At 44.8% G+C, this 975,175-nt stretch overlaps 4 protein-coding genes across 6 annotated transcripts; 3 read left to right on the forward strand and 1 right to left on the reverse strand.

The window, feature by feature from the left end:
* The first annotated feature begins 21,472 nt into the window (after positions 1–21,472).
* ALDH18A1 (aldehyde dehydrogenase 18 family member A1) lies at positions 21,473–305,982 on the forward strand. 2 transcript variants are annotated; one of them, XM_069239691.1, is made up of 18 exons: positions 21,473–21,592; positions 41,030–41,156; positions 41,558–41,772; positions 58,535–58,684; positions 68,260–68,364; positions 112,756–112,914; positions 117,629–117,719; positions 121,056–121,180; positions 148,835–148,979; positions 162,974–163,047; positions 179,397–179,496; positions 228,645–228,865; positions 233,309–233,446; positions 233,585–233,780; positions 255,155–255,276; positions 267,836–268,022; positions 304,128–304,223; positions 304,870–305,982. In XM_069239691.1, the coding sequence occupies exons 2-18, from the start codon at positions 41,060–41,062 to the stop codon at positions 305,049–305,051; spliced, it is 2,403 nt and encodes an 800-aa protein (XP_069095792.1). In that variant the 5' UTR covers positions 21,473–21,592; positions 41,030–41,059; the 3' UTR covers positions 305,052–305,982. The 2 variants fall into 2 exon arrangements, with proteins under 2 accessions (XP_069095792.1, XP_069095793.1); XM_069239692.1 differs by having other exon boundaries at positions 112,756–112,908.
* Positions 305,983–367,702: 61,720 nt separating this feature from the next.
* Positions 367,703–402,098, forward strand: TEX36 (testis expressed 36). Its single transcript, XM_069242455.1, has 4 exons — positions 367,703–367,951; positions 378,860–378,994; positions 398,848–398,928; positions 401,676–402,098. The coding sequence occupies exons 1-4, from the start codon at positions 367,901–367,903 to the stop codon at positions 402,024–402,026; spliced, it is 618 nt and encodes a 205-aa protein (XP_069098556.1). The 5' UTR covers positions 367,703–367,900; the 3' UTR covers positions 402,027–402,098.
* An 82,534-nt stretch (positions 402,099–484,632) lies between these two features.
* EDRF1 (erythroid differentiation regulatory factor 1) lies at positions 484,633–887,662 on the forward strand. 2 transcript variants are annotated; one of them, XM_069239693.1, is made up of 25 exons: positions 484,633–484,863; positions 511,885–512,081; positions 519,622–519,688; positions 554,146–554,271; positions 590,903–591,027; positions 591,216–591,375; positions 593,832–593,933; positions 594,187–594,308; positions 614,989–615,100; positions 649,752–649,899; positions 650,072–650,180; positions 664,242–664,353; positions 672,797–673,057; positions 699,194–699,265; positions 699,342–699,492; positions 702,045–702,233; positions 707,255–707,455; positions 722,335–722,553; positions 747,467–747,693; positions 761,185–761,343; positions 807,176–807,325; positions 810,178–810,331; positions 819,783–819,898; positions 847,262–847,413; positions 884,676–887,662. In XM_069239693.1, the coding sequence occupies exons 1-25, from the start codon at positions 484,780–484,782 to the stop codon at positions 884,836–884,838; spliced, it is 3,678 nt and encodes a 1,225-aa protein (XP_069095794.1). In that variant the 5' UTR covers positions 484,633–484,779; the 3' UTR covers positions 884,839–887,662. The 2 variants fall into 2 exon arrangements, with proteins under 2 accessions (XP_069095794.1, XP_069095795.1); XM_069239694.1 differs by lacking the exon at positions 593,832–593,933 and having other exon boundaries at positions 484,634–484,863.
* Positions 887,663–911,242: 23,580 nt separating this feature from the next.
* Positions 911,243–974,717, reverse strand: MMP21 (matrix metallopeptidase 21). Its single transcript, XM_069239696.1, has 7 exons — positions 974,525–974,717; positions 968,168–968,849; positions 949,346–949,485; positions 947,989–948,130; positions 921,938–922,195; positions 919,301–919,473; positions 911,243–912,865 (listed from the first exon to the last, which is right to left on the reverse strand). The coding sequence occupies exons 1-7, from the start codon at positions 974,678–974,680 to the stop codon at positions 912,563–912,565; spliced, it is 1,854 nt and encodes a 617-aa protein (XP_069095797.1). The 5' UTR covers positions 974,681–974,717; the 3' UTR covers positions 911,243–912,562.
* Positions 974,718–975,175: the final 458 nt, after the last annotated feature.

The raw sequence follows: 975,175 nt of genomic DNA on the forward strand, positions 1-975,175 counted from the left end.
TGGCTACCAACCAGTATGGGCATGGTTATGCCCCCACCCCAACTGAAGGGGGTAACAGTCTTTCAGCTCTCCCCCGCACACTAGAACATCTTATCCCCCGGCAAGCAAGAGGATATTTGAATATTTCTGGTGTTTTGGTTTTATATTTGGGCCATGAGAGCTTGTCTAACTCTCAAAATGGTCCTACTTGGAATGGTGAGGGCTGCACTTTTTGGACTTTGGGACGCAGCCATGTAAAAAAAAAATCCACAATACCTAGACACATCTGAAAACTAAACATCTGGTTGAGTTCAGGTTGGTGTGCTTCACATGCACCCCACATCATTTTCTTACCCACAATGGCCTGCAATCCTCCACGTTTGCTGGAAATCACACATTTTTCTCCCATTTTTGTGATGGAACCTTCCGGAATCTGCAGGAATCCACAAAATTCCTACCACCCAGCATTGTCACATCTACACCGATAAAAATTCTGCCTCACTTGTCAGCCTAACATTATTTTTTTTTTCCAAACTGCTCTTTTGGACCCGTTTTGGATGTCCCTCAATTTTGACATGTTTTTGGCTCTTCACTATCACAGGCACTTGACCCACCTACACAAGTGAGGTATCATTTTTACCAGGAGACTAAGGGGAACGTCGGGTGGTAGGAAATTTGTCCGGGTGCGGTGATCCCTCACAGAAATGTGGGGAAAAACATTTATTTTTTAGCAAAATTTGTGGTTTGCTGAGGATTCTGGGTAAGAAAACAATGGGGTCACACTAGCAAGTCACACCTCCCTGGACTCCCGCGCGTTTCTAGTTTTCAGGAATGTTTGGGTTTGGTAGGTTTCCCTATATGGCTGCTGAGCCCAGGACCAAAAAAGCAGGTGCCCCTGCCCGCCCAATCCCCTTCCCCCACACCCCCACCCCCCGCAATGACAGGTAGTTTTGTATTTGATAATTTTGATGTGTCCACATAGTGTTTTGGGGCATTTACTTTCGCGGGCACTAGGCCTACCCACACAAGTGAGGTATAATTTTTATCAGGAGACTTGGGGGAATGCTGGGTGGAAGCAAATGTGTGGCTCCTCTCAGATTCAAGAACTTTCTGTCACTAAACTGTCAGGAAAAAGTGTTTTTTTGGCCAAATTTTGAGGTTTACTAAGGATTCTGGGTAACAGAACCTGGTCAGAGCCCACAAGTCACCCCATCTTGGATTCCCCTGGGTGTCTAGTTTTCACAAATGCACAGTTTTGGTAGGTTTCCCTGGGGGCCGGCTGAGCTAGAGGCTAAAATCCACAGCTGGGCATTTTGCAAAAAACAGCTCTGTTTTCTTTGGGAAAATGTGATGTGTCCATGTTGTGTTTTGGGGCATTTCCTGACGCGGGCACTAGGCCTACTCACACAAGTGAGGTACCATTTTCATGGGGAGACTGGGGGGAACGCTGAGTGGAAGGAAATATGTGGCTCCTCTCAGATTCCAGAACTTTCTGTCACCGAAATGTGACGAAAAAGTGTTTTTTTGGCCACATTGTGAGGTTTGCAAAGGATTCTGGGTAACATAAACTGGTTAGAGCCCCACAAGTCACCCCATCTTGGATTCACCTGGGTGTCTAGTTTTCAAAAATGCACAGTTTGTTAGGTTTCCCTGGGTGCCGGCTGAGCTAGAGGCCAAACTCCACAGCTAGGCACTGTGCAAAAAACACGTCAGATTTCAATGTAAAAATGTGATGTGTCCATGTTGTGTTTCCTGTCACAGGCTCTAGGCTTACCCACACAAGTGAGGTACCATTTTTATCGGGAGACTTGGGGGAACACAGAATAGAAGAACAGGTGTTATTGCCCCTTGTCTTTCTCAACTTTTTTTGCTCCAAATGTATGACAGTGTGTAAAAAAGACATCTATTTGAGAAATGCACTGTAATTCACATGCTAATATGGGGACCCCGGAATTCAGAGATGTGCAAATTACCACTGCTTCTCAACACCTTATCTTGTGCCCATTTTGGAAATACAAATGTTTCCTTGATACCTATTTTTCACTCTTTATATTTCAGCAAATTAATTGCTGTATACCCAGTATACAGTGAAATTCCATTGCAAGGTGCAGCTCATTTATTGGCTCTGGGTACCTAGGGTTCTTGATGAACCTACAAGCCCTATATATCCCCGCAACCAGAAGAGTCCAGCAGACGTAACGGTATATTGCTTTAAATAATCTGACATCGCAGGAAGAAGTTACAGTGTAAAACGTGGAGAAAAATGGCTCTTTTTTTACCTCAATTTCAATATATGTTTTTATTTCAGCTGTTATTTTCTGAAGGAAAACCTTGTAGGATCTACACAAATGACCCATTGCTAAATTCATAATTTTGTCTACTTTGTGGACATGTTTAGCTTTCCGGGATCCAGCATTGGTTTCACACCCATTTCTGTCACTAACTGGAAGGAGGCTAAAAGCACAAACTATTGTAAAAATGGCTAATGTCCCAGTAAAATGCAAAATTGTGTTGAAAAATGTGGTTTTCTGATTCAAGTCTGCCTGTTCCTGAAAGCTGGTGATTTTAGAAACGCAAACCCTTTGTTGATGCCATTTTCAGGGGAAAAACACAAGCCTTCTTTGGCCGCCCTTTTCCCATTTTCTTTTAAAAAACAAAATGTTCGCTGTATTTTGGCTAATTGCTTGGTCTTCTCCAGGGGAACCCATAAACTGTGGGTACCTCTAGAATCCCTAGGATGTTGGAAAAAAAGGACACAAATTTGGGGTGGGTAGCTTATGTGGACAAAAAGTTATGAGGGCCTAATCGCAAACTGCCCCAAATAGCTAAAAAAGGCCTAGCACCTGAGGGTGAAAAGGCCTGGCAGCGAAGGGGTTAATAACCTAAAGCAAACAAAAACAGAATTCTAAACTCTATGTTTGCGCTATGTAAAACTCAGAAAAATAATATGTTTAGGCCTGTCACATGCTATTATCTTCTCCTCCAAGAATTAAGGATTAAACTTTAACCTTTAATGTCATAGGTAATTCTTAGAGGGGGAAACTGGAGAATGCTTGACAGACATCAACACTTTATTTCCAGCAGTCTTACAAACTCTGAATCTGGTTTCTGCATGCACAAATCGGGAGACAGGAGACTGGCCTTGAAACCGGTCGTCACCCGTCTGAATAGGGAGAATTGGCATGTATGATACCACACACTCTCTTATTCATTGTTCATTTGACTTCCATGTTTGTATGCAGGTTTTGATCTGTGCCCCACTCTTCAGTGTTCTGGGCAGCCAATGGAGCCCCGCCAACAGAGCCCACCAGGCACTCTCCCTCACAACTCAGAGGTGGGAAGCCAGCTGATGTCTTCAGAAAAAGCCGCGCACACAGCATGGCCTCCCCAAGAGCCAGGACATGCAGGTCAAAAACTGTCGCCTCCAGGGAGGGCTAATTTTGACTGTAAGTAACTTGGCTTTGAGACTACTGCCCAGGCACCAAGGTCGCAGGGCCCCTCCTTCGTGGGCCCAGTTAACGGATCTCTTGGCCGGCTTTGCTGCTGTTGTGTCTCCCTGCACCTTTTTAGGTCAAGTGCACAAGCGCTCTGACCTGTTGTAATATCTGTGGGCTTTTAACCACGCCCACCGCACACTTATTGCTATCACTTGTTCATGAGCTTGCCTTTCAAAATTCCTGTGTTATCATTGGTAAATGCTTTACGTTTATCCCTCCGTGGGGCAGTTTTATTACCGCCTTGGCCATCGACCCCGTTACATGGATAATTGCACTTTTGCCGTTACGTTTGACTGCAAGCAAACTTTTTTTTCCTTTTGTGACTCTTCTTTGCGCTCATACTCATGGCGGCCGTGTCGCTCTGAATCGGCTCGCTTATGTCAACTATTTTTATTTAATTTTCAATTTATGTGGCAGGAAAAGTCTAGTTAAGAATTACCAACCTTAATAGCTCTAACTTGAGCAAACGTGAAACCCATTGCATTGAAATGTTTGTTATAACCATGGCCCTGCAACTTCAGCCCCAGTCAGAGCCGGCCTTTGTTAAGATAGCCCCCTGGGAGTGGGCAGAGAGAAATTTGGCACCCTTGCTGATGGTAGTTAGTACCTGGATGAGAAGCATCTGGCCCCTGAACACAACCATCCCCGCACCTCCACCAGCTCACCTAAATCACTGATAGCTTAGCTGCCTCCTGCAGATGGTGATTTTGTTGATGTGTGTCAGCAGGGGTCAGGCAAGGAAGGGGTGCTAAAGGGGTGTTCAAAATTGCTAAATCAGACAGAAACTAACAGGTAGGGACAAGGACAAGACTACAGCACGATGAGAATGGAGCTGCTGTTGTTATAATCTTAATGCTCACAGCTCCATGCACCTCTCAGAATATTGGCGCCCTGGGCCTGGTCCCAAATCGCCCCTGCTAAAGGCCAGCCCTGGCCCCAGCACATGGACTCCCGAACATAGCCACAAGTTCTGACCTCCCACAACAACCAGAGCGTAGTGAATTTTTGGGAAAATGTGTTTTATGTTATCACTGTGCCTAGGGAGCCTTGTTATTTCAGTGGCACTAGAGCGCAATGCTTAAGCCGTCATCTTGCTGTGGGGTGTTATGCATTTACCACTCATTTTAACGTTAAAAATATGTTGGTGTAATTATCTGAACCTGCTATATCCCTGCGGATTCTTCTAACTGAAATATTCCTCTCTCGACAACAATCAGGGCTCTTTGTGACCAAACAGATTGTCCCTGTTGCCTCCGCGGAGAAACTCCCGGAATCTGAGATACTTTGGGAGACAGACGCTTTCATTATCTGGGAATAAAGGTGACACATACAAAACAGAGATGGCTAAAACTCAATGCTGATAAATTACATCTAAAATAAGAAAGAATGTGGATTTTTGGTTTCCATTACCCCTTTCAATGACAGTCTGAAGAGCGGTGACCAAAATGTTGGTGCTTTCCAGATGTCTGTAAATTTTTCAGTGTAGTATGTACTCAGTCCTGAAACACACACAAAGGCATTGGAATTACTCATGACAACTATAGTTTGAGGTAAGAAACGATGTAGAGTCCAGTTGGGCATACTGCAATGGCCATATGAGCAGGAAGGCCTGAGGGCACACAAACACACAACTATTGCGTGGACTGATACCGCAGGGTGAGTTGTCTTACATATACGACGTCAAGAGGACATACTTGGGACTCCTGCGTGTAATTCAGTTGGGCATTCATGCTTTGAACATATGCAATAAAAGACAGGGTATGCACCTCCCTTACTCTTGTGGCGTACAGCTATGGGAGATTCGGGCAATTCAGGAAATAGACCAACACTAACTTTGGTTAGGTGGAAAGAGGGAGGATGCTTAGGAGCAGAAAGTTTGTATGGCGACAAACTACCTTTACAGAGGGAGGAAGCCAGGGGTACATTTCACTTAGATACAGGACAGGCAGTTTTTACATCACAAAGTTGTCAGTCCTTGGTTATTATGGGCTGCTCCGTCCACACCAGAGTAAAGTCTGTCATTATCTTCCGGTCATGCCCATGGGTGGTCCGATAAGGGGCTCTATGGCCAGCTGGGCCCGCCCCAATGCTCGTTTTTCAATTACAAAAGACAACTTTTCTGCTACCACCCTCCAAATTATCCCTTTCACTGGAAAGTTCATGTAGGACCAGCACATTACAGGCGACGACCCTCCATGAAACGTTTTAATGGACGTGCAAGAATGGACTATTGGGGTAATTATTTGATGGCTGGTACTCTGTGTGGGGATACATCTGTCTGTAAAGGAGAAAATATTGCTCCTTTTTAAATGTGTTGTTGCTAATTAGCTAAGGAGCTTGTGTTAGTTATTTTGTATAAATAAGTTTATGCAATAGCCATCCACCTATCGTTCAGAAAAGCAATCCACAACCTGAATTTAATGTACCCGCCGTTTTCTCTTATAAGCAGCAGACCCATAGACATGCATATATTTACTTTTTCGCACCCCTTCTCCTCCTCTATATACTTTTACCCTTATGTTTAAGTAGTAAGCTCTGTACCATGTCATTGTTTATGTTCCTCGGCCTTACCTTACTGCAATTTTAGAACTTCTACTGCAAAACATTCTAATGGCCTGGGGCTAACTTTACATTCTTATATTTACAGCTCCTGCTCCCTGGAAAAAATGCTGTTCCTTTTTATACTCCCATTCCTTTATTTAGTACTCCCTCTCCTTTAAACATGTATTCTGTTATTATTTTGTTTTGTTCTATATGCTTTTTAGGTTTCGCCTGCAAAGTGCTTGCGCTGTGCTTGAAAAGCCTTATGTTACTAAAAAAACTTCTTTAAAGGGTCTAAGACGAAAGACCCTACTTTGTAACTTACTTACCTGAACTTCCTGTTTGCTCAAACATTGCCCCACGTCGCTTGAATTTAGTTGCTTTTTATTGGCTAGCAGGTCACGTCCTGCTCTTCTGTTCAGCGTTTGCTGTCGCATGAAGTATGGCCGAAGTACACTTTCCGGTTTTTGGTGACTGGTTACTTGTTTTATACGCTAAAAGATGAACTGATCGCAAGTCAATGTGCCTTGAAATGGGTGTAAACGTGTTCACGATCTTGCAATGGAGAATCAAGTGCATATGTAAAGCAAGCAGCGAGAGGGCTCATCATGTGTATTTTAATACTTAATAATTACATTTCTGATGAATAACAGTTGTAAATATTAAAATTATTTGTGTTCGTTCCTTAAATTAACACGCAGTCATTTTTTATAGAAAAGTCATTTGTATAATTGGGCAATGTTTTATTTCGAATTGCTATTCTATCAGTGACTTAATAACAGTCACAAGTGAAGGTCATGATCTAAGTGGTGCAGCAGGTGCAGTGGCACAAGGGCCAAAAGTTGTTAGAACTCCTATAATCACCAGATATTGCTATATTTTATTACTAAACAGGCAGTCACAAGTCCAGTTACTTTGCTGTCATTATGGTCATGATTTAAATGGTGCAGCAGGTGCAGTGGAACCGGGGCCACAAGGAGTCAGAAACCCTCTAAATACAGATTATTGCTAAATGTTACTACTAAACAGGCTGTCCTGAGTGTGGTTTTCTAGCAGGCACTACGGTCATGATTTGAATGGTGCAGCAGGTGCAGCGGCATCAGGAACAAAAGCTCTAGGCACCCCGCTAAACACTTGTTATTGCTATGTTTTACAACTAAACTGGCAGCCACAAGTGCCATTATCTTGCAGGCACTACAGTCATAATTTGAATGGTTCAGCATTGCAGCAGCACTGGAGCCAAAAGTTGTCATAACTCCTCTGAACACCAAATATTGCAATATTCTACTACTAAACAGACAGTCACAAATGGAGTTACCTTGCAGACACTAGGGTCATGATTTTTGTGGTGCAGAGACACTGGGACCAAAAGCTCTAGGAACCCCTCTAAATACCAAATATTGCTATATTTTACTACTAAACAGGCAGTCACAAGTGCAGTTACCTTGGAGACAATAGGGCCATGATTTCATGGTGCAGCAGGTGTACTGGCACCGGAGCCAAAAGTCGTCATACTCCTCTAGGCACCAAATACTGCAATATTTTACTACTAAACAGGCAGTTATCTTGCATGAACTATGGTTAATGATTTTGAATCTTGCAGCAGGTGCAGTGGCACCAGACCCAAAAGCTGTCAGAACTCCTATAAGCGCCAGATATTGCAATATTTTACTACTAAACAGGCAGTTATCTTGCATGCACTAGGGTCATGATTTCAATGGTGCAGCAGGTGCAGTGGCACCAAGCCCAAAATTTGTCAGAACTCCTATAAGCACCAAATATTGCAATATGGTACTACTAAATAGGCAGTCACAAGTGCAGTTATCTTGCAGGCGCTAGGGTCATGATTTTAATGGTGCAGCAGGTGCAGTGGCACCAGTGCCACAAGGTGTCAGAACTGGTCTCAACAAAGATTATTGCTAAATTTTACTACTAAACAGGCAGGCATACGTGCAGTTACCTTTCAGGCACAAGGGTCATTGTTTTAGTGGTGCAGCAGGTGCAGTGGCACCGGAGACAAACATTTTCATAGTTCCTCTAAACACTACATGTTGCTATATTTTACTACTAAACAGGCAGTTATCTTGCATGCACTAGGGTCATGATTTGAATGGTGCAGCAGGTGCAGTGGCACCAGGCCCAAAATTTGTCAGAACTCCTATAAGCACCAAATATTGCAATATTGTACTACTAAATAGGCAGTCACAAGTGCAGTTATCTTGCAGGCGCTAGGGTCATGATTTTAATGGTGCAGCAGGCGCAGTGGCACCAGTGCCACAAGGTGTCAGAACCGGTCTAAACAAAGATTATTGCTAAATTTTACTACTAAACAGGCAGGCATATGTGCAGTTACCTTTCAGGCACAAGGGTCATTGTTTTAGTGGTGCAGCAGGTGCAGTGGCACCGGAGCAAATTGTCATAGTTCCTCTAAACACCACATATTGCTATATTTTACTACTAAACAGGCAGTCACAATTGCGGTTATCTTGCATTTGAAAGGGGCATGATTCTAATGGTAAGGCGGGTGCAGTGGCACTTTACTAACTACACATTACAATACTCTATTACAATGCCAAATTAAATAAGTTACAAAGTACAAGTTTGTAATTCTGTGATATTAATTCAACATACATCACAACAAACAACTATTAATGGTTTATCTAATTTAAAACAAATATTATTATAACCTTTTTCAAATATTTATAATCCAGTTAGTACGATAAAATGCAAAAGAAAAACAAACCAAAGGTGAAACCTTTTGGCTTTGCAAATGCTTATTATTCTGTATTGTCACCTTCCATAATGGCAACTCTGTCTTTCTTTCTCAGGCCATGCTTGCGCATACAAAACCACACAAATAAAAAACTGAACAAACATGTTTTGCAACCTTGAGTAGAGTTGTATATGCTCACTGGCAATCCGATAAACCCTTCTTTGGTCACAATGTGCTGTATCCTTTTAAGAAATCCCTTCTTAGTCCCAAAATTGTCCAAGAAATGTAGCATGAAATTCAGTATTCACATGTAGGCCACTCGTTTTGGCCAGGCCCTAGTTGTGGTCTCAATCATACACTGCTTCTAGGATGACTATGTATGTGTCCGTAATTAATTTACACAGTCAATCCAGTGGTGTCACACAAAATGATGGGGCCCCCTGCGGAATGTGCAGAGGGGGCTCTGAGTCGCCAACACCCCACAGATATTCATTGACTTTGGGCCTAAATGTTAATGTATATTTTAACTGTGACGTGTTAATGCTTGTCACACTGCCTCAGTCAATGCATGTTTTTTATTATAAGTGTTTACTGTATTTTACACTGACAGCGTTTATTTGATAGCTGTTAACTTTTGTTGGTGTTAGGCAGAGCCCTGCAAATAGATGGGCTGAATACATTACAGGCAGGGATGCATTTGGGATTTGATAATCGTACGTTGATAATGAGAGTACATCACTATTCATGCAGATACGTTAGAAGCCACACCGTAAACCAGCAGTGTTTATTAGAGGGACCTGCTTTAAAGATTTGTGATGTCAGTGGTAATGAGCAAATGCTTGCGAGCAGATACCCTTATGTAGCGTATGAAAATAGCCATGTAATCCTATCAGAACTTGTTTGGTTTGAGAAATGATAACTTGTAGAAGCCCTAATGAATAAAAGTAAAGCATTGAAAATCAAAGCACTGATGGACATTAGTAAAACAATAAACCTAGAAAAATACCTGTGGCCTTAAATGTCTGTCTATTTGAATATGTCAGTGAATTGTTCACTGGGAAGAAATGCATAAACTCTCACTTTCAAAATATAATCTGATATTTCTATTCAGTTTTGAAGACACTCACTGCAGTTCACCAAAAGAACAGAAACTAGTCGCCTTTAGTTATTTGATTCATTATAACATTGCTGTCTAGATGATGCGAGATAAGTAATGCTAAATATTATAATTGCCACCATAGCATTATTTTATTTGTATATGTACATCCGTCGGATATTTTTAAGGTCTTGTTTTAAAAGCACCAAGCAAGTAACACGTTTATTTTTATTTGTGAGTACTTCTATTTGCCGATATGTATGTAATAAGGTTTTTACAACTGTTTCTGAAATATCCATTAGACAGGTGAGCAGTACTCTGCAGATGAAGCAGTCAATGACGGGACCCCCGCCCACTCTTCACAGGTGTCAGTCAATGTATTTCTGGCGGAGATCTTGCGGTCGATGAAGTATTCCTGCACCTATTTCCCCTGTTAGCGGCTGAAACTAAGATCACGCTAAGATTACCACACCGCAACTCATTTTTTCGCAAACAGCAAATCTAAGGTTTCTTTCAATATAGATATAGCGGAATTATTATAATTATGTATCACATTGCTGTACATACAAGCTGCAGACTCCAGCTACCTATGTCGAATTCCAGTTTGGAGCACTGCATATGTTTATGTTGTGTACAGAAATCTTAACTGTACAGAGTTTGAAATTGCAGAACTTTTTCTTTGATTTTAAGGGGATATTTATCACAGAAATTTGAAAAAGAAGCATTGCCTTTTCATTGGCACATCAAAATGTGTATGTTGTATGTATATGTGCTCATTGTGTTGGATTCCATAAGTCTAGCTGCTAAGTATGAAATTATGGCAAAGACGTTTGGCTTAGCTTATTCATTGTGAAAATCATTTATTAAAGCCAGTAGGCCTTTAAACGTGTGTTATCATCACATTGTGTTACAGGCTGTAGATAGGTATTTTGTCACATGTAATCTCACAGATTACCATAGTAGCCAAGGTTTCTGGAGTTAGTCACCTACTATAGCAAACCCTAGAGTTTTTCATTGGGATTTGTTTGGCCCTATTGACAGCAGTTGTATTTTGTTTTGCATGCTGTATTTTTCTATATATTTGAGATTTTGCAACTGTAAGCATAATGATTGCCAGTTTACGTGCACTTGAATAGCCCTGTGTTGGTTATGGTGTCAAGTCAATGGTAAAGGGCATAGCCTTATTGTATCACTGGTAAACGTCATGCCAGACTCTGTAGGTTTGATCGTTTTATTAGGAAAGGCTACAGCAAAGGTAGCAGGCCTGAAAATGTGAAAAGCAAGTGTTAAACACAATACTTTTAAAATGAGGATTGTCATAACATTGTCCTAAAGCCTGTAAGTGGGTATTTTGTAACACGAAATCTCAAGATTACAGGAGCAGGCAAGAATTCTGGTGTTGGTGGCTAAACCAAACAAAACATGGGGATAGAGGATGTGTAACGTGATAATCCTTATTAGGATCTCCTAGCAGGGTTTTATATTGTTTTGAGAACTGTAATATTGCACACATTTGTAAATTTATCACAGTGTACCTAACTGTTGTCATTTGAGAAAGCTTTTTTTTTTTTTTTTTATTTGTATTGGTCAGAATCACTCATAAAATATACATAGAATGCCAAGTGTCTAATTATTAAAAAGAGGTACAAAAAACAGTGCATGCATAAGCTCCATCCTTGAGTCTTGAATCTAAACATAATAGTACTACATCCAAACCACCCAAAAAAAGAGAAAGGCAGTATAAGATTCAGTTTGCAGACAAAAACCCTCTATCGTCTGCTTTAGATTAACCATAGACAATTCTGAATTAAGTTTACAGGTTATCCAATGCATCCCAATTAAACCCAAACCATTTTCTATCAAACTTTTTGACCACGCCCCCCTAACTTTCACAAGCGCAAGTTTCAACTCATACATCTGCTGCATGTCTGACCACCATTCTATAGCCCGTGGTGTGGCTGAGGCATCTGACATTACATAGTCTTGCCGTAACTATAGAATAGACAGCAGCCATCTTAAACCAACATCATATACCATTATGTACCCCGTCATTATTTCCTTATGGGTAAGTTGCACATTAAATCCACATCATAGCTCTATTAGTTGGCTGACCCAGCACAAAAAACCTGCAGAGCTGGGCAGGTCACAAACATGTGCAAAATGTTGGCAGCCACACACCCACACTTGAGGCAGCTAGTTTTATCTGTGCTGATATTCCGCCCCAATGCATACGTTTCTCGTGCGTATAATATATAACAGGCAAATATCCTTAAATTGCTGTAGTTTAAGCTTAACAGAGTGCACAGACTCCTCCACCATCACTAAAGAGCTATATATTCCCGTGGGTGTAATCTCACTATCGAGCACCTTGCTCCACTTAGAGGCTAATAGTAATCCATCACCCACCCTAGACTCACAGAGTCCCAGATAGATCATGCTAATTAATGATTTACTGCTGGTGCCATGCATAGAGTTCATGATAGTGGAGTCTTCTCAATTGATGGGGGTCTTACAGCCAAATAAAAAGTGGTTTCTTAACTGTAAATACTGAAAAAAATGATGTTGGAGAATATTATAGGCAGCTTGAAGCCCAGCAAACGACTGAAACCTGTAAACATCATGTAGCTGCCCTACCGTTTCAACCCCAAGCCTAGGCCAGTACCTGCCAATACTATCTTGGAACAGCTCCGTGAATTCTGGATTATTTCAAAGCAGTGTATAGCGGCTGTATAATCTTAAGGAGTATTTTAACACAAATCTCTTGCCTTATGTAGATAATATCCTTAATGAACTTAAATCTAACCAGTTTGTGGTAATTAGGATCAGTTAATCTATAAAGGAAAGGCCTATATTCTGGTTCCAACGCCAATTGATATACCTGCACTGAAAGGTCTGGCTCACTAGACATGAGCAAATTATGAAGCCGCCCAGCAAATCTTGCCCAATGGTAGAGTTTAAAATACGTAGTCGTACCACCGCCTGCACGTATGGTAGCTTAAGGTATCGGATAGCACGCCGAGCAAGCTTATACCCCCATATAAAACTACCTATGGCACCTTCGAGCCATTTAAAACATGAATTTGGGACCCTAAGTGGGACTGCCCAAAACAGATATAGAAATTTCAGTAAGCTATTCATTTGAATAATGTTACACCAGCTGATAATGCTTATCGGAAGCCTATTCCAGAGACGCAGTTTAGAAAGAAAGGATTGCAGCAAAGACTCATAATTTAACTTGGAGATGTCATTTACCCGTGCGCTTAACTGAATTCTGAGATAAGAGGCAGAGGAAACTAACCCCGGATTTGATCAGTTGATGCAAAATTCAACAGCAATTGGGTTTTATTTACATTTAGCTTATAACCCGAAAGTGAGCCGAACCGTTCTGCTTCTTCTATCATGCATTTCATAATGTCAGAACATTTGAGAAAGATGAGTCCCAGCAATTAGGTTGGATTTGGTTATGGTAACAAGCCAATCATAAAGGTTATAAGCCTGATTGTTAAGAAAAGTTATGATAAAGGCTGTAGGCATGGCTTATTTATTGTGAGCACAAGCCATTAGGCAGTTAAGGGTTGATTGCTATTACTCTGTATTAAAGCCTACAGATAGGTAATTTTGTTATATTGAATCTCACAGAATGTTTACCCCGCTCAGAGAATAGAAGAGTTGCGCTGTGAGAATCCTTGTTAGGCCTTCTTAGAACAGATAGCATTTTGCTGTGCCAATTAAAATCTTACATACTTTTTAATGTTTTGACTGTATGCCTGATGGTTGACTTTTGGAACAGCATCAACTCAATACAATAGGTCTTAAAGGATTATGATGGCAATTAAATGATAACAGATACAGACCTGATTTGTTCATTAGGAAAAGGTATATCAGATACCACAGATCTGATCTATTTATTATGAAAAGTTAAAACATGAGGCAGTAGGCATGAATTCTTTTCTGGAATAGCAACCAATGAATGGCTGCCAGAGCAGGGGCCACTGAAGTACTTTTGAAGATTTTACACAGCGTGCAGGCCACTGCATTCTGTATTATATAAAGATGTTTAATAACATATTTAGGACTACCTAAATAAAGAGAATTACCATACTTCAGGAGCAAATTAATTAGGCCCTATATTACAATTCTACGCAAAGTGGTTGGAAGCCAACTAAGAAATTTCTTTAGCACACAAAGAAGTCTAAAACATGTTGCTGCCAGTTTGTTTGTGTCTCTATAGTGAGCTTATTGTCAATCCAGAGACCTAGACTCTTTACTGATGAAGTGGGTACTGGGAGATTCCCTAAATCATTCGGCCAATTCAGTACATTCCAAAGGGAGAGATTATTACTATCACCACCACCTCAGTTTTGCCTCCATTCTATTTAAGCTGGTTATTCGACATCCATTTGGTTACATGTGTGAGACAAGAGTTTAACTGCTGGGAAGTTCTTTTAATGTCCGTGACCAGCGAGACAACAATCTGGGTGTTGTCTGCACAAGAGACAAGTACAAACCCATGTTTTTGCACAATTTCTGCCAAGGGACGCACATCAAGATTTAAAAGGGTAGGACTCAATAAAAATCTCTGAGGTACTCCACAATTTAGGGCAAATCTTGCAAAAGCAAAAGAATCCACTTGTATTTGAAAACGACATGCCTGTAAAAAGTCTGCTAGCCATCTTAAGGCACTTCCAGATAACCCTGCCTCCCTTAACCTTTGAATCAGATTTGGATGGGATACTTTATCAAAGGCAGCACTCGGGTCTCATAGGATCAGAGCAGCTGAGCCGCCTGAATTCAATACTGCTTTTACTTCTTCCGTAGCAACTAAAAGTGGTGTCTCTGTACTGTTGCCTGGTCTAAACCTTGTTTTAGTAGGATACAGGATTGAAAGAGCCTCCAAATAGCTGGAGAGAAGCTTATTCACATATTTTTCAAGGATCTTACTGACCCCCGGGAGCAAGGAGATAGCACAGTAACTTTCTACCAACAAAGGACTAAACGTCAACTTTTTTTTTTTTAAAGAGGTTTTACTATTGCATATGTCTTTGCCTGCAGGACCAGACAAGTTTCCAAAGAGTAGTTAAGGATATCTGTCATTTCAGCTAATAACAGATCACCTCCTTTTTTAATATGCCGGGAGCCGCAATGTGTAAATGAGAGCCTAATTTAACTAAATTGAGAATCTCTTTAGCTGTTTCAATAGGCAATGGAGGAAAAGTAGAAAGTGTAGAGTTAGCATAAGACCTTATCGCAATATTGTTAAATTCATCAATATTAGTGATAGAAGAGATGGTCCATATACTGTTGTTCACTTTCTCTAAGAAGAATTCGTCTAAGGTGTTGCACCACTCCACTGAGGGAGCTGGACCTTTCTGAGTTTTTACTGGTTTCATAAAATTGTTCACTACTTTGAACAATTCTTTGGGTGTACTAGATGCATTTTCTATCTTCTCAGTAACTTAGGATATCCTTGCCTCTCTAATGGTGTATTGATACCTCTTTATTGCTTTTTTTAAAGACTGCTTTTCCTTGACCACTATAGTCTCTTCTCCACTGTCTTTCAGCTATTTTAGCTTCCTTCTTTAAATCCCTGAGCTTGTTGGAGTACCAAGAGGCTGAAGCTTTGGGTTGAGCTGTTCCTCCCATTTTCATAGGGATCACAACAAGTGAGGAGTATTTAAACCAGCTCTCAAAGAGTTTATATCTCTCTTCCATACTGACTTTTTTAGATATCATTTGCTTTCGTAATGCTCTATCCCAATCGTTGCTGTTTAATCTAGGCCAAGAGTGCTTGAGCTTCGCCAAGTGCATGTTTCACTGCTTCCTTAAGGGTGTTAAGTGAGAAGCAGAGTAAATAGTGATTAGTCCAGCAAATTGGGGTTGGCATATTTACCCTAAGATCATCAATATTGGAAAAAATTGGATCCAAAATGTGCCCTGGTTTATGGGTGGGATACTTTACTCTTTGGATCAATTGAATTGCTTCCATATCTTTCAGGAGGTTTTTTATACTTTGCACATTTTCTTCATCAAAGTGGTTATTTAAATCTCCTAGAACCGTGAAATATGATTTAATTAAACTATATTCTGCTACTAGTTTAAGGAGAGCTGAAAGCTGTGGCTGGACCTGGAAAGCAATAAATCAAATATCCTGAGAAGGAAAATGTAGCAAGTTCCAAGGAGAACAATAGGCCTTCGCTAGCTTAGATTTTTAAATAGGAGAACTGGCCTTTAATAATGGCTTTAAAAATTATGGGAACCCCTCCTCCACTTCTACCATCCTGGTCACAATTATAGATAGTATACCCATGAGGTAGTGCTGTGACTATATCTGGCGTTGACTCTTCCTGCAGCCATGTTTCTGTAATGAACAGAGCATCTGGGTTTTCCATTTCTAGCAGAGTAAACAACTCCAAGCTATGTTTTGGAATGGACCTACAGTTGAGCAGAATCATACGAGTCTCAGGAATTGCAGCGGTCGGATTAGGTCCACTAATGGCTGTTTTATATCTATATTTTCCACTAGTCCACTTACAGTGCCCACATGCCCCCAGGTACTAATCCAAACACATACAGTGTCTGCTGGCCTCACCTGGCAAAGTGGCGAGAAGTTTTATTTGCTCTGATGAGCAAGTGAGGCGAGCCGATCCCTGGCCCTAGTCGGCCGCAGACGTGCTTGCCTCTGGCGCCCAGCTCTGCGGCCTCCATTGACTACAGGACTGGCCAGGTGAGCAAAGAGCGCAAACTAAAATGGAGCTCCTAGTAAAACTGAGGCACTGAACACGGCCTTTAATACCAAATGAGATGGAATACAAAGACTAGAGCGCCAACCTAACAGGCGACTCTAGTTGTTCTCGCTGGCACTGAACGCGGCCAACAATAAAGTATTTGCGTGTCAGTTAAAAATACAGATAAAAGTTCACTAACACTTAAAATAAATATATAATAGGGTTATCTAAACCAATCTAATATGAAACCTGTCCCTGCAACAAATTACACCTCTCTTGTGGGACTCAGCAGCTTAACGAAACATGCACAAGAATGGCAGCAGACCAGCAGCATTTACAATAAACAAGAAAATGGTGCTTAGGGTATCTGGCAGGGACAGCGTAGGTCTTACCTACGTTGTGGCCTCCATTAAATAAGGGGCTGACTGACTTTTTTCAAGCACTTGCTTCTCCCCTTTATATTTTACTTTTTCTTATGATGATAACAGTATAGTACAGCTCCCCAAGTAATGCTAACAGCCCCCTTGCTTGCCACTCCTCTAAACTAGGCGAACATTATCAATCAATCAAACATTTATAGAGTGAGGCAAATCACCTGTGAGGGTCCCTGTGGAGCTGTATGCTGCTGTGTTGGAGGAATGATCATTCGAACATCAAGGTCTTTAGAACTCTTCTGAATCGCTGGAGTGACAGTGCGGTCCTGAGTTGCAGGGGGAGGTTGTTCCAAGCCTTGGCTTCCAGGTGCGAGGAGCGTCCTCTGCTGTTGGCTCAACGGATCCGTTGGGTGTCTGTGAGGGAAAGGTATGCTGATTAGAGGTGTCTGGTCGGTTGGTGGAAGGTCAGGCTTTTGTTGATGTATGCTGGTCTTTTGCTGTGCAGTCTGGTAGGAGTGGATCAGTATCTTGAACTGACATCTCTTCTGAATCAGGGGCCAGTGCAGTTTTTTTAAATGGGGTGTCATGTGAGTTCTTCTGTAGAGGTCAAGTATGAGTCTTGCTGCTGAGTTCCATACTGTCTGGAGTTTCTTCCTGTGATTCCTATGTAAAGCGTGTTTTCGAAGTCCAGTCTGCTGGTGATGGGGGCCTGTGTTACGGTCTTTCTAGTGTCTGCTGGGAACCACCTGAAGATCTTGCGGAGCATGCAAAGGGTGTGAAGGCAGGCAGATGAGACTGCGTTGATTCATATCTTCCTGGATAGCTTGCTATTCAGGATGATGCCCAGGCTGCAGACGTGATCTGTTGGGGAAGGGAGTGTGCCGAGCTCTGCAGGCCACCATGTGTCAGTCCACGGCGAGTCGAACTTGATCCAGTCAGCTATGTTCATCATCCATCTGTGGACGTTAGCTTTAGTGGTGGGGGGATCGTCGGACAGTGAGAGGATGAGCTGTGTCATCGGCACATAAGATGTTGAGTCTGTGTGATCTGACGGTGACTGCCAGGGGGTTCATGTAGGTGTTGAAGAGGGTCGAGCTGAGGGATGCTCCTTGTTGGACTCAACAGATGAACTTCTTGTGCTCTGAGGTGAATGGTGGGAAACAGATTCTTTGGGTTCTGCCGGTGAGGTACAAGTCAATCCATTTGAGGGTGTTTCCTTGAATCCTGATGTGGTGGAGTCTGTTGATCAGGATGTGGTTGGAGACAGTGTCAAATGTGGCGGACAGGTCCAGGAGGATGGGGCTGCTGTTTCGCCCTAGTGAAGGAGGGCTCTGATCTCATCTGTGGCTGCAATCAGGGCGGTCTCGTGGTTAGCTCAAAATCCAGATTGCAAGGGGTCCAGCAGTTTGTGGTCTTGTAAGTGTTGGGTGAGCTACTTCTCAAGGACTTTAGTTGGATAGGGGAGCAGAGATTGGCCAGTAGTTCTTCAATTTGGTTGGGTCGGCGGATGTTTTTTATGAGAGGCCGGAAAAAACTGTTGTTGTCCATTGTTGCCATTGGTTTACCATTCCAAGATGACCAAAATGTTGTATCTAAATATGGAGACCACACTTTAACTTTAAAACAACAATAGACTATACAAAATACTACTGCAAAGTGGACTCTCACTGCTACATTTGAGTTCAGTTACTGCAAGCATGTGCCCCATGTGATTAAACAACAGCTTGTTTTCTTTTTTCTACTTGCAATCTTTTTTCTTGCATACGTTTTTGAGTTTGTGTGTTTCATTGTGGTTGTGTCAGAGGGTGACTGCAAGAATGTGTCAGTGGATGCTGAACTGATGTATGACTCCAAAATAAGTGACAGAGTGCACATATAATGACTAACTGAATTATTTGGTGGATGAAAACAACATGCATGCCTCTTTCTCAATGCGTCATTCTCCATATCGCTATCCTTCTGTCTTCTTTTACCTCACCTTCATATGTTAACAAACTCATGACTTCAAGGAGGTATAATTTTTTTTTAAAACTTTCTAGCACTTTGCTTGAAAATGTTTGCCTTAGTTAGCTTGGTGACCCTTGGCGTTTCCATAAAGTTGATTGCTATTACAATAGAATCTTTTGATTAAATCAAGATCCCCCTACCATGTGAAAAGTCTCTTAGAGCAGAGACACTATTTTCAACAGGGGAGGATCTATAATACGTCCCTAGTAAGCAAAGGTGCACTGGCACAAACAATAACATTGGTGGCAGCACTGTATCTTGGAGGGAAGTTGGCTGGCACACAAAGGGCAAGTAGCAAGTGGGCAACAGAGGAACTGGGACCTATACATAATGTGGAGAAAGTTTGCCATTCAAAGGGATATGGAGCCCATGTGGTCAGAGGCAGCGGGGTGGCATTATTTATGGGCCTCTTTTACCTGCAACATGGCAGATAAAAGAATAAAATGTACTCTAAAATTGGGAGAGAAAGATAGACTGATGAAAAAGGGAAAGGAGAATGGTCAAGTGGATGCATGGATGTGGGAAAGGATGGCTGGATGAGTGGGTGAAAGGACAGGTGGATGAAAGGATGGACAGATGAGTGGGTGAAAGGAAGGATGGATTACTGGGTGAAAGGATGGGTTGGTAAAAGCATGGATGAGTAAGTGAAAGGATAGATGGGTGAATGAGTGAAATGATAGATAGATGGGTGAAAGGATGGATTGTTGAAAAGAGGGAAGGATGAGTGGATGACAGGGCGGGTAGATGAGTGAGGAACAGGCTGCTGGGTGGACGAGTATGTAAGAGGAAGGGTGGGTGAAAAGATGACAGAGAGAAGATGGGTAAGTAGGTGGATGAAAGGATCGCACATTAAATGAAAATCTGAGAGAATGGTTGGATGACTAATGGATCAATGTATCAATTGATCAATAAATGGCTTTATTGATGGATGGGTAAGTCAAATGATAGGTGTATGGCTGAATGCAAGCATAGATGGTGGATTTTTGAACAGATTGATGGAATGATGAAAGGCAAATATGGTTGAAATAATGACAGAACTTAAAGGTGAAATGGTGGATATCAGCACACTTATTGAAGGGTGGAAGGATGAATGATAAGATGTTTGGATGGAAGATACAGGGGAGCTCTTCTAGGGAGGCTCACGTGCTTTCTTGCTTTGTGCCAGAGCTTTGGTTCAACGTTGGTGTTATTTTAATTTCCTGGCTACTTCCTCACCCAGAGGGGATAGAGAGAGAGCCTGTGCCACACATAGCATAGTGCATGCGGGTATGGAGAGAGAGAATGTCATCTAGCGCAGCATGGTAAATGTAGGAACTGCACAACCAGGCTGATATGAAACATTCACCCGTTATTTCTAAGGAAGAACTTCCTTTGTCAGTAAGTTCAGAAAGTACACTTTCAAAAACAAATACTAAAACTAATAATGCTACTCACGATGACCACACGTTCAGCAACACAACATTGCTTCTGCTACTGATATTCGTGATAAGGAGGCAGAATACTGTGACAACTGTCCCTTACGTCGTGTGTCAAGTTTTTCTTAGTGGCATTGTCTGATATATTTTTTTTCATTTTTAAATAAACTCGGATTCCTTTTTTGCCTATGCACTGCTGCTATGTGGTATACAAATCAGATAACATAAACCTATTTTGATCTGTCCTTGTGTCAGTAAAATGTAACTTTTGTTCTGAATTTGTTGTCCTGAAAATGTAGTCAGTGCCCAGAATTTGCCTCCATGCCAAGTGGTCCCCCTACTACCTCTTGGCTCTTTACACAGCTCGTCGATTTGCAGTTTCTAAGTCAGCACCTGCGATCTTATTCTAGTTTGACAGATCACACGCTGTGTAAGGGGTGAGGGTGTACCTAAGCCTGAAAGTCTTCCCTGGCATTGACTAGGTCACTTCACAAGTTGGTGCCGGCAGCCTAACCATGAAATCTCCACATCTACCTGTATCTCCTGGAAGTGTCTACATTTATAGGCGTCTAATAATACCTTAAGGCCAACAGACCAGATTCAGGGGGGAGGACTCTCGATTTTTCACAAGCATAAAATTGTCTTAATTTAGCTGTACACATATGAAATTCCCTGTGCTTCAATCGAGTTCAATGGGGATAAGAAATCATCATGATCGCCCTCTTTCCAAGGTCTAAAATGTTGGCATGTTTCCTATTACTAGGGGAAGAGGCACAGTAGTACTTGCACAGATTCATTAGTTCTTGCTACGCCTCAGTCTTCGCATCGTGGCCCTTCCGATCGATACAACTATTCCAATTTTTCCAAAAGACAGCACACTTTGTTAAGACTTGTAGCCATTAACCCGCTTGCACCCCCTCTCTCCTCCATCTGCGTGGACCACACAATTCACACGTAATCCACACCCCGGCCCTTGGGCGACTACAACTTGATTTCCGGAGCATCCTGACGGTTACTTCCGGTGCAGATGCCGAAGCGGTTTCTTAGGTGATTGGCGGTTCGTGTTTTCGGGGCGGGTCTATCTCTTCAACCAATCACTGGGAGGTTCAATCTCACAGCTCCTCCCACGACCGGCCTTTGACTGTCAATCCGCGTTAAACCAGCTTTCTGAGCATACCACTTCACCATTTGAGTTGGTTTGGTTAGAGTGAAGAGGGAGGAGGAAGGTCTGTCTGGAGAAGGGAGGTAAGACCGGATAGCTGACATGTAGATGAAAGGGTAATATTATTATCAGAGAGAGGTTTTGGTTAAACATAGTGGTGGAGTTTAAAGTGGTTCTGTGCGGAAAAGGGAAGAATATACTGACGTTTTGTGCAACCGCATGCAAGGGAACCTTAGGCATGTCGTTAGCTGTGGGACGTGGCAGGTTGCGACTCCCCGTTCATTTATGCATTAAAGTGAAGGTTGTGTAACATTTAGGTCTACGCTCTTTTAGAATGTGCAAGCGAATTTCTACTACTCATAAAATATTTAAAACATCTTATTTTGAAGGGTTCCCGTCCATGCAATCACCCACCCAGTAAACGCTAACTTGCTTGCTGGGGAGTGCTTTCTACTGGCTCGGCTCAGCTTCACACGTTTGTACTGTGTAGTTTCTCATCCTCCACGTGAGCACACATGTTAACATTTAAGAAAAACAGCTTGATATTTAAGTAATTAAATCATGGTAAATTAATATTCCCACTAATTTCCATGGAATAGAGAAAGTTCTAAGCGGGAGAAAGTTAAAATAACAGATTTTTTTATTTGCTTTTGAGACTGTCGGTTTTAAACTAAATCTAGGCTGTTGCTAAGTATGCATTATTAAATCGGATTGTAAAGAGTGAAGTGAGGAAGGGTGGCGATAAAAAGAGTAACGCTGTATATTTTATAACAGGTGTATTTTCTGTAACGAATACTTACTTGACTGATATTGTATGGAATACAATATTATGTTGCATTTTTTTTTAGTGGATTTCTTTTTAATTGGGAAGTAATACCCGACCTGTGGTGCTGCGCCAGAATAGCATCGTAGTTCTAGATCTAAAATCGGGGCCTCAGCCTCTAAGCGTTCTGTAAATTGCTTTATCGTTTGACCTCACACTTTAGAAAAATGCAGTTACTCAGTACAGTCCTTCAATCTGCACATGCTTCACAAATACCAACTGCTGTCTTGGGAACTAAGTAACTTCTTATCTCTCTTGTACCTCGAATCAGAGTAGGCATAACAAATACTTGTTTAGAACGAGTGGTTCCCCTCATGAGGTTAGAATGAGTAATTTAATACTTGAGGTTTGTTAGTGCTCACAATAATGGGACAGCAATGCTAAAACCTTATCTAATTTGCCTTCTAATTCATGTGAAAGGGCTAGCAAACTCCTACTAGGTATGTTATTTTTACAAAATGGTTGTTATGTGAACTATGTTGTTAAAGCTTTCGGTGTTTGCACAGACTACATTATTTCCGCAGGCCAGCCTAAGAGAACACTTCACATACATCCATTACAGCTCTGATAAGCCATATTGTCAGAGATCACCAGGCACTCCACCACATACACAACCTAACAATACCACACAATGATCGAATAGAGCTATTCAAACAGATAATTTTACTTTCATCCAACAGTCAAGATAATCCACCCAGTCAGCTTTCATGTGAATCTTGACATCACTCAGCTAACAATGCAACACATTCCAGATATATTTGTAAGTCAGTTTCACTAAACTGAACACATTAAAAAGATTTCCTTGGCATCTCAAGCACACACAAATTACCAAAGCACAGTTTGCCACATCAAGCACAGATTCCCATCCTCACACCATCATACAACTCAGAACCACTTATAGCACACTAACCAGGCCTTGAAAATCATAAAATGTTACTAGACCTGCAGGTCGAGTAACTTGAATAATCTACTTGACCTAACTGTAATGTAGTTGACCCATAAACGAGTCTCAAATTGTGTGATCATAGGCAAATATTTTATTTTACAGAGTCACTTTTTTCTTCATTCTCACGTGAGTACGTACACCTTCACATAGTGAGTTCTACATTTCTGCTGTACAAAAAAAAACTATTTTGTTTGATTAAATAGACTAACTGTTTGCTCCATGTATAATAAGAATCTAGCACATATATAGGGTACAGATGATCCTTTACTTGTCTCTTAGTTTATTATTAAAATTGCCATTAGGGCTGTAGTGTTTCTCAGTTTATGTTTAAACACTCACTTTTAATAAATATATTACTAAAGGATGACGTGGTACTGTCAGGGAGCTGATGCCTCAACAGGGAGTCTGGAAGGATGAGTGACGGATGAAGAGGCAATGAATGTGTCAGTCAGCGATAGGCTTTCCTTTTAAGGGCTTGTAATACATCACATTGTATGTGTGTATGTTGTAAAATTAGGCCCATATTTGGGAGGTTTTTTCCAGGAGTCTTTGAACCAAATATACATGGGGAAAATAAGAGTATTGTGATTGTCTTCAAAGAGTAGCAGGGACAGAGCAATAACTTAACAGGATTTCATAATCTGCTATAGCAGAGTAGTTTGCTGTGAGGAACACTATAGGAAAAACCTGAGGAGTAAGGACTTAGTATTCAAACAATGCAAGTGGAAAGCATATTGATGCAACATCCTTCACTTGCACGTTTTTTTAATATGTATGATAAATTTTCTTGCTGAGGTCTTGAACAGCTCTGCAGTGCTTGGACAGGAGCACATACCTCACACACTTAGCCTCCTTTTGCTTAACGGTGTCTTGGCTACAACATTGCCAACTCACTCCTTCAGTCAAGGCATAACATTAAAATTCAAAAGTGAGTTAACCTATACCTTTTTAATGTGCTTGCAGTGAACTGAGAAGAAAGAGCTTTCCACATTCACAAAGCCCTTTAACACTCAGCTCCTTTGTCAGAATGGTCAACCTGTTAAATGTAGTGTCCTGCTATAGTGTTATCGTAGTTTTTTCCTAAGTGATATTTGCTTTAAAGAGTAGAAGTGAACATTTTCAATTCGAATTCCATCCCCATATCCATGAAGTATATTTGTATTACTAGTCCATTGGTCGTGGCCATTTTTGTTTTAAACACAAGAGCTTCTGAGGTCCGATCCACAATGTCTCATTGAATATCCCTGTGCACAACTTGAGGAATATGGAAAGGAATGCATTAAGGACGGTACTTGTTATCAAGCAAATCACCCCTTCTTGTTTTTGATGTATTAAATGTAAATGTCATACACTGTTTGATTTGTCTCCTTAGGTACAAGATCTAGTGCTACAGGGGAGACAAAGTTAATTGCTTATGTTTTGTTTTATGGATTTGCAGAACCACCATTTTTTTCTTATTTGTTGGATCTACAGTCATTGTGCAAGTAAATACTTTCTTCTTGTATTTAGATGGGATGGGCAATACTCCCTCTCATCACTTGTGTGTCTCACCTGCCATGTCAGAAGAGGGATCACGCTTTGATAACATAGCTAAATCGGATATTTGATTCCTGGATACAACGTTTCCCCATGTCTTTAGTACAAAAATAAAAGTCTGGCATATTAGGTAGATTAGTGCATATTTACATCAGACAGGATTGGGTTGATGGCGGCACGTTTTATTTTGGCTGGTTAAATTCAGCATTCTTCATTTGGATATACATTGAATGTTTAGATATTCCTGCTTAGTGTGCAGAGCTTTTGGTGTCATAAAGAGTTAAGAACATCATATATCATCCAAGACCTTGGGAATAGAGGTATGAAGAAGGCTGCAGTTTGTACCACCAGCTCTGAATTATTACCAAAGTTTGCTTGTTCCACTGCCATCATTTATCACTGACTCTCTTACGTACTGACATATGTCACCATGCGAAAGTGTAGCCTATATTACTTTTTTACAGAAAATCCATTCACACTTCGTAAATTTGTTTTCGACTACTGACTAAATATATCAATCTAAAGATTTATATCAAGATGCAGCAGAGTCTTGTAGTATTATGTACCTTCTACCCTTGCTGAGCTGTGTGCAGAGAAGGGCCTTCTGTAGACAGATAGAAAAAATCTAGCAGTATGTACACAGTTGTTATGGAGGGACTTTAAAGTGGCCTTTGCCCTCCATAAAATGTTCGCTTGCCAAGGCCCTTGCAGTAACGTATCTCTGCGCTACGCGTTTTCTGTGATACTTAACTAATTGTGTGATATCTTGTCTGTTAAGTTAATTTTCGAAGATCTGCAAATATTTCTGCTGTATTTGTTTCTAAACTTGTTTTTTTATTGATAGGAATCGGTTTGCTGTTCTCTTGGTGCTGAAATATTTTTTATTTTGTGTGAAGTATTACCAGTACCTGCATTAGTAAGCTTCATGAGTAAGCAAAAAGTACTGTAATAAAAGCTATGCGTAAAAGAAAAGGTTGATAGGCAACATAAGGTTTTAAACTTATGGAAACAAAGTATATAAGTAGAGGTAATAGTTTATACTAACGGTTCTTAGTGTGTCCTCTTACTGTCATAGCCTGTGCTGGCTCATTCAGAGATGATGATTAATTTTGTATTACTCTTGATAAATATCCGTTGAATAAAATAAATTAAATGCAACTAAGTAACTGCAAGTAAAAGACCATTACCACCATCGCCTTTGCTGCTACTACCACCAGAACATTTGTTCATGCCGCTGTTCGCATGTTTTAGTGTATGCAAGCAGACCTAATAACTTTGCCGATGCTTGTTTCTGTAGCAAGGTTAAAACGTTGTCACATCAGCGTATTTGCCACGGGTACTGCTCTGACGTTCACTTTGGTTTTACCACTGTATGGATTTATGAAGTTATGGATTGTGTTTGAGTCAGACTCGGGACTGCTCCTCGCCGTAGAGCCCATCCATGCTGCAGGTGACGTGAGCAGAGTTCTGTAACTCGAGGTAGAGGTTGCATCATCTTATGAGAGATGCTGTCCATGTGCAGTTTCGCGGCTCGGGCTGTCTGTCTGCCTGCAGCTTATTGGCTGAAGCTGTTAGTTGCCAGGTTGCTTTTATAAAAGGCTGCAGCTGAATTTGCAGCGAAAACATTCTTTTGCTGACTCGCTTCACTTTTGTCAAAGGCGATTAAGCTGCTGGAAGAGACTTTAGTTCAAATTTAAATAATGCACCTATGAACTGTTTGATTAGATAAAGTAGGTCATAAAGTGCAATTTTTCTTGGTACCCGGGGCGCAGTGCGCGTATAAAAACAAAAGCAGATTGATTAGCATATTTTTACTAACTTATAGTCTTGGTGCTAAGAGGAGAGAAGCCCGGCGCACTGCTAGTGTTGATTTTGACAGGGCTGATGGCACAGCAGAATGGATGTATTTAGGCATGTGTTTATTTTTACATATAAACCCTGTATTCTGTATTGCCTTTTCTTGGTAAGACGATTTCTTGAAAGCCCATTTATTTTTTTCCTCTGAGTCATGCTCTGGGTATTGGCAATTTAACATAGGTAGTCAACTCTTTTCCACAGCCTCAGCAGTATAGAACATGAAATGTTGTCGTTTCTTTTGAAATTCTGTATAGTATAGGGGATTTTCTGAGTTACTTGCTCTTCATTAGATAATGTTGAAGCTGACCGGCTTTTTATGTATTTATTTGAGGCCTAATTAGGCTTTTGACAGATTTGTCTAGGTGCCTGTATTCATTATGCCACACGAAGCACGATGTGTGGTACAGGATGGCGATGTTAAGTCTTTGCCCAACCAAATCAGTGTTTTTTTTTGTTTGTTTTTTTCTGTTTTTTTTTTTGGTTGGGAAAATTTGCTGGCGAACAGATTGCCAACCAATTTGAAAGCTAGGCGAGCAGGAAAGGTAATGGGCCTTTGGTCTCTTAAGGGTGTAGTATAAAATCTGCAAAAACGTAGTTCAAAATGATCACAAAGCACTTGAAACCAAAAACAATCATACAGTGACATAGACTACTGTGGGAACAGCAAGGTTTTAGGTTTTTCATGAAATGCATGGCATTTTCAATTTTCTTTGGCTCAATGTGAGGGTGTATACGAAAAAGCTCTATAGTCCTCACAAGATTTCTCTAAAAGCATTGTTAGATTTCGATCAGAGGTCTTCTGAGAATGGGATGGCGAATACTGCTTGCACATTAAAATCAGAATTTAAGGTCTTGCAAGCCTAAAGCTTTAAACAAGGTTGCAGGCCTTAAAACTAACTGTGCTATTATAGACTAGTATATCTAACTCTAGCTAGGCAAACTGCTAATTGTTTGAAAAACACAGCATTTGGTAGCCTCAGCAAATCCCCCATTAAGCTATTATCTTAGTCCAAGATGATCTCACAGATGAACTTATATTGGGTCCGTCAAAAAGTCGCTTCTGATATAAAGGAGCTTGCATTATCCAGACCTATCATTAACCTTTCCCTTCTAAACAAAGTCTTTGGAAATTACGTAGCTATCACAAAAAACTTGCAAGGCAAAAACCTGCTTGGACAGATTTGCAAGTAGATGACTACTCTTTTTGCATGATTCATTCTGTTCAGTCTCCTCTGCATTCCTGACTCCTATTTTACTCCATCCACAAGGGACGCACTGGTAAAATAACTTTGTATCTTTCACGTTACCATTGAGATTGCGGACAATGGCCATCAGCACCAAAATCCCCTCTGTGCTTCACATCCAGCATTTCAACTCATGTCTAACCACAATCTAGTGGTCTGTGACCTCAGACTCTGAATTCCCACCCACCACTCTTTAAAAACGTCAACTTGTTGTGCAGATGAAATACCAAGTATTCTTATTCTAGCTACCTTTGGTGCCTTTTCAATTTGTCCACATCCATTTCAAGGTGGGCTGTCGGCAGAAGAGACTACTCCTTAATTGTTCCATGCCTTTGAAATTCTTTGTCTTTCTTCTATAGGTTCCCAATTATCCACCTACTGATCAAGTACTTAAACCTCTGTTTGCTCAACTTCAGAAGGCATGGCGTAGGTGTTCCTCCATTGATGTAAGATGACACTTCCTGAAGAGACCTCTCTCTCAGTGTACCAGAGAGCTTTGAGGCTACAACCCCTGAAATCTGGCATGTGGGCAGGTGATCCTGTGATCCAGTTGTAGTTCATAAAGTCTGCACACACCTGATTGGAGCAACTGGGTTGGAATCCTAATGTGTTGGCACTATACTTGTCGATCTGAGGGACTCTTGCTTTTAGAGGCTTTAGTTCGCACAGCAGTCAAAAGTTGAAACTAGCCATTCCAGTACTCTTGGATCCTGATAGATATATATATATATATTTTTTGCCCTGGGCTATGTCAAATGTAACAGGAGAAAGGAACTCCTGGTAAATAAATGGAGCTACTCACCACGAAGATAGATTGGTTTAGTTTCCACTAAATTTTAGTTAGATGTGACTGTAGAACCATTGTCTTTGCACAGTTGCAAAAAGCCCATAACTTCTGAATTCCAAACAAAAGAGGTAGGGCGAACCGTGTACTGAAACCTTTCTTGTTGGTGACCTTTGTCTAATTTGATCTTGAAACCAGGTATAACAGAGAAAGACAGATTAATTTTTTAATTTATACACTATCCTGTTTGGTTTTACCTGCTCATCCATTGCTATATTTCCTTGTTTTATTTCCTATGTTACCACTTAAGGCTGTGGAGTTATAGTATATTATTCACAGTGTGTGCTTGTTCTGTAGGAAAAGAGTATCGTAAAAGAGGAGCCTGTGCTTCTTTTCTTTAACTATTGGTTTATATACCTTGGTGTAATATTGCTCAATAATAGAAAAACAAAAACTGCAATCTGACCATCCTGTCGTCCCTTTTTGACATCTCCATATCATGCCTGACCCCTTCCATGCAAGCCTCTCAAGCAAAATCAATCTTACACCATTATTTCACACATTTTATAATCCATATCAAAAGGTTTGCAAAGTGCCCTTATTATAAACGCAGAACAATTGTTATTCATTTCAACTTCAGTGTTTGAAAACCTTGTTAAGTCCTCTGTGCTGTCGAGTCAGCATACAAAAAATACCCTAATACCCAATCTAGAGAGAGCTGCAACACTCCTGTTCAAAGAGTTATGCATATTTAGCATGGTCATGATGGTTAAAAAATCTTACTCTTATTGTAGCCATAGCAGAATTGATGTCCCTTGATGTCTCCGTTCTCTACATAAGGATCCTCCTGCTCTACTGTATGTTACCCTAGTAAGCCAGACACTAGGCAGGTGATTCTTAACAGAGCACAGTCCCCAAACTAAGATTTTGGCACAGTTGTTCTTTGGGAATGCCATGTGATGCACTGCCGAAGAGAACTTATGGGCCTCATTACGAGTATGGTGTTCATAAGACCGCCATACTCGTGCGGCAGTCCGAGCGCCACAATCTTGGCGGTCCGACTGCCAGAATAAAATCCTTGCGGTCAGACCGCCAGGAGGCCACTGTCTCCTCCAGTATCATGGATCCTGACTGGTTGGTGGCAGTGCAAGTCACGGTCCAGCATGGCGATGCTGATGTCTACACCACTGGGCTGATCACAACTTGACTTTCTGCCAGCCTTTTCATGGCAGGCTCACCACCATGGAAAGGCAGGAACAGGGCCATAGAGGAGCCCCTGCACTGCCCATGACCATGTTGAATGGCAAGTGAAGCACACCACCCTGGACTCCCACAGATGTTTAGTTTTCAGAAGTGTCTCTGTCTGGTAGGTTTTTCCAGGTGACAGCGCACCCGCTCACCATTGCAAGTGGGATGATATTGGGAGTTAGCCAAGCTCTTTTAGCCTATATATAAAATCGGGAAGGGAGAGAGATTCAGAAAGACTGTTGTTTTTGGAGTGGGGGCATAACCATGCCTATAGTGGTGGGTAATTATCGTATCTGCCCCCCGGTGGGAGCAGAAAGACTTTGTCCCCATTTATTTGGGATGGGGCCTTGACCCCACTTTTGTGATGTGTTGATCCTTTCTGTAATGCTCAATCCTATTATTATTATTATTATTATTATTATTATGTATTTATTTTGTCTTTTTCTTTTTCTTCTTCTTCTTCTTCTGTTTTTTTTTCTCCTGGCTTTCAGAATACTGATACCAATCCGGCTTAATGATTTTAACACAGTCCCTCAAATTATATCCACCCTTTCTGGACTCTCGCCATTTGTTGCAGTTTGCAGCTCTAGAACCTAAAGTATCACAGCCCACTGAGGTGTAAACTTATTAAATAATTTAAGAAACCTCCTATTTGTGATCTTCAATATGAACTTCGAATGTTACTCAGAACTATTGAGGAAATAGTTTCAAAATTACCTATTAGTCATTCCTAAATCACCGGAAGATCCAGGACATATACGAAGGATTCAAGAGCCAAATCCTGCCGCCCACCAGCACCACTACAGACCCCAACCCGCAGCTGACTCTGAACCCCTAACTCCACAGAAGAAACCCAGAACCTCATGAGCTCCATTGCCTCAAGGGCACACTGGGACCTGTGCCCACATCACATCTTTAACCAAGCCAGCACCACCATCGTCCTGAGCTATGCCGGACTATCAACCACTCAATGGAAACCATTGGAAGCACGCAGAGATCAACCCGCTCCTAAAGAAACTCTCCTCCGACCAAAAAGACATGAAGAACTACAGACCCATATCTCTGCTCCCCTTCCCTGCCAAGGTGATAGAAACGATTATCAACATGCAGCTTACAGAGTTCCTCAAGTCAAATAACATTCTAGACCCTTCCAAGCCTAGATTCAGGAGCAACCACACCACAGAAACAGCCCTCCTCGCAGCCATGGATGACGTTCACACCATACTAGACCAAGGAGACACAGCTGCCCTCATCCTCCTTGACCTCTCTGCCGCATTCAGCACAGTCTTCCACACCACCCTATGCACCAGACTCCATGACACCAGCATCTATGGCAAGGCCCTGGAATGGATCCGCTCCTTCCTCACCGGTAGAACCCAGAGAGTCAGACTCCCACTGTTCACCTCCGAACCCAAAGAAACCTGCTGTGGAGTACCACATGGCTCCTCTCTGAGCCCGACCCTTTTCAATATCTACATGACTCTGTGTGCCAGAATCGTCCGACAGCACAGACTCATCCTCTCCTATGCCTCCAACACTCAACTGATACTCTTCCTCACTGACGACCCATCAACAGCCAAGAGCAACTTCGACAACGGAAGGACAGGAGTCGTCGCCTGGATGAAAGCCAGCTGCCTCAAGCTCAACTCAGACTGCAGTCCTCGTGCGGGGGCTCCACCCCTCCACCTGGGATGACACCTGGTGGCCAGCAGCCTTAGGAGATGCCCGCCCACTGACCACGCATGCAACTTGGGCATCATCCTCAACTCCACACTATCCATGACCGCCAAGTCAACACCGTCTTGTCGTCATGCTTTCACACTCTCCGTGTCCTGCAGAAGATTTTCAAGTGGATCCCTCTCGAGACAAGGACGGTCACCCACGCACTTGTCAGCAGGAAATTGGACTACAGCAATGCCCTCTATGCCAGAATCACAAAGAAGTTGCAAGCAAGACTCCAGAGAATCCAGAATGCAGCAGCCAGACTCATCCTGGACATTCCCCGCCACATCTCCACCCCACCTTAGAGACCTGCAGTGGTTCCCTATAAACAAACGCATCACCTTCAAGCTACTGACACATCTACAAGGCACTGCACAACATTAGACCGGCCTATCTTAACCACCGCCTGGCATTCTACACCCCCGCAAGACAATTGCGATCCTCTCAACTCTCCCTCGCGCCCATCCCAAGAACTAGGAATAGCACAGCTGGAGACAGATCCTTCTCATACCTCGCAGCACAGACATGAAACATGCTTCCACTCCACCTCAGACAGGCCCCCTTGCTGAAGCAGTTCAGGAAGGACCTCCAAGACCTGGCTATTCAGCTGAGTAGCACACCCACTACAGTGCCTCGAGACCCCACGAATGATGAGCTACACATTACAAATACTTGAATGATTTATGTGTACCAGAATGAGACGGAGAACCATGTTGACTGCAACCTCCCAGAACGCACTGAGCATTAAATAAGTAAGATGCATATTGGGTAAGGATCAGTCCTGTGAGGAATACATACAAATAACTAGTGGGACCCAAACCCCCTTTTATCATGAATAGACACAGTCAATAATTCACATTAGGATTATATTTTTTGGAGTTGGGTAAAATCAAAAGCCTAGACTAGTGCACACAATAAGATACATACATACACACACACACACACACACACCAAACACACACAAAACAAGCACACACACACACACACACACAAAACAAGCACACACACAAAACAAGCGCACACACACACACACACACACAAAACAAGCACACAGAATAAGCAAGATAGTTGAAACAATATTTGTCAACCGGCAGAATGTTATGGTAATTTAGGATTTCTCTACTTGATGATCGCTGATCTCTTCCCTTGGGAAACTAAGATGAAAGCACCATAAGGGACCTACTGTGAGATTTTGAATGCCCAGGTTCACCCCTGCATACCTCCTTGTTAAAACCGGAAGCAGTATACAGTAAGTAAGATGTTGTTTCTTGCTGTGCAGTTCTAATCTAATCTATCTGTGCCACAACAGTTGTATAGTCCTCACTCTCGGGCAAGCAGAAACCAGTCGGAAAACTTGCCTTCTCTGTAACCTTCAGCAAGGAAAGGTGTTAAGCTCTCGTCTGTGTGCGGCCCTCTGCCTATTATGCTTAGATTGAAGTTCCATCTCTCTGATAATGCTTATACTATGAACACTTTTTAAAATAAACAGTCAATATAGAAGCCCCTCTAGCTTTACACCTACCGATATTCTGTGAAACATTTATTACTTAGAAACAATAACTGAGATATGAAGCTATCCAATTCTATGAAACCTTGTTGGCTACGTAGAAACAATAACTAGAAAATCAAAATATAAGTCTGTGCTTAAACAAGCATTTAGACAATATATTCAGATAAGCTGAACTATCACATTGCACCAAATCAAATATTATAACAAGATTGGCCCTTTTATTTAAAATGTGCACCTAAATAAATTAACATGTATATTATTAAACGGGGGTAAATAAATAGAAAATAATTTATTATTAAACCACATTGTTGTCTGTAAAACTTGATTAAATTTTAAGTGGAAGGTCACGTCACTATGCCAGTGTTCTCAGCGACTGACATGAAGATCCACCCTGCAGGTGGGTGGGAATTACTTCAGTGTTGGAGCCAGGATCTCTGATTGGTGGCTTCTTTACTAAGGGGGACAACCTTGGCAAGATTCTTGCAAGGAGATTTGTGTTCTCCCAGGAGAAGGAGCCTCCTGCTTGAAAAGGATATTGCTGTAATGCAACCACAGAGACGAGGCTTGCCCTGTTAAGACATCAGCCCAGGTGCCTGGTAGCTTAGGGAATTGTGCAAAGGACTCTGGTCTTAACTGTGCTGCAGAAGCGGCATCAGACCTGAGGGAAGAGTCTAAACTTGCTGTAGAAAAGGGTGCAGAAAATGGGCTTTGCAAATGGATGCTGTTTAGGAAATGGAAGCACAGCTGTGCAGACAGGACGGAGACATGAGAGCAACTGAGTCCAGTGGGTCAGGAGGCACATGAAAGTTTGCTCTTGTGGCTAGAACCCACCACCAAGAGTAAAATCTCACATGCCTTGTCAAAATAGTAACAATTGGCAGGATATTTGTTTCATGCAGAGGCTGTGCGCTCCACCCCCCACCTGTCCCAAAGGCCTATGGAGCACTGCAGTTGCCAATAAATTGTGACTGAGAACATCTGTTTTTCTTTAAAGTTCCTCTAAAGTTGTTGGTGCTAAAATGGCTGAATCGTGACGGATGGTTCACTTAACTGTATGGGGCTTGACTGAGTAACCCGTGCCATTGGTTTCCCAGTGGCACAAGTATGCTGATAGCATCCAATGTGCTGTTGTCTCTGCTTCCTGCACCCCTGAAACATCACACTAGTCGGACAGGAAGAATAGGAGTGACAGTCTCTGCCACCAATCACCATTTGTTATAGTGTTGGGTGGCGGGAGAGTCAGGCTGACAGCATACATGTACTCTTCTTTGACAGTTGGGGCAGCAACGTGACCTGCAGCGTGTTTTAGATGCACTTGCTGGAAGAAATATATTTTTTGAAAGAGTGGGTCAGCCCAGCAAATAGTTTAAATACTTTAGAGCATGTTGCGACTTCTTGAAAGAGACCATATTCAAGGGAATAGTGCATATTACTTTTGGCTTGTTTGTTGCATGCTTCATGAATTCTGGTTTGAGAACTTATAGGTGATTGTACAATACACTCGGGAATTAGAGCACATCTCTGTCTGTCTCTCCCTTGGATCAGCCAGTCATGGTTGTTGTAATGTTGCAGCCAGACTAGTTTTACTTGGGCTATAGCTAATAATGTCTGAATTCACTGTCCTATACGTTTTTTGGTTATTATGGCCAGTAAGAATACTTGAATGTGCTAGACTACTTCTTATCAGGGTTCTTTTCGTGGCCTTTGTAGACATGGTGGAGCAATCGGTGGAGTAATGATCCTGTTGGCGTGGTGAGGATTTAGTCTGAGGTGTGAGACTAAAAGTGTTAGATTGCATCAGAGCAGCTGAGATCGGTTGAATGCAGCTGAGCACGATGTGTTGTGTGTGTTGAGAGGGCTAAGCAGTCGTTTCTGCTTCTGCTCCCTGCCATTTGTTTTTTGCCACCCGCTTTAACGCTACTACTTGGACCGATGGCTGGAGCATTCGCGTTCTTGCCAGACTGGCTGTACTGTTCCAGCTTTTGTTCATCAACTGAAGCCCTCCTAGGCTGTGGTGGTGAAGACCACTCTTCAATAGAAAGAAGAGAGAAGGTGAGGCGATAGTTCTGCATTGTGTGAACCTCCCCGTTAGAATGGAGCCCTGCCAGGGAGGTGAGCGTGTGGGCAGCAGAGGTAGCTGAGCTAGAGCTCGGTGCTGTTTGTGGCCCTGCACCTCCTAGTTATCGCCTCATCTTTTTCCCTGCATGGAAATTCACAGAGACTTACAATAGTAAGCAACCTTGCAGCAGTATTGCGATTTTCGCTCTGCTGGGAAAAGCAAAGGAAACTCTAAGGGGAGCTGCCCACATGTGGAATTGTGAAAGCACAATAAAGGATCACTGAACTTCTGGGCTGGGTTGTCTCCTTTCCTTTTACTTGACACCCCTCTGAGCCCCCGAGCCTTGTTGTTCTGGCCAGTGTGTGCTACTGCAGCCATTGCTCCTGCTCCCAAGCCTCAAAGCCCCTGAGCTTTGCTGATTTGGCTGATTCATGGCCCCACTGCAGGGGAGGTGAGTGGGTGGCAAATTTGAAGTCTGTGCCTGAGCGTGAAGTTCAGGTTTAGGTCCTGGTCGGGCCACTGCTTGCTGCTCAGAGAGCCCCTTGTGGAGGCTAAATTTAGCGGAGTGCACTAACTGCACTGAACAGTTCTCCAGTGGGATGAGCTTGTGGCTGCGGAAGCCGCTGCGCTAGATTTCGATGTGGTTTACGGCCCTCCTACTCCCTCCTCCAGTTGCCTCCCCCCTCCTCAGAAGTTTTGGTCAATCTTAAAACTACTGATTAATAAGCTGCCGGGCAAGATTACTACAGCTATCTCCCTCTCATCCTTTAGGAGTCTTCTCAAATAATTGGGCTAAGCTTGTAGTATGCATAATTTTCTACTCTAAATTTGTTGTGAACATGGTACTACAAAACAGCGAATGCCTCCAGCATAGAGGTATTGACGTGTTTCCCGCTTATGAGGAAGTTAACTGTGAAGTTATTGGGTCTGATTTATTGTATAATCATGATGGGGATGGGCAGTTACTTTCTCCTAAGGAGGGATCCGTGGTGGATCCGAGAGGGTTGTAAGCCCATAAAGGATTTTATGCGAGACGTGACCTATGGGAATTCCATTAATGCTCACGCTTATTGTGTAAATTATGAAATTCAAAAATGGAACGGGTTGGCAAGGGCTTTAAATAGTGTTTGTGTACCACCTCATGCTATACAACGTTACAATCAGCAATTAATTAAAAGCGATCTCCTGGAATGTGACCGGAATAATGAAAAATAAAGAGAAGCTACACTTTTTGACGGCTCTAGATGCTGACATAACCTGCTTACAGGAGACCTGTTCTAGTGAGCTCCAGTGTGACAATATTTTTTTTCTATAGATTGTAAAGCTGCTCCGTCTAGGAAAGGCTGTGCAAAAGGAGGGTTAGCGATCGTTCTTACCTACAAAATTAATTTGATATATGTGAGCTTTAAGGACCCTTCCAACCTCATTTTTAGCTGTCACATTGCTCACCAATAGAGGGGGGAATGTTTCCGCCACTATTTTATTGATGAATGCTTATTACCCACCCAATGCTTCCTTCAACTTCCTTGTGTATAAGGTCTTTACCTTTTAATAAAAATGCTTTAGATAAGGAAAATGGCCTTTAATATAGTTTTGGTTGGAGTCTTAAAGTGCTAAATCTCCAACCATGTTCCGAGAGATAGAAAAAGAGGAAGCCTTGCTTATCCCCAACCCCCCATTCGTTCCAAATAAAACTAGAACCGATAAGAGAGGGAAGATCATCCTTGACCATCTGAGAAGTAATGATTGTTTAATAGCCAACAGGAGACTGGCTTATGACTCCCCTGTACAATATACCCATCAACCCCCGTTGAGTGAGGCTATTTTGGACTTATTATGGGTATACTTCTTTCGATCTGATGTAATTATAACTGATTCCATTCATAGGGATCATCAGCTGTTGGTCTTTACTGTAGAGGTGACTACAACCCCTGTCAGCTCATGGAAATTTGATGGGGCTATTCCAAAATGTAATAAAAATCGGGTAAACCCTAGTGGGACCTGAGAATTATAACTATTGTAAAGAATATGCTAGAAAAGTTGGTCTATGACCTAGATTCTTGGGAGGTCGGTGTTCTACACTTTTTCAATCATATTGAAAGAAGCTCTACCCGAAATCTGCCCAAAGCGCTCACTAAAGTCAGTTCCTCTCCCAGCTCTTAAATTGAATAAGGAAATAAATAGACCTGTTAGGAAGCAGTTTATTTTGTTCTGTAATGAGACATTTGTTTCTCTCTTCTGAATAGTAGGAGAAGCTGTATAAAGGCAGGCCTAAAAAAAGCTAGCGGTTGATTGTATTTGGGTGGGTGCCTCTAAGAACCACATGAGAAATGTTTAGGAAATAGTTGCAGAAGGTTGTGGGACAAGGGTTAGGTCCACTCCCCGCCCTAACTTGAGAAGACACTTGGAACAATTTCATCTCCGCATTATATCCGGCAGATGGTCAGTTAGAGAGGCCCCCTTCTCCAGAACCCTCACATCCACCTATAATTCACCTACTATAAAGGATATTAACTCTGCTGTTACAGGAATGTGATCCTCTGTGGCTATGTGTCCGGAAGAAGTACTAATCTCTGTAGTAAAACAGGAAGCTACCCTTTGGGCCACGATATTGTTCTCGAGTTTTACATTTTGCTATGTGAACAGGACCGTTTGAACTTCCTGGACTGGAAGCATTATCGCCCCACTCCCTTATTAAAAGTGGGACCGTAATACCCCTGTGAAGTATTGTCAGATTACCTTATTACAACTGGGTAAAGCTTTTGCCAAATGTTTGTTGGCACAGCTGAGCACCTAGGCAGAGGACAATAAAGTTATACCCCAGGAGCAGACAGGTTTTAGGGAAAACCACGGGAACCTAGATATTTAAGACAATTAGACAATGAGAAGTATGTAGTTGCTAGAGGTTGTCCTATAAAGGCCAGGTTTATAGACTTCTCTACGTCTTTTGCTGAAGTGGACTTTTCTGAGCTGTGGAAAGAGCTGTCGGTCCTTGGTTAGCCAGGATCCCTACTGCACTTAATTATTGTTTTCCACTTTTTGTAATGTGATCTGTATTTAACCACTGACTCCATTTTGTGCTTAGCTTAGCTTCAAATGGTGTCACATCGGTGGCACAGGTATTTTTCCACGCACAGCTTAACATATTTTTGCTTTTCTCACCAGGGAAAGGAACATAACATTGGGGATGCAACATTGATATGGGTGTACAAGGATGAGAACGTTCATAGCAGAGAAGCGTACGGCTGTGTCTTGGAAATACACCTTGGGATCTGGCCAATCCTTTGCGTGTGTTTTCAGGTCTGACCAAGTACAGCTATCACTTGAGTTTCACAACTTACTCGAAGGGAGGGAGGTTACTAGAACCTTCTTCTTAAGATTAAGTATATAAGGTGGGGAAACTTGGCGCTAAGGCAGAAGGAGCTAATTTCTTAAGGTGGACGCATGGCCTACAAAAAGCAGAGTCCCATTCAGGAAAGTTTCTCATGTCTCAGCTGTCCTGGGTTCATCAGCTTGATGTTGGCAAAGACAAGGATGATGTTGGGTTTGATCCCAATGGTGATGCATCTTTAATTCTTGATTATCTAGCTTTACTGTGTGCATGCATGCATGCATAAATAAATAAATATATTTTCACTGCATGCATATTCATTGTTGAGATTGCATTTTTTATGATTATTATTGAACTGCTCTGATTATTTCTGCATTTTTAGCCTTGTTTCCTCTTAGTTTAAAGCAAAGCAGAACATTCTTCCACATGGTTCAGGGTCCTGTTAGGGGGCGATCAAGGTCTCTCTAGGGTAATCCCAATGCAGAATGGTCTAAAACAAGGTTACCTCCTCGCCCAGCTTCTCTTTGCTTTCACAAAGTATGGGTTTACCACTGAGTATTGGTGGGCCGCTCTAAAAAAAAATTGGACGTGGTAAGGACTTTTTCTTTTTTGGGGACGATATTGTGCAGTAATTTGAGCGATAGTAATCCCATTTTAAATAACATATGTAAAGCTCAATCCTAGGCAAAAGGCCTGGGTGTATACTAAATGGCTACAGGTAGAAGACACTTCTCTCATCTTTTAGCTGTTTACCAGGTCAAGATTCCAGCTACCCTACTATATGGAGTGGAGTTCATATGCATTGCTAGATGGGGCTTTCTGAATAAAACTAAGGGGCAGATTTTGAGAAGATTTACTTATTGTAATACTTCAATATCGATGACAACACTAAGGCTGGAATTGGGGATTAAAAGTGCCTATGCTCAAGGCTTGGCAGAGATTCTCCAGTGGGCTGTTAACCTTGATAAGAGTGAAGGGGATACCCTAAGGCCGGGGTCTTCAGACTGGGGAGCGGGTCCCCCTAGGAGGGCCTCAAGTGATTCCAGGGGGGTACGCCAGGCTCCGGCCAAAAGAAGAATTACACAGATAACAATGTTTTGTTTTAAGCAGAAACCTGTTATTGCATTTTTAAAAAGGTAGCAGTACTTAAAATGTTTAAGTCTATACATATTTAAACATTGCCACCTTTATCAAATATTTGTGAAAAATTCAGAGGGGGGCCCAGTGACTTTTATTTTTCAACTGGGGGAGTGGGGGGCATTTAAAAGTTTGAAGTCCACTGCCCTAAGGTATTGCATGAGAAAGGAAATCTCTACAGATAAGAAAGACATGACTTTATTCTAAAGGAATTTCCACTATCCTATAGACCAACTTGACCTTGGCCAAAGTTTGGTACTTTCTCTCCCTGTCCCCCCAATTAAAGGCCTGCTTAAAACAAGCCTTGCATGCCCTAAGTTTTCATCTGAAAAGTGAGGCTTGTGGTACGAAAAGGGGCTATCAAACGGTAAGATACAATTACATTGAAAAAAGCACAGCCATACATAACGTGGAACATGCCCAATGGGGTTAGACGTTTTTGGACATTGTTGCGTTTGTATATGTTGCCTTTAAACTATGTAACATCTAAATGGAATGAAACTTATGAAGTCTGTAACTTCTGCCAGAATGGTGTTCAAGATTTAAATCATGTTATATTTGTCTCCCATCCTCTTTTATTGCACAGTCGTAAGTGGCTGAGATCTTGCTTCCTGAAATTGTTGGCTTCAGTGTCTTCGGAAGTCCTAAAGTTATTAATTGATTCTCCCCCGCACCACAAGGAATAGTTTTGCTGATGTATTTTTTTTTTTTATAGCTTTTTTTAAATGCTTATTAAATTGATACGATTTTATTGTGAATATTGGACTAGTGATGTCAGTACTTTCATGCTGCCAATTAATTTATTGAATTTTCTTTTAATGTTTTTGAAGGAAAGTGCATATTGTATGAATTTGTTATGTGGAGTTCTGAGTCGTCAATAAACTAAATTAAGACTGCAAACTACTGCTAGTTGTTAAAAGGCTGGAGTCGTTCTAGAATTTGGGAACCAGTATTTTATGGCAAAATCTAACCCAATATCATTCTAAAGGAGAGTTTGTTGTGTAATTACAGAGTACCATATCAGTATTGAAAATCTCTAATGGTCTTTAAAAGCTGTGCGTTGTTAATAGCCATTTACCACATATAAAATATTCACCAAATGCCAAACTTAGGTTTTTAATTTGTTTTGGTCACTCAGACCATCTGTTACTGCTGTTTTTCGGGTAGAGTACAAATACTTTTGTACTTGTGTAGTTAATACTATAGGCTCTACTCAGCAGTAATCTGCTTCATAGGTTCAGGCCCGACACCTGGGTGGCAAAAAACAAACTATGGCAAGTCATTAAGTTTCAGCAATTAAAGATTCTTTTTGTCTTTTTTCAGGTATCATCTGCCTTTTGATAGCCTTTCATCATGTTACGTGGAGCTGCCAGGAGTTCTTGTTTCCGTTACTCTACTGAATGCCTTCGTTCAAGGATACAGACTAGTGTTTGCGTATCTCATGTCCAAAGTAAGTTCTTGACTTGGCACACTTGCGTGACTTGATAACAGTGGCATGCTTTGGAATTGAATGTTTTCTTCTCGGCATAATTGGATAAATTACCCTCATCTTTAATGGTAAGAAGGGCTATAATTCAAAATCAGTTGTATGTATGGGGAGTTTATTAGCACAAACCTAGATACAAGTAGTAAAATGTTGTACAAAGAGGTGAGATGCACATCTTTGGTGAGGGAGGTTGGTGGGGAGGACTGAAAGAAGGTAGCATAAGATTCTCTAGAAGTTATTTTGTCTTCTGTGTTGTCTTGACTTTTTCTAGAGTTGTTAGACCTGGTTTTAGTTCTCTCTGCTTGTTTTTTCAGTGAAAAACTTGAGATTTAGTTTTGTTTTCTTCCCTTGTACGTTGTCTCTAGGTTGTGGCAAACAGTACAGATATTCTCAAGTGCGTCACTGGAGCAATATTCCGTTCATCACAATGCCCCTAAGTCGTTCACATGGAAAGTCATTTGCTCATCGCAGTGAGCTGAAGCATGCTAAGCGAATAGTGGTGAAACTGGGCAGTGCCGTTGTAACTCGAGGGGATGAATGTGGACTCGCTCTCGGACGTCTGGCATCAATTGTAGAACAGGTACCGTTTTGTTTTGATCTCTCAGTACAACAGTGTTGTGCATTAAACTGTGCTGCAAATTTACATGTCCTCCTAGAGAGCATTTACCATTACAAAGCAATGCAGAATAATGCAATATGCATGCTGAGACTTGTATACTTCCTTGGTGCTTGCTGTTTATTAAAGTTTGTGACCTGACTGTCCTTGATCTGAGTTGGCACTGGTATTTCTAGCTTGATGTGCAAGGAACTGTACGGAGACAAATGCCTCTTTCTCTGTGCAGAGAGCTGTGCTTGAACTTCCTAATACTTCCCTTCTATGACCTCACTACCTCACTAATCCACTGATGTTGCTTGGTGTTTTGTTGGTATTTCAGTAGAGCACAAGGCTCTACTAGGTAGGGTTAGTTCGAAAAATATATGTACAACCTATAGTAGGTAGGCTACAAAATCTGGCATAGAAATCTTTGAATAACTAATTCACATGAAACAGCAAATCTTGAAGGCTGTGTTCTTTAGGAGCTCCCATTTCCCTCACTACAAACCACAAAAGAACACATTTTTGGTGGAGAAACTCGGTGTGAAAACCACTGAACAATGTGTGGGTACTTCTGACAAAGCAGAAGGGTATGTGAAATATTGTACAACCCCCAAAGTCATTGAAAAGAGCAGGTGACCTCATGTCTGCTTTCCCAAATTCTGATGCAGAACTCGCATGGAACCCCAGAAAACGACATGGAAAAGCTGCTTGGGGAAATGAAAGCCATGGTGTCTACCAAAGTGGAAAATGTTGGGGTTTAGCAGGTTCAACTGGGGGTCCCCTGGGACAAAGCAGGCCAGTACCACCTGCCTCTGCGTGCATATGCCCCTTTGATTAAACAGGGCTTTTGACATGTGCCTCCTTTCTTCCCTCAATGCTTCGCAGACCAAATGAAGCAAGCCACCTTCCCTCAGACCACAAAGTTGGCACTTGTTTGATAAACCCTCCACAGCCAAGAGGGGAGATGCAGTTTTAGGGGAAGCAGCCCCAGCCCGTACAGTAGGAACTGCTCCTGAACAGAAACTAAGTACCTGGACTTGAACTATTTCAGTGACACGAGTGCCGTGTAATTATTTAGCGCAATCCATCAATGAGCTCTGCGATCCAGTAAGGACTGGTCATCAGCAAGCAAGGAGATCTTTGAGGATTTCCAGACAAACCTTTTGATTACCTGATGGTTTGTAGGGGCCTCACACAGCTGTGTGAGTCCACCGGTTGCTAGAGATTCCAAGTGCTACACCCTTGCTGGTGACACATCTCTATCCCGCAGCTCCTTCAATTTAAGTTGGTTCAGTGTGTTGGGCTCTGCTTCCTTGATTTTGTTCCAGACTGTTATGTAAGGTCCCACCTGGCTAAACTCCAGATGGATCTGTGCTGGCGAGGTGAAGCTTGGGAGTGAGAAAATCATTCTATAACAGCACACCATTATGTTGTTCAAAGCTCTGGCATCACTACCCCTGAATAACTCGCTCCCATATATGACCATCGGTGTGAGTTTTGCTTGCGTTATGCAGAGTAAGGGATGTCGGAGTTGGTGCTGCCATTTTCCGTTTGAGTTTTTTTTAAATATGACAGTCCGGCCCCAGGTCTTTACTTTTGATGGCTTCTTTCTGGGCAATATAGGAACCATTTTAATCAATAATGACCCCCAGGTATTTGTACTCTTCTGTGTTTTTCAATCTGGATATTTCCCTAGATCCATGTCGGAGCTCTTATTTACCTCTTATTGTACATCATGGTTTTGGTTTTCCCGAGATTGATGCTCAGGCCATTGATCAAAGAATAAAATCTTGTGATGAGAAGCCTCTGCAGCCCCATCTGGGTATGACTGACTAATATGACTGATTAAGACCATGTTGTTAGCATAGAGAAAGCTTGCGATTGTGGTGCCGCCTATTTTTTGAAGCATGGGCGTTGCAGGATTGCAGCTGTTGTGTTAGGTCCACCAAGAAAAGATTGAAAAGGGTTGATGCTTGATTTGTTGGGATTTTCCTGAATAGGTACGTTCAATCCCCAACTTGACCTGCTCCCATGAGTCCTTGTGGAGGAAGAACAGCATGTCAAGCTGGGCCTGTGGAATGTTCTAGCTTGCTGTCTTGCTCCAAAGCTTCCTCGGGTTGAAGTGGTCAAAGGCTGCCTTATAGTCAATGAAGCAGCAGTGCAACAGCATTTTAGAATTTTTTGCTGCCTCCTTTAGGAGAGACACTGACAACATGTATGTTACTGTGGCTGAGTTTTTCGAAAAGCCAGTCTGATTCAGGGGGATGATGGAATTGCTGCATGTCATTGAAATTAGCACTTCGAGCAAGGTCCTGGTGAAGTACTTTGCTTCATTGTCAATAAGCACTACTAGATGATAGTTGGTATGCAAGGCTTTATCGCCACTTTTAAAAATATAGGCACAGTTATGGAGCCCCCTCCCTGTGCCCTTTTGCTATCTGCTGCTTTCTTGATACCACATTAGCAATGTTTGACCCTGTAGGGTAGTTAGGGTGTGCAGCTTCCTGGATGGACTGCAAAGTGTTACAGGTGTCACAATGGTTGAAATGATCTGTTAAAAAACTATGCCCAGGTGGATTCCAAGACGTGGGAGGTAATGCCTCCGTGTTCAGGCCGGAGACGTTTATTGATGGTAGCCCAGAACAGGATGCTGTCATTATCTTTTGGGTCTTCTGGTGTCTTAGAAACATGTGCAGGCTTTTGTCACTTGGTCTGTGCCACAAGGACCGAAGTGTTCTGTTTATCGATATTTAGGCTACCTGAGTGCTGCCACTTGTGCCCTGTATTCGTTTCTGGGGTGGCCTATGTGGGCAGATCTTGTCCTGACTGGTGTTGCAAACGCCTACCGGAGAGTTGTGGTGAAACTTTCCCACATGGAAACAGCGTTGCTGGACAGTGCCCAGGATTTTTGTAGCATAGCAGTTGCGACCAGGGGCAAATCCCTGACAATGGCCGAGGAGGATTTGATTAGCTTGTAGTTGATGGTGTAGGTGAACATAGTGTCCAGTGCCTCTCTTATTTGACTCTGAGCACATAGCCCAGATGGGAAGATCACCTCTTGGGGGGAGGTGGTTGCTGTCAGATCTGTCGTTAGTCTCCGAACCTTGAAGGCGGCTACACTTGGCTCTATTATGGGTCCAGTCCCTCTTGTTGGTAAGTGGGGCTCATTACCTATCTGCTGCAGCTGCTCCAGCAGTTTGGCACCCTTCAGGGTGTTAATTGTTGGGGCTGCCTCCATTGTATTCCCACATACACCCCTTTGTTGAGGGAGTGGGCAGTCCCTTTGGCAGTTGGAGACATTGAAGGTTCCCTAAACGATTCAGAGTTCAGTGGAGGTCGGGAGCAATTGTCGGGGTAGTTCAGATGGGGAGTTGGGTTCAGAGGGGCCCAGTGCAGACACCTCCAGTGGATGGGTCTTCTGTTAAAAGGAGACTTTATTCATTCTCTTGGGTGCCCCAAGAGGCGGACCTGTTTGTCTTTACACTGCACTGAATAAGGGGTATATTCCTCCTTGGACAGCTTGTTTTTTTAAAGTCCAATTAGAATTAATTGGGAAACTGCAAGAGAGGCCCGTAAACCAATGAAGCTTCAATATCAAGAGATCGATGTCGGGTGATGTACTATTGTGAAGATAGGAATTTTGCATAATAGATTGAATGTTCCCTATACGCTCGTGGAGATGACACCCTTGGTGTAGTTTCTCCTTAAACACAGAAGCCTATCTCGTATGCTTATTGAAATTGCTTCCTGCTGGGAAACGATGTATGTCCAAAAACTGGTTGGCTGCTGCAGCAGTTTTCTTACATCTGCTCAGCATATGCTACCGTAGCTAATTAGGTTTGCATCTAGAGTAGCTACCACGGAGGTATTTGGTGTCTCTATAGTCCTGTATTGGGGCCTGTCTTGATATGACTAGATGTCGATCATCTACTGTGGCACCTGCCTAGTGCTTGAAACATTTCAGGACTGCACTTTTTTGTTAGTATTTGTTGTCCTTAACCCTCTTACTGAACCCTCTTGGCTTTGTTAATAGCCACAGAGGGGTACAATAGTGTTTCTTGCTTTGCTGTGCTTAATAACATTGAATAGTGAATATTTGAGACCTTTGTCAAGCACTAGGCACTCAGTGTGATCCTGTCTTGGCATTAGTATCTGAATCGAGATAAGTAACATCTGCCACTTACTGCAGTCGCATACTTGGGTTGATTGGGAATTTTAGCACTATAAATGGTGGATTAGGCGACAGCAATGAAAACACACAGTAAAATAATCGGTTCACATACAAAAAATTCCCACTTAATAAAAATAGTTTTTAAAAAACAAGTCTTTAAAGATTCAGCTAACACATATATAAAACAGCCAGAGATCAATATACAACTCACATAACATTCCCCATATCTATTTCTGATCCCGACTGCGCAATGAACAAAGTTTGCCACAGCAACACACATATCCATATTACTCAGTTTTTTTAATGAAGACAAAAGCCTCCCTGTGGGATCTAATCATAGATGGATGTAAAATTGGGGTCAAGACACAGCCTTTCCATTTATATTCCCCAGATTAAAAAGTATCTCTGGGAGACCTAAATCTACGAAGCCCACGTTAATGTAGGTAACCCAAGGAATCGCCATAGCATTTTCCTGGGAAAGACAGTCACCCAGCACATCCCTTGATTGGTGTGCTCCTGTGTGTCCCCCAGCCTCTAAGCCAGAGTAGCAAGGGTTCCAACTTGATCTTATCTGCCATAGGGGCCAAACCCACCTCAGATTGGCAGAGTTTCAGCAAAAATCTGGGCCCTTGTATTCCTCCCCCCCCCCCACCTGCTCCATAGGTTGCTACTGTAGGAGGCTACCTCACTATATGGCGTACACCTACAGGTAAAAAAAAAATGAAATGTGAAAATCACTCCCAATCCACACTACCACCCAAGGACCCTTGGACTGGGGAAGTACTAAAACCCCAAAGGTAGGTATGTAGGATTCCCCAGATGCCCGTGTGCAGCGTAGTAATCTCAGGTCGGTGTCCATGGGCTAGCATGGGGAAGTTGCGGCTGGAGTTTTCGCATTTTAGGACCCTTTCTAGAGGACCCAGTGGAAACCCGTTTTGACAAGGGAGGTTGGATAGTGTCCCCACCTGTCCAGAACAGTGGAGTACCCGCACCAGGGAGCCCAGGTGTGAAGTTGCGTCAGAACCTCCCATTTAAGTCACTGGGGACCTTGGTTGTCCAGCTGCTGCCCTGACCTGTGGACTCGGGTAGGTGTAACCCAGGCATGTATTCCGGCAGAAGAGGACCTAAGAAAAGAGGGGACAGAGTCCACACCACCCGGAGGTGCCCAGGCTGTGCAGGAGGGCAGTGCCCGCCCTTCTTGGAGATGCTTTCCTGTAGGATGGTGGACGAAGAAATGCAGCTGTGGAGTCCAGGCGATACAGGAAGATCCTTGGAGTAGTGCGCAAGTGGTCCCACGCCGGTCATAGAGTTGCAGAGGGGTCAGTGGGACCACCAACAAGCCTTGGCAAATGCAAGGGAAGTATTGCATGGAATTTGTAGGATTTGTGGGGACCAGCAAGGTCCAGGTGACCCAAACTTGGCAGGTAGGTCAGTACTGGCCCTCAGCACGCAGGAGTGGTTTCAGTGTCCATGTTGCAGACGTGTCTTGCAGAGGAGACTTGCAGATGGTTCCTGAAGTCTTGCAGACAAATCTAGGGTCCCACCTTCAGAGGAGCCCTTAAGTAACCCAGGAAGAGGGTTGGACACTTATTGCACTGACCCACCTGTTGGGGAGGGAAGAGGTCAGGGTCAGGGTGGACTAACCTGTCAGATGCTCCCAGTAACCTCTGCTCATGGTATTCCCAAGATGGCAGAATCAAGTGGCCACCTGGCAGAGCTCAGTGCACCTCCCTCGGGGAGGAACTGGACAGGGGAGTGGTCACTCCCTTGTCCTTTTTGTGGTTTCACACCAGAGTGCGAACCAAGGGTTCCTGCACTGGTGCAAACCGGTTTGTTCAAGGAGGGCACCATATGTGTCCTTCAAAGCAGTCTGGTGGCCCTCCGAGGCACCCCCACCCCAGCGCCACCTATTTCTAAAGAAGGGGTGGCCACACCTCTATCCTACAAGAAATCCTTTGTTCTGTCTTCCCCCTGCCCGAGTTAGGCACAGCAGCAGGAGGGCAGAACAGTGTCTGGGGTCGGCAGCTGCACAGACTGGCATGCAGACCCTGCAAGGCTGTACACGCAGACTTTGTGGGATCCCTAGGGAACCCCCAGAGTACATAGTATCATACAACTAGCACTGGAATCAGTGTAGTTGCATGATTTCAACAGGTTTGATACCAAACACGCCTATGTTGGGTGAAGCCATCATGTAGTTGGACAAATTGCATTGACCAATGTCCACTACACATACCTTAAAATGGCTTCCCTGCACTTGCAAAGTCCAGGAAATGAAGCTCGGGGTTTGTAGGGGCACCTCTGCTCATGCAGGGGTGTCCAAACGCTTAGAACCATTCACCCTGTCCTTGGGATGACTTACTGGGTCAGAGTGCAGTGACCTTAAGGCAAACCTTATATCTGGATTGAAAGGTGCAGGCACCGTTTCACACTGGCCGCAATGGCTGGCCTGTAGTCACAGTTTGCATGGGCTTCCATGGGTGGCAAATTACATGCTGCAGCCCGTGGCGGACCCCTAGTGTACCAATGCCCTGGTTCCTAAGTACCATATACTAGGGATTCCATGGTAGCACCAGTATGCCAATTGTAGGGTGAAAAAGTTACCATACAACTAAATTTAGTGGGGAGAACACAGGCACTGGGGTCCTCGTTAGCAGGACTACAGTCTAAACATACTGACACCAGGAAAAACGTGTGGGTAACTATGCCAGGAAGTTGCTAGTTTTCTACAGCTACAGAGATACTTTTGTAAACATTAATCATTTCTCCTACCAACTAGTCTCCAGGCTGGCGAGCAATGGTGAAAAACAACTTCACGGCTCTCTGGCTTTGAATCGCCTTATTATTATACAGACTGTGCTAGTTTAGGTTGTTATCTAGAGGAAAACCAAGATAAGAAAAAGTCTTTACTCAAACAAAATACTGTTGTTTTAACATTTTTGGGGCTGATAGTCATTGCAAAAGACTTACTAAGATTAGTTTGAATGTCTAACCCTTCCATAAAACTATAAAAGTTGCAAATCATTTCCAGTTCTTGAAATTAGAAATGTGTCATCCGCATACAGTAAAACCAGACTTCATTTTGAGCAGATCTTTCCATACTTTACTCAAATGGGATTCTAGACCATTGATATAGATAAGCAACAATAAAGGGGCCATCACACAACATTTTCTGACCCCCAGCAAAGATTTAATTTTAGTGCAAACACCCTCTCTTCTATATCTGACCCTGACTATACCATCCCAATGCATCCTTTGCAATAATCCCTTTATAGTCTGGTCAATTTCCATCCTGTCCATAGTGTCCCAGAGCTTTACTCTATGAACCATATCAAAGGTACAGGAGAGGTCCATAAATGCTAGGTGACTGGGAACCCTCCTGGCCTTGACATATTTACCAATAATGGTCTAGAGATTCAGGCGCTGCTCAACTGTGCCACCCCCAGGGCAAAACCCATACTGCACTCTAGACAAGGCCTGATTTTCGTCCAACCAAACTTCAAGTTTGGCTGCAAATGATCCTACCAGGTATTTAGAGTGAAATATCAAGAAGGGAGATTTGGGGGGGGAGGGGGGGGGTTGAACAAGATGGGTGTCTTTTTTTGTTGTTTTGTTGTTGTTGTAAATTGAGGAGACTTCTGCTCCCCCCCCCACCAGGGTGGAATAAGTTCCCCTTTATAGAAACTTTAAAAACATCAGTTAAAATAGGAGCCCAAAGTGCAGTATTGTCTTTAAAGAGATCTAATGGGACTCCTTTGGGTCCAGGGGCTTTTCCTGCAGGGCTCTGTTTAATGGTGGCAATTACAGATTTAATTTCAGTAGTTTCACTAAGGTTGAATTACAACTCTGGTTTAAAAGCAACTGCTTCTGTACTTTGTGTTTAAAAGCCCCGTTTCCTGGATTAAAAATACTGTTAAAATGGTCTACTCGAGCTTCAACAGGAATAACCGTATCCAGAGAGGGTTTCTCATACCCAGAGAAGAAGGACTGGTTAACAACTCTCCAGAATATTGCAGAGTCCCTCAGTCTAGCAGCCTTTTTCAATTCCTCTTACGCTAAATTCCTTAGCTCAGTTCTCCTAGCCTACAGGGTAACTTTATAGTTTCTTCTTGCACTTCGAATATCTTCCCTGGAGTGCAGTGTGCTAGAAAGTGCCACATTCAGATATTTATGAGCCGATGTACAGATATGGTTAAACCAACCTACAGGTAGTGAATTTTTGGATGCTTTATTGAGCCTCCGGCCCTTATTCACAGCAATGCATACAGCACAGAAGGCATCAGAAATAATCGCTGCAGGCTCCTCCTCCTCCTTGGTTAATACATAGCTTAGGTATTCAGCCTAACAAGTCTGTGCAAAAAAGCCTCCTTGTCTTATCTTCCCATTTAATCCTAAATGTCCTTGTTGTGTGAATAGGATAGTACCTGATTCTTCTTATGGCCCGTAGCACCCTTCACATGTAGATCAAGAACTAGGGCAATAGGATTATGATCACGTATACAGAACGCAGTTTAGTCTAGTATTAGTTCCGCTAGATCCTGGGGCAAATTAGAGAAATCAATCTCACTTCCAGATGTGTCAGTCTTGTGGGAACAACTGTACATTACCAGATGTTATCAATACAATCCCTCTTTGACTCGATTTGCAGAATTATTTTAGGTATGGTGTTGAAACTTAACATGAATGCCACATTCATAGGTTGGAGAAGTGCCCACTCCAGGAATGACCATCCAAGGCAGATGGATTCCCTCAAGAAAAGAGGAGCACATCAGTTGGCTGGCAATTAACTGGCATTGGTAAACTTCCAGTAGACACCATACAAATGTGGTTTGCTGATTCACATGCCCAGCATAACTGTATACTACATCCAGAAGCAATGGTGACTCATTTCACCAGTTCACACAGATGGCACAAATAATTTCAACAGCGACCGTCAGCCACCACAGTCACCTTCTGGCATAGCATCTTCCAGGGATAGACAACAAGTTCACCGATTCTGCAGAAACCTTATAGGAGGTTCACGTAGAGGAAATCAGCACCAGGAGAGTACACAAATAGACCTTTCTCTGGTATCCCCCACTTGCAGAAATGTTCCAACTAAGATACAAGGAATGTCATAATTCCACAGGTTTCCACAACGCCAGTTCCTAGAGAATGTATGTTGATAAACTTGCCAGAGATTTTTGCAAATGTATTTCCCACTCTTGTCTTCATAAATGTGGCTCGAAATTCAAGAAGTTTCTATGACTGTGATATTCACTGACCCCACATGAGCCAGACCTCCTGCTAGAGAGGACAGCCAGATTTCAAGATGTGCCCAGAAAGATCTCATCTCACAAACAGTGGGAAATTCTACCCCAGCACTGAAGTCCCTCAGTCTATCGACCTGGCTTCTGAACTCCTAGAATTTTTAGAGTTTCCAGAAGAATACATGCCCGTTCTCAAATAATTAAGGTGCCCCACAATAATAGCTTGTTGCTCAGCCCAGTAGGAGTGCTTTGTACCCTACTGTTCTAGAGCACAAACCTCCTTTTCAAGTTTTAGAGCAGATTATAGTCCAATACCATCCACACTTGCAACATGCCGCTCTAGCTCAGACTTCAATTCATGTTCATTTGGCGTTCATTGGGTGGCATTAGCAGTTTATTTACAAAACTGAATTACAGCCTATTATCCGAAATGCCATTGATAAAGGCTTTTTTATATAGCCTAATCTTTCAGAGAATAGACCATTCCCTAGCTTGGGACTTAAGTCGGACATTTGCATGACTTATGTGGCCATACTTTGGACCAATGTATCCAGTCTTTTTGCAGTTCCTGTCGCTGAGGGTGGTTTTCTTGGTTGCATTCATGTCTCTAATAGGAGCTTTGCCAGTTGAGAAAACAAACCCTCCTGCCTACTAGGGTGTCTCTGCACTCATTAGATATAAGGAGAGGTCTCATGTCCTATGGATGGCTTACATTTGCTATTAGAAACACCTCTCAGCTTTTTGTTGCTTACTCAAAGCCTATGATACTACTTTTTCCAAAGTGGGGTCAGAGGCATGGATTTTTTTTTAGATGTAGTCATATTTGTTATGCACATATTTACAACCACTCCTAGCCCATTTTCCACCAGGAAAAATTAGCTATGACATTACTGGGCAACATTCCACTTCCTGTCTTTGGTAAAGCAGGTACATGGTTGACAATTCACTCCTTAACCCCTTCGGTGCCAAGGACGTAATGGTTTTGTCCGGTGGCGCAGTGCTGGGTTGCCACGGACATAACCATTACGTCCTGGTTTGGGCCCACAGGGGGAGTTCTAGTGCTCCCTCTATGGGCCTCCCACCAGCCTTCTCTGGGCCCTGCTCCACGTGACGTCTGATGACATCAGCGCACAATCATGCGCTGACCTGACCAGAGTTCGCCCCTATTGTGCTGGAAGCTCAGCTTCTAGCACAATCGGAAGAGAAATGCTTGCATATCTGTACCAATTGGTGGGTGGGGGACGGCAGAGAGGCTTTCTGAGCATTTCTGCAGCCCGATTGTAAAGCGATCGGTCTGCAGAAATGCCCACTAGACACCAGGGATGTTTATTTACAGAAAGTAAACCATGAAGGGGAGCAGCCTCTCGGGCAAGGGTCGTTCTCCTGGGGTGGAAAATTTATTTTAGGCCATTTCTGACCCATTGGGGTCAGATCAGCCGATTTTTAATTAGGCTGATCTGCCCACAGGGGGGCAGAATCCACTAGAAACCAGGGATAATTTTTTTAATAACTTTTTTTTTACATGTGGGGAGCGACCCCTTAGGCAAATGTCGCTCCTGTGGGTGGCAAATTGTTTTTAGGCTATTTCTGCCCCCTTTGGGGACAGATTGGCCTATTTTTTTATTAGGCCAGGGGGGCAGAAACCACTAGATACCAGGGATTTTTGTTTTTTGTTTTACGTCAGTTTCATGCAAGTGGAGCGACCCCTTAGGCAAGGGTCACTCCCCTGCGGGGCAATTCTATTTTAGGCCATTTCTGCCCACCTTGGGGTCCACTTGCCCTATTTTTCTTAGGCCAATCTGCCCCCGGGGGGACAGAAACCACTAGACATCAGGGATTCTTCTTTTTTTTTTTTTTTTTTTTTTGCACCAATTTGATGCATGAGGACGCGTTACTGTTGGCCATTTCTACCCTACTTGGGGGCAGATCAGCCTATTTTTGTAAGGCCCATCTGCCCCCAAGAAAGGCAGAAAGCCCACCAGACGCAAGGGAAGACATTTTTCAAAAACAGGTGGGGGGTGTGGCCATACCCCCACCGCAAATAAATGGGGACAAAGTTGTTCTGCCCACCGGTTAGCAGATGGGGCAATTACCCCAGATCCTCTCTCACTTGGGCAGAAAGCCTATTAGATGCCCCACTTGTCAGTCTAAAAACGTTTTTTTTCAAACTGCCCTTTTGGACCTGCTTTGGTTTCCCCTCCATTTCGACATGTTTTAGGCTCTTCCCTGTCACAGGCACTCTGCCCACCTCCACAAGTGAGGTGTCATTTTCATCGGGAGACTGAGGGGGAACGTTGGGTGACAGAAAATGTATGCCATTACAGTGATCCCACACAGAAATGTGGGGAAAATGATTCTTTTTTTAATTTTTTTATTTTTATACAAAGACGTCTGTTTGAGAAATGCCCTGCAATTCACATGCCAGCATTGGGACCCCGGAATTCAGAGATGTGCAAATAACCACTGCTTCTTAACACCTTATTTTGTGCCCATTTTTTAACTATAAAGGTTTCCTTGATACCTATTTTTCACTCTTTATATTTCACAAAATGAATTGCTGCATACCTGTTATACAATGAAAACTCATTGCAAGGTGCAGCTCCTTTATTGGCTCTGGGTACCTAGGGTTCTTGATGAACCTACAAGCCCTATATATCCCCGCAACAAGAATAGTCCAGCAGACATAACGCTATATTGCTTTATAAAAATCTGCCATAGCTGGAAAAAGTGATAGAAGAAAAAGTGGACAGAAATGGCTTTTTTTTAAATTTATTTATTTATTTATTTTTATTTTTTGCACCTCAATTTCAATATTTTTTTATTTCAGCTGTTGCTTTCTGTAGGAAAACCTTGAAAGATATACACAAATGACCCCTTGCTGAATGGGGTATGTCCCAGTAAAATGACAAAATTGTGCTGAAAAATGTGGTTTTCTGATTCAAGTCTGCCTGTTCCTGAAAGCTGGGAAATGGTGATTTTAGCACCGCAAACCCTTTGTTGATGCCATTTTCAGGGGAAAAAACCACAAGCTTTCTTTTGCAGCCCTTTTTTTTAAGTTTTGTTTTTTAAAAAAAAACATTTTAGCTGCATTTTGGCTAATTTCTTGGTCTCCTCAAGGGAAACCCACAAACTCTGGGTACCTCTAGAAACCCTAGGATGTTGGAAAAATAGGACGGAAATTTGGCGTGGGTAGCTTATGTGGACAAAAAGTAATGAGGGCCTAAGCGCGAACTACCCCAAATAGCCCAAAAAAGGCTTGGCACAGGAGGGGGAAAGGGCCTGGCAGCCATGGGGTTAACTAAACTTTACTGTATTGGCATCCAAGCATGTAAAGATGAGTGCAAGTGGGGGGGACCCATTCATATAATACTTAACCTTTTCCTCTTGAAAAGCTTCATTGGTTTGAGGTTCCAACCATCTGATCATAAGGTGCCATATTAATCAGTGCGTTTTCTAATTTCTTTCACCACCACTTGCTTCTTAAGGCAGAGGATACACTACCTAAATCAAATTCCATGAGAGCTCTCTGTCACTATTACTTGTATTTAAGACTTGCTATATGTATTATTTAGCAGTGAAAGCCCAGCTGTATCCAATGAGTTATCAGTGCAGCCTTGTTTATCTGATCAACAGCCGTTTTTGTGCTTGGTGCATCTGGAAGCTGGCTAGCTACCATTTGTCTGTGCATTAAATTTAATAAAAATGTAATGAACTGTAAAATACAATGTGGGGGATTCTTCTGCAGTTGTACCAATTCTGATTGCATCAGTGGGTTATCATGCAGCAGTGGATTATCACTCTTAACAGATTTGAGTGAATCAACAAGGCTTCAATCTGTGGGCATATTCTACATGCTACCATGCAAAGGTCGTCTGCTTAGACTTTTTACAACTGCTGTCTTCACCGGGAATTTTTATGGCTGCCGCTTGATCTTCACTTTGTAGGTTTGAAAATCATTACCACCAAGAAACTGATGCAAGTTTAGAAATATTGCTTGGAAGTTAAGTACATAAGTTCATCTTCAAGTAGTTTTCCATTTGTTATTCTAGTCCCCCACCTGTTTCACAATTGTCGCTTATTGCAGGGGAACTTTACAAAGGCAGAATTTACACAAGGAATATTACACATTAGAATAAGTTGAATATCTTTTGGTAACATTGGTTCTAATATTTACTGTTCAGTCAGTGAATTCTTCATTGGTTGCCTAGTTCACCTCTCAGACTATGACTTGAAATATCAGAGAACTCAAGAAATAAAGTATGATTGTGCCATTTATGCACTAGTAGGATGCACTATCTGTCATCTCGCATCGTTCTGATAGATAGGTGGTGTTAGACCTGGCATCCTTGGGGTGGTCCTACCCCAGACTTTTTGCCTTTACCTCATGTTCTGTTGATGTATCTTTTTGTGGGCCTTAAGACTCTGAGCACTTTACCACTGCTAATCAGTGCTAAAGCGCATGTGCTTCTCCCCTAAAACATGGTAACATTGGTGTATCCATAATTGGCAAACATGGTAACATTGGTGCAGCCACAATTCAAATATTTAATTTACCTGTAAGCCCCTTGTAGAGTGGCAACCCCTATGAACAGGGCCTGTAAATTAAATGCTACTAGTGGGCCTGCAGCACTAATTGTGCCACCCACTTAAGTATCCCGTAAATATGTCTCAGGCCTGCCACTGAAGAGCCTATTTGTGCAGTCTCACTGCCACCCTGACTTGGCATCTAAAACCTCTTGCCAAGCTCAGAACTCCCCTTTTCTTACATGCGTCACCCCTAAGGTAGCCCAAAGGGCAGTGTGCCATGTAAGCAAAAAGCAGGACAAGTACTTTTTAAGTTTTTCATGTACTAGTAATGAAACGCTTCTAAAGTCATTTTACATTACTGTGAGGCCCACAACACAGGGTACTCAGCCTCATCTGCTTTTACTTGCATACTGATGGGTCTTCCTGGGGCGGAAGTTGAGAAGGGCTCACACTTACACCTCAAAGGGTAGGGACTAGGGTTTACACAAAGAGATTGATTACCTCCCACAGGCTGTCGGGAGCTGAGATTGACCTGAAAGGGGGACCTGTGCTCTTCACAAGAATTCTTTTGTAGTCCTCCCCACCTCAAAGGCACTTTCTTGTATGAGTGCGGGGTCTCTTGACCCACAAGAGTAGTACACTACCAAGAAGCAAAGGCTGCTGTGCCAGAAGGATTGCAACTTTGCTGAGTCTTACTGTCCTGAGGGACTGCTGCCTGCCTTGCTGAGTTGCTCTGCTGACCTCTGCCCTGCCAAGAAGAAACTGGATGACATCTCCGGAGTGAATACATGGGCTTGCTGACCTACCCCTATTTTCCTCTGAAGTCTAGGGGCACAATAGACCTTGTAAATCGCTGGGACCGGCTGATTTTGGCACCCCGTGTATCCATCTGCGCACCGCTCTGAGAAGCACTTGAACCAGCAATAGAATAAGTGCATGTCATCTGATTTTTCAGCGGGGGTGCTAGATCGCTGCATTAAGCACTTTTGTACCTCAATGCAAGTGCAGTGCTGCTGCAAGGACTACATATGGGGAGACACCACCTAACAGAACTGCCAGAGTGGGTGGCTCCCTTGCCAGCCTGACCAAACTACTCAAGTGTGCGACTCCGGTCCAGTCATCACAGCAGGTGCTTGTTGTGTCTGCCTTGGGCATGGGCGGTCACGCCAACCTCGTACAAGATGCCATACACGGACTGCCTGCAGCACTTTGGCCCATGGCCGCAGCAGTGAATGCCTTTCCCTTGTCTACCCTGACTGCTAGCAGCATTTCGGCCCGTGACCATGGCGGTGAGTGCCTTTCCCTTGTCTGCCAGGACAGCGGATCCAGGCCCCGGCCATGTAGGGTTCCCCAATCATTGGTTCGGACTCGAGCAGACCCTTCTAGCTTACACGGTGCTCCTCACCACCGCAAGTGTTTGCTTGATTGCTGAAAAGCCACCACAATGACATTAGAGATGACTCACCGACGGAGACACGGCTCCTCAGAAGTAACGTTTCAAAGCTCATTCCTTTACCATAAGGCGTCTAAGAGGTACACATTACAATTCCCACTCTTTCTCATGACAATTGACATACGCTATATTGTACATGATACTTTCTGTATTCTTATGTTTTCTACATAAAGAGTCCCTTGTTTTCATAATCTTGTGTGGAGTCTTTTTGTGGTGTGTGTCACTGTGTTGCTGCGAGCATATTGCACAAATACTTTACACATTGCCTCTGAGGGTAAACGTGCCTACACTCCGCCAAGTTACCAGAGGGTGAGCACAGTGGTCCAGGAGGGGTCCACTACCAGTTCTCAATGACCCTTTTTCAAAACTTGAAACTCTTTTTGCCTTATACAGCTCACTGCTTTTAAAATATCAGTTTCTAAATGTAAAGGCAGTCATGATGGTCTGCTCTCTGCCATCACCGTCTTTGCAGCCAATCAAAGGGAGTTGCAATTTGCGATCTGGACAACAAATATTCATTAGGCAAGTTCTTCTGTACCTCCCTCCAAAATAGTATTGTACAAACCAACCTATTAGTACATAGGTCAGTTCATAAAAGAAGTTGGTGGACACGGAAAGTTGATATGCAAATTGTGACCACTTTTTGTGACCACAGTTTTAGTACAAATGACCCAAGTAATACCAAACATATGGTCTAATTATCTTCTAATGTGTCAGACTGGCGGTGTTGCCTGTACTGAATCACCATGAATGTAATTGTATTGAAGTAATCTATTGGATGGCTTTAACCAGAAGCAATACATCATGTATTGGTGCACTGATTTTTCAGCCATGCTGACTTGTTTGTTTTGTGGTTTGGAAATGTTTAGTAACCGGGTACTGAAATACAAAGTTATCCATGCATAGAACCGGGTGGGAATGAAATAAACCCTTATCTGTGTTTTCTGAATGTGTCTGGTCTAAATTGGATTATAACGGGGTGGCATATAGCTGTGATCATTTTACTACAATAAAACAGTTGTGATTTGAATTGATGTGCAGTGTCGACTGGGGCTTTGTTCTTGGAGCCAAAGGCAGCTATTTTTGTACCACTCACATGATGTATTTTATCCAGAAATGTGCAGAGAACAAAAGAATGTTGTTTGTTTTGCACTTCTATCACTAAATCCTAAAATGTCCTTTGTGCAATATGAAATGTGCACAAATTGAAACTTGCATTTTTTTCTATGCAAGTGCCATTCTTATTTTAAGGTCTACAACAATGGAAACGGGACGAGGTTTAAAGTAAGGGTACTAAACATCTACTTTGGTGACATGTGTATGTGTTTCAATCTAATTTTACAGGTGTCCATGCTACAAAACCAGGGGCGAGAAATGATGATTGTAACCAGTGGTGCTGTGGCATTTGGTAAACAGCGTTTGCGTCACGAAATCCTCCTGTCTCAGAGTGTGAGACAGGCTCTGCATTCTGGCCAAAATCAGCTCAAAGATATGGTAAGAGACCGTTTAAGTGAGCATACTCTGTGTTTTTCTTTTTAGTGACCATATATTGCTTCAGCCTTGCTTCTCTAGGGATATAACAACAGCTTCTGAAGTATTGAGGAGGGAATGTTAACGTGTTTGTGAGATATAGATATATATTTTGAGTTTTGCATTAAATGATAGGTTCCAGTTGGTGCTCGGTCCTTTTAGAGGAAGTTTCATGGAATTAGATCGCCTAGCTGAAGATGTTTTAATCAAAGAGCTGTCCACATGAATTGAATGGAAATGACAGGAAACAATGATTCTCTGTTTCGTGTACTTTTAGCTAATTTCTAATAAACAAGTGTGCTGATACATGTGTGATTTTTGGGGTACTCTACTAAGACAAATAGTCTTTTATCGTATACTAGTAGGTGTTTTTGGTGCCCATAAGGGCTGTGTATTGGGCAAATTATCTCTGCTATTGCAGGGCCAAATTACATTTTGAAACTCCATATTTAAGGCCTTGCTGTGGAGTTTTATTATTCCAACGCAAGCCAGCCATGTTGACATTCTAGTATATTATTGGACCTCTGATAATGGGGTGCACTTTAATTGTAATTAAGACACCTTTTAATTTCAAGATTGACTACAGTTGAGCACCATTTTAGTCACACTGATTCAGAATGGGTACTGTGGACCATTTGGGCAAATCAGTGGATCCTCCGGATGAAGATCATTGTATGTCAAGGACAGAGGCAGCAGTCACTTTCCAAACAGTAGGTTTTTTTTTAAGCAGATTAGAATGATTTGATGTTTAAATATTGGATGTAAGAATTGACAAGCAATGTTTTCCTTTGTCCATTTATTCAAGAACATAATTTCTAATTCTTTTCTGAAGTGCTGCTGATCGAGAGCTATAAGAGATGGGATCCAATGTCATGGTAGTTTATAGTTTAATTCTTTGATTATTCTTTTTTGAGCTCTGCTAAATGTGTCCAGCTGCATAATTATATTTTAAAGGTCGGTTTACCACTTTTAAGTGCGTCCTTAATGCTTCCCAGTTGCAAATGCAACTTTTCTTTAGCCTTCATTCTGTTTTATTTAGTGTTATACTATAGAAACTGACAACCAAAGTGATGTGCCGGCCGAGGCTCTGCAGTACTGAGTTTAATAGACTGTTCAATATCTGCCTCCTTCTTTTCCTTTACAAATTATTTTTAGTCGCACCCAGTAGATTCGTCTTAGCTCCCAGACAGTGCAGGTAGTCATGCTTACCGTTTGGAGCAGAGAAAGTTAACAGGTGTCTTGTTAACCACTCCCATACATCCCTAGAAGCAGTCCATGCTTTTGAACCTGGGACAGTCATTTAGATTATTGTATTCCTTTTGCGAGAGAGAAAATGAATATATATACACACGCACCCTCCTAGTACACTTATTGTGACAATGGAGGAAACCAAACCTCTAATTATTTAGCAAAATTGCCAATATTTCTGTTCTTGTCCTATGAAGTGTCTGCTACTAATGCTAATTGTTAGAAGCTCAAATGTTTGCCCTCATGAGAGGTGAAATATAGATATTCGATGCCTGATGCAAAAGGGTACAGCTCATAGTCTGTGGCATGCCATTAGGCTGGGTATTCTTGGAGCAGCAATCCTCCCTTGAGTGTATTGATGCCCATTCTGCTTGAGATAGAGCATGGTGTCCTATTTGGATAAGTTACTTACCTGTAAATCCTAGTTCTCTTCCAGGGGTATCCTCATCAAAGTCATAATCATTGAATATTCCCGCCCTTGTGCGGGGACCTCGGAGCATATATCAAATATACACATATTATACATGTGTAATAAATAATCATGCAGGCTATCATGTTAAAAACAGGCTAAAAATGCTTTATTTCTATGAAGTTTTTTTTATTTTATTTTTTATATTAAATACTACAATAGAGCATAAATATGTGCCCAAGCTCCTAAAACTAGGATTAGTGAAGTGAGCAGTAGCAAACTCTAGAGAAGAAATAGAAAAAACTGCATTGAAAAACACTGAAGCATTCTTAGCCAATAGGCTGCATGCAGGTTAACACAGGAGAACCATAAAAACTTTGGCACCGTGCCTTTAAGACCCTGAGCACCTCCAGTATCCCACCATGCCTCAGGGGTGAAGGAAAGGTGACAGTTGGTTCACAGTTAGGTCAGTTCTTTTTACGGTGACAATTTTCATAACTGATTCAAAACACAGTCTGTCCTGCACTTCTAGGAGACGTGCGTCCGGGGAGGAGGGTGGGTTGTTTATGACTTTGATGAGGATACCCCTGGAAGAGAACCAGGATTTACAGGTAAGTAACTTATCCTTCTCTTCCAGGGGATCCTCATCAATAGTCACAAACATTGAATAGATTAGCAAGCCCATCCCTAAACCCAGCGGACTGTCCGAAAGAAGTGCAGGAATAGATAGGTATTACGCAAATAGATTTCTTAGAGAGGCCTGCCCCACTTGGGCATCCGCTCTTGCATCTGAGTCTAAACAATAATGTCTTGTAAACGTATGGACAGACTTCCATGTAGCAGCCTTATAAATCTCAGATATTGGAACATTGTTAAGGAGAGCAGCAGTAGCCGCTTTACCCCTTGTGGAATGCGCTTTAGGCCGCGCTAGCAATTGTCTATTGGCTAGCTGATAAGTATTAACAATGCAAGAAACTATCCATCTTGATATTGTACGTTTAGATGCTGCCTCTCCTGTCCTTAAATGACCATAGTTTACAAACAAACGGTTAGAGTGTCTAATCGACTTCGTCTTGTCCAGATAAAATTTTAGCACTCTTTTCAAGTCTAATGAGTGCAATGCTTTAACTGCCGGAGTCTCCGGATTGGGAAAGAACGTCGGTAAAGTTATGGTCTGATTAATATGGAATTCTGACACCACCTTCGGAAGGAAAGATGGGTGAGTTCGTAGAACCACTCTATTGTCATGAAAAACCGTGTACGGTTCTTTTGCAGACAAGGCCTGGATTTCACTGACCCTCCTCGCTGAAGTAATGGCCACTAGAAAAGCCGCCTTCCACGTAAGGTGTTGTAAAGAGGCCTTATGGATAGGCTCGAAAGGAGGGCCCATAAGTTTTGCCAGGACTATGTTCAGTTCCCACGGAGGAGAAGGCCTCCGAATTGGCGGAAAAACTTTCTTCAAACCTTCTAAGAAATCCTTGACTACAGGTTTTGTAAAGCAGGATTCCTGAGAAGGCGATTTGCGATAGGCAGTAATAGCAGACAAATGTACCTTAATAGATGATACCTGCAGACCGGACTTCGCTAGATGAAGCAAATAGGATAGTATGACATCCTCCTGCGCCCGTATGGGACTATGACCTTGCTGACAGCACCATATGTAGAATATCTTCCACTTAAAAGCATAGGAACGCCGCGTGGAAGGTCGTTTGGACTCTTTCAAGATGCTCATGCACTCCTGTGAGAGCCCTAGGTGCCCATACTGCAGGAATTCAGGAGCCATGCTGTTAAGCTCAGACAGGGTAGGTTGGGATGTAGAATCCTGCCCTCCATTCTGCTCAGAAGATCCGGTCTGCACGGCAGCCTCCCGTGAGGTTCTTCCGACAGGTTGAGGAGATCCGTGTACCAGAATTGTCGGGGCCATTGCAGCGCTATAAGAATCATTCTGGTCCTGGATCTGTAAAGTTTGCTGATCACTGCCGGAATGAGGGGAATCGGCGGAAAGGCGGAAAGAAATATCCCTGACCAGTCGATCAACAGGGCATTCCCTCGAGATCCCGGACGGTAGAACCTGGATGCGAAGTCTGGGCATTTCTTGTTTACTTCGTCTGCGAAGAGGTCCAGTTGAGGCCGACCCCATTGCGCGAAGATGTATTCTGCGACTTCGCCGTGCAGGACCCAATCGTGATCGTCCTCCAGGTGTCTGCTTAGAAAGTCTGCTTCCACGTTCTGCTGACCTGGCAGGTGAACTGCTGTAATTGACATTCCTCTGGCCAGGAGCCAATGCCATATCGCTTGGGACTCTCGTGATAGGGACCTCGTTCCCCCCCTGTTTGTTCAAGTAATACATCGTGGTTGTATTGTCCGTCTGTATCAAGAGAGTTTTCCCCTGAATTAGCGGTATGAAAGACTTGAGAGCGAGATGGACCGCTCTGAGTTCTAGCAGATTGATGTGGTACTGCTTTTCCTTGTCTGACCACAGACCCTGCGCTTGAAAAGGACCCAGATGAGCCCCCCCATCCCTGAAGAGATGCATCCGTTACTAGGGTGTCGGATGGAAGCACCTGGTGAAACGGAGCACCCACTGACAGGTGAGGTCTGTGCATCCACCATCTCAATGACTGAAGTGCTACCTCCGGTAGCCGCACCGTGTCCTCCCAGCGACCTGTTCTTTGGCTCCAGTTGGTCTCCAATGCCTCTTGGAGGGGTCTCATGTGGAGTCTGGCATTTGGGACAGTAAAAATGCACGATGCCATGGAGCCTAGTAGTGATGTCACCTGACGTGCCGTAGGTGCGCTGGTTCTCAACAAGTCCTGGCACTTCTTGTTTATTGAGGATAGTCGTTCCTCCGAAGGATACACTTTTTGTATTTCTGTGTTTATGATAGCTCCTAGGTAGTGAAGATTCTGCGTTGGAGTCAATGTTGACTTCTGGTAATTGACCTGAAGACCTAGGGCTTCGCAAACTCTTAGTACAATGTCCCGATGGCTTCTCACCTGCTCCGGAGAAGAAGCCTTTAGTAGCCAGTCGTCTAGGTATGAATATATGTATATCCTTTGTCTTCGGAGATGCACGCCACCACTGCCATACATTTCGAGAAAACTCTTGGGGCAGATTTCAGGCCAAAGGGTAGAACTCTGAACTGGTAATGCTGTAACGCTACTCGGAAGCGCAGGAATTTCCGATGCTTTGGAGCTATTGGGATGTGAAAGTACGCACCCTGCAGGTCGATGGAGCACATCCAGTCTCCCTGATGCAGTTGAGGGAAAATCTGGTGAAGCGCTAGCATTCTGAACCTCTGCTTCCTTATGTATTTGTTCAGCAGCTGTAGATCCAGAATTGTCCTGAAAACGCCCTCTCGACCCTTCTTTGCCACTAGAAAGTAACAGGAGTAGACCCCCTGTCCTCTTTGTGCAGGTGGAACCTTTTCTATGGCGTTCTTTCTCAGGAGGGCGAGAGCCTCCTTGCGTAGCAAGCTGAGATGAGATGGATTGTCTTTGGTTGGTGGCAAGCGTGGTGGAGGCTGTTTGAAAAGAAGAGAATAGCCATGTTCGACAATATTGAGCACCCATTTGTCTCTTGTGATAGAGTGCCACTCGTGAAGATAAGCCGTAATACTTCCCCCCCCACCAGAGTGGTGTACAGTGTCGAGGGAAGCGAGATTTCATTGCTTGGTGGGTGCTTTCGGAGTGGACTGTTGAGGTCTGCTTGACCCTCGCTCCCTTGTGTTTCTTCGTTGAAAAAGAGGGCGTCCCTGTCGCTGCTGTGACCTTTGCGACCAATGAGGGGTTTGAACCCTCTGCTGGAAAGGGCGCCTATCATACGGCCTGTACCTCCGCCTGAAATCCTTCTTTCTTTCGAGGCCCACCGCCTTCAAGGTATCCACCTCGGTCTTCATGCGGGCCATCTCTTCGTCTGCATGGGCACCGAATAGAGAGTTCCTGGCAAATGGGAGATTCAGGATGCGTTGTTGTGCTTCCTGTTTCAAGCCTGTGAGCCTCAGCCAGGAAGATCTCCTCGCACAGATACCATGTGCGTACCCATGAGCAGCCAAATCCGCCCCATCCGCTGCCGCGCTGATAACCTGGTTGGATACCAGGCATCCTTCTTGTAGTATCTCCTGGAAATCTTGCCTGTCTTCTCTGGGCAATTTTTCTGTAAATCTACTGAGGGAATCCCACAGAGAACGATCGTACCTGCCCAGGAGCGCAGACGCACTGGAGACCTTCATTGCTGAAGCCGCCGTCCCGCATATCTTTCTCCCTAGAGATTCTAAATGCCTGCTCTCTTTATCCGGGGGTACCGTGGATGAAGAAGCCACCGAGTGGGTCTTTCGGGCGGCAGCTATGATCACCGAGTCCGGTGGCGGATCTTTTCTAAGGAATAAAGGGTCTTGTTCTGGAGCCTTGTATTTCTTGAGAATCCTAGCCGGTGCAGACTTAAGCGAGGCTGGGGCCAGAAAAGTGTCCATAGTTGGCTGCAGCAAGCCAGGCACCAGAGGCAGCAACTTTTTCGACGCTGATCTCTGTTGTAGAGTCTCAAAGATGATCGATGAGGAGGTAGATGGTTCTGGAACCTCTATGTTGAGTTTCTGCGCTCCTCTTAGCAACACCTCGTTGAATGTGGTAATATCATCCACCGGTGAGACTCTAGCAGGTGGTGAATCTGTAAGTGTGGGTGAGTAACACCCGACAGAAGAACCTGATGAAGACCAAGAGGGTGATCTTCTTCTTGACCGCGACCTGGATCTCCGTTGAGAGCGAGATCTGCTGCGAGACGCTGTAGCAGAGCGTCTAGGCCTCACGGTCGGTTGGCGAGGAGCTGAACGAGCCCGTTCTTCCCTGGCTGTCGGTGATGGCGTTCTTGGCAGGGAGGCAGTAGGTGAATACATTCGCGAATACTGCGAATCTGGGGATGCCTCTGGTCTGTTGAGGCTCTCCAGCCATCTCGGAGATAGATTGATGGGCGAGACATGCCCAGATGATGCCGCTCTAGACCGACAAGAGCCGCTCGGTATGGAGACCACTGGAGATGGTGCCTTGTCTGGCGTGGGGCGATGTTCTGCTCCCTGTGGGACAGGTAAAACCTGCATCGACGTCGATGGCTGTTTCGACGTCGAGGGGCGCCCAGCCGTTTGTTCCTGTCTCGCCGTTGAGTGCCTTGACGTCGAACGATGTTCCTTGGTCCTCGACCTGCTCGCCGTCGTGTGCCTCGACGTGGAGCGATGGGAGGTTGACGGCGGATGTTTCTCGTGCCGTCGTGGTGATGACGACGCCGTGTGTCCTGACGTCGGGGGGCGCACAGCCTATGGCGGCGACCGGGCATGCCGGCGATGGCTCGACGTCGATCGGCGGGCTGCCGTCGACGGAGACCTGCCCCTGCTCTGATGTTCCCTCGACGCCGTTCCCTTCGACGTCGGGTGTGTCGCCGTCGACGGCGATCTATGCCGGTGAGACGGTGGTAGCGACGACGTCGACGGTGAACAAACGGGTACTTTCCTACCTGTCGACGTCGACCGGGCCATTCTCTCCTGAGAATGGCCTTCTGGATGTCTGGGAAGTGAGGAGGACGATGTTCTTTTCCTCTCCTGAAGCCGGATCTTCTCTCTGTCTTTCAGAGTCCTCCTAGACATGTTCTTGCAGTACTTACAAGTGTCAGGGCAGTGACTCTGAGGCAGGCACACTATGCACAGAGAGTGGGGATCTGACTGGGCCTTCTTCTTCCCACAAGCAGGGCATTTGACAAAAAGAGAAGGCATTTTTCTGTCAGAAAAAACCTTCCTAGCTCAGACAAAGATGTTATTTGTCGAGTGAAAAATGAAAAAACGCTTTTTTAAATAATTTTTCTGAGAAAAACTCAGAAAAACTGAGAGCTCAATGCTCCAGGATCCTCTCAGAAGAAGCTGGAAAAAAGAACTGACCTAACTGTGAACCAACTGTCACCTTTCCTTCACCCCTGAGGCATGGTGGGATACTGGAGGTGCTCAGGGTCTTAAAGGCACGGTGCCAAAGTTTTTATGGTTCTCCTGTGTTAACCTGCATGCAGCCTATTGGCTAAGAATGCTTCAGTGTTTTTCAATGCAGTTTTTTCTATTTCTTCTCTAGAGTTTGCTACTGCTCACTTCACTAATCCTAGTTTTAGGAGCTTGGGCACATATTTATGCTCTATTGTAGTATTTAATATAAAAAAAAATTAAAAAAAATTCATAGAAATAAAGCATTTTTAGCCTGTTTTTAACATGATAGCCTGCATGATTATTTATTACACATGTATAATATGTGTATATTTGATATATGCTCCGGGGTCCCCGCACAAGGGCGGGAATATTCAATGTTTATGACTTTGATGAGGATCCCCTGGAAGAGAAGTAGTCTTTAAACATCAAGTCCTTGAGGAAGTGTCCTCGTACTGACCTATCATGAGAAGCATACATCCTTACACATCTCAATATATGTAGAACAGAAGTGTACTTCAATAGAAACTTGTATTGCATGAATTATAGGTATATATGAACAAAAGACACACTGTCATGCTTTGCAAACCTAATGGATAGATATATGTGCACAAAGGTAGTTATGGGCCAAAGTTCATAGGTCACAGTGTGTTATATTGTGCACAGACACAATGCATCCACTGGGGATGCTTCACAACACATGCAACTGAGACCTGTTTTTGAAGAGTTGTTTAGGGTAATCTTCTACAGTCTGAGATGAAGTCTGGACATGGTGGACCATTGGTTTCTGTTGAAGAGACTTATTGACTGGCACATGGCAGAAATGCTGCCCTTGACTCGTTACCACTTGGCACCAAGGTTCAGTGTCTTGGCTTATTTGTTCCTTTTTTGCAGTTATAGATTATATGGCACACCCATTCTTGGGCTGTGACATGTCTCAAAACACTTTTATAGCTTTTTTTTATGCTTGGTACTTTATCTTTGTTGATAGCAGGGGCCCCTATGGCCTACTGCGAAGATTGAATGTTCTCTGCTGCCTTCAGAGAGCTTCAACCTTTCTATAGTTTGTTTATGCCTAGCCAGTCAGTGGGCAGGGTTGGCAACAAAGGAATACATTGAATCTGCTGATGCCCCAGTTTATTAGTAGTCCAGGGTGCAAGAAGGTCTGTTTTTTTTCTTTTGGGTTTGAGCCTGTGTTGAGTTATCCACGTTGCATAAATGGCTTACCACTTGAAAGGGGTCCCAATAAGGCCCAGTGGTATTTGAGGGTTCAAAATGCAAGTTCACATTTGGTTTGGTCGCCAACATAATGGGTCTTTGCAGGCCAAGTGAGTGTAGTCTGATGTAAGCATGCTAGGGCTTTTGTGATCATCTGTGGAAGGGGGAAGCCTTAGGCTTGCAGAGGCATAAATGGGCATATACATATAAATGTGTTGTGCTATCATATAGCACATACTTTGGAATTAACATCCTGGTGACGCAGTTCTTAATTTTCCAGTCCAGTGTTAGGCAGCATTTGCAACAGTGAGATTACAGTAATCAGCAAACAGTGCAACAAGTCCTGGTTAACTGTTTAACAGTTACAGGAGAAGTTACAAGGAGCAAGGCAAAGGAGGGGAAAGACCATAAAAATCTTACGGTTTGTATTCTCACCTCTGGCGACTCCTCTTTCGGATACTCTTGTACTGTTTGACAAAGGTGTCACAGTGAGTTAGGAGATTAAATGTACATGATCTATTGGGCTATGAGTTGCTATGGGAATATGTTCACAAACAAACTACAGGTTTTTGTTGCTGTGCAAACCAGGTGAAAAGCAGTGTTTTTTTTATTTTTATAAGGCGGTGGTGGTAAAATAATTGAATACAAAAAGAAAGACCTGAAAAGAATGGCTGATGACATGGTAATGTGTTTTTGTTCTTTTTGGTTCAGGCTATACCAGTTTTGGAAGCACGAGCCTGTGCAGCAGCAGGGCAGAGTGGGCTGATGGCTTTATATGAGGCTATGTTTACTCAGTACAGCATTTGTGCTGCACAGGTAGGAAAATATATTTGTTCTTTTGTTTTTAAATTACTGTTCTGATTGCTCATTTTGTGTTGTCTACTGCACTTATCTTTCCACAATAGTCATTGCAATATCAAGACTGGTATTTATCTATTCCTTTACTGCTGTGTGGGGTCACTGAATTAACCTTACTATCACCCCTTCAGACAGACCTTCAGATCTTGAAATGCAGAAAGGTCATGATGGTGAAATTAAAACTGTCTGATGCGTTGTAGTACAGATGAATCCGCTCCTTTCGCAAACAAACCCTCCACAACCATCAACCTTTTCTACATATGAGCCTCATGATGGCAATATGCAGCGAGAACAAGGGCCAAGGGAAAGGAACCAAGAGGTTGTTGCACACTGAGAAGGGATAGCGAGGGACACAGGCTGGAACTGGTTCCCTCTGCCTATTCCAAATGGCACAAAATGCAGCTTCAGTGTGGGCCCTTGGAGGACCATGATGAGATCAGTCCATGAGGAGACACATGAGACGAAAGCCAAGGAAGACATCAACATGCAAGGGAGAATCTGTCCACGGTGATGATTAGTTTGACCACTGGTTCGACTTTTATTCTTCATGGCGGCAAATTTAGTACCATTTTCATATTAAGGAGTAAGTCACCAAAGGTTTCAGCTTTTTGTGAGAAGTGTTGATTTGTCCACATTCTATGAGAAATGGACTACCATCTACTGTACATTAAAATGATATTGCAAGTTACATCTGAGTTCTGTGACCTAGTAAAGGAACTCCCTCCCTTTGGTCTTGTTCCATCCTAAGGTAATTGAACACTTCCAGTATCTAATGTATGACGGGCTATTTTATCCCTTATGTAATTGTTACTATCAATTCAATTTCAAAAGCCTGCTTTCTGCTATACAACGTAAGACTGCTGGTCTTGAACAGGGAAGTGAAGTACAAAGGTGTCTCCTTATTTTTGTTTTGTTTTTGTCATGATAGTTTCCAGTTAAAACTGTGAAGTTGTCTGGTTTACCATTGTCCATGTATGGGTTATTGGGTTATCTTCGTTTAGTATACAAAAAAGTGATGGATGGAATGCTTGAATAAATCTCAGCCACTGCTAATTACTTGCGTCCCCATCCTAGTCCACTGTTATTTTGCACACCATCTCACTTCAATTTAGAGCCAGCCAAATGCGAATCAGTCTGGACCCTGCTCAAATAGTCTAGCTGTGGTCTATTCTGAGGTTGCATAGTGGTCAAAAACAAATGATGGACTGAGATGTGGCCCACAGTAATTACCAGTGGCTGATGTTAATTCAAGCATCTCACCAATCACTTTGTTTACTTCAACCTGGAAAATGTAAGCAGTGTGACTTTATCTTTGCAGGGCTGAACTGTCCATAATTGCTTTGCAAAAGAGAACAGTGTGTTCGATGGCATCTGTCGCTGTAGATACGCATGTTTTGCAATAGCTCGCCATCTGGTGTTGGGCCGGAGTGTTACAAGTTGTTTTTCTTCGAAGAAGTCTTTAGAGTCACGGGACCGAGTGACTCCTCCTTTTGTCTCCATTGCGCATGGGCGTCGACTCCGTCTTCGATTGTTTTTTTTCCGCCATCGGGTTCGGATGTGTTCCTGTCGCTCCGAGTTTCGGAACGGAAAGATAGCTAATTTCGGAAGATTTTCGTCTGTATTGTTGCGTTCGGGATCGGCGTAGTTAGATTCAACACCGCGTCGAAAGATCGAAGAGCTCCGGTGCCCTTCGGGGGTAGTTTTTTCGATCCCCCGTCGGGGCCTGGTCGGCCCGACCGCGTGCTGAAGAACACCGATGGAACGGACCCCGTTCCGTTTCTGCCCCAAATGCCACAATAAATACCCCTATACAGACCAACACTTGGTCTGTAACCTGTGCCTGTCACCTGAGCACAGTGAAGACACCTGCGAGGCCTGTCGTGCGTTCCGGTCCCGAAAAACACTCCGAGACCGTCGAGCCAGAAGACTTCAGATGGCGTCCGTGCCGACAGCCCACTGAGAGTTCGAGGAACAAGAAGAGGAAGGTACCTTCTCGATCCAAGACTCAGACTCCGAAGGATTCGACGATACACAAACCGTGAGTAAGACGTCGAAAACCACTCAGAGGAAGATTTACAAGGCCCAGGGGACGCCACTGCCACCAGGCCATGGCTCCACCCATAAATTCGGTGACCGACCGTCGGCACCGAAAAAGGCCCAAACAGTGCCGAGATCGTCTGACTCCGGTCGAGACACCGGCACGCAGCCTTCTCGGGTCCGAGAAAGTGCTTGAGACAAGCATCGACACCGAGATGCCGGTGTAGACACGGCTCGACGCCGAGACAGCGGCCCCGAAGAAGATCGGCGCCGACAGGTTTCGGCCCTGAAAATGAAAAAAGTCACCTCGGAGCCGAAAAAGGACGCAGACAGGGTTTCGGCCCCGAAACAAACTGTAACCGACCCAGCTTCAGGCTCTTATACAGAAGAGCACTCGCTAACCTCCCAAATGCAAAAGCATAGGTTTGAGGAAGAGCTACAATCAACTGATGTGGACCATACGCAAAAGCGTATTTTCATACAGCAGGGGACAGGAAAAATAAGCACCCTTCCCCCTATTAGAAGAAAGAGAAGGTTGGAGTTCCAAACTGAACAGACACCACAACCAAAAGTGGTGAAAAGAGTTACCCCACCACCCTCTCCTCCGCCCGTGATTAACGTCTCACCAGCACAAACTCCATCACACTCCCCAGCTCACACCACCATGAGCCAGGGTGACCAAGATCAAGACGCATGGGACCTATACGACGCCCCAGTGTCAGATAACAGTCCGGAGGCATACCCTACGAAGCCATCTCCACCAGAGGACAGCACCGCGTATTCCCAAGTGGTGGCTAGAGCAGCACAATTTCCCAACGTAAGCCTCCACTCAGAACAGGTCGAGGATGATTTTTTATTCAACACACTCTCCTCCACCCACAGCTCATACCAAAGCCTGCCTATGCTCCCTGGTATGCTCCGGCACGCAAAAGAAATCTTTAAGGAGCCGGTCAAAAGTAGGGCAATCACACCAAGGGTGGAAAAAAAGTATAAGGCGCCTCCTACAGACCCGGTTTTCATCACTACACAGCTGCCACCAGACTCTGTCGTTGTAGGAGCAGCTAGGAAAAGGGCCAACTCCCACACATCTGGAGATGCACCACCCCCAGATAAAGAAAGCCGCAAGTTCGATGCAGCTGGTAAGAGAGTCGCAGCACAAGCTGCAAACCAGTGGCGCATCGCGAACTCCCAGGCACTACTTGCGCGCTATGACAGAGCCCATTGGGACGAGATGCAACATCTCATTGAACATCTGCCCAAGGACTTACAAAATAGGGCAAAACAAGTGGTTGAGGAGGGACAGACCATTTCCAACAACCAGATCCGCTCCTCCATGGACGCTGCAGATACAGCTGCACGGACAATTAATACATCTGTAACTATCAGAAGGCATGCATGGCTCCGAACGTCTGGATTTAAACCAGAGATTCAACAAGCAGTTCTCAATATGCCTTTTAACGAAAAAGAACTGTTCGGTCCAGAAGTGGACACAGCGATTGAGAAACTAAAAAAAGACACGGACACTGCCAAAGCCATGGGCGCACTCTACTCCCCGCAGAGCAGAGGGAATTACAGCACATTCCGTAAAACACCCTTTAGAGGGGGGTTTCGGGGTCAGAGCACACAGGCCAGCACCTCACAAGCAACACCGTCCAGTTACCAGGGACAGTATAGAGGAGGTTTTCGGGGACAATATAGAGGAGGGCAATTCCCTAGGAATAGAGGAAGATTTCAGAGCCCCAAAACCCCCTACTACTAAACAGTGACTCACATGTCACTCACCCCCTCCACACAACACCAGTGGGGGGCAGAATAAGTCATTATTACAGAGCATGGGAGGAAATCACTACAGACACTTGGGTTCTAGCAATTATCCAACATGGTTATTGCATAGAATTTCTACAATTCCCTCCAAACATACCACCAAAAGCACAAAATTTGACTAAACATCATTCCAATCTCCTGGAGATAGAAGTACAGGCACTATTGCAAAAGAATGCAATCGAATTAGTGCCAAACACACAAATAAACACAGGAGTCTACTCACTGTACTTTCTGATACCAAAGAAGGACAAAACGCTGAGACCTATCCTAGACCTCAGAGTAGTGAACACTTTCATCAAATCAGACCACTTTCACATGGTCACACTACAAGAAGTATTGCCATTGCTAAAACTACACGACTACATGGCAACTTTAGACCTCAAGGATGCTTATTTCCATATACCAATACACCCATCGCACAGGAAATACCTAAGGTTTGTATTCAAGGGAATACATTACCAATTCAAGGTACTGCCTTTCGGATTAACAACCGCACCAAGAGTCTTTACCAAATGTCTAGCGGTAGTCGCTGCACACATAAGAAGGCAGCAAATACATGTGTTCCCATATCTAGACGACTGGCTAATCAAGGCCCATTCGTTAATAGAGTGCTCAAATCACACAAATCATATCATACAAACCCTCTTCAAACTAGGGTTCACCGTCCACTTCACAAAATCCCAAATTCTGCCGCGCAAGGTACAACAATACCTAGGAGCCATAATAGACACATCAAAAGGAGTAGCCACTCCAAGTCCACAAAGAATTCAAAATTTCAACACCATCATACAACGCATGTATCCAACACAAAGGATACAAGCAAAGATGGTACTACAACTCCTAGGCATGATGTCTTCATGCATAGCCATTGTCCCAAACGCAAGACTGCACATGAGGCCCTTACAACAGTGCCTAGCATCACAGTGGTCTCAAGCACAGGGTCATCTTCTAGATCTGGTGTTAATAGACCGCCAAACTTACCTCTCGCTTCTGTGGTGGAACAACATAAATTTAAACAAAGGGCGGCCTTTCCAAGACCCAGTGCCACAATACGTAATAACTACAGATGCTTCCATGACCGGGTGGGGAGCACACCTCGATCAACACAGCATACAAGGACAATGGAACGTACATCAAACAAAACTGCATATAAATCACCTAGAACTTCTAGCAGTTTTTCAAGCACTAAAAGCTTTCCAACCAATAATAGTTCACAAATACATTCTCGTCAAAACAGACAACATGACAACAATGTATTATCTAAACAAGCAAGGGGGGGACGCACTCCACGCAGTTAAGCCTGCTAGCACAAAAGATTTGGCGTTGGGCAATTCACAACCAAATTCGCCTAATAGCACAATTTATACCAGGGATCCAAAATCAACTCGCAGACAATCTCTCTCGAGATCACCAACAGGTCCACGAATGGGAAATTCACCCCCAAATTCTGAACACTTATTTCAAACTCTGGGGAACACCTCAGATAGACTTGTTTGCGACAAAGGAGAACGCAAAATGCCAAAACTTCGCATCCAGATACCCACACAAACAGTCCCAAGGCAATGCCCTATGGATGAACTGGTCAGGGATATTTGCTTACGCTTTTCCTCCTCTCCCTCTCCTTCCTTACCTGGTAAACAAACTCAGTCAAAACAAACTCAAACTCATATTAATAGCACCAACTTGGGCAAGACAACCTTGGTACACAACGCTGCTAGACCTATCAGTAGTACCCTGCATCAAATTGCCCAACAGGCCAGATCTGTTGACACAACACAACCAAAAGATCAGTCACCCAGATCCAGCATCGCTGAATCTAGCAATCTGGCTCCTGAAATCCTAGAATTCGGGCACTTACAACTTATGGAAGTCATAAAACAAGCCAGAAGGCCATCCACCAGGCACTGCTATGCAAGTAAATGGAAGAGGTTTGTTTGCTACTGCCATATTAATCAAATACATCCATTACACACAACTCCAGAACATGTAGTGGGTTACTTGCTTCACTTACAAAAACCTAACCTGGCTTTCTCTTCCATTAAAATACACCTTGCAGCAATATCGGCATACCTGCAGACTACCTATTCAACTTCCCTATATAAGATACCAGTCATTAAAGCATTCATGGAGGGCCTTAGGAGAATTATACCTCCAAGAACACCACCAGTTCCTTCATGGAACCTAAATGTTGTCCTAACTAGACTTATGGGTCCACCTTTTGAACCCATGCACTCCTGCGAAATACAGTTCCTAACCTGGAAGGTGGCATTTCTCATCGCCATTACTTCCCTAAGAAGAGTAAGCGAGATTCAGGCGTTTACAATACATGAACCTTTTATACAACTACACAAGAATAAGGTCGTCCTAAGGACCAATCCTAAATTTTTGCCAAAGGTTATTTCACCGTTCCATCTAAATCAAACAGTGGAACTTCCAGTGTTCTTTCCACAGCCAGATACCGTAGCTGAAAGGGCACTACATACATTAGATGTCAAAAGAGCATTGATGTATTACATTGACAGAACAAAGAACATCAGAAAGACTAAACAACTATTTATTGCATTTCAAAAACCTCATGCAGGAAACCCAATATCAAAACAAGGTATAGCCAGATGGATAGTTAAATGCATCCAAATCTGCTACCTTAAAGCTAAACGACAGCTGCCCATTACACCAAGGGCACACTCAACCAGAAAGAAAGGTGCTTCCATGGCCTTTCTAGGAAACATCCCAATGCAAGAAATATGTAAGGCAGCCACATGGTCTACGCCTCACACATTCACCAAGCACTACTGTGTAGACGTGTTATCCGCACAACAAGCCACAGTAGGTCAAGCCGTATTAAGAACATTATTTCAGACTACTTCCACTCCTACAGGCTGATCCACCGCTTTTGGGGAGATAACTGCTTACTAGTCTATGCAAAACATGCGTATCTACAGCGACAGATGCCATCGAACTGAAAATGTCACTTACCCAGTGTACATCTGTTCGTGGCATCAGTCGCAGTAGATTGCCCACCCGCCTCCCCGGGAGCCTGTAGCAGTTTGGAAGTTACCTTCAACTATTTGTATATGTATCATCTCAACCTTAAATAGGTGCATACTTAGTCACTCCATTGCATGGGCACTATTACTACAATTCAACTCCTACCTCACCCTCTGCAGGGAAAAACAATCGAAGATGGAGTCGACGCCCATGCGCAATGGAGACAAAAGGAGGAGTCACTCGGTCCCGTGACTCGAAAGACTTCTTTGAAGAAAAACAACTTGTAACACTCCGGCCCAACACCAGATGGCGAGCTATTGCAAAACATGCGAATCTACTGCGACTGATGCCACGAACAGATGTACACTGGGTAAGTGACATTTTCATTACTGAGGTGCGTACCTACTGCAGAACTCTTTTGTTGGTGTTAAAAAAAAAACCATAATATGCCACCTAAATTATGACACCGATCACGATTTTAATATGGATATCGAAATGCAAAAAACGCCTGGTTGCAAGCAAGAAATCTTGCAAATTTGCACACCCGTACAAAGGGCGCAGTTTATTGTAACTGATGAGTTTGTGTCTTCTCTTCTTTTTAGGAGGTGGGCAGGAGATTCTACTTGTTGGTGCGCCTGCACTGTTTTTTGCCAGTTTTCTTTGAGACCACTCTAGTTCACTAGGGACTTTAAATAAACCCTTATTATGAGTGTCACAAGGTTGGTTTGTGGCAATTTGCTTTATTCCTCATTTTATTGATATTGTGCACTGTTTAGCCATGAAAAGCAGTACAGCATAAGTGACCATGCAAGGCTCCTTTCTTTTTTCTAACCAAGGGTAATAAAGCGGTGTACACATTTTGGACCACTTCCAGGACCGCTTATGCGACTAGCCAAATAAAGCAGTTGCTTTGTTAACTGTTCTTCTGCTCCAGTTCATTTAGACAGTGGGATGTTCATTATTGGATGAATGTGCAGGGATTTTGTTTGTTGAAAGGCGAGGCATAGGAAGGGTGCACAACCAGCAACACAGGGCCAGCCTGGTACAGAGTTCAAAGTTGGTGTCAGGCACCCAGTGGGATTCTAGAGGGCATTTAGAAAGAACCAGCTTGCAGGTAAGTAAGCAGGGATTCTAGAGGGCTCTTAGAAGGAAACTTCAGGGCACAGACCTTTGTGGGGGGGTTAGATCTCTACAGGAGGGGGGGGGCAGGGGGAGGTAGGCACAGGTCAGCACCAAACACACACCCTCAGCGGCATTGGGAGGGCAGGCAAATACAGGGTGCAAACACAGTGTTGGGCCCCCAATGCTTTTCAATAAGGGAACCTCGGTGTGTCACAAAGATTCCACAGGCTTGATCCAGGGAGTCGACTGAAGAAAACCAACTGCTGGGCAGGTAAGTGGAGAGCTCACCGGATGTTGCCGGACTGTCAGTTGGGTTCCCCAAGGCCAGGGGGTTGCAGGTGCAGGGGGGTACCTTTAGGCGCCAGGAAGTCTTCACAGGAGCTGGTCGTGGTCGGGGATCCTGTGTCTTTAGGCTGCAGGTGTTGTCCTGTTGTTCAGGAGGGGTCAACCCAGGGTGGACTTGAGGTCTGAATCGCCTGGGCTCAGTGCCTGGACTGGTGGGCCACCTGGACACAGGTCATGGGCGTCTGTTGCAGAGTGTCAGGACTCGCGGATCCGGGAAGGTTCTGGAGTCCTTCTGGGAGGTTTTTCTGGACAGGGCTGCTGTCCTGGAGAGATCTGGGTCCTTGGGTAGGCAGGCAGTCCTCTCGGGGTTTGTAGAGGTCGCTGGTCCTGCAGGATGAGTTGTCGTCTTGTAGCAGGAGTCTTGAAGCTGCAGACAAGCTGGTAGGTCTGGGGCCAAGTAATTTGTTATCTGGAGTCTTCTCTGCTGGTGCAGCTCTTCAGTCCTTCTTTTCAGGTCGCCAGGAATCTTAAGCAAGATTTAGGGGCATTACAGGGATCAGAGGGCAGTAGCCAATGGCTGCTGTCCCCGAGGGTGGCTACACCCTTCCTGTGCCCACTCCCTTTGGGGAGGGGGGCACATTCCTAACCCTATTTTTTTTTTTTATCCTCTTTCAAAACGAGATGGAAGATTCTGCAAGGAGGTCACCGCAGCTCTTTCTGGGCACCCTACAGGTGGTCCTGGCTAAGGTGGTCACTCCTCCTTGTGCTTACTAAGTTTCTTGCCAGATCTGATGCCAAAAAGTGCGGCTTGGGTAGGGGTGTGGGGAGGTGGGGGCACCTCCGCTAGCTGGAGTGTAACAAAAGGCAGGAATCTTTGAGGCTCACCGTCAAGAGGTGCAGTTCCTGCAAGGGGGAGGTGTGAAGCACCTCCACCCAGAGCAGGCTTTGTCCCTGTCCCCAAAGAGCACAAAGACTCTCACCCCATGGCGTCAGAAACATGTCTGTTAGTGGCAGGCTGGCACAGACCGGTAAGCCTTACACTAGAGGGTTGGGTGAAACACGGGGCATCTCCAGGATTTCCTCTGGGTACATTTTTCAATAAATCCAACACTGGCATCAGTGTGGGTTTGTTGAGCTGAAAGTTTGATGCCAAACCTCCCAGTCTTTAGTGAAGTCCTCGTATAGCTTTGTAGTTCATAATGACAAACTCCCAGCCTATGTACTCAATATGGTCACACTGCACTTACAATGTCTAAGAATGGACTTAGACACTGTAGAGGCATATTGCTTGTGCAGCTATGCCCTCACCTGTGTTATAGTGCACCGTGCCTTAGAGCTATAAGGCCTGCTAGAGGGCTGACCTACCTATGCCACCGGCAGGGTTTGTGGGCATGGCACCCAGAGAGGGATACCATGTTGACTTTACCTTTTTCTCCCCACTAACACACACAGTCTGCAATTGCAGTGTTCATGCTTTTGGTGAGCGGTCCCTTAGGGTGGCATAGTACTTGCTGCAGCCCTTGGACATCCTCCCTGGCCATAGGGCCCTTGGTACCACGGGTACCAGACTTACCTGTGTGCCAAGGGTGTGCCAATTGTGGAATCAGTGGTACAGTTTACTGAAAGAACACAGGTGCTGGGTCCTGGTTAGTAGGCAGGGGCGGCTCCTTCGCTGTGGCAAAGGAGCATCTGCCCACCGGCTGAGCAAGAAGCAGAAAAATAAACCAGTAGTTTTCTTTCTTTTTTATTTTTCTGCCTCTGGCACAGCAGTGCAGGAAGGGGTGGGACTGGCCATGTGAGGTGGAAGGAGTGCGCCTAAGTGCACATGTGTGTTTGGCCGGCCTCAGCCATTCACAAATGCGCACTTGGGTTTCTCCAGCCTTGCTGTATACACACAGCCGGGTGGAGAAATGGCACAGACGCCAAGCTTGTGTCTGAGTGGCAGTGACTGCTACTCAGGCCAATCCTGATGCTGCTTACATGCTATGTTTAGCATGTAAACAGCGCCAGGATTGCTGGTGAGCCTGGGACACCGTATCAATGAAAAAGGAGTGACGAACGAGGCTGCGGCATCCATGAAGATAAGTTTAATTTCTTTTATTTCTTTTTTAATCTTCCCATCGTGTCTGATGCTGCCCCTCTCTCCTGGGATGTGCTGCGGCCACAGTTTTTAGCAGGATACCAGCACACACTCAGTCAAGTTAGTATCAGATATCAGTCGTAAAGTGAGGGAGCAGCACATTCCTACAAAAGGATCCTGATTTCATTTCAGCAGAATGTGATGGAAACATTGCAGGCTATTTACAAAACGTTTCACAGAGTCAAGCCATCTTTGGTATTCTTTGTCCTGAGGTTGATGATGCATTCCAAAATTCTTTACATGATCAATGTTCTTGTATGATATCAGCTATTGTGGGCCTTCCTGGCATCATCTTCTTTCTTCTTGCAAAAAGTAGCTCATGGTGTTTAAAAAGATGCCTTGTAATGCATAAGATTTTCCCATGGCCAAGCTGTGGAATCTGTATGTAGCTGCCTTCCTGTTTTCCTTCTTCTAGGCTTTAAGACAATTGCATATTAAACCACCACCTGGAAGATTGAGAGATTCAGGGTGAGGAGCACAAAATTGTTAGGTTATCTTTTGATTTTTTCCCACCAAGCTTGATTGTATTACATTCTTAAAAGAATTATAGTACAGCATAAGTCCACAAGAACAATTGCACTCTTCCTCAAGAGACTGCTTCCTTTACCTGAGTCTGGTGAATGATTAACCACATTACATTTTAGGTTCATGCACCTTTGACACCACTCATCAGTTAAAAAAAATATATATATATATATATATATATAAACACAACCTTATTTTTTAATAAGGCAACCGGCACTCCGTGAATGTGCAGATCTAAGGTTTAATACAAACAAACAGGAACGCGTTTCGGCGTCTCCGCCTTTCTCACCCTGTGTGGGCCGCCATTTTTGCCCCTTTTAAATACAAGTGCATTTCTTAAAGCAACAAAGTAACAAAAATACTGATAGTTACACATATAATATTTACAACATCCATCATTACGCCTAATTGCAAAAACATGTATAAATGCATATATAAATAAATGCCTATGAATTTTACCTCCTATTTTACATGTTATATCTATGAAAACCTTGTTCTTATCCAAAAACGAATCTAATCTAAGTAGTAAATAGAAGCAAATATGTAGGCAAAGATAACAAAAAGAAATTGAATTGAAACTCTCATACTAGTTATTAACTAAGCATAATTCAAAGATTAATTGCATACCTTAATCAACGATTTACCAACAACAAAAACAGTTATACTATACTATGTAACCATGGAAAAATCTTAGAAGAATCGTTAAACATGTTGGAAACACATATAAATACTGCAACGACCATGATATAACACAATAGCAATAACTATGTACTTAAACCTGTGGAATATTATGGTACCATTGTTTTTACGACAGTAAAGAAAATATTATTAATTTTTAATTTTTATGAATGGTACCATATGTCTCATGCAGAAAAAAATTTGTGTGTATCAACAGACAGAACATGTGACTAAAAAGGCCTAAATGAAAGAATATACTGAATAAGGAACCCACTTAGTTCAAATGAATATATAATTCTTCACTAGAGTTTAATCCTACTGGCTCTCTAGAATCAAGTGTCAAAATATATCTGGATTCCAACTTTCTCAGGTTTTTCTCCCTGTCCCCTCCACGTACATCTTTTTTTATTCCGTCAATTACACTATATTTGATACTTTCCATTCGTCCTGCATGGAACTCATGTACATGTCTAGCAACAGGGTATGAATCGTCTTTGTTGGTTATCGCCCTCAAATGTTGGAGTATTCTTTTGTGCACTTGGAGTTTAGTACTACCAACATATATCTTGGGACAACTGCATTTTAAAATGTAAATGACATATTCACTCCTGCAGTCGTATCTGCCTTTTATGGTGTGAATAGTTCTGTCTCCTTGCTGGATACTCTTAATGTTTTCACCATTTTTACATGCTTTACATTTGGCACATTTAAAAAATCCATTTTGCGATTGAAGCCAGCTACTTTGCATAGTCTTCCCCTGTCTCACATCGCTTTTCACAAGGACATTTCTCATTGACGTCCCTTTTCTATATGTTATTGTAGGCCTATTTTTCAAATTAGTGCCTATCACAGGATCACTTTTTAGCATGTGCCAATGTTTCTGTAAAATCTTTCTGATGGATTCATGAGCCCTATTAAACGTGGTTATGTATCTAACATTAGCAGTATCTTCATGTGTATTGCTATTTTTCTTTCCACCTTTACTGCTTTGTTCTGAAGCAAATAGCAACTGATCTCTGGACCTGGATTTGACTCTAACTGCACTGTGTTGTAATAACTCACTGGAGTATCCTCTCTGTTATAATCTGTCAATCATGTTGTCTTGTACTTTTAAATAATCACTTTCTTTACTGCAAATTCTCTTGGCTCTCAAAAATTCTCCAAAAGGAATGTTATTCTTCAGAGGTTGAGGATGGTGACTTTTAGCATGCAGGATGCTGTTCCCTGCTGTGGCTTTCCTAAACAATGTTGTCTCAATTTTGTTATTTTCAATGAATACTCTGATGTCTAAGAATTCAATCTCATGGTTGTCAATTTTCCCCGTGAATTTCAAATTACAATGATTAATATTTATTTCTTTGATAAAATTGCTAGCAGTACCTCGATCACCCTTCCAAATTATGAAAATATCATCGATATATCTGAGCCACAGAACGATGTTATCATTCCATTTATCTAGCGGGAAGTTGTTAAGTATCTGTTCTTCCCACCACCCCATGAATAAGTTGGCATAACTTGGAGCAAAGTATGTTCCCATTGCTGTACCGCATACCTGCTCAAATATCTCATTATTGAAGAAAAACATGTTATGTTGTAGACACCATCTTATCATTTGGCTCAGCATTTTGCTATGGTGGTAAAAACTGATTGATCTCATTTTCAAAAAATATTCTACTGCCTGGATTCCCAATTCATGTGGGATACTTGTATATAATGCTGTAACATCAAGTGTCATCAACAAGTATTCATTGTCCCAGCCAACATCAAAAATCCTCCTCAGAAAATCACCACTATCTCGCAGATAGGAAGATAGATTTCTAACTAGTGGCTGTAAAAACTTGTCTATGTATTGTGATACGGTTTCAAACAAACTTCCTTTAATGGACACTATAGGTCGCCCAGGGGGTTTGTGTACATCTTTGTGGATCTTCGGTATCAGGTAAAATACAGGTAACTTGGGAAAGTCTACTTTCAGAAAACTGTATTCTTGTTGACTAATGAGACCTTTGTCACGCCATTGTATCAATTCTGAATCAAATTGTATTTTAACACTCTCAACGTGATCAAGGTCAATCCTTCTATAACATTTGTTGTCATTCAATTGTTTGTATGCTTCATCCATGTATTGTTTTGTTGACCAGATCACTATATTCCCTCCTTTATCGGAGCCTCTTACTACAATGTCTGGGTTATTGGAAAGTTTATCTAATGTTTTATAATATCCACCCTTTTTGTTGTTGAATGCACTCCAAGTTCTGGCTCTCAAAATTTTCAATTCTTTAGTCACAGTCTCTGAAAATTGCGGTCAAACTTGCCAACTTGCCAGTCAGTGGCAATCTGTCACAGACCAGTCTGGCTTACACTAGAGGGTTGGGTGAAATACAGGGGGCATCTCTAGGATTTCCTCTGTGTGCATTTTTCAGTAAATCCAACACTGACATTAAGTTAACTTTTGGTTATCTTCTCTTCTCCTAAGATAAATAACAGCCATTTCTGTTTCTGCCATCTACTACTTAAATAATTTTGCCCCTTCAAGGAACTTTGGATGCCCCAGAGGACCACGCTTCATCACAATAGTTGCATAACCCATAGTAGAGCTAACTCTACTAATTAGTGTTACTTATAGGTCATATGCCCATTATAATTCTGACATGTTCCAGTTATGGTTACTCTTGAGTGAGCTCTGCCACATCTGGAACAGGAGTCGGACACCTAGGTACATCCTGTACATGCCTCTGGACACAAGAGAAGTGCAAAACATGTAGTTAAGCAACACTAATTTTAACCTTACTTTCCCATAATATCTAGCTATATGTTTTATCACAGCAACCCATTCCTACTGAGACAGATTCCTGCCCTGGGCAGATTCCCACTGTATTCTTAGATCCGCTGGTTGAACCAGAGTCGTCACTCTAATCACCTAATGTAATTGAATCACTCATTTTTTTGCACTGACGATTGACCAGCATTCACAAAGTACCAAATGCAATGGTGGCTCCATCACATATTTTGGATGATGTACTTCTGCAGAGAATAAACACATTTTGATGTAAATGACCAATGTTTAGGTGCGATCTTAACTCATCTCATAACCAAGGTGTTTATCCATAGTAAGGCCATCAGAGTTTAACGTTAACAGTGGTTGATATAATTTTACATATAGTGGATTGTCAGGGTTTGGAAAATACCCCGACGGGGAAATAAAATTATTCAATGACATACACTTGTACCTCCTAACAGTATCATCTTCACTATGCTACGTTTCAGTGCTCACAATTGATCCCACCCGTATTACTGCTCTTTGTCACAAGTCCACTCCTGTACTGCTGACTCCTTACCACCCAAACTATCTCCAAAACTAAATTAACTCAATGGTAAAAGTTTGAAAAGAGAGAATGACCGCAAGTTTAGATCTAAAAGTTATAAACATAAAGTGCACCACTTAATGCTGTCTTCCCTAACATTAGCATGATTGAAATGTTTTTTTAAAAATTTTGAATCTTTTTGTGTATGGTTTGTTTTTTTAGATTTTTGAATTTATGGTCTTTCGTTTTTGAACTTTCAGGACTTGTTTCAACTTGAACTTTAGACACAATACCAAAGCTAACAAAACAGTAGACTCAATCCCAGGTCACCTCAAATAAATATAAATAACTTTGCTCTTCTCTTTTAATAGCAGTGCTTTGACACCTTCAGTACTCTGCTTCTGTAATCTCTAAATTCTCTCTACACAAATCATACCTTCACCCCACTCTAGAGCATTGTCTCCATCTTTGTCTTCAAGACAGCTATATACTCCTCTCCATAAGTAGGGGAATCCCATAGCCTTGAACACCTACAAACCTTAAAAAGGAGCCCTCTTTGTCCCAACAGAGGCACCTGATTTAGGTACGTTTTCATACTGTATCAATCACCTTACTCCAACCTCACAATCTGCTGCAGATGTATGCTATTAGCTATCTCCTTCCGAGCTTATCCCCATGCCCATCCATGAACATGTCCACCCTGACAACTTTGCAGCTTGTTTCTCCTTGAACTTGAGTTTTCAGACATGCTTAGCACCCTTGTCCTACTTCCCTCTGAACTCCTACTACCCACCCAACACAGCCTGTTCAATTTCACTCCTTTCTCACTTCATTGCCCACCATCCTCCTTTCAATCTGACTCCTTCTGCATTTAAATAACTAAAATTGAAAGACCTCCCCTCCTGAATCCTAAGCTGCTTCTCTTTATTTCAGCCAGTTTCTTCTGGCTGACACTTACCAGGCGTGCTTCAAATATATAACTTTATACCCCTGCTAAAAAGGAAGTAGCCAGTCCCTCCTTTCTGTCTGCTTACCATCTTTTTATCTGTACCAGTCTTCATTTTAGCAACTGTGGTGGAATAGTAGCTTAACTGACTAGTTATTGATCTATTATATACAGATAGCGCATGCACATGTCTGTGCTCGTCCCTGCCGTTGGGCACTTGGCGTCTGCTCGTGTTCTGAAGTCTCAGTGCTCCAACCAGTACTTCGCACACCACCTTCTTTGTTTTGTCTTGCATGGAGCCGCTTGGCTCTGAACTAGTTGAGCCTCACACCTGCTGTTTGCTGAACACTGGCACCAGGAAATCAGTGTTATGTGGTGGCTGCAGCACGGTCACGGTTATTGTGTGGAGGAGGAAAGTGAACCATTTTTTGACAGTGCCTCAAATTTTCTTTGTTTTCTCAATTGCATTGACCTTTTTTGTGCTATCTTCGGACTAGGCTGACCTGGAATGCCCCCACCAATGAAAAAATGTTACAACTCTCAATTACCATAAAAATCTAAAGTGTGATGGTGCGGTTGTTAATATACCCAAGGCCAGACACACTTCTGCCCCTGAAATGATCTCACCCCTGTGTCAGAATGGGGCAAGTCACCCAGCTCTTGATCGTTCACCTGCTTTTGGAAATTTGAAATCCTCTGCAAAATCCCTGGCAGTTTCAATTATGGACTTTGTGGAGAAACATTTTAGGATCTTGGCAGTATTGGCCTCTGAAAGGGTGGAGCAGGCAACTGCTCTAACAGGTGGATCTTGGGTGTTATTAGTTCCCCTAGAAAAATAAACCTTGGACCGACTTGAGATGCTTCATCCTCGCCTCTCCTCTTTCCCTTGTCTGTTTCGTCCTGCAGAACTTAGTTTTGCAAATACTTAAGAAGAGCCAATGGCAATGGAGGGTAGTGAGGAGAATATAAGTGGCAGGAAAACTCCGGCATTAACTGAAATCTGAGTATTTAGGGGATCAGCAGCAGTTAAGGCAATGACGGCCGGTGTGTCTCTCCATGGTGGGAGGCCCAGGCTCTTTGGCAACCCCTCTTGTAAATCTCGAGTCTTTTCTTTCTGGCACTTTATAATATTGGATGTCCTTCTGTTATGAACATTATTTCAAACAACTTCAACTCCTACAGGCTAAACCACCGCTTTTGGGGAGATAACTGCTTAATAGTCTATGCACAGCATGTGTATCTGCAGCTACACATGCCTTCGAACGGAAAATGTCACTCACCCAGTGTACATCTGTTCGTGGCATGAGACGCTGCAGATTCACATGCACCCTCCCGCCTCCCCGGGAACCTGTAGCCGTTTAAGTTGATGATAGATATATATATATATATATATATATATATATATATATAGATATATATATATATAGATATATATATATATATATATATATATAATATATTATATGTTCATTAAACTTGTACATTTGTAACTTTGTAAATATACACACATTATGTACATACATACATACTTACTCCATTGCATGGGCACCTTTACTATATACACAACTCCTACCTCACCCTCTGCGGGAAAAACAATCTAAGATGGAGTCGACGCCCATGCGCAATGGAGCCGAAAGGGGAGGAGTCCCTCGGTCTCGTGACTTGAAAGGACTTCTTCGAAGAGAAACAACTTGTAACACTCCGAGCCCAACACTAGATAGCAGGATAATGCACAGCATGTGAATCTGCAGCGTCTCATGCCACGAACAGATGTACACTGGGTAAGTGACATTATATATATATATATATATATATATATATATATATATATGTGTGTGTGGGTGTATATGTATCAAGAAGACCCATTTTGGTGAGAAGGTGGTATCATGGGCGAGCCGGCAACTGGCACCTGGGGCACCGTACCAGTAGGAAAAGTGGCAAGATGGTGAGATCTCAACTAACACCCCTAAGAAAGTTAGACCATCTGGTGAAAAATTATGTCCGCCTGAAAAGAACCAAAGGGAAATAAGTAGGGTAATACAAGGGGAGAAATGGATGAGGTAAGGGGCTAAGAGCTTGGTAAAGGAGGGGCCTGCTTCCACTAACATCCCCAGTAGAGGCATCTATATCCCACCCAATAAGTCTGGAAGGAAGGATAGCATAAAACCAGGGAAAGTGGTCCATGGGGAGGGGAGAAATGCCACCCTTCAGCAAGGTAAGAGCATTAAGATTAGGAAATGCCTACATTCTACTTTAATCAGACAACTCTAATGAGATTTTAAGCAAACAGAGGAGCTCTGTAGGTCCCCTAAAGTAAAATATGTGTATCTTGAAGTGACAAGAAAACGGAAGAGGGTAAGCAAGTGGAAGCCATTGAATAGGTTAAGCCTGTTAAAGGCATTTGCAGCCTACAAGGATTTAAAGCTGATCAAATCGAGAGACATGGAGCAGGTAGCCGTCAGAGAATCTCTGGTAGGAAGAGCAGTCACAATTGGTTACCTTTAGCTTCCCAGTTTTTGTTGGTTTGGTAGTGAAGACAAGGGACGAGTTTATTAAATTAGGCTAAAGAGTTGTGTGCACGGTCTGGCTGCAAACCAGTCCCTGTAATCAACCTCACACCGTGCGTGACGAAAGGTCTGCACAGGGTGGCTGCCTCCAGGTGGGTTGGCCACAGGGCCAGTCACAGGTGAAGTAGTCACCCTGAGTTGAGTTGAATTGCCCCTTTTGGTCAATCACGCTGGACTTAACTTGGACCAACCAAAGATGGTAACTGGGGGTGGATGGTAAGAGACCTCCTCCCCACATTGTGGGCTATAATTGTGCTACGTTGGATGAAGCCCCGGGACCTAGACGGGTATGGCTAATAGCCAGATTGAATGATCTTGAATATTGTATTACTAACCTGTGCATTCTATTGGTTCAAATCTACTGCATTGAAGACTACGTCAAGTTTTGTCTATCGGAATCCTATGTATAGCAATGCCAGTGCAGGTGAAATATGACTGCGATGCCTTCCATGGTTTCTGGATACATTAAAGAAAATGTAAAAAAAAAAAAAGAAAGCTATACATAATTATTAAGTAAGAATTTGAACTGTTGCTTGTGGAATTCATGAAAAAAAATGGTTTGTTCAACCACCAGCAGAGAGTCGGCTAAGCAGTTTTGACGTTGTTACAGTGAGACATACTCACCCCCCATAACCTACCTTCCCACTAGACCAGATTATACATTTTATTCACAGAGACCATAGCTGATGCTGTATTTGTGCTGTTCTGAAAGAGACGTATGCGTGTGGAACGTTTGTACACCTAAACTTAATGTGCACTTTTTTCCAGCATTTCATGAATGTTTGTCAGTACAGCCTGATGCGGCCTAGTTATGCTAAGGGAAGCATACCTAATTCATCATTATTTTCTAGCACATCAAAAATCACAAAATAAACAACATTCGTGCATGCTGATATCAGTTACCTTTCTTCTGTGCTCTTCGACTCTGATCAGTAGCAAGCCTTGCAGAACGTTTTCAGTAGCTTACCAGTCCCAACCCTCCCCCCCAATCTTTTTCTTTAACAGTGTACTGGTCTCCCCTGAAGACCGCAGATTTCAAACTGTGCCACACTTGCAGGAAGCAAATGTCTGTTATGAACCCTCACAATGTTTTCTTCTAATGCCTCGGACCCAGATACGATTGTAAGTCATAACTTCTCCTTGATGCAACAGAAGGCATTTGCAGCGTGTAAGGCTAAGCTATGTGTTGCTGAGCAGAAAAACAAGGCTGGTCACACTCCGGGTCTCATTTGTACTCCTGATAAAGGTTAGGTTGCCAACTAAGGGCACAACCACAATCCTATCCTCCTAACCTCCCCCCCCCCCCCCCCCCCCCCCCCCATTCCAAATGACAGGCAATGTTTCTACACCCTTATTGACAGCCATGCCAGCTGAACTGGCACCAGCCTCTGAGCTGGTTCCCGATCAGACCCTGATGCCAATTTCGGATCCGAAGCATAGTTAAGCTTGCTCTTATAGCCCTTGTGGTTGAGGATTCTGCACCTTTGCCTTGACAGGCAGACAGCTTGTCTTTTTGGATTCGATTTCAGTTGCAGTTGAATGCCCTCCGAATTCTCCAAGGGGGCTTCCTTCTCTGCCTTTTCTTATGCTACAGTGGGATCATAATTTGTTTTACTTTCTTAATGTGCACGCCTTTTGAGGCTGATGACCCTTAAATTGATATTCTTCATTGTTATTACTTGCACGCTGTGTCGGTAGACTGCAGGAACTGTCAGTGCAAACACCATATACTGTCTTATTTCCGGACAAGCGGAGGTCTTCCAACTCTGGCATTCTTTCTGCAGAAAGTGGTGTTTACTTTTCATGTGGGGCAGTCCATCACACTATCTGCTTTGTTCTTTGCCACATCCCTCTATGGAGACGTAGAAACTTTATAGGTTAGACACAAAAAGAGGCCTTAGCTGTTTATATTGATCTCACTATGGAACACAAAGTGGGTGGTCAACGTTTCATGAGTTTTGCTTGTATTAAGAATGGAAGGGCAGTTCAGAAATGGAAGTTGCCTAGATGGATTGTTTTCTGAATAAAAATGTACTGTGCCTTGGCCAAGAAGGAGCTTCTTAACGGCTCATTCGCCCACTGCTAAAGCCAACACTATGGTCTTGGCCAGTGGTGTTCCAGTACTGAACATGTGCCAGACTGCTACATTGGCATCCATCCATAACTTCACCAAGCATTACTGCCTTGACTCTTTGGCCCGCAGGGGAAGCCATTTTGCCCACTCGATTCTGCAGGATTTCCTGTTGTGATATCCACACCCTAAACCCTCCACCTTTCGGTAGGAACTATCTTGTTATCTATTACAAAGGTAATACATTTGCGGATAGACTATCCATCAGAAGGACAAGTAACTTGCTTTTAACATTACTATTTTTTCTAGCTGTACATTTTTTACCACCCTTCCTCTTTGTTCTGTGGGTGGTCTTCTAGGTGTTAATAACGCTCCATATTAGAGTGTGCACACAGTCACAGTTTTTAATTGGTTTCTGACGCAAAGGGTCTAAAGGTGTTTAAATTTAAGCTGACATCCGTTCACAGGGGTGGTAGGTGAGTACAGTTCTGGGCTGTTACTTTGAGAGGCTGGGCGAGGCCGATGTGGAGTACGATGGCACCACCTAATGGTGCTTGGAAACAATTGCTAGACCACTTCTGGCTCTTGGTAATGAATGTGGCTTGATAGAGCATCCACCAGAAAAAGCGTTACCAGATGTAAGTAGCTTATTCATTAGAATCCTGTACGAGAGCAGAAGGTGCTGCTCTGTCATGTTGAATCCCTGATATTTTTATCCCAGGTTGTGCAAAAAGAGTAGACAGAAGTGTGTTTTAGGAACTGATTAAAAAGTAGCTAGTTTCTCTGTGGTTGTGGCTGAACAAACAGAATTTTTCTAACAAGTTATATTGCCAAATAGTCGATTGGTTTGATACCAGCAGGCCAGTGTTGGATTTAGTTAATGTTTGCCTACATTCCAATAATAAGGTGTTTCTCATATAAAATGTTAATAGTTTGTCTTGAAGTGCACTTTAATGATTTAATCATCCTATCCAGAGATTCAGTAATTGCCTTTTTATGTTCAATGCAGTATGGCATGTCCTGGGTATACTAGGCATAGTGCGACAAAGTCTCTTTAATTGGAGTAGAATATCTGAGCAGATTAACTATTTCTCTTACCTCGCATTCAAAACTTGTTTTTATCTGCTTTTGATAGTCAACCCTCTTATTTAGTTGATCATGATCACAATTATGAAAGTGAAAATGTTTTGCTAACTGTTTTCAAGGTTCATTAGTCTATTTTGAACCGCAAAGTAAATCAAAATATTTGAACAGGCAAATTGTTATTTCTGCAACAGTAGTTAGTTCAAGAAGGTGTGGTTCCTGAACAGCAACTACAGAATATTGTGGGACACTAGTAACCTAGGCAGATTATCAAGGGACAAAATATCAACAGGTCTAGATTTTCCATACCTAACTCCATATCTATGAACTTTGGTGTCAAACCTAGTGGTGGTCGCCACTAGGTAGTTATAGTTAGGACCTAGGGCCACATGTAGCAACCCGTTTGCGAGTTGCAAACACCGAAATTCGCCGTTTGCGAGTCGCAAACGTGGGTTTGGCATGCAGAAATGCATATTGCGAGTCGTTACCGACTCGCAATATGCATTTGCGACTCGCAAATAGGAAGGGGTGTTCCCTTCCTATTTGCGAGTCGCTGTGGGATGCAATACCATTTGCGACCGCGCAAGCGGTCGCAAATGGCATCGCAGTTACCATCCACTTCAAGTGGATGGTAACCCACTCGCAAATTGGAAGGGGTCCCCATGGACCCCAAAATATTTTTTCAGGGCAGGGAGTGGTCCAACAAAACAAAAGGTTTCGGTTTTTTTGCAGTGCAGCTCGTTTTCCTGTCAGGAAAACGGGCTACACTTAAAAAAAAAAAAACTGCTTTATTTAAAAGCAGGTCGCCAACATGGAGGTCTGCTGACGTCAGCAGGCCTCCATGTTAGCGAGTGCCTATACTCGCAATGGGGCCGCAATTTGCGACCCACCTCATGAATATTCATGAGGTGGGTCATTGCGACCCCATTGCGAGTCGCAGTCGGTGTCTGAGACACCGTACTGCATAGCAAATTGCGACTTGCAATTTGCGAGTCAGATGGACTCGCAAATTGCAAGTCGCAATTTTGCTTTTTGCTACATCTGGCCCCTAGTTTCCAAAGGAACTGCGTTTTTTGTTTTGCCTCTAACTTTGGCGTCGCTTGACGAATCGCTACGTAATTTTCAAGACCTATACTTTGCTAAATTGAGCTTCTGTCTTGAACGTTTCGGGTGATCTGTCAAGAGGGGGTCCCAAAACGTGTTTTCCCAATTCATTTTTCCATAGCACCTTTAGACACGCCTACAGCCCGAACCACTGAAAGGAATTATACATAATTTGGAACGTAGCTAGATTCTATTCCACAGATCACGCTTTTTTGTGGTGCAAATCCGTTTAGTAGTTTTGGAGTCATTTAAGGACAACAAATCTGTTTGCGGATTCAACTTTCCCCGTGCTGATATCTGATTGGCTGCCAACACTTCAACAAAGGAAATGTTGGCAGCCATGTTGGAACTCTGCTTCAGCCGAGTCCCAGAGAAAAAATGTAAAAAATTGAAAAGGGGCCAGAATAGTCACCATACCCCCTTAGTCCTGGTACTGGGGACCCTGAGGGACCCAGCCAGGGCTAAAAAAAACATTTATAAAAAAATATTTTAAAAAATCAGAAACCTCCGCAGATTTTACAGAGATTATTATTTTGTTTTTTAACCTTAAAAAAACGGTCTCCCGCACTTTTTTTTTTTTTCATTTGCCCCCAGGTGGGCCTGGCCCTGGGGGTAATATGGGAGGGGGACCACAGGCCCTGCTCCTTGGGCTTTAATCAGCCCCGGGACTACCACCTCCCCTGGGCAATTGTGCAAATGTGAGCGGGGGCGGCGGCCTCACTGGGCAAAAATGGTCTACCACACACCCCCTGTGGCTACACTGATTTATGAGCTGAGGGGTTTCAGAGCCCCTGCCCCACCATACAGACCCCCCCCCCCCCCCGCTGCACCGTGGACAACCACCCCCGAGACAGTTATTTAGTAGTGCATGTCAGGGGTGAGTTATAGTTACCTTAGAGCACGAGTTAGTTAGTTTAACTAACTCTAACTATGACTGGCAAATTTTCTAGGGTTTTGTACGTTTAAAATGTGAGCCTAACTATAACGTCCCCCCTGTAACCTTGTTTTTTTTCAGTGAATAAATATATATATATGTTCGATGGCATGTGTAGCTGCAGATACACATGCTTTGCTCATCCCGCCATCTAGTGTTGGGTTCGGAGTGTTACAAGTTGTTTTTCTTCGAAGAAGTCTTTTCGAGTCACGAGATCGAGGGACTCCTCCCCTTTCGGCTCCATTGCGCATGGGCGTCGACGCCATCTTAGATTGTTTTCTTTCCGCCATCGGGTTTGGACGTGTTCCTTTTCGCTCTGCGCTTCAGTTCGGAAAGTTAGTGAAAAACTCGGAAAATTCAACGGTATTGTTTGTGTTCGGTATCGGGTTAGTTACAACAGATCGACACCGAATTTGGAAGAGCTCCAGTGGCCCTTTGGGGTTTTCGATTCCCCGGCGGGGCCTGGTCGGCCCGACCACGTGCGTCTTCAAGGCTAATGGAACGGACCCCATTCCGCTTCTGCCCCGAATGCCACAACAAGTATCCTTATACAGATCCTTATACAGATCAGCATCTGGTCTGTAATTTGTGTCTGTCTCCAGAATACAAGGAGGAAACTTGTGAGGCCTGTCGAGCATTTCGGTCCAGAAAGACTTTAAGGGACCGAAGAGCAAGAAGACTACAGATGGCGTCGGTGCCGACAGGACAAAAACAGATGGAAGAAGAAGAGGAAGCCTTCTCCATCGAGGATTCGGACTCGGAAGAGGTCGAACCTGAACAGACGTTGATACACAAAACTCACGCAAAGACCATAAAAGCCCAGGGGACGCCACCGCCGGCAGGCCATGGCTTAACCCGAAAAATAGGTGACCGAGCATCGGCACCGAAAAAGGGCATGTATGTGTCGAATTCATCCGACTCCGGTCGAGATACCGGCACAGAGCAGACTCGACCCCGAGACACCGGGTCAGAGCAATCTCGGCACCGAGAGATCACGACGCCGAAGAGCAAAAAAGTGGCGTCGGAGCCGAAAAAGGCAGCCAAAAAGGTTTCGGTACCGAAACATCCGGCCTCGGAACCGAAAACAAGTTCCTACACAGAGGAACAAGGCCTGTCCTCACAAATGCAAACACATAGATTTGGACAGGAACTAGAGTCAATGGAGCCAGATTACACACAAAGAAGGCTCCACATCCAAAAAGAAACAGGGAAGATCAGTACTCTCCCTCCTATTCGGATGAAACGAAAACGTGCCTTCCAAGAGAAAGACAAGCAGCCACAGGCAAAGGTGGCTAAACAAGTAACCCCGCCACCATCTCCACAACGCTCGCCACAGCCATCACCGGTAGCCACTCCACCAATGATGCAATCTCCAACTCATACAAGGATGAGTCAGGATGATCCAGACGCGTGGGATCTTTATGATGCGCCAGTGTCAGATAACAGTCCCGACTGTTATCCAGCCAGACCGACACCACCTGAGGACTCTACAGCCTACACGCAGGTGGTGTCGAGGGCAGCGGCGTTTCATAATGTTAGCCTGCATACAGAGCCAATTGAAGACGACTTTCTATTTAACACACTGTCGTCCACACATAGCCAGTACCAGAGCCTCCCCATGCTACCTGGAATGCTAAAACACTCCAAACAAGTGTTTGAAGAGCTTGTAAAAGGAATGGCAATAACTCCAAGGGTGGAGAAAAAATATAAACCGCCACCAACAGACCCTGTGTACATCACACAACAGTTAACACCAGACTCTGTGGTAGTAGGTGCAGCACGCAAGAGGGCGAACTCACACACCTCAGGAGACGCACCATCTCCAGACAAGGAGAGTCGTAAGTTCGATGCGGCTGGGAAAAGAGTGGCGGCGCAAGCAGCCAACTAATGGTGCACTGCCAATTCACAAGCCTTGTTGGCGAGATATGACAGGGCTCATTGGGACGAAATGCAACATTTTATAGAACATTTGCCCAAGGAGTTTCAAAAAAGAGCGCAACAAGTGGTAGAGGAAGGACAGTGTATCTCGAACAATCAGATACGGTCAGCAATGGATGCAGCAGACACAGCTGCTAGGACTGTCAATACAGCAGTAACAATAAGGAGACCTGCATGGCTTCGTACATCTGGATTCAAGCCGGAAATACAACAAGCCGTGCTGAATATGCCATTTAACGGACAGCAGTTGTTTGGGCCGGAGGTGGACACTGCTATCGAGAAACTTAAAAAAGACACTGATACGGCCAAAGCCATGGGCGCACTCTACTCCCCACAGAGCAGAAGCACATTTTGAAGATCACAATTTCGAGGGGGGTTTCGAGGACAAAGCACTGAACCCACAACCTCACAAACAAGGCCCACTTATCAGAGCCAATACCAGCGGGGAACTTTTCGGGGACAATATAGAGGGGGACAATTCCCAAAGAATAGAGGGAAGTTCCAAAGTCCCAAAACTCCACAAAACAAACAGTGACTTACATGTCACAAATCCCCAACACACAACACCAGTGGGGGGGAGACTAACCAAGTTCTACAAATACTGGGAAGAAATAACAGACATGTGGGTCCTAGCCATTATCCAGCATGGTTATTGCATAGAATTTCTAAAATTCCCTCCAAATGTCCCACCGAAAACACACAACATGTCAAAACAACACATAGATCTTCTACAACTAGAAGTTCAGGCGTTGTTGCAAAAAGATGCAATAGAGTTAGTACCAATTCATCAGAGAGGAAGAGGAGTCTACTCACTGTACTTTCTCATACCCAAAAAAGACAAAACTCTAAGACCTATATTAGATCTCAGAACATTAAATATCTACATCAAATCAGATCACTTTCACATGGTGACACTGCAGGACGTAATCCCATTGCTCAAACAACAAGATTACATGACAACACTAGACCTAAAGGATGCGTACTTCCATATACCGATACATCCTTCACACAGAAAGTACTTAAGGTTTGTATTCCAAGGGGTACATTACCAATTCAAAGTGTTGCCATTCGGGATAACAACTGCGCCAAGAGTTTTTACAAAATGCCTGGCAGTAGTGGCTGCTCATATCAGAAGACAGTAAATACATGTGTTCCCGTACCTAGACGATTGGTTAATAAAAACCAACACGCAGGAACGGTGCTCACAACACACAAAGTATGTCATAGAAACCCTTCACAAACTAGGTTTCTCACCCAACTACAACAAGTCACACCTTCAGCCGTGTCAAGCACAACAATACTTAGGAGCAACGATCAACACAACAAAAGGGATTGCCACTCCAAGTCCACAAAGGGTACAAGCATTTCACAATGCAATACAGGCCATGCACCCAAAACAAAAGGTACAGGTCAAAACAGTGATGAAACTACTAGGCATGATGTCCTCATGCATAGCCATTGTCCCAAACGCAAGATTGCACATACGGCCCTTACAACAGTGCCTAGCATCACAATGGTCACAGGCACAGGGTCAACTTCAAGATCTAGTGTTGATAGACCGCCAAACATACACCTCGCTTCAATGGTGGAACACTATAAATTTAAACAAAGGGCGGCCTTTCCAAGACCCAGTGCCTCAATATGTAATAACAACGGATGCCTCCATGATAGGGTGGGGAGCACACCTCAACCAACACAGCATCCAAGGACAATGGGACCCCCAACAGAGACAGTTTCACATAAATCACTTAGAATTACTGGCAGTATTTCTAGCGTTGAAAGCTTTTCAACCGATAATAACACACAAACACATTCTTGTCAAAACAGACAACATGACAACGATGTATTATCTGAACAAACGGGGAAGAACACACTCAACACAGTTGTGTCTCCTAGCACAGAAAATTTGGCATTGGGCGATTCACAACCACATTCGCCTAATAGCGCAGTTCATTCCAGGAATTCAGAACCAGTTAGCAGACAATCTCTCTCGGGATCACCAACAGATCCACGAATGGGAGATTCAAACCCAAATACTAAACATTTACTTCCAAAGATGGGGAACACCACAAATAGATCTATTTGCAACAAAAGAAAACGCAAAATGCCAAAACTTCGCATCCAGATACCCACAGGATCAGTCTCAGAGCAATGCGTTATGGATGAGTTGGTCAGGGATATTTGCATACGCTTTCCCCCTCTCCCACTCCTTCCATATCTAGTAAACAAATTGAGTCAAAACAAACTCATACTAATAGCACCAACTTGGGCAAGACAACCCTGGTACACAACACTACTAGACCTTTCAGTAGTGCCTCATGTCAAACTGCCAAACAGACCAGATCTGTTAACTCAACACAAACAACAGATCAGACACCCAAATCCAGCATCACTGAATCTAGCAATTTGGCTCCTGAAATCTTAGAATTCGGACATCTAGACCTTTCACATGAATGTATGGAGGTCATAAAACAAGCTAGAAAACCTACAACAAGACATTGCTATGCAAATAAATGGAAACGATTTGTTTATTACTGCCATAATAATCAAATTCAACCCTTACACGCATCTGCAAAAGACATCGTAAGCTACTTACTGCACTTACAAAAGTCAAAGCTAGCTTTTTCATCCATTAAAATACATCTCACCGCAATTTCAGCTTATCTCCAAATTACGCATTCGACTTCACTCTTTAGGATCCCAGACATAAAGGCTTTTATGGAGGGCCTAAAAAGAATTATACCACCAAGAACACCACCAGTTCCTTCGTGGAACCTCAACATTGTCTTAACAAGGCTCATGGGTCCACCGTTTGAACCCATGCACTCATGTGAGATACAATATTTAACATGGAAAGTTGCGTTTCTCATTGCCATCACATATCTAAGAAGAGTAAGTGAAATACAGGCATTTACCATACAAGAACCCTTTACTCAAATACACAAGCATAAAGTAGTTTTACGAACTAATCCAAAGTTCTTACCAAAAGTCATATCACCGTTTCACTTAAATCAAACTGTAGAACTACCAGTGTTCTTTCCAGAACCAGATTCTGTAGCTGAAAGAGCACTACATACATTAGACATCAAAAGAGCTTTAATGTACTACATTGATAGAACAAAACAAATACGGAAAACAAAACAATTATGTGTTGCTTTGCAAAAACCTCATACAGGGAATCCAATATCCAAACAAGGCATTGCCAGATGGATAGTTAAATGTATTCAAACCTGTTATCTCAAAGCAAAAAGAGAACTGCCTATAACACCAAAGGCACATTCAACTAGAAAGAAAGGTGCTACTATGGCCTTTCTAGGAAACATTCCAATGGCTGAAATATGTAAGGCAGCCACATGGTCTACGCCTCATACGTTTACCAAACATTACTGCGTGGATGTGTTAACAACACAACAAGCCACAGTAGGACAAGCAGTACTACGAACTTTATTTCAAACAACTTCAACTCCTACAGGCTGAGCCACCGCTTTTGGGGAGATAACTGCTTACTAGTCTATGCAAAGCATGTGTATCTGCAGCTACACATGCCATCGAACGGAAAATGTCACTTACCCAATGTACATCTGTTCGTGGCATGAGACGCTGCAGATTCACATGCGCCCACCCGCCTCCCCGGGAGCCTGTAGCCGTTTCGAAGTTGATCTTCAACATTAGTAAATTTGTAAATATATCACTTTAAACCACATCATGGTTTAATCACATATATCACATTTATATATCATATTTATCATATTTAATCACAATATTTACTCCATTGCATGGGCACTATTACTATAATACACAACTCCTACCTCACCCTCTGCGGGGAAAACAATCTAAGATGGAGTCGACGCCCATGCGCAATGGAGCCGAAAGGGGAGGAGTCCCTCGATCTCGTGACTCGAAAAGACTTCTTCGAAGAAAAACAACTTGTAACACTCCGAACTCAACACTAGATGGCGGGATGTGCAAAGCATGTGAATCTGCAGCGTCTCATGCCACGAACAGATGTACACTGGGTAAGTGACATTTTCCATATATCTGTATTATGCTGAAAGCTAAGAGAGAGAAAAGGCTAGTACGTCTGGTGTTTTAATAAGTCTAATCCCCTAGGTGGATTCGCAGTCCTGCTATCACATTGAGCCCTCCAAGCTTTTTGGGTTCCTAAATCCACTGTGTATTTGGATTCCCCACTTTTTAGTGTGAGTGCTCTGTTGTCCCCTCTTGATTCATCTTTCACTTGTTAGATCTCAAAGTAACTTAGCATATTTCTATTGCTGAAATGGTGTGTGGCAAAGTGACAGGTTACAGGATGGTGTAACCATTGGCTTTTGCCCTCATGTGTTTGAGGATACGTTTTTTTTTTGCGGGATGGATGGTGCTTCCTTTGTGTTGCTTTTCACATGGGCATATCAGGAGATTGAGCGCAAAGTTGGAGTTACATGTAAGAAAAGAAATTGTTTGATTTCTTTTTTTTTTTTTTTTTTTTTTCCTTTACTACTACCGTACGAGGCAGAGTATTCCTTTACACATTTGCTATTTCTGCAGGGTTTACAGTTTCTACATGTACAAAAGCCTTTCAGATTGTGGGTGATCTATACTGGGGTTTTCTTGATTTCACTTTGCATCAGTTGATCTCTAGTGGATTTCCCTGTTCTGTATGTCATGCTAGATGTCTCATCTATTGCATTGTGTTTAATGGGAGTCCCATTTTAGCATCTGCCAATTCTTGAATACAATGGTCTTAATCTTTTTGTAGGCTTCTTTGAATGTGGTTAAAAATATCATCCCTTCTACTTCTTCTCTAGGTGTAACAGTGGCTTGAGAAAGGAGTCCCTGGTTTTCTCTTTGACCCTATGTACTGCCTTCTACAACACCCCTTTCGGGTATCCTCGTTCCTTTAAGCTACCAAACCTAGTCTCCTGTTCCTTGTTGTAGGATTCTTCTGTGCTACAATTACTGCGTGACCTTAGGAGTTCTCTGTACAGAATACTGCACTTGAGTGGTTCTGGATGGTCAGTTAGGACATGTAGGAATATGGTTCCTGCCGTAGATTTCAAGTGTCCATGAGGGTTTGCTCTTTTTGTCTGTGCATCACATCATCAAACATGAACACATTGCCCTCTAAGTAATACATCACAATTTCTAATAACATCTTGGTATGTGATAGTAAGCTCACTGGCTTGCCTGTGAGAAAATGTTTCATACCACAAGACTGTCTTCATGTCTGCTGCTTATATATAGTACCTAGGCAATAGCAGCACTAGGACGCATCAATAAGGGTGCATAAGAATGGGCATGGATCACAATATTGCTATTGCCAAGGTACATTAGGAAGAGAGAATAATAGCACATATAGGCTGCACTGTTGTAAATTTGTAAAAACATTGGATATTATTTATACTTTATTTTCTTTGACATTCTTTCTGAGAGAAATTACCACATGATTATATATTGGTGATATGAACCCCAAAAAGTTAAAAGATGGTGCCCATGTTAATGCAAGGAGTTTGGCCCTTTATGTTTGTTTTTTCACTTAATCACTGTATATACATAGAGTACTTGTAATGCTTTGCCAATATAGTGAACAAGACCCTGCGTGGTCGAAACATGTTGCGTTTGAGGCATTAAAAACATCTCGATACAGAATGCACGTTTTCTCAACAGTTGAATGAGGCGAATGATGTATATATAAAATTATTCAGCTGGGTTAGGCCCGACCATATCTCAAGTCTAGGCTGCACCTTCCAAAATCCCCAGGGCGTCTGCCAGAGGACCATCCATCTCTCTAACAGCAGGGAAGTATAGGCTCTTTTGGCCAAGGGACTCATAAATAGAGGACTGGCGCCAGAAGTTTGTTGTGGTTGTTATTCCTGCTACTTTCTGGTGCCGAAAAAGGATGGGGGCCTCAGTCCTATTTTATGCCTTCACCCTCTCAATGCCTTCCAGGGGAAGGGCATGTTCAAGATGCTCACCTTGGCCCAGGTCTTGTCTGCCTTAGACCCTGAAGACTGAATAGTAGCCCTGGAACTGCAGGATGCTTATTTCACAATCTTGTCCTGCTGGCCCTCGGGCACTATCTGTCGGTCACAGTGGGTCCGGAGCATTTCTAGTTTGCTGTTCTCCCCCTTAGCCTCTCTAGCACCACTCTGGTGTTAACAAATGGGAGTGTGGTACTGTCTGCCCATCATCAAAGGTCGGCCATTCCAGTTTTCCTCTACCTCGACTAGGGGCTTCTCAAGGCCAGCACGCCCCAGGTAGTAGTTACCCACTTCGACACTACGAGGAATCTCTTTACATCATTGGCGTTCACTTCTAAACATGCTGAAGTGACACCAGATTCCTTCTGATGCTCCCTTTTATCTGAGCCATTCTGGAAGTGGTTATGTTGTGCCTATTCCCCGGAGCATAAAGTCCATGACACTCTGGTTATGATCCCGATATTTCAGCCTCTGTCTTGCCTTTCAATGTTGATTACTCTGAGGCTGCTAGGATGGATACCTTTCTGAATCCTGCTGGTCAAGCACACCAAATCACATATGTTGAATCTGCAGTGGGATCTGAAGTTTCAGTGGGCACAGCATCAGGGGAATCTCTCAGGTCAGTTCCAGATTTAAGAGGAGACTGCAAAGATCTGCAGTGATGGCTGTTGCACCGTGTTTGGATCACTGGCAGACCCTTTCCTCCTAACCAGCCCAAAGCTGACAGTGGTGATGGATGCATTGCTTCTGGGTTGGGGCACTTACCTGGGAAAGGTGATATCATAGGCCAGTGGTGTCCTGCAGAGGCTTCGACGCACATTAGTGCTACAAGCAGTTCCTACAATCCATTGAGGGGAAGTTGGTGCAGGTGTTGACGGACAACCTCTGCCATGTAGTACTGCAACAAGCAGGTCTGGATGGGGTGGAGTGTTGGACCCTGTATCAGGAAACTCTGCGCCTCTGGATGTTTTCTTGGTGGTGTAGCACCAGGTAGGATCTTTGAACCCCAGTGCAGACTAACTCAGCCATTGACTCCTTGCGGATCACGAATGGCTGTTACACCAGGAGATGGTGCTAGGTCTCTTCCGCAAATGGGTAGAACCTTGTCTCCATCTGCCTAGAATGTGCAATGTCAGCACTTCTGTCCGTTTGAGTTTACAAAGTGTGTCACTTACGCAGTCCCACGATATATCTTCTTCCAAGAGTTGTGAAAAAGATCAGGACCAACTGGGCCTAAGTAATCCTATTGGCTCTAGACTGGCCACAGAGAGTATGGCATCCTGAATTCCTAGGCATGAGCATCTGTCTTCCACTCAGACTGCCCCTTCCGGAGGACTTCCTGGTACAGCAGCAGAGCAGGGTCCTACACCCGAACCTGCTCACCCTCCACTGCTTAGAGATTGAGCAGCGACAGTTGAGCGCTTTCAACCTCCCTCCATTATTTTGGGGGCCAGGTGTCTCTTGACAAAATCGGTATACGCCTCCTGTTGAGACAAATTTGTAACCTGGTGCGTTACCAAGCAGGTTGACCCACTACATTATAAACTGTCTGAGATCTTGTTTGTGTTGTCCCTAGCCCAGGAAGGCTTTGCTTTGGGCACTGTTAAAGGTACCTGTCGGCTCTTTCTGCCTTTTTACTTTTGTCAGACCATCCCTTTAAGTCACCAGTCATGATGAGCTTTATTAAGGGTTTACAGCTTATGTTGCCCCCTTCTCCTTTTATCATGTGCTAGTGGGAATTTAGTTCTGATTTTACTCATGTGTGTTGTACCTTCAGACTGATGCACAGCTGTCCACTTAGTTTGCTAACACACAATACAGCCTTTCTAGTTTCCGTAGCATCGGCATGGAGGGTGACGGAGCTACAGGCCCTCGCTTTGCAACATCCTTATCCCGATTTCTACCCCAGCAACCTGGTTCTCAGGATGCGTGGCTCCTTTTTACCAAAGGTGAGTCTTTTTCACTTTAGGCAAACGATTACTTTCCCTTCTCCCGGGGTTTTTTGCTCGCCCTCACCTTTCTATGGAGGAGGAGAGATTACACCTCTCCTCCCCCCTCATACCAGGGAACACAGAGTAGGCGATCAGCTCTTTATTGATTTCACTTGAGCAAAGAAAGCCAAGGCTGTGCAGAAAAGGACCATCTCGCGCTGGGTAATACTGTGTATTAAGGTCTGCTATCCAGTGGATAAAAAAATCAGTGTCTGGAAGGCTTGCAGGCTCATTCCTGCTACTACTGCACTGGGGCGAGAAGTCCCTGTCTTGGACATCTGACAGGTGGCTACTTGGGCAACACTCCAGACATTTATGAAGCACCACAGTTTGGGCAGCCAGGTCTGTCAAGAAGGGCACTTAGCCTGCTTGGTCCTCTAGGACTTTTGATTTGAAACAGTTCACAGACCCGCCTCCCGGGAGGTACTGCTGTGTTATCTATTGAAGAGGTGAAGAGTCTGCAGTTAGAAGTATCCATGAGAGGCACAAGTTACTTATTTCGGTAACCTTTCTGGTGGATACTCTAAACACAGATTCCTAACTATCCCTCCCATCCTCCCCATTCTATAAACTTCTCATTTAAAAAGGTCTCAATTAGAGATCTGCACACTGGTCTCTACCAATCTTGAGATTGGATTCCACGTCTGAGGGCGCAGAGTTCAGAAAGCAACTGATGTTAGAGCGCATACTTGGTGCCTACATAAGGCAACAGGGGTCACTTCCAGAGCGAAGGAACTTCAGTGTGGAGCCGTGTGGCACCACCTGTCAGCATGCAGTGGTAATGCTTAAGATTTTCTGTATCCAATCTGACACCTGGGGAAAATTCAAAAGCTGAGGAATCAGTGGTTAGTTAGTCTTTACCAGAAAAAGTGTTATCGAAAGCAACTTGTTCATCCAGATTATTCCCATTGTCCTGTTGTGCCGACGTGGGAGCATTAAACTCCTCTGATAGAAAACCTGTTTACTATTTGACATTGTCATTAGACTTAAACCACAGGCAATGTTTTTTCCAAGATATACCTAGTAGACTGAAAGATTTGCCTGACACATACTGCTAGCAAGAAAATTATGCTGTACTGACACTTATTTGATTAGAATAGATGAAAATGTGCAATCCCTGTATAAAAGAGCCTCTTTCCTTATTACACTCAAGTTATGATGTCTATAGTCACTTGTAAAAAAGACAGCAGTTAAACTATAATGCCTTTCTACAGTTGAGTTGTGACATTAATATACCTGCTACCAGAGCCAGCAGCCAAGCTGAAAGCCATCTCAAAGAGCATGATTACAGAATCCGTTTAAAAAACAAAAAGTTGAATTGGCTTTCTCTTTTTTTCTGATATGTTTTTCTTGCCATAAATAGTTATTTGCCATAAATAACTATTTATGGCAAGGTGTTTATTTATGCATGCTATACATCATTGTTGGAAAGAGAATCTCTGCATGTTTCTTCACATTCCGAGGTACAGATTTTAGTAAGCTGACTAACAAACTGATAATATAGTTTTGTATCAAATTACTGTCTTGGTGTTCATTTTGCAGGTTCTACTTTTATTCTTCCTTTCTGCAAACATACCATCTTTTTCATACGAAAGAGCAACAATCCAATGGCTTAAGCACTTTGTAGCAAGTGTGATGATGTGACCATAATGAGAAATAAATTACCTTCTGCCATACATTATAAGGATATTGGACGTCATCTTAGAGTTCCATTACCTATACATGAAATAAGCCTGCATCCTCGTTCCTCCATCAGGTCACAGAGCGGGTTGGCTACTTGCAGTATCCTTATAATGTACAGCAATGGGTACTTTATCCCATATATAACAGTTTTTGGTTCACTGGATAGATTATATGTTAGGCTCGGGTCTTCGGGCTACACTGGAGTACCAAAACACCACTAGGAACACAATAAAGAGCCCCAGTGACATATCTCTGGCTCCCTTGTGTGATAATTAGCCATGTTTTTACAGAAGGATGTACTCTAACATCTGTGTGCTATAATTTGTCTTTGTCTGACTTATCCATATTTAAGCATTTAGAACATTTCTATGCACCCTGATCTTGACAAATGAAGTTTTCCAAGTGGGTTTCAATTGATGCAAGGATGTGACGTCATATAACAGAACCTACAAAAGAGCCAACTGACCACAAAAGGACACTATTCGAAATGCATAGCTAAAGTTGACTGCCTTTCTAAGGAACGCCACAAGATTCAAGCAGAATTCCACAATCACATTGCCAAAAGATAGAACCCTTATAAACACAAGCCTTCTGTGAGAAAATCTCAATCAAATTGATCTCAAAAATTTAAAAGCAGGTAGTTTTTGAACATTCACATTATCTGTTGAAGCATAGTTCAGGTCAAAATCCTGACACAGCATCCCAAGAGGAAACTGTATCCATTTCAGTTTATTCTCTCATGACCCATGTTCGATTTTAGTTATGTGCTTGGAACATAGGGCAAGTATGTTGTTTTTGTATTAAAGAACAAGGAACTTTAAGGGGTTAATCCTATGCTTATATGGCAGACCTTGACAGTTTGAAGAGTTGGGCCCCAAAAGCCTGTCTGTCTTGTTGAAAGAACTTTCTGATGCAACACATCCTTTCATCTAGGCCATTAGACTAAGGGGAGTACTGCTCATTGTTTCAGTGGCTGACCGAGTAAAGTCTGAATGTAGATAATGCTGTGTAGGAAGTGAGGGAGATCTAGCTGGATACTGGACTGTGCAGCTGTTACTGAACCGGTTCCGGGCCTGCCCCAGTGAAATATGCTGAATTTGTCCTTGGAAACATTCTGGAGGGCCGCACGTTGTCTGCTTTCCATTGAGATCAGCAACTTGCAGATGATTTTGGGGAGGGTGTTCTTATTTTCCACACCAGTTGAGCCTAATAAAAAGGTCTCACTTAAAGGGTTTTTGGCCATCCTTTTTTTTTTGGGGTGTTTCATTCTTGCTGGGAGGTATCTAAAGTATAAAACCTAGATGCCAATGAAATGGAGAGAAAGAAAGGTACTCAGCTTGTTAGCACTTCACAAATGCTTATGTGAAACTGTTATTGTGAGGGAGGTTTTTAACTTTGCACAACCCATATATGCAAGGGAAATGCATACCCTGTAAGCAGGCTAAACATACCTGTGTATTAATTAGTCTTATGTCAATTTAAATGGCAATTACTAATTTTATTTTTTATTTAACTACATTTATAGCACACTTCAATTCAATCTTTATTCGGATTATAAAAAGAATCCATGAAAGAATTACAGTGAACAACAAATCCATTAATAGCAAATATCTCATGTTGGGTCAACATAAAATGATTTAAAAAAGATGTTTGGTACAAGTTTGCATATAGAAGTTACATCCCATTGATGGTTTAAAACACTTAGTTTCCTGGGGTAATCTATCTAAAGTGCAGATATAACAAGAATACAAAAAGCATGATTAAACATTTCGTGCAGCTCTATAATATGGGACAGTCGTTAATTTGATAAACATTCAATGCACACTTTTCACGCAAGGATTATGTCGAAGAGCACATCGGAGACGTAGTTTATAACACTTGTGATCAAATGGAAAAAATATAAGAATATAGTAAAATAAGAACACTCAGCAGCAATGTTATTTGCAAAAATACACAAAGGTAATAATCCAAGTCTTGATTTAGTTTTCCTCATAGTGTAGTACTTCTAGGTGACTAAAAGTGACTTCTGCCTCCTAATTCCAGTCTTGATAGTAAAATCTTTCCTGGCCATTTGTTACATTTGTTAAGTAACCTTGTATTCCCTGTTACAAGGGTCCTAGGCAATATCTATCTACAGTCGGCTTCACTCTTTCGCACAATTTTCTGTTAGCCTTCCTTTTTCCCCATATAGACTGTTTTTAGTTATTTTTAGTTCTTTTGTTATATATTGCAGGACACTGATTATGCCCGTAATACTGATATCATAGTCCAGTTCCTGCAATAAGTTGTTCACATACCGCAACTATGGGATTTTATTATAATGTTCAAGTTCTAGGCAGTACCTAATTATATCTCTAGTAAACATAGTACCAGTCTTATTCAAAATGCTAAGCCATTTGGTCACTGTGCTAAAGTGGATAAAATCTTCAATGTGAGGTATGTCCAGTTCTTTATGGGTAATATAAGTGGGAGTTGAATGCAGGACTACCAAAAGCCTACATAGAAAGGAATTCTCCTGTGTCTGTGGTGTTTTACTATTAGGCATACCCCAAACTGATGTCCTATAAGTTGCAGTTGGTAGACGTTTGCTTTTGTATAGTTTCATGATTTCTCTGATGTGTTTTGTACCTAGTTTTTGGGCAAATCCGAAGACTGCATCAGAGGCTCTTATCAGTTTGAGGTTCACAATTTTAAGGTGCGGTCCCCATTGTCCTTCCTGTGTAAATAATATACCCAGATAGCTAAATGTTTAATTGTTCTATTTTCTACCCTGCTGGGTACTATGCAGAGTTTCTAAGGGATATCCCCCTTCAGACATTTACTGGAGAAGTGAGAGAGCCTCTGGATCAAGATCTGTTGGTGTCCGAGATTGCATTGGCCATACCAGTCCTCTAATCAGGGAAGGTGGTGGGGCTTAACGGCCTACCTATTGAATTGTATAAGACATTGACAGACAAGTTATCTGCACACATACTAGACTTGGTCTAGGCAGCAAAGGAGAGAGGCTACCTGCCAGAAAACCAAAGACTAGCTACGATAGTAGTAATACCTAAGGAAGGTAAACTGCCAACCGACTGCAGCTCCTACAGACTAATTTCCCTACTAAACATAGAAGCCAAAGTCCTGACAAAGACTATTAAGCGTAAAGTAAGTACAGTTATTACATCAGTGATACACCCTGATCAGCTGAGCTTTATGCCACAATCTGCTACTTCTCTTCGGCGTGCTACATGTGACTGGGTTCTCCCATTGCAATGCAGCAACCCTGATGGCTTTGGATGCCAAAATGATATTTAATAGCATAGAGTGGAAATCTATGTTTACATGGTGGGGCTTCGGCCCTAAATTTTGCAGCTGGCTGAGACTCCTGTACCAATGTCCACTATCACGGGTAAAAGTAAATAGTGTGGTTTCCAGCATCTTTGCTTTGCACAGGGGATGAGGTAGGGCTGTCTTCCATGATATTCACACTAGCACTGGAGCCCCCGGCAGCCTTGGTCCATAAAGATCCCAAGATACAAGGAGTGAGTATTGGAAGAGATTGGGAAGAGCATATTGCCCTATACACGGATAATATTGTTATAGCTCACACAACCAACCCTGTCTGATAGAATTTTACAAATATTTCAAGTATTTGGGGACCACTCAGACTGTTGTATAAACTGGTCTAAATCTTTTGATTGTTGGGTGTCTCCCTGAGAGTTCCTCTGCACTGCGTAGTGCCGCAAGAAACTGACTGCTTTTAAGTATTTGGTGATACAGGTTACCCGCAATTCGTGAGACTTACTAAATGAGAACCGGCTCCCACAGATTGAGAGACTACATAGGAACATAGATAATTGGAGAGCGTTGCCCTTGTCTCTGATGGGTAAAGCGTCATTCTATAAAATGATGTCCCTCCCACGCCTACTGTAACTATTTCAGAACACACACTACAGAATCTCGCCAGAGTTTTTCCGGTGAATAGACAGGCAGTTCACCTTTTGTTATGGAATGGAAACACTCCACATATTGTCCTATGCAAACTCCAGCATGAGATGGGGGGTGGGGGGGAGGCGGAGGGGGAATGCGGGCCTAGCAGTCCTGAACACCCTTAAATATTACTGGACCTCACAGTTGGTGTTGGTAAATGCTTGGTTCTTCAGTGACCGCAAAGAGCCGGCATACATAGTAGGCAGATCTGTGATGGGTAAGAGGGTGCTATTTGACGGCATTGTACCGCTGGCACTTGGAGTGGGTCCTGCTGACTCACACTCGGACAGTGGTTTGGGTGTGGAGGGAGGCCACGGGCATCTTGGGTTGGCAGAATAAGCTCACTGATATGACACTTCTCTGGGATAATGATCTGCTGAAAGAGGAAGGCAGTCTGGAGGGTTTCTTGAAATGGGAGCTCAACGGAATTGAACGATTGGGGGATGTCTGGTGGGGGCAGTCCTCCCTACAGTTTGACGTTCTCCAGCAGGAATTCACACTGGCAGATGCCAAAAGATACGTGTACCTCTAGCTTGCCTGTGCACTGAGATGCCACATGTTGGAAGGTGAGCAGCTGCAGGAGGTTACTCCTCTAGAAGAGAGGCTCCTTTCAGAACCCATATCCAACAAGTTTATCTCATTGATGTACAAGAAACTACTGAACAATTCTCCAGACCTATTAGTGTCCTTTAGGGAGGCCTGGTCCAGGGACCTAGGATACCTTGACAATGACGACTGGACTGAGGCCCTACAGAGTCTGAGGGAAATGGCAATCTGCATAAGGTTTAGACCAATCCAGCTGCAAATCCTCCATAGACCCTACTATCCCAGGACCCTACTACATAAGATAAGTAGGTCTACTTCATCACTGTGTCTCTACGGGTGTGGATAAGAGGGCTCCTTTATTAATATCCTCTGGGAATGCCTGGTTATTCCGACATATTGAGGAGCAGTAACTGACCGACAAGCTTTCACAGATTCTGGGAAGACCTGTTCCCCCTGGATGCCAAGTGCTGATCCTGCTAATTTCAGGGGAGGAACACTGGCTGACATATCAGAAGATATGGGCGACCATGGCAGCTGCGGTAACCAAGAGGAATGTTGCACGTTCCTGGGGTAGACCTGTTCCGCCCACCCCCCTCCCAATCCCCCCCACTCCCCACTCCTTATGTTGCAGGTTGGGATTCTGATCTTGCCAAAGGGTGGAGCGGGTGGTGTATGAAAGTAGGGGGTGTCCCCAAAAATGGGGGGAAAGTGTGGGGTGCTTGGATGGCCTTTTGGTGTGTTGGGAAGTCGGGAGATTCTGAAAGAACAGAAGTAAAGATGCTCATACTGTGATCTCCGTGAAGTGAGCTGTAAGTCATGCTGCAGCCCATAAAAGAGCTAGTTTGTATTCTACAATGTCATAATGGCTGTAATGTATCACACATGCTGCTGGATTCTCAACATGATTATCTTTCAATGCTTCTTGAATCAATTGTATAACAGGCATTCTATTAACAAAAAGAGTATTCGGCTCTGCTACATAAAACGATTTTTCCCCTTTTTCTCCCCTTCCAAGGACCATGGTAAGAATTTTTGTGAGGTTAAGTTTTAGATCTTTACCCTCCATATAGGCCACAGAGCTGTCAATCAAGTGTTGAAGGCCAATTTCCATCCAAGACAGCAACCCTGCCTCATCTGCGTAAAGTAAGATTGGGGAGGGCATGTGCCAACTCTGGGTGCATCCGCTTTTACCCTCTGCAGAAGATCGTCCACCCCATTGGTATACAGTGAAAATAAAAACAGAGCAAAGACGTGGCCCTGCCTGATTCGTCTTGTTACTCAATCTTGGTATACATTCCCCCATTTTTCACCCAGCGTACACTAGATGTAAGGGATGCATATAGCTGTGAGAGGTGACAGACTATATAGGCTGGGGCTCCAACCTCTACTATTGTCTGTTATAGTTTTGCATGGTTCACTAGCTCAAACGCACTGCTTAAGTTTGCAAAGCAGAGACGAAAATGCCATTGGCATGCCATAGTGTATTTGCTGATTATCAGATTTAGATTAATACACTGCTCCACCATGTTGATATCTTTTGTAAATCCATATTGTGAGTCAGTCATCACTTGATTTTCTAAAACCCAGGTTTCTAACCTGTCTAGTATTACTCTGCCCATTACTTTTGCTTATGTATTTGAGCTATTGGGCGGTGGCACTTTGCATCGCCCCTTCCCCTTTTTTAATATGGGTACTATAAAGCTGTCACTCCATGTTACTGGGAAATGTCCTTTTGCTGCTGCATTGCAGACTTGGGTTAGTATTCGCACCCTTAGGGATGTTCGAGATTTAGAAGTATCAATTGGGACTCCATATGAGCCCTGGGCTTTTCCATTTGAACTTTTTTCTATAGCTAGGGTGACTTCTTCAATACTTATTGGGTTTAGAGATGTAAAACTGATGGGTGCAAATTATCCAGGGGTGAGAATATATCTATATTATTTGGATTAAAGATTCCTCCAAAATGTGTAATCAAAATTTCCGCCTCCACATTTGGTAGGAGATTGTCCTTAAGGAATGGGGAGTTAACTGTTTCCCAAAATGTAGTGGAATTGCCGATTTCTGCTACCTGTTCCAAGCTAGCCCACGCCCGTTCTTGGAGTTCTTTTTTTTTCCTTGTAGCGGTTTCTGACTTCTAAATTTGTCTCAACTTTCTGACCTTTTCACCATTTCTCAGGGTTGTCTGTAAGGCTTTTCTTAAATTTTGGTTTGCTCTCGTACAATGGTTATCAAACCACCTATAGGTCTTTTTAATTTTGCTTGAATCTTTAAATGGGGCTCTTAATTTATCGGCAATGGCTGATGTAATATTGTGGAAAGCCTCTAATAGCCTGTCATGGTTCACATCCCATTCAGTGTAGGCAATAAAGGCTTCAGGGTTTTCCGCGACTACTGTTTCTAACACCATGATTTTGTTTATGCCTACCCATTTCAGGCTAACACCATTACTACCCATAATTTGTGGATGGTGCTAATCTACAACCCTTCCTTTGATTGCTAATAATGTTAAGGGTGAGCTTTAGCACCGAATGGTCACTAAGGGTAGTAGGTTCTATCTTAATAGATTTAAACAGATCCAATTCATTCACTCAATTTATTATATGATCAGTTGTTGAGCAGTGGCCATTACCATGAAACATTGGCAACAAGGCTCTGTTGTCCTCCGTATCCTGCTCAATCAATTCTAAAGTTAACCAGTACATAACTTAATTTGTGGTCTTACCATACATATCATGGGGAAAGCGCAGCTGTCCTCTCCCACAGCGATCTATATAGCCACAAACTGCGCTAGTTGTGTGTTGGCATTTACTAATACTAAAATTCCCTACCCATATGTACACGTAATTGGTGTTGATTTTCTTAACAAGATGTTGCATTTCTTTTCTCTGCACACCCCCAGGAGGTGGTTAGAGTGAGTATGGAGACCTAACCATCAGCATAAAAACCTTCTGTAAGCAAAGTTTCCTGTAAACAGATTAGTTGTGTGGAGTTTATAATGTTTACCCATTCCAGATTCCCTAATTTATCTTTCACTCCTGCAACATTCCAAGATTGAATTACCATATGATCTGCAATGTTGTTGGCATTTACCAACTTGCTCCCTTCATGTTGTTGGCACCACATCCTTGGACAGTGTATTTTGTCCTTTTGGGCACCTTCTGTCAATCCTGTTCATTTAGGTTAAGAGATAGGAGCAAATCATATCAGATGCATTACGTGATGGCAGCTAGGTGTCTTACGAGCTATTGGACGGTCCGAATGGGTTCGATCTTCGGAGGCACATAATGCTGGGGTCATCAACCTAGGGGGTTTATTGAGCCTCTAGAAATACCCTAACGGGAGTGCCCTGATTTTACTTTTTGCCAATGTCATCCTAGTGAGTCGCTGCAATAGTTACTCAGTTTGGGGGCTTGTTAAAATATATTATTGCACAGTCCCAAAACATGACGTTTGGATGAATGACCAGCCACGCAACCCTCCTCACACGCACTACTTTCTGAGCTAAGTCCCCTGTCCAACCAGAACTAGTTTTTAATTATAATACCAACTTATTTTTCAGGGCCATCCTGTGTTGGTAACACAGGAACATCTTTGAGTATGATTAGGTAGAGTGTGCATTCCGGAGGTAATTGTGGGTAGTAAGTAGGAAAACAGCCAACAATGTTAGATGGTTTTCTAGTGGCACGTACCTCCAAATGAGCAGGCAAAGGTCGTAAGAGACAAAAAAAGGAACAGTTAGAGGGGTGACCCAGCCCTGCCCCGGACTGGCGCAGACAGGCCTGCCCCTGGCCCGCCCTGCGGGAACGAATAGATATGCTTTATACATGTTTTTTTAGGGGGGTGGTCCACCACCTCCTCCTCCAGAATCAGTGCAGCAGCCCCAGGGCGCTGTGGATTGTAGAGTTTGTTGCCCCTTTTCCAAGGGACTGACAGTCCTCACAGGTGTCTGGTCGCCCTTAACGAGTATCACCAAGAGTCCTGCCTCGTCCCAATGTAGGGATCACACACATTATCCAGAGAGAATGCATTACACGACTGTGCAAATCAGTTTACAGAAAATGTTGCAAAATGCAGTGAGGATTACTAAGTTTAAAAAGTCAGACATGATCCATACAAGAAGGTATTATGCATTACAAGTGGTGCATGGTCTGGTGAAACAAAGTTGGGTTTTAAAGCATAATACAGCGACTGGGGTTCTAGGGACTACGAAGTTTCATTGTGACCCAAAGAAACCATTTTTAGCTACCCTAGAGCAATAAAAGGTTGAGGGGAAAAAAAGCAATAAAAGGTTCTAAATCTTAGCATGCACTTCCTGGATGCCGTTTCATAGCTCACAGTGCTGTTTAAGAAACATTGTAAATTGTGAACTGCAAGTAACATGCGGATTTCATTGGCAATCTACTGAGCTGTCTGCATAAGATACAAACCTGTAGTTGGCATGTTACATGTTTCACTTTGCAGCAGGCTCTGTAACCCTCTGTGATACTTTGATGATTCAAAACTGTGATTACACAAAACAAAGCTATCCCTAGCAAGTGCACTTCCTGTTAAGTTGATTGCCGTAGTCCCCCTTTCATGACTCCACCCTACGTCGGCTGCCAGAATTTAACCGCAAATGTTATTTCTTTTCAGATTTTGGTCACCAACCTGGATTTTCATGACGAGCAGAAGCGTCGGAATTTAAACGGAACATTGCATGAGTTACTGCGGATGAACATCGTTCCTATCATCAACACCAATGATGCCGTTGTCCCACCTCCTGAGCCAAACAGTGATCTGCAGGGGGTAAATGTGGGTAAAGTATTCCTGTGGGTGGCGGCTGCTGTGGAGCTGCCTTTGCTTCAGTGCATGGCTTGAGCTCTGCATGATGGGCAGTTCATCCCGAAAGTGACCTGCGAGGGATGATGGGCTGTTCATCCCGGAAGTGACCTGCGAGCGACGGCAGGTGTCGTATGTAGAAAGCAGATGCTTTTGGGAGAGAATGTGCTTATGTTGCTTTCACAGTGCATGTGGGAAGGGGAGTAATACTCCAAAACGCTTAAACAATGCCGCCATTGTCGCTCAACTACTTACACGCACAGCTGGAGTGAATTTTTTTTTTTTTTTTAATTCGTAAATCGAACTAAAATTGCATACTTGAACTAACACATTTGAATCAAATGCGCCTCCGTGGATTAGTGCTTAACACGCGCTGCATGTTTTTCTCAATGTAAACTGTTTTGAAAAAAAACATATTTAAGAAATCTGAATTGACTGTCGCGTGCTTGTTGTTTTTAATCATTTCCCTCGTATAGTTTAGGTTTAGAACTCCAGAGGCACTTAACTGCGCACCAGTACTTGCTTTGTAAGGCAACTTTTTCATATTTTAACCGTGTGGCTCCTAAGCCAGACACTGCAAAGAAACGAGCTCTGCCTTGGGATGGAAGGAATGAAAGCAGATCTCAAACCATTAAAGAAACTAGCCTTTCAATACCTTTCATTTATACTTGCAAACTAACTTTAGGAAGCTATTCAGCTACTATGATAAATATAGTGTTTTACTAGTAATTATTTAAATAATTCGTTATTTTGCTTTTTAGTCTAGCATAGACAGTGCTTAAAATAGTCTGTCTACTCGCCCACCAATAGTAGAATTATATAACCGATGGTGGCAAAGCTAGTAGGGCTAGGTTACTGTGCTAACACATAAAAACACAGTTATCATTTAAAGCAAGACGCATTTAAGAAATAAACTGTTCTGTGTTTAAGGATCCATTGCCTTCATTGCAGTTGTACATTTATTTAGATCTATCTTCACAGCACTGCCCTCTACAATACCCATTGTTACAAAATCTGTAAAATATACCTAGTGGCATTTGGCTCCGCCACGAGAATTAGTTTGTTATCTGATGCAATTTACTGTTTGGCGCCAACATAGCATTGACAGAGTCTTATGCTGACAGCTGAGAGGATGTCAAAAAAGCTAATAATTGAAATGACTGGACCCAGTGCCGACGCTTAATACAAAATTCTAAGCTGATAGTTCTGTTTTACAGCTGCGATGCCAAAACCAGGGCCTAAAAAGGACTCCTGTCATGTTTAGTATGTACTTATTAATGTATTTTGTGCATTTTAAATTCAATTAATGCATTTTTGAACGAAGACGAATATTTTGTTGTTTAACTAGTTTATGACTTAATGTCTGCTGTCGAAATTTTAACATCTTTAAAATAATAGTCATTGCCTGAGCTGTTTATTTTTTTCATTCCTGCGAGGTCTGTTAAATCGATATTATTGAATTGGATAATGGTAGCAACAGATTTGCTGCACTATTAAACTCTGATGGAACTTGCTGCATTCATTAATTGACTGATTTGTTTAGAAATAATTTGAAAAAATCCAATGTTTGCATCTCATTTATTTACATAATGCGCAAAAACTATGACATTCGTATCTTGTATATGCGTTTCTTGGAATGTAAAACTTCCTAGCACTGTGAAGGAAAGTTTCATTTCTACTAAGGACACCAAAGCGAGGAAAGGCATTTCTTTGTCAGTTTATTAATTTGGCAGCCCATAAAAAAATAAACAGTATAACATTGAACAAAAACTACATATCCCATGAGTCTTCAGTGTTGAACATCTATGCAGCAGCAACCATAGTGAGTATTATATAATCATCCACCAAGGAAAACCACTTCCTTCTTCGTCCTGCAACTTCTGACCAAACCAGTCAGATTAAAAGTCATGTTTCTGCTCTCGTCCTAGGAAAACGAACAAAGACATAAGTCTTGTATACGTCTCTTATTGAAGATACTTGTCATCCGTTTAGTATTGCCATCAATTCCCAATATGAACACCCACAACACTATCAGTATGATCCTACATAGCTTCAATCTACTCATCCTCAATGAGCTTCATGTCAAACAAGGGAGAGCATTCTGAACTGGAATAATTGGGAGGGATATTCCTCTCCTCCTACTCCCTAATAGAACTGAAACTTTCCTTCGTTGTAGCTAGGACATTTTATATTTTGTGTCAGGAACGGAGGCTCAGAATATGCTAGCTTTAAAATTGGCTGACCACAAGTGAAGTCATTCTTGCTACTGATTTAAAGTAGGTCTTAAATGTAGAATCTGAGTACCAGTCCGCTGCCCTGAATATATCCTTCAATCACGCCACCTCCACCCCAGAGAAAAGCTTTTGATGCTATGGTGCCTCTGGAAGAATGTGCCCCAAAAAGAGATGTGGCAATGTCAGCTTCCTGTAAAACCAATTGAACGATAGACTACCCACTCTTTGTCTTTCAAATTGATTACAGGATGGTATCCTTTGTTCTTTTTCTCCATAAAGAAAATGTTGCTGAGGAAACCTCTAGGGTGGAGAGAAGAAAGCACAAGCCCCTCCTTTCACCATTAGAGCATGTACCTCCTGGTCCACCACCTCCATTCCCTCCTGTGAGGGAAAAAAAAGGGCCCTGGGGCAGGAAAGTTGTCGGGCGGTTTGGGGGAGTCTTGCAGAATTCTATATGAACACCCCACCCCAAATGGTTCCAAGTACCCACACATCCACTGTGATTTTGGCACAGTTGTGAAAAAAACAATAATAACCTGCCCCGCCCTCCTCATGTAGGGTAAAACGGAATTTCTGAACATTGATAATACCAGGAGCATTGCTGGCTCCCCAGAAGGCGTCTGTTGCCACAGCCTCTACCATTACTATGGGAGGGAAGAAACTTCGAAACTTTTTTTGGTCCTGCCACAGCTTGGAGTACCTTGTTTTTGGAGGGTTGAGTTGTAGGTATAGCCAGTGAAGCACCCTTTACCTCTTTCAGCCCCTCCACCAAACATCTTTTGGCTGCATACTCTGTACATTGATTTTTCCGTGTTGTCCAGGGAGGGAAAAGTGGATACAAATTTTGTGAGCTCTTTAATAAAATACTCTTCAAAGAGACCTCCTTCTGCCACAGGTTCCACCTCTGTGGTTGTTAGTTCACCCAATTTGGGATTAATCTGTGAGTAACAACCATCTCAGTAGACAATGCATGATTTACATTGCCAGGACAACAGAGTGCTCGTTGAGCCCAGCCAGAGAGAATCGTTGGATCAATCAAATTGTCAGACTCGTGGGCCTTTTCTGCTGTACCTTTTAATTTTTGTGAGGGGACCCAAGATATTGAGCAGTTCGTCCTGACAGGTCTTCCAGGAGCAACCGAGGCCCTTTTTGGGTCCTTGATAACTTTTGTAATTAAGGTTGCCGTTTTACTATAAATGTCATGGATACAGGCCTTTTTCCCAGTCTTGGGTCTCGGGCATTCTGTTTGTGGTCTTCCACGGACCTCTTATTCGTAGGTTAACAAATGCTGTTGGCCATATTTTGCGGGTTGGTATATTTCCTCCGGGGCCAACATGACTGGAGATTTTGCTGATTCCTATGGGGGTAGCATCACCTTTTTGACCACCGTGGGGCATTTAGAGCTGCCTTTCAGCTGCCACGGTCTACTGGGGCCTGGTTTGTTACTAGAACACCCATCCAGATTATCCAAATTGTCCCCGGCATCTTCTTCCATTCCATGTGGGGGAAGTAGGTATTATCATCGAGGGTGTAAACCCAGGGTAGGGGTCACCTTCTAACAATCAAGGGCATCTAAATGCCTTTTCACGGCACCATTGCTACACTGCGGTCCTCGTCTGGTTTTTAAAAGTGGGTCTCGCAGCGGGATCCTCCTTCGCAACCCAGTTACGTGCCGGCTAAGAAGTGTTAAGTCACACGCTAATAATACTTGTGAGCCAAGTAGCTCAAAAGGAGAGTGCAAAACTAACAAAGGATAATGCAAGGATGAACCATTTAATTAAGCAGTGTAATCATAACATTACAGTAATTACTACAATAAAATCATTTACTAAGGGAAAACACTTATCTGGCTGCTGGGCAGCGGAGGAAGAGCTTTTCCTTGGTGGTTGATTATATTGGACTCCCTCTAGGGTTGTTGCTGGATTATGTTCAACACTAAAGGCTCATGGGGTAGGTAGTCTTGTTAAATGTTATATAGGTTGTTGTTTATGGACTGGTGAGTTGATAAACTTAAAGAAAAATTCATAGCCTCCGATCCTCACATAGAAGCTAGTGTTTTGTATCGCTGTTGATCTTCCAGCATTTAAGTGGCATGTTGTGGTGGACATGGGCAGTGTAAAAATTTGAATGTGCATCAGGCATAACACTGAAAGAATTGATGTATGTTTTATAAATACAAGTGTAATTAAGTGTACCTGTAAGAACGATAGGGCCGATGTTGTAGTCATGCCTGGGATGTGCATGAATTATTTCATTTTGTTTGGGTCATAACATTGCATGCACGCTTTTGTTATTGGCTGATTCTGTTAATCATGTGGCTTATTTCCTCTGCTTGAAGCGGGTTGCATTCAACCAGTGGTACGCTACCGGTATTTGACACAGATGCATAGCAAACACTTAGCATCACGCTCAACATAGATTGCTGATATAGTGTTTTATTTTATTTTTTGCAGGTTATCAGCATTAAAGATAATGACAGTTTGGCTGCTAGACTGGCTGTTGAAATGAAGGCAGACCTAATAATCGTACTGTCAGATGTAGAAGGTATGTGCATTTAAATTGCTCTGAGTTACAGAATCATGGTTTTGCAGCAATGTGAGTTTTCCTGTATTTCTGGTAAATCATCATATTCTACTTGATTTTATTTACAGTTTGTAGACACTGATTAAGAGCGCAATGCATACAAAATATAACAGATGTACATACAATAATACCACTGCAGTATCTCTAGTTATCTCTTGTTGATTAGCAAATCAACAACTTGAAAACCATTCCTATAGCCCGACTACTACATTACCCTTCCATTTTCTTGGACAGATGGGTGTGTCTACCCTAAGGTGCATTTCTGTAGTTTCTCTGTGGTAGGTTTCCATATTTGTGTTGAGGCACTGGTGTATATTGTGAACGTTTAAAATCTTTTTATGATTATTTTGCATTGCACGTGAATTAAAAAGCACACATACTTTCACTGCTTTATTAGACTGGATTTTTCCCCCCTATTTCATATTTTACTTCATTTCCCTGTAAAACGAGACTCAACATGTGAGTTAAGGAATGCAGCGGGTTCCAAAAGGACCGAATTAATAAAACAACACTAATTGCACGTTTGCCACTTTTACCAGAATCTAAGTTTAGAGAGACTTGCATATTTCTCACTTTCATCTAAAAAATAGCTAAATTGTGTCTTCTATAGAAAACCCCTTTATTTAGTAGACTGTTTTTCCTCTGCCTTTTGCTCTTCACCATTCCAGACTAGCTTTTGTACTCAATCAGGTCCTAAACATCTCCTTACATAGAAGTCAGGACTGGATAGGTGGTATGGACACAGAGGTGTGCGGGTGTATTGGCCAACTTTCTGCGAGGTCCCCTCCATATTATGTATTCAATTTATGTTGTATGTGAAAAAAGCGGTATGCTTGTCTTTTCTGTGGACTTTTCTGTAACATGCAGTTTAGCCATGAGGCTTTGGTACTGTAGGAGTTATTGCATATATCTAACACCTCCTAAGCTTTCAGAGCTGATGCTTGTTAAAAAAAGATAATCATAGAGCAAATGTATGGTAGTGTGTATTACACATTAATTTCTGACAGTATAACAACAAATCCAGGTCATGCTAAAAGTATGCTCTCTTCAGCTAAATTCTATATTTTGAATACTTGTGGTTTATCGGAATTTGGCATCCACAGTGAATATTGTTATCCCCAAGTGTGTAAAATCGTTCAACTGCAGAAGAAGGTTTTATGTTCTGTGCAGCTTGATGGAGTTTTCAATATTTCTTTTGGTACTTTCTTGACTTGTGTACTGACTATAGAGCCTCTTCACCAACTCACTTGAAATTTGGCAGCCTCAAGTACTTTGTCGAAAATACTACATGTGCAAATTGTATGCAGCTTGGTTACTTGTGAGTCAGAAATTGATAACACAAGTGCAACTGTAACTTACGTCAAGCATGTGGCTATCTAGCATTTGCTTCCAACAAAATAAATGAGTATACACGGCAGTTGATGACATATGAATAGAAAAAGTAGTTTAGCTGTTTTGTGAAGAATTGTTTTCCCGGGTTTTTAAGTTGCTCATTTGACAAGGTTTATGCCTGCAGTAGAGTGCCCCTGCGCTTTTTTTCCATCTCAGTGCCATTGCCAAAGTACCTGTGTAGGGTAGGCCTAGATTTTTGTTAGAGAAGACCCGTCAAATTTCTCCACATCAGGAAAATATGGTGCATGTTCATATGCCAAAATTTAAGTCCTACAATGTTTCTATTATAGAGAAAGTGATGTTGAAATGTAAACATTAGTCTAGTCCCATGATCCCCTCCACACCCCAATGCAGCGCACTGTGTGCAGTGTGTTGACTACTTAAAATAATGATGCTTGAGGAATGTTGTCAAAGGGGGATTACATAGGATTCCCTAACCAGGTTTATGGACGCGATTTTAACACATTTTCACATATTTAGAAGCAGATTAACGTGTAGTTTTCATTTCCTTTTTATTAGAAGCAAGATGGGGAAATAAATATGTATGTACCTTGCTGTTCCTGCACGGGGCTTGTTGAGCCTGTTTTATGTAGGGATATCTTGCATTACTGCTGTTGGTTCTTTTTGTCCTGTTAGGGAAACTTGTCCTTCTACTGTCCACGCCGTGTTAGCTATGCATGTTTGTGTGTACGCCTTTTAATGTACAAGTATGTATACATGCTGTAGGTAATTAAAAAATAAATAAATAATTATTTGCGTCCATTGCTGGAGCTCAGGCTTGCTGAATACTCAGCTGCCTAGTCTTCCACTTCATGACTTTTCTTCCACAACCATATCATTAATATCGCTGTCTTACAGTTTTTTCATCCCTGTTTTCACATTTGTTACAGTTTCGTGTCCTCCTCTTCCTCCATCTTTTTCCCTTCACAACCATTCTTTCTTACACTTCCGGTCCGTGCCCAATTATGCCTGACCCACCACCTACTGCTGGTGCTCGTTGGACGTTTACACTGAAGTGCACTGTTTCATGCTTGAAGTTACTTAAGGCTAGTATTGTTGTCCATGTAGTTGACTTATTCTGTGAATGCACGAGTGAAGCTTGCGCTGGCTGTATTGTAACCAATCTATGTTAAGAAGGTTACTGAAATTGCTGTTTGTATGCATTAACTTTATTCTTCAATTGTATATGCTATACATGTTGTGAGTGTGAAGCTTGGAATGCTGTTGCCTGTACTGTCCTATTCTGTGAGTGAAATTGCTGTGCTGCTTTCCCTGTAGTACTAGTTTTATTAGTGACTCTAGAAGGGAAAAAACACAAAACTAAAAATTATCAGCTTGATCAGTTTTAGGGTAAAGCTGTACCAAAAATATGCTGGAAAGGCTAGATCATCAAATTGGATTTTGCAGTGGTCTTTTAATACCCAGAGGCTCTACTCATTAAGACTGTGGAAGAACTGAATCTTGAGGATCTCAGTCACGTCTGGAACAACCTTCTTTCAATGTTAAACGAAGTGTTCTGGGCCTATTAGAGCATCCTTCTTTGAAGACCTCCATCTAAATTAGTGGCTCATTTAGATAACCACAGGGGCTTGCAAAGAAGCTACACAGCACTGCAGGTGGGGAGTATTTTTATGTATGAACAGGAGACTGATTAAAGTCTGAACATGTGTGTCAACCTCTCCCAAAACAGCTTGGAGTTCAATTTTAATCACACGTAGCAGGGGCAGCTCACAGTTAATGCTAGCTTCTTTCCTTATAGTTTTCCAGCAGTTTTAAGTCAGTTGCATGTTCCATTGTTTTTTGTGTAAAACCGGGTTATACTCTGTCCTTGGTCAGCGTGTCATTTATTTTCATTTTATATCCTTGATTTACCACTGAAATTCAGCATCAATATGTTTATTTTAGGACTCTTTGACAGCCCACCAGGATCCGACGATGCCAAACTCATTGACATTTTTTACCCTGGCGATCAGCAGTCTGTGACTTTTGGAAACAAATCAAGGGTTGGTCTTGGAGGCATGGAAGCAAAGGTAAGAGTGCATTGCTTTTATTTACTATATGAAAGGCAGATACATATAAGTAGGTGTTCCAATAGGGAGCTTTGTTAAATATTGGTTGTTCTTTAGCAGCAGAATTTCTAAGAAAGTATTACTAGATACTTGTGCCCATTATTGTGTTTGTGTGAAGAGCTTTGAAGTTGTTTGTGCATAACAAATTGTTCTCAATATTTAACTCTTCCAGCAACAACCAGTTCTGTATTGTAGATTCTTCATTGATAGGTAAACATTACAATAATTTCCTGCTGCATGTGGAGATACCACAACACTATCAAATCAATGTACTTATCACAATATCAACAAACGGTGACCATTGAACACGTCCAGATGTTGTAACCCAAAAGTTTTAATTTTAGACTGTTGGTTGCATGAAAAAACATGTTCTCAAACTTATATTACAGCACTCATAACATTAACAGTACCTTACCTGTTTAAGTAATGAGGAAAATGCAGCCTGGCAGGCTTGCATTACAAGTGTTTAAAAAAAAAAAAAAAAAAAAAAAATCACCCTGCCCTGTTAATACTCCCGGGGCTTCCACTACCCATAATGCCTTGTACAGGCAGTTGCCTCATAGCCTTTCCATTATTCCCGCTCTTGCGAAAGGTATCATGAAACACACTAGATGTTTTCATTCTTGTTTTCGGAGAAGTCTCTCTTAAAAGTCTCGCGCTTGCTTTCACTCAATATCTTTTCTATCTGACAAGCTGAACAGAGCATTTTCTTTTGTTGAATCCTTTTCCTGTCAGTATGCTTTTTCTATTTGTTGAGTGCCCATCCTGTGGAATGAATGTGGATGAAAAAAAGGTGCCAGAGACTTTCACCAAGTAGGTGTATGAGACATTGTGGCATGTTGGAGGATTTAAGGGCAGATGAGTAGAAAAAATTGAGACACTTTCTCCAGGGCACCCTCTGTTTCCATAGTGACTCGGCCTGTGACACTTTAAAGACCCCCACCCAATAATCCTGAGAAGGATCCCCTGGGTGAAAAGGGCAGAAAGAGGTGGAAAAGACGAAGGAAGCCATTCAAAGCCTTGGTGCGACATGATCCATCATTAAGAACCAGTTCACTGTTGAATCATCACCACACCTCCAGCAAGGCTGCATAACAAGATAGCATCACTTTCCCATGCTATTCATTTAATCAATTCCATGTCGTCACAACATTCGTCAATGGTGTTACTTCCATTGTGATACCTCTCAATGTCGCCCATATTGATGTTGAGATTTTCAGTGTTTACCCTTTCTCCTGAGGTTCATACTTCTGAGAAAAGGCAAACCGCTGCCAACTGCCATGATGTCTCCCCAACTGTGGGGAACTCCTTGTTTGGTTATCAATGCTGAAGACCCTGTGCACACTTCAATGCAGTTTTTATCTTAATCTTCATCCTCTAAAAATGGTGCATGGCAGATCTCCATGCCACCGATATGTAAACTGCCTTTTTCTCCACAAAGATGTCCGGGTGAGCGTGTTTCCGCTCACACTCCTCAGCTTTCTTTGAGGGATTCAGGGTCTCCCCACACACACACTGAGAAGACGTAGGGGAGTCAGATCTCACTGATTGTCACCACCTTTGCCACATCAGATGATGGGGATTTAAGTTCCTTGAATATACCCACATCTGCAGGGTCAAATTTGAGGGTCTTTCTGGTGGGTAACATAATCACCTTCCACAGTGTACTAGTAAAGGGAACATCAAAATTGAATATTCACATGGAGGCACCTCAAATATCAATGTCTGTGATAATGGAATCTCTCAGCAGAGAGCATGTCCAACTGTGCGGCTTTTACTGGTGCATGCCTTACTGTAAGAGGCGGAGGAGCACTTCCTTCTAACTTCCAGTGTCAATGCAGCAACTCCATGTCTGTTAAAGTAATACAAACCATCCCAACAAAACTCTGACTTCTTAAAGGCAGATTCTGTTATAGTGTTGATCATTAGGAAAATATATGCATTTGCTCCAGAAACATCTGCACCACCTGACAAGGAATACAAAAAATGGATATGGCTGGTAAGATATGCAGAACAAAGCTACATAACTAAAAGTGCCTGTGACTTGAAAAGAAGAAAAAAAATGTTGGTGTCAATACAGGCACAGCAACCATTGTTAGTACCCTCAGGTTTAATTCCTTTTCCTGGTCCTGTCAGCAACATCCACAATAGAGAAAGAGATACCCCTATCAACAAAGAGGGCCTAATAAAACAACACTAGTCAATCACAACCAGCTAACACCTCAAAGCAAATGCTCTCAAATAGCTGTCAGTGACTCCTCACTAACCCCTCTGTTTGCCACTCCACTGGCATAGTTGTATCTTTGCAACTGGCAGAGTGGAAGTAGCCCAAAAGGTATGGGTGAATGCTGACCATTGTAGAAGATGACTACTCTTTGCTCTTCAAGGCACTTCCACTGCCTATATAAATTAATCAGCCTGACCTGCAGGTTGCCATAGAAGATTTCATTTGAACCAGTCTGCCCAGCACAGGGGAGAGGCGTTTACTCATATTTTTCTAGTTTAGGAAAAAAGGCCTGAAGAGGACATTCAGACCAGTATTGATTCTATTTATGGTCAATAAGTCAGTCAATATGCTGCCCCTTCACTAAATTTCACACCAACCCAGGCTTGGGGATGTATGCTGTGGCTCTGCATTCCAAAAGAAAAGCAAGATTTTTAGTTGGCACATCCAAAATGCAATGCTTTAGCTTTGTTTGAAATAAGCCTCACAGATTTTCAAACCACATGGGAGAAGTAGTAGTACCCTACCTACATCAAGAAATGTTCATCTACCATTACCTAGATTGGTTAAAAAGGCTAATAAAGGCTCACATTGTTGTTTGAAAATTCTGCTCCATTCTTCAGACAAAGTCTCTGTCAATTAGTCTAGGGATACAGATGAGGCAACCTGAAATCTGTAGAATCCCCATTTCCAAGTTCAGTGTTATCTGGGGCAGTTATAGCTTCAGTGCAAGGAAAAGTGTTTTCTCCATATGAAAGAGGGTCGCCAGAATGGGAGAGTTGTCATTGTATCTGGAAAAAGTCTAGTCATTTAGCCAAACATATTTCTTCTCTCAAGGTCCATGGAGTCCTGCATTTGTGGAGTCCTGAATGCAGGTCTACCCATGAGTCCTTCCAGCAATAACTGGAAGATGTGTGGTCTCTGAAGGACAACTGGGCTGACAAATGTTTGTGAAAGATGTCTCTTTCAAAGTGGGGAGATCACCAAGGAGCTCTGTCTCTGCAAGGTAGTTGGTCAGAGAAGGAGAGTTCTCCCCACATCATTTAACTTTTATTCAGGGCAGTCGAACTGACTCTTAAGGCTTTCCCACAGTATATGACAAAGAGCCAGATTACTATTCAAACAGCTAACTCAATGACCATGAACTACCTGAACAAATAAGGAGTTGCAACATCGGGATAACTATAATGGAATATCTGGTTATGGGCCTTGTCCATGGGCTTATTAATGAAGGTAGTTCACTTACTACTGATAATAAACCAACAGATGGATTTCCTAAGACAGTTTTCTTCATCAAATTTTATCAGGGTATGGGTCATCCTACTTCTTCACAACATATAAAAAGCAAAAAAAATGCAAAGAACTCTTATCTAGGCAGCCAGACCTGGTTCACTGTGAAATGCCCTTTTCATGAACTGGGCAGTGACATTATGCTTCTGAGATTCCTTTGAAACTAACAGTTGTACAGAAACTTCAAAATTGCCAAGTAACAGTGTGCCTCATTGCCCCAGACTGGCCAGGAAAGTGATGGTACCCTGCCTGTTACAAATGTCAGTCAAGACATTAAGAGGTGGTCATGCATACCAACATAATCACCAGAGTACAAGGTCAAGTATTCCACCTGAACCTATCATCTTACGATTTTTGCAGCAAAGATCCTGAGATCAGACAATATGGACTCTGAATCAATGCTGAATATTCATGGACATTATATGTCAGCCAGGCACGCCATCCTTCCGCTAGGTTTGCTATTCTTTCAAATAGAAGAGTTTTTGCCTGCTGTCAACAGAGTGAGTATAACCCTATCACCTGCCAAGAGGAGTTGATTCTGACATACATATTACATTTAGTCCAATCAGAACTACAGTTTTCTTCCATCAAAGTCTACCTTGCTGCTGTATTAACTTTCAGGAAGGATCCTTATCAAACATCCTTTTTAAAACCTTTTCATATGCCTGAAGAAAGTCTTTCCTCCTGTAAGGACACTACCTCCTCCTCCTTTGATGTTGTCAGAACATTGGTTAATACTTTGAACCTGTTGACAAGGCTTCTCTGCCGCATCTTTCTTGGAAGTCTGCTTCTCTAGCATCTGTCATGTCAGTTACTAGGCTTTAGTGAAATATAGGCCTTTTCGACAGTCGAATCTTATGCAGAGTGGTTGATTCAGATTTCGAAGTAATAGAGGAACCATCCGTCTTTTCTTCCTAGGTAGTACGAGAATTTCATATTAACCAAAACATTATGCTTCCACTTTATTTAGCAATCTATCTTCACTAGCAGAGAGTTCATTACACTTTCTTGAAGTCAGGAAAGGTCTTTGTTTCTATGTAGATAGAATACAGACCTTACAGAAATCTAACCAATTCTTTTTCAACTATGATTGGATTCACCAGAGTCTGGCTGCTTCAAAATAGTCCATCTCTTATTAGATTGTTTCCTTCATGTCACTTTGTTATTAATTAGCTCGTAAACCATGCTAGTGAGACCTAGAGGCAATTGAACTACAGGGAAAGCTGCCACCTAAAGCTTGCTTGGAAACATTCCTCTTCTCAAGATATACATGGTGGGCAAATGGAAATCACTCCTCACTTTTACAAGACACTATTGGCCTGATTACAAAAAGCCTACTCTAGTGTTGGTCAAGCTGCTCCGAGGAAGCCTTTGGTTAACCATGTATTCAAAGTGCCTCCCCGTTCCCCAAATTAGGCACAATTTCAATCTCTGCTAAGTCTTCTCAACAGACCAGGCTGTATCCTACGTTGTGTAGGACATATTTCAACAAAGGAGGTGTCCATTTGCTCCTGATGACGAGCTATAGCCACCAGGAGCATCTTTTTCTGGCCTCTTGTCCTCTAAACGTGTGTCTGCTGCAGGGGGCTGGATTTTCTGGCTACTTTTGCCAGACCAGTTCTCTGCCTGGTTTCTGGTGCTCTTCCGCTGGAGGAAGACATCCTGAACAGCTCCTCTGCAATCAATCCGCACAGCACCCTCCCTGCCGCACTCCCCTCAGCGCCCCTGCCTCACTCCACTTAGCCTCATGGCTTCTTGAAAGGCACTAGAGTCTGAGTCCAGGACAAGTCCTCAGACCTCTTGGGTGAACCATGCAGGGTCCTCCATTCCTCCAACTGTTCCTCAGGGAGCAGAAGGGGATCAGTGCTACTGGCCCTGGAGAGACCCATCCTAGATCTAGAGGTCAGTTGAAGTCAACGTCCTTCCCTCCATTCTTGCAGGGTATCAGGTGGCATTTCCTTCCAGCTAGGCATCCTGTCACCAGTACACCCCTTCCCCCCCCCCCCGACTTTATGGATACAACTTTGACTGGAGTGCACTAGGTACCTGGTAACCAGACTGCAAGTGTTTATCCCTAAAACAGATACAAATATTGGCGCAATTGGAAACACCCTTAATTGTCCCTATAAGTCCGTAGTAAATGGTACTAAGGTGCCTGGGGTACTAAGGGTAGACCCCTACGGGCAGCAGCAGAGATTGTGCCACCCTCTGGGACCATGCATCCAAGTGCACTCAGCATTGCCATTGTAGGCTGTGTCCTGGTGCAGTCCCAAAATCCAAAACTGACATGGCACACAGCCTGTGTGCCCTGTCCTCTACAAACTGCATTCAATATAGGTAAGTCACCCCTTTGGCAGGCCTCCCAGCCCTAAGGCAGGGTGCACTACACTGCATGTGTGGGCATGGCTGCATGAGCAATATGCCCCTACTGTGTCCCTGCCAAATGTGGGACATGGTAAGTGAACAGAGCAGCCATTTTACATACATGTGCTGGACACTGGCCAGTACGAGTTTCACAGCTACATGATGGCCACTCATGGTATCAAACAAATCAGAATGGTACAAGTATTGGATTTATTGCAACATGTACTCAGAGGCCACCCTAGATGTGCCCCCTGCAAAAGCCATTCACAACCAGACTGCCACCACCAGACAAGATTCGGGAAGCCTGGGTTGAGAGCCTGTGCTCTCTAGGTCCAGAGACCAAAGCCCTTCCTGGGCAGAGGTGTTACACCTCCTCCCCGAGTAATTTGCACTGCCCTGCCAGCGAGCTTCAAAGGGCTTGCCGCCCTTAAAACTCAACCCCCAGCCCTGCTGCTAGCAGCAGATGGCCACCCCTGTTGCAAACCTGCACTTTTGGTGGGAGCAATGGCGAGAAAACTTTCAAAGGACAGGAGGAGTGGCCACCACCAGCTTGCACCACATCTAAGGTGTTGCGTGCGAGGTGACCCCTCCATTTCATTTTCCTCCACCTTGAATGGTAGGAAAATAGCCTATTGGGAATATGGAAGTGACCTCTGCCCACAGGATGTGGTCACATAGTGGGTGTAGCTATCCAAAGGTAGATGACCCATTGGTCACTACTAGGTACTCCTCTAAATACCCACTAAATGCAGTATTAAGTGGGCACCACTAGACCAGCAGAGCAGATCCCAAAAGACTCAAGAAGACCAGCTGCAAAGAATACCCAAGGCTCAAGAACCGCATTACTGCTGCACAAAGAAGAAGGCACCAAACCTTGCATGCTGCACTCAGAACTCGACAATCACTGCTGAAGGGCTGCTCGGACATGGGACAGACTCTTAAAAAAAAAAAAATAATAATCCCCAGAGGACCTCCACTCTTAAAAATCACCAAAGACCTCCCTCCAGAGTGAAGGCATCACTCTCCTGTAATAAAGACCAAAATACTAGTGAAGTCCTGTTCACTGACCAGCTGCTGACCAAGGGACCGGACACTGCATCCAGAACACATTTCACCTGACTGACCATGAGGACAAAACCTGCAACCTTCAACCTCCAGTGGCTGAACCTGTGCAGTAGCCCCAGATATTGGTCACTCAACATCGGACACCAGGAAGGAAAGTCCTCCAGACTCCAAAAGGACCAGGAGGAGGCCCCAGTCGAGGGACTTCAAAAAGCACCGCCAGAGTGGCCCTGCTGTCATGCAAGCAACTCCAAGTGACCTAGCTCCTGCTTCCAAGGACACCCTTGCGCACAGCTCTGGGCTCATCTGTCTGCTCTGCACCCATCCTCCCTGGGCCATGCACCAGAGAAACCAGCTCTGCTGGAAGGGTCCCCCAGCCCTTGTGACCTCTACACTCCAAGGGGACCCACCAGACTTAACTTGAAGTCCCTCTGTGCATGTGGTCCCCCGCAGTGGTCCTTCACCAGCTTCAAGGACTTTTCAGCAGCTCTTCCTGCCAAAACCGCCAAAACTCTTGGCTGGCCCACAAGACTTCTTGACGGCCTTGACTGAAGAACAAAAGGAGACATTGGTAAATGCCTTCCCTGATTTTATATGCATTTTTAAAGTTCTCTCCCATTGACTCCTACGGTGCGTCCTTATGCACAAAGATTATTTCAGTTAAATTTTGCAAAATCATAACTTAAATGTACTTACCCGATCCTGGTGATCTTGGTCTCAAAAATGTTATAGAATTCTGAAGTATTTTTGTAAATTGGTCTTGAGTTAATCGTTTGAGTGTATGTCTTGCTTACTGATACTGTGAGTACATCAAGTGCTTTGCACTTCTCCAAGACTGGCCTAACTATTCGACCAAGCTACCATAAAAATTAAAGCATTAGGTGGTCTAGTTTTTACCTCTGTAAACAAACATGTGGATGCCCAGACTCTCTCCACGGTGTGCCCAACTTTGCACACTACATAGAGTAAACCTCCTACGTGATATCATCACTCCACGCCTGTCCATCATACCTGTACAGCGTCCTGAGACAAACCAATTTGGTGACTTCAGTATACTTGTAGAAAGTACTGCCCTAAGTTCCTCAGCTTTGATGGCACAGCTGCCTGATCCCTTCCCACAAGACTTCAAAGGCAAGCCCCCTCCTGTATTGGCCTCAGAGGTCTGGCCCTCCCTCTTTGTTCCAGGGGTCCTGGGCTACCCCAGTCCAGGTACAGTGTGAAAAGGTAATTATCAGATGCAGCTTTCCTCCCCACCCCTTACTATCCCAGGAACTGGGTCGAACACGGTTAATTACCCTATTGTGTGGGGAGGCCTTTGATCACTCTGCTTGGAAGCAGAGTTATTAACTTTGTCTAGTAGGGGGACAAAGGCCTGTAATCTTATTCTCATCTGAGCGAGGGAAATATGACAAATCCTAAAGTAGCATAAGGTGTATAAGTGGGAAATTGAAAACTGTAGATTCATATTTGGTATATGTTTTACCACAGATTTGTATCTTGCCGGACTCTGTAAGCCTAAGGTGTGTGGAAGGGTACCTTAGTGCAGATTTGCTTTATAATGTATAAACAGTGTAAGCACCACAGACCTTCAGTAAGCACTACAGGCCTACAGTATGGATGCCCATTCACATTATAAGGCCTACAATATGTCAGCACCAGGCCCGAAGAGCCCCTTCTGTGACAGGCTACCGGTGTGCCGATACTGGGTTTTCCCATACACAAAGCCTGCACACAGTTGTTCACACGTAACCAGCCCAAAGCCCCTTACCCAGCTGCACTGCAATGACCCTTATCATAAAAGGCGCAAACTGGCAGTTACCACGCTCAGTCCAGTTACCATGATTTTACAGTAAGTGAATCTCAGGTAGTGAGACCCACTCACAACAAAACTCCAAAAACCAGGTAGTCAAAAACTAAAAACTCTGGAAGACTAAAAGGGTGTAACCCATTTGCAACACTAATATTGTTCTAAAGTAGGCTTCTCCATCCTGTAGTTTGTGAGCTACTGGTAACTCACCAGCTACATACAAGTAGGTTTTCTTTGTACACTTCAGCGTACTAAATTATCAGCCTTTGCATTGGTTGAATTATTAAATGTATCCCAAAATAGAAATGCATATATTCAAGATGAAAGTGTGTATTTTCAGAACATATATGCTGTAGTTTGGAGAAAAATGTCTGAATTTCAAAAATATACTTAAAGATGCTTTATGGTTGACCCATCAAATGACGTTAAGGAGACTTGTTACTAATAGTATTATCACGATGCCCTGGCATTAAAACTATTACTGTCATGTGTTTTGCATATCGAGGCATGCAAAATTATTAAAACCTGTGCCACATTACTACTGCAATGGCAATTTTCACTTAGGTAATCTGTGCTGGCAGTTTTGCATGGGGTGGCCACTGATGTAGTCTTGTTTGACATAGTCATTGATACAACAGTAGCGATATTAGTAGCACATGATAATTACTGAGAAATAAGTTGCTCTTTTTAAAGAAAAGGTTAGAGACCACTGTTCTAAAGTGTGGCTATCAATTAAAAGCCTACAATGTAGAAGAACTGTAGGGTAGGAATATTCATTGAAATCACAAAGTAATCTCATTCCTTCCTTCTTATTTTGGTCATCTGGTGTAAAAACGACCAAACTTTAATCCTAGTTTTCGCTGTTCATTTCAGAAAGAACTAACACTCAGAGGCAGCTGCCAGTACAAGGTATCATGGGTAGCAGAATCCCCTGGAGTCTGAAAGGGACTGAGTACTCTAGCTCTCACAATGTAAACCTATCAGGCTGCACTTTTCCTCATTCCTTAGACTTGTAAGCAACAGTTGGTGTTCTGGCTGATGCAATGTAGTTCTGCGAAGATTTGTTTTGGCAGGCTAAAACTGACACAATCATGCCTGTTGTAGGCTTGTGCATGCAGCAGGGGAATATTCTAAGGTTTATGGTTCGAATAAAGTGTCCTATGCTGCAGAACCAGGACTACAAGTAACCATTTCATCCTTCACCTTTAAAGGATCACTATCCATACCATTCATCATTTCCCCATCCCTAGGTAAATCACTGGAACTGGTTTTCACTGACCCTGTGCTTTTTCCATCAAGTGACTATTTGCATGTCTGTTAGAAGTTGGTTATGTGCATTAATAACGTATATCAAAATATGTCAGTATAATTGAGCAGTACGTGCGCAGGTGAATAGACTATATGTCCAGCTAAGAGTCCTATGAGTATTAAACACTAGCTCACAAACTCTTAACTTTTCCCCACTTCCTCCCTCAAAATAAAAAAAGGAACACTGCCCTAACCCCCCAACCAAAAGGACTACATCCACATCGCTGAATAACTGGACAAGTACAGTTTCTGCCGATAGAGACTCAGGTGGTGATGTACAGATCAACATTGAGGCTGTTTCGCTCCAGAAAGTACATGTGGGACCTTTTATAGGTGCGGTCCCTGTGCGCTGATGTCTGTTCCTTTCTGGGCCACCAGAAGCTGATCTGGAGCTCCCTTCTTGTCCTTCTGAGAAAATTAACTCAGAATTGTTAGTCAGTGTCTGAGGAATATCACCTCCTGTCACCTCCAAAGATGACCGGTTTTAACCCCTGTAGGGACTGCTATAAACAGTGGTCTATGACAGTTTCCCACCAAGTGTGCCTGTGGTTTCTGAGGTGGAGCCATGACTGTGACACCTGCAGCGACTGCATGCTGATGAACCTGAAGGCCATTGTGTACCACAAGGCAAAATTGTGTATCGGCAAGCATAAGAAGACTCTTTGCCGGGCCTGTTCCAAGTCACGGTCCACACGCAAACTTAGTTTCCATCCCTGTAGTTGACAGAACCACTCAGGAAATCTTTCTTCATCATAGTCCAACAGTTGAGTTAAGGCTAAAAAGAAATAGAAGAAATCAAGGCGAGTTTTCGCTCCCTGGCACCATTGACATTAATCTGAGTAGGCGCAGAGGCTGTGCCACACCTCTCAATCTTGCTCCTAAAGTCGTACGGCTTTGGAGCTGATCCCACAGCTGTTTCCGGCACAAACTAGTGTTTCTAAGGCCAACAGCCAGGCCACATCAGATCAAAGAGTTCTGGGCAGACATGCTCTGGCTCTTCAGATCCCTGCCAACTCCCTCTGGAGAGACTTTTGGCCCTTAAGGAGTGAAGACTCCTTCCATCTGGAGTACTGGCGGCAGGTTCAGCCTATGCTCCAGTTGCGCTTTCTGAGTCTGTCTTGCCTCCGGCTTCTGTTTCGACCCTCCTTCCAAAACCCCAACCTATGCTGGTCACATACACTTTGATGTCTACTGCATCGATGTTGGAGGAAGACGTCTAGTTTTCGCTGACGCCTATTCGACCTTGACCGAAGTTGCTCCTAAGTCTGCCCAGGTGCCACTTTCCCCCACTTGATTTACCCCCTCACAAGATGGACAACACACTTTGCATTCTCTTTTTGGGACAAACTCTAATAATGATTGTGACCTAGGTGAGGAACGTGCTCAGCCCTACCAGGATAATTTGTTTGAGAACTTGCAAAAGGCTAGTGGTCGTGATACCTCCCACGAAACAGGTCTCCTCTCCCCCACCCCTGGACCAGCCATGGAAGAATCCACTTCTTATGCCACGGTGATGTGTAGTGGGACCAAAGCACTTTACCTGCATCTCTCTACCTTGGAGGTCAAAAACAATGTTTAGACAGACGTCCTCCAACCATGACAGACCTCTTCAGAGCCCCTTCTTCCATTTAACAAAGCACTGAAGAATACCTAAATGGGGGATTGGGCCAAGCCTTGTTCTACCACCCCCCAACTTCAGGTGACCCTGCTTTTCTTTTGCAACACCCTTCACCTAAGATCCTAGAGGTGAAAGCCTTCATGAGCAAAGCTGTCTCCAACACATTTCTTACCACTCCCACTGACCGAGAATCTAGGCTGGTAGAAATGTTTGGCAAATGTTTTTTCTTCCACTTGTCTGGCCCTTCGATCAGTTAACACCAGCTGCTTTTTGGGATGCTGCTCCTACTCTGTTTGCGTTTCAGCGGCCCAAGTGCTCCCTGGTATGCCCAAAGATCTTTGTCCTGTCCTCGTTCAGGTATCCAAGATGATTGTGATGTGGCCAAGTTCACGATTAATTGTGGCTTGGGCCCCACCGATTTCATAGTGCAGGCCATAGGCACTAGTGTTGCCGTTTTGCCGTCATTCGTGGCCGCACTTGACTGGTTTCTCGGGCAACGTCTCATCCTTCCACGACATGTTCTTCGATAGGGCTCACCTGTTTTGGGCCTAGGCTGATTCTCCTTCAGAGCATTTTAAGGAGAGCAGGGCTACCACTGGCTCTGTGGACCTTTCCACCTCACCTTGCCACCTACAACAGTTCCACTGCTTCTTTTGCTGAGATGCTCCATATCGCCAGCTTTTCCAACCTCTGCAGGAAACTTAGCAGTTTAATGGCCACTGCCCCCCCCCCCCCCCCACCCCCACCCCCGAGGTCAACAGGCCACCAAGTCTACTGCTCCCCTTGCAGTCCCACCTTCCAAGCCTCTTTAGCATTCCCTTATAGAAACACTGCCACCCTGTGAGAGTCAAAATTCACGTATTCTACCCAAGTTGGCAGACAATAACTTTGGACAGGTGGTTCTATAGATGATTTACAGGGGCTGCGGCCTACTCTTCCTTCCTCCCCTGCTAAACCTTCCTCTCCCCCCTGACACACACACACACTCCACGCACACTCCACACACACACACTCCACACCCCCACACACACACCCCCACCCACCTCTCCATTTTGCAGCAGGCCCTTTTGGCTAAAGGGGCTATGGAGTAAGTGCCAATGCTCAAAGTAGGCCATGGTTATTATTCCCGCTACCTTCTGTGGTGCCCAAGAAAGGTGTAGGCCTGCGCCATCTCAACGTTCACCCGAGCCCAGGTCTTGTCTGTCTTCGACCATGGAGACCATATGGTGGCACTGGGACCTGTAAGATGCATATTTCTATATACCTGTCCTGCTAGCCTACCTGTTGGGTGTGGTGGAACAGGAGCATTTCCAGTTTGCTATGCTCCCTTGGTCTCACCATTGCCTCTTGTGTCTTCGCACAAGTGATGGCGGTGGTGCCAGCACACCTTGGGAGGTCCGAGATACCAGTCTTCCCCCTACCTTGAAGAGTGACTGCTGAAGCTGGGCTCACCCCATGCAGTCTTCAAACGCCTCCAGACTAGGGCGAACCACCTGCCATCTTTTGAGTTTTTTTTCAACATGCTGAAGTCACTCTTGATTCCTTTTCCGATGCTCCCGCTCATCGGAGCTATTCTGGATACAGTTCAGTTTCATACCTTCCCCCAGAAAGTCCAGGACGTTCAGGCTATGATCTTGATTTTTGAGTCTTGGTCCTCGATTTCAGTGAGGTTGACTCTGACTAGGAGGCTGCTGGGGCTGATAGCCTCCTGCAATCTGCTGGGCGAGCACTCCAGGTGGTATATGTGGGCTAAGCAGAGGGTTCTGAAATCTCCCTGGGCCCAACATCTAGGGGACCTCTTTGACCATGTTCAGATATAAGAGGTGACTGCAAAAGACTAGCAGTGGTGGTAACTGGACAGTAATTCTTTTAGAGGCAGACCCCTTTTCTTTCTGCTAAGCTGACAGTGGGGAATGATGCACCGCTGCTGGGATGTGATGAACATTTGGGAGAAGTGCAGATCAGAGGTCTCAGGTGGAGTCCCAGATCCATAGTAACCTTCTGGAGCTGCAGGCCATCTGTTTAGCATTGAAAGCTTTCCTTCGTCCATCAAAGGGAGGCTGGTACAGGTGTTAAAGGACAACACCACCACCATGTAGTACTGCATCAAACGAGGTCGGTTCACTCACCCTGTGCAAGGAGGCCCTTTAACTCTGGACATGGCTGAACCGACATGGGATCTTGCTGGTGGTGAACAACCTGGCAGGCTGCTTGAATGCCAGGGCAGTCAGACTCAGCCATCAACACCCAGTGAATCATGATTGACAGTTGCATCTTGACGTGGCACAAGGTCTCTTCCACGTATGGGGAGAATGTTGGCTTGATGTGTTCCACTGTTGAGAACGTGCAATGTCCACACTTCTGTGCGTTCAAGTTTCGTAGATGTCGGTCACTCAAGCTTGTTCCACCTTGATCGGAACTCTGAACTTCTTTATGCCCTTCTGCCGATACCACTCCTGCCCAAAGTTCTCAGGATGATCAGGACCGACCGGTCCTAAGCCACCCTAGTATCTCCAGATTAGGCACTGAGAGTATGGTATCCAGAACTCATGAGCATCTGTCCTCTAAACAGGCTGCACCTCAGGCAGGGCCTATTGTCACAGCACCAAGGCAGGGTTCTTCACCCAGGACTTCTCAATCGCCACCTAAATGTTTGGAGATTGAGCAGCAAAAGCTGAACACCAACAAAGTCCCTCCGGAGGTGGTTGATGTCATCTTGGCAGCCAATCATCCCTTGACAAGACTGTATAGGTCTGTCATTGGGATAATTTTGTGGTTTGTTGCTGCACATACCAAATTGAACATCTTCAGGCCAAGTTATTGAACGTTCATGGCAAGGATTTTTTTGGGGCACAGTTAGGGGTTATTTTTCACCCCTTTTGACCTTCCTACTATTACCAGATCAGCCCTCTTTGTTTAAGTCACTGGTTGCAATGTGATCTAAGGGTTTGCATCATATGTTTCCCCCTTCTTCCTCTGTAATGCCCCAGTTGGATCTTAATGTAGCCCTTATGTATCTGCTGTGCCCTCAGTTTGTACTGCTTCGCCACTGTCCTTCATGTCTTCTTGCCATTAAGACTGTATTCCTCGTTGCCATTACCTCTGTCAGGTTAGTGAGCTTTAAGCTCTTTGTGTCAATCCACCTGACACTGGTTTTGTGGACACTAGCATGTTTTCTACCTAAAGTTGTAACGCTGTTCTGCGTTGATCAAATGCTGGGTTTCTATGCTGTACCCCACCCCTCTAAGGAGGAGGAGGAGAAACTCTATCATTTGGATCCCAAAAGAGCGCTCAACTTTAGCATTGACTGCTTCAAGAAAGATACAATGGATAATGAGTTCTTTGTAGAGATTTCTGGAGTGAAAAATGGCATAGCAGTACTAAAGAGAACCATCCTCTACTGGATCATGCTCTGCACTAAGATATGCTACGGGTTGGCCAAGAAACAGTCTTCAGAAGGACTGCATGATCATTCTACAGGGCCAAGGCTACTTTCACTGCATTAGCACTTGAAGTCCTTGTCCTAGGCATAGGACAGGCAGCTACTTTAGCATCCCTTCATATGTTAACGAAGCAATATTATCTGTACAGCCAGGTCTTCCGAGAGGTGCATTTTGTCTTCTCAGTTCTGCAGGACTTTCTGGTTTTAGTCCCTTCACATAGGTACTGATTTGGTATCTGTGGAGAAATACATCTTTTTGCATGTTCATCCCCACATTTGTGGACTGATGCTGCCAGTTTTCCGACTCTGAGTGCACTGAGGCCTGCTAACCATACCTCTGTGCTAGGGTTCTAACCCTATACCAAAGTTATGTTGAATTGGTTATACCAAATTGGCAAGTGCTGACATAATTGCAAGTCCCTAGTACATGGTACCCAAGGTGCCAAGGGCACGCAAGGCAGAGTGTCCTCCCAGGGCTGCAGCACTGTTTGTGCCCCCTTGAGTGTGACAAAGTCCAAAATGTCTCCCAGCCTGCCACTACAGCTTGGAAGAGCAGCGTTTACCCTGCTAGTTCGACTTTACCATTAAAATCAAAGGCAAAGCTGCACTTTGTGGCATTTTCGGCACCCTTGTACTTTGATGCAGTGGTCCTTCTCTCTACGGCAAAGCTTGACTGTGCAATATTTTCCCAACACAATCACTTGGACAGATGAGAGACGGTCTCGTGAGTGACCGAATTCCTGTTTATTATGAAATAATTAAATCGGCTACAAACAAATTCAATGCATTTCGGTTGTCAAGATCATGATCAGGAGTCCGATGTCTTAATCCTACACTGCCTTTAAGTGTTCAAAGTATGTTTGTTTTCTCTTTTATCCCATTTACGTAATGCTCCGTGATTCCATCCCCGTTGGTGATTGAAACAAACATTTATTTTTAAATTAAGGGGAACGACAAAGTTATTGAATTAGATACTTCTGTAAAATATCGTAATTCCTCAATGAACAAGTAAATCAATAAGGAAGATAGCTTTAACTCATTGAAGCCATAAATATGAGGTGTAATCAAGCAAATCATATCAAAATTGAGTAGAAAGCAAAAGTGATTAAATGTAAGTTATTGTTTGGAGCAAATTACTAAATAGCAAACCAAATCAGGGCCTGCTAATATGGTTCACAAACTACGAGTACCAGAATGGATTTGGGCTATGTTACTAATTGAGATCCTCATACGCATCTACGTAAGAAAGTGGAATGAAGTAAACACTTCAAGAGACTGCTGAAAGGCTGAAAACACTGTATCCTGGAAGCAATTAAGCTAAAACAATGGGCGGCTTTTTCTCGAAGGCAGGACATCTACACATGCATTTAGTGAAAAGCGACAATGGTTAAATTCAGGAATTGCAATGTTTTACAATCGTATCTGATTAAGTAAGTGTTGTTCCCCTTAAATTAAAAACATATAAGTTTGTTTCATTCACCAGTTGTGGTGGAATCACGAAGGGTTATGTAAATGGGATAAAAGAGAAAAAAGACTTTGAGCACTGAAAAGCCTTGTAGGACTAAGGCATCCCAATCCATGGTCCTGACGACCGAAACGTGTTGAATTTGTTCGTAGCTGATTTTGTTTTTTCGGAATAAACATTACGTTTGTCATTCACAAGAGTGTCTCATCTGTCAAAGTCGATGTGTTGGGGGAATATATATATATATATGTTCGGTGGCATGTGTAGCTGCAGATACACATGCTGTGCATTATCCTGCCATCTAGTGTTGGGCTCGGAGTGTTCCAAGTTGTTTTTCTTCAAAGAAGTCTTTTTGAGTCACAAGACCGAGAGACTCCTCCCTTTCGGCTCCATTGAGCATGGGCGTCGACTCCATCTTAGATTGTTTTCTTTCCGCCATTGGGTTCGGACGTGTTCCTCTTCGCTCCGTATTTCGAATCGGGAAAGTTAGCTAAATATCGAAAATTCGATGGTATTGTTCTCGCTCGGTACCGGGTTAGTGTTATTGTATCTGCACCGATCGCAAAAGCACTCCGGCGGCCCTTCGGGGCTTCCGCTCTTCAGCGGGGCCTGGTCGACCCGAACGCATCCATCGACAAAGACTAATGGATCGGACCCCTTTCCGCTTCTGTCCGAAGTGCCACTTGAAGTATCCTTATACAGACCAACACCTGGTCTGTAATCTGTGCTTATCACCAGAACACAGGGAGGATACTTGTGAGGCCTGTCGAGCGTTTCGATCAAAAAAGACCCTTCATGATCGACGAGCGAGAAGACTACAAATGGCGTCGACACCGAGAGAACAACTCGAGGAGGAGGAAAGAATTTCCATCCAGGGAACGGACTCTGACAATTCCGAAAGTGAGCGAACCACGACGATGCAGAAAACAGTGAGTAAAACAGCCCCGTCCAAAACTCACACAAAGATCGTTAAGGCCAAGGGGACGCCACCGCCAGTAGGCCATGGCTTAACCCATCGGATAGAAGGTGACCAAACATCGCCACGAAAAGGCCAGAGATTTGACGAAGACTTCCGACTCTGGTGGAGATTCCGGCACCGAACGATCTCGACACCGAGAGTTTAACTCACCCAAGGTGAGAAAAATAACGTTGGAACCGAGAGACTTTATCAGAAACATCGGTACCGAAAAAAACGGCTTCGGAGCCGAAAAGAAGCTCTTACACAGAAGAGCAAGGACTTTCCAGCCAAATGCATGAAAAACACAGATTTGAGCAGGAAATAAGTAGGGTTGAGCCAGACCATACGCAAAGGAGGTTGCATATCCAGAAGAAAACTGGAAAAATACACTCTTCCTCCAATTAAAACAAAAAGAAAACTGGCATTTCAAGAGTCCGAAATGCAGCCCAAGGCGAAGGTGACCAGAGAAAAAACACCACCACCAAGTTTTTCTCCACAAACTTCCCCACTACACTCGCCACAGTTGTCTCCGGTGGGAACATCTCCTATGCAGTCACCTACGCATACAGGGATGACTCAGGATGATCCTGATGCATGGGACTTATATGATGCTCCAGTATCAGACAACCGTCTGGACTGTTACCCAACAAAACCGTCACCTCCAGAGGACAGTACTGCATATACGCAGGTACTATCCAGGGCAGCTACATTCCACAATGTAGCAATGCACTCTGAGCCAATAGAGGATGATTTCCTATTCAACACCCTGGCATCCACCCACACTTCCTACCAGAGTCTGCCAATGCTCCCGGGCATGCTCAAACATGCAAAACAGGTATTCCAGGAGCAAGTTAAAGGAAGGGCTATCACGCCTAGGGTGGAGAAAAATACAAGCCTCCCCCAACGGATCCTGTGTTTATAACACAGCAACGTACACCAGACTCAGTGGTTGTAGGAGCAGCAAGAAAGAGGGCAAACTCTCAATTGTCAGGAGACGCTCCACCGCCTGACAAAGAGAGTAGGAAGTTTGACGCAGCGGGCAAACGGGTGGCAGCACAGGCAGCCAATCAATGGCGAATCGCAAACTCACAAGCCCTACTTGCTCGCTACAACAGGGCACACTGGGACGAGATGCAACACATTATACAACACTTGCCCAAAGAACACCAGAAACATGCCCAACAGGTTGTGGAAGAAGGACAAGCAATATCCAACAACCAAATAAGGTCCGCATTAGACTCTGCAGACACGGCAGCACGAACAGTCAACACTGCGGTAACCATTCGCAGGCATGCATGGTTACGAAGCTCTGGATTCAAGCCAGAAATCCACCAAGCAGTGTTGAACATGGCTTTTAACCAGGAACAATTGTTTGGGCAGGAAGTGGACACAGCAATTGAAAAATTAAAGGACACGGCCAAAGCCATGGGCGCGCTCTACTTCCCACAGGGCAGAGGCACATTTAGAAAGCCACAATTTAGAGGGGGGGTTCAAATGCAAACACCAGAGCCTTCCACCTCGCAAACCAGACCCACCTATCAGGCACAATACCAGAGGGGAGGGTTTTGTGGCTCATATAGAGGTGGACAATTCCCAAGAGGAAGGGGAAAGTTCCAGACACCTAAAACAAGCCAAACCAAACAGTGACTTCAATGTCACAGAACCCCAACACTTAACACCAGTGGGGAGGAGACTTACCGCATAGTATCAAAACTGGACACACATTACTACGGACGCATGGGTCCTAGCCATTATCCAACATGGTTATCGCATAGAATTCACAAATTTCCCGCCAGATGTGCCTCCAAGGGCACACAATATGTCCAAACAACACTTAGACCTATTACAAATAGAGGTCCAAGCACTATTACAAAAACAAGCAATAGAGTTAGTACCCAGCCATCAGAAAGGAACAGGCGTCTGCTCACTATATTTCCTAATTCCAAAGAAGGACAAAACGTTAAGACCTATATTAGACCTCAGAACACTGAATCTCTTCATCATGTCGGATCACTTCCACATGGTAACACTTCAAGACGTGGTTCCCTTACTAAAAAAGGAGGACTACATGTCAACATTAGATCTCAAGGATGCCTACTTTCACATACCCATCCATCCTTGTCACAGAAAATACTTAAGGTTTGTAATTCACGGCGTACACTATCAATTCAAAGTGTTACCGTTCGGGATAACAACAGCCCCAAGGGTATTCACAAAATGCCTTGCAGTAGTAGCCGCTCACATAAGGAGACAGCACATGCACGTATTCCCATACTTAGACGACTGGCTAATAAAAACCAACACTCAACAACAGTGTCGTCTTCACACGCAATACGTTACAGAAACTCTACACAAACTAGGGTTTTCTATAAATTACCAGAAATCACATCGGCAGCAATCCCAAATACAACAATACTTGGGAGCAACACTCAACACACAAAAAGCGATTGCCACTCCAAGTCCACAAAGGGTCCAAGCGTTCCAAAATATAACATCAAGCATACAGCCTAACCAACACTACCCCGTAAGGTTTGTAATGAAACTTCTAGGCATGATGTCTTCATGCATAGCCATTGTCCCAAACGCAAGATTACACATGCGGCCCTTACAACAGTGCCTAGCAAAACAATGCACACAAGCACAGGGTCAATTCAAAGATCTAGTGTTGATAGACCGCCAGACACACTTCTCGCTTCAATGGTGGAACCCTATAAATTTAAACCAAGGGCGGCCATTCCAGGACCCAGTGCCTCAAGATGTGATCACAACAGATGCTTCCATGATGGGGTGGGGAGCATACATCAACAAGCACAGAATACATGGACAATGGGACAATCAACAAAAACAACTCCACATAAATCATTTAGAACTGTTGGCAGTGTTTCTAGCATTAAAAGCATTTCAACCACTAGTAGCCCACAAACACATTCTTGTCAAAACCGACAACATGACAACAATGTATTATCTCAACAAACAAGGAGGGACACACTCGTCACAACTGTGTCTCTTAGCACAAAAAATTTGGCATTGGGCAATTCACAATCACATTCGCCTAATAGCACAATACATCCCAGGCATTAAGAACCAGTTAGCCGACAATCTCAGTCGAGATCACCAGCAAACTCTCGAATGGGAAATTCATCCCCAGATCCTACAGGATCACTTCCTCCGCTGGGGAACACCAAACATAGACCTATTTGCAACAAAAGAAAACGCAAAATGCCAAACCTTTGCGTCCAGGTACCCACACCCTCAATCCAAGGGCAATGCATTATGGATCAGTTGGTCCGGGATATTTGCTTACGCTTTTCCCCCTCTCCCACTCATTCCTTATCTGGTCAACAAACTAAGTAAAAAAAAACTCAAACTAATACTCATAGCACCAACCTGGGCTCGCCAACCGTGGTACACAACACTGTTAGACTTATCAGTAGTACCTCACATCAAGTTACCAAACATACCAGATCTGTTAACACAACACAAACAGATCAGAGCATCGCTCAATCTAGCAATCTGTCTCCTGAATTCTGACATTTAAACCTTACACAAGAGTGTATGGAGGTCATTAAACAAGCTAGAAAACCTACAACGAGACATTGTTACGCAAACAAATGGAAAATATTTGTTTACTACTGCCACACTAATCAGATTCAACCACTACATGCCTCCATAAAGGATATTGTAAGCTACTTACTACACTCACAAAAGTCTAATCTAGCATTCTCTTCCAGTAAAATACATCTCACTGCAATATCTGCCTATCTGCAGATTACACATACAACATCGCTTTTTAGAATCCCAGTCATCAAAGCATTTATGGAGGGACTAAAAAGAATCATACCCCCAAGGACACCACCAGTACCTTCGTGGGAACCTTAATATTGTATTAACACGACTCATGGGACCACCATTCGAACCCATGCACTCTTGTGAGATGCATACTTGGAAAGTAGCCTTCCTAATAGCTATCACATCACTTAGAAGAGTAAGTGAGATACAAGCATTTACTATTCAAGAACCCTTTATACAAATACATAAACATAAAGTGGTTCTCCGTACAAATCCCAAATTCCTACCAAAGGTCATATCACCATTCCACCTAAACCAAACAGTGGAACTCCCAGTATTCTTTCCGCAACCAGACTCAGTAGTCGAAAGAGCCTAACATACATTAGACATAAAGAGATCACTAATGTATTACACTGACAGAACAAAACAATTTCGCAAAACAAAACAATTGTTTGTAGCCTTTCAAAAACCTCATGCAGGTAATCCTATATCCAGACAAGGCATCGCCAGATGGATAGTTAAATGTATTCAAACTTGCTGTATTAAAGCAAAAAGAGATCTACATATTACACCAAGAGCTCATTCCACTAGGAAGAAAGGTGCCACAATGGCTTTTCTTGGGAATATGCCTATGACGGAAATTTGTAAGGCAGCCACCTGGTCTACACCTCATACATTCACTAAACATTCCTGTGTAGATGTGTTAGCAACGCAACAAGCCACTGTAGGACAGGCTGTATTAAGGACATTGTTTTAGACAACTTCAACTCCTACAGGCTAAGCCACTGCATTTTTGGGGAGATTACTGCTTATTAGTCTATGCACAGCATGTGTATCTTCAGCTACACATGCCACCAAACGTAAAATGTCACTTACCCAGTGTACATCTGTTCGTGGCATGAGACGCTGCAGATTCACATGCAACCTCCCCCGGAGCCTGTAGCCGTTATTAGTTGAATGAAAATTGTAAATTTGTAAATAACTATTATTTTAATACACATTATGTACATACATGCCTACTCCATTGCATGGGCACATCTAGTATACTCACGACTCCTACCTCACCCTCTGCGGTGAAAACAATCTAAGATGGAGTCGACGTCCATGCGCAATGGAGCCGACAGGGAGGAGTCCCTCAGTCTCGTGACTCGAAAAGACTTCTTCGAAGAAAAACAACTTGTAACACTCCGAGCCCAATTTTTGCTGTGGATAAGTTAGTAGCCCCATTGGTTAACGGTTGCTGGCTGACACACCTGCCCAGATAACGTAGGAATGGCACTATCTAACTAGGTCAAGTAAGGGATCAAATTAATCGTGGCATTAAATGCGACTTGATGGCCAAGTCGAAATGAATGTAACTTTTAAAGTTAACCAACTTTGAGAAAGTTGCCACTATGTGCCTCGGCTAGTCTGTGGTTCTCACAAATGTAGACACACAGCTTTCTCCCCTCCTGGGGAGATGTGTGAAGGACTCCCAGGCTCAGGAACAAAGGCAGTTGCTGCAGAGCGAGGTGTCACCTCCTCTTCTAGGATGGCCACTCGGGCAGTTATCCCAAAATGCGAGCTCCAAAGAGGAAGCTGCTTTTGAAGGGCCAGTAACCACAACACCCTGAAAAGGATTCTTTTTGTTCTTGTAGACAGCATGGAGCCAGAGAGAAAAAACCTGTCCCCAAACAGGTTTGCTCATAGATGGTGGCTACCAAACTTTTGACAACCGAAGAAGGGTTGTCCAATCTTGAAAGGGTCAGGAAATGTTTCACTCTGGGATAGCCAGATGCCATTCATTGCAGGACACAAGGGACCCTCATCTCTGTGGCCATCATCGCCCCACATGACCCCATCGACCCCCAACAGAAAAGTCATTTGAACATCCTTTGCCTGCAACCTAATCATGAGGACCACTCCATTGATGTCTATGGCGGTCGTCCTGTAAAGTTTGGAACTCAGTTTAAAAATGATCGGGCGGCCAGGTAACTTTCCAAACTATCCTTTCTGGCCCCCTAGACCTCTGCCCTGCTGGATTTGGTTGCCCATCTTGGGCCTGAGTACACAAAATAACTCTTTCAAACTTCTCAACAGTTTCCAAACTTTTTATTTGCGGTTGTATTTAAGAGTGAATAACATTTCTAAAATCCATATCTCTAGAAACCTTCCTTGGATTTTGATGATTAAGGTCTCTAAAAATTAAAAATTCATAAAGATATATATAATTTTTTTTTGTGTTCTGTGACTTTATTATTTCGTTGTGGAGCTGGTAAATGCTTTACACTAGGTTCCTTTGTCAAGCCTTACTGCTCGCAACCACAGTTACCCAGGCTTGAGCTTAAGGTTAAATAAACAAGACTGTGTGGACCCAAGATGGTATTTGTGAGTGTACTCCAGGACAAGGCACCACAGCCATATCTTATAGTATACTCAAATCCTCCCAGTATCTATTTAGAAGTTGTGCAATCCGTGGCTCGAAGTCTCTATCAGAAGAACAAGTTACTGGCCTTGAGAAACCATTTCTGGTATAAATGTTTTCTAGCAGCAGATACTTGCCAACCTTCCCATCCTTTCCATTCTCCCCATCCCAGGTCTAGAAATCTGCACACTGTTCACAACCAATTTGCTTTTGGGGCTCTGTGTCTGGAGGTGTGGACAGCCTTGAAAGCAATAGATGTCAGCGGTAGGGGGACACCAGTATAGTCTTTGCAAGTCATTTCCGGAGTGAAACTGTGTTAGTTCGTTCGGAGCCATAACCGCCAAGTGCCACCTGATGGCACGCCAAGGTCCAGTTCCAGTCCGACACCTAGGCAACATTCAAAATGTGAGGAATCTGCGGCTAGCTGGCACCCAACAGAAAGAGCATTACAAAGGTAAATAACTTGTTCTTCAGGATTCATTAGAGTTTTGACTGGTGCCTGCCCATTTGCTTCCTACTGTGTGATAAAAATCAACTTTTTAACCAAGAGCATTGCAGTTGCCTGTTCTGGCTTGAGCCTTTTTACTGTCTGAAAAGCCTCATAATATGAAACCAGACAAATAAACAGTCCTGGGGCCCGATTAGACATAAGTTGCATTGTCCCAGTGTAAAATAGGCTGCACCTTTAACTGAGCTGTTTAGCGCAAACCAGGACAGTGCATCCTACTGCAAACATTTGTGGTCCCCAATGCAAGCTGAAACCTTCGCCTGCACTGTGAACCTAGCATTAGTGAAAGGTGGACTGGCTGTTTGAAGTCAATGGTCCACCTTTCACTGCAGGTGGCAGAACCAGACTTTTTTTCAAGGGAATGAAAGGGATATCTCCACAGGCAGGGTCAGTATGACAACACCTTCCAGCTGGGAGTCCAAGGCAGATTTGTAACTGCACTATGAACAGCCTATTGATTAGAAAAGTGGGGACTGTCCCTGTCTGCACCAGGTGCAGAGTAGGATAGTGCACAGTCTGTCTGACATGACCCCACGCTTGCCTTATGCGTCAAACTGCTGTCATCTCTCCAAGTGAACCAGTTCAGTCAACCAGTTTTTCTAATTTACAGTCTAGCTGTCAGCAAGGTATTGGGATTCTCATTAATCTCCTCTCATTACTGACTTTATTCAAGATCTGACTTTGAAGGCTTTTCTCTCTTTCTTTGCTTCTTATTAAACGTCTTATGTCTAATTCCAAAACATGGCCCACAGCTCCCCTATCATGGTGCAGGCAGTGTTGCTCTTACATCTCTCGTTTATCAAGGCATCATTTCACCAGCTGTTTCAAATGTGAGTTTACATTAGCTGCTTAACTGGCTCCTCTCGCATGGTTCAAAGGGATGTAAACTTCCTTCCTGGGCAGAAGGTTGATGGAAATATTTGATAAGCCCTGTCACTTTCAGCCATTAGAAAATATTTTTAAAAAGCTGCAGAAATACGTACTCAATCTGCTCCGTGCTGATCAACGAGAAACCTACATAACACTGTTCCTACCACATATTCACGTATGATGCCTCTGTCAATTCTCTGACTTCTAGTCTTTTGATATATCTTAACAGTTTTAAATGCTCCACTAGCCATCCTTCAAAACACCAGAAAAGGATATTTTTTTTTACAATTATCTTGTCCTTGGGTCTTTGTCTAACTCTGCCTTTAACTTGAACCCCTGTGGGGCAAATCACTCATCAATCAAGGGTTCTTCCAGAGACATAGTCCCACCTTCATCCAAAGGCTTTACCTGACCCTATTCTACAGTGATACCAGTGGCCCCAACAGCTTTGCTGATAGGCAAGCTACAGATCATGCATAAAGCCCAGGCTATTTGAATGGCCCACTTCAAGGAAGTGCTGCGATTGTGACACAAAGGAATAGGGCCTTCTACCCATTAGTGCTTTCCACTCTTTGGCTTGCACTCTGATCTATAGTCTGTCCTTCACAGTAGTTCCAGAAAAGATATGCATGTTAACCAAGCAATCTTTTCCTGGCAGGCAAGACGACTCCCATTGCCATCTAAAAGAGCATACGAGAGGCAGGGAAAAATAGAATATTTGAACACTCTAAAACACTTACACACATTCTCTCAACTATCACACGCTCCTACCTTTTACTCAATAACAAATCTAAGGTTTGTGTTTTAAAATCTCTTATAAAAAAAAATCCCAGATTTGTAGATTGAGAGGCCAAGGTTGAACTATTACTATGTGCACTGTTTTAGCTCTTTTTCATTTCACTGTTTTTCTACAGGTTATACATTTCAGAATTATTGTACTTGTACACATTTTGAAACCCTCAAAGTAGGAAGGTTGACTACTAGCATGAAATCTTCAGGATGCCACTTTCATGTTTCCATTTGAATTCCCTACTGGGCGTTCCTTCGTTTTGTAGTGTTATTATTATTTAGCTCTGCTCTTTGAGCTTTAGGTTCTTCATCCTCCTCACATCTGAGCTTGAGTGCCATTTGTTGGAGTATTGTAGTGATGATCACATCCTTCTGAAGAGCATGTAGCAATTATCCAGGCAGGGAGAGGTCAGTGTCCTAGAGATTAGTAAGCAAAGTGCTACTTTCCTCATTGGAACTTCAAGAAAAAGATACATTTGCTTACTGACAAGTTGGCAATACAGGCATTGGAGCGAAACAATGCAAGTCCTCTCAGAGCCATAGTGACTTGAAAACGTTCCAGAGAGTTTTTATATCTACTCCTTGAAAAATTGAGAACTAAATTGGCCTTTTGATGGCTTCTTTTGCTTAATTTCTTGTGTAGCAATTCCAGATCCAACCTGACATTTGAATATTCTTCTGTATGCCCTGGTTTATTAATTGTGTGTCCATTTTATCTAGTGATATTAAGCCATTAACATTTAAGAATGGCTTTGTTGTAGCAGGAATTCACTTCAAAGAGCTGTATGAACCTTTTACAGTAATTCACATGTCTTGATTAGGAACAGGCATTTCAGCTTCCCTTTGAAGGTGACTGTGTGGCTACACCTTTTGAAGATGATATTTCACAACAAGAATCAGACAATGGCTCAGGTCTGAAGTTGCCAGGCAGAATAAGCTATTTCTGTCAGTTCCAAAAGTGGCTTTAAGCATATTACTCATCTACTTCGAGCAAAGCAGCTGCAAGTTACTCGCTTAATAGTGCTATGCATTCTGGTGTTATACCCTGCACAGAACTACCTTTCTGTCTGTGGTTGTAAGACCCATGCTAGTGGTGCTAAGGCTTTTTTGTTAACTTTTCAAACACTCCAATTGATGATTTGTGCAGAACCTGGTCTACTCATTCAGCCCTCTGCAGGTTGGGTTATCTGATGATTCCGTGTTATCAGAAAGGGATTGCTAGAGACCACTAACTGGAAGTTATAATCATGTTTCACTTTAGTTGAACCCAGTGTCAAGAACAAGAATACAATGATTTATTAAAGCAAAGCTTGGATTAGAAATGTAGTATCCTACCTGCTTAGACTCATCTAGTGTCCCTCTTTGCAAGCATCGTCTTGCATAGGAACTCTAGGTCTGAGACAATATTTTAATCAAATTATGCTAAAGAGTATTTTCACATTTGTTGATTTCTGGGCGCCATTCTTAAAACCCCCTCCCATAAATCATTCCTGTGAACCCTCCATGTGTATGAATAAGAGGGCAAACAGATGTATTAAGAATGATACTCATGCATGGTTAACTTATTCTTCTAAGTTGATTTAGTGCTTTATTTTGAAAAATGTGAAGCTGGAAATACTCTAAACTCGAACTGTTGTTACAGGTTAAGCAATGTGTTCCTACAGAGTAAGAACATTTTCATGAAAGGCAGATTTGTCATTGCATACCATTTTTGCAGGTGAAAGCTGCTTTGTGGGCCCTCCAAGGTGGCACTTCTGTTGTAATTGCAAATGGTACCCATCCTAAGATCTCTGGGCATGTCATCACAGACATTGTTGAAGGGAAAAAAGTTGGCACTTTCTTCTCTGAGGTAAAACCTGCAGGTAAGTTGAAGTTTATGGTCTTTCCCTATAGGCATTCTGTTCGAAGGTCCAAATGAACCAGTTTCAGAGAACACATGTTCTGTGTTAGTAATAAGTAGAATATTTCGGCCTGTAGAATTTTCATAGCTATATTTTTAATGATGCCACTGCTTAATTCTGTAGTTTGTTCATTTAAATAATGTAAAAACTGTATGTATTGGAAATGCCTCTAAAAAGGATATAGTGGCAAATATTAAGAATCATGAAAGAAATATGACTGCTATGAACATGTGATTGAAGAACATCAACTGTAAAAGACTACAGTATTTTGATTGGTATCTCTAAAGGTATGAGATATAAATAGTACCCCTGCTCTAAAGGTATAAGATGTAAATGGCGCCCCTGGTCTCAATTGCTATGCTATCAGTAAATTCTCTAATGTTTGAATTTCACACGTGTGCAGGTAGATGTCTTGTTAAAAGCGCCCCCCTCTGCAGACTTTATGGGATGTCCCTCGTCAGCCAGAAGTCAGGCATGAGAATGTCTGTTTCACAGTGAACAAATAACCTATTTGCAGCCTAGCCTTACAGGGCCCTTACTTGTCTGCCTTCTTCTGGCAAGTCACTCCCTTTGTTCCATTTCAGGACAAAAATGTTTGTTGCTGAACATGGCTTCCATGATTGCTGCTTGTTGAGTTTCTAGCACCAGAACCTTTACTGTTCCCTCTGTAAGTAATTTCTTTGTGGTACATGAACAGACAGTGTTTTTGGTGACCTGAATTAAAAACAAAAAAACACCTTTTAAGATTTTCAAGTGTTGATAGCACAGAAGTGCAGATACATTAGTTGAGTATACCCCTTTTTCCTAGAATCACCAGTTAGGTCATTTATTCTTCCAGCACAATTTAATCTGACATTCAGGAAGGGACTTCTGCAATTCTGGAGGTCCTGGACTCTGGCTCCACATGTACAGAGTGAAAGCAGTGGTGCACCACATATAGAACCGTAGAACCCATTTTGAGACCCACTTTGGGGCAGATGTCTAAAAGCAGCAGCCTGGGAATATAAGGCTCTTATTTAAGGTTGTTGCCAGGCCGGAGAATACCCAAATCATCTCTCAGATATCTTCTCTGAAACGTTTTCAGGAATCCCACTGAAATGTGGGGTTACTGGTCTCAAACTGTAACAATTGAAGTTTCTTTCCTCTTTCCTCTGGTGTTGTGGGATTTATCTTACTGATAAAACCCAAACTAGACTCCATGTACACCCCTATAGCTTTGACTTCTTGGTGGTGAGGTTGAGTAGTGTAAGGCTTCCCCAGAGAGGTGGTGTTGGGTTAGAGAACTCAGTGATGCATAAAGGGGGGGCAGAGCCAGCTGCCATGACCTAAGAACGCAGACAGTGTGAGCTCCTCGCCGCCCATGATTCCCCTCCCCTGCCACGCCTCCGTATTTGCCTGGCAAGGAATTTTTGGGGGCTTGTGCACTTGCTGGAGACTCCTGATTCTACCTGGAATGCCCTTTGATGTGCGATAGACTCCAAGTGGATGCGGCCCTGTGGAGGCCCCTGAAGGCTTGTTGGATCTCTTGGGCAGAGCTGGAGTTTCTGGGACGTCAGTCGTGGCCAGACTCAAGCCAGATGCAAGATGGCAGCCCCACTTTGATGGTGCTGGTCAGTTTATTCCCTGCCTCAGCCAGATCCCCAGCAACCCCCGCCCCAACAAGACCACAGCTGCCGACGGCCTTGGGTGGGGCACAGTACACCCATAAGTTAAATTGGCAGCCCTGCGTGTGGAGTGGGGACCACACGGCTGCAGTGACTGGCCTGTGGGCAGCTCATCTTGTTGGGGGCATACACAGCAATTTTAGGGGGGGCCCTGCTTACTTGGAATCTATGTGGGGGCACTCAGGACTGACCTCCTGCTCTTCCTCTACCTCTCAGGGCATTGAGATGTGCCGCTGTGTTGCGCCTGAGCTGGGCGATTTCTTGTGGCTCACTATTTGTTGGTTGCCTGTTTTTGCTGTGCCATTTATGGCCGGGATGCCTGTCTGCTTCTCCCCTTTTGCCTGTTCCTTGGGCTTGCACAATTTGGTGAGCTACTTGTTGGCACAGATTATATTGCAGCTAATTGCCCCCAGCCTACTGAGACTCTTGCTTACTGCCTTCTGATGCATGGTGTGACTGGTGGAGCTGACAGAGCCTTCACTGCTGGTCTGTCCCTAGGTTTCCTTGTGGGTGGATTATGCTGCTCCTGTTGGGGGCTCTGTTAACCTGTTGGTGGACTGACATGGTTTAAACTGCGAAAAGGCTATATCTGGGTTGCGGCCTTTGGCTGATCTTTCCTATTATGCTCCCCCCTTCTTTGCTGGGGTTGTCATGGGGCGGACGCAGTGGACCAAAGAGGTTGTATTCTCAGGCGCCTCATAGGAGGGGATCAAACAGGGTGCTTGTGGCAGTGATCTGTTACCTATCAACGGTAATTTGTGAAACTCCTAGCTGCAATAGATGCCCCCGGGGAGCTCTTCGGGGAAAGATGGATTTCATTTCAGTGGAACCTGGCCTTATCTGAAAGGACTCCTGGAAGGATTCTCAAAGGCTCACTGCCCTGGAGGGCACTGTATAATCTCTTACCTCAGGTGTCCAATCTGCCGATCTTTGCATTTTGGCCATGGTGGCTAAGACGTGACACCTGCTTCCTCGCTTCCATGACCAGGATGGTAGGGCCCACCGGAACTATGTCTGCATTGTGGGACTGTCTGAGGTTGTTGATGGTGCCTGCTTGCTGCCCTGTGTGGAGGACTGACTACAAGAGGTGGTGGCCCCTCCGTGCCTCTCCAAATTCTATTACCTGGAACAAGCACATAGTTCCAGCACAGCCATCTCACCTTTAGGCCCCACCCCACCTAGTAGTAGCACGTCTTCTGCACTTTAGAGACCGAGACCATCTCCTGCAACAAGCTTGTGCACGTGACCTTTTTGTAGTGGATAACACCAAGGTGCCCTTAAACCCTGACCCTTATATCCTGACTTTACCCTCCGGGTCCAGACCCAGAGGGCGTCATTCATGGCAGTGAAGAAGAAATTACATGAATGGAGTATCTGGTGAAAACATATTCCGACCACACCCCTGTGCTGTGCTTCCTCTTGTGGACCTCGTCCCTATCCAGTGTCCCTACGTTGTGTTTGGACCCAGTTATGCTTGAGTATCAGGCATTTCGGGTGCTGTTTAGCGAACATAGGGCGAATTATTGGTTCAACAACATAGGGTCAGCCACATTGGTGGGGGTGGAGTTGGAGGCCATGGAGGTGGTGGTTCAGGGTTATTGTATAGCTAACAGGGCGGGCGGGCTTGCGGACCCAGTTGCATTTTGACATTCAACTGCCGGAGGCAGTGCTTGATGGTCTTCCCTGCATACTACGGAAAACCCCAGAAGGTGTGAGGTGTCTGTTAGAGGAGCTGGTGAAACTGTTTGCCCTGGTTTAACGATTGCGGCATTTCTCATATAGGGCTTATACTGCCAAAGGGGCATGCTACGTGCGATTAATCAGGCAAAATGCTGATGTGGCTCTTCTGGAGCGAGAGCTGCAGACACACCATACTTCAGGTGCGGGATACTTCAAGACAGGATACCTTTACACAGGAGGGGATAAACACTGTGTTCTTCAATATTATCAAGATCTGTACACAGTTGGGAGTGTGGGCAGCAAAGAGGATATGTTTTATTATATAATGGCCTCCTCCCCAGTGACGCATGATACCGCAGTGGCAGAGCGGTTAGGTGCAGAATTTACTGAGCAAGAAATATGGGTCACGCTATTTGGGGATATATATTTGTGGGTGGTGAATTTTGTCCCTTCTTGGAACTCCAAAAGGCATATGACCTCCCAGCTGGGCATTTTTTACTACATGGTGCCTTGGTGCACAGGGCACGTGAGTGGTGGGGTTGTGGAACTGCAGAGCCACCGGAACATGAATGTTTGCACCATCTTCTCCTCATTGCACGGCTTACAAAAGCAGTCACACTGTGCTGCACTGGGATGCCTCAGTGTAGCTATGCGCTTTACAAACCCATAAACTCAAACTCTATAGGTCTGTCCTGAAAGAGATGCAACCAGGCCTGATGAAATTGCGGTTGTGCTAGGAGACTGAGGACGTAGGGTCAGATTCAGCTTGGAGGATAGTGCTGAAGTGTACCCCTTGGGTGTCTAGAAATGCTTGCTTCAAGCTCACCCATTTCTTTTTATTTACATCAGGCTTATCTTATCCCCCTGCATCAACTTGCTATGTTCCCAGCTGTGATATAGGCTTGCCCTAGAATCAATGCAGATGATGCAAGTTTCTTTCATATGGTGTGAGACTGCCCGTTGTTCCTACGATTTTGGACTACTGTCCTTCGGGTGGTTTGTGTGGCTACTGATCGGGAGTACATGCTCAGGCCCCAGTTGTGCTTATTGGGCCTCCACGAACGCACTGTGGCTAGGAAAGCAACAAACAGATTTATAGATCTGTCATTGGTTCTTTCTTGTAGGAAAATAACTGTGAGCTTGAAATCCTCTTGTGTTCTGGATTTGTACAGATGAGGGATGGAACTGGTTAAGTGGGCGGATAGCGAGAGAGATGTGATTCGTAGAAATTAGTCCCAGGGGGTTAGAATGGTACCTATTCACCGTATTCCACAGGCAGTTGTTGGCCTGTCCTCGACTAGGTTGTGAGGGACTTATTGTGACAGATGATTTGCCTTCAAGTGCCCCCTCACCATGGCCATGCAGAGGGGGGGGATAGTTCCCTGCAATAGAGAATATTTCCTATGTGCTTCTTGGGGTGGAGGGTGCTTGGCCCGTGCTGTTACATGAGTATAGATCTGATGTTGAATGAGTGAGCCCCCGCTTTACTTGCAATATGTGCTAAGCATTGCTTTTGTGAATGTTGACTTAGCTTACTTACGGAGACCTCACCCTCTCTTTATTCCTCCCCTTTTATTATTGGTATATTGTACAGGATGCTGCTGGTTCATATTCTGACCTTAGCTTGACAGAATGTGATGCACCTGGAAGGCTGCGAGTGGGTGCTGCCCTCACTTGTGAGCTCCCAGGAGCTCTGGGGGAACAGCAGATCTGAATCACCCTGGCACCTCTTGGCTTCCATGACAGATTATGTGCTAGGGTTGTGCGTGGGCACACATCTGGATCTGAAGAGGCTGAGGTATGTGGGCACAGCTCTGCAAAGGGTATGCTCATTAGCGCCTAATGTAGGGATGGGAATCTACTTGGATGGCTGTTCCGTGAGCTCAAACAAAAGCCCACCACCCTAACCAGTCAATAGCTTTCATGGGGTCACAGTAGTTATCCTTGTAAAGGCTCTTTCATGAACAGCTACCAACTACGGATGACAGTTTGAGTGCCTTGCTGTCACAGGCACTTCTAATGAATCTGCTGAATGTGGTTTCAAGCCATCAAAGGGGCTTCTTTGGAGACTCAGGCTTCCGTAGTTACTTCGTATCTTCTCCTAACTGCCTTTCGATCCGTGTGGAGGATGATCAGGGTGCCCATAACCCAGCATAGACTTGGGAAGTGAGTTGGGTTGTTCTGCAGCACCCTGCAGAGGGAGGGTCAAAACTCGTGGTGTTACCCGGTCTTCCTTGGACTACAGGAGGCCATTATCCTGCTTCTCCTGTCAAGCTCATTGAAGCCCCCTTCTTCTAGACCATGGGTCTCCAGCCTTGTCTGTAATAGGAGCCACATGTGTTCAATGAAAATCCTCCAGAACTTCTTAAAGATAGAAGTAACCATATCAGACAAAATTGCATTAATGGCCAACATACGCAAGACTACTAGCAGTGATCACCTCTGCGCTTCAGGCACAGTTGCCAGCAGTAATGTAAAAAATGCTTTGACAATGTGGAACGCCTCTACATGGGTAATGCATAACAACCAAAGCTGCAATGCCCCTGTCACCAAGTTAATATTAGTTATAGTCTCCCAAACACCGTTTGATTTTTATCACTCAAATATCAACTTTATATATATTTCGGAAATGCAACCGTTTTTCTCCAAACATCAGTTCATAAATTCTTAAAATACACATTTTCGTTTCAAATGCACACTTTCTAAGTGTGATGTACACACATTAACGCAAAAAAGCAAAACTTGTAATTTAGTTCACTGTGCTGCGCACATGAGTTACTTACAGATAGCTAGAGAGCTACCAGAATCTCATGAGCTGCTTGTTGGAGAAGCCTGTTCTAGACAGACATTCTTTTTTGTGGGCATACCTCCTTCACCCCTCTTCAGTGGTCAGTGGGCTTCTACCATAGGGGATATCAGAAGGCAGCCATTCCTAGCTGGATGGGGAATTTCCATGAATCTGTTTCCAAACCTGACAAGGAGTTGACAATCAGTGACCCAAACCTTGGACTTGAAGGTTTTCTCTCCCCCTCTCCCTCTCCCCCTTCCCCCAAGGTCTAGGAACCCTTGTCTCTCTCCCGCTTCCCCCACCGGTCTAGGAACCCTGGTTCTTGTCAATGACAAATCCTGGTTCTCCGACTGGACTTTCCTGCTACACAACTGTACCAGTGTTGCAGACACAGATTGCATTCCCCAGGTTCTTTTCTGGGACTGGGTTCAAAAACTTCCTGACTTTTTTTGCTTATTCCTCCCAGACTGGTCAGTGTGTCTTCTACTGTAAGCAGGAAGGAGGGTTGTTAGCTCCCTATCAAGGGCATACAAAACAAAAAGCACTAAAGAGGGAGAGGGTTCTTCATCCGGCTACCTGAACATGCTGGGTGTAATACCTCTGGGTAATAACAAAGGGAAATAAGGGCTGTGCCTACACTTTGAAAGGACCCTCTTTATTCTTGCCTCCACACTGTAGCATCTGACCCACTTTGAAGAAGCCCTACAATTCACATTTCTGTCTGACAGACTCTCTCCAACCTCCATCTTAATCACATGAAATCCAAATTGGATTTCTAGTGCCTCAGTCAAGCACAGCACATATTTTCCGCAAACATCCTAGTAGACATGCATAGGGTAAACATCATGCACCATCCATGCCTCCCATATCTGGAGCGAAGGACCTGGCTGTAGGAGACTGACAGACCACTTTAATCAGAAGAGGGAAGAAGGCAAGTCTCCATGTACACATAAAAGGAAACAAGGCCTTCCATTCAAGTATAATCAGTTGCTGCAAACACTTTTAGTCCTTAGCCTCAGTCATAGACACATGGTGTACCCTTCACTCATATACACATGGTGTGCCCTTCTAAGGTTGCGTTCTTTGTCACAGTAGGCCCTCTGTGTACATGCATGATTGTTGTCTGCACTATGGCCACAAATAAATCTGTATTGGTATGGGGAACTCTCGACAGGGGTGCAAGCTGTGCAGAGCCACCCATACAGGTAGTATTTTCCTTCCTAACACTTTCTAACCCTGAGACCACAGAGCTTTATCCATAGGTTCGGAGGCAGACCAGTCCTTCTGCAGCTTATTTTATTTGCCTTTCCAGTTAGGCTGGTGCCTTTGATACCACCCTGGGCTAAAGTCTTTGACAGCGCACTCACAGAGGTATAATAAACTTGCAGATGATCTAGCATAATAAACTTGCAGATGCAGGCCTGGGCAACAATGCTCACTGAGCTACTGGATCCCCATGATGACTTTCTCCCATGAGCACGCCTGGGAGACGGAGTTGGAGGTATGATGATGGTTGACCATGGAGGGGAAAAGTACCTTCGTCCTACATATAGTTGGGAAACATGGCTGCCTGCAGGTCACACTTCTTTTGCCCGGTTCACCTAATAGTGTTCAACTTGAAATGGAGGGGTGGACTGAACCTGTGAGGAAGGGTGGGGGAATTGGGTGCTTGTTGTTGTTACCATGTGTAACTATATATTTTTTTTTACTGTTTCTACAGTATGCACACACTTATATTATTTGCAAAATGCCAAAAACACTCAGTGGTTTTAGGACACCCCACTTGGGAAAGCTGCCTTCGTATCATGGAAGGGTTTTTCCCTTAGTTCCCTCATTTGCTCTTTCTGCCAAGTGTTTGTCTACTGGTCTGTGACAGGGTTCTTCTTCTGAGCAGGGGACAGCTGACAAAGTTTCTAGGTCTAGTGAGGAGCACTGGTGTCAAGAAATAACCTAACTCAGTTGGAACTCTGGATGTTATTTTGCCACTCATATCCAGAATGTGTGTCCAGGCAGTGTACAGCAAGATTTCTGGTAGAGGCCACCTTAAATGCAGAGAAATCTCATAAGTCAACTGCTGCATGTGCAGCATCTGTAGTTTCAGATGATCGCCAAGATGGTGCCTCTGTGCACACAACACTGGTTTGGCTCTTTGGGTCACTTGAACTTAACAAGACCCCTCATTGGACCTGATTGCCTTTTCAGACGTAAGGGAAGACTTTCTAATGCACCTTTTTTGTTACTATTTCATCCTAATGTCTACTGTACTTTGGAGCCCTCACTATGCTCTCCAAACTGGACCTTTATCTTAGTATTGCTGCGTGGATTGTCCATACTTGCAGTGGTTTTGTTAGTTTTGATGCCCATTCCTACCTTCTCTTTCAAATCAGAGGTCATCCGGGGCATTGGTTATTCTGCTAGAACCACAGAAAGATATTTTGGTCATATAATTTGTGGGGACCCTGGCTAATGTTTTTTTTTCGGCCACTCCGTAATAAAAGGTGGTAATCATTCTGTTTACTGGGTAGAATGCTTTCATTTGATTCATTTCTTTCAGTTTACTAACCAGTAGGAGACTTATGTATGCTTTCCAATAATGGCATCCTCAGCTGGTTCATGCCAGTCTTTCTTTTATGAGGAAGAGTTTCTGTGTGTTGTGATTGGACTCATGATTGGCATTTTAGGTATTCTTGTCCTCCATATCCCTTTGAAGGTATGTTTTTTCACTGCTTATGTACGGTCATACCAGGTAGTTTGCTATTCTATGTCACGGAGTAGTGAAGACTTATTGCTGTTGACTACACTTGTTTTAAAAACTAGCCCTTACCTGAATCCTCAATCTGTTCCCAACACAACTTCAGCCTCCTGTAAGGCGGCTGTGTTTCTCCTGCTTTTAAGTAGATTTAATGAGTCAGGAATATAAATCTGATTTTCTCCATATGAAGGTGAAACAGTAGAGTTCAGCCCCAAGGGAGGTGGCAAGGGTGTTGAGAATTCGGCACTTGGGCATGCAGCCTGGTGTGACAGTGTACATGAGCAGACAGCCCGATCAGTGTGACGGTCCTGATGAACCCGAATCTCGCACTCAGCTCCTGGAATCCACTTGGCAGGATCCCCCCTGGAACTTGCTCCTTCAGGGTGATCTACTTCTGCTCACAGTGACCTCTGATCTGGGTCAGGCAGAATCTGGTGCTCTAGGTGAGTGTTTTTGGCTCACCCAACTAGCAGCCCCTCAGTCCCCAGTCCTGATTGTAACAGGCAGAATTAATGGTAAGCTTATCCTCGCTGATGTGCAGCTTCAGTTTGGCAATTTGAAAGGCTCAAGCTGCCCTTTTTGTAATCCGTTTCCAGGCAACAATGTGATTGTGTCTTGCTGTTTTTGAAGTTCCTGTACTGGTGATTGCTCTTTTTGACGTACCCATTCCTATGTCTTGCTGTTCGTCCAGAGAGCAGTCCATCACAGCAGGAGTGTGTCCAAATCTGTTAGGCTACTGTTTATGATTCCCTTATTAGCCCCATCTCCTTCCTGACATATTTCCTGTCCCTTTGACCAGTGACCTATTTCAGCATCAAAGAGCCCTTTGTACTGAAGAGCCTGGCTCTTTCCTCTTCTAGTATGTGTCTTGCCCAGCTCCCAGGAATGCAGCAATCAATAAACCTCTCTGACTGGGCTCCTGTACCTCCACATGTTCCTCCGGCACACCCTGGGCTCCCCAGTATGAGGCCCTCAAGCAGTGTACCACTCACGGGCACTTATGCATCCTTAGTGCTTCACGCAAACACATGTGTAGCCATTTACGTACTATATCAATCCAAGGAACACATACTTACCAGCACAATGCTTATAAGCACTTCCTCCACATACTGTAGCATTCACTAGCTCGCGTACACACTAGTGCAGTGCACTCAAACAAAACAAGCATGTACTATTCCCATGTATTGAAAGACACACTGGCTCACATACATACAATGAAGGTGCATTCTAATATGTATGTTCTGTCTCCCCACAACTAGCCTGATGTAGGCCAAAGTTACTCCAAGCACACAGCAGCATAACTTTGAGTGGGCCAGTAGGCCCTACTCCCATGACACAGGTCAGAAGGCCTGGCCACATTAATTGATTACTTAAAAACAATATGCTATCACCACCATTCTCATGCTGCTCAACTCCTAGTATGAGTGCTAATCCTCAGCCTCTGAGAGTAGCTTGTGGTATGTCCCTCCTAGTCTAACCTGTCTGTGAAAAGGGCCTAGGTCGTGACTCTCACACACACACACTCTCTCTCTTTCCCCTCTCTCCCCTCTCTCCCCTCTCTCCCTTCTCTCCACAGATAGTCACATCTACTACCATCCAACAGACTTTTCTGACCCTCATTACAATTACAACTAATTACATGAATGATAATTACACAGAGGTGGAATCTCATTTAGAAATGCAATATATTAGGATCACCACATTAAAATATCCCAAGGACAATCATACAGTCTGATAGAAGTATTTGACATACAGTAAAGAATAAAAGTCATGAGCCTACCACCAAACCTTTGGCTCGTCCTCAGCCAAAATTTCATGAAATACCAATAGGTACCGCATTGAAGGAATAATTGCAATTTAAATTCGGGTCTCAATATGATAAACTTATGTTTATCATTAATAGAGCACATGGCTGTTCAACCAGGGCTTCTCCGCCCAAATGAAGAGCAACAAGAATAGACCTGCAGCTGAAGATTAAAGCCATGTCTTTTAATGGTTCCTACAATGTGCTTCGGTCAAACAGTGCCAAAGCTGGAGTAGAACACTTTCAATGGTTCGAAGCAATAAATTGAAAAGACTGAATACCCACACCACCTTACCTTCTGGTTCCTCTGACCCTAGGCAGAAGAGCAGGTCTTACAATGGAAGTCCTCATATCCCTGGCAGAAATATAGGCTGAATCAGATGTCTGAGAAATGCAAGACCCAAGTTGGCACAAACACTAAGTGCAAAACAGAGGACCTTGAATTGTATTTTTTTTTTTTTACTGGAAGCCTGTGACGATCTGCAAAATAGGCAGACATTGACTTAAATGTCGGGATATGAAGCAACAAATAAGCTTCTACATTCTGAGTAATTTGTGGACATTTGATAGAGGTCTGCATAACACACAGATAAAGAACATTCCCGAGGTCCAGACAGGATGTAATTATTGCCTGCATTAAGATTTTTTGGTGCGATTTGGAAGGGTCCGTAATAACCTTCTAAGGCTCCTAAAGTGCTTTGGTGACTGTCATTTACAACTCATTTCTGTCATTTGATGGTGAAAGGTCAGAATTTAGATTAACGTAATAACTTTACTTACGAATTTCATGTCTTTGTAGGTTTTGTTTAATAGCTACTATTGACTGCTGCCAAACTTAACTCACTCTTACCTTTAGTTTTTTATTTTATATGCTTATGACAGCTTAAAATGTACCTAGTTCGTGATTAGTCAATTCTGATATGTTGACAGTCATTAGTTTTATACTATATGTGTAGGGACATAGACAACTTTTTGGGAAGTAATGACATCAATCACCCACACAGGAGCAACTAACACCAACACAAAACTAACATTACTGAGATATAGCACATTAATACAACACAATAGATCTGAACAACGCTACATAAGTTCACTAAAAAATGCAACATAGACTCAGTAACAACACAAAAATTAACAGGACAAACAACATCACAATATACTGCACCATCCAAGTCAGGACGCAGGACTCGCGTCAACAGAAATCAACAATACAACAAACACAGCACCTTGACTATCTAACATGCTGATATAGTAACTGTCCCATTTAAAAAGAAATTCAGCGTTTGTCTTAACTATGCCATGATGTCCCTTAAAATATTTTTGTCCAGTTTTTATTCATCTATAATTATGATGAATCTGTAGTCCATCACATCGTGAATCCTCCCCCCCCAGACTGAATCCAGAAACTCTGCAACAGCTCTTATGCCGGTAGAAGGTGCTCTATCTCTATCTCAATTCCAAGTCCACCACGGAGGTGAGGTTAAAGTCCCACAAGGTGCCATCATGGCACGCCAATGCTGTTTTCTTTTTTGTATGCCCTAGGACGCAATTCTGGAGTCACTTTACTCAAAACTCTACTAAAAAAATGAAGTGTATTTTGTTTGGGATGTCTCCACCAAAGTTTTCAGGCTTTAGACGTTGCAATTCTTGTGGCAAGCAGATGTCACTCTTGGACCAACACAACCTAGGTTTGTGAAAGCCATCATGTAAGGAGACAAAATATTTTATAGCCTAGGCCTGTGATTATTGTTGAGATAAGTGGCTCTATTCCTCATCCAGGTCCTGCACCAGAGAGAAAGAATCCGGAATGTGACACAGGCGGAATGTAAGGGACCCTTCAGTCTCAATGAGTCGCTTCTGTTTTAGTAGTAGTGTGTCCTGTCCGCGGATAGCCTGACATGCTGAATTGCTGACCGTACTGAATTTGGGCTGAGAAGATGCTGCCAGCCTTTACAGCCCCTGGCAATCATTCCACACATATAACAGCCTTCACCCAGGCAAAGTTGGCATTCTTGTACAAGATCTTTCTTTGTACTCTGTGGTGCACCTGTGAGCCACAAGAAGCCTTCATTACTCCCAACTGAGCCTCCACTGGCAATTTAGCCCCTCCTTTCCCTCCTGTCTTTGACACCTATCATCCCTGCTGCTGCACTAGTTATACCAATTTGGAGTATCATATGCCACTTTCTTAGCCAGAAACCTTTCCAGCTATTGTTCCACTGGCACCAGCTTCTGATCAGTTTAACAATAAGAAAAATTGTCAGAGAATTGAGGCCATTCGAATGAGATTCATATGCAAGGAAGTGTACAAAAAGTGATGGGAGGGATGCCGTGAATTCATCTCAGCCACTGGTAATGACCCTAGGACTTATGAGTCAGGTTCAGCGTTTTTCCAGTGAAAAAGTGAGAATCTAGTCCATCTTTGCTACCTCAGATTAGACCCAGCAATATACAAATCAGCCTTGATCCTGCCTTGATTCTGCTCCAATAGGAACAGTCCAGCCTGAGCTGCCAGGTCCTCTCTGACCCTAGAGCACTGGCAACCCAAGAATGGTTTCCCCTATTTGGGGTTCGTCAGTAGTGGGCAGCTTGGTTCTTTTGGTTTATGTATGTTTATCTGGCTCACTGAGATAGATGGTATTTTCATAGTCAAGCTGTGACTGCACTACAATCAAGACTAGGGAAATATAATGTTAAATTGCAATATAGGGTATAGGCATGACCTCTAGCCAGCTAAAAAAAACTCCACTTTCCTGTGCTATTGATAAGGAGCGTGATTTTTGATGGATTCAATTGTATCATGAAATCAAAAGTCTTGAATAGGTACACAAGAAACAGATTGCTCCAGTCCTTGGAAGAGTACCTTTTTATGTCGCAATTATTCTTTATAAATTCATTGTATGTTTCTCCCAGAATTTTCGAAGCTCGAAAGAAGGCTATTGAAATAAAAATTCCAGATACAATTGAGCTGCCATTTGGAAAAATACAAAATTGACTAGTCCTAATCAAGTGATGAACACATGCATGCACACAAGGCTAAGATCCCAGAAGCACACTTTTGATATTGACTCCATCTAGTATTTCTAAAAATAGAACTGACTGTAGCTGGTCAACCTAATCCCTACCACCTTATTATGACCTTTGTAATCTAACATAGCTGGAACCTCCAGTGTGTGAGCTCCCTTTAATGTGTTAACCTCAGTGTCCAGATCTATTGGTTGCATTCAGTCGCATTTGTTGTTTTTATTATTTTACCTTTGATTGCAGGACCTACTGTAGAACAGCAAGCTGAAATGGCCCGAGCTGGAGGCAGAACATTGGCAGCACTGGAACCTGAACAGGTAATAAAAGATGATGATCACCTCAATGGTCTGACCTTTTGATCTCAAGCATATAATTTCTGCAGTCACTACTGTATCAGCTTGTTTGCGGCTTCTTTGTGAGCAGAATTACTTACAAACTCATTGCAACATTAGCGGTCCTAGGACTGCTAATGCCACGGTGGCGGTCGGACTGCCGCACTCCAAGCAGTCCAACAGTCACATTAGGACCCTGGTGGTCGGACCGCCATCCCCATCAGGAACATGGTCCCGGTCGGGCTGGCAGCGGTCGGAGTCTTTGTCAGCCATGACGGTGCTGAAGTTAGCACCCCCACACTGATCAAGAGTCCAGTTTCCGCCAGCCTTTTCATGGCTGGCGGAAATGAAGTGCATGGGCCTCCCTGCCCCAACACCCTCGGAATGCATACTGTCTGCTCTGCAGACAGTGCGCTTTCTAAGGGTGCAGTTGTGCTATGGTATTGGCTCTTTTAAGGGAGCTGAGACCAATCCGCAGCATTGTTTCTGCCGGTCAGACCAGCGGAAATGTAATACGGTATTTCCTTTGGTCAGCCTGGTGGGAACATTGTAATATGATGTGGGGGGGAGGGAGGCGTCCGGTATAACGGCTGCCTCCTACACGCAGATCTGGCAGTCGGCTCATTGCAATTAGGCCCTGAGTTTGATTCTATTGTGTTTTACAGAAATGTCAAGTTTAGTTGAAATGTACTCTAATTTAATCTGAGAACTGTTTTTTATGGTTTGTAAGATCTTTTTATTGCTTTGAAAGACATGTTAAAACTCTTGAATTTGAGCACCCTAATGTGGAAAATCTAGAATTTATGCCTACATTGTATAATCTTCCAAAAGATGAAGCCATCTTTTCATTAGGCAGGTGCTTAGAATTGTACATACTGACAGCAATACATGTTTTTATTTTTTTGTTCTTTTTTTTTTTTTTTTTTCTTCAACAAGGGTTTCCTTGTGAGCTCATGGGCAATGAGCTGCTCTTTTGAAGCCTCCAGATTAACTCCTCTCCTGTTGATACCTACTAATGTACAGTTTTAAGTCCTATAAATATGCCCATTCATCTTCCCTTCACATGCCCCGCATACACCCCACCACTGCCCACATGCCCCATTGATAATCAAATTAATGTTCGAGGAAAGGTGATGGGGTTGGATCTAACTGAGATCCAGCATGTCTCCTTTCCTGTGAGCCTTTGACTTCTAATGAGCAAACAGCATGCTAAAAACTGAGGGAGTGACTTTTACATCGAGAAAATACTTTGTTAAAGGATTAAATGGGTCACAGCACAAAGAAACCAAAATGTCAGAGCTGAGCGTATCTTCAGAGCATATAAAAGTCAGCATTTCAAACTCTGAGCATGACTTTAAGGATCTAGGTAGGTGGCTGCTGAGTGTGCAGAAAACAATGCAGACCTTTGAGGAAGCAACAGAGCAAAGCCAGTTTTATGAAAAATTTACTAACTCCTCAATGTCAAATCTGGAAGTAGACATTGAGAAAATAAAAATTGAAGCTAAAGTCAACAGGATTAGTATCCATGCGGTGTTCCTTTCTATTGCACATTGTCTGTGTTGTAAGTTGTAATCAACTCTTAATATATTGGTCGCATAAAAGAATTTAACGCTAAATGAACACGTGGCTGGCACCATTCGCCACTTCCCACAGTTCTTTGTACAGGTAAGAGAGGTAGAAGGCAGTGCTGTCACCATGGTACACTACATTTGGTTGTACAGTGGTGTGAGGGCACAACATTTTACAACACCTGCAACAATCTTGTTTAGTATTGGGTGCTTAAGTCTGTCCAGCGTTTTATGTTATAATTCTGTAGCAACGTGGATAATGACCATGGAAATACAAAACTGTGGAGTAGTGGGTGAAGTGTCCTGCTATTGATGGGAGTACACATACTTTATTATAGTACCTATTCCTAGGAAGCCAAGATATATTATTGCACAAAGATTCTTACTTTCTGACCCACAAGCATTATTTGGATGGTCCAAATTTATGTTAATGCTGAATTGGTTTTTCCTATGCTATTAACGTTGATATTGTTACATTCTGCCCTTTGCCTTTCTCAACCACTAATCATTGGACTTTTGCATATCCTAGCACGTAATGATTGGACAGGAAGCTACTTCTATAGCTGGTATTTACTCCCAGTGTGTATGCAGACACACCAGTTCTATATATGTGTGCATATATGTATATCAAAAATTTTAAAAACAAACCACAACAAAAACCGAAGTTAAAGGAATGTTCTAGTTAGGATCTGAATTATCTGATAGAGACTTCTAGTTGCTGGTTCCTTACCTTACTATTTTCCCCCAGGCGTCAGACTGGCTCTGGAGATTTTTTTTCTTCGAGGAATACCCTTGCATGTCGTTAGGTGGCGTTGGTCGACTCTGCGGACGTCATAGTTGCCGTGATGATGTCGGGAGTAGTACAAAGACGGCTCTTCCATGTAGTGACGTCTGTTCTTTTCTTTCTGCGCCATGCTCAGCTCCTGAGCGAGCCACACTCGGTAAATTTTTGACTGGCTTCGACTCATGTCGAGTTTTTGGAGAAGCTTTTGGTGCATTGAGGATGTCCCTGAAGACCGGCTTCATACCTTGCGAGGACTGTCACTGCATGATGTAGGTGACGGATCCGCATCGGGTCGGTTTGTGGTGCCTGGAGCGCAACCATAACCAGAAGTCATGCTCCGAGTGCCATGGCATGCACCCAAAGGCCTTAAAGGAGTAGCCCCTCAAGCTTATGGTGGCCTGGCGCTTGACTCTGCATAGGTCCTGGTCTTGCTCAAGAGGAAGGTCTTGAGACCGGTCGCAGAGCCAGCACCACTCTTCTTCCTTGAAGCCTTCGGGTCAAGGTAAGAAGAAGAAGTAGTAGAAGAAATCTCGTCCTCCTTCGACTTCACCCCGATGCTTGGCTGATGCAACACGGGGACCCCTGCTCAGTTGGGCGAATTCTTAGAGGCCGTGCACCTCATTTTTGGGCAGTCTGACCCCCCACAATGGCGCCTTTGGGCTAAGGGGGTTCAGTTGGAGGGCCTTCAGGTTCCGCGCTGACAGCTCAGAGTCCCGCCATCCAAGTTCCCTCCTGATCAATTCTCTGATCCTTTCCGACACTAGTCGTACCATTGAGACCTTCCCCGGTGCTGATTCGAATGTCGGCGCTTCGGACGTCGGTGGTGCCCACTATCGACATCGACCCAATCCTGATATCCGATGACTGTGAGTCAGAACGGCGTCTGCCGCCCTATTCACCCCAGGTTGGATTCTGACCCTTATTCTTATATGTACAAATTTGGGGAAGGATAGGAGGGGTCCTCGGACCCTTGTGAATATCAGGATGATCCTAACCTGGGCATAGGAGTTGAGTCTGGATACCTCTCCAGACGGTGGCATGCTGTCTCCTCCTACCTTGGCTAGGGCGGAGGGAGCTACTTATTCCATGGTGGTCGGTAGGGCGGCTGAGGTCCTCGGCCTCGAGCTGCCTACTGTTCAGGTCAGGTGTAATCTCCTGACAAAGGTACTTCAACCAGGGGCTTCCACCTCTGAGCCTCTTATCCCATTCAATGAAGTCCTCACTGATGTCCTTTTTGGTACTTGGTTTCGACCCAACACAGGGGCTCCTGTGAACAGGACAATCGCACGCAGCCATCGGCCCACCCCAAACTACCGTAAATTCCTATCCCAACACCCCACACCCGAGAGTCCTGTTATCCAGGCATCCTCACCCTTTGACGCATTCCCTTCAGCACCTCTGGATAGGGAATAAAAAAGGCTGGAACAATATGGGAAGAGGATGTTTTCTTCCTCCATTCTAGCGCTGCGGTTAGTGAACACCGCATGTCTTTTGGGCTGTTATACTCACTCTGTAGGATAGGGTTGTGCAAGTTCTGCCGCAGATACCAGAGGATGGCCCGTGCTATCGTCTCCCAAGCTGTGACCGATGGGGAGATGCAGCAAAGTTCACTATCCAATGTGGGCTGGACATGACCGACTCTCTGGGTAGATCGGTTGTGACAAGGGTGGCCTTGAGGTGCCACGCCTGGTTACGAACATCTGCTTTCTCAGTGGATGTCCAACAGTCCCTTATGGACATGCTCTTTGATGGCTCCCGTCTCTTTGGAGACCAGGTGGACTCTGCCCTGGAGAGGGTCAAGGACTCCCTGGCTACGGCTCGGTCCCTTGACCTTTCCACTGCCCTCATCCCCAACAGTCAGCCTTTTGCCCCTTTCATGGCTACAGAAAGAGCTCACTGTCAAGTCCCTTTCCCAGCCACTGTGCCACCCATGCTGTTCAGCCGGGGATGCGGACTCCCATTTGGTTGTGGTCATGGGACAGGGAACCAGAGGTCTGCCCAGGCCACCCCTGCCCCTGCTGCCGCCTTTAAACCATCCTAGTCTGTCCCCTTACTCTGGTCTAGTTGGCGGCAGGATTCGCCATCCCCTGCCACACTGGGAATCAGTCACTACGGACAGGTGTGTTTTGCAGATCGATCGAAGGGGCTACACCCTCCCCTTCGCGTCTGCCACACCAGCCATGCCTCCATCATTCAGCCATATAGCAGAGGATCATTTGGCACTTCTCTGCCAGAAAGTCGCGGCGCTCTCGCCAAGGGAGCCATAGAGAGGGTCCCCGCGCCAGAAGTAGGTTGTGGTGTTTATTCCCACTATTTTCTGGTGTCCAAAAAGGACTAGGGCTTACGTCCTATCCTAGACCTTCAGGCCCTCAATCTCTTCCTCAAGAAGGAGAAATTAAAAATTCTTACCCTGGCTCAGGTCCTGTCTGCCTTGGACCCAGGAGATTGGATGGTAACGTTGGACTTGCAGGAAGTTTATTTCCATAGTCCCATCCTGCCTGCCCGCAGACGTTACCTATGATTCGTAGTAGGTCACGATCACTTTCAATTTTCTGTGCTCCCCTTCGGCCTTACCAGCGCCCCTCGGGTGTTCACAAAAGTGATGGCGGTGGTTTCCGCTCATCTGCGCAGGTTGAGGGTTTCAGTCTTCCACTACCTCAACGACTGGCTGTTGAAGGTGGACTGTCCCTATAAAGTCATCTCCCACCATCAGACTACAGCGAACCTCCTGGGGTTCACTATAAACGTGCCAGAGTCACACCTGCCTCCCTCTCGGACGCTCCCTTTCATAAGAGCTTTTTTGGCCACAGTGCAGTTTTGGGCCTATCCTCCCGAAAAGTGAGTCCAGGATATTCAGGCTATGATTCTGATCTTTCAGCCTATATTTTGGGTGTCGGTGAGACTGATTGAGGCTGCTGGGCCTTATCGCCTCCTGCATCCTGCTAATGACACATGCCAGATGGCATATGCGGGCTCTGCAGTGGGACTTGAATTTCCAGTGGGCGCAGCATCTGGGAAATCTCTCCGACATGGTGCAGATCTCAGAGGGGACTGCAAAAGACCTGCAGTGGTGGCTTTCGAATCGCCATTGGGTCAATGGCAGATCCCTCACCCTTCCCCTTCCAGATGTCTCCATAGTGACAGATGCGTCACTTCTGGGATGGGGCAGCCACATGGGAGAAGCAGAGATAAGAGGCCTCTGGTCTCCGGCGGAGTCTGAGCTCCATATCAATCTTCTGGAGCTCCGGGTGATCAGGCTTGCGCTAAAAGCATCTCTTCCCTCTCTCAAAGAGAAAGTAGTGCAAGTGTTCACGGACAACACTACCACCAGTTGGTACTGCAACCAACAGGGCAGAATGGGGTCCTGGACCCCTTGTCAGGAGGCGCTGCGCCTCTGGACATGGCTGGAACATCAGGACATCACCCTGGTGGTTCAACATCTGGCGAGCTCTCTGAACGCCAGAGCAGACTAACTCAGCCATCGATGCATAGCCAATCACGAAAGGGGTCTCCATCAGGAGGTGGCGTAAGGTCTCTTTGAGCAGTGGCAGAGCATTGGTTAGATCTGTTTGCCTCTGCAATGTCAGCTGTTTTGTGCATTGGAGTTTCCAAGGCGGCACTTGCTCGGCGATGCTTTTCATCTCAAGTGGAACTCCGGCCTCCTTTCCACCTATACCACTTCTGTCCAGCGTTCTCAAGGAGATCAAGAACGACCGGGCCCAAGTAATCTTGGTGGCGTCGGACTGGGCATGGAGAGTACGGTATTCAGAGCTACTGAACACGGCCACCGACCCTCCACTCAGACTGCCCCTTCGGGAAGATCTTCTGTTGCAGCAACAGAGGACGGTTCTCCATCCGAACCTGTCCAATCTCTGCCTTCATGCGTGGAGATTGAACGGCGACAGTTGATGGCTTTTGACCTTCCACCTGAAGTCTGTGATGTAATCTTGGCAGGCAGGCGTCCCTCCACCAAAACGGTATACGCATGTAGGCATACATTTATGGCATGGTGTACCAGCAGATCTGTTGATCCCTTCTCTGCTCCTCTTTCTGAGGTTCTTTTGTTCATTCTTTCTTTGGCCCAGCAGGGCACCCTTAAGAGCTATTTATCGGCTATCTCTGCCTTTCTTAGGTTGCCTGATCAGCCTTCACTCTTTAAGTCTCCTATTGTTAGTAGACTCCTTAAGGGCCCTCACCCATTTGTTTCCTCCCACTCCTTTTATCATGTCTCAGTGGGACCTCAATCATGTTCTTACTTAATGTGTGTTCCTTTTGAGCCAATGCACAATTGTCCCTTACGCTCCTTACTTTCAAAACTGTTTTTCTTGTTGCCATCACGTCTGCTCGCAGAGTGAGTGAGCTTCAGGCTCTGTCTTCTAAGCCCCCACTTTTGTCAGTGCGTACCACCACTTTATCAGGGTGCACAAAGGCTTCCTTCCTTTTCAGTCGTTACACTTTTTCATGTAGGCCAGTCCATCACTTTGGCTACTTTGTACGCATGTGGAGCATCCTTCTCATGAGGAGGAGAGACTCCACTGCCTGGATCCAGAAAGAACATTGGAATTCTATCTCAATCGTACTAAAGATTTCCAGGTGGATGATCAACTCTTTGTTGGATATGTGGGTGCGAAGAAAGGGAAGGCGTTGCAAAAATGTACCATCTCATGATGTCTTTGCATCAAAATGTGCTACGTGTTGGCAAGAAGCAACCCCTTGAGGGCTTGAGCGCTCATTCCACCAGAGCAACTGCTGCTTCCACTGCATTAGCACACGGAGTTCCTGTCCTGTATATCTGCCAGGCAGCAACGTGGGCATCTTTGCACATGTTTACTAAACATTAATGCGTGGACAGGCAGGTCCGTCGGGGTGGCTACTTTGGTTGTTCTGTCCCGTAAGACTTTCTAGTATGATCTTGGTTCACAGCCCACCTCTAAGGATGGCATTGCTTGGGTATGTATTCTAAGGTAAGGAATCTACAACTAGCAGTCTCTATCAGATGTACAAGTTACTTACCTTTGGTAATGGTAGAGACATATTCTAGTTGCAGATTCCTTACTGACCCACCCATCCTCCCCGCTTGCAAATTGATTTCTAGGGATAGGGCTTCCCAATTCAGGGCCTTAGCTCTGGTGCACCAATTTCAGTGTTCTTCGCAGCTCTGCGCTTTGGCATGGAAAGTTGTGAAAAGAAACTGACATCACTGTGCTGAGGCAGCATCTATGTACTGCTCGTGACGCCAACACGGTGACTACGATGCCAGCGACACCCGCGGAGTCAACTGACACCACCTAACGACACGCAAGGGTATTGCTCGAAGAAAAAATATCCAGATCCTGTCTGACGCCTGGGGGAAAATTCCAAGGTAAGGTATCTGCAACTAGAATATGTCTCTACCTGATATATCGTTACCAAAGGTAAGTAACTTGTACTACACACACAAAACTATAGAAATTCAGCTGTTATAGTTAGTTATTTTAAGTAACTATAACTCGTGCTCTCAGGTCACTCTAACTAGCCTGCCAGTAGGTAATATATATTTTCCCTTAAAAAAACAAAGGTTACAGGGACGTTATAGTTAGGCTCACATTTCAAGCATACAAAACAATAGAAATTCAGCAGTAAAACAATAGAAGGGGGCTGTGCCCCCACCCCCTCATGGAGCCGGAGATGACCATGGGGACTGCCACCCTCCAGGGCCTGCTCCTGCTACCTCTCAAGGTGCCCACCCACTGGAGGTAGCTGTATGCTTTTGTTTGGCGGGAGCTGACAGCTCCCACCAAGTAAAAGCAAAATTAACTCCCCTTTCAGCAAGCGGGAGCTGTCAAACAGCTCTCACTTGCTGAAAGCTGGGTTTTTATCTCTTTCCCTGCACGCCAACATGCGTGCAGGGAAAGAGATGAAAACATTGCTCCCACTAGCACGGTCCTGCCTCTCTCTTCCATCCCATTAGGGGCAACCTCACCCTTCTTGGGCCTACTTCGACGCGTGGTGTCGAACAATGTTAGGCTGATGGAACGGACTCCATTTGGTTTTGCCTTCGGTGCCCGCCAAGTTTCCATACTTCGATCAGCACTCATTGTGGAATCTGTCTCTCTCCGGATCACAGAGAAGAGAACTGTGGCGCTTGTCGGTCCTTTCGTTCTAGGAATACTCTTAGGGATCAAAGAGCACGTTGATTGGAGATGGCATCCAAGTCGTTGGAACAAACGCCCAACATCTTTGGGGAAGAACACGCAGAGGAATTGGCACACCATGCGACAGTTTCCTTCACAGACAATCCATCCTACTGGCGCAGTACATGAGTACCTCTGCCACCACCCAAAGACAATCAAAAAAAGACTTTGGCACTGGTCTTGGGTCCCTCACTGCATGCCAGCCATGGTCGGACCTGAAAAATACAATCGGATGACCAGGTGCTGAAAGAAAGTGCATTTGGCACCGAGCAAACAGCTTGCCACACCTGTTTTGATATCGGGCCGAAAATCGGAGACTTCCACCTCGGAGCCGGAAAAAGTAACACCGCTTTTGCAGCTGACTTCAGACTGACTCAAACATTCGGTATTTAGTCTTTCGAAGCTGAAACCTGTGGGTGGTAAATATGCTCCAGTTACTCAGGAGTTTTCAGAAATAAGGCCCATATTGGAGGTAATGGACGCTAAACTGTGAAAAAATCCATATACATAAGGACCCAGGAAGATTCGTTGCCTCTCCTCCGCCAACAATCATCTGAATTCTAAAGGAAGCACACAAACCTACAACTAGACAGAGTTATGCAGCTAAATGGAAACGTTTTGTCTATTATTGTCAGCCCAAAAACATTAACCCACTTAATATGTCAGTACAGGACATTGTCTATTATTTGCTACACTTACAAAAAGCAGATCTTGCACACTCCTCTATTAAAATTCATTTAATAGCAACAACTACTTACCTCCAAAACAGACAGCATACTTCTCTGTTTAGGATTCCTGTTTATAAAGGCTTTTATAGAAGGCCTTAAAAGGATTATTCCACCTAGAGCTCCACCAGCTCCTGCTTGCAATCTTAACATTGTACTCACAAGACGTATGGGCCCACTTTTTGAACCCATGCATTCTTCCCCTCTTCAGTTTTTATCATGGAAGGTTGCCTTCTTAGTAGCAATCACTTCTTTAAGAAGAGGTAGTGAAATTCAAGCATTCACTTTAGAAGAACTTTTCTTTCAAATTCACAAAAATAAAATAGTCCTTAGGACAAACCCAAATCAGTCAGTGGAATTGCCAGTCTTCTTTCCACAGCCTGATTCAGTTGCTGAAAGAGCTCTTCATACCCTTGATGTTAAAAGAACTCTCATGTATTATATAGATAGCACAAAAAATTTCAGAAAGTCTAAACAACTCTGTGGCTTTTCAACAACCTCACAAGGATATTTAAAAACATGGATTAGCCAGATGGATAGTAAAGTGTATTCAAACTTGCTGTCTTAAACCTAAAAGACAGTTACTAGTAACTCCTAAAGCACATTCCACTGGAAAGAAAGGAGCTTCAATGGAATTCTTAGGAAATATGCCAGTGGCGGGCATATGTAAAGCAGCCCCATGGTCTACACCACACACATATACTAAACACTACTGTGTGGGTGTGTTATCTCTCCAGCAAGCAAACGATAGACAAGCAGTGCTTAAAACACTATTTCAAACTACTCCAGCTCCTACAGGCTAGCCACTGCTTATTTTGGGAGGGAACTGCTTTACAGTCTATGCAAAGCAGCTACACATGCCACAGAACGGAAAATGTTACTTACCCAGTAGACATCTGTTCATGGCATGTAGCGCTGCAGAGTCACATGCACCCTCCCTCCCCTTTGGAGCCCGTGGCCGTTGTAGTACTTTATTTTAATATGTGTGTGTGTATATATATATATAAATTTCTACACTCTACTTTTCCCTCCTGCCGGAAAACAATCTAACAAAGGACTCTATGCCCATGCCCACTATCACCGAGAGGAGGAGTCACTCGATCTTGTGACTCGAAAACCTTCTTTAAAAAAATAAAAAAACTTGTAACACTCAGAGCTCAACACAAGATCGCGGACTTATGCAAAGCATGTGAATATGCAGCACTACATGCCACCAACAGATGTCTACTGGGTAAGTAACATTTTATATATATATATAAATATATATATATATATAAATACACATACATACTGTTGGACGCCAGTAGGTAGTTATAGTTAGGACCATGTTTCTATAGAAAAAGCATTTTTTGACTTGCCTATATCTTTGGCACCGCTTAGCAAATCATCACAAAATTTCCCCCAAAAAGTTTGCTAGTGATTCTTGTTGCACATGAAACCTTTCGGGGTGATCCGTCAATCGGTGGCTAAGAAAAAGCAGGGGTCAAAAAAGGTGCATTGTCTATGCTAATTCCCATAGGAGTTTTGACAAGACTACAGCCAGAGCTGCTGGACGGAAGTACACCAAATTTGGCTAGATTTTGGTATGTAGATGTACACTTGTTTTATTTGATGTAAATCTGTTCAGTAGTTTAGGAGAAATTAAAGGAAATCCACATTTGTGTATCTGGGTGGAGCATAAGCAGAGATCTCATGGTGAGATCTGCTTGGTTGTCAGCACGCACGTTAGCCAGGAAATGCTGGCAGCCATCTTTGGCCAATATACATGAAAGCACCCCATTGAAATGCATTGTAGTGTATGGCTGGTTTTGAGGGTCACAAAAAGGAGATCGTATAAAGGGTAATAACAAATGTTAGTTATAGTATAAATCATTTGTTGACGGTACCATACTAATTTTAGGAATTGTGGTGTGTTTGAAAGTGATTTTATCATGCTGGGATTTCATGAGTCATGGTTGAGAGAAAACGATGTCATGATTTTACCGCAGAGGAGATGGAAGGTGCTTCAGAAGCTAAAATGAGAGCATATTTTCTATAAACTCACACTATCGTTCTCAGCCATTTGAGATTGAAGTCTGACATTCTCAGTAAAAACACGTACTTCCTACAGGAGCAGCCTGACAGTTGATTCCCTTGTGTTCTGCTGCAGCCTCCCAGAGTGTTCTAAAGAAGAACTAGAGCGCTAACAGTCTACTTAGGACAAAAGTGTGGCACATCTGAAGCCATCTTGTTAAAGTCAAACTAGTAAAACGCAAAACATTTATTTGAGAAAGGAACAAAATGAGGGGGTTCATTTTATCGTCGAAATTATGGTTAGTGCTGTAGGGGAAACAGCCTTTTCAGCAAAGGCTGCATCCTGCATGCCATTACCACACATTCTTTTTCCAATGAATATGCCCTTACCACACGTCATTACAGCAAATTTAGAGAGAGAGAGAGAGAGAGAGAGAGAGAGAGAGAGAGAGAGAGAGAGAGAGAGAGAGAGAGAGAGAGAGAGAGAGAGAGAGAGAGAAAAAAAAAAATATATATATATATATATATATATATATATATATGGTCATTTTTTTAGTTTAGGATGGGTTTTTGGGTGGCAAGGGTAATTTTAGGGTTCAGGATGGGAATAGGTCACTCACAGATAGTCCCTAACACACCGACACAAGCAGTCGCACATCTACTCACTCACCCATGTAGACACTCACACAACCAGTGACTAACTGATACAGCTACTGACACATCCACTCACTATCCCATAAAGTCCACACACTTATGCATAAATCCACTGATACATCCACTCACTCACCCTAACACTCGCTGATACAGTTACAAACATACTCCGTCACTCACCCATACAAGAACACACAACCACTCACCTGTACAGTCACTCCCACTCGCACATCCATAGAGCCACTTACACTCGCTGGATGGTGTAATCAGTGATGTCATTTGAGATATCAGTGATGTCACTGACATGTCATGAGTGATGTAATATGTGAGGTCCTACTCATTGCATTGCAGGGCACAAGTTATAGTCAGCTTGAGGTAATTATAACTGATGAATTTCACTGGTTTTATATGTGTGAAATGTGGAGCTTCTAGTTAGGTTCTGAATTTGCTCGTACAAAACCATGGAAATTCAGCAGAATTCAAAAAATTTCGCAAAATAATCTTGAAGTCGCTGCTGCCAGAGATATACACATTTGGATTTCCCTAAATTTCTTAAAAACTACTGAGTGGATTTACACCAAATAAGCAAAAGATCAGTCCGCATACTGAAAGCTAGCTTTTTCCCAAATTTGGTGTAATTCCGTCCAGTGGTTCGGGCTGTAGACTTGTCTAAAGGTCCTATGGGAATTAATATGGGAAATACAAATTTTTTTACACTCCCCATTTTCGTGGCTCCCGCTTCACGGATCACTCAAACTTTCTGCGCGCAACAAGAATTATCACAACACTTTAAAAAAAAACTTTTTGTGAAGATTCATCAAACGGTGCCAAAGGTTATAGTAAGGTCAAAAAATGCCTTTTCTATGTTAACATGGTCCCAACTATGACTACCTAGTGGCGAGTGCCACTAGGTAATATATATATTTATTTAATTTATTTTTAACTCTGAGACTGCCCATTTAAGGTACCAGTGCTTCATTGAAGTCCTCCTGGTGCGGCGATCAGTAGGACATCAAATAATGTCAAATGCCATCTGAGTATTCCTACTTCTGATTTGTTGTACTGTGTAAATCCTGATGCTCCTGATCTTTTTCGTCAGTTTGAGATGTCTAGTTTCTTCTTGTTAGCTGGGCCCTGTGCAGGGCTTCGTGGATCAAGCTTCCTCCTGGCAGGCAAAGTACAGCTCATTCTGTAAGCGGGTGGCCTCCCCCTTAAATTCACAGGTCAAAGCAGAAAGGCTTCTCACAATCTAACAAATATTGGACACATCACTTGGGCTTCCGTTGAATTAGACAGGTATAGCAAGGGAGGCATGAGGTGGGCATCTGCTCAGGCTAAACAAAATCCTAGTGACTTCTCCTTTTACCAGATGTCCTCCTCAGCACAATCCTTGGAGGCACACTCCACATCAGTGGATGGGAAAGGTTTCTCTCATCTAGATTCTGAGAACCAAAGACGTGATAAAAAATGATTATGCTCTGCATTCTCCACAACCTCCACGTACCAGGTTGACCCTGCCCCAGCGGGAAGCCCAAACACCTTTGATTAATCATAATTTTCCTGCCACCAGAAATGGAGGCACAGTTCCTACCCCCATTACATTTTTCCAAGAGAAGAGGGAGGAGTGCACTGCCCTGTCCATGTTATTGTGATCTATCACAGCTTCTCTTTCTTATGAATCTGCCGCTGTACAGGGCAACAACTGGATGTGATGAGTGGATATTTATGATGCCTGCTTTTATGTGCCCACCCCAAAGAAACATTGGAAATACATTAATTGTTGGAAATTAGTACTACCAGAACAGGAAACTGCCATTTGGTATCATTGCCACTCCTAAGGTCTTGAGGAACATTCGGACCACAGTGTCTAGCATACTTTGAGAGCCGTCTCATTTGAACAGTTCCAGGGAGGATTTGGAGTCTACATTAACCCTAAAACCAGAGACTCTACACTAGCTTGGGCTCTTAAAGAACTACCCAAAATCCTTTCAAGTCCTTAACAGAAGGAATCCTTTTACAGTGACAATTCTGTACGCCTGTCTTGCACAACAGAGAGAGTAGTGGCCATCAACTAGGCAGGGTCTCATTTGTTGACCATCAAGATTGTGATAGCTTTGTGATCCCAGACGCTTTAGGAACTTCAAGTTTCCTGCATAAGGGTTTTTCCCCTCTGGCAAAGACTACATGCATTCTCTGCTGCCGCTCCTCATGGAGCGCTGAAACAAGTTGCAGGAAGACTATACTGAGCTTATGGTGGTCTTCTCATTTCTGGCTACCCATTTTCGGTACTGACCTTCAAAAGGTAGGGTTGTCACTCCAGTGTGTACTGTTATTGTGTTGTAAATATTGTTACAAAAATATCTCCCCATTGAAGTCAATAATAGAAAATCTACACACAGTGCTACAATATTTTTGTAAACTATATTCATGACAAAATATTTGTCATATGATTTTTCTGTATCTGATACTCTGACACGTCCCCACCAACATCTGCATGTGGTGCCTCCTTCTGGCTAACCTGTCTAGTGATTGCTACAAGTTCCTCCAAGCACAGTTGAGGGTGGCTTAGAATCAGGCAAGTTATCCATCAGTACTTGTGGACAATCCAGATATGTCAGCTTGTAAATGCATTGGTGTTCAAGGGCAAAAATAATTGACTTTGAATATTTTATTATCAGTACTATGATCAAGGGTAGTGATGGTCCACACAGACCCTGCTAGATCCCTTATCTACCACAGGCAACAAGCTAGCACCCACTCGAAGCAGCTGTTTGACTGACTGTACCTCAGTAAAAGTGAGCACTTCAACAAGGTGTATTCTGTATTTTCCTTCTCCGGGGCTAACTAGGCAAGAGATACCTGGCAGGACTCTGATGCAGTTTTCCCCGCTAGGAGGCTCATCAGGTTTTTGTTTGGCTGATGAACAGACCTTTTGAGCCAAAGGCATCCTGTGTCTTCTGGTGCCATTTATGCAAGATGGCCTTCTTAGTAACACTGGGCATGAATATATGTGAAACACAGGCCCTTCATGATGTTCAGAAGGAGCAACCAGACTCACCCATCTTACATTCCAAAGTGTCTTTTCAGTGCCACCTATTTGAGATCATTAATTTAAACTTTTTCTTCATTTCTCCTCAGTTGAGAAGATCCTGCACTGGCTGTATGTGAAGTTTTGAACTTGTTTCGTGATCTGTGCTTGTCAGGCCTACTAATCTTGCCACCTGGGAAGTTGTTCAGTCTAGCATTGCCAGACCTGAAAAGTCATGCTTCACCTTTGCTACACTCTCCATGGATTCTCATATGTAGCCTGTGTCTGAGCACATTCTACTATAGCTAAGTCATCCTTTTGGCAGGTGCCTATCAAAGCGATATGCCTTGAAGTTATATGGGTTCCCCCACATTCATACTGCTGACACCACACGACTGACACTTACTCCCTGAGCAAGGCATTAATTTGTCCAGAAATGTCTTGGGACCTCAGTTGTCTAGGCCTTAGTTGCCTGAAGGTACCTTACTCCTTCTCCCTTGCTCATTCTAATTTCATGTGGGATTTACTCATAGGCTGAGAATGTGAAAGACTGAAGACATAAAGGTAGCATAAAGTTCTATTCATAGTGACTTACTCCTAAACAAAACACTCTTCACCATTATTAACACCGTCTCCCCGATGATCCCTCTGCTGAAGGTCAGAAAGCACATTTAGATTTGCTTCTTTATCTAACAGAAATGAACTAGCAAAGGCGCACAGGGGGTGTAGTGCATGTAAAAGCTTACAATCAACTCTGCAACAGAAGCAGGTTCCATTTGTGCTGCTGCGTGCCAGGCCCCACTGGTTGATACAGAGAAAAAAAAAACAAAGGATTAAAATTCGATTCATCATTAAGAGAACACTTTCTTACATCAAGGATTGTCTTTTTTTCTCTAATTTGTAGGGAATGCACTTTATTAGTCACCAACCACATTTTTAGGCGTTATAGGTAATTCTGAATTTATTTTGTTTATTTTTTTTGCTTTTCTGTTAGCTTTGCTAACTTTTTATTGTGTTTTAATATATCTGCCAAATATCACCTGCCTCTTGATTATTTTATATTTATCTGCATATTTATTGTCGGGTAACTTGACGGTTGTGTATGCTGGCATTGCCTGCAATGTACAAAAATAACTAACATTTGGCTATTCATATATTTACGGTCGGTTGACTGTAATGTTTCCACCTGAGTAAACTTCACGCTGTGACAGGTAGAATTAGAACCAGGCTAATACTAATGTAGAACTTAACAACTTTTAAAGACAGCACATCTATCACATTAAATCGGTGAAAATGTAATGCAATAAAGGCGGAGTATGAAATCGGAAAGCTTTCCCTTTTGCAGTGTGTACAGATATGAAAAAATATAATTTTCCAATTCTATTATTACAGAGAGCAGAAATTATTTTTCATCTTGCTGACCTGTTAACCGACCACAGAGAGGAGATCCTTTCGGCTAATAAAAAAGACATGGAAGAAGCAGAGACAAAAGGTAAGAAATTTCAGGCAATGCCTGACCTCCGAATGTTGGAATTAATTATTGTGAATGGCTTTCGTGCAAGGTGCTAATTATATAAATAATAATTCTAATTTATTTTCAAATTAGCGATGGGGTTAAACTTTTGTGGGAGAACATATTTGCTTTCCCCTCCCTGAATCCCTCCTTAACCCTCCCCAATCCCTTCTCATTTAGGAGTAGTTATTCTCTACACAGGCTTCCTTTGAATAGAACAATTGCCCGCCACCATCGCACCTTTCCAGGGAACCCAAACTTCCTTGCCCATCACCCCACCCCGGAAAGCTTGGTGGTCCAGGCGTCCACTTCCCATGGTGCGCTCCCTGCTGCACCCCCTGACAGGGAATCCAAGAGGCGTTATAGCCTCAATAAGAAGATGTTTTCTTCTACCAGCCTTGCATTATGGTCAGTGAACACTGCATGCTGCTTGGGCTATTATTCCCACACACTGTGGGATACGGTTGCGCAGGTGCTGCTACAGATCCCAGAGGAGGCCTGGGCCATTCTCTCCCAAGCAATCAAGGACTGGTCAGAAGCAGCCCAGTTCACTATTCGCTGTGGTTTAGACTCAACCAACTTGCTGGGCAAAGTGGTTTCTATGACAGTGGTGCTCAGTCACCACATCTGACTGAGAACATCTGGCTTTTCAGGGGATGACCAGGCTTCCGTCATGGACTTGCCCTTTAATGGCAACCATTTCTTCGGAGACTCTGCAGAATCTGCATGGGAGCGCTTTAAGGACTCGCGGGCTACAGCCAAGTCTTTGGGCCTCTCAGCTGCTTGTATCAACCCCAATCTGCCTGTCGCTCCTTTAGTGACTATGGAAGGAGGGTTCAACCCTATCCCAGCCACTGTCTCATGCACACTTCCCAGCTTATGTGAGGACACTGTTCTTATCGACCCCATGGGTCGGCTAGCCAGCGGTCTGCTACAACCACCACCCCCTTGGCAGCTGCAGCCTCTAAGCCCTCCTAATCTTTCCCTTCAAGATCATGGGCATCCTGTTGGTGGCAGAATCCACCATAATTTCCACCACTGACAGCCCATAACATCGGACAAGTGGGCCCGATTCAGATGGGCTACTGCCTCCTCTGCAATTGTACTCCAACCTCCATACCCGCCATCTTACAATCACTGGAGGAAAGCCTGTTGGCTGTGATATTGCTCATTTAGGGCCATATTCGAGAAGGTAAATTTACATGAGTATATTTACTCATGTGTAAATGTATGACTGCATCTAGTAGTAAATGTACATTTTTTTTGCTATTCATCTTTCAGAGTTTATATCTACTATTAGGTGCAGACTTACATGTCTCCACCCCCTCAAATCAGTGGGTAGAGTATTTTAAAACATGATTCACAAGTGTAAAGTAACATCTAATAGATTTTTACACCTAGGTGGAGGTCTTCACCCTTGTGGAGGTGATCTCCCTATACTAAAGAATAGGGCAAAATAATAAAGTTTAACTACGAAAAAACGTAAGAATATATTAATGTAAAACACAAATGTAAATTAACTTTAATTATTTTTAACCTAGAACTAATAAACAAATGTTACAGCACAATAACTCAACAAAGTACATGTTTAATAAATAATAAAGAAAATATATTACTTATAATTATGATTTTTTTTAAAACTCACTCCTTTCATTTTTATATTTAATTATCATGTACTACATTTTATTAACACGCTTAATGTCAACTACATTTTTTCTTAAGTTTCATTTGATTAATTTTAAACAAAATGTAAATGTTAATGTATTTAAAATAGTTTAAATTGTATATAATTATAATTTAACATAAGTTTGCAACATGTTCCGAAGATGTCTCGAGTTGCAAGGCCTGTTGTGACTCCCCCATTAGTCCACAATGCCCATGTACACTTGTTCCACCTGAGATTTTTTTCTATTCAACGGGCAAATGGTGTAAGTGGAGAGCAATGTAGAAAACAGTTTGTGCTGTGTATAGTCAAGACATTAAACTAGATATCTAAAGCTCTATGGCTTCTGTGGAGAAGTGTGGGTGCATGTGAATGTAACATTTTCCATTCCTAGAATGTGTGACTATAGATACAGATGCTCTGCATGGACTATAAAGCAGTTCCTCTCCAAAGAGGTCGCTAGTGAGCAGATGATGCAGATTTTTACAAAAATTTTCCAAGGACAGGTTGGCCAAGTAAATTCTGTTGACGTGGTAGAATTACAAAATGTTTGGGGCAGGTACTTGGCAGTGATCAAGTAGCAGATTTATACATATCAGTTAAAGGTATATTGCCCAAAAAAGTCTAGGGTCTCCCCTTTCTTGTGTGTACAGTAGGCTCTCAGGGGCACAAGAGAGCGCACTTGGCTTTAGCATATCAAGGGTTGAAGAACTTAATGATCCATCTTGCAATGCTTGCTTTAAAGATGTATGACGTCTGGAGATTTTGGAGGAGTTTACAAAAAAGTGGATTTGATTTCCTAAGAGGTTTAGTTCTTTAAATATAATACTTTACCAGCCTCTTTAACAGCGTTGAAGGGCCCTTTCTGTTACTCTGGTTGTGGGAAAAAAGGTGGGCGGCTCAATGGTCTGGTTCATGTGAAAAGGTGATGCAACTTTAGGAAGAAATTTGGGGTTTGTTTGGATAACTGTCCTATTTTTGTGAACCTACATAATGGGTCCCGTATTTTAAGAACCTGGAGCTCACTAATGTGTCTCAGGAAGGTGACTGCAACTAGGAAGGGTACCTTCTAATGCAAGAACTGTAGATCACACAAGTGTAGTGACTCAAAGGGAGGGATCACGAGTCATTTGAGGATGACATTCAGGTTCCGCACAGGTGCTTGAGATGTGTGTTTGGCTTATTACCCTCTTATGATCCTCCACAAAGATGTAAAGAATGGGACTTTGAGCAATGAGTTGCGTGTGTTCTGTAAGTACACAGCAACTGCAGTTTAGTGTAAGGTTATGGAAGTGTAGGCAAGGCCTGCTCTGAATAGCTGTAGAAGGTGACCATCTCCTGCTCAGAAACCTCAAAAGGGCCTAACTGTTTAGAGGTTTAGTACCACATTAACCTCTCCCATGTTCTCTGCATAACAGGCAAGTGTAGTGGACTTTCAAGTCTCGTACAGGATAAGCATTAATTCTTTCCGAAGTTTGAGATAGCCAAACTCTAGGAACTCAGGGGCCAGATCGCAATGTTCAGCTGTCTGGGATCTGGGTGTCTGAGCTGGCCCTGATTTGAGTGAGAAGGCCTGGCGTCAGCAAAAGCTTCTAATGGGGATTGACTGACATCTCTAGGAGCATCAAATACCAGGGCTGCCTGCCTGCCGGTACCACTAGGGTGAGAGTCATGGATCACATACCTCATCTTCACTATGTACTGGATGAGGAGAGAGGTGGAAAAGCATAAGCAAATATCTTTGACCAGTTCATCTATAGTGCCTTGAACGTAGGCTGCAGTTATCTTGAGGCAAAGTTTCGGCATTTTGTGTTTTCTGGTGGGGCAAACGGGTATTTGGTAAGGGTACCCCCAATGCTGAAAGTACTTGTGAGGGAATTGGAGAAGGGAAGGGGTTGCAGGGGAGTTTCCACTTGTGGACTTACTAATGTGTCTTGCTGAGCAGGTCCATAAAGTGGTGCCCTGCACAGGCTTTACCAACAGCTGACTGCTTGTTGCGGGTTGTCCAGTTTCAAATCTCTTCAGCCAGTCTAGAGAGATGTGGGCGTGAACAACACCCCACTTCATTTTACGATGTGATACATGTCTGCCATTTTGTCAGCCTTCATTAGGACCGTCTTGCCCCAGATGAGTTTGAAGAATGCTTTGAGGGCTAGAATGATGGCTATCAGCTCCACATAGGTTTTGTGATCCCCCTGGTACTGACTGGCCCAGGCGCTTTGTGATCCCCCGATACTGACTGGCCCAGGCGCCTTCTCATCTCGTGCAGGTGAGAACACCGCACCATAAGAGACTTTGGTGGTGGTGATCACATCTGGAAGTTGATCTAGAAAGGGCTGCTGTTCTATCAAAGGAGGGGGCACTGCACTCTGGTCATTAGACACTAGATTCTCCCAATGCTCTTCTGCTCATCTCCGCTGCCTCAAGAGGCAATTCTGGAGCAGGTGCATGGGTACCAAGTGCATCTAGGTTGTGAAGACTCCTCTCACATTATGAATTTCAAGGGTGTTTGCCAGCTGATAGGATATGGGGTTGGATGTTGATGTTGATATTGTTAGCCTTAAAAGGGACCTGAAGCAAGTGTGGTAAACTTCAGTTGTTTTCTGGAACGAAGGTGGTATGAATAGAATTGATTTTTGTCATTGTGTGTAGAGATCTGTTTGGTGTATTTCTTGGAGTGGGAACATTTTGAAAAAGTTGTTGATAGAATGATCATCTGTGTTAGTAAGTGATGTTTTCTTTACTTTGGTATGAGAGATAACTTAGAGACCCTGCGAAGTAGCATTGATTTCTTTCTGGGGGACAGGTTAATTTCTCTCCACGTTTTACTCTCACTTCTTCCTGCCATATCAGGTTTTCTAAAGCAATATACTGTTACGTCTGCTGGACTCTTCTGGTTGCGGGGATACATAGGGCTTATAGGTTCATCAAGAACCCTAGGTACCGCAAGCCAATAAATGAGCTGCACCTTGCAATGGGTTTTCATTGTATACTGGCTTTATTTATTTGGTAAAATATAGAGTCAAAAATAGGTATCAAGGAAACCTTTGTATTTTCAAAATTAGCACAAGATGAGGTGTTGAGAAGCAGTGGTTATTTGTACATCTCTGAATTCCGGAGTCCCCATACTAGCATGTGATTTACAGGGCATTTGTCAAACAGACATCATTTTTTTTTTTTTCTTTCTTTTTTTTTTTTTTTACTCACTGTCTTACATTTGGAAGTAAAAAATGTAGAGCAATACAGGGGCAATAACACTTGTTCTACTTTTCTGTGTTCTCCCAAGTATCCCGATAATAATGGTATCTCACTTGTGTGGGTAGGCCTAATGCCAGCGACAGGAAATGTAATATGGACACATGACATTTTTACATTGAAATCTGACCTGTTTTTTGCAAAGTGCCTAGCTTTTGCCTTCTAGCTCCGCAGCACCTAGGGAAATCTACCAAACCTGTGCATTCTTTAAAACTAGACACCTAGAGGAATCCAGGATGGGGTGACTTGGATTCTAAGAGGAGCCACAAATTTCCTTCCACCCAGCATTCCCCCCAGTCTCCCAATAAAAAAGGTACCGCATTTGTGTGGTTAGGCTTAGTACCAGCAACCGGAAAATGCCCCAAAACACAACGTGGACACATCACATTTTCCTAGCTGTGGATTTTGGCTTCTAGCTCAGCCAGCACATAGGGAAACCTAGCATACCTGGACATTTCTGAAAAATAGACACCTATGGGAATTCAGAATGAGGTGACTTGTGGGGCTTTCAACCGATTCTGTTACCCAGAATCCTTTGCAAACCTCAAAATTCGGCAAAAAAATACATTTTCCTCACATTTCGGTGATGGAAAGTTCTGGAATCCGAAGGGAGCCACAAACTTCCTTCTACCCAGCATTCCCCCAAGTCTCCCGATAAAAATGGTACCTCATTTTTTAGGGTAGCCTAGTGCCCGCGACAGGAAATTCCCCAAAACACAACGTGGACACATCAAAATGATCTATTACAAAACAACCTGTTTTTCCAGGGGTTGGGGGGCACCTGTGTTTTTGGTCCTGGGGTCGGCAGTCATCTAGGTAAACCCACCAAACCCACACATTTTTTTTAAACTGGATACCCAGAGGAGTCCAGGGAGATGTGGCTTGCGTGGATCCCCTAACATTTTCTTACCCAGACTCCTCAGCAAATCTCAAATATAGCTAAAAACAAAAATAAAAAAAATTAAAAATCACATTTTCCACACTTTTCTTTGTAGGGTCACTGTGCCGGTACAAATTTCTTACCACCCAATGTTCCCCTCGGTTTGCCGATTAAAAATGATACCTCACTTGTGTGGATGGCCCAGGTGCCTACAACAGAAAAAGGCCAAAAATGTGTAGAGTATGAGGGGATAGCACAGCGAGTTGATAAGCACAATTTTTTTTAATACATTTTTAGGCTGACTCTGCTTTGGGGACCCACACAAGTGAGGTATCATTTTACTTGGCAGACTAAGGGGAATGCTGGGTGGTAGGAAATGTGAGCCGGCGCAGTGATCCTACAAAGAAAAGTGAGGAAAATATGCTTTTTTTAAGCAAATTTTAAGGTTTGCAGGGGGAGTATGGGTAAGAAAATGTGTGGGGATCCACGCAAGCCACACTTCCTTGGACTCCTCTGGGTGTCTAGTTTTCAAAAATGTCTGGGTTTGGTAGGATTCCCTAGATGACTGTTGCAACTGGGACCAAAAATCGCCCCCCTTCCCCCCCCCCCCCCCCCCCCCCCCCCCCCGAAAAACAGGTTGTTTTGTAATAGATCATTTTGATGTGTACACGTCCTTCTGTGATGTTCCAAAGACTAAAATTGTGAAAAGAAATTCACTTAGGTTATGTTAAAAAGACCCTCCCCCACCAACCAAGTTGGTGCCATGCTTCATCATCGGGGTCCCACCCGGGACACCTAACATGTGACGGGTGTGCTTTGACACCTGATTACAGCAGAGCAGGGTTTTTTTCATTTGTACCACACATACTGGTTGGATTTGGCACGAGGGTGAGTGATGGTTCAGTAGATAAAATTTTATTAAAAAGATATTTCACAAAAATAAAAAAACAGACTGTTAATAACTGAATGGCCAAAAAACGGAACCAGTGATTTACAGCTCGTGAGCTGTAAATCTGCGTCAAGGCACCAGCTGATCTAAAGTCCATTCACACACCTTTCATGCATGACATGCACAAGACCATTCACGTCGCCAGCCGCAGGCCCAGCACTTTACAACACTCGCTACAACAGACCGCGCCATTCAAGAGCCCATCATTTTCATACGCTCACATGCCTGACAGCAATCGCACCAGCTGATGGGAGTGTGTGGACTGATGTGGCTAGCGGTGTGGCTAGCAGTGTGTTGCACTGGCCAACAGCAAGTCACTATTTACACCGCCAGCTAAGCACTACTCCATGCACACCCCCAGCCAAGCGCCACTCCACGTACACAATATCATTTTTTTTCCTTTTTTTTGTTTTTTTTGTTTTAACAACAAAGAAAGCACTATCTAATTATAAATAAGTACAAAACTGTAACTAAATACATGACAGTACTGCCAACTGTGAAACTGAAAATATGAAAATATAAAACAGACTGTATACGATTGTGGTATTTCCCAAAGGTTCTATTTGGTGTGGTAGCTCCTGAAAAAGCCAGCCACACACAGCCCAGGCTTTGAAGGACAATCAGGGCAGTACATCAGAGTCTCCCTCTGGATAACTCTTCGGGCACAGACTCTACATTTCTTAGCGGGAAAGTCTTTTTTGGGAGTGGGAGGGATCTGATCAGGAAAGTGGCGATCTTTCAATGTAGACACATCCTCCACCACTGCTACACTAGGAACTCTTGCATGTTTATCCACAACAAGGTTCTCTATCACGGACTCCTGAAATTTAACACATTTCATTCTTGACTCAAGGGGAACAATCCTTGAACAAAATAAAAGCATTAAAAGTTGCTAAATTTAAACAAATGGATTGCCAACTTTTTTTTACCAAACGTAGGACTTACGAACAGCAGTGTAAGGTTTCAACATCTGATCTACTCTATTAACGCCACCCATGTGCTTATTGTAGTCTAAAATGCACACAGGTTTGCACACTTCAGCAACTTTACCCCAAACAGCCACAGGTGAAGTACTCTCATCATGGATGGCAGTTAGCATGTGGAACTCCCTGGTGTCTGCAATTTTCAGAGCTAGCAGCTCTTCATTCCGCAAGGCAATGCAGTGTCCCTTCTCATGTTTTTTACAGACAAGCTCACTTGCATTGCCTTTCCGGTTAGAGCAGATTGTGCCACAAGCAACAGTGTCCACTCTGAACAATTCCTTTAACAACTGCACTCCAGTGTAGACGATTATCTACATATAAATGGTGACCTTTGTTAAACAGTCGTCTACCAAGTTCCCACACAATTTTCTCACTAACTCCAAAAGTGGGCGGACATCCAGCGGGGTTAATACTGGAATCTCTATCAGTGTAGACCCGGAAATTTTAAACATATCCTGTACTACTTTCAGAGAGCATACACAATTTAATTCCATACCGTGCCCTCTTGTTAAGAATATACAGCCTAAAAACCAAATGACCCTTGAACAGGACCAAAGACTCGTCCACACTTATTTCTTTGCCTGGCACTTAGTCTCTGAAAACCGATCTACAAAGTGAACAAGGATAGGCCTAATCTTGAAAAGACTGTCATAATCAGGGTGCTCTAGTGGCAAGGCTAAAGCATTGTCAACAAAATGCAGCATCCGAAGAAGAAGCAAATACCGATTATGAGTCATGGTTGCAGGAAATATAGCCATTGCCATCAAGGGACTAGAAGACCAATAAGAAGCCAGTGACTGCTTCCTTATCAAACCCATCAAAAAAGTCAAACCCAATAACGTTTTCATCTCTTCCAGATTTGTTGGAATCCACTGGGTAGCTCTAGACTGTGACTTAAGTCTGGCAGCGTTGTCCCTCAAATACTGTTCCGCATACTAATTAGTCTGCTCAACCAAAAATACACTGTCCATAAATAACTTAAATAAATTGACAGGCAAAAGGATTTCCATATTCACTCGACACCCTGGGAGACCACTAAAGGCAGGCAACTGTGGCTGCTCCATGTTTGATGCAATCCAGAGTTCAGGTCTTCCAATGGGAAACCTTTCAGCCCCAGGCTACTGCACTATTGGCACATCAGTGTCCTCCTCTAAAACAGGACCTTCATCTGCACTGAGTGTGGCTTCCTCCTCAGTAGGTCCCTCTTGGGCAGAAAATGTACTGCCAGATCTCTCTCTTCCTCCTCTGCCTCAGATGCAGAGTCAGTCTCATAATCATGATCAGAAAACAACTCAAAAAGCATGCTGAGCGGTCACCCTGTGGCTAGCCATGATCCTTTCTAACAACAAATGGATTCCCAACAACAGCCAGCACTGTCTAAAATAAGTAATAAACAAAGTGTGGCTTTATACAAAGAGTTATGTACTCAAAAACTATACCACTCGCTTGCTTGAAAAAGCTAGACTCACCAGCAACTACTCTGCACAGACACAGCAGTCACCAATGATATCCTACTAAAAAGAAAAAAAGAAAAGAAAATTAGACATGACAAAACAAATATCATTGTGCACAAATCTAAGGACAATTTCACACACAATCCTGCATTTAGTAGACCACTTACGAAAATGTCATTCATGCATACTCCTTTGAGGTCAATTGTTTTTTCTTACCTAAAACATGCAACTACTCCAACTGCAGGTCAACCACTGCCAAAACCGCAAGGAGTCACAGCAAAGGAAGCAAAAGCTTTGAACTAGAACAAAAAGGAGAAATAAACTATTATAATCACATGCAAATACTTTGCCAGTTGACAAACACCCGCTACCAAACATTTAGAAATTTTCCCTGCTGTCTAGTGGCTGGTGGCCGAACGGTTTAAAGACATAAAATACATTGCACCCCCTTGGGGGAGCGACCCTTGCCCAAGGGCTGCCCCCCACACAAAACACACACACATACACTAGATACCTGGTGCTAAGTTGATTCTGCCTCATTGGGGGCAGATGGGCCTAAAAAAAAGAAAATGGCCGATCTGCACCCGGGGAGGTTGGGGGGGGACTCCTGAACAGTGCTTTGCCCCCTTTGAGAGAAGCGACCCTTGCCCAAGGCCCCCCCCCCCCCTCCCCCAACAAACACACACACAAAAACATTCCCTGGCTTCCAGTAGCTTCTGCCCCTCTTGGGGGCAGTTGGGCCTTAATAAAGTAAACCGATCTGCCTCCAAGGAGGGCCGGAATGGCATACAATATATTGCCCCCTTTGGGGTGCCACCCTTGCCCAATGGGCCACCCCCACACACTGTTTCTGCCCTTTTGGGGGCAGATGGGCCTTACAAAAATAGGCCGATCTGCCCCCAAGGGGGGGCAGAACTGCCCAACAGTGTTTTGCCCCCTTTGGGCGATGACCCTTGCCCAAGTTCCGACCCCCCCCCCCCCCCCCTTCCAACAAAACAAACACACACAAAAACAATTCCTGGCGTCCCAGTGGCTTCTGCCCCCCTTGGGTGCAGAACAGCCTAAAAATAAGAGGCTGATCTGCCCCCAAGGAGGGCAGAAACGGCAATAAACATTATGCATCCTTAGGGGAGCGGCCCATCCTAAGGGGCCACTCCCCTGTCGAGAAATTGACCCAAATAAACAAAATCCTTGGTTTCTAGTGTGCATTCCTGCTGCCTGCTCGTGATCGGGCAGCAGAGACTCTGAAAGATACATCGAGGGAAAGGAAAGGCCTTTCCTTTCCCCCGATGCCCCTTTCACTAAAAATTCCTCCCGGCCGCAGCAGAAGAAACTTACCTTGTTTCGCCTTCCTCGCGCTGGAAGCAAATGGCATCCAGCACAATGGCGGGCTCTAATGAAGTCAACACGCGATCGCGCTCTGTCAGATGGCGGGACGGGGAGGGGTGGAAGAGGAAGCGATTCCCCTTCTATCCCTGCCCATGCGAGGGTGGTGGGAGGCCCTCGGGGAGGGAGGGGGGTGCTCGGTGCTGCCCAGGACATAACCGTTACGCCCCTGGCACCCAAGGGGTTAAGATAGTGGTGATGTGTAGTTTATGTTGTAGTTTATGTATGGTGTAAAATGATTTGGATAAACTAACAATATTCAAGTTAATTCAGTTTATGGGATTGAATATACTGCTGCACTAGGTACATATAGTAGTCTTTCAAGGTTCTGTTGCTACCATGGCATACAGTGGGGCAATGGTTGTGTTGGTCAAATTGTAGTTATGAGTACTGAAATGTGCTTCAATGTCCTACTGCTTCACCGTCGCTGGTAATGGGTTCTTAGCAAGCACTAGGCATGCTTTTTGCAGTGAGGAAAGCATCTGCCACATCTTTCAAAAGCCATGTTCCTTTGCAGAAGAATTTAAGTGTTTATTTCACGGTTTTATATTCACAGATTGCATGCTGTCACAACAACCTCCACCTGCTATATTCCTTACTCGTGAATGAAAATGACGTTAAATTACTATTTCCCTCCTCAATCTATTTTGAATTCACCTTTGTTTCCCTCTTATGCCTCTTCTAGATATAAACTACTTTAAATCTCATGCCTGCCTGTGTGAAAGTCTTTATTTAAAATTGTTTGCTTCTTTTATAGCTCCCTCTAATGAGCATGCCTAAGTCCATAATGTACCGCAAATAAACTGGGGTAAATGTGTTAATTTGTTTCCTTCAGCATGCAATACGGACCACAATAACTAATGGACTGACCACTAATTTTAGGCTCTCAGGTAGCTTGCTACTCACCTTAAGGGATTTTAGCGCCTCATCAGGGGTACTAAGTGCTATATAACTGCAAGTTCAATTGAATTTCAATTCAGTATTGCTGTCCATACCAAACAGATTTATGATTAGAATGTCACCTGAATATAGGTTTCTTCCCATAATGGCCAGTTTCCTACACCTTATCCTAGTTTTTGACCTACTTTAGTGTAGGTTAAACAGGGTCTCACTTAACTAGAGTATGTCCACAGCAGGAGTATGAAACAGCAAATTGGTTATATGATGCCTAGATTGAAGGAGTGATCCAAAACAATCATTTCTGGGTTGTTGAGCAACACTAGTTTGTTTTAGTCTTTGATATCTTGTCAGAAGATAATTTTGTGTGAATTGATGCTAGTTTAGCAGATGCCATTGGATGTGTAATCCTGCTGTATCATTGCATACTGTGGAAATTATGCTACCACCCGTCTTTATTGCTAGTGGGTAAATTAACTTTCTCAAGGTTGTAAGAAATTAGGGGCCTGATGTAGAAAGCTGTTTGCACGTCGCAATGCGCAAAACGGGTTTGCGAGTCGCAATTAGGAAGGGGTGTCCCCTTCCTAATTGCGAATCGCAGTTCAAGGCAGGGTTGCTTTGTGACCGCGGTCGCAAACCAATCGCAGTTTGCACCCTTTTCAAATGGGTGCTAACTCATTCGCAAAAGGGAGGGGGTCCCCATGGGACCCCTTCCCAGTTGTGAATGGCACTGCAAACATTATGGACCACTGCCTGCTCTGAAAAAATGAAACAAAAACGTTTCATTTTCGTTTTTGTAATGCATCTCGTTTTCTTTTAAGGAAAACGGGCTGCATTTAAAAAACTGCTTATTTAAAAGCAGTCACAGACATGGTGATCTGCTGTCCGCAGCAGGCCACCATCTCTGTGAATGCCGCCACTCGCAAGGGGGACGCAACTTGCAACCGACCTCATGAATATTCATGAGGTGGGCCTTTGCGACTCCCTTGTGAGTCGCAGATGGTGTCAGGAACACCATCCAACATTCCGAAGTGCGACTCGCAAATTGCGAGTCGCTTTGACTCTCAATTTGCAGGTCGCAATTCGGAATATTGCTACATCTGGCCCTAGGTTATTAGTTGCAAAAGATATGACCCCTTCACTAATCAAAAGCCCACAATTGTCTTTTTATTGGGAACTATGTACTCTATTGTAGCACGTCACTTTGTCAAAGTAGCAAAGCAGAGCAGTTTAAAGAAGTAGAGTGGGCTACAAATCCCAGTTCACTGGCATATAACACCACACCTAATAAGGCATGAGGTTGCTTCTGAACATCTTTCCTCTTCCTTCCTAGTGCTTGGCCATGTTTAATACACATTAGCTAACTCCTGTCACACCAAAAAAAAAAAAAAACTCTTTCTCTTTCTTTCTTTCTCTTTCTTTCTCTTTCTTTCTTTCTTTCTTTCTCTTTCTTTCTTTCTTCTGTCTTTCTCTTCCTTTTTCGGTCTAGCTTTCTTTCTTTTTTCTTTTTTCTTTCTTTCGCTCTTCTTTCTTTCGCTTTCTTTCTTTTTGTTTCTTTCACTTCTTTCTTTCTATTTTCTTTCTCTATTTCTTTCACTCTTTTTCTTTCCTTTTCTTTCTTTCTCATTCTTTTTCCCTCTTTCTCTTTCTTTCGCTTTCTCTTACTTTCTTTTTCTTTTCCCCTCTTCCACTTCCTTTTTGCTCTCTTCCACTCTTTCTTTCCTTCTTTTTCTTTCTTTCTCTTTTTTCTTTCTTCCTTTCTCTTTCTTTCTCTATTCCGCTTTCTTTTTCTTTCTATCTTTTTCTCTTTCTATCTTTTCTTTTCTTTTTCTTTTTCTTTCTCTTTTCTCTTTTTCTTTGTCTTTCTTTCTCTTTTCTCTTTTTCTTCTTTCTTTCGTTTTTGTTTTTCTTTCTTTCGTTTTTGTTTTTCTTTCGTTTCTTTCTTGTTTCTCTTTGTTTTTTCTATTTTTTCTCTTTTCTTTTTCCCCTCTTTTTTTGTTTCTCTCGTTCTCTCTTTCTTTCTCTCTACTAAACACCATTTATTTCAGTGTGGATAGTAGTCCTAGTGAAGGGCAATCACTAAATGTTTTACGGACAACATTTTAAATAAAACATTTTGAAGTCAAGACCTACAAAGTATAGTCTTTCTTTTATTAACACTTGACTGCCACTGCAGACCTAGGAACCCCCACCACAAGGGGACCCTCCCTATAGAGCCCCATTGTAAAAGCTCAAGCCCTCCTAGTGCCTAAAACAATGGTAAACATTTCCTGTGGTCAGGGATTCTGTCCCCTGGGCGAGGTATGGTGACTTTCTGACAGAGACATCTAGCCGCAGATACCGCGCCTTTTCAGTATTCCCCAGGTGCCAGACTTGATAGGGAAAGTTTTCCATCATAACTTGTGTGCCAGAAGGTGGCACTGATGCCTTTCCACTCTGGAAATGATATGTGGGACCTGTATAGGTGTCACTTTTGTGTGCTGATGTTGGTTCCCTTGTTTCAGTGCCACCAATTGCAGGTTTGGAACTTCTCTCATCTCTGAGACCCATACCTAGATTTTCTTCTTGCAAATTGTTTTTTTAGTGTCCCTTTAAGATAACAGGTTTTAAACCCTGTAAGGACTGTCTCAAGCAGATGCCTGTGGCAGATCTCCACCAAGTTTGCCTGTGGTGTCTTGGTCCATGCCACGACTCCAAGACCTGCAGCGTCTGCACGTCCGTGAACTCGAGGCCATCAGGGAATGCAAAGCAAAACTTTGTCACCAAGCACAAGAAGATGCCACTCCAAGGCTTGATCCTGGTCACTTTCCTTTTACTGGAGTTGGCAGAGCTGCTCTAGAGGCCATTACCACTCCCCTTCAAAGCAGATTCCACAGCTGGTTGGAGCACAACCAGAGTTTCCAGGGCCTTCAGCCATGCCACATCAGAATGAAGAGTTGCACATAGCTATGATCCGGCTATTCGGGTCAATGCCAACTCCCCCTGGTGCGCTTTTGGGTCCCACAGAGCCAAGAAGCATTCAGCCTGGATTACTGCTGGTGGATTTGTCCTCTGTGCCAGCTGGACACTTTGAGCAACTTCTGTCTTAGCCTTCAGTTTATATGCTGCGGAAACCTTCATCAGGCCCAGTATGTCGACCTGGCATCCAAAGGCCTCCAAAAGAGGCAGTCCCGCTGGTCTTCTCTGATGCCTTATCAACAGTGATCCGAACTCGACCAACACTGCGCTGAATCTGACTGAGGCGCCAGTTCCTCCACTCAAACTTTCACAGGTCAGGCAACATTCATTATATTCACTCTATGGCACAGGCTATACCAATGGCTATGACCGAGGTGATGAGTTCGCTCAGCTCTATACCGTAGATAATCGGTATGAAGATCTTCAGGAGGCTAGTGGGCTAAATACTTCCCCAGGGACAGACCTTCTCTTCTCCTTGCCCAGTTGTTGAAGAATCTTCCTCCTGTTATGCATAGGGAAACTGAAGTCCTTGACCTCCAGCTCTCCACCATGGAGGTGAAACCAAACATTCTGATACAAGTCCTACAACCGGGTTAGACTGCTTCTGAGCCCTTCCTCCCTTTCAGTAAGGCCCTGACAGATGCCCTTCTAGGTGCTTGTGCCAAGCCTTTCACTGGCCCTACAATTAACAGACAAATGGCCAGGTGCCATCACCCTTTTCCAGATGACCTAGCTTTTTTGTCACAGCACCCTCTTCCAGAGAGCTTTGTAGTGCAGGCTCTGCCAGCTGAACCAACCCCCAACAATTTTCCTGCTGCTGTCCCAGACGGAGAATTAAAGATTGTGGAGACATTCTGGAAATACCTCTTCTCATCAGCCCGTTTGGTTCTGCAATCATTCAACACCTGCAGTTTGCTGGGATGCTAAACTCATGCCCTTTGGGATTCGGTGGCACACGTCGTTGCTGGTGTACCAGAAGATCTTTGCCCTGTTCCTTAATAGGTGACACAAGATGGTTATAAAGAGGCCAAGGTCACAATTCATTGTGGCTTGAACACCACTAACTTTAAGTGAGCTATAAGCATCAGCGTTGCCATTCATCGGCATGCGTGTCTGCAATCGATTGAGTTCTCTGGTGTTGTCCAGTCCTTCCTGATGTACATGTTATTCGATGGGACTCGCTTGCTTGGAGACAAGGCTGACTCTGCCCTTGAATGCTTAAAGGAGAGTAGGGCCCCCACTCTGGCTTTTTCTACCCAGGCCCTCCAGCCACAACAATTCCACCATTCCTTTTGTGGCTTTGACCCTGACTACCCTTACCACCAACCGATTCTACCCCAGCAGGGAACCTAGCAGTTTTGTGGAAAAGGCAGGGGTGCCCCCTGCAGCCAATGTTGGCGTCCACTCAGTTCCTCTCCCCCCAAACCCACTCCAAAAGCCCCACCTGCCAAACCTCTTCAGTGTACCCTTGCAGGTCCACTGCCACCCAGTAGGAGGCTGAATCCACTGATTCTGTCCCAATTGATAAGTGATCATATCGGACAGGTGGGTACTGCAGATTGTCTGCAAAGGTTATTCCTTACCCTTCCTCTTTTCTTTTCTGCACCTTCCACAGTCCACCCAACGACTGACCTGCTGTAAAATGGAGTACCATTCTCTCCATTTTGCAGCTGGAAGTACAAGTCCTTTTGGCCAAAGGCCCTGTTTTGAGGGGGTTAGTGCCAGAAGCAGGACATGGTTGTTACTCCCACTACTTTCTGGTGTCCAAGAAGGACGGAGGTCTTATTGATCTGCGCCTTCCTCCAAAAGGAGAAATTGAAGATGCTCATACTGGCCCAGGTCTAGTATACCCTCGACCCTGGAGAGTGGATGGCAGCGTTGAACCTGCAGGACACCTATTTCCATACATCCGGCCCCCTGGCCCATCCGCCCAACCTGCTGTTTCTGGAGGGAGAGGCGCATTCCCATATGCTGTGCCCCTCTTTTGTCTCACCAGTGCCTCCCTGGTGTTCACCCTTGTTACTGAGGCTGGTAAAGGTGCTCAAAGACAACACCACTGCCATGTGGTACTGCAACTAACATGGTAGGAGGTGTCACTGATCCTGTGCCAGAAGACCTTGCACCTATGGGCATGGCTGGACTGCCAAGAAATCTTGATGGTGGTGAACCACCTGGCAGGATCATTTAATGCCAAGGTTGAGGAGCTCAGCTGCCAGCATCTAAAAGATCACGAATAGCAGCTTCACCCAAAGGCAAAATATTCTCACATAAGGAGAACCTGGGTTTGATCTGTTCCCTACTACCAATAATGGGCAATATGAGCATTTCTGTGTCTTGGAATTTCAAGGAAGTCTCTCGCCCAGAGATGTGTTCCGCCTCGGGAAGAACCTAGGACTCCTGTACACCTTTCTGCTGATACCATTCCTGCTCTAATGCTCTCCCTGACAAAAGCCTTTCATAAAGATCAGGTCAGACCGGGCCTAAGTCATATTAGTGACTTCAAACTGGGAACAGAGAGTATTGTACCTGGAACTCCTGGGCTTGAGCATCAGTCCTATCAGGATGTCCCTCCGGGGGTTGATCGTCTGTTGCAGCAGGAAGGTCTGGTTCCCCACTCTGACATTCGCGGTTTTCATCTTGGTGCATGGAGATTGAACCGTGCCAGCTGAATGCCTTCAGTCTCCCTCCTGTGGTAGTTGATATCTTTGCAGCCAGGTGTTTCCCCTTTCTCATTTTGTAATGCCCCAGTGGGACCTCAACGTCATCTATACTTATTTATTGTGTACTCCTTTAGAGCCACTCTGCAGCAGTCCCCTAGGGCTCCTCACTGTCAAAACTGTGTTCCTAATTGCTATTGTTTCAGCATGTGTGAGTGAGCTTCAAGCCCTGTGTCTTCATCCACCATACACCATGACCACCTTCCTCAATAAGCTGGTCCTTCTTACTAGGGCATCCTTTCTACCAAAAGTTCTGTCGCTGTTCCACGCCGGTCAGATCATCACCCTGTCCGCATTCTATGCTTCACCTCACCCCTTTAAGGAGGAAGAGACTTGACCACTTGGACCCCAAAAGTGCGCTCATCTTCTATACCATTAGTACAAAAGACCACCAGGTGGATGGGCAGCTTATTTGGGTTTGATTAAGTGAAAAAAGAAAAGACTGGGAAGAAAGCATACCTACTTACTGGTTTGTTCTCTGCTTTAAGATTTGCTTTGCATTGGCAAAGAAGCAGCTTCCAGAAGACCTGCAAGCCCATTCCACCAGGCCAAAGCTGCTACCACTGTGTTAACACGCAGAGTTCCTGTCCCAGACATCTGCCAGGTGGGTACATGGGCATTCCTTCATACATTAATAAAGCACTGTTGTTTGGACAGCCAAGTCTGCTGGGAGAGGCACTTTGCTTTCCAGTCTTGAAAGCAACTGACATCAGTGTGCATGCTTTCCAGTCTTGAAAGCAACTGACATCAGTGTACAAGAGTAACACCTGTATAGGCCCTACACGTCATTTCCAGAGCAGAACACAGTCAGTGTGGAGCCACACTGCACCACCTTCCAGCATGCAGACGTAGTATAGAAATGTTTCCAGATCCAGTCTGATGCCTGGGGAACACTCAAAAGGTCAGACCTCTGCAGGTATATAGTCTCTACGAGAAAGAGCTCTACCAAAGGCAAGAAATGTATTCTGTACTAGCAATGGTAGCTGCTGCCATTCTGTAGCCCCTCACCCCCAATACTCCCTAATAAATGTATGTGGTGCCCCAGGCCATTGAGGCACCACCACAAGCAAACAGGAAGTACAGCAAATGTAGTCAGCGCAGGGCTTGGGTACCTTTACGTCATTGGCCAGAAAGGCACTAGGAGTGTCATAGGTTGTCCTACATGCACAGTATGGCGAAGTCTACTAAATTGGACCCTCACCCACCCTTCCTAAGAAAAATGCTGGACTTGAGAAAAAATACCAGGCAGATGTAACCTGCTACACTTGGCATTTGTGACCTCTGAGGAGGTTGGACCCACTTCCATATGAAATACAAGGATTGTAGTGAATCCTAGTTTGTTTTAACGGGTTAACAGGAGTTAGCTTAGCCATAGGCTTGTAAACTTGTGCCCCCATCACCCAGTGACTTTTAACCTACTTAGCTTGCTCTGGCTTAGTCCATTTAATTATTTATTTCCTTTAAAATGGCGGCCCTGTTTATAGTTAGGCCACTTGTTATGGGTTCTATTATCAGTGTCACTGCGCCAAGGCGTCAAGATCAAGCACGAAAGACAAACATACAGTAGGTATTCACACTTAGGGATTTTCCCTCTCTATACTTTCGAGGGATTGTTGATATTAATTGCCGTCCCAAGCATGCCTGTTATCTATTGTTATGAATAACACTTATATCAGGGACCTTGTAGATCTGTATAAATACAACACACTTTTAGACAGATAATCAGAGGGATTCCGACCAGAGGGCATCGCCACCATCGCTGATACCGATGCTGCAGTCATCTTGACACTGATCCAGTCTTCGTGTCCCTGCGGAGTCTGAGATAGAGACCTCATTCCAAGGTAACGAGGGTTGGGGGCTCCTCTCATGGACATGGTTTTGGCAGATTAGGTTTAACGAACCCAGCTCTTCCTTTTTAGGTAGGAAGTTAGACCTACTCTCCTTAGGGTATTAGGGCTTATTCCATCTTCATACATATACATATATTTCTTTCATGTATTGCATAATGGTGGGGGTCTTTATAACAATGACTCTCCTCTTTACGATACTGTTGCTTGGTATATTCATTATCCTAATCATTGCAGTTCATGCAACTTATCACAAATTGCAGTTATGTTGAATAAAAACTATTATAACTTTACTGCATCTGTGTTATTGCCTTTGTATGAGACATAATAAATCTGTGAGAAAAGGGTAATTTCCGTTTAACCACGACAACCCTGAGATAATGTATTTTGAGTCCATGCGTAAGCGACTGCTACAAATCACCTTTGACTATTGTGTTTTTGGTGAGGTACTGCTAGTAAGCCGGTAAAGTTTGGACAACAGTTACAAATAGTTGTAGGAAGAGACTTAGGGGGTCATTCTGACCCCGGCGGGCGGCGGGAGCCGCCCGCCTGGAGGGAGCCGCCATATGGCCGCTCGACCGCGGAGGCCATTCTGGCTTTCCCGCTGGGCTGGCGGGCGACCGCCAGAAGGCCGCCCGCCAGCCCAGCGGGAAACCCCTCCCCACGAGGAAGCCGGCTCCGAATGGAGCCGGCGGAGTGAAGGATGTGCGACGGGTGCAGTGGCACCCGTCGCGAATTCCAGTGTCTGCAAAGCAGACACTGGAATTCAAAGTGGGGCCCTCTTACGGGGGCCCCTGCAGTGCCCATGCCATTGGCATGGGCACTGCAGGGGCCCCACGACACCCCTCACCGCCATCCTGTTCCTGGCGGTCGGAACCGCCAGGAACAGGATGGCGGTGAGGGGGTCGGAATCCCCCATGGCGGCGGAAAACCGGCGGGAGACCGCTGGTTTTCCTGGTCTGACCGCGGCCAAACCGCTGCGGTCAGAATGCCCTGCGGGGCACCGCCAGCCTGTTGGCGGTGCTCCCGCATCCCCGGCCCCGGCGGTCCTTGACCGCCGGGGTCAGAATGACCCCCTTAGTCACCTACAAACGAAAGTACTGTCATCCTGAGACCAGCAGTCTTGCTCAGAGCAGGAGTCCAAACTACGACATGGTGCCACCAACGATGGTGTTTAGGCACTAATTTACGGTTACCCTGATTATCGCTGTCTCACAGACAACAGGTACTCTCAGTACCATTATACGGAGACGTCCGTGGTCTTTGGGAGAATCCTCCTCATCCAAACAGGTAACTCCTAAATAGGCTGTAGGTTGTTCGAGCTCGAACTCACAAAAGGAAAAAACTTACCCTATTTTGGTGTTCCGTTTCTCTAAACGACTATGGCTAATACCATAGACATTCCTTCGAATGCTAGACATGCACTTACACAACATTTATTAGCACAAGGCCTTACAGAAGAGGGCGGGTAAGTTACTTTGATTATAGAAGCAACTGAAGCATACCAAACGGAAACATTTTACTGTTGGGTTGCCTTTCTTGAGGCTGACCAACGAACGCACACATTTCACACTTACGACATTGCGGACGTACCCGTAAGGTACGAAGCATACCAGTATCATGAAATATCGCTCACATATCAGGAGCATCAAAACTGGTTTGAAGGCGCCCTACCACATATACTGCGACGAGTGAGGCTAGGTCCTTTAAGTAATGAAGGGCCTACGTGGCCAATGTTTGCCACATATACACCTCACCCAGGCATACAGACTATGCCGCTTGTAGATTTAAGGATATTATATAATGAATTAGTGGCATTATATAGGCGATTGGTCCAGTTCCTAATGCGAACATTAAACACTACACCAGCGCGTCCAGCACCGCCAGTAGCTGGTGGATATCAATTGGCTACTGGGATTAATCCACAAACGGTGCATACCATTATGGGTAAAGTGCCCTCGGATCGAGAAAAAATACCGTTCTGGATTGCTCAGAAAACAAATCAGCTGGAAGCTGTGTTCCCCCATACGGGGCCACAGGAGAAACATAGTGAGCAATCTATGTGCTTGCCATTCGGGATGGTTCCCTCGGTTGATGAATGTGCCACTTGGGGTACAGTCTTTGCTGCCGTTTATACTACCACGCATGGTACCCCTACACTGGCCAATTTGCCGGAAGTGTTGAAACAAATACAAAATGAGCATGGGGCTGCACCAGCCCTAGATCTGGGGATGAAATTGATGCGTAACTTTGACGCTGTCTCCTCGATAATATTAAGTAATATTAAAGGGGAAGCAGTTGCACTGGCGATACGCCAGCGTCTCCGGGAAACTCCACACCAGGAACAAGAGAGACAGCTACCGAAAATAATGTCTGATACCTATACTAGTATAGGACGGGATGGGCTGGGAGCCAAACCTAAAAAATTGGACATACCAAGTACCACCCATAAGGAAGGTACAAGCCAAGCACTAGAGGGGTCTAAAAAGCGCTGGGACAAACAAAAGGATTTCAAGGATAGGAGAAATAAAAGAGCTGATTCTCCGCATCCGGAGTACTCCGACAGGAGATATAATTTCAGGAATAGGGATAACATTAGAACTCCAGACAGATATACTGATTCACGTCCTTCTCGTTCCTTTCAGGACGCACTGGACAAACGTAGCGACAGAGGGGGCCGTCAAGAGCGACGTCCGGAATACGTGAAAGAAAAGAAAGACTTGCTGCAGTCTACCATTAAAAAAGAAGAAAAGACTACTCAGCAAAAGCCACAATTTAAAAAGAAGAAAGTGGCAGCACTGACAGTTAAAAATGCCAGTAGTATTGAGAACACTGTTGAGAAACAAGAGGTGGGCAGTGACTCTGTTGGACAGCGCGGCAGAGGTCACGATATGTCGCCAGAGTCTGAAAGATCATCTGGATGCGACAGCAACTAGCGATTACATCGCGGTTGAAACGGCGGATGGCCGCGTACTTCCACCCGATCGGGTTTTTGATTTAACAATTCAGATAGTGGGAGACGTGGAACGCATTATTAGTGTAATATTTTGGGATGAACTTACTAGTGATATCCTGTTGGCCGAGAGCGACTGGCCACCTAAACATGTCCGCATGCTCCCACATGGGGAAGATGTCATTTTGCCTTCTTTCTCTGCTCTTGTTCCGGAGACAGACAAAGAAGCCTATGCTGCTGAATGGGCTTTAGCACAGGCACCTGCATTATACCGTAATCATGTAGGATGGGACAAGGACTCTCCTTGTCATGTTATTCCCGTTCGGTCTACACCACACCCGCAGCCACAATACCCTGTTAAACATGAAGCAAAAGCTCCAGTGACGGAGATACTGTCACAACTTGAATACCAGGGAGTAATTGAGCCCTGTACATCGGCAATGAATAATCCGCTATTTCCCGTTGCGAAACCTGATCATTCATATAGAATAGTGGTTGATTATAGGCACTTGAATAGTCATACACGCACTTATGCTATACAAAATTCACACAGCACAGCGCTAATTAATAATATAGTGCGTAAAAAATACAAAACTACATTGGATATATCTAATGGGTTTTTCTGCCAGAATTTAGCACATGAAAGTTGAGACCTAAGTGCATTTTCCTATGGTTCTCAAAAAGGCTTTTGTCGTTTACCACAAGGCTATAAAAACAGCCCAGGACTGTTTTCGGCCCGTGTCACATCAATCTTACAGGAGCTTGATTCCGAGGCATTATCATATGTGGATGATATCTATCTCACTGATGACACCCTTGATATTCATCTTGCCAGGGTCGATCGGATAATTTTGGGATTTGCCTCCTTCGGATATAAATTTAATTTTAAGAAAAGCAAGATAGCCTTTCTTAGTGTATTGTTCCTAGGATATGAACTATCAAACGAGGGGAAGAGCCTGGCCCGCACTTCCTAGAGAAGTGTGCTCAGTTACAGCCTCCGAACACGCTTAAGAAATTGCAGTCATTACTGGGTTTCTTTAATTTTGGCAGAACATATAGTTCGATGGCATCTGTCGCTGTAGATACGCATGTTCTGCAATAGCTCGCCATCTGGTGTTGGGCCGGAGTGTTACAAGTTGTTTTTCTTCGAAGAAGTCTTTTGAGTCACGGGACCGAGTGACTCCTCCTTTTGTCTCCATTGCGCATGGGCGTCGACTCCATCTTCGATTGTTTTTTTTCCGCCATCGGGTTCGGACGTGTTCCTGTCGCTCCGAGTTTCGGAACGGAAAATTAGCTAATTTCGGAAGATTTTCGTCGGTATTGTTGCGTTCGGGATCGGCGTACTTAGATTCCACACCGCATCGAAGATCGAAGAGCTCCGGTGCCCTTCGGGGTAGTTTTTCGATCCTCCGTCGGGGCCTGGTCGGCCCGACCGCGTGCTGAAGAACGCCGATGGAACGGACCCCGTTCCGTTTCTGCCCCAAATGCCACAATAAATACCCCTACACAGACCAACACTTGGTCTGCAACCTGTGCCTGTCACCTGAGCACAGCGAAGACACCTGCGAGGCCTGTCGTGCGTTCCGGTCCCGAAAAACACTCCGAGACCGTCGAGCCAGAAGACTTCAGATGGCGTCCGCACCGACAGCCCAACGGGAGTTCGAGGAACAGGAAGAGGAAGGTACCTTCTCGATCCAAGACTCAGACTCCGAAGGATTCGACGATACACAAACCGTGAGTAAGACGTCGAAATCCACTCAGAGGAACATTTACAAGGCCCAGGGGACGCCACTGCCACCAGGCCATGGCTCGACCCATAAATTCGGTGACCGACCGTCGGCACCGAAAAAGGCCCAAACAGTGCCGAGATCGTCCGACTCCGGTCGAGACAACGGCACGCAGCCTTCTCGGGACCGAGAAAGTGCTGGAGACAAGCCTCGACACCGAGATGCCGGTGTGGACACGGCTCGACGCCGAGACAGCGGCACCGAAACAGATCGACGCCGAGAGGTTTCGGCCCGGAAAAGGAAAAAAGTCACCTCGGAGCCGAAAAAACACGCAGACAAAGTTTCGATGCCGAAACAAACTGCAAGCGACCCAGCTTCAGGCTCTTATACAGAAGAGCACTCGCTAACCTCCCAAATGCAGAAGCATAGGTTTGAGGAAGAGCTACAAGCAACTGATGTGGACCATACGCAAAAGCGTATCTTCATTCAGCAGGGGACAGGAAAAATAAGCACCCTTCCCCCCATTAGGAGAAAGAGAAGGTTGGAGTTCCAGACGGAACAAACACCACAACCAAAAGTGGTGAAAAGAGTTACACCACCACCCTCTCCTCCGCCCGTGATTAACGTTTCACCAGCACAAACTCCATCACACTCCCCAGCTCACACCACCATGAGCCAGGGTGACCAAGATCAGGACGCATGGGACCTATACGACGCCCCAGTGTCAGATAACAGTCCGGAGGCATACCCTACAAAGCCATCTCCACCAGAAGACAGCACCGCGTACTCTCAAGTGGTGGCTAGAGCAGCACAATTTCACCACGTAAGCCTCCACTCAGAACAGGTCGAGGATGATTTCTTATTCAACACACTCTCCTCCACCCACAGCTCATACCAAAGCCTGCCTATGCTCCCTGGTATGCTCCGGCATGCAAAAGACATCTTTAAGGAGCCGGTCAAAAGTAGGGCAATCACACCAAGGGTGGAAAAAAAGTATAAGCCGCCTCCTACGGACCCGGTTTTCATCACTACACAGCTGCCACCAGACTCTGTCGTTGTAGGAGCAGCTAGGAAAAGGGCCAACTCTCACACATCTGGAGATGCACCACCCCCAGATAAAGAAAGCCGCAAGTTCGATGCAGCTGGTAAAAGAGTCGCAGCACAAGCTGCAAACCAGTGGCGCATCGCGAACTCCCAGGCACTACTTGCGCGCTATGACAGAGCCCACTGGGACGAGATGCAACATCTCATTGAACATCTGCCCAAGGACTTACAAAATAGGGCAAAACAAGTGGTTGAGGAGGGACAGACCATCTCCAACAACCAGATACGCTCCTCCATGGACGCTGCAGATACAGCTGCACGGACAATTAATACATCTGTAACTATCAGAAGGCATGCATGGCTCCGAACGTCTGGATTTAAACCAGAGATTCAACAAGCAGTTCTCAATATGCCTTTTAATGAAAAAGAACTGTTCGGTCCAGAAGTGGACACAGCGATTGAGAAACTCAAAAAAGATACGGACACTGCCAAAGCCATGGGCGCACTCTACTCCCCGCAGAGCAGAGGGAATTACAGCACATTCTGTAAAACGCCCTTTCGAGGGGGGTTTCGGGGTCAAAGCACACAAGCCAGCACCTCACAAGCCACACCGTCCAGTTACCAGGGACAGTATAGAGGAGGTTTTCGGGGACAATATAGAGGAGGGCAATTCCCTAGAAATAGAGGAAGATTTCAAAGCCCCAAAACCCCTACTACTAAACAGTGACTCACATGTCACTCACCCCCTCCACACAACACCAGTGGGGGGAAGAATAGGTCATTATTACAAAGCATGGGAGAAAATCACTACAGACACTTGGGTTCTAGCAATTATCCAACATGGTTATTGCATAGAATTTCTACAATTCCCTCCAAACATACCACCAAAAGCACAAAATTTAACAACACACCATTCCAATCTCCTGGAGATAGAAGTGCAGGCACTATTGCAAAAGAATGCAATCGAATTAGTGCCAAACACACAAATAAACACAGGAGTTTACTCACTGTACTTTCTGATACCAAAGAAGGACAAAACACTGAGACCAATCCTAGACCTCAGAGTAGTGAACACTTTCATCAAATCAGACCACTTCCACATGGTCACACTACAAGAAGTATTGCCATTGCTAAAACTACACGACTACATGGCAACTTTAGACCTCAAGGATGCTTATTTCCATATACCAATACACCCATCGCACAGGAAATACCTAAGGTTTGTATTCAAAGGAATACATTACCAATTCAAGGTACTGCCTTTCGGATTAACAACCGCACCAAGAGTCTTTACCAAATGTCTAGCGGTAGTCGCTGCACACATAAGAAGGCAGCAAATACATGTGTTCCCATATTTGGACGACTGGCTAATCAAGGCCCATTCGTTCATACAGTGCTCAAATCACACAAATCAGATCATACAAACCCTCTTCAAACTCGGGTTCACCGTCAACTTTACAAAATCCAACATTCTGCCGCGCAAGGTACAACAATACCTAGGAGCCATAATAGACACATCAAAGGGAGTAGCCACTCCAAGTCCACAAAGAATTCTAAATTTCAACACCATCATACAACGCATGTATCCAACACAAAAGATACAGGCAAAGATGGTATTACAACTCCTAGGCATGATGTCTTCATGCATAGCCATTGTCCCAAACGCAAGACTGCACATGAGGCCCTTACAACAATGCCTAGCATCACAGTGGTCTCAAGCACAGGGTCACCTTCTAGATCTGGTGTTAATAGACCGCCAAACTTACCTCTCGCTTCTGTGGTGGAACAACATAAATTTAAACAAGGGGCGGCCTTTCCAAGACCCAGTGCCACAATACGTAATAACAGATGCTTCCATGACAGGGTGGGGAGCACACCTCGATCAACACAGCATACAAGGACAATGGAACGTACATCAAACAAAACTGCATATCAATCACCTAGAACTTCTAGCAGTTTTTCAAGCACTAAAAGCCTTCCAACCAATAATAGTTCACAAATACATTCTCGTCAAAACAGACAACATGACAACAATGTATTATCTAAACAAGCAGGGGGGGACGCACTCCACGCAGTTAAGCCTGCTAGCACAAAAAATTTGGCATTGGGCAATTCACAACCAAATTCGCCTAATAGCACAGTTTATACCAGGGATCCAAAATCAACTCGCAGACAATCTCTCTCGAGATCATCAACAAGTCCACGAATGGGAAATTCACCCCCAAATTCTGAACACTTATTTCAAACTCTGGGGAACACCTCAGATAGACTTGTTTGCGACAAGGGAGAACGCAAAATGCCAAAACTTCGCATCCAGATACCCACACAAACAATCCCAAGGCAATGCCCTATGGATGAACTGGTCAGGGATATTTGCTTACGCTTTTCCTCCTCTCCCTCTCCTTCCTTACCTGGTAAACAAACTCAGTCAAAGCAAACTCAAACTCATATTGATAGCACCAACTTAGGCAAGGCAACCCTGGTACACAACGCTGCTAGACCTATCAGTGGTACCCTGCATCAAATTGCCCAACAGGCCAGATCTGTTGACACAGCACAACCAAAAGATCAGACACCCAGATCCAGCATCGCTGAATCTAGCAATCTGGCTCCTGAAATCCTAGAATTCGGGCACTTACAACTTACCCAAGAATGTATGGAAGTCATAAAACAAGCCAGAAGGCCATCCACCAGGCACTGTTATGCAAGTAAATGGAAGAGGTTTGTTTGCTACTGCCATATTAATCAAATACAACCATTACACACAACTCCAGAACATGTAGTGGGTTACTTGCTTCACTTACAAAAATCTAACCTAGCTTTCTTTTCCATTAAAATACACCTTGCAGCAATATCTGCATACCTGCAGACTACCTATTCAACTTCCCTATATAAGATACCAGTCATTAAAGCATTCATGGAGGGCCTTAGGAGAATTATACCACCAAGAACACTACCTGTTCCTTCATGGAACCTAAATGTTGTCCTAACTAGACTTATGGGTCCACCTTTTGAACCCATGCACTCCTGCGACATACAGTTCCTAACCTGGAAGGTGGCATTTCTCATCGCCATTACTTCCCTAAGAAGAGTAAGCGAGATTCAGGCGTTTACAATACAGGAACCTTTTATACAACTACACAAAAATAAAGTCGTCCTAAGGACCAATCCTAAATTTTTGCCAAAGGTTATTTCACCGTTCCATCTAAATCAAACAGTGGAACTTCCAGTGTTCTTTCCACAGCCAGATACCGTAGCTGAAAGGGCACTACATACATTAGATGTCAAAAGAGCATTGATGTATTACATTGACAGAACAAAAAACATCAGAAAGACTAAACAACTCTTTATTGCATTTCAAAAACCTCATGCAGGAAACCCAATTTCAAAACAAGGTATAGCCAGATGGATAGTTAAATGCATCCAAATCTGCTACCTTAAAGCTAAACGACAGCTGCCCATTACACCAAGGGCACACTCAACCAGAAAGAAAGGTGCTACCATGGCCTTTCTAGGAAACATCCCAATGCAAGAAATATGTAAGGCAGCCACATGGTCTACGCCTCACACATTCACCAAGCACTACTGTGTAGACGTGTTATCCGCACAACAAGCCACAGTAGGTCAAGCTGTATTAAGAACATTATTTCAGACTACTTCCACTCCTACAGGCTGATCCACCGCTTTTGGGGAGATAACTGCTTACTAGTCTATGCAGAACATGCGTATCTACAGCGACAGATGCCATCGAACTGAAAATGTCACTTACCCAGTGTACATCTGTTCGTGGCATCAGTCGCAGTAGATTCGCATGTGCCCACCCGCCTCCCCGGGAGCCTTTAGCAGTTTGGAAGTTACCTTCAATTATTTATATATGTGTCATCTCAACCTTAAATAGGTGCATACTTAGTCACTCCATTGCATGGGCACTATTACTACAATTCAACTCCTACCTCACCCTCTGCGGGGAAAAACAATCGAAGATGGAGTCGACGCCCATGCGCAATGGAGACAAAAGGAGGAGTCACTCGGTCCCGTGACTCAAAAGACTTCTTCGAAGAAAAACAACTTGTAACACTCCGGCCCAACACCAGATGGCGAGCTATTGCAGAACATGCGAATCTACTGCGACTGATGCCACGAACAGATGTACACTGGGTAAGTGACATTTTCATTCCAGATTATGCTGAACACGTACAGCCACTATATGACTTAATTCAGCCCAATTATTCTAGCAGGCGATGGACAATTGAACACACACACATCTTAAGGGACATACAACGAGACATGCTAGAAGCTAGACACTTGTACACACGGGACAATAAAACGAATTTGGTCATCAGAATAATAGCTGGTGCCCTAGGATTTACTTATGTCTCCTTTAATGAGGGTGACACAGTGCCAATAGCATACAAATCACATTTGTACTCCAATGCAGAAAAACGTTTTGCTCCTACTGAAAAGATTCTGACGGCAGTTCAGATTGCCGTCATAAAGGAGAGACCGCTTGCCCAGGGGAAACGCATTGTTGTTGTCTCCCCGGTTCCAGCCTTAGAGGCTGTCACTAAAGCGAGCGTTCCTAACGCTAAGGCATTGCATCCACGCTGGATTCAATGGGCAACATCTCTGACCGCCACTGATGTTGATTGTGTTTGACCCAAGACTTCAGACACAAGAATTTCTCCAGTATGAACAGGAGTACCCCGCTCCCTTACACATATTGCCAATAGACAGTTATGATACCATCATTTACACTGACGGATCGGCACAACCGGCTGTGGGTACTAAACATCAATACTCGCCAGCTTGCGCAGCTGTGTGCGGGGTAATGGAAGACGGAGTTTTTCATCCTCATAACACGTACACTCAGACCTTAGGGGACTGCACAGCCCAGTTGGCCGAGCTTAAGGCTCTTCTTCTAGCGCTCGAACATTCAGAGCCAGGAACACAGACTTTGATAGTCTGTGATTCGTATTACTGCGTCCAGTCATACAATGAATACCTCAATCATTGGATACTGAACGGGTTTAGAGATTCTAAAGGGAACACCATTAAACACAAAATATTGTGGGGAAGGGTGGCTGATCTTAAGGATAAGCTGCCATGTGTCCATATAGTTCATACATTGGGGCACCAACGTGTAGGAATACATGTTGCCGGTAATACATTGGCTGACGAAGCAGCCAAAGCTTCAGTAGCTACGGCTTCTGTGGCTGCAGTGACTCGTTCTCGGACGAAGTTGGATAATGAAATGCTGATTGCCGTTAAAGCCTCGGCTGCAGGCAAGCCCCTTCCGAAAGGATACCCTACAAACTATACATATCATATCAGTGCACAGAATGTTGCTTTTGCAACAATTCCTGATGTTGGTGATCGAGTGATCCCAAATGAAGACCAAAGATTGGAACTGATTACAGCTGCACATGAGGGTGTCGCTTCTGCACATGCTGGTATACAGGCCACTATCACCATTCTACAACAACGGTACTGATGGCCTGGTCTATGCAGACGGACTAAACAGTATGTCCTTTGCTGTGACATTTGTCAGCAGATTAAGGGCTCGAATATCAGACGCCCTCCGCAGACATCTCTTAGTTTCAAACAAACCACTCCATTGTGTGTACCTGGACCATTGTGGTCCTTTGCAACCTGATGGTGCATACAAATACATTTTAGTGGCTGTAGATTCCTGTTCTAGATTCCTGTGGGTATGGCCACAGTGGTCGGCTGACGCCCGGACTGTTATAAAAGATTTGCTGATCTTTATCGGTACATATGCGGTTGCAGCATTCCATTCGGACCAGGGCCCTGCATTTGCCTCTAAGGCTTTCAGGGACACCATGAGGACGATGGGTGTTGAACTCCATTACTCCTCACCATACCATCCCGAGGGAAATTCAGTCATGGAGAGGCAGAATCGTGATCTAAAGCAGTCCTTAACAGCTCGAGTATTAGGTTCAGGCCGCAGTTGGTTACATCACATATATGGGGTCCAGAGAGCACTGAATAATCTGCCAAGACGGTCCTTGAGGGGAAAGTCTCCATATGAGGTTCTCTTTGGGACAACTATGTATGTTCCCGATCTTGATGCCCCTGGTATGGTGGCAGCAGAAACACCATTTGACATAAAAGAACGTCTCTCTGTTTTACAGGAGCTTCAACAATTCCGTGATGATAAATCATCTGCAAGCGCTGCCACCTTGGGAATAAGGGATTTGGCGAGAACTTCGACTGGCTGGATTCCTAGCGTTGGGGATCTGGTTCGTGAGAAGATCGCTGTGAAAAAAGAGTTTGGTCCAGCATACAGAGCACCTGTACCGGTCTTGGGGATAAAAGGCACCAGGACTGTCATCCTTCCGCCATTGTCTGGTTCCAAATCAAACAGGTTCATCTCCATTGATGACATCAAATTACACCATGTGGCCGATTCTTCACAGTAGTCCAGGAGGTCCCTTGGGTGGTTCCCGATCCCCTCTCACTACCCAACAGGACATCCCTCTACATAGTAGGATGACCATCGCTACTACTGACTATGCAACTATGTCAGCTGCTGTTCCAGACACTTCCTTGACCATGGGGAGGACGGAAAATGAACTTTTGTTGGTTCCTGTAACAACTTCGGAAAACGCACCGCTACAGGATTTGGCTGTATTTTACACGAACACTTCCACGACTAGTAACGTCATCTATCATGAACCTCCACGAACAGTGGATGGGAATTCGATGAGTCCTGTGTTTGCGGAGACTTCCTCTGGCTATTTTGTGGACATTGATGATTTTTCTTCAGATTCATCCTCAACTGAGACTGACAAACTTTCCAGAGGTAGCAAGTTCTATCAATGGCTTAAAAAGAACTATTTGATATATCCATGGAACTATCTCTGGTTCTGTTTGACATTTATTGCATTGTTTTTATGGATTGGTTTTGTGACTGTTTTCTTTTTACTAATTAATGGTCACTATATTGCTGATCGCTCATCTGTGGAGCCTGTTGATGTAATTTTAACACCGCATCATTCATCACATAAGGTCCGACGTGATTTGTCCCCTGTCAATATTACAGCTATTCCAATTTCTGATGGGATTGTTTGGGACAAAGTTCCGTTCGATATATACGGGCCTACAGAGATAATTCAAATACCATACGTGTTCAAAATTTCTATGTCTAATGTTATTACACCTAATGTTGTCTCTGATGATTGGGATGTCCGAACAGTGGATTCCATGCTAACTGAAATGAAGGACTACTCCGCTTTTGGAAGTGATGATGTATATGATTTTACAATGAATTATGGTGAAATGTTCTGCTATAATAATTGGGGACATCACTACCTGCACCGTGCAACTAGATATAGGACTCTTTTTAACTACACACAATGGGAACATTGTTCAACACCACGGGTGGGGAGTCCAAAGTATTACAGTGACAAATTCACATACTTTTCTGGGCATGATACAACGAAAGCTGAATCTTATTATTTTAAATTACCTAAGACACACATTAGAAAACTGTTGCTAACAGATACAAAACTGATTTATTCAGATCCCTTTGTTTCCCGACTTTCGATTGAGGGTTATGAATATTGGAAGAACACTATCGATTTGAAGAGTGTATGGGGGACGCAAGATTGGCAGATACAGGGTAGGGAGGCTTTGTTTCGAGCTTGCTTAATTCCTGTGCAAATGATTTTTTTAAATGACACTGTTGAGCAGACATCATGTCTGGGATTAACTAAAATGACACCAATAAAATTTAAAGATTGGCACACTTTCTAAATGTTTCTGAGGAAAGGCTGGATGTATTGGTTAAGGCTGGTGACTATAATTCTTCACTTTCCAGTCCCGGGGGATGGTTGGTATGGCCCACCGATACTGATGAGTGTCAAAGGCGTTTTTTGAATTCTTCAGGGGGTTTTTCCATTCATAGACCAGACCCTCGCTTTTTGTCAGGTCAGCATGCTGGTATAATTACAACTTACAGTGTGGGCAAGCTGTGCCAACAATGGGTACAAACGAACACCTTAACAGCGGTGAAACAACACCTGAATACTCTTTCTGACAGTATAGACCTACAAGATTTCCTATTAGGTCCTAGAAAGCAACGCTCGAAGCGTTTTTTATATGCCATGTATAATTAAATTTGGAAACTCTCTCAAATTGAGGCTGCTGCACGTTTACGGCAACTTGATAAAGAGAATTTGGAAAAAACATTGGCTGTTGTCGACAATGGCATGAACACGCTATCCAACAGGATTTATTCCCTGTCGAATATAGTGTCATCTGCTATTGATATCACTCAGACTGATTTGTCTCGGTTATATCATGGGCATACACAGCTGCGTTCCATCATGCAGCTGAGTTGGGCATTACAGACGCAGAAAAATGGCCACATTCCATGGAAATACCTTAATGGGAGTGAACTATTCGCTGCTTTTAATTTTTCCAGGGAACAAGTAACAATGGCTAAAAGAGAGGCTCGTTTCACCTTGCTTCAAGTAGAAAAATTAGATAAGTTGCCCTTCACAGTAGCAGAGAGTCCTTCAACTATCTGGCTCTTACACGGCATTATTAATTTACCGTTTTCAACGTTTCGTTTCTTAAGCTGCCTGAAACATCTTGCAGTGGGACGATATGAACGGCTAGGAGATAGCTTTATTAAGGAAGAGTGGGAGTTGCCCTTTGAGTATCGATGTCTGAACGGCAAACAAGAGGTCTTTCTTAGCGGAAGTGAATGTGAGACTACGGTTCGTCACTCCATGATATGCAAACAGGTGTCTCTTCACGGTCTTTGCAATGCGGGGGTCGCGAATTTGGCCTGTTTTCTGAAGGGTACTCCCGTCCCCTTGATTCGTTCAGTGTTTCATGTTCTTTCTAATGGGAGTTATGTTCTTCTGAGCGATGACAGCTGTTGCGGCTTGCGACCTGGAATTGCCTACGCAATCTCAGTCACGAAGGTCGTTACGTGTTGTGGCCATGTTTTGTTTCCCCCCACACAAGAGATACAAGTATCTGAAATGTGGCCCCACATTGATACTATTAATGTGAACTATGACAAGTTGAGTAGACTGAAGGCGCTATTGTTTCAAAAACAGGTCGCCTTGACATCCGCAAAAGAGACGTATGCTCTCCAGGTTGCGAGATCATTAGCCGAGATACAATCCCTTTTAAATACCGATTTCCCCAAACACTTTGGAGAGTTAGTGTCCAGAATATTCAATGCTTCAAGAACAACTGGGATTGTTCATTTCTTTAAGGCTGTCGGGTCTGGTTTAGTGTCCATCTTCCAGACTGTCTTCGGAGTCATCCCATCAGCCATCCATTCACTCTTTTCCAGTGTGTTTGGTGGCTTTCCAATTATTTTGGCTTTAATTGGCGGACTACTACTGCTATTTTTTCTGATTCGCGGTGGTTGTTTTTTTCCAGCGACACAGAGCAATGGAGCCGCTCCCGTCAACGCCGCTGTGCCGTGAACGCATGGTTCGGATCTTCGGTACACCTTTGCTGGTGGAACTGGAATTTGACTGGTCATTGTCATTCCGGCCTCTACTGTGGTGCGTACAACCGGTGTTCCGCTGCATATGGTGTCTCTTTGAACATCTGCCTATGGTCTGTCTTGCTGTTGCACCGACATCTCCTGTGGACCACGAACTGATGATGTCCCCGATGAGGGTTCATACACGGTCATGCCCCTTGAGACTGAGGTTGCTCCGCGAGGCCACCTATGAGCCTTCTGTTATTCGATCTAACATGGATGAGGACACTACAGCGAGTGTCGATACACCGATGACTATGGCTCACTTCTGCTCTGTGGATCCGTTTGTCCGTCCAGCTCTTGATTTCACTTCAGACGATGTTGACTCATTTTTGAGATCCTTGAATGGTGACTTCGATGACATTCTTCAAGATCCTGCATATAGCACATAATTTGATGAATTTGCTTGCCGGTTCCCGATTCTACTGAAAAAAGCAATTATACTTGTCATGGTTGATATTAACGTCACTGAAATGTTTTTTTAAACACAGCATTTATTTTTTCGTAAAGTTTTTTGGCTTTTTAGTTCAGTAACAGCTTTTTAGCGATTGGGTTTTCTTTACCTTCATCATACCTGTTACGGCAATGGGGAGGGTGTAGTGAATCCTAGTTTGTTTTAACGGGTTAACAGGAGTTAGCTTAGCCGTAGGCTTGTAAACTCGTGCCCCCGTCACCCAGTGACTTTTAACCTACTTAGCTTGCTCTGGCTTAGTCCATTTAATTATTTATTTCCTTTAAAATGGCGGCCTTGTTTATAGTTAGGCCACTTGTTATGGGTTCTATTATCAGTGTCACTGCGCTAAGGCGTCAAGATCAAGCACGAAAGACAAACATACGGTAGGCATTAACACTTAGGGATTTTCCCTCTCTATACTTTCGAGGGATTGTTGATATTAATTGCCGTCCCAAGCATGCCTGTTATTTATTGTTATGAATAACACTTATGTCAGGGGACCTTGTAGATCTGTATAAATACAACACACTTTTAGACGGATAATCAGAGGGATTCCGACCAGATTGCAGCATCGGTATCAGCGATGGTGGCGATGCCGTCATCTTGACACTGATCCAGTCTTCGTGTCCCTGCGGAGTCTGAGATAGAGACCTCATTCCAAGGTAACGAGGGTTGGGGGCTCCTCTCATGGACACGGTTTGGGCAGATTAGGTTTAACGAACCCAGCTCTTCCTTTTTAGGTAGGAAGTTAGACCTACTCTCCTTAGGGTATTAGGGCTTATTCCATCTTCATACATATACATATATTTCTTTCATATATTGCATAATGGTGGGGGTCTTTATAACAATGACTCTCCTCTTTACGATACTGTTGCTTGGTATATTCATTATCCTAATCATTGCAGTTCATGCAACTTATCACAAATTGCAGTTATGTTGAATAAAAACTATTATAACTTTACTGCATCTTTGTTATTGCCTTTGTTTGTATGAGACATAATAAATCTGTGAGAAAAGGGTAATTTCCGTTTAACCACGACAACCCTGAGATATTGTATTTTGAGTCCATGCGTAAGCGACTGCTACAAATCACCTTTGACTATTGTGTTTTTGGTGAGGTACTGCTAGTAAGCCGGTAAGGTTTGGACAACAGTTACAAATAGTTGTAGGAAGAGACTTCGGGCCTGATTCTGACCCTGGCGGTAAAAACCGCCAGGGCCGTGGTCCGCGGGAGCACCGCCAACAGGCTGGCGGTGCTCCTTTGGGCATTCTGACCGCAGCGGTACAGCCGAGGCCAGAAACGGAAAGTCGGCGGTGTACCGCCGGCTTTCCGCTGCCCAGGGGAATCCTCCATGGCGGCGCCAGGAACAGGATGGCGGTATGGGGTGTCGTGGGGCCCCAATGGCATGGGCACTGCAGGGGCCCCCGTAAGAGGGCCCCACTTAGAATTTCAGTGTCTGCTTAGCAGACACTGAAATTTGCAACGGGTGCTACTGCACCCGTCGCACCCCTTCCACTCCGCCGGCTCCATTCGGAGCCGGCATCCTCGTGGAAGGGTGTTTCCCGCTGGGCTGGCGGGCGGCCTTTTGGCGGTCGCCCGCCAGCCCAGTGGGAAACCCAGAATGACTCTGGCGGTTCCCGCTTGGAATGACCCCCTTAGTCACCTACAAACGAAAGTACTGTCATCCTGAGACCAGCAGTCTTGCTCAGAGAAAGAGTCCAAACTACGACAGGATAATACAGCAGATGCTTTGGGTGGCTCCAGGAACATAGAAAAGCTGAAGTGGACATTCCTGTGAAGTATACCAGCAATGGGACCTGGACTGGGCTTCGTTGTGTCCTCTGCCTGACACCCTGAAATTCTCTAACTGTTCCCCTAGAGGCCTTAGTGGCCGTAAAAGTGTACTCATGTGGTTGCTTGAATACCAAAAGAAGTTTGGGAGCTTTTTCAAAACCTCTGCACCAGCTTCAGGGGACCGAATTTCAGGTTTGTCCCATGCAGAGATGTTTTCTTCGGAAATTGGATTTTTGTTTTAAACTTTGTGAAAAACATATTGAGTAGCCAAATTCATCACTGTCACAACTTGAATCGGGTTGAACACATCTTGTAGCTCGACACATTACGTCATAATTTCTTATATCAATCAATCAATCAAAAAAATGTATTAAGCGCGCTACTCACCCGGTAGGGTCTCAAGGCGCTGTTGAGGGGGGGGGCGATTTCCTGCTCAAAAAGCCATGTCTTGAGGTGTTTTCTGAATGTCAGGAGGTCCTGGGTCTTGCGTAGGATGGTGGGGAGGGAGTTCCAGGTGTTGGAGGTGAGGTAGGAGAAGGATCTGCCTCCGGAGGTGGTGCGTTTGATGCGGGGGACTGTGGCGAGGGCGAGGTCAGCAGAGAGGAGGAGACGAGTGGGTGCGTGGAAGTTCACTCGTTCGTTGAGGTAGGCTGGTCCAGTGTTGTGGAGGGATTTGTGGGTGTGGATGAGGACTCTGAAAATTATCCTTTTGCTGATGGGCAGCCAGTGGAGGTATCTGAGGTGGACGGAGATGTGTTCATGGCGTGGGAGGTTCAGGATGAGACGTGCGGCTGCGTTCTGGATTCGCTGGAGTTTCTGCTGAAGCTTGGCTGTGGTACCAGCGTAGAGGGCGTTTCCGTAGTCTAGTCTAATGCTGATGAGTACATGGGTGACGGTTTTCCTGTTTTCTATGGAGAACCATTTGAAGGTCTTCCGTAGCATGCAAAGGATGTTGAAACAGGAGGAAGTTATGATGTTGATTTGCTGGGCCATGGAGAGAGATGATGCTGAGATTGCGTACGTGGGTGAGAGGGTGTTTGGGGTGGTCCTAGGGTGGTGGTCCACCAGGAGTCGTCCCATACTGTTTTGTTGGGGCCGAAGGTGATGATTTCTGTTTTGTTGGAGTTGAGTTTGGAGTGGCTTGCTGTCAACCATTTGGCGGTGTCAAGGAGTCCGGTGTGGAGGTTTGTCTTGGCGGTGGTGGGGTTCCTGGTGAGGGAGATGACGAGCTGGGTGTTGTCTGTTTAGGAGATGATGGTGATTCCGTGGGGGTGGAGGATGTTGGCGAGCGGGGCCATGTAAATGTTGAAGAGGGTAGGGCTGAGGGAGGACCCTTGGGGGACCCCGCAGATGATCTTGGTTGCTGGGGACTGGAAGGGAGGGAGGCGAACTTTCTGGGTTCTATCGGCGAGGAAGGAGGTGAGCCAGTCCAGGGCCTTGTGTCAGATTCACTCTGGTTCTGATGTCATCAGTGCAGGCGATGAGGGCGGTCTCAGTGCTGTGGGTCTTGCGAAATCCAGACTGGGAGGCGTCGAGTGCGTTGTTTTCCTCTAGGAAGTGAGACAGATGGGCGTTCACTATCTTCTCAGCGACCTTGGTGGGGATGGGGAGAAGAGAAATGGGGTGGTAGTTTGTGAGGTCTTCCGGGTTTGCTTTGGGTTTTTTGAGGAGTGCGGTTACTTCAGCGTGCTTCCAGGGGTCTGGGAAGGCAGCGGCGTCGAAGGAGCTGTTGACTACGGCACGGAGCTGGGGAACGATGATTGAGCTGGCCTTGTTGAAGATGTGGTGGGGGCAGAGGTCTGTGGAAGAGCCTATGTGGATGGAGTTCATGTTTTCTTCAGTTTCTTCGTCGTCTATAGTGGTCCAGATGTGCAGTTGGTTGGAGTGAGGGGGGGTGTGGTGGTGTTGGTCGTGTCGGTGGTGGTGATGGTGGGTGCAGATGGTGTGAAGCTGTTGTGTATGTCTACAATTTAGAGGTGAAAGTAGTTGGAGAGGGAGTTGCAAAGGTTTTGTGTGTGAGGGGAGTCGATGGTGCAGGATTCGGGTTTGGTGAGCTCTTTGATGGTAAAGAGTTCCTTGCTGTTATGTGAGTTACTATCTATGTGTTCTTTGTAGTAAGCCCTTTTGGTGGTCCAGATGACTTGGTGGTGTTTGCGTATGGTGATTTTGAGGGTGGGGAAGTTGATTGTGGAGGGTTCTTGGCACCAAGCTTTCTCGGTTTTGCGGCATTCACGCTTGGAGGCTTGGAGTTTAGTGGTGAGCCAGGGGGCGGTCTTTATGTTGCGCGTGATGTTGTTACTTTTCAGAGGGGCGAGTGAGTCTGCGCAGGTTGTAAGCCATTGTGTGGGGTTGTTGGTGAGGGGGGGTGGAGCTTGTGTGAGCTTGGCGTTCAGGTGTCCTATGGGGATCTTGTCCCACATTCGGTAGGGTCTGTTGTCTTGTCAGTAGTGGGTGGTGGGTTTCGTGAAGGAGAAATGGACGCAGTGGTGGTCGGTCCAGTGGAGTTTGGTGTGTGAATGTTATGTGGTTGCTGGAGGTGAAAAGTGCGTCCAGAGTGTGTCCTGCTGAGTGAGTGGATGAGGTGACCAGTTGTTTGACCAGTTGTGAGGCTGTCTAGCAGGGTTGTGGAGTTGTGGTCATGGGTGTTTTCCAGGTGAACGTTGATGTCACCAAGGAGGATGTAGTCTGTGGAGGTGAGGGCATGGCGGCTGATGGTATCAGTGATGGTGTCACAGAAAGGGGGCGTGGTCCTGGTGGTCTGTAAATGATGGTTCCTCTGAGGGTGGTTTTGGCATTTGTGAATTAAGAAGTGTAGGTATTCTGCGCTGTGTAGGGTGTTGTGGGTGTTGGTGGTGATCTTGATGGTGCTTTTAATTATGATGGCGATGCCTTATATTGTAAATGCATCACAGCAGTGGCTAACCCTCCAGTAACACCGTGCTAATCCAGATGAATTTTTGTTTCTCTCTTCCAGAGAGCTATGTATTTAACAGAGTGAAACATGTAGCCTATACACTAATTATGAAAGTGTATCATATAATGTGATCTAATTTTATCTCTAGCTACTGATAGAGCCTGCTGGTGAGGCCGAGGCTAAGGAACGATCTTCCAACTTTGTATTTATTAAGCAATATCTTGATTGGTTACAGATATCTTTGGATCTAGAAGTGGGTGGATGTAGGTTAGTGTACGTTTCTAATTGCTAACTGCAGTTCACTAAACCTGAGATCCACATTTTTCTTTGTTGAAGCTCTGCCTCTGCCCCAATAGTTCGAAAAATGTGTGGCCAAGTGGAGCACCAAAGCAGTCAGTGTCAATCTCAGGGCACAGTCATATAGGTATACCAGTCATTTCTGAAAGCGCATTGCTGTTTGAATAGTCATGGATTCAAGCGCAGCTCCATTCTAAATGTGTAAAATCAGCATCAGCTATCCCTCATCTCGTGCAGAAAGAGTGAGGGGCGATGCCCATTTTGTACATGTCTATTGGAGTGCGATATAAAACATGTATGTATCTAAAATATATCATGTGAAGCTTGCTACTCAGTACCAACAATAATATTTGAGTGCAGCAAAACTACCAATTTTTATCCTATATTGTAACGTGCACCAAGTTTTCCAATTTAACTTTAGAACTTGCCACACAAATGGGAACATCCTTCTGCGTGATTGCATATATAATTGCTACTACCCTTTTGAGAGCCTTGTTCACTGTTTCTAGGTGGGTGGAGAGTCAATGGTTCTTGCGGGAAGCAAAGTGTCATTGTTTTGGATTACGCTCTTAATACGTCCAGCGGTGTACTGTCCAAAGATGTTATGAATGTGTGCAAGTCAATAAACATATTTTCTTGGTATAGATCTCCCCACTTAGTGATACACAGCTTATTTAGCTGCACTGTCATTTTCAGTTCACTAGTTAAGGGCAGTTTAGGGTAAGTTTGTAATTGCATGGTGTTGTAAAGTGGCCCTTTGTGGATGGTCACCCCCTTCTTTTGCTGCTTGATGCTGTTGTTTCTGACCTGTTAGTGTACTGAAGACCAATAACCAGACCTCAGTACTTCTACTCTTTCCCTTAAACTGTATATCGAATTGCATAGTCCAATTGGCAAGGACTTTACCTCCCCTGTAAGTCCTTAGTAATTGGTACCAGTGGTACCCAGGGCAGCAAGGTGGTATAGGGTACACCAGGGCTTCAGCACTGATTGTGCCACCCTGTGTGACCCAAGTAAAAGTGAGACTGCAGAGCTGCCATGTCACACTCTGCCTGCAGCTGGTGTGGATAGACTCAGCCTGCACGAGCAGCCTGCTGCTAGAGTCCCTTTACTGCTCATAGTACAGGTCAGTCACCCATAAGGCAGGCCTCCTATAGCCCAGGACGCAGAGTGCACTGTACTATGAGTGAGGGCATATATGACCTTGTGACAGCATTTAAAACGTAATGCTACCACGAGTAACAGGGGATCCATAAGATGACATAGACTGGCATCTGGGAAGTTCCCAGATGTCCAGCTCCATAATGGCCCAACCGATTTCCCCCTAGGCCCCCCCACCCCGTCTTTGATATCCAACATCTTGCTTTTTAATCCTGAGCATGATGCCATGCTCAGGATTAACTAGCATGTGCCCTGGTGGCACCCTTAGAGGGTGTCCACCAAGTTACCAAGCTCTCTGCTGTTTCGGCGGGCTGTCTCGAGCCTCTGCCACCACAGACAAGGGTCTGCCTTCCTGCTTGTGATAGCATTTCTACAGTATGGAGACAAAGGGCCTGGGCAGGCTAGAGGTCACACTTCCTCTCTCCCAGGCTGGCTAGTGTGAAAGGTAATCAAGGCGGTGAGCCTCAAAGGCTTCACCTGCCCTTGAAGTGTAATTACTTGTCCCCCCACTCGAGGAAAAAGCCCCTCTCGCCCTGCCCAGTCCAGCCCGACAGGCAGGAAATTAGCTATGCAGGAAGTGTACACCTCCAATATGCTATCCTCATCTTTAGGGTAGGCCAGGAGTCTATACAGCCAAGAGAGTTATACTATCTTGGCAACCCTTAGGTTTAGTGGATTCTGGTTAGGAAAGTGACCCACTCCCAAAGGAAGTGGTCACAACAGGGGTGAGTTAACCGCCGGGACCATTGGCCCTGTCCCCCCCTCACCCTTAATGCCCCCAAAAACCAGGATTTAAGGGGCTCGCCTGGCACCACAACCTGAGTTCTAACTTGCAAAGAAGAAGAGTCATAACAAAGACGTTGTCAGCAACTACAGAACCTGGACTCCAACTGCAGCACGAAGAGAGGACACAGAAGTGACCTAAGGAGGCCACCACTGGAATTGAGTGACCGACGTGTGCCTCAGGTGAAAGCTCATTGGTCCCGGCAAGAATGACCCCAGTGGACACTGAGAAGCCAAGAAAGACTTCCCTGACTGGTGGTACCTGTCCGCCCGTAAACTGCAGGAGTAAAGGGTATGCTGAAGCCAAAGAACTGAGACCCGACAGGCTCTGTATGAGTCTAAAGAAACTTGGTGTCCAGCATCCAAGGAGTGGGAGTGAGGTCTCTTTCAGACTTCTTTCTATAGCTTGGAAAAAACTGATCATCTTCGGGACAACCTTTGTAAGCAGGTAATGCACTGTCTGATTTTCTTATTAAATCTACTTGGCTGCACCCCTCATTTGGCTCTGCTTTGTCAGACAACTTTTCAGTCTTTTTAATTGGGTGTGTCTGAAAATGTAGATTTTCCTAGTAATTTATGACGGAAAGTCTTAATTTTATTAAAGACACGGAGGCAAATATTATGCGTTCTTTTCTTACTTTATTTTAAACAGCAGCAGTCAAGAAACTACAGCTCCCAGGGGGATTAGCGCCAGACTAACCAATGGGAGCAAAACAGTAACTAAAACTGAGCCAATCAGCATAAGCCATCAACCATAGAGAGTACCCTTGACTGCAAACAGCCCTCTTTTCTTGAGCGAGTAAGTTAGATAGAATCATAAAACAACGGGTAAATAAGTCCGACAATTGCCAATGCCAAGGAAACGGAACAAAACTCTTGGACCACAGCGATGAAACGAGAGGCGGATGAAGGAGGCAGGAGGTCCTGCGAAGGTTGCGATGATGCATCCAGAGATTTCTTCTTGAAGGGAGAGAGTGAGGAGCCAGCGGCGTTATCCGGAAGCTGGGGGAAGTGCTGGAGTCGCTGGGAGGGAGAAAAAGAGTACATATTAGTAGAAGTACTGTGGTGGGATAATATTCGCCTCCGTGTCTTTAATAAAATTAAGGCTTTCCGTCATAAATTACTAGGAAAATCTACATTTTATGACAAGACCGGAGGCTCTATTATGCGAGTTTAAAGCTTGTCAATAACAATTGAAGAAGCAGATCTAACAGGTTTACAATAGAAAGTTTTAAACACATTGTCATTGGACCAATCTGCAGACCTGAGAATGTCCTCTAGACTGGAACCCAGGGCAAACGCCTTGGAGGCCATATCTCCCCTGGACGAATGTGCTCCAAAAACGGAGATATCGATCCCCGCTAAGGATATGACCCATTTAACCCAACGGGCTAGAGTTGCCGAAGACACCGGCTTGTGGGGTTTACGAAAGGAGATCAACAATTGATTGGAAGAGGACGTTCTCAGGTTAACAGTTCTCTTTTCGTATTCTTTTAAACAAAGGCCCACACATAGTTTTGGTTTGTCGGGGAAGAAAGGGTAGAAGACAGAATGTAGGTTAGTTTTCGTACGTTTGGAAATGTGAAACAAAACCCCGGAGGGTAAGAATTGGCGGGCAGAGACGTCTAGGGACTTAACGTCCGAAGTCCTTTTGATAGAAATTAAGCATAGTAACATGGTAAGCTTGGCCGAAAGCATTTTAAGCGAAAGGCTTGAATTATCCGGCCAAGAAAGAAGTAGGTTCAACACTAGGGAAACGTCCCAGAGATGAGAATATTTGGCAGAAGTGGGTCTGGAGAGTTTCACGCCTTTTAAGAGGCGACAAATCAAAGGATGGATCCCGATAGGGTTGCCATCTATAAGTGAGTGGTTCATGGATATAGCGGATCTGTAAAGATTTATTGTCCGATAGGACTTGCCTAGACCCGCCTGGGCGGCAAGAAAGTTGATAATTAAATTTAGATCTGTTGAAAAGGGATTGGCACATTTTCCCACACGCCAGTTTGACCAAAGAGTCCAAGCTGATGTGTATGCTCGCCTTGTACCGGGTGCCCATGCGTTATTGATGAACTCTGAAGCCTCTGACGAAATAGCGAAGGATTGTTGGGTAGACCGGAAATGTGCCAGACTTACAGGGTTAATGATTTGTTGAGAATCATGTTGTGGGGACATCCGAAAGGGTCGAGGAGGAGTGACGGAAAAATCGGGAGAAGGATTGGGAAGTCCACTGCGAGTTCGAGTTGGGGTGGAAACCAAACCTGTGATTGCCAAAAGGGGACCAACAGGACGAGGGACGCTTTTTGACGTCTGACCTGATTTAAGACACTGTTGATTAGGATAAATGGGGAGAAGGCATAGTTGAGAGATCGAGACCAGTCTTGGAGGAAGGCGTCTGTAGCTAAGGCGAGTGGATCCGGACGCCAGCTGAAAAAGTGAGGAAGTTGGGCGTTGAGTCTGGACGCAAAGAGGTCTATCTGGAAAGGGCCCCATTTTCTCTCTATTTGGCGAAAGACTGAATGGTGTAATTTCCAATCGCTGGAGTCTGATAAGTGGCGTGAATGCCAGTCCGCATTGGAATTCAACGAGCCTGGGAGATATTCGGCTATGAGGGAAAATTTGTGGGACAGGCAAAATTCCCAAAGGCTCTTGGCCAGAAGCGCAAGAGGCTTGGATCTGGTACCTCCTAAATGGTTGATGTAACGTACCGCTGAAATATTGTCCATGCGGAGCAGGATAGAACATTGTGCTCTGTTTTTCGTAAAGCTTCTGATCGCAAAGGAGCCTGCAAGAAGCTCTAAACAATTTATGTGCAATCTGGACTCCTCTGCGCTAATGTACCGCCAGTCGATATCGAACCACAGCGGGCGCCCCAGCCTGTGAGACTTGCATCTGATTCTAACACAAGATCGGGCACAGAGGGGAAGATGGATCTGCCGTTCCAGGCCTCTAAATGGGATATCCACCATTGGATTTCCATTTGGGATTCTTGATCTAGAGACACGAGGTCGGAGAAGGCCAATCCTCGTCGGAGATGAAGAATTTTGAGGCGCTGGAGAGCGCGGTAATGAAGGGGTCCTGGGAAGAAGGCCTGGATCGAAGGAGAGAAGACCGATGACCCTTGCGAGCGCTCTGAGTGAGATAGTCTTTTTGAAGAGTTAGAATCAACTCTTTTTTGATCGCAGAAATTTTAGAATGAGGAAGAAGCAGAGAGGCCGACACCGAATCTATCTGGAAGCCTAGAAACTCGATCTGTTGTGAAGGAAGGACCACAGATTTTTCGTGATTTATAAGGAAACCGAGTTCTGTGAGAAGGGTGGATGTTAAGTGAAGATGGTTCAGCAGGGAAGACTTGCTCTGGTGCATAATCAGAATATCGTCGAGATAGATAATAAGTCTGATGCCCAAAGATCGGAGATAGGTTACGACCGGTTTCAATAGTTTTGTAAAGCACCAGGGAGCGGAAGACAGGCCAAAAGGGAGAGAGGAAAAATGAAATGTTTTTGAATTCCAGTGAAATTGTAAAAACTTCCTGTGAGAAGGATGGATAGGAATGGTTAGATATGCGTCTTGCAAGTCTAGTCTGACTAGCCAATCGAATTGGAGCAAAATATCCCTGAGATGGATAATGGTTTCCATCTTGAAATGGCGATAGATGACGAATTGATTGAAAGATTTTAGATTGATTACTGGTCTGAGCTTTTTGTTCTTTTTGTGAACGAGGAAGATAGAGCTGACGAAACCTGAAGGGTCCGGAGCGCAATAGTGGATAGCCTCTTTTTCTAAAAGGGATTGGATCTCTGAAGAGATTAGAGAGGACATTTCGAGAGAAAACTTTGGGAGGGGAGGAAGATAGGATTGGACGGGGGAGAAAGAAGTTCGATCTGGTATCCCCGAATAGTGGAAAGGACCCATGGGTCTGTTGAAATTGACTTCCATTTTTGGAGAAAGAAGCAAAGACGACCTCCTACGGGAGGGCCAGAAAGATGGCTTACCTTGGTTATTAGACGATCTGGAGAAGCGTTGACCACGATTGCGGAAGCCCCTAGATCTTTGTGGATAAAATTGGGGTTTGAATTCCTGTGGATAGGTGTTGTATGAGTTTGAGTATCCTCTTGAGCCTTGATTTCTGTATGGGCGGCCGGTAAAGCGGCTCCTACCTCTATCGGCCCGGGCAAAAACACGTTGGTTGAAGACCTTTTTTTATTGATTGTTGGGCTTTGTCTAGAGATGATAAGGTCGAAACGAAACGGCTAAGGTCTTTGATGAATGAAGCGCTGAAGAGGTTGCCGTCGGCCTGGATGCCGGGGTCCCGAGTGGCTAAATTAGCCAACTTAGGGTCCATCCTCAGAAGAAGGCCTTTGCGTCTTTCATGGATAATGGCAGAATTTGCGTTGCCTAAAAGACAGAAGGCTCTTTGGGTCCAGAGAGAAAGATCTAAGGGGTCAATAGGAGTGTCCTGTAGTCTGGCTGATTCGGCCAGATCGAAAATTCTAGCTAGTGGACCAACCACGTCCAAAAGTTTATCCTGGCACGTGGTCCAGGCCTTGTCCACCCCTTTACGGGGGTCCTTGCCAAATTTGGTAAAGAAGGTGATGAGACTCTCATCAATAGTCGATGTCGCAGTAATGTTGGAATCTAGCAATGGTCTAGGGCATTCTGATTTCAGTTTGGACCGTGTTCGTTTGTCCAGAGGTAAACGTAGGCGGGAAGAGATATATTTGCCTACATGATCCAATGGGAGCCACTCTGTTGAGTTAGGGTGATGAATGAGGGACGGATCGAACATAGGAACGCCCTCGGCGTCTACCACACTGGTGGAGGGGCCGCTTGGAGAAAGTTTAGTACGTTTATGGGGGGGAGAGGAATGGGAGAATGAATCATCAGGATTGTCAGACTGGAATGAGTTGTCCATGTCCTCATCATCTGTGTCCAATATTTTCGAAATCACAATCTTTTTTGGCGCAGGAATATGCTTTGATTTTGTCTTACATTTTGAGGGAGGTGTCGCATTTTTAACGGAAATCCCCTCCTTGGAAGGAGGCCTGGGAGGAATCAAGTCCTCAGTCTGTTGTGAGGCAAGCTCACTCTCTATGTGTGCGCCTTTATGTGATTTAGTTGAAAATAGTTTTCGTTTTCTGCTTTCCCCCGCAGAATAGGCCATAGAATTGGACACCATGGACATGACTGAGTTTTCAATGTTCTTGGACATTTTATCCATTGATGCTCTTAAAGCACTTTTCACTGAGGATTGAATAAAATCATTTAAATCTTGTTTGAAGGATTCCTCATCCTCCCCAGAGTCTGACCTTAAAGGTGAATTATTATCCATAATGGAAAGAATTTTTATAAATGAAATACCAATTCACAAAATGTTTGGGAAGTTAAGGGTTAATGAGGGAGCAGGATGCTCCCTGGGGCACGATATGGCACTCCCCAGAGGCGGGGACAAGAAAAGAGCCGGAGAGGGATTCAATAATAGGCGGCACGTCGAGAAGTGAAGCCGTGTGTATACGCGGGAGGCCGGAGACTCGCAAGCTGCCGAAACCCTGCGAGGTAAACTCCTGACAGGCGTGTGTTTGAAATGCAGCGCGCGCTGTCTCAACGGAGCCGAGAGGAGCAAATAGAACGCGGTGGCTGCACGAAGGAGGGGTGGGGGGGTGGAGTGGGGGGTGGTAAATAAATATATGCCGTACCGGCAGAATTAGCAGAATACAAAGCAAATACTCGGATATAAACGATATCAAGTTAAAATATAGAAACATTTGAAACAAACATTAGAAAATACGAACGACCAAAAGAGAGTACTTATCTTGACTGCGAGCAGCAAGAAAAGAGGGCTGTTTGCAGTCAAGGGTACTCTCTATGGTTGATGGCTTATGCTGATTGGCTCAGTTTTAGTTACTGTTTTGCTCCCATTGGTTAGTCTGGCGCTAATACCCCTGGGAGCTGTAGTTTCTTGACTGCTGCTGTTTAAAATAAAGTAAGAAAAGAACGCATAATAGAGCCTCCGGTCTTGTCATAAAATTAAAAAAAAAAAAAAAAAATGATTTTTCTTTGTTCTCACGGTTAAAGGCTATATGTTCGACCTCATAGCCTTTATACCTTTGCCTGACCAACCTTCTGTGTTGAGTTTCTTGAAAGGTTTAAAGGACATTTCGCCCAAAGCCTCAATGGCCGCTTAAATTAAATATTATGATTCTGATGTGAACGCCATTCAAGCCCATGTGCAGTTCTTCACAGCTCCTCATCATCAAGATGTTTTTCCTTACTGCCAATACCTCTGTGTATCATGTCAGTGAGCTGTAAGTGATGTCAGTGGAACCTTCATTCACCACTATAATTCCTGATAAATTGATACTGAGAAACCTTCCTGTCGGAGGTTATCACCCTTTGCATGGGTCAGACCTTCATTCCCCCTGGCATTTTCTCTCCCCCCTCCATTAAAGGGGAGGAGAGGCTCCACTGGTTTAATCTGATGAGAGCCCTCTGTTTTTTTTTTTTATATAGAGTACATGAAAGAATACTGTGCCTTTATGGGATTTCCCAGTGCTAAGAAATGGAAGTCTGTGCAGAAGCAGACATTGTCTAGGTGGATGGTCCTTTGCATAAGGTCATGCTACGCACTAAGGGCTTATCGGATCATTCCACTGAAACCAAAGCTGCTTTAAAGGCATTTCAGTCCTGGACATCTGCCAGGCTGCGACATGGGCATTGGTGCATACACTCATCAAACACTACTGACTAACTGACTAAAAAGTAAAGTCTGCAAAAAGGGCCACTCTGCTTTGCAGGACTGTTTGGTTCGAGTCCACTTCTCAAATTCATCTTGTTTTGGGAGATCATGCTCGAGTATCTATTCTAATAATGAGTAGTCTGCCATTAGAAATATCCATCAGAAGAACAAGGTGTAATTACCTTTGGTAACATTATTTCTGGTGGGTAGTCTAACTGCAGATTCTACTCTTTCCTCCTCCTCATTCTCTGAAATGGGCTCCTGTATCTTTATAAATGGTCCCAGTTTAGTATCTCAAATTGTCAATTCCGATTCGTCCTAATTGACCCACATTTGAAGATACGACTTATGAAAGATAAAACTGACGTCAAAGCACAGTAGTGGTGCCTATATTGGATGCTGCACCTTTCACTTCCCGAACAGCGCAAGGCTGTTACTGAGTCTTAAGGCATGGCCTGCAGCACATTTAAAAGTCCCTAGCCAGGCTGGTGCCTGAGATTATTCTAAAGGTAAGAACTCTGCAGTTAGAGTATCCACCAGAAAGAGAGTTACCAAAGTCCTTTCTTTGTGTGCCTTTGTCATTATTTAAAGACAAATAGCAAAAAATGTGACAAAACATGTGCCTGGCTAGATTGAGGTAAAATGTGAGATAACATGTTCGCGGACAGTGAACAGTGACTAGACATAACTGTTAATTCACTTAAGTGACTTAGTTATTAAATACATTTGTTTTCCATTCTCCTAGGAAGACTGGCCCCGCCTTTGCTTAAACGACTGAGTCTATCAACTGCAAAACTGAACAGTCTGGCAATTGGACTTCGTCAGATAGCATCTTCCTCAAAGGATAGTGTGGGACGCGTCATTCGAAGAACACGAATTGCTCAAGAGTTGGAACTGGAGCAAGTCACTGTTCCGATTGGGGTATTACTGGTTATCTTTGAGTCCCGCCCTGACTGTCTTCCACAGGTACAGTGCTACATAATTTTGACTGTTAATTCTGAATACAAGCCTTTGGTTTAACATGTCTTACACCCGTCTCTAGAGTTTTCCAAACCATAACGAGCTTTTATAATTTTGTGACTTTGGAGCACTTTTTGGTATTTTGCACTTCTGAGCTTAATTCCTTTCCTATTCAGTGGCTTGCAAGTTCTTATACATTCATGGCGCAAATAGAGCACAGGTACGCCACATGTACATATGGGGATGCATTTCACATGACTGCATGTTTAATGTAATAATTTCCTAGCTCTCCATTGATTGCTTTGGTATCAAAGTCTAGTCCTAGGTCACCTTCCAGATCAATATTATAGATTAAATTCTCCCTCCCTAGACTCTGTCAAACGAGGTATAAGCAATACCGTACCCTCGACGCACCTGAGGCAACATCCTACAGGAAGCCTTGAGTGTCAAAATAATTATGCCTCTGTGAGCATGCTGCAGTAAAACCAACAGTTGAAGTACCTTGCCTGCTTCCCTGCCACTTCTTTTCAGATGCTGAGTCTATAATAAATAATAGACGGTTGTTGCCCTATACCACATCTCAACATAAAATACGACGCAGCCGGATCATGTACCTTGCATAATCACTCTCCTTAATTTGGCTAAAAAGTCACATATACATGCTCTCTACTTTCATGTGTACTGTTGTTTGCACATTTCTATACTGTATTTGATTCACTGTACCTCTTGTGCTCGTCCTCCACACCACTCTTTTTGATGTTTGTTAAACACTGTGGTTATGTTGAATACTGCCAAATAGAAAATATGAAGTTCTCAATAGTGATGACACATGCCAAAGTTTAGATGAATTCATTTTGTTGGTTGGGATGGAAAGTGATCAAAATGTAAATATTGTCAGAAAATGCAATGATCCTCCTATTCAAGTTTTTATTGATGATAAAGGGATTCTGACGCCATCAGCAATTGTATCAGCTATTATTTGAGTTGATGATTTTCAACAAGACTAGTGACACAACGTTTTGTTATACCTCAATATTATTACAGTAGCCTTCAAAGGGAGCATAATTGATAATTGATATTATTTTTTGGTATGCTTTACTTTTAAAGATAGTTCTGTTGAGAGTAAAAGTGTATGTACCAAAAAGGTGTGAAGGTACCTGGATGGTGGCATCAAGCTGGCTTCAAAATGTTGTTGTATCCTGGAGGTAAGGAGGATACACTCAAACATGGCTTTACCAGAACAAATAGACAACAGATTAGGCAAAATCCAGGGTTGTGGATAATCTATTAAGGTCAAGGAGAACTCTGTTCCTGTGAAGCGCAAACTTCACAATGTACTTTGTAGTGATTACGGTGAGCTAGAAAAGCAAATACAGTGTATGGTACAATAAGATGTTAGCAAACCTATTTATGTGGTTGTCCTTAATTACAATGCCTTGCAAAAAATCAGGGGAGCTTTGCTTATACATTAACCTGAGCAATCTGACCAAGCCATCTGGGTGAAATGTTGTTTTTTACTAACAATTGAAGACCTCTTGGCTGTTGTAGACCAATCCCAATGGTTCACAAAATTTGAATTCAAATCCAGCTTTTGGTGCCCCAGCAGCACTTACCTATTTTGTTGTTTGTAGTTTGGTTTGTGTAGGCAGCATCTGCTGTTCAATGTGTTGTTGCAGAAATGTTGAAGGAACTAAACATTATTGTTGTGTTTCAAGACCCGTTTTGGTGATGATTTGCTTGAACATGACACTGCTGTGCAAAACATTCTTCAGATTTTGTGTGCCCTTGGAATAACATTGAGGAAAGACAAGTGCATTTTCAGAGTGGATGAAATTGAATAATTGGGCCTTGTTCTATTTGGGAGTTGTGTACGTCTTAAACCAGGTTTGGTACAGAGCAAAGCCAATGCCTCACATCCCATAGATATATAGGTAGCGTTAATTCCTTTGGGGGGTGTTTCATTCATAATTCTTAAAAGGATTTGCAACTGTAACGGGAGGATTTAGATTGCTTCCAAAAAAGTATTCTATGTGTTATTGGGATCGCAAGTTTAGTGAAGTGATGAGATTAAATAGATGATTTTGGAAACCTGTGCTTGACATGCTTTTGTGAGAGAGTATCCAAGTCAGATTACAATAGGTGTCCGTGTGCATGGCCTAGGGCCTTTTCTGAGTCAAACTGATAGTCAAAAGAAATTCACTGTTGGATTTGCTTCCATAACACTGGTGCCCAGTGTGGGCAGATAGTCTGTATTAAGAAGAGAGATGTTAGCCTGTGTTTGGAGCATGGGTCAATTTAGGATGTATATTAGAGGCAGGCCAGTTGTCATTAAATTGTATTGTCGACCATTAGTTGACATTTTATATAGAAACAAAATAAAGATCCCGGCAAGCTTGCTTAGATTGGCCACAAAGATGTTTTGAGGCATACAGATCAATGGTGGCCAGGAAAAGCATATCCAGACAGGAGGTCCAGCCTTTTCAGAAAATTGCACACACCTTCTCACAGTAAAACTTTTTCTTGCTCCATGGATACTGATTAGTTCCTCTGGGTGAGGTTTGTGAGAATTTTGGAGGCTGCACACAAGGGCCGCGTGGGAGTTAGGTTTATGAAAAGGTGTCTAAAGTAAGAGCTCTGGTGACCTTATGATAGAGGTTGATGTTGAGAGAAAGGGTGAGGAATGTAACTAGTGTTGGCGAAGTGAAAAACAATTAGTCACTACCTCACTTCCAGAAATGCCCCTGTTTTGTGCCAGAGGGAGGTTAGCAGAGAATTGGTTTAGATTTTGTAGGTCCTTTTCATACTTCATAATTGTGTTGATAGACTATATGACAGGGTGAGTGGAAGTCAGATTTGTGCAAGAACCCACAATGGCCGAGGTGGTAATATTTGTATCAGGATTCTTTGTGAAAGAGGGTATCCTGGGCACTATAATTACTGACAATGAAGTACAATTTACATTGTATGTCATGAGTGAGTTTTTAAGTAGATGCAGGATCACACACTTAACAATGCTTTTGTATTGCCCACAAAGCAACATAATGGTAGAGAGGTTTAATTGTGTACTAGTAGAGTGTCTGCAAATTACATAAAGATGCAAGAATTATGTGGGAAAAGCTGTCTGTGAGATGCTGTATGTATACAAGACAGCTCCTACCACAGCTAAGGGGCTAACCCAATTGTATCCATTTTGGTTGATGCTATAGAGCAAAAACAGCTAGTCAGTGCCCACATTTTGGAGTGAGGCCAAAGCAAGGACTGATTATTATCAGAAAAATGCAGAACGATCAAGGGTGAGAAGTTTGGTTTTGTGCGGGCGATTGAGTCAGAGAATTGCTTTTAGTAAATAAATATGTGTCAAATATTCCTGATCCTGTGTGTATTCAGGAGGCATGTGATAAATGAAGGTAGAGTGCACATTGGTGGCATGTTAGCAGGTTGGCAAACATTACTATAGCTGTTAAGACAGGGAAAAACAGTGTTGGGTAACAGAAGTCAAGGTTGCCACAGCAATTCAGGTCTTTCATGTGAAGTACAATTTTGTGTGACTTCACAGTGAAAGAACATAGATTACTATAAATGTGATCTTACATGGTTGACTAGTACATGTTGTGTACTGCTGAATAGACTTTTAACAGTTTTTCCAATGTGTTATTGTCGGTGAGATGAAAGTCTTGCTAATATTGATACATAGCCTCTTTTTAATTCATTGTTGTATATATTTCTTAGCTTATTGTTCTCGTCTTGTTAATGAGAAGGGGGAGGTGTAGTTACTTTGTCACCATACAGTGTTATGTCATGTTGAAACCTGGGTGATGGGAGCTGTCAGTTTGATGATGACCAGTGGGCTCACCAGTTGTGCTGTGCCCCCAATAATCTTTCTTTGTATCCTTCAAGCTTGGTGCCCCTTTTCTGCTGTGCCTTCACTGCACCTCTTTTAAAGGGTGCAGAGCTGGCTGTAGGTCTGCTTCATTCCCTACTAGTAAACAGACTAAGTAGGGCCAAAGGAGGTAGTTAACTTCTTCCACATCTATTGATGTTATAGGGAAGTCGCTATGAGGCAGGGGCTAGATGAAAAAAAAAAAAAAAAAAGCTCATGTAAAGCCTTGCACTTCTGCAGTTTGGGGTAAAAGCTATTGAGGCTGAAATTGGGAGTTAATGAAGCCTGTTTCCTCTTCTTACAAGCAAATGGATACTATCAATCAGAGTTCGTTCATTGTATCACAACATTTATGTACAGATGTCTTAAAGTATTAAAAAATGGTCAACGAGTAAAAAGAGATTTGCATACCATAGAACTGTTCCTATGAAAAGTCTAACAGAGACCACTAAGAAATGAGGCCTGAAATATTTGCATGAAGTAATGGCACAATAATAAATAATATTGACATTTATCCTATCTTCTTTTGCCTTTTCCCCCGATAGTGAAATTCTTTATTTTTTTGGCAGGTATCTGCATTGGCAATTGCTAGCGGAAATGGTTTGTTGTTAAAAGGAGGCAAAGAGGCAACATACAGCAACCAAATACTTCACCGCCTGACACAGGAGGCTTTGTCTGTCCATGGAGTGAAGGATGCAGTGCAGTTGGTAAATATCTACTTTTTTTAATTTCGATGGATTAACTGGGGAGGGTGTTGTCTCATTTATTATGTCCAACGGTTGATATGCTTGTCTACTTAATAAAGCAGTTAGACAGTAATCAATCTTTATGACAAACAATTTCAGGTGAACACCAGAGAGGATGTGGAGGACCTGTGCCGCTTGGATAAACTGATAGATCTTATCATCCCACGCGGGTCCTCTGAGTTGGTCAGAAACATCCAAAAAGCAGCCAAAGGAATTCCTGTGATGGGACATAGTGAAGGAATCTGCCACATCTATGTTGACTCTGAGTCTGCTGTTGAAAAGATCACCAGGATAGGTACATTGAAAGATACTTTTCCATTCATTGTGACTGAGCGGAAAGATTTAAGATTTAAATGAAGTTGTGATGGAACTGCAGTAAAAAACCTCTGTCTCTATCATGATAAACTTGGTGGTTGCATGCAATATCATGCACTAGCGCATGCGTATTTCTAGTGAGATGTTGTTGTATTTAGAAAAGGGCTTGGAGCCCGCTCGTTACTTATAATTTGTTGGATTGCTTAGCACTCTTTATTTACAGCTTCGGAGTTGATCACTGCTGGCATATCATCATTTCCGTTTCTGTCCATGGAACAGGAACTAAGCACTGGTTGATTCAACTTAATCAGTGGCATCCGCTGCTCCCAACGTGATTGAGGTACTATTTTCTTCTTTTAACTTCTAGTGTCCGCAAACTGAAGGTGCATGTCTGGCAAAAACGTACCCAGCGGGACAAACCAACAATTCTAATTTGTGTTTTCTATAGTTAACTTTTTTTATTTTGCCGGTCTTCTTTTCTCACTTGGCATTCATGTTTTGTTTTTTTAACTTCTAAGGCCCTGCAAACTGAAGGTGCGTGACTGGCAAAAATGTGCCCAGCAGGACAAACAAAATTGCACATGTGTATTTTCTATAGTTAACTTTTTTTATTTTGCTGACTCTTCTTTTCTCACTTTGCACTGTTTTGTTTTTGCTCGTGGCCACTGTTCTAAAAAGATGACTATTATCTTGTTCTAAATCAAGTGTCTCCAGCAGTCCATCAGAGCTACCAGTAGCTCCCAGACACATTCAGAGTAGCTCACAGCCTGGAGTTCATTTCTAAATAAGGACAGGGTTACATTTTCTCTTTTAAAGCGAAGGGAAGGCTGTGTTTATTTTACATTATTATGATCAGGCTGCAGATAGCTGGGACTGATAAGGACCAGTGCTGGAGTTAAATTTATGACCGAGGGCACAGAGGTGAAGAATTGAAGCACTAAAGGTATTTAACTCTTAAATAAAAGTCCTTGTCAATTCAGTATTGGAGGTGAGGATAAAATGATGTTTCTCAGTGCCTTTAAATCTGAGAAAATCAAATTGAAAAGTTATTGTATAATTAAGGTAACTTTTCATTTTCATTTTCTCAAATTTATCTTTTCAAAGTCTTGCATTTACAAACAGCAGGCTTCTTGCTCCCGTTGGCCATTAGAATACTGTGCCTTATTTATAACTGAAAAATGTAGTCAGTTGTTTTAATGGATGGGATAAATTTAAGTGTAGAAAAATGTTCCACATTATGAAGATTTTTGCACTTAAAATTTCTCCTATGTAAACAAGCATTTGCAATGCATTAGTTAGTTATTGGCGTTGTAAGTGCATAACTGGACTTTTTTGCCACATAAATTGGTCAACCCTGCCTCCTAATTTGGTCTTTTCCTGCCACATAATTTCAGTGGGCCTGCATATAACTAAAGCACTTCCATTTACCTTCTTCCTCTATCTGCAGCCAAAAAGGAAAATGTTGCCATTTAGCATCCTAATGTAAATCTGCTGTGCTAATTCCAATAGAATACCTTTATCAGAAATATACTTTTGGCTTTAGTCTGTAATACTTGGAACAGCCCCTAGAGGACACCACAATGAAAATAGCATTTGTAAGAAACATGGTCATGTAACCGTATAGTTAGCCTCTGGAGGGCCTAACCACATGAAAAGAAAATTTCAGAAAGTAATGCACTGTAACCATATATGTAACCCCTAGAGCGCATATTGCGTTACAATTAGCAAGCCTACTGCAATTAAATTACAAACAAGGTCTTTAAAACACAGACTACTCCCAGCTAAAAAACAAAAGTTACATCTATGAAAGAGCTTAAAAAGACACTGTATGGTGGGAGGGGTTATTATTTTTGGATTTCCACTAACCCAGTGTGGGAACCCAGAAATGATGTAGATAGAGCACTTTGTGGTGAATGTTTTGAAGGTGATCCTATTGTCCTAGGACCACCACAGGCTGAGCTATGAGCAACATTGTTTGGTAAAAGTAATGCCCTGCAAGGCATTATGGGGTGAGTTTGCGTGCCTGTGGTATTGTACTGTGTTGACTGTAATGCTCAGAACAGCCCTTAGAGGACAGCACAATACAAATAGCACTTGTAAGAAACATGGTCATGTAACCATATTTAGTTAGCCCTGTAGGGCATAATCATATGAAAAGAGAATGGCAGAAAGTAATGCACTGTAACCATATATTTAGGCCCTAGAGGACCTAGTGCATCATACAATTTGAAGGCTAGTAGGCCTACTGCAGTGTTATCACAAACAAGGCCCTTAAAACAAAATTACTGCCAGCTGCAAAACAAAAGTTCAGCCATGAAAGAACTTAAAAAGACACTGAATGGTGGGAAGGGTTCTTACTTTGGGGGCCGCACTAACCCAATGTGGGGACAGAGAGATGATGTAGACAGAAGGAGCATGTTCTGGTGAATGTTTTGAAGGTGGCCCCATTGTCCTAGGACGACCACAAGCTGAGTTGTGAGCAAAACATTTTTGTAAAAGTAATGGCCTGCAAAGCATTATGGGTCGAGTTTCTGTGCAGCAAATATTGTACTATGTTGATACGTTGACTGTAATGTTAAGAACAGCTCCTAGAGGACACCACAATGAAAATAGAATTTTTAATAAACATGGTCATGTAATCATATAGTTAGCCCATGGAGGGCATAACAACATGAAAAGATATCAGAAAGTAGTGCACTTTAACCATATATTTAGCCCCTATAGCGGGTAGTGCCTTACACATTTTCTGAGTTAACAGGCCTACTGCAGTGACATTACAAACAAGGCCTTAAAACAAAAACTACTCCCAGCTGTAAAACAAATGTTCCAGCCATGAGAGGGCTTAGAAAGACACAATGGTGGGAGGGATTATTATTTCGGGGTCCCCACTAACCTAGTGTGGGGACCCAGAGATGACCGTTTGGTGGTGGAACCGTTGTCCAAGGGCCACCACAGGCTGAGTTCTGAGCAATAATGTTTTGTAAAAGTAATGGCATGCAAAGCATTATGGGGCAAGTTTCCTGAGTGCAGTAAATATTGTAGTATCTGCTCTCCCACTGTCGGGAAAGCCACGTTGAGGATTTCTGTGTTTTTTATTTTTTATTTTATTTTTGTTTTTTTACATAAAGCATTTATCAATTACAAGTGTTTTTGTGAAAGCTATGGAGCGTGAAGTGGAAAGCCAAAAGAAATTACTTTGATTAGGTAAGATTGTGAAAAATGTAACCGGCACTTCAGTACTGCAAATGGAGTTAGCAGTGTTCTGTGCTGTCAGCGCCATGGAGCACGAAGGGGAGAGACAAAAAATCCTATTATTAGGAATCCAAGATGGCGGCCGGATTTCCCGGCTGATTGCCACTACCGCTCTAGCCCATCCCCAGACCACACGCGGCTCTCGCTCATCTGCGGCCGCTGTGCGCCGGCAGCACGGACTGCTGCGGGCGCTCTTCGGCTTTCTGGTGGTCCCTGCCAGGATCGGGTCCGCAACGGCAGGCACCGGTGGGCCCCGCAAGAATATGCGAGCGTGACGCTCGCTCCAGACCCGCGCTCTTACCCCTCTCGGCTAAGCGCGATTCCCGCCGCTTCCTGGCAATATTAGTTGGTGTTTGGGGCGTGTGGGACGCTCGGATGGCGCCGAAGATGAACAGGACCCCTCGCTCCTTACGGGCACGGCAGAACCAAGACCCAGGAGTAACCAGAAAGGATAAAAAGCTACCGGTCCCCGGATCAAAGGAGCACAGCAATCTTCAAGTGAAAGGGGGCCTGCACAAAACAACCGACATGGAAAAAGACGCAAGGTACTCTGTTCCAACAATGTTTTCTAGCGTGATGCCGCCTAAGCAAAGGTCCACGGAAAAGGCAGCTTGTGATGCGCAACCAAACGTGTTAGGAGTCAATGATGAGCATGTACCTGTTGCATTTACATCTCCTGAAGTATTCACTCCTATGTTCGATGCAGGGGGGAGGGAGCCACCCTGTCAGGAGACCGCCAGTACAAGCCCAGGAAATAGCGGGGAGGGGGTGGCCCTCCCCCCAATGGGGTGTGCGAAGCTATCCGAGCAGGAACTTAAGGAGTCAAATCAGAGGTCTCAGGAATCCATTCCAGAGAAATGTGTAGTACAATCTAGTCCATCAAGCTGCAAGTTAAATTTGCAACAAATTGACGATATGGCCAAGTCCTCAACGATATACGAGACTACCTCCCCAGCTCCTGCCCAGAGGGGAAAAGAGGCGAAACCAACAAACATCGATCAGGGGCCATTTGATACAGCAGAGAGTTTTTTTTTCTCTCTCTGATCAGTCTAAAGACTCAGATTTGGACGAAGAAATTCCTTTAACAGATTCAGATATCGAGAGTAGCTCTGCTGCAAGTATCTGGGTATCGAACTACTTAACATGCAGAAGAAAATCAGCTGAGCAAACTGAAGCCAGGAGCAGCTCAGGGGCCAAGGTTAGGAGAGACCCGATCAAGCCTCAAGAGGAGGATGGTGAAATGCAGTGGGATTATACGGCCACCCAACAGGCCTTTTCGAAAAGGGATCCGGCCTGTAGTACTCTGGTGCCCCCCCCCCCCCCCCCCCCCCCCCCCCCAAGGGCGACTTTGCAGAACCTCCTTCTTTTGATCTTATCTACAGGACAATGGTTCAGAATCATGAACAGACTCCGAGGGAGAGCAGGAAAATGAAAGCAGCTAGCAGACAGCTACAACTATCTATTAAAAAAGTGGTCAAATTCTGTCAGGATATTGGTGTACGCATCGCCACCATGGAGACTCGAACGGAGGAGCTGGAAATCGAAGTTAAAGCAGCAACAGCACAGACGACGACACAAGGGCAGCAGATCTCGGATATTCAATGGAAACTGGAAGATGCTGAAAACAGTCAGCGGCGGAATAACTTGAGGATCTTGGGTATAGCAGAGGACCTCGAGGGGCAGGATACTAGGGCTTATATAGTTTCACTTTTTAAGCAAGCATTCCCAGACTTGAATGGTTGGGATTGGGAAAAGGAGATTCAGAGAGCACACCGTTTTCCGCTAATGAAGAAAAAACAAGCTTTGACTGCTACTAATAGAGACCAGAGTTATCCACGGGCCATTATAGTGTATTTTGGTAATTTTTTACTGAGACAGGCTGTGTTTGAAAAAGCCCGCCCCAACTCAAAGGTGACGGTGGAAGGTGTATCATTCTTTAGTAGGCCAGACTTCGCACATGCCACTGTAGAAAGACGGTGGCGACTTAGGCAGATGATTGCTCAATTTCAAGAGTTGGGGGCGGAAGCCTACTTGCTAAGCCCTGCGCGTCTAAAAGTTGTCTACAAAACAACTACAAGATTTTTTCTTTCAGAAATTAAGGCGGGGGAATATGTACAGCAGTTGAAAACCGGTCAAGTGCAGGGGGTACGGGAGAAGGGGGGGTGGGGGGGGGAACTGCTGTGAATAGTTGTTTATATGTAAATGTATGTGATACTGATTGGGGTGTTTTTTTTTTTTGAACATCTATCGGTTAAGGGTTTTGATCGGGAGGGTGAAGATGAGGGGCCGCGTGTATTGATTGGCAAGCCATAAGTGTGTGAAGGTGTTTTACGTATGGGTGGGCTAACGGGACTGGCAATTACCATCTTACAGGCTCAGAAGCCTGGCGATTCCATTTGTAGGGGTAAGGGTTGGGTGGTGGGTTAGAGGAGGGCGGGGGGGCCACAGGGACAAAAAGGATAATGGGACACGCAGTAGGGGGTGCGGGGATGGCTCTTATCAGTGGAAAAGGTGTCAGGGTGTGAAAGCAGCAAAGTTGAATAATGCATACAGGGGAACTAGAAGGATCAGCATCCATAAAAAATGGGACAGCAAAGTGAAATACGTATCGCTACAGTGAACGTTTGTGGGCTCAATAATAACAAGAAGCGGCACTTTGTAGGAGAGGTTTTCAAGTCATGGAATGTCGATATTATTTGTATGCAGGAAACACATATTCCAGGTACACAAAAGCAGCTAATGGAGTTTTATGGGTGGAAGCTAGCGGTTTTTTCACGACAACACACAACCACTAGAGGGGTAGCAATATTAACTCGGATCAGTACTCTGGTTATACATAAACAATTTGCTGATAATCTTGGCAGGCTTGCTCTGTTGGAATGCTCGGCTAAGGGACTAAGGTTCACTCTATGTTCTATTTATGGATCTAACACAGATGATCCTGAGATACTGGATTGGCTTAATTTAGAACTTACGAATTGGGCAACACCTATCATAATGTGTGGAGATTTCAATATACATTTAGATAGTAAAGAACCCATTCAGGAACAAACACTCTACCTGGGTAGAAAAAACAAAGTTTTTAGGGCACTTCAGTCATTGGCCATTAATCATGGCTTGATCGACGTCTGGCAGTCGTGTTGCCCGCAGGATTCAGGGTCCACCTTTTTCTCTGCTCCGCATAAGAAATTAGTCAGGTTAGACTACTTTTTTGTGACAGCCTCTCTACAAAACCAAATAGGGGTCAATAGACTTCCTAGAATTATATCAGACCACAACCCATTGGTTTTGGCTTTGGAGACAGGGAGAAAGGGCCCGCAGCCGAGATCTTGGACATTTGATAGGACACTATTAGCTGATCCAGTGTATATCCATAAAATGAAGGATTGGATCCCTGAATTTTTTAAGATAAATCAGGGTTCTGCTTCTTGTCAGATAGTTTGGGATACTTTTAAAGCTGCTGTCAGATGAGAAACCCTGAGTTCTGGGTTAAGAAAGGAGAAAATACGCATGGATCAGCTAAAATCAGTTCAGACAAAGCTGGTTAAAGCTGAGCAGCGACTAGGGGAAGTGATCCGTAGTGGAGTAGATATCTCAGACATTCTGTGCGATGTGAATATCATCAAGGCAGAAGCCGGCAAGTTTTTCATGGATAAGGCTGCTGCAAAATTTTTAGTATACCGTCAGAAATGCTATGAGTATAGCGGGAAAGTGGGCCAACAGCTGGCCTTAAGAATAAGACAAAAGCAGGTATTTGGGAGTATTAAAAGCTTAGTGAATGAAGAAGGGCGGATGGTACATAACGGTCCTGAGATTATGGAAGTCTTTAGACAATTCTATCAAAAATTATATACCCAGGAAGAACAACCCCAAGAAGAGGAAGGGATCGATGCCGCGGGCAATGAGATATCAGGTCAGTTAAGAGAGGAAGATAAGGCAGCTTTAGAAGCACCTATGACACTGGAGGAATTGGATGTAGCAACTCGTGCCTTGGCAAGTGGGAAGGCGGCAGGGGGGGATCTAATTCCACTAGAATTCTATAAAGTTTTTTTTGTGGAGATATGTAAACAGCTACTTAACTTATTTATTGAAGTACAAGCAGGGGCTCCTCAACCGGCCTCCTGGGAGGAGGCTAAGATAGTAGTTTTTTTTAAAAAGGACAAGGAACCCACTCAGCCTGGTTCATATCGCCCAATCTCTTTAATTAACAGCGATGCCAAAATCTACGCTAAAATACTTGCTAGCCGCTTGAGTTTGGTAATTTCAGGCTTAGTATCTCCATGGCAGCATGGCTTCATCCCGGGGAAAAGCACGGCAGATCATATAAGACGAGTTATTACGTTACTTGATGTTAGTGCAATAGCCAGGCTTCCCATGGCAGTAATCTTGTTAGAAGCGGAAAAATCCTTCGATCGGGTCCATTGGCCCTTTTTATGGTCTGTCCTGCGTAAAAATAGCATCGGTCCCGGGTTTGTCAAGGCAATTCAACAGCTTTACCAAAACCCAACGGCTACGATACAAGTTGCCGGGCTAAAGTCGTCCTCAATCAATATTCAGAGAGGCACGCGACAAGGGTGTCCGTGTTCACCACTGCTTTTTGCGCTATATATTGATCCCTTGATCAGGAATATGATCCGGAATGGTCGGAGCATGCCAGTCTCATTGAAAGGGGGGTGTACTAAGATTTTAGCATATGCAGACGATATCGCGGTGGTGACCACGGACCCCAGGACTGCTATATTGGAAATAGAGCAGGAAGCCCTGCAGTTTGGGAAAAGATCTGGGTATTTGCTGAACAAAAGTAAATGCCAAATATTGGTGAACGAATCAGTAGATTTTAAGGACGAGCGGGTGCTGACACAGGTACAATATTTAGGTGTTAAACTTACAGCAAACCTTGACGAAGTGGTGAAAATAAACATGGGCCCAATTTTAACAAAGACTAGGAAAGATCTCGCTCGCATTAACAATCTACACTTGTCACTCATGGGACGCTGTAATCTGATAAAAATGGTGTTTTTACCCAAAATACTCTCTCTTTAGAACAATCCCCCTAGAGATTGGGCAAGATTGGTTTAAATTAATAGAGGGATTGGTTAATAGCTTCATTTGGTCTTATACAAAGCCGCGCCGGGCTTTCCATTATATGACTCTCCCAAGAGAGCAAGGGGGGTGGGCACTTCCCAATTTTAAACTTTATTATTTGGCAGCAGTGCTTCAGTATGCACAGATACTTTGTTACGGATAGACCCGGGCAAGATGCTCTCCCTTCGATATATACCCTGATTCTGGGCAAAGAAGCAGACGCAGTCTTCCTGCGGATTCTGGAACCCAGCTGCTATAAAAAGGTTAAATTTAAGGTAATTTATGCTGCATTTAAGGCATGGACCCAGGTTAAGCGCAAGATAGGTATAGGACGAATCTGCCACTACACTCCCTTGTGGATTACCCCCACGCTTCCAGCAATATTTAAAGATCACTATTGCTTGAGGTGGAGTAATCGGGGTATTTACAAAGTCGGGGACTTGTTTCACTCTGGCAGCCACCTCAAATCTTTTGAGGAATTGAGTGCGGAATTTGCGCTGGAAAAAATAGACTTTTAAATTTTTTTACAGATTAGAGCCTTTTTACTAACTAGTATGACCCAAGGTTGGCACACGGATAAGATTAAGCTAATGGAAGTCTCACGACACCCCACTAGCTGCGGTATTAAAAATCTGTATCCACTGCTTTTAAATTCTATACAAGATGACCTGGCGACATTGGTTAAAAAATGGGAAGCACGGGTTGGAACTAAAGAGACAGAGGTTTGTGAGTCTATGGAAATGGCACGGACTGTTTTAGTGTCTGCTGGCCCGCATGCTCAACACTTTATGGTATTGTATAATTTATATTATACACCTGCTAAGATTGCGAGCTGGGGCAAAACGGTGGGAATTATGTGTCCACGATGCGGTTGCCCGAAAGCAGATCTCTGTCATATGTTCTTTCAGTGTGTAAAACTGGGAAGTTTGATTACTGGGATATCCGATATATTGAAGAAAATCTTGAAACAGTCTATCTATCTGACACCTCAAATGGTTTTACTGGGAGTTGATCATTCAGTCTGCAATAGTCGAGATAGATATTTTCTGTTCATAGCAATGTCAGTATTTCGTAACTGCATAGCATCTCTGTGGCGTGATGTCGATCCCCCACGGTTCAATCAATGGTTTTCACAACTCTTATCTATGTATCACCTGGAGAATAGCCTGTATGAACTAAAAGGAGCAGCGGCCTGTAAAAGATTCACTAGAGCTTGGGCACCTCTCTCCGTATGGCTCTTGGGCCCCGAGAACGTGCCGGCTATATAAGTAAATTTATGAGATTCCTAAGAGTAGAAACTATTATCATTGACTCTTGTTCAGAATGTTTGCTTCACCTGTACGACAATATTGATGTATTTATGCTTCCTTTTTTTTTTGCGTTTTTTTCCTCTTTATTATTGCAAACATGTAACCCGCTGCGTGTCCTTAAAATAAAATAAAATAAAAAAAAAGGGGGAGAGACAAAAGAAAAAAATAGTTTGCCCTCTCTGAAATACATAGTCAATTGTGCAATAATCCATGTAACGGGGTCAGTCTGCCAGACGGTAACAATCGCCCCAAGGCGGGACAAACGTAAAACATTTACCAATGACATCAAGGAATTCTTGAAAGGCAAGGCCACAAACAAGTGAAAGTGTTGGGCATGAGATGGGCGTGGTTCAAAGCCGAAAGATTACTTAAAACGGGTCAAAAAGAGCGCACGCGCGACCTAAAAACAGTTGTATGTTTGTGTTAAATATGTAACGGTGCCACATATGGTGAAAGGTATGTCCTATGCCACAAGTATATACAACACATGCTCTCTGTTTCCCATAGACATATATTCAATTTATATGCAAACATGTTTATACATCCCTAAAGACCACGGTCTTGCGGACACATGGTAGCCATGTCCTAGTGACTCTAGTCAAAGTATTTAGTTCAAACAATAGTGTTTGGCTCTGTGGAAATTAGGCTCAAAATCAAGGAAGCTGGGTGTGGGGCCATCTGGTAATAATGCCAGAGTTGTTTAGCTTTTGGTAGCTCACGATGATTTTCACTTATCAGAAGTAACTCTTGCTACAGAAAAGGTTGGAGACCCCTCTTCTAAATATTGCAAAGCAATATTGTTTCTTATGTGTAATTTTCAAAATTATGCTTTAACACATAACTGGACAGTAAGCCCCAATTCACCCCACGTCAATCCACTCCTCGTCACTCCAATCCAAACCACTCACTCCAGTCAACCACACTCCAATCCTCCCAACCCACCCCTCTCCAATCTGCTCCAGTCCAAAACATTCAGCCGCGCTCCAATACAGCAATCCAAAACAATCTGCCTTACTCCAATCCACAACAATCTTCCTCATCCCAATCCACAACAGTCTTCCCCATCACTATCCAAGACAATCTGCCCCATCCCAATCCAAAACAATCTGCCCCTCTCCAGTTTAAAATAATCTGCTCCACTCCCACCTGCCACACTCCAATCCAAAACAGTATGCCCCACTCCAATCTGCCCAAGTCCAATCCAAACCAATGTACCCAATCCCAAACAATCGCCACACTCCAGTCCACCCCACTTCAATCTAGCCCACTCTACTCCAGTCCACCTGACTCCACCCTACCCCACTCCAATCTGCCCCACTGCAATCTAAAACAATCTGCCCAATTGCAATCTGTCCCAGTACAAACCAAAACAATCTACCCCAATCCATTCTGCTCCACTCCAATCCAACACAATCTGCCCCCTCCAATCCAAAATAATCTGCCCCACCAAACAATCTGGCCCACTCCAAACCAATCTGCACCACTCCAATCCAGAAGCAATCTATCCCACTCCAATCCAAAGCAATCTGCCCCACTTTCCAATCCAAAACCATCTACCCCACTTTCCAATCTGAAAAAGTCTGCCCAACTCCAATCCCAAACAAACTCTCCCACTCCAATTTCACCACTCCAATCCGTCCACTCCAATCCACCCCACTGCAATCCAATCCACCTCACAACTGTCCACCCCACTCTGCCCCAGCCCACCTCATTCCAATCTGACCCACTCCAGTGCAAAATGATCTGCCTCACTCCAACCTGTCCCACTCCATTACAAAACAGCCCGCCCAAAGCCCCATTCCAATTGGCCCCACTCCACACCTCCTCTGGACCTTTAAATTATATGCGGCGTCTGTGAGCAAGGAAAATCTTACGCCAGACACCTCCTGGCCAGATTTCTCAACATGGGTGGTTGTGGAAGGTCGCTACCACTTGGGTTGAGAAACCTTCCATTCGAGTTGAGGAAGCTGCTGCTTGAGTAGAAAAAGAAGCAGCACTCTCTTGCGCTGCGTGTGGTGCTGTTCACTCTGATGTTACAGCACAGGACAAACACCCAGCTCTATAAATCAGCACGAACAGCACAACCTAACACAATCTGCTGCATCACAGAACTTCACATAAAGAGGCAGAGGTTTTTTTTGGTCACTTCACGGAGTTCCCTGTAGCGGAACTTCGCCCAGGCCTTACCCCTCCCTATAAGACCGATCCTCTATGTAGTGACGTCGGTTTGTTTCTTTCAGCACCTTCTCAGGCTGATCCAGAGATAGCAGTACTGTCTTTTTTGGCAAACCTTTTCCTCAGGAAAAAGCTTTTTCTGCACTAAATTCTCTTCCACTAAGCGTCTATAGGCCCTAAAACTACAAGTTTCAAGCCATGTCATGACTGTCTCTGGCAAGTGATGGTGACTGACACACATTACATTTGCCTATGGTCATCATCATTTACTTTATTCTGTATTTTTCTCAACCAAAGAAGTACAAAAATAAACACCTTTTCTGTAGAAATCATTAAACACTTTCCTTTTTCTTTATTAAGAGATAAAGACATTTAAGAAACTTGACAACCAAGTCCATCACATTTCGCTAGTTCATCATCACACAAGGAAAACCTAAATAAAATTATGAACTAAGGATACTGTGTCATAGGACTGAATCAAGAAAAAGAAGGATAATACCATGTTACGTAAGAAGCATAGGATATCACCAAACAGATTGGCCCTATATGATGAGGGTAATGCACCTGTAATTAAAATACAAAAAAGAAAAATTGGAAAGCGTAAGCTAGCTAAAATAACTATACAGTATCATGACTCAAGGCCATACAGGATTTCAAGCCAGAGCTTTAGATCTGATGCACCAGCTCCAATACAAATATCTGGACCCTGTGCATACAATTGCCTCATTAGAGTCTGTATACAGCAGCCGTAAGGCATCCTGATTCCTGCAGCCCATCCGTTTACATATAGAAATAATCCATGATTTTCTAGGGCATGCATAAGAGGGACAGAAGAATAAAAAATGGGCTAAGGATTCCTCTGCTTACTTGCATGTTGGACGTATAGAATTTACACAACAACGGGCATCCCATTTTGCTTGGAGCGACTAGTGGATGGGTACCATAACGAAATTTAAGGTGTGTACCCTTTGCAACTGACTGATTTATATAGTCTAAAAAGGGCTTAATTGCTGTAGCACTCTTGACATCTAGGATGTTATTAGCAAGGGACCCCTCTAGAACGTTCCTAATTTCTTCCACATTAATATATTCCCACAAAGCCATCTTGAGGGATGCTTTAGAAAGATGTTTTGGGAGGAGTACCAAAATTCGCAGAGGGCAATCTTATCTAACAAAGGTTTGATATAAGAGAGCCATTTAATTTTTGCCCGCCCTATCATAATCGACTAAATCCTGGAAGGCATTTGAGCCATCGCCTAAACATAAGTGGACTAAATTGGGCTTTGTAAACAATTGCCTCAAGGCTCAAATCTCTCTTAAGATGGATCAGCGGGGTGTTTATTTGGAGTTTGGTAAAGGCTCTTAAAAATGTGTTCTCGACCTTCCAGAGCTTTCCACATGGGACAAGACTTAGTCTACAAAGACCAGGTATAGGTGTGCTTTTTGAAGGACAACCTTTTTCCATTATATCAATAAAAACCTAAAAACCTGGTCAGTTGTACTAACCCCTTTTCAAAAGCCCCCCTGTAAGGAAGAAAGGGCATGATGTTTCTCACTCCACCATTCCAAAATCCCGAGCATTTGCCTCCCTAATACTTTTTGGGAAACATCAATCCGGTTAATCGACCTGTAATTGAGGGGAATCTTGTGCTCCCTTTTTATAAATAGGGACAATTTTGGCTGCCTTCCAGCTACTAGAGATCAAGGCCCCTTAGCGAATGCAATTAGCTAATTTATTAAGATTCAAGGCCTATTCATCAATATCTGCGAAGAAGTGATCACCTGGGATGCTGTTACGGCCTGGCATCTTACCTCTTACTATGACTGTTAAACTTTTCATCATTGGCGTGGTCTCCCTTAACTTTTTGCCTCTGTTCCCCAGGTTGTTGATGTGTGCTGGACTCTGATTTTACTGTTCTTGTAACTCTGGCCACTTAACCACTGCTACCAGTGCTAAAGTGCAAGTGCTCCTTTACAAAATGTGTATGCAATTGGCTTATCCATGATTGCAATATTTGATTCACTAGTAAGTGCACTAGAGGTGCCAGGGCCCATAAATCAAATGCTAGTGGGCGTGCAGCACTGGTTCTGCCACCCACATAAGTAGCTCTGTAATCATGTCTCAGACCTGCCATTGCAATGTCTGTGTGTGCAGTTTTAACTGTAAATTCGACTTGCCAAGTGTACCCACTTGCCAGGCCTAAACCTTCCCTTTTCTTACATGTAAGACACCCCAATGGTAGGCCATAGGTAGCCCCAAGGGCAGGGCAGGGTGGGGTGTATGGTTAAGGTAGGACATATAGTAATGTGTTTTATATGTCCTGACAGTGAAATATGGCTAAATTCGTTTTTCACTGTTGCAAGGCCTGTCCCTCTCATAGGTTAACATGGGGGCTACCTTTAAATCTGATTAACGTGTAGATTCCCTTTGGGAGCGGATGGACATGTGGAGTTTAGGGTCTCTGAGCTAACAATTTGAAAAAACATATTTTAGTAAAGTTAATTTTGAGATTGTGTTTGAAAATGGCGCTTTTAGAAAGTGAGCATTTTCTTGCTTATACCATTTCTGTGACACTGCCTGTTGTGGATTCCCTGTCTAGGACAGTTTGACAGTTGGGCTGGTTGCACCTCACGCTAAACAGTGACACAAAGGGAGCTGGGGTGTAGTCTGCATTTCCTGATGAGCCATCTGTGCTAGGAGGGAGAGAAGGAGTGGTCACTCACACCTGAAAAGGCTGTCCCTGTCCTCACACAGTGCAGTCTCCAACCCCCTGGTGAGTGTCTGGGGCCTGGCCTGAGCAAGGCAGGATTTCACATTCAAAGAGACTTTACTTTGAAGTAGGCCTACTTCAAAGGAGAAATTGGGTATAAGGTCACCCAAAACCACAGACTTTAGAACACTTCTGGAAACCAAGAGGAACCTCTGCCTGGAGAAGAGCTGAGGAAGAAGAGCTGTCCTGCCTGTGACTGTGCTTTGTGGAGCTATCCTGCAGTTGCTGCTTCTGCCAGAGTATGAGGGCAAAGACTGGACTTTGTGTGCCTTCCCTCTTGAGAAGAAATCTCCCAGGGCTCGATTTAGAGCTTATCTCATGTTGTTTGAAGTTTCAGGTACAGCAAAGACTTCTCTCTGACAGCACCTGGAGTCTCTGGAGAGACTCCTACTCTGCCCTGTGGTGCCCATCCATTTCCTAGGACCCTGAAAGGAGAAGCTGGCAGCCTAAGAGGAAGAAATCCACGCACAGAATGCTGTGCGGGGAAAAGATCGACGTGACTCAGATCTGCGGCTGAAGAAACACGCCGTTGGCTCCGCGGATGAAAATCGACGCTCGCCGGAAACTTGACTGAAGTATCTACGCACAGAGCATGAGAAACAACGCGCAGCATCGCTAATGGAGGCTGGGAGATTGCAACCCGTGATGCGTGGTTTTCGGATCATCGTGCGGCTGGATTTCCGGCACAAACACCGCTGGGTGTGTAAAAACAACGCAAGGCCTGCCCGGACCCGAGAGTGCTGACCGTATCGACGCATCGCTCTCCTGTGGAGAGAAGAAACGACACGTCCGACCTGACGAAAGGAGAAACAATGCGAGGTCTCACTCGTGAGTGAAATCGACGCATCACAAGCCCTTTTTGACGCACACTCGCCCGTGCAGGGTCATTTTTGATGCACCCAAGGTACATTTTCACACTAACAGTGTTAGTGTGTTTGTTAAACTACAGAAAGACTCTTTTTGCTTTTTAATTGATAACTTGTGTATTGGAGTTTTGTCGTTTTGGTCTTGTTTTGTTTAGATAAATATTCTCTATTTGTCTAAACCTGTGTTGTCATTTTGTAGTGTTTTCATTGTATATGGTGGTACAAATACTTTACACCTAGCACTCTGAAGTTAAGCCTACTGCTCTGCCAAGCTACCAAGGAGGTAAGCAGGGGTTAGCTGAGGGTGATTCTCTTTTACCCTGACTAGAGTGAGGGTCCTTGCTTGAACAGGGGGTAACCTGACTGTCAACCAAAGACCCCATTTCTAACAATGACGTTGATTGCAAAAAAACAGTCTCACTGATCACAATCTTAACTGCCCAGGGGTGACTAAATCAGCCACCATAGTTTCTGTTGTACAGTCGCTAACCGGCCCATGTTTGTAGAGGTTTGAAAAGTGAGAGAACCATGTTTCAGGGGAATGTAATAAGCTATAAGTTTAGATTGATAATGCTTACCATTGTCTACTACCTTCCAAAATGACCTGCAGTTATTCTTAGTGGCCGCTTTGTATAAATTCTCCCATATCTGTATGTTCCAGTCCTTACGTGCTTGTGTTTGGGTCAACTTATATTCATGTTGTTTTAAACAAATCAGGCTGGGGTGCCACAGACCAAAGCAAGGCGTAGCTCATCTTTCTTATCTCTACAAGCTTTGTTAAACCTTGTGCGCTCAACCTTTATTGGGGCCCAGCCAGGCCCAGAGCGACATATAAAACACTCCCCTAACTTATTAATAAGCTTCCCATTGATCTTTGCGATGTTAGTCTGCCACAGTTCATCCGTGGATGAAGCAAAGGGAAAATCTTTAAACTCAAATACCACTTCCCTTAAGGATTTAGTCATTAAGGTTCTGGTGTCTGTGTCAGCCCCATTTTATTCTAGGTTTGTTATTAGTGGGGATCATACTTGTGCTTAGTGAAACCAGGTGTTTGCCATATGGGTAAATAGATCTTTTAACGAACAGTGGGGAGCATTGTGGTCACTCTTCCTCCCCAAAGCTTGAAAATTGACTAAATTGCCCCACAAGTGCAAAGACATCAAGCAGTAATTGATTCTACTTGTATAACCCGGGTGATTGTAAGTTTGGGCAGCATGCAAATCTAAGGGTGTATGACCATTGCAAGCTCTTATACTGTATGCTAAAGTACATATCATGAGCTGGTAAGTAGCACTAGTCCAGAGCTTTACAGGGGAGGTGTTAAGTATGGGACAGGGGAGGTGTTAGGTATGCCTATGGGGTCTCTGACCCAATCACAACACCAAGTCCGTTTGTGTTGTTTGAAGATGAACCGGAACAAGTCCTAGACGTAAGGCCCTTTGTCGCTGAGCTCCAAAATAATTCGGGAAAGTGGTCACATTCGAAGGTGCAGAAACACTCTGGCTCCAGGGAGTGATCTTGAGGTTGCTCTACTTCAAGGTCTAGGAGTTAAGGTAAGTCCAAACATTTCCAAAAAAAAAAAAAAGACAAGAAGTCCAAGCACGTTTACAGACATCCTGCTTCTTTGAGTCGCACAATCCCCTGGGTGCAACTAGGACTCAGAGCAGCTCTGCAGAGAATGCTACTCAAGCGCTGCCACTTGATATCCTCCTCACCGCCCTCAGTGACAGACACTGTGGAAGAACCTTGATGCCTAATAGGAAAGAGGCTCTTGCCTCCAGTTTTGGTACCCCACCAAATGCCACTGAATCGCCTTTAGGCTCCACTAAGTAAAGGTGGCAGCCTGTCGGAAACACATTGGTGGATCCATTCCATTCCCTACACTGACCAGGCCACTCGATCTCCAACACAGGTTGGCCCCATCTCCGAGCACAGCGCTGCTTGCTTCCGTATCAGCGTAACGTGTGACACCATGGATGCGAGGCCCGGCACAGATTCCGATGTCTCAGATTTAAATCACATATTTCTGTTGGATTTCGAAGCTAAAGTAACAAGTCATCCCATTCCTGAGTTCCACAAATACAGTGGTGATGGCAATATATTTTATGAAGAGGGGAACATTTTTGATTTGCAGGATGCCAGTCAGCTTGACACTTCCCCTGACTCTGGTCTCTAATCTAATCCTGTTGCTGATGAAGAATCAGCCTTCTTGACAGCTGTTATTAAGAGGGCAACAGAAGAACTATTCTTATATCTATCCTAGTGGTCACAACCAACATTTTGACAGAGGGTTGTGCGATTAACCAAGAACTCCTCTCACCTTTTAATGAGGCCCCTGGACTAAACCAGAATCTTGCCCCCCAGTCAACAGACAAGCAGCAATATGGCACAGTCCTGCTCCAGGGGATCCTGCCTTCTTGTTACAGTATCGTAGCCTGGAGAGCTTGGTGGTGCAGGTGTCATCGAGACACTTGAACCCCTAATTGTTTTCCCACCACTCTTCCTGATATGGAATCCAAGCCTGTGGACTCTTTTGTAAAAAAAAAAAAATAATAAAAAAAAAATAAGTCTTCACTGGCCCCAGTCTTTCCCTGCAGTCCGTCAATACCTCCTAGGACGGTATTCACACATGTTGTGGGACAATGCGTTTCAAGCTCTTCCTGAGGATGACAAACCATACCGTAAATTGTCTTAGTCCTTGATGGCCAAGATGCTGCTCAATATACAATCCATTCTGGCTGGATGAAACTAACTGCCTGGAAAAGGGTAGTCTGCACCTTTGAGGAGCTTAGTTGCCATGCACGGATCCGCTCCACGGGGTTTTCTTCAGATGTCCAGCAGTCCCTCATTGACATGCCGTCTGGTGTCTCCCAAGCTTTTCGGAGTGAAGGCGGACTGTGCTCTAGAGTAATTTAAGGAGAGCAAAGCCACCTCTCGCCCTCTGGGTCTAGCATAGCCACCCCAGCAGTTCCCATAAGACTGCCCTTTCAATGTTTTGGCAGAGATAATATGCAGAGGCAACACCAGCATGGGCCTCAGCAGTCCTTTCGGGTGTGAGGCCAGGGAGCTGGTTGACCACGTTCAGACCCACAGGTGCTGCACTCTACACAAACCCCACCACCTCCCCTCCTGAAAAATAGTGTTCTTTCGAGCCATTCCCACGGTTCAGTGAATCCAGAACATTTGGGCTATGATCCTGATGTTACAAACCTTGAACCAGGTCTCAATGAAAGCTGCTCTGAGGCTTCTGCATCCTACTTGTGGGCCATGGCAGGCACATCTGAGCTCTGCAGTGGGATCTGAAGTCTCAGTGGGCTCAGCGCCAAGGCAACCATTCACACTCGATCCAGGTGTCGAATGAGACTGCAAAAGTCCAGTAGAGTTGGTTGCTCGACCGTAATTGGACTGGTGACCTGCCCCTTTCTTTACCCCACCCAGAACCAGCGGTTGAGACGGATGTATTGTTATTGGGTATGGGAGATCAACTGGGAGAGGTGGATATCTGAAGAATCTGGTCTCTGGCAGAAGTTTGCCTCCATATCAGTTTGCTTGAGTTGGGAGAGATTAATTTGGCACTGAAGGTGTTCCCTCGACTTTGAAGAGAGGACAGGTGCAGGTGCTTACAGACAACCCATCCCCCAAATGGTACTACCACAAACAAGGCGGTGTGGGATTGTAGGTCGTGTGCCAGGAGGATCTGAGTATCTGGAAGTGGCTGAACATTCAGGGCATATCCCTGATTGCCAAGCATCTGGCGGGATCATTAAACAACAGGGCGTACCAGCTCAGCTGCTAGTGCCTAGCAGACACAAAGGGTGGTTACACTCATAGTTGGCACAGGATATCTTCCAAAAATAGGGAGAACGCGGGCTCTATCTGTTCGCCACTGCAGAGAATGTGCAGTGTGTCAAAACATGAGCTTGTTTGATTTCCCGAGGCAATCCTCATTTGGAGACAATTTCTGCCACCATTGGGGATCGGGACTCCTGTATGCCTTTCTGCCCCTTGCTCTCCTGCCCAGAATGCTCAAGGAGATCCCAGGCCGAAGTTATCCTAGTGGCCCTGGACAGGGTGAGGAGTGTATGGTACCTGGAACATCTGTCCAATCTGGATGTCCCTCCGGAGAGCCTACTGTTGCAGTAGCAGGGCCAAGTCTTGCACCCAAAACTGCGCATTCTACACCCTCATGCAGGGAGATTGAGCGGCAACACTCAATGATTTTCAATCTTTCAGGAAAAAGTTAGTGCGCTGGAACAAAGCGCCATTCCTACCCAAAGTAGTCACAGCCTTCCACATAGGGCAATTCATCACCTTGTCGCTTTTCTATGCACTGCTCATTACTCTAAGGAGGAAGAAAAGCATCAACGCCTTGACCCTCAATGGGCACATTGGCTCTATGTGACGTAAACCAGGGAATACCAACAGAACAACCAGCTTTTCATCAGTTTCTCTGGGGTTGAGAGAGGCATATTGTTTCAAAAGAATACCATCTTGTGATAGGTTGTGCTGTGTTGTGTATAAAGATCTGCTGTGGGCTATCTAAGTACTAGGACCCAGAAGGGTTGCGCGCTTTTTTAACCAGACCAAAGGCTACTACAGCTGTGCTAGCGTGCAGTATGAAGGTCATGGACATTTGCCAGGCCACTGGGTAGGTGTCCTGTCACATGTTCATGAAATAATAATGCCTGGATAACTAGGTTTGGCAGGATGGGCTTTTCGCTCTATCTGTCCTAAAAAACTTCCTGATCTGAGCCACTCTACAGACCCACCACCTGGGGAGATACTGCTTTGGCATCTGTAGTAATAAAGTGAGGAATCAGCAGTTAGAAGCCTATCAGGAGAACAGGTTACTTGTCTTTGGCAACATCTTTTCTGGTAGACACTCTTTAACTGCAGATTCTTTACCAACTCACCCTCCTCCCCTTTCTGTGGAATCGACCCATACAGTCCATTAATAAGATCCCAAATCTGAAATCCACTGCACTTCTGATTTCACTTGCTCCATGTCTGATGGAGCAGACGGGGATCAGAAAGAGATAGACATCAGCACACAGAGGTGATGATTTTATAAGGCCCTGACAGCACATCGGAATCGACGTACCAGACGTAGAACCTCACAACGGCACCTATTGAAGGGCAAGGGAACTGCTTTTGACGGTACCGGGCCCAGTCCGTTGCCTGGGAGAAATTCACAAAGTGAGGAATCTCAAGTTAGTCTATACTAGAAAAGGTGTTCCGAAGGCAAGTAAATCTGTTCATTTGGCGAATGATGATCCTCTGTGTTTTCAAAGTGAATTCATTAAGAGAAGATCTCTGTTGCTGAGAAATGCAAAGCTTGATCTAGCTATTCCTCAAACAGTACTGCTTGGACATACCGTGGGTCAAGCTGAGCAACATCTCCTATATTTACACATCTCGCACCTCTAAATTGAAATTGAGAGATTGTTAGTAATTCCCATGCTGAGGACAAGGAAAAGATGAATAAATATGGGCATGTATGGGACATTTGCAGAATGAATATCCTCCAGACGCCGGTCTGTGCTCTCACTCAGGCACTGGTCTGTTTGTAAAAGGACTGTTACTAATTTATTGAAATATTCTCACTTTGGAAGCTGAATGAGTAGTGCAAGCCCATTCCAATAACCCTAAGCATTGCTATCAGTTATGTTTTCAGTGTAGCACCTAAAAAAAGGTTTATTGAATAAAGTTATTTATTTACCGTTTAATATCCCAACAACATGACGCATTTTGGAGTATCATACATACAGGAGAGTGACTTCTGAGTCCGGTTTAGGAGCAAGAGTTAAACAAAGGCATTGTTTTAACTTTTTGTGTGCATGTGTGTGTTTTCTAATGTTAATTTTCAACGTTTTCTGCTTTTCTTTCAACTGCTAGTAAGAGACTCAAAATGTGACTATCCTGCAGCATGTAATGCGGTAGAAACTCTATTAATCCACCGGGATTTGCTGAGGACCGCTGTATTTGATCAAATTATTGACATGCTAAGAGTGGAACAGGTTAGTGTGGAAGAGGATAATTTCACTTTGCTTGTGAGATCGTTTATACTGCATTATTCCTTACACTTTTTTGTGTGCATTATATTGTGATTCATTTTTGTTTAAAATATGTGCCCATCCACAATTTCCACCAAAATACATCTGTACTTTATAGTATATACTGCTCATTTTTACTACCTGTTTAAGGCATACATCTGATATTTATTGCACCACTACCACTGGTTGTGCACCCTGAATATCGACCCCAAAACACTGATGGAACACAATTTTGAGGACAAAATATCAAGAAATAAATATTGACCGATAGCAGCTAGAATTCTCTTTCACAAAATCTAGACCGGATTCCTTACTTTATAAATATTTCCAGGCGTAAGACTGGATCTGGAAACTTTTCAGCAGTACTTCTGCATGCCAGAAGATTTCACAGTGTGGCTCGACGCTGACATCGTTCTTCTCTGGAAGTCAAATGCGGAGATAATACAGGAACCACTCCCACGTGTAGAATTCAATTCCTTTCTTTCCACACCATAAGACGTGGATCCGGAGCTACCTCTCATCTCTTTGAGAGATTTAACTGTATCAAAAAATTGTTTTACGATGTGCTAGACACGTCACCTCCCAAAACCACCGGGTTTAAGCTCTGTAAGGACTGTCGACAGACAAATGTCTGTGACAGATCCTCATCAAATTTGTCTGGGGTTGATCAACTACTCGTTAAGACCTGTAGTGACTGAACATCGATGAACCCAAAGACCATGGGCGATCATGTGCCAAGTACTGGAATACTCCTTGATGAGACTGGTCCAGGTTGGAAGTTCAATTCCATTCAAGATCCAAAAGTCTTTGGAGTCATTTCAGAGGCCTGTCTTCCTTTTGATCCAAATCTTCGGGCAAGTCAAAGAGAAATACAAGAAATTTAAATAGGACTCAGACCCTTCTCATCGCTCGCACCCCCCTGACAAGGTGTGGCTCCATACATCTAAATTTTGCTCCCAAAGTCTTTCAGCTTTAGAGCTGATTGTACAGCTTGTTCCAGCACAACCATGTTCTGGGTCCATCTGCCAATCCTAAGCAGATTGAAGAGTTCCACGAGGCCTCACTCTGACTGTTTGTATCCTTGCCAACTCCCCCTGGCACATGTACAGGCTTGACTGAGCAGAGAGAATCTCCATTTGGGTTACCACTGGCTGTTTCTCCTTCCATGCAAGGTGAACCCACCATCCCATAATAGGGCCACTTCTGGCTCCACTCTCGACTCTACCTCCGGCACCATGGTTCACACCGGTCCCCAGCACATTGATGCAGATTCTGTCTCCATCGACAGCGGAAGACGAGGCTCTAAATTGTCCTCTCTGACATTCAATTGAAGTCATGTCCAGATGCTGTTGAGGCTTCATTTCCGCCACAACGACATCTACCGAGCCCATCTTACCATTTAACAAGGCCCTTACAGATACTTTGTTGGGGGGCATCGGCCGTACCTTGCTCTGGCCTCCTGGTCAACTGTCAAACCTCATCCATCATTTTGGCTCAGATCAGTGAATGGCAGCTGCCTGCTGGGGCACTATTCTCACACACTTTGGGACTCAGTGGCCCAAGTCCTCCCAGGTGTCCCTGACAATCTGACGTGTCCTCATCCAAGTCATACAGAACTGTCACGATGCAGCCAAGTTCACAGTTCATTGTGGCTTGAACACCACCAGTTCAATTGGGTGGGCCATTGGCACCAGTGTCGCCATTCACTGCCATGCTTGGCTAGGGTCCACCGGTTTTTCAGGCAATGTCCAGTTGTCCATCATGGACATGCCACACGATGGGACTTGTCTGTTTTGGAACACCATAGATTGGTTCAAAGAGGCCAGGGCCACAGCACGCGCTCTTGGCTTATTTTATCTTCGGAAAAACATCTTTTTTTTTTTTTTGGGGTGGCTTATAACTTTAGAAACATGACTAATTTGAACAAAACTGACATTTTTTTACCTCAGTTTGGTCCTAAAACTCTTTTAATGCAGACGGATCGAGGTGAGAAATGTTATAGGGAGTGTCCAAAAAGTTACATTTCCTACTCAAGCGCTGGTATCGGAAACCTTGTCAAGGATAGCTCCAAAACCACTCTACATCTCAATACCATGCTTGAAGAAAACAGTTGAACATAGGATGTGCCCTCTGTGGCCTGCTGGATATAGTCATTCTGTAGTGTTTGAGAAATCCCAACATAAAGACTGCAAAAATCCATAGCAGTGCTGCCAGACAGCAAAGGTCTTCTTGTTATCGCTCTGGGTGTGAGAAGCTGGAAATTTCTTCCTTAACACTTTATGCAACCTGAAAACCTAAGCTTCAGTCTCTCCACCCCGTTCTGAAAATATGTGGAGCGATGCTGGAGACACTCCATGCCTCACTGCAAGGCTCCACTAGGATGTATTCAGGAGGTTTTTAAAATTACCATCTTTGCCCAAAATCTGTAAATTTAGCTATGGATGCTGGTAACGAAGTATCAAATTAGCAGACCCTGTTAGACTTGGGGTAACATGGAAACTGCTTCAACAGCAGTACCATTACTTACTAGTACAAGTACACACTGCAAGCAGGGTAGAGCCGAAGGACTTGTCATGCTATTGGTATAACAATATAGAGTTGGCAGTGGGCCTGCCATGTGGGGCTTTTAGCCAAGGTTGCTAGGTGCAGGACATGACCAAAAGCTGTGCTGTGTGTGCAGTAATCAGGATTACAGGGAATGTGCTCCGTTATCACAGGGCATAAAACGGACAAAGTATGTTATTACCAAAGTAAAGCCATCTGACTTGTCAGTCAGTAGTATTATATAACCTCATAAAGTAAATATTTTCATTTGTATTTGTATCTGGTACTTTTTAAGCACAACAGTCTCTTCAAGTAGGGGATATTAGTGCTAAGATTCCAAGACTAGATGCTTAAAACACAATACAAAATAAGGAAATGTGATTTAGAGTAGGAAAATAACCAAGGTTTAAGCAGCTTCTTAAATCTCAACAAGGTGGCTACAGAACATAGATGCAGTAGTTAGGAACACCCATCATAAAGCAGCCACTTCCGAAAAAACGCTGCCACCCATGGTTTTCAACTGAGCAGAAGAATACCATTGAAATCTGTGCCGAAGAGGCAATTGATCAGGTGTATTGATTGCCTTATGCACTGGACATAAGAGACTTAAAATTAATCCATTTCCTCAGAGGTAACCAGTGCAAAGAAACCAAAACAAGTAGAATGTGATTCTGTTAAGACCTTGGGCCAGTCGGGCAGCATAATTCTCAATGGGTTGAGCATTTGAATGATAAGGGCTGGTAAATCGAATTCATTTGCTTGCAATAATACACTGTTGTGGTCACAAACTCAATTGGAATTGGCATTTTCTTTGATGGAGAAAAGAGGTAGAATAATTGTCTCAGTGTGTGTGCAGTTAGTAAAGACACAATTCTAAAACTCTTGAAACCTGGTCAACTAAAGTTAAGGAAGAGCATATAGTCACACCTATATTTTTTCACCACTCTTCTAGAAGCGGGCAGAGGATCTAGAGTGCTCTACCAGAAATAGTTTCCAGAATACAGAGGAGTTGGTAGAACAGAGAATTTCCATCTTATCCTATGAAGTTGTAAGTGATTGCCACCGATACAGAGGTGGATTTTGCATAGCCCTTCATGAAGTAGACTTGCTGCGGTCTGCATATCTCCTTCACAGCAATTTGGGTGTCATCCACATAAAGGAAGAAGTTCAAGCCAGATGATGGGATGAGATGGATTAGGGGGATCCTATAGAGATTTAACAGCTACAGTAAGAGGACAGTCCCCTGAAAGACACCTTACGTGCAGGTTCTTGCTTAAGATTGAAAAGGTGATGAAGAGGTCAGTGAATATATATTTGAATGCAAATCGGCAGTTCATAATATAGCCAGATCTTGAATTCTTAAGTCAGACAGACAAGATAAGAAGATATGACTTGCAGTATCAAATGCCGCTGTAAGATCTAAAAGAATCCGGGTGGTATGAATGTTTGCACTGGCAGTGTATTGTAAGTCATCAAGGACTGATAGTTGTGGCCTCAGCCCTATGACCTGAACGAAATCCCATCTGTACAGGGTGTAAAAGGCCATTGTCTTCCACAAAATTAGACAATTGCTTGAAAACACTTTATTAGTTTGGCCAAAAAAGTCAGTTGTGTGATGTGTTTATAGTTGGTCAGATCACCGGGATTCAGAGTAGATTTTTTTTGTAAGTTGTTAGGTCACACAGGCTATTTCCAGAGTTCTGGAACCTTACTGTATCTGAAGGAAGCCTTCATAAGAGCTCTGATCCAGCTAGTATCTAACATAATATAATGTTCGATGGCATCTGTCGCTGTAGATACGCATGTTTTGCAATAGCTCGCCATCTGGTGTTGGGCCGGAGTGTTACAAGTTGTTTTTCTTCGAAGAAGTCTTTCGAGTCACGGGACCGAGTGACTCCTCCTTTTGTCTCCATTGCGCATGGGCGTTGACTCCATCTTCGATTGTTTTTTTTCCGCCATCGGGTTCGGACGTGTTCCTGTCGCTCCGAGTTTCGGAACGGAAAATTAGCTAATTTCGGAAGATTTTCGTCGGTATTGTTGCGTTCGGGATCGGCGTAATTAGATTCCACACCGCATCGAAGATCGAAGAGCTCCGGTGCCCTTCGGGGTAGTTTTTCGATCCCCCGTCGGGGCCTGGTCGGCCCGACCGCGTGCTGAAGAACGCCGATGGAACGGACCCCGTTCCGTTTCTGCCCCAAATGCCACAATAAATACCCCTATACAGACCAACACTTGGTCTGTAACCTGTGCCTGTCACCTGAGCACAGTGAAGACACCTGTGAGGCCTGTCGTGCGTTCCGGTCCCGAAAGACACTCCGAGACCGTCGAGCCAGAAGACTTCAGATGGCGTCCGCGCCGACAGCCCACCGAGAGTTCGAGGAGCAGGAAGAGTAAGGTACCTTCTCGATCCAAGAATCGGACTCCGAAGGATTCGACGATACACAAACCGTGAGTAAGACATCGAAAACCACACAGAGAAAGATTTACAAGGCCCAGGGGACGCCACTGCCATCCGGCCATGGCTCCACCCATAAATTCGGTGACCGACCGTCGGCACCGAAAAAGGCCCAAACAGTGCCGAGGTCGTCCGACTCCGGTCGAGACACCGGCACGCAGCCTTCTCGGGACCGAGAAAGTGCTGGAGACAAGCCTCGACACCGAGATGCCGGTGTGGACACAGCTCGACGCCGAGACAGCGGCACCGAAGAAGATCGACGCCGAGAGGTTTCGGCCCCGAAAAAGAAAAAAGTCACCTCGGAGCCGAAAAAACACGCAGACAGGGTTTCGATGCCGAAACAAACTGCAAGCGACCCAGCTTCAGGCTCTTATACAGAAGAGCACTCGCTAACCTCCCAAATGCAAAAGCATAGGTTTGAGGAAGAGCTACAAGCAACTGATGTGGACCATACGCAAAAGCGTATCTTCATACAGCAGGGGACAGGAAAAATAAGCACCCTTCCCCCCCATTAGGAGAAAGAGAAGGTTGGAGTTCCAGACTGAACAGACACCACAACCAAAAGTGGTGAAAAGAGTTACCCCACCACCCTCTCCTCCGCCCGTGATTAACGTCTCACCAGCACGAACTCCATCACACTCCCCAGCTCACACCACCATAAGCCAGGGTGACCAAGATCAAGACGCATGGGACCTATACGACGCCCCAGTGTCAGATAACAGTCCGGAGGCATACCCTACGAAGCCATCTCCACCAGAAGACAGCACCGCGTATTCTCAAGTGGTGGCTAGAGCAGCACAATTTCACAACGTAAGCCTCCACTCAGAACAGGTCGAGGATGATTTTTTATTCAACACACTCTCCTCCACCCACAGCTCATACCAAAGCCTGCCTATGCTCCCTGGCATGCTCCGGCACGCGAAAGAAATCTTTAAGGAGCCGGTCAAAAGTAGGGCAATCACACCAAGGGTGGAAAAAAAGTATAAGGCGCCTCCTACAGACCCGGTTTTCATCACTACACAGCTGCCACCAGACTCTGTCGTTGTAGGAGCAGCTAGGAAAAGGGCCAACTCTCACACATCTGGAGATGCACCACCCCCAGATAAAGAAAGCCGCAAGTTCGATGCAGCTGGTAAAAGAGTCGCAGCACAAGCTGCAAACCAGTGGCGCATCGCGAACTCCCAGGCACTACTTGCGCGCTATGACAGAGCCCACTGGGACGAGATGCAACATCTCATTGAGCATCTGCCCAAGGACTTACAAAATAGGGCAAAACAAGTGGTTGAGGAGGGACAGACCATTTCCAACAACCAGATCCGCTCCTCCATGGACGCTGCAGATACAGCTGCACGGACAATTAATACATCTGTAACTATCAGAAGGCATGCATGGCTCCGAACGTCTGGATTTAAACCAGAGATTCAACAAGCAGTTCTCAATATGCCTTTTAATGAAAAAGAACTGTTCGGTCCAGAAGTGGACACAGCGATTGAGAAACTCAAAAAAGATACGGACACTGCCAAAGCCATGGGCGCACTCTACTCCCCGCAGAGCAGAGGGAATTACAGCACATTCCGTAAAACGCCCTTTCGAGGGGGGTTTCGGGGTCAGAGCACACAAGCCAGCACCTCACAAGCAACACCGTCCAGTTACCAGGGACAGTATAGAGGAGGTTTTCCGGGACAATATAAAGGAGGGCAATTCCCTAGAAATAGAGGAAGATTTCAGAGCCCCAAAACCCCTACTACTAAACAGTGACTCACATGTCACTCACCCCCTCCACACAACACCAGTGGGGGGAAGAATAAGTCATTATTACAAAGCATGGGAGGAAATCACTACAGACACTTGGGTTCAAGCAATTATCCAACCTGGTTATTGCATAGAATTTCTACAATTCCCTCCAAACATACCATCAAAAGCACAAAATTTGACAACACACCATTCCAATCTCCTGGAGATAGAAGTGCAGGCACAATTGCAAAAGAATGCAATCGAATTAGTGCCAAACACACAAATAAACACAGGAGTTTACTCACTGTACTTTCTGATACCAAAGAAGGACAAAACGCTGAGACCAATCCTAGACCTCAGAGTAGTGAACACTTTCATCAAATCAGACCACTTTCACATGGTCACACTACAAGAAGTATTGCCATTGCTAAAACTACACGACTACATGGCAACTTTAGACCTCAAGGATGCTTATTTCCATATACCAATACACCCATCGCACAGGAAATACCTAAGTTTTGTATTCAAAGGAATACATTACCAATTCAAGGTACTGCCTTTCGGATTAACAACCGCACCAAGAGTCTTTACCAAATGCCTAGCGGTAGTCACTGCACACATAAGAAGGCAGCAAATACATGTGTTCCCATATCTAGACGACTGGCTAATCAAGGCCCATTCGTTAATACAGTGCTCAAATCACACTAATCATATCATACAAACCCTCTTCAAACTAGGGTTCACCGTCAATTTCACAAAATCCAAAATTCTGCAGCGCAAGGTACAACAATACCTGGGAGCCATAATAGACACATCAAAAGGAGTAGCCACTCCAAGTCCACAAAGAATTCGAAATTTCAACACCATCATACAACGCATGTATCCAACACAAAGGATACACGCAAAGATGGTACTACAACTCCTAGGCATGATGTCTTCATGCATAGCCATTGTCCCAAACGCAAGACTGCACATGAGGCCCTTACAACAGTGCCTAGCATCACAATGGTCACAAGCACAGGGTCACCTTCTAGATCTGGTGTTAATAGACCGCCAAACTTACCTCTCGCTTCTATGGTGGAACAACATAAATTTAAACAAAGGGCGGCCTTTCCAAGACCCAGTGCCACAATACGTAATAACAACAGATGCTTCCATGACAGGGTGGGGAGCACACCTCGATCAACACAGCATACAAGGACAATGGAACGTACATCAAACAAAACTGCATATAAATCACCTAGAACTTCTAGCAGTTTTTCAAGCACTAAAAGCTTTCCAACCAATAATAGTTCACAAATACATTCTCGTCAAAACAGACAACATGACAACAATGTATTATCTAAACAAGCAGGGGGGGACGCACTCCACGCAGTTAAGCCTGCTAGCACAAAAGATTTGGCGTTGGGCAATTCACAACCAAATTCGCCTAATAGCACAATTTATACCAGGGAATCCAAAATCAACTCGCAGACAATCTCTCTCGAGATCACCAACAGGTCCACGAATGGGAAATTCACCCCCAAATTCTGAACACTTATTTCAAACTCTGGGGAACACCTCAGATAGACTTGTTTGCGACAAGGGAGAACGCAAAATGCCAAAACTTCGCATCCAGATACCCACACGAACAATCCCAAGGCAATGCCCTATGGATGAACTGGTCAGGGATATTTGCTTACGCTTTTCCTCCTCTCCCTCTCCTTCCTTACCTGGTAAACAAACTCAGTCAAAGCAAACTCAAACTCATATTGATAGCACCAACTTGGGCAAGGCAACCCTGGTACACAACGCTGCTAGACCTATCAGTAGTACCCTGCATCAAATTGCCCAACAGGCCAGATCTGTTGACACAGCACAACCAAAAGATCAGACACCCAGATCCAGCATCGCTGAATCTAGCAATCTGGCTCCTGAAATCCTAGAATTCGGGCACTTACAACTTCCCCAAGAATGTATGGAAGTCATAAAACAAGCCAGAAGGCCATCCACCAGGCACTGCTATGCAAGTAAATGGAAGAGGTTTGTTTGCTACTGCCATATTAATCAAATACAACCATTACACACAACTCCAGAACATGTAGTGGGTTACTTGCTTCACTTACAAAAATCTAACCTGGCTTTCTCTTCCATTAAAATACACCTTGCAGCAATATCTGCATACCTGCAGACTACCTATTCAACTTCCCTATATAAGATACCAGTCATTAAAGCATTCATGGAGGGCCTTAGGAGAATTATACCACCAAGAACACCACCTGTTCCTTCATGGAACCTAAATGTTGTCCTAACTAGACTTATGGGTCCACCTTTTGAACCCATGCACTCCTGCGACATACAGTTCCTAACCTGGAAGGTGGCATTTCTCATCGCCATTACTTCCCTAAGAAGAGTAAGCGAGATTCAGGCGTTTACAATACAGGAACCTTTTATACAACTACACAAGAATAAGGTCGTCCTAAGGACCAATCCTAAATTTTTGCCAAAGGTTATTTCACCGTTCCATCTAAATCAAACAGTGGAACTTCCAGTGTTCTTTCCACAGCCAGATACCGTAGCTGAAAGGGCACTACATACATTAGATGTCAAAAGAGCATTGATGTATTACATTGACAGAACAAAAAACATCAGAAAGACTAAACAACTATTTATTGCATTTCAAAAACCTCATGCAGGAAACCCAATATCAAAACAAGGTATAGCCAGATGGATAGTTAAATGCATCCAAATCTGCTACCTTAAAGCTAAACGACAGCTGCCCATTACACCAAGGGCACACTCAACCAGAAAGAAAGGTGCTACCATGGCCTTTCTAGGAAACATCCCAATGCAAGAAATATGTAAGGCAGCCACATGGTCTACGCCTCACACATTCACCAAGCACTACTGTGTAGACGTGTTATCCGCACAACAAGCCACAGTAGGTCAAGCCGTATTAAGAACATTATTTCAGACTACTTCCACTCCTACAGGCTGATCCACCGCTTTTGGGGAGATAACTGCTTACTAGTCTATGCAAAACATGCGTATCTACAGCGACAGATGCCATCGAACTGAAAATGTCACTTACCCAGTGTACATCTGTTCGTGGCATCAGTCGCAGTAGATTCGCATGTGCCCACCCGCCTCCCCGGGAGCCTGTAGCAGTTTGGAAGTTACCTTCAATTATTTATATATGTATCATCTCAACCTTAAATAAGTGCATACTTAGTCACTCCATTGCATGGGCACTATTACTACAATTCAACTCCTACCTCACCCTCTGCGGGGAAAAACAATCGAAGATGGAGTCGACGCCCATGCGCAATGAAGACAAAAGGAGGAGTCACTCGGTCCCGTGACTCGAAAGACTTCTTCGAAGAAAAACAACTTGTAACACTCCGGCCCAACACCAGATGGCGAGCTATTGCAAAACATGCGAATCTACTGCGACTGATGCCACGAACAGATGTACACTGGGTAAGTGACATTTTCATTCTTTTGACTTGAAGAAATTCAGGGTCCCATATGAAGGATTTGCTACAAGTCAGCAGAGACACGAAGTAATTTTTATTTAAAGGAAGGAAGCTGACCAGTCTAGCCAAGACGTCGGAAACGGTCATGAGAAGCACCCAGCTCACACATGATTTACAGTAAAATTGAAGTAACTTGGATGCAAATTGGAGCTTTCAATCCATACGTATTGTATATTTCTGACTCGAAACACATTCTGAGTATTCTCGAGATTATAAATCAGTATGTCTTACTCATGGAAAAGCCCTATACAGGTCCCCTCCTTTTCACCTCTTTATATGGGTGTAACTGTTTATCAAGGGCAGCCGTCCAAGGAAGGGTATGAAATGGTAAAACTCACTATCTGTTGCTTCCTTTCCCAATTTGACAAAACTCCTCTTGAGGGCTGTTAGCATATTCCATACTATGTCCCGGGCCCAGAAACTCTCTTCCTACCTTCCACTTGTGTGAGTTTTCTAGCAAGATGTTGCTCACTTGGCTAAAACTGATACATCCTGGACCACCGGAAAAGTCAGCTGTATGATTCGAAGGGATGGGGAGTGTGGGTGATTTATGAAAGTATGTGTGTATGCTTATTTGAGTATGCATGGTGTATTGTCTATGCCAGTGCATGCCTCCTACAGTGTGCGTGTGTCAGGAAATTAGTTTTTATAGCCCTACCTCTGCTTCATGGTACTAATTGTGGGAGTGCCTTTTATAGTGGCCCGCATTTAGCTTGGGAGATTGGCGAGTGTCTCTGACATATTGGTAGCATCTTTAACATTTTGTTGGCCACCACCGGGATATTGTGTATCCTTCTGGAATATTGTGGGTTCTCACTGGCATAATAGAAGCAATTCCACAACATGGTCTTCTTTGCCATCTTGTAGACCCCCAAGGCATCAGACTAGGCTATATATTGTTTATTAGTGAACATACTTTCTTTTATTTAAGTATGCATGGTATTATTATTGTTGACATCCATCGCAGTATGGTGGCCATGCAATAAAATGTCCTAGTCTTGGTATTTTGTGGGCATAGTGTTCATGATTGTGGGCAATCCTTGGAATAGACTTGGCGTCCCTGAAATCCAGTGGCCACCTCTTGCATTCAATAGTTATTGCTGGGGAAGATTGTGTCTCTTTTTAGCAGTAGTACACATTTTTGGAAGTATATTTTTCACCCAAAAAAGCTGGTATTTCATAGAAATTGTGGGGTACCAAAAATCTCAAGATGATGTTTAGGGGCTAACTGTCATTGCATTTTCATTGCTTAAAATTGATATTTGGGGGGCATTTCCTGTTGAGTTGAGGACACCTATTGCTAATGTTATTTTATTGCTTCAGGGAGGCACTTTGCTTTTCTTTTCATGAGTCACAGTGGGAGCTTTTCAGTTTCTACATTTATTTTCCATCATCATCACTACTGTCATCTGAGGCAAGTACCTTCCCAACTTTAATGTCTGCTGTCTGAACATGTAAGCTTACTGTAATCTGAACGTACCTCTCTCCATCTCCCCAATATACATCCTAAAATGTTGAGCTGAGGCTTTTCCTACCATGTCCCTTCCAGGTAAATTCCCAGCCACAACCTAGGACTGAGTATCTGTTTGGAAGCAATAGGACGGAACAATGGAAGGATGTGGCCAGTAGAAGTGAAGAAAGAGGGCATGGTGGATAGTGAACCTGTGGAGTGTTGGATGGTTGGGAAGTGTACAAAACGAACTTGCACCATGTGTTTGAGAGCATATTTCCCAGAAACTGTGGTTTAACGAAGAGCACTTTCAGTTACCTTGAAAAGAAGAGCTACCAGTACTGGATGTAGCTCCCATTCAAGCCAGCTACCTACATGACAAGACTGATTTTTGCGATTTAGACACATTGTAGATGTTGAACCTAGAACAGCATAACATGCTTTACTGCTCATTTTCACAGAGGTGAGTTTCCCTCAAGAAAACAAATAAAAGTTCTCATTCTGTAGAATTTCCGCATGTACTGCATTCTGCTGGTGTTTTTTATCTGAATGACAGTTGAGTTTTTCTTGAACTGTTTAGAAAACCCATAGAGATAAGCAAGACATACTTGGTTCCAGGAAACGTATGTGGTAAAAGGCAATATCCTGATACGCCAGCACCAATAAGCCTGGTTTGCTACACAGCTAATGTTTTTAGTGAGTTCATTTCAGAAGCTGTGCTGCACACGTTTATTAATTTGGTCTTTGTGTATAAAGTGTCAGCATGTTTTTATGTCAGTCTTGTTATAAACCAATGAAAACTTTACCTTTTATTTCTTTACACAGGTAAAAATACATGCTGGCCCAAAGTTTGCATCATACTTAACGTTCAGTCCCTCAGAGGTGAAATCTCTTCGTACAGAGTACGGAGATCTGGAGTGTTGCATTGAAGTGGTGGATAGTGTGCAGGATGCCATTGAGCACATTCACAAATATGGCAGCTCACACACAGATGTAATTGTCACAGAAAACGGTAGGTACAATACTTATTCCCTACGTAAAATGTTGTAACTTTATGATGTGCTTAACTGTGTGTGCTTAATATGTGTCACCACAGTATGAATATTGGCTGATCTTTAAAGCATGGTTTTCCCAGACCAAGGATTCTTTACATTGTCTTGCTTCCATTATCTACAGTCCTACTATACCCAGCTGCTCAGGTTTGAAATCTGCATAGTTCTGGATAACTGGACTATATTTGAGTAGTCCATAAATATTTTCTGCTTCATGGTTGATTGTGTGAATCACAGCTTTAGATTTACTAGTGTTTCTAGACCTCTGATAAGTATTTGTGGTCTGTGTTTCATTTTGTTTCACAGTACACCTCAAGAATCTTGAAGTAAAGACAAATTTTGGCTCATTATGACTGGAGTAGAAAAGTGAGGGGGCCTTAGAGTTCATCTAGATAATATTCATAGGTAGTCGTCAACCAAGGGTTCCATTAATTCTTACTTTCACAGTACTTTGCACTGATTGTTTGTGAACACCATCATATTGAAAATAGTGCAGACAGGATAGAATATGTGGTCTTGGATGACTTATCCACTACATGCTTCTAGATGCAGATGCCTTACCTTTGAGTTTCCCGTGGGGTCATACTGGATCCAGAAGATTTTTCATGAGCAGTACCCCTGGGCGTCAGTTGTCGAGGTCATGCATGCCAAAAATGACATTGCGGTTTCCAAAAGGGTATCACCCAGGCACGCCAATGTCTGTTCTTTTCATTTCGTTCCAGATCTGGAGAAGAGCTACTCCTCAGTCATTTTTTGACTGGCCTTTTTTGAATATTTTTTTTTTTTTTTTTTTTTCGATCACTCCTGGTGTGTCTGGAATGTTGTCACATAAGACGGGTCATAAGCCCTGCGCAGTCGGTCATCTGCCAGTGTCGGTGACGGATCCGCACCTCGTCTCTTAGTGGTGTTTGGAGCGTGCACCCCTACATCCTTCTAAGGAAAAGGTAGGGACTCCACCTCCTGGACCCAAAAAAAGCGTTGGCAATGTACTTTGATTCCACCTGTGTGTTCCTGGTGGACAGCCAACTCTATGTGGTGTATGTTGGTGTGAAGAAAGCTTGGGCGGTGTAGGAGCGAACATCTCTTGTTTAGTTGTGCTCTGCCTCAAAGTCTGCTATGCACTGGCCAAGAAGCAACCTCCTGAAGGTTTTCATGCTCATTTCATCAGAGCTAAAGCTGCAACTCCTGCGTTAGTAAGCAGAGTTCCGGTCCTGGACATCTGCCAGGCAGGGCATCTCTGCACACGTTTACCAAACATTACTGTCCGGAAAGTCAGGTCCGTAGGGATAGGCCATTTGCCCGTTCCGTCCTGCATGACTATTGTTTAAAAGTTGTTTGCAAACGCTCCTTCGTGGATGGCATTGCTTGGATATCTATTCAAAGTTAAGGAATCTGCAGCTAGAAGTCTCTAGCAGATGAACAAGTTACTTACCTTGGGTAACACCCTATTTGGTACAGACTATATTTAGTTTCAGACTCCTTACCAGCCCTTTCATCCTCTCTGCTGTGTGAACTGATTTCTAGGGTCTAGGAATACCCCTTTCAGGGTCCTAGTTTTGACACAACAGTGGTCAGTGTTCTTCATGGCTCTGCACTTCTGGCATGACGACGGACACGAAGCCAATCAACGCTATCCACCGGCGCGCAGGGGTACTGCTCATGAAAAATCTTCTGGATCCAATCTGACGCCTGGAGAGAATTCAGAGGTAAGGAATCTGCAGCTAGATATAGTCTCTGCCAGAGAAGGTGTTACCGGAGGGAAGTAACTTGTTCCTTGTTCTTTAAGTCGGATGGTGCATTAACAAAAATACTACAGAAATATTAGGAGAGGGATTTCTGATTGGGAAATAAATTTGATATTTACTGAGGTCTGGGGGAATATCACACACACACACACACACTCTCACACTGAGCATCTGTACTAATGAACGCACTCATTTATTACTACAGTGCAGACGTCTAAATTGCGTTTACCATAGTACAGCACAATTGACACTGGAAAAATAATTCTTACTGCCCCACAAATTGCATGTAACAATTACTTTACACAAGAACTCTAGGTCTCTGGTTTTTAATCCCATTGCACAAATGTAACCCCTTTAACCTGGTTTTAATTAAATACATTTTGTTAAAACAAGTATAAATGAGAAAAACAAATTTAATCGAATACACAAATCAATTAATACATAAAACCAGATAAAAGTTTTATACATGAATTAAAAAAGGAATTTAGACGAGTCACCCGGTAAGCCCATGGCTACATCAGCCCTGTTTCATGTTCTGGCAGACAGGTTAAGATGGTTGCTTATGGATCTAGTAAAGCCCAATATAAACCTGTGCAGTTTGATTTAGATATGGTGGCTACGAGAAAAGCACTAGAAAATTGTAGTTTTCAGCAAGTAATGTTCAATGGTACCCGATTGTGCTGGCAGGCCATCACCACCCTCAATTCAAACAGTACTGTCTTAAATATTCAACTTGTCAAGTTTTTTGACCCGACTGTTCACAAATTAAGCAGGCAGGATGCGAATCGCATTGAGACATCAGCAGTACGTTTGAATATATTCCACGACCGCACGTCAGCCTTGCCAGCGCTCAGTGGCAGCCTTGACCAGTAAAATGATCTAAGCTTGACAAAGGCTTGTCTGGAGTTTTTTTTTGACGGCACGTACTCTTTAATGAGCTAGATTATGGAGGTTCTGGCTTGAAGGAATGTTAAGGAACGGTCAGCCGGTAGTACCAAGGAGGTGTTTGGCTGTCGCACTTGCCTTGGATTTCCCCATATCGGAATTGTTCCCTTTAGCATGGTCATAATCGTTTTAGCGGAGAGCGGGTGTGTCACACGAATAGCTACTTGTAGCCTGCATTGAGATCTCCAGGTTTCTATGGTTACAAGGGATATTGAATTTAACTATGTATTTAGTTTTCAAAGAAAAAAATAAATAAAACACTGTTGCTAATTTTATATTGAAATAAGCTTGATGCTGTCTTGTTTTGTGCATTTTGCACAACTCTGCTTTATTGAGGTACGTTTCTTAATATATTTACAACCTATTTTTTATAACCTAATTTATCTGCACTCGATTATTGAGTTGCTTGCTAGGCCGTTCAGTAATTCTCGTCTGACAGTAATAGCAGAACTGTTTGATTCACTACAGAGTATTTACTGATAATTTGTTTTTTTTTAAACAAAGTCCTTGTATAATTCATTAACTTTTTAATTTATTGTTTACGTTGTCCTATTTGTAATGGTTTTAAGTAACCAAACAAAAAAAAAATACAATTATAATCATTAAAAAAAAATTGTACTGTTCAAGACCAGTCTCAAGAAAATGTAAATGTGATAATGGATAGATTCCTAGGCATTTTATAAAACGTTATCTTAAGATTACTTCAGTGACATGGACTGCTGGTCTGTGTAAAATCAGTAGATATCCTGTAGTAAGTACCTGGGGTCGACTTTTGTCCCAAAGATCTATCTTGATGAGCACAAGCATTCCTGTATCCCTCTGCTTGCGTAAGTATATTAAGCAGTGGCAACACAAACTTGCAACAGGGCTTCTGGGTGTTTTTGTTTCAACTTGACAGGTTACTTAACCTTTTTTAACCGTAGACTGGTCAGACCCATAAATACAGCTTTCATGGCAGGCAAGATGCCTTTCTCTTGGAATTTGGCAAAAATAGTTCGAGTATTTTGGGGACCTATCAAAGCCAATCTGACGTTTTATTTTTCACGGGTGGATATTTCAAGCACGATATTGAGGAATCTCTTGTGGCTACGACTAAGAGGATAGTCTGAAGGAAAAAGCTTTTCAGATGTTCAGTTAGGATGTCTGGTTGTGCTTTGGAATGACCAAACAATGATCGTAACTGTCAAAAGAGAGCACAAGATTATCCATGTAGTATTCATGGATAGAAGGCATCCAGTCAGTGTTGTTTAAGCAAACAAGTCAAGTGCTTTCCCCTCAGATGTGGGCATTCTGGTTGCACTACATGATGTTGCAATGCCCGGATTTCTAACATACACACAAAAGTAAGATGAGGGTCATTACGTCAACAAAGTTATAGATCTAAGGCAGACTATGTAAGGCGTGTAAGGAGTTGTGGCTGATGTACTGCAATAACATGCAGCTCATTTGTCCATTTCTACGCTCTACGATGTAGAGATGTACAAACAACTGCAAAAAAAAAAAAAAGTTATATTTTTAAAACATTTAAGTTGGAAAAGATGCTTGTATGTATCGTGCATTGATTAGGTGTTCAGGCTCATACTAGTCTAATTCGGGTTCATAAGAACGTCAATACATAATAAAAATCATCAAAAACAACCTATCACAAAACCCCTATCAACTGTTAAGATGACAACAGTGTAAAAACCAGCCACTCTTTCTGCAAATTCCGCAGCTACATAGAGGATCATAAAATAAATTAATGTTAAGTCACAAATTAATTGCTCAACATCTGTGAAAATACAAGTGCAGGACAAACTTGGGAAAAAAACCTATCCTTCAAAAGTATAATTAAAAAAAATATATCCTTCAAAAGTAGAAGAAAAAAAATATCTTCTTGGGGGCGATAAAATATTTACACAACAGTGAAGGGTGACCTGTAGAGAGAGACTGTCCCAACCCCTGGCACACATATACCCCGGGTCATAACCTCTGGGGGAAGCTAACAAAATATACAGCTGGTTGAATCTACACCTGTTGAGTAGATAGCAGCCTGTTATTTTTAACATAAACAAGATAGTGCTGCATCATCTGTGACATTGTCAACTACACATACCTTTGAACCAAGGTTTCCAGATGTCTAAAACCTCTATCTCCACAGTTCTTCTTTCTAAAAAGTTGGATTTCGCCCAAGACCTATTTGATTTACAGATTACCTCTGGTTTAGATAAAAGCTCCCACCTACCCAATTGAATAAAGGATTCCTTGGTGCATTTAAGCCCAATCAAGCAGCAGGCAGTCCGTCGTTAACCTCCGATTCAGGGAAAGAGCATCAATAGACCCTGCCCTGATCCAGCCAAACAAAGGCGCCGAGCTAAAATAACTGAGAAAACCAAGCCCCAATTCTTTATGAACACACATGGAGGGGGTACTCTGTGGAACACAGAGTAGCCACCACAATAATTTGTTTTTAGTCACCTGAAACCGGTCAAGAGCCGTATACCCCCAGATCTCGCTGCCGTACGCAGCCTTTGAAGTACATTTGGCCTGCTATATCTACATCAGCATCTTAAGAGGTTTACTGCCCAGCCTCAATGCAAACTGGAGGACTGCACCAATAGATCAAGAGAGCTCCTCAGTGTTAGCACCCAATAGAGGATTCCACAACATGTTAATGAGTCAAACAATACTCCTAAATAAGAGAAAGCCTTCACCTTAGCAACTGCGTGATTACAAATTATAAGATTGTCATTTGGCCGAAATAGGGCACACAACCATCACATAGGATTTCAAAAAGTTCATAAAATTAACAAGAGAGTTTAGAAGAATTTACAGTCCCCTGTCGTCTGCATATGGCATAACAGGAAGGGGTTGATTGCCTACCTGGGAGCATTGAGCCTTAGACTCCAACAGAGCCAGCTCGAGGCTGTTGGGGGGGAAAAAAAGGGTAAATAAAAAAGGGCCAAAGATGCACCCTTGCCTAAGCCCTCTTTCTGTTTTAAAGCAGATGGTATGAGCTGCCAGACTACAGTACCTGACGGACGCAGTTGTATGCGTGTGAAAGACCCACAGATAATATACAATATTAGGATCAGCCCCTATCCCCAGAAGGATACCTCAGGAGTTTCACAGTTGATCCTGTTGAAGGCTGACGTGAGATCCATGAAAGGCAGGTGAAGGGATTGAGGGCAGGTCACGGTGTGTTTAACCACTAGGTATAGATACAGGCACTGGTCAATGGTAGACTTCCTTTGCCTGAAACTGTATTGTACATCACAAATTGTTATTCTCTGCCACCCATTTAGTGAGTCTAGACAGCAGAACACTCCCCATAACCTTTATAACATACTCCATGAGGGATATTGGACAGTACTGTTGTGGGTTACATTTATCCCCCTTTATAAAAACTGGAACATTTTTGGAGGAGGACCAAGAGATAGGAGAATGCTCTCTAACTGAGGCATTTAAAATCTGGATTAACTTGGACCCCCAAACCGCCACCCCATTAAGAAACCGATCTGGAGGTATACCACCTAGGCCCGATGCCTTCTATCTTGATAAACCTTCAATACCTCGGGTAACTTCCTCGAAGTTAAAGGCCAGCATTGACCTACCACTAGGAGGCAGTGCAGGAGCGACCGCCTTCACCAAGGACGCTAAGTAATTATAGATACCTTTTAAAATTAGTTACGCATTGGTCAGCAGCAATGTGATAGCACTTTGCAACATCATTTCTAAAAGGATTGATGAATCCGTGGCAGTGGAGTCTAGACAGGTGTTGAACTCCTGAGCACTGCTATGAAACAAAGCGCATAAATCTTTCAGGCTCAAGCATTGCCCACCTGATGGGTCTTCCTTGATCAGAAAGGGAAAAAGCCAAGAGACTTATGAATGCAGGATAAGATAGGTTGCCACCAACTCATGGTCACAGAGACTGGATTATGCTCACTAAAGACCACATATACAAAGATATACTAATATACAAAAAAAAATGGAATGCTAAAATCACTCCCAACCCACACTACCCTCCAAAGACCCTTAGGACTGGGGACGTACTAAAACACAAAAGGTAAGTAGGGAGGATTCCCCAGGCACCTGTGTGCAGAGTAGTAATCTTGGGTCACTGTACATAGGATACCATGGGGAAGGCGCGGTTGGAGTTTTTGTGTTTTAGGACCCTTCCGAGAGGACCCTGAAGAAACCAGTTACAACAAGGGAGGTTGGATAGTGCTCCAACCCAGAAGAGTTGAGTACCTACATCAGAGAGCCCAGGTACTTAGGGGTGAAGTCGTGTTGGAACCTCCTGTTGAAGTCAGTGGGTTGTCCAGCTGTTCTTGTGACCCCTGGACCAGGTCGGTGGAACCAGGCGTGGATTCCTGAAGAAGAGGACCTTAGAAAAGAGGGGACACAGTCCAGACCACCCAGAGGTGCGCAGGGAGTGCTGTATGGCAATGCCTACCCTTCTCGAAGATGCTTTCCTGTTGGATGGTGGATGAAAAAGTGCAGCAGTGGGATCCAGGCAACACAGTAGTATCCCGGGAGTCACCAACGAGCTTCCCCACGCCGATTGTCGAATTGCAGAGTCGTCGCCGGTTATCGCGACTACCAACAAGCCTTGGCAACTGCAGCAAAGTGTTGCACTGAGTTTGCAGGGTCTGTGGGGACCAGCAATGTCTAGGTGACCACCCTTGGCAGGTAGGTCAGTGCCAGCCCTTAGCACACAGAAGAGCCGGGAGGACTCTATGGAGCCCAAAGCAGGACCCAGTGGCAACAGGCATAGGTAAACCTATGCAGCCCTGCAAAGAAGGATGCCACATCGCAGGAGTTTACAGAAAGGATGTTGTTCTTGAAGTAGGAGAGTGCTAGAGGCTGGGTCTTCCTGAAGCTAGGAGGTCACCGGACTGGAGAGCCAATAAGCCTTGGCAACGACAAGCAGATGCAGTGCACAGGGATTCGAGCAAAGCAGCTCCATCGAGGGACCACAGACTTCCCAGATGCAAGGTAGATAGGGCAGACCTCTGAAGAGCTACAGAACCACCACCTGTGTTGTAGAGCCTCAGAGTCTGTGTGACAGGAGGATCTACTAGGCGGTCGTCGTTGAGGTGTCTGCGGATGCATGGGAGTGACTCCTTCACTCCAAGAGAAATTCCTTCCTTTTTTCCCTGTATGCAGGCAGAGTCCCTGTTACTCTGGAGGATGCATGGCCACAGGGTTGCAGAAGTCTCAGCGGAACTTTGAAACAAAGTTGCAGTAGGAGCCCTCCTACTGGTTACAGTCTTGTTCGTTCCAATGAAGAAAGGCAGCGGTTTTGGTGTCCAGGTTGCAGAAGTTTCTTGCAGAGGAGACTTGCAGATGGTTCCTGAAGTCTTGCATCCTCAGGGGAGCCCTTAAGTAACCCAGGAAGGGAATTGGACACTTACCTCAGTGACCCGCCTATGAAAGGGGGTCAGAAATGTCACCTTGCTGGACTAACCAGTCAGATGCTTCTTATTTCCAAGATGGCAGAATCAAGTGGCCACCAGGCAGAGCTCTGTGCATCTCCCTAGGTGGAGAGCTGGGCAAGGGGATGGTCCACTCCCCTGTCCTTTGTGTGGTTCCACACCAGAGCAGGAACTGGGGGTTCCTGCATTGGTGCAAACCGGGTTATGCAAGAAGGGCATCAAATGTGCCCTTCAGAGCAGTCTGGTGGCACTCGGAGGCACCCCAACCCCAGCCCGTAGACCACTATTTCTAAAGAAGAGGTGGTCACACCTCTCTCTTACAGGAAATCTGTTGTTCTGCCTTCCCCTGCCAGAACTAGGCTCAGCAGCAGGAGGGGCAGAACAGTGTCTGGGGTCGGCAGCAGCATGGGTTGGCTGCAGACCCTGCAAGGCTGTATATGCAGACTTTGGGGTATCCCCCATAGTACATGGTATCATGCAACCAGCACTGGAATCAGTGTGGTTGTATGATTCCAATATGTTTGATACCAAACATGCCTATGTTCAGTGAACTATTATGTAGTTGGACAACTTGTGTTGACCAGTGTCGACTGCCATACCTTAAGATGTCTTCCTCACACTTAAAAAGCCTAGGGAATGGAGTCTGGGGTTCGTAGGGTCACCTCTGCTCATGCAGGAGTGTCCTCACTTATAACCATGCACCCTGCCCTTGGGTTGAAGGGCTTACCTTACAGGGTCAGAGTGCAGTGACCACGATATAAGGCAACCCTGTTATCAAGAGTGAAAGTTGCTTGCACCATTTCACACAGGCTGCCATGGCAGGCCTGTAGTCATTTTGCATTGGCCCCCATGGGCGGCATAATGCATGCTGCAGCCCATGGGGGACCCCTAGTGTACCAATGCCCTGGGTACCATTTACTAGGGACTTACATGGGTGCACCAGTATGCAAATTGTAGGGGTAAAAGTTACCATACAAGTAAATCTAGGGGAGAGATCACGGACACTGGGGTCCTGGTTGGCAGGATCTCAGTGTGCTGCGGCCTAAACATACTGATACCAGGCAAAAAATTGAGGTAACTATGACAGAAAGGTCCTTCTTACCTACAGCTGCAACCACACATCTGAGGCCACATAACCCACTGGGATGCCCTGCTCTGGCCCCCACTGGCAGACAAGGATACTGCCCACTGGAACCTCGGGTGATTTGGAGGTGACGATCAATGGGCATTACCCAGGGCCCTCATAGTACCACTTCTGCCACAGTGTTGATGGAGCCCTGAATTACTACGCCAGCATGACTGAGACTGTTAGCCCCTGGTGTGTGCACCATAGGAGGTGGTGCTTTGGGCCTGAATCCTACCTCTCGACCCCCTCCCCCTGCACTCCCCCCACCCCCCCCCTCCCCTCTCCCCCACCCGACCTCCCCCCCCCCATTGAAGAGGTTGGCTGTTGAGTCTGTGAGGTGGGGGGAGGGGGGTCAGTGTGGTGCTCACCGGCCCCTGAAATGTCATCTGGATTGCGACTGGGACACCTCTACCTTCAGGACCACACTATGAGTTTCCCTCCTCTTCCGAGGACCACTGGGACTGGGAGATATTGCTGTCCCTTGGTGACTGTCTACAAGACCCTCTATACGTAAGGACTTCTGGAGTGGTGGGCCTGGGCTTCTGAGACCGAAGGTGCGAACAGGGCGCAGAGGGATGGGAGGGTGCTCCAACCCCTCTAGTTATTTCTCCCCTGGCAGTCGGCATGCACTGCCATCGCCAGCCCTCTCCACTTTCCCTCTCTCCCCCTTTGACTACACCCTCTGCCTACTGCAATTATGATGGGAGGCAAGAGTAGTAGAGGAGGGCACCAAACTAAACTGCACAGAATAACTCAGCCTAAGGACTCTACCGGGGCCACCGTGATGGATGAAGCACACTGACTGATCCGGCACACTCTGAGGGGTACAATCTTATTCTGAAATACATAATGGCAGCTATACAGATTGTCCGTGTAGGAAGCTGGCCTGGTGTGTGGTGGGTACCTAAGGTACTTACACCTTATACCAGGTCCAGGTATTCCCTCTTAGTGAAGTGTAGGCAGTGTCTAGAAGCCAGACTCTCTAGAGGTAGCTGTGGTTGAGCAGCCAAGGCTTATCTAGGAAACATGCAAAGCTCATGCAATACCACTGTAGTCACACAGCACTTAAACACATGAAAGAAAACAGTTGTACAAAAGTAAAGGTACTTTATTTTTGGAACACAATGCCACAAAATACTAAAAGAGAAACCCCCCAATAGGAGGTAAGTAATACACTAAATATATACACTAGCAATCAGAAATAGACATAGAAAATGTTAGAAAACTGTGCAAATAACCGCAATAACCAGCAACAACCAATAGTGACCCTAGGGGGAGCCTCACCTAGGTAAGTGGAATGTGTAGAGGGGAGCAGGGGAAGAGTTCCTGATGGATGTAGAAGATGTCCCATGCTGGAGTGAAGATTGCAGACAGGTGTCCATGCAGGAATTCCACCAACAAGCCTTGGCAAAGGCAAACTTACGTTTAGTGGAAAAGTGGTGCTGCCGGGGACCAGCAAGGCCCAGGAAGACTCAACCCAGGAGGGGGGGAGCCAAAACATCGCAGAGCACCCACAGGAGTCCCTCAGGACGGGGCATACATGCGTTGCAGAAGAAGCCCACGCAGCACTACAGAAAAGGATCCCACACCGCAGGAGAACCAGGCAGAGGGCTGAGCGTCGCAGGAAGGAGTGCTGGGGACTGGAGCTACATGTCGCCTGAAGATCCCTTGGAGGAGATGCAAATAAGCCTTGGCAGCTGCAAGAGACACAGTGCACTGGGGGACTGTCCTGCATGGGAAGCCAAGGGCTTACCTCCACCAAAGCTGGACAGCTGGCAGTGAGGACCAAGAGGACTACTCAGGACCACCACTACTGATGCAGGACCTATGCAGCTTAAGCTGAGGGGAGATCCACGCAGCTGGTCGTTGTTTGATGCAGGTGCCTGCAGATGCAGGGGAGTGACTCCTTCACTCCTAAGGAGGATTCCTTCTTGTGCAGGCTGAAGAGTTACTGTCTTCTGAGGATGCATAGCCGTGGAAATGTTGCAAAACTGGCAGGAGCCGTGGAAACAAAGTTGCAGAAGAGTCTTCTTCATTGATTGCACTGTTGGTGGTTCCTGGAGGGTCAAGTCGCAGTTCCAGTGGCCAAAAGTGGAGGTTGCAGAGAAATCTGCTGGAGTCTTGCAAGCCGAATCTGAGGACCAATACAAGAGAGAGACCCTACATAGCGCTGAAAGGGGGATTGGTCACCTAGCCAGTTAAAACACCTATCAGGAGGGGGCCCTGGCGTCACCTGCCTGGCCTGGCCACTCATATGCTCCCAGAGTTCCCTGCCAACCTTGGAATAAAGATGGCAGAACCCAGGGACCCTCTAGAGGATGGGGTGGTGATGGACAAGGGAGTGGTCGCTCCCCTTTCCATTGTCCAGTTTCGCGCCAGAGCAGGGACTGGGGGTCCCTGAACCGGTGTGGACTGGTTTATGCACAGAGGGCACCAAATGTGCCCTTCAAAGCATACCAGTGGCTTGAGGAGGCTACCCCTCCCAAGCCAGTCACACCTATTTCTAAAGGGAGCGGGTGTAACCTCCCTCTCCCAAAGGAAATCATTGGTTCTGCCTTCCTGGGCTTGATCAGATCAAGCAGCAGGAGGGCAAAACCCTGTCTGAGGGGTGGCAGCAGCTTGGGCTGCCTAGAAAACCATGTAAGACTGGTGGTAGCAGTGCTGGGGGACCTCTAAGAAACCCCCGTAGTGCCTGGAATCATACTTCTATACTTGCAACAGTATTGAGGTATGATTCCGACCTGTTTGATGCCAAACATGCCCAGGTTAGGTGTTACTATTATGTAGCTGGACATAGGTAGTGACCTATGTCCAGTACACGCGTAAAATGGCATCCCCGCACTCACAAAGTCCAGGAAAATGGATCTGGAGTTTGTGGGAGCACCTCTGCTAATACAGGGGTGCCCTCACACACAGGTACCTGCACCCTGCCCTCTGGGCTGAGAGTGCATACCATAGGGGTGACTTATAGTGACCTTGTGCAGTGACCTGTAGTGAAAATGGGTGCATGCACTTGTTTCACGCAAACTGGAGTCTCTGGCCTACCGAACACTTTGCATGGGCTCCCTATGGGTGGCAGAATAACTGCTGCAGCCCATAGGGTTTCTCTGGAACCACAATACCTGGGTACCTAGGTCCCATATACTAGGTACTTACATGGGTGGACCAGTATGCCTATTATGGGAAGAAAAAGGTACAGTTACCAATTTAGAAGGAAGAGAGCATAACCACTGGGGTCCTGGTTAGCAGGATCCCAGTGGACACAGTCAAACACACTGACAACAGGCAGAAAATGGGGGTAACCATGCCAAGAAAGAGGGCACTTTCCTACGTACCCCTCCCGCACTCCCCCAAACGAAGGACAAGAAGGCTAACCTTGCCCAGATGAGTCTTCATTGTCTAAGTGGAAATGTCTGGAGAGTCCATCTGCATTGGAGTGGTTACTCCAAGGTCTAGGTTCTACTGTATAGTCCATTCCCTGTAGGGATATGGCCCACCTCAACAATTTGGGGGTTTCTCCTTTCATCTGTTTGAGCCATAGAAGGGGCTTGTGGTCTGTTTGAACAATAAAGTGAGTGCCAAACAAGAATGGCCTCAGCTTCTTCATGGCCAGACCACAGCAAAGGCCTCCATTTCTGTAGCTGACCAACACCTCTCTCTGGCGGGCAACTTTCTGCTTATGAAAGCAACTGGTTGAACTCGGGCCTCGGTGTTGAGCTGTGAACGTACTGCCCCAACCCCTACCTCTGAAGCATCAGTTTGAACTATGAATTTCTTGGAGTAGTCAGGGCTTTTTAACACAGATGCTGAGCACATGGCTTGTTTGAGGTCCACAAAAGCTATTTGACAGCTAGCTGTCCATTGTAACTTTCTTTTGGCATTATTTTTGATGTGAGGTCATTAGGGGGAGCTACAATGGAGCCATAATCCTTAATGAACCTCCTGTAATACCCAGTAAGGCCCAATAAGGCTCTTACCTGGTTCTGTGTAGAAGGGGAGTCCATCTAAAATAGTTTGGATCTTCCCCTGTAGTGGTTGAATCTGGCCTCCACCTACCAGTTAGCCCAGATACACAACCTTCCCCTGCCCTATCTGGCACTTAGAGGCCTTGACAGTAAGGCCTGCTTTCTGCAGAGCCTCCAAAACATTTCAGAGGCGGACCAGATGTTCATTCCAGGTTGGGCCAAAGACAGCTATATAGTCCAGATAAGCTGCACTATAGGCTTCCAACCCTTGGAGGACTGTATTCGCCAGCCTCTGAAAAGTGGCATGTGCATTTTTCAAACCAAAGGGCATAACAGTGAATTGATAATCCCCTCGAATGGTTGAAAATGCAGTCTTTGGTTTTGCATCATCTGACCATTTGATCTGCCAAAATCCTGCAGTCAAATAAAATGTGCTTAGATACTTGGCAGATGCCAGTGTATCTATTAGCTCATCTGCCCTAGGAATAGGGTGAGCATCCATTTTTGTGACTGTTGAGCCCTCTGTAATCAACACAGAATCTCATCTCCCTTTTCCCATTTTGGGAGTGGGGTTTTGGGACCAGCACCACTAGGCTAGCCCTGGGGCTGTCAGAGTGCTCTGACTCCTCGGTCTAGTATCTTTTGCACCTCTGCCTTGATGCAGTCTGACATGGTCAGGTTGCCAGTAAATTTTACTTTTAATAGGCAAACTGCCCCTGTGTCAATGGTTTGTTCACACCATGTTGTCTTACCAGGTGACAGAGAAAACAGCTCTGAAAACCACCCCAGGAGATTCCTGCAGTCCTCTTTCTGAAACTCAGAAAGACCATCTGCTAGAACAACTCCATCCACTGAGCCATCAGCTGCAGTGGTGGAGACGAGGTCAGGGAGAGGGTCACTTTCTTCTTCCTGTCCCTGTCATAGTAGGGTTTAAGGCGGTTCACATAAAGGACCCTGAGGGGGCTTCTGGGAGTACCTAGGTCAACCAAATATGTGGCCTCACCCTTCTTCGCCACTATAGTATGGGGACCACTCCACTTGTCTTGGAGTGCCCTGGGAGCCACAGGCTCCAGGACCCACACCTACTGTCCTGGCTGGTAAGCCATTAGGACAGCCTTCTGGTCATGCCACTGCTTCTGCAGTTCTTGGCTGGCCCGCAGGGTTTTAGTGCCCTTTTTCATGTACTCTGCCTTCCTGGATCTGAGGCCAAGTACATAAAACACAATATCTTGTTTAGGCTTGAGAGGTTGTTCCCAGCCCTCCCTTACAAGAGTAAGTGGACCCCTAACAGGGTGTAGAAACAGAAGCTCAGAGGGGCTGTATCCCACTCCCTTCTAAGGAACCTCCACGTAGGCAAAAAGGAAGCATGGCAGTAGGTAGGACATCCCATCTCCTCCTGAGTTTCTCCAGAGAGTCCCACGATCATGCCCTTGAGAGTTTTATTGAACTTCTCTACCAACCCATTGGTTTGGGGGTGGTAATGGGTGGTGAACTTATAAGTTATACCACATTCCTTCCACATGGCCATAAGGTATGCAGACATGAAGTTTGTACCTCTGGTCAGATACCACCTCTTTTGGGAAGCCCACCCTTGAGAAGATTCCCTGGAGGGCTTTTGCCACGGCAGGAGCTGTAGTGGTCCTCAGAGGTATAGCCTCTGGATACCTGGTGGCATGGTCCACCACCACCATTATGAATCTGTTTTCAGAGGCAGTGGGCGGGCCTTGGGGGCCAACAATATCCACCGACCCTCTCAAAGGGAATCTCAACCCCACTGGTAATGGGATTAAGGGGGCCTTTGAAGTGCCACCTGTTTTTCCACTGGCTTGGCAGGTGACACATGAGCTTCAAACTCCTTTGTCTGTCCCAAGTCTTGCTTTGCCCAGGTGACCTGCCAGGGGTATGTCATAGGCAAGGGTCAATAGAAAATCTCTATACTGCAGAGGTACTACAAACCTCCTGGTGACACCGGGTTTGGGTTCTCTTGGCTCCGAGTATAAGAGGTTGTCTTCCCATTACACCTTGTGGGTGCCACTGACATCCCCTGCTTCCTGAAGGACAGCTTGCTGTCTTAACCCTTCCAGTGTGGGACAGGTTTTCTGTGCCCATTCTGAATTCCTCCCTGGCAGCACCCCCCCCCCCCCCCGCACATAAGAGTTCAGCTGTGTCGGCATTCAACTCTTCAGGTGTAGGTTCTGCCAGGGGTGTGGATTCCTCCTCCTCAAAGGGGGAATCCTTACTGGAGAGTGGGGTAGGGGGCCCTTTCTACCTTTTGGCTTTAGGAGCCTCTTGGGCCATTATTCCAGGCTCCAAGATTCCTTTCTCTTTTTGCTTTTTGACCTGTACCCTGGTCAAAGTAAAAACATGCCCTGGTATGCCCAGCACTGATGCGTGGGCCTCCAACTCCACTTCAGCCCAAGCTGAAGTCTCCAAGTCATTCCCTAAGGAACTCTCTACAGGTAGGTCTGTGAACACTACAACTCTCTTTGAGCCAGTAACCTTCCAATCCCCCACCTCCTGAAAACAACAACTGCCATGGGGTGGCACACAATGTTGTTGTGGGAGTCAGTCACTTGGTACTGATGACCAAGTAGGTGTTGCTCGGGTGACACCAGTTTTTCAGTCACCATAGTGATACTGGCACCTGTGTCCCTGTAGGCCTCTGGCTGAACACCATTTATTAAGGGTAGCTGCCTGTACTTACCCATGTTACGGGGACGGGCAGCAAGAGTGGAAAAATCAGTACCCCCATCTGAGACTAAAACTGCCTCAGTAGCCTCCCTCACTAAACCAGCCCCCACCATACTTCCTAAAGTGAGTCTACCTACACCCTTGGAATGGCTATTGTTACCTGACCCACTACTACTGCTGTTGATAGGGGCATTAGTGGTAAATGTGGGGGTTGTAGTGGTGGGTGGCTTGGTGCTTTTCTTAGGGCAGGAGCTGTCTCCTGGCCTATGAACTTTGTTCCTACAAAGCACCAGGGCTTCTTGCTATGGAAGAGGAAGAGGTTTTGTACCCACCCCCAGAGGAACGTTGTGGGCCTGATAAAGACTCTAGGTTTGGGTTTTGTCCCCACCTTTGTCCTGAGACTTAACTGCTTCCTTTTTCATCTTTGTCACCCCCCATGTGAGCTTTTCTGCTCACCCTTGTTCTGACCCATTTGTCTGCCGCCTTTCCCATTTCTTGGGGAGAGGTCATATCTGGTTCTACCAAGTACTGGTGCAACAAATAAGACACACAATTGTTAAGTATGTTTTTTCAGAATCAGATTGTATAAGCCCTCATTGTCAGTGACATTGCTACCATGTAACCAGCCCCCAAAGCCTTCATTGAGCAAGCCACAAAATCACCCAATTTTGGGAGGACTATTTCCTGGTCGTTGTGAACTTTATCCTGTACTGTTCTGTGGTGAGACCAAAACATCCAAAAGAGCAACCCTGTGATACTCTGAGGGACCCTCCTGACCTTCAGTGTCCAGATCTTCTCTTTCTAACAATGCAGGGCTAGAGTCTACATCCTCCTCCCTCCCCTCCTGGCCACCAGCATGGTCCTTGACATCCTGGAGGAGAAGGAATAGGAGAAGACTCTTGTTAGGGTTCCTCCCTGTCTTCAGGTTCCTTTCTTTGCACTTCTCCCTCAGCTCCTGAAAGGTGAGGCTCTCATAAGGAGTCCATAGCCTGGGATGTGCCCTATCCTGAACACATGTTTGTGTTAGAGTGGTGTAGGGTGTGCCTAACCTCCCTAACTTCTAGTGTCTCTTAGAGAAGTTTGGAGCAAGGGCTATGCCTATCCCTCTCTTACTCAAACCCCAGAGACTATGGCCCTCATTATGACCGCCGATGGCATGCTGGTGCACAACCGCCATATAATGATGCAAGTAGAGAACTGGCTGCAAAGCAGCCAGTTCACTACCACCCACCACCAGGGCTGAGTCAATGGCTGGGCTGAAGGTAGTCACCGTCAACCATGGACCGCGGGTGGGATATTGATCCCATTCCCACCAGCGATTTCCTGGCAGGGTACCCTGCCAGGTAACCCCTGGCTGAAAGCATTTTTGTGGCAGGAATTGTCATTACTGTCACCAGTATGTAACACGCCAGCCCCCCCACCCCCCACACACTGCCACAACATCCACCCACCCCCCAAGCCCCTAGACCCACCCCCACCAACTAACCCCAAAAGTCAAACCCCCACTCCTCCTCCCCTGATCTCCCTGTAGGCCCTCCCCAATTCCCCCTCACCATTCCCCCCGTTCAGGACCTGCCCCACCTCCCTCCCCCCAGAAAAACATGCATGCATCCACACTTGCACACACTCACACAAACCGACACTCCCACACGCCCTCCACCCTCCCAAGCATACATGCGCGCACACATGCCTACACATGCACACACGCGTACCAAAACCCTCAGTCACACACGCACCCATTCACAGACAGACAGACATACATACACACATACATACATGCAGACACACATTCCTCCTTCACACACACGCACACCCCCGTGCACGCACTCAATCACTCCACACACTCCCATCCCCCTTCCCTCTCGGACTGCATTTACCTTTTCTGTGGCGCTGCTGCAGGAGGGAATGGGCTAGCTGGATGCTGCTCTGCTGGCAGCGCTTCATCTCCATACACCGCAACGCCTATTATTGCCTCATAATAGGCGTGGCAGTGTTTGGCTGACGGATCAGTGAGGGTGGAGCAGCATCCACCTCCGCCACCGACTGCCAGTGTGGCATCTGGCGGTTCACACCCCCATCAATGATGGTGTGCCACCAGGCGTCATATGACGGTCATATATGGCATCATGGTATGGCGGTTATGACCTCAGCGGTCCACTGTTTGGACCGCCGAGATCATAATGAGGGCCTGTGTCCTAAAACTAGGTATAAGTGTAGATCCCTAGCTAGTAAGTGGTCTTTCTTGGGGAAAGTACCAAGTGACAGAGTGGGAAGGCAATTGCAAGTGCTTATCCCACCGCTGCACCACCAATGTGGGAAGATGGCCTGGCGTGTGGTGGGTACCTAGGGTACTTACACCTTATACCAGGTCGCCCCTCTTAGTGAAGTGTCTAGAAGTCAGGCTCTCTAAGGGTATCTGTGGATGACCAGCCAAGGCTTATCTAGGAGACCTGCAAAGCTCATGCAGTACAACTGTAGTCACACAGCACTTAAGCACATGAAATAAAATACTCAGTGTTTCAAAAATAAAGGTACTTTATTTTAGTGACACAATTACCAAAAAGTACTAGATAGGCAAACCTCCAATAGGAGGTAAGTAACACACTAGATATGTACACTAGTAATCAGAACTAGGCATAAATAGCAGTAGAAAACAGTCCAATAGACAATAGTGACCCTAGGGGAGCCCAACCATATACTAAAAAATGGAATGCGAATGCAGGACCCTCACCCAGGTAAGTGGAATCTGTAGAGGGGAGCTGGAGGAGCTAGGAACCTCAAAAGGTAAGTACCACAGTGCCTCCCAGCGACCAGGAAGAAAAGAGTAAGTTACTGGATTTTCCCCAAGCCACTAAAAGGACTAAAAAGAAGAATAATGCAACACCCAGACAAGACTGCAAGAAACCAGCGGTGGATTCCTGAAGAGGAAGACCTGTAAAAGAGGGGGATCAAGTCAAGAAGTCTCAGGAGTGTCCGGTGGTGGCAGGAGCCACTACCCACCCGTCTGTGGTTGCAGGAGTTGGTCAACGCTCCGCAGTGCAGCCCTGGGGTCGGTGAAGAGTTCTTGGAGGATGCAGTCAACGTCCCACGCCGGATGGAAGATTGCAGTCTCTGTGGTTTGGAAAAACCAACAAACCTTGACAAAGGCAATAGTCGCGGTAGAGGAAAAGTGGAGCTGCCGGGGACCAGCAAGGTCCAGGAGGACTCGACCCACAGGGAAGAGTCCCAGGGGACCCTCAGCAAGGCAGGGAGTCCACAGAAGAAAAAACAGCCCCACAGCACACCCACTGGAAGAGGACCCAGGAGTCGCAGAGGAGCCCACGCAACACAACTGAAGAAGAGTCCCACGCCGCAGGACAAGCACACAGAGGGAGAGGGCTGTGTGTTGCAGGGAAGAGGGCTGGGGCAACACTGAGCCCGAAGATCCCTTGGAGGAGATGCCAACAAGCCTTGGTAGCTGCAAGAGACACAATGCATGGGGGTGCTGTCCTGCATGGGAAGACAAGGGCTTACCTCCACTAAAGTTGAACAGCTGGCGGAGAGGACCAAGGGGTCCACTCCAGTCCACCACCTGTGATGCAGGATCCATGCAGCTCAGGATGAGAGGAGATCCACACAGTCGGTTGTCGCTGCAGTTGGTGCTTGAGGGAGATTAATTTTTCCTTCTCATGCAGACTGAAGACTTGCCGCCGTCAGAAGATGCACAACCAGGGAAATGTTGCAGAAGCTGGAAGGAGCCGTGGAAACAATGGTGCAAGCAGAGTCTTCATTGTGGGTGCAGCTTGTCAGTTCCTGGAGGGTCCAGCTGCAGTTCCAGTGGTCAGAAGTTGAAGTAAACGATGCAGAGGAATCCTGCAGGAGTCTTGCTCGTCGAATCTGAGGACCCACCCAAGAGGTCTGTAATAGGCCTGGAAGGAGGTGGTCACCTAGCCAGGTGACCACCTATCAGCAGGGGGCTCTGACCTGGCCACTCAGATGCTCCCAGAGGCCTCTGTCCACCGTGGATTCAGGATGGCAGAATCAAGGGACCCTCTGGAGGAGCTCTGGGCACCACCCCTGGGGTGGTGATGGACAGGGGAGTGGTCACTCCCCTTTCCGTTGTCCAGTTTCGCGCCAGAGCAGGGACTGGAGTTCTCTGAACTGGTGCAGACTGGTTTATGCAAGGAGGGCACCAAATGTGCCCTTCAAAGCATACCAGTGGTTTGGGGAGGCTACCTCTCCCAAGCCATGTAACACCTATTTCCAAAGGGAGAGAGGGTTGCCTCCCACCTCCAAAGGAAATCCTTTGTTCTGCCTCCCTGCGTTTGAGCTGATCAAGCAGCAGGAGGGCAGAAACCTTTCTGAGGGGTGGCAGCAGCTTGGCCTGCCTAGAAAACCCCAGAAGGCTGGTAGGAGCAATGCTGGTGGTCCTCTAGGGAGCCCCCAGAGTGCATGGAATCATATTTCCAATACTGGCAACAGTATTGAGGTATGATTCAGACATGTTTGATACCAAATATGCCTAGGTTCGGAGTTACCATTATGTAGCTGAACATAGGTAGTGACCTATGTCCAGTACACCCGTAAAATGGCGTCCCCACACTCACGAAGTCCATGAAAATGGAGCTTGAGTTTGTGGTGTGCACCTCTGCTCATGCAGGGGTGCCCTCACACACCAGTACCTGCACTCTGCCCTCAGGAGGGCTTACCATAGGGGTGACGTATAGTGACCTGGTGCAGTGACCTGTAGTGAAAAGGGTACATGCACACTTTCACACAGGCTGCAATGGCAGGCCTGCAGATACACTTTGCATGGGCTGCCCATGGGTGACATAATACATGCTGCAGCCCTTGTGGACCCAAGGTACCCCAATGCCCCTGGGTACCATATACTAGGGTCTTACAAGGGGGTACCAGTATGCCAAATGTGGGTTGTTTGTGGTCCAATCTTCCAAGTTTAAAGGGTGAGAGCACGCACAGTCACTGGGGTCCTGGTTAACAGGATCCCAGTGAACACAGTCAAAAGCATACTGACAGGCAAAAAGTGGGGGTAACCATGCTAAAAATAGGCTGTTTTCCTCTAGCCCTTCCCAGCAGGAGTGAACCCAGGAAGCACAAAGAAACTGGTTCGAACCCACAGATTGAGACGGTTGGTCATTAGAGACCCAGTTGCTTCCTGTGACTGAGGGGGGCTCCTTTTTTTGTTCTACCCTCTCGGACTTTGTTGAATAAACAGACCCTGTGATATTTGTGAATGGTTTAGAAGTATAAAATCTAAGCCTCTTGGGACAATACAGAGATATTTCATATTGATTTCAGATAATATACCTTGAGCAGATAGGCTTGATAAAATCTTAATGACAAAACACTTGTCTGGTGCCTCTGGAAGAGATTTGGTTTTGTTCTAAGAAGACTGAAAGAAGAATAAATGTCAAGGACATTCATAAGACTGTTGTTTACCTTCACTTTCAACCTCATATGGTTGTTTGATAACTGTGGGGCTTATTTCAGTGCTTCAGTACTTTTTCACAGTATTCATCGTACCTGGACTGCATACCAGGTCGGGATATTTGCTCTTGTTGGTAGAGCACTTGGTACCCAGCAAGCACTATTTTCAGAAAACTCTTCAATGGAGTCTATTTACCTCATCTATCACGTATGCAATGGATTTGCAAATGTTTTGGCATAACCAACAAATTTCGTTATCATGGTGGCATGATCCAAGGACAAACTATGCTCCGCCAGGTTAGTTTCCCCTGAGATGACTCCCACAGCTCTCGTTAAAAAGGCGTCTATTGTTGTAGGACCCGACGTAGGTTTGGGGTTTACCTCAATCAATCAGGTATTTATAAAGAGTACAGCTTATCACCCGGAGGGTCTCAAGGCGCTATGGGGAAGGGTGCGGATCAGTCGTTGGGCTAGGTCTTGAGGTCCTTTCTGAACTGGATCAGCAAGGGGGGGATTGCCTTAGGTGGAGAGGCAGCGTGTTCCAGGTCTGTCCCACAAGGTAGGTGAAGGATCTTCCTCCAGCTGAGTTCTTACGGATCCTTGGAGTGGAGGCGAAGGCCAGTTGGGTGGAGCGGAGCTGTCTGGTGGGAGTGTAGAAGGAGAGGCAGTGGTTGAGGTAGGCGGGTCCAATGTTGTGTAGGGTCTTGTATGCATGTGTGAGAAGCTTGAAGGTGATTCTTTTGTTGATCGGAAGCCAGTGGAGGTCTGTCAGGTGTTCGGTGCTGGGGTTGTGGTGGCGTATGTCTGGGATGAGCCTAGCCATGGCATTCTGGGTTCTCTGGAGTCTTGTTTGGAGTTTCTTGGTGATGCCGTCATAGTGCTTTGCTGTATTCAAGCTTGCTGCTGACAAGTGCCTGGGTGACTGTTCGTTCATTGATAGGGATCCAATTGGAGATCTTCTGGAGCAGGCAAAGTGTGTGAAAGCAGAATGATTTGGCGGCCCATTGAGAGTGAGAAGACGAGGATGATGCAGAGATTGTGTGTGTGGTCGTTGGGTTGGGGGGGTCGAGAGCTGTGGGCCACAAGGAGTCGGCGGAGGCAGTGGAGCCCAGGGTGAGGACCTCAGTCAGAGTTGAGCTTGAGGCAATTGTCTTTCATCCAGGTGGCGACTATGCTTTCATTCTGTTGCAAAGTTGTTCTTAGCTGTTGATGGTTCGTCGGTGAGGGAGAAAATCAGATGGGTGTCGTCATAGGATGGCATGTTGAGACCATGGTGTCTGACGATGTTAGTGAGTAGGGTCATGTAGATTTTGAAGAGGGTGGAGCTCAGGGAGGAACCCTAGGAGACACCGCAGCTGGTCTCCGTCTGTTTCATGGTGAATGGTGGGAGCCTGACTCATTGGGGTCGGCTGGTGAGGAAGGAACAAATCCACACAAGGGCTTTGCCGCGGATGCTGGCGTCACGTAGTTTGGTGCAGAGGGTGGTGTGGGAGAAGGTATTGAAGGTGGCAGAGAGGTCCAGGAAGATGAGGGCTGCTGTTTCGCCGCGGTCGGAGGGTGCAGATGTCATCCATGGCTGCGAGGAGTGCAGTCTCAGTACTGTGGTTGCTCTTGAATACGGATTAGAAGGGGTCCAGGATGTGGTTGGTCTCCAAAAATTCGGTGAGATGGGTGTTGAGGGCCTTAATGACTTTGGCTGGGTAGGGGAGCAGTGAGATGATCTGTAGTTTTTCAGGTCCGTCGGGTTGGTGGAGGGCTTCTTGAGTAGAGGGTTGATCTCAATGTGTTTCCAGTCTTCCGAGAAGGTGGCAGCCTTGATGGAGCAGTTAATGGTGTGGCACAGTTTGGAGGTGATGGTGGCACAGGCTCAGTTGAAGATGTGGTGAGAGCAAGGGTCCGAGGGCACCACGTAGTGGCTAGATTTCACGATCTTGAGGGTGTCTTCTGAGGTGAGGGGGGGTCCAGTGGTGGTGGGTTGGCAGGGGGGTGGAGTCTTTGGGTGTGGTGGCAGTGGGCAGGTTGGGTGGTGAATAGATGTCCTAGATGTCCTGGATCTTGATTTTGCATTGGAAGAAAGTGGCGAGGTTGTCGCGTATGTCCTCGGAGGGTGGGATGTCTGTGGTGTCCCTGCTGCATTTGGTGAATTTTTTTTACCACAGTGAAGAGTTCTTGCTGTTGTGAGCATTGGCGTTGATGCGTTTCTGAATGGCTGATTTTCTTGCTGTTCTGATGAGGTGTTGCGTGGAGACGGCAGTTTTGAAGGCTTTGTAGTATGCCATGTTCTTGCTGCTTCTCCACTTTCTCTCGAGTCGTCTGCAGGTGGAATTGGATTCTTGGAGGTCGGAGGAGAACCAGCTCATTTTCTTGTGGTGGTGATATTTGGAGGGTTTCTTGAGCGGGTCCAGAGTGTTGGTGCAGTCGGAAATCCATTGGTGGAGGTTGCCAGTTGAACGTTGGCGTCTGGTGGCGTGGCAGAGGACTTTGATGAGTTGGGCTTTGAAGACCTTGCTCCAGTTTCTGTGGGGGTGGTGGTCGGTGTGGCAGTGTTCTTGGTGAAGGAGAAGTGGACGCAGTGGTGGTCGGTCCAGTGTAGTTCGGAGGTGTGTGAGATGTTGCTGGCGGAGAAGACTGGGTCAAGGGTGTGTCCTGCTGAGTGGGTTGGGGAGTTGACCAGTTGTTTGAGTCCGAGGGTGGCGAGGTTCTTTAGTAGAAATGAGGTTTTCTGGTCGCTGAGGTTGTCTAGGTGGAAATTGAGGTAGCTGAGGAGTATGTACTCCCTTGAGGTGAGGGCGTGGGGTGCGATGAAGTCAGCTATGGATTTACTGAATGATTTGTAGAGTCCAGGAGGGGGTGTAGATGAGGGTGCCACAGATGGTGGTGTTTGGGTTGGTCTGAATCTGGAATTGGAGGTGTTCCATGCCGGGAGAATGGTTGTTGGAGCTGGTCATGAGGCGGAGGGTATTTTTGTGGACGATGGTGATTGATGCGGTCTTTGTGGATGATCTTGTAGCTGTCTGGGATTGCGGTGGCAATGTCCGGGGCTGAGTTGATGGTTATACAGGTTTCTGTGAAGAAGGTGATGTCTGGGGAGATGGTGTCGAGCAGGTCCCATATCTCTATGGCATGTCTGACAAGGGAGTGGATGTTGAGTAGCATGCAGCTGAGATGTACTGGTGGGCGCTTGCTGGGTGGGTTTGGTGTGTGAAGGAAGGTGAAGGGGCCCTGTGTGTTCATGGGCGAGGCGGCATTCGGTGGAACCTCCTGTGTTGAGGGCATGGTGGGCGCTGGAGTCGTAACGTTGGATGGTGAGGGAACCAGGGTCCATGGTGCTGGGCGCGGTCCAGGTGAGGATGGGTGCAGACGGGCTTGCCTTTGGTGCACCCGCTGCGTGCTGCCGCCATTAAGAAGGGCGGGAGGCGGGAAGGGCTGGTCACCTGGGAGGCGGGAAACATGACACAGAGAGGGGTGCGGGCCCAGGGGAGGGAGGGGAGAGGAAGGGGAATGAGAGGAGCGAAAGCAAAAGCAGAGTAAAGAGCAAAAAAACAGAAATAAGAGGCAAAATCAGAATGAGCAGAAAGGAGGCTGAGACAGACAGAGGCTCACGACTGGGCCACCAGTGATGAGACGCAGGTGGGAGCCTGAAGGTGGAGGAGGGCCTCAAACTCATAGCTGCAACTTAATGTGCAGACACTAATACCCCAGCTTGCTCTTCAAATTAAATGTTTTTCCCCAACTGAGTTTTGGTGTGAATCTCACCAGGCGTGACCTTGATGAATCATCAAAGTAATGCTGTCTGAGAATCTATTGGTATCAGTTTGGGGTTATGAACAAATTAGGGGTGGGTGGTGAACTCCGCTCCCCTCTAGTTTTTCCCACTCTGCGCTCCACCTAGAACAGAGCAGGGTTTTTTCCTCATTCAAGCTCGCCAACGTTGTGTGAGGAAAATTTTACACCTCCCAGCGAGATTTCTCAACGTGGGCGGTCGCGGATGGTCGCTCCTGCTTGCGTTTAGAAACCTTCCGTTCGTGTTGAGAAAGTGGCAAAAAAAAAAGCAGCGCCCTTTCGCGCTGCGTGTGGTACAGTTTGTGCTGATTTTGCAGTGCAGGAATAACACCTAGCGCTAAAAACCAGCACAAACGGCGTTACCCAACACACTCCTCCACTTGTGAAACTTGGCGTAGCACGATGGAGTGTTTTTGGTCACTCCACCCAAACCTAGAAAAAAAATGTCCTATTCCTCCCAAACAATTCACACAGGAAGAGTACCTGGAAAGTTGACCCACAAAGTGGGTGCTCGGACTTACGGAGGAGAACTTTAACATACATAATTACAAAACCAAAAATGTAATGAATCAGGTGTTGAGGAATGTTATGATTGAGACTTTAAAACTAAGAAAACGTTATATTAGGGAGATAGTGGCAATAACCAGTTTTTAGGGTTGAGCCTGCATCCCATGCGCTTTGCGCATGCGTTTCGCTTGCGAGACGCTTTAGGAGTTAAAAAAGGGCTCAGAGCTCCGTCCATGTCTCGTCAGTGTCTTTCATTGGTTCGTGGGCTTGCCTGTTAAAATCTGCTTGCTTTCATTAGTGGAAGGCATGCATACGTCATGCCTTTTCCAGTGGTTCCTCAGGTGCCTCTTGCAAGCATGCTGCTGGCAGCTCTGTCGACACCGAATGAGGATGCACAATCCATAGTGCTATCCAACTGTGAACTGAATCCACTACGATCTCGACCAAAGTCACAGCTGATGCCAACTGGTGCACTGCTGCACTGCAATCCTTGTGACTATAATACTTCCCTGTTACTAAATGCTAGTGCACACAGTCTTTTTTTGCCACAGATTGAAACAGCAATAATTATGATGAAGGAAGTACTATGTTCCCCCAAGATAACTAGGAATACTGGTATGAAGTGTCAGGATGCCAGTGGGTTGGATGCTTCACCTGATATTGGCCAAAATCACTTATGTATGTCATGGTCTAAACACAGCCACCTTGTTGGAGGCAGGATCTGATATTTCCTCCAAGGGTGGCATGCCATCAGGATGCTCACACTAGCCCATGTCCTGTCTGCCCTATAGTATGGAGACCGAATGGTGGCGTTGGACCTGCAGGACACTTATTTTCACATCCCCATCCTGTAGACACATAACTTGCAAACATCTGTGCTCAATATTAAATGGTAGTAGTATGCAGAAACGCATGCTTACAGGTTAAGTAACATTTTCCTTCGGCAACCCTTAAACCAGTACCTCAGATTTGTGTTACATGGAATACTTTATCATTTCTAAGTTCTACCCCTTTGGGCCACAACCTCCCCTCCATCCAAGTGTTTTCAGAAATGTCTGGCAGGGGTCCCAGCACATTATCAGCACAATGTCGACACAATGCAGACTGACTGTTAAAAAGTAACAGCAGACAAAAAATTATCTTTCTCTTTCTCTTTCTTTCTCTCTCTTTCTCTCTTTCTCTCTTTCTCTCTTTCTTTCTTTCTTTCTTTCTCTCCTTCTTTCTTTCCCCCTTCCCCCCCCACAGGGCTTTAGGGTTCACACTCTGAGGCAAAAAAATTACCTCTGCCCTCAAACTCAACCGTTCTTGGGGCTTATGCTGCATACAGTAACAGGCAAATCCTATTCCAACAACAAGAGTAATGGCATTTTAAAAGCTGCTTCCTTTTTTTCCAGTTATCGTGTCCTCATAGTGAGAATGATAAAGGAACCCTTGGGAATAATACTGTCTTGTATTGCACTAGCACCAAATGCACAATTACATATGCACCCTCTGCAGAAGTGCCTTGCCAGTCAGTGGGCATAAGCAACTGGTCAGTGGGAGGCTCTAGTCTTGGTGAACCCCTGTGTTACACCTTATGGTGAAAAACAAGAACTTTTTACTGGGCAGGTTCTGCCTCTCAAGTCACCATCAACACAGATGTTCCCTAACAGGGTGAAGAGCACTATTAGGCCACCTGACAAACCAGGGCTACTGGTCTACTCAGAAATATAGCTTGCACATCAATGTAGTAGAATTAATGGTAACTCAGGGAATTCTCGGATAATTCTACAAGTTGATTTGCATCTAAGCAGTTGCCCAGCTCATTTGCACAGACAGTATGAGCTCCTTGTACTACCTACAGAGGACACACACACATCAGTTGTCCAGCTTTACTCAGACAATCTGACATTAGGCCATTCACCATTAAGTCCTTCTCCTGGCATAGCACCTCCCAGGGAAGACAACAGCTTTGCAGAACTGCTCAGCAGGATGCATCAAGCAGCAGAAGAATTGGGAGATCAACACCCATGTGCTACATCAGTATGTCCATCACTGGGGTCCAATGCAGTTCATCTTGTTTTACCATATGCAGAAATCCAAAGCTTTGGCTTCCGGTAGCCACACCCACAATCCATAGGCAATGTGCTATAGGTATATAGCAGGTCAGGGATATTTACATAAGTTTTGCCTCCACTATCACTGCAACTTTATTTAAGGACTATGAGTCAAGGTCCATGGGGCTCATCCTCATTGCACAGACCAGGGTGAGGCAGCCATAGCACTCACTACTCCTAGAAATGTCCAGACGTCCCCATAGAACGCTACCTCCATTGGCAGACCACCTCACACAGCATCCTCGTGAGCTGCAACATGCCAGCCTCTGCACTGAATCTTGTGATTTGTCACCTGAATTTTTAGAGTTTGGGTATTTGAAACTTCCAGAAGTGCATGCAAATTCTTAAGGGGGCCTGCAAGCCAATGACAAGAGCTTGTTATGCATCCAAGTGAAAAAGATGTCAATTACTGTATCAGTTATAACAGGCAGACTTTACATGTGATGGTGGGAACCATCAGCTTTCATTTGCTGCAGCTACAAAAGGCAGGCTTAGCCCACTCTTCTATAAAAGTACTCTTAGCTGAGATGGCAGCTTACCTGCAAAATAGTCTACATCAGTCGGTGTTTAAGTTACCTTTTAATAGAGCCTGTATGTAAGTCCTTAGGAGAAATTCCTCCAAGAATGCCACAAGTTGCTTCATGTAACCTCACATCATTCTTACCTGGCTCATGGGTCTGTTATTTAGGACATTACAATCTTGTCCACCGAAGTTCCTTTCACGGTATCTGGTCTTCCTTATTGTAATCACTTTTCTAATTTGAGTTAGTAAACTGCAAACTGTAACAGTGGAAGAATCATTTATTCAGGTTCACAAAGATCTAGTTGTCCTTCAAGCAAACCCTCACTTTCTGCCTAAAGTAGTCTCACCATTCCATGCTGATTTGCCAGTTTTTTCACCTTAATCTAAGTTGATTGCAGTAAGAGCCTCACACAATTTAGGGGTCAAAAGAGCCCTCTTGTACTGCACTGACTATACCAAATCTCTTAGAAAGACTAACTAAGAAGCTCTTTGTGGTCTTTGGCCAGCCCCACTTAACAATTCCAGTTTCCTAAATGGGCTTGGGTAGACACATTTCCAGTTGCATTCAAATTTGTTATGCCATAGCCTACAGAACAGTGCACTCTATGTATAGAGCATATTCCTACTTGCAGATTTATGTAAAGTTGCAGCGTTTCAAAATCCATACTATCTGATAGAGACTTCTAGCTGCAGAATCCTTACCTTTGAATTCCCTAGCGTCAGCTTTGAATCTGGAATTTTTTGCTAAGCAGTACCCTGCGCGTGCCGTTGGGTGGCAGCGTTCAGATCCATGTGCGTCATTCGGCTCTGCGTGGCATCGTCAGCGTCGTTGGAGCAGTCTGTGAGGTCATGTTGCCTATCCAGGCACCACCCCGACGCACGTACGTCAGTTCTTTTCCTTCTGCGCCGGTTAACCACAGGTCTGGGATCGAGCCACCATCTGCCTTTTTTGGCAGGCCTTTCTTTACCTTTTTGTTGAAGTTTTTTCATAGTCTGTGTGAGATGTCATCGAGGAAGACTGGGTTCAAGCCGTGTGGTGCATGACATTGCGCCATGTCAGTGACGGACCCCCACCAGGTATGTCTCTGGTGCCTCGACAGAGACCACGACTCAAAGTTGTTTTCTGACTGCCGGGCCATGGCCCCGAAAGCTTTGAGAGAGTGGTCTCTGAAGCTCATGGTAGCCTGGCAGTCAGTGCAACTCCTAGGAGGTCACGGTCCTGCTTGAGGCGGAGGTTTTCTCCAGATACTGGCTTGCTCTCACCTCCTTCTGTGGCTACGGAAGAGGGAGATTCATATGCCATGGTGGTGCGCAGAGCAGCTGAGGTATTGGACCTAGAGTTGCCTATGGTGCCAGTCAGGACTAACATCCTGACAGAGGTGCTTGAGCCGGGGGTTTCCACATCAGAACCAATGTAACCCTTCAACAAAGCCCTCACTGATGTCCTGCTGGGGATGTGGTCCAAACCCAGCACAGGGGCTCCTGTAAATAGGACAATCGGCCGCCGCCATCGACCAGCTCCTACTTACCCTAGTTTCCTCACCCAACACCCCAACCTGGAGAACTTGGTGGTTCAGGTCTCCACTTCCCATGGTACCTTCCCTTCCGATTCCCCCGCATGTGGAATCCAAGAGGCTGGTTGGGATTGGTAAGAAAATATTTTCTTCCTCCAACCTGGCATTGAGGTCAGTAAACACCTCATGCTATTGGGCCATTTTACCCCATACTTTGAGATAAGGTGGCACAGGTGCTGCCCCAGGTCCCTGAGGGCGTACGGGACACTCTCACTCAAGCTGTCAAAGATGGGAGAGACAAAGCCAAGTTTACGATTCGGTGTAGTTTGGACACGACTGACTCACTGGGCAGGGCGATTTAATCTACAGTGGCCCTTCGACACCACACCTGGCTTCGTACTTCTGGCTTTTCGGGGGATGTCCAGACAAACCTTATGGACATGCCCTTCGATGGCTCGCGCCTTTTTGGAGAAAAGGCAGACTCGGCGCTTGAGCGGTTCAAGGACTTTCAAGCCATGGCCAGATCCTTGGGCCTCTCGACGCCAGCTTGTCAGCAGTCTGCCTTGCCCCTCTTTCGAGGCTTCGGAAGGGGTGGAGTACCACACCACCTTCAAATCAGCCACCATCCTCCTTCCATCTCAGCATCCAGTGTGAGGACGAGGTTGTGGTACCTTTAAACCCCGAGGGTCTAGCCAGAGGTCGCCCACCTTCCAGCCCCTCTCCTCCACAGTGCCCAAGTCCTCCTAATGTGGGTCTGCAAGACCACACGTATCCATTTGGAGGGAGGATTCAATTTCATCTCCCTCACTGGCGGTCCATAACATCGGACAAATGGGTCTTGCAGATCATGCAAATGGGCTATTTCCTTTCCTCCCGTTCTTTCCCTTCCTCCAAGCATCCATTAAAAGAATGGCTGATGGAGGATCACTTAATTTTGCTCTACAAACAAGTTGTGGTTCTCTTGGCCAAGGGAGCTATAGAAAGGGTCCCAATGTCAGAAGTAGGCAGTGATTGTTATTCCTGCTACTTTCTGATTTCCAAAAAGAAGGGACTTCGCCCCCTTCTGGATTTGGGGGATGTCAATCTCTTCCTCAAAAAGGAGAAATTCAGTATGCTCACTGTTGCTCAGGTCTTGTCTGCCCTAGACCAAGGAGACTGGATGGTAGCATGGGACTTGCAGGATGCGTATTTTCACACCCCTATCCTGGCCGCCCACAGGTGCTACTTGTGGTTCAGGGTGGGCCACAAGCACTTTCAGTTTACTGTGCTCCCCTTTGGACTCACCAGTGCTCCTTGGGTGTTCACCAAGGTGATGGGGATAGTAGCGGCTCATCAGCACATGTTGGGGGTTTCAGTCTTCCCCTACCTCGACGACTGGCTGTTGAAGGCTCCTACGCCACAGGCTCTCGTCACCCACCTTCAGACTATGGCGGACCTCCTGCATTCACTGGGGTTCACTATAAACATGTCAAAGTCACACCTGACACCCTCTCAGTAGCTCCCTTTAATCGGTGCCGCTCTGGACACAGTGCTGTTTTGAGTTTATGCTCCGAGCAGCAAGTCCAGGATATTCAGATTATGATACTGATATTTCGGCCTCTATCCTGGCTTTCGGTGAGACAGACTCTGAGGCTGTTCGGACTCATGGCCTCCTGCATCCTTTAGTCAAGCATGCTGGATGGAATATGAGGGCTCTGCAGTAGGACTTGAAGTTCCAGTGGGCACAGCATCAGGGTAATCTTAACGTCACGGTTTAGATCTCGGAAGGAACTGCGAAAGACCTGCAGTGGTGGTTAGTGAACTGCGATTAGGTCAGAGGCAGACTCCTCTCCCATCCCCAGCCAGATCTCACAGTAGTGACAGATGAGTCACTTCTGGGATGGGGGAAGCCATCTGGGAAAGGTGGAGATCAGAGGTCTCTAGTCCCTGGAATCCGGACTCCATGTCAATTTTACTGGAGCTCCGGGTGATCCTCCTGGCATTAAAAGGTTTTCTTCCTGTTGTAAAAGGGAAGATAGTGCAGGTGTTCACGGACAACACCACCACAGTGTGGTACTGCAACAAGCAGGGTGGTGTGGGGTCGTGGACCCTTTATCAAGAGGTGCTGCGTCTCTGGACATGGCTGGAACAACTTGGCATAACCCTGATGGTTCAACACCTGACAGGTTCTCTGAATGCCAGAGCGTACAAACTCAGCTGTCGGTGCCTAACGGATCACGAATGGTATCTCCACCTGGAGGTGGCACAAGGACTCTTTCAGCAGTGGGGAGGGACTTGATTAGATCTGTTCACCTCCACAGAGAACGCGCAAAGTCAGCATTATTGCACGTTGGAGTTTCCAAGACAGCAATCGCTCCAGCCTCCTGTACTCGTTTCCGCCCATACCACTACTGCCCAGAGTTCTCAAGAAGATCATGAATGACCAGGCCCAAGTAATCCCAGTGGCTCCAGATTGGGCATGGAGAGTCTGGTATCCTGAGCTTCTGAAAATGAGCATCGATCCTCCGATCAAGCTGCCACTTCAGGGGGATCTTTGATCGCAGCAGCAGGGGAGTGTTTTCCACCTGAACCTGTCAAATCTGACCCTTCATGTGTGGAGATTGAGAGGTGGCAGTTGATGGCTTTTGACCTAAAGTTATTTTGGCAGCCAGGCATCCCTCCACTAAAACGTAATACGCCTTCCGTTGGAAACACTTTGTATATTATTGTACACAAAGGTCTATTGATTGTCTTTCTGCTTCTCTTTCTGACATCCTTCTCTGTATACTGTCCCTTGCCTAGCAGGGTTCTGCCTTGGGTACTCTCAAGGGCTATCTTTCTGCCTTCTTGGCATTCCTTTGGCTGCCTGATCAGCCTTAACTTTTCAAATCTTCCACTGTACATAGATTCTTCAAAGGGCTTTTACATATGTTTCCCCCTACGCTCTTTGTTATGCCCCAATGGGGCTGAAATCCTCACATTTCTTATGTGTGTTCCCTACGAGCCCTTACACAAACACCTGCGCCGGCTGCTCACCATCAGGACATCCTTCTTAGTGGCATTAACATCTGCCTGGAGGGTGAGTGAGATGCAGGCTCTTTCATCTAAGCCACCGTATCTCACCATGGTTTCAGGCAAGGTGGTTCTCAGAACTCGTGCCTCTTTCCTCCCCAAGGTGGTGACCCCATTTTATCTGGGTCAGAATATCACCCTGCCCACCTTCTTTGCTCCACCGCATCCCTCTAAGGAAGAGGAGTGACTTCACCAGCTGGACCCAAAAAGAGTGTTTTTGTTCTACCTTGACCGCACAAGAGTTAAGGGTGGATGACTAACTCTTTGTGGGGTATGTGGGAGCAAAAAAGGGTCGGGCAGTGCAGAAACTAACCATTTCACGCTGGGTCATTCTCTGCATCAAGATTTGCTACGCATTGCCCAGGAAGCAGCCTCCTGAGAACCTGATGCCTCATTCTACCAGGGGTAAAGCTGCTACCACTGCACTAGCTCGGGCGTTCTAGTCCTGGATATCTGTCAGGCAGCAACATGGGCATTCTTGCACACGTTTGCAAAACATTACTGCCTGGACAGTCGGGTACGGAGACACTTACACTTTGCCCTTTCGGTCCTACAGGACTTTTTAGTGTAAGTAGAGGTATACGCAGCCCACTGCCAGGAGGTTATGGCTTGGGTATCTATTCATAGGTAAGGAATCTGCAGCCAGAAGTCTCAATCAGATGAACAAGTTACTTATCTTCAGTAACGCAGTATCAATTCACATTATGAATTTGCAACAAACTTTGGTAAAACACTATAATAATGGATCAGGGGGTGGCAGAGTTATTACTAATGAAAATTCTAACTTTCATCCTGCCACATTTGTCACAGATTGGCCATGGGAAATGAAGCAGAAGTTACAAGGGGAGTACCAAAACATGTTTGTTTCCGTGTAACATGATGCTCATCATACACCGCTTCAGAAAATAGTCGGACGGCACGTTATGCTTATCTTCTTGTAGTGCTTTTTTTGGATTTGTATTTTAGCTTATTTTTGGTTTGTTTTCAACAAATGAAAAAGTGTCCATTGCACATGTGACCCTAAATGTATATTTCTGTTCATAGACTGGGGAAACTTTGAAAGATAATGTCCTGATTGACTGAATTTTTCATGTGTAACACGGAGTGTGATTAGCTGGTATTCCTGTGTGCAGCCATCTTCGTCCCCATACATTTGATCAAGAACAGTAACATTATCAAAAATCAAAGAAGGGGAAAAACAGCTTTTTTCAAATATAATTAAATATCATGGAACACCACTTACAAATAAAAGTTTCCTTCATTGTAAAATGTTCTTTCTTGAGAGAAAACTCTCTTTGATAAGAGGGGAAAAATGATGTTCATGAGCATCTGAGTAGCACGGAGGGACGAATAACTTTGTAACGGTTGTCCAATGAGCAACCACATATGCACATCACTCTCCAGCTGGTCATATGGGCTGAGAAGAGAGAAGGAAAAAGAAAAGGCTGTTTTGCTGTTCATCCTCACCTACCCCCACTCTGGCATGGCCAAGACAGGGGCACGAGCAGTAGGGTTTACTAAAATACTTAGCCTTGCCACAGGGAGCACACTTTGACGAATGCCAGGAAGGATTGTGCTGACCTCACTGCTCTTCCATTAAACTTTGCTTTGCTAATCTTGTGTGGGTTGAGGAGGTTCCATCCTCTCCCGGCCATTGCATCGAGGACGAGCAGTTTTAAATGCACCTAATCCTTGCCCAGGGGTGAAAGGATTTCCCCCTTACTATTTTTAATTAAACTTTCAGCATTGTCAAAGAGTTGCATTATTTATCCCACTCAGTGAAATGGTGGGTGTCACTGCACCTCTCCACCCAGCACCTCATCCAGGTTACCCAAGGGAAGAGGATCCACGCTTTTTCTTCTTGACCTTTTATCAATCTCTTCCACCTGCCTTGCTTAATAGCGGTAGTGGCAAAACGCCACCTTTTGGGACCCCTAACTCCATTTGTTTTCTTTTTAAGTGCCCAAGAGCCAAGCAGATTCCATGTGCAGTCTCCTGCCTTAAGTCCTTCTCATGGGGGTGGTGGTGCATTTTGTACTCTTTGCCCTAAAAGGGGAGCTGTGTCTTATTCACGTTTGTCACTGAGGCAGCTCTTTGCTATCCAGGACCTCCTTCAGACAGTGAGGGTGATAGAGGAGTCTTGTGAACTGCAGCATTGCAAGTGTGTGGAAAGACTAGAATAGCTGACTGCTGTCACTTAAATGTCTGAGGCCATCCAAGCTTACTAATACATGTAGGCATTAATGCTAATTACTCATGGGGATATTGATTCACATTAAGGCAAGAGTCTTGACGCACTGGATACGGTTTGCTTTAAAAAAAAATGAAAAATTCACTGATAAAAACATTTGAGGTTGACAGAGAACTAAATGCGATCAACTGACGATCCACTTACCTCACAATCACCTACCATCCTGCGTAAATGGTTGCAAGAATGACATTATCAGACTGAGGACATCCATTAATGGTTGTCCGCACAGCCAAGTCAGCAAAAGTCTGGACTTCGCAGAGGAGCACCTCTCTGTCTGCATGAATCACAATGCCTTCAGTGGATTTACCAGAGAGGCGGATTCACTAAAGATACAGATTGCTGACTGGGTGCCATTTTTTTAAAATTTTTTTTTTAGGACTAGCGTTGGTCAAGACTTTCTGATTTTACTCAAATTATATATACAATATACTCATTGGGGCTTTCAGTCAGCACTCTCCATCCATTGTTCTGTTGTCATTCACATATTCCTTTGTCCTCTACAGCACACAGCATGGTGCAGTGGTCAACCCATCGCTAACTTCCCTGTGAGTGACTGTAATTTGCCCTTTCACAAAGACAACATCCACGCACAAAGAAGTTCCCAAAAGTACCAGGAGCTGCTATGGCAGTCATTGCTTTTTGAGACCAAAAGTCTTTTTGCTTTTAGCCAATGCTTTTTGTTTTTCTCCCCTTTTATTATTCTGATGAGTTCTCAGCAGCTTCCACAATAACGTTTTGCAAACACCATGACAAACAGTACAAGCATGAACAAAGCTAAAAGGCTGACTGGCAACAACAGACCTATTGTCTTTTCTTAGGCAATATTTTTTTACTGCAACCTGAACATGCAGTCTTGCAGTACACTGCACTGAATCCCCCTTCAAACATGATTCCAAATGTATCTTTCCCATAATATGAACACATAGCTTAAGAAAATTCTCCTTTATAAAATTTGGTGCAAGTGGTTAATAATTTAAATGTTATTGCTGCTACAAAATGTTTTGTATTTTTGTCTCACTAGAGAAAACAGCAGAATACTTCCTACAACATGTTGATAGTGCTTGTGTGTTCTGGAATGCTAGCACGCGATTTTCTGATGGATACCGGTTTGGTCTTGGTAAGTGATCCGATGGCAATATTCCTTGGTGGCAGTGGATGAATATTAAATCATAAATTATTTGTATTTTTACTTATTTATCCAGACACTCCCTTTTAATGTTTTACTCCTAATTTGACTCGCCATACAATTACATTTTGCTTTCATGTTAAATGTACGATGGATGTTTGTTTTTCAGTGTTTCCAAACTAAAGCTCATACCCAAAAACTTTCTAAGACTCATCAAAGGCTACCTGGGTCATTAGAAAAATAATAATAATAATTATACTGATGATTATATTATTAATGATTGATTATAATAATAATATTTGAGCCCATAAGTCACGTAACACCTTTTAAAGGCAACACCTGTTGGTTTTGCCAACACTTGTTAAAAGTAGTTATGCAATCGCACTATAGCAGTTTCTTATGATTAGCTGGATTTGTTTTATTGAGTGCCTCAGATAACTTGGATAATCTAATGGGTTCAACATGTTATATTGCAAAGATTTCTAAGTTTTTAGCATGAAGAAGAGTGGAGGCCTCCTTTGGACAGATTATGTATTGCTCCACCCTAGATCTGTTATTCTTACAGTATTACTGTTCTTTTCATATTTTTGTAATGACATCTACAAAGTAACTGCATATTTGTTTTCATCACTTGTAGGTGCTGAGGTTGGAATAAGTACTTCTCGTATTCATGCTCGAGGACCTGTGGGAATAGAGGGACTTCTGACAACAAAGTGGCTACTCAGGGGAAACAATCATGTGGTTTCTGACTTTGCAGAACAAGGAAACATGAAGTATCTTCATGAAAGCTTGCCTGTTCCTCAGAGAAACACAAGCTAAGGAAATTCTTGTTGGGCAAGACAATATTTCAGTAAATTTTAGTACTGTAAAATAATCCCAAACCTGGAGAGGCCGACTCCTTCAATCCATTAAAACTTTAATGTAACGAGAGGTTATTTCTTAAACGAACCTTGTGTTTGGCTCACAGAACCTCTTTCAATTTCCACCCTGTATGCTCCTGAGGTAGTCTTATCAGCACTAAGGCATGTACTTGTACCAATTCAAAGAATGCCTAGGACAATCTGTTCATGGTCCAGCAAACACTTATTCCTAAACAAAACCCATACTTATAAAGTTATTGAATGCCGAGACCATGAACTTAGTTGTATCGGTCTTTTAAACCATTGTAATTTGTTTGGTTCATTGTGGAGGTAGGAAATGTATGAATCACATTTTCCAATCCATTTGGTGCCAATGAGATTTTTAAATGTGGGTGTTAAAAATGAATAATGCACTTTCTGTAATGTTAGCGGAATACCAGTTTATTAGCGCCTTCCAGAACTCAGCTTATTCCTGTCTGTCAATATTTCAAGCATCCTGGAATGTCATCTGATGCAATATTGTGTGGATTAGAAGGATCTTTTCTGTTGGACTGTGAATGAGCTTTTATAAATTACACAATTCATACATAATGTGTATGAAACATTATAATTTCTGTATGTATACAGGCCTTTCCCTACAATCCTTATGAGAAATGTTCAGTACTTTTTTGTATTTATTGACCAAGCAAGATCTAGTAAGGAACAATTTTGTTTTTAAGCCTATTGTAGATAATCCACTTTCACAGTGAAATGTACATTACCTGTATTTGCCTAGATTGGTTAAAATATTTTGCTGATTTCTTTTTATATGATGTTTTGTTCTCTGAACTGCCCCTGACAAGAGGCTATATTTTGCTGAAATGTTTCAAAATAAAATGCAAAAATGTTTATTTGTGTTTCCTTTATCAGTATTTTTGGTAGGTTGCTAGATTTGGATTTACTACTTCAGTCTCTCCTTCCTCTCATTCCTTATATTGAAACTCTTCTTCTTATCCTCTTTCCACTATGATGAAATCCAGACTTGATTGGTCTGAGCTTAGCATTTTCCATGCAACAACAACCTACCTTTTTAAGAACCATCACTTAGTGGGCTGTGCTTAGTTACTTTTGGGAGCGTTAGCAACCCTTCATTCTTGCAAGACCATTCCAGTCTAAGTTCAGCTGTTTGCAATCCCAAGCAACTACTTATAAGTCATGAATGATGCACTAGATATGATGTATGTAGAAGTAAAAAACAAAGTAGGTGCATGAGGCATTTCTACAGGTAAGTTCATGGAATCGTTTTGAGCTCTTTCTGTGAGTACTCAATTTGTGATGGTGGTTGCCACATAATCTGCCCTACTTTCTTCATGCCACGTCATTCAGCCTAGTTACTCATGACATACGATGTTTTCAGAGCCTTTTTGCAACATTGGTTCGCGAGGCCTGACCTGTTCGCTTAGTGGCTGCCTGTCACATAGATGAATTGATGTCATGTTCTGCTGAAAGAAATATAGTGAATCAAAGTTTTATTTTATTTCCCCCCTTCAAAAATCCAAATGCACATATAGAAAAGTTACTTGCCTGTAGATTGAGGTCTCCAACATGTATATCTTCAACAATTTGATAACCACTGCACACCTTTTCTAATGTCCAAATCCCAGTGATAGTTTTTATAGAGGACAGCATCCCAGCTGTAAAGAAAAAGTAATCTGTGTTTTTGTAATATAAATAATTGAATATAAAAAAGCAAGTATAATTAAAGGTGACTGGAAACATGACTATATTACAAGCTCCTTTTTATTCTTTTTAAACTGCAGGGAAGAGGTACATAGAGACAAATGTATATTAAAGGGAAGTAAGCACTGTTACTTAAGGTAGCAGGCAGCTGCAACGTCCCAAAAATGTAGTGACTTAATTTTGACAGAATATTTTTTTACCCTTTTCTTGGTCATCTGTGTGCAAGAGAGCATTCCCCTCCAAAGACCACCAGGTTTAAACTTGCAGAGGCTGTTACCAGTAAAAGGCTTGCGGCGACTGTGGTAGGATGAATTCCAAGACACCCCGGACTGCAAAGCCAAGCTCTACATCACCGAGCACCATTGAAAGGAGTGTAATGACCAGTCCTGTGGGAAGTCAAGGACGCAGACCCGTTCCCAAGGCAGTTACTGCAAAAGGTCCTATTCCCATTCCAAGCCATTAGGTAAGTCCAAATTGAAAAAGAAACATAAGAAGTCAGTGTGACTTTCTGTCTTCCCGCCCACACTCCACAGACATCATGTGGCCTTCAAGGTGCCTCAGTATTTAGGTCCCAGTCTCTTACTGCAGAACTGATCCCTCAGCTTACACCAGTCAAACCCAATTTCCTTGGTCCATCAGTGATGATGCAGCAAGTTTAATCCTTCTAGGAGGCCGTGTTGTGCATCTTTGGTACCCTTGTTGCATTCCTCGGGTACACCTTCTGTGATCAACGATCTGACTAGGCCTTTCATGGATTACCATTGGCGGATCCATCCTCAATGCAGTGTTTGCCTCTTGACCTCGCTACAGAGTCTGGCCCGACTCTGGAACCAACGCCTAACCGTGCTTCAAACCCGGCGCCACAATCTCCACTCATACCCCAGGCATCAACACTGCTGATCCTGGAGGAAGAACTAATTGTTTAATCGGACTTTGAAGCAAATCTCTGACGACTTTTACTGAAGTCACGCCCTCCACAATATTGGGTGCTACTGGTTCAACCTCACTCTGGCTCAGATGGAACTCTGCCTTTGTCCAGAATAGTCTACATTTTTTTTTTGCTTCAGGTTCTGAACACAGTCACCGTGATGATGGAGATAACTTGAATGAAGCATCCCACTATTATGACAAGGACATTCTGTTTAAGGATCTTCAAGCTTTTGTCCTCTTATCAGACTCAAGCTTCATAAGAACCTTTATTCTCAGCTGTAGGGCAGGGTAACAACCCTGGGCCAGCGCAACCTAAATTCCATGGGTGGAGATAGAGTAGCAACATTTGAATGCCTTTGATCTCCCTCCGGCAGTTGTGGATCTTATTCTTGTGGTATGACACCTTTCTACAAAATCATTGTATACTGTATGTTGGGATACATTTTGGCCTGGTGCAATGCCCATCACACAGACCTGCCACAACTAACATCGTTAGGTATTATGCTTTTGTGCTGTCTTTGGCCTAGCAAAGTCTTGGTGCGGGCACAGTCACAGGTTACTTATCTGCCCTTTTGTTCTTTTGCATTTACTGGACTAGGTATCCTTGTTTAACTCACCAGTTGTAATCTGTTTTCTTAAAGGTCTGATCAATATGTTTTGACCCAAACCTTTAGTAATGTCCTCAGTTTTGTCCTCACCTTCCTGATGCGTGTACTCCATTCAAGCCAATACATAGCTGTTCTTTGAGGCATATAACTCTCAAAAAAGTCTTCTTCATAGCCATAACCTCGACTTATCGCATGCGTGATCTAAAAACTCTCTGTTCACTTACCATATGCCACCTTCTTTCTGGGCAAGAGCTGCTTTTCCTTTTTTTTTTTAAACAATTTTAGATTTGTAAACAATGAAATTTGGAATGAACATTTCGTATTGTATCAATATGCACAAAAATAAAGGCACATTCCTTTCCAAATCCATCTTTGTAAACAGTGTCCAGTATCGGGGCTTGGGGAGGACCAACAAACCTTGACTTTGCTTAATACATTGAGACAATGTACATCTGTTATCACATTAACACAGTTGCGATTAGAGCAGTCCAGAAATATCCTCTATCTCTCCCGTAGGGGATATTTCACATGACCTTAAAAAAAAATCATAGATCATCTGAAAAGACCTGAGACCTCTTTACGTGAGTAACAAACGGCTGCCATATCCTCTTGACCTAGAACACCTTACCATGTACAATGGCAGAGCTTTTTCATTGCAAAGATAAACACCACTTTACCTCACCGTATGTTAAGCTGCGGTGCAGTTTGCAATTTCTAGTCAGTATAAATGGATAATCTGTCAGCGAGTATCCAATGTGAAATTAGTCTCCCTAGGGATGTGGTAAAGTGATATAGGTTGTTTCTCCCCTGGGTGTCCCAATAAAATCATTGAAGGTAGTAACAGGATTGTGATTCCTATTATGACTTTAAGATGTTTTGGTGAGAAATTTTACAGCATATTAAAGACCAGGCAGGACCACCATGCACTTATCAGTGTACCCATATATCCACATCCCTTCCAAAATGTATCCTGAACGCCCCCCCCCAAACATTTTTCAGTCGTGGAGGGGAGAGTTACCACCTTACCATGATTTTATGTATTGCTTGTGATTTGTGATGCGTACAAAGTGATGACTTGGCTACCCTCTTCCAGATGGCTAACCAAGTCTGAAGTAGAATTTCTTTCTCAAGTTCCCTTTCCCAATTCACTATGTATTTCTGTTCAGGAGAGGGGCCCACTTCTTGAATGTAAGAGTAGATCCAAGTGATACCCCTATGTCTCAATTTATTGACAGCCAGGGATTCCAATGTGTTACTTCTCTACCTGATTAGTCTTTTAATTCACAGCTGTTAACCCAGTATAATATCTGAGTTATCCAGTGTGCATCATTTTGTAAGTAGGGCAAATTTGTCCCAAATTGTTTTCCTGTTTAAAAGGCTCCCATTGTCGAAAAACTACCCTAGTGATGGTGGGTTGTCTTGGTAGAGCAATGTTTTTGGCAAACATTGTGATGCTGTGTCCCATCAGACAATCTATCACTGTTCTGGCATTCTTTGCTCAATCTCGCCTTTCGAAAGAGGAAGAAAGACTCCACTGTTTGGACCTCAAAAGAGCTGGAGCTCAAAGATCATTGAATAAACGATCAGCTCTTTACAGGATTCGCCAGAGTGAAAAAAGGCAAGACAGTGCAGAAAAAGGCCATATCAAGGTGGATACCACAGTATATGCACTGACTAAGAAGCAGCCTCAGAAGGACATGGGGCTTATTCATCCAGACCCAGGGCACCTAGCATTGCTTTGGCTGATGAAGGGACCATTCTGAACATCTGCCAGGATTCGATGTGGCCCTCAATCCATACTTTCACCAAGCACTAATGCCTTGATAGCCTGGTCCTGTGGGAGGGGCACTTTGCCCATTTAGTCCTGCAATATTTTCTGGTCTGAGCCAATCCACAGACCCTCACCTGGGGAGGCACTGCTTTGGTATCTATTCTATCAGTGAGGAATCTCTGCTTCAGAAAAACAAGTTACTTACCTTCAATAACACACTTTCTGGTGGTTACTGTCTAACTGCAGGTTCTTCCACACTGTCCCTTCTCCCTGTTCTGTGGAATGGACTCCTTTTCCTACCCGTAGAAACATTCCACATTAGAGATCTGCACACTGTCTTGCTTCCGGGGAGGGATGAAACTGACAAGGAACCACACAACACCACCTACTGTTGCATGGGAGCAATGCTAGGGAAAAAGCTCTGGATGCAGTCTGGCACCTGAGGGTATTAACCCTATCGCTGCGGGCCACAACCATAGGCTGACAATGGGGAGAGGTTTTAAAAATCATCCAGTGCTTTGCACTGTAGGATTATTATATTTTTTTTTTAATTCAATACCCCAGGGCCCCCGCACTTTAGTTTTTTTTTTTTTTTTTTTTTTTTTTTTTTTTTTGTTTAATGGCCCGGGGGCAATTTAAAAAAAAAGTCTTTGGGGGGGGGGGTCCTCCTGGCCCCCCATAGCTCCGGGGACCACCACCTCCCCCGAGCCTTTCTTTTTAAAAAAAAAACACGCGGGCCCCCTCTCTACCTTGGGGACCGCCACCTCCACAGGGCTTTCAATTTAATATACATTGGGGGGCCACCACCTCCCCGGGGCATCCATTTTTCCATTTTTATCTATGCAGAGGGCCTGTGCCCCACAAACCCCAGCCCCCCTCACCCCCCCCCCCCCCCCCCCCCCCCCTCTCCCCGGCTGCCCTGGGCACTGGCGCCTCCCCAGGGCTTACCTTTTAATAAATACAGGTGGGCCTGGCCCCCCCACGCACCACCACCCCCAGAGCATCCATTTAAAAATATGGGTCGGTGTGCTCCCACATCACACACCCTTGGGTCCACCACCACCACCCTGAACAAAGTGTTAAAAAAAAAAAAAGGGGGGGGGGGTCTGTTTCGGGCTACCACTCCCGGAGCTATGTCCTGTTGGGGGGGGGGGGGGGGTGAGGTGCGCAGCTCCCCTCATGGAGCCTCTGATGGCCTGGGAACTGCCACCCCCAGAGCCGGCTCCTGCTATGTCCCAGGGGTTCCCACCCGGGACTAGCTGTTTGTTGTGGCTTGGCTGCCTTAAGGCTTCTCCCACTGAGCCCAGTAGCCCGTAAGGACTTTATATAAAAAAAAAAATTTTTTAAAAATGAGATGTCATCAGTGATGTCCCTGACTGTGTCATGAGTGATGTAATATGTGAGGTCATAAGCAGTGCATTACGGGAGCCCAAGTTATATTTAACTGAAGTAACTATAACTGCTGAATTTCTATGCCTTTGTACGAGTAAATTCAGAGCCTAACTATAAGGTTCATGTAATCTTTGTTTTTTTTTCATTGAAAATATATATATCTATGTATATAGATATATATATATATCTTAAATAAACGTGTGTGTGTGTGTGTGTGTGTGTATGTATATATATATATATATATATATATATATATACTGCTGTAGATGACGGGAATCATACACCTTCTAGTCCCCTGTAAAGTGCTCTGGTACACTGGTATGAGCGGTCCTATATAACAGATCAATTACAAGTGACTGAGAGGCTAGGGACAGATGAGGCCCTTATGGTTTTACTTCCTTTTCCCACAACATATTTATGTGAAAAAGCTTTATCAGATCTTATGTACCTAAAAAATAAAAAGTGAAATTGCTTTGGAAATGTAGAATATGACCTGAGAATTTAGCTTTCCTAAATAAAACCAAACATTTAAAAGTTAGTCGTCGAGATGCAGTGCCAACGTTACCATTAACATTTTTCAATTTTTGCATATTTTTTCATTATAAAATAATTCTATATTTTCTAATTCGAGTACTTGTGTGGTTTGTATTAGTTTGTGAATTGTTTGCGAATTACTGTTTTTATGTTTGAATTTTAAGTTGTACAAATTGCTTTGGGGTCCCCCGGCTTCCAGTAGTGATTCAGTGGGGGTCCTAAGGAGTCAAAAAGTTGGGAACCACTGTGCTAGGGAAAGAGATCTGACTTCTCTCTAGTGGCAGTTTTGACACCATAAAGTAGTGCAGAAGGTTTATATACCTGCTGCAAAAAACAGATCTGTATTTTATGTGAATTAACTCTCTAGATCTTGCCACAATGTGATGTCCTCCTGCCAAGACTGGAACACCTTTAAATGCAGATTTCTGAAATAAAAAACTACGGAGTGGATTTACACCAAACCAAGCAAATGCACTTTTTCGAGTAACATACTACCTAATTACAAGTTATATATAATTATGTTCATTTTCTTTCCAGTAAACATTGAACCCTATGGGAAATCAGATGGAAAATACTGGTTTTATTTATTTATTTATTTATTTATTTTACCCCATTGACAGACCTCTATAAAATGTGCCAACGAAATGTATGTACTTAGAGGAAGTTGTGTGCAGTATTTTCGATTGCTATCAAAATTAAGAAAACAAAAAAAACGAAACTTTCAGTTGAAACACTGACCATAACTACCATCACACTATTTTCCTACACATTTTTGTGTATGTTTCTGTTTTAATTATTCAACATCAGTGGCACACTTGGATCCACCGACTCCACATGAACCAGGTCAAGGACAGTTGCAAACTAAGGTCATTGCAAGATAATTGCCAGTGGCTTGAATACCTCAGCAGAGTGAGATATACGTTTTACCTCTGGTCTTTCCTCAGAAGAAGTGGCTTTGTTTACCACTGTTTTACAAAAAGCAGCAAACACTTTAGAGCTACCTTTGTCCTCTGAAGAGGCAAAATCTATTATTCTGACTGCAATCTTACAATCTCCAGTTACTTAGCATTTGCTCCCATTCAACAATGCATTGCAAGAGCCCGTCAGGGATGAAGATGTTCTTATCATTCATATCACCAGAGAGGCTGGTGGTCAAAGCTTCCTTCTTCCTCAAAGTTGAAGCCAAATGCAAACCAAATGTCTTTCCCACACCCCTGCAGAAAGGAAGCCAATATGACTTTGCACCATGGTAATACAATTCTTTGCTTCAGCTATCTCATAATCCTAACAAAAAGTGCTAGCTGTCTTCTGGGCCACTAGGTATACACTTTTTGAGACATGGTGAAATTGGCCATTGTCCGCATCAAAAAACAAAATGAAAAAGCCCCTTTGCGACTTGCTCAGTTAGAGCTTGGATGCTTCAAATCATTTCCTGAAGTGTGGTCTGGATATGGTGGATGTTGAGGCCTGATATATAGGCATGTCTTTCACGTTGTGTCAACAATCCTGGATGCGTTCCACTGGCTTTTCTAGACATGTCCATTCACTAGCAAATGGCTCTTGGGAAAGAAGGCTGACTCCTCCCTAGAATGTTTCAAGAAAAGCAGAGCTGCCGCTTTTTTAACCAAACCTCTCCAGTGAGTCAGTTCTACCTGCAATACAGAACACCAAAAAATGCTCTCCAGCACACACCTTAGTTTTGGAGGTGGAGGTCCTTGCCCTGCTAAACAAAGAGACCATAAAGGTGGGTGCCTAGGGAAGAAAAGGACATGCGATTCTACTCCTTTTACGTCTTGGTATGGAAGCCTGAGACCCATTCTGGATCTCTGCCTTCTGAACATATTAATTTGGCATCGCCAGTTCAAGATGCTTTGTCTGAGCCAAATCTTGCTGGACCTGAATGTGAATGATTGGTTTGCAATGCTGGATCTCCAGTATGCCCGCTTCTCCCTGCCCACAAAAATTAACTGAAATTCCCAGTGGATCCAAGCCCTTTCAGTTCCTGGGCTTGCTGTTTTGGGCAGACTGTGGTGTGGGGTTGTCGACCCTAAACTTAGAGACTATTTGCCTGTGGAAGTGTGCACATTTGTGGGAATTTTTGAGGTACAGGCTCATCTGGCAGGCTTTCTTAACATGAATGGTTCCCTAGGGGTGGCTTTAGGATCAGCTGGTCTCAGGTCCTGCTGTACACATTTTCACTGATTCTCTTTCCTCCGAACGTTCTGTGGAATATGCAGAGGAACTGGGCACAGTTGATCTTGATCGCTTCCAGAGTGGGAAGGGAGTATCCATTATGCCAGTAAGGTGCCACTCAATATTCAGCTAACCATTACTGCACAGGGTGCATCAACTCTTGCTTAGTTAGGTCATTTAAAGCCTGCATTAGAGTTTGCCGGATGGGTTACTCCTGTCTGCTGATATACAAGTTCCATAGGGTATAATGGAATTGTAATACAGTTGATGGGAGACCTGTCATATTTGTGACAGAGTAACCCTATCCGCCAAACTCTAAATCAGGCCTAAATCACTTGCAGAGCAGAGATTGTTAATGCCTATAGTTAAGGGTTATTTGACTTGCTTGTCTGCCTTCATTTGTCTTTCGGACCAGCCTTCTTGTTTAGATCACCACTGGTGGCACATTTTCTGAATTGTCTATTTGTTTCCTCAAACTCTCTTCATTGTTCCTCAGTGGAATTTTAATATTGTTTTGTTTTTCTTCTTGACATTTCCTTTCGGACCAAAACAGTTATTTGGTCCAACTTCTCATTTTGAATACTGTATTGTTGGTGTTACTCACTTAAGCTCATAGGTTTGGAGAACTTCAGTTTGTTCTGAGTTTCCTGCCTGGATAAGTTGGCCGTTCACACCTGCCCAGCTCTCTTGCCCAAGGTAGTATCGGTCTTTGGTATGGGCTAGTCTATTTTTTGGTCGAGCATAGCAGCACGCAAGCGCTGCTCTTTAAGACGTAATCTATTCTGTGGGCTTTAACCACGCCTGTCATTTTAATTCGTTCCTCACCCTGCCTTTCAAAAATCCCTTGATTTTCCTGGTAAATGCTTTACGTTTGTCCTGCCTTGAGGCTGTTTTTGTTATGCCTTGCAGGCTGGCCCTGTAACATTGATTAGTGCACGATTGGCCATATACTTTTAGTGTGGGTGCATTACTTTTTTCTTTTGTCTGGTCCTTTCGCGCTCCGCGGTGGCCATAGCGTTTTGAAGTTCATATAGCAGGAACTCAATCAGAGGTATTCTTAATTAACTTGGGCTTCTCTCAGCCTTTTGACAGACTTGGAAGCTTGCGTGTTATGCCGTCCCCCTCAGCCCTTCCACATCACTGCTTGTTATAAGAGCACTGAAAACACTGGACCACTGCAGTCTAACAACAAAGTGGTTGCTTCCCTCGTTCCCACACCTGGGTGAGACCCTGTAAGTGCACCAGTTATGCCAGTGTACTTTATGAAACCAAAAGTGGGGGGTATCTCTGCCTCTTGATACTAGTGTAAGCCAGGCACAATGTCCTATATAGTTCTAATCAAGTGATTCTGAACATGGGCTTCAGAGCGCTGGCTTTCAGGAAGGCTTAAGGAGAATACAAAATGTAAATAAGAACACACATTTGGATAAATTAACTTTATTCAATCATACAGAAAAAATTGCATTCCCTATTCAAGCGCACAGTCGTGTTGGCAGCATAATGTATATTTTGCATATTTTCATGGTCAGCAGTCCCGATTTGAGCCCTCAAACTTTGGGACTTTTGAACTCAATTTTCTTAACCTTTCGAGGTAGAGTCAGGCCTTTCTGTGAGATTCCGTTTTTTTTTTTTTGTTTTGTTTTTTACAAATACACATGTTAAAAATTATATCTATTTGTAATTCATATATTACAATAACTAATCCCCATATCGGGGCAGCCTTGGGTTCAAAACATTTATATCAATGGGGTCTCCTAGCAGACACTGACGCGTCTCATTTCACTAAAAGTTCATCCTCAGGAGATTATCGAAAAGCAACTAGAAAAGAGAATTTCATTTTTAAGCACTATCAGTAGAGCGTTGGGATTCAGCCCTGAAGCCACTACTGAGTCTAACAGATCGAATATCGATTACAGAGTGAAATATAAACGTCACTATAGCGACCACACCCTGCCTTTACGAATATTGTTTTTATCTACATATATTGTTATTTTGTTTCTATGAAAAAGCGTTCAGGTTTAAATTATACAACCCATGATAAAGGTCACAACTTTGGAGCGGAGATCCGTTGTCTCGGGGGGGCCTCAAAAGGCGACGACAAAGCATTCTGCAGTATTCAGAAACCAAGAACTGAACTAATAGGGAATGTATGTAAAATGATGTGATTAAACGCACAATCTATTTTTCTCTTTTATTAGGAAAAATGTAGGCACCCAGGACAAAAATCGTGTAAAACAAAGTGTGTGAGGAGGTGGAAATTATCATGGGGAAAGCAGTATATATATTACGATTTATATAACGCTTTTTACCCCCCGCCGAGATGCAAAGAAACTTGTTCTAAAAAGTGCATCTTCTACTCGTTTTTGTTGTGTTTCTAAGAAATGTTCAAGATCTTCAAGGCAAGACTGCAGTAAATGGAAGTGCTTTAGTTCTCTGTATGGCCACTGGAATTATGTGTTAGAGTACCAAATTATGCAGCAGGGTTGACCAATGTATGTGGAAAGAAAAGTCCAGTCTAGCTCTAACTCAAGCAAATGAAAGACCTATTGCATTGCAAATGGTTGTTATTCATTTTTCTTCTATTCTCCTTTTCCAACCAAGGAGGAGTGTGGTTGCACAGACTGAGCCCAGAGTGTGCAGTATCATACTACATCAAGCAGGACAGAGTAGATAATCGTCTCTTTGTGGGCTTCACTGTAGTTAAGAGCAAAGCAGTCACCAAACAAGCCATTTCTTCTTGGGACATCCTAAGTATGAAGAAATGCTATTTCTTAGGCAACTAATACCCTCTGGATAGCATATGTGCCCACTTCACTAGGGCCATGGCTTCTTTCACGGTTCTCACCGGCAGCTTCCGGTGGCTGACATCTCCTGGGCGGCCATTCCTGCATACTTGTCCTAAACATTACTGCTCAAAGCTTGGACACACTGGGTACTTTTTTGCACAACTTAAATGCTCCTCCCAAGAATGTATTGCTTTGGGAGTCACTCATAAAGCGGGGAATCTGTGGGAAAATCTGTCCGTAAGAAAACATAACTTACCTCCCTCTTCCCCCGATGAACTAGTGCTTTGAATAAGGTACTTACATAGGCAAACATGTTAATTGCTATATTTGTCACTTTCATTAATGTGGTCTCTGCTTCTCTCTGCACGGCTCAATGGAAGTACCAGGAATTGACTCATGCATTCAGGTGGTGCCTGATGTACTCTGATGTTGTCATATCTGGCAGGCGGCATTGCGGCTTAGGCCACATGGTGCCACCTGGTGGCTCTGGAGACCTAAAAAAAAATGTCACAGACCTGTCTGATGCCTAGAACGCTATTCAGGAAGTGGGAAGTCTGTATGACGATTATGTATCAGCCAGTAATATTGTTACTGAAGGCAAGTAACTTTATTTTTGGAAAGTTACATGCAGCTTCGTCAAATGGTACCTAAGTTGCAAGCAAAAGAAAAACTGGCTTATTAGTGCTAAGACAGACCTAACCATGGCTCTAGAGCCATCATCACTGACAAAGTTAAAGTGAACATGGGTTATTAAGAGAAGACATTAAAAACATAGACCTGCATCTTATAGTATTCCTTCTATGATAACATACTTTAGGCGTAAAAATAAAATTAGTTTATACATATAGAAAGCATGTTTTATGTTGGCAGCAATTCATAGACTAAATTATTTTAGATGTAGCATCACCTAATTTAGAGGAAAAACAAATACATCAATACAGCCTTTGTTCATGTGATATCTAATTCTGCACAAATGCACATTTGTTCAATATCAAGAAATAGTTTCCCGTCTGTCACTTACTATATTATGGACTTTTATTAACCTTATAGGCTATTGGGCCTTTCTTCAGCTATCGAAAATATATATCTGTTAAGTGTGTACTTCATCTTCTATATCAATTGAACCATAATGAGCATTCATTCCATAGTCACATGTACACCCATGCATACCATCTTTGATTTCATTCAGGAATGATCCCTAACCTGAAAACCGTAAGTCATTTCCAGAAAAAGTAATACAAAACATGAGACAGTCAGTCATTTGTTGAAAATTTGAAGGTAAAGCTGAAACCTTCCCAAAACACATATATACAAATTGTAGACAATACTTGTTTTGGAATTGTAAGGAAGTAGTGGAGAAATAACAATCCACAACTCAACCCTTTGTGTCCAAATGTACATCTAGATCTTCACTCATATTGAGACCCCCTGGTTCCTCTAAGTTAATGATGTTTTCTTACTCTTGTCTGCATAACCTTAGGCACCGATCCCCCTCTCTTTGTTGTTTTTTTCACTCTTTCAAGACCAAAAAAGGTCATCACTGTCCAGTTGCTCCCATGGTTGTATAGTGTATTAGTTTTATTGGGAATCAGCAGTTTGCTTAGCCTTCTGGCTTGCAGACCTGTACCCCATCACCTAGTGACTTTTAACCTACTTAGCCTCCTCTGTTTTAGCACATTTATCAAATTATTTCTTCCAAGATGGCTGCTATGTTTCTAGTTAGGAAGATGTTTTGATTTCACGTTGTCACTGACACTCTGTGAAGGCGTCACCATCATCGTCAAAAACAAGTGATATACGTAGGTATTCAGATCAGGTCCCTTTCCCACTTACGTGTGATAGGAACATAATGTACTTTTGGAGGGAATAGTTTATATAATTGCCTCCCCAAGCATGCCTTCTTATCTATTGTTTGGGAACATACCTGCATCAGGGGTCCTACAAGATCTGTATAAATGCATCTCATGCAGACAATGTTATCAGAGGAATTCCTTCCAGATGCTATCTTTGCTATACGTTGCCTTGATGCAGACCCAGCCTTCGTGTCACCATGGAGTCTGATCTAGACACCTCATTCCGAGGTAACAAGGCTTCGGGGGCGCTTCTCATAGACATGGTACTGGGAAGATTAGGTTTATCACACCTCGTTATGTTAGAGATTAGGTTCTCTACACTGTTAAACACGAGACTAAAGCTCCCGTGAGGGAGATCCTCACTTAGCTCAAGTACCAAGGTGTAATTGAGCCCGTGTCTCTGTAAGGAACAACCTGATATGCCTCACTGCAAAACCCGACCATTCATATAGAATAGTCTTAGATTACAGACACTTAAACCGTCACACGCACCTATACAATACAAAATTCACACAGCATTAATTAACAACATAGTGCACAAAAAAATACATAACCTTGGATATCTCCAGCATTTTTTTCTGCCAAAACTTAACACATGAAAGTCGGGACTGGAGAGCATTCTCATTCGGCTCACAAAAACGCTTCTGTTGTTTACCCCAAGGCTATAAAAACAGCCCAGGGCTGTTCTCAGCCAGTGTAACATTGATATTGTATGATATCGATCCCGAGGCGTTGTTCTATGTGGAGGGCATGTATCTCACAGATGGCGACCTCAACAGTCATCTTGCCGAGGTCGATCAGATTGTTCTAGGATTCGCAGCCCTTGGCTACAAATTCAATTTTAGGAAAACTAGAATAGCCTTTCTTAGTGTATTGTTCCTAATGAGCTACCAACCGAGGGCAAGAGCCTGGCCTCGCACTTTTTTTTTTTTTAGAAAAATGTGCTCTACTTCAACTACCAAACACTATCCAGAAACTGCAGTCTTTACTTGGTTTCTTCAATTTTGGCAGAACTTACATACCTGACTATGCACAATGCATCAAGCCACTCTGATTTAACACGCCCAGATTTGTCAAGCAGACACAGGACATTTGAACACACATGCATCCTTAGAGGATTGCAACAGGACATGCTAGAAGCAAAACACACGCCTGTGACAACAAAACAAATTTGGTCATCAGAATAATTGCTGGTGCCACTGGGTTCACTTATGTCACCTTTAATGAAGGCGACACGGTGCCCATAGCATAGAATTCACATTTATATTCTAATGCAGAACAACACTTTGCACCCACAGAAAAAATTCTGACTGCATTACAGATGGCTGTCATCAAGGAGAGGCCACTTGCCCAAGGGAATAATTACTGTTGTTATCCCGGTGCAAGCCTTAGAGGCTGTCACCAAAGCAAGCGTTTGTTACATGTCTTAACAGGATAAGGCATGATTGAGGGTTCTCAAGTAATATAGTAAATGATTAGCTGCTAGCAAGTGAGCCCCGTCAGAGTGTTGCAGTTGTATTGCAAATCAGGCTTGCATGCTACGTTATCAACCCACCTATAGTGTAGAGCGGAGTGTGTGTAGGCTATATGTCCCCTGCCATCTGCGTGCGCCCCAATCCCGGTCATAGGGGCTTATTACAGTGCCTGTAGCCAGCTGAGAACCAAGTAGTTAACCCATACCTTCTTCCCTCCCCCCCAAAGTAATTTGACCTGCTCTTTGCACCTCATAGGATTGCTTCATTATATGTGATGCTGAATGGGAAGCGAAGGGGGCCCCTGCAATCCAGCCCCCCCCTCCGGTATTGTGAGTAGGTACAACAATGGCATGTTGGGATGGGGTTCGCCTGTTGTGTAAGCCAGGAAATTATAATTAAACTAGACCCATTAGCAACTGCAGCAAACCACAATTTCCTGTGTGACCTTTGAACCAAATTGTCTAAGATGCTCCAGTAACACTCCTCATTCTGTTGATATGGGACGTTCTCCCTACGCAGGGCCACCTATTCTGCACCCCTCCATCAGAGCAAGTCCATTTTTCATGTTAGTACAGAAAGTGGAGTCGGTGACTTCCTGTGGAGTGTTATTAGTTGCTTGGCTAGGATGAGTGCCAGGTCTTTGAATCTGGCACTACTGCCTTTGTGTGCTTGCGGTAAAGATCTTGTATGCTGTGACCAGCTGAATCACATTGGGAGGAACAGGTGATCTTGGGAAGTGTTTAACGGATTCCTGTCCAATATTGTCGCAAGGATGGGCAGGCCCACAGCCTGTGGAGGAGGTCTGCTTCCGGAAAATGTGGTATAATGGAGAAATAGGTTTCCTTGTCTTCACTCTGGCCGTGGGGTGGGAGTATGATACTTTAACCCATTTAATATATTATTCTGGTATATTGAATTTCTTTAGTACCATGTAAAGATATTCCCATTCTAGGGAGTCAAACGCCTGCTGCAAATCCAAGGAGTAGCTTCCCGCCCTAGGAAAATCAAGGACTGTCAGCTCCATCACTTGATACAGGCGACGGATATTTAAGGAAATGCTCCTTTGTGGTATAAAACCACATTGGTCAACTGCGATCTGTTCAACACCTTACATCAGAGGTCTTCAAACTGGGGGGGGGGGACCCCCCCAAAGGGGGCCTCAAGTGTTCCCACGGGGGGCCCCAGTGTTGTGCTATTAATTGTGTTTGACCAATGACTTTGTGTTTCACCACTGCGCATATTAGTTGGTCAATGTTCACCAGTAGCACATTACATGTTGTATTCAGTTTAGCTGCCTATTGGCTTTAACGTGGCATTAGACATTACATTCTGTATTCAGTTTAGCTGCCTATTGGCTTTAACATGGCATTAGACATTACATTGGGTATTTAGGTTAGCTGCCTATTGGCTTTAACGTGGAGTTAGACATTGCAGATGAGCTGTGTTTTTCCAAGCTGTGTTTTTCCACGTGGTTGACCAAGCTGTGTTTTTCGTATTGAATTCACACCAAACCCTAGCTGATAAGAGAGCGTATATTTGATGTTTTCCTTTCTGCTCAGCCTTGGGAAGAGGAGAGGCCTAGGAGATCTGGCCAGTCTCTATTGGCTTGTTTTTATTTCCTGAGTCTGTGAGGAAAGGGAACGGTGGCCCTGGGCTGCAGCAGGGAGAGATCTTCCAGGACTTCAGTCAGGAGTGGACGTCAGCTGCCTGGCTCCCGTTTGGGTGGAAAGTCTCTTTCTCGCAGTTGAACCGGAGTCATCAACTTAAAGATAGGAGAAAGATGACAAGCAGTGATAGGCCCTACGGTGAAGCAATTTTGACTTTTATTCTTTGCTTTGAAGTTATGCTATAATATAATCACATGTATTTGCTGTGTACATTGCAATTGAGAAGTACTTTGATATATTTTGCTTTCATTGCTGCGACTACTTATAAACATGTGCTTCCAACCTACTAATCTGGTCTTTCAGGAACCTCGTGGTGAAGTAATAATAATAATAAATGTCTTCTTTAAACTAAGAAGTGCATTCCAGGGAAGTTTTGTCAGCTCGGTCATGAGATAAGAGAAGGAAATCAAAACAGCCAGACTCTGGCCAAAAGCAGCATTATACAGATAACAGGCCTTTTCTTTAAGCAGTCATGTTATTGCAATTTTTTAAAAGGTAACATTATTTAACTGCAATGTTTTTAAATAGGTCTAGACATATTTAAACATTGCCATCTTCATAAAGTAATTGTGAAAAATTCTGAGGGGGCCCAATGATTTTTATTTTTCAACAGGGGGCGCGCGGCATTAAAAAGTTTGGAGACCACTGCCTTACATTGATAGTGTGTGATTCGTACTACCGCTTCCAGTCCTACAATGATTATCTTAATAATTCTGGGTTGAACCGGTTTAAAGACTCAAAGGGGAATACCATAAAACACAGAACTTTGTGGGGAATGGTCACTGATCTTAAGGATAAGCTACCTGATGCTCATGTAGTCCATACATTGGGCTCCCAACGTTAGGAGTACACATTATTGGAAACACCTTGGCAGATGAAGCAGACAAATCTGCTATATCTACGGCTTCTTCTGCTGCAGTGACTCGTTCCCAGACGAGACTGGATAATGACATTCTGGCTGCTGTGAAAGCTTTGGTTTAAGGCAAGCCTCTCCCAAAAGCATACCGTACAAAATATTCATACCATATCAGTGCACAGAATGTTGCCTTTACAACAATTCCTGGGGTTGGAAATCGAGTGATCCTCAACCAAGACAAGAGATTAGATTTCATCAAAGCAGTGCATGAGGGTGTCTCATCTGCTCATGCTGATGTTTCGGCCACAATATCAATTTTACAGAAACACTTCTGGTGGCCAGATCTGTACAAACAGACCAAGCAATATGTACTTTGCAGTAACATTTGACAGCAGATTAAGAGCTCAAACATCAAACGTCCTCTGCAGACATCCCTCTTAGTGTCCAAAAGGCCACTACAGTGTGTGTACCTGGACCATTGTGGCCCCCTTCAATCTGATGGTGCATACAAATACATCTTCGTCGCTGTAGATTCTTGTTTTTGATTCCTGTGGGTATGGCCACAGAACTCTGCTGAATTGTAGGGGAAACGCTGCACTTATAAGCACAGTTCTGCATCTACAACTATTTTTGACATTTTAATGCTTACTCACCGTTTTTTTTTTTTAATATCTCTGTGTGCTCAGTGCCTTGCCCGTGCTTAGAGGCATACAGCAGTCAGCCATTTTTACTCCGTCATATTGGCACCTGAACGGCTGCCATTTTGGTAGGTGGTCTAGCTGTTGGGAGCTCCTCTAATGCCCAATATAAGCAGCCCTGCGCGCCGTGCACTCAAAGGTATGTCTTATCTTGATTAGTGACCAGAACTCTGCTGAACTGTAGGGGAAACGCTGCGCTTATAAGCACAGTTCTGCATCTACAACTATTTTTAACATTTTAATGCTTACTCACCGCTTTTTTAAATTTTATATCTGTGTGGGCTCATTGCCTTGCCCTTGTTTAGAGGCATATGGCAGTCAGCCATTTTTACTCCGTCATATTGGCACCTGGATGGTCGCCATTTTGGTAGGTGGTCTAGCTGTTAGGAGCTCCTCTAATGCTCAATATAAGCAGCCGTGCTTGCCGCTGGCGCGGCAAAGGCATGCCAAATGCAAGCTCGTCTGCACCTGGCAGAGACTAGAGACTAGCCCCACAATTCGTACTGGGGTTAAAAGGCTAGTCTACTCACGTCAGCAACTGATGGCATGCAATTCACCTCTTGTAACATCAGGACACTCTACTTTTTCCCCTGAGCTGGAGAATTGGACATGTAAGAGTTGTCCGTGGATCCCTTCCCCAGACTCAACTCCCCCTTTAGTCAACTCTAAGGAGTATTCTGGCAAAATATTTTTGGTCAACTGTCGATCTTTAGTAGCACACAGCTTGCACATTTACTCATTGTTAGAAGAATGGTCACCTGGCATTCTCTTTCTTACAGAAAATTGGCTAAATAAAGATTCCTCCCCTGATGTGGTAAAGGCCCTCCCTTGTGATTTTGCAATCTCTTGTTTAGACAGACCCCAAGGGAGAGGTGGAGGGATTGCCATCATTTATAAGAAATGTATTAAATGTTCTGTCACTCCATTACAGATCCCTGACTGCGAAAGTCTGGCCTTTGCTTTGACACCCAATGCCTTATTCACCCTCTCTGGGATACTTATCTATCGACCTCCAGGTCCATACAGAACCTTTCTGCAGGGCCTGTCAGACCTGGCAGCGGACATCTCCTGCATAACCCCCAATTTTAATATTCTAGGATATTTTAATTTCCATGTAGAGGATGAACAATGTTTCCCTACTAAATTTTTAGTTTCTAATCTAGCTGCTTTAGACCTGGTTCAGGTCATCAAAGGATCAACCCACATCAAAGGCCATACGCTTGATCTAGTTTTAAGTAACCCTCCCAATCTTTGTTCCCTTACCCCTCGTCCATTGATTTGGACAGATCATTATTTATTATCACTAACTTTACCTTGGGCCCGTCCCATCAACATCTTATAAAATCAGTTTCCCCGCAATGGTCGAAATTAGATCCTATAGATTGGCAAAATGCTCTTCGGGCCTCATCAACTAGTCATGATGAGTCCAATTCGGGCTCAATAGAAAACTTTAATAACTGGATTTCCACCTCTTTGGATACTCTCCTTCCCGTTAAGTTGAGTCAAAAAGACGGGCCAAAAAAATCAATACCTGGTTTACCCCCCAACTATTATAGCAGAAAAAGAAATGCATGCAACTAGAAAGAAGGTGGAGGAAAGACTATAGTATTTCCTCTAAGATACAATATAGAGAAGCAATCGGAACCTTTCATGTTTCAATCAAATCAGCTCAAGCTACATTCTATAGCCAAAGAATTGAACAGTCTGCCAACTCTCACAAAGAAATATTCATGATTTTCAAGGAACTCACCTCTAGCCTCCCAGTGGATAGCCCCATAGAGGCTTCCTTGGATCACAGCAATAATTTGGCAAACCTTTTTCAAAAAAAGATTGTTGACATCGATGCCTCTTTCCCTTCTATACTGGATTCTATAATAGATAGAAACCCCCATAAGGAGCTCCGGGGCCTCTTTTTAATCTTTTCAGCCAGTTACTAACGCCCTTATCACCAGCTATCTTCAGATGATGAAATCAGGCTCCCCCTTAGATCCTGCTCTACCTCATATACTTGCTCTAGCCTCTAACATAATCTGCCCTGTGCTGAAGAACATTTTGAACCACTCTCTAAACTCGGGCATGATACCTCAATCTCTCAAGCATGCCATCATCAAACCCCTGTTGAAAAAATCCAATCTTAATCCTCTGGAATTGAAGAATTACATACCTATCGCCCTTCTCCCTATTCTATCCAAGATCATGGAGAAACATATCAACAATCAGTTAACATGCTTTCTTGAGGAACATGAACTTCTAGATCCATCTCAGATGGGGTTCAGGCCACAACATAGCACTGAATCAGCCTTGTTAACGGTCATGGAAAAGACATGTCAAACTTTAGATCGTGGCGGTCGGGCAGCTATCATCTTATTAGATTTGAGTGCTGCTTTTGATACCATCGACCACAACATTCTCCTTCAAAGACTCTCTGGAATGGGAATCATTCCAGAGGAGGTAGCCAAATGGATGACGGAGTCCAAGCTTAAGCTGAATGACGACAAGTCAGAGGTAATGATTATTGGTCATTATTGGTCATCATCCTCTCTCTAATTACTTGACAGCCTTGCCAGACTGGTTTGGAACACTTCCTTCACCCAAGGGCCACATAAGGAGCTTGGGCGTCTGGCTAAATCCTCACCTTACCATGGACTACCAATCTAAAAAGGCTTGCCGCATCATGCTTCGGCTTACTAAGAACATTAAAGAAAATTATCAACCTTTTACCATTTTTGGTCATTCAAGCATTAATACTGTCCCGCTTGGATTACGGAAATTCTCTTTTTTTCAGTTCCCCTAAATATGTCATCAGAAGGTTACTGATTGTGCAGAATTCTGCTGCACGACTGCTAAAAAATGCCCCAGACATACCTCTGTTGAATCTGCTTTGGCTTCTCTTCACTGGCTCCCCATAAAACAACAAGTCAAATTCAAGGCGATGTTTATTACTTATAAAGCCTTGCATAACATGGGGCCTAAATTTTTCTGACAAAATTTATTTTTATACGCCGACTAGGTCCCTCAGGTCCTCTGCTGCCTCACGAGTCCATACGCCTCATTTTAAGAAGGCTAGATGGGGAGGCAACTCCTTTTCAGTAAAAGCTGCACAACTTTGGAACACTCTGCCTCTGGGACTTCGTCATGACCACATTGAATTATCCTTTCGCAAGAAACTGAAGACTTTTTTATTCTCTTCTTAGGCACTTCTATGGCACTGATAAGATACAGATATCCCCTTTAGCGCTGGGAAGCTCTTGGGTATCCATGCGCTATATAAATCATTAACATAACATAACAGTGGTTGGCTGACAAACTTATCTTTAACTGTCCATTTGCGGTTGCAGCATTCCGTTTGGAACAGGATACCTATGTATGTCCCAGATCTTGATGGCCCTGGTTTGGTGGCAGCAGATACACCTTTTGACATAAATGAACGTCTCACTGTCTTACAGGAGCTTCAGCAATTTTGTGATAATTCATCTGCCAGTACTGCCACCTGACGAATAAGGGATTTGCCAACAACCTCAAAAGCAGAGGTCTTCACACTGGGGGGTGGGCCGCCCTAGGGGGGCCTCAAGTGAACCGGTGGGGGGCCCAGACTCTGGCCAAAGTAAACATTATACAGATAACAAGCCTTTGTTTTAAGCAGAAGCATGTTATTGCAGTTTTAAAAAGGTAACAGAACTTAACTGCAATGTTTAAATCGGTTTAGACATATTTAAACATTGTCATGTTTCTAAATTAATTGTGAACAATTCTGAGGGGGGGGGGGCAATGATTTTTATTTTTCAACTGGGGGGCCGCAGCATTAAAAAGTTTGGAGACCCCTGCTCTAAAGGCTGGATTCCCAAAGTTGGCGATCTGGTTCGTGAGACAATTGCTGTGAAGAAGGAATTCGGCCCATCCTGCAGAGCACTGGTCCCAGTCCTGGGAATACAGTGCCCCAGAACAATCAGCCTACCACCGCTGCCAGGCTCTAAAGCAAACAGATCTGTCTCTATCGACAACATCAAACTACACCATGTGGCTGATACTACACAGACCCAGAGGTCCCTTGGGTAGTTCCCAATCCCCTCTCACTACCCAACAGGACATACCTCTTAAAAGAATTAAAAACAACTCTTCTACCTACACCAGCATGTACAACGATGCTACAAATGCCTCCTCGAGCATGGGGAGGGTGGAAAATGATCTTCTGCCAATTCCTGTTACCACTTCACTGACAACTGTCCAAGATGTGGCTGTCTTCTACTCCAACTCAACACAAACTGACAACACCATCTACTATGAACCTCCACGCGAAGTGGATCCATCCACCAGTAATGCACCAGCTCCTGTGTTTGCGTAGACTGCTTCTGGTTACTTCATCGACATAGATTCCTTTCCTTCAACTTTATCCTCACCTGCAACTGAAACTGTTTCAAAGACACTTAAGCTGTACATATGGCTTAAAACTAACTATTTAGTTTATCCATGGAATTATCTGTGGATATTTCTGACATTGCTTACCTTTCTATAATGGATTGGTTTTGTGACTGTTTTCTTTCTCTTGATAATCATTATCTTCCTGAACGCTCTTCTGTCGAGCCAGTGGATGAACTTCTAACTCCATATCTTTCCTCACATAAGGTCTGAAGAGGCATGTCCCTTGTAAACATTTTAGCAGTACCAATTCCAGGTGGGATTGTTTGGTATAAAGTTCCTCTTAATATGTATGGGCCTACTGAGGTTATACAAATTCCTTACGTTTTCAAAATATCAGTGACTGATTTAATTACAACTGGTGTTGTTTCTGATGACTAGGATGTTCAAACAGTTGATTCAATGTTTGCTGAGCTACAAGACTATACGGTATTTGAAAGTGATGATGTGTATACCAATGCAAAGAATTATGGGGAAATGTTCTGTTATAATCAATGGGGATATTACTACCTGCAACAAGATCAGTATTTAATTACACACAGTAGGAACACTGTTCAGCGCCACCTGTGGGGTGCCCAAAGCATTATTCAGATAAATTTGCATATTTTTCTGGACATTACATTAAAAATGCAGAGTCATACTACTTCAAGTTACCACCTTCTAAAATTAGGAAGATTTTGCTAACAAACACTAAATTGATCTATTCTGATTCCTTTGTTTCCAGACTTTCAGTTGAAGGATACGACTACTGGAAGAACACTATAAATGTAAAAAAATGTATGGGGAACTTAGGATGGGAAAATTCAGGGTAGGGAAGCTTTATTTAGAGCATGCCTTATTCCTGTTCAAATTATACAAATCAACAGACCTCTGACAAGACCATGTCCACTCACCTGAATACCAGGTTCCACGGGAGCAAAGAGAATAAAACACTCACCCCCTAAACACTATTCTGTCTTATCTGAAATGAACAGAGAACGAGCGAATAGCCTCCTTGGGAAAGGGATAGGGAACAGGAATTTGGGAAGCGAAGAGAAACAAAACTCTGGTTCACTACGGAGCGTCACTGTTGTAAGAAAGTTGCCTCAGGGCTTGGTGCAGGAATTCTAAGACCAAAAACAAAAAACTTCAAATATCTTAGAGTCTTTCAGCAAAATAACAATAATTATTATCATTCGATTGGGCAATCACAGAGTCTTTCAGCAAAGTCACAATAATTATTAGCGCTCGATCGTTCAACTGTTAAGCACGCTTTTGTAACTCACAACAAAATCGTTATAAAATCAAACTTATGAATTTGTCTTTTGTTATTAGTTTTCACACAATAGACTCACTCCAAAACAATCAGAATAAATGTTTAAGTTCGCATAGATAGCGAGAGATGCTTTCAGGAGTTCACAACACTTAACTTCAGTGCTGCTTTTAAAAATACTTCTCAAGCTGTCTTTGGAAAATAGTCCTGTATCACTGGTTTCTCAGCATTGCCGAATGTCTTTCATAATGCACCAATGGGTCACTAACCTCAAGAAGGCTGAAAAGAGGGAGACAAGTGGGGTATTACTCACAAACTGACTTCTCCTGGAATTTTCGGGAAGCTCCACTGAAGCCTCGCACTGAAAAGACGACTCCTGAAAGAATCGGAGAACTCCAGCTGAACCGGGAACACCTGCAAGTGAAGGAAGACTCGAAGCTAAGCACAGGAAACACCTTGGCAGTTCTATTTATAGACTGGTGTGCTGGTGATGAGTCATCAATCATGAGGGGTGTGGATGCTGTGCTAGTGATGAGTCATCAAACACTTCTGATGATTCATATGAAGGAATTTGATGTCTCCATAAACCACTTGGCACATAGTTCACAAACAATTGCTTTTATCAATATAGACAAACATGCAATGCATTTTTCGGTCTTCAGACAGAAGATCATTTTCCTCACAAGTACAGGGAAGTGCTATGATGTAAACACATTCATGACATGTTTCATCTTTTTTCATACATGCTGCTTTATTTTGTAAGGGAGCAGCAAGAAGCGTGTGTGTGTGTGAGTACTAGTCCTAACAACATCCTGCTTAGGGTTAGCAAAAATGAAGGAAATTAATGTAGCAAATTTCACCAGTTGGCAGTCCTTCCTAAAAGTCACCGAAGAAGAATTAGAAGCAAAGGTTCAGGCTGATACCTATCATTCTTCACTTTCCAGTCCCGGCAGATGGTTACTGTGGCCAATAGACACAAATGGGTGTCAGGTGCATTTTGTTAATTCCTCAGGGGATTTCAAGATTAGCCGGCCGGACCCTCGCTTTGTCTCGTGTCAACATTGGGTTATAGTCACGACATACAGTGTGGGTAAACTCTGCCAACAATGGTTACAGACTAACACCTTAGCAGCAGTTAATGAACAACTTAATACACTATCTGAAGAAATAGACTAACAAGATTCCTTGTTGGGTCCCAGAAACTGTTGTCGGTAATGGCATGAATACTCTGTCCAACAGAATACACATCTTAATAATATAGGGCTATATGTACCAACGCATTTTCCCATAGACACAGAATGGGTAAAATCCTTTGTTACATCTGGCCCATAGTGTCATCTGCGATTGACATCATTCAGAATGACAAGTTCCTTTTACATCATGGACAAAATCAGCTGTGTTCCATCATGCAGTTAGGTTGGACGTTACAGATTCCGAAAAATGGCTGCGTTCCATGGAAATACATTAACATTAGTGACCTGTTTGCTGCTTTTAACTTATCCAGGGAACAACAGATAATGGCTAAAAGGGAAGCAAGTTTCACTATGCTTTATATAGAAAAGCTGTCTTTCACGGATGCAGAAAGTCCATCAACAGTATGGCTCGTAGATGGCATTATAAATCTACCCATTCCCACCTTTCGTTTTACGAAATGCTTGAAACATCTTGCGATGGGCAGATACAAGCGGCTACGAGATAGCTATATTAAAGAAGAGTGGACGTTGCACTTTGAATATAAATGTCTGAACAGTGAAACGGAGGTCGTTCTCAGCTGAAGCGAATGTGAGACTACTGTTAGTCATTCTATGATTTGCAAACAGGTGTCCCTTCATGGCCTTTGCAATGCGGGGGTCGCAAACTTGGCCTGTTTTCTGAAGTCTACTCCTGTCCCTTTGATTCACCCAGCATTTCATATGTTTTCGAGTGGAAGTTATATGGTCCTGAATGAACAGAGCTGTTGTGGTATGAGACCAGGAACCGCCTATGCAATTTTAGTCTCTAAGATTGTAACTTGTTGTGGACATGTTCTACCCCTCCCACCCCCCACACACGAGAGAGAAAATGAGGTCCACAGAACAAAAAGTGATTCGTTTGTGTAAGCACTGATTGGGCTCACTATTTTTGTGACACCGGTGACTGTATACATTGGTCCTGATTCCTTACTGTTCTAGGACACATTCAGCAGTTTACTAGCTTCAGTTATCATCCTGATTCGAGTGTTGGTACAGTATAAGACCCTGCACGACGAATCTTTCCCACATATGATGCATGGTGTGGCAGCACATTTATATTATATTTTTGACATACAGCAATATCTAATCTATTCCTTTTTTTCTTTTTTCTCTCTCTTAACCTTTCATCTTTTTTTCTTGTCTCCTTTTTTTCTTCCCTTTCTTTTAACAGGTCTTGGTTATATAGTCATTGACTACTTATGTACATCTCAGGCATACTTTTTATGTCCTAATGATGATCCCAACAATCAAATAAGGGATCGAAATGTTGTTGGCATTTAGTACTTGGACTCTGTACAATAATATATGTTTTGACATGTGCAAGAGTACTGTAAAATTGTGACTTTAACTGTGCTTTCTGTCACATGGGGTATGCCTGAGCAATTATGAATTATGGTTTCCAAGACATTTTTGATTTACCGCTACACTGTTTTCTTACTTTCGTTTGGAATAAATATACTGATTTATTGCATGTTTTCTAAAGACTTCATTGTGATTCTATGTGGTATTTAAATCTATAGTCCTTTTATCTAAGGGACCCTTGTACCGTTAGAAAGTGCTTGTCATGGTCAACCTTTTGTCTCTTTTTATGTTTTAGCTATTTTAACTAGTGTTAAATTAGATTTTATTAATATTGTAGTTTGTTTGTAGTTCAGAGCATTTTTAGCTTTGGCTCACGCACCTTCTCAGGTGTCATCACTGTTGCGGCAATGGGGAGAGTGTAGTGGATCCTGTTTAGTTTCATTGGAAATCAGGAGTTTGCTTATCCTTCTGGCTTGCTGACCTGTGCCTCCATCACCTACTGACTTTGAACCTCAAATATAATATTCCACGTGGAACTGGTCTGCAGTACTTAGAGGAAACGGTAGCAGCATCCCCTCTCCTTTTATGGATTAGATGCTGGAGCAGTCCAGACGCGACTCTGGTACAAGACTGTATATCTGAGTGCCTACAACTAGTTAACACAAACAAGATCCTGTGGCTCTCATAATTCAAAGGGTCATTCAGAAGTATGGGGCTCGACCTTATGTTTACAAACCCTAAATCCCTACAGAGCAACGCAAATGAGATCGTCAAACAGCGCTTCAAAGAGTTTGCCATATCTCGTAGACTACAGGGCGCTTTGCAACTAAAAACACTAGAGCCCTATAACTAGATCTCAACTATAGATGTCATGGAACCCTACTTATATTGGTTTGAGAGTTCAACATCCAGCTCCCTTCTAACACTGTTCAGATTCAATTTGATTGATCACAGGGTGGCTTTTTCCACGCAGGGTATTTGGCATAGAGATCTCCCACCCTGCCTGTGCAATGCCAACTCAAAGCAGAGTACCTGCCACTTTTTCTTATTTTGCACATTGTACTCTGACCCTAGATCCTCTTTTATGCTCCCCCTGCTCCATTTGGCAAAAATCAGAAATTATAAGGAATTAATTATCTATGCCCAAAAGCTATTGACGATTGAAACTTGTCACCAGATATTAAACTTTATTAGATTTGGCCTTGCTAAAAGGAAACGCTATGGGCAACTGAATATATCTATACACTCATAAAATGCATTGGCCCAAGATGTTGCTTTGGGGTTTTTAGGGGAGGGGGTGTTTTAAATCACTGATTTTACGCTTATTTATGAAATATATCGTTTTTAAATGTGATATAGTAATCGTCATATAAAGAAATTTTGACTGACTGACAGTCTAGATTAGGACTAAATACAGGTCATTTTTTAGTCCCCTTTCATCTGGCAGGTACCTGGTTCCAATCCCTTCCATGCTGCCATGTGATACAGTCTCACCACAAACCTCTGCACACTTATTATTTTTTTTTGCAAATTTTATCGCAATTTACGAGCTTCCTTTTCACACCCTATACTTTTGCACAAGCACTTTACTTCCTATAAAGAAGGACTGGGATATCTACAAATTCTTGTCTCGTGTGAAATTTGTTTTGCTGTGCTAAACTATAGTCTTGCTGCTATAAAGTTATGGAAATGGTATGCCTGTTAAATTATTTTATTGATGGGTAACATGGACTTTTAGACTTACTAAATCATTTTATTCTTGTTTTAAATGTGCATTTCATACCATATATTGTATGTTTGATTATTTGAAATGTACTTTTTAATGTTGTTGTGTTAAGGTCATATCTTTGACCGAATAAAGATACTTTTGACTTTGACTTTTAACCTACCTAGCCTGCTCTGTTTTAGCATATTTATTTAATTATTTCTTCCAAGATGGCTGCCATATTTATAGTTAGGAAAATGTTTTGATTTCACGTTGTCAGTGCCACTCTGTGAAGGCGTCACTATCCGCATCAAAGACAAGTGATATACGTATGTATTCAGATCATTTCCCTTTCCCACTTACATGCGACAGAAAAATAATGTACTTTTGGAGGAAATTGGTTATATACTTGCCACCCCAAGCATGCCTTATTTTCTATTGCTTGGGAACATACCTTAATCAGGGGTCCTACAAGATCTTTACAAATACATCTCACGCAGACAATGTTATCAGAGGGATTCCTACCAGATGCCATCAACGCTATCTATGTGACACGTAGCCTTGATGCAGACCCAGCCTTTGTATCACCTCAACCCATGTTATTTTAGACCTCTTTCCAAGGTAATATGGGTTGAGGGGCGCTTCTCATAGACATGGTACTGGAAGATTAGGTTTAACAAACCTGGCAGTCGTTAGGTTAGATTAGGTTCTCCATGCTAGGGTACTGGGGCCTATTTCACATCTAATGTTATTGCAAGATGGTGGGGGTCTTTGTATTCACAAGACTCGTATTTACAATTCTGCTTCTTGCATTGTTCATTATCCTAATCATTGCAGCTCATGCATTTCACAGTAGATTGCAATCTTGTTAACCAACCTATTAAAAACGTTACTGCATCTCCTTCATTGCCTCCGTGTGTTAGACCTGACAGCCTTAAGGTGGTCACCCCTAACTTTTTGCCTGCCTCCCTCCACTTTTTGGACACTGTTTTTGCTGGTTTTTAGACTCTGCACACTTTACCACTGCTAACCAGTGCTAAGGTGCATATGCTCTCTCCCTTTAAACATGGTAACATTGGATCATACCCAATTGGACTATTTAATTTACTTATAAGTCCCTAGTAATGTGCACTATATGTGCCCAGGGTCTGTAGATTAAATGCTACTAGTGGGCCTGCAGCACTGATTGTGCCACCCACTTAAGTAGCCCCTTAACCTTGTCTCAGGCCTGCCATTACAAGGCCTGTGTGTGCAGTTTCACTGCCACTTCGACTTGGCATTTAAAAGTACTTGCTAAGCCTAAAACTCCTCTTTTTCTACATCTAAGACACTCCTAAGGTATGCCCTAGGTAAACCATAGGGCAGGGTGCTGTTTAGGCAAAAGGCAGGACATGTACCTATGTAGTTTACATGTCCTGGTAGTGTAAAACTCCTAAATTCGTTTTAAAACTGCTGTGAGGCCTGCTCCCTTCATAGGCTAACATTGGGGCTGCCCTCATACATTGTTTGAGTGGTAGCTGATGATCTAAAAGGAGTAGGAAGGTCATATTTAGTATGGCCAGAATGGTGATATAAAATCCTGCTGACTGGTGAAGTTGGATTTAATATTACTATTTTAGAAATGCCACTTTCAGAAAGTGAGCATTTCTCTGCACTTAAATCTTTCTGTGCCTTACAATCCACGTCTGGCTGGGCTTAGTTGACAGCTCCCTGTGCATTCACTCAAACACACCCCAAACACAGGATACTAGGCCTCACTTGCATACATCTACATTTTGAATGGGTCTTCCTGGGCTGGGAGGGTGGAGGGCCTGCTCTTACACAAAGGACTTCCACACCCCCTACTGGGACCCTGGCAGACAGGATTGAACTGAAAGGGGACCTGGTGCACTTCTAAGCCACTCTTTGAAGTCTCCCCCACTTCAAAGGCACATTTGGGTATATAAACAGGGCCTCTGCCCCATCCAACTCAGACACTTCCTGGAGAAGAAACTTGTAACCAGAACCTGCATCCTGCCAAGAAGAACTGCCTGGCTGCCCAAAGGACTCACCTGACTGCTTTCTGTGAAGGACTGTTGCCCTGCTGCCTTGCTGCTCTCTGGCTGAGGTGAGGAAGTGCTCTCCAAGGGCTTGGATAGAGCTTGCCTCCTGTTCCCTGAAGTCTCGGGACCAAAAAGACTTCATCTCTTCAAAAAGGACTCCTGGTGCGGTGAAACAGCCTGCACCACTGTGAAAATTTCACAGCACGCCGAACCGGAACGACGCAGCCCGACTTCACAATGAAAAGATCGATGCAGCACCAGCGTAGCGACCGGAAATTCGCCGCACGGCCCACTGGATCGACGCATAGCCGAGCCGTAACAACGCAGTCTGACTTCCAGCAAGGAATCGACGCAGCGCCTGCCGTGCGGTAGAAAAATTCAAGGCGACGCCCACCGGATCGACGCAGCTCCTGTGACTTCGTCCTGCCAGCGCAGGAAATCCACGTGTCTGAAAACTCTGCACCCTGAAGAGGATCCACGACCGAGCACCCGAAATTGACACACAGCTGTCCCTGCGTAGAACCTAAACGACGCATCACCGTGTGCGGCCCGAGAATTCCACGCTTCTCCTCCTCTGCAGCCCTTTGAAGAGATTTTCACACGAACGAGGTACTTTGTGCTTGAAAGAGACTTTGTTTGCTTTTAAAAGACTTAAGGCACTTTATAGCACTTTTCAGTGATAACTCTACATTTACTTATTGCATCTTTGATCGTTTTGACCTGCATTTATCCAGATAAATATTATATATTTTTCTAAACACTGTGTGGTGTATTTTTGTGGTGCTATATTGTGTTATTGTATGATTTATTGCACAAATATTTTACACATTGCCTTCTAAGTTAAGCCTGACTGCTCAGTGCCAAGCTACCAGAGGGTGGGCACAGGATAATTTGGATTGTGTACGACTTACCCTGACTAGAGTGAGGGTCATTGCTTGGACAGGGGTAACCTGACTGCCAACCAAAGACCCAATTTTTAACAGCGTGTGACTGAGACTTATTGCTCATGTGAGAAAAGGGTACTCTCTGTTTAACCCCGACTCCCCCGAGATGGCGCACTCTAGAGTCCATGCGTAAAGACTGCCAGACATCACCTTTTACTTTTTGGATTTTTGGTGAGGTACTGCTTGTGAACCAGGAGGGGTGGGCCGACAGTTGGAAGTAGGAATGGCCTAGTCACCTACAAATAAAAGTGCTGTCATCCTTGAACCAGCAGTCTTGCCGAGAGCAAGAGTCCAACTATGACAGTTGGTCTGAAAGTGGCGTACCACTGTGGACTTCTGATCTTTATTGGTGATGGCCCTTATATGCTTTTTTTAACATGAAAAATAGTACTGCTCATATATCTACATAGAAAGGGACACTCTATGCAATAGCCTAGATAGTCTGCTTTACAGCTTATATATTGTCTTATTTCATATGGCTTTTCTTGGAAGGGACACTATAAATAGTTCTACATGGACTGTGCTTGCATGCCTTGCAGTTTCTGCAAGGAGAGAAGCCCACAGTTTCTGTACCCAATCATGTTCTTGCATTCTCTGTCTGGACACGGCTATGCACAAACATCCCTGCCATGGTTGCCATTTTGTGTGCAGTGTTGTTGTTGGAAATGTCCCTTTCTGCAGGGTTATCCTCAAACATTTTGCCTTCCTCCCCCTATTTTTCTGACCTTTTTGTTGGCTTTAGGTCTCTGGGCACTCTGCTACTGCTAATCAGTGCTAAAGTGCATGTGCTCGCCCCTAAAACTTGGTATGATTGGTTTACACCTGTTTGGCATATTTGATTTACTTGTAAGTCAGTTGGAATTTGTATACAATATACCCAGGGCCTATAAATGAAACACTACTAGTAGGCCTGCAGCACTGATTGTGCCACCCACAGAAGCAGTCTTTCAAACCTGTCTCAGGCCTGCCACTGCACAGCCTGTGTGCGCAGTTTACTGCCACTTTGACTTGGCATTTAAAACTACTTCCCAAGCCTTAAACTCCTGTTTTACTACACATAGGTCACCCCTAAGACATGTATTAGAAGCGACAAACAGCCTATTTCGTTTTTCACTACTGTGAGGTCTGCTCTTCTCATAGGTTAGCAATGGGAATTTCCTTATATTAGCCAATCAATCAGTATTTTTTTTATAGCGCTGCTTTATCACCCCTGAGGTTACCCTTAATGATAGGACCTACTTACGGGTGTAGTTGGATTTTACATTACTATTTTAGAAATGCCACTTTTAGAAAGTTGGCATTTCTCTGTGCTAATAACTCTGTGTGCTTTGCAGCCTGCCTTCAATCCATGTCTGGGCCTGGGTGACGGATACACTTGTGCATACTTTTTGACAGTCACAACATAGGATGGGCTGGGTGTGACAGGGAATACATCTGCATTCATCTACATACTGAATCTTCTTGGACAGGGTGAGGTGGTTTACACCTGCATGTCAAAAGGTTGTGGCCTGCACTCACACAAAGGTCTGATTTACCCCCCACTGAACGTCTGGAGCCAGGGCTGGGTGTAAAGGGTTTGTGTGCACTTGATACGGTTCCTTTGAAGTCACCCCCTAGATCAAAGACATTTTGAGTATAAGTACGGGGCTCTGACCCCATGTTTTCAGACACTACTTGGGACTTGTAACAAGACACTGCTGGCTCGGCATGCTGCACATTGCCAGAGAACTGCTGTGCTGCTAGGGGGAACCAACATTGGGGCTGCTTGCTTTGGTGTGCTGGTTTGCTGCCTACTGATTGCTGGGCTGCAGAAAGGATTGTCACTCTGCAAATAGCCTTATGTGGTGGCTTGCTGCCTGCCTCCTGCTTGTGCCCCACAGTGTTCTCCAGGGGCTTGTTGGGTGACCCCCTCCCTGTTCTGGTGGACTCTCAGGGGGGTAAAAGAGTTCACTGGCGCCAAGCCCTGCCATAGGGCCTGGAATCCGGCAATTCTGACTTTCGAAGCTCAGCGTGTGTGGCATGCCTCTTATGGTACAAAGAGAGTGGAGGGTGTGTTTGTTTGACATGCGATTGCAGCTCTGCAGGAAGCCCTGATGTCACGACCTGATCAACAGTGTGCTCTGAGTATTTTCTATTTGTTTTCCTTTGTATTTGCTCCTGCATTGCCACCCCAAGGGCCCTCGCCCCCTTGCAAGGCCCTTCCTACTGGTGAGCCGCAGTATTGAAGAGAAGATGCTGTAGTGAGGTTTGTGACTGCATCTCTGTCCCCAGCGGTAGCCTGTCTGTGATCAGTGCTGAGGGCTGCGGTCCCGTCCCGCCACTCAGGTGCGGAGGGTAGGAGGGCGGTGCTTGCCTGCTGCAGAAGTGGGTCCCCAGGGACGCAATTACCGCGCGGAGTACACCAGGCACTGCAGGGAACCACTGAGGAGAGACAGCCGTGCTCCTTCTCAGGTGGCTGGAATTTGGGAAGGTGCAAGTTCCTGGGATTACTGGTACTTGCTCGCTGCGCATTTGCGGGCAACTACTTTTTGTTCACTTAGTGCGAGGGGGACCTAGGAGGTGCCCCGCTGGTATCTACAACGTGTTTGCTCTCCGCGCTGTGGGCACGACTTGTGGGCATTCAGAGTTTCAGTGAGCCCTCAGGAGAATCACACCGCTGCCCTACTCTGTCTATGCAGGCGGCACTGCTTGTTTGACCAACGAGACACGATCTGGAGGCGACAGAGGGCTCTGGGTTCATTTCTGTGTGGGAGAATTAATTTTGGCCTCCCTCCGAAGGAGCTTGTGCTTGGGAGGGAACATTACAAGCTGAGTAGGGACGCAGATGCTCCGGCGCCCCAAGGTTATATATTCCGTTGAATGTGTTTTTCTAAATAGGTTTGCCTTGATGGTACTGCGTATATAATTAATTGTTTTGCCATGTAAGCCTTTTGCTGTCCCCCCCTTTACTGATTATATAGTCCTTGTCGTTTTGAAACCTATGCGCCTTCCCTAAGTCTGCATAACTTCCAAAATGCTTTCTGATATATGTTGTGGTTACCTTGCTTTGTTCCGGACAACGAGTATTATCCGACTATTTATGATTCATGTAGAATGTGCAAAAGATTTATGACTTAAGTTGCTTTGGTCTAAGTTATGTATATTATACTATTTATTTTTATATAACCTTGTGTGGAGTCTCTTTTGTGGTGTATTCATTGTGTTGCTGGGAGAAGGTGCTGAGCTTTACACATACATTGACTCTGAGGATAACCCTGCCTCCTCTGCGCCAAGCTACCAGAGGGTTACCACAGGTTATCTTTGGTGTGTAACTTACTTTCTCTGACTAGAGTGGTGGGTTCTACCTGGCTTAGGTGCATACCCTATACCCCAGTCGTACTTAAATTGGAGTAAAGTAAAGTTATATTTGCAAAGTGTACATACTAAAGAATGTTGCATTATTCCGCTGGGTTATCCAAGTATGTGGTCTATCAATCCTGATGGGCATAGAAAGGATATGAATAATTGTTAAGGTCGTTCCTGAGTTATTACCATCACTGTACTTTAGGTGTAACAATTGTAAGTGGCTGAGTCAATTTTAGCTGTAATTCCCTGTGTAAATATACTTTTATAGAATGACGAACCCCACCCACCTTTCCTGATTGAGGGAGGGGTTAGCTGTGGTGACGCGATGATTATGTGTGGACTTACCACATCAGCCTTTGCTCTACTGCTGGACCTATCTTGGAAATTGGGTGGGTGTAGGAGGACTGAATACTTGGTGCGTTCACTCATAGTGCAAAAGAGCCAATGGATGATGTGGACGAATCCATTGTGTCATGATGTATGTTGTGGTGGATGGAAGCAAAATATGAATGACACATGAAAAGATCAATAATTGAAGAGGGCTGACCGAAAGCTTCTATGTCTATATTAGTTTTTTTTTTTTAAGAAGACATGAAGCTTATGAAACAGCTAACCACTGTCTCGGGGCCAGATTAAGAAGGTAGCAAATTGTTGTGTGCTTCTGGTCGACTGCTGAAAGGCTGGGTGACATAGGTTAATAATTGGAAAGGACATATCATAAAATAATTGATTCTTATGTTTTTGATCTTTTCTATTCCAAACTCATGGAAAGATTCCACAGAAATGAGAATATGAAGACTGGAAGGCTGCAGTCTTAGCTTATTTCTGGGGAACAAGTTGCTGAGGACTTCCTGGCCAAATATCCCATTGCTCTGGGAAGATTACTTGTGTGAGCAGAATATCCGTGGAGTAGCCCGGGTAGCCATCCAGCATATGCCTAATAAGTGCATGCTTGGAGAATCTTACCATGATCCTTTAGCTTTGGTGCTGTGTGCGCCAACGCTGGATGGAAGTTGGTTTCTCTGAAGAGTACCAAGTTGTCACAGTTTTTCTTTCTTTTCACTCTTCTTTTCCTTCTGCCTCTCATCCTCTTCTGTGTACCTCTCTCATTTCCCTCATCTAGTGTTGTACTTCCCTCCGCCCCCACAAATCCTGTTGCTATGATTCTAACTCTGCTGCTTTTTTGACTGCCTGCTCTCATTCTCTTCTCCTTGCTCCTGCCTCTCTTCAGGTGTCTGAGGGCATATATGAAGAGTGTATGTGCGCTGTATATGTTGTACTTGGGAATCAAATTGAGTGTGAAATGTGTCTGTTGGGCGTTACGTTAAGATTAATCCATTTTGTATCTCTTGTGTGTGCATAATACACAAGATGCATCCCCTGCCTGAGTTTAGACGGGAAGAGCCTGCTTTCTAATTGCTCAAACACAAAAATGTGGTGGCTTTGTAGAGACTGACTGAGAGGCGCTCGAAAAGTGTGATTTAATTAACTAGGGTCAGTGAGACAAGGAAATGCATCTTCCAAGCAGGCATAGCTTTACCATATCTTAATTGTACACACCTGACAAGCACGCAACGCTTATTGAGCTAGAAGGGGAACTGTAGGAGTTCCAGTGTCCCCACACTTGATTTACTGGATGAAGGAACAACAAACCCGATTTTACTGGCTAGGTAAAATCACTGTGGTAAAAGGCTGCTCCCCTGCCAGCCAACATTCTTCACTCCTCCCACCCACACACTTTTAACATCTGCTCAGACCTGGTGGTAAATATGTGCATTGTACTCCTTGGAAAAAGGAATACCATTCGGAATACTGCCTGGTAATCCAGGTCTGCACAGTTATTCCCAATTCCGTGGGGTTTAACTTGTAATTGCACAGTACTGGTAATTACTAGTGGAGAGTTTACACTCTACCAGTACTGTGCAACCTGTAAACAGGGCCAGGGTGGGCTATTTAGTTTCTGTGGACAGATCAATAGGGATGAAAGGCCCAGTTAGCAGATCCCACCACATCTAGAAAATACATAGCAAGGGTACTTCAGCATACTCTAACAAGAGACTGGAAATTCAAGATTCCATCAGAATGTATGAGAGAGAGCCATTTGCCATTTGTGTACCACTTTCCTAACCCTTGAAATGCGCATATCTGGCAGAAGCTTTGTTTTGTTTTATTTTCTTAATGCTTTGAACTCATGCTCAACATTAGTCACTTTTTAAACAGAAACTGAAAGAAAAAATTACGTATTCTGTCATAATTTGTTCGCAGTGATTCTAATTAATGCCCCAGACCTACTAGGTCTGTCCACTTTCCAGATCCCAGGAATTATTTCCTTAGCCAAAGTGTATTGTGGGTGTTGTAAGCTTGTTGTACTGTAAATTTCATATACCTTTTTCATTCCACAGAGGCTGTTTTGGGATTGATTAAATGAACTCCCGGGCCTTTTATTTGCCTAAATCCCTCAGTTTGCACCACCCAAGGGTAACTCCGGTCATCCATGTGCACTTTCATAGCACTGTATTCTTTGTGGTTCAAGCTGTATATAAACAGCCGACTCCATAGATGCCAATTATCTGTCCTCACAGGACTCTCGTACATCCATGAGTAAGAGTAGATACAGCCTTGTTTGACACAGTTTCCGCCATTTCAGCCATATCCACACACTTAAACACCAAAGTAAGCTGGATTGCATTTACACCCTTCAGTGCATAATATAAAACGAAATTCTTAAAAACCCTATTGTTTCTTTATTTTCTCTTCAAATTGACGCAGGGAAATAGCAACTAAATGTATTGAGTGTAATTGCGGTCATGAGACATCACATAAAAAAACTTGGCATATGCTGCATGATAAGCATGCACTGTTCAAAAAATGGCGCTCTATGGACCAGGGTGCTAACCCTCCACAAATGCGCTGTAGTGCCTCGTTACAAATATGAAGCACTGTATAAATAGAACTTCATTGCAATACATACTCGAACCCTAGAGCACTGAGGCCATAATAACAGCATACAAAGATAAGCAAATCTCTATTGACATGATTACCTTTGCCGTCTATAAACATATAGACTGTATACCTTAATTCAAAGTTGTGTTTTAAATTCAGATCCTTTCGCAAATGGATGTTTCCTCACAGATCAGAATTTTGAGCTATTCAACAGTTGCCTTTCTTCAATTTTCACCGGACAGAATTCAACAGAAAAAGCCTGAGGAAATCTATCAGGATAAACCACTAAGACATAGAAGCAAAACAATCAGCAATTGTTGTCATGAACACCAATTCCTCATAGTAGGCTTCATTCTGAGGTGGGGAACTCAGGAGAAGATCATTTTATTATCCATTCAGTACACCACCACCACTGTAGCAGCAGTTACCATTAACACACAAATTCTACATAAATGAAAACTATTGCCTTAGTCTCCGAATCTGCCAGTACTTCTATCATTTTGATATTCATGCAGGTGCAAAGCTTACAATATATTAGTTTCAGTCTGTGGTCACCGAACCCACACAGTTTGCCGATTTTCTACCAGCTGTAATGTCATAACCTCTAAATGACCAGATGATGTATGCTCATTCAGAACTCGAAAATCTTAATCTGTGGTTGTTACACCTGCTTTTGCTTTCATCCTTAACGCTTTTTTTTAATCTGACACTCTCCTAAGTGGATGGAAGTAAGGGGTTGTCAAACTCCTTTTGAAGAAGTCAGACTTGGACTACAGAGCAGAATCTAGTGTCTCATCTTTCGTTGCCAGCAGTCACTAAAATTGGTAAGCCGTTCTTGTTTATCATCTTTTTAAATGCCTTGAAAAGCACCAGGTACTAGATGCTTACTAGCTGTGTTTAAGGCCTGGTTTAGACAATGAGACAACCCCAGTGGCTGTACTAAACAAAGTCAGCTGAGGATATATTGATGGCATTTCCGCCATGCCGTTATGTAATCCTCTTACTGCCAAATGAGGATCATGATGAAAAAACTGCTTTTTATTCTGTCACACCTGAAATCTTGTAGTATTAATGCTACCATTATTTATCGATTATCCTACACCAATGCTTTCTACATTTGCCTGACTGACTCAGCTATTTACATGCTTTAAGGCATTCTGAATATGACACTATGACTTGGCATGAATTTCAGGAACATTTATAGGTTCTCCAAGGCTCACTGTAAGCTGTACAGTTAGCCAGTTTCTAGAAGGATCAATTATAAGAAGTTATGCTTTGCCCACAGTGCATATTGAAAAATAGGCCACATGTTGTTTGTGTTTGCTTCTGAGTCTAAGTGATAACCTCATTTTGGCTCTTCCCTCCTGATTTTAGTCCCCCAATTTTTTCTTTTGTTGCTTCTTCTATTTGGAATGCACTTTTTTCTTGGCCTGAGCAAAACAGAGGACCATTCTGTGTTTGGGAAAGCTCTTAAAACTAATCTATTTTACTGATTATGTTCATATGTTTTCTGATGTTGTTACTCAGTTCAACACAGACTCCCCTTAGGATATTTGTTGCATTTTGTAAGTAACAACTCAACTGAGGTCTCGATGGCAATTTTAGAAGAAATCTAGTAGAAATGATGGTTGTGGTTCTTGTCCTTTGGTGATGGAGAAATATCACCTGAGGCACAGCTCAGGTGTCTAATGCCTGACCTATGGGTTTACTGAGAGATAATGAAAAATGTCTTAGCTATTGTAACAGAAAGTTTCAATTCTATGAAGGACACGGAGGAGAGGATTAGACATCACTTTCTTTGCTTTATTATATCCAGCAGCCATTAAGTTCCAACATAAACTACATTTCCCAGGAGCACTAGGGAAAACAGAAAACAACAACATGTCCAATCAGGTTCCACCCGATCCTTCAAGTGCTCCATTTAATGGCTGCTGGGTGTAATAAAGCAAAGAAAGTGTTGCCTAATCCTTGCCTCCCGTCCTGACATATAATTCAGCATGAATTCATGTCTAAGCATAGTTCTGCAACCCAAAGCAGATTCATCTAAGATCAGTTTCTCAAAGTGCATTGTGAAACAGATGGAGAATTTGCTTTAATATATGCTTTGTGTGTTTTTCTGGACAATGGTTTATTTGCAATAGCAGTAGCCCTGGACTCCCCTTGTGTAGGCATTGCACCAGTGTCCTAGCTCTTCACACCAGTGTAGTTTGTTAGCAAAATATTTGTGAACCCTTATTCTGCTGTTGAAAGTAAGCCTGGGTCTCTCAAAAGCAGCCTAACTCTGATGCTGCATATAATAGGTTACCAATGCAAAAGACCTGCACAATGACAACACTATTTTATGCACAGATTAAATAAAAACTGGTAACCATGTTGCTGTCCTGGTCTTTCTGGAGCTCCATTCAATGTTGTCCCTTCCTCTATCCAGGCTACACTAATTGCTATAATTAGTATAGAAATGTATGAACAATTATGTAGAATATGGTCATCCTTCTGAAAGGAATTATGAAGAAACAAGTAATAAGTGTTACATTTTACAACACACATTGCCCTTGTGGGTTTTAAAAACAACGTTGATATTTTAATGGATTTTACACTTTAAGAGCTGCGGACTGCAGAACATAATTGAAAGCACTATTGTTATTAGAACATATGCTAATATGACTCACTAGTTCTGTTTTAAAAGACTCCTAGCAAGAGATTGCCCACTAGCCACACATTCTGTTTTCATACACTTGAAAGAATACTTGTATCTTTTGTATGCTAGAACACCATTTGTTGAAAAGTTATTTCGAGGCAACTGCCTTGTTGCCAGTTCTTTAGGCCTTGTGGCTTCCTGCATGGATGTAGGCCAGTCATCCCATTTCAGAAGTTCTCAATGTGGGGTGTTAACAGCTATTTCCTATTTATGTAGAATAACAAATGGTGATATTGCCTACTGGTTGGACTCACTTATGCAATCTCTGGAGAAAGGGAAGATGCATTAGGAATTAAAATCAAAACCTGCCCATTCAACATCCCCAAATCAGAACATTTGAACTCCCTAAGCTCAATATTCTGTGACCTGTACATGTGTGCGGCCTCAAACAAGCATATGCTGCAATACCCAAATAAGCAGACTGAAAATGTACCTTTGATCAACAGTCAGACAGGAGCGTCTTTCTGAAGGTGGAATTACAAATATTTTGTGAGCTTATTATCATTTCACAGAAGGAATGTTTGGAGAACTTGCAAAAAGGGTTGTTGTCTTAAAATTACTTTGCAAAAACTGGTTCTAAAGTGTGTTGTATTGAAATATGTAGAAAATGCTTTTCAGTTTTCAAATCACTCATCCCTTTTTTAAAGATCTGTCAGTAGCCTATAAACATTTTTAAATCCACTAAAACATGTTTGTTTTAATCTTATTGGATTTGACCAGTATGTTTAAAATGCACAATTTATCACTCTTATCTTTTGGTGGCTTGAAGGATAGCTCTGCCCTATTGGTTGAAGTGTTAGCCCTGCCTCCTGTGAACAATCTGTTAGGCCCTGTTCTTCCCTCCCTCCCAACAAAATTAACGGCTAGTGCAACATGCTGAAAGTATGCAGGTAATAAATAGTGATAAACTTAGAGTGAGAAGAATATGTATCTTTCCACTGCATTTCAGAATTTTATGTTGTGCAATTTCAAGCTATTATGCAGTTACAGGTATTCCAGGCTGTATGACAGTTGGTCACTCTACCCTCTACTGTATCATGTTAAGACTTGGACAAAACACATTTTGGTGCATTTAAGCCAGAGCTTTCAACTTTGCCAATGTGTGTTTATGTAAAGTTAGGTGACAAATATACAGTGAGTGTATGAACTTGTAAAACTATTTTGTGGACCACTGTAATTATTGCCTTAACTGCTGGGCCTCTCCCCACTCACGCCTGGTGCTGAGCACTTTTTGGGCTATTTCGGGTAGATCGTGCTTAGGCCTTAATAAAGTTTTGTTTGCCTAAGATAACCACAACAAATTTGTGGTCTTTTTTCCCACGTCCTGGCGATTCTGACACTACCCAGGGTTTGTGGATTTTCCTGGAGGGGTCCGAGAAAATAACCAAAATATAGCTAAGTTTGTGGAGTTTTGGGTAAGACAGGAAAAAAGTGATCTGGATAAAAGTGTCTGTGTTTTTTCATTAAAAAAAAGGCATCAGCAAACGGTTTGCTGGGCCAGAGTAACCATCTTCCCAGCTTTCAGGAACATGCAGCACTGAATCTAAAAACATATTTTGACCACAGTTGTGGTATTTTTCAAAGAGGTAGCCAGTTTTTCCTATTTTTCTGCTTTCAACCTGCTACCGGATTGTGGTGGAAATCAGTGTGAAACCCGTGGGTGATCCTAAAAAGCTAAATATTTCTGAAAAGTGGAGAAACTCCCAAATTCAGCAAGGGGTAACGTGTAGATCCCTCAAGGTTTTCCCAAAGAAATGCAGTGTTGAAGTAAAAAAATATTAAAAACGAGTAGGGATAAACAGTCATTTTTGACAATGTTTTTGTCTGTAACTTTTTGTCACAATGGCTGATTTACAAAAGCAATGTACCATTACGTTCGCTAGACCTTTTTGGTTGTTGGGCTATGTAGGGTTTGTAGGTCCTCCAAGACCCTGAGGTACTCAGAGCCAACAACTGACCTGCACTGTACAATTGTTTTTCACTGTGTATAGACCAATTCATATGGTGAAATATGTATAGTGAAAAATAGGTATCAAGGTAAGCTATCTATTTCTGAAATGAGTACATGATATGGAATTTAGAAGCAGTGGTTATTAGTACATTTCTGAATTTGTGGGTACCTGATGAAGCATATGACTTAGATGGTATTTTTCAAAATATCTTCTTACACATCGGCTTACATTTGAAAGGCACAAATGCAGGGAAATCTAATGGGTAGTAACAAATATCTTACTATTCTATGCTCCCACATTTTTATTTGAGTTCATTCGGTCTAGAGATCTAGGCCATTTTGAGTAACAAAGATAACAATCATACATGATAAAATAGTATTTGTTAAAAAAAACAAGATAACAATATAAAAACAGTAATAATCAGGACAGTATAACAATAAGATCAACAAGACTAAGTATTTGATTGTAGATAAAAAGTACAATAAATAGGACATGGCTAAAATGTTAAGAATAAAAAGGATAAAAGCTAGGATATAAAATTCTGTCTAACATACCAATGTGTGCAATTGTTTTCCCGTAAGACCTGACCCTTGTCAATCCTCATATAGAGGCAAAAAATAACAGTTGAGACTCCTTCTGTTGACTAATGTCGGGATGGCTCACATGCCCTTTGAAACAATAAGCCTACGCCGGATGTACCAGGCCTCTGCTAAAAATGTGGTACCTGTAATAGCTACCACGGAGGATGAGTCGTATGTACAGATTCTGGTGGCGTTTGCTCTATCATGTAATGACATATTTTTGCAGACGGGAATGATCCACCTCCCTCTGGGACTTTTATACAGAGGGCAGAAAAATAGTATATGCTCTGTTGTTTCTTTACAATTTTGGCAAGAGATACATCTATCATTTGAAGCGATGTTAGATGACCAGTGAGCCGTAAAACCATTAATAGGCAGTGTACCATATCTTAGTTGGAGATATAAAGCACGGGTGTACGGAGGCATGGGGAGGTTCAAGAAGTTCTCAGGCCAGGGCTCGTGCTTGAGTTGGAGAAATTCCATTGTTAGCCTGCCCGCCCCTTTTTGGTGAAAGGAGTCTTCATTAACTTTCTCCCAATATCTTTTTGTGACAAGTTTCTTTGCATTATCGGGGATTTGATCCGGATAGTTCCAGTAGGAAGGAAAACCTATTTTGACCCAGGCAGATTTCATTTCCTTCAGCCATGGGATTTTCTCCAGTGCCTGGGGGGTGGCTATGAGCTCTCTTATAGCCAGCCTATATGGTTCGAGTTCAACAGATTTCCATAAGCGAATCCAATAGGAGAGAGGCCTTAGGGCTGCTGTGGTTTTGATACTGTTTAGACCTAGGTCTAGCCTTAGAGGGGTCATTGGAGAGCCCATACCTAGCCGGGCAATCTGTCTAAGGAAATGGTTTTCCTTGGTTTGCAGAGTATCAAGGTTTTTGTGGGACCCCCAAAGTTCCGCTCCATAGAGGGCCGCTGCTCTGATTTGGACATTGTAAATCTCTGCAAGTATGTTCAAGGGGGGACTCGGAGCCTTTCTCGATCTACGGACAAGGGCCCCACCTCTCTGGCTTATAATGAGAGCCCCTTTGTCAATGGCTGCCATCCATTTGCCTGTGGTCGATAGTCTGAAACCCAAGTAGTCGAACTCATCTACTTTCTCCAATGGAATTGAGTTCATTTCTATGCTAACGCGCGAGCGTTTCTTGGAGGTACTATATATCATGAGTTTTGTTTTCTTAATGTTTACGTCCAGACCATAGTCACTACAAAAAACACAGAATTGGTTGATCAGGTTTTGGATTCCCATTGGCGATTTAGATATCAAAATTGTGTCATCTGCATATAGCAGACACGGGATTTTTTTCCCAACCAATTTGGGTGAATCATTTATACAGTTCTCTAAGTAGTGGATGCAATTATTGATATATAGCAAAAAAAGAGTGGGTGCCTGAACACATCCCTGTCTAACTCCTTTTTTAATAGCTACGGGGTCAGTCAACTCGCCCCCCTGGCCACATCTAATTTGAGCGAAAGTATTTTCATGCAGTTGAGCAATGAGTTTTAGGAGACCAGATGGTACTCCCATGTTTGATAATGTTGACCACAGCAGGTTCCTGGGGATCAAATCAAATGCGGCTCTGAGGTCTATGAAGACCACATAGAGATTACCCCTCCCCAGGTCAACATTCTTCCATTTTATTGACATGAATCTTAGGGCTTGGTCAATTGTACTCACTGCAGATCTAAATCCTGCTTGTAGGTCAGAAAGAGCTTTGGACTCCATAATCCATTCCTCAAGATGGAGCAAAAGATGCTTTGCATAGATTTTTTGGGAGTTATCAAGGAGACTAATCGGACGATAATTGGCAGGGATGTTCGGATTTCCTTTTTTAAAAATGGGTACTATTTCGGCCCCTTTCCAAGTGGGTGGAGCGGGGGGCCCTGCTGCAATAGCATTGCAGATAAGGTTGAGATATGGTGCCCATATATCTGGTCTTGATTTGTATAGATCGCCTTGGATCTTGTCTGGGCCAGGGGCCTTTCCCCATTTCAATGAGTCTATTGCTGCTCTTGTTTCGGTTAGAGAAAATGTGATCGGGGTGGTCTCATGGTTTATTGGGGCATCAGGGGCCCACAAAGATGCTTCAGAAGGCCCTTCGTATAGTTGCCCAAAGTGCTCTACCCATGATGCTGAGAGAATTGAGGAGCCAGGTGCGGCAGGGGAGTTGCTACAGTCATCAGTTATTAGTTTCCAGAACCTAGATGTCATTAGATTTAGCAGTCTCCAAAATAATAACCCATCTGGCCTCTTCCCAACTTCTGCGTGCCTTAGAACATTCCTTCTTATAAACTTTTCTGGCTGTTCTTAACAGCCCAACATGGCCATCTTTTATTGCTTCCAGGAGAGACAGTTGTGCTTCTCTGCAACAAGTGTCAAACCAAGGAGCGCAGTGCTTTTTGTTAGGATTATTAAGAAACTTTTTTGTAAAAAGATGCTTTAAAGATTGGAACAAGTCAGTGTGGGCTGCTAAGACTCTGTCACCCTCCCCATTCTCATTTAGGCAGATCATACACTCCATCTGGTTGGCAAGCAGGTTGTAAATAGATGCCAGGTGTTTAGGGGAAGAATTAACAGATTCCCATTTTAGGTTGCGTCTGTTATTAGTTAGAGCCAGCTGGGAGGCATGGCTCTTGGAGTAGGGCACAGTAAACAAAGGAAAAAGTCCTCTGGTTGATAAAATCAACGGGTCATGATCGCTCTCAATTTGCTTTTGGACCCTCATATCAAACATGTGGCTCCACAGTCGGATGTCAAGAAGTATATAATCAATACGACTGCTGAGCCCTCCGCGCCTAAAGGTAGCTTGTAAATTTACATCCGAGCGTGAGCGACCGTTGCAGGCTCGTAGGCCATGGGCTAGTGTGATGTCGGCCAGTAAGCGTGCAGATTTATTCAGCCTTGGTCTTTTGTTGGAGACTAGCTGAGGGATGCCCCAATGGGCATCCTCTTCTTTACATATTCCTTGGACTAGAGGATTAGGTTCAAAAGTGACATTAAAATCCCCTCCAATCAAAACAAAGAAGGAGGGATTGTTTTTAAGAAAACTGTCCAAAATGGACAGGACATCAGAATCAGTGTGGGAGCTCACATTCCTGTTATAGATATTAATTAAAAGTAACGGTCTCTCTTCAGAAATCATTATTAATAGGACTTGCAAGTCAGGGCAACCCGTATCTATTTCTTCTATCTTGCACCTAAGAGAAGTGTTGATCCACACAAGCAGCCCTCCCGATGGTCTCCCAGAAGAGGACTTGCGTGCTGGAACCCAATAGCTTTTAAAGCCTAGTCTATATTTGGGTTCTAATGCCCACGTTTCTTCTGATAAAAATTGTACCCCACTTGTGTGGAATGGCCTAGTGCCTGCAACAGCAAATGGCCCAAAATGCAACATGGATATATAACATTTTTAGACTCAAAACTGACCCGTTTTTTTACAAAGTGGGTAGCTGTGGATTTTGGACCATAGCTCAGCCCACACCTAGGGAAACCTAGCAAACCTGTACATTTTAGAAAATTAATAACCAAGGGGAATTCAGGATGGAGTGACTAGCGTGGCTCTTACCGAGTTGTTTTAAACAGAATCCCCTGCAACTTTGACTAAAAAAACAAATTTTTACTCACATTTCGGTGATGGAAAGTTGTGGAACCTGCAGGTAGCATCAAACTTCTTTCCACCAGCATTCCTCTAAGTCTTCCTATAAAAATCGTGCATCACTTGTTTGGGTAGGCCTAGTGCCCGTGACAGAAAACGGCCCAAAACCCAACATGGATACATTATATTTTTCCACTCAAAACTGATCAGTTTTTTTGCAAAGTGGGTAGCTGTGGATTTGGCTCAGCCAGCACCTAGGGGAAACCTAGAAAACCAGTACATTTTTGAAAACTAGACACCTAGAGGAATCCAGGATGGGGTTATTTGCATGGCTTTATACAGGTCGTTTTACCCAGATTCCCTGGCAAACCTCAAACATTAACTAAACAATACACATTTTCCTCACATGTCTATGATGGAAAGTTCTGAAATCTGTGGGAAGCCACAAACTTCCCCCCACCCATCATTCCCCTAAGTCTTCCAATAAAAATGGTACCTCACTTGTGTGGGTAGGCCTAGAAGCAATTCGTACTTCCCAGCATTACCCCTCTTTTGTGCCGATAAAAATGCTGCGCTACTTCTGTGGCTTGAGGGATTGCTGTATGGTAGGAAATTTGAGGCTCCCTGCAGATTCTAGAAGAGATCCTCACAGAAATGTGAGGAAAATTCGTTTTTTAGTCAACATTTGAGGGTTCCATGGCATTGAAGGTAAAAAAACAAATGGTGTATGATCCATGCGACGCACACCAATCCTGGACTTCCCCAAATGTCTAGTTTTTAGAACTGCCTGGGTCTGGTAGGTTTTTCAAGGTGGTAGCCTACTCAAGCCCACAAAGTGCAGCCATTCACCATTACAAGCGGGATGATACTGGGCGTTAGCCATACTCTCCTGGCCCATATTTAAAAACAACACCCCAAATAATCACATGTCTTCTTGCTGCCATTGGGATGGGATGCTTTAGTCTGCACAGGAGCAGAAAGACTGTTCAGGTTTTAAGGGCGAGGGCGGGCCTGACGTTAGGATAGGAAAGACCCACATTATTATTTTATTTAAAATATATAACGCACCAATAAAGTAGACTGTCTGCCCTCTGAGGGGCAAAATACGGGTAATTACCCCCTTCTGACCCCCAAGGTGGAGGGGCAGAAAGGCTTTTGCCCCCCTTTAGTTGGGGTGGAGGCATAGCCATTGCCATGTGGGCAGGCCCCACCCCTACATTTAAAAAAACAAAAGATTTTACCTGCCATCTAGTCGACTTTCCGCCCCCCTAGGCGGCAGATCAAGCGTAATTCACCCCACCTTACAGGGGCGGCTCCTTCGCAATGGCGAAGGAGTGTCGCCCCCTCTGGCTAAGCCAGGAGATGAAAGTTGAAACAATATTTAATTTCGTTTTATCTTTCATCTGCTGGCTCAGCCAGCATGTGAAGGAAGGGGCGGGTTGGGCCATGGGAGATGGGAGGGGGGGACGAGGAGAAAGTTCACTCAAGTGCACATGTGTGGGGCGTGGCCAAGGTGCCGAAGATGGCGCACGCATAATCCCCTCGCTCTGGAGGGGCCTGAAATCATCCGAACATTACGAGCCGGCCCCGGGGCAATCGGTGCTGGTGCTGCGGTGGGGGCCTGCCGAAGGGCCGTGGAGCCCTGTTTGGGCCCTGTTGCACGGATCTTAGCCGAGCCGGCGGACTTCTGAGCCCGCGGCCTGTCCCTCTGATGGAGTCGGGGACTCGAGTGGAGACGCGGACCGGAGCCGGCAGCCGCCCGGGCCGAGTAAGAGCTGGAGCGTCTCTGGCCGCTGGCGCCCCGAGGCTGGGACGGAGAGGCGAGCCCCCAGAGAGGGCAGGTGCGGTGGGCGTCCCTGCCAGCCTGAGGCCCCGTGGAGGACCGGCGGCCCCTGAGTGGGCGCCATAGCGGCCGGAGTCGCCGCGAGCAGCTGCATACAACAGAATACCCGGGGTCCGGGTGAGGGAGAGGTGGAGTGGCCCCATGCTGAGCGGGGCCCGACCCGCGGACGTGCCTGGAGAACACCGGGAGCGGCGCTGACTGCCTGGGGGCCGTGGCCGGAACGGGCGTGCCCCCCCCGTGCGGTGGGACGAGATTGAAGACCCCTCCGTCCCAATCGAGGGAGGGAATCGGCGGCCCCCTGAAGCGAGGAGGGCAGACTGGGGCCCTACTGGGGCTGTGGCACTCAAACTGAAACTGAAGTGACAACCCTGAGAGCAGGACGGGATGCCCGGTGAGGCTCGGTCAGACTCCAGTGTACCGGGCACGTGCCCGGGGAGGCAGTATTAAGAAATGGGATAAGGTCTGAGGAGCGGCCCCCGGGGAGTGAAGAGAGGCGGGTGGCCCCGACAGCCCAAGCAGTGGAGTGACAATGGCGATCTCCTGGTGAGCAGCGCATCGGCATAGTGGACGAAGCAGAAACTCCGCTGGGCAATAGTAGCCAGAGGCCTAGCCGAGTGGGCAACCACGACGTCAAGCCGAAGATAGCTGAGGGGTCGGGTGGGCCTACCTGGCACCCATCTGGGATCGTGACCGGGCCTGCAGTCACCGAGGTACATTACCTCGGAACGAGGAGAGTTTGTGCATAGAATCGGGCCTACGCCCTGGGGGAGCGCCCACCCCCCCCCGTCCTTCTGGCCGATGCCCTCCAAGGCCCGTCATAAGAGGAAAATCATGGATCCCGTGACACCGCCAGGGCGCAAAGAAATGGAAGAACAGACCCACTCGCATTCCAACGTACAGGAAACACTGGACAAAATATTAGGGGCGATTGAAGACACAAAGACAACACTACAACGTAATATCAACCAAGTAGCGGTCGAGGTAGGCCTGCTTAGAGCAGACCACCATAAACTGGCGGACAGGGTCAAAGAAACGGAATCCACATTGGCAGACATTGGGCCGAAACAGAAAGATCTTGCGGCTGAGGTGACCTCCCTGGCTTCCAGGGTGTCGCGACTTGAACAAAGAGCAGAGGACACGGAGGGGAGAAACAGGAGGAACAATGTGCGCGTGGTGGGCCTCCCCGAGGGGGCCGAAGGAGCCAATATGGTGGACTTCTTGGAGAAATGGTTCACTACAACGGTTGCACCCGGGTGCCTGACACCCTTCTACACGCTGGAGCGAGCGCACCGGATGCCTTCGAGACCTCTCGCCCCTGGCAGGCCACCTCGTGTAGTGATTGTCAAATTACTGCATTTCAAGGACAGAGATACTCTTATACAGAAGGCTAGAGAGATGGGCCCGTTTAAAGTAGCAAACGGAGAGGTGACGCTATTCCCGGACTATACTTTGGATGTTCAGAACAAGCGAACCTCTTTTTTAGCAGTCAACAGGGCCCTCAGGGACGAAGGGATTCAATACTCGTTGTTGTACCCGGCCAGACTGAGAGTGATATTGGAAAACCACTTTCCTCCAGACACCGGAAGAGGCATGGGAATGGCTCGAGAAACATGGGCCCCAGACGGGGCGATCCGCTGTTAAGGGTGTGGCTGGCGGTCGGCTCGCCGGGACCTTGGGGTGCGGCGACCCGGGAATCGCCCGAGGTTGGCGCCAACACAAACGCAAAAAGAAAAAGGCAAAAGAGCGGCTTTGGAGGCGGCAGTCCGGGTGGGTGGTGGGGTGTCCCCGCCCGGAGGGCTCAGGAGAGGACTCAGAAGATACAGTGGTGTCCTCGGATGGAAACTCGGGGTGCTCGGCACGTGCTCCAAGGGTGACACCACAAACCGCTGACGAACTCGGATAAGTTTGGCGCGGGAGGCCCTGGTGCTGGGGTACAACAGGAGAATGTGAGGCCCCTCCGGACCTGGCCACCCCCCGAACCAATACCTCGTTGGTCCATTTAGGCTGGCGAGAACTGTAGAACAAGTTGCACTGTTGCATGTTTTTCTGGGCTACCTGCAGGTTAGTAGGCGCCCTGGGGTGGGGGAGTTGGGATTTACGGTTACAAGTTAACTTGGCTAAGTGGGTGGCATGGTATGGCGATAGCACAGGTCTGAACATGGGAAGGGGTAAGCCGGAAGCTTGGGAGAACCAAGGGCGCTGTCATCAGACTACTATATTAAAATGGCAGACTACAATTTCTTGACATGGAATGTCAGGGGGATGGGCACACCGGCCAAGAGACATAGAATCCTCTCCTACTTAAAGAGAAGAGGTGTGCAGGTGGCAATGCTGCAGGAGACCCACTTAGTAACTGGGGAGGTGGAGAAACTGAGACGCAGATGGAGAGGTCAGGTGTTCGCCACGGAGTACTCAGCTTATGCAAGAGGGGTGATGTTATGGGTCAGGGCCGGGGTCCCACTAATAATAGACTCATCCAATATAGACCGGGAAGGCAGATTTGTGATAGTGGAGGGGAGACTGCATGGTATTCTGATTGTCATTAGCTGCATTTATGCCCCCAATCAGGACCAGATCCCCTTCCTAACTAGGTTGTTGAGCCACCTTACCCGCCAATGCACAGGAGAACTGCTAGTGGGAGGGGACTTTAATGCAATACTAGACACCAACATGGACAGATCAATCCCTCCGCTATAGGGTGCAGTGTCCACTAGAGTAGCTAAAAAGCTTTGTGAATGGCTGGGCACCTTGGGGCTGGTGGATGTCTGGCGGGAACATCATCCAAAAGACAGAGACTATTCGTATTACTCAGGCCTCCACCGGCTGCACACTAGAATTGATAGAATAACATGCACAGCGGGCCTTGCGTGTTATATGACCCACTCCGAGTATCTCGGCCGCACACTGTCAGATCATAACCCCTTGCTGCTGACACTAAGAATTTTGGAGGACAGGCCCCCAATACCATCATGGAGACTGTCCCCTGCAGTGCTGGAGGATCAGACATATAGAGACACCCTTCGGTCCCACCTGACAGAACATATTAAGATTAATAGTGGATCCACCCCATCTAGGGCCACAGAATGGGAAACCCTCAAGGTGGTGACGAGGGGCTTCTGCCTGGGTCAATCGGTGGGGGTGAAACGCACACTTGAAATAGAATTGTCCGCCTTAGAGAAAAAAATACACGCAGGGGAACTGAGACAGGATCCTGAAGTTCAGGAGAACAAGGAATATAATCGAGCCCGAAGAGAGCATTCCCGGATCGAGGAGCAGCTTAGATGCCATAGCATGCAAAAATACTTGGCATCAGTACAATCAGAGGAGGGTAGATCGGGGAAACTATTGGCGTGGCTGGTGCGCCCAGGCGGGGGTGGAGAGCCCATAACGAGTGGACAAGACAAAGAGGGAATTTGCAGACGTAGCCCAGGCCCAATTAACGATGCATTTAAGGAATATTATATGCACCTGTACAGGAAACCTAGCGACCTGGGGGTGGAGGCCTTTGAGAACCACCTGCGACGAGTTTCGCTCCCAACCCTGAACCCGGAAGAGAGAGATAGCCTGGGGGGTCCTGTGACAGCGGAGGAGATAAGCGAGGCCATATCGTGGTTGGCTCCCGGGAAGACTCCCGGTACAGACTGCCTCCCAATGGACTTTTATCAAAAATATAAGACATTGCTGGTACTCCAGCTGGCGGAGGTTTATGCGGAGGCTCTGCGCCGGGGGGAACTGTCGTGCACACTGCGAGAGGCCTTGGTGGTGCCGCTCCCCAAGACAAAAAACAGAGAAGCACCAGTGACTGACTTTCGTCCATTATCAATGCTAAACAGCGACTTTAAGATTCTTATTAAGATCATGGCTAACAGGTTGCTCCCCCTCATGACCACATTAGTACATGCAGACCAGAACGGTTTTGTCCCCGGCCGCAGCACCTCGCTAAACTTAAGGCGAATCTCTGCTATCTTATATATGCCAGAAGAAGAGAAACCTCCTGCGGGGGTCTTGCTTGCGGTGGACTTCGAAAAGGCCTTCGACTCGATTAGGTGGGACTATCTCAGGGCCGTGATGTTAAAAATGGGATTAGGGGAGGACTGGGTGAAATGGGTGGACCTACTATATTCGTCCCCACTAGCTAGGGTAAAGACGGGCAGATCGATATCTGACACATATCCGGTACATCGGGGAACTAGGCAGGGATGCCCCCTATCCCCACTGCTATTTGCACTAGCAATTGAACCACTGGCGGCCCAGATGCGGCAAGAGGGAGTGGGCGAAGGAATTGAATGGGGACTAAGCAAGCATATTATCTCCCTATACACTGACGACATTCTGGTGTATCTGAGAGATGGAACCAGTGGTCTCCCGTGGGCTCTGAGGATTCTGGAAAACTTTGGGGAGCTGTCAGGGCTTCGCCTTAACTGAGGCAAAACATTTGTATTCCCCATGCTACCAGACTGCATACCCCCCGAGACATGCCCGAGGGATGTGAACTGGGCCCCACGGACCTTTAAATATCTGGGCATTCAAATATTCCATGAACTGGGCGACGTCCGGGATGGCAACCTAGGTTGGACGCTCCGCTCCCTCCATTCCTCGGTCGGGTTCTGGCCATCACTGAAACATCAACAATGGCCAGAGTAGCACTGTCCAAAATGGTTATGCTTCCCCGCCTCCTCTACTATTTTGCTAATTTACCGTTATGGATCCCTCCGCCGTGGTTCCGTGAATTGAACGCTTTGCTCCGGGAGCTAATATGGGACGAGGGTCGCAGGCGCACAGCACTGACGACTATATGCAGACCGTCGCGTATGGGTGGACTGGGAGCTCCTGACTTCGAGGCATATTACCTGGCGGCTCAACTGCAATGGGTGGCCGGTTGGTTGTGGGCAAAGGACGACTGGACTTGTTTACTTCCCACGTTATACTGGACACAACTCGAATAATAGCACGTATGATAGAGAGGAGGGTTGCCCCCCTTGGAGACAACCTAATGACTAATGTTGCGATGACATGCTGGAAGAGATGTATAAGAAGGGTAGGAGTGGGCTCACCCTACTCTCTGGCCCTACCGCTGTCGGTCTTAGTTGTAGACCCAAAGAGGATGGATTCCGGCGGCCTGGGGCTGGGACCATGGATTGGGGCAGGAATAGGGACGGTGGGAGAGCTTTTCAAGGAAGGGGGGTTTAAAAAACTTCGCTGACTTAGTGGGAAAGGTGGTCCCTCCGGGTCAGTTCCTACTTTTCGGGTAGGCTGGTACATACTCTGAAAAGCCATTGGGATATGATTAATGCAGAGCCTGTAGTCCACGGAGTGTTACACCCCCTATTGACATTGGGTGAAGAACCCCACATGATCGCTAAAGTATATCGGGCCTAGGTAGAAACTGCACTGGACCCCCTGCATTCGCTGAAGGAGAGGTAGGACAAAAACGGTCAGACACGATCTATCCGAGACGGAGTGGAGCAGGGCTTTGGCTTATCCCCGGGGGATCTCGCGTAACACTCGCTTACAATACATCCAATACAACTACCTACATAGAACTTACCTTACTCCTCACCAACTGTTCCGCATATATGGGGGGATCCCTAGGAAATGCCCCAGGTGTGGTGACAGTGAGGCAGACTTTGACCACATGATATGGAAATGCTCAGTGTTACAGGCTGGTTGGAAAGCAATGATTGCGGTCATGACAAGACTATAGGGCACGGAACTGCCGTTAACTCCCGATATATGTTTACTGTGTCTAAAAACTGGTACGGTACGAGGGAAGATTGGGAATCGTTTCCTAGACCTAGCCCTACCCCTCTACAAAAGGCTGATCACGAGGGGTTGGAAGGCTTCCAGCCACCCCTCGCTAGCTGAATGGAAAAACGATGTCACGAAATGGACTAGGGCCGAATTACAGGTCCTGAAAGCTGAGGAAGCAAAAGGCATCCGACAGACCCCCATTGCCCCAGAAAGGGAAGACCTAGTGGTCAGCTGGGAAGATATAGTGAAAGGACCAATAGCTCCCAATGCGGAACCAACAGAAACAGGGCCCTGAGTGGGTATTAAGATGAGATAAGGGAAGTGACCAATAGATCCGCTGCTTGGGGAGGGAAAAACACCAGAGAAGCAGTCAGACGAACATACCAGCAGTACACAATAAGACACAGGGGTCAGAACAGAGTTGATCACCAATTATCACAAAAAACAGAAGGAAAATGAACGAGGATGGACAGCTGCCCCCCCTAATAATGAAAACCCCAGTGTAAGACCTCCCAGCCAACACAAGTACCACCCACAAGAAGCCTCCAAGTTTGTACATAGTTTAATGTAGAGTTAAAGCTGTTATGCGGACATATAAAATGAAAGGGTACCACAATACAACAGAGAGTAGGATCCCTAAGGACAAGAACGCTAGAACACCAGAGCTAAAGATAATGAGAATCAAATGAAGGTCGGGCTAAACAATAAGTCATGACACAACATATATGTGATGTCTCATATAAAGATATATGTTTTAAGCATGGGGTATGACGAGAACAAGATGTTCCCATCAATGTATTTGTGTAATGTAAAACAGCGAAATGTTAATAAAAATATATTAAAAAAAAAAAAAAAAGTGCACATGTGTGTCTGGCCGGCCGTCTCAGGCGCACTTAGGTTTCTCCAAACCTGCTGTGTACAAAGCTGGGCTGGAGACCAGCATGGACCCCAGGCTTGTGTCTGAGCAGCACTGTGAGCCTCTCAGACCAATCCTGGTGTTGCTTTCATGCTCTGTTTAGCATGTAAGCAGTGCCAGGATTGCTGGGGAGCCTGTGCTGGTCAGCAGCGATGACGACGAGAAAACAGTATGTTTTTTTTTTTTTCATTTATCCCCGCATTTCCCACCCTTTTCCCCCCTCACCAACATGTCCCTGTCACTCCCCATACCCCTTCCCTTGAGATTTGTGGCCTCTGCCACCCTAGGTTACATGGTGAATGTGTGTAGTGCAGGACAGTGCATGATACTTGTGTGCATGCTGGTATGGATGTCTGCCTCAGCATGGTACATAGCATGGAGGCCTCCGGATTCTATTTTGGAAGCCTGTGGCCTGGAAAGGTTAGTGGACGTGAGGACTGCAATCGCCAACCAAGAGACATGGAGTGTTGACATTCCTGAGTGCTAGCGTGGAAACACACACACTGCAGGAATGGAAACAGAGTATTCTCTGTGCATATCAAAGGTTTCTTTGATTCTAGAAAGAGTTGCTGGTCAGTGGGGCCTCGTTCATAGTAAAGCAAGATTGTGGGTCTGATAAGGTTGTCACTGTAAGACCAGGGAATCGTGAAAGATGGGAAGGTGCCTTTGAACCTTTGAGGCATATTCCAGTGGAGGCTGACAGTTAGTGTTATCTCCTGGTTACTCCCTGGCCTGTCTTTTGGGTCAATCAAAATTAGAGCAACTCCTGTTGTGGCAGACTGTTCCTTTCACAGAACATAGGGCAGAGGAGACAACACTTCAAAGAACCAGACCCCAAGGCCCATATGTACACAATTCCGAAATTGTGATTCCCAAATACCAAGATCATGGAAATCGCTGTTTGGGAATCTCAGAACGGAATGTTTGTAACCTGCAATTTCCTAATATCGATTCCTACGGATTTACATTCGCTAATAGGAAATCACAAAATTGCAATTTCCTCATACGAAATTGCAATTTAGGAAATAGGAGCTTTGAGGTGCAGAAGGATGATGTCAGACCAGTAAGTCTATAGGTATAGGGTGTGGCCCCAAGCCAAAGGCCTAGTAAGCTACTGCAAGCAAGAAGTGCCCCAGCATCACTGCTGCTAGTTCATTACACCACCTCCAAAGAAGACCATGGCTGCTGAAGAGGGAAACAAGGACTCAGAGAGCAGGAAGAGAAAGGTTAAGTTCTCTGAGAGAGAGCTTGAGGTCCTGACTGGGGAATATGTCTCCCATCTGGACCAGCTCGTCGGGATGGTCTCCTTCACAGTACCTAAGGCACAAAAAATGTGGATCTGGACCACCATCCTGGAGAAGGTCAACTTACTATGTGTCACCCAGAGGATCACCCTAGAGATCCCCAAGAGGTGATACGGCCTGAGGTCTCGTACAAAGGACAAGCTGGCCAGCAAGATGACAGAGGGATGTGGCACTGGTGGAGGACCCTCACAGCACCCACCTCTGACTCTCATGAAGAGCCTCATAGAGGGGACCCAAGACTTTGGTAGGAGTAGGAGATATTGACACCTCCAATCCAGCTGGCACCAGCCAGGGTAACTCATCTTCCCTTTAAGTACCATACATAACACAATGGTAGCAAATCCACATATCACACATCACTGCATAAATGACTCCATTAAGGTGCTTGGCCAACAAGGTAATGCATGATGGGAGTTGTAGTGCACATCATAACCATGCTGTACTGCGTTCTGATGACTACACAAAACAAATCTGTACAACACAAGCTTGTCACAAACACATGCAATATAGTTACAACAGTATTGTGGCCAAACAATACACATTTATTAACACTAACTATATACATGCATTTCCACAGATCACAGCCCAGACGTGTCAGGATCCGAGGCAGTGGAAGGGCCTACTGCCAGTGAGGTGGTCCTTGAGGTGTCACAACACCTCCATCCCCTAAGCCCATCAATCCATCTCCAACTGGCAGGATAGCCACCATCTCACCACTGTCAGAGTTGCAGGATAGTGATGAAGGACAGCTGCAAGCAGGGATCCCACAACATCCGAGACCAGGACACAGTGAAAGCACAGAGGCCAAACCTTAGCAGGCTGGCAAGAGACTGTCATGCGACATGTCGGATACACATCCTGTGTATGGTGGTCTGGAGAGGTACACATATAGGTACATGACCGTTTCGTGTGTGCGCTACGTTTTGATATCGGAGGCACTTTTGTTAATTTCACTGTTTTTGTTGAGAGAGTTTCTTGTTTATGTCTATTTATAGGCCTAAGTATACTCTAATACTCGTATCCCGAGTTGCGACTTCTGTCAGTCTCTGGGGATTAAAGTTTATCTGCTGAGAGTATGACATGGTATAGTATTTACACAGCAGGTTTCTCATTGACTGACACAAAAGTGGAGTACACTTTCATGCATGATTTATAAGATACTAGGATGAGAGCGCCCCATTTTGTAATTTGAAATGCACACATGGGTAGTGAGATTTGCCTAGTTTGATAAAATATTTAGTACCTAATGGTAGCGTCAATTTTTTATCTCCAAGTGTCTAGGTTATTTGCTGAGTGTCGAAACCGGTAGTCTTTTGGGAAGGTATTTTTTTGTAACATGTACTTAAGCAATTCAAAACGCATTCCCCTTGTCTATTTCCACAGATAGTAAAACTTGCTTCCTAGTGTGTGCACTGACATGGTATAGTTAGTTATATCCACTTTAGAGGCTTCTATTATCTTTTTATTTTTCTTGAGATAAGTTATCATCAGTATACTGAAATCTTAAATGGGTTACACACAAAATATGCTTATTCGCTGGGTCTGAATTGCTTTTTTTTTTTTAGGAATCTTTATCATCTTATTGTTTTTGCAACAAACCTTTGGGCCGCTTTGAGACCACATCATATGTTTTGCATGATATATATATATGTGTGTATATATATTTTTTTCTTATTGGATAGAGTGTGCCCCTATATTTAAGAGCTGGGTTACCTTTGTTTATTTCATTTCTCCAACACACCGTATAGTGTGATGTTTATTCTGAATTTCCTCAAGATGTTTACATCACAGTCTGTGTACTTGAGGACATGAGCATCCTGTGATCAAACCTTTACTATAATTCTCGGGTACTAATGTTGGGAATCAACAGTCACGGTTTGAAAGGCATGCTTGTTGCACTTAGGGGGTAGCATGTAGCATTTGTAACAGAACTGGACTTTTAATTATTGTTATTATCATTACATTAACATGAGGAAAAAGGGCTTTGGTATTGTCTTTTTATAATTGGTTTTCTTTACTCTTTCCTTGGAGCATATTGCATGTCTATCACAAATGGTGTTTTGATTATTCTTTAATTTCTATTCTTCGCTTCAACTGGTAAAGGTTCTGGCTTGGAGTTGATATTGAAATATATATGAGAAGTTTTTGTTTGCTCAGCAGTATGCAACAAGTATCTACATTTGCGAAGATGTATTAATGACGGAGCTCTCCTGATGAAGGCAGGATGCCGAAACGTGCTTAGAGAACATGATAAAGAGAGATATTAACAAAGACAAGTGACAGCAATAAAAAGCACTGCAGAAATAGAAATAAGTATGGATAACAAACACAAAGTGGAAGATCGTCTACAAAGAGATGATTGGACAGTAATGAAATGAAATAGCGCAAATAGGTTTACATGGATTGTTTCATTCTGGAGTCCCCCTTTTCAAAGAAACGTCTTTTATTTCTCTAAAAAGAATGATGATGTGCAATAGAGGGGAAAAACTGATAAATCAAACTTGGTTAATGAAAAAAAATAGAAAATATTTATTGAGTGGGATCTATGGTTTTAATTTGAATTTTAACATTTGATTGTGAATGCTTTGGTATAATTGATGTGTGAGTCAGTGGTGTGCAAGAGGGTGGCATAAAAAAGAATGTTATGAGGTTGATTTTTATTGTTGATTACACTATAAAAAGTTTTCTTGAGTAATGTGAGAGATTCTTGAATAAAAAGTACAATGCATTATTTTCGAATCTGCACGAGCATACAAAAATGATCAAAAAAGGTAAAGGAAGTATGAAGGTTGCTGGGTTTTTTTGTGAAATTATAAATGTTTTCCCTGTCCCAGGAACCCCAATAAGTATCAGGGGCTCCCCTTTTTCCTCAGAGGTCAATCAACTCCACACAGTGCTAGCAGAAAAAGCAAATAAATGATGTATAATGGTTGATCTTTACTCACCATGATGTCCAGGAACCTATTAAAAAAAAAAGCCTGGACAGGGCACTTCATGACACCCCTCCTGCCACTGCTATGACACCAGGTAACTGCCAGAGGCTAAGAGGTGTAGGCAACACAATACCTTAACTTGTGGTGGGACTGCATTGCTTCTGAGTGTTGGAGCCCGTAGCTCAGTTGTAACTCAGCAATTAAATCAAGTTTCACCTGATTACAGAGTCTATATCTCCATCAGGGACTGGCAACAGCTATCATAATGCTGGATTTAAGTGCTGCATTTGATACGGTGAATCATGGTCTCCTGATCCAAAGAATGGAAAAAGCTGGAATTAAAGGCCAGGCACTTAAATGGATGGGGTGTTTTCTTCAAAATAGATCCTTCCAGGTCTTAGATCGTTCTTTTTTGTCGGAACAGTTTAGATTACATTGTGGGGTACCCCAGGGCTCATCTTTGAGCCCTACTCTTTTTAACATTTATATGGCCCCTCTAGCAGATTTAGTGGAACCTTTTGGTTTGTCCCTGATATCCTATGCCGATGACACGCAGTTGGTTGTGTGTTTTTCTCTGGTGAAGATTGCAGATAATTTGGCTGTGCCAGCTTGCATGCAAGCTGTCTCGAGCTGGATGACTGACAGCAGGCTCCAACTCAACAAAGAAAAGACAGACATTATGTTCCTGGGAAAGCTTTCCAACCCGGCAAATAATATTCTGCCGACTATCCAGCTGGAACATTTGCCCCCTCCGAAAGATCATATTAAAGCCTTAGGAATTTGGTTAGATTCCAAACTAACAGTAGAGTACCAAGCTAGGATGCTCTCCGCCTCCTGTTTTGGATTATTAAGGTTTCTCCAAAAGGTTATTGGCTTGCCTCCCCCCCCCCCCCCCCCACCCCCCCCAGCCAGAAGATTTACGGTACAGGCCCTTATTTTATCTAGGCTTGACTATGGTAATAGTCTTTTCCTGGGCTCACCGGAATTTGTGATTAAGAAATTGCAAACAGTACAAAATGCGGCTGCTCGGTTACTGTTTAACATGCTAAAGCTTATATCGGCCAAGCAAGCTTTGACCACCCTGCATTGGCTGCCAGTAGGGAAAAAAATTAAGTTTAAATCTTTGTGCATTTTTCAGAGAGCCCTATAGAAGAGGCCCACATCAATTGAAAACTCTAGTTTCATTCTATGCCCCTACTAGAGCTCTAAGATCTTCTTCCAAAGCCTTAGCTGTGCTTCCTAAAGTAAAAAAAGCAAGATGGGGGGGTAGCTCACTGAAATACCAAGGAGCCAAACTGTGGAACTCGCTTCCCCTCAACATTCGGGTGATTAGGCAGGAGTTGGAATTTCGGAAAGCCATTAAAACCTGGCTTTTTTAATTTTTAATGTTTTAATTGTAATTCTTTGTGATCCAGTATTTTCCTGCTTGCTATGAGGCTATTGTACTTCTCAGCGCCATGAAGCCTCCAGGCAGTTTGGCGCTATATAAAATGCAATAACATAACATATATCTTTTCATAATCTCCTCTGCCTCTGTCTGTCCAAACAGGGTGACCCTCACCCTCAATATCCTCTCCCCTCTCATCTGTCTCACTGCCAAAAATCCTAATCCTCCTTGACAGAAAGTGTGGTGTTTCCATTGTGAAATAGCCTGATGAATTTTGGGTGCCTTTTTACAGTTTGCACCTGGTTACCACCAGATCTGAATCAAAGGTAATTGCATTTTCTAAATGGCCATATTGCAACTAGTCGCAATTAGGAAATCCTTTGTACATGGGGTTAGCGATTCGCAATTAGGAAATCCCTAGTTGGGATTTCCTATTTTGCAAATCCCAATATGTGATTCCTAAAAGGTAGAAATAGCATTTTGCACCACCACAAATTCCATTCGTACATTCCAAAATGGCATTTTACCTTTTCTTACAGCCCGAAATAGCGATTTTCACACTAAAGAAATGCAAAATGCCTTCATACATTTGGCCCTGTATCACATTTGTGTCTGCATTTTTACTATTAAGGTAGAGCTATAACTCCCATGCTTTGTTCAACAGCACTGTTCATCAGGGGAGAGTACCAACAAGACTTCCAGCTACTGCAACAAGGACTAAAGACTTAAGATCAGCTAGTCAGGGCTGCTGCATGGATGAAGTCTGCAACTCCAATATGCCATGGAAGGGCTGCCGTGAAGTAAGGGATTTTGCCTGTGTGTGGAGGAAATTGTGAAACCCTGTGTGCCAGGAGGGAGCTGCTGTGCAATAGGGCCATTGCCCTGTATCATTGTGCCCATACTGCTGTAAGGAATACTTCCAGATAAAGAGGAGCCATGAAGAAGAACATCTAACACAGGCTGTCAGTAGACTGACCCCCCCCCCCCAATCCATGACCTCTCCTTAGATTTCCTCACTACCACCTGACAAATGTACCCTCAGCTCTCCACAGCCCCTCTTTCACATACATTTCACTTGTTTTAAAACACTGGAAAAGGCTGGCTTTACTAATCCACTCAGCTATTCACACAAATACCGATCATTTCTTTGCAGCAGGCACATTAACCCTCTGTGCTACTTTAAGTCGAGTCAAAACTCTCTCTCTTGCGAAACACAGCACACCCCTGAGGTCAGCGCCCAGTGCGGGTGTACCGGTCGCACCCCTCTAAAGCCGGCCCTGAATGAGGATGCCTGACCATCATTGGGATGAAGACCGCCAGAGTTCATGGACTCTCAGCACGGGAAACTGCAGCCTGCAGAGACGTGCTCTGGTCTTCCCACACTTATCAGGTGCAACTGGATCGTGTGATACTGGTCGAGGTCAACAAGCCTGTTAGGGACTTGTATAAACAGCTCATAGCACTACTGAAGTTGACTCTTAAGGACAAACCTAGATTTTGTCGCATGGGGACTAGCACATGCCCCATCGGAAAGTCTCCTCCAGTAGTGAACGTTGTCCATATTCTGTTAATAGTCTGGTTACCTTCACACACTGCTCAAGCTCTGGCGTTCATCATCGGTCACCTCCTAGCCCCTGCATCTCACTCCTCTGTCTAGTTACTTCACACATGCAAACAGACCCAATTCAGTCGGGCGACTTACGTTTTTAAAGGCAAAAAGTGGCTTTATTTCAGCTATTTGCCTGAACAGCAGTCGATTGGGAAAATAAATCTCCCCTATTCTTTCTTTAAAATATCCCACTTTCGTAGTCGAAAATATTGGCATGAAAGTTCCATACCACTTCAAATACTATAACTTAACTTCTCCCAAACTAAGTTCTGACCTTCACATCCCCTTCTGAGGCCTTACAGTTATTTTCGCCGGTACGGGGGATAAAGCAGGAAGTTACGTCGTCTCCCGCCGTCTCCGGGGCAACGGGTAAACCCCAGCGAGGCCGTCAGAAGCCGTGATTGCCCGTCAGCCGAAAGGCGCAGACGGCTAGGCTGTGGGGTGGGCGAGAGATACCGGCTGCGCGGTGCTCCTACAGGTGGCGCCGACGTTAAGTTAAGGGCGCCAGCGGAGAAACAAAGTTAAAGCCCACTGACTGAGCCCTGCCAACCGACCAGCGAGCGCAGCATCATGCCTAAGGGTCGCTGCTGCAACCCGTCCACCCAGCGAGATGGCATATGGGTAAGACTCATTGGGGGCACGGCAGGCCACATCTGCTAACACCCGTGCTCAGATGCGCCGTAGACTGTGCGGTGCAACAGCCGAAGCGCGAGTTCCTGTAGTTCCGTCTGTGCTGTAGCACATTCCACCACCTGCAAATAGACTGTGCTCATTCCCGCAGTCTGTTACTTAACACTGACCGTCTGTTTCAATGTGGGAGTATGTGTATGTTAAAGGAGGTAGTACATTCAATACAGACATGATTAGTAGAACAGGGAGAAGGGCGGACGCAATCCACAAACGGGGTTTTCCCTTGTCTCGGCAATGTCGAATCAATAATGAGGGTGAGCTACTCTTGTCATACGCTGTTCGACCCTTAACTTCTTTTGTAGTTAACTAGCGATATTGTTGCATAAAGGTTTCTACTGAACCGAACATGAAAATACAGCAAAGTGCCCCAGTGCATGAAATTAAACATCTTTCAGGTTGTTTCTTAAAAATAAAACAATGTAACCTATCAGAAATGCTGGTTAGGGACTGGATGAACTAGACACCGTTTTGCCTACGCGCCAGAGGGCCACTTTGAGAGCTTTGATACCGCCCCACTCCGCCTCCACACCGATGTCTGTGCTTTGGTTACTCTTCTCTGTAACAACACATCCATCCAATACCACTGACCGGAGGCACCCAGCCTGTGCTGCTCACCTGTGTTTTCGACTGACGAGACGTTTTCAGGTCATAACAATAGAGGCGCGAGCTAAGAAACTAAGAGTGTGTGCCGACCCAAGGCCCTGTCTTGGATCTAAGAGCCATCGCACGAGGCGTGCATTGAAATCTTTGACATATAAATCATCTAACAAGCATCTCGCAAAACATATAATAAAGTCTCTTTACATTTTAAAAAGAGTATTTATTTAACATATGGAAGGCGAAGGGTTTCACTTCAGTACATCACTGCATTATTTAAGAGGTACTTATTAAATATGAACTTATTCCTTACCTCCCCACCCCCGACACTTGAAGTCAATGTGATTAGTGAACTAGGCGGCAAGTCAGTTGTCGTGCGCATTTTATATTCGCTTTATTATATACAGGGAGCAACATTATAGTTCACTAAATCCAACACAAGCTGTTTTTGTGCAGCTCACATGCAGAACTCATGTATTTAGAGGGGCTCCTATATGTGATAATGGTAGGAAAACGAAGCTAATTGAAATAAAATATTTGCATAGGATCACGTAACGTAGTTAACTGGGGAAGCTGAGTGTGATCCCTGGTTTTCTGGATACACTTTGTGCAATTCAGCCACTAGGCACCAGAATTGACCACGTCATAGAGATTTTTTAAAGCTGTGTTACACAGCAGCCGACTCTGCTGTGCAATATGTTTACAAAAAAGAGGGGGGGGGGGGAGAAGCAGCAATAACAGACAGCAGGAGGAGGACAAGGGGTATGGGGAAAACAAAACAAGGGAGGTGTGGTGTGGAGGAAGGGAGTACCAGATGGGGGCAGTGGTGGGAGGGAGAAGAAATAGTACCTCAATCACAGCACAAGCAGTAGATGGGCACTAATTAAGTTGAATCAATCTGTGCTTGGTCCTTGCTCCACAAAAAAGAACTGGAGTGACACTTCATCTGAGCTGGCGAACTATGAGGCTGCAGAGAAGATTGAAATTGAAACCAAGAAATGGGACAAAATGGGTGGGCTCCAAGCCAGGTATTCTAGACAATAGGTTCTCAAAAGAGAGGCCATGCACTGCATGATCTGTCACAGGGTCGACCTAAAAACAAGACCAAAGAGACAAACAACAGCTGGGCGGAGGAATATGTTTTCCTGCAAAATCAGCAGGATCTAATAATAGCATACAGCTGTGCAGGTACCAATCAGCACATGTACAGCACACACATGACCTACCCAGATAGGGAAAGATTCATGCCAACATAGGATACATACTAGTTCAGGCATATGAGCCTATGAGGAATACCAGTGCTGAAGTATTGTAGTTACAGGTAACTTTTTCTTTTCCTTGATTTTGTCAAATGGATTAAACCTGTAAATAGATATTCTTACAAGAGATTGACATGGGTATGACTAGCAGTGTTTGAGTCTTGTCTAAGTTAAAAATGTTAATATTTAAAGGTCGTTACTCAAAAGACCATGCCCTGTCCACCTTTCTTCTTCGCGGGGCCCTGAGCTCCCATATAGGATATTCAGTTAAACTTCTTTAGTCACAGTTCCATTGCTTAGCATTTTATATGTAAACAGTAGTGCCCATTGCCATTAGGATTTACAAATCCGCTTTTATCTTCTTGCAAGTCTGCTGCATTGACTTTAGTTGCTCCGTGCCTTTGTAATCCATTTTGTCTCGTCCTTATCATGGATAAACACTTATGTGCACTATTAGCTTCTGGATACAGACTCCCCTTCCCTCTCCTTACAGTTGTTTTTTCGTCCAGCCCAACATCCTACCTTATCACTCATATTTTAATTGACTTGTTATCTAATACGAAGCATCTATTTATAAAAATGTAATAGTTCTTGTTTTAACTTTTGTATAATTTGGCAAGACGTTTGCATAAGCCAATGTAAAATGTTACCTATCTGTCTGCATATCTATCTACCTACCCACATGTCTAATTGTCTCAATCCATCTGTCTTTCTGCCTTTGTGTCTACCTGTATGTCTATCTTCCTGACTATCTCTATCCATCTATATTCTTCTTGCTTTCTAACTGTAATGACCTAAAAAGACTGTTGGTCAGCTTGTTGAATACGGACGCTGCAGATTGTCATTTAGTTAGGTATATATATATTTTTTACACCTTCTGTATAGACCTCTTGTTTGATTCGTAGGCTGAGATAGGTGGAGAGGATAGAAGTAAAATCCTTCGATCAGTATGTCAATATGGATTTCATGCTTAGGGGGAGGTCTTATAGATCATGCACATCTGACATGCAACATTCAAATAAGCAAGGGTGAAGCGTTCTGACATTCAGTGATCAAACAAGCAAGGGTATAACAGGGGTAAATAATTCACAAACTACTTACTAAGTAATGACGAAGTTCATTGCATTCAAAGATATTAGATGTAGGGATGAGGTCCCATTATTTGATGTCCTCTAATTGATTATGTTTCTTCTTGTCTGGTTGTTCCAGCATTTGAAATGTGAACTGGCGTTGCCTTTGCTCTGCTTTTATAAAGGACATTGAAATTCCTTGCAGCTTCTTTCCATCTTGTCAGCTGGATTACATTTGAGTGAAGGGAACTGTATTATCCTTCTGGTGTGGTAATTGGTGTAAGTAAATGTCTAGGCATCAAGTAGGAAAATGCAGGTCTTCAGCATCCTCTTTAATTCTAGGTTTCTGCCAATGGCTCTAATTCTTGCTGGAGGTGAGTGTTATAGTTCTGTACAGAGACAGAACTACTACCAATTGTTTTTTTCAACAGACTGCCTTGAAGGGACATGGAATGGAACGGGGTCATCTCAGACCGCTAGATAAAATGATGTTCTGCTGCACTGTTTAATGAAAGGTTGGTGCTGGGATGATGTTGACCTGTCGTGACTGTACCAATCATGTGGATATGTAAAGTAATCTGGTCTGAGTCTTAAGTGTACCTTACTGTACTTTCATGCTTAAAATGTAATAAAAAGAATATTTAAAAAAACAGTTAAAGTCGCAGAAAATTCACAGGTTTGCATATCTGAAGGTTACATTTAATATGGTGTCAAGGCAGGAATCCGTAAAGAAGCCATTGTTTTGGCAGTGGTCCAAGTATCAGTAGGAACATGCAGTAGAATGTACTGGTAGGAGTGCATCCTATTGTGAGAAAATCACAGCCTGCCAGTTGCATAGCTTCCAAATTCACTGTTGGAGCTGATTATTTAAATCCAGTTTTCACTTGGGGGTTCTGTGCTTGGATTCGATATATCCTGGTGGGATCACCTCCTAGAGTATTGATGCCATGTAATCTCCCAGCCATGTTTGTGTAATGAAAAACAGGTCAGGGCTTGAGTCAGTTATTAGATCAAGAATTCTCTGTCTCTTTTGCTCATTGACCGTGTGTTGACCAGTAGGCATTTAAGGAAAAGGTGAGTATGATGGTGTGTATGAAGGGGGCAGGCACAGAGGGAGATTGTGATGCGTCTTGGCAGTGGTAGTATTACGTGCGCACTCATGTTTGTACAGGAAAGGCCTGAAGGGCACTCCACATAGTCTGTGGAATCGTTTCCCATCTTAAGAAGGCAGAGTAGAGATTTAGCCAGGTGTAGAAGCTCTTTTTACCAGTCGCAAATGTCCCATCTGGCCGTTTGCGACAGGTAAAAAAACATTTTGCCATGTACCATCCCTATTTTGCGAGTCAGTAACTTATTACCAACTCTTAAAATAGGGTTTGCGACTCACCATTACGAAGGGGAGTGCCAAGGGTGTCTCTTTCTAATAGAGAGTCGCAGCGGAATGTAAGAAAGTTTTGTGACCGGGAATGCGGTTGCAAAACATTTGCAGTTAACACCAACTTCCTCATCCGCTTCCCCATTGTGATGTGCAAACATTTTTTAAGAGCAGACAGTGGTCCCACAGACCACTGCCTACTCTTAAAAAATGAAAAGAAAACTTTTCAGTTTTCTTTTAATGCATCCCGTTTTCCCTTAAGGAAAACGGTCTGCAGTACAAATAAGTTGCTTTATTTAAAAGCAATCACAGACATGGTGGCCTGCTGACCTCAGCAGGCCACCATCACTGTGATTGTAGCCATTCACAATGGGTCGCAAATTGCAACTTGCCTCATAAATACTGATGAGGCAGGTCCATTTTCTACCCACTGTGAATCACTAACCATGTCAAACACACTGTTACACATCGCAGTTTGCAATTTCCTAATAGCGAATCACTAAGATTCGCTATTGGGAAATCACAAACATTAAACCACATACACCTGGCCCTTAATGGGTTGAGCTTGGAGTGGGAAATGTGGCCAATATGGTTGGTGAGTGTGTGTGTGTGTGTGTGTGTGTGTGTGTGTAGCTAGTGTGTGTTTTTAGGGGGAGTGTGCTTGGGTCTGTGTATGTGGGATCTGTGTGGTGAAGGAAGTGTGAGAAGAAATATCAGGTTGAGGGAGGCAAAGAGCCTTGTTTAGTTTTCTTATTCTAGATTGTGTAATGAATATGGGCCTGATTCTAACTTTGGAGGACGGTGTTAAACCGTCCCAAAATTGGCGGATATACCACCTACCGTATTACGAGTCCATTATATCCTATGGAACTCGTAATACGGTAGGTGGTATATCCGCCACTTTTGGGACGGTTTAACACCGTCCTCCAAAGTTAGAATCAGGCCCTATGTGTGTTCTTATTCTAGGTTGCTTCATTCATCAGTATTATATACTGTTGGGTGGTTAAGAGGGTGAGCGCCTACGTTGTGTGGATGGAAGTGGTAGTTGGTAGGTCAGGTATTAGTGATAAGTTATTAGTATTGGAGTGGCTAGTGCAGGCCTAAGATGTCTGTGCTAGAGGAATCAATAGCATTAGGACGTGATGAGATAGGAGGGATAAGAAAGACCAAATAGGATGGGGTGGTGTTGATTTTGTCGGAGGAGGTGTTATTTGGGGTTATGCTTAAAGGTGGATTTAGAAATTGAAGGTTGGGGACGTTTCTTTCCCAGTTAGGAGGTTGCACTAGAGACCTTTGTGGTGATAGGAAGGAAAAGGTATGGAATGACATAAGGGAGGCAGCGTGCTGAAAGTCAAAGAATTGTTGGACATGGAGAGTGAAAGAATATTTAGGTGGATTTAGGGAGGTGAAGCCGGTTGCTAATGGCAATGCAAATCTTTTCTAGGGTAGAAGTAGTAGTAGAGAGGCCCAAGGTGCATCTTTTGCTGTCAACAGGCGTTTCATTCAACGTTGTGACAAAGCTCACCTGTAGATGAGGTTGAAGTTAATGTCATGTATGTACTGTAGTTGTTAATGGGCAGTGGTAACAGTGAAGGGCAGGAATGGGAAGAATCGTATTTTGCTGCCGAATGAAGCTCCTAGCTTGTGGCAGATGAGATAGAGGAATACATGGGGAGAACAATTTTGCTGCAACTTAATAGGTCTGTGACGTCTGCTTTCGCCTGTTACGAATTAGGAAACATATGACTTTCCACTGCTAGATGGCAGAGAGTCAGCTAGTCACGTTGTGTGGTGTATGTCTGTGAGGGTAAAGGCAAGAACGATTTGAGTGTGATTGGTAAATATGTTATGATGAAACCGAAAAAGGATGTGACCTGACAGGGATCCATTTTGATAAAGCAATAAGATGGGGTGCAAAACAGACTCATGGTGGCCACAAATTGGCAGTGACCTCATGTACGAGATTTGCCTAGACAGAACATTATTTCACCATTATTAGGAAACTGAGTAGTACATTGGGACGCCAGTTTTCTAGAAGACATTTTCTGTCAAATGTTAGGCAGGGAGATAAACTCCAGACTACATTCAACATGGAATCTGATCAAAATTGGTATTTAATTATTTGGACTGAAACCTCACTACACGCATTTAGTCTAAGACAAGCCTTGCAATTACAATAATGGCATCACAATCACAAATTGACAATGGAAACTTCAGCACTGGAAAAGTAAAGTCTGTGTGCAAAGGGAACATATGATCACCCGACTTTACCAGAAGGTTTAATGGCCTTCAAAGATTGTACATAGTAATATTTAGCGGGTCAGAACATTTTGGAATTGTTATACACTCTAATCATAGAAAGCATTGATTGTGTTATCAAAATAACGTTATTTGTGCTACTGGAACAGCAAAATGTCTGTATGATATGTTACTGCTGTATAATCCAAGCCAATCCAAGACATTTAAGACGCTACTTCTACATTCTGGTGGTAAAGGAAGGGTGGCTCCCAGACAATCCCCGATTCGGAGGAAAGGCCATCTGTTTGTCTGTGAGTAGAAGCTCTCTCTGAAGACAAAGCGTGCACAAGTAATACTACCTTTGGCATAATGCTACAATACCTTTTACACACTTCAGTGCTTTTCTGTTTTGCTTCTGGGAAACAGCTTTGATCTTGTCTTTGTTGTCGCCACCTTTACTGGAATTATGTTTTCCTTTTGCTTTCTAATTCAAAGTTCCGTAGGGCACTTTCTTTTTAATTCCTCTCCTCTTCCCTGTCTGAACAACGCTTACAACCCATATGTGGGATGCTGAAGCACTCACCTACATGTGTAGCATGTTCACTGGCTATGGTGCATGCTTTGAAGTGTGTTGTCTTTGTTTTGTTCCTATGTAGGAAGTGTTTACATGTCATGCATGTTGACCACCCAAGGTCTGCTTATCATGTCATTGTATAGCAGTGTGCAGGAGGGAGAAGTGTAAAGGAGAGGCAGTTACTGCACTGGGTTGTCCATTCTGATATTTTTTTTTAAAGTTTTTATGGTCCTAGGCAAACAAAAGTTGGAGGGAAAAATGGCGTTGAGATCTGCTGGGATGGAATTTCATATAATTTCATATCTAATTGTAATTTTTTTTTTTTTTTTAAAGCATGCGTTTTATGTAGCTTCTTGACACCTGCAATGGTGCACTAAATTGAAATCCACTGTTGGTCAACAGCATGTGGCAGATCTATTCAATTATTTCATGCCTGTCCAGTTGGTGACAGGTGGTTTCATTGCTTTGGACTGGTACAGTACCGGATGAGGGAGACGCTTTATCTTATGTGAGTGTTTGAGTGTCAAGCAGGATAGGGGACTTATTATGCAAACTGATTGAACTACAATCAACAGCCCAGTTGCTGGCTGTTATTGTATTAGTATTACTGTAGGATAAAAGGGTTACAAATTGTATTGTATTGTAATTGCCTGTATATAGCCCTCACTACCACTGAAAAGTAATTGAGGCCCTCTACGCAGGGCAGGACACTGCTCCAGGACCCAAGGTTAGTATTGTTTTTCAGTGGCTAATGTTAAGTTGCAAGTGTGACATTTAAAGGAGAGGTTGGGATCTTTGAAATGATGTACGGGCAATTTTCAGAAATACAGTAGTAGGGATTAGGGTAAACATGAATGTGACCTCGAGTAGGCTGTGCTTGGAGAGAGATGGCATACAGAGTATGAAAAGTAAAGGGAAGTTCATTTGGAAGAAAAGGAAAAACAACACTTTAAGGTTTTAATTCAAGGTCAGTTTTTATGGAAATACAGAGGAGGCTGTTTTGAGATTGTATGCAACAATCTGTGGATGCAAAATGTAGAAAGAAACACAATTATCTGCATGTGAGATAGTGCTATCTTATGTAATTTTTCATAACCAGATGTGAACAATCTATCCCCTGAAAGGCTACTGCTTAGACCATTTTTTTAACAAGAATAGCTTATCAGCTATCGTAGTTTGACTCTTGCTCTAGGCAAGACTGCTGGTTTAAGGATGACAGTACTTATTTTTGTAGGTGACTATGCCTGTCCTACAACAAATCTCAACTGTCGTCCCAACCCTCCCGGCTCACAAGCAGCATCTCACCAAAAACCCAAACAGTAAAAGGTGATTTGTGACAGCCTTTACGCGTGGACTCACAAGTATGACATCTCAGGGAGTGTCGTGGTTAAACAGAGATTACCCCTTTCTCATGTGAACAACATGTCTCAATCAAACACAGGCAATGAGAGAGATGCAGTAAAGTTTTCAATAGGTTTTATTTAACAAAACTGCAATCTACAATAAGTTGCATGGGCTGCAATGATTATGATAATGAACAGTGCAGGAAACGGAATGGTAAAGACAAGAGTCATTAATACAAAGACCCCCACCATCTTGCAATGACATGAAGTGACATGAGACATGAGACATGAAATATGTCATAATACCCAAATCTCTAACCTAGAAGGGAGCTAGGTGTGTTAAACCTAATCTGCCAATGCCATATCCATGAGAAGAACCCCCCAACCCTCGTTACCTTGGAATGAGGTCTCTAGCTCAGACTCCGTAGGGACACAAAGACTGGGTCAGCATCAGGGTGACGTGCAGCTTCGATAGCAGCAATGGCATCTGGTCAGAATTCCTCTATCTGTCTAAGTGAGGTGCATTTATACAGATCTGCTCGGACCCCTGACATAGGTCTGTTCCCAAACAATAGATAACAAGACATGTTTGGGACGGCAATTCATGTAAACAATTCCCTCGAAGGCGTAAAGAGGGAAAGCACCTAATGCAAACACCTACAGTTTGTTTATCTTTGTTGCGTGATATTGACGCCTTAGCGCGGTGGCACTGATAACGTAAAACTAAAACATTGGCCTAACTAGAAACAAGGCAGCCATTTTAAAAGATATAATTAAATAAATGTGCTAAAACAGAGCAAACTAAGTAGGGTAGAAGTCACTAGGTGACGGGGGCACAAGTCTACAAGCCAAAGGCAAAGCTAACTCATGTTTCCCAATAAAACAAGATAGGATTCACTGCACAGCTGAAGGGCTGAAAGTGTAAGGTAATGGCTTAATGCTTATATACCACTTATATAGGAAAATATTGTCAGGTTTAGGTTGCACAGGCAGCGGTAACCTCATTATCATAGCAACGTGAGTATACAGAGTAAATAATGCAAACATTGAAAAGGAAATTCTGCATATGCAGGAGAGTATGTCTTCTCATGTTCACCCTTTAAGTTTGGCTCACAGTATTAACTGCAAAATCAAAGTGGGATCCATTTTGGATGCCTCTGTATGTGACATGGTACAAGACAGAGGTCAGGATAACTCTCCCAGGCAGTGGAAGTGTATTGCTTTCATTCTTCTGGCTGGAGGCCCAGACAGTGAAGTGAGGAGGATGTAGACACAGATGTAGACATGGATGCTTTTAGCAGTTCCATAAGCCTTGTTATCAAGGGGATGTTGATTCGTTCTTCCTGAGCACAACTATTTGGTAGTTGATAGGGGTGAAATATGGAACTGTAGTTTTTGTTTTCTAGGTGAGGTAATTTCTAGGCCAGGCCTACCCTCCTTTGTTTCTAACTGCTGCTTCAGAAAGGTTATTTACAGGCAAATGCAAATAATGCAAAGATCACACACTTTATTGTGCCCATTTTGTGAATACTCCTGCTTGGAGCCAACAACATGTTTTGAGTAGATCACACTATACAAAGGCTTTAGTTTGCTGTCTCTTTGTTGGTCACTGTGTGATAGTTTGCTCTTTTGTGTGACCCCCCTTGTTGTCCTTCACACCTCAGTTAAAAATACCTGCCTGCCCTCACACCCCGGTTACCCTCTGCCTGTGGCATGACCCAGGCACCCCAGCAGTCGATGCCCCTTGTAGACTGTGCCCACTGAGAAACAGATATTCAGTTAATATGTAATTCTAATGCTAACTTCTCAAATCCTTCTTCAATTACTTCTTAAATTACTTGAGATTTGCATTATCAGTGCAGATGTCCTTTGTTCTACCTGAATTCAGCTTCACAAGATTCATCTTTACCCTCATTTAGACAATCCATTGGTCACAGCTACATCTCTCACTACATTTCTGGAAACTCAATACCTCAACTACAACAGTCATTCCCAGATTGTCCCAGAAGAATTTCCCTCTGATTCCCATTGGAAAGACTTCTAACTATCAAGTCAGCAATAGCCTGACCTCTAGACCCAGTCTACTCACTTATGTAGCAAATCAAAGTGTGAAAGCGGGCAGTGGTGGTTCCTCAGATTCTGGCACCTTTAGTCATATGGTTCCCATGGCTTCTCCAACAAAGGGATGCATATATCCCGAAATGTAATGTATACATTGCCTACACTGAAGATATAATTCCAAAAAATGATTTTCAGGTATGGGCACAAGAAAGTGATAAAGGAGCTTTTAGGATTAAGCGCCCATCAGGCCCAAGAAAGTTCCAGTGCATCATGTTTCACTTGAGCTTTGAGAGTTTAGTAATCAAGTGTATTGCAATTTCAGTTTCGTCATCCTGATCCCGATGAACTCGAAACAATCACTATGCAGACCACAGTATCCATGTTGAAGCAAGCCGAACTTTTAAAAGCACAAGACCCAGAATGGAAAGCACCACTGAAATTCCTTGCTAAACCCCAGGTAAGGTTGCATCAACCTGTGTGTTGGTGTTTTGGGAAGGACTAGGTTAAAGTGTCCAGTGGAAGTAGCAGCCTTGATGTATGTCACACAAGTTCTTTCCTGCAGAACTCTCTCTTTCTGAAACCTGTATGCAGAGCCACAGCAGAGAGGAGGAATGTCATTACTGCAAGAATTGTAGTGCAATGATAGCTTTACTTCAACTTGTAATGAACGTTTGTGATGAACTCGTGTAATGAACGCTTAAGTACCAAGGTGGGTAATTGTCACTCAGCTCTCTTTCTATGTAGGATTTCAGGATGTTCTTCAGCCAGCAATCATTGGCAATGGGTGTGACTTCATGGTGCTGCCTGCTATGGCTTCTTTTTGTCACCTTGACCCAAGCCCATAATCAATTCTGCTGTACTTGGTACTGTTATATTATTTGTCTTCTGTCCCATTGAAGTGAAAATCCTTACGCTGCTGCTCAGGCTCTTTAAGGGCCAGACTCTTGCAAGTCTAGCCAAATGGTTGCCATTTTACAAGTCCTGTACTAGATTACTGATGACATATTACAGGCCAGTTTTGACACACATCACACTGCCTCAATACAATGGCCAAGATCACAGGAGAGACACAACATCAAACACAGCATACCTCACCAAGCCACTGCACTGGAAACTGACATCACAAGTACACAAAATAAAATGAAAGTAACATAAAATTCACTCTATCCAAGCAGAGCACTCTTATTCAATTGTTAGACCGGCAAAAACTAACAGTATGATACTGCTGAACATAAATGAAACTATTAATCTGGTCTGGGGAATACTAGGAATCGAGAAAGGTCCAAATCATAACTGTAAACAAGGAAGCAACAGGGATGTGGTCTAACCAAAATGCAGAAAGAGTTGACCCTTCTCACGGAAACTTCTGCAACCTAATACAGCTCCTTTCAAGTCATAGTAGTGAAAGCACCCTTAACCCAATGCTGCAAACTGACAGCAGCACATGAACAAAGTTCATGTGGTTGGTGTCTGGTTCACATTATAGGAAGGCCTTGTGCCTGTCCTCTCCATGCTAAATTATACTGCCCTCACTTTAGGAGACTGTGCCTCTAGTTGGAAGCTAACATGTCCCTCCCTCGCTACCTACCTCAAGCACAGTCAGACATTTCCAAAATGGCTGGATACTGGATTACAAACAACTGCCCATAACAAAAGCACACAAGAAGTATGACTCAAAAAAACAACCACTGTTTCCTTGGTATGATAGGTTAAATTATAATGTCACTACTCATACTTACTGTAGTAACAGGCTAAAAACAAGCAGATGCCCTAAATATAAAATAAATACAAAATAAGAACTGCTTAACATCTCTAACCGTCCACCACATCACATCAGTACTACATGTGGCTGACACTATCAGAGACAGTGAAATTTTGCCCCACTGGACAGGAAGTTTGTAACATACACGTTGAAGATGCCTTATGTCTGGATCTAAAAACAATATTTACGGAAACCATTGGCCTCATGAGGCAGCTATCTAGGAAAACAATAAACAGACTTAATCCATCAGTGCTGCGACGGGATACTTTCACTGAAAGAATTCATACAATAGAATATAAAATTTCCCAGCTGTAGTAACAGAAAGTTTCAATTCTATTACGGACTCGGAGGCGGGGATTATGTTCATCTCCCTTTCCTTTATTCTCACAGTAGCCTTAAAACAATACAAACTACATTTCCTAGAACCATAGGGAAAACTAGAAACAACGTCATCCAATCACTAAACAGTCCATTGCATTTGGACCATTAACATTGGCTATGCCCCCATTTTTTTTGTGCGACAACCGCCTCCGGATTTACAATTTACAATCCTGATTGACTTATTCCTGTTTGGAGGCATAATTCCCTGAAAAAAATACAACAATCCTGTAACTCATGTCAACCGACTCAATGTAACCAAGCATCAATCTAAGACATGATCAAAGAAACAATGAGCAACATTAACTGTACATAACATTGGCACAGGAATAAGTAGCCATATACCATAATTATTAGCATACTTATACAATAGGTATTGTGAACTCCATCTAATTTCAGGCCCAGTTAGGAGGGTACATAAGATATCTTGATACGGGTGGGAATAATCCTCACCTCCTAGTCCTTCATAGAATTGAAACTTTGTGTTACGATAGCTAGGACATTTTATAATCTGTCATGACCGGAGGTGAGGATTATGCTTGTTCAAAGCTTACTTACCACCAGAGTGGCCATGTAGACTACAGGCTTGAAATAAAACACCTTAAACACAGAATCTGCCGACCAGTCGGCCACCTTCAAAATCTCTTCCAAGCGAGCTCTCAAAGAAAAAGTCTTAGATTCCAATGCACCTAAGGCAAATGTGTCAATTCCTGCTTCTTGCATGACCCCTTTCACCCACCGGGCTATTGGAGGGGAAAAGGCTGCTTTAGACGGTTAACATAAAGCAATTAGGAGCTTTTGTTCCTCAGCTGGGCGAACATCCTCCGTTATTGCCTCATAGGCCTTGAGGCATCTGAATAAACATACTTTCTACAATGCCTCAAATGCAGGATAAGACACAATCTTGGAATTACACTTCATCTTCTGAGAAATATGGAAAGTAACCCCACCCGGGGTAAAAATCCTATCTGTAATATCCAGAGCTCGTACATCTGAGACTCTTTTACAGGATAATAAACACAACATTGCCAACTTAACCCACAGTTGTTTCCTTGATGGATACATATAATGTGGCCATGAAAGAAATCCCAAAGAGAAGAATCCCTGGGTTCAGGAGGAACTGACCATCTGAAACCCCCTCATTTATTTCCTCACTATGGGATGTTCTCCCACAGGAAAACCCTCAATGGGAAGACAACCTGCCGATATGGCAGAGCAAAAAGTATTGACCGACCTGTAGGCCAAACTATTCTTGACCAAAGAGGACAAAAAATTCAGGATGGGACCACTCCTGATTCCACGTGTTCAGTATCCCTTTGCACACACCAAAGTAACCAACAACCCCCAAGCAGACATATCATTTACTTGTCCTCTCTGCTGATGCCTGGGATAAGAAGTGTGGAGCTTGTTCTGAAAGTCCTCAGACTTACAGAGACCCATAATCCTCCAAGCAATGAGAGGTAACTTCTCCTCCAGAACCATGTGATGGGCATTCCCCATGGGAGCCCGAACAAAATCCTGTCTCCAGGACAGACGGATTGGAAAGCCCAGAGAAAGTTCCATCACCACTGGAAACATACTTGTGATCTCCAAAGAGGCATTATCACCACCATAGTTGCCTTCTGTTGACAGACCTGCGCCACCATCCTTGTCAGCATTATAAATGGGGGGGGGAACCAAATACACTGTCTCCATACTTTGGGTCCATCGCCCTCCGGGCTCCAACTGTATTAGTGGTCCAGTTGATTATCAAGACCCCAGACGAATAGATCCACTGTGAAGGTCCCCAATGAGATTGGACCCTCTGGAATATCTCTGGGTGAAGTTTACAAGCGCTGTGGTCCTGAAGGTGCTGGGAATGCCAATCAGCCACCTCGTTGGAGCTCTCCAGATGATACTCCTCTGCTTTCTTGGTTTGCGATCCAGAAAATATTGCCAGAACCCTTTTACCAGTTCACTAGCAACTTGGATCTGGGAAACCCTAAGCAGTTGTTGTACCTCAGCATTGAGATGTCAATCCTCAGAAGTACTGAAAAACTCACCTCAGCTTTTGTCCAACAGCGGACTGTGAAACAACCTGCCAGGAGTCCAGGCAATTGATGTGCGTAGATTGTACTTCTGAAGACCATTTTCCTCTGCTGGATACACCCCTGCAGCTCTCCCCCCAGCCAGTTGTGCTGGCTTCGGGCTCTATAACTATATCCAGACTGGAGGTGAAAATGGCTCACCTATTCCAGGCCACTATATGGGTTAACCCCCATTGCATCTCTTACTTGACCTTGTCTGTCAGAGGAAGTTAAACCCTCATGCAGATGGTTTGACTTTAACCACTGAAGAGCACTGTAATGCAGAGGGCCCAGAAATAGGGCCTGGATGGAAGTTGCCAGCAGGCCAGATGCCTAAGAAATGTATGCATTCTGGCCCCATCTTCCTGAGTTTGTGGCAAACCTTTGCCATCTTCTTCGAAGGCAGACTTGGTGTGGGTTCTCTGGAACTGGTGACAAAACCTAGGAACATCGTCCTTTGACCAGGAGTCAGCAGGGATTTCGTCTCGTTGATCACACATACCAGACATTCCAAAAGATCAACCGTTTTCCAGAGGTGGTTCGCCAATGTCCAAGGGCATTGGTCCATGAGTAAGGTGTCGTCCAACATGCAGACGGATAATCAAACTGATGCCCTGGCTGTGCAGTTGCTCCACTACTAGTTTGGGAACCTTGGTAGAACACACCACAGGGCAGACAAATGGGTGAACGCACATTTTTTACACTCCAGATGATGCATGTTGTTAATCCTTGTAAATAATGATGTTTATGGTCTTCATGATCAATATAAATAACATCAATTATTAAGTAAAAACAAGGGACAAGGTAACATGCAGTCAAAGACCCAATCTTTTTTGTCAACTGTGGAATCACCTAATTCCACCTACATATGTGGCCCCTGCATACCTTAAAAAGAGTTTTCTATCCAGAATTAGGACACACAAGGAGACGCTGCAGGTGAACATGTTTTCCACTAATAAACACCCTCATAATGATTCAAATAAACAACTAAATCCCACCACTGAATGTCTTTTCCCCTTCTTCCAAGGAGTGGTATTTGGGCCGTTGATTAATATCCCTAGAAGGAATAATACCAAAAGGTCTGTTCTCAAGGAAATGGTCAACTGTCAGTTCTGGAATACTCCATCAAGACACTAAGCAGGTATCTGGAATTGCACCATTCATATCAACCACTCAGAAATTCAGAGACCAAGGTCAGACAAAGAAGAACATTTATTATGGGCAAGTTACTAAGATCAGAGGCCATATGCGGGCTCATTGAATCTGAGACCATACTTCACCTGTTGCACCCATAACCCACTCATTATCACTCCCCATTTGTTTTCATGCATCAGACTCTCCACTTAAGTATGGTGTGTTGCAGGTCAAGTAATGGAAAATTCGAAAGGTATCCCCCAACATTACCATAGATGTTTGACATTACAGAACATTTATATTCTGTGCTAATGCTTCAGAGTTGTTATGGGTGTGAGGTTCTTATGTGCAGAGTGAAACATTTCCTAGCTATTGTAACAGAAAGTTTCAGTTCAATTAAGGACATGGAGGTCAGGATTATGCTTAAATCTTTTACTTCGCTTCACATAGTAAACTCAAGGCAGCCATTTTCTTTTAGCATCACTTAATACAAAAACTAACTTTCCCAAAATCTTCCAGGGTAGTTAAAAGAGAAAAAGTCAACAACCAGTCAAAACCAGGGCGGTCCACATATAGTCCATCTTCACTGTTTACGCTGACTCTTTTCTTTGTGCGAATCACGCTGTTATCTGTTGCTCACAAATCCTATTTGGAGCCATCATTGCCTATAAAGGTAAGAACCAGGAGATAATTGGAACAGAGTCTTCCAATGACATCAACAAACTTCATTAAAAACATAACATATGCAAGAACTATCATGGACCATGATATAAACATTTGAGATTGAGCCAGTACTTATTATCATATAAACATTACAGAATAAGATGTTACTTGTTGAAAACAGGGAGGGAGCATTTGAGAATTTCTCGCAGGGTGGGATAATCCTCACCTCTGTGTCCTTAATAAAAATGAAACTTTTGTTACGATATCTAGGACATTTTTCATTGTATGTCAGGAGCGGAGGTGAAGCTTATGCTATTTTAAAGTTTACTCACCACCAATTGTGCCACATACACCACTGGTTTGAAATAAAACCATTTTAAAGTGGATTTAGAAGACCAATCCGCTGCATTCGTGATGCTTTGGAAGCCATGGCCCCACTTGCTGAATGTGCCCCAAACACTTGTACATTAATACCCGCCACCTACATAATTCCATTGCAACCATCGTGCAATAAGAATCCGCTCTGTGTGGCTTTCGCACCACAATCAAGAGCTGCCTGTCGCCTGGTAGGCTGAGTTCCTCTGTCATTTCCACACATGCCTTCGGACATTGCACTACACAAAGTTTAGAAGAATCGACAAATGACGGGTAGGAAATGACCTGAGTATTGGACTTAGTCCATCTGCTGACCATGAAGGAAACCCCAAGAAGGGAAAATACTCTACCTGTAACATCCAGGAGACCCTACAACAAAATATCAGGCACAACAGCATAGCCAACTTGGTGGAAATCTCTTTCCTCAAAATAAATCTATTAGTTTGCCAAGAGAGAACAAGATTGAGGACTTGATTAACGTCCCAAAACGTGGAGTATCACAGATCTGGTTGCAGCGAAAAGCGAATTCCTCTTAGTAATTGCTGCACATAAGGATGTTTGCTGACCGGGGCTCCATCAATGACGACGTGGCCCCTCGAGATGGCGGAGCATAAGGTGTTAATGGAATGGTAAGCCAAACTTTCCAAAAATGGGTTGGACAAAAAATTGAGAATCTGAACTACATGTGTGACTACGGGATCGAAGTCTCATCATACACAGCAGCCCATCCATCTTCACCAAGCTGACCTATACTGTTTAACGGTGTTCTCTGCCCAGGGTTTGGACAACAGGATCTCAGCCTGTCTCAAGAGACTTGGGATTTTCTACTGTTGCCTGTAATCTGCCACGCTAACATGCATAGGGAACCGTCCTTCAGCAACCAGTGACGGAAGTAGGGGGAGGACTGCAGAATCCCAAGAAAGTTCCATCAGAACTGGTAACCAAACTGGTGACCTCCAGGAAGGTGTCACCAAGACCACCTTTGCCCATTGTCTCCTCACCTGGGCCGAGACCCTGGTCATCGCTGACAACGGGGTAAACACATAGCCCCTCTCCGGTGTCCAATCCTGAAGGAAGATGTCCATCGCTAGAGCCATAGGATCTCGTGTCTGGCTGAAAAACGGGATCACGTGATTGTCCAGACAGGAGACAAACCTGTCCATTGAGAAGGGACCCCACCTGTCCAACAATCTGGGGAAGACCCCCAGATCTAGCTTCCAGAGATTCGTGTTGTGGAGATGACGAGAGTGCCAATCTGCCACCTGATTCGCTTGACTGGGAAGATATTTGGCTGTCACCGACACGTGATGACCCAGACAGTGCTGCCAAAAATCTTTCACCAGATCCGACAGGGCTTTGGACCTGGTCATTCCTCCCCCACGGTGGTTGATGTACCGCACTGCTGATACATTGTCCATCTTGAGGAGAATGCAAGACTGAATTCTGTCTTTAGTCCAGCGTCGTACTGCAAAGGACCCTGTGAGGAGTTCCAGACAGTAGATGTGCAACGTCTGCTAGTCTTGTGACCAGCTTTTTTGCCGTGGAAAAGTCCCTACATCAGACTCCCCAGCCTAGCCTGCTGGTGTTGGACTAGATGACCCGATCTGGATGGGATCTGAGGATCGCTTTCCCATTCCACGCTACCATGTGAGAAAGCCACCACTGAATTTCCTGCCTCGCTTCCCCCGACAAAGGCACCAACTGAGAGTACGTGAGGCCCTTCTGCAAATGGTAAGCCTTGAGCCGTTGCAACTCGTGATAGTGTAGAGGACCTGGAAAGGTTGCCTGGATGGATGATGACAGAGGTCCACTAGACGAGCTAGCTGTTGGAGAGAAGTGTAAGGCCTGGCGAGGGCCTGTCTGAATTTGTGACGAATATTTGCCATTTTCCTGGACGAAGGGCTTAGAGTGGTCTTCACATAGTCTATCACAAAACCCAGGAACGCCACGGATTGGGATGGAGAGAGAAGAAATTTGCCCTAGTTGATAACGAAACCTAGATCCTCTAAAAGGTGTATCGTCGTCTCCAGCAGAGTGACTAGCTTCTTGGGACGTTGGCTCTTAATGAGCATGTCATCCAGATAAATAATGATTCTCATCCCCTGCGCATGCAGGTGTTCCACCACCGGTATGAGGATCTTCCTGAAGTACCAAGGTGCCGAAGATAGTCCGAAAAGGAGAGTCAGGAATTCATTTGTTTGAGCACTCCAGAGGAACTGAAGGAAGCTTCTGTCGAATGGAAAGATCGGTACGGTAAGGTACTCGTCCTTCAGATACAGGCACACCATCCAATCGAATGGCTGGAGAATGTCCCTCAAAAGATGGATCCCTTCCATCTTGAAGTAACGGTACACTAGGCACTCATTGAATTCTCAAAGGTTTATTACGGGTCGTGAGCCACATTGTGCTTTTCGACCAGGAAAATGTTGCTCATATAGCCATTGGGGTGTGGCATAGATGGACAGAGGGCCCCTTTTTGGAGGAGGGCTTTGACTTCTTTGTCTATGAGATCGTACTGTGCTAGGGATAAAGAGATTGGGTGCACTGTTTGCCATGGTGAGCCACAGAACCCTATCTGAAACCCCTGTACGGTCTCGAGAACCCATGCATCTGTAGTGATGGACTACCACCTGTGGAGGAAAAGGGGCAGACCTCCCCCACCCCACTTTTATTTGGGAAGAACTCACTGTTGGTGGAGGGGTTGGAGGCATGGCCCCTGTAACTGCCTCAGCCGTGGGAATGCCCTCTGGTGGAGTAGAATGTAGTGAAATGGGCGTTAGTCCTGATAGTACCTGTGCATGGTGCCTTGTCCCCGGGTGGCGAGTTGTGCAGAGAACCGGCCACCCCAATGTGGCCCCTACCACGACTGGCCCCTTTGCTTAAATATGCCCTATTGGACGTTTGCTCCTTTTCCAGGGACAAGAAGGTAGCCACAAACTTCCCTAGTTCTTTAATGAAAGGGTCTCCAAAGACGTCCCCCATGGGCTTCTATCCCTGCCTCAGACGCTGCCAGGCAACTTAACTTAGAGTCCACCTTAATAAGTAATGAACGACGCCTCTCAGTTAGACAGGGCCCAACTAGCGTTGCCCAAGAAAATAATGGCCCTCAGTGCCCAGCCTAAAAGGACCACTGGTGAGATTAAGGACCCGAAAAACTTGTCCTCTTCTGCCATATCCAATATCTTAGTCATTAAACCCACCACGTCCAGGAACTTGTCCTTGCATGTCCGCTAGGAATGGTCTATCCCCTTCTTGGGGTCCAGAAAAGTTGCCATTCTGACATCAATCTCAAGGGGAAGGCTATTTTCCCCGCCAGAGTAGGTCCGGGGCATTCTGTTCGCAAGCAGCTCTTGGAGAAAGTGCCTCCTTCTCCAGGGGTTTACAGAGGCGGTTGGCAACATTCTTTGCCATTTTATTAACTGGGGCCAATTCTGCTGAGCGGGGGTGGACGATGTAGTCCGGGTCCAGCATGTCAGACATTGTGTCGGAGGGAAGGTGCACAGAAGAGTTGGTAGCCATGGGAAGGCGCCAAAGCCTCAAAGGGCCTGCCTCCTCGTCCGAATCCACATGGGATTCGTCAACGTTCCCCATGTCCGGCAAAATAAGCTGGGAGCCCCTCAGGAGCTCATTAGAGGAGCCAAAGGTCCCAAGGGTGGGGGGGGGTGATAGGTCTGGGTCAGGAAGGCTTGTTTGAGGCACCTCAGGGCATCCTGCTCCATCCCAGGAAGATTATATTTCTGGGGAAGTCTGTGAGCGAGGAGCTCTCATGTAACTATCAAGAACTTTGATATAGAGGCGTTGTTCCATGGGGACAATAGCCTCCATAACCGCCCTATGAATCGAAAGCCTCATAGAAGTCATCATCCCAAGGAAGGAAGAATAGGGCCTCCTCTTCCACATACATATTGTCCGATGACTGCATGGCTACCAATCAGATAGATGCCAATATGTTGACAGTGTAACTGTCTAAATATGGTACTGGGGTTTCAGTGAGATTTGGCAGAGTCCGGAGGCCTCCAATCAAATGGGGCTCTGGTCCTAGGGACACAGCACGCAACTAATACACTGGGTAGAGCCTGGGACATTGTCCCCACTGTGCCAGCATGGCTGTTAACCAGATTACTGACCCCGCAGGGTGTTATTGAGACAGTGGGCTTTGAAGGCACTAGAAATTGACAACTGTCAAGTAAATGCCAATGTGGCCTGCAATGAGCGTACAGACACCTATGGGGCGTAGGAAAATATATAATTTGCAGAATAGCCCTTGCTGGTGTTAAAATACCGACCCTCGCAGGCATGAAATGGTTGCCAAATATTCCAAAAGGAAGTCATAATACTGGGGAGTCAGGTCCCCGAACCCGGGGGTGGGCTGGTTGGATTGGAGAGGATGCACTAATACAGCTCTCGCTGCACGCGCCTCCTGTCAGAAGGAACACTGAAGATGAGCGTCGCGGAGCCAAGAGGGCTGCTCTGCATGAGCATCACGGCACCACTTGGTGGTCAAAGGCCGCACACGTGGCCCCTGGCCTTCACCAGACTCCACTCACTGCCGCGGAAGGAGCGGAAGAGCGGTCCAGCAGCTGCGCAACCTTGCCAAAGAAACACGAGGCAATATCAAACCAGCAATAAGGCCATAAATGTCCAAAATAACTAATAATGAGAAAAAGAAAAAACAATCCAAACCCTATCAGAGTAAAGGAGCAACACTTATCTGTCGCCTCTAAGCAGCAAAGAAAAGCAGCAACGCAAAAAGTGAAGATGGACTATATGTGAAATGCCCTGGTTTTGATTGGTTGTTCACTTTTTCTCTTTTGCCAACCCCAAAGAATAAAAAAAAATCAAGCTTTCGCGTTAAGAATTTTTCAATTCTATTAAGGGCACGGAGGCTCAGGATTATGCTTCTCTTTCCATGCTTTATTTTAACACAGCAGCCAATGAAAACCATGGAAAACAAAAAACTACATATCACAAGAACAGATATGTCACGTGATAACCATAGAGGAGGAAGCCTATAAAGTGTTGCTTCACACCCAACCACTCCTCTTTCTTCGTCCAATATTCGTAACAGAAAAAAGTCATAGTCTCAAACATGAAACCTGCAAACGCAATCATGGCAATAGAAGAACTGGAATAAAAAAGATGGGTCCAACTCGTCTGGAAACTTGAACGGAGACAGAAAAGACCGGAATTTACTTCTCGTCATTTCCTAGGAAAAAAGAAAATTTAGACCATAAAAACTGAACATCATAATATGATACTTATATACATTACCAAATAGGGTGGGTTAGCACTGAATTTCAGTAAATTTATACATGAGCTTCATATTAACATTAAGTACCATAAGATAACACATACCACAGTGCGGTGGGATAATCCTCGCCTCCGTGTCCTTAATAGATTTGAAAAATTCTTAATGCGAAAGCTAGAATTTTGTTTTATTCTATGTCAGGACCGTAGACTCAGATTATGCTTGTTCAAAGCTGATTCACAACCACCGATGCAATATCCACAATAGGTTTACAATAAAAAGTTTTAAAAGTTGAAGGAGAAGACCAGCCTGCTGCCTTTAGAATGTCCTCTAAACGAGAACCCAAAGCTAAAGACTTTGATGCCATAGCGCCTCTTGAAGAGTGAGCCCCAAATTTAGAAACATCCATGCCTGCTTCATTCAGTAACCATCGCATCCATCTAGCGAGGGTGGCCGATGAAACAGGATGATAGGGCTTAACCAAGGAAATAAGCAATTGACCCCCCCATATCAGAACGAAACTCTTCTGTACTTAGCTCGTAAGCTCTAAGGCATTGCACAACACAGAGTTTGGGGTTGTCCGCAAAACAGGGATAAGAAACGGACTTCAGATTGCATTTAGTCCTACGTGAAATAGAGAATGTAACCCCTTCGGGAGAAAATTCTCTCCCAGCCAAATCCAGAGCTCTAACATCTGAAACTCTCTTACATGAAATCAAACATAACAACATTGTGAGTTTAGCTGAAAGTTGTTTCCTAGATAAAAATCTATTGGAAGGCCAAGATTCCAAAAAACGAAGAACAATGTTCACATCCCAAAGGGAAGAATAGCGGGGCCGTGGCGGATTAGCCAATCTGATTCCTCTCATTAATTTACAAACAATGGGGAACTCTTCAATAGGTTTGCCCTCCACGGGTAAATGCCCTGCTGAAATAGCAGACCGATAATTATTAATAGATCGATAAGCTAGACCTGATGCTGCTAAAGAAGATAGAAAATTTAGGACCAGACAGCAATCTGCTGAAGAAGGATCCGCACCCCTAGTACTACACCAAGAACTCCAGCACTTCCAAGCCGAAGCGTATCTCTTGTGAGTACTGGAGGACCAGGAACCTGCAATGAAATCGGAAGACTCTTGCAAAAGTCCTGGGATACTCCATCTTTCCCTGAAAGACGCCAAGCCACCAGAGATAACTGACCCGACAGGATCAATGGGTGTAAGAGACCCAGAGGGTCCTGGAGAAGATTCTCCCAGAAGGGAAGTAGAATCGGATGATCGTAACTCAACTCCATTGCCAACGGAAACCATGCCTGAGACATCCAAAGAGGTGTCACCAAAACCAGCTCTGCTTGTTGACGTCTGATCTGTGCCAATACCCTGGGTATCATCAAGAACGGGGAAAAAGCGTAAACTCTGTTCTTGAGACCAGTCCTGAAGGAAGGCATCCGTGTTCGTTGCTTCCGGATCTGGCCTCCAACTGAAAAAACGTTTGGTCTGCCGATTTGAGGCGAGACGCAAACAGGTCTATCGAGAAAGGACCCCACCGAGCAGAAAGTGCTCAGAAAACTCTGGGGTGAAGCCTCCAATTGCTGTAATCTCTCAGGTGTCGCGAGTTCCAGTCCGCCACCAAGTTGCTGGCCCCTGGGAGATACTCCGCAACGACTGAAATCCTGTGCTTAAGGCAAAAGTGATAAAATTCCTTAGCTATCTCTGCCAAAATGCGGGAACGAGTTCCCCCCAACTTGTTGACATATCTCACCGCCGAGATATTGTCCATGCGAAGGAGAACACAACAGTTCGCCCTGAGAGGGGAGAGACTCCTGATCAAAAAAGAACCTGCTAGGAGCTCCAAACAATTGATGTGAAGGTTCAGCTCCGTGTTGGACCATCTGCCCCCGTGGACACAGATCCGCAACGGGCTCCCCAGCCCCAACAACTGGCATCGGACTCTATCACTACATCCGGGAGAGAACTGAAAATAGCTCTGCCGTTCCAAGCTTCCATATGCTCCAACCACCAATTCATCTCTGCATGAGATTCCTCGGAGAGGAGCACCTGATCCGCATAACTGAGACCTCTTTGAAGATGGGATATCTTTAAACGTTGAAGGGCTCAGTAATGTAGAGGGCCCAGAAAAATTGCTTGAATCGAAGAAGAAAGCAGGCCCACCATGCGGGAAATCGCCCTCAATGATACAGTCTGTCTGGATAATAGAGACCTCAACTCTCTCTTGATCTAATGAATCTTGCTTGGGGGAAGTAGCAACTGAGACTGTACCGAGTCTATCTGGAAACCCAGAAAATCCATCTGTTGAGACGGAGTCAGGATGGACTTCTGGGAATTGATTATAAAACCCAGACTCTGAAGCAAAGACACTGTGCATTCCAGATGAGAAAGCAGCAGGTCTTGAGTCTGGGCCATGATCAGGATATCGTCTAGATAAATTATTAGTCGAACCCCTTGAGAACGAAGGAATTCCACCACTGGACGCATCACCTTCGTGAAACACCAGGGGGCAGTGGACAGGCCAAAGGGAAGAACCTTGTATTCGTAATACTCGGTCTCCCACTGGAATTGAAGAAATCTCAGATGAGGAGGAAATATAGGAATGGTTAGGTAAGCATCCTTTAGATCTAGACGGACCATCCAGTCTCCCTCTTGCAGAATGTCTCTCAACAAATGAATACTCTCCATTTTGAAATGACGATACAGTAAAAAACCGTTTAAGTCTTTTTAAGTTTAGAACCAGGCGAGATCCGCCTTGTCCACTAGAAACACTGGACTGACAAAACATGAAGGGTGACGCAGTGCCTTGACGACGGCGCCCTTCTTTACCAAAGCCGATATTTCTGCCGAAATGAGACTGCGATCTAGAAGGGAAAAATATGTTGGCCTGGGAGGGCACAGCTGAGACGGGGACTCGTAAAATTCTAGTTTGAACCCCTGCACGGTCTCTAAGACCCAAGCATCCGAAGAGATAAGACGCCATGCTTGCAGAAACCTCTGAGTTCTGCCCCCCAAAATTACATCTGAACTTACAACCAAGCTCACCTGTGGCTCTTGACTCCTGGGAGAAAGATTGATGGCCTTTGGATCTTCCCCTGCGGAATCTGCTCCGACCAGCTCTTGGTCTCGATGGATAGAAGGTAGAAGAGGAGGAGTCATACTCCTGAAACTCCCCTCTTCCTTGATGATAGTAACCACCTTGAGGGCCTTGCTGGTTGAAGCGGCCGAAGGCACGCCCTCTGTAGCGTCCGGCCCCTCTTAAAAGTGGACGTAGCACTCTTCTGATTGATCCTTGTGCCTTGTCCAGACTGGCGTAAGTAGAAACAAACTTAGAGTGCTCCTTTAGGAAGGGGGAACCAAACAGCAAACCCTGAGCCACGGGGCCCGATTCAGAGGAAGCAAGATCTGCCAATTTGGGGTCTAACTTCATCAACACAGATCTGCGACGCTCAGAAGATACGGCGCAATTGGCATTGCCCAAGAAACAAAGTGCTCTTTGAGCCCAACCCACCAGAATGTCAGGGTTGATGGGCTCACCTGACTCCTTGGCCTGAAAAGCCAACTCCAAGATCTTTGTTAATGGACCTGAGACGTCCAAGAGCTTATCCTGACATCCGCGCCAGGCACGATCTATACCCTTCTTAGGGTCTTTTGCAGACTTTTTGAGAAAAGTGACTAGAGTAGGGTCTAATTCAGGGGTCTCAGTTACCTTTGAGGGAAAATCCGGTGTTGGGCATTCAGACCTCAGCCTAGAGCGAACCTCCTTATCAAAACTATGCCTAATGTGGGATTCCATATAATCCGCCACTTCAGGAGGTGGTAACCAAAGCGAAGACCTGGGATGCACAATGTCTTCCGGCTTGAATGTCAGGACCTTGGGAGTAGGTGCCTCCTGATGATGAACTTTCTTCTTGAGTTTGCGAGGGGGATCGTCTCCCTGCTCGGAGGATTGATCAGAAGAAGAAGCTGGGTCACTTACAGCTTTCTTATGCGAGCCTGAATTATAATCGTGCTCCCTTGCCATATTCCTGATAAGGGATTCAAAGTCCGCAGAATGCGGATTAGTATTCTGCTTAGAGGCTTGGGTGTTCGCCGGAAGGGGAGGTTCCCCAATGGGTTGGATGCCCGACTGGGCTACCCAGCCTTGTTGTTCCACAAAACCCAAAAGCTGGTGCTTAATGGGCTGAATAGCTTGGGCTAAAGCTTGATTAACAGAATGAAGCACTCCTGCGTCAAGAGCACATACCAAGTCTTGTTAAAGGAACCAGCCGGTTCATCCAGATAATACAAATCTTCGGCTTGGTCTTCATAGCCAGCCATACTGTAAAACAGCAGATGAGCCCCAAAGGAGCAGTATTAATAATAACAGAAAAAACAGGGCAAAAGGCAAAAAAATTTGATTAGTACGTGGAGGGAGCTGCCCTGTGAAGCTAAAAACACCCTTAGTGCAGGCCCAGCCTGGGTAGGAATTTATTGCAACCCCAGAGTACAAGCACTGGGGTGTAGGTGGGGAGCTTAGCCGGTAAGAAAACGAATTGAGTTTGTAACAAAAAAACGCTCCAACAATGAGCCTGTAAATATATAAAGTATTGCTGAGGAAATCACAAAACAAAATTTGAAGTTCATTCAAGAGACGCTCTGGACGAGCGCTCGTTAATTAGGCACCTGGGGAGGAGAAACTTGCAGTTCTTTGAAGAGACGCTCCGGAACGAGTGCTCGTTAAACATGCCCCCGGGGCAGTGAACAAAAAAACTCGGCCCGGCTCCAGGAACACTCGGGACGCGAGCGCAAATACAGTCGGCCCCCTGGGGCAAAGTAAACTTCTCTGCGACTCCGCTAGAAGCGGAGGCAATTTCCGCATTCAGGGCACGAACAAAAACTTTTCCTATGCTGGCAACGAGACGCGCAACACAGGCTGCTGGGTGGGCTCTGGCCGGGCGGAACTCACGCTGATCAGTGTGGTAATAAAAATACCTAAAATAACCGGCCATAAAAAGAGGACTGCGCTGAGACGCGCGAGTCCCTGCTCCCCTGCTCCCCTGCTCCCCTGCTCCCCTGCTCCCCTGCTCCCCTGCTCCCCTGCTCCCCTGCTCCCCTGCTCCCCTGCTCCCCTGCTCCCACTCCACCAAGTAAAAAGCGAGCCGAGCGGCCGCTTTTAGGGAGGGAAAACCGCTCCCAACACCAACAGAATAACACAACGACATGTGAAATAATATAAGAAGCACTTAACTGGCTGCGAAGCAGCAAAGAAAGAGGAGTGGTTGGGTGTGAAGCAACACTTTATAGGCTTCCTCCAATATGGTTATCACGTGACATATCTGTTCTTGGGATATGTAGTTTTTTGTTTTCCATGGCTTTCATTGGCTGCTGTGTTAAAATAAAGCATGGAAAGAGAAGCATAATCTGAGCCTCTGGTCCTGACATAGAATTTTGGGGACTTTGGTATTTTGTATTAAGTGATGCTTAAATGGCTGCCTTGAATTTATTATGTGAATCGAAGTAAAAGATTTAAGCATAATCCTCGACTCCGGTCCTGACATAGAATTGGTCATATGGGAGAAATCCTTGTTCCCACAAGGAAAAATACTACTTGAAAGCAACAATAGTTGTGTGATAATCGTAGAAGATAGGGAATAATAATAATAATAATAATAATAAATGATTTATAATGTGCCTGGTTACTCCAAACAGTGTACCTGCGTTAAGCGAACCGTGTCTGTACCCACCCCAAAAAAGTGTCTTGCTAGCCTCTAAGGTTGCCTAAAAAAAACATCTCTCAAGTTTCTTACAGAAAGCTGATTCAGAACCTTCCTGTCTTAAATCTAGAGGCAAAGAATTCCATAATTTAGGGGCTAGAGAGCCAAAAGAACATCCACCCAGTCAAGCTTTTATTATCCTGGGAGTAACTCTAAGCAATGCCCCGGCAGATCTGAGATTTCTTCTCAGTACATACAGTTTTGCCAAGGAGTGCAAGTATCAGGGTCCCTTCCCATTCATAATTTTGTGACAGAAACAGAACGTATACTATCAGATGGTGCCATCTAAAGAGAATCACCAAATTGAAAGCTATTAACAACTAGAGAAAGAAGGTGGAATTAAAAAACTGAAAAAAGTAATCTGTGTCGAGGCATTTTTTAGGTTATGAAAGTCAGACATTCAGAGGCCATACATAAAGTGACGATCAAACGGGAAGATAACTACATATGTCTTAAATTCCTAATAATCACATCCCCTTAAAATAGACAGGATAGATTTGGTAAAATGTACCTGTACATGAACTTCAAGATCACTTTACAAGACCACACAACACGTTAAACGAAGGAACAATGGAGATGGTACATGCTCAAAGGAAAAGGGAAATGAAAAAGGTGCTAGTATAATCCATACTGTTAATAAAATGTTCTGCTCTTTAAAACAGAATGATTGAATGTGTTAGTCATGTCTAAATAGGAAACCAATAACTTTTAGAATTCGTGAGCAGTGCATGAGAGGAAAGGAGTGACCACTGTATTGTTCAACATAATTGGTGAATCCAAATGTTTTTTAGATTCAGCATCCTAAACCATGGCACCCCTTCATCTCAGGATTTTTAGGTTTAGTAATGGACACTATGGGCCTCATTATGACCCTGGCGGTAGAGAACCGCCAGGGCCAACGGGGGCGGGAGCACCGCCGACAGGCCGGCGGTGCTCCCTTGGGCATTCTGACTGCGGCACTTTGGCCGCGGTCAGAACGGGAAAACCGGCGGTCTCCCGCCGGTCTCCCGCCGGTTTTCCACTGCCCCTAAGAATCCTCCAAGGCGGCGCAGCTCGCTGCGCCGCCGAGGGGATTCTGACAATCCTTACCGCCATCCTGTTCCTGGCGGCTCGCCCGCCAGGAACAGGATGGCGGTAAGGATTGTCGTGGGGCCCCTGGGGGCCCCGCTAGTATTTCACTGTCTGCGTAGCAGACAGTGAAATACGCGACGGGTGCAGTAGCACCCGTCGCACCTTCCCACTCCGCCGGCTCGATTACGAGCCGGCATCCTCGTGGGAAGGGAGTTTTTCCCTGGGCTGGCGGGCGGTCTTTTGGAGACCGCCCGCCAGCCCAGGGAAAAACTCATAATACCCTCCGCGGTCTTCTGACCGCGGAGCGGTATTATGGAGGGCGGCATCCTGGCGGGCGGCCTCCGCCGCCCGCCAGGGTCATAATGAGGCCCTATTTCTTTTTAGTAAAGACAATAACTTTCACACTGTTTTACGTGAATTGTTTTGGCGTTTAACTTATTTACTTTGACCCCTAGCCAAAACAAGCAACCATTATGCACCACCTCTGTACAGCCTGGCGTGTATCCTGCCCCTTGCTTCCAGAATCCAAACTACAGCAAGCTTTTGGTGCAAGTTGTGGCCTCTAGCAATGTCCCTCTCCCAGATTTTGCATGTGCAGGAGCCTCTGGGCGAAGAGGGTGGCATCTGGCCATATCCTTCACCCATTCCCTGCGCCTCGTAACCAGCTATAGGTGGTCTTCAGTCTTGCACAGCAGCCTATATCATGAAGGCATAGCTTTCAGCAGTGCGCAGCGGGATCTAGCCTCCAATGACTTTCAGCCCCTCTATATGCCCAACTCCCATGACCACTGAATCTGATGAGTACAGCCTTTCGCTAATTCCCTTTTGAACCTTCATTGATATTTAGTTAACACATTTTAAAATTAATCTTGGGTTGTGCCATACGTTCTTTATATCTTGACTAATGTATTTTGGTTGTTACTATTTCATTTTCAGCACCTTTAGCACAGTAAAATGTAGCCTATCTAGTGGCTTCAAATAAGCTTTTAACTTGATTCTCTTCATGGCATCCTTGCCTGTGGTGCCATGGGACCTCATCTGCAGCACATGTAGCCTGCAGACACTCTCCCTCCCCTGCTCCAATAGAACTTTTTTGCCATAGTACCCGCACCTTCCTCTATGCATCCAATGTCTACTGTATTGGTCATTGCACCTTCCGGCTCTTTCCTCACAATTTGTATCAGGGAAGCTTGGGTGTAGGTAAGGTTTTCAAATAAGTGTAGCAAAATCACCTTGACACCTTTGTGAAGAATTTTGTGGGTGTTCACTAAGTTTGAATTGCAGTCCCTCAGCAAACACCCACTTCTGCACACCTATGTGAGAATTATGAGTGTATAGAAAACAAATATAGATCTGCACTGCATATTACGAATCAAATACACTGTGGTCATGCATATGTTCTGATTTTATTTAGTGACTAAGACACTCTTACAGCTGGAAGCAGCTTTGCATGAGGGATGTACTGGAACTTGAACTCACAACTTACTTGTCTAACCTAATTCAAAGCTGGACCTAACTATCCTAAATGTTTATTAACAGTACGTTGCCCATCTACCTCCATTTATATAACTGTGTTGGTTATGACCTACACTTGATTTATCTAACCCCACCAGGCTAATACATCATAGGCATCTGCTGAACTGTTGGCATTGGTAGTTCTGCAGTAGCCTTTATTAAAGTTTTGGGACAATGCTACCCACAACTGCATCCAAACATTTTAGGCTTAAATCACTGTAGGCTGTACAAAGCGCATATTAAAATTTGATTTTTTAATTAGTTTGTCGTGATTGTTAGCATAGGTTTTGCAAGAAATAAGAATTTATCTAACTTACCTCATTCTACCTCTTAGAAGAATACAAAGCCTGAGTTTCCTTTTTCATCTCATGATAACAGACATGCAATGCAGACTTCAGTGGAATATTTTGATGCCGTAAGTATACTTTTCTAAGCATCTCAAAAGACAAAGGTTTTGAAAAATCTGTTAATGTACTACCACCAAACATTTAAGGGTTAAAGCAAAATATACCCATGGAAAAGAGGACACACCATCCCTCTCCCATTCCAAGGTTTGCAGTCTGACAGTGGGAGGGTGCCAGAGAATGTATACCACCTGTGGTCCTTAGTAACACATGCCACATATGGTTTCTAGGTCTGCATCCCTTTTCAAGTGCTTTCGAACCTTTGTTTGGCAAGAAAAGACAGCGAAAGGGATATATGGTTGTTGAGAGTTTACTAAAAGTGTTCTCAGTCCTCTTTTCGAGGGCAATATTTCCAGTGTTCAGTTACATGATAAGATGGATTGGTCCTAGTCTATTGCTCCTTGTACTGTCAAACATGTTGTTTAAGCCAGGTTCTATTTTTTCTGCCTAGTGGTTCAAACAGTTCGCCCTGGCTAGGATTGTGCATTCTGGGCAATGTTGTTCTTGAATTTTCTAATTCTTAAATTGCAGCAGCTGTACCTTATACCAGGTTCTGCTGCCATCTTGATGATGCCTTAATACTTTTGCAGGTAATGGTATTTTTTCTAGTTTTATATAGCATTTTTAGGTCCATGGCTTAAGTACATCAGACACATCACACCTATAATTAGTTAGGGTCCATCTCAGTTTTCTGTTTTGTGGAATCATATCTCATGGCTGCATTCTACACTTTTGGATAACTACCTGTTTACCTCCCCCCTAACACCTCGTGGGTTGTTCTGTATTCTCCATGGTTGCTGATTAGGGGTGGTTGGGCATCAATAGGATTGCATCCATTGACAGTGGCAACTCCAGTTATTGTTTCATTTTCACAAATGTTGGTTACTTTTCATAGGGCTGATGAAGCGGCTGACTTGGTGTCTCCTGCCACAGTCATGGTTTCCCAGGCAGCATACACAGTTGACTTTATGCCCCTGCCTTTTTTCTAATTCAACCTGGTATGTTTTCTTTGCTCAGTGTAACTTGTTGTTAGTTTTTGGTAGTCAATTCTGCTAATGAGAAGTGTAGCCTCCTGAGGGACTTCCAGGGGGGATTTGCATGTAGTTCCAACTTACTCAATTTTGACGTTGTAGGTTTATGGCTAGGAGTTTATTTCTGCTGCTAAGTCATGGTTTTAGAGAGCAGCTCAGAATTAATGTCTGTTTAAGCATGGTAACCCCACAAGTGTTGAAGCATTGAGTCCAAACTGAGGTTGTCATCCCCCTTATGCATTGCTTTGGTTACCTGTTTATTTGTGGACTGTTTTGACAGGTGTCATACTGATTTGGGATTTTAAAAAGAATCTTCCAGCAGGTGCCCAAATGTAGAGATGCCCTAGTTAAAGGCATAGGTAGTTTTGGTGGAAGACTCACCCTCCTATTGTAAGTGTTATAAATATTTATTTCCATCTAATATTACAATAATCTAATTACAGAGCTGCACATCTAGAAGGAAGCAAGATCGAATTGTTTACTCCTAGAGTCAGACAGGTGAATCTCACAGCTTATTTTGTTTAATGAATTAGACACCAGATTGACTTAGGAAGGACGTATTACACCAAAAATACATTGTCACTGTGGGGAAAAATCTCACCCTTATAAGCCAGTCTTAGTATAGACTTTTGTAGGAGGAAACAGCCTAAATCTCTACAGAAATGCATTAGTTTGAACTGCTTGAAACTTTCTTGTATGATTTTAATGTGATTAAATTGTTCATATTTTATTCAAGATCAGCAGTTCTTATCCCAGGGTCTGCAACCTCTGCTCAGGGGGGCTACAACTCTTTACAAAATTAAATAATAGCATATTAATTAACTATATGTAAATAAAGAAGCAAAGCTTAAAATTGAAAAAAATAAAAGGCTCTATAACCGTGATTTTTTTTAAAATTGGATGCTAAAAATTAAGGGCCTGATTTAGAGGTTGGCGGACGGGTTACTCCTTCACAAATGTGACGGCTAGCACGTCTGCCATCATACGATGTCCATAGGGTATAATGGATTCGTAATACAGTGGACGGGATATCTGTCACGTTTTGGTATCCTTAGGTTGATTCATGGTAGAAGTGCAAGTCCAGCAAACAGAGCCTAATATGGATGACTGCTTGCTTCAATTGAAGCACTGGTATGACTGACAAAATAAGAGTATTTATTGGGACATATCACTTTGACTTTTAGAAATAAAACCACATTTTTGAAAGCTCCAACCTAACCACTAAAGTTAAAATTTCGCTTTTTGCACATTTTGGTGTTTGCGGATTAAATAAAATGTTTAGTGATTTGTGTATTTGTTGAATGTGTACCTGTTTCTGTATTTTTGGGTACTTTTTTAAATTCAAGTTGTAGAAATTGCTTAGGCCAGAGTCCTTGGCTTCCAGGTATGATTCAGTGAGGATCCCCAGAAGTCAAAAGTTTAGGAACCAAAGTGCTGGATTATGCATTTTACCTTTGCCTATCATACAAATTTAACATTAAGATGTTCTTTAAGGACAGCTACAAAGCTCCAATGAATACAAAATATGAACTCAGTAAAAAAGAGTATATACCTAGCAGATCCAGAAATGTCTATATTTCTGTCATGTTTGAGAGATGTTATGCAAATTACATCAAAAGGGAATTTTGATTTAGGTGTCAGCAGCTAGATACAAAAGAGAAATGAAAAAATGTTTGCACTTTTTAAATATTCGATTTTCCTAACTGCATTTCTAATACTTTCCTTAGGGACTTGGGCGCAAGAAGGTTGAAAAAGATAAAGGGCAGCACGTTTCTCAGAACTTTGTTCTGTGGAGTCATGGTACACCTCCAAAAGCAACCAGCTATCTTGATGGTTACACCAATTACCAGACATCGTATACAAGTCTGCAAGGTGTGTGCACCAGCGAGCGTGCTTTTTGTGGACGATATGCAAAATGTCACATGGCGAAGTCGCTAAGTGTTCAAACCATTCCTGAGAAATCCGACTTGTGCCATCTGGACCCCAGCATGCAGGGCAAAATACCACCAAGAACGGAATCTATTACCCAGCCACCCACCAGTAATTCATCTAAATCAACCTCCGTGGAAATGTTGTAGTTTGTCCTTTTGTATATGTAATGTAAAGCAAATGTGACTGACTCAACCACTAAATGTAAGTGTTGCCTAACATTTTCATTGTTGTGTTATATATTAGTGAAGGCTGGATTTGCAGCTCTAAAAAAAAAAAGTACAGAAAGTAGACAATAACCTTTAGTGGCTTATTTTCCCCCAACAAACCCAGCCAGACATTTAAATACATTGAACCTGATTCACAAACCACACTTTGTAGTATGTTTTATAGTGTTGCTGTAATACTACTAATTTTATGGCAAGAACGGAGGCTCATATTATGCTTCTCTTACTTGCTTTAATTTCAATAGCAGCAGTCAAGACACTACAACTCCCAACAGGCTTGGAACCACAAAGCCAATGGGAGCAAAAAACGAAATAACCAATGAACCAATCACAATCCTGACAGGTAACCTATGTCACACTTGACTGCGACCAGCCCTCTTTCTTGCTGCTCGCAGTCAAGATAAGTCACGTTATACTCTCTCTTTTTCATGTTTGTACTTAAAGCTTGTTTTACTTAATATTTTATAATATATCGATAGCTTTTGTGTTCCGCTCGCTTATTAACTGCATTTTAAGACTCTGCTTCAGGTGCGCTCCGCGCGAGGCGTTTTTTCCGGTCTAAACACCGGTTTCGGCACAACGCGCTCGAGCGCGTCGGAGGCAGTGCTTCTGCCTCCAACGTTCTATCGGACGCGCCCTTCATTCGAAGAGCGTCCGCTCCTCAGCGCGTTTCGCTATTCTGGGGCTTACCGTTTCTGAGACAAAATTCCTCTTCATTTCGAGGTCCCGGCTTGTTCTTCTCGGTGCCGGACCTCGCGTTTCCAGCAAGTTATCTCCGGCTGGTTTTTCCTCTCGGGTTCCTGCTCGACCACGCCTCTTGGGCGGGTCTTTTCTCTCTCCTCCGGCTGGGCTCAGCTTTAACCCTTGCTAGCCCACCTTTTTCACAGATATGGAAGGGCAATCCCCTTTTTCAGATTTTTCCTCCAGTAAAGACGTGGGAGCCTTTACTAACGAGGCGGTGTCTAAGGCTGTTTCAGCCTCTATGAGCACAATGTCGAAGAATTTGGAAAGTTCAATGCAGAATATGGTTTTCCAATCCTTTTTGGCCCAGTCTGCGGGGGATAGCAGACATAGAAAAAATAAGGATGTGGCAAAACAAAATGATGGCGCTTTGGTTGGTGAAGTTTCTTCACCCTTGATTGAGGATGATATGCCTCCCAGGCCTCCTTTGAAGGAGGGGAATTTTGTTAACGCTTCTGGAAAGCGTAAATTTAAAGTAAAGAATACGATTACAGCGCCAAAACAAGTGATAATCACTCATATTTCTGATACCGATGAGGACATCGGAGATATTGATGAGGATGATGAGGATTCTGACGCTTGGGGCTCGCTCTCACAGGCTTCCCCCCATAAAAAGCCTAAACTCGAATCTTCTACCCCTTGTTCTGCAAAACTTATTCTTGACTCTGACGGTAACCCCATGTTCGATCCCTCTTACCTCCACCATCCTAACTCTACTGAGTGGTCCCCTGCGCGTCACGTGGGACAATACATTGCGTCCAGGTTACAGCTTCCCCTGGATAAGCAGACGAGAACCAAGTTAAGATCTGAATGCCCCAGACCATCTCTCTCCTCAAATATCACTACCACTCCAGTGATTGACGAATCACTTTTGACGTTCTTTTCAAAATTTGGCAAGGATCCCCGTAAAGGGGTGGATAAGGCCTGGTCAAATTGCCAGGATAAACTTTTGGATTTGGTGGGGCCCCTGGCCCGTATTTTGGATCTGGCCGAATCAGCCAAATCAGATAATGCGGATGTTGACCCTTCAGAGCTCTCCCTCTGGACGCAGAGAGCCTTCTGTTTGTTGGATAACGCGAATGCAGCCATTACGCATGAAAGAAGAAAAGGGTTACTTCTTAAATTAGATCCCAAACTCTCTAATTTGGCGTCCATGGACCCTGGAGCCAAAGCTGATGGTTGTCTCTTCGGAAAATCTTTCATCAAAGATTTAGGAAAGTTTGTGGCAACTTTTTCCTCTATTGATAAGGCCCAGCAAAATATCAAAAAAGTTTTCAATCAGCGGGTTTTCACCAGGGCCGGTACAGGCAGGAGCCGCTCTACCGGCCGTTTCTCTCATCCGCAAGGATTCAGAGGCTCCTCATTTGCGTACTCCAATTACGGCTACCAATCCTACAAGCCCCAGTTCTACCCTCAAAGGGGCCGAGGCTACAGAGGCCGTGGACAACGAGGATACAGATCCATCAAAAACCAAGGTAAGCCTTTCCTCTGGTCCTCCTCCAGTTGGAGGCAGACTCAGGTTTTTCCTGCAAAAGTGGCACTCCTTAACTTCCGATCCTTGGGTCTTGAATACTATTCAGGGATACCAAATAGAATTCTACGCGCAACCTCTCCAAGTTTATCTCCCTCCTCCGCCAGTGTTTTCGGCGGAAATGTCTCTTCTGATTTCGGAAGAAGTAAAGTCGCTCCTTTCCAAACACCAGGTCCAAATCTCAACTCCAGATCCCTCAGGGTTCCTCAGTTCATTATTCCTAGTACAAAAGAAAAACAAAAAATTCAGACCAGTCATAAACCTCAAGTATTTCAATCAATTTGTGGTCTACCGACATTTCAAAATGGAGACAATTCTTCATTTACGGGATATTCTCCTCCCGTCCGACTTCATGGTTCGGTTAGATCTACAAGATGCATACCTCTCCGTTCCCATTCATATAGATCACCGCAAATACCTTCAGTTTCAGTGGCTCGGTTTGACGTACCAGTTTTCTTCCCTGCCATTCGGTCTCTCGTCAGCACCCTGGTGCTTCACAAAGCTGATGAAACCGGTGACGACTCATCTCAGATCTTTGGGCATCAGACTACTAATATATCTCGACGATATTCTTATTCTCCATCAGAATCGCGACACGCTTCTTTCTCACCTAGAGATAACCTAGTTGGGATAGCAGAGAACAAGTTTTCTTGTGAATGTAGAGAAGTCAAGTATGATTCCTTCCCAAAGACTTCAATTTTTGGGTTTCGAAATAGATTCCTCTTCCTCTACCCTCCATCTTCCCCTTCAAAAAGTAAACGCCATCAAGTCAGAGATTCGGAGAACTCTTCGGAGAACCCAGATTTCTCTAAGATCTCTAGCCAGGATAGTAGGCCTCTTATCCTCTTCAATTCAGGCCATATTTCCCGGCCCCTTACATTATCGGGCCCTTCAAAGACTGAAAATCCGTCATCTCAGAAAAGGCCTAGCTTATTCGGACATGGTCTTTATGGACCAGGAATCCCGCCTCAAACTCCAATGGTGGACAGACCATTTAGATGCCTGGAATGGCAGAACTATCTTTCCATCAGCCCCAGATCTTGTGTTAGAATCCGATGCAAGCCTGACAGGCTGGGGCGCCCGCTGTGGACCAATCTCGACTGGCGGTACATGCTCATTACGGGAGTCCGGATTGCACATCAATTATTTAGAGATGCTTGCAGGTTCCTTTGCAATAAAGAGTCTGGCAAAAGGCAGGGTTCAGTGTACCATCCTCCTCCGTATGGACAATGTTTCCGCTGTCCGATACATAAACCATCTGGGAGGAACCAGATCGAAGCCGTTGGCGGACTTGGCAAAAAGCCTGTGGGAATATTGTTTAAACAACCAGATTTCGCTCAGGGCGGAATATCTTCCCGGTTCCCTCAACCAGACAGCGGATTGGCATTCCCGCTTCCTCAGGGATTACAGCGATTGGAAGCTTCATCCCTCAGTTTTTCAATCTATCCTCCACAAGTGGGGTCCTTTTCAGATAGACCTATTTGCCTCCCGCCTAAACGCCCAACTTCCTCTTTTCTTCAGTTGGCGCCCGGATCCTTCGGCGTTGGCTTCCGATGCATTTCTTCAGGATTGGTCCCAGTCGACCAATTTCGCCTTTCCTCCTTTCATTATGATTACCAGAGTCCTGGCCCAAGTCAGGCGCCAAAGAGCGACGCTGGTCCTTGTGGCAATCCCAGATTTGGTTTCCCCCTCTTCTGGAATTGGCAATAGATTGTCCCTCTCTACTTCCCTCTTTTCCTTCCCTCCTGCTGGATCCCTTAGGGAATCCTCATCCTTTGGTGATCAGCAATATGCTCACTCTATCGGTTTGGAAGGTATCAGGCATTCCTCATCTACCATTCCAATTTCGGAAGAAGCTTCTGACCTCATCAACAAGGCATGGGCCCCCGGTACCAGGAAAGCATATTCTTCCGCATGGTCCCTTTGGTCTAGCTGGTGTTTGGGAAGGGACCTCAATCCCTTTTCAGCAGATATAAATTATGTAATTAATTTCCTGGCGGCTCAAGCTAGCGCAGGTAAGTCCTATAGAACGATTAATTTGTATAGGTCTGCTATTTTCATGCATCACGAATACGTCAACAACAAACCGGTAGGGGAACACCCCCGACTCTGTCGTCTGTTGAAGGGAGTAAAATTTTCTGTTCCTCCATTACCTAAATATTCCAAGTTATGGGATGTCAATTTGGTTTTGAATTTGTTCCTTTCTTGGCAGGACAATGCTGATTTGTCGTTAAAAATGCTTTCAGCGAAACTAACTATGTTGCTTTGCTTAGTCTCTATTAAGCGTTTATCTGATGTTAGAGCACTCGATGTTACTTCTCGGCAGTTTGCCCCCACAGGGGTACTATTTTCCATTAACAAACGCACCAAAACCAATTTACGTACAGTCTTTTATCCATATTTCCCAGACCAACCTAAGCTCTGTGTGGGGCAATGTCTTAAATGTTATGAGGAACGAACGGCCGATCTTAGAAAGCCCTCAGTTTCCCAACTTCTAATCTCTTTCCAAAAACCTCATAATCCAGTGTCCGCTGCAACTCTGGCCAGATGGGTTCGTTGGGTTATGTCCCTGGCGGGTATAGATACCTCCTTCTTTGGGGCTCCCTCAGTCAGGGGTGCTATGGCTTCCAAGGCCTTTTGGGTTGGTTCCAGGTTGGAGGACATTCTGAGATCGGCTGATTGGTCCAATGATAATGTATTTAGGACCTTTTATTGTAAACCAGTGCATACAGCTACATCAATAGTGATTAATATGCTTTACAATAGCATAATATGAGCCTCCGTTCTTGCCATAAAATGTAGATTTTCCTAGTACATTATGACGGAAAGTCTTAATTTTATTAAAGATACGGAGGCGAGTATTATCCCGCCTCAACAAGGAGATATTTTGATTTGTCTTGTTTCTTCCCTCCCTTGCAGCTACTTCCACTCCAGCTCAAGCCTCTACTTGACCAACGGAAGAATTTGCCGCATGCCGTCACCTCGTCTGGAGGTCCAGTTTCTTTCCGAAGCATTCCTTCCTCTTCGTTCTGGATTTCGGCTTCTTTACGGTTCTGCATCGCATTGATCCAAGACTTTTGTTCTCTGACTTTAGCAATTGCTATAATATTTGCCATTTTTCCGCTGTTTTCTCGTAACTACTAGCCTTCTCGCATCAAGAAAGAGGGCTGGTCGCAGTCAAGTGTGACATAGGTTACCTGTCAGGATTGTGATTGGTTCATTGGTTATTTCGTTTTTTGCTCCCATTGGCTTTGTGGTTCCAAGCCTGTTGGGAGTTGTAGTGTCTTGACTGCTGCTATTGAAATTAAAGCAAGTAAGAGAAGCATAATACTCGCCTCCGTATCTTTAATCAAATTAAGACTTTCCGTCATAATGTACTAGGAAAATCTAAATTCTTCACTACTACAAAGGGAAGTTTGTAAATCAGGCCCAGAGTTTGTGAATACTGAAAGTAGTAAACTTAGTCCAAAGTGTAAATTACTCAAAAGTGTAAGTTGCCTTTGTGAATCAGGCCCATTGTGTATTGAGCTTATATAAACAACCTTTCAGCATTCCATTAAGTTCAACACTCTAAGATTCTCGCTACTTCCTATAATGAAATTGTTTACAAATAATGTAGATTTTCCTAGTGTTAATGACGGAAAGTCTTAATTTTATTAAAGACACGGAGGCGAGTATTATGCCTTCTTTTCTTGCTTTATTTAAAACAGCAGCAAAAAAGAAAAACTACAAATCCCATGAGCGTGGTGAATACCAGCCAATGGGAAACAAACAATAGTCCATAACCAATAACCAATGGATAACCACTTGAACCCTTATGACGTAACTGGACTACGAACAGCCCTCTTTTCTTGCGCTAAAATCAGCTGTTACGAAACAAAGGAAATATAGCTGCCAAAATTAACAGGGCCATGATGAAAGACAACAACTCAGTACAAAAGTTCATGAGACCAGGAAACTGCTGATGAAGGGAAGCACACTGATGATCCGCCAAACAGAGCAGAGGATATGGAGAAAACGCTGACGATGACGATCCCTCCGAACCATAGGAAATTGGTTTAAGTGGAAGGTTGAACCGCCGATGGCACTAAAGGGAGGGAAGATAAATAAAGAACAGTAGTTATCAGGAAAACAACGGGTGGGATAATACTCGCCTCCGTGTCTTTAATAAAATTAAGACTTTCCGTCATTAACACTAGGAAAATCTACATTTTATGACAAGACTGGAGGCTCTTATTATGCATGTTTAAAGCGAATTAATAACATTCATAATCGTATTATCAATTGGTTTACAATAAAATACTTTAAACACATTGTCATTGGACCAATCTGCAGATCTAAGAATGTCCTCCAGACGGGAACCCGCCCAGAAAGCTTTAGACGCCATTGCACCCCTGGAAGAATGGGCTCCAAATATGGAAGTGTCAATGCCAGCCAAAGACATAATCCACTTGACCCAACGAGCCAAAGTAGCTGCGGATACGGGCTTGTGAGGTTTTTGAAAGGAAATGAGCAATTGGGAGGAAGAGGACGTTCTTAGATGTGCAGTCATATTCTCATATGCTTTCAAACATTGTGCTACACACAATTTGGGATGATTAGGGAAATAAGGGTAAAACACAGATTGCAAGTTAGTTTTTGTTCTTCTAGAAATAGTAAATAATACTCCCGAAGGAGTAAACTGACGAGAAGAAATATCTAAAGCTTTGACATCAGAAATACGTTTAAGTGATACTAGGCACAATAACATGGCAAGTTTAGCCGATAACATCTTTAAAGAAAGAGCCGAGTTATCGGGCCAGGAAAGAAAGAAATTCAGTACAATGTTAACATCCCACAAAGTTCTATATTTGGGAAGAGGAGGATTAGAAAATGTTACTCCCTTTAAAAGTCGGCAAACAAGCGGGTGTTCTCCCGCTGGTCTTCCATTGATGAAAAAGTGATTCGATGAGATGGCAGACCTGTACAGATTAATAGTACGGAACGCTTTGCCCTTGCTAGCCTCTGCTGCAAGGAAATTCACTAGGAAAGTAACATCTGCTGAAAGGGGATCGATGTGTTTTCCCAAACACCAGCTGTGCCATAAAGACCAGGCTGACTTGTATGCATTCCTAGTGCCGGGGGCCCAGGACTGTTTGATATATTCCGAATCTTGTGACGAAATGCAAGGGAAAGACTGGAAATTCCCGAAATTTTCCAGGCTGACAGGGCAAGAAGGTTGTCGATAATGAGGTTGTGAGGTCGTTGAAGGGGATCTAGAAGAAGATCCGGGAAAGAAGGAATGAGAAAAGGAAAATCTATTGCTAGTTCCAGAAGAGTTGGAAACCAAATTTGGGATTGCCAAAAAGGAACGATAAGAATTAAGGTAGCTTGTTGACGTCGGGCTTGGGCAAGAACTCTGCTGATCATAACGAAGGGAGGGAAAGCGTACGAAAGGAACTTGGACCAGTCCTGAAGGAAAGCATCGCAGGCCAGAGCTGAGGGGTCCGGTCTCCAACTGTAAAAATGGGGAAGTTGTGTGTTGAGTCGTGACGCGAATAAATCTATCCCCATGGGACCCCATCTGTTTTGGAGAAATTGGAAAATTGCGGGGTGAAGCTTCCAGTCGCTTGAATCGTGAAGATGACGTGAATGCCAGTCGGCGATGGAGTTTAGAGATCCTGGAAGATACTCTGCTTGGACTGAGATTTGATTTGCGAGACAAAACTCCCAAAAACTTTTGGCCAGTTCTGCTAAGGGTTTGGATTTCGTACCCCCTAGATGGTTGATATAGCGGACCGCGGAAATGTTGTCCATCCTTAAAAGAATAGCGCAGCGTACCCTGTTCTTTGCTAGGCTTCTTATCGCAAAGGAGCCTGCAAGCATCTCTAAACAGTTGATATGCAATTTGGACTCCTTCGCAGACCATGGACCTCCAGTCGAGATTGGTCCACATCGGGCCCCCCAACCTGTTAGGCTTGCATCGGATTCTAATACAAGATCTGGGGCTGATGGAAAGATAGTCCTTCCGTTCCATGCATCTAAATGGTCTATCCACCATTGCAGTTCTATGCGGGAATCGTGATCTAGGGGAATAACGTCTGCGTAAGAAAGCCCTCTGCGGAGATGTTGAATCTTTAACCTTTGGAGAGCTCTGTAATGCAAAGGGCCTGGAAAAATGGCTTGAATGGACGAGGAGAGGAGACCGACGACCCGGGCAAGGGTTCTCAGGGAAATGGAAGCATGACGAAGAATTTGAAGAATCTCTGACTTTATGGACTTGATTTTTGCAGAAGGAAGAAGCAACGTGGCCGAAACTGAATTTATAAGGAAACCTAAGAATTCTATAGTTTGGGTAGGAAGAAGAATAGATTTCTCTTTGTTTATGATGAAGCCAAGGTCTGTCAAAAGAGAACAAGTGAGGTTGAGATGGGACGAGAGGAGATGAGGGGATTGATTCATGAGAATTATATCGTCTAGGTAAATAAGGAGTCTGACTCCTTGTGCTCTGAGGTGTGCAGTCACTGGCTTCATGAGCTTGGTGAAACACCATGGAGCTGACGACAGACCGAAAGGAAGAGATGTAAAGTGATAAAATTGGTCTAGCCACTGAAACTGAAGAAACTTCCTGTGTTCCGGGTGAATTGGGACTACCAGGTAAGCGTCCTGTAAATCCAAACGAACCATCCAGTCGTTTTGAAGAAGAGAATCTCTGAGATGGAGAATGGTTTCCATCTTGAAGTGGCGATAAACCACAAATTGATTGAACGACTTGAGATTGATCACCGGCCTCATTTTCTTGTTCTTCTTCTGAACTAAGAAAATGGAACTGGTGAAGCCTAGCGGATGAGGAAAAGTGGGGGCAATAGCTCTTTTTTGAAGGAGTATCTGAACTTCTGAGGAAATAAGAGCGGACATATCTGTAGAAAACCGTGGAAGAGATGGAGTCCCTGATTGTATTGGAGTGGAATAGAATTCCATTGTGTAACCTCGAACAGTATTGAGAACCCAAGGGTCTGAAGAAATCATTAGCCAATTTGGGAGAAAATGACAAAGCCGACCGCCCACATGGACGGAAGACGGAAAAGGAATTACCTGACTGGGTGGCATTTCTGTTGTTCCTGAAGCCTCTGTAACGGAAACCTCTGGTTCGTTGTGGATAAAACTGGGGCCTGAAGTCTTGGTAAGAAGAATTGTAGGATTGGTTACCACGGGAGCCTTGGTTGTAATATGAACGGCCGGCAAAGCGGCTCCTGCCTCTGCCGGCCCTGTTGAAAACCCGTTGGTGGAACATTTTCTTTAAGGATTGTTGCGCCTTGTCGATTGACGTAAAAGTGGCCACGTACTTGCCTAGTTCCTTGATAAAGTTATTGCCGAAAAGGCAACCTTCTGTGTTGGAAAGCGCTTGAAGTGAAGCCAAATGGACTAACTTGGGATCCAGTTTGAGCAAAATTCCTTTGCGGCGTTCTTGCGAAATCGCAGCATTTGCATTGCCTAACAGACATACAGCTCTTTGGACCCACAGCGAAAGTTCTTCGGGATCCATCGTGGAACCATCGATTCTGGCGGACTCCGCCATGTCAAAAATACGTGTGAGTGGTCCAATGATGTCTAATAATTTGTCTTGGCAAGAAGACCAGGCTTTATCTACCCCTTTCCTGGGGTCCTTGCCAAATTTAGTGAAAAAGGTGAGGATGGGTTGGTCGATAGAGGGAGTAACGGATGCCTTATGCTCTAGAGAGGGCCGAGGACACTCGGATTTAAGTTTGGAACGAGTTTGTTTATCTAAAGGACAAAATAACTTGGTTGAAATGTATTCTCCAACGTGAGGAGCCGGAAACCATTCAGTTGAGTTGGGATGCAATATGAACGAGGGATCAAACATAGGCAAACCTTCCGAGTCTAGCAGAGGAGTAATATTATCAGAAGACGTTTTAATTCTTTTAGGAGCAGGGGTCGAGTCACAATCGTCCTGATCAGATGGGTCAACATCTGAGTTCACATCTGGAACCTCGTCATCTGTGTCTGGAATGGAGGTGATGACTACAGGAGTCGAAATGTTCTTGGATTTTGTCTTGCGTTTTTGAGCAATGCTCTCCGTGACTCTTTTCTCCTTAATTGGAGCCTTTTGAGGAGCCGCGTCCTCTGCCATGGGTGAGGGAACCTCACAAACTTTCTGCGCCAATTTATGAGAAGTAAGTGAAGGGCGCTGTCTGCATTCCCCTGCAGACTGGGCATTAAATGTATTATTAAACATTTTTAAAACGGAAGATTCCAGTGTCTTTGACAAATTATTCATTGAATTATTCACAGCTTGTTGAACTGTATTTTGAATAAAATGACTGATGTCTTGCTTAATAGCAGAAACCTCCTCAGGATCCTCCTGATGTGAGGTTGAACTGCCTGAATCCATGTTTGGAGCAAACTGGTTAATAAGGGGTTAATGAAAAAGGAAATGGAAACTAAGCCACAGCTCCGCCCCAGGGCGTGTTTAACTCTGCCTACTGAAATCCCTGATAACGACGGCAGGACTGGAAGGGGATGACGTTTCCGGAAAAACTACTTGAGAAACGGTATGAATTTCCAACGTAGGAGCGTCGGTGAGCGAGGCAAACGCTGTGCGAATAACAGGAGGCAAAACGAGATAGAACCGTTCCTCGCGCGTCGTCGAGATAATGGCGCGCAGCGAGAAACGGTTAAATCCGTTAATGAAATTAGCGCGCGCCGGAGAGCGTGAAGGCACCACTGAAATGCGGCAACATGCCGACTAGGACAGACATGAAGTTAGTATCAAGTAAACATTACGCCGTGCCCATTAACCGTGAAAGTATTATACAATGTAAGAGAAAATAAAAAGTCGACTTAACTGGATTACGAGCAGCAAGAAAAGAGGACTGTTCGTAGTCCAGTTACGTCATAAGGGTTCAAGTGGTTATCCATTGGTTATTGGTTATGGACTATTGTTTGTTTCCCATTGGCTGGTATTCACCACGCTCATGGGATTTGTAGTTTTTCTTTTTTGCTGCTGTTTTAAATAAAGCAAGAAAAGAAGGCATAATAAGAGCCTCCGGTCTTGTCATAAAATTCAGACTGTGGTGGTGGCTACATACATAATTGATGTGAACAACTATGTGTAAAGTGATTTTCTACTGGCATAAAAATATGTCAAAACTGTGTCAATCATGAGCTTTGTGGTGTTTCTAATCTAGACAAATCATGCTATACACCACTGCCTCACCTCTCTTAAGAAGTCATCACCTTGGCCATAAAATGTCAACGAAGACTGCAAGTGTCACTTCTGAAGGGGGCTTGTGGCATGGAACAACAGCTGGCACTGTTCCGAAAAAACTGATTTCACAGGTTGCCTTCTGACCTTACTGATAAGTGTAGGACTGGCTTCCTCTGCCGTGAAAACAGAGACATAGTGTGAGAGATAAGATAGCCTGTCTTTCTGCCTCAGGCCAAGACACCACCAGGAGGCCTAGAAAGAAACACAACATTGCCCTTCCTGCCACGAAGGAAGGTAGTCTGGTGTATGCCTGAATGACAGTGTCTGCGGTGATTGCTTAGGTTGTTGCTGCAGGGAAAATGATGCTGAAAGAGCATATGCGTAGAATGCGAGTTTTCAAAGAGAGGATTGTGTATTTGTCTGTCGTTAGCTTGAGCGGCTCACAGTTATTCTCTCTGAGGAGCTGCCTAGGCTGCTGGCTCTTTTTCCGGATTAACCTAGAAGGCAAGGAAAGAAGAACAGACCTCCCTTTTTTGAAGGGGAGAGGCATCTAATTGGAATGCAACTCTGCCATTTTTTGAGAAACCATGGATGGGACGGTATGATTCTAGGCCAAGTGTGAGCCTCCTTCAGGCACATTTCCTAAGACCCCTCCATGTCGCACCCAGTACTTATAGGGCACAGGCAATTGAACGGAATCCTCAGAACGTGGCCTTTGTAGGTAGGAAGTGTATGAATCTCAAATTTTATAACCAGGGTGCATATTGATTAAAACCATTGCACTTTCTCACAGTACAATGCCGGATATGAAAAACATAACAAGAACAAATATATGTACACTTATAGAGTGATAAAACGTTGACAGCAAAGATCATAACCAGCCTTTCCAAGTCAGCATAGAGTTGATTTGTGTGTGTGAATGTCGTAAAGTGCAAGAATTGTTATGGTGCTTGTGCGAGGAGATTGCCTCGCCCCCTATGTGCAAATTTTACTAAAGTGGCAGTCATTGGCTGTATTGTCTTTCAAGTATGGTAGTACCCTAAGTCCAGCTCTGAGCTATTGTCTATTCCCAGCTACAGATGGGAGTAGAAGATGCGTATTGTCAGCTGCAGCAAAACAATTCGGGGCATATTTATACTCTGTTTGTGCCGAATTTGCGTCTACATTTTTTACGCAAATTTGACGCAAACCTAACACCATATTTATACTTTGACGTCCGACCCTGCAAATGCCCAAATTTCACCTGTGTGCGTCATTTTCTGGATGCATGAAACCGCATTGCGTTAATGACATGCAAGGTAGGCGTTCCCGTCTAAAAAATGACTTAAACACTTGTGCGCCATATTTATCCAACCGCTCAAAAATGCAGCAGGGCTGGGAGGCGGAGTCAGAAAATGGCGCACAGCATGATTTGCGTCAATAAATAACGCCTGGGTCAGGGCAGGCATTAAAATGGGGCAAACACAACAGTACTTAAGGAAAATACACAGAAGCAACATCAGAGCTCAAAAAGGAAGACATGGAGGTGCTATTCATTCAGCATGCACGAAGACATAGAGCACAGGACCAACACCAGCAGCTTACACCACACCAGCAGGGACCTCAAAGGCAATGCAGAAGGCAGGAGAGGATATTCAGGACCAGGACAACCCTTCTGGGCCTCAGGGAACATGACAACATCCAGAGGTACAGACTAAACTGGCAAGCCATACAGCAGCAGCTGCGCAACATTGAGCCACAGTTGTCACCCAGCTTGCAGACACCCCACACCATTCCACCAGAGACCAAGTTGCTAGCTGTCCTCCACATGTTGGCAAGTGGCTCTTTTCAAACCACTGGTGCCCTGGTTGCCGGGATCTCACAGCCCTCATTCTCTGCCTTCCTACCCAAGGTACTGGATGCCATCATCTCCCTCACACCCCGCCACATCAGCTTCCCCAACACACAGCTGAAGCAGCGGGAGACCAAACAGGGCTTCTACCAAATCAACGGCTTCCCACATGTGCTTGATGCCATTGACTGCACACATGTACGGACTGTGCCACCTGCTGCAACCGAGCATCTATACCGCAACAGGAAGCACACACACTCCATCAATGTGCAGGCCATTGTGGATCACCAGGGATTGATCACCAACATTGTGGCAAAGTATCCTGGGAGTGTACATGATTCATTCATCTTCCGCCACTGCACCATCAATCAACACTTTCAGGATGGACGATACGGAAATGGCCTACTTGTTGGTAAGTATAGAAACCTAGTTATATACACACAGCACAGCAACCCTGTAGGACACACAACACATACACCACTACATTGACACGTGGCCAGGAAGACACTGAGGTTGTGACACTGCTAGTCATGTTTGATATCCTGACCAAATGGGATACACACCTATGGACAAATGACAGATGCAAATAACAACAGATGCCACTACAAAAACACAAGGGACCAATTTAAAACCACACAGTGACAATGACATGGCCTTAACTGGCAGTACAACTTGGAAGATGAACCTTCCAACATCACATCAATAACACTCAATCACACACCCTTCCAAGCAATACGTACTGTGTAAGGGGTGTGTACTGTGTTTCACTGCAAGTCAAACACCATGAGACACATAGCATGATGATGATGATGACTCTAATGAATGGGACATGGAATCATTGAGGCTGTACCAACATCTCACATCACTCCTGCGCTGATATTGCCCGCTAGCAATAAGCAAGTGGACTGTGCTAAGAACACATATTGGTGTGACAATATTGCAAAGTGCACATTGCTACACATACGGATTGATACAATTACACATATACACAACAGATATACAGCCATATGGACCTTCTGACAATTCAACCTTCACCCCCACAACCAAGTTAGCCACCTTACCTGGACCAGGTTCAGTAATGTAGGTACACGTTTGAACATGAGCCGACTTGGTGAGGGCACAAAAATAGGGTTGCATAGAACTTGTCACACATGGGACACTTCAGTGCTGCCAACTTATGGAGATGTGTGGTACATTGTCACCTAGCCAAATCAAAGGCCCTCACTGTTGTTTATCACATGCTTTTTCATATGTTGAATTGGATGGGGTGTTCAGGCCATATAGTGCAACCGTGTTACCACCACTGTGGAATTGATTCTGTGTGTGGAAGTATCATGTCACCCCCAGTGAAGAACACATTGACACCTCCTTCACATGACATAATTCATGGGAGTACACAATGTACTGCAAGTGTACAAAAATACCACTGATATCCTGTCAATCAGCCAAACACCAGTTTCGATAATGAAACAACCCAATGCTGATGGTACATCCTAGAAGCCTAGGATCCCACACAATAACACAAACACAGATGAGTCACAGACAACACAAGATAACAACTGCCATGCAAAGTGATAATCAACGTGCAAGCTCCATCAAACCTTTTTCACTCATTTTCTCTTTCAGCTGATCAGGGGTATGGGATCCAACCATGGATCATGAACCCATTTGCCAACCCAAGCACAGCATCAGAGCATGTCTATAATGAGGCACATCGGAGGACACGCACCATAGTAGAGAGGACTTTTGGCATCCTGAAGTCAAGATTCAAGTGCCTCGACATCACCGGAGGCAGCCTCTTCTATTCACCAGAAATGGTCTGCAAGATCATTTTGACAGGGCTATCCTGCACAAAATATGTCTAATGAGGAACATTCCCCTCTATGAACCAGAGCCACAAATGCCTGAAGAGGAGGAAAAGGAGGAGGATGTCCATCAACATGAGGGGGACCATCCAAATACTGCAGCAGGATTGCGCCGGAGACAACACATTGTACAAAACTTCTTTTAACTCTAGTCACCATCAACACTGTCTTACCATATGTCATTAAACATCTCATTTAATCACTAAATCATGGTCTGGGTAATTATTTATGCATCACATGATCCCTAGGAATCACAATCAGAGTTTAGCCTCATGGAGTAGTGCAGTAATACAGATTAGGATACTGCAAAAGCCACATCTCATTTGATGGGTATAATTGTACACCCAATTTCACACACAGTGTAAATTACATATATTGTGTTCATTTCACATTTGAAGGGCAATATCAGAGTATCCATGTTGGCAACATGGTTCATCGCAGCATATGGCACACAACTAAGACACCATCAATTATAAGTGAAAAAACTGCTTCATACATGAGGCAGTGGATGTGCTATTGCATTGGTAACAGGAATGTATGACCAGACCCTTGACAGCAGCAAGTGTGACATCAGCTATCTCTGCAAGGAGCATGTGTGACAAGAAGTCCATGTAAGCTGCAAATGGATAGCACATGTGCCCCAGGTATGCCAAGCATTGCTCACAAGACATGCCCTGTGCATGCCATCCCAGGTTATAAGTCCTGCCACAGGCATGTATTAACTCTCTCCCCACCCTTCTCTAGGGGGCCCTGTTACTGGACTATTTGAACCCTGATAATCCTTCATCTACACACACCCAGACTCACATTCTGACTCCAGTGTGCTTCCCTCTTTAGTATGGCATGCCATAGTCCTAGTTTATCTGTCTGCATGGACTTCAGGTCCGAAAATGCACTGCCTGGTAGTCTGTAGGACCTGTAATCACCTGTCCATTGCTTCCCATGTGAAAGGTACTGTTGGCCTTTTGAACTTGATTCACAGCTACAGGACTTGTGAGAGACTGAAGTTGCACACACCTGTGAGCACCTCCATGCAGACCAGCCATTTAAACCTGCACTGCCATTGCTGCTGCCTGGAACTGCTTAGTAGCTGCCACTTTATGTATATCCTTGTTGTGCATTGCTGTATAAACCACTTGTGTAACACAGCCCTTGGGTTATTGTGTAACGTTGCAGCCCACAGCACAAATTCAGTTTTTATTTTCCACAGTGTTGTTCCAGCTTTTCCCAGTCAGAGTCTGCTCACTGTGCATTTGCCTTGTTCATGTTAGTTCCTGACAGAGCGTGCATACTGTTAGCCTGATTGGTTCCTGTCTTTGTGTTACAATAGAGGTTCCCTGTGGCTACATTTGTCTCATAGTTGCTTTCCATGCCCTCACTTTCCTCCTGGGGTATTGTGTCTGGTAGGTCTACAATGAATCCACAAATATATTGTATAGTGTAATTAGTTTACTTAACGTATCATGGTCTGGGACATGTATTCAAATAGCCTAATCCCAGCACTATTCCTTGTCTGGGTTTCATGTATGCATGAGTGACAAACAGTGACAGTGTACTATGGCTGTATGCATGGATTGGGTATGGCGCCTCCAGCACAACAAATAATGTTTGCTAATGTGCATGAAAGGACAAAACATGTTTGTGCCCTGACGGTCCACACACATATTCACATTGGCTGCAACCCAATGATGGTGCTTGCGTTGTGACTAGCTGTGAGATTAATCAGCACAGAGGCACTGATGTTCCCTGTTGCAGTGGGAATTTTAGAGGCCACCCTGTGTACAAATGTTGGGATGAAACCTGCCGGTTTCTGTTTACTGATCCATTACATTTGTGAGCACACCAATGTTGCCCTGTTGTCAGCCTCATAAAACTTCTGCAGTGCCATAGCTGGACTATCCCCTTGTGTGTTGTCGATTCCTCTTTGGCTTTCAGTCAATTCTGCTTTGAAGGATACTCTGTTAATGCAGGGAATGGCTCCACAGACTTATGACTAGGCCTCCACGTAACTGTGACAACATGGAGGACAATAATGACACAGGGTACACATGGCCACACACTTGAACTGGACACCTTTGTGCAACTAACCACTGAAAATATGTGAACACATGCAGCTTGGTCTGCTGGTCCTCCACTGCCACACGAGAAACATAGGTCATATATATGACTCAAACTGTGGAGTGACATTACATTTTTGGATTGGTTTTGGGACTCTGTGTGACAAACACTGTATCTACATAGCATTTTCAAATGCCTGACTCATGGGTAGTATACAAACAATTGACCAGGATGTGGTATCCAACATTCCTGTACATGTGATGGCTTACTCATTGCCATTATCAACCGTCATCTATCTATCCTGTGGATAGTTTGTCATGGGAGATGTTTTGTCCCAAAAGTCAAGGAAGTCTTTTCTACACTGAATAGCATCTGATTGTTATCCACATTTACAACACATGCATACAAGCACATTAATGAAAGCACATCTGGTGACGTTCACACAGAGGCCCAACAACAATTGAAATAGCCAATTCACAGACATTAACACACAGGCAATGAGTTAATGTATTAAGTTGCGTAGCCTTGCTATCCTCTATTGACTCACAACCTGCTCAAACTTGGTAATACTAATTTTTATTCAAAATTTTTAGGTAGATGTTGCGTCAGTAAAGAGTGCTCATCCGGTACAACAACATGAGTATTATGCTCCGCAGTAGTGTGGTCTGCCACAGGTGCCCAAACACTGGAACACACAATGGAGGTGCAAACAGCCTATCTCTGTACAGTTACAGCTTTCATGTACATTAAAAATGAGAGAAATGAGACAAACACAGTAAAACACAGATATTTTGACGCAAGCGCTTAAAAAAAACACATATGCGTCAAAATTCGCCACCTATGCATTGAAAAATGACGCTCACAGCCTTTATACATCTATTGGGCCCAAGTGGTAATTCCTACACTGTACCCCATGAAATTGGTTACCAATGAAAAACTACGAATGCAGGGGAATTTTGAAGCATTTGTGTAAAAAAGTTGACGCATCATAATAAAAACACACCGCATTTGAGACAGGAAGTGATGTAATAAGATATCCTGTTTACAGAAATGGTACAGTGGGTGTACTTTCATCTTCACTTTGCAGTCTGTGATTTTTCTAGACTGTGTCGCTGTGCTGAGAGTTTTGTCTGTCCAAATTGTGCTTTTGTCTCCTGTGTGCCATCCTATTTGTCATCTGTTGTTTTATTAATTGCCTCAGTTGTTCATTGTAAGTGTGTTTTGGTCATATTTTGTGTCTAATTTTGTCTTTATACTGTTGAGAGTGTGTAGTGGGTATTGCTAGTTTGGGGATAGTTGGGCTGTTTGTGGGTTACTTTACTTTCATTTTCCTCCCTCCTTTCCCTGTATTTTCCTCTGTACCCTTTCCTATTACTATTATTTTGGTCATGTTCGGTAGGCCACGTCTGGGGAGAATGGGTGAGGAGGAGCTGGGGGCATTCATTTGGCTGGTGTGCTACTTCCTCCCCCAGGTGATTGAGGCTTGTGTCAGGATGATACAGGGATATCACACCGAGGCGAGGAGGCTCAGGTGGTCCAAGGTGCTGTACCATCTGAGGAGAATTTCCAACACACCACGCAACAACCACCAACTCAAGCATTGCTGGGCTGACCTTGTTGCCAGAGAGCAAGACCTGCTCGACCACCTGGGTGTGGTGATTGGTGGCCCTGTTGGTGAGTACAATTCAGAGTAATGTGCACATTTAAATGCTCTGTAGTGACACTAGCAGATTTGTTGATATGCTGCATACAGTGGCCCTGAGTTATACAATATTTGCTACACATTACCGTCATTTGTTGACACAACAGCTGCACAAACTTACAAAACACAACTTGACCTTGTAAATTAGTGCTGCTTTGACGTCAATAGATGATGGTAATGCTGCTCAAACATAAATTTCAGTCATGGTCTGTGAGTGTACCAGGACAGAGATGTATTTCACAAGCTAAAGCAAGGAATTAATGTGGTCCCCAATTATTTGGAATACGTGTCTGAACTGTATTCCTGGTCATACGTACAAAGTTCTTCCTAACCTCAGGTAATATCTTAGGCTGATACTTTGACTTGGTTTGTGCCGCAATTAAATTAGAAATGGATGCCAAAGTAATGCACACGGGTTCATATCTAAATGTTTGGTGCTACTTTCCATAGCTGTAGCGTAAAACATTAAGCAAATGCTACAAATTGAGGAATAAAAAATATATATGGCCCTCTGTTAATTGTTCCTGTGTGTTTTAAATAGCCTTGGGCACAATAGCTGGAACAGAGCTGGTGCATTTGCCATCTGTGTTACTTTATAGCCATGCAATTCACATAAGTTATTGGGTCATCATGGGATACCTGAAGTTGGTGATTGCATGGTCACAATTTATTACTTGCATGATGTTGTGCAAGGGACCACTGACCGATTCCATCATACATATAAAGTCCCAAAATACTTTGCTACTTTACGTTTGGTACACCCCTGCTGATCTAGTGCAGCATATGTACAATAGCTAACTTTCCAGTATGAAGGCTATAACAGACATAGGTGTATGCTAAGATCAGAAGACCATGAATGCTGCCATTCCCAAGGTGCATTCAAATTGAAACCTACATCATCAAGATTGCCACAGAAGGACATTTGCTAAACCATGTTTCAATAATGGGACAGTGTCAGTTTGCTGTATACCCACAGATCACCCAACTTGGCTAATGTAAGATGATGAATGTGGCAAACTGTGAATTCCAATACCTGATATGGGTACACAGGGCAATGATTGACACATTTCAGGTGCAATGACTACACCTGTGCCCATGCATTCTGTCACGGATGACCAAAATATACACTGTCAGCATATATTTCTTTGTTATATTAATTTCGATAAATGGCCAAACCATGTTTAGTGTCAGATTGACATCAAGTAACACACAGGATCCCTGCCATTATAGTGTCATATGGGGCATATCTGGCTCAGGGTACACTGTCAATGTAGCATATGTAACCTACAGACAACACAGGCCCACATGTAATGGACCATAGAAAGCATAATAATTCATGAGCTAAACTCAACCCACATGGGCATCACACAGTAACTGATTGTCCCTTGATGCACAAGCCACAATACCTGAGTGACTGGTTCTGCAGTGCATGTCTCTCATAACAACAAATTAATAAATGGAGTACACTCTATAAATGAATCTGCAACCAATTGAGGAATCATGTTTGTCACCACATGATATTTAGGGCCACTGCATGTGTGCATATGTGTGTGTATCACTCACTGGAGTGACAGGGTCTATACATGTTTGCAGTGGTATGTCTGTTGGAGTGTCATCATGCCTGAGGGGCTGGACTTTCAGATATAATGTCACACACAGTAATTGTTTCTTCAAAGTGTTGTACAGTGCAAAGACATTGAGCACATTTCACCCTTCCATGCTTTACAAGTGGACCTGCCCCCTACACAATTGGCTCGATTTGCAGACCCAGACATATCCAGTAACTGTTGATATTTCAGTTCAGTGTTGTGTTTTCAGCTGTTGTGTGATTGACTCCTGTGTGTTGGACACATAGCAAGGTATGATGTGCTGGCACATGATCTGATATGTGACTTGACTGGAGTTTGACTTGTTTTTCCATATTTGAGTTGGACAATCAGTGGTGTAGAGTCATATTTTGGGATAGTAGTGCAGCCCTGTAGGCATGGCCATGTGAATAGGGTGACATTTGTTGTTACATTTCTTGTAAAAAACATTTGGAGAGAGCCATTTTCATTATTTAGTCAGCAAGTCATACCCTGGCTCACACAGGGTAGGGGTGCCGAAGTATTACCCACAGACTTGAGCCTCCCTGTTCACATATGAACATGTTAGACAGTATGCTTGACTTCCTAGCAGCATCCAGTTCCACATGTTTTGCCACATTTATGTGGCACTTGAGTATAATGTCATAGGTGTGCATGCAGCTCATGCCCAAATGGGTGCTTGCATCTATGTGCTTGTTGTAGGACAGGTATTGGTGGTATCAAATGATGTTAACAATTGTCCGCAATTAGAAACATAAATGTGGATGGGATTGTACAATGTTTGTGTCTATCCTAGTTGGACATCCTCCTTACCTGTGGTGGACTGACTAAACCCATGGACAGCTGTCCAAAGCTTCCTGGCTGTCCTTGATGTTTGAAAGTATGTGTTGTTTGTCCATCTCCACCCTGAGGCACAGGCTTAGGGTTATGAAATATGTGTACCTAGGTGTGAGGATCCAAGTGTAGTACACAGACATGTAATTCTGAAATACATTTGTTCCAACCTAGGATACCCATTCATGATTAACAACTGCATACCATCCTGGCAATTCCATTTACAAATCACAGATCTTGTGGCCCTTGATTGTCATCCAGAAGATAGTCATTAGTTGGCCTGTCACATGTGGAGGGCTTGCAGCATTTGTTATGTGGCTAATGGCAGAGCAATGATACTTGGATCATTTAAGTAGGTACACATCTTTTTGAGCATTGCTGTGCTGTGATCTGCATTGCTGTGCTGTAATCTGTACTGTGATTTGGCCTGTTTAAGCTAAATTTGATGAATTTTTTGAATATCATCAGTAGCTGTATCACACAATGATGTAACTAATGATCGGCTTTATCTTTTTTAACAGCAGCCAATATGGATGCCAATCAGATCTGCGATTTCCAGAGGAGGGCAATGCATTACCACCACATTCTGGAAGTTGAGTCTGGGTTCTGCCATATGGCACAGTGTTATCGCCATGAGAGAGCCACAGGGGTGTGGAGGGCATTTCCCCAAGGGGGCCCATCTGTGTCCACAACAGCCGCCACCACCAGCACCACCACTCCGACCCAAGTGGCACCAAGGAGGACAGCCACCACTGCAGGTCCGTCAACATCATCTGCTCCTGGACCACTCACAGCAGCCCCTGCACCTCCCCCTCCAAGCATGGCACCGGCAACTGCAGAACCCTCCACAACTGGCACACAGACCATTTCTGCTGCAGTCATTGACAATGTAGAATTTCGTAACATGCAACGTGACATGCAACGGATGTTGCGCAGACTGGACAGGCTGCAGCATGAGGTGTCCACAATCAAGAGGAGAGTGCGTGGGATAAAGAAGATCCTGCGGAGGGCAAACTTGTGACATTGTGACCCTCAGCCATGATTCCCTCCCCTCCCTCCTCTTTCCTTGTTCTTACATTTAGTGGGTTTAGGGGGCTTAGTGTTAGGTTAGAATAGGCTGTTAGTTTAGTTAGTACAAGTGGGTTGGGGGTGGAGGTTATGATATTTTTACATGTGTTTTTTTGGTGGGTGGGTGGGTGGTTGAGGGATGATGTTGGGGGTTTTGTGTATTAAAAAATAATAAAAAATATATATATATAAAATATATGTAATTGTTTAGGATAAGATAGTATGTGTTTAGGTTAGTATATGTTGTCCTCCATGTGTCCCGTCATATAAGAGGGGTGGGGGGTTGATGTTTAGAGTGTTTAGTTAAATGTGATAAGTAAGTTTAGCTTAGGGTAGTTAGGGCCAGTTGTGGGTAATCTGTAGTTAGGATTGGTTAGGTTAGTTAAGGTGTTTCCCCTAGTTTTAGCATCCTTTTTTACAGTTAAATAAATACTTAGGTACTCTTTTACAGTATGTGTCAAATGCTTAGGGATCAGGGCCTTGGCATGGGTGAACAGTGTCAATTTAGTATTTGCATGTGTGTTCCATCCAGCATCCAAATCCCAATTGAGCGGTCACTTTGGCAGCTACACCAAGGCTACTTCTCTATGTATCTGCCATCCATTGCACCCAACACTCAAGGTTACTTTGGTTCCCAATGTGTTGTTAAGTTTGGATGTATGTTTTCAATCTGTCATACTTTGAGACCAGATTTTGTATCGAGGACACTGTGGTACGTCTGCCTGCAACCTGATGTTCATGTGAACCCTGATAAGGTGAGTGATGGTATAATCTTATGTAGTATGGTATACATAACTCACACCTATCATTTCTTACATTGTACTGCCAGGTTACTTATTTGTCCGTACACTCATACACATCCATTCCTGCTGTATGGTGTGTGTGTTAGTAAATTTTAGAGTCAAATGTCACACCCCTAAAGATTGTCTAGAAGAAAAATTTGAAGACATTGATTTTCTGCTTAGACATCCCTTGAAGCAGACTTTTTCTGTCCAACACAGCATTATACTGTAATGTTTCTTTTTACTTCAGAATTAACCCTCAGGAAGGGCAGATGATGGTACAATCCAGACCCCAGTGCATAGTTATCAGCCTTTCAAGGCAGTTGTATTGACATTCTATGGGCAGTGACATGAGGCAAACATCACTAATCTCCCTCACGGTTGATGTGTCACATTACACAGAGACAAAGTAGTTGTGTAAGTGCTATTTATTTTAAAGTGTTTTAGTGCAATATTTACATAGTCCAGGGTTGTGAGTCCATTAGTGTGACGCCTTCTATTGTGATACTACCCAAATGCAAAAGGACATGTCATTGGACATGCTGGGGTGAGTGTCATACAGTGCAGAGGAACATGAATTGCCAATGAGGTAGTTAGAGACAATCACAGAGCATAGTGTCAAGGTAAACAGTGGGCTGGAGAACAGTGCTTGTGAGCAGCTGTTGCAAGACTGGCATGTTACAAAGCACAGGACCTTGGTTATAAGTGCCCATTTGGCATGGACTTTTGCTACCGGGTACTATTACGGGTGAAGGTGATCTGTTCCATATCTTCATCTTCTGATGTCTGTGTCGTCTCCTCTGCCCTTGGTGGTGGTGGGTTTGAAGGGGCAACACACACTTCAGTGTTTGAAGACGTGGATTCAGAAATCCCGGTAGCTGCCAACTGTGGGGCTATTAAGGGCACTACTGCAGAAGGAGGAGCTGCTGGTTCTTAAGTATTGCAGCTACATCACTTAGGTAGGCAGCCAGGTCGGCCCTGAGGGGGTCAATATTGCATCCGTGCACACGTTGGAAGGTTTGGTGTGCGAGGTGTTATGTCAACTCCCTTACTGCTGTGCTGATTTCCTTCACACTTTGTTGAAGTTCTTGCAAGATAGATGTTTGCCTTTGCATGGCTGCTGCCTGTTCTGCAGATGACATCGTGCACGAACGCACCCACTCTAGGCTTGCTGCCATATTTGGCAGCCCCACCCCCTTGACCATCTCCCGCTGTACTCCCAACTACAGTCCTCTCAAAGCTGGTGCCAGTGTCGTCCGAATCCTCAGCTGGGTTGGAGCTGGCAGGTCGTACAATTGGGGTGGTGGGTGGGTCCTCTGTGATGGCTGCTACTTCTGTGCTCCTTCTTCTGTGCTCCTTCTTGCGACTGAAGGTAGGGTCTGGAGGGTTCTAACAACATCTTATATGGTCTGCTGGCTGATGTTTGTCAGCTCGTCATCCATCTCATCAGGGAATTCCAGGAGAGGCATATTTCCCAGGAGAGCCATTGTCCTCTGCAATAAGATATTGTACAATTAGTTTGTCTGTGTTGTGGCATTTGTAATGTGACGTGCCCGACTTCCTATTAGTTGCCCATTGTGATCTTGGTTCCAGTTCATTGTTCCTGTCGTTAAGATTAGCATTCTCCCAGGCCTATGACCCACCTGCATGTCACATGTAGTGTGGGCAGTTTGGGGGAATTGTCTGCGTCACGTCCTCTAGGTGTAGGTTCTGCCCAAATTTTATTTTGCAACCTTATTGTACAACTCAATCCTCCATCTATTTCCATTATCATGGTGTGGCCTTGCATTGGCTGTGGGTGTTCTGATGGCACTTGCACCACACTTAACAATCTGGAACTGACCCAGTCCCTGATATTTCACATCCAGCTATATGTTGCTGAGACCTAGCATATACTATGTATAGCACTGGCATGGCACAACACTGGTGTCAGCATTGGTAGTGTGTACTGTTGATGTTGGGTAATGTGTGCTACATTGGATTGCACTGATGGTCCTAGCAGTGTTCCATTTCCTCTTCTGACTGTGCGGGTGTGTTTCACTAGCCGGAAACATATGTCCTCCCCCTCAATGCTGTTGTCTTAGCAGTATGACAGTTGGGATGTAGCATGGTGGCATTCCAGCTATTGTAACCCAGGCATAGAGTAGACCCTGACATGTGCAGCATGTGTATGACATTACTGCTGTGTACCTCATAATGTTTATGACAATGGCTGATGTTTGTAGCAACTATGGACATTAGCATTTGACAGGATTAGCACATTTTTATTGATTACAGGGGATTGATAACGTCGTCATCCTGAACCCTCTAATTTGGGTGTGTTTGATCCACTGCCATTAGCTACGTGACCTGCACACACAGCAGAGGTGGTAGTGGCAACTGTTGTCAACGGTAAATACCACTTGCGGATATGGCCTGAGACTGTTAATTGAGCCCTGGTTCATGTAGCGAGAATACCAGCTGTTGTGTGACAGCATGCCAGTTTTACATTGTACCCTACCCTACCCTCCTGGACTGGCTTTGCTTTTCTAACATCCTTGGCATGTCAGCATACCCCCATGCAAAGGTTGTTGGTGTAGTGTGTGTTGTGCCCCAGGTTTGCCCAGCACATCCCACACCCCCGTGCCATGCCCCTTTACCCTTTCCACTACCTGATTATCATGGCTTACATGCATTGTGTAGTAGGTATGTCTCCCCACCCCCGCACCCCACAGCTTGCAGTTTACAATTAGGTATTTTCATTCCCCATGCCATTTACCCTGCATCTGTGTTGTTTCCTGGTAGTCTGTGCTGTCCTGTCCTTGAATCCCTGTGACGATCTCCTCAGGGATGACGGCTGCCACCATCTCCTCCATATTGTCCAGGGCCTCCTGCGGTGCTGGACTCCCACCTCCAGTCTGCAGTACTGCCTTCCTGTTCTTTGCCATCTTTTCCTTGGTCCTGCGCTTGCAGTCATGCCAGCGTTTCTTGCACTCGGTGACTGTTCTCCGTACTGCCACACATTTGATCTTATCAATAATTTGTTGCCAAATTTCCCCTCTCCTCCCAATTGGCAATTTAGAGGTGACAAAAAGTATTTTATGCTCCTCTGCACTGAACCAACACTTAATTTTCTTCTTTTCCCTCTCCTGGGTCTTGTGTGGGTCCTCCTGGCTGGTTCCTGGTCAGTTGTCATCTTCCTGGGGTCTCTCATAGCTTCTGGAATCCATTTTGGGGCTCCTTTGCACATTTTGTAGTGTTTGCACTACTTTTTGATGTTATTGCGTAAAAAAAATGGCACGTATCCGGTTTGTGACGTCATAACCGGATAATAGTCATTTGTGCCGCTTTAACGTCGTTTTTCTTTATGACGTGGCACATTGGTTTGAGTTAAAAAAAAAAAAAAAAAAAAGACTCTCGTCAGTGGTTTGCCACCCGGATGGCGCAATGAAATGGCGTTAGCCGGTGTTATGATTTTTGACGCAAAACTGCGTCTTAAAGTATAAATATGGGCCTTTGTGTCTAAGTTATTTTTTTAATTGCTTCGCTCCATATGGGCCTTTACTCTCGTTTCAAATATTAACAGCAACTTTAGTGCCCTATATTTAAGTGGGTGTGTTCTAGGCTGAGTGCCACTATAAAGGCTTGTTTGCAGGTTCGTATCACAACTTGATTGAGAATCCTGCGCAGCATCTTTATTTGGTCAGGTATCACAGCTGGCCAGTTGCAGAAGACGTATGTATGTCTCATTTACTGCACGCATAGTCTACACGCTGTCACTTCCACTGTTTTTAACCAGGCTGGCATGAAGTCCAGTTTTGGCTAAACACCTAACTGGAGATGCATAACTTGAGCTTTGTGTGATTAGAATACCCCAGATTAGAAAGCGGGCCGGGAGGCGAAGCCGGGCAGTGGAAAGTCCATTAGAAACGCCTCCTGGCAGCGGAAACCAGAATTCTGGGCCAACGAGCTTGCAAAGAAGCCAGCGAAGAGCTCAGCGTGGATTGGTAGTGGGATTTGAATCCACCAATGGCAGGCCGGCGTGGGCTGGGACCCCAAGAGGGCAGTGCTTAATTTGTGCTTGTTGTCTCTGGTGGTGAGCACCGGCACTTATTTTTGAGGGCCGGGGCTTATTCTTCTGCCTCAAGCATTTGCTGCGAGCAAAAGACACATATGGGAAAGACGAAGGAAGGGAAAAACGAAAAAGGGTCACAAAGGGAGAAAGTAGAAAGCTGCAAGAGTGAGCTGAAGGGGCAGGGAGTGGCTTTATATGGATTAAAGAGGCCCGAGATGGCTTCGAGATCACGCTGCCTCAGTATTCCATGTTCACACATTTAATTGCAGCAGCCGCGTGTTTAAGAGGGGGGGCTTTGGGCACCGGCACATTTTTAGTTACAAGTTAAGCACTGCAAGAGGGGGTCCAGCCTGGATTAGCGTAGAAGAAGGTCCGGTTCATCGCGTGCAAGTTGGACGGACGGAAGAGGAATTGGATAATGACCTGCAAGTGATGTTAATGGCAGCAAGGCAACTGGTGGCTCAAAAATGGAAAGTATGGGTGAATACGCAAGTTTTGCAGTCAAGGGACCAGGAACAGCATAAAGGGAGGTCAAGGCGGGGTTCAGGGTAAACCTGCAAGCGCATGTTAGGCCTTCGCCTGGGGATCCTCCAGTGATGACGAGGGAGAAGACAGGCTTTGCTAGCCTTATCCCACTGGCAGTCGAGAGGATTTGGAGAAAGGAATTTACCTACATTCTTTCACTACTGGAGGTGTGCTAAGCAGGGCTAGATCTGACAATACAGCATAAAAAGGAGGAGGAGAAGAAGGAAAGGCGCAGGCCAAGGGTGGAGAAAAGCATTGAAAATTGGCTTAGGGCATTTAGTACTCTAGCAAGTGTTTAAGAAATTCCCAGAAAGTGCTGCAGCACTATTTTTGCATAAACATAGAGTGCACGCAGCCCAGCAGCGGTATCAAGGCGAGGCATAGTTGCGCTATGACAAGGGCTTTAGGGAAAAGATGCAAGTGTGGCCCTGGATTGAATGGGACCAACAAGACGTAGAGGGGTACACAAATCACATAGTAGCTGCCAGTGAAGGGATAGCTCATCCGGAGTTTACTTTTCAAGCACAAGGGGGGAAATGGAAATGTGAGGCTCAGAGGGCCCCAAGAGACCGACCTGCAGCGCACAACAAAGAGTTTCGGAGCAGGCCAACAAACTGTTGGAAACTTGACAAAGGCAAGTAGAAGTGGGGGCAGGCTTGTAAATTTAAGCATTGCTGCAGTAGTTGCAGGGGGGCCACCCGCTGTCAGAATGCAGGAAGCAAAGAGGGGGAGGCGACCACTAAGATGCAAGGAAGCAAACAAGCACCCAACAGTGAAGAAGGCAGGAGAAGGTTAGCAGCCACCCTCCCATTACCTACCCCTATTTCAGTCAGCTTGGTGCTGCAATTGTTAGCAGGGTATACAAAAGCGAAAGATAAGCAATTGTTAGCAGACGGTTTTAACTCAGGCTTTATCATACCCTCACAGGTCACAAATGAGTTGTGCAATGTAAGAATTTGAAGTCAGTCAGGGACAATGGTGCGGTGGCCCAAAGTATAAGGAATTTGCAATGGGCAAAATAACAGGCCCATTCGAATATTCCCCTGTAGAGAATCTTATAGTTTCCCCACTGGGCCTAGATCTGAAAAAGGAGCGGGGGAAATTCAGACTGATACACAATCTATCATATTTGCCAGGGGAATAAGTGATCGATGGCCTGGAGCAGGCCAAGTGCTCTGTTGCTTATGTAACGGTGGATGATGCAGTAGACTTAATCAGAGCAGCAGGCAGAGGAGCACTCTTAGCAAAGGCGGATATTGAGTCAGCATTCTGCCTTTTGCCAGTACTTCCTGAAAGCTATCATTTGCTGGGGCTTAAGTTGAATGACCACTTTTACATTGACAAATGTCTACCCATGGGTTGTGCTACCTCATGCGCCTATGTTGAGACCTTCAGCAATTTCCTAAAGTGGGTTTTGAGGTCCTGCAACTCCAGAGGGGGGTGTACATATTATCTGGACGATTTCCTGTTCATAGGGGCAAAGGGTACAACAGACTGTGAATCCTTACTACATTAATTTGGGGGGGGGGGGGGGGGGGGGGTCAGAGGAGCTGGGAGTGCCTTTAGCTAAAGAAAAAAACGAAGGCCCAGTGATGTCATTTGTGTTCTTGGGCATAGAACTGGACACAGTGAAGGGAATGTGTTGGCTCCCCGCTTGTTGTGGAGAGAGCCTTGTGTGTCAGCCAGCTAATTAGAGCTATTCACTGACGCTGCAGGAGGCAATGCTTTGGTGCAGTGCTTGGGTCAGCCTGGACTACGGCACCGTGGCCATGCAGGTGGGAGTGTGAGGGCATGACCAAGAACATTATGTTGCTGGAATTGGTCCCCATTGTAGTGGCCTTTATGATCTGGGGCACGCATTTGGCAATCAAACAAGTCACATTGTGGTCAGACAATCACGCAGTGGTGCAAGCTATAAATTCGGGAAAGGCACAGAACCTGCCAGTGATGTGCCTGTTACAGCACCTGGTAGGGTGTCAGTTGAAAGGAAACATATATTTTAGGGCGAGGCATATACAGACTGTGAAAACAACATTGCTGATACCTTCTCGTTCCCAATGGCAGAGATTCAGAGATCTGGCCACCTGTGGAAGTTGGTGGACACGAGTTGTCAATGTTAGTGTTGCATGCACTTGCCCCAAACACCAACAGGAAGTAAAAATAATTGCAGAGGCATATGCGAAGGGCAAAAGCAGGAGCTGGGTGCAGTCTTATTTGAGCACTGTAGCCTTTTATGCCAGAGTAGTGGGGAAAGAAGACCCTACTAATATATTTTTGTGCAGGGCAGCCATGAAAGGGTGGAGCAGGTTGCAACCCAAGCAACAAGACAAGAGGCACCCAATAGATTTAGAAACAATTGTTGGAGACACTTACGGAGGTGTGTGGGACGAGCATGAGCAGTAGCTTTTCAAGGCAGCTTTCAGTTTGCCCTTCTTCTGAGCATTTGGAGACGGAGAGCTAGTAGCACTGGCACAAGAGGTAGCCGGGGCAGCATGCCTCATGGGAAAGGATGTTACATTCGATCAGGATTGGGTGGTGCTACACCTGAGGTGTTCAAAAACGGACCTGTTGGGCAGAGGGAAACGTTCACAGCTAAATTGCCTGGAGCATAGTAGGCCTTGCCCAGTATGTTTGTTGAGAGCTTATGTAGGCAAAGACCCCTCACCAGATAAGCCGCTGTTTTGGCACAAGGATGGCTCCTACCTGAGCAGGTTCCTGTTTGTTGCGGTATGAGAATGGCACTGGAAAAGATAGGCCTCAACCTCAGAAGTTATTGTTCAGAATAGGTGCAACAACCACGGCAGCGTCCCACAGGCTAGATGAGAGGCGCATCAAGTGCATAGGGTGCTGGGAATCGAAGGCTTTCAAGGTGTATGTGAGGCCTTCCAGCTTCTAATCTTGCTTTTCTTTCAACAGACCTGGGTGGGGAATGCGGTACAGCATGGATCATGGGTTATTCATTTGTGGCCAGAGTGCAGAAGTGTGCAGAACGCTTATCCAGGCTTACTGTTACATAACACAAAGGTAGTTTGGTGAGAGCAGCCAGGTATGAGTTGGGCGCAGCTGTTGCCAGCTGTAACCAGGGCACTCAACATTGCTAGGTGTCCAGACGCAGTGGTCATACATCTGGGTGGAAATGACCTTGCAGACATGGGTAGAAGAGAGCTGCTGGGGGCCATGACGGCAGGGCTATCAGCAGTAGCACGCCTAGTGCACTTGGGCGAGGTAATATGGTCATAGATCATAGCCAGGGAGACATGGCGAGGAGCCTGGGATGCTGGGGCAGTCAAGAAGCAAGTTAAACATTGCTATGTCCAAGCAGTGCTGGGCTAATGCCTGGGAGTTTGTGAGACATGGCCTTATCGAGCTGCGGTCGCCGGGTTATTGAGCTGCGATCGTCGGGTTATTGAGCTGCGGATGGGGTACACCTGTCAGGCGTGGGACATGACATGTTCTTGCTTAATATGGTAGGGGAGCTGGAGCGTCTGGGGTTCTCCTAAGCAGAAGGGGGAGCTGCCTGCGGTCGGGAAACTACAGGCACCATGCCGGAAGTGTGCAGTTAGCGGAGAGATAAAGGCGGTCATTCTGACCCTGGCGGTCAAAGACCGCCAGGGCGGAGGACCGCGGGAGCACCGCGGACAGGCCGGCGGTGCTTCAATGGGGATTCCGACCGCGGCGGTAAAGCCGCGGTCGGACCGGCAACACTGGCGGTCTCCCGCCAGTGTCCCGCCGCCCCATTGAATCCTCCAAGGCGGCGCAGCTTGCTGCGCCGCCGAGGGGATTCCGACCCCCCCTACCGCCATCCAGATCCCGGCGGTCCGACCGCCGGGAACTGGATGGCGGTAGGGGGGGTCGCGGGCCCCTGGGGGCCCCTGCAGTGCCCATGCCACTGGCATGGGCACTGCAGGGGCCCCCGTAAGAGGGCCCCTAAAAGTATTTCACTGTCTGCTGTGCAGACAGTGAAATACGCGACGGGTGCAACTGCACCCGTCGCACAGCTTTCACTCCGCCGGCTCGATTCCGAGCCGGCTTCATCGTGGAAGCCTCTTTCCCGCTGGGCTGGCGGGCGGCCTGAAGGCGGCCGCCCGCCAGCCCAGTGGGAATGTCAGAATTACCGCCGCGGTCTTTCGACCGCGGAACGGTAACCTGACGGCAGGACTTTGGCGGGCGGCCTCCGCCGCCCGCCAAGGTCAGAATGAGGGCCAAAGTGTTCAGAAGATGAGAAAGTACTCCCTAGCACTTCTGGGATGCCTGATGGAAGGGGCGGCAAGGGACAAACAAGGCTTGGTAAAAAAAAAAAAAAAGGGGCAGCAGCAGTTGGGCACAAGACTTGCTGCCCGAGCACAAATCGGGACCGCCCACAAGCACTTGGCAGCAAGGGAAGCCTAGCCACAGGCACATGCTGGGACCCCAATGAGCAGAACATACTATAGCTGAAAGGGACAGATTGTATGGGTCTTCTGATAGACCGCCTTGTCATGTGGCGTTAATCAATAACCTTTTTTTTTTTTTACATGTTTGAATAAAAGAACTGCAGCTGTGTGTAGCCAGCAATACCTCCATAGTGTTGTTTGGGGGAGGGAAGTTAGTAAAGAGGATGCCAGTAAGCGGAAGGTTTCTTGCTCGTTTGGGAGGAGTTAGAGAGCGGGCTGGGAGGCAAAGCTGAGCAGTAGAAGGCCTGCAAAGAACACCTCCTGGTGGCAGAAACCGGAAGGCGGGATCAACAAGCCTGCGAAGAAGCCAGCGAAGGGCTCATCGCAGATTGGTGGTGGGTTTTAAACCCACCCATGGAAGGCCGGCACAGACTGGTACCCCAAGGGTTAAGAGGGGTCCAGCCCGGATCAGGACAGAAGAAGAAGATTCGGTTCATCCCCAACCACCCACCCACACCTAAGAGCGGGCGTCGCAGCCACTCCAAAAGATGGCAGAAGGGTGCAAGCAGCAGGAAGATAAAGTGTTCACAAATGAGAAAGTACCTCATAGTTCCTTTGGGATGTCTGATGGCAGGGGCGGCAAGGGGCAACAAGATTTGGTAAAAAATAAAAAAAGACAGTGGCAGGTGGGCATGGCACTTGCGGCCCGGGCACAAATCAGGACCGCCCACAAGGACTTGGCAGCAAGGGAAGCCTAGCCACCTGCACACACTTGGACTCCAATGAGCAGAACATACAATAGTTGAAAAGGACAGATTGCATGGGTCTTATGATAGACCCCCATTTCATGTGTTGTTAATCATTAACCTTTGTAAGTGTTTGAATAAAAGAACTGTGGCCGTGTGTAGCCAACAATGCCTCCATAGTGTTGTTTGGGGGGAGGGAAGTTGGTAAAGAGGATGGCTATAAGCGAGAGGTTTCTCACTCGTCTGGGAGGAGTTAAAGTTGGGTTGAGGTTGTAAGGATGTACAGGTGTTGATAAATTGCCACGCTCTAGCCTCTTCGCTAGGGTTGCTTTATCTTCTTATAGGGAGAGTAATTTGGTCATGCTGTTAATTTGTTTTTTACATTTACAGGCTGACACCAGAATATTCCATAAATTAGTGGCTTCTAGTGCCTCAGTGCCTAGAAAGGAAATGGAGAGTTTGAGTTCTTCTTGTTTATTTCTGTCCAGATGCATATGTCTAGTGGGTTTCCTTTGGCCAGTTTGAATCTGTTACACATCTTAAGAAAGGAGCATTTTGTGACCCAAGTTTGTTTTACCAGCCTGAGCTCTAGGCGCAGTTCTATCTGTGAAATATAAGCCGGAAGCTTGTGGATGGACCAGTAGGCTTTAGCCTTCAGTAGATTGAGCAATCTAGTCACCTTTCCCGCTAGGAAGTATATGATGCGCTGCTGACTCGCCACTTATTAACACTACCAACAGTGGGTGAGTTTAAGGGCAATGGGTGGAAATCTGCTCCACTGCTGAGGATTGGGACCTGCTGTAGCATTTGGATCGCAGTCAAGTCAGAACATCTCATGTTTTCCACATAGGAATGTAGACACAGCTAGTAGGTAGCTAGACCCTGAGCAGCCTGAGACGGGATAGAGATACCATCCACCCTTTGTAGCATCACTGTTGTCTGCTGAACAGATCTAAAGGACATATGCTGGAAAACTGATTAGAATTTGTAATCCATAATTTTTATTTTTCTATCTTGATTCTAATTTTTGTACACCACATTCTTCATTTAACAAAAGTTAAAACCACTTCAAAAGAACTTTGCACAGTCCAAAGAACTTTGCACAGTCAATTTGTATGTGACACAATGCATTTTGACAAATGCCAAAACAACAGATGATGGACGGAATGTGGAACAAATTAAATATTCACCCCCCAGTCACAGATCTGGGTTTATTCCATCAGTTTTTGTGCTTGCAATGCCAATCCACTTTGTACTGAGCCATATGCAAATCAGTCTTGACCCTGCTCTCCATGGGAACAGTCCAGCACGAACTGCCAGGCCAAGTCCTCCTTGGACCAGAAACAAGCATCCTGCAACCGGTTTCGGGGCATCACACCTTATTAGCCAGGCTAGCTTGAATCTGGTGGCATAGCAAGCACTGGACCCACATCTAGGGATACCCTTCCCACTTAGGGTGACAAGTGCAAAAACGACAGATGGACACAATGCAGAACAAATCAAACATTCATCCCCTGTCACAGATCTGGGCTTATGCTATCAGTTTGTTTGCTTGCCATGCCACTCCAGTTTGGATCCAGCCATATACAAGTCAGTCTTGACCCTTCTGGGCACACCCTTCCCACTTAAGGCTACAAATGCAAAAATAACAGATGATGGACAAAATGCGGAACAAATCAAACATTCACCCCCAGTCACAGATCTGGGTTTATTCCATCAGTATTTTTGCTTGTCATGCCACTCCAGTTTGGACCCAGCCATATACAAATCAGTATTGACCCTGCTCCTCATGGGAACAGTCCAGCCCAAACTGCCAGGCCAGGTCCTCCCTGGACCAGAAACAAGCATTCTGGACTGGTTTCAGAGTATCACCCCTCATCAGCCAGCTAGCTTGAATCTGGTGGCATAGCGAGCACAGGACCCATGTCTAGGCATACCCTTTCCACTTAGGGCAACAAATGCAAAAACAACAGATGATAGATGGAAGGTGGAACAAATCAAACATTCAACCCCAGTCACAGTTCTGTCTTCACCCTTCTCCCCATGGGAACAGTCCAGCCCGAACTGCCAGGCCAGGTCCTCCCTGTGTAGTGAAACCTAGTTCATGTGAGAAAGGGATAATTCCATTTGACCACGACACTCCCTGAGATGTCACACTCTTGAATCCATGCGTAAAAGCTGCCACAAATCACCTTTTACTGTTTGGGGTTTTGGTGAGGTTCTGCTTGTGAGCCGGGAGGGTTGGGATGACAGTTGCGACTTGTTGTAGGGCGGGCATAGTCACCTACAAACATAAGTACTGTCATCCTTGAACCATCAGTCCTTGCCTTGAGCAAGAGTCAAACTACGACACCTGGACTAGAAACAAGCATCCTGGTACCAGTTTTTGGCTTGCTGATGAAGGGTGATACCCTGTAACGGGCCTCAGGATGTTTATTTCCGGTCCAGGGAGGATCTGGCATGTCAGTTCGGGCCTGAATGTTCCCACAGGGAACAGGGTTGAGTCTGATTTGCCTACAGCTAGGTCCAAACTGGGATGGCATGGTGATCAAATGAATGGAATAAACCCAGATCTGTGACTAGGGATGAGTGTTTGAAAAGTTTCAGCACTCCGTCCATCATCTTTTTGTGTTGCTAAAGTTGCCCTAATTGGGAAGGATATGCCCAGCCGGGGGTCCCATGCTCACTGTGCCACTGGATTCAAACTAGCCTGGCTGATGAAGGGTGGTACCCTGAAAACGGTCCCTGGATGCTTGTTTCCTGTCCAGGGAGGATCTGGCCTGTCAGTCAGGGTTGAGACTGATTTGCATATGGCTGGGTCAAAACTGGGGTGGCATGGTGAGCAATAGAACAATGGATTACCATATCTGTGACTGGGGTGAGTGTTTAAAAAGCTTTAGCACTCCATCCATCATCCTTTTGTATTGCTAACAATGCATTTTGAAGCACATTGGCTTCTTTATCAGGACAGTTTTCTCTCATAGGAGCAAATCAGTCTAAGGAAAAAAACAGACACAGAATAATGTTTGTAGATCATATGTTTTGACATTTGTTGAAAATATAGTGTAATGTCAAAGTCTCATACCTAACAAGCTTTTAACTTTTTAATATCATTATTGAAGCGTGACTCGATAGAGACACAGGCATTTACAGATCCAAACTATATATATATTATTACATAATCGAAAAAGTGCACACCTTTCAGTACGAAATTGGTCACAGTATTAATCACCAATCCAGAGCCTAACTAGGATAAACTTTCATTCCATTTCTGGCATTCTACCATCTTGAACTAAGCTTTTTCTGTTTTATTCAGTCCGTTATTTATTTCTGTGACAACTTATAATATGTTCCCTTCCTGCCTCAATGCCAAGTGCTCTCTCATGCCATAGTAAATGTAGGACACTTCTGGGTTAGGTACCACGATAGAGGCAAAAGGTGCCCTTATCTAAGGTCATGGAAGAAAGACTAAAATGATGCATCAAAAGGGCGGATACACTCCATTAGCGCCAGTATTCAAGGGGCTGATTTATATGTTCTCCATATCGGGTATACGGATTAGCAACACATGTAACTACATCTCTAGATGCTCATGCTTTGTGAGTAAATTCTGATTCCTAGGTCCGCTGTGGCAGGTTTGCATACAGATAATACATCAGAGTTGGCACACAACAATGTTTTATTCTTGGAGTGGGAGAAGAGCTCATAGACATGTTTTTTGTAGGAAATTGCGTTGTTGGTTGAGTGGTGTGAGTACCCTGCTGAAGCAACAGCCACGATCCCTGTCAGAGTGAACCACTAACGTCCATCTGGTAAATTGGCACAAAAGCAGTCAGGCTTAACTTAAAGGCAATGTGTAAAATATTTATGCAGTACACAAACAGTTATAAAGTGAAAACAGAACACAAAAATATCCCACAACGTTGAAAAATAAAGTCATTTTTAATACATTATTTTACACCAAAACAACAAAAATCCAATTAGTAAAACCGGAGATATGTAATTTTAAGGGTTTTGTGAAAATCAAGCACTAAGAAGCAAAAAGTGCTGACTGCTGTCATCTGGTCATGGGAGGTGAGTCCAAGAAACAACTTCAGGCTGGCTGCGATAGCGCCCAGTCCGCATACAGGACTGACTTTAGTCCGCTGTGAAGTACCTTTTGGCCTGGGTCTCGAGATGTGAAGACCTTGCGTGGCACTGGGCAGGCTGGCGTTGAGGAGCTGCAAGGCGAGATCTGGCATCGAGATGGATCTCAAAGTGGGGGGTCGATGAGCTGCCGAGGAGATGCATCACGCAGTGATGGAGTCAATAAGCCTCTTGACGGAAGCATGCGATGCAAAGACCTGCGTCATCAATGAGGGAGCTGCTGGGGCTTGCAAGGACTTGCTTTGAGATGTGTCAGCGTTAATAATAAGCTGCGTTACGCAGAGCCGGAGTCAGTCCTTCTTCTCTACAGAGTCCACAACTCCAGAGTTGATCTAAAGAGTTGGGTCTAAAGGTCCAATATTTATACCTGGTGGCCACTTTGAAGTGGAAGAAGCATCTAGAGTCCTACCCATACAGAGGTGTCTAGAATTTGCTTCCTTCAGGCCTTAGCCCCAGCTTGTCTGTGTGCACAAATGACTAGTGTGAAACCCTTTATAAGTGTGCTGAGGCAGAGCCTTTATGATGTGCAAGTGTGGTAGATGACAGCTCCTCCCCCTCTTCCTGACAGAGGTGGCTGGCACATCCTGCCAACACCTATTCTCACTGTCTGGGAGCAATACACAATAACCAACTACCAGCTACACCTAGTCATGTGATCCAGGATAGAGGCTGCAAATGGTCGGGATAAGAAAATGCCAACTTTCTGAGTGACAATTTTTTGAATCCAACATTACCATTAAAAAAGGTTTTCCTTTACAATTCCTTAAACATCAAACTCGACATTCCCATCTGCTCGCAATTGAAAGTTATCACTTATTAAATGTAATAAGGTAACCCGTTGCTATCCTATTGGAGAAGTAGACCTTGCAGTAGTTAATAATGAATTTAAAAGTATTTTTCTACCAGGACATGCACACGTCAAATGTACATGTCCAACTTTTTAAATACCCTACACTATGGGCTGTTTAGTGCCTACATTAGGGGTGACATACATATATATTAAAAGAGAAGGTTTAAGGCTGGCAGAAGAGTTATTTTGCCAGGTCAAAAAAGTGCACACTCAAGCTGCAAAGGCAAGTCTGAGGCATGTTTTAAGGGGGCTACTTAAATGGGGGGCACAATAGGTGCTGCAGACCCATTAGTAGCACTTAATTTACAGACCATGGGTATATGGTACAACACTTTGCTAGGGACTTCTAAGTAAACTAAATATGCCAATCAGGTGTAAGACAACCTTACTATGTTTTAGGGAGTGAACACAAGCACTGTAACACTGGTTAGCAGCGGTAAATTGCACTGAGTCCTAAGGCCAGCCAAAACAAATTCCGAAAAATAGGAGGGTGAAGGCAAAAAGATTGGAGAAAGCCCCCCGTAAGGCTGACAGGTCTAACACATGTTCCTCACCCCAACTGTAAGTAGGGATCACTACCTACCTTCCTAGGAGTTCTCATCACTAAGGTGGAAGAACCGGGACAGACCATTAGCTTTGGAATGGACTGACCCAGGATGATGTTCCACCATAAAATCCATTCCCTGGAGGGTGATAGACCACCTCAGCAGTTTGGGATTCTCACCCCTCATTTGCATGAGTCATTTGAGGGGCCTGTAGTCTATCTGAAGCCAGAAGTGAGTCCCAAACAACTATGGTCTTAGGTTCTTCAGTGCCCAGACCACAGCAATGGTGTCCCTTTCAACAGCACTCCACCTCTGTTCCCTAGGAAGTAACCTCCTACTGATAAAGGCCAGAAGCCAGTCTACACCCCCCTCATTCAACTGTAATAACCCGGTGTGATCGGGCGAACCCGATCACGGTGACAGCAGCCGGAGGAAATGACGTGTCGGGCGAACCCGATACGTCATTTCCGCGTCCCCATGTAACCATGGGGACGCGCAACTCGCCACAGCTGCGTTTCCCCGTTTCCGGGGAAACGCTCGTACACAAAACGGCCGCGGATCGGCTACAGGAGAGGACCAACGACGAAGAGCGGGACGGCGGCAGTAAGAGGAGGACGGAGACCAGTGAGGACGCACAGGATCCGAACACCAAGCCTAAGGAGCCGAAGATTCCCCAAGAGGAGGACAACCAGACGAAGGAGCCGAAGATTCCCCAAGAGGAGGACAACCAGACGAAGGAGCCTAGCCACAACCCTGGAGGGTCGTGGCTCACCAAGGTACGGTCCCTCCTAGGGGCAAGGGGCAGGAACCCTAAAACTTCGCTAGGAAAAGGGAGTGGGGAGGGATAACAGGGGTAAGAGGGGAGAGGGAGAAAGAAAAGGGCACAGTCTAATTAAAACAAACAAAAACCTCTCGGGTGCACCTTATGACTTTTCTGAAACACAGAAGGAATTATGCTTTAGCACACTTTCCGGGTGAATGCACTTTGCCTTCTATTCCCCTACTTATCCACTCCCCCTTTGCTCTCCACTAGTAAGAGCCCCAGTACATACCTCTATACTTACCCAAGTCTTCTTTTGTTTTCTTGTCGGTACCTCCCTGGACCCTTGCCACACCACTCGAGAAACCTGACAAAGGAAGAAAAGAGAGAGAAAGAAGACCAAGTTAAAGAAGAGACTTGTTTACTGGGCCCTGCCACATTTAATGATATAAACTTGAATTAACAAACCTTAACGTCTTTACAATAAATCTTTACTTACCAGAATATCGGATTTCTGTCTGGTGTATACTGTTCAGCCTGCCACAGTGGTGTCAGAAGTGGGATTTAGGGTATCCCGGCGGCTGAGGAACGGTATAACCATGAGTGAACATCCGAGCCTTGAGGACATGATAAAACAACTGGCGGAAGGCCAGCGACATTTACAGCTGGTCTGGGAGGCTCACCAGCGTGAGGCCAAAGAAGATAGGGAAGCATTACAGTCCGCTCTAAAGAGCCAAGCCACTATATTAGCAAATAATCAGCTGGTTCACGAGACGGCCATGAAAAAGTTAACTGAGACCATAGCTGCTAGTAAAGTGCACCCTAATGTCCCCAGTGCGGTTCTTCAACGGTATCAGGAAGGGGAAGATCCTGATTCGTTCTTTACGAACTTTGAGCGGGTCGCCTCTTCGGCTCAGTGGCCCGAAGACCGATGGGGACAATATATCGCACCCTTACTCACCGGGCTTATCCAGGCGGCCAACCCTGATGGAACTACACCTTATAAAGACATTAAAAAGAGCATTTTGGAACGGATTGGTCACGACACTGAATATTACCGAGTACGATTCCGTAAGGTTAGATGGAGTCAAAATGAGGACCCTCGAACCTTTTACTTTAGGGTTAAGGATTTGGCCCTCAAATGGCTAGGTCCTATAGGCAATAGTCGAGAGGATGTTATTAAAACGGTTATCCTCGAACAATATTTGGACTCACTACCCACCGGTACAAAAAGCTGGATACGACAACATCCTAACGTGGATACAGACATGGCTATAGATTTGGCCTGTGCATATCACAGGTCCACGGACTTAAGATCAACTTCACCGCGGCCTAATCCCAAAACCCTTCCCCCTCCAACACGGCCCCTCCAGAGATACCCCGTAGAAGACCCTATGTCACGTAAACAAGGGGAGACCCATGCGATGTCCGGACCACAGTGTTTTAACTGTGGAGAATGGGGACATATTGCTCGCCTATGTCCCAGGAAAACAGAGGGGACGGAACCTATGGAAATAGGAGTCACCCGACGCCGAGTCTTATGGACAGGAACAGGGGATAGCAAGTTTAAACAGACACTCCGAATTAATGGGCATCTCCTCTCAGCCCTTATAGACTCAGGTTGTACACAGTCCGTAATACGACAAGATTTAATAGATCCAGTAGATGAAAACACCTGCCAAAGAGTAACAATTTGCTGTATACACGGTGATAAGGCCCAATATCCTCTCTCCACAGTACAACTGGAATGGGGAAATCACAGAGACTTTCTTCCCATGGGGGTCATGGAACAACTAATAGAGGAATGTATTGTGGGAACAGATTACGTCTATTTCCAACAATTACTAAATAGTACCCACATGGAGAACTTCGAATGGTGGGCAGAGGCTCCTTTCCCTAATAGCGAAATTGACTGTCCCCCATATCGTAGAAAACTATCTCGCCAGGAAAAGAGGGAAGGCAAGGCCCAGTTTCGAGAAACAAATAACCAATCTCCAACCATACGAGTTATAGCGGAGAATCACAGGGACAACATCAGTTTCCGACAGCATCAGAGGGAGGACCCTACTCTCACTCATGCTTGGGGAACAGCAAAAACAGAAGAAACTGACGAGGTGGGTCCCTATTTTTTTGTACAACGCAATCTTTTGTATAGGGTGACCACTACCAGGGAAGGGGAACGAAAATTCCAATTAGTAGTCCCCGAGACCTATAGAGACCAAGTACTTTTTCTAGCCCACAATCAACCGGGTGGGGGCCATTTTGGCAGAGACAAAACGGAAGAATATCTCCTCCGACGATTCTACTGGCCAGGGGTGTTCGCGCACATTCGAAAATATTGCTCACAATGTACTAGGTGTCAGCTCACCGAACCAGGCCGACCCCGGAAAGCACCTCTCTTACCTCTTCCCATCATTGATATTCCATTTAGTAGGGTGGGAATGGATTTAATTGGACCCCTACTTCCTTCAACTAAGGGACATACATATATACTAGTGATAGTAGACTACGCCACCCGGTATCCCGAAGCCATACCTCTTTCCAGTATGACAACGAAAACGGTAGCACAGGCAATGATAACAGTATTCACGCGGACCGGGTTTCCCCGAGAAATTCTTACGGACCAGGGTACGCCCTTCATGTCCAACCTTATGAAGCAAATCTGGAAAACACTGGGCATTACTCAGATTAAAACTTCAGTGTACCATCCACAGACAGACGGACTGGTAGAACGATACAATAGGACTATAACAACTCTCTTAAAGAAAATAGTAGATGAGACTGGGAGAGATTGGGATCAGAAACTGCCCTTAGTGTTGTACGCCATTCGCACCCACGAACAGTCCTCTACAGGGCATAGTCCATTTGAGCTGGTCTTCGGAAGACAACCTCGCTCCCTCTTAGATATGGCAGTCGAAACCTGGGAGGAGGAAGAGGAAGAGGAGGGGAGACCCTTGTTAGAATATGTACAGAAATTGAAATCACATTTACAGGACTTATGGGAGAATGTAAGACAACATATGGAAAAGGCCCAAGAAGCGCAGAAACGCTATTATGACAAGGGTAGTAAACTACGTACGTTCCTTCCCAATGACCAGGTATTGATTATGAGACCCACATCTGATCAAAAATTGCTAGCTAGATGGCAAGGGCCATATAGGATTGTTAGAGCAATCTCCCCTGTCACCTATCTCATCGAGCTAAGCGTCAATCCCCATAAGACACAAATTTATCATGTGAATCTTCTCAAGAAATGGGAAGAGGAACCAGAAGTCAGTGAGAGAGTAGCAGCGAGTTGTCTTGTATCCCCCGTTAAGGAAGTAGGAATAGAGTTGTTTCCCTCGGGGAGTTCCCAGGAGGTAAACTTGCCCATTATCAACACCTTGTTGACAAAAGCACAGAAGGATCAATTAGCTGACTTGTTAGCGCAACACTCAGGTGTGTTCTCTGATATACCAGGCAGAACATCCCTCATCCAGCACAAAATAAGAACAGCCCCAGGGCAGATTATTCGATTACGGCCCTATCGTATTCCCGAGGCTAGGAAACATACCATCGAAACCGAAATAGAAAAAATGATACACATGGGAGTTATTGAGCCTTCGGTCAGCCCATGGTGCTCACCCGTAGTTCTGGTTCCCAAACCTGACGGAACAGTTCGTTTTTGTATTGACTTCCGCCAACTCAATGCCATCTCTGAATTTGACTCATATCCTATTCCCCGGGTGGATGATGTTCTCGAGAAGCTAGGAACAGCTAAATACATGTCCACTTTAGACCTCACTAAAGGATACTGGCAAATACCCCTTTTCCCCGAAGATAAAGAAAAAACAGCCTTCTCAACTCAATCTGGATTATATCAATTCACCGTGTTACCTTTTGGTCTCCATGGGGCGCCGGCAACCTTTCAAAGGTTGATGGATAGATTGTTGAAACCCTTTCATTCATTCTCTGCCGCTTATTTTGATGACGTTGTTATCTTTAGCAATACGTGGCTTGACCATCTGTACCATCTGCACCAAATTTTAAATACTCTCACAGACGCCGGGTTGACTGCTAATCCCAAGAAATGTGTTTTGGGGAAGACTGACATCTCGTATCTCGGCTATAAGATAGGCAGTGGTATGCTAAAGCCTCAAAAGTCTAAAGTAGAAGCTATTCAAAATGCCCCAACCCCCAAGACAAAAAGAGATTTGCGTTCCTTCCTTGGGCTCGTGGGTTACTATCGTAGGTTTATCTCGGGGTATTCCACGGTGGCGGCGCCACTGACTGATCTTTTGTCAAAAAAACACCCCAACAAATTGGTCCCTTTTTCAGACACTCAGAGACACAGTTTTGAACAGTTAAAATCTGCCCTTACCTCAGAACCGGTTTTACGGTGTCCGGATTTCTCCCGACCTTTTCATGTGTACACAGATGCTTCGAATGTGGGCATTGGGGCAGTGCTCGCTCAACCGGAGGTGGGTGGTGGAGATCACCCGATTGTCTTTATTAGCCGGAAGTTGTTTCCCAGAGAATGCCATTACCCCACGATTGAGAAGGAGTGTTTGGCCATTAAATGGGCTGTGGAGACTTTGCAGTATTATCTTCTGGGTCGACCGTTTGTACTGTATACTGATCATGCTCCGCTTACCTGGCTTGCTGCCCATAAGGATTCCAACTCTAGAATTCTCCAATGGTTTCTTGAGCTTCAGCCTTTTTCCTTTCAGGTTTGTCATGTTCCTGGTACACAACAAGGTCCTGCGGATTACCTCTCCCGGTTTCCTTGCCCTACTCCGGTCCTCGACCAGGACCGTTCTTGGGAAGGGGTATGTGATCGGGCGAACCCGATCACGGTGACAGCAGCCGGAGGAAATGACGTGTCTGGCGAACCCGATACGTCATTTCCGCGTCCCCATGTAACCATGGGGACGCGCAACTCGCCACAGCTGCGTTTCCCCGTTTCTGGGGAAACGCTCGTACACAAAACGGCCGCGGATCGGCTACAGGAGAGGACCAACGACGAAGAGCGGGACGGCGGCAGTAAGAGGAGGACGGAGACCAGTGAGGACGCGCAGGATCCGAACACCAAGCCTAAGGAGCCGAAGATTCCCCAAGAGGAGGACAACCAGACGAAGGAGCCGAAGATTCCCCAAGAGAAGGACAACCAGACGAAGGAGCCTAGCCACGACCCTGGAGGGTCGTGGCTCACCAAGGTACGGTCCCTCCTAGGGGCAAGGGGCAGGAACCCTAAAACTTCGCTAGGAAAAGGGAGTGGGGAGGGATAACAGGGGTAAGAGGGGAGAGGGAGAAAGAAAAGGGCACAGTCTAATTAAAACAAACAAAAACCTCTCGGTGCACCTTATGACTTTTCTGAAACACAGAAGGAATTATGCTTTAGCACACTTCCCGGGTGAATGCACTTTGCCTTCTATTCCCCTACTTATCCACTCCCCCTTTGCTCTCCACTAGTAAGAGCCCCAGTACATACCTCTATACTTACCCAAGTCTTCTTTTGTTTTCTTGTCGGTACCTCCCTGGACCCTTGCCACACCACTCGAGAAACCTGACAAAGGAAGAAAAGAGAGAGAAAGAAGACCAAGTTAAAGAAGAGACTTGTTTACTAGGCCCTGCCACATTTAATGATATAAACTTGAATTAACAAACCTTAACGTCTTTACAATAAATCTTTACTTACCAGAATATCGGATTTCTGTCTGGTGTATACTGTTCAGCCTGCCACACCCGGCCCCTAAGCCTTGCTCTGAGGCATCGGTTTGTACAGTGAATTCCTGTGAAAAGTCAGGAACTTTGAGTACAGGGATAGTACACATGGCCTGTTTGAGGGTGTTAAAGGCCTTCTGACAGGCTCTGTCTAGATTATCTTTTTGGTCTGCTTCTTGGAAGTCAGCTCAGGTAAGGGAGCAACAATGGTGCCATATACCTTAACAAACCTCGGGTAATGGCCAATGAGGCCCAGGAAGGTTTTCACTTGTTTTTTGGGGGATGCCAGACCAGGATAGTTTCTGTTTTGGCCTGGAGGAGCTTCACCTTATCTCCACCCATGAGATGTCCCAAGTCTATGACAGAACGCTCCCTTCCTGACAATTATTGACCTTGATAGTCAGGCCTGCCTATTCCAGGATCTGAAGCACTTCCTGGAGTGAAATAAGTTGTCCTCCCAGCTGCTGCTGTGGGCAGCTCTGTCATCTAAGTAAGCAGTGTGAATGCCTCCTTTCCAGATTCAGACCTTGTTCACCAAACTCTGGAAGGTGGCAGGGGCATTCTTCATCCAAAGAGCATCACCTTAAACTGAAAGTAGACCTCCGGGGTAGAGAATACGAACCTCTCTTTTGCCCCCTCTGAGCTACCTGCCAGTACCCTGATGTAAGGTCAAAACTATTCAGGAACTTGCCAGCTGCCAAACTACCTATGAGCTCATCAGCTCTGGAAATGGGGTGTGCATCAGTCTTGGTGACTGAGTTAAACCCTGACAGTCCATGCAGATCCTGAGTTCTAGAGTTGCTTTTTTACTAGCACCACTAGGCTGGTCCAGGGACTACTGGAGTGTTAAATCACTCCCAGTTTCAACATTTTGGAGACTTACTCCTTAATACTGCTCCATACTTTGTCTGACAGCCTGAATATTTTATTTGGCACATGCAGGCTGTCCCCAGTATACAAGTCAGAGGGACACAAGTATATAAGCCCAGGATTGAGGGAAAACAGTGAAGCAAACTGTCACAATAACTGGAGAAAGTCCCTCTGCTGTTCTGCGGTCACAGAAGAAGAAAGGTTGACACCTTCCACTGACCCATCATTTTCTTTATATAGTAGGAGGTTCAATCTCCTCCACTCCCCTCATCTGTCACCAACAGCATGGTGACCTCAGACCTCTCATAGTGGGGTTTGAGGCGATTGATATGGAGTACCCTTGGGGAACTCCTGGGGGTCTTGAGGTCCACAACGTAGACAGCCACACCTTTCCTCTTTTTCACCCTATAGTGCCCTGTACAATGGTCTAAGAGGGCCTTGGCCTCCACTGGTTCCATAACACACACCTCCTGGTCAGGCAGAAACTCTAGCATAGTGGCCTCCTGGTCATACCAGAGCTTCATGACCTAGCTGGCTTCCAAATTCTCAGACGTCTCCTTCCAGAATTTGTTCATCTGGTTCCTGACGGGTAGCATGTGACTAACCACATCCTGGGGGTTAGGGGGTTTCTTGGGAGCTTGCTCTCATCCCTCCTTACTCAGACCAAGAGGTCCCCTAACAGGGTGATCATAGAGGAGCTCAAGGGGGCTAAACCCCACTCCTTTGTGTGGTATGTCCCTGTAGGCACAGAGAAGACACAGTAAGAAGACATTCCACTTTTGCTTCAGGGGCTCAGGCAGATCCATAACCATGCCTTTTAGGGTCTTGTTGAACCACTCAACAAGCCTGTTAGTTTGAGGATGATAGCTTGTGAAGACCTTGTATGTCACCCAACAATCGTCCCACTTGAACCTCATGTAGGCGGACATGAAGTTGCTGCCCCGTCAGGCACCACTTCTTTGGGGAACCCTACTCGGGTCAGAGTCCGAGCCCGAGCACAATCCTCAAACACAATGAAAGAAATCTTGAAAGGCAATTTTACAAACTGGAAGAACCCTTGGTCAGAATACTTGACCTGCTGTAAACAAAATACGGTCACAGACAATTGGGAAAACCTCGTAACTCATCCCATGGCTTTACAAATCTCACTGAAAAAAACAAGCCAGGCTTTTATCAAAGCAAGAAGACCTCACCTCCATCGAAGTGTTTCAACAGGTTATGCTGAATTCATACAGAGAAAAGCACTGCAAGCTATACTTAAACTGTGTGTAAAGAAAGACAATCCTCAAGCAGATTCTATATGCAAGTCTTTTGGCTCTGCCAAGAAAAGACGTAAATTGCAGCTGGAAGTCACTAGCAAACATCAGGGCATGCACACTATGTAACTCACACAAGGAATCCTTGGCTTACCTGATCTGCATATATGCTGTTCTTTAAATGCACACTGCACTTTAATAAAGCCCCTGTTTAAAATATGGTCTACATTCATGCAGCAAGGCGAAAGAGCTCCTTTTCAACCTGGAACCCCCTGCGAAGTTGGCAAGATTTGCCAAATTTATTGAGTTACCTCATAAGCTGCTAAGTTGATTAGATATTCACAGCTTTTAATGGCCCAGCTACCATTCATCTGAATCCTGGTGGATCAAGAAAAACTGACTCCCCGAAGTTTGAACAACCCCTCATACTTTAACTTACGGTGCAAGGTAAGCCTGGAGGGCTCAGAACTCAGCAACATCAACTCAAGCCCTTGTTATGCACTTTAGTGGCCCACGCTCCTTTCTGGCTGCCTCTGTGCTCTCTGCCAGCTGCTGGAAGGTTTTATAAGCATGAGATAGCCTGACAGACTGGGACCGGGCTGCAGAGTCACTTTCTGGCACTGCTTGACTTTTCTTCTGAACTTTACTAAATTCGTGGGCACCCCCAGGTGCCATTGGGTCTAAGCAGTTTGACTGACAAGTAACACTGTATACATGAAAGACATTTTATTGGGCATGTGCCAAGACAAACGTAATTACACGTTTTTATACCCCAGTTCTTTTAAAAAGTGTTGTAAGTTGTTTTATTTGTATTTTAATTGCCATGATATTTTTGTAACAATTATAATTAATTGATTCAAATAAAGTACTACTACTAGTACTAGAGAGAAAATCCCCATCAGGACCGTAGCCACTACAGGTGCAGTCACAGTCCTTAGAGGTATTGCCTCTGAGTCCCTAGTAGCATAGTCCACCAAAATCAGGATAAACCTGTTGCCCAGGGCAGATTTGAGGTGCAAGGGTCCAACAATGTCAATGCCCCCACTTTCAAAGGGGGTGCCAATGAGAGATAAGGGAATCAGGAGAGCTTTTACCCTATTTTCTAACTGGCTTGGCAGGAGGGGCATGTCCTGCAGAGTCTATCTGAGGATGTCTTCTTCCAGGGCCTATAAAAGTGGGAGACAATCATTCCAAAGGTCTTGTCCTGTCAGAGGCATCCCATGAGCCAGTCCCAGTAGGAAGGCCCTGTAACACTGGGGGAACACCAACACACGTGTTGCCCTATGCATGGGTTCCTTAGGCTCACTATACAGGAAGTAATTCTCCCAAAAAATGAAGTGATGTCCTGAGGTGTCACCAACTGCCTAGGTTTTAGCTTGCCACTTAATGCCCTCTAGGGTTGGGCCGTGCAGTACTCCTTCCTGGTGGGCCCACCCTCAACTTGCCCTCCAGCAAGCTCAGGCAGGTCTCCTAGGTAGGCAAGGTCCTCAATGGTAGGCTCCCTAATAGCCTCCTCTGGTGCCCACCGACCTGTATCATGGGAATTTCAAGGGCTGGTTTCCCATGCCCCCCATCCTTTCCTTTCCTGGCAGCTGTCCGGGCTATTTTCCAGGCTTCAGACCTCTTTGACTCCCCTCCCGGGCAGCCATGGACCGTGAAGTCATGCAGACTCACTCAGGTAACCCCAACATTTCCAGGTGTGAACTGAGCTCCACTTCCTTTCAGGTAGTGTGCTCTGGATCATTTCCTAATAAGCTGGAGGCATGGCATGGCTCACAACTATCCCAAGACAACTTGAGACCCCCCCCCCAACCAGTCAAAAGGAACCACAGTCACTGGGTAGTGGCTCTCATGGCTGTCTCCTACTACAACCTGGTGGAATATATTGGCTATTACCTGCTATAAGGACCCCAGATGATACCTGACAGTGGCCATGCTGGCTCCTTTGTCTCTCAGAGCCTCCATCCTCTGCCCTTTGACTGTGACTTATTGCCAATACTTCAAAGTATTGGAAGGCATGTGGGTTTTGGGCACCATCTCTCTGTCACACAGAGATACTAGGATAACCTCAGCAGTCATTCAAAACTAAATGGGGCCACCCCCACCCCAAGTGCTACACTGGCCAACCCAGGGGCATGCCGACCGGCGGGGGTGGGGCCCTTGACATCTCCCTTGGTAGGCCCAGACTGGTAACACTCGTAGCACATAGGGACACATGTACCAGTGTTCTTGTCTACAAATCCACCTTTCTTTTGATCACATTGGGCTGGGTCCCTTTCCCCTGTGAGCTATTTTGGAGGCCTTTAGAGAACTCCTTCCTAGTTTTATTCCCCCTCCTTCTTCTGGTGGAAACCCTCACCACTCTTTTGAGAGTCCCCCACCCAGATGGCTTTTAGGACATTCAGGTACTGACCCAGAGGTCCACTTCCTTAGCGAGCTCCCTGGGATCAGTGAGCTTACTATCCAGTAGGTGCTAGTGCAGTTCTGTAAAACAAGTATTGAGCATGTGCTCCTTCAAGATTAAGTTGCACAGCCCAAAATAACCATCAACTTTGCTGCCTCTCACCAAGGCACTGAGGTGCTCATTCCACGTTTGGCGGTAACTGAACTGCCACACCGATGCAGGGTGGCGGTGCAGACCGCCAAATAACGATTAAGGCGGTGAACCCAACGCAATACAGACAACTCACCGCCACTACCGACGAGCAGCATCCGCTGGTGGAGGGCAACTTCAGGCAGCCGGCAGCCAATGTCCCACCCTCCATATTCCGAGTAACAACTCCGCCAGGATATCCGGAGGGGCCTTACCGCCATGAAAAACCTGGCGGAAACAGAAAGTACAAAAGGAAATACCCACTTCCAGGCACAGAGACGCCGCCGGGCCGCCATGACAAATGAACTGCTAGTCTTCCCAGCGTTGTACCTCGCCATACACTTTCAGGAGTACCGACATCGACGAAGACGACAACCGTAAGTATACCTAGCACAGAGGGGAGGAAAATGACAGTGATACACTCCCACACAGAACACACATACCCCACACACACAGCACACACAACATATGCCAATGCCAAATACACAATACACACACAAAGCCATGCAGATACATGTCAAACATACAGCACAACGCACAATGACACCACCAACACACCCTATAACCACACAACGACAACTACCCCACAAACACCTCAACGCTGGTATAGCCGGGCACGTTGTGCGACACCACACATACACACACACCATGAACCCCATGTAGCAATGACACACAATTAATATCTGTGAAGACACATCCTAATAATCATCCAGGTGACAAAACACGTACAACCAACAGTCAAGGAAATACACACATGTAGCACTAGACACACGGACGCACACAACACCCCATACAAACACACAAGCAGACACACACATCACAACATCCCCATGGCCCAAACCATCTACCAAGCACCTGCAACAACACAGACACAATCCACACACAGACCTTACACACCTTTGCACACAGATGCCACACCACCATGTAGAACGAAACCAGGACAAGCATCTAATCGTGCCAACCTCGGCAATGATGGCAGTTGTATTCAAACAATAAATAAACTATATACAAAATGTGCCAATGTGCCAATGTCCAATGTCCACTTCAGCAGTACACATTGTCCATTAATATGGGCCCAACTTGACTCCTGATTGTAAATAGGCCTCCACTGCATTGAGGCAGCAATGGGACAGGCAGGCACCTCATAGGTGTGGGGGTGGTGAGGGAGGCCTGGATGTGGAAGGAGCACGTTTCGGCTTGAGCTTGGGAGGGGTGACCTTGGCACTGGGAGGGGTGGATTTTTTGCTGGGTAGAGGAGCATGGGAAACAGCAGAGGGGTACCCAAGGAATGGGAGGTGGAAGGGCCTGAGAGGGGCAGGGGGACATGCTGTGTACGGGGAAGACAGGGTGGGAGAGGAGTAGGGAGAGGTCTAGGGCGGCAAGGGAAACTCTCTTAGGTACACCCGGGCGGTCACATGATTGAGGGTTGGAGTGGAGGTAGAGGGAGTGCCCGTCTGACATGTCTGTGTGGTGTACGTGGATGATGGTGTGTGCAGTGTCTGTATGTGTGTGGTGGGTGAATGTCGGGTGCGTGAGTAGTTACGTATGCATTTTTGGGAGGTGGACAGAGATGCAGAGAGAGGGAATGGGTGATGGGTGAGTGAATGTTGTGGTGTTGTGTGCAAGTGAGGTGGATATGCTGCAGGTGGCAGAGACGGTAGTCGTGGTAAGTGTGGATGTGGTGTGTGGGGTGTGTGACTGTGTGTCTGCTGTTTTGGTGATTGGGGGATGACAGGAAAGACAACAGGACCAGTGTGTGATGATGCAGTGCTGGCAGGTCTGAGTGGAGATGTGACTGTAATGGGAGAAGGTGGTGGGAGAAGTATCTGTTGTTGTGTCTGCAGATGTGTGTTGTGTGTGCATGCCTGTGTGAATGCTTGTGATCCCATGTCTGTCTTTGTGCACCTTGTCTGTTGTAGTGGGTGTATGCATGTCTGTAGATGTGCCCTGGACAGGTGTAGGGAGAGGGCTTGCGGATTGGGAACAGGTAGCTGGAGGGGGGACGGAAGATGAAGGGACACTGGCTGTCGTCAACAAGGCGGCCAGAGCCTGAAACGATCTCTGGAGGCCAGACAAGGCACTGTGAATGCCTTCCAGGAACGCATTTGTCTGCTGCATCTGGGATGCCAGTCCCTGGATGATATTCACGATCGTTGTCTGCCCCACAGAGCTGGACCTCAGGAGGTCAATAGCCTCCTCACTGAGGGCAGCAGGGCTGACTGGGGCCCGGGCAGAGTTGCCTGAGGCAAAGGAGAGGCCCACTCTCCTAGATGAGGGGGCACGGGCAACTGGGTGGGGTGCAACAGGGAGGGTGGTGCTGGTAAGGAGGTTGGAGGACAACGATGGTGTTGGTGTGGTACCAGAAGGGTCCACCACTGCCAGGGAGCTGCCATCGTAGGAGGTGTCTGAATCAGATGTGTTGGTATATCCAGTCTCCCCCGTTGTGTTTCCCTCGCCCTCCGTCCCACTGGTCCCCTCGGCTTCACTGCTGGCCGCCTCCTGTGGGCTGCTGCACCCCCACTTGCCGGTGCCCTTCCTCCTTTGCCAGATGATGCTAATACACACATAGACAGAAGAGGAGAGAGAAAAGGAGGGTGGCGGAAACAGAAAGGGAGGAAAATATGAGAACCCACACATCCACTTACATACAAACAATGCAGATAACAGCCCCTGCCTGCGAAACAATAGACCAATTAGCTATTATTCCCAAATAGAGTCATGCAAGCTAGGTCCAAACCCATCTCAACCCTGCAGACCAAACTCCTGCATGAAGACAACTACATGCCCATTAATGCCAAAATGACTACTCCTAGAATCAAGCCCAGGACTATACCCAACCACATGTCATCCATTACAGGATGATATTAATCTAAGCAGAGAGGAACTCAGGACACTGATTAACTGACAGGAATGTGAGGTGAACAAGTGGTACAGAGGATCCATTGATGTAGAAAGTGATGCAACTGCAACCTTCACGTAACATGTCTGTCATTACCCATATAGAGTGCCATCATTACCACTTCGTACTACTACAGGACACGCAGAGATAGAGGATGCAGCCATTGACATGATAGCAGACTTGAGAGACCCATACCTACAGCTGAACATGTTTCACAGTACCGGCACTTCTTATCCTACATGGCTCAACATAGTGACTATCACACAGTCCTACTTGATGGGTGTGGCAACCAGGACTGTACATTCCCTAAATCACATCTGACTATGTTCATTCTAAGTCCAAGGAGGGTGACAGAGCACAACCATGCACTAGTCACCTGACAGTCAACCCTTAACCCCTTGTGGCTGCTGTGCTGCTTTCAATCGTCCATCCAACTCAGGGTATGCCACTGCCAGTATGCAGGCCATTAGGGGGGGTCAGGATCCGACGTGCACCCCTCCCACATTGGGAGGCCGTCCCCAGCTGGGCCTCTGTGGTCTTCCTGGGCCAGCGTTTCAGGTCCTCCCACCGCTTCCTGCAGTGGGTGCTCTGCCGGCAATGGACCCCCAGGGTCCGTACTTCCTTGGCGATGGCACACCACAACCCTTTCTTCTGGTGGGCGCTGACCTGAATGGGAAACAGTGAAAAAAGGAGGGACATGATGCAAATAATACCAATCCAGCAGTAAGCTTTGGCAACACACAACACTGCTCATGTACACTGGCAATGTCCCACACATATCATGTTTATGCTACACACCTGATCAGTCATGACTTGTCAATGTGCACTCACATACATCAGCAAACACCACCCCACATGTGGGACAAAGGACGTTTGTACTGACCTGTTGTCCTTGAGCTCCATACAACCGCCCATACAGGGGTAGGAACCCTTCCACAAGTTTCTCCAGGTCCTCTGTTGAGAAGGCTGGGGACCTTTCCCCTGCAGCTCGTGCCATCGTTGATCCAAGAGACAGGACACAGCAGCACACAAAGTGGAGGTCTGTCTATCCCGAATGCCAGGAGTCAAGTGAGCTGGCCCACACAAAATGGCGGTTACAACCTCAGCAGTCATGACCATCACCGCCAGCGATGATCGTCATTGGTCCCAGTCTACTATTGACATCAATGTTAACAAATGATGAGTTGCACAGCGGTTCAGACCGCACTCTGCCATGACGACTTCCGCCGGCCGATCAAGGTCACTTCCAGCAGTGCAATGCATGCCGGACACGCGGATGCCATTTTAGTCGGTGACATTACTGTCCTGAGTTTAGACAACGTTACTACTTGCATGTCATCACAAATATATACTTCAGGTCTGACCTGGTGAATATAGACACGTGTCTAGTGACATTTCCACACTTGTCACAACAACTGTCAGCATAAATGATCAGTATAGTGGAACACATGGAAGGTGTAGGTGTACATGTCTTGTATACGTCCATTCCCACAGGAAATATGTGCCATCATCTGGTTAGGTATGGAGGGTGGAGTAATGTGTATTCCCACAACATGACAGGCAACTTGCATGACTATTACCTACTGACTATTGTGTGTCATATTGAATAGCCTACATTGTGAGAGATTCACAGATTGTTGTTTGTGTCCCCACACAGATTTGGCCACAATGGAGTGATGAGGAATGCACCAATTTACCGGCCACTAATAGATCTTGAAACCATGGAAGAACACCACATCATCATGACCTATCGACTATGCCATTTGTGCATCAAGAAACTGGTCGCCCAGTTGAAGCCAGACCTCCTGCCGGGTTTGAGGAATCCCCATGCTATCCCTCCAACAGTCCAGGTGTTGTCAGTCCTGCATTTCCTGGCAAGTGGCTCTTTTCAGAGCACAGGGGGACAGGCTGCAGGCTTTTCGCAGCTCAAGTTCTGTAAGGTGTTGCAGGTTGTGCTAGATGTCCTACTCAAGCACGTGCACAGGTACATTAGGTTCCCACTATCTCCAGATTTTCCCACTGTAAAAGCAGCCTTCTACAACATCTCAAATGTCCCATGTGTAATTGGGGCCACTGATGGGACACTGCCCTGGTACCTCCGAGGATCAATGAACAGGTCTACAGAAACAAGAAAAGTACCTATTCACTCAATGTACAAGTGGTGTATCTTGCAGACCAATACATTACACATGTGAACGCTAAATTCCCTGGATCACTACATGATTCTTACATCCTGAGGAACAGCAGTATCCCTGCAATGATGTCACAGCTACAGGGAGAAAGGGCCTGGCTCATAGATATGTGTTCTGCTCTCCATGTCAGACGTTCATACCCCTCAGGACACAGTCAGCACTGCGCCTAGCAATGTTACCTACGGCCATGTTTCCTTTTCCACACAGGTGACTCCGCATACCCCAACCTGCCCTGGCTCCTGACACCTGTGAGACATCCAACTACATTAGGGGAGAACAGGTACAGTGAGGCACATGGCCTGATGAGATGTGTGATTGAACGGACTTTCGGTCTCTTGAAAGCTAGATTTCATTGTCTTCATGTGTCTGGTGGTGCCCTACAGTACAATCTGGGGAAAGTATTCAAGATCATTGTTGCATGCTGCATGCTCCATAATCTGGCCCTCAGAAGGAACATCCCACTGTTGGAAGAGGGGGGACATTAATGCTGGAGCAGTGTTTGTGGCCGGTGACTCTGATGCTGAGGGGGAGGCTGAGGACGAGGCACATGACAACAGGACTGACATGATTTGTCACTACTTTCCTTGATGTACAAGTCTGTCTGCATTACATATCGTCTGCGCATGGTAGATGTATTGCTGAAGCCAATCTGTAGCCAGTATTTGCATGCATCAAGGTATGTGTGGGGACTAGAGCCTTACATATTGGTTAACAACCTTGAAGGGTAGGTTACTCACCATGGGAGGTAGTGGAAATGCACAGCTGCTAAGTCCATTTGTGGAATGCTGGTGCCATTGCGGTACACCTTCTAGTGGTACTAAAGGTTTAGGGTCCTCAGGATGCCTGTTTTGGGATATATTAGGGGTACTCATCACTCTTGTCCTGCTGCGCAGGCATGGCATGCATTGTCATCTGCTGTGTAGCAAGTACCTGTTCCTTACTACTCAGGGAGTTGTACAATTGAGGATGTTACCTATGTTTCATCTTTTCTGTCCAACACGTGTGTGAATGCCAATGCAGACCCTTACGTATGGTGTAACATAGCTGCTGGGACACTCATCCTGTGTTTGTGTTCAACTGCTATTGAAGTATGACTGGGGATTACATTCCTTACAACATTGTACCTCATTCCATGTATTTATCCCTCTTCAGGTGACATCTCTGTTTGCAGTCTGCTTGCTGATTTGCCTGTTGGCATAGTTGACAGTAGATGTTAAAACAATATGGGTATACTTACACACCTGCTGGTGTATCCCACTACATCAGTTACTTTGACATTATTGTTGTGTAGACATGTGTATACTTTTGTTGTTCTATAACAAATTTGGCAATACAAACAATGAAGAGACATGCATCATGACTTGTGATAATAGGTGTTTATCTGGTGTAGAATTTCACAGTTCAGAGGATTGGGGTAGTGCTCGAGGTGATGATCAGAGTGGATGGTCAAGCTGTTAGGTTCATAGGTCCTGTGTCCCTTTGCCTTGGAATGATGTGACCTTGGTATTGGACACCCAACAGGGTGTGACAGTGGCACACAAGGGTACCATTTCAGAAGAGGGATCACTTCCTGGTGGGGGGATTGGTCTTGGCTTGAGGTCCTGCAGGATGTCTGGATGGGTGACCTCTTTTACGGGGGGCTCCACAGTTGCACGGGTAGGGGTGCTGGTGGCCTGTGGGTCCTCCTGCTGTGCCTTCATTCCAGTGGTAAGTGCTGATGTTGAGGGTAGTGGTGTTGAATGACTACTGGATGGGGCCTGCTATTGGGTGGAGAATGTCCGCAGGATGCAGTTGAGTTCCTTGAACTCCCCTGATATGGAGGCCATGGTGGCATTGTGTGCCTGCTACTGCCACCTGGCCTCCTGGTGGTATTCCTCCTGCAGTCTTTGTGTGTCCTACAAGGTGGTGAGTATCTGGCACAACTGGTCCTGGGTTTGCAGGACTCTGGAGATGGCCTCCTGGCCAGTCGTGTCCTGTACCTGCCTCGTCCCTTGTCCCACGATTGGCCTCCCACTGGCCCTTGCCCCTTGTGCCTGTGCCCCCTCCGACTGACACCAGGACCGTCATTTTCTTGGTTTTGCACCCTTGACTCCTGACCCCGTCCCGTGGGGCACAATAATGATTGCTGTGACCTTGGGACACAGGTATGGGAAGGTGGGCTCTGCTGTGCACTGGCTACCACAGGGGAGGGTGTTAGAGTTGTGGGAGGGGTGAGGCTGGTGGTGGAGGACTGACCACTCATGCCTGATGGGCCAGGTTCGTTGTCCGAATCCAGACTTGCAGGTGAATCCTCCCTTATTGGTGCTGCATCCAGGCCTGGGCTTCCTGTCACTGGGCTCCTCTGCTGAGTGTCAGTACTTGGGAGACCTGTGGGATGAGAGGTATTTTGTCAGATGATGGTATTGTAGGGGTGACACAAATGGTTCTATGCCGTCATTTACTGTATTTGCAGTGCAGTAACGGCATTGACAGTTTCCAGTCCACTGCTTGGGTTCCCATCAGTGGAAGGTTGCAATGCCCCTATTTTGAAGTACAGTTTACATTTGTCTTGTTACTGTCATTGCCATGTACTGATGTGCATTCCTACTACATATTGGTGATGGGGAGTGACAAGGTTTAACGTGCAATTGCAGAGATGTGATATGGACGTAGCAGTCAGGCAAGGGAGTGTTGACTTGTGGTAGTTGTGATACTTACTGCTGTGTGAGGCCTACATGCACTAGGTTGGGCTGTGAGGGAATGGCGTCAGTGGAGAGCTGTGGCATTCAAGGGTGGGTATAGGCCCAATAGTGGGTTTGTGCACGTTCGGGTGGTTTGAAGGGGTGAGCAGGTGGTGGGGGTACATGCTGTGCACAGGGACCTGGTGGCCAGTGAGTAGAGCAGACTTACCAGTGCCCAGTCCAGTAGCAATTCCTGTCAGCCCTTCCGGATGTAGTATGTCCAGGACCATCTCCTCCCACTGTGCCATTTCTGGGGGAGGTGGTGGGGGTCCTCCACCAGTCCTCATGACGGCTACTTGGTGCCTGGAAGCCATGGCCCGTACCTTCCCCCTAAGGTCGTTTCACCTCTTCCTAATGTCCTCACTTACGCGTGGATGGTTCCCCACTGCATTCACCCTGTTGACTATCCTCTGCCATAAGTCCGGGATATGGATGTCTGCTGGACCAGTGCTCCAAACAGTTGTGGCTCAACTTTGACTATTTCTTACTCTGAGCTCATCTTCTGTGAATCTGTTTTTTTTTGTGGTGCCATGGTGGTTGTGTTGTAGGTGGGGGTGTATGGTGTGCAGGGATTCTGGGTGTGCTGTTTGTAGTTGTGAATATGTGTAATGGTATGTGCGTGTGCTCTGTGGTGTTTGTGTGCAGTGATGTATTGTGTGATGCGTGCTTAGTATGATGGTGCCTGTGGTGCCTGCGGTGTCTAGGTGCAGTGCCTCCTTTCAGTGCGCTCTTCTCTCGCTCTGTCCGGGTTTCTAGATGCAAAGGGTTTTGGGTGTGTGTGTGGGGGGTTTTGTAGTGCTGTGGACAGGTGTGTGTATACGTTTCAGGTGTTGATATTATCCCATCTGGTGCAGTGTTAATGCGGTGGTGGCTATTTTTTCCGCAGCGGTCTGGACCACCAATGGATTACTACTGTGTTGGGTTCCGGGATGCTGATTTGTGACTCGGAATTTGGCGGGAGGTATTTACTCGGCGTGGCGGTGGTGCAGCCGCCTCCTTCATACTGTTGTTTGGGCCGACTGTGTTGTTTTTTCAGTCTGCAGTTTTTGACGGCGTTGTGTGGGTCATTCGTAATGCGGCGGTCTTCACTCTGCCGTCGCTGGAGGAGTATCGGCTGCCGTTTGCACAGCAGTTTTCGGTAATGACCGCCAAACTCGGAATGAGCACCTCAGTGCCTTGCTGGAGTAGTCCAAGAAATTCACCACAAGCTAGTTTAAGAGCCTGTGGCTGTTACTGAACCTTGGTCGGTACTTTTAAGGAGGTAATCCAAATCTGGAGACAAGTTATGGCCTTTATAGGGATGTACTTGATCTGGTCACCAACATCTAGTGTAAGAAGAGTATCCCTCCCCACTGTGGTCATGTGTTTCCATAGGGTAGCCCTCCAATACTCCTCCAGGACCCTGTACACCCTTAGGGCTACCTCATAGGCAGAAAAACACTTATTTATATCATCTACTATCACATAACAGGTCAACACATCTTGTGTTTAGTGGACTCTTACCTTACCAGAGGAGACTGAATGTATGCTGCCACCACTGTTGCTAGACTGTCCGGTTTGCCTAGACGTAAGCTCCAGCTCCCTCATGCTCTTCTCATGCTCCAGCAATAGTTTCTTTTAAGCCAAGGCCCTCTTAACCTTTGTGTCCTATGGGGCTCACTCTGCCTCAGCCCTTTTCTCCTCTAGGGCTCTCTCTGCTTCAGCTCTTCTCTCCTCTGCTTCCAGTTTCATATTTGCCAGCTGCAGTTTGATTTCCCTCTCAGCCTTCCTCTTTCCCAGCTCCTCTGGAACAGACCTTGGGCAGACACACTGCTTCCTGCCCTCCCAGGGGGCTCTTCTCCAGGGGACGAGGTGTGCTCCTTCTGCAACTGAGGACCTATAGCTGTGCCCTTTTCCTTATCTAAGTCCAGTCCTTCCTCAGCAATGTCCTCCTCTTGCTCCTCTGGCTTGAACTGCAGCTTCTTGACCTCCTCCTAGGCTTCGGGGCTATCTGCAGGTACAACTTTGTTGTTTTCTTGCCTGCATTCAGCCACCTGTTAAGCAGCTACATCTCCATTGTAAAAAGAAAGACGTGGGGGACTTGAATTTACAAAAGGAAAACATAGCCAATTAAAACTAAAGAGTATTTTAAAAAAGGTCATCTCTGGTGTCAAATTATTTATACCTGACTTTTTCTGTTACGCAAATCACAGTAAGGTCCAGCAAAAACACAAGTACTGGACCCCACCACTGTGAGAAATTGGGTTGTTGGTTGAACGGGTGAGAACCCTGCTCAAGCACTGGTCACAATCCGTCAGGGTGATCCACTAAATTCACCAAAATAACCTGTGCTTACCTGTCTGGCAGCATGGCACAAAATCAGTCAGGCTTACCTTAAAGCAAAGTTCCACACTAACTTAGAAAAATTGAGTATTTTCTATTAAGTTATTTGATACCAAAGCTACAACATTCCAATCAGTAGAACTGGAGATATCACTAAGGAGCAAAATTCAACAACAGCAGTGATCTGGTTGCAGTAGGCTGGGTCCAAGTTCAGGCTGACCGCGATGCAGCACAAGGACTGAATTTAGTCCACTGGAAAGTATCTTGTAGCTTGGACGCCTAGATGCAAAGTCATTGCCCTGTGAGCACTGGCATCAAAGAGCCTTCATCAAGGATCTGCAATGCAAGGTCCAACATCGAGATGCGTTATGCAGCGCCGGCTCCATGAGCTGTTGTCGAGAAAGATTCGTTTTGCAGCAGCGGAGTTGATGAGCTGTCGACTAGAGCTTGCAATGTGAAGCCCTGCATTGTCGAAGGAGGCACTGGGGCTTGCGAGGACTTGCACTGAGATGTGTCAGCACTGATGACAAGCTACATCGCGCTGGGCCGAAGTTGATGGTGAGCTGCGCTGCGTTGAGATGCATGGAGTGGCACAGATGATGAAGGAGCCTGTTATGTCCCTGTGGCTTGATCAGGGAGCCAGCCGAATGACCCTTGGAGATTCGTTGGAGTTCTGGGTCCACATAGACAAGCGGGACTCAGCAGGAACTTCACAGCTGGGCAGTCCTTCTTCCTGGCAGAATCCACAGGTCCAAAGATGATCTGACGAGTTGGGTCTGAGGGTCCAATAATTATACTTGGTGCCCACTTTGAAATGGAATGAGAGAAGCTTCTAGAGTCCTCCCTCAACAGAGGTGTCTGGAATTTCCTACCTCCCTGCCCTGGCCCCAGCTTGTCTGGGGGCACAAAAGACTAGTGTGAAAACCTTTGAGACAGTGCTGAAGCAGAGCCTTTTTGGGATGTGCAAGTATGACAAGTGACAGCTCCTCCCCCCCCATTCTGACAGAGATGACCATCCTGCCAACACATATTCTCCCTTTGTCTCACTGTCTGGGGGCAATACATAAAGGCCTACTGTCAAATACACCCATTCATGTGACACAGGATACAGGATGCAGGCCCAGAAAGGTTGGGACAAGAAAATACTAACTGCCTAAAAGTGACACGTTCAGAATGGTGACTAAAAATCCAACTTTACCTTTAAAGGGGGTTTTAAATTACAATTCCTTTATCACCTATTATATACAATAAGGTAACCCAATTTTATTTAAAGCAAGGAGGAGACCTTGCAGTAGTGAAAAACGATTTAGGATTTTCTCACTACCAGGGCATGTAAAAGTTGAAAGTACATGTCCAACTTTTTAAATACTCTGCACCCTGCCCGAACTATGGGCTGTATAGAGCCTATACTAGGGGTGACATATATGTATTAAAAGGGAAGGCTTAGGCCTGCAAAAAGGTTTATTTTGTCTCATTGAAATGGCAGTTTAAAACTGCACACTCAGGCTGCCCTGGCAGGCCTGAGAAATGTTTTAAAAAGCTACTTGAGTACAAAAGGTGCTGCATGCCCATTAGCAGCATTTGGTTTACTGGCCTTAGGTAAGTAGTACCAATTTACAAGTAAACTAAATATGCCAATCAGGTGTTTGACACTCTTACCATGTTGTAGGGAGTGTACCCAAACACTTTAGCACTGAGTAGCAGTGGTGCACAGAGTCCTATGGCCAGCAAAAACAAATTCATTAGAAAAGAAGGGTGAAGGCATTGAGTTTAGAGGAAGTCCACTCTGAGGCTGACAGGTTTAACAGTTTCTTAGACTCAAACCTACAAATGGACAAAATGAGTATTTCGTAGAGCTTTATTTTCACAAACTACTCTTAAAAATGGACCCGTAATATGGGCTTGTTCCTGTTCATATTAGAAAACCCCCCAGACATACTGTCCAGGGGCAGAGAAGATGTTTCAACGGTAAGAAACTCAAACTGCATTTGTAGGCAACATATTTACTCTGTGGTTATGTCGATGATCAGGGGGCCAGCAAAAACCTACCTCGACCAGGACCTAGGCTAATGTGACTATTTTTGAACCTTTTTTGTATTCACATAGTTGGACCAAATCAACATGGAATGGAATCTAGAAGAGTACTCCGTTGTTTACCAAAAAAACCTTGCAGTGATTTGTCAAGCTTCAGTGTCTTGCAGGAGTCTCGCCGAAGGGATTTCCATATATGAGTCCCAAGCTTGCTAGGCCTATAGACTCACAAATCAAGCTCAACTTAATCCAAGGATGCTTGTGCTCACATGTAAACAAGAATGTCACAAAACTTTGGTCCACTTTGCTCCTTTTGGATATGGTTATGATTTATTTGCAAAGATGAATTAAAATAACAGTGCAACAGAATGCTAGCCAGAAGAATTGTCCCTGGTTAAGAAGCATTTAATTACTCCATTATTTTCTTTTAAAGGTCAATCAATCAATCAGTCAACATTTATAAAGCACTGCAAATCAACCATGAGGGTCTCGAGGCACTGGAGATGTTGGCTGCTACGTGGTGGTTTTTTCATTTCCGAACATCCAAATCTTGAGTTCTTCCCTGAATTACTGGAGCGGGGGTGTGGTCCTGAGGTGCATGGGAAGGTTGTTCCATGCCTTGGCCACTGTTGGTTTGGTAGATCAGGGGTGGGGGGGGTGGGGGGGGGTTTGCTGGCGGTGAAGAGGGAGGTAGATCAAAGGTGTCCGGTCAGTTGGTGGAAGGTCAGGTGTTTGTTGATGTATGCTGGTCCATCACTGTGCAGAGCTTTGTAAGCATGGGTTAGCATCTTGAACTGGAATCTCTTCTGGATTGGGAGCCACTGTAGTTTCTTGAGGTGGGGTGTGATGTGGGTCCTTCTGGGGAGGTCGAGGATGTGTAGTGCTGCTGAGTTTTTGTATTCTTTGAAGTCTCTTCAGGAGGCATGTAGTGAGTCTTATGTAAAGTGTGTTTCCTGCGTAATGGTTCTTCTGGTATTGACTGTGAGCCACCTGAAGATCTTGTGGAGCACGCAAAGGGTGTTGAAGCAGGCGAATGAGAATGTGTTTACCTGATCTTTCATAGATTATTTGCTGTCCAGGATGATGCAGAGGTTACAGGTGTGGTAGTTGGGCCATGGGGTGGGCAGAGTTCCATGGGCCACCCTATGTTGTTCCAGGGTCAGGTGTTGTTCCCAAAAATGAGAACCTCTGTCTTGTCAGTGTTAAATTTAAGACAGTTGTTCTTCATCCAATCAGTGACATTCATCTGTGGAAGTTGTTAAGGGGTCTTCGGATAGCAACAGGATGAGCTAGGCGTTGTCGGTGTAAGAGATGATTTTGAGCTCGGGTGATAGGATATAATGGAACTTGTAATACGGGGGACGGTATGTCTGTCATGTCTGAGATGGAGTAATTCCCTTCTCCAACCTCGTAATGAAGCCCAGAATGTGCTCTGGGCTGCCCGCAGCTGAATATATGTTGGCCCTCCACCCAACGCTTGCGACCATGAGACTGAAAGGCTGTAAACCTGGTCCCCCGGGGCAACAATGTATGGCCACAAACTTGTATCATAAGACACACTCCTGAACAGTAGAAACCACTCTGCAAGTGCACACAGCCAAGACTAATGCACTTTTGCAGGCGATCGGGGGCAGATGGCCTTAGACCCAAGCTGGATGCTTTAGCGCTATGATTTGGGCCTACTTTTAGCAGACAATAAAATACAGGGTGGAGACAACGGAATCACCATTGGCAACAATTCAACCCACAGTGGCGGAACTGAGCTCTACAGTCTGAGACCTGAAGGAGGAGGTACAGTTCTTGCAATGGAAGTGTTAGAAATGGGGTCTCTAGTTGGCAGTCGGTTTGCACCTTGTCCAAGAAGGGACCCTCACTCTAGTCAGGATAAGGGAGATACCCGCTCAGATAACCCCTGCTCGCTCCCTTGGTAGCTTGGCACGAGCAGTCAGGCTTATCTCAGAAGCAATGTGTAAAGCATTTGCACATAACACACAGTAATAAGTGAAAACACTACAAAAGGACACCACACCAGTTTTAGAAAAAAAGCCAATATTTATCTATATAAAACAAGACCAAATACGATAAAAATCCAACATATAGTAAGAAAAATATGAATTCTGCAAGATTTACTCAAAACTACAGTTCCTTGAAGTCGATAGCTCCACCTGGGGCTATCATGGCGTCATGATCAACAAAGCCAACAGTTTAGGCCGGCCGCGGCGTTGCGGGCCAGCTACGGTGTTGGGAAGACCTGCAAACAGTACCTTGTATTTGCAGGGCGTCGTTATCCTCGCGGTGAACTCCGGAGAGTGGCGTCACTGATGTCGCAGTGTTGGTTTCGGAGTCGGTGCAGGAGTCGTCGGGCCCTTGAGGTCACACGCGTTGCAGATCGAACACCAGGCTGATGAAGTCAGATGCGCTGGCGTGGATGGCGCCGGGGATGCGGTGCGAAGCGGGACGATGAGACGTGCGGTGTCCACAGGTCACGGTGCAGGCAGCTGCTCGGTGACGGCGTCCAGCGGTGTCGGTGAGATCAGGGCTGCGGTGTGAAGCGGGGCAGTGCGACGTGCAGTGTTCACAGGTCACGATGCAGACATCGTCGTTGCTGAAGCGCTGTTGTCGGTATGCCCAAGCCAGCCGTGCGGGATGGTCCTGGTGCTTCGTGACCCTCACGAGCGGTGTCCACAGGCCACGGTGCAGGCAGACGACACAGGAGTCGATGGTGCTGGCGTCGGTGGACCGGGGCTGCGGTGCGGGATGGGACGGTGCTTCATGTACCTCACGAGCGGTGGCCACAGGCCACGGTGCAGGCAGAGGCGCCAGTGTCAGCAGAAGCGTAGTAGTCGGGGAGGACCAGGCTGCAGTGTGAGCAGGTGATGCCGGAGTGCGGGGCCCACAGGTCACGGTGCGAGCAGCAGCTCGGTGAAGACGTCCGATGACGGCATCGGGGAGACCAGGGTCGCGGTGCGAAGCGGGGCAATGCGACTCCGTGTGGCGTCAGCAGGTCATGGCGCAGGCCAGCAGCGTAGTTGGCAGCGCTGCAGTGGTTTCTCCTCTTGAACAGCACAAAACACACAGTTCCCAGTGCTGCAAGTCGAGGAAACTGAGGTCTTTGGTGTCCCTGAGACTTCCAACAAGAGGCAAGCTCTACTCCAAGCCGTTGGAGAAATTTCTCAAGCAGGACACACAGCAAAGTTAACCCTTTGCACTCTTTTCAGGCAGAAGCAGCAACTGCAGGCCAGTCCAGCAAAGCAACACAGCATAGGGACAGAACTCCTCCTTCAGCTCTTCTCCTGGGCAGAGGTTCCTCTTGATTCCAGAAAGATTCTAAAAGTCTGGGGTTTTGAGTCGGCTTCTTATACCCAGTTCTGCCTTTGAAGTTGGTAAACTTCAAAGCAAAGTCTCAAGTGTTTGCAAGATCCTTCCTTGTCCAGGCCAGGCCCCAGAAGCACACCAGGGTCGGAGACTGCATTGTGTGAGGGCAGGCACAGTCCTTTTAGGTGTGAACGACCACTCCTCCCTCCTCTTTAGCTCAAATGGCTCATCAGGCTATGCAGGCTACACCCGCCCCCTTTTGTGTCACTGTCTAGAGAAGTGGAAAACAGCCCAACTGTCAAACTGACCCAGACAGACAATCCACAACCAGGCAGAGTCACGGAATGGTATAAGCAAGAAAATGCCTACTTTCTAAAAGTGGTATTTTCAAACAGACAATTTAAAAAAACAACTTCACTAAAAGATGTATATTTAAATTGTTAGTTCAAAGACCCTAAACTCCACATTTTTATCTACTCTCAAAGGGAATCTGCACTTTAAGGATATTTAAAGGCAGCCCCCATGTTAACCTATGAGAGAGATAGGCCTTGCACAGTGAAAACCGAATTTGGTAGTAATTCACTGTTAGGACATATAAAACACACTAGTATATGTCCTACCTTAAACATACACTGCACCCTGCCCCTGGGGCAACCTAGGGCCTAACTTAGGGGTCCCTTACATATAGTAAAAGGGAAGGTTGAGGCCTGGCAAGTGGGTACACTTGCCAAGCCGAATTGACAGTTTAAAACTGCACACACAGACACTGCAATGGCAGGTCTGAGTCATGTTTACAGGGCTACTAATGTGGGTGGCACAACCAGTGCTGCAGGCCCACTAGTAGCATTTGATTCACATGCCCTGGGCACTTCTAGGGCACGTTACAAGGGACTTATTAGTAAATCAAATATGCCAATTATGGATAAACCAATCCACAGTACAATTTATATGGGGAGCACTTGCACTTTACCACTGATTAGCAGTGGTAAAGTGCGTAGAGAAAATAAACCAGCAAAAACAGAGTCCAAAACCAGGAGGTCAGAAGGCAAAAAGACAGGGGAGACATGCCAAAAAGCTGCCAGGTCTAACAGGAAGGTGGATCATACAGAGGGACTCTCCCACCAGAACAACACAAGGATCATGGGGCTCCCAGAGCACACAGAAAGCCCCATCAACTTGTTCCTAGAGGAATAGTTAGTCAACATGGTACAGGGGGCAACTCTTTGACTTTCTTTTCTGTTTAAAAGGCCCTTGGAGTTCCAAGTAGACCACTGCCTTCAGGCTCCACTCCGCAGCCAATAGAGGTCTGGCTGTTCAACTTGCAGGACAGAGATCACACCATGCCGGCTGCTAGAGCGCAGGCCCCTAGTTGGTGGGCAACAGTCAGGACAACATCTTTCCTGAATACCCTACAGAGATATAGAAACAGCTGGAATCTTTTCTGGAGATGAACGCCAGCCTCTGGCAACTGAATTGTCACCATGGCCTTGTGTTCCCAGTGTAGCTAAACATTATAGCAAGGCAACAAAATTCTTCACGATTCCCTGCAAGGCCTGGGAGTTGTTAGAAAAGAAAGGCATCTCAGCACCTGCCCCTGCTCACGCCACAGATGATGAATGGATCATTCAGAGCTCAAGTCGCGGGACAAGGACGAACTGGTGCAGCAGACCCATGAAGGAACTCACTGTCAGGGAAAGAGCCTAAGCTGTCACAGAACTGGTGGTCTACTCAGGCTCCAGCGGGGGCTCTAATTTTCCCGCCTCTGATAAACATGGCATAGGAACTGAGAAAAGGGCCAGATGTCTCAGTAATGACTGCCATGACTCTTGTATGGATGCAGCTGGTGATACAGGTTTGGATGTCAAGGGTGTGAGAGTCAGTGTTCGAACACCAGACTGATCAAAGAGGGCTCAAAGTTTATGCGTTAAGGGTGGGGAGGGGACAAACCCCTCCCCCCCACTCTTATTGACATAAGGGAGAGTTCCATCAATAGGTTTATAATGTTATGTTTGGGCTGCAAACCTGTTGGCCTTGCTACCTGGGAGGGGAGTTGGGAACTTGTTTATACTATGTTTGGGTCAGTACACCGTGGCTGCAAGAGTAGAGGCAGTCTGGTGCCACAGAGATGTTAAGAGAGTGTTCCGCCTGCCACCCCCGTGTCACCTCCAATGAAAGACATCACCATTTTAGTGTTACATGGCATCAGGTGAATATAACTTTCTGACCTGGAATATAAGGGGAATGAATCCCATGTCAAACGATATCACACTCACTTCCACTTCAACTGAGATACACAAACTTTGCATGTCTACAGAAGACCCAACTTACTGCCCAAAAGCTCATGAAACTCAGTAAGGGATGGCAAGATACTGTAGCTGGCACCTCCTACTTGAAATATGCTAGGCGCGTCTTAATTTGGATCGCACATGGGGTACCCTTCGTAGTTGGTCAATCTCAGTTAAACAGGGATGGCAGATGCATCATAGTGGAAGGGGTTTTAAATGGCAGCTCACTTTTGTTTGTGACACTCAACATCCTCAACATGGGGCTGAAGGTGTTCCTGGAGGGTTTCATCCCAACCCCGCTTTGATGCACAGTAATGACTTAGTGGGGGTCCCCGGATTCCAATAATGATTCAGTGGGGGTTCCATTACTGATAAAAGTGGGGGTCCACAGAAGTAAAAAGGTTGGCAACCACTGATCTAGACCGATCAACACTCCTCCTTACCGGACATATATACAATTGTGGCTTCCACAGTCTTCGAACTATGGGCTGTAAACATTCAGGTAGTTGAAGCTTGGCACGCACAGCACCCTGAAACTGGGGATGTATGCTTTTATTCTGGCACCACGCCCTGCACACCAGAATTGCCCTCTTCCACTGCAACATTGAGGCAAGGCAGAGGGTAACAGAAGTGGAGTACCTAGGATGCACACTGTCAGACCATAATCCCCTGTGGCTTGCCCTCCAGTGGAGTCTGCTGCGCTTGTAGATACCTATGTGGCGCCTCAATGTTCAGGTGCTGAAAGACTCCGGGTTTTGAGACAGTCGGAGAACAGATAGAGCACTATTTTACAGTGAACGACTGCACTAAATCAGACCCCTCTGTATTAAGGGATGCTTTTAAAATGGTTATCAGAGGCTAACACTTCAAGATAAACCACAGGGTGAAAAAAGGATTGCTGAAGGAATTGGGTAGCATGGAGGACTGCATCAGAGACCATTGGCTAAGGGGGAGGGGGGTACCCAAGAGACGACCAAAGCACAGAGGCATTTGTCTGTCCAGTGAATCAAGAATCCTGCCTGAAGGTGATGACGTTGAAAGAAATCCAGACTGCATTCAAGGAGGATGGCTACATCCAGAGGGCCATTGAGGCGATACAGCTGAATCAATTTAAACAAATCCTTAGTGATTTGAAAAGGAACAGTCCAATGGAAAAGTTGATGATATCACAGCTGTGGTGAGTGAGAGACAAAATCAACACCACTGAGCAAGGGCTGTCCTGAGAGAAATGTGCATCATTGTACAATCCTGCCCCGAGCCAAGCTCTGCAGGACTGTGTATGTAGATTAGGATTGAGGAGTGAACACCACATAGTGTATAGAGGTGTTAGACCTGCAGCTTTTTGGCATGTCTCCCCTGTCTTTTTACCTCCTGTTTATTGTGTACTGGACTCTGTTTTTGCTGGTTTATTGTCTTTGCGCACTTTACCACTGCTAATCAGTGCTAAAGTGCAAGTGCTCCCTATTGAAATTGTACTGTTGATTGGTTTATCAATAATTGGCATATTTGATATACTGGTAAGTCCCTAGTAAAGTGCACTAGAGGTGCCCAGGGCTTGTAATTCAAATGCTACTAGTGGGCCTGCAGCACTGGTAGTGCCACCTACATTAGTAGCCATGTAATCATGGCTCAGACCTGCCACTACAGTGTTTGTGTGTGCAGTTTTAAACTGCCAATTCGACTTGGCAAGTGTACCCACTTGCCAGGCCTAAACCTTCCCTTTTACTACATGTCAGGCACCCCTAAGGTAGGCCCTAGGTAGCCCCAGGGGCAGGGTGCAGTGTATGTTTAAGGTAGGACATATACTAGTGTGCCAAATTCGGTTTTCACTGTGTAAGGCCTGTCTCTCTCATAGGTTAACATGGGGGATGCCTTTAAATATCCTTAAAAAGTAGATTCCCTTTAAGAGCAGATACAAATATGGAGTTTAGGGTCTCTAAACTCACAGTTTATAAATACATTTTTAGAGAAGTTGGTTTTTAATTTGTCTGTTTGAAAATGCCACTTATAGAAAGTAGGCATTTTCTTGCTTAAACCATTATGTGACTCTGCTTGTTTGTGGATTGTCTGTCTGGGTCAGTTTGACAGTTGGGCTGTTTTGCACTTCTCTAGACATTGACACATAAGGGGGCGGGAGTGTAGCCTGCATATCCTGATGAGCCATGTGAGCTAGAGGGAGGGAGGCATGGTCGTTCACACCTGAAAGGACTGTGCCTTCCCTCACACAATGCAGCCTCCGACTCCCGGTGTGTGTCTGGGGCCTGGGCTGGACAAGGAAGGATCTAGCAAACACTTGAGACTTTGCTTTGAAGTTTACCAACTTCAAAGGCAGAAAGGGGTATAAGAAGAAGACCCAAACCCCAGACTTTTAGAATCTTTCTGGAATCAAGAGGAACCTCTGCCCAGGAGAAGAGCTGAAGGAGGAGTACTGTCCCTTTGCTGTGTTGCTTTGCTGGACTGGCCTGCAGTTCCTGCTTCTGCCTGAAGAGAGTGCAAAGGGTAAACTTTGCTGTGTGTCCTGCTTGAGAAAGTTCTTCATGGGCTTAGAGTAGAGCTTGCCTCCTGTTGGAAGTCTCAGGGACACAAAATACTTCATTTTCTTTGACCTGCAGCACTAGGAACTGTGTGTTTTGTGCTGTTCAAGAGGAGAAACCACTGCTATGCCGCCAATGAAGCCGCTGGCCGCACCGTGACCTTGCCGACACCACACACAGTCGCATTGCCCCGCTTCGCACGGTGACCCTGGTCGGGACCTGTGGGCCTCGCACTCCAGCATCGCCCGCTCACACCGCAGCCTGGTCCTCCCCGACGACGATGCTCCTGCTGACACCAGCGCCGCTGCCTGAGCGAAGCACCGTCCCGTCCTGCACCGCAGCCCCGGTCCACCAACGCCAGCACCATCAACTCCAATGTCATCACCAGGCATCCCTGCCTGCACCTTGGCCTGTGGACACTGCTTGTGAGGGTCTCGAAGCACTGTCCCGTCCCACACCGCTGACTTGGGCCTTCTGATGAGAGTGATTCCGCAACGCTGCCGCAGCTGCCTGCACCATGACCTGTGGACACTGCACGTTGCACCGCCCAGCTTCACACTGCAGCCCTGGTCTCACCGACGCCGCTGGACGCCATCACGAGCTACTTACTGCCTGCACGGTGACCTGTGGGCACCACACGTCACATCGTCCTGCTTTGCACCGCAGCCCTGACGCTATCCATGCCAGGGGTCCTGACTTAATCAGCACGGAGTTGCAACGCTTGTGACTTCAAGGGCCCGATGACTCTACACCGACTCTGGAACCAACACCACAAAGTCAGCAACGACGCTCTCCGGGGCTCACCGCGAGGATCACGACTCCCTACAAATCCAAGGTACTGTTTGCGGGTCTTACCGACACCGTAGCTGGCCTGCGACGCCACAACCAGCCTGAACTGTTGATTTTGTTGATCACGACGCCGTGATAGCCCCAGGTGGAGCTATTGACTTCAAGGAACTGTATTTTTGAGTAAATCTTGCAGAATTTATATTTTTATTACAGTATGTTGGATTTTTATTGTATTTGGTCTTGTTTTAAATAGATAAATATTGGCTATTTTTCTAAAACTGGTGTGGTGTCCTTTTGTAGTGTTTTCACTGTGTTACCGTGTGCTATGTGCAAATGCTTTACACATTGCTTCTGAGATAAGCCTGACTGCTCGTGCCAAGCTACCAAGGGGGTGAGCAGGGGTTATCTGAGCAGGTATCGCCCTTATCCTGACTACAGTGAGGATCCCGCCAAACGTGGAACACTCTTCCCACCCACCTGCACCAGACCAAAGACCTCCTTACCTTCAGGAAACTTCTCAAGACCTGGCTGTTCAAGCAGTAGCAGCACCTGACCCCCCCCCCCCTCTCCACTCTCCCCTCCTCAGCGCCTTGAGACCCTCATGGGTGAGTAGTGCGCTTTACAAATTCCTGATTGATTGATCCCTAATTGGACAGGGTGCAAACTGACTGACAGCTAGAGACCCCATTTCTAACAAGAGGTATAACAATTAAGGCTGGGAGGGATGTAGGGACTTAGGCCTTAGAACCACCTGGCTCCTTTGTAGCAGGAGCACATTCTGAGGTCAGGCACAGCCAAGGGGTTACTCCCATAATAGTGTACAACTGTCAGCAGAGTCATCCTCACTGGGGACCTGGGCAGTGTGGGCCCCGCACTGCTACTACCTGGAGACTAAAGGTGGGGGAGCCACTGAAAGCTTGAGCCTGAAGCCTGGCTCTGGCTCAGCTCGAGGTTCTATTGGAACCTCAAGCCCAAAAGAAGCCAAGCTTTCATGTGGCTTCTGCCTGCCTTCCTTTCTCTGCCCAGGATAAGGCGTTACAGCCACAACTGCAGACTGTGGAACCAGGTTCAAGTCTCACAGCCCTGTCAAGTATCACGCATCAAGCGTTAATCTAACGCATTTCAGTGTGGTGGTCCGCATCACCACACTGAAAAGGAAAATCATGCATTGTAGTGCCTCCTCAGCTGTTAAGGGTAGTACGCTATAATGCACTGATAAACTGAGCTGCAGTGCTGGGCTGAGTGCACTGCCTGTCCCAGGCAGGCTAGGGGGCTGCTGGCTCTAGGTGTGCTTGCAGTTGAGTACTCTGTGTTACAATGTATCTAAAAATGAACAGAGACACAGTGCCCCCCACCCCATGGTGGTCCGGCCTACACATGTGCATGCTAAAACTGACATTACAGTCAGTGAACGTCCAATAGCCAGACTAGTTGTTACTGTGCTTGCAGCATTTGGCTTCATTTTGTTTGGCGGAAGAAGTTTATGCGGTGCCGTGCAGAGGCTGAATCCTCCTCCCACCCCCTCACTCGGCGCAAGCCGTAAGGGGGCAGCAGGCAGGTGTGGTGGGATGAACGGTTGGAACCGGCAGTCAGATTAATTTCTGTAGCGGGAAATAATGAATCCAGTGACCCGCCAGCCTGTGGCTGACTCTGTGGTCTGTGCTGTGGGTGGCCAGCTGAGCTACTGGCCCTGTCCCGGCTTGCCGGCGAGTTAGCTGCTTTAACACCGCCACGGCCCCAAGAGAAAATGGAATCTGTCCCAAAAAAAATTCCCGCCAGTCAGAGCCTGCTCAGTGCAACAAATACTTATCTCCTGACCCTGGCAGCAGCCAGCTGAGACTGCCCACTTCGGAGTCACTGACTGGAGGGCGGCCACATTATGATACAACATCACCACAATGGACCCAGCCCAATAGAATGCAGCACCACAGCCCAGGCACTGCCTGCCAAGATCCATGAGATACAGATGAGACTAGAGAGCCACAGCAAGTGAGAGCTGCTTAGTGTTTCCATGATTCCTGTTACGCATTTGTATGCAAATGTAAGGAACACTTGTACCTGTGTGCACTGATGGTAGGTGACAAACTGAGAGCCTCATGATGTGTGCAGTGCCTGTGTGCACTGCCATGTTGTAGACAAACTGAGTCTGAGCCTCATGATGTGCACAGTGCCCGTTTGCACTGCCATGATGATAACTGAGAGCCTCTGCTCTTTCACTTCTTGTGGTTTGCAGAAGTTTTAAGATCTTCTTAGAAATTATTGTTGCTCAAATAAGTGTACTATCTGATATTTATATGTGTCCCTCGTTTTCAATGCTTGATTTTGCTCACGAAAAAGTGTCACTCAGTTGCTGAAATGTCATTCATAGTTACACTAAGATTATGATAGTGTCACACATAGCAATCTGAAACCTTGGCAGCTATGAGTCTCAGCATTGGATCAACATCCTGTGATGCTAGGCACTTAATATCCCCATGCCGATAAACAAAGCATGTGACCTTATGTAATGTAACTGGTGTGCATGTTAAACGCTTCAATACCTTCAGGTCGAGTTTGAGCTGAACTTAAAACTACAGAAAATGAACTAACAGATAAAAACAAAGTCTTAGCATAAGGGAAGGCAAATAGATAAGCACATACTGGCGAATTTGTACAAAATGAAACCAGATAACCTGGATAACTCTCGGCTTCTCTGCTTACATTGTCATCTTAGACAAATATTTTCTTTCACCAAAACTCTTTATCTTCATTATCGCTATGAAAATAAATTCAAATATGTGAGTTCAAACTGCCAGTTATACAAAACTATCACTTTTAATAAGTACTTCTCGGTGCAGACCTATAATGTGCCCTGTTAATGTCAAAGCTTCCACATGTTAAAGAATAACACTTTTTTGAATTCTGAAGAGATTTTATCATACTTTAGGTGATGTTTGTTATATAATTTACATGGAAATATTTTCATGGCTCGTAGCGCGGGGACTTCTCTTACAATGTTTTGAATAGTTCACGTCTACTGGAGACAACAGTTCATAATGTGCACTAAGATTAATATGTTACATGAAACTACTACAGAAGCACGCCTGGAAAAGTTAATACTCTTGGGGAATGAAAACGTAGTAAAACGTGAAACATAATCAGCGACTGCATCCCTGGCATAAATGTAAAATTTCCTACCTAGGAAAGTTTCAATTCTATTAAGGACACGGAGGCGAGGATTATGCAGATCTTTCTTCACTTTTTATTATACAGCAAGTTCAAAGTTCAATAACAAAAACATTAAAACCACAAATCCCATGAGTCCGTAGTCATGGCAACCATAATCCAATGAACAACGATAATACCGACAGTATAAATGCCTCCAAGTAACGTCATCCTTCCTCGACTTCACTGCGAAGGGACATCAAAACATCAAGTAGTCGCTGTCTCCGGACCTAAGAGAGATTGTAAATAGCATCAGCCAACCCGAAAGGTAATTGCATTAAATACAACTAAAACCAGGAGAAGCATGAGGTATACAATGCAACAAAGCATAGAATAAACCGACAACCTGGTATCTGTAACAAAGTCACATATCCACCCGTAAGCAATGTCCAACACGTAGACAGAAATCATTAGAAGCGGAGACTGCACTCCGAACAAAAGCAAGTATACCACCTTGAACTTGATACAACTGTCCTTTCCGGGTGGGAAGGAACGTATCGTGTGACAGGTGAGATATTCCTCGCCTCCGTGTCCTTAATAGAATTGAAACTTTCCTTCACGATAGCTAGGAAATTTTACATTCTATAGCAGGACCGGAGGCGAGGATTATGCAGGTTCAAAGCTTACTCACCACTAATGAGGCCGCCTCATGGATCGGTTTAAAATATAATTTCTTGAAAACCGACTCCGAGGACCAATCAGATGCACTCATGATGTCCTCCAGCCTACCACCTACTTGTACTGCCTTAGAGGCCATGGCACCTCTAGTTGAATGGGCTCCGAAAGCCTGAATGTCCACACCAGCTTTTGACAGGATCCATCTGATCCACCTAGCAATGGTAGGCGAAGAAACCGCCTTGAACGGTTTCTTCAAGGAAATCAATAGCTGGTTCTCACCAGGAGGTTGAAGGGCAGCCGTCACCTCTTCGTACGCCTTTAGGCAACGAACCACGCATAATTTTGGGGCAAAAGGAAACGCCGGATAAGACACTGATCTAGTACTACATTTTGTCCTACGGCCGATCAAGAAGGGAACCCCCTCAGGAGAAAAAACCCTGGACGATACGTCAAGAGCTCGAACATCCGACATTCTCTTGCAAGATATGAGACACAACAACATGGCCAATTTAGCCGATAACTCTTTCCTTGAGAGGAAAGAATTATCCTGCCAAGAGGATAGCAAACGCAATACCAGGTTAACATCCCACAGCTCAGTGTACCTGGGCTGAGGAGGGCGGGACAGGCGAACGCCCTTGAGTAGTTTGCACACCCACGGATGATTTCCCACTGGGTAGCCCTCCAAAGGAGGGTGTCCGGCCAAAATAGCAGACCTAAAAGAATTTACTGTGCAATACGATAGACCTGACGCTGCCAATTCCGCCAGGAAATTCAGCACATCTGTAATGTGGGCCCCCAAGGGATCTGTATGTTTGTCCAGACACCAGCGAGCCCATCAAGACTAGGCTAACTTGTATCTTTTGCCAGTCCCTGGAGCCAAGGCCTGAGAAATGAAGGTTTGAGCCTCCTGTGAAAGTCGGCAATCGTGCCAGCGGCTCTGGAAATCCTCCAGGCTACCAGCTGCAGGTGACCCTGGAGCACTAGCGGATGGCACTGGCCCAAGGAGTGCCGAAGGATTGAGGGGTAAGACGGGAGGCGAAGAGGAAAATCGCACGACAGTTCCAGAAGGGTTGGAAACCACGCCTGAGAGCACCACAGAGGAGTCACCAGGATAATCGTGGCTTGTTGACGACGTACTAGAGACAGAACTCTCTGGATCATCAAAAACGGGGGAAAGGCATATCCTAGAAAGGGGCTCCAGGTTTGTTGGAACGCATCCACCGGCTCTGCTCCCAAGTCGGGACGCCAACTGAAATAACGGGGAAGATGCGCATTCCACCGTGAGGCGAAGAGATCCACCGTGCAAGGACCCCAATGAGCCATGATCGCCTGAAAAATCGCCGGATCCAGCTGCCAATCGCTGGAATCCGGCAGATACCTGGAGTTCCAGTCCGCCGTAGTGTTCTGGATGCCCGGGAGATACTCCACCGTGACTGATATCTGGTGCGCCTGACAGAAATGCCAAAAATCCTTAGCCAATTCGGCTAGTGCCCTTGACCGGGTGCCCCCCAGGCGGTTGATATACTGAACCGCCGAAATATTGTCCATCCAAAGAAGCACCACACAAGAGACCCTGTCCCGGGTCATGGATTTGATCGCGAACGAACCCGCTAGGAGTTCCAGGCAATTGATATGAAGGTTGAGTTCCTGGGGCGTCCAACGACCACCGAAGGAAAGGTCCCTGCATCGGGCTCCCCAACCTAGCAGACTGGCATTCGACTCTATGATCAGATAGGGAGAGGAACCAAAGATGGCCCTGCCGTTCCAGGCCTCCATGTGGTCCAACCACCACAGCAATTCCATCTTGGCCTCCGAATTGAGGGTAATCCGTTCGGAGTAAGTCAGCCCCCAGCGTAAATGATGCGGCTTGAGGCACTGGAGAGCCCTGTAATGAAGAGGGCCTGGAAAAATTGCCTGAATCGCTGAGGATAGTAAGCCCACCACTCTGGCTAACTGGCGAAGCGAGATCTTGTCCCGTCTCAGCATGATCCTCAGCTCCTTCTTGATTTTCGCAATCTTCTGGAGCAGAAGACTCAGAGAAGCCGCTTGGGAATCTACCAGGAACCCCAAGAAAGTCATTGATTGCGAGGGGGTCAGATCGGACTTCTGGAAGTTGATCACAAACCCCAGATCTTGCAACAACGCAATAGTCGTGTTCACATTGGAAAGAAGAAGGGGTTTGGACTGATCCTTCAAGAGGATATAGTCCAGGTAGATAACAAGGCGAATTCCCCTCGAACAAAGGAATTCCCCCACCGGCTTGAGAATCTTGGTGAAGCACCAAGGGGCTGAGGAAAGGCCGAAGGGAAGAGAGGTGAACTCGAACACCTGTTGTTGCCACCGAAATTGCAAAAACCTGCGATGCGGAGGGAAGATGGGGATCGTGAGGTACGCGTCTTTGAGGTCTAGACGAACCATCCAGTCCCCTTGGAGTAAAATGTCCCTCAGGAGGTGGCTCCCCTCCATCTTGAAGTGCCGATAAACAACCCAATCGTTGAAGGCCCGCAAATTGATCACCGGACGAAAACCTTTGCCCTTCTTCTCGACAAGGAAAAGGTTGCTGACAAAACCCCTTGGATGAAGCGACGTGGGGCAAATAGCGTCTTTGCGCAGCAACTCCTGTACCTCTGCATCTATGAGGAGGGAGACCGAGTCCAAAAAAATCCTAGGCTTGGGAATCGATTCCTGAACTGGGGTCCCACAGAACTCTATGTGAAAACCTGACACTGTCTGCAAGACCCATGTGTCTGAGGTGAGGAGTTCCCAGTTGTGTCTGAACCAGGGGAGTCGCCCTCCCAGTTTTGAGGGAAAGAAGGGGTAATCCTTACCCGAGGTTCCTCCTGGGGCATCGGCTGCACCACGGGCTCCTCTACCCGCTCTTCTTCGTCCTTTACCCCTGTTGGGGAAGAAAGTTCCTTGGCGACCGTCTTGCCAACAGAACTGTCGGGAAGTTCCAGGGCCTTGCTGGAATTGGCGGCCGGAAGAGCGACCCCTTCCTCGTCCGGCCCCTCCAAAAACCTTTCCGGGAAAGATCTTCTTTATGGAAGATTGTGCCTTATCCAGGGCCGAAAAAGTGGCCACAAATTTCCCAAGTTCCTTGACGAAGGGGTCACCGAACAGATTCCCCTGTGCCACCGCCCCTGCCTCCGAAAAGACAGTTCCCCCAGCTTGGGGTCAATCTTGATTAGCAGGGAACGGCTCCTCTCCGCTGAAATAGCGCAGTTGGCATTTCCGAGAAGGCATAAAGCCCTCTGGGCCCAAACCGCAATGACTTCAGTCTGAAGCGGTGTACCTGACAATTTGGCCCGCTCGGCCAACTGGATAATTTGAGTGAGAGGTCCAACTACGTCCAGGAGCTTATCCTGGCACGCTCACTGTAGGAAGTTGGCTCTGTATGTACTATTTCAAAGTAAGGAATAGTATGCACAGAGTCCAAGGGTTCCCCTTAGAGGTAAGATAGTGGCAAAAAAGAGATAATTCTAATGCTCTATTTTGTGGTAGTATGGTCGAGCAGTAGGCTTATCAGAGGGTAGTGTTAAGCATTTGTTGTACACACACAGGCAATAAATGAGGAACACACACTCAGAGACAATTCCAGGCCAATAGGTTTTTGTATAGAAAAATATATTTTCTTAGTTTATTTTAAGAACCACAGGTTCAAGATTTACAAGTAATACTTCAAATGAAAAGTATTTAATGTAGGAACTTTAGGAACTTTGAATTAGCAAAATAGCATATACAGTTTTCACATAAATGACATATAGATATTTTAAAAGTAGACAGTGCAATTTTCAACAGTTCCTGGGGGAGGTAAGTGTTTGTTAGTTTTTGCAGGTAAGTAAACCACCTACAAGGTTCAAGTTTGTATCCAAGGTAGCCCACCGTTGGGGGTTCAGAGCAACCCCAAAGTTACCACACCAGCAGCTCAGGGCCGGTCAGGTGCAGAGGTCAAAGTGGTGCCCAAAACGCTTAGGCTTCAATGGAGAAGGGGGTGCCCTGGTTCCAGTTTGCCAGCAGGTAAGTACCTGCGTCTTCGGAGGGCAGACCAGGGGGGTTTTGTAGGGCACCGGGGGGGGACACAAGTCCACACAAAAAATACACCCTCAGCGGCACGGGGCGGCCGGGTGCAGTGTGCAAACAGGCGTCGGGTTCGCAATAGGGATCAATGGGAGACCAAGGGATCTCTTCAGCGATGCAGGCAGGCAAGGGGGGGGCTCCTCGGGTTAGCCACCACCTGGGCAAGGGAGAGGGCCACCTAGGGGTCACTGCACTGGAGGTCGGATCCTTCAGGTCCTGGGGGCTGCGGGTGCAGTGTCTTTACCAGGCTTCGGGTCTTTGAAGCAGGCAGTCAGGGGGAGCCTCCGGATTCCCTCTGCAGGCGTCGCTGTGAGGGCTCAGGGGGGTCAACTCTGCCTAATCACGGTCTCGTAGTCGCCGGGGAGTCCTCCCTGTGGTGTTTGTTCTCCACAAGTCGAGCCGGGGGCGTCGGGTGCAGAGTGCAAAGTCTCACGCTTCCGGCGGGAAACGTGTGTTGTTTCAAAGTTGCTTCTTTGTTGCAAAGTTGCAGTCTTTGGGGAACAGAGCCGCTGTCCTCAGGAGTTCTTGGTACTTCTAGATGCAGGGTAGTCCTCTGAGGCTTCAGAGGTTGCTGGACCCTGTGGAACGCGTCGCTGGAGCAGTGTCTTTAGAAGTGGGGAGACAGGCCGGTAGAGCTGGGGCCAAAGCAGTTGGTGTCTCCGTCTTCTCTGCAGGTTTTTCAGCTCAGCAGTCCTCTTCTTCTTAGTTTACAGGAATCTGAGTTCCTAGGTTCTGGGGAGCCCCTAAATACTGAATTTAGGGGTGTGTTTAGGTCTGGGGGGTTAGTAGCCAATGGCTACTAGCCCTGAGGGTGGCTACACCCTCTTTGTGCTTCCTCCCTGAGGGGAGGGGGGCACATTCATATCCCTATTGGGGGAATCCTCCATCTGCAAGATGGAGGATTTCTGAAAGTCAGAGTCACTTCAGCTCAGGACACCTTAGGGGCTGTCCTTACTGGCCAGTGACTCCTCCTTGTTTTTCTCATTATCTCCTTCGGCCTTGCCGCCAAAAGTGGGGCCGTGGCCGGAGGGGGCGGGCAACTCCACTAGCTGGAGTGCCCTGGGGTGCTGTAACAAAGGGGGTGAGCCTCTGAGGCTCACCGCCAGGTGTAACAGCTCCTGCAGGGGGAGGTGAGAAGCACCTCCACCCAGTACAGGCTTTGTTACTAGCCACAGAGTGACAAAGGCACTCTCCCCATGTGGCCAGCAACATGTCTGGTGTGTGGCAGGCTGCTAAAACCAGTCAGCCTACACAGGTAGTTGGTTAAGGTTTCAGGGGGCACCTCTAAGGTGCCCTCTGGGTGTATGTTACAATAAAATGTACACTGGCATCAGTGTGCATTTATTGTGCTGAGAAGTTTGATACCAAACTTCACAGTTTTCAGTGTAGCCATTATGGTGCTGTGGAGCTCGTGCATGACAGACTCCCAGACCATATAGTCTTATGGCTACCCTGCACTTACAATGTCTAAGGTTTTGCTTAGACACTGTAGGGGCATAGTGCTCATGCACTTATGCCCTCACCTATGGTAAAGTGCACCCTGCCTTAGGGCTGTAAGGCCTGCTAGAGGGGTAACTGATCTATACCTATAGGCAGTGTGAGGCTGGCATGGCACCCTGAGGGGAGTGCCATGTCGACTTAGTCTTTTTATCCCCACTAGCACACACAAGCTGGCAAGCAGGGTGTCTGTGCTGAGTGAGGGGTCCCCAGGGTGGCATAAGCTATGCTGCAGCCCTTAGAGACCTTCCTTGGCATCAGGGCCCTTGGTACCAGGGGTACCAGTTACAAGGGACTTATCTGGATGCCAGGGTGTGCCAATTGTGGAAACAAAAGTACAGGTTAGGGAAAGAACACTGGTGCTGGGGCCTGATTAGCAGGCCTCAGCACACTTTCAAATCATAACTTAGCATCAGCAAAGGCAAAAAGTCAGGGGCTAACCATGCCAAGGAGGCATTTCCTTACACTCGCCAAGACCTATCGATCCCCTTTTTAGGATCCTTCACATACTTCCCGAAGAAGGTACATAGTTTCGGGTCTATCTCTGGGGTGGCAGCCACCCTATCAGGGAGGGTAGGATGGGGGCATTCAGCTCTGAGCCGCGCCCGCGTGTCCTTATCCAAAGGTTGGCGAAGTTTGCCCGCCACGTAATCTGCCACCTTGGGTTCCGGGTGCTACTCCGATGAGCGGGGCTGGTATATGCCCTCCGGCTCAAACATGTCGGACTCCGACTCTCCCGGATCCTGGGATTCAGGGAGAGAGGTTCCCGGGCGCCACGGACGACCCGTTTCCACCTCCTCCACTGAGGAAGAATCCGCCTCAGAGTCGCCAACCATGCCCACTGAAGAGCCCAGAAGGAGGTCTGATTTGAGGTGACACCTGTCACCAGTAACCCCAGGCATAGAACCCTCGGGGAGGGTAAACGCGTTGCGTGCGCGCACTCTTATTGGGGAGAGAAGAAAAAACCTCCACCTCCCCGAGGTGCCCCGCATCACGCTTGCGTGGTTTCCTGGGGGAGGCCCCAAGGGCAACCCCCATCACGCCTGGCTCCCTAGATACCTGTGCGGCCAGCTGCACCATGTTCTCCTTAATAGGAGCGAGAGCCTGCGCAATGGCCTGCGACAGGACGACATCACCACTGGGGGGAGGGCGCGGAGAGAAGGGGCCTCAGGAGACATGAGGGGAAAAGAATCCTGATCCTGGGCAAGTTGCATACCGCTCATGAGGGTTAAGACAGGAGACAATAATAATGCGCCCCAAAACTTTGTGGGGTAACCCCCTCCTACTCCTGTCCCAGATAAACCTTTGGCCAGCAAGGAAAAAACAGTTGCAGGCCGAGCACAACGCTCACTGAGGGAAAATCAACCGAGATGGTGTCACAGGAGGGGGCACAGCACAGGGCAGACAAAATGAGCCCTATCGCGTTATGAAAACGCAGCGCCGAGCGTTAGAAACTCGTGCGCTGCTAACGCGAGTGCAAAAACCGTGACGCACGCCCTCTAGAGGGCCGGACGCGTTACCGCAATTGAAACGCGCTCGGGCTTAGAAGTCTACCGCGCACGTGTAGCAACAGCGTTGCTACAACAGCAAACACCTGAAAGTGAAAGGAAAAATGCTCCGCTTGACACGCGCGAGCCAAATGGCATTATCGTTGTTCATTGGATTATGGTTGCCATGACTACGGACTCGTGGGATTTGTGGTTTTAATGTTTTTGTTATTGAACTTTGAACTTGCTGTATAATAAAAAGTGAAGAAAGATCTGCATAATCCTCGTCTCCGGTCCTGCTATAGAATTATCGAAATGGCTTTCCCAAACTTCGTTGAAAATCGATCAGTGATTTCCCTGTAAAGTTAAATGTATGAAGATATAGGCCAAAAAGTAACCTTTTCGGGGTTAGCGCCAGTTCCAGCACAAACTCAACTCTTGCATCTAGGCCTCTTCCATAGCCATAGAAACACAACACAAACTGGGAGCGAACTGACGTATTTCACGTCAATTGTCACGTCCCACTGAAATAACACATGAAGCGAAATGGTTCGCGTTAGCAAACCCTTTCTTACACGACAAAGAATAACCATATATCGGTCTTCAATGGCTGTTTTTATATGCTATTAAAGCAGTTAGAAAGTGACTGAAATGCACCATCTCTCTGTAGTCACGAAGTTATTGTTTTAGGAAAACATACCAAAAAACGGCTAGCTATTGAAGATAGTAAGTCACTTATGATAGTACTTGAAGATGTGTTTTTTTGTTTCCAGCACGATATTTCACGCAACGTACTTTTTTTTATAGACTCAAAAATGTTTTTGCTAGACTTGAATTATTTATAATTTCAGGTTTACCTGTTACAATCTCCTATTACCCACTTCCAAGATGGCGCGCGGTGTGCTCCAAGCGCGGCTACGCAGTCTCCTTTTGATGTCTATGACTTGCCGAGACAGTGCCGCTCAGCTGGAAGTTTCTAGCCAGTGCTCTGTGCATTTTGCTGTCACTGCTGTAAGCGGTCCTGCAACCTCTGATATCTTCATCTGTGTGGCACGTCACAGCATAGTGCACCCGACAAATGATGGGTGACGAGCAGCACCCCGGCGGTGCAGGAAATCAACCTCCAGAAGACAGGGATCAGGACACCGAGGAGTCCAAACAGGTACTTAACGCCGCGTGGGATGTATAGGTAGGGTATCCTGGGACCCAGTCAATGTATCACGAGTGCCCAGGAGGGAATACCCTACCTTTGGATTGTGGGTTGGTTAGGTAAAAGCTGGGTACTTAGTTCCTGTCACATAAGCAGCTAAGCGTTTGGCGGACATTTGTGTACATGATAAACTGAAAGTAAATGAGCAGGTGGGTAGTGCAATGTCCCAAATCCAGCTGTCACCTCCTAGAAAAGGACTGGTAATCGTGTTATGGTTTTCTGAGACTTCTATCCGTGAAAATGGCTGCAGAACATAGCCGGACACTCCAGATATATTCCCGATGAGTACACTGGGCCCCTCCTATTTACGACCTCGTAGGTAGGGCTGCCTTCCTTGGTTGATACCGGCCACACATACATCGCCGTCATGACCGTTTAGTGAGGATCTGACATTTTCCAGAAAATGTTTTGTTTTGCGTAGCCTTCTTTCTCTTTTTCTTTAAAAATCTCTGTTATTATTCAAAGGCCTCTTGCCAATGCCTGCCATGTTACACCGATATGTACGGCAGTTAAAGAATGACCCGGGTTTTGGTCTTCAGTTCAGTGTTTGCTCTCGCATTATTGCTAGACACATACAAACTCCATATTAATTTTAGAAAGAGCTCTTCAACATCTTTCTAGTACATGCCGGAAAAAAGTAGAGACTTAACCGATCTTGAAAATGCCGGAAAAAAGTAGAGACTTAACCGATCTTGAAAATGCTATCATTTTGATCCTCAGCTTGCCCGTTTCTAAAAAGCACATACAGTTTGGTAAGAAACAAAAACCTTTAATTTTAGACAAATTACTTAAACCAAAACAACAACGTCGTTGTTCAGAAAAAAACACATTTTTTATCCTGAAAAATTCACTTATTAATTTTATTAGTAAATACGTGTTCAGTCCTCAAGTGTCGCCGTGTACTTTTAGTTAAGTTCTGAAACGTCGACATTTCAGATTCTGCCTTATATGTCCAAGAATGACTATGAAGTGTGTCTCTCACATGTCATCAATTATTTATGTTTATGCCAGGGATGATATGTCTGGAAACATTGAAGTCGAATCACCAAGAATGCAAGGGTAGCCGAAGTGACATCGCACATCCTTTGACCATACTGGTGTCTCAGGAAGTTGACAGAACATGACCTTTGACCCTAAACCCCAAGAAGTGATGCCACACGACGTTGATGACATCACAATAATGAATCATTTAAGCCTACTTTCTAATTCAAAGAACAAACGTAGTGCCAACTCATATAGAGGTAGACAAAAAAGATTTAAAAACAATGGTAATGCCCACCAGTATGCATACATATGGACCATATATCTAATATGAACTTTGTTAATGGCATGCTTTACTCATTATTGTTAACACGCTTTGATTTATGATTAGTTTTACAGAGCGAAGCATTGAGGTAGTTCTTTGAGCGGGCTGGGTAAATCAATGCCCTGACCTGGTAATAATTAAAAACGGACATTGAAACAGGACTCTATCAGGCCTCGTGTCATGTCCCTAACTACACTGGTAAAAACACTGATCAGTCTCCTAACGGTGAATGTAGAAGAAGTTAAGATAATCCCCTTGCATCATTGAAGCAGCTTTGCAAAACACTACTTAACTAGCATGGCTCCCAGTGAAATGGCTAAACATATAATTAATTATTGATATAAAATAAGCACATATATTTTAAAGCTCTGTTAAGTGGAACTATATTACATTAATCAAACTAGGTTGAAAAGCTAGGCTTATGTCTTTCCAAAACTACTATAATTATTGTGATGTTCACTAATTGTTTCCAGATTAGTGCATGATTAAAATTCCAAGATAGATTGTCCCGGAGCTATCCTGCAGGTCTGGAAGTGACTCCCCAAACCTCCCTTTATGCCACTGAGATTTAAAGATAAAGCATTTGGTTTTCATCATGCATGGTGTTCAATACAAGGGGATACATTCTGGATCAGCTGAGTGAACTGCAAGAGATGCAGCAAATAACAGAGTTCAGGTCGCAAGAGGTAAGAGGAGGAGAGGGCACAGATGTCATACATAGGTGGGCTGAGTGATATATTGTCAGGCAGAAGCACCATATACTGGATCACCGCTACAACGCAGAGTGTCTAAACACAGCAGTTACTCTCAAACTCCATCTTTAATAGATGTAAAGAGAGGTACTAATTAAAATATAAAGAAGAGATGGCTAAAAAGGTACAACAGTTTGATGCCAGCGGAAAAAAATATTTACCCAAAGCTATACTGAACCAGTCACTAAACAGGTAAGTAGTAAATCTAAGCAACACAATAAGAGGGACTTATTATAGTAGCCTCTGTGCAGTTTACATCTATAAGGAGAGGCAATCCAGCAGGGTTCAATAACTCTACTGAAATGCTTGAGAGTTACAGTTTTAAAAAGAGGAGCCACTTGCCAAAATGCAAAGATCCAGAACCAAGCCACTTGAGTCATATTTAGCCTAAGATGTAATAACCAAATGGCTCCTGCCCTCAGTTAAATGCACTGGATTTTGGTTAAAAGGATAATTGTCCTACCAGCTGCCCCTGGCCATATGCCTATTGATCAACTTTGGATTTTCCAGCTCCTTGCATATCTGAGTCTGGCCCCTTTCACTTACAGCATTTAAGTCTTGCAGGCTAACTTTTTTTTCTTATCACTTCACAGGAGGGTAAGAGGTTTGCCGGACATTTGGGGACTATTATTCACAGGGTTCATCTTTTTGTGTTTCATTCCATAACTATCTTCTCAAAACCGGATCATTTAAAAAGACATAACTAGAACGGCTGAGACACTTATAGGGTACGTTTTGGCCATGGAATGAGGAGACTTCACGTATAAACCTGGTTTTACCATTTCACCTAAATATCCTGGAAATAAAGACTGGGTCATCAATGTGGACAGGTCCGAAAACATGGTGACATTTTCATTGGGAGGGTAATCTCTTGGCCTTGCCATCATCGTCACTGCCACCCAAATTGTGGTCCAGGTGACATGGTTTGTAATTTCAGCTTTCCCATTTGTCCAAACTGTGTGCTCTTTGGCAACTAATTATTTACCTTAATTTCAGCTCTCGTTTGGTAGAAAGACTGGGTACCTTTATAAGAATCTAAAAGCTTTTAGTAAGTGTGTGTGGGGGGAGGGAAACAAAAATGGACTGAGTATTACCTTGGGGGTTAGGAGTTTCAACAGTGCCGAATCACATCATCTATTATTTAAACTCTAATATGTGGTAAAGTTATAGTGTTTGGAGCATGCAGTACTGTGTTGCAGTCTCGAGCCTCCTGAATTACGAGTGTTATCATAATCTTTCTGGACATCGATCTTCTAATCTGAAAATATTTGTGCACTTTGAGTCAGGCTTACTTAAAAAAAAAAATACCAAAAACATATTTTAAGGATATGATTCAGCAAGGTTTTTATTCACAATTTGAGGGCCTCTAAATCTAGTTGTTCTCATTAAGTTTTAGCATCTCTAAAAACTGCGTCCCTGAAGCTGCATTGTGCAGGATCTCTACAGCGCTGCAGCTCCTCCCACACAGGCTAGCAGTAAAGAAAAGCAACCTACTATGCACCTGTTTTATAGCCCAATGAGAAAGGTGCACCCTGCCAGAATTCTCAAATGCTCTTAAATAGCCTTTTGTATGTTTGTCCTGAGTACTGCAAACTGCAGGACATTTGTTGCCTTGCCCAATAAAAGTGGGACAAATCAATGGAACATGGAAAGGGAGACTACCTTTAAGTCTGGTGCATGGATGCAATATGGCTGTGAGGCTAAGAGGGTGGGAAGGACCCCCTCCCTGAGCCTAACAGCACTGGACCATGGCTGCAGTGACCAGTGGAGGAGACCCAATTCTCCTTGGCCTTTAAGTGCTGGCCCAGGGGTGCATCTAGATCCAAATTCCATTGGGGGAAAACACTTCAAGTGCAGGAGGCAAGTTCAGTGTCCATCTTAAAATTACTTGTGGGAGATTCCTTCTCTGTTGTGGTATGTTTGACATAGTTTTTCTGGGCAGTATGTGGAAAAAGCTGTGCGCACATTGGTTTGTAACACAGGTCTCGGCATCACAACACTTAACAGATAGGGTTCCCATTCAAGGAATTTTAGCAGAACAATTGGTAAATGTATTTTAATATACTTTGGGGCTGTATATCTAGTAGTATGGCATGTATGGTTCTAGTTTTGTAGTTGGTGACAAATAATGCCCTGTTAAACACACTTGGACATATGAATTGGCCTTAACCTACTACGCCTTCAATATGTTTACAAGATATTTGGGCTTCCCTTTTCCTGCCCTGTTAAACACACTGCAGCAGATGAATTGGCCTTAGCCTACTACACCTTCAAAATAAGTTTACAAGATATATGGGTTTCCTCACCTCCCCTTTTCCTGGGGACATTTTGTAAAATTGCACCAAATGGTGCAGTTTAAGCACCTTTCTGTAGTTAATATTCTGTTTAACAAGATAAATGAAAATACACTAACAAGGCATCCTGACACTAAGGGATTTCTAAAGCAGAGATGTAGAGAAAGACCAGTTTATGATGTTTTTCTAAAAGATTGGAGTTACACCACAGCTCAATAGGGAAAAATTTCCAGTCTTGCTCAAGTAGAAAGAACAAAGATCTGCCTTCCATAGCTGCCCTCTTTTAATTTTAGCGGACACATATTTAGAACAACACAGGAGTTTGGCTGTCAAAATAGGATTCTGGAATGAAAGTAAGGAGTAATATGGTGCTGACGAAAGAGAGGGCCTTTTTCTATGCAGTGCACAATGATAAATAGATAATACTTTGCAGATAGAGCATTTGGTAATAGGAAACTAAGAGACAGCAGAAAGGACAGAAGAAATGGCGTAGGAATGGAGCAGCCTCAGGTGAGGAGCTGAACAGTGTCCTGAATGATTTGAGGGTCACCAAACCTAAAAGGCAGGAAGTCCGAGATGAAGAATATTTGCATAATCTAGTTGGGAGAAGATAACTGACTGTACAACAACCTTTGAGTAGTTGAGAGGAGATTTGTTTTGTTTCGTACAAGTGTACTAAAAGGAAGTGGATGAAGCATGGTTAATCTCTTCAGACAAGAAGAGAAGATGCTGATAAATAAATCCAAGGTTTTTTTGCTGACTAAATCAGAATGGGTGACTGGTCCAGCACTACTGGCCACACATGATAACATCATATGGTATGAGATCCCTAAAGATGTGGAACCCTCAGTTGTTCCTGGACGTTTTTTTCATCCAGAAGGCAACTGCTGGCAGGCAAGTCTAAACATTTTCTTGGGTAGAGACCAGATTGTTACTTAGGGGAAGTAAAGATTTGGGTAGCAATACACAAGAGCTTTCATCAAGAAACGAAATGATTGCATGAGTAAAGCGTACTATGAAGGATGAAGATGGAATAGTGGAGGTCAAAGAAATTCCACACGTCAGATGTTTAGTACATAAAATAACTAGGTGGTGAGTGGACTGTTTCAGACCTCTCAAATAGGACAGATATAAACCACACCAGGGTGATACTTTAAATTCCAGGGTGTTTCAGTTGAATCATAAGACCTGGCTGGGAAACAGTTTCAAATGTGACACTAAGATTTAGTATTACGAAGGCTGCTCTATCTATTTAATTGAGAAACAGTCACAAATCTGCTAGACACAGCAAGAAATGCTGCTTCTAACTTGTAGGGAGGCCAAAACCCAGGTGGCACGTGATCAATGAGTAAATTACTTTTGATAAAGGACATTTGGTGGTAGGCCTCTTTTTTTATTTTTAAGGGTTTTTAAGAAAAGGACAAAAAAGAGAAATGTCAAAAGATTCTGAGATGTTTTGGTCCTGCTGAAGGGTTGTTTGAGAAGAGGAACCACCACAGCTTTTTCACTTTTTTCATATTGGTATTAACCAATGACGAGACAAAGAAGATATTCCAAAGGGAGGTCAGGACTGAAGCTATATTGTCTAGATCTCTGTTTTGGACATGAGCAGAAAATGTCTCACTGGGAGCTAGATTTAATATGAAAGCCAAAAAGAGTAACATTGTACACAGAGATCAGGTTGAAATTGCACATTCACAGTGAGAATGGTTCAAGATCACAGACCTTTGTAAAGAATGACACACGTATCTAAAACGTAGCCATTTTAAAATAAATTTTGGCATGGAAAACAAATCGATAGAGAATTGCAAACTTTGGCAGAAAACTAAATGGACTTAACACCTCTCCCCTCTTGTCTCCATGCCTCTTACCATCTTTCAGTGATTCTGCTCTTTTCCATCCACCTCTCACAATTTCTTCTTTGTCCACATGGCCTATGTTTGCTTGACACTTTTGCCTCTCTTATATTCACACCTCATATCCATACACTACCATTCACTTCTCATCTCTCCAAGCCTCATAACTTCTTTCACTGATTCTACCCCATTTACATCCACCTCCCCTTTTGCATACACCTACTTCCTCCACTTATACCCATCTCTCCCCACTCCCCCAGCTTCATCCCTTCTCTTACTTGTTCTGTCTCTCTATTATCCACCTCCCTACTCCATTCTGTACAGTTGACGTCATCTCGTCGCCTCTTACATTTCTCACTGATTGTGCCCCTCTTACATCCAACTCTCACTATTCCTTTCTCTCATCACCACTTAAGTTCTCCAGTCTCTCTTACATCTACATCCCCCACCGATGTATTACCCTTCACCTCTCTTTTTGCCTTCCGACCTTTTAACTTTTGCCTTGTTGGTCGGTCCCCATGACACTTGCTTCTACCCCTTCATCCTCCTGCCTTTTACCTTGTAACACTGATGCTGCCTTTCTTACATCCACATCACCCTTCCTTGCTGCACTTCACCTCATCCCCCCTACACTTCTTACCTTTTCACTGATTCTGGTCCTCATGCAGCCATATTTCTTCTCCCTGCTTTACACTTCACCTCTCATCTCTCCCCTAGCCTCTAACTTTCTCTTGCTGGTTCTGTCCTCTAACATCTCTCTCTCCTGCCTCTCTCCTTCAGCCTCTTAACTGCTCTTGGCTGTCCTGTCCTCTTACATCCACCTCTCCCTATTCTCTTTCCCCATCACTTAAGTTATCCTGTTGATTCTGCCTCACTTATATCTACCTCTCAAACCCATGTACTACCTTTCAACGTTCCCTCCAGCTTCAACATTTTTTGCTGGTTCTGCAGCCTTTACATCCACCTCTTTCCTCATTGTTCTACTCTTAATGTTTCATCTCTTCTGCCTCTACTCTCCTCTTGTTTGTACTGTCCCTCTAACAAACACCTCCCCCCTCCATAGGCTATGGATTTTATTTCATCTCTTGCCCTGCCTCCACCCTTCTCTTGCTGCTTCCGACTCTATAATGCTCACTACTCCCCGCCATGTGCTGATTTTTCACCACTTTTCTCCCCGAGCCTCTTATCTAGCTTCACCTGTTCTCATCCTTTACATCCACTTTTCCTTTTCCATGCTTCCTCTCTCCTTATTCCTTGTACCTTTTTTTTTTTTTTTTTTTTAAAGCAGATTCTGCCCCTCTTGCTATGTTTTATAGATGTTATGCCCTTCATCTTAACTCTCTCCCAGGAGAGTAGCTACCATTGGTACAACAAGTGCACTGCGCTGGAGCACAGGGCCCTGAGGGACGCAGTGAGCCCTGATGATAACTTCTGTATTTTCCAACCCTAATCGCACCAGGGCTATGAAATCATTGCTAAGCTACTGAGCTGACTCTCCATTCCCTCACTCGTTTGCCTATTACATCTACCTCTCCTCTTCCCCGCCTCCCTTTTCTCCAGTCACTTACTCTTTTTTCCTGATGCTATTCCTCTCTCCCTCCTCCTGTACTTTCGCCTATCAGTTCTCCCTCCTCCTCTCGCTTTCTACCATTTGTGTTCCCCCTATATATTCACCCGTAAAAGCCATGCTCTGCTCTTCTACCTTTCTCATCATCCAAGGTGAGAAAGAGTTCAAGGAAGTGAATTACCAGCCAGCTGCCCAACTTACTCCATGACACCTGTAGGGGGGTTTTAGCTCTTTCTGCACCGTGGCCCAGGACAGAGGACCCCTCCCTTGATCCTCTCAGCGCTGAACCATTCCTGCCAGGGTCAGAGGTGGGAACCTCGACTGTCACATCGGGCTCGTAACACTGGAGGCTTTGGAAAGTTAGCATAGTGGTTCGAGGCCACATGGTTTGTGAGTAGGTGCGGGGCTCTGGGCAGATGCCCACACTGCCCATGTCCAGCGCCGGCCCTGAGGATATCGGCCAGGCTGTAACACAGAGGCAGTGGCGATTGAAACCTTGATTGATGACATTGTGTTGCTGATGGACATTTACTAGCAGCTTTAATAGTTTTAAATCTGTCAGCTGTGTTTATCACAATTTAGCAGCAGTTCTTAATAACTAGGCTTAGGGGCTTCGATCTCCAGGGTACTGCAGTAGCAGGGTTTTAAGTTTTCTTGGCCTGATGCCTACAGAAATCAACAAGTAACCATACCACCTTTTCCTTCTGTGTTTCCCTTTGTATTTACTTTTCAGTCAATTCTTTTGTTTTTTGGCCTATCCATTTTATTTCAATCACTTTGCTACATGATTTTCACTTATGCCAACGATACACTTACCAGCACAGCTCAGCACCTCACTAAAATTTAGATCTGTTTTTCTCTGCTATTTGCACCCATCTCTTTTCTTTAGAAAGCTGGATGTGTCATGAGCTAAAGATAAATGGTTATAAAAACTAAAACCCTTATACCACACACAATCACCTAATTCTTGCAATATTCTTTTTGGCCTCAGTCATTTGGTGGCCATCTACTTCAGTTGTTTGCACAAAAAAACCTAATCATTAACACACATAACTAAGCCAAACTCCTTAAATTAGTGCTGTAGGCAGCTCGTGTTTCGATCATTTGAAAATTGTTGTTAAAAAGAATACTATCTCTCTTCTTTGCTCATGAATCTAATTATGAATGGTACAAAAGCTTCTCGAGATGCCTACTGGATTGCATTAATACTATATGTTCGGTGGCATGTGTAGCTGCAGATACACATGCTGTGCACAGTCCGCCGTCTGGTGTTGGGCTCGGAGTGTTACAAGTTGTTTTTCTTCGAAGAAGTCTTTTCGAGTCACGAGTCCGAGGGACTCCTCCCACCTCGGTTCCATTGCGCATGGGCGTCGACTCCATCTTAGATTGTTTTCTTTCCGCCGTCGGGTTCGGACGTGTTCCTTTTCGCTCCGTGTTTCGGGTCGGAAAGTTAGTCAGAATCTCGGAAACTACGTCGGTATTGTTTCGTTCGGTATCGGGGTAGTTAGAACCAATCAACACCGAATCTTGAAGAGCTTCGGGAGCCCCTCGGGGTAATTTCGAGCATCCGTCGGGGCCTGGTCAGCCCGACCGTGTGCAACATCGAGACTGATGGAACGGACCCCGTTCCGATTTTGTCCTAAATGCCATAATAAGTATCCTTATACGGATCAACATTTGGTCTGTAACTTGTGCCTGTCCCCCGAGCACAAGGAGGATACGTGCGAAGCCTGTCGTGTGTTTCGGTCGAGGAAAACGCTCAGAGACCGAAGAGCCAGGAGGTTGCAGATGGCGTCCACGCCGACAGGACAACAACGGTTCGAGGAGGAGGAAGAAGAATCTTTCTCCATCCACGAGTCGGATTCCGAAGAATTCGACGTCGAAGAACAACCAACCGTGAGTAAGACGTCGAAACAAACATCACATGAAAAGACTGACAAAGCCCAGGGGACGCCACCGCCAACAGGCCATGGCTTAACCCGGAAAGTAGGTGACCGTCCAACGGCACCGAAAAAGGGCGAGCTGCTGTCGAAGTCATCCGACTCCGGTCGAGATACAGGCACGCAGCACTCTCGGGACCGAGAGAGTGACGCAGACAAAATTCGGCACCGACACAGCGGCTCCGAAGTTGGTCGGCACCGAGAGGGCCGAAACGCCCGGCAACCGGACCGAAAACTGGTTCCTACTCAGAGGAACAGGGACTGTCCTCTCAACTAAAAAAAACTCAGATTTGAGGAGGAATTACAACCAACTCAGCCAGATCACACGCAAAAGCGGATCTTTATTCAAAAGGATACAGGGAAGATTGGCACTCTTCCCTCCAATCAAAAGGATAAGAAAACTTGACTTCCAGCAAGGAGACAAGCAACCACAAGCGAAGGTGGTAAAGAAGGTAACTCCACCACCCTCTCCACCACCATCAACTCATGCATCACCAGCACAAACTCCACCATTAACACACTCACCAGCTCATACCACAATGAGCCAGGATGATCAGGATGCATGGGACCTCTACGACGCTCCAGTATCGGACAATAGCCCAGAGTCGTACCCAACTAAACCGTCACCACCTGAGGACAGTACATCATATGCACAGGTGGTAGCTAGGGCAGCCGAATTCCATAATGTCTCGCTACATTCGGAGCCTATTGAGGATGACTTCCTCTTTAACACCCTGTCCTCCACCCATAGCCATTATCAAAACCTTCCCATGCTTCCAGGAATGCTAAGGCACTCGAAACAAATATTTCAAGAGCCAGTTAAAAGCAGAGCCATAACTCCAAGGGTGGAGAAAAAATACAAGGCTCCGCCCACAGACCCTGTCTTTCTTACATCACAACTGACACCAGACTCAGTAGTTGTGGGGGCAGCTCGTAAAAGAGCCAACTCGCATACATCAGGCGACGCACCACCTCCGGACAAGGAGAGCCGCAAATTTGATGCAGCGGGAAAAAGGGTTGCAGCACAAGCGGCAAATCAGTGGCGCATCGCCAACTCGCAAGCACTCCTGGCGAGATACGACAGGGCTCATTGGGATGAGATGCAACATCTCATCGAACACCTCCCCAAAGAGCTCCAGAAACGAGCGCAACAGGTGGTGGAAGAGGGACAAAGTATCTCGAACAATCAGATACGGTCTTCCATGGATGCAGCGGATACAGCTGCAAGGACAATAAATACTTCAGTCACCATAAGGAGGCACGCATGGCTGCGCACATCTGGGTTCAAACCCGAAATACAACAGGCTGTGCTCAATATGCCGTTTAATGAACAGCAATTGTTTGGGCCGGAGGTCGACACTGCAATTGAAAAATTAAAAAAGGACACCGATACAGCCAAAGCCATGGGCGCACTCTACTCCCCGCAGGGCAGAGGCACATTTGGCACATTTCGTAAAACAACTTTTAGGGGAGGGTTTTGAGGCCAACCCACAGAAACCAGCACCACACAAACAAGACCACCAACCTACCAGGGACAATATCAAAGGGGAGGATTTCGGGGACAATACAGAGGGGGCCAATTCCCAAGAAACCGGGGAAAATTTCAAGGTCCCAAAACCCCTCCAAATAAACAGTGACTCACAAGTCACACAACCCCTTCACACAACACCAGTGGGGGGAAGACTAAGCCAGTTCTACACATCTTGGGAGGAAATAACAACAGACACTTGGGTCTTAGCAATTATCCAACATGGTTATTGCATAGAATTTCTCCAACTCCTTCCAAACGTCCCACCGAAAACACACAATATGTCAAAACAGCATATAGACCTTCTAGGACTAGAAGTTCAGGCATTGCTGCAAAAGGACGCAATAGAACTGGTACCACGTCATCAAAAGAACACAGGAGTTTACTCACTGTACTTTCTAATACCAAAAAAAGACAAAACTCTACGACCAATACTAGATCTCAGAACACTAAACACCTACATCAAATCAGACCACTTTCACATGGTCACATTACAAGACGTAATACCACTGCTCAAACAGCAAGACTACATGACAACATTAGATCTAAAAGATGCGTATTTCCATATACCGATACATCCTTCGCACAGGAAATACCTAAGGTTCGTATTCAAAGGAATACATTACCAGTTCAAAGTGTTGCCATTCGGAATAACAACTGCGCCAAGAGTCTTTACAAAATGCCTGGCAGTAGTAGCTGCACATATCAGGAGGCAGCAAATACATGTGTTCCCATACCTAGACGATTGGTTAATCAAAACCAATACGCTAAAACGGTGTTCACAACACACAAAATATGTCATAGAAACCCTACACAACCTAGGTTTCTCAATCAACTACGCAAAGTCACACCTGCAGCCGTGTCAAACACAGCAATACTTAGGAGCAACAATCAACACAGCAAAAGGGATTGCTACTCCAAGTCCACAAAGAGTACAAACATTTCACAATGTAATACAAACCTTGTATCCAAAACAAAGAGTACAAGTCAAAATAATACTAAAACTACTAGGCATGATGTCTTCATGCATAGCCATTGTCCCAAACGCAAGATTGCACATGCGGCCCTTACAACAGTGCCTAGCATCACAGTGGTCACAGGCACAGGGTCAACTTCTAGATCTGGTGTTGGTAGACCGCCAAACATACATCTCGCTTCTATGGTGGAACAGTATAAATTTAAACAAAGGGCGGTCTTTCCAAGACCCAGTGCCAACATACGTTATAACAACGGATGCTTCCATGACAGGGTGGGGAGCACACCTCAATCAACACAGCATCCAAGGACAATGGGACATACATCAAAGAAATTTTCACATAAATCACTTAGAACTGTTAGCAGTATTTCTAGCGTTGAAAGCATTCCAACCCATGATAACCCACAAATACATTCTTGTCAAAACAGACAACATGACCACAATGTATTATTTAAACAAACAGGGGGACACACACTTGACACAGTTGTGTCTCCTAACACAAAAAATATGGCATTGGGCAATTCACAACCATATTCGCCTAATAGCACAATTTATTCCAGGGATCCAGAACCAACTAGCAGACAATCTCTCTCGGGATCACCAACAAATCCACGAATGGGAAATTCACCCCCAAATACTGAACACTTACTTTCAAATTTGGGGAACACCTCAAATAGATCTCTTTGCAACAAAAGAAAACGCAAAATGCCAAAACTTCGCATCCAGGTACCCACACAGGTACTCCCAAGGCAATGCTCTATGGATGAATTGGTCAGGGATATTTGCGTACGCTTTTCCCCCTCTCCCTCTCCTTCCATATCTAGTAAACAGATTGAGTCAAAACAAACTCAAACTCATACTAATAGCACCAACATGGGCAAGACAACCTTGGTATACAACACTACTAGACCTGTCAGTAGTACCTCATGTCAAACTACCCAACAGACCAGATCTGTTAACACAACACAAACAACAGATCAGGCATCCAAACCCAGCATCGCTGAATCTAGCAATTTGGCTCCTGAAATCCTAGAATTTGGACACTTAGACCTCACACAAGAATGTATGGAGGTCATAAAACAAGCTAGAAAACCTTCCACTAGACACTGCTATGCAAGTAAATGGAAAAGATTTGTTTATTACTGCCATAATGAGCAAATTCATCCGTTGCATGCGTCTCCAAAAGATGTAGTAGGATATTTATTACATTTGCAAAAATCCAATCTAGCTTTCTCTTCCATAAAGATACATCTCGCCGCAATTTCTGCTTACCTGCAGATTACTCATTCAACTTCCCTGTTTAGAATACCTGTCATTAAAGCGTTTATGGAAGGCCTAAAGAGAATTATACCACCAAGAACACCACCTGTTCCTTCATGGAACCTCAACATTGTCTTAACAAGGCTCATGGGTCCACCTTTCGAACCCATGCATTCTTGTGAAATGCAATACTTAACGTGGAAAGTTGCATTTCTCATTGCCATCACATCTCTAAGAAGAGTAAGTGAAATACAGGCGTTTACCATACAAGAACCATTTATTCAAATACACAAGAATAAAGTAGTTCTAAGAACAAATCCAAAATTCTTACCAAAGGTTATCTCACCATTCCACTTAAATCAAACAGTAGAATTACCAGTGTTCTTCCCACAGCCAGATTCAATAGCTGAAAGAGCACTACATACATTAGACATCAAAAGAGCACTAATGTACTACATTGACAGAACAAAAGTAATTAGAAAGACAAAACAACTATTTATTGCCTTTCAAAAACCTCATACAGGAAATCCAATTTCAAAACAAGGTATTGCCAGATGGATAGTTAGGTGCATCCAAACCTGCTATCTTAAAGCAAAGAGAGAGCTGCCTATTACACCAAAGGCACACTCAACCAGAAAAAAAGGTGCTACTATGGCCTTTCTAGGAAATATTCCAATGAACGAAATATGTAAGGCAGCAACATGGTCTACGCCTCATACATTTACTAAACACTACTGTGTAGATGTGTTATCTGCACAACAAGCCACAGTAGGACAAGCCGTACTAAGAACTTTATTTCAAACTACTTCCACTCCTACAGGCTGAACCACCGCTTTTGGGGAGATAACTGCTTACTAGTCTATGCACAGCATGTGTATCTGCAGCTACACATGCCACCGAACGGAAAATGTCACTTACCCAGTGTACATCTGTTCGTGGCATTAGTCGCTGCAGATTCACATGCGCCCACCCGCCTCCCCGGGAGCCTGTAGCCGTTTGGAAGTATATCTTCAACATTTGTACATTTGTAAATATATTACTTTAACCTTCATTTGGTACATACGTATTCTTTTCATTGCATGGGCACTATTACTAGCATACACAACTCCTACCTCACCCTCTGCGGGGAAAACAATCTAAGATGGAGTCAACGCCCATGCGCAATGGAACCGAGGTGGAAGGAGTCCTCGTCTCGTGACTCGAAAAGACTTCTTCGAAGAAAAACAACTTGTAACACTCCGAGCCCAACACCAGGCGGCGGACTGTGCACAGCATGTGAATCTGCAGCGACTAATGCCACGAACAGATGTACACTGGGTAAGTGACATTTTCCTTACCCTTTGCAGCATTACATAAACTGAACTGACCACAGTGCTGCCTAGATTGATGTTAAGCTTACCCATGTGCCCTCTTCACATTGGCTCCCTGTTAAACAACTGGCTTGGTTCAAGTCCGTGTATGTGTCTTGTGCACCCAGTATCAGCATGCCTACACCACACATTCTAAATGGTGTTGCACCCAGCACTGTTTAAAAACTGAAGAACAGCTTCTGCTTCATGTTTCTAAAACAAAATAAGCTAAGCTGTGCATCAGGGCTTTCTCTGTGGATGGACCTTTAATCATCTATCAGAATTCAATTTATTGATGTCTAGAGAAGCGCTGAAATCTGTCTTTTCCTGTTTAGCAATATGGTATTAATGATATTTATTCTATTGCCATTTTTGTATTCAGTAGTGCCTAGATGCCCAATGGTACATTTCTGGGCTTTATAAATGCAATATATATATACCATATCTCGTATAAAGAACTAGGTTCGAAAGGGGAAAGAGTCTGAGTGGGACATTGTTCGCAACACTTTTTCTATGTCATAATTAATACAAATCATGCACTGAGGACCACAGTTGAAGGGGTAGTTCTAAGTTACATAATTAATTAATGTATCCTAGTTTTTGATATGTGATAATAATGAGTAGACCTATGTAAACTGGATTGTATTTTTGCTGTAGAAAGGTTTGTGTAATAGTTGTTTTTGTCATACAAAATAAATAGTGACCATATCAAACATCCGCATAATACTCCTTGAATTGATGAATCACCTGCTTATTTCAACTGACACTCATCCTCTCAACCAATTCTGACAAGCAGCATACTAAATTGGTCAAGACTTGAGAATAATTAGATTGTTAGAAGTTATATTCTGTTAAATCCATAAACACTTACAGTTTCCCAAACTACTTCTTTTCCTGTTATCCAGTGGCACAGTACAACAACAGGTGGGGAGGCTGGCATGTTGATGGGGGGCGTGTTAGGGGGGAGTTCAAGCAAAAAAAAAAAAAATCACTAAGGTAATCAAACAAAAGTAGCCACATACAAAGCCAACAAATCATTTTACAACAGCATCACCCTTGCGAACATTCTACTGAAGAAACCTTCTTCAAACACCCATGCACCCCTTGATGGACAAGCCACATTGCTCACATAGTTTTTAAACCAGCAAAATTTTTCACCAAAACAACAACCTAACATGTAAACAGCCACCATAAGACGTGAAATGTCCATCAATGCGCAACTCTCCAAAAAGCTGGAACTGAAAACTGTACTTGTGTTTGAGGTTGGATTGGGAACGGTGCACAGATTTTCACTGCTTCAGTAAAATAGAAATTTGTCTGATGAGATGCACCTGAAAATGCCCTTTTACCGCCTTTCTCATTATTTTCACACTGGCATTTAGCTTTACTGTGCCCAATGAAAGCTCCTGCCCTGGGTTGGATACATTTAGCACCAAACATTTTATTGTTTATGTGAATTTTTTTTTACAAACAAGTGCCTCGATGGGCCATAGCATACTAATTCCATCAGTATAATCTCTCCTATTAATTGCTTTCTTTTTACAACCACATGGGTCATCATTTGAACCCCATATTCCAAAGACAGATCATTAACATGCCCCCCACCACCATGTCCTACTCCCCAGTGACCTCCAGCGGTGTGGAATTTATTAAATATTAAAATATCTACTTGTCCATGGGACAGGATGCTTCATAAATCTTCTGGTCCTGTAAAAAAACATACTTGTCCTTTTGTGTGCCGTGTAGTGCGACAACAAATACTGGTAGTAATCTCATTATATAAGAGCTCTGACAAAAGCATTTCAAGTTATGCTAGAGGTAATACTATAACCATCAGCACCAACCCCTTTCCTGAAATACCCTCTAAGATAAAACCAACCCAACCTCTACAGTCCTTCCAACAAATATCCCAAGGTGAATTTATGGATTTGGTCAAAGCAAGCAGACCTTCTGGTTGCCCTTCTGACCCTTGCCCACCACAAATCTTCAAGAACATTCTTCTATCTACTTCTGCTACCATACCTGTAAGAAGAATCATCAACAACTCTTTAACTACAGGCTTTTTTTATGTAGACCTGAAAAAGGCATACATACAACTGTTATTAAAAAAAAAAAACCTAGACCCACAAGACCCCGACAACTACAGACCAATCACAAATGGACCTTTCCTGGGCAAATTGATAGAAAGAGCAGCATTCACCCAGATGTCACAATTCATTGAAGACAATTCTATACTTTCAGACTTCCAAACTGGATTCCGCCCAGGAAGAAGCACTGAATCGGCACTCATAGCAATCTGGGATGATCTTAAAAACACAGTTAACCGCAATGGAGTTGCTGCACTACTTCTCTTAGACCTCTTGGCTGCCTTTGATACGGTTGACCATGACACCTGTAGTGCTTTCCTCTTATCTAGTTTCTAAGCACTAACATAACACAACAGAAATGCACTTCTGAGGTCAAAGAAGACTTTTATTGTTGTTAATTCTTCCCAACCACAATATTTATGAATGACGAATTAGTAGCTTTCAAGTCCGCGTTAATCAAACAAAATATATCAGTTTGCAATATACACAGCAGGTTATATTTATAAGATATTGAATGCAAAGCAAAACAAATACTTCACCGTGTGGGAACTATCTACAGCTTCATCTTTCTAAGGTCTGCAAGCTGATGACCCCTGTCAGCCGCGAGAAAGAGAGATTCATCTACCCACACGGGATTGCTGGCAGCCTGCGCCAAGCTCCAGCACGAGGTCCGGCAGATTCGAATCTGACTCTCTGCAGCCTGTTACATTCGTTACAAAGGTGTGCCCCCTCCTCTCAGACCTGGGAAACTGAGCAAGCCTTTTGGAGACTGGCCAGGTCTCCAAGACTACTCCTGTTCCCAAGCTCAAGCAGAGAGAACAACACCCATGTACTCTCTCTTATCATGTCTAGTCTACTGTGAGTAAAACATCTTGGTTCTCTTGTGCAAAAACACAGCTTGGAAAAATACAGCTTGGATTCTCAACTGCAATGTCTAACTCTACGTTAAAGGCAATAGGCAGCTAACCTAGATATCAAATGCAATGTCATGTTAAAGGCAATAGGCAGCTAACCTAGATATCAAATGCAATGTCATGTTAAAGGCAATAGGCAGCTAACCTAAATATCAAATGCAATGTCTAGTGTCATGTCAAAGCCAATAGGCATCTAAGCTGAATACAAAATGCAATGTCTTATATCATGTCAAAGCCCATAGGCAGCTGAGCTGAATACAAAATGCAATGTATAATATCATGTCAAAGCCAATAGGCAGCTGAGCTGAATATAAAATGCAATGTATAATATCATGTCAAAGCCAATAGGCAGCGGAGCTGAATACAAAATGTAATGTATAATATCATGTCAAAGCCAATAGGCAGTTAAGCTGAATATAAAATGCAATATATAATATCATGTCAAAGCCAATAGGCAGAATATCTAATAGCATGTCAAAGTCAATAGGCAGCTAAATTGAATACATCATGTCAAAGCCAATAGGCATGCAATGTCAAAGCCAATAGGCGGCTAGACTGGATACAGCATGTCAAAGCCAATAGGCAGAATACAGAATGTAATGGCTAATGCAATGTCAAAGCCCATAGGCGGCTAAACTGAATACAGAAAGTAATGGCTAATGCCATGTCAAAGCCCATAGGCGGCTCAACTGAACAAAACATACCATGTGCTACTGGTGAACATTGAGCAACTAATATGCGCAGTGGTGAAACACAAAGTCATTGGTCAAAACAAACTCCATCAAATGGCAGTACAACACCCTAATTCAAAGACTCCACGAAGCCGGCATACAAGGGACTGTTCTCGACTGGATTACTTCCTATCTTCAAAAAAGATCTAATATCATCTACTCGCCCCCCTTCTCGTCCAAACCCTACCTCACAAAAGATCAATCATCTCACCTTTGCTTTTCAACATCTACATGATATCATTACCAGAACTGATCAATGATTTCCATCTCACATGCTACAACTATGCAGATGACACACACATACTACTTAAATTAGAATGCCCCAAAAACATTGAAAACTCAGAAATCTTCAGTTGCCTCAGAGCCGTTGATCAGTGGATGACCTAGAGCCATCTCAAACTAAATACCTCCAAAACAGAAATACTCATATGTGGTGACTGGAAAAGGTATGACCCTCTGTGTGTCTCGCCTGACGATCTCGGACCACCACCTCAATTATCCAAGGAAGTTAAAAACCTTGGAATCACCATGGACTCCCAAGTTAACTATGAATGCCCAAGTGGACAAATTAGCATGAACAAGCTTCATCACCTTGAATACTTTACGACGCATCTTCCCCCACCTGGGATTTCCACACAAGGTGCAAGCTACTATCTCGCTTGTACTATCCAAACTGGATTATGCCAATGGTCTCTATCATGGATCATCTCTATCTATTATGAAAAAACTACAACGTATTCAGAACTCTGCAGCCAGGCTACTATTACATGTAAAGCCGCAAGGCCACATCTCCCCTTCCTTGAGAGCACTACACTGGTTACCCGTTGCCAGAAGATGCACTTTCAAGCTGCTTTGTATGACCCACAAAGCTATACATGGAACAGGACCGCTTTTTATCAGAAACAAAATAACCAAATACATCCAACAAAGAAACCTCCGCTCAAGATTGGCACCCCGCCTTAGAACACTACCATACAAGAAAAAGACTATGGGTGGTACATCCTTCTCCGTTCAAGCAGCCAAACTATGGAATTCATTACCCCCAACTATAAGAGCCACAGATAACTTTCTTGTCTTCAGAAAACCACTCAAGAGTTGGCTCTTTCCTTCATAACTACCATATTCAAACAACTATGGACTGCATATGCCTATGTTGATAAATATTTTTTCTGATTATGTGTCTATTTTTAGTTATGTATAGTTCTTTAGAAAATATGTATTGCTACTATGTCATAACAATGTATAGTTCTTTAGAAAATATGTATTGCTACTATATGTATTGCTATGTATTGCTACTATGTCATAACAATATAATACACACACACTCTTTAAACCTGTTTGACTAAGTATATTTACCCATGGTTCTAATTATGTATTGTAAGTACATATATATGTGTGTGTGTATGTGTGTATATTATTTTTATATATATATATGTTGTTTCTGTGCTTGGCATGTTCGTGGGTCATTGCATGGCTCCTGGGTGGGTTGTTATACTCGATATCTATGAATCCCTGCTCTCATCTTATCACACTTATCTACCCATCATCATATGTTGTGTCTCTATCAGACTATCCTCCATTCCCACTCTGACTCATCCCAAATCCATTCTACTACTTTCATCTCATAAATAACTCTGCATGAGCTCTTCCCTCCTCTTCCACATCTAACTCACCAAACCTCATTCTACTACCATGACCTCCCAAACAACCCTACTAAATTCCCCCTCATTTATCTCACCCTGCTACTATGTTCTCCCTAACCCTTCCACAGACTCTTTCCTCCTCCATCCCCCTTTACTCATCCCAAGCCTTTGGGATGAGTAAATGAGGGATATACTCCCAATTAACACTTCTGGATTTCTTTCCTCCTCCACCCCTCCATTACTCCAGTCAATCTAACTAACAAACTCTCATATCCGCGGCTCAAATTAACTCCTAATAATACTAAAACTGTACTTGTATTTCCAAATACTAATTCATCACTAATTCTTATTGGGTTCCGGAGTAGTGTGCTACTCGCCGAAAAGTGCTTTGACGCCTTGTCAGGGGTAGTACGCGTTATATAAATACTATTACAATTACAATTCAATAGTAGGGCTTTAATACTAGAAATGCTGTTATTTTGCCACCTTTCTGCAGATCTACATACTGGGATCAGAGGTAGCGATAAGGAGTAGTTCAAAGGTTGGAATGCCCTTTTGAGTCTGTGCAAACCTACTAACTTGCATGTTTCGAAATTTACTCCTGACAAAGGCAGAAGTAATGCTTCTTCCATGGTTGGGTAAAAAGTGATTGGAGGGAAAGTGAACTTGTAAACGCTCAATAGACTTCACATGAGTAAATCTACACATGCATATTTGCTTTTGCTAACATACAGTCCACAAATACTTTCTAGTAGTACGATTTTCTGGTCTACTTCTGTAAATTCATTTGAGGTGATGAAATGTGTTAATCTGCACTAATGGAAAGACATACCCTTTTGTGACTTTCTTGAAGAATCAGGCCCTTAACCAAGACCTTTTTGTTTTATTAAAATTATCTGTCTCTGTCTCTTGCGCGCTCTCTCTATCTCTATCCGTCAATTGGCTGGTTTCACAGTGAGTGATAGCAATCTGCTCATTCATAAAAAGCATATTGGCACACAAGTAATTTTGTTCAGTGCCAAGAACTACTGTGTTTATGTGTGTTTATAGAGACCAGAAAAAACTTTTGCTATTTGCCAATGTTTGTTTCAGTGGTGAGGGCTTGTCAGCTCCCAAAACATGTCTATGGGCTGTTTTCCATTATGCTAAAGCATACAAAAAAGTGAAGGATCGAATGCCCAAATAAATCTCAACCATTGCTGTTTTCTCGGGCCACATCTCAATCCATAGTTAATTTGCACACCGTGTCACTTTTGTTCGGACCAAGCTATGTGCAAATCAGTCAAGGCCCAGCTCCAGGGGGAACAGTCCAAACTGCTAAGCTTGGTACTGCCTGAACCGGAACACAAGCAACCCAGGACCAGATTCGTCTTACTTAGAGCTGATCAGCCAGCTATAGCTTGGTTCCAATGACTCATTGTGCATGGGACCCACATCTGTGCATACCCGTCCCTTTAGGGCAACACACAAAAAGTGATGAATGGGATGCTTGAAATAATCTCAGTTATTGGTAATTACCCAGGGCTGCATCCCCATCCATTGTTATTTTGTGCACTGTGCTACTTCAGTTTTGACCCCGCTATATTCAAATCAGTCTTGACCATGCTCCTGTGGGAACAGTCCAGCCTGAACTGCAAGCCATCCGTCACGCTTTGTATGCTGCAGGGATGTGGAATTCTTATCGGCCGGGACATATTGTTTGGGGTCAAGGGCAACACGTTTTAGTGTTTATTTTGACCTTGGGACAAGTAGGCCCATCCCCCTGCATCACAAACCTTTTGGCTGCCAGTTTACAGAGAAGGGAACTATCTGCAGTTGAGGTAATCTGTTTGCCCGAAGGTTAATGCTGTTCGCACTTGTATTCATGGTTCATTAATGAAAAGCCTTCATTATTAGGGCTAGTGCTGTAAATGACATTTTGAGGTCACACTCCGCCACTGACGGTGGTTCCAGTAAAAAAAAAAAAATGTACACACGTTTGAAAAGTTTAACAATATGAAGCTAAATTTAGTGCTCCCAAAATGCTCTCTGATTAAATGCAAATGTTTGCAGAAGCTTGTGAAAAAGAGTGATTATTCTCTGCTTTCAAAATAAAATGCTCCAAAAAAATGCCTGTAGGAAAAAAAACTTTTGGCTACTATGAAATTTTAGGTTCTATTTTTTCAAAGCATCATTTAGCGTCATTTAGTACAATGTGGTGATGCATGCTAGTATTTTCAAAACACATTCCTAATGTAAAATCAGTGTAACCATTTTCATGGGAAGCATGAAAATAAACAAGCACTGGTAAAGCCAACCAATCGGATATTTCTTGTAAGTCTTTGTAACAATATATTGTTGGCGGGAGCTGCCAGGCCCTCACCACTGTAAACACACTGGCAAAAGGGAAAAAAACAACTTTTGGTCTCAAAGGCCCGCAGTCCCCTCCAGGGGGCCCCCTCAGCACAGCACCTGCCCGAGTGAGTCAGGAGGGGGGAGAGGGTCCTCCATGTTCTTTGCAAGGGGCCCCCCCTCCAGTGTCGTTACGCCACTGATTGCTACAGTAGTTCCTGAAACAGAACAAAACTACTTTGTGTGCCAATATGCTCCTTGTGAAAGAGCGGCATGAGATCACTCACAGTGAAGCCAGCCGATAGATAGATGGAGAGATAAATAGAAGTTTAATAAAAACAAAATATTTTTGTTAACGCCAGCCTAAGTAGGGACCCAATTCTTAAAGAAAAGTGCACCATTGGTATATGTCTTTGAATTGGTGGCTTTCATGAATTCACAAGAACTTACAGAAATAGACCAGGAAATCGTACTCCAAGAAAAAATTTGTGACCTGTATTTTAGCATGGGCAAATATACATGTGTAGATTTGCACATGTGAAAATCTATTGAGGGTTTACAAGTTCACTTTTTCCCAACCCTGGAAGAACTTCTACTTCTGCCATTGTCAGGAGTAAATTTCCAACCTAACTCATTATAGGAACAGATTAGAGAAGAACTGGTGAAAATCCTGAAAACATGAAAGTTATTAGGTTTGCAGACTCTAAGGCATTCCAGCCCTGGAACTGCTGCTTATTGCTTCATCCAGCTCCAGTATGTAGATCTGCGGAACTGTGGCAAAGTAAAGTTGTAGGGATTTAAACTGCAAGTGTTCAAGCCCATCTACAGTAGTAGCCCTGGCATAATCAGAGAGGCTATTATCAGAGCTCTTACATAATGAGATTGCTGCCATAAATGTGTCGCCGCACTACATGGCTCCAAAGAGACAAGTAAATTTAAGAAGCAACCTGTCCCATGGATAAGTAGATATTTTATTACATTACACACAACAAAGCTTTAGGTTTTCCAATATACAGCAATTAGTCTTCTTGCTACTCCTAGCAGGTGATAAATGGGATTGATTGTATTTCCATTCCCCAGGAACATCGCTTCATCTCAGCCTATAGTAGAACGCTTTCACCATTGCGGTCAATCATCAGTCCCATGAATTTGTCTTTGCCTTAGTATCTTTTTTTAGTGCGCTTAGATTTGTGTGCATTCCCACCAGATATGCATCATCCACTGTATTCCTTCCCTACATCTCTGGCATTGGTCTGACATACTTGGATTAATCTGTTGCAGTCTCTGGGTTCTAAATTGCCATCTCATCATTACTTTGTATTCTGATTCCCTGTCTTGCAGGCTCCTGAAGCCTTTGGCTATTCTTCTCCAGCCCTCTTCCCAGTCTTTCAGTATCTCCCTTCCCCATTCCAGTTCTCCATTTGTCTAGTAGTTCCATTTACCTTGTGTCCCAGTGTTGTTCAGAACAGTATATACTGTTGTGATAAGAACATTTGTGGATTTAGAGGAGCTTAAGAATTTTTCCAGTGGGGTAAAGTGTCTTGTTGCGGTTGCTTCAATAGTGGGATGCATGACCCAGTGTGTCAGTGGAGCGTATTGGACCCTATCTTGTTCAGGGATACCAAAGGTTGTGTTGCATTCCATTAAAGACTTGATTTGCTCTTTAATGTCTCTTAAAGTGAGGCATTTCCCTAGCTTCCATGTCTCAAATCTATTTCTCTCCATTGAAGGTGTGATGTGTAGGCTTCGGTGAATAGGTGTAAATGGGGAGGGGAAAGCGGTTAGTCCTTCCCCAACTGCTAACTTCTCCCAGACTTCAGGCAGGGTTCTGAGTATGTCAATCCTATATAAGTTCTTGGGGTGTGATTCCTTGTGTAGCCAATGGGGTATGTCATAGAGGGCATCCCGCTTGGGCTTGCTGAATATAAAGCCAATATTTCTCTGATTTACTTACTGACCATCAATTATAATGGCAGATGAGCTATGTAGTAATATTTTACTATATCGTGGCACATTAGGCCTCCTTTCTCTCATGGGGCCATCAGTATTTTTGGGGTGCCTCACTCTCTTGTCTGCCCAGGTAAAATACATTATCCTCTTCTGGATGTTTTTCAATTTTAACAAAGGGACGATACTAGGCAGTGCCTAGGCGTGTTATAATAATCGTGCCTGCATGTTAATTTTACACTGATCCGTCCCTCCCATGAAATGTATAGTTTGATCAAATTTGTCAGGTCTGCCCATGTCTGCGATCTTAGGGATGGCAGTTACTTTTAGTCCACTTTGCTGTTGAGCTTGGATTTTTCTGCCCATTTCATCTGACACTGCCCCTTTAGCATCTATATTTTCTCCAAAGGATTTCAGATTTGTCTTTGCTTATTTTAAAGCCAGATAGCTTTTCAAATTTATCCAGCACTTTCATTAATGCTTGCAAAGAAGACTCTGCTTCAGCTACAGTGAGGAGGACATGGGCTTTATGGCCATTGGAAACAAAATGGGGGACAGACGGCATCCCTTTCATGTGCTTCTCCTGAAGATGATACTGTTCAGAACTGACCTTATTGTCTGTGACCCTGGCTGTTGGGGAAAGATTGGTGGCCAAATTCCACCCTGTAATTTTTGGATCCAAGACTATTGTTCCCAACACTGTGGGCAGTAAACCACACCTCTACCCATCAAATGCCCTCTCCGCATCAAGAGACACTTGGATGGTCACGATCCATTTCTGCTTCACTTTCTCCATGAAGTGAGCTACCTGTTGATATCCTCTGAGTGTTAGTTGTCTATTAAAAACCCCACATAGTCTGCCTCTCCGAATGTGGGAATGATTTTGTGAAGTCTGTTTGCAAAGACTTTAGTGTCAGTTGTTATGTCTATATTCGAGTAATGCTATGGGCCCGCAGGGCTTGCAATCCTCAGGGTCTTTCCCAGGTTTGAATGTTAATTCAGTCTTCTCCTCACACATTGAGACTTTCTTCTGTTTTCTCACTGAAGGGGGTTAAACAAGTTGCTGTGTGGGCTGAAAAGTGAGCTGTAAATTCCCTATAAAAGAAACATTTGAGAGCTCATTGTGGCCCAGTGTCTTATTATGGCTTGTTTCAGTAGCAGGGAGATCTATTGTGGTTTGATAGTTGCCTAGCTCTTCTCCCCATTCTTGGGTAATGGGTGGGCTTAGTAAGTTTTAGAGGTAGTTCTCTATGTCGTCCTTTTTTACTCAGCTCAGCTGTGTATAGTTTACCAAACAATAATGCCAAGAGGGAACTCTTCCCTTGTTCATCTCCTTTAGGAGTGAGCTGTTTTCTATTTATGTCATAGTTTGTTTTGTCCTAAGTTGCATTGTAAGCAGTTTGTCCGTTTTATTGGATTTTTAAAAAAAACAGTTTTTTAGCAGATATGGGTATATTCTGCTTTTTGTTCTTTGTACTTAGATTAGGCCTTTGATTGTCGCCGTTGCCCTTTCCCGAGTCCAGGAGGGTGATCTCTAATTCTTGTGTTTTACTTCTTCTAACCCTTTCAACAACCTTTCCCCAGCAGATGTTCCATCCCTTCACTCTCTAACAGCCAACACTTTTGCTGTTCCTCTGTATGTAGCATTGAATATGTCCAACTGTATGTTAGTTTGTATTTTTGTAGTAATTTACTGCAAATTAGTTACAGATTACCCAATTGATTTTTCTTCCCTGTTCAGAAGGTCCCTGAGTAAACGGATATAATCCTCCGTTTCCCTTGTGCGGGGACTAACCTGTCACTAGTTTACTATTCTGTTAGGGAATACTAGCACCAAAACACCCTGGGGCATTTGAGCGCTCTGAAAAACACCCTTACTTATTTACTTTGCCATTCCACTCACATTTTATAAGTGAATAATCTGATATTATCCCTCCAGACATCTTCTTAGAGATAAAGTTATAATCAATCCTACTTTATGTCCTGTGGTCTGATGAGTAGAAAGACAGTAATCGGTTTCTCTTAGGTGTAGATAACAGCAAGAGTCAATCAGCCCTTCATCAGAAATCATCTTCAGTTGCTTACACGTGGCTGTAATGTGTGGTGAAGCTTGCACCTACCTGTCTACTTAATGGCATCATGCAATCTTTATGTTTCCTCCTAAAATAAGGTTTCTCTTTGATTGTCCTGCATTGCTTCGGGTAAGATTTTCTTTTTTATGTGAGTTAGGTAACTAACATAATATAAGAGTCTGATTGAGCTGGAGGACTTTGTCCTTTCTTTTCAGCCTACAGGCTTGCATCTCCATCCCCGACAAGAAGCGTGCTTTCATTTTGCTGTGCAGATAGATTGTTTAAAATGTTCTTGCAAAAGTAATATGCTAAATTAGTGAACATTGCAATTTAGCAGTATAAAGTATTGATTTTATTAAAAAGTATTCACTTTTATGTATGGTGAATATTTATGTACTTATTTTCTTCTCTACATAACAGGAATCCATGTTGTTTCCTGGAGGCAATGAAGTGAAGAGTACTGCTGTGGTGAAGTACTCCTCGGCACCTCCTGCTCCAGCATTTGCTCTTCTTCAAGAAAAGACTGATTTAAAGTTGCCGCCAGCCAACTGGTTACGTGAAAGTGCAAATCTTGGACCAAACATACAAGGCTGCAGCAAGAGCAAACCATTTTCAAGGTAATAAGTAGGAGCAAACACTTCTATGAAAGAGTGTCATATGTTGCAATATGACGTTTTTTTTAAATTACCAGTAATGCCACATGGCATCATGATTATGGCTAGATCAATAGTGGGTAACACAGACTGATGAAACTATGGTATTACATGCAGTGTTGTGTTACATGTCTTCTGTCCTTTAGAACCTGATGAATTTGCTGATGGTAGACCCACATGAGGGACCCGGTACATTATTACGCTACCTATCTCAGGAATTTTGAGAACTCACATGACCTGAGAGTACTCCGCCTCACTCCATCAGACCAAGACTCCACTGGGGATCTGCTCCTCCTCATTGAACTGTGCGGGCCACCCACACCCATGACTACCTTATATCTTGCTATCCAGTGGATGTCGACCCTTCCCTGTTGTTGAACCCCCAAAGGGTCTGTCTTCACCACTACACCCCCTCTGTTGCACATCTGTATGTTTTCACTACCCTGGATGTAGGCATGGGTGTATTGTATTGTTAAATATTGTCCCTTAAACTCAATTAAAAATCGGATTTGAACCATAAAAGAGTGTCACAGTCTGGCCGGCCGTTTAATCTGCAGTGATCTTATGCGCTATAAAAGGTTCTGGAGACCATCGAGTAAATGGGCCATAAACACTGTGAATTCATGAAAATCACCATATACTATACTGCCTGCAAGACTGGAATGGATGTTTTTGACTTTAAATTCATCCAACTATCGTCTCTAAAAGCATAATTAATTTAGAACTGTTTTTATTTTCGTTTTAAGCACTCTACGAGAGGGTGTGGTTCTCAGCTGTCTGCCTCAAGTACTTTTCCCCTTCTGTGTTCCTTCCAGAGGGCAAACCTCTGTTGTCCATCTTCTTGCCCCAGCTCCTTCTGGTCACCTTTCCTTGTCCATCTGCTTGCACCCAGCGTATCCATTCCAACCTCTGTTGTCTGTGTGCTTGTCCCCAGAATCTGTTGTCTGCTTGCCACTTGACCTTTTGGTACGCCTTCCATTTTCCATGTGCTCCCACATTCAGGTCCTTGCCTCCCTCCATATTCCCTACATCTCTTTCTCCCTCTTCCTTGCTCACTTCCTTTCCTCCTTCCATATTGCCTGCCATAGTGTGTGTGTGTGTGTCTCTCTCTCTCTCTCTCTTTCTCTTTCTCTTTCTCTTTCTCTTTCTCTTTCTCTTTCTCTTTCTCTTTCTCTTTCTCTTTCTCTTTCTCTTTCTCTTTCTCTTTCTCTTTCTCTTTCTTTTCTCCTCCCCCCCCTCTCTATCCTGTCCCTTACTCCCTCTGTGTTGGCTTCAGCTCTCTCCTATGTTACCCCATCCCTCTATCTGTGTTGCTTACCTCCCTCCGTGTTACCTCGGGGAGCAATCGGGGAATAAATGCTACAACACCATCAGTACTGGTCGCAACATAGCTTTTTGTTATTCCTCTCCCACCTGTGTTCTTGTTTAGTGACATCCGTTTTTGCCTCCTGTCCTCCATGTTGCCTCCTGCCCCTGTGTTTCAATAAATAAAAAATGTGCTATGATGTTGCCAGCACTGGCCGTTTCGTTGGGCCTTTTTTAAATTACTTTTAGCCATGCTGCATAGCAGGCACACTTTTTTAAAAATGGCCACAAAACATTGACAGATACTCTTGCTCTCATATGTGGGACATATTGGCTTAGCCAGTGCTCGTTTGCTAAGTACAAACACAGCACTGGCAATGGACAGAAAGGAGGCAGAGTCCACTTCTTGTCTAGAAACACAATTGCATTATTTTTACCAACTGTGTCTGGTCTGGATTCCTTCATTGGCCACAAATAGGCTGCATGTTAAGGTAGCTTGGGGGTTATTTCATTGGTTGCAGAGATACATGTAACTATAGAGTTTCATGGTACAATACTGGTAACATACCTTAACTGTCTGTACTTACTGCAGACTGTACTTACTGCAGAGATCTATGTGTAATCTGTTGGTCACCTTTTTAAGTTGTTAGAAAATAACTTGATGGGTTAATGTGTTTCTTAGATAATGCAATGTGTAACCCACAGGTATATATTGGTAAGACAGTTCGGTGGGGTTAAATTGTGTTTTATTGAGATGGTTCAGTAGCTTGCACTTTATAGATTCTAGTCATGGTCAGTAACTCTGTGGATTATGCTCCTGCTGTAAACAGCTGCTTGTAGCCTGCAAAGTCATAACTTTAAATCGTACCAATTTTAACTTAGTTGTTTACTCATATTAGGTTGATAAAATGGGTATAGTGGAAATCGATAGTAATTATCAGTGCCAAATAGGAAATAATTGTTTTCAAGTCTTCTTTTGTTATACAACTGGTCATTATTAGTGTAAGCACACGTGCAAACAGATCATTTAAAAGTAAATGCTTTTGATCTCTTGCTTGCTGTCTCTTGTCGTATTTGTGAAGTTAGCAGTCCGAGTGTAGCTTTGTTTCTCTTGGACAGCCAAGTGTGGTATCTAGGGGTGGTAGTGTTAACCTGTGCAGCCTTTGACCTCAGCTCTTTCTCACATCTATCACACAACTCTGGCAAAAGGTAATCCTTTACATATGATAATTTGAAGCAGAGAGCCCACAGCCTCCACTGAAACTGCTCGTTACCCCTAGCTTCTGTACCCTTGGCCCCCAGTGTTAACACACTGCATTGGGGGCCTAGGGTACAGAAGCTAGGGGTGTACCATAGGAATCTGTTGGACTCTGGGGTCAAAGTGCTTTGAAAAAGTATTGGTACTGCAATGCTTAATGAAATGGGTTTGGGGTGGAATGAGCATGGGGACGGGTTCAAAGGCATGGATAAAAAAAATAAATATTCTCTTACTTTTTTTCAGTATTTTACCTTCAAGTAACTACATATAAAGTAATGCACTATTGTAGATTATGAAACCTCTGTTAGTTAATCCATTCCAGAGGTCTGTGTCCGTAACCAGAGAGCCACAGAATTGAAATCTGGTTGGTGCAGTGGAGAATAATGACTTGTGCATGTTTAATGTTACGAAGTTAGTCTGTCAAACCTTATTCACAGTATCCTTCAGTGCCCCATTTCTGTAAACAGGCCTGTAAATCGTGTTCTTATCTCATCACATTTGCTGTGCATTCAAAGACTGAGGTCAAATGTCAGGTGCTGTCTTCCGAGAATACGTGTGTACTTTTCTTTCTCTGACTTCTCAGTGAGAGTATTTATCTGACAGTCTTGCTGCATACTGGAGGTAGGAAAGAAGTGCACAACAACATTTAAATGAACTGTGCAAGTATTCCAGAATATATCAGAATTATGAACACAAATAAATCACATTTTTGGTATTTCTGAAGTGTCTTGGAACCTAATACTTATATATGATCAAAACAAATAATTAGACTAGGTGATGCAACTTCCACCCTTTGTTTCTGTGCACTGTATAGTTTTATTCCCTTAACTTTATGTCTGTGCAAATGTAATTGCTCATTTCATTTGAAAATGTATTGTCTGTAATGGCAGTGTGCTGCCACTCTAGGAATACTCCACTTTACACCACTCCACGCTACTCCTCATCACTTCATCCCACTGCTCTCTACTCTGCACCACTCCACTTTACACCACTCCATGCCACTACATTCTGCAGCACTCAAATCTACTCCACTGCTTTCTATGCTACTTCACACTGTGCCTCTCTACTCTAGCCTGTACCACTCTACTCTGTGCGAGTGCATTCTTCGCCGGTTGTATGATGGAACCACGCATGCCGGAAAAACACATGCCTTAACAATGCGGTTGGAACCGCGACCACGTAGTTTCAACCATGCCTGTACCACAAATTTTGTTGTAGAAGCATGCCTAGTAAAGGCATGTGTGGAAACCCATGCAAAATGGCATGCGTGATTCTGTCATGCAACCTTCCCCCCCCCCCCCGTGGCCCAGACTACCCCCACCCCTAATACCTAACCGACCTCGACCTCCCCCACCCCCTCCGAGCCCTAAAAAAAAATACTATCCTAATCCCCCACTCCGCCCCTATAAACTAAACTACCCTGACACCCCTACCCACTCTGAGCCCTAAAAGAAAACCTACAGCGACCCCTCACTCATGCACCTTAAAAGTAAACTGCCAGACGCCCACCCGCCCTGAGCCCTAAATAAAAAAAATAAAAAAACCTACCCCTAAGAACTAAACTACCCAACACCCGCCCTGAGGCCTAAAAACATCCCCCTAATAAGTAAACTACCCCTATCCCCCACCCACCCTAAGCCCTAAAAAAAAAACTATCCTGACTCCCTCTACCTCTGCCCCATAAAACAAATCTATCCCGAACCCCACCCACCCTGAGCCCTAGGAAAAAAAAAAAACCCGAACCCACCCTGCCCCTTCCCCTAAAAACTAAAGTACCTCGACACCCCCCACCCACCCTAACCCCTAAATCTACCCCACCACTAAAAACAACCCACCATCCCTGCCTCAACCCCACTTACCTCACGGTGTTCTCTCCCGATCCTTCCCCCACCCCTTTAAAAATAAACTACCCCATCCCTCACCCTAAGCCCTAAATAGAAAAAAAGTATCCAAACCCCCCCACCCTATTCCCTTAAAAAAATACCCAAATACCCCACTCCTTGAAAAAAAAAATATATAAATAATAATAATAATAGCCCGCCCCCCACCAATCCCTTAATCCATCCCCACCCCTCCCCCCAGTCCCACTTACCTAACTGTGTCTTCCGCCGAACACTGCATGGCTTTTTCCTTGCCTTAACCATGCATATGCAGAGTTCAGAACATGCGTGGTTAAGGCAAGAAAAAGCCATGCGTTGTTCAAGCAAGCGTGGTTACGCTTGCGTGGGAAACGTCTGCGTCCTTAAGGATGCGTTGTGAAGGACCTTTTCCCCTCTTCGCCACTCTACTCTACACCACTGCACTCTTCATCGCTGCACTTTTTGCCACTACACTCTTCACTTCAGTCCAGGCCACACCGGTCTGCTCTGCGCCACTGTACTTTTTGCCACTGTACTTTTTGCTACTCTGACACTGCACTTGATGCCAATGCACTTTTCTCTGTGATACTCGACACTACACCCCTGCACTCTACACCAATCCACTATACACCACTCTAATTTACTCTTCAACACTGCACTCTATGCCATGACACACTACACCACTTTTCTCCATGCCATTACACTCTGCCACTCTACGCAATTGCACTCCATCCTGCACCACTCCACTCTGCCATTTCACACTACTCTGAAACAATCTACACTCTACGCCACTGCACTTTATACTAGTGCACTACACAACTGCTCTCTACACCACTGCACTCTACTCTGCATCACTGTACTGTATGCCACTGCTCTCTACGCCACTCTACTCCATTGTACACCTTTGCACTCTGACACTACTCTGCAACACTGCGCTCTCCACCACTGGACTCTACGCCACTCTGCACTACTCCACTCTGTTGCTCCACTGTGTGCCAATGCACTTCATGGTTCTATACTTGACTCTGCACCACTCTGTGCAACTCTTCTGTGCACCAGTCAACGCCACTGCACTCTATGGCACTGGTTTCTACTCTACAGCCTGTGCCACTTGACACTACTCGATTCTGCGCCACTGCTCTCTGCATCGCTTTACTATACCCCAGTCCGCACCACTTTACGCCACTCTACTCTGCGCCACTGCATTCTGTGGCGCTGCATTGTATGCTGTTGAATTCAGTGCCACTGCACTCAATGACACTACAGTCTATGCCACTTTACTCTGCAATACTCTACGCCAATGCACGCTACACCACACCACTCTACTTTGCCACTCCAGTCCATGCCACTGAAGGCAACTCCACACTATGCCATTCCAATACACGACATTCTCTGCCACTCCTCTCTATAACATTGTCCTCCAATCTTCGCCATTCCAATCTACGACACTCAAGGACACTCTCCTTTACGTCACTAACTTTTAGCTATGCTGAACAGCAGCCACGCTGGTGAACAACATTGCTAAAACACATTGGCAAAGCCAATAGCTCTTGCATAGATGTGACCTATTGGTATTGACAGTGCTTGTTATCTTTTAACAATGAAGACTTAGCTAATTGTGGATGGATGGCTTCATTTGTATTTTAGAACCTGAATTAGATAAATAATTGATCTCTCAAAGTAGGATGTCATAGAGTATAACAGGTTTGTACTCCATCCATCTAGACTTGGACTTGTTGGGTGGGAGGGTACATGCAACACCTGCTGGCTACTCTGGTATTTTGCCTATATTTAGCTGCACAGGACACAATTACCAGGTTTGCTTACTTTGTAAAACAACAAGGAACAAAACGTTTGCTCAGTAGCCCACACCCGGTGCTACCAATGTCGGTGGTCCTGAATACCAAGGCTGAGTGGCTTCGATTGCATCTTGTGTTTTTTCCCACATCCAGACACTCCCTACCCCTTTATTTAACGCTTCCAAGTTTTTTCATTCCTTATTCCTTCTTGCCACTGTTTTTCTGTCTTTCTCTTCCTCTTTCTTTCTTATTTTGTGTTTCTCTCGCGCTCTCAGTGAAAGTCTGATGAAGAAAAACAAGTGCCAGTCCCCAGAAATGAGGGTCAGTCGTCCTTTCCTGCCTCCACTTCTTCCGATTAAGCACTGGTGATTAATTTGTAAAATAATAAGTTCCTGTGCCCCAAGTTTTGCTCAGAGTTGTCGAATGTCAGGGGCCCTGAAAAAATAAGGATGCATAGTCTTGATTCTACCGCGTGTCCCTTTCAGGCACCACAAGAAACTCCCTGTCCCTCTGTCTCACTATTTCAGCGTTTTTCATCCTTTCTTTTTTCCTTTGTTACTGTCTTTTTTTGTCCTCCTTCCCCTCCTTAGTCTTTTTCTTTCTCTGGGGCAAAGTCTGATGAGCAAAATTAAGTGCCAGTCTGCAACAAAAGATTGCTGGTGATTTTATGCAAAAGATGTTAAGAACTGATACTCGTAATAATACATAAAAACAAGACTTTTGTTCAGATCATTCACCTTTCTCATAGAACAATGTTATGGAAGAAGTGAGATGGGATATACCTACATGGGATTTATAACTATTTTCTTGGAGTCTAAGATTCTTGAATTTAGGTATGGTGAAGAGAACGATATAGGAATAGCTTTTGTTTCGTTCTTTTTTTTCTATTTTTTTTTTTTTTTACAGGGAATTACCAGTACCCTCTCTTACCATAGCTGGAACATTAGCCTTTTCGATATAGTGAACAAAGATTTATTCTTGCACTTTGTATGGCTGTGCTGTTTAAAATCCTTTTCAGAATAGATTTGAATGTCTGAATCACCATATCCCTCTTTTCGTTCGTCACATACAATGTAAAGTATGATGTCTGGGTTGTTGAATGCATCTACACTGATAAATGCACTTTGTCTTTCCATGTGTCCACCTGGAATGTGCTTATGGTATTGACATTCTGTATGTTTCAGTTTACGGTTTCAAAGAGTTTTGTTTAATGCACATTTATTTAGTAGAGCAGCATTATATTCCCTTACTGTATTTTTACAATTTACATTCATCTCTTGTAGCTTTGGAATGGCGTATGATTTCATTGACTCCGTTGGAAATGATGTCGATGTTGTTTCTGATTCTGAGGTATGTATTTATTTGTAAGCTGAAAGCATTCAACTTTTGCAAGTCATTTACAAAGTAATTCCAAAGTCACTTTAAAAAATACAACTTGAATTTTTATTGTATTTTCACTGCCAACATTTTGTAAGAAACCATATTTAAAATGTCAGTTTTCTTTTGATACTGAGTTATGGGAACTTCTGTAAGTTTGGGGTACCAGAAGTACTATAGATAATCAACATGTGAGTAGCAGTGGTCTATTGCTACCATAATTCTATTATTTAGAAGGAATATGGCAGTGGCAGCAAGATGGCTGCTACCTATAAAGAAGATTGAGCGAAACATCAGAGATAATCGTTTTTTTTTCTTTCCCCCAAAGCAATTCCTCGTTGAGAACACCCTCCCTTTTGTTTTCAAAGCAGTTTCTGCGGATGCATCCTGTTCTCACATGGAAGAAAATACAATAATGCATGTTGACTGCTGTGGCTCCTGTGAAAGTGTAGCCACTTCATTACAGTGGAGATTATGTTCCCATAGTAAGCCAGTAGGAGAAGAGAAACATGTGGAAGAGGGCATTACTATAGTAGCCGCAGTGTAACTTGAGCAGTGGCTGTACCCTGGGGTGTCCTTTCTCCTAATGTCCACTAGGAAAGAGTGAGATGGAAGATTATCTCATCAAATAGTGTACTCCGAAACTCTACCTTTGCAGATCTCTTGAGATACAGTGAGTAAGTGGTAAGGCAACCCCTACTGTTTGAGTGAGGCTGCAGAAATCTTCAGAGGACTCGGAGAGATGCCATTATGCAAGAAAGTATGGTTGCCATTTTGTGTGCTGGTCATGTGGCAAGAAAGGATTGTTGGGCCCAAGCATGAGTGTTGTGGCCTTTTACTGCGGTATTTTGAGGCTGTTTGAGGCACTGACCTGCTATGGGTCCTGAATAACTCAGCCAAGTACTGCCTCTCCGCACCTGACTCTCAGTGGTAGCCTGGATTGAGTAATTCAAGACTTTTCTGGTGGAAGGTCGATGTAAGGCATACATAGTCACCAGACTCTGAATACTAACAGTAGCCCCAGTAACCTGATTGTCCAATTGAATACTCACTTTTGTGACGAAAAGGAGTATTTAATGTAAGCACACAAACTATATACACAGCACACTAAATAGTATCCACCATCTCTAATGGTTGGCACGTCGTCCTGGACAGTGTCTCCTAGTGCCTCTTCCCTTCTAATGGATGGATTTGGTTATTCCCTATTCAATAATGGAGGTGACTTTCAGGTGTGGCCTATGCTATTCAACATGCAATAACGTCTTCTTCTGGTATTGAGAGTTAATTAAGCAGCACCAAGCGGTACGTTTGTGCAAGTCCCAGAGAAGCTGAATGGCCTAACAGGGCAGCCACTGAGTGCAGGAAGGACTGGGGAGTGCTGTCTTGTGATACACCCTCTTGATGCTGGAAGACCGCTGCATTTTGTGGTCCTTTTTCAATGACGTGTCCTGGCTGCTGCAGTCCCTGGGCAGCCCGCAGGAGTTTTGGATGTCTCCTCCATGACTTCCTTGGCTTTGGGTAAACCTTGACATGAACAGTGGTCTCTAGGGCAGGTCCTTCGCTATAGATCTTCCAGAAAGGATCCTCTGGGCCCTAATGTTCATGGTAGGCCCCCACCTGGCATATGGCATTCTCTGGGTTACAGCACAGCAAGGGCCACATCCCTAATCTTCACAATGACGTACAGAGGTTGCCAATTTGACAACAAAGGGGCAGATGACCTGCACTCTCACAACAGTCTTGACCAGGCATCTCACCAGAGATGTCAGTGGGCGTCTCACACGTCTCTCACTGGGATCCCCTTGACAGGATCCCTGCTGGGCTTTGCTCCCTCCAGAGGCTCTTCTCCTCCTCACAGGGTACACTTCTTTTGGCATGCAGGCAGAAATCTGGTGCTACAGGCTCGTTGGAAGTGGTCTTGGTTCCAGCAGCTAGAAGTCTTAGCGATCTTCTCTCTCCTGATGATACAGTGGTGTTCATCAAAGGATGGGGCTCATACTCCCACCTTTATAGTACAAATCTATTTGTGATTTAATGTCTGGTGTTTGAAATCTGTGTTGGGAGTGTCCGCTCTTTTAAAGTACGCTCTCCACTGCACTTCTTTCCTATGTCAAAGGGACAGTCTGCCATAGCATGAGTGGCTCTAGTTATGAGTGGCCCTCAACACAGGCCAAGGGAGTATCCAGGGATTACACCTGGCTGTCAGCCTCAGTTGAAATATACCCCATAAAGGTTCAAAAGACAAATCCTTCCTTTCGAGCAGATTCCCTATTTGTGCCAATCTTACCAGTTCAGAGGTCTTCCAGACTATGAGTCCAGGCCTCACTGACCAGTAACATTTCCTAGAATCAAAGAGCCCATTGACGTACATAGAAGATTCTTTGCTAATTTACCTTCAGTGTGTGTGGCCCACCCCATTCCCTAAGAATGGCAGCATTGCACATCTGTTTGGGGGTAGAAGCCCTCACCTTTCCAAAATGGAACCCACAGGCCTCTCTTAAGTACCATTCACAGGCATACACGTGCAACCGGGCACACACATGCAACCAGACACACACATGCAACCAGACACACACATGCAAGTATCACACGCTATCTGGTGCTGCACGCACTTTGTACAGGGTAAGAGTATTTTAAGTACCCAGCAACAGAACTCCACACGGGTGGGACAGTAGGCCCAACTCCAGGGACCTAGGTAAAAAGCCTGTTCACATTACTGATACTATAAAACACAAAAAGGATATGCTAACACCACCATGCTTGTATCACTTAACTCCAGGAAAGTGCAATAGCACTGTACCCTCACAACGGTAGCAATTGGTGCGCCCCTCCCAGTCTAAGCAGATCGCATTGTCGCAAGACATCAATAGGCCAAGGCACACATGCTTGATATAGGCCATGGCACACATGCATGATCCACGTTCTCCCATGACCAACAATATCAGCACCAGGGATACAGATATCAATGCAGCGGGGCACTCAGGGTAAAGGTGCTTGTCTGTCAGGACTTTTTTGTCCCAACAGATGCCTCTGCCAGATCAAACTTCTCCAGACCTGACAAAGAGACTGGCAGACTGGCACTGAGGTCCATTCTGGTTGCAGCAGCTTAAAGTCTTGGCGATCTTCTTTTTACGTTGATTAACAATTTGTGGATCTTGTGTTCCTTTTATAGTCCACATTTAGACACAGATGTGGTTTAGTGGCTGACCCTTTGAATTTCATGTTATGATTGTTGAGCCCTTTGAGGTGTCCTGTTCTTTGTCCGAAGTCTGGCACAACAGGACCATCTGTAGTTCTGACTGACCCATATCGCAGGCCAAGGGAGTAACTAGGGAACACACCTGGCTGTCACCTCCACTTAATTGTCCCTCACATAGGTTCAAAGGCTTTAGCCTAACCATCTATTATGTTTCCCTCGTCCTATACAGTAGTGCTAACCTTATCAGACCCACCATCTGCCCTGCCAATGAGCCTGAGCCCCACTCACCAGTAAATCTTTCGGAATCAAACAGTTCTTGATGTGCACAAAGGATACTCTGCACCCCTCCTTCAATGCATGTGTTCCCACTCTAGCCGTTAGAAATATCTCAATCCACATCTTGTGTTTGAGGTTGCTGTCCTCAACTGCAACTAACCATTTCAGGACTTTTGCTGCTAAATTGTAACCCACAGGCCTCCATGTTATGTACTTCAAGCATCTTCCCCTCCTGGGATTTGTGTGATCTCTTTTGTCATCTCTGGGGTTTGTGGCATCTTCTTCTTGTGTCGATCTATACCTATCAACCAGTCAATCAATCAAACATTTGTAAAGTGTGCTACTCACCCGCCAGGGTCTCAAGGTGCTGAAAAAAGGGGGGTGGGGGTGGGAAGATCTGCTACTGCTCGAATAGCCAGGTCTTGAGGCGTTTCCTGAAGGTCAGGAGGTCCTGGGTCTGTCGTAGGCGGCGAGGTGGGAAAAGCATCTGCCGCCGGCTGTAGTTCAATGGATGCGAGGGACGGCGGCGAGGGCAAGCTCGGCGGAGCGGAGCTGGCGGGTGGGAGCATGGAAGGTGAGTCGCTCATTGAGGTAGGCAGGGCCCGTGTTGTGAAGAGCTTTGTGGGCGTAGATGAGGAGTTTGAAGGTGATCCTCATGGTGACTGGAAGCCAGTGTAGGTCTCTGAGGTGGGCTGAGATGTGGTTGCGGCATGGGATGTTGAGGATGAGGCGTGCGGAGGCATTCTGGATACGTTGAAGATTCTTCAGGAGCTCGGCTGTGGTTCCTGCATAGAGCGCGTTGCCATAGTCCAGTCTGCTGCTGACGAGGGTGTGGGTGACAGTCCTTCTTGTTTCGATGGGGATCCATCTGAAGATCTTGCGAAGCATGCAGAGGGTGTTGAAGCTTGAAGGTGAAACGGCGTTGACTTAATGGGTCAAGGTGAGCGATGAGTCCAGGATAAAGCCTAGATTGCGAGCGTGGGTGGTGGGTGTAGGTGCAGTTCCTAGGGTGTCTGACCCCCAGGAGTCATCCCATGCAGAGCGTTTGGAGCCGAGGATGAGGATCTCTGTCTGTTCCGAGTTAAGTTTGAGGCGGCTCTTCTCCATCCAGTTTGCGATGGCATGTATTCCGTCGTGGAGGTTGGTTTTGGCAGTGGCAGGGTCTTTGGTGAGTGAGAGGATCAGCTGGGTGTCGTCGGCGTAGGAGACGATGTTGAGGTTGTGGGATCGGAGGATGTTAGCGAGCGGTGCCATGTAGATGTTAAAAAGAGTTGGACTGAGGGAAGACCCTTGGGGAACGCCGCAGATGGTCTTGGTGGCTTCAGACAGGAAAGGAGGGAGGTGGACTTTCTGAGTTCTGCCGGAGAGGAAGGATGTGATCCAGTCCAGGGCCTTGTGGCGGATTCCGACATCATAGAGGCGAGTGCATAGGGTGTGGTGGCAGACAGTGTCAAAGGCAGTCAAGAGTTCTAGGAGGATGAGGGCTGCGGTTTCGCCTTTATCGAGCATCGACCTGATGTTGTCGGTTGTGGCGATGAGGGCGGTCTCTGTGCTGTGGTTCCTACGGAATCCGGATTGGGAGATGTCCAGTGTGTTGTTGTCCTCTAGGTAGCGGGTCAGTTGGCCATTGATGATTTTTTCGATGACCTTTGCCGGAAAGGGAAGGAGGGAGATGGGTCGGTAATTCTTGGGGTCTTCGGAGTCAGCTTTGGGTTTCTTTTTCAGGGCGTTGACTTTGGTGTGCTTCCAGCTCCTCAGGAAGGTGGCGGTCTCGAAGGAGCTGTTGATGATCATGCGAAGTTGGGGGCCGATGATGGGGCTCGCTTTGTTAAAGACATGGTGGGGCAGGGGTCGGAAGGAGTTCCTCGTCGTTGATGTGGGTCCAGGAGAGCAGGAGGTTGGTGTGGTTGGGTGCGTTGGGGTTGGTGGTGGTCGTGATGGTCGTGGGGGGCGAGGAATTGAAGCTGACATGGATTTCCGTGATCTTGCGATTGAAGAAGGTGGCAAGGGAGTTGCAGAGGTCTTGCAATGGAGGGGGGTCTGTGGAGCATGACCTGGGGTTGGTGAGTTCTTTGATGAAGCTGAAGAGCTCTTTGCTGTCGTGGGCGTTGCTGTCGATGCAATCTTTGTAGAAGGATTTTTTGGTAGGCCTGATGAGCTGGTGGTGCTTGCGGATGGCTGTCTTGAGGGCTGCGTGGTTGCTCTCTGTTGGATCGTGGTGCCACTTCCTCTCTATTTTCCGGCATTCCCGTTTGGAGGTCTACCAATCTTCAGAATCATCAAATCTTTTTTTTTTTTTTTTGATCCTCGTATATCTTCCAAATTTCCCTCACATGACCAGTAGTGGGGGAGGGAAGGTGGGGAGGCAGCAAAGGTTCTCACCCACCTCCACTCCTCCGAACCCTGACCTCGTCACCCCTGTCCGGGACAGGCCTTCCATCCAAAACTCTGGTGCGGAAAGCAGAGGGAAGGACATAATCATAGGATCACCTCTTATCTATTTATACCTCCCCTCTTCCCAACCAATGCTTCAACGGATTCCAAAATCTGTTCCTCTTACAAACTTTATAACAGTAAATTAGAGAATTTTTCCATTCAATGAAAGTAGGGGGGACAGGGCTGATCCATTTCCTACAAATCTCCCTTCTCGCCACAAGCATCATATAAAACAACAGTTTAGCTCCATCTCTACCCATCTTCCGTGTCTCATCTGAGCAGCCGAACATCACAATGGACGGTCTTACCTTTGGGCTTGAGGGAAGAATGTCATTAACTGCATCTCCCACCTCTTGGCAAAACATATGAAGTAAAGGGCAGTCAATAAACATATGTAAATCATCAGCTGATGCAGAACCACACTTCTTACACCTCACCACGTTGTCTTGTCTCAGCCTGGACAATTTTTTGGGAGTCCAGAAGGCTCTGTGGATAGAGACTAGATGATTTCTCCTTAACGCAGCAGGTTTAACAGTATTCTACAAAAGTGTAGTAGATACTTGCCAAAGGTCTTTAAGCTGAGGCTCCGGCAAGCACACCCTCCAGATTTCTTCCGGGAGATTAAATTCCCCATCCACAATATCCAGCATCAGCCAATACCATTTCGCCACTTCCTTCTTCATCGAGGTATCCAGCTGCATCAGGTCCACCAGTCCATTAGTACTTCCCACTTCCTCTGTTACATTCCCAGCCCAGGACTTCATCTGAAGGTATTTAAACTTAGACAGCCCTCCTCCTACCTCAATATTAAGATTATCAAAGTCTCTAAATTCACCATTATAAAAAAGATGTTTCCATTGCAACAAACCTGCCTCTTTCAGGGGAATAGCCAGGGCTTCTTTAGTCCAATCCGGGGAACCAGGAGAGTCCCAGATCGGCGCATCTTCATTATAATATGACAACTTTGCAATCTTCCTCAGCTCATACCACAACCCTGCCCAATCATATAATATCTTAAATATTTTTTTTTTAAAGAACTTCGGATCCCCAAACTTATACAAAAAACTTCTCTGAGCCTCCTGGCATTCCATCATAACAGTTAATGCCCCCCCAGCTCAGAACGATGACATGCAACAAAACTCTGTCTTACATTTTTTAACAGATATGCCCAAGCATAGTACTGTGTATCAGGAGCTGCCAAACCACCTTTTTCTTTCTTTCTCCTGAGCTCTTTCCATGATATACGCACACCTTTTGATGCCCAAATAAAACTACTAATTTTCCCCTGCAATTTCTTTAAAGCAACCTTGTTAAACATTAATGGCAGTGCATTGAAAATGAAAGTTAATTTAGGGACTTTCACAATTTTTACCACATTAATCCGACCTATCATAGTTAGTGGAAGATTTAGCCATTTCCTCAGTAAGAGGTCCACCTCCCTCATAACCCGAGCAAGGTTTATTTCAGCCATTTTACATATATCCTGTGTCACCGTAATCCCCAAATATTTGACTTATTTTTTTACATTTGCTACCTCATCATTTAGTTCCATGCCATAATTTCGGTCTTTTGATTGTTAACCGCATAACCAGAGATCCCCCCAAAATCCTCCGTTAACACTTGTAGAACTGAATTAGCCTGGCTTAGGTTTGTTGTATAAATCATTAGATCATCCGCATATAAAGAGACCTTCTTAACCAGGGCTCCACACCGAAAAGGCGGTATTCTTTTATCTCTCCTAATTCTACAGGCTAATGGTTCAATATAAACATCAAATAATAGAGGGGATAATGGGCACCCCTGTCTCGTCCCTCTTTCTATCTTTACTAAAGGAGTAAGTGTACCGTTAACCAAAATTCTTGCGCTTGGGTCCTGATAGATTTTCTTCAATATTCTAATAAATTGGCCTCCTATTTTATATGATTCACAAACCATCATCAAGTAACTCCAATTAACCCTATTGAATGCTTTTGTTGCATCCACCATTACCACTGCCAAAGGCATTTGCAATGATCTAGCTAAATCAATCGACCCTACCAATCCCTGTGTCAATTCATGCATATGCCTGCCTTTCAGAAACCCTCTCTGGTCTGTATGTATGAGCTTCCCCATCACCATCGCTAATCTGTCAGTCAGGAGTTTAGCAAAGATTTTATAGTCACAGTTTAACAGTGATATTGGGCAATATAAATCACACTTCCTATGGTCCTTACCGGGCTTTAGAATTAGTGTAATAATCGCCTCTTTCCAAGAAGGAGGAAGATTCTCATCTCCCCATAATCTTGTCACATAATTGCTTCAGGTTTTTTAAAATGTTGCTACCCAGAGCTCGATAAACCTCCATCGGTAACCTGTCTGGTCCTGCTGCCTTCCCCAATTTACCAGCTGAGATGACCCTTTCTACCTCACTAACCAACCTTCTCTCCTCTTCATCCAGAGTCGGTAACTCTAATTCCCCAAGCCACTCCTTCAATTTCTTCTCCGACGGCTTCAAATCTTCCGTATATAAATCCTTAAACAAATTTTAAAAAACCCTCTTCCACCTGCTCAGTACCTTTGCTAATCTCACCCGAGACCTCATCTCGAATTTCTGTCACCCGATTCCTAGCCCTATCTGATTTTATCTTCCAAGCCAACAATTTACTGCTATTCTCACTATACTCGAAATGCATCACCCTATTAGCCTCACATCTCCATCTAACCCTGCGATCCAAAAGTGCTGCCAACTCCAAACTAGCTGTCTGACGTTGCTTTACAGTTGTCCAACTCTTCACCCTGCTCCTTACTTAACATTCCCTGCTCACATTGTTGTATTTGAGTCTCCAACCTACTTATTTCTTCATTATATAATTTCCTCCTATATGCAGCAATCCTAATCAGACATCCCCCCCAAAAAGGCCTTAAATGGATCCCAAACTCTCGCTAAAGGACCTGAACCCAAGTTTATCCTAAAAAATTGCTCTGAATCCGCCCGCGTTTCTGTAACCACCTCATCCTCCAGAAGCAAGGTTCTATCTAGAGTCCACCTATGTTCCCTCCTTTTTGTTGGCAACCTAAGAACTAAACTAAACACTGAGTGGTCTGGTAAATGTACAATTGATTCAACCAAGTCCCTCAAACCAATATCCAACAGGAAATAGTCAATTTTGGACTGATGCCGATACTTCTTATTATAATAAGAATAACCTCTCTCTTGACCCCCTTTTATCCCTCCAAACATCATATAACCCCCATTGGGACATCATTACCCGAATCTGACCCTGCATTTTCTCGTTTACTTTGGACCTACTACCCGCAGATCTATCTAATTCGTAATTCAAAACAACATTGAAATCACCAGTCCATATAACTGGATCTAAATATTGTAGAAGAGAATCTGATAGTTCCCTTAAAGGGCCTACATCTTCCCTATTAGGACCGTAATATCCTACCAAAGTAACGCAGTATTCAAAAGCAAACAGCTTCCCCACCACCCACCTCCCCGAGTTATCTATGGGGCCTTCCTGAAAAAAAATACTGGCATGTTTATTAATTAGAACAGCCACTCCTTTACTACCACTCAAACAATTTGAACTAGCTATCTGCTGGACCCACCCGCATGTCTCAAAAACTTCAAAACATTCCTCCCTGGAAAGATGAGTCTCTTGTAAAATCAAGACCTCAAACGGGACATCACTCAAATATTGCACCAACCTTTTCTGCCTACTCTTTACCCTGAGATCATTTACATTCCAGGACAGGAGTCTCAAGTTCTTCATTGCCATTTTCTGACATCCAGACCGCCTACCTTCTTCCGCCCCACCCCCCAGGTCCACCTACCACATTGAGGATCTTTTTATCCCATAATATACTCCCCACCCAGTGCTCACCATCACCACCCCTCCCTCACTTTCCCCCAGACTACTTACACCAAAAATAATCTTTTTTACCACTATTTTACACCCCACCCAGTGCCCCCCTCCACCCTCCTCCTGCACCCCACCGAATCCCCCTCCTCCCGTGGGAACCCACCCAAACATTTACCTGACCAAGGTCAAGGGAGGATCACCGCTCCTAAGTTAGGATCTTACCCACAGTACCTCCCTACCGGGGGGAAATTCCAATCTTAGGTTAGACCAGCCTCATTCCTACCTTCTTTCTCAATTTTCATAATCAACTCGTCCACCTCCTTCCAATCTGTAAAATTACACATCTTATTATTTACCATGACTTTTAGAGACGCAGGAAATCTCAACTGAGCCGTAGCCCCCAGTTTTCTCAGAATATCTATTCTTTTTCCCAGCTCCCGCTGTTTATTCAAAGTCACAGCCGCAAGGTCTGACCTGATTTCAAAAGGGATCCGTTTACCTTCAACGATTTCCTTTTTTAGCGCCTGGGCGAGAATATGTTACTTCAAGGAGTATGTCTGAAAATAAACTAAGATTTTCCTTGGTCTGACCCTGCTGGGAGGCATTTTAGCCGGAACCCGGTGCACCCTTTGAATATCTTTAGCAATGTCTCCCTCTGATATTTCCACATTCACCTCTTGCTTTATCAGACGCGCCATAAACCCTTTAAAAGAAAAAAAAGAACAAGTGATGGACGGAATGCTGAACAATGTCAAACATTCACCCCCAGTACAGAGATCTGGGCCTAAATCCATAGTTTTTTTGCTGCCCATGCCATTCCAGTTTGGACCCAGCCATATGCAAATTAGTCTTGACCCTGTTCCCCCATGGGAACAGTCCAGCCCGAACGGCCAGGCCAGGTCTTCCCTGGACTGGAAACAAGCATCCTAGGACCGGTTTCGGGGTTTCACCCCTCATCAGCCAGGCTAGCTTGAATCCAGTGGCATGGGAAGCACAGGACCCACGTCTGGGCATACCTTTCCCACATAGGGTGACAAATGCAAAAAGAACAAGTGTTGGACGGAATGCTGAACAATGTCAAATATTCACCCCCAGTACAGAGATCTGGGCCTTAAACCATCGTTTGGAATCAAGCTAGCCTAGCTGAAGAAGGGTGATACCCTGAAACCGGTCCCAGGATGCTTGTTTCCAGATCTGTGACTGGGGGTGAGTGTTTGCATTGTCAGCACTCCGTCCATCATCCTTTTGTGTTGCTAAAGTTGCCCCAAGTGGGAAGGGTAGGCCCAGACGTGGGTCCCTTGCTCACTGTGCCACTGGAATCAAGCTAGCCTGGCTGAAGAAGGGTGATACCCTGAAAACGGTCCCAGGATGCTTGTTTCCGGTCCAGGGAGGACCTGGCTTAGCAGTTCGGGCTGGACTGTTCCCATGAGGAACAGGGTCAAGACTGATTTGCATATGGCTGGGTCCAAACTGGGGTGGCATGGTGAGCAAAAGAGCGATGGATTAAACCCAGATCTGTGACTGGGGGTGAGTGTTTGCATTGTCAGCACTCCGTCCATCATCCTTTTGTGTTGCTAAAGTTGCCCCATGTGGGAAGGGTATGCCCGGACGTGGGTCCCTTGCTCACTGTGCCACTGGAATCAAGCTAGCCTGGCTGAAGAAGGGTGATACCCTGAAACCGGTCCCAGGATGCTTGTTTCCAGTCCAGGGAGGACCTGGCCTGGCAGTTTGGGCTGGACTGTTCCCATGAGGAACAGGGTCAAGACTGATTTGCAAATGGCTGGGTCCAAACTGGGGTGGCATGGTGAGCAAAATAGCGATGGATTAAACCCAGATCTGTGACTGGGGGTGAGTGTTTGAATTGTCAGCACTCCGTCCATCATCCTTTTGTGTTGCTAAAATAAAGCATTTTAAGTCACCTTCTTCCAGCCCCTCCGGGACCCTAAGAAACCTCAAATTGTTTCTCCTCAAATTATTTTCCAGGGATTCCATTTTAGCCATCACCCCTGTTTCTCCTTCTTTTAAATATCTTATCTGCTCCTTATTTTCTTCCACCGCCATTCTTAACACCCCCACTTCCTCCTCTAAAGCAGCAGTACGACCTGCCAGATCATCAATTTTCTTTCCCAGATCTTCAGAGACCCCTTATCTCCACCTGATTAGCATTAGATGTCTCAAAGTCACTCTTCAATTCCATAGATAACGCTTTTAACATATCTGCAATTGATTGCTCATGATCCTCTCCGACAGGTTGGAAAACCTGCACTGCATTCACTTCTGCTTGCTTCTCTATGGAATTCACAGGAAGAGGGTGCTGTAACACACTCCTCCCCCCCCCCCCATCCACCCGGAGGTCTGAGCTTCTACCCTCTGGACTAGCGGCAAACTCTAATCTATCCATTTTGTCCAACTCTTGCGTATTAGTCCCTCCGGCTAACACCCTGGGAGCGCCTGGCAATAATCTAAAATAAGACCTAACTGAAGGGGTGACATGAGCTTTCCTGTAACTCAGCCCACCAACACTCTTTGCATCCAGTTGCCTCCTAACAGAACTGTTATCTTGCTCTGCTTTACTTCTCACAAAAGACGATTTCTGGGGCAGGGGTAACAGACTTTCAATTTCAACTTTTTTCTTACTTTTCTTAGCGCTATAGAGGGAATACACTACTTGTCCAACACAATTTATAAACACCACCTTCCCCCCTTGTTTCCCGAACCCCACCTGCCCCTTTACCCTGTCCACCATAAGTTCTAACAAAGTTTCTACAGTATTTAAAACATAAACCTGAAAAAAAACTTCTAGTCTTGGTACTTTCCTACCAGACTCAAAAGTCCCCAAGTCCTCAACCTGCTGAACAATCCTGAAGCACCTGTTCTTCTTGCTTCCACCGATATCCACACTTGTGCTGGCTCTGCCTTGATTCCCCTAGAGGGAAACACGAGCTGCTGCCTCTCTGACCCGGTTGAGTTTCAGAGAGGCACTCAGCAACAGGGCAGCTCCGTGCTCCCAAGAGTGCTGTCTCCCCGTCAGCTCCTTCATCGTTGCAGCCCCGCCGGATCAAAAAACGGATAAAAAAGGAAAAACAATCCCCTGCAGTCACGCTTTAGCCCCCGGTAAGGATTATATTAACTTTGCAATATCTTTTCAGGAGCAGCGTCCTCCGCGACTGGCTCCTCAGACAGCTGCCATGTTCCCGGCCACGCCCCCCAAGTGGTAGCGCAACCAAAAGGACCAATCCTTGTTTTTCTCTTTTGTTCTAAGCAGTCATATTCCACTCTTTCTTCTGTTTTTCTGTTATTATTTATTTGTTCAATCCATCTTGTCTAAACATAACATTTCCTGTCTTCTCAGGCAAATATCCTTTTTGTTGCCAATATTCATACATCATTTAACTCCCTAGTCACTAATGTGTTTTGGGCTATACCCAAAGCCCTTCTTCAAGGGGTTAATTCATTTCTCTAATTCTTTCTGCATGTGATTCCACCGATTGTTTAATTCCACCTAAAGCCAGGTGCTTAATGAGGATTTTGTGGTTGTGAGAAATTGAGTTGTTGGTTGACTGAGGTGTGAGCCCTGGTCAAGCAGCAACCACAGTGCTTATTAGTGTAAGGCACAAGCAAACCCCAAGTTAACCTGTGCTCGCCCTCTAGTAGCTTGGCACAGAGCAGTCAGGCTTAACTTGAAAGGAATCTGTAAAGTATTTGTGCAAAACTTCAAACTGAAAACAGTGAAAACACTACACAAAGAGAATCCCACATCAGTACAAAATCCAATTAGTAGAAATCAAGTTATGAATTTTCAAAGAATAAACGTGTAGAATAGTGCTTAGAAGCAGAAAGCGCCAACCATAGATATCTAGTTGCTCCGGATCTGAACAAAGGAATTAGTTCAGGCCGACCACGATGGGGCGCAGGCAGGCTACAGCAACCTAGTTGGGACCTAGTTACGCCCACTGAACAAAGTACTGAAGATCCGTCATGCAGCTGATGCAACACATCTGTTTTGAAATGCAGGGAGGCTGCGGTGCGAGGTCCTGTTGCGTTGACATAGAGGATCTTGTCTTAGGGGCTTTGCAATGCGAATGCTGGTGTTGGCGAAGCGTTGTACAGCCGAGGCAATGCGTTGGTTCAGATGAAGCTGCAATGCAGAGCTTTAGTGTTGTTGAGGCTGGTGCCTCCGAGGAAGGGTCGCAGAGCATCGTTTCGGAAGGCGATGCAACAAACCCATGATGCGGGATGTGGCGGTGATGTGAGTCTTTGCTCCTGGCCCAATTCACGCAACAGTGGTGAGGTGTTGGTTCTGCTCGAGGATGCGCCGCTCAGCAGAGAGGATGTCTGTTCCGCTGTGAGGCACCTTAGGCCCACTTTAAAAGATCCAGGACTACGGTGGCAGCACTTAAAGGGTAGACTGTACTGATGGCAGAGTCCAGGTGTAGAAGGAGGGTGGTTGAAAGTGTTTTATGTCCCTGAGACTTCAGATCAGGAAGCTAGTCAACTAGCCATTGGGGTCATTCTAGATTGGAGAGATGCAGGTTCAGTCCTTCTCACTCCAAGGCAAGAGTACAGCAAGCGGCAGGTCAGCACAGCAAAGCACAAGTCCAGCAGAGTAAAGTCCAGCAGAGTGGCAGTCCTTCAGCAGCACAGCCTTCCTGGCAGAGTATCCACAGTTCCTGAAGTGTACTAAAGTGGTGTTGTCTGAGGTTCAGTTCTTGTACTGAATGGGGCCTTTGATGTGGGAGAGACTTCAAAGACATGCCTTTGAAGTGCACAGATGTCCTGCCCTTCCTGACTTGGCTCCAGACTCTCTACTCCACAGGGGGATATGCAACCCTTTGTGTGTGGACAGGACACAGCCTGATAAGGTGGAAGTGAGGTTGGGTCCAGCTCTTCCCTCCCATCCTTCCAGAATGGCCCATCAGGTAACATCTAAGCTCCCATGGTCTGTGGCTGTCCAGCCAGGCTGGGAGCAGAGTTGAAATTTACAAAAGGAAATGGTTTATAAACTTATAGAGCAAAGGTATCATGGGTGTAATAGTCTTGGAAAGAGAGAATTACAAGAACCTGGAAAGCTATGTGTCGGAGCCTAAAGCACTCTTTGAAGGAAAGTACCCTCTTTTTGGCCTGGTTACCCCCACTTTTTGCCTGCTGTCAGTGTGGTCTGACTGTGTTCACTGGGATCCTGCTAACCAGGACCCAAGTGACTGTCCTCTCTCTCTCTAAATTTGGTTTGTTTAGGACTTAGCACACCCCACAATTGGTATACTGGTGCCCCCATATAAGTCCCTAGTATATGGTACTTGGGTGCCCAGGGCATTGGGACCCCAGGGGTTCCCCATGGGCTGCAGCATGTATTGTGCCACCCATGGGAACCCATGCAAAATGTGTCTGCAAGCCTCCCATTGCAGCATGTGTGAAGAGGCACATGCACCCTTTCACTACAGGTTACTGCACCAGGGAACTGTAAGTCACCCCTATGGCAGGCCCTCCTAGCCCTGAGAGCAGGGCGCTGGTACCTGTGTGTGAGTGCTCCCCTTCATGAGGAAAGGTGCCCCTACAAACTCAAGCTCCATTTCCCTGGATTTCATAAGTGTAGGGAAGCCATTATACCCATGTACTAGACACAACTGTGCCCAACTACATAATGGTAATTCTGAACCTGGGCGTGTGTGGTATCAAACCTGTTGGAATCATACCTCAATAATATTGCTAGTATTGGTTGTATGATTCCATTCACTCTGGGGGCTCCTTAGAGGACCCCCAGCATTGCTCCTAAAAGCCTTCTGGGGTTTTCGGGGCAGCCCGTGCGGCTGCCACCTCTCAGACTGGTTTCTTCCCTCCTGCTGCTTGGCCAGCTCATGCAGAGGAAGACACAACAAAGGATTTCTTTTAGGAGAGGGAGGCAACACCCTCTCCTTTTGGAAATAAGTGTTAAATGGCTTGGGAGGGATAGCCTTCCCAAGCCACCTGTATGCTTTGAAGGGCACATTTGGTGTCCTCCTTTCATAAACCAGTTTGCCCCAGTCCAGAGACCCCCAGTCCCTGCTATGGCACAAAACTGGACCACTCTCCTGTCCATGAACATGCCAAGGGTGGTGCCCAGAGCTCCTCCAGGGGGCCACTTGATTCTGCCATCTTGAATCCAACGTGGGCAGAGGCTCCTGGGAGCATATGAGTGGCCAGGTCAGGCAGGTGACGTCACAGCCCCCTCCTGATAGGTGGTCACCCTGCTTGGTGACCAGTCCCCCTTCCTGGGCTATTTATGTTCTCCCTCCCGGGTGGGTCTTCAGATTTGCGATGCAAGATTCCAGCAGTACTCCTCTGCATCGTTTACTTCATCTTCTGGCCTCTGGACTGCAACTGGACCCTCCAGGAACCGACAATCAGCAACTCCAGTGACGACTGTGCTTTGCACCATTAGTTCTCCGGCTCCTTCCAGCAACTGCAGCATTTTCTTGTCTGTGCATCCTCTGAGGGCAACAAGTCTTCAGCCTGCATAAGAAACAAGAAGGAATCTCCCTTGGAGTGAAGGAGTCACTCCCCTGCATCCGCTGGCACCAACTGCAACGAGGACGGGCTGTGTGAATCCTGCATCACAGGTGATGGTCTGGAGTGATCCCCTTGTTCCTCTCTACCAGCTATTCAACTTGGGCGACGGTAAGCCCTTGCCTCTCCTTGCAGGATAGTACCCCTGTGCACCAGGACTCTTGCAGCTGACAAGGCTTGTTTGTCCCTCCTCTAAAGGATCTTCAGGCTCCATGTTGCCCCGGCCTCCAGCACTCTTCCCTGCAAAGCACAGTCTCCTGCCTGCTGCTCCAGCAACGTGGGACTCCTCTTCAGGTGTGCTGAGTAGACTTCACTGCAGCTCCTGTGCCTGTTGCCTGTGGGTTGCCTGTGGGGGCTGCCTCTTCTGGTGACTCTCCCAACTGCTGAGGGTCACTTCGGACTCCCCTCCCTGGGTCTTGTCCCCTGGGCTTTTCTGGTCCTCTTCAGCCTTGCAGAACCTTCTTTCCCCGACTCTTGCATTTGCCAAGGCTTGTTGGTGGTTTTCCAGAACCACTGACCAACTGTATCACGACTGCCGATGTGGGACATAACTTGCATCACTTCTGGAACTCCTCTTCTGCTCCACTGCTGACTTTCTTTATCCACCGTCAACCTGGTCCTGCGTTCACAGAAGGGTGGGTAGCTGCTCCTGCCACGGCCAGACACTCCAACTTGAACTGGGCCTGGCCACCTTCTTTTGCAGAGCCTCTTCTGTCAGGATCCTCCTTTGGTTTCTTCCAGTCCTGTCTGGGTCTTGCACAGTCCTTTTCCAAAGTTCTCCTGTAGGTTTGGAGAAAAAACAGGTATTTACCTCTTCTCTTCTGGTGGCTGAGGTGCACTCTTGTACTTACCTGTTGGGGTTCCTGTTCTCCAGCTCCCCTCTACTGGTTCCACTTCCTTGGGTGGGGGACTGTCTTTCACATTCTACTTACTTAGTATATGGTTTGGTCTCCCCCTAGGGCCTTCACTATTTGGTATTGGTGTTTCTATTTGCTATTGCCTTCTATGCTAATCACTGACTTCTAATGTGTATACAATAGTGTGTTTACTCACCTCCTAGTGGGGTATTGCTAACGTCCCTTTATTTTTGTGACACTGTGTGGTTTTTTCATGTGTGTAAGTGCTTTGTGACTGTAGTGGTAATGCATAAGCTTTTCATGTCTCCTAGATTATTCTTGGCTGCTCATCCACAGCTAGCTCTAGAATGATCTGGCTTCCTAGACACTGTCTACAACTCGCTAATAGGGGATACCCGGACCTGGTATAAGGTGATAACACCATAGATGCTCACCACTCACCAGGCCAGCTTCCTATACTCTTAAAAAGTCCAAGTTTTCAGTGATTGCCTGAAGGTATCTATAGATGCTAGTATCTGAAATGTATGCAGGAAGAAATGTGAGGGGAGAATTTTTCTTTTGCCAAAGTTTGAGGTTTGCAAAGGATTCTGGGTAACATAACCTGGTGAGAACCCCACAAGACATCCCATCCTGGATTCCCCTAGTTGTCTAGTTTAAAAAAATGCACAGGTTTGGTAGGTTTCCCTAAGTGATGGCTGAGCTAGAGGCCAAAATCTATAGCTAGGCACTTTCCAAAAAACACGTCAGATTTCAATGTAAAAATGTGATGTATCCATGTTGCGTTTCCTGTTGCGGGCTCTAGGCCTACCCACACAAGTGAGGTACCATTTGTATCAGGAGACTTGTGGGAACACAGAACAGAAGAACAAGTGTTATTGCCCCTTGTCTTTCTCTACATTTTGTTCCTTCCAAATGTAAGACCATGTGTAAAAAAGACGTCTATTTGAGAAATGCCCTGTATTCACATGCTAGTATGGGGACCCTGGAATTCAGACATGTGCAAATAACCACTGCTTCTCAACACCTTATCTTGTGGCCATTTTGGAAATACAAAGGTTTCCTTGATACCTATTTTTCACTCTTTATATTTCACTAAATGAATTGTACCCGGTATACAATGAAAACCCAATGCAAGGTGCAGCTCATTTATTAGCTCTGGGTACATAGGGTTCTTGATGAACCTACAAGAACCGGTACATCCCTGCAACCAGAAGAGTCCAGCATATGTAACGGTATATTGCTTTAAAAAATCTGCCATAGGTGGAAAAGTTATAGAAGAAAACGTGGGCAGAAATGGCTCTTTTTTTTCACCTCAATTTCAATATTTTCTTTTATTTTAGCTGTTACTTTCTGTAGGAAAACCTTGAAGGATATACACAAATGACCCCTTGCGGAATTCAGAATTTTGTCTACTTTTCAGAAATGTTTAGCTTTCTGGGATCCAGCATTGGTTTCACACCCATTTCTGTCACTAACTGGAAGGAGGCTGAAAGCACAAAAAATAGTAAAAATGGGGTATGTCCCAGTAAAATGCCAAAACTGTGTTGAAAAATTGGGTTTTCTGATTTAGGTCTGCCTGTTCCTGAAAGCTGGGAAGATGGTGATTTTAGCACAGCAGACCCTTTGTTGATGCCATTTTTTTTTAGGGAAAATACCACAAGCCTTCTTCTGCAGCACTTTTTCCCATTGAAAAAAAAAAAAAACAACCACATTTTCGCTCTATTTTGACTAATTTCTTGGTCTCCTTCAGGGGAACCCACAAAGTCTGGGTACTTCTAGAATCCTTAGGATGTTTGTAAAAAAGGACGCAAATTTTGCGTGGGTAGCTATGTGGACAAAGTTATGAGGTCCTAAGCCCGAACTGCCCCAAACAGCCAAAATCATCCTGGAATCAACCAGTTGTTTAGTTTTCAGATGTGTCTAGGTCTTGTGGATTTTTCTTCATGGCAGCGCCCCAAAGTTCAAAAAGTGCAGCCCCCACCATTCCAAGTGGGACGATTTTGAGAGTTACCAAGATCTCATCGCCCAAATGTAAAACCAAAACCCAAAATAATTAAATGTCCTCTGCTTGCCGTGGGATAAGATGTTGTAGTGTGCGAGGGGAGAGGTGAAAGTCTGTTACCCCCTTTGATTGGGGTGGGGGCATATTCAGGCCCATACTGGTTGGTAGACACCACCCCATTTTTTTTTTTTTTTTATTCCTTGGCATCTAGTAGACTTTCTGCCCCCCTGGGGTGTGGATCAGGGGTAACTGCCCAATCTGCCCACTGGTGGGCAGAACAACTTTGGCCCCATTTATTTGGGGTGGGGGTAGGCAGATGTGCCCCCAAGGGAGGCAGATATGGCCAACAGTATTGTGCCCCCAGGGGGAGCGACCCTTGCCCAAGGGGCTGCCCCCCTCCCAAACAAAACACCAATCCCTGGTGTCTAGTGGCTTCTGCCCCCCTTGGGGAAAGATTGGCCTAACAAAAATAGGCCAGTCTGCCCCCAAGGGGGGTAGAAATGGCCTAAATACAATTTGCCCCCCAGACGAGCGACCCTTGCCTAAGGGGTCGCTCCCCATACATAAAAACGTAAAGTAAATACAAATATATATATATATATCCCTTGTGTCTAGAGGTTTCTGCAACATATTAGGCCGATCTGCCTCCGGGGGGGGACAGAAAATCCCTACCAATATTTTGCCCTCCCCTTCTGCGTAAGTATAATAAAAATAAAAATAATTAAAAAAAATCCCTGGTGTCTGGGTAGAAATGGCCTAAAAATAATTTGTCCAACCGGGGAGCGACCCTTGCCTAAGAGGTCGCTCCCCACATATAAAAAAATAAACAAGAGTGTGTATGTCTGTGTGTGCATGCAAAAATAGTAGATGAAATCCGACAGACACCTCTCCATACACGACTGAAAGCACTTGTACCAAACTTTTTACCAGATAATACATTTATTACGGGGGGTGTAACACCCCCTTGAACTATGCCGTGGATATATGTTGAACAAGTGGGGCAAGAGGGCCTATCCTTGTGTGACTGCAGTCCGCATTTACTTTAAAAGGCAGTAGGTGTACCGCTTGAGTTCTGGTGTCTAGAAAGGAGCTAAGCCATTTATATTTCATTCATTTAACCTCTGCTACTCTCATTCTGAAGGAGAAGCCCATTATCTACTGTGTCAAAAGCAGCAGATAGGTGTGACCATATCAGGGCCATAGTTTGCCAAGAGTCAAGTGCCATTCTCAAATCATCAATAACTGACATGTCTCAGTATTGTGCATAGGTCTGAACCTATCTTATGCAGATGTAAAAAAAAATGTCCAATTTGAAGATGATTACATATCTCCTGTGCAACATGGGTTTCCAACATTTTGGCACGCAAGGGGAGCAACAAAATAAGCCAGTAGTTCTTTAGCATAGCCGGGTGGTCATTCAGTTTTTTTTATTTTTTTTTTAAGAGAGGGTCCATTACTGTTTTGTTAAAGACACTGTGGACCACACCTGTATGTAGGCAATTATTAAGCACTTTATAGAGAAGATCTAATGTGGTGGGAGCTAAAGATTTCATCACTCTTGGGCAAAGAGCGTCGTCTGGGGAGCCTGCTTTGATTTTACCCAGCAGTTTTAGTACTGCATCGTTTCCCAGCTGAGTGAATTCTGCCAGAGTGACATCTGCCTTTGTCACGTACACAGTATCCCACCATTTCTCCACTGGGCTATTTTTTTAATCGATTCATTAATCAGGCTAATCTTTTTTTTTTACAAAGAAGCAATTGAATTAATTGCAGCAAGCTTGAGTGGCCACTACTGACTGACTAACGCTGTCAGATGACGAAAGGTCCCTCATGATCTTAAAGATATCTCTCTGAGGATTCTGTGCTTCGCTAATCTTATTAGAGTAAAAGCACTGTTTAGATTGGATAATAATTTCTTATAATTAAGCAGTGCTCCCTTAAATATTTCTTTATGTTCCACTTTAGAAGTGTTTCACCTTTTCCATTTGAGTTTTCTCAGAACTAATTCAGCGTTTCTGTGGTGCTGAGAGAACCAAGGTGAGACGCGCCTGTTCTTTATGCTGAGCTTATTTACCGGAGTTACACGTGGGAGCCCATTTATGTCTTGTACTAACAATGCATCAACTGTTGAAATCTTTTGTAGCTGTGTGAGAGGACCTGAAAGCATTTAGTTTCTTGATGAGTGGGACAGACAACAATCTAATCTAGTGGAAGTGACACATGTCAGTCTCTGAAGAGCAAGGTGAGGGATTGTGTCACTCTAGTAAGCCCACTGTGTTTTTCCTCACTTCAGTATTGATCAGTAAAGCAGCATAAGCCTTTTGCTTGGAGCCTCATTTTGGATTCATTGTCTTCAAGTCAGTAAGGCAGTGTGAAAAGCTGCTTTTAGGGGTTACTCCTCCAGTAACCAAATGTGCTGTAACATTGAGGACACTTCAAAATGTGCCTGTCACAAGGACTGTAAAACAACAAATGTTTACTGTTTAATTGTGTGGGAAATTTGAAAGTGCGTTATGCATGATGCAGTGAGAATTTTCACTGACTGTGAGCTCCGTTAATGTTTTTTTTTGCGAATTGGTTTATTTGCATTTTAGAGAAGCAGTAGAAACAGTACAGGGCAAAGCAGTAATCAGTAACAACAGTATGGCAGTGCATAATCACATTATTCGTTTAGTAGGAGAGAACATCAATAAGCTTTCAGTGGTCGAAGCAGGGAGAGTAGGGGGAAGACGGGAAGCCTAGGGAGAAATAAAGAGAACAATCCACAATTAGGCAAATCAGTTAGGTCAGGCGGGGGAGGAAGGAGGGAAGGACCGAGTAAGCAAGACAACCATACCCGCACTCCGCAGTGTGAGTTACAAGCTTGCGCCCATACAATCGTCCCAGAAGCCCACCCGAATAATTTCAGGATCAGGGCAGTTAATCAACGCTAATTGCCCTTGCAAGCCATCCATTCATCCAACACCCCCAAGTCGTTCATTATACAACAATCCCAGTCTTCACCTTCATTCCTCTCATGCATTTCCACTAAGTAGTATCTCTAGGGGGTGATCGGTGTCTGATTCATGTAGGCACTCAGCTGCTGGGTCAGAGGCTCCCCCACCTCAAACATTCCACCATACCATCCCAGAGCTCCAAATCGAGCCCATTCAAGAAGGTCTATCAACCATTTTTCTCAGGTCAGGGAGGGGGGTGAGGTCCTTCGGGCTGGCCCAATGAATAGCAATGCATTGCCTCGCAAGTATCAACCCCAGCTGCTCAAACCATTTTTTTACCTTTCTGGGAAGCAATCCCAATAAACAGTGTCTCATTGTTAACTCCACTTTCACTGCTGTTGTACTTTTTAACACTTATGCTATTTCACGCCAAAAGCGTTACAGTGATTTACATACCCACGTGATATGTCCAAAAGTGGCTGGGGATGCACCGCAGTGTGTGCAAATGTCAGAATGGTTGGGTAAATTCTGTGGAGGTGCTGCGGCGTCAGATATGCTCTATGTAGGTAGTAAAACTGCATCAATTTAAATCTGGCATTACTGGATCCATTGTGTACCAGTGCACTGGCCCTGTTCTGCTACCCATCTGTAAGCGGCATCTCCAGGTCTCTATCTCACATGACGGGCAGCCAACACATCTGTCTGTCTATCACTTTTAAGGGTGGCATATAAGAAGGAGAGGAGACCTCTGTTGGTACCCGAATCCAGCAGCACCTGCAACAGATGGGACTCGACTGGCTCTTCCGCGAAGGAGGTCCAGATCTCTAGAGCTGTTCATGATATAATGGCATCTTGTAGAAATTGTCCCCGGCCTGTCCCAAAAAGGGCCCTGCCTTGTCCAGGGTTACAATGGAGCCATTTTGATATAACTCTCCTGCTCTGTTACAGCCGCCTGCTCGAGAAGTCCAGCGCGTCCGCAACGTGCGCACAGGGGCCCAGCCACCAAACAGGAAGAAGGTGTGCATAGGATGTCCGTTGCACCACCAGAGTATTTGCCCACTCCCATATGCGGGCTATCTGCGATATTACAAAAGGGGTGTCTACCGGGAGCCTAGAGCCACACTTAAGCAGTGTCGGGAGCTCATGCATGTGCACCGAGCCTTCCAGTAGTTTTTTTCTCTGAGTTGGGATTATCGTAGTACCACAATTCCGCATACTATAGCAAGCCTGCCATATAATACAGATGGAGATCTGGAAGTCCCAGTCCACCATCGGTTAAATCCAGTTTCAGGACCGTAAGGTGGACTCTACATCTCTTACCAGCCCAAATCAGGGATAACAGTTGGAGAAATAATGGCAGTGGCAGCTCGCAGAATGAGTTCTGCCTGATGTATAAGCAGCAAAGGAGCAGGATCATTTTACTGAGCATGACCCTGCCCATGACTGAGAGCGGGAGCGTGGTCCAGAATCAGACAGAGGCATTGAGACAATCTGGCACTCTACCCATATTCAAATCATACTGCAGCTGAGGGGAATGGGTCGCCTGAATGCCCAAATACTGAAATGCATGCCAGGCCTATTTGCGGAAGATCTGGTGCTGCGAGGCTAGCCAGTGATGCCATGGGATGAAGTACTGTCTTATGCCGGTTGACACACAGGCAGAAACCGCTCCGAATTGATCCATAAGGCGCATGAGGAGAGGGACTGAGTGCTCCGGGTCGATTACATACACCAGAGCATCGGCGGAGTCCATTAAGGAGCTCATCTTCCACTGAACCATCCGTGAGCACTGGAGCAGTATACACACCCTTCAGGTGGTCCCATGTTTGTTCCATTATCATCCTCCCAGTCAGTCCGCAAACTGACAGAATCAATGGCTGGGGGGTCTCTCGTGCTTGAGCAGTCAAGCCAACTTGCGGCCTGAACGGTCGCCCTCCCGGTGCAGCCGCTATTGATAATCCTTATGTACATAGCAATCCAGTCTATTCCAGTTGACCTCAATCCGCCCATGAGCCTCCAGAAGCCCCACCTCACTCCCCAACTCTGCAACAGAGCAAGAGCATCCTCCTGTTGTGTGAGCTCTCGCTCCAGTTTCTACCTAATTCCATAGGACTTGCCAAGACTTTCACCTCGTATAACCACTTTGAGAGCCTCCCATTCCACACCATGCATTGTGCGGTTTTCCAATTCACATTGATATAACCATTTAGTGCTGCCAGCACACCCGCTCTATTCTCTGGGTCCCCAAGGGTCTTGGGCCTCAGGCGCCATAGGGGGATAGCTGACGTAGGGGCACGGATCTCGCACTCCAGTAGCAGGGGGGCATGATTGAACAGGAATCTCACCTTATAGACTGCCTTCCAGACATTTAAAGTGTCATCATTTTCCAATAGTAAAGGGTCCAGCCTGCTATATGCCCCATGAGCGGGCGTGTAGCATGAGTACATTTTAGACGCGGGGTAAAGCTCCCTCCACACATCTACAAATTGCAGCCTAGCCTTGGTCTTGCGGAGTCTAGCAGTCATGCGGGGCTTGATGCCCTGTTTAGGCGGACATCTATCTAAAGAGCCATTGAGGACACAATTGAAGTCCCCGTCCCAGATAATAGGCATTCCAACGTAGGACCGTAGTTCTTGTTCCAAGTCCCTAAAGAACTTGTTCTTATCAGAGGTAGGTGCATATATGTTGAAAATACAGAGACCACGTCCATCAAGAATCCATGAAGGAGCACATAGCGGCCTGCCACATATGCTACTTGACCTCTTAGTTGGAGCGGTTCCCTAGGAGCGAACCACACAGAGACCCCCCTAGTATAAGACGAATAGATGGACGAATAACGCTGTTCCTCCATTTTTTTTTTTGTGTGCAATTTTTATGCTTCAGCGTTTAATAAGTGTCTCCTGTAGGAGGGCAATGTGCACTCCAACTTGCCTGAGATATGTGTGTACTCTGTAGCGCTTGACAAATTAGTTCAGCCCCCTCACATTCCACATGAGAAAATGTACTAAGTTACCCATCTCAATCCGTTTTGATCCGCGACTTCAGCAGCTCCCCCGCCATCCATCCATCCCCGCTCCCCCACACACAGCAGCTCAATACCCACCTGATGGCCAAATAAGCATTAAAGGATCTCGTTCCCTCTCTGCAATATCAGTAAGTACAGATCATGTAACCCACCTATTTTTTTAAAACATGGCCACAAAGCAACAAGGAACAGCACCCAATCTCCTGCATCCCTCCCCTCGTAAACACCACTGAACAAACTAGTGTCTCCCCAATCAGTGTGCGAAACCTACTATTCTCCCTCCCACACCACTCCCAGTAAGAAAACCTACGTGTTGGATTATCTTCACCTTATACCAAAAAGTAAACCCACGGTGTTGCAGGACACCCAGCACTTTATCGTGTGAAGACAAGCTTATGATTCAATACATGTAGCAGTCAAACGCAACATCAGTGACCATTTCCAGGACGGGTTCCGGTCACAATCATCCACCATGACCCCACGCAAGGTAGGGTAATTAAGCGCAGTCAGTAGTGAAAATCATTTGTCAGATATTCCTCAGTACTCACTGTGTATTGTTTTCTGGCGCTATTCCTGTTCAGCGGTGCAGGTCTCTCAAAAAACTGCAAACGGGGAAGCATGCCCCTCTCTGTAGCCCCACATCTTCTGGTTATCCCTGTAAGGCATTCCAGTGAGCCAGTGGGACAATTGTCCGGGTGGGAGGGCGGGAAGGGCAGGTAGCAATCGGCCACGTGCTGGCAATCCAACTTGTGTAATGTGGCAGCCATCCGCCCACGGCCGGTGCCGCTGTCAGCTCACAAAGGCCTTCTCACCATCCTTCCACACCGCAGCAATTAGGCAGGGGTGAGCCAGTGGGACCACTCCAGCAAAACTCCAGCCTCATTTAGCTGCTCCCCAGTGGTCTGACAGCTCACCTCCGGAATCACTTTGTGTGGGCCTGGTCTGGTCCACCACCCCTGTCAGGTCAGATAGTGCAACCTGCCGGGCAGCCGCCAACCCAGGCGCCCATGTGTCTCAAGGACGCCAACCAACTTGTCAATGCTGCCTCCTCAGTACCAGAGTAGAAGGGGGATGTAATGTTGCTTCCTATCTACAGGGTGGTCAGCCGCCTCACAGCAAGTCCCTCAGCCGGGATCCTCCAAAGACGAGTGGCTAAATCCAGTCAGCACTGATGCAGCGCCGAGTTCCCGTCCGCTCCGGGTCCCAGCTCTCCACCAAGATAGGGAAGGCGATGACCACAATCATTGGCGGGGGCAGGCCCAGCCATGCGACTACCAGGCCAGTCACAATCTGCCGGTGTTAGTCAGCCCCCAGGGCAGCGGTAAGCGTCTCCATTAATCCCCAGGGCGGGTTCCCCCTCTTTGTCAGGGAGACCACAGACCCTTGCGACCTCACACCAGGCCCACAGCCACTCCAGGCCTAGCACGCAGAGCCCGTCCACCAGCCATCTTGGGGCGGAGGTCAATCTCTTTTGTCCACATTAGCACTGCAGAGTATGTCTTGGCCCCTGTGGCCTCCAGTGCAGCTTCACTCCAGCTCCTCTATCCCTTACAAGGGGAATTGCTGGGTTCACTGGGCCTTGGGACAGCAGAATTTTGTAGGAATCTGGAGCTGGAGCTGGAGCTGGGGCCGGGAGCTCTCGCTCAATGCCATTGGTCAGCCATGTTGTTGCCCGACCCCCGCGCTCCATTAATGTTAGAGGAAAGATGTTGCTGGCAATGCTCATGGCATCACTCCCAGTATTTGGAACTACAAACTTTAGGGGTGAAAATGTAAATTCAGGTGTGCCACCTTTATGGCTAGTGGTGGGAACTTTTATATGGTGCTATGAAGGGTGCTTTTCTTCTTTTAATGTTTGAATTGCCTCTATATCATAGAGTGTGTATTCTGGCAACACCCCCACCCCCCATACCTTCACCTCCCTGGGACCTTCAATTTACCAAAATATATAAGCAATTATTTCACAAGCCTGGCTCCTCATTAAAATTTTGAGGTTTCTTTTGAAACTCTTTGAGAAAATTTGTTAGAGATAAATACAGCAGTGTTTTCAAATGTTAGCCTGTAAGGCCTTTATCTGATGGACTTCTAGGTACAGATTCCTTACCTTAGAATTTCCCCCAGGCGTCAGACTGGATTCGGAGATTTTTCTTCTTCAAGCAGTACCCTTATGCGCTGTCAGGTGGCGTCGGTCGACTCCCCGTTCGTCATTGGCGTTGTGTTCGCCATGATGACGTCAGTGTCGTACATAGGTGTCGCCTTAATGATGTCTGTTCTTTTCTTTCTGCACCACGAGCTGATCTGGAGAGAGCTGCCCTGGCTTTTTGACCAATTTCAACACTTTTGTTGAGTTGTTTTTGGTGTGTCAAGGATGTCCCCGAAGACTGGGTTCAAACCATGCGAGGACTGTCACCGCATGATGTCGGAGACGGATCTGCACCAGGTCTGTTTATGGTGTATGGAGCATGACCAAAACCCAAAGTCATGCTCCGAGTGCCGGGCCATGCATCCAAAGGCTTTGAGGGAACGGTCCCTAAAGTTCTTGGCAGCCTGGTGCTTCTCTCCGCATCGCTCCTGGTCTCGCTCGAGAGGAAGGTCTCGAGACCTCTCTTGAAGTCACCACCGCTCGTATTCTTCCAAGTCTTCGGGTCACTCGGGTAAGAAGAAGTCAAAAAAGGCTAGGCATTCTTTGACTTCACCCCGTCACGCCGCTAATGAGACACGGGAGAAGCAACGATGCTCCAGGCATAGGTCGGAGGAGCCTACTTCTGGGTCTGCACCGCACCTTCCTGAGTTTCCAGGAGCCGGAGCGACCCCTGCCCAACTCAAGGAGTTCTGTGAGGCTATACGTCTCATATTTGGGCAGTCCAACCCTCCTGTGGCTCCGTCTGAGCCTGGGGGTTCAGCTAGGAGCCCTGTGGGTTCCACGCCGGCAGCTCCACCTCAGCTTCCGAGGTCCCCTTTGGATCCACTATTGAATCTGTGCCGACACCAGTCGTGCCATTGCGACCTTCTCCGGTGCTGGCTGCGTCCTCGACACTCAACGTCGGCCGGGCCAACGATCTGGCAACCCAATCCTAATTTCTCGCGACCCAGAGCCGGAACGGCATCAGCTGACTCTGCTTTCTACTTCGAGGGGGCCTACTCACTCCAGGTCGGATTTGGAACCTTTTTCCTATGGGTATGAATATAAGAAGGGACTTGACGGGTTACTGGATACCAGCTTGATGACCCTAACATGGACTGGGCACAGGAACTGGCCAAAGGCTAGTGATCTGAATACCTTCCCAGATACTGGAATGTTTTCTCCTTCTACCGTGGCTACGGCAGAGGAAGCCTCCTATTCAGTGGTGGTCAGTGGGTTGGCTGAGGTCCTTGGCCTCAAACTGCCCACTGTAGCCACCAGGACTAATTTCCTGACGCAGGTGCTTCAGCCTGGGGCCTCTACTTTGAAGCCTCTACTCCCATTCCACGAAGCACTCACTGATGTATTTCTGGGTACTTGGTCCAGACCGAGCACAGGGGCTACTGTGAACAGAACAGTCGCCCGCTGCCATCAGCTCGCCCTTGAACAACCCTAAATTCCTGTCCCAACACCCCATGTCTGAAAATCTTGTGATTCAGGCTTCCTCATTTGTGGCCCATTCCTCTTTGTTCCCCCGGATATGGAATCAAAGAGACTGGATCAACTTGCGAAGAAGAAGTTTTCTTCCTCCAGTCTGGCGTTACAGTCAGTGAACACTGCATGCCTTTTGGGCCTCTATACCCACTCATTGTGGGATACAGTCGCGTAAGTCTTGCCCCAGATCTTGGAGAAGGCCTAGGCTATCATCTCTCAAGCTGTTGCTGATGGGAGAAGTTCACTATTCGCAGTGGGTTGGACACTGCTGACTAGGTAGATCGGTTGCATCGACAATGGCCTTGAGGCGCTGCGTCTGGTTGAGGACATCTGATGTTTCAGTGGATGTCCTACAATCCCTTATGGACATGCCCTTTGATGGCACATGTCTCTTCGGAGACAAGGTGGACTCAGCGTTTGAGAGGTTGATGGAGTCCCGGGCTACGGCTCAGTCCCTTGGCCTATCGACTGCCCTTCGCCCACAACAGTCCACCTTTCACCCCTTTCGTGGCCATGTAAGGGGTTCCCTGTTGCGTCCATTTCCCAGCCTCTGTGCCACCCATGCTACTCAGCCACTGCGTGGCTGGGGATGTGGTGTCCCACAGGCTTGTGGGACAGGGAACCAGAGGTCTGCCCAGTCCACCCCTGCCCCTGCCCCTGCTGGAGCCTCCAAGCCTTCCTAGTCCGCTCCACCATCTCATATCAGTTGGAGGCAGGATTCTCCATCATCTACCCCACTGGGAATCCATCACAGCAGACAGGTGGGTTTTGCAGATCGTCTGAAGGGGCTACTCCCTCCCCTTTGAGACTGCCCCTCCGGCAATGCCTCCATCTTACGTCCGCTTACCAGAATACCATCTGGCACTTCTCCGCAAGCAAGTCACATCTCTCTTGGCCAAGGGAGCCATAGAGAGGGTCCCTGCACCAGAAGTAGGTTGTGGTTGTTATTCCTGCAATTGTTCTAGTGCCCAGAAAGTACAAGGACTTCCGTCCTACCCTAGACCTTCGGGCCCCCAGTTCCTTTCTCAAGAAGGAGAAGTTCAATATGCTCACTCTGGCTCAGGTCCTGTCTGCTCTGGACCCAGGAGACTTAATGGTAGCGTTGGACTTGCAAGGCGCTTACTTCCACATACCCATCTTGTCTGGCCACATACGCGACTTTTGAATCCGGATTGGGTCAATGGCAGATCCCTCTCCCTTCGCCAGCCAGATCTTACAGTAGTGACAGACTTGTCACTCATGGGATGGGGTGGCCACATGGGAGAGGTGGAGATCAGAGGTGTTTGGTCTCCAGCGGAGTCTGGACTCCACATCAATCTTCTGGTGCTCCAGGCGATCAGGCATGCATTTTACTCATTCCTTCCATCTCTCAGAGGGAAAGTGGTGCAGGTGTTCATTGACAACACTAGCGCCATGTGGTACTGCAACAAACAGGGTGGAGTGGGGTCTTGGACCCTTTGTCAAGAGGCCTTGCGCCTCTGGACGTGGATGGCACATCAGGGCATTACCCAGGTGGTTCAATATCTGGGGCTCTCTGAATGCCAGAACAGACAAACTCAGCCGTTGTTGCACAGTTAATGACGAATGGCATCTCCATCCTGAGGTGGCGCATGGTGTCTTTCGGCAGTGGGTAGAGTCTTGGTTAGATCTGTTCGCCTCTGCAGGGAACGCGCAATGTCAGCTTGTTTGCGCGTTGGAGTTTCCAAGCCAGCACTTGCTCGGCGACGCTTTTCATTTTGAGTGGAACTCAGGCCTCCTTCACGCCTTCCAAACCTATACCACTTCTTTCCAGAGTTCTGAAGAAGATCAAGAATGACTGGGCCCAAGTAATCCTTGTGGTCCCGGACTGGGCACAGAGAGTATGGGTATCCAGAGCTACTGAGCATGACCACAGATCCTCCAGTCAGACTGTCCCTTCTGAAAGATTTTCTGTTGCAGCAACAGGGGATGGTCCTCCACCTGAACCTGTTCAATCTCCTGCATGTGTGGAGATTGAGCAGCAGCAGTTGACAGCGTTTGACCTTCCCCCCAAAGTCTGTGGCGTTATCTTGCCAGCCAGGCGTCCCTCCACCAAAATGGTATACGCCTGTTGTTGACATAAATATGTGGCATGGTGTACCAACAAGTCTGTTGATCCCCTCTATGCTCCTCTCTCTGAGGTTCTTTTGTTCATCCTTTCTTTAGCCCACCAGGGCTCTGCTTTGGGCACCCTTAAAGGTTACTTATCAGCAATCTCAGCCTTTCTTAGATTGCCAGACCAACCTTCCCTTTTCAAATCTCCTATTTTTTGTAGATTCCTTAAGGGACTCACACATTTGTTTATTATGCCTCAATGGGACCTCAGTCTAGTCCTCACTTACTTGATGTGTGCCCCTTTTGAGCCTTTACACAATTGTCCCTTTCGGATCCTTACTCTCAAAACTGCATTTCTTGGTGCCATCACCTCTGCTCGCAGAGGGAGTGAGCTTTACGCTCTTTCTTCTAAACCCCCATTTTTGTTTGTTCACCCTGACAAAGTGGTGCTTCCTACAATGGCCTCCTTCCTTCCCAAAGTTGTTACGCCTTTTCATGTTGGCCAGTCCACCACTTTGCCTACTTTTTACACGTCCCACATCCTTCTAATGAGAAGGGGAGACACCTCCGTCTGGATCCAAAAAAGTGTTGACGTTCTACCTCAGTCGTACTAAAGATTTCCGGGTGGATTATCCACTCTTTGTTCGGTATGTGTATGCAAAGAAAGGGAAAGCGGTGCAGAAGCATACCATCTCACAATGGGTACTACTTTGCATCAAACTGTGCTACGCTTTGGCAAAGGAGCAACCCCCTGAGGGCTTGCACGCTCACTCACAAGAGCAACTGCTGCTTCCACAGCAATAGCACGCGGAGTTCCAGTCCTAGACATCTGCAAGGCAGCAATGTGGGCATCCCTGCACACGTTCACAAAACATTACTGCCTGGACAGTAGGGTCCGTAGAGACTGCTACTTTGGTTGTTCGGTCCTGGAGGATTTTTTTGTATGATCTTGGTTCTCATCCCACCACAAGGATGGTATTGCTGGGGTATCTATTCTAAGGTAAGGAATCTGCAACTAGAAGTCCCTATCAGATGAACAAGTTACCTTCTGTAACGATTTATCTGGTAGAGACATATTCGAGTTGCAAATTCAGTACCGACCCACCCATCCTCCCCGATTGCGAACTGATTTCTAAGGACAGGGATTCCCTCTTCAGGGCCTTAGCTCTGGCGCACCATTTTCAGTGTTCTTCATGGCGCCGTGCTTTGCCGTGGAAAGTCATGAAAAGAAACCGACGTCGCTGAGGCAGCGGCTATGTACGTCCCTGATGTCATCATGACGCCAACGACTGATGCGGAGTTCACTTGATGGCGTGCAAGGGTACTTGCTCAAAGAAAAATCTCCGGGTCCAGTCTGACGCCTGGGGGAAATTCTAAGGTAAGGTATGGTAAGATTTATAGACATAAGTTGGTTGAAGAATAAAGGGGTCTAGTGGAGAGAAAAGGGAAAGTGGGGATATACAGAGTCATATTCGCTGTTGGTTCAGCGTTTACAATAGTAGGAATCTTTTATGAATTACTCAGGAGAGAGAAGCACCACAACACACTCAAATGGCTAGATAGGCCAAGGGAAACATCGAGTGTTTCTCATGGTTGTGTGGGGAGCACTAGTTGGGGAGCATGTGTGAAATATGCAAAAAAAAGTCCTCATCGCCAATATGAAGGTGTCTAAGAGGCCAGGTGGGTGTATTGAATGGATTAGGCAGTGTAAGATTGTCTAAGAAGGGTCATAGGAAATTGATTAAACTCATGTCATAGAAAATAGATGGTCTTCGGGTGAAGAAAGGTAAAAGGTCTAATTTGCAGGAGATAAAGGACATCAGAGCAGATGTGGTAACTTTGCAAGAGATTCATTTAGCAGGCGCTTAAATAAGACAGTCCGACACAGTGATGGATTAAGAAGGCCTTTTGTTACAATGCAATCCTATACAACAAAGGGGGTTGACATCCTTCTGTCTTTAAACTCCAGGTTCCAGGTTAAAGTCAGTGGTGGATGATAAAGGTAGATTGGTCTGGGTCATATTGGAGGTGGCCTCTGGAGGAGCTACGTTTGTTTGTGTTAGGTACTATGGGCCAAATGTAGAGGATACAGGTCGCCTTAGAGTTTTTTCGATAAATTATTTAAATATAATTCACCTTTTTATAAGGAGGGGGGCTGATTTTAATATCCTGATGGGCAGAAAGTTATTTCTAATTGCCCCAAAGGGGTTTGATCTCCTAAAATGATGGGTAACTTAAAGTCTATGTTAGAAGACTTAGGACTGCGAGATACTGGGAGGGAAAAATGTGGGAGCAAAGGGCCTATTCATTTTATAGTTAGAAATACAGTCATAGCTCCAGAATGGACTCTTGGGTTGTAGATTAAAAGTATATAGGATACGTAAGGCAGATCAAATACCTGTCTACTGCCCCTTAGATTAGAGAGGCCTTTATGAGATTTTATCCCAATCTATGCAAGAACAAACTTCTGGCTGATGCACAAAGTTTTAGACAGTTGCTAGATTCGGTTCAACTGCCTTTTCTCAGATGACTCTAAATCGGAGTTAGTGCAGGAGATAACTGAAGATGTAGTCGGGCAAGCGGGGAAGGCAGCAGAGCCAGATGGAGAGAACTTTATAAGGTTGTATGTGATGAGATCTGCCCAATTTTAAAAATGGTCTTTAATGGGATATTATTCTCTGGGTGAACACCTCCACACTCATGTAGCGAGGCAACCATTACAGAAATTTTGAAACCTAATAAAAATCCCAAGAAGAGTGAGTCGTATCGGCCCATATCCTTATTAAATACAGATTATACGATCCTGGCAGGAATAATGGGAAGGAGGTTGGGAGGGGTAGTAAATTAAGTCAACCATCAGGACCAACAAGGCTTCATGAAAGGACGACAAATACATAATCTAACGCACCTGTTAATAGGCACTATTGATTTGGCCAACTCCAGCAATCTTAATTTAGTCCGTGGTTATTCATAAAATAAAGCATTGATCCCCATGTAGTTGAGCCCACGGAAAGCATGCCTGATCGTACGTCATGTGGTGCAGTACTGCCCAAATTAGAGACTCCACTTTTCCTAAGCCATGAACAAGGATAACCATCTCAAAGGTTGTTTACTGAAGTGACTGCAGGCTACGTATGGAGAGAGTACTTGTGCAGAGATAAAAGGTCTGATTTTTGGAACTATTGCAGCACACACTGTCTCTCCTCTGCATATCACAATATAGTTTCAGATAATTATCACCTTTCATTTATAGGCCAACGTCTGCGCTCTGAACCTCTAATGAAAATGACAGATTTTGGCTTTATTATTAGAGCAGCCATGTGACTGTTACCTTTTTCCATGCTTAGATTATTTTATTGCGCAAGTTGCACACTTTAAAATTCGTTTTGGCTCCTTAAGTTTTTCATCATTAAATACACTGTCAAATATGATCAAATTTATATTTATTTCATGTATATTCTCGGTATATTTGTGTAACTTGTGTTTGTTAAATATTGCTTTCTGATCATAGTGAACGCCTGTACTACTCTTTATCATGATTTTTTGTCCAGTTGGATACTGATATGTTCTTTGCAAGACATGAATTGTCTAATAAGTCTGTAATATTTTGTCCCTTAAGAACATTAAAAAGCTTCTGAAGATACCCTACAGCAAATCCCACGTGAGCATGGCAGTGCACCGCATTGGGCGAACCCTTTTGTTGGACGAATTGGACATTCAAGAGCTGTTTATGCGATCCTCTCAGGTTGTCAAGTACTATTTTCTATGCGTGCATACATAACTGTTGTAAATTCAGCTCTGGACTTTGATAGTAATATGATGTAAAATGATCATATAATTGTGAATATAACGGGTAACTAGGGCTAATGGGTATGACCTGGCATGTGGCCTTTCAGTTTAAAATTGTGTTTTTGTCAGAATGGAGAAGAAAGTTGGGGAGCTGTTTGTTTTGCTCCTTGGGCTGTGAGTGCAGTTCTCTTTTCGTAGAAAAGGTATAATCTCTCAACGTAAAACCAATAATCAAAAAATGCTTTGGTTACCAGGAAAAAAAACCACGGTCAGGTCAAATATGGCAGATTCATTTTTTTCTTTCTCAATTAAATCCTTTAAAAAGCTCTTAAGTGGTCCGATAATACTTGGGACAGTGGTTGAGAAAAGGAGGAGCTGTTTGGAAATATGAGTGTAATAGATTCATATAGAGATCACACCATTCTTTGTTTACTTCTTTTTATAGTTAGATTAGCCTGGTATGACTTGGAAGCCTGCTTGTGTTAGGTGTTTTTTAAAAAGTTTATTGTAAAATGTATTTTGCTAGCGGTGCAACATAGAAATCCGTTCTATAATTTCAAGATTACAGGAGTTGATTGTGCTTTCCTGAACCAATGAGCAAATAAAGAATGACATTTTTTTAGCTTAAAGCTATCTCACCTTATTCATACAGTCTCTTTTATTAACTGAATGAATGTGGTTAGAGAGGATTGTGTGTTAGTAATGTGTGTAAATGCCACGAGGTTTAAGTAGACCAACCCTTTTAGTGAATAATATGTGAATTTTGTCAGCCCAGGACCAAGAGGATCCTAAAAAAAACCCAGACAGTTCTGATTTCGAAGGAGACGGGTATGTTTCAGGCCTTTGAAGGAAATTACTTATGCAGAGTGACAACTCTGTCATGGCAAGGGAATTTACACTCCATTGCTGAGAATCCCTAAGTGTGACTTTACCTCAATTGATAATACAACACTAAGTTGAGCTCTCACCCCTAGATGAGCACAGTGAAACATTAATACATTCATTGAAATAATTACAGAGGATCTCATGCTTCACTTTTGTAGTTTACTTTAGATGAAAACACTTCTCTGAACTTGGACCATAACCGTAAAAAACTCCTAATCCTCTTTTGCCTTCAACAGTATCTACAGTAGTGGACGTAGCTTCATTTCAAGTACTCTTTTTTTTTTTTTATAACAAATTTTTATTGATTTTGCAATAAAATAAAGTAATACAAAACAAACAATACAATTATATACTAAAAATAAAGTAACAAGGCGCCAATGGGCACCAAACAGTGGTCAGCTCCAAAGCCCCAGACAGCACCTTGAGTAGATAGACGGTACATGTCAATACCAACGTGCCACGTATGTGTCTCATTTCCCTCCAAAGGAGTTGGTGGAGTGTGTAAGGGTTCTTCTTTCCACTGTGTCGGTCCGCATCCCAGGGGGTTAAAATGTCATTCCGTCCCACTTCCCCCAGATCTTGTTATACTTACTCGGACACCCTCTAACCTCATATACGAGCTTTTCACAATGGGCACACCAGTCCATTCCCCTCCTCCATTTGGTCAGGGCCGGAGCCATAGTGGCTTTCCAGTCCGCCACGATGTCTCTTTTGGCCACTAGGCATGCCACCCCCAGCCAGGTACGTTCTGCTCTACGTAGTCCCGATTCTCCCATAACCCCTAATAGGGATGTCAATGGTGTCAGCGCCACGTCAACTTGCAGAATCAACGAGACCTCACGCGAGATCATCTTCCAATATGTACTGATAACCGAGCATGACCACACCATATGGAAAAAATCAGCTTTAGGGCTCATACAGCGGGGACAATCAGCCGTAGGCCGGAGTCCTGCTCTGTGCAATCTGGAGGGTGCAAGGTAAGCAGTATGAAGATAATATGTCTGTACTAGTCGGAGACGTGTCGTCATAGTCAGGGAGTGGGGAGCTGCCAAAGCTTCAGTCCAGTCCTCCTCTTCAAGAGGGCCCACCCATCCCTCCCATTTCTGACGAAGTTCCTCCAGGGAGAAGGCCGTAGTAGAGATTAATGTGCGATACACCTGGGAGACACCTCCCCTGCCCAGATTCCCCATCAGAGCCCTCCTCTCCATAGGACTGCTTACGGGTATGCTATTCCCTGGCTGGACCTGCGTCAGAAGGGCATGTCGTACTTGGAGGTACTTGTGGAACTGTGTCTTATTTAGTGCAAAGATTTCTTGGAGATCCTCAAAGGAACGCATGCTCGTGCCCTCCCATACATCACCCAGAGTAGAGATGCCTATAATATCCCATTTCTGGAATCCCTCAAGACCCACAACTTCGCCCAAGCAGGTCCCCTGCCACAGTGGGGTCTGCTGAGTAAGGCGTCCCCACCATCCTGAGATCTTTTGAGCCGTCCGCCATCCCTGTAGCACCACCCCTGTCACCCCAGGGGTCTCACGAGTGATCTTACCACCATATAGGGTGTCAAAGATCTTGGGGTAGGTCAATGTCTGGAGTTCCAGACGGTATGCCGGATCTGTCCAACCCCCCCCCCAACCAGTCGTTGATCACTAGTAGTTGCGTCGCCAGGTGGTAGTAATGGACATTAGACATTCCCAAGCCCCCTTCATTAACATCTCTCTGACAGGTTTTAAGCGCTAGCCGGGGACGGGTACCACTCCCTAGAAATTGGCGTGCTAGCAAGTCCATGTCTCGAAACCATTTCATGGGGATAGGGTTAGGATAGTTTTGAAGGAGGTAGAGAAGTCTGGGAAGGGCCATCATCTTATAGAGTGCGATTCTTCCCAGCAAATTAAGAGGAAGGTCCTTCCAACGTTGAAGATCGTCTTTGATTCTTCTGGTTAAAGGTGTGACATTGAGCTCCCATGCTAATTCAGGGAGCATTGCGACATGCACCCCCAGGTATTTGAAGCTATTTCTTCGCACTGGAATACTTTGTTGCCAGTCCATACAATCTCTAGATTGATGGAGCGGAACCAACAGGGATTTTTGGGGGTTTAGGGCGAGACCCGATGCCTCCGAGAAGACATCCAGAATTTGCATGATACGGGGACCGCTCCTGGCCAGATTGGCTATGTATAATAGGACATCGTCCGCATAAAGTGCCACACGGTCTTCTGGACACACTGGCCAAGACCAGCCTTCCATCAGAGGATCCTCTCGAAATAACTTCGCCAGGGGTTCTATTATTAATGCAAAGAGTAAGGGGGATAGTGGACATCCTTGTCTGGTACCACGCCCGATCGGGAACACCCCTGAGACCACTCCGTTTACTTGGACCTGAGCCGTCGGATTAGAGTAGAGCAGTCCCACAAGACCTCGGAACTTGGGTCCAAGGCCGTTTTTAATAAGTACTTGTTCAAGATAGGACCAATCCACTGTATCAAAGGCCTTCTCGAAATCAAGTAGGAGCAGCGCTAGAGGGGTGTGTGACAGGATTTTACGGTGTGCTAAGGCTAAATGTAGATGCCTAATACAGTGCCTGGTGCTCCGCGTAGGCATGAAGCCGCATTGGTCAGGGTGCACCAGGACGGGCATTGCCTCTTTTAATCTATTGGCAAGGATCAAGGCTAGCACCTTGATCTCAGTGTTGAGGAGGGAGATAGGCCGATAAGCCGAGCAATTTGGCGGTGGGGGCTGGGTCTTCGGGATTACTACTATTGTAGCAAGGTCAATCCCTGAGGGGAAGTGACCTTTCTGCTCGGCTTCTCTATACATCTCAAGTAAGTGTGGGGCCAGAATGTCACTACATTTCTTGTACAGTTCCGCAGGAAACCCATCCGGACCTGGTGTCTTGCTTGAAGCCAGACTGGCAATCGCACTCGTTACTTCCGCTAGGTCAAGTGCTTCGTCCAGCCTGTCCCTAGTCGCCTGAGACACTCTGGCGAGTGTTATGTCGTTCAGGAGGGGGGAAGCTTTTTCAACCGTAGGCCGGGGGTGTTCTGCGTATAGGCATGCATAATAGGAAGCAAAACTCTGTGCAATCTCGATGGGTGTCTTGTGAAGGGTACCTGTGTTATGTCTAATTTCGGGAATGATTCTGTTAGCTAAGGGTCGAGTGGCCAACCAGTGTAAGAGCTTCCCATTTTTGTCCCCCCAGCCATAAATTCGGGCGGACGATGCCCTCCACATATGCTTCTCTGACTCAAGTGTTAGGTGTTTAATTTCCTCTCGGACCCTGGTGAGCTGCCTCAATGTGGGGATTTCGGATAAGACTGCTTGCTGGCGTTCCAGTTTTAACGCTACCGCTTCTAACTCGGACACACGTGACTCACGAATGCGCTCACGTGCTCGCAAGAGGCACTTAGCCTGCCCTCTCAAGGTAGCCTTGTAGGCAGCCCATAGCGTGCCTGATGACTGGACTGTTCCCACATTCAGTTCAAAGTACTGCGTGAGACGATCTCTAATCTCGAGGACACAATCTTCATCTTGCAAGAGCCAAGCATTTAGGCGCCATACCGGGCGCCTGGTGAGGTCTACTCCGCCCAGTCGGACTCGCACCGGTGCGTGATCCGACACCCCACGGGACAGTATCTCTGCTCCCGTGACACCGGAGAAGTCCATGGCCGGCATAAATATTAGATCAATTCTAGAGTGTGTCTGATGGGCAGCAGACGTGTGCGTATATTGACGCTCCATAGGGTGCCAAGTTCTCCACACTTCACATAGGCCTAGGCTGTCTGCCCAACTCTTAAGGCCTGTGGCTCGGGCCGACCTGCCCGCTGTGACATCTCCTGACACATCTAATCTAGGGTCTAGAACCGCATTAAAGTCTCCTCCTACTATTGTGATTCCTTGGGGGAGTCCCGCCACCACATGTCGAAGTGAACATAAGAAGGTGTCAAATCCCGCTGGGGGGGCATATACGCATACAAGATTCAATGTCACGCCACGAAGTAGTCCTGAGACTACTATGAATCTGCCTTGTGGATCGGATCTCGTAGATGTTACCACCATGGGCAGTGAGCGATGAAGCAGGATACCTACCCCTCTTGATCCCCTAGAGAAGCCTGCGTGATAGACCCTATCAAATCCCCCTCGGGCCAACATAGGGGATTTAGTTCCCATGAGGTGTGTTTCCTGCAATAGGGCTACCAATGGGGAATATCTACGGAGAGTGTTAATTACTGCAGATCTCTTGATCTTATCTAGCAGCCCGTTCACATTCCAAGAAATGATTTGTGTCAATGTGGACCAGACGTGGGTTGCGTAGGAGTCTTACAGCTTTGGATGCCAGTCAGTGGGCTAAGGAATGACCAATTAAAACTTAATAACGCAATACTCAAAATACATCTATCTAACCCTAACTTAACCTTCCTCCCCCAAAACCGCCCCCCACCCCATACTCCCACCCAGGAAGCATCTGTCGCCCTAACCGTCAACCAAAACAAGACAGCCATAAGGACTGCCATAGGAGTGGAGTGATGGACCCCTCCATTAAGACGGATCATTTACAATTATTCACTAGAAGTCAAGCCATATTTTACAGTACTTGAGGGGAGCCTGTATCCCCGCTGTAGCCCATCACGGGTTTCTTCAAGGTGGACCAGACTCTCCAAACTTCCCCATGCGCTCCATTCGGGGCTCCATGGAACACGTCAGCCAAGCGCTGGGGATTGACTCAGACGGCCCTCCTCCTCGGCCTGCGCCTGAATCTGTCCCGTCGGAGACTCAACGGGCAACCCTCCCATTTGTGGGCCAGCCTCTCCCACCGCCTCTCCGTTCACAGAAGTGTCCAAGTGTCCTCGTCTTCCTCTTCGAGACCTAGTACGTTTACGACCCCGCCAGGGCCCACCAGCGGGGGGGATCCCCCCGGAAGGGCTCCCCTCTTCGCGCCGCCGGGCCCCTCCGAGCCCCGACGCCCTCCTCAGTCAGCCAGTCCCATGCCTCTTCCGGGGAATCGAAGAAGTACGCCTTGTCTGCCATAATAACTTTGAGTCTCCATTTCAAGTACTCTTAGCAAGGGGAAAGACATGACATTCCAGTGGTGGTTCCTTACTAAACACATTCGTCATATTTGAAATCTTTTAGCACCAGTTACCAACTAGTTCGCCGCTTCCACTAGCTCTGTTTTCATTAATCAAGATGTAAAGATCTTTTTTGACTTCCAACATTTACCAAAGCAATGACACCACACATGGTGAAAACATGTAGGATACTACCGTGACCTTCCATTCTTGAAAGTAGATGCCAGCATGACTTGCAATAATTTCTTTGTTTAGGGAAGGATACTGATTAACCTTTTTGCCTTTGGCACCAACTGTGAGAGAAAGCACAATGTTGGGTTCTGGTAGCAAAAGTATATCGAACATGGATGACAGCAAAAAGGAAGCTTTACTTGGCTGATAAAAAGGGTTGCTATAGGGGGAACCATGCCACAGTATGTTGAATATCTAGCCTGGTGAGAATTCATCAAATGGAGCCGAACTTATTGGCCAAACAAACTATGCTTTTCCTATGGAAACTCGGTCCTAACTATCTCTCTCTCTCTCTCTCTCTCTCTATATATATATATATATATATATATATATATATATATATATATATATATATGTATATATATATATATATTCTGTGGCATGTGAAGCTGCAGATACACATGCTGTGCATTATCCTGCCAGCTAGTGTTGGGCTCGCAGTGTTACAAGTTGCCTTTCTTCGAAGAAGTCTTTTCGAGTCACGAGACCGAGAGACTCCTCCCTTTCGGCTCCACTGCGCATGGGCGTCAACTCCATCTTAGATTGTTTTCTTTCCGCCATCGGGTTCGGATGTGTTCCTCTTCGCTCCGTATTTCGAATCGGGAAAGTTAGCTAAATATCAAAAAATCAACGGTATTGTTCTCGTTCGGTACCGGATTAATGTTATTTTATCGGCACCGATTGCAGAAGCACTCCGGCGGCCCTTCGGGGCTTCCGTTCTTCAACGGGGCCTGGTCGGCCTGACCACATCCATCGTCGAAGACTAATGGACCAGACCCCCTTCCGCTTCTGTCCGAAGTGCCACTCGAAGTATCCTTATACAGACCAACACCTGGTCTGTAATCTGTGTTTATCACCAGAACACAGGGAGGATACTTGTCGAGTGTTTCGATCTAAAAAAACCTTAGTAATCGACGAGCGAGAAGACTGCAAATGGCGTTGACACCGAGAGAACAACTCGACGTCGTAGAGGAGGAAAGAATTTCCATCCAGGGGACGGACTCTGACGAATCCGAAAGTGAGCGACCCTCGACGATGCAGAAAACAGTGAGTAAAATTGCCCCGTCCAAAACTCACACAAAGATCGTTCAGGCCAAGGGGACGCCACCGCCAGCAGGCCATGGCTTAACCCATCGAAAAGAAGGTGACCAAACATCGGCACCGAAAAAGGCCAGAGATTTGCCGAAGACTTACGACTCTGGTCGAGATTCCGGCACTGAACGTTCTCGACACCGAGAGTTCGACTCACCCAAGGTGAGAAAAATATAATTGGAACCGAAAAAGACTTTTTCGGAAACATCGGTACCGAAAAAAGCGGCTTCGGAGCCGAAAAGAAGCTCTTACACAGAAGAGCAAGGACTTTCCGGCCAAATGCATGAAAAACACAGATTTGAGCAGGAAATAAGTATGGATGAACCAGACCATACGCAAAGGAGGTTGCATATCCAGAAAGAGACTGGAAAAATACAAACTCTTCCTCCAATTAAAACCAAAAGAAAACTGGCATTTCAGGAGACAGAAATGCAGCCGAAGGCGAAGGTGGCCAGAGAAAAATCCCCACCACCAAGGTTTTCTCCACAACCTTCCCCACTACACTCACCACCAACTGTCTCCGGTGGGAACACCTCCAATGCAGTCACCTTCGCATACAGGGATAACACAGGATGATCCTGATGCATGGGACTTATATGATGCACCAGTATCAGATAACAGTCCGGATTGTTACCCAACAAAGGCGTCACCTCCAGAGGACAGTACTGCATATACGCAGGTACTATCCAGGGCAGCTACGTTCCACAATGTAGCAATGCATTCTGAGCCAATAGAGGATGATTTCCTGTTCAACACCTTGGCATCCACCCACGCTTCCTACCAGAGTCTGCCAATGCTCCCGGGTATGCTCAAACATGCAAAACAGGTATTCCAGGAGCCAGTTAAAGGAAGGGCTATCACGCCTCGGGTGGAGAAGAAGTACAAGCCTCCCCCAACGGATCCTGTGTTCATAACACAGCAACTTACACCGACTCAGTGGTTGTAGGAGCAGCAAGAAAGAGGGCAAACTCTCAATCGTCAGGAGACGCTCCACCGCCTGACATAAAGAGCAGAAAGTTTGACGCAGCGGGCAAACGAGTGGCAGCACAGGCAGCCAATCAATGGTGGATCGCTAATTCGCAAGCCCTACTTGCTCGCTACGATAGGGCACACTGGGATGAGATGCAACACATTATACAACACTTGCCCAAAGAACACCAGAAACGTGCCCAGCAGGTTGTGGAAGAAGGTCAAGCAATATCCAACAACCAAATAAGGTCCGCATTAGACTCTGCAGACACGGCAGCACGAACGGTCATCACTGCGGTAACCATTCGCAAGCATGCATGGTTAAGAAGCTCTGGATTCAAGCCAGTAATCCAACAAGTGATGTCGAACATGCCTTTTAACCAAGAACAATTGTTCGGCCCGGAAGTGGACACAGCAATTGAAAAGTTAAAAAAAGACACGGACACGGCCAAAGCCATGGGCGCGCTCTACTTCCCACAAGGCAGAGGCACATTTAGAAAGCCACAATTTAGAGGGGGTTTTCAAATGCAAACACCAGAGCCTTCCACCTCGCAAACCAGACCCACCTATCAGGCACAATACCAGAGGGGAGGGTTTCGTGGTTCATATAGAGGAGGACAATTCCCAAGAGGAAGGGGAAAGTTCCAGACACCTAAAACAAGCCAAACCAAACAGTGACTCCAATGTCACAAAACCCCAACACTTAACACCAGTGGGGGGGGAGACGTATCGCATACTATCAGAAGTGGACACACATTACCACAGGCGCATGGGTCCTAGCCATTATCCAACATGGTTATTGCATAGAATTCACAAATTTCCCGCCAGATGCGCCCCCAAGGGAACACAATATGTCCAAACAACACTTAGACCTATTACAAATAGAGGTCCAAGCACTATTACAAAAACAAGCAATAGAGTTAGTACCCAACCATCAGAAAGGAACAGGCGTCTGCTCACTATGGCCCTCATTCTGACCTTGGCGGGCGGCGGAGGCCGCCCGCCAAAGTCCCGCCGTCAGGTTACCGTTCCGCGGTCGAAAGACCGCGGCGGTAATTCTGACTTTCCCGCTGGGCTGGCGGGCGGTCTCGTTCAGACCGCCAGCCAGCCCAGCGGGAAAGAGGCTTCCGCGATGAAGCCGGCTCGGAATCGAGCCGGCGGAGTGGAAGCTGTGCGACGGGTGCAGTTGCACCCGTCGCGTATTTCACTGTCTGCGCAGCAGACAGTGAAATACATGTAGGGGCCCTCTTACGGGGGCCCCTGCAATGCCCATGCCAGTGGCATGGGCACTGCAGGGGCCCCCAGGGGCCCCGCGACCCCCCCTACCGCCATCCGGATCTCGGCGGTCCGACCGCCGGGATCTGGATGGCGGTAGGGGGGGTCAGAATCCCCGCGGCGGTGCAGCAAGCTGCGCCGCCGCGGAGGATTCAATGGGGCCGCGGTACACTGGCGGGACCCCGCCAGTGGTGCCGGTCCGACCGCGGCTTTACCGCCGCGGTCGGAATCCCCATTGAAGCACCGCCGGCTTGTCGGCGGTGCTCCCGCGGTCCTCCGCCCTGGCGGTCAAAGACCGCCAGGGTCAGAATGAGGGCCTATATTTCCTAATTCCAAAAAAGGACAAAACGTTAAGACCTATCTTAGACCTCAGAACACTGAATCTCTTCATCAAGTCAGACCACTTCCACATGTTAACACTTCAAGACGTGGTTCCCTTACTAAAAAAAGGAGGACTACATGTCAACATTGGATCTCAAGGATGCGTACTTTCACATACCCATCCATCCTTCTCACAGAAAATACTTAAGGTTTGTAATACACGGCGTACACTATCAATTCAAAGTGTTACCGTTCGGGATAACAACAGCCCCAAGGGTATTCACAAAATGCCTTGCAGTAGTAGCCGCTCACATAAGGAGCCAGCACATGCACGTATTCCCATACTTAGACTACTGGCTAATAAAAACCAACACTCCGCAACAGTGTCTTCTTCACACGCAATACGTTATAGAAACTCTACACAAACTAGGGTTCTCTATAAATTACCAGAAATCACATCTGCAGCCATCCCAAATACAACAATACTTGGGAGCAACACTCAACACACAAAAAGCAATTGCCACTCCAAGTCCACAAAGGGTCCAAGCATTCCAAAATATAACATCAAGCATACAGTCAAACCAACACTACCCAGTAAGGTTTGTAATGAAACTTCTAGGCATGATGTCTTCATGCATAGCCATTGTCCCAAACACAAGATTACACATGCGGCCCTTGCAACAGTGCCTAGCAAAACAATGGACACAAGCACAGGGTCAACTTCAAGATCTAGTGTTGATAGACCGCCAGACACACTTCTTGCTTCAATGGTGGAACCCTATAAATTTAAACCAAGGGCGGCCATTCCAAGACCCAGTGCCTCAAGATGTGATCACAACAGATGCTTTCATGATGGGGTGGGGAGCACACCTCAACACGCACAGCATACAGGGTCAATGGGACAATCAACAAAAACAACTTCACATAAATCATTTGGAACTGCTAGCAGTGTTTCTAGCATTAAAAGCATTTCAACCACTAGTAGCCCACAAACACATTCTTGTCAAAACCGACAACATGACAACAATGTATTATCTCAACAAACAAGGAGGGACACACTCGTCACAACTGTGTCTCTTAGCACAAAAAATTTGGCATTGGGCAATTCACAATCACATTCGCCTGATAGCACAATACATCCCAGGCATTCAGAACCAGTTAGCCGACAATCTCATTCGAGATCACCAGCAAACTCACGAATGGGAAATTCATCCCCAGATCCTACAGGATCACTTCCTACGCTGGGGAACTCCAAAAATAGACCTATTCGCAACAAAAGAAAACGCAAAATGCCAAAACTTCGCATCTAGGTACCCACACCCTCAATCCAAGGGCAATGCGCTATGGATCAGTTGGTCAGGGATATTTGCTTACGCTTTCCCCCCTCTCCCACTCATTCCTTATCTGGTCAACAAACTAAGTCAAAACAAACTCAAACTAATACTCATAGCACCAACCTGGGCTCGCCAACCGTGGTACACAACACTGTTGGACTTATCAGTAGTACCTCACATCAAATTACCAAACAGACCAGATCTGTTAACACAACACAAACAACAGATCAGCCACCCGAATCCAGCATCGCTCAATCTAGCAATCTGGCTCCTGAAGTCTTAGAATTTGGACATTTAAACCATACACAAGAATGTATTGAGGTCATTAAACAAGCTAGAAGACCTACGACAAGACATTGTTACGCAAACAAATGGAAAAGATTTGTTTACTACTGCCACACTAATCAGATTCAACCACTACATGCTTCCACAAAGGACATTGTAAGCTACTTATTACACTTACAAAAGTGTAATCTAGCATTCTCTTCCATTAAAATACATCTCACAGCAATATCTGCCTATCTGCAGATTACACATACAACATCGCTTTTTAGAATCCCAGTCATCAAAGCATTTATGGAGGGAGTAAAAAGAATCATACCCCTAAGGACACCACCAGTACCTTCGTGGAACCTTAATATTGTATTAACACGACTCATGGGACCACCATTCGAACCCATGCACTCTTGTGAGATGCAATACTTAACTTGGAAAGTAGCCTTTCTAATAGCTATCACATCACTTAGAAGAGTAAGTGAGATACAAGCATTTACTATTCAAGAACCCTTTATACAAATACATAAACATAAAGTGGTTCTCCGTACAAATCCCAAATTCTTACCAAAGGTCATATCACCATTCCACCTAAACCAAACAGTGGAACTCCCAGTCTTCTTTCCACAACCAGACTCAGTAGCCGAAAGAGCCTTACATACATTAGACATAAAGAGAGCACTAATGTATTACATTGACAGAACAAAACAATTTCGTAAAACAAAACAATTGTTCGTAGCCTTCCAAAAACCTCGTGCAGGTAATCCTATATCCAAACAAGGCATCGCCAGATAGATAGTTGAATGTATTCAAACTTGCTATATTAAAGCAAAAAGAGATCTACCTATTACACCAAGAGCACATTCCACTAGGAAAAAAGGCGTTACAATGGCTTTTCTGGGGAATATACCTATGACAGAAATGTGTAAGGCAGCCACCTGGTCTACGCCTCATACATTCACTAAGCATTACTGTGTAGATGTGTTAGCAACGCAACAAGCCACAGTAGGACAGGCTGTATTAAGAACATTATTTCAGACAACTTCAACTCCCTACATGCTAAGCCACTGCATTTTGGGGGAGATTACTGCTTATTAGTCTATGCACAGCATGTGTATCTGCAGCTACACATGCCACTGAACGGAAAATGTCACTTACCCAGTGTACATCTGTTCGTGGCATGAGACGCTGCAGATTCACATGCGCCCTCCCACCTCCCCGGGAGCCTGTAGCCGTTATTAGTTGAATGAAAATTGTAAATTTGTAAATAAATATTATTTTAATACACATTATGTACATACATACCTACTCCATTGCATGGGCACATCTAGTATATTCACAACTCCTACCTCACCCTCTGCGGGGAAATCAATCTAAGATGGAGTCGACGCCCATGCTCAATGGAGCCGAAAGGGAGGAGTCACTCGGTCTCGTGACTTGAAAAGACTTCTTCGAAGAAAAACAACTTGTAACACTCCGAGCCCAACACTAGATGGCAGGATAATGCACAGCATGTGAATCTGCAGCGTCTCATGCCACAAACAGATGTGCACTGGGTAAGTGACATTTTCCATATATATATATATATATATATATATATATATATATATATATATATATATATATATATTCCCCCCCCCCCCCCCCCCAATATATACATTATTTTCTGCAAACAAAGCCTTGAAATGCAAGTTTAAGTGTCTGTGATGAGTGGCACCTTTTTTGCATATTTTTAGTGGTGGTGGATGTGGCTGGGAGGTGGCGGAATTCAAGTATGTGTATATATATATATATATATATATATATATATATATATGTGTAAATCTATAATAAACAAAAGGTTACAGGTATGTTATAGTTAGGCTCGCATTTCACCTGAGCTAACTATAACTTGTGCCCCTATAATGCACTGCTTATGACCTCATATATTACATCACTGATGACATCTCGAATTACATCATCCACAGAGCCACTCACACACCCACACATACCCCCTCGTACATCCACACACACACATACACAGCTACTCACATACTCATTCACAGACCCATTAAACTACTGACATGCACCCACTCACTCAGCAACTGACGCAACCACTCACTCAACCATACAATACTAACTCAGTTATTCAGACACTCGTACAGCTACTCACACGGCCACTTACAGACCCATACAGCCACTCACACATCCACTCGTACACCTGTGTAACCACTAACATACCCACTAACAGACCCACACAGCCACTCACACACCTACTCCCTCGCACACAAAAACCACTCACACACCCACACACTCAACCATACAGTCACTGACACAGCCACTCACTCACCCATGCAGCCACTCACTCATTCACCGAAACAGCTACTCACACATTCACTCACTCTCCCACAGTGACTGACACAGCCACTCACTTATGCATACAGCCACTCACACACCCACTCACCCTTACAGTCACTGACTCACCAACTCACGCACCAGTAGTCACTAGCACACCCGTTGACCCACCCATACAAGCACTCGCAGACCCACTCACTCACCAGTACAGCCACTCATACACCCACTCACTCAGCCAAATGCAGCTACTCACACAGCCATTTGCTCACCCATACAGGACTTACACATCCACTCACTCTCCCGTACAGCAAATGACTCAACCACTTACTCACTGACCCATAGACCCACTCACACATCATACTACCACTTACACTCACTGGATGATGTCATCAGTGATGTCACTGACCATGTTATGAGTGATGTAATATGTGAGGTCATAAGCAGTTCATTATGGGGACATTATGGGAAGCCTAACTATAACGCCCCTGTAATCTTTTGTTTCTTAATTGAATTAATATATCTATGTATATATATATATGTATATGTTTATATTAATAGGATATACTTAACACTTTAAATTTTACCACGCATATGCCTTTACCAACCATGCCTTTACAGCAAAGTTTTGTGATAAAGGCATGGGTGGTAAAGGCATGTGGTTGGAAAACACTTTCGTTGTAAATGAATGAAAGGTAATGACCATGCGTTGTAGTGACCGCGTTGTAAAGGCATGCGTGGTAAATGCATGCGTGGTTCCCTCATACATCCACTTCAACCAGTAGTGGTGCCATACTTTCTAACCTATAAATTTAATTCACTACCTTCTTTCCCCTTAAGAGGGCACCTGGAAGCTTACAACACTCTCATACATGAATGTTTCTTTTTTTTTCTTTCTTTTTCTTTACCGGTTTATCGGCCACAGTGTACTTCACTGTTTCATACATAAAAACCGTTTTGAGATATTTTATTTTCATTCTTTAAATGCTGGTCAAACCACCTAACCTTTTTCCCTCTCCCTTTTCTGTTCTTTCTTCACACTAAATAGTTTATGCTTTTGCTTTTTGCTAAACAGCTTTACATAGGCAAGCAAGTGATATTTTTATCATCAAGAACGCCCCCTGGTTTACCACTGAACTCCAAGCCTCCAAGCGTGAATGCTTCAAAACAGAGAAAGCTTGGCGACAGGAACCCTCAACCACCAATTTCTCCACCCTCAAAACCACCATTCGCAAACACCACCAACTCATACGCACCACCAAAAGAGCATACTACAAGGAACGCATAGACAGTAACTCACACAACAGCAAGGAACTCTTTACTATCATCAAAGAGCCCTCAAACCCAAAGCCAGCAACATCGACCCTACGCACACACAACTCCTCTGCAACTCCCTCTCCAACCATTTCCACCACAAAATCTTAGACATACACAACAGCTTCACACCACATGCACCCGCCACACACACCACCGACTCGATCAGCAAAGACCCGCGCCCCCCAACCTACTACTCACCTGGGCCCCTACCAACGACGAGGAAACTGAAAAAGCAATGAATTCCATCCAATCAGGCTCCCGCTCGGACCCCAGCCCTCACCGCATTTACAACAAAGCCAGCCCAACCATCGCTCCCAGGCTTCGCAACATAATCAACAGCTCTTTCGACGACGCCACCTTCCCAAACCCCTGGAAGCACGCAGAAGTCACTGCACTCCTGAAAAAGCCCAAAGCAGACCCTGATGACTAACTACCGCCCAATTTCACTCCTCCTCTTCCCCGGCAAGGTCGCTGAGAAACTAGTGAACACCTGCCTGTCTCACTTCCTAAAGGAAAGCAACACACTCAGCACCTCCCAGTCTGGGTTCCGCAAGAACCACAGCACTGAGACCGCCCTCATCGCATGTACTGACGACATCAGAACCAGAGTCGACAAGGGCGAGACCATCGCACTCATCCTCTTGGACACTGTCTGCCACCAAACACTCCGCACACGCCTTCACATTGCAGGTATTCGACACAAGGCCCTAGACTTGCTGACCTCCTTCCTCACCGAAAGAACCCAGAAGGTCCGCCTCCCTCCCTTCCACTCCACAGCCACCAAAATCATCTGCAGAGTCCCCCAAGGGTCCTCCCTCAGCCCTACCCTTTTCAACATTTACAAGATCCCGCTCTCTAACATCCTCCGACCACACAGAATCACCATCATATCCTACGCAGACGACACCCAGCTCATCATCTCCCTCACCCGAAACCCTACCACCGCCAAAACCAACCTCCACGCTGGACTCCTTGACACCGCCACATGGATGACCGCAAACCACCTCAAGCTCAACTCCAAGAAAACCAAAATCATCATCTTCGGCCCCAACAAAACCATATGGGACCACTCCTAGTGGTCCACCGCCCTGGGTCCCCCACCAACACCCGCAAACCACGCACGCAACCTCTGCATCATCCTGGACCCCTCCCTCTCCATGACCCAGCAAATCAACGCCATCACCTCCTCCTGATTCAACACCCTACGCATACTGCGAAAAACCTTCAAATGGATTCCCATAGAGACCAGAAAGACCGTCACCCATGCACTCATCAGCAACAGGCTAGACTACGGAAACGCCCTCTATGCCGGCACCTCAAACTCAAATGCAAACTCCAGAGGATCCAGAACGCAGTCGCCCGCCTCATCCTGGACCTCCCACGACATGAACACATCTCCTCACACCTCAGATCCCTTCACTGGCTTCCGATCGACAAGAGGATCACCTTCAAAATCCTCATCCACGCACACAAATCCCTCCACAACACTGGACCAACCTACCTCAACGAAAGAGTGAACTTCCACACTCCCACTCGCCACCTCCGCTCCGCCGACCTCGCACTCGCCACAGTCTCCTGCATCCAACGCTCCACCACCGGAGGCAGATCCTTCTCCTACCTCGCCCCCAAGGCCTGGAAATCCCTCCCCACCAACCTCCGCAAGACTCAGAACCTCCTGCTCTTCAGTAAAAACCTCAAGACGTAGCTGTTCAAACAGTAATCACTATGGCTAGCTTAGGCCTCTTTGCAGTATTCTGCTATCAGAGATCTGACAGCCACATCTGGCATGGTTCAAATAAACAGGAAATTACATTACATTATTACTGTCTACATTTTGGGAAAAGATTAATTGATATCAACACAGAAGTACTATATAAAATGTAGCTGCACAATAAGCCATTCAAAGTGTTGGACTTTGAAACTTGGAAGCCAATTGCATTACGTATCAGACACAATTCTGCATAAAAATACTGTATCCAACTGTAGAAAAGATAATATTACGTAATTTTTATCCTTGACTATAAAGAGTAGATGTACTTCTTACAAGGACGCTTCAATATTTAAATTTTAAACATAGAGTCTTCTAAAACATTTTACACTGAATGTTCTTCTACCATCACTGAACTCAGATGCTTTAGCATCTCTGTACTCTCACATTTCTGTACAACCAATCTGCAACTGATACAAATGGGACGTTTTTTACAAACGGGTTTCAAGACCTGGCCAGATGGTAGTGCCCTCCAGTACTTTAGCAATGTAGTTTTAAACCACCTCATTGTTTACCAAATGTTTTCAGAATAACCTTATGTTCGATGGCATCTGTCGCTGTAGATACGCATGTTTTGCATAGCTCGCCATCTGGTGTTGGGCCGGAGTGTTACAAGTTGTTTTTCTTCGAAGAAGTCTTTCGAGTCACGGGACCGAGTGACTCCTCCTTTTGTCTCCATTGCGCATGGGCGTCGACTCCATCTTCGATTGTTTTTTTTCCGCCATCGGGTTCGGACGTGTTCCTGTCGCTCCGAGTTTCAGAAACGGAAATATAGCTAATTTCGGAAGATTTTCATCGGTATTGTTGCGTTCGGGGTCGGCGTAGTTAGATTCAACACCGCGTCTAAGATCGAAGAGCTCCGGTGCCCTTCGGGGTAATTTTTTCGATCCCCCGTCGGGGCCTGGTCGGCCTGACCGCGTGCAGAAGAACGCCGATGGAACGGACCCCGTTCCGTTTCTGTCCCAAATGCCACAATAAATACCCCTATACAGACCAACACTTGGTCTGCAACCTGTGCCTGTCACCTGAGCACAGCGAAGACACCTGCGAGGCCTGTCGTGCGTTCCGGTCCCGAAAAACTCTCCGAGACCGTCGAGCCAGAAGACTTCAGATGGCGTCCGCGCCGACAGCCCACCGGGAGTTCGAGGAACAAGAAGAGGAGGGATCCTTTTCGATCCAAGAATCGGACTCCGAAGGATTCGACGATACACAAACCGTGAGTAGGACGTCGAAAACCACTCAAAAGAAGATTTACAAGGCCCAGGGGACGCCACTGCCATCAGGCCATGGCTCGACCCATAAATTCGGTGACCGACCGTCGGCACCGAAAAAGGCCCAAACAGTGCCGAGATCGTCCGACTCCGGTCGAGACACCGGCACGCAGCCTTCTCGGGACCGAGAAAGTGCTGGAGACAAGCATCGACACCGAGATACCGGTGTAGACACGGCTCGACACCGAGACAGCGGCACCGAAGAAGATCGACGCCGAGAGGTTTCGGCCCCGAAAAAGAAAAAAGTCACCTCGGAGCCGAAAAAAGATGCAGACAGGGTTTCGGTGCCAAAACAAACTGCAACCGACCCAGTTTCAGGCTCTTATACAGAAGAGCACTCGCTAACCTCCCAAATGCAAAAGCATAGGTTTGAGGAAGAACTACACTCAATGGATGTAGACCATACGCAAAAGCGTATTTTCATACAGCAGGGGACAGGAAAAATAAGCACCCTTCCCCCTATTAGAAGAAAGAGAAGATTGGAGTTCCAAACTGAACAAACACCACAAACAAAAGTGGTGAAAAAAGTTACCCCACCACCCTCTCCTCCACCTGTGATTAACGTCTCACCAGCACAAACTCCATCACATTCCCCAGCTCACACCACCATGAGCCAGGGTGACCAAGATCAAGACGCATGGGACTTATACGACGCCCCAGTGTCAGATAACAGTCCGGAGGCATACCCTACGAAGCCATCTCCACCAGAGGACAGCACTGCGTATTCTCAAGTGGTGGCTAGAGCAGCACAATTTCACAATGTAAGCCTCCACTGAGAACAGGTCGAGGATGACTTTTTATTCAACACACTCTCCTCCACCCACAGCTCCTACCAAAGCCTGCCTATGCTCCCTGGTATGCTCCGGCACGCAAAAGAAATCTTTAAGGAGCCGGTCAAAAGTAGGGCAATCACACCAAGAGTGGAAAAGAAGTATAAGGCGCCTCCTACAGACCCGGCTTTCATCACTACACAGCTGCCACCAGACTCTGTCGTTGTAGGAGCAGCTAGGAAAAGGGCCAACTCCCACACATCTGGAGATGCACCACCCCCAGATAAAGAAAGCCGCAAGTTCGATGCAGCTGGTAAAAGAGTCGCAGCACAAGCTGCAAACCAGTGGCGCATCGCTAACTCCCAGGCACTACTTGCGCGCTATGACAGAGCCCATTGGGATGAGATGCAACATCTCATTGACCATCTGCCCAAGGACCTACAAAATAGGGCAAAACAAGTGGTTGAGGAGGGACAGACCATTTCCAACAACCAAATCCGCTCCTCCATGGACGCTGCAGATACAGCTGCACGGACAATTAATACATCTGTAACTATCAGAAGGCATGCATGGCTCCGAACGTCTGGATTTAAACCAGAGATTCAGCAAGCAGTTCTCAATATGCCTTTTAACTAAAAAGAACTGTTCGGTCCAGAAGTGGACACAGCGATTGAGAAACTCAAAAAAGACACGGACACTGCTAAAGCCATGGGCGCACTCTACTCCCCGCAGAGCAGAGGGAATTACAGCACATTCCGTAAAACACCCTTTAGAGGGGGGTTTCGGGGTCAGAGCACACAAGCCAGCACCTCACAGGCAACACCGTCCAGTTACCAGGGACAGTACAGAGGAGGTTTTCGGGGACAATATAGAGGAGGGCAATTCCCTAGGAATAGAGGAAAATTTCAAAGCCCCAAAACCCCTACTACTAAGCAGTGACTCACATGTCACTCACCCCCTCCACACAACACCAGTGGGGGGAAGAATAAGTCATTATTACAAAGCATGGGAGGAAATCACTACAGACACTTGGGTTCTAGCAATTATCCAACATGGTTATTGCATAGAATTTCTACAATTCCCTCCAAACATACCACCAAAAGCACAAAATTTGACAAAACATCATTCCAATCTCCTGGAGATAGAAGTGCAGGCACTATTGCAAAAGAATGCAATCGAATTAGTGCCAAACACACAAATAAACACAGGAGTTTACTCACTGTACTTTCTGATACCAAAGAAGGACAAAACGCTGAGACCAATCCTAGACCTCAGAATAGTGAACACATTCATCAAATCAGACCACTTTCACATGGTCACACTACAAGAAGTATTACCATTGCTAAAACTACACGACTACATGTCAACTTTAGACCTCAAGGACGCGTATTTCCATATACCAATACACCCATCGCACAGGAAATACCTAAGGTTTGTATTCAAAGGAATACATTACCAATTCAAGGTACTGCCTTTCGGATTAACAACCGCACCAAGAGTCTTTACCAAATGTCTAGCGGTAGTCGCTGCACACATCAGAAGGCAGCAAATACATGTGTTCCCATATCTAGACGACTGGCTAATCAAGGCCCATTCGTTAATAGAGTGCTCAAATCACACAAATCAGATCATACAAACCCTCTTCAAACTAGGGTTCACTGTCAACTTCACGAAATCCAACATTCTGCCGTGCAAGGTACAACAATACCTAGGAGCCATAATAGACACAACAAAAGGAGTAGCCACTCCAAGTCCCCAAAGAATTCAAAATTTCAACACCATCATACAACGCATGTATCCAACACAAAAGATACAAGCAAAGATGATATTACAACTCCTAGGCATGATGTCTTCATGCATAGCCATTGTCCCAAACGCAAGACTGCACATGAGGCCCTTACAACAGTGCCTAGCATCACAGTGGTCTCAAGCACAGGGTCATCTTCTAGATCTGGTGTTAATAGACCGCCAAACTTACCTCTCGCTTCTGTGGTGGAACAACATAAATTTAAACAAGGGGCGGCCTTTCCAAGACCCAGTGCCACAATACGTAATAACAACAGATGCTTCCATGACAGGGTGGGGAGCACACCTCGATCAACACAGCATACAATGACAATGGAACGTACATCAAACAAAACTGCATATAAATCACCTAGAACTTCTAGCAGTTTTTCAAGCACTAAAAGCTTTCCAACCAATAATAGTTCACAAATACATTCTCGTCAAGACAGACAACATGACAACAATGTATTACTTAAACAAGCAAGGGGGGACACACTCCACGCAGTTAAGCCTGCTAGCACAAAAAATTTGGCGTTGGGTAATTCACAACCAAATTCGCCTAATAGCACAATTTATACCAGGGATCCAAAATCAACTCGCAGACAACCTCTCTCGAGATCACCAACAGGTCCACGAATGGGAAATTCACCCCCAAATTCTGAACACCTATTTCAAACTCTGGGGAACACCTCAAATAGACTTGTTTGCGACGAAGGAGAACGCAAAATGCCAAAACTTCGCATCCAGATACCCACACAAACAGTCCCAAGGCAATGCCCTATGGATGAACTGGTCCGGGATATTTGCTTACGCTTTTCCTCCTCTCCCTCTCCTTCCTTACCTGGTAAACAAACTCAGTCAAAACAAACTCAAACTCATATTAATAGCACCAACTTGGGCAAGGCAACCCTGGTACACAACGCTGCTAGACCTATCAGTAGTACCCTACATCAAATTGCCCAACAGGCCAGATCTGTTGACACAACACAACCAAAAGATCAGACACCCAGATCCAGCATCGCCGAATCTAGCAATCTGGCTCCTGAGATCCTAGAATTCGGGCACTTACAACTTACCCAAGAATGTATGGAAGTCATAAAGCAAGCCAGAAGGCCATCCACCAGGCACTGCTATGCAAGTAAATGGAAGAGGTTTGTTTGCTACTGCCATATTAATCAAATACAACCTTTACACACAACTCCAGAACATGTAGTGGGCTACTTGCTTCACTTACAAAAATCTAACCTGGCTTTCTCTTCCATTAAAATACACCTTGCAGCAATATCTGCATACCTGCAGACTACCTATTCAACTTCCCTATATAAGATACCAGTCATTAAAGCATTCATGGAGGGCCTTAGGAGAATTATACCACCAAGAACACCACCTGTTCCTTCATGGAACCTAAATGTTGTCCTAACTAGACTTATGGGTCCACCTTTTGAACCCATGCACTCCTGCGAAATACAGTTCCTAACCTGGAAGGTTGCATTTCTCATCGCCATTACTTCCCTAAGAAGAGTAAGCGAGATTCAGGCGTTTACAATACAAGAACCTTTTATACAACTACACAAGAATAAGGTCGTCCTAAGGACTAATCCTAAATTTTTGCCAAAGGTTATTTCACCGTTCCATCTAAATCAAACAGTGGAACTTCCAGTGTTCTTTCCACAGCCAGATACCGTAGCTGAAAGGGCACTACATACATTAGATGTCAAAAGAGCATTAATGTATTACATTGACAGAACAAAGAACATCAGAAAGACTAAACAACTATTTATTGCATTTCAAAAACCTCATGCAGGAAACCCAATATCAAAACAAGGTATAGCCAGATGGATAGTTAAATGCATCCAAATCTGCTACCTTAAAGCTAAACGACAGCTGCCCATTACACCAAGGGCACACTCAACCAGAAAGAAGGGTGCTACCATGGCCTTTCTAGGAAACATCCCAATGCAAGAAATATGTAAGGCAGCCACATGGTCTACGCCTCACACATTCACCAAGCACTACTGTGTAGATGTGTTATCCGCACAACAAGCCACAGTAGGTCAAGCCGTATTAAGAACATTATTTCAAACTACTTCCACTCCTACAGGCTGAGCCACCGCTTTTGGGGAGATAACTGCTTACTAGTCTATGCAAAACATGCATATCTACAGCGACAGATGCCATCGAACTGAAAATGTCACTTACCCAGTGTACATCTGTTCGTGGCATCAGTCGCTGTAGATTCGCATGTGCCCACCCGCCTCCCCGGGAGCCTGTAGCAGTTTGGAAGTTACCTTCAACTATTTGTATATGTATCATCTCAACCTTAAATAGGTACATACTTAGTCTCTCCATTGCATGGGCACTATTACTACAATTCAACTCCTACCTCACCCTCTGCGGGGAAAAACAATCGAAGATGGAGTCGACGCCCATGCGCAATGGAGACAAAAGGAGGAGTCACTCGGTCCCGTGACTCGAAAGACTTCTTCGAAGAAAAACAACTTGTAACACTCCGGCCCAACACCAGATGGCGAGCTATGCAAAACATGCGAATCTACAGCGACTGATGCCACGAACAGATGTACACTGGGTAAGTGACATTTTCATTCAGAGCTTTACAATGTCCGTTAGTTGTCCTTTCCAAAATGCCAACCGTACCTTAAACAACAACCTTTAAGAAAGAACATTTTACTCAGTTTCTCATTGAATGGTATAACAATTTGTGTAAGTTCATTGCAAAAAGAAAAGGGAGTTCAATCTTGATTCAAAGTATGGGTCACTAAGCCTAGGCCAGACTGGACTTATCTGGGTTTCCCAGGAGGCTGGAAGGTTGGGGGGACTGCTTTTGTCTCTGAGGGGCCGGTTTCGTAGCAGTGCAGCAGTTTTTAAAAGCACTGATTTTTGTCACTGAGATTCTTTTTTTACTCTACACTTCATAAGTTACACTCATAATCTAGCACAGTGAACTACTAACTTCTTTCAAAGAGCTGCATACAAACTGAATAGTACAAGTTTGAAAGTTAGGTTTTTCCCAATCTTTGAGTATCCTAATTTTGCTAAAAATGGTTCATTTGGGTAAAAAATAAGTTGTTATTAGTAAAGTCAACCCTAACCACTGCGGTATGTTCTGAATCCTGAGTTTATGCTTTTCCAGACCAAGCACTCTCAAAAAATGCCCACCAGAATAGATGACATGTGAATCCTACGCCTTGTAGTCCTCTTCGTCTTAGGTTATGTTTTCTATACACTGATTCACACATGAATGATTCATTTAATTTCATAAAACTTTATTCTGTAGCGCTTTGACAACCATAAAAACCGAACACAATACATATACATATAAAATCTCAGGAGAACAGAAACGCACAGATATTGGAGCACTTTTCAATACAAGTATAATAAAAATATCAGGACATTGTTCTCTGAGAACATACAGCCGCTTTAAAAAACAAACCAATGTTAAAAATGACCTCCTTATTTTCTAAGAGCAAAAAAAATCTGAACGCAATTCTACAAAGTCGAAGTTCAGAGTAATACTTCTTTAAAATAGGAATTTAAAACATTCTAGTGTACCGCAAATAAAATTAGCAAGAAAAGAAAAAAATGAAGCATTGTCTGTTCAGATACATTATCACATTGACACGGCAAAGGTTCAATCCGATGTCAAGTACTGAACAGCATTAGCTCTAAAAAGTGCGGGGAGCGTTCACACCTATTATGAACAAGCCATGTATAGTTATAGGAATAATTAAAATTCTTTAGGCCCAGATATCTGCCCAAACTCGCGCTTCGTGCAAAGCTTATGGAGTCTGTGCCATGAGCACTGCATCATCAGCGTACAAAATTGCTGGAATGGGGTTTCCCTCAATTATTGGAACATCTTGAGTAGCACCTGTAAGTGACAAGTGTAAATCGTTTATATATAAAAAAACTAAATAACGGCCAGCACACAGCCCTGTCTGACACCGCAGTAAATTTCAGTATCTCTAGAGGCCTCCCCCGACTGGCTGATGCGGACCCTTGCCTTCATTCCCTCATGCCAGTAGGTGAAATAATGTACCAGGACATCATCAAGCCCCCAGTCAATCAACATGCTCCACAATTTAGCTATGTCGACGCAGTTGAATGCTCAGGTCAGGTCCATAAAAGCGAGATACATGGATGATTGTTTAGCAAGGGCATATTTACCCAACACCAGGTTAAGGTTAAGGCATTGATCTATAGTGCCTAATTTACGTCTGAACCCAAATTGACAACCACTTAAAATGGACCCAGCATACACCCACTCCATAACCCTGTTATCTGTAATCCGACCCAGTATTTTAGCCCTGCTGTCCATAACAGAAATCAGTCTGTAACATGATGGAAGCGAACGTTCCCCTTTTTTTAATATGGGGACTATAACAGACATTCGCAATGAACAGGGTAAGTTGGCAGGCAGCAAAACATTAAAGATGTTAGTAAGAAGTGGGGCCCACAAAGGAATATTGGATCTGATCAAATCTGGGGTGGGTGCACACTACTTTTATTTAAGTTGATCGCGAGCTCTACCTCCGACAATGTAACAGAAAAATAAGAAACTAATGACAAATTGACTACGAATGAGGCAGCAGAGGACGGTGCTGTGTAAATTTCTCTGAAATGCTCCTCCCACTTACTACTAGTAATATTACAAGATATAGATGTAAGAGACATAAAGTTAGCCTTTAATTCAGAGACAATGGCCCAAACCAGCTTGCAACAGCCCTGATGTGAAGCCCGTAGGAGTGATTCCCAGCACAAAGAGACAACCTCATGGCAGCTCTAGGTAACAAATGTTTTATATGCCTTAAGTAAACTGCGCACCAAACCAGAATCCCCCTTGGTTTAATCATTAATGTAGTGTGAAGAACTTTATTTAATTGCAGAGCACTCAGCATGAAACCGTTTAGCATTATCAGGGGTTGGTTTCACCAATATAAGTAAACTCTCCTTGATCTTGCCGCAAAATTTAACATGGCCCTACCAACTGGGTGCCAGAGTCCTTATCAGATAAGCATGCAAAAACTGAACTCAGATTGTCCCCAATAGGGGTATTAAAAAAACTGATCCGCATTACACAATCTCCAAGCCACCCTCAGATTATCAGTATTGGGTTGAAGATTATAAGCACCCACATCCCTCCTAAATGTGTTCTTATATGGGATAGACAATTCAGTTGCTATTGGGTTATGGTCACTAAAAGTCGCCGGAATGACTACCATTTTGAAGAAGGTCAACCAAATTGTCTGTAACAAAAGCATAATCAATAACAGAGGGGCTCCCATTCTCCTTAAAAGTAGGAACCTTACTGCATTTTGGAGCCAAAACCGCTAGTGCATTAACCATACTTAATTCATGCAACATCAAGAAAGGATTGTAATTCATGGCCTCAAGAATCAGTCAGGAACTTATTGTTGCATGAGCAGGTTTTCTGTGGGTCTCCGAAATTTTCACCACATGTACATTAAAGTCACCAGCCAAACAAAGGTTAAATAAATGTCCCACTGTCCTGACCTCTAAGTCAGAAATAAATTCAAATAATAATAAAGAAACTTTGAATTAGGTATGTTAATAAAATAATTATTATAAAAGTTTACAGTATGTAAGCAAATGTTAGACCTGAAAGCTATAGCTTGAAAGCGATTATCATACATCTCAACCTCTTTGACAGTGAGTCCTATATTAGTTTTAACCCAAATGGCGAGCCCTCCAGAAGCACGACCTCTACAAGAAGGCATGGCCAGGATCGAGAGGCATTGGTACCCATCAAATTGTGTAGAAGTAGTATCCCAAGTTTCCTGTAACAGAATTATATTGTAGGCCCTAATAAAGTCCTACCAATCTGAATTCAAAGTCTTAGATTTTAGACCTGCTAGGTTCCAACTTAGAATTCTCATTGACTCGCTACCTAAATTTGAAGTAGCCTTAAGGGGAATGGGGACTGCCAGACTGGAGGCAGCAGCTATCAAAACATCAATGTTTAGGGTACCATACCCAGCCAAAGGTTGTATAAACACTGAGGAATTCTCTGCCAGTAAGTCTACGGATTCTCGGCCACTAAGCATTGAGAATGCATTAGAACAGGAAAACACATCAGTGGGGCAAGATATAGAATTTGATAAACCTCAAAGGCAAAGTAAAAATATTAGTTAAATTCTGCTCAATTAATTTTTTTACAGTAAGTATCCGCTAAACATTAGCTGGTTTCCTAAAATTTATAACACTGCAGTCCCTATGAATGGTTTTCTGTGAGCAGCCAAGCCACCCCACTCTGCGCACCATCAAAATCTCATTCAAATCCCGAATCACAAATTTTTTATGCCTAAATAACCAATATTTAACCTTCCACAGAAGTTGACTACATGACTCCTGCTGACCAACTTTCAAAGCAGGAACCCCGGCCATCACTAATACATAGGGGCACGCTGCCGGGGGAAGGTTCAAGATATCTTTACACGGAACAGAAACAGAATCAATAGATAATTGACCAGAATGGTTACCTAGAGCTGCGACAGGGCCAAATTGAACCACCGGGGGCCAGTGAATGACCAGTAACATTAACAATATTAATAGCAGTACTAACAGATTATCTCTCAGGTAACCCCCTCCGGTGGAACAGCACAAGTAACAGCTGGCCCCACTGATGGAGTCACTGAGTTGGTACATCAAGGCTGGGTATTAACAGTAGCACCCCTGGTACATCAGGCGCCTGCAGGGGCGAAGAGGCTTGTGCACAGACTCCCAAGGTCAACTTATCAGGAGGAATACCAGTCGACCCCTTAGACAAGCCCTCTAAGCAGCCCTCCATACAGCCTAATCGCTCTAACAGTGGCTGAAGTTTAGCTTGTAAATAGAGCAAAACATGTCCATTAAGCATTGATCCAATGCAAAACAGTCACAAATTTGAGTAGCCATAGAGGGTGAAGTAGCACAGGAAAACACACAAGGTGACAAGGCCAACTGAGCCCACAAAAGAATCTGGTTGGGAACCTGACTATTTTGACTGTGCAATGTTACTTTCTTTTTTGTAGTAACATTTTTGTCTAACTGCCTTTTGTGCTTTGCTCCGGCAACTGGTTTAGAGAAATGGAATGTAAAAACATTAGTTTGGTCAAATGAGCCAACAGCAGCATTACAACTGTTTTCATTCCGCACTGCAGGAGGTTCTGAGTCCTTATTTGCGTATTCAGTGTTATTTGAATTTAAGCGAGAACTAGAATCAGCACCAGCAATCTAGGGGAGAGACCCACCATATTCCGACAATAGCCTGCGTTTGGTGAGCTAAATCTCCCCGGCAACCATCCCAATGGCGCGCTGAAGCATGCCTTCAAAAGTAACTGTAGAAAATGATTGTGCTCTATCCCCTGCTGCTCTACGCTTCCCCATGCTCAGCTCAGTAACTCTCACCTTGCGCACTGTGCCAGTTAATGTGGCCGTCCCAGGACTGCAGCGATTGCCCCCTCCGGAACAGCAAAATCATAAACAAAGGCGAAGAGCCAAGAGGGGGTCCCCAGCCCGGCCACGTCCTGCCGCGGATGAGTGCAGACGGGTCCGCTCTTGGCCTGGTCTTCGCCCAGGCACACTCCCAGGTACGTCCCATGCTGCGAGACCAACTGGAGCCTTTAGCGCGTGTGCCTCTTTGCTGAACCCCGCTATGCTGGAGGAACTCTAGTTGGCTGCAGGCTCCAAACCAGTCACCAAACAACCCCATTGTCTCTTGTACGTGTGTGTGATGTAAATTGCTCCAACACCCTACACTGTAAGAGAGGCACTATTAAAAATGAAATACCTGTGAGAGAAGGACTATGGAGAGATGAGGCACTGCTACAGGGTGATGGTGGGGGAATCAGTGAAAAGCCCCAATACAGATTACTGTATCCTAGTGCACTGTAAAGTCATCATTTACTATGCTTTAAAAACTAATACAGTTGGATATATAATGAAAAATGTGTTGTGGAATGCACCATTTTTGCAATTTTTCCCAAATTTTCTTGGGGGTCGAGAACCCCCAAGTCCCACTGCGGTGATCAGGCTTGTGCTATGCACCTATGGGGGCCGTTCTGACATGGTTGCCAGGACTGCTCTGGGTTCTCGGTACGGCCTTGCACTAAGCTACAATGCCTGGAAAAGCTCTACGCCTAATGCATGAATATTTGAATTTATTTATTCAGATCTGTGTACACTCAAGTCAGCTTCTGTGCAGATGTTCTTCAGAAGTGTTCCCTGTTATCTCTTACTCAAAGAAAAGCTATACAGGAAAACCTTGAATTCTTACTATTTCAGCTAGACACTTTTCTATAACCTGAGCGCATTTCCAGTTCAAAGACCTTGCAGGCATTTTACAACAAAAATGGAATGACCAGATAATGGCTTTCAAGGCCCCTTCAATAAGTGCACTCTGAGGCAAATACCTAATATCTAAATATAGAAAAGTGTATTTGTATACAGTTGTTGACTTCCAAAGATAGAACTGCAGTTGTAGCCTACAGTGAAATAGGACAGCAGCTTTTGAATATTTAGACATGTTTTTTCCAAAAGTGCTGCTGTTGAATATTTGTGTTTTAGCCTATGCAATGTTTGATGCTTAAAATTAAATCTTGACTGATTCAGAGAATAGTGTGGTAATTAGGTAATTACGATATGCTCCCGTTCCATAAGTAACTTACATTATTATCTAATTTACCAACATAATTGTCCCACATATACCCCTTTTTCGGGTTACCCCGTTGGTTTAATTTACTCAATAATATTGGTCTTCTAATAGTCTAACTCCAACTCCTTTTTGTTGAGGGTCTGCAGACCTATGTTACTTGTTGGCACAAATGTTATCCATCTTCTGTAATGTACTCCAGCACTGAGGGTAAAAATAGAAACCGCAAACTAAAGACTACAGCTAGCAAGCTGACATATGTCCTGGAGAAACCCATTACATAAAATACTATTTCACAGAGAGAAGGGAAATGATTTATGAGAAACAAAAAATGAACTTTTTTCCATTGATTTGGTGGCCCACAAAAGCCTTGCAGGCACCCCTTATAGCACCAGGGGCATTCTTAAAGGAAATGGTCAGTGTGGTTCCCTTCATGAGGAGCCGTGATGATTTGCATGGCCACCACACACTGTGCTGGTGCAGTACATATCTTGAACTAAATCACCAGCCACACCACTCAAAACTAGACAGGCTGGAGAATATTCTTAATTTTGAGGTATGCGCTAGTGCCGTCTTTGGCTCTGTGTTTCAGAGGTTCACCAACGCAGCAGTCTGCCATGGAAGTACTCCATCATTGAAATATATACCTCAACATAGCTAAGTGCCTAAAACCGTTGGTCCAGTTGGCGCTTTCCCTCTGTGCATTGGGCAGCATTTTTCCCTAGGAGTTTTAGAGAGAATCCTTTAGACTGCCCTATGTGAATCGTAGCATCACATTGGCCATTTTCCTTGCTTTTCTGTGAGCAACCCAATGAACTCTGCTGCAGTCCTGTAAGGATCACTTAGAGAACAAGTGCAGGGAGATGGCAAAGAGATACGGTGCCAGTGGGCACTTCATACTATTGATGGACATCAAAACAGGTAACAGTGGGGTGCTCTAACTACTTCTTTCCTCACCTACCTACTGTGGGGCACCTGGGGTAAAGGACTTTGTTATTGTAAGCCTGAAACCAGGGAGAATCAGACACCAGAGACCGCAGCGGCTGCTTCTCAATTAGCAAGCATTACAGAAATACAGTTTTTCAGGAGGTACATTGCGATTTATGAGGATCAAAGCCCACAAACTGTGAATTTCTAAAGACTGTAGGCACTAGTTGTTGGCGAGCCAGAAAATGTTACAGCGGCCTTGAAGACTGTTAACAGATCTGTTTTTTTTATTGTTATTAAACGTTTGTGTAGCAGTGTGCCTGTGGAACTGTCAGTCTCTATAATAGCATGCTTGTCTGATATTGCTGTGAGATCTGTAAATGTAATGTCTTTTCTTTGTTTTCGTCAGACAAACTAATGGCAAGGTTCTGACCTGAGGGCTTGCGAAAGTCTGTTTGCACCCCCGGCTAGGGATTATATGAGAAACTACCTTTAACTGCTTTGTGGCTTTATGATCCTACATTGTACCTCATTATTGGCCAATTGCCTCTCTCGTTCCTCTAGCTGAACACAGGGCAGAGTGTGTGGAAGACTCATTCTAATAAGCTTTCATTTTTATGGTACGCAGTACTAGCTTAATTGTGTTGTATAGTATGGCAGATTTTATTTAGTGCTTAATACTCCTTTGATGGGCACTTAAGTGCTTGCCTGCATGAGTAGCACGCTACAATCTGTCAGGTGTGTGACTGAAGGATGTTCTCCTTCTTTTGATCCTATGTGGGAAGTGATGTTTCTTATTTATATGCTTATATTCAGAACCAAGGTAGAACACAGTAAAAACCTTTAGTAAAGGCCAGCCAATGTCTTAGGTTTCAAACACTTTTGTTTTTATACTCCTGATTTCAGTGGATATCACTGCAACATATTTTCTTCGCTTCGCAACGGCCCTATCAGTAGGATTTGTTTGACTGGAAATGTCTATCAAGGCTTTTCATGATGAAAGCTTTAAACCTTGGGAAATGCTGACAGTATTTAAAGGAGATTACTTTACAATTGCATCCAGCATAAAAGTCTCACGCTGAACTGCAACGATTAGCCAGGAAAAATATTGTTTCGCAGTTGGATCACATACAGGCCATTTGGCAAAAGTTGACATCAAGTGATTCTTCTTGGCGTAAACAAAATTTTCTTTCTTTCTTTTTTTTGGGGGGAGGTGTGGGGTACACACATGTGGCACAGATACAAGTGGTGGGGCTAGATGATTTAATTGATGTAACTAAATAATAATAACTAATTTATATTTAGTTTCTATTTTCCTTAAGTCTCAATCTGTGCATGAGTATACTTTTTAAAACATGGCTGCCACAATAGATGTTAGGTTTGTTGCACTTTCTGGAATATGTAAACTAAAGAAGGACATTTCGGTTTCCTCAATAAAGATGGTGCTGGATTAAGGTGGTAAGCATTTTCCGCATGTTTTCTTTTGTTAGGGATTTAACCCAAGACAAGAAGCTGTTCTTTGGTTCTTAGAGTTCTTTCTGATTGGTAAGCAATCGCTTGGGGACTACTTTAGGTCTACCTATTTTATCTTTCTTCTCTTAAAATAATTGTCTGCTTTCATGTTCTTTAAAAGCATGTTTGACTTGGTCAGCTTTATATCGAGGAGATGCCTTCTAGCTTATGGTACTCTAAACATATGACCTGTTTGCTACCCGACTCTCCGGGCATGATGCATTACTTCTCTGAAGGTTCACAACTACCTTTTTTTTTTTTTTTTTTTAACTTTTCAATAAGTAAAGCTCGGCCTTGATAAAATAAAACAGTCTCTACAAACTCTTTGATTCCTAGACATGCCCCAGCCACCTCTTGGAGGGTTTTTTCACACTTGCATTTCGTGTCCCTTCATGCAACAAAAATCTTTTCTCTCATGTTGTACAATATTCAGAGTTTCACTTATGATGCATGTCATTCTTCAATTGGGACCAGATGTTATGATTCCTCAATTCACATGTACCTTAATAGGATCCATGGTGTTTATACGGCCCTCCATTCCATTTTTCAACCTTATCTTATATTCTCTCTGATATGTTATTATACTATTTGTATGTTTCCTTATGGACTTAGTTCTCGGATCAAATTGTTAGCTCTGCGCTTATGCTCTGTGAATAATTAATTTATTTGTTAAGCTCTATGTAATAGTGTCTTATATAGGAGTTGATACAATATGTGGACTAGTATCCTTGATGGAGAAATTTTGTATTATGTATCAATTTGATGCAGGAACCAATTCTGTTTATCGGCAGCCAAAAATCTCTGATATCATTGCATGTTATAGTTAAACATATTACTTGACAATAGTGAGATATGTGAATAACTAGATGTACGTTTTATATGACTTGAATATCTCTTTATATTCACTATTACTTTTTTGATTGAAATTGTTATTACTATACTTTTTTGTCAGTCTAGATTGATCCTTTGGTTTTCTGTATAACATCACAAAATGGACACTCTCTCTTGAACATTGGGAGAGGTATGGTACAATCCTATTCACATATGGGAGTAGAGATCTCTTAATTTTCTCTATCCATAATATTGCATGGGCTTGCGGGTAATGAAACTAAGGCAGAAGGTCCTCTCTTCTATTCTTTTGGAAATGGCTTGGTTTTTAACTCATATGTTTGTGACCTCTGGTCGTAGGAACCGCTAATATTTATCCTATATTTGTATAACTTTATAACCTTTAAATTGTCACATAAATTCAACTGCCAGCATCTTTTCACAGCCAATTCACGCACTTTGGATTTTTGTATCACAATTATGCAATTGTTATTTTCCACTAGTGGTGGGTTTTTGAATTACTTCTTGCCTCTTTTTTCACACTTTGGGTGTGGGAGATTGGGTAATCCCTGCATCTTTATCTTCATCTTTATTTTTTCAGTATTGTATATCAATTCTTCTTTACCTTTATATTTTCACAACTTCGAGAAAGCCCAGGAGGCGAAACACGTGTCGGCTGTTACTTTGCAAGTGTATCACAATAAATTTTCAACTGAACTTATGGATTTGACTCTATGCATTCATTTGCAAACATCTCGACAGTATGAAACATTGAATGTCCATTTTGGATTCATGGTGGTCTTACCAATCACTTCCTTAGACTCTTGGTTTCACACTGAGGTTAATTGGTCCATTCCTCATTTTGGTAGCCCATAACTGGATGAAAATGGCATTCCATTGGATGAGACGGCTTGACCACTGTTTCTTTTTGGACTTTTTGGATAAGTGATGGGGCCACCTACAACAGGCAATCATGACATTTGTTTGTATGTGTGTAATAAATCCTAGTGGTGGTTGCCACTAGGTAGTTATATTTAGGACCTAGTTTCCGTAGACTGAGCGTTTTTCGTTTTGCCAATAACTTTGGCGCCACTTGACGATTCTTCACAAAATTTGCAAAAATTATACTTTGGTCAATTCAGCTACTGTCGGGGAAGTTTTGGGGTGATTTGTTAAGCGGGGGCCAAGAAAAAGGGGGGCCCAAAACGTGTTTTCCCCATTCATTTTTCCATAAGACCTTTAGACACGCCTACAGCCCGAACCACTGAATGGAATTATACCAAATTTGTCACGAAGCTAGATTCTGTTCCACAGATTACACTTTTTGTGGTTTGGTGCCCATCCGTTCAGTAGTTTTGGAGTAATTTAAGGCAAAAAAATATAGATATCTAGGGATGTGGATCCTCTGCAGTTCCAACTGTCCCGTGCTAATATCTGGTTAGCTGCCAGAACTTCAACAAGGAAGTGTTGGTAGACATCTTGAGTCCCAGGGAGAAAAAAAAGTGAAAAAAAGAAAAGGGACCAGGGTAGAGTCATCCTGACCCTTAGCCCTGGTGCTGGGATCCCTGATGGACCACGCCAGGGCTAAAAAGCATTTTTTTTTAAAGAAAAATAACTCTGGAAAATCCACGGATGGATCAGCTGACTTTTCTGAGATTTAATAAGAAAAAAAAAGCAGTCCCCTGAGCTCCCGTTTTTTTTTTTTTTTTTTTTTTTTTTGCTCTTGAGTGGCGCAGGCCCTGGGGGCATTTGGGGCTTAATAGAGGAGGGGGGAGCACAGGCCCCCCTTCTTGGGCTTTAATGAGCCCTGGGGACCACCACCTCCCTGGGACACTTTTGCAAAATGGGCAGGGCTGCGCAGCCCCCTCACACCTCAGGGACCACCTCCTTCCCAAGGCTTTAAGTAATTAACATGTGGGTAGGCCACCTGGCCCCCACTGCCCTGGGGACCGCTACCTCTCCGCTGCTTTTTGAATTAAATAACACTTTGTTCATTTTGAGTCCTGGGGGGCCATGGGGCAGAGATTAAAAAGAAGTGAAGGGGGTCCATTTCAGACCCCTTGTAGCCCCGGGGCCACCACCTCCTCGGGGCCTGTAGTTGTTGGATGGCGGCAGCGCCCTACCTCGAGGAGCCACTGATGTCCCTGGGGACCACGGCAAAATAGGACCAGCTACTGCTATGTCCCGGTGTGCCAACCCCCGGGACATAGCTGTTTGCTTAGGCTTGGCTGCAGCTTTGAAGCTCAGCCAAGTCAGAGCAAACATTGCAGTTTCTGAAAGGGAGGCCTGTCAAGTAGATCCCGCTGTCAGAAATCAGAGTTTTCATTTCTGTTTCCTGTACGCAGGTATGCATGCAGGGAACCGAGATGAAAGCTTTGCTTCAGCAACCACAGAGCTGCTTCTTAAAGCAGCTCCTTGCTTGCTGAAGCAATGAGACCGCTGGGGAGGTCTTGAGGCTTCCCCCGTGTTCCCAGATAGGCCGTAAAGGGCACATGATAAAATATATTTAAAAAAACATGTAGGGACCACGTGGGAGCCCCCTGAAAACGTGTTGACAAAAATGTAAAAAGCAAAGTTCAGTGTGATGGTCGCAAACCTTCATACTGAGCTTTAAGGGTTTGAGTCCAGTTGGTCTAGTTTCCTTCCTTTTTATTTTAGTTTTTTTTAAAGTAGAAATGTTTAAGGCTTAGATGAAAGGTGATTTTACACTTTTTAAATGACAAATACATTTTTGTTTTTTAATTTGTACAGAAATATCTCATAATAAGTATATCATACATCAAAGTCTAAAAAAAAGTATTTCTCCCTCCCTCTCTTTCAGTCTTTCTCCCACTCACAAACCCACTCGGACACTCACGCATTCGGTGGTTAGTGGGGAGGTTGGCATCAGGGTCTGGCTGCAGTAACTATAACCTGCACCATTCACAGTTTTCTTATGAATACTTTTATTGCAATTGTTGCAATGATAATATCAAAGATGCCATCAATGTTATAATATATGAAGCAATTAGCTGTGCATGGCGAAGCCGCAAGTTAAGGTTACCTTAGGGCACGGGTTATAGTTACTTCAAATAACTTTAACTATAACTGCTGAATTTCTTTGGTTTTGTATGAGTAACTTCAGATCCTAACTATAACATCCCTGTAACCTTTGTTTATTTCAGTGAATTTCTATGGTTTGTAAATGTAAAGTAATTTAAACTACTAGGTTAATCCAACCACCACCGCGCATGGCCTTTGGCCGTGCGTGGTGGGGGTTGGCCGCAGGGCCTGTCTCTGTCAGTGGATCTGTGAGTGGGTGTGAGAGTCTTTGAGTGGGCGCACGAGTGTCTGAGTTGGTGTGTGAGTGGGCGCCCGAGTCTCTGAGTGCATGTATGAGTGAATAATAAATTTGTGTATGAATGAGTGAATAATTAAAAAAAAATGTTTTTGCATATTCTCGAATATCTTTGAATATTTGAGGATATCCTAGACTATTTGAGGATATCACTTATTTACGGTTTATATCAAATGATGAGTTAGGATGATGACCAGACATCTGAAAGCCCTGTAACCTCTTTGTCAAATATCAGCCATGTGCAGCTTTGAGTCCTATGTAGACCTAAACCCTAAGATAGAGACTTCTGTTGCTGAACAAGAAGTATACAGAATAAAGCAAATTTACAGAATGTACATCAGTAGGCTTCTTTGTGTGAAAGCATAATGCCAGTGACTTTAATAATTCTGTCATATTTTGAATTGCTGGAGCCATGTTATCAGACAGACAGATTTATGCCACCCATTGAAATTACTAACAACAATGTTCTGTAGTTCTAGTATTAGTAAAGTTATCATTCATGAACATGATAAAGGTTCTTATATTTACAAGTGTGTCTTTCCTTTAGTGGCAGGCATGTTTTAAGAGCCATGCAGCTTACCATAATATTTTACCTTTCTAAATTGCTTGCTGATGTTTCAATTTTAGACTGGAGATTGGACATGGTTGAAAGACTTCTATCAAAGATTAATAGACCAAAAGTGGCAGAGGAAAAAGAAAAGCAAAGAGCACTGGTACCAAAAGGCTATTCTTTCAAAGTTTTTATATTACAGGTAAGGTATTTCAGTTAGTGTATCATTTTCCTCATTTTCAGAGATTTGCTGTTAGTTAACTTAGCTCTCTTGTGGCACCTTAATGACAATTGATTAAAACACCCCTAAACTTGATGTGAAATCAGTGAAGATGGAAGCAAGTGTACAAAAATGTGGGTGACTTCTTTCTTTCTTTCTTTCTTGCTCAGCATAAATGGGGATGATGCTGCCGAACCAGTCACTTCCTCTAGAGAGGAGCAGACAGCTCCTCCAACTTCTGATGAGAGTGGTGAAGCAGGGAGAGCCTCATGGCCAGCCCCGTTCGAGACTCCTTCCTCAATATCTGAAGATGTTGGGTCTTCTAATCAGGTTATTGTTCATTTACATACTCCTGTGTTGCTCTGTCTTTCTGCATAACATCCATATAGATACCTGCGTGATATGTGCAGATTTTAACTGCACTACTAAAGTTGCAGCACTTTCGACATTTAAACCTTTACATAAATTAATCGTTATCTTTCCTTAGTACTCGGGCATCAGGCATGCTCTTCACTGTTTTACTGCTGTGCCATCATACTCCCTAACAGAGTGTACTTTAAATGCCAGTGAACATCTGTTTACAGCCCTAAAGGAGGGAGGTCTGATAAGTTCCCCTAGTTAGCGACTTATAGGAACTTTGTAAAAATAATTGTGCTGGCAGAGGGGTGCATATGTATCACAGCAGGAAGAAGGCTAGCAATGTCTCTTGAAGGCAGAGTATTATAGTTTTGTGTCGTGGGCATTGCATGACCAAATTGCTTCCAAATGGTGTTGAGAGAGGTGACAGGTTTACAATAAGGGTGTCAGCACATAGTCTACACATTTATTTTTGGAGTTCATATAGAAAAGATACATGTCTGAAGTGTGCTAAGTGTGTTGCTGTTTTACTGTCTGATCGGTGCCCAGTTAGGGGGTTGGAAACACTGTTAGCTCTTATGGACTTGAAGGTAGTAAATAATTTATTTCTTTGTTTGAGGAATTTAAAATGAAGAAGCCCTGTGTGCAGTATAATAGTATTAAACCAGGTCTGTTCATGAACTACATCCTGGGGGTTCAGGCTCAGGTAGTGTATTTTGATAGGAGCAGAGAAAGAGACCTCAGTCTGCCTCTTGTTACTAAGTTCTTTTTGAATAAGAAGGAGGTGTCTTAGCCCTTAACAGAACCCACCCTTTCCCTCCCCCCTCCTGCAGGACACATCTACCACAGCCCAAAACAATAGCAATTTTAGGGTTATTTCCAAGCCTGCTCCTTATTATGTCACATGTTCATCACAGTTCATATCCTCCTGCCAGACTGCTGATTTTACCTTCTGCAAACACCCCACATTGGTCTAAGACAGCCTGGACCAATAATATTCTCAAAGATGTCAAGGACAGAGTGAGGAAACATTGAGGCCTTTGTCTGATAACTTGAGATAGTTGCATTCTAATGAGGGTATACGTACAACAACTCAGTTGAAGAAGTCAAAGGAACAGCAGCCCTGCTTATGAGGCAACAATAATTACAGAATTCGCTCCCATGTGAACCTGTGCATGTTCTGGAGGTGACCACTAAAGCTGTTAAATGCAGTCCGAAAAGTCTACAGTTGCAGGTCATTAAGGACCCCTGCCTTGCCACCCTGCATTAAGAAAAGAAAGCAATCACTGAATTGTTAACCTAACTAGACGTCACATGGTTTCTTGAAGTGATTGCTGGGCATCAGGTACATCTCTAAATAAGGAACATGTGCTTAGATGCATACATACTAGAGAATGTTTTCCCAGCCATCAAAGGTATTTTTGGTTATCTTGTTTCACCATAATCATACGTTATTCAGTAGAACTCCAATACAGTGAACAAGGATAAAGTAATTCTGATACATTGCTACTCACTTTCAAAATGTTGACAGCTTATAAATAGAAAAGATATAATTTCACCACCAGTGCCATGTGGGAACTAAATTGTGGGTCATAATGTCCATGAAATTATGTCACACATTCTTGATGAAAATACTGAATCACCAATCTAAATAAACCTGACACTTTAAATAAGACAGGTAGTTAGCATGTCTACCATGGTTATGGGCTTTACAAATGTAGGGCCTCTTTAGTAGGTAGTGGGAAGGAGCAGAGGTTTTAGAGCAATAGTATCTGTTGATCAAGCAGCTAAACGTCTTGGGCAGCGGGTGAGGATTAAAAGCAAAAACTCCTTGGGTGGTGGTCGGTAAGTGATAGAGGGGACAAGGGTCAGTGACTGGTGGGCACAAAAGATGTCTAGAATCTATGTTGTAGAATCCTCTGAGTAGCTATATGAATTAGGTAGCATGTCACAGTGGATAATGTTTATTTTTGTATCTTAAAAATGAATAAAATACATTTCAAAAAGTGCAATTGTTCTATGAATACTGTTATTTGAAATCATATAGTTAAGAACAAAATGTTGGAAATAAATGAACTAACAGCCTTGTTAACATTGTGCCTTCTATAGCTTGCCAACATATTAAAATTAAATGTATGTAGAGCTGCCAATTTCGTTTGATTGTTGAAATACGTGTATGTAATAATTTATCAGCTGCTCGTAATAGTCTGCATCTGCATGTTTCTCTACTCCGCTTTGCCTGTTTACTGTTATTTAAATGTCTATAATAATCAAACCATTGAAATAAGAGTTTTCTTTAAAACAGCTACATATGTGGAGTCAGTAGTGTATTTTATGTGATTGCTGTTTTCGGCATGTGTACAGTTTTAATCTGGATGCCTGATAAAACAGCACCAGAATCACTCGTTATGTGCTTGAACTTTTCACAGGAAAGTGTGACTCTTGAGCCCTTATGTGCATGGGGGCAAGTGTCCTCTGCTCCCAAAGAACAAAACGTTACTCCTTTGTTTAGTGACGGGGAAAACAGTCAGGTATGCTTTTTGTGGCGTCTTGATCTGAAGCCAATTATCCCCAATGTATCTGATCATTTTTAATTGCACTCCAAATTGGCATTGTTGGAAAATAAGTCATCTCTAGCAGTAGCTTCTCATAGCATCTGTCAGTTTGTGTTCAGCATTGATTAAATATAATTTTCATGTTTTTGTTTTTTCTTTGCTTATTTTCTGCATTATCATCTGATACTACTTATTATTAAGCACTAATTATGTTTTTATTTTCATTAAGGGTCTTAAAAATGACTTTTTGCGTAATATTCTTTGGACTTTTGAAGATATTCACATGTTGGTAGGATCGAATATGCCCATTTTTGGAGGTGGAAGATACCCTGCTGTTAGTTTACGTCTAAGGTGGGATTTTTTAAACTTTTCTGCAATATGTGAACTCACTTCTTAGTTGTATGCAGTGACCTTGCCTCATTTCCGATTTTAAAACTTTGCCTTTTTTTTTTTGGTACTGATCACAGCCCAGGGCTGGAGGACTGACAGATCTGGTTATGAACCATAAAATGCAAAGTAGTTTGCAAAGGACCTTACAATTAAATTAAATGTATACCTATGCCCTTTCTGCTTCCTGATAATGTATATTTTCCATTCATCTGGGAGGGTATTCTATGTGTTCATGCGTTAGAGGAACGGTGACTGAATTTTTGACCTTCATCATCATTGTGTTTTATGCTTCCATTATGTTTAACGCAGTTTTTATTTATTTGCTTTAAATGTTTCAAATATTCTTCTTCTAATGTGCAAGGGCAGAAGATTTCTTCTAACAACGCTGCAGAATTTCTGGAAAATGTGCAAAATAGTTTTAAAAATGTAGCTCTTTTTATTTACTAGTTCTATAATTTGAGACCAAACAGTAGCTTGGATCTCCTATCCTTTAAGCAGAAATGTAAAAATATAAACAATTTGTCCATGTGGCTCTCAGGAGACAGTAGATGAAAAGGATGTGCATTGTGTAAGCACTCACTGGAGACACAAGTAAATTAAGCATTACAGTTTATTTCATTGAGGGTGTTTTCGTGAGGCTAATAGACAGAGCAGCAGTTAACATAGTACTAGAGCTACATATCTTTGCCTGTTGATGAACTTTTACAAAATGCTGTAGCTAAAGACACATGCAGATAAGAAGTGCATGGAAATGTGAGCATCACATGGGAAGAGGAAGTAAAAGGAGGAAATTAACTTGGACAACTAATGCTGGCTAAGGATTAGGAGATGTAATGGTAAAACAAAACAAATCCCACTTCTTCCTGAAATAGAAGCATTGCACAAAAACTTTAATCAAACTTGCGGTGCAGATCTCTAAACATTGTATTATGATCATAGGGTCTCGTCTTAATATGATTTAAAAAGTACGGAGTCTTGAGCTGTATGAAAAATGCTACCTTCAAAGTAGATTCCTGCTTACATTGCACGCTGTTCATTTACCATACAAAATGACCAATTGGTTTTTCCACTCATAGATGTTTTGCTGTGCTTCTCTGTAGATTCACTTTCTACCATTTTAGTTCATGAGAGCATAAGTCATGAAAATGTCTGTGAGTATCCTTTTTCATGACTTCTGGAAAACCAGAACTGATGAGCTGTAGCACTCTTTAACTCAATGTGCTTAAATTTATTTGCCTCACATAGTCCTCGATAATCATTAGATAGTGAGGTTAAGTGTTTAGCTTTTGAGATTGCTGTTTCCTTCTTCTGAGCGAAACATGTTACTTTTTTACCTTCACCAAAACCATAACTGAAGCATGAGGTATGTAAACGTGTCATCTCTCAGCTACTCACAAAACTAATGGTTATTTGCAGTGCATGCATTATATAGTTTCTGTTTTCTTTCCCACCTCTTTCCCATACTTTTGCAGCACTTGAAGAAAATGGTCTATCTCTGTCTTCTAGATATATCAAAAATGGTTTAGTATGCACAGTTTCCCTGGCACTCCTAATCCTGGACCCTCCTTCAAAAGACAAGGAAACCCATTTCCCTTAGTGTTTCTGCATCTAAGCATGAATTTGGTGTCAGTTGTGAGCGCTAGTAATTCTCTCCCCACCAAAGGAGTCAAGAGGGGTTGAGGTCAGTTATTTCTTTCACACAAAAGTGCCTGATTTAATAATCCTGGTGTTTTTGGTAAAGAGCATATAGGTTAAAATAGGGTTTCCTCTCTCAGGAAATGTATTTCTAGATTCTCATGAGACACAGAAACAGAGGGTGCCTATTCGGAGAAACATAGAGTCCATTAAAAAAAATCATTTTGGCCCAGTACATCCGTAAAGGAAAAGCATCTCAAAAGACTAAGCTTCATATTTGACAAATAATTTATCTGACTATGGGTAAGTTACACCGGTGTTACTGCTGATTTCCATGAGTATTTCTTACTTAACAGGTAGGATGTTGGGATTCAGCACAGAAGCATTCTTAGAAGTTCATACCTATGTGATCAAAAAAGTTTTTTTTTTTTTTTTTTTAAAGGAAGCAGGACATTACAGCCATTGAGAATTTAAGCAATAGTCTGTGTCCCATCATAGGATACAGCAGGTAGTACACAGTTGTTATTTTGGATTTAGCTCCAGAGGGTAGCTCTGATCCAGTTCTGTAATAAAGAAGAGAATGTCATTGGCTAAGAGCGCGGGTTTGTAAGCAGATGGTCTTACTTTTACTCCCTTGAAAAGTGGGTTATTTATTTTATTTTGTACTAGAGGATCTAGGGTAAAGGCAAATAAATATGGAGACAAGCGACAACCCTGTTGTGTGCCCCTGTACCGGAATATGGGTGAGGACTTCTTTCCATTCATTTTAAGTTTAGTATTGGGATTATTAAACTTTTCCTGTACATAGGGGGTGATGGTTGGGTGTAACTGTTTATGCAAGAGTAGGGCCAGGACCTTTAACTGACCCTATCCATTGCCTTCTCCACGTCCAGCAAAAGAAGGAGCATTTTACGAATTTTAGTGTAAATTTCTACATTGATGTAAGAATCGTTTCTGACTCCTCCACAGTATTCATTCAAACTGTGATTAAAAACATTGCCTAAAAGTTCACTTTACAGATCTTTGAACTGTTTATAAAATGTAGCTGCGTAGCCATCCTGACAAAGCTCTTTGTTACTGTGGAGGTCGGATATAGCTCTCTGGATTTTCACAGGTGTTACGCATTCGTTATGCGCCTCAATAGCTCTGTGTTGAAAGTGAGATACCCTGAAATTTCTTAGTCATTCTCTAATTGTTCTAGGAATTCTTCCCCTGTACGGGTTTGAGTCAAAGGTGTGAAAGTTTGGGACAATTTATTTTGGGATGTTACCAGTTTCCAAGAGGGGTCCAGGATCTGTTGCTCCATGCCATTTGTGTATTTAGTTAATAGACTGAAAGACAGTTAGCCTTATCTCCCGTAGCAATATATCACTCGTTTGTTTGTAACATTTTGCGAGTGTTTCACTGAGAAACACGTGTTCAGTGTGGTTCCAGCCTGTTGGAGTTTCTTGTATGTGCGCCTAGAGCCTGTACGTTCGTGTTGAGCTTAAGATCTTCACTTCTGTCCCATTGCCAAATTCTTCGCCCTACTGAGGCGAAAAAGGTGGTTTTGTGGGAAATTAGTGCACCTCTTATCACCCGTTTGGCTGCATTCCACAACATTTTCTATCATAGCTCATCTTCAGTATTTTATTGGAAATAGTGCTTTGTTGTCTCCCTGATTGAATGATGAATCATCAGATCCTTAAAGGCCTCTCATTCATGCACCAATGCCTGATAAAGGCGAGTGTTTGAAATGGATTGACTGCATATTATAGATACAGCGGTGTGGTTTGAGAGGATCTGCATCCCGTTGTTGTACTCCAGAACAGGTGAATATGTTCTTGTTCAATGAATAGACAGTCCGTTCTAGAGAATGTTCTCTGGACATTAAAGTAAAACATTTACATTCTATCGCTCAGGTATGAATGTTACTACACATCTGTCAGAGTAAGTTGTGCCAGGCCCTGTTTTAGTAAGGGTCTCGGTTCAACATGTTTGCCCATTGGTCTTGACTTGTCTTCCCCCTTGCAATGTAGTATTAAGATCCCCACTCTTATTCAGAAAACACTGAGCGTATATGGATATGTTAGTCAACGGGGTCAAAAAGAAAGCCTCTTAATGGTTGTTTGGTGCATAGATGTTAGTCCCAGTGATCTAGGTTTGTGTTGGTGTCTCTCTAACAATAGTGAATCTCCTATGCCTTCCTTGCACAATATTAATTGCATTGAACGAAGCCCCCCTTCTGTATAGCATTGAAACCCCTTTTGTTTTTGAGACTGCTGAGGAGTGTAATTCGGTATGTTAAAGAGGTTACTGTGGACAACATATATCTTGTTTCAGGAGCTAGGATTCCTGAAGGAAGGCTATTGTTTTTTTATTGATTGTAAAACATATACAACAACTTGGTCCCAGGTCCAATTGCAAAAACGCATACATCAACAAATCAGCATGGTACGAAAGGAAATATAGCATGTATATTGTTCAAACAGATTTTAACACCCCCACCCTCCACTTTCCCCAGAGCCAGACAACTCATGATAGGAGTTGCAGCAAAACAGTTAATGTCCATGAATAGTTTCTCCTTCAGGAAGTTACAATTAGTCTGTAGGTTCTGATAATTGTTCCAAATGATCACTGGACTCTAAACGAGCTACATATTGCCTGAGTGGACACCATACATCTGGTGGGTTTTGATGCTTGTGGTAAAGTCTCTGCATACAGCTCAGCAATATTTTCCAGACATAATCATGTCTTTCAGACAGAACTTAAATTGGAGTATGCCTTTGCCGGCCTGCCGATGCCATTGCCACTCTGCGACGACCCAGTAGTAACCATCACAAGGTGCTTCCTATAATGTTTAGGGGCCTCCCTCACATAATCTGTCAGTGCCATCATCGGGGTGACTGCCATCAATGCGTCCACCATGATCTTCATGGCCCGCAGTACCTAAATGGAGTAATTGCTTTAATTGGCCCAAGCTAAATTCAAGAAGTCCACTGGTGGCAGTTGGGGTCTACCGAGAGGCCATGCCTAACCATACTATCAGGGGAATGGCACTCCTGATGTGCCTATTTGTAATGTAACAACTCAGGCTTCCCATTAGAAGAGATCTCTTTGGTCTGTGTGCAGCAAGATGCTCACTGTTTTGTCTGTGATTTCTACTCCCAAATCTGTTGACAACTGCAGTCGGGGCTTTTACTCTGGTTGCCACCTCTGGCGCAGCATTAGGAGTATTCCTGTGTTGGGTCATTGTGAGCGTATGAATAATGTGTAGTGTCCGCATACACTGCATAGTGAGCTTAAATACCTTCCAACTCTGCGAGTCGCACCAGGGACCACCCTGCAGATTCCACCATGTTGATCTCCCTGTCCGCGTGTCTGGTTCTCCCAGACAACACAGATTGTGGAGTGGTTTGGTCCGCTAGACCACTTAAGGTCTGCTTGGTGAGCTCTCCGAATATTATGTATCCAGTGATGTGCACATTGAGCTTACGCTACCAGATAATTCAGTTTGAAATTTGGAACACAGAAGCCCCACTAGTCATATGGGGTCTGTAGCCTCAGGCAGCTGATACAACGTTGCTTCCCTGCCCACGCCAGGGTAATCCTAAAAGATCTTAGTTGAGTGAAACATTCTGTGCAACAGAATGGTAATATTTTGGAATAGGTATAACAATTCTGGAAGTAATACAATTTTCATAGGAGCGATTCTACCAGCCACCAACAGGGGGAATCAAATCCATTTCTGTTTTATGTCTTCAAACCCTGACATACTTGCTCCATTGTGTGCCTTATTATAGTATTTACTTCTGTATGGAACAATATCCCTAACTATTGTACCGGATTTGTTGTCCACCATAGCAGATATTTGAGCTCCTGCTGCACAGTAGCTGCTTTGAGATTCATCATGATAGATTTACTCCAGTTGATTTGGAACCCTATCACCGTTAGGTTATAATGTCCCTAATGATCGAACATAGGTTGGAGTCTGGCCTTTTGATTAGTAGCAAAATGTCATTGCATACATCAATAACAGGATGTTCCGCTAGCCGAATCTAATCCATCTGTGGTAATGTCTGTCTCGAAGGAAACACGTCAGCTGGTCCATCACAATAGCATATAGGAGTGGATTGAGTGGGCAACCCTGCTGCATTCCTTTTCTTATGTCTAATAGGGCTGAGAGCAAACCATTGACCTTTTATTGTTGCTTTGGGAGCTTAGTTAATCAGCTTAATCCATTGTAGGAAGGCCTTTCCCACCCCCTTCCTCTCCTAAACCACAAAGAGAAATGGCCAGGCTATGGAGTCAAATGGCGTTTCAACATCTAGGAATACCAGTACCACCTGCAGATTGCGATCTAAATGATGCGTAACCGTGAAAAGTGTATGCAGGTTGCCTGCCGTGGAGCGGGCAACAACTGCAGCAATCTGTTGGCTAATATTTTTGTTAGTATTTTCCCGTCTACATTGATTGGTGACAGGGGGTGATATAAGCTACAACTATCTGCTGGCATTCCCGGTATTAAACGCGTTACCATTATGGGCTGATCCACTGTGGCCAGGAGGTTTCCACTCTGGAAGGCCTCCTCATACACCTCCATGAGTATCAGGATCAGTTAAGGAAGGTTATTGTTATTTCATGTGCATCTAGCCACTTCAAAAGCATTCTGCATTTAAGTGGCAATTTCAGGCCCTGGGTATTAATAGTAGCGACCTTCAGACGAGGCAATGTGTGGGCCAAGTATTACGCTTGTTGTATACCACTCCCCTCCCCCTGTTCGTTCAACCCAACATTAAATGGAGGCTTCCTGTATACTCTATAAAGATGTTGGACACTATTTGCTTTTAGCTACACTGTGTATCTGAATGTTGAGTAAGGGTAATATTAAACTTGGGACAGACGTATCTGGAATAGCAGATAAAATTAAGTGCAAGCAGTAGCCAATTCAGATGGTGCCCTGAAGCACGAATAGTATGTGAAATGAAGAAAAGCATTTCTGTAATAATAGAGATGGCTAGCGGATCCCGGATCTCATCAGTGTATCCGTAGACTCTCATAACAACCAATAAAAGAACATAATGTAATAACATCAGCAGGAGAATACCCAACAGATTCTGGGTTTAGTCAGTGTGAGCCACACTTGTTGTTCCATATCTTGATTCTTGGCAGAGTTATCTAGCTTCAGATTTGTCCTTGCTTGTCCTCTGCTACTTCCGTTGACCCTAGTCAGACCTTGAACGTCCTGTGTGCTGCCCCTGCTCGTCTGGTCAACCTAATATTTTTTGAGCTTCTTGTTTAGTATTGATAGTGTGTTGTTCACCTTGGTGTGAAAACCAGAGGGAAGTCTAATCAATCTGCAACATTTAAAACTGTCTCCTTCTAATTGGGTGTTATTCAGACGTCTCGCTCCAGTGGCTATGTCTTTTAGTATGTAAAAGTGAAAGTGAGCCAGGAAATCCAGCGGGCAATATCTTTGACACTGAAATGCCAGATAAACTCCAGGAGTCGGGTCCAATATTATTTCACTGTCTTTAGGCATGGTGAGAATGGACCGAAAACGTTTCTGGGCATGATCAAACAAGTTTTCATTAGAGACCAATGTGGCAGTTCTTTCGATCCATAGATTATTGCGACTTGAATGATTTTCTCAACGTCTATCTTTTTCTTCATTTCCTTTTGAGCTTTCTTTCAGGAAGGAAATCCTTTCCTGCATCTCATCCTGCTTGTGAGAACATTCGATTCAGTTTGATTCTAAGTAGTCCACTCTGGTTTCAGCATTTTGTAGATGGTGGTTGAGGTGTGAGAGAGACTTGGAAACATTCTGGCAGAAGCAAGTTATATCTTTAAGTAGTTTGTGGATGAGCAGTAGGGTGTCATACTTAGTAGAGGAGATTACAAATCCCCCTTAATCATTGCCTGAGTTGACAGGGGATCTGAAGGACCATTAGGCTGCTTGTCCAAGGTAGCAGGGGCAAAAGCGTCTTTTATTGATGGGTTCTTGGGGTTTATGTTCTTGTTTGCTATTGTTCACTACAATAAAGATAGTCTTCTAGGTATGGGTCAGCTCTGTGAGCATTGTAAATAATAAATGACCGGCATGTAGTTACTTGCTAAGCACTGAGCAAGAACTACATAGGCCTGTTATATAATGGTCTATCTTGTGCCACATCAGATCCCCAATGTCGTATTTAAGTTTAGCATCTGGACCCCTCCTCAGCGAAGACCCTAGCAAGTTCATTAAAAAAGGTGTTTACTTGCAGTGCAGTCTCAGTCAAGACGTTCAATATCCACATGTTCTGTAATTTAACCCCATCGGCTTAAAGGCTACATCAGTGCTGACAGCTGCAACATTTAACAGGCTTTGGCAGATATGTAAGTGTAGGTTTATCTTCTACTGGTTTCTGCTATTGGTTTTCTCCCAGGGCAGTGTGGCAGAGTGTTTTGGACTATCCCCACCTAGACTTCAGTCTGTGCCGCGTCGCCCCAGTTTGAAATGGCAGACGGAGCCCAAAGGCTCCTGCGGCACAGCACAAGCTGGGTGCTCCCTCCTAGGAGCTCAGCAGAGAAGCATAGAATCGAGCAATTGGACTTGACTTGAGCAATTTAATTTGTTTATAATAGGGCGATCATCTTTAGAAAATAAGTGCTAGGCTCCAGGTGGCAGAGGACCTCACACATAAATGGCCACTCCAAAGCATCAAATGCTTTTTCAGCATCAACAAGTACAGCTGTGGTGGCAGTTGCATGTCAGCGCAGTGCAAAATGGTCATCAAAGTGTGAAGGTTAAAGACAGTGGACCTCTTCGGGATGAAACCTGACTGGGTTTGTAGCAGCAAGAACTGCTCAAGCGGTTGCAAGCGCTGAGCTACGATCTTTGCGATGATTTCGTGGTTTGTATTTAGAAAAGCTAGTAACCTATAAGAGGCGCATGAGGACAAATCTCTGCCAGGCTTCAGCAGCACAGTAATCATAGGTTCCCACATTGTCCTCACACAGACAGATTCAGTTTTCCATCTTTAATTCCCTCGTTGTGCATGCTTTCCACTTTGCTGTGTACTTCAAGATGGTTTTAGTAGAAAGTGTATTAAGTATATTATAAATGGTTGCAACTACCCACTCTCTTCCTGTAAAGGTAACCCACTCTGTCTCAAAGCACATTTTCTCTTTGGCTGTAGATGTTTCCACAGGCGGGTGCATATCCCAGTGTCTAATTGTTGATTGAAAAACCTTTCTTTTCATCTACTCTAATTTGTGTTTCACATTGCTCAAATTATTTAATACTCTGTTCATTGCCCATGTCTACCACAGTGTGACAGTCACTTTCCTTCACAAGTCTCTACTCACCAGGAGAAGTTAAGGGTTAAAACGTATAGGTTGTCAAGAGGGATGGAAAATAACTGGGGGCAATTTTAACAACAGTTGTATCCCAGACATCCATAATTGTATTTTTCATTTGATTGGATAAATGTTGTGTGGTTTGGGCAAGCACAATATGTCCCATAGTTCCTTGCCACAGTCAGCTTATCTATACATGCCTAGTTCTTGCATGGTTCCATGTGCTCCATTCACCCCAGATTCACCTATACTTCTGTTGTGGTGAAGAGCCTTAAGCAAAGAGACTGCCAGCCTTGGCAGGGCATCCTGTCCTACAAACGTCAGCAAGTCCTTCTGGATTTTTTTTACCAGTAGGTTCTTTTCAATTGGTACGTTAAAGGTTTCACAAAATGTATATTATGTGAGGTACTATATATATTTTAATTTCTGCTGTTCAGGCCGCACCAAGACACATAGGTGTTTCTATTTCGACAATTCAGATTTGACAGTCTTCAGTAGACATGTTGGCACCATTAATCTTTCCCATCCTGGGAAATAAATATATTCCCAAACGTTTTACGCAGTGTTTCAGTGTTCGAATGCGAGGGCCTCGTTTTTCACCTGTTCTACATCTACTTCACTTATGTTAAGAAACATTTTATGTTCGATGGCATCTGTCGCTGTAGATACACATGTTGTGCATAGCCCGCCATCTGGTGTTGGGTCGGAGTGTTACAAGTTGTTTTTCTTCGAAGAAGTCTTTCGAGTCACGGGACTGAGGGACTCCTCCTCTTTGTCTCCATTGCGCATGGGCGTCGACTCCATCTTCGATTGTTTTCTTTCCGCCATCGGGTTCGGACGTGTTCCTTTCGCTCCGGGTTTCGGAACAGAAAGTTAGCTCAAAATCGGAAAATTACGTCGGTTTTGTTGCGTTCGGGGTCGGGTTAGATAGCATCGACATCGAATCGAAATGATAACATCTCCGTTGACCTTCGGGGTAGTTTTCGATCCACCGTCGGGGCCTGGTCGGCCCGACCGCTTGTGACATCGACGCTGATGGAACGGACCCCGTTCCGATTCTGTCCTAAATGCCACAACAAATACCCATATACAGACCAACATTCGGTCTGTAACCTGTGCCTGTCGCCCGAGCACAGGGAAGAAACTTGTGAGGCCTGTCGTGCGTTCCGGTCCCGAAAAACGCTCCGTGACCGACGAGCCAGAAGACTGCAAATGGCGTCCACGCCGACAGGACACCGAGAATTCGAGGAACAAGAAGAAGCAGAAGCCTTCTCGATCCATGAATCGGACTCGGACGAATTAGACGACCATGAAACAGTGAGTAAGACGTCTAAAAATAGCACACAAGAAAACTGACAAGGCCCAGGGGACGCCACTGCCATCAGGCCATGGCTCAACCCATAAAATCGGTGACCGACCATCGGCACCGAAGAAGGCCGAAATAGTGCCGAGATCGTCCGACTCGGGTCGAGACACAGGCACCCAGCCATCTCGGGACCGAGATAGTGCTGCCGACAAAGATCGCCGCCGAGATAGCGGAGCCGAAGCTGCTCGACGCAGAGACAGCGGCACCGAGGAGGATCGACGCCGAGAGGGTTCGGCTCCGAAAAAGAGAAAAGTCGCCTCGGAGCCGAAAAAGAGCGTGGACATAGTTTCGGTGCCAAAACGACCCGCAACCGAGCCAACTACCGGTTCCTATTCAGAGGAACAATCACTGTCCTCTCAAATGCGAACGCATAGATTCAAGGAGGAATTACAATCCACCGAGGTGGACCACACTCAAAAACTGATTTTTATACAGAGTGGAACAGGGAAAATAAGCACCCTTCCCCCTATTAGGAGGAAGAGGAGACTTGAATTCCAACAAGAACAAGCACCACAAACAAAACTGGTGAAGAAGGTAACTCCGCCACCCTCTCCTCCACCTGTAGTTCACATTTCACCGGCACAGACTCCGTCACATTCACCGGCTCACACCACCTTAAGCCAAGGTGACCAGGACCAAGATGCTTGGGACTTATACGACGCCCCAGTGTCGGACAACAGTCCAGAGGCGTATCCTACAAAGCCCTCACCACCAGAAGACAGCACAGCATATTCACAAGTGGTGGCTAGAGCAGCAGAGTTCCACAACGTGTCTCTATACTCGGAGCCTGTCGAGGATGACTTCCTCTTCAACACCCTCTCTTCCACACATAGCACCTACCAAAGCCTGCCTATGCTCCCAGGAATGCTAAGGCACGCAAAGGACATATTCAAAGAGCCTATAAAGAGTAGGGCAATAACACTGAGGGTGGAAAAGAAATATAAAGCACCTCCCACAGACCCAGCTTTCATCACCTCACAACTGCCACCAGATTCGGTTGTGGTAGGGGCAGCTCGCAAGAGAGCAAACTCTCACACATCGGGCGATGCACCACCCCCAGATAAGGAGAGCCGCAAGTTCGATGCAGCCGGTAAAAGGGTCGCAGTACAGGCTGCAAACCAGTGGCGCATCGCTAACTCTCAAGCGCTCCTAGCGCGATATGACAGAGCCCACTGGGACGAGATGCAACACCTCATTGAGCATCTACCCACAGAACTACAAAAGAGGGCGAAACAAGTGGTTGAGGAGGGCCAAAACATCTCCAATAACCAGATACGCTCCTCTATGGACGCAGCGGACACAGCAGCAAGAACAATTAACACGGCAGTAACCATACGAAGGCACGCGTGGCTACGAACATCTGGTTTTAAACCAGAGATACAGCAGGCGGTGCTCAATATGCCATTCAATGAGCAACAATTGTTCGGACCTGAAGTGGACACGGCAATTGAGAAGCTAAAAAAGGACACTGACACTGCAAAATCCATGGGCGCGCTCTACTCCCCGCAGAGCAGAGGCACTTTCAACACCTTCCGCAAGACAACCTTTAGAGGGGGGTTTCGGGGTCAAGCCACACAAGCCAGTACCTCACATTCAACACCGTCCACCTACCAGGGACAGTACCAAAGGGGAGGCTTTCGGGGCCAATACAGAGGAGGACAATTCCCTAGAAGCAGGGGAAAATTTCAAAGCCCCAAAACACCTACAACCAAACAGTGACTCACACGTCACTCATCCCCTCCACACAACACCAGTGGGGGGAAGAATAAGTCAGTATTACCAAGCGTGGGAGAAAATAACAACAGACACTTGGGTCTTAGCAATTATCCAACATGGTTATTGCATAGAATTTCTACAAATCCCTCCAAACATACCACCAAAATCACAGAATATATCAAAACAACATTCGGACCTCCTAGAAATAGAAGTTCAAGCATTACTGCAAAAGAACGCAATAGAACTGGTACCAGATACACAAACAAATACAGGGGTTTACTCACTGTACTTTCTAATACCAAAGAAGGACAAAACACTGAGACCAATCCTAGACCTCAGAACACTAAACACATACATCAAATCAGAACACTTTCACATGGTCACGCTACAGGAAGTGTTACCATTGCTAAAGCAACAAGATTACATGACAACCTTAGATCTCAAAGACACGTATTTCCACATACCAATACATCCGTCGCACAGAAAATACCTAAGGTTCGTATTCAAAGGAATACATTACCAATTCAAAGTATTGCCGTTCGGTTTAACAACTGCACCAAGAGTCTTCACAAAATGCCTAGCAGTAGTGGCTGCACACATCAGAAGGCAGCAAATACACGTATTCCCGTATCTAGACGACTGGCTAATCAAGACCGACTCACTGACAAGGTGCTCACACCACACAGATCAGGTCATACAAACCCTCTACAAACTTGGTTTCACCATCAACTATGCGAAATCACACATTCTGCCGTGCAAAGTGCAACAATACCTAGGAGCGACAATAGACACAACGAGGGGAATAGCCACTCCAAGTCCACAAAGGGTTCAAAATTTCCAAAAGATTATACAACGCATGTATCCAACACAAAAAATACAGGCGAAGATGATATTACAACTCCTAGGCATGATGTCCTCATGCATAGCCATTGTCCCGAACGCAAGACTACACATGAGGCCCTTACAACAGTGCCTAGCATCACAATGGTCACAAGCACAGGGTCGCCTTCTAGATCTGGTGTTAATAGACCGCCTAACATACCTCTCGCTTCTATGGTGGAACAATATAAATTTAAACAAAGGGCGGCCTTTCCAAGACCCAGTGCCACAATACGTGATAACAACAGATGCTTCCATGACAGGGTGGGGAGCACACCTCAATCAACACAGCATACAAGGACAATGGGATGTACATCAAACAAAGCTGCATATAAATCACCTCGAACTACTAGCAGTTTTCCAAGCATTAAAAGCATTTCAACCAATCATAACTCACAAATACATTCTTGTCAAAACGGACATGACAACAATGTATTGTCTAAACAAACAGGGGGGGGACACACTCGACACAGCTGTGCCTTCTGGCACAAAAAATATGGCAATGGGCAATTCACAACCACATTCGCCTAATAGCACAGTTTATTCCAGGGATCCAGAATAAACTTGCAGACAATCTCTCTCGAGATCACCAACAGGTCCACGAATGGGAAATTCACCCCCAAATTGTAAACACTTACTTCAAACGTTGGGGAACACCTCAAATAGACTTATTTGCAACAAAAGAGAACGCAAAATGCCAAAACTTCGCATCCAGATACCCACACAGGCAGTCTCAAGGCAATGCCCTATGGATGAACTGGTCAGGGATATTTGCGTACGCTTTTCCCCCTCTCCCTCTCCTTCCATATCTAGTAAACAAATTGAGTCAAAACAAACTCAAACTCATACTGATAGCACCAACATGGGCAAGGCAACCATGGTACACAACACTGCTAGACCTATCAGTAGTACCCCACGTCAAGTTGCCCAACATGCCAGATCTGTTAACACAACACAAACAACAGATCAGGCATCCAAACCCAGCATCGCTGAATCTAGCAATCTGGCTCCTGAAATCCTAGAATTCGGACACTTAAACCTCACACAAGAATGTATGGAAGTCATAAAGCAAGCTAGAAGACCATCCACTAGACACTGCTATGCAAGCAAATGGAAAAGGTTTGTTTGCTACTGCCATCATAATCAAATTCAACCATTACACGCATCTCCAAAGGATGTAGTGGGTTACTTACTACACTTACAAAAATCAAACCTGGCCTTCTCTTCCATTAAAATACACCTCGCAGCAATATCTGCATACCTGCAGATTACCCATTCAACTTCACTATTTAGGATACCTGTCATTAAAGCGTTTATGGAAGGCCTCAAAAGAATTATACCACCAAGGACACCACCCGTTCCTTCATGGAACCTCAACATCGTCTTAACAAGACTCATGGGTCCATCCTTTGAACCTATGCATTCTTGCGAAATACAATTCCTAACCTGGAAAGTTGCATTTCTCATCGCCATCACATCTCTAAGAAGAGTAAGTGAAATTCAGGCGTTTACAATACAAGAACCTTTTATCCAACTACACAAAAATAAAGTAGTCCTAAGGACCAATCCTAAATTTTTGCCAAAGGTTATTTCACCGTTCCACCTAAATCAAACGGTAGAGCTACCAGTGTTCTTCCCACAGCCAGATTCCATAGCTGAAAGGGCACTACATATATTAGACGTCAAAAGGGCACTAATGTACTACATCGACAGAACTAAAAACATCAGAAAAACTAAACAACTGTTTATTGCATTTCAAAAACCTCACGCAGGAAACCCAATATCGAAACAGGGTATAGCCAGATGGATAGTTAAGTGCATCCAAATCTGCTACCTTAAAGCAAAAAGACAACTGCCCATTACACCAAGGGCACACTCAACCAGAAAGAAAGGCGCTACCATGGCCTTCCTAGGGAATATTCCAATGCACGAAATATGTAAGGCAGCCACATGGTCTACGCCTCACACATTTACCAAGCACTACTGTGTAGACGTGCTATCCGCACAACAAGCCACAGTAGGTCAAGCCGTACTAAGAACCTTATTTCAGACTACTTCCACTCCTACAGGCTGAGCCACCGCTTTTGGGGAGATAACTGCTTACTAGTCTATGCACAGCGACAGATGCCATCGAACTGAAAATGTCACTTACCCAGTGTACATCTGTTCGTGGCATCAGTCGCTGAAGATTCACATGTGCCCACCCACCTCCCCGGGAGCCTGTAGCCGTTTGGAAGTTAGCTTCAACTTTGTACATTTGTAAATATATTAAAACTTAAATAGGTACATACTTATTCACTCCATTGCATGGGCACTATTACTAACAAACAACTCCTACCTCACCCTCTGCGGGGAAAACAATCGAAGATGGAGTCGACGCCAATGCGCAATGGAGACAAAGAGGAGGAGTCCCTCGGTCCTGTGACTCGAAAGACTTCTAAGAAAAACAACTTGTAACACTCCGACCCAACACCAGATGGCGGGCTATGCACAACATGTGAATCTTCAGCGACTGATGCCACGAACAGATGTACACTGGGTAAGTGACATTTTCATTCTACTATCCCAAACACTGAACCATAATCTTTGAAAACCTTTGGAATATAGGCCAAAGGAACTACCAAGGACACCATCTTACTATTATGGTTTTTGCTTCACCGAACCACATATTCTGTAAAAACAGGAGGTTTTCTTTGCTAGCACAAAAACAATTAGGACAACATATTGCTGCCCTGTATCACGGAAAAGGCAAAAGAAATGGGACAATGTACAATGTACCATGCCGTTATCCTCAAGGGGGTGATAACTGGCTGTAACTATTGGTGCATAATTATCACCTAAACTCAACATCTTCATCACCTTTGTCAGAAATAACCTTCTCAACAAATCCAGTCTGATTTACCTGAAAAAGCAGCAAACTTCCAAATCGTTGACTAGGGTATATATGTGTAATATATGCATATTTATAGTGACATAATTTACCTTTGTGAAGGACATAACAGTCAATCTTTCTCCTGTTTAGGTATGACCACTCTGTCCTCTCGGGACATCAAAGGTTTAATGCTTGCAGCATTTGAGACAAAACTTAGTTCTAAAGCAGAATTGTAGACACATTGATATTGTAGCCTACATGAGAACAAGCTCATGGCCTCCCCCTCTGAGCTAGTTTTACCTGTTAGTCTCAAGAATGCCACTTTTTAACCTCTTGTGGTACGCAACAAAGTGTGAGAACTTGTTTTCTAAGTTTCTGATAAGAGAAAAGGTCATGTGCAACATCGGGACCAAATACTACAAATTCTGATATGGTTCAGAGTCCCTCTTACGGGACTTCTATCTACCTCACCATTGAGCGATTTGACCTCTTTCTTTAAAGGCTTGGCACACTTGGGAATCACTTTCTGACTCCTGTATTTGTACCGTTTAGACTGGACCTGAGGCCTTCAATTAAACCGAATTGCTTACCTTTTCATATTCTCTTGCGTCATCTGTAGAGGTCAGGGTGCCCTTTTGTAAAATACCATCAAAGAAAACACTTTTTATTTCAAATGGAAGACCAGATTTCAGTATTAAAACTAGACTCTTTGAATTTGTCACACATTAGTGAGGACTTTAAGCTAGGACGTTGTAACTCACTTAAATGTATATAAAATAAGATGAAGACTAGAAATCTTTTAACCACAAAACAATATGGGCCTGATTTAGGCTTTGTTGGATGTGTACACGATCACAAACTTGACAGATATTCTGTCCGCCTTATTACAAATTCACGGTTCCTCCTGTCAATCCCCAAATTTCAGTCGGTGAAAACGGCCATAAGCAGTCTGCACTGGCAGCTAATTAAACATCGTGTCATCTCCAAGGCTTTATGCACAGCCTATGCAAGGTCTGGGCCCAGACTATTTAAAGATGAAGTTGAGGCCAAGTATACCTGGCAGAACTCTGCGTTCCGGCTCCGCCATGAATCTGATGGTGCCATCCTTTAAACTGTCTCCCTAGGGTTGAAGAAGTTTTTTACGTCCATAGCACTGCACTGGAATCACCTTTCTTATAATCTAAAAACATCTGCATCCCTTTCCAATTTTAGAATGTCGTTGAAAACATGGCTCTTTTCCCAGCAATCTGACAATTGAGTCCTCCTTTTTTCCTTGTACTCATGCAGGGCCAGGACGCCTTCGGGTATTTGTTGCGCTTAATAAAATGCCTCTATCATTCATTCATAAGTTTGTAGGAATATCGGGTCATGTTTATGACAGAGTACCCCATGCTAAACTCTAAATCGGGCCTGGTATTTACATGGAAAGCATGTATTTGTAATATAGAGAAGGTCACTTTATTTCATGTAATTCACTTAAGGTACATGGCTTTTGTATCTGTCATTCAGCCTTTATTAAGAGGACCATTACTTTGTGAGACCTCCCCATTTAATAATGCCAGGTTCTTTATCACATCCAGTTAGGTTTCTTTAATAATACCCTTTGCTCTGAGGTGGGTAGCTGTGGCACAGATCAGGAGTCTTAAAGGTACAGATGTAAAGCATTTAGAAGTACCAAAACAGTCAATAAGTAAGAAACACAATCCCCTAAAAATATGACACCACTGTATAAAAATAGGGATATTTGTATCTTCACATATACACTAAAATGGCAAAAATCTATTGAGGATAACTGAAGATATAATTTTTCAAAGGTAAGTAAATCCTTTGAAGTACAATAAATCTTTGAAATTAGCTTAGCGGGTTCTGAGCCAGTGTGCCAGAACAACTACCATTTTTCTTTTAAACTGGTCACAGTGGGCTGGAGCCATTCACAGTGACCACTTCGGTCTAGGGACACAGTTACCTGTCTGGTCCAGCCACCTGTTATCCACAAGCATCATGGGTTTTCTCTAGCCTCAGTACTCTAGCTCTCACAGTGCAGTAGTGGAGGCCAGCGCTGGTCTAGTCACCACTGGTCATCTCGTCTCCTGCTTACAGCAGCCTCAGTAGATGCTTACAGGTAAGCAAATCTTTTATTTATCGGGACCAAGGTCCACTTCAACTTCATCTACTGTTTCCAAGGTCTTGAGGACACCTCGGGAAGATCAGGGCTGTGTTGCCCCACAGCCTCTTCGGTGTCCAGCAGCGGTCACGCATTATTATATCAACGAGTCCGGTTAAATGGAACAATTAATTTGGTACCTTTTGTGTAGTATCTTGACTTGGCCCGAGTATAAGTTATTACTTACCACGATGGCAAATTGAACTCACTGTTTACCAATGGGGCCCCCAGTCTCGCTATAGTGAAAGCGGTGATTTCGAGTTTTCGCTGTCAGGTCCTGATGAGCAAACGAGAAACATGCCCTTCATTTTTTATATTTAGCACCCTGCCTTGTGGGCTATCCTGACCGTGACATATAAATATTCAGAAGGGGTGGTTGGACTTGGTAAAATTATTTATTTTGCCATATCGAGTTGGCAGTTTAGAAGCTACCCACCTAGGCTGCGATGACAGAACTTGAGCCACGTTTTCATCGTGTCATTGTAGTTAAGTGCTGCATTTCACTATTGACAATTAACTTACAAGCACTAGGGTCCTATAGGTAAGTTAAGTAAACTAGCCGGATATTAGCTATTTACACACAGATTGGAGAGGTCAGAGTGCAAGCTCTGGGGCCTGGACATCACGGCTCCATGCACTACAGAGTCAGAAAAACCAGCAGTAGAAGTTCAAAATGTGTGTGTGGGATGGTGATCATACAGAAAGAGGCCCTTTCGTTCACAGAGGATTAAAAAGGGATCCTCCAGTTTGACAACTGACTCCTTCTTAGGAAGCCTGCTTATTTTTTTCAGTTACTTGGTGGTTATTTTTAAACACCTTTCATGGAATGAATGACTCGTTTGCTAAGGCAGTCACCTGTAGGCGACCACCGAGTGAAATACAAGTGTTATCATTAGACTAACCTTTCACATGTACATTTGGAACAAGATTTCACCATCATCACATCTGGCTTTTGTACCGAACATCTTTTCATCCATCCCAGTTACCTAAGCCATTATGCTATTATCGTCTCAATACTGTAGTTTTTTTACGAAATGGAAATTCATGGAAATGTGCCAGACTGGTATACAGCATATATATGACATACCTATTGATTAACAACAGCTAGTTTGCCAGCACGCCAAGAGCACATTTAGGGAGGGAAGCCTAATACATTGTTGTGTTGCAGCAAGATGTTAATGGAGGAACTGTCCAAAGGGATAATGTGGCCTTTAATGCATACCTTTGCAGAGCCTTCTGTCCAGATTATTTTGTTTACAAAGAAATGGGCATGAAATATTACGAAATGTATACAGATGTATCACATTTCCCTTAGTCTTTTTTCCACAGTGTAATTTTTGTCAGTGATAACATGGGTAATAAACTACAAAACAGGTGCCAGGTGTTGATCCAGGAGGACTGGCAATGTGCCTGATTTTCCGAATGTGCACCTGCATCTTCATACAGCTGTTTTAAAAACAGTTAATTTACATTGTCAGTGGTTATCCAGAAAGTTCAACGTAGACCCCGCCCTTCTAGATCTATTTTTTAGACACCCCCCTACTATGACAGATTTATTTTTCTGTATACCATGTTATTTATCCAGACCACCGATTTTGTGAATGGTTGTATAGTACTGGTCAAAACTACAACAGCTTTAGTCTTCAGGACATTTTATTGGTGTCTGTGGGGTTGGAAGGGAGGCGGTGACAGGAGCAGGGTGGGTGAGGGATCGGGGGGCATTTAAAATTAGGTACATTTTAAGATGGCCTTGTGTCTGGCTGCCCAGTTTTGCCTAAAGTGACCCTGCTGGTGTGGTTGGAGCACTTAGGTGAAATTCCGTGCCTGGTGGACTGCTATTTGTTTTTGTATTTCAGAAACAAGGCTCTTTTGCAGGGGTTTGGTTCTAGAATGCAACAACAGATACAATTGATTTAATTTTCTCTCCTGGGAACGTTCGAAAGGACTTTACATTATTCATGCATTGGTGGCTATGTAGTTGATTGGCCGCCAAGCAAACGGCAACAGAGCCAAATGACACACCACTTTTGAGGATCCGGTGGTTCCTCCACCTCTAAAGGAGGCGATGGAATGGCTAATTTGGTCGTTTTAAGAGACCTCTGTCTATTTACAGCAAGCTTCCTGCTCTGCTGAATGCTACATGAATCCCTGTCACTTCTGCTTCTTGGTTCTAGCTTAAAATGCAACCCAGCTGACCATTCTCACAGGGTAAAAGTGAAAACTGAAAAATCTAGTTAATTTATTCATCACAGAAATAAGTACATCTGAACACAGTGTTTATTCAGAGGACAATTAAGAGGTTCTGATGAACTGCACAGTTGTCATTGCTGGCATTCACTTGGGCAACTTCAAAAACAATTTGAGCTATTCATGATCCATCCGAAACATGATGGGTGTATAGCATGTGATTCTGGTACAAACAATGACCAAAACAACGTTTTACGGGTAAGCAATCTACTCTTCTGTTTATTCAGGGCTTATGTTCTTTCTGCACTCTACGAATGGTAGGTCTATAAACTATTAATACAATTAGCGCCGACATCCTGATACAGGTTTTAATTATTTCCTGTAGTGTGAACCACGCTATCTTTAAGACTAAATGTAAAAGAAAAAATGTGTTTTGAAAATCATCATGAATATGGTTTCTGCTTTTGAGTGGCATAATACCTGCGTGTTTTCTGTTTCTCTGCAGAGATAATAATAAACCAATCAATGTGCTGACTGGTATTGATTATTGGTTGGATAACTTAATATGCAATGTCCCAGAACTTGTAATGTGCTTCCATGTTAATGGCATAGTTCAGGTAAGCGTTACACAGAAAAACACTAACTTGGTATTGTGGGGTGAGTAACAGTGGAGAGCATCGCTAGCAACAGACTGTTGGCACTTTAATCACAAGGCTGGATGTGTGCAGTTAGTAGTTAACAGTTTTCTGTTTTTTTGCAAGCACTTTGCACCCTTTATTCTGAATTCAGGCCACTGTTTTATGTATTAACTGTTGTATTACAGCTGAATGGAATTACCCTGTATGTGTATTTGTGATTAACCTGGTATATGTGTATGTTATGGACACTCCTCTGAAGTTGAACTATTTGTCACATCATATCCTTAAAATCTGATGTTTATGAAGTACTGCAAAACGTCTACAGACTGTCCTTTTTAAATGCCATTGGTATTCTTTTGCATGCAATGGTTTGTGGCCTAGTTTGTTATCAGTTGAAATTGCCACCTTTGATAGTCAAAGGACCATGCTGACGTCTAATGGGGTCATTCAGAGTCTGAGGGGCACCCTACAGGTTAGCGGAGGCTATGGCCCACGCCACACTGTTGGAGCTCCCTACATTTAATTCTCCACCTCTTTCCAAATGGAGCTAATTCCTTGTGTGGAACTAAAAAGGCACTGATCGTTTGACAAGTGGGAACCATGCTTAATGTGCCCACTTTTTTGTTTTTCAGTAACAAACTGCCAAACTGAGATTGTGCCATTGAAAACTAATAATCAGTAGCCCTGAGCAGCTGGATGTTTTTTGATTTCCTTTTTTTCCTGTTGAGCACCTCTCGACTTTGCCTCGCAATCCCAAAAAGGTAAAATGTTCATTTGAAGCATGTGCTGCATAGGGCCTGCTGAGTACCTTGGCCTTCTTACTTCCATTGACTAATGGCCTTCTGTTTAAGAGAGCAACAGTTGAAGGATTTCAGACTGCAGAGCCAACCGAGCCTTCAGCTGTGTTTACCTGGTACTTCACTCACCTATAAATGGAAGAGTTTGTGCAGACAGAGCATCTTCAAATTCCCTTAATCTCGTGTGATGGTGAAAATCCAACCACTTCACATGAATGTTGGGTCATATGTTCTACAATGCCTAATTGTGTTACTAATTCTAGTACTATACCTAACTCAGTGATTTCTCATTGAAGACCAAATTGTTCTACTGATTTCCATAATTAGCTGCATTGTTAGAGTAATATCCTTTGTTATGTGACTATAATGAGTGAATTTAAGTGATATGGGCATTAATACTCTTAAATTGACTAATTAAAAGTGATATGCCAAGGTGGTTCACTGTGGGATGCTTTCAAGGTCTTGGTTGCTACCTTTATAGCCCTTGTACATGTTTGCAGAGGTAAGTGCATAAAGAGCCAACAACCTACTTGGAGACTGATATTCCTGACCTTGTAAACTCGAAAATAATCAGTTCACATGAAGATGCCAAAAAGTTTTAATCACATCATTTGGACTGAATCCTAACAGTTTCCCCCCCCCCAAATTTTATTTTAGCGCATACCAAGAACTATGTATGGGCTTCAGGGTTGTATCCCAATTTGCAGAATGTATGTCTATGCACATTTGCAGACACAGATGCAGCTTGCAACTATGGGAAAATCAGCAGCTGGCACAGCTTTTCTGCTGTTGCTAGTTTGAGAACAGGAGCAGGAGTGCTCACAGAAGAGGGGTGGGAAAGTAGTCATTGAGGAAGCGGAGAAGACCCACTTTGTTCATGTTCACGTAACAAGGCTGGGTAAATGTGTATATTGAATATGAAAAACATGTACCAGGAGTTATTCACCTGGAAAAATATTTTGAAGGTGGAGGAAAAACACAAAATCGGGCCCCTTCGGGAGGCGCCAGATGGGTGCACAGGTCACATTTCCTAAATGCAGCATGTTGAATGTTTTTTTTAAAGAGCTGTGTGAGAAACTATCACAGGGCATTCATCGATGGGAAGTGTGCTACTTTAATTTCCCTGTGCAGAATTCACCTGGAATCCATTATTGTGACTTTGCTTCATGTTACAGGAGTTTATTTTCCATTCAGTATTCCATTTAACAAGATCTTAAGCAGAGTGCAAAAACATTGAATCACAAAACTCTTACAAAGCCGTTGAACAGCTACTGTGCTGGTGATCGTACTATGTTTGGAGCCCTTTGCAAGCTCTGAACTTCACAAAACCTCCAAAAAGTACTCCTGAAATCTACAGCAACCTTAGATTTCCCAGGTTGGTGTTCCTCATGTCTACTTAAGGGGATAGTCCATTAGGTGGAAATTCTGGTTACGAGAGGAAGAAAAATAAATTTTTTAATTAATGTATTTGTTTTTTGCACTTGTAACATAGTATTCTCTTTAGAGACATCCCCTTATTCTCATCCCTTGACAATCGGGGGCATTCCCTTTCTATTCCCACCCAGAATGTGCAAATGTTTCCAGAGTGGGACCGGTTTTGCCAAATGTTTGTGAAGCACCACTGCCTAGTATGTTGTAGCCCGGCCTCATGCTCACATTTATGCCCCCTTGCCTATTCCTAACCTCATTTATTGTGGTGGAATATTTACCATATTGGCCGCTTTTTTGAGTGCACTTTGTGTTTCTAAAATCACAGTCACTTTGATACTGTGGATCAGGATATGAAATTTAGAATTGTAGTTGCTTAATTATTTCTGTGCTTTGGTGTGCGATAACATGGGTTGAAGGGACCCTTGATTATTACTGAAAGCCTTATAGTACTTGCACTGTAATCCACCTGGTCCAGCTACCTTTCCATTTTCTGGTTTAGTGACGAGTTCTATTTTCATGTCTTCAAGCGCCAATCTATTTTCATATTTGATTGCTTGGAATGATATTGGATTTACAAATTCATCAATCTCATTCTGTTTTACTAACTTTTGTCTTTCGGAAAATCAGCAAATCGCTGTCTGATTTTAATTGGTATTGTTATAATGTAGTTTTTCTCAACATTGACCCTAAAAATAGATTTACATTATTGACAATTGTGTTTTGCTTTCAATGATGGCATAGCTCCTCCTTTATCTCCACCTTCAGATTTACTTGCCCTACGTTTTTTCCTGCGTGCTCTGTCAGGAGCCCACATGAAATTAAAACCTGAAATAAAGGGCCTTTCTTAAGAGATTTCGCCCTGTGCACATCTACTTATATCAAATAAAAATGAAGGAACATTATTGACCTTCAAAGGGTTGCAGTAGTCTGCTTTTTCCCTCCCAATCCTTGAATGCACCCCCTTACAAGGACTTTCTTGACATCTCACATAACTTATTCCATATATTTTGCCGTGATGGCATCAAGCAGTTTAAAAAACAAATCTCTGATAATTCTAAAAAAAAAAAATTCTCCTTAACAACCTACATTTCATGTTTTTGAAAATAATAGTCTTCCATTGAGAGAACCATTCCATTGTGATAATAAATGTGACTTAGATTGTGTGCTTCTTCTGTGACATTGGCGTACGATGGGAAATCTGTGAGAAAGCTGTATTTCGTTTTTTGTGAAAGTAGAATGTACAGAGTCTCGAACTGGGGATACTGATTCTCTAGACATGCCCTAATTTCAATTCCCAAATTAGTGAGGTGGATTGTAATGGGATGTCTTCCAGCAAGTGGTGGATGTATATTTAGCCCAATAAGGTGTTCCCCAGCCGTATTTAAATTGTATTGAAAGGTGGCATTCTCATTGGTAAAAGCATAGAGAACATTCTTTTGAGGAACCTGGTGCTGATGGAAAAAGCATTGCATGTCATTCTAAGTGGCAGACTTTCTGTCCAGGACGGCTTTGAGCGCATGACTGTAACATACAAAACAATTGTAATAAATGTTCCTCTTATTCTAGCAGGCATTTCCTTGCCCATAGGTGGCTTTTGTTATGAGTGCTGGGGATGAAGCTCTACTTTGAGGATTGATTTTCAGGGGTTGCATACGTGTCTGCTGCTCTACCATGCCAGATCTATCATGGTGGTCTCAGTGAATGTCTCAATACCACTGGTGAGAGTCTTTTTATGCAGAAACATCTCATCTGCATGAATTAGGTCAAATTATACCCCTTCTTTTTACACTCTACCCACGGGGGACAAGACTAAACAATTACAGTTCCATCAAGAAGTAATATTTTCAGTTTTTTCCCTCTATATCCAATATTTACCAACACCTCATTAGCTCCCCTCTTATGAGGGTTGCATCCCACACTTAGTATCACCTGTGAAGTTGGTGTGAGGAGGGCCCCTTTGATGAAGCATGCCACCTCAGGGTGGGTAAGGGCTACTGACCTTTAAGTTAAAGAGACATATACATTAAGCACAAATTGCCTAATTTTCCAGCACTTGAAACTTCCACCCCATACCTATGAAACCATCCTCTATTTGAAAATAACTGTCTTAAGTATAGTTTATAATTCATCTGTGATGCTTTAGTTATCGTCTCAGCATCCTTATTTTGGCTTGGCAGCAGTCCATATTAGCTGTTTTGCAAAGGTCATGTCATCAATACCAAAAGTAAAAATAGATCCACTTATGGCTCTACTCACAGATAACTTGAAGATTTATCAATATGCTGATGATACAGTACTCTGTTTGAAAGTCTCCTCTGCTTCAGACATCGAACAACTCAAACAATGCACACCATCCAGACCTGGATGTTGAGCGCCTGCCTGGAGCTCAGCCCAACCAAGGCAGAATTCCTGTTATGTGCCAAAAACAGCAAACACGAAACAGTACAAACTTGGCTCAATTGCATGAACCCCAACTTTCACAGAATTCAAATCTCTTGATTTCGCTCTGGGCACCAATCTTACTTACAAGGACCATATTACTAAAAACAAATGCAGCCTTGTGCCAACTCTTTATTCTAAAGTAAGTGAAGCCATTTCTTCCGGAAAGCAACTTTAGAACTGCTGTTGTTTCTCACACATCTGGATGACGATAATGCCCTGCCCCATGGTCTTCCAGACTCCACAGTGGCAGTGCATCTCATTCAGGTCCAGAAGAAATATGACCTAGCAGAAGCTGGGGGTCATTGTATCCATACGTTTTCCTATGCATCTTCCCCTTTTTAACCTTACCACTTGAGGGATGACATAAAACATATGTTTCCTATCAGGCAGGTATCTTGAATTTACCGAATAATAACCCCTTCAAATCATATGAAACCATCCCATGGTAGTTACCATCTAGCGCTCTAGGGCAACCCTGGTGGGTGAGGGTTACACAACAAAAAGCAAAACGCTTTTTTTCTTCATGTATTGAGTATATGATAAGCAGCGGAGTGGGGCTCTCGCTTTTTCAAGAAATATGATTGCATCCATGCTAATGAAAATCCATTAGCTCTCCTGGCCAGACTGTACCATCTTCAAAAACAGTGCCATCATTTAAAACCATCACAACCAGCAACCCCACCTATCTTGAAAACAAGCTCACCATCCCTGGTAGTTTTCAGCAGAGCTGCATCCAGGACACTACCAGGCTGCACACTAAGAAGTGTAACAACAAGACAAAACAAGGCAGAAGGCCTTTTAAAATCTATGCTCCCAGGATCTGGAACAACATCCCTGTATACACCAGCGCCAACACAAAGCTGCTCCAATTTAGGAAAGATTTGAAGACTCATATCTTCTAAGAGCACTGCATCACAATACATTAAATGATCATAACCCAACTACCTTTCCTATAACCGGTTGCCTTGATGGTTTTCTTTGCCCCTGTATAGTGTTCTGCCACCTGTTGGTTAGGTTTGAGTAGTAGAAATACCATTTACATACAAACATATTCGTACCTGCTTAAGACGAAACAGCAAAGAAGCAGCGCCATAATGAACCCACTCTTGCAACCATGTTTGTTTACTAAGCATGGTTTCATAAGAAAAGTGCCCCCAATAGAATCTCATTTTATCGCACCAATAATAATATATTACATATATTTTTTGTGTCCATTGCAGTACATTACTTTACTAAATACAAAAACAGTTCTTACCTCAACAAATCTAATCTTCAACAGTTGCAACAGATATCATAGGCAAGGACAAAATTCAACCCACCATTATAGACTTTGCCAATTTGTTTTATTTTAGAATTGTTTGTTCGCTCTTTCTATTTTAGATATGTTACACCTGTCCTTTTGTTTGTATTGTGTAGCCCATTTACATTCCACGTAAATATTTTACATGTTGTGGTCACCTTTGAAGTGTTCCCTTCCCACAATTCCCGTTTCACATTTTACTTTAATTCCTTAAAAACACGTTTTGCTTTAATGTGCCTCCATTTTCCTTCTTTTCATTAATTGTCCTTTCTCCAGCTGCACATCAGTGTCACACCTGTTCTCAGGAGACGTTTATTGCAAATACTGGAAAAAATTATTAACCTTCGTCGTCTAGATGAGGTTTCTTGCTTCCATTGAATGTTCTGTCACTCACCTTTCTGCTGGTATATCATATACATTTTTCACAGAATTCCTTGCATAAGGTGTGATTTTTTCCAATCAAGTTATCAGCCTCCCTTGTATAGCTACAAAACACCGTTTTGCCTTTATTTATTTCCTCCAGTTTATCCAGGTCCTGAAAAAAAAGAACCTGTTACTCCAAACCCCTAAATCTTTGTACATCTTTCTATGGCTTTTCTGCTAATGTCCGATCTAGCATAACCAGCATTGCACATAGGGTCTCCATAGTGGGTTTGTGTATTATGGGCCACTTCTCAGTGGGTGCTTGCACATTTTTGTTACCTCCATTTCTACTGTCAGTTTAACTCCTTCTCGGATACTTTTATACAATCGTCTAGGAATGTGTCCCTTGCAGTCCTCTGACACTTTGTTCTCCTGTATTGGGATATATCTAGCACTTTTACACATACAACTTGCTCATTTTCCAACTAAACTGCATTGTGTTGGTTCTGAGTCTGCCCTTTTTACCATGATGCATAGTTTTGCCCATATTGCTTCCTCTGCACCTCCCGTCATTCCAAAACCACTTGGTATGGATCATGATCTTTCTTTAATCTGACTTTTTTTTACATCTACTTTGGGGTATAACTGCTAACTGTAGTTTTCCACCTTCTTTCATTTCACATTTCGTTTTAAATTCTGTATCTGATAGAGACTTCTAGCTGCTGCTTCCTTACCTTAGAATTCCCTGGCGCCAGCTTAGAATCCGGAGTTTTTTCTGAGCAGTACCCTGCTCGCGTCGTCTGGCGTCGTCGTTCGGATCCGCATGCGTCGACCAGCTCCACGTGCGTCGTCAGCGTCGTTGGAGCCGTCTATGATGTCACGGTTGTCTATATAGACGCCGTCTCAGCGCACGTACGTCAGTTCTTTTCCTTCTGTGCCGGTTAAGCGCAGTTCCGGAAAGAGCTACCCTTCTTCAATGGTTTGTCGAGGCTTTTTTTGACTGTTTGAAGTCATGTCTTTAAGAAAGACAGTGTTCAAGCCGTGTGGTGCGTGTCATCGCACCATGCCGGTGACGGACCCGCACCGTGTTTGTCTTTGGTGCCTGGAGAAGGACCACGATTCCACCTCGTGCTCCGACTGTTGGGCAACGGCGCCGAAGGCCTTGAGGGAGAGATCCCTCAAGCTACTTGCGTCCCGACATTCGTCTTCGGTCTGCGCGACTCCGTGGAGGTCACGGTCCCGCAGTAGGAGGAGGTTGCGGCACCGCTCCCCGAGCCCCAAGTCCTCTTCCTCGCATTCGAGGTCATCGGAGGGGAAGAGGCACAAGAAGAAGAAGAAGTCCAAGCGGACTTCGTTCGTCTTCGCCTCGGCCGTCGAGGCGTTTAGGGAACGTCGACGTTCCGAGTGCGGTTCCACAGAGCCGTCGCCAGGGTCGACTCTGCGTCTTCCCCCCTTTCCGGGGACCGGATCGACCCCCGCTCAAATAAAAGAATTTTACGAGGCCATGCGTCTCGTTTTTGAGTGGGCTGCACCCTCGGGTGGGTCTTCGGGCCCCGCAAGGTCAGCAGGGGCCCCTTCGGATTCGACGCCGGTGGCTTCGGCCTCTGCGCCGTTGTGGACCCCAGGATCCGATACTCGATCCGGACCGGCACCGGTCGCTCACAGTTGACCTTCTTCGCCGCCGGGTCTGACGTCAACGATTCCGCCACCGGTGCCCACGGGTGGCAGCCCCATCCTTATTCCGGATGATCCAGAGCCGGAGCGACGTCGTACTTCGATGGAGCCAATTCGGTCCAGATCATTGTCTGAGCATTACAGGGAGTGCAGAATTATTAGGCAAATGAGTATTTTGACCACATCATCCTCTTTATGCATGTTGTCTTACTCCAAGCTGTATAGGCTCAAAAGCCTACTACCAATTAAGCATATTAGGTGATGTGCATCTCTGTAATGAGAAGGGGTGTGGTCTAATGACATCAACACCCTATATCAGGTGTGCATAATTATTAGGCAACTTCCTTTCCTTTGGCAAAATGGGTCAAAAGAAGGACTTGACAGGCTCCGAAAAGTCAAAAATAGTGAGATATCTTGCAGAGGGATGCAGCACTCTTAAAATTGCAAAGCTTCTGAAGCGTGATCATCGAACAATCAAGCGTTTCATTCAAAATAGTCAACAGGGTCGCAAGAAGCGTGTGGAAAAACCAAGGCGCAAAATAACTGCCCATGAACTGAGAAAAGTCAAGCGTGCAGCTGCCATGATGCCACTTGCCACCAGTTTGGCCATATTTCAGAGCTACAACATCACTGGAGTGCCCAAAAGCACAAGGTGTGCAATACTCAGAGACATGGCCAAGGTAAGAAAGGCTGAAAGACGACCACCACTGAACAAGACACACAAGCTGAAACGTCAAGACTGGGCCAATAAATATCTCAAGACTGATTTTTCTAAGGTTTTATGGACTGATGAAATGAGAGTGAGTCTTGATGGGCCAGATGGATGGGCCCGTGGCTGGATTGGTAAAGGGCAGAGAGCTCCAGTCCGACTCAGACGCCAGCAAGGTGGAGGTGGAGTACTGGTTTGGGCTGGTATCATCAAAGATGAGCTTGTGGGGCCTTTTCGGGTTGAGGATGGAGTCAAGCTCAACTCCTAGTCCTACTGCCAGTTCCTGGAAGACACCTTCTTCAAGCAGTGGTACAGGAAGAAGTCTGCATCCTTCAAGAAAAACATGATTTTCATGCAGGACAATGCTCCATCACACGCGTCCAAGTACTCCACAGCGTGGCTGGCAAGAAAGGGTATAAAAGAAGGAAATCTAATGACATGGCCTCCTTGTTCACCTGATCTGAACCCCATTGAGAACCTGTGGTCCATCATCAAATGTGAGATTTACAAGGAGGGAAAACAGTACACCTCTCTGAACAGTGTCTGGGAGGCTGTGGTTGCTGCTGCACGCAATGTTGATGGTGAACAGATCAAAACACTGACAGAATCCATGGATGGCAGGCTTTTGAGTGTCCTTGTTAAGAAAGGTGGCTATATTGGTCACTGATTTGTTTTTGTTTTGTTTTTGAATGTCAGAAATGTATATTTGTGAATGTTGAGATGTTATATTGGTTTCACTGGTAATAATAAATAATTGAAATGGGTATATATATTTTTTTTGTTAAGTTGCCTAATAATTATGCACAGTAATAGTCACCTGCACACACAGATATCCCCCTAACATAGCTAAAACTAAAAACAAACTAAAAACTACTTCCAAAAATATTCAGCTTTGATATTAATGAGTTTTTTGGGTTCATTGAGAACATGGTTGTTGTTCAATAATAAAATTAATCCTCAAAAATACAACTTGCCTAATAATTCTGCACTCCCTGTATTTAGATCAGCCAGACGCAGGAGAGGAATGGGAGGGGTCTGAGGACCCTTTAGAATGTGGATTACAACAGGACTGGTATGAGGATCTAGGGGAGGACAGTGGACTGGACACGTCTCCAGATACTGGTATGCTTTCACCTCCTAATGTGGCTACGGAGGAGGGTGCTTCTTTTGCTATGGTGGTGCGTAGGGCAGCTGAGGTCTTGGACCTAGATTTGCCTATGGTGCCAGTCAGGACGAATATCCTGACAGAAGTGCTTCAGCCTGGGGTGACAACATCAGAGCCGATGTTGCCCTTCAATGAGGCTCCTGCAGACGTCCTTCTGGGTACGTTGTCCAAACCCAGCACAGGGGCTCCTGTGAATAGGACCATCGGCCGCCGCCATAGACCCGCTCCGAGCGAGCCTAGTTTCCTGACACGACACCCCACTCCTGAGAGCTTGGTTGTCCAAGCCTCTTCTTCCTGTGGTGCCTTCCCTTCCGCTCACCGGATAGGGAATCCAAGAGGCTGGATCAGCTTGGGAAGAAGATGTTTTCTTCCACCAGCCTGGCATTGAGGTCCATAAACACCTCTTGCCTATTGGGCCGTTATTCCCATACTTTATGGGATACGATGGCACAGGTGCTGCCCCAGGTCCTGGAGGGCGTACGGGACACCCTCACCCAGGCTGTCAAGGATGAGAGAGATGCAGCCAGGTTTACGATCCGGTGTGGTTTGGACACGACCTACTCGCTGGGCTGAGCGATTTTGTCAGTGGCCCTACGTCGCCACGCCTGGCTACGTTCTCCTGGTTTCTCAGGGGATGTCCAGTCCAGCTTGATGGACATGCCCTTTGATGGCTCTCGCCTTTTTGGCGAAAAGGCAGACTTGGCGCTTGAGAGGTTCAAGGATTCCCAAGCCACGGGCAGATCCTTGGGCCTTTCAGCGCCAGCACGACAGCAGTCTGTCTTTAGCTCCTTTCGAGGCTTCGGAAGGGACGTGGTACCACGCCAGCCACAGTTCAGCCACCGTCATCAGGCTTCACTGCATCCCGGAAGAGGACGTGGTCGTGGTACCATCAGACCCAGAGGGTCCTGCCAGAGATCGGCCGCCACACAGCCCCCCTCCACTGCGCCCAAGCCGTCCTAGTATGATTCTGCGGGATCACGTCCGTCCAGTTGGAGGGAGGATTCGTTTTCATCTCCCTCACTGGCTTTCCATCACCACGGACAAGTGGGTCCTGCAGATCATACGGAAGGGCTACTCCCTTCCCTTCCAGTCTTTCCCTCCTTCTATCCCTCCGTCAAAGGAATGGCTGATGGAGGATCATCTAGCTTTGCTCCGCGAGGATGTTATGGCTCTCTTGGCCAAGGGAGCCATAGAAAGAGTCCCGATATCAGAAGTAGGCAGTGGTTGTTATTCCCGCTACTTTCTGATTCCCAAAAAGAACAAAGGCCTTCGCCCTATCTTGGATTTAAGGGACGTCAATCTCTTCCTCAAGAAGGAGAAATTCAAGATGCTCACTCTTGCTCAGGTTTTGTCTGCCCTAGACCAAGGAGACTGGATGGTAGCGTTGGATTTGCAGGATGCGTATTTCCACATTCCTATCCTGCCAGCCCACAGGCGTTACCTGCGGTTCAAGGTGAACCACGAGCACTTTGAGTTTACTGTGCTTCCTTTCGGTCTCACCAGTGCCCCTCGGGTGTTCACAAAGGTGATGGCGGTGGTGGCAGCTCATCTGCGCAGGTCAGGGATTTCAGTCTTCCCCTACCTGCACGATTGGCTGTTGAAGGCTTCTACACCCCAGGCTCTCGTCACCCATCTCCAGACGACGGCGGACCTCCTGCATTCGCTGGGGTTCACTATAAATGTGCCGAAGTCACACCTGACTCCCTCTCAGAAGCTCCCTTTCATCGGAGCTGTTCTGGACACTGCAGTATCGAGCTTATCCTCCCGAACAGCAGGTCCAGGATATTCAGGTTATGATACCAATGTTTCTGCCTCTATCCTGGATTTCGGTGAGCCAGACTCTGAGGCTGTTGGGACTCATGGCTTCCTGCATCCTATTGATCAAGCATGCCAGATGGCACATGAGGGCTCTGCAGTGGGACCTGAAGTTCCAATGGGCACAGCATCAGGGAAATCTTACCGACGTGGTTCAGATCTTGGAGGGGACTGCAAAAGATCTGCAGTGGTGGTTAGTGAACTGCGATTGGGTCAAAGGCAGACTCCTCTCCCTTCCTTAACCAGATCTAACGGTAGTGACAGATGCGTCACTTCTGGGATGGGGCAGCCATCTGGGGGAGGTGGAGATCGGAGGTCACTGGTCTCCTGCAGAATCCGGGCTCCACATCAACTTGCTGGAGCTTCGGGCGATCCGGCTAGCATTAAAAGCATTTCTTCCTGTTGTGAAAGGGAAGGTGGTGCAGGTGTTCACGGACAACACTACCGCAGTGGTACTGCAACAAGCAGGGCGGTGTGGGGTCGTGGTCCCTTTGTCAAGAGGCCTTACGTCTCTGGACATGGCTGGAACAGCAGGGCATGACCCTGGTGGTTCAACACCTGGCAGGTTCTCTGAACGCCAGGGCAGACGAGCTCAGCTGAAAATGCTTAGAGGATCACGAATGGTGTCTCTGTAGGAAGTTGGCTCTGTATGTACTATTTCAAAGTAAGAAATAGCATGCACAGAGTCCAAGGGTTCCCCTTAGAGGTAAGATAGTGGCAAAAAGAGATAATTCTAATGCTCTATTTTGTGGTAGTGTGGTCGAGCAGTAGGCTTATCAGAGGGTAGTGTTAAGCATTTGTTGTACACACACAGACAATAAATAAGGAACACACACTCAAAGACAATTCCAGGCCAATAGGTTTTTATATAGAAAAATATATTTTCTTAGTTTATTTTAAGAACCACAGGTTCAAGATTTACAAACAATACTTTAAATGAAAGGTATTTCCCTTAGGAACTTTAGGAACTTTGAATTAGCAAAATAGCATATACAGTTTTCACACAAATGGCAATAAGCTATTTTAAAACTGGACACTTTTCAACAGTTCCTGGGGGAGGTAAGTGTTTGTTAGTTTTGCAGGTACGTAAACCACCTACAGGGTTCAAAGTTGGGTCCAAGGTAGCCCACCTTTGGGGGTTCAGGGCAACCCCAAAGTTACCACACCAGCAGCTCAGGGCCGGTCAGGTGCAGAGGTCAAAGTGGTGCCCAAAACGCATAGGCTTCAATGGAGAAGGGGGTGCCCCGGTTCCAGTCTGCCAGCAGGTAAGTACCCGTGTCTTCGGAGGGCAGACCAGGGGGGTTTTGTAGGGCACCGGGGGGGACACAAGTCAGCACAAAAAGTACACCCTCAGTGGCATGGGGCGGCCGGGTGCAGAGTGCAAACAGGCATCGGGTTTGCAATGGAGTTCAATGGGAGACCCAGGGGTCTCTTCAGCGAAGCAGGCAGGCAAAGAGGGGGCTCCTCGGGGTAGCCACCACCTGGGCAAGGGAGAGGGCCACCTGGGGGTCGCTCCTGCACTGGAGGTCGGATCCTTCAGGTCCTGGGGGCTGCAGTGCAGTGTCCTTACCAGGCGTCGGGTTCTTAGAAGCAGGCAGTCGCGGTCAGGGGGAGCCTCGGGATTCCCTCTGCAGGTGTCGCTGTGGGGGCTCAGGGGGGGTCAACTCTGGCTACTCACGGGCTCGCAGTCGCCGGGGAGTCCTCCCTGTAGCGTTGGTTCTCCACAAGTCGAGCCGGGGGCGTCGGGTGCAGAGTGCAAAGTCTCACGCTTCCGGCGGTAAACGTGTGTTCTTTCAAAGTTGCTTCTTGTTTGCAAAGATGCTTCTTTCTTGGAGCAGAGCCGGTGTCCTCTGGAGTTCTTGGTCCTTTTAGATGCAGGGTAGTCCTCTGAGGCTTCAGAGGTTGCTGGACCCTGTGGAACGCATCGCTGGAGCAGTTCTTTTGAAGTGGGGAGACAGGCCGATAGAGCTGGGGCCAAAGCAGTTGGTGTCTCCGTCTTCTCTGCAGGTTTTTCAGCTCAGCAGTCCTTCTTCGTCTTAGGTTGCAGGAATCTAGTTTCCTAGGTTCTGGGGAGCCCCTAAGTACTGAATTTAGGGGTGTGTTTAGGTCTGGGAGGGCAGTAGCCAATGGCTACTGTTCTTGAGGGTGGCTACACCCTCTTTGTGCCTCCTCCCTGAGGGGAGGGGGGTACATCCCTATTCCTATTGAGGGAATCCTCCAAAATCAAGATGGAGGATTTCTAAAGGCAGGGGTCACCTCAGCTCAGGACACCTTAGGGGCTGTCCTGACTGGCGGGTGACTCCTCCTTGTTTTTCTCATTATCTCCCCTGGACTTGCCGCCAAAAGTGGGGGCTGTGTCCAGGGGGCGGGCATCTCCACTAGCTGGAGTTCCCTGGGGCATTGTAACATGAAGCCTGAGCCTTTGAGGCTCACTGCTAGGTGTTATAATTCCTGCAGAGGGGAGGTGTGAAGCACCTCCACCCAGAGCAGGCTTTTGTTTCTGTCCTCAGAGAGCACGAAGGCCCTCACCACATGGGGTCAGAAACTCGTCTCTCAGCAGCAGGCTGGCACAGACCAGTCAGTCCTGCACTGAACAATTGGGTAAGATACAGGGGGCATCTCTAAGATGCCCTCTGTGTGCATTTTTTAATAAATCCAACACTGGCATCAGTGTGGGTTTATTATTCTGAGAAGTTTGATACCAAACTTCCCAGTATTCAGTGTAGCCATTATGAAGCTGTGGAGTTCGTTTTTGACAGACTCCCAGACCATATACTCTTATGGCTACCCTGCACTTACAATGTCTAAGGTTTTGCTTAGACACTGTAGGGGCATAGTGCTCATGCACATATGCCCCCACCTGTGGCATAGTGCACCCTGCCTTAGGGCTGTAAGGCCTGCTAGAGGGGTGACTTACCTATGCCACAGGCAGTGTGAGGTTGGCATGGCACCCTGAGGGGAGTGCCATGTCGACTTAGTCATTTTCTCCCCACCAGCACACACAAGCTGGCATGCAGTGTGTCTGTGCTGAGTGAGGTGTCCCTAGGGTGGCATAAGACATGCTGCAGCCCTTAGAGACCTTCCCTGGCATCAGGGCCCTTGGTACCAGGGGTACCAGTTACAACAGACTTACCTGGATGCCAGGGTTGTGCCAATTGTGGAGACAATGGTACATTTTAGGTGAAAGAACACTGGTGCTGGGGCCTGGTTAGCAGGGTCCCAGCACACTTCTCAGTCAAGTCAGCATCAGTATCAGACAAAAATTGGGGGGAAATTGCAACAGGGAGCCATTTCCTTACAGTCTCCATCCGGAGGTGGCGCAAGGACTCAGCAGTGGGGAGAGCCTTGGTTAGATCTGTATGTCTCCGTAGAGAACGCGCAATGTCAGCAGTTTTGCACGCTGGAGTTTCCAAGGGGGCTATCGCTAGGTGACGCTTTTCGTCACGAGTAGAGTTCAGGCCTCCTGCACGCCTTTCCGTCTATACCACTTCTGCCCAGAGTTCTCAAGAAAATCAAGAACGACCCGGCCCAAGTAATCCTAGTGGCTCCGGATTGGGCACGGAGAGTTTGGTATCCAGAGCTTCTCAAAATGAGCACCGGTCCTCCAATCAGGCTGCCTCTTCTGGAGGATCTTCTGTCGCAGCAGCAGGGGAAGGTTCTCCACCCGAACCTGTCAACTCTGCGCCTTCATGCATGGAGATTGAGCGCCGACGGTTGATGGTTTATGACCTCCCTCCCGAGGTCGGTGATGTCATTCTGGCAGCCAGGCGTCCCTCTACTAAGTCGATCTACGTCTGCCTTTGGAAATGTTTTGTTTCATATTGTACTGAGAGGTCTATTGATCCTCTTTCTTCTTCTCTGTCTAACATCCTTTTGTTTATATTGTCTCTCGCCCCTCAGGGTTCCTCCTTAGGGACTCTCAAGGGCTATCTTGCAGCCTTATCGGCTTTTCTTCAGTTGCCCGATCAACCATCTCTGTTTAAATCACCTATAGTACAGAGGTTTTTGAAAGGGCTTGTGCATCTGTTCCCACCTGTGCCTTTCGTTATACCACAGTGGGATCTTAATTTGGTTCTTACCTTCCTTATGTGTGCTCCCTTCGAGTCCTTGTATAACTGTCCTCTCCGGCTGCTTACTATTAAAACAGCCTTTTTGGTGGCAATTACATCTGCCAGGAGAGTGAGTGAGCTGCAGGCTTTATCTTCAAAGCCACCATATCTCACAATATATACTGACATGGTAGTATTGCACCACCGCATCCCTCGTAAGGAAGAGGAGCGTCTCCATCGGCTGGACCCAAAAAGAGCGTTATCGTTCTACCTTGACCGCACTAAAGAGTTCCGGGTGGACGAACAACTCTTTGTGGGGTACGTTGGAGCAAAGAAGGGTCGGGCGGTGCAGAAACTATCCATTTCGCGCTGGGTCGTTCTCTGTATAAAGATCCGGTACGCTTTGGCAAAGAAGCAGCCTCCCGAGGGCTTGAGAGCTTATTCTACTAGGGGGAAAGCTGCTACCACTGCGTTAGCATGTGGCGTACCAGTGGTGGACATCTGTCAGGCTGCAACGTGGGCTTCTTTGCACATGTTTGCAAAACACTTCTGCGTGGATAGCCAGGTGAGAAGAGAGGGGCATTATGCCCGGTCTGTTTTGCAGGACTTCCTAGTGTAAAAATCTCCTTCAGACCCACCGCCAGGGGTTATAGCTTGGGTATCTATTGTAAGGTAAGGAAGCTGCAGCTATAAGTCTTTATCAGATGAACAAGTTACTTAACTTCGGTAACGAGGGATCTGGTAGAGACTCTATCTAGCTGCAGATTCCTTACACCCACCCAAGCCTCCCCGCTCTGCGGATATTTTTTATACAAATGTATGCTATATGTTCAATGGCATGTGTAGCTGCAGATGCACATGCTGTGCATTATCCTGCCATCTAGTGTTGGGCTTGGAGTGTTACAAGTTGTTTTTCTTCGAAGAAGTCTTTTCGAGTCACGAGACCGAGGGACTCCTCCCTTTCGGCTCCATTGCGCATGGGCGTCGACTCCATCTTAGATTGTTTCTTTTCCGCCATCGGGTTCGGATGTGTTCCTCTTCGCTCCATGTTTCGGTTCAGAAAAGATAGTTATCAATCGGAAAATTTGACAGTATTGTTAGCGCTCGGTACTGGGTTAGTGCTAGCACATCGACACCGAAGAAAGAAGAGCTCCGGCAGCCCTTCGGGGCTTCCACTCCTCGGCGGGGCCTAGTCGGCCCGACCGCGTGCATCTTCAAGGCTCATGGAACGGACCCCCTTCCGCTTCTGCCCCAACTGCCACGCTAAGTATCCTTATACAGACCAACACTTGGTCTGTAATCTGTGTTTGTCCCCCGAACAAAAAGAGGATACGTGCGAGGCCTGTCGGGCATTTCGATCCAAGAAGACACTGCTGGATCGTAGAGCTCGAAGACTTCAAATGGCGTCGACACCGGCCGGACACCCCGACGTCGAAGAAGAGGAGACATTCTCCATTCCAGATTCGGACTCGGACGAGCCCAAGAGTGAGCAACCGACGAGGCAACAAACCGTGAGTAAACCAGCCCCAGCAAAAACTCACTCGAAAATCATGAAGGCCCAGGGGACGCCACCGCCAACAGGCCATGGCTTTACCCGAAAACACGGTGACCAAACATCGGCACTGAAAAAGGCCTCCCAGCAGCCGAGGACATCCGACTCTGGTCGAGATACCGGCTCCGAACAGACTCAGCACTGAGATACCGGCTCCGACCAGACTCGACACCGAGAGATTGGCACCCCGAAAGCCAAAAAGGTTTCCTCGGATCCGAAAAAGTCTGCCGAAAAGGTTTCGGTGCCGAAACATGCAGCCTCGGAGCTGAAACACAGCTCCTATACAGATGAACAGGGCCTTTCCTCCCAATTACAAGGCCACAGGTTTGAACAAGAACTGGGCATGGGAGAGCCAGACCATACCCAGAGGAGGCTCCATATACAAAAAGACACTGGGAAAATCAGAACTCTTCCTCCAATAAAGATGAAGCGAAAGCTTGCATTCCATGAGGCGGAAATGCAGCCAAAAGCAAACGTGGCTAAAGAAAAAACACCACCATAGTTTTCTCCACAGCCATCGCCACCGCACTCGCCACATCTGTCCCCAGTAGCAACACCCCCAATGATGCAGTCACCAAAGCACACAGGGATGAGCCAAGATGACCCGGATGCATGGGATTTGTATGATGCACCGGTCTCAGATAATAGTCCGGATTGCTACCCGGCAAGGCCATCACCACCTGAGGACAGTACTGCTTACATGCAGGTGGTTTCCAGGGCAGCTACTTTTCATAACGTGGCATTGCATGCAGAACCCATAGAAGATGACTTCTTGTTAAATACCCTGTCATCTACGCACAGCCAATACCAAAGTTTGCCAATGTTACCAGGCATGTTAAAACACGCCAAACAGGTGTTTCAATACCCAGTTAAGAGCAGTGCCATCACACCTAGGGTGGAGAAGAAATATAAACCACCCCCTACGGACCCTGTGTACATTACACAACAATTAACTCCTGATTCGGTGGTAGTAGGAGCAGCCCGGAAAAGGGCAAACTCACAAACTTCTGGAGACGCACCACCACCCGACAAAGAAAGTCAGAAATTCGATGCAGCAGGAAAAGGGTGGCAGCACAGGCAGCCAATCAATGGCGAATTGCCAATTCGCAAGCTCTACTGGCAAGATATGACAGGGCACATTGTGACGAAATGCAACATTTCATTCAATACCTTCCCAAAGAGTTCCTGAAACGTGCCCAACAGGTTGTCGAGGAGGGCCAAACTATCTCCAACAACCAAATAAGGTCGGCTATGGACTCAGCAGACACGGCGGCCAGGACAGTAAACACGGCGGTAACCATTCGGAGACACGCGTGGCTACGTACCTCCGGATTTAAGCCAGAAATCCAGCAGGCTGTGCTGAATATGCCTTTCAACGGACAACAATTGTTTGGGCCGGAGGTGGATACAGCGATAGACAAACTGAAGAAAGACACTGACACGGCCAAAGCCATGGGCGCGCTCTACTCCCCACAGAGCAGAGGCACTTTTAGTAAACCGCACTTTAGAGGGGGGTTTCGGGCCCAGACCACAGAGCCTTACACCTCACAAGTCAGACCCACATACCAGGGCCAATATCAGAGAGGAGGTTTTCGGGGACAATATAGGGGTGGACAGTTTCCTAAAACAAGAGGGAAATTCCAAAGCCCAAAAACCCCACAAACTAAACAGTGACTCCAACGTCACAAACTCCCACCACACAACACCAGTGGGGGGGAGGCTCAAAGATTATTACCAAAACTGGGAACACATAACTACGGACGCGTGGGTCCTAGCCATTATCCAACATGGTTATTGCATAGAATTCCTACATTTGCCACCAGATGTGCCTCCAAGAGCACACAGCATGTCCAAACAACACTTAGATCTGTTACAACTAGAAGTCCAAGCATTGTTACAAAAGGAAGCAATAGAACTAGTACCCAACCATCAAAAAGGAACAAGTGTTCACTCCCTGTATTTCCTAATTCCAAAAAAGGACAAAACACTGAGACCCATATTAGACCTCAGAACACTAAATCATTACATCAAATCAGATCATTTTCACATGGTGACACTCCCAAGACGTGATTCTCTTGCTCAAACAACAGGACTATATGTCAACATTAGATCTCAAAGATGCTTATTTCCACATACCCATACATCCTTCCCACAGGAAATACTTGAGGTTTGTAATCCAAGGCGTGCATTACCAATTCAAAGTGCTACCGTTCGGCATCACAACAGCTCCAAGGGTATTCACAAAATGTCTTGCAGTAGTAGCTGCTCACATCAGAAGACAGCACATGCATGTATTCCCTTACTTGGACGATTGGTTAATAAAAACCAGCACTCAGCAACAGTGTCTTCTACACACAAACTACTTCATAGAAACCCTTCACAAGTTAGGGTTCTCTATAAACTACCAAAAATCACATCTACATCAGTGTCAAATACAACAATACCTAGGAGCAACAGTCCTCACACAAAAAGGGATTGCCACTCCAAGTCCACAAAGGGTACAAGCCTTCCAAAATGTAATATTAAACATGCACCCAAACCAACACTATCAAGTCAGGTTTGTAATGAAACTCCTAGGCATGATGTCTTCCTGCATAGCCATTGTAGGAAGTTGGCTCTGTATGTGCTATTTCAAAGTAAGTAATAGCATGCACAGAGTCCAAGGGTTCCCCTTAGAGGTAAAATAGTGGTAAAAAGAGATAATACTAATGCTCTATTTTGTGGTAGTGTGGTCGAGCAGTAGGCTTATCCAAGGAGTAGTGTTAAGCATTTGTTGTACATACACATAGACAATAAATGAGGTACACACACTCAGAGACAAATCCAGCCAATAGGTTTTGTTATAGAAAAATATATTTTCTTAGTTTATTTTAAGAACCACAGGTTCAAATTTTACACGTAATAGCTCTTTTGAAAGGTATTGCAGGTAAGTACTCTAGGAACTTTGAATCATTACTTTAGCATGTATACTTTTTACATAAAACACAATAAGCTGTTTTAAAAGTGGACACAGTGCAATTTTCACAGTTCCTGGGGGAGGTAAGTTATTGTTAGTTTCAACAGGTAAGTAAGGCACTTACAGGTTTCAGTTTTTGGTCCAAGGTAGCCCACCGTTGGGGGTTCAGAGCAACCCCAAAGTTATCACACCAGCAGCTCAGGGCCGGTCAGGTGCAAAGGTCAAAGAGGTGCCCAAAACACATAGGCTATAATGGAGAGAAGGGGGTGCCCCGGTTCCAGTCTGCCAGCAGGTAAGTACCCGCGTCTTCGGAGGGCAGACCAGGGGGGTTTTGTAGGGCACCGGGGGGGACACAAAGTAGCACAGAAAGTACACCCTCAGCAGCGCGGGGGTGGCCGGGTGCAGTGTGCAAACACGCGTCGGGTTTCCTTCAGTTTTCAATGGGAGACCAAGGGGTCTCTTCAGCGATGCAGGCAGGCAAGGGGGGGGCTCCTCGGGGTAGCCACCACCTGGGCAAGGGAGAGGGCCTCCTGGGGGTCACTCCTGCACAGAAGTTCCGTTTCTTTAGGGGCTGGGGGCTGCGGGTGCAGGGTCTTTTCCAGCCGTCGGGAAATGGAGTTCAGACAGTCGCGGTCAGGGGGAGCCTGGGGATTCCCTCTGCAGGCGTCGCTGTGGGGGCTCAGGGGGGACAACTTTGGTTACTCACAGTCGCAGAGTCGCCGGAGGGTCCTCCCTGAGTTGGTTGTTCTCCACCAGTCGAGTCGGGGTCGCCGGGTGCAGTGTTGCAAGTCTCACGCTTCTTGCGGGGAGTTGCAGGGGTCTTTAAATCTGCTCCTTGTAACAAAGTTGCAGTTCTTTTGGAGCAGTGCCGCTGTCCTCTGGAGTTTCTTGTCTTTTTCGAAGCAGGGCAGTCCTCAGAGGATTCAGAGGTCGCTGGTCCCTTGGAAAGCGTCGCTGGAGCAGGTTTCTTTGGAAGGCAGGAGACAGGCCGGTAAGTCTGGGGCCAAGGCAGTTGGTGTCTTCTGTTCTTCCTCTGCAGGGGTTTGTCAGCTCAGCAGTCCTTCTTCTTGTAGTTGCAGGAATCTGATTTCTAGGTTCAGGGAAAGCCCTTAAATCCTAAATTTAAGGGCGTGTTTAGGTCTGTGGGGTTAGTAGCCAATGGCTACTAGCCCTGAGGGTGAGTACACCCTCTTTGTGCCTCCTCCCAAGGGGAGGGGATCACATACCTAATCCTATTGGGGGAATCCTCCATCTGCAAGATGGAGGATTTCTAAAAGTTAGAGTCACTTCAGCTCAGGACACCTTAGGGGCTGTCCTGACTGGCCAGTGACTCCTCCTTGTTGTTTTCTTTGTTTCCTCCAACCTTGCCGCCAAAAGTGGGGGCCGTGGCCGAAGGGGGCGGGCAACTCCACTAAGCTGGAGTGCCCTGCTGTGTTGTGACAAAGGGGTGAGCCTTTGAGGCTCACCGCCAGGTGTTACAGCTCCTGCCTGGGGGGAGGTGTTAGCATCTCCACCCAGTGCAGGCTTTGTTACTGGCCTCAGAGTGACAAAGGCACTCTCCCCATGGGGCCAGCAACATGTCTCTAGTGTGGCAGGCTGCTGGAACCAGTCAGCCTACACAGATAGTCGGTTAGGTTTCAGGGGGCACCTCTAAGGTGCCCTCTGTGGTGTATTTTACAATAAAATGTACACTGCCATCAGTGTGCATTTATTGTGCTGAGAAGTTTGATACCAAACTTCCCAGTTTTCAGTGTAGCCATTATGGTGCTGTGGAGTTCGTGTAAAACAGACTCCCAGACCATATACTCTTATGGCTACCCTGCACTTACACTGTCTAAGGTTTTGCTTAGACAATGTAGGGGCACAGTGCTCATGCACTGGTACCCTCACCTATGGTATAGTGCACCCTGCCTTAGGGCTGTAAGGCCTGCTAGAGGGGTGTCTTACCTATACTGCATAGGCAGTGAGAGGCTGGCATGGCACCCTGAGGGGAGTGCCATGTCGACTTACTCATTTTGTTCTCACTAGCACACACAAGCTGGTAAGCAGTGTGTCTGTGCTGAGTGAGGGGTCTCTAGGGTGGCATAATACATGCTGCAGCCCTTAGAGACCTTCCCTGGTATCAGGGCCCTTGGTACCAGAGGTACCAGTTACAAGGGACTTATCTGGATGCCAGGGTGTGCCAATTGTGGAATCAAAAGTACAGGTTAGGGAAAGAACACTGGTGCTGGGGCCTGGTTAGCAGGCCTCAGCACACTTTCAATTCAAAACATAGCATCAGCAAAGGCAAAAAGTCAGGGGGTAACCATGCCAAGGAGGCATTTCCTTACACAACCCCCCCCCCAAACGAAAGAGGATGAGACTAACCTTTCCCAAGAGAGTCTTCATTTTCTAAGTGGAAGAACCTGGAAAGGCCATCTGCATTGGCATGGGCAGTCCCAGGTCTGTGTTCCACTATAAAGTCCATTCCCTGTAGGGAGATGGACCACCTCAACAGTTTTGGATTTTCACCTTTCATTTGCATCAGCCATCTGAGAGGTCTGTGGTCAGTTTGAACTAGGAAGTGAGTACCAAAGAGGTATGGTCTCAACTTCTTCAGGGACCAAACCACAGCAAAGGCCTCCCTCTCAATGGCACTCCAACGCTGCTCCCTGGGGAGTAACCTCCTGCTAATGAAAGCAACAGGCTGGTCAAGGCCATCATCATTTGTTTGGGACAAAACTGCCCCTATCCCATGTTCAGAGGCATCTGTTTGCACAATGAATTGCTTGGAGTAATCTGGAGCTTTTAGAACTGGTGCTGTGCACATAGCTTTTTTCAGGGTGTCAAAGGCCTGTTGGCATTCTACAGTCCAGTTTACCTTCTTGGCCATTTTCTTGGAGGTGAGTTCTGTGAGGGCTGTCACAATGGATCCATATCCCTTCACAAACCTCCTATAGTACCCAGTCAAGCCAAGGAATGCCCTGACTTGAGTCTGGGTTTTTGGAGCTACCCAGTCCAGAATAGTCTGGATCTTGGGTTGGAGTGGCTGAACTTGGCCTCCACCTACAAGGTGTCCCAAGTGAACCACAGTTCCCTGCCCTATCTGGCATTTGGATGCCTTGATAGAGAGGCCTGCAGATTGCAGAGCCTTCAAAACCTTCTTCAGGTGGACCAGGTGATCCTGCCAGGTGGAGCTGAAGACAGCAATATCATCAAGATAAGCTGCACTACAGGATTCCAACCCAGCAAGGACTTGATTCACCAACCTTTGGAAGGTGGCAGGGGCATTCTTTAAACCAAAGGGCATAACAGTGAACTGATAATGCCCATCAGGTGTGGAGAATGCTGTCTTTTCTTTTGCTCCAGGGGCCATTTTGATTTGCCAGTACCCTGCTGTTAAGTCAAAGGTACTTAAGAATTTGGCAGCCCCCTAATTTGTCTATTAGCTCATCAGCTCTAGGAATGGGATGGGCATCTGTCTTGGTGACAGAGTTGAGACCTCTGTAGTCCACACAAAACCTCATCTCTCTCTTTCCATCTTTGGTGTGAGGTTTGGGGACTAAGACCACTGGGCTAGCCAGGGGCTGTCGGAGTGCTCTATTACTCCCAATTCCAGCATCTTGTGGACTTCCACCTTGATGCTTTCCTTAACTTGATCAGACTGTCTAAATATTTTGTTTTTGACAGGCATGCTGTCTCCTGTGTCCACATCATGGGTACATAGGTGTGTCTGACCAGGGGTTAGGGAAAAGAGTTCAGCAAACTGTTGCAGGACCTTCCTACAGTCAGCTTGCTGTTGGCCAGAGAGGGTGTCTGAGTAGATCACTCCATCCACTGAGCCATCTTTAGGGTCTGATGAGAGGAGATCAGGGAGAGGCTCACTCTCAGCTTCCTGGTCCTCATCTGTTACCATCAACAGATTTACATCAGCCCTGTCATGGAAGAGCTTAAGGCGGTTCACATGGATCACCCTCTTGGGGCTCCTGCTTGTGCCCAGGTCCACCAGGTAGGTGACCTGACTCTTCCTCTCTAGTACTGGGTAAGGGCCACTCCATTTGTCCTGAAGTGCCCTGGGAGCCACAGGCTCCAGAACCCAGACTTTCTGCCCTGGTTGAAATTCAACCAGTGCAGCCTTTTGGTCATACCACAACTTCTGGAGTTGTTGGCTGGCCTCAAGGTTTTTACTTGCCTTTTCCATGTACTCTGCCATTCTTGAGCGAAGGCCAAGTACATAGTCCACTATGTCTTGTTTAGGCTCATGAAGAGGTCTCTCCCAGCCTTCTTTAACAAGAGCAAGTGGTCCCCTTACAGGGTGGCCAAACAGAAGTTCAAAGGGTGAGAATCCTACTCCCTTCTGAGGCACCTCTCTGTAAGCGAAAAGCAGACATGGCAAGAGGACATCCCATCTCCTTTTGAGTTTCTCTGGGAGCCCCATGATCATGCCCTTTAATGTCTTGTTGAATCTCTCAACAAGGCCATTAGTTTGTGGATGATATGGTGTAGTGAATTTATAAGTCACTCCACACTCATTCCACATGTGTTTTAGGTAAGCTGACATGAAGTTGGTACCTCTGTCAGAAACCACCTCCTTAGGGAAGCCCACTCTGGTAAAGATACCAATGAGGGCCTTGGCTACTGCAGGGGCAGTAGTCGACCTAAGGGGAATAGCTTCAGGATACCTAGTAGCATGATCCACTACTACTAGGATGTACATATTTCCTGAGGCTGTGGGAGGTTCTAGTGGACCAACTATGTCCACACCCACTCTTTCAAAGGGGACCCCCACCACTGGAAGTGGAATGAGGGGGGCCTTTGGATGCCCACCTGTCTTACCACTGGCTTGACAGGTGGGGCAGGAGAGGCAAAACTCCTTAACCTTCTGGGACATATTGGGCCAGTAGAAGTGGTTGACTAACCTCTCCCACGTCTTGGTTTGTCCCAAATGCCCAGCAAGGGGAATATCATGGGCAAAGGTCAGAATAAACTCTCTGAAACTCTGAGGCACTACCACTCTCCTAGTGGCACCAGGTTTGGGATCTCTTGCCTCAGTGTACAGGAGTCCATCTTCCCAATAGACCCTATTTGTTCAATTTTTCTTGCCTTTGGACTCTTCAGCAGCTTGCTGCCTAAGGCCTTCAAGAGAGGGACAGGTTTCTTGTCCCTTACACAACTCTTCCCTTGAGGGTCCCCCTGGGCCCAAGAGCTCAACCTGATAAGGTTCCAGCTCCATAGGCTCAGTTCCCTCAGAGGGCAGAACTTCTTCCTGAGAAGAGAGGTTCTCTTTTTGGTGTTGTGTTGCAGCTGGTTTCCCAGCTGACTTTCCTTTTCTCTTGGTAGGCTGGGCCATTCTTCCAGACTCCAGCTCTACTTTTTCACCCTGTGCCTTGCACTGTGCCCTAGTCTTGACACACACCAGTTCAGGGATACCCAGCATGGCTGCATGGGTTTTCAGTTCTACCTCAGCCCATGCTGAGGACTCCAGGTCGTTTCCAAGCAAACAGTCTACTGGGATATTTGAGGAGACCACCACCTGTTTCAGGCCATTGACCCCTCCCCACTCTAAAGTTACCATTGCCATGGGATGTACTTTAGTTTGATTGTCAGCATTGGTGACTGGATAGGTTTGTCCAGTCAGGTATTGGCCAGGGGAAACCAGTTTCTCTGTCACCATGGTGACACTGGCACCTGTATCCCTCAGGCCCTCTACACTTGTCCCATTAATTAAGAGCTGCTGCCTGTATTTTTGCATGTTAGGGGGCCAGGCAGCCAGTGTGGCTAAATCCACCCCACCCTCAGAGACTAATGTAGCTTCAGTGTGACACCTGATTTGCTCTGGGCACACTGTTGATCCCACTTGGAGACTGGCCATTCCAGTTTTAGCTGGATGGGAGTTAGAAGTGGTATCTTTCTTGGGACAGGCCTTGTCTCCAGTTTGGTGTCCAGACTGACTACAGCTACGACACCAGGCCTTTTTGGGATCAAAGTTTTTACCCTTGTACCCAGAATTGTTTTGTGAAGAGGCTCTGGGCCCACCCTCCTGTGCAGGTTTTTGGGGGCCTGTAGAAGACTCTTTACTATTTTTGTTTTTGGCTGTCTCACCACCTTTCCCCTGGGGAGGTTTTGTGACCCCTTTCTTTTGGTCACCCCCTGTGGAAGTTTTGGACACCCTAGTCTTGACCCAATGGTCCGCCTTCTTTCCCAATTCTTGGGGAGAAATTGGTCCTAGGTCCACCAGATGCTGATGCAGTTTATCATTGAAACAATTACTTAATAGGTGTTCTTTCACAAATAAATTGTACAGCCCATCATAATCATTTACACCATTGCCTTGAATCCAACCATCTAGTGTTTTTACTGAGTAGTCTACAAAGTCAACCCAGGTCTGGCTCGAGGATTTTTGAGCCCCCCTGAATCTAATCCTATACTCCTCAGTGGAGAATCCAAAGCCCTCAATCAGGGTACCCTTCATGAGGTCATAAGATTCTGCATCTTTTTTAGAGAGTGTGAGGAGTCTATCCCTACACTTTCCTGTGAACATTTCCCAAAGGAGAGCACCCCAGTGAGATTTGTTCACTTTTCTGGTTTCACAAGCCCTCTCAAAAGCTGTGAACCATTTGGTGATGTCATCACCATCTTCATATTTTGTTACAATCCCTTTGGGGATTTTCAACATGTCAGGAGAATCTCTGACCCTATTTATGTTGCTGCCACCATTGATGGGTCCTAGGCCCATCTCTTGTCTTTCCCTTTCTATGGCTAGGATCTGTTTTTCCAAAGCCAATCTTTTGGCCATCCTGGCTAACTGGATGTCCTCTTCACTGGAGTTATCCTCAGTGATTTCAGAGAGGCTGGACCCTCCTGTGAGGGAGCCAGCATCTCTGACTATTATTTTTGGAGTCAGGGCTTGAGAAGCCCTGTTCTCCCTAGATAGGACTGGTGGGGGGGAATCACCCACCAAGTCACTATCATCATCCTCTGTGTTGCCATCTACAGAGGGGTTGGCTCTATCATACTCTGCCAACAGCTCCTGGAGCTGTAGTTTGGTAGGTCTGGAGCCCATTGTTATTTTTCTTATTGTACAGAGTGACCTTAGCTCTTTCATCTGTAGATGGAGGTAAGGTGTGGTGTCGAGTTCCACCACATTCATATCTGTACTAGACATTATGTTTCTAAAAGTTGGAATACTTTTTAAGAAACTAACACTATTTCTAGAATCTAATTCAAACGTTTAACAAACTTTTAAACTCTAAAAGAAATGCTAACAGGGACTAACACAAGGCCCTAGCAGGACTTTAAAGAATTTAGAAAAATTTCAAATTGCAAAAATCAATTTCTAATGACAATTTTTGGAATTTGTCGTGTGATCAGGTATTGGCTGAGTAGTCCAGCAAATGCAAAGTCTTGTACCCCACCGCTGATCCACCAATGTAGGAAGTTGGCTCTGTATGTGCTATTTCAAAGTAAGGAATAGCATGCACAGAGTCCAAGGGTTCCCCTTAGAGGGAAAATAGTGGTAAAAAGAGATAATACTAATGCTCTATTTTGTGGTAGTGTGGTCGAGCAGTAGGCTTATCCAAGGAGTAGTGTTAAGCATTTGTTGTACATACACATAGACAATAAATGAGGTACACACACTCAGAGACAAATCCAGCCAATAGGTTTTGTTATAGAAAAATATATTTTCTTAGTTTATTTTAAGAACCACAGGTTCAAATTTTACACGTAATAGCTCTTTTGAAAGGTATTGCAGGTAAGTACTCTAGGAACTTTGAATCATTACTTTAGCATGTATACTTTTTACATAAAACACAATAAGCTGTTTTAAAAGTGGACACAGTGCAATTTTCACAGTTCCTGGGGGAGGTAAGTTATTGTTAGTTTCAACAGGTAAGTAAGGCACTTACAGGTTTCAGTTTTTGGTCCAAGGTAGCCCACCGTTGGGGGTTCAGAGCAACCCCAAAGTTATCACACCAGCAGCTCAGGGCCGGTCAGGTGCAAAGGTCAAAGAGGTGCCCAAAACACATAGGCTATAATGGAGAGAAGGGGGTGCCCCGGTTCCAGTCTGCCAGCAGGTAAGTACCCGCGTCTTCGGAGGGCAGACCAGGGGGGTTTTGTAGGGCACCGGGGGGGACACAAAGTAGCACAGAAAGTACACCCTCAGCAGCGCGGGGGCGGCCGGGTGCAGTGTGCAAACACGCGTCGGGTTTCCTTCAGTTTTCAATGGGAGACCAAGGGGTCTCTTCAGCGATGCAGGCAGGCAAGGGGGGGGCTCCTCGGGGTAGCCACCACCTGGGCAAGGGAGAGGGCCTCCTGGGGGTCACTCCTGCACAGAAGTTCCGTTTCTTTAGGGGCTGGGGGCTGCGGGTGCAGGGTCTTTTCCAGCCGTCGGGAAATGGAGTTCAGACAGTCGCGGTCAGGGGGAGCCTGGGGATTCCCTCTGCAGGCGTCGCTGTGGGGGCTCAGGGGGGACAACTTTGGTTACTCACAGTCGCAGAGTCGCCGGAGGGTCCTCCCTGAGTTGGTTGTTCTCCACCAGTCGAGTCGGGGTCGCCGGGTGCAGTGTTGCAAGTCTCACGCTTCTTGCGGGGAGTTGCAGGGGTCTTTAAATCTGCTCCTTGTAACAAAGTTGCAGTTCTTTTGGAGCAGTGCCGCTGTCCTCTGGAGTTTCTTGTCTTTTTCGAAGCAGGGCAGTCCTCAGAGGATTCAGAGGTCGCTGGTCCCTTGGAAAGCGTCGCTGGAGCAGGTTTCTTTGGAAGGCAGGAGACAGGCCGGTAAGTCTGGGGCCAAGGCAGTTGGTGTCTTCTGTTCTTCCTCTGCAGGGGTTTGTCAGCTCAGCAGTCCTTCTTCTTGTAGTTGCAGGAATCTGATTTCTAGGTTCAGGGAAAGCCCTTAAATCCTAAATTTAAGGGCGTGTTTAGGTCTGGGGGGTTAGTAGCCAATGGCTACTAGCCCTGAGGGTGAGTACACCCTCTTTGTGCCTCCTCCCAAGGGGAGGGGGTCACATCCCTAATCCTATTGGGGGAATCCTCCATCTGCAAGATGGAGGATTTCTAAAAGTTAGAGTCACTTCAGCTCAGGGCACCTTAGGGGCTGTCCTGACTGGCCAGTGACTCCTCCTTGTTGTTTTCTTTGTTTCCTCCAGCCTTGCCGCCAAAAGTGGGGGCCGTGGCCGGAGGGGGCGGGCAACTCCACTAAGCTGGAGTGCCCTGCTGTGCTGTGACAAAGGGGTGAGCCTTTGAGGCTCACCGCCAGGTGTTACAGCTCCTGCCTGGGGGGAGGTGTTAGCATCTCCACCCAGTGCAGGCTTTGTTACTGGCCTCAGAGTGACAAAGGCACTCTCCCCATGGGGCCAGCAACATGTCTCTAGTGTGGCAGGCTGCTGGAACCAGTCAGCCTACACAGATAGTCGGTTAGGTTTCAGGGGGCACCTCTAAGGTGCCCTCTGTGGTGTATTTTACAATAAAATGTACACTGCCATCAGTGTGCATTTATTGTGCTGAGAAGTTTGATACCAAACTTCCCAGTTTTCAGTGTAGCCATTATGGTGCTGTGGAGTTCGTGTAAAACAGACTCCCAGACCATATACTCTTATGGCTACCCTGCACTTACACTGTCTAAGGTTTTGCTTAGACACTGTAGGGGCACAGTGCTCATGCACTGGTACCCTCACCTATGGTATAGTGCACCCTGCCTTAGGGCTGTAAGGCCTGCTAGAGGGGTGTCTTACCTATACTGCATAGGCAGTGAGAGGCTGGCATGGCACCCTGAGGGGAGTGCCATGTCGACTTACTCATTTTGTTCTCACTAGCACACACAAGCTGGTAAGCAGTGTGTCTGTGCTGAGTGAGGGGTCTCTAGGGTGGCATAATACATGCTGCAGCCCTTAGAGACCTTCCCTGGTATCAGGGCCCTTGGTACCAGAGGTACCAGTTACAAGGGACTTATCTGGATGCCAGGGTGTGCCAATTGTGGAATCAAAAGTACAGGTTAGGGAAAGAACACTGGTGCTGGGGCCTGGTTAGCAGGCCTCAGCACACTTTCAATTCAAAACATAGCATCAGCAAAGGCAAAAAGTCAGGGGGTAACCATGCCAAGGAGGCATTTCCTTACAGCCATTGTCCCAAACGCAAGACTACACATGCGGCCCTTACAACAGTGTCTAGCAACCCAATGGACACAAGCACAGGGTCAACTTCAAGATCTAGTGTTGATAGACCGCCAAACACACTCCTCGCTTCAGTGTTGGAATCCTATAAATTTAAACCAAGGGCGGCCATTCCAAGACCCAGTGCCTCAATACGTGATCACAACAGATGCTTCCATGATAGGGTGGGGAGCACACCTCAACAAGCACAGCATACAGGGACAATGGGACATTCAACAAAGGTAATTGCATATAAACCATTTAGAGCTGTTAGCGGTGTTTCTAGCATTGAAAGCATTTCAACCGCTAATAGCCCACAAACACATTCTAGTCAAAACAGACAACATGACAACAATGTATTACCTAAACAAACAGGGAGGGACACACTCATCCCAAATGTGTCTCTTAGCACAAAAGATTTGGCATTGGGCGATTCACATTCGCCTAATAGCACAGTACATCCCAGGAATTCAAAACCAGTTAGCCGACAATCTCAGTCGAGATCACCAACAAACACACTGAATGGGAAATTCATCCCCAGATACTACAAACTTACTTTCGAAGCTGGGGAATACCACAAATAGACCTATTCGCAACTAAAGAAAACGCAAAATGCCAAAACTTCGCGTCCAGGTATCCACACCCTCCTTCCAAGGGCAATGCGTTGTGGATGAGTTGGTCAGGGATATTTGCTTACGCTTTTCCCCCTCTCCCACTCCTTCCGTATCTAGTAAACAAATTGAGTCAAAACAAACTCAAACTAATACTAATAGCACCAACCTGGGCTCGCCAACCATGGTATACAACACTACGAGACCCGTCAGTAGTACCTCATATCAAACTACCAAACAGACCAAATCTGTTAACTCAACACAAACAACAGATCAGACACCCGAATCCAGCATTGCTCAATCTAGCAATCTGGCTCCTGAAGTCTTAGAATTTGGGCATTTAGACCTTACACAAGAATGTATGGAGGTCATTAAACAAGATAGAAAACCAACTACAAGACATTGTTACGCAAATAAATGGAAAAGATTTGTCTATTACTGCCATAATAATCAAATTCAACCACTACAGGCTTCCGCAAAAAACATTGTAAGCTACTTATTGCACTTACAAAAATCTAATCTTGCTTTTTCTTCCATTAAAATACATCTCACAGCAATATCTGCCTATCTGTAGATCACACATTCAATATCACTCTTTAGAATCCCAGTCATCAAAGCATTTATGGAGGGTTTAAAAAGAATCATACCCCCAAGAACACCACCAGTTCCCTCGTGGAACCTCAATATTGTATTAACACGACTCATGGGTCCACCATTTGAACCCATGCACTCTTGTGAGATGCAATACTTAACCTGGAAAGTAGCCTTCCTAATAGCTATCACATCTCTTAGAAGAGTAAGTGAAATACAAGCATTTACTATACAAGAACCCTTTATACAAATACACAAACATAAAGTGGTTCTCCGTACAAATCCCAAGTTCTTACCAAAAGTTATATCACCATTCCACCTAAACCAAACAGTGGAACTCCCAGTCTTTTTTCCACAACCAGACTCAGTAGCTGCAAGAGCCTTACATACGTTAGACATTAAAAGAGCACTAATGTATTAAATTGATAGAACAAAACAGTTTCGCAAAACGAAACAATTGTTTGTAGCCTTCCAAAAACCTCAAGCCGGAAATCCAATATCCAAACAAGGCATTGCCAGATGGATAGTGAAATGTATTCAGACCTGCTATGTTAAAGCAAAAAGAGATCTGCCTATTACGCCAAAGGCGCACTCCACTAGGAAGAAAGGCGCCACAATGGCCTTTCTAGGAAATATACCTATGACCGAAATCTGTAAGGCAGCCACATGGTCTAAGCCTCATACATTCACAAAACATTACTGTGTAGATGTGTTAACAACACAACAAGCCACAGTAGGACAGGCTGTATTACGAACATTATTTCAAACAACTTCAACTCCTACAGTCTTAGCCACTGCTTTTGGGGGAGATAACTGCTTACTAGTCTATGCACAGCATGTGTATCTGCAGCTACACATGCCATCGAACGGAAAATGTCACGTACCCAGTGTACATCTGTTCGTGGCATGAGACGCTGCAGATTCACATGCGCCCTCCCGCCTCCCCGGGAGCCTGTAGCCGTTATAAGTTGATGAAACTTGTACAATTGTAAATTTGTAAATATATACTATTTTTATACACATTATGTATACATACTCACTCCATTGCATGGGCACTTTTACTATATACACAACTCCTACCTCACCCTCTGCGGGGAAAACAATCTAAGATGAAGTCGACGCCCATGCGCAATGGAGCCGAAAGGGAGGAGTCCCTTGGTCTCATGACTCGAAAAGACTTCTTCTAAGAAAAACAACTTGTAACACTCCGAGCCCAACACTAGATGGCAGGATAATGCACAGCATGTGAATCTGCAGCGTCTCATGCCATGAACAGATGTACACTGGGTAAGTGACATTTTCCATATATTTATTTATATACACATATGTATATATATGATTTTGGCATTTTTGCTTTTCTTAAAGGCATGAAAGAATTGTTACTTCAAACAGTCAAAGAGGTAAAATCCATAACTGTTGGTTCTTCCATGACTCTGCGCTTCTGGCGTGGGAAGTTCTGGAAAAGAACTGATGTACGCGCACCGAGATGGCGTCTATATAGACAACCGTGATGTCATAGACGGCTCCAACGACGTTGACGAGGCACACGGAGCTGGTCGACGCACGCGGATCCGAAAGCCGCCGCCCGACGGCGCACGCAGGGTACTGCTCAGAAAAAACGCTGGATTCTAAGCTGACGCCAGGGAATTCTAAGGTAAGGAATCTGCAGCTAGATAGAGTCTCTACCAGATACCTCGTTACTGAAGGTAAGTAACTTGTTCTTCTAGCTCAGTCCTAATAACTGTTTTATATATTATTAGTATAATACCGATTGCTCTGCCCTGTGTGTTTCAGGGTTTCATAGATCACAAACCTTATGAGTACTTGGTTAAGTGTGACTTTTTTGATAGCTGTGATAGCCGCTGTGTTGAACATCTCTGCTCCTTGTGCTGATTCTGCATCTTCGAATTAGACCTAATTTCTCTCTGTGGCCTTATGTGTCATGTAAGAGAATGAACCCTGTTGCAGTACAAATTCACGAGTCCTGCAGAATTACTTGCTTCCTTTCTTCCACTACCTGTTTTTATGTTTGAGCGTTCACTGACGCGCACTGTCACTGCTGTCTAGAATCTGTAATACTCATCGACACCGAAGGTACTTCTCTCCAAAGACCACCACAGGGCTCAGGAACAGAACTAACTGAGAAGGGCATTTTTTTCAGAAACTTTATTTCCATTTTCAATGATTACACAAATGTTCATTACAGAACATGACAGAATTTTCTGATCAGGGAACTTACCATCACGAGCACAACATTGCACAGCCCTCATCAACCATCTCTTCCACCTCCATCTCTGTGTTAAGTACAACTTTTGCTGCCCAAATCTGTGTTGGCAATTCTGCTGCAGAACAAGTCATTCTAAACCATGTTTCCTCATCTAGATCCCTGGATTAAGAGTTGGAATATTCTCAGGTGGCAGATGACCTCAATTCAGCACTGATAGGACACCATGTCCCCATGGTTTTAGAAGTAAATGGGGGAAAAAACAATATTTTTAAATAGCTATTAAAAAAGCCAAACGTCTGCTTGCCTTTTTGACAGATAGTTGCCTTTTAGTCCAAGCTTGTCTTGGAAGACCATCAGTCATCCCCAGAAGCTATCCTACTGCTCATGCATTTGGCATGTTCGACTGCTTTCATGCAGGCATCTTCGGATAAGTTTGTGTGGCTTGGGAAGGTATGCATTGTGCTGTCTTTGTACACTATTCCTACTTAGTCTAATAAAATATATAAAGATCTGGCGCATTTTCATGTTTATTTTTAAGATAATAATTCTTAGTTTGTGTTGAGTGACAAACTTAATGTCTTTTATCATTTGTTGAAACAATGCCCCATGGGAAGCAATTGTAAAATATTTCATACATAGTCCTACTTGTGCAGTACACATTTTGCCTCCATTTTTGCCTGGGACTAACTAACAATGTTTATTTTCATAGCATACATTTTTTAAAAAAGATATGAAACTGCCTATAGTGGTGTTTTTAATAGATGTGTGGTGTGTTTAAGTAATTTTATGGAAATAATTATTAATTGTACTTTTTATTTACAGAAATATGAAATGATAAAAACAGAAGATATTCCCAATTTGGACAACTCCAATTTCTCCACAAAAGTGGTTAAGGATATTGCACAGAACATTTTATCTTTTCTAAAATCTAATTGTACCAAGGAAGGACACACTTACTGGCTCTTTAAAGGTATTAGTTTATTATGTCTGATCATATTCCTATTTTTGCCAGTCAAATGGTTTAATTGTCGATCTTGCAAGGTGAACTTTAAGGTTTATTATTCATTCTATTTTTATCACTCCAGTATGCTTTCATATTCTAACTTCCTTGTGCATTTTTTTGTTTTTACTTTTTTTTGCAGCCAGTGGAAGTGACATAGTTAAACTATACGATCTTACCACACTTTGTGAGGAAACTGAAGATAAATACCAGAATCCTTTCACCATGCCTGTAGCAGTCCTCCTGTACAAGTAAGCTGTTCTACTCTTTGAAGTCTTCCTTGCATGTTATTTGCACTGCCATATATTTGGATTACTGCCCTACATCTATCTGAGAGAAAGTAATTTATATAAAATAAGTTATGATACACCTATTAAGTATTGCATGCAGAATATATATGACAGTTTTGTTTGTAATTCCTGTTCACATCTGTTGCTGCAGTTTCATGTGAAACTTCTTAACAATGTTAATGTAATATACCTCTTTACTCTTATTGCTTGGCCTTGGTTTTTGGGTCAGGAACAGCACTAAAGAGGCCAATAGACGTGCCCCACATTTACAGCTTTGTCTTCCCCTAAAGCTGCATTTCCACTTGGATTGAGAGAGATAATTCTCAAAGGTGTACTGTTATATAGGTAACAAAGAACTGTTGTTACATGACTTTGCACAAAATGCTGAAAAGTTACAGATGCTCTCTCTTGAGGAATAAATAAAATAGTCTACGTGGAAGTGGAACATTCTGATTTCACAAGATTGTCCTGCCATAAACAGACCTGAAATGCACCATGGGCTTCTCTTCACTTCTGCGCTTTTAACTGAATAATGCTGAATGAAGAGCACCCAACCTGTTAAGCACTGTTGGTTCCTGTTTTGGGCAGTGTAACAGTAACATTTCCCTATGCCTCTGCACACGTATTCATTGAAGCTGCCACAACCAGAGTATGTGTGGTTAAATAAAACTTTAGGTGATTGAAAAGGGGCAATTCTAAAAAGTGTGTGGCTTACAGGTCTGATATGTATAAAAGAAAAACAGTTATACGTTTTCATATTTGTTAAAGCCTGAAGTAAAAACTGCCCAAGGATCTTTAGTCAAATGTTTACCAGTGATAGCCTCTCACTTCAGGAGGGGGGGATCTGTCATCTTCCCCTACATCATTGATTGGCAGATCAAGACCTCAAGCACACAGGAGTGCCTAGCCCAGGCCCGTACTGCAATCTCTCTGCTGCACAGCCGTGGTTCGCGGTCTACTACACCAAGTCTCACTTGGAGCCACTCCATATTCAACCCTCCCTAGGGACAGTGCTCAATTCTGTAGTGGGCAAAGCATTCGCCCAGCTCCAGAGGTTGCAAGCATTCCTGCAGCTTCTCTCTCTTTTTCAGCCACTCTGTTCACTTCCAGGTCGCACAGTAATGCAGCTACTGGGAGTGATGCTTCATGCATTGCTAAAGTGCCCCATACCCAACTACATATGTGCCCCCCTTCAGGCGTACCTCTCAAGCCAGTGGTCACAAGCCTAGAGTCAGTTGGAGGATCTAGTGTTGGTAAGTGCAGGAAGCTGGCTTTCTATATGATATATCAAAATGTGATATATTGTGCAAAGAGTCCAGGGCTTCTCTTACTAGTGGACAGGGGCTTGCTCTAGCACTCCTGAGGTGCTCCTTTCGGGGGTAGTGCGGTTGAGCAGTATTAGGCTTATGAGAGAGGAGTGTTAGACATCTGCAGATACACACACAGTCAATAAAAAAGAGACATGTCTCAGTAAGGAGATCCACACCAACTTACAAAAATAACAGGTATCTTTATATATGTTTAGGCACCAGAATCAATACGATCAGGAAAGTACATTTTACAAGAAAAATCTTTAGAGTTTTGAAAAGTCTGCAGTGTAATTTTTGGAAGCTGCAATGTTATCCTATGGAGGAAAAACAAATATGGAATATGTATATTACAGCGACTTACGGGACCAATCTCCTGGACTTAAGGTAAGTATTGGGCAAGGGTCAGGACCACACCAACACGTCACATTGGGCGTAGTGTGGCTGCTGGGTACAGAGATACATTTTGGTGTCAGTTGCCCTGTGTTAGTCTATGGGGATCAGTCCGGTGAAAGAGAGGCTGCAGGTTCTAGTGAGGGTGAACCAACAGGTGGGTTGAAATCTTGAGATGCTTGGGGACACCTTAGGTCCTCTTCTCCATGGGCCAGGTCTGACGGGTACAAAGGTGTCTTGAGGCTTTGGGTTTGCACCATCGGGAACACTCGCGGTTGAGGGGGCCTGTGGGCAGAGGCTGCAGGCGTCTTCGGTGAGTCCACAGTGGGCAAGTCCAAGGTGGGTTTTGTCTCTGGAGGGCCGGGTGACCACGTTAGTACCTTTGGCTCTATTCAGCTTGGGTTAGGAGGCTCGGGTGCAGTGGTGGTTTCAGGTGTTAGGTTTTCAGTGGTCCGGCATCCTTGCAGTTCTCTTGGGGTGCGTGCAAGATGCAGAGAAGCAGCTCTGCTGCTTTATGGGAGTTCCTGGGCCTCTGAAGGCAGGCAGTCCTCCCAGGCTTTTGGAGGCACAATAGCTTGCAGGACGAGCCAGCTTTGGTGCAAATCGGCAGGAACAGCAGACAGGCCGGGAGGGCTGGGGCCAAGTCAGGTGCTTTTTCCTCAGTTTTTGCTTTCGCTGCTCTTGAGTGTCCTTCTTCGTAGGGCAGTAGGAATCTAATTTCGTGGTGCTGTGGGGGCTCCACCAGATACTGCATTCAGGGGTGTTTAGGGGCATGTAGGGTAATAGCCAATGGGCCACTCACCCCTTGGGATAATTAAACCCTCTATATGACCACTTCCTGTGGGAAGTGGGCTTAACCCTGTTCCAGAGTTCCTAATTCTGACAACAACAAGATGGCAGATTTATAAATGTTGTGTCCACATTAGGCAGCTCACCTTAGGGGTGGTACTGACCTGAGGGGTGGACACACCTAGCTGAATACTAAATTTCGCACCTGTCCCAGTGCCAAATGGGCCCTGGAGCAGGGGGTCGGCATCTTTCCTCTGAATGAAGCCAGAACCTGCATACCAAGGGTGCTGGGCTTCTTAAAAGCCCCCTGCCTTTGAATGCAGATTCACAGGCCATTCTGTTGGGTGGGGTGTGTAAACACCTCTCCCAGAGTAGACCTTGTTTCTGACTGCCCGAGAGTAAAGGCTCTCCCCCTTGGGGGTCAGAGGCATGTCTATTGGTGGCAGACTGGCTAAAACTAGTCAGTCTGCATACTGGTAGTTGGTAGGTTTTTCAGGGGCACCTCTAAGGTGCACTCTGGGAGCATGTGTTAAAGAATCCGTCACTGGCATCAGTGAGGGTTTATTCATACAAGCTGTTTGATACCAAACATCCCTATTTTAAAGTGAAGCCATCAGGTAACTGGATAACTCGTTTTGACCAGTGTCGACAAAAGACATAGCAGGGGCAAATCTGCTTTGGCAGATATGCCCTCACATTTAAAATAATGCACCCTGCCTTATGGTTGTAAGGCCTACTTTAGGGGTGACTTAAATATATTGAACGCAGTGTTAGGGGACAGGGCACACAGGCTATGTACAGTGTTGTGTTTTCACATTTAGCTGCAGCAAGAAATGCAGCCTGCAATGGCAGGGGGGTGATCTACGAGGGTGACACAATACATACTGCAGCCCTTTGGGACCCTCTTTGATACCCATGCCTTAGGTATCAGGGGTACAATTTACTAGGGATGAGAGGCAGAATAAAGGAGTTGCCAATTGGGGAACAACTGTACGGTTTTAGGGAAAGAGATCTGGCACTAGGGACCTGGATAGCAGTGCGATCATGTACCAGGCAAAAGTGGGCCAGGTCTCAACGGCATGACAGTCCAGGATCTGTGGCCACCTCATCAAATATGTCTCCATATCAACCACTTAAAACTGTTAGCCATTCATGTGGCACTCAAAGCCTTTCTTCAGCAGATTCAAAGCAGTGTAGACCTTGTGCGACAGCCAACATGACATCCGTATTCACTCACCCCCACATCTGGCAGTGGGCCATCCATCCCCAGGTTAATCTCTTAGCAGAGTGTCTTCCAGGAACCGACAACAACTCTGCAGACCTGCTCAGCGGAACGCAGCAACAGGTCCATGAGTGGGAACTCCACCACCAAGCCCTGCTCCCGTACTTCCCAAGATGGGGCAACCCAAACATATAACTTTTTGCTACATGAAAACACAAAAGGCCCAAACTTTGCTGCCATGTTTCCAAACCCCTAGGCCAAAGGCAATACTCTGTGGATGAATTGGTCAGGGATCTCTGCATAAGCTTTCCCTCCTCTCCAGCTAATTCCTTACGTGGTCAGGAAGCTCAAGCAAACATCCCTCACTCTTAGCCTGGTGGCTCTAATGTGGGCCCGACAACCGCAATAGAAATGTCCATCGGCCCCATGAGAAGTTCCCCAACAGGCCAGACCTTCTCACACAAACCCCCGGCAAATTCGGATTCCCAGACAACCGCAATAGAAATGTCCATCGGCCCCATGAGAAGTTCCCAAACAGGCCAGACCTTCTCACACAAACCCCCAGCAAATTCGGATTCCCAGACAGCTCAACCTGGTGATTTGGTTTGGTTACCTTAATGTACCTTAAGAGTGCATGGACATACTCAGGGAAGCCTGTAGGTCCAGTACACGTACCTGCTATGCTGCTAAATGGATAAATGGAAGTGTTTTGTTCACTATTGCACTCCAAACCACATAAATCATCTGACTTCCAAGGCACAAGATATTATTTGCTCCCTCATTAGCCTGCATAACAATCAGGCTACATTTAGCTGACATTGCTGCATAAATGCAAAACAGGGAGCACTCTTCTCTTTTCAAAATTCCTATTATTAAAGCTTTTATGGAGGTCCTCAAGTGTGCCACTCCAGACTCTTGAATCTCAAGATTGTCCTCACTAAACTTATGCACTTCCAGCCCCCTCCCAAGTCACTGGTTTCCTGCACTTTACTGTTCCTCTCTTCGAAGGTTGCCTTCATGATAGCTATAATGTATCCTAGACTTATTAGTCAACTTCTAGTAGCTGTAACATATCTCAGATGTATTGGTGAATTCCAGGCCCTCACATGACAGTAACCTTTCTCCCAGGTAAATCAGGAAAGAGTGGTTCTTAGAACCAGTCCAAACGTTTTACCCAATGTTGTTTTCCTTTCCAACTTAATCAGACCATTGACCTCCCAGTCTTTTTCCACATTCATACTCGGTAGCTGAAAGGGAACTTCACACAGTTGATCTCAAGCCTGTGATACATTGATAAAACCAAACCCTTTAAAAAAATCCAACAATTGTTTGTGGCCTTTTAACAACCTCATAAAGGTCATGCCATTTCTAAGGCAGGGATTGGCAGGTGGATTGTAAAGTGTATCCAAACCTGCTATGCAAAAGCTAAAAGAACCCTTCCTACCCACCCCAGTCCTCACTCCACCCGCAAACAGAGTGCCACTATGGCTTTTCTAAGGAATATATCCATAGCAGATATTTGTAAAGCTACCACATGGTTCACTTCACACACTTTCACAAAGTACCGTTGTGTGGATATTCATGCTAGGCAGCAAGCTAAAGTTGTTCAGACTGTCCTTAGGACTCTGTTTCAGACCTCTGCACCACCCACTGGCTAGCCACCGCTTAAGGGAGTACTGCTTTACATTCTATGCAGAGCATGTGTACGTACAGCCACACATGCTACAAACTGATTATTTTACTTAATCAGTAAACATCGGTCTGTTGCATTTAGTGGTGTGGACTCACATATGCCCACCCTCTTCCTGGAAGCCAGTGTTAGTTGTAGATATCTTTCACTTAACATTGTTTTATCTATATGCATCGACAATATTCTTTTCTGATCACTACTCCATTCCTGCTCTACCCATTGGGTGAAAAACAATCTTAACAAAGGAATCGGTGCCCAGCCCGTTCACGACCTGCGGAGGAGTCACTAAGACTTTGTGACTCAAAAGATTCCTTTAAAAAAAATCAAGTGGCATTTGTTGGAGTCTAACACTAGATGGCAAGAGTATGCTGAGCATGTGAATATACAGCACTACATGCAACAAACAGATGTTTACAGGATAAGTAGCATAATCCTTATTATCTGCGATTAAAAATTATGTCTTCATAACCTATTGGACAGAGACCTATGGTGATCTGATTTAAGCTATTCCAAGCAAATGGTACTTGCAGTTCCTGTAAAACGTGAGTGTCTGACAGGCAAGTGTTTTCTGATGACATTGACATTATATCTCTCTTTGGTAAGTTACTTGGTGTAGGAACAATAACTTTAATAATGGTTTTCTGGATAGAAAGTACTTGTCACATTGTTTTTAATAGTTGTATTTTTGACGGTGATTTTGGGTTAGTGATTTCCTTTCCTTTAAACATTTTTTGGTATTACTAATTCCAGAGTGAAATTCAGAACCATAAAAGTCTGTTTAATCCAACTTAATTAAAGGCTTATACTTTAAGAGGTTGATCTCATACAGTGACAGTATGGTCTCTGTGCTGAGCTTTTTCGGTGTGTCTGGTTTATTTTTTTGCATCAAGAGCCATAGCAAGTCAGTTTTTGCCATACTCAGTCTGCACTCGATCCTAATGAGTTGTAGCCAAGTTATCAATGATCTGTTAATTTATTGTGAAAGAGTTTAGTAGTCATTTGTTCCATTTATTAAGCACATGTCCTGTAGGGAACAGAAAATAGGCCTTTTATTTGTTTTCGTGCACTATTCCTTGTATAAAGTCTCCCCAAATGTGACAACAATTGGTACGTTGTCATGCATTCTGTATATAAATTGTTCATACAAAATGTATTGGGGAACAATTTGTTTCCATTTCCTCTGTGTAGGAAGCTGGCCTGGTGTGTGGTGGGTACCTAAGGTACTTATACCACGTCCAGGTATCCCCTCTTAGTGAAGTGTAGGCAGTGTCTAGAAGCCATGCTCTCTAGAGGTAGCGGTCGATGAGCTGCCAAGGTGACATGCAAAGCTCATGCAAATAGGAGGTAAGTAATACACTAGTTATATACACTAGTAAATAGAAATAGGCATAGAAAAGGTTAGACAACAGTACAAATGTAAATAACCAATAGTGACCCTAAGGGGAGCCCAAACCATATACTAAAAAAATTGAATTCGAACACAGGACCCCCACCTAGGTAAGTGGGATGTGTAGAGGGGAGCTGGGAGTACTAGACAATCACAGTTAAGTAACACAGTACCCCCCAGTGACCAGGAAAGCAGGAGTAGTTCACTGGAATTTCCCCAAACCACCCAAAAGGAAGGAAAAGAAGAAAAGAGACCCAGACAAGACTGCAAGAAACCAGCAGAGGATTCCTGGAGAGGAAGACTTTGGAGAGAGGGGACCAAGTCCAAAAGTCACAGTGTAGTCCAGGAGGAGTAGGAGCTACTACCCACCCAGCTGTATTTGCATGAGTTGGTCGACAGTGATGAAGATCAGGTCAGCACTGCAGCCTTGGAGCCAGAGAAGCGTTCCTGAGGGATGCAGAAGACGTCCCACACTGAAATGAAGATTGCAGACGGGTATCGGTGTGGGAATTGCAGCAACAAGCCTTGGCAAAGGCAAATTCACGGTTAGTGGAAAAGTGGAGCTGCTGGGGGTCAGCAAGGCCCAGGAGGACTCCACCAAGGAGGGGGAATAAGAGGGGCCCCTCACCGACAGAGAGAGCCCACAGGAGCAGAGGCAGTACCCCCAGGGCGGGAACACAGAAGTCACAGGAGAAGCCCATGCAACACCACAGAAAAGGATCCCACACTGCAGGAGAACCAAGCAGAGGGCTGTGCATCACAGGAAGGAGTGCTGGAGCTACACGTCGCCTGAAGATCCCTTGGAGGAGATGCAAAGAAGCCTTGGCAGCTGCAAGGGATGCTGTGCACAGTGGTACTGTCCTGCTTGGGAAGGCAAGGGCTTATCTCCACCAAAGGTAGAGAGCTGGCAGAGAGGACCAAGAGGACTACTCTAGACCACCACCCGTGATGCAGGATCCACACCGCTTAGGATGAGAGGAGATCCACCCAGCCGGTCGTCGTTGCAGTATGTGCCGGCGGATGCAGGGGAGTGACTCCTTCGCTCCAAGGGAGATTCCTTCTTCCTTCTTGTGCAGTCTGAAGACTTGCCACCCTCAGAGGATGCACAGCCGGGGAAATGTTGCAGAAGCTGGTAGGAGCTGTGGAAACAATTTGCAAGAAGAGTCTTCTTTGTGGATGCAGATTGTCAGTTCCTGGAGGGTCCAGTCGCAGTTCCAGTGGCTAGAAGTTGAAGTTGAGGTGGCAGAGGAGTCCTGCTGGAATCTTGCAAGCCGAATCTGAGGACCCACCCAAGAGAGAGACCGTAAATAGCCCTGATAGGGGATTGGTCACCTTGCTAGGTAAGCACCTATCAGGAGGGGGCTCTGATGTCACCTGCTTGGCCTGGCCGCTTAGATGCTCCCAGAGTTCCCTGCCAACCTTGGAAACAAGATGGCAGAACCCAGGTATCCTCTGGAGGAGATCGGAGCACCACCCCTGGGGTGGTGATGAACAGGGAGGTGGTCACTCCCCTTTTCACTGTCCAGTTTTGCGCTAGAGCAGGGACTAAGGGGTCCCTGAACTGGTTTATGCACGTAGGGCACCAAATGTGCCCTTCAAAGCATACCAGTGGCTTGGGGAGGCTACCCCTCCCAAGCTTGTCACACCTATTTCCAAAGAGAGAGGGTGTTGCCTCCCTCTCCCAAAGGAAATCCTTAGTTCTGCCTTCCTGGGCTTGATCAAATCAAGCAGCAGGAGGGCAGAAATCTATCTGAAGAATGGCAGCAGCTTGGGCTGCCCGGAAAACCCAGTAAGACACGTGGTAGCAATGCTGGAGGTCCTCTAAAGAGCCCCCAGAGTGCATGAAATTACTTGTAACAGTATTGGGGTATGATTCCGAAAAGTTTGATACCAAACATGCTCCGGTTCGAAGTTAACATTATGTAGCTGGACATAGGTAGTGACCTATGTCCAGTACACATGTAAAATGGCATCCCACACTCACTAAGTCCAGGATAATGGGCCTGGAGTTTGTGGGGGCACCTATGCTAGTGCAGGGGTGCCCTCTCACACAGGTACCTCTGGGCTGAGAGGGTCTGCCATAGAGGTGACTTGTAGTGACCTGGTGCAGTGACCTGTAGGGAAAACGGGTGTCTGACCCGTTTCAGGCAGACTGCAATAGCAGGCCTGCAGAACCCTTTGCATGGATTCTCTATGGGTGGCAGAATCGAGGGTAGTGCTGAACTGTCTCCTTTTGTATGAGGTTATGCTCTGAAATGTTGACCATTAGTTATCCATGACTTTATGATAATTGGGAAGAACAATTTGAGAATACAACTTGTGAGATTTCCATTATAGTTTTGGGTAGAGGTTATGTCTATCTATTTCCTAGGGCCAGCAGTTTCGATCATTTTTTATACCACAGCCTGTTAAACCAAGTTTTATAAGGGTATCACCAAGATGTGACATTTGTCAATTTACAAGTCACATTTTCTTCTCTCTGCTTATAATTTTCCCTAACCAGTATTGCAGCCATGCAGCTTCCAAACCCGGCTTGACAGCTTTATTATGGATCAAGGCCTGTGTAGTTGACTATTGAGTTGCATGGATGCACAGGGCACTGTTACATTTCAGTCATTTCTCTCATAGCAAAGCCTCACCCTCCCAGAATTCTCTGTGTGCTGGTATTAAACATCCATTAAAGGTGAGCAGGATATAAACTATTGGGAGTGTCCAGGAGAGGACAGGCGAATGACCAGACTAGGTAATCATAAGATGTGCTTGCACAAAGTAAAAGGCAGTTCCATCAAGCACAAAGCTCCTTTCCGATTTAGCTGCACTTTTTTCGACTGTGTTGTCCTTACAAACTTGTGAATCTGTAGCTTCACATTCACACCAAACCACATGTAAATCTTTTCACCCCTCATTCTTCCCAAAATCATTCAAATCCATTCCCACACTTTCGTTTATAACTGCGTTTGCATTGAGAAATCTTTCATGCATTGATAACCCTTTTTTATTGGTAGCTGAAGATGTTTGCAGAGGTTTTACATAACATCCTATAAACTTACTTCAGTAACATTGTGGTCATTTTTTTCATTTTTGACAAAATTTGCCATTCAGTTCCTCTTGCCTCTGGCTTTTGTTACTTGTTGCTATGACAGTGGCACTTCCTAAAGCTCTCAGAGCGGACCCAGAAATGGTTGGGAAACCTCCTTCCCGGAGTGATTCACCCAGGTGGGAAAGGATTTGTTTAAGAACGACAAGTATACCTGGCAGAAAAGGTCAAGATAAAAAAAGTACCTGCTATTATAGTCTCTCTAGATAAGGAAAAAGCCTTTGACTAAGTGGGCTGGAGCTTCATGTGGCTAATCTTCGAAGAGGTGGGCTTGGGACTCGTGCTTATTTCCATGATTATGACCAATTACACCCCTTCTGAATCTTGAATGACGCTCAACAGCCAAGTATCACATGTGTGCTCAATGGGGCTGCCCCATAAAATTACCACCCACCCCCCATTTGTTTTCACCCTAACCATTGAACCACTGCCCTCCACATCAGGTAATCAGATGCCCAGGGCCATTGGAATTATGAGCGAGAGAAGGGCAAAATTATGCAGCAGGTTTACTAAATTATACGGCATGAGAAGACAAATTATGTGGCACAGTTTGTGATAGTATTACTCCGTTATTTTCTCATTTTTACACTTATTAACACTGTCTGGGCATAGGTTGCATCTCATTAGTATTGAATCATCACCCAAATATAGTAATACGCAACAGGATGGTGACCAGCCAACCTTTTTAAAGGGCGTTCCATTACATGGTGGCACATGTTGCTGTGTTTTTAGTAACATTTTAATTGTTTGGGCTAGAAACACTTTTTTTTTTTGTTACAATCTGCAGATGATGTATTATGTGGCAAATGGTGCAAATCCATATTGATGCGAAAAACATAGCAGCCACACAGTTGCATAATTTCAGTGGCCCTGCAGATGCCATTAATAGAATTCCATTTGTAGCAGGAACACATAAACTAGTTCTCTTTGCCGATATTATCCTTGCATTGAAAGACCTATCCTGATCTTCAGAAGACCTACTTAAACAGCTATCATAGTTTGAACAACTGGCGGTATGTTAAATGAATCTAAGTGAAATAGGAGATTCTGAATATGACAAAACCGCTGGATGTGGTAAACGTGCTGTGGAAAACAATCCTATTAGGGGGTCTACAACACATCTTACATATCTAGGGATTAAAATCACTTCGCACATTCAGGTTTTAAACAAAGTAAACTAGCCCTCCGTCCTCATGGAAATACACTGAGACCTGAATAGATAAGCCACCCTATTCCTGTCTTGGAAAGGACAAATTAATGTAATAAAGATAAGTGTCCTTCCTAGGGTTCTCTATTTTTACCAAGCACTACCTATTCAGGTATAAGAATGATTTTTGCATCCCTGCAAGAGGCAATCAACAGCTTTATTTAGGAGGGTGTGCGACATAGGATACCCGTGTTCAAAGGTAAAAATATGGGGGTCTGGAGAAAGCTGGCCCCACCAAAAGTTAAACTACACTACTTAACCACACAAATATGAATTATAAATACAGTGGTCAAAGGAAGAAATAGACACTTAATGGACACACATGGAGAGGACGGTTTTAATAAGACCTCTGTGATATGTGGCCTGGTTGCAAGAAGCACACAGACTGGAACGTGCACTGAAGCACTTCCACTTAAGCAACATTGAACACCTGCCCACCCTGGCTTGAGGCAGCGCATCTTTCCTCCTTTCCGTCCCCGTCACCCCTATTCACTTTAACCCCAATATTTTTCCCCAGCACTCCAACTGGGGCTTTTTTAATAAACAGCAAGAAGGGGGATGCTGACATACATCAGATGTGTTCCATAACAGCAAAATAAAATCATTTACCCAGTGAACACTTAAGTTCCATCTGGAAGAAACTGACTGGCTACACTTCAGACTGTGTGCAGAAATTAGACTAGCCACTGCATGAGAAACAACTTTCGAGAAACTTCTTGCCAGGTTGACATCTCAGTAGGGTCTATGCAATACTATTAGAAACTAAAGCAATTTCAAAATAATGGCATAAGTCACTTGGCAGAGAAATCATACACAAAGAATGGGAAACGTTATGGAATGACATCAACAAAGTTCATTCTCTAAGAAAACAAGAGAAATACAGTGTAAACTGTTTCATGGATCACCCCACTAAGGTGTGCAGAATATTCCCAGCTGCTAATTCTACGTGCTGATGTCATGGGAATGTCCATGGTTACATCAGTTCTGGGAACAAGTAGGGGTGCTTAAGGAGATCTTGGGGTACCCGCTGCCATACACTCCTGAATTGTTCGTGTTGGGATTAATTAAGACAACGAGGCGTAAATGCTTTACCAAGTGCCAAAAGGACTAGATTGTGGTCTTGCCTAGGAACAGCCAAAGCAATAGACCTATGTTAGAAAAAGACCAACTATCTCCCCATGGTCTAACGCTGGGTTAGTCAGCTTTCTCTAGGCACGATGGAGCGAATCTTGTGCAATGTAAAGGGGGAAATACTTGGCCCTGCATCTCATTAGATAAAATATGTTGATGACTACCTCTTTATATATAATGTTTCAAAATGTGTTAAATAGGGAAAAACGGTGTTAAACTTTGCATCCTGTCATTCGCCACTATGCTCACTAAGAATTGACTGAAACTAGCTGGGTGGGAAGACGTGGGCATGGAGGGAAGGGAAATCTTTAAACGTTTTTTTTTTTTTTTTGTTTGTCTTTAGTTTTATCATTCAGTAGTTTTAGAAAATGTTGTTATTGACGTTATAATGCACTTTAACAATGCTATAATGTGTGATGTCAGTAAACGTTTGCTTTAAAAAAATACCTAATCAGACCTGCTTATGGTACTTGATTCATAGTCCCCTCTCTCAAAGTGGTATTGGTAAGGTGATATTTTATTCCATCTGTAAAATGGTTTACAGCATTTGTAATTGCACCTGTTCCATTAAAGGTGAGGTCATGAGCATTGTAAAAAATAAATAAAAAAAAAAAAGGGCTCACAGATAGATCGGGTCTGATTATTTTGTTGCTACTGAATGAATGAATCAAAGTTTGAGAGCACAGTGTTCTCAGTGCTATCATACACTATTTTCTTCTCCTAAGTCTTCATTTTTTGATATCTTGTACTTTTGTTTTATGTGTATAATCCCAGTGTCCACTCAGTTGTTTTTTTAAGAGCCTCGATTTGGTGGACCTGTCATTGTCTTGTCCCTTCTGGATTTTGAATTTCTGGGTCAGCACCTCCATCTACCAGGAGGTTGATGGGAAGACACCTGCATCTGTCTGAGTCTTTGATTGTTTGCAAATAATTTAGCAGGGAGGTCATCAGTGAAGCACTTCTTCCAGGAAGAAAATTAATTCAGGTTTTGGTACTGTTTTGCAACATACATTTAGGAGGCTGGCTTCACTTCTGGTTGAGCTCTAGTTGTACTGCTTCTACATACTGGAGTGGGAGGGTCACAGTTTGTCACTTCTTGTAAGTGCTCATTCCTCTCATTTCCTCTTCCTTTGAACCCTCTTCCCCAGTGCCAAAGGCTTTCTTCATCTTCATACCCTAACATTGGTGCAGTCCTGTACAAAAGTGGAACCCACTCAGCTCCGTACCCACCTTTTGTGAGGCTAGAAAAGCAGGGTCTAAACCCAGCAGCTGACTGTGCCACTGTTGCCTCATTTGTCAGGACCTTGTTGCTCCTTTCCTCCATTGATGGTCAAGATGTGGGGTCGTCTCTCTTGTCTATTATAAGTTGGAGATTTGTGCTCCATTTGTGAGATCCTGCTGTCCTTGAAATGTCTGCAGTCTTCTCCAATGTCATGGGTTGCAGGCCAGTATGCAGAGGTGTGCAAGGAAGTGCACGTTTCACAAAGACTGTCAAATGTTTTGTCTTTCATACCTTCACAACGATGTCCCTTCATTTTATGTTTTCAGAACATGTATATTCTGTTCCTTTTTTGTCAGAGGTAGAGCTTGAAAGGTGGCACATTTGTTTTAGCTCTACATGCCTTAAACTATTACCTTAAAATCTCGTCACTCAATCTGACTTTTACTATTCAAAAGGTTGAACCACACAGGATGTTTTAAAATTAGCTGTAGAAGAACGTTACGTGAAAATTAAGTTTTTATGTCATTGTTAATATTATCAGAAAAGTAGAAATGATTTTTACTTGTTTTTGTAACAGGGTTGCGTGCAATATGATGTTGAAGAAAACACAGAACAGAAAACACTATGGAACTATTCGAACATTGCTTCTCAATTGTGTGAAATTGTTGGATAAAGGAAGACATCCTCAGGTATAATATGCCTATTTCTGTATAACCTATAGAAACGTGTGGTATATTATGATTTTACTTTCTGAGCTTTGAATGATTTCGAATCTTATCCCTGATAAATATAGGTTTATTCTTATTGGAATTGTCATCAACACACATTGATTTTGCCAATGTTCTCTACTAGGGCACTGCAAAATCAAGAGTAGCCCAGTTACAGAGGGCCTATGGTGCTGGGTTCTGACCAGCTATGGTACTAAAGAAGAGAGACTTTATCTCCTTGTCAGGATAGATTTACACTGCTCTCTATTGGATTCCAGAATCCACTTTGACTGCCTAGGCATTATCTGTAAATGTCGTCACTGCATTACTCGGGGCCAGCTTTTTGGTAAGGTCCATGCATACATCCATGAGAAGAGTCTGTGCTCAGCTAATGGAAATCGTGCGAATCCCTCCCTTTTACCACTGACCACTGTTAGTGAAAAAGCTTGGGATCCTGCAGAGTCCAGCCTTTGAACACTCTACCTGATCATTCACAGCCAAAATGACATTACCATTCAGAAATAATATGAAACCTAACTATCCCAATTCCCATGCCATGCCTTGGTTTCCTTCCCCTGTCAACATCTTGAGACGCTTGACGTTATAGAGTTAGATACAAATGTTAAAGTAACTAACTTTAAGTATTAAGATAGCGAAACAGTAAATCTGTTATATAATGTCCTAATTGCAGTCACAAAATGTAAACAAGCATTAACAAAGCTAATATGTTTGACCTTGGCAAGCTGGTCCTAATGCCATTTATTTTGTTCGAAGCATATGCCAAAAGCATTTAAAAAAAATTAAAAGGTGGTATGCTACAGTGTGCATGTGACCGCAATACACTTGGAATAATACATTTAAATTAAAAGAAAAAACTTGCTTAGAAATTTAGTAGAACATAACAGGTGCTTCCTAGAAGGCAGATATACATAGAAGCAGATTTTAGTTTGAGTGTACAGGAAAATGTTTATGGACGAAAGCAAAGGTATTATTGACTTTAAATTACAGCAACCTGAAGACTTAGTTTAAACGTGCAAGGATGACAAAAAAATAAATAAAAAGGATACCGAATGCTAAGTAAATAAGATTTAGAATGTAAAATTCTGGCCCATTTGCACCAAAATAATACAAGCCCACTTATTAATAGGGCGATGTGCCCAAGTGATCAAGCAAAATGCTGTGCCTTAAACTGCATGAGAGCAAATGGCTGAAATGCACTGGCCATTGACCCGTGCTGTAGGCTGAGGTGGACAGAAGCAAAGTGTGAATGGCATTTGAATGGGTCAGTAGCTTAGTACATAAAGAGGGCTGACCGAAAGCCCCTTTATGTATGTATGTTTTTTAATATATATTTTTTTTTAGTTATATGAGGCTGGAGAAACCCGATTCCAGAATGAAGACTTTTCCCCTCATTTTTATTTTCTTACTGCCTTGACATTATGAAGCATGATATAAACTAATCTGCCAACCACCTAAGCCCACAGATTGAACTTTTGAATTTAACAGACTTCTTTCCAAATGCATCTATTGCCTATAGCTTGGTCTTGCAGTGCCATTCTACTGCTTGAATTAACCAAACAAGGGCATCCACACATCGGGGAGCGTCTCACGCTACAAGAGCAGATAACATGACTGCTGCTGACCACACCTCCAGTGTAGCTCCATGAGCCCTAGTGCACCTTCCGTGTCATTGATGGCTCAGCCTTTCCAAATAGATCTTAGTGGCTACCTCTTCTCCCTCTAGATCAGGGATCTCCAACCTTTTCTGCAGTGAGAGCTATTGCTGTTCAGTGAAAATCATTTTGAGCTACTGAAGGCTAAGCAACTTGTTCACTGTTAGCAGACACCTTTACACCCAGCTACATCAACTTTAAGCCTAATGTCCACAGAGACAGATACTATGGTTTGAACAAAATACGTTGACTGGGAGGACTATGATGGGGATGCCATGTGTAAGAGAGAGCGTAGTCTTTGGGGCTGTATAAACGTGTGTGTATATATGTGTATATGAATGGGTTCTATGGGTTACTGAGATCCTGTGTCGTATGTATTTGTGGCAGAGGACACCATATATGGCTCTGTTACGTGTGTAACACAAACATATAACCATGCTTTTTTAAGTAGGAGAAATTTTATATGCAGAAACGTTTTCTGCAAAAATGTTCATAAAATGGAACATTTTTTTTGCACTTTACTGCTTAGCTTTTCACGCTTAGGCCTAAATAACGTTTTGTCCACATAATCCATCCATGCCAAATTTGCATCCTTTTTTTTCCTAACATTTTGGGGATTCTATAGGTACCCAGGGTTTGTGGATTCCTTGGGCGGGGACAGAGAAATTAGACAAAATGCAGCTAAATGTTGTTGTTTTTTTAGAAAAATTGGAAAAAGTGCTGCAGAAGAAAGCATCTGTTTTTTCCCTACAAATGGCATCAACGAAGGGTTTGCAGTGCTGAACTCACCATCTTCCCAGCTTCAGGCAGACGTGAATCAGAAAATCACGTTTTTAAATACAGTTTTGGCATTTTACCGGGACATAGCACATTTTTCCTATTTTATGTGCTTTCAACCTCCTTCCAGTTAGTCGTAGAAATGGCTATGAAACCAATGGTGGATCCCAGAAATCTGTACATTTCTGAAAAGTAGACAAAATTCTGAATTCAGCAAGGGATCATTCATGGAGATCCTTCAAGGTTTTCCATTGGAAAGTAACACTTGAAATAAAAAATATAGAAATTTAGTTGAAAAAAACTGCCATTTGTGTTTACGTTTTCATCTGTTACTTCTAACTATGGCAGATTTTCAAATGCAATATACCATTACATCCATTGGACTCTTCCGGTTGCGGGGACATATAGGGCTTGTAGGTTCACCAAGAACCCTAGGTGCCCAAAGCCAATAACTGTGCTGCACCTTGCAATGTTTTTCATTGTGTACTGGGTATACATTAATTCATTTGGTAAAATATAGAGAGTGAAAAATAGGTACCAAGGAAACCTATATATGTTTGAAATGGTCGTAAGATATGGAGTTTAGAAGCAGTGGTTACTTGTACATCTCGGAATTTGAGGTTACCCATGTGAATTAAAGGGCATTTCTCAAAATGACTTCTTTCTTAGAGACTCTCTTACATTTGAAATGCAGAAAAAGACATTTGGTAATAACACTTAATCTACTGTTCTGTGTTCCCCTGTCTCCTGATAAAAAAGCTACCTCACCTGTGTGGGTCAACCTAGTGCCCACGACAGGAAACGGCTCAATACACAACAATGATACATCAATATTTTCCATGCAAAACTGACCAGTGTTTTTTGCAAAGTGGGTAGCTGTGGTTTTTGGGCCCTGTCTCAGGTGGCACCTAGGGAAACTTAGCAAACCTATACATTTCTGAAAACTCATAGGGGAATCCAGGGTGGGGTGACTTGTGTCGCTCTCACCAGATTGGTTTGCCCAGAATCCCTTGTAAACCTCAAACTTTGACTACAAAAAAAACACATTTATATCACATTTATGTGATGGAAAGTTGTGGAATCTGAGGTGGACCCCTTGGTCTCCTGATAAAAATGATACCTCACTTGTGCAGGTGGACCAAGTACCTGCGACAGGGAAGTGCCAAAACGTGTTGAAATTGAGGGGGAACCGAAGCGGGTTCAAAAGGGAATTTATTTTTCCCTATGCTTTTAGGCTGACTCTACTTTCGGCACCCACACAAGTGGGGCAGTCTTTAGCAGTACAGATGGGGCAATGCCGGGTAATAAGTATTTTGTGGATTTCTGTGGCGTGAAGTTTCCATCACAGAAATGAAGGGAAAATGCATGATTTCAGGCAAAGTTGGAGATTCTCAGGGCATTGTGGGTAAGAAAATTATGTTGGGTGCATGTGAAGAACACCACCCAGGGCTCCCCCAGATGTTTACTTTTCAGAAGTATCTGGGTCTGGTAGGTTTTTCCAGATAGCAGCGTACCCAAGTCCAAAAAGTGCAGCCACTCACCATTGCAAGTGAGACAATATTGGGAGTTAGCCAAGCTCTCTTGGCCCTTATGTAAAATTAAAACCCAAGAGAGTCAAATGTCCTATTGCTTGCCATTGGGACTGCCTATTACTGGGTCTGGTGGGGGAATTATAATGGCCACACCAAGGGGGGGGCAGAAATACTGACTATATTCAAATACTTAAGGGGGAGCAAAAGCCCCTTGCCCAAGGGGCTCCTCCCTCCTCCCTGGTGTCTAGTGGGTGCATGCAGGGATCCACTAGAGATCTCTCCTTTTCAGTGATACCTCTCCCATCTGCCTCGGTGCTTGGGGGGCTGAGTTAGTCCCCTGAGCACCGAGGCAGTGAAAGTGAAATGAGCTGATTGGCTTATTTCACTTTAAGTTTCAGTGAAATGATGTCAGAGCGCTGCGTGTGCTGATAGTCATTTCACTAAAACAAAAGAAACAGAGCACTGTAGTGTCGGACAGCTCCCGGCTGTGTGACGCACAGAAACGGTTATATGAAGGTTGTATTTTTGAGCCATAAATATGGCACAGTGTCTACCAGGCACTGGGAGCAATATGCTTGCTGTGTGTAAAAGCGACACTCAGAAATGGGAGAAAATTAAACTGAAGAGGTAACTTTGTTTATGCGGATTTCTTAAAACTTATCATTTAATTTTTCTCCCATTTCCAAGTGTTACATTAATAAACAGCAGGCATGTTGCTCCCAGTGGCCTGTAGACATTGTGCCATATTTATGACAGGAAAATACAGGAGCTCGGCGAGTCACACACACCGGTCAAAGGATTAATAGTACAATGTATCACCATCCCCATTTATGAAGACATTCTGGCATTTTTCTAGTGTACCACTATTCATAATAGTAGGCTGTCACTCAAGAACTCTACTTATGTCAATGGACATCATGGTTCACTTTTGTGGTAGTTACTTTGACCCTAGTGTAAAATCCCTTGCTCATACTGGACTACCCTTCCCCGGTATCTCATTCGGCATGTTGATCATATCTCTCCCCCTTTCAGAAAAAAACTTGCCCGCCCTCAATATGAGGCTTCCCCACCTCCGACTGCCCCGTCCCCTTAATCCGTTCTACACCGGAACCCGTCAGTGTCCTCCCCACCCCCCTGAACCCCCAACCACCCCCCAACCGACTGTACACCTGCCACTGAACTCATGCTTACTTTTTCTAGGGACCGGTGCCTCTTCTTCACCCACGCGTAACTCTGTGAAGACATCTGGAGAACACCAAGGTCCATCTTTTGTCTCCCTGTCACTGGGGCACTTGGTTCACCCTGACATCAGGTGCATCGATGCGCGTAGTGTCAACAGGTCAGGTGATTATCCTCACAAATCGCAGCAGCCATCTTAAATATATGGAAAACCCCTGTCCCTTTAAAATAAAGATCATATCAAATCCATCTGTTATTCAAACTGGGACCGACCCGTGTCTTCACTCCGAATAAGAACCCCAAACAAACCAGAAGCTTTATACGGTCAGGTTTGTCAAACAAGTTGTAATAGGGAGACGGAGGGGTTATATGATCTCCAAATTGATGATCATTGGTGATCATACACCACGAGCGGGGAACTCTCTATTTGGGGAAGGGGAGATTATATGAGATACTCAGTTCCATAATATCAACTTTACTCAGTAATCCAGGAGTCCTCTTGACCCCCACAGGAGGCAGATCCGCACTGGATATGTTAAAGTACTCCTCCTTCAACCTCATTAACACACGTTATTGATAATTTAAGTGGTGCCAGGGTATATCGTTATTCAGACCCCTTACGTGGCCCCCAATCCGATAAATCCACCATTGTTCATGTTTGAAAAGATACCCTTTGACATTCATAGTGTGATGCAGTATGGTGGGTTTATCAAGTACTGTCCATGTCACATCCCTCATAATCTAGCCCATCTCAAGGAAATAGGTGGTCATTTGCGTTGTCTTTCTACATCTCATATTACTTCTATGTTCCATTATCTGTGTTTTTACCTTGCGTTTGGTCATCCCGATATAGAGAAGATTGCATGGACACGTAATTAAATAAATTACATTTACTGAATTAGGGTTTGTGTGTTTCATCTGAACCCATGGAGACGCCAGACAGACTTCCACCATTTTCGTGTTTTTAGTCAAGGAGCAAACACTGCAAGATCCACATGCTGTGTGACCTCTTACTGCTGGTAAGTCCCACATTTGTGAATCATCCGTGGATACTTGCTGTTGAGGTCTTGTGTGGATCAACAGAGTCCAGATACTGATGCTCTTTCTAAACGAAAATTGGTGCTCTTACTAAACGAAAATATAGGTTTAGCCAACTTCAGGTCATTGGAGTTCAAGATCATCCAGTTTCTATTGATAATTCGTTTCACTTCATTGGAGGCTGTGCTAAAGGTTGCTACACAAATAGGTCAATCTATTTTCAGTGTAATCCTATCCTCCAGTAGCACATTCCTATTGCAATTCCTGGCTCTCTTCTGCGCTCTCTGAATAATCCCTGACGGATAGTCTTGATCATTCAGTGTCTGCTCTAGTCTCCGTAATTCCTGTTTAAAATCACTTAATTCTGAACAATTCCTACGAAGCCGTAGGAACTGTCTGTATGGTAAATTTTCTCTTAGTGATTTGGGATGAAAACTCTTGAATTAGAGCAAGCTGTTTCTGTCTGCTGGTTTATGATATACTTTAGTAGTTAATCTCCCCAACATTGGCCTGATTTCCAAATCCAAAAATTGTAGAGACTCCCTACTAATTGTTGCTGTGAAATATAAAAGTGGATTCCTTCCATTCAGCCACAACAGGAATTGGTCCAGGGAGTGTTGGTTTCCTCTCCAAATAAGGAGGATGTTATCTATGAACCGGCGCCACAGTCTGATGGACTTCTTCCAGGGTTGTTCTTGGCTGAAAATGAACTTGCGCTCAAATTCTGCCACATATAGATAGGCTAGACTCGGCACAAAGGTACTCCCCATTGACGTACCATGGGTTTGAAGATAGATCTTTCCACTATATTCAAAGACCTTTTTCGTTAAGGCTAGCCGTGCTAAGTCAAGGATGAATGGTCTAGGTGTTAGTAGTTCCTGTATTGTTGGTATAAGTTATCCTCCACAACCCTCAGGGTTTTATCTTTGGGGATGTTCGTATATAGGGACTCAAAATCTAGACACACCAAGCGATCCCTCTCAGGATCAAATTCCATATCCTTAATAAGATTCAGAACATCCCATGTGTCTTTAATGTAAGACTCACTCTCTTGCACCGGAGGTCTGAAGAAAAAATCACAAAATTGCGATAAAGGCTCTAACAATGAGAACTCCGAGCCAATCCCCAATACTATTGGGTGCTCTGGGGTGGGTGGGTCTAGTAGGTTTGTGAACTTTTGGTAATGTATAAAAATGGGGGGCTCTTACCATAAAAAGGTCCCTTTTTTCTCTGTGATCCATCCATGATTGATCGCCTCGTCCACCAAATTTCGGATTTCCATCTGGATCTCATTTGTGGGATTATTTGAGTTTAGAATTGCATTCATCCGAGAAGAGACGTATGCACTCCTGATCATGGTTCACCCTATTTTGAATGACAATTGCCCTTTCTTTACCAGCAAGTTTTATGATAATATTCAAATTTTGATTTAACGTCTGTACAGCCTCCTTCTCAATTTTAGATAAATTCATGAAGGGATTATCTGTTCTGTCCTTCATGGCCTCCACTTCATGGATTACTGTCTGTTCAAATGCCGCCACCTCATATGGTAATTGGGACAGCGACGGCGTGAAGGTAGATTTAAGATGGAAGTTTGTACCTGGGTTGGGGATATCTCCTCATTGTTGGTAAAGTGAACCGTCAGGCGATTTCTTCTAAAGAATTCCACCAGTTCCTGTCTAAGTTTAAAGGAATCCACTTTGTTTGTTGGAACAAACCCCAAGCCTTTCATCAGAACTTTCTCCTGGAGAGCCGTGAGAGTAAAGTCTGACAAGTTCATAATTCCTTGCTTGTCTTGGGTAAAAACTCCAGGGACATGCTCCTGGGTTTTTGATGATTCAGATCCTCCCATCAAACGTGTAGTTTTTTTTTTTTTTGTGTCATCCTTCCTCGTGCCCTTCCTCTTCCTAAAAAAGACTGTTTAATCTGTTGGAACTGGAAGGGTTGCATTGGTTGAATATGTGAGAACATAGGAGGCCGGTCGTAACCTGGAACCTTGTTCAATGGTGTAGGTGATATTGAGGTCTCTCAAGTATTAAACAATCCCTGTATTTGATTATTCATACCTTTTATTATCATTATTTGTCTTTTGTTAGATCACTGAATCGCTGGTATTATTTATTCGTTATTGTTTTATTCTATTTCTGTGGTGTGATTCATTTCCTTTAATTAAGTAACCGACCAATCATTTATGTTTCTTCCATTTTTATCTATTTATTTTTTTAGATTATTGCATCGGCTAATTATATGCTTTCTGAGCTTTTCCAACTTGATGAACCAAAGAAGGACGACAATGCAGAGTACCCATTAAATGGGAATTCAGATGAGAGCTATAGTGAAGAAGAGGAGGAACTGCCTGACAGCGATGAAAATGGATTTGACAGCACCAGTGCAGACATTCCACATGATAGTAAAGCTGTGGCAGTGATTGAGTCTGTTGGCGAGCTCTCTGTGCCAGAGAAATATAAATCCACTCATCAGATAAGAGTAAGAAACCATTTAAGTGAGCACTGCATCTGTTGCAAGGAGTAATGCTTGGTGTAATGCACAAAATAGCTGGAAAGCATATTACTTTAGAGCACGCTTGTACAAATTACTTTGGAACAGGCAGATATTCACAAGGAAATGGATTATCTTTAATCCTCCAACTTATTATTGATGAGGCATTAACTTTACATTTGAGACATGGTTAAATTTTCTCTGAGTTACTTCACTCATTTTATTGGAAATCACAGTTTATTTAATGAAACCTTATTGCGTTGTCTAGAAGGTCTGATCATTCAATTCAGTAGCAAGACAGTTGTGTTATCAATGCATTCCGGAATGTAAAGCACATGAAATATAATAGGATTATTTGCCAATTTCTCTTGATAACTATGGTATTGGGAATAGCGCTATTTGGTTGTGGCATATCCAACAGTCTTTGCATTATGTAGCAGTCCCTCTTGAGACCGCATTTAACATGCTCCATGAACCCCTTCTACCCCCCCTGTGGTGCATCCAGCAACAGGGACGATCTATTATCATCCTGCTCCCATGGTTGAGCTAGTGCTAAAGATCATTATACTCAGGCATTGCTATCTGTGGTTGCTCAGGGTCGAGCCACCCGGATCCCACTCAGCAGTGCACTGGATAGAGGTTTTCAGCCTTCCTCTGGTGGGCGATCCTCTAGGTCCCTCAAGAAATCTACCAATGTTCCCCAGGCTTGCGCTATCTCCATGGAGCTCTTCCCCCTTCTCACATCCTGAAGTCTCACCTCTGCCTCATAATTCCCCCACTTTCTGAGCTCTCATTTCCATGCATGTAAGCTAGGGCCTCTTGGATTCTTGCTATTCCTCGCAATCTCCCTCTTAGCAAGGATGAACACAAGGTCCTGGAAGCGGCTAGTAACCTTTGTCTTAGCTGTGTGTGTGAACCATCCCAGAAGACAATGTTGGGCTGTGGAAGGGACCTCGTGCTCTATATGGATAGTACCTCTGTGATGCTCCCCCAGTAAGTGACTAGTTTGGGGCAGCTCCAGAACATGTGGTAGTATTCTGCTCCTATCTCTCCACAGTGTGGGCTTGCAATTTCCATCTGCTGAAAATACCTATTAAGTTTCCCTGTTTGATGTATGCCCTGTGCGGAAAAAGTTGATAAGCTTAAACCTGGCATTCCTGGTTGCTTTGGCGGTGTTATATAGGATATTCTCCCAGTCCTGCCTACCTATAGCCAGGCCAAGGTCTGCCTCCCATTTGCCCTTCAGGGCAGTCAGCGGAGTGTGGACATCCCCTCTGTATCATTTGTATAGGCAAGTGGCCGCTGTGTCTTTCCTGGCGGCTGTCAGTATGTATTGATAGTAAATGGCCCCGGGGGTCTGGCCACAGGCTAGCGGGACTGGGAGAATCAGATCCCCAGTGCCTGCGAATAATGGCAGTGTCCACTCTGTGCAATAGTTGATGTCCCTCGGGCAGGCCATATCTTAGGTGCATTTGCTCAACGGAAATGAGCAGTCCCTCCTCGAATAGGGCCCCCATCGAAGTTATTCCTGCCAGGCTGCCAGTCTCTGCCACATTCCTACATGGGGTAATTCCACAAGGTATTAAAGCGGTATTTCCGGCGAGTAAGGAACCTGGATTCGTACCTTATGGAGGCAGTGAGTCCAGCGTCGACATGCAACTCGGAACTCAGTGGTATCCTCGGAGCTGGGCGAGACAGGCCAGGAAGAACTCTGGTAGGCCGAGACGCCTCTGGGGTCTATGGTGTAATTTCTCTGCCTGGCTTCTGCCTGTTGGCTACCAACTGTGTAAGCCATTGTAGCAGTGATCAAAGCCACTCTGTTTCTCCTCTGGCCCCAAATAAAACCAGTAATAATATTATTACAGTCCCAGAAGTAGGAGACTAGAATCCTAGCCAGGAGTGTTGTAAAGAAGTAAAGCGTGCGGGGTAACGCCAACATTTTTTTTTTTTTTTTTTTTTTTTGCAGGGCAACCCGGCCCAAGGATGAGAGCGGCAGTGTCACCCAGAAAGCCGTGCTGGCCTTAAAGGACCTAATTACTTTACCTATGTTTCCCTCTAGCAAGTCTAACGAATCATGGTAAATGCGGACTCCCAGGTATTAAAAGGAGTCAGGTTCCCATATCAGAGGTCCTAAGTTCTCCAGGGGCTGTCCCAAGTCATGAATTGGGAACAGTCAAGACTTGCAGCTGTTAACCTTAAGCCCCAACAGTGATCCATTGTGGACCAACATGTCACAGGCCCCCCTCAGGGCATCCTGGTCATCTTGGAGGAACAAAAGCAGATCATCCGCATAGAGCACTATGTGATGGGTACAGCCTCCCGCTTTCAGGCCTCTATATACAGCACTGGTGCAGGCCCAGCATGCCAGGGGCTCCACTGCCAAAGCAAGGAACAATGAGGAGAGAGGGCAGCCCTGTCAGGTCCTGTGCTCTACCACCCATGTCTCTGAAATTGACCGTCCAGTGCAGGCTGTAGCTATCGGGCCAGCGTAGAGCAGTCGTGGCTACGCTATGAAGCTCCCCATTAGGCCCATCCATTCCATGACACTGTAAAGGAACTCCACTCCAGGTTATCAAAGGCTTTTTCGATATCAATTGCTCATACTGACGTTCTCCCCACTTTTTGAGTATTAGCCCCCAGGATTGTGCACAACCGTCTGATGTTATGGGCTGTGTTGCGCCTCGGGATAAAACCAGCCTGGTCTCAGTGGATAAGGATTGACATATGTGGCAAGAGACGCGTGGCTAAAATCCTGCTCAGTATTTTATCATTTGTATTCAACATGGAGAGCGGCCAATAGGCTCTCTTTGTCGAAAACTGGCCCCTTGTTGCAGTACCCCCCACTTTTTGCCTTATATCTGATGCTAACTTGATTTGAGTGTGTGCTGAGATCCTGCTAACTAGGCCCCAGTACCTGTGTTCTTTCCCTAAAAATGTACCATTGTTTCCACAGTTGGCACACTGCTGGCACATAGATAAGTCCATTGTAAAAGGTACCAGTGGTACCAAGGGCCCTGTGGTTAGGGAGGGTCTCTAAGGGTTGCTGTATGTATTATGCCACTTAAGGGATGCCTCACCAAACTGATACACACTGCCATTGTAGCTTGCATGTGGTGGTGGGGAGAAAAAAGTAAAGTCGACATGCCACCCACCTCTCGTTGCCATGCCCACAGACCAATCCTCTAGCAGGCCTTACAGTCCTAAGGCAGGGTGCACTACAAAACACGTGAGGGGATAGCTGCATGAGCAATAGGCCCCTACTGTGTCTAAGCCCATTCTTAGACTCTGTAAGTGCAGTGTAGCTGTATTGAGTACATGGGCTGGGAGTTCGTCATTACGGACTCTACAGCTCCATGATGGCTCCACTGTATACTCCAGCTAGTGGAGATGCCTGCCCCCAAAACCAAGCCCCACTTTTGTCAGCAGGACCATTGGGAAAATTAGGAAAAACAAGGATGAGTGAGCACTGCAACTGGGACCACCCCTAAGGTGTCCAGAGCTAAAGTGACCCCCCTCCTTGCAGAATCCTCCATCTTGCTTTGGAGGAGAATAGCCAATAGGGATAGGAATCTACCCCCCTCCCCAATGGGAGTGGGCACTGGAAGGGTGTAGCCACGCTCAGGGACAGTTGCCATTGTCTACAGCCCTCTGACCCCAGTAACACCCCTAGGTCTTGTATTTAGGGGCACCCCTAAACCTTGCCCTTCAGATTCCTGGCGATCTCAAGAAGAAAAAGGACTGAAGAAGCGACCCCAGCAATGTAGACTCCAGATCACAACTGACTTGGCCACAGCCCTCCGAGCCGGTCTGCAGCTTCAAGACTCCTGCAACAAAAAGGTGATGCATCCTGCAAGACCAGTGACCTCTACAAACCCCCAAAGGACTGTCTGCCCACCTGAGGAACAAGAACTCCCTAAGACAGCGGCCCTATCCACATTAAACATCTAAGAAGGACTCTAGAACGGCCCTGGGTCCGCAATCCCTGCCGATTCTGCATCTGACGCCCACAGCCGAGTCTAGGTGGCCCTCCGGTCCAGAGAAGGTCCCCAGGCGATTCCAACCATGAGTCTACCCTGTGTTGACCCCTCCTGGCCAGCACGACGATACCTGCAGCCTAAATCCAGAGGACTCCCACGACTGCGACTGGATCCCCGAAGATTCACAATGCCCAAATGTATCCCTGTAGCCCCCTGGCCTTGGGGAATCCGACCTACGGTCCAGCAACGTCCAGCGGGCGCCTGTCCTACTTGTCCAGCTTTTGGTTTTCCGCTGCTGACTTATGGACCCAGCCTGCAGCATCTTTGTAACCCTTGGGGTTCCTCATTAAAAAGCCTTGGGTGCCCAACACTCTGTTTGAGTGCCCCTGTGCCACTGAGCTTGTGTTTTTGATGCTGACCTGTGCCCCCGTGCTCATATAAACCTCCCAGGTCTGTGCCCTGAAGTCGCCGGTACTTGCTTGCAACCTGTTTGTTTCCGAGTGCTCCCAGTCTCCATAGGATTCCATTAAAAACCCAACACCAACTTTGACCTCTGCACCTGACGTGCCCTGTGTTGCTGGTGGTGCACTTTTGGGGTCAACTTGCACCTTGACATGTGGACATCCTAACCACCTGAAGAGCGGAATTGTAAGTGGAGTATTTACCTGTAAACTGTGTTAATACTTTTCCTCCCCTAGGACTGTATTAATTCCTATGAGAAATTGCACGGTCTACTTTTGAAATTAAAAAGTGTTACTTAATTGTAAACTGTTTATCTGCAAAACCTAAACAAAGTGCGTTTGATATATGAGCTTGATACAGACTTACAACTGTACCTACCTGCAACAAAGATCGATTTGGTTCTAGAAATAAAGAAACAAAATATATTTTTGCTATATAAAAGAAAATTGGCCTGGAGTTAGTCATTGAGTGTGTGCCTCATTCCTTGACTGTGTGTGTACAACAAATGCTTTGTACTACACTCTGATAAGCCTAACTGCTCAACCACCCTACCACAAAAGAGAACATTAGTATTATCTACTTTAGCCTCTGTAAAGCCTTTGGGTATTCTCTGGACTCTGTGCACACTATTTTTGGTGTAGTTCATGCAGAGCAGCTTCCTACACTCTTGTCGTGAGGTTCCTTCCCAGGCTTCAACAGGGGGACTATGAAAGCCTCCTGGGTTGACTGCAGCAGGAGTCCTTCATTTTTGGCGGCATTATACATGTCCACCAATTTTGGGGGCCAATATGTCTGAGTATGCGGCATAAAATTCTATAGGTAGCCCATCCATCCCAGGTGTTTTATTCTGGGCCACAGTTTTAATGGTCGCTTTGACTTCTTGAAGAGTGATTGCCTCTCTGAGGACATCTGTGTCCTCTCGGCTGAGAGTCGGTAGGTGCAGAGGCTCCAGAAACCCGACCAGTCAGACCACAGAGGAGTCCACGACCCAGCTGAATAATTTAGCATAGTAGTCGGGGAATTCCCTATTGATGTCATCCTGACGGTATAGTCTGCTGTTGTCATTGTAAGTCAGTTCCACAATAACTGACCCCCATTGGCTGGGTTCGCAAGAGGGTTGGAACAGTCACGTTCAGCATGGGCTCTGATCATATAACTGCTATTATCAAAGTATTGCAGCCTTTCCACTTTTGTTGCCACTGATTCCCGTGCCTCGAGGAGCTCTGGTTGGGTGTCCGGGTGTCCTGGGCACCACGTCTCTATTAACTGAAGGGTCTCCTCTGCCTTCAAGGTCTCCTGGAGCAGCGTCCATCGAATTCCTACTGCCTCCGAAATGCACCATCCCCTAAGTGCCACCTTGAAGGCATCCCATTCTGATGATGGGGATTCTGCAGTGCCTGTGTTGTCCTCAAAATATTGTATTATACTTGTTCCGATCGTGTCTCTAAAGCCCTGATCGTCTAAGGAGTCCGGGGCAGGCGCCATGTAGGTATTACAGGATGCCTTCTTTCCCACTGCAGTCCCATCAACATGGGATTGTGATCCGAGAGGGTGTGGGACAAGTATTCAGTACTGGTCACCAGTGAATGCACATTGGGGTTGCAGAGAAGTGTGCCAAGGTGCATGTGTAGATCGTGGAGGCTGGTAAAGGAGTAGTTGCGCTCCTGTAGATGCTGCTGTCTCCAGGAGTTGAGCAGAGTCCACTCCCACCTCGCAAATGGCCAGGATACGCACATGGCAGGCGCCTCCCATAAAGGGTGGTGGGTGGGGGGGTAGGAGCAGTTCAGTTCCAGGTCCGCAACACAGTTGTAACCCTGGGATCGTTGTGTGAAAGTGACCGATGCGCATGGGGTGGCAGCCCCTGTTAGTGTCCCGCTCCGTCATCCACGTCATAAGAAGCAAATACTCTGTCGATGCACCACAACACCCAGAGGATTCCCCCCCCTCACCCAAAAAAGCATATGTTGAACAAGCAATTGACTAACAGTGGGAGCGTCCGCTTCATGTCCAACCCGAGCCGGCCCCCACCTATGGCACTGGTCCTGCCCAGTCCTCCCCCAGCACTACTAAGCATCGAATTAACTACCCATATTGCTGTTTAGGAAGATTGGGGTATACGCAGATGGATGGTGTTGTTTAAGCATGTATGTGATGGTTTATGGTCAGGCACAGCCCCCTTCCTTGCTAGGTTCCCCCACTGTGAATGATGGAAGCAAGCTGTGAAATATCAGGAGGCAGCAGGTACTGCGGCCCAGTATGTGAGGCGTACCACCTGATAGGTCCTTTATTCATTGTAATATGTGCAACTAGAATAGGTAATCCGTAGTACACATGGTGATCTTGGGGTGGTCGTCATCTGTCAGCCCAAACAGGCTTTCCGCGCTGGAGGTTCGTGAGTTTCAGGAGTCCTCTCACGTCAATACAGGAGGGCGAGAGTCGCCGCTCATTGCTGCCACCGCCTGCACTGCTCGTTGTTGAGTTCTCTGTGCTTCCTCTCCTGATGGAGCAGGTCCACCAGGCGGACGATTGCGCCTCTTCCTCTTTGTCGCTGGGGTCGTGCCCCCTCGGGAGCCTCCTAGCACAGGCTAGTATGTGGTCACGGTCCTAGTAGTATAACAGCCTAGCCACTATCAGTCTCAGTGGTGGTCAGGCCGGAACTCTATGAGCCCTCTCCAAGGTGCAAAAGATAGAGAGTCCCTCAGGGGCCACCTTCTCACATAACCACTTTTCTAGGAAGGTCAAGGCCTCTCTGCCTTTCGTGCGTTCTGGTATGCCCACAATTCGAGCATTTTTCCTGTGTGATCTGTTCTCTTCGTCTTTTGCGCGAATCTCCAGTATTTTTACCTTGATTTCTAGTGTAGTAAATTTGCCTTGCATCTCGGCCACGTCTGGATGAAGGTCGGACAATGTTCTCTCCATTGTGGTCACAGTCTCTGCTAGATACCTATGGTCATTCCGCAAGAGGCCTAGGTGTGCCCCCAGTGTGTCAAGTTTTGTTTCCAGCACTTCTCTGGTGGTCATGACAGCATGGAATATATCTTGGAGGGTAGGCCCTGGGGAACAGTCTCTGGCGGGCATCATGCCCTGGGCCAGCGGTCTCTGGGTCTCTGAGCCAGTATCAATGTCTTGTTTCCTTGCTGCCTTCCCCATCGAGGCCCTGGTGTAAGTCATGTAATTCAGGATGATGGGAACAGGGCCTCCTCTGAATCGTTGGTTGGTCCCACTCAAGGCAGTACTCGGTCCTGTATCACCTGCATGTGGACTGGTCAGTGAGGTCCCAGTCGTTAGCAGGTGTTGGCCCTGCGGGTCTTCCCTCAGTCTCTCTCACAACTTCCTACAGCCCCTCCACATGGAGATCTTCAGCGCCCCTCTAGGGTCTGTGTTCGCAGAAAGATGGGCTCAAAGGCACCCAAAGGTACCCCGCTGGCACACATCACCTACTGTGGCCCCAGGGGTGGTGGGCTATCACTGTACTGTTGTAGGTGGGGTTGATAGTTTGCATAAAGAAAAAAAGGGGGAGGGAATCAGTCCCTTCCTCTCCCTCCCCACAGTCCGTTCCTCGTTAAGGCCGCAGGACTCTTGGTGTTGTCGCTTCTTTCTCGAGGACTGGTGCTGGTCATGTTGCAAGTGCTCGTCTGGTTATGAACGTGTGGCCGGGGGACAATTAATCTTGCTGTGTTGCCTCCCCCCATCAGTGGGCACCATGGTCACTCTAGGATCCAGGAGGCGGCGGCAGGCCCTCTCTCTCGCTTTGCATGACATCAACCCTGTTACATGGATAATTGTACTTTTGCTGGTTACAGGGATAATTGCACTTTTGCCAGTTACATGGATAATTGCACTTTTGCCGAAACGTTTCACTGCGAGCGAACTTCTGTTTCCTATTGTGTGTCTGCTTTACGCTCCTGGCAGCTGTCGGCTCGCTTATGTGAAAGTGTTTTACCTTTCAGTTTCAGTTTATGTGGCAGGAAAAGTCAGGTTAGTTATGTGAAACTGTTTTACTTTTCATTTTCAGTTCATGTGGCAAGAAAAGTCCAGTTAGGAGTTTACAATGCTAATAGCTTTAACTCGAGCAAACACGAGACCCATTGCATTGCAAATGCTGCTTTTTTTTTTGGCTACTATGTAATTGTTGCCATGATATACAACTCTTAACTGCAGTGGCCACCCTCACCCCAAGTACCCACATGCTATCCTACACACAGTCCATCAAGCTTCTAACAGACCACTCGTGGATCTAATTAATCTTTCTGACAGAGACTTCTAGCCGCAGATTCCTCACTTTTTTAATATTGCCCCACATGTCAGTCTGGAACTGGAAACTATTCAGCATTACCGCTGCACGCTGGAAGGTGGTGCCTTGTGGCCATGAACTTATACGGGTCCACTCCTGAAATTGTGTTGTAACAACAGGTTTCAAGCCCTGTAAGGACTGTTGCAAACAAATGTCTGTGTCCGATCCCCATCAGGTCTGCTTGTGGTGCCTGCCATCGAGCCGCGATTCGAAGTCCTGCATTGAATGTCGATGTACCTGAATGCTAGGTGAAAGCTTACATCGCCGAGCATAAGAAGACTCTGCGTCGGGACCACTCCAACTCCTGCTGCGTGTCCAAGGCCCACACTTTGGTCCTGCTCCCGTTTCTGGAGTCGGCGGAGCTGCTCCACAGGTTGGTCTTTTTTGCCCTTCAGATCCTCAGGTAAGTGTAAGAAACATAAGAAATCGAAGCGTGGTTCCACTCCCTCACGCCACTCACATTCCCCTCGGCAAGTGCAGGGATAGGGCCACCCTTTTAGATCTCACTCTTGAAGTCATCTAACTTCAGAGCCGAATCTGCTGCTTGTTCCGGCACATCACAAGTTTCCAGAGTTGCAGCAGATTGAAGAGTTCTGCACAACCATTCTCTGGCTCTTTGGTTCGCTGCCAACTTCTGGTGTGCCTTTGGGCCACATGGCATTACGAGGCCTTCCACCTGGGATACCGCCAGCAGGTTTGCCCACTGCGCCAGCTGGACCCTCCACACTTGTCTTGCCTGTAGGAGGCTGGCCTGGCTTGTAATGGGTACCAGAGGTACTTACACCTTGTGCCAGGTCCAGTTATCCCTTATTAGTGTAGAAGAGGTGTTTCTAGCAGCTTAGGCTGATAGAAGGTAGCTATGGCAAAGCAGCTTAGGCTGAACTAGGAGACATGTAAAGCTCCTACTATACCACTGGTGTCATATGCACAATATCATAAGAAAACACAATACACAGAATTACTAAAAAATAAAGGTACTTTATGTTCGATGGCATCTGTCGCTGTAGATACGCATGTTCTGCAATAGCTCGCCATCTGGTGTTGGGCCGGAGTGTTACAAGTTGTTTTTCTTCGAAGAAGTCTTTCGAGTCACGGGACCGAGTGACTCCTCCTTTTGTCTCCATTGCGCATGGGCGTCGACTCCATCTTCGATTGTTTTTTTTCCGCCATCGGGTTCGGACGTGTTCCTGTCGCTCCGAGTTTCGGAACGGAAAATTAGCTAATTTCGGAAGATTTTCGTCGGTATTGTTGCGTTCGGGATCGGCGTACTTAGATTCCACACCGCATCGAAGATCGAAGAGCTCCGGTGCCCTTCGGGGTAGTTTTTCGATCCTCCGTCGGGGCCTGGTCGGCCCGACCGCGTGCTGAAGAACGCCGATGGAACGGACCCCGTTCCGCTTCTGCCCCAAATGCCACAATAAATACCCCTACACAGACCAACATTTGGTCTGCAACCTGTGCCTGTCACCTGAGCACAGCGAAGACACCTGCGAGGCCTGTCGTGCGTTCCGGTCCCGAAAAACACTCCGAGACCGTCGAGCCAGAAGACTTCAAATGGCGTCCGCACCGACAGCCCAACGGGAGTTCGAGGAACAGGAAGAAGAAGGTACCTTCTCGATCCAAGACTCAGACTCCGAAGGATTCGACGATACACAAACCGTGAGTAAGACGTCAAAAACCACACAAAGAAACATTTACAAGGCCCAGGGGACGCCACTGCCAACAGGCCATGGCTCAACCCATAAATTCGGTGACCGACCGTCGGCACCGAAAAAGGCCCAAACAGTGCCGAGATCGTCCGACTCCGGTCGAGACACCGGCACGCAGCCTTCTCGGGACCGAGAAAGTGCTGGAGACAAGCCTCGACACCGAGATGCCGCTGTGGACACGGCTCGCCGCCGAGACAGCGGCACCGAAACAGATCGACGCCGAGAGGTTTCGGCCCCGAAAAGGAAAAAAGTCACCTCGGAGCCGAAAAAACACGCAGACAAAGTTTCGACGCCGAAACAAACTGCAAGCGACCCAGCTTCAGGCTCTTATACAGAAGAGCACTCGCTAACCTCCCAAATGCAAAAGCATAGGTTTGAGGAAGAGCTACAAGCAACTGATGTGGACCATACGCAAAAGCGTATCTTCATTCAGCAGGGGACAGGAAAAATAAGCACCCTTCCCCCCATTAGGAGAAAGAGAAGGTTGGAGTTCCAGACGGAACAAGCACCACAACCAAAAGTGGTGAAAAGAGTTACACCACCACCCTCTCCTCCGCCCGTGATTAACGTTTCACCAGCACAAACTCCATCTCACTCCCCAGCTCACACCACCATGAGCCAGGGTGACCAAGATCAGGACACATGGGACCTATACGACGCCCCAGTGTCAGATAACAGCCCGGAGGCATACCCTACAAAGCCATCTCCACCAGAAGACAGCACCGCGTACTCTCAGGTGGTGGCTAGAGCAGCACAATTTCATAACGTAAGCCTCCACTCAGAACAGGTCGAGGATGATTTCCTGTTCAACACACTCTCCTCCACCCACAGCTCCTACCAAAGCCTGCCTATGCTCCCTGGTATGCTCCGGCACGCAAAAGACATATTTAAGGAGCCGGTCAAAAGTAGGGCAATCACACCAAGGGTGGAAAAAAAGTATAAGCCGCCTCCTACGGACCCGGTTTTCATCACTACACAGCTGCCACCAGACTCTGTTGTTGTAGGAGCAGCTAGGAAAAGGGCCAACTCTCACACATCTGGAGATGCACCACCCCCAGATAAAGAAAGCCGCAAGTTCGATGCAGCTGGTAAGAGAGTCGCAGCACAAGCTGCAAACCAGTGGCGCATCGCGAACTCCCAGGCACTACTTGCGCGCTATGACAGAGCCCACTGGGACGAGATGCAACATCTCATTGAACATCTGCCCAAGGACTTCCAAAATAGGGCAAAACAAGTGGTTGAGGAGGGACAGACCATCTCCAACAACCAGATACGTTCCTCCATGGACGCTGCAGATACAGCTGCACGGACAATTAATACATCTGTAACTATCAGAAGGCATGCATGGCTCCGAACGTCTGGATTTAAACCAGAGATTCAACAAGCAGTTCTCAATATGCCTTTTAATGAAAAAGAACTGTTCGGTCCAGAAGTGGACACAGCGATTGAGAAACTCAAAAAAGATACGGACACTGCCAAAGCCATGGGCGCACTCTACTCCCCGCAGAGCAGAGGGAATTACAGCACATTCCGTAAAACGCCCTTTCGAGGGGGGTTTCGGGGTCAAAGCACACAAGCCAGCACCTCACAGGCAACACCGTCCACTTACCAGGGACAGTATAGAGGAGGTTTTCGGGGACAATATAGAGGAGGGCAATTCCCTAGAAATAGAGGGAGATTTCAAAGCCCCAAAACCCCTACTACTAAACAATGACTCACATGTCACTCACCCCCTCCACACAACACCAGTGGGGGGAAGAATAGGTCATTATTACAAAGCATGGGAGGAAATCACTACAGACACTTGGGTTCTAGCAATTATCCAACATGGTTATTGCATAGAATTTCTACAATTCCCTCCAAACATACCACCAAAAGCACAAAATTTAACAACACACCATTCCAATCTCCTGGAGATAGAAGTGCAGGCACTATTGCAAAAGAATGCAATCGAATTAGTGCCAAACACACAAATAAACACAGGAGTTTACTCACTGTACTTTCTGATACCAAAGAAGGACAAAACGCTGAGACCAATCCTAGACCTCAGAGTAGTGAACACTTTCATCAAATCAGACCACTTCCACATGGTCACACTACAAGAAGTATTGCCATTGCTAAAACTACACGACTACATGGCAACTTTAGACCTCAAGGATGCTTATTTCCATATACCAATACACCCATCGCACAGGAAATACCTAAGGTTTGTATTCAAAGGAATACATTACCAATTCAAGGTACTGCCTTTCGGATTAACAACCGCACCAAGAGTCTTTACCAAATGTCTAGCGGTAGTCGCTGCACACATAAGAAGGCAGCAAATACATGTGTTCCCATATTTGGACGACTGGCTAATCAAGGCCCATTCGTTCATACAGTGCTCAAATCACACAAATCACATCATACAAACCCTCTTCAAACTCGGGTTCACCGTCAATTTCACAAAATCCTAAATTCTGCCACGCAAGGTACAACAATACCTGGGAGCCATAATAGACACATCAAAGGGAGTAGCCACTCCAAGTCCACAAAGAATTCAAAATTTCAACACCATCATACAACGCATGTATCCAACACAAAAGATACAGGCAAAGATGGTATTACAACTCCTAGGCATGATGTCATCATGCATAGCCATTGTCCCAAACGCAAGACTGCACATGAGGCCCTTACAACAATGCCTAGCATCACAGTGGTCTCAAGCACAGGGTCACCTTCTAGATCTGGTGTTAATAGACCGCCAAACTTACCTCTCGCTTCTGTGGTGGAACAACATAAATTTAAACAAGGGGCGGCCTTTCCAAGACCCAGTGCCACAATACGTAATAACAACAGATGCTTCCATGACAGGGTGGGGAGCACACCTCGATCAACACAGCATACAAGGACAATGGAACGTACACCAAACAAAACTGCATATCAATCACCTAGAACTTCTAGCAGTTTTTCAAACACTAAAAGCATTCCAACCAATAATAGTTCACAAATACATTCTCGTCAAAACAGACAACATGACAACAATGTATTATCTAAACAAGCAGGGAGGGACGCACTCCACGCAGTTAAGCCTGCTAGCACAAAAAATTTGGCATTGGGCAATTCACAACCAAATTCGCCTAATTGCACAGTTTATACCAGGGATACAAAATCAACTCGCAGACAATCTCTCTCGAGATCACCAACAGGTCCACGAATGGGAAATTCACCCCCAAATTCTGAACACTTATTTCAAACTCTGGGGAACACCTCAGATAGACTTGTTTGCGACAAGGGAGAACGCAAAATGCCAAAACTTCGCATCCAGGTACCCACACAAACAATCCCAAGGCAATGCCCTATGGATGAACTGGTCAGGGATATTTGCTTACGCTTTTCCTCCTCTCCCTCTCCTTCCTTACCTGGTAAACAAACTCAGTCAAAGCAAACTCAAACTCATATTGATAGCACCAACTTGGGCAAGGCAACCCTGGTACACAACGCTGCTAGACCTATCAGTGGTACCCTGCATCAAATTGCCCAACAGGCCAGATCTGTTAACACAGCACAACCAAAAGATCAGACACCCAGATCCAGCATCGCTGAATCTAGCAATCTGGCTCCTGAAATCCTAGAATTCGGGCACTTACAACTTACCCAAGAATGTATGGAAGTCATAAAACAAGCAAGAAGGCCATCCACCAGGCACTGCTATGCAAGTAAATGGAAGAGGTTTGTTTGCTACTGCCATATTAATCAAATACAACCATTACACACAACTCCAGAACATGTAGTGGGTTACTTGCTTCACTTACAAAAATCTAACCTAGCTTTCTCTTCCATTAAGATTCACCTTGCAGCAATATCTGCATACCTGCAGACTACCTATTCAACTTCCCTATATAGAATACCAGTCATTAAAGCATTCATGGAGGGCCTTAGGAGAATTATACCACCAAGAACACTACCTGTTCCTTCATGGAACCTAAATGTTGTCCTAACTAGACTTATGGGTCCACCTTTTGAACCCATGCACTCCTGCGATATACAGTTCCTAACCTGGAAGGTGGCATTTCTCATCGCCATTACTTCCCTGAGAAGAGTAAGCGAGATTCAGGCGTTTACTATACAGGAACCTTTTATACAACTACACAAAAATAAAGTCGTCCTACGGACCAATCCTAAATTTTTGCCAAAGGTTATTTCACCGTTCCATCTAAATCAAACAGTGGAACTTCCAGTGTTCTTTCCACAGCCAGATACCGTAGCTGAAAGGGCACTACATACATTAGATGTCAAAAGAGCATTAATGTATTACATTGACAGAACAAAGAACATCAGAAAGACTAAACAACTCTTTATTGCATTTGAAAAACCTCATGCAGGAAACCCAATTTCAAAACAAGGTATAGCCAGATGGATAGTTAAATGCATCCAAATCTGCTACCTTAAAGCTAAACGACAGCTGCCCATTACACCAAGGGCACACTCAACCAGAAAGAAAGGTGCTACCATGGCCTTTCTAGGAAACATCCCAATGCAAGAAATATGTAAGGCAGCCACATGGTCTACGCCTCACACATTCACCAAGCACTACTGTGTAGACGTGTTATCCGCACAACAAGCCACAGTAGGTCAAGCCGTATTAAGGACATTATTTCAAACTACTTCCACTCCTACAGGCTGATCCACCGCTTTTGGGGAAATAACTGCTTACTAGTCTATGCAGAACATGCGTATCTACAGCGACAGATGCCATCGAACTGAAAATGTCACTTACCCAGTGTACATCTGTTCGTGGCATCAGTCGCAGTAGATTCGCATGTGCCCACCCGCCTCCCCGGGAGCCTGTAGCAGTTTGGAAGTTACCTTCAATTATTTATATATGTATCATCTCAACCTTAAATAGGTGCATACTTAGTCACTCCATTGCATGGGCACTATTACTACAATTCAACTCCTACCTCACCCTCTGCGGGGAAAAACAATCGAAGATGGAGTCGACGCCCATGCGCAATGGAGACAAAAGGAGGAGTCACTCGGTCCCGTGACTCGAAAGACTTCTTCGAAGAAAAACAACTTGTAACACTCCGGCCCAACACCAGATGGCGAGCTATTGCAGAACATGCGAATCTACTGCGACTGATGCCACGAACAGATGTACACTGGGTAAGTGACATTTTCATTTTATGACAATATGCCAAAAGTATCTCAGTGAGTACCCTCAGTATAAGGATAAGATATATACACAAGATATATGTAAAAAAAACAAAATTAGGTAAGTAATAGCAAGAAAAGTAATGCAAATAGTGTAGAATCACAATAGGTTGCAATAGGAGCACATAGGTATAGGGGCAACACAAACCATATACTCCAAAAGTGGAATGCGAACCACGAATGGACCCCAAACCTATGTGAGCTTGTAGAGGATCGCTGGGACTGTAAGAAAACAGTGAGGGTTAGAAAAATAGCCCACCCCAAGACCCTGAAAGGTAGGTGTAAAGTGTACCTACTACCCCCAGAGAACACAGAAGTCGTGATACGGGGATTCTGCAGGAAGAACAAACACCAGCAATGCAACAACAGTGGATTTCCAGACCTGAGTACCTGTAAGACAAGGGGACCAAGTCCAATAGTCGCAACAGTGTCGAGAGTGGGCAGGAACCCAGAAAATGCCAGCTGAGGGTGCAAGGAAGCTGCCACCGGATGGAAGAAGCTTGCAGTTCTGCAAGAAAGAAGAGAGCTAGGGACTTCTCCTTTGGAAGACAGATGTCCCACGTCGCGATGAAGCTTGCAGAGGTGTTCCCACGCAGAAAGACCGCAAACAAGCCTTGCTAGCTGCAAGGGTCGCGGTAGAGGTTTTTGGGTGCTGCTGTGGCCCAGGAGGGACCAGGATGTCGCCACTTGGAGGAGGAGACAGAGGGGGCGCCCAGCAACTCAGGGAGCCCTCACAGAAGCAGGCAGCACCCGCTTAAGTACCTGACCAGGCACTTGGAAGAAGAGGGAACCGGAGTCCACTTGAAGTCACAAAAGGGAGTCCCATGACGCCAGAGGACAACTCAGAAGGTTGTGCACTGCAGGAAGGAGTGTCTGGGACCCAGGCTTGGCTGTGCACGAAGGAAATCCTGGAAGAGTGCACAGGAGCCGGAGCAGCTGCAAATCACACGGTACCCAGCAATGCAGTCTAGTGTGGGGAGGCAAGGAGTTACCTCCACCAAACGTGGACTGAAGAGTCACTGGACTGTGGGAGTCACTTGGAAGAGTTTCTGAGTTCCAGGGACCGCGCTCGTCGTGCTGAGAGTGGACCCAGAGGACCAGTGATGCAGTCTTTTGGTGCCTGAGGTTGCAGTGGGAAGATTCCGTCGACCCACAGGAGATTTCTTCAGAGCTTCTGGTGCAGAGAGGAGGCAGGCTACCCCCAGAGCATGCACCACCTGGAAACAGTCGAGAAAGCCGCCAGGATGAGGCGATACAAGGTTGCCAGTAGTCGTCTTGCTACTTTGTTGCGGTTTTGCAGCAGTCCTGAGCAGTCAGCGGTCGATCCTTTGGCAGAAGGTGAAGAGGGAGATGCAGAGGAACTCTGATGAGCTCTTGCATTCGTTATCTGGTGAGATCCCCAAAGCAGAGACCCTAAATAGCCAGAAAAGGAGGTTTGGCTACCTAGGAAGGAGGATTGGCTACCAAGAGAGGTAAGAGCCTATCAGAAGGAGCCTCTGACGTCACCTGCTGGCACTGGCCACTCAGAGCAGTCCAGTGTGCCACAAACACCTCTGTTTCCAAGATGACAGAGGTCTGGGACACACTGGAGGAGTTCTGGGCACCTCCCCTGGGAGGTGCAGGTTAGGGGAATGGTCACTCCCCTTTCCTTTGTCCAGTTTCGCGCCAGAGCAGGGCTGGGGATCCCTGAACCGGTGTAGACTGGCTTATGCAGAGATAGGCACCATCTGTGCCCATCAAAGCATTTCCAGAGGCTGGGGGAGGCTACTCCTCCCCAGCCTTCACACCTATTTCCAAAGGGAGAGGGTGTTACACCCTCTCTCAGGGGAAGTCCTTTGTTCTGCCTTCCTGGGCCAGGGCTGCCTGGACCCCAGGAGGGCAGAAACCTGTCTGAGGGGTTGGCAGCAGCAGCTGCAGTGGAGAGCCCGGAAAGGCAGTTTGGCAGTACCCGGGTTCTGTGCTAGAGACCCAGGGGATGATGGAATTGTCCCCTCAATGCCAGAATGGCATTGGGGGGACAATTCCATGATCTTAGACATGTTACATGGCCATGTTCGGAGTTACCATTGTGACGCTGTACATAGGTAGTGATCTATGTACAGTGCACGCGTGTAATGGTGTCCCACACTCACAAAGTCCGGGGAATTTGCCCTGAACGATGTGGGGGCACCTTGGCTAGTGCCAGGGTGCCCACACACTAAGTAACTTTGCACCCAACCTTCACCAGGTGAAGGTTAGACATATAGGTGACTTATAAGTTACTTAAGTGCAGTGGTAAATGGCTGTGAAATAACGTGGACGTTATTTCACGCAGGCTGCAGTGGCAGGCCTGTGTAAGAATTGTCAGAGCTCCCTATGGGTGGCAAAAGAAATGCTGCAGCCCATAGGGATCTCCTGGAACCCCAATACCCTGGGTACCTCAGTACCATATACTAGGGAATTATATGGGTGTACAGTATGCCAATGTGAATTGGTCAGTTTAGTCACTAGCCTGTTAGTGACAAATTTGGAAAGCAGAGAGAGCATAACCACTGAGGTTCTGGTTAGCAGAGCCTCAGTGAGACAGTTAGGCATCACACAGGGAACACATACATGTAGGCCACAAACTTATGAGCACTGGGGTCCTGGCTAGAAGGGTCCCAGTTACACATAACAAACGTACTGACAACATAGGGTTGTTACTATGAGCACTGGGCCCTGGCTAGCAGGATCCCAGTGAGACAGTGAAAACACCCTGCCATATACTCACAAACAAGCCAAAAGTGGGGTTAACAAGGCTAGAAAGAGGCTACTTTCTCATATTGCCTCAGACTCCATTGCTACAATCCACCACAGCCCGGTAATGTTGCCGCTGATGTCAAATTTGCTACTGGAAGAAGCGGCTTCAGTTGTCCTCTCCATTGCTAGTCTGACCTCAGCTAACATCATGGCTGAATCTGCCCAAAGTGCCCATTCCCCTCTTCCACACCCCCATTAATTAACACAGACCTGTTAGCACACTTTGCATTCCCTTTTTGGAACTGATCCTGTTAATCACTGTTACCCGAGTGATGAGTTCACTCAGCCCTACAAGAATAACATCTGGACTGAAGACTTACAGGAGGCCAGTGACCTCCATACCTCAACGGGGACACATCTCTTTTTCTTCCCCTGGAACTGCCACAGAATACTCCGCCTCATACGCCATGATTATTTGTAGGGCGCCTGAAGTACTTGGCTCCCCAACTCCCCACCTTGGAGGTTAAAAAATAATAATATCTTGCTGGAGGTCCTCCGAGCCCCTTCTTTGCTGTAATGAGGCATTGATAAATACTTTACTGGGGTTGTGGGCCAAACTTTGCTGTACCACCCAATCAGTAGACAAAATGCCAGGCACCGTTACCCTGCTCCAGGCGGCCCAGCGTTTCCTTTACAGCACCCCTCGCCTGAAAACCTAATGCTGCAAGCTTACACCAGCTGCTCTAATTCCCAACACATTTCCAACCACTCCCCCAATAGGAAATCTAAGTGAGAGGAAACATTTGGCAAAAGTGTCTTTTCTTCTCCCAGCCTGGCCCGTCGACTCCAGTAATTTGTTTCAATCACCCGTCCAATGCATGTCGGGAGTTGTAGTGCACTCCATCCCCATGCTGTATAGTATGCCAATGGCCGCATGTAACAATCTGCTACAACTCCTGCAGCACATACACACCAATCACAACATAGTTGTGTCCAAAACTGTAACTTTTATTCATAATAAATGTGTGCTGCATATGTGTCCAACAGACCCCAGCCATGATGATACAGACACTGCAGCAGCTACAGATGAACAAGTGGAGCCGACAATAATACCATCACCTGTCCCATCCACCTCAACAGCCAGGAGACTTAAGACCACACCGCTGCCTAGCTTCCAGGACAGTGAGGGAGAGCACGCCTCTGCGCTGACAATGCAGGAGCTGACCAAAGTCCAGGCAGCACTGCCACTGTTTCCACTCCATCAGCTGTAGCAAGTACATCGACATATGGTGGTATGGAAAGGGCTATAATCAGAACTCAGCACCGCAAAAATAAAAATAAGTGGTGTGATCAGGGAGCTGCAGTCCAGCTTAATAGTTTTGAAGAGGCAGGAGTGCTGGACCAGTGCAATGGAGAGGGAGTACAGACAGCAGCGCCTGCGTCATAGACAATTGATGGTTAGATTTGATGCCCACACCCATGCAATGAACCAGCTGGCCAATGCCACCTTCAACCAGGCCAGGCGTACAATCAACATTCAGACAGAAATGTCACATTGCTGCCAGGATGTCGCCAGGGGCCTTGTGCACATGACAGCAGCTCTTGAAATCCTACAGACCCACATTTTCACCCTGCCAGCCAACCAACTACCCCTTGGGAGCGAGGATGGGTCAAGCGTAAGTGGGGTGTCTGCTCTGGATACCTGTGCCACCATGAATGTTCCCCAACAACATTCAGACACTAATACGTCTGCAGCCCCTGGGCGCGTTGTGACTCGGAAGAGGAGTACAGGAGGGGGGCGCAAGAAATTGGAGGACAGGGCACAATCTTTCTTTCTACATATTTGTTTTTCTAAAATCAATGACCCCTTAATTAAAGGTGGTAATCACTGTGTGCCCAAGCACTTAGCCAAGTGTGAGTTATCATATTGACAACATGACATGCCTTACCTCAGAAATAGTTGTTAGTGATATCTGTGTGTGTAGCCCGTTCCTCATATGAATGCCTGCCATCCTGTTGTCCCTGTATTTGCTGTTTTTCATCATCTGAATCGTCTGATTTAGGTTCAGTAGTGAACTGTATGGTTCTGAAGCGGGATTTCAAGATACCAAATGTCCGCTCAATTACTGAGCGTGTTGCTTTCTGTGCCTGGTTGTATCGTCGCTCACTTGGTGTCCAAGCAGTCAGATAAGGCATAAGGATCCATGCGCCTTTGGAGCATGGTTGGGGAAATCATTAGTCCAGTTGACACATACATTCCTGGCTAGTGTGTGCAATGAGTCTGTGGTAAACTTACCAAGCAGGAATCCATCACCAGATTCCCTCTGTGCCAGTCAGTTGTAAATTCCACTGTAGTAGAACATGAATGAGTCATTTTTGCTGCCTGGATACCTGGCCACAAGGTCTGTGATGACAAAAAAGGCCTACACACCACCTGCACATTCAGGGAATGTGTGCTCTTCCTATTCCCATATATGAATTCTGTTCCTGAAGAGGGGCATATGGCAATATGTGTTACATCCACGCAGCCAATAACATTGGGGCATTGTGCCATCCTATGGAAATCCAATTTACTGTGCTGAAATGTTTGTGGGGTATTTGGGAAAAAGATATATTGGGGCAACTTGGCAACCACTACACCAAGAAATATGTGGAGGACCCTAGATAATGCGCTTTGTGGCACCCCTCCTGCCACTGCTATGATTGACTGGTTGCTCCCTGTCGCAAGTAGTTGTAGGCAGCATAATACCTGCACGTGGGGAGGTATAGGGTTGCTGCGCATTGTAGGAGCCTGTAGCTGGGTTTGTATATCAGCTATGAGGTCAAGTATGACCTGGCTAGACAGTCTATATCTGTCTATTATCTCCTCTTCTGTCATGTTAAATAGGATGACCCTCACCCTAAAAATCCTTTCCTGTCTCCTCCTCCTTCGGTCCCTCGGGGCCTGGATCCTTATACGCCTTGCTAGGATGTATAATGCTGCCATTCTGAATGAGCCAGATGCATTTTGGTGCTCTTTTTATAGTTTGCACATAGTTACCACCTGTTTCACATTAATGGTAATTGCATTTCTTAAATGGGCTTTTTTTTTTTGTTGCTCAGTCGCTAATTGCGATTTTTTTTTTTAATACCTTTCTTTGTGGTTCACAAATAGGAAATCATTAATACCAATTTCCTATTTTAGCGATTTCTTAAATGCGATTCCTATAGTGTACATAATCTCATTTTGCAACTGGCTTTTAAGCATTCGTACATACGGAACGCAGATTTTGCACTTCTTAACGGACCGAAATAGAGATTCAGTCCGCTAAGGAATGCAAAATCGTCTCATACATCTGGCCCAATATAGTCCAAACTGCAAAACCTAAAATACCCTATTTCCCAAGTCCACCAGCTGGGCTTTAAATTTAATCCAGTGTTATTCAAAGCACCTCATCTAAGCATTCTCCCACAGCTTGGAGGTACCACTGGCTATCAGTTCTCTGTCTGCACCTTGTCCTCCAAATAATCTTCTTCATTGAGGCCTTTCCTTTTCACTTTTTCCTCCTTTTTCCATAGAGGGTAGGGGGGAAGGGGGAATAGTATTGTTATTCAAGGAGAAGGAGTGAGGTGACCCTAATCAGTTGGTCATGCAGATTGCCCAGTATCCAAGACTCACAATTCCATCATTCAGGGAAATATAACACATATTGACACTCTATGTAATACCAAATCTGACTGATATCAGATTTTCTTTCTTAGGGGATATCCATGGGTGGAGTAGTTTGCTTCCAAAAAATGAAGAAAATTCATGAGATTAAGCTTCAGTTTTCTCGTGAATGAGCAAGGACGGGTTGAAGCTTTTCACCACATTGTGCTTTCTGCATGCCTCTCCCAGAGTAATTGGCTCAAACCATACAGGATGGTCAGGATGCCGCAGAGTACATTGTCTGCTCATGATAGGACACTGCCAACTTCTTGGGCAGAGCAGTTGGCAATAGTGGAGTGCTTCGATAGGCGTTGTCTGTATTGCGAGAAGGACAATTTGGTATTGCAATTCTTTAAAGAGAACCAGGTCACAGTGCATTTCCTAGCCCTTTCTACGCCCATGAGATAGTATCCTCACTAGCCTCCTTCCAGGCTACTACAGAGGGTTGGTGTACTGCCTAAATCAAGACCACCACTCTGCAACAGACATCCCAATCCATTTGGGGCTGTGGTGGGGATTGACCAACCCACGCCCAGACCATAAAGGGCAGAAAACTTTCTAGCCCCTCTGTCCCTTTCAGCAGGCATCTCCTAGCTGCTTTAGTTTGCCCTCACTTGCACTTGACCACCCTGTGGAAAGCAGGATCAGATATTTCTTCCAAAAAATATAACATCCGAGAGGCGGGTCCTCCATATATTCCAACAAGTCAATGCCCTGCCATTCCTTTTTGTCCTATAGCATCTTCCACCCATTTCAAAACATCCCTCAAAGGAGCACTTGTCCATGTTGCTCCAAGACGTGCAGACTCTTTTGGCCAAAGAGTTATAGAGTAGGTCCCACCGTAAGGAATAGTTGCTGACTGTTACTCCCATTAATTCTTTATGCCGAAAAAAGACAGAGGCCTTTTTCCTATTTTTAGGTCTCTGCACTCTGAATACCACCTTGCTAAAGGACAAATTTAAGATGGTCATGCTGGACCAGGTTCTGTCTGCCCTGGTTTCAGGAGACTGGATGGTGACTTTGGACCTGCAGGAAACCTACTTTCATGTTCCTGTCCTGGAATCCCACAGACGCTGCTTGTGGCTCGAGGTGGATAAGGAGCATTTGCTGTGCTTCCGTTTGGCCTTGCCAATGCTCCTTGAGCTTTCATGAAAGTGATGGTGGTGGTGGTTACGGCACACCTTCAGAGGTTGGGGATGCCAGTACTTCCTATCTCAAGAAATGACGGTTGAAGCCAGGCTCACCACTGTCAGAGATCACCTCCAGACAACAGCAAACCTCCTGGCATCTTTGGGGTTCACGATCAATGTGCCAAAGTCTCACCCAACTCCTTCTCAGACTCCCTTTCTTTCCAGCCATCCTGGAGACAGTCCAGTTTTAGGTCTTCCCTTCGCTTATTGTCCAGGACATTCAGGCTGTCACACCAATGTTTCAGCCTTTGTCCTGGGCCTTGTTAAGACTGGCTCAAAGTCCTCTGGGAATCTTGGCATCCTGCATCCTACTTGTCTACTATGCCTCAGTGGCAATGTACTTTACCTGGGGGCTGCCAAATCATCTGTGAAAAGGCTTCAGATTATTCAAAACGTCACAGTACCCCTTGTATGCTACATTCCTAAGCATTTCTCAGTTCTTACTGATCTTGGTAATCTTCACTGGCTGAAAATAAACATGTGCATCACGTTTAAGTCTTTGTGCTATATGTTTAAAGTCATGTCTGCAAAGTTTTTAAGAACACTGGTTCATCCTTACACTCCGAACCGCACTCCACGTTCTAGCAGTTATTCCTCCGAGTCAGCCTGGCCAAACAGGGAGGGCACTTTTTGGGGCTAAAACTTTGGAATTCTCTTCCTCTTTCTTTAAGACTGTGCACCTCTTTTGAGAGGTTCCGTAAGCACCTGAAAACCTGGCTATTTTAATCTCTGCTAGTATGCTCCAGCTGTTTGTTATGTTGGTTCTGGGAAGTCCCTATCACAGCCATGTGCTCTACAAATCGGATTACATAAGTGTGCCCAGCACTTTGGGAACCTTCTGCAAAAACCTGCAGTTGTTTCTTAACCACAATTGGATTGATGGCAGATACCAGTCCCTGCCCCACCCAGAGCTGACCGTGGTGACAGATCATTCAGTCAAACATTTATAGGGAACAGCATATCACCCGTGAGAGTCTTGATGCGCTGGAGCTGTATGCTGCTGCGTGGAGGAATGATAATTTGAACACCCAGGTCTTTTGTTCTCTTCTGAATCGCTGGAGTGACAGTGCGGTCCTAAGGCTCGGGGGGAGGTTTTTTCCGACCTTGGCTGCCAGGTACGAGAAGGAATGCCCGGTTATCTGCAAGGGAGAGGGAAGCTGATTGTAGGTGTCTCATTGGTTGGTGGAAGGTCAGGCGTGCGTTGATGTATGCTGGTCCTCTGTTGTGCATGGCCTTGTTGGCGTGGGTCAGCATCTTGAACTGGCATCTCTTTTGAAGCGGGAGCCATTGTACTTTTATGAGCTGGGGTGTAATGTGGGTCCTTTTGGGGAGGTCGAGTACGAGTCTTGCCTCTGAGTTCTCTGTTGTCTGGAGTCTCTTCAGGAGGCTCGCTGTGATTCCTACGTAGAGCGTGTTTCCGTAATGATATGTTGCTGTTGGGATGGGGACAGCATTAAAGAGAGGTGGAGAGGAGAGGACTGTGTTCTTTGGTGGAGACCTGGCTCCATATCAGGCTGTTTGCCTGTGGTGTCTGTGATCAAGTCTCAGCTCTAAGACCTTACTCTGAAATCTGTATTTCTGGTTGCAGTGACTTCTGCGCATTTTAAAATTTAACACCAAGCTCTCTCGGTGCAGCCGCTTTATAGCACTTTTTTCCTCATCAAAGTGATACTGCAGACCAAGGAAGGCAATATAGTGCAGAAAAGAATTTTGTCACGGTGGCTAGTCCTCTGTTTCAAGATTTGCTTGGCAATATCTGAAAAGCAGCCTCCGGAAGGACTGAGAGCCAGTTACATGCAGGCCAAGCCTCCTACCATTGCACTGGCATGTGGAGTGCCTGTACTTGATATCTATCAGGCTGCAACATGAGCATTTGTACATATGTTCCTGAAGCACTACTTCCTTAAAAGCCAGGTCCGACAGGAATACCATTTTTCTTGCTGTGTCCTGCGTGCTTTTTAGCTTACCATTCCACCGACCCACCACCTTGAAATGTACTGCTCTTGTATTTATTCTGTAGATGAGGAATCTGTGGCTAGAAGTATCCCTCAGCAGAACATGTTACTTATCTTCAGTAATACTCCTTCTGGTGCAGATTCTAACTGCTTATTCCTCACCAATTTCCTGTACCCCCTATTCTGTTGATTGATCTAATTTCAAATCTAAATAAATCCCAATCTAAGAATCTGCACACTGGTTATAATTGTTGATCTCCACGTCCAAGGGTTTGGACAAAGTCAAGAAAAGAACTGACATCCACGCATAGGGGTAGTGGTTACATGCAGCTCCATTTGTCACTTCCTGAATGAAGAAAGCATGAGCCTCACAAATCCATCTACCAGAGTGTGGGAGCACTGCTGTTTTCGATTTTACAGTTTGTCAGGGGGCTGGGAATATTCTATGGTGTGGAATCTGTGGTTAAATAGTATATCCACCATTAGGAGCATTACTGAATGTAAGCATTTTGTTCAGTAGGAAGTGACAACGCACAACTTTTGCCCTCTTTGCCATAAACAAATGTGATATATTTTTTTTCTAACCCAGATTAAAGGGCATTTATTTAAAAGTAAAGGCAGCAGCTTGTTCTGAAACAGTGATTGATAACGGACTCAATAAACTAGCAAATTAAACTGCAAGCATGAACAAATGTTTATTTTTAAAAGGTAATAATCAGATTGGTTAAATCTTAATAGTAAAGCTGCCCAAAGGGCTCCCATAAAGGTGAGGGGGAAGATGGGCAGGGGCTGGGTGTTGTTGGAATGAGAAGCTGTGTGTGTAAAAGTGGCTCCATCTTCAAGTTTAAACCTTCAGTCTCATTATCTGTCACCAGTGTGTTGTCAAATGATCATTTTCACTTCCAATTCAGAACTTTCTTTTTCTTCCCCCAAAGCCCAGCTGTACGTTCCCGGTTTGCAATGACACAGAAGAACGCTGCAGATTAGTTCTTGGCTATGTTCTTGAGGTGAGTTCAGAGTTTATTTTATTATTTTTTTTGTATGTTCTTTCTGTAAGTTAACAGCATTTTTTACTTCACAAAGGGTTTGAAATCTATTGACAGAAGTATAAAAAAAGAAGGCGATTTACCAGCAGCTGACCCAAGCACCCCAATTCCACTAAAATACGAAGATGAATCTTCAAATGTTGGTACTGAATGTCTGGAGAAACAGATGGCCTTATTTTTGGACAAAAGTAAGAGTTGATTTTTATGAAGTTACAACATTTATTTAAATGATGTTAATCTTAATGTTACTCTAAGGATGGCTTTTATATTTCACACAGTTAGCAACAAGTACACACCTACAGATTACAACACAACTATATGTATTTTCTGTTTCTATAACATTAATGTAGCCCAGAAACTCCCTGTGAATCACCCAAGTGCTGAATGATTTGTCAGATTTGAAGGCTCCTACTGTCCCTGCATAGGATAGTCAAATGATAACGCAGTCTTGAACAGAACAGAAAGATCAATAACTGCCTTTGTGGAGGTCAAAAAGTTCTCAACCTTTTATACATTCTAACAGGTAGTCGGGCTGTGTGAATATCGAGCTAGTAGTTTACCTGGTATGAATAGTTTGAAAGTAGAAAGAGCAAATTGCTGATTCTGCAGCAACAGTTACTGACTTAACCTTTTTTCTACTACTGAGATCACTTCTAAAGACTGGCTTATAAGCCAGCAGTCCGAGTTAAAAGGAAACGTAGCTTATTAGCGTAGCCTTTAACAAAAGCTCAGAACATGTGAGACATGTGCCGTCATGGATATTTGAATGGTTCTTTCTCATCAGAACTTTTTATCAATTGTAAGTGTTGAATCAAGTAGCTTTGGCTCCTCTCTCTACAAACAAAGCACTGCCATAGGCCTAATTCAGACTTGAGGATTCCCCTGGCTATTGCATGTTAATTGGATTCCTGCTGGGTAGTGAATAGGTGTCTGATGGCTTCAAAAGGCTTCTGGAGATGTACAAATGTGCTTTTCGCAAAGACCTCTCACAGTCAATAGTTGTATTGCAGCAAATCTTTGTTGCTAGTGAGACCCTGCCCTTTTTCTTATGTTTGTCAGGGAGCTGTGGCAAAAGCTCAGTGGGTTTTGTCCCCACTGTGATGTTTGTTAATAATAAAATCCAAATGTCTAACTACCTATCTCAAAAAGAGCACCAATCCCAAGTAAATGTTGGCCTTCACTTGCAAATCATGGTTTTGAGGTGATTCAAAAAGGAAACCCAGTAAGCTTGACTCTTGACGATCAGTGGACACTCAAGGTTCTTGAAGGGTGTTAGTTGAGTTTCATAAACCTGAGCATAGTCAATCCTTTGGGTGCCATGAGTGCTGGGAAATGAGATACAAAGCTGACCACGGTCAATGTTCAGGATGTTAAGGGTGCTGGGAAACAGAATAGCAAAACTGGATAGCACCAATAGGAGTTGTTAAACCCCTAAAACTTTTGTCTCGAAATTGGTAGTCACTATCATAACTTTCCACTTTCAGTGGTATTCTCGGATCCATGTGGGAACAACTGGCATGGGTGGTATCTATGAGAACAATGACATCCTGCTTTACGGTTAGGGTACTACTAGACTCCTGTAACCATAATAATTTGGTACTGTATGCTGGATGCATGTTGGAAGACACTTTAGCTTTTATCACAGATGTGGATCAGAAAAGTACCTCTGGAAGTCAAATGGGGTTCACTTAACTATAGAAGGAATGTAGCAAAATTGTACAGTTAACACGCTGTGGGTCATTGCCCAGCAATTCCCGTCAGCAGCGAGGAGTTTGGAGGATCTGTGTGATAGAAGACACACGCTTTTGGATTCTGGGCAGTTTACAGTAGCTGTATAGCACCTATGCAACCGGAGAAAGACCAGCTATCTGTGTTTAGCCTTTGAACGACATAGGATTATAGAATAGAATATTTGGGTTATAAAAGGAGACAACCACGATACTTGGAGAAACAAGTAAACCAGGCATATTGGTTATAACGGGGGAAATAACTTTTGTTACCCACACTTTATTACCAAAACTTCAAAGTTACGTATTGACATACAAGGCAGGAAAATACTTTTTTAGGTCCCATAGGCGGTGGACTAACGTAGCCCTAATGGAACTTTCAAGTAGAATAGCTCCACTAGAGTGAAATTCGAGAAACTACACCAGAGATTGATATATTTTGGAGACAAAAGGTAGACAGCTTAAAGGGTGGTAGGTTAATGATGGAAGAGGAATAGTCTGTCACCTTTTTAAGCTAGGTAAAGATAGATTCATATTTAAATCATTGTGTGTTGTTTCTGACAAGGAACGAGTTTAAACAAAGTTGGATACTTCATAGTATATCTAATGGCTTGACAATTAGTTGGGAAAGAGGCAGCAAGTAACACAACGATTCAACAGTGTTGGGCTTGGGGATCAGTTCTGGGTGAGAGGTTTGGAAATAAGTCATTAAGGGCTGCATGGTGTTTAATATTGCATGATTTTTCTGTCCTTGCACTTTAAAGATCTGAAATTCTCTAAAGGCACCTCAAATTGTCACTTTTATAGATAATACAATTAAATCATTGGAACTATAATTGTGGAAGTGATCACCTCTTGAAAGTCAGTTGAAATCTGTTGAATAACAATATTGAGGCATCTTTCTTTTGGATAATCTCAATTTCAATAAATACGTCTCTCTATTTTGACTTTGATTATAGTTATCTAAAGAGTGCTGTCTATTACACTATACTGACTCTGTTCTGTGTTACTAGTTGGGACATCTGCTGAAGGCAAACATTCCAGTCAATCAGGGATGATCCCCGGGTCCTGGCAGTTCAAAATTAAACTCCAGCTGATTCTCAAGGCTTCAAAAGCGTATTACGTGCTATCAGATGCAGCAACGAGTCTTCAGAAATATGGAAGAGCATTACGATATATCAAACTTGCTCTTCAGTGTCATGGTAAGCTTATGTTTTTTGTTGATTTTTTTTTTTGTTCACATTTGTTTTCCCTTAATTTACTGATATTGCTGAATGTTTTGACTCCTGTAAAAGTAACCATTAAGTTTATGTGAAAGTAGTTTAAGGAAAAACTCAAAAATGACTTTTCCATAAAGTAGAGAGGGGTAGGAGTGCTTTAATAAAAACTAAGTAAAAAAGAGTGGAACTTAGTGTATTGCTTGAATTTGATTTACATTAGCACCCTCATGCTCTGGTTCTTTGTTGAGAGGATGGGCTGCATGGTAAAAAATACTAAGACCTTTTATGTGTCTGGAAGGTACATACACTTTTATGGTGAACTGGAAAGAAGTGTATGAAACGGAGCTACAGGTAGAAAAAGATGCAGTCACCCAAGATTCGTATCCTCAGAATCTTCCCACCCACCACCACATTAGACCTAGCGCAGCTAATATGTTCAGTGTTTCCAAATCTGTGTGCTCTTAAAAAAACAAAAAAACGTTCTTCAACCACTGGATAAATCGCATCAAAAGGGCAGTATCCACAAAGTCTGTTAAATTCCTTTTTTAGTTTTTTTGTTTTTCTTTTTAACGGTAAGGGAAGCTTACTTCAGGGCAGGTGCTAGTCTCAAAGATTTGTAAGATATGGGTGGTATCCTTAGGTTGAGCTCTTTGAAACACACTTGAAAATGGCATGACCACTGTTTTGGGTATCTGGAGTTTGAGGGTGGGTACTCTGGATCATGCAAGTCTTTTCTCATTAGAAGGGTGTTTGTGTAGCCAGGCTACGACCAATCTTTTTTCTGGACTCAACATAGCTGGACCCATGAACACCTTTTGTGTTTTATACAATCTTTTTACTTTTAACGGCTATCAGTTTTTCCTCACAAGGTTTTATTTGACACTGAACATGATCTGAAGAGGTTTCACAGTGTCCCTTGGTCCTCTAGGCTAGAGAACCCTCTGTAGTATGCCGAGGAGATTTTATGTGTTCCGACGCCATTTGAGAACCTGCTTTAGTTGTAGTGTCCTGACTGGGTGCCCATCGAGGAGCATGTCAGTGCATGTATATACGTATATTTGTAGAGATGTATGCAAGTGACTTACAGAGCCCAAATCTAGCCACCAGAAAATGGAGTGATTTGTGAATGTAGTTTTTTTAGGCATGCTCTAAGATCTCTGAAATGAGGTACCGGTTTGCATGTATGATCGACTGCACCCGTTACTATCTCCTGCATCCTTTTACTGTCTCATTTTCTACCCTTTGCTGAGACTGATAAAATAGGACCACTCCTCTTTGGAGAAGCCAGCTTCAGTGGCTGAAATGTCAGTTTGTTTTACAAAAGTATAGACCTATGTCGCTTGTTGCTTATTCTTTGTTAATGCCAGCAGTTAATTCTGTTTGACGTGCTGTTGTGTTTCCCACATTACCTTCTCTCATGGAATCTAAGACAGTAAATATGATGTTGAAAAAGGTATTCATTTTGGGGTGTGTGAGCTTAAAGGCTTGAAGCATCCAATAACTTCATGATGAAATATCAGTACTCGCTTAGGCAGCTGGTAGACAACGTGGTAGATCACTTACCTGAACCGAATGGCTGCATGGAGTCTTCAAGCACTTTAACTCATCGGACTACTTTCTCTAATAACATACACTTGTCTTGGCTCAGATTGTTCTGTGTGTACATGATTACCTCTTGAAATGTTGCACTCTTGTCTGTAGTTGAAGTGAAGTTGGTGTACAGACTCTGTCAGATTTTTGAGAAGTTTAGGTTTTCTTTAGGGCTTTCTGCAACACCACCGCATTTCCTTTGAGTAGAGCATTGTCCTCTAATGCCAGCCAACTTCCAACTTCCAAATGCCGAAATGTTTAGGAGGTAAGCTTTTGTGAAGAAGTCATAAATTGGGGAGCCAATTTGAAAACGCCCTTGATAGAAGACGGTCTTGAGGATAAGCAGCTTCATGGCATTGTGTTGTTACGTCATCTTAAACATTGCTAAACAATAAGATTATTAAATTCGCCGCAGAGGACTGAGTGTAGAGTCGGGACGATTAGTTATGGCATACCATTTACAAGAAGATGTAGTGATTTCAGGACAACAACCCATTTAGGGTTCGGTAGATAGCACTGCATTGCCAGCTTCAGTTTGTGACTGGTGCGCCACCAGTGGGATAGGGTGTAAATCGGAATGACTTAAATATCAATGATCCCTGGATATGAACACATGTCTGCTTCCAAAAAAACGGTTGGGTTTGAGAGCCATCAGGTTGGTGTTGGTAGCTTTTCTTCTCATATCCAGGGCATACAGGCATTTATGTTAGCAAGATAATACCACTGCCTTGCATTATATAAAAATAAAATTAGGACATTTATGCAGAGAAGCTGTGATATTATGTCAATGGTTTATTTTGTTCCATTTTCAGACTGTTCATTTGGTGTGGGAAAAAACTGACAGGGTTGATGCTCTGAGCCAGCTGCATATGACTTCAAATGAATGAAGTCTTCATTGGCTCCAGTGTCAAAGATTTGCATAATATGGGGAGCATCCCTAGGTTGAGCTCTCTGAAACACACTTAGAAGTGGCATGACCACAGTTTTGGTGACTGGAGTTTGAGGGTTGTCGCTCAGGAACATGTAATTCTTTTCTCATTGGATTACTGGTTGGGACATGCTTTTCATCCATTTCCAACCAACCAAATGGTGTTCAATGGATTAGCAAAGTTTTGGATGGCAAACACTCTGGTGACTTCTCAATATCCTCTGAAGGTTTTGGTATTCACGGCTTTGGATGTCCAATAAGCGGAAGTTGCTTAAGTTGCTGGATTTTCTGGCATTAATAACACTGGAAAAAGTTCAGAATATAAAATGCCTGTGGTTTGCAGTTACATATTTGGATTCTGAGATACTTAGATATGCTGGACTTGGCATGTCGGATGAAGTATGGAATGTCACAGTGGCGTTCAAATAGTTGAGCACTAGTCCTCTTTACAGATACAGATGGATGAGGTTTTGCAGGTGGTGTTTATCCAGAGGCGTCTAGTTCTGCTCTCGGTTTATCTGCAGTGCTACATTTTGTACTGCAGCTGGTAAATAAATGATTACAGGTTGCAACTGTCTGGAATTATATGACATTTCTTTATGATTTCGTGAGAAATTTGAGTGGGGCTTCGGTTTCACAGATTCCTATGGTTTTGTAGTTTCTGAAGGGTCTCGTGGACACTTGTCCACCTTGCTCCTTGCATTGTGTATGATGGGTCCTTAAGTTAGTGTTGGCCTACCTTTTGAGCTTTTGTGCATTGTGATGTGAAGTTTGTGACTCTCACATGTTTGTTTTTTTGCGGCATTAAGAGCCTGCCTAAACAAGTCACTGCTTATTTAAGAAGGGTGTCTCTGTAGGTTGTTTCCAAGGTGGCTGCTTAGCTTTCGCTCTACAAGTTTGCTGCCCACTATTGCCTTGACTCTAAATATAGGGTTTATTCCAGACTCAGACTTGGGTGATAAATGATTTGTCATATTTTCAATAAGCTCGACATATTTAGCATTATTATAGATCCCTGTCGTGGGTTTATCTTAGCACCTTGTTTTGGCACATTTGTTTTAGCTTCAGGCCTGTGCCCTTTTCCAAAGATACATATTTATTTCATTTATTCATTTTCTTATGGCTTGCTTTTCTACTGCCTTTAAGCGAAAGCGTTGTCAGTTTCATTGCACTGCACTTTATCTGGTGCCTCTGCTCAAGGCTGTACATGATAGTTTACCTAGTATTGTTGACACAAGACTATGGAGCCTACATCTCAGAACACAATATGTTTTGTTACAAAAAACACCATACGGGCAGAAGGAGGTCAGAGGGAACATTCCAGCCAGCCATCTTGCACTGTGTGCCACTTCGTCTCAGCTTTGCTGATCTTCGCCTTGTCTCTCCAGCCAACTGGGAGGACTGCCAGCAGACAACAGGCATACCCCTGCATATGCTTCAGATATGGGGTCGTGGGGTCAGGAGGTCCCTCCATGAACTAGTATGGGCAGAAGGGCTAACACTGCTATGCTCTCGTGCTAGATGTGTAGTTAGAAATTCTTAGATTTACAGTTATGCCAGGATGCTGGGACTGTTTATATGTTTTACTCTAATGGTCAAACCCCAAAATCTGTAACAAAATTGTAATCCCAAGTTATTGGGAAATTTTTCCCAAGCATTTAAATCACTATGAGGCGATAAGGAGGTTTAGTTATATGTGACTTTACATCTGAAAGGTTTTATAATTGTAATTGATCTGTTTGTCACGTGAAACTTAATAAAACATACTTAAAATTTTTGTATGTTGAGATTGTTTTAGAATGCCTAAACAATTATTCTCTGCTAAAACAAATGAAATTGTTTGTCAGCTCGCCCATGAAAGAGTCTTTTTCCACTGTGTTGAAACGCTTCCTGCATCTACATTTCTGTGTATACTTTGACATATATTTCCTTCAATATTAAGACATTTGTTTATTAATGAGCAAAAAATGTATGTGTATGTTGTTGATTTTCCTTGAAAAAGCAGGTACCAACAGTTTCCTAGTTTTCCTTTGCGTGGCAATAAGTGCATACTTTATATTAGTGGCACATATTTTACAGTACACATAAACGTGAACTCAAGTAAACATTAAGTTATCAAAATTACATTATCATGGAGTTGTCATATTACAAGGTTTTGTTGAATTACATTTTTCTTGCACACCTCAATAACTTCTAAAATAATGGATTCTTTAAGTGGGGGCTCATAGACATGGGCCTCAATTGTAAAAGGTTGTTCCTTCCTATAGTCCTCAAACACAACCTTCTTTCACATTAGTAACATCAACCCTCCACCTCTGACTTTTCTCTTATATTGTGAAATCCCCTATTGAAGTCCCTGTTGTGTGTGTAATGACATGTACAGAAAATTAGTACTGTTTGGCTCAGTAGATAAAAGTAATAATGAAATGTTTGAGGCATGCATGGCTCATTTAAAATAATGTTTTTTTTTCTTTTCATGACATAGATGCATATTGCTGTCTGTGTAACAGTATGCTACCTGAAGTGTTTCTGCTGCTTAGCCAGTATTTGACACTTTGTGGTGACATCCAATTAATGTTGGCCCAGAATGCGAATAACAGAGCTGCATATTTTGAGGAATATAATTACCAAACAAAAGAAGATCATGAAATACTGCACAGCCTTCATCGAGAGGCCAGCTGCCAAGGTAATATTTAAGCAAATATTTTTCAATGTGTAATATTTATAAATTTTGTTCCTTATATGAAAATGGTTTCTAGTACCTTTTTTTTATACTGTTTCACTGTCAGTAGAACTTTGATTTTACTGTAAATGAAGTTTTAGGGAGAAGTGATAGCTGAATTTCTCCATGAAGCACCCTTTTCCACAATACCGATTAGCCTTGGTTCTCGATGATTAGTTCACCTTTGTGTTAGACAGGTCTTAAGTAATTGAAATCCCCCATGCATGTTCACCAAACACTGCTCCTCAATGCTGTGACAGCCTTAGATTTCCCTTACCCCCTGATCTTTTCTTATTGTTGCAAACACAGACACTCCCTCTTACTGCCAACCTATTTGTGGTAGACAGGAGTTGCGTTTATTATTTTGGTGTCCTACTTGGTTTTATTCTTTCACGAATGCTGCAGGAAAAGGGTTGTAAGAACTTGTCTGCTTCTTTTGGCCTCATTTATCCAAAGCTGACTCCCTGTTGTTTGTGGAGAAGACGGGTTAGTAAGGGAAAAGACTCTCAAAGCACTCTGGGGCAAAACGTTAGATCTCTTTTTTGCATAGCATTTTATTAATTGTTTAGGTGTCTAAATGGCCAGACACTGTGCGCAGTCCTGAAGTGCCCACAGTGGGTTACATCACCGGCCCATAAAGATTTTTTTCTGATAGGAGTCCTGTGTAGCACCTGAAAGGAGTACTGACTCCAAGACAGAATGCCTCCAAAGTGAGTATGGATCGTCTTGGTAAATGAGCATAAACGACAGATATCATCTGTGTTTTAAACCCCTCAAGATCATCTGCACATGATTTGTAGCTCTAGCAAACAACAGCCTTCAACATATGAGGATGAGATTCTTCCATTTGCCTGGCAGACCTAATACATGTGAGTTGTTGAGCATGACAAAATCTCTAACCCTCTGATATATGAAGACTTCCTTAATGAGAATTCAGCACTGGAAAAAAGATCTGCATATCTGAGCATAAGTATTAAAAATGTTACAATGGTTACTGATCTCTTCTCAACCTCCCGGGGACTAAAGCTGCCTAAGTCCACAATATTGTGACATTGCAGATGCCACTTTTACGAGTCAGAAAGAGGTCTGTCTTTTCATTATGTATAGTAGGGTACATTTTCGTCTAAAGTCTGCAATGCCATTGCTAACCACATTTTTGCCAATTGGCAGTGGGACACCGTTTGATGAGCTGGCATCCTGTGCAGCTCTTTGTTGGAGGTTTTATACACATTCAAAGAGTGCTTCAGCATCTCACTTCCTCTTTCATGCTAGAGTTGTGCTGTAATTTGCAACATTTAAGACCTTTATTAAATATTGTCTGAATACTCTATTTTTTATGGTTGTTGAGTACCCGGTGGAGTCTTTGTTGCTTGATCCTCCCATTTTTGAGAAAGCTTTTTGAGGCTTCTGACCAGATTCACCTCTTGTGATCCTCTAGAAATCACGTATTTCTCTCCTTTGCCAAGTCTTAATACCACCTACATGTCAGAATGAGGTTTAAAGTTATGGTAGAGTTGAATGATGCTACACATTTCTACATTTTTCATGAACATATGGCTGATACTGCATTCTGGTTTATCCTTAGATCCATGCAGGTATTTGCTTTTATTATCCTACATATGGATAATCATAGGTAATGCATTCCTTAGTAGGACTACTTGCTGTAGTGGTAGTGTGTGTCCACTGTGGTAGCACAAAAGATGGATGTAAAACGAATGGCACCCAAAGATGACTCAGTGTAGATGTCAATTCATCTCACTAATAAATTGTGGCTGACCGCATTTTGATCACACGTTACCCAACTAGGTCCGTTGGTGGTTCGAAATATAATGACTCTCTTATCACTGGTTCCATGCAGATTCACTTTTTACAAATTGTGTTGCTTTACCTGAGACCAGCCAGTGCTGATACAGTATTCTGTGGCAGCAATCTGCAAACGTTTTATAAGTGTGCTATTAAACAATGATTTGCCAGTGTACTCACAAAAGGAGCTTTGCAGATGCCAAGGAAAGTGGAACTATTAACGACTGTCAGGTCACTGCAGCAAGGGGCAAAGCTGCACAAGTCTCAATGAGGGGATGAGCATTCATCCAATCTGACTCATAATGAAGAGGCTGCTTTTGGATTGGTGTGTGGTGGCATGATTTGGAGTGTCACATGCACTGATATAGTTTGTTCGGTGGCATGTGTAGCTGCAGATACACATGCTGTGCATAGTCCGCCGTCTGGTGTTGGGTCGGAGTGTTACAAGTTGTTTTTCTTCGAAGAAGTCTTTTCGAGTCACGAGACCGAGGGACTCCTCCTCCTTTGTTTCCATTGCACATGGGCGTCGACTCCATCTTAGATTGTTTTTTTTCCGCCATCGGGTTCGGACGTGTTCCTTTTCGCTCCGTGTTTCGGGACGGAAAGATAGTCATAACTTCGGAAAACTACGTCGGTATTGTTTCGTTCGGTATCGGGTTAGATTAGAATCGACACCGAATCCTGAAGAGCTCCGGTAGCCCTTCGGGGTAATTTCGATCCCCCGTCGGGGCCTGGTCGGCCCGACCGCGTGCAACATCGAGACTGATGGAACGGACCCCGTTCCGATTCTGTCCTAAATGACACAGTAAATATCCCTATACAGACCAGCATTTGGTCTGTAACTTGTGCCTGTCACCCAAGCTCAAGTAAGAAACGTGTGAGGCCTGTCGAGCGTTTCGGTCGAGAAAAACGCTCCGTGACCGAAGAGCCAGACGGTTGCAGATGGCGTCCACGCCGACAGGACAACGAGGGTTCGAGGAACAGGGAGAAGAAGAAGAAGCCTTCTCCATCCATGAATCGAACTCGGAAGAATTCGACGTCGAAGAAACCGTGAGTAAGACGTCGAAGCAAGCACCACACGGGAAAACAGACAAAGCCCAGGGGACGCCACTGCCAACAGGCCATGGCTCAACCCATAAAGTAGGTGACCGTCCATCGGCACCGAAAAAAGGCGAACTGGTGCCGAGGTCGTCCGACTCGGGTCGAGACACAGGCACGCAGCAATCTCTGGACCGAGAAAGTGCTGCAGAAAAGGGTCGACACCGAGACAGCACCACCGAGGCTGCTCGGCACAGAGACAGCGGCACCGAAGATGGTCGACGCCGAGAAAGTTCGACACCGAAAAAGAGAAAAATCTCGTCTGAGCCGAAAACAACAAAAGACACGGTTTTGGTGCCTAAACGACCAGCAACTGAACCGACAGCCAGTTCGTACTCAGAGGAACAATCACTGTCCTCCCAAATTCGCAAACACAGGTTTGAGGAAGATTTACAAACCACCGATGTAGACCTCACCCAAAAGCGGATCTTCATACAAAGTGGTACAGGGAAGATCAGCACTCTGCCCCCAATCAGGAGGAAAAGGAAACTCGATTTCCAACCACAAGAAAAGACACCACAAGCAAAAGTGGTAAAGAAGGTAACTCCACCACCCTCTCCACCACCGGTAACTCATACATCACCGGCACAGACTCCGTCACATTCATCAGCTCATACCACTATGAGCCAAGATGACCAGGATGCGTGGGATCTCTATGACGCCCCAGTATCAGACAATAGCCCTGAGTCGTACCCTACTAAGCCCTCACCACCTGAAGACAGTACAGCGTATGCACAGGTGGTAGCTAGGGCAGCAGAGTTCCTTAACGTGTCTTTACACTCAGAGCCTGTCGAGGATGACTCCCTTTTCAACACCCTCTCCTCCACCCATAGCAATTATCAAAGCCTCCCTATGCTCCCGGGAATGCTAAGGCACGCTAAACAGATCTTTAAAGAACCTGTCAAAAGCAGAGCAATAACTCCAAGGTTGGAGAAGAAATATAAAGCACCGCCCACGGACCCTGCATTTATCACATCACAACTGCCACCAGATTCAGTTGTCGTAGGAGCAGCTCGTAAAAGAGCCAACTCGCACACATCAGGCGACGCACCACCTCCAGACAAGGAGAGCCGCAAGTTCGACGCAGCTGGGAAAAGGGTTGCAGTACAAGCTGCAAACCAGTGGCGCATCGCTAACTCGCAGGCGCTCCTAGCGCGATATGACAGAGCCCATTGGGACGAGATGCAGCATCTCATCGAGCATCTACCCAAAGAATTCCAGAAACGGGCAAAACAAGTGGTTGAGGAGGGACAAAATATCTCCAACAACCAAATACGTTCCTCTATGGATGCAGCGGATACAGCTGCAAGAACAATAAATACCGCGGAAACCATAAGGAGGCACGCATGGTTGCGCACATCCGGCTTCAAACCCGAGATACAACAGGCAGTGCTCAATATGCCGTTATATGAACAACAATTGTTTGGACCCGAAGTGGACACGGCAATTGAAAAATTGAAAAAAGATACTGACACAGCTAAGGCCATGGGCGCACTCTATTCCCCGCAGGGCAGAGGCACTTTTGGCACGTTTCGCAAAACAACCTTCAGAGGGGGGTTTCGAGGTCAAACCACACAAGCTAGTACCTCACAAACAACACCGTCTACCTACCAGGGACAGTACCAAAGGGGAGGCTTTCGGGGCCAATACAGAGGGGGACAATTCCCTAGAAACCGGGGAAAATTTCAGGGTCCCAAGACCCCACCAACCAAACAGTGACTCACAAGTCACTCAACCCCTTCACACAACACCAGTGGGGGGGAAGACTAAGCCAGTTCTACAAATTTTGGGAGGAGATAACAACAGACACTTGGGTCTTAGCAATTATCCGGCATGGTTATTGCATAGAATTTCTCAAACTCCCTCCAAACGTCCCACCAAAAACACAGAATATGTCAAAACAGCATTTAGACCTTCTACAACTAGAAGTTCAAGCATTACTGCAAAAAGACGCAATAGAATTAGTACCAGGTCCACAAAAGAACACAGGAGTTTACTCACTGTACTTTCTAATACCAAAAAAAGACAAAACACTGAGACCAATCTTAGATCTCAGAACACTAAGCACCTACATCAAATTGGAACACTTTCACATGGTCATGCTACAGGACGTATTACCACTGTTGAGACAACAAGACTACATGACAACCTTAGATCGAAAAGACGCGTATTTCCACATACGGATACATCCCTCGCACAGGAAATACCTAAGGTTCGTATTCAAGGGAATACATTACCAATTCAAAGTGTTGCCGTTCGGTATAACAACCGCACCGAGAGTCTTTACAAAATGTCTAGCAGTAGTAGATGCACATATCAGAAGGCAGCAAATACACGTGTTCCCCTACCTAGACGATTGGCTAATCAAGACCAACTCCCTAACAAAGTGTTCACACCACACAGATTATGTCATACAAACCCTCTACAAACTAGGGTTCTCCATCAACTATACAAAGTCACACATTCTGCTGTGCCAAACACAGCAATACTTGGGAGCGACAATCAACACAACAAAAGGGATAGCCACTCCAAGTCCACAAAGGGTTCAAAATTTTTTACAAAGTCATACAAGCCATATATCCAACACAAAAAATACATGCAAAGATGGTGTTAAAACTCCTAGGCATGATGTCCTCACGCAGAGCCATTGTCCCAAACGCAAGATTGCACATGAGGCCCTTACAACAGTGCCTAGCATCACAATGGTCACATGCACAGGGTCACCTTCTAGATCTGGTGTTGATAGACTGCCAAACATACATCTCACTTCTATGGTGGAACAGTATAAATTTAAACAAAGGGCGGCCTTTCCAAGACCCAGTGCCACAATACGTGATAACTACAGATGCTTCCATGACAGGGTGGGGAGCACACCTCAATCAACACAGCATCCAAGGACAATGGGACGTACATCAAAGAAGGTTTCATATAAATCCCCTCGAATTGTTAGCAGTATTCCTAGCGTTGAAAGCATTTCAACCCATCATAATCCACAAATACATTCTTGTCAAAACAGACAACATGACAACAATGTATTATCTAAACAAACAGGGGGGAACACACTCGACACAGCTGTGTCTCCTAGCACAAAGGATATGGCAGTGGGCAATTCACAACCACATTCGCCTAATAGCACAGTTTATTCCAGGGATCCATAACCAGCTAGCAGACAATCTCTCTCGGGATCACCAACAAGTACACGAATGGGAGATTCACCCCCAAATTCTAAAATCTTACTTCCAAATTTGGGGAACACCTCAAATAGACCTATTTGCAACAAAAGAGAACGCAAAATGCCAAAACTTCGCATCCAGGTACCCACACCAGCAGTCTCAAGGCAAATGCTCTATGGATGAATTGGTCAGGGATATTTGCGTATGCTTTTCCCCCTCTCCCTCTTCTTCCATATCTAGTAAACAGATTGAGTCAAAACAAACTCAAACTCATACTAATAGCACCTACATGGGCAAGACAACCTTGGTATACAACACTACTAGACCTGTCAGTAGTGCCTCATGTCAAACTACCCAACAGACCAGATCTGTTAACACAGCACAAACAACAGATCAGGCATCCAAACCCAGCATCGCTGAATCTAGCAATTTGGCTCCTGAAATCCTAGAATTTGGACACTTAAACCTCACACAAGAATGTATGGAGGTCATAAAACAAGCTAGAAGGCCATCCACTAGACACTGCTATGCAAGTAAATGGAAAAGATTTGTTTGCTACTGCCATAATAATCAAGTTCAACCATTACATGCATCTCCAACAGATATAGTAGGATACTTACTACATTTGCAGAAATCAAATCTGGCCTTCTCTTCCATAAAGATACATCTCGCAGCAATATCTGCATACCTGCAGATTACTCATTCATCTTCACTGTTTAGAATACCTGTCATTAAAGCATTTATGGAAGGCCTAAAAAGAATTACACCACCAAGAACACCACCTGTTCCTTCATGGAACCTCAACATTGTCTTAACAAGACTCATGGGTCCACCTTTCGAACCCATGCATTCTTGCGAAATACAATACCTAACGTGGAAAGTTGCATTTCTCATTGCCATTACATCTCTAAGAAGAGTAAGTGAAATTCAGGCGTTTACTATACAGGAACCATTTATTAAAATACACAAAAATAAGGTAGTTCTAAGAACCAATCCAAAATTCTTACCAAAAGTTATCTCACCGTTTCACTTAAATCAAACAGTAGAACTACCAGTGTTCTTTCCACAGCCAGACTCAATAGCTGAAAGGGCACTACATACATTAGACATCAAAAGAGCACTAATGTACTACATTGACAGAACAAAACTAATTAGGAAAACAAAACAACTATTTATTGCATTTCAAAAACCTCATACAGGAAACCCAATATCAAAACAAGGTATAGCCAGATGGATAGTTAAGTGCATCCAAACCTGCTACCTTAAAGCAAAGAGAGAGCTGCCTATTACACCAAATGCACACTCAACCAGAAAGAAAGGCGCTACCATGGCCTTCCTAGGAAATATTCCAATGAACGAAATATGTAAGGCAGCAACATGGTCTACGCCTCACACATTTACTAAGCACTACTGTGTAGACGTGCTATCTGCACAACAAGCCACAGTAGGTCAAGCTGTACTAAGAACTTTATTTCAAACTACTTCCACTCCTACAGGCTGAACCACCGCTTTTGGGGAGAGAACTGCTTACTAGTCTATGCACAGCATGTGTATCTGCAGCTACACATGCCACCGAACGGAAAATGTCACTTACCCAGTGTACATCTGTTCGTGGCATTAGTCGCTGCACATTCACATGCGCCCACCCGCCTCCCCGGGAGCCTGTAGCAGTTTGGAATTAATCTCCAACATTTGTACATTTGTAAATATATTACCTTAACCTTTATTTTGTACATACTTATTCATTCCATTGCATGGGCACTATTACTAACATACACAACTCCTACCTCACCCTCTGCGGGGAAAACAATCTAAGATGGAGTCGACGCCCATGCGCAATGGAAACAAAGGAGGAGGAGTCCCTCGGTCTCGTGACTCGAAAAGACTTCTTAGAAGAAAAACAACTTGTAACACTCCGACCCAACACCAGACGGCGGACTATGCACAGCATGTGAATCTGCAGCGACTAATGCCACGAACAGATGTACACTGGGTAAGTGACATTTTCCTTACCCAGCATAAAGTAGGTGTTGTAACCTGTGTCTTTTATTTCAACTGAGCTAAGCTGTCTCAGGGAACAGAACATTTCTTGTACATTTTCAACAAGGGCCTCTTGTAGATTTTAAGGTTTATCAAACTGCTGTATGACATGGACATGGGAGAGCCATCAGAAGGCAAACAAATAAATATCCAAAATTGTAGGAGTTTCTTCATTTTAGTAGTAAGCATCAAGCAAATGTGGGGCCAACTCTCTAGAAATTAGAAATGATTCCTTCCAGTTGCACACGATGAGAAGAAGAGTGAGAGGCCTTTTGTTTCTTCAGGGCTCTAGTAACATGAAAGCCTGGTCTCAGCTAAGCACCTTGAAAATCAGATGGTTCTTGAAGTTGGAGTCATTAAATGGGTACCAAAGAGGAGATTTATCAAGAGTTCCAATTCTCCGCCTTTGCCCAGGAGAAGGAAAACAGGGGTTCTTTGTGCTAATTACATCTGTGCATCTTTAACCTTTTCCTGCTCAGCAATTTCTACAAGATGATGACCAGCCTGAATATTATTGACCGTTCGGTTTGAAAGAATATTGCTTCTGTGACTTATATCAGAATAATTCCTGCTTTTACATCCCCATTTAGCAACCTTACTTGAAGTAAGCCAGGTGTATAGCTGACAGAAAACTTCTGATAGATACTCTAACAGATTCCTCACCGTTCGAATATTCCCAGGCACTGTACTGGATCTGTAAGATATATACAGCCCTGCTTCCATACACCAGCAGGGGGGGCCCTGTGGCTCCATATTGACTTTGTTCCGCCCCAGAAGTGATGATGGAGCTGCATATAAGCATAACCCCTGTATGTCGACATCAGTTAATTTCTTTCTGAGCCTTCGTAGATGGCTCCGGAGCTTGCTCCCAACGTTTCATTGTCAATTGATAAGTCTTTCTTTTAAAGATTGTGTTTTTTTTCTAGTGTGTAATGGAACTATGTCTTCTCCTAAACCTATAGGGTTTAAGTCCTCAGAGACTGTTGCAAACAAATGACTGTGACAGATCTCCATAAGGGAAGCCTCTGTTGCTTGGGCTTCGAGAATGACTCATAAGTCCTACGAGGGTGTGCCCTTACGAATCTGAAGCCGTTCCAGGATTACAAAGCTGTACACCTTAAAAAACAAACAAACATTAAAAAATACACGGAGGTCCTTCTCGAAGTGGAGGCCATGGTTTTGTTCCAGCTCTTGTGGCTTTTTCCAGATCACATTCTTGTTGCATTCTAAGTCTCCCAGTAAGTCAAAGCAGAAGCACAAGATTGCCAAGTGGGGCTTGACACATTTGCACCACTCTTAGCCTGAGGACTCATAAGGATGTTAGAGTGCTTCACAGTCTTGCTTTTGTACCTTCCTACCTCCCTCTTCTCACTTCCTGAGGACCCAGTCCTGCAATTTAACCCAATACACCATAGTTTCTGGGTCCGTTGGTGATGTCAAAACAGATTGAGACTTTTAAATAGTCCTTATTGCAATCTTTTTCTCTTTTCCGGCTTCCCCTGGCCTTTGTTTTTGGCACCAAGAATCCGTAGAGGCTCCAGTCAGGTTAGTGCTGCCAGTTCAGTTTGACTCAGACAAAGCCATGCCTTTGCTACATAGCCACAACCCTGTGCTCTAACTAATTTTCGGTTCTAAATGTGATCAGAGTCAGCCAACCTTTGGTGATGACAATGGTGATGATTTTTGTCCCCAACACTACGATGATGATAACCTGTACAAAGGGCTGATTCAATGTTGGGGTATTTAAAAAAAAAAAAAAAAAACAGGCCGCAGCAAGTTTAAGGTAAATATTTGTATTGTTTTTCATATTCACCAAATAAGTTAAGATAATAAGTAGCAGATCTGTAAATGAATATCCTGAAATATAAAAGTAGAAAATATGAGAGATTGACTGTGAAATACATAAAGTAATTAGGAGGTTTGGAATTCATCGCAAGTTACTTGGATAGGAAGATCATAAATGGCATCCATAGTTCATTTAAATGTGATCGAAAAGGATCTGAAATTGCTAAATTAGATTCCATTTTGTGGATAAGACAAAGTGCATTCCATAAAGTTTCGAGGGTTAGTCTTTCTGTTGGGTGGTTAGTTTTTGGGTAGCGATTTGCTGTGAGTAATTTAGTCTTGAGTTCATCTTGATGTTTGTGGGTGATAAAGGTAATGGCATCAAGTCTTTGACTGACAAATTTAAAACCTGGTGGTACACACAAAGATTATTTCTTTGGAAATCTTAGACCAGAATTAGTTGATCTTGAGGCACTCAAGGAGCATGTGTTCTGTGTTAGTTTAGGAAGTATCACACCTCTAGCGGTGGTCACTGCTTTGAAGGTTGGCTTTGTATAATTTACTGGGAGAGCAAAGCGATCTGTGGAGAACGATAAAGACTGTCAACAAAACCTGAATTAGCTCTGTGCCTGTCTTCTCCAGATAAGTTTGGTCATGTGAATGTATAATGGTATGTTAAAGAAGCGATACCAAGACGCTCGAGATTCGGCTATGGAGAAATGGGAGTAGAAGGCTCTGTTTTTGTATGCCAGAAAGATAGAGAGAAGGGATGTGTTTAGTAGATGTATGGTGGGAAGACATCTACAGATCGTTTTGTTATTGAAGTGTATTGATGATAGTGCCTTGATAATGGACTGTGCAATTTTCTGCTAATTTCTCTCTTCAGACGCTTGAAGATTATAACAAACTTGGAGTGTTTGAAAAGGTATTAGGGATCCTCGTTCAAAGAGTGGACCAGTAGAAAGAATGCCTTGATCTAGCCAGAGATAGGAGAGTTGTTGAGAAAGTGTGATTTGTAGTTGAGTGTTGAACCATATGGAGCTGTTTAACCAGCCTGTTTCAGATAATTTCACTTGTTTGTTTTGGTGAGTAAGGATTTTCTTTGTTGTTAGTTGGACTAGTGAGATAGAAAATTGCTTCTTTGTGGTAGACGGAAACAAAAGTAGAGGAATAGGATGCATGAGAGAGGCTTCGAGCTTGAGCAGATGGGAAAGCTGGCTCTTTACAGAATACACAGTATTGTGCTTGGGTTATTCTCAAATCTTATAGGCACTGAAATCCGGAACGTTCAAAGCCACTAAGATTTTCAGAAGTTAGAGTTTGATTAGTAAAATTCTTGGGCTTTTGCCTTTCTGTAGAAATTAATTAAGTATTAAGTTCTCTGAAGAAGGATCTGGAAAAATGCAGGGTGGCCCGGGCAGGCTGTATAGGATAATCAGGGATAGCATAATTTTGATGGTATCTAACCAGTTTAAAAATGAGAGACATAAGTTAAATAAATGAAGCCATACTCTCTGAGTAGATTGAACCATACGCCTCACGATTGTCTCTTGTCTTTGAAATACAAATGACAAAGTAGATCTTATTCATTCAGACTGAATGCAAAATTCCATTGATATTCTGTTCATCTTAGATGAGCAAGTGTTGGAACAGTTATGTCCCCTGCTTCTTAAACAGGGGTGTTCCTCTGCCCTGACAACCCAACTGCATCTACATCTGGTATCCTAATATTTTATTTTGGCCCTAGCATCGCACTAACCTAAGCATGTGAGCAGAAACCTATGCTTGTTCCTTATTTCGAGAGAATTTGGGCTTGGCCTGTGACCACCTGGAGTGGTGCACCATACATGCTCTAATTCTTAGTGGGCAGCTGTCCATGACATGGATTTAGAACATAGAGTGGTGGTAGCAGCATGTCTTAGTTACATTAATCAATTGTGTGACCGGACGTTTGGCTCTGGGTCCCTTGGGTTGAGGCCTACTGGCTCACCTGTGTGAAGTTATAATATTCTTTGCTTGCCTAGACCCATTCATTGGCATCCATAGTGTGTGCCAGTGTAATATGTGTGGTGTGTGAATGAGCCAGGGTATGAAGGCCAATGGGATCCAGTTTGGATATACCCTGGCCTGGCCCAGCAGAAAACGGTTGATGAGGACTATGCTCCTAGACATGAAAGGGCATGGCTTACGTTCTTACATCTGGAGGGGACGATCCAGACAATGAAGTGAGGGGAGTGGAGACAAGGTTCAGTAGTTATTCTTTGAGGCTGTGTGGTTAGCAAAGAGCTTCTTATTAGTCTCCCTGAGCACTGCTGTATGGTGGGTGGCTGAGACTACAGACTCTGCTTTGAAAGGTGAGGAAGTCTTTAGGTGAGGCCTGCCCTTATGACTTTCCCTGGATGACTCTAATAGACCATGACTTTAACTCTTTTTCTTTTTTATCTACTGTCCTTTGAAACTCAAAAAGACTCATTGGTGTTGTAAGAGCAGATGATTGTAGTTGCACCACAGAGGCAGTCTTTGCATGTGGGCATGTCACTACTGGTCATTCTATTTAAGCATGTCCCTTGTGGCTGTAAACGTTTTTACCTTGAACTTGTTTATACATATATGGCGAGAGCTGATTCAAAGGAAAAGTGATCTGTCACTTGTGTTTTTCCAGACAAAAGATACTTTTCCAGAAATTCCAAAGCTAACTACCGCAATGCACTGAGAATGTTCCTTATCAGGAATTCAATCTTGCCACGCACTCTCAATGAGATGAGGGGATGAAGCGGAGGGATTACCAATATCCATCTTTAATGCTTGCTGTCCTGTTACCTCCTTTCTTTAAAAATGGTCTCAGATTCTAATCTCAGAAAATGCACAACATATTCACAAATGTTCAGTCTACTAAATCAGCAGCCAGGTGAAGTCTTTCATTTTTTTTTTTTTTTTTTTTTTTTTTACAGTGAACGTTGCTTCTGTACTGCAAGATTTTCACTACTGAATACTTTGAAGTGGCACCATGATTGCTTTCATGGTCACACCCAAATTGGAGACATCCAGTAGCTTATACGTTGTTATACCCGTGGTATAAAAAGACACAGAAAACTGGTGGCCTTGGAATCCTACTTTTCTGGTTACGGTTTTTGTTGTATGGGTTAAGTGTGAGATGCTTAGTATCTTTCAGCGGGAAATGGTTATCTCTTAAAGTCATCCTTTGTTTTTTTCCAAAGGATCCCTTTGCAGTTTTACATCAAACTGTAAAAATATCTTCCTATTCTGTTCTGTTTTTTTCATGATCTACTTTTGGTTTTGAATGGCACTCCAAAACTTGAATGCTAACCAAGAGCGTTCGATTTTAATTCGACCACTGAAAAGTTATTGGATCATTTGATAAACTTTTTCTGTCACTTATGATGTCTCTCTAGATAAGCAGGATTTCAAAGCAGTATCGTAATGAACCATTGGATGGATTCTGTAGTGTTATTCAGTCAGTGGTCTTTTCCTGAGCCTAGATTCATCTAGGCACAAAGCAGCCTATGTTTCCATTGACTTGAACATCTACCCACTATCCCTGTGAACATTGTATGTGTGAGAGTTAGGTAGAAGGTGCTTGCCGTAATGAGATTTGCAGTAGTAGCCATGAATATCCTTTGTTCATATGTCACAGGCTACCATTCCTGAGCTCCATCTGAATAGGTATTTGACCTTTGGTAAGTGGTTCAAGAGTAAATGACCTAAGGCTTGATAAGCTGGGCATTTTATTGTACAGGGTGGACCTTTACTAGCCACATGCATGCGATTTACTACACTTCTTTGTTTATGCCCTAGTCACCTTCAGTACGTGGTGATATATCCTATTACTCTGTCAGAAGACTAGGAGTAAGTGTACAAGAGTTACAGCAATCAGTAATGTGTTCTTCTGTCTCCAAGCAGTGTCTCTCTCACAAAAAATTAGTAGGCACAGGGGAATATAGGCCATGCAAATGTTTAGGACGGGGTGCCAGGTTCTTTGTCCCTTCATCTGCCAGAAACCAGACTGCCAGTCTTTCAGACTGTTCTCCATTTTGATGGCACTTGAATACAAATCATTTTAAGTGTGCGTGAATATGAATTTCGTGGTTATAAGTATTTAAAAAATAGGCGAGTTGAGGTATCCCTGAAACGGAAATCCTGCCTGTTATTCAGATGTTTGTTTTCTTTAGTATCACAGTTATTTGTAGGGCGCCCCAAGCCAAATGATTGATGGTGATAATGTTAGTAAGACAAAGATGAGGGATGCTTAGCTGTAGGCTCCTGTAGTATGTAACAAACTGCAGATATTCTAGTATAATAATTCTGCTGAATAATTCTAAGAGCCAGGCGATTATTCAGCAGTATTTATCGTATAGATACATGTTGATATGAATTGGATGCAAACATTGCTTGCTATATGATTTATCAATTTATTTTAACATTTATTTATTTCTATTTGGGATGTAGTTGGATAGTTTGACAAAGCAGACAAGTGATCACTTCCCAAATAAGAGAGGTCTGCTTTTTGGAAATGTTCATAGTTTGTTTCCCATATTACTCTGCACTCATTTACTTTAAATTCACATATGTAAAAAGCCGTGATAAGCCAAGAAATTATGATCTGTTCTCTTAATCTGGGACATTGTCAAATGTAGGTATATTCGATTCCCTTATTACATTGTAAAGAAAATTATTTTCGGAGCTTTTATGGAAAAATAAATATGTGTTTAGGTTTTTGGAAACCTCTTATCTCAAATAAATCACAGAAAGGTCTTCACATTCTGAGTTTTAATTGTGGTTCAGTCCTACAGTGCTGCCTAGTTTGCAAGAGCATGGGATTCTAAACATTTTTTCATTATTATCCATTTGGTACTGAAAACGTATTGAAAGTTTGAGGACTAAACCAGCTGTTTTGCCACTTTTCTTTTCCTTTTCTGTAATTAGGATTTGCGTGGGCTACCGACCTATCCACTGATCTGGAATGCCAGCTTTCAGTTAGCTGCAAATGCTACGAAGCAGCTAATGAAATTCTGCTGATCAGCCATTTGAAAAATCAACATCCAGAACAGCATACGCAAGTGCTGAAAAGGCTTGGCAACATCAGAAATGAAATTGGAGTATTTTTCATGAACCAGGCTGCTACCATCCAGACAGAGCGAACAGGTTGGTATTTCCTATATTCCTGCTTCACTAGTTGACATCCACGTAGTTGTACAAAATGAGAATGTATAATGTGACTTAAGTAAAGAAACAAAAAACACCATTATAAAGTGAATATCCTCCATAGTTCCCTATTTCCTTTATTTATTACACAAAAATGAAGGACAGACAAAATTATGTAGATGTTCATTCTAGTTTAGATAGTTTAGAATTGTGTTACTGTTTGTTCAGCCAGAGCCTCCCAACTAGAATAGGTAGAGTTGTACAGTTCTGGGTAGATATGATGGCTCTATACAGTGTAGAATGCAGTGTCAGTAGCTTCACTCATCCATGACACTTGCAACCTAAATGTGAAAAACTCTTAGCTGTTCGTGGCTTCTGCAGCCACAGTTTTGTTTTTCCTAGTCACTTTCTTTCTTCCAGAACTATTTAAAATTGTCCTTCTGTCATGACAGTTATTGTAGCACAGGAGTTACATATCAAATGTTCTGGTTGTAAGGGGCTGTGATGAGAGGGAGAAAACATATTGCATAGGATGTTATTCCCCATGGACATACTCCGGGATACCAGTTCCTTTGATTGTCCTCCCCGCCTCTGTTCCTTGAACTGTCTGCATAGGAGGGGAATATACTTGGTAGCTCTCGCTGTGTTCACCTTCTCGCTTCCCTTAAACAGATATATGTTCTCCTCCCACCTTTCATACTTTCCCCCAGATCCTCGCTCTATCACCAACCAAACACATACCTGGTGTCTCATGTTGCTTTGCCAACTATCCTCTTTCTGCTCACACACCTAATACCTTCTGACCTATCTAGCCTTTCTGTATTATTCTTTTGACCAAAATAGAAAGCTTGGGACACCTGATGTCTTCTTTTACCAGTGTCATGGTCTCTGCCCATCATAAAACATAGTTATGATCGGACAGACTATTTGCCGTATTGGTATAACCTAGTGTTCGGTGGCATGTGTAGATGCAGATACACATGCTGTGCATAGTCCGCCGTCTGGTGTTGGGCTCGGAGTGTTACAAGTTGTTTTTCTTCGAAGAAGTCTTTTCGAGTCACGAGACCGAGGGACTCCTCCCACTTCGGTTCCATTGCGCATGGGCGTCGACTCCATCTTAGATTGTTTTCTTTCCGCCGTCGGGTTCGGACGTGTTCCTTTTCGCTCCGTGTTTCGGGTCGGAAAGTTAGTCAGAATCTCGGAAACTTCGTCGGTATTGTTTCGTTCGGTATCGGGGTAGTTAGAACAAATCGACACCGAATCTTGTAGAGCTTCGGTAGCCCTTCGGGGTGATTTCGATCATCCGTCGGGGCCTGGTCGGCCCGACCGCGTGCAACATCGAGACTGATGGAACGGACCCCGTTCCGATTCTGTCCTAAATGCCATAATAAATATCCTTATACGGATCAACATTTGGTCTGTAACTTGTGCCTGTCCCCCGAGCACAAGGAGGATACGTGCGCAGCCTGTCGCGCGTTTCGGTCGAGGAAAACGCTCAGAGACCGAAGAGCCAGGAGGTTGCAGATGGCGTCCACGCTGACAGGACAACAACGGTTCGAGGAGGAGGAAGAAGAATCTTTCTCCATCCACGAGTCGAATTCCGAAGAATTCGACGTCGAAGAACAACCAACCGTGAGTAAGATGTCGAAACAAAAATCACACGAAAAGACTGACAAAGCCCAGGGGACGCCACCGCCAACAGGCCATGGCTTAACCCGGAAAGTAGGTGACCGTCCAACGGCACTGAAAAAGGGCGAGCTGCTGTCGAAGTCATCCGACTCCGGTCGAGATACAGGCACGCAGCAATCTCGGGACCGAGAGAGTGACGCAGAAAAAATTCGGCACCGACACAGCGGCACCGAAGTTGGTCGGCACCGAGAGGGCACGACGCCGAAAAGACAAAAGATCTTGTCGGAGCCGAAAAAATCCAGGGACACGGTTTCGGTGCCGAAACGCCCGGTAACCGAACCGAAAACTGGTTCCTACTCAGAGGAACAGGGACTGTCCTCTCAACTAAAAAAACACAGATTTGAGGAGGAATTACAAACAATTGAGCCAGATCACACGCAAAAGCGGATCTTTATTCAAAAGGATACAGGGAAGATTAGCACTCTTCCCCCAATCAAAAGGAAAAGGAAACTTGACTTCCAGCAAGGAGACAAGCAACCACAAGCGAAGGTGGTAAAGAAGGTAACTCCACCACCCTCTCCACCACCATCAACTCATGTATCACCGGCACAAACTCCACCATTAACACACTCACCAGCTCATACCACAATGAGCCAGGATGATCAGGATGCATGGGACCTCTACGACGCTCCAGTTTCGGACAATAGCCCAGAGTCGTACCCAACTAAACCGTCACCACCTGAGGACAGTACATCATATGCACAGGTGGTAGCTAGGGCAGCCGAATTCCATAATGTCTCGCTACATTCGGAGCCTATTGAGGATGACTTCCTCTTTAACACCCTGTCCTCCACACATAGCCATTATCAAAGTCTTCCCATGCTTCCAGGAATGCTAAGGCACTCAAAACAAATATTTCAAGAGCCAGTTAAAAGCAGAGCCATAACTCCAAGGGTGGAGAAAAAATACAAGGCTCCGCCCACAGACCCTGTTTTTATTACATCACAACTGACACCAGACTCAGTAGTTGTGGGGGCAGCTCGTAAAAGAGCCAACTCGCATACATCAGGCGACGCACCACCTCCGGACAAGGAGAGCCACAAATTTGATGCAGCGGGAAAAAGGGTTGCAGTACAAGCGGCAAATCAGTGGCGCATCGCCAACTCGCAAGCACTCCTGGCGAGATACGACAGGGCTCATTGGGATGAGATGCAACATCTCATCGAACACCTCCCCAAAGAGTTCCAAAAACGAGCGCAACAGGTGGTGGAAGAGGGACAAAGTATCTCGAACAATCAGATACGGTCTTCCATAGATGCAGCGGATACAGCTGCAAGGACAATAAATACTGCAGTCACGATAAGGAGGCACACATGGCTGCGCACATCTGGGTTCAAACCCGAAATACAACAGGCTGTGCTCAATATGCCGTTTAATGAACAGCAATTGTTTGGGCCGGAGGTCGACACTGCAATTGAAAAATTAAAAAAGGACACCGATACAGCCAAAGCCATGGGCGCACTCTACTCCCCGCAGGGCAGAGGCACATTTAGCACATTTCGTAAAACAACTTTTAGGGGAGGGTTTCGAGGTCAACCCACAGAAACCAGCACCTCACAAACAAGACCACCTACCTACCAGGGACAATATCAAAGGGGAGGTTTTCGGGGACAATACAGAGGGGGCCAATTCCCAAGAAACCGGGGAAAATTTCAAGGTCCCAAAACCCCTCAAAATAAACAGTGACTCACAAGTCACACAACCCCTTCACACAACACCAGTGAGGGGAAGACTAAGCCAGTTCTACAAATCTTGGGAGGAAATAACAACAGACACTACCCTCCATTAGGAAAGGAAAGATCTTTCTGACATATGAATAGGAGAGGAACATCCTGGAAAAGCTTCATCATGCAAGGAAGGGAAAAACAGATGTGTGGAAAAGGGTCTGACAGTTCCAAATATAAGCACTTATGTTCAGGCTGCACCACTGTGTCATTTTCACGCATTCTACCCTTGTGGTCTGGGACAGGTTAAGCGAGCAACTAAATCTGCTCTCCTATCCCTCCCTATCTACACCTTTATGTTACAACTCTGTGTTCCCTCAAGCGTATGGACTGAAAGACTTTCAGAACTGGAAAGAGTCCAGGTATATTATGGTGAACTTTATGCTTACAAATGGGGTCCCCCAGTCTGTTGACAACATTAAGAAGCAGTATGGACTATCTGGTTTCATTCGTCAACGCAATGTCAAAATTGGACCCTTAAGAAAATTCTCTATCTTCGAGAACTCGCTGAATGACTCAACTCACAATAGCAACATAATGTGGTATACAATGCTGTAGCGGGATATAGAGGGAAAGCCTGAGCCAAAACAGAGTCAAAAGGGAGCTGGGGAGGAGCTCACTAATAGAGAATGGAAGAGGAAGAGGATCAGGAAAATAATACAAAGCTTTATAGGCAGTGTTAAGGGGAAAGAAGCGCAATGCAAGCTATTCACTTGTTGGTACCACTTCCCGGTAAGAGTAACGTTGTGGGTCTTGAGCAAGAGGGGTGACTGCTGGAGAAGTTGTAGTGCATCAAGCACTCTTACACATCTGCCCTGGCACGGCCTGAAATTGAATAGATACGAGGTGAAGGAGTCTTCACAGTTGGAACTTATGTTTCCAGCAGAGATCCCAAGGGAGTTAGGAGTGATCATTCTGGGCCCGCCATTTAAAGAGGAAAGGTCTTATATATGGCAGTGATGAAAGGAGCATACTCTGGCCCAAACCATGACAACTTTAGGCAAATCTTGCCCTGGTTGAAGGAGGAGGAGTGGTGGAATCAGACAATACTGACCCTGAGAGACTGGATGGCTAGAATTTGAATCATATTGGTCATGGAAAAATGACGCTCACGCAGGAGCATAGGGTCAAATTATTTGGAACGAACTGGGCAGCTTTCTTGAAGCTTTTGAAACTATAGCAAGAACACGCTTGTCATCGATACCTCTAAGTACTTTCATTGTTTCTGGGAGTATTTCACAATTTAGTCATGCTGGGTAGAGCATGGGGTCCAGCAGCTTGGAAAGTGTGTTTTTCTGATGGCAACCTGTGTAGACACAAGTAATTGAGTTACTGTTCACCTTCTGCTGTCCAATCTGCCTTGGGAGAGGAAAGTTTAGGGGGGAGTATGGATTTATGGACTCATCTGATTTTTCTGGGATTGGTACAAACATACTGCTTCTTCAGGTATTGCTTCCTCCCCCAACTTGAAAGTTGTAGGGAATGTAATGTAGAGAGCTAAAATGAGTAAAGTTCAGTCTTAAAGTACCACGTCTGATGAGGTGGGAGATCTTTTAGGGAACATGTAATGCAGACAGACAATATTGATTTAAATTTCAGAAACAAACCGCCCAAAGCAGTTGTTTAAATCTTAAATACAGAAATTCAAGATCCTTGTCTCCCTGCTCGTTCGTGCCACTGATGATTATTTCTGCCCTTGACCTCCATGCCTCATATTTCTGAAGTATGTGTTCGATGGCATCTGTCGCTGTAGATACACATGTTGTGCATAGCCCGCCATCTGGTGTTGGGTCGGAGTGTTACAAGTTGTTTTTCTTCGAAGAAGTCTTTCGAGTCACGGGACCGAGTGACTCCTCCTTTTGTCTCCATTGCGCATGGGCGTCGACTCCATCTTCGATTGTTTTCTTTCCGCCATCGGGTTCGGACGTGTTCCTGTCGCTCCGAGTTTCGGAACGGAAAGTTAGCTGTAGGAAGTTGGCTCTGTATGTGCTATTTCAAAGTAAGGAATAGCATGCACAGAGTCCAAGGGTTCCCCTTAGAGGTAAAATAGTGGTAAAAATAGATAATACTAATGCTCTATTTTGTGGTAGTGTGGTCGAGCAGTAGGCTTATCCAAGGAGTAGTGTTAAGCATTTGTTGTACATACACATAGACAATAAATGAGGTACACACACTCAGAGACAAATCCAGCCAATAGGTTTTGTTATAGAAAAATATCTTTTCTTAGTTTATTTTAAGAACCACAGGTTCAAATTTAACATGTAATATCTTGTTTGAAAGGTATTGCAGGTAAGTACATTAGGAACTTTGAATCATTTCAATTGCATGTATACTTTTCAAGTTATTCACAAATAGCTATTTCAAAAGTGGACACTTAGTGCAATTTTCACAGTTCCTGGGGGAGGTAAGTTTTTGTTAGTTTTACCAGGTAAGTAAGACACTTACAGGGTTCAGTTCTTGGTCCAAGGTAGCCCACCGTTGGGGGTTCAGAGCAACCCCAAAGTTACCACACCAGCAGCTCAGGGCCGGTCAGGTGCAGAGTTCAAAGTGGTGCCCAAAACGCATAGGCTATAATGGAGAGAAGGGGGTGCCCCGGTTCCGGTCTGCTTGCAGGTAAGTACCCGCGTCTTCGGAGGGCAGACCAGGGGGGTTTTGTAGGGCACCGGGGGGGGACACAAGCCCACACAGAAATTTCACCCTCAGCGGCGCGGGGGCGGCCGGGTGCAGTGTTAGAACAAGCGTCGGGTTCGCAATGTAAGTCAATGAGAGATCAAGGGATCTCTCCAGCGCTGCAGGCAGGCAAGGGGGGGCTTCCTCGGGGAAACCTCCACTTGGGCAAGGGAGAGGGACTCCTGGGGGTCACTTCTGCAGTGAAAGTCCGGTCCTTCAGGTCCTGGGGGCTGCGGGTGCAGGGTCTTTTCCAGGCGTCGGGACTTAGGTTTCAGAGAGTCGCGGTCAGGGGAAGCCTCGGGATTCCCTCTGCAGGCGGCGCTGTGGGGGCTCAGGGGGGACAGGTTTTGGTACTCACAGTCGTAGAGTAGTCCGGGGGTCCTCCCTGAGGTGTTGGTTCTCCACCAGCCGAGTCGGGGTCGCCGGGTGCAGTGTTGCAAGTCTCACGCTTCTTGCGGGGAGTTGCAGGGTTCTTTAAAGCTGCTTCTTGAAACAAAGTTGCAGTCTTTTTGGAGCAGGTCCGCTGTCCTCGGGAGTTTCTTGTCGTCGTCGAAGCAGGGCAGTCCTCAGAGGATTCAGAGGTCGCTGGTCCCTTTGGAAGGCGTCGCTGGAGCAGAGTTCTTTGGAAGGCAGGAGACAGGCCGGTGAGTTTCTGGAGCCAAGGCAGTTGTTGTCTTCTGGTCTTCCTCTGCAGGGGTTTTCACCTAGGCAGTCCTTCTTCTTGTTGTTGCAGGAATCTAGTTTTCTAGGGTTCAGGGTAGCCCTTAAATACTAAATTTAAGGGCGTGTTTAGGTCTGGGGGGTTAGTAGCCAATGGCTACTAGCCCTGAGGGTGGGTACACCCTCTTTGTGCCTCCTCCCAAGGGGAGGGGGTCACAATCCTAACCCTATTGGGGGAATCCTCCATCTGCAAGATGGAGGATTTCTAAAAGTTAGAGTCACCTCAGCTCAGGACACCTTAGGGGCTGTCCTGACTGGCCAGTGACTCCTCCTTGTTGCTTTCTTTGTTCCCTCCAGCCTTGCCGCCAAAAGTGGGGGCCGTGGCCGGAGGGGGCGGGCAACTCCACTAAGCTGGAGTGCCCTGCTGGGCTGTGACAAAGGGGTGAGCCTTTGAGGCTCACCGCCAGGTGTTACAGCTCCTGCCTGGGGGAGGTGTTAGCATCTCCACCCAGTGCAGGCTTTGTTACTGGCCTCAGAGTGACAAAGGCACTCTCCCCATGGGGCCAGCAACATGTCTCTAGTGTGGCAGGCTGCTAGAACTAGTCAGCCTACACAGACAGTCGGTTAAGTTTCAGGGGGCACCTCTAAGGTGCCCTCTGGGGTGTATTTTGCAATAAAATGTACACTGGCATCAGTGTGCATTTATTGTGCTGAGAAGTTTGATACCAAACTTCCCAGTTTTCAGTGTAGCCATTATGGTGCTGTGGAGTTCGTGTTTGACAAACTCCCAGACCATATACTCTTATGGCTACCCTGCACTTACAATGTCTAAGGTTTTGTTTAGACACTGTAGGGGTACCATGCTCATGCACTGGTACCCTCACCTATGGTATAGTGCACCCTGCCTTAGGGCTGTAAGGCCTGCTAGAGGGGTGGCTGACCTATACTTGCATAGGCAGTGAGAGGCTGGCATGGCACCCTGAGGGGAGTGCCATGTCGACTTACTCGTTTTGTTCTCACTAGCACACACAAGCTGGCAAGCAGTGTGTCTGTGCTGAGTGAGAGGTCTCCAGGGTGGCATAAGACATGCTGCAGCCCTTAGAGACCTTCCTTGGCATCAGGGCCCTTGGTACTAGAAGTACCAGTTACAAGGGACTTATCTGGATGCCAGGGTCTGCCAATTGTGGATACAAAAGTACAGGTTAGGGAAAGAACACTGGTGCTGGGGCCTGGTTAGCAGGCCTCAGCACACTTTCAATTGTAAACATAGCATCAGCAAAGGCAAAAAGTCAGGGGGCAACCATGCCAAGGAGGCATTTCCTTACATTAGCTAAATATCGGAAGATTACGTCGGTATTGTTGCGTTCGGGATCGGCTTAGATAGAATCGATACCGCATCAAATTTTGAAGAGCTCCGGTGCCCTTCGGGGTGTAGCTTTCGATCCCCCGTCGGGGCCTGGTCGGGCCGACCGCGTGTCACACGACACAGATGGAACGGACCCCGTTTCGTTTCTGTCCCAAATGCCACAACAAATACCCGTATTCAGACCAACATTTGGTCTGTAACCTGTGCCTGTCGCCTGAGCACAGTGAAGAGACTTGCGAGGCCTGTCGTGCGTTCCGGTCCCGAAAGACACTCCGTGACCGTCGAGCCAGAAGACTTCAGATGGCGTCCACGCCGACAGCACACCGAGAGTTCGAGTAACAAGAGGAGGAAGAAGCCTTCTCGATCCACAAATCGGACTCCGAGGAATTCGACGATCAAAGAACTGTAAGACAACACACAAGAAAAGTGACAAGGCCCAGGGGACGCCACTGCCACCAGGCCATGGCTCGACCCATAAATTCGGTGACGACCGTCGGCGCCGAAACAGTGCCGAGATCGTCCGACTCCGGTCGAGACACCGGCACGCAGCCTGCTCGGGACCGAGACAGTGCTGCTGAAAAAGATCGACGCCGAGATAGCGGTGCCGAAACGGCTCGACGCCGAGACAGTGGCACCGAGGAAGATCGACGCCGAGAGGTTTCGACTCCAAAAAAGAAAAAAGTCACCTCGGAGCCGAAAAAGAGTGCAGACAGGGTTTCGGTGCCAAAACGAGCCGCAACCGACCCAGTTACCGGTTCCTATTCAGAGGAGCAATCACTGTCCTCTCAGATGCGAAAGCATAGATTTGAGGAAGAGTTGCAATCCACCGAAGTGGACCATACGCAGAAACGTATTTTCATACAGGAAGGAACAGGGAAAATAAGCACCCTTCCCCCAATTAGGAGAAAAAGGAGACTGGAGTTTCAAACAGACCAAGCACCACAAACAAAAATGGTGAAAGAGGTAACTCCGCCACCCTCTCCTCCACCTGTAACTAACGTTTCACCAGCACAAACTCCATCACATTCCCCGGCTCACACCACCGCGAGCCAAGGTGACCAGGACCAAGACGCTTGGGACTTATACGACGCCCCAGTGTCGGACAACAGTCCTGAGGCGTATCCCACAAAGCCCTCACCACCAGAAGACAGCACGGCTTATTCACAAGTGGTGGCTAGAGCGGCAGAGTTCCACAACGTAAACCTCCACTCAGAACCAGTCGAGGATGACTTCTTATTCAACACCCTCTCCTCCACCCACAGCTCCTACCAAAGCTTGCCTATGCTCCCAGGAATGCTTCGGCACGCAAAGGAAATCTTCAAGGAGCCGGTCAAGAGTAGGGCAATAACACCAAGGGTGGAAAAGAAATATAAAGCACCTCCCACAGACCCTGTTTTCATCACCACACAGCTGCCACCAGATTCCGTCGTAGTAGGAGCAGCTCGCAAGAGAGCCAACTCCCACACATCTGGGGATGCACCACCCCCAGATAAAGAGAGCCGCAAGTTCGATGCAGCCGGAAAGAGAGTCGCAGTACAGGCTGCAAACCAGTGGCGCATCGCTAACTCCCAAGCACTACTTGCGCGCTATGACAGAGCCCATTGGGACGAGATGCAACACCTCATTGAGCATCTACCCAAGGAACTGCAAAAGAGGGCGAAGCAGGTGGTTGAGGAAGGACAGAACATATCTAATAATCAGATACGCTCCTCTATGGACGCTGCGAGAACAATTAACACATCTGTGACTATAAGAAGGCACGCATGGCTACGAACGTCTGGTTTTAAACCAGAGATACAGCAGGCAGTGCTCAATATGCCATTCAATGAAAAACAACTGTTCGGACCAGAGGTGGACACGGCAATTGAGAAACTGAAAAAGGACACTGACACTGCTAAAGCCATGGGCGCACTCTACTCCCCGCAGAGCAGAGGCACTTACAGCACCTTCCGCAAGACAACCTTTAGAGGGGGGTTTCGGGGTCAGGCCACACAAGCCAGCACCTCACAGACAACACCGTCCAGCTACCAGGGACAGTACCAGAGGGGAGGCTTTCGGGGCCAATACAGAGGACAATTCCCTAGGAATAGGGGAAAATTTCAAAGCCCCAAAACCCCTACAACCAAGCAGTGACTCACATGTCACTCATCCCCTCCACACAACACCAGTGGGGGGAAGAATAGGTCAGTATTACCAAGCATGGAGGAAATAACTACAGACACTTGGGTCTTAGCAATTATCCAACATGGTTATTGCATAGAATTTCTACAAATCCCTCCAAACATACCACCAAAAGCACAGAATTTATCAAAACAACATTCAGACCTTCTGGAAACAGAAGTTCAAGCATTATTGCAAAAGAACGCAATAGAACTAGTACCAGAAACACAAATAAACACAGGAGTTTATTCACTGTACTTCCTAATACCAAAAAAGGACAAAACACTGAGACCAATCCTAGACCTCAGAACACTAAACACCTACATCAAATCAGAACACTTTCACATGGTCACGCTACAAGAGGTGTTACCATTGCTAAAACAACAGGACTACATGACAACCTTAGATCTCAAAGACGCGTATTTCCACATACCAATACATCAGTCGCACAGGAAATACCTCAGGTTTGTATTCAAAGGAATACATTACCAATTCAAAGTATTGCCGTTTGGTTTAACAACCGCGCCAAGAGTCTTTACAAAATGTCTAGCAGTAGTGGCTGCACACATCAGAAGGCAGCAGATACACGTATTCCCGTATCTAGACGACTGGCTAATCAAGACCAACTCACTGACAAGGTGCTCACACCACACAAATCAGGTCATACAAAACCTCTACAAACTCGGTTTCACCATCAACTATGCAAAATCACACATTCTGCCGTGCAAAGTACAACAATACCTAGGAGCCATAATAGACACAACAAAAGGATTAGCCACTCCAAGTCCACAGAGAATTCAAAATTTCAACAAGATCATACAACGCATGTACCCAACACAGAGAATACAAGGAAAAATGATATTACAACTCCTAGGCATGGTGTCCTCATGCATAGCCATTGTCCCGATGCAAGACTGCACATGAGGCCCTTACAACAGTGCCTAGCATCACAATGGTAACAAGCACAGGGTCACCTTCTAGATCTGGTGTTGATAGACCGCCAAACATACCTCTCGCTTCTATGGTGGAACAGTATAAATTTAAACAAAGGGCGGCCTTTCCAAGACCCAGTGCCACAATACGTAATAACAACAGATGCTTCCATGACGGGGTGGGGAGCACACCTCGATCAACACAGCATACAAGGACAATGGGACGTACATCAAACAAAACTGCACATAAATCACCTGGAACTGCTAGCAGTTTTTCAAGCACTAAAAGTATTCCAACCAATCATAACTCACAAGTACATTCTTGTCAAAACAGACAACATGACAACAATGTATTATCTAAACAAACAGGGGGGGACACACTCACCGCAGCTGAGCCTTCTAGCACAAAAGATATGGCGCTGGGCAATTCACAACCACGTTCGCCTAATAGCACAGTTTATTCCGGGGATCCAGAATCAACTTGCAGACAATCTCTCTCGAGATCACCAACAGGTCCACGAATGGGAAATTCACCCCCAAATTCTAAACACTTACTTCAAACTTTGGGGAACACCTCAAATAGACTTATTTGCAACAAAGGAGAACGCAAAATGCCAAAACTTCGCATCCAGATACCCACACAGGCAGTCTCAAGGCAATGCCCTATGGATGAACTGGTCAGGGATATTTGCGTACGCTTTTCCCCCTCTCCCTCTCCTTCCATATCTAGTAAACAAATTGAGTCAAAACAAACTCAAACTCATACTGATAGCATCAACATGGGCAAGGCAACCTTGGTACACAACACTGCTAGACCTATCAGTAGTACCCCACGTCAAGTTGCCCAACAGGCCAGATCTGTTAACACAACACAAACAACAGATCAGGCATCCAAACCCAGCATCGCTGAATCTAGCAATCTGGCTCCTGAAATCCTAGAATTCGGACACTTAAACCTCACACAAGAATGTATGGAAGTCATAAAGCAAGCTAGAAGACCATCCACTAGACACTGCTATGCAAGCAAATGGAAAAGGTTTGTTTGCTACTGCCATCAGAATCAAATTCAACCATTACACGCATCTCCAAAGGATGTAGTGGGCTACTTACTACACTTACAAAAATCGAACCTGGCCTTCTCTTCCATTAAAATACACCTCGCAGCAATATCTGCATACCTGCAGATTACCCATTCCACTTCACTATTTAGGATACCTGTCATTAAAGCGTTTATGAAAGGCCTCAAAAGAATTATACCACCAAGGACACCACCCGTTCCTTCATGGAACCTCAACATCGTCTTAACAAGACTCATGGGTCCACCCTTTGAACCTATGCATTCTTGCGAAATACAATTCCTAACCTGGAAAGTTGCATTTCTCATCGCCATCACATCTCTAAGAAGAGTAAGTGAAATTCAGGCGTTTACAATACAAGAACCTTTTATCCAACTACACAAAAATAAGGTAGTCCTAAGGACTAATCCTAAATTTTTACCGAAGGTTATTTCACCATTCCACCTAAATCAAACGGTAGAACTACCAGTATTCTTCCCACAGCCAGATTCCGTAGCTGAGAGGGCACTACATACATTAGATGTCAAAAGAGCATTAATGTACTACATTGACAGAACGAAGAACATCAGAAAAACTAAACAGCTATTTATTGCATTCCAAAAACCTCATGCAGGAAACCCAATATCAAAACAAGGTATAGCCAGATGGATAGTTAAGTGCATCCAAATCTGCTACCTTAAAGCAAAACGACAGCTGCCCATTACACCAAGGGCACACTCAACCAGAAAGAAAGGTGCCACCATGGCCTTTCTAGGAAATATTCCAATGCACGAAATATGTAAGGCAGCCACATGGTCTACGCCTCACACGTTCACCAAGCACTACTGTGTAGACGTGCTATCCGCACAACAAGCCACAGTAGGTCAAGCCGTGTTAAGAACCTTATTTCAAACTACTTCCACTCCTACAGGCTGAGCCACCGCTTTTGGGGAGATAACTGCTTACTAGTCTATGCACAACATGTGTATCTACAGCGACAGATGCCATTGAACTGAAAATGTCACTTACCCAGTGTACATCTGTTCGTGGCATCAGTCGCTGAAGATTCACATGTGCCCACCCGCCTCCCCGGGAGCCTGTAGCAGTTCGGAAGTTAGCTTAAGCTTTGTACATTTGTAAATATATTATTTAAACCTTAAATAGGTACATACTTAGTCACTCCATTGCATGGGCACTATTACTACAACACAACTCCTACCTCACCCTCTGCGGGGAAAACAATCGAAGATGGAGTCGACGCCCATGCGCAATGGAGACAAAAGGAGGAGTCACTCGGTCCCGTGACTCGAAAGACTTCTTCGAAGAAAAACAACTTGTAACACTCCGACCCAACACCAGATGGCGGGCTATGCACAACATGTGAATCTTCAGCGACTGATGCCACGAACAGATGTACACTGGGTAAGTGACATTTTCAATCATAAGACTAGCCCTAGTCATTATCCCAGTTGACAATTTGGCAGGTGGCCTGCTGGAAGATATCCAATGGCAGTATTAGCTCAAGCTTTGCCATTGGAATGCTGAGAAATTCACAGCGATTCGTCCTTTCCATCTCATTCTAAATGACCCCTTTCTGATTTCTACCCCTCAACCTAAGCTCTCTGTGATTTTTGGTAGCTCTGGAACACCGTGCTGCAGTGAAGTGAATTCCACATTGATTTATATATTTGACTCCTTCCACGAGAAGTGATGCATGCAGTTCAATGTACATACCACTGAGCAAGCGCCATTGCTCTCACATCAGCTTGTTACTGATTTATTGACAGTATCTTTTTAAATCATACAATCAATCAATCAGTTTTTGTAGAGTGCATCTACTCACACCCGTGAGGGTCTGAAAGCGCTTATGGGTTAGGGGATGGGGCGTACAGAGCCTCATCCGAAGAGCCATGACTGAGGCTCATTCCTGAAGATGGTGGGCGATGGGCTATGTCTGAGGAGCATGGGTAGGTGGTTCCAGCTCTTTGCTTCGAGGTAGGTGAATGGCCTTTCTCCTGCTGTGGTTTTCAGTAAGCTTGGGATGATGGCCAGTGCCTGCTGTGACAATATTTTTAATTGACAATAGTAAAAATAAAATAAAAAATACAAACCATCATACATACAATTATCAAAAACATACAAATGCACTCAGTATACTATTGTGATTCCATTGTTCAACAACATTACTTCCATTAAAATTTTTCTCTGTTCAAAGCGTTACTCCTTCTGGGAGTTAGCAACACGTACCACACAGTCAGTAGTCCACCTCTTATTACATTCAATCCCCTAAATGCGCTGGGAAGCCACAGCTACCTCTTCAGTTTAGTCAGTGCATTGCCATTTCTAGTACTGCTACAAGAATGCACACGAGCATATAAATATTTAACTTCTTTGACACATCATTCTTAGAATTTGAGATTAAGTGATATGCCAAAAGATGCGTGCCAGTTTTCCAGGGGGGATCATTCCATCATTATCCAGTATGGTATAGTAATCCTTCCAACAGGCTTTATTGAAAGGGCAATCCATGGCATTGTGATAAACTGATCCTTCTTTGCCAAATAGCCTAATGGTCCTACTTCTGTACTCTCAGCGCAGACGTTGGTGATCTTTGACAGTTTGCAAGCTAAAATACTCTGCTTTTGGTGCGGTTAAATTTGGATCATTACATAGCTGTGGAATTTGCCAAACTGTATGGTATTCAGAGGTTTGATTGAAGAGGAATACATCTGTGATGAGCTTGTATGTAGCCTGTCTTTGGGGATCAGATGTATTGCTAGAAAAAAAAGTCCTGGTGAAACTAAGTGATCATGATAGCTCTAGAGTGACTTCGCCAAAAGAGGTTCACAGATCTGCCAGGGCAGCCACATAGGGGGTTCAGGAGCAAGGCTTAGTGAGATTTGGGGTTATGAATCTCACATTCCCTGACTAAAACAGCAGTAGGCTTGTAGGCTTGTAGGGTGGAAGGGTGAGATGACCAAGGTTTGGGATAAATTGTTTCCACAAGGAATAGGCCAGTACTGATTTGCATTAGGTGGACCTCTGTCTACAGTGGCACAGTGGGTTATACAGAATGGGTTGGAATGCTACTCCGAACAATTGGCACTGTTTAAACTAATTGCAAGCATTCATATCCTCAACCTTTGGGTGTTTGATTGTTAAAAGTACACCTAGAAAGTTGAGACTAGCACAGATTTCCAGGCTTACTACAGCCAATATTTGGAGTAAGTAGTAAATTTGCATCCATTCAAGGAATACTTCTATGGGTGTAGGTTTACCACTTTTTTGGAAAACCAGTCACTATAAATATTTAAGATCCAGATCCAAAAAAGTAACTAGTTAAATCCTCTTACTGAAATGAGAATGATGGGGGAAAAATGACACAGACATAGCAGACCCATCTCAGGGCCCCCAGACCCATTTACCAACCCAAGACTGCATTGAGGTGTCACACCCCAAACTCCCGCTTGTTGTTTTCCCTGGAAACTCCTGACTATGATCACATACAGCAATACGACATGGAGTCCCTTCCCTGGGTTCACTTATTTTAAATGTGTTTTCTCTGCATTCACTCTTATTTGCTTAGTGGTAGAGTTCTCAAAATGGTGCATATGGATAGGGCTCCATGCTTCTAGTTCTCACCTTTTACAAATCATTTTATCAAATGACTGACAGTCCCTTGTAATAAATTGAGTCTGAATTAGAGGAGGGCACACAGACACAAATTAGTAGGGCAAGCCGAGCCATGGGACTAGCTTGGCTACAAGAGTGCTTGCACAAGCCGAGCCATGAAAAGCTTTGGCATGCATATCGTGCAACAAACCTAATGTAACAATATGATACAATCTCTTAAAAACTCAAGAGTGTACTGCTTTAACATGCGTAAGTGTTTCACCTTAGTGCATCAGATTATATCACTGCATAGACATACATTTGTTAAAAGTATTAGCTTTTGGAGACATTCATGGCTGAAACCCTCCTCCTTCCAAAATCACAATGCCATTAGTGAACTAAGAGGAAGTTCATTGGTTATGTAAACCGTAAATGTGGCCTACATTCTTATTATAAATGGAGCAACATTACAGTCTATTAAATCAAACATAAGAGGTGCTTGTACAGCGCACATCCTGAACTCAATTATTTAAAAGTGTGGTCATATGTGATAATGAAATAAGAAAGCTCTGTGGAAAAAGAGATCTGCCTAGAATCAAACAATTTTGGTAACCATTATTGATTCCAGGTTGTCTGGTTTCACATTTTGAAATTCAGCCACCAGATGGGTATCTCTGACTCTCTCGTTCACATCAAAGGTCACGATTTTGTCTTTCATTCTTGGTTCAGGATAGAAGACTGGACTCAGGGCCACCAACCCAACTACCAAGCCAGGAATGCATTTATTTGGGGAGTGTCACACCCTCACTGAAGCTACACCCCTTAGGACAAATTGCAATCCAGTTGCAAGACAAAAGTATTTACCACAGCTTTCAGTCTTTGAACTTGGTGCTTAACCCCTGATTTCAGCATGCACATTTGAACTTGACTCCAGGTCATATGGGCATTTTTAGAGGCAAAGGTTGTGCACATTTAAGTGGAAGAGAGTCTGAGTTTTGTGCCTGGAAAAATCCATTAATCAGTAATGTGGCTATAAAAGTTGGGATTGACATACGTTTACTATATGATAACATTTGGTTTGCAATTCTTTTAATAATCAGTTCACTTAGGGGCTAATGGGAAATATAGTAGGAGTCCTTTGGTTTACATTATTATTATAATAATAAATGAAACCGTCAAAGAAAAGTATATCCTGTTGCAAGAAGGCCTTTCTTTCCTAGACACCTGAACATTGTTTTCACGGTACTAAAGGTGCTATGTTTTGAATCCATGCTCAAATTGGATCTTAAGCTTTGTCCTGGAAAGGTCAATTGTGTCTTCTCATTAAGTTCTTGATATTCATTAGGTTACTGCTGTTCAAGCCATATATTTTTCTGTCCTTGTAGAGTTTATATTAGGATCATGGTTGTTTTGAGGACATAGCCATCCTTCCTTCCAAAAGTGATATACGATTATCATGCAAATTCCTAAACCCATTCTTATCAGTAAAGAGATCATTCAATACTATTGATATCAGATATACCTTGTGTAAAACTAAAGATATTAGACATTTTCCCACACTATTTTCTAACTTACAGGCTTATCAACCACAAAACAGTACAGAGCATTTTGGGTCGTTTCATCTGTTGAAGAATGTAATTAACAAGCAAATTGACACCTTTTATGGAAATCAGTGGTATACTGTGCTAGACAAAAGTAAATCTTCTTTTCTTTAAAATACTTGTATTCAGGTAATAAATACCTAATTCAATACAAAACAAAGCTAATACAGTTTAAAATAGATCAGGTGAAACTAGGTAAGTGAAATGTATGCAAATTAACCATATAATTACAAGGAAAAAATCTCAAAACAGAGATACAATTAAGAATATGTCAATGTGTGTAATACAAGCAGTATACAGCTAATCTCATATGGCAGGGAGATTACAATACAAAATCAATTATCTGTAAAGCCCAGATTTCATGAATTTCAAACCTACTTCATTGTTATCAAACATATAGCTGGTTATTTCTTTGTTTCCCTCATCTTAGAAATAAAGTTGTGTGTTAGGCAACCATCTGACCTTGAAATCTTAATGGTGTTTGCATGGGTAATACTAAAGTGGCTCTTACGTAGCAAACTAGTATTTGTTTCTGCTAGCACATTGATAAGGACAAAAATAGGAAGTGAGAACTTTTTGTTAAAGAGACAAAATCAAGTGAGCAAAAACAATACCTGCTGGAAGATGCATAGGCAAACCATTTGCTCAGAAAATAAGCCAGTCTGAGTAAACCTTAGTTCAATTTAATAGATCGCCTGTAGGGAACTAGGAGGTCTCAGTCGACACTGCCCTCTTTAGACACATTTATCTTAAATGAAAGTTATCAAAAACAAACAGCCAACAGCAGCTTATATTTAAACCTTAATCTCAGTTCTGGCCAAGTTTGAATTTTTCATAGCCTGATAACAAGTCAGATTGTTGCCTATGATGGCACTGTCTAGGCAGATCAAGCCATTGCTAAGATGACTTACCAAGTTACAGAACAAAAGTGTAATAAATCTACCAGATTATCCTTAAAACCTACTTTGTTGTGATTCATCCAGATGTGTAGCTCTATGATTAGGATGAGACACTTTATAGTTAATAGCTCTCGTTCCCACCTCAGAACCTAAACATCATTGGACATGAAGTTGGAAGGTTTGTAAGAGGACTTAAAAAATTATTTCATCTGTGATAGAAGGTTTTCCTTTAGCATTGCCCGAATGTTCAGAACATAAAGCATAACTTTGGTTTCATAAACATGTAGTTTTCAATAATTGTGTTCAATTTCAAATATTACAACTGTACTGCAGACATCACCACCTTTTACTGTTGATATACTCGGAATATAACCAGTGTCAGTCACAGATTTCTGTAACCTGATCCCTCTCTTAACTCATTCTTGGGACTTCTCTTCACAGTTCTACTCTCATTCCACCTTCCTCTTGAAAATGGGCAAAACAGCTTTCATTCTCTTATGAATACGTCAAAAATCTCCATGAGGGCCTGCCCTTAAACCTTTGATACTCCTTAATCCAGTATCTGATCACTCTGTAACTCCTCTAGCAAGTTAAGCATTCTCAGATGCTTCAGACACCTATGTTTGGTAAAGTTCTAAGCAGTTAATACAATTACTAACTACCTCGATTTGCTGAAAAGCTTCTCTTTATCCTTTTCAGTGAATGCCAATATTTTGATTCCCAGAGGCCACTATTTCATCTGTGGCTTCATTTCAGTAGCTGCAGTCGATGATACAATCTTAAAAGTCAAGATTGCTTACTTCTCCATAACCAGCGTGTGGAAAATGTTCTCCCTACGTTTTACAAAAGGAATACTCCATTTCTGATTGGCAACCCAGTAGCATTGAGGGTCACAGCAGTTGCTTCCTTTGATTGATATTAATATTTTATTCTGAGAAGCCTACACACTGTGTCCATGACCAATGCACACTAGCAACTGAGCTTTCTCTGAGAAAAGTTATTTTCATCACCATTTTGATCTATAGTGGGGCATTTGTGCCATCTGTATAGCATTTTACAAATTAATTTACAGCACTGTGCACGTATTGCAAAATTACTTTCTAAAATTATGAGAGTACTCCTTTGACCTGTGTGTGCATGTTTTAACAGCTCTTTCCCCCGTGGTGTCCTACAACCTTTCTCCTTAGCTTAGTAAAGTGTGTGTGTGTGTGTGTGTGTGTGTGTGTGTGTGTGTGTGTGTTTTTTTTTCCTCGAGGAACTTTGCAACTCTTATCTTTGTAGGTGGCCAGGTTCTTATTAATAAATAATGAAAGCTCTTTCTTTCCCTTATTTGGATAAATGAATACGTTGCGCCCTTCTGAAACGTATTCTCCAGTTTCCAACACCTACCCTCTTTCCATTTGAGGAAAACTACCTCTACGTAGTCCTGCCCTAGTCTTGGTTACTCCATAGTGTTGTGAAGGACAAATTAAAACTGGTAAGTGCTATTTCTGGTGTATATTTTGAACTGCAGATTCCTCACTTTTTGATTATTGCAAGGCACAAAACTGAATACGGAGAGTTTTTCTCAGCCATTCTCTTGCTTGCAGGTAGGTGGTGTTGTGCAGATCAGGGTCAGATTTGCTCCCCCTGGAAGTGATATCAGAGCCACAAATAACCACTACTTCTGTGTGTTAATGTAGGTTCTTTCTGTTCTGCTCCTTTTGCAGAGTTTGCTCCATCCTTTCTGTCACTGGCAAAAAACTTTTTCTACTAACTATTTATAGTGTGCAATAGCTGTCTCCCCACAGAAACCACATGATTTAGACCCTGCAAGGACTGTCACAAACAGATATAGGTGACAGACCTCCATGAGGTTTGTCTTTGGTGCCTGGGATCCTCACAAGATTCAAAATTGTGGGGCAGCTGTGCTCAGATTAACCCAAAGGCCATCTGAGATCAAGAAGTCAAACTGTAAGCTGTGGAACACTGCAGAAAAGCGTTAAAGACCCAAACTCGTACGTGGACACTTTCCTGCTCTCAAGGCCATACCTCAGAAAATCCAGAAAGAAACATAAGCAGTTGAACAGTGGTTTCCCTTCTTCTTCTGCTCTCTTCTTGAGAAGACACATGAATGTTAGAGTACCCCTCAATCTCGGTCCTGTTCTCCCAGAATGGAGCCAGTGTTTCAACTTGTCCCGATAAAGCTTGGCTTCTGAGGGCTATCGAGGACACTGCAACAGATCCGAACTTTCAAAGAGGCCATGTTATTAATTTTTGGTTCCCTCTGGTGCACCTTCAGGCCTTGCTGATCTGAGGAGGCCTCCAGTCGGGTTTCCTGCAGCAGTATGGCAGTGACAAAGATTGTGCCTCTAGACCCTGTTCCACGACCTGCTGAGACTCCTCATTTGGCATTGAGACCTCTTCCTGTCTCCCACGCATTGATAGAACAATACTTTTCTTTCAGTGTTCTAATTCACTCGAAAGCGAATTCACAGAGACCTTGGGTGAGAAGTGCGGCAGAAGTCCTTGACCTTAGGCTTCTTCAGAGCTGCTCCTCTCCTTCAACAAAGCTCTCACAGACACCCTAAAGGGCACCTGGGGAAAAGCCAGGATCTTGCACCCTGTAACTAGACAGATTTCTAGGAGATATAGGCCAGCTCTGGGGGGACCAGTCTTTCCTACTTCAGCCTCCCACACCAGAAAGCCTCCTGGTACAAGCTTTGGCTATCAGGTTGAACTTAAATTCTTTCTCGACTACACCTCCAGAGTCCAAACACATGGTGGCCTTCGAGAAAAGGATATTCTCCTCCGCGAGCCTCTCCCTCAGATCTGTTTAACTCAAGTTGCCTCCTAGGGTGTTATTTGCATGTGTTACAGGACATGGTGAGCAACATCTTGCCCGTAGTATCTGATGAACTTTGAGCGAGTTTGCAGCAAATCATACAAGATGGGGAGATGTACATGATTTGGTTGGGACTTGATACTACCCACTGTGTGGGTTATGGTAGTTGGTACTAGTGTGGAGCTTAGGTGCTACGAATGGATCTGATCCAAGGTTTGGTAAATTTGGTGGGGAAGGACAGTATCCACAGAGGATACTGCTGTATAACACTGGGCTGCTGGAGACACCAATGAAAATGTCTTACGGTGCATTATATCCCTTTTGATGAGGGTGATCATGATGACACGAACAGTGATAACCCATGGGATTAGACAACAACCCCATATGAAACCACTATATTCTCAAGCACTGGTTTCTCCATTCTTCTAATTTATTTTTTGGGGCAAGAATGTCCCATGCATGATATATCGTCATGCACCCCTACCTTGAGTAACCCATCTGCAGCTGGTATCCTGACTTCTTACCCATTTCGCTAACATACTAATCTTATGTGTGCACTGAGGCTCAGGCCGGTCCCTAGTAAGCAAAGGTTCAGAGATAGTTCTGTGACCTCGATGGGTGCTCGCTTTGGTTAGTATGGGACTGCTGTTCTTGGCCTGGGCTGTTGACTTTAAGTGATGGTGGTAGTGTACCAATTTTTATGAATTAATAATCCTGAACAGACCGTTTTCTTGTGACAGAGAAGTGTGGCCTACCAGCTACACTCTGATAAATGGTCCCTTTCAGTGTGACACCCAGACTCTTGCACTAGCAGCATGAGTGTTGAGCATGTGTTTACATTGTGCATTCGTAGCCCACTGTGAAAATGTGTGTGTGAGATATGAGTATGTTTGCCGGAAACAATGAGATACATTTTACATGCCCCTTGTCTTAGGATGGCGCAATATAGAGACTGGATAGATCTTTCCCAGACTGTAGAATTGTATTGCTTGCATTCCCGTGGCTTGAGGGTGAAGACCCACACACTGAAGTGAGAGGGGATGGAGACAGGGCTACACCCAGAAATGATGTGAGAAAGGGATTGATGATTAGATTTTCCTGAGCACTGTCATTTAGTGAATGGTAAGGCTGGTTGAGTCTGCAGATTCTGTTGTTAAAGGTGGGGATAAATTTCAAGACAGGGCCTTCTCTTTGGTCATTCTCTGATTGCTACTTTAGGAAGGCTAATAACAGTCAGGTGCAGAGTCTTCACTCTTCCTTGTGCCCATTTTGTGGATGCACCTGCTTTGCACCAGCATCATTATTACCAGCTGTGAGAGGCTTCACCTAGCACAAAAGCTGTGTCTGCACAGCAGCCAGAAAATAACATTTGACGTTTGAGAGGGAGGTACCCCAGATCGCTTCCAGAACCTTAGATAATGGATCCAATCCACCATCTGGAAAACAAATATGAAAGTGAGACCCCAACCTACCTAGTTCCATCTCCAAGTTCTTCTAGACCAAAGTAGGGAGTGCTCTGCAGAGTGTTCAAAGATCTGCTGAGAGACCAGGGCTGGTGCCAGCCAGTCTCCCAGAGTTGACAGGACATCACCTGAAGTTTGTGCAACTTGCTTGTAGACGCTGTGGGTCTGCTTGGCTCCTAGAAGCGTGTTTATCTGCTTGGAGAAGAGAGGTGAGTGCCTGGTTCTGCCAAAAAAAGGAGACTGTCCAGGGGGAGCAGCCCAGCCGCAGTCCCAGTGTGAGAAGAACTCAGAAGAAGCAGACTGCCAAGAGGGAGCATTGCTCGGACCGAAATGACAGACTTGAGAAGTAATTTTCCCCCCAGAGCATGGTTCTTGATGTGAACATAAAGAAACTTTGGGACAATCAATGAAGTACTGTCCGACCTCCCTGCCATGTGATGGACTTGTGCTGCTGCTGTGTGATGCAATTTGTTCTAAGTAGCTGTCACCGCTAAAATGTGAGATCCACCACGACCCAGAAGCCACAGCTCCTGAGGATTAGCACCCATCAGTCTATTCTTCTGTGCTGATACCTGTAGTGGTACACAAAACAAAGGAGTGAGACTGCTACTGTGGTAGACCAATGCCAAAGAAGACGCTATTGTACGCTTACACATTTATGATCCTATGTTTGCTAAGCTGAATCTTCGATGAGTAAGAAATACAAGGCTAGGCCTCTAAAGACCGAAACACTGTATAACAAATGCACCAAGATAACCCGGCAGTATGGAGTTGTCCTTACTGGTAAGACACTTTGGGCTTAAAAGCTGTTCAATCAGGCATACAAGTTACTGATGAAACAAGCGCGTAGTGAGCTATCACCTGCGCCTAATTTTGCATAGATTCATATTGCAGGGAGGTAACCAGAGACACTGTGGACTACTTAGATTGGGAAAGAGGGCACAGTAGAGGTTGTAGTGTTGCGTTAAGTTATTGGTGTAATTGTCCCCCTCTAATTGTATGATATTCTGTTCAGAAGTGACATTAAAATACTTTTTTTTTTTTTTTTTTACTTAAGGAAAAGCCCTGGGCAAGACAGTAATTTATTGTGTATGTTATTTGACCATTTGAATTCGCAAACCCTACACTGCCTCCCTAAAAAGCTTTTAACTGCTCACCCTCGCTAACCTGCAAGTCAAGTGCAGAAACTGTATTCTTGGCCTAGTTTGCAAAACTGTAGTGAGACTGACCCTAGGACAGCATTGGCCACCACATTTGTAGCCCCTGTCTATTCTGTGGCCCTCTGGGTCTGCAAGAATTTTCAGTATACTAAAGGGCCAAGCCAATTCTCCTTAACATCACCATGTTTATACCCTCTTTGACGCAAATTTCAATATTTCAAATGCTTTTCTATGCCCACTGTTAAGTGGAAAGTTAGCTCTGTATTACTGTAAACAGTAGAATAAAAATCTGCGCCACCTGACAAGAATTTACCAATCACCCTTTGGATCGTATTCAAGAGAACATTCACAGCTACTGTACCATTGTCTAGATAAGGCAGAGACACTTTGGTGTAAATATATGATTTTCTTTTTCACTTAAATACAGAATTACACTCAGCAGCTAATAACTTTTAAATGGAAGGCCAATCATATTCTTATGCCACCCTAGGTAAGTTCTGGGTTTCAGCTACTCTCGGTTTGTAGGTTGAATAGTGACATGCTTGTTTAATACCTCCTCCTACCCCCACCCCTTTTTCCTTTTTTTTTTAAAAAAAATTTTTTTTTTTACAAAATGATAATGAGATTGCGGCTCAAAAAGAAAAAAATATTGAACTGGTGCGTGCTGGTGGACCAGCAAAATATTCTTCTTAGGCTTATCCCCCGATTCCTCCCAGTGCTATAATTGTGTATCTGGCCCGAGTGGCTACACTCAGGCAGTGACTGCATTGTGCTAAACAGCGAAACCTTTGTAAAGGACAGTAAGACAGCCTTTTAGGTTGAATGTAGTGGTCTTTGTTCACAGACAGCTTTTACAGTAAGTTTCTCTTCCAGTGGAAAAAAAGGAATAAATTCTAGGTGGAGATTTATTTTTTGCTGTGGAAGTTTTCCTTTAATTGTGCTGTTATGTGAAATGAAAAATGGTAGGTTGCAGTATGTCTTTTGGTAAGTTAAACAGCTATGATCACTTGTATGGTCAGTAAAGCAGAAGCAGAAGTAGATGTATTCACTGCAAAGATAACAGATTGACATTTAAAACATGTTCCCTTTATGCTCTAGTGAGTAAAAGTGTATCCGGAGCAGAGCAAGAACTGTGGAAGAAAAGCTTTTCATGCTTTGAAAAAGGCATTGATAACTTTGAGGCTATTGGGGATTCTACAAATTCAGCCCTTTTGTTGTGCAACACAGGAAGACTGATGCGAATTTGTGCTCAGGCACATTGCGCCGTTGGAGATGATTCCAGCAGAGGAGAGTTATCCCCTGAGGAGACCTTGTATTACAATAAGGTAAAAAGCAGGTGAATGTGCTTACACAAACCAAGCTGTTACGTAAGGTTGACTTATGTGAAAGTGAGTTTGCTTCATGAAATAGAACATTTGTGTTTGTGCTCACTCGAGTTCTGCGCATGACTTCATACTGATCATGAAACTACTCTGAGAATCCACATTTAAGGTTTGACTGTGTGTGTCTGTGTGTGTGTGTGTGTGTGTGTGTGTGTGTGTGTGTGTGTGTGTGTATATATATATATATATAAATATATGTTCGATGGCATGTGTAGCTGCAGATACACATGCTGTGCATCATCCTGCCATTTAGTGTTGGGCTCGGAGTGTTACAAGTTGTTTTTCTTCAAAGAAGCCTTTTCGATTCACGAGACCGAGGGACTCCTCCCTTTCGGCTCCATTGCGCATCTGCGTCGACTCCATCTTAGATTATTTTCTTTCCGCCATCAGGTTCGGACGTGTTCCTCTTCCCTCCGTTTTCGAATCAGGAAAGTTAGCTAGTTATCGGAAAATTCGACGGTATTGTTCGCGCTCGGTACCGGTTTAACGTTAGCACATCGACACCGAAAAAATGAAGCGCTCCGGCGGCCCTTCGGGGCCTCCACTCTTCAGCGGGGCCTCGTTGGCCCGACTGCGTCCATCTTCAAACCTCATGGACCGGACCCCTTTCCGTTTCTGCCCGAATTGCCACGCAAAGTATCCTTATACAGACCAACACTTGGTCTGTAATCTGTGTTTATCTCCGGAACACAGGGAGGATACTTGCGAGGCCTGTCGGGCATTTCGAACGAAGAAGACCCCCCGCGATCGAAGAGCTAGAAGACTCCGACACCGGCTGAGCAGATCGACATCGAGGAAGAGGAGAAATTCTCCATTCGAGATTCGGACTCGGACGAGTCCGAGAGTGAGCAGCCGAAGACACAGCAACAAACTGTGAGTAAACCAGCCCCGGCAAAGACTCACTTGAAGATAATAAAGGCCAAGGGGATGCCACCGCCAACAGGCCATGGCTTAACCCGAACACACAGTGACCAAACATCGGCACCGAAAAAGGCCTCCCAGCAGCCGAAGACATCCAACTCCGGTCGAGATACCGGCTCCGAACCATCTCGGCACTAAGAGTTCGGCACCCCGAAAGTCAAAAAGGTTTCCTCAGAGCCGAAAAAGACTGTACAGAAAACTTCGGTGCCGAAACATGCTGCCTCGGAGCCAAAACCAGGCTCCTAGACAGAAGAGCAAGGCCTTTCAAGTCAGATGCAACAGCACAGATTTGAACAAGAACTGGGCATGGGAGAGCCAGACCATACCCAGAGGAGGCTGCACATACAGAAGGACACGGGGAAAATCCAAACTCTTCCTCCAATAAAAATCAAGCGACAGCTAGCATTCCAGGAGACGGAAATGCAGCCAAAAGCAAAAGTGACAAACGACACAACACCACCAAGATTCTCGCCACAGCAGTCTCCATTGCATTCGCCACACCTGTCCCCGGTAGCAACACCCCCAATGCAGTCGCCGACACACACGGGGATGACACAATATGACCCGGATGCATGGGACTTATATGATGCACCGGTCTCAGACAATAGTCCCAATTGCTACCCGGCAAGGCTGTCACCATCTGAGGACAGCACTGCATATATGCAGGTGGTTTCAAGGGCAGCTACATTCCATAATGTAGCAATGCATGCAGAGCCCATAGACGACATTTTGTTTAACACCTTGGCATCCACTCACAGCTCATACCAAAGTTTGCCAATGCTACCAGGCATGTTAAAACACGCCAAACAGGTGTTCCAGGACCCAGTAAAAGGCAGAGCCATCACGCCTAGGGTGGAGAAGAAATATAAACCTCCCCCAACGGACCCTGTGTTTATAACACAGCAATTAACTCCTGATTCGGTGGTAGTGGGAGCAGCATATCATTCAGCACTTACCCAAAGAGTACCAAAAACGTGCCCAACAGGTTGTTGAGGAAGGACAAACGATCTCAAACAACCAAATAAGGTCGGCTATGGACTCTGCAGACACAGCAGCAAGGACAGTGAACACTGCAGTAACCATTCGTAGGGACGCATGGTTACAGAGCTCGGGATTTAAACCAAAATTCCAGCAGGCTGTGCTGAATATGCCGTTCAACTAAGAACAATTGTTTGGGATGGAGGTGGATACAGCAATAGAAAAACTAAAAAAGGACACCGACACGGCCAAAGCCATGGGCGCCCTCTACTCCCCACAGAGCAGAGGCACTTTTAGAAAGCCGCACTTAATAGGGGGTTTCGTTCCCAAACCACAGAGCCTTCCACCTCACAAGTCAGACCCACATATCAGGGCCAGTATCAAAGAGCAGGTTTTCGAGCAACATATATGGGTGGACAATTCCCAAAGACAAGAGGGAAATTCCAGAGCCCAAAAACCCTGCAAACCAAACAGTGACTTCAATGTCACAAACCCCCACCACTCAACACCAGTGGGGGGGAGACTTACTGCATGCTACCACAACTGGGAAAACATAACTACGGACGCATGGGTCCTAGCTATTATCCAACATGGTTATTGCATAGAATTCCTACAGTTGCCACCAGATGTGCCTCCAAGAGCACACAATATGTCCAAAAAACACTTAGATCTGTTACAACTAGAAGTCCAAGCATTGTTACAAAAACAAGCAATAGAACTAGTACCCAACCATCAAAAAGGAACAGGTGTCTACTCACTGTATTTCCTAATTCCAAAGAAAGACAAAACGCTGAGACCCATATTTGACCTCAGAACACTGAATCTTTACATCAAATCAGATCACTTTCACATGGTAACACTTCAAGACGTGCTTCCCTTGCTCAAGAAACAAGACTACATGTCAACATTAGATCTCAAGGATGCTTATTTCCACATACCCATACATCCTTCCCACAGGACATACTTAAGGTTTGTAATCCAAGGAGTGCATTACCAATTCAAAGTGTTACCATTCAGGATAACAACAGCCCCAAGGGTATTCACAAAATGCCTTGCAGTAGTAGCCGCTCACATCAGGAGACAGCACATGCACGTATTCCCTTACTTGGACGATTGGTTAATAAAAACCAGCACTCAGCAACAGTGTCTTCTACACACACAATATGTCATAGAAATCCTACACAAACTAGGGTTCTCTCTAAACTACCAAAAGTCACATCTACAACCGTGCCAAATACAGCAATATTTGGGAGCAACAATCGACACACAAAAAGCGATTGCCACAACAAGTCCACAAAGAATACAAGCCTTCCAAAATATAATATTAAACATGTACCCAAACCACTACTATCAAGTGAGGTTTGTAATGAAACTTCTAGGCATGATGTCTTCATGCATAGCCATTGTCCCAAACACAAGACTACACATGCGGCTCTTACAACAGTGCCTAGCAAATCAATGGACACAAGCACAGGGTCAACTTCAAGATCTAGTGTTGATAGACTGCCAGACACACTTCTCGCTTCAATGGTGGAATCCTATAAATTTAAACCAAGGGCGGCCATTCCAAGACCCAGTGCCTCAATACGTGATCACAACAGATGCTTCCATGATGGGGTGGGGAGCAACCCTCAACCAGCACAGTATACAGGGACAATGGGACGTTCACCAAAAACAACTGCATATAAATCATTTAGAACTGTTAGCAGTGTTTCTAGCATTGAAAGCATTTCAACCACTAATAGCCCACAAACACATTCTTGTCAAAACAGACAACATGACAACAATGTATTACCTGAACAAACAAGGAGGGACACACTCATCACAACTGTGTCTCTTAGCACAAAAGATTTGGCATTGGGCGATTCACAATCACATTCGCCTAATAGCACAGTACATCCCAGGGATTCAAAACCAGTTGGCCGACAATCTCAGTCGAGATCACCAACAAACACACGAATGGGAAATACATCCCCAGATACTACAAACTTACTTTCTACTCTGGGGAACACCAGAAATAGACCTATTCGCAACAAAATAAAACGCAAAATGGCAAGACTTTGCGTCCAGGTATCCACACCCTCAGTCCAAGGGCAATGCGTTATGGATGAGTTGGTCAGGGATATTTGCTTACGCTTTTCCCCCTCTCCCACTCCTTCCTTATCTGGTAAACAAATTGAGTCAAAACAAACTCAAACTAATACTAGTAGCACCAACCTGGGCTCCGACAGAAATCTGTAAGGCAGCCACATGGTCTACGCCTCATACATTCACAAAACATTACTGTGTAGATGTGTTAACAACACAACAAGCCACAATAGGACAGGCTGTATTATGATCATTATTTCAGACAACTTCAACTCCTACAGGCTAAGCCACCGCTTTTTGGGGAGATTACTTCTTACTAGTCTATGCACAGCATGTGTATCTGCAGCTACACATGCCATCGAACGGAAAATGTCACTTACCCAGTGTACATCTGTTCGTGGCATGAGATGCTGCAGATTCACATGCGCCCTCCCGCCTTCCCAGGAGCCTGTAGCCGTTATAAGTTAAATGAAACTTGTAAATTTGTAAAATACTATTTTTATACACATTATGTACATACATACTTACTCCATTGCATGGGCACCTTCACTATATACACAACTCCTACCTCACCCTCTGCGGGGAAAACAATCTAAGATGGAGTCGACGCCCATGCGCAATGGAGCCGAAAGGGAGGAGTCCCTCGGTCTCGTGACTCGAAAAGACTTCTTCGAAGAAAAACAACTTGTAACACTCCGAGCCCAACACTAGATGGCAGGATGATGCACAGCATGTGAATCTGCAGTGTCTCATGCCACGAACAGATGTACACTGGGTAATTGACATTTTCCATATATATATATATATATATATATATATATATATATATATATATATATATGGCAAGCATTCAGTTTTATATTCGTGTCAGTGCCCTTCTTTGAAGAGGCTTAACTGTGAATTATATCTCGTAATTCACATTGCTGAATTAATTTGCAGGATATTCAGCTTCCCTAAACAAATGAAGTTAAATGAATGGTTAACACAGCATTTCTTTCAGTGCTGCTAAAGCAAAAAAAAAAACACTTTCACGATGACAGTGCAACACATCTGACAAGCTCACCATTGTAGGTTTATCCTTGGTGCAAGCACCTACCAATGATTCCTCCCCGATGTGTGAAAATAAACACTGTAAAAGCAGAGCCCTGTCACCACAAAGTTACACTGTCTCACATTGCACTTTTTCTTTCTTCATATTTATCTTGTTAAACCTACTTCATAAAATCAATGTACTGCAAAAATAAAGCACATTTTAAATTACATTTTTATAATTTTTGTTCAGAAAGCTTGACTTACAATGAGACATATTAAAGCATAAAACGCATTCTAAATATTAATTATCTCCAAACAAAAACACATACTTCTGAAAACATTGAGAAAGCTACCTGCAGTCTCAGGCACACAATGAATACTAAACGTCTGACGATCATGCTCAAGTCTTACGAGGACTAAAACGAATCAATAAATTATATAATATAAAAAAATACAAACATGTAAAGTCTAATATGTTTTTAGGCCCCCTCTTTGTCGGATCTGCACAAAACGTGTCATGAAGAACCTAAAGAGGATGGACTTTTTTGGAATGTTTTGTTCAGTTTCATCAAACAGTGCCAAAGTTACAAAGAAATCAGAAAACACCTTTTCAGTGGAAACTCTGACTTAACCATAACTGCAAAGGTGCTATTTTCACCAATTTAATATACACATATGGACATTAACACACATTGCACAGTGACCACAATTATATTGTTATGGTTAAAACTTAATTTCCATTACAGAGGTGTATTTTTTTTCCTATTAAATTTCCCACCATTCAATAAATCTGCATGAAACTTGCACGCAATTTACATATGACAACTTAAGCATATAGCAAATTTTGATCAGCAATGCCCAGAGTGGGGGTCTGAGGGTCATTTTAAAGAGGGGTTATGTGATTTGCGTTTCCCCATTTTAACTTTCTTAGGAAACTTTACTCTCTTCCACAGCAAAGAACAAAATTACACCAAGAGCCCACTAGGCACAGCCATCGGCTTTGCACAACTCATTTGTTGGCACAAACGGTGGCGCACAGGGCGTGTATGCAGGCCATGTCCTGCTCTCAGAGGCCACTGCACACATCTGCTTGTGGGAGGTTGGGTTTGAGGACATGCCCTGTAGCCAACCCCCACTGCGCATGACTAATGGCAGTGGACAGCAGGGATGGAGGTATTTATGGTAGAGTCAGCATGTAATAAATAAAGTCACTGAAAACACCATGTGAATCTAAGTTAATTGTTTTTCTTTTGCTCATAAAACATTCACCTTTGCTAACAAAATGAGAAACGCCCTTAAAAAGTACAGGTGAAGTTGTGGTTACCAAATGAAACCACCAGCTGCCTTGAAATTGACCACTTATGTTTTTTTATTTCAGCTAGGATTGAAAGACCTGCTTCACTTTTTAGTGCCTGTTCATATGCTAAGGGTTATTTCTTCTTGTTGGAGGTAAAAGTGGTCTCCTGTTTAAAGTGTCTGACCCTCGCTAGCCACAATTGGTGAATTCTCTCCATAATGTGATTGGTTTTGATTTTCCTGTCCAAAGGACCTGTTTCCGACACCCCAGTAGTGCAGGGGACTACTTCTAGTTCTTCACAATGTCAGGGGTCCTCCTCCTGTTCATTTGGTTTCTATTGAATTTAAGTTGGATGCCTCTTAGTTATCTGGCCCATCGCTTCGCCTTGCAAAAGGGACTAAATGTTTTTCTTACACATTGCCTGTGTAGACCCTCTTAATTGTGATTCAAATTGGAGCACCCCATACCAGATGCTTGCTTTCATTATTCAGAGTTTTGGAGATTGACCATTGCAAACCTGTTCCAAGCATACTGTGTGTTTTTAGGTAATACCAGCCTACTCCAGATTGGCTCTGTCGACGTTAAGGTGATTCTCCTAAGTTCGATGGCATCTGTCGCTGTAGATACACATGTTGTGCATAGCCCGCCATCTGGTGTTGGGTCGGAGTGTTACAAGTTGTTTTTCTTCGAAGAAGTCTTTCGAGTCACGGGACCGAGAGACTCCTCCTTTTGTCTCCATTGCGCATGGGCGTCGACTCCATCTTCGATTGTTTTCTTTCCGCCATCGGGTTCGGACGTGTTCCTGTTGCTCCGAGTTTCGGAACGGAAAGTTAGCTAACTATCGGAAGATTACGTCGGTATTGTTGCGTTCGGGATCGGCTTAGATAGAATCGACACCGCATCGAAGTTTGAAGAGCTCCGGTGCCCTTCGGGGTAGCTTTCGATCCCCCGTCGGGGCCTGGTCGGCCCGACCGCGTGTCAGACAACGCAGATGGAACGGACCCCGTTTCGTTTCTGTCCCAAATGCCACAACAAATACCCGTATTCAGACCAACATTTGGTCTGTAACCTGTGCCTGTCGCCTGAGCACAGTGAAGAGACTTCCGAGGCCTGTCGTGCGTTCCGGTCCCGAAAGACACTCCGTGACCGTCGAGCCAGAAGACTTCAGATGGCGTCCACGCTGACAGCACACCGAGAGTTCGAGGAACAAGAGGAGGAAGAAGCCTTCTCGATCCACGAATCGGACTCCGAGGAATTCGACGATCAAAGAACTGTGAGTAAGACGTCGAAGGCAACACACAAGAAAAGTGACAAGGCCCAGGGGACGCCACTGCCACCAGGCCATGGCTCGACCCATAAATTCGGTGACCGACCGTCGGCACCGAAAAAGGTCGAAACAGTGCCGAGATCGTCCGACTCCGGTCGAGACACCGGCACGCAGCCTGCTCGGGACCGAGACAGTGCTGCTGAAAAAGATCGACGCCGAGATAGCGGTGCCGAAACGGCTCGACGCCGAGACAGTGGCACCGAGGAAGATCGACGCCGAGAGGTTTCGACTCCAAAAAAGAAAAAAGTCACCTCGGAGCCGAAAAAGAGTACAGACAGGGTTTCGGTGCCAAAACGAGCCGCAACCGACCCAGTTACCGGTTCCTATTCAGAGGAGCAATCACGGTCCTCTCAGATGCGAAAGCATAGATTTGAGGAAGAGTTGCAATCCACCGAAGTGGACCATACGCAGAAACGTATTTTCATACAGGAAGGAACAGGGAAAATAAGCACCCTTCCCCCAATTAGGAGAAAAAGGAGACTGGAGTTTCAAACAGACCAAGCACCACAAACAAAAATGGTGAAAAAGGTAACTCTGCCACCCTCTCCTCCACCTGTAACTAACGTTTCACCAGCACAAACTCCATCACATTCCCCGGCTCACACCACCGCGAGCCAAGGTGACCAGGACCAAGACGCTTGGGACTTATACGACGCCCCAGTGTCGGACAACAGTCCAGAGGCGTATCCCACAAAGCCCTCACCACCAGAAGACAGCACGGCTTATTCACAAGTGGTGGCTAGAGCGGCAGAGTTCCACAACGTAAACCTCCACTCAGAACCAGTCGAGGATGACTTCTTATTCAACACCCTCTCCTCCACCCACAGCTCCTACCAAAGCTTGCCTATGCTCCCAGGAATGCTTCAGCACGCAAAGGAAATCTTCAAGGAGCCGGTCAAGAGTAGGGCAATAACACCAAGGGTGGAAAAGAAATATAAAGCACCTCCCACAGACCCTGTTTTCATCACCACACAGCTGCCACCAGATTCCGTCGTAGTAGGAGCAGCTCGCAAGAGAGCCAACTCCCACACATCTGGGGATGCACCACCCCCAGATAAAGAGAGCCGCAAGTTCGATGCAGCCGGAAAGCGAGTCGCAGCACAGGCTGCAAACCAGTGGCGCATCGCTAACTCCCAAGCACTACTTGCGCGCTATGACAGAGCCCATTGGGACGAGATGCAACACCTCATTGAGCATCTACCCAAGGAACTACAAAAGAGGGCGAAGCAGGTGGTTGAGGAAGGACAGAACATATCTAATAATCAGATACGCTCCTCTATGGACGCAGCGGACACAGCTGCGAGAACAATTAACACATCTGTGACTATAAGAAGGCACGCATGGCTACGAACGTCTGGGTTTAAACCAGAGATACAGCAGGCAGTGCTCAATATGCCATTCAATGAAAAACAACTGTTTGGACCAGAGGTGGACACGGCAATTGAGAAACTGAAAAAGGACACTGACACTGCTAAAGCCATGGGCGCACTCTACTCCCCGCAGAGCAGAGGCACTTACAGCACCTTCCGCAAGACAACCTTTAGAGGGGGGTTTCGGGGTCAAGCCACACAAGCCAGCACCTCACAGACAACACCGTCCAGCTACCAGGGACAGTACCAGAGGGGAGGCTTTCGGGGCCAATACAGAGGACAATTCCCTAGGAATAGGGGAAAATTTCAAAGCCCCAAAACCCCTACAACCAAGCAGTGACTCACATGTCACTAATCCCCTCCACACAACACCAGTGGGGGGAAGAATAGGTCAGTATTACCAAGCATGGGAGGAAATAACTACAGACACTTGGGTCTTAGCAATTATCCAACATGGTTATTGCATAGAATTTCTACAAATCCCTCCAAACATACCACCAAAAGCACAGAATTTATCAAAACAACATTCAGACCTTCTGGAAACAGAAGTTCAAGCATTGTTGCAAAAGAACGCAATAGAACTAGTACCAGAAACACAAATAAACACAGGAGTTTATTCACTGTACTTCCTAATACCAAAAAAGGACAAAACACTGAGACCAATCCTAGACCTCAGAACACTAAACACCTACATCAAATCAGAACACTTTCACATGGTCACGCTACAAGAGGTGTTACCATTGCTAAAGCAACAGGACTACATGACAACCTTAGATCTCAAAGACGCGTATTTCCACATACCAATACATCAGTCGCACAGGAAATACCTCAGGTTTGTATTCAAAGGAATACATTACCAATTCAAAGTATTGCCGTTTGGTTTAACAACCGCGCCAAGAGTCTTTACAAAATGTCTAGCAGTAGTGGCTGCACACATCAGAAGGCAGCAAATACACATATTCCCGTATCTAGACGACTGGCTAATCAAGACCAACTCACTGACAAGGTGCTCACACCACACAAATCAGGTCATACAAAACCTCTACAAACTCGGTTTCACCATCAACTATGCAAAATCACACATTCTGCCGTGCAAAGTACAACAATACCTAGGAGCCATAATAGACACAACAAAAGGATTAGCCACTCCAAGTCCACAGAGAATTCAAAATTTCAACAAGATCATACAACGCATGTACCCAACACAGAGAATACAAGCAAAAATGATATTACAACTCCTAGGCATGATGTCCTCATGCATAGCCATTGTCCCGAACGCAAGACTGCACATGAGGCCCTTACAACAGTGCCTAGCATCACAATGGTCACAAGCACAGGGTCACCTTCTAGATCTGGTGTTGATAGACCGCCAAACATACCTCTCGCTTCTATGGTGGAACAGTATAAATTTAAACAAAGGGCGGCCTTTCCAAGACCCAGTGCCACAATACGTAATAACGACAGATGCTTCCATGACGGGGTGGGGAGCACACCTCGATCAACACAGCATACAAGGACAATGGGACGTACATCAAACAAAACTGCACATAAATCACCTGGAACTGCTAGCAGATTTTCAAGCACTAAAAGTATTCCAACCAATCATAACTCACAAGTACATTCTTGTCAAAACAGACAACATGACAACAATGTATTATCTAAACAAACAGGGGGGGACACACTCACCGCAGCTGAGCCTTCTAGCACAAAAGATATGGCGCTGGGCAATTCACAACCACGTTCGCCTAATAGCACAGTTTATTCCGGGGATCCAGAATCAACTTGCAGACAATCTCTCTCGAGATCACCAACAGGTCCACGAATGGGAAATTCACCCCCAAATTCTAAACACTTACTTCAAACTTTGGGGAACACCTCAAATAGACTTATTTGCAACAAAGGAGAACGCAAAATGCCAAAACTTCGCATCCAGATACCCACACAGGCAGTCTCAAGGCAATGCCCTATGGATGAACTGGTCAGGGATATTTGCGTACGCTTTTCCCCCTCTCCCTCTCCTTCCATATCTAGTAAACAAATTGAGTCAAAACAAACTCAAACTCATACTGATAGCACCAACATGGGCAAGGCAACCTTGGTACACAACACTGCTAGACTTATCAGTAGTACCCCACGTCAAGTTGCCCAAAAGGCCAGATCTGTTAACACAACACAAACAACAGATCAGGCATCCAAACCCAGCATCGATGAATCTAGCAATCTGGCTCCTGAAATCCTAGAATTCTGACACTTAAACCTCACACAAGAATGTATGGAAGTCATAAAGCAAGCTAGAAGACCATCCACTAGACACTGCTATGCAAGCAAATGGAAAAGGTTTGTTTGCTACTGCCATCAGAATCAAATTCAACCATTACACGCATCTCCAAAGGATGTAGTGGGCTACTTGCTACACTTACAAAAATCGAACCTGGCCTTCTCTTCCATTAAAATACACCTCGCAGCAATATCTGCATACCTGCAGATTACCCATTCAACTTCACTATTTAGGATACCTGTCATTAAAGCGTTTATGGAAGGCCTCAAAAGAATTATACCACCAAGGACACCACCCGTTCCTTCATGGAACCTCAACATCGTCTTAACAAGACTCATGGGTCCACCCTTTGAACCTATGCATTCTTGCGAAATACAATTCCTAACCTGGAAAGTTGCATTTCTCATCGCCATCACATCTCTAAGAAGAGTAAGTGAAATTTAGGCGTTTACAATACAAGAACCTTTTATCCAACTACACAAAAATAAGGTAGTCCTAAGGACTAATCCTAAATTTTTACCGAAGGTTATTTCACCATTCCACCTAAATCAAACGGTAGAACTACCAGTATTCTTCCCACAGCCAGATTCCGTAGCTGAGAGGGCACTACATACATTAGATGTCAAAAGAGCATTAATGTACTACATTGACAGAACAAAGAACATCAGAAAAACTAAACAGCTATTTATTGCATTCCAAAAACCTCATGCAGGAAACCCAATATCAAAACAAGGTATAGCCAGATGGATAGTTAAGTGCATCCAAATCTGCTACCTTAAAGCAAAACGACAGCTGCCCATTACACCAAGGGCACACTCAACCAGAAAGAAAGGTGCCACCATGGCCTTTCTAGGAAATATTCCAATGCACGAAATATGTAAGGCAGCCACATGGTCTACGCCTCACACGTTCACCAAGCACTACTGTGTAGACGTGCTATCCGCACAACAAGCCACAGTAGGTCAAGCCGTGTTAAGAACCTTATTTCAAACTACTTCCACTCCTACAGGCTGAGCCACCGCTTTTGGGGAGATAACTGCTTACTAGTCTATGCACAACATGTGTATCTACAGCGACAGATGCCATCGAACTGAAAATGTCACTTACCCAGTGTACATCTGTTCGTGGCATCAGTCGCTGAAGATTCACATGTGCCCACCCGCCTCCCCGGGAGCCTGTAGCAGTTCGGAAGTTAGCTTAAGCTTTGTACATTTGTAAATATATTATTTAAACCTTAAATAGGTACATACTTAGTCACTCCATTGCATGGGCACTATTACTACAACACAACTCCTACCTCACCCTCTGCGGGGAAAACAATCGAAGATGGAGTCGACGCCCATGCGCAATGGAGACAAAAGGAGGAGTCACTCGGTCCCGTGACTCGAAAGACTTCTTCGAAGAAAAACAACTTGTAACACTCCGACCCAACACCAGATGGCGGGCTATGCACAACATGTGAATCTTCAGCGACTGATGCCACGAACAGATGTACACTGGGTAAGTGACATTTTCATTATGAAATAGTGTTTCCCTCATCTCCAAGACTAGGTTATTTTGGTTAACACTGATAATACTAATGTGTTCTTACCTGAGTAGTAAGTAGATACTCTTGTCTTTCTGTTACCTGTGATGCAAACCATACGCATTTCCCTAACTACTAGCCATATAATGAGAACGCAAATTGTAAAGGTAGAAGATTCTGATAACTCTCCCCCCGACCTCACTTGGGATTTAAACTTCAAGTTGTTGCTATAGTGAGACTTTCACATACCACAAATCGATGTGTGCAGTAAAGTTATTCAGTTTATCCTTTAGAGTTGTGGTTTGTGTTTTCTGCTTCTAACGGTTACAAAGTGTAGTAAAAATCTTAACATCCTCACGTCCATATTCTCTCAATGAGACGTTTGCGGGGGCGGGCTGGCTATCGTCCTCTTTTTACTTTATTACACTTTGAGCTTATTATTTTTATTACAGTTACTGAAACTGTTCATTTGCGGCCATTTGTGTACACTGCAATGCCTTAAACATGATCCGTGTAGGGGTGAATCTGTACTTTCAGGATTCTCATGGACTTTTCTGATCATATTCTAGGTATCGTATGAAATGATAATGAACTTAATTTCTCATTCACATCATGCAGGCGATTGATTACTATCTAAAGGCACTGAAGTCTCTGGCGGAAAGAGAGACACATCCAGCTGTTTGGGATTCCGTGAACTGGGAACTTTCCACAACATATTTCACTCTTGCAACATTACTTCAAGATTATGCTCCACTTTCCAGAAAGGCTCAAGAACAGGTAATATTTGTTCAGTATAGAGGCATATTCATCTTTAATAAAAACAGTTTTGCATTCTTTCGAAAGGCGTGAAAATCAGGTGATCGCTTAGTTACACAAGTAGCATATACTTATGGCTTGTGGTAGTTGTTGCCTCATAACATACCCCTCATGTACAAAGTTGACTGAGGTGTTAATGGTGGGTACCTGGCAGTTACAGGAGTTTCTGGAGGCAATTTGGCACTGTACATATTGTAAGGAGGACGGGGGAGGTCATTCTGTCACTCTGGCAGTTACCCATGTGCTCCAAGCTAGCGAATTGCCTTCGTAACAAAGTGGGTTGCTATGACCCAGCTTTCCCCATTGCCCAGTTCAAGTCATTGCCGCTTCTTGTGTGGGACTCATTTTTGTTTCCAGTCCAGCTTGAGTGTAAGAGGGTGCTTCTTCTTATGCAAATTATGCTTCAGATAGACTGTAGTGCTCAGGAGCTCCCAAGTCGTTATAAAGTGAATTTTCTGGTATCTTGACACTGTGGCGTCATTATTAGAGGTGCAGGGGAAACTCATCCTGTAATCCCTCAAACAAAAGTAATACCATAGGGCTCTGTATTTTTAGGCACAGGAAGACGGCATCACTACAAAAAATACTGTGAAAAATGGAGAATAATCCAAGGCACTGGGCGTGTGCACTGATGGCAGTGTATTTTAAGCACCCAACTTTTAATTTTAATGCAGGTGGAAACCCTATTATCTCTCCCATCTCTGTTTCAATTAAGTGAAGCTCTTATTCAGTGCCTGAATAGGGACTTGGGAGTTTTTTTAGACAGTGGAGTCTAGATTGCACCCTTGGTCCTGCACTTGGCCTCAACCTGGTTTCCTTCTCCTATACCAGGTCTTTTGCAGAGCTTTGTACAATGCCATGTCCCACATTTACACTTCTCAGTCATAACACACAGGGGAGCCACTTGTCACTGGTCTCTTGATTGCTCTTGATTGCTCTTGTTGGTCTATTGAATCCTCGGAATTCACCACCATCTTGCTTCACCAAGTCCCTTGTCCTCTACTGGCTCTGGTATGCCCCTCACACATGCTTTTGGACTCCACTCCAGTAGCTAATAGTTCCTTTTCAACACCCAGGTCCCATTTCCCTCTATTCCATGACTTTTGGAAGAAGTCATCACAACAGGGGTATGGAAGTCACAGGGGCACAGCAGCCTATAACAGTCATTGACAAGAGTTCAGCATTCCGTCCATCACCTGTTGTTTTTGCTTTGTCACCCTAAGTGGGAAGGGTATGCCCAGACGTGGGTCCCGTGCTTCCCATGCCACTGGATTCAAGCTAGCCTGGCTGATGAGGGGTGAAACAGCGAAACCGGTCCCAGGATGCTTGTTTCGAGTCCAGGGAAGACCTGGCCTAGCAGTTCGGGCTGGACTGTTCCCATGGGGACCAGGGTCAAGACTGATTTGCATATGGCTGGGTCCAAACTGGAATGGCATGGGCAGCAAAAAAACGATGAATTTAGGCCCAGATCACTGTACTGGGGGTGAATGTTTGACAATGTTCAGCATTCCGTCCATCACCTGTTGTTTTTGCATTGACAAGAGTTCGCCTTTCCGTAGATGCAGCCCCTGACATTTTCTTGTGAGCACCTGGTGTTGACATCAAGACTTGTTGAATGTCTTGCAGTTCAGGCTGGACTGTTGCTTTTGGAGCAGGGTCTAGACTAATTTGCAAAGGGCTGGGTCCAAACTGAGGTGGCATAGTGGCCAAAAATCACGAGTTGGAATGCTCCCTGAGCAATTGCCAGTGGTTGGACTTATTGCAATCATTTCTCCCTTAATTGTTGCGTTTTTATCATGCCGTAAATAGCCAAGAGTATGCCCAGCTGCGAGACTTTTGCTCACTGTGCCAGTGGAGCCATGCTAAAGCCAACTGAAGAGCCCTAATCGGGGCAAAATCAGTCCTGGTTTGCGTGTGTTCCTGTTTGGGGGTGGGGGGGATCTGGCCTGGCAGTTAAAGCGTGTTTTTTCCTAATGGAACAGGGTCAAGACTCAGTTGCATATGGCTGGGCCCGAAGTGAAGTGATGTGATGTGATGGGCAAAAGAGTGATAGGTTGCTCGGCTACTCGAACGACTGTCTGTGGTTAGACTTATTGCAAGCATTTCTCCCATCACTTTTTGTGTGTTTGATGTAATGCCCTAAGGGCCAAGGGTATGCACACTGTGCCACTGGAATCAAGCTACATCCGACTGAAGAGCCTCACAGTTAGAGGAAGACCTAGTGTGGCAGTTCGGGTTGGACTGTTCCTGTTGGATCAATGTCAGTATTGTTTTGCATACGGCTGGGTCCAAACTAAAGTGGCATGGTGGGCAACAGAAGGATGGGTTGAAATGCTACTGGAGAGGTTGCCAGTGGTTATACTTATTGCAAGCATTTTGTGTGTTTTATGCAAGATCAGCAGTATCACTTTCCTGTCTGCAACACCATGTGGTATTCTACAATAGAGCACATCATGGTCAGTGTGCACTGCACGCTTGTACGTTATGGGATGTGCCAGCTAAGAAAAGAAGCAGATTCTCTTCCAACTTGGTAAAGGACTAATTTGCATAAACTGAATTATTATGGCATACTTTAAACAGAAAAGTGGTCTGGTACATGGCAGTGAAAGCACTTTTTTTGCAAGATGCAGAAGACAGAATATGCTCTGTGCCCAAGACTCACTCTTTTTTTAAAGCAGCATAAAATATGTTTACACTTTTGGTTTTAAAGTACAACTGTAGCCAAAAAAGGCGGGGGGGATGTCAGAGAGTGCTTGTGAGCTCAGATCTTTAGAATGCTATGGGACAGTGGGACAGATGTAGGAAATCCATGAATTGCGACTTGCAAATTGCGAGTCAGTGAGACTCGCAATTTGCGAGTCGCAATTCAGGATGCAGAACGGTGTCTCAGACACCGTCTGCGACTCGCTATGGGGTCGCAAAGACCCACCTCATCAATATTCATGAGGAGGGTTGCAATTTGCGACCCCATAGCGAGTCCCTGCAATCACAGGGATGGTGGCCTGCTGTAGTCAGCAGACCTCCATGTCTGTGACTGCTTTTTCAATAAAGCAGTTTTTTCTTTTTTTTCATTTTGCAGCCCGTTTTCCTTAAAGGAAAACGAGTTGAAACATGAAAAATAAACCATAGGACCACTGCCTGCTCTGAAAAAATATATTTATCGACATTCACAAAGGGGAAGGGGTCCCCTTCCCTTTTGCAAATGTGTTACCACCAGTGTGACACTGGTGGTAACTGCGAGTTTGTTTGCGACCGCATTCGCGGTGACAAACCAACTCTGAATTGCGATGCGATTCGCAAATAGGAAGGGAACACCCCTTCCTATTTGCGAGTCGCATTCCCAAATTGCGTCTCGGTACCGACTCGCAATTTGGGAATGTGCATCGCGTGAGGCCGTTTGCATGGCACAAACTGCGTTTTTCGCAGTTTGCGCCATGCAAACGGCGTGCTATATCTGGCCCAGTATGTTTAGTCTGGCTTCAGAGGAATTGTTTTAACCATCGAGTATATGTCCATTGGTTTCCATATATTGATATGGCTATTGAAATTAGGCAGCTTAGCTTTCACAACGTAGTTTCTGACATATGTCACCCCGGCCCAGCAGAAATGGGGATATGGCTATTGCAATTAGGCAGCTTGGATGTAGCTTTCACAAGATAATTTCTGATGTATGTCACCCCGGCCCAACAGAAATAGGCTGAAAGTAGTGGTTTGCTTTAAGTTATTCTTTGGTTTTTTTGTCTGGTTCTTTTTTAATATGTAGATATAGACCAGGACTTTTCTAGTTGATTAGATGTGACAAGACCTCCGAATTTTAGACAGCCAGGTTGTTGCAGGTCCTAATTGTCTTTCAAAATAGTGATATTTAAAGGCAGTAGTAAATCTTATGTTCTAAAGAGTCCTATTTGTACCCATTTCGAGGTTCATCCCTGTCCATTTTTCAAAAAATGCTCTGCAGCCATATACCCTGTGCTTGATTCAAGCCAGTGGTTTCCAGTGCTCAGCACCAGTACTTATTTGTCGACACTGGCTTTTATGAAAGTGTACCACGTGATGGCGCTGTCCGTCTAATCATGAGGTGAGCACAACATTTGTTTATTAATTCAGTATAAATTAAAAATTACTGATACCTGTCTCGTCAGACATTCTTAGAGCTTTGGGGGCATGGAATAGTCTCAGTTGTCAAACAAGTAGGGATGTGATGGTTAGTAGTTGTGTCTGTACTGTCATTGGCAGAGATGGTGGGGGGATGGGTGGTGCAAGCTGCAGTGGCCTATTGACGAGGGCCCTGGCACTTATTATTCTACAGATTGAGCAGCACATACACCATGTCATCCCCATCCGCTTTACGCCCATTTGTGGCCCATTATGGGCAATGTCCTTTTGGCCAAGCATCAAAGGGTAGATTTGTTAACAAAATCTTCAGAGCATTTCCATGGATGGAGCTGGAAGCATCAATGAGCTTATACCACCCTTGTAACAATCGGTATGTTGACAAGCAAAGAAAATGAAAAATGCCAGTGTTCAACTTATCAGTGCCTCATCATAGATTGATGAGGAAGCACTTTCGATCACCTAGGTTGAACAATTTCTTTAAATCTTCCCTTGCCCCTCATTTGCCAAGTTGAAGATCTGACAGTGGCAAGTGATCTAAAGGGCTCCATATGTGGGGCACCCGATAAAATATTCAGACATTCTGCATTTGTTGATCAGGCACAATGTATGTCTCAGTGTTCATGCCAGGTCGTTAACTAAAAAACAAGGGCAAGAATGTTGCACCTCAGTCCCAGTTCTTCAAATGTGGAAGCATGGCTCTTGAAGTGTTGGTGTTTAGTCACTTTTGTTGTCCCTAGGTATATATTGTTTATTTTTTCACAGCCAACAAATGAGTCAAACAAGAAGACATATCGTAGGGTTGAAAGCGATCAGGGCTTTATTTAATTTTGGTGGGAGGGCTGTTCTGTCATATCCTGTCTCCACTGTATTACAAGTGTACTATAACCTCTGGGACTTGCAATACAGCAAACAAATATTCTTTTGTCCCCCAAACTGTACATCGAGTCAATGTTTCTTGAGCTAAAATAGAGCTGTGACTCTTGTTATGTGTTACCCTCATGTGATCTGCATATGTTCTGCTTCTGGCTTTGTAAGAACTCCAACGCCTTTGGTTATTAGTGCATCTACCAACAATTTGATACTATATGAAGAAATCTGACTAGAAAGTACTTTTCCCAAAGTCTGTGGTGAAACATTCGCTAAACGTTCTGTCTGAAGATTTGCACCTAACAGGTTATTTGACTTACAACGGGCGATTAACCTAGTGTTGCCAAGTTCGATGCAGCCCTATTTTGAAACTTGAAAAACCCGACTTGGATGACAGGGGTACTAGTGGTGAACACCATTTCATGACTACTTCAAAAATGTCTCTACTAATATGCTTATTTGGTGGCAATCGCCTAAACCAGGTGGATAGTTTTGTCTTCTTTTCTGATGCTAGTGTTCATCCCGGTGAAGCATAGACCCACATCCCTTAATAATGATGTTTTCAATGCTGAAGACAGCTTGTTGATACCTGCATCACGAGGTGGGGAATAAAGGAAAAAGAAAGTGTCTGCTTCTGATCAACATGTGGAAATGTAAGTGTAGGAAAAATTAGGCAGTGGCCAGTTCTCAAAGTGGCTTTGGAATTAAACAGTGTAGAAAAGTCTCACTTGGTTATTGTGTATGCAGAGATAATTAGGAGGGAAATAGAAAAAATCCATACACACCCTCAGCTATATTTGGATACTTCACCTAGATTTCAAAAGCACATGAACTTTCCAGCTCCTCTCAGTGACAGAATACATCTAGGCTGTAAGAACATAATTAATAAATGACTAATTGTCACCATTCCTAAATGCAAATTAATATTACAGGTATTAATAGTGGGGCATTTAATCATCTAGGTTGTGATTCCAGGAGAAATCTGCAGAGTTCAGTTTCCAAGCAGAAATTGGTGAAAGAACAAGCAGCTGCAAAATAAATGCAATCAAAGAGAATCCACTTGAACCCTCATTCTTATTCTGTGATATCTGATTTACTGTGCCTTTCCATGCCCTTCTGTGAGAGTGCAGAGATGGGTAAACGCACAGGCACTTATCACAGCAAAACTGGTGCAGGACACCCTCGTGCACAGTTCCACATAGAGGGGTATTTGTATGGCAGACTGGCAGTGTGCCTGGATAGGCAGTAATTAAATAATATGGTGGAGCTTTACAGATAGTAGGAACCAGACAGGACCTGCTGTCATTTAGCTAGGTTTGGCTAAACAAATACCACATCCATACCAACATACACAAAACATCCGGAATGATTAACAGTTCAATGAGGAGAAATTTTAATCCAGCAATATGATATACATTGGCTAAAGGACCGACGGTAAGGCAAACATACTCCAGTATAAACAAGACATAATGGTGTAAAAGGCAAAACACAGGTTTTTATAGTTCCAAAGCTTGTTTGATTGTTTTCTATTCTAAGCCTATGTTACTAGCACACTGCCTCCTAGTCCATGAGTAATAAGAGTGGTGAGGATGAGGGAAAATAATTGCATCACATAATTCCATCTTGTAGTCAGTAGCGACCCTGTACTCATTTCCTTGAATTATGTCCCCCAAGCAATATGTTTAGCAGTACGCTTGTTTGTTCAACGTTAGTACCTCGCTCCATGCCACGTGTCATATCACCTTCTTCATATAATCCCTGTTCTCCATCTGCCATAGGAATTTCATCTCCATTATCAGTTCCAAACTCTTGCAGGCCTATTGTATATCAACGTCGCTGCTGCTTCCTCTGTCTAGAAACACTTGCAAAGTTTATGTTCCCTGTTTCTCGCCACAATTTGAGGGTGACCTTTTCTCAAGGAACCTCCTTTACATTGTCTTCATTATTACTTTTTTTGTAGTATTACACTACCTGACTGTTGTCCATTCTCCAGCTTTAAAGACCTGAAAATCAGCTCATCATTCTCTCTAATATGGCACTCTCTTGTTTTCAGCTGTTCTGACTACATTGCCAAATAAGATATGGGTTATCATTACAGGGATGCAGAGTCTGTAACCATTTTTATCATCATCTTCAGGATTTCATCCAGTTTCCTACACAGGACTTGCAGATTGAGCTTTTGACCCCTGAGAGGACTGGTAATGAGGTTGCAGTGCATATTTACAAGCTCCTTTGGTGCTTGGCAGGTACAGAGATCCGTACCTGCCCTACCTTAAGTAATGCCCTAGTAACCTTGGCTCCTCTTTGCGGACCGCCACCAGCCATGTGCAGATATCTCCATCTGCCTAGCTGAGAGCTCCATGCATTTACAGGAGCCGCCACCATGGTGGATCCTATGAAGGAGGTGAAAGTTAGCTGAGTAGCTGAACAGCAAACATTTTTGATTTACAAAAACCTACTCCCAAAGTGGGAAAACAAAAAAAGCTAGTGGTCTTGATTCCTTGGTAATTTTTTCCCTGGGTGCGGAGAGTCCTATTTTTTTCTGGGTGGAACCAACAGTCATGTTAGTTCTGAACAGGAAAAATTGACGGTTGACCATCCTCTTTAAATAGGGCAGATGATCTGAAGTACTTAGACTGACAGAAGTACAGAGTTTAAGTCATCAGTCTAAGGACTCCACTGTCCGAGCCAGTAGTGGCCTCACTGGTGGAACATGAGGGTCCATCTGACTCTAAATAGATCGGGTGGGACCTTCAGTTTGGTATACAAGGGTATTCATCTGTGGTGAAGTACTCACTTTGCCAAAATCCAAATAAGCCCAAACGTCTGGTAACTGGTGTTTCTAGGCTGTGCTTATTTCTTCAGTAACATGTGCAGACCTATGTATCACCAATCTTCATCTTGTATTCTCTGAACAATATCTGCCCACAAATGAGAAATCTAGAAATCTTCTAAACTGCCTTGGGTGTTGTCACCATTGTTTATTGTCCACCCAGTTGCACCGATTGTTTCTGACATCACAAGTCAGGCCAGCTCATAATCGCTAGCAGTTCTTCTTGCACCAACATGTTCTCCAAATACTTCTGATTGGGTGGGGGGGAGCAATAGTGAATGGGATTCCCTTGTTTTATTGCCACAAGGGTCCTTACAGTTGACCAGCTGGACTGCATCTGCCACCCTATATGTTGTGCTTACTGTATCTGGTCATTTGAGGTGCACCCTCAGAGAGCAATTGGAGAGATCTTTGTAGGGAAGCCTGCTCTGAGCTCAACAGGACAAAATTCTCCTGCCAACCTGACTGGTTTGACTTTTCCAGAAGCCTTCCATGATAAGATAAGGCAGTGTCAGCCTTGTGGACTCTTGCTCTCAGTAACACAAGCCACCCACAGCCAGGCTAGCCTAGTGATTCAGGCTTTTCTGGCTAGAGCTAGTCTAAATGCATTTATTTTCCCTGCCACCAAATAGGAATGAGGGGGGAAATAGCTTTGCTAGGCCAAAACGATTTTGCTTTTGAAAGCTTGCCTGCTCTACATATTTAATGCACCTGGCCTGTATCTGGTATGGGGCGTGGGATATTTCTAAAGGGCTTATCTGCAGGAATGGGTAAGTGTCCGTCAGAAAAATATCACCCAGGTAACTAATTCAATCAACTCTTCTTCACTAACTTAAGGGAAGTTCTCAAATATGGGTGAGCCTTGTCACTTGTGGCTGTGTAACTCACTTCTAGACATTCTTTGTCAAGGACCTCAAATGAAGAAAACTGTTTAAAAGATGACAGCATTTGCTGGTCTGGTACTAGCCTTGCTCCTATTTCCCCTCTTTCTTGTTATCCCATCTCTTTCACATGCTAAGAAACAGGTTCCTGGGCATTAAGCTTGTTACAAATATGGAATAATTACTTGCATTTGAAAGCAAAGAAGACTTTAAAAGCTGGTGACCCATAAACAATAACTCTCTTTGGAGTGGAATTGTAGATTTATATTGATATTCTTTTGAAATAGATCAAGCACGTAGGGCAGTAAGCGTATGCCATGCCGTTCCTTCCAGCGGGAGAGGATGCACAGGAAACCAAATGACAATGACTAGCCTTAAGACATTTTGAACCAGAGTTGTAACTCTGTTTTTTATTATAAAACATTCCAATTTAAGTTTCATATGGGAAACCGACAGATCCAACCTCCTTCTCTGCAAGTGCTGAGAAGCAGTAGCCTGCTTCAGGACAAATAACTCATTAACTTCCCTTCCCATTTTTTAATTATTCAGAATTGTCTTGCTGTGCCACTACGTTAGCAACAAGCATTGGTAAAAACCAATAGGTCAGGCCTTTGTAGCCATGCAACGTTTTTGCTTACTTTTTATTTTTATTTTTGCAAACACATGCAGTAGGCATTAAAAACGCCAACCAGTGAATTATGTCGCAATACATCGGGAAAAAACCCATATACGTCTTCAAACCAAGCAGCAATCTAGGATGCATATTGTTCATAAATATAGCATGAATGTGCACTAAGAGATTTATTTTCCTTACATTGTATGGCACTTTTAAAGGTGGAATTAATAAAAAATAAAACTGTTCCTGTGTAAAGGTGGCTGCAACACAAATGCTCTCAAAGATTGAGTAGAAAAAGAACTCCTTGTAAAAATAAATAAGTAAAAAACATGAAGTGAAAGCAGAAATAGAAGCAAGGATTGTCCTACCTGCTTTGACACTGAAATTAATTTGGAGGATGTGCACAAGGGAAATATAACTGACAGTGAAGCATTGAGTGATCCATTGTCCAAACTGTGGGGACAGAACCAAATGTACATGATACTTTACCTCACCAATGGATGAAGAGGGCACACTGAAAGCCTTTGTGTGATTTTTTATATATATATATATATATATATATATATATGTTCGATGGCATATGTAGCTGCAGATACACATGCTTTGCACATCCCGCCATCTAGTGTTGGGCTCGGAGTGTTACAAGTTGTTTTTCTTCGAAGAAGTCTTTTCCATATATATATATGTTCGATGGCATGTGTAGCTGCAGATACACATGCTGTGCATTATCCTGCCATCTAGTGTTGGGCTCGGAGTGTTACAAGTTGTTTTTCTTCGAAGAAGTCTTTTCGAGTCACGAGACCGAGTGACTCCTCCCTTTCGGTTCCATTGCGCATGGGCGTCGACTCCATCTTAGATTGTTTTGTTTCCGCCATCGGGTTCGGACGTGTTCCTCTTTGCTCCGTATTTCGAATCGGGAAAGTTAGCTAAATTATCGAAAATTCGACAGTATTTCTATCGTTCGGTACCGGGTTAGTGTTATTGCATCGGCACCGACATGAAGAGCGCTCCGGCGGCCCTTCGGGGCTTCCGTTCTTCACTGAGGCCTGGTCGGCCCGACCACACCCGTCATCGAAGACTAATGGACCGGACCCCCTTCCGCTTCTGTCTGAAGTGTCATTCGAAGTATCCCTATACAGACCAGCACCTGGTCTGTAATCTGTGTTTATCACCGGAACACAGGGAGGATACTTGCGAGGCTTGTCGAGCTTTTCGATCAAAAAAGACCCTAAGAGATCAACGAGCAAGAAGACTGCAAATGGCGAGCAACTCGTCGTCGGAGAAGAGGAAAGCATTTCCTTCCAGGGATCGGACTCGGACGAATCCGAAAGTGACCGAACCTCGACGGTGCAGCGAACAGTGAGTAAACCTGCCCCGTCCAAAACTCACACAAAGATCTTTAAGGCCAAGGGGACGCCACCGCCAACAGGCCATGGCTTAACCCATCGAAAAGAAGGTGACCAAACATCGGCACCGAAAAAGGCCAGGGATTTGCCGAAGACTTCCGACTCCGGTCGAGATTCCGGCACCGAACGCTCTCGACACCGAGAGTTCGACTCACCCAAAGTGAGAAAAATATCATCAGAACCGAAAAAGATTATGGGGGTCATTACAACCTCGGCGGTCTTTTAACAAGACCGCCGATGGACCGCCGTGCGGAAGACCGCCAGTAGTGGCGGTTTGCCACTCGGCGTATTATGACCGTTGGCTGCCCTCCGTCGTTTTTCCGACGGAGAGCCGCCAACAGCCATACTGGCGGGCGGCAGGGAAGTGGAGGTTGCTCCACCTCCACCGCCACACCAACAGAACACCGCCCAGCTAATCTCGTCCTGTGATTCTCCGCGGTGGTGTTCTGTTGGCGGTGTGGTGTCGGCGGAGCTGCCCCCATGGCTCCCGTCCCCTCCTGACAGATCAACGGAACAGGTAAGTCAATCGGCCGTTAGGGGAGGGGGTTGGGGGGTGTTGTGTGTTGTGTGGGTGCATGTGGGTGTGCGTCTGTGTATGTGGGGGGGTGAGTGCGTGTATGCTTGCGGGGGGGTTGCGTGTTTTGGGAATGAGTGCGTGTATGTCTGTAGGTATGAATGTATGGATGTGTGCGTGTATGTTTGAATGTGGGTGTGCATGTCTGACTGTGTGTGTGGATGTTGGCATGTATATAGGTGTGTGTGCGTGTATGTGTGTTGGTGGTGCCTACGTGCATGTCGGGTGTGTATGTGTAAGGTAATGTCGGGGATCGGGGTGGGGAGGGGGGCCCTGCCACCTTTGGGGGGTGGTGGGGGGGTAGGGGAGGGAGTTGGGGTGGGGGAGAGCCCTATCAGTGCCAGGGAAGGAATTCCCTGGCACTGATAGTGCTTACCGCCATGGATTTCATGGCGGTTGCTACCGCTGGAAATCCACGGCGGTAAGCCGGGTCAAAATACCGGCGGCGGTATTGTGACGCCCGCCGGGCTGGAGACCCAGTTCTTCAGCCCAGTGGTCATCTCCGCCCTCGCGGGCGGTACGGAGAAGCAGCGGATGACCATGGCGGTAACCGCCATGGTCATAATACTAAAAAAAAGACCGCCAGCCTGTTGGCGGTCTTACCGCCGCTTTAACACCGTCCGCCAGGATTCTAATGACCCCCTAAATCTGAAACCTCGCTACCGAAAAAAGCGGCTTCGGAGCCGAAAACAAGCTCTTACACAGAAGAGCAAGGACTTTCCAGCTAAATGAAATAAAGACATAGATTTGAGCAGGAATTAAGTATGGATGAACCGGACCATTCACAAAGGAGGTTGCATATCCAGAAAGAGACTGGAAAAATAAAACTCTACCTCCAATCAAGTCTAAAAGGAAACTTACATTTCAGGAGACCGAAATGCAGCCTAAGGCAAAGGTGGTTAGAGACAAATCCCCCCCACCAAGGTTTTCACCACAACTGTCCCCACCACACTCACCACAACTGTCTCCAGTGGGAACACCTCCAATGCAGTTACCCACACATACAGGGATGACACAGGATGATGCTGATGCATGGGACGTATATGATGCACCAGTATCGGATAACAGTCTGGATTGTTATCCAACAAAGCCGTCACCTCCAGAGGACAGTACTGCATATACGCAGGTACTATCCAGGGCAGCTACGTTCCACAACGTAGCAATGCATTCAGAGCCAATAGAGGATGATTTCCTGTTTAACACCTTAGCATCAACCCACGCATCCTTTCAGAGTCGGCCAATGCTCCCAGGTGTGCTCAAACACGCAAAACAAGTATTCCAGGAGCCTAGGGTTGAGAAGAAGTACAAGCCTCCCCCAATGGATCCTGTGTTCATAACACAACAACTTACACCGGACTCAGTGGTTGTAGGAGCCGCAAGAAAGAGAGCAAACTCTCAGTCGTCAGGAGGCGCTCCACCGCCTGACAAAGCGAGCAGAAAGTTTGACGCAGCGGGCAAATGAGTGGCAGCACAAGCAGCCAATCAATGGGGAATTGCTAATTCGCAAGCCCTACTTGCTCGCTACGACAGGGCACACTGGGACGAGATGCAACACATCATACAGCACTTTCCCAAAGAACACCAGAAACGTGCCCAACAGGTTGTGGAAGAAGGACAGGCCATATCCAACAACCAGATAAGGTCCGCACTAACTCGGCAGACACGGCAGCACGAATGGTCAACACGGCGGTAACCATTCGCAGGCATGCATGGTTAAGAAGCTCTGGATTCAAGCCAGAGATCCAACAAGCGGTGTTGAACATGCCATTTAACCAAGAACAATTGTTTGGGCCGGAAGTGGACAGAGCAATTGAAAAGTTAAAAAAAGACACGGATACTGCCAAAGCCATGGGCGCGCTCTACTCCCCACAAGTCAGAGGCACCTTTAGGAAACCACAATTCAGAGGAGGTTTTCGACAGCAAACATCAGAGCCTTCCACCTCTCAAACCAGACCCACCTATCAAGCACAATATCAAAGGGGAGGGTTTTGTGGTTCCTATAGAGGACAATTCCCAAGAGAAAGGGGAAAGTTCCAGGCAACCAAACCAAGCCAGACCAAACAGTGACTTCAATGTCACAAAGCCCCAACACTTATCACCAGTGGTGGGGAGGCTAACCGCATATTATCAAAACTGGACACATATTACCACAGATGCATGGGTCCTACACCCTCTTTGTGCCTCCTCCCTCAGGGGAGGGGAGCACACCCCTAATCCTATTGGGGGAATCCTCCATCTGTAAGATGGAGGATTTCTAAAAGTCAGAGTCACCTCAGCTCAGGACACCTTAGGGGCTGTCCTGACTGGCCAGTGACTCCTCCTTGTTTTTCTCATTATCTCTTCCGGCCTTGCCGCCAAAAGTGGGGCCGTGGCCGGAGGGGGCGGGCAACTCCACTAGCTGGATTGCCCTGAGGTGCTGTAACAAAGGGGGTGAGCCTTTGAGGCTCACTGCCAGGTGTTAGTGCCTGCAGGGGGAGGTGAGAAGCACCTCCACCCAGTACAGGCTTTGTTACTAGCCACAGAGTGACAAAGGCACTCTCCCCATGTGGCCAGCAACATGTCTGGTGTGTGGCAGGCTGCTAAAACTAGTCAGCCCACCCTAGAAGTCGGGTATGGTTTCAGGGGGCATCTCTAAGATGCTCTCTGGGGTGTATTTTACAATAAAATGTACACTGGCATCAGTGTGCATTTATTGTGCTGAGAAGTTTGATACCAAACTTCCCAGTTTTCAGTGTAGCCATTATGGTGCTGTGGAGTTCGTGTAAAACAGACTCCCAGACCATATACTCTTATGGCTACCCTGCACTTACACTGTCTAAGGTTTTGCTTAGACACTGTAGGGGCATAGTGCTCATGCACTTATGCCCTCACCTATGGTATAGTGCACCCTGCCCTAGGGCTGTAAGGCCTGCTAGAGGGGTGACTTACCTATGCCATAGGCAGTGTGAGGTTGGCATGGCACCCTGAGGGGAGTGCCATGTCGACTTAGTCATTTTATCCCCACCAGCACACACAAGCTGGCAAGCAGTGTGTCTGTGCTGAGTGAGGGGTCTCCAGGCTAGCGTAAGACATGGTGCAGCCCTTAGAGACCTTCCCTGGCATCAGGGCCCTTGGTACCAGAGGTACCAGTTACAAGGGACTTGCCAGGGTGTACCAATTGTGGAAACAAAGGTACAGGTTAGGGAAAGAACACTGGTGCTGGGGCCTGGTTAGCAGGCCTCAGCACACTTTCAAATCATAACTTGGCATCAGCAAAGGCAAAAAGTCAGGGGGTAACCATGCCAAGGAGGCATTTCCTTACACATAACTACTCCATTGCATGGGCACCTCTAGTATACTCACAACTCCTACCTCACTCTCTGCGGGGAAAACAATCTAAGATGGAGTCGAGCCCAACACTAGATGGCAGGATAATGCACAGCATGTGAATCTGCAGCGTCTCATGCCACGAACAGATGTACACTGAGTAAGTGACATTTTCCATATATATATATATATATATATATATGTTCGATGGCATGTGTAGCTGCAGATACACATGCTGTGCATTATCCTGCCATCTAGTGTTGGGCTCGGAGTGTTACAAGTTGTTTTTCTTCGAGAAGTCTTTTCGAGTCACGAGACCGAGGGACTCCTCCCTTTCGGCTCCATTGCACATGGACGTCGACTCCATCTTAGATTGTTTTATTTCCGCCATCGGGTTCGGACGTGTTCCTCTTTGCTCTGTATTTCGAATCGGGAAAGTTAGCTAAATATCGAAAATGCGACGGTATTGTTCGCGCACGGTACCGGTTTCGCGTTAGTATATCGACACCGATAGTAGAAGCGCTCCGGCGGCCCTTCGGGGCTTCCACTCTTCAGCGGGGCCTGGTCGGCCCGACCTCGTCCATCGTCGAAACTAATGGACCGGACCCCTTCCGCTTCTGTCCGGAGTGCCACGCGAAGTATCCTTATACAGACCAACACTTGGTCTGTAATCTGTGTCTATCACCGGAACACAGGGAGGATACTTGCGAGGCCTGTCGGGCATTTCGATCGAAAAAGACCCTACGCGTTCGAAGAGCCAGAAGACTGCAAATGGCGTTGACACCAAGAGAACAGGTCGAAGAGGAGGAAAGAATCTCCATCCAGGGACCGAACTCAGACGACTCCGAAAGTGAGCGACCGGGGACAACGCAGAAAACTGAGTAAAACTGCCCCGTCCAAGACTCACTCCAAGATCATAAAGGCCAAGGGGATGCCACCGCCAGCAGGCCCTGGCTTAACCCATCGAAAACACGGTGACCAACCATTGGCACCGAAAAAGGCCACCCAACTGCCGAAGACATTCGACTCCGGTCGAGATTCAGGCTCCAAACGATCTCGGCACCGAGAGTTCGACACACCGAAGGTGAAAAAAGTTACCTCAGAACCGAAAAAGACTCTTTCGAAACCTTCCGTACCGAAAAAGCAGCCTCAGAGCCGAAATTAGGCTCTTACACGGAAGAGCAAGGACTTTCCAGCCAAATGCATGAACATAGATTTGAGCAGGAAATAAGTATGGGGGAACCAGACCATACCCAAAGGAGGCTGCATATCCAGAAAGAGACTGGTAAAATTCAAACTCTTCCTCCACTTAAACTCAAAAGAAAGCTGGCATTTCAGGAGTCAGAAATGCAGCCAAAGGCTAAAGTGGCAAGAGACAAAACACCACCACCAAGGTTTTTGCCACAGCCTTCTCCACTACATTCACCACAGCTGTCCCCGGTAACAACACCCCCAATGCAGTCACCTACACATACGGGGATGACACAGGATGGCCCGGATGCATGGGACTTATATGATGCACCGGTCTCAGACAACAGTCCAGATTGTTACCCAGCAAGGCTGTCACCTCCAGAGGACAGTACTGCATACACGCAGGTACTATCAAGGGCAGCTACATTCCACAATGTAGCAATGCATTCGGAGCCAATAGAGGACGATTTTCTATTTAACACCTTGGCATCCACCCACAGTTCCTACCAAAGTTTGCCAATGATCCCAGGCATGCTCAAGCACGCAAAGCAGGTCTTCCAAGAGCCAGTGAAAGGAAGGGCTATCACGCCTAGGGTGGAGAAAAAATACAAACCTCCCCCTACGGACCCTGTGTTTATAACACAGCAACTGACACCAGATTCGGTGGTTGTGGGAGCAGCAAGGAAGAGGGCAAACTCTCAATCATCAGGAGACGCACTTCCGCCTGACAAAGAGAGTAGGAAGTTCGATGCTGCGGCAAACGAGTGGCAGCACAGGCAGCCAATCAATGGCGGATCGCCAACTCGCAAGCTCTACTGGCTCGCTACGACAGGGCACACTGGGACGAGATGCAACACATTATACAGCACTTGCCCAAGGAACACCAGAAACGCGCCCAACAGGTTGTTGAAGAAGGACAAGCAATTTCCAACAACCAGATAAGGTCCGCATTGGACTCGGCAGACACAGCAGCAAGGACAGTCAATACTGTGGTAACCATTCGCAGGCATGCATGGTTCCGGAGCTCAGGATTTAAACCGGAAATCCAGCAAGCTGTGTTAAATATGCCTTTTAACCAGGAACAATTGTTTGGGCCGGAGAATTGAGAAATTAAAGAAGGACACAGACACAGCCAAAGCCATGGGCACGCTCTACTCCCCACAAAGCAGAGGCACATTTAGAAAGCCACAATTTAGAGGGGGGTTTCATACACAAACACCAGAGCCTTTAACCTCACAAACCAGACCCACCTATCAGGGCCAGTACCAGAGAGGAGGGTTTCGAGGCTCATACAGGGGTGGACGATTCCCAAGAGCAATGGGAAAATTCCAAAACCCCAAAACAAGTCGAACCAAACAGTGACTTCAATGTCACAAACCCCCAACACTTAACACCAGTGGGGGGGGAGACTTACTGCATTCTACAAAAACTGGACAAACATAACTACGGACGCATGGGTCCTAGCCATTATCCAACATGGTTATTGCATAGAATTCATAAATTTCCCACCAGATGTGCCAGATATGTCCAAACAACACTTAGACCGGTTACAAATAGAAGTCCAAGCATTGTGACAAAAACAAGCAATAGAATTAGTGCCCAACCATCAAAAAGGAACAGGTGTCTACTCACTATATTTCCTAATTCCAAAGAAAGACAAAACATTGAGACCCATATTAGACCTCAGAACGCTGAATCTCTACATCAAATCAGATCACTTCCACATGGTAATACTTCAAGACGTGAATCCCTTGCTCAAAAAACAGGACTACATGTCAACGTTAGATCTCAAGGATGCATATTTCCACATACCCATACATCCTTCGCACAGGAAATACTTAAGATTTGTAATCCACGGCGTGCATTATCAATTCAAGGTGTTACCGTTCGGGATAACAACAGCCCCAAGGGTATTCACAAAATGCCTTGCAGTAGTAGTGCTCATTTAAGGAGACAGCACATGCATGTATTCCCATACGTAGACGATTGGTTAATAAAAACCAGCACTCAGCAACAGTGTCTTCTTCACACGCAATACGTTACAAAAACTCTACACAAACTAGGTTTTTCTATAAATTACCAAAAATCACATCTACAACCATCCCAGATACAACAATACTTGGGAGCAACACTCAACACACAAAAAGCGATTGCCACTCCAAGTCCGCAAAGGGTACAAGCGTTCCAAAATATAGCATTAAACATGCAGCCAAACCAACACTACCAAGTGAGGTTTGTAATGAAACTCCTAGGCATGATGTCTTCATGCATAGCCATTGTCCCTAACGCAAGATTACACATGCGGCCCTTACAACAGTGCCTAGCAAAACAATGGACACAAGCACAGGGTCAACTCCAAGATCTAGTGTTGGTAGACCGCCAGACACACTTCTCGCTTCAATGCTGGAACCCTATAAATTTAAACCAAGGGTGGCCATTCCAGGACCCAGTGCCTCAATACGTGATCACAACAGATGCTTCCATGATGGGGTGGGGAGCACACCTCAACCAGCACAGTATACAGGGACAATGGGACAATCAACAAAAACAACTGCACATAAATCATTTAGAACTGTTAGCAGTGTTTCTAGCATTGAAAGCATTTCAACCACTAATAGCCCACAAACACATTCTTGTCAAAACCGGCAACATGACGACAATGTATTACCTCAACAAACAAGGAGGGACACACTCGTCACAACTGTGTCTCTTAGCACAGAAAATTTGGCATTGGGCAATTCACAATCACATTCGCCTAATAGCACAATACATCCCAGGCATTCAAAACCAGTTAGCCAACAATCTCTGTCGAGATCACCAACAAACACACGAATGGGAAATTCATCCCCAGATCCTACAAGATTATTTTCTACGCTGGTGAGCACCAAAAATAGACCTATTTGCAACAAAAGAAAACGCAAAAAAATGCCAAAACTTCGCGTCCAGGTACCCACACCCTCAGTCCAAGGGCAATGCGTTATGGATCAGTTGGTCAGGGATATTTGCTTATACTTTTCCCTCTCTCCCACTCATTCCTTATCTGGTAAACAAACTGAATCAAAACAGACTCAAACTAATACTCATAGCACCAACTTGGGCTCGCCAACCGTGGTACACAACACTGCTGGACCTATCAGTAGTATCTCACGTCAAATTACCAAACATACCTGATCCGTTAACTCAACACAAACAACAGATCAGACACCCGAATCCAGCACCGCTCAATCTAGCAGTCTGGCTCCTGAAGTCTTAGAATTTGGACACTTAGACCTTACACAAGAATGTATGGAGGTCATTAAACAAGCTAGGAAACCTACTACAAGACATTGTTATGCAAACAAATGGAAAAGATTTGTTTACTACTGCCACAATAATCAAATTCAACCACTACATGCTTCCGCAAAGAACATTGTAAGTTACTTACTACACTTACAAAAGTCTAAACTAGCATTCTCTTCTATTAAAATACATCTCACAGCAATATCTGCCTATATGCAGATTACACATTCAACATCGCTTTTTAGAATCCCAGTTATCAAAGCATTTATGGAGGGATTAAAGAGAATCATACCCCCGAGAACACCACCAGTACCTTAGTGGAACCTTAATATTGTATTAATACGACTCATGGGACCACCATTTGAACCTATGCACTCTTGTGAAATGCAGTACTTAACTTGGAAGGTAGCCTTCCTAATAGCTATCACATCTCTTAGAAGAGTAAGTGAGATACAAGCATTCACTATACAAGAACCCTTTATACAAATACATAAAAATAAAGTGGTTCTCCATACAAATCCCAAATTCTTACCAAAGGTTACATCACCATTCCACCTAAACCAAACAGTTGAACTCCCAGTCTTCTTTCCACAACCAGACTCAGTAGCCGAAAGAGCCTTACATGCATTAGACATAAAAAGAGCACTAATGTATTACATTGACAGAACAAAACAGTTTCGCAAAACAAAACAATTGTTTGTAGCCTTCCAAAAACCTCATGCAGGAAATCCTATATTCAAGCAAGGCATTGCCAGATGGATAGTGAAATGTATTCAAACTTGCTATATTAAAGCAAAAAGAGATCTACCTATTACACCAAGAGCGCATTCCACTAGGAAAAAAGGCGCCACAATGGCTTTTCTAGGAAATATACCTATGACAGAAATTTGTAAGGCAGCCACCTGGTCTACGCCTCATACATTCACAAAACATTACTGTGTAGATGTGTTAACAACACAACAAGCCACAGTAGGACAGGCTGTATTACGAACATTGTTTCAAACAACTTCAACTCCTACAGGCTAAGCCACTGCTTTTGGGGAGATTACTGCTTATTAGTCTATGCACAGCATGTGTATCTGCAGCTACACATGCCATTGAACGGAAAATGTCACTTACCCAGTGTACATCTGTTCGTGGCATGAGACTCTGCAGATTCACATGCGCCCTCCCACCTCCCCGGGAGCCTGTAGCCGTTATAAGTTGAATGAAAATTGTAAATTTGTAAATAAATACTATTTTAATACACATTATGTACATACATACTTACTCCATTGCATGGGCACATTTAGTATATTCACAACTCCTACCTCACCCACTGCGGGGAAAACAATCTAAGACTGAGTCGACGCCCATGCGCAATGGAGCCGAAAGGGAGGAGTCCCTCGGTCTCGTGACTCGAAAAGACTTCTTCGAAGAAAAACAACTTGTAACACTCCGAGCCAACACTAGATGGCAGGATAATGCACAGCATGTGAATCTGCAGCATCTCATGCCACGAACAGATGTACACTGGGTAAGTGACATTTTCCAATATATATATAAATAGATGCCATCTAGTTTTGGGCTCGGAGTGTTACAAGTTGTTTTTCTTCGAAGAAGTGTTTTCGAGTCACTGGATTGAGTGACTCCTCTTAGGCTCCATTGCGCATGGGCATCGGCTCCATGTTAGATTGTTTTCTTTCCGCCATCGGGTTCGGACGTGTTTCTTTTCGCTCCGATAGTTTGAGTCGGTAAAGTTCTATAACTCGTTCATTCTCGTCAGTATTGTTTTGATCGCGTATCATCTCTCACCGACACTTCGGTACCGTCGGATCTAACATCTTTACTCGCTCTTCGGGGCACCCGTGCCAAACTCAGGCCTGGTCGGGCCGACCGCGTGGAAGCCTCATGGACCGGACCCCATTTCGCTTTTGTCCTCGGTGCCACGCCAAATTTCCATATATACAGAGGAGCATGGACTTTCCAAACAACTTAAAGAAAGCCATAGAGTTGCTGAGGAACTTACGCAAATGGAGGAATTTGATGAAAGGCAGGCCAGAATTCAAATTCATAAAGACACTGGCAGGATCCTCACTGCACCTCCTCTAAAAACAAAGAGGAAGCTGGCCTTTCAAAGACATTTGGACACTGATCAGCCACCGGCTAAAGTGCCAAAACCCAGACACAAATCTCCACCTCCTCAGTTCTCACCTCACCAGTCTCCTCCTCATTCTCCTCACCTGTCTCTCCACCTACTACCCCCACTGCACAGTCTCCAGTACACTCTGCAGATTCACACCAAGATAATGGCGACCCGTGGGACCTTTACGATGATCCCATTTCTGACAACAGTCCAGTCTGCTATCTGTCAAAACCATCACCCCCAGAGGATAGCACATCATACACTCAGGTTCTAGCTAGGACAATGTCATACCATAATGTAGCCATGCACACAGAACCTCTTGAGGATGGTTTTCAATTTAATACGTTGTCCTCAAATCACACCACGTACCAGTCTCTACCCATGCTTCCTGACATGCTAAAACATGCACATCAGATTTTTCAGGAGCCAGTTAAGGCAAGAGCAATCACTCCTAGGGTAGAAAAGAAATATAAGCTGCCTCCTTCTGACCCAGCTTTTATTACCCAACAGCTACCTCCAGATTCCGTAGTGGTCAGCGCAGCAAGAAAAAGGGCGAACTCCCAGTCGTCTGGTGATGCACCGCCACCAGATAAAGAAAGCAGGAAATTCAATGCTGCTGGTAAAAGAGTAGCATCACAAGCGGCTAATCAATGGAGAATAGCCAACACCCAAGCACTACTGGCTAGGTACGATAGGGCCCACTGGGACGAGATGAAAGATATCATCCACCATCTCCCCAAGGATCAACAGAAAAGAGCCCAGCAAATAGTCGAGGAAGGGCAGGCTATTACAAATAATCAAATTAGGTCAGCGTTAGACTCCGCATACACAGCAGCAAGAACAACCAATACTGCGGTCACCATTAGAAGACACGCATGGCTTCGGTCGTCAGGCTTTAAACCCGAAATCCAGCAAGCTGTCCTTAACTTGCCATTTAATGAAAAACAGCTGTTTGGCACACAGGTTGATACAACCATTGAAAAAATGAAAAAGGACTCTGACACTGCTAAAGACATGGGGGCTCTTTATTCAACACAGTACAGAGGCTCATTTCGAAAGCCTCAATACAGGGGAGGGTTTAGAGCCCAAACATCTGAGGCATCTACCTCCCAATCAAAACAGTCTTTCCAGCCACAGTACCAAAGAGGGGGTTTTCGAGGAACATACAGGGGCCAATTCCCCAGAAGTAGGGGAAAATATCAGCCCTCAAAGCAAACCACCCACACAAAGCAGTGACTTACTCCACATCTTCCCTCACCACACTTCCCCTGTGGGAGGAAGACTGCAAAAGTTCCACACACACTGGTTACCCATCACAACAGACAATTGGGTCTTATCCATTATCTAACGTGGTTACTGCATAGAATTCACACAAATTCCTCCAGATATACCTCCAAAACCACACAAACTCTCCTCCCAACACATTTCATTGTTGCAAACAGAGGTACAATCACTGTTACTCAAACAAGCCATAGAGCTTGTAACACATCATCAAATAGGAACGGGGTTTACTCCCTGTATTTCCTCATTCCCAAAAAAGACGGAACATTGAGACCAATACTAGATCTCAGAACTCTCAATCTGTACATCCTATCAGAACACTTTCACATGGTAACACTACTGGATGTAGTCCCACTGTTACAACAACAAGATTTTATGGCAACACTGGATCTCAAAGATGCGTATTTTCACATACCCATCCATCCAGCGCACAGAAAATATCTCAGGTTCGTAATACAAGAAAAACATTACCAGTTCAAGGTGTTACCTTTCGGCATAACAACAGCTCCCAGAGTATTTACAAAATGCCTTGCCGTAGTCGCAGCCTACATAAGAAGGCAACAGATCCATGTTTTTCCATATCTTGACGACTGGCTAATAAAATCCAGCAGTCAGACACAGTGTCAACACCATACACGTTATGTAATACAGACCCTACACACACTAGGGTTCTCAATAAACTACCAAAAATCTCAATTACAACCAGCACAAGTTCAACAGTATTTAAGAGCCACATTAAATACCCAAACAGCACTTGCAAGCCCAAGTCCACAAAGGGTACAATCATTCCACAATATAGTACCACAAATTCAGCCAAACCAACAGTACACATTCAAGTTTGTCATGAAACTATTGGGCATGATGGCATCATGCATCGCCATTGTCCCCAATGCAAGACTAAACATGCGGCCCTTACAACAGTGCCTTGCAAAACAATGGTCACAGGCACGTGGTCAACTTCAAGATCTAGTGTTGATAGACCGCCAAACACACATCTTGCTTCAGTGGTGGAATTCCACAAATTTAAAAAAAGGGCGCCATTTCAAGACCCCGTGCCTCAAGCCACACTTACAACAGATGCATCAATGATTGGATGGGGAGCACACCTCAACAATCACAACATTCAGGGACAATGGGACAACAGACACAAACAACTTCACATAAACCATTTAGAATTGCTAGCTGTATTTCTAGCACTCAAAGCCTTTCAACCTCTTCTCGTTCACAAACACATTCTCATCAAAGCAGACAACATGACTACAATGTACTACCTAAACAAACAAGGAGGGACCCACTCATCACAGCTTTGTCTTCTAGCACAAAGGATTTGGCATTGGGCAATACACAGCAAAATTCACCCGGTAGCACAGTACATTCCAGGGATTCACAATCAATTAGCAGATGTTCTCAGCCAGGCTCATCAGCAAACACACGAGTGGGAAATTCACCCACAGGTACTTCACAAGTACTTTCGCCAATGGGGAACACCAGACATAGATCTATTCGTCACCGGCCAAAACGCAAAATGCCAAAACTTCGCATCCAGTTTCCCACACCCTCTATCCAAGGGCAATGCTCTATGGATCAACTTGTCAGGGATATTTGCTTACCCTTTTCCCCCCTCTCCCGCTCATTCCATTTCTGGTCAACAAACTGCATTAAAACAAACTCAAACTCATATTTATAGCACCAACGTGGGCACGTCAAACATGGTTCACGACATTGTTAGACCTATCACTATCCAGATTGTTGCAAGTTGTTTTTCTTCAAAGAAGCAATTTTGAGTTACGGGATCGAGTGACTCCTCCTTCGCAGTGATACTGCTCATGAGCATCAACTCCTTTGTTAGATTGTTTTCTCTCCGCCGTTGGATTCGGACTTTTGGCTTTCGACTCTCTCCAGTTCGAGCTCTTTCTTTCCATCTTCTTTTTATCAACGGTATTGTTTCTCGTTTGAGCATTTCAATCCTCATTTTCGTCTCCACTCGTCTGTCCAGGCACCAACTGCGCACCCTCCTTGCCCATTTTGGCCCCACCTCACCACGCGCCACCGACCATTATGCTGAGCTGTTCTGTTTCTGTCCTTGGTGCCATGCCATGCAAAATTTCCCCACACCGACCAACATTGGGTGTGTAACTCCACTGATCACCAGGAAGCTACCTGCAACACCTGCAAATTATTCCGGTCGAAGAAGACCCATAGGGACCGAAGTGCTCATCTGTTGGATGTGGGGCACAAGCCTCTTTGGAGAGGAACACACCGAGGAGAAGCCAGGACAAGAGGAGGCCTTTTCAATCCAGGATTCTGACATGCAGTCGAGTATCGAAAGCCACAAATTGACATCAGCGCAACCCGCGAGTACCGTGGCCCTCCTGCTCGCCCTATTAAAAAAAAAAACTTGCAGAGGTCGTTGGACCACCACTGCCACCAGGCCTTAGTCAGATCTGAAAGCTGTTTCGGCTGCCCCGCCTTCCGGTTCAGCTCCAAAAATAGCCAAGACCAAAACAATGTCTTTAACCTCCGGCACCTTGGTCCGAGACATTGTTGCCATCTCAGTCTGAACTTCGGCTCAATGTTCTAAGGCTCCAAGCTGACTAGCTACCACCTCCTCTTCGGGGCTCACCAAATCGCATTGACCGAATATGTCGGTGCCGAAAACTACTGAACCGAGAACATTGGAGCAGAAAGACTCTAGCCCCTGTTCTTTTGAAGAGCAAACAGTTCTTCCAAGAGCCTTTGGACACTTGACCTACAAAGAAGGTTATCAAGGACAAGGCTACAAGCACACCTTACAAGCCTTTCCCACCTCCTCCTCCTGATCCATCTTCTCCTCCTCCTCCACCCCCCTGTTTCTCCTCTCGCCCATCCTCCTTCACCTGCCTCACCTACTGCCGGAGATTTTACATCTCAGGGATCTTCTGTATATACTAGGGAAGATTTAGGTGGGACACAGCAGGATCCAGATCCATGGAATACATATTACCCTGACCCTATATTGAACAATGACCCAGATGTGTACCCGCACAAGCCTCCCCCCCCAGAGGATAGTACATCCTACCAGCAGGTAGTGACATGAGGTGCCGCGTTCCACAATGTAGATCTACACAGGGACCCCATCGAACAGGACTTCCTGTTCAATACCCTTACATCTACCCATAGGGATATCCAGTTTCGTCCTACGCTCCCTGGCATTTTTCATCTCGCCAACAAAATTTTCATAGAGCCTGTCCGCTCTACGGTTATCACCCCTAGAGTAGAGCAACATTATAATCCTGCTCCCCCAGATCCGGTATACATTAGGTCACAGGCCCTCCAGACTCCATAGTAGCCACCACTGCACGATAGCCAGGCCACAGGAGTCTCTTCTTCCTGACAAGGAGAGTAAAAACTTAGATGGTGCCAGCAAAACGGTGGCTGCACAGGCAGTTAACCATTGGCGTATCGCTAATTGACAGGCCTTACTAGCCCGGTATGACTGGGCTCACTGGGATGAAATGGAGGTGCTCCTCCAGTTTCTCCCAGAAGAACACAGCAAAAGATGGCAGCAAATTAATGCTGAGGGGCAAACCATTACTAATAACTCCATATGATGTGCCTCAGATGTTGCAGATACAGCTACACACTGCATTAATACTAGTGTCTTGATAATGGGACACACATGGCTTATATGCTCTGGTTGTAAACTAGAGGTCGAGCAAGAGGTGCTCAACATGCCCTTTTATAAGAAACATCTTTTTGGCTCTCAAGTGGATTCTAAAGGCACGGACACAGCAAAAGCCATGGGTGCTCTGCAGTCCCCCACACAGACGGGTGATTTTCGTTGCCTCACCTTCAGAGGTGGTTACAGATCGACAGCCTCAGATGCGTCTACCTCCCAACCCAGACAGCCTTCACCCTCCTATTCTAGGGGTTTCTTTAAGGGGTCCTACAGAGGCAATAACAACAAGGGCAGGGGTAAGAGGACTGCCTCCCGAGGCTCTACCTCCACTGCAAAGCAGTGACTACCTCTGTCTATTCCCCACCTGTCAGGGGACTACTTCAACATTCTCAACCAGAACGGGTCACCACCACCTAGGACCAATGGGTCTTTTCCATTATCCAATGTGGTTATTGTCTGGAGCTCAATACTACACCTCCAAACATTCCTCCTCACCCTCAAGCAAGAGGTTCAGTCCCTTCTTCTGAAAGAGGCTATCGGGCCTGTTCCCTTACAACACCAGGGATCAGGAGTATCGTCCTATACATCCTCATTCCCAAAAAGACATATCTCTGAGGCCTATTCTGAACCTCAGACCATTAAACCACTACATTCTCTCTGGAACACTTTCATATGGTTTCTCTTAAAGACGTTATTCCACTTCTACGAGAAGGTAACTTTATGACCGCCCTAGATCTAAATGATGCCTAATTTCATATTTCCATCCACACTGCACACCGAAAATACCTAAGATTTGTGGTTGTAGGCAAACATTCCAGTTCAAAGTCCTGCCTTTTGGAGTCACCACTGCTCCCAGAGTCTTAATAAAGTGCTTAGCAGTAGTTGCCGCACACATCAGAAGACAAAACAGACATTTGTTCCCTTACCTAGACGAATGACTCCTCAAAGCCAGCACACTACCACAGTGCCAGTATCACATTCAGGTGACAGGGGACCTGCTTCACACGCTGAGATTCACAATCAGCTTTGTCAAATCCCATCTCCAACCTCTTCAAATACAGCCCTATTTAGGAGCTATTCTCATTGCAGAGTTGGGGCTAGCATAGTCCAATCTGGCTGGTGTACACAGTTTTCAGTCTGTTCTTCCCCAGTTTCAGGAGAATCGTACAAACACAGTAGGACTATCATGAGCCTGTTAGGGATGATGACCTCCTACATTGCCATCGTTCCCCATGCCAGACTCCACATGCGTCCCCTATAGTAGCGTCTGTCTCGTCAGTGGTCTCAGTCACAGGGACACCTGGAAGATCTAGTGGTGTTAGACTGCCTAATTCACTGCTCTCTGCAATGGTGGAACACCAACAACCTGTTGAAAAGGGCAACCTTTTCTGGACCTTGCATCCCAGTTCATTTTGACCACAGATGTATCGCAGCCGTGTTGGGGTGCTCACCTTCAAGACCTCACCGTACAGGGGCTCTGGGATCTCCGGCACCAATCCCTACTTATCAGTCACCTCGAGCATCAGGCAGTACTTCAAGCCCTGAAAGCATTTTCGTGATGACCTCTCTCAAAAGATTGTTTTAGTCCGTACTGACAATATGACAGCCACGTGTTACCTACAGAAAGAAGGGGGGACACGGTGGTCCTAATTTTCACCACTCTCTCAGACAAAATGGAAGTGGGCTCTCCACCACCACATTCACCTGGTGGCAGAGTATCTCCCAGGAACGGACAATGACTTTGCAGACCTGCTCAGCAGGATGCAGTAACCACTCCACCTGCAAGTCCTTCAAAAATATTTCCTAAAGTGGGGAACTCCTCAGATAGCCCTTTTTTGGCACAGCAGAAAACACAAAATGCCCAAGCTTCGACTCTGGGTATTCACCCCTCTGTCCAAGGGCTATGCTCTGTGGATCAACGGATCAGGGATATTTGCTTACACTTTTCCACCTCTCCCTCTCATTCCATTTCTGGTTTAGAGGGTCAGGCAAATGTCTCTCTCCATGATCCTTGTAGCTCCCACTTGGGCTCGTCGGCCATGGTTCACCACACTTCTGGACCACTCAGTAGTTCCCAACGAGAAGCCCTGGAACAATCTGGATCTTCTCACTCAAAAACGAGGGCAGATCAGACATCCAGACCCCAAGTCACTCAACCTTGCGATATGGTTCCTGAAGTCAAAGGGTTTGATTACTGAGGATTGCCTGCGGAATGTATGGACATTCTCAGGGAAGCTCGTAGACCCACAACCAGAGCAAGTTATGCTGCAAAATGGAAACGTTTTCTATGCTACTGCCAACCCAAACGGACTAATCCCATTAAAACTCCTGTACAAGATATTGTTTATTTGCTCCACTTCCAAAAGGCAAATTCAGCTTAGACTTCTATTCGCTTACATCTCGCAGCTTTAGCTGCATATCTACAGAACACATACTTCCTTGTTCATAATTCCAGTCAATAAAGCTTTCATAGAAGGCCTTAAAAGGGTTATTCCACCCACAGTGCCTCCTGTACTGTCTTGGAGCTTCAATATTGTGCTTTCAGGCTCATGGGCCCTCCTTTTGAGCAACTTCATTCATGCCCTCTTCAGTATCTTTCTTGGAAAGTAGCGTTCTTAGTCGCTATCACATCACTCAGATCTGTTAGTGAGCTCCGGGCCCTAACCTTGGGAGAGCATTTCTTTCAAATTCATATAGAAAAGGTGGTCCTTTGCACAAACCCGAAGTTCCTTCCTAAATGTGGTTTCCCGATTCCCAAGTCAACGAAACCCTTGAGCTACCAGTCTTCTTTCCCCAGCCTGACTCAGTTGCAGAAAGAGCTCTCCATACTCTAGATGTTAAACAAGCACTTATGTTTTACATTGACAGAACCAAAGAATTTAGGAAAATGAAATTGCTCCCTGTAGCTTTATTACTACCTCACAAAGGTAGTCCAGTATCCAAAAACAGCAAAGCTAGATGGATAGTAAAGTGTATAGAAACTTGCAATGCTAAAGCAAAGAGACATATGCCTGTTATTCCTGGAGCCCATTCTACTAGGAACAAATGAGCCATTATGGCTTTCCTTGGAAACATACCTATATCTGACATTTGTAAAGCAGCTACATGGTCTACACCACATACATGTACAAAGCATTACTGTGTGGATGTACTAGCACGTCAGCAAGCCAGTGTAGGTCAAGCTGTGCTACTAAAACTTTTCCAGCCAACTGCAACTCCCTCAAGCTAGCCACCGCTTTTATGGAGGGACTGCTTTAAAGTCTATGCAGAGCATGTGTATCTACAGCTACACATGCCATTGAATGGAAAACGTTACTTACCCAGTAAGCATCTGTTTATGGCATGTAGTGCTGTTGATTCACATGCTCTCTGTCTCCTCCCTTCAGGTACTTTATATTTGTATATACTTGTACCTATGTAGTTACATTTGCATGGACACCTCTTTCTCTATACTTCTTCTACACTCCTTTTGTCACCTACCTGGGGGAAAACAATGTAACAAAAGAGTCAATGTCCGTGCGCAGTATCGCTGAGAGGGAGGAGTCACTAGATCCTGTGACTTAAAATTGCTTCTTCGAAGAAAAACAACGTGCAATGCTCCGGATCCAACAGTCGATGGCAGGAATATGCAGAGCATATGAGTCTACAGCACTACATTCCACAAACAGATGCTTACTGGGTAAGTAACTCTCTATACATACATATATTTTTATTATATATATATATATATTTATTTATATTTATTCATTCACTGAAAAAACAAAGGTTACAGGGACTCTATAGTTAGGCGCACATTTTAAACGTACAAAACTCATGCTCTGAGGTAACTATAACTCGCGCCCCCATCATGCACAGTTTCTTCGTAAAATTGTTTACTGCAAATATTACATTGAAATGATCTTTAATTTGTGGGGTAATTAGCAGTGCATGGTGAGGGCACAAATTATAATTACCTTAAGGCACAAGTTGTAGTTACTTGAGATAACTATAACAGGTGAATTTCTATGGTTTTGTATGTATAAAATGTGAGCCTAACTTTAACGTCCCTGTGACCTTTGGTTTTTTAAGTGCACTTCTATTTTTTAACAAATTCTATTTCCTAACTATAACATCCCTGTAACCTTTGTTTTTTTCAGTGAATTTCTATGTTGTATAATAGTTTTTATTTCTATATGCTAATCCAAACACAGCCCCTCACGGCCTGCAGCCAGGCCCTGAGGCCAACCCTCTATAAGCACCCAATCTTGCACTGTGCATGGCATTTGCCTGTGTGCTGCAGGGGTTGCCCGCAAGGCCTGGCCTGCAGCCTCCTGCGTGAGCCGCATTGCTTCAGCAAGCAGGGAGCTGTTTTTCATAGCAGCTCCATGCTTGCTGGAGCAGTGTTTTCATCTCTCTTCCCTGCTCGCATGTCTGCGTGTAGGGAAGACAGTTGAAAACTACGCTTTCTGGCAGCAGGACCTGTTTGACAATTTGCATGCCCCCTGCATTACTTATACTGAATGGCCCAGGGGTGGCAGTCCCTAGGGCAGCATTTTACCTGGGGGTGGAAGTGGTCCCTGGGGCTGAAGAGGGGGTGGCGGAGAGGGTGTGGCCTGCCCCCTCCCCCCCCCCTGCCCCCTCCCCCACACCATATTTAAAGGGACCTCTAAAACACAAACAAGGGCAGGAGCCAGCATTTGTTTTTGTTTTTTATATTTTTAATCTTTTGCTGCAATTTTGCAGCAAACGTTTATTTGTTTGTTTTATGGATGGTTTAGCCCCGGAGTGGTGGGGGGGAGCTAAGGGGTCAAGGGGTCTATACCCTGGTCCCTTTAGCGTTTTTCTTCTGGGACTAGGCTGAAACCGCATCCAAAGATGGCTGCCAACACTTCCTGGTTTGAAGTGTTGACAGCCAGTCACAGTTGTGCATTTCCCTGCATGAGCTTGTCTTTTTTCACAGATCATTGCAAAGGTTCTACGGCCCTAGATATGTACATTTATTTTCCCATTAATATCTCCAAAACAACTTAACGGATTTCCACCAATTAGGCTAAAGCGTGATCTGCGTACCGAAAGCTAGCTTTCTGCCTATTTTGTGTAAATCTGTCCAATGGTTCAGGCTGTAGTAGTGTCTAAAGGTCCTTTGGGAATTAACATAGGCAATGTTTATGGTCCACACTTTTTCTCGGCTCCTGCTTGACGGATCACCCCGAAATTTTCCATGTGCATCAAGAATCACTGGGTCACTTTTTTTGGAAACTTTAGTAAAGATTCGTCAAACTGTGCCAAAGATATAGGCCAGTCAAATTTCACTTTTGCTATGGAAACCTGGCCCTAATTATACCTAGTGCCAGGCACCAGTAGGTAAAATATATATATATATATAGGAACACACGAACACACACTCCTCCTCATATCACGGAATACTCACTCTCTGGAGCTGCGAAATCAATTTCATGATAGAGTGATACAGTTTCCCCCCTGACGCATTTCGGACGTAGCCTTGGTCACAGGTCATGAATAAAGCACACACACCAGTTACATATAGTGCATCATATTAATACGGTGAAAGGGGACTGGTCCCCACAGGTATAAACACAAATTGTATTAAAACAAGCACTATTTTAGCGTATACATGGTTTCAAGGCATGATGCTTTAAAAACATATTATTATGACCACTCACAACTCATGTTCTTCTCTAGTGCATAATATAAAGAAAATAATGATGAAATACTCAATTTCCATGACGTTTGCATCTAGTTGCACCTAATAAGATATCTAAACACCAAATCGCCCATAGTTGTATCAGAGAAATTACTACACCCAGATGCACAATCTTGATGATGTTCATACATCACGACAAAATGTGCACTAATACATAGACAAGTAGTTGTCTTTGAACTGTGATGTAATCGATATCAGTGCTGGACTCTGATGTGTTTGGCAATAATCCGCCCGTAGAACGGATCACTGTCAGGCAGTGGTGTAGTGGTGGCTGATGACTGCAAAAAGTTGTAGGGTGGAAGTCCATACACAGAATTGCACCACGCAGTTGAGTGAACCTGATGAATGGTTTTCTCATGGAGCGTCTGGCTGGGAAAAGAGGATAAACACAGGTTAATTTTTGCACAACTCAGTTTTCTTTTTATTGTCCTCCAGAGGATGAATGGCTGAGTGGTGTGCTGGAGTTCTAATCATGGGTTCAAATACAGATCATGAGCCTTGTCTGAAGGCTTAGTGGATGCATTATTCCAATGAGCCTTCGAACCCAGCTGAAAGGCAAGAGGCCTGAGACTGACCAGATTCCCTTTAAACCTTTACTAGTATTTCCTGCGTATGTTCGACACAATTTCTCATCAACGCACATTTATCCATCCACCCATGCACTTTCATTCCCCCGCTAAACCATACTTCCATCCACGCACTGGCCCATTCTGTTATTCACCCAATCACTCATACTCATTCACGCACTCAATCATACATTCTCATCAAGCCACCCTTCCACTCATTCACCTAATTCACATTGCCTTACCTGCTCACTGTTGTATTTTCAGTTCTTGAAATGTTATTGGAGACAGCAGATTTAATTTCAGTCAATACATCATGTTTTAACAAGCTTTTGTCCACCCATCTTATCATTCCTGCAGTCACCCACCCAGTTACTCACTCAACACCATTCCCTTACCTACCTACTCCTTTCAACAATTATTTCACTTTCCCCCATCTTGCATCATTCACTTGCCTTTTCATATTCACCCATTCGTTTGAAGCTTCCCACTGTCATTCACCCAGTTCGTGTAACTAGTCATCACATTTACCTATCCACATGGTCAACCCCCACATTCAATGGCTCACAAATTCACACAAACACATCAGGCAACTCATTAAGTAACCAGCAATTTCATTAATAAAAAGTTACAGTAAGTGGCCTTGTTAGCGCTTGTTTTATCGTCCCTGCAGATACATCTAGATGCCCACTGTCACAACAATAAGCACATATAATCTGCAATGGAGATAAAACAACCACATGTAGTTGTGGCAGTAAAGAGTTTTACACTTACCACATTGCTGATGTAGAGGAGACAGCAGTTCGAAAGAAAAAGAAACAAGAGAAGGATTGTGGATATTTACTTTTTTCCCCAAACGTGTGCAGTTTTCTTTTTTATTTTTTTTTAAGCAGCTGCTGATCTGTTGATTTTGCTTGTAAAGGTTACGTTAGGTCATACCTTTCAGGATTTCTTTATTTCCCTGAAGTTATTTTCTAACGCTTTACATTTGAACCACTTACATTACACTGGTTTTGGTTTTTTATAGACAGGGTGACAAAGTGATTTGCCCAGAATCACAGGATGTTAGGCTGATCCCAAGACACGAACCTGGTTCCCCCGTTCTACAGTCGCTACACCACATCTTTGTTTATATTTAAAAACTACAGCTCTTCGTGAGCCACGACGAATACATCTTGTTTCAAGCCTGTCTCATCTTCTCTAAACTAAGACCTCCAAAATGTATGTTTGTACAGCTCTCACCTCAGATATAGTGTTTTTAGGAAGATAGTGGGTGGTCACTTCAGCTGCTAATTTGAACCCCTTGGCATTGATAGTTGGTCTCCCCTGGCCAAAGAGGATGCTGCTTGGCATATACCTGAGCTAAGAAATGCTCCCATCAGCTGTAATTCAGTTTATTATTTATTGTTTCAGCTACAAGCCTTACAATAATATAAAACAATATACATAAAGCAATAAAAACATAGCATATGTAAAATAAGTAATCATTAGATAAAAAAACAGCAACAACAGAGTAGCTTCACACAAGGCAGTTCACTGATTCATAGAACCACGTTGCACATGTATATACAAATGCAGTACGACCATCACCGACTACAAAGCACAACCCCCATCTATACAAAAGGAACTTTGAAAGGGGGCCCCAGGGAAAAAGTGTTTGTGCATATAGCAATTATTAGGGCCAAGACGTTAAAAAACAACTACTGGGGCCGACCCTCATTGCACAGAAGATATTAAAAAGGAGATAGAAGTAGGAAGTGCTTATGCATAAAACAGTTAGCTGTTAAGACATTAAATGGAACTACTGAGGCCTGCCCCATTTATTCAGAAGGGAGTAACTAATTTCATCACACAGTAACACAAAAACTGGGGACTAATAAAGATCTTATGATTCAGTCAACCCCAGCTTGGCTGGTCACTCCCTCAAGCAGGCCCTGGCAGCCCATATATATGAGGCTACTGAGTTATGTGCACTAATGTTGCTGGGCCTTACACAAAGTGTAAGTGAAGCTTTTACAGAGTTTGCCCCACTGGATTTGAAAAAGGGGTAAAGATACATCACTGAGCCACATAAAATTGTCTGCAAAACAAGGTGAAGTGGGCAGCATTGTCTAACTACCCAAAGCTACAATCACAGTACTCTAGTCCAGTCGCAAGCCTGTGGGTACGGGCTAGATAACCTCTTAGTGGCAGTATACCCAACCTATATTTTATATACAGAGAGCACTTCAGTTTGAAGTATAGGAGATCCAGGTAATCTATAGGGGCAGGATCATAGGTGTTATTAAAATAATATCTTGTAATTTATTCAGGTCTAAGTTCCTGGTATACCCTCATCTTATTGAATTTGCGGTACTGGTCCTTGACCTGACCCGCAGTGCTCTGTCCGACTCTGCCGGATTCCGCCCACAAAGCTTCTTAATGAAGATTTCCTAAGCCCATTTTTAATGTGAGCCCCCCAAGTCCGCCACTCGAAGTGACCTCTTCAAGAGTTTCCAAATACACTCCTGGCTGCTAGTTCTGATATTGCCGCCAAGCTAAGCTTTGCGAAGGTGTCCTTCAAGAGGGGTTCCCGGCCCTAACTCCAATAAGGATTTTAGAAAATTATTCTCAGCTACTTGTAGCACACTGGTATCCGCGTATCCCCAAAGCTCTGCCCCATAGAGTGCTGCGGCCACTGTCTTTTGGACGTATACTTTCAAGATGGTACTTATACTTCAGACGCCAGCCTTATGCCTAAACTTCAATATTGCCCCAGCTGCTTGGTTTAAGACTATAACTGCCTTCCGTACATGACTGTCCTAAATTAACCGAAAACCACATACCTAAATAGTTGAAGTGCTTAGTAGCATCAGTTGGTTCATCATCAATCACTAGTTTTCGCCTAAGGCAAGGGGATGGCTGCAAGGCCATACTTATAGCCTTACTACAGTTGATAGTGATTTTTCCTCGCAATACTATGCAAAGCGACTGAGTAGCACATGGGTTACATTGCCTGTACGCGCCATAAGCACTGCATCATCTGCAAATAATAATATTGGGACCCTCCTACCGGCTATGACAGGAACATCTAGCTTCTCTTCTAGGAGATAGTAAACCACATCATTCAGGAAGATGCTAAAAAGTGATGGTGCCAAAACACACCCTTGTCGGATGCACTTTTGAACTTGGAAGGGGTCTGTACACTCCCCATCTGTCCCATATCTCACTTTGGCCATATTACCCGAATACAGTGCTGCCATAGCTTTAACTAGGGAAACATTGACCCCTAAGCCCAGCAGTGACATCCATAGTTCGCCCTTATCCATTGAATCAAAGGCTGCTTTTAGGTCTGTAAAGACCAAGTACAGCAAAGACCTCCTGATTACTGTAAATTTATATAAAATCGTATAGAGGTGAATACCTGATCAATAGTTCTGACATGGGACTGGAAGCCAGCTTGCACTTCTGTCTTAACATCCTGGGCAACTACCCATCCCTACAGGCGGTTGAGCAAGACTTTCCCTAAAACCTTCCTGGCTCCATCGAGGAGGGAGATCAGCGGATAGTTAGCAGGGCATCCCTGATCTCTCTTCTTGTAAATCGGTACAATAGTGGCAGAACACCAGGACAAAGGCACTACATTCCTCCCGAGTGCTGCATCGAACACTTTAATGAGGAGACTAGCCCAATAATAGGGTGCCTCGCAATAAAGGTCCACATGCACCAAATCAGGGCCAGGCGCCTTATGCTTCTTCATACCACCCAGAGCTCTGATTACTTAAGGAATTAGTATTTCTATTACTTTAGGACAGGTGGGCAGGGCATCTTACATCAGTGTGGGATCCAAGAGGCCAACCGAATTAGTACTATATAAGGTACTAAAATGGTGACCCCAAACAGACGGACCTATACAAGTTTCTACAGCATTTACCACCCCCTTCCTCACCCTAGCTACCAATTCCCAGAATTTCTTGGAATTATTCCCAGCTGTAGCCTCCCTCAGTTCAGCCCATACAGCCTTTTGGTACAACAATTTCTTGGCGGCTTGTTGTCTCTTCTACAATCTCTGTATTTCTCTTCGCTAACACAACTATCATGGCGCCATGCTAAAGCATAAGAAACATCCTCGCACACTCTTTGTCGCACCAACCTTTCCACCCCAGCCGCTCCCCTCTGTTAATACCAACTACCTTAGAAGCTGCAGGCTTTGACCCCAAGGCCCTCAACGTGCTTACCATCTTGTCATATGTGGCTAGGATCAGGGGGCGATCACTAGTCAGAGTATCTATAATAGATGGTCCTTGGTTAGCCACTATATATTCGAGTTGCAGAGTTCTTCCCCATGACGCTCATCCTCATACTAAGGACAAGTGGATTTTGATCACTCTCCACTCTGTTGATCACAACTATGTCAAAGATGGACTCACAGGCTTCCACATTTACGGTTACATAATCAATAACTAAAGATCTTCTTCCGTTGTCAGAGGTTGCCTTGGCAGCACCAGCTGACTTGGTGCGGCCATTAACAAAGCAGAGTTGATTATTTAACAGATCAGTGAATGCCTCAGCCTTTCTTGTGGACTTAAAGCAATGTATAGCTGACTCAGGGATTCCTTGGCTGGGATCTTTTATCAGGACAGATAAACATAAGATTCCTGCCTCCTTTACCCTCCTTCATTAGTTTATCATCTATCATAGCCCGTTTAACACTTCTAATATATACGGAACAGTCTTTCCAGACCACCAGGTGGCCGTCCCTTCCTAGAACAGGTAGCCAGTGTGTCAGCCCCCAAGAACCCATTTACACATCTTTCATCAAGGGCCCAGGTTTCTTGGAAGCAACAAATATCATGTAAGCTGACAAATTCCAACCAGTCATTATCCTCCATTTTGCTAGCAAGGCCTGCTGTGTTCCACAACAAAATGTGTATACATTCTCCATACAAGTTATTATAAGGGGAATATTTAGAAGCAGTGTATGCAGGGGAAATGGCAGAATAGAGGGGAAAATCATTCTTTACTCAATCAATTGCGCCCATTAAGAAATGGTCCACTGTTGCACTTCAAATTAATGCCTTCACTCTGAAGGGGTTGTGGGCATGTAATGGCAGAACCAATTCTGACAGACTAGGAGCACACACATTTAACAGAGTAAATTATGCTAGCCTTATAGATATTATATAATCTGGATGTCAGACTTTGGCCAAATATAATTGATATGGTAGCGGTTCCACACACTGACAGCGATTACAATGCCCGGTCACTAACATTGAATATAACCAGTAAGGTAGTCACCAATTCAATAAATGAGAATTTTGACTGAAGGCTGGTAGTCGCTAGCAATAGGCACAGGGTTAAGTTGTGTAGGGGGCAACACACGCAGGAGTCTATCAGTGGGATTTATAGCCCGGTTGCTGACTGTCTGGAAGGGTTGTCATCAGTGGAGCTTTTAAGGGGGTTTGGGAGATCTTGGAGGCAGTAGCATCCACAAACAGCCAGTTATTTTAAACCCAAGGGAGAGTTATTTTTATAAAGAGGACAGGCAAGCCAGTGGGGGGAGGTGCCAACACTCCTGATACAACGCCATGTGTGGAAGGGCCAGAGTTATTCTGGTTAAGGCAGTGAAGGAGCGACACAGACCTTTGATCCTGGCCGCCCATGTGTCGCTATAAAAAAAGCACTCTTACATGTCAAAAAAAAAAAAGGGGGAGAGGGAAAATGGGAGGGCCTTGGAGAGGCTGCAAGAGCTAAATATCAACATTCCTTCTGGAATCTGGTTGAAACCGGAAGCCAGGATGGAGCATGCTCCTTAGAAAGTAATATCCCAGCTAGTGACTGGGTTACACATTTCTCTAGCCTCTACTCACAAGTGGGGACCGGATGGGCCCTTTAGCTGATATGGTAGATTCCATTGCCACTAGAATGTCTTGCTGTGCTTTCGGGAGAGATGCTACAAGCTCTGCGGCTGTTCTTCCGATCATAACCACATGACACTGTCCAATATAAGATCACAGTCCAGGAACTGCTAAAAGCTGTAGGTGGGATTGTTTTAATTAAGGCCCCTGTCCTTTATAAAATCTCTGGCGACCTGTTCTTGAGGGAGCCTAACATATGGGCAGGGGCTGAAATCATCCCTAGTTATAAAAAAAAAAAAAAAAAAAAAAGGCTCCCAGGATTCTCCCACTAACTATAGGCCAATAAGCCTTAGTGACTGTGCGCAAAAGTTATTTACTAACGTAATACTGGGCAGGCTGCAGGATTGGGTGTCCTTAAATAATGTTTTAACTTCCTTGCAGGCAGGGTTTAGGGGGATTGTTTGCAGTATAGATCAGGTGTACCGCCTCCAAATGCTGTATTGGAAAGTCACTACCCTGGGCCAAAGCCGTTTATTTGTCGTTTTTGTAGATCTCTTCTCAGCCTTTGATTTAGTCCCCAGAGAGACCCTGTGGAAGGTCCTTTCTGCGGTGGGGGTCCCATGCTACGTATTAGACATCCTAGTGAGATTGCACACTGACACCTATGCGCGAGTGAGATAGGGCAGTGCAGGCAAATTGACTGAACCCTTCCCAGTAAATAGAGGGGTTAGGTAGGGATGTGTCCTTGCTCCAACTTTTATTTCGTTGTACATTAATGGCCTTGTTGACCATCTAGAATTGTGTGATAATGATGCACCAAAGCTGGCAAATCAGAGGGTTTCTACAATCTTGTTTGCGGACGATAATCTACTCTTTAAAACCCCAATGTAATTAGAGACTGCTGACTTGTTTCGAAAGTTTCTGTAAAGAGAGAGATTTAGAGCTCAGTGTGATCAAGACGAAGTATGTGATTTTGAACCCAAAGCTCTCAAGTAGGGCAGATCCAAGGCTAGCAGGAAATCCCCTTGAGCGCAAACGTAATTTTGATTATCTGGGTATAAAGCTCACAGAGCATCTTGGATGTCACACACATATCATGCAGCATAGGTTCAAGCTCGAACAAGTGGTGGAGGGATTATTAAGATGCTACTAAGATCCCAGTTTTGCCCTATTCAGCCGGCCTTCCAAATTTATAACTCTCAAGCTCTGGTGACAGCTTGCTATGGAGCAGAACTGTGGGGTCATCTTAGTGTGAAGTCGCTTTCTGCAGTGGAAAACCGATAAATGCAACAGTTAATCAGCCTCCTTATAAGTACCCCCTTGTTTCCGCCCAGGCTGGATCTAGGCTTGAGACCCCTTGTAGATAAAGTAGGCTTGCGTCCTTTACTGTGGGAGAGTCTGGCTCACCCCAGAGCTCTTTCCTACTGCTAGGGACTAGAGGAAATTCTGTCCATAGCTGGTTTGCGTGTTATCCCGTGGATAAGGTGTATCAAGGCCACTTTCCTGGAAATAGGGCTTGAGAGTCTGTGGAGCTCCCCTGGTGAAGCTAGGGCAACAACTAAGCAAGTGCTCAGATGTGTGTATTGGCACTCCAAAGACTGCTGTATTTACCCAGACGAGTTATGGGCCCCTGACAGAAGCCTTTATATTTATTAAAGATTCATAGAGGTGGAAAGATTTCCTGGATGAGATAGAACTGCCCCTAGCTAGGCAGCTGTATCTGCAGTTTCGGTATGGAACTCTACCACATGTCTCCTACATTGTGAAATGGGCACATCCTAAGGGAGTCCATGAAGCTCAGTGTCCAATGTGTGGGGATCCCAAAGAAACTGTCGAACATGTCTTGTTTTTCTGCCCAGGTTCATCAGTTGCAGGAGAAACTGGATAGTTCCGTGGTGTCGGAGTCTGAGAGTTAGAGCCTGCAAAAAGGCCACTAGGATATTGAGATTCGACACTAGTCGCATAATTGTCTCCTGTGTAAGCAGATTTCTACTGGGAATGTGGAGATTTTGGCAGGTGGTGCGGGCCAGACTCGCGGCCAGGGACACGCATGTAGCTAAACAAAGCCCAAGTTGCCAAATTCCACTGAATGAAGAATGTGCTTTATGACCTCAAATGAGTTTTGTTTGACCCCCTACACTACAACAATTGAAGCTTTCTACTGTTATTACTGTCTTCCTCTGGAGCCTTTCTGTGAGGAACTGCTGGGAAGCTGTTTATGCATGTGTTACTTTTAATGTGTTTCAGGTGAATTGTATGTCTATGATGCTTTGTTATGAAAACGTCCTAAACTGTCCAGTAGTCTGTACTGTAGTTTAATACTGAGTCCCAGGGCCCTGATGCCGAGTCTTTCTCCTCAACCCCTTTTTAAAAATGTTCTTATTTGTTGATCTTTTTATTGTTTTATATATGTTTTTATTGTGCTTTTATGGCTTTGAGACGAAATAAAGCTTGTTTTTCATTATCACTTGTAACCTGCACCTCCCACCAGCCCATGTACAAGTTTGCACAGCTGTGGGCAAAGCAGGTGCTCTGTGTCTGCTGGTACATATATTGGATCATTTCGAGAATCACCTCAGAATGTAAGAGAATGGAAATAGATCTGGCTGTCATAAAGTGCCTTCATGCTTGGATACCTCAGTTATGTGTAATGCTTGTATACAAACTGCTGACATCTAGGGTAACCAAAGTGAACTTCGATCCTCCCTATGAATTCTATCTATAATCGTCAGGGAGTGTGTGGTGTCTTTGATATAGGCAGGAAGTGCTGATACAAATGGCCTCGGATAGTGATCTATGTATTTGGAGGTATTTTCCAACAATGAACCAATCGAGAAAACAATTGATCTCCCTGGGGGAATTTTCGGGGTCCTAATGCAATTTCGGCAAAAGGTACAAAATAGAAACTCTGGGGTGCCCACACTTGAGAAAGAGGTATTCCTCCTATTCCATGAGTCCTCTTTCCCTCCAGTCCACTAACATCTCAGCATCTCTTTTGTTAGCTGTTGATACCTGAATACTGTTAGAGAGATTATAGCATGTTGGATCATTCACTTGTCTCCTACCCTCCAACAGATCGTTTTGTTTGGAAAGCACCACTTCATTGCCCCCTTTATCAGATTGATGTATCACAATCCCCGACTCTGCACTAAGATTTTAAAGGGCTGTAAATTGCTGGGGAGTCATATTCGTCCTTATCCTAACTGATGACTTGTACCTTATATTCTCATGTTGTTTAGCACACCCTTCTCCAATACTTCAGCTGCGTTATAGTGTAATGTAGGTAAAATAAGTGGACATAGGTTTACAGCTCAGGCTCACATCAATATATAGATTCATAGGATTTAGATAAGGATCATCATGACTATTATGAGCACCATCAAGCATGGACAATGTGTGTAATGTCTCCGCATCATCAATACACAGGTTACTCGTGGTCAGAGCAGCTAGAGTGTCAGAATGTCTTGTGGCTTTCGTGTGAAGGCACATCTTAAGTTTCAGTTTATGTGTGAAGCAAAACAAGTCAGTTCTGATTTGTACATAATTACCGATGTAGGACAGAAGGAGAGCCCCAGTGAAAGAAGGTTAGCCCCCCATTGAACAAAGTAAAATCGGGCATATTTACTATGTTCATAATGTCTGTGGTCTTCCCCTTGTTATCATTCCTGTGTGTGTCTTCTATTCTTTGTTCTTTCCTTGGCTTCTTTGTTCCACTTTTTGCTCTGGAGCCCCTGCCCTTTTCGAAAGCTTTGCTCCATGGCAAACTCCGCGCTCCCTTGATTTAATAGTTTTATGAACTCCTGCCTGAGGGCCATGTGTCAGTGTTGAATTCGAGACATCAGACACATTGCTGTCTGAGACATTGACTCTCTTCTGGTTCAGAGATGGACTGAAGATTACATTTGCTCATGGATGGATTGTTCATGGATTGTGTTTTATTATACCTGTGATCATACTTCTTGTTAAAAGTGAGAATTCTCTCAGCTTAATAGCCTTTGTAATCACGCACAAATTTCCTGTTTTTTTTCTTGAGATTTCTTCCTTCGTTTTTTCCAATTGTAATTGTACATTCTTTGAAAATTCTTCAAATATATCCTTGGAAACTCTGCTTTTCAGTTCCTGACTTAATTTGTCAATTTCATCCAGTAGTTTAGTGTGATCTTTGATGGCGTATTTAACCATTATTCTCATCATCGTAATTTAGCAGTTATCGGGGTTGCGGTCAATCCCCGCTGAACACGGCCAAAGGCTGTGGGTGGGCACAGGGTTGGGTTGTTAAAGGGAGGTGGCTGCAGAGCCTATAACTCACGCACTAAGATAACTATAACTTGCGCCCTTCTAATCTTTCATTTATACTTCTAAGGACTTTATTCACTAAGTGGCTGTAATATCTGGGTTAATTAGCAGTGCATGGCAGGGGCGCGAGTTATAGTAACTTGAAAGAACTCCAACTATAAATGGTGAATTTCTGTGGTTTCGTATGAGTACATTCAGGGCCTAACTATAATGTCCCTGTAAACTTTGTTTTTTTCCGTGAATTTCTACGGTCTTTTCAACGTAAAATAATTTTCATTACTATAGGTTAATCCACCCAAAGGGCCGAAAGCCCTGCAGTCAAACCCTATACCAACCCAACCCCATACTGCGCAGAACCTTGGGCCGTGTGTAGTAGGGTTGGCCTCTGGCCCCAGGGACCCCATCCCCCGGGGCCCTGCCTACGTATTTATTTTTGGGGGAGGGGTGTGCCCCCCGCTCCCCTTCCAAGCTGATCTCGGCCCCAGGGATGCCATCCCCAGAGCCCGGCCTAACAATTTAATTTTTTGAGGGAAGGGGGGGTCCACATGGCCCCTCCCGAGGACCCTATCCCACGGGCCTGGCCATGTGACCTTAGTGCCCCCAGGGCATATAGTCACAATATTGGGGACCGTGGGGGAAGCCTGAAGGCCCAAATTTGCTGCAAACATGTTTTTAAAAAACAAATGCTTTTTATCGATGGGGGGGGCAGCAGGGGATCCTCTAGGACCCCACCACCAGAACTTAAGGGGGTCTGTTCCCTGGCCCCTTTTCTTTATTTTTAACCTTATTTCTGGGACTGGGCTGATGCAGATTTCCAACATAGCTGCCAACACCTCAATCAGATTTCAGCACAAGATGGGCAGGGGTCGCAAATCCTTTGCATCCCTATGTATACAAATTTGTATTTTCTTTAATTTCTCTAAAACTACTGAACTGATTTACACCAAATAGCAAAAACGGCTCTTTCTGGACGAAGAGCAACCTTTGTGCCAAATTTGTTTTAATTCCGTCTAGTGGGTTGGGCGCTATCGCTGTTCAAAATTTCCTAAGGAAAAATGAATGGGGGTGGGGGAGTGTTTTGAGATGCCCCCGCTTAACGGATCATCCTGAAACTTTCCAGACAGGTGCTGAAGAGAGTGTCGTATTGTCTTCGAAAATTTCATGAAGATTCATCAAACGGTGCCAAAGATATTAGCAAAACAAAAAAATGCTTTTCCTGTAGAAACTAGGTCCTTACTATAACTACCTAGTGGCGACCGCCACTAGGTGATATATTTATATATATATACATATATATATATATATATATATATACTTATATATCTAATAAATATATATTTGTTTATTTTCAACCTTTAATTGCTCTAGAACTACTGAACAAATTAACACCAAATAACAAGGGCACTTTCTGGACCAAGAGTTACCTTTCTGTTAAATTTGGTGTCATTCCATCCAGCGGTTCGGGCTGTAGTCGTGTCTAAAAATCCCCATGGAAATTGCACAGGAAAAAGTGTTTTGGGACCCTTGCTTTTTACTCTGCCCCCACTTGGCGTAACATCCTGAAACTTTCAAGATAGCAGCAGCCCTAAGTGGCAAACCAGTTTTGAAAATTCGGAGAGGATTCGTGAAACGGCGCTCAAGTTATTGTCAAAACAAACGGTTTTCCTAAGGAAACTAGGCTCTAACTATATATATATATATACACACACACACACATACTGTTTTAATAAGACTAGCAAGACAGCAAAAGTGGTTTCAAGCCTGGACCTAAAAATCAAACTCTTCCCCTGTACCACACCCTTAGCCTTGCAGAGTACCCTCACGGAGGCATCTAGACCCGGGGAGATCAGCTCTTTAGTTTGAGCCTACCAGACCGTGTTAGTAGTTTGGTCACAAAAGGCTTACCAAGAACTTACAAGGGCATACAACCCGCCCATTACTTGCCATTGGTTGATATTTTCAATCATTTACTCCTTCCTTGCTTCCTATTCGATGGCTTTCTTATGTTTGTCTTGCACCCTAGAGCCCAGCCTCTTTACCATCAACCTCTCTTCCTCTTACTTTTCTTGCTCTTACATTAATTTGACAAACTTCTACAAGTGGCTGTATATCACCGAGGTTGATGAGACAAGGTAAAGAACCAGTCTTATATTAACTGGTTATATTTTCGTTTGGCTGGGTTTATTGTATCCTATTGTGATTTTTTTAATGAAGAATAGTTAAACCTAAACACTGTTTTAATCATATATGTTTTGTACAATGTTATCTAATAATTAAGAACTCAAAGGGAACATACATCTACACCATTTCCCCTAATTTCTCCTGCATCAAGTTACCCTTCAGCAATAATGTTTCAAACCACGAGCATTCAGTTGAAAATTGTGCTTCAACTCAAACTTCACTGATAATACGTGAGTTACCACTTGAAATGTGTTCATGCCCTGGGATAGAGGTAGCCAGGGACTCATAACCTACTCGTGAAAGCAGCATTTTGTTCTAAATGCTTGTGCTTTGTAGCATTTTATTTCTGCTGGGCTTCCTGACTTGCAGAACAGTAATGCCAGGGAAATGAGTGTAGCCCGATGTCCTTTCACGAAAGCTTTTGTGGCAAATGGCACTTTACAAAACACAATACATGCATACAGATTTGGGACCAAGTTCCATTGCACTGAAGAGGTCAGAAAACTGGCAATATGTAAAGACGTGTGCACTCTAAAGGGGGTGCACAGCATATCTGTGAATTTTCTGCAGATGTCCTGCATCTGCCAAACTGTAATAAAACACCTGTGTAACTGTCCTATGCTGCCTTAGTCCCTAAAGAATTTGCTGCAGGATGCTTGGGCCTACATTTTCCTTTATGTCAGGTGCAGCAGTGTACTATGTACACACTGGTCAAGCACGGGGAACCTTTATCAGATAGTTTGAAATTTGAGTCCCCTTTCATATTCCTACAACCTCATGTTCTTGAATTGCGAGTGCCAATTGTGTTTCCCAGCACATTTTCGGTTGTGAATTACCAGAGCGAGTACCACTCCAAATTACACTTAGTTTATAGAACTATTAAGCAATATCCTTGAAAGTTTTCTGCAGTTGTATCTCTCTGAATGTAATGTTTTTGTCAAATTAGCTTTTTTCATGAAATCCTCATCCCTAGTAACATTTGTCCAAATGAAATTCATGTTAGTGTATGCCAGTCTGCTGCGCAATGTTCTTAATACTTTTTTCCTGTGATCTCTCAGTTATGTGCTTTTTCCTGACAGGTAGAGAGAGAGGTCAGTGACGCCATGCAGAAGTCCTTGAAATACTGCGATGTTGACACTGTATCAGCTCGACAACCCCTTTGCCAATATCGTGCAGCCACTATTCATCACAGACTTGCATCCATGTTCCATAGCTGTTTGAGGAATCAGGTATTGCCATTCACAACCAATTTCTATAATCTTTCTATTAGGAATGTTAAGTTGGCTTTTATGTTACTGTTTATGTGGTCTTCCAATGAAAATATAAAAATACTGTTCTCCATGTAGTTTTCTTTCTCTCTGTCCCTCCCTCACTCTTTTTAAGCTGGATCCATGTATTTGTGTTTAACAGACTACAGCCAGTCAATTTGAAGACTCGCCGATCCAAATTAACATCTCTGGACTACAGGATTGTCCAGTGTTTGGACCTCTTCCTCCTTATGTTTGATGGCAATCAACAAACTTTAGCTGACAAAAAGAAAATATATTGTCAGTGCCGTTGCATAAAGTTAAAGCAGTAGCAGCAGCAATTTCATTAGGGCTGGGAGGGTTTTGCTGTGTAATTAACCAGCCATCACTGTAAACTGAGTTGAGTCAAACATTTCTTGTCTCATTCACAGTGAGCCTGTGTGGAGTGCCTTTCCCTTCCCAATCCTGAAAACGAACTTCCTTTTTTAGAGGTCACAGATAATATCACGCTAAAATCATCAGTTTTGCCAGTGCTCTGGATGATGTTCATTGGCAAGACCCCAGCACTCTATTCTCGCTACATAGGCTGAGCCAGAAAGCCTCTGCCAATATAATGCCGATGAGGAGATATGACCGAGACTGAAAGTGGGAGCAGCATTATTAGAGAGCCCATCTTCTTTTGTGCCCTTGCCACAATTTTCTCTTGCTAGTCTTGCTTACTCTGGGGAGCCTGGCCTCTGCCAGCTTCTGCCTGTGCATGCATGTCATAATGTAAGTTTTTGTGTGCATATTGGTGGGCGTGTGTGTGTGTGTGGTAATTCTGCCTGTGTATGTGGGCCTATCATAGTGATAACAGAGTAAATGATTGTGATCTTTTGATAATGATATGGTCTTTTGATGCATGTTGGCCTTCCCCAGGCATGCTGTAGTCTGCCTGTGAGAATACAGAAGGGTGCTTAGACGGCCTCTAGCAGATCTGTGGGGGGGAGGTGGTTGCCAGCTTCCTGGAGCTTTAGGAGTAATGGTGACCCATGGGAGTTTTGTAACCTTTCTGGCTGGTGGGCAGCTGGTGCTGCACGGCGCAACTGGTGTCTTGATATTCCATGCGACAGGGTTGAGTCGGGGCACCTGGGGCATACGTGGATTAGTTTTGAAGCTGGGGGGTTGGGTTTAAGGTTTGATTGTTTTGATTCCATATGAGGTTAGGGATTAACAACTACTAGGAAGATACAACTAGCTCTGCAGCCAGAGACTGGAGACTCTAAAATAAGCTGTAGGTGTATTACTTTCCCTACTGACAGAGAATGCATTTCCACTATGACATATCATACAGAAAATGGTAAATATGTCTCTTACCAAATGCCTACTGGAATGTATGGGAAATCAATGAATACAAATATATATAAATATAAATATATATATATATATATATATATATATATATATATTAATCCCTTCACCGACTCATGAGGACGAATCAATATTCAGAAATGAATTTCATCAGCTTTATTCCATATAATTACGACATAGTCTTCTACAAAGAATGTCATATATATATATATATATATTTTTTTTTTATGAAGCTGTTAAGAAGAAGAAGGCAGTCCTTTCAACCAGTGACAAATCTCATTACATGCAAAAGTGAATGAGTTCTGTGTGCCCAAGTGTTTGAGCAAACTCAAAGTTTCACAGTCCTTTGTAGCACAAGAGGCATAAGAAGGGAAGGCATCAAGTAGCACCTACCCCACTGGGTCTGCATTCAGGCTGGGGTGCCCTGAAAAGGGCAAGCACAAGGGTCCAAGAAGTATCGGACCCCATCTTCCCTCTGCCATGCCAGACCTTTCAAGAGTAGGATTTTGCTGTGGACTCCTCTGCACAATCAGTATACCAGGACCTCCTTCACATGTCAGGCTCTAGTGGGTACCAGCATTTCACCTCCCCTGGACGACTTGATTGCTTCCATATTTCCCCATGACTGTCCTCTCCCAGGGCTTCCAGGGAAGGCGTATTCCACAGTGGACATTTCTTAATCATGGGATCTTTTGAACCAGTAACAACTAGATGTGGACTTGCCACATCTCTCTCAGTTCCCACTTGATCACTTTGCCACCATGTAAACCTCTGTATTCATCTTAGACTCCTACTGTTAGTGTTCTAAGGGCAAAGGTAAGCTGCACCTGTCTTTCCACCCCAGCTTCTGGTGTGCAGCTCATGCAATCCTGGTGCAGCTAACAGCACTGGAAGACCTACACAAGGCACCAAACCCCTTTGCCTGTACCTAAACTGTTAGTTACTGACAGTATGTTGCTGTAAAATGAGGACGTTCATATTTTAAGTAATGCTGTGCATAGATTATGATCTGTTTCATGGTTTGTTTGCCTTTACGCTTTGTCTCTTGTACTTTTCTTTTGCTCTTTTATATTTAGTAATTTCTAAAATGCAGTATGAATTATTAGTAATGTAACTGATATTATTCTTTGCTTATATTTAACATCTGTAGCTTAATTTTATTCTCAAGCTTTTTATGCTTTTATGTTCTTTGCATTGTTATGTTAATTTAAAATTTTTGAACATCACACTGTCTGTTAATGATGCCATGGTTTGCGTCATATGAAAACAGATATAGTAAAAGAAGTAAAACAAATTGCACTGTTGTGTAGGCTTGTGGTATCAGGGCCTACTCACGTGAATCTGGGCCCTCTCAGACTAGCGTGAAAGAAATGTCATACAAACAATGAACAAATATTATCAACCAGTAGAACATGATGGCAAGTGTAAGAGATGGCTGCTCTGAGAGATGGAAAAGAAATCCATTAAATGTGTTTCATTTCCAGGTCGCTGATGAATATCTAAGGAAACAGCACCGTGTTTCAGCTGAACACCACTACAGCAAAGCAGTAAAACTCTTTCAACTTTTAACAGATGCCCCCTGTGAGCTTCTAAGGGTGCAGTTGGAGAGAGTCGCATTTGCAGAATTCCAGATGGCAAGTGAGTACATATGTAAAATCCAGAAAGCTTTGTAATGCTTTTGTCTTTGTTCCCTTAGCTTGCAATCCTTCAGTTTTTTAGTTCCCAAGTGTGGCAATAAAAAAGTGGATACAGGCATAGGAGGCAATATGTGTTTCCTTTGTGCAAGCACAAAGCTGTACTTAATTGGGGTGCCATACCAGCCCTCTCTTATACTGTCACAATAAATGTTGCCACCACTTGACAAAATGTTGAAATGTATCTGTATATTAAGCACTGTGTAAACCCTACATAATCTCTTACAGAGTGATTTGAATTGTGCCGCTTGTTCATTTCAAAATTGCTGTTAACAAAACACAACCTCATAAATGTGTGAGGACTAACATAGCAAACCCTGAAAGCATTACCATTCTTTTTTACTTTTATTTATTAATATTATACTTAATTTTTGCACAACTAACTGAAACTATAAGGGACAAGGTGCCCAGTCTGTTGTGAAATTAGATCAAATATTTCACTAATACCCTATCGGTGTTCCTCAACTTTGGGGTGCCACAGATCTTGTGACTTTAAGAGCACCAAAGGCATCTAGCGGTTAAGGAAATGTGAACACAATTGGAGCACTGTACTGCATGCTTAGGAATGGTCGTAGCTGCCCACAACAGCACAACTTGTACAGGCACCTTAGATAGTAAGGACTACTTGCAAAGCGCACAGCACTTGAAAATGTGGGTAGCCCTGCGAAAAAGATGAGGTGATGAGGACAGGATTGCTGGCATAGTCTTACAGGCAGTGGGGGTGGCGGGGCACATCAGCACAGCAGAAAAAGGTCCTTCATCTTTGAGCTGACAACCAGAACTGTTCTCAGAGCACTCCAACCCCTTGTGTGGACCAGGGGTACTTGTCCTGCAGCAAGCATTTGGATAAGGGCCATGAGTACTTGTCCTACATCATGGTGTTTGGATAAACCACCACAATAAGCACAAGATAGTGCAGGTTTGTAGTCACCATGTAGTTCTCAGTCTAGCAAGGTAACCACTGTCTCGGAATCCAGCACACTCGAAGTCCTCAGCTTCTCCCTCCAACCTTAGACCGTCAGCTCCAATTTCTGCTGTTGCATAAGTTAAACAAGCCACACTTACAATGACAGTTGGAACAACTAATACCCCTAATCACTCTTTAAAAGCCAACAGTTGCACTAAAGTTCCACTTTGTGAACGAAGACCATAACCCGACAATGCAGCCAGAAGACAAGATGCTTGCTACAAACTAATAGGCCTGCTGCCCCCTCATGCATTTTATTTATCATAGCAATGAAGGCAACTAAAAAACAGAAACTTTGCTTCTGTCTCATCATGGTGTGAGAGCTGCAAGAGATGACAAGCTGCAGCAGTGCTTGCTCATGCAGAGCCGCAGCAAGAGGCAAGTACACAGGTGTTTGGAATTTCCTTCCCCCCTGCACTGGCCCCAGCTTGTCCTAGTAGACTGGTGTGAAACCATATGGGCGTGTGCTGAGGCAGAGTCTTTGTGATGTGCTAGGTGACAGCTCCACTCACTCTATCAAGTCATAGATGGCCAGTCCTGACAACACATATTCCACCTTTGTCTCACGGTCTGGGTGCAATACACAAAGTCCCCTGCCAGCTACACTTAGTCATGAGATCCATGATACAGGCTGCAGGCACCAAATGGTTAGGATAAGAAAATATCAAATTTCTAAAAGTGCCATTTTCAGAATTGTGACTCATAATCCAACTTTGCCATTAGAGAGAGTTTTAAATGACAGTTCTTTAGAGATCAAACTCAATTTTCTTACCTGCTCCAAACTGAACGTTATCACTTGTTAAATGTAATAAGATAACCCAATATTATCCTATGGGAGAGGTAGGCCGCACAGTAGTGAAAACGGATTTAGGATTTTTTCACTACTAGGGCATGTAAAACTTAAAAGTACATGTCCAACTTTTTAAATACATTGCACACTGCCCTGTGGGTTGATTGACTTGTATGAATTAAAAAGAGGGGTTCAGGCCTGACAAAGGTTTATTTTTCCAGGCCACAATGTTACTTTAAAACTGCGGAAACAGGTTGTAGTGACAGGCCTGAGACCTGTTTAAAGGGACTCTTAAGTGGGTGGCACAATAAGTGCTGCATTTCACTAGTAACATTTAATTTACAAGCCCTGGGTATGTGCAGTACCATTTTCCTATGGACTTACAGGTAAATTAAATAAATGTGCCAATTGGGTGCAAGCTAATTTTTCCATGTTTAAAAGAGAGAGCACAAGTGCTTTAGCACTGGTTAGCAGGGGTAAAATGCACAGAGTCCTAAGGCCACCAAAGAAGAATTTAGCAAAAACAGGATGAGTAAGGCAAAATGCTTGGGGGAGACCACCCTAAGGCTGACAAGTCCAGCAACAAGACTCGCATCCTAGAGGCGAGCATGCCACTGAAAGCTTGAGCCTGGCTTAAGTCAGTTGCCTAACTATTGCTCAGCTTGTGGTCTTTGTGGAACCTTGAGCCTAAAATGAGCCATGCTTTCACAGAAGGAGATGTGGCTAAGTGCATAGAGCTGCTGACCCCACCATGTTGGGAACCAGGTTCCAACCTGGCATTAGCTGTGTTGACATTCTGTGAATTAAGGGACTGTCACTTAATTTCTCTTGAAAATGTGCTCTGGTTCTCTTGGGAAATGCTCTTATGTTCTTCCGCCAGGGTCTTGTTATGGAGAACTGTTAAAAAATGTGGCTTCTACCTGTGGCCCACATCTAACCTTATATGCCAAGAATTAAAGACAAAGGGCATTTTCTATGGTATTTAGATTTAAGCAGACAGGATATTCGTCACCGTTGTGATGGAGTAACCCCCTCCGCCGAGATCAAACTCTGACTCAAAGTATTAGCCTTTGATATGAGAAAGGAGTACACATCTAGTGGTTGAACTGCACATTGTCAAACAAGAAGACCAGGGAGCAATCCCAGCTACACTGCTTGACCAGACTCTGTGATCCAGGGTAAATACCTTTTCAACAAGCCTCCTTTTGTGCATTATGACATATGAGACCACCTCATATTATGCAAGTTCAGGATGTGCGTTTGTACCAAAACCTCCCCTGTGTTTGTACAAAAAGCTCTCCTATGTTTGATTTAATGGTCTGTTGCTCCATGAATAATTAAGATGTAGGCGTCAAATAGTAAACCTGTTAATTGACTTGCCCCTTAGCTGACTAATGGCATTGTCGTCATGGTGGGGAGGCAGCGATGATTATAAGTTCATACTTAACAACCAGCACTTTTAATAAGTACTTCTCATTACAGTGGTGTAATGTTATGCACTATGGGGAAATGCTTCTGCATGTGAAAGAAATGCACTTTTTAAAATTTTTAACCGGTGTTCTATTTTTTATAGCCTGGTGAATACAGTTACGGTCCTTGGGCAGGTAAATGCATTATTGCAGAGTAAGGAGGAGGAAAAATGCAGGTTTCCATCGCTGTATAAGTGAGCACAGGCATGTTATGACAGAGCTTGAGAAAACGAACACATGGAAGTAAATAGAAACAAGCATTGACAAAGCCAATAGGTTTCCTTTATGCAAGAGATATTGGCTTTGTCAATGTGTTTATGTTGTACACCAGTGTGGCTGCTTCTCAGCATGTCTGCAAATTAGTGGCAAAGAGGAGAGTGTTGTGAAGTGGTGCAAGAGTGGAGTGGCATGAAGTGGAGTACAGAGTTATAGAGTGGAATGAAATGTTGGAGACTTGAGTGGAGTGTCGTGGAGTGGTGTAAAGTGTTGTGGTATAGAGTGGAATTGGGTGGAGTAAAGTGGCATAGAGTATGCTTGCTGCGGTAGTGTACCGCCATTACAGACAACACATTTTCATTTGCTATTACCATAACAGTTGGTCAGACAGACATAAAAATATACAGCACACAAATGATGATGTGTGAAAACCGCATTCACCTAATGTAGTGATTTTTTTGATTGTACTAAATATTTGTTTTCACCACTCTTAAGAATTAAACAAATGTGCTCCATTTGTGCTTTTTTAATTCTGATATATTCTGAAATATTTGTGTGGTTCATTTACTGGCATTTACAGTATTTTTGTGTGCTAGAAAAAAATAAAGTCCTACAGCCTTTCATATCTCCAGTACCCAGCAAGATTGTCACATAAATCTTTTCACTTTGCAGTCAGAGAGAGAAAAGTAAACACCAACCTCCTTCAGAAGATAGTGCCTAACATTTGACCTCTCTTTGAATGCACAGAAAATGTGACAAGATAAAAGAATTCAAGGCATGTTTATTGCTCATTTACTTCTGAACTTCATCGTGGTTATTTTGGGGTTGCTTCAGCAATCCCTGCTCCTCTACGTCTAGCACCTATTGCATGGGCATGAAATTGAGGAAGAGGATTGTTTAAGTTATTCGGTTAGTAAATTGCACTGACCATAATAAGCAAGTTCATAGACAAAACATTGTTCCTCCGAGGCACGTCAAATTCACGAACTGGTAGTAGCAGAGATAAGTAGAATCAGTCAAGAATAAAGATAGGAAGCACAAAACCTTTTCAAAGAAATACAGGACTTTTACTGCTATGAACTATCATACAACAGAGGCAACTGAAAATATGTACTCTTGTGGAGTGCTTCACAACAATTAAAATAGGCTTCTCAGAAAGTGAGAACTCAGGGAAGAATAAAAGCCAGTCCAAAAGGTGGTAAACAGAGTATGTCCATGTGAGGGACAAAGACATACTAGACAGCCTAAAACAAATACGGCAAGGAAATAGAAAGCAAGCAAATGTGAGTTACAAAAAATGGAGCCAATGGTAAGCAATGGATGGAACGTGTTCATAGTGAGGTTTTACTGCATGTCCTCTCTATGCATTTGCAACAATACATCTGCACCAGATGATAGGCTTTGACCTAAAAAAACACAGCATATGGAGGCTGTTTATTTCTATGCAGCTTTTGAGATAGACATTGCGGCTATTGCGTACTTCTGCCTATTTCACAGTAAAATATTGATTCGCAAAATCAACAAAAACTGGGAGGGTCTGTTATAAAAACACAGATTTTTCCCAAGATGTTTAGACAATGCAGAGGCCATTAAACTGTGGGGTGGGCTCTCCTGGCCGGTGCCTTAATTAATTTCAGGTGAGACATCAGGCTCTGGCTAAGAGGAGCATTCATTGTGCCTCTGGTGAATAGTCAAACATCATATGAAAATAATGCTGTTTTTAGTGGGCCATCAGTAAAGTCTTCTGTTACTATGTCCTTGCTGGGAGGTGTCAAATTGCGGTCAGACTAGGTGGGGGGGAGGGGGGTCTTCAAATAACCTTCAGGGTCCCTCCCACTATGTCTGATAAATGATCATACTAAATTCTTTTACTTTTTTGTGGGAGACCTGGCTGCCATTAGCAATGTTTGGCTTGTTCAATATGATGTGAGCTGTCACTTTTCCTGAATGATTGTGAGAAAATATGTTAATCATTTGGGCATGGGAGGGTTGGAGCAATTATTATTTTTTTCACAAGATGTGCGGGATTTAAAAAAAAAATTTGAACACCATTGGCATAGGAAGTAGCAGCGGAAGACACCTCACATTTCCCTCGAAATACTCCTACAGTCTAGGTTTCAACATTATAATCTGTCATGTGAGTCCAGTTGGTAGGAAGGCTAACTTGCAGTGAGCATAGTATACAGTGGTTTTTCTGCCTCCAAAAAACTGCATAGCATTTTCGACTGTCAGTCTTTGTTTCAGCAAAGAGAGATCTACAGGGGACCCACCCTCATTCGTTTATCAGGATTTACAGAACTCCTACATTCTATGATCGTTCCAGTTCACATCTAAATTGCACGAATACAGTGGCTGTTAGAAAACGGGTGGGAGAGTTGTTTGATTTAGTGTGTCTATTGTGTTCCGTTAAGGACAACTGGGCAGAGATGTGCATTTAAACTTCGAAAAATAGTGAATTATTTTAAAGTTACGGGCATAAAGATGCAGCAGGAATAAGATCAACATCATTGATAAACTTTGGGGATTATTTCACGAATGTAGCATCTTTCAATTATTTAAATCGGTAACGGTTTCTGTTATAAAGAAAGTGTGAAAGTCTTCATGTCTCTGTTAAGATGTTATTGCATTTTTCGCAAAAAATACCTATTATTGACGTAACAACTTGCTTACCTTTATATGACGAAACTGAACTAAAGATGAGTACTTGCTTGCAAGTCCTCTTTTGATTTCCAGTCTCTCCCATTCTTAGCCATGTATCATCAGTTAATCTTATGGGGCCACTGGCATAGTACGCCACCATGCAAAGACTACATGGCGCTAGTGAACCCTAAAAAGCTACACAAATTACTTCCAGAGAACCCTTCACTCGAGCTGTGCTCCATGGATTTACCTTAAGTGAAGGGATTCCTCTGCAAATATGCTGAATCAGGCTGGCAATGCTGTTGCTCACGCACATAGCAGGACACGTTAATTTTCACATTTGCATATGCATGATAGGTGAGGAGAGCCAATAGAGTACAACAAGCACTTTTTTTTATTGGAAGCACCCAACATTTGCCCAGTAGAATTCTGTAGAAAGGAGGATCAGCATGTGGGCAGATCCAAATTTGTTCTCTGTAGAGTGTATCTTAAAGCTGCTACAGTGTGATCCATTTTCTTGATAAACCACCCTCTAGGTCAGTCTCTCTTAATACAGGCAGTCAATTTTAGAGAAATGCCCAATGCTTTCTCCAATTTGTCTCTGCAGAGGCTCAAAGAAAAAGATTTGTTTAGCTAATAAGATGTTTGCATTTGGTCTTGAACTCTAACAGCTGCCCAATAATCAAGCTAGAAAGCAGTCCACTTTTTGGTAGCTGCTTGTTATTCTCTCCGCAGGGTTAATATTTGGCCATCGAGATCAGTGTACTCTTCCAGTGAACAGATGTTGTGGAAGCTTGACCTTTTCTTTCACAATGTGGATTGAAATGTTTCTGACTTTCATAAACACTGGGTTTGTATGCATGTACTCAGACAATCCTGAGTGCTTTTCCCAGAAGACTTTCAGGGATCAGAAAAACTTCATTCTAAAACCCCAAATAACTACTACTGAACTTTACAAAAGCCCTTTTTGGTGTAGATCTACATATAATCATTGAAGGGTTTTCGAGAAGAAAGACGCTTTCTAATAGAGGGTGGTGGGATTTACCATCATAATATGTATATGTGTTATTGTTATAATAAATGACAGCTTATATGTGTGAGGGCTTTATCAAGAAAACAAGCCCTTCTGTTAAATATGGAATTAGTATGTTTCTTTGACCAATAATTCTCTAAGTGTGCCTGTGTATTTTCACGTTACCCAAAGCTTTTTCACATCCCAACAGACACATATGGACTCCAGGTTGATGAATTTTGATATGTACTGCTTGAGCAGTCAGACGTTTCCCGCATGCCGTGAAGCCCACTGAGTGTATGAGCACGATACAACTAGTCTACTTACCTATTGTTGCATTATGACTAGAGTTTACTCAAACCAGTTTCCTCCTGGCGCACATTTGTGGCCTTTCATTCAGCTGCATTTTTGGAACAAAACCAAAAGGCATCGGGGGGCATTGAGAGATGACAAGTCATAGCAAGGGGGGTGCCTATGAGTGGTGCTTTACCCTTTCAGTTTGAAGTTCTCCTTTCTTCTTCGTTAAACCCGTCACCATGCTAAGAAATAATATTGGCAGATTCTCGAGCTGTGCAGAGTTATTGGGGAAAGTTCTTCTCCATATAAGGCTTGTTTTGTAATGGGTGGCTGCCTGAATGTAATTGAAAAGCTGCAGCGTAAGATAAATGGGGTGCCTCCTTCGTGTCACTGGGAAAATGTATAAAATGTTCATCCACTGTAGCAAGTTAAATGATTTCATTAGTAGTCTATGGCGCCTTCTAAACTGTTACTGTTTTGGGAGTTCACAGAGATTTGCCGAATAAGCACCTGCATTTCCTTTGGGTTAAATAGGCAGCAGATATCTGGAAATATAATCTCTGTTATTAATAGCAGTGGGTATCCTTTTTGCATATTCACTAGATTAAAGCATAGTCCTCGTATTTTTACATGCCTCTAGTAGTATTGGCCATACAAGTGGGGAGGTAAGCATTGAAATTGTGTGAAATTCAGCAACTTTTGGGGATTCCACAAAAGTGCCAGGAATACTGCAGGGAAATGTATAGATTTTTAGACATGGACTGCGTCCACTTATACGTCTGCAAAGGGGACAGTACAGAAGTATGAGCTTATTTATTTTTAACAGTATTTTTATTGCACTTTATTAATGATATTTCAAGAAAGATTTGGTTGTCAGTGTAAATCACTTTTACATGTTACAGAATCTCACTAAACAGCCCACTAATGAAAAATAAAACGTAAGGTAAAGAAGAATGTGCTATTCATACAAACCTCCACAAATCCTACAGGTAACCAAGAGGCAAACCTGGACCTCAGCCATCAGATATATAGGCCCTCATTATGAACTTGGCGGTTCAGACCGCCATATTATTAACACAGGGAGGGCCGCCTGTGGCGGCGCTCCGCTACCGCCGACAGGCAGCCTGACGATAGCAGATTACATTATCTGACAGGCTCCGGATAATGTACCCTGGTTCCCCCGCCAGGGAAAGGCTGGTGGAATGGGTGCTCCAGGGCCCCCCTTGGGGCCCAGGCACTTGGCATGGGCAGTGCAGGGGCTCCCGTGCAGTGCCGCGTCGCGCAGGTCACTGGCAGATTTACGGGTAGTGATCGTCGTGACGGGTGCTGCTGCACCCACCGCACAGTGGCATTGACAGCGGCTCCATCTGAGCCGTCAACAATGTCCCGGGCCAGCAGCGTGTTCTTTATGCAGCCGGCAGGGTCTCAGGGGTGCTGGCGGTCTATGAAAAGACCGCCAGCATGAACACGGCGGTGACTACTGCTGTGTTCATAATGACCCCCATAGTGTATTTTCTGATTGAGTTTATGATACTTTAAGTCGAGTAAACAGGTGTAGGGCTCGGAAGCTAAATGTTGATGCAAGGGACAAGTTTGTGGCTTTTGAATACCCACAAAAATAAGAATTTCTGGGTGTTTGCGAAAATTTCCCTCCTTAATCCGTGGGCCATTCAATTTCCCATCTGTGATCTGACACTAAAACAGTGTGAAAATGTTGTTAACTGTTTGTTTTGAAGTTGTATTTTCTGTTTTTCAAAAAGTATAGGTGCCGATTTTATGAACGTGGATGTGGGAATTTTGTGCGCTTAAGCAAAATTTTCATCTCTTTGTGAACACAGGCGGAAAGTTCTATGAATTGGGCGTAATTAATTTACTTGTCAAGGCTTTGTGCCCTTGGAATTTAAAAGTATTTTTTCTCCATTTCAGCACAGTAGAACAGCACACGTTTTCATTTGTATTCTTTTTTAAATGCCCGATGATATATGACATATTTCTCCTTTTTAGGTCAAAATAGCAGTGCTGGAAAACTGAAGACACTCTCACATGCTTTGGACATTATGGCAAATACTCAGTCTGCTTTCAAACTCATTAGGAAGGAACTTAAAGAAGAACCTCTGCAGGTACATGCAATGTATTATTTATGACAGACATAGGATATAAAAGGAGCAGCAAATGTATAGTTTGGGAATACTGGGCAGGTCCAGTATTACTTTGAGATGCTAAGTGTGTTGCAGTTTTTACATCTAAATCTAAAGTACATTAGCACCACATGGATCTGTATTTGTGCAGTACATTGCAATGTAGTACTCTGCATAAACACTCATGCTTTCGACAAACTGGTGTGTGCGATAGGCTGAATATTCCCCCTTCATTTTGTTTTTGGCTGTTGTGCCACAATAAAGTAAGTGACATTATGCAGATCAGAGTGTTCCCCAGTGGATGCCGGATTGAATTTGTGCGGCAAGTGTTAGCATATTTGGCCAGGTTCAAGGTTGTGTTTTGTCTCGTTTCTGGTACTACCCTACAAATCCCAAGATGGCTGCTGAATGCCACTCCAGCCACATCAAGAGGCCCCACTTTCATATCGGTAGCTGCTAAAGTTCTACCAGCGTTTGAGTACAGCATTGTCACTGATGGTTCTATATGTTAGATCAGATAGAGACCTCCAGTTGCAGGTTCCTTACATTAGAATTTCCCCCAGGCGTCAGACTGGATCCGGAGATTTTTCTTCGAGCAATACCCTTGCGCGTTGGTAGGCAGCATTGGTCGACTCCGCAGGCGTCTTTGGCGTTGTAGTTGCCGTGATGATGTTGGGAGTAGTATGTAGACACTGCCTTCGCGCAGTGATGTCAGTTTTTTTTCTTTCCGCACCACGTGCTGATCCAGAGAAGAGCTATCCTGGTCTCTTTTTTACCGACTTTGACACTTTTGTCGAGTTTTTGTGACATATTTGGTGCGTCGAGGATGTCCCCGAAGACCGGTCTCAAGCTGTACGAGGACCGTCGCCGCTCGATGTCTGTGACGGATCCGCATCGGGTTTGTCTGTGGTGTCTCGAGCTCGACCACGACCCGAACTCGTGCTCAGAGTGCCAGGCCATGCACCCGAAGGCCTTGAGGGAGCAGTTCCTCAAACTCATGGCGGCCCAACACCCAACTCTACATAAGTCCCGGTCTTGATCGAGAGGAAGGTCTCGAGACCGTTCACGGAGCCATCACCACTCGTCGTCTTCTAAATCTTTGGGTACAGGTAAGAAGAAGTCAAAGAGGTCCCATCACTCTGCGACTTTGCCCTCTTGCTCGGCTGACGTGGCGCGTGGAGAGCGTCAACGCTCAAGGCCTCCGTCTTCAGAGCCTGCGTCTGGGTCCGCAATGCGCTTCTTCGAGTTTCCCAGAGCCGGAGTGACCCCCACCCAATTTAAAGAGTTATATCAGGCCATGCGCCTCATCTTTGGGCGGGCCGACCCCAATATGGCGCCTTAGGACCCAAGGGGTTTGGTTGAGGGGCCTTCAAGTTCCCCGCCGGCGGCTTCGGCTCCAGCCACCGAGGTCGCCTCCGGATCCGCACCGGCTGCACCATTGAGACCTTCCCCAGCACCGGCCTGATTGCCCACTATTGGCGTAGACCCAATCCTGAACCCAGACGACTTGGAGTCGGATCGGCATCGGCCGACGCCTCCTTTGTCTTCGATGGGGCCTATTCGCCCCAGGTCGGATTTGGACCCTTTTTCCTATGGGTACGAATTTGGGGAGGGATTGGTGGGTCCCTGGACTCTATGAATACCAGGATGACCCATCGTTGGACTGGGCTCAGGAATTGGGCAACGCCAGGGGTCTGGATACTTCTCCAGACGCTGGCATGCTGCCTCCTCCTACCGTGGCTACGGCGGAGCGAGCAACTTATGGTATGGTGGTCAGTAGGGCAGCTGAGGTTCTTGGCCTTGAGCTTCCTACTATAGGTCAGGTCCATTCTCCTGATGGGGGTGCTTCAGCCAGGGGCTTCCACATCAGAACCCCTTTTGCCATTCAATGAAGCCCTCACTGATGTCCTTTTGGGTACTTGGTCCAAACCCAACACTGGGGCTCCTGTGAATAAGACTATCGCACGGCAACATCGGCCCGCTCCAAATGACCCTAAATTCCTGTCCCAACACCCCATGCCTGAGAGTCTTGTCATCCAGGCTTCCTCTTCTTCAGGCGAATTCCATTCCGCACTCCCAGATAGGGAATCAAAAAGGCTGTAACAGTTTGGTAAGAAGTTGTTTTCTTCTTCCAGTCTCGCGCTGCAGTCTGTGAGCACTGCATGCCTTTTGGACCGCTACACTCACTCTTTGTGGGATACGGTTGCACAAATCCTGCCGCAGATACCGGAGGAGGCCCGTGCTATAGTCTCCCAAGCTGTGAACGATGGGAGAGATGCAGCAAAGTTCACAATCTGTTGTGGGCTGGACATGACCGACTCTCTGGGCAGATCGGTTACTACGATGTTGGCCTTGAGACACCACGCCTGGTTGCGTACTTCTGGTTTTTCTGGTGATGTCGAACAGTTGCTCATGGACATGCCCTTCGATGGCTCCCTTCTCTTTGGAGACAAAGTGACTTGGCCTTCGAGAGATTCAAGGATTCCCGGCCTACTGCTTGGTCCCCTGGTCTTTACTCTGCTCCTCGCCCCCTGCAGTCTGCTTTTAGCCCCTTTCGTGGCCACGGAATGGGCTTATTGTCGCGTCCTCCGCCCAGCCACCGTACCTCCCCATGCTGTCCAGCCTCTGCGTGACCGGGGACGCGGAATCCCCGCGTGGGACAGGGACCAGAGGTTTGCCCATTCCACCTCTGCCCCCCCTGCAGCCCCCAAACCCTCCTAGTCCGTCCCCTCACTCCCATCCAGTTGGCGCCAAGATTCGCCATCACCTGCCCCACTGGGAATCCATCACTACGGACAGGTTTGTTTTGCAGATAGTTTGAAAGGGCTACTCCCTCCCTTTCGAATCTGCTCCACCAGCCATGCCTCCATCCTTTAGTCACCTTCCAGAGGATCATTTGGCACTTCTCAGCCAGGAAGTCGCAGCTCTCTTGACCAAGGGAGCTATAGAAAAGGTCCCGGTGCCCGAAGTAGGTCGTGGTTGTTATTCCTGCTACTTTCTGGTGCCGAAAAAAGGACCAGGGCTTTACTTCCTATCCTAGACCTTCGGGACCTGAACTACTTCCTCAAGAAAAAGAAATTAAAAATGCAGGTTCTGTCTGCCTTGGACCGAGGAGACTGTATGGTAGCGTTGGACTTGCAGGACGCTTATTTTCACATCCCCATCCTGTCTGCCCACAGATGTTACCTACGATTCTTGGTAGGTCACGAGCACATTCAGTTTACCGTGCTCTCCTTCGGCCTTACCAGCATCCCTTGGGTGTTCACGAAAGTGATGGCGGTCTTTGCAGGTCATCTGCACAGGCTAGGGATGTCAGTCTTCCCCCTACCTCGACCACTGGCTTTTGAAGGCGCACTCGCCCCAGAAAGTCGTCTCCCACCTTCAGACTGCGGTGAACCTCATGCACACTCTGGGGTTCACTATAAACGTGCCAAAGTCACACTTGACTCTCTCTCAGATGCTCTCCTTCATCAGAGCTGTTCTGGACACAGTGCAGTTTCGGGCTTATCCTCCCGAAAAGCGAGTCCAAGACATTCAGGCTATGATTCTGATCTTTCGGCCTCGGTCTTGGGTTTTGGTGAGAATGACTCTGAGGCTGCTGGGTCTCATGGCCTCCTGCATCCTGCTAGTAACACATGCCAGATGGCATATGCGGGCTCTGCAGTGGGACTTGAAGTTCCAGTGGGCGTAGCATCTGGGGAATCTCTCCGACATGATCCAGCTGTCGCAGGGGACTGCGAAAGACCTGCAGTGGTTGCTTTCGAATCAGCATTGGGTCCACGGCAGATCCCTCTCCCTTCCCCAACCAGATTTCTCTATAGTGGCAGATTTGTCATTTCTCCGTTGGGGCGGCCACATGGGAGAGGCGGAGATCAGAGGCCTCTGGTCTCCGGCGGAGTCTGGGCTCTATATCAATCTTCTGAAGCTCCGGGCAATCAAGCTTGCGTTGAAAGCATTTCTTCCCTCTCTCAAAGGGAAGGTAGTGCAGGTGTTCACGGAGAATACTATCGTCATGTGGTACTGCAACAAACAGGACGGAGTAGGGTCCTGGACCCTTTGTCAGGTGGCACTGCGCCTCTGGACATGGCTGGAACATCAGGGCATTACCCTGGTGGTTCAACATCTGGCGGGTTCTCTCAACGCCAGAGCAGACAAACTCAGCTGTCGATGCACAGCCGATCACGAATGACTTCTTCATCCGGAGATGGCGCAAGGTCTCTTTCTGCAGTGGGGAGAGCCTTCGTTAGATCTGTTCACCTCCGCGGCACTCGCCCGGAGACGCTTTTCATCCCGAGTGGAACTCCGGCCTCCTTTACGGCTTTCCGCCTATACCACTTCTGCCCAGAGTTCTCAAGAAGATCAGGAATCACTGGACCCAAGTCATCTTGGTGGCTCCAGACTGGGCACGGAGAGTCTGGTATCCAGAGCTATTGAGCATGTCCATCGATCCTCCACTCAGACTGCCTCTTCGGAGGGTCCTTCACCCGAACCTGTCCAAGCTCCATCTTCATGCGTGGAGATTGAGCAGCGCCAGTTGATGACTTTTGATCTTCCGCCCGAAGTCTGCAATGTTATCTTGGCAGTCAGGCATCCCTCCATCAAAACGGTATACGCCTCTCGTTGGAATACATTTGTGGCATGGTGCACCAACAAATCTGTTGATCCCCTCTCTGCACCTCTATCTGAGGTTCTTCTGTTCATTCTTTCTTTGGCCCAGCAGAGCTCTGCTTTGGGCACCCTTAAAGGGTATTTAGCTGCCATTTCAGCCATCCTTCAGTTACCCGATCAGCCCTCGCTTTTTAAATCTCCTATTGTGAGTAGATTCCTAAAACTCCTCACCCATTTATTTCCTCCCACTCCATTTATCATGCCTCAGTGGGACCTCAATCTTGTCCTTACTTATTTAATGCGTACTCCCTTTGAGCTGATGCACAATTGTCCCTTGCGGCTCCTCACCTCAAAACTTTCTTTCTTGTTGCCACCACCTCTGCTCGCAGGATGAATGAGCTTCAAGCCCTTTCGTCTAAACCTACATACTTGTCTGTGCACCCTGACAAAGTGGTGTTGTGCACTAAGGCGTCCTTCCTTCCAAAGGTGGTTATGCCTTTTCATGTAGGCTAGTCCATCACCCTGCCTACTTTCTACGCACCCCCACATCCTTCTCATGAGGAGGAGAGACTCCACCGTCTGGACCCAAAAAGAGGGTTGGCGTTCTATCTTAATTGTACTAAAGATTTCTGGGTGTACGATCAACTCTTTGTCAGGTATGTGGGTGCGTAAAAAGGGAAGGCGGTGCAAAAGCATACCATCTCTCGATGGGTGCCTCTTTGCATCAAAATGTGCTACGCTTTGGCCAAGAAGCAACCCCGTAAGGGCTGGGGTGCTCATTCCACCAGAGCAACTGCTGCTTCCACTGCGTTAGCATGCAGAGTTTCTGTCTTGGATACCTGCAAGGCAGCTACGTGGGCGTCCCTGCACACATTTGCTAAACACTACTGCCTGGACAGTCAGGTCTTTCAGGATGGCTACTTTGGTCGTTCGGTCCTGCAGGACTTCCTAATATGATCTTGGTTCGGAGCCCACCTCCGAGGATAGCATTGCTTGGGTATCTATTCTAAGGTAAGGAATCTGCAACTAGAAGTCTCTATCAAACGTACAAGTTACTTAGCTTCGGTAACGAAATATCTGGTAGAGACATATTCTAGTTGCAGATTCCTTACCGCCCACCCATCCTCCCCGCTTGCAAACTGATTTCTAGGGAGAGGGATTCCCCTTTCATGTCCTTATCTCTGGCGCACCAATCTCAGTGTTCTTAGTGGGTCTGTGCTTTGGCATGGAAAGTCGTTAAAAGAAACTGACGTCGCTGCGCGAAGGCGGCGTCTATATACTACTCCTGGTGTCATCACGGTGACTATGACACTAACAACGCCCACGGAGTCGACTGACGCCACCTACTGACGCTCAAGGATATTGCTCGAAGAAAAATCTCCAGATCCAGTCTGATGCCTGGGGAACTTCTAAGTTAAAGAATCTGCAACTAGAATATGTCTTTACCAGATACTTTGATACCAAAGGTAAGTAACTTGTACAACATTGCCACCTGCATATGAGCCTTCCACAACACTTGAATTTCACATAAATTAAAACTATTCATTGTACATTTGGTTTTAACAAAATCAGATAACCACACAATAGCCATTTGAGCCTACATTTTCTGAAATTTTCAAAGTGTTTGGATTCCAATTAATGAAAAAAATCATATCACATCTACACTTCTTCAGAAATTATAACTTTGCTGCTTAGGAAAACCATGAAAACATGAGGGAAAATGCAGCTTGATAGGCGGCATTGTAAACTAGATTAAAAATGCAGAAGTCTCTTTAAGAAGCCAGAAGCTCTCTCATGCCAGAATGCCTTATACTGCCAGTTGTCTCTCAGCCCTTTGTAAGGGCATTCATATTTAGCATTCTGTACACGTTGGTACACTAGTACAGTGGAAGTGTAGTTTGCTGATACACAGATCATTGTCTCCATCACAGAAGATGTTCATTCAGTGGCTATGATTTTTAATAACTGCATGGGAGCAATTTGAACCTGATTGAAGGATAACTGTCTTAAATGTAGATAAGACAGTGGTCCTCATCATTGGCTACCACTCCTCTGTATGGAAAAACAACTGGTGGCCTGATGTGTTGGGCTCTCCTTCTTCCCCTGTTAAGTCAGCTAAAAATATGGGGACAACCTTTGACCAGCAACTTTCATTTCATTTACAGGTGAGCCGCAAAGTATCCATGTGTTTCTGATGGATACATCTACCTGTGGATTCCTTACCAGATGAATTCTCCCTATGCGCCAGCATTCAACAGCAATTGTTTCCTAGCTCTCTATGTTGACGAGGACATCACAATTGCTCAGCTCTGCACGCAACTCCGTCTGATGTTATCGGAGCCATAAGAAGCCCTCGCCGGCATTCTGACTACAGTTCCCTTTTTTCCATGCCTTCGACGCGAACGGTTTTCTACCTCTCCATTGTATCTCAACTGTATTGAGGGAATTATTTTGTAGCGCTACTATGGCTCCACCCAAGAAATCTGGGTTTAAACCTTGTAGCGAGTGCGGGGGCCATATGTCTGTGACTGTTCCGTACGAGAACTGCCGCTGGTGTTTGAGCTCAGATTACAGCGTGGCAGGTTGCTCGTCCTGCCAACGCTTGAACCTGAAAGCTCTGAAAGAGGGAGAGGCAAAGATCTTTCTGTCAAAAGCTAAGAAGGAGAAAAGAGATTGGCGATGATCAAAGACATGGGACTCTTCGTCGCACAGGTCATCGAGGTCTCACAAGAAGCGACGTCCATGACATGAGTCACGGCGCCACTCATCCAGAGATCGGTCAGAGTCCCGACTTCGAGGTCATGTTGCTGCATGATTTGGGAAGTCAGCCCCACTGTGACTCCACAACCGCAGTCACCTGAGGCATCTCCGACACCAACTTTGATTGAGTTCTCTGAGTCACCTGCGAGTCCAACAGCTCACTTTTCCCCGTGCATCCTCCCACGGTCAGGAGTTTGCGTCTGCACAAGATCCAGCACAGCCACCGCAAGGGGAACAAGAGTATCCGCCTTTCCCGCTCCAGGAGCGTATCAGTCTTTGTTCCTCAATGCTATGTTTAGCATTTTTAATAGGGGCATGGCCTCCTCTGGTGCACCTGCTGGTCCCACGGGTCCGTTGGCTTTTATGCTGGGGTTGCCGGCGCTGTATAAGCAGGCTCCATTTATGCCCTTTTTACCAGCAACACCTTTCAGTGGAACTGGCACAGTGGAGAGGATGTCACCACCTCTACCCCAGATGGCTGTGCCAGTGACGCAGATGCTGGCATCAGATAGATCTTGACGCTCTACTGCGGCGCAGATTGTGGATTCGCCTCCTCCCACTCTTCTGCCAGTGTGGCCCTCTCCTTCAAAAGCCTCAGCATTGATTAATTCTCTATGCCACGTTTGGAGTCTAGGCTGAGGTCTATAATGAAGGCCTTGAGACTTCTAGAAGAGCAGCAGTATCTAGAGGAACAATAACAGGTGCAACAGTTGGAAGAAGGAGAAATCCCTGGGCCTTCTGATTATTTTCCAGGGATTAGATTCAGATAGTGGGTTGGATACATCCCCTGAGTGGGAGCTTTTAGCCCCGGGAGGTGAACTCTCGGCAGAAGAGACTACCTACAATGGGGTGATAAGGAAGGCAGCAGCATTTTTGGACTTGCCACTGACTGCGTCAGAGTTAAGAACCAATATTCTTTTGGAGGTTTTACATCCATTGGCTTCCTCTTCAGAGCCCCTTCTCCCATTCAGTTACACCTTAACAGAGCGCATATTAGAGATATGGAAGAAACCAGTTACTACAACTGCAGTTTCAAAGGCTTTAGCCAGAAGGTACAATGATGACTTCAGGTGATCCACAATTTTTGTCCCAACACCCAACGCTGGAAAGCTTGGTGGGACAGGCTTCTTGTTCTTCTATATCGGCTCGGGGATCATTCCCTACAACACCATCTGATAGGGAGTCAAAGCGCATGGAGCAATTGCCAAAGAAGTGCTTCTCCTCGGGAAACATAGGGTTAAAATTGCTGAATGCAACCTGTGTACATTTATTCCCTAATCGATACGGCGAAGGAGGTAGTCCCTAAGTTGCCGCTGGAAGTTCAGAAACATTTTAGTGAACTATTGCAGGACAGCTAAGTGGCAACTAAGCAGGTGATTCAGTCAGGGCTGGACACTGCGGACTCAGTTGCTAGAGTCATGGGCACTTCCATTGCGACTAGGAGGCATGCTTGGCTCAGAGGTTCTGTGTTTTTCTCTGATGTGCAGGCTGCGTTGATGGACCTCCCATTTGATGGTGCAAGGCTATTTGGAGTAAAGGCGGACTCGGCCTTGGAAAGGTTCAAGGATAGCAGAGCCACTGCAAAATGATTGGGCCTTCAAGCTTCTTCCACCCCCTTCAGACCTTTCCGCAGATTCAGAGGGTTTGGCCATGGATCGTCCTTTCGTGGGAGGCAGCAGTCCTACGTCCAACAGACTGCCAACCCTCTCTACAGGTCCTATAGGGGTCGTGGGAGAGTTAGAATACGGGGAGCCATCCAGCAGCCTTCCTCCTCCTCTTAGTCCTCCGGGGAAGTCCAGCCAGGGAAGCAGCCCTAGTTCTTGCACCTTTCACCAGCATGTCCTACCCGTGAGTGGAAGGCTGTTACATTTTCTCCATGAGTGGGAGTTAATAACATCAGACTCTGGTGTTGAGCGTAGTGGGAAAAGATTATGCCCTTCCCTTTCGGAGTTTCCTCCCCTCTTCCCTCCCCTGTATTCATTTTGCTCAGAAGAGCATCTCCTGTTGCTTCGGCAGGAGGTGCATTCTCTTTTGTTGAAAGGTGCAGTGGAGTTGGTTCCGGAGCAGGAAAGGGGTCAGGGATGTTATTCAAGGTATTTCCTGATTCCCAAGAAGGATGGTCGATTGAGGCCTATCCGGAATCTGAGGATTTTGAATTGGTTCCTCAAGCAGAAGTTCAAAATGCTGACCCTAGCACAGGTGCTTCTTGCGTTGAACAAGGAAGACTGGATGGTGTCTGTCGACTTGCAGGACATTTATTTTCATTTCCCTATTCTGAAGTCACAGAGGAAGTATCTCCGGTTCATGGTAGGGTTGACATACTACCAGTTTGCGGTCCTTTCTTTTGGTTTTACTTCCGCACCTCAAGTCTTCACGAATGTGATGGCAGTGGTTGCAGTGGACCTCAAAAGTAAGAGACTATCTCTATTCCCTTACATGGATGATTGGCTGATCAAAGCGGGGTCCCCAGAGTTTGTGGTGCATCATTTGCAGGTACATCCCAGTTGTTGTTCAACCTGGGCTTTATAGTAATTGTGCCCAAGTCTCACCTGAAGTCTTCTCCGCGCCCCCTGTTCATAGGGACGGTACTGGACACAACATTGAATTGGGCCTACCCTACTCCACAGAGGATTCAGGACATTCAGGCGATGATACAAATGTTTCAAAAGGGAGCGGCTGTTCCAGTCCTCATGGGCTAACGTCTGTTCGCTTCCTGCATTCTTTGGTCACTCACACACGTTGGCACACGAGGGCTCTCCAGTGGTGCCTCCGCAAGCAGTGGTTTCAACACGAAGGGGGTCTTGAGGAGTCAATAACGATCTCCAGAGATGCTGCAGTGGATTTGCGATGGTGGACTGTGGATGGCAACCTCTCTCAAGGAAGGGCATTTTGTCTTCCACCTCCAGTGACTACAGTCATAAAGGATGCTTCCACTCTAGTGTGGGGAACTCATCTGGGGGACCTGGTGACCAAAGGTCTTTGGTCTCCAGTAGAACAGATGTTTCACATCAATCTGTTGGAATTGCGGGCGATACGTTTGGCTCTCAAGGCCTTCCTCCCACCCCTTCACGTGAAAGTCTTAACAGACAACACTACTGCGATGTGGTACATCAACATGCAGGAGGATTAGGGTTGTACCTTCTCTGCAGCGAGGCTCTGCGGCTTTGGTCCTGGTCACAGGACCATCAGATTTGCATAGTAGCAAACCATCTGTCTGGAGTTCTAAATGTACGTGCAGACGTTCTCAGTCGGCACTTTTAAGCCGATCACGAGTGGCGTCTCCATCCGGACATGGTTCTTCACGTCTGCTGGGTGTGGGGAGCACCTCAGAAAGACCTGTTTGCTACCGGCGAGAACGCATACTGCCTGTTGTTCTGCAGTCTCCAGTATCTAATGCAGCGGGCATTGGGGAACACATTTCAGCTCACCTGGAGCGACCAACTGCTTTACGTGTTTCCTTCCATACCCTTGATTTCTCGAGTCCTGAGGAAGATGCGCCAAGACTGGGCCCAAGTCATATTAATAGCCCAGGATTGGCCAAAAAGAATGTGGTACACAGACCTCCTTCAACTCTCACTGTGCCCTCCGCTCCGTCTCCTGTGCAGGGCAGACCTCCTCTCACAGTTGCAGGGGCAGGTTCTACACCCCCACCTCCAGATCCTGCACCTACATGCCTGGAGATTGAAAGGGACAGTTTGAGTTATTTTTCTCTCCGCCCAGAAGTGGTGGATGTTATCTTATCAGCCAGGCGACACTCCATGATTAAGTCCCCTATATACTTAGGTTCCTTAACGGGTTAACAAACAAGTTTCCTCACACTCTGTTTGTAATGCCTCAGTGGGATTTAAATTTAATTTTGACTTTTTTGAGCCTATGCATACTTGCCAGTTGAGGCTCTTAGTTTTTAAGTCAGTTTTTCTAACAGCCATCACGTCGGCTAGACATGTGAGTGAGCTTCAGACCCTTAGTGTGAAACCACCTTTCACTACCTTTCATGCTGACAAGGTGGTACTGAGAACCAGGGCGGCGTTCCATCCTAATGTAGTCACTCCCTTCCATCTGGGACAGTCTATAACTCTTCCGTCCTTTTACTCTCCTCCGCCTTCCATCGAAGGAGGAGGAAAGGCTGCATTCCTTGGATCCGAAAAGGGCGCTGAGCTACTAGATAGAAAGGACGAATTACTTCAGAACTGATAATCAACTCTTCATTGGCTATGTGGGGAAAAAGGAAGGGCAAAGCTGCCCACAAGAGGATTCTTTCAAGGTGGGTCATTCTCTGCAAAAAGATTTGTTATTCACTAGCAAAGAAGGTTCCTCGTGAGTGCATTAGAGCCCATTCCACCAGGGCTAAGTTTGCCACTTTGGCTTTAGCTAGAGCAACGGTTCCACACCTCTGGTCTGGGGACCCCTGGGGACCACGAAGCCTCCTCAGGGGTTCCGTGACTGCTTAGAAAATTAAATAATATTAATAGATTAGGTCCCCAGCTTTTAGTAATGACTTAGCAGGTGTCCCCGGATTCCAATAGTGATTCAGTGGGGGTCCCCGGGTTCCAGTAATAATTAAGTGGGGGTCCACAGAAGTCAAAAGGTTGGAAACCACTGAGCTAGAGGTGTGCCGGTTGCTGATATTTGTAAGGCAGCAACTTGGGCTTCCCTCCACAATTTCGCAAAGCATTATTGCTTAGACTCGGAAGTGAGGAGGCATGGCCATTTTGCCCGTTCTGTTTTGCAGGACTTCTTGGTTTGACCAGTTGGGCACCCACCTCTGAGTGTGGGACTGCTTTCGGATTCTATTCATAAGGTGAGGAATCCACAGGTAGTTGTATCCATCAGAAGAACAAGTCATTTACCTTCAGTAACGCTTTTTCTGGTGGAGACAGTAGCTACCTGTGGATTCCTCTGAAAAGTGCTACAAATTCTCTAATTAGTCAGTATTGTTTCGATCGCATACCATCTGTCATCGACACTTCGGTACTGGCGGATTCAACTCCTTTATTTGGAAGAGGAGGAGATTATGCACACCGCAGTCTCCGTTCGGGGGTCCGACTCCAAGCAAGAGTCCGAAGAGGAAAGACCAGTCACGGTAGGACAGCACTTGAGTACGCCTGCCCCTGTCCAATCCAAGCCCAAACACAAGGCCTCGGGACCGCCACTGCCGGAAGGCCATGGCTCCACCCGTAAAAAGACTTCCGGTGACCAAGCAACAACTTCGGCACGAGAAAGGCCACGCCACCGAAGCCTTCGGACTCGAGCCGAAGCACAGGCTCCGAAATAGGCAAAACACTGACCCATTGAGTCAAAGCCTCGAACATCCCTCTCGGAGCCGAGGCCAACATCTACTCCAGGCCTTTCGATCCCAAAGAAACCGGCTTCCGATCTGAAAAGACCCATATACACAGAGGAGCATGGACTTTCCAAACAACTTGAAGAAAGCCATAGATTTTCTGAGGAACTCACGCAAATGGAGGAATTTGATGAAAGGCAGGCCAGAATTCAGATTCATGAAGACACGGGCAAGATCCTAACTGCACCTCCTCTAAAAACAAAGAGGAAGCTGGCCTTTCAAGGACAATTGGACACTGATCAGCCACCAGCTAAAGTGCCAAAACCCAAACAAAAAACTCCACCTCCTCAATTCTTACCTCATCAGTCTCCTCCTCATTCTCCTCACCTGACTGTCTCTCCACCTAATACCCCCACTGCACAGTCTCCAGTACACTCTGCAGATTCACACCAAGATAATGTAGACCCATGGGACCTCTACGAAGATCCCATTTCTGAGCACAGTCCAGACTGCTATCCTTCAAAACCATCACCCCCAGAGGATAGCACCTCATACACTTAGGTTCTAGCTAGGGCAGCGTCATACCATAACGTAGCCATGCACACAGAACCTCTTGAGGATGATTTTCTCTTTACTACGTTATCCTCCACTCACACTACGTACCAGTCCCTTCCCATGCTTCCTGGCATGTTAAAACAAGCACATCAGATTTGTCAAGAACCAGTTAAGGCAAGGGTCATCACTCCTAGGGTAGAAAAGAAATATAAGCCGCCTCCTTCTGATTCAGCTTTCATTACCCAGCAGCTACCTCCCGATTCCATAGTTGTCAGTGCAGCAAGGAAAAGGGCTAACTCCCAGTCGTCTGGTGATGCACCGCCACCAGATAAAGAAAGCAGAAAATGCGATACTGCTGGTAAAAGCGTAGCATCGCAAGCGGCTAATCAATGGAGAATAGCCAACTCCCATGCACTACTGGGTAGGTACAATAGGGCCCACTGGGACGAGATGAAAGTTATCATCCAGCATTTCTCCAAGGATCAACAAAAAAGAGCCCAGCAAATAGTCGAGGAAGGGCAGGCTATTACAAATAACCAAATTAGGTCAGCTCTAGACTCCGCAGACACAATATCAAGAACAATCAATACTGCGGTCACCATTCGAAGACATGCATGGCTTCAGCTGTCCGATTTTAAACCGGAAATCCAGCAAGCTGTCCTTAACATGCCTTTAATGAAAAACAGCTTTTTGGCACTCAGGTTGATACAGCCATTGAAAAAATGAAAAAAGACTCTGACACTGCTAAAGCTTGGGTGCTCTTTATTCTACACAGTACAGAGGCTCATTTCGAAAGCCTCAATAGAGGGGAGGTTTTAGAGTCCAAACATCTGAGGCATCCACCTCACAATCGAAACAGTCTTACCAGCCACAGTACCAAAGAGGGGGGTTTCGAGGAACCTACAGAGGCCAATTCCCCAGAAGTAGGGGAAAATATCAGCCCTGAAATCAAACCACACAAACAAAGCAGTGACTTGCTCCACATCTTCCCTCACCACACTTCCCCTGTGGGAGGAAGACTGCAAAAGTTCCACACACAGTGGTTACCCATCACAACAGACAATTGGGTCTTATCCATTATCCAAAATGGTTACTGCATAGAATTCGCACAAATTCCTTGAGATATACCTCCAAAACCACACAAATTCTCCTCCCAACACGTTTCAGTGTTGCAAACAGAGGTACAATCATTATTACTCAAACAAGCCATAGTGCTTGTACCACATCAGCAAATAGGAACAGGGGTTTACTCCCTGTATTTCCTTATTCCCAAAAAAGACGGAACATTGAGGCCAATACTAGATCTCAGAACCCTCAATCCTTACATCCTATCAGAACACTTTCACATGGTAACACTACAGGATGTAGTCCCACTGTTACAACAACAAGATTTTATGACAACATTAGACCTCAAAGATGCGTATTTTCACATACCCATCCATCCAGCGCACAGGAAATATCTCAGGTTTGTAATACAAGGAAAACATTGCCAGTTCAAAGTGTTACCTTTCGGGATAACAACAGCTTCCAGAGTGTTTACAAAATGCCTTGCCGTAGTCGCAGCCTACATAAGGAGGCAACACATCCATGTCTTCCCATATCTCGACGACTGGCTAATAAAATCCAGCAGCCAGACACAGTGTCAACACCATACACATTATGTAATACAAACCCTACACACTCTAGAGTTCTCAATAAACTACCAAAAATCTCGCTTAAAACCAGGGCAAGTTCAACAGTATTTAGGAGCCACATTAAGGGCCAGATGTACCAAAGGATTTTACCCATTCTGTGTCTATGGGAAAATGCTTTAGTTCATATGGCCCTAAATACGCAAACAGCACTTGCAAGCCCAATCATTCCACAATATATTACCACAAATTCAGTCAAACCAACAGTACACAGTCAAGTTTGTCATGAAACTGTTGGGCATGATGGCATCATGCATCGCCATTGTCCCAAATGCAAGACTAAACATGCGGCCCTTACAACAGTGCCTTGCAAAACAATGGTCACAGGCACATGGTCAACTTCAAGATCTAGTGTTGACAGACCGCCAAACACACATCTCGCTTCATTGGTGGAATTCCACAAATTTAAACAAAGGGCGGCCATTTCAAGACCCTGTGCCTCAAGCCGCACTTACAACAGATGCATACGGATGGGGAGCACACCTCAACAATCGCAACATTCGGGGACAATGGGACAACAAACACAAACAACTTCACATAAATCACTTAGAATTGCTAGCCGTATTTCTAGCACTCAAAGCCTTTCAACCTCTTCTCGTTCACAAACACATTCTCACAAAAACAGACAACATGACTACAGTGTACTACCTAAACAAACAAGGAGGGACCCACTCATCACAACTGTGCCTTCTAGCACAAAAGATTTGGCATTGGGCAATACACAACAACATTCACCCTGTAGCACAATACATTTCAGGGATACACAATCAATTAGCAGATGTTCTCAGCCGAGATCATCAACAAACACGCGAGTGGGAAATTCACCCCCAAGTACTTCAAACATACTTTCATCACTGGGGAACACCAGACATAGATCTATTCGCCACCAGCGAAAACGCAAAATGCCAAAACTTTGCATCCAGGTTTTCACACCCTCTATCCAAGGGCAATGCTCTATGGATCAACTGGTCAGGGATATTTGCTTACGCTTTTCGCCCTCTCCCTCTCCCACTCATTCCATTTCTGGTCAACAAACTGCATCAAAACAAACTCATACTTATAGCACCAACTTGGGCACATCAACCATGGTACATTGTTAGACCTGTCAGTAGTACCACACATCAAATGCCAAGCAGCCTGGATCTGTTAACACAAAACAAACAACTGATCAGGCATCCAAATCCAGCAATACTCAATCTAGCGATTTGGCTCCTGAAGTCTTAGAGTTTGGATATCTACATCTTCCAACAGAATGTAAAGAAGTAATTAAACAAGCATGAAAACCCACTACCAGGCAGTGCTATGCAAACAAATGGAAAAGGTTTGTTTTTTACTGTCAATCCAAACAAATTACCCCTCTTTCCGCATCACTACAAGACATTGTAGGTTATTTACTTCATCTGCAAAAAGCAAATTTGGCTTTTTCATCCATCAAAATACATCTCACTGCTATTTCAGCGTATTTGCAAAATATACAACACACGTCCCTGTTATCAAAGCCTTCATGGAAGGGCTAAAACGTATCATACTCCCAAGAACACCTGCAGTGCCTTCATAGAATCTCAATATTGTACTCACACGACTCATGGGTCCACCATTTGAACCCATGCATTCGTGTCAGATTCAATACCTAACGTGGAAAGTAGCATTCCTCGTTGCAGTCACTACGAAGTTAGTGAAATACAAGCATTCACTATTGAACAACCCTTCATACAAGTACACAAACATAAAGTAGTACTTCGCACAAACCCAAAATTCCTACCTAAAGTTATCTCACTGTTTCATATCAATCAAACAGTGGAACTTCCAGTCTTCTTCCCACAGCCAGACTCAATAGCAGAAAGAGCGCTGCATACATTTGACATTAAAAGAGCTATAATGTATTACATTGACCGAACAAAATCATTTAGGAAAACTAAACAGTTATTTGTGGCATTCCAAAAACCACATACTGGAAATACAATCTCAAAACAAGGACTAGCTAGATGGATAGTAAAATGCATCCAAACGTGTTACCTAAAAGCCAAAAGGCAGCTATTAGTAACACCAAAAGCACATTCCACCAGGAAAAAAGGAGCAACAATGGCCTTTTTAGGAAATATACCAATGACAGAAATTTGTAAAGCAGCCACTTGGTCAACACCCCATACATTTACCAAGCATTACTGTGCAGATGTGTTAGCAGCACAACAAGCAACAGTAGGACAGGCTGTACTAAGAACACTATTTCAAACAACTTCAACTCCTACAGGCTGACCACCGCTTATGGGAGGAAAACTGCTCTGTAGTCTATGCATAGCATGTGTATCTGCAGCTACACATGCGATCGAATGGAAAATGTCACTTACCCCGTGTACATCGGTTCGTGGCATATTCCGCTGCAGATTCACATGCGCCCACCCGCCTTCCCGGGAGCCTGTAGCTGTTTAAGTTACAACAAACATTTGTACATATGTATATATATATTTCAATTCCATTTGCATGGACATCTCTTCTCTTTATACTCTATCACTTCTACCTTACCCTCTGCGGGAAAACAATCTAAGATGGAGTCGATGCCCATGCGCAATGGAGGCGAAGAGGAGGAGTCACTTGATTCCGTGATTCGAAAACACTTCTTCGAAGAAAAACAACTTGTAACACTCCGAGCAGGACCTATGCATAGCATGTGAATCTGCAGCGGAACATGCCACGAACAGATGTACACTGGGCAAGTGACATTTTATATATATATATATATATATATATATATATATATATATATATATATATATATCGGAAAGTTAGTTAGAATCTCGGAAAATTTGGCGGTATTGTTTGCGTTCGGTATCGGGTCAGTTACTACAGATCGACACCGACTTTTGAAGAGCTCCGGTGGCCCTTCAGGGTTTTTCCGATCCCCCGTTGGGGCCTGGTCGGCCAGGCCACGTGTCTCTTCAAGGCTGATGGAACTGACCCCATTCCGCTTCTGCCCAAAATGTCACAACAAGTATCCGTATACAGATCAGCACCTGGTCTGTAACTTGTGTTTGTCTCCAGAACACAAAGAAGATACCTGTGAAGCCTGTCGAGCGTTTCGGTTGAGGAAGACATTAAGAGACCGAAGAGCGTGAAGACTGCAAATGGCGTCGGCGCCAACAGGACAAAGGCATTTGGAGGAGGAAGAGGAAAGCTTCTCCATCCAGGAGTCGGACTCGGACGAGCTCGATCCCAAAGAAACGCCTAAAACCGTGAGGTAGACATCGAAACATAAAACTCACGAGAAGACCACAAAAGCCCAGGGGACGCACCGCCAACAGGCCATGGCTTAACCCGTAAAATAGGTGACCGATCATCGGCACCGAAAAAGGTCACGCTTGTGTCGAAGTCATCCGACTCTGGTCGATATACCGGCACACAGCAATCTCGAGCTCGAGACAGCGGCTCCGATCAAGTTTGGCACCGAGACAGCGGCACCGAAATGGGTCGGGACCGAGAGATCACGACGCCGAAAATAAAGAAAGTGTTGTCGGAGCCGAAAAAGGCTACCGAAAAGGTTTCCATTCCGAAACATCCAGCCTCGGAACCGAAATCAGGTTCCTACACAGAGGAACAGGGATTGTCCTCCCAAATCCAAGGACATAAGTTCGGACAAGAATTAGAATCAATGGAGCCAGACTACACTCAAAGGAGGCTCCACATTCAAAAGGACACAGGGAAGATAAGCACTCTTCCCCCAATTAAGATGAAAAGAAGACTTGCCTTTCAAGAAAAGGACAAGCAGCCACAGGCAAAGGTGGCAAGACAGACAACTCCGCCACCATCTCCACCACCATCAATGCACACATCACCGGTAGTCACTCCACCACTGATGCAATCCCCAACGCATACTGCAATGAGTCAGGACGATCCCGACGCATGGGACCTTTATGATGCGCCAGTATCAGATAACAGCCCAGACTGTTATCCAGCGAGACCGTCCCCACCTGAGGACAGTACATCCTACACGCAGGTGGTCTCAAGGGCAGCGGCTTTTCATAATGTCACCTTGCATGCAGAACCGATTGAGGATGACTTTTTGTTTAATACAATATCCTCCACTTATAGCATATACCAGAGCTTACCTATGTTACCTGGAATGCTAAAACACTCCAAACAGGTGTTTCAGGAGCATGTGAAGGGCAGGGCCATAACTCCAAGGGTGGAGAAAAAGTACAAGCCACCGCCAACAGACCCTGTGTATATCACGCAGCAATTAACACCAGACTCTGTGGTAGTAGGGGCAGCTCGCAAGAGAGCAAACTCTCACACCTCTGGAGACGCACCACCTCCAGACAAGGAGAGTCGCAAATTTGACGCTGCAGGGAAAAGGGTTGCAGCACAAGCAGCAAACCAGTGGCGCATTGCCAACTCACAAGCACTTCTGGCAAGATATGATAGGGCTCATTGGGACGAAATGCAGCATTTCATAGAACACTTACCCAAAGAATTCCAAAAAAGGGCACAACAAGTGGTGGAGGAAGGACAAAGTATCTCAAATAATCATATACGGTCAGCAATGGATGAAGCAGATACAGCTGCAAGGACAGTAAATACTGCAGTAACAATAAGGAGACACGCATGGTTGCGTACATCAGGATTCAAGCCGGAAATACAACAAGCCGTGCTGAATATGCCTTTTAATGGACAGCAGTTGTTTGGGCCGGAGGTGGACACTGCTATAGAAAAACTTAAGAAAGACACTGATACGGCCAAAGCCATGGGCGCACTCTACTCCCCACAGAGCAGAGGCACATTTCGCAAAACACAGTTTAGAGGGGGGTTTCGAGGACAAGCTACAGAACCCACAACCTCACAAACAAGGCCCACTTATCAAAGTCAATATCAGCGGGGAAGTTTTCAGGGACAATATAGAGGGGGACAATTCCAAAAGAATAGAGGGAAGTTCCAAAGCTCTTCAAAACAAGCAGTGACTTCCAAGTCACAAATCCCCAACACATAACACCTGTGGGGGGGAGACTAAGCAATTTTTACAAACATTGGGAGGAGATAACAACAGACACTTGGGTACTGGCAATTATCCAGCATGGTTATTGCATAGAATTTCTCAGATTCCCTCCAAACGTTCCACCGAAAACACACAATATGTCAAAACAACACATGGATCTTCTAGGACTAGAGGTCCAGGCATTGCTACAAAAAGGAGCAATAGAATTAGTACCAATTCAACAGAAAGGAACAGGAGTTTACTCTCTGTACTTTCTCATACCCAAAAAGGACAAAACACTGAGACCTATATTAGATCTCAGAACATTAAATACCTACATCAAATCAGACCACTTTCACATGGTGACATTACAAGACGTAATCCCACTGCTCAAACAACAAGACTACATGACGACACTAGACCTAAAGGATGCATATTTCCATATACCAATACATCCTTCACACAGAAAGTACCTAAGATTTGTATTCCAAGGGGTACATTACCAATTCAAGGTGTTGCCATTCGGAATAACAACTGCGCCAAGAGTTTTTACAAAATGCCTGGCAGTAGTAGCTGCGCATATCAGAAGGCAGCAAATACATGTGTTCCCGTACCTAGACGATTGGTTAATCAAAACCAACACACTAGAACGGTGTTTACAACACACAAAGTACGTCATAGAAACCCTACGCAAACTAGGTTTCTCAATCAACTACACAAAGTCACACCTTCAGCCGTGTCAAACACAGCAATACTTAGGGGCAACAATCGACACAGCAAAAGCGATTGCCACTCCAAGTCCACAAAGAGAACAAGCATTTCACAATGTAATACAGGTCATGTATCCAAACCAAAGAATACAAGTCAAAATAGTAATGAAACTCCTAGGCATGATGTCCTCATGCATAGCCATTGCCCCAAACGCAAGATTGCACATGCGGCCCTTACAACAGTGCCTAGCATCACAATGGTCACAAGCACAGGGTCAACTTCTAGATCTAGTGTTGATAGACCGCCAAACATACACCTCGCTTCAATGGTGGAACAATATAAATTTAAACCAAGGGCGGCCTTTTCAAGAGCCAGTGCCTCAATACGTAATAACTACGGATGCCTCCATGATAGGGTGGGGAGCACACCTCAATCAACACAGCATTCAGGGACAATGGGACTCTCGACAAAAACAGTTTCACATAAATCACTTAGAACTATTGGCAGTATTTCTAGCGTTAAAAGCATTTCAACCAATAATAAGCCACAGACACATTCTTGTCAAAACAGACAACATGACAACAATGTATTACCTAAACAAACAGGGAGGAACACACTCAACACAGTTGTGTCTCCTGACACAGAAAATATGGCATTGGGCGATACACAACCACATCCACCTAATAGCACAGTTCATTCCAGGGATACAGAATCAATTAGCAGACAATCTCTCTCTCTGGATCACCAACAGATCCACGGATGGGAGATTCACCCCCAAGTACTACACACTTCCAAAATTGGGGAACACCACAAATAGACCTGTTTGCAACAAAAGAAAACGCAAAATGCCAAAACTTCGCATCCAGGTAGCCACAAGATCAGTCTCTGGGCAATGCGTTATGGATGAGTTAGTCAGGGATATTTGCATACGCTTTTCCCCCTCTCCCACTCCTTCCATATCTAGTAAACAAGTTGAGTCCAAACAAACTCAAACTGATACTCATAGCACCAACTTGGGCAAGACAACCTTGGTACACAACACTACTAGACCTCTCAGTAGTGCCTCATATCAAACTACCAAACACACCAGATCTGTTAACTCAACACAATCAACAGATCAGACACCCCAATCCAGCATCGCTGAATCTAGCAATTTGTCTCCTGAAGTCTTAGAGTTCGGACACTTAGGGCCTGATTCTAACTTTGGAGGACGGTGTTAAACCGTCCCAAAAGTGGCGGATATACCACCTACCGTATTACGAGTTCCATAGGATATAATGGACTCGTAATACGGTAGGTGGTATATCCGCCACTTTTGGGACGGTTTAACACCGTCCTCCAAAGTTAGAATCAGGCCCTTAGACCTTACACAGGAATGTATGGAAGTCATAAAACAAGCTAGAAAACCAACCACTAGACATTGCTATGCAAATAAGTGGAAAAGGTTTGTTTATTATTGCCATAATAATCAAATTCAACCCTTACACACATCTGCTAAAGACATCGTAAGCTACTTGCTACATTTGCAAAAGTCAAAAATAGCTTTTTCATCCATTAAGATACCTCTTACCGCAATTTCAGCTTACCTGCAAATTACCCACTCATCTTCACTGTTTAGGATACCAGTCATAAAAGCCTTTATGGAAGGCCTAAAAAGAATTATACCACCAAGAACACCACCAGTTCCTTCATGGAACCTCAACATTGTCTTAACACGACTCATGGGGCCACCTTTTGAGCCCATGCACTCATGTGAAATGCAATATTTAACATGGAAAGTTGCATTTCTAATTGCCATCACATCTCTAATAAGAGTCAGTGAAATCCAAGCATTTACCATACAAGAACCATTTATTCAAATACACAAGCATAAAGTAGTTCTACGGACAAATCCAAAATTTTTACCAAAAGTCATATCACCGTTCCACTTGAATCAAACAGTAGAACTACCAGTGTTCTTCCCACAGCCAGATTCTGTAGCTGAGAGAGCACTACATACATTAGACATCAAAAGAGCGTTAATGTACTACATTGACAGAACAAAACAAATTCGGAAAACAAAACAATTATTTGTTGCTTTCCAAAAACCTCATACAGGAAATCCAATTTCCAAACGAGGCATTGCTAGATGGATAGTTAAATGTATTCAAACCTGTTATCTCAAAGCAAAAAGAGAACTGCCTATTACACCGAGGGCACACTCAACTAGAAAGAAAGGTGCTACCATGGCCTTTCTAGGAAACATTCCAATGACTGAAATATGTAAGGCAGCCACATGGTCTACGCCTCATACGTTTACCAAGCACTACTGCGTGGATGTGTTAACAGCACAACAAGCCACAGTAGGACAAGTAGTACTACGAACTTTGTTTCAAACAACTTCAACTCCTACAGGCTGAACCACCGCTTTTGGGGAGATAACTGCTTACTAGTCTATGCAAAGCATGTGTATCTGCAGCTACACATGCCATCGAACTGAAAATGTCACTTACCCAGTGTACATCTGTTCGTGGCATGAGACGCTGCATATTCACATGCGCCCACCCGCCTCCCCGGGAGCCTGTAGCCGTTTCGAAGTTGATCTTGAACATTTGTAAATTTGTAAATATATCACTTTAAACTACATTATGTACATACATGTTTACTCCATTGCATGGGCACTATTACTATGATACACAACTCCTACCTCACCCGCTGCGGGGAAAACAATCTAAGATGGAGTCGACGCCCATGCGCAATGGAGCCGAAAGGGGAGGAGTCCCTCGATCTCGTGACTCGAAAGACTTCTTCGAAGAAAAACAACTTGTAACACTCTGAGCCCAACACTAGATGGCGGAATGTGCAAAGCATGTGAATCTGCAGCGTCTCATGCCACGAACAGATGTACACTGGGTAAGTGACATTTTCCATATATATATATATATAGAGAGAGAGAGAGAGTTGGCAAATGTTGTGCTTGTGATGTCGGTTTTCACCTGTTTGCCTCAAAGGCATGATAAAACAAAAGGACTTCTTATGGCTCTGATGATGTCAGAAGGAGTCGCGTGCGGAGCCGTGCAATTGTGACGTCCTCGTCGTCATGGAGAGCTAGGAATTTTTTTCCATTGATTACTGGTGCATTGGGAGAATTTATAAAGTGAGGAATTCACAGGTTGCTACTGTATCCACCAGAAAAAGCGTTACCGAAGGTGAGTAACTTGTTCTTTAACATTATTAGATCCCTGAGGAAACTTTTCCCATTATTCTGATTTCAACACGGAAGACAGTGGTAGTCGCCCTGATTTCATCATGGCTTGACTACTGTAACACTCTCTATCTCAATATCAACAAAGTTTCTCTTTTGAAACTTTAACTGTCCAGTATGCAACAACTCTGGTCATTGAGGATGTTCCCAAATGTTATTCTGTTTCTGGCAAGCTTTCTAAATTATATTGGCTTTTGATGAGGAAAATAATTATTTTAAAATCTCTATACTCTAAAGGCCCTAAATAACATCTGCCCTAGGTTGATCAGATCCAAGTTTCAATGGTGTGTTCCTACTAGGCTGCTTCATTCAGCTAATTGCAAACTGGTGGTGGTACAGAGAAGCTGCTGTGCCAAATGGGGTGGCAGATCTTTCTCTGTTGCCACAGCAAGACTCGCTAACCTGCCACATTTTAGAAACTGAAAATCATTTGACGTTTAGGAAATATCTAAAAACATGGCTTTTCACGTTTTAGGGAAGCTAAGGTCTTTAAGGTTGGATTCCTCTTTTCGTCCGTATATCTTGGGTTTGTTAGGTTCAGTGCCTTGATACCTTTGGGGTTTATGTGTGCTCTACAAATTGCTTTTCATTTCTGTAAGGAAATGCCTCCTTGGCGTGGTTACCCCCTGACTTTTTGCCTTTGCTGATGCCAAGTTATGATTTGAAAGTGTGCTGAAGCCTGCTAACCAGGCCCCAGCACCAGTGTTCTTTCCCTAACCTGTACCTTTGTCTCCACAGTTGGCACACCCTGACATCCAGATAAGTCCCTTGTAACTGGTAACTGCAGGGAAGGTCTCTAAGGGCTGCAGCATGTCTTATGCCACCCTGGGGACCCCTCACTCAGCACATGCACACTGCTTGCCAGCTTGTGTGTGCTGGTGGGGAGAAAATGACTAAGTTGACATGGCACTCCCCTCAGGGTGCCATGCCAAACTCACAATGCCTATGGCATAGATAAGTCACCCCTCTAGCAGGCCTTACAGCCCTAAGGCAGGGTGCACTATACCACAGGTGAGGGCATAGGTGCATGAGGACTATGCCCCTACAGTGTCTAAGCAAAACCTTAGACATTGTAAGTGCAGGGTAGCCATAAGAGTATATGGTCTGGGAGTCTGTCATACACAAACTCCACAGCACCATAATGGCTACACTGAAAACTGGGAAGTTTGGTATCAAACTTCTCAGCACAATAAATGCACACTGATGCCAGTGTACATTTTATTGTGAAATACACCCAGAGGGCATCTTAGAGATGCCCCCTGAAAACATACTTGACTTCCAGTGTGGGCTGACTAGTTTTGCCAGCCTGCCACACACCAGACATGTTGCTGGCCACATGGGGAGAGTGCCTTTGTCACTCTGTGGCTAGTAACAAAGCCTGTACTGGGTGGAGGTGCTTCTCACCTCCCCCTGCAGGAACTGTAAAACCTGGCGGTGAGCCTCAAAGGCTCACCCCCTTTGTTACAGCGCCACAGGGCATCCCAGCTAGTGGAGATGCCCGCCCCCCTCCGGCCACGGCCCCACTTTTGGCGGCAAGGCCGGAGGAGATAATGAGAAAAACAAGGAGGAGTCACTGGCCAGTCAGGACAACCCCTAAGGTGTCCTGAGCTGAGGTGACTCTGACTTTTAGAAATCCTCCATCTTGCAGATGGAGGATTCCCCCAATAGGATTAGGGATGTGCCCCCCTCCCCTCAGGGAGGAGGCACAAAGAGGGTGTAGCCACCCTCACGGCTAGTAGCCATTGGCTACTAACCTCCCAGACCTAAACACACCCTTAAATTGAGTATTTAGGGGCCCCAGAACCAAGCAAGATAGATTCCTGCAACCTGAAGACAAAGAAGGACTGCTGACCTGAAGCCCTGCAGAGAAGACGGCGACACCAACTGATTGGCCCCAGCCCTACCAGCCTGTCTCCCCACTTGGAGAATGGCCCCAGCCCTACCAGCCTGTCTCCCCACTTGGAGAAAAACTGCAACAGCGACGCGTCCCCCAGGGTCCAGTGACCACTGAAGCCTCAGAGGACTAGCCTGTATCTAAAAGGACCAAGAACTCCCGAGGACAGCGGCCCTGTTCAACAAAGACAGCAACTTTGCAACAAAGAAGCAACTTTTAAAGACCACACGTTTCCCACTGGAAGTGAGAGACTTTCCTCTCTGCACCCGATGCCCCTGGCTCGACCTGCGGAGAACCAACACTACAGGGAGGACTCCCCGGCGACTGCGACCCTGTGAGTAGCCAGAGTTGACCCCCCTGAGGGCCCCCAGCGATGCCTGCAGAGGGAATCCAGAGGCTCCTCCTGATCGCGACTGCCTGCTTCAAAGAACCCGACGCCTGGTAAAGACACTGCACCCGCAGCCCCCAGGACCTGAAGGATCTGACCTCCAGGGCAGAAGCGACCCCCAGTTGGCCCTCTCCCTTGCCCATGTGGTGGCTACCCTGAGGAGCCCCCCCTTGCCTGCCTGCATCGCTGAAGAGACCCCTGAGTCTCCCATTGAAACCAATTGCAAACCCGACACCTGTTTGCACCCTGCACCCGGCCGCTCATGTGCCGCTGAGGGTGTACTTTTTGTGCTGACTTGTGTGTCCCCCCCGGTGCCCTACAAACCCCCCTGGTCTGCCCTCCGAAGTCGCGGGTACTTACCTGCTGGCTGACTGGAACCGGGGCACCCCCTTCTCCATTGAAGCCTATGCGTTTTGGGCACCACTTTGACTTCTGCACCTGACCGGCCCTGAGCTGCTGGTGTGGTAACTTTGGGGGTTGCCTTGAACCTCCAACGGTGGGCTACCTTGGACCCAACTTTGAACCTGGTAAGTCCTTTACTTACCTGAAAAACTAACAAATACTTACCTCCCCCAGGAACTGTTGAATTTTGCAGTGTCCAATTTTAAAATAGCTTATTGCCATTTTTGCCAAAACTGTACATGCTATTGTGATGATTCAAAGTTCTTAAGATACCTGAGTGAAATACCTTTCATTTAAAGTATTGTTTGCAAATCTTGAACCTGTAGTTCTTAAAATAAACTAAGAAAATATATTTTTCTATATAAAAACTTATTGGCCTGGAATTGTCTTTGAGTGTGTGTTCCTCATTTATTGCCTGTGTGTGTACAACAAATGCTTAACACTACCCTCTGATAAGCCTACTGCTCGACCACACTACCACAAAATAGAGCATTAGAATGATCTCTTTTTTGCCACTATCTTACCTCTACGGGGAACCCTTGGACTCTGTGCATGCTGTTTCTTACTTTGAAATAGTACATACAGAGCCAACTTCTTACAATTTAATTTCCATTTACCTTCTTGGAAACTAAAGACTATTTCAGTAAAGGTTGGATCTGGCTATACTAAACAATGTTAATGTCCAGGGTCTCCCAACAAAACAGTGTGTTAAAGTCCGATTAAGCAATATGTGTTTTATCGTTGATTGTGTAGTGCTGTGTATTGTGGCAATGATATGAACTAGTACAGATTCATTTCTACTGAAAGATATTCAGGTGTCGATTTAAAATGTATTTTTGTAGGCTTCCATTGAAGGCAGTGTGCAGTCTAAGGATTCCTGTGGCAATGTTAGCTTGGAAGAAGTGGTGAAACTAGTCACTATATTCGAGTCCCGTTTATCATTCCTTCTCCTTCAGTTCATTAAACTGTTGGCAGCAAGTAAGAAGAAATCTAGGTAAGTAGTTTTAAAAATAAGTCAATATTGCTGTGTACATTTGTGTTAATATACATACTGCTTTACTCCTGTAAATATCGTTAGTTGTATGTTTTACCTCCTCACTCCTATCCAGTACACCATCATGACTCTAAACCGTGCAGCCCATATTTGAATTGAATACCAAAGCTATGAATTAAATGGAAGCTGGAGCCATTATGGACATCCACTGTTAAAATAGGTGTGGGTGCTCTGCCAGCCCATTTGAACAGGTGTCAGTTCTACAACTCTCTCTGGTGGCAAAGCCTAAAAATGACCGGCCACCATCCGATCCCTATTTAGAGGACAACATGAATAACTAGAGCAAGTGATCACATTCTAAATTTTGAAGTGTCTCTAGGAAGCACTGATCTGGCTCAGAGTGATGTCGCGCTTTGGCTCTGGTAACCAATCTACAGTCTTCACTCTCGGACAGAATCCCCTAATTGGAAAAACTGCAGCTAGACACACGGACTATTTTTCCTCTGTTGTGGAATTTTTCCCACAGACGGTGGTTGCTGCAGTTATTTTCCAACAACCTTCATCTTCAGAAGCCTTGTAAATGCTTCTTCAGTGAATTGTGCCACTGTGTTGGCCAGCCGAGTGTGGTACTACTCCACCATTTGGCATATAGCGCTTCCATGCTCCAAAGTGGTTTTGCCAGCTCTGCAGGGACATCTACTTGCTTGAGTCACCCTTTTTCGGCTAAGTATGGTGGTGATCAGTAAGACTTTTGCCTCCTGTTCGATCGATAAACCAATTATTCCTCAGTTTGAAATTTGATGGTATAAAGACGGTTTCCCCAGGGTTGTCCTCCTGTACTGGCATGTATCCCTCGGTCCAAGAGGCTGGTACATTTAGTACCGTGGTAGGAGCAGTGAAACCTAAAAACCCGAGGTGTCTTCTATTCAGGGCAAATGCGAGCCGTCTCCGAACTTAGGAGCCTGGGTACTAAATAAGTAACCGTTTCTTGCCTTTCATCAAGGCATTCTCTTGAACCACATAAGCCCTTTGGGAAAAGATGCCATGTGCAACTGCAGTTAGCAGGTGGGTTCGGCAGAGATGAGCAAATGACTATGGGAAGGTCTGGCTTTGCCATAGATGTATGCCTCTCGAGAGCATCCTGGGTCAAGGCTCAAGCAGTTCCCATACCCAGCGCTTTTCGCATCATGCCTTCTGATAGGGAATGCAGGCTTCTTGACATGCTGGTGGAATATTCTTTGCCTCTGGTAGCCCATGCCTGTACATCTGAACCTGGGATATGTCTCAGGCACAGGACGTTTCTACTAAAATATATCCATTAGGCATTTCAGTCTATGGTTTCTAATGAAGAGGCCTCTAAGCATATTTTACAGACTAAATTCTCTCACAAATATTTATAAACACTGCACCACCACCGACATCACATAACGAGTAATAAGTGTAACGGCCCTCACTCTAAATCCCTCCTTTAAATTACACACACATTTGCACTGTAAATGTACTCCTTTGCATTGCAAAGATTAGCTCTGATCAATAGCATAAGTAAAAAGATCAAATTTAATTCACACTGCCCGATGTCCAACATCAGCGTGCATGTAGAGTCAGAAACCAGCTCTCCCCACCTGCATTACAACACACTGCTGCTTCAGTCACAAGACGAGCTCCTAAAGATGAGCAAGTGGCCCTGGGGAAGATCACATAGACCAACCTGGCATAGTCGTGTTTCATTTGTGAGGGGAAGACTGAAGCTTGGCAGTAGGACGCCATTCCACAGTGAAGAAGAGCAGGGTTTGGCCAAGTGTTGCAGAACCTGACAACAGACGATCCAGAGGTATTGTAGGCGCAGGACCAGTCTGAGGATATTGAACAAGATGGGAACAATTAGACGATTTCTACTTGTTGTAGAAATGCTGCCCTGCCATTCCTTTTAAAGGACCTCTGCACCTTACAACACAATACGTTGACTGGCACAGGCTAATTTTCAGGCTTCATTCAGTGACTTAACCCCTTGCTCTCATAACTGCCCTACCAATTAATCTTTAGTACAACAACTTGTTTGCCTTACTCGCTCCAGACAGATGTATTCTACTGGAGGACGTAGTACTCAAACATTCAGTTTAACATCTGATGAAATAATTTCCATGATTTACATCTGCAGTGGGTTATTGCTACTCGTAGTGATGCTAATGACAACAAGCTTTCATTTAAAGGCAGTAAGGACATGGTCGCAGATATGGGACCCTCCAAATTATAAGGGGTCAAATCTTGTTTTTTTTTACCAAGGATGACATTTGAAAGCCTTTAAAATAGGATATGAGTTTAGCAGACTCGGCATCATCACTGGTGAGACGTTACCTGTAATTAATGAATTGAAATGCCCGATTTACAAACCGATCGCTCTCCCAAGCAGTCCAGTAATTATACATCATTCGTAAAAGGTTTTTGTCCTGTTTGTTTGTTTTTTTGTGCCTATATGATTTCTCTCAAAACAATGTAAGGCATGCTAACGTTGTAATCCCTGTTCAGAAACAAGCATTGGCAAGTCCAGTAGGCCTGGCTTTAACCTGACAATTCCTGCAAACACAGAGTAGCAGTAATTTATTTCCAGGTGATGGTACATTAACTGCAGTCGGGGTGTTGGTAATACTGATGGGTGTACTGTGATTGCTGCGGGGGTATTGGTATTGTAGGTGATTGAATTGGTTGTGGGTTGGTATCGGTGATATTCATGGAGGTGGTATTGGTAGCATGGTTTTGGTATTTTTTGATGCAGTAGGATATTGGTGATGGTGGGGTATTACTGGCAGTGTGGTGTAGATGTAGTGGTAGTTTTGGTGATTTCGTACTGGTAGTGATGGTGGTATAGAGGTGTGGCATTGGTGGAATTAGTGGCATTGTACTGTTGGTTGTGTCTTATTATCGTTGGCTGGTACTGTGGTATAGAGAAGTGGTGTGGTGCTAGTATTATTGATATTGTTGGTGGTACTCGTACTAGTCGTTGTGTGCTGTATTGTGGTGGTATTGAAGATGGTCGTGTTATTGGAGCTTTTTATTGCACATATAAGAGAAAAATTAAATGTGCCAAAAAGTGGGGTTGTTTGAGTGTACTTTTTTAGATGTAAAATAGTCCCTCATGCATTGCAATACAGACACTCGATAGGAAGTGAAATGAAATAACAAACAGCACGAGTTGAGAAACACATACTCTTGTGGGTGCAACCAAAGCCCACTCTAAGTATTTGTTGAAGAATCGGTAACAAAAGGTCTCGTTGACCATTAAAGGCGCCACTAGCCAGGCTTTAACGTGTCAAAGCTTAGTTCATTCAACATCATTCCTACACTATGTCAATGAACATTTTGTTTTGCATGCAAGTCCCAAAAATGTCTCATTATTGCAAGGGGATAGCTAAATCAGATGTTGAGTTGGCCATTGGCTGCCTTTTTTCATTGTTGCCGTGTTAGGTTTTCAGTTTCACTAAAATCATAATTATAATATATTAATTTTAATGGGACTTTCAACCAGTCCTCTTCATACATTGGTCTGTTGTTATTTACAGTTTTCTTCCAACTTTCCCCAAGAGCACACTGCATGGGGCACACTTCACCACCAGTTAACTTTAATGTGAATGATGGAAGGCTTTCTGCTGACTCACATGAGTACACCCACACAAGACATAGTTTTCTTAATCGCCAGCGCCTGACTTGTTGGCTTTACCCGCACTTTTCAACTGCAAACTAGGAGATAGATTTAAAAATAGAGGGCCTGGGACACAAAATCCTGCAAAATGATCTGCAATCTGTTTTCCTGTTATTGAAGTAGATTTCTTACAGTAATGGGATTTACTGCTGTCCCAGAGCGTACTTTTGGAAAACCGTGACAGGTGCTGATTTACAGGACCCCCCATCCTCCTCTGTACGTAGGCCTACTGTCCACGAGGCAGTAAACCCACCTTTGTATTGTGGAAATTTGAATTTGTGCGTTTTACTTTTTTTCTTCTTCTTTGACACAGTTGAAATATTTTTCCCTGCGGACAAACTCATTTTCTGTACTGTGATAAAGTGAAAAAATCCAGCTTGCAAGTTTGTGGATGTTCCATACCTTTTGAAGTCTTCCCACCTTTCCCCATAGCATTACTATCATAGAAAAATCTACCCCAGTGTTTTTTTTTTTTTTACTGCCGTCCGTTCCTCAACTGATCTAAAGCCCCTTTCATCCTGAGGAACTTAAAACGTTTTTGTATTTTTTGCGCTCCTGCGTTCTACTCAGATACACGTAAATGTTCTGAATCGGCCCAAGTGTGTGACCAAGGTTCTACAGAGTCAGTTGAATCGCCTTAGTCAGGGTTTATGTTGGTTACTGTTTAAGTTTCCTGAGGATTCCACTAGGTGGTAGTACTAATACAGAAAATTCAGTCTCGACGAGGAACCCATTTAAATAAATAATGTGTGAAGTAACTGGCTAACAGTAGACAGTTTATTCTCGCCACTGTCACCAGGCTTAGATGGTGATATTGTACCATGTAGTCTACATTCTTTATTTTCTCTATCTTATCAACTGTTCTGGTCGCTCATCTGCCATTTAATTTAGTATTGTATTGAAGTCTCTGCCTGCAGCTCATAAATTCTATTTTAATTATGTTTTAGTGTTTTAATTTTTTCACCTTAGCGAAATGGAAATCCAACGCGCCGGTGTCATAACCTTCTGTCCTTCCCAGTGTGATTAAATACCAGTATGAGTGTGATTTGTAATCGTAAAAAGTGTCGTAGGTGCCCCAATATTAATACAATATGCTGCGATGAAAGTGACATGCTTATGTGTTAAAACTGCTTTTCCTCGCTGATCTTAGAGGTCCTTTGACTCATAACAAGGACTCAGAATGTGTTTTCATCTGATAATTTTGAGATTTGTCAACATGTTGGATTAATATTTGGAATCCTTCTTAAGATGTTCCAATGTGGTCTTGCAAGTACATGATATAGAAACTCAATATACGGATTTCTTCAGTTGTATAGATTTACGTAGCCAAGAACTGTTCCTTGCTCAGCTAAGGCGTCACCTGGCTCATGTGACCGTAGACGCTTAGAGTATTTCTTGGGTGGGCGTCAAGTTAATTGAGATTTTAATAGCCTTGGTGTCTGAAAGGCTAGATTTTATTAAAGACACGGAGGCGAGTATTATGCAGTCTTTTCTTGCTTTTTAATTAAACAGCAGCCAAGAAGAAACTACATTTCCCAAGAAAAACAAACCCTGTAAGTGACATCACAATGAGGGCAACCAATAGAATATTGATTACAGCTACTAATACATTGACTGCAAACAAGTCCTCTTTTCTTGCTGCTCGCAGTCAAGTACTCCAATTTCATTCAAAATATTTCTTATACTTATGTGCATTTATTTATGTATATATTTCTGTCACCGTTATTTTATATAAGCCTTGTTCCAATTTGACCGCTTGCACTCTCTTTAGCCTTCATGACGCCTCACGCGTCTACCAACGGGTATTTCTGGCCATTGTAGACACGTGCAGGTTTAAATTAAAGCAAGAATAGACTGCATAATATGAGCCTCCAGTCTTGTAATAAAATTGGAAGTTCGTCAGAATCACTTGCGTACGATGGGCCCCAGACTCTGAGTACAACTGCTCTCCACTCCGCTGCGAGCCTGAGATGTAGAACTCAATAGCCCCAATTCCACTGCCTTGGCTCTGCGCTGCAGGGCTTCTTACGAGGTACAACCCGGTCTCTGCTTAAGAGAACCTGTATTAGCAACCAAGTAATCTACCCTTAGGGAAGAAAGTGAACAGTTTCCTGGACCTACGCAGATCTTATTAATGACATGCAGCGTTGAAGCAAAATGGAAAAAAGCAGCCTCTGAGCTTCAAAGCATCGTAATGTACCCTTCGGAATATAGCAAGCAGCTGGTGGCACAGAATTGGCATCTGCTTCATGAAAGGCCTCTCTTTGTCACCGGCATATTGTGGACCATGCAGGGACAAAATGCGTAGAGCTCTTCTCATGGCTGTGATAATAAGATAATATAATAAGCAAACAGTAATAATGCAGCATGTGTGCTGCATGTTGGGCTGCACGTATGCGTCTGTCTGCTTTTTGTCATCACAGATCTCATTTGAGCAAATCCGGCATGGTCGGAGGATGACTGTTCCCTTCTGGATTTGACCCAGTGACTTGCTTGGAAAGACTTCACAACGAGGACTTACTTAGCAGTTCATATCTCTGGTCAGGAGTCTAGGACCTCCAGAAAGTTGTTAGCAAAGCTTTGCTTTTTGTCAGGATATTGCATTTCTGCTTCTTTGGCAAAGCGGATTTCAGAGCAGAATGTATATTTTCATTCATAGCTTTAGCTCGGTATCTACCGCATCTGAGAAGGTTACTTGCGTGAATGTAGGCCTTTACCAACAGTGTGCAGTGTCTGTGGTTATCTTGCGACTTATTCAGTAAAACATGCCTCATGTCTCCAAGGGTGTTTTGTGTCTTTATTGTAAGGAAGTTTTGGGCCTGATAGCAGTGTGTGAAATGGTAATTATGTGCTGTATCCAAGCTTCAACAAGCTTAGCGCCTCCAAATCCTGGAGGATAGCATGTTGGTTTTGGCCCCTTACATGCATAGGCTTTTTCTGAACAGGCAAGTGTGCCATGGGCAAGTATGACCGATCAGCACAATCTGCATCTTATGTGTTTGGGAAGAATATGAAGGGCTTATTGCTTAAAGTGCTGGGATCCTGACTCCTTTAGCCAAATACCTATTTTTTGTGGATTTTTATTCTCATCCTAGAAATTAATCTATTAGAACCTTCTGAGTAGTTGTCTCTTTACAGATATTGTTAACCTTTTGGTGCCTGTGAGGAAATGGGTTGTATTACATCATGTTGTTGTGCGACCTCACCGTGTAATACACTTAACCAACCCCTTGAAGACAAGTTGGTTTCGTTTTTTTAAACCTTTAGCTCTACCCTGGAAAGCTGTGGCTTAGAGCTGTCAGGATTATAAAAATTAACAGGTGTAAAGCATGTAAACAACATCCAAACAAACGAAGAAGAAATACACAAGACACCAAAGAAATCCAGCACTAATTTATTTTAAAAAAATAGATGCAATTTTTATCTAATTTGTGACACCAAAATAAAAAAGATCCACTAGAGGGTTCCGGAGATACAGAATTTACAAGGTATGGTAAATAAACACTTTTTACTTAACCTCAAACAAGCATTGGAAAATTCAACAAATTTGACAATTAGAACTTTTTCAGAAAAAACGTTGGTAAGTATCAATGCAGTTACTTAGAGTTACTTTCGGCGACCAACTATGGCAGGGAGCCAGTCACGGGGACCAACTAGGTCCACAGAAACATCTGTCTCCAATCCACTTCCAGCATCAGGGGCTACTTGCCATTGACTTCTTTGGAGTGGTCCTATCAACAGATAAAGGAATTTGAAGATGCCGTGAGGTCGAACTTGGGGCGTGGGGCGATTGTCTTCCTGGGACTACTACTCTGTCCACAGACTTGTTGAGGTGATTGTGGCCACAGGGGTCGATATCCCTCAAAGTCCTCTCGAGCTTGGCAGAAGTCCAGTTGCCTGGTACAGCTGTTTCAAAGGTTTCCTTCTTGTGGCTGTAGTTTGCCTTTTGGGTGACATAACTGGACTGTGCCTCTCCTGGGTCCCACAAACCTCGGGCAACTTGTGAGTGTCAAGTGTTGGTCCCTTGTGCTGCACATTGGCGAGAAGCAGCGTTTCGGGAGTCTGGCCTACTGTCAGGGAGACCAGATCCTCGGGCCTGCACACGTTCCCAACATGTCCACCACTAGACAGCTCCAATAGATATACCACAGAGCCTGAGAGAGTCCAAGTAGGGGAAAAGGGGAATAGGTAGGGTACAGCTGGGAAGGAGACCTGTAGGAAGCAAGAAGTTAAACAACACAATGTCAAGATATAATCACATTGATTTTCAATAGACTATGGTTCTAAGAGTTCTTATACAATTCCAAAGAGCCATAGATGCTGTTTTTAGATTTTCGAAAAAACTGGGACATAAACCTGTAAAAGAGATGGTGACTGTTTTTATTAGCAAATGCCTCCCTATTGCGACACTTGGAGCAAGGGTCTGGGGCCATGCGGAATGCTCTAGCCTCCAGGTTGTGGAAAATAAGTTCCTGAAGCAGATTATTAGCAGTTCCGCAATCAACCTCAGAAACATTCTGCCACGAAGAAGTGGGTCTGAGCGATATATCTGACTATATAAAGCTACAACCTGTATTGTTATGGTTAAAAATTTGGTCAAAACCTGAGGCCCACTTATGTAGAACAGTAATCCAGGATTGCCTTTTATTAAATCAATCACAAGACATATCCTGGCTCAGATTTGTCCAATCTTTTCTTTCTTCTCTTGGATTAGGGGAGCTTTGCCTCAAACCGGAATTATTGACAAAGCGGGACATTAAAAGGGTAAAGGAAAAGTATTGAAATCAAATATATGACATAAAGCAAAATGCAGGGGCAGATAAAAAGCAGGAGAGGATCCAGCCCCAGCACCTACATCCAAAGTTATATTTGGTTATTGCTAACCTTGAACGACCAAGGTTCTTACTTACCAGGTTACGCTTGAATTTAATACATCATCTGGTAGCATTTCCTATCTGCGGGACCTGGTTTAAGAACCTTCCACGTGTTGTTGTGTTGGAAAAACACCTCAAAGCACTCTGCACTTTATACATTTTTGCACTTTTTATGATATTCCAAGAAAAAGGTTTTTACGGCCCATCTTTTTATCTAAAAGCATTAGAACTAGCCACCTTGCTTTTTTGCACTTGCACAAACTGGGTGATGTAGAGACGAAACAGGCTGTGTTAAATTATATTTATGCTGCTTTTAGAATCCAAAATTTGCATTAACAATGTTATTTTAAATCACTGTTAAGAATTTTGTATTTATTGTGTGCCTTTTATGGTTTTTATGAACTGAATAAAGTATTAAAGAAGAAGAAAGAGTTCTTATACTGTGATCATGGATAACCTAAGAAATGACTATAACTAGAGCTCAAGAAATCTAGGTGCCTGGAAAAAGCAAGAATGGGTTAATACAATGTTTCATATGAGCTCCTCAGAAAATATCACATAATGTCTAGAATACAAGAACCTTCTTCAATAATGTTTCAGAATAAACATTGCATTTTTACATGAGGACAAAAGGCCATCTGAACATTCCCTGGAAACAACAGGAACTCTACTAGGAACGTAATATGCACAAAGAATGTCGCACTTTGAATTAAGCGTTTCAAAGAAATCCAAAAGCTCAGGATAAATGTGTACCTCAACAAACACAGCACACCAAAGTTTTCAATGTCATGAAATGATTGCGCACACTGCCGAACTAAAAGCCAAGCGTTTTATGTCAAGGTTGAATCACGCGCACTGTTGCCGATTCGAACAAGAATATGCAAAGGCCATGAAATGATCATGCATACTGTTGCCGTTCTGAATGCCAAGGGTTACCTGTTAGAAATGAATCGCGCACTCTGCCGATTCGAACAAGAATATGCAAATGCCATGAAATGATCGCGCACACTGTTGCCGGTCTGAAAACAAGAATATGCAAATGCCATGAAATGCTCGCGCACACTGTTGCCGATCAGAATGCTAAGGGTTACATGTTAGAAATGAATTGCGCACTCTGCCGATTCGGACAAGAACATGCAAATTCCATGAAATCACACTCACGCACACAGAGTTTCACAACTAGGCCCAAAACTCGAATGTCTTTGAGAACGGGGGCCGGGGGGCCAGCCGACCTCCGCCTTACTGCCCTGCTCAAGGATCACCAATATAATGAGGGCAGGCCTGGAATATCAAGGTAGGCCTCCGGAACAGGAGCTCAAGAAATTGCTGCTGCTCTGCACCGGGACCTCTGAATAGTGAGCACGTGGAGCTGGGCTGGCTCCCTTTATATAGAGTCAAGCCCAGCCCACAAACCACACCCAGTCATGCTGCAGGGAAAGCTTCTAGAAGGTCCTAGAAAGGGACCACACCCTAACACACTCGGTAAGCCTGCAGCAATACCTTGCAAATGAACAGTTATTGCAAACATCATTAATAGTGTTTTTCAAGGTTAAAGTCTGCAATGCAAAAGGTTAACATACTGCATAGAAACACAATGCATGAATTCTGCTCTTGCATAAAGACTGGGTTTTTGCATTTTTGTCACCCGTAGAGCGTGCACTGTCCTGATGTTGACAGCTACCAACTCGCCCCAGCAGGCTTCTTCAGCTGGCGTGGCTCTGTGAACAGGAGTTCAGCCAACTGACCCTTATAGTCTCTTCCTTTGCCTGGTGTCAGAACTTGACCTATCCGTGAGCAGGGCACAGCAGCAAGGTCCCTTTTCCTATGCTATTCAACAAATTCAGCAGGTGCAATTACGTCAGTGCAGCCTCTTGCGCAGTCCTTGGTGCAGTAGGGCAGTCCTTCGGTCCTCTCCTCTAATCCAACGAGATCTGAGATCTGGGTCCAGGGGTGCCCTTTTTATGCCCAGAAAATGCTCTCAGGTGGGGTCACTAGCCAGTGGACTACCAGGTTCCCTTTCTCCTGATGACTACTACTTGTGAAGTGTGGCATCTAACGACCACACTCTCAAGATGGCAGGACCCCTCTCTTGGCATGCAGAACTCTCTAACACAACCTAGAGGTGTGGCTGTAAAGGGGGCTACATGTCCTTAAAAAACAGTTTTCCCCTCTCCTTCTCTAGTGCCACCCTGTCTACCTCGACAGTAGAGCAACCCCTCTCTCAAGTCTTCACCATTAGCCTTCCAAAGCCAGCTTTTCCTTTGAAGGTCGTCTTTTGAGCCAACACCTGTGTGGCTTCCCACCAGGGACAGGTAACACCTCTGCCCCACAAGGTTTCTATTCTATTCTATTCTATTCTATCCTGTCCTGGGAGTAGTTTACATGTCTCCAGAGGAGGGCAGAAAGCTGTCTCTGGGACAGACACCATGTGCAACTGTGATTGTGCACAGGAGACTTAATGCAACAAAGTAGCAACTTTGTAAAAGTTTGTTGTACCTCATGGTAAAGACCTCATGGCTTAACTCGTCAGCATATTTGTTAGCACGTTTATTTCAGCATGCGTATCTTACAGCAAGCTGACGTGACTCCCTGCCCTCAGTCCTGACCCGTTCAAACCACTCTCCATCGAACGCTCGGGGGCTGGGCAGCTCGCGACAGTATTCAGCGGTAGCCTAGATACACAGAACACAACATATTATCTCCCTTTTTTTTAAGATGTAATATTTTCACAATAGAGAAAACAAACAACATCAAAACAACAACAAAAAACTAGTCAGTACAAAAAAAAAATCAATATACCTATACACTAATACAATAACATCCCTGCTAATAACAATGACATTCCATGAGTTTGAGTGGCACCCGTTTCTCGCGGTCAGATCGCCGCAGTGTGAGAGGTTCCAACTTGTTAGTGTCTGACACCTTGTGTTCATGGTCCCCACGATCCTACAACAACCTATCACACCTTTTCACACCATTGCCACTGACATCTTTGACCTTCACAACCTTCCCTGCATTCCACCACTGACCACCCTCAACCTTAATAGTATTACCACACACTTTCCTCACCGTCACAGGACTCCCATAGCTGGCATCCCCCTTCTTCACAAATGTCTGCAACTTGATGCGTACCACATCTCCAGGTTGAATTGAGTGTTCCTTTGTAGAGTTTTTCTGATCATACCTAGCCTTCACCTTTTCCTGATTTTTGTATTTTTTTTATACTTCTCCCAACATGTCCTTGTCCACCGAATCTGTAAGTTTACCGGCCACAACATTAGCTAACCAAGCTGGAAAAAGTCTAGACGTACTACGTCTACCCTTGAGAAGGTCAAATGGAGAAATTGTTGTTACCAAATGTGGGGTGGTACGATAAAACTACAATATAGAGTTCACAGCCTCTTCCACATCAAATTTGCTCGCTTTAGCCCACTTATTACACTCCACAAACACTCTATTCATTCTCTCTACCAAACCATTCGTTTGAGGATGGTACAGGCAACCCTTCAAATGTTTCACACCAGACTCAACCAGGAACGTTTCCATCTCGTTACTAACAAACTAGACCCCATTATCAGAGATTATAAACTCCGGAAACCCTTCCCTCCAAAAACTTTCCTTGAGGAACTGTATTGCACTACCAGCTGTGAACTTGGCAAAAAAACGCACTTCTGGCCATTTACTGTAGTAATCCATCAGGACAAAATCATAGCGCATCTGACTTGGTAGAAAGTTGAACGTCTCCACCATATCAATACCCACTTTAACCCAAGCTCTGTCCGGTGTAGATATGGGTTGCAATGGTGGTTTCATGACTTTTAACCCCTTTTCTGCACTGTTACATATGACACATCCACTCACAGCCCTTTCTACATCTTTGTCCATAGAGGGCCACCAATAATGAGCCCTAATACGTCTCTTTGTCATTGTGGCACCTAAGTGCCCCTCATGCGCATTGTCCACAAACCTTGAACGACCATCACATGGGGGTACACACTTATCGTTCCTCAAAATAATACCATCTTCAATTGACAACTCATCACTCAATTAGCATACGGTTGGACCTCTGAATTCAAATTTGTTTCCTTTGGCCAGCCATTGATTATGTGCTGCTTAACAATGCCCAACACCACATCACTGCTGTCAGCCGTCCTCCACATCGTTTCCATGCACACTTTGGACTCATCTACATCAGCTATGAAACAATCTTCCATATCATCCTCCAAATCGATAGAATTCTGCTCATTAATAGGTAACGAGAGAGAAAGTCTGCTGTAAAATTTTCCTTTCCTGGAATATACCTAACCTGTAAATTATAATGTAACAATTTTGTGGTGAGACATGCAATGCGGGGGATTGTGTAGTTGATTTTGTCACCATTTAAAATGTACACCAAAGGCTTATGATCCGTTTGAATCACATAGTTCCTGCCCCAGACATAGCTTCTAAATTTCTCACTCACCCAGTAATATGCCAGTAACTCTTTTTCAATTACTGAGTAGTTGAGCTCTGGTTCACGTAAAACTCTTGAGGCATAACTAATAACCTTCTCATTTTCCCCCGCTCCTTGGGACAACACTACCCCCAAACCATACCTACTAGCATCAACTGTAATAATGCACAATTGGCTCGGGTCATATGGACTCAATGTTCTAGCATCAACCAATTCCTGCTTTACTTTGTGGAATACAGTTTGACACTCACTGTCCCATACAAACGGGACTTTGTTCTTAAGCATATTGGACAACACTTTCACTTTACTAGCATAATTGGGAATGAACCTAGAGTAATATTCGCATATGCCAATAAACAATCGTAATTCATCTTTGTCCTTGTGGTTTGGAGATTCTAGGACCGCCTTTACCAACTCGGGCTGCGGTGCTACCCCTTTCCTGGACACACGGTGGCCCAAAAACTCGATCTCTCTCTTGGAAAAATTCACATTTTTCTTTCTTCACACAGACGCCATAAGACTAAAGAATCTTGAAAACGGATCTAATTTTATCTTTGTAGTCTTCCAAACCCCTAGCATAAATCAAAACATCATCTTGGAAAATTAGAACCACTTGGACATCACATAACAGCTTGTGCATAATGCGTTGAAAAGCTGACACTGCAGAGGCCAACCCAAATGGCATCCTGCAAAACTGGAACGTGCCAAAAGGGGAATTAAAGGCTGTATAATGGCGTGATTCCTCATCTAACACCACCTGGAGAAAAGCAGATGCCAGATCAATCTTGGAAAACCACTCTGAGCCTCTAAGTTCTTCAAGTAGGTCATTGATTTTGGGTAGAGGATATGAATCCACCCAAATTTCTTTATTAAGACTCCTCAAGTCCACACATAAACGTATGTCTCCATTACGTTTTCGGGCAACCACCAGTGGTGAAAGCCACAAACTAGACTCAGTTGGCTCAATAACGCCATTCTCTTGAAGCTTGTTTAACTCAACTTTGAGATCCTCCCTCAAACTAAATGGAACAGACCTGATCTTATGTTTCACAGGAATAGCCTTATCTTTTATTTTTATCCTGTGTTTGAAACCTGCAATTTTTCCCAAACCCTGGGCAAAAACACTGGGAAACTCATCCTCAAACGGTACCATTTCTTTTGAGTCTTCGACAACTAGGACTTGTTCTTTCGTTCCGGGCTTCAGCACCATACCAAACAACCCTTGGTAGTACCAACCCAGAATGTTCAAACCTTTGAATGCCACATACATTTTCCCAAAGATCATACGACCCTTGAACTCTAGACTGTCCTCTATATATCCTTCTAAATCTATTTTCCTGCCTTCATAAGAGACAGGTGATCTATCCGGTGGGAACAATTTTCTATCACCCCAGGTGTTGTGGAACAATTCAGACGTGATCAGTGTTATGTGTGCCCCTGAGTCAACCAACAAACGTAACCATTTTACTCCTGCCTGAATATCCACCAGCGGATCGATACATTGGTTCTGGTCTTCAACCCCCAAAACATTATCTGTGACCACAACAACCATTTCCTGAAATGCCTTTGCAAAAAGCTCATCCCTGTTGCCACCATCTTCTTCCACTACACTACTTACTTTAGCTTGCCTATTCGTCATAGATTGACAAACTTTGCAAAATGGTCTAGTTTACCACATTTCCTACATACAACATTTTTCGCAGGACAACTTTTACCATCCTTGTAGTGGGGTGCATACCCACATCTAAAACATGTTCGAACACCTAATTCCAGGACAACTTTTACCATCCTTGTAGTGGGGTGCATACCCACATCTAAAACATGTTCGAACACCTAAAAAATTGGTTGTCAGATTTCTTCAGGTCACCTTTCTCAACCAATCCAGTTTTTGCAACAGCATTAACTTGAAGTTGTTCAGTCTCTTTCGCACCAGCACTAGCTGTGAGTTCCTTCAGTGAAATCAGCGCCAGTTCAATACTCTTGGCTACTTTGATAACATCTTCCAGCGTTGGATTTCCCATGCTCAATAGCTTTTGCTGAATATGCTTGTTGGAGCAATGGCCAATAAACTGATACCTTATCAACTGGTCTTGAAAATCTCTAAATTCACACTTGGAAGACAATTGTCTAAGCGCACTGATGTATGCATCAACATCTTCACTTTGGAGTTGCCAATGCTTGAAACATTTGTGCCGCAAAACTACCAGACTCAGTAGTACATTGAACCTTGTGGATAATGTTTTGGTAGCAACCTGATAGTCATCAAGCTCCTTTTCAATTTGTGCCACATCTGGTAGGTGTTTAAAGATCTCTCTCCCTTCATATCCCAAAGAATTTAGTAGCAAACACTTTTTCCTTTCTGGTCTAAAACGAGAAGCCCCTATAGCCCCAAGGTAAGTCTCAAATCCATCAAACCATTGCCTCCATGGGATGACATGCGCACCTGGCGACTCTAAGAAAGGTGGTGGAGGAATAATCGACTGCATTGTTAAAAAAGTATGCCCTTTTCCAGTTTCTCAAATAGATAAAAATATTCCTTTTCCTTAAAAAGGACAACACTTTCATGAACAACTAATGCCTGTGTTAAATCTGTACCACTTACAGTCCAACCAGTGACAACAGTATTAAGGCTTCTATTGAGCAATAAACTTGAAACCCATCCAAGATGGTGCCTGTAAAAGCCACGCACAGCTTGAGAATAACTGGTTTCAGTTGTTATCTCCGCCTCCAGAAATCACATGGTCCTTTCCTCCACATTACTGCACCACCAGCAGAGCTCCCAGCATTCACTCGTTTCCTGCCAGAAGTGGATGAAGCAGACGCGCGTCGAGAAAGGAGCAGAAAATGTGCCCTCACCTTCGAGCGAAGGTAGAATTACGTGGGTAAAGTTGCGGTAGGATCCTGACCCACCACCCCCCTCGCAAAAAATTATGTTGTACCTCACAGTAAAGACACGCTTAACTTGTCAGCATATTTGTTAGCGCGTTTCTTTCAACATGTGTATTTTACAGCAAGCCGTCGCTGACGCGTCTCCCTGCCCTTAGTCCCGACGCGTTCAAACCGCTCTCCATCGAACGCTCGGGGGTGGGCAGCTCGCGATGGTGTCCTAGATACACAGAACACAAGAAAGTTGCACAGCATAACAAGTTTCAATAATTTCAACTTGGGCGTAAAGTTGGGCTCAATGCAACACGTTTGATACCTTGCAGTGTCAACTTTTGTAGTCCCAGTCAGAAGTTAGCAAGGCTGAGGGTTTAGCCTGTAAATCTACACTCGCCAATGGGGCTGCAAACGTTTTTCACAGTAAAAACAACAATTGCGTGTTTTTACTGTTGGAACATGTAAAAGTTCCTATTCAACTTTCTAATATACAGCGCCCTGCTTTAGTGTTTGTAAGGCCTGCCTTAGGGTTGACTTACATATATTAAAAAGGGAGGATTGGGTTTGCCATTAATTCCAATGGCAAAGTCGAGTTACAGTTTTAGATTGCTCTTCCAGACTAAAGTGGCAGACTGGGATCCATGTTTTACCTTTGTCACACCCTGGGTGGCACAATCAATGCTTCTGTCCCTCTGGTGACCCTCTAACTTACAGACCCTGCATACCATATACCAGGGACTTACAAATAAGTTTTTTAATGCCAGTTAGGTATAAGCTAATCAAACATACACAGTTGAAGGTCAAGGCACTGGCACAAAGGTCTGCTTAGCAGGGCTCAGTGCACTCGGAGTTGAAAAACCAGTAGCATCAGTCCAAAGGTTTGGGATGACAATACAAAGATTTGTTTCCTTACAGTGCCATTGTTGCAAAGCACAGAGAAATGGCTTTTGTGATTTAGCACCTGCTTGCCCATAAATACAGGGCGCTTGATGCAATTTCTTTTCCCACTTCTAGATCAGATTCCTAATCTGCATGTGATCCTGCTTCATCCATGCTTTCTCATCTGCAGGCATTGTTATCTCTCACTTCCAGTGTAGAGAACTGTTTTAATTGTTATGGTATTATGAAATAGTTATTTCTTAACCACAACATTCAACATAGCTTTGTGCCATGTTGGAGTTAAGAGATATTTTGGTTTTAACTAAAAAAAGTGTTGGAATTTTACATTTGTTATTTCTTAACTATAATGTTGTTTTAGTTTTAATCTTCCTGTGCCAAATGTAGTTGTCTTTGAGGAAGGTTAAGTGCCACAGCTCACATCAAGACAGTGGCCCCTATCCTCACTAGATTAACAAACCGGTTTCTGATTCATCTCACTTCATGCAACAATGAAGCTGAGGTTGGGGGATTCAAGTGCATATATGGTGTGATATCTCCTTCATCTATATGTGAAGAATCCTAGGCAGTTGTTGTTATTGAAAACTGTTTGAACACCAGATTCGTTGAAATGGAGTGCGGTATAGGTGATTCTTAAATGTGGCAAACGGTAGTGGACACCTTCATTTCAACCCTCCTGTGCCAGGTTCAATTTAACACCAACACAATTAGACCTGTCTTTGCAAGTTTGTGTCCTCCTAGTTCTGAGCACATGCATTTTTACTATTAAGAAGTGGCATCTTTGATGTTAACATGTGGCTGTGCTGTCATCTGTTTCAAGAACAGAGGCTGAGCTCCTAAAACACTGAAGCTTCCTTGATCTTCGAGAGCAACAGATGATTTAATAAGATCTATATTCCTTGAACCTGTGGGATTGCACCATGGTAGACTACTTTCCAGATAAAGACCCTACAGCGGCCTTCTGTTTTGTACACAATGCATCTGAGCCATTAGATGCCTGTAGTCAGCCTGATTGAGTCTGAAAAGCTATGTTGTTTCATCTGTAAGTTTTGCCCAGTGTCTTTGAACAGCAATCAGGATATTCAGACCTGTTAGGACGACAGTCATTTTGCTACTCCTCCTTTGACCCCAGTTCTAAAATGGTAAATTTCCTATAATTTCTGTACACTACCTGTATTTTTCAAAGGCACCTTATCTTTCTGTAATAGCGGCACTTTCCAACATTGACTATCCTCTCATTTTAGAGACTCCAGAAGGCCTTCTTTCAGCCTTACATAAACCCACAATTCACAAATATGATGGGTCTACTCCGGGTGTCTTCTTCAAGGGCTTGGACACTTCTGTCAGTGCATGAGGACCAATGAGGTCCAGAGCTCTTTCTGTCATCTTTATATATTCCCGGGAATAATGTTGCAGCAACAGCTGCCATATTATAATGCCCTGATCATCAGGATGTTTGGCAATTTTGAAGGGATAAACAGTCAACTCTCTGTCAAAACATTGGAAAAATTCTAAAGATTTCATAACAATAAATTCTGCATACTCCTCAGCCTGAAGGTAATGTAGAACATTTCACTAGCTCTTAAATCCTTACTCTTCCATAAAAACCAAGTACCAGATTCCTACCTCTGCAGACAAAGATATGGTGTGGGCTTCAAATAACTCTCTGGTGTACCTTTGATCACTACTTCTCCTGTTCTATGTCATAAAAGCACACTAAAGCAGTCTGCTGGCAACATGAGTGCTGTATTAAATCTAAATATATAATAAATAAATACAGTTAATTTCAGTAGATCATTTTCTAATTATAGTAACTGAAAGGGGATGTATTTTGTTTTTCTAATGGATACCTCTAACCTGCAAAGTCTTCACCTATAGAATATCCCCGGTTGCCAGGCTGCATCCGGAAGATTTTTCAACATATACAAACTTTAAAAATTGATATCCCTGGTTCTACTGGTTGGACTCTTGTCATTCTGGTGTAATTTTATTTGTTAAAATTTACTCAATTTTTCAAAATTAGTTTGAGTTTTTTTTTTTCCTTGTCATGTGTTTTGACTATATAGTACTCAACTGTACTAAATAGTTTACCTATTGCTTCTCAGTTAATCCTGCCTGCTCTGTGCCATAGCTCCCGGGGAGTTGAGCTTAAGTTAATTTAGTGGTCCTCCCTGACACTTATTTGAATCAGGTACTCACCCTTCTCAACTAGTACACCAATTTCTTACAGCCTTAAAGAAAGTAGACCCACAGTGTGCCACCTCTGTCTCTTAACACCTGCAGGACAGTATCCCCAACATGTTTGCCTTTCAGAAGGCTGGCATGTGTTTAGCTTATAGACAACACCAGTACCCACCACCCCCTTAAAAGGAACCCAGTGCGGTCACGGTACTGGATCCAGTAGACAGGATCCAGGTCCGCACGGACAGCTAATCTCCAGTCCATCGCCTCTCCAGCCACAGTCTCAAAGGTGCTTTATTTTTTTATTTAACTTTGCCATTAGCAGCATACGGACACCTTGTGGGAGGCAGAATCAGTCATTTTCTCCAGGGTTGACAGGCCACAACATACGAAAGATGAGTCCTGAAGATAATTCAGTGGGGCACTGCCCTGCTAGTCCTTTCTGACAAGACGCTTCTACCTAAAGCATAGCTGTTTTCTGGGGAACACTTGTCTATTTTACTGCAGGACGTTCAAGCTCCTATGGCTGAACTGTGGAGAAAGTCCCAGCCTCGGAAATCTGAAATGGATGTTCAGCCCATTATTTTCTTGTGCTGAGAAACAACAGAAGTTTGTCCTATTTTAGACTTTTGACCTCTCAATTTCTTCAGACATAAGGACAAAATCAAAATGCTCATGCTGGTGCAGGTTCTATCTATCCTGGAGACTGGAAGGTAGCAGTGAACCTGCAAGATGCCAATTTCTATGTTGCCGCCTTGTCGGCCCACTGGCGATACTTGTGGTTCAAGAATTTCCAGTTTACTGTGCTCCCTTTTGGCCTCATCAGTATCCCTTGATTGTTCAAGAAGATGATGGCAGTGGTCCCAGCATACCGTTAAGAGGTCGGTGTGTACCAGTCTTCCCCTACCTCGACAACTGGCTGTTTACAGTGGACTCACCACAGTCAGTTGTAGACCTCCTCCAGATGGCTGTGAACCTCCTGCCATTGTTGGGATTCTCTATTATAATGCCAAAGTCACGACTGACTCTTTTGGAAAGGCTTGCTTTTAATGGAGCCATTGTGGTTTTTGGTTAGAGTGTCCAGGACATATGGACTATAGCCCTGATGTTTCAGCCTTGGTCCTATGTTTCAGTGAGGGCAGATCTGAGGCTTCTTGGACTATTGGCGTCATGCTTATCAACTATGCCAAGTGGCATAGGTGGGCTCTGCAGTGGGATCTGAAGGCGCAGTTGGCCCAGCACCAGGGGAACCAGTGATATTCCATCCAGATTTCAGAGGAGACTGCAAAAGACCTGCAGTGGTAGCTGCTTGACTACAATTGGATCAGTGGCAGACCCCCCTCTTCCAAACCTGCCAAATGCTGACAGTGGTGACAGACACGTCACTCATTATGTCATGAGGGAGAGGTTTAGATCAGAGAACTCTGATTTCCAGTAGAGACCAGCCTTCACATCAAATTGTTGGAGTTGTGGGCCATTTGATTGGTTTGAAAGACTTCCAGTTGTCCGTAAAGGGGGAGGCTGGTTCAAATCCTCATGGATACCACTACCCTGTAGTGCTGCAAAAAGTAGGGTGGTGTGGGGTTCAGAGCCATGCCAGGGTATTTCCCTGATCACATATCACTTGGCAGGATCTTTAAATTCCAGGCCCGACGTCTTAGCCAATGACACCTAGTGGATCAAGAGTGGCAGTTACACCTGGAGGTGGGTCAGGGGATCTCACACCAATAGAGAGAACTCTGACTCTGTTTCTTTGCCACTGCTGAGAATGTGCAGTGTCAACACTTGTGTGTCTTGGAGTTTTCAGGGACCCTCTATCAGGGACGCATTACACCTAGAGTGGAACACCAACTGATGAATTCTTTACCACTGCTACCTGTCCTGTCCGAAGTTGTGAAGGAGCTGTCCCAAGTCATTCTAGTGACTCCAGATTGGCTCAGGAGAATGTGGTACCCAGGACTTCTGGGCATGAGCCTGTGTCCTCCAAATAGGCAGCTGCTTTGGGAAAATCTTCTGTTGCAGGAGCCGGGCAGGGTCCTGGACCTGGGCCTATGCAATTTACACCACCATGCTTGAACATTGAGTGCAGAAAATGTTGATTGCATTCAGTCTTCCTTCCAAAGTAGTGGATATCATCATTGCAGAGAGGAATCTTCTACAAAATCGGTTTACGGAGGATGCTGGGACAGGTTTGTGGCTTGGTGTGGCAACTGTAATGCAGACCACCTGCAAGGCAAACCGTCAGATGTTGTGTTGTTTATTTTATTATTGGCCCAGCAAGGACTTCCAGAGAGAATAGTTGAAGGTTATCTGTCAGCCTTCTCTGCTTTTTTTGCGTTTACTTAACCAACAGTCCTTATTATCATTGCCCGTAGTAATGCCGTTTCCCACAGGTTGAATCCACATGATTCCTCCTAAACTCTTTGTGATGCCACAGTGGAACCTTAATTTGGTCCTTACCTTTCTTATGCACACCACTTTTGAGCTGTTGCACAGTTATCCTTTTCATTTTGTGAACCTGAAGATGGTCTTTCTCATCATGATAACTTCAGCTCATCGCAGGTGCAATGGTGCTGAGAACTAGAGCAACCTTTCTACCAAAAAGTATTACTTCCTTTAATATCGGCCAGTCCACTACACTACTGACATTCTCTGCTCCACCTCACCCCTCTTAAGAGGAAAAACTCCATGGTTTGGACCGCGGAAGACTGTTGAACTTTTACACCGATCAAACCAAAGAGTATCTAGTGGACAATCAGCTCTTTTTGGGGAGGAATGGGGGGGTTTCTTGAGTCAAACAAGGCAGTGAAGAACAAGACTTTATTCGGGAGTCTAGTCCTCTGAATTAAGATGCGCTACGTGATGGCCAAGAAGCAGCGCCCTAAAGGCCCATTTCACCTGGCCTAAGGCTGCTGCCACTTCGCTGGTACACAGAGTACCCGACCTGGATATTTGGCAAGCTGGAAAATGGGCAATCCTACACATGTTGATGAAGCACTACTGCCTTAATAGCCCGGTCTGATGGGAAGGGCATTTTGGCCATTCAGTCCTGCAGGACTTTTTGGTCTGACCCATTCCACAGACCCACCACCAGGAAGGTTGTTCTTTTCTATATTTATCAGGTCAGCAATCTGCAGTTGGAAGTGTCTTATCAGAAGAACAAATTACTTCCCTTCCGTAATGCTGTTTCTGGTGGAAACTCTATCTAACCGCAATTCCTCTCCACCCTCTTGTCACTCAGTTCTGTGAAATTAACCCTTTACTATCTAAAACGGTCCTAAATTAGAGAGCTGCATGCTGGCACAAATGATTGGTTTACGAGCCCTGTGTCTGAGGGTGCAGACAGGGTCAAGAAAGAAACTGAAGTTGGTGTGCTTGTGTGGTGCTTATTTGTAGCTTCTGGGGGAGTGGTCTTTTTGACTGAGTAAGTTCCTGCTTGCTTGCATAGGTAGAGCTCAGAAATCCTGCAACAGTTCTGTCTTGAATGAGAGATATCCATTCAGGCTTTGATGGTAAAGACACTTCCCTGACTTACTTCGGACGCATCAGTATGACACATTAGTAAATGATTTGTGTTACCAGTAGTTTTCATATTAGCATCAGGGTTCTTATGGGGAATTGCTTGGCTATCCAGACTTTTCTGCCTTGGCTTGGAGCAAGTACGTACGTGTAGTCTGGATTAACTGTAAGATTCAGTAAACACTCTTCAGCCTCATACCAAATAGGAAAACAATGTTAGGTGTGTAGCTTCTTTGAAGGCACTCGCATGAAGTAATAATAATATATGAGATCAAACAAAAATGGTGAACATCCGTTTAGCAGGGCATTTTAATACTTTTCTCATGCATAACGTTAAACTTGTGAACTGGTATTAGTCAATTCTTCCTGTGGATCCACTTCCCAAATTTTGTCAGCTCCTATCCGTAGATACCAACAAACCAAGGGAAATTGAGCCAGAATGACACATCTCCTGACCTAGGAATCTTTTTTAATTTTAAAAGGCCTCTCACCCTCTAGGATACTCTAGTGGCATGCTTCATCACAGAGTCCTCACCCAGAGCACCTGTGTGTCTGGGTGGGCTTGACCTCCAGAGAGAGGGTTCTCTTCTAAGGGGAATTTCCAGTGGAATCTGTTTAGGAGGTTTACAGTTACCTCAAGCCTCCCAGTAACATCTTTATTGAGTTTATGGCTACTTTGGTGAGGTTAAAAACACTTAAGATGTAAAATCTGGATAAATTACAGGTCCCCTACATCACCTCCACAAATATTCGCCATGTTTCAGCTTCTTAAGCCCAGGTCGGGTCTAGTGGCTTTTCCTCAGGATCTCAGTCCAGATTCCGTCAATTCTCTATTATGTTATAGTCTGGGTGGTGAAAACAACATTCATCTGATAAAGACTTCTAGTTGCAGATTCCTTACCTTTGAATTCCCCAGGCATGAGTTTGGATCCGGAGATTTTTCTTCAAGCAGTACCTCTGCGTGCCGTCAGGTGGCGTCAGTTGACTCCGTGGGCGTTGTGTTCACCGTGATGACGTCGCGGTCATATATAGGCACACCCCGGCACGCTGACGTCAGTTCTTTTCTTTCCATGCCAGCCTACGTGCAGATCCGGAGAGAGCTAACTCAGTCACTTTTTTACTACAACGACATTTCTGTCACATTCCTTTTGACAAGGTCATTGATGCATCGAGGGATGTCCCACAAGACCGGTTTTAAGCCCTGCGACTCCTGTCACCGAATGATGCAGGTGACGGATCCACACTTCGTGTGTCTTTGGTGCCTGGAGCGCTGTCGCAACCCAAAGTCGTGCTCAGAGTGTCGGGCCATGGACCCGAGAGCTTTGAGGGAGCCGTCCCTAAAGCTAATGGTGGCCCGACACTTGACTCCGTGGCACTCACGGTCTCGTTCAAGAGGAAGGTCTCGAGACCAGCCGCGGAGTCACCACCACTCTTTGTCATCGAAGTCATCGGGACATTCGGGTCATAAGAAAAAGAAGTCGAAGAAGGACAATCGTTCTTCGATTTCACTCCGTTGCTCGGATGATGCGGTGCGGGAAGAGTGCCAACGCTCTAGGCCTCCGTCCTCGGAGCCTTCATCTGGGTCCGCTCTGTGCTTCCCCGACTTCCCAGGAGCCGGAGCCATCCCTGCCCAGCTCAAATAGTTTTATGAGGCAATGCGCCTCATTTTTGGGCAGAACGACCCCCTATCGGTGCCCTCAGGCAAAGGTGAGTTGGTGGGAGCCCCCTCGGGTTTGGAGTCGTCTGCTTTGGCCACGGCTCCGGAGGGGTCATCCGGATCCAATCTTGGATCTGTCCCGACACCAATCGTGCCACAGCACCCTCCCTGGCCTCGGGTCAGACGTCGACGCTCCCGACGTTGGTTGGCCCACAAGTCAATCCCATTCTCATACCCGACGAGTCAGAGCCGGAACGACGTCGCTCGACTCCTATTCTTTTCTCTATGGGCTCTCCTGGGCCCACAGTTGATCCAGACCCTTATGCTTACGGTATGGATAGGAGGAGAGTTTGGAGGGGACGCTGGACCCTTTAGAATACCAGCTTGACCCCCAAATGGACTAGGTGCAGGATTTGGGTGATGCCAGTGGTCTAGACACCTCCCCTGACACTGGTATGCTCTCTCCTCCTACCTTGGCTATGGAGGAGGGCACCTCATTCACCATGATGGTGAGAAGGGCGGCTGAGGTCTTGGACCTTGAGCTACCTTCTGTGGAGGTTAGGCCTAATATCCTAACTGGCGTGCTTCAGCCGGTGTCTTCCACATAAGAACCCCTTCTTCCCTTTAATGAGGCACTGACAGACGTCCTTTTGGGTACTTGGTCCAGTCCCACCACAGGGGCTCCTGTGAATAGGATGATTGCCCGCTACCATCGTCCTGCACCGACAGACCCAAAATTCCTCACCCCACGCCTGAGAGCCTTGTCATCCAGGTTTCATCTTCATCTGGCGCATTCCCTGCCTCACCCCTGTATAGGAAATCAAAAAGATTGGACAACTTGGGGAAGAAGTTCTTCCAACAGTCTAGCGCTGCGGTCCGTGAACACCACATACCTTTTGGGCCGCTATTCCCATACTCTCTGCAGTACAGTCACACAAGTGCTGCCTAGGGTTCCGGAGGAGGCCAGGATTGTCCTTTCCCAAGCTGTGACAGATGGGAGGGACGCAGCAAAGTTCACGATTCGTTGTGGACTGGATACAAACGACTATCTGGGCAGATCTGTTGCATCGACGGTGGCATTGAGACGCCACGCCTGGAAGAGAACATCAGGCTTCTCGGGATTTGCAGCAATCTCTGATGGACATGCCCTTTGATGGCACACGTCTCTTTGGAGACAAGGCGGACTCAGCGCTCCAGTGCTTTAAGGATTCCCGAGCCACGGCCCGGTTCCTTGGCCTTGCGCCTGCTCCTAGACCTCAGCAGTCCGCCTTTCACCCAACTGCGTTCTTTCCCCCTGGCCATCGACCGGCGCGTGCTGTGCAGCCCCTGCGCGGATTCGGGATCCCACGCCCCCGGGGATCCGGGAGCCAGCAGGTCGCTCAGTCTACCCCCACCCCCTCCTCAGCCTCCAAACCTTCCTAGTCTGTGGGTACTTAAGGAACCAGATGGTGGCAGGATTCACCATCACCTGCCCCAATGGCAATCCATTACCTCGGACAGGTGGGTTCTCCAGATTGTCCAAAGGGTCTACTCCCTCCCCTTCGAGACAACTCCTCCAGCCATGCCACCTTCATACAGTCCCATACCGGAGGATCATATGGCGCTTCTCCACAAGGAAGTCCAAGCCCTTTTGGCCAAAGGAGCTATAGAGAGGGTTCGGTTGCCAGAGGTAGGTCATGGTTGCTATTCCCGCTACTTTCTGGTGACGAAACAGGACACGGGTCTTCGTACTATATTAGATCTTCAGTCCCTCAACCTCTTCCTCAAGAAGAAGTTCAAAATGTTGACACGGATGGTAGCGTTGGACTTGCAAGACACATACTTCCATTTGCCCATCTTGCCTGCCCACAGACGTTACCTACGATTCGTGGTAGGTGTAGGAAGTTGGCTCTGTATGCACTATTTCAAAGTAAGAAATAGCATGCACAGAGTCCAAGGGTTCCCCTTAGAGGTAAGACAGTGGCAAAAAGAGATAATTCTAATGCTCTATTTTGTGGAGACAAAGACAATTCCAGGCCAATAGGTTTTTATATAGAAAAATATATTTTCTTAGTTTATTTTAAGAACCACAGGTTCAAGATTTACAATCAATACTTCAAATGAAAGGTATTTCACTCAGGTATCCTAGGAACTTTGAATCAGCAAAATAGCATGTACAGTTTTCACAAAAATGGCAATAAGCTATTTTAAAACTAGACACTGCAAATTTCAACAGTTCCTGGGGGAGGTAAGTATTTGTTAGTTTTCCAGGTAAGTAAACCACCTACAGGGTTCAATGTTGGGTCCAAGGTAGCCCACCGTTGGGGGTTCAGGGCAACCCCAAAGTTACCACACCAGCAGCTCAGGGCCGGTCAGGTGCAAAGGTCAAAGTGGTGCCCAAAACACATAGGCTTCAATGGAGAAGGGGGTGCCCCGGTTCCAGTCTGCCAGCAGGTAGGTACCCGCGTCTTCGGAGGGCAGACCAGGGGGGTTTTGTAGGGCACCGGGGGGGACACAAGTCAGCACAAAAAGTACACCCTCAGCGGCACAGGGGGCGGCCGGGTGCAGAGTGCAAACAGGCGTCAGGTTTGCAATGGAGTTCAATGGGAGACCCAGGGGTCTCTTCAGCGAAGCAGGCAGGAAAGGGGGTGGCTCCTCGGGGTAGCCACCACCTGGGCAAGGGAGAGGGCCAGGTGCACTGGAGGTCGGATCCTTCAGGTCCTGGGGGCTGCGGGTGCAGTGTCTTTACCAGGCGTTGGGTTTTTAGGAGCAGGCAGTCGCGGTCAGGGGGAACCTCTGGATTCCCTCTGCAGGCGTCGCTGGGGGGGCTAGGGGGGTCAACTCTGGCTACTCACAGGGTCAAAGTCGCCGGGGAGTCCTCCCTGTAGTGTTGTTTCTCTGCAGGTCGAGCCGGGGGCGTTGGGTGCAGAGTGGAAAGTCTCACGCTTCCGGCGGGAAACGTGCATTCCTTTAAAAGTTGATTCTTTGTTGCAAAGTTGTTTCTTCTTTGGAGCAGAGCCGCTGTCCTCAGGAGTTCTTGGTCCTTTTAGATGCAGGGTAGTCCTCTGAGGCTTCAGAGGTTGCTGGACCCTGGGGGATGCGTCGCTGTTGCAGTTTTTCTTGAAGTAGCGAGACAGGCCAGTAGGGCTGGGGCCAAAGCAGTTGGTGTCTCCGTCTTCTCTGCAGGGCTTTCAGGTCAGCAGTCCTTCGTCTTCAGGTTGCAGGAATCTATCTTGCTAGGTTCTGGGGGGCCCCTAAATACGCAATTTAGGGGTGTGTTTAGGTCTGGGGGGTTAGTAGCCAATGCTACTAGCCCTGATGGTGGCTACACCCTCTTTGTGCCTCCTCCCTGAGGGGAGGGGGGCACATCCCTAATCCTATTGGGGGAATCCTCCATCTACAAGATGGAGGATTTTTTAAAGTCAGTCACCTCAGCTCAGGACACCTTAGGGGTTGTCCTGGCTGGCTAGTGACGACTCCTTGTTTTTCTCATTATCTCCTCCGGCCTTGCCGCCAAAAGTGGGGCCGTGGCCAGAGGGGGCGGGCATCTCCACTAGCTGGAGTGCCCTGTGGTGCTGTAACAAATGGGGCGAGCCTTTGAGGCTCACCGCCAGGTGTTACAGTCCCTCCAGGGGTAGGTGAGAAGCACCTCCACCCAGTATAGGCTTTGTTACTAGCCACAGAGTGACAAAGGCACTCTCCCCATGTGGCCAGCAACATGTCTGGTGTGTGGCAGGCAGGCAAAACTAGTCAGCCTACACTGGAAGGTGGGTATGTTTTCAGGGGGCATTTCTAAGATGCCCTCTGGGGTGTATTTCACAATAAAATGTACACTGGCATCAGTGTGCATTTATTGTGCTGAGAAGTTTGATACCAAACTTCCCAGTTTTCAGTGTAGCCATTATGGTGCTGTAGAGTTCGTGTTTGACAGACTCCCAGACCATATACTCTCATGGCTACCCTGCACTTATAATGTCTAAGGTTCTGCTTAGACACTGTAGGGGCATAGTACTCATGCACCTATGCCCTCACCTATGGTATAGTGCACCCTGCCTTAGGGCTGTAAGGCCTGCTAGAGGGGTGACTTATTTATGCCATAGGCAGTGTGAGGTTGGCATGGCACCCTGAAGGGAGTGCCATGTTGACTTAGTCATTTTCTCCCCACCAGCACACACAAGCTGGCAAGCAGTGTGTCTGTGCTGAGTGAGGGGTCCCCAGGGTGGCATAAGACATGCTGCAGCCCTTAGAGACCTTCCCTGGCATCAGGGCCCTTGGTACCAGGGGTACCAGTTACAAGGGTCTTACCTGGATGCCAGGGTGTTCCAATTGTGGAAACAAAGTTACAGTTTTAGGGAAAGAACACTGGTGCTGGGGCCTAGTTAGCAGGCCTCAGCACACTTTCAAATCATAACTTGGCATCAGCAAAGGCAAAAAGTCAGGAGGTAACCATGCCAAGGAGGCATTTCCTTACAGTAGGTCACAAGCACTTTCAGTTTAGCGTGCTCCCTTTTTGCCTTACCAGTGCCCCTCGGGAGTTCACGAAAGTGATTGTAGTGGTGGCAGCTCATCTGCGCAGGTTAGGGGTCGCAGTCTTCCCCTACCTCGACGATTGACTGTTGAAGGCGAACTCGCCCCAGTTGTCTCCCACCTCCAGACTACGGCAAACCTTTTGCATTCGCTGGGGTTCACTATCGGAGCTGTTCTGGATACAGTGCAATTGCAGGCGTATCCTCCCGAAAATCTAGTCCAGGATTTTCGGGCTATGATATCGATGTTTAAGCCTCTATCCTGGATTTCGGTGAGAATGACTCTGAGGCTGCTTTGCCTCATGGCCTCCTGCATCCTGCTAGTTCAAAAGGCCAGATGGCATATGCAGGCTCTGCAGTGGGACCTGAAGTTCCAGTGGGTGCAGCATCAGGGGAATATCTCCGACAAGGTCCAGATCTCTGAAGGAACTGCAAGAGACCTGCAGTGGTGGTTAACGAATCAGAATTGGGTCAAAGGCAGATCCCTCTCCTTTCCCCAACCAGATTTTACAGTAGTGAAAGATGCGTCACTCCTGGGATGGGGCGACCACGTGGGAGAAGCAGAGATCAGAGGTCTCTGGTCTCCAGCGGAAACCAGATTCCATATCAATCTTCTTGAGCTCTGAGCGATTCGACTAGCATTAAAAGCATTCCTTCCCTCTCAAAGGGAATGCAGTGCAGGCATTCACAGACAACACCACCGCCATGTGGTACTGCAACAAACAAGGGGGAGTGGGGGTTGTGGACCCTTTGTCAAGAGGCTCTTTGCCTCTGGACTTGGCTGGAACATCAGGGCATTTCCCTAGTGGTTCAACACCGGGCGGGCTCCTTGAATGCCAGGGCAGACACTCAGCCGACAATGCGTGGTCGATCACGAATGGTGTCTCCATCCGGAGGTGGCGCAAGGTCTCTTCCTTCAGTGGGTAGAACCTTGGTTAGGCTTATTCGCCTCCGTAGAGAACGCGCAATGTCAGCTGTTTTGATGTTGGATTTTCCAAAGCGGCACTCACGAGTGGAATTCAGGCCCTCCTGTACACCTTTCCGCCCATACCCCTTCTGCCCAGAGTTCTGAAGAAGATCAGGCAAGACTGGGCCCAAGAAATCCTGGTGGCTCCAGACTGGGCACAAAGAGTCTGGTATCCCGAGCTGTTGAGCATGGCCGATCAGACTGCCTCTTTGGGAGGATCTTCTGTCGCAGCAGCAGGGGAGTGTCATCCACCCAAACCTTTCCACCCTCCGCCCCCTTGCGTGCAGATTGAGCGGCAACAGTTGACTTCTTTTGACCTGCCACCCGAAGTCTGTAACATTATCTTGGCAGCCAGGCGTCCCTCAACCAAAACCGTATACGCCTGTCGTTGGAAGAAATTTGTGACATGGTGCATGGACAAATCTGTTGTTCCTCTATCTGCTCCTCTCTTTCAGGTCCTTCTCTTTATTCTTTCCCTTCCTCAACCGGGCTCCACCCTGAGCACCTTTAAGGGATATCTCTCTGCTATCTCCACTTTCTTGAGGTTACCAGATCAGCCTTCTTTATTTAAATATCCCATTGTTGGGAGGTTTCTTAAAGGCCTCACACATCTTTTTTTCTCCTATCCCATTCATCATGCCCCAATGGGATCTAAACCTAGTATTAATATACCTTAAGTTTGCCCTGTTTTAGATGCTTCACAATTGCCCTTTACAGTTCTTAACCATCAAGACTGTCTTTTTAGGTGCCATCACCTCTGCCCGCAGAGTAAGTGAGCTCCAAGCTCTTTCATCTAAACCACCTTTCCTGGCAATACATCCTGACAAAGTGGTACGTTGCACAAGGTCTTCTTTTCTACCTAAAGTAGTGATACCCTTCCATGTTGAGCGGTCCATCACCTTGCCTACCTTTTATGCACCCCCACATCCCTCACATGAAGAGGAGAGACTCCACCGCCTGGACCCAAAAAGAGTGATGGGGTTCCACCTTGATCGTACCAAAGACTTCCAGGTGGACGATCAGCCCTTTGTGGCATATGTGGGTGCAAAGAAGGGGAAGGCGGTGCAGAAGAGGACCATTTCACAATGAATGCTCTTATGCATCAAAATGTGCTGCGCGCTGGCTAAGAAGCAACCTCCTAAAGATTTGTGTGCACACTCCACCAGAGCTACTGCTGCTACCACAGCGCTAGCACGTGCATTCCAGTCCTGGACATCTGTCAGGCAGCAACAGGGGCATTTCTGCACACTTTTACCAAACACTACTGCCTGGACAGTCAGGTCCGCAGGGACGGTTAGTTTGGCCGTTCGGTCCTGCAGGACTTCTTGGTGTGATCTTGGTTTGCAGCCCTCCACCGGGGATGGTATTGCTCGGGTACCTATTCAAAGGTAATGAATCTGCAACTAGAAGTCTCTATCAGATGTACAAGTTACTTAACCTTCAGTAACAATATATATCTGGTATGACATATTCTAGTTGCAGATTCCTTACCTGCCCGCCCATCCTCCCCGCACTGCAAACTGATTTCTAGGGAAAGGAACTTCTCTTTAAGGGCCCTAGTTTTGGCGCTACACTCTCACTGTTCATGGCTCCGTGCTACTGGCGTGGAAAGTCATGAAAAGAAACTGGCGTAAGCGCTGGGGTGGCGTCTATATACAACCACAACCTCATCACTGCTAACACAACTCCAACTATGCCTGTGAAGGTGACCGACGCCACCTGTCGGCGCCCAGAGGTACTGCTCGAAGAAAAATCTCCAGATCCAGACTGACGCCTGGGGAATTCAAAGGTAAGGAATCTGCAACTAGAATATGTCTCTACCAGATATATCTTTACCGAAGGTATGTAACTTGTTCATTCATGCATTTCACAAAGTTACATACATCTTGGGTTCAATTTATCCGATACCTCAAAGTGGGGCTCTTAAAGGCCCCCTAGGGTATATTGGAGGCAGACAGAGCCTATAGTCACACGCTTCTCAAGGATTCTACCCTTTAGTGATACCTAATAATCCCTGAGTTCGGAGAATGTCCTTTTCACCACCCACAAACTTCCTCGTACTGGGCTCTAACAGTCTGGGACTCTGACCTTCTAAGTCTGAGCACAAGTCCCCTGCTCCGCTTGCCTCTTTAGGAGGACCTACTCTCCAAAACAGCAGGGCAATGTTAAAACCAGTGCCTCCATACATTGAGTGTTCACAGAATCAGCTGAGCTGATTTGATTTGCCCAAGGAGAAGTTGCGGATGTCAGCTTGGCCGCCTGCTACCAGGCTACAGAGTCAGTGTATTCAGAATGTTGGGCAAAGTTTGTTCACTGGCAAAAGGATTGTCTGGTTGATCCATAGCAGATTTTGAGATATTCTTCGGTTTCTCTTTTCTTTGGCCTACCAAGGCTCTGCTTTAGGCACCATCAAAGGTGTGCCGTCCCTTTAGGCCTTTGCCTGACCAGCATTTATTTAGGTCACCAGTGGTGATATATGTTTCACCCTTTCTTATACCTCAGTGAGACCTTCATATGGTTGTTAGCTTCTTGTTCTGCACCCCTTTCAAGTCTATGCGCAACTGTTTTTAAGGTTACTGACCCTGAAAACTGTCTTCCTCATTGTGATTACTTCCTCACGTCCTGTCAGTGAACTGCAGGCATCTTTTCTTTTGAATGTAGCGTTGCCTTTCTATGTATTTCAGGCATTCATCACCTCCAGACTGTTTTTTTCCCCACCATATCCCTGGAAGGAGAAGAGTCTTCACCATTTAGACCCTAGGAGGGTCCTTAGCTTTTCCTTCATCTGTCAAACTAAGGGGCATTAAGTGGGTGACTAGCTTTCTTTGGGGTTCTTTGTTGCTAAAAAGGGAAAGTCCGTTCAGAAACTGACTGATAGTTTATTCTTTGAATAAGGATGCACTATGCCTTTGTCAAAAAGAATCATTCTGAGGGTCTTCAGGCTTACCATAGTTAGGGCCACCACTACAACCTTGCCCAGAGGTGTTTCAGTGTTGGACAGGTGGCTACAGGGACATCTGTTCACACAGCCACAAGACATTACTTCCTTGATTCCTAGGTCCGTAGGGAGGACCATTTTGCCCACTTGGTTCTGCGTTATTTTTTGGTATGAACTGCGATCTTTACACCCTCGATCTATTGGGAGGTACTGCTTTGGTATTTTTCCAAAAGGTGAGGAGTCTGTGGTTAGAAATATCCATCAGGATAAAAAGCACTGTTCTTTTATGGAAGCCCCCACAGTTGAATTCAGAGAGAATTTGATTCATATGACCACAATGGATCCACATTCCGCTATTTGAAGATGAGTCAGACAAAAGGGCACCAATTCATGTTTGCGGAGCATCATCCCATTTCTGTGCATTGTACGTGAACAAGGCAGACAAATACTGTAAGAACCATTTAATCATAGAAAATATGCAGAGGTCATCAAAGTCCACATTTTCCTCAAAGATTGAATATATTTTTATGGGAAGTGCTGCTTCCATCCATTAAATAAGCATTGACAAAGCTAATTGAGTTGGGTATTTTATTAGTAAAAGTGCTTCCTTCTTAATGACAAGGTTCTGTAGATGGGTCAGTGGGTGAAGGAGGAAATGAGCCAATGATTGGATGGCGAAAGTGAATGTATGAGTGAGTCACTGAGTGCATGGATAGTTAATTGGTAGGTAGGTGAATGGCTTTGTGAGTGCACGAAAGAATGATTGAATAAGTGAGTGCATGAATGATGAATGGCTGGATGAGTGAGTGCATGGATGAACGCAGACAGGTGATACTATTTTTAAAGGACAAGGTTTCAGCCACCTTTATTGATAATTTTATAAAAATGCCAAAAATTACCAAGATGCCACTGCAAGCATCAAACCAGGGCTAGGCACCATTGTGCCAAGAATGGCCACAGTACATAAAAAAATATTGTATTTATGCCATTGCAAGTACAACACCTTGGTGGCACCGCTTTACAAACAATTCCTACAGTATGTCAAGAAATGTTTTGATTATGCCAGTGCAAATCTTGTGTAAGAGTGGGTACCATTGTGCTCTGATTAGCCACCTTTATAGCTGTCCATTTTTTTCTGTAACCTAGTAATCATCAGTACAAGTTCGGACATGTACCTCCACTAAGTAATACTTAGGCCCATATTTATACATTTTTTACTCCGCATTTGCGTCATTTTGTGAGCAAAAGCAGCGCAAACTTACAAAATATAATTGTATTTTGTAAGTTTACACCGCTTTTGTGTCAAAAAGTGAGTAAAAAGTATAACTATGGGCCTTAGTGCCTACCCACATTTGTAGCATTGCTCAATAATAAAGCATGCTGGTTTTTGCCTACAGCCAGCATAGTGTCCACTCATCCGCTCTTCCGTTAGTGTAACCCATGTGCACTGATAGTCTGGGGCATAGCTTCGGGTGAGGGTTGTTTGGCACGTGAAACCTCCTAAATAAATTATAGAAACTAAAGGAGGGTGAAAAGTTGAGTACTTGGCGCCCCTACTTTCTAATCTAAGTGCTTTAGTGTAAATAACTTACGGTGCTCAACACTAGGGTTTCACCCCCTAAACAGTCCTAAATGATAACACAAAGTTATCCAATAATTTTCCAAATGTGAAGGCACACGTATGAAAACTCATATACAACAATATACAACTATATCTTATAGAAATTTTACCAAAGACATTTACCACATCAAAAAATCATATCTACCAATTCCATATTAGAATCTGTGTTAGGTTCTAGTGTGCATTTAATTAAACTGAAAATCAGCAGTCCAAATTATACGTTCCTCTTGTAATTGTTTTCAATAATCAAGTTCATAGTTCCAAAAGCAAAATCTAATCCATCAAGTCTCAAACGGTTTCACTTGTTATTCCATGGATTATCTTGTGTGTCTTTACATCAAAGTCCTCCTTAATCTCTTACTTGTCCGTCAACACGTGTTTCATCCGGGGAGTGCCCCTGGACTTCCTCAGGACCTTCACACTAAATGTTGTGTTTCTCCTACAGTACCTTGTTCCTTTTTGTCAACTTCAGTGATCATAAATTGTAACTAACTCGATGTAATATTTTCACATGTGCTGTGTGTTGTATACCTCCGTCTTCGTTTCCAATAGTATCTGTGTACGATTTCTGTCAACCGCGAGTGCGCCGGCTGACTGGTTTATTTCTCCCCCCAAAAAAATTATATATATTATTGGCTTGGCAGTTGGGTCGGGTAGTTGTGAGTTTGGTCTGTGTTGGTTTTTCTTGCTATCCTTATTTCACTGACATTTATTCTTGTTCTTTTTTTAATTGGGAACGTACATATATTTAGGCCCAGATTAAAAAGGATTCTGCATCAGGGGCATCGGCTTGTCTTTTTTTTTTTTTACTTTGCATTAAGTTGGTGTTCCATGGGTGGTGCATTGGCAATCCCATGTATCCATCCATGGACCTTGATGCAAACCCATATTTACCATGATTTGTAGACATGGTTTATGATGCACCAGCTTGAGGCTGGCATAACGAGGAGAAATGACTATTTCTCCTCAGTATTTCCTCTCCATGTGTCTGCTACATTCTTCAGCATACATAAAATTAGTAAAAAAAAAAAAAAAAGCCTCCAAGAATAGTTTTACATTCCTGCACGAAAACTATCCTGCCCATTACGCAGACACTCTTGCACTGTGGGTCCCAAAGTGCACCAACGCATTACGGGCGAGAGCAGACCTGGGCCATTTCTGTGAAGATATGGCACCGTGCTGCTCTCTTTAGGTGATGCAATGCAACAACTTTACTTTCTGTTCTGCATTGGGCCACTTCTTTAGAAATATGGCAATTAGTGACCAATGTACCAGAAACAGAGCAAATCTACACCTGTAGAAGTGTTCCTTGAACTGATACAAATTTACTACTTTTTAGAATTCACTAACATTGCCAGTAGTATTCTTGTAAAGCTATGCCAGTCTTAGGTTTCCAGGCATACCAGAGGCAGTCAAACAACCAAAAGGCAATGGGATAAATGCTTACAAATATTCTAACCACAGACAATCACTCCGGGTAGCATTCCAAGCCATTGTTTTTCCACCCACTGTGCCACTTTAAACAGAGGGCCTGATTTAGCAGACTGAGTAAACGCAGACAGGCTGGTGGAGGACTTTACTGGTTTTGCTCTGCCTGCCGTATTTAGATATGTCCACCAGCCCAGTAAATATCTCTATACATTGGTAGAAACCGCTGTCCTGGCAGAGCCTGTCATGGTAGGGAAAGTTTAATGGTTGGCCCTGTCAAACATTTCCACATTTTTTTTATTTTTACATAACAAACTTTCAAACTAGGAGGATTAAAAAAACATACACACTATAGACTCCCACACTAGTTTTTCTCTCATAGTGCGGGGTCATTCTTTCTGTTTTTACTATTCCTCAGCACCAGGTTATACCTGGCAGTAACGAACAGTTGAAACAAAAAAGGGCTCTGACCGTCTACTCTAAATAGGGTGAATGGTCGGATGGCTTACTTCTGAAGGTACCTACTCTGTCGCGCTGCTGAAGGAAGGTAAGAAATCTGCGGCTAGGTAGAGTCCCTACCAGATAAGGTGTTACCGAAAGTAAGTAACTTGTTCTTTATACTGGCAGAGTAAATTTTACTACATCTGTTTAAAACCTGAGGTCCACCCAACTCAAAATCGGGTGGGCAGACCTTGAGATTGCCGGACAGGGTACTCTGTCGCCTTTGCAACAGAGTAACTACACCAAACACTAAATCAGCCCCAGAGGTGCACACAGTGCAAGTCAGTACTGACCTTGCTCCTCATGGGAACAGTCCATACCAAAGCTTTGCCACCTCACACTTTCACCCTGTGGGCCACTGCTTTTTTTTTGTTGTGGAATGAGATTCACATCTCCCAAATCACATTGACTAAGGTACGCCCTGCGGATAGTGCACACACGGAGTCATAGCATGAAAATTGGGTGAGTCTCCTTTCCTGTTCTCCCTTGGCCTTCATCACTATTGATGACTGCTGAAGTCTGAGTGTACCACCCTTGACTCCTTCTGCCTCCGTTGTCATGGCACCATCAGCTCTGCAACTGTAGAACCACTTCCAGAGCACCACCACTTTAAGGCAGGGCTGATGTGAACGCAACGTTTTAAGTTGTTGCTGCACAATGCCTTGCTACGTCTGTAACTCATTCGGTCTGAAAGTGCAGGCATGTCGCACTCACCCTTAAGGCAGAGTGGAAGAGAGTCTTCCTTTGCCGTTCATCATCATTGAAGATGTAGCTGTCTCTTGGGTGCTTTGTATCCGAAGGTTCATGGCAACTAGTCGGGAATTGTTCTGCCTAAGTCTGCTCTGCACCACCAAGACTAAAACCACCAAGCAAAATCAAGAATGGTCATAAATGTGCCTGTCCTGAAACAGCCATGGACAGGCAACCGTAAATGTTATGCCTCGGTGGACATTTTAAATGATAGCTTCTTTCCTTAGATCCTACCCATCATAAAAATGCATGAGAATCACCTTATCTACGCCGCTGTTTTGATTGTGAGACATACATGAATAGTGAAGGCCAGTGTCATTGTACTGAGTAATATTGCATTATTTCGCTATGATTATGTTTGGATCGATTTTAAATATTGTTTGTGTTTTTCCAGCGAAGAAGAAGCTGTTTTGAAAGCCAACAAACTACTCTATTCCAACCTTTTACGGGCCACTGCAAACAGCGCTGTAACTCTTCCAGAAAGAATAGACATTGTGATCAATTTATTGGCTCAGATGACGTCTAGGAATGAAGGCAACACCCCCGGCATTAAGTGAAGCCTGCAGTGACGGTGGAATGACGTTTGAGTAGTGCCTTCTTACCTCTGGTAGAAACTCATGGCTTCCTGCATTTCATGGACTATACGACCGCTACGTCTTCCATGTTAATTCAGCATATGACAATAAAATGTCAAACATTGCATATGACTTGTGCAGATGGTTGTGTGTGTATGTGTAATTATACAAATTATTCATACATACACACAACTAAGGTATTTTGTTCAGTTAATATTTATATACTACTTAGTTACTTCTTAGATTAGCCGACTGTATCCATTGAAGAGCAGAATAATAGACACAGTTCCTCACCTTTAACATGTGTCCCCATGTGTGTTCTGCTCGCATATTATATTCTATACTGTAGATTATCGTTTGTACACTAATTTAAAATATCATCCTGTATTTTACTCATTTTAGAAGCCCATTAACTTTGTTGCCTGGAAAGTTTGTCAGCATTGTTTTTAGTTCGCTGTATCATTTTTTCTAAGTATTTTAAATGTGAATATTATTTGTGAAAAACGTCCCTGGGTGTGAGTGTTGCATTTCCTTTTGTCAACATTCAATATTGCACTTAGGCCTGTCTTGGGAAATGAGGAATTATTAGTCAAATGTCGGTTCTGCTGTGTCTGTGCTGGGGTTGCAGCTGACACACCCATGACTCAGTTCGGAATTGCTGCATTAATTGTTATTCACGGTTAATTGGACATGCATAAGCGGCTAACTGTGTATTACTCTTAAATCTAAGCCCCTTCTTTTATTACATGTAATATACTTCTGCCACCACTGATGGGAGCAGAGCGGTCAGAGCAGCCAGGTAGGGTAGCCGCGGAGCTCTACATCTAAAACACGGAGCCCTAATCTCTCCTCACTGTCCTTGTCGTGGAAGAAACATTTGGAGACATATGCAACTAGAGCAAGACTTTTTTTTTTTTTTTTTTTTTTTTTTTTTTTTTTAATTGTTCGAAGATGCCGGAGACCAATGATAGTTTGTATTCTCTGTAGATGACAAGGAAACCCATCACCAGATATCAGGTGATCTCCAAGAGATGGCGAGTACAGAAGATCTAGATGTAGACGAGCCACTTGAGAATGTACAAGACCAATGTGTTTCTCTTTCTGGGAACATATGAAGAAAGATGAATATGATTTGAGAATTTAAGATTGGAAATAAGACACTTCAGCCAAAGGAAGAAACGAAACATAAATGTTGGTATCAGAAAGGGAAGAAGTTGATAATGAGGTGGAAGATTCACAAAATAGGACAAGCAGGTTCTTGGGTCGGATTTATGACCATTGGACTTAAGGAATGATAGACCCAGCAAGAGAAATAAGTAGGGAGGCAGGTTGGGGCGTTATGGCTTATTGAGAGCATCTTAAAGGTAGTGAGGTCGGCAACTTGGGCGAGTGTGGAAGAGGAGATTGTGACTGACCAGTGTCCTGTGTAGGCCGAGGCTACAGCAGAAGACAAACGGACCGATTGAGGCATATAGATTTTAGAAAACTGATTTTAAAGTTGCATGTGAAATCAGGAACAGAGGCAGAGGTATTCCTTTCAGAAAGAATATTTTGACTTGCCAGAGGCGGGAAGCATAATTGAAAGGAGCCCAGAAGAAGAGGCATTCGAGCAGGATAATGAGAAGAACGTGTAAGGCAGGCATTTCTAAATTCAATGAAATAATCAGCCATGGGACATGTGCTTTGTTCCATGTGTGTAGGGAGGGCCGTGTCATTGTGCAAAGTATCTATGAGGAAACAAGCTATTACTTTCAGGATTAACAAGATAATTTTACACAACATTTTAGAAGACTGATGATACACATTGTGCACTTGAAGGTATCTCAGCCAAAAGCTTTTGATTATGCAGCTACAAAAACTGTTATTTGACGGTGCTAAACGTCCAGGAAATGATTCCCCATATTAATCGTTTGCTGATGAAAGTGAATGTTTGGCAAGTAAAACAACTCTCCTAGGGGGCTCACGGGCTTTAATTCAGAAAAAAAACAGAAGCAAACAGAGTAAATTGTGGTACTGCTACATGTAAAATAGACAGTAGGTGAAAAAAGAAGGACCCTCTCACAGACCTATGCATGCTGGCCAACAGATTTAAGTTCGCCCATTTATTACCCTTTCCTTAAGAAAATAACACTCTCCCATAGAGATGTTAAAATACACTGGCCTGTTTATCGCTCCATTTCCCCCAAGCACCATAACGTGGTGTCAAAAATGAGAACATTTCTTCTGTATGCTGGTGTGGTCATGCTGAGCATATGTTGGTTTATTGGCTTGTAAGTGTGCATAAAGCACAGTTTTGTAAAACGTGTATGTAAATATAATGTTGCACTTAGTAAATATGATCTTTTTCTGACCTGTAAGAAAAGGCATTGTGAAAAGATATTTTTGTGTGAGAAAAATGTGCGTCACTGTGTTGAGAAAAAAGAATTTGATATATATTTTGATAAATTAGATTACTTCCTCTGTGGAAGTTGTTTTATATGCAGGGCCCCACAGGTTTTGCATTTCTTTGGTTGTACAAAGATATTTCCCTATGTTTTTCAAGGTTGGTATGTTAGGTACATTACGTTTTTTATGATGCAAAAAGCGTACTGCTGTGTGCCTCTGGGGTTTAACAAAATGTTTGGAAAAGCAAGCAGTGGTCAGAAATGTGGGCCAGAAAGCTAACATTCAACTACAACCTGATTTTCGTAACTGTTGAATAATTGCTTGGCAGACTTTTTGAATTTTTGTTTTTGAACCTAAAACTGTGAATGTACAAAACATATTTTTAAGAAAAGTATTTATTAAAAATAAAGTTTGATCAATACTCGTGTCTGTGTTCTTAAATGGTATCGAAAATTAGGGTGTATGAGGTTAGTCGACTGATTGTACATGAAACAATGCATCTGTTAGTCTGGAAGGGCGTACACTAATTTGTGTTTGCCCTCTTGTATGGAAGAGTGATTGATACCAGTAAATCTGACGTGGTCATTTTGTAGATAAGATTAAGTTTATGAAAAGTTGGAGAAAATATCTGTATTGAGACATTAATGTTTTTTTTAATTAACATTGAGTACTTCTGCATCTAGATACTTGATACTATCACACGTTAAATAACCCTTTACATACATGAAAGCGCACAATGCGCATGAAACAGTGAAAATTGTAGTAGTCCAGGTTTGTCCTTCTAGGTGGGCCAAAGTTGGTCCCAACATTCTGCCATTGGTACATAGTACACAAGGCTTTACTCTCCTTTCTGTGTCGGGCTTTACTTTCCCTTTGGGTCTATTTCGTGAGCGTTGGTTGCCAGCTTTTTAGTACAAGGGCTTGTGGTGCCTTACAGTTGTTCGTGATTGCTCGTTTAGCCAACAGCAGCCAATGTCTAGGAAGTGGGATGTCCCCCTTCAGTGTTTCGCTCGTGAGAAACAATCCAGGGCTCCTATTTCCCACGTCATCTAGAGCAGTGGTTCCCAACCTGTGGTCCGGTGACCCCTGGGGGAACGAAACCTCCTCAGGGGGTCTGCAACTGCTTAGAAAATTAAATTTAATTAACAGATTAGGTCTCCTGCTTTCAGTAGTGACTCTGTGGGGGAAGGGAGGGCCCCGGATTCCAATTATGATTCAGCCAGGGTCTCCGGGTTCCAGTAATGGTAAAGTGGGGGTCCGCAGAAGTCAAAAGGTTGGGAACTACTGATCTAGAGAGATACTTCAGTACATGTGGAGAGTGTTAGAAAGATTTGGGCCCACTATATGGGAAGGGATGGGAGAGTCCAAAATATGCGTTGAAGGTCTCAGTTTGCAGAGGTACAGTGGGAGCAAGAGGCTGTTGGAAATATTCTGTGGAGCCTAGTGGGGGAGGGGTACGCCAGGTGCAAAATAAAGCATTGGATTAATTTGATATGGCCTTTCAGGATATTGTGTAAGGGTATGCTAGTGCTCTACTCCACTCATTGTTCAAGGCTGTCCCAGATTCCGACTCCCAAGTGTCCTACGGGTGGTGATGTGATGGTGGGAGTGAGTGAATCTGTGTCTTGTGAATCTAAGTGATACTATGTCTGGCAGTGCTAGTTGTTTATCATGTATGGGTGGGCTTGCCAGGCAGTGTAATGCCCTGTAAAGTAATTCTGAGGAGGTGCGGATGGGCTAGTGGAGGACCAACTGAACTAAGTCTGTATACGGTGGTTAGTGCTCCCCCCAAGTCTCATCCAGAGCCTCGCCCAAGAGCTGGCTAGCCACTCTATTTGGTCTGCCAGGTAATAGGTTTCGAAGTTGGACGCTTCCAGGCCTCCTTGGACTACTGGGGGTCATTGGGTGGCAAGTGCATCTCGCTTATGGTCGTGTTGGCCCATATCAAATCCTCCATGAGTGCGCCCAGTTCCCTAAAGAACTAAAGGAGGGAGGTTAGCAAAGTAATACAGGAATCCGTGGAGCATCACCATCTTAGCAACAGTAACTTGGCACTAAGACAGTAAGGCCCTTGTTTATACTTTTTTAGCGCCGCATTTGTGTTGTTTTTTGACGCAAAATCGGCGCAAACTTACAAAATACAGTTGTATTTTGGAAGTTTGCGCTGCTTTTGCGTAAAAAAATGATGCAAATGCGGCGCTAAAAAAGTATAAATAAGGGCCTAAGCGTCCACAAAAGACCACTTGGCTTGCAAGGGAAAAGATACACCACACCAGGTAGAAGTGCAGAGGTGCGGAAGTGCAGAGGTGTGACCAAAAACCTTTTAAGTGTCTGGGCAATATCTTGAAAGCCTGTGCGGGTCTTTCTCAAGAAAAGGAGAACATCCGCTCCTCTGGGAGTGGAATAACCAGAGTTTGTCCCGCACCGCCCAGGCAGATCCCATAAGACTCCATGGCTGGAGCGAAAAGGAGCAGCAATAACTGGCAGCCCTGTTGGATGCCTCTGCCGACCACAAAGAGTTCAGATATGTAGACCCAGATCTACAAAGATATGGCACTCTCCTCCCCTCTTCCTAGCGTCAGAGCAGTATCTTGCTGTGAGTGCCACGCACACACCTTTGCGCCATAGTGCAATGGTGAGTGCGTGAGCCTAGCATAGGTTTTGCCTTGGAAAGGTGCCCTTCCAGTACAAAATGCTATGCTTAGACTTAATTTAAAACGTTTCCTACTTTGTTTGTGTGCTATACAGTGCAGCATGCATGCAATGTCGGATAAGGAAGGAGAAATAAAGGCATTTCTCCATTTAATGCCTCCTTTCAAATGGTGTTAATTTTTGGCGCTGTCATTAGCAGATAGGGTTTGACGTCAAAAAGCATGGGTGGTTGCATGGAAACTCCTACTAGTGTTTAGAGCTGCTTTTAGGGCACTTTCCAGTGCAAAACCAGTTTTGCTCTGGAAAGTAAATTAGAAAAAAAACATTTTGTTCTGGTTTTCATCAGTTTTGTGATGTAAATCCAGTGCAAAATGTTTGTAAATCTGCCCCATAGTTCCCTAATTTAACCCTGGTATCAGGTCTGTATATAGCAGCTTCATTAAATGTAGAACTTTTATGCCAAAACCATAGAGACCAAGGACTTTACAGAGGTAATTCCAGTTAAGTGTATCAAAAGCCTTCTTACGATCTAAAGGTAAGGCGCCTTCATTGGAATCGAGCTGAAGGGCAAGTACCACCACTTTGTAAAGTTGTCAGATGTTCTTAGAAGTGCTCCGACCAGGTACAAATCCATTCTGTTCAGAGGCAATTCAGTAGGAGGAGTCCATTCAGTTAGTTGGCCTGGACTTCATTGAGGGTCTTGTAGTCAATATTAAGTATGGCTATTGGTTGATGAAAGGTGGGATCTATAGGATAATTCAATGTTTTCAGGATGGAAACCAAGGAAGCTTATTCGAGTGTTCGAGGCAGGGTGGCTTCCTGGAGGACCTCTTGGAATAGCTGTACCAGTTTGGGAGCTAGCGTGCCAAAGTAGTCCTTATAGAACTCTATGGAAGAGCCATTGAGGCCCAGCATCTTGCCCGAGGCTAGCTCTTTTATAGCTGCTTTTATCTCCTGGGGTTGTATGGGGTCGTCCAGCTCAGTTCAAGTGTTTGGGTCGATTCTAGGAAGGGCTAGGTCCTCCAGAAGGCCGTGTACTGGTTGCAAGGAATGAATCGAGGTAGCAATGTAAAGATGTTTGTGGAAACAGAAAAGTGTGTCAGAGTTCTTGCTGTGATTGTACCAAGGTACCTGATTCATCACAAAGTTAAGTAATACGGGGTAGCAGAGCCTCCTCTTTGTGGAGCTTACCTAAGGTCGCTCGGACTGAGGGATCTGTCATCGCCTTTTTTTTGGTCAATTTATAGTCCCTTTCTATACTGGACAGATCGGATTCCATTTAACAATGGGTACGAACCACCATATGAATACAGTAGCCTCAGGTAACCATCTCCAATACCTCCCATTTTGTCAGTCGCAAAGAGAGAAAGCATTCATTATCGCCTTATCATCAAACTATTCAACTAGCCGGGTTGCTAGCTCATCTTGCAGGATTCCATTGTCTACTAGAGGTGTGGAAATTCCCCATGGGTGGGTGGAAGGTGTCACCCACTTCAGAGTCAACATTGGGCAGTGGTCAAATACATACTTGCCTAAGTAGTCGGCTCCGGTGACCAGTGGTGGAATGTCAGGGGTGCAGTCCATGTAACGGGTATAGAGGTCATGCACAGGCAAGTAGGATGTCTAGTCAAGGAGTTGCGGAGGTGCCAAACATCGGAAAAAGGCTAATGATGTAGCCAATAGAACAATGTCAGTAGGTGCAGTCAGCAGGGGAGAATGGGTCTATCCAGTGTAGTGTTGAGAACACTGTTAGTCTCCTCCCAGATGCCAGAGCACGTGTCCAGGGCGCTAGTTGTCTGGATAAATTGACAAGAAATGTGGGTTGGCATGGTGCGCTTCATATCTATTTCCCAGGACCAGCCGAACCCCCCATCGAGTATCCCCATGAAGAGTGCAAATCTGCACCTTGAGCCCATGATTGATTCCTGGGCCACAAAGGGGACAGCCCCAAAGGGGAACCCTGCTGTGATCCTGATCTCAGCCCCTCGGTCGTATGTGGAGAAGTTTGTGCAGAAGATCTGTCCCCTTCAAACATTTTGAAGGTGGAGGTCCTGTGCGCGGTTTCGAAGATTTGGATCGCATCGCTCCTGCACCACACAATGTAGTGCATGTGCAATGCAAGCTCAAAATGCGATTTAAGAAGCCTTGTAAGACCACCTTGTGGGGCCCTGAGGGACATTCTGCCGCATACATAGAAAGACAAAAATGCCTCTGGGTATTGTTTTCCCCTTCCTGCACAAAAACAATCCTAACAATGCAGGCATCCTTGCACAATGGTGCTAAGGTATCCGTTGGCACTAGCCACCAAAATGGTGCCAGCGCAGGGACAAAGACAGGAATGCGCCATATTCTTTTAAATACAGTGCATACCTCCCTTCCCCTGTTACTGACTTGCTGCACTGCTTGACCAGGCCATAAATATGGCCCCATGTGTAAAGCATTTAACAGTACCAATACAACAAAATAAGAATGTCACACAACATGAAAGAAGGACACCAATGTATAAAAATATAGTATATTTTTATGAATTCTTGAAGACCTTGATGAGCAAAAATTCACAGGAGGATTCCAGTGATACAGATTTTAGAAGACATTATTACTTTTAAATGCAACAAGAAACAAGCATTAGTCACCAAAAAGTTGGTAAACTTTTGAAAAGGTTGAAAGACATAGGTCGACTACCCCAGGCTGGCTTAGGCGACCATATCCGACAGGATTTTGGTCTAGCGGACAAGAAAGGATACTTTGGACATTACCTGGCCATTAGAGCATTTTTAAGGCAAGTTTCAAAGTTTACCGGACAACCGCTGGAACCTTCATTGGAGTGGTCCTGATGCAGGAGATGCAGGCAAAAAGATGCTCAAGGATGCTGTGGTTGAGGTGCAGTGGACAGGTGTGCCTTCATGGTTAGTCGAAAGGTGAAGTGGGGCAACTGGCCACAGAGGTCGGGGTCCCTCAAAGCCCTCTACGATGCAGTAGCCAGCCAGCCAATGCCGGGCCACTGGTCTACTTGCACTGCAGTTGGGGTGGGAGCTAGTGTCCCTTATAGGCGACATATCTGGTCTCTAATGCTTCTTGGTCTTTGCTAGTGCCTCATGCCTTTTGGCAGTAATGATGGTTGCATCTGTATAATGAAGACAGATCCCAAAGATACAAGCAGAATCTTTATTCAGAAAATTATATCCAGCTCCTTCCTTTGCCTGACATGCATCAACTCCTTTCTCCAATTGGCTGAGAATCCTCATCACTGCCATTCCATCATCTGGGAAGACCCCAGCTGGCTAAAATGAGGGTGGCATGGAATGAAACAGTAAGACTAAATTAACATTTTGTTAATATATTTAGGGGAATACATAAAAAAATTGAAATATAATACTTTGGGTTGAAGTGGCCTCTTAGCTGAGGTGGAAAACAGGGGCCTCAGGTTTCTGTTGTAGCTGTGTGCCATGTGGCGAGCTCTCAAGGACATTCTGCCTTCCATCAGGGGCAGGGATTTTATTTATTTTAACAGGCAACTTGACTGCCATGTGATATTACAACAAACACGGCAGTGTGTGGTCTTGTGTGTTATGCCAGAAGGTGCTGGTTCTATGGCGCTGGCTGAACTTTCAGGGAAGTCCCTTGAAAGTACATTATCTGGGAGGGTCCCTGGATGCCAGAGCTCACTATCTCAGCAGATGCCATCTAGCTGACCATGAGTGGCGTCTGCACACCGAGAGTTATTTCAGTGTGTCTTTGCATGAGGCATGCATTGGATAGAATTTTTTGCCTAGCACAAAGAACGCTCAATGTTGATACGTTTGTGCTCCAGTTTCCACCATGCAGCTCCTCAGGAGATATATTCAGCCTTCAGTGGCTCTCCTGTCTTTTTTCAGTGTTCCTCTTTAGGAGGACCAGCTGGGTCCAACAACAGGGCAGAGTGCACCTCCATGCATGGAATTGAGAAGAATAGGTTAGGCAGGATTTGATCAGGAACCTCACCATCTTTCCCTAAGGTTATGCTGTTCTGGATGATGGGCAAAGTTTGTAGCCAGGTGTGACGACAGGTCTATTGCTGCAGGCTTTACTGATGACTTCTGTTAGTCTTGTCTAACAAATAGCCCAGCATGGCTATTTGTTCGTCTTTTTGTTTGCCTGATAATTCCACACTGTTTAATTCACCAGTTGTGCTGCACTTTTTGAATGGGCATACATGCATGTTTCCTCTGGAACCTTTTGTTATGTCACAGTGGGACCTTAATTTAGTTCTTACCTTATTGATGTGCTTGCCTTTTTGAGTCCATACACAATCCTTTAGGCTTCTGGCCATGAAAATGTCCTTCCTCAATTCGATTAATTCTGCATGCCGTGTGAGTGAACTGCGAGTGCTGTAAGTGCAACCACTGTATGTCACCTTCTTTTAGACAAGCTGGTGCTTGGGGTGGGAGAGTGTGAACCTCCAAGCTCCTGGCCAGACCACTGTAATCCTGCACAATACTGCTGCCCAAAATATGCTGAGACAGCTTTGAAGGCCCCAGGGGAGCATCACAACACAGGGTGCAGTTGGAGATGTTTGGGACCCCCTGTGTTGATTCAGGAGCATCACTCAAGAATTGAGGCCCATCAAGGCCAGAGTTCCTGTGTGGTGCGGGCTAGGCCGCGCTGCTGTCCTGCTCACGTGCGGTGTGGCGATGGAGCCGGCTCTGTGACTCCTGATGCTTTGGTCTGGAGCTGGTGGAATTTTCCAGGAGCGGGGGTAGAGAACCCTGCCTGAGTATGATAGTGACTCAGGCCGTGCCGATGAGTGCGTGAAACCGCCGACTGGCGGTACGAGGAGCAGGAGCCATGCCCCCCTAGAGGGCTGTGCTGCCTGCTGCCGAAAACATGTTGGAACGGCTGTGAGGATGCCTGGCAGAGCAGTGGCAGTGTAGGGCATAGTTGGGGCCCATTGGGGCTCCTTGTAACGACCCTAGCGCCCGTCTACAAAGAGGCCTAATGCAACTGCAACTGCAAGGCCGGAGATGCCAATGCGATGTGGGCTGGGAGGGCTGTGCCAGCTCACCTGCTGGAGTGCAGTACGGCAATCAAGTCGGCTCCAGCGGCTACTGATCCCTGGCCCCGAAGCCAGCTGAAGATCCTAGGAGCAGGGTAGAGAACCCTGGGCGGCACTGCCGCGTTGTGGTCCGTTGGGCCCACCTGAGGTGAGAAAGCAAATCGGGCCATGCTGATGAGCGTGTGAGCCCACCAGCTGACGCAGCCACAAGCAGGGTCTGAGACCCACGAAGGAGGCCCTGCGGCGGTGGGTGTTGCAGTGCCCATACTACACGGTGAGTGGCAGGGGCCGTGCTGACACTTGCATGTGCGCGGGGTGCCGCAGTAAAGCCAAGGGTGATGGCTGGAGGAGGGCAGCCTTATCTGGCACCCCTGCTCCCCTCTTGTGAAGCGGAGGTCCCTTGACCATCAGAAGACCCTGAGAGAGCATGGTGACTGTGTGGTCAGTGTGCCTAATCCGCAGCAGTAGGCAATTTATTGGCTGGGTGACACCCGAAGGGGGCCCTAGGCACCTGTGACTCACATGAGTGAGCATTAGAAGAACACTGTCGAGTGGAAATCCAGGAGCGGCACTTATTGGAGATCGCAGGGAGGACCAGACGCCTGACCAGGTGAAGTGTGAGCCCAGTGGGGTGGCGGCCAGCAGGGATGCCAATGGAGGGCACGGGACTGGTGGTAAGGGCCTGTAGCTGTGACACAGTGCTGCAGGTGAGCACCTCTGCACTCCAGGGGCACCCTGGGCTCTTGGACAATACTTGTGCAGCTGGTAGGAGGAGTCCGGCAACCACGGATGCTGGGTGGCAGGAGCGGGGGCACACAGGTAGCAGGTGGGAGTCCCAAAGAACACTCAATGAGATTAACGGCTGGAGGCGGTAGGGAGACCTGACAATGCCCCCTGGGACAGCGTACTTTCTGTTGGAAACTGCTTGGTGCTTGGATGGGTGGCTGAGCGGTTTGGCACAGGTGAGTGAGTGGCTCTCGGTTACCCATGCTTTAACTGGAGTATGGTAGTGGGTGCATATTGGCATTCTGCTGGAGAGCCATGGGGAGGGAGAAGCAGGCGTGTTTGCACCCTGCAAACATTATTATGCAATATACGAGACTACAAAAACAGCCCCAGCAGATCTCACACCAGGGATGGGTGGATAATTCGGGAGGTTCCCTGGAGAGGGATCTGGAGCCCTCATGGGCGGAACTGCTGGTGTATGGCTTCCAAACTGCACTAGACCAAAAAAATGGAGGCTGTATCCATAGACCTCAATCTAATGCGTGCTGATCTGAGGAAAGTGTCGAACAGGGTCAGAACAGCTGAGGGTAACACTGAGACATTGCAGGGAGAAGTCACTACCCTTAAGTGCTAGATGGCACAGTTATCCACGGTCTCCAGCAAGCTTGAATGCCGGGTGAAAGATGTGGAGGGTCACTCCCACCACTGTAACATTTGTGTGTAGGTGATCCCCGAGAGGGTGGAGGGGACCTCAGTGATGGACATCCTGGAAAAATGGGTGCAGAGGGAGGTGCGGCCACAGGGTCTGTTGGACTTCTTCGTGTTGAAACAGGCGCACAGAGCACTGGTGCCCATCCTCCTGCTGCCAGGGGCCCCACCGAGGGCCATCATTGCCAGGATTCTAAGTTATAACGACAGGGACTTCAGTCTTCAGGCCTCCTGTTAACAGGCAGTGCCCTGGTTTGAGAACTGGCATCTACCTGGACTACACTCAGAAGGTGCAGGAGCAACTTAAATCCTTCTTGGGTGTGAAACAGAAAGTGTGTGTGCTGCAGTTGAAGTACATACTCCTGTGCCCCTTTAGCTGAAGGTTATGTCTCAGGGGCAGGCACACTTATTCGACCACCTGGAGGAAGTTTGGGAGTGGCTAGAGCTCTGGGACAAGGCCGTGGTTTTCCACCTCAGTGGGGGTTTGTGGGGGAGCTTGGGGTTCGGGTTTCGCCGAGGCTCCAGAGGTGGCATGCAACACAAGGGGTTGGTGGGAAATGACCCCCTGGGCTTTCAGTGAGTCACAATCAAGAAGGATGGGACCATGTGGGTGCAGGACAGAGGGGGTCCGGAGGCATCCCTTGGAGACAGGTCTCCACCCGTTGTGACTGAATCAGAGGCTGGGCCACTGGGCCCGTGCCATACACGTTGGACGCTGAATAGCTGTGGAATTGAACTGGCTAGTGCTGTCTGTTCCTTCCCTGTGGACAGAACTTTTAGTTGTTGTATGGATTGTGTGGCCAAATGTTACTGTCCTCTTTGTGGGGGACTCTCAGTTGCTCTGTTAGATAGTTGAGAGTTGTGCTGGTTGAGCGCTGAGCCGGGGCTGGAGGGAGTCTGAGCTGGTCCACTGCTTCGGGGGAGCTGATGCTGGGCCTAGGCCATAGCGGTGGGGTCTGGATCCCTTGTTGGGATCTGGACGATGTAAGCAGAGTTGTGTGGCTGGCCGGGATGCAGGGAGTGTTGGCCCATCCCTTTTGGACTTGCTCGGATGCCGTGCAGGTCCTGGCACATGCAACGGGTGGGCATCTATAGTTGCTTTGTCGTGCTATGTTTGTCCATGGGTAGGTGGGTTTGGTTGTTCACATTTGTAACATAGTCACATAACTTTAAGCTGCTAATTTGGAATGTCAGAGGGTTAGACTCCTACACGAAAACATACAGGGTGCTCACCTTCCTAAAGCATCATGGGATCAGTATCACCTGACTGCAAGGCACGCACATGGTTGACACTGGGCCCGTACGATTGATAGGGTGAAGGCAGATTTCCATTCTTCCTATTCTACGTACACCGGGGGGGGGAGGGTTGGTGCTAATCTGTGTGGCCACGGGCACGCCGTTTTCATTAACATATGTCGAGGCCAATGTTGAGGGCAGGTATGTGCTACTACAGGGGTCACTGCACGGGAAATTGGTGCCTTTGGTTAACACATATGCCCCAAAAATAGACAGCTCATGTTTTTTCCCTGCGATGCAGGACCTGGTGTTGAAGTAGGCAGACATGCCCATTTTCTGGTTGGGGGACTTCAATTGCATGCTTGACAGGGGCCTTGACAGTGCAGCTCTCAGGGAGGGCACTAAACTACACATGGCAGCTACATTTAGGGGGTTATGGACAATCTGGGCCTCGGATGCATGGCGTACACTCCATTGACATGCAGCAAACATACAGGTGCCACTAACTCTCCCATAACAGTATGCTGGATAGGATTCTGGTGGGAGGAATCCCTCTAACGGAGAGTGTGGCTGTGACATACCTGGCTAGGTTCCTTTCGGGTCATTCGCCGGTCTGCTGCATGCTGCAGTGGGGAGTGGCATGGAGGCTACTGACAGGGATACTTTCCGAGCCGGTGGGGAGGGAAGAGCTTTCTCAGGCTTTGGAGGATTATATGAACATTAACTGGGGCTCTATGGCTCGCAGGGCCACAGAGTGGGAGGCGCTGAAGGGGTGCAGCATCAGCTTCAGGCTTAGCTTAAATCGGAGGAAACAGGCCTGGCTGTGCTGCAGGGGAGGGACCGGACGGACCCTGAAATGCTCAGGGGGAAACGGATGTGTGACAACGCATAGCAGACATATGGGACAGGTTAGATAAATATACCTTGAGGCAATGCAGGCAGCAATTGCATATAGAGGGAGACAAGTCGGGCAGGTTGCTGGCTTTGATCCTGCGCACGGAATACTCCCCCTCCCCCAAGATGCATCTGGAGACTCCTGACTGCTTCAGCTCAACAACCAGGGTAGGAATTTTGTCTGCCTTCTGCGGACACCTGGAGAGTGTGTACAGGGCAGAACCCTGGGTTGCGCAGGACCGTTAAAGGCCTGGAACTTCCTAGGATTGGGGAGGCTGCGGCCGAGGTCCTAGACTCTGCCATCAAACTGGAAGAATTACATGTGGTGTTTCGTATGCTACCCCTGGCCAAGGCTCCTGGAGGAGATGGATTGCCACAGGAGTTTCTTTCAGAGATTCTCTGCAGCGGTCATAGAGGGGCTGATCGAGGTTTTCCTTGAGACTCAGGAAACTGGGGTATTGCTGCCCACTAAGAGAGAGTGACACATATGTATGTTGCTCAAGCCAGGTGGGGATAAGACTGACCCCGCAGAATACAAGCTGCTTACTATGATCAGTTTGGAAGTGAAGGTCAAGTGCAGGCTGTTAGCCAACTGCCTGCCACCCTTAATGACCACCGTGGTTCATGAGGATCAGTGCAGGTTTATCCTAGGATGAAACACAAAAATTAGTCTCATGCATCTATTGCATGTTATGCATGAGGTCGAGAATTGCAGTGATGAAATGGCCTTGGTCTCCATTGACCTGGCAAAGGTCTTGGATACCGTTGATTGGGGTTACCTGCTCGAGGTTCTGCGGTCATGGGGTTTGGACCCTGGTTCCAGGGTTGGATTTGTCTGCTCTACACCGAGCCTAGTGCTAGAGTGCTAGTTGGGACAGTATTGCTCGGACAGCTGGGTGCTGCGAAGGGGGACACAGCAGGGTTCCCAAGGTCCCTACTCCTTTTTGCGCTTGAAATGAAGCCTTTGGCATTGTGAGCTAGGCAGCACTGGGGCATAAAGTTTGGTGATGTTAGGCATATTCCTTTGAGATTCTTTTGCATCAACTGGATGATTTTGGGACACTGTCGGGCTGCGGATCAATCATAGTAAGTCCTTTTTGTTTCCTGGAGGGATGGGGGCTGTGAGTTGTTGTGCGACTTGTACTCCAATGAGCACTTTATCTAATTTGAGGATGCACAGGTTGAATTTGCACTGGGGCCAGGTCACTTTCTGCACTACAGTGGCTTGGCGGAGTTGGTCAGGCAGACCTGGACCACCTTTCCAGCGTGACACTTTGGGGACCTTAGTCTCCTGTGGGTCGGGTAGGCATCTGATATCATTGATACGTAAAGCCCTGAAAGCGCATGTGGCTGGCAGCTGGGTGTGGGCCTGGGTGGCTTCCGAGGAGGACCTGGGGGCACCCTTTGAGAACGCAGACTGGTCTCATGTTTGTGCTCTCACACAGACTGTATTGAACAATACCCGCTTCAAGCTGGTTTGTTATAACGTTTTTTCACAGCACTTACCTAACCCCCTTGACTCTTCAGCGGACATCTCAGTCCCAGTCTAACAAATGCCCACAGTGGGCAATTCAGGGGGGCAACTTCCTTCACTTGGCCTTGGGTTGCTGCGCAGTTCAGGATTTTTGGATTTGGGTGGTGGACGAACTCGTAGGCACTACTTTACTAAGGGCCACACTAACTCCACAGTGCTGCTAGCTGGAGGACTTCAGGAGGCTTAAAGGTCGTAAGATGGCATATAAATTCTTGCAGGTGGCAATGGTTCTTGCCGGACATAGGGTAGCCATCACTTGGAGGAGACAGCGTGTTTTGGAGATAGACCTTTGGAATAGCAATGTGGCAAAATGAATTCTAGTAGAAGAGGTTCATGTGAAACTTAGCAGGAGGGATGATAAGCTGGGGGATGATATCCTTGAGTAGCAGTATCTGGGTTACGAGCTCATGGCCCCAAATTCTGATCAGAACAGCAGCCACAGTGATGGCTCTGAATAGTAGTTGTTTGCTGGGTGGGATCCTCAAATTGGGTTGAGGGGGAGTGTATTTGGTTTGCTCTGTTGTGCGTTCGTTGTCCCTTCCTTGGGCAGTGAATGTGAATGACTACTGCACCATTTGGCACCTTTCCTTTGCTTACCACCTCCTATACACTATGGTCACTGTGACTTCTACTACAAAGTTGGTTTGTATGAAAATGAAAAATAAAGGTTTTGAAAAAAAAACCTCTGCAGGGAGGGCCTTTCGGCCCGCTCTTTGCTGCAGGATTTCCTTCCACCTTTGTGGGACGTACTGCTTTGGTATCTATCGAAAGAAGATTAATCTTCAGTTAGAAGTATTCATCAGAAAAACAAAATACTTACCTCTGTAATGCTTTCAACTGAATACTCTAACTGCAGATTCATCACTGCAACTGATGTTAGCGGGAAAAGATGGCAGTTATACACAGCTCCACTCAGTTACTGTAGGCGTCGTACAGTCACTGCAAACCATAAATGACAACAACTACAGACGTGGGAACATTGCTCGAAACTTTCTCTGGATCCAGTCAGGCACCTGGGGATGTTATAAAGGCAATGAATATGCGGATGACAGTATACTCATATCAGTACCGAAGGTAAGTAACTTATTCATCTTGCGAAATCTACCTGCGCAAGGTTGTTCTCGCTTTGAGATTTATATTGAAGGGTTTACTCCAATTACACATTTCAAGCAAAGCATTGCTAGGTTGCTTTTTCACTGTAGCATAAAGCCTAGCATCTGGTTATCTGCATTTCTCAGCACAGCCTGTGACATCTTCTGCATGTGATGCTAAATGTGGCAATTTCTGCCATGTGTGTGAAGTAGTGCAGAGGATTTCCAAACAGTGCTGTATTAACATTAGTATTTCTGATAGACTTTTCTAGCCACAAAATTTTCACATTTGAATATTCTCCAGGCATCTACCTACATCCAGACACTTTTCAGTAGTACCTCTGCACGCCGATAGGTGGTGCCATGCAGCTCTGCAGTGACGTTTTTCTGCTCCAGAAATGACATGCAGAACCTATCTAGACGCCATTCCTGTGTGCTATCAGTTCCTTTCTTTCCACTTCACAAGACCTAGATCCTGAGCTACCTTTTGTCCATTTAAGACCATTACCCACTCAATAAAATTGTTTTACAGTGTGCAAAGGACGTCATCTCCAAAAATTACAGATTTTAAGCATGTAAGGACTTTCGCAAACAAATGTCTGTGGCTTATTCTCACCAAATTTGCCTATAGTGCTTTGTGTTGAGCCACTACTCTAAGGCCTGCAGTGACTGCATGTTGATGAACCTGAAGGCCATTAGAGGCTGCAAGGTGACGCTCTACATCCTAAAACACCAGAAGACCCCACAGTGGGAACGGCCCATGTTGAAAGTTCGGTCCATGTTCTGTTTGAGATACAGAAAAGGAACAAGTCGTTCTAGGCTCAGCCTTCTATCTGGAATACCTAAACGGATTGAAAAGTACTACTCAGCCACGCTCAGACTGTTCTGATCATTGCCGACTCCCACTGGTACACCGATGGGCCCCACAGAGCTAAAAGGTTCGCTGCCTGGCAGCGGGTTTGACCTCTGCGCCAGGTGGACCATCCAAGCCCATAATAATGCTGCCTCTGGTGCCAGTCTCAACTCAACCTTCTGCACCACGGTCTGCGCCGGTTCCCAGCGCATCAACACTGATGTGGACCTCGTTGAGGCCAGATGATGGGTCTCCAAATTGTCCTCTTTGATGTCAAGTCGGAGCCGTTCGACATCAATCACAGTCGATCCTGGTTGCGTTTGAGGTTCCATTTCCCCTACTTGGTCTGCTACCAAAATGACAACAGCACACCCTGAATTCCCTATTAGGCACAGATTTGGCTAACTATTACAATGTGGATGATGAGATTGGCCGATCTTATCATGAGGAAAATTTGTATTATGACCTGCAGAAGGCTAGTGGGATTGGATCCTCCCAAGTCTGGTCTCCTCTCACCCCCTAGCTCTGCCACTGTGGATAGTGATTCTTATGCCATGGTTATGTGTAGAGTGGCCGGAGTCCTTGACCTCCTGTTCCCTCATCCTAGAGGCAAGACCAATGTTCTTACAGAGGTTCTTCGCCCAGGGCAGACATCTACTGAGCGTTTTTACCATTTAAAAAGGCCCTTATGGATACTTTGTTGGGGGCAGGAGCAAACATTGCTTTGGACACCTGGTCAAACGCCAAATTGCACAAGGCCACCGGCCTGCCCAGGTGACCTTGCATTTCTATCTCTCCACCCCTGATAGCCTGGTGGGGCAGGCATCTGCAAGCAAGATTAATCCCAGTACGTTACAGATGACTCCCGCAAATAGATGGAGAGTTCAGTAAGACGGTTTTCCACCAGCTTGGAGCTCAGGTCGGTGAATGCCAGCTGTCTGCTGGGGTGCTATTCTCATGCCCTGTAGGATTCGGTGGCTCGAGTCCTCATAGCTGTCCACGACAATGTCTGACCAGTCCTCACCTAGGCTATACTGGGTAATCATAACGCAGCTAAGGTCAGCTTTCTTTGTGGTTTAGACACCCCCAGTTCCATCAGGCGGACCATTGGCAACAGAATTGCCATTTGCAGCCATGCTTGGCTGTGGTCCACCAGTTCTTCAGGCAATGTTCAGTCATCCCTCATGGATATGCGGTGGATGGGACTTGCCTGTTTGGGGGTAAAGCAAACAGCACTCTAAAGTGGTTCAAGGAGAGCAGGGTCACAGCAAGCTCCTTGAGCTAATCTGAGCCACCTTGCCAGCTGCATCGGCCCAACCGTTCCATTTGTAGTTTCGGCCGAGGTGTCCCATACAGTCAGCTAACCCTGACATGACACCCAATAGTTTCAGGGACACGGCAGTGGTGCCCACTGGCCTCCCCAACCAGTCCAATACCCCCCCCCCCCCCCGCAGCCCCACCTGCCAAGCTCCTTTAGAGTGCCCTAGTGGATAACAGCTACCTGTTAGGAGGAAGATCTGATTATCATTGCCAGGATGGCAGGCTATAACATCAGAGAAGTGGGTCCTGCAAATAGGGCAGAAGGGCTACATCCTATCTTTTGTTTTCTGGACAGAGCTGCACCTTTCCCCCAGCTACTGACAGGATCATCTTTCTGTTTTGCAGCAAGAAGTGCAATCCCTTCTGGCCAAAATATTTACATAGAGGATGACTGCAACAGACGTAGGACTTGGTTGTTATACCTGCTACTTTCTGTTGCTAAAGACAGAAGGAGGACTTTGTCCAATTTTAAATCTGCACTCCCAATGCCTTCCCCTAGAAGGAGAAATGCTCACACTGGCCCAGGTCTAGTCTGCCCATGACCCTGGTGACTGGATAGTGCTGTTGGACCTGTGGTTTATAGTAGGACAGGAGCATTTTCAGTTTTCTGTGCTCCTGTTTGGTCTTAAGAGTCCCCCTTAGTGTTCACAAAAGTGAAGGTGGTGGAGGCAGTACATCTTCGGAGGTCAGGGGTGGCAGTCTTGCCGTAACTCAACAACTGACTATGCAAGGTGGGTGTCAAGGCGGTTGGATCCTCAGGAACAGTACCCTCGAGAAGCCCAACTCCAGCAGCTCTGACTAAGACAGCACAAAGGATCAGAGTTGCCAGACGGGGGAAAGTAGATTAGGGAGGTTACTGCAGAGAAGGACCCTGCAAAAGGAAAATAACACAAATATACCGAACTGAGATTTTTACTGCCTCTGGCATTTGTTTCAAGTTATCGCTGATGTTACACACCATACAATGACAATAAATAACTAACAACTAGGTTCCAAATCTTCTAACGCTCTCTGTTTTATCTATCCTGGTTGATTAGGATTTTGCGGGAATGCTCTCAGTTCACATCTCTTATCGCACAATGAGCTGTTCTGCAATAATAATAAGGCTCAAGTTAACGGAGTACTAACATTAGCGGGGTACAGATAACAAGGAGTTGGGTTTCTGGCAATGTCCTTTAGTTACTTTCACCAAGCATACATACATCTGTGTTGATTGTCACAAAAGTTCACAATTTTCCTTCAGAACTGCTTGCCCACGAGTAGTTCCTTGAGCACATACCACGAGTAGCTGTTAATTCCACAGCCCAGGTTAATTATCATGAAGGCCCCGAGCTCAGCACTCAAAAATGTTCCAATATTCTGTTTCGTTAAAGAAAATCTTCCAACAAAAAGACTTTCCTATCATAGCCTACTTCTTTCCAGCACACGCTGAAGCACCAAGGAGTTCCCATGACCTCCACAACAAAGAGATTCCAGCCTGCTGTCCTGCCTCCTCTGACATCCTGGAAGACTCTGAATAACAGGCACAGACGCCACTTACAAGGCCTTATATAGCAGTCCACTTCAAGATGGCCACTAAGAGTTTGTGCAGTTCCGCAAGACTACACAAACCTCACAAGAGAGTTTTTAGAAACTGTGGCCATCTTGGAACAGTCGTGTTCTAAGGATGCTGGCCATTTTAGAATCGGCCCAAGGTCCAAGAGTGAGTCTGGTGGCCATAATCAAATCTTGAGGTAACGGCAAGCCCACCAACTGCAACCTCCTGGACTTTGACATTTGCGGCAGAGTAGCTGTCCCGGATCCCTGGGAGTAATGATAGCAGATGTCAGGGCAATCTGGCATGCAGAGGAGGCAGACGGAGGTGGGGATGGGTGCACGCACAGCAGCTCATGATTGCGTGTTTGCCACAGACATTTGTCAACTGCCTCCAGACTAAGGTGAACCTACTGTCATCTTTCAGATTCACTGTCTAAGTGCCAAAGTCACACTTGATTTCATCTCAGACACTCCCTTTTATCAGAGCTTTTCTGGACATGGTTCGGTTTTATGCTGTTCCTTCAGGAATACAGACCATTCGGGTTATGATCCTGATCTTTCAGCCTTGGTCCTGGATTTCAGTGAAATGGACTGAGAGGCTGCTGGGACTGATGGCCTCCTGCCCTTCTACTGGTTGAGCATGTCAAATGGCATACGCAGGCTCTGCAGTGGGATCTGAATTTTAAGCAGGCCTAACATTAAGGGAACGTTTCCAACCACGTTCAGATGTCAGACAAGACTGTACAGCAGTGGTGGTTACCGGACCATGATTGGGTCAGCTGCAGAGCCTTCTCCATTCCCCACACACAGCACAGGGTGGTGACAATGCATCACTACTGAGTTATGGTTGCCACTGGGAAAAGTGGAGATCAGAGGCCTCTGGTCTCCGGCAGAGCCCTGGCTCCATATCAATCTTCAAGAGCTGCGAGCCATCCGCATTAAATGCCTTCTTTCCACTCATCAAGGGGAGACTGGTACAGGTGCTCACAGACAACTCTACTACCTTATAGCACTACAACAAGCACAGCTGGGTGTTGTCACAGACCCTGTGCCAGGAGGCCATGCACCTCTGGAAATGTCTGGACCACCAAGGAATTTCCATGTTGGTGAACCACCTGGTAGGATCGTTGAATACCAAGGCAGATGAGCTCAGCCATCAGCGCCTAGCTGATCACGTGTGCAGTTACACCCCAAGGTGCACAAGGTCTCTTACGCGAATAGGGAGAACATTGGCTCCATTTTTTCGCTACCGCCAAGAATACTAAGGGGCATATTTATACTCTGTTTGCGCTGGAATTGCGTCGTTTTTTTTTACGCAATTCCGACGCAAAACTAACTCCATATTTATACTTTGGCGTTAGACGCGTCTAGCGCCAAAGTCCATGGAGTTTGCGTCATTTTTTTGCGTGGACACCTACTTTGCGTTAATGATATGCAAGGTAGGCGTTCCCGTCTAAAAAATTGACTCCGAGGCATGTGCGTTGTATTTACACTCCCGGGCAAAATTCACGCCCGGGAGTGGGCGGGTCAAAAAAAATTACGTCCAGCCGCTTTTGCGCCATTTTTTAGCGCCTGGTCAGGGCAGGCGTTAAGGGACCTGTGGGCTCGGAAGGAGCCCAAAGGTGCCCTCCCATGCCCCCAGGGACACCCCCTGCCACCCTTGCCCACCCCAGGAGGACACCCAAGGCTGGAGGGACCCATCCCAGGGACATTAAGGTAAGTTTTTTTTTTTTTTTTTTTTTGTGTGGCATAGGGGGGCCTGATTTGTGCCCCCCTACATGCCACTATGCCCAATGACCATGCCCAGGGGACAGAAGTCCCCTGGGCATGGCCATTGGGCATGACTCCTGTCTTTGCTAAGACAGGAGTCATTTCAATGGGGGTTGGGAGTCGAAAAAAATTGCGCAAATCGGGTTGAGGCGAAAAATTTGCCTCAGCCTGACTTGCCCCATTTTTTGGCGCCCAAGCTCCATATTCCCCTACGCCGGCGCTGCCTGGTGTACGTCATTTTTTTTCACGCACACCAGGCAGCGCCGGCGGCTAACGTCATTGAATAAATACGGCGCCCGCATGGCGCTTCAGAATGGCGTTAGCCGGCGCTAATTTTTTTGACGCAAAACTGCGTTAGCACAGTTTTGCGTCAAAAAGTATAAATATGGCCCTAAATGTCAGCACTTCTGCACGTTGGAGTTTCCAAGGCATCTCTCACTGTGAGACATGTTTTGCCTTGAGTGGAACTCAGGACTCCTGTATGCCTTTTCACCAATTTCACTCCTGCTTGGAGTTCTCAAGAAGGTCAAGTCCGGCCTGGTCCAAGTTATTGTAGGGGTTCCAGATTGGACACAGATAATATGGTATCTAGAACTGTGCCAGGAGGCCCTGCACCTCCAGAAGTTGCTGAATCTGAGGGTGTTTCCCTCTCATACACCACCTGACTGGATCGTTAAATTCCAAGGCTGACATTCTCAGCCGATGAAACCTAGTGGATCACAAATAGCAGTTACAGCTGGAGGTGGCTCAGGGCATCTTATACTACTAGGGAGAACTGTGACTTGAGCTCTTCACCACTCCTGAGAATGTGCAGTGTTATCACTTGTTTATGCTGGAGGTCCAAAGGAGGCTCTCTCTTGGAAGTGCATTCCATCTAGAGTGGAGCACAGGCCTGATGTATGCCTTCCTGCTACTATCTCTCTTGCCACGAGTTCTGAAGAAGATCAAGAACAACAGGCCCAAGTCATTCTAATGGCTCCAGATTGGGCGAGGAGAGTGTAGTACCTGGAACTTCTGGACTTGAGCCTCTGCTTAGGCTGCCCTTTCGGGAGGGGCTGCTATTAAATCAGGGTTCTGCACCCGGGCCTTTGCAATCTCCACATTCATGTTTGGAGCTTGATCTGCGACAGCTGAGCACCTATGACCTTCCTCTGGGAATTGGCTGATGTCATCTTGACAGCCAGCCACCCCTCAACAAAAAATGCATACACCCGCCATTGGTACAAAATTTGGTTCAGTGGTCTGCAGATAGACCTCTTCCAGATAGTTATCTGATGCTTTATTTGTTTTATCCCTGACCCTGCAAAGAGTTTCTCTGGGCACAGTTAAAGGGACCTTTCTGCTTTTTTGAGGTTGCCAGATAAGCCCTTATTGTTTAAGTCTCCAGTTGTTTTGCTCTTTTTGAAAGGTTTACAAGATGTGTTTCCTTCCTTGCCCTTTGCCATGCCACAGTGGGACCTTAAACTGGTTCTTACGTCTCTGTTGTGTGCTTCTTTCAAGTCACTTCACATCTTCTCACCCTCAAGACAGTGATCCTCATCACCATAACAGCGCAGGGTGTGAGTAAATTTCACGTTCTCTGTATCAACCCACCATACACCACCTTTTTCTCAGGCAAGCTGTTTTTTCTAGCCTAAAGGTGTGAAGCCAATCCACGTTGTACAGATGATCACCTTGCTCCCATATTGTGCTCTGCCTCAGCCCTCTACGGAAACTCCATCGCTTGGACCCCAAGAGAATGTTGACCTTTTGCAGGGATCATACCAAAGAACACCAGTGGATGGTAAGCAGCATTGGGCAGACCACACTGATGTTGTAATTGTTTACTATCATGGTTGGTAGTGTTGTAAGCCTGTGGCTACCCAACCATATGTAATAGTTCCTAAAAAATACAAATAAAATAATAATAATAAAGTTGAGAGTTAAAGTTGATGAATATGTTAACTGTGGTGTCACTATAATACCTAAAGTGTTATTAAAGTTATGAGATAAGGTGCTACCTTCACAATGCTGCACACCACGGAGAAGCAGGACACCTACACAGGAACAGGTCGCCTCCACCCAGCAGAGGATCATGGCACAGGGCGGGGGTGGCAGATAACCTGTTGGTTGTAAATAAGGCATCCTGCTTCTCTGCAGGAGTGCACCGGAACTCTGTGCTGCAAGCCCATAATCGTGGTAGTACATTGCTATATAAATCTCTGTAACAACATCGGTAAAACAGACAAAATGTAAAACATGTGGAGGAGCAATACACAACATCATCACAAAGGAAGGGCAGGTACAGTGTGTGCAACATGGCAGCAAGCTTCCCTCATATAAACACAATAGTTACAGCACAGGCGTCAACAGTTAAAGATACAGACCCTTAAGAAACAGTCTGGCAGGAAACGCACTAGGCCTGTGACAGGAAGGAGTGCACCCGGCAATAGCGTGGAGAGTGGATCCTGAAAGGGACAGAGGACATGGCTGCCCAGCTCAGTAATCATTAGGCTGAAGAGGAAAGGACGTCTGAATTGTGGTGGGACAGACATAAAGCATAACTAGCACCAAGGATCTATTGCAAAGGAGTAGAGCGTGTATGGAAAAATGAAGAAGGTAGCAGAAGAAGTGAGGGATGGATGACGCTCAAGAGGACCGTAGAAGGTGCCTGTATCCTTTAGGGTGACAGAGAACGACTGAAATCAGACCAAGAAAGCAGCAAAGCCACCAAATCTGACCATCCCACTGGTAGTGACAAACCCAGCATAAGCCCAAGCAGTGCATAGTCTCTGACAGACTGGATTTATGGATCAATCGTAAGGGCAGTGCAAAATGTAATCTCCAGGAAGTACGATGTCAGATTTGGAATGTGTGAACAACTTCAGACACAAGATGCAGTCTAAGGAGAAGCTTATAGAAGCAGGTAAATATCTGCTGCCTGCACTCACTGTGCCTTACAATAGACTCTACAGCATACATGTACATCAGTTTAATGGTTCTGCTACTTCATGGACAATAGGTATTGCGAGGGAATGATAGGGTGAAGAGAAGCCTACTCTCTTGTTCAAACTTCAAATAATCACTTTGGGCCAGATTTACAAAGCCCTTGTGCCCTTTAGTGCCACATTTGCTGCAAACTTTTTGCTGCAAATGTGACCCTAACGGGCCACTAACATAGTGCCATATTTACAAGGCGGCGCGAACTAGGTTTGCACCACCTTGTAAACTTTTTGCTTCACATCATGCATAATATATCCAAAGGGGGCATTCCCTCATTAGAGGGTTGCTACAGATGGCTCAATGGAATCTACAAGATTCCATTGCACAGTTTCTAGCGTGAGGCTCCCATGGATTTCAATGGGCCTTTTAACACTATACTGGATTAGTGTCATTTGTTTTAACGCTAATCCAGTATAGTGTTACAATAGCGTCAAAACAAATTTGCTATTGCCCCTAACATGGCCATGGTGCTCCATGTTGTAAATACGGAGCTACCATGGTGGAGTTAGGGGATGCAAGAGGGCTGCAAGAAAAGTGACGCATCACTAGTGATGTGCCACTTTCTTGTAAATATGGCTCACAGGTCACATTTTCACCTTAAGGGCCAGATTTACAAGGCCCTTGTGCCCCCTAGTGCCACATTTGCAAATGTGATGCTAACGGGCCACTACCATAGTGCCATTTTTACAAGGTGGCGCAAACCAGGTTTGCTCCACCTTGTAAACCCTTTGCGCCACATCTTGCATAATATTTGCATGATGTATGCAAAGAGGGCTTTCTCTCGTTAGAGGATCGCTAAAAATGGTTCAATGGAATCTACAAGATTCCATAGCGTCAAAAAAAATTACGCTAGCGCCCCTAACATGCGCTATGGTGCGCCGTATTGTAAAAAGGGCGCTACCATTGTGGCTTTGGGTGACGCAAGGGTCCAAAATAAAAGGGGCGCATCACAACTGATGTGCCACTTTCTTGTAAATATGGCCCTAAGAAGTGTCATGTAAGCATTAAAACTACTAGTGGCAATGTAGGAAGCCCCACAGTTATGGGGTGCAAAGAGAGCAAAGTCATAGCTATCGGTAGTGCAGAGGTGCAGTGGCACTGGGACCCAGTAATGTGAGCGCCACTGAACATCAATTGGGGCCGTATTTTACTACCAGAGGGAAGAAGTCACGTTTTCCTTGGTTGGATTGGAGCCCAGGGCAGTTTTACAACGCCATTGAATGAGGCTGGCAAACATGAAATGGAGGGCCACAGACCACCAGCATGTGAGAACCGTCTAAGGGCATTCTGCAAGTGGGCTGTTCAAAATAGACCTATGGGCACTGGACCACGGGATTAAACAGGAATATCTACATCATTTGGCGAGCATTTGTAGCTTCAGAGCTGTACCAATTAGATAATCTGTTACAAGTATAAAGCTAGAACAGGACTGGAGGAAAAGTTAATGCGATTTATATTGACAAGAATGTCCAGACATATTAATGTTTTGTGTAAAAAAATTAATGATAAAAGAGAAATCAATATGTTAGATAAAGGCCTACTCTAAACGTAACAAACAAACTAGGTAAACATAGTAGGTAATATTAAAAAATAATGGGAAATTATAGCCAAACCAGGTGGTCTGTTTACCCTTAGCTGCAAGAATATTTTAGTTTTGTTATATCCGTTTTATTGTTCAAAATGCAATGAATAATTGAGCACATACAGAAAGGAGCTAAAAGTGCAAACGTAAACATTTATTAAAAACAGATTAAATATCCCACTTGGTAATTATGTGCTTTCAACAATACCTCCGTTAAGTGCCTCCCGGTAGAGATTATGGTTTCGTAACTACCTACCCAGAAAAACTCCACAAAAATGCTTAGTTCAGAACAATGCGCGTTCATACATAGAAAACTGATCAAAATGAACATCAGATACGACTAATTCCCTGTATGCTTATATTTCGGACCATGTATCGTTCTATGTGACCTTGTCTTAGCAGTAGCTAGTAACCTGGGCTTCATGGCACCTCGGTCACATCCACCGTCCGTTTTTCCGCACAACATAGCTCAGCGCCAGGCTTGCTCTGGACTACAAAGACCCCTCAGTACCAAGATGTATGTCTAGGTGCACATGCAAAACCAGAACGTGACTAGTGCCATGCTTCCGGGTCACTGCCGGAAATCCTACTTCTCTTTCAGTGCCTCCTTAAGGGTGAGAGTAGAAATAAAGTCAGCTGCTCCCAGGGCTTTTCTCCTCCGTGGGACCTCGAAGGTTCGCAGGCCTGCCTCACATGGTAGAAATATCGAGCTCGAGGGGCAATTGTCCAGTCACACCATACTCATGTCAAGCATCTAGAGCTGTGCTGGGTGGATCTGATCTGTAGTCCGTCGATATATCCGATAACCACTGGTTTATCGTTATGTATTATAGAGTGCATCCTCGGGGCCCCCAAAGACTTCACAGAAATAAATAACAAAGAAATGCTATCTTTCTCATGCCAGGTGGGACTTTGCTGTATCCCATCTGTTGTCGTTCAGTATAAAACACAAGTCGCGTGAACAAAAGTCTAAAGCAATCTGAGGCACGTGACGTCATGTCACCATAAAAACAGACACATAACACCACACTGGTCTGAAACAATCTGCGGTGGGTGGATGTGGTTCTCCACCAGTGCCCAATCTACATGGAGAACAGAGATGCGTCACTGCTCAAGAAGTAATCAAGACATCAGCGATGGAGATTGCCAGATGTTTGCTCTTCCAGATGGATGGAGAGACGACCTCGGCCCACAGTGTATGCGTGCGTCGAAAGAAATGTTCCTCGTAGGATCAAGCAGAGGAGGCGGCGAAGAAAACAGGATGCCTGTGAGCGCACTCAGGCGGGCCATGTCTAGCAACAGAGCAGGGCTGTGACAGGCGCTTGGCAAACGGAGTCACTTGGGAAATCCGGTTTATGAAAAGCTCCAGACGTGTGCACTACCACATGGAAGCATTTCCAGTCCCTCATCTCATTTTCAGCATGGAGCTGTGAACGTTACAGATATCAAGCCACTGCTCGGATATGTTCCTCTTCGGGAACAATCCGTTGCGGGGAAGTTTAGGATTCTGCTGCCTGTCCTTGTCGCTGACCACTTTCCAATACTCTTTTCCCTTGAACAGGAAAACGGAATTGTGCGTGTACGAGTAGTACGCAGCGTCAATGTTGCCAAAGGGGTGGTTGTTCCTCACGACTGCTGGGAATACGTCAGTGATCCTCCTGGGATAGTGATTGGCCACCCTGTTTCTTTTGACGTCAAAAGCATACACCTGTAAACAAAACAAAAACATACATTATGTTTTCTTGTAAATGAAGGGGCGCCTTCCTACACAAAAACAATCCTGCAAGGCTTTTTCCTCTATGTGTACTGCATAATGCAGCACACATCGATAGAGGAAAATACTTGGGGAAATAAAGATATTTCTCCTCGTTGCGCCTCCCCAGTGGATGCGTAAGGTTTTGACACATCCCCAGGTTTACAAGGTCTTGTAAATCTGGGGATGCATCAAAATCCTTGGGTGTTGCGTTGGAACACCCACGGAAATGATCATGGAATGCCTCCCTTGCGCAGAGTAAGACAGCGCAGCGATTTGCACTGCCTTGCTCCATATCTATGAGGCCTGTTAAAGTCCCACAAAGTGGCTTTACGTGGCCTCATAGATATGATTTCAAGGTTTGCACCACCGTTGTGTCACAAAAAATGATGCAAGTGCAAGGGGCTCATAAATATGCCTGAAGTATTTAATGCATCACATGCGATAAGGCTAAATGTTAACAAAATGGGCGCTATTAAAGCAAGTCAGAAAAGTAAGGGCAGAGATCTCCACCTGACTGTACTTTTCCAGCTCACCATTATTCTCACTACTGCACCTAAAAATCTGCACCAAGCGTGCTTTTACAGGCGTACTCCTGGGAAGAGAAGGAGATTATTCCAGCAGGCTCCTATCCCACTGTGAGGGATTCTCAAAAGCCAAGAACTCAGCACAGGGAATATTTAGGCTTCCCTTTGGAAATGCCCATTTTATTCCACAGGGAAAATATTTGTTCTTACTGAGAAAGTCTTTCCTATACACCCCCAGCAGATCTAGGGTGATCTGATCTTCTTCCCACTCTGCAAAGGGAGTTACTCTAGCCCTGTTCTATGAAAGGATTAACTCAGTTTGGGAATGCTCACAAACCCACAGGTTTCCCAAACTTCATGGGCAAAACCTCGCCTTGGAACACCCACTTCCCAACCCTTAAGTGTTATATACAACTATGTAAAATCTCCTCCCTCCTAATTTGGATTACATCTGCCAAGAATCCCTTTGCGATTTCCTGGTAGACGTAAAAAGGTAAATATGGTCCTAAACATACATTTATAACTGAATTTACCTTTCCTTTGTGAATCAGGAGGAATATATCTATTGTAGTGTATTGTATTCTATAGTATTTATAGAGCGCATTCCAGCCGTAGCATCGAAGCGCTAAGGAGTGAGTAAGCTGGGGGACGCAAGTATGAACAGAACATATCATTGTGACTAAAAGAAAAGAACATCCTCCCTAATTAGAAAAAAGCCAAGTTTTAGCTGCTTCCGAAAACGGAGGTAGGTCTCCTCCTGCACAGCAGAGACAAGGTCGGATACTAGCTTTAGTATCTTAGGAGGGCAAAGGTCATTAGGGGACCCTGATTTAACTCTACGCATCAATTCTTTTTGCCTGTAAAGGTTGAAAGCAGGTTAGCTTGGGTCTGATATCTGAGGCCATGGCTCCCCACTGAGGGATTCTGTTACTGTACATATTTATTGTAATATATATATATGTGCTTGTTCAACACATTATTCCAATAAACCCAAACTACTTGGCCACGGATTACATTGGTCAAAGAAGCTGCAGGCAAAAACAATCCAACTTGGTATTCAATGGACTGATCCTATTTGAAAAAAATGTGAAATACATGCGATTCAAAGCTATGGAGAGACTGGTGTGGAGAGCATCCTATAAGGACAGTGAAGTGAGAATTTAGTTTAGTTACCTACTACTTAGAGTTTAAAAAATGGTAAATTCTCTCTACAGAACCGCACAATTATGGGCTGAAGCCGAGGACATATATTGTGGGGAATCGCAATTAGCAGCTGTTAGTGTCCAACAGCATGTGATCAACAAGTCTAATAACAGCAAATCTCACAAAACACAGGCAAACTGGCCAGCTGTGCCGTACTACTCTCTGCTCCTGTGTAGGCAGTTGGCTCTGCATGCACTATTTCAAAGTAAGGAATAGTATGCACAGAGTCCAAGGGTTCCCCTTAGAGGTAAGATAGTGGCAAAAAGAGATAATTCTAATGCTTTATTTTGTGGTACTGTGGTCGAGCAGTAGGCTTATCAGAGGGTAGTGTTAAGCATTTGTTGTACACACACAGGCAATAAATGAGGAACACACACTCAAATACAATTCCAGGCCAATGGGTTTTTATATAGAAAAATATATTTTCTTAGTTTATTTTAAGAACCACAGGTTCAAGATTTACAAACAATACTTTAAATGAAAGGTATTTCACTTAGGGACTTTGAATTAGCAAAATAGCATATACAGTTTTCACACAAATGGCAATAAGCTATTTTAAAACTAGACACTTAGTGCAATTTTCAACAGTTCCTGGGGGAGGTAAGTGTTTGTTAGTTTTGCAGGTAAGTAAACCACCTACAGGGTTCAAAGTTGGGTCCAAGGTAGCCGACCGTTGGGGGTTCAGGGCAACCCCAAAGTTACCACACCAGAAGCTCAGGGCCGATCAGGTGCAGAGGTCAAAGTGGTGCCCAAAACACATAGGCTTCAATGGAGAAGGGGGTGCCCCGGTTCCAGTCTGCCAGCAGGTAAGTACCCGCGTCTTCGGAGGGCAGACCAGGGGGGTTTTGTAGGGCACCGGGGGGGACACAAGTCAGCACAAAAAGTACACCCTCAGCGGCACGGGGGCGGCCGGGTGCAGTGTGCAAACAGGCGTCGGGTTTGCAATGTAATCCAATGGGAGACCTAGGGGTCTCTTCAGCGATGCAGGCAGGCAAGCGGGGGACTCCTCGGGGTAGCCACCACCTGGGCAAGGGAGAGGGCCACCTGGGGGTCACTCCTGCACTGGAGGTCGGATCCTTCAGGTCCTGGGGGCTGCGGGTGCAGTGTCCTTACCAGGCGTCGGGTCTTTGAAGCAGGCAGTCGTGGTCAGGGGGAAGCCTCTGGATTCCCTCTGCAGGCGTCGCTGTGGGGGCTCAGGGAGGGTCAACTCTGGCTACTCATGGGCTCGCAGTCGCCGGGGAGTCCTCCCTGTAGTGTTTGTTCTCCTCAAGTCGAGCCGGGGGCGTCGGGTACAGAGTGCAAAGTCTCACGCTTCCAGCGGGAAACGTGTGTTGTTTCAAAGTTGCTTCTTTGTTGCAAAGATGCTTCTTTCTTGGAGCAGAGCCACTGTCCTCGGGAGTTCTTGGTCCTTTTAGATGCAGGGTAGTCCTCTGAGGCTTCAGAGGTCGCTGGACCCTGTGGAACGCGTCGCTGGAGCAGTTCTTTAGAAGTGAGAAGACAGGCCGGTAGAGCTGGGGCCAAAGCAGTTGGTGTCTCCGTCTTCTCTGCAGGTTTTTCAGCTTAGCAGTCCTTCTTCGTCTTAGGTTGCAGGAATCTATCTTGTCGTGTTCTGGGAGCCCCTAAATACTCGATTTAGGGGTGTGTTTAGGTCTGGGGGTTAGTAGCCAATGGCTACTAGCCCCGAGGGTGGCTACACCCTCTTTGTGCCTCCTCCCTGAGGGGAGGAGGGCACATCCCTAATCCTATTGGGGAAATCCTCCATCTGCAAGATGCAGGATTTCTAAAAGTCAGAATCACCTCAGCTCAGGACACCTTAGGGGCTGTCCTGACTGGCCAGTGACCCCTCCTTGTTTTTCTCATTATCTCCTCCGGCCTTGCCGCCAAAAGTGGGGCCGTGGCCGGAGGGGGCGGGCAACTCCACTAGCTGGAGTGCCCTGGGGTGCTGTAACAAAGGGGGTGGGCCTTTGAGGCTCACCGCCAGGTGTTACAGTGCCTGCAGGGGGAGGTGAGAAGCACCTCCACCCAGTACAGGCTTTGTTACTAGCCACAGAGTGACAAAGGCACTATCCCCATGTGGCCAGCAACATGTCTGGTGTGTGGCAGGCTGCTAAAACTAGTCAGCCCACACTGGTAGTCGGTTAAGGTTTCAGGGGGCATCTCTAAGATGCCCTCTGAGGTGTATGTTACAATAAAATGTACACTGGCATCAGTGTGCTTTTATTGTGCTGAGAAGTTTGATACCAAACTTCACAGTTTTCAGTGTAGCCATTATGGTGCTGTGGAGTTCGTGCATGACAGACTCCCAGACCATATACTCTTATGGCTACCCTGCACTTACAATGTCTAAGGTTTTGCTTAGGGCTGTAAGGCCTGCTAGAGGGGTGACTTATCTATACCTATAGGCAGTATGAGGTTGGCATGGCACCCCGAGGGGAGTGCCATGTCGACTTAGTCATTTTATCCCCACCAGCACACACAAACTGGCAAGCAGTGTGTCTGTGCTGAGTGAGGGGTCCCCAGGGTGGCATAAGATATGCTGCAGCCCTTAGAGACCTTCCCTGGCATCAGGGCCCTTGGTACCAGGGGTACCAGTTACAAGGGACTTATCTGGATGCCAGGGTGTGCCAATTGTGGAAACAAAAGTACAGGTTAGGGAAAGAACACTGGTGCTGGGGCCTGGTTAGCAGGCCTCAGCACACTTTCAAATCATAACTTGGCATCAGCAAAGGCAAAAAGTCAGGGGGTAACCATGCCAAGGAGGCATTCCTTACACCCTGCTTCTCACTAAGCATTCTGGTAGGCTGAGCAAATTTCAGCATTACACACATAAAGCTAATTTATGATGAACAGAGTGACAAGTGGTAATGTTGCATATTACATCCATCTATGTTTCTGGTGCTACATACCATCCGTGGATTCTTTTAGAGCATGGAAGGTGCATCGATGTACAAAAAACTTAAATGGCTGCTATTAACAAGCATTGACAAAGCTAATAGGTCTGGGTTTAACATGCTAATGCATGCATCATTAGCACATTGGAGTGAGGAACAGAGGAGGGCGTCAGCAGAAGAGGCCAAAGAGGTCTAACATTGTAAATTAGTTCCTGAAGTCACTCAATGCAAGTACTGGAATGGAGGTAGAACGATACACTCAAACAGCCAATAGCTTCAGGTCAGACGTGTACTGCAATGGGCCGAACCAAAATGTGTTTGAGAAAGTCTCAAGCCAATGCCTGAAAGAGGCTGGTCAAAGAAAGCCATAGTTGCAAGGGGCAGGCCCAAAGTCCACTCTATACATGTGATTAGCAATAGGTATTTGAGAACCTTTCTGTCAAAACTCATAACTAAAACGTAGGACCTCAGAGGGGAAAACAGCAATGCGCATGCCTGCTGCTTTACTAATCCATACGTGTTTCTTGGTACTCAAGCACCACCAAATGTGTTGAAACTGATTGACCTCCAAAGGTGCGCTGGGAGATGAGCGAGTCCTGAATAGAACTCGTTTCTGACTTATTCACATCAGCTCACAGCATTGGCAAGTTCACCTCACTAATCAAAATCCTACCCCTCTGAACTGGAGCCCAGCAGAAGATAAGGGTAATCATTCAGGAAGTCAATGTAGACATAATTTCTCCACTGCCACGGGTGGTTGGGGGTTTTAATGTATTGAGCGCTAATTCAACTGCATATCCCGGAGACAATATGCAGTCATATGAAGTTAATATGCAGTTAAATAAAAAATGTTGAGCGCACAATTTAGGTGGTCTCAAGGTTGTTAGGGGATTTCCTTTTCACGATTATGCATAGTTTGGCTGGGAATGTACACGGTGAGTTACATATTTGCTATAATTCTAGCTAATGCTACATTTACTACATGAGAAACATTTTTGCATGTTAAAGTCATGACTTTCACACTGATTACAAGCTGTGAGAAAAAAAGATAAACCTTTTTGTTTCAAAGTTTCAGGGAAAATAGTTTTGAAGGTAGTTCGCTAGAAACCGGCACATTAATACTGACAGCCTATTACCTCTCCTACGGTTTAGGAGGAAAAACTATGCGAGTGCATAGATGTATGAAAAGTGGAAACTCTGAACTGTCAAAATGCTATAAATTACTTACATTTCAGAAAAGGGGAAAACTCTACAAACTGTGGTAGGCCAATAATCAGTAACATATATGAAGAGTATGGCACTCCGCAATCTATTGCTGGACCAATAATTGAGAACACGTGTGAAAAGTAGGAAGGTTTTCAGACCAAGCGTAGGCTAATATTAGGCAATACTTAGGAAAGTCATCAAACTACAGGTAGGCAATTATTCTGGAGCTGAACAACACGAGTTGCATGTAATACAAACTTAGGCCCTGATTTATACTTTTTTTGCACCGCATTAGTGTCATTTTTTGACGCTAAAGTGGCCCAAACTTATAAATTTTGTATGTTTGCGCCGCTTTTGCGTCAAAAAATGACACTAATGCGGTGCAGAAAAAGTATAAATCAGGGTCTTAGTACACTACTAGACTTCACTATTTTCTACATTCACATGACAGGAAAAGGACCTGGATTGACTCATGCTTTATTACTTTGCATAGGCTTTTTTTGAATCACCTTTTTAAATTTGGAATATGAAAAACAGAAAAAAAACTTAAGAACTTTACTTACATGAGCATCTTTGAAGAAATATATACACTGATCCCTCCTGTCAAAGAATGCAGTGTTTATGGGGCTGGGAATTTTAGGAAATCCTTCTGAAATAAGCTTGGGATACTGGTTTCCTTGAGCGTCTTTGATGTATGCCTGATCATTTTCATTGTCATATCTCCAGTACTGAGTACCTAATAGAAGAAAGCCAAAAGACATATTGCAACCGTTTAGCCATGTCTAAAATACAAAACACTCATTTAGGTATGGATTTTGTTCAGTTCCACGTGTCACCATTTGGCTATCCATTTATGCAATGTTGAACCCGAAACATAGGAAGAAATTTCCAAAACAACGTTCCTTGGTGAGTGAGATGTCTGATATAACTCACTCTACAGTCACGCGGCCTCTAGACCATGATCTTACAGTTGCCACAAACAAACTTATAAAATATATTACAGCACGCCAGAGCGATGATCTAAATTCAACCAGAGACTTGTCTGCTCTTAAATTAGAAGATTGCCAGTTCGCAGATGGAGCCATCAAGGGAGATTGAATGCCCATGCTTTAGTTAGTATCACAGGAACCTAACTGTTTCATACAGCTGAACTGCTTTTATTTAACATCCAGAAACAATGTCCTGCCCTCGCATAAATATAAAGCAAAGCCACTTGAAAGAAACCATACGAACACTGTCATGAGAAGTCAAACATGGTCCCTTTGGGTCATCTGAAGATAAGCCTAACACTAAGTTTTATCAGGTTTTTCTTTCAGGTCCCTGAACACAGGCTATTGACATAATTAAGGCAACTCTGCCTACAGGTTATTGGAAACTCTATCTTTGATATGATCAATCGATCCCCATCGGGTGGATGCCAGTTGAAAGAGTTAAGTTTCCAGGAGTCTCCTGAAGCACATGTAGTCTGGTTTTGCTTTCGCTCATGGGTTCAAGGAGTACCACAGTTCATGGTCCTGAACTCAGGCTTCTCGTTTGGAGCCTTATTGGTGAAAGTGGTGAAGGGAGGCAGATTATAGAGTTCTGACGGGAACGCACTACCTGTGTATTTCTGAAGGTCCCCGTATCCTTTGCTACAGTAGGCCTTGTTAACAATAGAAAGTTTTAAGTTTGATCCTAGAGTCACCTGGGATCCAGTGGAGCACTTTCCTTGGTCGTCTGATATAACTTTGTTGTGATAAACTGCTGATAATCATTATTGTGCATAAACACAAGTGGTACAATGGTAGGAACACATTCCAATATTGAATTACTTACAACGAGCTTCTAAATTGATCGTTGGTAGTGTACTTTAATTACCACAAAATATATTTTTTTCATTTTTTTGGACATCAAACCAAAATGACATATATACATCAAATATATAACAAACACATAGACTTTCATCAAAAATATTTATACATATATCTAAACAGACATATAAAGACGCTGTCCTCATCAGTCTCCAAAATTATTTGCAAATAGTGGTTGTCAAAATATATGAAGACTATCATCCACATGAAAGAGGTGGTTGCGACTGCTATCACATCTTATGTCTCCACTTTCCTTAAGTGTAAAATTAAGGGAAAGGTGTGAGCTCTGATCTTAGTCCATACATTCTCTATTTTTTGCAACCCCCTTTTCAAAGAAGGTTGACGCGTTTTGGTCCCTTTATATACGGGCCTCTTCAGGACTCATGGAGAGATAAAGACCACATGCTGTGTCAAAAGTGCATGCCATCTTACGTCAATTGTCTGAGCACAATCCGAAACTCGCGTTATCCCGACGTCAGGAACGCGATAGGAGGTCTGATTCATCGGGCCACACGCAGATACTCTAATAAGATATTAATAAATTGATAACGCGAGTTTCGGATTGCGCTCAGACTATTGGCGTAAGATTGCCTGCACTTTTGACATTTATTTATGGGGTATTTACTAAAGCATCATCCTGGTAATGCAGAACTCGATTAATGTCTTTCAACATAAACACCACTGTCCTCTGTGCAGATCAAACCAAAAGGAATTATTTCAAATGTAAATGTACCCTTAATTGATTGAGAGATCAACTACTGTGAATCTTCATGTAACTTGATGATAAACTGATGCCAACTCTAGTATGCTGAACACCTTTAGCCCATGACAAAGCAGGGGTTTTGTGTTCCATCCTCGTTGCCAGTATAAAATAAGCTGTTCACACACTTGACAAAAGCCAGTTAACTTTACTCCAAGATACAACCACACCCACAGCCCGCAACAGTCACACTAATTCAAATGCACTGAACACTACTGCTCATCAGGCATAAAAACACAGAATGAGAACACCATACCAGAACTTTGAGGGCTAGGGAGGTACCAACAGTGGAAAGTACGGCACTCCTGGTCCAGTTTGAATGCTTGCATTGACATTTATGAGGAATTACTTGACAAATACAGCCATCTCTTCCTGCTCCTACTGGCTCCCTCGTTCTCTTATCTATTTACACTCCAAGTGTTAGCACATCAAACCTAGGAATAGTATCTTTGCCAATGCTTGTTAATAAATGAGTATCGTTCATGGCCTTGCCCCCTCCCTCTTCTTTGTCCGTCGCTGCTGGGAAGTCTACCGAGGCAATACAAGCGCTATACAAGACAGCTACGAGACAATGTACATCCTCTGCTTACCTTTGAAAAAGTAAGTGGCATCTTCTGTCCATGTCCAGATATGCACAAAAGCATCAATGCCTTCTGCTGGAATGCCATGCCATCCTAGGCTGACTGTGATGGGATCTCCGTAGCGCGTTCGGTTTTTGCGATTCTCGTAGAGCCAGTACCAATCGTTGCGGAAGAAGTAGGTGTTGAACCTCAAAACTAGTTCTCCATACTGATTCCTCTCTTTCCAAATCCAGTCAAACACCGTGTCAAAAGATCCTTCACATGTCCCTACAAAAAGCATGAGACGTTTTTTACTTTGTAATTTGTAAAACTCACTTGGCATTTTATAAGCATTTCACTATGCTGCCATGATCTTGAATTCTCGCAAACCTCTAATAATTCACAGTAATAATGATATATTGGGCACATTCACAGAGATCTTGATTTACGCGCATTAACGAATACCTAGTTTTTTGCTAATGCGGGTACATATGCTACTAGTAGTCACAATATGTAGGAAGTTGGCTCTGTATGTGCTATTTCAAAGTAAGGAATAGCATGCACAGAGTCCAAGGGTTCCCCTTAGAGGTAAAATAGTGGTAAAAATAGATAATACTAATGCTCTATTTTGTGGTAGTGTGGTCGAGCAGTAGGCTTATCCAAGGAGTAGTGTTAAGCATTTGTTGTACATACACATAGACAATAAATGAGGTACACACACTCAGAGACAAATCCAGCCAATAGGTTTTGTTATAGAAAAATATCTTTTCTTAGTTTATTTTAAGAACCACAGGTTCAAATTTAACATGTAATATCTTGTTTGAAAGGTATTGCAGGTAAGTACATTAGGAACTTTGAATCATTTCAATTGCATGTATACTTTTCAAGTTATTCACAAATAGCTACTTTAAAAGTGGACACTTAGTGCAATTTTCACAGTTCCTGGGGGAGGTAAGTTTTTGTTAGTTTTACCAGGTAAGTAAGACACTTACAGGGTTCAGTTCTTGGTCCAAGGTAGCCCACCGTTGGGGGTTCAGAGCAACCCAAAAGTCACCACACCAGCAGCTCAGGGCCGGTCAGGTGCAGAGTTCAAAGTGGTGCCCAAAACGCATAGGCTAGAATGGAGAGAAGGGGGTGCCCCGGTTCCGGTCTGCTTGCAGGTAAGTACCCGCGTCTTCGGAGGGCAGACCAGGGGGGTTTTGTAGGTCACCGGGGGGGACACAAGCCCACACAGAAATTTCACCCTCAGCAGCGCGGGGGCGGCCGGGTGCAGTGTAGAAAGAAGCGTCGGGTTTGTAATGTTAGTCTATGAGAGATCAACGGATCTCTTCAGCGCTGCAGGCAGGCAAGGGGGGGGCTTCCTCGGGGAAACCTCCACTTGGGCAAGGGAGAGGGACTCCTGGGGGTCACTTCTCCAGTGAAAGTCCGGTCCTTCAGGTCCTGGGAGCTGCGGGTGCAGGGTCTTTTCCAGGCGTCGGGACTTAGGTTTCAGAGAGTCGCGGTCAGGGGAAGCCTCGGGATTCCCTCTGCAGGCGGCGCTGTGGGGGCTCAGGGGGGACAGGTTTTGGTACTCACAGTCGGAGAGTAGTCCGGGGGTCCTCCCTGAGGTGTTGGTTCTCCACCAGCCGAGTCGGGGTCGCCGGGTGCAGTGTTGCAAGTCTCACGCTTCTTGCGGGGAGTTGCAGGGTTCTTTAAAGCTGCTTCTTGAAACAAAGTTGCAGTCTTTTTGGAGCAGGTCCGCTGTCCTCGGGAGTTTCTTGTCGTCGAAGCAGGGCAGTCCTCAGAGGATTCAGGGGTTGCTGGTCCCTTTGGAAGGCGTCGCTGGAGCAGAGTTCTTTGGAAGGCAGGAGACAGGCCGGTGAGTTTCTGGAGCCAAGGCAGTTGTTGTCTTCTGGTCTTCCTCTGCAGGGGTTTTCAGCTGGGCAGTCCTTCTTCTTGTTGTAGCAGGAATCTGATTTTCTAGGGTTCAGGGTAGCCCTTAAATACTAAATTTAAGGGCGTGTTTAGGTCTGGGGGGTTTAGTAGCCAATGGCTACTAGCCCTGAGGGTGGGTACACCCTCTTTGTGCCTCCTCCCAAGGGGAGGGGGTCACAATCCTAACCCTATTGGGGGAATCCTCCATCTGCAAGATGGAGGATTTCTAAAAGTTAGAGTCACCTCAGCTCAGGACACCTTAGGGGCTGTCCTGACTGGCCAGTGACTCCTCCTTGTTGCTTTCTTTGTTCCCTCCAGCCTTGCCGCCAAAAGTGGGGGCCGTGGCCGGAGGGGGCGGGCAACTCCACTAAGCCGGAGTGCCCTGCTGGGCTGTGACAAAGGGGTGAGCCTTTGAGGCTCACCGCCAGGTGTTACAGCTCCTGCCTGGGGGAGGTGTTAGCATCTCCACCCAGTGCAGGCTTTGTTACTGGCCTCAGTGTGACAAAGGCACTCTCCCCATGGGGCCAGCAACATGTCTCTAGTGTGGCAGGCTGCTGGAACCAGTCAGCCTACACAGATAGTTGGTTAAGTTTCAGGGGGCACCTCTAAGGTGCCCTCTGTGGTGTATTTTACAATAAAATGTACACTGGCATCAGTGTGCATTTATTGTGCTGAGAAGTTTGATACCAAACTTCCCAGTTTTCAGTGTAGCCATTATGGTGCTGTGGAGTTCGTGTAAAACAGACTCCCAGACCATATACTCTTATGGCTACCCTGCACTTACAATGTCTAAGGTTTTGCTTAGACTCTGTAGGGGTACAGTGCTCATGCACTGGTACCCTCACCTATGGTATAGTGCACCCTGCCTTGGGGCTGTAAGGCCTGCTAGAGGGGTGTCTTACCTATACTGCATAGGCAGTGAGAGGCTGGCAAGGCACCCTGAGGGGAGTGCCATGTCGACTTACTCATTTTGTTCTCACTAGCACACACAGGCTTGTAAGCAGTGTGTCTGTGCTGAGTGAGGGGTCTCTAGGGTGGCATAATACATGCTGCAGCCCTTAGAGACCTTCCCTGGCATCAGGGCCCTTGGTACCAGAGGTACCAGTTACAAGGGACTTATCTGGATGCCAGGGTGTGCCAATTGTGGAAACAATGGTACATTTTAGGTGAAAGAACACTGGTGCTGGGGCCTGGTTAGCAGGGTCCCAGCACACTTCTCAGGCAAGTCAGCATCAGTATCAGGCAAAAAGTGGGGGGTAACTGCAACAGGGAGCCATTTCTTTACACAAGCCCCCCCCCAGCCCACAGGCCAGGAGACTCAGCCAAAGCTGGGAGAGTCTTCCTAGTCTGTCAGGCGAGGAAGAGTAGAGGAAATAGGCTGGTTTGTTGCAGGGCCTACTCTGCCTTACATCCTCCTGTTCAGGTCATTCCCTCTGGGGAACTGACCCACTTCCACAGTGATAGGACCTAGTCTGAACTGCCTCTTGTCTGTGCTTTTTATGTCTTTACCCATTCTCTCTATTTTGAGGTCAGAGGAATCCACCTCTGCTAATCTTATCTTAGCCAGGGTCACCCCTAGCTTACCCAAAGAGGTTACCCAGAGCTGGAGTAACCCCACCATGACCAACAGGGTCAGGGGGCCTAACTTGTTATTTGGCATGGGGTCAGACCACCATGCCAAGGATAGTGCAGCCATAAAGGCTAACACCCAGCAGAGGCCACTGACAGCTGTCAGTGCCCAGAACCACACCTTTAGCTCTTCACCTACAAGGGAAGGGGCTAAGTTACAGGCTTCTTTGGGTTCAGGGTGCCTGTCTGCTGTATTAGAGTGGGGGGTTACCACATCTTGTAGTAAACACCCTTCTTCCACTCTTTCTTCTGTTAGCTGAGGAGTCACCCACTCAGGCTTAACAGTTGCCTGACTAGCCAGGACTTCTTGTGGGTCAGGTTGGACTTTATCAGAGCCATTTTTGGAGTTCTCCCCTACTGGAGCAGAATCTCCTTGGCTTGCTGGAACCTTGGCTAAAGGTTGTCCACCTTTCCTACTCTGTTTCCTTTTCTTTTTCTTCTGGGGCCTACTTGCATTTACTGCAGTGGCAGGCACTCCAGAATCCTTGGGAGAGGACTGGCCCTGGACCAGTTCTTCTCTAAGGCTCTGACTAACCTCTGGGTAGTCATTTCCAAGGAGACAATCAAGGGGGAGGTCTGTACTGACTACCACCCTTCTCCAGGTAAAAGTTCCACCCACTTCTATGGGCACAAGAGCCACAGGCCTATTAGTGACCCTGTCTGGGCTAACTCTTACTCTGGCCATCTCACCTGGGATGTACTGGTTTGAGAACACCAGCCTGTCATGCACAATAGTGTGACTGGCACAAGTGTCTCTCAGGGAAGTGGCTGGGATTCCATTCACCAGTAGGTGGTGGAAGTGTCTACTTCCCTCTGGAATCTCCAACTCACCTGTTGGGCCCTTTTTCCAGTTGAAGGCTATGAAGACCTCCTCATCTGAGGAGTCATCTCCAATGGCTACACTGGTTACCCCTGGGATTTTGCTAGGGGGTTTGTTTTTGGGACAAGAAGTGTCCTTGGTGTGGTGCCCTGTCTGTTTACAGTTATGGCACCATGCCTTAGTGGCATCCCAGCTCTTACCCTGGTACCCACCTTTGTTTTGGGTTGTGTCTCTGGGCCCACCCACCTGTTCTGGTTTTTGGGGGCCTACAGAGGACTCTTTTTCTTTGTTTCTAGTGTCACCCACTTTCTCCTGAGGAGATTTTGTAACCCCTTTCTTTTGGTCACCCCCAGTGGAAGTTTTGGTTACCCTAGTCTTGACCCAATGGTCCGCCTTCTTTCCCAATTCTTGGGGAGAAATTGGTCCTAGGTCTACCAGATACTGATGCAACTTTTCATTGAAGCAGTTACTTAAAATGTGTTCTTTCATAAACAAATTATAAAGCCCAACATAGTCATGCACTTCATTTCCAGTTACCCAACCATCCAGTGTTTTCACTGAGTAGTCTACAAAATCAACCCAGGTCTGGCTCGAGGATTTTTGAGCCCCCCTGAATCTAATTCTATACTCCTCAGTGGAGAATCCAAAGCCCTCAATCAGGGTTCCCTTCATGAGGTCATAAGATTCTGCATCTTTTCCAGAGAGTGTGAGGAGTCTATCCCTACACTTTCCAGTGAACATTTCCCAAAGGAGAGCACCCCAGTGAGATTTGTTCACTTTTCTGGTTACACAAGCCCTCTCAAAAGCTGTGAACCATTTGGTGATGTCATCACCATCTTCATATTTAGTTACAATCCCTTTGGGGATTTTCAACATGTCAGGAGAATCTCTGACCCTATTTATGTTGCTGCCACCATTGATGGGTCCTAGGCCCATCTCTTTTCTTACCCTTTCTATGGCTAGGATCTGTCTTTCCAAAGCCAATCTTTTGGCCATCCTGGCTAACTGGATGTCCTCTTCACTGGAGTTATCCTCAGTGATTTCAGAGTTGTTGGTCCCTCCTGTGAGGGAACCAGCATCTCTGACTATTATTTGTGGAGTCAGGGCTTGAGAGGCCCTGCTCTCCCTAAATAGGACTGGTAGGGGGGAATTTTCCTCCAAGTCACTATCTTCATCCTCTGTGTTGCCATCCTCAGAGGGGTTGGCCTTAGCAAACTCTGCCAACAGCTCCTGGAGCTGTAGTTTGGAAGGTCTGGGGCCCATTGTTATTTTCTTTATTTTACAGAGTGACCTTAGCTCCCTCATCTTAAGATGGAGGTAAGGTGTGGTGTCGAGTTCCACCACATTCACATCTGTGCTAGACATTATGCTTCTAAAAGTTGGAATACTTTTTAAGAAACTAAAACTGGTTCTAGAATCTAATTCAAACTTTTAACAAACTTTTAAACTCTAAAAGAAATGCTAAACAGGATCTAACACAAGGCCCTAGCAGGACTTTTAAGAATTTAGAAAACTTTTCAAATTGCAAAAATCAATTTCTAATGACAATTTTGGAATTTGTCGTGTGATCAGGTATTGGCTGAGTAGTCCAGCAAATGCAAAGTCTTGTACCCCACCGCTGATCCACCAATGTAGGAAGTTGGCTCTGTATGTGCTATTTCAAAGTAAGGAATAGCATGCACAGAGTCCAAGGGTTCCCCTTAGAGGTAAAATAGTGGTAAAAATAGATAATACTAATGCTCTATTTTGTGGTAGTGTGGTCGAGCAGTAGGCTTATCCAAGGAGTAGTGTTAAGCATTTGTTGTACATACACATAGACAATAAATGAGGTACACACACTCAGAGACAAATCCAGCCAATAGGTTTTGTTATAGAAAAATATATTTTCTTAGTTTATTTTAAGAACCACAGGTTCAAATTTAACATGTAATATCTTGTTTGAAAGGTATTGCAGGTAAGTACATTAGGAACTTTGAATCATTTCAATTGCATGTATACTTTTCAAGTTATTCACAAATAGCTGTTTTAAAAGTGGACACTTAGTGCAATTTTCACAGTTCCTGGGGGAGGTAAGTTTTTGTTAGTTTTACCAGGTAAGTAAGACACTTACAGGGTTCAGTTCTTGGTCCAAGGTAGCCCACCGTTGGGGGTTCAGAGCAACCCCAAAGTCACCACACCAGCAGCTCAGGGCCGGTCAGGTGCAGAGTTCAAAGTGGTGCCCAAAACGCATAGGCTAGAATGGAGAGAAGGGGGTGCCCCGGTTCCGGTCTGCTTGCAGGTAAGTACCCGCGTCTTCGGAGGGCAGACCAGGGGGGTTTTGTAGGGCACCGGGGGGGACACAAGCCCACACAGAAATTTCACCCTCAGCAGCGCGGGGGCGGCCGGGTGCAGTGTAGAAACAAGCGTCGGGTTTGTAATGTTAGTATATGAGAGATCAACGGATCTCTTCAGCGCTGCAGGCAGGCAAGGGGGGGGCTTCCTCGGGGAAACCTCCACTTGGGCAAGGGAGAGGGACTCCTGGGGGTCACTTCTCCAGTGAAAGTCCGGTCCTTCAGGTCCTGGGGGCTGCGGGTGCAGGGTCTTTTCCAGGCGTCGGGACTTAGGTTTCAGAGAGTCGCGGTCAGGGGAAGCCTCGGGATTCCCTCTGCAGGCGGCGCTGTGGGGGCTCAGGGGGGACAGGTTTTGGTACTCACAGTCGGAGAGTAGTCCAGGGGTCCTCCCTGAGGTTTTGGTTCTCCACCAGCCGAGTCGGGGTCGCCGGGTGCAGTGTTGCAAGTCTCACGCTTCTTGCGGGGAGTTGCAGGGTTCTTTAAAGCTGCTTCTTGAAACAAAGTTGCAGTCTTTTTGGAGCAGGTCCGCTGTCCTCGGGAGTTTCTTGTCGTCGAAGCAGGGCAGTCCTCAGAGGATTCAGAGGTCGCTGGTCCCTTTGGAAGGCGTCGCTGGAGCAGAGTTCTTTGGAAGGCAGGAGACAGGCCGGTGAGTTTCTGGAGCCAAGGTAGTTGTTGTCTTCTGGTCTTCCTCTGCAGGGGTTTTCAGCTGGGCAGTCCTTCTTGTTGTTGCAGGAATCTGATTTTCTAGGGTTCAGGGTAGCCCTTAAATACTAAATTTAAGGGCGTGTTTAGGTCTGGGGGGTTTAGTAGCCAATGGCTACTAGCCCTGAGGGTGGGTACACCCTCTTTGTGCCTCCTCCCAAGGGGAGGGGGTCACAATCCTAACCCTATTGGGGGAATCCTCCATCTGCAAGATGGAGGATTTCTAAAAGTTAGAGTCACCTCAGCTCAGGACACCTTAGGGGCTGTCCTGACTGGCCAGTGACTCCTCCTTGTTGCTTTCTTTGTTCCCTCCAGCCTTGCCGCCAAAAGTGGGGGCCGTGGCCGGAGGGGGCGGGCAACTCCACTAAGCCGGAGTGCCCTGCTGGGCTGTGACAAAGGGGTGAGCCTTTGAGGCTCACCGCCAGGTGTTACAGCTCCTGCCTGGGGGAGGTGTTAGCATCTCCACCCAGTGCAGGCTTTGTTACTGGCCTCAGAGTGACAAAGGCACTCTCCCCATGGGGCCAGCAACATGTCTCTAGTGTGGCAGGCTGCTGGAACCAGTCAGCCTACACAGATAGTTGGTTAAGTTTCAGGGGGCACCTCTAAGGTGCCCTCTGTGGTGTATTTTACAATAAAATGTACACTGGCATCAGTGTGCATTTATTGTGCTGAGAAGTTTGATACCAAACTTCCCAGTTTTCAGTGTAGCCATTATGGTGCTGTGGAGTTCGTGTAAAACAGACTCCCAGACCATATACTCTTATGGCTACCCTGCACTTACAATGTCTAAGGTTTTGCTTAGACTCTGTAGGGGTACAGTGCTCATGCACTGGTACCCTCACCTATGGTATAGTGCACCCTGCCTTGGGGCTGTAAGGCCTGCTAGAGGGGTGTCTTACCTATACTGCATAGGCAGTGAGAGGCTGGCATGGCACCCTGAGGGGAGTGCCATGTCGACTTACTCATTTTGTTCTCACTAGCACACACAGGCTTGTAAGCAGTGTGTCTGTGCTGAGTGAGAGGTCTCTAGGGTGGCATAATACATGCTGCAGCCCTTAGAGACCTTCCCTGGCATCAGGGCCCTTGGTACCAGAGGTACCAGTTACAAGGGACTTATCTGGATGCCAGGGTGTGCCAATTGTGGAAACAATGGTACATTTTAGGTGAAAGAACACTGGTGCTGGGGCCTGGTTAGCAGGGTCCCAGCACACTTCTCAGGCAAGTCAGCATCAGTATCAGGCAAAAAGTGGGGGGTAACTGCAACAGGGAGCCATTTCTTTACACAATATGCAAGCATAATTGAACACTATCCACATACACCTACTTTTCGAACTTTTCGCATAAAGTGTGAAATGCACATAAGCATTGGCGAGGGACACGTGGAATTTATTTTAATTTTACAAGGCACTTCTTGCCCACTTCCTGAATAAACTCGACTGATGGATTATCTACGAGGTCTGCACCATGGAGACTGCTGAAAGCACTACAAAGCCCAAATAATGTCAGAATATGCACCACACAGATGCCATTACATATTCAGGTTATATTTGAGTGTAAATTGTGAGGCCAGATATGCGTGGGAAGCGCATGTTCCAGATTGACATCTTATTTTCCACTGCATATACGTAGCCCCTCACTTGACAGGATTCGCTCTTACATATTCTTTTTTAAATCACGCGAGAGAAACAAATGTACATGCTGCATGCGTTATGGGCATAAAAATACACTTTATGTGCATTCTTTCTTTTGGGAATCATTCGATCGCACTACATATTGAAAATATTTGTGAATTGGCCCCTAGAGGGCACTAAGCACCACATTCCAACCTAGAAGTATTTTTTGAGCTGGCCGTACACACGAGTTTGCACACGACCTGCTGACAATTGAGTGCCACTAAATCAGTGGTGAAAGTCGGCGCGATCGGTGGGGCACAACGTGCCCATACTTTTATTATTTATGAAACACCACTCCCCTTCTTTTTGTAAGAAGACAACCGTCCCGGAAAGGTTAATTCTGACACGTTAAATGCCTCAGCTGTCATTCATTCATTCATTCATTGAATCTCCTGTGCAATGAAAGTGAAGCCGGGCAGACAGCTGAACAAGGCTTCCTGCCACATGCCTACTTGCCTGAAAGAAATGCAAATGTATGCAACAAGTTAATCTGCAACTGTAAAAGATGCTTTGGAGACTGTACTGGCTTTATTGACCTAACTACTCAAAGCTTTGTGATGACAAAGATTTATTATTTTTGAATGGTAGTGCAAACACTTAACAACTCAGCTGTGTAGTGCTTTAAATTATTTTTTTATTAATTTTAGCCGTACTACATACACCTGGAGGTGTTCTAGGTACAGTAATGTAAAAAATGCATTAATTACACACTAGGTGTTACTAAAAATCTATATTTTGAAACCACCATTTTATCTTAAACATTTTGACCATCTTGTAGCAGTTTATCTTACACTGTTTGTAGGTCAAGTTTAAAATAATGAATTACGTATTCACAGTGCTTTCTGTCACAGGCTGTGAACTCGCAGCACTAAAAATCCACAAGTTACTTTTCTCCATTGCACCAACCAAGACAATTATGTGGCTCTCTGGTTACACACACATACCTCTACAGTGCATTAACAAATAGAGATTTCATAATGTACTATTGTGCATTTCACAAGGAGTAACATCTTTTAATTTCTTTTTCTCTTAAGCTGCATGTTATTTTACATGTAGCTTACCTGAGGACGAAAGACCAAAAAAACACTTACAGAATATCTTACTTTTTAGCCAGACCTTTGACCCAGCTCCCAGACTCACCAACTGCACCCTCAATGAATGCAGCATATCAGTTCCCATAGTTTTTTTTATGCACTTCCACCGCGGCACCAAATTGTTTACTGTAAGGGGTACTGCTATTGACAGGTCTTTGAAACAACTGAAGTACAGTTTGAAGCGCTATATAAAAACCGCTATTAGCAATATCGTAACTTGGACTCACAGGTGCATAAGAAAGTCTCTTCCTGTCAGTGCACACGAAACAGGATTAGTTCAGCTGTGCGCGTGCTACCCAACCCTCACTCCTGAAAAAAGACGCACCACGGTCCACGCGCTCAGCCAAAGCTGTGCAAACGTCCAGTGTGTTTAACGGAGGAGCCGCAGTCCAGAACAGTCCCTCAGCCCCCAGCGCGCGCTGCAGTACTAAGAGCGAGGCCTGCCACGCGCCACCTTTGCCTGTTATTAAGGGTTATACGGGCATTCGTAATAATTTCCAATATTTGCACCAGTACTAACGGCAATGTAACGGTGTATTTTACGAAGCATTTCATACACCATTAAAACTAAACTAAACGCAAAGCATAGATGCTGCCACTTACTGATTGCAGGGCAGGTGTGAAGCTTGAAGGAAAGACAGTGCTTTTAAAGGATGCACCAATCAGTAAATAATGATCTAATCTGTAACACTTTTAAAACTGAATTTTCAATTGGTCGCTGGCCTTCTTCGCCGTTTTGTGTGCAGACGCTAATGTCGACTGTCCTCTGCCTGCCCTGCACTATTTTACATTCCACTAAATGGCGGAGGAAGTCACAGAGCAGCAGTTCACATAGACATAAAAGCACACGAATAACTCACTGCGAAGAAAAAGGGAAAATAATAAAGTAATGAGTCACCGTGACTTCACCAACATGTACACAGAGAAAGGGATGTCTGTGTGGGAGAAAAGGAAGCACATGCTTTTTTGAAGTCTAGAAAAAATATACAAAAGACAAACATGTATCCCTGGCCTCAGCGTTGATAACACAAAATATATCACATATTTGAATAAGTTTATTCTGCTGAGGTCAAGGGACCCATATAAAGGTCATTTATAAAATCAATGAGCATTTATCCATCAAGCATAGCGAACAGGAGAAAGGATCATTTTTCTCTGCCGACCTCCTCTCACTCTCCAGGTCTTGATGATGGCTCCTGCGTGCATCTAACTTTAGACTTAGGGGCTTATTTACAAGCCCCCGTGCACCACCAGAACATCACTTTTTTGATGCTCCTGTGGCCCACACTGCAGCACCATATCTACAAGCCATGTAAAGACACCCTGCATGGCTTTTCATGGCCTTTTAGATATGGAATGAACCTCAAACTGCGATAGGAAGGAGTGCCATGGGCATTACAGTGGGTGTTCCACGTAACACCCATGGCATTTGACACATTCCCAGATTTACAACAAGGTGTAAACCTAGGAATGTGTCAAAAGCCTATGCCTCCCCAGGGGAGGCGTGAGAGAGGCGCAAACAGGAGAAATAACATAATTTATCCTCGTTTTTTCCTCTATCTATGTGTGCTGTATTGTGCAGCACACATAGGAGGGGAAAAAGCCTCCATTGATCATTTTTGTGCAGGAAGATGTCCCTTACTGCACAAAAAGCATGAAGTTCAAAAGAAAAATCGTCCTTGAAATCACTTTGGCTTTGGCACTCACTGGTCTGAGGGGATGTGGCCCTGATGAAGTCCTTAAGAGAACATATTCTCATAGGATGAAACACGTGTTGGCTATTGGAATATTGGCCGTGTCTACTACACAATGTTTTGATTTCAAGGACGATTTTTCTTTTGAACTTCATGCTTTATAAATAAATGTGCACTTTGAGATCTACTCAAGAGTGATATCATTATACAATGAAGATTGGATACATTATTAACTTCTAATTATGGATTCATGAGTGCCCTGACATCTGTTTTGTCATTGTCAGTTTCCCTTGAAACATTGGAGGATTAAGGAAGATCCTCTTGCCAGGTGCACCGTGCTACAAATATTTTGTACTATTACTATGTGGACTTACTGTGAGCGCCCTATTCCTATGAATTTCTTCCTTGTGAGCACAAATCTTTCAGTATGGTCCACCTTGATTACTACAACATCACCTGCCTACGGCTCTAAATGAAACTAACTGACAGTGCAATAGCTACCTATAAAATTACGGTGTCAGATTGTGCTTGAACCTCAAAAGAGACCATGAAAAAAGAGCCCTAAAATTACCGACCAGTGAATGGACAGATCAAGCTTAAGGTCCTCTATACGATGCACAAAGCCTTCTGGAGTAACAGTCCAAGATACCTGCAAAAACGGGTACCCAAGTACACGCCAATGAAGAATCTAGACAGCACTCAATAACAGTACACTTGCTCAGCTCAATCAACAACCATTTAAGTTGCGTAAATATAGGCAAAGGACCGTAAGAGTGCAGTGCCGTAGGATGTGGAATGCCCAGAACCCAAAGCAGAGAGCAGAACCAAATCACATGTGGTCCAGAAAACTCCTACAAAGTGTTAAAACTTGCTTGAAATCTAACGATATGAAGAATAGGGGTTGCAACTTAAAAATATTGGACAAGGATTCTCCTTCATTACTTTTCATTCCAAACTTCCTGCAGCCTTACAACAAGCTGAAGTAATCAAAAGGTGAAGCACAGCACACTATGGAGCTCTTGGCATTGAAGGCCTAAACTTTACATTGTCAAATAGAATTTGAGTGCCATAAAAAACAGCACAGGGCCTTAAACCTGTGCATCACCTCAAAGCACAAAAGACTGTAGGTGCATAAGTATGACCTTACGACATGGCACATCAAGCTACATTGACTGTGTTCCTAGCACTGCCTCCCACCCTGTGGTCTAGCACCACTCTCTCCAGCAGGGTTGCATGAGGCAACAGCTTAGCCATCCCCACTCTACAACTGCAGATGTTCTGCCTGTAGTCTATATGAAGTTTCAAAATGCATGCTTCTTATGCTACCATACAATCCATTGTCCACCGCAATGTACCCCGTTAGCAGATCGAGGCAGGACTCACGGTGAATACAAGTCCTGGTAAATCCCGTTGCAGAATGGGATCCTGAGAGAGTTACGGACACCCACCAAGTATCTGAAGCATATTTTCCTTTCGGAATGTCTGCTGTGCAGAAAGAAAGTCAGATCGACAATTAATACTCATAATGTAGCTATCTGTGTATGGCATGCTACACATTCCAGACCAGCTGGAGTATAGAGGCTTTAAAGCCGCCTTGTCTCCTAGAAAGGGGGAGGTAAACTGCTGCCTTTCAACGCCATACATACATCTGCAAGAAGCACATTACTTGACAGGATACCAATACCCATCTTAGTGTGGTCCATACAACTGTACAAGAATGAATGACATGCTGTCTGCCCACGACATCCTTCATCCCAATAGTATTACAGCTGCACAGCGATGGCAGAGTCAGATTTGGAACAACAAGCAAACTGAAGGTCATGACACCCATGGGATTCGGTGGCTTGAATGGTCTTGTAATAAACTTTGCATACTCAGGGCCTCATTTAAGGGGCCTGTGGCAGCACAGCAAGTAGCTTGCTGTGCCGCCCCGCACCACTAGGAAAGAGCAGAAATGCACAGTATCTAGAAGATACGGCACATTTTTGTCCTCTCCCTCTGCTCTGGTGCACAAACTACAACCAAGCGCCAACACAGGCACCACTTTACCATGGTGCAAGGGTGCCTGTGTTGTGGGGATGATTGTTTTTGTGCAGGAAGCGACACCTTCCTGCACAGAAACAATCACAAGAGATGTTTTCCACTTTCTATGTGTGCTGGAGAATGCAGTACACATAGAAAAAGGAAAAAGAAAGGAGATAAATAAAGATATTTCTCCCGTTGGGTAATTCTTACGCCACCCCTGAGGTACGGTAGGAATTTCATGCATTCCCAGACTTATAAATCTCGGAATGCATCAGATTCCTTCGGGCTCTGTGGGAACACCCCAAGCAACACCCATGGAACACCCCTTTCTTGCAGTGTTATGTGTGAAAGGAGTCCATATTTACAAGGCCATGAAAAGCCACACAAGGTGGCATTGTGTGGTCTTGTAAATATGGGCTGGCGCAGTGAGCCACCAAAGCATAAAAAGAATTATCCTCCGGTGGCACAGTGTGCCGCAAGCGGGCCTCATAAATGAGGCCGTCAATGTACGTTTAATCCTAGTCACCTTGATGACACAGGGAGAAGTCTAGGGCCCATATTTAAAAAGAAGTGGTGCATCAGAGCTTATCCGCCACTTTTTTTCACCCCCCGCTTACCGGCACCTAACACCATGGATGCGTCGTATTAATAATACGGCGCACCATGGTGGTCGTAAGCATGATAGCATTACAATTTTTGATGTTATTGTAGAGCTTTGCTACACTAGCGTCAAAAATGTTGCTGCTAGTATAGCAAAGTGCAAGGAAGCCCTTAAGATTATATGGGAGCTGCATTTTTAAAAATGATAGCAAAAATGGCGCAGTGAAATCTGTTAAAATTCCCGGCACCATTTTTGCGGGCCTCCTAGCACACAAACACCCCCCCTTGCATACGTTATGCCTGGCGCAGAGATAATGTGGTGCAAGGGTTTACAAAGTGGTGCAATGTATATATTGCGCCACTTTGTAAATATGGCACGGGGAAAAAGCCACTTTAGCAACACCTTAGCGTAAAAACAATTATGCTATAGCGGCACTAGGGTGGCGCTAGGAGCTCTTAAATATGTCCCCAGGAGTCCAGATGAGAGGCTCTCATGAATATTGAAATATCTCACACAACAGCTCAATTCCCTTTCATTCCCAATTACAATTGCCACCTTCAGTGTTTAACAACCTCTGACCAACAACCACTGAACCCTAGTAAACATCTTGATAAAGACGCATTCCACAGGCACTCACATCACACATTCCACGCGACTCCACACGGTCAAGGCATCCCCTTTGACTAATAGTGCTGTCAGGATCCTATAAGCTATCTGACTGAAGGGCTGACATTGTTGAGTTAAATGATCCTCACCCAGTGCTTGTATGGCCATTACATTGGGCAAGTGTGAGTCATCAGCCAGCATTCCTTACCTCAGTGTACAAGGAGCAGAAGTCACCCACCAGCTGCTTTATTCACCACTGCATCAACCCGGTCTGAACATGTGTTAAAGAGGACCTGCCTGTTCCCAGAATTTAGTATTCCATCCAAAGAGCATAGATTTCAGATCAGATCAAAAAGTGTTCAGAATAGCCTCTTTAGCCATGGTATCCTCCGTTGTGTAAACTGCAATCTTGCATTGTGGGTGCGATTTCAGAAAGGTCGACTGATTAGTTCTGCAAAGGTTGCGGAATCCATTAAGGAAGTCGTAATGCGCCTATTCCAGTCAGTTGCTTATGTTCTCAAATGACGGTAGCTCCCGTTTATTAACTATTTAGACATTTCACTCTTGACTGCCTTTTTAATGTATTGTATTACGTTGACATTTATCTAGTGCTAGGTATTTATGAGTATTAAGCGATGGGTAGCATAGGACACTGTGGTGAAGGGCTTGGCAGCAAAAGCACTGACTTTAAGTGTGGCCTACGTAGCAAGCATTTTGGTGCTGGGCATTATTGAAGAAAGTGGTGCTCTTATCCCGATTCACATTGCTGCACCTACGTGTGTAATGGGTGGAAGACAAGTGAGGCATAGAATGCATGCAATTTTAATCAATTGATAGCTACGTCTGGTTGAAAGGCAGTGGGTTGAGTGTGCACAAAGTGGGAAGTGTGTTGGTGTCATGCATAGCAAGAAGTGAAATGCACTCCTCATGATTGTATAGCTTTTCTTAAGCATCTACTTAACTAAAGTAGTGTGAGAGATGGTTGCAAATGTGGACTTGCCTGTGATCCCAGACCAGGTGAAAGTTACAGTTCTTGTTTGGGTTTGAGCAGCAGAGGTGCAGCCCGCTGGTATGACCTGGGTTGCAGACGCCAAAGGAAAATGCTCTTTAGAGTCAACTTAAAATTAATAGAGGGCAAATCCCAGGAACTTAACTCAGATAGCCATAGGAAATGGACAGAGAGTCGACTAGAGGTGTCAGAGAAGTAGCCCACAGGCCTGCACAGCAATGGAGTTTGTACTGAAAGGTGTGCTTCCAGTATAAAACCTATGTTAGAAATCACATACATCATGCACACATCGTTGTACAAATGTGCAAAGGCTGTGTGTGATGCTAGGCAACCTGTTTGTGCACCAGCATAGGGCGTAAGTGCAGCAGCAGGCCATTTTTGGCAAATACAGCTCTCTGCTGATTCCTCCCGCTTGTGCAACTAAAGTTGATGTGGTGGGTTGTGCTACAGCATAATGAATCTGGCCCAACATTTCTTCTTCTCACCCCAAAATCTGGTACGGACAACAGTCATGGCTGGCTAGATCCCTAAATTCAGCACATATCATTCCAGAAATCGCAACCTGTGTCGAATCCTTGGGTCAGATCTTCACCTCAAAGGTCACATTCCATCTAAGGCTAAGTGTACCAAATCTCACTTCCGCAAACCCAATACTTAAAACATTTTGCCTTCCTCCAGGATTTGAAACTGGCACTAGAGGCCATAGTAACCTTCTATCTTCTCTATGGATTCTCCCTCCTCACTGGCCTACCAAAAATAGACCCGGCCCACTCAGAGCTGTTATACATGCTGCTGCCACATTTTTGAAAAACACTAAAACACAGGACAACATTACCCCTTTAGCCATCTTCCCCATCCTGGTCCTAACAATTTGAAGAAGCCCGGCCCCCAAGATAGCAAACCTTTCAAAGACAGTTAAAATATAAAGCACTCAGAGTATTTCTTTTCTTTTTAGTACAAAACCTTATCCTCCCCTACATACTTTCACCTCTCTCTGTTGACAATCCTGCAACATTTATCTCCATTAGAGAGAGGCGTAAGATTGGTTTCTTTTTGTGAAATATATTTTTATATGAAATCAACAGATTATCTGGTCAATACAACATAGCTCGGACACAGGGTGCATAAACATTCCTATCTTTACACAGCACACATGCTCACATTTCTTATTCCTATCAAGTAATTCCTACGGTTAAATCAGAGTTGTAAATCCCTTTCTTTATTCATCTCTCATTGGAGTTGGTCTCTGCCTTGGTGTCCTTCTCAAGGGAGGCCCCTGGTGTCTCACCCAGCTCATAGTAATTCTTACAGCTACCCCAGATTTTTCTCGAATTTTCATGGGCAACCACTCCTTTCAGGCACCACGCTGTCAGCTTCCATACACATATCCACCCCCATATGTAATTTTTGTTTTGTCAGTACCGGCTCCCCTCCCCATTCCCTGCCAATACCTTTCTTGGCTATTACTAAACCTAATACACTGAGCATCCGCTTAGCCTTAGGAAGGCTACGTCATTAGGGATTTCCAGTTCAACAAATTAGGGGGTAAGTGATATTTCACAATCTAGAATCATTGCTAACTGAGGAGTAATTTCCCTCCAGCTACTTTGGATTTTGTCATATCCCATATTTTGAGTAATAATGCGCCATCTTTTATGACACGTTTTACACATAGGGAGATGTGCCCCCTTCCCATTTTGGGTAACTTACCTTTTGATATAATAGATCCTATTCAGAATTTTACATTAAATTAGTCTTAATCTCACTTTTACGGCCACATCTCTAGGATGTATACGTGCCGCCTCACAGTTTATGTCTTCCATCAGACCTAAGTCCCTCTCTCATGCCACCCTCATCTTCTGGAGGCAGTCCAGTTTGTATTTATAATTTTGTATATTAGCAATATTAGTTTGCTATTTCGTTCCTCCATTAGTATCCTAATTTGCAACATGGTCTGGTATTTCTGGCCTGTCTGTGAGTTACATGTGTAATTGAATTTTTAATAATTCCCATCCTTCTTGAAACTTTGGTAATGGTTTAATCTCGTCTCCATCAAGTAAGTTGCCCACCGTGGATATTCCTACCAGATCCTGATGTAGCAGAGATTTTAGTAATGTCCATGAAGTCACATTGATCTGAATGTGATCATTCATGCATTATAGTAATCAAAGTAGTAATAGTTTTGTTTTAAAGTGGGGCACTGAAAAAACATATTAGCGTGCATTCACTATAGGCCATTACTCTAAAGACATGTGGTATAGCCCTAGAATTTTATATTTGAGAGATTAATTTCTTTCCATTTTATAGTTTATGATGTAGATTAACAGTCTGCACTAAAACGATAACAGATCTCATGTAAGAAGTATTTTAAAAGTGACATGCAAATGTAGAGAATGCAGTTATACCCTATATTTACATGAAAGATTAACAGATTCATTTAGTTTTGAATTGCTGTAACATGAACACTGACAAGAGCTTATTAATAATGAAATTATGATTTAGAATGCTCAATGTATATTTGATGCATAAATAAGTTTGCTGTTTTAATTCATTTGATTAGCTTAAGTGAGGCCTGCAAAGCCCTGCTTTGTTACTGTGCAGAAAATGTTAAGTCATTCTTGCTAACATGAACTTTCCTTTCAGACACTGTTCTCATGACAATGTTAGCTTGATAATAGATACTCTATTGTTTTACACAGTGAGTTTAGAAATCCAACCTTGAATGCAGTACATGCAGAAACTGTGGAACTGACAATATACACACAAGTTTAATCTCGCCTGGATGAGTTAAGATGGAAGCCGTTTCACATGAAGAACCTGGGACTACATTGATGTTTCACTCTGTCGCATGACTGTTTGACACTGGACAATCTCACCTTTTGCTTCATATGGAGGGATGCATGGCCGAATCCTCTGCCCGATGAACTTTAATATACTGTTCCCCAGATGGATTTGCAGCAGATCTTCTTGCTTTCCTTTAGGAGCTAAACCTCTTGGACTCTGAGAGTTAGAGTCCCCTCTACCCTTTGCCCCTTTGAAATGCTTTGCTGAAACAGAGATTTTGCCTCCTAATCAAAGAAGACTCTTGTTCGAGCTTCTGAAATGCTGACACCTTCCTTTTTTACTTCCTTTTTGCCAACTTTAGTTACGTGTTTCCCTAGATTTCCTTTTTTTCAAATTCTTTTTGTCCTTGTTGTGCTTTTTGCCCACATTTATATTCCAGTACATGCTCAATGGATTTGCTCATTCGTAGTGTTTCCCCTTGCTCAGGTTATTAGAATTCAAATCTAGAACTGCTATATGATCAACAGAAGTACACAATGATTGTTTCCTCCTTTTCAAATTTTCCTATTGCTGCTTTGTGTGGCGTTAATAGTATGTTTAGTGTTATTAATGTTAGTTTGTCTCAACGTCTTTAGGAGGTTTGGACAACCTATTATGATTCTGTACTTTCACAGTTTTGTCCTGAGAATTATTTATGTCACCCTAAGTCTACATTTGTAATGTATTATTCCAGCTTGAAGTACTCTTTGTGTGGCTAAATGAGTCATACTGCTAACAAAATTGACTGTTGAAGTTTTGATGCCTATGTCTCTAGGCCCTTATGCTGGGTGAAAAGATCCAACATACCCGTCCAAGCATAATCCAGAGAAGGAATATGCTGCAACAATCCCAATGTTGACAGCCATCAAGTGCACCTAGTTCTTTCAGTAATACCCCCTCCACAGTGGAGTTTTTGATGATCTTTCCCTCTCACCCAAACCTTTTTGTTTCCCTGACCCATACAAAGTTTGGAATGGCATCAGAAGGTCTTTTCTACCTAGTCTCCCATATATGTAATAGAAGTGAGCATTTTCATTCACTCTCTTTCCACCCTCATGAGTTCTTTTGTGTTGTTTAAAACATGTAATGCTGTATTACTACTTAATCAACTGAATAGCACTTCAGAGACTATGAGCTTCTGGTGCAGCAACAGCAAGGTGTGTTCTCCCCGCTCAGGTGATGGGCTGGGTAGAGAGCAGGATGGCAGGCTAACTGGAAGTGTGTAGATACCCTACTTTTGCGGGGTAGGTCGGGTCTCTCTTGATGCTCTTGTTAGAAGGTGCACAGGGAACAAAGGTACACACTCCAGGGTTGCTGTAATCTGTTTCTCAATCTCACACAATGAGAGTTAAATTCTGTGACAACCATATGCAGTAAGGAACTGCTGCTATTAGCATATTCTGTAGTGGAAAGGAGTAAAAGGAGCCTCAGAATAGCCCTGACAAGCACCACCAGGTGGAAGTGGAGTCCAATGCCACTGAGAGGAGTATTGTTTCTAGAATAAATCGTCAACCAATGTATGCAGCGGCTGCGTTACCGTAATAAATAAAAGCAATTACTAAATGCTACCATGAATGACAATACTTCAAGCTTCAGATGAAGGATTTCATGTAAAATATCATTTGCAACCAACAAAAGATTTATCGTTCTGTGATGTTTTGAAAAGCATACTTCTAAAAGGATGGAAGGAAATTGATAAATCTAATTTTCTGGGATTTAAAGATAGTCATTAGAGGAATTTTATGATTTCTGCAAATTCCAATAGTGAACTATATACCATTCAGCATCTACTTCTTCTTAAGCCTCAGTAGAAGCATTATCATTAGACCCTGTGGACACAAATAAATAAAAGTTTTCTAGCAAGTTCTTACGCTTCATCTCATTTGGCCATTACAACACAGTCTTATAAAGCATGTGAGGCTTAAACCTTATTAGAAACATTTCCAGGCTTTTTACATCTATCTCCGGGAAAGCACTGATCTCAGTCTCCTAGTCCGGAAAATATGGAATTGCTAGCTAAAATTCGTGTCACATACAAACTTTGGTTATGGTCATCTGCTATGTCTGCTGGAGCTTCAATAGCAGGGACAAGATTGATGTGGCTAAAGTTATAGAAACGTGATGAAGGTCAGAAAGCTTTAATTTATCACCTGAAATTTTTAGTGCAATTTGCTTAGGTCGGAATTAAGGATAAAAAAATCTCCAGCCATTCAGATGAGCATTATTGAAAAAAAATCCTTTATACAAAAACGCTCATTGCAGAGAGTAAGGAAGCATATTCCTTTCAAGGCCCAACCCTAGCTGGTGGGACAGGTGGTGGTGTGCTGGCTGGCTAAAGCAAAATTCCAGCTATATAGCAGATATAGCCACAAAAAGCATTAATATGAGGGCCTGGAGTTAGCGAGAAGGATAGTGAACTTCTCTAAGTAATGGAAGTATCTAATAAAAAACAAGTGGGTTCTATTGGTCATCCAAAATGGCTATCCTACATAGTACAAAGAACTTCCACAAGGACCATTCTTTCCAGAAACTCCTTTACCAAAGACAGGAGTGAAAAAGAGAAACTCTACTCTGGGGTGTCAAAAGGCTTTATCCAGAAGGGAGCAACTACAGAAGTCCCTTAACTTCAGAGATATCTGGGAGTATATTTCTACTACATTTGGTACTGAAACCAGATGGAAGATTGTGTCCAGCCCTTGAACTGAAAGCACTGAATTGGTATCGCCTGCATTCGCCTTTCAAGATGAGGATTTAATCAATAATCCTTCTACTATCCAAAGGGAATTTTCTAGTAACACTGAATTTACAGGACTCCTAGGCCCAGATTTACTAATATTTTGTGCAGGGTTGCATCTCTTATGCTTCAACACAAATCAGGATTTGCGTTTTAAAGTATCCCAAAGTAACTCAAAGTTGTGTTCTATGCTGCTTTGCAGGAAGGGGGCGTTCTATTGGTAGTACATGGGTGTTTCCATGCAAGCACCGTAATAAGGAGAAAAGTTCTTGTTTTTCCAGCTTTGCATGTGTATTACATTGTACAGCACACATACAAAGTGGAAGAAGTCTTAAGACACAGTATTTGTAATGGAAGGGACCTCTTCCAGTTCAAAACCTACGCCTTAGAGAGCACAGACACCCTTGCTCTATGGTTCAAAGGTGTGTGCATTGGCGCATGGTGGCTCAAAGTACCACAGCACTGGGGGAGAGAAAAAATGTGCTATTTCTTAGTGCCTATAGTGCATGTTTTTTTCTCTCCCTTTAATGTAAAGCAGCGCAGGACCATTGGTGCTGTACCTGTGCTGCCTTGTGTCACATAATAATAAATCTGGGTCCTACTTTCATATACCCATTCATCCACAAAGCCAATGTTATCTTCGACTTGCAGTAAATGGTCAGGACTACCAATTCCAAGATCTTCCATTAACATCTAGAGTACTTACCAGGGCACTGGCCCCTTTAGTAGCATCACTACATTTATAAGGAGTTCAGATATTTCCCTACTTGAACGACTGGTTAATATCTGCTTCTTTTATTCCAAATGTCAGAAGTGTTTGCAAGTGTCTCATAGGACTGGGGTTAGTTTTGAATTTCCAGGACAATTGTCATCCTTCTCAGGAAAAACTGTTAATTGGAGCACCTTGACACAACGATGGTTTAGGTTTATCTTCCAGAATCAAGAAGGACAGTGTCACAAAGTCACCTGTCAGATCTCCAGACTTCCACTCAAGCATCAGCGAGATCATGGTTGAGGATCCAGGGTCTGATGCTTACAATAACAGCAACAGTCCCATAAGCACAAAATTATCTAAAGCCACTCCTGCATCACTTGCTACGCCATAAGTCTCCAGAGCCTCACAATTACAAGACAATGATACTAACATCAGAAAAAATCTCAGAAAAAGCAGCGGAGTTGAGTCCTAAAAAATGTACAGGAAGGTGTACCAATTTTCTCCCCAGTGCCTCTAATACTGATTACAAATGCAAGTGAATGGAGCTGGGAGGCTTTCTGGAGGAAATGGAACTGAAGAGAAACACGTCCTGGTGACAAACTCTTCAGTCATTCATTTGGAAGGAACTCTCAGCAATCCTTAAAGCCCTTCAAGGGTTTGCTTCTTAGGTGGAAAAGAAATCTAGACTTATCTGCACAGACAGCAAGGTAGCCCATTGACAAAGGGAAACAAAAGTCAGGGCACTAGTAAAGGTAGTCAGTTCTCTTTGGTCATGGGGAAAATGTCTCATGTTCCTGAAAGCAATATGCACTTCGGGAAAAGACAATTTCCATGCAGAAAGTCTCGGCAGGAACATAGCATCCTCTATGAATTTTTAATTGATGAAGAATTATTCCAAAAGATCATACAGTTCTTTGGCAGCCATTGCTGGATCTGTTTGTGTCACCACCCAGTGCTCTACCTTCCTCGATTTTTCACACAAACATAGTGCACAGAAGTATGGGGATTAGGATGCATTAGCAAGTCCATGGCCAATGGGACTTCTATATATACATTTCCTCCTATTCCCCTTGTCCACAAAGTGCCTCCGAGCATTCAGGAGGAAATGGTAACAGTAATTCTAATGTCCCCTTCCTGGCCACGTGGTCAATGGTTTCCAACTCTGATGAAGCTATCAGTACAGCTGATTCTTCACTCCCGCTGCAAATATCACCTCTCGGCTTTCCAAATATGACTCAGAAAAGTCTAGTACATCTTCACCTCACTATGTGAAAGTTGAGAGGGGTGATCTCCAGGAATTAGGTTATGACAGTCATTAAAGAATTCAGAAAACCTACTCTCACCTCATACTCCAAACATTCAAAACAGAACGAACTTTGATGTTTGATTAAAGGTTTAATATGAACATCTTGAGATCCTTTTCAAAATCTTAAGCTCTTAGGAGAAGCTTTTCCTTCCACTCAACAGGCAACCATCTAAAGTTTCTGGGAATCTTGGAGAGATCTTTAAAAAATTGAACCATTGGGTTTCAGATGATCGAAAAGTTTTTTCTTATGAGAAAAATCAGGAGTTCCCACTGGTCTTCCTCTTTGGGACCTTCCTGCTGTGTTAAACCGGTTACAAGGTCCTCATTTGAAGCCTTTTGAGTCACCTTGTCTTGCATGGGTCAATCGCTTCCTAGTGGCAGTAGCATCAACAAGAAGATTTGGAGAGCTCAGCACATTGGTAATAACTTTCTCTTACTAAAGATGTTTTCTAATAGACTGGTTGTACACATGAATCCCAAACTTAAACCTAAAGTCTCGTTTGTCACAAGTTATTTTGTCGGTTTTCAAATCCAGTTCAAACTCTAACATTCTATTAGCATTGATTTATTTGCACAGGACAAAAAAGTTAAGAAATTCAGAATCCCTGTTGATGTCATATGGACCAAACCATAAGGGAAAAGGCCACTAACAGCAGCACTCAGAAGATGGGTACATCAGGTTATTGCTCAGGTCTATCTATCAGATGGAGTGCATGCATATCTCAGGAAACATCTGAGGTAGAGCTACCAACGGGGTGGCTACTTCATAGGTAGAGGCAAATGGTGATCCTCTAAAAAAGATATGATAAAGCAGCCATATGGTTGAATATCCATCATTTTGTCAAACACGTTTGCCTCGGTGTTGGCAACAATGGCAATATTTTTTACTCTGGTGCTTTGCAGACTGTTACCAATTAATTTGAAAGATTTGTTTTCTTGACTTCTGTTAACACAAGCATATCTCAAAGACGCAGAAGGCCTATTTGTTGGGTGCCTGCTGAAAATGTAAGCTTGGGTATAGCCTCATGTTATTTAGCCTAAGACTAGGAAGACGGGAGAAGGAGCGATTTTATTACTTAATGATTACCTTAATTACCCTGAGCCCAAATATTTCCCAGCACAGTCTTTGACTCTCTGTCTGTCCACCCTAATTTTCTTTGGCGCTTGCCAAACTTGATACTTGCCGGTCGTTAATGGTGGTTGGATAAAGGAGCTGGCAGGGTTTAATAGAAGAAATAAAATAAATACTGTAAGTTTTATTTTGATATATCTTTGAAAGACGAGTTGTCTCGAGGAGACAGGGCCACCTCATTTTGTTAGGTCTCCGACAGGAAGGCGATATCCCAGGGTAATGAAAATCACTTGTAAGTACCAGAATCATTACCTCCATTCTGACTTTCCTTACATGGCTCACAATTAAGCTCAAAACCTCCAAATGAAAAATATCCCACACAGAAAGCTAAGCTTTTTTTACTCTCCACTGCAAAGAAAACAATATCTCTTTCCTCCTCATTTTCACTCCAGCCAACGCTCCTAGAATCTGGAGCACCCTTTCTGGTCACAATAAAAATGCCCCCTTTTTTCAGAGCTTCATGTACATTCTAAAGCACATTTGATGAGAAACACCTGCACCTGAGAGCATGATGTCACTATTCATGCCACAACTTTCTTATTTCAGCCCAATGCTTTTGTTCCACCTCATTGACTATTGGCACCCTCCCAATCACAGTGCTAGTTTTGTTACCTTATAAATTATGAATATTAGACCATCCGTTGTAAAATGTCAGTTTTAGTATGGTCTTTGTAAGTCTAATTTTGCTGACGCTGTGCTAGGTACTGTGATGTTCATTTACCTATTTTAACTTGCTTTTTGTTGCTCCTTTGCAAGATCATTTGCGCTGATGCTGAATTTATAATGTAGTTTGTTGGTGACATTTCATTTCTTGCGACTTATGTATATGACCCGAGTATGGTAATCTTTCTTACCTCTGTTAATATTGTGTTTAATGTTCTTTTTGAAAAACATGTTTACAAAAACATGTGTGCTTTGTTGCCACAGTCAATCCATAATTCACTCCTGGCCTCTTATCTGTACCACCCTCTGAAACCCAAAAGGGTGGAGCCTCCACTTTACAGCAAATAAATAACAAGGATTGCCAAAGAAAATATGTTTGGTATTGACTGCCAGCCTCTTTGGTTTTGTCAATACTTATTTTGTTTTGTTGTATTTTTTGCTAACCTTTATTGGTGAGGTAGCTGTCAGGCCCCTATGAATGTGAAAAAAACAGAATTAGCTAAAAGAAAACTTTTTGGGTCTTAAAAAGCATCCATATTTGGCTATAAAACCTGAGAATTGAGGTCCTTTGGACGAGATGCTGTGACCTGTCCTTACAGCAGCCTCCTTACCGTATAGCGTCTGAATTGCTTTCCTGTCAGTCCAGTCCAGCTCAAAGCCGGCCTCTTGGGGGATGTAGTTGGGCTGCATTATTGATCCGGTCTGGTAGATGTGGGACAGGCCAAGTACATGCCCAATTTCATGAACTGCCACCTGCGAAGAGACAAGCAACACAAGAATTCCTTTTTACACATCAAGATTTTTAGGTTTGCTTTTTCCACTCACCAGGCATACCTGGGGGTGCTTAAAACGTATTAAAAAAACAGTTAACAGCTCTGTCGTGCCTGCACTCATGGGGGGCGGGGGTCCTCGTACTATGAAAGAGTGGTCAGGTTGTCAGCAGGAAATCGTAACCCCAGCCCAATCTTTTTTTTCCTTGCCTGCATCTTGGTGCAGCAGCTAAGATTACGCCTTTGACCTTTACTAACAATAAGGTGGTAACTTCTCAAATTCAGCAGAATCGAAAATACAAGTTGAAATTACAGCCTCGGTATAGTTAAATTTAAGCAGTATTATCCCAGCATCGGTACAGTTATGCCCGAGCACTGCCATACTGTAGTTAGACTTGAGCAGTATTACCCAGCATGAATGTGGTTAGGCTTGAGCAGTAGTGGTGCAGCATTGGTATAGTTAGGCTTGAGCAGTTTACCAAACATCGGTATAGTTAGGCTTGAGCAGTTTTAACCAAGCACTGGTATAGTTAGGCTTGAGCAGTATTAACCTAGCATCACCCAACAGTGAGTTGGCATGCTATGTGATGATTCCACCGTGTCTAAGGTAGACAACACCTGAAACTGGCAGAAATAACATAAACACTGTATGCATCCAGGAAAAGGGAAATACAGCAGCTCTAGCATCTGGAGCCGTATGGTGGTTTTAGTCTTTACCTGCCTCTCATCATCAATGGAAAGCCTTGCTTCAAAAGTCAGATTTTGTATCAGAAGTATGGAGTATCAAAAAAGCAAGAGGCTATGGAATAATTCTCCCTCTACACCTCTAACACCCACTCATGTGCTGTAATGTGAGGAGTCTCCACCCTAATAGTCAGGACAGAAGTGTGGTTAGCAGAAATCTATAGTGAGGTTATGCGTAGGGCAGAGTCAATCAATTATAAATCATGACGACCGTTGCAATATTGATGCCACTTAAGGCAGACTAGGACATTTTGATGGGAAGTTTGAGAAACCTTACTCCAGCATGGTCTCTAAGTTTCACAGGGAGCTACACAGTAGAGTGTGACAGTAAAATAATGGGATGGGCGACCCCGAAAAGGTATCCTCTTATGTTAAGAACAGTTTCTTATCCCTAAGGACAAGGTATATATCTTAGGTATTACCATTTCCATGCAATTAATATAATATTACATACTTTCAGAAGACTGATCCCGCTGTCACTGCTAGGAGCTGTGAAATGTTCATCATCATCAAAGTGAATGTCTCCAAGAAACCAAGCATGTGCAAACTCCTGGCCGGAGCCATCGAATGAGCGCGTACAGCCCAAGTGTCGGCCTGAGAAAGGAAAAACACAGTGAAGAAGATCCATCATCACTCTATCATCCATGATGAAGAGAAGAAATTGCCATTTTTACCCACCGAGACCTATTTTTAATGCAGGAAATTCTATAATTGTTTTTAGACTCTGTCAAAGGCATTAACCATTGTTAACGGCCTTCCCTGCACTTATAGTTCTGAGAGAATGATGATAGGAGAAGGTCATTACGAGCTTCTAATCCTCAACAACGTTTGCAATGAGGCTACTGCCAAACGGCTCCTTAATGTTATCTACCATAGACAGATCTATGTTCACTGTCAGCTCAGTGCCTCTCCTTCACGAGCTCACTGAACTTAGAATGCAAGCAAAGGACAGGAGTTAATGACAGTAGTCTAAGGATTGTCACTGACTGAGCTAACAATAGCACTCCTTTCATGGTGACAATGTGTGGAAAATAAGTTGTGCCTGATGAAAAGAAGTATTCACTCAATCCAAGTTGATGAAGGGGAATCTACTATTATTTCAAACAGAACAAAATAGAGAAAAGAGAATACACATTGTGCTATACGATTGAAAACTCTCACTGCATTATATGCATACTACCTACTGGTGGTCACCAGTAGATATTTATATTTAGGACCAATTTCTGCTTAGAAAGAGCGGTTTTAGTTTTGCCAATACCTTTGGCACCGCTTGTTTGTCAAATCTTCACTACATTTTCAAAACTGATACTTGGTCATTTCAGCTGCTGTGTTGAAAGTTTCGGGGTGATCCGTCAAGCAGAGACCAAGAAACAGGGGGGCCCAAAACACTTTTCCCCCATTTTACGTCAATGGGATTTTAAAATTGTTTGAACACAATTACAGTACGAACCGCTTAACAGAACTACACAAAATTCGGAAAAAGCTAGCTCTTGTTCCAGAAAGTGTGCTTTTTTGTGATTTGCTGTAAATCCCTTCAGAAGTTTTGGAGAAATTAGAGTTTAAAAAAAGAGATATATAGGTACGCGGATCTTCAACGGAGTCAACTGTCCCCGTGCTGATATCTGATTGGCTGCCAACACTCCAACCAGGAAGTGTTTGCGGTCATCATGGGACTCAGCTTCAGCAAAGAAGTTCAAAAAAATTAAAAGGGGCCATGGTAGTGACACCCTGATCCCTTACCTGTGGAAGGGGGTCCCAGAGGGGCCCCGCCAGGGTTAAAAAGCATTTTTTTTTTTTAAAACCTCAGACAAAATCAGGTGATCCGGATCCGCAGATTTTTGACATAAAAAAAAAACACAGGCGGTTTCCCGCCCTTTTCTTTTACTGAAGCCTCTGGGTGGACCAGTTCCTGGGGGCATGCCAAAAATAAGGAGGGGGCCCACGGGGCGCCCTCTTGGGCTTGTTGAAACTCCAGGGACCGCCACCTCCCTGAGACGACTATTAGATTGCATGCAGGGGGAGTGCGGCCCCCCAATACCCCAGGGACAGCACCCCACTGGGCAAAATGCTTGTGTTAATGTAGGGGAGGTGCCAGAGGGACCGGCACCTCCCTGTGGCCAATGTAAAGTGATATGCAGGGGGGCCGCGCATTCATCAAAGCCTAGAAGCGCTCTCTCTCTCCTTCCTCTCTCAATTTTCCTCTCGGTGCTTGCACGGCCAGGCCTTGCGGCTAACCCCTGCTGCGCATGGCCGAGTGGTTATAGGGGCTTGGCCACAAGGGAGGCCCTGCGGCCAAAGGCCGTACGCAGGGTTGGCTGGTTATAGGGAGTGGCCATAGGGCCTGGCTACAAGCCCTATAGCCAACCCTTGTTGTGCATGGCACAGAGATGGGTGATTATAGGGGCTTGGCAACAGGGCCTGGTCTGTGGCCAGGCCCTACAGCCAACCCCCACTACACATGCCCAAAGACTGTGGGCGGTGCGGGCTGGGTGGTTATAGGGGTTGGCTGCTGCTACCAACCGCCGACGTGCCTGGTCAAAGGTCGTGCGCTGCTGTAGTTGGATAAACAAATAGTAATGAAAATTACTTTAGGTTAAAAAAATAAAAAAAAATCACTGAAAAAAACAAAGGCTACAGGGATGTTGTAGTTAGGAAACAGTATTTAAAAACCAACATGGAAATTCACTTTAAAAAAACAAAGGTTACAGACACATTATAGTTAGGCTCACATTTTAACTGCACAAAAACATAGAAATTCACCTTTTAGAGCTATCTCAAAAAACTATAACTCGTGCCCTAAGGTAACTATAACTTGCCATGTACTGCTAATTACCACACAAATTACAGCACTCATGACATCTTTGATAACATCATTGATAATATCAATGTAATTTTTGCAGTAAAAGTTTTCACGAAAAAACTGTGCATGGCAAGAGTGCAAGTTATACTTACCTTATGGCACAAGTTATGGTTACTTGAGATAACTAACTAGAACAGATGAATTTCTATGGTTTTGTATGCTTAACATGTGAACCTAACTATAGCGTCCCTGAAACCTTTGATTTTTTAAGTGAATATATATCGATAAACAATAGGATGCACTACAAAAGCAGCTTTTATTTAAAAAGAAGAAACCATTTTTCCAAAGATTAGACTCCTTACTGCAGGGCAAAATAACAACGAGGTGAAACACGATTATTCTTTGCTCAGAATATGAATATAGTAAAGCTTAGGGAAGTTATTTGCATCTTGCCAGGCATCTAAAGCTCAATAACTAATTATATCGGCATTGGTTTTGTGTCATATAATCCCCATATTACCAAGGTAGAGGCCCCACCCACTTATCTTTATTAACTACTGCTGCATTCAAAACACACACTGACAAAGCCAATTGGTTTTGTCTATGGGCATGCTATTGGCTTTGCCAGTTCGGTAGAGGTGCACAACTAGAGGGCTAGTGGGATAGACACCAGGACAGTAAAAATATAAAATAAATGTTATGAAGTGGCCAGCGCTGGCTGTGTCAATGTACTTTTTTGTTTCCTTATAACGGTTGGGGCAGGTAAAAAGCAACATGGAGGGGAGTGGTAGGAGAGGAAGCGAAACAGACATGGGGAGGGGAAGAAGCCACACAAACAGTGGGTGGGTGACAAGTGAAGAAGCCACATGGACAGTGGTGGTGGCAGGGCGGGAAGCCACAAGGAAGTGGGGTAAGAGGAAAAGAAGCAACATGGATGGGGGTAGTAGGGAAAGAAGCCACTTCGTTGGGGGGTTGTGAGGGGAAGAAGTCACATGGACAGGGGAGGGAGGGGAAGAAGCCACATGGACGGGGGTGGGAGGGGAAGAAGCCACATGGATGGGGGGGATGAAAAAGGAAGAAGCCACATGGATGGGAGGTGAAGAAGCCACATGGCCGAGGGGCTTGGAGGGAAAGAAGTTACAGAAACGGGGAGCTGTGAAAAAAAGAAGCCACATGGGTGGGAGGGCAGGAGAGGAAGAAGCCACATGGATAGGAGGTGTGAGGATAAGAAGCTAAATGGATGGGGGATGGGAGGGTAAGAAGCCACATTGACGGCAGTGTGGGAGGGGAAGAATCCACATGGACAGGGGTGGGAGGGGAAAAAGCCATATGAACGTGGAGGGAGTGGGAGGGGAAGAATCAACTTGGACGGGGATGGGAGGGTAAGAAGCCACATTGTCGGTGGTGTGGGAGGGGAAGAATCCAAATGGACAGGGGTGAGAGGGGAAGAAGCAACATGGATGGGGGTGGCAGGGGAAGATGCCACATGGACAGGTGGTGGAAGAGAAATAAGTCACATGGATGGGAGGGAGGGGAAGAAGCGACATGGGTGGGGGTGTGAGGGAAAGAAGCCACTTTGTTGGGGGGTTGTGAGGGGAGGAAGTCACATGGACGGGGGGTGGGAGGAGAAGTAGCCACATGGATTGGAATCGGAGGGGAAGAAGCCACATGGATAGGAATCGGAGGGGAAGAAGCCACATGGACGGGGAGTTGTGAGAGGAAGAAGCCACATGGACGGAGGTCGGCGGGGAAGAAGCCACATGGGCAGGAGGGCAGGAGAGGAAGAAGCCACATGGATGGGAGGTGTGAGGATAAGAAACCATGGGGATAGGAGGGTAAGAAGTCACATGGACGGGGGTGGGAGGGGAAGAATCCACATAAACGTGGTGGGAGGGGAAGAAGCCACATGGATAAGAGAGTAGGAGGGGAAGAAGCAACTTGGACGGGGATGGGAGGGTAAGAAGCCACATTGTCGGCAGTGTTGGAGGAGAAGAATCCACATGGACAGGGGTGGGAGGGGAAGAAGCCACATGAGTGGGAGTGGCAGGGGAAGAAGCAACATGGACAGGTGGTGGGAGAGAAAGAAGACACATGGATGGGGGTAAGAGGGGAAGAAGCTAATTGGGGGGGTGGGAGGGAAAGAAGCCACATTGACAAGGGGGTGGGAGGGGAAGATGCCACATAGACAGTGGAGGGGAATAAGCCACATGGGCAGGATGGTGGGAGGAGAAGAACCCACATAGACAAGAGGTGGTAGGGGAATAAGCCCCATGGGTGCAGGGGTGATTGGGCAATAAGCCCCATGGATGTGGCGGGTGGGAGGGGAATAAACCCCATGGATGGGGTGGGTGGGAGGGGAATAAGCCCCATTGAGGGGGCGGGTGGGAGGGGAATAAGCCCCGTGGAAAGAGCGGGTGGAAGGCGAATAAGCCCCATGGACGAGGCTGGTGGGAGGTGAATAAGCCCCATGGATGGGGCTGGTGGTGAAAGGAAGAAGCCTCATGGACGGGCCGGGTGGGAGGGGAAGAAACAACATGAATGGAGGTTGGAGGGAAAGAAACAACATGGATGGAGTAAGGGAAGAAGAGAAGAAACAACAGGGAAGCGGTGGGAGGGGAAGAGGCAAAGTAAGCAGAGGGTGATAGGGGAAGAAGCCACACAGATTGGGGTGGGCAAGGCAACCCAAGCAGGAGGTTGGGGGGAGAAGCATGAAAACTAAAAAAAAATATGACCTCAACCACAGCACTCGCAGCAGAAGGACCGTAATCGACATGAAACAATATTGATTTGGTACATGCACCAACCGAAACAGGCTTGCAACGCCCAATTAGAAGGCAGCTAATTGAGAGTGAAATGAAGCCCACAATTGTAAGCAATGGGAAGGCTCCAAGCCAAGAAGCAAGAAAATCATTAAAAAAATTGTACCTCAATCACAGCGACAGCAGCAGTAGGACTATAATCTACATGAAGCAATCGGGATTTGGTCCGCGCTTTAGCCGACGGAAGAGGAAGTGAAGCCAACTGGTGCTGCCTACATAGAAGGTAGCAACTGAGAGTGACAATGAAGCACACAAATGATAAGCAATAAGCAGACTCTACACCCCTTGAAGAACACAATCTCTCACAAGCGACAGTGCATGAGCTAGCACTTGCTCACGCAGGCATGACCTAATGACCACTAATTGTCATAGGAACCAGCCTGCCAGATCAGGAAAGATCTGATACCTTGGTGGAGGATGCCTACTCAGTGGAGAGATCTCCATCTCTGAATTGGGTATCTCTCACCCTTCAGCTAAAAAAAATAATCAAGTAAAATATGATAAAGCCCCTCCAAAATTAAAAACGTATATATGCGTAAACATTTTACCTTAGTGCATCAGAATATATCACTGCACTGAGGCATTTAATAAAAGTCATGCTGGCCCCACCACCCTGACTACAAGGTCATTAGTGAACTAAGAACCAAATCGGCTGTCATATATGTGGCATAGATGCTTAGTACACATGGAGCAACACCATAGTCTAGTAAATCAAACACGAGAGGGGCTTTTGCACAGGGACATCATGAACCCACTAACTGCAAGATGCTCTGAGATGCAATAATGAGGATGAGAAAAAAGGGGCTCGGTGCAATAAAATATTTCGTAGACTCACACAGTTTGGTCTAACGGGGAAGCCGAGATTGATCCCAGTTTTTCTGGTTTCACGTTTGTGAAATCCATTCAGTAGCAGCCTGCCTCTTTCACTAGTGCTACAGCCTTCAGTCCTACGGCTCTGTCCTGTATTCTTGGAGCCTGAGGTTAGAGCGCCGGTTGCACGCAGAAGCCACACAAAAGCTCGGTTTGCTTTGGGGCTCGAAGTGTCAAGATGAGCTGAGCCAAAGCCAGGCACTTGGCTCGAGCCTTCAGAGGCTTGGCCGTCTCTGTGTGATGCCCCATTTATCAGGCGATAACCATCCCTGGGAGCTATTTGCCCACCCGATAAATTTCGAACCCTGCGGTGTCAGAATACATTGGTCGCGATAAATGTTTCAGTGGTCCCGTAATCGGGATCTAAACCGCTGATTAGTTTTCATCTTTTTCCAACTCTTCTCTGTGATTGGGCAATGTTTGCATTATGTTTCAAAGTACGAATTTACTTACTGGATGTGTGGACTTTCTGTTGGTGAAAGTTATCTGTTTACATATTATTAAATTTCACTTTCTAAGTAGCAGGCTAATATTTTGCTGTCAAGTAATCCGTGTGTGAGATTAAATTTAAGACAATCCTTATTTTTAAACCACAAGCACCCGCGAGCACTCTGGGACCCGTAGACCCATGTTTACAAGGGAAAGCAAAACATGTATATATATATATATATATATATATATATATATATATATATATATACACACACGTATATATGAAAACTCCCCGATTCTCAATGTTGCAAGTTACAAAAAACAGGACGGGCAGAAAATCGGACCAGTTGACATTTATCTGATGCAAAGGCAGATTTCCCATGATATAGGGCTGTGGTGTTAAAATGCCACGTCACTCATGGCTAACACATCCATTCGTACTTTTAACATCGTAATATGGTACTCAATGTATTTATTTCATGCGCTATAAAATAGCATTAAGCGCACAATTACCTGATCATGTGTTCAGATGCAAGGATTCTAGCCAATCGTATTTCAGACCACAACACTATATGCATACATTGCTTTTACATGTCTTAAATAAGGATGTGGGCTCATTGTGAGGAACCTCAAATGTACATTTATCAAAATTCGGACAAACCAGCTATAACAGAAATAGAAATGGTTTGGGCACCATGCTCTGCCCGCTGCGGTGTTTAAAAACACACGTACCTCCGCCTGTTTTGGATAGTCTTGGCGCTTTACGCACTGGAGCGCGCGAGGCCACTTTATGCGCAGGGCGATAATCTGATTTGAAAGTGCCACCTGTTCTCTCAGTCTGCTTGATTTTATGTCATTAGGAAGCCGCACTTTCCATCATCACGAGGCTGGCTGGCCTGCCGACGTGTGTTGTGCATTCCGTCGGTAGGCCGTAACTCCTTTATTACGGTAATTGCTCATCGCGCAGGTGTTGTAAACAGTCTTCACCTGTCTGAGAGCCGGGTTTTATTCTTGCAGCAATTGTGCTGCCATCTGCGTTTTTCTGTGGCGCAGATGTTTGTTTGGCAGGCTGAGTGATGGCACGACAGGGCACGATTAGACTGATGTGCTGCATTGTGAGAAAGCTCCAGCGCCTGTGTGGCACGCCAGAGATCGCATGTGCCGCTCTCGTGTCAGGCCTCAGCGCTTCGCCCAGTCCTGTTTACTGTTTCGAAATTATTCTATGACTTTGGGTATAGTTGTCAACTGGGTCGAAGTTAGGAGTGACTTTCACACGTTCCTGGATTTTCATCTAGCAACGCTAAGCTTGCTGGTATACTTATGTGAAAAGTGAATTACAGTTCCTAGCTGTCTTACTTCTTTTGCTGAAAAAAGATTTACTTACATTGACTATTATGACACGGGGCTCCTGCCAGCTAACATATAGGACTGAATTTATGACAGGAAAGTAAAACTGTAAATACGAGAATGCAGAGATTTCTGTTGTCATTGGGGCCACGGGAGCCAGGTATTACCACGAGCTCAGTGAATTGCCAAAAGCGTCCTATTTGGGCTTTGACTATAATGAGGTAAGGAGGCCCAACCATGAATGCGTGCCCAGGGGGAGCGGTGGGGGAGAGCGTTCAGTTCACAGGGGCGCAGCTTGGTCAGTATGATCGTTTCAGATTTTATGACAAGACCGGAGGCTCCTATTATGCGTTTCTTCTCTTGCTTTATTTATACAGCAGCAGTCAAGAAGAACCACAAATCCCATGAGGCTTAAAACAAACAGCCAATGGGATTGAAAAAGTAGTATGCTAATATAACAACCAATAGGAACGACCCTATACCATTATGACGTCACTTGACTGCAAGCAGCCCTCTTTTCTTGCTGCTGCAGTCAAGATAAGTTCATACCAATGTTTCTCTCATGACTTTATGATAGTTTAACATGTTTATCTGTATTTCTTAAGGTAATTGTTTTCCGATATCATATTTTGTTGACGGCATGTTGCCGCATTGATTCTAGCGCGTTGCTGTGCGCTCGCGTCCTCTTCCCGGTTCCAGGGTGCAACGTCGTGCTGCTCCCGGGCCGCGAAACCTAACGTTTTCTTCGCGCAACATTCCAGAGGAGTTTCCCTCGCGTCTGGGAAGTGACCGTTATTCTGGTTTCTCCCCTGACGCGAGGAATACCTCTGAGACACCGCTCTTACCTGTCGAGTTGTTCAGACGACTCCGGCTCTTCACCAGCTTCACGCAGCCTCATACGGCTTGTCACTCGGTCCCGCCCTGAAGTAGGAGGAGTTTTTCGGCTCCAAGTCAACTTAGTTTTTTATTAACCCCCGGTTGCCTGGGTGTTAACCTTTTGTGATTATTTACATTTTCCCTTTATATTTCATTGACATTTGTTCTTTAACAATTTAATACTATATTTTCCTTTATAATGGAACCCAATTCCTCACCAACGGAACATAGTGCTTCCAGTGTAGAGGAAATAAGGAATGAACTGCGCAATTTTATTAAAACTTCTGTTAAACAGGCAATGCAGTCATCCATTCAAAAACTATCAAAGAACTTGGAATCAAATTTTGCCAACTTATTGTCTAAATCTTCGGCCCAGACTGCGGGGGAATGCAGTCAACGCCTGCCTGTCAACCCCTCGGGTTCGACTCAAACGGAGAGTGAGTTTAACTCACACATGACAGAGGACGCGGTTCCTCCCACGGCTCCTGCCAAGGAGTATAATAATATGGCTTCCAGACCATTTTTAAAGAGAAAGTCCAAACAACATAATATTCCCCCTTCTATTCCTACGACCTCTGCTCCAGACACTGATGAGGATTTGCCTGACGCTGATTCAGACTACTACGTTTCAGATAAGGATCATGATGATTCTTTCAATCCTCCCCCTCCAAAGAAACCCAAAGTTTCCTCGGTTCCCCCCCTCTTGGATGCAGAAGGCTTACCTATGTTCGATCCCTCCCACATTTTACACCCCAACTCTACAGAATGGTTCCCAGCTGAACATGTGGGGGATTATGTGGCGCAAAAGTTATTTTCCCCCCTTGATAAGCAAATTAGAAACAAACTAAAATCGGAATGTCCACGTCCGGTGCTTCCACACAGGGCAACAACTACCCCTGTCATCGACCAACAGATGTTAACCTTCTTTACTAAGCAAGGCAAGGACCCCCGCAAAGGGGTAGACAAAGCGTGGTCGTCCTGCCAGGACAAACTCCTCGATACAATTGGCCCATTAACGAGAATTTTTGATATGGTGGAGTCGGCCAGACTGGAGGGAACCTTTTTGGACCCGGAAGAGCTTTCATTGTGGGTTCAACGTTCTATTTGTCTTTTAGGAAATGCGAATTCCGCTTTCATTCATGAGAGACGTAAAGGTCTTCTGATCAAATTGGACCCTAAATTAATTAATTTGGCGACTGTACATCCTCAGATCCATACTGAGGGACAACTGTTCGGGGATTCCTTCATAAAGGACCTCGGCAAGTATGTAGCCACTTTTACCTCGCTGGACAAAGCCCAACAATCTATGAGGAAGATGTTTAATCAACGGGTTTTTGCCAGGGCCGGTAGAGGCAGGGGTCGCTTTACCGGCCGTGGTTTCTCCAATCAAGGCTCCAGAGCGTATTATAATACCTACCAACAAGACTTCAGACCTCAATTCTACCCCCAACGTGGCAGAGGTTATCGTGCCAGGTCCTTCAGACATACTAGAACCTCCAACCCTACAGGTAAGCCCTCAAGTTGCTCTCCTTCCAACTGGGGGTCGTATTTCCCATTTTCTTTCAAATTGGTTAACAATTACAGCAGATGTATGGGTTCTAAACACAGTCCAAGGTTACAACATAGAGCTTTACTCTACTCCGGTGCAAACATTTCTCCCCCCTTTTCCTCATTTCTCTGCGGAAATGAAAGACTTGATATCTACCGAGGTAAACGCACTCTTACAAAAACAAGCGATTTCAATCACTCGTCCTCATCCTTTGGGATTTATCAGCCCAATTTTCCTGGTTCAAAAGAAAAACAAAAAGATGCGTCCGGTCATCAATTTAAAACATTTCAATCAATTTGTGGTGTACCGACATTTCAAAATGGAGACAATTCTTCATCTCAGAGATATACTTCTCCAATACGATTGGATGGTCAGACTGGACCTTCAGGACGCTTACCTAGTGGTTCCCGTACATCCAGAGTCAAGGAAATTTCTACAGTTCCTATGGTTAGATCAAACGTATCACTTTACCTCTCTACCCTTCGGTCTATCGTCTGCCCCTTGGTGTTTTACCAAGCTTCTCAAGCCCGTAGTTGCTCATCTAAGGGCTCAGGGTATAAGGCTCCTAATCTACTTAGACGACATCCTCATCATGAATCAGTCTCCCCAAACTCTACTACTCCATTTGCAGATCACTTGTTCTCTCTTAGAGGACCTCGGTTTCATAATAAACAGAGAAAAATCTCTCCTAACTCCCTCCCAAGTTCTAGAATTTCTGGGTTTCCAAATAAATTCCATTTCCGCTACTCTTCTTCTTCCTACAACGAAAATAAAATCCATAAAGTCGGAAATTCTTCAGATTCTTCGCACTTCACTCATATCTCTCAGAACTTTAGCACGAATAGTAGGTCTGCTTTCCTCTTCCATCCAAGCGATATTTCCAGGTCCCCTCCATTACCGATCACTCCAAAGGCTAAAGATCCAGCACTTAAGGAAAGGGCTGTCTTATTCCGACCTCGTACCCTTAGATCTCGAATCTCGCACAGAGCTTCAGTGGTGGATAGACCATTTAGATGCTTGGAACGGGAAAAGTATATTTCCGTCAGCCCCAGATCTTGTATTAGAATCCGATGCAAGCCATCTAGGCTGGGGGGCCCGTTGTGGTCCCATCTCGACTGGGGGTACATGGTCTATCGAGGAGTCCAAATTGCACATCAATTGTTTAGAGATGCTTGCCGGCTCCTTTGCAATCAGAAGCCTGGCAAAACACAAGGTACATTGTGCAATCCTTCTCAGAATGGACAATGTATCCGCAGTCAGGTACATAAATCATCTCGGAGGTACAAGGTCCAAACCTCTTGCGGATTTGGCCAAGAGTTTTGGGGAATTTTGCCTTACAAACCATCTTTCGGTTCATGCAGAATATCTTCCAGGAGCCCTGAATTCAGTGGCAGACTGGAATTCTCGTCATCTTCGAGACTCCAGCGATTGGAAACTCCATCCTTCAGTGTTCCACAGGATACAATCCTTATGGGGTCCGCTCTCCATAGACCTTTTTGCATCCCGTCTCAACACACAGCTTCCTCGATTTTACAGTTGGCGTCCAGATCCATTAGCCTTAGCATCAGATGCTTTCTTGCAAGATTGGTCTCATGCGCTCAATTACGCCTTTCCCCCTTTTATCATGATCAACAGAGTCTTAGCACAAGCCAGACGTCAACAGGCCTCTCTTATTCTCATAGTTCCGTTTTGGCAATCCCAGGTATGGTACCCTACCTTACTGGAACTTTCAGTGGATTTTCCCCTGTTGATACAACCCTTCCCAGACTTACTCCTAGACCCTCTGCATTGTCCTCACCCCCTCATTTCGGACAATCTCCTTGTTCTATCCGCCTGGAAGATTTCAGGAATTCCCAAACTATCCCTTTCATTTCGTCAGAAGCTTCTCAATACATCGCAAATTCCTGGGCACCTGGTACCAAGAAAGCATACAAGGCAGCCTGGTCTTTATGGAGCGGCTGGTGTTTGGGAAGGCACATTAATCCCTTTTCAACAGATATAATATTTATAGTAAATTTCCTAGCGGCAGAAGCCAGCAAAGGCAAAGCTTTCCGTACTATCAACCTTTACAGATCAGCTATTTCCTCTAACCATACACACGTCAATGGGAAACCGGTCGGCGAACACCCGCTGGTATGCAGATTACTAAAGGGAGTAAAATTTTCCAAACCTCCTCTACCAAAGTACAATAACTTGTGGGATGTTAATGTTGTTCTAAAGTATTTGAACTCTTTACCAGACAACTCAATTTTATCACTAAAAATGTTATCTGCCAAACTTACAATGTTATTATGTTTAATTTCTATTAAACGTCTTTCGGATGTCAAGGCATTGGACGTCTCCAACCGCCAATTCACTCCTTCGGGGGTGTTGTTCTCGGTTGTCCGACGTACCAAAACCAATTTATCGTCAGTTTTCTATCCTTATTTCCCTCAACATCCGAAGTTATGTGTGGGCCAATGTCTCAAAGTTTATGAACAAAGAACTGCAGAGTTGAGAACATCCTCTTCCCAACTTCTTATTTCTTTCAGGAAACCTCATAACCCGGTTTCATCAGCTACCTTAGCACGTTGGGTTAGATTGATCATGTCCTTAGCGGGCATAGATATTTCCACTTTTGGAGCTCACTCTGCCAGAGGGGCTATGGCTTCCAAGGCCTTCTGGGCAGGTTCTCGTTTGGAGGATATTCTCAAGTCTGCAGACTGGTCCAATGATAATACCTTTCGACTTTTCTATTGCAAACCTGTTGATAATATGTCGTTAAATGTAGTTAATATGCTTTAAACTCGCATAATAGGAGCCTCCGGTCTTGTCATAAAATGTAGATTTTCCTAGTTTATGACGGAAAGTCTTAATTTTATTAAAGACACGGAGGCGAGTATTATCCCACCTCCGGATTAGCTTGGTGTTTTTTCCCTCCCTTCTTTCCAGCACCTGCTACAACTACGCAACCTACATCCTAATTGGACCTCCTGGCATCACGTGGAACTCCCACTCACGTCAAGTCTGGAATCATATCCCTCGGACTTCAGGAAACATCCCTATCTCTACAGAATTCTGGACTTTTGTTCTGATGTTTTTGCTTTTCTCATGGCATTGTTTATCCTTTGTTCTCTATTTCCATTATTTTTCAATGATTAACTATTCGCAAGAAAAGAGGGCTGCTTGCAGTCAAGTGACGTCATAATGGTATAGGGTCGTTCCTATTGGTTGTTATATTAGCATACTACTTTTTCAATCCCATTGGCTGTTTGTTTTAAGCCTCATGGGATTTGTGGTTCTTCTTGACTGCTGCTGTATAAATAAAGCAAGAGAAGAAACGCATAATACTCGCCTCCGTGTCTTTAATAAAATTAAGACTTTCCGTCATAAACTAGGAAAATCTACATTTCCCGACAATCACGCTGGCACAGGATGTTAAAATACATTATATAACAAGCAGGGCGCAGGAGAGGGGCTTAGGGGCTGCGGAAAGGGAGAGGAATGAGTATTGGTAGGTACTTAGTAAGAGAAAGCGCATTATTTTGTGAAAAAAACCAACATTTTTGAAGTCTTTTAAAAAAACGAGAGGGAGGTAAAAATTCATGGTGAAATCCGACAGACACCTCACCATACCCGACTGAAAGCACCTGCACCCAACTATTTATCACAAAATACTTGTATTTTGTTAGGGTGGTGTAAACACCCTCTCCCCCCTTCCTCCTGGAAGCTACACCCCTGCTAGTTAATCTAGCAAATGCTTCACTCATAATAAATACAATGTCGAACCAATGTTATTCTTTCTGAAAAAGAAAGAAGGTTTTCATTACATTATGGAAATGTACAGACTAGTTTCAAGAACTAGTGCTCATGGCTTTTGCTCCCACACTGGGGGAGGGGATTAGCCTGCCTGTGCTCTGTCTCTGTGAGGGGGAGAGGCAGGCGAACACACAAATTAACAAAGAAAGTCAACAGGAACTAAGAGCCTTTGCACGAGCCTCACCCTGAAAATGTTTGGCACCCAAACTATGACACAAACACCATATAAAATATATTAAAGGCCCAAATTCAAAAAATACAGAAGAGTTTGCATGTACAACATCAAATTATATCATCACACTTTAACATTTATTAAAGATGACCATTTTTAGACATGAATTTAGAAATATTCATGTCCACTCATTACCCTTCAAGACAACAAATCAAACCTCCAATTGTTGACTCTCCTTTTCCTTCAAATGACCCTCTCTTTCCTTTCCATCCACTGCATCCCCCTTCTCTTTGAGCATGTTCTACTCTGTCACATGCATGTTTACCTTAATCCCTATTATTGTACCTCTGCAAATTGCCCACATCTTACTTCAAAAGTCCCAACCTTTCGTTTAAATGCCATACCCCTGCACCCTAGCAATAACTAATCACCTATAGCTCGCTTATTAATCCCGCCAACCGATGCATGAAAGTCTTAGATCCCGCTCTCCCACTAAATATGACACCTAAATCCCTACTTATGTAATCAACCACATAGAAACTGGAATAAAGGCATGGAATGGCTTTGGTAGAGCACAAGACTAATCACGAAAGCCCACAAAACTACAGAAACACTTACTCTGGGTCCTGGAGCAGCATACTGCCCAACATAAAGCACAACATTGCCTTGTCTGGGGTAGTAAGTGTTAAATAATGCAATTGCTATATAATATATACCCCAACCTAAAAATAGAACATTCTGAAGTCACATTCAATTGTATTTCATACAGACTGCCTAATAATTCCCTTCACTGCTTGACTTTCTTACACTCACACAAGAGAAAACTGCTAAAGGTCGTGTCCATCACCTAGTGTACTATTCCACAGCAATAAACCACCCATTATCTGATCAGGCGTGGAGTAACTGAAGAGATCTATCACATACCACTGACAAAGGAGGTCTCTGATTAGTCCACCACTGCAGGTCCTGACTAGCTACATACCATGGACACTTCTTGGTATGTCACAATGACAATCAGATTTGGGATAATGTTACCATAGCCCATCCCAACAGATCCCTCCACCACTTCTACCTCTAATCTATGCCTGCTCAATACTATAAACTTTAAATACAATATCTCAGAATGGACAACTCAGTGCAGTAACCAGCTAAGTGAATTATGAATACAAGAAAGACCAAAAAAGGACTCACAGAGCTGCTCAAAGCTGCCAGCTTACTAAAAACCATAAACTGTGTTACAACAAATGCCTTAAAAATTAACCTTGTTAAACATTTGAGAGGGAAATGTCCAAATCTTAGAAAACCGCTGCAGTTTACTTGTTTTTTGCTTGCCAAATGTTTGCATTTTTCGTGACTGACAGATGAAAATGTGGATCTAAGTGACTATGGGCTAGTCAGAAGGAGGGAGAAGAATGAAAGGGGAAGAATGGTTAGCAGGTGTATGGAAGGGGGCTGAATGGGGGCTGACACTGCGTAGATGGAGGGGGGAATTATCCAGTGACATAGAATAGCCAGAGAATGCTATTTGATTCTCCAGAAGTTGTGATTTCACCATAACAAAATGTTTCCACATGACCATCATTGAGAGAATGCAGAGGGGTAATTGCTCCATGGTCCATGACCCTTTTCCTCATCCCACTCCTTATGTAGGATTCTTCATAGAGGAGACTTGTTGTTGCTAATGAAATCTTTACCCTGACCACCTTACTCCAATTGTAGAACTGCCTTGGTACTCCAGCAACCATAGCCAGTTCTGCATTAAAGACCCTGGAGCTTGCTTGACGCTTTACCTGTGTCGCCAAACAAGAGGGAGCCAGATTATAACAAATGGCCTTAAAAATGAACCATGTTGCACCCTTTTAGAGGGCAAAAGCTCTTGCTTTCTGCTTGCCAAATGTTTTCATTTTCCAGGATTTTCAAGAACATATGAATATGTGGATCTAAGTAATTTGTGAGAATGTACTGGTCAGAAAGAGGGGGAGAAAGAAAAGGAAAGGGTAGCTAAAAGATGTGTGGAAGAGGTAGAGGGAACTGAAAGGGGGTTGAAATAGCCCCTAAGGAGGTGTAGGTGGAGAGGAAAGATATCCAGTGACAGGGATTATCCAGAGAATTCTCTTTGATTCTCCGGCACCACCAACGCTCTCACAAATTAAACTCTTATGGTAAGCACCGTGAGGCCTTTTGTGGGTGGTGCTTCCCAAGAAAGCTGGATCTAGTCTCCCTTTGGGCTCGCTCTACCCCTCAAGTCTTCCTGGATGGGTTTTGCTTTGGATTATTCCGGGCGACCACAAGTTTGCAATGGGCAGCTATTCAGATGATAAGGGATACCCGAGGAGACTACTCAGAAGGAAAGGTGGTGGTAGGCCAGCTGCTCTGTCGGTTTTGTAATTCCGGCCTACCTTCTAGGTCTCTAGTCCTTGTTCATGATTTTACCCTGGTTTTGAATAGTTCTGCGAGCCTTATAGGTCCACCCTTTTAAAGCTATAAGTTCTTTTTAGTAAAGCAAACATATTGGTAATCATTACTTTTGGTAGAAGAGTGATAGAGTCAGGCTTCCTGTTTTGTAAGAAAACTTGTTTGATCTGGATCAATACTTGGATTTATAGAACAAATACTGCATGCAAGTCCAAAGATGCTGCCGTCCCTTCACAAGCCTCAGGATTATGCCACGCCTTCTCAGCTCCTGTTGTTGTTGTCCTCTCAGGATTGCTCAACTACCTTGAACGTTCGACCTGCTTTCAGGCAGCCAGAAGGCCACTTTGTCACATCTGGGGCTTCAGGTTAATGATGAAGACTTCTGCGGTCATATGTATGAGGCCCTGGCCTAGCTCTCCCCTGCCAAATGGTATCTAGGGGTAATCCACGAGGGGAATACTGGCAACCAATGCTGCGGTTTGGAGGCATCTTCTAGGGCAAGTTGCTTGCCTGTCAGCAGCCAAGGGGAGTCTGGATACCAATCAGAGTTTTCTTATTTTCGGTAGGAGCGCTCTTCTCCTAGTTTGAAACTGGGGTCCTCAGAACTCTGGAAACGTGAAACGTATTAATGCTTTGGAATAAAGCCAATGTCTTGGTGGTAAGCATAGTAAGACCTTGTATGTTCCTTAGCTTGTCCAGTCAGTCTGATATTGCTTGACCACATCTCATAAACAGGGCCTTGGATAAGAAATTGAGTTATTAAGCAATAGCCTGATTAATTACCAGCAATTGGCATTGCTCTTAACTACTTTCCTTCATCACGTCCTATTCATCCTCCCAATATTATCTTGTCTTTGGCTGGCTTCAGAACTTGGATAACAAGTGCAAAGTTTGCCAGAATATCAAAGCAGATATGCTGCCTGGGTAAAAAGGACACAATCAGGTTCTGATTAAAAGCAAGAAAGGAACTTTCAAAGATGTGGGACCACCTTTTAAATAAGTACTGTGATGACGAAGCTTGGTAATAGGAGTAACAAAGATTACATATAAATAAACTCTGCATTACACCCCAGGCAGACAGGCTATGTATACATGTGTGTGTGTTAAGAGTAGGTGCCATTTGTCATTGATGCACGATGATGCCAGTATTCTTAAAAAAACACTAGAATGCTTAGCACTTTTTGGAAAAATTCTAACAAGTGTTTTTTTTCTTTCCATAATGACACCTGTTTGAACAAAGGCAGCTACTTGGACTTGTAGGACATTGCCTTTTAAGAATGCTATAGAACACAAGCTGTGTATAGAATTATTCACCAGAACATAAAATCACAATCATAATTTAACAATAAATAAAGGAAATTCTAGGCATTAAAAAATCAATTTCAGTTCATTAAATATAATTTTCTAGTACTATCACTTTTATTTGATTTGCCCAATACATGTTGTTCACCTTTCAAGGAAGCAGTGACACGTACCAACAGATAAACATTAGCTGTAGAATTGAAATTGATACATAATGAATTTCACAGGAAAATCACTTAAAATGCAATAGTTTGTCGCTATAATTCAAACAAACTTCAGTTCTCAATTCGTACAGTGAATGTTGAAGACTATAGGTTGGTACTTATGATTCCTGAGCATGGTTATATGATATGACATGTGGTCTAATAGAAAGTTTTATAATTTAGAACTAAAGGGGTCTAGATTTAAATCCCAGACTCCCAATATCATTAAAATGAGTGATGCTAGGCAATTTACTATGTGTCTCTGTGCCTTACTCCCTTTATCTGCAAAATAAATGGAAATGTGTGCTCGGCAAGAAAATATATTTATATTGAGTCAATTGGAAGTTCTTTACTACTACTCCTGAAATGAGGGTGTCTCTCTCCACAATGGTCCAAATCTGCTATCAGACTTGGCATATGAAAAGACCACTGGAAGCAAAGTATTTCAATAAATCACACTATAATAAATGAAGGAAGAGTTCCATGACAACCATATACAGCCACATTCAATTCATGGTAGTATTTCAGTTTATAAAAAATAGGGGAGTGGGAGCTAATATTACTTGTTAGCTCCAGGCTCCCTGGCATCCTTGCTGCACCACTGGTGAAGGTAGTGGCAGGATGACACCTCATTATTTGGTCCAGATTCTAGAAACTCCTGTGACAGCCTGTGTGGCTATCCTTTCAACTTACCTCTTCCAAAGCCCAACTTTACATCTATAAGTGACATGGGGGATGTTAGATCCTCTTCAAAATCCAGCGGCATGACCTCGCTCCACATCCTGAACGCCATCTTGAAGACATACCTCTGCTCATCAATGGATAGCTGGCTGCTATACCCTTCACCAATTAGTCTCCATTTTAGTAGCCTTTTCGAAAATGCTCCTCTTCCTGTGCTTCCATGGGTATCCTGGTCTTTATTATACCTGACTGGTGAGGCTAACATTTGTAAGAAGCGCTTTTTTCGTATTTTAGAGGGAGAATTTCCATTGTCGGGATTTTGATTGGTTGTTGAAGTCAGTGACGTACCATTCAGCTGCTCAGTCACATTGCTGGGGTTGCTTTTGAGAATGGCAGATTCCTTGCCTATCTGGTTGTCAGGGACTCCACAGCGTGGTTTGTTCATGGCCGCAATAGTGGAATCATCAAGTTTTCCTGTGGCTGGTAAGCCATTCAGTGATTGAAACTTTTTAAGCACTTCTACAAAAGCTGGGGCCTGTAACGGTTCAGGTGGGAAGTCCTGTCCATACCTTGAAATGGATGCGCCTTCCTGCATGACATTTGCGTCACCATAGCCTGGTAATTCTGCAGCTTTCTCAGATGATGCTCCCTCCCATTTCACAGGCTCTGTCCATCCATATTTTGACAGGAATTGCTGAATATAAACAAAAAAAGTAGTTATGACAGGTTATACTTCGTGTATCTTTTATACAATTAGAAACAGCAGAATTGTAACACTGTAGAGGCAACCATGCTTCGACATATTTGGTGACTTCCTGTCAGGCTAGCACAGAAGCAAGACTGTCAGCCATCTCTCAGTGCCCTACTGGTCTTTCAAAGGCACCCGCCTACCAGTAAAACAAATGAATTGGTCTTTAGGGAAGACCTCAGTGGTCCACACTAAAACATTGACTTGACTTGCTTCTCCGACAATGCCACAGCATTCCCAAGGCTAGAAACAGACAGTATGATTGTAATCGCTCCTAAGACTTAGCCTCTCTCATCCGCAGAGAGATGGACACAAAGATTGGCTGTTTTAAGAAAAATTCGAATAATTAGCTCCACCCTACACAATGCAACACATTCTTACTCTTTCTCTTCCCTGGCCTCTTTGTTACGCAGCCCAGCACTATTCGAAATACATTTGATGAATGTAGCTGTGCTGGGCACAAATCACCCTCTCTAGCAGAGCGCACATGACGTGGAATGCCACTATGGACACCAGGTCCACAATACAGAAACCTTACATTAGTGCAAAAAACAAGTGAACACCTAATTGTAACATTTTGTGGCTTGAATACTAGGGCACAGAAACAATGGTGGTATCAACAGGGGGAAATTTGGAGCCAACGAATTTCAAATTGTTTTTTTGCTATCTTCCTAAATGAAAGTGAATTTAAATGCAGTTCTTCATCTTTCAGATGTCAAAGGTTGGTCTGATTTTGAGGCAAAATCCGCTCCATTTTCAGGGCAAAGTTTGTTATATAGCTTCTGGGTGGGGTACCACTTGGCATGTGCAAAGATTTATTTTACAAAAAAAATAGCAGTAGAATATGATTGAGTGAAACGTCTCCCAATAGAGAAGGATAAATTAATGGTATGACATTGCTCAGTTGCCTTTTTGCTTGCGTGGACGGTTATACTTTGTGTACCTTTTGATAGCATAAAAATAAAATACACCATGTTGTGATGTGGTTTTTGTTGTAAGATAATTCGATGTCGTTCGAGGAACGTGTCTCTTGTGTCCAGCTTTCTACGAAGCCATACCATGACTAATAATGTAAACAAATTGACTCCAATTTCCAGAATACAGAGGTTGGTAAAAAGAAAGCCATCGGCTGATAACAGGCATCCTGGAAAAACTGAGCCACGATCAATCCTAGATTTCAGCAGGTCATGGTTGCTAGAAGTGGTGGTCAAAGGAATGTCAGAGCCACTGGCAAAACTGTTGTGTACAATGAAAGGCACTGAAGTATTTCAATATTTTATTACATCGTTCACACTACTTTGTGTCAATGATATGCCAATTTAATCAATATACATTTTTTGAAAAAATGTGCTGCAAAATTCCCACTTGTGCGCCACTGTTTTCGAAAAATGTCTTCACCACTGAATAAACTGGAGTTTGCTCTATCAGCAATCATTCGAAGTGCCCTTTGCAAAAAAGTAAAAATCTGCAGGAAGCGTTGGTTAAACAGGTAAAAAATGCAACACCAAACTACACCAAAAAATAACCTCCTCACCTCAAAATATTTACAAGTGGGGCAATTTGATTTAGAAATGAAGACAGTTTCAGGCTCCCTGCTGAAAAGTATGGAGCAAAAATGATATTTACGTGGTTCTAAGATAAAGTGCAGATAAAAATATCAATTCTAAGTCTCTCCAAAGAGTCAGTTTTAGAACTTGTATGAAGCTGCGTGTGCTACTGAATTACTGCAACTTTTGAAGGATACGGGAAAAAGAAGGGATTTAACTCAGTGCTTTAAGAGGGATGCAAAAGGTGGGGGGACCTCTGAAATGGGCATGGCCAAATAAGTGTACTTAGAAATCCTTTTTAAGGGGCATCTTCAAGGCCCAGCTCCAGAATTCTGAATATGGGAGATGCATAAGAATCATGGGTGGGCCGGGAGAATGCATGGGGAGCATGCAAGCTGAAAACAGGGCGTTTTGTAAGATCTGGGGTCTTAGTCTTGGACATTCTTCTAATTTTCAGGTATAAGAAGCTGCATATCTTAGTAATGGATGTAAAGGAGAGGACCATTAGTTGTGCCCTGTGCGCAGCTTGTACTGTAAGCAGGGTTACTCTCGTAGGGCACGGGTGCAGACCACACCTAATGCCCAGTGCCCATTAGGCACAGCTGCCAGCAATGCCCAGAGACTAAGGGGCAGAGTATCGGTTACAGTGTCTGGGCTCTGACAATTTCCTGTGCCAACAGCCCACTAGACATAGACGTCCCCACAGTGTCTGAGGTGTGGATTCTGGTGTGCTGTTAAACCCCTCCTAACCCTCATTTGTGAAATTGTGAAGACCATACAAAATTTTGGCACAAGTGACCAAACCAAACTTTTGCAACTTGGATTCAATTAGGAAGCGAATTTTAAACACTGACATATTAGGGCAGGAATGGGGTAAAGCTTTACCTTACCCCAAAACGGCATAAAGAAATGCTCAGTTTACATTAATCTGACAAAGTTATCATCCACCGCCCATACCCTGGCCCTGTCTGATTAAATAGAGTATTTCGCACTATACTTTGTAGCTGCCCAAGATGTCACGCAGACAGAGAGGATCCTCTGTACGTGTTTTGAGCATGCGTTCAAATGCAACCCTTAGGGAACGTGTTACATGAAGAATTCAAAGCTTAACCAATACACACATAGATGGATCACTGAAGTTGTTTCTGCAGGATGTGATGGCCAGTTTAAAAAAAAAAAAAAAACACGAGACCAGGTTTATTAACCCGGTTTTTACCCTGGTCATTAGACTGTTAGCTCAGGAGTGGAAGGCAGTTGGTCTGCTTACAAGGGAGCTTTGGAACGGGGTGCTGCACAGATGGGTAGAAGCCAAAGAGTAGGCAGTTCCAAATCAGGAGAGACTAGAAAACAGCCATGTTCTAGTAACTAGCTGAGATACAATAGTGTTGAAGCCCCCTAAAGAGAGCAAAGAGGATCCTCTTACACTTAACATTCCAACAGGTGTAGCTATGCAAAGAACACTGGCCCTTGCTTCTAACTGATGAGAGTGCTATGACAATAACACTGACCCCAGATTACTCATTTAAATTGGCAGTCACCCCCTTAATCCCCAGAATTCTGGCCATCCTCCCATTTTGTCACAGGGTCTATTCTCTCTTTTGACGTTCAACGTTCCATTTGCAATTTGTTACACCTTGTACGACGTGTGTGCCTAATTTAGGACTTTGCATCCAATTATAAATTATGAAGCCTAGAAGTTGTCTTGAAAGTATTATTACACACCCATGGTATTGCTGGTGAATAGACGTAACAGCTATGAATCTCTTTTATTCTTTATGTTCTTTTGTGCGTGTTTCCAATTTGAGGTTATAATACTATGATTTGTATTTTGTTTACATGACCAATTCCTATAGGTATTTCTCTATACTATGTTGCTTTCGTCTGCTGTACTCTGCCTGCCATGTTCAATATCTCTAAAAGCATTAATAACATGTATATATATTTTAAAAAACATGCAATCATGCTCGGCCTAAATATATATATATATATATATATATGTATATATATATATATATATACATACACAGCATGTGCTTAGTTTAGTGCTCACTAATGGATTCTGTTTCTAAAATTCACATACAAGCAGATAAGCCATTAAAAAGATTCTGTTTTTGTTTCATTCTTTAAAGTTTGTCAAAAAATTCACTTAGTTAGCGCTCTCCAATATATTCACTATTTTTGTCAGCTAAGATTATTTTTTCAGTTGGTAAGATTAGGCAGAGCAAGGATTCACTGCTCTGTCAATCCCCCACAAAGAACCGTCGACCCTATCAACTAAAAGTTACCAACCCTTCTTGGCATCGCTAAATAATAATGATTGTCGTGATACTTCTGGAACCCTTGCTGTTGGTGAGGTCATAGAACAGTCTTGAGAGAGTAAAATGTACGCTGCAATGCGCCTCTACTAAGAAAGAGCCAAAACATATACCTGAACAACGCAGTGATGTTTATTTGTTTGCTTTCTTTAGTGAGCAACACCCATTTTTGATCTAAATTAACCGAATAAGAACAATAAATAGTTATACACTTAAGGTCCAATTCTGGACACCCTGATCGCACTTTCGAATGGATTAAATTCGCCCTTTCAGTTGTGCAGCTGCCATTTCAGAACCAGAAGGTCTCCATTTACGAAAAGGTCCTGCAAAGACGGTGGAAGGCCGGGCAGAGAGCCTAGAGGCTCTCTCGCTGCTTCAGCGCTTCTTGCATAACAGGGTAGTATGTGAGGTTTTGCACGGACTTCTTTCTGATGCCACAGGCTACCAAATCCACATCATCAAGTAACATTTTTGAGCCCTGCATGTGCTGCAGCAACTCTGTCTCTGGTCAGGACTGCTCTTTGGGAAAGTGTTCACCAAAAACAGATATCTCTCTACCAGGGCCAGTGGAAATAGGAGATTTTGCAGCCTCAATGCTTTTCGCCTACTTATAGATTTGCAGCTTATACTACATACTTCATCGTCTGCTGCCTAGTCTGCAAAATATAACAAAGAAAAAAAAATCTAGTTCAACTGGATCAAAAGTTACAAAACAAAATGTGGTGACATGTTTCTGCACAGTACAAAGCCCTTCACAAAAGTTGACTTTCATATGTCTCTTGCTTATTGCTTGCTGTATTTGTATGTTAAATTGGTACTAATGGGGTGAAACATTTGCACTCAAAGAGTTAACATTAGTAAAAATGATAACATAAAGTAAAACTGCCATAAAATATGCTGCTTTAGGGCTCATATTCTGCCATTTCTTGGTACATAACGTAGTCAATCGTGCCACATAATTTGGTCCTCCCCTGTCCCATAATTTCAGTAGCCCTGCCCTCTATGAATGAGGGGAGTACTGGAACTTGTGCTTATCACACCCCCGGGACATCTCCGAATGCAAACCATGCAAGGTGGCACGATGTACATGCGCTGATCAATATAAGCATCTCTGTCATTGTCTCTGAGAAATAGCAAATTTAAAAAAATGCGCTTTAAAAGGACATAGTGAACTCGCCCAGGAGACATTGAAAGTATTAATTAGCCTAATGCACCATTGCTCAGTTCGCAAAGCAGTCAATGTTTTTACATCCTGAAATGTTTGGGGACCCATCCTACATTTTGCGCTGCAATATATGTACAAATCTATTGCAGCGGGAAGTGAACATTCGATGGGGTTAAATTCTGTCTTATTACACTGATGAGGCGGGATTCCATTTTTCGAATCCTTCTGCATGCAGGGATGGAGGCCTGCAAGGGACATCCATTCATTCACAATTTCCAAAATGGCGAACTGTAAGAGGACATGGACAACTGCATACACCCGATACCTCAAGTTGGCATCCATAACGTGGCCACTGGGTAGCAAGGGTGCCTTGGGCCCTTACTTGGGTTGTAAAAACAGCTTTAATGGGGGCGGGCGCAGTGGCCTCTCACGTCTCGGACACTGTGCCATTGCACCGGCTGTACTATTGATGGCCAGCCCCTGGCTCTAATGTAATTACACTGTAGCCAACTGCCCAGCCCACTCCTCCGCTTGTTGCACTGTTCTGACCCTGTGGACTCCCAGCTGAAGGGGCTGTATAGGTGTGTCTCCTACCTGGGCTGACAGAAGGTCTGTGACGAGTTCCGCCTGGTGCTGTGGCAAGGGCCGCAGGTCCGAGTGGTCCCGGCTGTGGAAGAGCTTCTCTTGGTGTCCTGGTCTGAGAGCCACGAGCAGGAGTAGCAGCGTCCCCAGACGCGTCGCAGTCGGCATTGCGTCAGGTCAGGTCGGGGCTGCCTGTTCCCTCCGAACTTTCACTTGAAGGAGTCTATGGCGGCCCTCTTTTTATTGGCATCAGCCCCAGCCTCTGGCCCCGATACCCCTCCCTCGCAAGCCCATCTCAAAGAGCTTACGACACTAAGTTAACAAATAAACAAACACAAAAGTGTGCCCGAAGTCTGTCAACCCAGAGCAAACATCCAATGTGTTCAGGTGTCACACTGTGTGCCTTTGAACATTTTTACAAGGGTTCTGTTAATGGAAAGTTGAGCTGAGACTTACAAGAGTTTTTATCTCCCTGCTGCAAGATCCATTGCTTTTTATAAAGTAACTTTGCGGCGACACTTAAAAGGAATTGCCTGATAAATGTGATTCACTCATCCCCTGTAAATGTCTCAGAATGGCCACAAAACCTGCAGAAATGTATCAAAAATGTTCGTATAAAACGCCGGCCGTTTTACAGGTTTGTAGTAGTAATAAGTTTACATT

Source organism: Pleurodeles waltl, chromosome 6 (genome assembly GCF_031143425.1).
Source record: "Pleurodeles waltl isolate 20211129_DDA chromosome 6, aPleWal1.hap1.20221129, whole genome shotgun sequence".
In the NCBI taxonomy this organism is placed as follows: domain Eukaryota; kingdom Metazoa; phylum Chordata; class Amphibia; order Caudata; family Salamandridae; genus Pleurodeles; species Pleurodeles waltl.

Bases quoted from the DNA above. Each gene is read 5' to 3' on its own strand.
- TEX36 (XM_069242455.1), top strand. From the start codon at position 367,901: ATGCCTAAGGGTCGCTGCTGCAACCCGTCCACCCAGCGAGATGGCATA. The intron at 367,952-378,859 runs GTAAGACTCATT...TTGCAATTTCAG, and splicing joins CCCAGCGAGATGGCATATGG to TTTCGTCATCCTGATCCCGA. The intron at 378,995-398,847 runs GTAAGGTTGCAT...TCTACCTCTTAG, and splicing joins AATTCCTTGCTAAACCCCAG to AAGAATACAAAGCCTGAGTT.
- ALDH18A1 (XM_069239691.1), top strand. From the start codon at position 41,060: ATGTTACGTGGAGCTGCCAGGAGTTCTTGTTTCCGTTACTCTACTGAA. The intron at 41,773-58,534 runs GTACCGTTTTGT...CTAATTTTACAG, and splicing joins TGGCATCAATTGTAGAACAG to GTGTCCATGCTACAAAACCA. The intron at 58,685-68,259 runs GTAAGAGACCGT...TTTTTGGTTCAG, and splicing joins AAAATCAGCTCAAAGATATG to GCTATACCAGTTTTGGAAGC.
- MMP21 (XM_069239696.1), bottom strand. From the start codon at position 974,680: ATGCCGACTGCGACGCGTCTGGGGACGCTGCTACTCCTGCTCGTGGCT. The intron at 968,850-974,524 runs GTAGGAGACACA...GTTTATATTCAG, and splicing joins CAGACCTTCTGTCAGCCCAG to CAATTCCTGTCAAAATATGG. The intron at 948,131-949,345 runs GTATGTAATATT...GTCTCTTCGCAG, and splicing joins GCGGGATCAGTCTTCTGAAA to GTGGCAGTTCATGAAATTGG.
- EDRF1 (XM_069239693.1), top strand. From the start codon at position 484,780: ATGATGGGTGACGAGCAGCACCCCGGCGGTGCAGGAAATCAACCTCCA. The intron at 593,934-594,186 runs GTATGCTTTTTG...ATTTTCATTAAG, and splicing joins GTGACGGGGAAAACAGTCAG to GGTCTTAAAAATGACTTTTT. The intron at 761,344-807,175 runs GTAATATTTGTT...TTTTCCTGACAG, and splicing joins CCAGAAAGGCTCAAGAACAG to GTAGAGAGAGAGGTCAGTGA.